Below are 1082064 nucleotides of genomic sequence, written 5' to 3'. Positions count from 1 at the left end.
ACAAAGTAGTTAGTGTTGCATGAGTATGCATACAATTGAGACATACTACTTCTTCATAACATTGCACCTTGAACTTTTACCATCTTGCTCGTACATCATCACAGTCCACTTAGCTTTGTGCAGCAATAATATATTAAGGTATTAATTATACAGGAGAGACAAAAAATATGTCATACTTACACTTAAATGTGCTGTCATCCATCATTGGGCTTCTGTCAGCTGTCAATAAGCTGTCATCTGTCTGCGGCTCAGTTGATGAGGCGTATTTGCTGAGGTGCAGAGGATTGTGGGTCAGAATAGCCAGAAAAGCCAACACATTGTCATCCAAACAATTTACATTCACTACATGCATTGTGTCATTTTTAAAAATACATTTCTTTTTTCTAAGGAAATGTACAGTTTCTGCTTATTACATTCATACAGTCTTTTTCAAAATAACTTATAACATCATAGCTTGGCTTTAAATAAGTACAGTTCTTACTAATGTCATGTAACATCACATGACAAAGGTCACTAACATAGCATGCTACACATATTAACACAATACTTTGTTATTAAAATAACTACTGACTTGTAGTTTGACATGGTCAATAAACAGCAAGCTCCCACCTGCCTTACCGGGACTTTCTCTGTCTTTATACTACAGTAGTTGCTGGTGGTTTTAGAAACTGCTTCTGGCCAGTACATTACATAACACCATGAAAGGTGCCTTTGTGCGTCAGTATCTGATGCAGATAGGGTTGCCACATTTGATTTGTGAAAAAACGGGATATTTGACACGTGACGCAGGGCATTAAACCATATTTGCCAATATACTATGTTAACGTTTGTAGGACTGAAAAATAAAGAGATGATCCGCACACCAATTGGAGCTCCCATAGAAAAATTTATTCAGTCATAGTGTGACGTTTTGAGCCAGCAGGCTCTTCCTCAGACTTAACATTTGTAGGACTACCCATTGCCTCTCTTACATCCATTTGTCCTAACGTGCAGCCAAGTTGATAACAATCAGCAGTCAGATACAGCTGTTACGCTCCTCTTTGACCATTTATGGATACAAGTTTCACTAACAGCTGACCATTAACTGAAGTAATACGAAAAGTTATTATCGTACAAGTAACGTGAGTATGTTGGGTTTATACCATGTCCATGACAAAAACAGGAGCGCATGATCTCCATTCAGTCTTTAATGGCTTAAAGAGACTGGTTGCCATGGACACAGACGCACAGACCAAGTACATCAGTGGCTGTGAAATAACTGATCACTGATCATACAGTAAACAAACTTACAGAAACCTACAAACCATTTTTGTCAAGTCGTTTTAGAGCTAACCAGGCTTCTGATGCACGCAGTGATTTGTCAAAACTGACATTAGACATCTTAATCATCTCAATCAACAGCAGCATGAGACATAGAGTAGCCTAACTGCAACATTCGGTCAGGGGCTTTTAAAATAAAATAATCTCTGCACTCCAGGTATGAAGTGTAAAGCTTTCACAGTATGATGGAAAATACAGTGGCCAACTAACTGCACAAAATCATGTGAAATGACTGGATAGCCTACCTAAGACAGTGACAGCCCATGCAGCAGTTTCCAGGTGATAAGGTAATCTTTCATATTACTGCTGGTATGCTACCAGTGTTAACAGATATGGCATATGGCATATGTTCTACTCATTTTTACCTCTTTACAGATATGGGAATGGATGTCTGAACAGAAAGAGGGAAAAAACAGAATAGCGATAGAAGAATTCAGTTTTATTTGAAACTCTGACATTCTATATTAGAAGTACATTTTTACAAAAACTGGGCAATTTGTGTCCTGGAAAAGAATAGCCATTTTCTAAGGGCAGTCACTCAAAAAGAGAACAATCCCGGGAAAACCAGAAACTATTGTGTGTCAAAACTATTTAATGAGTTTGGTCGTTACCCACTGTGTCAACAACTGCTGGTGCCTGGAGCGTATCATACCGCCATGAAAGGGGCCTCCGTTATCTGATGCCAAAATGACTGACAAAGTGACAGTATTTGTAGAGTTGGGAGTGAGAGGGGGTTGGAAAAGCATGCTGGCTTCGCAAATTGCAACTGGATGCAGTAAGGATAATCTGCTATTGTTGGTTTATTGCATTTGTATTAGGACATACTAAATATTTTTCAGGCCTACTACATAGTGTGGTAGTATGGGCATTGGAATGCACTGCTATTGTCACAATTAATAATGTTTTATATAGTTCTAATAGGAACTCTTTGTTGCTCCAATTATTGCAGCCACCTGTGTTTTGGTGACTCTGAACTCCCAGAATATCTCCGCCTGGACATGTGATGCATACACCTCCAGAGACTGGATCCTCCTAGCCTTGTAGCCCACTTATGTGGGTCATTGTGACCTGAAGTCCTCCCTGACTCAAATGGTCTAGCTGCAGAAACCAAAACTCGTGGTGTGTTTGGGCGATATTTAACTCGTAAAGTCAAACATCTCCAAGTTTATTACCAGTAAATCTACTGCCAAACAGCTGAGAAAGTCCAAATACCAGACTGAATCACATTTGTTAAATAGTAGACAAACAGACAAACAGAAAACCCTGGAATTATCACTACACGGTTGTACGCCTCTGCAAACCAGTCAAGTTACAGTTAAAATCTACATCCATGTCTGTAAAAAAAAAATTGGAAAAATTGACGCCTCACACACATCTTCCCCTTGGCAGCATAGAAGATCTATACAACCTGCATAGTTTTAAGGTGGACACCCAAAATTAGTGTCACCAATTCAGGATCTGACCAAATGTCTCCCATTCTGAGTTATGAGATTGAGTAATGTCCACAAAAGTGTTTTTTTGCAGAACATTATGATGTCACAGTGAAGCTGACCTTTGACCTTTTGCATAAATTATGTCATCATTTCATCATCGTGTCCAATTAGACATTTGTGTGAAATGTTTGCATAATAATTCTTGAATTATGGCCAAAAACATGTCTGTTTGGTCACAGAGAGCTCTGGCCTTTGATCACCATCATCTAATTTGTTCATTCTTGAGTCCAGGTGGACATTTATGCCAGATTTGAAGAAACTCCCTCAAGGACTTTTTGAGATACCAGGTTCTCAAGAATGAGCTGGATGCAAGGTCACATTGACCTTCACCCCTGACCACCAAATTCTAATCAGTTCATTGCTAAGTCTAAGTGGACGTTTGCGTCAAATTTGAAGAAATTCCTTTAAGGTATTCTTGAGATATCACGTTCACAGGAATGAGATAGGTGCAAGGTCACAGTGACCGTGACCTTTGACCTATGGCAACCAAATTCTAATCAGTTCATTGTTGAGCACAAGAGAAATTTTGTGCCAAATTTGAAGACATCCCCTTAAGCTGTTTGTGAGATATTGCGTTCACAAGAATGAGACAGATGATCGGTCACAGTGACCTTTACCTGTGACCACCAAATCTAATCAGTTCTACACTTTATCCAAGCCAGCATTTGTGCCAAATTTGAAGAACTTCCCTCGAGGTGTTCTTAAGATTGCATTCACTAGGATGGAACATACATACACCCATGGACAGATGGACAACCCTTAAACATAAAGTATCCCAGGGATATAATTTGGTGTTTCTCCACCAGAATGTTCCAGAAGTGTGGAGAATTTTTCGAAATTAATTATAGATAAAGTCAATTTTTTTGTCAAAGTTTTTAAAAATCAAACATTTACAGGGAGGGGTGGTTGTGCCTCGGGAATTTGGACCTCAGTATTTGTGAGGATGTCTGGCAAAGGTCCACGACCCAAATGCAATGTTTATGATAAATTCAGTAATGACATTGTGTGGGAATCTGACCTATTCTTTCACATGACTTCAGAAAACAACAACAAAAAAACATGATAATATCAAAATATACTCAAAAGTATATCAGTGTATGTGTTGAAGTCTGTGCTGTTTACAAGCTGAAAAACTCTGCAAATATACTATTTCCCAATACACTGTATTTAGGCACTACAAAAATGACCATGTTAAACTGTAAACTCCGAGATTTGGACTGCTTGACCAAGGATGTAACATCCCTTGGGAGATCTGACCTATCTGACCATATACAAGCAAACAAAGTAAAGTAAGTAAGAAGTGCACATTTTGTCACTGTCTGGAGAGGAGATTAAATATTTGGTTAGTGAATATAAAAGGCCTGGGGATGTGTTCTTTCTTCAACCCCAGCAAAATGTCCAGATGTCAAACAGCTCATTGTTTTGATTAACTCCCCTGACTTCCTCTCATACTCACCACTTCATCTTAGCATTTCATCACTGCTACATTTCACAAAAGGGTCCACCACCATTTCCCAGCATGGAGTACAGGCTATTGTTTGTAATGAAGAATTAAAAAATGTGTCATTAATCATGTTGTCATGACAATAAGGACTTAAAGCTTTCCTCATGTTCTTTACATTTGAGGTCATTTCTCATAGTTAGCGTTGTGTGATGTTCATGATTTGAAAACTCATCTTCACCAAACTCTTTTGGGCAAAATACTAATTTTACCATGCGACTTGGGTTGGTCTGGAACACTGACTGACACATCCAGCATTAGTGTTGGACCTTATGAATGCTCTTGTGTCTGCAGCTGGGTTCAAACATCTGGTGGAAAGCCTGAAACCAGAAGAGTGGAGGCAGCAGCACATTAATCCCCATTGTTTGGGGATGAGATGTTCATGTGTCCATGTACTTCTGGCCATGTAATGTATGTATGTATTAAATAACTGTGACAAGCGGACATAATATATTTTTTGTGACTAGCATACACAGATCTCCAGTCTGTATTCATGATTAATGGAAAACCCCGCACTCTGATTTGGTCATTTTGGTTTTGTATACTTTGCTGCTCAAGCCTCTAGTTAATGTGGGAGTGTTTGAATGCCCCACATCACACAGCATTAAATCTTGTAAGCATAACTATAACATCACACTAGAGAACAATTATTCAAATCCAAAACCCTAACTGAGAGCAACTGCTCACAATTAGTGGTGAGACTTAATGTGCTGTCTCTTTCTCTCTGTGGGTGGTAATCTGTACTTTAAGGCAGATGTGATTCTAACAGCTGTAAGGGGCTTGCCAAAGTAATCACTTACATTCACATGTATGTACATGCAACCTCATTGCATTTACTGAACATACACTTGTCTCAGCAGCTATTTCTCTCTCTGTGTGTAAAGCTCCTTGAATTGGTTAGAGTACAGGGGGTCCGCTTTTAACAACAGCACTACTTTATAAAAACATTTGTTCACAAGCTCTCACACAAATTGTGCAGTATCAGCAAAGTCTCGGTTATCCAGTCAGTTCTTCCCAAATACATACATTTTGCTAAAACCTTATGATTTAAAAAAACATTCTACATAGGAGTAGTGCACCTGTTAAAAAAAAATAGGAAAATTCAAGTTCCAACAGGGAAATTTAAAAAAAAAACAAAACAAAACAAAAAGTCTGCTGGTCAACTCAAAATGACTGCAGATGACGTGTTTGCTTGCCGCAACAGGTGCTTCATCCCCGCTGAGCCCTCTGTGTCCGTCCTCACGGTGTGCCAGACGGTGGGTGCTGCTGCTGCTCGCTGTTTGTGCTTATTCTCTCTCTCACACACACACACACACACACAACACACCCACCCACCCACACACACACTCATTCACTCACTCACTGACTACTTGGTGCCTTTATTTATATTATTGTGGCATATTTATTATGAATACAGTCCATCTGATGTTTTTCATCATTTCATCACTACTACAAACAGACAGACATTACATTTTGGTAGGAATGAATATCAGGTTGATGTTAGAATTTCAGGTTGCGTGGATACTAAAATTATGACAATTTGTAGATATTGGGTTTTGGTACCTCATGACTAAGTCTCAGTATTCTATGTCTAGATGATGTTAGCGTGAGACGTTTGGAAGATGCATCATCTGGCATCAATATTTTATTTTCAACCTAAATTAAACTAAATACCACCATCCATTAACTTTTGGTTGCCAGCTGGGAAAGTATTGTTGTTTCCTCTGTCCTTTCCCATTAATCATCTCTTGACCCTGGAGATGTATCATGTGATCCACTGGAGGAGCCTAGCCCCTAGGTTGTGAACCCCCTCCCGGTTAGAAAATGGATGGATGGATGGATTGGGACTTTATTTTAGTTAAGGATCTGAGTAATTCCTTCCCTCTAGTAATTCCACCCTCCCACTTGTAGCTACCCAAGGCAACATGCCAACATCAGTGCAGAACTTTGTTTTTTTTTAACGCAGGGATTTTTTCAATTCAAGATGACAAGTGGGACACAACATGTTCAGTGGACACAATACCATTTTGCTGGAATGTATCTATCATTTTCAGATTTGTTTGATATGACACTGTAAGTATATTTAAAAAAACAAATCCCTGCCAGTCCTCCATGCGCAACAAAAAACAGAGGCCACAGCAACTGGCTTCTGTGTCAGAATTTCCACAATGAGCAAAAAGTGACTAACAGCAGCTCACTGTGCTACACTGCCGAGGCATTCAGCACACGCCAAAGCAAACCACCCTCTCTCTTGCAACATGCAACCACCCAGCTGGATATAAATTAAAACATATAACCTCAGCACCATTAAATGGAGCAAATCATTATTTTGGTTTCCGTAAAGTGATGAATGGGTCATAAAGAACATGTGAAATAATGGCAACCCTTCTTTCCTCCCTTTCTCTCTTCACTAATTCATGCTGCCCTTTCACTACTTTCCTCCTCTGTGCGAGACTTTTGTATTTTATTTAAAAGATACCGTTCCTCTCTGAGGGTTTTTTTTCCCTTTTCCAAAACTTTCTCTGTCAACATGTTGGCCATTCTGTGGAGACAGGAATGTACTGCACCCAGTCTCTGAACACTTTTGACCATTAGCTTAGTATGCATGGCTTCACATAATAAGCCACTGGGGGTAGTCCAGTAATTTGGTACATTTTTGTAAACGTGAACACTGCTCAGAGTTTCCACAGCAGATTTCCTGGTGGATATTTTGATGTAGGTCTTTGATAAGTAAATAAAATAAGCTCTGAAGTAAATTAAGACTTATACACACATGTTGTTTGACTGGACAGCCATTTGTTTGCCCTGCCATTAAAAGCCTCTTCACTTACTGCTCTGTAATTCACAAACAGGAACAATGTCAGCCTCATGTGCAACATCATCTCATCCTCTCTGTGACAGCATAATATTAGGAGCTAAACAGGCGAGAAAGGGCTCTCATCTCATCCAACAGAACAGGGTCCTTTGGTTCCACCATATGGTTTCTTTACCAAACCAGTGATTGTGTGGGCATTTCCACAGGCTAATGACTCATATAGGGTGATGGAAGTGCCAGCATAAACATTTTTGGAGAAAAGACTGAGCTTAAATTGTTCATAGAGGTTTTTCTGAGCAATTTGGAGAAACTTTGGAAACCAAAGGGCATTGGTTTCATCTGCATGAACTTCTCTGAAGATGAGTGAAATAATAATTGGGGGTTGAAACTGTGTTTTGATGTCAGGAAACCCAAGGAAAAGAGCATTTAATGGGGCCTTGAAGCTGAAGTGATCCTCCTGGTGAAAGATCATGTAGCTGCGGTTTGGTCGACTACTTTCCAATTGATGAACTTGGCAAGGTTAAACTACGAGCGTGGGAGCTCTGCTCTGTCTCTGGTGGCTTTGTACTGTATGTGGCCAAAAGAACAAGGGGCGGGGAAAGCAGTGAGGAGTTTTTACTGCTGTAGCAGCACACATGCAGTCGTCCCATCGATGACTCACACCGCTGGCTCTGCATCTTTCCACAAGACCCATAAAAGTCAGGGGCCTGTAATGACTTTCACATTGAGCAGCAGAGCTGTAAATGCACTCCCACTTTCTGCATCTCCTGAGTCACAGCAGAAACCACCAGCAGACTCATCTCTTCCCTCACCCATTGTCTCCTTTAGCTCCCTTGGCAGTGGCATCCCCAACATGCTGTTCAGCTGTGCCCATTCATGGTCAGGCTAAATGCTGAGCATACAGTCTGCAAATCTCCCTGGACTGCTGAACGTTGCCAAGTTAAACATCATCTAACATGAAAGGGCAAAGACATCTCAAAGGACTGAAGAAGCAAAAGTTCCTGGATTTTTTCCTTGTTCGCCTCAAAAATGTTCTAACTTTGTGGAGACAACAGGGTCAACATGGTTGGCTCTCATAGATAGTCACAAAACCAGAGATGATAAAATATATTTTTCAGCTAAAATTAAAAATTATTTTGTGAACCAGAGAAAAATGTACTATATCTTTACAATTATGGGACTATAGCTGATAATCAATAATTAATTGATTATTGGGGGGGGGCTCAAAAAGCCTGGAATGAAAAGTTTGGTTTTGCTTGCAATTTTTTTTTCTAATTGGTGCCACAACTAAATTAAAATTGGCTCAATAAACAGCTACAGTCAAGGGAGTACCTGCTTATGGTGCGAGAGCACCAAAGTACACATCTTTCCCCTAGAAAGGGAAATTAGGGCTCCAAAAAAGAAAGGAAAGAAAAAAAGGACAGGGGAAGAAAGCAAACTCACTTCGTTAAAAAAAAAAAGAAAAAGAGAAATAATTATATATAGGTGTGTAAGTGAGACATGGATCGAGAGAGGAAGGGTTGGGAGCCCACAGAGACTGCAGTAACACTTTACAATAAGGTACACAAAATTAAAGTAGTTACTGAGGAACTAATGAGGAACTAATGAGGTAACTAATGAGTAGTTACTGAGGAACTAATGAGGAACTAATGAGTAGTTACTGAGGAACTATGGTACACAAAATTAGAGTAGTTACTGATGAACTAATGAGGAACGAATGAGTAACTAATGAGGAACTAATGAGTAGTTACTGAGGAACTACGGTACACAAAATTAGAGTAGTTACTGATGAACTAATGAGTAACTAATGAGGAACAAATGAGTAACTAATGAGGAATGAATGAGGAACTAATGAGTAGTTACTGAGGAACTACGGTACACAAAATTAAAGTAGTTACTGATGAACTAAGCTACACAAAATTAGAGTAGCTACTGGGGAACTAATGAGGAACTAATGAGGAACTAATGAGTAGTTACTGAGGAACTACGGTACACAAAATTAGAGTAGTTACTGATGAACTAATGAGTAACTAATGAGGAACAAATGAGTAACTAATGAGGAATGAATGAGGAACTAATGAGTAGTTACTGAGGAACTACGGTACACAAAATTAGAGTAGTTACTGATGAACTAAGCTACACAAAATTAGAGTAGCTACTGGGGAACTAATGAGGAACTAATGAGGAACTAATGAGTAGTTACTGAGGAACTACGGTACACAAAATTAGAGTAGTTACTGATGAACTAAGCTACACAAAATTAGAGTAGCTACTGGGGAACTAATGAGGAACTAATGAGGAACTAATGAGTAGTTACTGAGGAACTATGGTACACAAAATTAGAGTAGTTACTGATGAACTAATGAGGAACTAATGAGTAACTAATGAGGAACAAATGAGGAACTAATGAGGAACTAATGAGGAACAAATGAGTAGTTACTGAGGAACTAAGCTAGACAAAATTAGAGTAGTTACTGGGGAACTAATGAGGAACGAATGAGGAACTAATGAGTAGTTACTGAGGAACTAAGGTACATAAAATTAGAGTAGTTACTGATGAACTAATGAGTAACTAATGAGGAACAAATGAGTAACTAATGAGGAATGAATGAGGAACTAATGAGTAGTTACTGAGGAACTACGGTACACAAAATTAGAGTAGTTACTGATGAACTAAGCTACACAAAATTAGAGTAGCTACTGGGGAACTAATGAGGAACTAATGAGGAACTAATGAGTAGTTACTGAGGAACTACGGTACACAAAATTAGAGTAGTTACTGATGAACTAAGCTACACAAAATTAGAGTAGCTACTGGGGAACTAATGAGGAACTAATGAGGAACTAATGAGTAGTTACTGAGGAACTACGGTACACAAAATTAGAGTAGTTACTGATGAACTAATGAGGAACTAATGAGTAACTAATGAGGAACAAATGAGGAACTAATGAGGAACTAATGAGGAACAAATGAGTAGTTACTGAGGAACTAAGCTAGACAAAATTAGAGTAGTTACTGGGGAACTAATGAGGAACGAATGAGGAACTAATGAGTAGTTACTGAGGAACTAAGGTACATAAAATTAGAGTAGTTACTGAGGAACTAATGAGGAACTAATGATGAACTAACTATTAGTTAATGGTCAGTTCTTCATTAACTCATGATCAAATTTCAGAGGAGTAGTTACTGAGGAACTAATGATGAACTAACTATTAGTTAATGGTCAGTTCTTCAGTAACCCCTGATCAAATTTCAGAGGAGTAGCTACTGAGGAACTAATGAGGAACTAACTATTGGTTAATGGTCAGTTCTTCATTAAGTCATGATCAAATTTCACAGAGGGGTTAATCACGACTTAATAATTAGTGAACTAGTTACTTCATCAGTACAGAATCATTACTCAATAACCTGTCCATTAGTTAACCTTTTTATGTTCTAAAGTAAAGTGACACATAATGAGTAGTCTTTCATTACTTCATCATCATCTTTACAATTAGTTCCTTAACAAATAAAATCACAGACAGCAGGATTCTTGAGAAGAGTTTAATTAATTATTTTCAGACCACATACACATTAATATGATCATCCATGTTATTCTGTACAAGGTGCTGACACACCAAACCGACATCAAAGAACTAGCGGCAACGAAAGCCAACTGTTGCATCGTCTACGTTGCCTCACGTCACCCTGTGTCAGTTGCATTTGAACACACCACAAAGACTACACCCAACGCTTGAAACTGTTACTCATTTATTTTGGCACTGCCCCATTGTCAAAAGACTCTGGAGTGATATTTGTAATTTTATTGTGAACAATATTAAAAAATAATTTAAGCTGTTTTGGAGGGATGTGCTGTTTGGACTTTTTGACTTTAACAGAAATACGACAAAACCCATTGAAAGATTTATTATTAATCTCATCTCACTTTTGGCAAGATTTCACATTCACAAATGTAAGTTTACACACAGAAAACATTTTATATTTTTAATATTTTCTTGTAAACTCTTATTCCCCCTGGCATATGTGATATATGCCATATATGTGTAATGTTGAAGATCTGCATTCTGTAAACTTCCTGTCTTAATAAAGTTGTGGGGGGGGGGGAAAGAAGACTACATCCGACAGCCAATTAGCACGTACGTTCTGCGCCTGTGTGAAAGGAAATAACGCAAAAAGGGAAACCGGAAGTCCGTTGAATGCATGAGATCAACAAAGTAGCGCGGAGTGACAGAGTGATACATCCTGTCAGCCGAGGGGTTTCCTATCTGTGCAGCCGAGCACTGCAGCACCTCCACGGACTGTTACATCCAGACGCTCCCGGTGTTTCCTCCGCAGGCTCCACTTCACTCAACTTCACTCAGCTGCCCGACAAACCCGCTGCTTCTTCCCACTTTAACCTAAATAACAAACCAGGGCTCGGTGCTCCGGTTGGATCCAAACGGAGAGCCGGGGCTAACGTTAGCTGGGAAGCTAGTGGAGGCTAACTGGCTGCTTCCCTCCGGTCATGCTGCGGCTAACGCTCTGCTAGCCGCTCCTAGCTAGCTCCGGTTTGTTATTGAGGTTAAAGTGGGAAGAAGCAGTGGATCTGTCGGGCAGCTGAGTGAAGTGGAGCCTGAGGAGGAACCACTGGTTAGCCCCGGTTTCACTACAGGCAGATTCACTCGCTACAGGGAAGAGGATATAACACCTCAACAGCCAGTCAGAGGGATCTCTCTACCGACAAGCTCAGCTGCCGATTCAACATGCTCAATCAGCCGAAAATTTGGAATGAATGATGAACTAACTATTAGTTAAGGCCAGTTCTTCAGTAAGTCCTGATCAAATTTCAGAGGAGTAGTTACTGAGGAACTAATGAGGAACTATTACTTAATCATTACCTACCTTTTTTGTGTACCCTAAAGTAAAGTGAGACATCAAAATGAACGATCTGCTGCCGTAGACAACTGTATGACAACAGCACCCCAGCGTTTTTAATATTTCCTCTAGGGATGTTACCACACAGAGTAAAAGGGGGAAATGATGGTGTGAAACAGCAGAGGCACTTTGTCAACCCGCTGAGTTAACCTTACTGTCATTAGCATCAAGCTAGCAAACAATGGTACATCCTCACGGTCAGACATAAAGTAAGAACATTAACAAATAGCGGCGGGGCTTTTACTCACCACAACTGCAGAGGCTCACAGCTTCATTTGAAACAGACTACATTATAGACGGTCCGTTATTTATTAATCCCTCTGTGTGTTTATATATTTACTTTTTTTACTCTGTTGTCTTTGTAAAGTTAACATATCGCACCGTCATTTCAAACTCAACACTTGTTTCAAATTAAAAGCCCCTTGTAACCTCAGCTAGAGAATCCCTCCATTTTCTAAATAGGCTCTTATTCTGAAACATTTGTCAGAACTTCCTGTGGAAGATACAGTAGCTTGATAGTTTATTTATGGCGCTTCAAATGTAGCTCCTGCCATCTGCTGACGCTTTTAGGTGACTACAACATCATGTCGGCTGGCACATGAAAAGACACAGTGACTCATATAATAGTAAAAACAGGACAAGAATAACCCGATAACATCACACACGCCGTGAAAGACGACCGGGGACAATTGGTGAGTACCAGTGTGTGGCGTGAACCAGGCATAATGCAAGTCCTGAGTCTGAAATATGTCTGTCAGCGAGTCCTAACGTTACTCCACCTATTTAGATTCCACCGTAGACAAGTGCAACATTTCTCCGACCACGTAGCGAGCCACAAGCTCCGTGGCTTCTTTCAGACTGATAGGTTATTTCTCCGTTATTAGAACCAAATGACAGCCGTTGCTGTTTCGGAGCTGAAGGACCAGCGTTCTAAAAGTAACGGAAGTAGGCTAACTGATGTCTTGTTTGAAAATGTACTTAAGTATTTGATTACTCAAACATCAAACTAACGCGTTAGGTTACTCGTTACCATGGGTGCAGATCTGATGACAAGTTTGGGGGGGATACAATCAGTTGTGATTTTTTTTTAATTGCATGCGTGTAAATCATGCCCACAGAGCACTTGAGATTGCCAGCATATTTCACGATTTCATAGAGGCTCATCACCATCATCAAGTCATTCAAAAAGCACTCCAAAGAGAATCATATGCATACCTTTACTGTTTATTTCTCTTAAACAGCCAGTAGTACATGGAACCAGCCATCACCCTCCTTTTCACTGCTTCATTGTTAGTTAATGCTACTTCTAGTTTCAGGGTCTCAGGCATGTTATGTCCACTCACGTTCTCATCTCTCGCCTCTCACGGATTCCCATTTCTCCTCATCATCTTCCCTTTCTCCCAGTATATAGGACTACTGTATACATTTGTTCAATTTCAATCATTTAAGCTATTTAGAATTGGGGGGGACAATTTGTGATTTTCAGAATTTGGGGGGGACATGTCCCCCCTGTCCCCCCCGGGATCTGCACCCATGCTCATTACTGCAAAAAGTAATCACTCTAACACATTACTTTGTAACGCGTTATACCCAGCTGTTATCACACAACACTGGTATTATTTGAAAAAATGTTGCTGTAATAAATTTGTAACTATTCACTTCAGAGCTTGTGTTCTGCTTCCCTGTTTAATTCCGCCACACTGGACTGTATCACCCACGCAATGTGACGTTAACTTCTGAGATTCATGATGATAGTAACAGTTCCAGTTTCTGGGCCTCTTTTGGCTCCAAGCAGATGCAGCTTTAGGTTTTATTTCACAGGTAAAAGAGTTGATGGGAAGGTTCCACGCTGTTACACAGTCCAAAGCAACAAATCAAACAATTTTGTCGTGATATGATACGCAAACGGGTGGCATCAGTTTGTAACATCATAGAGTGGCGTCAGCTTGTAATGTAATAAAAAAAGTACTGGAAACTCCCTATAGGCCAGGCGAGAAGGGAGCCAACAAATCCTGGACTTTCACCCAGGAGCCTGCTTTGCTTCTCATGTGAGTTGTAAGTCAAACCATGATGGGTTTTTTCTTCTAAACCTAACCATGTGCTTTTGTTGTACAAAGACATAAATGTCAAAATTAGGTGTTTCACTGATGTGTATTTTGAAAAGACCCCAGATTTTTACCCAAGAGGCAGCTGTTCACTTCCCGTATGACTGTTGAACCAAACTATGATTTTTATTTTTTTTTTTCAAACTAACCACATGCTTTTGTTGCCTAAACCCAACCCCTCATTTTTGTAACACAAGGAAACAAGCATTAAAAGGTGTTTTAAGTTTACTTTGACTTTGGTTTTATTTACTAAGACTATGGTTTTAATGAGAAGAGACTGTATATTTCCTGTGAAAACACAAGTGTATTTTGAAAAGATAATGCATGTAACAAGCGTAAACTGACATGCTGTCCTGAAAAGTCAACAATGGATGCAGACACAGAATATTTAGACAAGAAACTCCACTGACAAAGAAAAAATATTCAATGATTTGGGATGAGAATGTGTTGTTTGAATTCTCCTCAAGCAGAGCGCAGTCGCACATGTGTTCTTTACAGTGTCTTTCAAATTAAACTATCGTGCTGACAGGAAACGTAGGTTTATCCACCGAAACAACTTCAAGTGAACATGTATGTCACGTGACATATTGTAGCCATATGTTAATGACTGTAGCTACATCGTAGTTAAAAAAAACCTCAATGCTGACTCTTTGTTTAACACAGGACACAAACATCAAACACTGACCACCTCTCCTGCCCTCTCTACTCAGACATTCTCTTTCTATTGCCGTGGATGGATTTACACTGGAGTTGGGTGAAAGCTTCTCATACAGACGGTATAGGATACCGTGTGCATCAGTATCGGAAGCTGAGGGTCACTGACCAGGCTGCCTTATTCAATGCCCTGGGAATGAGAATAGGTTGGATTACCATGTGCTCTCCAGGTAAAGAATGACGCTCCATATTAAATACAAACAGTTCAGTCAGGACAAATTTAGTCAAAGAAAACTTTATTTCCATTGCAGTATTATATTTGGTGGTATGGCTCTGTTCTGGGGCCTCTCTGCCCTTCCTTGAGCCTATGCAGAAAGCCTCAGGTGAAGAGAGCACACCTCTCTGCTCTTCCACACGCCTACATAGAGAGCCTAATGTTTTACTCACAGAGTGAATGAAACAATTAGTGTAACGCCCTGAAAAGTTGAGAAATCAATAAAGGTGCTCGGACACGATATTTACAGTGGTACAGAAAGTTATTTTCAATATAAAACATTCCAATAATAACATGTATCCTCTATTACATTTCAAAATCAACTTTCAAATTGAATGTCCTTTATTCTTTTAAGTGTAAGTAAACAGGTAATTCAATTCAATTCAATTCAATTCAATCAATCAATTTTATTTATAAAGCCCAATATCAAAAATCATAATTTGCCTCACAGGGCTTTACAGCATACGACATCCCTCTGTCCTTAGGAACCTCACAGCGGATAAGGACCCCCACCCCCCCCCACCCCCACCCCCCCACCCCCCCCAAAAAAAAAAAAAAAACCTTTAATGGGGAAAAAAACCACGGTAGAAACCTCAGGAAGAGCAACTGAGGAGGGATCCCTCTTCCAGGACGGACAGACATGTCGTACAGAACAGATCAACATAATAAATTAACAGTAATCCGTATGACACAACGAGACAGAAAGAGAGACAGAGACAGAGAGAGATGAAGGACAGACGATAATGTTAATAGCTTACAACAACATTAATGAAAGTAATAATATTATAATTATAATTCTGGCTATTGTGGTACAATATGTTGAAAGTAAATATTAACATCTGATAGTATATGTATGTGACAATAATCATATGTGTATAATAACAGTAGAAGTATGACTAATGATAACAGCAGCAGCAGGAGGCATCTGGCAGGACCACAGCAGCAGCACAACCGCACACGTCACACTATCCAATTAGCAATTTAACGATCTAAGTAACACTTCCAACTCACTCAATGTTCAGTCCATAGACATATTACAAAGTTCAAGAACATAAATACTCATCTTTTACCTGAAAAGGGGAGAAATCAATAAAAGTGGTCGGGCACGTGCTTCTTTTCTGGCAGCTTCATAGAGAATGAGGCACTGGAGCTGAGAGCTCCCCCTTCCGCCCTCTGCAGGCATAACTAATTAATCATGGCATCACCTCAGAATACTAAACAAATAGATCACCTATCAGCTCATCTGACAGATAAGTGTGTTCATACTTTTTTAAGAGTTTTAACCCTTTTAACACTTTTTAAACATGTTAACCTCCTTCACAGGATTTAAGCATTTTAAACTCTTTACGACGCTTTTATGGGACATTTACATTCATAGTAATGACCTATTCATAAATGAATTTCTCCCTATGACTGTTTTAATGGCCTTTCATTGCCTATTGAATATATCAATGATCACCTTTAACATGAAATCAATTTATCACATTAGCATGAGTGACTGACATGTAAGGCCAATGTAAAGACATGATTAGATGCGATAGATGTGACCCGACTAATTCAAAATAATTAAGTGGCACGAACGAAGCGTGTTGGGGGATTTTGCATACGCTTATTCGCGAATGTTGAAAAATCTAAACTTTAGCGACCAATTCACGCTGCGATAGCCAATCAGCATTAAGATCATGTGCGTGTGATGCAAGTTATTTGCATGTATGAAGTGAGTCAACACAAAATATTCTAGCGTTCAAACTTGTATGAGTAATACGACACGAAAATTTGCATTGCTTTGTGTGAACACAACATAAGGTGGAGAGAGCACACCTCTCTGCCCTTTCATGTGCCTACATGGCAAGCCTAAGGCAGGGAGAGCAGCAAAGCTTGCAAAGCAGCTTACAAAGGAAGCAGCAACAGTACGGAGGCCAAAGCAGTTTAAATAGGGTGCCATGAATGAGATTTGCCAATTAGTTGCATAGAAAGTAATCATGTGTTCTATCAGCTGACTCCCTTCCATCCATCATTCGATTGTGCTGCTTGAGATCAGCTAATGAAGCCGGGATGTGAGCTGAGCTTAACATCGTGTCCTGCTTAATTTTTTCAGCCATCTGGTTGCTGTTCTGCAAAAGTATCAATAACAGATTAACAGTCAAATGTTAGAATTTGTCTAGATTTCTACATTTGTGTTGGATTATGTTGATCACTTTGCATAACGCAGGAGTAGAGATTCCAGTTGCACATTGTGTTGATAAAAATGTGGAAGACTCGCCACAAATTATAAGTAACCCCTTTCATGAACCATGGAACAAAATAACAAATTACACCTCATTTAGCAGTGCAGTATGATCTCAAAACACAATATCCCTCTAAAATCTGAATATGAAATTGTTTCAGTGCAGCGCCTTTATTCCAGTCAGTTATGTTGGTTTATGATGTGTACAGTTCCAAACTGCGTTGTGTTTATGCTCCATGAAACAAACCTAACTGCAGCATTTCAGACATTAGTTTAACAGTCTTTTATGAAGTACCATTCTCTTTCCGCAAATTACTTCTACATTCATATTCTATTAGTTTGGTGAAATTATCTGCATGTAGTTAAGTTTCCATTGAGGTTTCCAACAATAAACACAGAGCCGAACTGATTACATGCTGCACTCAGCTCTGTTCTTAGTGAGTCATTTTAAGGCAAACACATACATTTAAACAATAAACACACATCTTGACTAAACATATGTGTGGTAACAACAAAAATATGTCATTGACAGTTAAGAGACCTCTCACAACCCACCTCAAAGTCTGAAAACCACCCAGCACTGATGACAAGAGACTCCAGCTTCTTCACAGTGACTGCAACTCCTCAAGGTCCCTGACCTCCAGTTAAGGTAACAGCATCGTCGCAGGAGGAATTTAGCTGGATCTCCACAGAGGGTGAGATTAAAAACACATTCAGATAACAGGAGTCTTTTCTGACTACATTCTTCAGATTCTCTCAAGGGCGACAGATGTTTTCACTCTGACATCCTCCATATGTGAGCTTGAAAATGTGCACTATTGCAACAAAACACTACATGCTGTTTATGAGTTGACTCAGCAGTGTTTGCCAGTTCAGTATTTTACTGCTTATTAGAGTTGAGTGTCAGGGCTGTGAGGCAGACCTAATGCATCTGTGTAAATACATACAAGATTTTTTTTTCTTTTTGCACCTCTAAAGGTTATCAACAGTTAATTCTATTTTTTTTATTAAAACGTGGGTTTTCTTTTTGTGGGTTTTGGCCATCATTTATACTGATTATGGTTTCTAAACACTCAATCTGATTTTAACAACAAACAAACAAAGATTACCATTTCCCACAGTCACATTTAAGAAATACAGTAATTAGCAAATGATAATACTTTCAAGAAATGTTGAGGATAGTGAACTTTGTTGTCATTTACCATCTATTCATTAAAATCATATCAACAACAGTAATTCTAACTATTTTTCTTTGAGTCTCTTGTGGACACGTCTGTATGTGGACACATCTGTTATAACAGCATATTAATGCCAATGCTTTTGGCACTGAAGTTCAACAATCACATACTGGTGTACACATACTTTTTGCAAACTGTGTGTAAAGCTCCTGTAAGACCAACATGTTTTCATACCAGCTTGTCAAATATTAAGCACTTGGTCAGTGGACTTTCACATCTACATATGAAGCGCTAAGTACCCTCCTGTTGTTGACGTTATGGGATGGCGTGTAAATTTATGATTGTTCCTTGCATATTGTGTCTTTTTAAAATACACTTCCATTTTTTCAGAAAAATGCAGTTTTTGCTTCTAAGATTCATAGTCTTTTTGAAATTAACTGAAAATATCTGTAAAACACCCCGTATAAATATACTGTATATTCCCTTGTCTTACAATAACAAGGAGTTAGTGTTAGGCAACAAAAACATGGGGTTTGTTTAAGAAAAATGTGCTGAAAAATAGTACTGCACACAACTCCAAAAATCTTTGAAAACATAAAAAGGTCACGGTGCTGGGTAAGATAAAAAGAAAAGAAAAGAAAAAAAAGAACACCGGCACTCACACGGTAATTTAGCCATCATTAGCGTCCTCTTTAGCTGAGATGCACCTGTGACTTTTTGTTTTTGCCCATATTAAATACGTGAATTCTACCATGAGTGCTTGTGTTCTATCTGTTTCCTGTAGTTTGAGAAAAAAAAAAACATGGATTGACTCAACATTCATGGGAGGTAAACAGCAGTCTCCTAGGTGAAAGTCCAGGGTTTGTTGGACCCATCTATTCCCGCCTGTCTATTGGGACTTTCAAGCTCCTTAAATTACATTGTTACCTGCCCCGTTTCAAATTGACACCATCTGGCGGCGTATCATGGTGCTGTGAAAGGTGCCTTTTTGCATTGGTGCCTGATGCTGAAATCACTGACAAAGCAGTGGTATTTGATGAGTTGGGAATGCGAATGAGCTGGTTTGACTATGTAGCCATGTACTTATTATTTCCCCTGTTCCCAGATTTATAGCACATGTAAGAGTGGTACAATACACGCTACTCACACCTACATTACTGTTAGTGGTACATAAAGTTTGGCAACCCAACTGCCAGAAAAATGTTGGCACTGTATGTTTCTGCAAACCTTGAATGTGTTACAATAGTAAATTATCATGTAGCAAAAATAGCTTTGGTTAATGTGTGGTTAGGTTTAGGCACAAAAAACATTTGGTTTTGGCATGAATAAAACGGTTTTGGTGGCACAATCCCTGCTGGAAAAACAGCGATGTCTTGGTAAAAAATAATTGCTTTTCATGGCACTATCCCTGCTTGAAAACCACAACATTGCGCTAAAAAGCATCCTCATTTGGTGCTTAAAAAGCTGCTGGAAACACAGCGATGACTCGCTAAAACACAACCAGTTTTTCTGAGTGTTGGTCTTGAACAGTGGTCTGCAGCTTGACAGGTATCTCACCTACGTGTCACACCATCCAGCATCCCATCCACCTCCTGATGACAGAGTCAGCTCATATACTATGTCACTTCAGAAACTTTGTTATGACGCATATGAAATGTTTAACTTAAACATATTCATGGTTTGTGAAAACGTATAATGCCAACATTTTTTTTTTTTTTTGGGCTAAGTTCGGTGACCTCATATCAGCACGGCTCTGCCCAACTTCAACCTGAGCAGAGGTCTAATCAGCCAGAGGTGAAACAACCTGTGTGGGTGTGACGAGGGGAACAGCTACCAAGTAAATTACTATGAACTCTCAGACAGTTTTGAAGGTGACCAGGAAAATACCTTAATGCCCAATAAGGGGCCTTAGTCACTTCAAATGCATGCCTGACATGTTGGGCAATTCATTTCATCCAAACACAAGCAGCCATGGATGTACAAGAAAACATTGGATGGCAACAAGTGAGGCCAGTCATTTTTCATACACACTGGTTATGCAGTACCCTCTAAAAGGGGTCACTTGAGTTAATTAGAAAGGGCCTTATGAATAAAAAATATTTGGTCAATAATTTAAAAACAGCAGCAAATTGAAAATCTATTTAAAGACAACTTCATTTCTTTGTTTACTCTTTTTCCACTTCATGCTGTGGCTGTTTAATCAGACAGCAATAAAACTTAAATTCAACCCACTCCTTCTAGTCTGACAGGAACATTCTTTCCATCCTGAGTCAGCAGTGTGAAAAGAGTTCTTAGAGAAGTTTGATTAATTTGATTAAAAGATTAATTTGAGATGTCTTCCCCTCCCTTTTTTAGATAAAGAAAACAGGAAGGACTGCTGATAAGAAGTCACGTCATCAATGTCAGAAATATTGTCCCAGTCTATAAAATATATTTAAAAATTATTTTCATAGTGAAGCTGAGAGGCCATCTACATCATGATTTCATATAAAGTTACAGTGCAGTTGTTATACTCGTGCCGCAGCTATTGACTTTACAAATCACACTGCAATGACAAGTTGCCCTATTTACCCTCTGTTATATTATTCACAAATGGAAACCATTATGCTAACAAAGAGAGATGCTGGCACAGACAGAACAGAGAAGAAACAGCTTGCTTTTGAGCAGCTCCCTCTGTCAGTTGAAGTTTTTGGCTTGACTGATGACAGGTTGCCAACCAGTGCAAAGTCACATGTCCTGAGACCCTTTGGAAGTGGTTTTGTTGACTTGTTTTCTCATAGTATCAGCTGCAGTCCAGATTTTTGTCTCTTTTTGAATGTCCCAAAGCAAATGAAACTGAAGGCTCACCCATCTTTTGTATGCTTAGTGTTTATTTAGTGTATGCTCAGTGTATGCTCACCAGTGAGAGCCTTTCCTTTGTCTGTAGCTGACTTAACTGAAAAGAGGCAGAAGTTTAAAGGGTAACATAAAGGGGAACTCTACTGATTTTACATGTCTATTCATAGGTGTTGGGTAGTAGGCCTAACTGTGCATATGTGACAAAAAGTTTTATAAAGGTTTTAGTGTCTCTAGAGGGAGCTGCAAGAAGTCTGATTAGTGTCCTCACGTGATGTCACTTGAGTCAACATTGGTTGGATCAAGTGCAAAAAATCTGGGGCTATGGAGTTAGATAGAAGTAAGCTTTCAGACCTTTGGAGCCTGCTCCTTAAAGCTTGAGGCTACTAGCTACTATGATGCACTGCTTTGCAATGAAGAAAGAGTGGTGAAACAGTGGCAATGTGAAGTGCTGTCCTGTTCCTGCTCTGGATCACTGCTATACATGGTTCAGAGGCAGAGCCAATCAGAGTCTGGAGCAAATTCCAGGGCACCACCATCAACGTCACCAATCTGTAAAATAACAGAAGCAACTCTACCCACAGCTACAGTTAAATCATTCCACAAGCAGAAACCACAAATTACCAGAACCATCCAGAACCACGGACAATTATAAAGCAGCAGCAAACAATGTAAGAAGACAAAAAAGGACTAAATTACAGAACACAAGATGAAGGAGCTGACAGGGTTGCATTTTTCTGGAGATGTACCTTATTTGACTTCATATGACAAAAACATGATGAAAAACTGCAGTTCCTCAAATGGCCACTTGAGGCTGGCTCTAGAAGCAGGTCAGTCCCCATAGATTCACTCACCCTGCCTCTCCACCATGCCTACCTACTAGCCTATCATCTGTCCACACATTTCCCTGTCCACCACACCCACCTTATCAAGCCAACTCTGCTCACCTGTGGCTCATTACTCCCTGCCACTATAAATACTCCAGCTTCACAGACTCTCGTTGCCAGATTGTTCCTTGTTCTTTATCCATGCAAGACTTTCCAGTGTGGGTTCCAAGACTGCTGACCTCGCCTGCCTCTGACTCTACTGCTTTGCCTACTCCCTGGTAAACCACTCAGCCTTTTGTCCCTGACCGAGAACTCTGCTTCCATGGTCCTGGTTTCTGTTTGCCTGTTCCCCTCTCTGATGTGAATTTACCTGCTCTGCTGCCTATGATTTCCTCTACTGTGGAGAACCTCGCCACATGGCTGCACATTCTGCCTTTGTGTGTGTGCGCTGCGGCCTCCGCTCATCGTCACCAGTCTTCCACTCCTCGCCGGCTTTGACCAACCTACAGTGGGCTCCTCACAGGTGTGTTGGTCTTCCTTGTGTTGCACACCTGGTATCGGATCCTCTGCTCTTCTGAAATCGTCTCCCCTCTGCTCCCTCACGGTACTGCTGCACACTATTGCACTGTTTGTTTGTGTGCATCCAGCAGACACTGGATACTCTCCTGCTCTCTGCTTCAGCATGGCTCGCCCAAGCTTTTGGACTAAACCTGTGCCCCAGGAAGCCTCTAGCCTAGGAGTTGATATTGCTCACTGTTTTACTTGTGTCTTTGTTCTGTGTGTTGCAAGTGGTTTATTAACAGTCATTACAAACTGTCCTGTCTGCCTTTGGTGCTGCAATTGGGTTCAAACCATACTCGTGACAAACTCACTCATGATTTTCAGCATGGTGTCTCACTTATTATTTATTTGTACATGGTGATATGTTTCATATCAAGCTTCTTTAGGTTGACTCTAACACATTATGAAATACACACAAGCGGAAAGTTGAACAATCTTTGAATCACACGATGCCTAAATATTTCCGATTTACTTTCTGTGGGACCACTGACATTGTAGAGACATTTTTAAGGTTTCATGTACATCTGACTTACTTTAATTAGGGAGCAGCAGTGTTTTTGAAATTAGATTTACCAATTAGGCAATGTGGTCCTCAAGTCCTTGTGCTGTAATTAGCCTGTAATTTATCTTCAAAAGCAAAACCATGTTTACCAATGAAACTCACACTGACCACAACTTAATTAAAAGGAAAAAATGAAATATCCATAAAAATCTGTTGTTGTTTTTTTTGTATCCTCTCTAAACTGCAGCAATTTACAGTTTTGAGTGGACCATTCTTCTGAAGTGTGTGACCTCGTCTGTCGGAAGGCTCTTTTGCTGTGTTAAGTGAGAGTCTACACATGCCAGCTTCCCTTCTCCACAGACCATTTTGTTCACTTTATCTTTTTCATCCCGTCACATATTCCTAAATTCTGTTACGGCAGAATTTATGTAAATGTGATTATTCAAACAAACCGTCATGAAAGCTAATTCTCTAAGCTATAGAATGTCACAATATTATTACACACGCTTGGATCTTGTGCAGCTGTGCCTCTTAAACGAAAACAGGGGAACTACAATTCCAAGACTCAAGGACAAACTACACAATACTTATATTTACTAAGGTTCTATCAGCAACCGTTTATGAAGCATATTGTGAATAATATGAGCCACAATCTGGTACATGCCTGAAATTCCGGTCACTGTATAACATAATAGTCAATTTTTATTTTAGTTGATTTAAAGGGATACACTTGAAAAAGACTGTTCAAAATCGAAGCAGCAGAGTTTGAGATATCCTGACCTTAAGTTATATGAGTCAAGCTCCTAAAACACTCAATCCTACAATTCCCATAATGCGACTCAATGGTATTTCTCATCAGACTTCCTCTATATAAAGTTGTAATGTTGAAACCCAGGCAGAGATGACCCTAAAGACATCACTGGTGTTGTTCTCTCAGACTCTAGAAAGACGTCAGAGTCACAGGTGTAACTATGACGAGGAAACTCAAAATCAGTGGAAAGCTACTTTAATTTAAAAGTTATTTTAAGGCATTTATCTCTCAACATGCCCAGAAGCTGATAACACGTGTTGCTTTGAGGTGGCACGCAGATCAGGCTAATATCTCTGGAGTCCATTTCTTGCAGGGTGGAGTTGGACGTGTAGACCTTATGTTGGATCCTGTAGTGGTAAGGAACCTCAGGCTTTGGGAACTGGCACAACCTCCACCGTTTTATCTTTTCCAACAAAGAGGAGAAGAGAAATAGAGTAGAAATTTGACAACCTGCACAGACGCTGACCCTTGTAAAGAAAATGATCTTACATCAAAGACAATTTCCTGTGTGACAACAGTCCAAAGAGTAAGCTGGGTCGGTGTAATGTGATGTTAGGTGACTCATACCTTCAAATATTCCGAGAACTCAGAGAAAGTGAAAAATAATAACATGGGACAGGGAGCCTGTGGCTTGCTGCAAACCACAATGAGATGTTTGGATTGATCCTCTGGGAACACAAGCTCACAGTTCTGGATGGAGTGTTATACAGTGCATAGACATACAGTCTTATACAGAAATGTACTGATGAGCCGTTGCTTCCTCTGACAGGAGATAAAGGCTGGTGCTATTCTTTATTGCTGTTTGTTTTTATTCTATAAGGTTGTTCTTAGGAGCACACAGAGAACAAAACAGAATGTTGAGCTCACATCATCAGGACGGTCTTACCAGGCTATGTCCTATTGTTTCTGACAGTAAACCAAAAATGTCTGACTGAAGGAATCATGACTGAAAGACAGCTGATGAAGAAGAACAACATGTATATTCCAGCTGGATGAGTCTTACCTGCTGCAAGAGAGTCTCCGTGTCCCCTTAACCATGTCATCCGAATGTTTTCCAAAAACTATTATGTAACACTGAAGCAGCCTTAATGTGAAAAATGTTTTTGGCATCAGGAGGAAATTTATATTTAACTGTGTGTCTTTGTCAAATACGAACAGCCTTCAAAGCTGAATAAAATGAAAACATGCTTTAGTGTGTCCTCACTGTACTCCACCACTGATCTGTATTAATTTTGCTCACTTAATTTCCTCTGCAGTTACACAAAGTCTCAAGGTGACTTCCCCAGGAGCTGGACATGAATGAAACATACATGGTGGACTCATAAAAGGCCCATTCAGTTTTGGCTGGCAGCACAACCTTTTAAGCTAACTCAAGTCCTGCTGGATATCTTGACTTTTAATAGTGGATTAGGAAATCTCCTGGATGAGGGATGTGAGGGCCTGCGGCCATTATCTGGGAACTCTTACTGAGGTCACATGGCCTGGAAAACAGCTGCATCGAGAAACTGCATCTAATTGTTCGTTCGTGAGAATGATTTTTCACATTCTGTTGGTTCTCATGAGTTGTTTGAGGATGCAGGAGTTTGGTGGCACTCATTAGTTTTTTTGTCTGTATATAAGACAAATGTAAGCACTTTTTTCCCCCCTAGAAAATGTGTTATTTTTGGTGCAAGGCCAGGGTAAACAGAAGTGATTTATGAATCCACAAGGCAGCAGAATCTGTTTGGATGCGGGTTGTAATCATACAAACTGTAGTAAATGTTAAAACGTTGCCATGGATTCATACCTTTCCAGTTCGTTTATATCATTTCAAACATAGATCATGTTAATGTAGCCATGCCGTAATCTGTAAAAATCCCATAACCTCAACAATATCATTCTGGAAACTTCACTTTTACTCCAACTCCAATTTGCAGCAGATATTTGTCCACTTGGCACTCATGCAGCAGTTCCTTTCAAATGTTTCCTTCACTCTCCTTCTCCTCACTCTTCCTCCCACCACTTCTCTCGCTTCGGCGCCTACTGGCCCCTCACACCATCTCTCTTCTCCTCCTCCCCCTCTCTGATCCCCCTCTTCTCCCTCTTTTTCTCATCCCCGTCCTCTGTTCATTCTCCCACATCCTCTTGGACTCTTCTCTTGGTCTCATGCTCATGACTCATCGTCCCACATGGAAACATTTTCTCTGTGGATGTGAGGGAGCTTTTACTGCTGTTAATGAAAATTCAAACAACGCCCCCTCCAAGTTGGAGCAAAAGGAAAACGTGAAAAAATAGGAAATCTGCTTTTTCTCCTTTTATGCAAACATTGCTACTTTTGATGAAGGCTTTATAAACTTGACTATGATGCATGTTAGTAGCTGATAATAGTGGGCAGTCATGTCAGACAGCTGTGCACTATTGCTGAGATTACACCAACTGCAAGTGGACACTGCCCCCTACAGGTTCATCTCCTCTTTTCATCCACCCAAGGCATTCCCAGCTTCTCCACCTCTTAAGGACACTGCCAGAACTGCTGAACTATACCATTAAAATATTTTCATTTTTCAGAATAACAGGTCATGGATATGTAATGTGTATTTATCTACACTGTAATGTGCCCATTCATTTATTTGCAGTGAAACTGTATAAGTAAAGCTTCACAAATATGATTGAACAAGGCCTGCAAAAGAGCTCAGCAAAATAAGTGAAACATCTTTAAAATACATTACATTTGGAACTTACTTTAGCTTTTTAAACTTGCAGGAAGGTGAAAGGGACAGATGCATGCCAACAGGAAGTTTGTTTTAGTAATCTGGCTGCTGATTTGGCTGGCTTGTCAAAAGTTAGAGCTTTAGCAGTGGCAGTTACACACAGCTCATTGAGGCTAGAAAGGTTCTTAAAGGCCGAAAGGTCTGCAGACCCTGATTGCTTCAATCTAACCAGGAAGTGCTCTTTATTTCACCTCAGCACAATTTTATGTTAGACACTCTAACATCCACACAGGTGGTGGGTCACTAACTGTGTATAAGACTTCACTCATGGTGCAAAATGTCTTTTACCACAACATTAACTGCAGCCCATTACAGCCATTGTGAAATACATAAACATTAATCACTGCATAATGGGTGACGTGAGAGATTAAGAACACATTTAAACACAGTTTTCTTTGATGTATGGCCTTAAACACATTGTCTCAACTCCACCCATTTAGTCCCAACATGCTAAGATATGTTAAGTGCACAATGATAGTGTTGTCTATTGGCCTTTAACTCATTGTGCAAAATTGGCTTTATAAATTTGATCAAAGAACCTCAAAACCCAAAACTTGTTGACTTAAGATACAAATATTATGTCAAGCTGACAAGTGATGAGTTTTTTTGTGTTAAGTGAACAAAAAGTTTTTATGTCATTTTGATACTTGCTCTTCATCAGAGATGGAAAACCAAAACCAACTGAAAACACTTCTGATCAGGCATAAATCTCTCCATTGTGTGACTTACTGTCAGCATAAATATTAAGTTTACCACAGCCACAGCTCATAGCCACTTCCCCAAGCTTTTCAGTGGGAAGCACATGAAGTGACACACAGCTACCAGTCGAAGGATACAGAGCTAGCTGACAGAGCCAGATTCAGTTAGTGATATTAGTGATTTTGGTTAAGCAGTACTCATCGTAGAGAACGAGATCTGTTAACTGTTTATGTACCACTGACTAGACACTGACAACAGTGGTTTTATAGATATATATATATATATTTTTTTGGCACAAACTTATTGCTAGGGACAATTCAGTAGTCACTGGATATTGGTACAGATATGTCCCTACTGTCTCTATCTAAGTCTTCGCCCTTGTGAAATGGCCATTTACATCTATTGTTAGGCAGTAACCTCTCATGGCGGTAATAATTATGATGGGAGCATAAAAGAAAGTCAGGTGACATGTTGTTGTGGTTCATCTTAATTCACCTAAAACACCAATCCAAGGCACACCTAAAGAAAATTGAATGCTAGTAGTGCAGATGACTAGAACTGGAGGTATTGGCTAGGAAACACAATGGGACCACAAGATAAAGCCTTACATAGTCCACATTCAAAGGAGATAACAATATCACAGAAAATAAACATTTTCCACACATTTTTCTATGGTTTTGTCCAGGTGTTTTTCAAAAACAGAGGGTAAAACAGTGTACTGAATGTGTGAATATGAGTAAAACAAACCAACACAGACATAAATGTCTATTTAGGAGCTCACTGTATATAAAACACTCCTAGAACACCTAAATTGATAAGCAAAACTGTTTTTCCCCCTTAAGACAACAGAGGGACCATTTGTTTATCACTTATATACAATTATAAACAGTCTATGATGCCATTAAGAGGTTAAAAACTCCTATGGAGGTCAGGAGTGTCATTTACTACAACTCACTGTTGACTTGGAAAATATGAGGAATGGACCTTCCTTCAACACAGGCCCTTGTTGGCTATCAAGGCCAAAGCAACAGAATTCGAATCTCCTATTGCCTCAAGTGAGGTGCCAATGAAAAGGTCAGGGCTTCACCTTCATTTTAACATCTGAGAAGTCGGCATATTTACCTGCAAAGGGGAGGAGTTATGGATCATATGTGAGGAAATATGAACATTTGAAACGATACAGTGGTAGTTCGTGGATATCTTTGGATGTAATAATGTGTTTGGACTAAATATTTTTGCTGGATTTAGATCGTCTGGACAACTGACAGTGTGTTGAGAAATAAGCTGGGAGCTGTGTAGGCAGCAATCTGTCCAGATAATATTGATCAGTGGATTAATATTATGCTAGGTGAGTTAGTATAATTGTCACAGCTCTGGCTGTGAACTCAGTGTTTTCCCCTTTTCCTTGTGTTTCCCAGCTCCTACTCCCCTTCCTGTCTCTGTGTGTATGTGTGTCTATCTCTGGAGAGTGTGGCTACTGCAGTCAAGCGCCTGGCTGAACTTCACACCTGCAACTCATCTCCTCTTTATCAGCCTCTGTACAGGAACTTGGGCCTCCACTCTTCGCCAGATTGTTCCATCTACAATTTACGAGCATCTACTCCTCGTGTCTGCACTCTCCTACGACCAATTCAGAGAGGACTCTGACAGCAGAAACCACTCTGACTGCCCTTTTTGCCTTCCCTCTGCCATTTTGCTTCAACCTGCCTGTCTGCAATCTCCATCAACTCTGCCTTCACCATGCAGCCATCTGACAGCACCCAGCTCTATAAATAATCGCACTGAACTCTTATTCTGCCTTTTGAGTCTGCTTTTGGGTTCCACACATTACTACAAACCTTAACACTAACAGATTAAGAGTGAGAAAGACTGCATTGGGTAGGTGGGTGGTTCGGGCTGGTGGATCAGGACTTTCACCCAGGAGAGCGGGGTTTTGGGTCATGTGAAACCCAAAGTCAACATAACCCATAGTTTATGTTCCTTAACCCAACGAAAGTGAAACTTAAAGAAACTGTGGCCATTTCATAATGTTGGATATGCAAATTGGCTGATAACGCTCTCTGAACCTAATAGTAGGTGTGGCAGACCCATCTAACCCATATGTATGAGGCTAAAAACTACATACTAAGTAATAGCCATTTAATGGGCTGTTAACATCTAAATCTGCTTAGAAAACTCCAGAAGTTGCCTGAGAATCATCATGTATTTAAGTTGTCTTTAGCATCAGAGTTATCTGGTGATAGTTGTCTGTACATTCACAGGTACAGGCTATTGCAAATACACATATATAAAAATATGTTTTAATGATGCCAATTTGCCGAAATGTCCACAAATAGAAGCTAAAATAAACAGGGCTCAGGGTGTAGCCCAAAGCTAACTGACTGACTCCATGGCAACACCTTCCATCCTGCAAACAGGAAGTTTTAAACCTAAAAAAACCCCTGCTCTAGCAGAACTGTGTTTGTATACCACCCTTGCAGTCCTCTATAACATCATGTCAGTGGCATGTTATATGATGCAAGGCAGAAGTTGCTTTGACCCCTGGAAAAAATGACCTCATCAAAGCCCCCGGCTCTGTGTATACATCTGAGCAAAAGCAAAAAAGACATCTGCGCAGAAGGGGCTAGGCCACTTAGGATCCCACAAGTTTTATTTTCTCTCAAACATACCAACATTAACAAACAAACAAACAAAAAAAACCCAACATATTGACAATGTCCAAATTTTTCCATTAATTGGTCCCTCCTCTTTTCTGCTTCATCTGTGTTCATGTTAACTGTTCCCAAAGCTGCTATCTGTCTGGAGGCCACTGCAAACAAAAATAGGATGATTGTACAAATAATACAAAACAGTGATCTCAGCCACTTCAAAGCAAGCAGTCGGCCTGGAAACGTGGAGCTGTGAGAAACTCAGCAAAGGCAAGACTGATTTTTAAGTGCTGACAACTATTTATGTAACAACGGCTGTAGCTCATTACAGAACACTTGTTTTGAACAGCACGTTCTCGTCTTGGTATGTCATGGTAAAACCAGCAGTGACCAGTGGAAAAGAAAAATCACACCAAAGTTCAGTCTTTTGTCAAACAGAAGTATTAAAGCTCAGCTAAAGTTGCACTGGGTTACAACCTTTAATTTTTACTGAAGCAAGTAGATGTTGTTTGCCTCTGCAGGGCACTTAATTGTGAAGCTAAAACAGAGGTCATGCATCCTTGGGACAAACAGAAAATGTCCCCATTAAAAGTCTTTTCACTGGCTTTTTTCATTAAACCAACATGTGGCAATCAAACTTGTTGGACCCACAGCAGTAAAAAATGCTAAGAGCCTATTCTGGAAATACGGTATGACCCGGTGTTCTGGCTTCAAAGCCTTTTTCCAGCTGGTTCACAGCGTTGCCCTGACATATTTTATGTATCATAATAACCTTTAAAACTGTGTTGGTTATCCACACGCATCAGGTTACTGAGTATTTATGGTCTAAAAGGGTTCTAAAGAGCACCAAAACTGTACTGTAAAGACTGATTTAGTATCCACATGCAGGACACAAACTCACACAAATTTCCCATATTGATTGCCTCAGATTGTCTGCTGTTTTGTGCTGCAGTGGATTTCTTTCCTAGTCTGCATGAAACCTGTCAGTGTATAACACATCATTCACAGCTTTTAAAGTGCATAAGGAGTGCTGAAGAATGCTTTTATTCAAAACATTACATTTTACTACACGTTCACCCATGCATGCATGCAGGCATGTACCCCTTTCTATGTCACTGAATTCACACACCCTTCAACTGTAAACACAACTAGCTGATTCCTAAATGTGGGCTTACCAGTGGCTAACATTTATTGATCGTTGAATGTAAAAAAAAAAGTTCAGTTCTCCAGCTAGAGGAACACAGTGGTGCAGTGGTTAGCATTGTTGCCTCACAGAAAGAGAGTTTCTGGTTCAAACCCCAGCGTGAGGGAGCCTTTCTTTGTGGGGCTTGCATGTTCTCTCCATGTCAGCATGGGTTTTCTCTGGGTTCTCTGGCTTCAGGTTAGATTAATTGGTCACTCTAAATTGGCTGTGAGTGTGAATGGTTGTCAGCCCTGTGATAACCTGGCAACTTGTCTAGAATGTACCCTGCCTCTTGTCTAATGTCAGCTGGGATAGGCTGTGTAGTTTAGGGAATAAACAAACAGCACACACTGCATCTATTGTTTATCCAACCTACTCAAGATGAAACCCCGCCCACCTCTGTATGATGAAAGCCTGACAACTGCCTATAACAGCTACAGTAGCTTAAAAAGTAGTGATAGGGCCTGTTAGTGCGTTCCATTGTACTTTGAAGTAAAGAATTTCTGAGTTCCTAGTCGTACATTTCAACTGGAATGCCTCCTGAAGCTGGATTTCCAACTCAGTTGGAGTTTTCTCAAAGTCGGAGGAACCTCACCAACCCTGACCTCAGAAACGAATATGGCTGCTCTGCACACCAACGGTAGTGAAAGCTGTAGTAATATGCTGATTATTATCACTTATGTCTTATTTGTGACTCACTAAAACATTCATACACAGTGTCATCCAACATCTATCAGTGTGTTTTTGTACGCGCAAAATACAGTGTAATGCGTTGTTATCAAATGGTATTGCTAACATCTTAGTTTTCTGATTTGTTGTACTAGAATGTGATGAAATTGGGTGTGACGTTATTTTCAGGTCTAATGTCTGACTTCCAAGGTAAATGGAACGCAGCATGTGTCCACATAGCGTTTTTTCTACAGCAGAAAAGCAGTGGCAGAGCACTAAGGAGCGCAGTCAGTATGTTAACATTACATTAGAGAAAATCAATTTATTGTATTAGTCGCACTTAAACCGGACTTTTAAAATAATGCAACTGCGAGTTGAATTACTCCTGCGTGTATACAGTCACTTGGATTCAAACTGACCCCAAACTGTCGGGGATACAGTATTTAATGTAAAGTAACTGCTGAGTTTAATATTGTAATCCCCTACACTAGGCCAACTCTTTACTGGAAAAAGTAGTCTAATTACTGTAACATGCAACTATGTAATGTTTTACTGCCCAATTAACATACAGACAGAAATACAGAAATTAATATGCTAATGTAAGAAATGAATAAATAACTAAAACTATGCATTTGTAGAAATGTACAAATTAATTTTAATGTAATCCTTAATTATTTAACATGTTATGCTTTCTCACACAGTTATGAGGTCTTACTGTATTCTTTCCAGTACTTTTTGTGTAATTTACTGCATTTTCTGTTTAAGGAATTTTGAGGATTAGGAAGGAAACAAACCCTTATGTAGGTCACGCTATTAATACATACGCTAACATTCAGCCAGAGGTAGTTGCAAGATAACCCTGGCCCGTACGGGGCTCGAACCCGCGACCTTGGCGTTATTAGCACCACGCTCTAACCAACTGAGCTAACCGGCCATATTTCATGCTGAGTTTATAAAAGGAAACACAGCCACCAATATAGGCATTTGATACAGTAAAGGAAAGACCGCCTGTGGCCTATGACATTTGATATGTTGCTTTAATTGTGCATCTCCCAAACAAATTACATTAGCACAATCTAGTTGCTACAGTATAACATGTACTTGTAAGTTTTACCCTTTGACTTTCACACAGGAAACACATTGAGGTTATACATGTAGATACATGTGAAATATATTTTTTGCACTGGCATACCTCAGGCTGCACGGCCTCGGCTCAGGATGTCATCTGTCCAGTAGATCTGTGTGGGTGCATGTGCGTCTGTGTACAATCTATGTACAAATTTAGTACTGTTGTGACAGTCACAGAAGAGTGATCAGGGTCAGTTACCTTCTCACGCGCACACTTGTGCTGACTGACTCTGGCACACTGTGCTGTCATGAGGCCAATGCTGGTTCAACACATGCCTGGACATGAGTTTAAGCCAACACGTGTTTATACAGCAAATACACAAACTGAAACATTTCTATATAGAGACAATCTTAAGATACACTTGCTACACTACAAAAAGTTGTTAGGAAATTAAACTTAAGAAGAAGAACAGCGAAGGTCCAACACAGCTAATATAACCCGAATGTCAGTGTCTGTGTTTGTAGGCGTCTCCAGTGAGGCAATTTTCATAACAAAGCAGACCATGTCAAGGAATAAATTAGCTCCCCGCCACCACAACCATGCAAAGAACGGCTCTGATGTATGTGATTACACACTAAATCACATCAAATGTCTGGCACTTCAAGCTAACGCAGATCAAATAAGTATAAAATAGTGTACGTTTGAAATTCTTTTTCTAAACAGGATGCAGAGGGGACTGAAGAAAAAAAAATCTGCACCAGACATCTATTATGTAGCATTGATGAACAGATGGCAGCCAGATATGCCTTTGCAGTATTATGTGGTACTTATCCATAGCCAGTGTAATACACACAGCCAGTGGCTGTCAACACACCTCCAGTTTAGTGGAGACATGGAAGCGAAGCAATCTACTGCTGTGGATGGGGGTTAGCAACAAAGTGTATTTTAGCCACTTTAAAAAGTCCCACCTAAAAAAATCTATATCAGATTAATTAATTAACTGTACACAATACTGAGTATATTTCAGAAAGCATTCATATTAATTGTAATAATACTGAAAGAGTACTGTCATGAAACAAGCTGAAAATCCACAGCAATTACAAGTCTTTGCACTGACAGTTAAGTTGCTTTGCATGTCAAAGCAACGTAACCAGTTTGTGGACGATGAGGTTTGTGTTGCCGCAACTCTTAATTTCCGAAAGCAACTTATACCATGTGAGGTATGCATGTGGACAAACCAAAATAGTTTTGATCCTATTTATATGCACTAAAGTTTACTGGTGCGCTAGTGTGGCTGTAAGCAACATAAATATGCTTCCTCACACATTATGTTCTTCCTCATGTGTGTGAATTGTTGATACCAGGCTACAGAACACAACAAACTTTTTTTCATGTAATTTAAATGTGACAGGGGGATGTCCCAAAGGCTGAATAAAATTACTCACCATCCTTGATTGAGCCCAGCCTGCTCTGTAAAGACCAACCTGAAAGAGAACTCTTGAATAAAGAAATGAAAGAATACCAAATTAGAAACAGCAAAAATATTTATTCACCAGTCAAAACTTAAACTTCAAAATATGAGGTCTGAGGACTGAAATCCACATATTGATGCATGCATGCAAGACTTCCGTTACCTGCCAAAATTTGTTTCAAGTCAAACTTTATGTGCTCAAACAGAGTGGACAGACTGTACGTACTAGCTCGTATGTTTCTTTCATGTGGAACAAATGTCAGGTTAGCAGTAAAAACATATTGACGGTGATGAGAAATATATTCCTCGTCTGAGGCACCAGCCCATAATATTTTCTGAATAGCTCCAGATATAAATATACAGGCTATACATTTCAAAAATAAGAATAGGCCAGCACTTAAAATGTTACTCAAGTTAAAGTATTAGCATCAAAAGTACTCATTTAACAGCCCCTTTCAGATTCACACTGGATTATAATTATAATTATTGATGCACTGATGTGTTCATCACTTTAATGTTGCAGCTGGTAAAGGTGGAGTTCATTTTAATTACCTTACATACCGCGAGCTAATTTAATCTTTGAAATCATCATCATCTTATCAGTTAATTAGGCTATGTTTTGTGTTATTAATTTGAGACTTCAATGCAACTACAGCAGGCAAATAAATGTGGGGTAAAAAGTAAAATATTTCCCTCTGAGATGTAGAGAGATGTACAGGAGTATAAGTGTAAAGTATCATAAAATGGAAATATGAGTTGTCCTAAAGCACAGTACTTGGATAAATGTACTTCATTACATTCCACCACTGTTAACATAACTATTTCAGACTCTAGTCAATAAATGTTAAATGACAGCAGTTGTATTCTGTTTCTAGTCAATACTAATTACTAATATCTACTAATATTTAACATCACAATGGGGAAAAAAACAGTTTTTAGGGGTAAATAAGATGCCAGAGTGTATAAAAAAGCATCAAAATAGAGCTTTACATAAAAAAATTTGCAGGGGAGAATACCCACTGGACCCCCCCTACAAAGGTCCAGGCTAAGCCCCCAGTGTCCTCAAATCCTAGAAACGCCCCTGTCATCTGTTGAAATCACATCCAAATCTATACATCTGGTAGGTTGCAGAGAGCCAAAGGTAAAAAGAATATAAAACAACACTGTGTCTCAAAAATAATTTTCAGCATATGAATGAACTGGGGAAGCTTTATTGGGTGATATACATAAATAGGCAGGTCTTGGAGAAGAGCTTGCAGCACTCATGCAGGATGATGGGTGTGTTTTTGGTACGTCTCTATCAGGGAGTGAAACCAGGGGAAGAGTCTATCCAAACTTGTATTCTCCCTCTGTACCAAGCAAGCGAAAAAGGGTGGCAGTAGATGTGGTGGGTTATCAGTTCTCGAGGAAAGCCACGTAGTCAGTGAGTCTGGCCAACTGCTGCTCATTTGGAACCAATGAGACGGGGGGAGGATCTGTTGAGAGAGAGGAGAAAGAGACAGAGGAGGAGAGGCTGAGTCAGAGGGGGATTCCTTGTTGTGCCAAGTACCATCGATCTCCTTAAATCTCACCAGCTTTTATTTGGTGGCTACAGCCCACGTGTTCCAACTCAGACAGACTCAGCATGTCACAGGTTTCCAGTTCACCACATAGTTGACATCTGAGCTCACTGCTTGACCCGTTTAACAACACTACCTACAGAGTCTCCACATGTTCCTGTGAGACATTTAGCCTGGAGATCATTACAACACGCTACATTTATCCTAACCAGAATGATTTCCTGTGTGATATCCACTCCACAACCAAAATTACCAAGCACTATTAAGTCCCAGTGGCGCTGTGGAGGGGGGGAAAAGCAGACACGTGAGGATTAATGGTGAGTGGGTTAGCGTGTTGTGCCGGACATGTGTGCAGCAGATGCTTCAGCAGTTACGTCTGATGATTACAGAGAGCAGGACATGCCAAAGCCTCCTCCTCGACTGTTTGCATAAATCAGCAAGTTTCTCGGACAAGATAGATCAATCAGGGTTCCTACACATTTTCCACTTCAGAATTACATACTCTTTGAGACTCAAAATCCAACTATTAACATGTATGCTACATCCTGACTATATATGTTAATATGTTGCCAAATAATTGCCCTAAGATTATAGCTAGGTACTGTCAGTTCATCTGTAAACTGCTACACACAAAGCTGGACATCATACCGCTGTCAAACATCTCTGCCCAAAGAGTACATAAACTAACCGCTGCCTGTGCTTGTATTATTTTCCTTTAACATTTTGAATGAACTATAGATGACTGTTTTATATATATATATATATATGTATATATACATATATATATACATATATATATATATATATATACACACATACACATACATACATATATATATTTTTTTCACTAATCCACTCTCTAAATGCCCAGAGTACGCAGACAGAGCAGCAAAATGTCAGACACAGTGAAAGTTTTGAGAGGGGACACAAACTGTCAAACAAGGACACAAAAGCACAAGGAAAAACAAAACAAAATGGAAAGTTACCCATCTGTCATTTGCTACCACCACACATGGATTCTTATTCTGTGGCAAACACTGTATTAAGAGTTTTTTTCTTTCTTTTTTTTTTTTTTTTCCCCCCAAACCAATATGATCACTGATGTCTAGATTGGTTCAGTTATGAGGCACTTGGGGCAGAGCTGTTTCTCAGGCTGTGACGTACAGGCGTAGAGGCAGCTCTGCGTAGTAGTGTGCATTCAGTCACACGCAATACTTCTTGCCTTGCTTTTGACAACATCAGACTCGATCTGGCCTGCACTCGTGCACACAGTGGTAAAATGTGCTGGCTGTCTGTTGCAAACACCATGAAAAACACTCTATTTGTATGATCAATTCAGTTTTAGAAATTCTGAATTTTACATTAAAGAAAACAGAATAGGGACAATATTCTGGAAACACAAATTAGGGTATCTGCACATTTAAGTACAAATTTTAAGACTTTTGAGACCTTAATAATACCTCGAACAGGAAAAATTAATACCTTTACTACAGCAAAAGAAATTGAAAAAATAGACTACAGAATACATTGTTACTGAGTTTACAGAATTTGAATAATGAGAATATTAAGTGCACATTAACTAACACAACTGTGCCTTCTCATTAACGAAAATAAACTGTATAGCAGTAGAACCAGTCCAACTGAATGTCCCAAATTTATTTTTTTCTTATTCTGAGCTAATAAAAAAAAGGGTCCAGGCCTAACACCATCATAGCAGAGAGCATGAAAAGGAATTAAAAAAACCCCAATGTGAGCAAAATTGCACTTTTGCTGTGGTGGAAGACGTATTCAGATTCTCAGAATACTTTAATACAAGTAAAAGTCCCTTATTCAGAACTTAAGTAAAAGTATGCAAGGATAATTAGCAAAATGTTCTGAAAGTACTTTTAGTAAAAGTATTCATTGTGCAACACCCATTGTCTTAACTCTGGTTGCAGCAGGTCACAGTATTTTTGGTACTTCAGATTAAATTGAATGCCTTTCATCCTACAATTCCAGACATTTATAAACCTTAAATAAATTAAATACCTAAATTTAAGACATTTTAAGACTTTTAAGGATCCACGGGGACCCTAGCAAATATTTTTCCATATTCTCTTCTTTTCCGCATACTTATCCAGACCTGGAAATTACTAAAATCAAATTCAATACTTTTCCATTCTGCATAGGAGCCCAATCCCATGACTCTCTGGGCTTGACGACACACTGATGTGATAAGAATCTTGCCAAAACAAGTGAGCACAGGAAAAGAAAAGAAGGGAAGTGGATGAGGGAACCTTTGGAAATATGGACATTAGCCAAGGGAGACTTAACAAATCAAACATTTCAAGAGGTTCTAGGAAAAAGAAAATGTCATCCATCTTCCTCTGAGATTAAAATGGCTCTCAAATCCCTGCTCTCAACATTTTTATGTGTGTGTGTAATAAAATAAAGGAGAAGAGCAGCAGGAAGGTGGGTGCAGGATTAATAATGAAAAGAAAACATTTTGGGAAACAAAACAGTGGACTGATGAAGAGTACAGATTGAAAGAGCAATACTGCCACCTACCTGGCTTTTTGGGCATCACCATCCTAGTAGCTGGGTCTGCCTGCCAGCCCTGACTCACCACACCTATGGACACAGACAGAGGTGAGGAAGGAGAAGAAAATACCCTCATTATGTAATGGAAACTAGCTGCATTACACCTGTGTAGAAACACTGCAATACTATAGCCATTTTTGTTACTAAAACATCTTTTTTTATACATTATAACAGTGATGAGATCACATTTCCTGTGAGGAGGTTGTGTAAATTTAATCTTACCCTTTACTGCCTCTTCCACAGAGTATCCCACAAAGGCAGCAAAATCGTCTGCTGCGATGGAAGTGTATGCCTGGGCCACTAGACTATATGCTCTTTGTCGTGTACTCTCTGTGAACCACAGGGACATTAATATCAGATTGGTGCATACTGAGTGCATACATGCTAGAGCTGTGCTCTGGTTATATTTAAAGCAGTGGTTCCCAATTGGTGGGTCATGGTCCAAAACTGGGTCTTTGGTTCATTCAAAATGGACTGTAAATGTGTCAAGTTTGTAAAATAACACACTTTATTTTTAAGTACAGGGAATTTCTGGCACACAGCTTTAATTTTAAAGAGTTGCTTCCTGATGTTAAGTATTGCCAAATGGACAACTGCTTGATGACATGGTCAAATGCAAGTACGATGCTAAATGTATTAAACTGTGTGGCCCCTGAACTAATGACTAAGGAGAAATCTGGACCCCATGACTGGACCAGTTGGGAGGCACTGATTTACAGTGCATTCAGTAAATGGGCTACAGCAACCTACTGTGAACTTACACAGTATGTTCTTTTGTGTTATGTGTATTATTGTAATAATCTATGTATATGTTTTTAATTGACTCATCTGACGAACATTCACACGCACTGTCACAAACAATTTGGGGTTCACTATCTTGCTCTAAGACAATGCAACATGTAGACTGCAAGGGTCAGGGACTGAACCACCAACGTTCTGATCAGCACATGACTGCTTTACCTTCTGAGCCACAGCTCCAAATGAAAATGCAAAAACACATTTGAAACACTGCCAAGAGCATACCGAACAAACAGGTGGCAATATAATCCTAACCCTAAAGCCACACAAAGAAAAACATGATGTTGGCTGATCAGAAGCCTGAAAAAAAGCTACTGCTGGAAGGCTACCCGGAGCAGTGATCTCCATAGTGCATTCTGATCCTTTTTTCCTCAATATAAACCCTTTGTACACAGAGATTGCACGACAGGACTGCTACAAAGTTCCTTCTTTATGCTGTCTTTGCATTTTTATACAGAACCTACCAATGGCAGCATCATGCTGCTCCATTGTGTGATTTCATTACAAAAGCAAAAGAGGCGTGTTAGACTTGACATGGAACACAACAGCATCGGCCTCTAGAGTGACATATAAGCATCAACAACGCTTTGTAAACACCGACAATGGCATTAACATGGCAACAACAATAATTTACTGTCCTGTTATATGGCGGCTGATCTCATCCTCTGCTTGGAAGGTAAGGAGCTGCCTGATGTCATAGTTTTCCCAAGCTAGTTTTTAAAATTCACCACGGTGGGTCACAAGCACAACACGTCTTCAAAACGTCATACCTGCGTGGTCCATGACCCTGTGGTGATGGCTGTCCCTTTAACATAGACGTTTCACTGCGGTTGCTACCTCTGATGCCTGCTTCAAGGCAAGACAACTCTGTCCCACCATTCTACAACTGGACCTTTTATATAGAATGGTGGGCGGCATAATAGTGTAAAATTCACACCTTGAAGAGGCTGCCTAAAAGGCACTCTCGTTGAACAGTAACTGCACATTTATATGTAAACGTGTAAAACAGTCCTGTTGGCAACATTAGATAGACAGACAGAAATAAAATAGAGCCAGCACTATTATGGCTGTGTTCACCATTGCACAAAATATCTCCTTACTTGTGACACCTCACAAATGAGGTAATGGTGCACACTCTGACGTAACAAACCAAAAACTCTGTTTTTCCTGTCTACACATCGACACTGAAAACAGCTGTTCAGAAAACTTCACCTGCACAAAGTTTTACAAAATGTCCTGTTTCAGTGACCTAAAACACAGGTTGCATGTGGACAAAAAGCCAAAAGGCAAAGAAAAAGCTATGTCTTACAAAATACCTGTGTATGTGTGAACTATGACTAAAGGGTCATGTTTCTTGTGAACAAAGTTGTTAATTAGCAACAAGACTGGAGTTCCTACAACGTGAATAAAAATCAGGAATGACAGGTAGGGTTTGGAAGCCAGGGCCTTTATTCTGTATTCTGCTATGATCATTAGCAGTCAGTGGTGAGTATGTTTTGGTAAATGTCAAGTGAATACTCGAGGTCTGCATTTTTTAACTTCATGTTTTTTCCTGTTCTTGCAAATTTTCCATCTTGGGGTTTGCTTATGGTAATTCTGAGTGTTTGAGTGAAGGAAGTGGCTTCCCCTCACCACTCCATCTCCTGCTCACCCCAAACCAGCACACAGTCACAAACAACTTAACAAGTGACAGGAGTTGGCCTGGGACTGAAATAAAACGCTATTCTGAGCAAAAACTCTGGGTTGTCTGTCTTTCAACCCAGCATCTGGTTGTTTTAAAACAAACAGTGCATATGTTGTTAGGTAATCTTTGATTTGATTATGATGAACTTATGAGCTAAAACAAGTAACAAATTAAGATTTTCCATAATTAAGAACACTTAAAAATAGATCATGAATCATGGACGTTGCTGTGCTGTGCTCACACGACAAACCGCTGATGTCTTTATCAGCAGGCACTGGCTTAGGATCCCAAAACGCCAAAGTTGGCACATTTATCTAGCCTTACTTGACATGGTGCTGCAGTTTGTGGAGATAACTTTGAGAGTGACAGGGCCTCACAATAGCACGGGGCAACATACTGTACATCGCCATGTTTTTCCTGCTGCTCCTGCAGCTATCACATAAATGCCTCAGGGTTGTGGCCTTTCGTGTTTTATAGCCTAGCAACGGTTTATGTGTACCAACAGTTAGCCCCGAGTCTGTTGCAGCAGCTAGCAGCAGTAACAATAACAAGTGGGATGAGAAAAGACAGCTGTGAGGGGAAGGCCGGAGATTTGTCAAGAGCACTTTCTCATTCTGCTTTCCAAGGGGCTTCCTGTTCTCCCCGTCATTGTACTTGTCCAAAAAGAGACAGGACTGAAAATATTAACTTGGAAAACTGGGTTTATGCATCAATTGTATGTGAAAGCAATTAATCTTTATTTTGTTATGGCTTTAATCAAAGTTATGGTTGTAGGGTGATATCAGCAGTCCTTATTTAGACACTATGATGATTAAAGCAGACTATTATAACAGTGTATTTCCAGAGAAAAGTGGATGAAATATTGTTGTTTTGTCATTGTGGTGTCTCATCATTGATGAATAACTACAGAGGAAACTAACCCAAGTTGTTTTTCCCTTTTCTAGTCAAACTCCCATCTGTTAAAAATGATCCTCATATCAAACTTCATAAAACTGCTTCTCGTGTGAGAGCAACTTTCTGCCACCTGACTGGCTGCGTGTAAGAAAAGAAATGTGGACTCTGAGCAAATGCTCCCAACACGGACAAGCAGGTCATCTCCAGGGGCTTTTTGTAACCCAGTCCCCAGGCAGACGTGTATTTTTACTGTGGCCTCTTGACCGTTGGGAGATGACTTGTGTGGCAACTGGACCAGCCTTTCTTAGTATGTCCTGACACTCCAGAGTTGGGTTGGAGCTGCTGAGCAAGACGTCCATGAGTGGGAGGTTGGGAATTTTATGGAGGGGAAACAGGACCTGGCCTGTCCTTCCCCGAGTCTATTCCAGGGCCGCTATCATTTCTCACCCTCTCACCTCTTAAAAATAGCCCCCACTTTTCACCAGCAAAGGCAAAGCAGACAGGACATGGCAAGGGCTTTTATTTTTAAATTCAGCCTATTGCCAAGTAAGACCAGCAACAAACTGGGAAATATTTTGATGGAAGCACTCCAAGGAAAAATCTAAAAACCTATGCGACCAAAATAATACTGGGCTTTCTTATGTGTTTTTTCCTTTGCAGGTGCCCTAACTTAAACTTCATGTTTTAGTTAAGTAATAATAATAATAATAATAATAATAATAGATGCTTAACTTCATGCAGCTTTATTCCACATTCCAGTCACGACAGATTTGGTGATTACAGGCAGATCAGCTGATCACCAATTCAACACAAACTTAGACAAAGTGAGAAAACACAAAGAACTACTTCCATGAGCTACATATGAGGAAAACGATGTGTAATCCGTCTTCAGACATTCTATATTTACATTTATCTAGATCAGTTTCTTCATTTAACTGGCTTAGAAGTACAAAAGTATAAAAAGAAGTTAAGAAAAGATATGAATATGACATTGAAATTAAATATTGCACTTAGTCAGGGCAAGCCTTTTCAGCCCACATCCACCGTAACCTTACATTTCTTTCAACATCAAATGCAGTCCCTGCCACAAACACTTGTGTCAAAAAACCCTCAAAAACACAGATAACAATATTTCCAACAAGTCCATGACTACTTTGATTTTCATTATTCCTCCTCTTCTTCTTCCTCCTCCTCTGCATCCTCAAATTCATCATCATCACCCACTCCAAAGTCCATTTTTGCCAGGACTGCTTCAACATGTTCTGTTGATAAAGTGAAGTGGTCCATCTTCTCGAAGCCTGGCTCTGGCCTCTCTTCCCCCAGTGAACCTTTCGCTGCGTCTTTGGTCTGCGTGATGAGGCCCTTGGAGGCTAAGAGAAACTCAGCAGCACTGCCTTGCTCCAATGCCCTCACAGCCGTATCTGTGAGCTCTGAACTAGCCTGCAATCGTTCGCCGTAACGTTGAGCCAGTGCCCGCAGAGCTGCAACCTTTTCATCTTGCTCTTTACCAATCTGCTCTAGTAGAATGGTCTTGCGTTCTTCCAGGACAGCATATAGCAGGTCAAAGCGCTCAGCTAGCCCTTGTTTAGCACGCTGAGCATTTTCCTGTACAGCACGGCAGGCATCTTCCATCTGGTTGAGCAGAGCCTGCAGGCGGCCATTGCTGGCCACTAGGGTATCAATAGCATTACTCAGTTCACCCTTCTGGGCCTGGTAGACACTTGCTAAAGGTGCCACCTCACAGTCCTTATGCTGGCCAAACACTTTGCACATGGAGCAGGTGGGTGTCTGGCAAGTCACGCAATAGATGTTGATTTTCTCATCCTCGTGTTCTTGGCACATCGGTTCTTTGGATTCTTTAGGCTTCAGGCTGGTTTCTGTGCTGCCACTGCCACTGCCTTCTTGCTGCTGCTTATAGAGGTCGATAATATTTTCTACCAACAGGTTACGTTGGAGCCCATGCACACCATGGCGGTCAAGCACAACCTCAAAACGGCAAGTAGGACAGCGAAAGACACCACCAGAGAAGCGGTACGGGTTGCGTGAGTCGTAGAGGTCACTGGCACAACTACGGCACAAGTTGTGCTGGCATGGCAGGATGACCACAGGTTTGGTGAACATGTCCAGGCAGATGGGGCAGCTCAACTGTTTCTCGAGGCTATCCATGGGGCTCGGGGGCCGCACCATAGAGCCTGTCCTCTGAACATCCATATTGGAAAATTCTCTACCTTGAGTTAGACCAGCAAGTTTCCTAATTTTTACAAGAGAAAACTAAAAGCTTCTCTCCCTCTGTCCGTTTCAAAAGGTTACCAAAATAAAAGGCAGACTCTGCTGGCTTATCCTTAGTGCGTGCTGTTACTTGTCAAATGCTGATATCTATTCTGGCTCAGAGCTGGCAGCTCTGTCCTTTATACCAGCCTCTCACAGCTGGTGACATCTGATCCTTCCCACCAACCAGAGCAAACATTCCTGCTTGCTTGCTGCCTTGGGATCTTTTCACAGAAATGGCCCCCTCCTACCCAGTGCTGCATGTGTCACTTGTCCCAGTAGGCACTGTGTCCCCTTTAACAGTGACAGAGGTGGTGGACTGAGCAGAGACAACCAGGGCCCATGTGACTGGCTCAGAGGAGCCCCAAGTGAGAGGGAGCTCGATCTAATGGTAAACAAGTCAATGTCAACATCTTGTGACTCCGCTGTATTTCCACTGAATTGTTGATCGACTACCTAGCTTGATATTTATATGAACTGTATATGTAACTGTTTGTTACAGAGAACACAGTAACCACATGTTTTCCAAATACTTTTGACATTTCTGTTTAAATTTAAACTGACCAATGACATTAATCAATAGAAAATGGACAGTTCTGATCACTAATTACATCTTTATTAAATGATTGATTGCATAAAGTTTACTTTTTTGAGAAAAAAAAAACAACAACCATTGGCTTATCAATGCTAAGGATGTAACAATACCTCAGTCTGGATCAATATATCAATTCAGCGATCAACGATCCAATATTATCGCTGCAAAGTGAAAACTTCCATACATATTTTCAACTTTAACATATGACTTTGTTTTGAAATTCCAGCAGTACTCTGTCACCATTTTCGTCCAAGTGTAAACATCCAAACACTGCTAGTGGCCTAACGCCTGGCAGACAATGGCAAGCAGCCCAAGAAAAGACAATGAGGGTATTTACTGACATTGTCTCATATTGATCGCAATTCTCCAATCTGAATCAAAATTATATCATGGCAGACTTTGTGATATCAGCAAATATAGTATCATTGTCCAAAGAATAATCATAATATTGTTTCATGATGAAACATTTACATCCCTAGTAAATACAAACATACTTGCCAATAAGAACTTTATCATATAATTCCTTTGTAGGAAGATTTGCTGTCTTGTTAAAAACTGCTTTATCAAAAAAAAAAAAAAAAAAAAAAAAAAAAGAATAAATTGTGTGCATTTAGATTCAAAAACTCTTCCCAAAGTCACCACATCCACCAAGTTTTTCTTATCAATGGCTGTCCAAGTGTCTTATGACATTCTCTACGTCAGCATCCATGGCAGATCAACAAGAAGTGCCGTAAACATGAGAGAGAAGCTATTCTTAAACTCTTGCACAAGGGAAACATCACATGATACAGAGGCCCAAACAACAGTGAGCATGTGAGCAATAATTTCATGCAGGGATGTGTCTTAAAAGTTGGCATTTGATGTAAAAAGGTGGGGGTGTGAAATCAAGACACAGCAGAAATGTTTAGATATTTTGTAAAATTATGAGAGAGTACCAGTGTAAGCATGTGAACATATAAACTGAGTTATATCAGCATTGTGTCCTTCTAACTAGCCTTCATGACACTGATAAGCCACACTGCTGGAAATTAAAAGAGGGTATGAACAGTAAAATTCAGTCCCTTAGTTTTCCAATAAGTTCTTTCACCTTGGTTGAATGGTAGCTATGACTGTTTTCAATTTTGCCTAAATTACATTTATAAATGTTTTAATAATGTTAAAAGCAGGGGTTAAAGCAAGAAAAAAAATTGTGCCTGAAATGTGGAGCATGGAAAATTTGTGTGCCTGAAATCTGAAATCTTTTCCGGAGCGGGGGCCTTGGTGTTGCGGTCACAAAATGAAGAAACAGAAATGTATGTGTTGCAAAGGAATGTGTTTATTATCAAAATAAACAATCAAACAGATTATAGCTTTAGTAGTTACTTTTCAGATTAAACTTTTATAGCATAATGAGTTTATAAATAAAGATTAAACTTTCAGTGGTTACCAGACTTTTTGACTTATAGCTCCTACATCTCTTTTTTGCCTTGGTGCTATTTATTTTTAGAAGCTAAATCAGGCAGTTTCGTCGAAATTTCACCTCTGGGCAAGCATGTCATCATTGAAATGGATCATATAACATTGTGGTGGTGACTTTAAAACTTCAGCATAAAGGACTTTTATTGCAACTTTCGTTTTTGTCTGCTTTCTGTTACCTTACCTTCAAAATTATTGCGAGCTTACCAGAGCCTCTCCTGCTTGTCTGAGCTCTGTGTCTCAATGTGACATGATGTGAAAGCATGCACAGGCATCAGTGTTGATTGGCTATCACTTGTGCCGTGTAACCAATCAGAGGGGGCTGTAGGCGGGACATTGTTACAAAGCCCAGTGCAGTGGGGACTGCAGGCAGGGAGCGAGACAGTTTTATCAGAGCCAAAGGAGGGAGTTTTAAAATACATTTATTTGATCCGTTATCGATGAAAAAACGTCCGATGCGGATTACGGTAAACAGCAGGTTGTGTTTACTCGCACACTGTGCGCCTAAATCATTTTCCTGGTTCGCACATATATTTTTAGGGGCCAATGTGAGTGAAATGCTCGCAGTGCAGAGCACTTCTGCCCGTGCCAGACAGAAACTTCGCCACGCCGGAAATCCGGCGCTGTGCCGGAGAACTTTAACCCCTGTAAAAGCTAAATGACATTGATTGAAGGGTCAGATAAGACAACGCTTTATTGTTACCTCGAAGAGCCTCCATGACCGGAAGGATATTCTCTGACCATTGGTAAGCTGCTATGGCTGTGTAGATCCCTGGGAAGTCTCTTTGCCAAATGCGTTGGCCAACAGCCCAAATAGATGTTAATTCAGGGTTTGCCTGTATACAATAAATGGAAAAGCATTTCAAAAACCTTTAGTATGTTGCACTTGACAAGGCAGTGGTTGTCATGCTACTATAAAGAGCAGTCACACCCAAATACTTGGGATATTGTATCGCAGTGATCTAACTTTTCAACTGTCCTGTTTAGTTTTAAAACACCAATTTAAACACCAAGTTGTACAGTGTATATACACAATGAAGCTTTGTCTTTAACAGTCTGAAGAGCCTCAACCTTCAGATGAGCATCTGACGAGGAACTATGATCTGATTAGCAACAACATTATTCTATTAGCATCAGCAAGCAGGGGCAGTTGTCCTGTCAGATAGAAGACAGTGATGGTAAATTTTCCCATGGTTATAAATTGCCAGCATTTATGCAATCAGACAATGCAAAGCAGCAACTGCATGTATTACTAATAATAAGTTAAATACGGTTGAGCTATGTTTCTGTAATTAAAAAAAGTTGGTCGTGAAGGGGTAAGCAAATGTTGTGGATTAAATATGTATTAAAAATGATTTGTTCAGCTTGAATAACAGACTTAAGCTGAAGTTGGACAGACAGCCACCTCTGTTTACTTTCCAGAGCTGTCTTTATTCTTTACTGTCAAGTCAGAATCAGAGTTAAAAGAAGGAAATAAGGACGAGGTTCAAAGTTGAAATTATCATTGGATGTTGATGTGAGCAGTACTTACAGGTTGGAAATTGGTAGATATGGTAAGTACCATATAAAGCAGCACAAACGGGACAATCACATGTATCATACTGAAATGGGTTTCATTAGTGTCTACCTATCTGTTGTCATGCTTACCGATTTTATTGCTTGGGGAATACGTTTCCACAGATATCTGCCATTATTCCTGTTGAAACCACATTTGCAAGTTACTGTACACAGAACTGAGTTGCAGGTACAGGCAACAAGAGAACATGGGGTTAGCAGTGATACAACTGAACAGATTTAAGGGACCTACTGAAGTTTGACACACACATACAGTCAGGTCCATAATTATTTGGACAATGATACAGTTGTCGTCATTTTGGCTCTATACACCACCACAATGGGTTTTAAATGAAACAATGAATACCTGCTTAAAGCGCAGACTCTCAGCTTTCATTTAAGGCTTTTTTCAAAAATGCAGTATGAACCGTGTAGGAATGACAACCATTTCTTCACACAGTCCCCCGACCTTAAGGGCTCATAAGTATTTGGACAAACTAACATAATCATCAATTAAACAGTCAGTGTTAATACTTGGTTGCAAATCCTGCTCTTGTCAGCAGTCACATCATCAATAAATACAAGAGAAACAGTTCCACTGGCAGCCATACATGGCCATGACATAACAGTACCTCCACCATGCTTCACTGATGAGGTGGTGTGCTTTGGATCATGAGCATTTCCTTCCCTTCTTCCTTCTCTTGTCTTCCCATCATTCTGGTAGTTGATCTTTGTTTTATCTGTCCATAGTATGCTGTTCCACAACTGTACAAGCTTTTTAGATGGTTTTTGACAAACTCTAATCTGGCCTTCCATTTTTAAGGCTAACCAATGGTTTGCATCTTGTGACAAACCCTCTGTATTTATTCTAGTGAAGTCTTGTCTTGCTGACAAGAGCAGCAGGATGAAAGCTGAAGTGTTTGGGGCACCATTATCTGCTCAGATTCAACTAAATGCTTCAAAACTCATTGGACGATGCCTCACAGTGCAGTTGGACAATGACCTGAAGCATACTGCAAAAGCAACCAAAGACATTTTTAAGGCAAATAAGTGGAATGTTCTGCAATGGCCAAGTCATATCATCTGACCTGAATCCAATTGAGCATGCGTTTCTCTTGCTGAAGCCAAAACTAAGGGCAAAACACCCAAAACACAAGCAGGAAGTGCAGACGGCTACAGTAAAGGGCTGGCAGAGCATCACCAGGGAAGAAACCCAGCATCTGGTGATATCTGTGTGTCCAACACTTCAGGCAGTCATTGACTGTAAAGGATTTGCAACCAAGTATTAACACTGACTGTTTAATTGATGATTATGTTAGTTTGTCCAAATACTTATGAGCCCTTAAGGTCGGGGGACTGTGTGAAGAAATGGTTGTCATTCCTACACGGTTCATACTACATTTTTGAAAAAAGCCTTAAATGAAAGCTGAGAGTCTGCACTTTAAGCAGGTTTCATTTAAAACCCACTGTGGTGGTGTACAGAGCCAAAATGATGACAACTGTAACATTGTCCAAATAATTATGGACCTGACTGTATTCATGCCCAAACCAAATGTATTATTTATGAAGCCAACCAGGCATTATGCACTACAAAATGTCACAACACTGAAAAAGGAAAAGGAAAAGGGCATTACCAACTGTTTGCCAAGATATTCTGAAATTAAGGATGCTTTGTATTTCTTTGTTTTGAATTTAAGGACTGCAGAAGTAAAACCAATATGCAATGTTTTCTATAAGCAACAATCTTAAAGCAAGTCAAGATCCACACCCCAGATACAAAAACCCTCAAGAGATAGAGGATCCTGTAACATATTAAAGACAGACACAGAGCTGACTTACATGTCATTATGAAGTAAATAAAGCGCCAGCAGCTGAGCGTACACTTGAGGTGTTGCAATGCCCCCTGGAGCCTGTTAAAAATAAATGCAGATGTGAAATTGAAGTTTGAGGCTAAGAATGAGCTGAAAACAAAGCTATATGTTCCCCTTAAAATCCATGTTGTAGGCTATATCATATAAGACTTCCGGTGGTGGACGTTAGCTACGTAACATTACCTCCGACAGTTATGTTTGTAATGTTATTTTCCTTATTTGTGTTATGTTATATAGCATTGATCCCTTACCTTACAATGCTACTGTATTTCTTAAAGTAACTGGTCATTCACAAGGTGAACGCCACACAGTGAACCAAGCAATAGATTTTACGGTATGAGAACCTCAGTAAAATACTACTGTAGTATTAGCTGTAACTTTAGCTCTGTTTATCAACATATCAAAGGCATCTCTAGCTCTCTACAGTTAGCTTACTTGCTAACTGTTACCTACTATCTGCTAAACGCAGCAGTGGAAGCAGAGAGTGACGCTAACCCCACTATTTAAACGACGGCACATTTGTTGGCATTGTTAGCATGGCACTGGCACTCATTCAGAAGCTAACGTGAACGTTTATTTATTGTAATTTAACAGTGTCTGAAGCGTTCGAGTAGTGAACACAGGCTAGCTTCTCAGCCTTAACGTTAGCCATGAGCTAACTACCAGAAAAACTACTACCAATCCTTCAAGCAAACAAACTAGGCAACATTTATTGTTGGCACAAGAAAAAAATGAATTTAGCGCTTCATTGCTTACCTCGAGCTCTTGGGCTTCACACTGCTCTAATAATTTATCAAAATTTTCCTCCATAATCACAGCAGTAGGCATGATGATGCCTAGCTGTTGCATCGGAAACTACTTCTTCTACTGTCTAATTGAAGTAGATTAGCAGCACGTCACAGGAGCAGCTGCCGCCAAGTGGATGAAATGGTACACCCCTCTTCTTCTTTTATTTAATGGCGATTGGCAAACAGCTTTTAAGTGCATTATCGCCACCTTGTGCATCAGAACAGCCAACGTTGATTAAGACGAGAAAAATTAAAAATAAAAAAATAAACAAAATAAAATAGACTAGGGGGAGATTATTATATAATTAGGAATTGTAAAAGTTAAGTTAATTAAAACACCAGGCACACAAAATTTAACAACATAGAGCAAAAACATCAAGATCCAAAACAAGGGTCATAATTCAAAACAACAAGAATTGAGAAAGGTCAACATTTATCTTTCTTGTAGCCCTGCTAGAGTTCTTTTTTTGCAGTGACAAGAAAAACAACTTAATAAACCAGTTAAAGGAGGGCTTACTATTCCTCCACTCTTCAGCAATAACCATTTTTTGTGTTAGACCAGAATCTTTGAGACACAGGGCACATAAAGAAAGAAAAACAAAACAAACAAACAAAACAAAACAAAACAAAAAAAAAAAAAACATGTGCTCTAAGGTTTCTTTATTCTAACAACAGAAGGCACAGGAGTCAACCTCAAATTTAAACCTTTTCTTCCAACACCGCTGTTGGATAAACCTTGTGAATTACCTTAAAAATAGTTTATTTAGCTTTTGGGTAAACAGGCCACTTAAAAAATTAGAATGTGCATTATCCATAACAGATAAGGTCATTAACTCTGGGACCTGTGTATGTAACCCTCTGTAATAATCATGAAACACCCTAGATTTCAAGACCATACTAATTGAACTTCTTATTGTGCAAGTCACACTTTTCAATAACTAAATTTGGTCATACTAATACTGCAGTACTGCCTCAATATTTGCATACATTAAGAAGTTTTTAATTAGCTAAATCAACGGCAGAGGAATCGCTTTAGAAATCTTACTAAATCTTGATGACACTAAATTAAGTTACGTTACAAAAGTTGCATAATCCAATATGTCACCATTGCAATACAATAATAAATAAATCAGTTACAAAATTGATACCTCTCTCAAACTAATCATTCTTAAAATATGGACTTCCTACTAATTATGATCACTCTATTGTTCCACAGAGTTGAACCTACCACTCGATACTCTTTTGGTTAAGTCCTGTCTTTTCCAAAAATGTAAATATTGCTCTAAATTCCACATGCCCTCAGTTCAACTGTAGCAGACCTACTTTTGTAACTTAATTTGATGCAGTCTTTTGAAAATCTGCCTTTCATGCTGGTATCACGGACAACAAATAATAACATGCTCTGTTGTTTCCTGTGTGTTACAGTATTCACACATACCAGTTTCATGTTTACCAATTATCTTAAGTGGACTATTAAGACTATGTGTTCATATCTCATCCTTGAAATAATATCTTCCTCTTTTTTTTAGTTCTGCTAGTTTCACTCATTTGGACACTGAGATAACACCTACCTTTATATTTCCTGTTCCATTCCTCCTGCCATTTCTTTACCATGTCTGACTTGATTATGCTTTTAAACTCAATCTCATTATAATTCATTGTTGCATTTACTTTGTTCCCGTCTATTCCCCTTATTTACTGGAATCCAGATCAATTTCACTATTATTCCTGCTTTGTTAATGCTGCGAACAGTTTGATTTTTAATGCACTACTGGAATCTGATCCTATTAAAACTTTGCTTGGTCTCAATTTTCAATTTTAAGTTTATTTGCAATTTTAGATGTAAAGAATAGAGAAAAGGTAATAAAAAATAAAAATAAACAGTTTTCATGTGCAGGTGATGTAGACACTGAGAAAAGACTTTTCATGGTATCTCACCAAAAGGGAAGAATTCAGTATACATGGATTAAAAAATAAAACATGGTGCCAAGTAAAATGCCAGTAAAGATACATATCCTCCACACAATCAACACTACTGAGGAGAAATAAACAGAACATCAAATAAATCAGTACTATGTAGAAACACAACAGCCACACAACATAGTGTTGATTTATACAGTATCAAATCTTTTTGTCATTAACCCACCTTTAAGTTTCTTTTTGTATTGGGACAGAGACATAGAGTCTGTTAAAAAGTTCATGTTCCACAGCTGGGCTCCACGGTATCTCATTGAATACTGTCCTCTTGATGTACGATACATTGGTAGTTAAAGGCTATTGGTTTGTCTAGATGGATACAAATTAACTTTACAAGTAAAAAAAATAATAATAATAATTAAAGCTCTATGGTAAATCAGTTTTCATATACTTCACTTTGAAAACAAAAGTACATATTTGAAGAATGTCAGTACCAGAAATAGTCAGTACATTACATTTCAAGGAAAGAGTAGAGGTTGCAGCACATTTCTTGAAGCAAGTTGCTATTCTAACAAAAAGTTTTTGCAGCAGAAAATTTGATGAAGATAAGTGCTTGCCCAGACAATATTACAGTAAGTAAGATATGGATATATTAGACTGTAATGTAATGTTAATAAACAAGATGAATGTAACAAATAATTTTTGTTTTTGTGACCTTGTTGCAAACAAAACTGATGTGATCTTTCCAAGCTAGTTTCTCGTTGATTAAAATTCCAAGAAATCTTGTTGATGTTACTTTAGAAATTTCTTCACCATCAACATATAATTTTGCAATTTTTACATTTAATGCCAATTTATTTGTTTGAAACGATTGTCAGTGTCTGCCAACAAGTTGGATCAAGGTTGGTTTGTTTGTTTGTTTGTTTTCTTTTCTCGTTTTTTAATGGATGCAGCCTCTTGATTCAATAAAATAAAATTCAAAAACACCTATCAATCTGGACATCCTTAACTGACACTTTCATACTTAGAGAGCAAAGGAGTAATGATTCATTTCACATAATATCTTTAAGATATCTTTTAACTCCAAGGTCCCTGTCAATTTCACTAAATGCATTTCTTCTAAATCCCACCACAACAGTGACAATCCTCCTCTGAACATGGTGACTTTACTATGTTATTGAAAATGTGAAAATCAAAACTGGATCAGCTCTCAAATTAAATGTGATTACCCATAATGAGACTGACTGACAGCTTTGTCAAAATGACAAAAGATGGAAAGAAAATTCAATACATTTAGATTTATTCTTTAATTGTATTTTCTACCCAGAAGGTTTCCTTTAGCTGATTGTTAATTACAAAAGCATTTTTTAATAATTCAGATTTAGTGAACTCCAAAGTGAAGAAAAATATTTCTTTTCTGCTTAAATTCACTAATGATCCTCTACTGTCTGTCAGTGCCACAGATATCTGTATTTTAATCTTTTTTGATCTCACCATTTTCTTTGATGCTGTTGATCGCATGCTTTTCTCTCCATGTTGGAAAATAACTTGATACCAGGCAGAGCTACAATGTGCTGCCATTAACAACATTTTTTTAGATGTTAATACAGGCATTAATTTTTCCTGCTGCTTTAAGCTTTGGCTCCTAGCCTTCATTAGGTGCGAGATTTCTCTAAATTTCTTTCATTTTAGTGACAGAAAATGTGGGTGTTTTATTTTGCTTTTCAAAACTTTGGAGTTTGCTACAACCTCACTTCAAAGGCCTCTTCCAAATGATGTTACAGCAGCTGTTTGAAACTTCTTTAAAATTCACAGCTCTTTTACGATGCTTCAATTTATGTGCCATACTATTTCCCCCAGGTAACAACTAAAATGTTTATTTTTTTATCTTTTGTGGAAACATTGCATACAGTCAGTCATTTTTAAGTTTCATAATTTAGTTTGAATCCCCAAGGGCAACGATAAAAAGATGTTGCAATACTTCTCAAAGGGGCATAAAGTTAGAAAACATGCAAGTTTACCAAATAAGAGAAATTGCCAGAGGCAGTGTAAAAGGAATACATAGTAAATTATTTGCAACATCCCAGGGAGAATTACTTTCTTTATATTAAATGTGTGTAATGTCATAATACTGCACAGTCTGTCACTGGCAGACTCTTTAATTTGTTGACTCAATTACGCATGAGTATCATATGTTTTCTCTCAAGCTTTACAGCTTGTTGCCATAGACATGCTGGCCAAACTGATGGGATCACTGTAACAATTACGGGAGACTGGGGACAATTGTGACATCTCAAACTGCACTAGTCAAAAATGAGACAGCACCATGACACTCGTTATGCACATGATCTGTAATGATCCCCCTCTGCCTGCCAAAGGACAAACTTATTTCTGATGCTTGTTGTTCTGCCTGGACTCATTTTATTCTTCTTTCATCTACAGTATTTTCCTGATACTGTCTTAACCTTTCAAAGTCTAGTTTTTGATCATTCTGTTGTCTAATAGTTGATATCTCTATCAATTTTTAGCTGTTGTTTCTAGCCAGCAGTGTAGCTTGTGTCATGGGTGTGATGCTATGTTACAATTGACCCCAACACCAGCAAAACAGCAATGACATCAAAATAGATTTTTTTTCTAATAATTTAAGAAAAGTGTTTTGTATTCAGATTGAATATCTATCTTTACTCTATTTTCTATATATTTAGTATAGAAAATAATCCAGTGGGTAAATATTTTGCCTCTCAATCTGAAGACATTGAGTAGGTTAATGTGTATACATTTTATACAAGGGGCATTTGTAACACCTCACATTGCACCAATCAGAAACAAACAGAGCCATGAAACTGCATGTGCTTGGAGGTAAGGGAAGGTGAAGGTGCTATATTTGTACCTCTAGGTAAAGTTGGTTTGCAGTAAAAGACGTAGCATCCTTCATAAAAGCACATTTTACAAACAGCACTGTTGTCTCATAACTGATATGATTAATTATACTCTACTAATTTAACTGGAATTTATTGTTCAATTGATATTAAATTCTTTCAACAATATCTAGATTCTTGGAAGTTTATTGTTGTCCTTGATATTTATATGAAGGTATTAAGTGTGTTACAATTTCCCTTGCATGTGGGGCCAGATGTAACACTGGATTTCTAGTGTTTCTGTCAATATTGTGACACTAACATTGCTTTAAAAAAAAAAATAAAGAAAAGAAGACTGTCAACAGAACATCCAAGTTACCCAGATAAAAATTGGGTAGCTCAAGAGGTTTTTGAATAATACAATCAAAACAAGAATTTGTTACGATTGCACCCGGTCACCCCTACACACCTGTTCAAAGTATTCTTTTGAGCAAGATTTCAAAAGGACAAAAATGATTGTTATTCACATTCCATGGACATCATAATTTTACAGTGCACTCATGCCTGTTGAAGAAAAAAATGTGAGGAAAGTACTAGCTAATGTGACAGAGGTAACCCCCCGTGATTTTCATGAGAAAAGAAGTCTGCTAGATGCTCAATTATAGAAGAACGAAGGACTGAAAGGGGCACCTTGCAACGGGTTGAATTAGGAAGCAATTGCAGCACACAAGAAGCCAGGAACAGTTGGTATTGACATTTAACGTCACAACTCAGCAGGTAAAGGGCAGAGCAGGTAATCAGCACACAGTAAACTTAGCACTCCAGCTAAGTCTCTCCACAAAGTCTCTGATGGACTGGCTGGTCTGACAGGCTGAACCAGGCCAGGAAGCATGTGAGTGGGCAGTGATGTCTGCCCGGACACACGCACAGTTTAGTTCAAAAACAGGGAACTGCACCATGAAGGAGCAGGCAGGGGACGTAGTTGAGGAGGCTGAAGATCCGGAGCCAGGTAAGTACAAAGTCCAAATAGACGAACCAGTAGGGGACAGGCAGGGTCAAGGCCAGACCGAAGATCGAGAAGCCAGCGGATGAGTTTTCAGAGGACACACACAATGGCGAGTGAGGTGACTGTGAAAATCTCTGGACCTCAGGAAACCACAGCAGAAATTAACACTCACTGTTGCATCGTTGTTGGATGGAAATGCCAAGCAGCCATAGGCAAAGAAGAACCAAGGACACAGAAGCAGATCTCGAGGTCTGGGACTGAAGGCTGGTGGGTTAACTGGGAATCAGATGAGACAGGTGGGTCAGAGGCAGGCAAGGTCAGCAATGGGAAATCCTGAGGAAAGTGCCGGAGAGTCTTGCATAAGTGGCAAAGAACAATCTGGCAACAGGTGAGTGAGGCTGGGGTATATTCAAAGGCTGTAAGTTAAGGGCTCATTTATTGTCAATGCTAGATAAGGGAGATGGAGACGGATGGAGCCCTCTGTCCGTACTCTGTTCATTTCGTTTGAATATGCGTATGTTTTCTTAAAGCTTATGGATACGGAGAGAATGGATGTAACATATTTCAAGCGAGATATGACCATAGGAGAAGATAAATTAAAAAAAAAAAAAATTAAATATGGTGGAACAGAACGAATTGGTAATATATAATAATATGTAGAAATATATAGTGAAATAGAGAAAAATAATTGTCAGTCCACATGTTGGGATGTGTATAATAGCCACACAGACCACCACTGTCTACAATGTTGTTACGACTGCTGTCGTAATTTCTTTTTGTTTGTGTTTTGCTGCATGTGCTCTCTGTGCGTATTCTGTTTTCTGTATGCAAATAGGTGTGTGCCATAGCCCGGTGGTGACTGGTGGATTGGATCTGTCCTCGTTTGTGATTGGCTGCAGCTGAGGGCGTTCGGTTTTTAAAGGACCAAGATGGCAGCTGCTTCGAGCTAGCAGGCAGACCCCACCTTCCTCCTCTCCCAACCGGCCACAGCAATTTCTGTATTCTAGTAAATCTTTATTGTGTAAAAATGTAGGGGTGGACCGCCAGTTTTGTTACCCTTTTTTTCTCCTGTTTATTTAGTTAGGGAGGTAAGCTTTTTGTCATTTGTTTTTTTAATTTGTTTGGTTAGGTTATTTACTTACTCCCTGGGCAGGATTGTTTTTGTTTGTTATTTTGGCCTTAGTCCACCCTGAAGCTATTATTTCAGTTAATTGTTATTTAAATATTGTAAATAAATTCGTACTATTGATCGTTCCGCATGACTTTTTCATTGTGGCTACTTGGGACTTGGGGAAGATGGGGGCCTTTCATGTCATGTCCCAGACACCCCTAGACTGGGCATAACAATGTTGCCTCCGTTTAAAAGTGCAATATTATGACCTCCTCCATTGTCAGTTTTGGGGGTAACATATTACAAAGTAAAAAATATCTGATTACAGTATCTGATTATGCTTTACTGTAATCAGATTACATTTGTCTGTAACGCAGTAATGTAACACATTACTGTTGATAACTTCAGTAATTGCATTACAGTTACTAATCAAAATAAATATCTTGTTACTTGCATTACTTTAAATGGAGCCTGGGTTCGTTGAAGGTGGCGGTGCTGTTTGAGCTGAGAAAGCCTGAGTTTATCTTCTCTATCTCCTTTAACTTTAGCTTATGTTGGAGTTATGCTATGTAGTGTGTGAAATAAGAGTATGGTGAATGTGCTAGGAAAGGTTGTATTGGCACGGTCACTACCTGGAGTTCGCATGTACAGAGCCTGGGTTTGGTTGAAGGTGGCAGTGCTGTTTGGGCTGAAAAAGCCATGTGTAAGTAAGGTAAAGGAGGTTGTTGGGTTGGTGCGGGGAGCAGTGAGACCTGGCGTTAGGTGAGTGTCTCTGGGACGCCAGAGATCACTGTGCCTCCTGGAGGTGTCGTGGGACCAACTAGATGAAACACTGGTGAAAGGACGTTCCCACCTGATGACCCCAAAGAAGTGTTAGTTAGCACTACTCACTGGTCTGTACAGTTAAGCCTTGCCATATTAGCTTATCATAGGGCTTAGCAAGTTATTCACTGAGTACTGATCCTTCCTCTAGACCACAAATTTCTTTGTGTTTATTTGAACTAAATTCTTTAACTATTTGCATTACAGGAGTACAGAAAAACAAACCAAATGTCCCCTTTCATGCATGTTTACGCAACACTCATCTGACCTCACTTACATGACGTGACTGTGACTTTGGCTGGCGTTCATGGAGGAGGAGACGGAGCAAAAGGTTGTGCAAAAGAACAAGAATGTGACAGTAAAGTGTAAACTGTGCCCAGGCCAAAAACAACTGTCCGCCCTGAGACTGGGAGCTCGTGGGTTCGATCCCCGGCCAGGTCATACCAAAGACTATAAAAATTGTACCCATTGCCTCCCTACTTGGCACTCAGCATCAGGGGTTGGAATTGGGGGGTTAGACCACCACATGATTCCCGAGTGCGGGAATCCCACTCCGCTGCTTCTCACCGCTCACTCAGGTGTGTGACAATCAGTGGAACTTTAATCTTTAATCTTAAAACTCTGCACTGCTGTGAACACGAGATCAAATCTTTCCAAGCACCTGCAAATACAACATGCTAACATAAAGCTAGCTAAAGACCCCCGGACTCTGAGTGATGCTGAAGATAAGCCGACACCAACCAAGCAGCCAAGGCTTGATTTTCAACAAAAGGTATCAACAAAAGCAGAGATAAATAGGCTTGTAGCAGCATACATCATGGAGGACATAATTGCCCGTTTCAACAGTGGAATCGCTGTCTTTCCGAAACATACTGAGCAAAATACAGGTAACGAGGAGTGGACAGCCGCCATCAGACAGGAAAACTTTTGCAAGCTACCTGGACCAGTGTTATATGAAGATGGAAACTGAGCTAAAGAAAACATTTGAGAGCTTAGAGTACGTGTCAACTACCGCTGACATTTGGACTAGCAACAATGAAAGTTTTTTAGGTATGACAGCCAACTGGATTGACCCAAGCAATTTCCAGCATGAGAAAGCTACAATTGCCTGCAGAAGAATGAAAGGACAACACACATATGATGTTGTAGCTAGTGAAATTCAACAGGTTCATTCAGCATGTGGACTGTCACAGAGGGTGACCGCTACTGTAACTGACAATGGATCAAATTATATCAAAGCTTTCAACATGTATGAGCTTGTAGCGTCAGATTCAGATGAGGAGGGGGGTGAAGATCAAGATGTGGTGTTCACAGATGTTAAAGAAGTGCTCTCCAGCAGCACCGACCCAGAAAGACAGTTTTCTCTACACCCGCACTTGAGATGTGCATCGCACACACTGAACTTGATTTCTAGTAATGATGTTGACAAATGGCTGACAGCGAACCTTGAGTCCACATCAGTGTACAGAAGTGCAACTGGGAAGATTTCTGCCCTCTGGACTAAGACCAGCTGTTCTGCTGTGGCCTCTGAGCTTGATGAGGATATGTGTAAAAGAAAACTCATGGTACCGACACCAAGAAGATGGAACTCATTCCATGATGCTGTGTCCTGTATCACTGACATTCCTATCCCAGAGTTGAACTCCCTCTGCAGTCGACTAGGAATTAACTGAATGGGAGTATTAGTTCCTTAAGGAATATACTGCACAGTCATGCAACCACTTACGGTGGCTTTGGACATATTGCATGGTGAAGATAACTGCTACTGAGGCAGTCTCCTGCCAACTCTGGAGATTTTGATGTCAAAGACACTGGCACTGCAAAACGGGCTCTTACGGATGACAGCAGGTCTGCCTAATGCCATAGTACAGGTAGGTCTGTTTTATAATTTTAAATCTGAAAGCCAAATACATTGTTTTATTTTATTTATTTTTTTGATCTATTATTATTTTTTTGTAGTGAATCCGCAGATATGTTACAGTACCTCATTAACTCACATGATACTTCCCGCTGAGCTACGCAGTGCAAATTACACTGTACATAGCCAAGCTCATCAAATCTTTCTATGTTGCATTCACAGGCCATCAAGACACGGTGACCAGTAATGCAGAACTGTGACACTTTAAGGGTATTTTATACTCATATCAAACTCTTTAGAAGGACAGACATACTGTAAATTGCCTTTAAAGTATACTCTTAACAGGTCATGGATTTTCAAGGCATAAGCAGAATAACATGACATAAAATATCTCTTTATTATAAATTATGTACACAAGGACTATTTGGATAAGGAGCCAAATACCTGAATTGAAGAATTGCAGGCATTTTGGTCTGTCAAAGTGACCACCTAACAAAGTATTGTTCTGTAACTTTATTTTTATGAGATTAATCTCTCAAGAAGCCCTTTTCAAAAAGGATTGGTTGTTATAAATATTATATGCACAGTTTTATTAGTCATTCTACCTGGGATGAAAATTAGGAAAATACAGGAGAATATATATGATTCCTCACCATTGTCACTCACAGCTCATTGGTCCACTATTTGATTATAATATTGTGCATCAATTAATCCAGGTTTTAGCTTTTCACTGGTCTCATATTTATTCTAAAAACTTTTCTCCATCCATCGCCATGGAAAGAACTTTAGAATACCGTACTTGTTGCTTTTAATGAACCCAAAGCTTCTTCCAGTGCACACAGAGGCACTGAGCACCCATGTAAGTGTTTGACTATCATTTTCTGCTGAAAAATTTCAGATATGGTTTCAGGCAGTGTAATACAGTTACATTATACACATTACAGCTCCAACATGAAAACTCCAGATGCATGCCTTGGGGCATGGTACCTAGATTGTGGATATGTATACTAAGAGTTCAGTCTCCTGCTGTGAAAAGCAACTGGGGCCTTAAAATTCTAGGGCACAAGTGCTCTCAACCAATTACTGAGTCAATCCACATGAGAATTTTTTTTTGCCAGCTACTGCCTGGCTTTTTGTTTTTTTTTGGAGGGCTGTGGCTCAGAAGCTGAGCTGGTTGTCCCCCAATGGGAAGATCAGCAGCTCGATCCCCGGCTCCTCCAGTCCACATGTCAAAATATCCTTGGGCAAGACACTGAACCCCAAATTGCTCTAGATGGCTGTTCCATCGGTGTGTGAGAGCGTGTGAATGGTTACTGAGTAGCAGGTGGCACCTTGTATGGTAGCCTCGGCCACCAGTGTGTGAGTGTATCTGTAAATGGGTGAATGTGACTCGTAGTGTAAAAAACGCTTTGAGTGGTCAGAAGACTAGAAAGGCCCTATACAGGTGCAGGTCCATTTACCATTTACCATTTACCAACAAAAAGAAGACCTGAAGCTTCAAACCCTGCAATGTTTAGCTGTTTGTAAGAATCTAAGGTTGCCAGATTTAGGTTACTATCATTGCAAGCTGGTGGTCCTGTGTGCAAAAAGATTGTGTGATAAATAATTTTTTGTGTCATTTTGGAATAATGCCTGTGATCAAATGTGACTTCCATGATTTTAAAATGTGAATAAACCCTGACATTGCATGCATGCACATTATTTTCTATCATAAATCCACACTGGAGAAGGATGGATTCCTTTGTAAATGAAACTGTAATGGTCCTGTAGTGACTGAACTCACCACTTGCAAGCAGCATTGCTCCCTCTCCATGTTTTTAACAAGGCACTGCAGTTCTTAGATCTTCCTGTGTGTCAGATTATTGATTGATACAACTTTTGGTTTACAGTAAAAAGCACTGAGGGGTTTGGTCTTTATTTACCTATGACATGCTGTCACATTTTAAACCATTTTTACCTATGACATGCTGTCACATTTTAAACCATTCAGGTCTCTCAGATAGTCTGGGACTGGTCATCTTACTGTCCCCAGCTTACTGTTCTAAGGCTTGAAATGTTGTGTTTTCATATTCATGCCTTGCACTGGAATTTTTTATTCTACTTATTCTGTTAAATTCCATTTTTAGCTCATTTTAATCTTCTATTTTATTTAAAAATAAACTATTCGTACTATACTATAGGTCCTACTATTTTAAACTACTAATAGTACTATGTTGCATCTTTTTTTTGCCTTGAGTTACTTTTAGCTGCCAAACAAAACCTGTAAAATTAAAGTATATATATTCTAATTCAAACAAAGTGCGTAAACAAATTTTTCCAAATTATTATGATCAACACCTTCAATAAAGCGGAAAATGGTCAAATGAATGGCAGCACCACCTGCCAACCAAAACCAGAAAAATAAAGTAAACTCAAATAAAGTGCAAAAACAATTAATTTACACATTTTTATTTAAGGTATTGTTGTGAAACATTGTTATTTTACAGATTTTTTCATAAATTATTATGATAAGCACTTTTAATTAAGTGGAAAATGGTCAAATGCCTGTTTGGCCACCAAACAAAAACTGTGAAATTAAAGCAGGGACAGATATCGGGGGCAGGTGCATTGTGTGCTGGGTGGCAGACAGGGGCAGGGCACCTGGCGTGCTGATCCCTGGCGTTGTGGACTGGCTTTGGGAACGTGGAATGTCACCTCTCTAGAGGGGAAGAGGTCGGTGCTGGTGCAGGAGGTGGAGCGGTACCGACTAGATATAGTTGGGCTCACCTTGCACAGCACTGGTTCTGGAACCAAACTCCTGGAGAGGGGCTGGAGTTTTCTGGAGTTGCTCAGGGTGAGAGGCGCCAGGCAGGTGTAGGGATACTCACAAGTCCCCGGCTGAGCGCCACTGTGCTGGGGTTCTCCCAAGAGAACGAGAGGGTCGTCTCGATGCGATTGTGCATTGCAAAGAAGGTCTCTGACTGTTGTTTGTACTTATGCACCGAACAGCAGTGCAGTGTACCCGGCCTTCTTGGAGTCTCTTGGTGGCATCCTGCAAAGGGTGCCGGCTGGGGCGTCCATAGTTCTCCTGGGGGACTTCAATGTTCATGTGGGCAATGATGGAGAAACCTGGAGGGGGTGACTGGGAGGAACGGCCTGCCTGATCTTAATCTGAGTGGTGTTTTGTTATTGGACTGCTGTGCGAGTCATGGACTGGCCATAACAAACACTATGTTCAAGCACAGGGAGGTACATAAGTTTAGCTGGTACCAGAACACCCTAGGCCAAAGATCGATGATCGATCTTGTGGTCGTATCATGAGATCTGCGGCTGTGTGTCTTGGAAACTCGGGTGAAGAGAGGAGCAGAGCTGTCAACTGATCACCATCTGAGCTGGATGAGATGGTGGGGGAGGCTGCCGGACAGACCCTGGTCAACCCAAATGTGTAGTGAGGGTGAACTGGGAACATCTTCCTGAGGCCCCTCTCTGTGGGGTCTTCAACTCACACCTTTTCATGCATCCCAGGGGGATTGGGGACATGGAGTCTGAGTGGTCCATGTTCAAAGCCTCGATTGTGGAGGTGGCTGCTAGGAGCCGTGGTCAGAAGGTTGTTGGTGCCTGTCGTGGCGGCAACCAAAGAACCTGCTGGTAGACACCAGCAGTGAGGGAGGCCGTCAGACTAAAGAAGGAGGCCTTTCGGGTCTGGCTGGCCCAGGGGTCTCCTGAAGCAGCAGACAGGTACCGGTTGGCTAGAAGGGCTACAGCTGTGGTGGTCGCTGAAGCAGTGGGAGGAGTTCGGGGAGGCTATGGAGGAGGACTTTCGGCTGGACTCAAGGAAGTTCTGGTAGACCGTTAACCGACTCAGGAAGGGAAAGCAGGGCTTGTCTCAGGCTGTGCTCAGCAGAGAGGGAGAACTGCTGACCCAAACTGGGGACATCGTCGGGCTGTGGAAGGAGCACTCTGAGGACCTCCTGAACCCGGCCATCACGTCCACTGTGAACAAGGCAGAGCCTGAAGACTCAGGGGAACTCTCACCCATATCCCTGGCAGAGGCTGCTGAGGTAATTAAAGAGCTCCCCAGTGGCAAGGCGCTGGGTGTGGATGAGATTCACCCTGAGATGCTGAAGGCTCTGGACACTGTTGGGCTGTCTTGGCTGGCATGCCTTTTCAGTGTCATGTAGAGGCTGGGTACGGTACCTACAGAGTGGCAGACCAGAGTAATGGTCCCGGTCTTCAAAAAGGGGGACCAGAGGGTGTATTCCAACCATTGGGGTATCACACTGTTCAGCCTCCCAGGTAAAGTTTACTCCAGGGTGCTGGAAGGAAGGCTCCGACCGACTGTTGAACCTCAGTTTCAGGAGGAGCAATGTGGATTCCATCCTGGCCGTGGGAACAGTGGACCAGCTCTTTACCCTCATGAGGCTGCTGGAGGGGTCGTGGGAGTTTGCCCATCCAGTCTACATGTGCTTTGTGGACTTGGAGAGGGCTTACAACCGCGTCCCTCGGGAGGGGTCTTGTAGGGGGTACTGCGGGAGTACGGGGTGCCAGGCTAGTTGCTATGAGCCATCTGGTCCCTGTATGACCAAAGTGAGAGCTGTGTCCGCATACTTGGTGTAAAGTCAAACACGTTCTCAGTGGGTGTTGGCCTCTGCCAAGGTTGTCCCTTGTCACCAATCCTGTTTGTGATTTTCATGGACAGGATCTCGAGGCGCAGCCGGGGGGAGGAAGGGGTCCGGTTTGGGGACCTCAGAATTGCATCTCTGCTTTTCACAGATGATGTGGTTCTGTTGGCTCCATCACACCGTGAACTCCAGTATGCACTGAGGTGTTTTGAAGCCGAGTGTGAAGCATTTGGGATGAGAGTCAGCACCTCCAAGTCTGGGACCATGCTTCTTTGTCGGAAACCGGTGGATTGCCCTCTCTGGGTTGGGGGAGAGTTACTGCCTCCAGCGAGGGAGTTCAAGTATCTCGGGGTCTTGTTCACAAGTGAGGGTAGAATGGAGCGTGAGATGCATCAGCGAGTCAGTGCGGCTTCTGCAGTGATGTGGGCGCTGCACCTATCCAGACCAGTACATCCTTTCGATTTACTGGTCCATCTATGTCCCAACCCTCACCTATGGTCATGAGCTCTGGGTAGTGACCGAAAGAATGAGATCGGGGATACAAGCGGTGGAAATGAGTTTCCTCCGTGGGGTGGCTGGGCTCAGCCTTAGAGATAGGGTGAGGAGCTCGGACATCCAGAGGGAGCTCGGAGTAGAGCCCCTGCTCCTTCGCGTCGAAAGGAGTCATTTGAGGTGGTTCAGGTATCTGATCAGGATGCCTCCTGGGTGCCTCCCGCTGGAGGTGTTCTGGGCACATCCCACTGGTAGGAGGCCCCGGGGCAGACCCAGAACACGCTGGAGGGATTACATTGCTCGTCTGGCCTGAGAACGCCTTGGGGTCCCCCAGGAGGAGCTGGAAAGCGTTGCTGGGGAGAAGGATGTCTGGGGTGCTTCGCTCGGCCTGCTGCCCCCACAACCCGGCCCGATAAGCGGATGAAAATGGATGGAGGATGGATGGATGGATGGATATCTTAATTCAAATAGAGTGCATGAACAATATACATTTATACATTTTTATTAAAGGTTTTGCAGAGAAACATTGTTATTTTACAGATTTTTTCCAAATATTACAATTGAGCATCTTCAGTAAAATGGAAAATAGTCAAATGACAATGGCAATGGATGCCCCCACGCCCCCCTGACAAAAAAAAACAACCAAAAATAAAAGAAAAATATTCTAATTCTAATAAAGCACAATAACAATAAACCTACAGAAATTTTCTTTAAATGTTTTGCAGAGTAGTTAATGTCCCCCAATTTGTTCTGCATGTTTTGCAATAAATTAATCCAATCCAACATTCCCTTATCTTACTGTCCCCTTTCACTGAAAAATTTCTCTTTATCTCATATGTCCATGTATGCCATTCAGACAATTGTTATCAAAGACACCTTGCTGCTCTTGTCACATCCTTAATAATTCAAGCATCTCAAGACCAGAGTCCCTGTTGTGATATAGGCTAATGGAGAAGATCAGAGGAATGCAAAGTAGTGGTGGAACAATCAAAAAATACTGAAATAGAACCACTTAGACATATGAGTGACTCAAACATCACCACAAGGAACATATTAGAGCATCTTCTCTCTCTAAAGAGAGGGGGTTAAAACAGCAAATTAGTTATGAACAGTGTCTCAGACTGTTTACAATGGGGCTTTATCACAATTTTATATATGGCCTTTTCAGGCACGCATCTTTGGATGTTCTTCCTGGATGTGTGGTTAAAGCCTGCTTTAGGTAAAGAAAGAGATGACAGAATATAGGCAGGTGTATATATAATATAAAAAAATAGTATTTCTAATATAGCACAGGTTTTGTTTGCTCAGCTTCTGTGCTGTAAATGTATGTCAGCATTGGTGAATAAACCTAGTGTGCAGCATCAATGGAATTTATAATGACTGCTGGTTTTCCTAATTCTTCATAAAATATATTTCTCTTCAGTCTTTCCCCAAGGGGAACTCTCAGTTTACAGCACTCACAGTTCTCTGTGTGTTTCAAACAGGGACAGTGAGAGAAAATGAACATTTTTTTTCTCACACTACTCAATTAGAACAACCACCCAAATGTTTAAAGTGCTTGGTGAGAGGTGTTGCTGATTGCTTTACCTTCCCTTCATTGGTGAATAAAGTAACTGGAGGTGTCACATTTTTCCACATACATGTTAGTGTTCCATCTTTCATCATAACAACTTTAATTGTGTGAAATTTCAGTCTTTTTGCCAAAATGGCCCTTTATATTTTTGTTCTCTTAGGATTAACATAGCAAAAAACAAGAATTTCTTTGCAGGTCTCAAAACTACATTTATACATTTTTTTCTTCTAAAAGTTATGTTTTTCTTTTTCATTTCATGTGTGGATGTCTGCTCTATGCTGGAGTGCACTCTCATGTGGGGATAGAGGCCTATCTTATTAAGTCACTTGATGACCTGCTTCCAAAGTTTCTGTTTACAGATTTGACTCTGCACTTCACACACAATATCTAACCACACAGCTGGTCATTTTAGCATCAGAGGTAATTAGAATATGAAGGCTCAGACACAACTTTAAAAACCTGTCGACAGGTATGTGGGAGGAAACTGTTCATAGAAAAGAGAATTCTTGCCCATACTGTCCTATTACTTACAATAAACTTTAATAAGCAAACAATTTTTGGATCCTCAGACCTTCATCAAATAAAGTACACTGTAGTACACAAACACATTTAACCTGATGAAGGCCTAAAAACTGAAATTTTGTTTGCTTAGTAATGTTTATTCCAAGTAATAAGCCAGTGTGCAGGAATTCTCTTCTCTTCAGCATGAAAAATAATTAGAAGAAACATCGAGCTCAGAGATACTTATTGTTATTGTTTGTTGTTTGGTGGATTGGATGATTGAAGTCTGAAGAAACAAGACATTTCAGCAATTTAACAATTTATTTATTTAACAAACAGGAGCCTCAGTAGCATGTGGAAGAACCATATGCAGCCACAACACCCTGGCACCACCACACTGCTGTGGGGTGGCATCCCATTCTTCAACCAGCATTTGTCGCAAGTCAGCCAACGTGGTTGTGTTGATCACTCTGGAGGTAGTCTCTGATAAACCCTATGCTGTGAGGGGGCGAGTGTTGTCATCTTGGAGTTTGGTCCCAGACTGTGGAGATATGGGATTGCCTCTGGTTGCAGAATGTCATCTCGATATCTCTCTACATTGAGATTGCCTTCAATGATGACAAGCCTCATTTTTCCAGTGAGGGAGATGCCGCCCCACACCATCACACTGCCTCCACTAAAAGTTGTTACTCTCGGTGCAGCAATCAGCAAAGCATTTTCCACGTCTTCTCCACACTTAGACGATCCAACTGCCGTAGGCAGGATCTGAACTCATCGCTGAACATATTGTTCCTCCACATGTTCAGGTTCCAGTGCACATGTTGCCAACACCAGCGCAAACGGGCCTGACGGTTAAGGGCAGTCATGGCAGGCCTCCTGGCAGCCCTGTGATACCAGAGATTGGCTGTGGCATTCTTTTACGGATTGTCTGGGCAGAGAGCTGTTGGCCATATCGTCCTGCAAACCTCGACTGCAAATCTGTAGAAGACTACCTACAGTTCCTAAGTGCTGACAGGATGAGGAAATGGTCTCCTTGGGGTGATGTCTTCTTGAGACGCCCACTTCGCGGCCTGTCTCTGACATCCCCCATTATATGGAACTTGGCCTTCAGTTTGCAGATGGTACGAGGGCTCACTCCAAATAATGCTGCAACTTGTTTTCGCGGAACACCTGCTTGAAGTTGCCAGTCAGGCACCTGATTGTCGCCACCTGGGAGTACCATAAGCTCAAAACAAAAGTCAGTAGCAGCAGCAGCAAAAAAAAAAAGCTGTTTGGCATTGGCAGAGAAGATTTGACAATTTTTTCATGGGCGCAACCCACATACTCAGCTCTGCTGCTCATCCCACAAATGCATGTTCCTTACAAATGTGATACCATTTAAAAGGGAAATAAACAGGCTTTCCAGTGGTATAAGATTTATTGCCAAGAAGCATTGTTATAACAAAGAAATAATCTACCAAACACAAATTTTTCTTACTTTTTGTGCTTAGTTTATATATATTTATAAATTTGTATTTTCATACCAGTTTGAGCCTCCTCTAACACATACTGCATGGTGTTCATGCCGCCAGACAAACTCCTCAGGTGCTGCTGCCTCCTTGTGGGAGCCCTACTGTTCATGTGTCTGAGATCTGCTTACAGAAGGCGTTGCAGTCCATAATCAGACCCAAAATATGCCAACCATTGCTATTTGCTGACATCTGGTAGCCCAGCACTTACTACCTGTAGCCTATATAATATTTAATTTTCACAGTAACACAAACTGACCACCCAATCGAGGAGCAGTGGAAGACCAGAGGCTCATTTTATTCTGTGAAGTAAAATGACTGTTTCTATCAGTGGAATCTGGTGGCCTTGAAGAGAGCATAACATTGTGGCGTCAGTTTCCCATTGTAGAGGGCTGTCTGATGGCAAAGTAAAACTGTGATAATATTCTAAATATAGTGCACACTTAAACTGATGTTGATTTGTTGTAGGTGGTCATATCTTTATGTGGCTAAAATATGTTTTGCTGCTGCCCCTGTCCACAGTCACCAGACTCCTTTGAAAGAAACACAAATTTGTCCAAAGAATGTCATAATACACCTAATACACATTTTTTAAAAATGAACAGAACACTGATTCTAAATTTAGACAGATCACAACAAGGACACATTTTCAGGTAATCACTGATGTGAAAAACTGGTACATAATGGTCAGTCTTCACTTTGATGAAAAATAGAACAAACCCCATGAACTTCAGTTGTCCAGTTAGCATAATATGTAAGTTTATTACAATAGCAATCTGATCAGAAAAGCTCTGTACAGCACGTACATGAACAGAGGCATACCAAAAAAACTTAAAGTTAACGGAACAATGCTCAGCCTAATACAGTTTCTCCTACATCATATGGTAGCATGTGTAACTAAGTCACCTTAGAGGAGTCAAACAATCTTGTGTTGGTCTAGTGTTTTTGAACATACAATGTCCCCCTCTTATCTTTACCTCCAGACTCCTGGAGTCAACCCACATGCATGCATGATGACAGTGAAGGACTCTGAGGCCTTTTTACAATAACAACCCATGACCATTAACATTCCCATATGTTTATATTCAATATTTTTCCACCACATCCATCTATCATCAGTTAAGTCAGAAACAGTCCACTCCCTTTTCCCTCTTGTCCCCACACAGTGTGATCATTTACATCCATCTATTGACTTTTCAACAAAATACATGGGGAAGCTTAGGTTTGGAAGCTGTGTTAACAGATATTATTGATTCATCCAATTGCGTTGGGACTACTTCTGCTCCCTTTAACTCATTCAACTGTAACACTGCCACAGCTGTATAAATCATTCACCCTGACTGATGGTCCCAGGAGAGCAGAACCCCACTCCATATTTGAGACAAAGTGAGACATTTGTTTGTGTGAAATCAGGTCAAACCGTCTGGTGTCACTTTGCATCCACCACTGTGGTCATCTCAGTAGTACTTGTATTACTGTAACTGGTGCTCCCAGTTGATGGTTTAAGTCTTCCACTCCATCTGTTCCCCTTTTCAGTGTGAAAGATGTTTTCTCAGACAATGCCTGGTGGGTTTGCAGAATGAAAGGATAGGGAAACAATGGAGAAGGGAGGGAGGCTAAACAAAAGCAGACAGATAAACTAGACAACTGAAGGACATGCATTGTAGATATCTTTTATTCATTATAAGATGTGAGGAAAAGGTTTTGTTCCTCCTTTGTTTGCATGCATTGCTACTACTAAGACTACCACATGTCTATTTAACAATTGTCGGAAAGCCTGAGGCAAAGTTAAGGCCCTAAATTATTCTTTCACCTTTTAAATCCAAGTTCAGACCTCTAGACTTAATACTTTTGACACTAACAAGGGCAAGGGTATCTTTATTTAATAGGTTACTTTTGAATTAATAAAAAAATATGAATATTCTCCTTTCAATTTTTCTTTCTCAGGGCCTTCACCTACTTTTGCCTAATAGAGAGGGCACTACTGGCTTTTTGAAAAATTAATGTTTCCATACCTCAGAGAAAAGGAGGATACTGCCCAAGGGACCTTTGGAGGTTTGGGTAAAAGATTGATTGCTGCTTTAAATAACTTTTTCGTTGCCAATTTTTGTGTTGATCCTGATTACATATTCCTTTCATGTACCAACATTTTATCAGGTCTGGGTTGTGGTTCCTGCAGCCTAAGAGGTGACCATAGATATATTTCCCCCCAGGCACATTTTAGTCTGTCCTGGGACTGTCCCAGGGTCATTTTCTAATCAATCTCGGAAACCATGAGCTATTGTTTTGACGATAATAAGCCTGGGGGGAGCAACCAATATTTCAGGAGATATATGGGCCAAAACTTCCTATTCTGTGCACCACTTATATGCATCTGCATATGAGTTCAGGTAAATTTTATAAAAGCTACCTAGTCATCAGAGGATAGCTGATGGATTCTGGGATTGCATTTTGGCTAATGTGTACCAATGTGTGACTGAGTACCTGCCATTCGAACATAACACTACTCTGACTGCAAACGAACAACAAACCAGAATGCTCCTAAAACAAAAATCTGGTCCTGTTACCCACAGATTCTGCATACATATGCTGGTATCTGTTTAAAGACACTGCTTTTGACTTGACATGCCTTCCAGTGCTGTCTCTAGAATTTCATTTGTTTGCCTGATATGTCTTAACAAATCAGCCCGCTAGAACTATATGCGCTGAAAGCGCCTTTTCAGTCAAGGGAAATGTGACTATGTTGAACCGCACATAAGTTGTGAGGAGTCGCAGTGAATGGTCAGCAGTGTCAGAGTCCTGTACATCGTACACTTTCTGAGTTTGGGTGTACAACAATGAAGAAGAGTGAGCTGACTGACTAGTCCGACGGAATGGCACCAAAGGGGTGTCCAGAGGAGTCACCCGGTCCAAGCGAGCTGGTTGCGAGGAGTAAGAGTGGTGGCCTGGCAGTGAGTCAACCACACACCCCCCCCAGATAAGAAAGGTCACACTCACCAAGGGAAGTCCAGGTACATCTCTCATGTCTAATGCAACACGTAGGAAGAGGTACTAAGTTACGGGCTTGCTAGCCTTAGTTGATAAGGTTTCACGAGCCAGGTTTAGCATAGCAGCATAACAGGCCCAATTTAGAAAATGTTGTCCCACTGCCCATCTTATTTTCTTACTATATAATGACGAAAACTCCTGTGTGTGTGTGTGTGTGTGTGTGTGTGCGCGTCTGTGTGTGTGTGTGTCTGTTCCACGTTTTACTCCTCACTGACTTGGTCAATCCATGTGAAATTTGGCACAGTGATAGAGGGTAATGGGAGGATGGGAATGAAGCAATATTACATCAATTGGCCAAAGGGGGGCGCTATAGCAACCGATTGAAATTGCAAACTTTGAATGGGTATATCTCATGCCCCGTATGTCGTAGAGACATGAAACTTTGCACAGAGATGCCTCTCCCCATGCGGAACAAATTTACCTCAAGAACCCATAACTTCGGGTTACACAGATTTTCTGCCATTTTGAATTTTTTGAAAAACACAGAGCTAATTTCTTATGTACACTCAAAAAAGGAAATTGGCTGGCTGTTACAAAAGTATATCATGTATTTTTTAATAATTTAATTTCATTCAAGATGAACGTGTTTAAATCAGGTATAATTTGCATGAAATTCAACAACTTGACATTTATTAGATTCATTTTTCACATTGAAAAAACTGAGACAATCACGTTAATACGGGGTTAATATGCGTAACCGGAAAAACAAGGCAGTCATCATGAGAAGACATCACGAGACAAGAAGATAATTGGGAAGAGCGCAAAGAGGAGACCTGAAGAAACTGTTGCCGTGTGTATGGAAAAGTTAAGCAGAACTCGCTATCATCCATCTGAATGTAAACAAAATACTGTGCATAAATACCATAAGCTTTCAGTGCATCATTTTCAGCAATATTTGGCTACAGTATTTAAGCATATTTGTTATTTTTAAGGGCGGCATGGTGGTGTGGTGGTTAGCACTCTCGCCTCACAGCAAGAGGGTTGCCGGTTCGATCCCGGGCATGGGAGCCCTTCTGTGTGGAGTTTGCATGTTCTCCCCGTGTCAGCGTGGGTTCTCTCCGGGCACTCCGGCTTCCTCCCACAGTCCAAAGACATGCAGATTGGGGACTAGGTTAACTGATAACTCTAAATTGTCCATAGGTGTGAATGTGAGTGTGAATGGTTGTATGTATGTGTCAGCCCTGCGATAGTCTGGCGACCTGTCCAGGGTGTACCCTGCCTCTCGCCCGATGTCAGCTGGGATAGGCTCCAGCCCCCCCCCCGCGACCCTCAAGAGGATGAAGCGGTTAGAAGATGAATGAATGAATGTTATTTTTAATCAGACTTATAAAGCCGACCGTCACCATGTGTATGGCTATGGCCAATTATCAGGGGTGGAAGTAATGAATTATATTTACTGTCGTAACTGTAACAACATCGTTTTTGTCAATTTGTACTTTTTTGAGTGTTTATTTCTTTAAATGGACAATTTACTCAAGTAAAAGAGCTTCAGAGAGGAGACGTTGCATTCGGCTGACATTGTGGAAAACGCATGTTTAATGTTTACTTTCACTGGTGTCTGTGTGTCTGTGTGTGAGGGGGTGGGGTGTACCCGGACCAGGGTTAGCAGTTCGTGAACAGTGAAATAATACACTAAACTGAAGGATGGCGCCCTTATGTGTTATGGTTAAGGTTAGTATCGTCGTGCCTTATCACAGTTAAAACTGGACGCATCTACCATATACTGGTTAAATGTACCACCCCGCGAGCACGCCAGGTGACCTAAATCAAACACACCCACGATGTTGCATGATTGACATGTACAAGCTGGATCTTGCTAACATGCTAAAATGTTGACGGTGGATGCTCTGGATGACTTCTGAGTGTGGCGTGTGTGAGTACTTGATGTTGTCTGTGTCTGCAAGTGTTAACAATCTTGGGGGAGCGTGGTGGGACAGAGAGGACAGGAAGATTGGTAGTATGATGCATTGAGAGTGAATGAGCTGAACCCAGAGCGGAGAATGGCGGAGGGCTCTGAGGTGCACAAGACTCTGTTGATTCTATAGGAAATGTCAGGCTATTTAATTTGCGTGGCTTAATATTGCCTGAGGCACCCAACGAGTTGCCTATAGCACCTATTATTTATTGTTAGAGATGGATCTTTAGAAAAGTACTATACTTAGGAATAAATCTGAGGTACTTGTAAGTGAGTATTTCTTTTTTTCTGTTACTGTATACCTCTACTTCACTTTATGTTGGAGCCAAATATTGTACTTTCTACTCCACTGTGTTTGTCTGATGGCTTTAGTTACTTGTTACTTTTAAGCAGTAGTAATATATAAAATGTATATCAATAAATTACATTAAATCCACATTAACATGCAATGAACTCATTAATGCATCAATAATTATAATCCAATATTCTGAAATGGGTCGTTGTGCACGATGAGTACTTTGAGTATATGTTGATGCAAACTTGCTTACTTTTGTACTTTTACTTGAGTAAAAACTAAGTGAAATTTTCAATTTTAACAAGTATTTCTACAATGTAGAATTACTGCTTGCAGTGCATGTTAAGTCCTTATATAGCAAAAAGACTTAAAACATTGAAAAAAAAGTCATTCAGAAACTTAAGGACAGCAACAGGTTCTGCTCTGCTAATCCTTCTGTTTACATCCATTGAATGGTACTCTGTGCTGGAGCTATTAACTCTCTTGAAGCATCTGCTGAATGTGTTTTCATGCAAACTATTATTAATTTTGAGTCTGATTGTGCTCTTCATCATATTTAAGATATGATGGATAGAGAAACTGGGCTTTTTGACTCTTTATGTATACATGATTCCACCATTATGTACATATATTCTGTTTGTCTGCATCAGTGCAGCGATGTCTGACTCTTAAAACTCTTATTGATCTCTTTTTTTCACAGCAATTTGTGACTGCAGAAGTGTCCTGTGTCATCATCCAACCTCACGAGTGTCCAGTCCCCAACCTCAAGAGTGTCCTGTGTGACTGCACTGACTGCACCTCCGTCTGCCATTCAACTGCACCAGTGACTGACTGGTGGGGGGATGTGGAAGTGTAAGGAGTGTGGTGTATCTCTCTCTGGTAGTTATGAGCTACTAAAACATTTCAGACTACAGCATCATCATAGGCAACAGAACCACTCAAGTTTCACAAGAATCCACTGATGAACCTGAAGAACTTGCCCAAAGTAACTGAGCAAAATTTTGTTGCAGCATTGCTCAAATTAGAGCATTTTGCACATGTGCCAGTCACAAAAGTTGATGAGTTCTTAGAGGAACTGCACTACCTGTTAAGTTCAGCAACATTGCCCCTCTCCACTAACATTCTTGAAGGTGTATTTCAGAAACATAGTCCCACAACTGATAAGTAGGGGTGTAACGGTACACAAAAATCTCACTTCAGTAGGTACCTCAGTACACAAGTCACGGTTCATTTTTTTTTCGGTACAGTAATGAAAAAAAATAGACAACTATTAAATATCTTTTACTTCTTGGTAACCTTATTAAAACATACCACCACAGCAGTTAACTCTTTTTACACAATTTTTAAATGAAACAAATATATATAAAATCCTGCTTTTTCACATTGTTTGAATGAAAATAGAAACATAAAAGTGAAAAATAAAATCCTGCTGTTTTTTAACACATTTTTTGAATGAAAAATATAAATATACATTTCTGCTTTAACAGATTTACTCAATTGAAATAAAAAGTATAGTGCAGCTGGTCAGCTTTAAAGCCTGCTCAGATTCAGTTTTACTAGGAATTTACTTAGCTTTCCCATTTTGTTAAAGTGCAGTAAACAAAACATGCTTATATCTAAAGTGCAGCTTAAACAATTTTACTCAGCTCCAATGGCGTTGGTTATTTCTTTAGCACAATGGTCAGGGAAATGCTCTTTCTTTTTAAACGATGATGATATTGTAGTTTGCACCAGATTGCTTTTTCTAGTCGTGCCGGTTAACGTTCAAACTTGGGTGGTGTTGCTTTAGGTGCGGTAGCATGTTAGACGTGTTTCCAAGAACATACCCGACCGCTGTTCTGCAGTCTCAGCACAGTGCTTTTGTCTTGTCCACTTGTTTATTTCCATCTTCGTATTTTACCCTGAAACCTAAGTGTTCCCAAACGGAGGACTTAAGGTTTGTGGGTGGGTCTTCAGGTTCGTCAGGCTCACTTGCCATGTTGTCAAAATGCGAGAATGTGCTGCACAAAGTGAAAGCGGAGATTTACAGGACTCGGTCCGTCACTCAATTATGTCCGTCGGGGAACTAGATATTTTAAATGGTTCGGCTCGCAAAAACGGAATTAAAATAAAACAAAATAAAATAAAATAATATCCTGTGCCCAATAATTCGGTACAGGGTCTTGCCGAACCGAAAGTCGCTTACCAAACGGTTTGACACAAATACATGTACCGTTACGGCCCTACTGATAAGGCTGTGATAACAGAAGTAGCTGCTACTCTCTGTGCATCTAACCCTTTGCTTAAAGCCATAGGAAATGGTGGTCCATTAAGCACATCTTATCTCCGCAACCAGTATTATAAAGAAAGCTTTAAGGTTGTAGAACCCACTGAGTACATAGTTGATGGCAAGGAAAAAAGAAGTTTTCAGTATGTGTCTGTACTGAAGTCTTTGCAGCAGCTCTTTGATAGGAAAAATGCTGTGGACATGGTTGTTGAAAACCAAGAGCACAGCAGAGTAAAGGGGAGACTGGTGAGCAACATACTTACAGATCTTCTCAGGATGGTTCACACTTCCAGGAAAACAGTTTTCTGTTAGGGGATGAGTTAAGGATTTTTGTAAATTTATACATTAATGATTTTGAGGTCTGCAATCCCCTGGGTACTTCTTGCAGGGAACATAAGCTGTGTGGAATCTATTGGACTTTGAGTAATTTGCCTCCAGGTTCACATTCATCACTATCCTCAATTAACTTGGTTGTCTTGTGTAAAACTGATGATGTAAACAAGTATGGTTGTGACCAGGTCTTGCGTCCTCTTCTTCAGGATATGAAAACTTTGGAGCAAGAGGGAGTTTTCATTCCATTGCTTGGCAGATGTCTTAAAGGTACGATTCAGGTTGTTGCAGCAGATAATCTGGGAGCTCATAGTATAGCAGGTTTTAGTGCCAGCTTTTCTCATGGCTGTATCTGCCGATTTTGCACAGGAACAAGAACAGACATCCAAACAAAAGAGGTAAAGGTGGATTCAGTCTCAGAACAAAAGAACTCCATGACTCTCATGTGACATCAGCTGAGGAGAATGATATGAGCTGTTTTGGGGTGAGAAGCCAGTGTGTTCTTACTAACCATCTTGCCCACTTCAGTGTCCACACAGGTTATCCCCCGGATATTATGCATGATGTTTTTGAGGCCATAGTGCCAGTAGACCTTGCTCGTTGTTTGACATCGCTGATATCCAAGAAATATTTCAGTCTGGAAACCCTCAACAAATCTATTTGGCATTTCCCTTACAAGTTGGCAGACAAGACAAACAAGCCACATGTGATCCCACACACATTTTCAGCAAAGAAAACAATAGGTGGGAATGCCCACGAAAATTGGGCCCTGATAAGACTACTCCCATTCATTGTTGGGCATCTGGTGCCTGAGGATGACATGGCATGGCAAATACTTTTGGACTTAAAAGACATTGTAGAGTTTGTGGTTGCTCCAGTGCACACAGATGAGTCCATTACCTATCTTGAGGGAAAGATTCAGAGTACCAACAACTATTCCCAGATGTGCAACTGCTACCAAAGCATCATTATTTAGAACACTATCCCCAACTGATAGTTCCACTTCAGTTGAACAAGTAAAAGAGGCTAAACTACTAGGCATTACTCTGGATTCTAAACTAAAATGGTCGAAACATATTGATAATTTAGCAAGTAAAATGGGAAGGAGCGTCGCTGTAACCAGGAAATGCTCCAAGTATGTAACATCAAACATCCTAAAAGAAGTTATCCAAGCACTTGTCCTGTCACACCTTGAACACTGCCCAGCCATTTGGTCATCTGCAACAAAAAACTATATACAGAAATTGCAAATAGCTCAAAATAAGGCTGCAAGACTGGCTCTAAACTGTTCAAAGTATACAAATATTGTAGAAATGCACACAAATCTCTCATGGCGGCCTGTTGAAAAAATATTACACTCCCGTCTCCTCAGTTTCTTCAGGAATGTTTTAAATGAAAAAAAACAAAACAAAAACAAAGTATTTCTTAGACCAAGTAGTGTACATAAGGAACAAACATAATCATACAACTAGACAAGCCAGTTCAAACTACAGTATCTAGCTGCTCCCAAACCCAGAACAAACCTCCTTAAATCTTCTACAATCTATATAGCTATTATAGGATGGAACTTATTACCTAATCAGATCAATAATATAAAAACAAAATCCACTTTCAAAAAGAAGTTAAAAGAATACTTAATGAAAACATATCTGCAATGACCAAAGGCTTTGGTTGGGGATCACCGTCCAACATGTGTTTTGTGTGGGGGGTGATCATGAGGGTGTGTGAGGTAAACTAGGATTAGTAGTTTTTTTGTTTTTTTGTTTATTTTCTCTGTGTGTTTTGTTGTTGTTTTTTTTGTTTAGTCTTTTATGTTCTCTTTATTTATTTGTAGTAATCTGGTTCTTCTTGTGGTGTTATACTCATGCATATTTGTATGTATGTATATGTATATGGGTACATATTTATATATCTGTGTTAGTACTCTAAGGTAAAAACGATTGTACACTGAATGTGTGTGACACTGAATGTATGTTTGTTTTTATATTTTCTTTTTGACGGACCCCAGGAAGATTAGCTTTTGCATGTTGCAAAAGCTAAGGGGATCCAATAAACAATAAACAATAAACAATAAACAATAAACTGATCAGCATGTTTGGTCCTCCTGTGGGACACTGGACAATGCGGTTCGAGGCCAAGCACAGTTTTCTTAAGCAGGTATTGTGACACACCAGTTGCTTTAAAAATGCGCCCCTCTCGCTAGCTGTGAAGCATCAGCTAATGATTTCATATCATTTAAGATCATCCAGTTTTGAAAAAAATGCCCCAGAGACCACACATCTCAACAGTTCCTGTGGATGTTTTGAAACAAAAAATAGCTCATGCTATTGAACAGAACTTCCCTGGTACAACTGAAGTTCACCTTAATCAGTGTGTGTCAAACAAAGGTGTACATTTCAGAAAAGGGATAGTTGCTCATGGATCTACAAGTGGACTCCCTGACCTTGGAGAGAGACATCAGATTTGCATTATACAGGAGAGACTGTGTTTCATGGTGAAAAGGCTTTCTGGGTTGTACAGGGAGCATTTCAGAGCCTTTGAGCTGAGTGCATGGCCAGCCAGTGAAACTGTTTTGATTGAGCTTGGTGAACTGGCTGATGACTACCCTTTGGCAGATTACTTTGTTGGACCTCTCAGAATGGTGACATTAAAAAGATACATAAACATGTAAGGTGTGGCAACCTTCAGATTAAATCTTCAAGGGTTCTTTTGTCCTCTCATTGAACATTCTCTGTTGAAATTTAGATCTATTCCTGTTTAATGTTTAATTTTCTCTTTCCTCATTCTCACAGACTGACGTGAAATGGCTGCTCCAGCGAAGCTCAGGATCATTCTAGGAGAAAACAATTCCCAGAGATTGATACTTCTGGATGGGATTCCAGAGTCTGTGAGTGAACTCGCACAGGAAATAAAGAGGCAGTGTGGAGTAGAAGGGGACTTCAGGCTTCAATTGATGGATACTGAGTTTGGGAATGAATTCACCAACCTGCAGTCAATGTCAGATATCCAGGACAAAAGTTCCATCAAGGTAATTTATAATGCAGTTGCACCTGCCCAGCCTAGTGACCCCCCCCCCCATATTCAGCTGCTGCCACCTCTTGCTCGCTAGATGACTCATCATCCCTTTCATCCAGTAACTCATTTGACGGACATATTGTCTTCTCCTGGATCAACCTCCTCAAGAGCCTCTGGATGGCCCATTGTCTTCTGTTTGCCCCGGTTCTCTTATGATGCTGAGCTACAGCTGGACAGGGCCAATACTGCTTTTTAAGAAACTGTTGAATCCTGATACTAAACTTAAATCTGCCATTCTTGATGGCTTAACTGAAAGCACTGTCAAATACAAAGTGTACCTTTCTGACCGTGAATTTGAGGACGTAGCAGAAGCCCTTGTATCAAGGCATCCATGTTTAAAAGAGCCAGGTTCAGTCACTGGATATGGTGGTTGGAAGACAAGCTTGAAGTATAAATTTGTCAACTACTGAACAAAGCTCAGGCGTCTTGGATGCCCAGAAGTTGCAGTGAATGCCCTCACACACAAACCTGATGGTAAATGCAGTCCTGTCTATGGTGTGAAGAAGCCGAAAAAAGCTGAAGTAAATTACTGCCCTGCCTATCCATCAGGTGAAACAGCTGAGACGCTGGAAAAGATGAGAGTGGCCCTCCTCTCAGAAGTAAAGAAAAGAAACAATGAGGATAGGGTGGCAATGATGATGGACAAGACCTTCGCACACAGAAGGCAAGAGGTAGTTCAACAGGCACCCGTGACAGCGCTTGATTGAATTCAGAATTCAAGAGTCACAACAATCCAGTTGCAGTCAAAGTTCTTCTCCGAGTTGGATGCTCACTCTTCAAACTTGATCGAGGTGTTTGCCAAGAAGGGTGGAGTTCAAGGGAGAAAGATAAAGGGCATCATGGTACCTATAACTCAGGTATGACAGTAACAATGGAAAAGTAACAGAGAAACAGTTCAGCCTGTACAGCCTTCAGTTTTCAGCTTTCACTGAAAAACTGGCAATTGTTTAAATGGCTGATGTTCTGTAGATAAGGTACTTACTTAAATCAATTCCTGTATAGTTTTATAGACCTGAATGGAAGTAGTCAATTTAGTTAAGAAAACATACATACATTTGGGAATACAAATTGCAATATCTCCTGTTTGTTTTGTTTTGTGTTTTCATCCTTGACACCAGACAGGCTGTAGACTTTGTGAAACTTACAGTAAGTTTCAGTCAATGTTCACTGCAAATATTTTTAATGTTTACATTTTTTTAATGTTTACACTCAAAAGTAATTGTTTGACTGGACTTATTCATGGGAAGTATTTTCATATGATTAAATGGCTTTCTTTTAGCATTAAACAATTCTGATGGGCCAACTTGGGATTAACTAGTGTAATTTTAGTTTGCCCAAACCTATTATACTAAGTAGGATTAACCTATATAAATAAGTTGTACTACCTGAATAACTTAAGTTTAACCAACTCAAGTAAATTCAGTTGGACCCAATCCTTCTAAATAAGTTGAATCAACCATAATAAATTAAGATGACTCATCCCAAGTACATTAAGATGAACCAACAGAATTGTTTAATGCTTAAAGAAAACCATTTAATTATGTGGAAATCCTTTCCATGATTTTTTTAAATTCATCCAGAGAGTTTTTCTTTTTTAATGTAGGCCTAACCGCCATATTGATTTTTACTAAGCTTGGTAGATACAGTACAGGCCAAAAGTTTGGACACTTTCTCATTCAATGCGTTTTCTTTATTTTCATGACTATTTACATTGTAGATTTTCACTGAAGGCATCAAAACTATGAATGAACACATGTGGAGTTATGTACTTAACAAAAAAAGGTGAAATAACTGAAAACATGTTTTATATTCTAGTTTCTTCAAAATAGCCACCCTTTGCTCTGATTACTGCTTTGCACACTCTTGGCATTCTCTCCATGAGCTTCAAGAGATAGTCACCTGAAATGGTTTTCCAACAGTCTTGAAGGAGTTTCCAGAGGTGTTTAGCACTTGTTGGCCCCTTTGCCTTCACTCTGCGGTCCAGCTCACCCCAAACCATCTCGATTGGGTTCAGGTCCGGTGACTGTGGAGGCCAGGTCATCTGCCGCAGCACTCCATCACTCTCCTTCTTGGTCAAATAGCCCTTACACAGCCTGGAGGTGTGTTTGGGGTCATTGTCCTGTTGAAAAATAAATGATCGTCCAACTAAACGCAAACCGGATGGGATGGCATGTCGCTGCAGGATGCTGTGGTAGCCATGCTGGTTCAGTGTGCCTTCAATTTTGAGTAAATCCCCAACAGTGTCACCAGCAAAACACCACCACACCATCACACCTCCTCCTCCATGCTTCACAGTGGGAACCAGGCATGTGGAATCCATCCGTTCACCTTTTCTGCGTCTCACAAAGACACGGCGGTTGGAACCAAAGATCTCAAATTTGGACTCATCAGACCAAAGCACAGATTTCCACTGGTCTAATGTCCATTCCTTGTGTTTCTTGGCCCAAACAAATCTCTTCTGCTTGTTGCCTCTCCTTAGCAGTGGTTTCCTAGCAGCTATTTGACCATGAAGGCCTGATTCGCGCAGTCTCCTCTTAACAGTTGTTCTAGAGATGGGTCTGCTGCTAGAACTCTGTGTGGCATTCATCTGGTCTCTGATCTGAGCTGCTGTTAACTTGCGATTTCTGAGGCTGGTGACTCGGATGAACTTATCCTCAGAAGCAGAGGTGACTCTTGGTCTTCCTTTCCTGGGTCGGTCCTCATGTGTGCCAGTTTCGTTGTAGCGCTTGATGGTTTTTGCGACTCCACTTGGGGACATATTTAAAGTTTTTGCAATTTTCCGGACTGACTGACCTTCATTTCTTAAAGTAATGATGGCCACTCGTTTTTCTTTAGTTAGCTGATTGGTTCTTGCCATAATATGAATTTTAACAGTTGTCCAATAGGGCTGTCGGCTGTGTATTAACCTGACTTCTGCACAACACAACTGATGGTCCCAACCCCATTGATAAAGCAAGAAATTCCATTAATTAACCCTGATAAGGCACACCTGTGAAGTGGAAACCATTTCAGGTGACTACCTCTTGAAGCTCATGGAGAGAATGCCAAGAGTGTGCAAAGCAGTAATCAGAGCAAAGGGTGGCTATTTTGAAGAAACTAGAATATAAAACATGTTTTCAGTTATTTCACCTTTTTTTGTTAAGTACATAACTCCACATGTGTTCATTCATAGTTTTGATGCCTTCAGTGAGAATCTACAATGTAAATAGTCATGAAAATAAAGAAAACGCATTGAATGAGAAAGTGTCCAAACTTTTGGCCTGTACTGTATGTAGAACAGGACGCCTCAAGGTGACTGGAGAAATTTAACTCTAATTGACAACTGGGTGGCGCTGTAACAACAGAAAAATGCTTAAAAATGGCTAAAATGCGACCGATCGCTGTGGCTCCCCCTGTGGCCAAATGTTGTTTTTTCTTTCTCATTTTTGGTATGACTAAGTCATGATAGGCCTATGGTATGCTGTACATAATCACGGAAATTGTCAAGTGTGTCATTCTGTCAGTCAGTCATTCTACCAGTGCACCCCACTTTTAAGTCAATACAACCTATAAATACTTTAACTATCTGCCTTTCAACGTGCTACCTCAACTACTAATGTACAGTTTTAGCCCACTAACTATCCCACTATTGGCAATGGTACTACTGTACTTTCAATAAAGCAATCAGACTATCAAATTCACAAAAACTCTGTCTGAATACAGTTAATCTGCAATTTCCTATGACCTGTATCCCAAACACACACCATGTGAAACGTGGGCAACGGTGCACTCAATGGGTATGGACTAGTATTTCCTAATGGCTGGCATGACCATTACCAGGTGTTTTTTGTGTCTAAACCTATCCATATGTTAACCAGTGTTGCTGAAAGCTAAAGCTTCAATGTATCCACCACATAATAAAGTGCAAATGTAACTTGTCCATGGTTTGCAGAGTGTTCACTGCAAACAGTTTTAGAATGAACACTGTTACCTTCTGAATGGAGCTCTTCTCACCTGTATTCAAGATCTCAGTCTTTAGGTTAATATGCATGTGTAATTGCAGTCACCTCACCAAACCAACTCTCTCAAAAAATCCTCAGCTCTGATTGGTTGTAACTGACTGTGCCGTGGTCTGATTCTAGCAAATGCCATCAGAGGCAGTAGGAAGGGAGGAGGGACATGATTTCTGATGATCTGTCCCATACTTTTTCACAATATATGACAAAATAATTCTTTACAAAAGATAGCAACTGTAGCTTGAAAGTATATCCTTATACCTTACAGCAATGATGTCCAGGTGTAATCCAAGGTGTGTCAGTACCTTGTGACATCACTATGGTATGGTGTGACAGAACAAACTTCTGAAAAGTTCATTTTTGTGTTTTCTTCATTCTTACTGCTCAATAACTGTGCTGGGTTTCCCTAGGCTTGCCATGAATTAGATCCAACATGAAGCTCACTTCAGCACAACCACATATCTTATTTCATCTTGGCACAATCCCAAACCCCTTTGATCCTCCAGTTTGTTATGTTCTCTCGCCAAGAACGGCGCAGTTGATAATCATTCAAGTTCTTTCTACAGGGTGAAATTCACAGATGGTAGGTGGGTGCATGTCAAGATCTTTTTGATATTCCCATGAGGGATGGAAACATTCAATATTTATGATTTGACTCTGTGTGTGTGTGTGTGTTGCTTGCAAGGCCGTCAAAATGAAATATATTTGATGTGTACATAATTGCCCTGTGAACTGCTTCTTGAATTGCTCCAGTTGTTTAATGCATCCCTTTAGACAAACACACCTACAAACATATGCAAAACATCTGCATAATCCACAGATAAGTACTTCATACTTCACACTTATATCACCTCACTCTTCAACACGCTTATGTTAGGGGGATCTTCAGTGAAATTTACTCAAATGAGAACAGATCTTCTTGGTGTATGTGTATTTGTTTTAAATGCCCTGCATGTAGAGTTCTAAAGTCAAGCAAGCACATCATTATCTGTATCTGTATACACAACTAAATTATCAGTATTCAAACTCAGAGTATAAGTAAAATTTATTTATGTAGAACTTTTCACAGACATAGGTCACAAAGTGCTTTACAAGGGGAATATTCAACAAACGAGAATAAAACATAGAAAGCAACCACCCAAGCCGTTTTCACAAAACATATTAAACAAATCACAATACACAACAAGACTACACAAAATATAAAGAAAAAACAGAGCTAGTGCATGCTTGTCTAAACAGGTGTGTCCGAATGGGCAGACTGAAAACCAGAAGTGTGTGGGCTTTGACCAGAAGTGGGAGTGACCTATCTAGAAGTACACTGCTAAAAAAATTAAGGGAACACTTAATGGTCACAGTACACCAAGTCAGTTAAACTTCAGGGATATCAATCTTCCCATTTAGGTAGCACAAGTGATTGTGAATCAATATCACCTGCTTTGGTGCAAATGAAAGTGACAACAGGTCCAATAGAGAGGCAAAAGCAAGACAGTCCCCAAAAAGGGAATGGTTTTGCATGTGGTGGCCACAGACATTTGCTCTCTCCTTCTCCTTCCTGACTGATTCCTCTCTAGTTTTGTGTTCTGCTAGTGTCCTTGTCACTACTGGTAGCATGAGGAGGTACCTGCAGCCCAATCAGGTTTGCATAGGTAGTCCAGCTCGTCCAGGATGGCACATCCATACATATGGTTGCAAGAAGGTTTGCAGTGTCTCTCAGCACAGTCTCATGAGCATGGAGGAGATACCAGGCAACTAGATGAGAGCTGGACAGGGCCGTAGAAGGGCATCAACCCAGCAGCAGGACCGGTATCTGCTCCTTTGTGTGAGAAGGAACAGGAGGAGCACTGCCAGAGCCCTACAAAATGACCTTCAGCAGGCTACTGGTGTGCATGTTTCTGACCAAACTGTCAGAAACGGACTCCATGACGGTGGCATGAGGGCCTGACATCCTCTAGCGGAACCTGTGATCACAGTCCAGCACCACGCAGCTCAATTGGCATTTGCCAGAGAACACCAGAATTGGCAGGTTTGCCATTGACGCCCCGTTTTCTCCACATATGAGACCAGGTTCACACTGAGAACATGTGACAGGCATGAAAGAGTCTGGAGATGCCGTAGTGAACATTATGCTATTACGGTTTGGATGTGGGTCAGTGATGGTCTGGGGAGGCATATCCTTGGAGGGTCGCATAGACCTCCATGGATGATGTAGGCACTGATGCCACTGACCCTCTCATTCCCCTGACCTAAATTGAATTAAGCACTGATGGGATGTTTTGTATCGTTGCATCTGATGCCACAAGGTACTGCTGCAAGAGCTCACTCATGCTTTGATCCAGGTTTGGGAGGAGATCCCCCAGGACACCATTCACCAACTCACGAGGAGCATGCCCAAACATTGTCGGGAGTGCATACACCCAGGGGCCATACACACTACTGATCGCAACAGTAAAATACTGAACAAAGCTACCCAAATGAGAATTTCCCTTCATCATGAGTATGACAATTTAGTCTACTGTTACTCGTACTTGTAAAACAGTACATTGTTCTAATATACATATTTGAACCAAATGTAGTTCTTATGTCGTGATTTTGCTGTAAACATCTGAAAATCTCTGGTAGTTGAGCAAGTGCACTGATGTACTCAGTGGTGGAAATGGCCAGATTTTACTAGTGGAACCCTTGAATATGGGTGGATGGGCTCCGGACAGTGGACGCAGACCCCACCCGCATCCCCACGTTTGGAAAATTAAAATAATAATCATTAAAGATATAAACAAATGATGCTTTCTTGCATTGCACAATAATATAGCATATTCTTTGTTCAAATTAACTCTCCACTGCTCTACTCTGCATTCAGTCTCCTCAGTTGATTTTACGCATTACCATGAAAGCTACACTAAAAAAAGATTACCAAGATCTATTGATTATGTCTCCCTTATTTTATTAACTATTATTATATTGTAAAGGAGTCACTAAATGGACGAGTTGAAACAACTTCTCTCAGGTGGCTACACCAATGTGTGCCATTTATTTACACCAGCATTCAACTCATGAATACAGTGAACACACGCCCAAAAGGTACAAAGCTAAAACAGTCCCCCAGGGCACATGGAAACAACAAATGTTCCTACTTGATTAAGGGGAATCACATTGATGACACTGATGGCTCCGCTTCATACATCTCCTCAGTTCTCTCCTCTCTGTAAAAGACAAATGACAATGGGAAATAATAGTTAGGCTTTCAAATAAACTCTTCATATGTACTGCAATTCTCATCTAAAATCTAAAATTAAACAAAGAGGAGTTGTGCATAACAACCTCATAAAAATTAAAACCTCTACTGTGACAGAAAGACAAAACAGGAGAATTAAATGTGGACAGTTAAATATCATGTCTCTATCGTCTAAAGCAGTGTTAGTAAACGAATTAATATCAGATAATCATATTGATTTACTCAGCCTCACTGAAACCTGGCTGTGTCAAGATGAATATGTTAGTCTAAATGAACCCACTCCTCCCAGTCATAACCCACATTCTTCGAGGTGCGGCCGAGGAGGGGGAGTTGCAGCCATTTTTAACTCTAGTCTAGATTATGATTCATTTGAAAGCCTTGTTCTTAGTCTTTTACATCCGACCTGGAAAACCTCGCAGCCACTTTTATTTGTTATAGTGTACCATTTTTATCCAGTTTAGTTCTTAAATCAGATAAAGTTATTATTGTCTTTTAATTCTCATTTAAAACAAACTTCACAGACTGCATTTTTTCATCTGCATAATATTGCGAAAATTGGGCCTATCCTGACCCGAAAAGATGCAGAAAAATTGGTCCACGCTTTTGTTACCTCAAGGCTGGATTACTGTAACTCTCTATTATCAGGTAGCTCTAGTAAGTCCTTAAAAACTCTCCAGCTAATTCAGAATGCAGCAGCACGTGTACTAACAGGAACTAAGAAACGAGATCATATTTCTCCTGTTTTAGCTTCTCTGCACTGGCTCCCTGTAAAATCCAGAATTGAATTTAAAATCCTACTGTTAACTTATAAAGCTCTAAATGGTCAAGCTCCGTCATATCTTAGAGAGCTCATAGTGCCATATTATCCCACCAGAACACTGCGCTCTGAGAACGCAGGATTACTCGTGGTCCCTAAAGTCTCCAAAAGTAGATCAGGAGCCAGAGCCTTCAGCAATCAGGCTCCTCTCCTGTGGAATCATCTTCCTGTTACGGTCCGGGAGGCAGACACCGTCTCCACATTTAAGACTAGACTTAGGACTTTCCTCTTTGATAAAGCTTATAGTTAGGGCTGGCTCAGGCTTGTCCTGTACCAGCCCCTAGTTAGGCTGACTTAGGCCTAGTCTGCCGGAGGACCCCCCTATAATACACCGGGCACCTTCTCTCCTTTTCTCTCTCTCTCTCTCTCTCATGTCCTGTTACTGCGTCTTGCTAACTCGGCCGTACTGCGGTCACTAACTTGGCTTCTTCTCCAGAGCCTTTGTGCTCCACTGTCTCTCAGGTTAACTCATATTGTAGCGGTGCCTGGATAGTGTGAGGTGTGTGGGTGTGTGGTTGTGCTGCTGCCGTGGTCATGCCAGATGCCTCCTGCTGCTGTTATCATTAGTCACACTTCTTCTGTTATTATACACATATGATTATTGTCACATATGTATACTATCAGATATTAATATATACTTTAAACATATTGTACCACAATGGCTGGAATTATAATTATAATATTATTACTTTCATTAATGTTGTTGTAAACTATTATCATTACTGTCTGTCTCTCCTTCTGTCTCATTGTGTAATACGGATTACTGTTAATGTATTTTGTTGATCTGTTCTGTACGACATCTATTGCACATCTGTCCGTCCTGGAAGAGGGAGTTGCTCTTCCTGAGGTTTCTACCATTTTTTCCCCCATTAAAGGGTTTTTTTGGGGAGTTTTTCCTTATCTGTTGTGAGGGTCCTAAGGACAGAGGGATGTCGTATGCTGTAAAGCCCTGTGAGGCAAATTGTGATTTGTGATATTGGGCTTTATAAATAAAATTGAAATTGAATTGAATCATGAAATAAATGTAGTTTACCTCTTAAAAACAGAGGGCTGACACTGCATCTTTTCCACTGCTCTACTCATTCAGTCTCCTCAGTTCTCTCCACTGCATTGTACTTTCTTCACTGTAAAAGACAAATGACAGACAAATACAAAAAATTGTTAATATTAAACTATTTGTGGGCTCCCAAATGTATCTGTAGGCTTCAAAGGTACTGTAGTAATGTGAAATAAATGTAATTTACCTTTCATTCCATCTGTAGTCTCTAGTCCTCTAAATAATTAACTATTGCTATGTTTCCATCCAAAAGTGATTCGAATCATTGGGAAATGTGCATTAAAAGAAATACATATGCTGTGTGTTTCCATTAAATGTACGGACTTTGATGAAAACTACGAACTCGCACAAGTTTTCCACAGAACCGGAAACAAAACAAGTCTCGCATTCTTCTTCTTCTACGTTTTCTGGCGGTTGGCAACCAGCTTGTAAATGCATTACCGCCTTCCCAACCCAGAGTGTGGATATCACCATAGAGAGAGGTGCGCTACGTCAGACTTAATTCGAACATAACTGTTTCCATCCCCCGATTTGTGAATTAACATTTTTTCGAATCAACCAAAACCCGGCTAAAGCAAGCGAATTTTAGTTTGTGCGAATCAGGGGATTTTAATTAGAATTTTGCCGTTTCCATCATATTTTCCGATGCAATACTTCTAGATGCGCATCTAAACATGCTGATGGAAACATGACTTATATCACTGTATAATAGACTGTGCATACAGACATGAGTGAACAAGCTGGCTAATGAAAATAACATTAGATAACGTTAGCTAGTCTAAAGCTTTCAATGCTCTATCAGCGGATAAGTTAGTTCATCTCATGTACCTTCACATAGAGTAACTGGCTAAATATCTCTGACTAAATTAAACCAGCAAGGCTTGCTACTCTATGTAATGTCTATAACGGCTAGCTAACACCCTGGCTGGTAGCCTATATTGGCTGCCATATCAGGCTGTTACCAAGGCTAGCTGATAAGCTAAGGTTAACATTACTAACAAGCTAGCAAGCGTGTTAGCTAGCTAGCTTTAACACACAGTACACAATGCCGCAGGCCATATGCTACAATAAACACAAAATCATCACACAATCAAGATTAACGTTATTTTAACAAGACTAGATGTCAAAGACACCACCAATGTTTGAGGAAATTCAGGCAAACTCCCGTTATGAATAGCTTCATAACTTACTCGCTGTAAGCTAACGTTACTGTTGCTGTTCGTCTATCAGTCTGTCAAGTTCTCCTCAGACAACGCACTTTGGAAAAAATGCAGCTGTCTTCCACTGGCAGGGATGAATTCCCATTGGCTGCTGGGGCTGCAGATGGATTCAGTGTGCTTAGGTGCTTTCGGCAAAAGGAATGCGGTCTGAAGAAGGAGGCCTACAGGGCATGGTTGGTCTGTGGGTCTCCGGAAGCAGCTGACGGGTACCGGCGGGCCAAGCGGAACGCGGCGGCGGCAGTCGTGGAGGCAAAAACTCGGGCGTGGGAGGAGTTCGGTGAGGCCATGGAGGAAGACTATCGATCGGCTCCAAAGAGGTTCTGGCAAACCGTCCGGCGCCTCAGGGGGGGAAGGCGGCAACTTGCTCACACTGTTTACAGTGGAGGCGGGGAGCTGCTGACGTCAACTGGGGACATTGTCGGGCGGTGGAAGGAATACTTTGAGGAGCTCCTCAATCCCACCAACACGTATTCCAGTGAGGAAACAGAGACGGGGGTCTCAGGGGCGGGTCGTCCAATTTCCGGGGCAGAAGTCGCCGAGGTGGTGAAACAACTCCGAGGCGGCGGAGCCCCAGGGGTGGATGAGATTCGTCCCGGATATCTCAAGGCTCTGGATGTTGTAGGGCTGTCTTGGCTGACACGCCTCTGCAACATTGCGTGGACATCGGGGGCAGTGCCCCTGGAGTGGCAGACCGGGGTGGTGGTCCCCATTTTCAAGAAAGGGGACCAGAGGGTGTGTTCCAACTACAGGGGATCACACTCCTCAGCCTACCCGGTAAGGTCTACTCCAGGGTGCTGGAGAAGAGGGTCCGGTCGATAGTTGAACCTCGGATCGAGGAGGAGCAATGTGGTTTTCGTCCCGGACGCGGAACCGTGGACCAGCTCTTTACCCTCGCCAGTGTGCTGGAGGGGGCATGGGAGTTCGCCCAACCAGTCCACATGTGTTTTGTGGATTTGGAGAAGGCTTACGACCGTGTCCCCAGGGGCATCCTGTGGGTGGTACTCCGGGAGTATGGGGTTGGTGGCCCTTGCTAAGGGCCATCCAGTCCCTGTACCGAAGGAGCATGAGTCTGGTTCGCGTGGCTGGCAGTAAGTCGGACCTGTTCCCGGTGAGGGTTGGACTCCGCCAGGGCTGCCCTTTGTCACCGGTTCTGTTCATAACTTTTATGGACAGAATTTCTAGGCGCAGCCGAGTGGTGGAGGGTGTCAGGTTCGGTGATGGGAGAATCTCGTCCCTGCTTTTTGCGGATGACGTGGTCCTCCTAGCTCCATCGAACAGTGACCTCCAGCTCTCACTGGGGCGGTTCGCAGCCGAGTGTGAAGCGGCTGGGATGAGAATCAGCACCTCCAAGTCCAAGGCCATGGTCCTCAGCCGGAAAAGGGTGGATTGCCCACTCCAGGTCAGGGGGGAGGTCCTTCCTCAGGTGGAGGAGTTTAAGTATCTCGGGATCTTGTTCACAGTGAGGGTAGGATGGAGCGGGAGATTGACAGGCGGATTGGGGCAGCGTCAGCAGTGATGCGGGCGCTTAACCGGTCCATTGTGGTGAAAAGGGAGCTTGGCCAGAAAGCGAAGCTCTCGATTTACCGGTCGATCTTCGTTCCAACCCTCACCTATGGTCACGAGCTCTGGGTAGTGACCGAAAGAATGAGATCGCGAATACAAGCGGCCGAAATGAGTTTCCTCCGCAGGGTGGCTGGGCTCAGCCTTAGGGATAGGGTGAGGAGCTCAGACATTCGAGAGGGACTCGGAGTAGAGCCGCTGCTCCTCCACATCGAGAGGAGCCAGTTGAGGTGGTTCGGGCATCTGGTAAGGATGCCTTCCGGGCGCCTCCCTTGGGAGGTGTTTCGGGCATGTCCAACCGGGAGGAGACCTCGGGGCCACCCCAGGACACGCTGGAGGGACTACATCACCCGGCTGGCCTGGGAACGCCTCGGGGTTCCCGCGGAAGAGCTGATGGAAGTGGCTGGGGAGAGGACTGTCTGGGCTTCCTTGCTGAGGCTGCTGCCCCCGCGACCCGGACCCGGATAAACGGAGGACGACGAAGACGAAGGCAAAAGGAGCATGCAGTTTAAAAACATTGTAAAACAGCTATAGTGATTTCCCCTATTAAAATCCCTGAATAGTCTGTATTTTCTAAATTTGCTGAATGGGGGAACGGACGTTTTTGGAAAAAACTCGACTTTTACTCCTGGAATGCCGTTCCAGTGCGTTCCCCCCAATTTCCACCACTGGGTGTACTGGATCTCAGAATGTTCTTTCTGAATCATTGTGTAGGTTCATATTTACAGCAGCAGATTAATACACATATGGTGCTCTATTAAATATTAAGTACTGCAACTCCACAAATCCACTGAAGAGCCCCACCATCCACAGTCAGTCAGCTGCTTATTTACTGCCAAATTACAGCTTACAACTTGTACCACTGGCTGACGCTGTCATAGTGTATGCAGCTTGGCAAAACATCCTGATGACTGTTTTCTGTTCACTGCCAGCTGCTTAGACACAATTGCAAGCACAGCCGTTGTTGGCCATTCTGATCTCCATTCCTTTCATTTTGAATTTCTGATAGTCCCCCACTGACATTTTCATCCCATCTCATCTAGTCAACGAAAGTGAAACTTGGCTTTTGTCATGGTTTTTTATCATTATGATCTATTTTTAGCTCATTAACTTCTCGTCTTTGTTGCGGAAAAAAAAGTTGTTAAAGAATAATTTTCATCATAGTTTCGGTAATGAAATTAAAACTGCATGTTAATGCTAATGAAGGGACATGTTACCTCATGTGGCTCAAGAATCAAGCTTTGTAGTAGGCTACAGAGGAAAAAAATATATCAGTTAATTTGCATCTGCAGTCTCTGGGCAGGAAAATATTAAAAGACAATAGAGTACAATACTGACAGTACAATCCAAATTATTATAAGTAAAAAAGTCTGCAATTTTTCAGTACAAACAGTTTTACAATGCATTGTTGGTTTTGGTCTTTTCAAGATGGTTGTTGAACATAAGATAAAACATAGAATACCAGTCATAGCCTAAAGGGTTAATGTGTTGTCAAGCTGAACAGGGGCATCCTGTACACAGCAGCAGAGATAAGGATGATGAAACTGAACTCCAATGCCTCCCGCCCTCTCTGTGGGGAGGTGATGCATCTGCAAAGCACTTTTAGCCCCCTGCTGTGCTTCCAGTTCCACCGGCCGAGCCCCATCATCAGCCAGTAACAGTGACACTGAAGAGAGACACCTCTGCACTATCCTGCTTTGGTTTTTCTTTTTTTTTTTTCCAAGTTTTCCTTTGCTTCTAATTATTACAGAATCAGCAGAACAACAGAGATGCATTCTTTACGAAGGTGACCTCCCAATAGCTTTAGTATGAATTATGTGAATAGACAACAATACACATACAGTACATGCTTACATTGCCATCCTGCTGCCTATTGGAGCACTTTGGTAGCTGACTGGTTATCGAACATTCCTTTTAACTGCAAAGTTATTGTGCGATTTTAGCCAGTGACCTTTGTTGGATGTAATTCCAGCGTATCTCTCCCTGTTTCCTCTCTCATTTTTCACTCTCAAATTGTCCAAAAAAGGAAAATAGGGCAAGAATCTCCAATAAAAAAAACCTTTTTTATAATGTCATCATCATCTTCACTGCTTGCAATTTGTAGATTTTTTTAACTGATCATAGAACATTTATTACACAAACTGCAAATTCACATACAGTAGCCTACTTTCACTTCGCGTCTAAAGCGCGTGGAAAACGCCAGCTGTGCCGTTTCCATCTTTTTATCCAAGGCGCTTTGGAGGTTGCGCTACTGTCGTGCCTGCCGTTACTAAGCAACCAAAACTGCCTGTCACTCACAGGGGGAGTAAAAAAAGTTACAAAGTTTACAAAAAAATTAAATGGATTTCCAGCACTATAGCCATAAAACTAGCGTATCATCATGCTCACCAGTTATCCCAAGCTCCGAGCTGATAATTCTCCAGGCATTGTTCTTTCTGTTGGTGTCGCGCTTTGGATTGTGAGCGTCTACATTGAAAATAGATTTGTGCGCGCAAAAGACACTACATCTGATCGGCCCCATACATGGCATCTTTTATTTTTTCTTTGTCTCTAATTTTTTAAATGTTTTGTACGTCTGTTCTACTGTTCTCTGCATTTATGCGATGTGGAGTGTAGCTTTCAAACAATATGTTACATTAGTAAAGCATTTCAATTAAGCAATATCACACGAGAGGGTGAGTGATCTTGTACTGTATATTGTCACAGCTGTGATTCGGTCATGCCCGAAGACAATTACAGCCATGACGATATACAGTACAATGTCACTACTTCGAGTGTGATATTGCTTTTATACAACAGTTCAACAAAAGCTTAAACAGCAATGCTGATTAAGGAAATGTTAACAAAAGGTGATGAAATAAATGATTTAACTATGTTATGTAGCTCCGCGAAAAAAAAGAGTTCCCCAGGTCTGTTGCCAGGCAACGCAGCACACACACCAGGAACTCACAAGCTACTTTGTATTTACATTGATCTGTAGCTGTGTAACTTCGTCCAGTTTGGCTGGTGAAACGTTGACAAACCTGGATGTTGGCACGGCTGGATTCAAACACACCTGGAGGTCTGCACAGAAGAGTCCTGGCTTTCCTTTTCCTCGTCCTCTCCTAACGACCACTCATAATTTAATTCAAACGTAATTTGGGTGAAAATATCCATCTTCTTGGTGTAACGCTATAGTGTCAGTTTGCGTCAATGTAGCGAATGTGACAGTTGTTTAATTAACAGTTGTATTTATATTTATAACACCTGTGAGCGGAGTGATTTTACTGTCACATGCCCCAGTGATGTTGCACTGCTTGTGCATCATGTGACTCATGTAGACCTCGGATAGTTCCCGGAAGTTACTGGCGGGCCTTTTAAATAGGCCTACATAATACTGAGAGACAGAACTCTGATTTTTGGTAAGTAGCTGTCAATAACTACATTGATTTATAATATATATGTAGCACGCCAGTTAACTAACTTAATTAACCAACAGTTAAAGCTTTATGTTGTTTTTTAAAGTAAAATGTGCTAATATTTGAGGATGAGTGTTAGTTTACTACGGTTAGGTAAGACTATTAATTCTATTCTATTCTATTCTATTCTATTCTAACTATTAATCCCAACCTTAGAAATTCACATTACAGCAGCTCAGACCTCAGAGCAGAGGCAACAGAAAAAGGATAAAATATTTTTTAAATACAAATTAGACATAATGAAAATAATAGAAAATCCATATACAGCTTTCACTGAAACAGATACCATAAGTTATGCTCATGATTAATAGCTGCACAGGATGAGTGTAATACACATGATGTGTAGTATTTTTATTGTAAAAATATAGGAATGTATAGATATCCCCCAGGAAGTGGCAAAATGTTGCACACAGGAATATTAGACAGTATCATACGGATTACTGTTAATTTATTATGCTGATCTGTCCTGTACGACATCTATTGCACGTCTGTCCGTCCTGGAAGAGGGATCCCTCCTCAGTTGCTCTTCCTGAGGTTTCTACCATTTTTTTTCCCCATTAAAGGGTTTTTTTTGGGGGGGGATTTTTCCTTAACTGCTGCGAGGGTCATAAGGACAGAGGGATGTCGTATGCTGTAAAGCCCTGTGAGGCAAATTGTGATTTGTGATATTAGGCTTTATAAATTGAATTGAATTGAATTGAATATGTACACAGTGCACAGTTTAAAAATAAGCGATGTGGATAAGGATATGTATCTGTCCTTAGTCTTGTATGGTTTTCAAGAGTAATCACATCCTAACATTTATTGATAATGTAATGATTTATAACTAATGTTATCTTAATTACTTTCAGTGGGACAGAAGGAGACTGACAGGTGACTACCATTGACTGTCAAGTGACAGCACTATGGGTCACTGGGCTAGCAGCAGCAGCAGCAGCAGCAGCAGTTAATAGACATATATATTTTATGTATCTTTGTCTTTTTACGATGTACTTATTTACTATAACAAATTATTTTTTAATAAACTCAGAAACGTGACTTGGATGTCAAGCAGTTTGTCTGTGCCCTTCCTTCTGTGTTGTCCTCTCGTACAGTCTCCACCACGGTGCTGTGTGGGGATGTTCCAATCTTTTACAGAGAGAGGTACACATGCACAGTTTCTTCATTGACACAGAGATGAGAATTTTTTTTTTGCTAAGTCAGCAGGAGTAACTTGACACTCACTACAGACTACAACAACAAAAATATGTAAGGTTATCATTCTCAAATACTGCATTAGCACATTTCCACAAACAAATACCACACTATTGGGGAGCTCAGTGTTTGGTTTATTAAAAATAAGGAACAGGGAAAGACTTGCAAAACCCACGGAGTTGAGACTCAGGGTAAGGGGGTTGTTTCATTGCGGGGTGAGTTCCGGCTCCATTGCATCCCCCTGTTGTTCTTGTGCTGAAAGAGAAAAAAAAAGAAATGGTTAGGCACATGTATATATATGCCTGGGTCTGACGTTGCCTTGTGAGATAAGGCACAAGTATGACAAGTGGCATCAGTTTTAATTGCATTTGTTTGAAGTTGTCTCATGGATATGTAATGAGTGTATACATGTTCAGTAAGTATAAAGTGTTCCCGAATACTGTATGCATTCAACCACTATGGGATACGTCTGTGGGTAGACAAAAGTGAGTTGTGTGTGGGAAGTCACTGCAGGCACATTTTGGTGCAGACCAGTTTGCCAAGACTAAAAAGGGCAAGACAAAGCTTAGAGCAGATTTAATTCCCACCATCTTTGTGCATCATGCTGTGAGCGCCCCTGCACCACAATGCACCCCTGGACCTGTAACATCATTGTTATTGCCACTCCTGAACTGTAACATTAATGGTCCTCATCCTGCAGCACTCCTGACACAAGGCACGCAGCATCACTGCAGTATAATTCCTTAAAATGTTTACTTATATTTCAGTGTTGGGTGCTGTTCGATTCAAATGTAAACTGTCCTGCAAAGTGCTGCACCGAGTGGCAGCATGTCCATAGCTCTTCGTCCGTTGTGTCTTTTGATTGTTTGTTTGTCAATCGATTATGTCCACAACTTCAGACAAAGTTGTTTATACAAGGTGAGCCCTGCTTGCACAGCGATCTTCTGCCAAACATGGGATTAAACACTCTATCCCAGCGGAGCTGTGGAAGGCTTACCGCGGGTGCAGAGCTGGAGCTAAGTTTAAGGCTAAGCTAAAGGCTAGGAGATGGATCTACAAGCCAGCTATACCTTCGATCGTCATGGGTAATGTCAACTCTCTAGCCAACAAACGTGACGAGCTGGAGGCACTGGTGAAAAACCAACAAACTTACCGGGAGTGTAGCCTGATGTGTTTTTCGGAGAGCTGGCTGACCGAGAGCACAGACGATTTCTGTGTGGACATACCCGGCTTCACTGCAGTCCGTGCGGACAGGGACGTCAGAGCCAGCGGTAAGAGCAAAGGTGGCGATCTGATCCTGTACGTTAAGACTCGCTGGTGTACTCCAGGTCACATCACAGTGAAGGAGAAGATTCTGCTGTCAGGATGTGGAACTTCTGGCAGTCGGACTCAGAGCCTACTATGTCCTGAGAGAGTACTCTCACACAGTCGCCATGATTGTTTACATCCCACCAAGCCCCGCACCGACGGTAGCGTGTGATGTCATCCACGAGAGGTTACAGACCCGGCATCCTGATGCATTCATCCTGATTTCAGGAGATTTCAACCATGTCAGCCTTTCCTCCTACCTTACTGGCTTTGTACAGTATGTCGACTGTCCCACAAGGGAAAATAAGAGGCTTGATCTGCTGTATGCAAATGCCAAGGAGGCATACACTGCCTCAGCCCTTGCACCTCTAGGCAGATCAGACCACAACTTGCTGTTCCTTTGGCCCTGCTATAAACCTTGTGTCCTGAGGCAGCCTATAACCACCAGGACATTCAGGAAGTGGACTCCAGAGGCCAGAAAGTCCCTGAGAGCCTGCTATGAGTGTACAGACTGGGATGCACTGCAGGACACAGAGGGAAATGGGGGGACATGGACAGGAAGGTTGACTGCATCACCGGCTACACATCTTTCTGCAGGGACATGATTGTACCAGTGAGGGCTGTGCGCTGCTTTCCCAACAATAAGCCCTGGATCACCTCTGACATCAAGAAGCTCCTGAACCAGAAGAAAGCTGCCTTCAGGGAGCATGACAGGGAGAAGCACAAGCAGGTGCAACAGGAGCTAAAGAGGAGCCTGAAGCAGGCCAAGTTGGATTATAAGAAGAAGATGGAGAGGAAGCTGCAGCATAATGACACCAGAGAGGTGTGGAGGGGAATGAAGAACATCACCAGCTTCAAACAGAAGAACTGCCAGGCCACAGTAAGTGATGTGGACAAGGCCAATGAGTTCAACCAGTTCTACAACAGGTTCGACACAGCGGCCAGGGTCTGTTCTGCCTCACCACCACCCCCTCCACTTCTCCAGTGGCAGCCTCCTCCCCTACACTACCTTCTCCTCACTACTACAGCCCCAACACCGCAGCAGCAACTCCTCTTCCTCCTAGCTCCCCACCCTTCCTCTCTGTTGATGAAGTGAGGATGGAGCTAAGGAGGCTGCATGGGACCAGGAAAGGCGGCTGGCCCAGATGATGTTTGTCCGAGGCTGCTCAAGGTCTGTGCGGACCAACTGGCCGAGCCCCTCCAGCGGCCATTCAACCTGAGCCTACAGGCAGGCGCCCAGCCAAGCTCAACGACTACAGACCAGTGGCCCGCACATCACACATCATGAAGACCCTGGAGAGGCTGCTCCTCCGTCACCTGAGACCACAGACTGAACATGCACTTGACCCCCTGCAGTTCGGGTACCGGGAGCACATCGGAGTAGATGACGCTGTCCTCTACTTGTTACATCGGGCCCACTCCTACTTAGACGAGCCACGTAGTCAAGTGAGGATTATATTCTTTGACTTTTCGAGTGCTTTTAATACCATACAGCCTCTGCTGCTTAGAGAGAAGCTCAGACAAATGGGAGATGAACCTGCCCTCTCATCCTGGATCACACACTACCTGACGAGACGATCAGTTTGTCAGGTTGGGGAGTTGCGTTTCCGGGACGGTGGAGAGCAGCACTGAAGCTCCGCAGGGGACTGTGTTGGCTCGGTACCTGTTCACCTTGTACACATCAGACTTCAATTACAACTCAGAGTCTTGCCACATCCAGAAGTATTCGGATGATCCAGCTATTGTGGCGTGTGTGAGGAAGGGACAGGAGGCGGAGTACAGGGACCTTGCGGGAGCCTTCAGTAGCTGGTGTGAGAGGAACAGCCTTCTCCTGAACACCAGAAAGACCAAGGAGATGGTCGTCGACTTCCGCAGGTCTAAACCACCTCTGCAGCCAGTCAACATCAGGGGCGAGGACATCGAGGTGGTAAAGTCCTGCAGGTACCTGGGCGTACACCTGGATAGCAAGCTGGACTGGTCGGTCAACACAGATGCACTTTACAGGAAGGGCCAGAGCAGGCTCTTTTTCTTGAGGAGGCTCAGGTCCTTTGATGTCTGTGAAGAGATGTTGCTCATGTTTTATCAGTCAGTGGTGGCGAGCACCATCTGTTATGCTGCTGTCTGCTGGGGAGGCAGTGCAACAGAGAGGGACACCAGAAGGCTGGACAAGCTGATCCACAAAGCTGGGTCAGTGCTGGGGAGGTGCCTGGACTCACTGGGGACCGTGGCGGAGAGGAGGATCATTCACATTAATAGATCACATCTATACTAACGCTAGAGAACAGTGTCCAAAAGCAGTATCGGTACCTATAGGTTTTAATGACCATAATGTCATAGCAATCTGCAGGAAAGCCAAAGTCCCAAAAGCAGGACCAAAAATAGTATTTAAAAGATCATATAAATTATTCTGTTGTGATTCGTATGTGGAGGATGTTAAAATATAAGTTTATCTGATGTTCTTAGAGAGAGGGATCCAAATGGTGCACTTGAAGTTTTTATGAAATTAATAATTCCAGTAATGGATAAACACGCACCTCTTAAGAAGGTAACTGTAAGAACTGTTAATGCACCATGGATTGATGAGGAGCTAAAGAAATGTATGGCTGATAGAGACAGAATAAAAAGGGCAGCAATAAAATCTGGTGATCTTTTGGAGTGGCAGTTGTACTGTAAAATAAGAAACGAGGTGACCAAATTGAATAGGAAAAAGAAGAAATTATATTATGTAGCAAGAATAAACAGCATAAAGCATGATGGGAAAAAGCTATGGGGTACTTTGAACAACATTATGGGCAGAAGGAACACCTCAACACCATCCTATATAGAGTCGGAAGGGGCATTCATAACCAAACCATTAGAAATAGCAAATTATTTCAATGATTATTTCACAGGTAAAGTTGAAAAACTGAGACAGGAAATGCCAAATTCTAACTGTGAAGCATCTTATGCACACATTAGAGATAAGATAATGAACAAAGAATGTACTTTTGAATTATGTAAAGTTAGTATTGCAGAGGTGGAAAAATTATTGTTGTCTATCAATAATGATAAGCCAACTGGTAGTGACAATATAGACAGTAAAGTTTTAAAGAATGTAGCTGCCCAAATTGCTGCTCCAATATGTCAGAACTTTAACTTGAGCTTTGGAGGTAATACCTGCCCGCTAATATGGAAAGAAGCTAGAGTGATACCACTCCCAAAGAACACCAAGAATGCCTTCACTGGCGCTAACAGCCGACCAATAAGCTTGACACCGGTTTTTAACAAAATCCTAGAAAAAATTGTTTTCAACCAAATACAAGATTATTTTACTGTGAATAATTTGATAAGTGAATACCAACATGCTTATAGAGATGGCCACTCAACAGCCACAGCACTTACCCAAATGACAGAAGATTGGTTGAGAGAGATAGACAGGAAAAATATGGTGGGAGCAGTATTATTTAGGATAGTGCAGCCTTCGATGTTATTGATCACAGACTGCTAATTAATAAACTCAGGGGGTATGGTTTCACCCCAAAAGCGATTGCATGGTTGAAGAGTTATCTACTCAATGGAACCCAAAGAGTATTTTTTAATGGCAGCTTCTCAGAGATTAAACAGGTTGAGTCTGGAATTCCACAAGGAAGCTCACTAGGTCCTTTACTCTATTCCATCTTCACTAATGACTTTCCTCTGGTGCTGGAAAAAGCAAAAGTGTCCATGTTTTCTGATGACACAACATTATATGCACATGCGCCCACAGTCAGTGAAATTTTAAACAAAGAACTGATTGCAGTATTAGAATGGGTGACTAGCAACAGATAAGTTTTAAACACACAAAAAACAAAAAAGCATTGTTTTTGGTACAAATCATTCACTGAGTATTAAACCTCAGTTAAATCTGATGCTAAATAATGTAAATGTTGAGCAGGTTGAAGAGACGAAGCTCTTGGGTGTCATCGTGGAAAACAATCTGTCATGGACAAGACATACAGATGCAGTGGTTGCAAAGATGGGGAAGAATATATCAGTCATAAGAAGATGCTTAGTGTATTTAACACCACAATTGACCAAACAAGTAATTGAGACACTAGTCCTGTCACATCTAGACTACTGCTCAATGATTTGGTCAGGTGCAAACATGAGGGACCTGGGAAAACTGCAGCTGGCTCAAAACAGAGCAGCTCGGCTTGCCCTCAAGTGCACATCAAGTTCAAATGTAAACGAGATGCATGTCAAGCTCTTCTGGACAAAAATCACGGAGAGGCTGACAGTATCACTCCTTGTCTTCTTAAGAAATATTAGAGTGTCAAAATATCCTATCTGTTTATATAATCAACTAACACTGAGCTCTGATATACATGCCTATCAAACAAGACATGCCACAAGAGGTTGTTACCAACTGCCTAAAGCTAAAAAGGTGGCTATGCAAAGAACAGTGTTGTATCGAGCAATGGCATCATGGAATGCACTGCCAGAACACATTACCAAAGAAAAAACAAAATCAGGCTTTAAAAGGCAATTGAAATGTCACCTAACAGCCCAGAGGTAGAAAAGGCACATGTCGAAGACACATATAAGGAGTGCATATGGGCATACACATACACACACATACACACTCACAGATAATGTTCATGAATTAGATTATTATTTTATTTTTACCTTATTTCACTCTATTGTTATCATATCTCTAATTATTGCTGCTATTGTTGTGCAGTGTATTACATTTTCAAAGTAACTTGGCCAACACTGTATATCATATATTATATATTCAATAATTAATATAAAATGCAGTATAATACATATTAAGTATGACTCCTTATCTCTGGAACTACCTGAAAGACACCTTGTTAAGTTTTAAGTCTCACCAAGGTCGACTCAGCACTTATCTGCAGCGTCCTCTTTCACACAGTGGTCCTGCAGCATCACTGCTCCGCTACCACCCAGTGCTCCTAAAGAAGGTTACAAATATTCAAGATTACATATCTAATACTGTGATAGAATATATATTTGCATTATCATTTGAATAACACAGTAATACATACATTTGGTATTTAGAATAATTCCCCATTTAGCCCATTTATCAAAATTACTTATCTTGTGTTTTAAATCTCATTCCGGTCCTCAAACTTCCTTCTCACTTCGCTATCAATGTAATATCAGCCGAGCTTTAACATATTATAGACAGGTATACTCAACAGAATCACAAAGCCTAAAAAACAGACCATAATTTACATTTTGTTTCATTTCACCTCCTCCACTCAACAATCATGCAGCAATGTCATATTTAACTGAGCTGCCTTTTTGATTCCCTTTTGCACTTTCTTGGCGATGATGATTCCGTCTCCCGTGATGCTGCATAATACATGATCCTGCATTATGCTCAAAGAGTGGGACTTTGTTATGCGGCAGTAGTGCCGCTGGCCACTAACAGCTGTTAGCGGTGCAGTAATGCGAGGAGAGGGATGAGGTGTGTGAGGTTGAGCCACTTGTCAGTCGTCAAAGGACAAGACGTGATTGGTTTGTTTCAATTTACACCCGCCCCAACAGTCCTACGTTGTAAACACAGCCAGCATGGTGAGGAGGGGGTTTGTCAACTTGCGTCGCGTGTGTCAGTGTAGGAGCCTGAATAAATACTCCATGTAGTATCGGATGACATGGTTTCATCAGTGTTATCATAGCTTTCTGGTACACAACAGCTACAGTTGTTGCAATATATGTTTGAAACAGTGAGGCGCTAGAGTGCGCCATCTGTTTGAATGAAATACATAAATACATGATTTCAACGTTAGATGGGAGAAATTCCTACACACTGTGGCTTTAACAACAAAACCATCCATTTTGTAGCAGTTTTGCAGCCCTCTGGCACTTGTTCTGGCAGTTACAATGTTGCCATGGAAATGGCGGAGTAAAATTTTTAGTGATGAGCAAGGTGTGTTGTTATGCTGATTTGAGCATATTCTAAATGTCTTGTTATACAACAGTTAGTTCCGGCCCTGCAATCTCACGGTTTTACTGTCTCTCGATGACGATATTGGAGTACAACATCACGGTTATTTCACTGTGTATGTATCACTCCGCCTCACAGCTGATTGCAATCAACAATCAAATCAAAACTGACGGTTAGTGTCAGTTACTGTAGGTCAGCGGTTGCGTTGCATCCCTGGAAAAGTATTTAAACAAACTTCCACCAGATGCAAATGCCCTTTATCTGAAGCCCAGGATGACAGCAACTCACACAGACAATATCTGGTACACTAAAGCTCCGCTGGGAATAAACTCACTTGCACAGATGCTGCCGAAGATGTGTAAAGAGGCGGGGACAACAGCTATCTACACCAATCACACCCTCAGGGCGACTGCCATACAGAAGCTGTCAGTTGCTGGTCTTGAAGCGAGGGAGATCATGACAGTGAGTGGGCACAGGTATGATGTTGTTTTAACGTAGCCTATATGTAAAGTTAGTCTTCTAATTAGGAGTCGGGCCCTAAAATATAGCTACCTTTTGTCTTGCTGGTCTGAGAGCTTGTTAAAAAGCTACTGGAAGCCATCCATGGAGAGCAGAAAACGATGGAGCAACTTACTGTCAGATCAGAAGGCAGAGTCGGCTGTGCCTGTGAAGCAACAGTTCACCATGCAGTCACCAGAGACTTATTTCACCGGCTGCACAATTAATGGAAATGTGCAGATAAATGTGTAACGTTATAAAGAGTAAGTGCCTGGCGCACCATGTCTGCGTTACATAGCAACGTTGACAGCGGAGTCCTGAGGGAACTATTTTTGTTGGCGGAAGACAAATAAAATGCTTAAATTATCTATTTTGTCCTCATTTTTCAACATTTCTTATTCAGCCTTGCTTATTTAACTGTTGAACTGTTGTATAAAGCAATATCACACTCAAGCTCATGATGTTATACTCGTATATCGTCACGGCTGTGATTGTCTTTGTCTATGACCAAATCACAGCCGTGACGATATATGAGTATAACATCACTCCCTCTCGTGTGATATTGCATTGACCAATGAGATTTCTTCAATGGAACTACTTGTTACATAATCTATGATGATAGATGATAACCCTGAAAATCAAACCTTAAAATCTCACACCCTCCCGGTCAAGGATCATCAGGATGGCTTGAAACAGATATCTGTTCACCCATCACACTCTGAACCAGTGGTTCACCCTCACATACTTGAAGGTTAACTCAGGATTGGACATGTCCATTCTAATAAAAGGAGATTCAAATCTGGCTAAAGTTCTGGTATTCACTGTACAGGATCTACTGTCTTGTGACTGTGGTACCAAAGATAGTTACGCCACACCCACAGGTAGACAAAGCTATTTTGTCTTTGGGTTTCAACAGCTGTCTCCTTGAGCGTGCTGTTTCAAACAGCTCCAACAATAAGACCACTTTTCGACAGTCATGGACTGGCTTGGCTGGGTTGGTTTGATTTGGGCCATTAGCCCTGCTTTTACTCTTTCTCCCTGCTGTATTATTATACTTGTCTTAATTGAAGAAAAGCCTCTGACAAAGCCCCGCTAATTCAGTTATAAACACATTTAATTTCCCATAGATTCTTCACAATCAAACTCCCTTGTTTTTTATTATGTAAATGCTTTTATTGTGAAGCAGCAAAATAAGGAAATGTTGAGTTTTCAAGCGGCAACTTCACACAACTTCTAATACAGCTGACAGCAAACATAAAACAATAAAATAAAACAGATACTTAAAGTAAATACGGGACGCAGGAGAGAAACTAAATTCCAAACCACAGAGATTTAGTCAGAAGCTACAGAAGTACTGAGAGCTGAACACACTTTTAAAAGACTTGTAAACGAAACACATTTCTCTCTGATCTCCTGCAGACAGAGGTTAGTAGGGTCTCGCAACACATGTTGCTTCATTGAGGGGGAGAAGTGGGGTTGTCATGGGGTTGGCTGAGGTCAGTGAGACGTCACCGCTTCTTGCTTGAGGGTGGGCGGCCGGCTTTTGGACCCACTCCAGAGAAGGTCCATCTCTGGTGCAGCTTGGCGTGATAAACTGATAATGGAAACACAAAACAGCGTCGCATGGCTTTACTCAGTGTGGCCACAAGTGACAGTGGAGAGGGCCCATTAGTGTTAACAGCTTCTAACACCTTTACAATGCCCTTTCTTCATGCTCCGCTGGACCATTAGTTATATTTGTAGCCACAGCAACAGCACTCACTCATAAAAGAATTTAATACAAACATCATTGGAACATACGACTATTTTGATTCTTCGATACTTTGATTATTCCACTTCCAAATGTACCAAATCTCTTGGAACTGAGAAATGCCAGTTGAAACTGTTCAATCATTCTTCTTCTGACAGGGAAAGAGAATGTTCTCATTTTGTACAACCACCACACTGGATACCCAGGCTCACATCAGTCTCTCTTCCAATTCAATATCTTATAAAGGAAGATTTAAAGGCTTTTAAACAAAACAACAAAAACTTAGATCTATTACCTAATATAATATTAGCCGGGATGAAGCCTGGCATTCAAATTACTGGCAGCCAAGCCCAGATGTCTGAAGAAATTGTTGACAGTACACGTTTCTGCAAACCATGAATTCATTACATTTGCAGGTTTCATATGGATCATATCAACGTTTCTAAAGAGATGTAGTATATAACCTGACTTTGTCATCAGTAGGCGGGGGGTATTGTGAATGTTGTGACACCTAGGCGAAACACTGTTTGAAACCAGCAAACAACAAAACTGTTTTTGGATGTCATTGCCATGTCTCTAGCAGTTTTTGAGCAATCTGGTGGCGGGAATAGTAGTACAAAAAGCGGTTGTTTTTTGCAAAGACATTGAGCGCGGTTACATGATGGCTTCTCATTCAGAATGAAATAAATCTGAATGAAATTATTTGGAATTAAAGTCTTTCCAGGTAGTTTACATGGGGAATATTTATTCTGAATGAGGGTTTACGCGGGAGATCAGTTAATTGCCCTTTAGTTACCTGTATTAGGGTCTGCGCAAGGTTTGGGGCAGGGAAGGTTTCTGATTGGATAGGGGGTGGGGTGGATGTTATGTGTTTATGTTTACCAGAAGAAAACATTGTAGTCCTCATTCCGGATAACAAGATGCTTGACGACGCCGTTCTTAGTGCCTTTTTCAGGCTTGTTTTGACCTTGTTCTGCTAATGCTTCATCTGTCGAGGAGGAGAAGAGAGATAGATGACCGTGCTGTGGTGAATGGAAACCGGTGAGTGCAACGAGTCCGACTGCTCTATCTCAGCCTACTATGCGCGCTATATACGTCATCGCGCCAGAAGGGCAAGGAAACGGGCATGCGCAAAAAGACCGGAATGAACTTAAAGAGGAATGAGTGTATACATGTGGAAGAAATTCTTTCATTCGGAATTATAAAAGGAATATTCCAGCCCCTTACATCGGATTGAGTTTTCGATCGCATTGGCCATTTTCATTCCGAATTAGGTGTTTGCAAGATCATTTTTAATAGGAATGAACTTGCATTCGGAATGAAAAGGGAATTAAACTGTCCATGTAAACCAACTCATTGCTGCTTTTCCTGCCATTTTAAGCCAAATCATAAGCTTTTCTCAGATAACCAAATGGTTTTCACCACATGTTAAACAAAGCATTGTTAAAACTTAAAGTTTCAATGTGTCTGTTACATAATAACATGCAAATATAATATATCCATTGTTTGAAGAAACATACCATCATGCCAACATTTTTTTTCTGGCAATCGGTTTGGGCAGCCAATCTAAATATAATTTTTAAAAGAGTTGACAAAAGCTCATAAGAAATTGAATAAAAAAAAATATTACATGCCCATACTTTGCTCCCCTCAACTTCAGACCCAGGGCACAGTGAGGGCTAAAGTAGTACAGCTGTACGATGAGGGATACAGTACAGCTGAACAGCAGGCATATTTTCAGGTCCAACTGACTCCCCTCATCCCAGATTGTTTTATTTGCTTCCCAACATCCACCAGGCACCTGAATTATTGCCTGTTCTCTACAAGGTTCTTCACATTCATCCAATTGTTTGTGATCATGACTCTGAGTCTTATTATGTAACAGAATATGTAGTGTACTGTGTAAACAGTTTTATGTCCCCACAACACAAAACACACACACACACACACACACACACACACACACACACACACACATGCACGCACACACAAACTATTTGTGAAGCTTTTAAATCTCACAGAAGGCTGGCCATGCGTCTCCTGATAGAATGTGATAGTGACCTGAAAATTGCACAGACGAGACACACAAAAACACACACACTTCACAAAAAATAGTTTCTAAAAATATAGGACACGGTCCGAGACTCTTAAAAACAGCCTTCTGGGTCTGGGCTAACAAAACTCTCTAAAAATAAAAGTTGTACTGTCTGGTTTTGGACAACAGTCTAAAGAGGTAATCCATTTTTTTCCAGTCTGCCTGGCAAATAGTCATTAACAATGTTTGGAAAAGAAACATATTTTTGGCAGTGCAGAGCTGTAATGAGCTTTAAACTGTAATAAAAATAATTTGGCTCCATTAAAATTGATTGCAGTTTATTTGCCCCCTACTTCATGATGATAAAATTTTTGTGCTTCCAAACCTCAAATATATTATGGGATTTGAAACCATCAAGAGCATATTTCCTAAAGAAAGTGTGTCATTTCATTCTTCAACTGCCTCAGATTCATTACAGTTTTTCTCCAAATTATCTTGCCTTGAACTCTTTTTGAAAGCAGTAGCTGTTAAATGTACATTTGACATGTTCATACGTTTTACTTCTTATAGGCTAAAAAAAAGAAACAAATAAGGAATTCTGTATTTCCCCTTTCAATCTGAGTGTAGGTAAGCCTTTCAAACAACATTTACATCTCCAGGTAGGGAATTAAAATCATAAAATGTTAGTGGTGGGAAGTACATTTACTCAAGTGCTGCACTGAAAGAAATAGAGATAAAAGGCTGTGGCATTTGTTTTTGCTCAAAATGTAGAAAAACCACAACTACCAGAATTCATTGCACGGCACTGGACCAAGAAATGCTCCTGTTGTTGTTGACTTAAGGCTTCACTACATATGAAAATAGATATCTCTGTTTCAAATATTGTAAATGTCACTGCCCTCATACTTCCATGCATCCTTTATGATGGCATAGACATAGCCAAGAGTTGGCACTAGAAAGCAGAGTCAAAAGTTTCACACAACAACAAATGAGGAGACGGTGGAGTGTTGCTGTCAATGTAATAATAATAATTATAATAATAATACATTTAATTTATATAGCGCTTTTCAGTATAATAATGTAGAGTGAACTAGATTAGTTGAAAAAGTTATTCATTAGCATTAGTCAGGTACAGCAATATTTTGTAGTTTTAGGGGATACAATGGTGTAGCAACAAGTCTAGGACAAAATCACTTTGTAACATAAAACTTCAAACCACTATCAACATGCTGTTTAAGATCTCTGAGTAATAAAATACGAAACGTCTTTGTAACGTCCGTGTTTTTTCTACATTACAACTTAAAGCTCATGAACACAGTCGGAAGTCGGAAGAACCACTTCCCAACTCGGAAAATGGGACCATCCAAGGAGCATGTGAATGCAGCAGTAATGCAAGTTGCCCATTAAAGAACAATATGACCACCAGCTAGTAATAAACAGTCACATATCACAGTAAAACAGTCTCCTAAAATATGTTTCTGAATACATTTTAGGTGAGAAATAGGCAGTAACAGAATCTCGGTTTGTATTTGAGCAGCACTACTTGAATTTACCGTTTGATCTCAGTTTTTTCAGCCTCCATGTTCCTAATACAGAAACAGTATGGTGTGTTCCTGTTCCTGTCCAAATTCATGTGTTAAAACTTAACAGTGCACTAAAATATGTGAAGATATGGGCAAAACAGTAACAGAATCTTGGTTCATATTTGATCAGCGCAGCCAAGTTTTACCGTTCGATCAGAGCCTCTTCACATTAATTATAAATTAATTAATATAAATAAATTTATAAACCCCTGGACTTTCATATCTCATATATGTTTCAGCAAGATTTCTGCTCATATTCAAACTTTCTGGACGTTCAAAACATATCCCACATATCTGTCTGCTCTGAGAAGTTGAGAGTAAAGTTGTCATAATTTGACAGAAAAAAAGTCCTGTCCTAAAATATGTTTTGCATTATGATATTGTTCTGCATGCTAGTATCCCCTTCAGACCCTCTGACAGACACAGAATCCCATTTGGGATGAGGTGAAGTTTAAGGAAGCCACTGTACACTGTTCTTCACTGGACGTGGAAAAGTAAAACTAGATCTAGCAAAAAGCAGCTGTACACAACTCTGACCCACAGACAAGGCTTGTGGCTTTGTAAAATAAAAAAGAAAGGCAGATGCAATCACATTCTCTTGGCTGAGCTGAGTGGGAGGAGCGTGCCGAAACACTGGAATGCACCTTTCACAGTAAACAACTAGAAAAACATTCAGAGAGTGCAGACCTCCACCAAGTAGGTGATATTCCCTCCCAGATGGTGCTATTTTCACCGTCTTTAGAAATTGGAATTGCTGCTGAGGCTGTCAGACGATAGACTTTATTTATTATTTTATCCACTTTGCTTCAACCGATCACCACCAAAATTTTATCATTTGTTCCTTGTCCCATTATCCACCTTTGCTGAAAATGTCATCAAAATTCATTTGTAACTTTTTGAGTTATTTTGCAGACAAACAAACAAACAGACAAACAGACCAACGCCAGCGAAAACATAACCTCCTTGGCGGAGGTTATAAAAAGCTACGCCTAAGTATCTTTAGCAGGGAAAGCTTCATCTTCAAATATGGTCACTATTGGCTCCAAAGAACAAAGATGGCAACAGTCTAAACACTGAACTCGAGGCTCAAAATGGTACAGTAGTCAATAATGGGACTGTCAAAGTGTTTTTGACTGAATCAAGGCTTGGTCCCTGTGTTGGCTTATCCAGACCCCAGGAAATCATTTATCTTGGACAATGCAGTGAGTGATGGGGACTGGGGAAGAGTTGTCGCAGGAAGAGGACTGGAGTACTTTATATGCTAGCATGGGTCATACATAGCACAAACGTAAAAACATGAACATGAACGCTTCCCATTTCTGCCAGAATTCAGTACAAAATCTCCCTGCTCACTCATCAGTGCATCTATGGCAATGCCCCCCTTACCTCAAATAACTGCTCATTGCACAAATCCCTACACGATTCCTCCGCTCCGAAAACTCAAACTGTCTTGTCTGCCCTAGGACCAGTCTCAGCACCATGGGCGACCAAGCCTTCTGTGCCACTTCACCTCAATTGTGGAATGCCCTTCCTGACCACCTGAAGGCACCACAGACAGCTGAAAGTTTAAAAAAAAAAAAAAAAAAGGACTTTTTTCTTTATGAAATCATATAAATTCTTATTATATTTCCCCTTTTGTTTGCTGCTAAATGCCTTAAATGTTTTGCTTGTGATTGCTTTTTATGATATTTCTGATGTTCGTTTCCTTGTGTTGTTTGTCTTTTATTATGATGTTTTTACATCACATTTGTTTTCAAATGTAAAGTACATTACAAATAAAATGCATTATTATTATTATTATTATTATTATTATTATTATTATTATTATTATTATTAAATGTGTTACAACCAATAAAGAAAGAATGAAACAACTCACAACATTTCCAATACAGGATTGTTCATCGTCCAGATAAAATACACAGTAATGCCAATGCTCTCTCTGTGCTACCACCTTTCCTTGAGAACAGGCAGCAATCTGATCAGAATATTCCAAAGGAAGGTAAGGTTACCTCAAAACTGTGTGCAGTACAAGAGGCCTCACCTTCTGTAGTGCTTAGTATAGAGATAAGTGAATTATTTCAGGCACAGATGAAAGCAATTTAATCGCACCTTTTTGTCACCGTGTTTCTTTCTGTGAAGGATAATCACTTTAGATAGGATACTCCTTTGCCTTTTATAATACTGGCCTACTGCAGCAATGTTCATGTTAGCACCTCACTCCATGAAGGGTATTATTTGAACAAGGAATTGTCTTGCCTGTTGACATGATGTTAAACATACTGTAGGCAGCCAGGAGTCATTTGCCTCAGTGGATGATTATTTGTCTAGGCTAAGGGACAAGCTGTCTACTGTGACAGAAATATCAGACTAGGGCCTCAGAACTACAGAAAATGTATGATTTTAGGGCAAATTTCCAATGGTATTCTGAGGGAAAAACCAATCTGGAAGTAATACTGCAGAGGCTGTAGAAGGGTCTATTTAGGGCAGGTCATTTCAAGTAGCGGCCTGTGGCCAACTCCAAGGTGCTGATCAAAGCAGGCTAGCCCTATCATTAGTTCTATTTACAAATTAATACAATTTTAAACCTTAGGAAAAACATAATGCAGAGAATAATGGACACTTTGCTACTTTAAGTTCTTCAAACTGTCACAATCTCAGGATTCACAGGATTGGACACCAATGCAGAAACAGAAGAAGATGAGGCAGCAGGAAGAGTCCAATGGTTCATTTTGAAAAATAGCTTTTGGCTAAGAGCTCCTAGACAAGCAAGTAACAGATCAATCAAACAAAACCAGGGGACCATTTTACGTCCTTTATTTGATATTTACTTGCTCCTCAGTCCTGGCTTGAAGTCGGTCTGATCCAACACCTTGAAGGCCATATAAAAGCTCTTATTTCTGAAGAGCGAGGATAAAGGAGCATGAAGATATCTAATAAATCACAATATCACTGGAGCCTCATACTGGAGTGAAGACAGATAACAGATTAAACTCAAGTGTGTCACTGTTTCCACAGTCTCCTCCTACCAAAATACTGCCACTATCAAAGGCTTAAGGCCTGAGGCTTGAAGTGATTCAAAATGTCAAGTTTGTACACAAATACAGTATGTCGTTATGGATTATATCGATGCCAAATTGGCAAGAATACTGTCTACATATTTTGTATTTGAATTTGCATTTATCGAAAGGATAGCCCCTTGAGATATAGCATCTCATTTTCAAGGGGGTTATCTAGACACAAATACAAAACAAAAACAGCCCAAACTGCATTACATAACAAACATACAACATACAAATACACAGATACAGACATCTTGCTCACCATCTCCCACCCACACTCCCTGCCCTCAGCTGTTACAAGAAAAATTGGAATGGGATACCGTTATCTTGAATAGTTACACAGCAGTTTTCAGAACGACAACTTAAAATAGTTGTTTTGAGATGAATATGAAGCAGTCCTGAAGCAGCTGAAAGAGGTAAAAGATCTCAAGAAAAGAGAATGATTATTCCAATGAGACTAAGTTTTGTATTGGAATGCAGAGGCGGTCCTGGCTAGTTTTCTTCCTGTTCTTTTTGTGACCTGAAATATATCTGGAGTTAAGGGTCTTTGCTGACACATAAGGAATTGTTAATTTGTCATATTTCGTAAAGAGAGATTGGCATAATATTTTTCACAGGGAGCATGATGGGAATTAATCTGACAGTCTAACAGTCTTGCAAATCTGCAAGATTCCCAGTCTTTGCAAAATCTTGTGGTGTTTGACTAAGAACTCACGTTGGGCCTCATTCACTAATATGTGCGTGGAAATGTTCTTACTTTGCGCACAAAATAAGTGTGTATGCACTGTTTGTGAATGAGCCCCATTGTCTTTAGATGTGAGAGACTGTCAGACTAACCCTAACCCTGAAAAAAGTATTTTAAAGTCTTTTCAAAGTCTTGTAGCTTATGGTAGCCATATGTTGCTTTTTTTCTGGACCTTCTCTGTTGTTTGGAAATATTTAGGCAGCACTCTGGTCCTGGATTGTATGATTTATGGTGTCTCGTAGGCCCATGCGGGCTGGGCATAGTTATATGCGTGACACAATTCAAAAAGTTCATTCATTTATTTATTCTTTGCTGTAGACCTATATAACCAAGCGCACACACACATGTATGGGCTCCTAAGATTAGAGAGTCTGGATAGTTTCCCTCTCAGTTCAGTAACAACCGCTGAGTCAATCAAAGCCTTCTTCAGTGACACCATTAAGTAAAGCTTCTTCATTTATTCTAAGCTGCTCTTAGTTGGGACGCAGAATCTGGCAGCTCGTTATATGTGCTGTTTGAGGTATCACTGTTTCAAGCCACCTCCTCAGTTCACTGAGATACATTCACATTTTAGCATATACCAATGGGACTGGCTGTGGCAGCTGGATGTACTGTCTGTATTTTAGGACAACACTACCCTCAACAAGCCACCAGATCATCCTTAGCTTAGAACGGATTTGCAACTGACCCAAATTTCGTCTAACACTGAAAGTGTAAATAGCAGCATTGCTCTAGTTTGCATGGCTACTGTTGAAGTCCTGGAATGTTTTGTTTGTTGTGACTTATTCTCAATAAATAAATGAGGACATGCAGTAGATAATGCATTAAATATGCTGACAATGGTGCTAATAAAAGTACAATGCATTTTGTACAGTGATTTTGTTTTCTTTTAGCTTGTTTCATTGTGTAATGAGGGTTTTGGAGTCTGCAGATGGAGACTTGACCTCCAGGCCACATCTCAGTATTGCAGATGTTTCTTTTATAATAATATATTGAACAAAGGTCATCAATAAGAAATTTTAGCTCTGCTAAAACCTGTTTTCCCTATAAGCCACAATGAGAAACTACCAATGCAAATGTATCCAAATGTGCTGATGCTGTGATGGCATCACTGCAGATCTAAATGTCTCTATGGATTACAGTGTGTCATCGCTGTTTCTGCTCCAGCTGTTTTATTTTTGAGACAGAAGCTCTTTGGATGCTTGCCATTGGGCACTGCAGCTCGGCGGGTGTCAATTGAAATCAAAGTCTGTGTGCATCAATTCGTATATTACAGTAAATGGGCTCTCCGGTAGCGATGATGACCATGGCCATTGATGACTATGTACGTAGCAGAGGGCATCAATAATGCAAAGTCTTATCTGCACTCTTCTTGAACCGTCTGGAGATAAACAGACCAATATAGTGGCACCATTGGAAATCGTGCATTCTCTTTGAAGGTAACTGCACAGACAGAGTTTCAATTATCAGTAGCACAGACTGAGCACACAATCCTTCATGAAACATTAAAATCCAGAGATTTATTTTCCAGGTCTGCATGTATCTTTATCATTTGAGTTTACATACGTTGCTATATTCAGTATGTGCACTGATGTGTCATAGAACTTAGTTTTTCTCTCTCAAGGCCCAAGGTTCATTTGTTGTCATTGTACAACACAGAGGCCCTGTTACATGAATCCTGGTTGATCGGATCACAAGTGGACAGCTGGAGGTCCCAATGTGTCCTTAATTACTTGAGATCACATCACTCAGACCACATTCTGAGGTGGTCTTGGCCACATGTAACCACTTTCTTTTGGCAGTATGTATGTTAATGTGCACTGGGCCATATTAAAAGACTGCCTACTCAGCTGACAGCCTTGCGTATTGACTCCCTGCCAGCAGATGCAGTGCTTCCTAGACCATCCTGGAGCCACCGTTTGCCTGGTTAGCACAAGCTAACACAACAGCAGCTGTTAAATTGTTCCAGGAAAACTCATACAGACACCAACTCTGTTGTTAAACCACTTAATAACCATTAGTCAACAACTATATGATGCCAGTAATTAGCCCTGTCACTGTGTGTATGCAGGTGGACTCTCACCAGTGAGTGAATAGCATGACAAAATCAGATGGTTAAAAACAGTGCATTTAGTTATCATAGACTTTGAGCTGTCCACCTGTGATTCAGTCACCCAGGACGTATAGTAATACCAGGTCTGAACAGACTCAGGGTTGCACAAAGTAATGCAGTTGTAGTCAGTTTATGTTATTTAAGAAAAACTAAAGAGCAAGACAAAAACAGTAGTGCATTCCTGTAGTGCATTTTTGGAATTTCCGTCAGGAGGAATGTAAACAGCACTGGCAAATGTTCTTAGCAGATAAAATGGCACATTAATATTTAACATCTTGGGAACATAGTTCATCAGCTTTGACTACGTCTGAGCACCAGGCATCACTGATGCAAACATAGTCTGCCTTCCTTCATCCCACCAGAGTCCTGCGCTATGTTGCGGTAAAACACAGTCTGCCTGTCAAGTGCAACTGCCTGATCAGTCAGTCAATATTATGTCATGTGTTTTTTTTAACACTGATGGAGGGATTTTTCAGTGAGACTTGAAACAACAAAGAATTGATGGGTTATAGTGTGATTCGCCATACCCAACCCACTGTCTTCAACAGAAGTGGCACCAAAGTCCATCTCCAATAGGCTACTAAATATGAACGCTGTCACTGACGTTATGTCTTTTCCTTCTTATATAGTTTCCTTGGCTTGATCGAGGATGAAGATCTCTTGATCTCTGAAGTCGTTGAAATCCGGTGCTTGGTCAGTGTGCTCTGGCATCAGACACTGTCAAAAAAAGCCATCCCTTCACTTCTGAATGATACGTGGCCGGTCGGTGTTGTTTAACGGTAACCAGCAGCGTCAGGGAGAAACGTGGTGGGACAACGATGGCAGCGGAAGTCCAAGTAGGGTGGGCGTGAGGGGTGTTGGATGGGTTCAACAACCACTGACTTTCACCAAGGAGGTTCACTTACCGTAAGATTGTAAAGCCAAACCCTGTTCTTTTTTCCTAAACCCAACCATGAGCTTTTGTTGCCTAACCACAACCACATGCATGTGTTGGCTAGACGTAACCACGTGCCTTTGTTGTTGAGGAAAAAAATAAATATGTCAATTTGCAGTGTTGTACCAACGTTTATTTTGAAAAAGACTGTATGCAAACTATGTACTTTCTGTGGAAACAAAGTGTATTTTGAAAACAGACAATGCACATAACATGGTGAAGTTGACATGGCGTCCCAGAATGTCAACAACCGATGCACCTAGGGCTCCATGCATGTCTAGTGTCGACGTGGAAAGTCTATGACCAAACGTCGATATGTGATGAGGTCAGAGTGAGAATGCGTTGGCACAATAGTCTCTAAACTCCAATGCCAGACCAGCCTGAGCCCTATTTAATACATTCCACAGCCACTGAATAAGGCCATAAACTGGGCAGAGTCTGAAGCGCTTACAAATGAGGGGAACCAGTAATGCTGCAATGCAATGTGATCCTACTTAGGCCACTAATGGAGAGTTTGTTCTTCATACTGTTTGTGCAGGGCTGCTGCTCAGTGGTATTCAGTGGTTTGTTGCTGGCTTCCCTTAAAATAAGCACATTGAAATGCTTTGGCAACAGTCTCTCTTTTATGAAGCTACTGTGTGAGCTGTACCTTTTGCAAATAGAGCAATGTGGTTTATGTCTCAGGTGAGAATTTGACTAAATTGGTTAAATTGGACCTTAAGCAGAATTGTCCCTGTATGAACTATTCAAACTGACATACAGAATATACTAATATTCACTTTTATTTCTGGGATCTCTTAAACGAACTCCTTTGAACCTTGAAGGTGTGTCACATCATCCAAACACATCCTATTTTTACAGCAAAGAGCTTGTCTTCAAAGGAAGAGACGCACTAAGACTGAAGATGAACCTGCCCAAAATAGCAACACAGTTGAATATTTGCACTGAATAAATTTACTCACTGCAGGTGCATATTGCTAATTTATTTACATGCCATGCCTGTGGGATGTGGAAGTAAACAGAACATGTGGAAAAACAGAAATAGCTACAAGAATTCAGAGCAACAAAAGTGGCTGCAGGGAAGATTGAGAACGCTGGGAATTTAAAGCTTTAGAAATCATTTGATCTGTCAGAAAGGTGCAGATATCCTCTAACAGGCTCACAAAGCTGAGCCCAATTCATTTCAAATGTGTTGACAAAGGGAAAAAGGAAGTGAAGATGCTTTATATTAAAACTTGAACCAGTTGTAAACAAGCGTGTGGAGAATTCATCTAGTTCAACAATCATGTCACACTGCACAGTCCAAAGCAAAATATTGTTTTGTGTTCCCATGAATGTGTCCCTCTGATCGTATGAGTTCTCCTAAATTAATCTCTGAGTGAACAATATGCATAAAGACACCTGTTTGGGGCTCAACACAAAACATTGCTTCACACCCATAGAGCAACTTAATAAATCCCAGCAGGGTGGAGAAACATATGGGCTGTGCACCAGTTTCACTGCATCAGCTCCGGTGCCATGGTAGCTCGATGCCCATGTTTATAACAATTTTGTTTTCTTTTAAAATACAGAGGCAGGCATCACATCACCTGTGTCAGTTACCTCTAATTTAATGGATTTTTCATGTTCATGAGCTGCACAGTGGACTGCTTCTACTCAGCATATTGTGCTGTAGAACAACTATTGAGTAATGACATGTGTCAAACCAGGCAGCAGACATATTTATACATGATCCGTTTACAGACAGGGTGTGAAGCAATTAGGAAGAGAGGGTCTATAAAGCAAGGGAAAATTGAACTGTTGGCCAGATGATGTATGAGATCCTCACACGGCTAAATATAACAATATATTGTAAGGGTATTGGATAAACATAAAAAAGACTCCATTTCCATTAGGTTTGCTTTTATTCAAACTTAGTGTTAAACTGCATGGACAATTGATTATTTTGAAGTTGCTCTTCTGATTAATCATTTCATTCCATTCAAGACATGTCTCAATTTTAGCAACATACTCTCGTAAGCTCATGTGATCCTACACTTGGTTGATATCAGACATTAAGCGAGCAGATAAAAACAAGCGGCAAAACACCATGTTTACCACACCTTCAAATGAAGTGGGCGTATGCAGGCGAGAGACGACCAAGCCCGCTTAGGAGGCCGGAATTGTGTATCTTTTTGTACCACTGGTGCAGCTTGTTATACGTTATCTTCTCTTGTCTTTGGTTGCATCAGTAGGAATACTTCAGACAGATATGAGACCCAACTCTACAGGGGAAAACACAGGCTTTACCAACATGCTTTATGAAGTTTAGCCCTGTTACACCATTCCTTTATAAACCCATTTCAGCCAGACTGTAAGTCCTGCTTTATGGAAAAAATAAATAAATGAATAAATTGTAGTTGATTTACTGGGTTGTCTTCTTGGCAGAGAATAACTCTGCCAAGAAGACAACCCAGTAAATGGATCAGTCCAGTATAGCTACATCATTGTTTAAAGTCAAAAAATGTAATACTTTATGATGTTAGTTTTAATAAATTACAAATATAAACAATCAGGGAAATTTTTCTGGCATTTACACTTTTTTGTTGTATTGAAAACATACTGACCCATGACAACACCGCACTGAATCAAACTGAACTATGAGTTTTGTGAACCGTAACACCTAATCCTGTTATGCTGTATATTTCTCAGCATTGCAGCATTAAGTGTGAACACAATTCTATTTTTTAATCATTCAGTGTTCACTCACCATGGTTGATAATTAAATGTGGGTTTAAAATTGCCCCTGGTCAGGAGATCAGTCAGTGACCTCCTGCTGTTAGTGCTGCATACTTCATCAACATGTTAGACTTTTAAGATCCTGTTTGCACTGGGAGCACTCATTACAATTCATTTCTGTTCTGATTTTAGTGAATTTGCACAGACATGAAAGTGAAGTGATGATGAACGTAAAATAGGCTACAAAGATTACAACAGATGGCTTCGGTTCCAGGGGGTGCTGTGCCCCAGGACTTTTGATGACCACTCCCCAGCACACACACACGCACACACTTACACACAGACACAAGAATACAAATATAAGAAAAGACCCAGGCTGGCCAGTATAAATGCAAAATGAAACAGGTAAAGCAAAAACAAAACAGGGCAGCCATGATCCTCCTGAACTGTAAGCTATGGGAGAGAATCATAGAGTAGCAGATGTGCAGACAGAGCCAAAAAGCATAGCCAAAGAGGCTTACTGTGTGGCTCCCCCTCAGGAGTAAACATCACATTTCCAGAGTAGAATAAGTACAGACAGTCATGTAATCATCTGTGCTCCATTCTACCACACTGTTAAAGCTGTAAATGAGGAGTAAAAAGTAAGGTAACAGTGTATTTTGTGTGTTGTGTGTCAATGTACAAGAAGAAATGGCTCCAAAAAACTCCAAGCAATGTCGAAACAGACCAACTGTCAATGTGACATTTCGCTTAATTAATATTATATCAGCCGCACATCCTTGCACATAGGCTGCTTTCAAATTTTGAAGCTGGGGTAGGCAGACATCTGGAAAAGGTGAAAAAAGAAAACATCTGAATTTGAGAATAAACCCTCCTCCTGCAACTGAGATGGGTGTGGCGGCGCAGCAGGGGGAGGTGTCGACAGATGCAGCCTGGTTCCTCAGAGCTGGGGATTGAAGTGGTCTGTGGCGGCAGGGAGTGAAGTGGAGGACACACTGTGATTCCAATCTACAGTACATTAGTTACATGAACTTGAAGCCACAGCCATGATCCTTTGGCTACAAATAGCAGAGGGCTAAACTATTACCATTGTTTCCTCTCCATCTCTGAAATGCTTTGCCGATACTGACACGTGCTTTGTTTCATTGTGTCCTGCCGTGTTTCTTCCTTATGCCATTAAACAATAATGGCACCTGGTTGCGTATCATGATGACATTAAAGGACAGCTTTTTCGTCAGTGCCTGACGCTGGAAGTCATTGACCAAGCAGCCGGTTTTTGATGACTTCGGAGTGAGACCAAGTTGTTCTTTTTGATAAATCAGCCTTCCTTTTTTGGGTTGCTTTGTAGTGTATGCAGTTGTTGCCTAAGCTGGAATAGCAACACTCTCTGTAGGTTTCACCGGCTTTCCCAGGTTTTTATCAAAAGGGACGTGTACGTGCATTTGTATTTGTGGAAAGGCCAATAGGAACGTCCTCTCTCTGACATGACTTGTGATTGGCCAAAGTCTACTGTCACTGGCTACATTTTCTAAAGCCTGGAAGGGGTCATCCCTATATTCCCCAGGTTCTATGTTCCCCAGGTTCTATGTTCCCCGATCGGGGAACATAGGACCCTTTAAGAAAAAAAAACGGTCCTATGTTCCCCGCTTTCCCCACAAGGAAATATGTTCCCCGCTTTGTATGGGACCAGGGAACATAGAACCCTTTTTACAAAAAAAGGGCCTGTGTTCCCCGGGTCCTTTTGGGGAAAAGCGGGGAACATAGAACCCTTATTAAAAAGGGTTCTATGTTCCCCAGTCCCATTCAAAGCAGGGAACATAGGACAAGCGGGGAACATAGGACCCGGGGAACATAGAACCCGGGTAACATAGGTACGCTCCAGCCTGGAAACAGAGCCAAGAAAAAGTGTGGAACTCTATTTTTTTTCTCACATGCATTAGAATATGCATATATAGTTTGTCATTGGATTTTTGTCCAGTGTTGCCAAGATGAAACTGCCTGCCCCAGGACATGGATTTTCAGCGACTTTTCCCACAGAGCCTTCTCGGGGCTCCGTCCTTTCCCTGCGTTTATTTGTCTCATACACCAATGACTGGCAGATCTATTCTATACAAGTAGATCTCTTAAAGCCTTTTTTCATACACATGTGCTGGCTTTTTTAAGAATATTTGCACTCGTAATAAAATTTTGGGGCACCACCCTCCTAATGAGGGAAGCGACTAATCAAATTAATAACTCCGTAAGCCACTTATTAATTCATCAGAATGCTTATCAATAATGAATCAATCTCAATATCTGGGTTATGAATTCTCTATACAGTGATATCAGCACCTGTCCAAAAGATATATACACAGTTAACAACTTGGCGATAAGTGAAGATTTATTTAAGCTAAATATATAACAACTGAATAAATGAATAGCAAATGATAATTATATGACACAACACAAAAACAACAGTATATAAATGGAATGATATGAGAGGTAACACTTGTGTGAGTTATTTAGTTTGGCGATAGTGGGACAGAGTATGTTAAGATATATATAGATTGGGAACGCAGGAATGCGCAAAACCATTCACCTAAGGAAACCTAGGATAATTAACAAGCCTCCTGCTTGACCTCACTCTTCACCGCACAGCGGCTTACTCAAGTTATGGAAGTTCTTTGCCTACTTTTAGCAGCAGGGATCAAAGGCTAAGCTCCTCTTGGCCCCGGACCGTCGCTTCGCAGCTCCCGGACTTTACAGCAGGATGAAGCTGGCTGTCACACAGCAGTGGAGGGGGGAGTGGTTGAGCCTGTGATGTCCTGTGGGTGCCTCAACGTTGGTTGCCTTACATTGCAGAAAGCCTTTGGGTTGGCACAAGAACCACTGTGGCAAGTGGCTGGCAGCCACTAGTTCCGATGAATGTGGGGCGAAGAGGTCAGTCGGCAGGTGCTGGTCTACTTCATTATGATTACTCGCTTATAATAATGGTGAAAGCAATATCGTTGGCCATTCGATATTGTTGTCAAAGTTATTATTAACGCGCAAAAATGTTGACAACACTGGAGATAAAAGAAAACTGGATAAGCAAAATTTAAAAGTTTAAAATAACTCTGATCGTGAGCACAAAAGTTATGCAAGAACCAAACATAACTGGTTAAAAACATAAGATACAGCAAAAGCAAGTAGATAAAGTAAAAACGAAAGAGTGTCCGCAAAACATAAAAACAAGAGACTAAAAATGAAGAAGAGCACAACAAAACAGTAAGAATACAAGAAGTGGAAATTACAAAAGAGGAATACAAGAGGCAAGCGGTAACAAGACAGCAAGCTGCGCCTGTTCGAGTCCCCGTCCAGACCAAATATGGAGTGTGGACTGGTGGCTGGAGAAGTGCCAGTTCACCTCCTGGGCACTGCCGAGGTGCCCCTGAGCAAGGAACGGAGCCCTCCAACCACTCGGGGCGCCTGACCAAGGCAGGCCCCTCACTCTGACATCTCTCCACTTTGTGCATGTATTTGTCCTGTTTGTGCATGTGTGTCTGTCGGACCTGTGTGTAATTGACAGCAAGAGTGAAAAAATTGAATTTCCCCTCAGGGGAATTAATAAAGTGTATAAAATTAAAAAAAAATAAATTAAAGTGAGTGGATTTGATAAGGCGGGCTTTCTCTAGTTGTAAAATTGTCTCATCATGTTATTTTGGAGGAAACTTAATTCTTTTCTTATACGAGGTTGTATACTTTGATATGTTACGCGCCATGAACACATTCTCTTCCCAGTATGGTCAAAATTGATTCTTAACATCCAATTAAAAATACAAATTAACATTAAATCAAAATACAATTATTATGCTGCATATATAAGCGGATTACCGTGTAAACTAGGCTACTTCAAATACACGCATGCTAGACCAACCTATAGTTGCAATATACAGTATAATGAAAAACAAAATGAAGAAGCACATATTCATGCAAACAAGTTGATTAATAATCCCCAACTATATCTTAATTCGAACTATAAAGTTGACTTCCTTACAGGAACTCTTCTTAACTCCACCACAAGATGGCAGTATGACTCCATGTTAGATGAGGGGTTAACAGTTGAAATTGAAATTGAATTTTGCATCTTTTGTTTTACAGGGTTAAAGCAAAGTATCATTCAGATAGAAAACATGATTATGCACATGTACAAGTTTAGAACATAGGAAAGCAACCAACACAAAGAAGAAAACAAATGTATAATCTCGCTTCCAACAGACATTTCAATTTTGTCACACAGAAACATTTGGTAACCCCCACAGTAGAAGTATGACTAATGATAACAGCAGCAGCAGGAGGCATCTGGCAGGACCACAGCAGCAGCACAACCACACGCGTCACACTATCTAGGCACCGCTGAAATACGAGTTAACCTGAGAGACAGTGGAGCACAAAGGCTCCAGAGAAGAAGCCGAGTTAGTGACACAAAGTATGGCAGAGTTAGGAAGATGCAGTAACAGGAAATGAGTGTTAGCAAAGGAGAGAGAGAGAGAGAGAGAGAGAGAGAGAGAGAGCAAGAGAGAAGGAGAGAAGGTGCTCAGTGTATTATAGGAGGTCCCCCGGGACACTAGGCATAAGTCAGCCTAACTAGGGGCTGGTACAAGGCAAGCCTGACACAGCCCTAACTATAAGCTTTATCAAAGAGGAAAGTCTTAAGTCTTAAATGTGGAGACAGTGTCTGCCTCCTGGACCGCAACAGGAAGATGATTCCACAGGAGAGGAGCCTGATAGCTGAAGGCTCTGGCTCCTGATCTACTTTTGGAGACTTTTGGGACTACGAGTACTCCTGCATTCTGTGTGTAGTGTCCTGGTGGGATAATATGACACTATGAGCTCTCTAAGATCTCATCTGCTCCAGCTTGCTTGCGGTGTCTCTGAAGCATAAATGTAGTGCTGCCGCAGTACAATGGAACAGCGCTTTGCCACTTTTTTCTCCAGGTGAGAAAACTAGTATTTCCCAGTATTCATAATCCGGTTTAAATTCATAGTCATTTTTCAAACCCTTGAGGATCCAATGATCCCTATCGGGTTTGTCATGCTAGAGGGTCAAGAAAAACAAATGGGAGTAGTCAAAGTTGCCATATTCAAGATGTGTTGATTGATGATGTGAACTCATGCACTGAGTAACAGTGACAGTAGCTGCCGATAGCCTTTGAGCGACAGGGTAAATTAAACTATGGGAGATGCTATTTGCACTCAAGTGTCCTTCGCTAACAATGCAATTTGAACCCAGGATGTAAATACCCAATATGACTATTTACACCCAGGTATATATTCCTGGGTGTCTTAGCAACATCAAAATATGACATTAACCTGAACAGGTCATTCAGCCATGACATCTTACTCCCTCTGTGGATTGTGTCACTCTTTATACATTCTTTGAACCCATCGGCTGTATTCAGCATCTGACTTCCGGCAGACGGCGATACAGCGTCTGGGGGCAGACCCCCGATTTTTTGGCATTCTGGTTTGAGGAGGCGAATTTCTGTTCCGACTTCTGTTTATATATAAGTAAATATGCTGACCATTGCGATGGATTCAGAGTTTGCAGTGACGCCAATTATGTTCTGCCTCGTTAGTTCACCGCACAGAGCGTTTAACCTGGCAACAACTGCAGCCTGCTCAAACGTGATTGATCAATATCACGTGGACTACAAACAGCCTAAAACGGGAAACCAGAGCTCTTCCGCTCTTCTTCCGGAGGCAAGATTTCCGGGGCTTGCCTAATGCCTCAAAGAAAACTTACTCAAGTAAAAGTAAAAACGTACCTGAGTAATAAATTATTCAAAATGGTAGTTGCTTTACATATACATTTTTCAGCATGTGTGAACTAGTGCAAAATAATGAAAAAACAGCACTTGTCAATAAAACTGCTTTTTAATAAATTAATTCAATTTTTCAATTCAATTTTATTTATAAAGCCCAATATCACAAATCACAATTTGCATCACAGGGCTTTACAGTATACGACATCCCTCTGTCCTTATGACCCTCACAGCGGATAAGGAAAAACTCCCCAAAAAACCCCTTTAACGGGGAAAAAAAACAGTGGAAACCTCAGGAAGAGCAACTGAGGAGGGATCCCTCTTCCAGGACGGACAGACGTGCAATAGATGTCATACAGAACAGATCAGCACAACAAATTAACAGTAATCCACATGACACAATGAGACAGAGAAAGAGAGAGAGAGAGAGAGAGAGAGAGAGAGAGAGAGAGAGAGAGAGAGAGAGAGATGCAGGTAATGACAGTAGCTTACAACAACATTATTGAAAGTAATAATATTATAGTTATAGTTCTGGCTACTGCAGTACAATATGTTGAAAGTATGTATTAATATCTGGCAGTATACAAGTGTGACAATAGTCATATGTGTATAATAACAGTAGAAGTATGACTAATGACTAATGATGGCAGCAGCAGCAGGAGGCATCTGGCAGGACCACGGCAGCAGCACAACCACACACGTCACGCTGTCCAGGCACCGCTGCGATATGAGTTAACCTGAGAGACAGTGGAGCACAAAGGCTCCGGAGAAGAAGCCGAGTTAGTGACATCCAGAATGGCCGGGTTAGGAAGATGCAGTAATAGAATACGAGAGAGAGAGAAGGAGAGAAGGTGCCCGGTGTATTATAGGGGGGTCCTCCGGCAGACTAGGCCTAAGTCAGCCTAACTAGGGGCTGGTACAGGGCAAGCCTGAGCCAGACCTAACTATAAGCTTTATCAAAGAGGAAAGTCTTAAGTGTAGTCTTAAACGTGGAGACGGTGTCTGCCTCCCGGACCGTAACAGGAAGATGATTCCACAGGAGAGGAGCCTGATAGCTGAAGACTCTGGCTCCTGATCTACTTTTGGAGACTTTAGGGACCACGAGTAACCCTGCGTTCTCAGAACGCAGTGTTCTGGTGGGATAATATGGCACTATGAGCTCTCTAAGATATGACGGAGCTTGACCATTTAGAGCTTTATAAGTTAACAGTAGGATTTTAAATTCAATTCTGGATTTTACAGGGAGCCAGTGCAGAGAAGCTAAAACAGGAGAGATATGATCGCGTTTATTAGTTCCTGTTAGTACACGTGCTGCTGCATTCTGAATTAGCTGGAGAGTTTTTAAGGACTTACTAGAGCTACCTGATAATAGAGAGTTACAGTAATCCAGCCTTGAGGTAACAAAAGCGTGGACCAATTTTTCTGCATCTTTTCGGGTCAGGATAGGCCTAATTTTCGCAATATTACGCAGATGAAAAAATGCAGTCCGTGAGGTTTGTTTTAAATTTAAATTAATAACCCTAACCCTTTTTAATGAGGATTAATGAATGTAAAAGCCCAGCAGACCATAGCTGCAAGATATGTTAATGTCATTATCATAACATCAAAGATTAACATTACACATGAAAAATTAACTTAGCTAATGTTAACCAGGTAACTACATTTTCATCTACAGTATGTGCAACTTACTTCAATGTTCTTGCAGAGATTAGAAGATGAGATTTTAAAAGTAGAGATCTGAGTGTTTTTCAGAAGGTACAGCACGCACCAGCTGTGAATGTGACAATGTGTACCCTGGTTTCTTTTTGGAACTCAGCCTCTGGTGGCTTTTGTCACAGTGACATTTCATATGTTAGTATGATGGTATCAGTTATTATAAATTGAATGCCCTCGGAAAGCCCAATTGCTCCTCAGGGACAATGACAATATTTGAGCTGTTGTTGCCTGTCTGGTCTGCACTCAACCAGCTCATCATGTGATCTGCCTACTGCTTTGAACCCCAAACAACACTTGCCCACAAATGATCTATGTGCCTCAAATACCAAATAACATTCCCCAGTTTGCTAATTCAGGGGCACTTCTTGTTTCAAACCCAAGCTTTTTTGCAGCACTCTGTTACACCTGTTATTCCTACCACCCTTATTCCAGCCCATCTTGCTTGGTGACGACATTATCATGTCAACAAATCTGTCTACAGACAGACAGACAGACAAACAAATAGATGGATAAACATACATAAAACATCTGGCATAATACAGAAAACCATTTCTGTGGTAGTTTCCACTGCAACTGGTGTCACTGACACACACACACACACACACACACACACACACACACACACACACACACACACACACATTTAAAACAGAACCAGCCTTTGCGACCCCGTGGCTGTAATAACAGTAAGTGTAATTGTGCCTTCTGCAGCAGTACCTACATGCCTATACTTTATTGCATTAATTCAGTATCATGTCTACCTGGTATTTTATTAGCAGCAAGCTATTTGTGATTGCCATTTTCCATCAGACACTCTGTCCTGTAACTACTATTAAAGCACCTATACAAACCTCAGAAAACCCAACAGTGGTTATATTGTGAATCCATGAAATGTCTCTACAATATACTGTATAATGATGATAATAAACATTATGGCACTTGGAGAAAGTGGAGCGTAAAAGGGGCATTATAGGAAGATGTAAACAAGGATCTATAACACAGCTCACCTTCAAGGTATGCAACATTCAGAGCATTAATGTAGCAGCAAACCATTACATACTGTGTAAAGATATAATAAAGTGATGGCACCCTGAGCAGAGACTGATGTCATGATTCCTCTGTGTTTTAATATGAGCTTCTCTGTAATTTGTTATGATAAGCCGGTCCGGCCACGCGTGCATGACAGTGCATGTGTGTATCCCACTGGTTAGCTTATAGCTGCCGCTTTACACTGTGTTCGTGAAACACATGTGCTGATATTGGGACAGTAGAAGCATAGCACCCACCCCCTGGATCCCCCATGGTTAACACTATAAAGGCCCATACACACCAAACTGACTTCAGAGAGCTAGTGGCAACTAAAACTGACTGTTGCTTCACCTCATATTGCCTGTGTCTAGGCCAAAAAGTTGCACATGAACAAACCATAAAGACCTCAGCTGATGGCCAACCAGCACATACGTTCTGTACTGGCGTGAGAGGAAATAACTCTCCACGCCAGTTAGCCAGTTAGCATATTAACAACACAATCCGACGTTGAAAGAAAGTTTACCATGCACCAGTGAACAATAACACAAACCATCAGCACCGAGTGCAGCGACAGACATTCACCAATGGCCCAACACTGACCAACAGCTGATCGGTGTGTTAGGGCCTTTAGCTGCATCGTTAGCTGGCAGCTGCCCGCTCAGCAACCTTCATCTTGTGAACGCTACGCTTGTACGCTCTTAATTAATTAATTCATTTCACATAGAGCCCCTTTAAAGCAACTAATAGCCTACTACAAATAAGAGAGAGGATGCACAAAGACATGAATTCTTGTTAAAAAAGTTCCTGTTTGAAAATCTCAGGGACAAATAAGATGAAAAGGCTGGATTCATAAACCAACCTACCTCATTTAAATGGCCAAGATTAGAAAAAGTACCTAATAAATGATCAGAAAATCTGCAGAGCTGTTTTAGTTATACATTTTTACATAAACATAGAGACATGCACACACAGAATCTGGTAAAGATTATCACAAAGAAATGAATCATCAGTCATAAAAACAAGACACAAGCTGTGCATGTATGGAAGCAAATAGCAACAACTTGATGTGCTTTTTCTCTTTTGTGGAAACCTCATTTTGTTATGTTGGCTATGGTATCAACCGTCACTAAATTACATTATTGTGACATTGAGTCATGCAGATTATGATAGATGTAGTTAGCAATTTATCTTACAGAATATTACATCAGAAAGAGAACACTGAAGGGTGGATTTGTGGATGGCTCACATCTGTCCCTTGCAGGAGACGATCCACGTCATTTGCTAAAAGGCCAAATGGGTCTTGTCGTCTCTGAAAAGGCGAGCGTCATTAAAATTATACATTTCTGAATCTCAAACTAAAGTATGCTGTTACAACTTGACAGCTATGAAAGTGATTTCATAGTCATAAGAAGAGTGGGATCTTAAGAGGAGGCATTGTGGTTTAATAAGTGTTATCAATATGGAATGAAAATGACTAAATTAAATGTCTTACCATTAACTCCCTGTGTATTATTCTTTTATTTTCATATAATTGCTATGGTTATCCATAGCTGTACTTATAACACAGAAGTTTCTCAAAGACTAGGTCAAACATCATTAAAATATTATAACATTTCTCTATGGTACATGTGTCGCAGGTTCAGTTTTCAATTCATCACAGATGTCTTACTGTGAGGGTTATTCCCTTTGTGGATTTAAGTTTTCTCCTTCTATTCTTTTCATAATTACAAAAAGTCTTAAATAGACCCGAGCATTAATCATTCTCTGTCAGCCATGCACCCATACTGTACAATGAAGTGTGCCATGGCGACAGTCCCAAATGCTGCAGAGAATCCACAAGAAAGTGGAAATATGATCCTGTTTCTTGCTGTGAGTCTCAATTCAAGGTTGAATCTGTACCTACTGTTGCACGCTGTCCACACAAAATGAGTATTTGCATTTAATATTCACTGCAGTTAAAATACAGAATTGGCGCTTGAAGCTCCATTATAGAGCATGGCTGCATTACTTATCAATTTTATTATGTATGGGTTTGTCATATGTGTGTGTCAGACTCATCTCCGCTTTGTAAGGAGAACACTGGGATATGCAGCACTGCAGGACCTCCTCTCTATTTCCTCCTGAAAAAGGTGCACAGTCCCCAGAGTATACTCCTACCCTTGGCCCTATACCATGACTGCTCCTCCAACTCTCTTCAGAGTCCTCTGTCTCATTCATAATTAATGGGCCACATATAAAAAGGTGAGGGGAAGCACCCCCAGAGAGCGAGCTCAAAACAGGCTTGAAGGGTTGCATGTTGAAACAGAATGGTAATGTGAGAAAGGTATAAAAATAAAGAATTAGAGAATGGTGCTGCATGGGCTAGACTCTGATTAGATCAGCTCCCACTTCAAGAGAAGCCAGAAAGGTAATCAGAATGGAGGCAGGAAGGTCAACCCACCTAATTCACTCTGAACTGAGAGCGAACGGTCCCACCCGTCCTCTTAGGCCAAAGTAAATGCTCACAAGTGGATGATTTACAATACTGTTTAAGTGCTGGTTCAGGCAGCAGAAAGGAGGAATGGCCTTGGGTGTAGAAATTATTTTCTTGGCCCATGTGTGTTGGTTATTGAGGTTGAGAGATGAGAGGGATGGTTGCTGCACAATGTACAAAAGCAAATATGTTTTAAAAGGAAGGAATTTCTGCTTGGTTGCATTTTTAATTTACATGTATAGGAAATGTTAACTAATTTGTCTGAAATGTTGCAAAATGTTTCTGTAAAAATTTCACTGACAGTAAAAACTTGGTACACAGGGGTGGTGCCTTACGTCCTGTATCACTCAGTTTTGTGTTCCTGATGCGCAATGTTTTCAGCTTACACTGGATTGTCGCTGCAGTTAAGCGGGTGGTGCCTGTATTCTGATATTGTTGTCTTGCATCAATAGATGCCCAAACAGGCCTACAAGGCAAACAATTTCCATGTATGTTGGTGTGAGACATAATATACAAATTATAGGAAAATATGAACAGTATATTTTGTATGTCTTCATACATGCATCAACTAAAATGATCTCATATAGTATGTATTTCATTCATTCTAGTTTGCTTAATTCCAAAGCTTTAGAAATAAAACTTGTCCAAGGTGCATGCAGGTTATAAGTATGAACATGCACTCAGAACGTGGGCTGAGGCAGTCACAGAGCTCCTCCATGGTATATACCTACTATCCCTGCCCCTGTTCTGCATAGGCCTAAACCCACTCAGCCAGATCATCACAAGGAGTGGCTATGATATTGGTTTCGAAGTGGAGCAATCATCACTCATCTCCTCTACATGGATGACATCAAGCTGTACGCCAGGAGTGAGCGGGACATTGACTCACTGATCTACCTCACCAGGAGCAATGACATCAGAATGTTATTTGCAATGAATAAGTGTGGTTGGATGGAGTCCAAGAGAGGGAAAATAATCAGAACCAAGGGGGTTGAACTCCTAGAAGGCAGCATTGCAGATGTTCAGGACAGCTACAAATACCATACAGAGTAAGGCAGGTCCTGAAAAGTCGGCTGAACAGAAAGAACAAGGTCCATCAACATGTACGCCCTGCCAGTCACCCTGCTGGAATAATGAGCTAGCCAAAGGAGAAGAAGGGGCCACTGATATCAAGACAAGGAAGCTTCTTTCAGTTCGTGGAAGGTTCCATTCCATCCCAAGTCCAGCACACTGAGAATGCGGTCTCTTATCAAACTCGGTCCAGTGATTGGATTACGCTGCAGGTGCCAGCTGTTTTTACCAAACTTGGAAAATCCAGTTTTTCCATATTGTGCACCTGCAACGTGGAACAACATGCAGAGCCATTTAAAGCTTTCCTCATTTTTATCCTTAGGGCAATTTCAATCTTTAATTGTATCACATTTTACTTCTACATGTTCCTGTTTTACCTGATTAATGGTTTTACATTTTTCCTGTTTTTATTCATTGTTGATGCTTTAATTTATTTTTCTTTTACATCTTTACTTGTGTTTTTTGTTGTTTTTACTTCTTGTTGCCACTTTTATGTAATGTTCTCTTTGGCTTTTCTGTGTCTAAGTGCTTTAATTTATTTTTTTATTATTTTACTAGGCTACATTGTAAATTAGGGTCTCTACCTCAATGTATTTCCGAGTTAAAATAAAGGAAAAAATAATAATAATTTTATGTTTTATAAGTTAGCCCAGCGACTAACAGAAAATATCAGATAGAGAGTTAAAAGGGTTACAATGTATTTACAGGATGTAAGTAAAAATGACCCAAGTTAAATGTGTTTAAAAAGTCATTGAGACTAAAGTGCAGTTCATATGAGGCTGTGGTACAGTTAATGCTTAAAATAATAAGTTAAATGTGAGACAGAAACAGACATCCCTGTACATTTTTTTATTTAATTGTCTGAAATAGTCATGTAATGCATTTTGTACTTTGTACATTGTACTTTACTTGTTACTGTGTTGGTGTTATACCTAAACAGGTCACTAGATGAAGTATTGAGGTGGGAGGAATGTAAAACACCTTAGAGGCAAGAATAAATCCTGTAGCCGAGCTGAGCGCCACCTGAAGTTTTGTGCCTCCCCTAGACCTGAGGCCAGCAACAATTACAACTCACACGGTTCACCAACAAAACAACTGTCTCATACTAAACGTGTTTTCAGAACAATTACAACACACTAACATTATCAACACAAGCATATGGCATTTTACATTGTATGAATTAGCCTAGCAACTAGCAGAGATTTCCTTTCTTCATATGAAACTAGGATAAATCCCACACAAGACTTAAAATGCTATTTTGTGAGGGCTTTAGTCTCTTTATAATTTATTGTTTCTTATCAGTGAAATAAAGGTAAACAAAAGCTTTTTCTGCACTGAGGGGGATGGGTTTTCAGATTACAAAAACAGACAGGAGGTCTATGTCGCTACGACGTGTAGTTACATTTCTGGAGAAGTGCACAGCAGGCTATGGCGTTGACACAGAGCCTACGCTGTGATATATAGTAGTATAGTAAAATATAAAAGTAATTTCAAAGGTAATAGGGTGTGAGAACACAACTTAATTATCTTGCCATCTTAAAGTAAGAGTGTAAAGAAACCAGTCATTTTTTCTGATGTTTACAATTCAGGCCAATGTTTCATTGGGATGACGAGCATGTGCACAGTACTGTCTTTGGATGGGTTCCATCCTTCAGAAAAAAAATATTCCATAAATGAATCCTGTCTCCTGTTTCCATGCAAGGAAAGGCATAAACTTGCATTATTTCAGAAAACAGTCTCATTAACAAATTAGGTTAGGAGAATACAATTGAGAGATTTGATTATCATAGTTATTGTTGTTGTACAGACCTAATTTATGTAACAATAGAAGCTGACTGTAATTCGATTGGCTGTAACAATGCAGGAAAAGGACATTTAGTGCAGTAATACTTCTCTATTTGGGGAAATAACAATTTCCTATTACAGAAATAAATAATAGTCCATGATTAACTCCCACCAGCCAAGCTCGAGGAGCACTGACAGTTCTGGGAATCCATCAAAGACAGAAGACGAGCACTTCGTTCTTCTCATCTGCTTGGGCAAACAGTTGCATCCGTCTCACACTAATATGCCTCCTCTGTATCTCTTCTAGAGTTTTTGTGGTCACTGCTAATGAAAGCGTCGGACACAAACAACACCGTCTGCCATCGTGGGGAGTGGAGGTGGAGATTTATTTAATGATTGTGAGCGGGCGGCTGTCGGGCTGGCAGGCTCAAGTGTAACACATCAGACGTGTGTGTGTAAATAGCATTTCCTCAGCTAGGGACTGAAATGCAGAGAAAAAAAAAGCTGTGAACGTTTCAGAACATACAAATAAACATGCCGACTCTCTCTGGGAATAGATAAAAAGATGAGTGATGATAGAAGGAGAATTGAAGGAGAGATGCACGTCACTCTTCTATTTCCTGTAGGTGATTGAAGGAAAGTAGAGACAACTCGTCACTCTGGCCGGCAAACTGATAGACAGATTGTGACATCAGGGGGTCAGGTTTGGACTGACACAGCGCTGCTCTCTGACTCTTTCTCCTCCTCATGCACAATTTCCTGGCTGCATCACCAGGGAATAATTCAGTTATGTGGATCAAAGAGGAATCCATCATCCTACCATAAAAAATACCCGTGCTGCGTATGAATGAGAGCAGCATAGCACAGAGGAATAGATGAGGCAGATTTAAAGGAATTTCTGAGTAGAATTGTGCTTCACTGTCACTCTAAAGGAACATCATTCACATCATCAGGGCAGTCATTTAGTAAACCTGCACTAACGTGTTGCTTCCTGAATACAAATTTAGATTTCATTTGGTGTCTAAAAATGATGAAATATGAGCAGAAAAAATTAATGTATTGATGTACCTCAACCAAAAGAAGCAAAAATAGAGAGGTTACTAATGACTAAAATAAGAACAGGTTCTTAAAAAAAATCATTGTTATGTAACATCAGAAGCATTATCCTTGGGCCACAGATTATAAAGAGTCGGAGGGATTACTGCACTTGGCACACGTGTGGGCAAGTGCAGTGTGGCAGGACTGAATGCACAGAATCAGCTGATCTTTCTTTTGCACATTCACATTTTCCTTAAAGGGAAGAAGGTTCAAGAAAAAATACCACACTATGTGAAACATGTGGGTGGATACAAGAAAAGCATGATTGCTGGAGGTCCAGCTGCTCAACCATGTAGTAAAGAATCACATTTGACTCTGTCATGAAACAGTGTAAACAACAGGTCTCAGCCCGAAAAAATAGCACGGAGCCGTCGCCCTTTGGGCCCACCACCCGCAGGGACAGAATCAGGGTCTGGTGCATTGTGTGCTGGGCAGCAGGCAGGAGCAGGGTCCTGGGTGTGCTGATCCCTGGCATCGTGGACTGGCTCTGAGGATGTGGAATGTCACCTCTGGGTGAACTGGGAATGTCTGGCTTAGGCCCCTGTCTGTGGGGTCTTCAACTCCCACCTCTGAAAGAACTTCTCATGCATCCCGGGGGAGGGTGGGGACATAGTATTAGAGTGGTCCCTGCAGCCACCCCCATTGTGGAGACAGCTGCCAGGAACTGTGGTCAGGAGGTTGTCGGTGCCTGGTGGACGCCAGCGGTAAGGGAGGCTGTCAGGCTGAAGAAGGTGTGTCACAGCCTGCTTTTCCAACTACATGCAAGACATTCACTTGGAGCTTGATTCCCAGGTGCCGACCCTGCTTGTTCCTGACCTGCTTCCATTGTCTCTGCCCTGGTAATTACCTCAGTCCCCTGTCTGTGACTCTGATTCCTGCCTGCCCCCTTCCTGGTTCCCATCTGCTCGGCTCTGTGGCTGCATGGTGCAACACCAGTCCTGCATCCCTCAGTTCTCCTGCTTCTGCTAGCTATGTCTGACTTCACCCCACTACCAGCCTCACGAGAGATCCCCCTGCACTAACGGTACAGTCCACCACTCTCAGACCGCTTTCAAGCATTGTCTGCCTGCTCTTGCCACATTCACTCCCTGCTGGAACTACAATCAAGCTAAACTCAAAGACCCCTGAACTTTTGCATATCTGTGTAAGCAATAAAAGTCATTACCAACTGTCTGCCTGCCTCAGTGTGCTGTATTTGGGTACAATCACACCCTGTGACAGGCTTTTGGGTCTAGCTGGCACAGGGGTCACCTGAAGCAGCAGACAGGTACCGGTTGGCCAGAAGGGCTGCAGCTGTGGCGGTCACTGAAGCAAAAACCCGAGTGTAGGAGGAGTTCAGGAAGGCTATAGAAGAGGACTTTTGGATGGCCTCAAGGAAGTTCTAGCAGACCTTTAGACGCCTCAGGAAGGGAAAGCAGAGCTTGTCTCAAGCTGTGCTCAACAGAGAATGAGAACTGCTGACCTGAACTGGGGAGATTGTCGAGCAGTGGAAGGAGCACTTCGAGGAACTCCTGAACCCCTCCCTCATATCCACCGTGGAGGAGGCTGAGCCTGAAGACTTGGGGGAATTCTTGCCCATATCCCTGACAGAGGTATCTTGTGGTGAATGAGATTCGCCCTGAGATGCTGAAGGCTCTGAACATTGTTGGGCTGTCTTGGCTGTTACACCTTTTCAGTGTCTAGAACTGGCCTCCAGTTCCTTTTTTCCTCGTCCTGATTATCGGCACATCTGGCCTGGGTGATGTTAGTTTGTGTTGGATGTGTCTCCATGCATATTCCCTACAACTGCAGAGCAACACCGGCACAACTCATGCATAACTCTCTCTTGTGTTGTTGTCGCTGACCGGCACACCAGGAAATGGCAGGTGGGTCTTCCAGCTCAGGTGTATTTATTTGTGCTCATCATGGTAACTGACTCGCATGCCAATCCTTTGTTGTGCTAACCTCAATATTCGTTTTATAGCATAAGACTGCAAATATTGATCCATATCTTATAATTAGACTTTGATCCTCTGCCTGACCCTCCTTGTGTCCAAGGCATTTTATTTATTTAAAAAGTTTTGATCTTTGTTTTCATTTTAATACAAAGTGGTAACCATTGTATGTGAATGTATAAATGGGTCAGACCTGTGCAGCATTTCTGTGCTTTGATTACCTGTTGTGTAACAAAATGACCCTCATCCATTTTAAATGAACATTAGTTCTTCTGAGGTCATTTGAGTAAAAGTAACGGCAAAGTACTGTAATCAGTAACTTATTACTCTACACGGAGAGTAACATTGTAAAGTTAGTTATTACTTTTAAATTAAGGTAACTAGTAATATGTTATATATAAATTTATAAGGGTAAGATAGTAAGGAGGCAAGGGTGTGGCCGCCTAGAAGGTGCTTGTGACTGGGAAATGCAAGTAGATTTAGGGGGAAAGCTTGTTGTTCCCCAGGAAAGTTTGTACCAATCAGAGGCCTGACATAGTGTTGTGGTCAGTGAGTCAGCGGATAGTTTATTTCATTAAGCTGACAGTTCCTTGGGAAGACTCAGTGGAAGAAGCCTAAGAAAGAAAAAAGCTTAGGTATGCAGACTTAGGAGCAGAAGCTGAGCAGCGAGGATGGAAATCTAGGGTTTGTCCAGTGGAAGTGGGGTGTAGGGGATTCATAGCAAGATCAGCTGTCTTGCTCCTGGGGGAACTCAGAGCACAGGGACAGAGTTTGAGGAAGACAGTGAAGGAAATGTCAGATGTAGCAGCTAGAGCTAGTCAGTGGATTTGGATGAGGAGGAATAATGTCAGTTGGGGGCCAGCAGGGGGAACTACTAAGCAGGGTACATAACTCCTTGAGATCAGGTGGAGAGATCCACTTCCTCTCAGGAGGAAATCCAGGAAGAGGAAGGTATTTAAGTGTGGAAATGGCCTATTTTAATCCCTTTTGTTTGAGACCATGCTGCAAGGTGAGTGTGTTTGCTGATCTTGAAAGTTTATCTTCTCAATCTCCTTTAACTTTAGCTTATATTGGAGTAATGCTATGTAGCGTGTGAAATAGAGTATGGTGAATGTGCTAGGAAAGAAAGTATCGGCACTGTCACTACCTGGAGCTCGCGTAAACGGAGCCTGGGTTTGTTGAACGTGGCAGTGCTGTTTGGCTGAGAAAGCCATGTGTAAGGTAAGGTAGAGGAGGTTTTAAGGGCTCATCTTGGGGAGGTAGACTCTAAAGCCTAACCCGGCGGGGGAGTGTTATAGCCTTAATTAGGCCCTGGGTCTACCTCCTCTGTGGTAGTATAGGTAAGGTAGAAACTGTTGTGAGTGCTCGTCTTGGGGAGGTAGACTGTACAGCCTTACCCGGCGGGGGAGTGTTATAGCCTAACAAGGCTTCCTTCCCTGGGCCTACCTCCCCCGTGGTAGTATAGGTAAGGTAAAGGAGGTTGTTCGGTCAGTGCGGGGAGCAGTGAGACCTGGCATTAGGGGAGTGTCTCTGGGACGCCAGAGATCACTGTCCAGGAGACTAGACAGTGATCTCTGGGACACCAGAGATCACTGTCTAGTCTCCTGAAGGTGTCGTGGGACCCACCTGATGACCCCAAAGACATGTTAGTTATCACTGCTCACTGGTCTGTATAGTTAAGCCTTGCCATAATAGCTTATCATAGGGCTTAGGAGGTTATTCACTGAGTGCTGATCCTTTCTCTAGAGCACAAACTTCTTGTGTTTATTTGAATGATGAATAACATTTTGAGAGTAACTGGCCCAACACTAAAGGAGACTGCGCCCTCCTGTAGCAATAAATAACTATGTGAGGCAGAACTGGCCTGACGCATAAGCAAACTAAACAGTTGCTTAAAGCCCTGTGGCCAGCACAGAGCCCCCAGGAGTGCTTGAAATGTCCCACAAACAGAGCCGGGCATCCCAGCGTTCCATACACAATTGAATAGGCTCTGCAAATTACACAACGTCCCCACCTCCCCCCCACCTTGAATCAAAACATGTGTCAATGTTTTTAACTTTAATGAGAGGATGAAACAGAACTATCCCTTTAGTTATGAAAAAGAAAAAAATACCTCAAGAGTAAGTCGCAGTGACAGCAGTTTGGTAAACTTTGTTCACTCATTTCCAAGTTTGATGTCAACTAATTACAGTAACATTAGGCTGATTTGCTAGCTTGCAGTGCAGTTCTTTCTAGCCTGTCTTTCAGTCCTGCTAACCAAGCTGGACAGTGCATCTTTCAGTCTGTCTCTATGTTTCTTGCTTGTTTGCCAGTCACTTCCAGGCTGAACACAAGTGAGAGCGAAATACAGCTTACGTTTTTTAAACACAAACAGGTAACAGTAGAGTTACAGTTATAAACTGAAGCACAGAAGGAAAAAAATGCATATATATGTGCATGCATGAAATCAAACTCCTGCTTTGCTTTTAATATGGATGCACATCTCTGTAAATAATAACTATCAAGAATTCAGCCAAGCCACAGTATACATTGTTTAATATTGGAAAATGAATAGAAGAAAATCTGGGGGAATAGTAATGTTATCTATAATTTACATGTGCTGACATGCCCATGACTTATTCTATATTTGTAGAGATAGTGGCACATTCTGATACCTGTAAGAACGAGCTGCTCCACTTTCTACCTACATCTGCAGAACTAGTAGTCCATTCTGGCAGAACTATTGCAACTAGTGGGTTATTCTGAGCAGGTAGCTCTGTTTGTCAGAACATAACACACACGTAACAGAACATTTATTAATTTATCTATTTTACTTTAGTCAGAATCAAAATTTTCCAAATGTCTAATTTGTAAATAAGGATCTCTGCAGCCTCTCATACCTAAGCCTTTGTGCCATTAGCTCTCTGCCTCTGGGATGCCAACTACCTGTGTCTCTCTCAAAGCAATGCCTTCCCAGTGTGGCTTACCGGCTGGAGGAGGGGGTGACAAGGGGGAGTGAAGTCCAAAAAGAAAAGGGAGAGCACCCCAAACACACAGCAAAAACGTGAAGTGCACACAAAGCAAATCTTGAACAGGGGTCACACAGTACACAGGGGATCACCACCACCCAGGGAAACCACCACCACCGTCGGCCTTCAGCTGTAGGGGAAAAGAAGAGACACAGTCAAGGCTCAAGGATAAGAAAAAAAGAAAACAAACAATATCCCATAACATAAGGAAAAAAATTGTAATTAATTAATAAACTGACAAATATGGATTTAGATCAATAATAAATCAACCGAACAAAAGAAACACAAAGGAAACTAAGGAGTCTCTGGCCAGAGATATCAACTCAACAGGTTAATCATCATAACTGATATAACACAAATAACTGAGGACTCAAACTGAGGAGTTCCCCTCCCAAATGAAACTTAATTACATTAAATTCCCCACAACAAAACAAGAAACTAAACTAAGAAATTCAAGAGAATCTACCAGTAATTAAATAAGAAAATAAACAAAACAATTAAGCCAAACCTTGATTAACACTCACACATACACACGCACACACACAGCCCAGTCCAGATGGGTGGCCGAAAGTCCCGATGTAGCTCGTGGCGTCCCACCGATCGGGAGCCCGGTCAGCACGAGCGGCAGCCACACACAGCACCACACTCGCAGAAGCAGGAGAGCAAGCCGACAGCAGGAAGCAAGTTGATACACACACAGCCGACAGGCAGCCCAGTCCAAGCAGCAGCAGCAGCGAAACAGCGAAGCAGCGGTAGCCGCGGTAACAGTAGTAGCAGCGGCAGCAGTAGCCGTGGCTAAGTGTAGTAGCAGCGGTAGCAGTAGCCGTGGCTAAGTGTAGTAGCAGCGGTAGCAGCGGTAGCAGTAGCCGTGGCTAAAAGGCCATAATTAAACAGCAATGCTCCTACTTAGCTTAGCGTCCGTGTGTTCTGGTGGCCAGCTTGGTAGAACCGGCGTCCGCCCAAAGAGGGAGAGGGGTGAAGAGAGTCACTGCGGCAGGGGAAGGCAGCCACCGCGTATCCCACGTGCAGCAGGCTATGCTCCGGTCGGCAGCGGTAGACCACCCTGGATAATCGCCTCGACTGCAGGTGAGACGCTGGACCTAATAAAAAGGTTACGATTTCAGATACATAACATGCAGCCGAATGTAAATACAATGCTAAGGTGTGCATACCTGTGTTCTGCAGTGAGCGGCGAGTGCAACGACCTGGAAGTGGGCGGGGCGAAGAGGCAGGAAGCGAAAAGTCAGGAGGAGGGACACGGCCTTCCTTTATCCCCTTCGCCTGAGCGGTGATAGGCTAATAGCCCAGAAAGGGCGTGGTGGGTGTGGCAGTGGTATCTCATACCACTACACCAGCACCTTCATTTTTGACATCTGGATGTTTGTTTTGCTTTTGCAGCTATTTTTTCATTCTCAAAAATGTCATTGTTTCTTTTCAGTTGGTAAGATATGAATGTGCTGAATGGTCATTCAAAATAAAGCCTGCTCTACCTGTCTTATTCAGTTGGAGGCTGACAAAATGAAAGGGGTCGACAGATATGAACATAGCGACAAATCCTACAACTTCTTTAAGATTACAGTTTTTCTTTTTTTTTTTTTTTTTTTTTTTTTTTTAGTAAATAGAAAGCAGATTTTCCTTCATCTTTGTTCTGAGATATTCTACATCTCCAGCTGAGGCCACATTGCCCAAACTGATGTGAGACTGAAATCTTCCTCAGATTAATGCATGAATAAACTTGGTCATGGTTTTTGCCATTTATCTCTATCTTCTCTATTCATAATATTTGAATAAAAACATGCATTAATTCACATTTTTGATTTTCTGGAAGATCATTTAAAAATTGTACTTAATTGGGATGAAAACTGGACTTATGACAAATCTGAACTCTGCTGTCAGAAGTACATGTTGATGTGTTCATGGACCTCACCACCGCCTTTGTCCTTTCTATGCCCCCTTTGGGCCAGCGTTCTGTTTATCACAGCTTTTCAGTCGCCACCCCGCAGCTGACTGCTCATCCCCTGACTCAGTTTTACAGGAAGTGGCAATGCACCTGTGTATTAACAGAATGAATGGACAGGACGACTGGGCTGTTCTCTCCAGTTCTGCGGCATTCCTTCACCATTCACGGGCATCAAGGAGGTGAATCTCTCCTCCCAGGAGGAGATGGACTACCTCTCAGCAGAGATCCAGGAGCTGTTACAATATCAGCCTGTGTCTCTCATCCCCACTCATGAAAGCAGTGACCATGAAAGCAGTGCTTGAACTATCCAGGGTCTTGTTTTTTATATTGACGACTTCATTGTCATGGCCAAGTCCAAGGAACTGCCAATGTTCCACAGAGCTTGGTTGATCTTACGACTAACCATGCTGGGGACTGTGATCAACTGAAAGAAGAGAAGCCCCCTGCCACACCAACAGGTGGGGTATCTGGGGGTTGTGCTCGACGCACAGAGAATGCAGGGTTAAAAAGTTGTTTTCACTTACAAACAAAATAGTTTACAGGTGTGTGTGGGGATCAACTGACTGGAGTTTGTGAAAAAGACACTGAAGGCTTCCAGTGTTTGGATGGAGAATGACAGAGGACTGAGTGACTTGGCACATGCAGAGTTACTCACCAAAATACATATCCTTGAGGTCCCACTCACAAATGATTTGAAGGCATTTTCTTTCTCCTAAAATATTTGCAATGCCATTTTTTTCTTTTTCCATGTTTACTAGCCTACGGTCTTATTCTTTGCTGCCTTTGCTGGTGCATTGTGACATTTCTTTTACATTCCCCATTCACTGTGCATCCTAAAACAAAAAGGTCCAGTCAACAGTTTTGCAGGTTGCAAAACACAAGGTGCGCCATACTTCATTTTTTGTTATTGAAGCCTGCCCCAAAAAGACAGAGTACTTGTTGCAGTTTGCTGCATCCTTTTTTTAATCTTACAAGGCAGCCAACAAATCACTTGTCATTACTTTAAGCAGTATTTTGCTGTTAAGTAAAGTCGCAGATACCTTAAAATCAGCATAAAAAATACACAATGGAGGGCACTTTGAGGGTTCCCAATTATTATGTTGGACACAGGGAAATGGAGATCCATGTGGGTACTTGAGATCCTCAGAAAGATGACAAATCACAGGGGCTACCACCAGCTGGACCAGGAGCCTCTCCTGGATGATCTTTGACTCAAGGCTTTTTTGTAAGATGAATCTGGGCCAGTTTGCTGTCAATCATCAGCCCTAATTAAGGTTACAGTGGCATGCAAAAGTTTGGGCACCCCTGGTCTAAACTGTGTTTACTGTGAGTAGATAAGTACGTAGAAGATGAACTGATCTCCAAAGACAAAAAGTTAAAAATGAAACATGCTAATATATATTTAGATTGCTTCTCCCCAATTTCTCTTCAAGAATTGACTGCAGTGATTTCTTCATCCAAATCATCAACGTGTCTCTTAGACCCCATCCCAACTAGGCTACTTAAGGAGGTCTTATCTATAGTTAACACTCATATATTAGATATGATCAATATATCCTTATTAACAGGTTATGTACCACAGTCTTTTAAGGTAGCTGTAATTAAACCTCTACTAAAAAAGCCCACCCTGGATCCAGAGGTCAACTATAGACCAATATCTAATCTTCCCTTTATGTCAAAGATCCTTGAGAAAGTAGTCGCAGACCAGCTGTGTGATTTTCTCCAGGATAATAATTTATTTGAGGAATTTCAGTCAGGATTTAGAGTGCATCATAGCACTGAGACAGCTCTAGTTAAAATTACAAATGACCTTCTGATTGCTTCAGACAAAGGACTCGTCTCTGTACTTGTTTTATTAGATCTTAGTGCGGCGTTTGACACAATTGACCATCAAATTCTGCTGCAGAGACTGGATCACTTAATTGGCTTAAAAGGTTCAGCACTAAGTTGGTTTAAATCTTATTTATCTGATCGTTTTCAATTTGTTGACGTTCGCAATGAACCATCCTTACGTACTAAAGTTTGTTTTGGAGTTCCATGAGGTTCTGTGCTCGGACCAATCCTGTTTACTCTATATATGCTTCCGTTAGGTAACATCATTAGAAATCACTCTATAAATTTCCATTGTTATGCGGATGATACTCAGTTGTATTTATCAATGAAGCCAGAAGAAACTAATCAATTAACTAAACTCCAAAATTGCCTTAAAGACATAAAAACTTGGATGAGCACCAATTTCCTGATGTTAAATTCAGACAAAACTGAAGTTATTGTTCTTGGCCCCAAACAACTCAGAGACTCTTTATCTGATGACATAGTTTCTCTAGATGGCATTGCTCTGGCCCCTGCCACTACCGTAAGAAACCTCGGAGTAACATTTGATCAAGATTTGTCTTTTAATTCTCATTTAAAGCAAACCTCACGGACTGCATTTTGTCATCTGCGTAATATTGCGAAAATTAGGCCTATCCTGACCCGAAAAGATGCAGAAAAATTGGTCCACGCTTTTGTTACCTCAAGGCTGGATTATTGTAACTCTCTATTATCAGGTAGCTCTAGTAAGTCCTTAAAACTCTCCAGCTAATTCAGAATGCAGCAGCACGTGTACTAACAGGAACTAATAAACGCGATCATATCTCTCCTGTTTTAGCTTCTCTGCACTGGCTCCCTGTAAAATCCAGAATTGAATTTAAAATCCTACTGTTAACTTATAAAGCTCTAAATGGTCAAGCTCCATCATATCTTAGAGAGCTCATAGTGCCATATTATCCCACCAGAACACTGCGCTCTGAGAACGCAGGGTTACTCGTGGTCCCTAAAGTCTCCAAAAGCAGATCAGGAGCCAGAGCCTTTAGCTATCAGGCTCCTCTCCTGTGGAATCATCTTCCTGTTACGGTCCGGGAGGCAGACACCGTCTCCACATTTAAGACTAGACTTAAGACTTTCCTCTTTGATAAAGCTTATAGTTAGGGCTGGCTCAGGCTTGTCCTGTACCAGCCCTTAGTTAGGCTGACTTAGGCCTAGTCTGCCGGAGGACCCCTCTATAATACACCGGGCCCCTTCTCTCCTTCTCTCTCTCTCTCTCGTATCCTATTACTGCATCTTGCTAACTCGGCCATTCTGGATGTCACTAACTCGGCTTCTTCTCCGGAGCCTTTGTGCTCCACTGTCTCTCAGATTAACTCATATCACAGCGGTGCCTGGACAGCGTGACGTGTGTGGTTGTGCTGCTGCCGTGGTCCTGCCAGATGCCTCCTGCTGCTGCTGCCATCATTAGTCATTAGTCATACTTCTTCTGTTATTATACACATATGATTATTGTCACACATGTATACTGCCAGGTATTAATACATACTTTCAACATATTGTACCGCAGTAACCAGAACTATAACTATAATATTATTACTTCCATTAATGTTGTTGTAAGATACTGTCATTACCTGCATATCTCTCTCTCGCTCTCTCTCTCTCTCTCTCTCTCTCTCTCTCTCTCTCTCTCTGTCATATGGATTACTGTTAATTTATCATGTTGATCTGTTCTGTACGACATCTATTGCACGTCTGTCCGTCCTGGAAGAGGGATCCCTCCTCAGTTGCTCTTCCTGAGGTTTCTACCGTTTTTTTTCCCCCGTTAAAGGGGTTTTTTTTGGGGAGTTTTTCCTTATCCGCTGTGAGGGTCTTAAGGACAGAGGGATGTCGTATGCTGTAAAGCCCTGTGAGGCAAATTGTGATTTGTGATATTGGGCTTTATAAATAAAATTGATTGATTGATTTTCAATATTTTAAGCAAGATTACTTTTAATTGCAATCTTTTTCAGTTTCAAAATAGCAAACAAGGAAAATTGCCTGAAGTAAAGTTTGGGCACCCTGCATGGTCAGTACTTAGTAGCGCCCCCTTTGGCAAGTATCAAAGCTTCTTAACGCTTTTTGTAATCAGCTAAGAATCTTTCAAGTCTTATTTGGAGGATTTTCACCCATTCTTCCTGCATAAAGCTTCTAGCTCTGTGAGATTCTTGGGCCGTCTTGCATGCGCTGCTCTTTTGAGGTCTATCCACAAATTTTTAATGATGTTTAGGTCAGGGGACTGTGAGGACCATAGCAAAACCTTTAGCTTGTGCCTCTTGAGGTGGGGGAGATTTCAAGGTGTGTTTAGGATAATTGTCCTGTTGTAGAAGCCATCCTCTCCTCATCTTCAGCGTTTTTTTGTTTTGTTTTTGTTGTTTTTTTTTTTTTACAAAAAAAAAATGTTTTTGTTACAAATGGTGGGATGTTTGCTTCCAGAATTTGCTTGAATTTAATTAAATCCATTCTTCCCCCTACCTGTGAAATGTTCCATGTGCCACTGCAACACAAGCCCAAAGCATATTCGATCCACCTCTGTGTTTAACAGTTGGACAGGTGTTCCTTTCATAAAATTCTGCATCCTTTTTTCTCCAAACATATTTTGCTCATTTCATCAAAAAAGTTATTTTTTAACTTCATCAGTCCACAGGACTTGTTTCCAAAGAGCATCAGGCTTGTTTAGATGTTCCTTTGCAAACTTCTGATGCTGAATTTTGTGGTGAGGACAAAGGAAAGGATTTCTTCTGATGACTCTTCCATGAAGGTCATATTTGTGCAGGTGTCGCACAGTAGGACAGTGCACCACCACTCCAGAGTCTGATAAATCTTCCTGCAGGTCTTTTGCAGTCAAACGGGTGTTTTGATTTGCCTTTCTAGCAATCCTACAGGCTGTTTTCTGGGAAAGTTTTCTTGGTCTTCCGGACCTCAGCTTGATCGCCGCAGTTCCTGTTAACTGCCATTTTGCCATTTTGTAATTACATTACAAACTGAGTAAACAACTACCTGAAAACACTTTTCTATCTTCTTATAGCCTTCCCTTGCTTTGTAGGCTTCAGTTATTTCAGTTTTCAGAGTGCTAGGCAGCTGTTTAGAAGAGCTCATGGCTGCTGATTGTTGGGACAAGGTTTCAGGATTAAGAGTATTTATAAAGCTTTGAAATTTGCATCCTGATGATGATTGTGAACAAGCCATAGTCTTAACCAAGTAATCATGGTCAGAGATTCCCTGGTAAAAGTTGTCTGAGAGCTCAAATATCTTGGGGTGCCCAAACTTTTGTATTGTACTCCTTTCCATTTCTTCATTCTAAAATTGTACAAAACAAACATAATATACTAATCTTGCTTGAAATGTTGAAAAGCATGTTTTCAACATCATGCCTTTTGGAGATCAGTTCATCTTCTACTTAATTATCTATTCACAGTAAAAGAAATTTTTGCATGCCACTGTACAAGGCTATGATTTGTTCAGGTATGTCTTGCAGCTTGTCTAGGCCGACACTGAAAGTGAGGCAACATTAGCTTTACACAAACCACATAGTCTACCACTTGTGTCATCACCAGAGTTGGATAAGGGTTACTTTAAAAGTAATCAAAGTACTTTACTGCGTTACTTTTTTTTTTAAAGTAACCAGTTACTTTACTGTGTTACTCGATGAGTAAAGTACCTCAAGTACTTTTAAAATACTTCCAACGTTACTCCCTGAGAACAGTAACTCAAGCACTTTTAAAGTACTTTTGAGTATTCTACATTTCCTATTGGGCAATGGACCACAGGGCGCTAAGCCTACATTTTTTTGTCTCCAAAATTAAAGTTATGGACCACTTGCCCTTCACTGAGATCCAATTCTCCCATCACAGCCGTCACTTTGACCAGTGGAAACACAGAACGATCTGCTGCCATAGACAACTGTATGACAACAACACCCCAGCATTTTAATATTTCCTCTAGGGATGTTACCACACAGAGTAAAAGGTGGAAATGATGGTGTGCACATCGCACACCATCGCGCTGTCATTTCAAACTCAACACTTTCCAAATTCCTTTCAAATTAAAAGCCCCTTATAACCTCGGCTTAGAGAATCCCTCCATTTTCTAATAGGATTTTACTGTGAAACATTTGTAGGAACTTGTTATGGAGGATACAATAGCTTGAATGTTTACATACGGCACTTCAAATGTAGCTCCTGCCATCTGCTTTTAGGTGACTACAGCAACATTTGGGCTGGCACATGAACAGACAGTGACTCAAATAATAGTAAAAGTAATAAAAATAGGACAAGAATAACCCGATGACATCACACACGCCGTGAAAGATGACCGGGGAGTGAGTACCATCGTGTTGTGTGTCGTGTCTGTCAGCCAAGTTACGGCATGTTTTTATGACTCCACAATCGTGTCATGTGACATAATGACTTTCAGAACGGGCAGAAAAGTTGTGTGGTGTGTACCAGGCATAATGCAAGTCCTCCTGAGTCTGACCTGTCTGTCAGCGAGTCCTCCTCCACCTTTTTTTAGACTCCACCATAGACAATGGCAGGATTTCTTCTACCACAAGCTTCATGACTTCTTTTGGAGTGATAGGTTTAACGTTATCTCCATTATTAGAACCAAACGATAGCTGTTGCTGTTTCGGAGCTGAAGGACCAGTGTTCTAAAAGTAACGGAAGTAACTGATGGCTTGTTTGAAAATGTATTCAAGTATTTGATTACTCAAACAGCAAACTAACGCGTTAGGTTACTCGTTACTGCAAAAAGTAACGTGTTATACCCAACTCTGGTCATCACCACCACAGACCTTTCAGTTAATCTGATTGGTGAACAATGGAGCAAAATGGCAATGACACATCAAGATTTTATAAACTCAATGTGTTCAGGGTGCTCCTGCAAAAACGCAAGGCGCATAGAGCAGAGCAGCACGAGGCACTCAGCAATGCAAAAGCAGTGAGCAAAAAGCATCATTCTCCTTTAAAACCAATACAACAATCCACCCTGGGCCGTTAAAACACACTCTCTCTGACTGGGACCTTCAGCTGCTTAAATATTTTGTACACTTGTTGTAATTTTGTGGCTAAAAGCACAGCATTCAAAACTTTGAGCTCACACCAGCTCAGCCTTGTTCGGCACATTGTCACTGTGGACCCCCTTAAAGGCTTGTGCTTCCTAGTGACATTTTGGTGTTCGACTGTCGGACAGTGACACACTTCCTATCACCTTTCATGCATCAAAAGGTTGCGTCTCACTCTATAAGTGGATACACGCTTTCAAGTGAAGGTAAGCAGTGGCCTTCAAAGTGCTCTGTGATAAGCTAACAGAAGAGTGGGCCTTTATTTATTGATGTAGAGATTTAGTGGGCAGCGTGTAAGAAATGCTACTGGATAGTTTACAGCTGACAGCCACTGTGCCATCACTATGTAACAGAACTGGTACAATGCTCTGTCACACATTTCCTGTATATATATATATATATATATATATGTAATAGTATCACAAGCCTTAAAGCCACAGTGTGTAGGAGTTTCTCCCATCAGCGCCTCACTGTTTCAAACGCGTATAACGCGTGCAACAATGGTAGCTGCTGTGTACCAAAAAGCTATGATAACATTGATGAAACCATGTCATCCGATACTTCATGGAGTATTCATTCAGGCTCCTACACAGACACACGCGACGTGAGTTGACAAACCCCCTCCTCACCATGCTGGCTGTGTTTACAACGTGGGACTGTCGGGGCGGGTGTAAATCGAAACAAACCAATCACGTCTTGTCTTTTGACAACTGTGATTGCATTACCTTTCTCCTTCAGCAGCTCTTTCCACCTGGGAAAGGCTACCCCGATGTTGACCCTCGTTTTTTGAATTCGCCAGTCACGTTGCTTTTTTGATTCCCTTTTGCGCTTTCTTGGCGACGAGGATTCCGTCTGCTGCATATGCATGATCCTGCATTATGCTCAAAGAGTGGGACTTTGTTATGCTGCAGTAGTGCCAGGGTAGTAGCAAAGCGCCTCTTGCTCCTCTCCTTCGGCTTCTCAGTCATGCAGCGCTGGCCTGGCTCACAACGAAAACGCCAAAGGCAGGGCTAGTCCCTGGTAGTGTGCTGTATGTCCCTTGCTGGGGGATGTATTTTCTAGATGGCAAAATGTTATGGAACCCTCCAAACGACTTACCCGCACAATGTACAAACAAATCTGAAATACTCCTTTTACGAGAATAAGTCAGATTATTGGTGGAGGTAATAATACACCAATAGTGACATATTTTTAATGCAGACATCGATTTTTGCCAATAAACAACTGAAAATGCTACACAATGTCCCTTTAAGTATTAATGTGAGCATAGTACCAGGGCCTTTACTATAAATGCCAAGTGCAGGGGCTTCTCGTCTGTGCAGGACTACACATAGGAAATTGCTTGTGACCTCTAAAGAAAGAGCACTTGTCAGAGCAGTAGGAATTCTTAAGGAACGTGTCTGGCCACTGATTATTGTGATTTCTTTTATTTAAACTGCACACTAAAATTTAGTCTTCCATTTGCACTAAATGGTGCAAAAATAAGACTAATTACCTGTGCTAGATGTGCACAGGTAATTAAAAATGGTTCTGCAGATCTCTATAGAGAATCAAGACTTCCTAAAATTTTGGTTTTTCACCTCAATGGGTGGTGGTTTTGCAGGATGCAGCAGTGCATGCTCTGACAAGCTGACCATCTCAGCATGTGCTCTGGGTGCATGTCATACTTTATATGACAACCAACCTGTGTTCACCTTTGTAAGTATACAGAACAAAAATGAGGAGTTGGACTGAGTGGCAAAGTTTGGGTTGGTTTTATTTCTACAGCTTAATAAGACACACATGTGATATAATACCAGTTTGTTTGATGCATGTCAAGTATGAGGCCATACAGAATAACTATTCATGTTTTTGTTTATTTTGTCTCAAACCTACATACATGGGACTTGATCTGTCTTGTAAGTCTGTTTGAATCGGGCATCTATTGATGCAAGACAATCTGTGATGCTACATTGATTTTAGAATACAGATTCCCCCGATTTAAGGAGACAGAATTTAGTCCATCTAAATGTCTATATATTTTAAACAGTATTTCCCAGTATAATGTTATGGTGGTTGATCTGAGGATTTATCAGCAGTCAGGTAGAAGTTATTTGAAAATCTGCAGGGAAGTTTGCTGTCAAAGTTCCTCTCATTCACACACATTCTTACTTCTTACATCATATGACCAACATCATATTAGAGCTGTCATCTTCCCTGAGCCAATTAGTTGTTAGATCCTGCTCAGGCCCACTAGTGGTACTAATGGTAACACCACTATGATTTTCAGGGTGTTGGAAGGCAACAACGTCTGAGACTGAATAATGAAGCCAGTGTGGAAGTGCCAAAAACTGCAGTTCATTGAATCGCCACTTAAATGCCAAACCCCAGGCTTCAAAGCGGGAGAATGTCTTGGACTTATAAAGTCACTGTGAAACTGGGGAAGAAATTTTGTAACTTAAATAAAGGCAGAGTCCACCAAGTAATAGGTTTCATGTTATTATACTAAATCACAGTCTCACTCCAACCTTGTCATATGTTGACGCTTGGTCATGGACTTTCCAGGTCGACATATGATGTGCAAGGCAGCCTGGGTGCATTGGTTGTTGATATTCTGGGTCAAGGTGTTTTCACAGGAAGTGTAGAGTTTGTGTTCAGGCTCCTTTAAAATTAACGCACTACATCGGTACAACGCTGCAAATTTTATGTATTTTTTTCTTCAACAACAAATGCACTTGGTTACATTTAGCTAACACATGCACATGGTTATGTTTAGGCAGCAAAAGCACGTGGTTGGTTTTAGGAAAAAAAGAACAGGTGTTGGCTCTACCATCATATGGGACACCAGCCTCCCAGGTGAAAGTCAGTGGTTGTTGGACCCACCCACCCTACTCGAACTTTACGCCCCATTAACTTATGTTGTTGTCTGGCCACATTTCCCCCTGATGCCACAGCTTTTTTTTCATCTGTGTCTAATGCTGGAGGTCACTGCCCAAGAGCCTGTATTCTCCTATATTCATGACTTTGGAATGAGACCGGGTTGTATACTTTTGTACAGCTCTGTTGTACTTTGTGACTTTGAGTCTGTTCAGAAGGTAACACAGCAGTCATTATTTATCTAGACACAGTTAAAGGACTATTTTTAACAAGTTGTGAATCAACTTTACAAACTGTATACTACAACAATGTTTTCTCTGATTGGTAATATTACATCCAACCCCCATTTGAAGAATAGCAACTTTTGCCATCATACAGAAGATCTAGAGTCCCACAGGCTCGACTGAACAAGATGAGGAACTATTTTGTTTCTCAGTCTGCCAACCTATTAAATCAGAGTATGGCTTCTACATATTCTCAGTGTACCTGCGTCAAACAGTGAATGTAATAAGGAATGATTAAAAATGGTGCACTTTGTCTAATGTGCTATGTCGTTTTGGTAGCATGGTTTTGTTGTTTGGTTTAATGATTTGTATTTTTGTATTCATGTGCAGTTGTGTGGTGGCACAGTGATACAGTGGTTAGCACTGTTGCCTCACAGCTAGAGGGTTCCTGGTTCGAACTCGGGGTGGGGGAGCTGTTCTGTGCAGAATTTGCACGTTCTCCCTGCATCAGCATGGCTTTTCTCCATGTCCTCCCACAGTCCAAAAGTCCAAAGTCAGGCAGGTTCAGTTAACTGGTCGTACAGTAGGTGAAACAGTGTACATCCTGTACATCCTGGGATATGAGATGAATTTTTTGTTGATTTGACATAAACATAAACTTATACTTTATGTAATGTTTACATGCTTTTCACACTAAATGTGCTTTCTGCCTTTATTTAAATAGCACATTTCTCACCATAACAAACAAACTCATTTCAGTCAAGAAGTTGAGTGTGATTAAAATGAATTCTTCATGGATTCTTTAAGGTTAACAGCAGATAGCAATGTAAGAAATATGTCCATGTACAGAAGCTCGACAAACATGAAGCCTCTACATGCAGCAAGGGTTGTCATCAGTTGCATTGCGTTATGCAATCTGCCCACATGGAATAAAAGCTTTTATTTCACTAAGAAGAAAAGCTTAATTCCTGCGCCAGGCAGCAACTGTCCCTCCGTGTCTGATGATTTAGGATTTATGAGAAAAAACATATTTTTGGGAGGTGGATTATAAACCTTTATATTTAGCGTCCGGCAGCCACATTGTTCACAATCTGTTATGTTACATCTGGGTTAGTGAGGGCTAACTTGGCCGGAGCGTTACCGTCGGATGAATGAACAGCCCGCTTGCACTCACAGCTGGCGCACCAGCACAGCAAGTCTTTACGCGCAAGGCATCATTGGCTGAGAACCCAAGCGTGTCACAGGGAACACAGCGAACCAGTAAACAGCTTTGAACGAACCAGTAAACTAGTTTCAGTGGCTCCCTTGTCTCGGCCAGTTTGGTCTCTGTCATCACTCTCAGCAGCAGTTTGTCGACCCAAGGACTGATTGGCTTTTTCTTTCCCGACTGGAGCTATCCGCGGTGCTGAAACATGAACCAAAGCGCGGGAGCAGCGCAGCACAGCCGGCGGTATTCAAGTGAAGATAAGGTAAGAACGATGCTGGCTGTCGCTGCCCACTGCATCAGATGTCATCTGGATTGTGTCTCATTTGCTACCTCATAGTATCATTTGCATGAGTGGAGCTGTTTGTATGATTGAGGCTTAACTTTAAAAAGTGCAGTGCAAAGTCTGGTGTTTATGTGATTCAAAACTAGCAGAGGAAGAATAAAGTTGGCAGCCGCTCAGATAAGTTGCAAGGAGGAAAACTAAAACACGTGGAGGAAGCTGTGAGTGATACGAATGACAGAAAAACTCTATATCTCCCTCTCTCTCTTTCTGTGTGTGTGTGTGTGCGCGTGATACTTATGGACAGAGTGTGAACATCGGAACTGTTGTTGTGTTGCTTTGGCGCAGGCAAGATGTTAGATTAATGATTTAACAGGCAGGCAGGACAGACGATGTTCAGTTGGAGGACGGTCCCGCTCGAGTGCATCCACTTGATTTAATGATTTATGGGATTTTGAACACAGCGGACAAATATGGAAGGGCAAATATTAACATTTAATACAGAACCTTGATATTGAATGAGATGAAATCGACGTTGTTGCTGAACTAAAGATGTTTCAGTGTTGAAAAGACCTTTAGTTGCAGGGTCAGGACTGAAAGGGGTCCCTTGAACTCTGACCTCAAGATATCTGAATAAAAACATGGGTCTCCCATAAACTTGAGGAAACGTGCTCCCAGTAAATGCTTTTTTCTTCCCTTAGTGTCAGTGTACTAATTCAAATTTCAAATACAATAGCACATTAAAACAAGATTGTTGTTGAACGTTAAATGTTAACTGTACCAGTATTCAGGAGGAAGAATGAGTTGTCCACTAATTGGAGTATCGGCCAATCGATCCCCGGCTTCTCCAGTCTGAATGTCAAAGTATCCTTGGCCAAGATACTGAACCCCAAATTGCTCCAGGTGATTATAGGTGGATGAGTGTGTGTAAGCTTAATAGCAGGTGACACCATAAATGGTAGCCTTGGCCACCAGTGTATGAATCTGCCTGTGAATGGGTGAATGTGACATGTAGTGTTAAAGTGCTTTTAGTGGTTGGAAGACTAGAAAGGTGCTATACAAATGCATGTCTATTTATCATTTACATCAGAAAGTTAGTAATATTAACTATAAAAGAAGAAACCAAAGTAAATCAGTATGTGATTCCTTAACTCTCATAGTGACATAGTTTTCAGCTAGCCTATATAAACAGTGTAATCAAATCCTAAAATTCTGTCATGGCTTTAAGTTTCAGTGCCCTATGAAAAACTTATGGCTGCACCACTGATTGTTGGAGGAGTAGAGATCATTTTATGAGCAGCAAAGTTTGGCCTGTGGGTGGCTCTACATTGTTCATAACATCACAAGAGTTTGATTGTTATCTCAGACTCAGCACAATTTTGAACTTAACTTTTGTCACTCAGTCAGTTGGTCTGTCTAAGTTGTGTCAGCATGAACTCAACGTCAGCTCAACTTTTTTTTTTTTTTTACTGTCTTTAAATACATAGAAAAATAAAAGCTATGTAGGACTGAGAGGGTTACAGACACCCTCCGGTACCAGCATCTATTGTATTAGATTACTGTGTAACTAAGAAAGAACTGTACAGAAAGAAGCATCTTTGTTATAAATGTTACACATTTTAAGGCAAGGCAAGTTTATTTGTATAGCACCTTTCAGCAACAAGGCAACTCCAAGTGCTCTACATAAGACATAAACCGTTATTAAGACAAGATATACAACAAACACAATGCAATAAAAAGGGCAGCGACACAAAGAATGAAATAAAATACAAGACAATATAAGATAAAATGGAATAAAACTGAATATACAGAAGGAAAAAAAGTGCAGAGTGAGATATGAATACTCTCAAATCTGATTTCATAAAGGCAGTGGCAAACATAAAAGTTAAACCTTGATTTAAAAGAACTGAAAGGTGGAGCACATCTCAAGTTTCTTCCAGGTATGTGATGCATTGAATTTGAGTGCTGCTTCTCTGTTTAGTTTTGACTTGTCCTGGGACAGTAAAGCAGGCCTGTCTGAGACGATCTGAGAGGTGTGGGTGGTTCATAATGGAGTACAACATCTGAAATGCAGTGTGACGCTGTACCATTCAGTGCCTTGTAATACAACAGCAGCATCTTAACAACAAGTCTTTGACACACATAAAGTCAGACCAAAGATCTGAGAACTCTTTTAATGTTTCACCTCGCTAACTCAGCTGTAGCGTTCTGATTGAACTGTGACTATGAGAATAAAGAATAAATCCAATAGCCAGAAAACATTTTGGCAGTGTACATTTGTGCAGTTAACCAGATACTTTACATTTACATGGAACACACAGGAAACTCTACCTTGGAACAACAGTGTGGTTAACTTGTGCTTTGATGTAGGCAGAAAAAAACAAAACACTGGTTATGGTAAGGAAAGATCATGTTTTGGCCTAAAATACCGAGTTCTGGGACACAATCCATGCTGCAAAAGCAGTGATATCTCAGTAAAGAGAAATGCTTTTCATGCCACTACCCCTGCTGGAAAAGGAGCAGCGGGTTGCTACAAAACACCCACGTTTGGTTCCTAAAAAGCTGCTGGAAAAACAGCAATGACTTACAAAATCACAACCGGTTTTGCTATTTGTTGGTTTCAGTGATCTGCAGCATCTCACCTGGGTGACACATGCAAATGTAACATATTAGTTTTCAAAAATATACAATGGCAAAATTTTTACTGTCGAGGGGCCTGAAAGAATACATCAAAGTATGCAATGAGAAAATAAAAGCTGTACAATCTGAAGTATAGAGTGTGTCCACTATAAATAAAAGGTGTGATAAAACCAGTAGGAATAGCAGTCAGCACTGTATTCACTTTCAGGTAAATGATGATAGAGTATGATAATAATCTTTGTCATTGTCCAGAGATGTCATGACTGTCCAGCAGTAAGACAGGAGCATGTAGCATGCTAGCATGGGTATTACCAATGACTTGGTATTACAGATTCAGATTCAGATTCCGAATACTTTATTAATCCCCGGGGGGAAATTGTTTTTGTTCCAATGCTCCGTGCAAAGTAGAAATAGAAATACAGCATGAATGGAAACAAGGGATAAAGATGAAGATAAAAATAAAAGACTAAAATAGACAATGAAATAAATAAAATAAAATATTAAAGTAGACATTAAAATAAAATAAAATAAAATAAAATATTAAAGTAGACAATTAAATAAAATAAATAATAAAATAGTAAAGTAGACAATCTGAAATATATACAATATACAATGAAATGGTTGTAGCGTTATAAATGAAATAAGAATGAGTAATTATATTGTGTGTTTTGTTAAAGGGCCAGTGTGTAAAATGGGTTGAAAACAGTGACATCAGTGGTCAAATTCTAGATTGCAGGGCTCACTCGCTTACCCCTCCCGTCGGGTAAATGACGGTGGCCTCGTAGGGACAAAAAGCCTTGCGCAGACACAAGTTTTTCAGGAGTAGGTCTATCTAGCGATGAGGTGAATATTTATTTAGAAATCTAAACCATGTTATGATATTGTAATGAATCCCTCACAAGCAGGAGACCAGAGGAGCGTTCGGGAAAAAGGCCCGTTTATTTGATAACTCCAAAAACTCCGGTAACACTCCAGGGGGTAAAAGACTCTGACTCTACTAGCGTAACACACACACTTCATACACACATACTCACTTACAGTACCTAGCGGGCACCCCCTTCCCTCTCTGCTCCATCAATCTCCAGCCCGCACACTGACTGACAGCGTAGCCGGTAAACAGAGCTCAGCTGTTTATTTAGCCTAGCAGTATCTCCGGACTATAGTAGCTGCAATGGACAACTTTGAATGCGATTTTGAAGAGTTTCTTGTAGCAGACACAGACCCAGAGCCATACCTGTTTGAGCCGGAGCATACAGATGAGGAACTTCATGTATTGGATGCTGAGTGGGAGAGAAGAGAGGCTGAATCCTCCGCTCCCATTTTGCTGCACAGAATGGGATTCGGTGCTACCATCGTTGGGGAGATATATCATCAGGAGGAAAGAGAGTGCAGAGAGTGCATCACAAGGAGTGAAGCTGCTCTTCTTTTCCTCGCAGATGACGGTTCGGGTTCATTCTCTCCTGTTGCGTGGTAAGTGTGGTCCATTCGCAAACTTTATAACTAAAAAAAAACTTTTCACTACTCTCCATTGACAAACTACTAACACTCTCTGCTGTTTCCTCCTCCTTCTTCCTTCCTTCCGCTGTCTTCGTTGGTTTATTTATACACGCGAAACGCATTCTCTGGCTGGCTGGATTGTCCGCTCAGTCTGCCTTACATACATATATATATATATATATATAAAAGCATAATTATAAGGCTACGAAAACCAAATGAATTTTATTTTATAGCGATTATACACTTATATAAACATATTAATGAATATTCAGATTCAGATTCAGATTTGACATTAAACCATGCAAAATATTACACACTGGCCCTTTAACATATTGGCATTTAGTATGTGACATTTAGTTTTTTTCTTGGAGTTTGGTTAGCTTTAGAGGTTTCATGTCATGACATGTGGACCAGTTTTTGGCATTTGATGGTAAGTCAGTGGATCAATGTCATCAGCACCCTCTATATGTTCTAAATATAATGGAAATCAATTGAATCCATGCTGAGAAGTCACTCTAGATGTGTTGGACTGACAGACTAATGGACCAATGGGCCAGCCAACTGACATTGCTATTTCTAGAGCCCAACTAATAGTGTGAAATGATAGCTTTTCTCTGAGGAACATAAATTAATTTCAATCACCTTGGCTATATGCTTCAGTCTGTGCGTGTCTCATTACACCCAGCATTCTGTAGCCATTAAAACCAGCTGCAGAAAATGGAAAATGAGGACAATTGTGACATTGCCCCCCGTGGGCTTTGAGAAGGAAATAAATGTGCATGCATTGCTGGGGGCTAGCCAGTTGTTCATTTTCATGCCTCCACCAGTCTATCCATTAAACTGTGGATGTGAGCGGTACAATTTTTCTTTTGAGACCAACAGTTTTTCTAATGACACATTCTGAACAGTCTGAATATTATAAACACAGTGTTAGACCTGTTAATGAGTTCCTTACTCTTTCACTGCCATCTGTTTGAAGAAGTCATTTTGTTTCAGAATTACCCTGCAAGATGTAGTTTCTCAACAAAAAAAAAACTGATTTAGTGATATAATAAGATTTTCTGACAATCTTTTTCACCTTTGTTTGAATGTCAATTTAAAACTAACCTTTGATATTAAGAATTATTAAGACATGATAATTTGTTTTGTAAAAAAGTTATATAATCTTACTTAGGAGATTTTTTTACCCTGGTTCTTTAAAAAGCAATTAAAGATGGATACAGTAAAGATACAGAATCGCATGGAACACAGAACCTGAATCAAGTCACAGATATTTTGTCAGTTTCATTGAGTTCAGTTGCATTATGTTAAAGGAGAAGTCCGGTATTCTGCACTTTGAGCCCTATTCATGATATAGAGTGGTTAAGACCAAAATAGTGATGATTGCTCATTTTTGGAGAATTTGGCATTCCCCTGCCTGGCTTAACACTGCTGCCTATGGCCATGTGTGAATGTGTCCTAAAACCACCCTAAATAAAGGGTGGTTTTAGGCAGCAGCATTAAGTCAGGCAGGGGAAAGCCAAATTCTCCGAAAATGAGCAATCATCACTATTTTGGTCTTAACCACTTTCATCATAAACAATCCAGAAATGGGGCTCAAAGTACAAAATACCGGACTTCTCCTTTAAGAGTTGTTTCTAATATTCTGTCCCTCATGTCTGGAAAGACACAACACCTTGCAATGTAATGTAGTCCAGTACAACATTATGGATTATGGGTTCAGAGGAAAACATGAAGGGGTGAGGACCGAGGCATTAGAAAATAAAAGGATGAGGATGAGGGATGAGGGATGAGGGTCGAGAGTCGAATGGATGAGGGATGAAGGGATGAGGGATGAAGGGATGAGGGATGAAGGGTTGAGGGATGTAGGGATGAAAGGTAAATGAAAGGGATGCTTTGGTAAGGATCAAGGGATGAAAAGTGAGGAATGAAGGGATGAGGATTGAGGGATGAAGGCTGGGTTTCTGGGTAGCAGGCGAGCGCAATGATGGATGTGTTGGGTTGAAGGCAGGAACGCAAGAGGGATCCCGGGAGCGAGACTGAGTGGGGGAATTGTCTCTTCGTGAGCTTGGCTTCGGATAGAGCCCCCACTGGTTCCTGTATGCAGAAAGGAGCAGAGAAAAAGGTGTAAGAGGCAAGATGGGATTAGGTGGGTGGGATGTGAGAAATGTGTTGAAGAGAAAGAGAATGCATCAGGTGTGCTTAAATACTTCTGGGCAGAAATGGGATGTGTTTGAGACGTGGTCTTTGTTCCCGAACCTAGTTATAAAACTACATTTTAATTTACACATTTATGGCAATGTAAAAAAAAAATTGGACAATATTGTTTTCGGATTTTAAAGCAGCTGTGCGGTGTTGATTATAGTGCCCCCTCTGGCTGAAGCGGTATGACACCCACAGCCTGGTGTCGTAAAATTCCGACTGCAGCCAGCATTCGGCTTCATTTGTAAAATCTTGACTGCAACCGGCAATTACTGCATGCATTTGTTTTGAAGAGCGAGAGGAAAATCATAAATATTCTGGTGTAGCTCTGAATTTCTTATAAACTGAGGACAACTGCCTGCTGTATATTTGTGTTCATGGTCACAGTCACAGATAATTTCGTGGCGTTTGTTGTAACGTTACTAGACAAAAGCGGTTCACATCAGCTAACGTTACATTTAGCTTGCTTATAACTTCCATGTTGTCATATATTGAAGTGAAACAACGTATAACAAGTTGCGGTATATTCTCTAAATAAAAACAAAAATTACATACCTGTCGATTAGGAAAAGGGCCAACTCGGGATCAGTTTTAAAACCTTTCAGTTCTCTTAGCTCTCTCCACTTGGTGAATGCCCGACCAAGGTTTACACGAGCCCTATCACTGTCCCGTTTGGCCTTCTTCTGTTCTTTTTCTTTTAGATGGTGCTCCTTTGTTATCCGCCATGACATGGAAAGTACAACCAAGTCCTTATAGATATATCTCTGGTAAAACTGTTATGTGTTCAGCAATGCCCGTTGCGTACCGCTTACTCAAAGAACACTCTCTGTAAACGCGGCTCTTCTTCTTCTCTCAATTTATTGGTGGATCGCAAACAACTTCCAGGTGCATACCACCACCTACTGTACACGAGACTACTCCCTACTACATGTCATTTAGCCTGTTTCTTAAATCCTACCTGTAAACACGGCTCCTTCTTCTTCTGTGGTTTAATGGCTGCGGGCCGCTGCGGGCCGCTGCGGGCGTGTAGACTTACTTCTGCCTCCAGGTGCTGTATTCTGGTTTGCTGACTTCCGCTGTGTCTGACGCGACAATATAGAGCCATAAATAGCCATATAGAGAAAGGCTTTTTTTTGTCACCTTTGGGTTTAATTAAATATGTGTATCTTTAAGGGGGGGTGATACAAACTAGGGACAGTTTTATTAATGGTAAAAAGTTCCGCACAGATGCTTTAAGAAATATTCTTGTTTATTTTCTTACTGAGCATTAGACTGGTTAACTTAGCTTATCATAAAGGCATAGACAGAATCACAATATTTATTTACAATAACTTGCAGGTAGAAAACTATTGCGTAATGTACATTATAATCAAATGGCAGTGAGCAAGCGCAGCTTCAGTTAGGCCCACTAAAAAAAAATCTATATCAGTGTAAGCGTACACTATATTAAGAATGTTTTCACTCCATTACCTTGCTGTCAGACAGCCTTTTCTGATGGAAAACTAAAGCAGTTACATCATAACCACCAGACCCCATTGACAAAAACAGTACTTTTACCCTACTGTGGCCCTGATTAGTTTGTGTGTAAGGTTAAACTGAGCAAATATATATACAAAGCGTGTACACTTAAGTTAATACAGTTTGCTGCATCCACAGTAGTACATCGCTTAGCTGCTGTGCTGGTAGATTTGGTTTATCAAAGACACAAGCTAGGTAATACAATACATAAAATAAGCAAAAATGTACAGTACAGTCACAGTTACGGCAGAAAATGACAATGACAATAGAAATGAAGTTTGCCGATTTTACATATCTGTGCAATTGAAATCAGTTGCCAATTGTCTACCCGGAAGCGTCTTTGTTGTTAACGTGATGCCATGGTGATTTGGTCTATCTTGTTTAATTAATCATCACCATGAGGTTGCCAGGTGACCAGCAGATCCAAGAAAGTCATTACTCCAGAGGAAGAGATAGTCCATAACCCTCTATAAAACCACAACTTGTCATTTTTATCTTCAGATTTCTTGTACAGATTACATAAATAAGATTAAATGTGTTAATTAGTGAGCATTAGAGATTTTTTTACCTTTGGTGAGCTGTTTCCAGACCATTTGCAAGCTAACTCTCGGCAAGAAAGTGAATATGCATATCTCCCACACCGTCATTCCATTAAGAAATTAGAATAAATGATAACCATACAGGGCGGCACGGTGGTGTGGTGGTTAGCACTCTCGCCTCACAGCAAGAGGGTTGCCGATTCGATCCCGGGTGTGGGAGCCCTTCAGTGTGGAGTTTGCATGTTCTCCCCGTGTCAGCGTGGGTTCTCTCCGGGCACTCCGGCTTCCTCCCACAGTCCAAAGACATGCAGATTGGGGACTAGGTTAATTGATAACTCTAAATTGTCCATAGGTGTGAATGTGAGCGTGAATGGTTGTTTGTCTCTATGTGTCAGCCCTGCGATAGTCTGGCGACCTGTCCAGGGTGTACCCTGCCTCTCGCTCAGTGTCAGCTGGGATAGGCTCCAGCCCCCCGCGACCCTCAAGAGGATGAAGCGGTTAGAAGATGAATGAATGAATGAATGAATGGATAACCATACGTAAAGTTACTTATTTATAATATACGTTACTGTGGTTAGGTGCAGGAAGAGAAACATCATGAGGACATACCTTAAAATGATTTAAAGTTCACTCATAGTTCATGTTGTTCCCAACACTGGTCTCCGAGTCGAAAGTCGTGTGTTTTGAGTGTTGTGAGTCTTCCCATAAAAGTGGTTTATACAGAAATTATTGACTCGTGGTTACGTGGGATATGAATTAATTTTGTTGAATTTTATTTTTCATAGGAAAACATACAAACAATGTATGAGAATAGCCTGCTTGGTGAAGTGACATTTTAAATGTGTACTGAACATGGGAAATTACTTCTGTACTGGTTAGTTTTGTTTTCCAATCAGCAGATTGTTCACCTCTACAGAGAAGCTCAAATTGAAAGGATGGAGTTTCTCAGACCAGCCTGCCTCTCAGTAACATGTACATTTGTCATGAGCCAAGAAAAGAGACTGGTGTCAGAGGAGATAAAGTAATTCACTGGGTCATTGGTTTAGAGAGTGATATTCTCCCAGTGGACTATCCAAGTACTTGGTGCAAGACTCACAGCTAAGATAGAGATTCTTTAACATTTGTCCCTATGTACTGCTTTTATGATCAGACAGCTCTTACTAAATGGTAGATTGCCATTATCTTACTTTGGTAGGATTCCCCAGCAGGAGTGTTGTTATCAAAAGCAACATGTCACCAGGATATAAAAGTGCTTTGGGGCTGGACTGCATCTGCTGTGGGGAGCAGTGCAGATAAAAGGCACATGTCGTGTTTTGCAACAGTGGGTGTTTGCCTTGCTCACAGCATGATTGGTTATGGTTTGTTTGACTTGGAGCTTTTACTATGTTTAGTCAACTCTTTGTCTCTTAGCTTTAAATTGCATGTCTAGGTTAGGCAGTGAAGGAAAATCCACTCCAAAACACTTTTACACTTAGTTCATGTGTCTTGGGAGGATCGGGGAGCTATCTGATACCAAAAAGGCCAAAAAAGCATTCAAGACAGACTGAAATACAATTCCTCCAACCACTTCCCAAGCTGGTTAAAAACATAATCGTCACACCTCCCAACTGTCTACGTCAGTAAGTGGTCTGTGGAAGTAGCCTCTACAGGGTCCGTTCCTGTGATAATGACAGCTGAGATGACACTGAAATCAGCCGTTGTTCCCCCTGTCTGATTAAAGCGGCAGCAAAAGGGGCTCCAGCAGCTCAACACAGGATTATACAGATGGTGCACTGAGCTCTTGCATTTTCCTGACCCCTGATCAGTTCAATCACCAGTGCTCTGTGTTGGTGAGAAAGAGGTGTTAGTGAGAGCCAGTGAATACCCATTCATGGGAATCTTCCATGTGTTCGTGTTAGCTTATGCATAGGTGGTAGCTAGCTAGCTAGCTAAACTATTAATGTTAAACTCAACTGAGAGGCGCCTAAGTTCTTCTTCTGCTTGTTTTTGGCAGTTGCCAAACAGCTTTGGGGGCCAGTTATACCAACAGCGCTTATGTCACACAGAGGTTTGTGGTTCTTTTCTTTATACCACAGGAGAAATTTTGCTAATTTATTTAAAACCAATAAATTACAACAGTATTAAAAAAAATGTTCCTTGGCTAAAATGAATTAAAGACTTCAAAAAACTAAAACATGGTAAAATAAGGAGTTTTTAAAATGGCTAAAATACTTAGAATGGGCCCATCTTAGTATTAAACAAAATAAAATTTAAAACAAACAATTGTATGACTGTAAAATGCCTGTGCCACAGTCCAAATGCCACTAGTAGGTAATTAAACTGTTCATGAAGGAGAGTGTTCTATTTATGTCCCAAAGTGTAGCATGGGGGGAATCCGCTTCTCTTAATTCTTAATTTTTTAGCCTATAGCAAGCGATAAACCAAGTAATTCTGCCTTCTTGTCACACCCTGCTCATTGATGGCCCTCAGTCTGGTACCATGTATCTGGTCTTTATTTCCATTCTGTCACCCCATCTTCCGCTGGCAGACTTTGCTACTGAAAATGCCAACTCTGTGGTTCAAACTCTCCCTGCGTTCCAATACCCATACTACCATACTATTTAGTATGCCAGAAAAAGAATTAGTGTGTCCCAATACATAGTATGTCAGATGCAATATACCAAAAGTACCAGGATGTTCTACTACATCCGGTCATATTTCGCAGTATGCATGTCAGCATGCTTCTTTGGCCATTCTGACCCACAATCCTTTGCGCAGCGGAAGTTACGTCGCACTGACTGAGCTGCATGTACAACCAACGCCTACATAGCACGGAAGACAACACAACACAGACAACACAGACAACTTTATTGTGATTATAGTATAATCAGTGTTAGGGTTCAACTATGACTACAATATAGAAGATTCTGCCAGTATAGGCAGTGGTCTAAGTGTGGTATAAATAATGAATGAATATGACTAAATATGAATACACTATGGGCCAGGTATGAGCAGTATAGACCAGTAAATATATAAATAGTAAAAGTCAAATACATATTAAGTAATGTAGTAAGAATGTGCAAGTATGTTACACGACAAATAAAAGTAATGTGAATATAAGGCTGCTTCACGTGTAGACAGAATATAGTGCCAGCAGCTGCATAGCTGTAAATATATTTAACAACAAACATCTGCCAGCAACAGAGAGCTATGTGTGAAGGGGGTTAATATGCCTACTGGTGACTAGTTCAATAGACAGGTCACTAATAATAGGCTTGGGACTGTTTACGTGAACACGTCAGTTTATTAGAAACAACAACATACATTACGACATAACAGCAACAGAGCTCTCCGGCACCTCCAACGGTATGCACGACTGGCGAGCTCGACGAGAGGAGATTTGCTGCATCTCTGAAGCACAACAAAACAAAATATTCAAATGTGGCACTACGGACGGCGGCAGAAGTGAGCAAGAGGGTCGGAGTTCAAGTAGCGGATGTAGTGTGTCCCAATAGTATGCATACTACATGCATACTGCATACTGCACTACATACTTTTTAAGGGCAGCTGCAGTACATACTAAAAGTATATAGTAGAAGTATGCGATTTGGAACGCAGGGTCTGTGCTTTGTGCTGTGATTTCCTCACTCTGGTCACCATTGTGTCTGTTTCTTTCTTCTCCTCGCCTGCTCACCTGTCTCACATCACTTAGAGCGCACTGTTCTTTGTTAGCCAGTCATGGCTGTGGGGGTGTGGTCCACTTAATCACAGCTGTTTCTAATTATCCTGATCTCCAATGCAATAAACATGCAATGTGACACAACAAATCTATAAAAACATGCAACAAGGATGCCATAAAACAACAATAAGACCAGTTAAAAGCATGAAACACGCATCAGTTTCAGTTTAGTTTATTTAAGAAGGGGCAGTGCAAATTAAAAAATACACAATGTACATAAAAATTCCAGAAAGCAGTTAGGACCAGGCTTAGGTTCATTACCTCCTGCACTGGAAAAGTGCAGACACTGCTTTTAATGTAGCCTGTGAGGACTAGGACAGTTTACAATCAAACTTGTAATTATGGCCAACAATACCAAAGAGGGCTCAACCAAAAGAACTCATCCAGCAAAAAAATTTAACCTGGCTCCAGACAACAATCCACGCTGTTCTCTGTATTGCACCCAAATTTGCTCATATCTATGTACTGTATTTTGAAAGGCTGCAATCATGTGACCAATGCGCTGATAGGAGTAAGCAAGGAAGCAGTCCTGAGTGGTCTTGTAAGGAGGAAGATTGGGGTGGTGGATGGCTCACAAAATGTGGACTTTTCCCCTAAGACACATTTGGAACCATGTGAACGTAACCCTAACCCTCATTTTAAGGTGAGTATGAGAACACACTGCAACAACCACCACATTTAGCAAGGAACTACGTCTACTGATTAATTCACACTGTTGCAATAAAAGATAAAGTAGGTGTTGCCCTGATAACTTTTTAGAGTTGCAAAACCCTGACTCACAGTATATGTAAACTATTTTGCAGTGTTTTGGCATTTCATAAGCATTTAAACATATGTCTCGATTGCTCAAACTGGGCTTCTTGGATTGTATTTCATGTTTCACCACTAGCTGAAGCAACAATCCCCCACCAATGCAACACCCTGTGATGCTTAACACAGGGTTGATTTTGATCCGACCACCGACTCAAGAGGTGGTAAAGCAAAGGTTATGTATGGCAACTCTAGTTCACAGGCGAGCACAGGCGGCTTGTGCCATCTTACATTTAAAGCAGTTCGTTCAGGTTTGCATGGACTCATTTGGCCTACGTCAGACCCACTACCACTTCTACACAAACCCAGATGGAATCTATACATTCAGCAACTTTAGGAGCAGCAGGCTGACAAAGATACAGGCCTCTGCCTGTATGCTCATAGTAGGGTAACAGCAGCCCAGCAGCTGCTGTGAGCATCACAAAGTAGATGTTTGTTCAAGATAGCATGGCAAAACATGCAGATGGCACATTCTTTCACACTCTCCAACATGGGACAGAGGAATGTATCCTGGACTTAAAATATCATCATCACATGTTTCTAGTTCAGTCCCCTCCAGTGAGCAAATACCCTGCTCGGACTGGGAAAGCACACAGATCAACACATGCCAACAATGCTGTCTTCAGGGACAGTCTAGTGTGTTATTCAAGGGAAATCTCCCGGCACATTAGGGCCCACTAGAGAGAGACCCAGGCACCTCAGGGAGCTCCCACTACGGGACAGATGGGCAAACAGTCGGGCTGTTGTTACCTCGCTCCCTGTTACAGTGCTTCATGAGAATGCGAATGAACAAGAACCTTTCACCAAAACCAACATATGAGAAGAAATCTCTGTCATCATATTGAGTTCTCTAGGAGTGCTCAGACATTCAGTCAACTGTGAAAACTTGCAGCTTTATTGATGTTGCTTTATACGCATGAATCAAACAAGAGATCAGTCTTTAAGGGATTCTGGAAATTTAAGACACACCTAAATTGAAAAGTAACATCAAAACTGTATTATAAAGTAGCTCCTGGATCATGATAATCATTAGCTACATTATAGGAATATTCGAGGGTGGAATTGAAATTGAAGCAGACTGGGAACTTTCTGGCTTTTTGTAAATAACTGTCAAGAAAGCAAGACTCTGAAACTGTAGTGCTTCCACTGCTGAACCTTGAGAGACAGCAAAGGACTATAATTCTGCAACTGCTTTATTGTGTTTGACATGTGGCAGTGTTTCTTCATTTTAAATGTATGTATGGTTCCAGACAGATGTCAGAAAGTCTGCAACGGGATTTGAATTGCTATTGAAAGACTGCAGAGAGGCAGCGTACTGCTTACAGACAGCAGGATGAATCCAGCTGTCAGCTTTTTCTACGGTGTTGGCTGTCCTCCACATGATGAAGTCATGAGAAAAATCCTTGAAACTGGTTCAACTCTTACTTAACCACTGCCAGCTGTATCATTGGTTTGTTGTATATAAGCTTCTTAGATTTCATGGGGCCATTGTAATTGAAAAACAAACAATAAAGACAGGATAAGAGTGCAGTTCTTGTCATCAGATGATTCAGAACACAGTGGCTAACTCCCATTTCCATTATTTTTGTCTTTGCTATTACCCAAGAAGCATTTAGCAGAAGAGGACTAATTTTAAAAATAATTATAGCAGGGTTCATTTTAATATGGTATGGTATGAAAGAGGTGGAACTGGTGAAACAGCTGGAGAGCCAATCTGAGTCTTGCTCTGAAAGGAGGTGATTGTGATTGCAGTTCCCCAGCAGTTCTTGGCTCTGTGAGGCGTATGGAGCTAAAACCTAAGAAGACAGGTGGAAGGCAGACATGCAGTGCTGATAGATTGCATCATTGTCCAGAGTGCAGGTGTGAGATGATCTCATTGCATGTTGATTACATGTTGTCCAGATTATTTCAACGCATATTTTTGGCTTCACGGTGGACTATGTTTTGAAAATCACATGTTTTAGCAGGGCTGTGTCCTGTAATAATGAGGCTTGACTGGAAGCAAATGGATCTTAATTAGGAATATCACATCATGATTTTTAGGATCACAGTCCTGGTTTCTTTGATAATGCTAGTCCCAAAATTACTGTATGTTATAAATGACACATGCACTGAAGAAAATGGTGCCTGAAGTGATTTGTTTTTAGTCACCCACCTAAAAAAAGGCCCACCAAATGAATCAATATCAGTTTAAATGTGCGCCATGTTTATAATGTTTTTCAATGCTTTATCTTGCTGTTAGAGAGCCTTTTCTGATGGGGAACTGAACTGAAGCCATGATGTCAAAGCCACTGGACCCCACGGACAAAAACAGTAGTGTTATTTAACAGAAGACTGGGTTGCTGGTCTACTGATGCCTTGACTGGTTAGTGTGTGAAGTAAAGTGGAGAATGCATTAAAATATAGAGTAGATAGTAGATACTCTGGAGCTGGAAGACTTGCTGGTTCCCGGTATGCCGGTCAGCAACAACAGCACCAAGGACAGATTAATAGAACGGGACTGTGTGCCGGCATTGCTCCACTGTTGTAGGGGATGTGAATGGAAAAACATCAGACATACTAACGTTCATGCGATGGCACCACCCACATGCAGCAGAACGAGGAAAAACAAATGAAGGCCAGCTCCTTATCCCTGCTGTGTACAAGCAGCCTAAGGACGTAAAAACAGCTTGTCGACGTTGTAGGTATATGAATGGAAACACAGTCAACATGCTAACACAAAATGCAGCATGACCCAGATGTGCTGATTACCTTCACCCTGTCTGTAATGACATGACAAGACACTAGGGCTGTAGTCTCCTGGTCGACTAGTTGATTATTTGGTCGCTATGCTCTCGTCCGACCAAATTCTCATTGGTCGAATAATTACTTTCATAAGGAGAAAAGTGCTACATCAATAGCTTTCCAGGATTAATCCATTATTTTCTGCAGTGGGGGGGCAGGCTAAGTTACCTGTGAAAATGGGGGTGTTTTCAAAACACCCCATATGTTGACAGAAAGTTGGACTCGCCCATCCTCACGCAACGCTGATGTAAAATGTAAAATGTAAAATGCCATAGGCTTGTGCTAATAACGTTAGCATGTTGTATTGGTGGGGGAAATGTGTCCAGATAAATACAAGTGTTCTGCAATTTATAGTGAAGCCAATTTGCGTTCTTGTGTTTGAAAAAGTCTCTATTAAGCCATGTTTAATGTGTGTTTAATATGTGTTTTGAATCAACTATATAAATAAAGTTTGATTTGAACTAAACTTTACAGCACTTAACACAGTCCTCCACTGCTGACTAGTGTCTTGGAGGTGTAACTGCAGAGTGACACAGACAGGCCACCGCAGAAGTAAAAACAACGTGCAGATTTTCCCATGACTAATCGATTAGTTGAAGATTATGGACTCTAGTTTTGCAGACCGGGTGAGGCGGGGGCACAACACACCTGCGCTTTGCCAACTGGGTGTGGCCAGGTGGATTTTGCAAGTTTGGCACACCGTGCGCGCTGGCGCAGCTACTCCTCTTTCCCAACTCTGTCCCTCCTACCAGCGCAAGTCGGAAAGAGGGAGGAGAGAAGGCGTGGAGTGGGTTTTACACACATCACACCAATCAAATGAGCCCCCCTCCTCGCCCTTAAATGCGCCACGCAAAGGCGCAATGAGAGTTTACTCAATCGCCATGGCAGAAGAGAGCAGCAGCGTCAGACGGCCAAACTTCTCCCAGGAGGAAACTGATGTTTTGGTCCGGGAGGTCCAAGCTCGCAGTGTCCGAATATACAGAACTGCAAGCAGACCTCCACGGGCTGATGATGCAAAGGTAGCCTGGAAGGAGGTCACCACAATTGTAAATCAATGTTGAGTTTGATCTGACATCAGATGTGACAGGACAGTCGATATAGAGATACATTTATGTGCTGATTGCAGATAGTTGCATTGAATAGTGTTTTTTTGGGTATTTATTGTATCGTTAATGTGCACGGTGGTGTGGTGGTTAGCACTCTCGCCTCACAGCAAGAGGGTTCCCGGTTCGATCCCGGGTGTGGGAGCCCTTCTGTGCGGAGTTTGCATGTTCTCCCCGTGTCAGCGTGGGTTCTCTCCGGGCACTCCGGCTTCCTCCCACAGTCCAAAGACATGCAGATTGGGGACTAGGTTAATTGGTGACTCTAAATTGTCCGTAGGTGTGAATGTGAGCGTGAATGGTTGTTTGTCTCTATGTGTCAGCCCTGCGATAGACTGGCGACCTGTCCAGGGTGTACAGTGCCACTCGCCCGATGTCAGCTGGGATAGGCTCCAGCCCTCCCGCGACCCTCAAGAGGATGAAGCGGTTAGAAGATGAATGAATGAATGAATGAACATTCACACAGACCACCCTCATGTGTCGAAGGGAGTGACTACTACAGTGATTAACCTAAACATCTCTACCTCCATTATCAGTGTAAATGTGTTCAGTTCCATTCTGCTACCACAGTAATGGAAGCGGCACTTGAGAGTGTAACATAAATCTGCCACCAGATTTGTCTACAAACCCAGCTTCACAGATAGTTTATATTTACATCGGTTGCCATTAGTCCATAGGATCATTTTGACATCTCCATATTTCAGACAGATTTTTCTCAAAAGTGATTGAATTAAATAAATAAACCTTAAAGCTCCCAATCTTCCATATCCATCAACATTTTTTTCTGCTCTTTTAAAGCAGTCAGTGAGGCATGCAAACTAATTGAGCGCTTTGCAGTTGCCCCCTCTGGAAATCCTGTGAGCCAAACTCAGCAAGTAGGCAAGCATTCAACAAGGGGCAGCACCTCTTCCTGTCAATCTCAGGGTGTGCTTGTCTTCATACAACAGAGACACAGTTTGGGAAGATTCTCTGATGAATGGTGATGGAGGAGATTATGTTGAAATGGAGTGGAAAACTGTTTCTATTCTGGGACATATGAATAGATGAAAATGTGAGCAGTCAAACGAATGTTCGAGCATAGCAATTAAATGGGGCACAAGTCATTATGTAAATTATGTGTGTAAGCAGATTCATACAACAGGTGCATTTAAGCATATAGTCAGAGCATTTACTATTATACTGTAGTATTTACCACTAGATACCAGTAAGTCATGTCCAACAAGCTGACAGATCTTTATGAAACAGGCTCTCTGTACCTTTTTACTTTAAACTGAGACTCACACTGCTGTTGTCTATGCCAATATTTCTACCTTATCCATGGCATATCCACTCACATGGGAAGTTTTAAACTGTGACTGACCTTGGCGCCCCAGGCCTGCTGCAGGTGTTAAATGAAGTTAAAATGTGGTGAAACTACACTGACAAGGAACGCTTGATTTATCAAAAATGGAGCCACTCTCAAGGGCCTCTTGTCAGATGTCAGAATATAATTACTCTGTTCTTTTTATTGTGATTGCAGGACCTTTCATTTCTTGTAAAGTCTCCATAAAAACATTTCTTAAAAATTCTCTGCCTTTTATTTGAAAATGTTCAAGGCCAGCAACCTTTTCTTGAAAGTAGGCAAAAGCATTAGCAGTACAACAATGGTTCATTGCTAATAGAGACCCTTACATTTGCAGGAGTGAAAAGGATGAGATCTCTTTGGTCTTTATTTGTGAGCGGATAATTGACCTTTCCCACTTCCCTTTCAAATTGGTGAAAACTGATGCACTCTGTGAAGCACAGGCGTTAATTGAAAGCCCCTTAGAATGAATTTTTCAGGAGTGGTGCATTGTTCGCACAAACAACATCCTTGAGAAACCAGCCAACTTTCGAAACTGGGTCACACTGACAGTTTCCCCAAAACAAATTAATTATTCTCAGCTGTCATTAAATTTTGTGCTATGCAGATTCAAAATGCAATTATGATAATGTTTTTTTCATAAATCCGGAAATTTAAAGTCTTTACACAAGTCATGGGCTCAATACAACAATATATATTTGCATTTCTAAAGCAAAACTGTATAATTCCTGATTGAGTTCATGTGAGTGAGACTGACCCAGACTAACATACTTGCAGTTCCAAGGTTTAATGCTATACAATAAATAAGTACTGTATTTTTACCTTACGTACTGGAAGAGAGAGTTTACATGTCACTGGCATATACAATCACCAGAAAAACTGTTGGCATTGTAAGATTCTGCAAACCAAAGGTCTGCTACATTTGCACTTCATTATGCAGGAGAAACACTGAAACTCACTGTTTCAAAAATGCTGTGGTTATGGTGTGGTTAGGTTTAGGTGCAAACACCACTTGGGTATGGTTAGGAAAAGATCATGTTTTGGCTTAAAATACCCAGTTCTGAGGAAACAATCACAGCAGGAAAAGCAGTTTTGTCTTGGTAAAAATCAATCACGTTCTGTGCCAAAAAAGCTGCTGGAAAAACTGTGACAGGTTGCTACAAAACACTGACATTTGGTGCCTAAAAAGCCATTAGAAAACCAGCGATAGGTTGCTACAAAACACAGAAGTTTGGTGCCTAAAAAGCAACTGGAAAAACAGCAATGGGTCACTATAAAAACAAACATTTGGTGGTGCCTAAAAAGCCACTGCAAAAACAGCAACGGGTCCCTACAAAACAGTCATGTTTGGTGCCTAAGAAGCAGCTAGAAAAACAGTGATGGGTTGCTACAAAACACGGTCTACAAAGCCGCTGCAAAAACTGAGACAAGTTGCTACAAAACAGCAACATATAGTGCCCAGAAAGCTGCTGCAAAATCAGCAAAGGGTCCCTATAAAACACAGACGTTTGGTTGCTAAAAGGCCCATAGAAAAACAGTGACAGGTCGCTACAAAATACCCGCATTTGGTGCCTAAATAGCCACTGGAAAAAAGCAATGACTTGCCAAATTATAGCCAGCTTTGTTGATACATGTGAAACATGCAATTGTAATTTGTGTTTTGCAGAAACATACATTGCCAGCATTTATTTGCAGCAACTGGGCTGATATACTGTACAAAGAAAATACAACATTACAAATAGTTATTTGTAATGTTGAAAGTTTAGATGAAGAGTTTGGAATGCTAAGGCTGAATTTAGTATCATCTTTTTTTGTTTTTTTCATGTCTTCCACCTTTCCATAAATAGCTGCTATTAATGAGCTAACAAAGCAGGAGGACAAATATCTTTTTATTTAAAACGTGACAAAAAAATCACTGAGCTTTCAAAGAGTAAAGAGTGGTGAGAAGGAGAAAAAAAACTTTAGACACATTAAAAGGGAACTTTTCAAATGGAGAAAAGGAGAGCATGCCACGACTGCATCAAAATAGAACAAAGCTGTGACTGCAAGCAGTAAATTTCATCCAAACTTAGAGCGTTGGTTGGTGCGGGGAGGGAGCAGAGCTGCTGAGGCTCTCGGAGGCAGAGAGTGGGCCGACTCCAGATTTCACCCAGGGGATGGGATCAGAATCTGGGGAGCTGAGCTCCAGAGGCATATATCTCAGTCCTGATGTATAGGCACCTCACTCGCTCTGAATATACAAACTGTATTATTAGTGTTACAGTTCATAGCTGCCAGAAACATCACCTATTAATGGGTGTGAATCTGGGTCAGGAGGAGTGGTGCCAGCAGCAGAATGATTTGTCAGGGAAGAAGTATGGACTGTGTAATGAGCTGACATACCCGCCTCATACCTCCATTAAATCTTAATCAAGGAATCATATTCAGGTTAGGGTATACACACAGCACATTCAAGTTTAAAATGTTTCCATATCTGTACAGACTAATCTGTGGGATGTTTAGACAGAAAGTAAATTCACATGTCCCATTAGCCTACAGAGCAACTTGAACTGAACACACAGTAGCCTCCCTTCTCTCCAACGGACACCGTGTGGATTCAAACCAGTTGTCCCAGTTGTAGTCCTGCCGTCTGCCCACATGAAGTTTTAGCATGCATTTTTAACCATAAAAAAGGTGGGTTCAACATTTTTTAATTTAATAAAGTTTTTTTTTTTTTAATAAAGTGTAGTTTGTCCCTCATTCTACTTCAGATCAATCAAAAACAAGTCACAATCCAGTATTTATACAGTGCTTTGCCACGCAGCTGTTCAGTGCACGCTTTTTAGAAACAAACCATCCATGGTTTTCTGTTGTGTTTGTGGAAAAAAGGGCAGCATTTAGATGAGCTTATTCTGAAGTTTAAAGGTGGGGCTATGTGCCACATTTAAGCCATTTTAGTCAGCATTCTAGTTCTATTCACTGTTAAATGCTAGCGAGCCATCAAAAGCGCACAGATGTAAGGAAGTGTTTGCATTTCTATTTTATTTTGAAAGGATTCTTTCTTCCATGGTAGGATTATGCCCTCTGTTGTCCAGCAGTTTTAGGCAGTCCGGCAAGCCTTCATCCCCAGCATGAATCAAATACATAAGTTCAATCGTATTTTTTTCCACCAGCCTTGAGCATTATGGCCCATACTGAAAATGTCACTGACATAGACAGAAGGCAACCAACCCCTCTCTTTGTCTATTAACCCACATACCGTCTGACACAGTATGGATATGTTCACTGAAACTGCTGGCTACTTCTCCTGTTGTGTAACATGTTGTGTAATGTAATGTAATGTCACGTCATGCCATTCTACGTGATGTTAGTTTGTAACATGTCATGTTATCTTATATCAATTGTGTCATTTTATGTTATGTCGTGTTAGGTTATATGATGTTATGGTGTCAGACGATGTTGCGTTATGTTCAAACCTGTCTACTAGAAGTAACATTTAAATGATACAAATGTAACAGCAAATATACATTTTGAAAGAAATGTAATGCAGTAACAATGTTTGTACTTAACATGTATGCCAAGTTATAAAAATGTTGATACCAAACACATCAGCAAATTGAAAAATGACAACATAATTTTGGCCTTGTGTAAAAAGGCATCCTTTGTATAATTAATACTCTACTATGCATCTTCCTGAATCTCACAGCTTTATGTTGCGATGATGGATACCCAACGTAGTCAGGGTTTTGTAGAAACAGTGGCCGTATTTATATTGTCAGAGTCAGTTTTGGAATATCCAAGACTTGCAGACTGGACTGTAAATGCTGTCATATGAGCTCCGCCATCTCAGAACTATTCAGGAGTGTAACTAAAGCAGGTAATGAGTCATCATGAACTCATTAGGAGCTCCAGATGGTGCCTAAACCTCTGGATTGGCAGCAAATGAGAATTACTTTTCAACTGTGTAATTTTAGCATCAAATCAGAAGAACTGCAGCTTTGAGACCCTTCTTCCAATTTCACCTACCAATTTTAACACATTGATAAATCCAGTATACCAGCACTGAGATGGTTCACACCAGGTGAGGTACAAAGCCAAAGACAATTATACTCCAACACCTTCTGCCACTCCTAATATCTAACAAATCTGTCAGCTCATTACACCTACACATGACTTGACTCTGATTAGGATAGTTACTGTTAAGTTGAAACAAGCTTTTATTGCTAATAATGACAGACAGATGGAAAGGAAAAAAACAACATGAAGTCTCTTCTTTAGGTGTTGGGCCAGTGCCACCTGGCAAAGATTCACTCAGGATCTATAACTCTAATGGAGAGATGAACACCAGTCCTCAAAAAGATGTTCCCACATTTGGTGTTGTGAGGATGGTTATGGAGAGTGGTAATACTTCACCCTGAAATTGCCTATATGTGTTAACTGGGTAAACATCTAGAGAATGTGAAGGTCATATCATATCATTCACATCACTTTCAAATTCATTAAACCATTCAGTGGACCCCTGTTCCCTGTGGAGGATCATGAGGAAACCACTCCCATCAGGATAGAAATGCTCCATCATAGGATGTCAGACATCTTACTCAGAGATGAAAAGTATATCACAATTCACAAGAATGTTTTTTTTTTGTGAATTTAATACTGTTATTCTGCACCTTTATGAAAGAAAAGAAAATATATAATTAAATGTTATCAATAAGACTTTAACCTTAACAAGTAAATGCCCTTTGGGGGGGATAAGAATGCAGAGCTGCCAACTCTCACGCATTGACTGTGAGACTCGCGCAACTGACACTTTTCACACGCTCTCATGCCACATGTCCATTTTCTCACGCAGTGCAAACTAAATTCATAACTGATAACGTTGTGGCGTGAAAAGAGAATACTGACAGCGCACGGACAGACAAGACAGAGCAGCAAAATGCAGCAGCAGCACCGTGTTATTCAGGTCATCAGGGGGAAAGCAAGAAATATACAGATATCTATTATATTGTAATTTATTCCCATGCATGCTGCTCCGAGAAATCTCAGTCAGCGTCTCTTCCTCTCCTCTCATGCCGTGCGCACACAGGCAGGAGCAAGTGAGTTACTATGGTTACAGGAATGCTCTGTGTCTCTGTTGCTTTCTCACGATTCCCAATAATAGGTTTTTAGGTTGGCATGCCTATGTGTAGCAGTAGCCAGCAGGTACAGTGCTGTGCGTAAAAACTCACTCCCCGACACATTAAGATGCACACTAGCGACAGATGCTCGGGGCCATGGATTTTAGTCTGGATTATGTATGTAACTACCTCAATGCTGAAATCTAGTAATATAATTTTACATTTGTGGTTAACACTATACATGGTTGCTCTTTCTTGTCTTAATCCAAGAGGTTAGGTGGTGTAGAAATGTAGGAAATTTGTTTTAAATTACATGTTTTTTCTGGGAGTTGGTTCATAAGGCCTTCCCGGAACAAATGTCACTCCAAGCTGAAGTCAAAAGTTGGCAGCCCTGAGAATGGTTAAGTATTATGAGATAGTCTTCCTGATTGAACTTTAGCTAAGATTTATTATCAGTGTTAATGTTTCTTAAATCATTCACTGTTTGTTTCTCTTATGTGTCACCCAACTTTACAACCTGGTCTCATTCCAAAGTTGTCATATACTGGCACTTGGGTAGTGACTTCTGCATCTGGCATTGACGAAAAAAGCCATCCTTTCAAGTTGGCCTGATACACTGCCAGGCACCGTCAGTGTGTAACAGTGCCAAAGGCGTCAGGAGGAAACACAGCTGGACAACCACTGAAGTTAAGGGGGCAAAAAGTCCAAGCAGGAAGGGCACTACAGGTGGTTGATGGGTCCAACAATCACTGACTTTAACATGGGAGGCTGGCTGTTGTAAAGCCAAACCCTGTTGTTATCCAAGCCTATCCACATGTTTTTCTTGCCTCAACCTAACCAAATGTATGTCTTGGCTTATAACCACAGGCTTTTGTTGTTGAAGGTAAAAAATGTCAATTTGCGGTGTTGTAACGACTAAGTGTGTTTATTTAGAAAGAGACTGCAGAGTGTGCATATCCTGTGAAAATGGAACTGTATTTTGAAAAGACACAGTGGCCCTCATTTATCAATCTTGGGTGGAAACGGGTGCAGATCTGAGCGCAGGACTCATCTTACAATAGGACACACGTGTGATTTATGAAACGTTCGTATCTGACCAGTCCCAGCGTATGAATGATCAGGCCTTGATAATGCGGCGGCTGAAATCGATCGTCATTAGCATGTCACGCCCTCAAATATTCGTGGTTCAGAGGCCTCGCCCTTTGAGGTCACAACATGGAGAGGAGAAACACTGCAAAGAAGAGAAACTTTTCCGAGCTGGAAATCAACACCCTCACGTCTGAGATGGAGGTAAATAAAGACGTGCATTTTGGAAGTTTAAAAACTGGTATTAAAGGAGCCCATAAAAATACTGTCTGGAAGAAGATCATGGAGGCAGTCAACAGTGTTGCCGTTGACAAACGGACTCCGGCTGAGTTTTGAATAAAATTCTCAATAAGTAGCCTATGTCTAATGATGATGATGATAATAAAAAAATTAATCTTTTATTCATCCATAGCCTAATAGCCTATGCCTGGTAGTTGATCAAGTCACAATTCTTTACGTTTAGGTCAAGAAAAAGTGGTCAAACTTAAAGCTGGTGACAAAAAGCCCTTAGGCGCAGCAACACGCAGACTGGAGGGGACCAGTAGAGCCCAGCCTGACCCTGACGGGGACAGAGGAAAGAATCTCCTCACTAATCCTGTCAGAATCTATCTCTGGCATAAGTGGTGGTGGTGGAGACACAGACGCACTTGCGTCGGAGCCGGAGCAGAACGGTAAGCCCTCCTTTTGCTTGCATTGTAAAATCGGACAGTTAATTTAACCCTGACAGTACACTAACTGTCCAAATAAATAGGCTTACACATGTTACACAGGTACACATTTTTATTGTTTCGTTTAAATGCTGTTTCAGAGCAAGGCACAAGCGGCATGGCGTCCAGGTCTTCTCCCCAGAGTGCTCCCACCGAGCCAGACCTACCAAGCCAGGCAACCGAGGGCGAGCGCGTGCCCTCCGCCTCCCGTGCTGGGCCAATCCTCACGGCAGAGGTCCTGGAAAGGCAGACATTTATTGGCTTCAGTTGTTAGCATGTTTGAGGCAATTAATAACAGGCTAAAAAAAAATTAACGAGAATCTAAAAAAAAAAAAAAAAAAAAAAAAAAAACTGAATAAAATGTTTAAATGACTAAACGTTGTCCATTGTCTGTATTGAATATCCCTTTAGCCAATAGCCCTATAGGCTATACTTGCATTACATTACTGATTAAATACTGTAGAGGACTTACACAACTTTACATTTTAGAAGCGATGAATGAGGTCCTGTCTCCTCCATACAGCCCCCAGTGGAGGCTGTGCTGGCCATGGTTCCCTGGGCATTGGTTCATCTGGCTGCGCCAGCACATCAAACGACACTCCATTGTCTAAACCAATATTGTGCAAAACTGAGGCCAAAATGATGTTGCACACCTTTTCTGGGGTATACAGCAGCGTTCCAAGATAGAGCCACCTGCGCTTGAGCAACCCGAGGCAGCGCTCCACCACGACCTGTGTGCGTGTCTGCGCACTGTTAAACCTGCGCTCCTGCTCTGTGGCAGGATTTGCCAGCAGGGTTATAAGGTATTGAGGGGATAACCTCTGTCACCTAGAGCAAGAACCATACCAAAATGTTAGTCATTTAATAGCCTACTTTGTTTAGATTTATTTAACGCAGTTTACTTATCGGCCACTTGGCTACCACATTTAGTAATGATAGCCTGGCATCACAAATTACCGGTAAGTTAATAGAGAGGTAATTTTTGCGATTGATGAATGTGTAATCATTCATGGGATTTGATCATAGCGTCCGCTCACATCCGAACTGATAAATGCCAAGCCTTGCGTGGGAATGGTCTTGCGCACAGTTTTCTGCCATATGTTCATTTGATAAATGAGGGCCAAAGTATGTAAGAGGCTGAATTTAACAACAAGCCCAGGCTACTTCAAATATAGCGATAAGTAACAAGGTGAGTGAGAATCTGTTGACTTATATGTAACATTTACAGGTGTAAAATCAGATTAAAAAAAACATTTCAAATCAGTATACATACCTTGTGTTTGTTTAAAGTTTTATTTAGTTTAATGTTCAGCACTGGTACATTGGCATGTAGGGTGGTTGGTGAAATCTACTAAAAATAGTTTCATTTCAATGCTAACGAGCACACAGGCAGTTGTGGGGTGACATTGTTCCATGGGGGCATCCCTATGTTTCCAGGGTTCTATGTTTCCCGGGTTCTATGTTCCCCACTTAACCCTGCAAAAAAGGTACTATGTTCCCCACTTACACAAAAAGGGTTCATAGAACCCTGGAAACATAGATACGTTCCCATTCCATGACTGTATGTGAATCATAGAGTAAGGTTTCAAACACTGAGATTAGAGGACTATGTTGCACTGACTTTTCACAGTGTGCTTTTTTTTCTTTTTTGGCTTAAATTACTAACAGTACTTGACCATAACTGTTTTTTTTGTTTTTTTTAAAGGGTAAAAATACCTTGTATCTATATTTGAAGGCCACAGGGCTATGATTTGCTCCAGTCAGTAGAACACCTAGGAGGAAGTTGACAGCGCATCCTCTAACAACACTCAAATGTCAGTCAATTGATATCAGATGTAGACACCTGAATCTTAGAAGCTGTTTCCATAAATTTGTCCCAAAACTGCCTCTTCCATTTTTTAAAAAAAATATTTGCACACCAGCTGCATTATTATAGATTTTGTTTTCTTTATGTAGAAATTTCATTTCATTTCAGTTCAGCTTTAAGAGGTTTTGATTATTGATTTCTATCAGATGTTGTCAGAAAGAGTATTCCTTTTCTTTGACTCTATTGCAATTAAACTTGGCTGCTGCTGTTCACAAATAGTCACAAAAGCCTCACACAGCTGCACTGTACCTCTCTCTTCAGATTAAATTTTCTCCTGCTACACTTCCTTTCCAGCTGGCTGAGCACTATCTTGCTGCAACAGACCAGAAGAGACACAGATACTTGTGCATGTTGCTCACATGCTGTAAACCCACATGCACAAAATCAGTTTTTGGATACCTGTCAATTATGATTACAAATAATAAGATACGCCTGGTTTGTTATCATTGCAGTTGTTCAGAAGAGTGATTTGAATAAGTCAGCCATTGGAACAGAGGTGCCTCCTCTCCACTTGTTAAAAGCAATTGTCAGCCCATGAAAGGTTTTCCAGAACACGGCTGTTGTGTTCAGCCGACAGGGAAAATGTGTGGATGGCTTCCATAGCAACTTGGAAATGGGAGGGGCTGTTGGAGCAGATGCCTGTGAAATGTGCTAAAGAAACAAACAAGCCCAGAAAACACATGAAAAAAAGGGGGGAAAAATGACTGGAAGAGAGACTATGAAAAAGATTAGCCTCCTCTCCTAGTGGTGCTTTAAATTTATTTTTGGTGCTGCTCTTGGGAAAGCACATACAAAATGCTTTAACTGGAAAACAAAATATGAGAACATAACAGGACAAAATTAAAAAGTAGCTGGAAACAAATTTACTTTCGTGCAAATGTGGAAGGCTTAAAATGATCTGTGAAGTAAACCATAATAATATCTAAAATTAAAAAAAACCCAACAATTTAAATATCCTAACCTCTCTAGGATTTACAAATAAAATCGCCATGATTGAGTCTGTGTATATACAAATCAATATAAAGACCCATTCAAAAGAAATAAACATATACTAGTCCATACCCACTGAGTGCACAGTTGCCCACGTACAGTTTCACATGATGTGTGTTTGGGATACAGGTCATAGGAAACTGCAGATTAAATAGTCAACTGAACCCATTAAGAAGAGCAATGTATTCAGACAGAGTTTTTGTGAATTTGATGGTACGATTGCTTTATTGAAAGTACAGTAGCTACTATTGCCAATAGTGGGATAGTTAATGGGATAAAACTGTACATTAGTAGTTGAGGTAGCACGCTGAAGTGTTTATGTTGTATCGATTTAAAAGTGGAGTGCACTGGTAGTTCACATGGGAAAGGTGAGGCTAGCCCTTGTTGCAGCAGTGAGGGTTGGAATCCGACCTTTGTTCTTTGTTGCATGTCTCCCTTGCTCTCTCTCCCATCCTTCCTGTCAAGATTTATGAATTGATCTGTACATAGGTGGTGTATAGTAAATGGGGAGGCAGTAGCTCAGCCCATCCAGACCAAAAGGTCGCCAGTTAAAGTCTCTGTACAGAACAAGTATAGAGTGTGAACTTGTCAGCTTGAGAGGTGCTGGTTTGCTCAACATGGTCTCATCCCAGGGACTCAAATACTGATGCTTTCTCACATCCTCAGCAAGTGATACCAACGCCAACGCACCCATTGGCATCTCTGTAAAATACACCCTTTAGAATAGTGGTTGTCAACTGGTGGCTTGTAGTCCATAAGAGGGCCGCTGGTTCATTCTGTATTTACCGCAAGTGACTCTCAAACGTGTCAAAAAATAAACCCACACTTTATTTTGAAGTATGGTATATTTCCAGCACAGAGCTTTTATTCTGAAGTGCCGTTTCCTGCTGTAGAGTGAGTGACTAACACACAGCTACTTGACAGATGGTGCTTCTCATATTTGAGGGAGGATCCTTAATTGTAAGGAGGCTACATCACTGAATCCTGCTGAAGGACTGTTCCCATGTCAAGGGTCCTTCCTTCAGAGAATTTTCAAAGATGCATATGTGTATCCTTAGCGGGGATGACATACCCACAATTCTTTGCGCACAGTTTGCTGGAATTGAAGGATAGGATACTGGGGAGGAAGCGGGTATACTATAAAGAGGTGGGTATATTATGTATACCTGCGTATATCCTCCACTACGACACTGGGTGAACTTAAGTTTCGTAAGGTTAGGGTTACGAAACTTTGTTTGACTCATCCATATCCCCTCCCTCTCACCCTACGTGGGCTTTCTTACTCTTACGTCAGTTGCTCTGACCATCAGGTATTGCCGCAGATTGGTTTACACTGAAGTTCTGATGGGTTCCCTGAAAGCCCACTGAATCTCATAGAGACGCCAAAAGGTGCCTTTGATGCCTTTGGTTCTGGTATCACAAGCCAAGGGGCGTGACAAAGTGTCGATATTTGATGACCTGGTAATGAGAACTGGTTTGCCTCCTGGGTGCTGCTGAGGTTCCCCTGAGCAAAGTACCAAACCCCTAAACTGGTTTAGGTTCACTGTAACATGGCTGACCCTGCACTATGACTTTAAATATGCATGTGTGTGGTTTGTGTGTAAATATGAGTAACAGCAATGTTTAAACTGACTTTATGTAAAACTGCCTGTGTGGACTGATAAATAAAGCACCTATCTTTCCAAAAAAATGAGATGCATGCAAATCCCATGTGGATTTCAAGTAGATCCAGGCCAAACTTACTTTTATCATATTTGTCACCTTCAGGTGCACTGCAGATTCAGTGTCCTATGTTGTGCTTAAGTGCTGCACATTTTACTTATCTTCCCAACAGACACACACACACACACACACACACACACACACACACACACACACACACCCCCACACACACACAAAGACACATACCCTCTCATAAACAATATTGATTACGTTAAGCCTCTGTTAGCGGCTCTGCACCGCTCCACATACCATCCTTGTTCTCCATTTACTATCTACCATTTTGTCCTTCATTGCACCTCCATTTAGACACTCTTAATCCATGCAGCTTCTCTGTATCTTTTTCTGATTACACTTTGGTTTACAGGCTTGCTGTGCACCCGCAGTATCAGAATAAAACCCCACACCTTTAGCATGTTATCTTCTGCTGCCATTGGATGTCCTGCAGAGTGTGATGGTGGTGGCCGTCATCCAGCCTGTGAGTGAAAGACAAGATCTGAGGTGCAGGTGAAGACAGGGCTGGATAAGCAGCTGTTTAATGTGCCGCAGTGCTGCCTCATTATGCTAATCCTCCTAAAGAGAGCCTCCATAGGATGCAGACATGCATGAGCTTGAATTGGCTTTGAAGAACAGAACATGCTCAAGGAATAAATCCACAGGGGGCCTGTGTTTCACTTTCTGTGTAAATGTGTGTGCATGAAAGAAAGTGTACTGTATATGCAGTCTGCCCCTCTTTCACCATCTCTCTCTCTTTTTGAGGAAGAATGCAGCATTGGGGGCACCACAGAGCAAAACTATAGAAAGTGGGGCATGACAGCACATGTTGCAGATATGTGGTCTATCTTCCATGCTTTATGTTACAAAATGAGAATGATGTGTAGGTGTAGTTCTAACTTTTTTTAAACATTTCTACAACATGTCCAACATATCCACTGACAACCCAATCGACAGAATAAATTTGTGCATTGTACGTCTCTGCAAACCATTTGATTTGTTACATTCGTACATTATTATGTGGCAGATATGTTGAAACTTCATGTTTCAACAGCCCTGTGATTAATGTGGTTAGGCACAAAAACCATTTGGTTATAGTCAGGAAAAGATCACTTTGGCTTACAATACCCTGTTTTGGTGTCACAATCCCTGCTGGAAAGGCAGCATTGTCTTGGGAAAAACAAAAGGTTTTGCGAAAGAAACACAAACTACGAAACAGCCACTCCAAACTAGTTTTGTTGTTTGTTAGTCTCAAACAGTGGTCTAGTAGTCTGCAGCTTGGTAGGCATCTTGCTTGGTAGGCATCTTGCTTAGGTGTCATGCCATCCACCATCTCTTCCAACTCTTGATGACAAAGTAATCTCATATACTACTTCATTTTAGAAACGCTGATATGATACACACGAAATAGAGTACTCCAGGGATGATATTTTTCTGTATAGGCGACATGGAAGTTAGCATTGCCCTGGTTCCCTTGTCCAAAAGGCTATGGGATTTGGATAATTGCAGAAAACAAACTCTGTGGCACACAGTTTTGTTCAGCAAGATAATCTTCACAAATGAACACCACTTTTGCGATTTTTGAAGTGTAACAGCAATCGCTAGAAGTAAAAAGCTGACATGAGGCTATAAACAAACTACACTACAGTGGTATGATTTAATATCACACTGAAGCTGTAAAGCTGCGTTTGGTGTGATGACGTTCTGTTGTCTTTAGCCGTTTGTTAACACCCGCCTTTTTTGAGATGCATAAAAGCTTCAAATTTCACAGTGGGTTATTTACTGAACTTAGAAGTCTCTCAAGCTTGTGTTAACCACAGACCCTTATTTCCAACATTTAAACAAAAACGCTATCTCGTTTCTGGGTTTATGACTCATTCCTGGGGCACTCTATGTACAAATGCAAAAAATCCATGATTTGCAGGACCATACAATGGCAATATTTTCCTTTGGTTATTGGGCTTCCATGTATTTTTTGATATTTTCTAGCTGTGAAACTCTGGTCATTTATAAATTAATTGATTCTCTCCAAAGGAGTCATGTATCCTCATAGAACTTATGAAGGTGGTATCAGTTGTCCAAAAAGAATCCCTGTTGCTCCTTGGATTCTTGAGAGATCCTTCAAAGAGCAGAGCCTTTTTGCCACGAAAAAAGAAGAGAGCACCAGTTTCATCAAATGCTGAAAAATGACATTTGTTAATGTTCAAATAACAAAACCCTATTGCAGTCTTCAGAACAAATAATGTGGGAGCAAAGGAGAAATCAGTGTGACATTGTTATAGCGCCAAAAAGTCACTAAGGAAAGAAAGTGGAGGTGTTTGAATGGTTTAACAAAATAGTGGATTTTGACATGGGAAATCACCGCTCTCCTGTTTTAGTCAACATTGATTTTTTTTTTTTTTTTTGGTAAACCTATATAGGTTTTTGCCCTAACCAAAACCAAGTGTTTCATGCTGCAATCATTATGACAATAGTATCCTACCATTTAATCCACACCACTATCTTTTTCAAAAGCTAACCAAGCTACTTTATTGTAGTTGTTCATTTTGGAGGACTTGTTGGCTAAATCTTGCTGCCAAGAGTTTTTCACAGGTTCAGTTAAATTGCCTTGGTTCTCAGGTCTTTGTGTCAATAATGTCCTGATCCTCTGCACACCTGTACAACCCACTTTTGGAGACAAGTATGCAAAAAGCTTTCACTTTAAATTGAGGTTTAAATTTAGTTAACAAGAGATAAACATTTTAATAAACACAATCAGATCCAAACACCTTGCCTATTTCTGGCTTTAAGCTTGCAGAAGGAAACAGGTGTCCTTTGTACATGCCTGTCTGTTAGGCATCCAACAACTACTGCTTCCATGAGTCATAAACACAGGAGCTTCATCAAAACCTTCTGGGTGGTTTAATTTTTGAACATTTCTTATATCACTCGCCCTGGGGTGCTTCTGAAAAGCAGTAGAAAGCTCATACTCATCTCCACATTAGTATGCTTTCCCTGGTGAATGAACCCCTGAGGCAGAAGTTAAGACAGTTTGTTTCCCTGCGGCATCTCAATTAGCTGACTTTCACCAAACTCTTTCACAAAAATATGAAATTTCCTTCATGTGCTCCTCTACAGCATATGGGAGATGCTAAAGTTTTAGACAGCACACAGTAAATTTATATGCATCCTCCATGTTTTGGTTCCCTTAATATATCAGGTAGAGGAGAAGTGCTGCTTTAAACAAGTGCACCATGAGAAAGCCATTAGAGTGAGCAGTTCCTTGGACATTTATAAATCAGACATGGCTTAATGATGGAGGGGCCATTTTCAGCTGAAGGATCTATGATGTCATTTGTCGACTGTCGCATAAAAGCTGTGCCTTAGGGTATATGCACTCAAGGCCGATTAATTGATCCAAGCCTTGTGTGATGGGAGCTCTGCTGCAGGACAGGCGGATGGTGGGGGCTGCCTGTTAGCCAACGGTTATGTTTGTATTGCACTCAATGTATTAGCAGGTTTTAAATCATTACCAGTGACAAGGGAGACAAGCCTTACTGCTAACTAATATTTTCACATAGGCTTTGAAGTGATTTGTAGGTTCAAACTCAGAGTATAAACACATTGGTCTCTTTCATACATAGATATAATGCAATACATGTTTTATTAACACCCAAAGAAATACTGGGCCAGATCCACAAATAATGGATTGCTCCTGCTAATAGCGCCATTATTTGTGCAGAATTAGCTCACGCAATCTGCCCTGTTTTAGCGCCTTATCCTCAAAAGAATTTGCTCTAATCATAAGCCGGCGCTAACACGCCCACAAAGTTTGGCAGCTGAGCGCAATTTGCGGCACATGGCCCTGCTGATGGATGACTGTGAGAGCCCTGAGAATGTGGTTCTGGAAAGAGCCAGATGCAAGAACCTGTAGTGTAGACACTAGAGATGCGCGGATGGCAGTTATAACCGCCAGGTCGATCGGGTGATAAAAATGAACAATCTGATTAATGGCGGATGGGTTATGGGCGGGTGAAAATAATAGCCTGATAATAACTTTTATCTAAATCGCACCCTTTAAAAACAAAGTTTACAAATTGCTTTGACAAACATTAATGAGGGGAAAATGTATTGCATGCTCTAAAATGTGAAATGAGCCTACTTGTGTCGTGTGCAATACAATAGGCCCTCTATATCATCATGCTTATATCCCGCTGATAAATAATGTATGATTGGCTGGACAAGCATACTCTTCAAATGTGTCATGTGGAAGGGTTTATTTAACACAGTGATCCCCGCAGCAGCAGAAATGAGTGTCTCCTCATTAAGAGTGCCAATGTGCGCCTTTACGCACGGAGTAACGGCGCCATTTTATTGATTATTTTAATGTCAGTCAGCTGACGGGATCGGTCAGGATCTAATCTTTCCTGATAATATAAACATGCGGGTGCGGGTGGATGCAGGTCTGTAATTACAGAAAATTAATTTGCTCGGATGGGTGGTGGATGGATGATTGATGGATAGATGCGGATTCGGGATTCGACACTAATTTGACAATGCCAGGTAAAGCATGGGATCTCTGGGTGGCAGGCTCAATGTCATCCTTGATGTCATCTAGTAGCGCAAGGATCATGCGGCCTGGCAACCGGCATCTGCAAATGATTTCATTGTCGCTTAAATCAAAAAGTGATACTCTCTTCCGATAAATCCTTTCTGGTGCGCGCCTGCCATTACGGTGCCTTCGCCTGGCTACAATCACTGCTGCCATGATTACCTGGCATGACAGCCCTTATATAGGTTATGCTCCACAGTTACCACCAACTGAGTGAAATTTGCAATCATTTTGCGAGAGAGAGAGAGAGTGAGAGAGGGAGAACGAGAAATTGCGCGGATTTAATACACGGGTCTCACTGGCGTTAAATAGCACCGCTTTACTGCCTGTGGCAATTAGCGCTGGTCTTTGTGGATTAGGTGGTATTTGCAATGAGGCTTATTTGCATAAGAAGGGGGCAATTTTGCGCAGAATTTATGAATATTCCCTAATTTACATGCATGCAAATTGAACCGGCGCAGCTAGGAGTGGCAGTGCAGTTTGTGTTCAGTTTGCGTGCATTTCACCCTTTGCGTGTGCTTTGTGGAATGCACGCTATTTTTTTCTCTCATTTGCACAGGTTTAGCGGTCTCAAAAGCAGTGCAATCCTTTTGAGGATCTGGCCCACTGTCTCTATCTGTATTGACATGGTCATTAAACCGGTTAAAGCAGGTACAATACAATACAATAATGTTTATTTGTTTAAGAAGGGACAGTGTACATCAATAAACATTCCTTTTAAAGAGAAGAAAAAAGAAAATGTAGATGCACCCAATTGCAGCCAGGGGCTGATTTACATTGGTAGTCACCCTGCCAGATGTTTATCAGCATAGTTCCTAAAAGGTAGAATAAAATCAATACAGTACACATAAAATATACAATTACAGTATTAGATACATTAAAACACATGACAGTCTTATTGTTGCAGTATAGAGTCGGCCAGCGACACTTAACAGAAATATTGCACACATCATATTGCCTCCAGTGCCTTAAGTATATATATATATATATGCTTTATGCCTTGTTTCTGGGTGCAACCAGGTAACAAGCAGACGGGGGAGAGGGGGCTGTATGGGGTGTGTGGATAGTGTGTAAGCCTGTAGCAATGCAGAGTCCAGTACATAGATCTTGTTGTAGTTGTGATCAGTTGTGATAGATGACAGTAGTAGATGTAGACACATTGGGGGTTAAAGTGCTGGAGTAATGTAAAACACTAGAAATTAAAGTGCTGTAGAGCTATTTTCCAAGAGCTGTTAGTTACTTTGCAAAGTACATGGTAAACATTTGAGCCTGAGACCAGAAAGAGAGAGAGAAAAAAGAGAGATAGATAAATAATAATAAATAAATAAATAAGAAAGAGAAGGAGAAAAAGAAAAAAGAAATAAATAGATAAATAAAAAATAAACAGCAGCCAGAGGAGCAGGGACTGTTTGGGGTGTGTAGATGGAGCGTAAAACTGCAGCAATGCAAGGTCCAGTTCATAGTTCTTGTTGTAGTTGTGATTAAATTGGTTGTAGGAGTCAGTTATATTGTAAAGTGCATGGATTCAAATAAACACAAGAAGTTTGTGCTCTAGAAAAGGATCAGCACTCGGTGAATAATCTCCTGAGCCCTATGATAAGCTATTATGGCAAGGCTTAACTATACAGACCAGTGAGCAGTGATAACTAACATGTCTTTGGGGTCATCGGGTGGGAAGCTCCTTTCAGCGGTGTTTCGTCTCGTTGGTCCCACGACACCTCCAGGAGGCACAGTGATCTCTGGCGTCCCAGAGACACTCCCCTAATGCCAGGTCTCACTGCTCTCCACACCAACCCAATAACCTCCTTTACCTTACTTACACATGGCTTTCTCAGCCCAAACAGCACTGCCACCTTCAACCAAACCCAGGCTCCGTACATGCGAGCTCCAGGTAGAAGCAATGCTGATACTACCTTTCCTAGCACATGGTAACTAAACACAAAAAGGAAGGAGAGAGAGAACCATAGAATGGAATAAAAGAAAAAGGAGAGAAAAGAAAAAGACATATGTTGTACATCAACTCATTAACTGTGGTTACAAATTTGTGTACTTTTTAGCCACTTTATTATTTGTTTATTTTGAAAGTGGCATATGTGTTACAGTCCCGTATCATTGATGGTGTACTATTCCAGATGTGGCTACCTGCAAATGAAAGTACTGACTGCCCACACGAGGTACGCCTGAGCGGAATTACACAATCCCCTCGTGTGGTGGCCCTGGTCGTGTAGCTGATGTTTTCATTCTGCTTTACATAAACAGACATTGGGGGCGGTGCTAAACCTTTCAAGATTTTATATATTGCACAGGCATACTTGAACTTTGTGAAATTATCAAAAGTAAGAAGATTATATTTCTGGAGTATGTGGCAGTGATGATATGATACAGGTTTTTTGTCCAATATTTTGAGCGCTCTTTTGTACAGAGAATCACTCTGAGTAAGTGCAGCTTTAGAAGTGAACGACCAGTTAGTGAATCCATATTTGATGTGAGAGAAGACCATTGCATGAATAAACACCCTAGCTGACAATAGGTTGTACAAGTTTGTAGATAAAATGAATAGATAGTAATAGACTGTAGTTCCAGCTTGTACAGCCTTTTGCCTTCAGAACTGCTTTAATTCTTCATGGCATAGATTCAACAAGGTGCTGGAAATATTCCTACGATTTTGGTCCATACTGACATGATAGCATCATGCAGTTGCTGTGGATCCATGATGCGCCTCTCTGATTCCACCAAAGAGGTGTACTAGTGAATTGAGATCTGGTGACTGTGGAGGCCATTGGAGTACAGTGGACTCATATTCAAGACACCAGTTTGAGATGATTTGAGCTGGAAGTAGCAATGAGAAGATGGGCACACTGTGGTCATGAGGTCAGAGAACTACCGCTCACTGCCACTCACTGGATATTTCGTCTTCTTCCGTAAACCATAGAGATGTGCATGAAAATCCCAGTAGATCAGCAGTTTCTGAAATATTTAGAACAGTCCTTCTGGCACCAACAACAATGCCACATTCAAAGTCACTTAAATCACCTTTCTTATGCTTGGTTTGAACTTCAGCAGGTCGTCTTGACCATGTCTGCATGCCTAAATGCATTGAGTTGCTGCCACATGATTAGCTGATTAGCTATTTGTGTTAAAGAGCAGATGAACAGGTGTACCTAATATAGTGGCTGCTATATATATATAATTGCTGAGCGTCTATTACGCGAGTCTGGACAGAAACTGGATGTTAACTGCAACTTCATAGTGACACAACTGCACTCTAGTTTTCTGAGCACTCTGATAAGGATTTCTTGTCCATGTTGGGTCACATGTTGAGGGTCCTATTCTGTTGTGTTCTGTTCTGTATGCTAATTTACTGTGAGTTACTATAAGGAAAATGAGTTATCACTTGACCTTACTGCTGCACTCACATGACCTTAAACTGATTAGTTTAAATGAGGCAAGACTGCATTAATTATTTTTCTATACTATGCCAACACTGCTTAACTCTAAGGGTTATTTATGTAATGTTTGTAATTAAAACTTGTGTCGCTGTACTTCCTGCCTCCCCCCTGCCTCCCTAACTCTCCCTCTGTACCTTTCTTTCTCTTTTCTTACCATTTTACCTCATAGGATGATTCATTTCATGCATGATGTTATCAGACAGTAAGACACTGGGCACATTTAGGTAGTTCACCACCCCACCCTTCTGATTATGATAAAGGTTTACATACTCCCTGATAAAGTAGTTGAACTTTACTAAATTGTATCATATCCTTAGACATGCCTTATGGATCACACTGTCATGCTTACTGCAGCAACAGAGACATAAATTGTTCGCTGTGATTTAGACTTGGAGCGGACACTGTTGTAATGATGTATTATAACCAGTGGGGGGCAGTGTTACACTGAGCAAAAGCTGCTTGGTAAAATGGAGAGGTGCATATGAGTGCAATGTGTCAGAAGAAAAAGGAAAAGGAAATGAATAGTGATAATGTGTCCTGTGTGTGTCTGGGAATTGTTGTAGGACTGTGTATAAATGATCTGCAAAATGGACACATCATTATAATTAGTTCTCAGTTGTAAAAACATTCACATGTATGAAGCTCCTCTTTGTTCAACCTCAACTCTGTCCTTGGATACACAGAGCTAATTTCATTCTCATGTGAACAACATGCAGTTTTGCCTTGAGAAATTCTATGCTCTGTGCTCGCTCAATATAAGTGGTACATTGGTTATGATGTCTTCTTTTGTCAAGCAGTCGACTGCTACAACCATTAGTTGTTTCAGTGTTAATTTTTTCAGTTATTTTTTTCTTTATTTAGTCTCAGCCATGTCAATGTGTTTGTTAGTTTTTATCATATTGAGTCAACCTCATTCTGATTTTTTTTAAATTAAATTTCAGTTGACCAAAAGTGGAAGCAATTTTAGTCTTATCTTAGTCAAAGAAAACCATAACTATTACAATATAGTGTTAGTCAATTAAAAACTGTTGATGCTTTACTCTTTTTTTAGTCTTCAGGTTATGTTGAACATTTCAGTCAATCTAGTCAAGCCAAACCAATAATTCTTTCATTTTAGTCATCTTAATTCATATAAGACCTTATCATTATCTGATGACAAATGCAGGTTGTATATAGCTTTGTGGAACTTGTCTGGTCTAGTGGTCTGATGGTATCAATTTAAGGAATATATCCAGACATGGAACATGTTCTGATTTGCATGTTTACTTTGAGCCAACATGATTCTGGCCTGGGGCCCAATACCCTCTTTAAGACTATTATAAAACCAGAGCTGTAAAGACCCAAGCCCTGGTGTTGTCAGTGTTGACTTGAGTCTTATGTTACTCCAAGTCCATACTGGGCTCATTGTGTGCTGCCAGTGTAATCCTTACAGAGAAAATAGACCTGAGGCAGAAACTGTCCCTGCATATCACATCCCATCTGACTTAGAGTCCTGTATCGGGTTGAGCACCCATGAGTACCTGGCAGGTGACTCTCGAAAAGGTAATTTACGGGTGGTATTTTGTCTTAATGTTACTTCTGGATTCGGTTGTGCGGAAAAAAATAAACATGCTGATGTTGGATGATTAATATGTTAAAATTAAGTAAGAATATTAATAATTTATTGTTTTGAATGTTTACATTACTTACATTTACTTGAATGGCCGCTATTAGCTCTGGCACCCGCGCCTCGGCTGGATCACGCACGCCACGGATCCAGTAGGTTGCCATAAATGGGCCGCATAAAATTAAATGCTCTGATTCAGGGTGCCATACTTGCAAATTGTGAGGGAGGGAGGGAAGGAGGAAAGCAGTAGCCTAATTTGTGTCTGTTTGTGTGTAATTAATTTGAGTCTTACTTTTTATTTTATTTTATTTTATTTTGGTATTCCGTATTTTGTATTATTTTGCCTATCTGTAATTGTGTTTGTGAATGACAGAGTTTTTAAAGAATATTTTGTCTGCACATGATTTTAAATAATAAAATAGCCCTCCATCAGTACGTCATTTTTCTTTTGATTACTGAAATCTTTAACCACTCGTCCATAGCTGTATTTTAAGTGTAACCCTTCACCATAACATACCACTAGTGTTTTTATCAGTAAAAACAGAACATTTTTCACACATAAAAAGCACAAAGATGTTGAGATCTAGGCATATTCTAACATCATAACTTCAGAATTCACCAGATTGATGCCTTTAAATCAAATATATACAAAATGTTCTCCCGGGGGGGAGATACATATATATATATATATATATATATATATATATATATATATATATATATATATATATATATATATATATCTTATTGTTCAGAGTTAGATATTTGACCCTACTTGAATGTGCCCCTATATCAAAAGGACTGGCCCCGCTCATGACCAGTCAAAGGTCTGCTTCCATCAGCACATTGGTCACTTGATTACAGTCTTCCAAAATGGGTTATGCACAAAGTACTGGCTCATAGTTATGTGGGATAGATTTCTATTTCTTTTGTAGGAAAACGTACAGTACAAACACTTTTTGAGAACAGCCTGTTGGTCGTGGTGCCAGTTTAGGAGCAGGTTTAGGTTTACCCCTGCAGGACTGAGCAGCCGGTTAACATGGGCACCAAAAGGAAGCGGGCCCACTTCCTTCCCTTTTGTTTTGGATCATCATCTTGTCAACAGGTCGTTGCCGAACATATTTAGTTATTTTCATTAACAAAATTTACACTGAGTTGTTTAGAGACAAAGATATTGAAGTGAAGGAGATGGACACTTCCAGACCTTAACAGCGATCAGCTCACACATGAGGCATGCCATGCTTAAAAAAAGGATATCAGCAGCTTGTCAGTTGGAAGAATGAGTTTGTGCACTTGGGCCTAGATTGCCCCTCACTCTCTCTGCTCTCTCATATCTCTTTCTGGAGAGTTTAAATTCATTGGCAAAGATATCAAAGGCTGCATTCAGGAGATAGCCTATCTATAAATCCCCCCCCACCCCCCCACCCCCGAAGAGGAACTGGGAGTTCTCTAGCATGATCACACTGGCTTCATGCATATAATATTACTGAAATATCTGATAGGAATATAAACCTAAAAGGAAGACAACGTATACAGGCATAGAAAGGATGACTCTTGGGGCGTCGGTGGCTTAGTGGATAGAGCAGGTGCCCCATAAACAAGGCTGCTGCAACAATGGCCCAGGTTCAAATCCAGCCTGTGACCCTTTGCTGCCAGTCACCCCCCATCTCTCTCTCCCCCTTTCACACTTACCTGTCCTGTCCATTAAAGGCAAAATGCCTCAAAAAATTCTAAAAGAAAGGATGACTCAAATATGCTTTTGTGTTTCTTCTTTAGCTATGGCAGAATTAGAGACTGCATTCAATAATAATAAAAACATGTCAGCCAATGGTATTTGTGGCTGTTAAAAAGACATCCAGGGATTGTAGGAACACCCCTCTATTATTGTTTCTCCCTCCTTTTCTCTGTGAAGTCAAATCCTTAATGGGCAGGAACAGGACACCCGATAGAGAACACTGGGCATGATACTTATTAATTATGGTAATAGTCTCAGCCTTGACAATTAGGAAATCCTGATTAATAGTCATAATGGGGGATTATAGATTTACCATAAAAAACCTTATTAGATCTTAGGTTATTTAAAGTGTACTGAAAATATACTGTAGATGGTCTGTTATAAAGGTGTACATACTACTAGAGCAATGAATCTCCTTTCACTGCAGCGAACCAACATGTCACAAACAGTACAGGTTGAATCAAATGACTTTCTGTAATGTGACAAGAGATGGTATTTTTTTTTTTTTTTAAAGATATTTGTAGTTTTTTTTTTCCCTTTAATCGATTGGACAGTTGTTAGCGTGTGTGGGGGAATGAGAAGGGGAATGACATGCAGCAACAGGCAGTTGGTTGGAACTGAACCCATGGCTGCCTGCGGCAAGGATAAAGTCATGGGATGACTGCTCCACCAGGTGACCTAATAGGTTCCTCAAGAGATTCTATTTATTGTATGATTTGAAATTGTGGTGTATTTCTGTCCACCTGATGAATGTAAGTCTATTCACTTTCCTTTTAGTTCTGTTTTGGTCTCTACCAACTTCTAGGAAAACTATCTGGCTCTCTAGCTGCTGTTCTACAGCTAGTTGTTAACTTTGCCTGTCTGCTGTTTGAGGCTAGACAGGTGGTATACTGTGTGTTGATCAGAGCTTTTTTTTTTTTGCTGCTACAGGTGGAAACAATAAATCAAAAAAAAAACAAAAAACAAGCCATAACATCAAACAAAGAGCTGAAAATCCACCTAATGTGGTCTATCAAATTAAGTCTGATGTCACATGGCTTATTTCCAGATAAATGTGGATTTATGTAAACATCTTGATTTTTTGGTTATTTAGGGCTTTGTTTAAATTAGATAAACAAAATCTTGGCTTTCAGAATACTAAAACCCACTGGGTTGCCAATGGTGTCCCGCTTTTACTAGCAGAGTGACAAAGTATCGCACAACAAATTTCAACATTAAATGTTTAAACTTTTGTCAGGCCATGCTACACATTGTTAGCTCAGTTAGATTCTCCACAATTTAGTTGCTCACTTCATTTTACGGAAACCATGAGCACCAAAATATAATTCATTCAGGTTTACTGGCTTTGCAAATAAGAAGACAAAAAACATGGGGAACCTACCTTTGAAGCAGCCCTAAAGTTTGAATATGTAGCCATTCCTTGATTATTCATATTCCTCTAGTCAAAAGGGTTGGGGTATAAATAACTGTTGGCTTGTTGTTTTGAGTTTCACCTGATGCAGTGGTTTTACACACTGTCATTGTAAAACTATTGATCAGTAAAACTTTAAGGGCTTGTTTCTGTAACTTTGAACTAAGAGGCATTTTCATTTTAAGACTAAGACTAAATCTTAAATAGCTGTCAAATTAACACTGGACTCAAACAACAGTTAAATTTTAGTCATTTTTATCCTTCACAGTTTTAGTCAACAAAAATTCAAAATGTTTTAGTTGATAAAGTTTATGACATTTTAGGCAACTTTTAGTCATTATGTTTTCTGTGTATTTATCTTTTCTATCTTAAGAATCCAATTAGGCTAATTCATGTATTGAGAGAAATTAGAGTCAAGGTGACAGGTTTGATAAAAATTTCAGAGAATTTTTTCTACAACTACAAATACCTTCTGCACACCAGCACAAACTTACTAATGATCATTTGAAAAGCTCAACATCTCTCTATTTATCCTCTCAAATACTTTGACATCACAAATAACTTATCTGAGACAATTAGGATTTGTACCCAGGTTCATTGTAAATTCTTTCTTAATCTGCAACATGTTAGTTTGGAGGTTTAAACTTGCGTCGTCTCACAGAGTTGGTGATTAAAACTAAACTTTCAGCTGTCATAGAAAAGTCACCTTAGTTAAGACTGTTTACTTACAGCATAGCTACACTCACACATAACTGAGCCTGCCACCTGCCTGTCAAACAACATCACACCATAAACCTTCTTGAGTCCAGACCTGAGTGGAGTCCTGTGGGTATCAGCTGTCTGGTGGTCAGTGGCTGCTTGGTCTGCTGCGATTTAGTCGCTAACAAGTAGAGCTAACTGCTAACAGCCACCACTGCAACTAACAAACTCCACAAATCAATTCAGCAGCTTCACCATCCACAGCCAGATACACATGGCTGATTATTTACTGCTACATTACATCTCACTAATGGCTGGCGCTGCTCCGGTGTGTGTGCTTTTGCTGTCTAGCGAAACATGCTGGCACGGAGTATTTAGTTTCTGGAGTTTCCCAGCCTTTCGCTCTGTGGCATTTCAAGGTAATTGCAATCATGGCTGCTCTCTACTTTTAATGTCTAATAGTCCACCACTAATGTTTCTCCCTGTCTCATCTCGAAAATAAGAATGAAACATAGATTTCATCTTAGTTTTTATCAGAATCTGTTTTTAGCTCGTCATCATCAAAATAACACTGTTTCAATCTTCTGCCCCTTGCTGGACAAAACTGTTTATGCAGCTTTAATCATAATTCTGATAATGCACAGTTAGTACCAAATGAATAACAAATTTATTGACGTATGTAATTTGTTTGCAAAAATAAATCTTGTTTATTCTTAAAATGATCATTTGCAAACCCTAATCCCATATACATAAATCTGTCTGTAAATGTGCAAATAGGCATCGTAAATTTTGTGAGTGGAGCTACACTTACTTTTCCATTTGAATCATAGATTGAGACACAGAACAGCACCAATTGCAGTCATAATTTGTTCCCCACATACAGTAAAGTTGGCCAATTTATGAGACAGAGCCATGCAGAGCATCGAAAAATACTTATTTTCCATTTGCTCAAAAAAGACTGTATCTGTGCAGCTTCCATGTAGTAACCCAAGCATTGCCACACTCTCTAAGGGTCTTATCCTGAAGTAGAAATATTGATGTATACCACCCCTCTGAGACATCTTTTATGAAAAGTTCACTACTAGAAAAAAGTTGACTACTTTTTTTCCAGAGGAATACGACAGGGTGTCTTGCAGCTTTGCATCTGTCTAGCCTTTCACGGACTGGTGTGTTTCTGAGCACATTTCTGACACTTGGAGGCTTGTCCATGCTCCATTTATTTATCTATTTACTGCACTCCTCAGACATGTTTGGCCATCCATGTCTATGGTACGGGGCCTATCATTGGGTTAGGATGATGACACTGAATGTGTGTTTTACACTCCTCCAGCACTGGGTTATTGTGTTTCAACTGAGAGAAATACTTGTATTGTTTTTTTTTTTAAATATTTACTTTAGCCAATTGTCAATCAAGTTGCACAGTCTTATAGTGGTTAAACAGGGTTGCAAATATATCTTCCATGTCCAGCTGAGACACTGATATTAATAAAAATACGCTAAAAGATGGTAGAGATACTTGTGTATTTTTCACTCTGAGACAGTAAGCAATGTTTTAGTTCACCTGTCCCACAACAAAATAGTCTTACATAACTGGAAGTTAAAACAAACAAACAAACAAACACACACACACACACACACACACACACACACACACACACACACACACACACACACACACACACAAAAGCAAAAGAAGATTAGAAGTTGAGGACTGGATTAAACAGTGTTTGTATGGTTGTTATCTATCCATATGTAGCTCCTAGCATGCCTAGCTCACTACATAGTCTGTTACCTACAGTAGTAACCTAATCCCACATTACTTAAAAGGATAGTTCAGATTTTTTTGAAGTAAGGTTGTACATGTATGGGGTACTTATCCACAGTCAGTGTATTACATACTGTAGATATTAGTGGGCATACCCCCAGTTTGGAGAAGCAGGTTGGTGTCCAACACAGAAGCTAAGCAATGTACTGCTGTGATTGGGGTCAGCAACAAAACCTATTTTAGCCACCTAAAAAAAAGTCCCACCTAATAAAAATGAACATTAGTTTAAGTGTACACTATATTAAGAGTATTTTTTTTTTTACCTCTTTACCTTTCCATCAAACAGCCTCTTCCAACAAGGAAGCTGTTAATGACTTTAGTTCCCAATCTATGTATTGTTAAAGCCACCAAACTCCACTGACAAAATCAGTAATTTTACTTTGCTGAACATGGGACCACTGCTTCTGTTAGTTGAGTTATTGTGTGACTTTGATTAATCAAACTAGCCCCTTTAAACACATAGGTCACACAGTAACACAAACCAAATAAGTGTTTGAGGCATCAGCTCCTGTGTCCAGCAATGTTAAAAAAAAAAAAAAAAAAATTAATTTTTTCAATGGCGTCTTAGAAGAGAACAATAAAACGGCATCTTCCTGTCACTGTCTGAAATGAAGATAAAGCAATGGAAATATTCTAAATACAGTGCACACTTAAAGGGAAATTTTGGTTTATTTCAACCCGTCTCCTATCATCCTAAATTTGTTTCAAGTGACTACTGACATAGAAATAATAGTTAGCATGTTAGCCATTAGCCTTGATACAGCCGTAGCGTCAGACCTGTTAAAACCTAAGTGAACGGGCATAACTTCAAGTGCAAAGTTAGTCCACTAAACAAGCTTTTTTTCCCACAAAGACCCACAGAAGAGGAATGCCTCTGTTGCAAGGAATGGGACTGGTTGCAGCCTTATTTTCAAGGTCTGGATGTGACCGAGGACGAGACACCTCCACCTGGAGTAGTATCCAGGTGGGCTTTATCGGGTCCATGTCATTGGTCCGACAGCCCATTGGTTCGACATCCCATTAGTCCGACTGTCCGCGGTGCTGAACGGCTCGCGGCGGGCGTATGGTGCAGTGGTATGGTATGTCAGCTGGGAAAGGCTTGAGGTGGAGCAGGCTCACGGCTTATGTGTTTGTTGTGTTTCTTTTTCATTTTAACCCACACCATGGTCTTTTTCTGACCCTAACCAAGTGGTTTTTGTGCCTAAACCTAACCAGACCTTAACCACAGGGCATCATGATGATTTCGGAGCGGACCTTGGAACAATGGGTTTAATATGGTCAGAACAATCGGATGTCAGACCAATGGGCTGTCGAACCAATGGGCAGTTCCCGCTTTATCTAGAGTTGGCGAGATATATTTCGGCTGCACTTTGGAAAGCAGAGCTAGATGGTAAACAAACATGGCACCACACCGGTAAGGTAAGACAACACGTTTACATGTCGTTCATTTTAGCCACCTAAAAATGTCCCACCTGAAAAAAATATATCAGTTTAAATGGAAATTTTGGTTTATTTCAACCTGTCTCCTGTCGTCCTAAATTTGTTTCAAGTGACTAGTGACATAGAAATAATAGTTAGCATGTTAGCCGCAAAGTTAGTCCACTAAACAAGCTTTTTTTCCACAAAGACCGCCTCATATCGTTAGGATAAATGTCAGAGAACATATAGAAAACGACATGTGAATGTGTTGTCTTACCTTACCGGTGTGCTGCCATGTTTGTTTATCATCTAGCTCTGCTTTCCAAAGCGCAGTTTTGTTTCAAGCAGTGCAGCCCGAGGCGCGCTCAGTTTGGTAGTTTGGCAGACCAAGGTGCGCTGAGTTGGGTGTGGCAGCGCAGCAGGGGGAGGTGTCAACAGATCCAGCTTGGCGCAGTGACAGTTTCGTGCCAAAAGACTTCACCAAAGGTGCGCTAAAAGCTCGCCAGCTGAAACCAGGTCTACTCTCAGCAGGCGGAGCGCAGCTGTTGTATGCCAAAGTTTGGCTGACCGGCGGACAGTGCGCACACATCACCAAAACCTCACAGGCAGGTTTCCAGAATGTCAGGCATATTAACAATGCAATAAATACCCCCAAAAACACTATTCAATGCAACTATCTGCAATCAGCACATAAATGTATCTCTATATCGACTGTCCTGTCACATCTGATGTCAAATCAAAGGGGATTGGCACCGTTTGGCATGTTTGGCACGCGTAATGGAAACCCAACCTGATTTGATTAACACAGCTGCAAACTAATGAGTTCACATCCCTCTCAGTCAACCACAAACAGCCACAGCATCAGATAGGGAGTATACAGTATATTCAGCATCTGTCATCTTAGAAAAGTCAAAAGAAAAGAAACAGAGTGAGACTGCAACAGAGAAAGAGAGAGCGCACACGCACGAGAGAAACTCAACATTGATTACAATTGTGGTGACCTCCTCCCAGGCTACCTTTGCATCATCAGACCGTGGAGGTCTGCTCGCAGTTCCGTATATTCGGACACTGCGAGCAGACCTCCTGGACCAAAACATCAGTTTCCTCCTGGGAGAAGTTTGGCCATCTGACGCTGCTGCTCTCTTCTGCCATGGCGAATTGAGTAAACTCTCATTACGCCTTCGCGCGGCGCATTTAAGGGCGAGGAGAGGGGCTCATTTGATTGGTGTGATGTGAATGGGCTGTGTAAAACCCACTCCACGCCTTCTCTCCTCCCTCTTTCTGACTTGTGCAGGTAGGAGGGATGAAGGTGGGAAAGAGGAGTAACTGCGCCAGCACGCACGGTGTGCCAAACTTGCAAAATCTGCCTGGCCACACCCAGTTGGCGAAGCACAGGTGCGCTGGTGGTTGTATTGGTGATGACATGAGATGAAGAGGGAGCTGAGGATTTTGATGTGAAGAGGAGTGGGCTTTTGATGAGATGGTCCTGGGCTCTGGATAAAGTGACAGGAGGTGAATGGGGTGGAGGAGGGTATGACAGTTCTGCCTAAGATGACAGCTGCAGGAGCAGAGAGGAGAACAGATTTTAAGTTTAGCAGTGGCAACATGAATGGCTGAAGGAGATCGTAATAAAGACCGAGAATTGTGAATGAATATAGCATAAAGAAAGTCTTCCTGACTGAACTTACACTGAGCTTCATCTGATGAAATCATTCATGGTTGTCATTTAAAGTGCTCACCTATTCCCACTTTTCCTCATCGGCCCTGCAAATATTTAATCAGCTGTTTTCCAATCAGTCTTTCATAGTTTGTCATAGTTGCCATCAGTGTTGGGCAAGTTTCTCTCAAAATGTAATACATTACATTACCTTCATTTGAAAGTAATGTACAGTAATACACTGTGTACAGTAATAAGTTACTTATTACGCTATGTTTGCGTTACTTTCTCCAAAATGAGCTCAGAACTAATTTCAACCATTTGAAATTGATGAGGGTCATGTTGTTTCACAGCAGTTAATCAAAGTACAGAAGCTCCAGTTTATTATAGTTCATTTCAAATCCAGTGCTTTGCAGGACTGACCCATTCATGTATTCACATACAGTGATCTGTGATCCCCTGCTTATTTGAATAGCAGTAAATGTAATAGTGTGATGATAAACAACAATTAAATAGCCTAGACCATTTAAAATAAACAAATAGCCTTGGACACAGGGAAGGTCAGGCAGAGGATAAAAGTCTGATAATTATGAGAAATGAATAAATATTTGGGGGGGGACACAATAAACAAATATTGAGGTTAGCACAACTAATGAAATGGCATCTGATCAAGTCACCATGACGAGCACAAATTAATACACCGGCTGCTTCCCGGTGTGCTGGTCAGCTACAGTAACACTAGAGAGAGAGCTATGTATAAGAATGGAACTGTGTGCCAGCATTGCTTTGCAGTTGTAGGGGATGTGAATTGAAACATCCAACATATACTACCATTACTTATATATGTCAATCGCTGGGACAAGGACAAAACAAACCAAAGACCAGCTCTTTAGCCCCGTTGCTCTCAGGCAGTGTTAGGATGCAAAATCAGAATGGGATACTGTGTAGGTATATGAATAGAATCATACTGTACATGATAACGCACACGATCACCGGCACCCTTCTATGAGGTAGCGTATAGGAAATGACATGACAACACACAACAACCTTTGGAGGCACATATGCAGTAGAACAGCCAATAGGAAAGCAGTGGTCTGAGCTGACCTTTGATTGGTTGATACACATCGGCACGATACTGATTCTTTAGAGACTGAACACAGAGCCATGGTGAGGTGCAGAAACCTATTGTTTGTCTCAGACCACTTGATTTACATTATGCTTAGAGGATATTATAAAATTTGTACTCAGTTATACCAAAGCAATGTTGCCTACTGGAGCTTTAAACGTTGAGCAAAGGACTCAACCTAACAACCTGTAATCAACAGCTTCTTCAGGTGGACCACTGAGGCAGGCTATCCTCTTTGATCCTGACCTAGTGATTGAAAGCAGTACAGCATACAGCACAGCAAAGGAGCCCCACCATTGCCAAATGTTTTGATCCCTCTGTAGGTGATTATTTGCCCCTTTTTTCACCAGTCTATTATTCCGACCTCATCTGGATGATCCCCAACATATTTATTTCCAGCCTGCATATGAGGTCAGTCATCTGCCACCAATAATTGAATCCCTGGCCGGAAAACGCACATTTACTGGGGCTGCTACTCCATCTGGTACACTGTCTCTAACCTTATCAAAATCAAATGGGCAGAGAAATAGGCCTATTCCATGAAATATCAAAGGCACCACGAGGGCTTTGTCTCATATGTATGGAAATGTATGTTCTCTGCAGTCAAGGTTTCTGCCTGGCAGCCACTTCCTCCTCTGTCTTATTCACTTCAAAGCCACAGCAAGACAGAAACATTTTTGTTCCATTAATACTACATATGACATACAATTTGCTATTTAAGAAATTTAACGAAACACAGCCTTCGTAACCAAAAAACAAACAAACAAACAAAAAAAAAGGATTCATTTGGTCTGAGCTTCTTTTTCCTTTAGAGTAATAGTGTTTCTCACATGTACTGCAGTCACAGTGGACATACTGTGTGTGTTACACTGCTATGACTGTCTCCTGCCTGTCTTCTTAGACTAAGAGCGGGGGTCTGCTGCAAAATTAATCCACGTCTGATTTTAAATTCATTTGAGCCTGAAAAGCGGAGTTACTGCTTTGGAGCAGTTGAGATTTTTTTTCAATTTGTTTTTCAAATTTGTTTTTCTTTTTTTTTTTTGAATGTGGTCACATGGCAACAGAGCAGGTGTCCTACAGAGTGTTTTTCTAATGTGCAGCTAATGTCAATGCCAAATCAGCATCTGCTTTAGAGTGAAGCTCAGCATAAGCTCAATCTCTCCCCAGTTAAGGGCAAAAATCTTTCAAGGCAGAGACCTCAATCTCGTAAGCCTCATCCTGCCCTCCCCCGACTGTGATAAAACTATTGCCACCGGAGGAGACATCACTGCGGTGTCCAAATCCGCTGATCCCCGGCTATGCAGAGATCTATCAATTGGCCAGTTTCTCGTAGCTTGCGGCATTTACCGGGATGTAATCTGCTCTGTCTTCCCAGAGAGAAGGCAGGAACTAAACTCCTACTTTTCTCTGATTGGCGACCTGAATCTTAAATACGGCAGGAACATCTTCTATCATTTCCATAAAGCCTTCTCCAGTAAAGCCATGCTGTATATTGAACAGAATGATACTCGCCTAGATTGGTCCATTCTGGACATGAAACTATTAGTAATGATCGCTGGAGGCTCCCAGATCATCTCCTGCATTTCCTGCGGCAACCCAGGCCACATCGCCCCTCTCTGCCCAACCATCCCGTTCCAGTCCTCTGCCAGGGCCCCCTTGCCGCTTCAGTCCCCGCCTCAATCTGACAAGCTAGGGCGCCAGCTACTGCAAAGTGGCTCACCCTCAGTCAGTCTGCCCCCTGCACTCCAAACCACCCCGGAATCCTCCTCAGCAAGCAAATCAACATGGTTCAATAACACTCTGAACTCTCATCCCTCCAAGCCAATAAATGTACAGTCCTTAGCAGCAGAATTGTCTTCTCATCCTGATTCCGTGTTTGTAGATCATCTCACAGGCCTTTCTCTGGGTTTTAGAGTCGGGGTTCTTTCCTCCCTTTCAGTTACATACGTTGCAAAAAATCTTAAGTCGGCACTCAAGGAGCCAGATACTGTCTCCCAGCTGCTACAGAGAGAGGTAAACAAAGGTTACATCATCTGCCCTTTAGGACCCTAGTCTGTTCCCCTTAGGTCTATGGAACCTCATGCTCATATACAGTAATTTATTTTCAGTCGCTGGACCATAATTTCTGTTTCTCAATGATGACTTTAATTTCTGTTTGGTCGCTGTACCTTATTTTACTTTCACAATTTTATTTCAGTTGGTCTTTTGACCTTAGTTTTTAGTTTGGTCTTATGACCTTTCATTTATGTTTGGTCATGATTGACCTTTTATTATGTTCTACATATAGGCCCAGGTCACAAGGACCTCGCACCAGACAGTAATTTCAGTTTGGTCATCAGACCCTTAATTTCTGTTGCTGTCATTCTGAAAATTGCTGACTTTAATTTACGCTTGGGCGCCGGACCTTTGTCTTCCTTTTGGTCTATGACCTTTTATTTAAGTTGTCCTTTGATCTTAATTTCTGTTTGGTCTTTCGACCTTTCATTTCAGTTGGTCCTTGTTGACCTTTTAATGTGTTCAACATATAGACACCCATGGTCTGCAGAACCATGCACTTTTTCAGCCTTCCTTCTGGCACATCACCATTATTTCTGTTGTCATGGCTATTTCAACCTGGCTTTATTTTTGTGGTTAGACCTCATCAAGTTTCCTTACTGCCACTTTCCTTTTCATGCTTATCTTGCATCTCTCATCTCCTACTAGATAGCAGCTCCCTAGTTGTCATCCCAGTCTCATTCCTACCACACGTTTCTCATCAAGGTTAAATTACCTCATTAATGGATCATGCAGTCAGTCCAATCTATACATATACATTTCATAGTCTTCTTGTTTTGGTTTATTCATATTTCTCTAGCTATGCATTCCCTTCTAATTTTCTCTTTACTTATTTTGTTAGAAGCCTGTTGGCTCCTGGTAAGGATTGTCTCACGTCAAACGGTTTGTCGTCCCTCTCACATATTACTCTGTTTGGGCGGGTTCCCTATTTTACTACGGATTCATCACCCTCCTTAAAACAAACCATCTCGAAGGGGTCCAATCGCCGAAGACTTTTCACATTTTCATTCTCATGTGCACATGCTTTTAAGAAATGTCTCTTTTTATACCAAAACTAAAAATGAATCTCTCCTGATTGAAATGAGGCTCACCTTAAGTTCAATCAGCTGCTGCTCTCCTCTGCTGCTGTCAGCTGTCATTCTAAGCAGAATCACCACCCCTCCTCCACCCTGTTCACCTCTAGATGTTGTATCCAGAGTCCAAGACAAGCCCGAAGACTCATTCCTCCACTCATCAGATCATCAGCACTCATCCATCTTCTCCTCATCTACTCCCCATCTCTTCTTCACCACCTCTACCACCACCAGCGTCTAGACCCCATGGGGGGTTCCCTATTTGACTACGGATTATCACCCTCCTTAAAGCACATCTCAAAGGGGTCTAATCGCCAAAGACTTTTCACATTTTCATTTTCATGTGCACACGCTGTTAAAAAAAGTCTATTTTTACCAAAACTAAAAACGAGTCTCTCCTGATTGAAATAAAAGTCATCCAGTGGAAGATAAGTCAGTGGGTCTCTTATAATAAGAATTCTACTGTACAGCACAGACAATACTGACTTCTTGATAACAGAGAACAGAAGCAGTAGCTGATTATTCTGACGATTAAGGCTATAGTTGGTAATGTTGGAGAGCAAGATTTGAAAGTGGCACCTCCTCTAAGCTCCACCACCCTCCTCCCCCTCCCGTCAGTGCTCCATCCAAAGCCACGCCCCCACAAACTTGAACGCACATCCTGCAGTACACCAACAGAGAAGCTAATGTTAGCATTGGGCTAATACGAGCTACAAAAGTAGCTAAGTTGGCTAACGTTACATATTTCACGAAAATAACAAATCCCCCCAAAGCAAAACAAATAATTACCTGTCTAACAGAAAGACAGCAACCTCTGCATCACTTTTCAGGCCCTTCAGCTCCCTCAGTTGTCTCCACCGTTCAAAAGCTGCACCGATGTTGACTATGGTTTGTCCTCTCGCTTTATCCAAAGCCTTTTTCATCGCAGCCTTTTCTGCCTCCGACTTTCTTTTCTCAGCCTGTTTAGCGGGGCGAGCCATTACAGGTAACACTGGAAGTGGTACTTTTGGCTGCATTTTCTCTGCCATTGTTCAGCAAACTTATTCTCCTCCTAACTCGGTATTTCTGCTGAGGAGCGTGCTGAATATTTCCGGCAACGGTGACACGTGATGAGTGCATGCAGGGAGGAGGGAGGGACCGAGGGGGGCGTGGGAAATTGGAAAATTGCTGCTGGGTCTGGAGTGAATCCGACTTAAAACTAACTTCACTTCACAGCCGGCTTGACTGCAGTGTTTTGGACTGGACTGTAGTGTGGAACACTTGCTATGCATAGGCACAGTCTCAAAAAACTGACTTCAAGCTGATGTGGCCATGGGTTGATGACAACATTTACGCAACACGGATCAAAGCAGAACCACGCAGACATGCAGAAGCAGAAACTATGAATTGGCTTTTAGTGTAAGCAGAATGCTTTATAAAATGACACTGAGGACATTGAGTGGTTCCCCATTTTTCTGGTATCTTGTCCACATGCACAAGGACATGGGTGACCTGATATACAGTTCTGCAGATGATGTCATGCTATTCCACTAATCAATAATTTATTGAGACAGTGTGCTAAGAAATGTAACAATGCGCCAACAAATGCAGTGAGAAAGAAGAATGCTCACAAGCAAACATGGATGTCAACAATGTTGGTTTCATGAGAACGGAAATCCATTCAATGTGCTTATTAGGATGAAGCAACAATCTCCTGGGCTGAAAGAGGGGCCATACACATACTGCATTTTTTGCACCCACAACGGCACTGACACAACTTTTGAAAGGCAGCAGCATGCACTGCATGTCATGTGACGAGGACCAATCAGTCGCAGCTGACAGATATCTTTCCCTTCTTTCGGAAATATCAGTCTGTGATAAATATGGAGAAGAAGATGATCATTTAAGTGCAGGGCTACTAGAGCTTTACATCTGTCCCATGGACAATAGGCCTACACACAAACAATACTTGGAAGAAAATAAACTCTTCACCAAGGATTTCGGGTAAACAGATGCAACCTGCTGCCGCACTATTGAAAGCTGGCACAGAAAAGGCACAAGAACAGCATGCAGTTCCTGACCCTGTGTTTTCCAGGTGGTTAAAGACACTGCATATGTATGGCCCCATTTGAAACCAACATGGAAGTGCAAAAAACAGTTCTTTGAATGGCCACTCAAGCCAGTCAATCCCCACAAACCCCCAAGTTAAAATACCCAATTTTACAGCCTGGTACAACAAAAAAAAACAGTTTTGGTCTCTACTCAAGGTTCAAGGCTGCAAACTTGAGGCTTCAAAACAAGAGCCAACAACAATGGATGGTGTCATGGTAGCTACAACAATTATTTTTACAGTCTAAGATTAAGACACACAAAAGGTGATATGGTGAGAAGCACTGAATGTAAATGTGGCTTGATTTGTTTTTTAAGAAAACTCCACGGGTATACCCCTAACACTTGCTGTAGGGCAAAGGCCTGTTGCAAGCTTCTAGCAGCAGGCTCTAATTGCTTCCTGTTCACACCTGGCAGATACCTCTCAAAACACCTCTGTAACCATGCTGATTACATGAAGCTATAGTCTTTGGGACCCCTGACCAATATATTTATAAAGACAAGACGAACAAAACATCAGGTAGTAAACAACACACTTGCTGTGCAATGGTGAAACACAGACACTGTAAAAGTTTTAACAAAGCAGCTTTGCAGCAACACAGCTTTTCCTGCTCCCTTCTTCTCTCCTGTGCTTGCTGTGGAATCGTCCACAACACCACTTGGTGAGTACAAATGAGAGAGCAGCTCATGCAAGAATGTACACAGTAACAGTTGCAGACTGTACACAGGTCTCTGCATGAAGGATGTTAACAGTTTAATATTTCTGCATGTGTAAGTATCACTGGTATTTTAAGGCTTAAAAAAGGAGGCTTGATAATTAACAACTCAGTTTTTTTAAGATTGGAAGTAACCTATTTATTCTGAAGATGCATGCATTTATGCAAAGCAGAGTTAAGTCTTACTAAGGCTACCTTCCCACTATATGATTTTGTTTTAAAATGCATTACAATTGCTACAGTTCTGCCTAGTGTCCACACCACTCCAGTGTTTTGGAACCTCGAATACTGAGACCTTTAAAATGCTGCTGACCTCATTTTAATTTGAAAACTTTGGACTGCATTTTAATTAGGACGGGCAGAAACAGAGACTTTTGAAAACAATGACACAGACACCCATATTTGCTTCCTGATTGGGTCTCATTAGTCACAACATGTCAAGTCAAAACATCACAGTCAGGTGTAGTGATTTCATTCTTTTTGTGTGGGTAATGTTTCTCCTCTCCCATTGGCATGGTTTCCCCATCGCTTTAATCACCTTACTCTCATGTTACTGTTAGTGACACTTCCACCGGGAACTGCCCATTGGTTCGAGAGCCCACTGGTTCGACATCCCATTGTTCTGACCATATTAAACTCATTGTGCCGAAGTCCGTTCCAAAATCATCATGATGCCCTGTGGTTAAGGTCTGGTTAGGTTTAGGCACAAAAACCACTTGGTTAGGGTCAGGAAAAGATCATGGTGTGGGTTAAAATGAAAAAGAAAGTGACAAACACATAAGCCGTGATTCTGCTCTGCCTCAAGCTGGTCGCGGCGCACCATACGCCCGCCGCGAGCCATTCAGCACCACGGACAGTCGGACTAATGGGATGTCGAACCAATGGGCTGTCGAACCAATGACATGGACCCCTTCCGCCTTGTCATCAGTCCAAGCAAAGAGAGAAAGCCTTTAATGTTTTTTGGATGTGTGCAACCACTATGCTTTTTTGTCCCCGATATAATGGTCTTTTTTATTTTATTTTTTTTTTCTTTTTTTTAATGGTCTAATGTATTGTGCATCATGTTGGGGATTTGTCTTTTTAAACACTTGTTGAAAGGAGGAGCTAATACTGGAGACTAAAAGACAGAAGATTATCTTTCCATAGTAATGTATCCTCACTAATTGATTTTTTTTACTCATTTGCACATATCATAATACAGTATATATAAAATAATAATGATTTGTTGTATTATTTCATAATTATTATATTAATTTATCCATTGATGGTGGCTAAAGCATGCCAGTAAAGGTTGAAGCCCATCTGAAATACTCTATACTATAGTATAGAGTATTTCAGATGGACTTCAACCTTTACTGGCATGCTTTACACATACTCTTGGTTTGTGCCTGCTACACCATGTTTTTTTTTTTGGTAATTTCTTTTCTTTTCTTTTTTTTTTTTGTGAAACATACTGCACAGCAAAATGACAGCCAGCTTGTCAGTAATGGCACAATTCAGACAAAAACAACCACCATACTTTGTAATGAGTTTTTTCTTGGTGCCATCTTTCTTCTCATCAGTCTAAAGTTGTTTTCACTGTCTATGGCTCAAAGTGTATCCTGTCATCTTCCTCTTCCAATTAGACAGTCATCTTAGGTCTGAGTATTGGTCAGTGGACAGTGTTGGAAAATTAGTTCTCGGTGGGTCTGCTACTGTACCTTATGTCACCTTAGACTTTACTGTTAAATCCCTATCAAGTGATATGATATTAGAGAATTAAATAACATCCTGTAATGTGAAAGTACTGCCACTCCCACTGGGAATCAACAGTGCACTCTGCAGCTCTCTCAGCTTTAAGCTGCTCTCAGCTCATTGTTTTGGTTTGCTGGTCAGTATGATTAAGTCCCAAAGGCTCTAACTGACTCCATCTGCCCACTCACCCATCCCTCTAAAATTGTGCACAGCAGCACACAAGCCCACATAAGGCAATTTTACTGTATTCTACTTTGCCCAGTGTGAAATAACAGAGAGTCACAGAACCAAACTTATAACAAGCCAAAGAAACTTGGATATTTTGCTCTGAAGTTGGTCGACAAACCAGAAGTAAAACAAATACTATAAGTGACAGGCACTAAAAGGGAGGGTTCTGGAGGATTTCTAAAATCCTAAGGTTCTGCTAGATATGTAAGTGTAGGTAAATGTCTGCTAACATGGTTGCTATAACAACCTAATGACTCAACACAGAATATCCTCAACTCATTAACTTTATTTTATAGCATTGTAAATACAACACAGCTGAGCCACAGTGCTTGACAACACAGAGAAAACAAAGAGCAAATAAAAGGGCAGGACTGTGAAAACTGCATACAAAATAAATCAAGTTTATTTTGTTGTGCATTGGTCTGCTTTCTACATGATGCAGTTGTAAACTCTTCATTAAGTAATAGGTCTACAACCAAATTAACTGGGGTGCTTAATGTAGCATTTCCAGGGATCAGTGTTGGGAAGGTTACGTTTAAAATGTATGCCACTGCAGATTTTAATACATGTTAAAGACAAATTTTAATATGTACATGTTTTTAAAGGCCTTTGGTTGCTCTTCGTGGTTTTAATATTTAAGTATTGTATAATCTTTTAATGTATGCAATTGTTCTCATCAGTGTTATTATGATTTATTTAGATTTAATTACCAAATACATGCCATTTAATTTCATTTGTAGCGTATTCTATTGTGCATCTCCTAAGCCATTGTCATGTGGCAGATGCACTTCACACATATTTTAAAAAATCTGTTTATAGGAAATGCATACTTCAATAATTTCACACTGTTCTTACAGCAAGCGAGCGTCACTCTCTGTCCACTCTGAATCTGTTAGATATTCACAACACATAATACCTAATATAAACACATGTATAGGTGACTTAACAGCTGTGAGCCTGACCAAAGACATAACCACTTAAAAGATGGGCGAATACATGGTATCTTTCTATGTCTGTACTTTATATACAGAAAACACACATTCTATATTGTGATAATTAATAGAAATTAGATACAATATAGCCAACAGCAAGTAGATGTGAATTGGTTAATTATTATAAATGTTTAACTCCCTGGTGATCTCCTTTCAGCTAGCTGCCACTGTAGTTAGGTTTTTGTAGTTAAATGAGGAGGTGTTGTTTAGATAACTCCTCATTTCAACTTCATTATTAAGCTGATTTTCATCCACTGTGGAGCTTTCAAAGCAAGCAAAAGGAATAAATAGAAATGGGGCATTCAACAAAAATCCAGTTTAAAAATGGCAGCACTGCATCACTCCCAGCCAGTTAGGACATTGCCAAACAATGCATTCAAACTGCACTGTCTCATTTTGCATTCAGTTAAGATGGTGTTAGCAGTAGCTGTAGTCAGGTTATTGTCAATTTTATTTGTAACCATAACAGCATACATTTACTCATATTTTGTATTTTAAATAGATATTGCTGTTATTTGTGTACCTCCCCAAGCCTGCCTTGATAACTTTGCCACAGTTACATATGTTCATCATCAGCTAATTGCATTAATCAGGACTATGCACCACTTTGAATGACAGACTTCATACTACATAATATGAGAGTCAGGACACATGAACACAGCGAGGTGACCTGTGTTAAAGGTCCAGTGTGTAGGATTTATGTGGATAAACTGGAAGAAATTGAATATGACATAATTATTATAATTTCTTTATCACCTAAAGATACGAATCTTCGTGTTTTCTTTAACTTATACTGAGCCATTTATATCTACATAGGGAGCGGGTCCTGTTTATGGAGATTGTCAGGTTGTACCGCCATGTTTCTACATTAGCTGAAGACTGACAAACCAAACATTACCTCTAGATAGGGTCATTTCACCGTTTCACGTCAGCCACTATAGTCACAAGACCATCTGCAATGAGCAGCATCAGAAAAACACTGATTTGTAATGTGAAACTGTTTTATTTAGTGTTCTTACCGGTTTAAATCACTGGGTCCCTTCGTTTTGGAGAGGGAGGGACCTCTGCAGATAATTTGACTCCTAATAAAAACCTCCTGGACAATGAACACTAAGGAATTCTAGCCAGGATAAGTTTTAGCACCACTAAATCCCTCAAGGGAAGCTAGGGTGGAAATGAGGGTCAGAAGCTGTGGGTCTCTGTTTTAAAACAACAGTCTTTTCAAAATGCACCTTTGACACAATAGCACCCTATACAGTTGTTGTGGAGTGTGTCCACACAAAAAGGACATATATACTCATCCAGCAGATGTGGAACAACACTAGCATACATTTGAAGCTGTGTTTCTTTCCATTTGATGATAGTGAGTTCAATATTCAATCTGTTTTTAGCTCTGGTTTGGTCGGAAACAGTTCATTTAGGGCTATAAAACCGAAACAACAAGCTGAAAGATGCCAAAAGGTGTTGTGATGATAAGGAGAGTCAGGGGATAATTTACTGTGGATATGTCACCTCTACCGACCCCTTTCACAATAAACATGTTCATTTCATTCACTGACGATATACATATATTGGTAAGAGCAGCTTTAAAATGGTTTATTTCAGTTCCAGTGGTGCTTTCTTATCAACTGGGAAATCATAACCACAGGCGGCTCCAAATAGGAGCACAGGCACTAACTTTCTGGCAACCACAAACCTGTGACTCACTTCCAGTCACTTTGAAGTGTGTCCCTGTGAGTGATGTGACATAATGTGGATTCAGTCAGCGACTCAGACATTTGGACTTGCCAGCTTTGCACTTCAGACACGTTTGATATCCACCAATAGATCTGGCCAGTGTAGGCTGGAGGAAAGGAGAAAACAGACACGACTCTATTTAACCAAACTTTGAGGATTTTTAGGTGAGCACACCAGTATTCTGGAGAAAGTTGAGTGTCTGTTGGGCATTTTCCACAGATTATTGCAATATAATCATAGAGTTCAAAAAATGCCAACTTGTGTGTTGACCACATAGGAACTAAATGTATTTTGGCCCTCTTAACATGCAACATAGTATTCACCTGAAAATGGACCCATGTCCAAAGACGGGCAGTAGATATGTGAACATTGCAGGCAAATGTCTAATCTTCATCTGCATGCTTCATATGTCTGTGCCTTATGAAACATTCATGCACACACACACACACACACACACACACACACACACACGTTGTCTCATGGGATGGACAGTGCTGAGAGAAAATAGACCAGAAGGGGTTGAGAGCCTTGGATGGGCAGGGGCTGAGAGGGAGAAATTTGCAGGACTGGTCTACTCAAGCCTTGGGCATTGAAAACTGCAGACAGAGTCCCCACTTTGATGTGGGGATCTATTAGTCAACCCACAGAAGTGTGTGTGCATTTGCTGAGGGAGAGTGAGAGACACGAGTGCTGGCAGTGTATTGTTCAACCTCTTTCTTTCATTTTTCTAATGAGCAGGAGTAGCAAGGCCTTGCAACTCACTTCTACCTCCTCAAGGTCTCTGCCTGCCTACTTTTCTGTCTTTACATGTACACAGCCTGGATACTAATTTAAAAAAGGCTTTGGGCTATAAGGCTCACTACAGAAAAAAAAGAAAATATATCCCAAGCCAAGTATATTCACCCAAGAGCAACCACTACAGTAAGTGTAACAGTTCTGCCTCAAAATGTCTAAAATGATTTGACGTATGTTATATATTTTGTTGAGATGTGTACTGTTATGATCCCAAGTGTTTACAATAATGTTCAAACTCAGTGAAATCTGTAATTTTATTCAAGGTAAGGGTTCATTTCATTTGGTCGCCTGTCAATGCTGTTATATCCCCTTTACCTCTGCTAGTTCCAGGGAAACACCAAAAACACCACGATATGTCATCAAAAATCAACAGTGTCACAGAATAATACTCAGTGACAGTAATACAGTTTTTTTTAATCAGCCGCAGAGCATCATTATTTTCTTTTCTTAACTGCATGTCATTTTGCAACAGTAATCCAATAAAGACCTTACTGATATCGATCCAGCTTACTACGATGTGCTACTATGACAAGTGGCTCATACCAGCCACTAAGCTGATTTGTGAGGTAGGCTTATGCGTTACTACGTTACGACATGCTCAAAGTTATTTTCAGTATAAATCTTATGATCTCAGATACCAGCTCTAGGCTACCTCTCGACTGAATCTCTACAGTAGGTTAGCTGTATAAGTAGTCACTCATCTAAAAGCAAATTAATCCTAATGTTACTTGCGGCTAATTTATTAGAATGTAATTATGTAAAATGAATAAACGTGAGTAAATATAATGTGAATAAAACATTTAAAGGGGCAAAAAGCGAAATTGTTTCACCACTAGGTATGCTGTTGTGCACTGCCTGTAGACCAAAACGAAGTGTGTCATGAGCCACACCTCCCTCTACTTCTGATTCATGGGGTTGTTTGTTTCGTTTCCCTGGTCTGCATGTCTTTTGACGCACTGGACAGGAATAGCGCTCCTATTTCGTTGTTTTCATTTAGTTTTTAATGAAATAAAGGCTGTTTCATATTCTATTCTCCTCCTCCTCTGTATTTATTTATTTTTCTACGTTTATATAATCACGCAGTGACTGAGGTTAAAGGACAACTTCGGTATTTTTCAACCCGGGCTCTATTTCCCCATGTGTATGTGTGCGTATGATTCATGGGTACCACTCGTTCTAAAACTGGTTCAGTACTGAGGCGCGAAACGAGCTAAAACGGTAAACGCTAAAACGGGCAAATGCGTCAAATGTATAAAAGTGCTTTTTTTCCACCACTGACCGGTTCAGATCGCCAGTGCTATCTCTGTAGATAGCATATTGTAGCGGCCCTGGGGCAGTGGTGAGTGTGAATGAGTGGATTCAGCTGTCAGTTAGTGTTGGAGCAGAGAGGGGTAGGGCGTCCCCGCTTGGTACTGTAAGTGAGTATATGTGTGTATGAAGTGTAATTGTGTTTGTTGCGGCAGTTGATAGTTTATGGAAGTTAACAATTACAATAAAAATAGAAATATTGAAATTCTGGGAATATTTGTAGTTATATGTTAAAGAACATATGTGGTTCATGCAACTGCCAATTACACTTTTTATTAAACTTATTATGGTATAATTATTTTACGAAATATGCATGACGGCTGTTTTTATAATTGACATACAAAATAAATAAATGAATAATCTTGTGTTTTTGCTACAGTATTCCAAAGTACCCCTTGGGTTACCAGTACCCTCATCTGAGAAAAATATATAAAAGAAGATTGGCAAGGAAATAATACCACATGGACATTTATGTTTTGTGATTGTAAAAGCTAAAAAAACAGACTTTAGAAAAAAAATGTTATCTTATAAAAATCATTAATATGTGAAAATCATGAATACATTGTTAAATAAAACCTTTGCTTGTTTGAAATGCAGACCTAGCTTACTGGACCATTGGGCAATAACAATTAGTTGGCTTGCCCCGAGCTTTTAAAATGCCAGCATGTTACTGTGATTTTAGTTTGAGCCCTGCTACAGGAGGAGGAACTTAGAGTAAAACACAATTAGACAGTTTGAGGGAATAATATGGATCTGTGCAAACCATGAAATTGTGAGACTACATCAAAGCCAGTCAGTCAGTACAGGAGCAGAATTCCAATACATGCTCAAGGCCAGAGCCCAAAAAACTTTCAACTAAAAGTCTAATGAATACAGAGACTGGGATGTAGCCACAGTGGGCAGCTGGCATCAGCTGTCAGAGTCTGTGGAGCAAACTGTAGGTATGCAGATGGAGTTACACATGTTAAAGGCTGTGGTACTTGGACATATTCAGCTGTATTGATGATGATGATGATGATTATACATAACTGACAGATTAAGTTTAAAATATTTGGCATCACAGCAGCTCCATCTGCAACATCAACAAGACAAGAATTTAAGACAAAAACAAGAATACATTTAAGATAACAGTACAACCACAGAAGACAATATATATTCAAGGCCCTTCGACGTACATTTGATATGTGATTAAGCTCCATATTTAATTTTAGGATTGGCTGGTGCACAAAAAGGCTCTTGGCAAGCCTTGTTGTGATGAAGGCAAATGTGTTTGGGTTAGCTATGGTGCATAATTGGTTTCTGTCTAATCTCCTAAATTTGAAGAGACTGGAATTAGAAGAATAAATTATCCAGCAAGTCCCCCAAACACCACTGCTGACCTATAAACACCAGTAGCAGTTTCCCTGTAATTGTTGTTCATATGACAATAAATAACTCGTGAGATTTTTGATCTGGCAGCCCTCTCAGCAGAATGACACCATTAGGGATGGGAATTGATAGGATTTTATTGATATCAAGGCCATTATCGATTCTACTTATCGATCCAATTCTTTATCGATTCCCTCATTGATTCCTCCTGTGAATTTTCTGTGTAGAAAAAGTGGACCTTACAGGTTTTTGGTGTCGACAACATAAATTTTATTGAGTTTCTGTTGTAGTGCTAAGTAAATAAGTAAACACTGCTATCATCTAAAATGGAACAAATGAAAGAATATTTGTACAGCATTTGTTTGCATCTACGTCAAATAACATTACAGAATCTGTTGTCACGGTACCAAAATTGGGACCCACGGTACGATACCAGTGAAAGTGTCACGGTTCTGAGTAGTATCACGATACCACAGCGAAAATTAGGCAGATGTGCCTTTTGTCATTTATAAAAAGATAAATCATTTTTCTATAATACATCAATGATATTTCAATGGAATAAATTACTTACTGACTTATTCATACTTTAAAAACAGCATCAATAAGTTATTAACATAGGGGGGATCAAAATAAAATAAATAAAAAAAATCAACCAGCCACCCTCCTCCCCTGACAAGTAAAGAACAGTCCCTTCATAAGTAAAGAACAGTCCCTAAAGTGCGGTGAGGTTTGTGGAAATGTGAACGGCTCATTTCTCCTCTGACATGTCACGTATCTGCGTGCCATCACGGCTCGGCTGTTCAGGTACTTTTGGGCAGTCATGACACCAAGAAGAGGAAATTATCGCCAGTAAGCCGTTATCTTGCACCGCGGAGCACTATGGGTGCCGTATTTGACAGGAATACATATTCCTGTCCGTGTCTGTGACCCCCGTTCAATCTGTGTCTGTGACCCCTGTTCAACCCACAACCGGCAGGATTCGCCTTTCGTTTCTGCTGCTGGTTGAAATCTGTACTCGCACAGCATGCTGAATGAATTATTTTTCTCGCACAAAACTATTTTTAATCGCAAATGCGAGTAACGTTAAAAAGCTCGCACAGTAGAGCCCTGTAGTGGAAAACAAATCACTGTAGCATTGGTGGTGTTTCTGCCCTTGCATGTAATTACGGTGCTGCATAAACTGCACGTCATGCTGTTGTGATGAGTGAATGTCATGAGTCTTTTTTGGTGAAGTGAAGCCAAGCTTTCGACCGCTTCTGTCTCTCCACCATTACGTCTTCTTTGTTTTTGAACATACTGCTGACTGATGAGCGTGGCGTGCGTCATCGATGTAAAGATTCATCTTCATTCATCTTCTAACCACTTCATCCTCCTGAGGGTCCCAGGGGGACTGGAGCCTACCCCAGCTGACATTGGGTGAGAGGCAGGGTACACCCTGGACAGGTCGCCATACTATCACAGGGCCGACACACAGAAACAGACAACCATTCACACTCACATTCACACCCATGGACAATTTAGAGTTATCAATGAACCTAATCCCCAATCTGCATGTCTTTGGACTGTGGGAGGAAGCCGGAGCGCCCGGAGAGAACCCACGCTGACACGGGGAGAACACGCAAACTCCGCACAGAAGGGCTCCCACACCCGGGATCAAACCGGCAACCCTCCTGCTGTGAGGCGAGAGTGCTAACCACCACACCACCGTGCCGCCCGACGTAAAGATTCGGCGTAATGAAAAGAATCGATAAGGGAATCGTTAAGCATAAAGGCTAATGATGTCGATGAATTGTACCAGTTGGAACCAGTTCTTAACAGGAACCAGTTCTCGATTCCCATCCCAAGACACCATATGTTGTGCCTTTCGAAAGTTAAAAACGGCCAGTGGTGGGAGAATGTATGTAAAAGGAGTAATAGCAAACACGCTCATTTTACAGAATGGCCATTTCAAGACTGTTATTATATACTGTGGCTACTATGTTATGCTAATTATAATATTGTTATATGATCACTGATGCCTCAACATGTATGCAGCATTTTAGTGTCAAAAATAAACAAATACCACTAGCCTGGAGAACAGACAGTACAAATTGAACATAAAAAGTTTGAACATTGTGCAAGAGAGATTAGAGGTCATGATGGCTCATGAAGCTGTACCTCCCCTTAGGCTTGTCATGATACCTGTGACTTCACAGTCTTTTTACAGAATATGAGCACAGCTGTGAATTGGTCGTAGATAATCAAAGCTGTGTTGATCAGTGCTCAGTACAACAGTGCAACCGCGAGTGTGGTATTGCTTTTACACAACATGTCTACAAGTGCCATTTTTTTTTACTGTAAAAAGCATCAGGTTTTGATTTGTATTTTTATTTCATGATTTATTTGGCTCAGCCAACACAAATAGTTCGTCAGCTGGACTGGGACTGGACTGTCGCCAAGCAACACACTACACACTCCTGCACACTAGCTTGCTACATTGCGTAAGCAAGGGTTACATGTTAACACAGGCCAGATACTTTGTAGGCTACTATGTAGTCAACATCTGTGTGTTTCCATTTATTTTGCGACTAGTGAAATAGGAACCTGCTGACAGTCGCTTTGGTGGAATACATGCATGTGATGCCAATGAGTTAACAGCTTAATCAGTTGGTTGCATTGTCTTTGGTGTCATGAAAGCACACCTGGAGATTTTACAGTAAAGCGCTCAGGCTCCTGCCTGTCCCATCCTCCTTTTCTCATGATCATTCATTATTAACTGTGGTATTTGTGTAAGTGTTTCTCGCTGGGGGCAAAGTTTGTTATGACAACCCTTAATATCTGCTCATTATTAGGTTAACCTTATTTTTGGTTTAGAACACCTGTAAAGTGGAGTAATAAATGCATAATTAAAAGTCCCAGTGCTGTTTTACTGAATACCAACACTAATGAATGCCTCCTGTCCAGTCAAGTTGCTTGGTCAGAGCCAGGGGTGTAGCCATCATTTCAGAAGTGAGGGGGACAAACTGTTCAGAGGTCTATTGAGTGATTTATCATCCTCTCGCATTCAATTGCACCGCTCCTTAGCGGCTAAAGAACCACATAACCACAAACAGCCACAGTACAGCACCAGGGGACCAACTTTAGTTCTTGCCAAACTCTGGTTGAGGTGACACAGAATGACCCTCGAGCATCTACAGGGTAAGTAGCCAGATAATTAGGTGCCAAATACCTGCCTGGTTTCCCCCTGTCCCTCTTCTATCTATTGCAATAATTTAGATAATAAATGTGCAAAGCAAAAGCAAAAATTTAAGAATAGTAGTGGTGACATAGCTGTGGAAATTAATTGCAAAGTCACTTTTATGCTATAGATATTTTCTCTCAGCCAGTTATATTCTCTTCTCACCTGTAAAGATCCTGCATGACTCTTTCTATTGTGTCAATAAAGATTAAAAAATATGTGCAAAGCAATAGTGAGCACAAATTCTGTGCAGAAATTAAGGAGGAGTGGGTTTATTCCTAGCATGAAACTAGCTAGCAAGCGATTTAACATAGGTAACAATAACATTAGTATTCTTGTTAACTTGATACATTGGCATCTATTAATTTGTTATCATTTAGCTAGCATTATCTACATGCAACAGCATGACTCAACTTACATGGTCTGTTTGGAAGAAACAGTGCAAGGTTTTTTGCTTCTTGCTGGCTGGTTTGCTGAACATTGTTAATACACAGCAGCACTGCCCAGCAGCACACGTCTCATCTGTGCTGTTGATTCAGATCACAACACAACAGCATGTGTACGCCGCCTGGCACGTATACTCATGGTGTGTTTAAAGACAGCTCGGAAGAAAACGTTACTACATGTAAAAAACAAATTGAACAGTTTTAACGGCTGTCAAAAGTGCGGAGGACAGAGGGCACAGATAGGGGAGGTGTGGGGGACATGTCCCACACGTACCCCGCATCCGCTACATCCATGGTCAGAGCTAACTGTTTAATAAATGGCTATCATTGCTGACAATTCATATGAGTGTTCTCTGATCTACTATCCCTGTGTGAGTCTCGGTTAGATTGAGGCAACAAAAAACCCTTAATTAAAGTTATGATCATGGTTCAATTGCAAGGTGATAAGAGCTCATTGCTGATTTAGCTCTGTGGAGGTAATGATTTTGTTACCAGATTTCATTACCCCATTTTACCTTGCACTGAAAGCTGTCCTTGGTCTTTCAATATTCAGCACATATGTCTGCATGTCTTGTTGGAAATGTTCCAGAAGTAAAAGTCCCTCAGCCACAGCCTGTGCATTTCACAGCATCTTGGTGAGGACACTGATGATGTTTTCAACTACTGAAGACAAGAATGATTTCATGCTGTATGCTGCACCTTCCATGGGTTGTCTTGTCGCTCTTCTCTTAGTGACTTTATCACTTCCTTTGTGGCTTGTTGCTCTTTGTCTAACAGCTTAATTACATAAACACGAACATAAGGGTGATTGTGATAAAGGTTTAACTTTGGAGATGAGATTAATCAAAAAAAAAGTCCACCAGGCTCACACTGTTTCTTTGCATTTATTCCATAAAACAAGTCACAAGTGGTTTTAGTCAGTGGCTGTATTTTCTTGAAACCCTAACAGTTTGTTCTCATGTGAAATACTCTAACAGGGGAAGTTTGGAAAACAGTCAGGTGACCATGAAAAGTCAACAGTTAACACAAAAGTTCTTTTTGCTCCTTCTACTAGTTTTGTGTCATTCGCAAACGAATTGTTCAAAAGAACAAATCTGTTGAGTGAACGTACTGAACTGAATCACATCTGGAATTGATTCGTTCATTTCTCAGTTCAGTTGAGCTCAGCAGCAAGCGTGCAGGCAGGGTGTGGAACTGCCGCTTTGGTCAGTGTAAATGATGAATCAACGCAAGTACGAATCACTCAGTGAACGAATCACTCGGTGAATGAATCACTAGGTGAACAACGTAACCCCAGTCCCTGAGTGATTCAGATCATTACTTCTCAGCGATATACTTTCATAGGGACCGTTTTCTCCAAGCTAACAGCTAATGTAGCCAGGAGTCAAGCCACATGAACACAATCACACACCTCCCCATTGTTTTAACAGACTTAGTTTCCAGATAAACAAACTTAAAACGTTAGGCTGGCCAGTAATGAGACTCACCAGTGCAGGGCAGATGCAGCAGCAGCTCAGCCATGTATCAGCTCAGTGATTCAGACTACGCAGTACACAGTCGAACGAATCTTTTGAACGGATCTTCTTAATGAACTGATTCTAGTGATTCAGTAACATCTAAAGAACTGCTTTGCCCATCACTACCTTGCACACTGCCTTTTTTTTGTAACAACTGCCACTGGTACTCCCTTAGACAGAGTGACACAGTGGCTCAGTATAACCCTAACAATACAAGGCAGCCAACACATATAGTTTGCACTATTTACTGTGATGCTTTTAAATTTTAAGGGAATTGTTTCATTGCTTCACATAGGATTTCTTCAAGTTGTGCCAACTTAAGCATTTATGGTATCAAGGACATGTGTGAACTGAAGAAATTGGTTAATTAGAAAGCTAAAACATCCAAAGCCAAAATACTTCTTTAATGTGTCCTTGCAAGCGGTTTCATATCACAGTTAAATTATTTCCAGATTCTCTGCTTGTCGGTGCAACATAAGTGATGCAAGAGCTTAAAAATATGTGCCTGAGGCAATTTCCATGTGTCCAACACCATGGCAGGTCAATGTGTATCATGCAAGACAGGAAGGGAAACCAAAGAGGAAAATTGCACTAATTAATTAATCAAGTTGTGGTGCAAAGATTTCTTGTATTCTGGAATTTACAAACCAACTTGTGACTTAGACTTCCTGCAAGACACAAAGTAAATGAAGGGAAATAGAAAAAGGTTAACTAAAACACTCACTCTGAACATGTTAAATGATGGAGCAAAGATGGCCAATCCCAGGAGAAAATGAATTTTCTGTCCCCTGCCTTTGACAGGGATAGTGGTCCTATCTGAGTACTGAGGCTTACACTGCTCTTCGAATGTGAGCGCATTAGCATAATCTGTCCAGTTGATTATGTTTGGGCAGCAGTGACATAAAACTCTGGCCCTGTGATTAGGCTCTGTAGGGCTGTCAGCCAGTGCAGGCGAAAAGCAATCAGTGAAGCAGATTAAAATGTGCAACAGCAAACAAAATAAGGAAGGTGCAGACTACCAAAGCAGTGGAAGCACCATGTTCCCCTCTGTTTGCAAGGACGGGTCAAGAGATGATGAGTGACAAGTTAATAGAGGAGTCCATCACCCCCTTGTCCTATTCCCCTGGCTGATATGTTCCATGTTAGCTGGTAGATTTGGTCCCACCAGCTGAGACGACAGACAGCAAAAGACATCTGAGAACGGAATACTGTGTCAGTAAAAGTCATATTTACCATTTAAATCTGCATCGTAATTTCACTTGGGATGGTCACCTTGCACACAACCAATGCATCACAGCCACACGCTCATCGTCATGTGCCCAAAAATATCCAGTGATAAATGAGGGTGAGGATGATAATTTGAGCCATATCCAACCACATATGCTCAATGGAACTTTGGCCTCCGTTTTCATCACATTGTCTGGGAGACAAGGCTAATTATGAATATTCATGATCTGAGCTGAATCAGAAACTGATGATGTCAGGGATGCCCCTGTGGATTGTGGATACTAACGATGTAGTGGAGCCCATCTGTTCATGCAGGTCTGCGATAGATCAGTCTGATACCACAGGTGCTCCTCTGACACCAATAGAAACCTCTGAGGTCAGACAGCATTAAACAGTTTGTACTTTTATTTGAAAAAGTTCCAACTTGTGAGTCAAAAGCGTTTCGTTTTACATAGATGGTTTAATGTGTGCCATTTGTGGTAGCAACTCTAATTTAGCACAGCTGCAGCCAGTGTGCCCTCAGTCCACACAAAGTCAGCATATCCTGCACAGTCACACACCTCCAGAATATGAGTGTGGACAGGGCAATGAGACTGAACTGCTTGGCTGTGTCACTGTTTCTGGAAAGGTGATCTGTGAATTGGAATTGTTTTGTTGACATGGTAACGGCCATACATTGTAAAATAAAATAAAAAAAAGTACCAACTAACCCCTTCTGTCTCTTCCTCTACCCGATTATGTACATGGCAGATGACCCCCAATTATAAGACAGCTCTGCACTGGCGCTGCTTAGGCTAGTTATCGTTAGCTTCACAGACCAACAGGATGAGCTATTTCACAGCTCTGAGTCCTGAGGAGTCCCGATTCAAAGCTTTAAAGGCGAGGCAATGCCACCACCTAACCCTAACATTTACAGGGCTCGAAATTGCGACCGTTTTGGTTGCATATGCGACCAAAATTTCATCTGTGCAACCTCAGAATATAATTGGGAGCACTGGTGCGAGTGTAAATAATTCTTCTGGTGCAACTATTTTTCCGCCCCGAGTCGAATGTCTCATTCACAAGTCCCCCCCCCAAGTTAGTAGGCTACATTGATAAAGTTCCCAGGCTTCTCTCTTACCTCGTGAGCTGACAGTGACCAATCAAACATGAGCTTGACCTTTAATGCTGATTTTAGATTGGTTATTAGTCTCAAATCACTCCGCAACCGCGGCACTTCTGTTACTCAGAACTAACTAGATGCCAAAGCTAATAGAGAAGAGAAAATGAAGAGAACGCTGAAAGACTTTTTAAGAAAAAACACCACTGAACCACCACAAATCTGCAAAGACGGCAACACTCTTTCCCAGACATCATCACAGCTCATCTCTGCTGCATGCTGCACTTGCTTGCTGGTCTGATTACAGTGGCGTTGTGCTAGCCTACATCACACATTTTGTTTACTCTGATTAGTTTTCTGTCTTTCCAATTGCGTGAAGGGGCACTTTGAGTGACAGCCGTTGATACCGCCCCTCAGGAATAGAGGAAATGTACACTCTGTGTCCAGACCCATTCGCATTTTGCGAATGGCCCGCAGCATCGCACCATCTTTTTGTGAGAAACACTGGCCACCATTTGCCTAAAAAACATGACTTAACCCACCATTGGGCATCTAAATTACACTGAAACACACTATACTTACTTTAGCTGTACATTTAATATTCTACCGGAGAAAAATGTGCCCCTTAAATGACCACAGTTTACTGCTTGTTAGATAGCAAGCATGTTAAGCACATTAACATTAGCTAGTATGAACCAGCTTAGACGGTAACACATGACTTTAGGATTAACAGCCTGTACAAGTAAATATATTTGATTCTTACCTTTTTTAAGCCGTATGGCAATGAGCAAAATGAGCTTTCAACTCGCTTAATCAGCACCGCCCCCAGAGCGATTTTATCACTGCAAGTGTTAAAACAACACCCATCAACTCAATTTTCACTGGAAAATTAACACAATTTCACACTAGAAATTTTGCTGTGTAGATCATTGTTCATGTACAATAGACTTTCCTCTCTGTCAGTCTTTTATGAGCAGCAAAGTGACACAGCATAGTTTCTTAAAACTGAAAAATTATAAAACTGATGTATCATCTCTGACAAAACTAACTAACAAGGGATGTTAAGGTTTTTTTGCCCCCGATCCCAATCCGAGTCATTTGATATCAAGGACGTCTGCCAATACCGAGTCCTGATCTGATGCCTCTTTAAGAGAGTATTCTCCAGTGTTTGTTTCTATGATGCAGCCTTCTGCCTAAGCTACCTGAATGAACTGTATTCAGTTCAGTGTTTATTTTCATTGTCTGTTCATTATGTGGATGCACAGATTCCATAATAAATTACTCTTATTAGCCATTTGCTCGTTTAGCTTTTGATGCACTTGCAGTGGAGTCCTGAGTGTGAAGCATGCACCATGTAGCCTATGAAAAAAGGCAAAATACAAGGTACTCTCCAACACTGAAATGAAAGGAGTGTACCTATATTAAGTAATTAACATAAATAAACAGTCATATACTGCAGTCTGTTATTGCATGTGATGTTGGACATGGGGCTTAGCCCTCACTCTTACACAGACACAGGATGGAGAGACTTAAAGCAGAGAGTTGCAGAGTTGACAATGGCTGCACTTGTTGTGTTGCCGCGCATGAAAGCTTTATGAGTATACACCTGAGTGACAGTTGACGTAAAACAAAGAATAGGATGGGGCTCCACATAGGACAATATAGTTGATCCTGATCAGTTAAAATGCCTTGATGGGCCCTGAAACCCATTTTAAATCAGATCTGAACATCCCTAAAACTATATTGGTGGGATGCAAGCACGCAGGCATAAGCATACAGAGGGCATGTTAACTATGGAAGATTTAAAATGCCTCAATAAAAACAAAGCAAAGCTAATAAAGTTTTTGCAATACACATTGTTATATGTATTTCCTTTTGTTTTTGCATTTACTGTCATACTTACACGAAAAATAGACCTTAAATGACAATTATTGAGCTTTTTACCTTCAGTAACTGAATGAAAAGCTTTTTACTTTGACATTAATTTTCCACGCTGCATTAAAATTGAAGAGATGTATAGCGTTTCAGTATTGTCCAGCAGAGGGCAGCATAGACCTGTCAATACATAGGTAGAAAGATGCTTTTTGTCTACCTATGTACAATTTCATTTAAACACAACTTTAAGCTTGCTTTGGAGTTCTTTGGCTCCCTGGTGTACCAAATGTTTTTATCTCTTAAGGTTCTGTATGCGACATTAATGTAGCTGCAAACCACTTTTTTGTCATGTAAAGATATAGTAGAGCAATGGCGTCCTGAGCCGAGAATTAGCCTAAGTCATGCTCTCTCTGTGTGTTGTAATTCCAGTTTCTCTGTGGGTTGTTGTGGTAAGCCCGTTTGGCCACACATGTAGGCTATATTAGTGTATCCCATTGGTTAGCTCATCACCACAGCTCTGCATCGTGCTCATACAGTGGTTACCGTTGATGTCGGGGCGGTGTCATCATGGAAGTGTTGCATCCACTCTATTGTTTCCCCCTGGTTGACATCGTTAGCTCTGTTGGCATTGTTGTTGTTAAGCTCTGATTATTCACAGAATTAGCACTATTAGCCGGTTGCCACCAACTAAGCCACCTCCATGTTGAGAACCATGAGCAGACAACTCATACGCTCTGAATTTCGCAAAGAACCCCTTTAAAGCAACATGAACACACCACTTTGTTTTGAAGATATGATAGATATACTTTGTAGTCCCCAGAGGGAAATTTTGCTTGGACAATAGTGCTACACTGAGCTGTAATCAACTTAAACTACAGTGGTACACCATAGACATAATAAATATATACAACAAAAGATTAAAACAGAGGGTATATGAACTATTGCATATGTCTTGAGGAAGATATAAATATATACATAGGGAGTATAAAAATGAAGGAGAAGTCATAAACACCATAAAACCATTATACATAATCCATAAAACAGTGCTATAAGTGCTGTAGTGCCTACTACCAAATCTATGACGAAGGATTAACCTGCTTTCTTGTTGAGTACTGTAATATACCCTAAGAATGACAGCTTGAAGCAGTTTTTTGCATCATGCATCTGGCCCTATTTGCAGGTTGATTACCAACCCTTCTGCGTCTGTGCCCCCTACCTTGCCTCCTTTTAAGTGTTTCTAGACAGCCTCCTGATGATTCTGGGGTATAATAATGTCTCGAAAGAATAACAAGGAGGGTTTCAACACTAATCTGTGCTCCAAACACTACCTCCCACACACTTTAATTGTATCACCCAGCCTGATATATACCTAAACGCTATCCCCAGAGATAAATCAAGGCATGAAATGTAATGCAGTCCTACGCACCTCGTAAATTGCTCCCATGCTGTTTTATCAGAATTACACAGCAAAATATAAGGCTCAGGGAACATAACTAGATTGTTCATGCTATTAAGGCATCAGAAATAGTGTGCATGGCTGTTACTACAACCATGTCCAATATTCACTGGATTTTAATAGCCTAAACTCCAGCGGGTTTTAACAGCTTCCTGTGTCATCAGTGGAAGAAAAAAAAAAAAAAAAAAAAAAAAAAAAATCCCAGTATGCAGTTCTGCAAATGGCATGGGGACATACTGTTGTATGTAGTCAAATGATTATTTTCCTCATGCACATCATCTAAGACATTGCATTTTGCAAGTGACTGTTTATTGTATAAACTGGCCTCCCAAACTAATTCAGTCAGTTACATTACCAGCCATTTTTCTGCAATATATTAAGTGTAGAAGATTGTTATGGCAACTTGTGTAACCACTCTAAGTTTTCTCCTTTACTGTTGTGGTTCAACATCTATAATGACAAATGTGCTCACATTTGTTGCTTAAGTTGCTATATATAAGTTGCTGCAGGCATCAGGTAGTGACAAGGCTTACAATGATAATGCTAACTATGATGTTTGCCATTTTCACCATCTTAGTATAGCACGTTAGCATGCTAACACCGATCTAAAGATGACACAATAGCACACATCCTCCATAACACCCTATTTCAGCTGTAAGTGAACTATGTTTGATTGCTGTTCATTGACTACAGTTCAGCGTTAAACAACAAAGTTGCCTCCAGGCTGGTTACTAAGCTCAAGGAGCTAGGATTAAACACCTCAGTGAGCATGTGGATCATAGACTTCCTGACACGAAGACCTCAGGCAGTGAGGGTGGGCAGACACACTTAACCACCCTCATCATTAACACTGGAGCACCCCAGGGCTGTGTTTTGAGTCCCCTGCTGTACTCCCTGTACACACACACGACTGTGGAGCCACTTCAGACTCGAATGCCATCATTAAGTTTGCTGATGACACAGCTGTGGTGGTCCTGATCACAGATGGCAATGAAAAGGCCTACCTAAGTTAAGCAGACACACTAAAGAGTTGAGAGTGGACTTTGGGAAAAAGCAGCCAAGGAACTATGCCCCACTTCAATCAAAAGGTCCCCGATGAAGGGTGGATAGCTTCAAATACTGACAATTCAAATACCTGACAGGGAACATCACTGCATGGTGTGAAGCAACACTGAACAGGGTGGTTTGTTCAGCTAAACACACTATAGGTGCTGCTCTACCCTCTAAACCAGACACTGCAAAAATAAGGCCAGCAGTATCGATAGAGATCCCAGCCACTCGGATGCCTTTTCACCATGCTGAGGTCAGGAAGAAGGTACCAGGAAGTTACACTAGGCCAGCACTGGGAGGTTCAGCAAGAGCTGCTGCCCTCAGGCCACAAGGATACTTAAAGGATAACTTATGCATTTTTCAAACTGTACCCTATTTACCCATGTAAACTGATCAAAGAGACTGATGTGAAAAAGTTTTAAAATTGGTCCAGTATTGAGGGAGCTGGCAGCTGCCGGCAGCCTCAGAATGAGCTGCAATGGAAGCACATGGGGCAACCTTACATTGTCACTCTATGTCCATTAAAAGTGGTTATTTCTGACACAGAGCGGCTCAGATTGTTATATTAAGTGGCTGAAGTGTCTCTTTACCTTTCACTTGATCCAGTCTGTTTTACAAAGAAAAGAGATTCATTGTAACAAACGAAGCTGGAAGAACAAGAATCTAAGGAATCTAAACTTATCCAAGCCTCAAGTCTGTCTTGGATCACCTATGTTTACTATCTGTCTAGTTTGGCAATGACTTGTAAGGGAAGGACAGAGTGATTAACATTTGCCAAATAGCACTAAACACAAAATAGCCCATAAGGGACAGGGATGTCTGTTTTGCTGGTATTTGACCATAAAACCACTGAAGCATTGGACACCACAATTTTGACCTGATGATGGTGCTACATTATCAAAGTCATTGGGATTCATCCTCTGGGCACTGTGAATGTCTGCATATATTTCAGTGGCAAAATTCCACATTGCTATCCATAGAGCAACACCACTAGGATGGCATGCACAGTATCGAGTACACAGAATAAATATATCCCCTTCACTTTTGTCACACATTCATTCAAATAAAATTGTACACTTGTACTGAAACTCAAGCATCCACGTCAGACATTATCCCCCTTATTATCTTGAACCACCATGAAAGTGATTCCTTTTGAGTAAAGAGTAATATAAATCACGTCTTTTACAGCTCATGGAGTCCGACTTGAGTTAAGGTAAATGGAGGGGATTTTAATGCACCAGTTTCACTCTAAGATAAACATTATTTGCAATGTGTCCACTCATAAATAACCAAGCATGTCACAGGATCCTAATGGATTTCGGTCAACCGCTTTATGATTTAATATTTTGAAATATAATCATACTGGGAGTTAGGTATAAAATTTCTCATAGACTAAGAGCTGTTCTGCAGTCACTTAGAGCAGATCCAATTGTTTTCTGTAATGAGTTGCAGTTCAGAGAGAATTTCTCCTCTTATTATTCATTCATTCATTCATCTTCTAACCGCTTCATCCTCTTGAGGGTCGCGGGGGGGCTGGAGCCTATCCCAGCTGACATCGGGCGAGAGGCAGGGTACACCCTGGACAGGTCGCCAGACTATCGCAGGGCTGACACATAGAGACAAACAACCATTCACGCTCACATTCACACCTACGGACAATTTAGAGTCACCAATTAACCTGGTCCCCAATCTGCATGTCTTTGGACTGTGGGAGGAAGCCGGAGCACCCGGAGAGAACTCACGCTGACACGGGGAGAACATGCAAACTCCACACAGAAAGGCTCCCACGCCCGGGATCGAACCGGCAACCCTCTTGCTGTGAGGCGAGAGTGCTAACCACCACACCACCGTGCCGCCCCCCTCTTATTATTTGCAGATATATAATTATATACAGTAGCGGCTCGTAGTGAAATTGGGTGGGAGGGCTAATGCATTAGGCCTATGGCCTATACTGATCAATAGTTCAGCTGCGGTAATGGTAACATCACACCGAGATACAGTACCAGGTTACAGCAACAATGCACTACAACAAAACTAGACAATTAGGCTAACTACAAAAATGTTCTGATGCCAAAAGCTCTCTCTCTCTCTCTCTCTCTCTCTCTCTCTCTCTCTCTCTCTCTCTTGTTGGCACACATACACGCGCTGTTTCCGTTGTACACACAGACAGGAAAGGTAAAGAAAGGAAAGGAGTAATGCTCCTTTAATAAGAGGTTAGGGCTTGGTCCTAGGGCTGGGCGGTATGGCCTAAAATCAATATCACGGTATCATTTTGGGGGGATGCAGTGACGGTATGATATCGCAGTATTGTCTTCTCTCTTTTTTCACACCTTAAATTAAACAATTTAAAAAGCCATAGAAGTCTATGATGGAAGCTATTTATCGTCAGAAGTAAAACGGTTGCTAATCCGTCTATTATTGTGTATAAAATGTTATATAGTATGTATAAACTAGAGGGAAGAGGGAGGGCCGGCGGCTCCCGGGCCCCCTTCTCCCGTGGGCCTGGGTTTGGGGCGGTCGGCCAGGCCATAGACATAGCCTATACGTAGACGCTGCATCGAGTGGGTTTGCCCGCTGCTGCGATACGTCAGTGTCACCGCCATATTGGATGTGGCAAGGCTGCGCTGTAAGCTAATACAAGTAAATGGCCTTAATTTCATAAAGCGCCTTTCTGCAAAGAAATTTACGTTAATGCCTCTCGTTTATTCATTCACACACACACTAATATACTTGGGAAACAGTTAGGCACCAGAAACAATGTATTTGATCTTCTCAGATGGCTAAGATAAGAACTTTATTGATCCCACACAGGAGTAATTCATGTTACATCAACTATAGAGAACAAGGTAGTGCCGAAAAACAACACACAGTACATATGCATATACATACATACATACATACATACATACATATATATATATATATATATATATATATATACTGTAGCGTCCGCCAGGACGTGTAGAAAGGATGACGCAGTTATTCGGCAAACCACTGTTTATTACTGAACAGTACAGGTTACTGTTGGCCGTAACCGCGCCAAAACAACCAACAAACAAGAACTTAGCTGTAACTCCAACTGTGCACTCCTGCTCTCTCCTCCAGCTCGCTCCTACACACACCAGCAAGCGCACTCACACAGCCCTCATCCCCGTCACACTCACACCCCGCCCCCCTACCTATAGCTACTCATTCAATCCCAAACATGCCATTAACTCACAGAACATTGACATTATAACAGAACATTTACCGCAGGGTTGCTACAATACATATATATAGGCCCATTTCCACTGAAGAAGTTCCTGGTAGTATTTGGGGGGCAGGAACTACTACAGGAATGTCCTTTCGCTCTGCCCTCTCAACCGCCGTGTCTCCGAGAGAGCGGAGTAGGAGGAAGGTTCCTGTAAAGTTACTGGGCTCTGTACGTGACGTATCCGTTGCACAACCATTTTGACCGGGGCGGCGTAGGGGTGTAGGAACACCATTAGCCGTTGGCAGTGTCTGTAATAACTCTGGTCACGGTCTGTGAAAAAAAATTTTTTTCCAGTGGATGTCTTAGTTACAACATGATTGCGCTAACTGGAGTAGTTTCATGTCGTATCCGACAACGGGAGGCTTTTAATAGATGACGTCCTGATGTCAATTTTGCTGCTGCTGTTAGCTATCCCTGTCAGCTGCAGCCACTGATGCTTTCTCGACATTGTGATTTCCCAAAACTGAATAAATACCACACATAGCAACACAAAACTGCCGCTAGCTCAATCATGTTGTAACTAAGATATCCGCTGGAAAAAATATTTTTTTCATGGACCGTTTATTGAGTTATTACAGACACCGCTAACAGCTAACGGTTAGCCCAGCTAATCTACGATAACCATGTTATTATTTACAAAATGTCACATCCCGCCTTGAGTATATCCAATCAGCACCAAGTAATCCCCAAGCCCCAGCCAGGAGTTTCTTGGGGCCGTTCTGAGTACCTACCCCGAGGCAGGGACTTGTTTAGCCCCTGTAAAAGTTCCGGAACTCTGTCATTCGGGGGTGGTTCCTGCGGTGGAGACACACACCAACGGCCCTGGTCCCGTAAAATTACCCCGAAGTTCCTGCGATGGAAACGGGCCTTATGTCTACATGTATATCTATATATATCTATATCTATCCATATATATATATATATATGTATATATATATATATATATATATATATGTATACATCTATATCTATTCACATATATATATATATACAGTACAGGCCAAAAGTTTGGACACACCTTCTCATTCAATGCGTTTTCTTTATTTTCATGACTATTTACATTGTAGATTCTCACTGAAGGCATCAAAACTATGAATGAACACATGTGGAGTTATGTACTTAACAAAAAAAGGTGAAATAACTGAAAACATGTTTTATATTCTAGTTTCTTCAAAATAGCCACCCTTTGCTCTGATTACTGCTTTGACACTCTTGGCATTCTCTCCATGAGCTTCAAGAGGTAGTCACCTGAAATGGTTTTCCAACAGTCTTGAAGGAGTTCCCAGAGGTGTTTAGCACTTGTTGGCCCCTTTGCCTTCACTCTGCGGTCCAGCTCACCCCAAACCATCTCGATTGGGTTCAGGTCCGGTGACTGTGGAGGCCAGGTCATCTGCCGCAGCACTCCATCACTCTCCTTCTTGGTCAAATAGCCCTTACACAGCCTGGAGATGTGTTTGGGGTCATTGTCCTGTTGAAAAATAAATGATCGTCCAACTAAACGCAAACCGGATGGGATGGCATGTCGCTGCAGGATGCCGTGGTGGCCATGCTGGTTCAGTGTGCCTTCAATTTTGAATAAATCCCCAACAGTGTCACCAGCAAAACACCCCCACACCATCACACCTCCTCCTCCATGCTTCACAGTGGGAACCAGGCATGTGGAATCCATCTGTTCACCTTTTCTGCGTCTCACAAAGACACGGCGGTTGGAACCAAAGATCTCAAATTTGGACTCATCAGACCAAAGCACAGATTTCCACTGGTCTAATGTCCATTCCTTGTGTTTCTTGGCCCAAACTAATCTCTTCTGCTTGTTGCCTCTCCTTAGCAGTGGTTTCCTAGCAGCTATTTGACCATGAAGGCCTGATTCGCGCAGTCTCCTCTTAACAGTTGTTCTAGAGATGGGTCTGCTGCTAGAACTCTGTGTGGCATTCATCTGGTCTCTGATCTGAGCTGCTGTTAACTTGCAATTTCTGAGGCTGGTGACTCGGATGAACTTATCCTCAGAAGCAGAGGTGACTCTTGGTCTTCCTTTCTTGGGTCGGTCCTCATGTGTGCCAGTTTCGTTGTAGCGCTTGATGGTTTTTGCGACTCCACTTGGGGACACATTTAAAGTTTTTGCAATTTTCCCGACTGACTGACCTTCATTTCTTAAAGTAATGATGGCCACTCGTTTTTCTTTAGTTAGCTGATTGGTTCTTGCCATAATATGAATTTTAACAGTTGTCCAATAGGGCTGTCGGCTGTGTATTAACCTGACTTCTGCACAACACAACTGATGGTCCCAACCCCATTGATAAAGCAAGAAATTCCACTAATTAACTCCGATAAGGCACACCTGTGAAGTGGAAACCATTTCAGGTGACTACCTCTTGAAGCTCATGGAGAGAATGCCAAGAGTGTGCAAAGCAGTAATCAGAGCAAAGGGTGGCTATTTTGAAGAAACTAGAATATAAAACATGTTTTCAGTTATTTCACCTTTTTTTTGTTAAGTACATAACTCACATGTGTTCATTCATAGTTTTGATGCCTTCAGTGAGAATCTACAATGTAAATAGTCATGAAAATAAAGAAAACGCATTGAATGAGAAGGTGTGTCCAAACTTTTGGCCTGTACTGTATATATATATATATATATATATATATATATATATATATATATATATATATATCTATATATATATATATATATATATATATATATATATATACAGTACAGGCCAAAAGTTTGGACACACCTTCTCATTCAATGCGTTTTCTTTATTTTCATGACTATTTACATTGTAGATTCTCACTGAAGGCATCAAAACTATGAATGAACACAGGTGGAGTTATGTACTTAACAAAAAAAGGTGAAATAACTGAAAACATGTTTTATATTCTAGTTTCTTCAAAATAGCCACCCTTTGCTCTGATTACTGCTTTGCACACTCTTGGCATTCTCTCCATGAGCTTCAAGAGATAGTCACCTGAAATGGTTTTCCAACAGTCTTGAAGGAGTTCCCAGAGGTGTTTAGCACTTGTTGGCCCCTTTGCCTTCACTCTGCGGTCCAGCTCACCCCAAACCATCTCGATTGGGTTCAGGTCCGGTGACTGTGGAGGCCAGGTCATCTGTCGCAGCACTCCATCACTCTCCTTCTTGGTCAAATAGCCCTTACACAGCCTGGAGGTGTGTTTGGGGTCATTGTCCTGTTGAAAAATAAATGATCGTCCAACTAAACGCAAACCGGATGGGATGGCATGTCGCTGCAGGATGCTGTGGTAGCCATGCTGGTTCAGTGTGCCTTTAATTTTGAATAAATCCCCAACAGTGTCACCAGCAAAACACCCCCACACCATCACACCTCCTCCTCCATGCTTCACAGTGGGAACCAGGCATGTGGAATCCATCCGTTCACCTTTTCTGCGTCTCACAAAGACACGGCGGTTGGAACCAAAGATCTCAAATTTGGACTCATCAAACCAAAACACAGATTTCCACTGGTCTAATGTCCATTCCTTGTGTTTCTTGGCCCAAACAAATCTCTTCTGCTTGTTGCCTCTCCTTAGCAGTGGTTTCCTAGCAGCTATTTGACCATGAAGGCCTGATTCGTGCAGTCTCCTCTTAATCTTAATTCATCTGGTCTCTGATCTGAGCTGCTGTTAACTTTTTAGCGATTTCTGAGGCTGGTGACTCGGATGAACTTATCCTCAGAAGCAGAGGTGACTCTTGGTCTTCCTTTCCTGGGTCGGTCCTCATGTGTGCCAGTTTCGTTGTAGCGCTTGATGGTTTTTGCAACTCCACTTGGGGACACATTTAAAGTTTTTGCAATTTTCCGGACTGACTGACCTTCATTTCTTAAAGTAATGATGGCCACTCGTTTTTCTTTAGTTAGCTGATTGGTTCTTGCCATAATATGAATTTTAACAGTTGTCCAATAGGGCTGTCGGCTGTGTATTAACCTGACTTCTGCACAACACAACTGATGGTCCCAACCCCATTGACAAAGCAAGAAATTCCACTAATTAACCCTGATAAGGCACACCTGTGAAGTGGAAACCATTTCAGGTGACTACCTCTTGAAGCTCATGGAGAGAATGCCAAGAGTGTGCAAAGCAGTAATCAGAGCAAAGGGTGGCTATTTTGAAGAAACTAGAACATAAAACATGTTTTCAGTTATTTCACCTTTTTTTGTTAAGTACATAACTCCACATGTGTTCATTCATAGTTTTGATGCCTTCAGTGAGAATCTACAATGTAAATAGTCATGAAAATAAAGAAAACGCATTGGATGAGAAGGTGTGTCCAAACTTTTGGCCTGTACTGTATATATATATATATATATATATATATACATTGTGTATTGTTTTTCGGCACTACCTTGTTCTCAATAGCTGATGTAACATGAATTACTCCTGTGTGGGATCAATAAAGTTCTTTTCTTAGCCATCTGAGAAGATCAAATACATTGTTTTTGGTGCCTAACTGTTTCCCAAGTATATTAGTGTGTGTGTGAATGAATAAACGAGAGGCATTAACGTAAATTTCTTTGTAGAAAGGCGCTTTATGAAATTAAGTCTGTTTACTTGTATTAATTTACAGCGCAGCCTTGCCACATCCAATATGGCGGCGACGTTGACGTACGGCTCAGCGCTTGATGCGGCATCTATGTATATATGTCTATGGGCCAGGCCACCTCCATCACGTAGCAAGGGAGGTGCATGAGGCAGGCAGGCAGGCCGCCCGGCGGGCCCCGTTTTGCTGCCGTAGCCGGAGTACTGCTGTATGAAGGTAACCACAAAAGCCGTGGCTCATGTTTACTGCGGTAAGTTACCGTCATTGCGAATACCGCCCAGCCCTACTTGGTCCTACCTTATTTGAAGAGAAGCTCACATCGACAGCCTTTCTGGGATGCAAACAGGTTAATCACCAAGTCATTTAAGTCCGATGATTTTTGGATGAGGTCCCGCTCGATAGACAGCATTTAAAATAATCCACCTCCTTCAGCATGATGCTAACGCAATTCGCAAGTCTCAACACTCACTCTCCCACTACAGTAGGCAGGCCCTCACTGTACTTCCACGCACTGTCATTGGCCAAAAGTCAGTGGCCTGGGCTGAATTAATTTAGCCCAACTGGACAGTAAATCAAGGGGGGGTGTCACGACACCTTTCGCTCACAATGTGACAACAATGATTGGAAGCTGATTCTAGGAGTATGGGCTGTAAAAAATCAGCCCATTTAGATAAATCCTGCGTTTTTGTGACTATTTTAGTGCTGTTGCTGCTATAGGTTCCACCAAAAACAAAAAGTTCTAAGGTTCAATAACTAATATTTTAATATTTTCTTTAATTTAATTTTTTTCTCATTATTGTAAAAGATTTATACCATTTATACCAGCCGTCTCTGATTATATATAATGGATATATAATTTTAAATTCTACACACAGCTGATGGTATAGTGAGTTGCAGAACTCTTTCATTCAGCTCCAAACTTTCAACAGATGACATTACTTCTGTAGCCATTAAATTTGGATTAGAGGCTCTTGACTGATTTAAACACACCTGAAAACCAAGAGTCACACACAGCAGTGAGTATTAAAAGATGATCACACTTTATCAGCAACTGGCTAATTAAAACACAGGTCCAAAGTAATATAAGTTTTTCCATTCTGCCTGTGATTTCTTGCTGTTTTATACCACTCTAAAGTACTGTTCGGAGGAGTTTATTTCTCTAAGGGAGATCAAATGAATCTAATATTACATGGTCAGTGATTTTAGTTCGTCCCTCCATAATTTAAGTCTCATCCAGAGAAAAGCTTTGCATTTTAAAGAGTATCTCTGTGATTTTGTGCATGTACAGCAATATTTCTTGTTATTAAGTTTCATCAGCTTTACACTCAGCTTCAGTTTTTCAAGACAACTGAATAAGAGAAGGATTTAGCTGACCTGATGGATGCCAGCTTATTAACAAGTTATCAAATGGGCTGTTGTAATGTCACTTAAATGTCACTGTAAAATGTATAGACGTATAAACATTGTGCAAGGGTGTCGTGTCTCAGTGCGCAATCTCCTAAGCAACAGGTCCATCCTACCTGCGTGATTGTCATTGGTTGTCTAAACAGAACCATAAAAATCTTAATAATGATCTTGTCACTATGTGGTGATCAGAGGGAAATTGTAGGAAAACAAGTGAAATATCAGACAAAAAGTGAAATTACAACCATCAGACTTGAGCACACTAAATTTACGCTACATATTCACACAAAGCGCACTATGCTAACACCAAGTAAGTATTTAACTAATCCGTTTATTTCTAGGCTGGCTATCAAATAGTATATGCCTTATAGCTATGGTAGACACCATGGTGCCCATGAGCGCCTGGTTGCACAGGAAGCCAATGCGTCATCCGTAGCAGGGGCGGAAATCCCGGGGGGGACGGGGGGACATGACTCCCCCTTCAGTAAAGCTGTGCCCCCCTAGAATCATTTGAGACACAATTAATAATTTTTGAACAATGCAGTAGTATTTATTAAAAGCACAATGTAAGCGGTGCTCATTATAATCGTGCAATAATGTGCTTTTTAAATCTTAAAAGATTTAGTCCCCCCCTCCCATTCCTAGTAGTGGTATATCCCACACTCTTTTCAACGGGCTGGGCTGCTTGGCAGCAGTAGCAGCATGTGACTGGAACGGCTGCCCACATCGCACATCACAGGGTAAGATGTACACTCACACAGACACAGTTTAACTTACACAAGTTACAACACATCCCATTTACTGTTACACCAAGCCCGGGGCCCAGGCTGATAATATAAACTGTCTGCAACATTTCTCCTGCATTGTTCAAAAGCCTACTCAATTACGAGTGCTGCTAAGCTAAAAGCTAATGAATAAGCTCAGAGTTTAGTGATAGTCAGAGACGACAGGAGAGAAAGAAGAGGGAGAGGACAGGACAAGAGCAGTCAGTGGCGGAGCAGCTCGTAGCTAATGGGTACCCATCTGTAGGCCCTCCACCTGTCAGTGAGACAAACATGAGAGACGTGCAGTCTAACCGACGAGGAGCGGTCATTATGCGCGACTATTACGCATGGTTGTGAGGTGCGCAGCGGCAGATCTCACAGCACACTGTTTATAAACCAGTTTACCAGTTTAATTGCAGGAAATGTTTAGTTGTTAAGCCATTTCTCATAAGTGTAGACATTCACTCTGCCTGTTGGAGAGATAGAGAGAAGATTAAAGCGTCAAATTGCGGTAAAAGATGCTGTATAAAAGACAGGCTACAACTTTTTTTCCTTTGGTCTCCACCAACTCCTAATAAAAACCAGAATTATTTCCCCGCAGTTCTATGTCCCCGTGCACTAGTCAAGTTTCTCTTACAGTTTACATCCTTGTTTGTGAAAACATGGATGCTTCACACACATTGTCTCCCCGATACATACAGAAGATATACACAATCAGCACAGTTTCAAGGTGGACACCCAAGATGAGAGTCATCAATTAAGTATCTGACCAAATATTTCCCCTCCTCTTCCTGTTCATGTTGAAAAGTGGCCAGAAAAGTGATTCATGCAGAATATTATTACGTCACAGTGAAGTTGACCTTTGATCTTTTGGATATAAAATGTCGTAACTTGATTTTTTGTCCTTTTAGACATTTGTGTGAAGTTTTGTCATAATTAGCATGTGAATTCTTGAGTTATGGCCAAGAACATATGTTGTGAGGTCGCAATGACCTTGACCTTTGACCTTCAAACATAAAATTTGAATCAGTTCATTCCTCAGTCCAAGTGGACGTTTGTGTCAAATTCAAAGAAATTCCTTTAAGGTGCACTTGACATAACATGTTAATGAGAATGAGACAGATGTAAGGTCGCACTAACCTTAACCTTTGACCACTGAAATCCTCCAGTGTATTGTTGGGTTCAAGTGAACACTTGTGGCAAATTTGAAGAAATTCCCTCATGGTGTTCTTAAGATATTGCATTCAGAAGAATGAAATGGATGCAAGGTCACAGTGATCTTGACCTTTGACCCTTGACCACCAATATCTAATCAGTTCATCCCCAAGTTCAAGTGAATGTTTGGGCAAATTTAAAGAAATTCCCTCAAAGCATGAAATATCACATTCACGAGAATGAGACAGAAAGGTCAGAGTGACCTTGACCTTTGACCTATGTCCACCAAAGCAGATCAGTTCATTGAGTCCAAGTGGACATTTGTGCCAAATTTGAAGAACTTCCCTTGAGGCGTTCTTGAAATTGTGTTAACAAGGATGGGATGGATGGACAGACGGACAACCCGAAAATATAATGCCTCCGGCCTCAGCTATCACCAGCACTGGGGGGTAAAAACTGGCTTTTTGATTTCCACTGCTACTTAGTTGCTAACTTCCTCTTTCTACTGTTTGGTGTTGGATCAGTTGCCTACATGTGATTAATCAAATCTTTATAAGTTACTGTAAACCAGTTGACTGTGGCTGCTAGAAACAGGGGTGATAAAGAAGGGAAAAAAACATGTGTATGAAAAGCCCTGTGGATACTGGCTACAAAATGAATTGCTGCACATGCATGAAAATGGTTCATATCAAAGATGAAAACTTTAATGGGCTTGAAAGAAATGGAGCTGGTCCCAGTGGCTCTGTGAGCAACTGTGTTAATGGCGAGTCTTGGAATAATAATTAGAGAGTATATGATGCTGGCAGTGCTGTAAGGGAAAGACACAGCAACTGGAGCGAAAGGAAAGGCACCAATTCTGACTGACGGACAGTAGAGGTGGCTTAAAGAAAGACTGCTCTCATTAGAAGAGCGAAGAGAGAGAGCATGCTCAAATGTTTATGCAACAATGATCGTCCTATCTCAGGAGTAGTGGTATTATTGCTAGAAAATCAAAGAAAGTTATGGCAAATTATTTGTATTTTTATCTCTATCTACAATCTGCCATCACAGGGAAGGACAACCATGAAGAATAAAGGATAATGCTGGCAACTTTCAGACAGTCTGTAAGAAAAAAATGAGGTGTTAAAAATAGAGCTCGAGAGAGAAAAGAAATCCAGCCAAGATTCAAACCTGCAGGTTAAGGTGGGTGCAGACCATTAACCACGAGGTCCATGGTTCAAGTCCAGTCCGTTTCCCACCTCTTTGTCCCTCCATTTCCTGTAACCTATCTGCTGCCTAAATAATAAAGGTATGACATGTAAAAATAATTGTGGCCACCTGGCACTCCAGGTTTCCTCAACTGTTGGGCTGATCCTTACCCTCACCAATCAGTTCAGCTGCATGAAGTCAGATGTTCTGTGTGAGTCATTCAGAGCATATAGCTGCAAACCACTATTTGCTGTGTAAAGACAGAGTGAAGCAGGCTGTTTCCATAAACTGTTTGTATATTTTCCTACAAAAAGCAATGGACCCAAATGAACACATATTCAGTGTAATCATGAGCCAGTAATTTGTGCGTAACCCACATATTTTGGAAGCCTGCCATTGTGACCTGTGTGTAACATCTTCTGCCTCAATGAACCACTCAGAGCTGGTAGATGGTGGTAACAGCCAGGTTTATTCCCCTCGTGGAAAATCCTCCGTAACTCTGGGATAAATAAGGACGGTGAAAAGTCACCTTGTGTGGACAACCCGCTCATGCTTTGTGTCATGGAAAATCCTCAGTAGCTCTGAAAATTGGCATGTTTACATTTAAAAAATAATTAAAGAAAACTGTACAACAAATTTATAAAGTGATAAAGTGATCGTAAAGTGGATTTTAAATTTGTGCACATAAAATGGCTGATGCGGTCTTTCAAAATTACATCGAGAACAATATGGAAATAAAAGAAAATGTATACAAAACTATTCATAGAGGTTTTGTATGCTAAACCGTTACCTCTTTATTGTATATTTTAGTTTTACAAAAACATTAATGTTTTAACAATTCATTTTAAAACACTGAAGTAAACCAACCATGGAAAAACATCATATCTCCCTGTTTAACATACAGTAACAGTAAAACCCACCTGGGATAAATAGCAAAGGACAATGGTGAAAAATCACCTCATGATGACAACCCACTCATGCTCTCTCTAGACAGACAGCATGTGTTGGCCAACAGCACAACAGAAAAATCATAAACACGAATATTTAACTTAATAAAAACCTGGCAAATAACATGCCAATAATTTTAGCTGGATTTAACCTACACCTTATTAACTATGTTACACTTTCACATGACCAATGCACTAAAAGAAGTAAACAACGAATCGGTCCTGAGCAGTCTTGTGAGGAGGCAGGTTGGGTTGGTGGATGGGTCAAAAAACATAGGACTTTCCCAAAGTACTTTTCCCCCATTAGACGTGTGTTCAGAACCATTTGCACTTTGAGGGAAGTTTGAGTCATTTTAAGGTATGTCCTCACCATGAGTCTTTGCATGATCCAACCACAGTTATTTAAAGGGATAGTGCACCCAAAAAATGAAAATTCAGCCATTATCTACTAACCCATATGCTGATGGAGACTCAGGTGAAGTTTTAGAGTCCTCAAAACACTTGTGAAGATCCAAGGGGAGAGTTGGTAGCAACACAACTCCACCTAATGGAGGCTTACAACGCCCCAGATTCAAACGTCCAAAAACACATAATTGAAACCACAAAATATCTCCATACTGCTCATCCGTAGTGATCCAAGTATCCTGAAGCCCCGACATAAAAAGTTTTTTGGAAAAACGTCATTTGAGCTCTGTTTTTAGCCTCATTGTAGCCTGTAGCTCTAACTGCCTCTCTGTGCACCGCGCTCACATGTGCCAACTTGCGCGAGACCGTGAGACATGGGCACCGCGTTCATGTGTGTTCACATGCTTTCGTTGGTCTCGCGCGCACACATGAGCGCGGTGCACATATTTGTAGGATGTCATATGAACCGTTCAATAAGGATACGTTAAGTGGAGTAATACAGTAGTTTTCTAGAGAACTAAGTCATGCTCCTTGTGTGTTTGTTGAAATGCAAACTTCTATGTGGTTTGTTATTGTTAGCCAGTCCGGCAGTGGATGTGTGTATCCTACTAGCTAGCTTATCACTGCCACTTTGTACTGCACTTACAAGGCTGTTACCGCTGGTATCTCTATTAGCAGTTCTAGCACCAGGGTTCCCTCCTAGGTGCCACCGTCAGGACTGTTACTGTTATTTAGCGCTGTTTATGGAGTTTTCACTGTTAGCTGCTAGCTGCCAGCTTCCAGCTCAGCCACCTCCATGGTGAGAACCATGTCCAGAAAACTCATATTCGGAATTTTGCATAGAGCTCCAGCCAAAACTTCACCATAGAGATGACTGCTAAGTCGTCTATAGGTGTGTTTTTATCTTCCTGTGTTTTGTGTAGTTTTTATTTTTTGGCTGAGGTGTTAAGTGTGTTAAGTTAAGTTTGTGTATCAATAAAAACAAAATGCAACGAAGTGCAGTGGAAACAGACTTGGTAAACAGACCATGACAAACATGAAGCAAAAACAGCCACACGGGTTGTCTTTGGAATCCACTGACAAACAACGTATTTTGTGATTTAGGGATGAGGACCTGTCTAAATGATTAAATTAGTTTCATTGAGTTTACTTTAAAATTATTTCTTTAACCTCTGATTATGTCATCATTGATTTCTATGGTGAGCAACTAAAGATTTTCCTTCAAAAAAATGTGATTATATGTTCCGGCTGCCATTGACTCTATACAACGTCAGTTTGTGGTTTATGTACTGTTGATTGAATAGCTGCTGATTAAAATGTAGAAAGCACTGGTAGAGGATCATTTGTCACCATTTGGCTGACATATAATATGAGAAGCGTGCAGCTAATTTATGACGCTTGATGTCAGAGAGGCAAAGAGGCAGAAAGATTTAGTTGGAGTGATGGATTAATAGGTTGAGTCATTTCTGGAGAGAAATGTTTTGTGTTTGAGCTTGATGATGTCTGACTGCATTACAGATTCACAGAGACACAACTTCCATTCATCGGATAAATTAACCAGGGCATTGTGCTTAATTTGACTTAAATATGCAGCTCACCCTGTGAAACTGATTACAAATACGCAGGTGTTCACAATATGAAAACAAACCTCTTTTTTTGAATGACAGAAGATTACAGCTGAAGTCTCTTTGAAAGCTCTTTGTACAACATGGGCTATTGAAATGACCTACCTACAATTGTCCATATGAATGCTGAACAGAGAAAAAATGAGTCTAGAATATTTGTGAAAATTGTGTGTATTCTGCATGTTAAAGACCCTGAACAAGATTACATTAATTACTGGCAGTCTAATATACAGCTATACCTTGAGCCTTTGACAGATTCTGAGTGCAGCATACTCTTCTTCTAAGAAAATTCTTTGACAGCCTTTTCAGCTTCCTCATCACAGTACTTATTCATTTAAATGCACGACCTAGTGACCTTCAAAATACTTAATGTGTCCACTCTATTGGCTGCTCTTTCAAGGAATAGTCTTTTTTTAATTTTCCAAAGTAACAAACATAACAAAGCATGTTTCTGTATGAATTCTGTTTAATAGCATTCCAGGGAACATGCCAACACTTCAGCATTTTCTCAGTGGATTTAATGAAGCGTGTTGAACAGCTTTGGATCAGATTTTCCACTTCTTCAAAGTGATGCAGTTTGTTTTGCCATGCTTCTGGATAGCCATCTTTTAAGCACATCAAGGCCTGCTGGGCTAATTTTTGTTCTCCACGATTACAAAGTTGCATCTTCTCAACGGCTTCACAATAACATCAGTGAGAGGTATAAGTATGTGTGTCAAGTGTTACTAAGATGAAGAGAAATGTAACTGCCATGTGTCAAATCCAATCTAAAGAAAGACACAAAGCCAGTCTGCAACTGTCTTGCCTTTTGTTAAAAGGAGATAAGGTTACCACAAGTTGGCTGAGTTGTGTTCATCAGAAATCTGGATTGCACATGCCACATTACACACAAAGACATTGGTATTTATTAAAAAAAAAACCCATGCATTCTGTAGAGCTTTATGTATGGTTTATTCTGTAGCGTGACACACTTTCATGAATCAGCAGAGTTAAGTATGATATCATTAGGGCCAACTAGATCAGTGGTTCCCAACTGGTCCAGCCACAGGTTCCAGATTTCTCCTTAGTTGTTAGTTCAAGCTCCACACAGTTTAATGCATTAGGCCAACCTAAGAAAAAAAAATGTCAGTCTAAGTGGACACTATTTTTAGAATATTTTCTTTGCTTTACCTCACCGTCAGACAGACCTTCCTTGGGCGCTTCCTCGTGTTACGCCACAGGTCAGCTGTTCTGGTCAGAAAGTACTGTCGCACGCTCCAACTGAAATAGGACTTCACTTTTCTAAAGATTTCTAAGATGCTTGTGTTTTCAGGCTTTCAAACAAAGAAATGAAAACAGCCATGCTAATTTATAGGCTAATTGACTCTCCAACTGCAAAACTGAGACAATTTGCCTTTGCAGTGAACATTCCTCTCAAGAGGATTATGTAAAACCACAAAGCCAAAACCAAATAAGCGAGAGAGACACTTGCTGAGGAGCACTGCTGTACCCAACCATCAGGTAAAATTACGCTAAATACCTACAAATAATGAAATGACATACCAAACAGCCGGTAAAAGAGCTGGCATATTTTTATTCAGAAAGATCCTGAGGTTGTGTTGTGACCAAGTCCAGGCAGCGGTAGCGTTCTGGGTCAGTAAGAATGGGTTTACAGTTCACAGTTAGTTTCTGTTCTTTCTGGGCCTCCAGTTTCCACAGAGTTTTCCCTGTTCAGTCTCCCTCCACAAAAGTTCTTCTTCAGAATACTCTGGTTCATTAATCCTTCCCCAGCATCTTAATACCATACAGTCTCTAGCTTTTGTTTGATATCTAGTGTCGGCAAAAAAATGCATATTTCCCATCCTTCGTTAGCACCGTTAGCTTGTCTACTACATTATGTGAATATCACTTAACATCCCACTGAACCCCACTCAAACTCTCAAACCATATATATGGGAAAAAAGGATTGAATAGCGGAATATTTATATTCAACAGCCAAATCTTATTGGACTGACATAATTCTGTGTCGGGTACAACACAAATAAAAAAACATGCCTTTCAAACCCTCTTGCAGGTTTTGGGATTCAGAAGGTATTTTCAATAAATACAAATTGAAACCATTTAAAGTTGAATGTAACTCCCCTAAGCCAAAAATAAAAAACATGTCACTTCCCAGTGCCTAAAAAATTATTTGAAAAACCTCTCCCATACCAATCCGTTTCCTCTCATAAATAACAAACAGTCCCTTAGCAGAGTCTGTCCTGATCTTGAGTCACAATTGGATTCTTATCATCCAGCCATTAGTTCCAGAATCCAGTTGATTTTCACATACAAGGAATATGCTTTAGAGTATCAGTGCATAACATGAACATATTAAAAGCAAATGAGAAAATTGACCCACAGTGCTCCCTGAACTTGTTGCACCTCCCTGTTTCTCTCCTCTTACTCACTGATGCATGTTGTGCTCTGTGTGGGAGGGTCCTCACCACTGATCCTTTGTGTTTTTTAGGTGGTATTTCCAGTTAAAATGGAGATGCACTTGAATAACAATAAGACAACCTTTGATCTTAGATAATTTTTGTTATGCATGCTATTCCGCAAATGGAGACGGCTTGGTCGTGAACTTACAAGCTGAAAAAATAATACATTTAAGAATAAATTAGATATCATAACAAAAGCCTTTCAGATCGCATGTAGGATCAAAGCTAATGCATTTTTAAAATATACTTCACATAATAAGTGCCAACAATTCAAATTTTCTGACGATGATTACATTGAAACCAGGTTAAATAGCATTCTATTTATTGCTCACTGTGGGAGTGAGCATTAAGCTTGTGGACAATGACTAAAATTCATGAAATGGAACAATGTGTGAACACCAGGCACATAGTGTTTAAATATGAGGTAAAGATTTAATATTTCTGTTTGTTGCCTTCACCATTTTTTTTTAGTCTAGACAGACTTTCATTCGACTGGCACTCTCAAGGAGATTTCACTTCAGACATTTCATTCAACAGCTCTTTTTGAATGTCTGTCAAACTGTCTGAAAGCATCAGTGGCTATGAGTTGTGCAGAAATCACATTATACGCATGCATGCATGCCATTACTGGTGGAATAAATACTTTTTCTCCCGGCTGTTTTGCAATGCAGTAAACTGATGAGCTCAAAAGAAGTTACAATTGATTTGGTTTATTGATCACTCTCTGGCTACTGCCAGGGTGTAGACAAATTCCCAAATTGTTGTGCTTGCTGAGACTGAGGCTGGTATTATATGATATTTAAATCAAATGAGTATGTTGCCATGCCTACACTTTTTTTTTAGACAGAAACGTCTCTACACCTCAACAGTGGTGAGTCACCTGGCTAATATCAGACAGAACTGTCAACTTGTTACTCTCTGTTTCCATCTTCAGTTTTCTCTAACCAATCACTACAGATCAATGTATCTATCTGAATCTAATGTCATCATAAGTGCATACTGAAGCACAGCCATGCCAACATACTAGTTAAGCCAGGCTTTTAAGAGTGAAGTGGAGCGAAGTAAAAACAAACTATGATATCATGCGATATTAAGAAGAGATATTGATCAAGAACAGCCTCTATACAGTGGCTTGCAAAAAGTTTGGGCATCCATGGTCAAAATTTATTTTACTGTGAATAGCTTAGTGTGTTGAAGATATACTGATCTCCAAAGGGCATGAAGTTAAAAGCAAAACATGCTTTTCAACATTTCAAGCAACGTTAGGGAATTGTCTTTATTTTGTTCATGTATGTATCTATATCTAAATATATCTTATTTATCTCACTGAAAGAGTCATCAGAAGAAAACCTTTCCCGTGTCCTCACCACAAAATTCAGTGTCAGAAGTTTGCAAAGGAACATCTATATCATTTTTTAAGCATCATTCAACACCATCCAACCCGATATACTCAAAGACAAGCTCACAGCGATGGCAGTGGATCCTACCTTTATCTCCTGGATCACAGATTACCTGACAGGAAGGCCACAGAACTGTGTTTCTGGGACATTAATGAGCAGCACTGGGGCTCCACAAGGGATTGTCCTGGCTCCATTCCTGTTCACACTGTACACGGTGGACTTCAAATACAACTCTGTGTCCTGCCACATCCAGAAATACTCGGACGACACTGCTATTGTGGTGTGTATCAGGAATGGGCAGGAGTCTAAATATAGGGACATGATAAAAGCCTTCAGTGACTGCAGTCACAAGACCTGTCTCCCCCTGAACACCTCAAAGACCAAGGAAATGATCATAGATTTCCGCAGGTCCAAGCCCCCTCTTCAGCCAGTGAATACCTGTGGGGTGGACATCGAGGTGATGCCAAGCTATAAGTATCTAGGTGTACACCTGGATAATAAGTTCGACTGGTCCCTAAACACAGACGCTCTCTACAAAAAGGGGCAGATCCGCCTCTTTTTCTTGAGGAAGCTCAGATCTCTTGACATCTGTAGTAAGATGCTGCAGATGTTTTATCAGTCTGTGGTGGCAAGTGTGTTGTTTTATGCTGCAGTCTGCTGGGAAGGAAGCATCAGACATAAAGATACAAGGCGGCTGGACAAACTAGTCAAAAGAGCTGGCTCTGTGATTGGAGTCAGGTTGGACACACTGGAGGAGGTGGTGGAGAGATGCACACTGAAGATGTTCGAGGCCATCATGAACAATCCAAATCATCCACTCCACAACACCTTGATGGACCAAAAAAACTGTGGTGTACGGCTCCTCTCTCTTCGATGCAGGACAAAGAGATACAGAGGATCCTATATACCAACAGCCATCAGGCTTTATAATTCTTTGACATATAATAGATGAGCTGACAGATAACTGAATTTCCCCTTGGGGATGAATAAAGTTATTCTTATTCTTCTTATTCTTATTCTTAAACAAGCCTGTTGCTTTTTGGAAACAAGTCCTGTGGACTGATGGAGTTAAAATAGAACTTTCTGGACACAATGTGCAAATGTATGTTTGGAGAAAAAGGGGTGGAGAATTTGTAGAAAGAGCACCTGTCCAACTGTTAAACATGGGTATGGATCGATCATACTTTGGGCTAATGTTGCAGACAGCGGCACGGAAAACTTCACTGGCAGGGGGAAGAATGGATTAATTAAATTCAAGCAAATTCTGGAAGCAATCATCATAGCATCTGTAAAGAAAGCTGAAGATGAAGAGATGATGGCTTCTATTACAGGGCAATGATCCTAAACACACCTCAAAATCCACAATGGACTACCTCAAGAGGCACAAGCTGAAGGTTTTGCCATGGCCCTCACAGTCCCCCGACCTAGAATTTCCACCAGATGCATGTTGGTTGCGTCTCCGCTCTCCGGCACGGCAGCGGAGCCAATAGGATTCAATTCTAGTCAATATGTGTGTTTCCACCGGCTGCGGCTGTGCTGCGTTCCGGCTCCGTCTCAGCTCCGGCACTCTGGAGCCCTCTACAACGGATACGCAGGACTTCTATTTTTGCTGGACGCCAGAGCACAACGCAGCAATTCAGCATAGAGCAGATCGTGCGGGGCAGGAAGTCGTGCACAGAAACAAAATAAAACAGCCGGTTAATTTTCAAAATAAAATAGACAGTGTTCACGGCGGATCATATTTCCCTGCACTACACCTTGAAAACTACATAATGGGCAGAGGCAGGCCTGAAGTCAACAGGTCAGAGGGTTTCAGATGTCATTTCACCACGTTGACACCATGGACGAGGAGATATTAATCATGGCAGTGCACCAAGATGTCTTCCGGCGGAGCTGCACTGCTCCGTACAGCAAACGCAGCCGGTGGGTATTGACGGACGGCGGAGCACGCAGCGGATAACCAGCGCTGCCGTTCCACAACGGACACGCATCCAGTGGATATCCGGCGTTGGCTGACGCCAGGTACCCCTGGTCAGAAACTGCATGCCACTGTAGCAGCGTCTATTTTGTCTGTAGCACTGATCATTATTATAACTCCTCTTTGGGTGTGGCACACTGCTTGACAGTGCTTGACAGCGGTGTCAGTTCCACCCATAAAGCTACATGGTGAATTGTTCATTCCCCTGGCTGCGCTACCTTGATTGACTTCAACAGAGAAACCACTGTTTCATGTCACGATTACAGATGAACCAGTTAAAGGTGCAGTGTGTAATTCTGGAGAATGATTAAACTACAAACCAAAGGTCATCGGCAGAGTTGTGAACAAGTCATTGTTCCTGAAGTCACAAGCAAGTCTTCGCACTCAAGTCCCAAGTCAAGACTGACAAGTCATTATGTGCTCTTTACCAAATGTAATGTCATTTTGACAACAGCTAATTGTTAGCTAATGTTAGCTAATTAGCTAACATCAGCTAATGTTACCATTACCTAACATTAACATTAGCTAATGTTAGCTAATGCTAATGATAGCTTACCATTAGCTCAATATGTTAATTTTATCCCGAACTTACTGTTGTTTTGTGCAAATACAAATGTTGAACATTTCCATGTTTTCATGTCTAATTTATCCAGTATTTTCAACTTAAAATCCTTAAGTCCAAGTGAGGTCACGAGTCATTGGTGTTAAAGTCAAAGTTGGGTTGCCAGTCTCCTTTAATATTGTCGAGTTTAGAGTCATCAAATATGTGGCTTGAGTCTGACTAGAGTCCAAGTCATTTAACTTAAGTCCACACCTCTGGTCGTCGGTATTTGATGACCTGGGTACAAGACTCAACAACCAACTAATTTTCTCCTGAACTGCATACTGAGCCTTTAACTTGGTGGAGTGGGTAAATTCAGAGTTCAAGACCCTCACTGGAGGCAGTTTTAAACTTGCTTTACATTGAATTAAATTGCTCCATAATGATAATAAACTGTATGTCATTGCAGCATGGTTAATACTTTCATACTTGCATATTGCCCTTGGGACTCAAACCACTGAGCCCCTTGTTGTTCTTGAAATGTCAACAGTCACTGTTTCCTCAACCTGCTATCAAACTCCATTGAATCCCACTTTAACGCCACACTGGAAGACATTGTTATCCACCCTCTCTACCGCCCCAATCATTTAGCCTGTCAGCCAGACAGCCCAGTTGCTCAATGAAGATTAATTATGATCCCGTTGTCGACAGGGTGGCCACGGTAATGAGATGTGCCGCATGGCGACGTGGCGGTGCATCGTTTCCCTCCATGTCAGATACAGTATCCTATCTTATCTCCGTGCCATTCTGCAAAAGGTCCACCCTTGCATAATGCCTCTCATGTCAGCAGATGGTGAGGAGAGACAGGATATATGCCAGGAAACACACCAGTGGATAACATGGTAACAACCTCATTATGTTTGTGGAATGCCAGTTTGGTTCTGACAGGGTTTCAGTGCCATCACACTGTTGAAAAGTATTATTAAAGCTGTAAAAAGAGAGTGTTTGCTAGTTAGTTCAGTGTTATTTGGTGAGGAGATGAAAGGGAACCATATTAATGTTCCTTCTGAAAAAATCATTTCCAGTCGTTACATGTCCACACACAGCGGTTATATTGCCTGCTCTTACCAGTCAGTGTCCTCACTCTTCAAATATATAGCAATAACTTTTTAATACAAAATCTCCTTAAGGAAAGATTGAAAAATTCTGGTAGTCTACTGCCCCCATCACTGCATGTGTCGCTGTATTGAATTTTACTGCTTGTTTTCTCCCTGTATTGTTTTATACAAAGGCTCTTAAAATCCCTTCTTTTAGCAAACAATGAGGTTTTGTGCTCGTTTCCTTAACACTGTAATGTAATGTTGCTTTTCTTTCATTTAAAACCATTTAGCTAGTTAATGATCTGCAGTGATGCATTTAGATGTTGCATATTAGCAGTAACAGAAACATAGTACAGTATGAAAGCAACAATGTCAAAAATAAAAGGAAATGGTGAAAGATGATAGTACAGCGGTGCAGCATTAGTCAGTTATGATATATATATATATATATATACACACACACATACATATATATGTGTGTGTATATATGTTCCTGAGCAAATGTGAGTTGAAACACTTTGGCAGAAAACCAATCTGGAACTAATGGTCGACTGATCGTCATTTTTAAAAGCAAAAAGGCCAAACATTCACTGGCTTCAACCCTCAAGTCTGAACAGCATTCTTATGTCCAGTTCAGGCCAAAGATTTGCAATGAGGTGAGTTAAAAGCAACTACTTGCAATGTGGGGGCCTAGGTGGAAATCCCAGGGGACCCCCCATCTTTGAAAAAAAATGGGGAATTGCCCCCCCAAATATATCATTTGAGAAAACTGTAACAGGTTATTTTCAGTAGTTATGGAGTTTACGTACCTTGTTCAGACTGATAGCCAAAATCCGATTTTTAGCCAATCTGTATTGGAACCAGATGGCTCTTATGAAGTCTGAACAGTCATAAATGACATGAAATCCGATTTTTGCAAACCAGATCGAAACCACCTTTGGGAGGTAGTTTCAAACCGCGTTTGGACAGATGTGTCTGAACAGCTCCTCATATGACATCACACAATAACCGCTAGATGATGCCTACGCTCCGACGTCGTTGCCACAGTAACCTGTCAGATCGGTCAATAATGTGGCCCAGTCTGAACAGAGCCAAATCCGATTTGGACACTTGCAAAACAGTCAGCAGTCAAAAATCGGATTTGAGAAGGAATCGGATTTGAATCAGATTCGCCTGCAGTCTGAACACAGCCTAAGTGGCTGCGCAAAGAAATTCCTCCCAGCTATAACCCCCCATGTCAACGGCAGAGCATGCAGCAAGGGCAGGTGTCTAAGAAAAGCATAATTAGACCTGTAGAGGCAAGATAACTTGACGAAAATTGAAGTGAGTTTTGTAAGAGTCGGCAGAGTTGCCAGAGTGACAGAGCTACTGAGTGCTGAGTGCTGAGTTACTGTGTGGAAGAGGTTTTCATGTGAAAAAGCTGCATTGGGTGTTGTCTCCTATTAACGTGGATACCTTGGTGAGTTAGCTTATTAGCCGGGGAAAATCCCTTTGTTTTACATTTCAGTTATATGCCATTTTATTTCATGATGTATAGAGCAAAAACCAGTCAGGATATTATGTGTTAAATGAGGTTATGTATATAACGTTACTGTGGCTGATATTAACGAGCTGTTTAGCCGCCCACATTGTTGCCTAGATACTGGAGGCCAAGCTCAGTGTTACATCCGTAGCCGCCGCTGTAGCTTTGGTTGAGCTCACAAGGTAATTGACCTATGGCTAAGCCCCGCCCTCAAACGCGAAAAGTCAATCACAGTGTGTATAGCCATTCCAATACACGAAGACATTCTCTGCCTGGACGTCCATTGAAATGCATTACAGAAAGTCAGTTTCGTTTGGTTTTATGAGCTTTTTCTGACATTTGAAGTTTAAAAGTGGTCAGACGGTGTGCATAGGATACATGCAACTCTGACACAAGGTATCCTGAGAGGCTGGGCGATGGGGTGTATTTTTTACCCTTTACTAAACCACATCTCAACCGAGAAAAGTGTTTCCTTTGGATAAAGTTCTGCGGTAGACCACAACATCAACTCAACATGAATAAGATTAACAATGATGTCTACATCTGTTCTAAGGTAAGTCAAGATCGTGTTTGAGGCAACATATTGTCACTTTGCTGGAAAAAAATATAAAGTTATCTTTAACATCTCTAGCTAACGTTAGCTAAAGTTAGCTTAACGTTAGCTCCTAGCTGCGTTGTTCATCACCTTGTTTGCTGGGAGTTCATTAGCCTATTTTGTTCTAGTTTTGTACTTTGGTGATCGTACATCATTGTTAGCTGCTGTCCAAAGGGCTCTAGTTAAACTGGGAACTGCCCATTGGTTCGACAGTCCATTGATTCGACATCCCATTGTTCCAACCATATTAAACTCATTGTTCCGAAGTCCGTTCCGAAATCATCATGATGCCCTGTGGTTAAGGTCTGGTTAGGTTTAGGCACAAAAACCACTTGGTTAGGGTCAGGAAAAGCTCATGGTGTGGGTTAAAATGAAAAAGAAAGTGACAAACACATAAGCCGTGAGTCTGCTCCGCCTCAAGCCGGTCATACGCCTGCCGCGAGCCGTTCAGCACCACGGACAGTCGGACTAATGGGATGTCGAACCAATGGGCTGTCGAACCAATGACATGGACCCGTTAAACTAACGTTAACTTCTGGAGCTTAGCTTCATTAACTTATCTGTAATCGCAGAGATAACAAAGGTTGGCAAACGTTATGCTGAATGATTCTAAATACTGTAGCACCAAACTAACGGAGAGACACTCTTGGTAAAGATGGTATAAAGGCCGTTATCCTTTTCTCATGTTCTGAGCCAAAAAACTTAACTTCAGTGGCACTTTGATGCACCAAAATTTCCAGTTTCCAAAGGCTTGTTCACAAATAACTCAGCCTGATATACATTTTATTCCTAAATACATGGTGAAAATTGATTTCTCTATTACTGTTGTATGTAGACTATTTTCTGACTGATAGAATGACAAAAGAGATAAACAGAGTTGAACCAGGCTTTATAAATATGTCCATGTCATCAATTGGCTCCTGCGAAATGCTGTGTACTGTGACACCTGCGGAAGCGCTGGTCACTGAATGTTTATATTTTGTCCGATTCAGTGGAGGGGGCGTAGCTTAGCCATATGTCAGTTGTGGGTAGTTGTAATGTGTTAACATGTGTACACTGTAAAAAGTGAAGTGTGTGAAATGTGGAGGTTACTGAACTTTGGAGACAGGTTAGTTATAAATGTTTACTAATGCATACTTTGTTAATCAAGCTCTTGTATATTACACATAGAGACTTTTTGACTGTTTTTTTAACTGACAAACTTATTTCTGAAATCTCAGTGTCTTTTTATATATATATATATATATATATATATATATATGTGTGTGTGTGTGTGTGTGTTACCTTCCCTCCAAAACTGGCATATTAAATTGATATTAAAACACTTCAAAACGTACACCTCAGGAGATCTTACCTGTTGGGATCCTTCGGGAAACGGTGGAGGGCCAGGTGCGGGGTGTTCCGCTGATAGTTAATTGCACTACACTGTTTTCTTTTACTTTTTTCCTCCTCTCTCCTTGACATCTTGAATGTTGTCTGGGCGCAACAGTCCAAGCTCAACAGTCCAAAATGGCGGCAGCGCCCCTAGTGGCTGTTGGCAAAAATTCAACGGAGCTTCGCCTCTTGGTATCCATGCTCTTTGAAAGAGAGACACCTGATGCCAGGGCCACACTGCCCGCGGAAGTGCTGCGAAGCGCAGTGCACCGTAATTCTCGCGCGAGCCGGAGCACTTCCGTTCACATCAGACACGCGTTTCTCCACGTTGGTCGACAAGCGGTTCTGCTCGCAGCTGTTGTCTCCGTCACCCGGCTTGACACATTCACTTGCGGCTCGCGCAGAAAATAGACCAGACGCCAAAACGATCGCAGCAGGGCGCAAGCCAGCCACGGAGCTGCGTGTGGATGACACAATCGGTTAACACGTGCGCCCAAAGGAAACTGGCTTCGCTTCTCGGTGCTTCTAGGCTATTCGCAGCGCTTCCACGGGCAGTGTGGCCCTGGCGTCACTCCTCCGAGGGTGGCACAGTCAGTGGCACACACTTTTTAATTTGATGTGCAATAAATACTGCATACTAAATGCATTGCAGTGTAACCACCTTATTATTTAGCCTTCTGGTACTCATTTCAACAATTAAAACTGCTCATTTTTTCATTGTCCTCAATGGTAAACAGGATCATTTATTGAATATCAAAGAAACAACATGTTCAGAACAATTTTCCTTCATCAGGTTCAAAATACAAGGCAAGAAATGATGACAATTATACGCACACCCTGCGAAGAAACCTTGTTCCTTGGGCCGATACACCGATGAAAAAAATCTCCCTATTTTTCACAACCCAATGTTGACAAGTATGTGACATTATTTTTGTGTGTATACAGGAATGTTAAAGATATCATTGACGAAAACGAGGTTGACGTGACATTGTCGAATCAGGGAATTTGTGTGTACATCATGACGATTGTTTCCGTGGTACCGGCACGTAATTTCAACCCATTACGTGCTGCCACCACGGAATGCGGTGTTAAGAGGTCGTGGTCATTTCACGTATTTCTGTGAGATCAGGTTGACCGGCACACAGCAGCACTCGGCAGGACTGACTGTGGATCAGTGGGAGTGTGTAAGAGTAGAGGAAACTGAGCTCAAGTAAGTAACTACTTTGTAAAAGTTCACTTAAAACAAGAGACATGTCAGACACCTTTATTATACCTTTCAACAGAATAAAACACGTCACCAGTTGTAAGCAGACAGTGTTTTGTTCGATTCATTACCTTGCGGTTGAATCTTCTGTGTGAATGCAGCAGTCATACAAACAGCCCAGCCGCTAAAAATCATTCAAACTCAAAGAATTTTGGACCAGTTTTAGCACAGTTTGGATTGTTACAATTTACAGAAGTGTATTTACTAAAGAGAATAATTCATTCTCATACCATTTTTTTTCTTTTGTAAATGGTAACTGTAATATTTCTATATTTAAAATCAGTGTCTCTTAAACAATTAAGTTCCAAATATAATTTTCCTGCATTTAAAGTCGATACCATGGTGTGATTTTGTTTATAATCTTTTAAACAAATGAAGACTTGATTAAAAAAATGACATAATTACAGCAAACAAAAATCAAGTCTCTGGCGGTCTTCATAGTGATGAGAGTGTTTTTTTTACACTGACAGCAAAACAAATAAATCTGCTTCTGCTTTGGAAAATTAAATCCAATTATATATTAGCTTTAATTCACTTAACAGGTGTTGCCTCTCTCCTACTACTGTAAATAACCATTGGTTCAATTTATATGTGTTGCTTTTTATGCAAAGAAGAGAGACAATGGGGTTGATCTTGAAACCGTGGTGTTCATTGGAGCACAGCCACCACCCTAAACTATGAATGTCCTGTATTGCACTTTTTTCTTTACCTGAAAAACAGCAGTTAAAAAACTTAATTTATAGTCCAACCTGTCACTTTTAAAAAAATAAAAAATATTTATTAATGTATTTTGAATCTTCAACTTTAACCAAAAAAGGCAGTTTGTCATTGCCTTCCAACAAGACCAATAATGACTTTTTGACTCAACATTTTTAGAGCCCTTAATGGCTCATCTGAAATTAGACAAGTTGCCGTTCTGTAATCGTTTGTCTGAGAGAAGATATGTGTTAGAGGAAGACATTCAGTTACCTCTTCATGACTATTCACTGTCCATATACAGTTTTTAAGTTTTCATCTGATTGGAACAGATTTTCCCAAAGTAAGTCCAGAAAAATATCTGAACATGATTTCAAGGACTAAACTGGTAAACTGGTCATCGCTCAAGGTTAAAATGACTCTTACGTTGTTGTTGGTAAGCTTGATAAATTGTGTTTCTGTCCAAGGTGACACTTTCAAAGTCAAGACCCGAATGTCTCTGAGGTAATAATCATTCTCTCCAACATCTGGAGCAAGGACACATCATTTCGAAGCTAAAATATGTTCTCACAGTAAACACACACCACAGGAAGGTTATAGGAACAGTTTGGGGACATGACAATAGTAGTGAATTCAAACTGTTGTATGATCATTTCTCATTCACTTGTACAGTTGTGACATACACATTGCAGTCACTATTTTTGTGACGATTACATGAACAAATATCATACGACAATAAAGGCTTGAGATGTTTAACCCTTTGGGCCCTGGGCGTTTTTGGGGTATTTTTCCTGCCTTTACTTTTAAGCTCATATCACAGTCATTATAAAGGCTACATACATATGCTATATCTTGTTTTTTTGTTTTTTTTAAGGACAATCTGGGCTAACCAGATTTGCCATCATTTCATGTTCTTCTATGTGCCTGTATTTTATATTATTTTTTATATCAATGAAAAAAAACAAATCTGTGTCACTAAATTCTTACATTTTTACATGTATCTCACCATAGAAAGATGGAAGAAGACTTATTCTGCCATATATGAAGAAGGGAGACCCTGAAATCTGGCAATATAAGAACCATGATGCTGGCATATTCTGTCACTTCACAGTTGTCCAAAACATGTGGTTTGTGCCAGGTGGACATAATTGCCAGCATTTTTTCATTATTGCAAGAAATTCCATTGACTCATTCACAAGTCATAAATGTGTTTTATCTGAAAGAAACATGCAATATTTACATCTAAGATAGAGGTCGGCTGATTATGCCAATGCCGATATTGAGAGAGAGCAGGGCGGCCGATGGCCGTTATAAGGCTGATATCACTTTTTTCTCCCCCATCTGATAAAATACAATATTTTGTTGTTACGGGTCTCCTGTCCCTCGCCTCCGCCCCTATCCCCTATGCCCACTGGGCACTGCTCAGTGCCCTCCACAGTGGCCACGCCCGAGAACTATACACTCAAGTCTCTCTGGGCTCTGACACTCCCGGGACTTAACACCCAGCTAGTCATCACTGGTGATAACCATCCCTACAAAAAGAACCCAGGGACTACACTCAGCACAGGTTTGTGCCAACTACCAGTGGTAATGTACCTTGTTGTCCTAGTGGGCGGTATATATATATATATATATATATATAAATTTTCTAGTTTGACTTAAGTTCTACTAGTTTCTAGTGATTATCTCTGCACTCTAGTCTTACCTTGACTTCTCTGCTTTGAGACATGGACCGCACCTACCACTTCCATTTAATCCCAGGCTTCACCTGCTCTCTGCCTCCTGAATTGTGCTTTTGGATCTAGGACTGAATATGATAACAAATGACACAATACTGTGTAACCTAAATGTTAACATTCATTGAATGTTCTTGTAATTAAATTGACTAAATAAAAGAAACACTTGCTGTTTTAGTGCACTTACTAACAACATTATCAGCTGACAGCAGCATCACTGAGAAAACAGAAATTACTGTATAAACTTGGTTAAAAAAATAAAATGAATAAACTTTGTTTTAGTTTTAGTGCAGTTAACAGCATTACCAGCTGACAGCCGCATCCCTTACCATACATGTATATACCATATAAACTTGGTACTCATTTACCATATAAACTTGGTAAAAACAAAAATGGCCAGATGCACAAAATGCAAACATTTGGTACAGTTTAGTAAACAGAGTAAACAGCAAACAGAGTAGCAGCACCTCTCAGCATTTCTATCTCAGTATGACTCAGTAGTCCCAGTTTATGAGCTGCAGGTTGTGATGCAGAAAACAAAGCTTCTCTGCGTTTTCTCCAGTGAGTCTGCTCCTTTTGTTCACATAAATGTTCCCAACCTCACTGAAGATTCTCTCACTGGAAACAGAGGAGGGTGGAGGACTGAGGCATTTCCTTGCCAGCGGTGCAAGAAGACTTAGGCGGGGTTGGTTCTGTTTCCACCATTCCAGTGGCAGACCAGACTTTCTGTCAATTACCGGCTCCCAAAAGTGATCCAATTCATCAGAAAGGTCTGGATTCTCTTCAGATTCTTCTTCTCCACGATGTCTGTGAGCCCCAAAGATGTTTGCGTACATTCGGTCAACAAGACCAGAGAGTTCCTCTTCCCCCACCCTGATTCATTTAGGATCCGATCCTTGGTCTTCAGTGGTGGTTTCCTGTTGCTCAGACTGAGGCACACTGACTTGTTCCTCTGTTATCCATTGTTTTGCCTTCTTAAGTATGTCCTCCTTTGCAAAGACATGGCCCTTGTATTGAGGATCCAGCAGTGTTGGAAGCACCTGCCAATGTGGAGGAGAGGAGAGGAGAGGAGAGGAGAGGAGAAGAGAATTAGCCTGGTTGCCAAATTTGGCATGTTTACATTTGATTTTAAATGTTCATTAAAGCTGACGAGGTTACAAAATGGGTCATTTCAATTTGACCATTATCAAGAAGTTTCTCTTCCTATTTTATGGTTTTCTGGTAGGTGGTAGACGGCAGTAGGACGCACACATGCACACCCAAAATATTTTGCGATGGGAAATGCAATGTAAAAAAACACCACTTTTGTCCATTAGGTGCCGCTAGCATCAACAAAACCTGAAAACTTGTGTCAGCTTTAAATAAATATCATAATCTTACCAAACATTTGGTCTTCTTGGCCTGGTGAAATCTTCTGTCCAAGCTCTCCAACATGGTCTGTCGGAGTGTTCCGATCCCTCTGGTAGTGGGTCCCTCTGCCTGTAGTAACATCTTCAGAACTGCCACACTGGGGATGATGCAGGAAACGGAGGCCTCTGCCTTGCTCATCTCCAGCGTCACGTCTTCAATGGGGCTCAGTGTTTCGATGAGATTGGAAACGATAACCCATTGTTCTGCGGTTGGACATGTGAACTTCCCATACTCCCCTGCATACACACTCAAGGCACATTTCTGCTCCAGCATTCTCTGTAACATGTGCAGGGTGGAGTTCCAGCAGGTTGGTACTGCTTGGATGACCCCATGCTGGGGGAGGCCAAGGTCTTCTTGAATGGCTCTGAGATGTTGTTTTGCTAGCACAGAGTGGTTGAAGTGCATTGCACATGTCTTCGGCTTGCTGATGATGTCTCCCCCTCTGACTGCTGAGGCGCTCATTGACTACAAGCTGCAGTGTGTGTGCGCAGCAGCTGAGGTCTGGCATCTCTGCCAGTCCCATGCCCTTGATGACGTTGGAACCACTGTCTCTGAGCACTAGCACCACTCTTTCAGGGTTGAGACCCCACTGCTCCATCATGCTAAGAAACAGTTCACTGATGAAGTCCCCAGTATGGGAGCCAGTCATGGCTTTCACGTTCAAGACTAACTGTTTCCTTTCCCAGTCGCTGTTAATGAAATGACATGTTAGACTCATCAACGATTCCGTTTCCCCAGACCAACAGTCTGTGGTGAAGGAAAGATTGGGGCCAGCATTCTCTGGTGCAATCAGTGCTTTGACCTTCTTCACAACCTGTGTGTGCACACTGTTGAGCATCTCCGTGCGGTAGTACTTTTCAGTTTTAAGGCTATGGGCTCTAGTTTCACAGACTGGGCAAGGCGGAGGCGCAGCCAACTGGGTGTGGCCAGGCAGATTTTGCAAGTTTGGCACACCGTGCGTGCTGGCGCAGCTACTCGTCTTTCCCACCTCTGTCCCTCCTACCTGCGCAAGTCGGAAAGAGGGAGGAGATAAGGCGTGGAGTGGGTTTTACACACATCACACCAATCAAATGAGCCCCTCTCCTTGCCCTTAAATGCACCGCGCGAAGGCATAATGAGAGTTTACTCAATTTGCCATAGCAGGAGAGAGCAGCAGTGTCAGATGGCCAAACTTCTCCCAGGAGGAAACTGATGTTTTGGTCCAGGAGGTCCAAGCTCGCAGTGTCCGAATATACGGAACTGCGAGCAGACCTCCACGGGCTGATGATGCAAAGGTAGCCTGGGAGGAGGTCATCACAATTGTAAATCAATGTTGTGCTCTCTCTTTCTCTCTTGCAGTCTCACTCTGTTTCTTTTCTTTTGACTTTTCTAAGATGACAGATGCTGAATATATACTCCCTATCTGATGCTGTGGCTGTTTGTGGTTGGCTGAGAGGGATGAGAACTCATTAGTTTGCAGCTGTGTTCATCAAATCAGGTTGGGTTTCCATTACACGTGCCAAAAGGGTGACAATCCCCTTTGATCTGACATCAGATGTGACGGGACAGTCAATATAGAGATACATTTATGTGCTGATTGCAGATAGTTGCATTGAATAGTGTTTTTTGGGTATTTATTAGCCTGAGTGTCAGACTGAAGCTTCCAGAACCTTCAGTCTGACATGGCTTCCATTGAAGGCGATTTACAAGGGGGAGGGAATTTGATTTTTCCCTAACCAATCAGTAGAGATAAACGACTCACCCAGAATCTGACGTCATTAGTATCCATGCCTTGGGGGTGCCGAAAACAAGCGAGCATTGCCCGTTTGAAATGTCTCCGTCATCGTGCACACCCAGCTGCATCGCTGTTAAATCCAGTTCAGCAGCTTCCTTAATTTGGTCCTCCATTAACGTGAGTAGTGGCGAAATACCTCGATAGCATTGTTAATGTGGTCTGTAGGATCTGTAGCGGTTGCCATTGTTGCTATCCTCACCAGTTACCCACCGGCGTACAGCTTGACATCAGCGTGGCGCTGATTGGCTAATCGCTAGACCCCTGGCGTTCATTGGTCCGTCCAGCGTTTGGACGACATAAATCGCAAATTCATTAAAGTATGTCAGACCAGAGATGCAACCCCACTCAGTTGAGTGGGCGGGGTCTATGGTCTGGAACCAGGCTAGGTATTTATTGCATTTTTAATGTGCCTGACATTCTGGAAACCTGCCTGTGAGGTTTTGGTGATGTGTGCTCACTGCCCGCCGGTCAGCCAAACTTCGGCTTACTCCGGCTGTGCTCCGGCTGTGCTGACAGTAGACCTGGTTTCAGCTGGCGAGCTTTTAGCACACCTTCGGCGAAGTCTTTTGGCACGAAACTGTCACTGCGCCAAGCTGGATCTGTCGACACCTCCCCCTGCTACACTGCCACATCCATCTCAGCGCACCTTGGTCTGCCAAACTACCAAACTGAGCGCGCCTCGGGCTGCACTGCTTGAAACTAGCTCTGCGCGGGGTTTGCCAACCTGCTCCACCCTGCGCCACGCCGGGAAACTAGAGCCCTATACCTTGGTTCTGCTACTGCCATCAGCCGCTGAAAGCCCACGTCTGCAACAACTGTGAAGAGCTGATTGTCACACGCGATCATTTCAATTATCAGCATGTCAAGTCGTTTCAACCTTGGATCTGACTTGTCCCATTTCTTCATTGCATTGAAGAGCTGTGGAATTGAAGGCTGAGCCTTGAGGTGGTTCCACACATTTGTGGTGTTTTTCTTTTTAACTATTTCTGCCCCCATGCTCACCAAATGTTTGCATATTTTGCATCTGGCCTTCCCAGAGCTTTCCTCTCGGAAATATTCCCACACGGCGTTCAGTCTCTGTCCAGGCATCTGTAACACGTTACCCATCATTACATTATAACCTTATGTGACCTTGCCTTAGGTGAGATGCAAACATAATATTTTGCTGTAATTACATTTTCCCGGGAATTTTCCATAATGCTTGCAGGAGATCATTGTTTATGTAATCCTGTATATATCAATCTAAAATAAAAACCATTATAGCTAGAACATTCATTTATTTGCAGCAGAAACATTTATACACAGTATATTCAGAAATGACCTAATCATAAAAAGAAAACAGCATAGACATTCACTCTGACACGCTAACCCATCAGTTAGAAAAGCAAAATTTAAATGAAAAGAAAAATAAAAATTAAACAAAGGAATGAAAAATTGTCGTAATAATTGTCCACTACATATTATAATCAGACATATAAAGTACAGCTGCAGAATTTGTTCCATAGACAGTGACATATAATGTATGTATGTGATATGCACATGGTTTGGCAGAGCCCCACTGAATGATAAACCTCATTGAGTAATAAAGCCATGACAGTTCAATTCAATTCAATTTTATTTATAAAGCCCAATATCACAAATCACAATTTGCCTCACAGGGCTTTACAGCATACGACATCCCTCTGTCCTTATGACCCTCACAGCGGATAAGGAAAAACTCCCCCAAAAAAAAAACCTTTAACGGGGGAAAAAAACGGTAGTGTGTTCCTGTAATGGGTAGCCTACCTTGTGGAGTTTCTGGTAATTGCAGCCACAGCAGAGCAAATGGTACTGACTTTGACTGTGTCATGTGCTAATCTAGCAGGCACAGGGACGCACATGTACAGTACAGTAGTTTCACCAGCACACACATTTTTGCAGTTCCAACCAAATGTTTTGTGCTATTCGCTGAATCACAGTTGGTGGCAATGACACACTAAGAAACATAGAAATCTGCCACCAAAAGGCTAAAAAGCAGAAGACTGCTGATTAGCAAATATTTGTGTAAACTATAAAAATAATGTGACTATAAAGTGGCTTATGGAAAAGAAAATGTATTCAAGATATTTGTCAGGCCTTAGGAATTGATCCATTTTGAGCACATATGTAAACATAACTCCAAGAAAACCTCACAGGAAACCCTTTGATTTGGAACAAGTTATGAATAATATTATTTAAAATATTTTAAAAATCTTTATACTGCAGACTAAAGAATTCTTACCTTAATTTACCACACTGTACCAAGACAGAAGCAAGGAAAGGAAACAGCAATATTAATCCAACTGCCTGTCAAAATCCCTCTTGCTGATAAAATGTCTGGCTGACCTTGTTTTCATAAAACAAATTGTACTAATTGTAATACTGCAGATAAATCAATTGATTGCTTTTCACTGAAATGACAGCCCTTTCCTGTTTCAGCAAGTATCCAGGATGGGAAGACTACCTTTAACTGACTTTTCTTTCTTTTAATTAAAAAGCTCATTGAAAGGAGATGAATTGGCTGATAACATCACTACCTTTTCGCTGACCTCAATTTGGCTTCGCTCACCTCTGCAAATGAGTCTGGAGAAGCTGCCTGTGCATGAAAACTCACTTTGTTATAACCCGTCAGATTAATTCATTAAATCTGGCTGAGAGTTTTCTTTCCTTAATGTTCTGGATTGTTCACAGTGCAGCCAGGAGAGCATTGACGGTGGTCAGTATGGACTATTGGACATGGCCCGTGAAAGCTCTAATTAGCATTAGCAGATTACTGCATGGCAAAGGTGGGACAAAATCATTGTTTGCCAAGTCACAAGCTGTGGTGACGAAAGGATAAATATTTCACTCTCTGTAAACATCACACTGTAAAAATACCACATTAAAAGTACAAGTCTCGCAAAGAAAATTTACTGAAGAAATAGTATTTGAGTAGCCATGTTATCATCAAACAATGTATCTAATGTATAACATATACAATGGTTCATATTATATGCTAGGAAAATGCACAAACAACAGTTCGTATGATATCCTACGAACTAGCTACCCACGAATTATGTTTTGTTCATCAAGTTATGTAATTAATGTAAAGTTACAGAGGTTAGGTTCAGGCAAGTAAAGTTACTGTGGTCTGGCTTGGCTATTAAAGGGACAGTTCAGCCCCAAATCAAAAATACATATTTTTCCTCTTACCTGTAATGCTGATTATCAGTCTAAATTGCTTTGGTGTGAGTTGCCGAGTGTTAGATATGTCAGTTATAGAGATGTCTGCCTTCTCTCCAACATAATGGAACTAGATGGCACTCAGCTCTTAGTGCTCAAAGCACCAAAAAACATTTACCAAAAAAATACATTTGAAAAACTCAACAGCAATGTCTCTTTGCCACACATTCTCACTTCCAACTCATCAATTATCAATGCTTGTGTCAGTGGCCCTACATGTCAAATATAATGGCAATTAATGCTTGTTACACACATTGTGTCTATTCAAAACAAACTTCCATTTTTAAAAGAAATGTACAATTTCTGCTTGCTAAATACATACTGTCTCTTTTCAAAAAGACTTACATTGTTGGTATTAAAAAAAAAAAAAAACTTTTAGGTGTACTTCCTTAGATTTAGGAAACAAAAGCATATGGTTAGTTGTAGAAATAAAAGATCAGGGTTTGGCTTAAAATAAATATGGTTGTTACTGGGGTGCCGAGTAGCTGGCGCCCCACATATAAAGGCTACGTCTTTCCGCAGCGGCATCGATATCTGACCTATGGTCCTTTACTGCATGCCATCCCCTCTTTTTTTTCCCCATTTACGCTAACACTGTCCTATCAAATAAAGGCTAAAAAGGCCAAAGATAATCCTTAAATTAAGTTTAACATAATGTAATGTCACATGACATACATCACATATGTCATGGGACATATGTCACTAGCCACACTCACTTACTACTTTGTTATTAAAATAACTCGACTGACCTTTGGTTTCCTGCTCTATGCAGACTTTCCTGCTCTTTGTACTATGGTTGTTACCCAGAGCACCCAACGATGCTGTTGCCGGTGCGTCACATACTGCCACTAAAGGGTACCTCACACGGAGGACCACTGGAGTTTTTAAAACCTAAAAGATTTCATTGAGATCTTTACTTTTTGTTGGCTGAGAAGGTAGACAGGCTACAGTTTTGGGAGAGGGTACATTTTATCATACAGTCTCATAGATAATCCTTGAAACGGAATGAACAGAAGAGGATATAATGTGTCAATTAACAGTGACACTATGTGATCAGCAGTGAACTGCTGTGAAGGCCAACTCTGGGGCAGGGGTGAAAAAAATAAGAGGGGCACCAGCATGCAGAAAGGTTTGTGGCATGCAGGGCAGCCTATATGGCCTTGTATCATGTTTTCTTAATTTTATGGCCACCCTAGATGGAACCTTTTTTAAATTTTCTCTGCTGGAAGGGCTCCTAGAGGGCATGTTATAATGTTTTATCTACCAGTGGAGAATCCCCTCATTTTTTTTTTTTTCAAACATGAAAGTAACAGTGAACTAACAGCTGTAGCTTACTGTCTGACTTCATATGCTACTTGCTGCAAATACTGGTCCTGATTCAGAAATATGAAGTTGATGAGCTCAAAATACTAACATGATGTGAAAGAAAGGTTGAATGCAAGATGCAAACTGAAATAGACTTCAAGTTGGTACATCATTTATCTTGATAAGACTCACCGTTATGTTGGTCTTTTGAACTACAAAAACACACAGTCCACAGAAGTATTATGTGAAGTATGATGTTACACACTGATGCTTCTTTATTCCACCAACTTGCAAAGAGCTGATTCAACAGACAGAAGTTTAATTTTGGCCTTTTGGCAAGTAACTTATAACATCAACATTAATGAGCTCCTGCTGGTATAATTTGCTGCTGGAAAAGTTTATCATTTAAACCAGCAAAACATCTAAAAATAAAAGTCTGCTGTATGTCTTCATGTCCAAATGTGATAATGTGCTAGAGTGCACTATTTGCTTCTACAGTGTGATTGTCTGTATACGTATTTGTAGTCAGGAAAATGAAGAGTTCACTCACCAGAAATTTAAAATGTAATTTTAAATCTTTGGCCTTGGGGAGAGTATCCAAGTCAAAAGTCTTAAAGGAGCTGTATACAACATTCAGAACAATTAATTCATGGATCGCTGTATCACGGCTAACAACGTGAACAGTGCTAACAACAGCAACAGTGCCGACAGAGCTAATGGTGCTAACCTGGGGGGGTTGGCCTTGGGTGAGTGTTACACTTCCATGACGATGCCCTCCCGATGCCAGCACTGAGAGCATTGCAAAGCAGTGGTGATTAGCTAGTCAGTAGGATACACACACAGAGACTCACATGCACTTAAGCCCCTTTCCAGCTGCAGAAACCCACTGACATCCACTAACATCTGCCTTTTGTATTTAATGGGAAAGGTTACAATGGGCATTCACACCCAGGTCAAATGGCTCTGCAGTAGTCTTTGGTATTTATTGATTCCAGTTCTGGTCAGCAGTGATCGAAATACAACACTGTGCTAATTTTAGCCCCCTTACTGAAGTAACCACCTTTTGATTTTCACTGACTGCCATGCTGCTTTCTACTGTTTACTACCTTGCATCTGTGAAGTTGAACATGACACACCAGTTAAAAAAACAAAAAAAAAAAACTGAAAAAAGTGTACACAACTGTAGTGTACTGGCAATGGGAAAGGAGTCTATATCTTACATTTAGCAGGATTTTCCATGTTTAAAAAACCCTGTGCCCACATGATAATTTTGGTGGAAAAGGGTTGTAACATGCATGTGGGTCCGGACTGTTTACCACAACATACAACAGAGTAGCTTGCATTACAACACACAGGGAGCAGGACTTTTTTGTGCTCAGGTGGCCATTACTCCACTATCCCTATCTTAGCAAAAGTTGTTGCTGTTATATTAATGCTCTGAGTGTCATACTCAGAACCTTTAAATTCAAGTGGAGTCCTACATCACTGGTGTTAAAATAAAAATCCAGTCTTTTTTCTTTTTTTCTTTTTTTTGATGATGTTTTCAGGTTGAGTCTAAAGTTATTAGATTCATGACTTGAGTCTGAGTCACAGTTCTTCAGCAGTTTAATTGTAGGCTTGCAGGTCTTAAGATTTACTGAAATTAAAGAACACCCCCCTCATATCAGAAGAGAAATAGGACAGAGAGATGAAGAGTGGAGAAAAAAAACACTTTTCAATGTTGTATTACCGTCATGCACTTCAACTTCTTGCCCTACTTCCCATATGGTCCTCCACACACACACACACACACACACACACTCCACCACAACCACCCACCACTTTAGGAAACAGGCAAGCTGCGCCTGCTCGATAACGCACTCAGAAACATTGAGAGCAAGCAGCACTTCAACCATGCTTGGAGCCTTCAGTGCTAATGTAATGCATTCCTCCTGTATCTCCCGCTTCTGTGGCTCCACTCTGTGTTGAAATGTTTCAGATATACTATATCATACTGGAGAACACCCCTGGGACTTTGCACTTGTTATCTAGACTCAGTAAAAAACAAAACAAAACTTGGATCCCTCCATTACTTTAATATTTATTTTGTTTATTTGCTCTACAACAAAATGTTTTGGATAATTTAAGAGAGTTAGAAACTTGTAGGGCTCACACCTGAAGCTGAAGCTGCAATGCCCAATGTTCTTTTATTAATATACTGCATCATGCACTGCAAATAGTGACCCAGCATAAAAACTTTACTCTGATTTTTGATACACATGCTTAAGATAACAATATAAATACAAGTCTTGTTTAATTTTTCCAATAAACATGACTGCTAATTATTTAATAATATTCAATGCAGCTGCATAAAGGGGCCACTCTAGACTCTAACACTCTAACTCCAGAGTTAGGCTACTACCTCACTCTGAGCAGCCTGTCAAAGGCTGCTGTGGACAGCGCCTGGTGCTGATTTCTAAGAAAACATGGTTGGCTTAACTTACTAAATGACATCTTCCATCAGACACACATACACGGATATTGACTGAGACACTAGAAAAGCTGTCTATCAGTTGCAAATGAAACACCTCCAGAGGGGTGTACCACAAAGCAAGATAAGTGGCTTAGTGAGGTATGTTGAGCCTAAAGCCAAAGTTGTCCGTCCTGAGAGGGTGGCTCTCTTTTAACCTGAGTAGACTGCCATGGTAACAAGCTACAGACCTTACCTGGTTGGGACAAGTTTTTGTTCTGAGTTTCAGCTCAAAATTGGCTAAAAAGCACCTTTCATCGCTCCTTTGAGTTGCGCCTCACTTTAGACAATCTAAGAGTGCTATAAAGTGTCAACTGAGGGAATATGTTATAAATGCACTTTATCCAACTTGTTGAGCCCTAACCGTAAGTCAATAAGTGATAGTCATTCTATTTCTATGGCATCCATTTTATTTTTTATTTTTTGGGGACATTAAAACATGAACAAGTCTAAAACATGAACATGTCCAAATAACGCATGATATCAGTATGTCACTCTCTCTTTCCTCTTCCTACCAAATACTACTGTTCTCTGTCTCAAGCTCTTTTCTTGGCTGTTGTTGTGTCTATTTCTCCAGTGTCCACTGTAAATCCACAAAATATATATAGTCTATAGGTAAGACAAGTGATAGACGCATCAAGAAGTGCAATGTAGCCAACCAGAGGCAGAGCAGGACGGATCTTGCAAAAAAAAAAGCCAGTAGCAAAAGCAGCAAGCAGAATAAACTGAAGGATTGTGATGTCATATGGAAGTCCTTCCTTCATCTACATACCTCGGTGTAACGCTGGCATCAGTCTCATATCTTCAGTTTTATATCCTTACTTTTATCCAGAGCTCTGCAGAAAAACAGTCTGCTGCAGTTCAGAGCTTTACCTGGAAAATACTTTACTCTGTCAGTTAATCAACTGCATTACAGAAAAGCTATTTGACTCAGAAAGTAGTGATGTTACCACCATGCTACTGAGAAATGTAGTTAAGTTAGTAACGTTGCTAGTTGTAGTGCCACCACTGCGCATCACTGGTTTTACACTGCTGGTATATTACAGCTGATAGAACAGATTAGTCTGTTGGTATTTATCACAGATTACAGCCTATTCAATCAGTCAGATTTATTTCACATTGATTTGCCCCAAAACTGAAGTGATTTCCACGTCTCCTTAATTATGGGACAATAAATGCAGTTCTTGAGAATGACGTTTAAATCTTCTCCATCAAGTTTAAATTTGCAGTTTAAAGAGCTGTAGCATGTGCATCTGTCATGTTAGAAACAACAGAGTGATAAAATAAATATATTAATCTATGAGTTTGCATGAGCGGCACGGTGGTGTGGTGGTTAGCACTGTCGCCTCACAGCAAGAGGGTTGCTGGTTCGATCCCGGGCGTGGGAGCCCTTCTGTGCGGAGTTTGCATGTTCTCCCCGTGTCAGCGTGGGTTCTCTCCGGGCACTCCGGCTTCCTCCCACAGTCCAAAGACATGCAGATTGGGGACTAGGTTAATTGATAACTCTAAATTGTCCGTTGAGCGTGAATGGTTGTTTGTCTCTATGTGTCAGCCCTGCGATAGTCTGGCAACCTGTCCAGGGTGTACCCTGCCTCTCGCCCAGTGTCAGCTGGGATAGGCTCCAGCCCCCCCGCGACCCTCAAGAGGATGAAGATGAATGAATGAGTTTGCATGATTAGTAATATCAGTGCAATGTTTCTCTTGCTGTAACTGAAGCAACTGTTGCTTTTTACTGTAATACTTTTCAGTATTTTTCAAAGGCGGAGGTAGGTGGCACGCAATCGATCAATTTTAGGAGTCAAATGATGCACTAAACACGTTTTTCTGACTCATTTTATGTGAGTGCCCACAGAGCGTGAAGCAGAAAGCTTGGGTTAACAGAGCAAGTTCATAAGTTCCATGACCTGGATGACTGAGAATCTTCACCGACACAAACAGGGCAAGTTGATAACCACCTCTGTGGTACCCGTTATCTCTGACTGAGGCTTCGGGGTTTGTCGAGCCACTTCAGTCAAACAAAGCCTGGCTCTGTTGAACTGACTTCATGGTACAGCCCTAACAATATCCAACACTGTTTCCCGTTCTTTGCACTTTAACTTTAGGAAACTTTAAGTGACGAAATGATTCAGGTAAAAATGCAACATAGACCATGAAGTCCTCATGTTTCAGAAGCAGCATGCAACTTGCTCTTGAAGGAAATTTTTTACCTGGTCATACAATTCCAGAGGGACAAAGACTGACTTATTTGCAACAAAATATATAAACAACAATAATAGGACAGAACAGACCATATGACTGACATAACAAAAAAATTAGTTTCAAGTTGGATTTTGTATAGTTGATTTTGACTTAATAGGGCTGTACACTACCTTTCAAAAGTTGGGAAAATCCTGCCACAAAAGCCTGTTTGGGTCCAGTCAGATAACGGTTAGGACAGCTCTTTATGTTTGAATGGTTTTTTATGCGTTTAGGTTGTAGTAAGTCTTATTTGCAGATACATGCTATTAATTTTTTAAAAGTAATTTTGTATAAACGGTTTGTTTTGTACATGGAGAACAAAATGCTGTACAATGATTCATTGAAAGGGCAACAGATGAATTAGAATAGAAGAAGTCACTTGCCACCAAAAAAGAAACTTGAGGATTTTAATCAATGTGTGCAGATTTAAATAGTAAGAGGTTCCTGTTTTAGTGTCAAGTAATATCGAGCACAGTAATAGAGTGCCGAAGTCACGCCCCTTCCGGTGAAGCTCATGGGACCTTAGATCGGAAAAAATATGAATGGCAGTGAATGAGAAGGCGAAATATTATCTTTTGGTCCCGTTTGAGTTGTGACATGAAATCCAAATATGTTGTTAATGAATTTAAAACATACATTTTAAGGTCAAGAAAGTCATACTTTGTGGTAAAACTGTCCTAGTCCTAGTATGTGTATATAACTGTATGAAAGTGCGTTGTATGAGTGTTCCGAGGACAATGTGTGAGTATGTGCAAAGAACACACACACACACAAAAAAGTAAAAAATAATAAACCGAAATTATTTGCTGGATTAATACACATACAATATTCATTAAGGCCAAGGCCAGGAGAATAGCAACCAAGCCAACCCAAACCCAACACACATTCTGTTTTTTATTTCCAAACTTGACCCGAGCCCAACACATTTAATGTAACGCTACCAAAGCACTGAGTTTGCCCCTGACATTATTTTGCTGTTACCGTGGTTAGTGCTTGCCTGAATACTATGACTACACTTTGGCACCTTGTAAATGGTTGTTAAAAGGCAGTGTTTTATAAGCTTATATAGGTAGGTAGTTTTAACACACGTATTTCTCTCTCCCTCGCTCTCTCTCTCTCTCACACACACACACACACACATTATGCACAATACAATTAGAGTCTTACTGTGCAATTGGCACATCAAGTCTTCATCTCCATGAACTCTACTTGAACTTTAACTGCTATTAACTGAACTATTTACATAATAATCCAACCTTCGTGGTTTATTTGGAGTTATCACAGAGGAAGGTGATAGCATGCGCTGTGGATGGCTTCAGCACCGTTGTCCTCTGTTTGATGGTACTTAAGTTCTGTTTGCTAATGCTGCTGCTAGCTAGAAAGGCCATAATGTCCCGAGCAAATACACTGAGCTTTGGAAAACATTAGGTAATGACATTTTTTTTTCTACATCCTCCATTGATAGCCCGCTAACGTTAACTTACATTAATATTTACCACCTAAATTAACCTATGTGTTGTGTTCATGTGTTATCGCATAAATAACAAACTCCAGCACTGAACAAGAAGCAGCACAGACAGTAGTGCCCTTTTTCCATTGTCACTCTTGGTTGTGCCATGCCCCGCTCCAATTTGTGTTTCCATTGTTAGTTTAAACGCGCCATACCACGGCAAGCCGCGCGGGAGATGGACCTTCTCTGGAGTAGGTCCAAAAGTGGGGCTGCTCACCCTCAAGTTGGTAGTGGTGACGTCTCTCCAACCACAGCCAAATGCAAATCCCTGCTGTGCTGGGCTGAGGGCCCAAACCAAGCCAAGCCAAGCCAGTCCATAACTAGCTAAAAGGGGTATAGGTCCCTCATGGGCCAAACCAGACCCGAAACTGAACATCATTTGTAAATATTTATCTGTACCAGGCCACACCCATTGGATCTTGTCAGGCTCAGCTCGGGTAATCCACACTCTGGCGCCTACCCTCCCGAGGCAGCAGGCAGCACATCATACAGTGTGTTTAAATCTGTGCAATTAATACAGCAGCCTCAGATTTTGAACTTTATCTTGGTCCTCTACCTGTATGCATAAGATGACCTCGTTTCTGTCTAAGATGAGTAATGAATCCATTGTTGCTCCATCTGCACCAGACTGCTTTATCTCCCTAGGTTTATTTGCAAAGATTACAACGTTCATAGAAAAACCTTGCAAGCCTTTTTATGCAACCAAAGGACATCTCACACTCACGCTTTCTCTTAATATTCAGTGTCCTGAATAACCGCTGAAGCACAGCATTCTTCCCTGCTTTTATATGACAGAAATGTCAAGTGGTCCCAGCTCCACACTCAAAGCGAGGTGATATATTATCTCTCAAATTCAGCCTTTGGGATATTTATTAGAATATTTCGCTCTGCCAATTCATCATGTAAATGTTGTTCCCTTCTGCCAAAGTGCTCAGTAAAATATTGAATCGAGGCACAGCAAGCACTCTGTTTTTTTAGCTTGTTATTGTCAACAGATGAGCATTCTACAGTTTAATATCCATGAGGCAAACGTCACTCTAAAAAGTGCATTCAAGACCACTTTAGACTACAAATCAAGCTGAGTTCATCTCAGGTCAGATTTTGGCAGGATATACTATATCAAGCTCACTTTATTTATAACATTATTGAATGAGCTGTAAATAGGGGGAAATCATTTTTATTTCATGCACTTCACAGAATGACAAGCTTAAATGATTATGGTATAACACTTGTCAGTGCTCTCTGCATTCACCACTCTACTCACCCCCAAATTCTTCTTCTGGCAATGCAAACAGCTTTGTCAGTGGTGTTAGTAATAGCAGTGGAGTATTTCTGCAACATACCCAGACACATGTAAGAACTCAGAAGTCAAAGGCAATTGCAGTAAGGCCAGCTGTTTTTAGCTCAGTACATCTCCATTCTATATGATGTAGAACTGGATGACGGAGAATACAATATGATTATCTGATGAATTCTCATCTCAACTTGGCAAATACTGCCACTTTGTCAGTGGACCTAAATTTCAAAATATGATAAATGGGCCTGCACTTGTAGCACTTTTCTAGTCTTTTGACTACTCAGAGCACTTTTTACACTACATGTCACATTCACCTACTGGTGGCTGAGGCTACCGTACAAGGTGCAACCTGCTTTTAACACACTCCACCAAACCAAAGGAACAGCCATTGGAAACAGTTTGGGGATAAGTATCTTGCTCAAGGATACTTTGAAATGCAGACTGGAGGAGCTGGGGATCAAGCTGCTGATCTTCCGAGTGGTGGACAACCCACTCAACCTTCTGAGCCACAGTCGCACAGTCTACAGTGTGCTAGGTACCCACCTGTGTCCATTTTTGGCATTCACAAATGGCGTCTCAGTCTACATGTACAAAATACATGTATGTTTCATCAGGAAATGTACAGTTGCATCTTGTTACATGAATACAGTCTTTTTAAAATAAACTTAATATGTAGGTGAAAATGTTTCAAATGGAAAAAGAACAGGAGGCTCCCAGGTGAAAGTCAGGTGTTTCTTAATCCTGTCCATGGACTGTATTGTTCTGTATACTACGGTAGTTGCCAGTTGTCAGAAATGGCCGCCACACAGTGCGTATATCACTGTGAAAAGTGTCTCGGTGTGTTGAAGTCGGATGCTGACATCCACTGACAAAGCAGCAGTATTGGACAAGTTTGGCTGTTGCTGGCAGTGTCAGAAATAGCCACCACCTGGTGCATATCATATTGCCGCAAAGGGTTCCTCTGTGCAGCGGTATCTGGCGCCGAAATCAGTGACAAAGTGGCAGTATTTGATGAGTTGGGAGTGAAAACTGGGTGGATTTTCAAAAACACATTAAGACATATTTCTAAACAATGTGGAATGCTCACACGTGAAAGAGTTGACGGGGGAGCACGAGGCAAAGATAAAAAAAAAAGACAAAATGTACATCAGTGTTCTGAAAACAACAGGAAGTTATTGTAGTGTGGCCCACTGATTTGGCCTGCTTATTAACACAGTCAGCAGCAGCAGTGGCAAAAATGTAAATACAGGCTTAACAAAATGGGATTCTTGCCCACAGTAAACTCTCTGACTCCATGACAATATCATTCTACCTTTACCCCAAAGCCCCTTGATTACAGAAACCGTAGTTCCAAAACTTAGACTATGGTTACGGGAATTGTAGGGATCAGGATTGTCTGAGGGGGTCCCACAATGTCAGAATTTAGAGACCTCTTCAGTGACATGAGACTAAAAAGTGGAAAAATGTCCTCTGGAGAATGGACTTGTTAAAGGTGCTGTATGTAAGAATGTGGCCAAAACGGTTACTGCACTCAAATTCAAAATACTGCCGCGAGTCGTGTCCGCCCCCCCCTCCCCTACAGATCCGAGGTTGCTGGACAGCAGCACGCTGGAGACTGATTTGTTTGCTCATGGGCGGCTGCCGTGGCAGGGCTGCGTCACCGCGTCCTTGATCTTCTCTGCTGCTGACGCTGCTGCCGGGATACAGCTGAGGAGACTGCTAATGCTATGTAATGGGACACTGCTAATGCTGCTTGCCGTGCTGCTGTAGCTCGGTCGTAACTGTAACTGATGCTGAGACTCTACTGACTGTGTGACTGGTAGATGGCGGTGTGTGGCGCAACAGGCCAAAACACAAATTCAAAACATAAACATGATTTGCGGACCGTAAAAAAATTTGTACTATTGTTGTCGGTGAGATCAGTATGTTAACATTATTCCTTAGTCTCTGTGACATATTAGGAGGATTTTATGACTATTTGCTTTAGATTTCTTACATATAGCTCCTTTAACTGAGATAAGCCTTACAGCTCTGGTCAGAGGACTGAACACTGATTGGTTGGCTCAGCCATGCTGTAGGCAATAGTGAAGTATGTAGTGTAGAGCAACTGCATGTTCCATCAGTAGAGACCACCTCAGGCTGACTGACAGACCAAAGTACAACTTATTTTGAAGCTCACAGAAAAGGAGTCATGGGGGATTTACCTCATGTCCTGGGTTTTCTATCAATCTTTCAAGGCACTTTGTAGCTTTGGTGCCTTCATCTGCTTTGATAATGAAAATGAATATTATGAGATTTATAGGTGGAGTTTTTATGTAATGGGGGTATCCCCAACGTGATTTTTGTTAAACCAAACATATGTTTTATAAAGTACAGGCATTTTTTCCTTCTGAATTTGGCATTGTTTGCAGTTGCCTTTGATTGTGATGAAAAGTCTATAATTAGTTGATGATGATGAGAGTTATCCATACATTTATCATTACTATCTATCTTTGTCATCATCTAGATACTGCTGCTTTCATGTGTGGTAATCTTCTGAGAGAGATACTTGCCTGACAGCCTGTTCTCGACCAGGTACCATCCCCTATGAATATAACAGCTAGCAGCCATTTTGTCCTGGAGAACCACTCCACATTAAATCGGATTCTTTTCACCTGCAGTTTGGTTTATAACAATGTCATGGTGCTTAATCTCAAGTTTTCTTCAAAAGGCTGACTCAAATTTGTGCTGTAGAAGATAATCAATGTCATTCATGGTGACGACCATGGCTATCTTCTTTAAAAGAAATAAAATACAGGCAAATGTCAACTACTTGACAAGTTATGTTTCAGTGTTTCTTTCTCCCAGCTGGTTTGGCTACTCTCATGTGTTCCTGTAATCTGTGTTATCCAGAGCATACTCAGTGTGATTTCCTAGCTGGATTGTATTGATCTGCCAACTAATCCAGCGATTAGACGAAGCATTTGACTGTCAGGATATTGTACACAGTGGGGACGAAGGCTTCATTTCAGACAGAGATTATGGTTGAGATTAGCAGTTCTATAACACAGTACACTTTGTAGCCTGTTTTTGTGCAGTTCAATTTCTGCAACTGTGAATCTTCAAAACAACACCTGGCACACTGGTACAGATAGTTGAAGTAAAATCACATTTTGCTGTCACAAAGAGTCCAGTATAGCATGTGCATTTCAGTTTCTTGGAAGTCATACAGGGTATGCTTAGCCCATGTTAGCAGTTGAGCAGGCGTGATACAGTATCACTGTATTCAGTGTTGCTTTGTAGCCAAGAAGCCTTCTAGTAACATAGTGCTGACAAACAATAAGACCTTGACTTGGCATCTTGTGTTTATCAGTGTTTAATTGGAAAACATTGTGTTTAAAAGGAGAAAACTGATTGACACCAGGGGCTAGTAAAAGGTATTCTGGTTTCACATCTCTTAATTTTGACTCACATTTCAAATTTGCAGCGTTGTTGTCAAGACCACCTAAACCAAGACCAAGGGCCTTTTTACACCTGAAAGTCAAAACCAAGGTTAATACTTTATTTACATCATATACATTTGATTTGGTGAATTTGGGGTTCACATTACAAGTATGCAAGCGATCTATACATGACATACTTATTTCCTTCCTTGTCATCACCTACCTGAGCTGTGTCTTCCTATACCTGACACTGACTGGTTTATAGGCGGGCTCTTTCTTGCTCTCGTATCTACTCTTTCTCATCCTCATAGAAAATAATTGAAAAATATCAGTGTATTTGTGAGTATACCAAGTGACTCTTTATAAAGTTGTCTCTTCCTCTCCTTATGTGCTACCCCAGCTCATTTAGTTATTTTATGTTATGGTTGCCAACACCTGTACCTGAGCACAGCCACTGTCACAAGGAGCTACACTACTCTTATCACTTGACCACAGCCTGCCAACACTTCCTGTAAGGGCTCGGTTATACTTAACTTTGTACTGCCCTCATACTTCCAAGCGTCCTTCATGTTGACATAGATACAGCCAAAAGATGGAACTAGAGGACAGAGTCAAAAGTTTCACACAACAACAAACATGGCGATGGTGGAAGAGGTCATGATATTGTACCTTTTAACAGACGCAGCATTGTAGACTAGACTGTAAGGCCATTAAATACATTGCAACATATGGATGGAAAATTCTTTTCTCTATTACTTATTTGTTCTGTTCCTATCTTTTTTAGATGTCTTTGTCGTCTCTTATGGTCTTATCTCATCTGAACTATGCTATACTGCCCCTAAGATCTCCGGTGGTACTGCTCCGTTTCATCCGTATCTTTAAGCTTTCAGAAAGTTGTGCACAAATACGGACGAAATACAGACAGAAGACTCTGTCTGTGTTTGTATACTATCCTAACATTGCACAAAAATAGGCCCTAATTGGTCTTAAGGTCTGCACCATTCAAGAGATGTTTTATACCAGAAACAAACCAAATCATGGTTCAATTTGACCCAGACTGAGACCACCTCTCTGTCACGCCTGTCACGTCTAGACTGTGGTCCGTGGAAAGTTTCATGACTTGTCACAAGAGGTCCCCAAGTCATGACCAAGACCAGAGTGTATCAAGACCAAGACAAGACCAACACTTTAGGGATTTGAACTGCAATTTTATTGCCATATACATATATGTATGTTAAGAAATTAACTTTTAACTAACCATTTTCACCGAACACTACTTTTTTGCACAGGCAATTTAGTAATGTTTTGCAGTTGTGGTCATGGCGTCTTGAAATAAAAAGTCCTCTTTGTCTGAGATCTATTTAAATGAATAACTCTTGACAACATATTTCTTCAAGTGTTGAAGAAATATTCAAAGTTTCTTCATGTCTAATTTTAAAGCTCAACAACATTTACCTGGTGTTACAGTATGTTTCAGCTGTCCATCAAGATATGTTAAAGGGCCACAACCTTGTAATGTGAATGGGTCGAAAGAGCACATAGCAATGAGCTAGAGGAGAATTTAGTAGCAAAGTGACATATATTTAAAAGTTGGTGGAGAGCAAAACAAAGCTCACTATAACAATTTAATTAGACCAATTACACGTCAGTTTTGTTGACAGCTTGCTCCACTGCTCCCAAGAGGTCAACAAAATCAATTAATTCAGTAGTTTTAAAATGCTACAATTGTCTTCGTCTTGACTGACAATAATATAGGTGGGACATTGGAAGTTTGTTCACTACTGACCTGTCATGTATGTAAAAGTTCAAATAAATGAATGTCATGACACAAAACAATGCATCTAGTTTCTATGGCATTTTTGCTTATTGTTTAATGCTTAGTGTCTGTAAGTTCTCTTCAGATAAAATATACTGACTTGGACCAAATTAAACTAAAATGACTTGAAAGAGAATTGTTATGTCTTTGGTTGGAAACTGGATATTTAAATTGGCTACATATTGTAGATTGTATAAATTGAATGGAATTCTTTAGTGGCAATTTAACTGTTTTTAAAAAATGGATACATGGAATAGTTTGAACAGCTCTTTATAGCACATTCTCACAGCAGGGGATGACAAGACTCACTAAATTCCAGCAAATGAAAATGTACACTATCAGACAGGAACATAACAGCCTGTCAGCTCAGTGAATCATCGGAGGTCTATGAAAAATGATCTGATGAAGAAATCACAATGGCAGATAATGTTCCCTGACATGTAATGAGGGTTGCTCTGGCTAATGAGGCTAAACAAAACAGAGAAAACAAAGACAACACCAACAAAATGATATTGAATCTACACTGAGGGAAAAGTCTTCAATGTGGAAAATTACTTTTCTCCTGTGAGCGATCCAGAATTTTAATATGAGAAGCTGCAGGGACGAGGTGTAAGGCTAAAATCTTAGAGGAGAACTATAGAGTTGGAAAGGCTCCAGGATATTTATCTTTGAATCATCCTCCCAATGAAAAGACTTGGAAAGCAAATAGATCCATAAATACACAGACGGGTGTTCAGGAGCTTGGGGCTCTGTAAGCGAGATGGATTTATTTATAACACTGCTCTGTCACTGCAAATGAGATAAGGCTGCATAATTGAAGTCAGGAAGATAAAGAGTGTGAGATACGTCCAAAGGTCTTCAGAGAATTGTTGTGTCCTGTTTACGCTGTGAAGCTTTCATCAGGTTCTGCACAGTAAGAACAGTGATGACTCCACAGGCCTCTGGGTTTGTTCCAAGAAGCTGATTTACTGAATTACATGGAAAACAATGAGTAACAGCAAGAACAAAAGGAGCTTTTTTAGTTTAGTTTTGATGCTCCAGACTTGAGCAGCAGCGGTGTTGTCAGGCCTGGGCATCCAAGGCTTCAGCTCTGAATGTTTTATCAATAGCTCTGCATCTAAATACATAAGCTATGTGTGTGCATATATATATGTATATATACATACATACATATATGTGTGTGTGTGTGTGTGTGTGTGTGTGTGTGAGTGTGTGTGTGTTGTTTTTTTTTAAAATAAGAATAGGCCTGATAATAATGACAGTAATGAGAAAAACCTGAGACTGACTAATTTGTCATTCCACTCATGCATTTAAGCCCTTGGAAATAATAGAAAATACAGACTTATGAGTAATCTGTGTCATTCAAGCAGTGTGATCACATGCAAAAGAGAGTGCACAAGCAACAACTTTAATGTTGTAGCTGGTAAAGGTGGAATTCATTTTAGATCACTTACACACTGCTGGGTAGTTTAATCTGTGAAATAAGTCATCATTTATGAGTTGATTATATTTTGTATCATCAATCTGACTCTTCACGGTAACTAAAGCAGACAAATAAATGTAGTGGAGTATAAAGTACAATATTTCCCTCTGAGATGAAGAGGACTATACATCTGATGCAGCATAAAATGGAAATACTCAAGTACAAGTACCTCAAAATTCTCTGAATTTTAATGATAGCCATTGCAAAGTATTCTTCTTCTACTCAACACTAACAACTATACTAATATTTTACCATCACAGTTTTTGTTTAGCATGCTCCAGGTTTAACTTAAAAATTACCGAGTAATTTATTTATTTATTTTTCTCTGTGAATAACATTTTTGCAAAGAAGAGTAATACACATTTGTTCATGCATGGTCCATTAAACATATTAAAAGGAGATATTTTTCCTTATTTATGCTGTTTGGTGGCATAGTGGTACAGGATTGTTGCCTCACAGCAAGAAGGTTCCAGGTTTGAACTCAGGGTGGGGGTTGCCAAACCTGGGTTGGGGGGTTCAAACCCCAGGGTGGGGGAGTCCTTCTGTGCAAAGTTTGCATGTTTCGTTTTCTCTGGGTACTCCAGCTTCCTCCCACAGTCCAAAGACATGCAGGTTAATTGGTAACACTTAACTGCCCGTACAGTAGGTGTGAATGTGTGTGTGAATGGTGCAGCCCGTTTCCACTGAAGAAGTTCCTGGTACTATTTGGGGGGCAGGAACTACTACAGGAACGTCCTCTCGCTCGGCCCTCTCAACCGCAGTGTCCCCACTGAGAGAGTGGAGTAGGAGGAAGGTTCCTGTAAAGTTACCGGGCTCTGGATGTGATGTAATCATTGCGCGACCATTTTGACCGGGGCGACGTAGTGGCATAGGGACACTGTTAGCCGATAGCGGTGTCTGTAATAACTCACTAAACTCACAAAGTGGCCCGTGAAAAAAATATTTTTTCCAGCGGATGTCTTAGTTACAACATGATTGAGCTAACTGGAGTAGTTTCATGTTGTTTCCGACAACGGGAGGCTTTTAACAGATGACGTCCTGATGTTAGCTTTGCTGCTGCTGCTGTTAGCTGTCCCTGTTAGCTGATGCTTTCTAGACATTGTGATTTCCCAAAACTGAATAAATACCACACATAGCAACACAAAACTGCTTTGCTAGCTCAATCATGTTGTAACTAAGATATCCGCCGGAAAAAATATGTTTTTCACAGACCGTTTATTGAGTTTGTTTACATGGCAGTGGAAGCTATGAACGAGCTAACCCTCGTCTGCTGAGTTTTAAAAATGCCGGCTATTTTGTTGCTCTTTCTGTTGACGTCACATTCCACCTTGAGTATATCCAATCAGCACCAAGTAACCCCCAAGCCCCAGCCAGGAGGTTTCTGGGGCCGTTCTGAGTACCTACTCCATTACAGGGACTTGTTTAGCCCCTGTAAAAGTTCCGGAACTCTGTCCTTCAGGGGTGGTTCCTGCGGTGGAGACACGCACCAATGGCCCCGGCCCCGTAAAATTACCCCGAAGTTCCTGCGGTGGAAATGGGCCTGTTGTCTGTCTCTATGTGTCAGCCCTGTGATAGTCTGGTGACCTGTCCAGGGTGTACCTTGCCTCTTGCCCAGTGTCTGCTGGGATAGGCTCCAGCCCCCCAGCGACCCCCAAGCACATGGGAAACTGTACATGTGCTTGTATGTACTTTTATAGAAACTGGGAATACCTCTTGGGCTTAATTAAGTGCAATGTAATGGAACAATCTGAATGAAAAAAAGTCAATTTTGCAATAATTGTTATTATATATACATACACCATAGGGGGCTGTGGGATCTTAATAAGGAGGAAGTAATGCCAGTGTTAACAAAACACAACTGTCAGCATGCATCATCAGGGGCTTTAATTTTGATTTAATTTGTATTTTATATACTTTCTTAACCCTCATCCCACCAACTGGGGTCCCCACAGACCCCAGAGGTATACTTTTTGTCATATCTTAAAGGTGCTTTGTTCTATCATTCCAATTTTTTATGACTTTGTCAGTCATTTTGTTCCTAATGACTTCATATTGTTTTGTGTTTCTGTTGTAATTTGCACTTTTTAAAAACACAAATATATACAAAAATAAAATGCATAAATTCATAATAAAGTGTTTCATGACTATCAAATTAATTATTTATGTTTTATTATTCAAGTATGAGGTAAATGCTGAAAATCACCTGTATTCAATTTTCTATCCTAGAGTGGACTTTATAGGGGAGACCAAAAAGCAGTAAATGTATGTACTGGCTCCTCTCTTTGTAGTTGCTGATATATGACAATGAACTTAACAACAAAGTCCACAGGGTGTTGAACAGAATAGAGACCCTCTGTGTCCATCATGTTCAATAATATCACACTGACTGGTTTGAAAGTAAAAGAAGAAAAAAGCCTTCAAGCCTTAACACCACTGGGATTGAATCATTTTATACTGACAGTGGTGGATTAAAATAGAAGAAATTCAAGTTTTATGAGGAAACAGTCACAATTGTGTAGAAATTCACCTTATTTGTTTCTTTAGATCTTTAATTGCAGTTCAGTTTTTACATGCTGTGAAACAATAATAACAATCATATATCCTGTGTGTTACTGTTTTAGTACTCTTTACATAATATTTACTATTACTGACATAATATCTTTCTCTTGCTATAGGACATAGGACCTATTGGACCAGACAGAAACTGGAAAGGCATTGCCATTTCCTTGCTGGTTATCATGGCGGTGCTCTCACTCATTGGACTATCCATTGTTCTGCTGTCAAAAGGTGAGGCTCTCTACGGATCAATTACATATTCCAGTTTTTCATGAAACATGCAGCAAGCCTGTCCAGATGCAGCTGAGCTATTTATTTCACTTGTAGCTTTTTAACTCTAATTATGTATTTGTAATTTGACCTTATCCTTTACCTGTTCCTACACCACTTTAATCACATTTTCCTTCTCTCTGTGTGTGTGTGTGTGTGTGTGTGTGTGTGCGTGTGTGTGTATGAGCAGAAATGTGATTTAACATCTGTGATTTTTCTCAAACCTTTGTAGTTGTATTTTAAGACTGAATAGAAATACATTTTTAAAAAATCATTTTATGTTCATTTATTTATTTATTCATTTTGTTTTCATGGTCGATTGATCATTAAGTGTATATTCATTGAGTTTTTTGTTTCTTCTGTAGATGACAGTGGTAAACCCTTTGGTTCAAGGTTGACACTTGATGACCTCTTCCAAAGAAACTTCCAAATACATGATCCTGATGCAAAGTGGATCGGTGGTAAGTTTGTCACAAAGCTGAACTAGAATTGCCACATACACTGCAAAAAGTTGTCACATGTTTTATTCTGCAATATCCTGGATTCCATTCAATAACAGCATTTTTTGTGTAATACCTACACATGACAGCTGTGGTATTGAGAAGGATTATGGTCATGGTACATAAATCAGGGTTAAGGTAACTTTAGACAACAATAAACTACAAAAATGTAAGGGTTACTGTGTTTTTCCCATCCTTTCTTTGTCCTGTTTGAGGCATGAGACAATGATAAAAGCTTGCAGCTTTTCACGCTTGTGTTTATAATGCAGCAGGACACATCTACAGATAGAAATTAACTAACTGGTTGTGTTTAAGACTCTTAAACAGTGGTAGCTAGATAGTTGTTAAACTTGTAACAATATTGCCACCATCTGAAACAAACATTCCAACAGGAAGCTTCAATCATCCCTTTTTTGTTTTTTCAATGCTCATTTAGAACTGATAGAACTAAAACTAAAAGAACTAAAAGAAAGAAAGACAAGACGAACTTGACTGGCTATAACCTGACATACAGATTAGCAGAGCAGTTTGAGCAATGAGAAGGAATGAAAGAATAACAGTACAAAAACCATAATCTTCAGTGTCTTTCATATATAGGATGTTTTTTCAGACCTTTGAGTTATGTCATCCTTTCCAAGGTCTGCTCAAATTTTCAGTGAAAAAGTTCCAAAGACGGATCCATGCAGAGGTTACACATGAGTGCAGTGGTTTTGTGCTCCTAGCTTTTAAGTGTCCCAAGACACAAACACAGCTTATCTGTTGCACTTACAAAAACTATGATCTCATGAACAAAACTTTCAAATATAAATCTGTGTCACAGTTTTCCATTGCTGGTCACCTGCTCTTTTCTTCATGCGCAGTCACCCCAGCTCTCAGTCAGTAGTTTCCCATTCAACCTGGTTTACCATGCCTTAGCTTCATTCACACCCTCCTCATCAAGGCAACTCAGTTCACCTGTTCCTGATTGCACACAGCCAGTACATATAACCCAGCCTCACAGGCCAGATTGTTCTTTGCCATTCATGCAAGACTCTTCAGCGCTTTATTCCGAAATGATGCGAAGCCTGTGGAGCTAATTCAGGCAGACAACTCAAGTGCGCAATCCTGATCAGCTGATCAGCCACATGCTCTCCTCAGCTGATAGGGCGGGCTATTTAAACCTCCCGTGCTTACCTGATCATTCCTTGCTACTCTGCTGCTGCATGCACATGCTGCTCTGCTGCTGATCCTGCTGTGTTCTGTTGCTCTCGCTGCTGCTGCTGCTGCTGCTGCTGCTGCCGCTGCCGCTGCTGTCTCTGCTGCTGATCCTGCTGGGTTCTGTCGCTCTCGCTGCTGCTGCTGCTGCCACTGCTGTGTGCTGCTTATGAAGCTTCTCAAATCCCACCACCTCCCCAGCATACACCTGTGGGCTCTATTTCTAGGATCCCCAGCTGGGGGTCTGCTATCCATTCCCTGTAATGTCTGTCATACAGATCATTTTCAGGGAATGAATAAATTGAGATAGAGCCCGATGCCAAACTTGCTTCAGTCATGCTAAAACTATTCATGCTCTGCTTCAGTATGCAAAATTCAATCCAGAGTTGTCTGACTGAACTGATTTTCTCATTGCCGACGATGCCTGCCTGTGACCTGCCTGCTTCCTCTGATTCCTGGTTAACATATCCCTGACCTTGAGACCTGTCTCCATGTCCTTTTTTCTGTTTGGCTGTGGCTGCTTGGAATTACCATCTGACGAGGACGCTATAGTTTGAGTGTTCCTGTCTGCTTACCTGTGGTTAGAAAACTAATCAAAAACCCATATATAGATGATGTTTAAAAATAATGAGAATTATTAAGGTGATGTGGCTGGGAATTATCCAAATCATATGAAGCAAAACACAAATATGAAGTTATATTAGTTAAGCCTTCTACTTTTCAGTCTGTCATCAGCATTCCACAGAATTTTTTTGCAGTATTCCATTTTTCTTTTCAATAAGTTAGTCCTTGGGCTGAGTACCACAAAATGACTCTATCAATCGTGTTGCGGTTCTGTGTGTTACTGCAGTAAAGAAATTGACTGAATTGAAATGTTGACATCTTTGAGTTAATGGTGCAGGTCAACAACGTGGCCTTGCTTGGGGTCATCCTTTGCTTAATGATGAGCATAAGAGGCTGGAATGAAATTTTTCAGTTCTAAAAGAACAGCTCTTAACAAGTCTAGCAGCTCTGTTTTGTGTGACACCAAACTTATTCTGTTTAGCAACAGTTCAGGTGGCAAAAAAATTAATAATTTAGAAACTTGACCCAGTGTGCATGATTGTACATAGGGAGAACACTTACTTATGACCTTTATGTCTTTGCCCATTTTACTAACACCTGTATTAATGTGCTTGGTCCATGTCTGTGGTTAGCCCAGTACTACCATAAAGGAACCATAAAAAAGCTGATTAATGCTGTATCTCAACAAGCGTTATTGCATGATTCGATGTTGTAGCAGAGAACAAATTTACATTTTGTCAGTGAATATTTTACTGTTTCACTGATCAATATTTCTGTGAGAACTTGATTTCCCCATTATGCTACCAAAAATTGTATTTGGTCTGCGTTAAGTTTCCTACACAAAGTAATTGCTATTACAAATAAGTTGTATTTAAACAACAAAATTGTGTCAACTGTGTTGAGGTATTCTGTGTTTCTGATCAGAGAAGGCCATATAAGGATCAAAGAGTCAGAAGTTGCTTTAGTCTCTGATTGAAAAAAAAAGTTAATTTTTAACTGCTTAATCAGTTAATCAATCAAACAACAAGGCCCAGGTTGGATTTGTAAGTGTATTACTTATAGGGGTGTAAATCATCACAATATGATATTTGGACAACAATGTGATATTTGCAGATATTACAAAGTCTGCAACAATAGGATTTTGATTTGATGTAATTCACTGGCTTGGAATCAATATGAAATGATATTATAAACCCATTAAACACAGTCTGTTATAGCTGCCACCCCTTTCTCTTTTGCTTTGAAGCCATAAAAGCCAAAAACAATAAATAAATGTAAATGATTGTAACTGATTAAGTACAGTAAAGTTTACTTTAACATGACTCCACTATTACACATAAAACAGCACATGGGATAAGTTAGCCTTCAGGGCTTTCTGTCAGAAATCCATTTCTGGAAGAAATCTTTTGATTGTAATCCAAATCATGATCTTTTTTTTGAAACTTCAGGGCTATCTGGCTTTAAGCCCCAAAGGTAAACTTCTCCCAACAGCCATAAAACATGGATTAACAACAAGATCATTTTACAAAAGTATAAAATTCAGCTCAATAATAAGAATCAACATTCACTGACAAAACTAGGGATGCACAATAATATTGGCACGTTATCCGTATCGGCCACCTTCAGCCTTAAAATGAATTGGCCAGCATGCTTTTTCTTATTTTTCAAAATTAATGAATATTACCTACATTGAAAGGTATTGCATTTCATGTCTCCATGTGCCGGTGGGCCATCATGATAAGAACATGCATGCATAATATGATGTTAATTCCACCACAGAAGAGACTTGATGATCACTAAAATTAGGTGGGGGAAAAAAGTGGATATATCTATCTATACCGGTATCGTTATCAGTGAAATTAGTGGCGTTGCATTGCGTTGTGGACTTTTCCTTTACTCAAAGCTTAACAAATTACACACATTATTTATACTTTTTCCTACTCACTGTTGGTTAAAGGGCCAGTGTGTAATATTTGGCATGGTTTATTGTCAAATCTAAATCTGAATCTGAATATTCTACCCATTAATATGTTTATATAAGTGTATAATCGCTATAAAATAAAATCTGTTTGGTTTTCGTAGCCTTATAATTATGCTTTTATACATATATATAGCAAGGGCCTTGCTTTAGAGAGGTCGCCATCTTGCGCTGCCATGTATGTAAGGCAGCCCGAGTGGACAATCCAGCCAGCCAGAGAACGCAGTTCGCGTGTATAAATAAACCAACGAAGACAGCGGAAGGAAGGAAGAAGGAGGAGGAAACAGCAGAGAGTGTTAGTAGTTCGTCGATGGAGAGTAGTGAAAAGTTTTTTTAGTTATAAAGTTTGCGAATGGACCACACTTACCACACAACAGGAGAGAATGAACCCGAACAGTTATCTGCGAGGAAAAGAAGACGCAGCTTCACTCCTTGTGATGCACTCTCTGCACTCTCTTTCCTCCTGATGATATATCTCCCCAACGATGGTAGCACCGAATCCCATTCTGTGCAACAAAATGGGAGCGGAGGATTCAGCCTCTCTTCTCGCCCGCTCAGCATCCAACACATGGAGTTCCTCATCTGTATGCTCTGGCTCAAACAGGTATGGCTCTGGATCTGTGTCCGCTACAAGAAACTCTTCAAAATCGCGTTCAAAGTTGTCCATTGCAGCTACTACAGTGTGGAGATATGTATTGCTAGGCTAAATAAACAGCTGAGCTCTGTTTACAGGCTACGCTGTCAGTCAGTGTGCGGGCTGGAGATTGGTGGAGCAGAGAGGGGAGGGGGTGTGTTACGCTAGAAGAGTCAGAGTTTGGGACAGAGTCTTTTACCCCCTGGAGTGTTACCGGAGTTGCTCAAGAGTGCTCAAATAAACTGGCCTTTTTCCCGAACGCTCCTCTGGTCTCCTGATTGTGAGGGATTCATTACAATATCGTAACATGGTTTAGATTTCTAAATAAATATTCAACTCGTCGCTAGATAGACCTACTCCTGAAAAACTTGTGTCTGAGCAAGGCTTTTTGTCCCTACGAGGCCACCGTCATTTACGCAGTGGGAGGGGTGAGTGAGTGAGCCCTGCAATCTAGAATTTGACCACTGATGTCACTGTTTTCAACCCATTTTACACACTGGCCCTTTAAAGTCACTGCATCTCCTGACAGAACAGCACAGTACAAGTTTAGCCTGCATGCACATTTTTTCAGTCTAACATTGCTGAAACAGAGCAGCTACTGCTGCTGTGTTGCTTTAAGAAGTTACCGGCGTGTAATGCTCGTCCAGGCAGCTACTTCCTGCTTTATCTCACAACAGCATTGTTAACATACAGCAGGTGCTCTGTCTGTTGACCCGTATTTTCCAAGAAACTGACAATATTAACACACTGCTGATTTATCCCTGAGTAAATAACTTCATCCTCAGTCTTTTTCTTGGCTGCTTGCCATTATCTGCAGGTGCTGTTTGAAGATGACACAGAATTTCTAAATAAAGGCATATCCTAAAGATGATGATATGGATCAATGTTTGCACTTTGCATCGATGATACTGGATTGTTGATCACTGAATCGATATATATGTAGTGTTGGCAGTATTTAACCAATAAAGCAATATTATGTACATGCTTGTCAGGGGTCGCGTTAACCGGATATTCTCGGTCATTGACCGTTTTTTTACAACAATGACCGGAAAATCTGAAGGCCGTCGCTCATTTTGACCGGTTGCAATTACCACCCCTGCCCACTTGGCGGCACAGTCAGTGGTTTGTTTTGACACTGCAGAGAAAAAGTCATTCATCTGCTTCATGTAGCGTTGTTGACATAACACCCTGGACACACTGGATGCGTTAGTGCCGCGGAAGTCCTGCGAGTATACTCGCAGGCACTTGACTGTCCACACAAGCAGCACATTTCTCCTGCGCTCTCCGCACCGGTTAAACATCAACTCCACTCGCCTGTTCCTGTCAGTACTCGTTTTTTCACTTAAACAGGTCATTTTAAACATGGGTAAGTCCATATTTTAATCATTTTTTTTATAACGTAATAAGTTAATGACAATTTGTCATTGCATGTCCATGTATTGAGCATGTTGGATAAACACTGAATGAATAGGGCATATTGTTCTGACCATTTTATTTATTTATGTAGTCTGTAGACTCAGTGACACAAAATTAAAATTGTAATGAAGTGATTAGGGTATTGAAAAATGTGTTCGATTATGCACTGTTGTGTTATTTCAAATTATAAACACGATATTTTCTCCTCACGTTCGTCAGTGCGTGCTGTTATTATTTTATTTTGAAAATTGGCCAGATTCTCTCGTCTTTTCTGTGTCCGACTTCCTGTTTGGTACGATCCGCTCTATCCAGCTTGACAGAAGTGCTCGCGGCATGGCACAGTGTGTGGATGTCTATTCATCTTTTCATTCACGTTCATTAATGCACACTTTATAACTTGCTTGTTGGATTTATTAAAAACGAACGAATGAAAACTAAATGTCTTTGAATATCTTAATTATCATTTAAAAACGAAAATTAAAATGACCGGTAAAAATAGATTATGACCAGATTTTTATGACCCTGTCGGTCAAAATGACCGGCGACGAAAAAGTCTAGCGCAACGTCTGATGCTTGTATAACACAATATACCATCTTAACACTGAGTACAAAGAGCCTTATCATCAGTGTGTTACCAACTTGGGTCACAGTCAACAGTTGGAAATGAAACCCTCAATGGATGTTAGAAGGGATCTTTGTTTCTTGTAAGAAGTTCATACAAGGTTTTTTTTTTTTTTTTTCAGCAGACACTGTGAATAACAACGATCACTTTTTTTTAATAGCTCTTTTCAGTCCTAAGTCCAGCTGTTAGTGTTGGTGCTGTCAGGACTGACAGGACTGCTGTGGCTGGCTCCTTTCAGTCACACTCAGTTTTTCAGCCTTGAAAGCTTCAAGACTCCACAGATATACTTATGTCTCTCAAATGTTGCCTGTCTCACATGCACAGGAACACAAGTCCTTGAGTAACCTTAGAAGAATTTTCCTCATGTTTTTTAATGATAGTTCCCCCCAAAAGGTTGGCTCTATCAAAACATACAGCTCCTTTGTTGTGAAGGTCTTCTTGAAAGCAATGAATGGCAATGAAAACTCTCAATGGCTCTTTCAGCACAACAAAGAATTGCAGTCCTTGTTGAATGGCTGCCGTGAGCAGCAGAGCAGGATGTAAACAAATCTGATATTCACATTATGAAGTAGTTATGCGTACAGTGTTAACAAACATTTGCCTATCGACACAGCCAACAGATACGGAACAACATAAATATTCATTTGGATTGGTTTTTGTGTCCAGCTGATGAATATAAGTCCAATATCTAGTCCACTTTTGCTGCTAAATGCTCTACTATGTTCCTCAGCTGGTTACTAAATTTGTATACTGTTTGGGGCTGAGCGGGTAGCATAATGGGGGTTTATCTGAGCCTTTGGCCTTTCCTGAAAGCAAAGAAACCAAAACAATTAGTTAAAAGTAGCTAAAAATGACCACAAACTTTATGTTTACAGCCTGCTCAGCTACTCACAGCAACCATTCAACAAAAACGGTATTGACTGTTGTGCTGAAAGAGCCACTGAAAGTTTTCATTGCCATTCATTGCTTTCAAAAAGAACTTCAAAACAGTGGAGATGTACGTTTTGATACCGCTGACTTTTTTTGTGCAAGGTATCATTAAAAAACATAAAGAAATCTTTTCTAAGGTAACTCGAGGACTTGTGTTCCTGTGCATTTGAGACAGGCAGCATTCAGAGGAACAGGAACTTTTGCAAGGTCGGGCTTTCAGAACTACATTTGTACATTTCTGCAAACCACAGATGTGTTACATTTGTGCATACATTTGTATGTATGTCACAGATACATTGAAACTTTATGTTTTAACAACACTGTGGTTAACGTGTGGCCAGGTTTTGGCACAAAAGCTGATTGTAATAGTGAGGAAAAGATTATGTTTTGCCTTAAAATACCTAGTTTTGGGGGCATTATCCCACCTAGTAGAGCAATGATGTCTTGGTAAAAAACAAATACTATTTTTTCCTGCTGGAAAAACAGTGACATGTCTCTAAAATATGCTCACATTTGGGGGCTGGGAAGCAATTGGAAACACATAAATGACTTGCTAAAAAACAACTGGCTCTGTTGTTTGTTGGTCTCAAACAGTGGTCTGCAGCAGAAGAGTTTGCAGAAAAGTACAATGCTAACATTTTCTGTTGGAAACTGGGCTTGAGATAATGATGATGTTCAAACCTTTGCAAACTACTAAAACCTAAGCAAGTAAGTCAACCAGAATAAGGAATCACAGTTGTACAATTTGTCTTTATGCTCATGCATTAAGCTTCTCTGATTGCACTAAGCACCATCTCAGTAACAGAAACATTAAGCATTCAGCATGGCTATGATAAATGACAAGTAAAATACAAGTATGAAAGCTGCTGCCATGAAGACAATTATAATGTACCTCTGTAACAGCTCAATAATAAACCAACTGAATCTTTAAGACTGCAAATGTCACATAAATTGCAGCTTTGAGTCTTTAGTAAGTGAGTCATTTACCAGTGTGTAAGAATGTGTCAGTTCACTGGCTTATTGCTTCTTGTCTCCTATGCAAATCAGCTATTAACTGTGTAAAACATTATGCAGAAACAAATAACAGCCATAAATAATATGCCATATTTAAAACTTTCACTGGCCTCAAGACAGATCACTCGACTGCCAGATTTATATTCATTTGTGTTAAAGAATGACTGGGACTGTATTGTACATTACATATGTTCAGATGGATCTTTTGACATTTCATTTATTCAGTAAACAAAAGAAGACAAACAAAAACACATGCAAACCATGACCGTAAAGGGTTAAAACGGAATGACTAACAGAAAATACAGGTGCAACTCTATTTCTTAACTTTATGTTTACTATAACAGCAATCATTTTACTAGTTCAAATCATAAACTGACAGTCTTCAGTTGCCTCACCATAAGCATTTGGCTGAAGGCTCTTCAGAGTCTGACTGCCCTTTGAGCCTCTGCTCACTCATTACTAGGTCTGTTTGGATCACAATGGTGCAACATGTCAAACTCGTATTGACCCAAAGCACAAAATAATCATATTGCATCTGCAGGGTGTTGACAGGGCTATTGTTCAATACAGTGACTCAGCAGTATTTGGATTTTTAGCCTCCAAACCTCACAATAGTCAGTTTTTGAAACATGCCACAAACCAACTTGGAGTTTTTCACAGCTTACCTCTTTGGCAGACAGTAAGATCTGAATGAATGTCACTATCAGCTACTATAATTACAGGGACAGTGGAATGTATCCTCATTAAACACCTTGTGAGATATCTGATGAAATATTGCCCCATGAATATTGTTACAAAATGTGAAGTTACACACTTAATGTAAAGTTCAGTCGGGTCTGTTCTGGGGCCTCTCTGCCTTTCTTAGGCCTATGCAGAAAGCCAGAGGCAGAGAGAGCACACCTCCCTGCCCTGCCCTGAGCAGCAGCAAAGACCCCCTGGGAACAGAACAGAGCAAGCATCAATGACAAATGAAAATGACATTGATTAGTCAGACACTACATAAAAAGGAGGAGTTGGGATGGAGGCAGGTTGCAAAGCAGATGGAGGAGAAGCAGCAATAGTAGGCAGGGTAAATTGGGCACCCTGAATGAGATTTGCCAATTGGTTGTATAAAAAGGAATCATTTGATTTATCAGCTGACTCCCTATTCAGCTGACTCCCATAAATATGCTGATTCAACAGTTGATTGGGCTGCTTGAGATCATCTGATGTCGCTGGGATGTGAGCTGAGCTCTGCCTGAATAAAGCCTATGCTCAATTTATGTAGATAAAGTTTAGGAAAGATTCATGGTGACAACGTAACTTAAAATGACTCAAATCTAACTTGGTTTTCACAGTTCCAAACAGCAGTCACCTATGGGGAAAGTCCTGTGTTGTTTGACCCATCCCCACCCTAACTTGCCTCCTTTCACGGATTATCAATCTTTATACTACTTCCTTATTTACTTCCTTACGTCAGGGCAGTGGTCATGTAATTGCAGTCTTTTCAGTTACATGGGTTATAGACAAATTACTGGCTCATGATTATATGGGATATAAGTTGTGGTGCATTATGTTTTGTAGGTATACATACCATCAGTGCATGAGAACAGCCTATACAGTGATGTTAGATTCACAAACAAACTGTTCTTTTTTAACAACTTTTAATGAGGAACGAGTTGATTTCTATTGGCTTGCAGAAGTGAATCCAAAATCCCGCTTCTGTGTGGGGCGTGAGCAGTTGTGCACAAGTGCAAGGTTAACTACTGACTTTGAGAGTCTTTCTGACAAACTCTCATTCAACAGCTATCCTAATAGAGCAGCAAACTCCTACAGTAACCAGTAACTGTCAGGAGGGTAGTTGAAAAACAGAAAAACTGAAAGGTATGTTTGCGAGAGCTGTTTTATTTGAGTTTATATGGTTGTGGCATTTAACAGAGTTGTTCATTCATGGACTTATGACACTAAAAGAGCTAAGCAAGCTTGTGGAAGATAGCTAACTCTTTGCTCACTCACAAATGCTGACAAATAAAACCTGAAACCTTCAGCACAGAGCAGACTTATGACATGTTATCTAAAATTCTCAGTACTTTCTGTGGCTCAAACTCAAGATGGATCCTTGGTTTTGGTACATGTCCTTGTGAGTTCTAGGGGTACAATACCAGAAGTGTGTGGTAGAAACATGACTATAGTCCATAGTGTTGGTGAGGACCCCAAAATACTGGTTCCTACAGTTACCACCATGCAACCATGCGGCATCCTTTTGTTAGCCTCTCCCTGCCTGGTAAATGCCCATGTCTTTTGTAACACATGCTCTCCCTTAAAGATCTATATGCCAAACCCAAACAGAGATAACCCTAATGACATCATTGGGGGTTATAAGAGCCACAGATGATAATACACATTATACTGTTTTTACAGTATAAGTTACAGTATTGTTTCCTATGGCAAATAAGTAGATCCCCATGTGTGAAGTACTAAATGTAGCATTAAGGTTTAATGCCCACTTAAAAGCCTTCACCTTAGAATTTCTGATAATTATCAGTGTCTAGTCAACAATGAGAACACTTTTTAGTGGTGTTACTACACTGTTAACCTTTGCTATTTTCTTTCCTCCATAATATTCAGTGCAAGCGCTAGAGATAATTTATCAGTTGACGAACAGCATCGACAGTGGCATAACAGGGGATTTCCTTTGATTCTTGGCCTTACAAAACAGTTGCAAATCATCAGATAGCTGGGACACTTTTAATCACAGCTGAGATTGCATGTCACCTTTATCCTTGGAGGCTTCATAGATGGAACTGTTGTCAACTCAGGAGGAGAGTAGCCCCATTTTCCAATTACTTTTGCTCTCAAATGTTTTATATTACCATTGATTTGATACATGCACTGCATATAAAATATAAAAAAAGACCTGTGCCTTGTTTCACTGTTGGTTGAGGTTCGAAATGACAAGAGGCCTTTTGAGGATTTTCTTGCCTGTTGAACGCAATCCGTCTTTTATATTTATTTTCCTGTCATTATACTCAAAAGTGTTTTGAGTGTTTGCTAGTCCATAGCCTTCTTGCCTAAGATTGATGCTTCAGAGCTTATTCATTGACATTTACATGAGATGGGGACCTTGAAATGATTCAGACCTGTCAAATGCATTAATGGAATTCAGGCCTCCCTGGACTGTAGTGTTGGTGTGGGATTAGACTGGAGTTATTACACATACTCCTGTCATTGTTTCCACCGTTGAATGTTGAGGTGTAATCTCATTGAGCCAACTGTGTTTGACAGATCCTCCTAAATGAGCCTTAATTTCTCTTGTTGTTGTTGTTGTTGTTGTTGTTGTTGTTGTTGTTCTTCTTCTTCTTCTTCTTCTTCTTCTTCTTCTTCTTCTTCTTCTCTCTTGTCAAAAACACGTCAGCAGCACCACTAGCATCTATTGTTCACCTCATCATTTTCTTGCAGTTATTTCCTGAGTTATTTTGAACCTTTTTAACTCCCAAGGTTTAAAAACTGATATTTGTCCTAATCGTAGCTGTTTAGTTTTAGTTTCCTCATCTTATCTTGCAGCATGCTAACATGCTTACAGTGCCAGTGTTAACTTATTGATGTCTAGCAGTGGGTTAGCATGCTAACATTTGCTAATTTGTGCTAAAAGTAACCTACACCTGAGATTGATGGGAATGTTTTGCATTTTAAACACAGACTGTATGAAATAATGGATGCAGCCACCATGATGTCACCCATGGGTTTTTGGACTCCCATTTTGAAGCCCGGAGTTCGCCATGTTGGCCATCGCCATCTTGGTTTTTTTGGAGCCAGAAGAGACCATATTATTTGGACGAAAGGCAGGAGCTGTGGACAAGCGAAGGGTGGATCTGACTGAGAAGCTGAGGACATTATCAGCACACAGCCTGTCACTCAAAGCCTGCTCTTATTTATCCCTTAAGCCTTAATAAAACGTAAACGAGCGAGTTATATACAATAAGAAATAAAAAAAATCACCCCCATGCAGATGCCATGAATGTTGAAATCAGCTATAGAGACCAAAAGCATTTTTCGTACCAGGCTGTAAACATGTTTATTTCTGCTGTGAAGTTGGGCATTTTAACATGGGCGTCTGTGGAGGTTGACAGGGCTTTTGGAGCCAGCCTCAAGTGGCCATTAAAGGAACTGCAGTTTGTGGCACCTCCACATTGGCTTCATTTTTCTGTGGCAAGGTCGCCACTTGGTTTTGAAGGTATTTTGTCGTCATTATCAGCCTGATGATGATGATGATGATGATGATGATGATGATGATGATGATAGATGAAAAGTTGAGGGATAATCTAAACGATTACACTTCATCCTGCAGGGAACATGAATGTGTTTATCAAATGTCAAGGCAGGCCATATAATAGTAGTTGGGGCATTTCACCCAAAACCACAAATGTCAACCTGCTGATGGTACTACCATAGTCAGGGCATTCATCATCTAGAAACTATGAATGTTTGTACAAGACTTTGAAACAGTGTTTATAGTCATTAAAATATGTCACCATTGAGCACAATGGTGCATTGTATCTGGTGGTAGGGTTGGATGATACCAGTGCTAAACTGGGAATTGGTGCAGTGTTTGGGTGCTGGGCTTTTGCAATGACATCATCCTGTCATTCTCTGCTCTAGAAGATGCCATTTCTCCACTGTATCCTTACACAGAAAATATTTGTTTGTTGCTATGTTAATGCTCTGTATGATGCATACAGAACCTTTAGGTTAAAACACATAATTTATTCTAAATTCTGTCTGACATGGAGGTCCAGATATTGGCAGTGTTAGGGGTTTCTCAATTATATGCAAATTAAATCAAGTGGCCATGTAAATAATGCAAACTTGGAGCACCACATGACAGCAAATCCATGTGGATGAGGTTGCCACAGCAACACGCGTACTGTTGTGCATAGCTTAAAGATTACAGAGGTGACTGCAGTCAAGACTGCTTATCATGTGTAAGACTGTCTTACTTTTGCAGTTTTCCAGCAAACTGAATTATATTTTGTTGGTTTAGAAATTGCTTAGAGAAAAAAAGACAAGCACATTTATGAAGTCATGCTCAGACACCCAAAAACCCGACAGTTGCTCATTTACTGTGAATTCTGAAATTAAGTCTCTAAAGTTCTCACATTTCAGTGTTTACTGATAAAACCAACAAACACACAATAACGAAATCTCACATTTAGAAAACTGTCTTCCTCTAATCAATAGTTTCATAGTTTGGGAGTGGTATTCATCACCAAGTTAGCTGATTTAATTACTCAGACCTTTTGGGAGTATTAGAGAGAAAAAAAAAGGAAATACAGTATTTTGAGCATGGCTGTTTCTGTCTTAGATGAGGAGATCATCTTTCGGACCTGGGATGGAGACATCATGAAAGTCAACATGAACAGCAACGAGACAGAACTCCTGCTGAAGAACACAACATTTGTAAGTGATTGCTTTTGTTTTCTTTAACAGTGAGAAATGTTTCTGCTGCATTGAAATGATTTAACTCATTTCCCTTGGGGTAGATAAAGCTATTTAAAATAAAAATCAACATGCTGCTATCAACAAAATGACATCAGTTTAAATATATGTATATGTATGTGTATGTGTATATATATATATATATATATATATATATATATATATATGTGTGTGTGTGTGTGTGTGTGTGTGTGTGTGTGTGTGTGTGGCATTCTCTCGATGAGCTTCAAGAGGTAGTCACCTGAAATGGTTTCCACTTCACAGGTGTGCCTTATCAGGGTTAATTAGTGGAATTTCTTGCTTTATCAATGGGGTTGGGACCATCAGTTGTGTTGTGCAGAAGTCAGGTTAATACACAGCCGACAGCCCTATTGGACAACTGTTAAAATTCATATTATGGCAAGAACCACCTCTGGGAACTCCTTCAAGACTGTTGGAAAACCATTTCAGGTGACTACCTCTTGAAGCTCATCAAGAGAATGCCAAGAGTGTGCAAAGCAGTAATCAGAGCAAAGGGTGGCTATTTTGAAGAAACTAGAATATAAAACATGTTTTCAGTTATTTCACCTTTTTTTGTTAAGTACATAACTCCACATGTGTTCATTCATAGTTTTGATGCCTTCAGTGAGAATCTACAATGTAAATAGTCATGAAAATAAAGAAAACGCATTGAATGAGAAGGTGTGTCCAAACTTTTGGCAAGTACTGTGTGTGTATATATATATATATATATATATATATATATATATATATATATATGTATGTGTGTGTGTGTGTGTGTGTATGTATGTATGTATGTATGTATGTATGTATGTATGTATGTATGTATGTATATGTGTTTATTGGAATGTCATATAAGAATATTGCATGAAAATGATATCACATGTTTATTGTATCAATAGTATCTATTCTTATTACAATAATCCTTGTTAAATAAGATAACCTAAGATATTTTCATTTTGCTACCTTGAGCATCATGCTTTGTTGTTACTATAGACCTGTTTCCAACACTTTTGGTAATGTACCTTTGGAACCAAACGTAACCCTTCAGACATGGTACCTAGCCCCTACATGTAGGTCCATTAGCATTTTCACCGCAAACAGTACTCTTAAATGTTGGGTTGTTGTCACTCACTGCTCCATCCAGCACTCGCTGTATTTTCTCATCATAGGTGACACAGATGGAAGTCTGCACATTGTTTATCGTCCACAGAATAAGGCTGCATGCCAACATTTTCAGATCAAAATAGAACAGGCTGCAGTGAGAGCAGTGGCGGCTGCTGGTCTTTCAAGGAGGGGAAGCTCATTTTCGGCCTACATCATAAAATGTGTCCATTTATTTATACATAAATTCTACCCTCTGGGGCTGCTGCGCGAGGCTAGTGTGACCGCCTGTGAGTGCTTTGGGACGGTGGAGGGGCTCACAGCAGCACCCGCTGCTCGCTGGGGACAGTAACTGCAGAGTGACAGAAAACAGAGTCTCCAAAAACAAGTACAGTCTCCAATAACACCAGAAAAAGATGCTAGATTTTGTTGTTAGTTGTTTTTAACAAAGAAAAAGTCACTAAGGGGATTGGAAAAGTCTATAGATCAACTCGGAACAACGGAATGAAACTTGAAAAATGCTCCGGTGGTGGTTTATATTTCAAGATCGCTGATTCGCTCATTTCGCTGTCAATCAAAAAGGGATTCAGCCTCAGACAGATCATCCGATCATCATGCAGAAGCCCAGCGTCCAGGCCAGCCGAGGCCAGCCCACTGCCCCATAGACCCCCAGAGACGCTGAGGGTCTGATGGGCGGGACAAAACCGAGCATTTATCCAATGACTGTCTAGTTTCGCTGCAGTGGAACCCACTCTATGCTTCCCCATTGAAGTCTTTGGACACTGAGCTTCCACTGTTTAATGCACTGTGACACTACAGGAATGAATGAGAAGAAAGTCGCATCAGTGACCTGTGATAAGTAGCTGATTCTGAACAAAAGTTGAACGCGTTCTAGCGCATATTTAGTCAATGAAATGTAAACACAACAGTACATATTTGACCACTTATTTTTTGACATTTTAGGGGAAGCTGAGCTTCCCTTGCAGTCTTAGAGCAATTGCCACTGAGTGAGAGTCTCTCTCCATGAGAGATTTAAAATTAACAGGTTTGTGCATTTAGTCCTTCTCAGGCAAGCACAGTGGTCAAGTGTTGCTGGAGTGCAGGAGCGACGCTCTGCAACACTTAGTTTGTCCTCCAAGTGAGGATTGCAATATATGCAGTTCACATAGTCACAACATCAAACATTTGAAGATCCACTCATGATTAGTATAAGTATATGTCATCAAAGAGAGACCATAAAAGCTAATGGAATGGTCAGAGTTGTCATATTAACATACGGATTTACATCATCAACTCATGCATTGAGTAACATTTCAAGTAAATGTTACACCTTAGTGAATTAAGTTTTTTTTCTTAATAATAATAATAATAATAATAATAAATTTTATTTGTATTGCACTTTACATTTTAGCAATGTCAAAGTGCTACAGAGCAGATAAAAAACAAAACAAACAAACCAAAAACAAAAAAGCAATTGAAACAGTTAGAATTAATACAATTTAAAAGAATTATTAAAAATGATCAGAAACGATAAATAGTTAAAAGGAGAACCTATAAAAAACATTTAGTAGAATGCTTTTGTGAAAAAATAGGATTTTAGGTCTTGTTTAAAACGTCAGTAGTCTGTGGGGCCCTGAGGTGGTCAGGGAGGTCGTTCCACAGCCTCGTAGCAGCAGAGGAAAAGGCCCGGTCACCCATGGTGCGGAGCTTGGTTCTGGGGGCTTGGAGGGTGTTTGTGGTTGCAGAACGGAGGGTGTGTGAGGAGGTCTGGGGGGTGAGGAGTTCCTTGAGGTAAAGGGGGGCATGTCTGTGAATGCACTGGTGGGTGAGGAGGGAGACCTTGTACTCAGTTCTGAGTGGGACAGGGAGCCAGTGAAGCGATTTCAGAATGGGGGTGATGTGATCGTGTTTGCGCACCCTCATCAGGATCCTGGCAGAGCTGTTCTGAATGTATTGCAGTCTCTGTGTGCTCTTGCCAGAGATTCCGATGAGGAGTGCATTACAGTAGTCGAGCCTGGAGGAGGCAAAGGCGTGGACGAGCTTCTCTACATCTGCCAGGGTGAGTGTTGGACAGAGTTTGGCGATGTTCCTGAGGTGGTGGAATGAGGTCTTGCAGAGGTGTTTGATGTGGGTGTCAAAGGTGAGTTGAGAGTCCATTTTAACACCCAGGTTGGTGACAGATGTGGTAAGGGGGATGTTTTGGCCAGAGAAAGTGATACTGGTGATGGTGGAAGAACGGAGCTGATGTGGTGTGCCAACTAGGATGGCTTCCGTTTTGGAACTGTTTAGCTGTAGGAAGTTGAGCTTCATCCACGCCTCTATCTCCTCCAGGCAGGTGGTCAATGTGGATGTTGGCAGGGGAGCAGAAGAAGTGGGGGTTGTCCTGAGGTAGAGCTGTGTATCATCAGCATAGCAATGGTAAGATATCCCATGCTTGCTGATGATATTGCCCAGGGGGAGCAGGTAAAGGGAGAAGACGGTGGGGCCCAGCACTGAGCCCTGAGGGACACCGCAGGTGACGTTGTGGGTGTGTGATTTAGCTTTGCCCAGGGTGACGTGCTAAGTTCTGTCAGTCAGATATGAGGTGAACCAGTTGTGTACATTTTCTGAGAGTCCAATGATGTCTTGCAGGTGGTGGAGGAGGATGTTGTGGTCAGCTGTATCAAAAGCAGCTGTTAGGTCCAGGAGGATGAGTAGAGATGAGGAACCGGTGTCTGCTGCCATCAGGAGGTCATTGGTGACCCTGACCAGGGCTGTTTCTGTGCTATGGCCAGGGCGGAAACCAGACTAAAACTTCTCAAAAAGGTTATTGTGTTTGAGGTGATCCTGAAGTTGTACTGCAACTGTTTTTTCCAGAACTTTAGAAAGAAATGGAAGATTGGCGATGGGCCTGTAGTTGGAGAGGACTTCTGGATCCAGAGTGAGTTTTTTCTGTAGTGGTCTGATGACAGCAGTTTTTAAAGCAGATGGGATATGGCCGGCCAGGAGGGAGTGGTTTATGATCTTGGTGATGAATGGAGAGATGGCAGAGATGTTGGCCTTCAGCAGGGCTGAAGGGAAAGGGTCCAAGACACAGGTGGATGACTTCATTTTTCTGATGACATCCTCCACCTCTTCCTGTGTGACATCAGAGAAGGAGCAGAGGGGCTGGACAATCTCAAACGGTGAGTCAGCAGTTTGGGGGGGCAGGACAGCAGTGGTGGAGAGGTGTGAGCAGATGTTGTCAACTTTTTGTCTGAAAAAAGTGATGTGCATGTTGCACCTCTCCTCGGTGGCCTCAGAATGGGAGGGTGAAGGGGGTTTGAGAAGGTGATTTATTGTTGAGAAAAGTTGTTTGGAGTTACCGGGGCTGTTGTTGATGATGGTAGAATAAAACCTGGAACGTGCATCCCTCAGAGCTTCTGCATACGCCCTCTTGTGTTCCCTGTATGCCTGTTTGTGAACAGTCAGTCCAGAGGCTTTGAGCCGCCGCTCAAGGACACGCCCAGCCGCCTTCATCTTTCGCAGCTCGCAGGTGTACCAGGGTGCCGAGCGCGAAAAAGAGACTGACCTGGATGTTAAGGGGGCAGGGAGGTCCAGGAGACTGCTCAGGGACTGGTTGTAAAAATCCACTGAGTCAGCAACAGAGGGGAAGTCAGTAGAGCCAGAGGAGAGAAGTTGAAGGTCCAGGGCCAGGGCATCCGCATTGATGTTTTTCAGATTTCTGAAGTGGATCTGCCACTTGGGTTTGGAGTGGGGGGAAGGAAAGGGCAGTTTCATTGACACGATAAGCAGACACAGAAATGACAAAAAAACTGTATGAATGAAAAACTTGCCAAAGTCTGAACAGTGGTCACAGAAGCTTGAAAACCAGCCAAAACGCACCCGTGAGCAAGAGTGACGATGTGCTATTGACCAATCAATAGACTGCAGGGTTTCTAGCTCCACCTTTTAGTACCAGATCTGTGTGCTAGGTACTCCAACAGAGGGGTGACCAAAAAGAGGGTTGATATGGAATGTTGTCATCGTTACCATCCACAACATTTTACACTGAAAACAGAAAAAATGCTTCCTGAACTGAACTGAACCGTATCGGACTTTCTGATGGAAACAGGGCTTATTGTGACCCACTTTGCCCTCATCAGATACTCTGACCGGCCTAAGGTCGACTCAAGTTTGTGAGAAAGCTTTTTAGGTTGCATTAAGATGATAACTGTTTGGCAAGTGTATCTGTGAGGTATCCTCAGTTTTAGAAAGTTGAATTCAAAAAATGGTTTGTTGTAACAACAAGAGAACACAAAAGGATATCATCTATTTCTTATTCCTCCCACAGGCAACTTTTAAGGCGTCAAAGTTTGCCGTTTCTCCAGATCTGAACTTTGTTCTTCTGGGATATGATGTCACGCAGGTGAGAACCTCATTAAATTCTGGTTACATATATCCTGACACTGGTGTTTCGCTTGGGGCTGTTAATACTGGAGGTTTTCAGTTCATGAATTTATATGAAGATGTGACCAACATGCATATTACTTATCAATTTCAGAGTCAGCGAGCAAAAGCCAACATTGATCCAGCACGAGGATACAAGCTTTAGAAATAAGAGAAAACACTGACATGCTTTATATGTGAGAGTAAAACAGGATCATAAGGTCTACTATGGGCCAAGGGTTAACCAAAAGGGCTAAACAGAAAACATTTTTGACATCTGTCCCTTGTCTGTCTTAGAGAAAAGATAAACTGCCACTTTAACAAATGTAGCATTCCACAACAAATGCCACTATAAGACACACTGCACTCTTTGACTGGACCATAGCATGCAAGGCTAACCCTACAAACACAAAAGTCTGTCTGTGAGTGAGTAAGTGAGTGAGTGATGAAGTTACACCATTGGTCAGAGTGAGTTATAAAATGAGTGTTGGTGTTTCCCCGTTGGCTCTTCTGAAATAAAAAGTGGCAGTACTTGGTGGAGTCGGATGCAATGATACATGACATCCTATAGGTTCTCAACTGGATTTAGATAAGGGGAGCGAGAGAGCCAATCAGTGGCATCAATGCCCTCCTCATCCAGAAACTGCCTACACACTCTGGCGACATGAGATCGAGCATTGTCCTGCACCAGGAGGAATCCAGAGCTCACTGCACCAGTGTAAGGTCTGACAATCGCTCTGAGGATTTCACCCCAGTACCTAACAGCAATCAGCATACCATTGGCTATGACATAGTGGTCTGTGCAACTCTCCAAGGACATGCCACCCCAGACCTTCACTGACCCACCACCAAACAGATCATGCTGCATGATATTACAGACTCTTTCATGCCTGTCACATTTGCTCAGTGTGAACCTGTTCTCATCTGTGAAGATTACAGGGCACCAGTAGTTTTCCTGCCAACTCTGGTGTTCTCTGGCGCATGCCAGTTAAGCAGATACCGGTCCTGCTGCCGAGCTGATGCCCTTCCACAGCCATATTTGGCAGTCTCCTGGTATCTCCTCCATACTCTTAAGACTTTGCTGGGAGACATGGCAAACTTTCCTGTGACCACATGTATGGATATGCCATCCTGAAGGAGCTGGACTACCTGTGTAATCCGATTGGGCTGCAGGTACTGCCTCATGTTATGGGAGCGTGTCTGTGTTTCCCGGGTTCTATGTTCCCATTTAACCCTGCAAAAAAGGTTCTATGTTCCCCACTTACACAAAAAAGGTTCTATGTTTCCCTCTTACTAAAAAAAGGTTCTATGTTCCCCGCTTATCCAAAAAAGGCAGGAAACCTAGCAGTTGCATTAATATGTTGTTTTAACATTTCTAAACACACACAACGGAACATAATGGGGAGAAATTACAATCTGAAACTTACCCTTTGGGTGATCTATGGTGGGCAATCTGGGCAATTATATCCTTTACAGAAGGTTTTTTAATCCAGCCGTTAAATGCAGTGTTTCAGTCAGTGCAGATTTCTTCGAGCAGCCAAAGACCAACTGGTAAGAAAAGAATAATTATCATGGCCGAAATAAAGATAAATAAGCTGTTAAGTGCAGCGTTTTTTCGGGAACTCTGTTCAGTAAATCCACCATGATTATTTTGTGTTTTGTGATAAAAAGAAATGCGTCTATGTTGTTGATCACGGATGTTGATATCACCTGTTCAGTTCGGTCCTTCAACCAATCAGATACTCAGATTTCTTCCTCTCTTGTTTTTATGACAGTAGCGTCAGGAGCAGCCAAAGACCGCCTGGTGGCAAGATAGTTATCTACCAGTGTTCGTAAACAAAAGAATAATTAGATATAAAGATTTTTTAAAAATGCCTCACTCATTTCAATGACAAATGTTATTTTTTCAAAAAAGTTCTGCTTTAAATAAACTAAACTATGTAAACTGTGTATTTCATACATGTTTCCCCGTACCCATAAGCAAACGGGGAAACGCATTAACTGTACATAATTATTTATCTTTATCTTTATTTCGGCCATGATCAATATTCTTTTCTAAGAATATCACAATTTACTGTGCTTCCTACATGGGCAGACTGATATCCCTTAAGTTTAATTGACTTGGTGTTATACTGTGACAAGTAAGTGTTCTCTTAATTTTTTAACTAGCTAGCTGCTACGTTAATAAAATGTTATTTAAAGTTGAACTAAACGCTTCATCCACATACAGCCTAGGCACATTGCTATCATCAGATGAGGGACAATCCTGTTTGGCTCATTTTCTGTTACCACTGTAATGTTAGAAAAGCATGGTGATATTAACAAGATAGCTAGCTAACTGGCCAGCCGTGATCAAAATGGCAGTATCAGCTGGACGACAGAAAAGAAGATCACATCACCGATTTGCTTTAGGAACAGCCGTATATGACACACAAAACACCCATGTTGTGAGGAGAAAGTGGTTAAAAATCATCAGAACAGGTGCCGCCTCCATAGTAACAGTGTGCAACTAAAGGATGACCAGTTGGTCAGGATGTTTTATAAACCATTGTTTTCCGTGGAATTTGGCTCTGGAAGGGGCTGATGGCTCTGCAGCCTCAACCAGTCTCACAGGGAACAGAGCGAAGAGCTGAACAGGGGAGGGTTGTGTTGAATATTTAGTGAGTAAAGCTTCAGAGAAAGTAGGTCCTTTCTGCTGTCACACTGTGTCTAATCATATTTTTCTTCCCTTTTTCTACATTTACATGAAGTTTTGAGACTGGGTGAATGCCACCACTTGTGGTTTCAAATTAAAAACATTCATGCATTTCAATAACAGTCCAGCTAAATACTAGGTTTTGACCAAGTTTTGTTTACACTTTGGCCTCTAGTTTCCTGACACGGCGCAGGGTGGCGCAGGGTGGCGCAGGGTGGCACAGGGTGGTGAACCCCAAGCAGAGCTAGTTTCGAGCAGTGCAACCCAAGGCGCGCTCAGTTTGGTAGTTTGGCAGACCAAGGTGCTCTGAGATGGGTGTGACGGCGCAGCAGGGGGAGGTGTCAACAGATCCACCTTGGCGCAGTCACAGTTTTGTGCCAAAAGGCTTCATTGAGCTTTCAGCTGGAACCAGGTCTACTGTCAGCGCAGGCGGAGCGCAGCCGGTGTAGGGGAAGCTTGGCTGACCGGCGGACAGTGTGCACACGTCACCAAAACCTCACAGGCTGGTTTCCAGAATGTCAGGCACATTAACAATGCAATAACTATCCACAAAAAACACTATTCAATGCAACTATCTGCAATCAGCACATTGACTGTCCCGTCACATCGGATGTCAGATCAAAGGGGATTGGCACCGTTTGGCACGCATAATGGAAACCCAACCTGATTTGATTAACACAGCTGCAAACTAATGAGTTCACATCCCTCTCAGCCAACCACAAACAGCCACAGCGTCAAATAGGGAGTATATATTCAGCATCTGCCAATTTAGAAAAGTCAAAAGAAAAGAAACAGAGTGAGACTGTGAGAGAGAAAGAGAGAGCGCGCGTGCACGAGAGAAACGCTGCCAACAAATTGTAAGTTATGTTCGGTGTCTTAAGGGTTTACGTGCTTCATGTGACATACAAATGTTAAAATGTTTTTGCTTAACATGATCTACAAAGATGGAGTACATTATTGCAAGGAGGAGGAGGAGAACTTACGCAGAAAGGGTGTACCGCCAAAGGACATCCTATTTGGGCATGACAGAGCTGGAATGCAGGTGGGCCACACGAATAATGACTGGAATACCGCCGTGTCCAATGTAATTGTCATTTCATGTCGTACTCTTTTTCATTTGTGATCTGTGCATATGACTCATTTGTTACACCGGGTTTAAACATGTCATCAAATATCTTTCTTTGTAGGGAAATATGTTTGTCTTACCTGTCCCAACCTTTATCCCACCAAAGCCCTCAGTGTTGATGGAGGACAGCGTGGAGGACGCAATGTCCTCCGCTGAGCTGAGGGACACGCTGGTGGAGGGGCCGCCCCCTGTTGCCCCCGTCTGCCTCCTGTGCTCAGAGAGCTTTTGTTTGGCCCTTCTTATAACATCATTGAACCGTTTTTTGCACTGGGCAACAGTTCTCAGTGTATCCGGGCAACATTGATTTACAATTGTGGTGACCTCCCAGGCTACCTTTGCATCATCAGCCCGTGGAGGTCTACTCGCAGTTCCGTATATTCGGACACTGCAAGCTTGGACCTCCCGGACCAAAATGAGAGTTACAGATGTAACTAAGGTTCTATGATTTCTGGATGACCGCCAGACCGTATGAAATACCTGGATAGTGAGAGTGAGCAAGAGTGAAAGTGACCTGATAAAGGGGGCAGGCACCCAGCAATCGTCTCCTACAGAATCTTCTCGTCAAGATTCCGAGTAACAATGAACTCTGGTGGTCATCCAGAATTCATAGAACCTTAGTTACATCTGTAACTCTCGTTCTATTTCATTCTTCTTGACCGCCAGAGACGTATGAAATACGTGGATGACCTATACCAACAAAGTCACGAGGAATCCGCACTCACTGAGATTCAGTTGCAGACCGAAGGAACAGACAAGACAGCTGTCGCCACAGGATGGGGAACGGCCACATTAACTCTGTAGAAGCGGGCAAAGGTACAGGAAGAAGCCCACACAGCTGCAGCACAGATGTCATTCAGCGGAACGCCCTTCAAAGCAGCCCACGACGTGGAGACGCTCCTGGTCGATTGACATTTCACTGGGGGGATCTGAAGGCCCCTGAGCCTGTATGCATGAGATATGGTATCAACAACCCAATACGAGAGCCTCTGTTTAGACAAGGCACAGCCCTTCCTATGCCCTCCATGACAGGCAAACAGAGCATCAGTCTTATGAAAACCAGCAGAAACCTCTATGTACTGTTTCAGAGCACGAACAGGACAAAGAAAGGTGGCATTAGGAGGTAGTTCCTCCACCCCTGACTCTGGGGCAAAAGCCGCCAAACTGATAGGTTGGTTAACATGAAAAGCAGAAAGCCTCTTAGGGAGGAAAGAGGGGTTGGGCCACATAGTGACCCCCAATCCATCAGAATTCCACCGCAAACAGTCACTGGCGACGGACAGGGCATGAAGCTCACCAATCTGCTTTGCAGATGTAACAGCGAGAAGGAAGGCAATCTTGCAAGACAGCCACCTGAAGTCAGCGTGTTCCAGGGGCTCAAATGGAGGAGAACACAAGGCTTCCAGGACGACAGGCAAATCCCATGAAGGTACCCGAACAGCATGTGGAGGCTGCAATCGGAGAGCATCTTTAAGAAACCTGCCCACCAGAGCATGTAACCCCACAGATCGACCATCCACAAAGGTATGTCGAGCAGAGATAGCAGCAACATACACCTTTTATAGTAGAGGCAGAGGGCCCTTTATCCAGCAATGTCTGCAGGTATTTGAGCAGTACAGGTACACAGCAATGCTCTGGGTCCACATTCTGACTGCCACACCAACCAGAGAAGAGTTTCCACCTGTTGGCATACAGCAGCCTAGTCGAGGATGCACGAGCACTGATTATGGTCTGGACAACAGCCTGATCACAAAAAATCAGTAACGAGTTCAGCCCTTCAGGGGCCAGACATGCAACTGGAGGCGCTCCGAGTGAAGATGCCAAATGCTCCCCAACTGTGACAGGAGATCCTGCCTCAGTGGGAGAGGCCAAGGCACTCTGTTGAGAAGCCGACGGATAAGAGGAAACCATATCCTCCCGGGTCAGTAGGGAGCCACCAGCAACACTGTGTGATTGCACCTGTCTATCCTGTGAAGTGTCAGCATGAGTAGTGGGATCGGAGGAAAGGCATACAGGAGGCAGTCCGGCCAGGAGTGTGCCAGGGCATCCTGCCCCAATGGGCTGGTCGGTTCCAAGAGGGAAGACCACAGTGGGCCGTGCGTTGATGTCTCCCATACCATCTGAACCCCACAGTGGTTCAGATGGTATGGGAGGAGTCCCAGAGGGATGACTGTCGATGCGGCTGTCAATTTCCCCAGTAGCTGGAGAAATAGACCATATGTCAACCTTGTACCTCTCCAAACACGTGAGACAAGGTTGAGGATGTCGTCCATCCTCTGTGTGGAGGAAGAGGCCCTCATCATTACCGAGTCGAGGACGACCCCGATGAACACGACTCGCTGACTGGGAACTAAACAGCTCTTTGCGAAATTCACAGTAAGACCCAACTGGGTCACATGGGTCAAAAGGCATGTTGTGTCGTGGATGGCCTACTTGCAGGTCGCGGAACATATCAGCCAGTCGTCCAAGTAAGGGAGAATACGAATGCCCTTGCTTTGCAGAGGCGAAAGTGCTGCCGCAATGCATCTGGTAAAGATCCAAGGGGCGAGTGAGAGCCTGAAGGGGAGAACATGGAACTGGTGTGCTTGTCCCTCGAAGGCAAAACGAAGGAAGTGCCTTTGGTGGGGTGCTACTGGCACATGAAAATAAGCATCCTTCAGATCGACGCTTGTAAACCAGTCTCCCTCTGAGACCACCTGAAGAACATCTGCTGTGCGAAGCATATGAAAAGTAGAACCTTTATGAACTGGTTTAACTGTCTGAGATCGAGGATGGGGCGAAAGCCGCCGTCCTTCTTCGGAACAAGAAAATAAGTTGAATAGAACCCTCTCGTTTAATCAGAACTTTTTACACACTCGGTGCCTTTCTCCAGAGACAATGAAATCTCCCACTTTAGAGCCAGAGACTTTAGGGGGTCTTTGACAACAGTCATTCTGACCCCGTTGAACTTGGGGGGTCGATACCTGAACTGAATACTGTATCCCTTGGAAAGAGTTAACAACACCCAAGGGTCTGAAGTCAGGGCCTCCCACCAGCTTAGATGTTGTGGGGAGAAACGGCTGGCACCCGGGTCTAGGTAGTCAGGTCCGACTTCCTTTGGGCGGCTTGGGGTGTCAGTTGGCAGGTGGTCCGTATCTGGGTGCCCTATCCTTAGGTGTCCGGAAGGCAGGCTGCTGAGGGGCCCTATGGAAACAGCCCTGCTGGAATGAGGGGCGGCCGGCTCTTGGTTCACCCTCAGCATTGGCTACAGAGCGGGGAGCACTAGTGTGCCTTGGTCTAGGCAATGGTGCCTGGCGTAAGTCAGCAAACTGTTGCTTGACTTTGTTCACCTGCACACTGCGCTCTAAAGCCTGTTCGGCTGCAGGTCCAAACATCTGGCCTGGAATGACAGGTAGCGTGCGGAGTGTCTTTCTACATGCCTCTGACAAGGGGGACTGGGCAAGCCACACTTGGCGCCGGGCCAAGGTCAAGGTGGACAGTAAAGAGATTCCCAGAGGCTGCAATAGATAGTGTGTTCTCATCTTGCTGGCTAGCAACATGGGGTGAAGAAGAAAGGCTATCACTCTCATCATAGCTCTGTGGTGGTTTTCCGAGTGGTGGCTCTGAAGCAGCGGTGCCAGCAGTAGCTGAGAAACCACCAGGCTGCAGATTAAGAAGGAGGGCCTTAATCTGGGCAAACTCGGAGGCTAAAGTGTCCACTTTAAGGGCCAAACCCTCCGTCTCTTCTTAGCGACGGAGGCATCATCCTGTGTGTGTCCACGGCGTTTGGGGCTGGGAGGAGGGCTGTATGCAGGTGCAAGGGGGTAACCCAGCCTCAGCAAAGCTGCTATCAAATTTAACCAACCTCGCAGTCCTCTCTGCTAATGGCATGCAGGTGCAGTTAATGCAAGCATTTTCAGTCAGCGCCTGCCTGAGGTGTTCAGTGCCAAGGCACGAAGGGCATCTGTCATGGCCATCCTCTGTATCTCCTGCATGGCTCCTCTCAGCCCAAACAGACAGCATAGTCACAGAGGCTGTCAGTATGGCAGTTGAGCGGGAACACTCAAGTACGATCCAACAAAAACCAGCAAGTGACGTCGAAAGGCGAGCGGTGTAGCAGCACGGTGAGAAACACCCAGCTACAGCCAACCCAGCACCGTGTCACAGTAAAAGCACCAGCGACGTCGCAGCAGAGCAAGGAAACACTCAGCTATGAATTCCGTCAAACCAGCACCTGTAGTGCCGTAAAGCTGGAGATGTAGCAACAAAGGGAGAAACACTCGGCTACAAATAAGCTAACGATGTAGCAACAGATTGAAAAACACTCGACTACAAATCAGCTAACGATGTAGCAACAGAGCAAGAAACACACTCAGCTTACAAACCAGTTCAACCGTAGCCAACAAACCTCTTTATTTTCTTTTATTCACAGTACTGTAGGTAGTGTTTGCTAACCCCCGATACAGCCATCAGAGAGGCGAAAGCACCTCACGAGGCGAAAACAAGCTACATACCTGTTGCAGTCTGATCTGTGGTCGGATATGCACGACGGGGATGAGCGCCAGCTACGCAGCCTGTGGAGGACAAATTCATAACTCCACCCGGTAAGTTGTGGTTTCGAGGCTACTGGCATAGGCGGCAAGCTAATACAAAAACAACCTGTGCGCTAAGGCCAGCCACCCAGGTTACATGACTTTGTTGGTAGTATGTCTCGATCTGTGCATGCGTGTGATGTTTATCGAGGTATTTCATACCGTCTCTGGCGTCAGGTAGAATAAAATAGAACATCACTTTCCTCCTGGGAGAAGTTTGGCCGTCTGACGCTGCTGCTCTCTTCTGCCATGGCGAATTGAGTAAACTCTCATTATGCCTTCGCGCAGCGCATTCAAGGGCGAGGAGAGGGGCTCATTTGATTGGTGCGATGTGAATCAGCTGTGTAAAACCCACACCACGCCTTCTCTCCTCCCTCTTTCCGACTTGCGCAGGTGGGAGGGACGGAAGTGGGAAAGAGAAGTAACTGCACCAGCGCTGACAGTGTGCCAAACTTTAAAAATCCACCCGGTTGGCAAAGCGCAGGTGCGCTGCGCCTCCGCCTTGCCCGGTCTGCGAAACTAGAGGTCTTTAAGTCAAATGATTAATACTTTGTTGTTCACTATACTGTAGGCATACTTCCACCTTCGTTTATACTCCTCACGGAGCCTACCTGAAACCTAGTTTTGTAAATTTTTCAAATTGAACTCAGCCTGGTGTGGACATTTTGGCTGGCCACTTATCTCCCAGCTACTCAGGAACTGTCCTGCTGATAGGACAGCTGGCCAGACAATACAGGTCAGAGTCAGGGTGGATTTAAAAACACGTAAAAAACATATACTTTAATTTTTTTAAAAAGCTAAGTAATTTACCACAACAGCTGGGCACTTTAGATTTCATAAATGTCACTTATACTGCTTTTGGTATGGACTGTTTTCAGCCATGGATTAATACAGAGTTTGTGTGTACATGGTAAAATAAAGAACATACAACCCAGTGCAACAGTGTGGCTTACTAATCAGTTTAATAGTTTGGCATGTGGGACGGAGGAAGAAGATACACATTAAATATTTGTTAGTTCAGTTCAGTTCATTGTTTTGTCTTTGCAGTGGATATAAAGAAGATAAGAAAATAATATATAGACGCAGTACTGTATTCCTACCACCCACCACCACTGGTATGTGTGGGTATGAATACAGTGAATGTAACATTGGTATCAATGCTTCTTCTAAAAAATGTCTATATGGCACAATGGAAAATTTACTCAGTATGTTGGCAATAATAATGCATCTGCTGTATACAGTGTGAGCACGAACTAGAACAGCGTAATTTCTCTTCCCTAGTATGGCAGCTTTTAAAGACTTAAACATCAACTGAAGGGCCATGATACATTGACCTTGATACTTTGTTGGCCTCATAATCATTTTCTTTTCTCTATCATTAAAGCATTCATTGTATCTGAAAACTCTACTAACTGTACTAACTTCACTTCATCTTAGATATGCTTGTCACACAAAACCCATGCCTGGTGTCTCCAAAAAGCATTTATTTGTATCTGAGACTAAAACATAAAAGATAGATAATCTTAATATACAGACTCTTGTAGTAGGCCTATGTTGATTATGATGATGCTGTGGTCATGCAAGTTGATCTCTATGTTATGTTTGTAAATTTCTGTTGACACGTCTTACTGGAAATGCCTTTATGAAAGTCCACTGAAGCATGGGGTTTTGTCCATATATAGAGGAACAACATTTACTGTGTTACACACTGTATGTATGTCCAGTCAGAAAGAAGACATAAGCAAACTAAGAAGGGGACAAACAAGCTCCTTCTTTCATTAAGACCACATTTGTCTACTCTTGACATTACTCTTGACTCATAAGGTTTTTCTCTCAGTTTCCATAGTTGTCTCCATTTGTTCACTTTACATTCACTTCTGTACCTGTAGTTAGAAAGTATTTCCTTGTTATTGGCTTCCTGCACCAACCACATTAAATCAATGTCATTGATGAGATGAAGAATACTTCATTAGGGAGAAATACATGAAGGCTTCTCCTCGAATAAAACAATGATTTCTTGGTTATGTTGTGTTTATTCTAATGTGCTCATGATGATGACAGAGACTCGAGACAGTTAAAGTATCATTGTGACATCAGTATAGGGGGCAAAGTAAAGCCTGCTGCAATTACCTCTTGAATCCAGTCACACACACACACACACTTAAACATATTACATTAACCACAACTGGCTGGACAGTGTAATGGACAATTTTATTTTATCTTAATTTAATTTCTATTTGTGCACTTATTTTAAAGTATTTTATTCTGTTTTTTGTCTTTTATGAGCTGCTGGACAGCTGAATTTCCCCTCAGGGATAAATAAAGTTCTTTCTATTCTATTCTATTAACTGCATGTGTCCCTGTTTTCAGTGTAAATTAATAGAAAAGAGTCAGATTCAAGGACATGCTCACATTAAGGAAGACAGCTTCAGTGTGCCATCTGTCAAATTTGGACTTCTTAAAGGTCCACTTTGTTTGAGGGACAGAGACTCGATCCATGACCAGAGGCAGACAAGTCAAATTTATCCTCAGTCTAATCCGGTCAGTTAGGGTCGTGTTTTACTTACTAAGTGTTTCGAGTATCAGTTCGGTTTACTGTGGGAAAAATGTTTCAGGAAATCTGTAGCCTTTGTAAAACATCCATGCTAAATGACATGTTTTTGGAATTTGATTCAGTTATTAAAATGGTTAGAAAATGCTAATCTCTTAACCTCTTTATCTATTGCCTAGTTGGCTACAGAATATTTTACTGCTGGAGGTCAAAATCATAGACTATAAAAGTAATGGACGTAGCGACCATGACATCACCTAGTGGTTGTTAGACTCCCGTTCTGAAGCCTCGAGTTCAGCATTTTGGTTGTCACCATGTTAGTTTTTTGGAGTGGGAGATGGCCATATTTTGGCAAGACGCTGGTGCTGTGGAGGAGCGAGGGGTGGCCACTTAATTATGCATAAGTTAAAGTGTTAATAAAATGCTGTGGTTGTCATGATGGAGGAAATTAACTGTCTTTGTACCACGCTGTGAACATGCCATAAAGTTGGGCACTTTAACATGAGGGTCAGTGGGGATTGACTGACTTCTGAAGGCAGCCTCAAATGGCCATTTGAGGAGCTACAGTTTTTGGCACTTCAATGTTGGCCTCATTATTAAGCCCTGGAAATTGCCGCTTGGTCATAATCATTTAACATAGAATGACAGGACTCTGCAGTTACAGCGCATGCCACAGAACCACAACTTAGATGGCCACTTTTGTTGCACGTCATACCTCCCTCCCCATTTTCTGTCTACCTCTTCACTGTTACACTATCCAAAAAAGGCAAAAAAAGAAAAAAACATGACCTTCAAGAAAATGATGATGATGATGATCCTACAGGTTTTTAATCAAGGCCATCATTTTTGATTGTGTCAGCTTCCTTTCTGAGAAATTATATTTTGTCTGTTTAGAACAGTGGATGGCTTTAATTACAACAGTACTCATGACCCTTAGTCAACCTTGCATTGGAGAAGAAACCAGTCAGAGGTGTGAATGAGAGCTGTAACAGAAACTCTTTGCCGCTACAGCTGAGAACAAAAGACAATGCCATAGCTGTCAAATTCATCCAAAATTGATCCAGAATCCAAAAGTAAATTGATTTAGGTTGCAGACTGTTAAGTTTTCTCAACAGCGTAATCATGCACCTCGAGAGTTGTAGTTAAGTTCTCCACAATCTCTGAACCCATCTGAAGACAATTTGCTTCTAGGGGCAAAAGTCAAAATGTAGCCTGCAGATATCTGGGCCAAGATTTTCTCTTCTGTGCACCGGTCATTTAGAGTCATCTCTATAAATGGATATCTCCATTTGAATATACATTTAAAAAATAATAATAAACAACAATATTAATAATAATATAAAGCTAAAACCTCATCAGGTGAAAGCCAATGGGTTCCAAGATTACATGTTGGCCAATGTGTCCTGCCTCTCCACAGAAACCAAAATGCTTCCAATACCAAAATCTTGTCCCATTGCTGATAGATTTTTTATACATATGCAGATATCTGTTTACGGAGATTAAGTCATCCTCAGATGTTTTTATGAATACATGCTTTTACCTTCAACTATTTATTCACTCAAACAAAGTTAAAGTCTGTTTTGTTGATTTAATCAGGAAAATTTCATGTCCATCTAAATCATAGAAGTGCTCCAGCTGTGAGTCATGTAACACTGTTTATGGAAAAATGAATCAGACTTTTACTCTTATTGGGGTTTGTTTGGGTCAACCAATTTTTGGATTGGGTCTAATTATTCTGAGGTCATCCTATGCTCCCTTCCCCTTAAGATTGGGTTTCTCTATCTATTTCAGTACATCAGGTATACGTGAGTTCTCCACAGTTCTGTTTTGGACCTGGTAAGACCTTATTTCTAATGCTTCAACCCTATAAAAGTACTTGTTGAATCTCCAGTGTCAATATCACTTAACAGATTTCCAAAACCCCAGTGATGCCGTAACAGCGACACAGGTCAAAGCTGTTTCGGCGGTCTGCCATATGCATCAACCCTCCTTCACAACCTCCTCCTGACCAGGTTTGATGCTGTCTTGCTTTGGTGACCAGGGTTTTTTTTTTTTAGAAGTGATGGACATAAATTTAATACTTGTGAGTGTTTGCTCTCTCATATAAATGGGTATAATCAAACCTTAGTACAATGAAAATACGCAGGCCTTTTTTCAAAGGTTATCAAAGCACATGGAAACATTTTCTCCAATGCTTCTAGCCTGATACCTCCCATGGCTTTCTGTGCATATAATTGTAGTTAGTGTTTTTCCTCAATGTGGCCATTGAGTCAACACAACACAAAAACCTCTTGACCTATTTTGTGAAGGTAACAAAACAAATTTTATGTCAGAATTTCTAATTGCTAATTTGGTAACTGTTGCAGCTAATAAGGCACCATGCAGCGTTTTAAACAAGTGTTAAAAAATGAACTATCAGGCACAACATGTTGCATTTTATGGACTGTCAGAGTGATTTTTTCTTGGGCTTGCTTTAATGTAATCAACAAGCTTGATTGATGCTTGATTTCCAAAACTATGAGTAAAATCACCAGAAAGGGAAAACATTTTTGACCATTAATGTAAAACACTTCACAAGTAAAAAAATATTTTCAGCCCATTCAGCTGAGATCCCTGAGAATCTCTTTCTCCTTGGAGAACACTGGGGGCTCTAGTTTCCCAGTGCAGCGCGGGGTGGTGCAGGGTGGTGAACCCCGTGCAGAGCTAGTTTCGAGCAGCGCAACCCGAGGCGCGCTCACTTTGGTAGTTTGGCAGACCAAGGTGCGCTGAGATGGGTGTGGCGGCGCAGCAGGGGGAGGTGTCGACAGATCCAGCTTGGCGCAGTGACAGTTTCGTGCCAAAAGGCTTCGCTAAAGGTGCGCTAAAAGCTTGCCAGCTGGAACCAGGTCTACTGTCAGCGCAGGCAGAGCACAGCCGGTGTAAGCCGAAGTTTGGCTGACCGGTGGACAGTGTGCACACGTCACCAAAATCTCACAGGCAGGTTTCCAGAATATCAGGCACATTAATGATGCAATAAATACCCAAAAACCACTATTCAATGCAACTATCTGCAATCAGCACATAAATGTATCTCTATATTGACTGTCCCGTCACATCTGATGTCAGATCAAAGGGGATTGGCACCGTTTGGCATGTTTGGCACGCGTAATGGAAACCCAACCTGATTTGATTAACACAGCTGCAAACTAATGAGTTCACATCCCTCTCAGCCAACCACAAACAGCCACAGCATCAGATAGGGAGTATATATTCAGCATCTGTCATCTTAGAAAAGTCAAAAGAAAAAAATAGAGTGAGACTGCGAGAGAGAAAGAGAGAGCACGCACGTGTACGAGAGAAACTCAACATTGATTTACAATTGTGGTGACCTCCTCCCAGGCTACCTTTCCATCATCAGCCCGTGGAGGTCTGCTCGCAGTTCCGTATATTCGGACACTGCGAGCTTGGACCTCCCGGACCATGGCGAATTGAGTAAACTCTCATTACGCCTTCACACAGCGCATTTAAGGGTGAGGAGAGGGGCTCATTTGATTGGTGTGATGTGTGTAAAACCCACTCCACGCCTTATCTCCTCCCTCTTTCCAACTTGCGCAGGTAGGAGGGACGGAGGTGGGAAAGAGGAGTAGCTGCGCCAGGCACATGGTGTGCCAAACTTGCAAAATCCGCCTGGCCACACCCAGTTGGCGAAGCGTAGGTGCGCTGCGCCCCCACCGCGCCCGGTCTGCGAAACTAGAGCCCTGGATGTTTCACAGTGGCGCACAGCACAAGGAATGAACACAGTACCACTTGTTCAATCCAATCCAACATAACAGCCAACATTATGATAGTTTTGTCATTTTTTTCTCCCCCTTTCATATTTTCATCACGCACAAGAAGGCACAAAGTTACCAAACTGTGGGAATTATCCCCACCTGGGGTAATCAAAATGGAAAATTAATTATCTTTAAGATGCACCAACTTTACATGGCTCACATGCACCAGGCAATAAAACCCCACCTTGCACATGCGCCAATTGAGTCTTTGATTTCCACCTGTCGGAGTCAGCGTGAGAGCAGAAAGAAAAGAGACAGGAGTTTAGCATTTGTCTGGTTACCTTTTAGATTATCACTTACTTAGACATAATAAATTCACAGTTATGACTCCATATTAGCCTGATGACACCGAAATACATGAAATTTTTAACACTAGGTTGTGCGAGGGTGCAACAGCAAAAATGCTAAAGTTTGTGTCTACAACCATTATGAAAGTACAAAAAACAATTTGTCCTTATTACCTTATTATTCAGTGGTGTTAAAGGGCCAGTGTGTAATATTTGGCCTGGTTTATTATCAAATCTGAATCTGAATCTGAATATTCTACCCATTAATATGTTTATATAAGTGTATGATTGCTATAGAATAAAATTTGTTTGGTTTTCGTAGCCTTATAATTATGCTTTATATATATATATATATATATATATACATACATACATACATACATACATACATACATAGCAAGGGCCTTGCTTTAGAGAGGTCTCCACCTTGCGCCGCCATGGAGAACGTGTTTCGTGTGTATAAATAAACCAACGAAGAAGACAGTGGAAGGAAGGAAGGAGGAGGAGGAAACAGCAGAGAGTGTTAGTAGTTCGTCGATGGAGAGTAGTGAAAAGTTTTTTAGTTATAAAGTTTGCGAATGGACCACATTTACCACGCAACAGGAGAGAATGAACCGTCATCTGCGAGGAAAAGAAGAGCAACTTCACTCCTCGTGATGCACTCTCTGCACTCTCTTTCCTCCTGATGATATATCTCCCCAACGATGGTAGCACCAAATCCCCTTCTGTGCAGCAAAATGGGAGCGGAGAATTCAGCCTCTCCTCTCACCCACTCAGCATCAAACACATGGAGTTCCTCATCTGTATGCTCCGGCTCAAACAGGTATGGCTCTGGGTCTCTGTGTCCGCTACAAGAAACTCTTCAAAATCGCGTTCAAAGTTGTCCATTGCAGCTACTATAGTCCGGAGATACTGCTAGGCTAAAGAAACAGCTGAGCTCTGTTTACAGGTTACACTGTCAGTCAGTGAGCAGATGGAGCAGAGAGGGGAGGGGGTGCCCGCTAGGTACTGTAAGTGAGTATGTGTGTATGAAGTGTGTGTGTTACACTAGAAGAGTCAGAGTTTGGGACGGAGTCTTTTACCCCCTGGAGTGTTACCAGAGTTTTTGGAGTGCTCAAATAAACGGGCCTTTTTCCCGAACGCTCCTCTGGTCTCCTGCTCGTGAGGGATTCATTACCATATCATAACATGGTTTAGAGTTCTAAATAAGCATTCACCTCGTCGCTAGATAGACCTGCTCCTGAAAAACTCTTGTCTGCGCAAGGCTTTTTGTCCCTACAAGGCCACTGTCATTTACCCGATGGGAGGGGTGAGTGAGTGAGCCCTGCAATCTAGAATTTGACCACTGATGTCACTGTTTTCAACCCATTTTACACACTGGCCCTTTAATGTGTATAAATGCAAGAAGTGAATAGCATAAATCTATATATGTTATTATTTAATTAATTTAAATTTTCATTTATTTCTGAATTAATTTTTCTTACATTGAGTCCCCTTTTTCATGGGTCTGATTAAATATCAAAACCCACTAAAAACAATAACTTTGTAATCCACATTGTGCTTAATATTGAGGGCAGAATCACTTGTCACGTCCAAATTAAGACAGTTACAGGTAGGGTGAATTTTTTTACCAGGTGTCTTTTAAAGAGGGATTTATACTTATGGATTTAAGGTTCTGCATAGACACATGCCCTGTGCTGTAACCTAAGTCATAACCTGACGTGACCTCTGCAGAAATGAACTGTGTTGCATCCACACAGACCTCCTGTTTATTTTTGTAAGCTGCAAACAATTTCCCTCAATGGAAACAAATCTTTTATTTACTTTTATTACACAGATTAGAATCATTAAATTGTGGAGACAATAAAGCTTCCACACAATGGTGATTTAAGCCCTGTGTGAAAAACTCTAGGCCTCTAGGCTAATATATGCAATGTAAAATGTCATAGGCTTATGCTAATAATGTTAGCATGTTGGATTTGTGGGAAAAACTTGTCCAGTATAAGACAACTGATCCGAATTTTATAACGTTACCTTTGTTAAATGTTGCTGTTTTTTCCTGGCTTCATATGAGTAGAGGAAAACCTTTTTATACAGTGTAAAAGCCATCGGCTTGCGCTAAAAACACCAACATGTTGTATTTGGGGGGAAAATATGTAAACTCAAAAAACAAGTGTTTTGTGAGTTATACTGAATCAAATTGTATACTTGTGTTGAAATTGTTGTTATTAAGCTGAAATTTGATCTCTATAATGTTGCCCTGCTTGGCTCAGCAGTAAACTTGCATGGCCTGTCAGACACTAGTGGCCCTATTAGTCAATTTACAAACATAATATTACCCAAATTCCATTGTCACATTGCTTATTAGTGATACAATGAAAGTTAGATTTTGCACCGTAATGCTGTCAGCACAGGTTGCTGTTGTAGGCTACTTTTTAATTTGCCAGAACATGTTATAATGACAAATGCTGATTCAGCAGGTTCACATTGAATTAAACCAGTTTTAGCTTGTACGACGAACCTGGCCAGCAAAACTGGAAATCAACCCAACTTCACAGGCTAAAACCAGATTGACTCAAGTGAGCATTGTGCTAGTGCATAACCTGTTAAACCTAATTGCATGAAATGCTTGACACACAGATCAAACTGATGAACCAGACTGGCACCAAAGCCTAATTATGCCAAAGATCTTTTTCCCCCAAACTTATGTTTTCAAGGGTTGCCCTGAGGCAGATGTAAAAATTACAATAATGATACTATTACAAATGAAACCAGTTGTTACATGAACAAGTGTTGACTAATGTACTGACACTCCGTGTCACTTCACACCAATTACCAGGGATTTTACACAATATTACATGACAATCTAAAGAACATCTGGTATATTTGTGGTCTTTCACTAATCTCATTAATTTATGTACACTTTCTAAATGTGATCACAACACAAACATCAAGCTAAATTTACAATCAAACAAAACAAAACAATCAAAACATGGCTACATTTGCACAGGTAGAAAAGGTAAAAAAAAGTGAACAGTCAAAACAATTAACACCTCAGTATCTGCTCTGCTAATTTGCTAACTGTAGTAACTGTACAGCTACCTCCAGCTTTGGTTGTTTCTTTCAGTTTATCCTCACAGAAACTTTTACCCTCCCTGCTGTGACACACAGCTGCACCCCCAGGCTGCAAGCACTAGACTCTTAAACCAGCCAAGTCTCATGGGTGAGGTTCAGCTGGCTTATGAGACAAGCTGGCACCAGAAAGAAAATAACTGCATCACTGCACCCAAGTGTCTTGGATGGGGTGGCTACCATTCTCGCCTTCCAGCAGGCAAGGCCAAGTGCCCACTAGACAACAGACACTTAATTTAGCCATCCCAGATGTACTTTCAGAATGTGTAGATTGGCTGGATCATCATCAGCCCCTGCTGCCCCCTATTGTTCGCAGGCCAAGTCTGGGACATAACAGACATTATCACATATGTAGGCAACTGCTGCAATCCATTGCAAGTTGGGGGACGATAATTCCGAGTCGTTATCCACGTCCTCTGATCTAAATGTGTCCTAGTGCATCTGCTTGGGAAAACATGGATGGCCCAAGCAAACTGATGTTTATATGGCAAGTCTCTGAGCTTCAGAAGCATCTATAGAGGACGTATATATTACCACAGCGACAACAGCAAAGAGAAATGGCCTGTGGAGAACTGATCGAAATACTACCAGAAAAGCCAAAAGAAGGCGCTGCACTGAGTCACAACAGAAGACCAAACCATCTTTACCTCAAAATTTAAGACCTACTATAAAAACTCAACTTTTTAAGAAACGTTATTAGGGACAACTGAGGCTCATCGAGTTTATTCTGTAATTCATCACAGTGAAGACTGACCCAGAGTACTGCCAAGTGCAAATCAACTAGATGAAAATGGCAGCTACACATCTGCAAAAAAAAAAAAAAAAATTTAAGAAGGGGCGATGTACATTAATCGACATTTAAACAAATGTAAAAACACCTGAGCTAGCTGAAAAACTAATTTTCATCCGTAGTCCCTTTTCCTGATGTTAATAGGCGACCTAGAACAATAACAAAAATACAGTATGAAGAATATGTACAATAGTTAAAGACATACAACACAGTTACCGTAAACATATACAAGTGAAGCATATACAACACATTCTCACTCCGACCTCATTACATATTGATGTTTTGGTCATGGACTTTCCACGTCCACATATGATATGCAAGGTACCCTGGGTGCATTGATTGTTGAGGTTCTGGGACACCATGTCAAGTTCTGCCTGTTGCATGCCTTGTCTTCTTTCAAGATACACTTCCATTTTCACAGGAAATTAATGCACTACGTTGGTACAACCCATTGATGTTTTTTTCCTTCAACAACAAACACACATGGTTGGGTTTAGGCAACAAAAGCACATGGTTAGGTTTAGACAACAAAACATTGTTAGGTTTAGGCAACAAAAACATGTGCTTAGGTGTAGGAACAAAGAACAGGGTTTGGCTTTAGAATCTTACAGAATGTGAACACCGCTCTCTCGTGTGAAAGTTGCTGTTTTATCCATTCGCAGCCATAAGAAGTTTTAAATGACCATCAGGGATGCTGAGGAGAAATATTTGGGTAAAAAAAATGACATTAATACATATCCTCTATTGAGATTCCTTCGTTGCCAAAAATAAGCAAATAAATAAATAAATAAATAAATCTCACCTTCATTTTGGCCTGTGTGAGGATCAGCACTTTGAGCCCCAACAGTCCCAGCATGCCTTACTCTGAAATGGCAATACAACAGAACAAACACAGAGCTTTGTGTTGTGGCCCAGTGACTCCAGGTTAGCTTCACCATTTAACATGGTGTTTACAGAGTGTTGATGACAGGGTGGAGGATTGTTTGTGTGTGTTAAGGGAATGTGCTCAGATGTGATTATCAGAAGGATCAGCTCTGTATAGGCTGCTGCACAACTGCTGATCCAGCACTGTACATTTTTACTTTTTCAGCTTTTTCCATTGTTGTGAGAAGATTCTGGTACAGTTCTTCTTTGTATGTTTCTTATGCTGGTCTAATTCGAATTACTGCAATGAATAGTATGCAGCAATGTGAAAGGGCATTTTTTATGGGAGCCAGTTCCAATTTGAATTGGAAAATTCAAAAATTTAAAATTTTTAAAATGCACAGTGATAATGTTATGAATGTAGCTACTAAATATAATGAAGTAGTAACTTTAAAGCAGCCGATGTCATGTTACTCTGTACAAACATCTAAAGTGCCCATATTTTTCAGTATCTTATGCATCATACCTTGTGTGTGTTTTGAATTAAATCATTTGATTGAGAGAAAATTAACTGTTTAACTTTAAACACATAGAAGGCTCCTTATATAGTTTCCTCAGCAAAGTGCTGTGCTTCTTTCCCATGGTTTATATCTTAAATTGAAGGTTGTTTCAACTACCTCTAATGGCTGAATATGTTGAGAAGATGGCCCTTACAATCACACCATAAAGCTTCAGCTTCTAAGCTTGAAATTAAGAAAAGCACTACATTTAGCACTAGGCAGCTATTTTGCAATAAATGTTCACTTAGTGAAGTTAGCTGTTGAAAATAGGTTCAGCTACTCTGGAAAAGAAAAGAAAGACAAGACTAATAGTGTGTGGCCATAACACATTTTCCAGTTGGCAGTAAATGCACAGCTGAGACTGAGGGAAATGTCATCAGTTTTGCAGATATTTGGTCATGCACCAAAGTATTTGGAAAATTATTGATTTGACTTAATGGAGGTACAACTCAAAAGTCAGTGAATTATCAATCAATCACTCAATCAATTTTATTTATAAAGCCCAATATCACAAATCACAATTTGCCTCACAGAGCTTTACAACATACAACATCCCTCACAGCGGATAAGGAAAAACTCCCCAAAAAAAACCCTTTAACGGGGAAAAAAAACAGTAGAAACCTCAGGAAGAGCAACTGAGGAGGGATCCCTCTTCCAGGTTGGACAGACGTCGTACAGAACAGATCATCATAATAAATTAACAGTAATCTGTATGACACAATGAGACAGAAGAGAGACAGAGACAGAGAGAGAAACAGAGAGAGAGAGAGAGACGCAGGACAGACGGTAATGACAGTAGCTTACAACAACATTAATGAAAGTAATATTATAATAATTATAATTCTGGTTATTGTGGTACAATATGTTGAAAGTATATATACATGTCTGATAGTATACATATGTGACAATAATCATATGTGTATAATAACAGTAGAAGTATGACTAATGATAACAGCAGTAGCAGGAGGCATCTGGCAGGACTACAGCAGCAGCACAACCACACACGTCACACTATCCAGGCACTGCTGTGATAGAAGTTAACCTGTGAGACAGTGGAGCACAAAGGCTCTGGAGAAGAAGCTGAGTTAGTGACATGCAGTTCAGCCGAGTTAGCAAGATGCAGTAACAATTATCAGAGTTATTACAGTTCATCCTAAAAGGAACATGAATGCCTGAACCAAATGTCATGACAATACATGTTGTTGAGACATTTCACTTACAAATATTAACTGCTGGTGGCACTAAAGAAAAAGTCAGGGAATTATCAAAGGGCGTATAATCTACCATCTGGGGACCACAAACACCTGCGTGAAATTTTGGTGCAGACCATCCAAACGTTGCTGTAATATATGAGTTAGGACCCAAATGGTAGCAGGGACAGGCTGGCCAATGTTGTCATTATTGGCAAAATTAGCTATACAGATCAAAAGTGTTGCTTTTTTTACTGGGTTGGCATTTTATAATGGGGGTTTATGGGAAAAGACCCTGTTTGAGACTGGCTCTGTTTTGAGCCAGCCTCGGGCTCAATGGCCTGTGAGGGCCGGTGTTGAAAGGCCTGCCTTACTTCCTCAGGTCTCAGCCCTATTACCCTGATGGCTTATGGGTCTTGTAGTTTATGACTCTTCATACCTCCAGAAAAGGTTTAAATTCCTTCCTAGCACCATAGACTGCTATAAATGTTTGTAAAGGATAAACAAATGATTCCTCTGTCATCTTAAGGAAAACATCTTTCTTATCAGTTTGGGTTTACTACAAGTGTTTTTATACAATAAACTCCTAAATAGACATTTCTGGTTCGTCTTTCACTCTTATTCACACATTCAGTACATTGTTTTGCCCTCTTTTTTTTGAAAAGTGTTTATTTTCTGTGATATTGTTATCTGCTTTGAATTTTGACTGGGTAAAGCTTTCCCTCAACCCTTCTGTTTTCCAGCTAATAAATCCCAGCTGTAGGCATCTACAGCATCTTTTACAAGAAAATGTTTAGGGGAAAAATGAAGAAAAGAAGGGGACTTTTATTTCAGTATGTTGAAACTTATAAGTTTCAACACTAAGTTTTATATATATATATATGTATATATATATATAACTTAATGATAGAAGCACTAGCGATGATTCTGACTGGTGGGGGAAAAAACAGAAATAAAAAACTGTAGTGTTACCTTTCAAATAAGACCATGCATGGACATGTACTAGAAATGGAACAAGAACAGATATCAATTTACTGTAGGCATTCCTTGAATAGGCATTTTAGGTAAACTGAGGTGAGTTTTACAGGAATTGCATAGCTGAGACCTATCTACTGTATACTGTATACCTCACTTGATTGACTTCATTCATATATTTATAAAGCTATTGAATACTTAGACAGATTCTCAAACAAGGCCAAATACAGAAGAAAACCTTGGAATCAAAGAAATGCTGCAGGCTGTGACTTTCAAGGCTCATGGCTACTTACAAATACGTGTAAATCTTTGCTGTGGATTTCTATCTTCCTTTCAGTGATTTGGTTTTTTTTTTCTTTCATATTTAGATTGTCTCCTGCTGCACTGCAGCTGTGTTCCAACATATTGTACAAAATAATCACCATTCTCAAATCCTACATCAAGCCTATCGGTAACTCTTTGTGTCCTTTGTGTTAATCTCATCGCAGTTGAGATATGTGATCCAACCATGCAGGAGAGATAAGAGACAGTGGCCTCTAAGGTGTGGATCTAAAGATAGAAACAGGCTGTGCACACAATCCTGGAAAACCCATTAACATTGCAGCATAGAGAGGGCATTTGTTAGCTGCCATCTGTAAAGGAGAGGCGCTCTTGAAAGGATCATGAAGTGAGTTGTTGTGATTATAGAGAAACAGCTAAAAGTCTCTCTATGCTGTTCTTCCCTGTAAAAAATTATATTAAATCAAAATTGCAACTTTTTATACATGTGTGAGGTAGACAACAGTGATGAATGAGATAATTTAATTTAATCTAATTTGATTTAATTTATGTATTATGATAATAATAATTTAATTTTAAAGAGGATGATGGTGCATAAATTAAAGCAGTGTCACACTGTGTTGTTGACCCACAGCCTTGCTAGACATATTCCCAATCTTATTAAAGGGCACCTATTATGCTTACTTTCAGGGTCATATTGATATTGATATGTAATACCGGGGTCTAGTGGAATAGATTTATGTGCTTTAATGTTCAAAAAACTCATTAGTTGTCTGATACTGCCCATTGCTGCAGCACCTCGATCTGAAACGCTGTGTTTGGGCCCCCCAGCAGCCCTGTCTGCTCTGATTGGTGTGACACTTAGAGTGTGAAATGTCACGCCCCTTACCTTATCTGATTTCACCTCCGGTGGCTGTGGCAAACAGCAACTGAGGCTAAACAAACAATGGCGGCTGTTTGCCCTCATCAATTTGAGTGAAGAAACACAAGCTAATAGACTCCCAAGCAGCTTCGCAACAAAGACTGGAGCAGGACGTTTCACAGTGGTAAGTTTTTAGATTGTAGCTGTCTTACATTTCAGCTGTAACATGATAACTATAACTTATTTGACATTATGTCTGTCCTCTGACTGAATTAAGCTGAAAACGTATACTGCAGAGTACAAAAGGTTTCTAACAATATAGTCAATACTACATAACGTGGAAACATCAACAGCAGCACTCAGCTGTTTTATGTCGTGGTGTAAAGCATGACTCCTTTTTTTATTTAAGCAGGTTTATCTATGATCAGACTAATGTAGCTTGTAATAATACTGAAGTTATTATAAATTCTGCTACTAACATTCCCCGTTAAAACCACACAGCAGCGTTTTATCTGCAACACTAATAGTGTCCTATTCTTTCCATTCAGGCATCCATCCCATCCTGTGTTGGATACGCCAGGAGTTTCCTGATCTGGCTGGTCACTGTGTTGGCCTCCAGCTGCCCCTTGGCTGAAATGAGAGATGTGTAAGGCAACCACTTTGCCCTTTGAGTGTCTTTCATATTGGGATGCCAGGTCCTTTGGGATGGTGATTTTGGGAAAGCCACATCAGGTCATCTACAGTCTCTAAAATATTGAATTTAAATATTGATTTCTTTGTGTTTCTAAATTAAATGTTTCCCTGAAACCACTTTTCTTGTATTTATTTCAAGCGTTGTTACAACTATTTCATATTTTTCATCTGATATTATTCAGTTAGTATTAAAAATAATATTTTTTTTTACAAATTACTGCATATAGGGTCTGTTTTTACAGCCTTTGCTGAGGGTAAAACTAAACTAAAAGAATACATTTTTGCTCAGATTCCTCTGTAATAACAGAGTTGCCAGGATTACATGTTGAGTCATGAGGGTCTACTAGCTGTGTTTGAGTTTGTCTCTCTTTCTCCTTCAACTCAACATGAGGTCTCGTACTTGGTTTGAAACTTCTGCCCTTTATAGGTTTATATAAAATATATACCATTATAACGGCACCCCCCATAATTGTTCAGTTGTTATATTGACTGCTGTCATTAAAAGAAACACATGAACACCATGATTCACTCTGTGCAGGTAACAGTAGTGCTGGTAGAGAGAGGAGGGGCTGTTTGTCTCAGCCAGCAGCTAAGTTTCAAAGTATCTGCCCAATTTTAAGATAGGTATCAAAACAAGTTAGTCTACATACAGACAGCTGTCACTTGAGCTTATTAGTAACAATTCACTATCAGCTGAACTAGCGTGCTGTCCTTGTGTAAGACATAACGTTAGTGATGGTGGATGAGAGACTGTGGAAGGAGCATGATGAATATCACTGTCTACATGTTTACATGTTCATGCTTGCTGAACACATGTATTGATAAAGTATTGGCTTCTTACTCGCTAAGGTTTAATTGCACTTACAGTAACGAGTGTAGCTGCCGTCAACTCGAGTAATTTTTGAGTTATCTTCACTTTGTTTCCACCGCGGCCACTCGATGTGTACGTGTATGTGTGTGGATGTGGAGGAGTTCAGCCCCGGCACAGAGCACAGATGGGAGGCTATAGGATGATAATGAATTAAACCAAAATGTGTAAAAGTACCGATAAAAGAACATACTGTCAGAGCTTATCAATACTACGGTCAGCAGAGAGCAAAGAGAGCAGAACACCACAGAATAGATCTTTATTGTCAACCAAGGAAACTATAAAAGAAGGAAAGGACATGATGTCAGTGCACTTTAGTTTCCCTTTTGCTTTTCTATTTATACTTTATCCAGCAGTGACCAGCTGTTTACTGGCTGATGCTTCAGATGAAAGCTCTTCATGCACCAGCAAACCACTGAGAGGCCTTTGTTAGGAAGAAGCCATAAGGAGATGCAATCCATTATACATTTACCTGTTGCACAAAAAAACCCTACTAACATCTGGCTTTTTTATTTCATGGGAAAGGTTACAATGGGCAGTGATGAAAATAAAACACCTGGATGAACAAGCAAATAACATCTCCTACCGGCGAGATGCAATGACATGCAACAAAACAATACCGTTCTTCTCCACCCAAGCAGTGCTCAAACATCGTTCCAAATTAGTCTTTGGTGTCTGTTCTACTGGAGTCAACGGGGTAGGCATGGCAACTCATACTATAAACCATGATATCTTTGTTGTTTCAACTTTCACTGAAAAACACTTCCACCAGGTTAAAAAACACACATTACGTGATGCACACTTTTATCTAAATGTTGCTAACACCAAGTCAGCTTCGTTCAATCCAACAGGGTCTTGACCTGACGGACAGAGCCATGATCTGTTTGAGATCAACAACAAAGACATTTGGTTAAAACTTTTAATTAAAAAATGTCAGTAAGCACCATGGAATGTGTGGGGTTTTTTTTAATTTGGCGAAAGGATTTTTCAGTCAAAGTTGAAACAACAAAGATATGGTGAGTTATAGTGTGATTTGTTGTACCCACCCTATTGGCTTCAATAGAACTGACACCAGAGTCTGGCTCCAATGAGAAATTCATAGGCTGTCAATGACATCATGTCCTCTTCTTCTTTTATATTTTCCTTTTGTCCACCAGGGTGGAAATTTGTCTTTGGACCACCAGACACATGAGACAACAACATAGAAAGCAGACAAGCAACTCGTATAACACATATATCACCTAAGTCCTTTAGAAACACTTTACACATTAAATCAGTTCATGACAGTGTCCGTCAGTGGTTTAAAACTCATCAGTCACTTTGTTGAGTGAAGAATATTGATGGCACACAGGATGAAGGACTCCTTAAAAACATTTTTAGTTGCAAGAGGGATGCTATAGTACCTCCCAGAGCTCACACTGGTTGCACTGACAGGCAGTTGAATCATTAGTACAAAAGAAAAAAACAAAACAAAGAAGAAAAAAATACGTAGTTATTGGATTTAAAAAAAAATGGCGTGAGGAAAAATTGTGTAGAAAAAAAAACCATACAAACAAACAAACAAAGAGTAGAGAAATAAACCAAGAGGTGGCAACTCAATCCAGCATCAAGCCTCAAATTCTTAATTGTGTGTCAAAGTTACATGGCAAATACAGAGCAGAGTTTTCGTAAGGTCACTATTAGTTGCCACTGAATATAATTCAAGCAGCAATGATGTTTGGGAAAACAATTTAGTATATAAAGATAATATCTAGGAGATCTATCTATTCCAGAAAACATAGAAGCAAATGTTACAGAGCTAAACACATGTAAAGAGATAAGGCACACAGACACCATACAGGCACACACACACCATACAGGCCCAACCATGAGCTTTTGTTCTGCACATTTGAATGCAGTGATTGGCTGTCCCTGTTGCTACATCATGCTACAAAAAAAACTACACCTGAGTTACATGAATAATCAGGTTAACAACATTCCTCTAAACTCAGCCAGCGGCACCTTGATAATTGAAGTCCTTCTTGCATCAGTAGAGTTAAGAATCAGCTTTAACTGATGTATTCTGCACAGTCCCACAGTGCGTTTGTGGTGATGACACATGCTGTAGACCTAATTAATCATCGGTTTATTTGAGTGTAATCACAGCTCTCTTGCTCCCCTCTGACTGCACCATCTTCTGTAGAGTTTACATACATATCATATACATATATTAAAGCAGGGAGCCGTAATTTATGGTAATAATAATAATAGTAATAATAATAAACAAAAGTACCCTCTGTGATAATCCTCTTTTATTCTTCCGTCTTTATATTCTTCAAATGAATGTAGATTAATGCATTGATGTATGTACAAAGAGGATTATCAAAGTCTAAAATTACATTTCTATGGAAATTTTCAATTTAAAGGTTAATTTTCACAACCAATTTCTTCCTTCTATTCTATAATCTAAATACAACTCAAGGTATGAATCTCTTGATTCACCCTGATGAAGTTCCTTTTTTTCCATCTGCCTACTCTGGAAGATCACAGTTCCATGCTGACTGCATACTGGTAGAAACAAGTGCTTTAAACAATAAATAAAAGAGAAAAAAGGGACATTTTGTGATTAGGATAGTTGGTCACAGAGTGTAACTGCACCCCACAAGCTCTATACTTTACACTTCCCTTTGGTTTCTGTTAGAAAAGAGACTAGCAGCTGCGACTTTGTTATGCTGAAGAAACTGCATGAGACTTTTACAATCTCAGTGTTGGTGAACTAAGCAGGCTTTATAATGAGCTCTGTGTGCTTGATAGGATTGAGACAGCAGACTTGTGAGGTGCTATCTCCTCCTGAGATGGACGGAGCAGATGTGTTCATCATCAAAGTGACAGCCTGAATCTATGGAGAGTAATGGCCTGCCGCTGCGCCACTGTCTCCAGTTGTCTTATGAATTCATCATAATCATGCTCTCTGCTGTACTGTACTGCTACGTCAAAGGTTTCCATAGAATTTACTCTGCTTTTTAATGGTCAGCAGCCTTCTCTGCGGATTATAAAGAGTATCAGAGTATCCATTTTTATTCATTAGGGAATGCATGTTAATGAAGCTGTGGTATGATAATAAGCAAAAACCACTAATTAACCCAAACATCATCAGCAAAATCATCCAGGACAACAACAGAAACTGATTTAATGAGCCATATTCTTCTTTGCAAGATTCTTACTTTCAAATGATTAAAAATCTCTAAGTACATCTCAGAGGTACTTACAGATACATAATTTGTTGGCTTATGTGTTATAACCATGTCCTTTGTTGATCTGTGGAGCAGTCTGTCATAAACCAGACTAGACTAATTGGTGACTTCACTAGCAAGGACCACGCCACAAAAGTGTCAGTTTTAAAGGTTTATTGAAATGAGGAGTAAAGGATGTCGAGCATGGAAGAATGGATGTGAGGTAGGGGATGACGAGGAGGGAGGAAGTTGTTCATTTAGACCAGTCTGAGAGAGTTGTATGAAGTGTGGTGGATCCGTCATCAAAGCCATACGGGCCTTACACAGTACCTGGAGATGGAGAAATGGGGAGAGTGCAGATGAAAGGAAGGAAGAGAGAGTCAATAAAAACAAATATGGATAAGCAGGGGAAGAAATGCAGGGTCAAGGGTAACGGATGAAGCAGAGGACAGGTCTAGATAGGTTGAGGCATGGCTCTGCTCCCAAACCTAAGTTCTATTTTACTGGTAGTGTTTTACTCTTGTATTTCAAAGGGTGGTCTTGAAGTTCAGCTTTAAATTTTTGTCTTTGTACCCGCAATAGCCATGCCCGGGGGCAGTATGTTTTTGGGTTGGCCATCTGTCCATACATCCATGCATCCATCCACCCATCTGCCTATTTGTCCATCCATCCATCCATCCATCCATCCATCCACGTTCTTCTGGACTCAAGAACAGAGTTGGGTATAACGCGTTACAAAGTAACGTGTTAGACTAGTTTGACTACTTTTTTAACCTAACGCATTAGTTTGCTGTTTGCTGTACTTGAGTACATTTTCAAACAAGCCATCAGTTACTTCGTTACTATTAGAACGCTGGTCCTTCAACTCCGAAACAGAAACAACTGTCTTTTGGTTCTAATAACGGAGATAACGTTAAACCTATCAGTCTGAAAGAAGTCATGAAGCTTGTGGCTAGCTACGTGGTAGAAGAAATGCTGCCGTTGTCTATTGTGGAGTCTCAAAAAAGGTGGAGGAGGACTTGCTGACAGCCAGGTCAGACTCAGGAGGACTTGCATTATGCCTGGTACACACCACACAACTTTTCTGCCCGTTCTAAAAGTCATTGTGTCACATTACACGATTGTGGAGTCATAAAATCGTGCCGTGACTTGGCCGAGAGACATGACACACTACACGATGGTACTCACCAATTATCCCTGGTCGTCTTTCACGGTGTGTGTGATGTCATCGGGTTATTCTTGTCCTATTTGTATTACTTTTACTATTATTTGAGTCACTGTCTGTTCATGTGCCAGCTCAAATGTTGTTGTAGTCACCTAAAAGCGTCAGCAGATGGCAGGAGCTACATTTGAAGTACTGTACATAAACATTCAAGCTACTGTATCCTCCACAGGAAGTTCTGACAAATGTTTCACAATAAAAGCCTACTTAGAAAATGGAGGGATTCTCTCAGCTGTCAAGTGTTGAGTTTTAAATGACAGCGCGATGTGTTAACTTTATAAAGAACGGGAGCGGATATAAAGTAAGAATATAAAAACACAGAGGGATTAATAAATAACGGACCGTCTATAATGTAGTCTGTTTCAAATGAAGCTGGGAGCCACTGCAGTTGTGGTGAGTAAAAGTATTTGTTAATGTTATTACTTTATGTCCGACCATGAGGATGTACCATTGTTTGCTAGCTTGATGCTAATGACAGTAACGTTAACTCAGCGGGTTGACAAAGTGCCTCTGCTGTTTCACACCATCATTTCCCCCTTTTACTCTGTGTGGTAACATCCCTAGAGGAAATATTAAAATGCTGGGGTGTTGTTGTCATACAGTTGTCTACGGCAGCAGATCGTTCTGTGTTTCTACTGGTCAGAGTGACGGCTGTGATGGGAGAACTGGATCTCAGTGAAGGGCAAGTGGTCCATAACTTTAATTTTGGAGACAAAAAATGTAGGCTTAGCGCCCTGTGGTCCATTGCCCAATAGGAAATGTAGAATACTCAAAAGTACTTTAAAAGTGCTTGAGTTACTTTTCTCAGGGAGTAATGTTGGAAGTACTTTAAAATTACTTGAGTTACTTTACTCAGGGAGTAATGCAGTAAAGTAACTAGTTACTTTAAAAACAAGTAACGCAGTAAAGAACTTTGATTACTTTTAAAGTAACCCTCACCCAACTCTGCTCAAGAATGATATGATCAGAATTTGGTGGTCGAAGGTAAAAGGTCAAGGTCACTGTGACCTCTCAAGACATGTTTTTGGGCATAACTCAAGAATTCTTGTGCTAATTATGACAAAATTTCACACAAATGTCTAATAGGATGAAACGATGAACTGATGACATTTGGCATCCAACAGGTCAGAGGTCAGCTTCAATGTGATATCTTAATATTCTGCATAAAACACTTTTCTGGCCATTACTCAATGTCATAACTCAGGGAAGGAAGGGGAGACATTTGATCAGATACTGAAATTATGTATGTGAAGCATCCATGTTTTCATGGACATGGATGTAAACTGTAAGTGCAACTTGACTGGTTTATGGAGGCATACAACAGCAAGGTGGTAATTCTAGTTTAACCAGTAACTTCATAATTGACTGTTTTTCATCTGTTTGTCTTCCTAACATGTCTGACTTTGACTACACTTACTTGTATCAGTGCAAAATTTGTCACTAGACAGGTGTTGTCACATTCCTCTACTGAAGGGGGCGATGTGTTTGCACTTGCAATTTGAGATTCAACAGTACGGTGTGCAAGCTAGATGAGGTATGTCACTAGTACGATATCCAGTTGCTGCCTAATACAGGAAACACATATTGACGGGGGAACAGATTTTGACACAACACTGCCAAAGAAACCAGAAGCAGCATTGTAGCAGATATTGTATGTTTCACAACCACTAACACTGTGTTAGCTACTGCCAATTACAGGCTAACAATCTAACAAAAAACATAAACTACAAAAACAGTTTTTCCTATAGACTTACATTGTGAAAAAGATGTCTGTAAATCATTGGATTCATTTTTTTGAGCATTACACCCCCCACGAAATGACTCAGAATTTGTTCCATTCAGATGGATAACATTTCAAAATGCTAGAAGAGCTGCAAGACTGAATCATTTTATCCCGCTTGGCCCCCAGAACTCTGTAGTGCACCTGTTCTATAGATGCAGTAGTGTGGAAGATCCAGGTAACTTTTTAACCAGGACGGAGAACACTATATTGGCTTTATGCACCATTGAGTAACCTTCATAGGTGCATCCAATGCTGTATCCAGTTTTCTGCATACATCCATGAAGAAAACAATTGCAAAACCTACCTCAAGCAGCACTGGTGGATGGGGCGTTGGCCAGATCCAGAATTTATCAATGAGGGAGAAACAGTACATCTGCTTCCAACTTCTGTATTGTTATCTCTTGTATGGGAAAACTCTGTCAAACAAAATATTAATTGTAGTAGAGTATGTTACATACTTTTAAACATGCCTGGAAGGGAACTTTTAATGAATACTCGTAATTATCTAATATCACAGTAAGGAGGCACTGTGTCTTTATTATCTTCTGTGTAAAATGGGCTGTTTTTTCAAAAAGAAAATGCTGCTCTGCTGTTTGCATTTATTAAGCTTGTTCTAAATGTCACTGCACCCCTCCACGGTCTGTAAAACATGTTCATGCACCTTTTTTTCTTTTTTGATTCAAATATTTAAATGTTTTACTGATGTCTACCTTCTCAACCTTCGAACACTGTCAAGCTTGTGTTTCAATTACAGATTCTCTGTATTTTTTGTAACAGGAAAGAAATTGCAGACAGGCAAGGAGGTGATTCAGATATGAGAAAAACATCAATTAAGTGACAGGTTGTGGTATTTAAATTTAAATGCGGCAAACACAACCCAAAGCTGTGCAAAACAAGTACTAGGAATTATTCACAAGTGCCGTCTAACCCCAGTGTACTGAGAACATCGCCACACACCACAATCAAACACACCACTGCTGTCTGAAACAATCTGTTACTCTCTCCACATCTCCAAACATCCACCCCTCTCATGTGTCACCCATCGCTGACAGCCCTATCAAGGCGTCATCGCACAACTGTCACCTATGAGGGGTGTCGGCTGAATGATGTTGACGTCTTTTTTGAAGGCGGAAAAGAAGAGCAGTCAAGTTACAATACGATTTCATTTTTCCTTCTGGGAGTATGCTTTTTGGTGTAGTGAGGAGGGAAGTCCATATTAGGAGTGAAGGCTGGGTGGCGAGTAGATCATCCAAGCAGACTCCACTTTGTGCACAATTTATCTTTTGCTGAGGGGAATGGAGTGGCTCTACAGTATTTACCATATCACTGCAAGATGAGTTTACTGTAACATTGTTATGCTAATGCTCCAGCTGATTAGCATGCAGACACTCAGGTATTGAACCATTATCTCAGTGAATCCTGAAACAAAAGCTTTGTGAGTGGATATTCTCTGGTCATTTCATCGCACATGCAGAGCAAATTAGTTGAAGCTCAAAAATGGTTGTGTAAATATGTGGCACTGCAGAATAAACAAGTTGTACTTGAATGCATCTATTGACAGGTAATTGCAAAGCAATAACCTAGGATTAACTATAATGGGAAATTATACACTTAAGACAAATAAAAACAAAATGCCTTTGCGTTTCGTAGTAGCTCCATTATTATGTTCTGCAAGGTTTTAGTAAAGGTTTGGCACAGCAACTTAATGGTAGTGGATTATCCTTTTATCATTTTAAATATAGTTGGAGGTCAAACTTCAGGCTTAGTTGCTTCAAATATGAATCATTCAATGAACTACCTTCAGGTTCAGTTTGGACCCCCAAAAATTTTGTAAGCTATGCTTTATCAGGGCCTGAGCACCAACCGCAGGGGGTCATGAAGGTCCTTTTGAAGATGCTTGCAAAGTCACTTGCTTTGCACACACACCACAACTGGTAAAAAATTTACATCTGATATGAGTGTCATGATTGGGTGTCAACATGTTTGATAATATTCTTGCCCTAACCACATCCACATGCCAATAATAGGTTATTGTTGTAGCGCCCCTGACTGCCAACAGGAAATGACATGTTTTATGATTTCTTCTAGCAGGTTGGCCAGATCCACCTCAGATTTTCTTGAAAAAGCCTCAAGACCTTTTTTTTCATAAAAGTTGTTGCTGTGGCGTGGTGACCATTTTGCACATTTAGCCATCAAATACGACGTTAATAAACTTGAGCATACTCATGGCATCTACACGCCAAAATCAAGTTAAAATCATAGCGCCACCTACTGGCAAAAGTAAGTGGCAAGTTTTATACTTTGACACACTCCTCCCCTGGGGGTGACCAGATCCTCCTCTAATTTGATCAGCATAGTTGTAAGATCTTGATGATGCTTACTTGTGAAGATTGTGAGTTTACATTGAAGGACATTGCCATGGCAACACAAACAAGACAATGTTACACCTTTCATATACCTTGTCCAATCGGCTCCAAATTTCACTTGTTTTGTAAGACTCCAGGACAGAAGGCATCAACATGTAAATAAGGTGTCATGGTGATTGCACCACCTGCTGGCAACAGGGAGAAAGCCTTGTCCGGCAGTCCTTATTTGAATTACATGAAATTTACATGTTGTGGTAGTCTACACTTAATGTACAGCAACATTAGGTATAATAGGTGCATTCTCCAGCACCACATAGTGGACAGAGGAAGTGTTAAAAAATCTGAAATGGGTCATTACACACTCGATTAAGAAAACACCAACTCACTTGTGGTTGCAGTATCTGGCTTTCACCGAAAAGAACAGCTGGCTTCCTGCCAGGACCTCCAGTGTCTTTTATGAAGAAAAAAACATTTATGGTAGACATATGTGCTTATAGTCATCATACTTTACATAAGTAACCATAATTTTAAACTTGTTATACTTGTAAACCGTTTCACAGTATCAATTTTATCTGTTCAGTTAGAAAGTTTGGACCATGACATTTTTAGCCGAGCTTAACACAAAAACTGGAAAGCAGCAGGGAAACAGCTAATGTTACCCTCTGCCAAAGACAGGTAAATGTGTCTCACAACAACAATGTTATTATTTACATAACTTGTGTTCCCATGGTTGCGGGGTCCTATGTTCCCAGGATTCTGTCTTTTCCAGATTTATCAGGGACAAGATGGTGACACAGGAGTTGATTTCCCTTCCTGTCTCATCTCACACCCACAAAAAAACATCCTGTCCCCTCCTGTTCCTGTGTTTTGTTTTTAAATAATATAGTAATAATGTTTATTTATAATGTCAAAATCAAATTTTCTTTTTTGCTCTTTTTGCACCATCACATTTTTGATGCAACAAAGGCAAAGGAATATCATATCATGGTTCTTATATCCCTGGAACACTGACATTCTCCTTTTTCTATTTATATGCAGATATGTGTGTTGACCTTTGGACATAAAGGGAAAATGTCAAGCAATTTCATGTTGTTTTCATAAAAAGGACATAGCTTTATAGTTCCACTCACTGTGCTGCTCATATGCCAAATGATGACACTCCTGAGTAATCTTTATTAGCCTGTGTTATTTTAATATATGGCATACATAGCTGAGACATGCATGAGACTTGACTATAAGCCTGTAATTCAAAGTCTCTGTAGAAAATTGATTTATTATGGACTCTTTGTATCTGTTTTTATTCATTAGCATATTGCTTCTTATTTCTTCATATCATTAGACAAAAATAAGCAGTGTGTGAAGGCTAATGTAGAAATTGCAAATGTTTTAGTGCTAGATTTAAGGAGCAAGGATTATCCATAATGCAATCCAATCACAGCCTGAGTTCTTGTCAGTTGCACTGTGTTAAGTAAAGTATTCTCACTGTTAGCTTTTAAGTCATTTGAACAGCTGAGCACAGTAAACTATTGTTCCCACTTCACTCTCACTTCCTCGCAAATGGAAAACCATGCTGTGTTATTGCTACACCTGTCCAATTGAATACAGAGACCCTTATTCTGTCAAAAAGGGAAGGAAATCTTAAGAAAAATAAGAAATAACTAAGACCAGAGACATACTTGCTTTTAAACCAGCTGTGTGTTCCTGGAGACAACCAACTGCATCATGAACAAAATTGTTCACACTTCTTTATGGTCTGATTCTTGTGGGCACACCAGAGAAATCAGAATGTATAGAACTTCTGGATTTTCCTGATGCAAACAGTAAACATGGCGACACTCAAGCAAATTATTATTGTTAATGTAGTAGGTTGGAAACGATATGTTTAGTTTTCATGTAAACAGACACCACCTTATTTTTTGTCAATATTTGAAGTATTCTACCATGTTTACAGTCTTTACATAAAGGTAATACACTTTTGCGTCAGTAGATGTTGCTCATGCTGCTGTGGATAGACTAGTGAGACTGTAGCTACCAGCTCAGCTCATGTGCAGCTCAGAAATAAACAAGCTCTGGCATGAGGAAGACGCTAACTTTGGTCCTCTCTCTATCAGTCCACAGGTACTGTGAAAGACGGTTTTCGGTCTCTAGCTTGGTTCAGAATTGAATGTGAATGCAGTATTAATTGCTTGGTAATGTCCTGAGATGATTTTGAGACATGTGTTAAGTTTATTAATCTTTGTTGTAGCTAAAAATCTCAAGGAGTGTCGTCTCCGACCTAATTTAACTAAAAAAACATAGCTGGTTGTGGAAGAAAATCATAAAATATAATCATGAAATCATGTCATAATGTTCTGCAGTGTGTTCCTTCTGTTATTTTGAGAACACATGGTGTTAATAATACCAATTCTGATGATTAATTTTTTGATTAATCTACTGTATTAGTCATAATGATCTGGAGTATTTCCCTGTTCTTTGCTGTTGAGGTCCTAATCATCATTAATGGGGAAAGAACAAAGGTCTGTGTATAATACCACTGAAATTGTTTTTCTTGTAATTTGGTTTTAGATCTACCAGCACTCATTCTTGGCATCGTACCTGATCTATAACCTGTACACAAGGTGAGTAAACAAAGAATTAAACCTAATTAACATAGACCTTGCATAATGAACTTACTTCCCTTTTGTTTATAGTCACACAACAAGATCAGTGACATACACAGTAGGACTAAAAGATGTATTGCCTTCTGTTTTCCATCCAAATGAAGGACAAACATTTTAAAGATATTCTTATGAGGTCAGTAACAGTTGAGAACATTGAAAAAAAGTTAAGGGGACTGGTATATTTGAGGAGTTTACATTATGTTCATACTTTATGTCAGTTAAGATGATACACATTATTCACCTCAGTACCTTTTGAACTACTGCAAACTGTAAATTTGCAGAGGTTGTGGCAGAGATTTAGAAACAGATGTTAATGTGTGCTGGTCTGGTTTGTAATGGTTCTTGTAATGGGTTTTTAATTGTCTTTGCATCAGAGAGGTGCGGGAGCTGAATCCTCCCGAGGTGTCAGATTCAGTCCTTCAGTTTGCCTCGTGGGGAGTTCACGGTCAGCAGCTGGTGAGTAGTTTACAGGGCCAAATAACATCACTCAGTCTAAAAACAATCAAGCATCGGGATGAATCTTCCATTATTCACTCAATGGCACAGTGGTGGGTAATTTGATCCTGGAGCAAAAGATAATTTATATGAATTACATATTTTTTATTGAAGTAGTTTTCCTTCATTACCCAAGCAAGTCAGTAAACAACATAATTGCCTGAATATAGCTCAACACATACTGAGCTGTATTTTATTTCCACTAAGGAAATCCAAATTGCAAATATGCATTTCCTCCTAAACAGATGCAGCGCAGTTACTTCCTTGCCCATAATTACCTCTGCTAAAGAGGTAATGTTTTTGGCTTGGTTTGTTTATCTGTTTGTCAGCCTGATGATAGAAAAACTACTAGCCCCATTTTCATGAAAGTCTGTGGAAGGATGTAGCATGGGACAAAGAAGACTACATCAAATTCTGGAGTAGAGCCAAATCAGTGGGGGCTGATACACAAAGTATTTTCCCTTTTGTTAACATTGCAAGATAGGGCATTAGACCTTGGCAGAATAAATGCCATACACCTAAAAATACAACGTATCCTCATAGAACAGTTTGTATGATATCCTGCAAATTAGCACCCTAGGAATAATGTTACATTCTTAATGTATAGGTACATAATTAATGTAAAGTTATGGAGGTAAGGTTTAGGCAAGTAAAGTTACTGTGGTTAGGTTTAGGAAAAAAACATAGTGAGGACATACCTTAAAATGACTCAGAGTTCACACGGTTTCAAACATGCGTCTCCAGGCTAAAGGCCAAGGGGAAGGGCCACATTTTTGTGACCCATCCACCACTTCAACCTGCCTCCTTACAAGACTGCTCAGGACTCTGTCTTTGTTTATTCCCTGATCACCTGACTGCAGCCTTTCAAAATATGTAGGATATGTACAAATTTGAGTGCATTATTTTTGGTGGGCAAACTAAGTTTATGAGAATCGCCAGTGGATGATAGTAAAGTTCAGTAGTGACAAAACATAGCCAATTGCACAAATACAACATATCCTCATAAAATGGCTAGTATGGTACTCTACAAATCAGCGCCCCACAAATGGCATTACATACTTAACGTGAAGGTACAGAGGTGATTGGGACAAGGAGCAGAGGAGTGTCAAAATGGAGCGAGGGGATTGGATGGAGGGTAGAGAGAGAGAGTGCAAATTTGAGCAAGGAGTAACTCCCTATGGACCGGATGGCTGTGATTGGTCAATTTTTTTTGCAGGCCTGCAGCTGCCAGAGAGAAGGAATTTTTTTGGTTCCTTTTGCTCTTCACATTGTGTAGCTAGCACTATTGGGCCATAACCACCATCTAAATGATGTTAATAATAATGATCAATCTTTCTAAACGTAGACCGTAGCTTTAAATAATTGTAATTGGTTGAGTGCAGTAAAGTTTACTTTGAATTAACTCCACTAACACACATCAAACAGCACATGGCATAAGTGAGCCTTCAGGGTTTTCTGTCAGAATGCCCTTTCTGGAAAAAATCTTTTCAGTTTAACCCAAACAATGATCTTTTTCCTGAAACACCATAACTGCACACAGCCACCAAAGAACAAGAACATCTAACATAAGTATAAATTCAGCTCAGTGATAACTGTCAGGTTTTTTTTTGCTTTGCATAAATTAGCCCAGTGGCTGGCAGAGATATCTTCTACTTGTAGCATAACAAATTATTTCAATTTAACTCACCATATACTCACCATTGTTTTACGTCAGTGTGTCTCCTGACATACGGCGCAGTTGAATTTCAGCTTCCATACACATTTTTTCAGCCTTACATCGCAGAAACAGAGCAGCTAGCAGGTACATTGTGTTTCATCTCATTACAGCATTCTTTACCTCTTACACATTCTTTGTCTGTTGACCCATATTTTCTCCGAAATCGAAAATATTTTCACACTTTTAATTCCCCAGTAAATAACGTTATCCTCACTGTCTTTTTCTCGGCTGCTTGCCATTATCTACCTGGCACTGTTTGACATTGAAACAAATTAAAAGTGTACACTAAAGATGATGATATGGATCAGTGTTTTCAATTTGCATATTGCTGATACTGGATTGTTGATCACTGAATCAATAAATTGGTCAAGATTGGACTGGATTGTTACACCTCTATTTAGGTCCATCATAAATTTCAAAGCTGAAAAAAATCTTGAGGCATCAATTCAAATCCACATAAAATTAATCTTCAACAGTTTTGATTGTTCAGTAATGAAACCATTAGAAGGTTCTGGCTTTTCCAATGTGATGATCAGCTGCTTTCCTTGTTAATTTGAACTCTTGGTAATTGTAATGTTGATTTTTCATTATTTTCTGCTATTTCATACCAATTAATCCAATTACTGAAAAATAATAAGCAGATAATGAAGATAGATGCAGCCCCAACCATCTGCATTTGAACAGAAGAAACCTCTCTGCACACAGAAAGCAGAAACTAAGTGTTTTATAATTCCTGGCATTCATAGAATCCTCTCTGCTCTGAGGTAAAGGCTCATCAAATGCTGTTTTTGAACTGAGAGGAAAGACAAACTCCTTTTAAACTAAACAGTCACTTGGAGAAGAAGCCAGCAGCAGTTAGACTAATCAAGCTGTTGCTAGAAGACATCTTGTTGGGCGACCAAAGCTCTCTGTGTGAGTAATGCCTCCTCCGTGCACAGTATTATGCACAGAATAATCAGTCCATTATTTTCTCCAGCGCAGACAAGGAAAGTAATTAAGCATTTGATAGCATATTGTTACCTCAGTATTTCCACCTGCCCTCGGTGGAACCTGTTCTCAAGGAAGCCCTGCAGCAGAGTGTCACACACGGCTAATGACAAAGTAGCATTCATTACGCACAGACTCTCCCTGCATATTTGTCTGTTATCACAAGAGATGAGACGCTCTCTGAATGTGTTCTTATCAATAAGCATGTTCTCTGTGTGAGATCAACTCACCAGGTTCTCAATTTGTTCGGCAGAAATGTTCTTTTGCCTCAGTCCCTGTGTGCTCTGTAACTTGCATAAAAGGTGGCAGAAATATAAAGATCTGACATGTCTATGTAATGTAATTAAATGTATTCTCGGTAAAAGAATCAAACCCAGTGGGAACACAAAAACAAACTGGTATCATCTTTGTACCCCCCTACCATGTTCCTTATAGCATATTTCTTTACAAATATGTATGAAAAAGGTGTAGGTGTTACTACATGCTGTGTGTAGACAGAAGGAAAAGTGACATACACTAAAAACAGTACTTATCACAGCTTGTGCTTTCAAATTAAAACTGATATTTTCTCTCTATCCCACAGCTTTATATATTTGAAAACAACATTTACTACCAAACAGATGTTCAGAGTAGCTCATGGAGACTCACGTCTTCTGGACAGGAGGGGATGATCTTCAACGGCATCACAGACTGGCTGTATGAGGGTAAGTGAGAGAATACTGAGTTATAAAACCTGGCACAAAGGTCAAGTTGAAAGACAGACAGAATAACTCAGATGCTGCCTCCAGAATCTCACATTCTTCTATCTGAGGAAAGCATGTGCGTATAAGGCTTGTTATTTTAACAATGGAAGTGGGCTTTGTGTCGACTGTGACATAGGAAAAGAATGTGTCTGAACATGAGTACCATTTTATAGGACAAATAACAAATGTCTAGTTCAACATAAATTTAGATTTACTGGACAGATGTCTCTGGTGGCTGTATTTATTATGACCCTTGTCTGTCAGGATAGGTAATGTGACATGGTTATTACTGCTGTGAAAGCCTTATTGGGGAAGGTTGGGGTGGATGTATGAGTCAAATAGATGTGTATGCAGGAGACTACTGTTAACACACTGTTTCAAATGAACAGTCTGTTCACCATGATAATGATTTTTTCCTAATTCTTAATCAAGAGGTTTTAGTGCACAAATCTAGCCAAACTCTCACAGTAAGAAAACAGCTAAAATAATGATTTTGCAAGAGTCATATGGGATCAGTACTGTTGCTGATCATAAAATGATGCTATCATACTTTTTCTGTAAACCACGGTTATGTTACATTGTGCATTTCATATTTATGACATATTTTAGGCAATATAACACTTGAGGGTAGGCTTTATTGACATTATTGGCAGTGTCAACAATAGGGGTGTCCCCGACTAAGAATTTTCATAGTTGAATCTGATTTGACAGTTTTTTTGTTTTGGCCGACTAATCGTCGAATCATGTTGTTTTCCTCCTCATTGATTAATGAGCTCATTTGCGTCAGTTTCCGCTCCAGAGAAAAGAGCTTAAACACCCAAATAAACAAATTTAATTCTTCAGTTGGCATAATAAGATAATAATAATAAAAGTAAAAGGGTTATCATTTCATCTTTATCTTTTATTCCTTTCACTTCATCAAGGTATGATGCTCTAGATGAGCACAGACGGGCTGCAGCCTCATCCATGTCTTTAACAGGAGTCGTTTCTGACTCGTCAGAACTTGCCATTTCATTCACAAATAAACATCCACAAACATCATCAAATGGTTTAGAAACAGTTTTCCTTCTTTCTGACTTCAAGTTACTTCATTAATCAACTCAGGTTCGAACAAGTTCATCCACACGGACCGTGCGTCACCGCTCTCAATTGTTTGGCCACGTCGATAAAAAAGTAACGAAATAAAAAATCAGTCTACTGATTAAACGCATGCATCATTTTCAGTATTTTTTATTAACAGAAACTAAGGCTGATGTTTGTATCAAAATAGGCTATATATCATGAATTACTAGAAAACAAATACATTCTATGTCAAATCAAGATGTTCAGCAGCAGTGAGCACCCTCATATAGTCAGAATGGTACGGTCTTGTTTCATAACCACATTTTGCGACGATTCAACGGCGAGACCGGCAGTCAAATCAGACTTCTCCGAATTGAATCATCGAATCATCGACTATTCGGGGTCACCCCTAGTCAACAATGACAGTAGAGCTCACCCTGAAGTGTAATATTGCAATTATGAAACAGTTATCAACAAAATCAAAGATATAATCAAAATGTATTCATATTGTGGGGCAATTTGCTCTCAAAATTAAAACTTTTTGCTTGTGTTATCAACAGAATAACATGGGGTCTGACAAAATAAGTGGAAAACAATTCAGATGGACATTTTTACAGTCGTACCAATCGCATTAGGAAACACAGCAATCTCATAAAATGCTCTCTTAATAATCATGGTTTGCTGAGCATCATTACATGGAAATTGTATGTACTGACGAGAAAGGGACTTGATGGCTGCCAACACTGCTGGCATCGTTCTGCTGATGGTTGGCTGTGATATACCATACGTAAGCTCCTGCTGACAAGTCCTGGTGGCCAAAAAACCCAATGTAGTGAGCACCTGCGCTGGCACAGGTACAGCACTTGAGCACCGTGTTTCTCTCCTTAACTGAGGCCCTAAATTGTAGCATAATTCAGGAGGAGCCTTGGGAGGTGAAAGCAACTTAAAAGCTACTCATCACCATCCATTAAGAGCTCTCTATGGTCCCAAAAACACTATTTCACGTCTTATGGGCGCGTAGTGGTCTTTCAATAGAATCAGATCTGCTATTGCTGAGAACTGATGATTGTCAAAGTTCTTGTTTAAATAGGTGACTGAATAAGCATTCAACCTATCACACTGCAGGTTGGTTAGCCCAACCACAATTGCTTCATTGCTCAATAACTGCTTGTAATATGTCACCAGTAGCCTATATAATAAATAAATTAAGTTCATACTGACTCTAACTTCTCTACACAAATTCAGACCTGTCATGAAAATTTGATCATAGTCTCCAGTGGATGCCTAGTTTTCTGTTGTAGGCTTGTTTCATAAATGAGGGCCAGAGTGTAAAGTCTTTTCTGTGGGCTTCCATCTATTCAGTTTTTTTTTGTTTGTTTGTTTTTGTTTAAATGAGCTAAGGCGCATTGAGCACCTAACATTTTAAGCAGCTCATATTATTTTCAATAAAATAATTTGACCAAGTTTTCCACAATCAGTCAGTCATTTATTTGACCAGCTCCACTGAGCTCCACTCTCATATTTGAGTTCTCTTTGTTTTCCAGAGGAGGTGTTGCTCACACAGGTGGCCCACTGGTGGTCACCTGACGGCTCCAGACTGGCCTACCTCACCTTCAATGATTCCCTGGTTCCCAACATGCTGCTGCCCCGTTTCACAGGCTCTCTTTACCCCAGGGGGAAGGAGTACCCTTATCCAAAGGTAAAACTCCAGTTTTTGCTCCAGAATACAAATCACCTCTCAATAACACTGGGTTATGACGTATAATGTTACAACGCTGATTTTTGGATATTAGTGCTGAATTGATAAAGATTGTTCCAGTTACCTGTTCACAGTACTAGAACATCCTTGAGCTTAGCTTACACTGTAGAACATCCCTTACAACCTTAGTCTACTATATCTGGCAACTCTATTGTGTCAAACCAAGGCTATTAATAATAAAACTGCAAGCTCTCTGTTTTGGTTTTTCCATAACGGTTAGTGAGTCCTGATCTCGTTTAATTTATGTTACAGTGACTTGCTTCCTTTGAAGAGCAATGTCTGTAGGGATTTGTGGCACTGGGAGGGATTGGAATATGATATGCTTTCGTAAGGCACCTTAACACATCTCCCATCCTTTGATGTGGATGTTTAGCGTATCAAATGCCTCTCAGATGGGAGATGGGTTGTGGAAAAGTGGTGGAATGAGGGTCATGAGGTTGAGGGCACCCTCATTTGTCAGTTCAGATCCATAGATGGGGGGAGGGGGTTAGGATAGAAAGGCATCTAATTAATGAAGCACTGCACTTGATCTTAGCTTTGCTCACACAGTGTGTGAAAATTGTATATACACACACACACACACACACACACACACACACACACACACACACACACACACACACACGCAATGAGTCTTAACTTGAATCCTTGAGTGGGGTCAGTGCTATAATATTGTGGGACTAAATGAAGCAGAAATCTAATTGCCTTCTCTTTCCCTTTGTCTGTAACCATTCTGAGGCTGTGTAACAGCCTGACAGTCATACTTCTGCTCCAGTCACTGGGGGCTAAATTTGTGTGGGTATCTCTTTGTGAGTCAATACACAGTAGAAGTTACACCCTTGGGAGTATTCTTCATGGCTATCATGTGTCTGTGCTTAAGGAAAAACCTCATTACTGTTAGAATCCCAGCAGTATTCAGATTCACAGTGACAAACTCTGCCATATTACAGCCTTACCCATACCAATATCACTGTAGTTATACGAGAATAAAAAGATGCAAGTCTTCAGTCCTGCTAGCTGATCTGAGACTGTACTAAGACAAAGCACAAAAACAAAAAGACAGCATTGTGTACATTGTGTATTGTGAATACAACATTTGAACAGTAAACTCTCTATTGCATTGCAATTTCTTTTGGCAAATCTGCTAACATATATGTCAACATCAGCTGTGATAAGCCAATATGAGAGCTAATGACTGATTTCAAATAATTTTTTAAAATCTATTTATTTTTTTTTTTCAGCTATGTGTGGTGGCTGGTCAAAGGTCATTTTTGGGAAGATTGACTGTTAACAGTTTGAATGTTGTATGGTTGCAGTGCAAGTAGGATTAGAATAGAATAGACAGATAAATGAATAAAACAATTCCACTAAATGCCCAAATACTAATTGCTGAACATTCAGTTAGGACGAGATGTGGAGCAAAATGTAAAAGCTTAACTTTACAATGGTAAATAGTAGATAATAGAGCTATTCCAAGAAGCCTTTATACGTTCGCAAGAGCTGAAAGTGAAGAATACAAGAATAGTTGTAGAATAGTAGAATAATAATCAGTAGTGATATGGAAGTAAGCATACGTGTGGAATATATATTGTCATCTTTTTGATACCTTGGTCATGCTGTATCTTTGAGATTCCCCTTATCATGTAGACTAATGAGCTCTATTTTCAAGGAAGCTTTAATTAAAGGCAAATGACTCACTTGTCTCAGGGTGTGCAGTGCACAGCATACAGCAGCACAGTTTGTTCTTTACATGTTTCATATTCTCATTATGATGTTTGTTCAAGTCCTACTGGCATTGTTCAGTGTAGCAGCATATAAAAATAAAAGCAAGTGCAGCCTGTTGCTCAGTGCTTATTGTTGTCACTTCAGTGCATGCAGTGCATCATGGATATTACACAGAATTTGATACGGCCTGTGAATGCAATTGCACATTTGTACTGTTTTTATTGTAGATGGGACAGATCAATCCCATTGTCAGACTCTATGTCGTCACACTGGATGGCAGCTCTGTAACAACTGAACTGAGACCTCCTGACAGTCTTGAAAAGAGGTATGATTTCAACACAGTTTTTTAGGACCTTTATTTTAGGATTTTCAATAGTCAACAAACACCTAGTAGCCTGCATTACTCAAACAGTGCAGTGATGAATATCTTCACAAATAGAGTAAAAAAAAAAAAAAAAAGTTTTAGGATGTATACAGGACTAGTAAAATAACATACATGTACACAGCGATAGAGGGTATACTGTTACACTGTCAGTCCATTACAATCCACTACACTTGAGGTACTCTGGAACAGCACTCAAAATTCTGACAAATATGTGAGTCTTATCCTCATAACAGAACTTTAAATGGATAGTTCAGATTTTTTGAAGTGGCGTTTTATGCAGTACTTATCCATAGTCAATATATTACCTGGAGTCAATGTCAGTCAGCACACCCCCAGTTTGGAGAAGCAGGCTAGACTGCTGACATGGAAGCTAAGCAATGTACTGCTGCAGCAATAAAACCTCTTTTAGCCACCCAAAAAAGTTCCACCTAAAAAAAAAAAAAAAAAAAATCAATAACAGTTTATTTGTATGTAATATTGAGGGTATTCTCACTGCTTTACTTTTAATGATTACAGTTCCACATATATGCTCTTGTCAAAGCCACCAGAATTCAGTGACAAAAACAGTCATTTTAGCTCTCTAAACAGGAGAGCTGCTGGTCTAATGCTGCCTCGATCAGTTAGTTTGTTTTTGATAATGTGTGACTTTGGTGAATCGGAACTAACCCTTTAAATGCCAAAGTCATACAATAACAGAAACAAAATAACTATTCAGGGCAGCAGTAAACCAGCAGCTCCTGTTTTCAGCAATGTTAAATCACTGTTTACTAAATGGAGTCTGGCTTTGACTTTGAAGAGCACGATTCATTTTCCAGTTAGAAATTACTTTATGACATTAAAGTAAAGCAGTGAAAATATTCTAAATATAGCGTTCACTTACACTGATATTGATTTTTTTAGGTGGGATTTATTTTTAGGTGGCCAAATACATTTTATTGCTGACCCCACCAAAGCAGTAGATCAGTACCCTATACAACCCCACTTAATGAAATCTGAACTATCCCTTTAACCCTTTAAGTACAGTACTTTTATCAAGTCTCTTATCCACACATGTTGGGACACAGTTTGACTTCCACATAAATAGAATGTTATTTACTACTTACTTGCTTACTACTTACTATTTATTTTCCCTAGTGAGTACTACATCACCATGGTGAAGTGGGCGACACAAGGCAGGCTGAGTGTGCGTTGGGTGAATCGAGCTCAAAACATGTCAATACTTTCTCTGTGTGACGTCACAACAGGTGACTGCACAAAGGTAAAATACTTTTTGTGGATAATTCTTCAGCCTCTACGATGAACTTACAGAAGTATTCCATACTAACTCAATCTTTCCAACTCAGAGACACGTGATGACATCAGAGAAGTGGCTTGATCGTCAGGTGAGTGCATCAGTCCAGAGAGGCTTCATTATCTTCATTTCTAAGCCAATCAATAAACTGTAAAAGAAAAACTCCACCTTTTCATATAAAAGCTGGTAAATCTAAAATCTAAAATAATGGACACAAAGACAAGCCAATTATTAATAATTCATTAATTAATTGTAATTACTTGTACTATAATGTGTCATGTGGTAAAGTTAGCGTTGTTTGTATTTCTACAGCACTAATTCAATGAGTACAACAACACTGCATTCACCAATCTGCTGCTCTGACATACTCTTATTAAAAGAAATACTGACATACTTATTCACTATTTCCAATTTCCAATTTTTATTAATTACTGTTTTGCTACTGTCAATGGAATGTAACACTTCCTGCAGATAATTGGATTCAAACTCCAACTTGACAGAAAAAAAAATAAAATTAATAGAATTTTTTAAAAAAAAACAGTGTAGAAGTGGTAGGAGATAAGTGGTGAATAAAAAACTCTCAAGAGGAAAAATGCCCAACAGTAAGTAGAGTGGTGAGTATGACCTGACTGGTGTTGTACTGATGGAATAAGTGTCACTGAAATGCACACTATGCCCAGTTTATCAAAAGAAGTACACATAGACGAAGTTAACGCTACTTTAACAGTTAACAACATCAACAGCAATTCATGTCATCGTGTCATCATGTGACGTGACGTGACGTGACGTGATGTGACAACACTATGTCATGATGTGACATGAGTAAAGGTAACTCAACACTGACATTTGGTTTCACATGGGACAAGATGCCTGGTCTCACGGATCAAAGTCTTGTGTTTGATCTATTTACCACCCTGACCACCTTCCCTACGTGGACTTTGTCACCTTTTACACTACATCACCTTACTTCCTTGCGTGCTTCAGTCACATGACGGAGAACAGTCTACAGTGCATAAGTCACTTCATCACAGCATCCTGGCTCATGATTATGTGGGTAATAGGTTTTCAGATGTCGATAACAAATGTACTTCATGTAAGACTAAACTAGAAATTATAATACATCTGTTTTATTGGTTGCATTTGGTTTTAGAACGACTTTGAAAATTCCATATTGTATAAAACACAACATTAAATTATTGAAGGCAAAAATATTATCATGTACTTTAAATGTGATGATAACCAATGAGTTTCTTTATGTTGGTTAGCTAACAGCTCACACAGACAGACAGACTTTTCCATGCAACAAAACATATTTTTTTTCTAACCTGACACCCTTACACACCGGAGCTCACACACATAGATTCTCTAATTTTACACTCAGAGAGGGGGCTTAAGGTTCCCTCCTCACAAGTTCCTGTTGTTCTTCTGACCAAAATGTGCTCAGAAGACTTCCCTCTGAGGACACCTTTGATTTGGCCATCTTCTTTGCAGTTATCTCTGTCATCATCCACTTTGTCATCACTCTTAAAATTGTAACACATTAGAAATCCATGTCAGTAGCTAATATTCACTAGGAAATATTTGTTTGATGAAGTCTGTCAGATAAAAGATTCGAATTTTTATTTATCCTTTTATTTCATAATGATTTTTAATATCATAATTCATAATTTATTGTTATAACTATTACTCTCTTTCTTTACAGTATATTAGTGTCATTGATTGTACATTCTTATAACTAAATTTAAAAAATGATTGTGTGGGTTATACACAAATTATATTGCATTAGGTATAAGTACAAAAAGTAAATGAGAACCGCTTCGAGTATAATACAGTTTATTTGTAAAGCAGGATACATTAGCAATGCAAGTTTGTCTGTAATACAGGCCTGTTTCAAATAAAAGCCTGTCACTGCCACTGGGAAATTTACAGTGTAGAAAAATACTTCTAAAATGGCAAATTATTTCAGACCACAACAACCTACTGACTTTCTAAACATAACTGTTAGCTAAAACATGTTTTACAGGAGAAATGTCTCTGATCCTATCAGTCAGTGCTCATATCTTGGTCTTTTCTGATGGTTTTTTTTTCTCCTGTTCTAATCGCTTGGTGTTCCACATGGCAACAGCTATAAATAGTAATGTTTGTTTACTGTTTGTCTCTTTTCCTAGAATGAGGAGCCAGTATTTTCCAAGGACTGCACAACATTCTTCATCACTATGCCCTTGAAACACGGTGGCCGCGGGACATTCAACCATATCACCATGATCTCTAACCAAGTAAAACTATTAGAAACTTTTAATACAATGAATACATTTAGGTTGGTGCTTTCACTGTTTAAATTAAACTTCTTGTGTCTGTTTTTTTTTTCTTTTAGTCTTCTTATCAGTCCTATGGGCCTTCCAATTATTCATACTGCTCACATGATTCCATTTTGAACTCTCATCATTTTAAATGATATTCTAACTACATTTCCTGAAACACCAGAGAATTAAGAATATACTAAGTTGAATAAATTAAGGAGAGTGTTGTACAGTAGCTGCACTGGAGGCGCTGGGTTTTGGGCCAGATTAATTCAGGTTCTGTGGAGATAATAAGTGGAACAAAAGTTGTAGATTGAAAGTCAGGCCTCAGGAAAAAAAATAAAACAACTTGACACGAGAGCTCTCCTTTAAGACCACGAACGTATGTCTGGTCATGTTAACATGCTTTGTCTGCTCTGCTGTGTTGTGTTCTTTCTTGTGCTTCTCAGTCTGAGGGCCAAGAGGTCAACCTCCGCCACTTGACCTCAGGAAGCTGGGAAGTCTCTCAAATTCTGGCCTATGATGAGAGCACAAATTCAGTGTAAGCCTATTGACACACAGTATTAACACCATACATTGTGATATGTGATACCATACAATATGACCTCTTGAATAACAGGTTTATTATTGGTTTTCAGTTATTTCCTAAGTACAGAGGAAGGCTCAACACAACGGCAATTTTACAGGTACAGGTACCATTTCAATAATTAACTTTAATGTAGACATAGAAAAAGCACCTTCACTGATTAAGGAATAGTTTTAAGTTTTGGGGAAATGGACTTATTTGCTTTCTTGCAGAGTTAGATTGACACCACTCTTGTGTCCGTATATTCCCATTGCAAATTATGTGTTCAAATTAGAGAACAGAATGTCTTAATTTTGTAATTTTGGCTATAATAAGCAAATGTAATAGCTGTATCCACTCAAGTGTGTCATGAAGCTCCATAGTTAAGTTTCCATTAAAATGTGCTACAAATTTCAACCAAAATTTCGCCCACTACTGGTATGTGAATATTAGGAATTGGTTCATCGAGATTAAAAGCTGGTGGTGCCAGGTCCAAACCACTGGAGAAAAAGGGGCATCAGGAATTCACATAATCAAATCAAGAGCAGCAAAATCTGAAACCTTAGAAAACTAATCACTTTTTTATGTATTCATTTGAGAAAGGTTGCAGTCTCTTCATCACTCCACACACATCTGATGTTTTTGTCATCTCCTCAGTTGAGCGGCAGCTTCAGTGGACCCTTAAGTCACATGTTTATTCTTTATTAAAGGAACTGTTCAGCTCAAACTCAAAAGTGCATATTTTTACTTGTACCTGTAGTGCTATTTATTAGTCTAGATTGTTTTGGTGTGAGTTGCCGAGTGTTGGAAATATCAGCCATAGAGATGTCTGCCTTCTCTCCACTATAATGGTACAAGATGGCACTCAGCTTGTGAGACTCAAAGTGCCAAAAAATACATTTGAAAAACTCAGCTACACCCAAGAACTATTAATGTGCAGAAGGCAGCATTTATCTACCACCGAGCTCAGGTCACGTTACAGCTCAGCTGAGGTTGATGCCATTAATGTTTACATTTCACGCTGTCACAAGCATAAGCCTTTCATCCAAGAGTAGATGCACACTTCCTTCTGCGGGCTGATTCAGTTGGCAGGTGTAGTCTGGCATACATGACACTGCTCACAACAAGGTCTGTGTATTATCTGAAGTAATCGAGTTGTGATTTCTTGAAAGAGACATTACTGTTGAGTTTTTCTAAAACTAGAAAAAAAGGCACTTTGAGCACCATGAGCCGAGTGGCATCTACTGTATATCCATTATATTGGAGAAGGCAGACATCTCTAGGCCGATATCTCCAACACTCAGTCACTCACACCAAAGCAATCTAGACTGATGAATAGCACTACAGGTAAGAGTTGAAATATGTATTTTGATTTGGGGTGAACTGTCCCTTTTCAATGTATTTTCATAAAGTGGTTTGTATGATATCCCTCGAATTAGCGCCCCACAAATGTCGTTTCTTCCTCAACGCACAGTTACATAATTAACACAAACTTACTGTGGTTAGGTTTAGGAAATTTAACATGGTAAGGACATACTCTAAAATGACTCAAAGTTTACTCAAAGTTCACATGGTTCCAAATATGCATTTCCAGGGGAAATTCTGCATTTTCATGGCCTGTCCACCACCCCAACCTGCATCCCTCACAACCGCTCAGGACAGCCTTTCAAAATACATGTTTATGAGACCAGCCTGCCCTTTTGGAGGATTTTCCACCTGTATTGGACAGATGACAGTGTATAGGTAGTGTGGAAATGGGGGAGAAATTCAGATGGGTATGCAACAATGGTCCAAAGACTGGAATTTAACCAGGGATATTGCAGTTAACACATTCTCACTCCAGCCTCGTCACATTTTGACTTTTAGTCATGGACCTCCAATGTCCAGATAAGACGTACAAGGTACCCTGGATGCATTGGTTGTTGATGTTCTGGGATGCCCTGTAAAGTTCTGCCTGTATATGCATTGACTTTTTTTCAAAAAAGTCAGTGGTTGTTGGACCCATCCACAACTCCACCTCCCTGCCCCAGTTGGACTTCTGCCGCCTTAACTTTTATTGTTGTCAGGCCTCGTTTCCTGACACCACTGTATGCTATTAAACAATGACGGTGACCGGTACATATTATGCTGCTGTGAAAGGATGGCTTTTTTCGTCAGTAAGTGACACAGGGAGTCACTGACCAAGTGCCAGACTTTGGAGTGAGTCAAGTTTGATGTGGCAGGCTCTGTAGGCATTTGGCTGCCAAGGCACTCCAACATGTTGTATTTTACAATAAAATAACAAACAACTTAGCAAGACAATAAGAATATCTTCAGTACTTCAAATCTGGTATTACCACCAAGGTTTTTCTTTAAGAAGAAATCATTAATAGCTCTGCAAAAACAGGGATGGAAACCCTTTTAATGAATTTATAGTGTTACACATATTAATTGCAACATTTTATTTTCTCTTTGATTTTGTATTTGTCTGCAGGCTAGAGACACATTGACTGTATTTCAAAGGTTGTAGCATATCACATCAACTTTTTTGTCCTCACATACTTCCTCAGAGTCTCCACTGCTGATCCATTTCGTAAAGAGTGTCTCACATGCTCCCTCTTCAAATCAAAGTGCACCTACTATGACGCTCTTCTCAGCCCAAACTATCAACATGTTCTTCTCAGCTGCAAAGGTAACACCTCATCTTGGCCAAAACAGCAACATCAAAACTGATCTTGAATCTTTATAGCTCTTTGTTCATTGCCATTTCACACATTTGACAACAATGTTGTTAGAAAGGTTATTTCATTGTTAAATAACTTGTGTTCAGTTTTTTTTTTTATCTCAATCTTCCATCTTTGTTAAATCAAGTCACTGTTTATTAATGCGAGCTGAGACATTAAAAACAAATGCTGCTACTCACTGAGATATTTATCTTAACAGTATGTACTTTTGTAGTGTAAGAATATGATTACTGATAACTCACAGTAAGCACATAGAAAAAAAACGAACTGGATCATTCCATGGAGTCTTACATTTACTTGTCAGCCTATAACCACATTAATTTATGATGTGATTTTATATTAAATTCTTTACTTATTTATTTTCTTTTTGGTCTCTTAATGGTTAACTTCAGCATTTTCCAACCTGGACCCTATTCTCCCATGTTTTTGTGTCTAAGGGTGTTTTCCCATTTAGTCCTTTTTAAACAAACTGAACTCAGTCCTTTTAAAGTGCACCAAAAAATGGACCGACAGAAAGGGGACTCAGTTCTTTTTGTGTTCACTTTGTCAGTTGATATGAAAAAGGACTCAGTTCTCTCTCTAGTCACTTCAGCTCTGATGGGGCCTCAGTCCTCTTTCTGTTTTTGACTAATGGAAACAACAGTTATTGAAGCTGGTCCAATATTGAGACAGTGGTAAAACCTGCTGCAGTGTTATCCTTGCTGGCAACTGAGCACCGTTATTTTACATCTACTAAAAGTGCTTATGTTTATGCTTAGGCTCAGGTTGTTATTAGCATTGTCTGACAACATTATGGAAAAGACCCTACAGAGACAGACCTTTTGTTAAAGTGTAAGATTCTTTTTGTTTAACCAGAGACAGCCTGAAATCACCAAGCGTCCCAGACTTCTTTTGGATAAGCAGTAATTATAGCCTGGATAAAGCCAGCATATTTTCATCTTGAATTGGGTGAATTAAGGGTTTGGGGAGACAAACCAGGATGACCATTTTATTTTGCCTCTGCTGACACTGAATGGAGTTAGTTTTATGATGGTAAAATTACACTTTATTTAAAGTCAGTCTGGTGGGTTTGATGATGGCCACTTTGGGGCCTTTTCTGGCTAAATAGAAATAATCTTACTCTTTAGCAAAGAGGTCTGTCACTGTAGGGTCCATTTCCATAATGTTGTCAGACACATAACAGAATAACAATCTGAGCCTTTCAGTGGCAAAAAACAAGCGCTTTTAGTGGACGTACGTTGACGGTGATTAGTTGCGTTCAGGGATTACATTGCTGCCTGTTTTGCCACAGCTGGCTGTGTTGGTCACACTCAGTACTGGGTCAATTTCAGAAATTGTTGTTTACATTCGTCAAAATATTGTAAATGTCATAAAACTTTAGAGTATCATGTTGTGTGGACGATAACATTACTATGTTTTCAGAATTTGGGTTTTTGTTCTTCATACCTCACGACTAAGAGCTCATTTATACTCCACCTTAAACACTGAGACAGACTGATCCTTCTGTCCATACTCTGCAATTATTTCCTTCGTATTTGTATATGTTTTCTGAAAGCGTATGAACACAGATGAGACAGAGCAGTACCACTGGAAAACAAGGAGGCAGTGTAGTGTAGTGACAGAACAAATTGGTATAATATAATAATGTATCGCAATATATAGTGAAAAAATAGTGAGAAGAATTTTCTGTCAGCATGTTGGGATGTATTTAAAAGCAGACCACCAGCGTCTACAATGCTGCCTCTGTTTAAAGGTACAATATTACCACCTACTCCGCCACAACCTCGTGTTGTTGTGTGAAACTTTTGACTCCACCCTCTATTGCCATCAATTAGCTGCATCTATGCCATCATAAAAGACAGAGTGTGAGAGCAGTAATGTTTATAATCAGGGTTCCTACACAAGTATGGAAAGTATGGAAAAGAATGGAAATAAATTTGATCAATTTCCAGGTATTAAAAAGTATGGAAAATGAAAAATAAAGTATGTAAAAATATTTATGTTTCCAGACTATTACCACTGTTCTAAAATACTGTTTTCTAAAATAGAAAATTAGGTATTTCCAAAAATAATTTAATCAATTCGGATCGTGTTTTATGCCGGGCCAAGCACAGTTTGTGTGAGAGCAAATGTCTCAGAAAACATAGCGCCCCTTTTACCTGATTGACAAGTGGTATGTCCAGTCCGCTGCCCCATGGCCCTCCTCCGGCCCCCCAGGTATCAAGTTTCACTCCAACACTGCACCTTCGACAAGAAGATGAGTTTCACGTGGTTCACAATGGGTAGATGCAAGTTTTTGGATGGATGGCTTGACAATACAGTATATAAATACTGGTTGGCCAAGGATTCCCAATTCACACACAGAGCTAGATGCAAGCTTTGTGTGAAATCATTTGACATCACCATCATGGGGGAGAAGGCGATTCTGAGCCACATGAAAGGAAAAAACACCGACGTCTCTTTACTGCATCGCTTGCACCCAGAGTCCCAACCTTTTTGCCTCAGCCCAGACATTGAACTTACCTGAGTTTTTATTTGCATGCCATTATGGTACTTGGCTACAATCGCCTATTAAGAATAATTAAATATGATGTGAAATATGATACACAGATATATTTACTCAGATGTCGCATATTCTCTGGGAAAAAAAAAAACGCAGAGAAGTCTGGAAATTAGGGTATGGAAAATGAGTGATAAATGTCAATACTCTATGCCAAGATGATGGCAGCATGAGATGTATGGTAAAAACTGGACTTTGGTGACTTGACAACACAACTTAAAAGCAACAAAATATAAACGTCATCTATCATCAGTATTCTGCATCAAATTTATGTTGGCATTAATTTTGGCCTAATACTGAATTTTTGTTTACTGTACAAAACTTAACATCTGTGATAAAATGTGATAAAAATGTGTGATAAAGTCCTAACCTAAAGTATTTTTCACCACCAGGTCCAGGAATACCCCAAACTACCCTTCACAAACTAAGTGATTTGAATAGTAAGTACTCTGGCAATGACAAACTGAACCAATTTACTATTTAGACTCTTTCACTCAGTTGCATCAGATATATTTATTCATTATGTTTGGATATAGACTGATTTTCTGAGTGTGCCATTGGTGTCTGCAAAGTGCATTAATCGGTCAACTAATCTTGGGAGATTAAGTCACTGAGGTCATGAGCCATTAAGCCAAAATCCATCAGCAGAGATTTACTTATGACTATTAAAAAAATGGATATGAGGATGCAATTAAGGTTAAGGAGTTAAGTGCTTGAAGTGTTGTTGAGTGTACATCAGAGGCATTCAGAGCAGCGTCTGGGGACTCTGCAGGAGATAAACCATCATTCTCTTTCACTCCAACAGGCCGACAGATTGACGGATGTTGATTATTTCACATTTATTGTGATATTGATTTGGTTAAATTTTATACTGCACCATCTTTCACTTTCTTGACTCTGACTTTAAATATGACTGTTGTGTGTTTGACAATGTATGTGACAGAGTTATAATAATTTTTTCTACAGCTAATGGCAAAGCAGTACATTGAAATGTGTTAAGTTTTACAGAATTTTGTCGAGCTGTTGTTGTATTTCTGCAGGTATGAGTTTTCTTCTAACTAAAGAAATTCTTCTCTTTCTCTTTGTCACTTAACAGAGCACAAGAGTGTGGAAATAAACACAGTATTAAGACATGCACTGATGAACAGAACAATGCCTAAGTGGGAAAGAAGAACTGTACAAATCAACAACTTTGGTATGACTTTGCAGTCATCTTTAACAATGTGCAATATTTGTTCTCTAAATTGCCCTATGTAATCACCATTACCACCACTACTGCAGTGTTTACTTCCTCTCCTTTAATGAGTAAAAAAATGGGGGGATGAACCAACTTTAGGTTAAAATGCTACAGTGTGACCTTTCACATATACCTTGTGTTTCCATGCACACAATTAACTGGGTTACTTTGAGAAATCAGGTGCACTGTAGTAATCTGGTAACTATAAATTCATGTTTAATTGTTTCTCTTATGCTCCACTTTATTTTGGCAGAATCACTGACTGTGGTAGTGATACAATATACTGCATTCATTTTGGCTCTAAAAATGGCAATTTCAATCAGTGTTTTGGTCAATTAATCGCTTTGGTCTAGACTGAAATATTGGAACTTTTAACTGTTGGATGGATTGCCATGACATTTGGTGCAGACATTTATGTCCCCCTCATGATGAAGTTTCATAACTTAGTTGATCCCTTAGTGTGTACCCTTCTGTCATCGTCCAGTCAAAGACCAAAACTTAAGTTTATGGCCAAATACCTGCAAAGCTAATCAAACGGCAAATGTTAATGTGCTAATATGCTAAACTAAGATAGCGAACATAACAAAGAGCACATTAGTGCTGTCAAAGCTTACTGTATTAGCATGCTGACATCAAATGAACACATAAACCCCCACATGATCATTTGTATATCAGGTACTCACCTGTGTTATGTTAAATTCTGGAAGAAAATAGAAGATCCACAAACAGTGAGTATTCTTGATGAATTGAAGTCATTGGGGACCACGTCTAACAACAGCAAAACTATATTAAAACATCTGTTTACAAACTCTCTCACACGACTTGTACAGTATAATCTAGGTCTCATTTATCCAGTCGTCTGCTCAGTACTTCCCAAACACATTCATTTTTGCTAAAACCTTTACATTTAAAACACTTTCCATGAACTATGCAGGCATCCTTCTCATCTGTGCTTGAGACTGTTTACATTGACGTGTCAAATTAGTAAGGTTTTAGCAAAAATGTGTGTGTTTGGGAAGCACTGAGCATGCAACTGAATAAATGAGACTCAGATTATGTTGTAGGAAATGTCTAAGAGTTAGTAAACTTGTTTTGATGTTTTGATATAGTTTTGCTGTTAATAAACGTTGACCCCTATGGCCTCAATTCATAAAGAAGGTACGTCTTTTTTATATTCTTCATTCACCATGAAGGCATGTGAGAAAAACAAAGTTTCCTGAATTCAACATAACACAGGGTGAGTAACTGACATACAAATGATCATTTTGAGGGGTGAAGTATCCCTTTTTACATTTAGCTGTGCCTCACAGAGCCACTAGCATGGCTGTGGGCAGATAATCCTTGATCATACTTCAGTACTGACGTGCTTTGTTTCTATACATACTGCAATGAGGGGTCTGCATAAACATGCACTCTAAAAACACAACGTCGAGCTCCTTTGTTTCTTTTATTAGCCTGAACAACATGAAAAAGTCATAAAAAGAAAACTGTATGAGACTGCTTAATTACAATAGGACCATGGCTGGGAAATACTTTGGATTAAGCCAACAGCCAATCTGCAGTCATGGTGATGATTCCCCTGTCTGATGTCTTTGCCATCCACATGGTTACATGTAAAAAAAAAAAAAAAAAGATTGAAATCCAGTTGCATGTAAACATGGCCAACAAAAAAAATCAGCATTCTCCAGGAGAAATCTAGTTGGAGTCTCTAAAAATCTCTACTCCACTACCAAGAAATCTAGGTTTCTTGTCAACATTGTGTTAAAAGACTGTTACTCCAGTCAGCCAAACTGTAACCTGTTTACTTAAGTGCAAGTAAATGCACTATTGCTGACAGTAGTGATGGTTTCCAGCAAAATATGTGCCCATCAGGCGGACAGTCAAGCTCACTCACATCAGAATGTCACACATGTAAATTCAGGATAAACTCAACAAAGCAAACAGGTGCCAGGCTTTTTTAGCTGATTATGAAACAAGCCTGGATTCAGAAAAGCAGGTGTATATTGTTTCAATTAGAGGGGACAGCTCACCATATGGCTTCCTTTCTCTAATCTGTGTTCAGTGTTAGAGGCAATGTAATACATATTACAAGCCTTTTGAGTGGATGGGCGTCCTGTCATCAAAAGGATGTACACAGGCTTATTTTTCACAGGAACCGCCATGTTATTTTCATGTTTACTTTGGGTATTTGATTACTTTTATTGAGCCTGTTGATTGTTAGTCCTTCAGGTCACAGTGCACATACAGTAGAAGTCAAACTAGACTAGCAGTGCAACTAGACTTGCTGTGCAGCCCTAAAGACAAAACGCTTATTTAATTGGCTTCACCTTGAGTTCTTGGACTCGTTATCATGTCTGATATGCTCACTTATTCTCTACTGACAGTGCTGTCCTGGCTTGTTTGACCTGCTGGCTCGCACCAGTTAACACCTCGAACAACAATACCATGACTGCCTCTTCATTTCAAAGACTCTCACATCACATTATTCAAAGAACTCTTGCCTAAATCAGGAAAATATCATTGAGTCCAGTTGTCTTTGACTTTCTATCGTGATATAGGCCTGCATAAAATGTAGACTACCTTAAGTGAAATAAAACTGCTTACCTACCTTTACTATCATTACTATGACTGATTATAACAGACTTCTTTCATGACTGATGAAGCTACAGTGTTGACCTGACCATGCAGTGTGTTAAGCTTTGATGTTATCAGAAGGATAGACTTACATGCAGTGCATAACAAAATTCCCACTGTGACTCATCTTCACCATCAAAATGCACTCTGGACTGAGTGTTAAGCTGTGAGTTAGAAACGTGTGCAGCAGAAAATGTATTATGTATGAGTACAAATGACATCGTACTAAAGTCATGAAATTCTGTTTTGCAGCACTTCGTCTGGAGTTAATTGTCCCAATAGACTTGGATGAAACACGGGAGCACCCACTTCTACTGATTCTGTATGTAATTTTTTTGTTTATACATTGTTAAACAGTTCAGAATGTTTAGAAATTAAGATGCAAATTTGTGCCTTAAATCAGAGGTTCTCAATCTAAGTCTAGATCCCCAGAAGGCGTCGCAAGATAAATTTAAAGAGTTGATTGTAGATTTACTCATAATGCTTATTTTTTTCAGTCTTCCCTCTAATCTTTACTGTTCTTTCAACGTGTTCTCATCCCAACTTGTCAAATACTGCTGCTTTGTCATTGGACCTAAATGACAACATATGACGTCCTGTGTTAGTTTTGGACATTCACAAACAGCTGCTCAATTTATGCTCATTACATGCATTTTGGCTTTTGTGAAAGCCATAGATTGTTTGACCATTCCACCTTTGTACCCGTCTGCCTGATATGGACTTTCTTGCTCTTTGCACGACAGTAGTTGCCAGCAGAGTCAGAAAGAGCTGCTGCATATTATGCCATCGCAAAAAGTGTCTTCGTGTGTCGGTGTCTGATGCCAACAACCACTGACAAAGCGGCGGTATTTGATGAGTTGCACATCATACTGCTGTGAAAGATGCCCCTACATGTTGGTATATAACAGAGAGATCACTGACAAAGCGGTGGTATTTGACTTGTTTTAAGTGAGAACGGGCTACTTTTACTTGTAAACTACTTCTTAAGGACTATAGAAGTATATATATAAAAGGAAAACTATCAGCCAACGGTTGAACAACTGGTAGATACATGCAACCAATGACAAGGGGCTGCAAGTAGATACTGATTTTTTTCAGGCCTTAAAGGTTGGGAACTACTGCCCTAAAATGTGTTTTGTGACAAACCACCTCATTTATTTATTTATTTATTTATTCTGGGATTATTTTGGGGTAGTTGCCTAATTTTCCTTTGACTTCTTAAAGGAGAAGTCCGGTATTTTGCACTTTGAGCCCCATTTCTGGATTTGGATTTGGACTTTAATGACTAAATTAATACTGTCCTTTTTACAGTGACAGCGCCCCTGGTGGTCAGGCTGTGAGCGACCGCTTCTCTCTCAGCTGGGAGTCTGTGCTGGTCAGTTCAGACAGCATCATCGTGGCTCGCCTGGATGGCCGGGGCAGTGGCTTCCAGGGTCAGAGGATCCTGCACGAGGTTCACCAGAGGCTGGGAACTGTTGATGTTCAGGACCAGATTGCAGTTCTGGAGTAAGCTTTTTTTTTTTCTCTCTCTCTCTCTTTTAGAATGATGCAGTTGATTCTACTAGACTGGGTTGCATGGGATTCTCCAAATAAGGCTGACATTAATCCTGATATTTTTGTATTGAAGGCCCTGATATATATATATATATATATATATATATATATATATATATATATATATATATATATAAGTATATTATGTATATATATGTGTATATTTATGTGGTGAAATTGTCTTTTATGATGAATTTCTTTATGCTGGTTCTTTGTGACTGTGATAAAAGATGAGTCTTTATTGATGCTCACAGGGAAACTCGGTTGTTGCAGCATCATAAGGACAGAAATAGGGCAAGGAAAAATAAAATAATAAGAGGTATTAAAACCAAAATCATAAAAGAAACAAATAAAATACAAACTTATGGGTAGACACAGAGGTTGAATTTCAGTTTGTAAGTCACTTTATTTGCAAGTGGAGCTGCAATGATTACTTGTTTAATCAATTAGTCAACTATTACATAAATCACCAGCTCATATGATAATCAATTATTCAGTTTGAGAATTTTTTACCATTTTTTTTTACCATTTTTGATAATTTATAGACCAAACAACTAACTGATAAATCGAGAAAACAAACAACAGATTCATCGACACTGTGAATAATTGTTAGTTACAGCCCTATTTTAAAGTAAAATATATAGAGTTTACTGTAATAATTATCCATCATTTTAATAAGATATGAACTTAATTGTTTGCTTCGACACCACATGAATTCAGATCTCAAGGCCAGTGTTGGAGGTAGTCTCTGTCAGAGGAGGAATAAATATGTCTTCCAGTTACACCAAAATTGTCCCGTTCATATGCTGTGACATGTTAGCTGGCTCAGAGTGAGGACTTTTGGATTGATTTATTAAGCTAGGTGTCGATGGTCAGTAAACAGCTTCAAATAGTCATGGAATTGGATATTTTAAAAGTCTGGCTTAATTCAATACCTTTATGCCACATTTACTTTGCAACAGCCCACTTTTCCACCAGTTTGATCAGAACCATAGTAATCAAGGATGTGTCCTCAAAGGAAAGTGTTGCACAATGCAAAACAGAATGACACAATAGTAGCAAGATATTGGGTTGCTTTGATTATCTGCAAACTTTTGTTCTGTTAATACAGATATGTTTTTATTCAAAAACAAGTATAGACCAACTATTGATGAGATCACCGCACGATCTTTTCCAATTATCTTGCATAATGTTTTTATTGTTGCCTTCTCCTTTGTATTTTTTTTAACCTGGACAATATGACACACACTCTGATGTTGTCATGGTTCACACCTCAGGTTGAGAAAAACCTGCTACTTTTTGGTTCCAGCTGCGAACCCACTTTTAAGGCTATGAACTGATTTTTTTGGGGGGGGGGGGGGGTCAAAATGCTCTTAATGGCTCAAAACAGGAACCAAAACGGAACCCATTCCAAGTTGGTGGGAAAGGGGTAAAAGAGGGTACCAAGAAGTCTATGTCTTTGGAACATACCCACTTCTTTTAGCAGACTCAGACTGCTAATGCTAAATTAGCTAAGATCTGGCTGAATTTGTAATAGTATGGACAATGTTAAGTCTTATCAGGAAGGGATCACTTCATTTATGCTATTAAGTCAACTCACTTTTAATTTTCAGGCACCTGGTCAGGCTACCCTATATTGATGGAAACAGAGTTGGAGTTTATGGAAAGGTAACATAGCCTCTGTATCTAATGAATACATATAATGAAATGTATACCGGTTCTTACCCAACATTCTTTTAAAGTAGACATGTTCTTGTTTTTCTAGGCATATGGAGGATTTCTTTCCTCTCTCCTGCTCCTCTCCTACAGCTCTATGTTCCAGTGTGGCATCGCTGTTGCTCCCATAACAAATTGGAGACTCCATGGTATCATAAACTGATGGAATATTCTACATATTTATAATATTACAATTACCTAATGTTTGTGCCTTATTCCAGATGTGACAATGACATTTAAACAGCCGGTACACCCAATTATTCCATATTTGGTCTTCAAAGCCGACATGTTCTTGTCTTTAGATTTAAGCTATATACGTCTTGGAGCAGTCATGGTGATGGGATTTGATTTACAAAACAACAATAAACAATTGAACCGCTGACTGATTCTAGATGTCAGACAAACCCAAGAAGGCTAATAAATAGAATGGTGCAACATTAATCATCAGTAACATATTCTATTTGTCACAAAGTCCAATATTCAGTGAAGATGTAATACTGAAAGGCTTTTGAAATGAATTTAAAAATGCAATACTGCCCATGCTCATAATATCTCTGTTTCCTTTTTCATCCTTATACAGGGTCGGCCTACAGTGAGAAATACTTTGGCTCCCTAGCAAGAGTGGATCACAGATACCAAGTACGAACATGCTGTTAATTATACCATGTAAACAATGTATACAAAAAAAAATATGTATATATATATATATATACAGTACAGGCCAAAAGTTTGGACACACCTTCTCATTCAATGCGTTTTCTTTATTTTCATGACTATTTACATTGTAGATTCTCACTGAAGGCATCAAAACTATGAATGAACACATGTGGAGTTATGTACTTAACAAAAAAAGGTGAAATAACTGAAAACATGTTTTATATTCTAGTTTCTTCAAAATAGCCACCCTTTGCTCTGATTACTGCTTTGCACACTCTTGGCATTCTCTCCATGAGCTTCAAGAGGTAGTCACCTGAAATGGTTTTCCAACAGTCTTGAATGAGTTCCCAGAGGTGTTTAGCACTTGTTGGCCCCTTTGCCTTCACTCTGCGGTCCAGCTCACCCCAAACCATCTCGATTGGGTTCAGGTCCGGTGACTGTGGAGGCAGGTCATCTGCCGCAGCACTCCATCACTCTCCTTCTTGGTCAAATAGCCCTTACACAGCCTGGAGGTGTGTTTGGGGTCATTGTCCTGTTGAAAAATAAATGATCCTCCAACTAAACGCAAACCGGATGGGATGGCATGTCGCTGCAGGATGCTGTGGTAGCCATGCTGGTTCAGTGTGCCTTCAATTTTGAATAAATCCCCAACAGTGTCACCAGCAAAACACCCCCACACCATCACACCTCCTCCTCCATGCTTCACAGTGGGAACCAGGCATGTGGAATCCATCCGTTCACCTTTTCTGTGTCTCACAAAGACACGGCGGTTGGAACCAAAGATCTCAAATTTGGACTCATCAGACCAAAGCACAGATTTCCACTGGTCTAATGTCCATTCCTTGTGTTTCTTGGCCCAAACAAATCTCTTCTGCTTGTTGCCTCTCCTTAGCAGTGGTTTCCTACCAGCTATTTGACCATGAAGGCCTGATTCGCGCAGTCTCCTCTTAACAGTTGTTCTAGAGATGGGTCTGCTGCTAGAACTCTGTGTGGCATTCATCTGGTCTCTGATCTGAGCTGCTGTTAACTTGCGATTTCTGAGGCTGGTGACTCGGATGAACTTATCCTCAGAAGCAGAGGTGACTCTTGGTCTTCCTTTCCTGGGTCGGTCCTCATGTGTGCCAGTTTCGGTGTAGCGCTTGATGGTTTTTGCGACTCCACTTGGGGACACATTTAAAGTTTTTGCAATTTTCCGGACTGACTGACCTTCATTTCTTAAAGTAATGATGGCCACTGTTTTTTCTTTAGTTAGCTGATTGGTTCTTGCCATAATATGAATTTTAACAGTTGTCCAATGGGCTGTCGGCTGTGTATTAACCTGACTTCTGCACAACACAACTGATGGTCCCAACCCCATTGATAAAGCAAGAAATTCCACTAATTAACCCTGATAAGGCACACCTGTGAAGTGGAAACCATTTCAGGTGACTACCTCTTGAAGCTCATGGAGAGAATGCCAAGAGTGTGCAAAGCAGTAATCAGAGCAAAGGGTGGCTATTTTGAAGAAACTAGAATATAAAACATGTTTTCAGTTATTTCACCTTTTTTTGTTAAGTACATAACTCCACATGTGTTCATTCATAGTTTTGATGCCTTCAGTGAGAATCTACAATGTAAATAGTCATGAAAATAAAGAAAACACATTGAATGAGAAGGTGTGTCCAAACTTTTGGCCTGTACTGTATACACACAATATATATATATATATATATATATATATATACATATATATATACATATATATATATATATATATATATAAATATATATATATATATAAATACAAAAAGATACATATATATATATATATATATATAAAAATATATAAATATATATAAATATATATATATATGTTTTTGTATACAAAAATACATGCTTATTCCTTTCTCTGTTTGATTTGAACTGAACTCACCCAGTATTTGCTCCTGGCCTGACACAGTAAACAATGCTGTCCGACACTTGAATGAAACATTCAACATGTAAATGAGACACAGGGGCGAATTTTATTTGCAAGTGCAACAACCAGCACTGAGTGGGAGGTCTTGAGAGGAAGTTTTCAGACACACCTGCTATTTTCATTCATATGAGGGGCATTTTGCAGAGAGGCTGGGTGAAGTAGAATCCAAAATTGGAGAGTGGTGATCATTGTCCTCTCAGTCAGTCACATTTCTTGTCTCATACCTCTGAAACAAGCTTCTCTAGACAATAACAGGTTATTGTTGTCTAGACTGTGCAGAGTGGCAAGATCTGAACACACCACACCTCGTATCTGCAGCTAAAGAAAGATGCTGTCTTTCATAGTTGAGCTTGTGTGTGGAGAGATTGAAAGTCAGATCATGTCACTCAGCTACTGTCAGTTTTATTTTGCAGCACAGTTATCTGAATACATAACTGTTAAACTCACTAACTGTGGTAGAATAACATAAAGTGAATTCTCCAAGATATAAATAAGTCATAAAACAGCAATGTGAGAGGACCTTTTATGCACATTTTCTGGTTCATACTTGTATTTAGGATTTCTACTAGAACATGTTTATATACTTTACCAACTCACTCTCTTCCCAACTCATTAAACACCACAACTTTATCAGTGGACATACGTGTCAAAATATGATGTACAAGATAGCCTCCTGCATCGGTTGTGGACGTTCACAGACAGTGTCAATTGATGCTTGGTACAAGCATTGTGTCTTTTCATAATAGACTTACAGTGTAGGTAAAAAAAAAAACTATTATTAGGTTGATTTCCTTCAGCCTGGTAAGACCATCCTGATGACATTGGGTTTCGCTCTCTGTATCAGTCTGGACTTAGTGTCACCCCAAACACTTTACAGGAAAGTCCAATCGGGGCCAATCAAGGCTGTAGGTGACAACGTTAAGCAGCTAGTAAGGGGCTGCGTTGTGGTTGATTACATTAAATGCAGGTGGCAGCTCGCAGAACAGTAATGGCTGCTACCGAAGCAACAAGCGCTAACTCCAGCGGTAGTAGAGTAAACACAGCAATAAGTAAAGTTATTGCAGAAATAGAGTCATACCAACAGACAGGAACCAAAGTATGCACTACTAAAGTTTCTCAGAAGAAAAGTTTTTTTTCATTGTTCTTGTTGAGTTGAGTACTTTATTTTATCTTTCACAGGAAATTATTTATTACAGCAGCCATAATTGAACACACATACCTGCATAAATAAATAAATAAATAAATAAATAAATAAAGATAAAAAACAGAAAATGCACACTGTCACCTATGTATCATAAGTGCTCATAAGTAAGTAGTTCTTCTGATTGGATTTGGCAAAAGCTTGATTTATCAATCAATTGGTAATGGAGATGTTCCCCAGTGTTTAGTTACACTGATTGGCTGAAGGAGTTTGTCTGTCAAGATGAGTATTCCCACCCACTGAAAGTGTTTGGGGCGGAACCAAGTCCAGATTGATACAGAAAGTGAAACAGAAGCTCACATCATCAGGATGGTCTTACCAGGCTAGATTTACTTGGCTTTAGACACAGAAAGGAACGTGATTAGTTCAGAAAACATATAATGTTTTGGCTTAAAATTCACATGGGAACAGAGCAGAGGGTTCCCGAGTGAAAGTTTAGAGGCAGCGTTAAAAACTGCTGCCAACCAAGGCATATCATACTGCTGTGAAGGGTGTCTATCTACTGACAAAGCAGCGGTATTTGATGACCTGACATGGTTGCTGCCCGCTGCCGCTAAAAGATGCATGCCCACTGCAAAGGGTGCCTCTGTGCATCGGTCTCTGATGCCAAATCACTGACAAAGCAGCAGTATATTACAAGTTGGGAGTGAGAATGGGTTGGCTTTATTGTTCAAAAACAACAATTTCCTCATACGGTTTGAGCTGGAACACCTGTCTGTCTGAGGCACTCTGTTTAGTGACTGTCTCTTTAAAGTCCCCCTCCTGAAAAAGCCCAATCTGCTCTCACTGATCAGTGTTTCCATTTCTTTTGTATCTCGCTAAACCCAACCACAAGCAAGAATATGATCCAAAGTTGGGGACAAAGGTCACATCAACAGCCAAGATACATATTTCCATGACATTAACATGTAACTTCATGTACACTGGCAGTGTAAGCCCTATCTGCAGCAGGGAATGACTGTAACAGAGAATAGTGGCACCTTGTGCCATGAAAAAATCACCAGTAAAAGCTTCTAAACACAACCGAACATGTTGCAGCAGGAATTTCAGTTAAATTTGGGAGAAATTAACAACATCAGCAACCAAGTTTACATGTTTACCTGACGTTAGCATGTAGCTTAACTTTTGAAAGCCTGGGTTTGCTCACAGGAATGACTTCTGCATAAATGTACCTCACTATTGGATATGTTGGCCATGTTTAATATGAACATTATTGTACAATTATACATAAAATAGGAAGAAGCATAACAGGAACCTTTATAGTTAATTATGACTGCGTCATGTCACCAGGACGATAACTGAATACTGTTATACAGCAGGTGCATTTTCTTCTTAATGCATAGGATAAATAAATTCTCAGTTCACCTCTACATCAGGAAAAGCGCACATGTAGCTAATATCATTAATCATGGCTGCATTCCATTTAGGGTATAACAGATTCAGGGCCCAAGTTGTGCACATGCTGTCTCACTGACATGGCTTAATGGACCTGAGACGTCGTTGATGTAATCAATTCAACTTGATTTGATTGATGATTTCTCCGCCTTACAATTTAAATGACAAATACTTTTGAATTTGCTGCAGCACAAGACTGCAAAGATTTACTCTTTGACCACCTTTATCTCCACAGCAACATCAGCTGAGGCTCCAGGGTATTTTTAAATATCATATTAGTATCAAATTACAAGAAATCAGGTGATTTCCCAGAAATTTTAAATATTGGCCATAACTTTGTTGCATACTCATGGATTTCCACCTTAAAGAACACAGGAGGTATCATTAAGAAAATTGGAAATGGCAGTTTATAGTGTTAAATTAATTTGTTTGCACTTGTTTAAAGAATTCTCAAAACACAAGCTGAGTAACACAATACCATAAACAGACGTGGTTAAGAAATATCGGTTCTTGTCTGTGATGGTATTTTACTGTCCGCAAAGCTCTAAAAACAGCTGTACAGTCATTTCACTTGTAGTCACTGTTTAATGATGGGATTCCTTATTTCTAACACGAAATTCCCACAAGCAGAAGAGCCTAAATTCCCAAAGAACTGGAGCTAACATTACTTTATTGCTAATTACCTTTAAATAAATGTTTTTTAGACAATGATATTGTTTCAGTCTGTGGAGGCTCATCTTACTGTTTACTGTATTCTGCAGATTTCCAGTCTGCTCAGTAACATCACAGAACTGAGGCCTTTGGACTTTCTTATTATCCATGGCACGGCAGATGGTGAGTATAGGTTCAGGTACAGATATTCTCATAAACAGATTGTGCAAATGTATGCAATGACTGCTTTTGGTATAGAAAGTGTTCTGGTTTACATTTGTATTTTTTTTGGTAGTCTGACAAGTGTTGACCAATCATGTTTGAACAGCAGGCAAACAGTGTGTGTGGAGAGGCAGAATGCATTGGACGAAATTAAAATCTTGAAACCTATCAGTGCTAGTCTGATAACGACTTGTTTTATATTAGGGGTTTTTGTTGTTGTTGTTGTTGTTGTTGTTGTTTTATCTGCATTCATATGCAGATGTATGTTATGTGATGTGTGAGACTGGCAAAAATGACCCGATACACTGAATGAGCCCAAAATATTGGCCTTCTCCCACAGAGGCTTTATCATTGTCAGACACTTTCCGATGGGTTTAGAGGTTGAGGTACAGACAATAAAACAGATATGTGAATTTGTTAAAGAGTTTTTTCACTGGTTAACTGTTAAAAGTCTTGTGCCCAATTTGAATTTCCTATCTTTATCCTTACCCCTCATGTGCCATCATGCTCCTTGGAACAGAGTTACAAGGGGTCGTGGCTGAAATGTTCCCCTATGAAACAAGACAACCCTTCAAGACCCAGATACATCATCAGTAGTCATAGATGGCATTTATGTAAACAGAAGCGACAAGTTTGACACTGGACATTTTTAATATGCCTTCTTCTGCTGTGGTGATTTCTTCTGTGTAGTCTATAGGCAACGTTTTGCTTTTGTGAGCATCAAAATTGGAGAAATTGAGAAAAAGAAAGGGTTCAACACTAGGAATGTTGGTAGATACGTTTATGGGATTGACAGCAAACAAGTTTTGGGGGTGTTTGCCTAGCTACCAGTGATGGGAATAACGGCGTTATAAATAAACAGCGTTACTAACGCAGTTACTTTTTGCAGTAACGAGTAATCAAAAAAGTTAATGTCTCCCCTATTATAATGCGGCTACTGTTACTCACAACGAGTAACTATAACTAATTACTTTTTCAAAGTAACATTCCCAACACTGCTAGCTACACAATGTGCTAGCTAGCCTATGACGTTACTTACATAACTGATGTTAATGTTGGATCTACTGGTTTGTGACACACAACACGTAATGTCAAATACACGGCCATTTATTGATTTGTATGCTGATTATCATTACACTCAGTGCGGAGTGTCCTTAAAAAAAAAACTCAGTTTGGAGGGCCATGTAGCCTCAACACTACGCCCTACTTCTCTATTCCAACAAGAATTTGGACATCCTACCCATAGGCACTAATGCACAAAATTTAGGGGTAAGGTAAGTGGTAGGGGTATTGGGATTGTTGAGAGTTGATCAAGAGTTATTTTGTGCCATTAAACGCTTGTCCCACACTGTTTTAAAAAAAAACAGTTTTTCTTGGCCTTAGTCTCTGTATTTGAAATTGACTTTACTTCTTGCAGCAAATGTAACAATATACTATAAATACCATGTGCCATTTTGTTTTCCTTGATTATTGTCAACCCTAAGAGTAACAAGATTTTACATGCAGAAACCTTTCTATGTTCAGTAGTCTTACTGTGCATTGGATGGTTGGTTGGATGAATGTGGCAATCTTGTTCTGGAGCTATATGGTTTGACTACATCACTGTTCCATTTCAAATGTAACTTGAAGTGACTTGTTGCAAATATGATTTGCAGGGCACAGGTTTTGGCACTACAGTTAATTTTCATTAAACTCCTAACTGTGGAAGTGTAATGGGCTGAGAAGTTGAATTTTTATGTGAATTATCTGTCTCTTTTTCAGCCACTGTTCATTTCCAGCATTCGGCTGAGCTGGTCAAACTGCTGTCTGCGTCAAATGTTAACTACACTCTCCAGGTGACTGCTGCCAGTTCTTCTCTGAGAGACAGTCTATTTCATTCAACCAACAAGGGGAGACCTTCACGCAAGGCTCATTTACACTCCCTTTACATATGAAAACAGATATGTCCGTTTCAAACGTTAAGGTCACTGCCCTCATACTGCCATAATACCTTTGTGATGAGATCGATACAGCCAACAGATGTCACTAGAGGGCAGAGTCAAAAGTTTAACACAATAACAGTGAATATGAATGAATATAGCAGGTGGTAAAAGTGAATAAGGTCGTAATACTGTAGGAGGCAGCATTGTAGATGTGTGCAGCCATATATACATCATAACGTGGATGGAGAATTCTTTTCACTGTTTTCACCATATATCAGTATGTATTACTGATTCATTCCACTTCGCCATCATTTAAATTTCCTCATTGTTTACTATATTCGTATCTTGCTTAAATGTTACACTACCTCCACAGTCTCTGTTTTGTCAGTATCCATAAGCTTTCAGAAAATGTGCACAAATATGTACAAAAGTCAGTAATGTAGGTGAAAACCTCCTAACTATGGCAGGGTTAAAAAAAAATGTGTGCATATGAAAAAGCCGAGGTTGTATTTGTATTGTTTTCTTGTTGAATCAGATGGTTCTTGATTTTACAATGTTGTATTATGGCCATTGAAAGTACCAACAAAAAAAAAACATATGAAGCTGGGGGAGGAGGGTAATATAACCCAGAATTTCTGAGATTAAAGTCATACATTTGTTATGTATAATGATACGTACTTGTACTCGTCGTCCTCCGTTTATCCGGGTCCGGGTCGCGGGGGCAGCAGCCTCAGCAAGGAAGCCCAGACAGTCCTCTCCCCAGCCACTTCCATCAGCTCTTCCAGGGAACCGTGAGGCGTTCCCAGGCCAGCCGGGCATGTAATCCCTCCAGCGTGTCCTGGGGCGGCCCCGAGGTCTCCTCCCGGTTGGACATGCCCGAAACACCTCGCAGGGGAGGCGTCCAGAAGGCATCCTTACCAGATGCCGAACCACCTCAACTGGCTCCTCTCGATGTGGAGGAGCAGCGGCTCTACTCAGAGTCCCTCCCGGATGTCCAAGCTCCTCACCCTATCTCAAAGGCTGAGCCCAGCCACCCGGCGGAGGAAACTCAGTTCGGCCACTTGTACTCGCGATCTCGTTCTTTTGGTCACTACCCCAATCGAGAGCTTTCATTTTTCATAGAAAAGTACTATAAAAGTACCCCAGAATACTCTTATTGCAGCTTCTTATGTTGAAATATTGGCAGATTTACACACTCTCACATGACAGTGAACTAAAACCCTTTGGCATGAGTACAAAACAAGATATTAGATGACGTAATTTTGGGGTTTGGGCGAGACAGACCAACATTTTTCAACATTTTAACACATTTTTCGATGAAATGATTAGTCGACTAATTGAAGAAATAATCGACAGATTAGTCGACAATGAATAAAATTGTTAGTGGCAGCCCTACTGCTGACGCCACCCCAAGCCGCCTGTCAATCTCCCGGTCCATCCTACCCTAACTCGTGAACAAGATCCCTAGATACTTAAATTCCTCCACTTCCCCCGCGCCCCCGTTTTTTTCTTGTAAATTTATAATTTTAATCTGGGAAATTGTTTTGGTGGAATTTTACCTGCCTCCCCCAGCCCAGTGTTCTTCCTCTGCTTATTATTATTCCTTTTAATTACAATAGCCCTAATATAATACACTGTCATATGTATACATACATATATATATTACATTTTAGATTATTTTATTCAGGTTAAGTTCTTGTATAAGTGCTTGGTTTAAGAGAAAATGCCAGACTATTTCTTTAAATTGGAGTTTGATTTCACCCTTGTGCCACTGCTGTGTGATGTCACTGCTGTCACATTTAGAATCTAAGCTTAATTGAAATGATAAAAAATTGGTAATTAAATAGATAACACTTTGTTTTCTTTTTCCTGCTGTCTAGATTTTCCCAGATGAAGGACACAATATTGTCTCCACCAAGAGCCAACACTACATGCTAAACTCCATGCTCACCTTCTTCAGGCGCTGCTTTGAAGAGGAGCAGGTTATTGTTGTCCCGCAGACATCTAAAGAGGATGACTAGCCTGTAGAACCTCCTGTGATGAGACATTTTAGTGAAGAGTGTAGCAATTGTTGTCATGAGCCAACAAAGAGAGGCTGTGTTTTCCTGAAGGGCTGCTATCTGTAAAAGCACTCCATCAGTATGTAAGATTTGTTGCATCACATTTGCCAGGACAGGCGTATTGATTCCAGGGTTGTGATGATTAAGTTTTAGAATTAAAAAGATGGTTGTATTGTCCCAGTGTTCCATGTAAGCTTCAGATTATAATTATTGTCTGTATTATGTTTGTATCATGTACTGAGTACAGATGTCAGGGAATTGAAGAAACTTGTATTTTTCCATTTTAGAGTATAATTTTTGCTGACTGCTGTAATTTACTGTGAATATTTCTGTTTACTGCAAACAAAATAATTCCACTTAACTTAAGAAATCATATCACAAAACAATTTTTGCAGGTGCCTTTACCTCATTACAGTTGTTGTCAGTATTTTCCAACACTATAGCCAACACAGTGTTCATAGACACTATCATCACAGTAATTTCCAATTAGATGAAAAAGATTAAACATTATCAGGACTGAGAATTACCAGAGCATCTGCATCTCCAGTGGTGGTTGACTGATTCTTGATTTCTTTCTCTTGTTATAAGACTTTTACAACCTAAACAAAAGTATTGCCATTGTTCTTTTTTTTTTTTTTTTTTTTTTTTTTGCAAACCTACGTTACATTTTGTTTGTCATTACATAGCAGACGTGTTGAAACTTTACATTTCAACAGCACTGTAGTTAAAGGTCCAGTGTGTTGGATTTTGGAGGATATATTGGCAGAAATGGAATAAAATGAGTGTAATTTCTTTAGTGCACAATCAACTGAAAATAAGAATCATAGAATAGAATAGAATAGAATAGAATAGAATAGAAGAAGAGGAGCCTAAAGGCCAAAACACACCGGCAGCACGTCAAAACAGCCGCCCCCATTATTTTCTATTTACAAACACACACCACCGGCGGCTCGACGCGCGTCGACATGCCGCGGCACTTTACGCTATTGTCCTATTTTTCCAGCGTCACCGCCCTTGAAAGAGCACTATTTTGTACTTCCCAGCCTAGCGGACTGGAGTGTGCAATAGAAATCCGGTTGACGCCTGCGTTGTGTGTGTTGGGGGCGGCACTTGACTCGCGTCAATGACGCCGCCGTCATACGACGCCGCCGGTGTGTTTTGGCCTTAAGAAGAAATAAGAACTCCATATCTTAGAATGAGCCGTTTATATCGACATAGGGAGCAGATCGCCATGCTGCACCGCCCTGTTTCGACAGTAGCCCACAACAGACAAACCAAACACTGGCACCAGAAAGGGCCATTTGCATTTACACTTTTTTGTGTCTGCATCTGCTGTTAGAAGCCTATTTGCAATGAGCAGCATTCAAGTTTATAGTGATCCAATTTGGTTATGTGAGGAGAAGTAATTGTTAAGAGAACTGAATAACAGGAAACAGCAGCTTACATGATGGGAGGTAACTACAGTACCTAAAAATGCTTGTTTGCCAGCCACTATAAATTGTCATGATGTACCATTTCTTTGGCTTTCTCGCTAGTTAACCCTCAAATATCTAATCCCATGTGATTTGAGTATCTCTCTCTCTTTTGAATTTGTAACGTGAAACTCCTTTATTCAGTGTTTTTACTAGTTTAAATCGCAGGGTCCATTTAATTTTAAGAGGAGGAGACCTCTGTGCATAATTCAGCTCATGGTAAAAATACATTTTAAACAATGAACACTGAAGGAATTCTAACCAGGAAAGGTTTTAGCTGGTTGCAACCTGGATGCCACCAAATCCCCTTAAATCTTACACACCCCACCTTTACCATGTGGTTAGGTTTAGGCACCAAAACCACTTGGGAATAGGAAAACATAGAAAGGATAATGTTTTGATTTAAAACACAGTTCTGGGAGCACAATCCCCCGTGGCGATATGCAGCTAAAAAAGACACCCAGGTTTGCTGCCACCAACACAGGTGGAAATGCAATGAAATGAAATAAATAACAGCCAATGTTTGTTTGTTGGTCTAGAACAGTGGTCTGCAGCTTGGCAACTTTCTCGCCTAGGTGACATGCCATCCACCATCCCCTTCACCGCCAGAAGACAAAGTCAGCATATAGTCTGCGTCACTTAAGAAATATTAATATGATATGTCTGAAATGTGCAAATGTAATGTATTCATGGTTTGCAGGAACTTAAAATGCAAACATTGTCCTCTGGCAACTGGGTTTTGCGTAAAACTTGAGCTCCACTTAGACTGGATTTACTTCTCTAGGACAAGTGGGAAGATTTTAACAATACCTGCACTGTTCAGTGATTTATATCCTGTCTGGATGCTGGGTTGTTTTCCACAGCCAACTCAGCAATATTTACAACTACAATTACCTGCAGTTTTTCACTAAACTCGCTGGTCCTTCTGTAAATTAAATTCCACCCAGAGCGACATCCTTGTATTTTAAAGCAGATCTCTGAGATTTTTCACTGGAAGAGCTGTTGTCCTCCTTCTCTAGTGTTTTTTTTTGTTTGTTTTGAAAATGGAGTGATTCAAAAATGGTTTTTTTTTTTGCTAATCTGAATGCAGCAAGTCTACACTGACAAGTATTAGCATTTCATTTTGTAATGCATCCATGGATATAAAGACAACTATCACTGGCTAACTGTGATACTGGAAAAAATTACAAGTTCTGAAGCGCCTTTTTTCTATTATTTCTAAGTGGAGTTATGAATGAGATGGACATTGAGTTATGACTGAGAAGGAGCACGATTTTTTTTACTCAAATTCAAGTCATGCAGTATATTTGCCTCCCTTTCAACTCTCTTTTTGGCTTTTTCCCACTGAATGTCCATGTCTATTACATACGTTAAGGAATATTAGACTTTATAGAGACCAGATTAGAAACTACATTGCTTTGATACAATATTCCCTTCATAAATGGGTCCACTCAAAGAGTTTTTTTATGATAACACTTCTTTTGAATGTTTATGACTGACTGCATTCCTCAGTGTCACATGTAGTGTTTAACATCCCAAAATGTGAAAAATGTTTGAAATGGGCAAGAAAATGGAGAAACCTAATAATACCAGTTTACTCTGTACAGTGTGATTTGTCCATAACCAGTCTCCCGTAATACTGTATGATTACCATGTCCTTCCTTTTGTAGGATGTAGCAAGCCAGATGATTTTTGATTTTTCTGACCATGATCCTGTGCTGCTTACACCTCTGCACTTGCTCTATTCTGTCAAACTGCATATATACTGAGATTTGTATATTTGGGACAATTTATATGCTGAAATAAATTAGTAAACAAGACAGTGTTTCATCTGTGTGTTGCTTTGTTTGTTGTTCTGCTTAGAGGACAAAGCAATAAAATGAGGATTTCATTTAGAGGCTTATCTGATACAACACACCTAATCTTGATTTAAAGGTGCTGATGGTGCACCAGTGACATACAATGCTTAGGGGTAACAGCAGTGACAGACATTATCTTGTAGTTGCCTTCAAGTCAAAGCCACAGCCTGCTGCAACGTTGTTGTTTGAATGCTGCTTTAAATTAAGAGTTTAAATACTGATCCCACAACCCTATCACCAGAAAAATGTTGGCAGTGTACATTTCTGCAAACCAGCAACAGCACCACAGCATCTGCATCTCCAGTGGTGATTGATTGATTCCTGAATTTCTGATCAGCTTGCTGTAAGACTAAAACACATCTGCCAGTTGGTGGTTATAACAACCCAGTGGCTAGAAAAAATGTTGGCACTGCAGGATTCTGCAAACCATGGGTATGTTACATCTCATCTACATGTTATTGTAGCCAACGTGTTGACTTTATACTTTATTTCTCAGTAACACTGTTGTGAAGGTGCTGTGATGTTCCCATGTTCAGTTTCAAAATTATGCTGGAAAATGCTGCAAAGTGTTGCTAAAAGCTCCCAAGTTGGGTGGTACAAAAGCCACTGGAAAAGCAGGAACAGGTCAGTGAAAAGCACCCAGGTCTAGTGGCTTAAACTTGCATTATGTTGATAAGAAATGCTCAGCTTTGGTGGTTCTAACACCGCTGGGAAACACAGAAATGTTGATTAAAAAAAACAAAAAAACAAAACAGGTTCAGAGCTGCAAATGCTGCTGCCCAAAGTGCTGCTTAAAAACTCCAAAGTTTGGTGGCAAGAAAGCAGCTGGGAAAGCAGGGACAGGTACAGCAAGTGAAAAAAAAAAAAACAGGGTTGGTGGCTCAAACACTGCTGGGACAATCTGTAACATCCCTCTAAAAGCACCCAGGTTTGGTGCCACAAATCCTGGTGGAAATGCCAATAAGCGTCACCACTGGAAAAAAAAAAAAAAAAAAATTGGGGCTGATTGTTTTTGTCAGTCTCAAACAGTGGTCTTCAGTGGTCTGCAGCTTGGCAAGCAAGGCGTCCCCTCAGCCACCATCCCTTTCATCTCTCAATGACAATGTCACTTACACTTTAGACATGCTGATATGATATGTATGAAACACACAAATGTAGTGTACCCGTGGTTGTAGAAACATCATTAAAAAGACATCAAATAGCTGAGTGTCAATTATCTATCAATAACTACTAGAACTAAGGGCTTTACACCCAGGTTTGCTTTTATATCAACCCAGTCTCACTGTCAAAACAACACATAAGAAATCTGGGCACATTCATTTGTTGTTTGCTAAAAGTGGTTTAATCAGGGGTGGCTTAATTAAAGAGATGCATAAATGATGATATGAAAATACTGACATAATAGGAAAGTTGAATAAAATGAAGAGTTGTGATACCATGAGCTGTACAGAAATATCCCCATGATGGAGTCTAGATAATAGTGGTGGTGGTGGTGAAGAGCTATGGCTAAAGATCTAATCTGATGAGATGTGGAGCAGGACTTGTGATGAGCTTGCTGGAAAGACCAGCTGGGAAGGCTGGTTGTGAACGACTGGAGGTGAATGGGGTGGAGGAGGGTTGCATCGATCTGAGAGTCTGAAATGGCAGCTGATAACAGCAGAGAAAGGAACATTTTTAAACTTTGACAGCAGCATGATGATTAGTGGCAAAATCTGATTGGTTTAACTGAAAGAGCGAACGCCCTCAGTCAGCTGATTAAGTCAGAAGCTGAACAGAGACAAAAAGCAATAAGCATGAAGATAGTCAGACTTTCTGATTGAAATGCTAAGCTTCATTTCCAGTACCTAACATCCCCAAAACCACAAATAGTCTATTTTACATCTCTAAGATAAGCTAATACATCTTGACTCCAGCTCTGTACTTGACACACAGACATGAGATTGATATCAGTCCTCTCATCTCACTTACACAAAGAAAGCAAATAAGTGTATGTTGAAGTGTTGAAGTGTTCCGGATTAAAGTGTGACAGTGTATCTATCCTGCTGGGAGCTAAGTAGAAATGGGGAAGCCTCTCACTCAACTGAGAGTATTTGAAATAATATACAGTTCAATTTACCAACAACACATAGTGAGATATCCCAGAAGAACTGGCTCTGTCTTTGTGTTTACGCACTGGACGTTGCAGTCTCAGGAGATGTGCATTGCTCTATCCGACGTTTACACAGTTACAACATTTGTTTGGTCTTTTAGCTGTAGCACAAAAGAAAATGAGAATTGTGTAACAGCATGTAGCAACAGATCAGTTTGGACTCTATGGGGGGGAAAGATCTGATTATTAACAGCATTAGTCTAATCTCATCAGTTAATGGCCAGTTTAACATCTGACCGAAGGACAGCAGTCACAAAATAGCCTTTTGGCTAACATCAGCACATTTATTGTGATGTTGAATAATATGCATTGTCCTTGTAGAAATACATAAAGAAATTCGAGAGCATGGAGTGAACCAGTCACATAGCTGAGTGTCAAGTTCACTAACAAACTTCAGGATGATGTTCCTGACTTTGGAAACATCCGTTAAGACACACAACGTCACCAAAGTAAATGGGAATTTGAGAATCTATAGTTCAGTGACATCTGACCAAACTCATTCTGCCGATAAAGACCATGTAATTTGACTTGAAGCTTCAGAAGAGCTATTTAATAGACATTATGGTGATATTGTTTTCTTCAAGATGTCTGGACAGAATTCATACTGACAGCCACTGATAACTGCCGACAAGCAAATTGCTTGGAGTCAAATTCCATGTCACCAAACAAATCCAGCCCATAATCTTGATTTTGAATCCAATTGCACGCTTCAAAAAGGAAGTGTGGAGTGCTCCAAAGTTCATACAGGTGTGCTTTTGTTAGGGAACAGAAAAGTTCAAAATAGAAGGACCCAGGGACTCTCCTGGCAAAAAGTTAAAAGCCTTTAATCGGATGGCTTTAATGTGTGCTTAGTGCACTTAAAGAAGGCTGTTTGTGCTGCTATGCATACATTGTATCCCAATTTTATCTCAACATGTACCAGTATTATTTATGTATTTAGTATTTCACTATGAAGTAGACATCTGTTTACCATTTTGCCAGAGGAGTGCCTCATTCCTTTCTTCTTTTTTGAACAAATTACATGCTTACTGTAATTACCACTTGAGTAAAATATATGTTTAGATATTAGTTAGTAAGAGTATTTACATAAGTAGCTGCTGGTTAGGAACTGAGCAGGACCATTATGTATGTGGGAGACTGTTTCTTGGCAGCGTGTAGTGACTTCCTGGAGTCACTGCTGGTTGCCTGGAAGCTTCAAGGTGACTGCTCCCAATTTTTTTGCATATAACTCCCAATAAAACCACTTTTTGTTTTTGCACTTTGGTTTTTGTACAGGTACAAAACAGATGTGATATAGTGTTAATCATAGACTGTATAAAATAATGGACATACCGTCACCTATTGTTTGGCATTTTGGCTGTCGCAGTCCTGGCTTTTTGGAGCCAAAAGTGACTGTATTTGAATGAGAGGGTGGAGCTTTGGAGGAGCGAGGGGTGGATCTGAATCATGGACTGTGGTGACACCTAGCAGACAAGCTTTCACCCAAAGTGGCTCCACCCTTAATTATACGTTACTTTAAGCCCTGGTAGTGAGTTATAGAAAATTTCAATACTAAATGTTGAAAGTAGCTTAAGAAATCAAATCTTTTTTTCTGTACCAGGCTGTAAACATGTTTATTTCTGCTGTAAAGCTGGGAATTTAAACATGGGGATCTAGGACTGACTCACTCTTGGAGAAAGCCTCAAGTGGCCATTTGATGAACTGCAGTTTTTGGCATCTCTGTGTTACCTTTATTCATCAGTCTCTAACCCTTTTTGACAGCCATGCAGCTGCAACTTCACACAACTTCTAATACAACTGAAAGCGAACCTAAAACAGTAAAATAAAACAGATATTTAATGTAAAAACATGATGCAGGAGCAAAACTTAACTCCAAACCACAGAGATATAGTCAAAAGCTACAAAAGGACTGAGAGCTAAACATACGGGAGCTTTTAAAAACGCCTTTCTGTCTGTTTCCTGCAGACAGAGGTGAGCGGGGTCGTTTCAGAAGGGGGTCATCAGAGATGGGTTGTGGTTGGCAAGACATCACCACTACCCACTTGAAGCGGCCCAGCTTTTGGACCTACTCTGAAGAGGGTCCATCTCTGACGCAGCTTGGCGTGGCATGGCACATCTAAACTGATCATGGGAACGCAAACCAGTGCGGCATGGCTTGACTTGGCATGGCCAAATGTGATAGTTGAAAAGGCCCATCAAGTTGCCTCTAGTTCTTAACTTGAGCTTTAGAGGTGCTGTTAGGCAGATTTTGTTACCTTTAGACAGAACCTGGCTAGCTGTTTCTCCCTGTTTCCAGTCTTTATGCTAAGCTAAGCTAACAGGCTGCTGGCTGTAGCTTCATAACTATTGTGCAAAGAGTGGTCTCCTCAGCTAACATTCAGCAAAGGAAACGAAAAAGCATATATCCCAAAATGTTGAACTATCAAATTAACAATGACTCCGCCTTAAAAGTCAAACCACAGCAGTAAAATTGCATATTTCACTTGCATATTTGTGTGACACTGGTCCTTCATATCTAGAGCACACGCTCATGCATGCCACTTTTCTTGTTCTTTCTGATAATATTGAATAAGCCCTAACCCTTTATGTCATGTAATGTGTTTATTTATTATCTGTGCTGGTTTGTCCCACTACATTTTAATTCTACCTCTGTTCTTATCTCGCTTTATTGTATAAAAGTAGTTGTGTGTTAGATTTATTTATTTATTTTTGTACAAGTGGAGTCAATGCTGACATTGTTTTTCTCTAAAAATACAATACATGTATAATATATGTATGGCCTGAAAATACATGGACTAAAAATATTTCAATTAGGAGAGACACGTTTTTATAGTAAAAGAATATTTATTAACATGTGCACATAAGAATGCAAAATGTGAAAAGTCTTTGGTGATTAGACCCTGTAGAGATGGTATGAATTATGGAGGGTGATGAATCCATAGTGGAATAGGGAACCCCCCCGGGGTCTAGACGCTGGTGGTGGTAGAGTTGGGAAAGATGCATGAGAGTTGGATGGAGAAGTGCTGATGATCTGGATGAATAGAAGAGTGAGTGTTTGTTGAGCTTGTCCTGGATTCTGGATACGATGACTGGAGGTGAACGGGGTGGAGGAGGGTTAGAGATGACATGGACATCTTTGAGAGTATACTGACCAGCTGTATTTCCCCTGTAGGCAGTAGACGAATGACGCTCTGGGTCACCACTATATGCGAATGAAACATCTATAGCGCAGTGATGCCATCTGCATACGAGAGGGCAACCACACGGTCATCTAGCTGAGCTCAAATTGAATTACCAACTATGCATGCCCTTAAAGTGTGTGAGATCGGGGAAGTAGTGGACTGAGGCACGTACCGAGCACTGAGTCATGGATGACATCATAGAATTAGTGAATCTGTGATGGATATAGGCCTAATTGTGAAAGACAGCTCAAAATACATTAAAAGTGATTATGACCGGGAACCGTGCTTACCAGAACCGAGCAGTGTGTCATTAGCTGCTGTAGGCTACTGCGGTCAGAGTGAAAACGTGACAATTGTAAAACAGCGCAAGGATTGACATAACAGCCCGGCGCGCTGCCAGGACGGCGCTGCCGCCGTCGTAAGGACCTCTTCAGTACGTTGTGTAGAAAAGCGCAAGCAGGATGATCGAGCCCCAGCCATCCTGACCACAATGTGCCTGCATCTGGTCCCACACCACTAAGGACAGCTTCATCTGCAGGTCATAACTGTCGAATTCTTGAGTTTATTGCTTGACGCTGGCAGAAATATTTGACTTTACCTTTTTTATCACTGTATTAACGCACCGTTTATGCCTTTTTGAAAATTTTAATGGTTGCACGTGCATTAAATATGTTCCTGTTGTGTACAGTTTGGTCTTTAATGGAGGCTGTCTGATTTGAAGTATGTATAAATTATGCAGTATTCCTTTTTTATTTATTTTACTTATTATAATTATTATTATTATTTATTTATTTTTATTTTTTGCAATAATGTTAGAATTTCTTTAATTATTGTTTACATGATCGTCTATTCTTAGCTTGCATGTTAATTAACTATTGTTGAGCGAGCCGAACACGTGCCAATGGCTGCTTCTGTATTACTGTGCATATGATAAATGACAACGTGGCAGGCAGATGGAGGTAGCATGACACCACACTAGAGGCTGCGAGACTTATCATTTGGGTAATATGAAGTCAAGCAGAGAGAACTAACCGAGAAATTCCCCCTCTGATGCCGCGTGAGATATACAGGCCGTGCTGCGAAGGGATAATGGCAGTAAAACAGGTTGAGTTAGAAATACGCAAAATGAAAGGGAAACGTCAGTTTTATTACATTTTATTTATTTATTTATTAGAGAAATAAGAAAACAACTTGCTGCTATTACAGTATTATGGTAATTGTTTTCCAATTGAAACGAGGGGTGATCGGAGAATTAAATAAATCACTTTACAGTAATGGTGCAGTGAAAATGTTTGTCTGCAGCACTGAATGGATTAGAAGGCAGATCATATGAGACACACTTAACATAAAAAGTAAAGGTGGCTGATGACCGGATAGCTTGAACCACCGGCTGTGGAGTGGAGGCCAGCTGCATGTGGAGGCCTGCGGTGATGAGGATGCTGACGATGCAGAGGCTGAGGCATATCCAGGGACTGAAGCAAGGTGTGCGTGGAAAGCTTGGCCAGAGTAGCTGGGGACTGCACATGGCAATCTGGGTATAAGTATGCAAAGTGTCCCAAAGAAACAGCTCATGTTACGTGTAGTTTGGGCCCATATCTTAAATCTGTACATGTCACATGTCAGATCGAGATTGAAGATGCAAACGGAGAATGGAGTTGCGCGTTGACAATACTGACTTATAACAGCAATATTTCCTGAATGGGAGGATGTGATGAGTGAGAGATGATTCTGCTCCTGCTGAGGAATCACGCATCGGCTTGTTACAATCAACAAGAGACTGAAAGAAAAAGGTAAGGTGAGCAATTCTGCCTAAAATGACGGCTGACAACAGCAGAAGAGAGAGCAGATTTTAAATTTTGCAGTGGAATTCTGATTGGCTGAGAGATATCGTGGCAAAGTTTGATTGGATAACTAGAAGAGCGAACACCCATAGTCAGCTGATTAGAGGAAACAGTGGGAGTGGGATGGAGACAGTTGTAAATGAATGAACACAAAGAAAGTCTTCCTGATTGAACTTACACTGAGCTTCATAATATAAGGGTGGATAAGAGGCTCAACTGTGCTGATGACTTCAGATCCTGCAGATTTAAGAGTTTCTGTCCCTCAGCAGAGTTAACTTCTGCTTGGCCACGGAGGCCAGTGAGTGCAGGCACTGATTAATGCACGCAGACATGCAGTGTTGAGACAGTGATGAGCACTCTAAACAGACAGAACTTTCTAGCTGAGTCAATAATGTAGGTGCCCTAAGGCCATGACAGACTACAGCTACTCTTTAATGTGAGTCCCAAGGTAAAGAAAACAAATGAAACATTAAATTGAAATCTCAAACAATCAATACTGCAATAAAGGTAGCTGATTTGGTTCTGCTCTAATGTGTGCTCTATTTATCAGCATAACACATTGTTTTTCATAGTCTTTTTTTATTTATAATCATCACTAGAGGACAATCACAATAACCCCAAAACCTCAACCCCGCCCTTTCCCTTTTAAAACAGCAAAAAAGAACAAGAACAAGCATTACAAAATCCATCCTAGGAAGAAAATCAACAGCTGAAAGGAAAACTGAAAAAAAAAATGTACAAGACATCCAGGTCAAATCAATCCATCCCCATAGACTAAACTATCTATGAGATCTGACATCTCAAAAATATATTTATGTACACACTCTGCTGTATTGTACTGTACAAAATGTGACAACACTTGACACATTCCCTGTAGACATGCAAACACCTTACTGACACTGTAAAATTGTCCATCTTAGTACACCCATTTTCATTAATATCCACTGCAGTTAAGTATTCTTTTCTTGAAATAAGAGAATGTCCAGAAATTGGGGGAATTGTCTCTTGACTTCAAGAAAACTCTTGGATGAGGTGGAGCCACACTGAAAAATCATCTCACACCTTTTCAGAGATTTTAAGAAAACAAGATTAAATGACATATTAAGATGGAGAAGTTGCAGTGTGGCCTGAAACTGAAATTACCATATGGCCAATATCCATTGTCTTCATATAGAACTCTTAACCATGACCATACAGCTGACATGGTGTTGTAACTGATACTAAACTGACTGCAACGCTGTGTCTCGAGGACCTGAGTTGACATAGGTTAACATGACACTGCTAATGAATGACTACGATTGCCAGCAAGTAATATTACAGTATGTTGAACCTCATAAGGCATTGTACATGTCTACACAAGACCCCTGTACAATAAAGTGTGACCTATAAAGACTGTTTTCATTTAGGGTGGGCGATGGCGGAGGGTTTCTGCAGGAAGTAGCACTTATTCAGGATCGGCTCTGTTGTAGTGAAGTTGCGTGACTAAACATTTTTGCAGACGACTGGAGCATTTCCTTGTGCAACAATACAACAACCAAAGGAGTGAGATCAAAAGTGTACATCTGTGTTCTTTTCTTCCCAAGTGCTACCACAAAGGAGACTAACATGGCAGAATGAGTGAAGCCGCGAGGGAAAAAAGAACCATGCACTTGTGGATGACTGCAGCCCAGAGAGCCTGCAAAAGATGGAGGCGGTCTTCCGTGCGCTTTGCCAAGAAACGGAGCGTCCCAAAACTGATATGACTTTATGCTAGAGGGCAGTTCCCGCCTCAAGTCCTGGCAATGCAAGCGTCACTGTCCTGTCCTTCAGTTATCAATTCAACACATTTATACACCGGCATACATACTCCAGTATACTGGAGTGCTCTCACACACACATGCACACACGCATGCACACACACATGCACACACACACCCACACACTTACATCCACACACACGCACACTTACACGCATGCACGCGCACACACACACACACACACACACACACACACACACACACACACACACACACACACAGAGCATTAGCAGCTCTAACCCAGTGTCCATGTCCGGCTAAACACTTGGTCCAAACGTGAAAGGCCTTGACGGATTTTAGCAAAATTCTTTAAGCTCTGCCAAAGGTCTGACCCTCAAAGCCTCCAGCCTATTCCTCCTCCTCCTCTTCATCATCAGGCAGCGGTAGTAACTCCTCCTTCAGACACTCCCTGTAGAAGCTGGTCAGTGTTGCGTAGAGGTGCTGGCGACTCTGCTGAGACAGGAAATGGCCCTCATCTGGGTAGATCTGTTGGTTGGAACGGAAGTAAATTAGTGGACAGAGGTTTGGGATGCAAGACTGAGTAAGGGGTGTACACTGCTACCGTCTGCCACAGTGTATTTTCTGATTGTACTACTAGGGGTGATCAACTTCTTCACTTATTGATTATTATTAACTCTCACAGCAGCCAGAGTCCACACAAGATATTAACTGCCGGTTGTATGCCTCCACAAACAAGTCTTGCAGATACAGTTTACATCCATGTCTGTCCAGACTCATATGTGACCTTAAATTGACAATGCCTCAAATACTAATACTGCTACAAAGAAGCTACATATTCTAAAACATAGATGCTTCATACACATAATCAACCCTGCAGCACAGAACATCTATACAGTCAGCACCGTTTCAAGGTGGGCGTGGGCACCCAAGTTTAATGTCGCCAATTCAGTATCTGAATGAATGGCGTTAAATAATGGCCAGAAAAGGATTCTTTGCAGAACGTAATGCTGTCATAGTGAAGTTGACCTTTCACCTTTTGGATATAAAATATCATCACAATGTCATCACCAAAACCATGTTTTGTGAGGTCACACCGACCTTGTCCTTTGAATTTTAACCACTAAATTTTAATCAGGTCATCCTTGAGTCCAGGTGGATGTCACAGTGAGCTTGACCTTTGACCACCAACGTGTAATCTGTTTATTGCTGACTCAAAGTGGACGTTTGTGCCAAAGCAAGGAAATTCCCCCAAGGTGTTCTTGAGACACATTCACAAGAATGAGACAGACAAGATCATACTGACCTTGATCTTTGACCACTTGATCTTTGACGTGGTCGTATAGTGGGAAGGTGTTAGGGCAGAGAGTGCGAGAGTAGGATGTATATTTTTTGCGTTTTTCAGACTTTTGCCTACATCAGCTTTGATAAGTGCTGCACGGTTAACTGTCTCATTATCCCTCCTATATCTAAATTAGCTTTGATGACTTCAAGAAAAAAGCAACCTCTTTTTCCCTCGTGTTCAGTAATAAGTTTTCAAGTATTTTTTTTGAAGCAGCAGTAACTATACTGATACAATAGGTCTGTAGCTGCTTACATCCAGTGGTGTAGTGGTAGTCGATGAGGTGGGTCTATTACAAGGTAGATGGGTAGCTTACCAAATAGGAAGTGGGTATACTCTCCTATATATTCCAATGTTCTTTTGGCAGTTAGATAGGTATGCTGTAAACACCCAGAAAAAGAGGTGGGTATACCTTGTATACCTGCATATACCCTCCACTACACCCCTGCTTACACCATGTCTCTTACAGTTATAATGTTTCAGAACATTGGGAAACGTACTCTCCTCCAGTGACTTATGTATGATGGTAGTATTGAAGTTGTAAAATTGTCCTTGTATTTTTTCAGGGAAACACTCCAACTGTCTTTGCTTTTGAATTTGGTAAGTAATTTTACTTGCCTCCTACCTCCTCTGTTTCATGCAGTTGAATCATTATTTAAAACCATTCTTTAAAATAGATGTAGAATTAGATTAGCAACCATTAGGCTCTCACTCTGAAGGATCCCATTTAACTTAAGTTCTTGTGCCTGTTTAATGGTGTCAAGAAAGTAAATTTCTTTAACCTTCCTTAACTGCATAGAAACATTGTTTCTGAGACCCTGATATATCAGCCCATCAGTTTCCAAACCTGAATTCAATATATTTTCTCCAAGGCTGCATCTCTTGTCTTCATTGGATGTCAGAGGATGCCATTCAGCCAAGGTAAAGTCTGCTTTCTACTGTACTTCTGGAGCATAACTGTAGCTTGTAAATGTAGATATGAGCCCAGAGGTCCCAGAGTTATTTGACATGATTTGCAGTCTGAAACATCAATGTGATCTCGTCCCTACTCCTATTTTGACACTTGGGCAACCTTTTGCATTGTATCTTTACACTGAGGTTGGCAATTCAATTTAGGTAACAAATCTACTTGGTTAGGATTGGGATAAGATTGTGGTCACATGCCAAATCAGATGACAATATAACGCTGACTTTTAGTGTCACACAAGACACAATCACTGGTCTCCTGTGCCTGATGTACCCATACACCTCCCCTTCCGCCTTCCCTTCCGCCTGGTTCACACAACACGATATCAGCCCGATTATAGCCCGACGCAGTGATATCCAGTGTCGGCGTGTCGTATGTGTCAATCCATCATTTCATTTCATGTATTGTGTCATTGTAGACGACCAGCGATACCACGTCAACAGAAAGTCTAGCATGTTTGATTTTCTTACTGTCGTTCATGACTTCTCTCGTCACAGCCATCACTCTGACCAATTGGAACACAGAGTAATCTGCTGCCGTAGACAACTGTATGACAACAACACCCCAGCGTTTTTAATATTTCCTCTAGGGATGTTACCACACAGAGTAAAAAGGTAAAAATGATGGTGTGAAATAGCAGAGGCTTTTTAACAACCTCGTGAGTACTGCCATTAGCATCAAGCTAGCAAAGAATGTTATTTCTTTATAATGGAGACGGACATAAAGTAAGAAAATTAAAAAATGGTGGGGCATTTACTCACCACAACTGCAGAGGCCACCAGCTTCATTTCAAACAGACTACATTAGAAATGGTCCAGTTTGTTTGGCCCATCCACTGCCTCCCTCAACCCAGCGAACGTAGTATGAAGAGAATCCACCTAGGGTGGGATTCTCTTCATACTACGTTCGCTGGGTCTAATGCAGTCACTAAAGGGTGCCTCTGTGGGTCAGTATGTGATGCCGAGGGCCGCTGACCAAGCGTTTCTTATTTGAGGAGTTGGGAATGATTTGGGGTTGTCTATGTCCCCATGTTTGCTGTCTGTGTCTACTTTGATGAAAACAAAAAATCCATAAAAAACTAATTTTTGTCGTAATAAAATCTCTCACACGACATAAAGTTTTCTTCAAGAGAATGACATAAAAGAATTGCACTGCTCATTGTAAATTATTTTGACAATGTTTCCTTTAAAAAAATCTGAAGGATTAAAAAGGTGGTATATCTGGTACATTGCATGTTTGCTTAAAGGGACATTTTAGTTACTTTGCACTCACCACTTGCATTGTAGATATTAAGAGAAATGAGGGGCTCCTACAGCTTTCCAAATACACATGATTTTATATAAATCACTATCAAAAAATAATCCATCATGCTGCCATGTCTCACCTCCACTACGTAACTGACTTCTCTAGATGGTATACCTTACTCTACGACTATAAAAAAAAAAATACATGTGATCTTACAAACTCTGCATCCAAGTTTCTCTACAGTCTATGATTACTTAAGTTGTTACAGAAAAGCACAATCCATCTGAATCCCCAGCAGCAGTGTTTGCACATTTTATTTGGCAGGTGTGAGTGTTTGGGCTGAGTCAATACATTTTGATACTAAGGCAATTCTAAATGTATTATTTACATTGTTTTGTGTGTGTTGCATTATATAAAATGTTTATTTCCATCAATATTTTTAATGCAGGATAGAGGATGTGCCTCTGTGTTTTTCTTCTTCTTCTTCTTTTTTTTTTTTTGGCAATACACACCTGCATTGAGTAGTTTGCTCCAACTTTCACAAGGTTCTTGACGAGCTCAGCAGTATGCTGAAAGTGGATGTTGGCTGGGAATAAAGAAATGAAGCATGTCAGCAAGATTCAGACTGAATCCTAACTGGGGAAAAAGAAGAGACAATCAGATTCTGGCAGGATGGAAATACCTCAACAAATATAACATGCATGGTTCATCTGCGGATGTTTTGCTCTGGAAATCCCAGCATCAATTTAGATAACCCACTTTTCCATTTATCTTTTGATTAAAAACCATTTGCCTCATTATGTTGCGGGATGGCATGCTTCTTTGTGCTCAGCAGTGATGCACCACAGATACAGTATTTTCATTCTATCACAATTTATTTTCTCTTACCATCTGCTGTGCCGTGCACCAGCATCAGTGTCTGCTCCTTAAGTGCTTGAACATTCTGCAGCACACTGGAAAACTGTGAGAAAATCAGAAATAGTGGAGAGATAATAAATAGATAGATATGCAGACTGGCATGGTAGAAAGCAATAAAAAGAAAGAAGTATGATCGAATGAAAGCCATTGTGGTAAATTGCATTACACCCTGATTACATGCACACACAGACACTCAATTTAATTTGATATTTTCAAGTGATAAACAATCTCCCATTGACAGTGTTATCAATGCTTGGAGTATTACAGTTTGTGTGCAAATTTTGAGGAAAAAAGGTGTAAAAGATGGCTGCAGATAGGAAATGCAAAGCCACAGCATACTGAAAGCAATGAATTACTTGTTTGGGACAGATTTGTTTGGTTGTTTACAATCTGCTTGCAAAAAGCACTTTTGTTCTCCCCCACTGCCTTGTTCCTATCGCTGTGGAAAACGCCTCTGATAGCTAAACACCTCGTCTGTGCGGGAGTCCTGAGAGAGCCAGGCAACTCTTTGCAGCAGCTCATAACAAAAAAAAAAAAAAAAACCTCCAGCATGTGATCTGACACACTGGCACACACGGTTACCAAAGAGATGAGTGACAAAATCCTACGGAGCATGAAAAAAACACAAGAAAAGGTGAAGCATCACTGCCTCTGACTTTGATAGCAGCGTTCAGTAACTGTGGGAGCTTAACTGTAGGTGTGTCAGTGATGTTTCGGCAAGCCGCTTTCAAAGATCAACGGCAAACAAGTGAGGGGAGGTAGTAAACACGCACCTGATATCTGCTGTCATCCCGTAATGGCATGCCGAGGTATCTCTCAGAGAACGCTGATGCTGTGCAAATGAGAAGTGATACATTCTTTAACAGTGCTGCCGGTAGACAGTGCTTCAGCTGCAGCTAAGTACCTAAATAAAGTGGAGTTCCTGTCATCCTTAGACCAAATGAAATGCTTCCAGTGAGGAGGAAATAACACCTTGTGTAGGTGTAAGGGCCCTCTGTGTCATCTTTAGACTAAAGATTGTTCTTTACCCTGGTCTTCACATGAGGTGTTTTATTGCTAAAAGCTAAGATACATCTCACTATTTTGTCAGATGTAAGCAGGTTCTGAAGAGGCTAAAACACAAAAAATCATTGTCCATTTTTATATTTGATCATTTTACTTGACTTGCCAGATGGCAAATATGAGGAAAGAAATTCATCATGATGTAAGATTTGTGGAGGAATTGTGTACTCACCATAGAGTTTCCAGTCTGTCACTGGTGACATTGCACACGCACATTTGAATAGGCTGTCAGTAGACTTGAGCATCATTAATGTGATGTACGCTCCATAACCCTGAACAGACAGACATAAACATTCATGCAACTTTGAAGCTAAATCCTTAAAGCCACAAAAATCACTTGAAAAATAACAAAATGACACTGTATGTAACAGTAGAGCTTCTATATAGCCCCATTTTCACCAAGCACTCTGGTACGGTACAGTTCAGTTTAGTATGCATTTTTTCCATTTCCATTGTGAAAGTTGTGGATGGTACCAATAGAACCATTCCCTACTGTCCCCCCATTTTTGGTCACCCCTATACTTTTGGTCACCTAGCACACAGATCCGATAATAAAAGGTGGAGCTAGAAACACTGCAATGTGTTGATTGGTCAATAGCAGACGCTGACTCTTGCTCAGGGCTGAGTTGGTTTTGAAGCTTATGAAACTACTTTTCATACCAGGGCAAGTCTTACATACATTAGTAAACAATAACAATAAAATGAAATGAACTGCAACAGCTATAGACTGAGAAGAAGATAATTTAATTCACTGGGCTGACTGCGGGAAACTTTTAAGGTGGAATGTTTACTTGTAATGTTACTCAGTGTATGAGCTGACATGTAAATACATCAACACACCTTAAATTTCAACATGACAACTTTGACCATTCCATTGTCTCTCTTGGATGACATACACTTTTAGTAATGAGTGGATCCTCAAGGGTTTAAAAATATATATTAATTTCAACTGGATTATGTGAGCTGCATATATTCTAATCCTCACTTGAAGAAAACAAAAGTGTTGTGGAGCATCATTCCCGTGGCCTCCTCCTGCAATACTAAACCCCCGCACTTGCCTGAGAAGGACTAAATGCACAAACTCACTATTTTTAAATATCCCATCAAGAGCGACTCTCACTGCAGCCTGTTCTATTTTGTTCTGAAAACGTTGCCGTGCAACTCCGTTCTGGGGACTATAAATGAGGAGCAGACTTCCATCAGTGTCACCGATGATGAGGAAATACAGTGAGTGCTGGACAGAGGTGACAACAGCTCCACCCACATTTAAGAGTACTGTTTGTGGTGAAAATGCTAAATGGACCTAGGGTCTAGGTACCATGTCTGAAGAGTTACTTTTGGTTTCCAACTTACCATACTAAAAGTGTTTGGTGGAAACGGGGCTTATGATTCAGAGTTTGGGGTGGGATTGTCTGCACATGGTTCTCAACATGGAGGTGGTTGAGCTGGCAGCTAGCAGCTAACCATACTAACCCCATAAACAGTGGCAACAGTGCCGACAGAGCTGACAGTGTTAACCAGTAGCGGAACAAGAAGGTGGGCGAAACACTCCCATTACAATGCTAACCAGATATGAGTGGTTACCATAATATGTGCACAGAAAGAAATAACCTGCTTGAGTGGAAAGTAAAAAAAAGTAACATCAACATTAAAATTTTTGTAAATTCATTTACTGTACATAGATTTTGCTCAGTGGCAGCAGCATGTAATATGTGTCGGTGAAGATTCTCAGTCATCCAGGTCATGGTAATCATAAGTGCTATATCATAGGCGACTGGACTTGCTTGCGTTTCTTGAAGACGTTTGGCCTCTTATCCAAGAAGCTTCATCAGTTTTAACAGACTGGTGTGGGAAATGCAAGCAAGTCCAGTTGCCTATGATATAGCACTTATGATGAGCATGTAGTATGCATACAGGAAAAACAGAGTGGAGTTCAAATGAATTTTAAATGCAATTATAAAGGAGAACATGGGCTCACCTTTCCAAACACTGCTATCCGTGTCCGATCAATATATGGAAATTTCATCATGAATCTGAAAAAAAAAGGAACACATTCATATCAGTGGACATTAACCCATTTGTATCATCTGAAACTCAGCTTCAAAATAGCAGACTGTTATGGATTAGATTGATCGTTACACTACCTAAAATTTCTGGTTGAATTTTACTTCATTATATGACTTGTTTTTGCTATTTTTACTGTATATTTACACCAAAATGTGAGAAGTTGTGTCACAAATCTTTCAACAGTCACATCTGGCAGAATTATAGAACTTCAGAGACTGTCTACAAATCATTTAGTTGAAAAAGATTGGTAACCAAGATTGTTGTGGTGGAGCTGGTTTTCTAATTAATGCAAAGTGATGAGCACATGTAGTTTGGTGAGACCAATTTGTTTTCAAATTAAGGTTGCTCTAATCTCTCTGGCAACCCGCTGTGAGCTGCAGCTTAAGGTTAGTAGAATTAAAAAAAAAGCTCTATGCTAAAAGTGAAAAAAGACACATTTATCAAATGACTTACTCCTGCATACAGCAGCATGTTGAATGAGCTTTAAGGGCAGCTCTTAAGTGATCGTGATTAGTCACATGAAGAGGAAAATATACTTTATTAACCCCCAAATTGTCATATACACACAGGCCCAAAATACAAACTCACATGCACAAACAGGGCCCTCAGCATTAAATGAAGAGACATCAGAGCAAAGGGGCTGCCTTAGACAGGTGCCCAGAACAGTTGGGGGATTCAGGCCTTTCTCAAGGACACCTTGGCAGTGCCCTGAAGGCTCCCAGTCCATGCCCCACACTTGGTCTGTATACAATAGGGTATATTTGGGGTGGTGGTAGCTCAGTCCATAGGGACTGGGCCCACGACCCTCTGGTTCCCAAGCCCAGTCCCTATGGACTGAGCTACCACCACCCCAAATATACCCCATTGTATAGTGTGTGAGGAATAACCAAACATGTCAGGTTTAACCTATAGTACATCTACCCCATTGTCCATTGTGTAAAATACTCTCAGTTCATTACAGGAATACTCACTCTCCAAAAGACCATTTTTCATATCACACTCCGCACCCTGTCTTACATTGCTTTCATGGAAGACTTTTAACAGTGAACGAAGAATCCAAAAACATTCTTGGTGATTTGAAGTTATCTGTGAGTAGTTTGTATTATTGAGTGACTTTGGTCAAGCTGAACTACACCAGAGTGACAAATAACACAAACAAACTAACTGATTGAGGCAGCAGTAGACCAGCAGCTTCCTTGTTCAGCAAGATAACATTGCTGTTTTTGTCAATTGAGTCTCAATTCACTTTCAGTTATGTTCCCCATTGGAAAGGGCTGTCTGTTTGGGAGGTACTGAGCATACAACTGGATAAATGAGACTTGGATTATGCTGTTTTGTGAGAGTTTGTAAAAAGATGTCTTGATTTAGTCTTGCTGTTGTTAAACACAGCTCTCTATGTCTTCAGTTCATCAAGACTTTTCTTCTTTTTTTTTTTGATTCTCGGTTCACCTTGGAGGCATGTAAGAAAAATGTTTTTTTTCCAAGAATTTAATGTAACGTGGTGAGTAACTGACATACAAATGGTCATTTTGGGGTGATGAATTCCTCTAAAACAGAATTTTATGAAAACCAAAATATCTTTTATACTTTGTAAATTTTATTTGTGTGATATATTTAATACCTTGAGCAACAATTAAGTGAAATTAACAAGTAATCTGTGAAATAACAGACAATTGGCTGGAAATTAAAAGAAAACCCAGCTGGAGCACGCAGAAACATTTCCTGCTGGAAGACAAGAGACATCAAAGTAGAGAAAACAGCTTCGTCATTTGCAAGATGGTTTTAAGTTGAATAAAGGTAATTTGATAACGCACTCTACTGCTGCAATCTGGTCCTGAACATCAACAGTTCCCAGTCTCTGGTGAACCTCGTGCAGAATCCTCTGACCTTGGAAGCCGCTGCCTCGGCCGTCCAGGCGAGCCACGATGACGCTGTCTGAGCTGACCAGCACAGAGTCCCAGCTGAGAGAGAAGCGGTCGCTCACAGCCTGACCACCAGGGGCAGTGTCACTGAGCAGAATAAAGGACATGCAAGTAAGGAAAACTGAGAGGATCACAACTAGCAAATTCAAACTGCTGGTACTGAATCAACAGAATGCTGGTGAATATGAAAAAGCATCAAGAAGGATCAGGTTGCTTTTTTGGAAGATTTGTTTTAATGTGTTGAGCTACTCAAGGAGCCTGCTTTAAAGTTTGTCTGTCTTAACAACATATAGTAACTCATAATAAAGCATATGGCTGTCATTTTTCTGCAACAAATCCATTAAAATACCTGAACCAGCAATGTGTGATGGCCTGTCTTTCAATCATTTCTGACTTATACCCTTAAACCCATACGCTGTCTGTGGCACTCAGCTGTAAGCCCATTGGTTTCTATTGACAATGCTAGTGCTTTGTCACACCCCTTTATGTGTGATATGGACACCAAAGACACCCTTTACCACCTTTATGAGACACACAGAGCTTTCAGCTAACTCCAGTGTAAACTCATCCGTAGCAATACTTGACACTGAGAGATGCATGGTAAAGAGCGAAGAAGTTTGCATAAAATGGGAGGGAGGAGCGGTGCATGGGTCAAACAAAACAAGACTTTCACCCAGGTCTCAAGCTAACCAAGTAGTTTTGTTGCCTAAATCTAACTGCAACCATTACAACGCGTTTCAGCTGTACATCACATACAGACACTCAAGAGTGCCCTGTGCATCGCTATGAAATGCAGAGGGGCGTAAAAACTATCATGTCTTCAATAAAATAAGGGCTACAGGAAGCAATGGGTCATACGTGCAATTTCTGTGAGAGATGGACTTTAACGGTTAATATTGATGAAACTAGAGATTGCCCATTGCTTTAAATATCCCGGGGTCATTGTGAATTGTAACTGTTTATTTAAGATCACCATGGAGGAGCTGCATGAGCAAGCTTATTGTGCAATGTTTGCCATTTTTTCTAAATGCAGAAAATTGGCTTTACCTGTAGATATCACAGTAGATCTGTTACACCAGTTATGTTGTATGCAAGAAAAGTGTGGGGGTTTAAATAAATAGATATATTTTAAAAAAAAAAAAACACCTCTGAAATTTCTTAAATATGCCCAAAAGTTAACATGGCAACTGGCAATAATATGGTCTATGGGGAGTTTGGAAGATATCTACTTTGTATTGCTGTATTGCTCTGTTTAACTTACTTTGTTATTAGAATCAGATAAGCCAGAAGTTACTTGTAAATAAGGTGCTTTTTTGAAGAATGTCCTTCTTTTGTTTTAAGTTACATTTGTTGCACCTTAGCCATGCCATGTGCCAGTGTTCTGCTATTACTGTATGTAACATTTGCGCTCCATACCATATGACATGGTCTTGAGCCTGGTCTTTGAAAGAATGAAAACAGGTTGAAACTGCTCATATAGTTTCATTTTTAAAGGCTCCGTAATTTTCTAAAACAGCTGGGCACTGTAGTTTTTGGCAAACATGACACAAAGGCAGTACATAGTTTATTTGTTGGGGACAATTTTCAGGTGCTGATTTATACACATTTAGTCCCAAGTGAGTATTTATGTTAGCAGGACGGTGTAGGTGGGATTGAGTCAAATAAACTACATTGTGTGTTCTTGATAACAAAAGATCACGTAACCCATTGCAACAGTGTGACTCATTGATGTGTTTTAACATTGTTTGGACAGAAATGGAGCTCTTTGGCACAGAGGAAGAAGATATATCAGGCTTTGACTGTACGCTACACAAACATTTTGTCTTCTCTATTGCTCTTTGCGCAAAGGAGATTTTATGTCAGAAACAGAATTCATCAGTATGCATTTGCAGCATATTCTGAGGTGTCATTACAAATGATACTTACATCATCAACAATAGTCCATAGTGACGGGACTCAGAGAAGTCTGGCGGATAGGAGATCTTCAAAGGTAAATCTGTAAAAGGGAAAAAAAAAAAAATGATGGCATCACCTATTCATCTGCGATTCACAGTGACAGTATAGAAACCAATACATTATTCTCACCAAAATGTTCCATCTGAACAGTTCTGAAGTCAGTCAGCTGGATCCTTTTATACTTCAAGGCTGCCTTCAGCAAAGAGTTGTTCTCAAGGATGTAGTAATCTGTAAAGATGAGGGGAACGTGTTTAAAGGATGAAAGAGACTAAAAATTGCTGCCAATAATCAAAGTGCTGCTGCATACAAATGACCCATAATAACACAAGGCTTTGTCTTTGGATCCAGTGATATAATGAGATGAGATGGAAGGTGTAGGTAAGGGGACGAGATCTGAGTCTTGCGGATCGTTTCTGACATTGTTTCATTTTGTGGTCAATTTAGATGGTTCAGGAAGCTGAATACATTCCTGGATTTCATCTCTTTGGGGTTTAGCTGTTGCAAATAAAGGAGACGGTTCTAAATTGTAATAAGTGATGAGACTGTAATATGAAATATTAGACCAAAGATGATGGTAAATCACCTTTTTAACAAGTGTTTTTTTTTTTTTTGTTTTAGCTTTTGAATCAAAAAGAGGGATTTGTACAAAGGCTGACAAAAAATTGCCAAAGCTGGAATTAATTTGTGAATTGGGAAAGGAAATAAAATAATTTGCTGCTGACCCTAATTCAAACCATAATAATAATGGTCATTTGTACTACTGTTAAGCATGGATGAGCACAAAAAATACAGCCAAAAGGTTCCATTTCTGAAAGGCATTTACTCGCAGCAGCTTGCTCATTCTGGCTCACAAACAGGAGCCCCAGTATTTTCTCCACATGTAATAAACAATGACTCTGGTTTGGCCATTTTTCCATTCAAGCCATCTGAGAAGCAGCTAAATGAAATGGAATTCATCCAGCACTTCTAATGGAAAACCCAAAATCAATAGATGCCTCATTATGAAACCGCCAGGGGCCTTGAGTTCCCAGCTGTGGATGGAGGGCCTATCCAAATAACCCTGGGCAAATTGCTTGCTTTTCAGCAGCACAGCTGTTAAAAAAATCTACTGATAGACATACAGACATGGATAACAAGAAGAAGCATGTTTGCACCGTGAGTGTTTGTGTGTGCTTGTGGTTAATGCAACCATGTGTGTATAGCATGTGCGTTTGAGTTCATGGCTGTGGGAAAGAAAGAAAAAGGAAGAAATCCAGATTGGGAAGCCCCCCTGTTGACCAGAATCAACCCAAAACGAAGTGAAGCTCATATGGTCTATTAACGCTGTTGGCTTGGACAGAAAGCCACTTGCAAAAAGAAAAACTCAGCAACCCCCATTCAAGTTCTGCATTGACTACTTTTTAATAGACTCAGACCTTGGCTTCAGAAACCCCATCAAGGCAATCACAAACTGGAGCTGTTTATACTCTAAACAAATCACAAAAGAAGAGGTTTCATGGACATGGACGAGGCGAGATTTAGTTTTGGTTTATTTTAATTGGTTATTTGTAAAATTGATAATTTAGTAATTTCAAAAATGTATCCAACAACCTGAACAATATGTTGAATCCTGAGTTGTAAAAAACAGTATCTAGTCTCACACAGCCAGATGTGTCTTACCCTGTGCCAGAGCTGGAGAAAGACCAAGCTGAACTCATCATAATTTGGCTTTAAGCGAAACAGGGGTTACTGCTCTGCGTTTGTAGGCCTCCACAAACCATTCAAGTTGCAGTTACAGTTTACATCCATGTCTGTGAAAACACGGATGCTTCACACACATCTCCCACCCCTCAGCAGCACAGAAGATCTAAACAATCAGTACAGTTTCAACATGGTTACCCATGGATTAGTGTCACCAATTCAGTATCTGACCAAATGTCTCCCCTTGTGTTCCTGAGATAGGATGTTGAGTAACGGCTAGAAAGGAAACATTATGATGTCACAGTGAAGCTGACCTTTGATCTTTTGGATATAAAATGACATCACTTCACCATATAACCTATTAGACATTTGGTGAAATGTCATAATTAGGGGCCGGGCAGCCTAAGCTACCAGGACCCTGTTGTTTTGCTGAATGTTCTTCTTCTTCTTCTTCTTCTTCTTCTTCCGAGGAAATCCTACTTCCCATGCGCGAAAAATCACCAAACTTTACACAAAGGTCCAGTCCCATGCCAGATTGCCTCAGCTGCAAAAATAGGCCAATAGTCCTGATGGTGGCGCTACAGCAAGCCTCTAAAGTTCAAAATTTTGAAAATTCACAACAAATCAACCATATGCGCTACAGATTTGCAACTTTCACCCAAATGTAGCCCCAATACTGAAGAAACTTTTATACATTTAAACCCATTGCAAATTATGAAGTCCATCACTCTTTTTTTCAAAAACTGTAAAACTTATTAAACCTATCTCCTCCCACAATTTTTGCTCAGTTGACACCAAACTTGCTACAGAGCATCTTCAGACTGTCCTGCACAAATGATCCACACAGATTTTTGATTTATCGAAAATTGAGCCTACAGTGCATCAAAATGTTTGACTGTAAACGGTATTGTAAACATATACTTGCAAATTCTTGCTAAATACATTTTCATGACAAAATTTTGGAGTCATGGTAGATGATATTTGGAAAACATCAGAATTTTATCTCAAAAACTGATTTTTTTTTTACAGCATTTTGAATTTCGCTCTCATGCGAACAATTGGAGTCAATGCAAAAATGGCATTTTTAAACATCAGTTTTTCACTTATGGAGCCAATAAATCATTGTTAAAAACAAATTACCAACATCTCCATGCTGTCTAGATGCAATTTGTGTATTTTCAGATTTTTGTCTTAATAACAGCTGTTTGAAATCTGCCTTTACACACTAACAGCTGCTCTTGCACACAGGTGACTGGCTTAGTCAGTTTGTGAAGCTACATTTGACATTTCCATTTGCCAATTAGCTCAGTGAGATAGAGGATGGCTCTTGGTGTTGAAGATTGTGAGTTCAAGCTTCAGCTCGTGCAACATTTCCATATGAGAAATCTACCCAAACTTTTCATAAAGGTCCAGTCCCATGCCAGATGTCCTCAACAGGAAACACAAGACAATAGTCCTGATGGTGGCGCTACAGCAAGCCTCTAAATTTCAAAACTTTGAAAATTCATAACAAATCAACCATATGTGCTACAGCTTTGGAACTTTCACTTTGAAATTTGCTTTTCCATGGCATGGATGGCTACTGTCTGGCACCCTGATGCTTGATGCTTCAATTTGTGAAGCCACACATGAACTATCACTTGCCAATTAGCTCAGTGAGATAGAAGATGAACCTCAGTCTCAGAAGTTGTGAGTTCAAGCCTCAGCTAAGGCAGAATGGACATTCTAATGTGAAAGTCCTATGTTCAGGCACCATGCTATGTGGATTAGAGACTACCATGGTTAAAATAATTATGATCCAGGCAGTTTCATGGAGAGACAAATACTCTTTATCAACACTTTTCCCTGTTATCCCTTGTCTTTTTTCCCTGTTTATTTGGCTTAGCTATCAGTCAATATGCAGACTCTATCCAATAGCTTTTACATTTTAAAAAATGTTTTCATCTTTGTCACCATGGATAATGTTTAGCTTTAAGATAGATCAGGCCAGTTTGTTCATAATTGCTAGCAGTTAATGTTATTCTTACTTTCTTGTTCTTGAGTTTTTTCTTTCCTTTGTATATTATGAGTCTGATCACTTCAGCCACTCATCCACAATTTGACCACCAAATTTTAATAAGTTCATTGTTGAGTCCAAGTGGATGTTCGTGCCAATTCTGGAGAAATTCTTTCTGTTTCTCAGAAGGCACTTTCCCAAACAGAAGCACATGGCCAATTAATATGCAGAATGACATCATCAGATCTTCCTATGGCAAATGTATGACTTGCTCTACTCTGACTGGCTAATGCTCATTGTCTTTGCTGGTTGAATTGGTGGGGTTTAGGCATGAGGAGTGAGGTTGGTAAAGGTTAGGGTAAGAATATCAGAGTAAGCTAACCAGAAGCACAGCAGGGCAGGTTGGGTCATTCTTTTGCCATAGTAGAAAGGTCAGATGATGTAACTCTGCATAATAATAAGCCGTGCGCTTCTTATTTGAGATAGTGTGTAGTGTGTAGCATATTTTTAGAGAAATGACTCTTTGGAGCAATGGGCATTTGTTTTCAAGATAACAGGCTTCAGAATTATTATGGGTCTTTGGAACAATGGCTTGGCAACTGCCTACAGTATGCAAGACCAGTTTTATGTAGCGATGGTCTAAGACAGGTGATAGGCAGCCAGTGTAAAGCTTTATATCCACAGTATCCAAAAGTATCTCCTCTTCAGAAGTTGCTTTAGTTGCTTGGCCTATTGCACTAGTAGGCAGCAGCTGTATGCATAATGGCCATTTCAGGTGTCTTCTTTCTGTATTTATCTCCCGCCAGACTCAGAGACAAGTATGTGAAATGATTCATGTAAAAAGTTCATCTGCGCAACTTGCCTAAATATAGATTGTTATACCTCATTTCCTCAAATCTCTACAGCCATGGTGAGTGCAAAGTTCGCATAGCCCATAGAGCCACAGATTTCATCACATACCCGTCATTTTCACAAGAATAAATGGAGTCCTTACTTGAATTATTGAGGCTGTGTAAGATCACAGTGGGAGCTCCAGGACCTGAAAGAAAAAGTAAAAGCTTGTGAGTATAATTTAAAACATTTTCATGTTACACTGTAATCCTCACTGAAGGACTGTGTGCTTTGCAGATAGTGAAGGACAATTTTTAAAATGACAAAGTAGAAACTGTGGCATTCTTCAAACATTGTAAATGGTATTTTTCTGTGTGACAAGGTTGCTCCTCTAAAGCAGCTACACAAAAGTCAAATGCAGGCAGCTGTCTTGTTGTATCAATTAGGGGTTAAAGGTCATTGCCTCCCTAATAGCCTCAGACTGTCAAATTAAGCCAGTTATTTTCAACATCCTATTGTAAAATACTTAGTCAGAGGTTAATAGGATGGCAGGTTTGCTCAATAGCTCAGCTGCAGCTGAACTGCTCCCTTGACAACTGCAAAACACACACCACACCAACTACATTCCTCCTGCTCACTTTCTTCATATTGAAACACATACCATAACTCTCACATTATCTCCTCTCTTGGACTTACTGTTGGTGGGCTGCCTTCGCTTTGACCTTTGCATTTCTTACAACATTCAATAGTGTCACACAGAGAAATGGTTTCATTACGTGCATGTACCTGTTTTCAACACTAAACCAATCAGAAGCATTTTATGAGTGGAATTAAAAGGCTCGATTTCCTCCTGATGAAAACAGGTGTCAGCGTGCACTTGTTGGGGTCATGTGAACTTGGCCCTCCAAAGACAACAAGCTTTCTCCATTATTTTTATTGCTTTTGGGAAAGGGAACTGTGTTATTGTCCAATAAATCACTGCGCCAAGGCCCAAATGCTTCTGAGCATGAAGCACTCTCATCTGCTGAAAATAAATTGAAACCTCAAACAATATAAAGAGTTACCCTCTATTAAATAAGCTACTCGCTGCCCAATAATGCTACCTAAAAGTAATTATACACAATAGAGTGGCTAATTGTTTAATTTTATGCCTCTCATTTGGAACTGATGAGAGATGAATTTAAAACTGAATAGTTGGAGGGTGACAGATTACAATAGGCGAACCCTGCCAGATGATCTCAGCTTGGCTAAAAATGGAAGAATAAATTAGGAACATTAAACACTGTTTCCCCAATTTCAAATAATTTTTCAATATGTCACCCGCCACCATCTGCAGTGTTGTCTCTAACTCTACAAGCAATTTTAACTCAAAGGTAAAAGCTCATGTTATTCAAGGTTAGTGCACTCCAGTGTGTTTGGATGACCACATCTGTATATTATCTTTTTGATTAAGCTTATTCATGCCATACAATGAAAGTTTAACTTCTGTATCACTCTGCTGTGAGTCAGCGTTAATCTACAATGCAGAGATATTGCAGTCATATTAATATGATTCAAAACAAGTTAAGATGATTACTCAAAGCAAGCCTTAAAACAAGAGTAGAGATAATCACAGACAGATTTAAAAGATGATGCAGTTGGCAATGTGCTGTCTGCAGACAGGTCATTTCAGGGATAGTTTGGATGAGTAATTATCTTTCTCGATGACTCATTCTGCACTCTGAGACATATTTATCCAATTGTTCATTATGTTATGTGGGAAGTCCTCTTCAGTTGTATACTGAACAAAAAAAATTAGATACATCACCTTTGTTTTGCTCCCACATTTTTAAGTTAAAGGTTTAAGACTTTTTTATACACTGAACAGATATATTTCTCCTAAATTTTGGTCACACATTTGTTAAAATCTGTGTTAGTGAGCACTGCTCTTTTTCCAAGACAATCCATCCTCCTGACAGGTGTGGCTTATCAAGGTGCTGATTAAACAGCATCATTACTCCATAGGTGTGCCTTGAGATGGTCACAATAAAAAGCCAATCTAAAATGTGCAGTTTGATCTTTGACATATTTAGGATTTTATATGATAGGGTTGTTTAGGGTGTTTAATGTGGCCTGTGTGATGTTGCTGGATAATGGTAGGCATTGGAACATGCTGGTGTACACGCAGATCCACAGCATCCCAAACATGCTCAAGAACTGGGATGTTTTCAGCTTCCAGGAATTGTGTACACATCCTTACAATATGGGGCCGTTGCAACATGTGGGCATGGTGATTGATGAATGGCATGCCAATGGTTCTAAGGATTTCATCACAGTATCTGTGCATTCGAACTGCCATCAATAAAGTGTGTTGGATTGATTAGTGTTAAATGTACTATCCTGCGTCGCCATTAGGTGGCTTATGTTAGTAGCTGAGGCAGGCCATGGTGTATTTAACTTCATGCCAGAAAACACAGGTGTTGCTGATTGAGGGAAGCAAACAGTTTTTGATTGTGCTCACATTACGATTACTATGGCTGTATTTAAATACGTCACTTTGTGAAAGCTGAAGATGCTCTATTTTTACCAAGAAATTTAAGAACAGACACTGGGAGAGCCTTTAATGTTATTTGATGGCGTACCTTTACAGTGGAGGATAATGTGTTGGTTTGTGGGGCTGATGTCAGCATCGAAGTATAGACAGTGAGCTTTATTTAGCTCGCATGTCAAGCACCGTCGTGGGAACAGACCCACAGTTTTAACACTGAGGAGAGGAGATAATAAAATTAGGAAGATAAGACAAGAAGCACAAAACATTTTGAGTAAAAGCTTGAGGGTAATGCTGGCATTAATTTATCTTTATATCAAGGTCAGAAAAATCCCCTGCAGAGATCAAAACCAACAATAAAGCATCCAGCTAACTGTTTACCTGTATAGTCACAACCTGATGTAGGCTACATCTCTACGGCAAAGAACGTAAGGATCAAAATGTTCTAGAAAATATTGAAATGTATAAAATACTAAAGAAAAAACAGTACTTTATTATAGATAACTGTAGCAAAACAGCAGTGTAGAGGTGCAATGACTGGTGGATTAATCAACTAGTCAATTGACAGAAAATGACTGACAGTCAATGAGGTATTCATACTAGAACTCTACGGCATAACGGATATGTCAGGCTTTGGATACACACAATGATCGTTGGCAGGGTAAATTCATAGGTAATTAAATATAAAATAATACCAGCATTATCCTTTAAAGTCTGTAAATTCACTATCAATAAAATTGTTTTCAAAAAAGCCATACAGAGCAGACAGGGTGAATACTCTGACAATAACATCAGGTTAATGTGTGGGAGTCTTGCAAAGATCTTATGACAAATGTCAAAAAAAGCAATTTTAATTAAAAACCTTTATGCGCAGTTGAAGCACTCTAAGTGTAATCACTGTCAACAGCAAGTGCTGTATAATAAGCAGGTGCAAAACACACCTGAAAAGCTGCCGTCTTCGTGGTGAACCCTCTGTGCTGAGAAAATAACTGTCAAGAGAAAATCAACAAAAATTATCATAGCAGAAAGACGTGACAGATTAAACACTGAACCTCATTAACTCCATGTTTAAGCTCAATATATACATCTAAATAGCAAACACCACATGGTTTTGTGTACAGTATGAATGTGGTATCCATGGTGAATTGAGGAGAAAAGTAGACAATTTAGCGTTCCCTGTCTCAAACGTGATTCATCAGTGGACAGACCAGGCGCTTTTCTATGATATGTATGTTTTTAAATAATTAGACTTACAGATTGTCAGTGTTCTCATCATACGCGATGATCTTGGTCACCTCCCAGTTCCCTGATGTTAGATGTCTGACTTCATTTTGATCTACTCTGAACTGAGAGAAACAAAAGAAGATGAGTAAAAGTCAACTGTTTGAACATGGTAGACTCCATCTAATAATTTAGCTTCTGTTTGTCTCATTGTATTCTGCCCATACCAGATAAACAGCAGCATAAGTCATTGGTTCAAAGCCTAAGTGTTTAAAGGAGCTGTATGCCACATTCAGAGCATATCTATGAGTCTGGGGTGGGATTGCCTGTTGACGGCTCTCAGCATGGGATGGCTGATAGGCTGCTAGTGGCTAACAATGCTAAAAGTGCGAATAGTGCTAACAACAGCAACACTCAGTACCTATACATGACATTAAAGAAAATCTATTTATTGCGTTAGTCTGACTGAAACCAGACTTTTAAAATACATGCAAACCTGTTAGCGCGACTGAAATCGTACTGAAGCAAATTTCTTAAAGTTGCACTAACACACCCAGATAATGTGATTGGGAGTCGAATTACTCCTGCATGTATACAGTCAATTGAACTCAAACTGGCTGAGGCACTCGGAGCATGCTCCACAGTTTCTGCCCTGGGCATTGACCCAGAGGTTGAATAGTGTTAAATGCACAACAGAAGAAGAAGTCGGGAACAACATGGTAAAATCCACAATCCGAGCCATGCATTTTTGGATGGACAAAATGTACAGAGCTGTAAAGTTGTCACCAGTTTGCTGCTAGCTATGCCTTGTTAACTTGTTTGTTGATTGTATGGTACGTGACGTAATAGGTCAACCTATTAACATGCAGAGGAGGGCGGGCATTACACTTCTAGGATGACACCATTCCGCCATTCTGTGGCTCAGGGGAGTGTTATCAACTGTAACCATTGAATAAGCACAAGCAGAGCAGCAGTGGGATGTCAGTGGGATACACACACAGGGACCCACGTGCATGTTAGTGCTCGTGCAGCTACCACAACAAAGAATAGAGAGGCTCCAATTACTATATACCCAGAGTTAGTCTCACTCACCAGACCTTTCTCAAGAAAAGAAAGGTCTGGCTGGGCCGACTCTCACTTTAAGATTGGTGAAAAAAACACCCCGGCTGCATGTATTTCGTCGCCTACAGGACGTGAACCATGGCAGAAAAATGGCTACATCCCCGCAAGATCAAACACCGCAAAAGTTAGTAAAGGACGTGTTGAAAACGGTTGAAAACTGCTACACAACCGGAGGTGGTAGGGCGGGACTTCAGCGGGTGGCTCGTTCCGCCCAATGAGAGGCTGATCTATGCAGCGAACTTCCGCCCACTCAGACTAACCCGGAGTTAGCATGATTTCATTGTCTGCTCAGGATGCCATTTCTCCACTATATCTTTACACAGCAAATAATGGATTGCGTCTATATTAATATTCTGAATGTTACATATGGAACCTTTAAAAATGGCCCATTTGTATGCTTTCCTGACAAGAACTTGTCCTCCTTGTCTATCACAGGCAGAAATGGAAGTAGCATTACTGTGTTATGATGGTGCAAAACTGCTTACAGTGTGCTCAGACTGAAAGACAAGTGAGTTGTTGATAGGATGTGACTGCATACAGTCACAGTGTAGCTGATGGAAAAGATGTTAGTGATTTTAAAGACATGATGTTAGCACTGGAGATGCTAACTGAGGTAAAGCAAATGATGTATGATTATCCAGCGGCTTTATGACTCATATATAGCAAAAGTTGGAAGAAGTCTGGACTCCTACACCGTACACACACATACAGAGACACAAACACACATACCGAGACACACACACACACACACACACACACACACACACGCAAGATTGTTACTATGGTGCCAGACAGCACATTGGCTGTTTGTGGCAAATTGACATAGACTGGACAAACGCTCCGGGCAAAGTATGCTTTGCGTTCAGTCTGAGCACACCTTTAGGGAGGAGGCTGGGGGAATGGTTGGGCATGCAAAACTGTCCTCAAGAGATGTTTCATTATTCTTGATTATTCAAGAATAACTAAGAATAACTGATTCAATCATTTTCTTTACTTAAAATATTAGTTCTGGCCGATGTTTTTTGTAACCTCTATTTGTCATGTGCTGCTTCACACCACGTCTTGCTCACCTTTTTTTTTTTTTTTTACCTTGACCATGATCTTACCTTTAACCTAACAGAGTAGGGGCCATGCAGTTACCAAAACACAACCATAACCTTTACCCAAACCTCAAGCCTTGTGGTAGCAGATCAGAAAACACTCATATGGGTGATTTTTGGACATTCACAAACACAGTTTTACTATGAAAATTTGAAGACTTGTTGGTACATTAGTATTTCCCTCATAGATTGTAGAAAATTTTATCAGGTCTGAAAAATTCATCATAAGCCACACAGGTTCACCCACTGATTTATTCCTCCAAAACTAATACTGCATGAATTTTAATATGGGGAAAGTGTTCCCATACTTGGAATAAAATGTGATGAACCTCTGTAATAAAACAACAGCAGAGAAACTATCCATGGCTACATGACTTTAAATATCCCCGTTTCTCCCTACGAACATTACTGAAATCCAGCATGCAGCTTGTGTATTTCTTTGGGTTCAGATTGGGATGCTTTAGTATACGTGTTGTTGAGAACAGGCTCTTCTTATTGGGCCTGTGCTGCTGGGGAGAAAGGTATCATAAATCACTCTCAAGAAGTTTCTTGATTATGGCAACACCTCAATTAACGGCTCAACAACAGCATGACCAATGAGAACTGCTGTGAGCAATTTCCTCAATTTTTGGTGAAACTATTTGAGAGCACACACTCGGCTGCACATTAAATAAAACAGCTCTGTTAAAGCTGTGGCAGCACACAACATCCATCCTGTCAGAATAAAGGAATTAACCAGATCATTTGGCTGTGAAAACTGTTCCTACATGCTGTATCATTTTTGCCTGACTATAAACTGAACCTTCACCTGTGTGGTGAACATGGCAATGTGATGAAACTCTCCACGTCCTCCTTGCTTGACTGGGACGGTCAGGAAAAATCTGCTGCCGTCTTTGGAGAACACCGGTTCTTGGTTCTGCAGAAAGAACAGATGCATAAACGCCACAGCATCTATCACCTAATTCGATCAATCAACACATATGGCAAGCCCCTTTAACATTTAATCAATTAATCTCACTCCTAATTAAATTTTAGATATCCATAATAGCTTTTCTCCTGGTCAAAACTTAATTCTTACTCATCAGTATGGCAATTCAAGACATACACAGTATCATTCTTACTAGTATACGTTGTAATCAAGATATCTACAACTTTGATTATACTAGCCCAAAGATGTTTTTTGTCCATAAAAAAGTATAACTGACTGTTTTAACATTTAATCACTCGACAGGATCTCTGTAATTCAGTTCTTCCTGGTCAAAAAGAACATTTCTTTAACGGCGACCTTGAGTGCCATGAAAGGCGGCTTATAAATAAAATGTATTATTATTATTATTATTATTATTATTTCAGATATCTACAATGTCATTTAGAATTCTTACTTACTTTTTTCTTTTATATGTTAGCATGATCAGCAGAGAATGAAGTGTAAACACTTCCTGCAACTCTGATTAAGACAGTGCTTAAAGGTAACAAAGTGCATTTAGAAGTGCATCACTACACTGAATTCACACAACATAATTTTAGTCACTATAGTTCAACTCAACCTGTAAAACAACTGAATAATGTTGTCTGTGGGTCTGGTAGGGCTTTCTAAAGTCCTCTCATGATGTCATAGTGATGTCATCAGGGTTTCCTGGTATTGGGTTTGGGGAATTAATAACAAAAAGACTGTGTTACAAACTGTACACATGGTGTTTGACTGAGTAGTACCAGGCAGCGAGGCTTTAACAAAAGGTACTATCAGTTGCACCATGGGAAATGTAGGACTCCATTTCTTTGTAGCTTCACTTATACTAGGGACTTAAGTGAGAAATCCTGAGGTCTGGCGCATCAATTTTGATCATTCTTTTTTAAAACTATGTCTTGTGAGTCCCTTGTAGTCCCTATATAACAATGACAGGAGCCAATCTGAGTTATGACGTGCAAGTAGTAATGTCTCCTGTTGTGAAGTTGTATCCTTCATAAGGTTTGTCCTATTTACTGGAGCAGAGAATGCCCTTCAGGGTGTCCATTATCAGTTGGACAGTTCATGCCTTCATGTTGGCCGTTAAAAACTGATAATGGACACCTGCTCAGGCATTATCCCTTACATATAGTATGTTATTGCTATGGTCTATGGCAGTCCAAATATATTGGCAAACATGAACACCAAAAACTAGAGTATGTCATAGGGTACATAGTCTAGAGCTGCTCCAAAGACAGTAAATTGGTAGAGATGTGCAAGATGACGCTGAGAGGAGCCAGGGGGACGTTCTGAGTTTATGGGAACATTTTTTGTTTCAGTACTTAGAATAGTACAACAGAGTAAAGCTCATTGATGTATAAAAAAGAAAACAATTATTCTGTCAAAATCAGGTTCCCATTCATTGTCTATGGAGCAGCTCCAGACTTTATACTTGATGACATCACAGGTTTACTGACTTTACTTACTTCTCTGACTTTAATAGAGAGTAGCTCACATTCACAAATATTGATTGCACTTTCCTCGACCCTGAAAATAACATATTGGATTACATGTTTACCTTAACTATTTTTTTTCTTATTGCTATTTTTACTCAAGTAACGTATCTAAATACTGTGAACAGAAAACCAGTACATAGTTTTTAGATAACTTTAGATACTTTAAGCCAAACTTTCCAGCCAAATTAGCACTTATTCCTGCTGTGAACTGTCATGCTAATGCAGCAATTTACATCAAGTTCATCAAGTTTCAATTTGTGAAACCCACAGTCAGTAAATAAATATCTCACTCAGTAACACAAACACATCCTGTCTCAGATGGAGGGAGTTTACCCAGAATGAGCCTTTGGCATTTTAGACAATCTTACACAAATATCCGCAAGCAAAGGCCTTCTCTCTGCACTGACACAACCTCACAGACAGTAAATGAGCATCGAGCAGATTACCACTGTAACAAAGACAAGCAGCTCTGCATGCCAAGATTGTCAAGTTGTTAAATTACCCACCGCTACAGCCAAACATGTATGGCTGCAGGGCTTTATAACCAAATCCTGCAAGACACTTTCTCTCCTCTGCATCCATACCAATTTCCCCATTTAATGAAATAAAAAATGCTAAAGCTGAGAGCAGACTACCCTCTTTCTTTTGGAGGGAAATAAATAAAATAGCCATAACTAAATGGTACTAATAGTACAATGACATCGGTTGGCCTTGCTGGCTTTTATTAGATGCTGGGTTTTTGGATGTCTATGGCACTGCTGACATTACTACACAAGCAAAGAGGTTGATGGTTAAATAAGTCAATTCTACAATGCTGTCATGCTTTCCTAGGGTCCATGTTGACAAGGAAAGGTTATTCAAATATTTTTCTTACAGTGAAAACATTTCAAAAAGCTCAATATGTGCTGCAATTTTGCAAATTTCTTGGCTGAACTCTATAAACTGAATAGAAACACTGACTGAAGTGGCTGTTTCTTTGATTTTAATTTTAACTCATATAAACCCAATGCACTTCAGTATCTCCAAAGGCTCTATTATTTGCTCATAAATTCTACTGGTGATTATAAAGTCAATGTTCACAGTTTCATCTGCTGAAGAGAATGATTCAAGAGGCCGACATGAGTCCCTCTTGCTGCCGCTCATCCTGTGTTTGCATCACCAGGTGTAGGATTTTAGGGATGAATAAAGCTTCCCTCTACAAGTATTGAGAAGAGTGTGTGTGTGTGTGTGTGTGTGTGTGTGTGTGCATGTAGAAAGACGCAGAGATGAGGTGGAAAATTGGTAAAGTTGCTCTTTATATGGCATAATTTAAGAGATGCTAAGCTAGAGATGATTAACATCAAGTGAAATTACAGCACTTGAACGCACGCTTTCAAAATTTTACATATAGACTGTGACAGATGGAATGGAGAGCACTTTACCTGCTTGGAAAGCCAGAGCTCAGAGCTTTCTTCATGTCTCTGAAAAAGATGTCAGAGCAAAATGTCAGTGTGGTGTTAATGCACCCAGATCATCCAAATCCTCACTGTACAGCCTTTCTGTTTGGCTACTGCGTTATACTTCTACTTGGTACACATAGTTTTTTAAATAGTGAAGCAGTATAGTAGAAGGGATGTAACCATATTCTTTCTCCCAACTTGAATCTTCTTTTATGTCAGCAGAAGTTCTGCAAAATGTTATTTTTCATAAATTGTAAAACTTGTTTTGGAGTAACACTTCAGTGGCACATTTTCCAGACAGAATCATCTGCCATATAATGGACCCCCTATTTTGTTGTTTATTTAAACACCCCACTGGGGACACTATTCCCAGTCTGAGCCATCATTTCAAACCAATATGCATGAGCAGGAGCCAGAGTTTTGGCAGAGGAGGCTGGACGCTGTGTCCAGGCCTGAGCTAAGCTGCCTCTTGGCTGGGCTGCATGTTTGTTCGTGCAAATCACACCAAATCAGGAACCACAGAGCTGGAGAGCAGGCTGTGGGACCCACAGTTCAACTGCAGGGTTAACACTACTCTCTGTCATCCAAATATGGAGAGAATATGGAAGGAGTTTACTCCAGGGGATGGGCTGCAATTTCAGCAAAGTTTTTTTTTTTTTTTTTTTCAGTAAACGATTAGTGTAATAGATACAACAGTCAAGATTTTTCAACAGAGTGGCACAGAAGAGTTCATTCACGTCTTCACAAAATAGGCCAGCCCGTTCATTCCCAGGTCATCACAATTTTCACTTCAGTCTCATCGCATATTAATGTTTGGTCATGGACTTTCCATGTTGACGTACGACATGCAAGGTACCCTGGGTGCATTGGATACTGACGTTCTGGGGTGCCGTGCCAACTTCTGCCTGTCATATGCATTGTCTGTTTTCAGAATACACTTCTGTTTTCACAGGAAATGTACAGTTTGTATACAGTGTCTCTCAAATAAATTTGCTATGTTGGTTCAACACTACACACTGACATTTGTGTCCTTCAACAACCGACACAGGTGGTTACGTTTAGTCAAAACATACATGTGGTTAGGTTTGGCCAACAAAAGCGCATGGTTGGGTTTATAACAAAATAACAGGGTTCTAGATGCCACTAAATCCCTCACACTGGACCTCTGAACCATTTGTTTTTTTTTTCTTTTGTTTTGTTTTTTTCATTCTCGCGTTGTCTCCAACACTATCTGGTTGCCTTTACAGCCTTTGCTGTTTTTGTACAATTTGTACAGTTATGGTTCCTAAATTTCTCTCCACCAAGAATTCTTTTGCCACAAAAAGAAGAGACAAAATGTACAAAAAACATAGTTAAAGATTCATTTGACTGATAGCATAATTTAAAAAAATAAATAAATAAAAGATTCTGTAGATATTGCAATGATAATATTATTATAGACTCTTTTGGCCATGATTATTGTATAGTGAGAATCTAATATTGTGCAAGCCCCAATGCAAACCCATCTGTGGTATTGACACAGTATAAAGAGCGAGAACGTCTGAGTAGGGGGTGAATGGGTCAAAGGTCAGGAGATAAGTGTCCATGTCCTGTGTGAAACCGAAAGTCAACATTAACGTTTTTTAACTACGTTATATAGTTAACATCTGGAGACATACGTGTCACATGACGTATGATACGTATATCATGTGACATACTCATTAACTTACTTACCCATGAAGTTACTAACAAACACTGCATTCTAACCATGATCCTTCTTCTAAGCCTGACCAAGTATTTTTGTTGCCTAAACCTACAGGAGTTTTGGTAAAAAAAAAAAAAAACAAACCCTACATTTCCATGGAAGTTTATTTTGAAAAGGACACCCAAGCAGATTTTGACACGGTAACTGATGCTAGAGGGGTTACTAGAGTATCATAGTTTAAAATGTAGGGCCACTAACCTATTTAAGGCATTGGGCCTGAGAATGAGTTGAATAGGTGGTGTGAAAGTTTTGCTTACAAAGGATCTATTCACAGAGTTAGTTGGTGAATGACTAGTTGGTAGCAAATCAGGAGCATGCTGGTGGTGGTTAGTCAGAACAACTCTGTAAAGCTTTTTCTACTATCTCTGTAATGAGGTGTTCACTCCCCCCTGGCATTGTGTTCTCAAGACTCAACTTCACTGATCATTCCCTAAACCTCGCCCTCAAATAGGCATGTGAAATTATAGCTAAGCAACTGCTATAATGTTGAGCAGGCTTTCAGGTATTTATTTTCATAGGCTGCAGTGCGGGGGTAGGTAATATGGCAAAATTGGTTTTGATACAATTCCAAGTAGTACCAGGGTCAGAACCACTAATATCAGTAGGCAATGTTAAGACTTTGTTATGGTCACAGCAGCTAATGTACTGTTGTATAAGAGAAATATAGCATGATTTGTAAGGTCAATGCATCATTAATATGCTACCTCTGAATATTTTAATAACCATCAAATAATTCATTAAACACTGGGCATTTCTTTTTACATTATAAACAGAAAAAGTGATCACAGTGGCAGAGAAAAGTTTCATGGTTTCTCAACATGTTGTATTGGTGTGCGTGGTGCTCTACTAAGACTGATACTCGGTGTATGAGGAGTTTGAAAGGTGCTGTGTTCTTTTAGCCTTTACAAAGCCAAGAACTCAAAAAGCAAAAGAATACACTTTTACAGTGTGTTTAAGTGCTAAAGATAATGCTGGTCTGTGTAACTGCTGAAAATATTGATGAGTGTCTCACAAAAAAAACATTAAAGCCACCTGTACTTTCTGTATAACATGAATAACAGACACAACTTTTCTTACTTAGATCCTCTTGAACTCACAACAACAAAGCACATGGCAAGCACTTAGACTATATAAAGACGAAAACGATTTAAAACGACATGAGCTCGTGAGAAAGTTGAAGTTAAACAAGGACCGGGAACAAACACAAGACGCAAGAGGTTTACCTTGGAAATCAAATCAGATGAGTCAAGAGCTGTTACTAGCTTTATCAAATATAAAGCTCGCAAAGAGCTCTTCACTGAAGTCTAACAAGTATTGCTTAGCCTTCCATAAAGTAAATGTTGAGCATTATGTGGCAGTGTGCAGGTAATGAAATGTTTTCTGCACATTTATTGTGTTGACAATAGTTTTTCAAATTAAGTGATCCTAACATAAACACAAAGGAAGGCAGTATGCTTTTAAAAATGTTTAGTCTCCTTCTCTACCCAAGGACACACTTCTCTTTCTATCTCTTTTACACACACACACACACACACACACACACACACACACACACACCGTGACGCAGGCTCCAGTGGTGGTGTCACACACAGTCAGGATGGAGATATTTTGGGCCCGGTTCAACCACCTGACAGATGTCTTGGTCTTGCTGATCCACTTTACCATGGTCACGTAATGTTCCCTGTGAAAAACATTAATTCCATTCAGTTTAAATGTATTTGTTTAGCACCATATCATACAAAAACAAATCAGAGTGCTTTACATAAAAACAAAATAAAACAGCAAAGCTGTGCAAATAAATAGAGATATACAAACATGTACAAATACTGTGTGTTCGTTAAGAAAATGCCAAAGTAAAAGGGAAGATCTTTGTTGTGGTTTTAAAAGGACACGGTGTCGGAGCAGGTCTAAGATCAGCAGGCAAACTGTTCCATTCATTAGGTGCAGGCATACTGAATGCCACCAGACTTTAACCCTCTGAGACCCATATAGACCCATTTATGTCCTTTTTTTGTTTGTTTTTGGAGGGGCAGGAGATCTTGACGGGGCTATAGCACATTAACACTATATGCCCCATAAAAGTGGTATACATTATCTGAAATCTGGAAACCTTAAGATTAATTTGAGATGCAGTTCAACCCTGTGTGTGTCATGTTTCTCTAGTCATACATCTGTAATAAACATTGTATTTTGGTTAGGCGCCTATTCAAACTTTTAAAGTTTAGAGTGCATAAGGACCTAGAACATTATGATGGACGTATGTGACGGCCATTCTCATGCTCATTTATGTCTTATAATTGTTGCAGCATTTTTTGAGTTGATGCCATGTGTTACACAGATTTAATGCTAATTGAAGCCCTTTTTTTACCACTCGAGAATTGCAAAAAAATGTCAAAACCCTTTCAAAATACCACATGAAGACACCATGACCTTAAGGAGCATCATAGACAAATCCATGCTGTGAGCTAGAATTAAAAACTTTTGGCACTTGAAGATTGCATTTTTGGTGATTGGATAGCAAGCACCTGTTCTGAAAACTGCTAAGAGACCCACTTATTGTTAATATACCTATGGTTGTAACATGAAGCTGTGATTATCCTAGAGATCACTATTGCTCACAGGGGCGATTCTAGGATCAGAGGTTTAGGGGTGCTGTACACCCAGAGAGCTGCCTGACCAGGCAAGATAAATTTCACTGTTTTGTACATTTTAAAGCAATTTCATTCCCACATTTGACACTTTTTGGGAAAGTCTGTGACTAAACCATCAAATCTGATAAAGGTTATTTAAATGCTGAGCCACAGCAAAAGAGGAATGGATTGGAATCATAAAAGAAACATACCGTAACCCTAATTTCTGGGGGAAGACAACTCATTTTGATACAGCTGCTCCTCAACATATACATAAACAGTATGTATGTTTCTGGAGTAAACCAGCCCCCTACAGTGAGCACCAAAAATACCAAAAATAAATGTATTTTTGTTGTTTTGTTAAATTATTATGTTTCAACCAAGTACTGTATGGTTTTGACACTTTTCTAGCTTGTTTAAAAAGGACATACAGTAAAAAACAAAACAAAAACAAAATTAAAAAAATCTCTCAAATTTTAGGGGTGCTGGGATTCAATTTAGGGGTGCTTCAAGCACCCCCAGAAATGGGCTTGAAACGCCTATGATTGCTCATTTCATACAGTAAGGTCAAGTTTAGAAAAAATGGTCTTAATACAATAAAATGGCTACTATGGGGACTAACAGCATCGTGTATGAATGAAATTAGGCTCGTTGAATCCACAAGTCTTATCTTTCAGGGTATACCCAATTTTCAATTCAATACCAAGACTATTCAGGGATTCTAGTCTATAGAAATATCTAAATACAATAGACGAAGATAACCTGCATAGTTTTGCCCAAAACTGCATGGGGTTAGCATAAAGTGGGCATGTACGTAGAGAGAAGACTTGTGGGTACCCATTGAGCTCATTTTCGTTCAGATATCTTGAGGTGAGAGGTCAAGGGACGCCTGTGAAATGCTGTTTTTCCATCAACAAAATTTAGCCTAACTCTGGAGCCCTATTTAGCCTCCTTCCTGAGACACTAGAGAGAAGCCATAGCATGTTTGGTACCACTGGATTCCTTATGTCTTCTAGTTTCATATGATACAGTATCATCTCCCTTGCTTCAAATTCTGCCAGCTTTAGCCTCTTAAAAGACAACAATGTCAGCTGGAATCAATACATTCTCACCCCGACCTTGTCAAATATAGAGGTTTGCTCATGGCCTTTGCACATCAAGATTTGACGTGCAAGGTACCCTGGGTGTGTTGTTTGCTGACGTTCTGGGACACCATGTCAACTTCTGCCTGTTAAATGCATTGTCTGTTTTCAAAATACACTTCTGTTTTCACAGGAAATGTACAGTTTCCATACAGCCTCTTTCAAAATAAACGCACTACATTGGTACAACACCTTAAATTGGCATTTTCTTCCTTCGGCAACAAATGCACATGGTTACATTTAGCCAACACACGCACAGGGTTGGGATTAGGCAACAAAAGCTATGGTTGGGTTTGAAAAAAACACAAACAAACAAAGGGTTTGGCTATACAGTCACATGAGAGAAAACACCAGCCTCCTCGGTGAAAGTCGGTGGTTGTTGGGCCCATCCACCACCCCTTCTGACCCCCCTACTTGGACTTTTTGCCCCCTGAACTTATGTTGTTGTCTGTCCGTGTTTCCCCAGATGCCATTGGGCGCCATTACACACTGACGGTGCCCTGCCGCGTATCATGACGATGTGAAAGGACAGCTTTTTCCGTCAGTGTCTGACGTGGAATTGCAGGTATTAAACGACCTCAGAATGAGACCAGGTTGGTTTCCACTGCAACATTGTTAGGTTGGGACAACATTACAGTCTGTAATAACCGAATGAGTAGTGCCGCTAGCTAATGTTAACTTTCACCAGACATAGATTGTACACAGTGCAGTAAACTGAAGAGTAGAAAAGTTAACGTATAAACTGACATTTGTAACCTTCCAAAAATATTCTCGGTTTACTGGGTTTTGGGCAATAGGAAATAACAGGAAATAACATCACTGGAATGAAAGTGAGATTGTAATTGAAACAAGGACGCAGGTTACTTTCCCAGCTTCCTGGTCCTTCCAACTCTGCAAAGTGACTTCAGTGAGCTGTTGTTTTTCTTTTGTCAGGTGTCTTCTACACAGTTTCTTTTTCTTATGGTGGTACAAGAGATCTCTGTTTTATGAGGCAGAGTCGTTCAAGACTCAGCCCAGCACACATTCACAACACATTCATTAACAGTCATGAGATTGAGTTCATACAGTGATGCAATCTGAAAATAATCCAAAGGTTATCATGAGGTTTTCTCAAATGCAGCTGCCTTATGAAATATTTTTTAAAAATAGTTGGGGGGGGGGGGGGGTCTCAGCAGACCAAGGCCTGGATATATTGGTCATAGATTGTCCTTCAGTTTTAAGCTATCCACACTGAAAGTAAAAGTTAGAGCTACTGTAACTGCAATGCAGGGGCACAGCAAGCTGCAGTGCTCACGATTCCCCAATTAACTGTGCTGAGTGTCTAGTGAGCAAAAATTATCATCTGAAGTTTAAAATGTCAAAAGTATCCCTTTCAGTCGCACAGCAGCTGATGCAAAAGTTTGACAAACAAAATGCAGCTCTTCTCACCGTAGCTTGAGCGTCTCGGGAGGCATGAGCTCCAGCGTGTGCGTCGGCCCGTAAAGATTGACTACATAGAGCTTCACCGCCGGGTTGGGTTGGCCAGCCTGTGTGCAGAAACCAACAGTCCAGGCTTTAGACAAAAGCCTCACATCATCCAAAATGGCAAGTGTGACTTATGAAGTGTTGCATAATGATGAAGTGATTTGGAGTGAATAATTCATTGAGAGCATTCATTTAAAAGCCTCTTTAAACATTTTAAAACTGCACATACAGTGAGACAGTTATGCATGTGTTATTATGCAGAAGTTTTGTCTCAAACTAAACAGCAGACTGCTGATTAAACACGACGCATTGGAGAAACGCTTCACTGCAATTGTAAAATACAATTATAAACAGTGGACATTTGCATTCTGTCATTGTTCTCATTTGCTCTGTTTAAAAAAACATGGGAAACCTTCCCTCAGATGCTATAACACTGTTGGGATCAGTGTTTTGGATGTTAAATGAATTCTTGAAGTTAATTTGGCATTCTGTATAATTCTCCTTTTCACTCCACCTGCAACAACCCATTCTACTTTGATTTCCTGTGTTTCCTGACTTCTGCTGATGCACAAACAGAGTCCTATAGGAAGATCTACAGAGAAAACAACAGGTGCTGCTTTCAATCAAAGATGGGCAAAGCTATTGTAGCTAGCCAACTGCTTTGTGTATGATCTGTGTATGATCACTGTGGTGCGTTGCATTCTGTTCAAGTGAGGCTGCTGTCAGTGGGGACAACTGTTCCGTTTCTCTTTTACAATGTACAGTCTCCCTGTATGACTTAACCCTAGTGGATAGTGACAGATTGACACTCTGAGAGACTGTTTTCTGACTGTGTTTCTTTTAGCTTGCTGCCTTCAATCAATCTATGTTGAAAACGTGAAACAGTGTTATCATATTATTACAATGCAGTATGGAGGGAATAAGGACAATAAACAGAACATAAAATCACTCAAAATCAATCAAAATTGTTCATTCAGTAGCCTATGGTTTTGAGAATCCATTTAGTCAAGAACTGGCTTTGTTCAGGTGTATTTGTCTTAGGATTATTCTACAAACATGTTTTGTTGAAAAACAACTGTGTACACAAAATAGTCTGAAAATGAAAATAAACCAAAAAAACCCAACCTTAACAGGCCTGTATAGTACAGTACATGTATAGTACAAGTAAAGACTTTCATCAGAAGAATTTTGTGTTTGTGTCTACCTGGCCATGGACTGCAGATGTAAACAACAGTTAAATCTGGTACAATATATTTCTTTGTATGAGTTTAACACTTTTTACATGGTCCCATGGACAAAACAAAGTCTTATATTAAACCAAACATTTTTGAAAATATGTTAAATGCTTTATTTCTGAAAGTGAGATGAGTAAAGCAATATTTATCTTTCAGTCAGTGTCCACTAGACTGTATACCTAATGGACATAGCTACCGTCATGTCACCCACTGGTTTGGGGACTCCAATTTTAAAGACTTGAGTCCTTCATTTTTTTTGGTGCCAGAAGTGACTGTATTTGGATGAGAGGCTGTAGCCGTGGAGGAGCGAGGGGTGGCTCTGACTCCAGCAATGTCTCACAGACAGCCTTTCCCTCGAGGGGCCCCACCCTTAAATATGCATAACTTTGGGCCTTGATAAAATGTTCAGTTGTCATGAAAGTTAAAATTAGTCATAGAGGCCAAAAAGGTTTTTTTTGTACCATCCTGTAAACATGTTTATTTCTGTTATAAAGTTGGGCATCTTAACATTGGGGTCTATGAGGACTGACTCTTTTTTGGAGCCAGCCTCAAGTGGCCATTAAAGGAACTGCAGTTTTTGGCACTTCCGCATTGGCTTCATTTTTCAGCATTGGAGGTTGCCTCTTGGGTTAGCCTAGCTTAACTTAAAGACTGGAGGCAGGGGGAAGCAGATTCCCTGGCTGAGACTAAAACTTGGACAGTACTGCCCCCGCGCCTTTCTTGAATTTGTGTCTGGGTGGGAGGGGAGATTAAGGGGGCTGGGGATGCCTGGATGCTTTGGGCATTCAGCCAAGGGGGCACTTTGATCAAGAAGACAGGTGCCATGGATAGGCAGTTAATGCTAGTCGTGGCCATCCCAAACTGATTGTGGCCAAGAGCAGGTGGCAAAAAGCTTGCTGGTGTGTGAAGACATTACTCTGAAACACTTGAAGGGTCGCAAGTGTAGATCTGTGCTCTTTGGAGGCTGAGTGAAAGAAGGAGATTAACAGCAGGTGCACTGGTGCTTTATAGTGTTTAGTTGCTAACTCGTAATTGGATGTTGAGTGCAAAGATCTGTCTTAGGGTGCCAAGGCAGAGCTTCAGTGGGGTAAACTAATGTGAGTGAAGGCTGGTGCAAGGCAAAGCACGTACCACATAGAGTGATATCGATCTTCTTATCTCACTTAATATAAATAAAGCAAACAAGCATATGTCACAAAAATTATGTGTATCCAGTGTGTAAACTGCAGTGATATTATGGCATGCTTAACTTCTAAACGTTTACCTTGGGGTATGGGTATTGCTTTCCTTTGGGGTATGCCATGCCTGTAAAGCGAGGTAAAGCCATGTTTGGCACCAGACTGTCATTAAGGACCAGGAAAGCCAACCTCTCTCCATCAGGTGACCACCAGTGTGCCACATGTGTCTGAAGGATCTCCTCTGTTTGGAACAAGACACAGGATGAGATTTGTTCTTTTACCAAAATGAATCTAGCACTTTAAGTATCAAACAGCACAATTTTTACTATCTTCTAACACAATGTAATACAACATATCATCTGCCCCAAGGCACTTAAAACTAGCTTGAAAGAGCTGTATGTGACGTTCAGAGCATCTGATTCAGAGACAGGTTAGTCTGCACATGGTCCTCAACACGAAGGTGGCTGAACTGGCAGCTACTGTAGCAGCTACTGGTGCTAAAGGGGAACTTCAGTATTTCTCATCCTGGACTCTATTTTACCATGTTTTTGTGTCTGAGTAACTTGTGGGAACAACAGGTTTTGAAACCGGTCCAGTATTGAGCCGTAATGTTGCAGCTTGCAGTGGCCAAATGGACTACAATGTAACCACTTGCCACAGGTGTGCCCTGTCAATTCACCATCATTAAAAGGAGAAGTCTTGTTCTGAAATCTCTTTTATACATGATTGAAATCAGCTAAATATTCAGCCATGACTCTGAAATTTCTATTAGATAATAGTAAGCAACACACTCTTCACTCAAACAAACTCTTTCCAGCACTCTCTCCAACTGCCACTCGATTTTCACCATTTTTACTCTGCAACCAGTCACTTCCTGTAAGATGTCAGAAAGTTAGCGAGACCTGGACACAAAACATAATGGAACAAGTGATAGATAGACTTTGAAAAATGTTTAATTTCTCTGCAGGGTCCTTTCTGTAAGGTTTTAAGACACTCATAATAACAATCTGAGCCTGTCAGTGGCAAAATCAAGCAATTCTAATGGACTTCAATTGAAGGGGTGTACCTGCCACAAGTGGTTACACTGTAGCCTGTTTCACAGCTGCTGGCTCTAACACATTAACTTCATACTGCACAAAAATTGTTGTTACCATGAATCACTTAGACATGGGAAAATAGGGTCTAGGTTAAAAAATACTGGAGTTTAACTCAATTAAGGGTGCTAAAACAGCAACAGTGCTGACTTAGCTAACATTGTTATTCATTGCTGTATGAGCACAGTGCAGAGCAGTGGTTAGCTGACCAGTGGGATACACACACAGGAACTCATATGCACTAACATGCCACTGTCTACCACAACACTGGACAGAAAAGCTCAGATTAGAACACACACACACACACACACACACACACACACACACACACACAGTGTGACTAAATTCTCTGCTTAGGACTCCATCACTCAAATGGAGTGAATGCAAATAGGCCTGGTTTTTTGATGCTATATTAATGCTCTGAATGTAACACACAGCTCCTTTAACTATGTGTATTTACATTACATGGTTGTACCACGTGGTTGGGTTTAGGCAAAAACAGCACATGGTTGGGTTTGGGAAAAAAGAACAGGGTTTGGCTTTACAATCTTACAGGAAGTGACGCCCGGCCTCCCAGGAGAAAGTCAGTGGTTGTTGGACTCATCCACCACCATTCCGCCTGCCTACTCTAACTTCTGCCCCCTTAACTTTTGCTCTTTTCCCGCTGCGTTTCCCCCTGACGCCGCTGGGCGCCGTTAAACAATAATGGTGGCCAGCTGCGTATCATGCTAACGTGAAAGCATGGCTTTTTACATCGGTGTCTAACATCAGCAGTCACTGACCAAGCGGTGGTTTCTGACTACTACAGCGTAGGGGTGGGAATCTCCAGGTGACTCATGATTGAATTCGATTACAATTCAGAGAGTAATGATTTGATAATGAAACGATTATCGATTCATCACAATGCATCAAAATGTTTGGTTTCAACACAATTTATTTCTCTCTTCCTTTTAAAATATAGCTTACTGTATTTCTGATGATCTAGAATTAAATAAACCGTTTATTTTGCTTGCATGCAGTGTGGCTCTTGTCCAGGTCCCTTTCGCCTTCAAGCTACCTCACCTTTGAACCAGGGGGTGCTAGTTGGATTGTATCCATCTGCAGATGTGCACGCATGTCCATTGTGGGGTATACATATGGGATATACACATGCCTGCATAGGGTCCAGTGTTTGCACAGCCTATTGTAATATTCCCCTGAAACAGTATGCAGTTCACATACTATTCAATAATATTTCGCCCGCATCTTTTTTATTTTAAAAAGTTAACTGCATGGATGAATGCATGAATTTAAACCTGCACCTTATAGTCTTCTGTATGTATAAGAATAACATGAGGGGGAGGTGGAGTGCTCCGCCACAGCCTCTGTGTTGTTATTTACGTTATGCCAGCAGAGGAGCTGCAAGCACCCTCTCTCTTGGTTAGTTCGGTTGAAAGCCACAACACAGGGCAGGCCAGGCACGGAGTTATTTTGTTCTCCATGAAGGTGTTATAATTTGGTTAATGCTGAAGCGTGTGTTGGTTGCTGCTCGCAGTTCCTCTCATTAATGTTAGTCACTGGGTGCTGGCTTATGTAAGTATTTACAATATACTTCATGTTCGCCTCACAAATGAAATTATTTAGATGTTGAATTAAAACAAGCTTGCAACTGCTGTCTTTTGCAAAGATAAAGTGAAGTTTAGCTCGTCAGCACTAGAGACTGTCCGGGTGCTACATTGACGCAGTTGAGCTCCGCCTCTTTTGTTCCACCAACATCATATCATGAACAAACATTTTCATAATCGGTTATTGACGTTTGTGAATTGATGCCGGATCATTCCATCCGCATCGCGATGCATCTAAGAATAGATTTTCCCCCATCCCTACTTCAGAGTGACACTGGGTTAGTTTTTACAGCAAAGAAAGTGCCATGAAAAGAGGCTGTTTATTACAGAGACATCACTGCTTTTCCAGCAAAGATTGTGCCCACAAAACCTGATGTTTTAAGCCAAAACATGATCCTTTCCTTACCATAACCAAATGTTGTTTTGTTGTTGTTGTTGTTGTTTTGCTTAAAACCAATCTCCTGCTAACCACAGCATCATTGAAACATAAAGGTTTAACATATCCGCTACACAATAACGTGCAAATGTAATGTACCCATGGCTTGCAGAAACAGACAAAGCCATTTTCAGCTGATGATACTGATCTGTGTCCCTTTGGTAATAATATTGGTTATGATTTATTTCACATTGATTTTAAGTGACAATAAATGTTTAAATTTATTCTGAAATTTAATAGAAAGTGTAGTCTCATGTAGTCCTAAACAATTACGTCATACACAAACACATGATTTAAACAGACAGAACCAAACACACTGAAGGGAATAAAAACATCTAATACGACAAAAGAGGTATTAAATAAAGTTCTAATTTTGGGTTTAACCATCACTAATTGCTACATTATTACACTTCACATATATCATTAAGAATAAAGAGGGGAAAACGACAAAACAACAGAGCAGTTATTGCAGTCTCTTGCCCTTTTTTTTTTTTTTTTTTTTTTTTTTTACAAGATTTACATAATCATCTTTTCTCCTGAGAGATTGGCCAACGTAGCTAAGTGCATGCAGTCTGTGTTTACCTAAGGCACATAAAACGACAGAGATATCTGCACTAGAACAAACATTATGAATATTTAATGACTGCCTTTTATTAGGTAATGTTTCTCAACACAGGCATTTGCAGTTTAATGAGACAGTCTGCCAACGCTGTGAAAATTAAGTAAGATAGTATCATCTGTACCGTCGCAATGTTTAAAAGCCACTGTGGCAATGCAGCTTTTCAACATGTCATTATGTGACACAGTTCCTGTTTGGAGAAACCGTGCCAGAGAATCTCAGTGACAAACAGCTACCAGGAAAACATCTTATCTGCACACTTTGACTAGTTTTACCCTTAGACTGAAAAAAACAAGCTGATATGTACCTTCATAGAGCCAGTCAGCGATCCCATTGAAGATGATCCCTTCTTTCCCTGAGGATGTTAGCCTAAGGGAGTTACTCTTGACATCTGATTGGTAGTAGATGTTATTCTCAAATATGTAGATCTGTAGAGAGTAAGCACACAGTCACCACTTAAATGTTGCATTGTATGGTAAGGAATAGAGGTATGTTGCAAGACAGGAAGACTAGTGCATGGCTGCAACATTTTCAAGTATGTGCAAGATTTCAGGCTTCACAACTTCAGCACACATCCACTGGATTAACAATTGTTCTATGGAATTTACCCAGTATCTGCTCAAGCATCCAAACTATTATTTTAGGATTACAGATGCAAGGCAGTGCTGTTAAGGCATCAAGTGATTAACTCTAATGTACTGTAACATGTATTTGTGAAAGTAAACCTGTTACTCCTCATCCCAGTCACCGGGAGAAAATGTTGGCACTGTTTGTCTCTTCAAACCATTAATACATTACATGTGCATGTTTCATATGTATCATATCAATGTTTAAAAACTGACATAGTATATGAGCTGACTTTGTCCTTAGTAGGTGGAGGGGTTGGTAGATGATGTGACATCTAGGCAAGATGCCTGCTGAGCTACAGACCACTGTTTGAGACCAACAGTCATCACTGTATTTCCAATAACTTTATATGCAGAGAATGTGGATGGTTTTTAGCGACCCTGTTGATGTGTTTTCACCAGGGACAGTACCACAAAAAGTGATTGATTTTTTTAATGAGACATCACTGCATTTCCTGGATAGGGGAAGAGTGGAACCAAAAATGGGTATTTTAAGCCAAAACATGATATTTTCCTAACCATAACCAAGTGATTTTTGTGCCTAACTTAACCCCATGCAGGCTGTTCTTGTGCACTCTTTGTACATTTTCCTATTAAGTAATACAGCAAAATCTGTACATATCCTATATAATGATGAGCCAGTAATAATTGTATAACCTATGTATTTTGAAAAGCTGTAATCATGTGGTCCATGCACTGATGGGAGTAAAGAAGGAAGAGGGCCCAAGCAGTCCAGTGAGGTGGTAGGTTAGGGTGGTGGATGGGTCATAGAACATAGGACTTTTCCCAAGAGACCAGTGTTCAGAACTGTGTGAACTATGAGTCATTTTAAGGTACATTCTCACTTTGTTTCTTCTGCTAATCCTAACCACAGTCACTTTACCTGCCTATTTAGGCAGGTACCTGTTAGGTAAGGTCTCTCTCTATTGCATAACTGGCATAAAAGGACATAACGTCAGTCATGGGGCGCTAATTTGTAGTATATCATACAAAATATTGTTGTATTTTTGTAGGATGTTGTCCCAACTGTTGTATGAGGATACACTGTGTATAGCTCCAGCAAATGTGTTAAACTTAACTGTTTGTTATTTCATATAGAAAGAGAATGCTTTATTCCTTTGACCAACAGGGCTCTCATTTATTTTACTGGATTTAAGAACATGTGCATGCTTCCAGGGGCTGTCTGTCTCAACAAAAGGACTTTATTTACTCTATAAGTAAATTAAAGGACCACAAAGTTATCAGCTTATATTGTTATTTGTTTATTATCTGTGTTATTAAGCCTGTAGATGAAATTTAAATAAATAAATAAATATGAAATATAATAATAATAATAATAATAATAATATTGCTGAACTTAGCTGACAAATGTCACAAAATACAAATCCAACTTGTCAAACAAACATCTGTCAACATACACAGACCAAAGTCTGTCTAAGAAACATAATCTTTCATTTCCCTTCCCAAAAAAGTAGAAGTCTGTGGCCTTATGTGATCTTACGACCGGTATACACTGTGCAATTTTGGGCTGTCCCAAATGAAAGATGGCCATCGTGGGAGAAACGTGGTGATATCTTTGGTCGTGGCTCTAAAACGGTGGTCTTACGTCGCACTGTGAGACAGGTTCAAGGACGGCCGTTGTCAACGTCTTGCGACCAAAGATAACCTAAGATAAAATACTGACAGTGTCAGAAATTTAGGATGACTATCTCACAGTGTGACAGCTGCTACGACCTACGTCTACTAATCAACCAATAGAAATGCAGCACAAAATGACAAAATGGTCACTGCGAAACCCAAACAAATGATCGCTTGCCATGGACGTAAAACATACAAAAAGAAGTTTGTGGAACTCCCAGAAAGAGGAAAGTTTGGTGGAGCTGTAGCAACAGAAGCCTTGTTTATTTGATGTTTCCTCCAGCTGCTATCATGACTGAGAAAAAAGACGCTACATGGAAGGAAACTGCGGAGGAACTGCAACTTCCAGGTGAACAAGCTACCTATGGTGGCGCAGATAGATGACGTACGCTGATGCGGTGCACGCTGATGACGTTGCATACTGACGTAATTTGTAACCTGCGATTCAGTATTAAACAGCCATTGTACAATCTGCACACATCAAACTTGATGTCTTAACAAACTTTATTAGATCCACATCTCACAGTGTGTCATGCACTGGTCTTATAAGATAGCTAAAATCACACAGTGTATAGAGGGCATGGCATTAAAATTCATGAGCAAAGGCTCTCTCCGCGCACTGACACACCTCACAGTCAGCAGTGTCTTCTGCTGTCTGGCTGCAAGGCATCCAGATATCAGTCCAGAAGGCAGTGTTTGCATGTGCTAAAAGGTTCAGAGAAATGATTATCTAACAGCAGACTGCAGGAACAAAGTTCTGTTCTAAAATGGGAGGGCTCATTACTACAACTGTGGGGTGAGTATAATCAGCCATTTGAGGTTTTATTGCTGCGGGTTTGATTGAATTATAGAAGTGTTTTAGAGATCTGGGCCTGGGAAATGGGAAATTCAGATACGTTTTTTTTTTTCGTGTTTCCACCACAGAGACAGCTATTGAGATTTATTTCATTCCCTCTAGATGACATTGCTTTAAGTCAAAACAAACCAGATAACTTCAGAAAAAAAATGTAAATGGAAAGAGGTTTCTTTCCCGCTAAACACATAGTGTTCAAATATTAGAAGCCCTCTCATCACTCCAAATGTAGCATGATCTGAAAGCCCTGACCTTTACCTGCAAGGATAAAGCTGGCAAAGTGAGATTTTCAAAAAAAAAAAAAAAAAAGACGTGAAATACAAGAGGCCCTTCCTTTTAGGACAGCGCTCCTTTGACTTTGTGAGCATTAGTGCTGCATTTCGAAGCACTATCTAATTAGAGGTGGTGAAATTTAATATTTTGTGACTTAAATGTTTCACCTATTATTTTATTTTTTGTTGACTTTGCTGACAAGACAGCTGGCAAGCTGCTTTAACATGTGGAAACATGCCTACTGCCCAACTTCTAGTCTCCACTGGTTTTTTGGTTGCTCTGCAGTTTGCAACACCTGGTTTCGGGTGGGAACTAACATCAGCTAGCTAGCAACGGTGCTCATTCAGCGATTACAGCTGTTAATAGCGTTCTGGTGGCAGAACCCGTTGTTGCAGAAGCATTTTGCCCACCCTCTGGTTTCTCCCTAGGTCACCCCCATGAGTAATCAACTTCATTTTGAACAGCAAAAGCCTTTTAGCACTGTTCACAATGTTGGCAACGCTAGCTGTGCTGACACTGCTAACAGTGCTAGCAGAGCCAACAGTGATAATGAGTTTATGACTCAAAAATGAGCCGCTTACTCACCAGGGATAGCTAGGGGGAGACTGGAGTGTGAGTGCAATGTTTCCACAGCAACGCTGTTGGGTCAGGACTGCATTACAAGCAGTGATGGCCAAATGGCTCACCAGACCGTGGTGGTGCACAGTGCAGTAAACTGAAGAGTGGCAAAATGAACCTACAGACTGATGGGTGTAACAGTTAATTATTTTGGTGGTTAACCGACAGTTAACCCTAACAGCTACAAAACACCCACATTTGGAGCCTAAAAAGCCACTGGAAACACAGCAATGACTCACTAAATCAACACTGGTTTTGTTGTTTGTTTGTCTGCAGTGATCTGCAGCTTGGCAACTGTCTCATCTAGGTGTCACACCATTCACCATCCTTTGCCACCTCCCAATGTCAAAGTCAGCTCACGTAGCTCACGTCAGCTTCACTTCAGAAATGATGATGTGATACATGAAATGTACAAATGTAAAGTGTTGCAGTAATGGTTTGCAGAAACCTAAAATGCCAGCATTTGCTCCTGGAGACTGGGCTGCATATTAGCTCCAATTGATCTGGCATATTTTCACAGAATGAGGACTGTGGATTTTGTGTCTCATCTCTTAAACTGGAGTAACTCTAAGAATGGATCACTTCACTGTCAGTATGAAATTATCACAGCAATCAACTTATGTACTTTTAAAGCCCATTATAGTATTGTTTAAAGCTACATACATTTATTTATTTTTTTTTTAGATGAAAATGGATCAAATGATTTTGTACAATGTGAAAGGGGTCACTCATAGATGAACCCTTATCATGGGCACTGCAGCTCCCTACAGCTTTACAGAGTGTCTTAGCATCATTGAACTCATTGGCTTTACCATCTGATTCTGTTTCCGTTCAGTGTCAACACACTCATCAACCTTGTTTCCAAGAGCAGCAGGCAGCTTTTTTCAGTTTAAGAGCTGTGACACACTGACTGACACACTACCTGCCCAGCACCAAACAGCACATAGCCAAAGTCAGTGACTACCTGGTGAACACAGTGGAGCATTGTGGAGCCAGCTATTTTCCTCAGGAGCTGGTGGAGACCAAAAAAGAGCTAAAAATGAATACTGGCTCTACATTTGTTGAATGGACAGAAACATGGTGCAAAGTGAAAGCTAATGTTGCCCATCTGTTGGATGTGTAAATTAAGACTGTCCTTTACAGTCATATCCTGGATACATCTAATGAAGTTATATTGTTAAAAGTGTAAATAGGAGTTGCCAATTCCAAAATACTGATACTATAGAACATCTGTATAATACTGCTGCATTCACATGCTCCCATTTCCAGAGTTGGGGAAGTCATTCTTCCAACATTAGTGTGTTCATTAGCTTTTAAATCATAATGTGGAGGCAACATGGACAAAGAAGGTGTGTTGTATTTTATTGCTAAGAGCATCAAACTACCCAGTGAAGACTGATGTTGCTATACAAGTATAGCTTTATATTACAAATTAATTTTGTCCTAAACTTGATGCTGCACTAGTACATCTCCTAAAACCACTTCTAAAATATTGCTTTAAATATTGCTTTACCTTTTTTATCGGTATTAATGCTTATGCATATCTCTTCTAACTAATCTAGGATGCTTGACATGGACAGTTACATGGACGGTTAAAACCTAACACCATATTACAAATTACATGTCAAAAAAGTAATATGCAATATGTAAATTAATAAAAACTTCTGTAACATCAACCGGACATTTGGGCTACTTTTGTCAGCCATGTTTTGCAGAATACATCAACTTGTGTAACAACAGTTTTGCAAACTTTCTGATTTGTTGTTCCTACATGAGGGGCCTTCCATGTGTATTTCCTGGTGGGGAACTAATTTTTCTGACTATTCCAGGACCACATGAATGCAGGGTACCTCTAACTACATGTTACTGTAAATATAGGTGCATTAAAAAGATAAGAGTAGTTACTCATGACTGAAATTTTAATTTACATTAGAGCTTTATAATTTACATAAGACCAATAAATGTTTTTAAAATTCTTAGCTTCTGATTCCTGCACTTTGTGTGAAAAATGGTGCTCCTGCTCAGAGTCATAAATCAGTCAAGTTTGAGAATACAAACATAAAACACATATTTTTCATTTCAGTGTGATTTACACTCTTCAATATCTCTGACACCATTACCCCCATCACAATTAAACATCCATATATCTACTTAGAAGTCACAGAAAAGGTTTTCAAAGTAATCCAGTGACAGCGGTCTGTCTGTACATCCATGAGGTATTGCAAACAGGAACCGCTATTATCCAATTCGACATACTTTTAATGTGAAAAAAATTGCCAATCTGAACAAATATGGGCTATAGAAATAGGGCTCAGGTTGTAGCCTACAGCACTATTCACTAAATCCATGGCAACATTATTGATGGGTGCATTTGTCTCTATCTTATCTGGGACCCTCACTGTCAGACTATGAAAACCCCTGATATGCATTCACAAAAGACATTCAAATAGCATCTAATTAGAGAACGCGCGACTTGTTGCTATGTGTGTACAATGCATTGCTGAAGACTTGATGAACGAATGCCCCTAATTCATAATTATCCAAATGAGAACACACAAATTCCCAAAGAATTTCTATGAGGCTCACTTACAGACTTTCACAAAACACACACATTATGTCATTGTTTCCGAAGATGCACTTCTGTCTAATGATGCTGCATGCCACTCCAGAGCTAGAAAGCCTTCACATCTGTCTAGCTCTCACCTCCTTATCACCATAATGACTTCCTAATGGAGTTGTGTTTGATTTATGCTCAAATATTACACGCTGACATTTGCAAATATGGACAAAGCAGCTGTACTACGCTTTAGCCTTTTAGCTGTCAACGAAAAGCCTTCCCATCTGTCCGCTGTAGATAAATAAAAAAAGGTATGATGGGGAGAAAATTTGCATCTAATTAGGTTCCCTCGTAAATTGAACCTGAGTACATTATGAGCAAAGTGGGGAATTCTGAATTAGAAAACTAAAAGCACATTTCTTTGTGTGTCCTTGCTGTTCAAATACAAGAGTGGTAAAAGCAGAAACACTCACATCTCAGCCAGGCCTGGAGCTGAAGATAAAGTCTTATATACGCTATATACTCCACAATCACGGAGCCTTCAAAATACTGCGTTTCATTTTTCTGTAAAAATTCTGACGTCTGATGAAGACTGTTGGACTCAGCAGGAAATATGCTGGAGTTGTAAGCTACATTATAAACTCATGATTTTCTTTGCGAGCTAATTTAATTACATAATGAAAAGAAAGCAACCTTACATGTGCTTACTGCTGATTTTATGTGTTGTCATTACTTGGTTAGTAATTGCAGTCAAATGTCAATGAAAATGTGGTAACAATAACTCTTATGTATAAATGAAAATACACATGCTTTTATCTTAACTACTGTAAGCTTCAGCATGTTTGAGACACAAATAAGTAAATGTATAGAAAACAAAGTATGTGAGTTTAAACTAACTCTGAAATGCATTAAATCTAATGCAGGCAGAGGAAGGCGGTGCTGAAAGGCAGGGTGAGGCTGTGAATTGTTTTTGTTTGTGTTCTCACCAGTTGTTGGCCTTGCACTCCCCAGGCAGCGTACTGCAGGACTGAGTTCACCACCTCAGGGGGGTCCAGCTCCCAAACCTCCCTGAAAAACAGACAACAACCAATGTCACCACAAACATCTAGTGGTGCTCATGAGTGCAGGTAGGTGTGTTGTATCTTTATTTCATTGATACAGTAATGCATGTGATATTTATAGTTCATTAATGCAGTAATTCATATAGTTAAAAAAGTACAGTTAAAAAAGGGGTTAAAATATTACAAAGAAGTCTTTAATTTAATTTGGTGTTTTGAGTCAAAGATTATGAACAGTCACTCATACAGACCACAAGGTGGCAGTAGTGTTCTACACTAGAGTTACAAGTAGGAAAAAAGGGAAGTAAACAGAAGAGAAGAAGTTGTTAGCAGACACATCAGACATGTTATAGGAAACAATGAATGTTGAGCATGTTTCCCTGTTATGCTGCAGTTTGTTCAGTAAAATGTTGAACGAAGAACATGGGCGTCCGGTCATCTTTTTGTAGAAGTTACAGCTAAGTCTCCACAAGGTGCTGATGGTGCAGCAGCACCACCTATTGACAAGGGGTGTAACAATACAGTCTTTAAAGCCACAGTGTGTAGGAATTTCTCCCATCTAACGTTGATCATATATTGCATTCAAACGGATAGCGCACTCTAGCACCTCACTGTTTCAAATGCGTATTGCAACAAGGGTAGCTGCTGTGTACCAAAAAGCTATGATAACATTGATGAAACCATGTCATCCGATACTTCATGGAGTATTTATTCAGGCTCCTACACAGACACACCCGACGCGAGTTGACAAACCCCCTCCTCACCATGCTGGCTGTGTTTACAACGTAGGACTGTTGGGGCGGGTGTAAATCGAAACAAACCAATCACGTCTTGTCTTCTGACAACTGACAAGCGGCTCAACCTCACACACCTCATCCCTCTCCTTGCATCACTGTGATTGCATTACCTTTCTCCTTCAGCAGCTCTTTCCACCTGGGAAAGGCTACTCCGATGTTGACTCTCGTTTTTTTGAATTCGCCAGTCACTTTGCCTTTTTGATTCCCTTTTGTGCTTTCTTGGCGACGAGGATTCCGTCTCCCGTGATGCTGCATATGCATGATCCTGTGTTATGCTCAAAGAGTGGGACTTTGTTATGCTGCAGTAGTGCTGGGGTAGTAGCAAAGCGCCTCTTGCTCCTCTCCTTCGGCTTCTCAGTCATGCAGCGCTGGCCTGGCTCTCAACGAAAATGCCAAAGGCGGGGCTAGTCCCTGGTAGTGTGCTGTATGTCCCTTGCTGGGGGATGTACAGTATTTTCAAGATGGTGAAACGTTATGGAACCCCCCAAACGACTTACCCTGCACAATGTACAAACAAATCTGAAATACTCCTTTTACGAGAGTAAGTCAGATTATTGGAGGAGGTAATAATATACCAATGATGACATATTTATGAATGCAGACATCGATTTTTGCCAGTAAACAACTGAAAATGCTACACACTGTCCCTTTAAGAAGTCAGCTATTTTTTTTAACTAATGGGCTATCCGAACATTTGTTTTACATTTTAACAGCAAGTGATAAGGTGCCTGTCAGAAAATACATAAAAAAAGACAATTAAAATGTGTAAATTTAAGTAATTCCACCAATCAGATCTGACAACATTATCATGTTAGGTCAAAGTGCAAAGGTTTTCACAAAAAAACTGGTTTTGGTTAGGAACATATCATTTTTTGGCTTAAAACACTCAGTTTTGGTGGCACAATCCCCGCTGGAAATGCCACCAATGTCTCATTAAAAAACAACCACTTTTGTTGTTTGTTGGTCTCAAACAGTGGTCTGAGGCTGTCAGCCATCTTGACTAAGCACATGCACATACATAGTCATTTATACTGCACAGCACTCCTCAGTAAAAGTAAAAGAGTCATGGGCTGCTACCCTGAAAGGCAACAAAATAATTTTGACAATGCCATTATAACTCTTTTTTAAGCTGAAATGGAAGAATGGTCCCAGGTTCTAAAATCAAATAATTCCTTGGTCTTATATTATAGTAAATTGAATGGACTGTCACACACATTTAATTGGGCTCTGGGACATTGTGATGGGCTTTAAAAAAAAAAAAAAATCACAGTTTTATCAGAATTTCTATAAAACAGTATATAGTAATAATTAGTTGCAGTAGTTAGGTGTCAGTTTTTCTTGGTGCAACAAGACAGTGAGGCGCAAATTGAAATGAGTACTAGTGGGCAACCAAGCCTCCGTCAAAAATCAGCACAGTGTTGATCAAGACAAAAGAAAAGTGTGTGAGTGGTGCCTCAAAATGGCACAATATCTGAAAAATGTATCACAAAGCTTCCTAAAATAACACTCATTTTTAAAAAGGCAAATCCCATCAGCCATATAAAGTGTTAATCCTCTCTGATCAGTAGTGGGAACTGACAGTCACCATGACTGATGGGGCTGGCAGGATGTCTGCATCCCAGCACGTCTGGGATCAGCTCTTTGGACAGTGATTGTGACACTTTGTGCAGGATGCTCTGGACTTCCACCTGTAAAAAAGAATGTTGCTCCAGACTTTAGACTGATCTCCTAGAGAGTCTTCCAACTTAATCATTACTGTCCATAAATTTATTTTACATGGCTTAAGTAAAGGGTTTCAGGGTTGCAGATTAAAAAAAAAAAAAAAAAAATGGTTTCAGCCACCGTGACATTGTTTCATGGACTCGAGTTTTTTAAGCCTCAAGTTTGGCATTCTAACCATCGATATGTTGGATTTCTGGAGCAAATAGAGACTCAAGGTGAACACATTTGGATGAGAGGGTGGAGCTAACCCTTAACACTAGCTTCTAGCTTCCTTAGCAATGTGCATTTACAGTCTGTGGTTTTACTGTGATAATGCTAATGCTAAATCTAATTTTTGCTAGCATAAAATAGGCTTAAAACCATTAAAACAAAATGTATTTACTGGGAAAAATGAGCACATGACTCCCTAGAGAGTCTTTTAGTGCAGCCAAACACTGAACAAGACCTGTTTAGGCAGCGGCTGCGGCTACACCTACATTCTATGAATCTGGGGTTATGCCATAGTTACATTACCTAACCAACATTGTCACTGCGGTTGCAACTTGTCAACAGATGGCACCCACCTGTCAGTCAGAGCAGCCACACTCTTACGGTAAACAGGTGAGTATGAAAATTCCACCCTTTATTTTTCAGCCCTGGAGGTTGCCACTTGGGTTGGACCCACAGTGACTGACTTTAAAAAACCCTGGACTATGGGACATTACCATTCTGCGCAAATTCATCCACTGAATGTGCACTTTAAAAAACTACCCAATGCACAGCCCTTATACCTGTGGCTGCAGTCTGCTGGAGCAAGGAGACAAACTGAGAAACACCCATCTTTTCTTCATGCATATCGCATCATGTTTACAGGTGATCACAACACTTTCATGGCAGTAAGCTTTTATTGATATCTGTGTTGTTTATTTTTGCAAAATAACGTGGCCCACAGCTACGTTTTCTCCCTGGTGACATGTGTTTTTTACCACACACATTGCCTCACAGCAACAGCTGAGGACAAAAACACGTACCGCGTGTGAATATTGTAGATACTGTAGGAGGCCATGTAGGAGTGGCGGTAAACCTGCAGCAAAATAGAGAAAGAGAGAGAAAGAGAGAGAGAGAGAGAGAGAGAGAGATTAACAACAGTCTTCTGAAACATTAACGAGAGAAGCAGCAGCGCCACAGATAATGACATCATGAAAAAAAATGAAAAGGAAGAAGGCATCAAACAAAAAAGACTGCTGGCTGTTTTCAGTGATAGAATCTGTAGACAATGCAATTTGCATGGGTGACAGCTGTGGGACGAGACATTTTAATTCCATCTGAGAAACCCATCATCACCGAGTGCCTCTGTGCTGAAAGCCCGGGAGAGACAGACAGGGAGAGGGAGAGAGAGAGAGGCATTCAAAGTGACAGAGGGGTGCATGTAAAGCTGTCTGAAACCCCCACTGGAGAAGCTGCGGCTGACATGATAATAGACCTCTGACCGTGGCTAGTGATCGGGCACAGAAACAGGCCATATTTTTGCATTTTCATCATGAAGATGACACTCATGTATTCAGTTCTAATGCAAAGCAGGGGTATTTTATTACAAGAGAAGATTCTGTACTGCTAATGTAAAAACTCTGAGATACACTTGACTAACAATGGGGTGTAAGCTGGTGCATAATTATATTTCTATCATCATTATTCTGTAGCAGATGTGCAGAGATAAAGACAGGATAGATAGATAGATAGATAGATAGATAGATAGATAGATAGATAGATAGATAGATAGATAGATAGATTTTTATACTGCAAAATACAACAGAAAATGTAAGACAGAAAACTATCATATACTGTATGTGGTTTTACCCAAGTGAGCCCAAAATAAGATTCCCATTTTGGGCCCATACCCACTTGCCACCCCGGTAGCCGTAGTATAACCCATGTGGGGCCCACCTATGTGGGCTATTGGCATGTGTGTATGGAACTCATGGACAGTACCGAATAGGGCCCATTTTTCAACTAATTTACAAAGCACATGGGGCGCAAATACAAATGTTGACTGTGTCGTCACTTCATTATTGTAACTTATTAAACATCTGTGTGAAACTTGTCATAATTAGCATACAAATTATTGAGTTACTTCCAAACCAAACTTAGGAAACCTTTTCCTTTTGTACAGGTGCCTGAAGTGCTTCAAATTTGGAAACACAATAGTAACATTGTATGCTTTTGCACCAAGGCGTCTTGTCCATGAAAAAAGGCTTGTTTCAATCAGGTAGGGCACACTTAAATGCTGTGAAATATGCATGAAGATTATGGACTGCACAGGGGTTGTAGACATAAACAGTGACAGGGGCACAGATTGATGAATGTCTGGCACTCTAAAATAAAATAAAATAAAATAAAAAAAAATAGCAATGACAAGCCAACATGAGTGATCTCCCAAGCTGGGACAGATCTCTGATTACTTTGGCAGTTACTTGTTCTCCCTACAACAGCTACACCAACGGGGTATCAGTAAAGTGGGCACAGGCAAAATGATTCCAAAGCAAAACATTTGCAGGGGGTAAAATGGATATTACCACAGGTGGAAGAAGCATTATTGTCTACTAGTTTTGTTGAAATCGTATCCATGCCAGAGAACAAGTGCTGATAGCTGACAACTTTGAAGCCATTTAACAAGAAACGTCATACAGCAAGGAAGAAAAGAGTTCAACTCTTAATATTAATAATGCAGATATATAAGGATCTCAGAGATGAAAATGCAAGTGGTCAAAGCAAAAGTGTGAGCTACATACTAATGAATTATGGACCTGTGCATTCACAGAGATATAAAACCTCTAAGCAGGCTGTCAGATACAAACGACCCTGGTGAGGCGGGAGTAGTCTACCAAACAGGGACAGAGAACAGCCCAGAGAAAGCGCTATCAGCACCTTTTCATTTTACTGAGGCTGTTACGGCAAGAAGTATTGCACACCCCCATGGCACAAATGAGAGCTTTAAGTGCTCCCTGGTACACCTCGAGGGGTCAGCCAGAGGCTACAAATGCTCTGCATCATCTTGGCAAGTGTTGTCCAAGACTTCATTTTGGACATTCCTCCAGGCTGTCCAGTCCAACAGAAGCTATGCTTTTTTTGGTATTTTTTTTTCCCTTTTCTTTTTTACAGGTGTGTTATGCCTGCTGGCAGCTTGATGCTGCCTCTACAGCACACACCAGCAAGAACATGACTTGACTTCCTCAATAACTTGTACTCACTGCACTCCATTTTAGAGACAGAGCTTATCTTTATCAAAAGTGTTTTCCACTTTCCCCGACATGTTGTGTGAGTAAAAAGCTCAGACCCAGAGACATTTCAGCATATCCCTTTTGATATACATCAGTGAGATCTATGGATACCTGCAAGTAAGAGCATCATGGTAGAGATTAAAACTGCAAGGAACGGGTCATTGTCGTGGTTAAACTTGGAGTTGCCAGTTCACAAGGCTTTGTATTAACCATGTTACTAATAACCATTTCCATATTCTAGCTGTAAACACTGTTTGAGAAACTGCATTTACATTTGTTAAAGCAGGCTACTCCTGAAGTTACTATCATAACTTTAGTTCATATATGAGCACCTTTGACCAATGTCTTTAATCCATTTTATTTTCATATAAACCCAGCAGCATTTGTCCCATTAGCTTATAAAGACACAGACAGCCCTCACTGTGTGGGACAAACCTTAACCCCGATGCATATGAGAGGCAAAAACATTTTTTGTATTCAGGTATCAACAGATAGCTATATCCAGTTGTTCAGCTGCAAAAGTGCTGCATGTTGATGCACTATATTATTTTTAGGCATGTAAACAACTCGGCAGGGATAGTAAAGGTGCCTTATATCTGTATTGGCCTCACTGCACCACTGTTTGTGGGACAAGCAGTCAGATGATGGAAATGAGCCCAATTTACTATTACTACTATTGCTAGGAAGCCAAGGCTACATTATTAATTTAAAACTAGAAAGCAAATAGCAAATAGTATTGTTGGCTATGGACACCTGGATGTTTGCCTTTGCCATGATGCTTAATACACCTGGGTGTAAACAGCCACATGGACTATTCCATCCCTGGTGCAAATAGCATTGTTCGCTATGGACACCTGAGTGCAAATAGCATCTACTGAGATTTTTAGCATCTTTCAGCTCAGTGTTTTGGTTTTCTGGCCTGACGCTTTACTGTGTTGGTTGACTCTCAATAACAGGCAGCTGTTTTCAAGAAAAAAGCTCTAAAAACCCACTGTACACTACCAGCTCAGCACCAAACAGCACCAAACAGCAAGCAAATGTAGCAACTAGCTGATGAAGCATTTAGAAGCTAAAGAAGTAGATATTTCTGTGAGGAGCTGGTAACACAGAAGTAACCACAGTATGCTGCACCTCCCTTAAAAGTGAAATATTACGTACAACACTTAGTTTATGTTCCAGTGTAAATGGTATCTAACCCCTATAGAGAGCGAAGTATATTATTATCTTTTTCTCCGAAGTACTAGTCTGGGAAACTAAACAGATGTTAATGAGGCTTATGGCAGTTATAAAGACATTATACAAAGACTACAATAAGGCTTTGGATTCCAGCCTAAGCACCCATGAACGGCCCATAACAATAAGCTGGAACATCAATAATACAGACTCTTGTTCATAGTGAAAGTAAATTACTGTTTAGAGAGAAGAGGATTCACCGAGCTCCTAGTGACTCATATCGACTTTATGCAGAGTGTAACTTCTCAGTGCATACTGAATGTACTGCGGTTGACACAGGGGTTGAGTGTGTTCAATATAAATTTGCAGGCGTTGTTACAAATATCTCTCTGTGTTGCAGAGAACTGTGCCTGGGAGTAAAAAGTGATTCTGCAATGTGCTCAGACTCATTTCTCAAACCCTGACATGCTGAAACTTCCTAATTTTCTGTCATGAGATTGAAACACCCTCAACAGGCCCCAAAAGGAGCCCTCAAATGAACCTTTCAGCAAAACTCCATTAAATGAGACATAGGGCTCACATGGTGACTGTGACCTTTGTTGCCGGCTCGATGATATAACAAAAAGGTTGTGACATTTTCAACACTCAAATACAACGGTGGCCATGAAGATGAATATAACATCCAAAACCAAAAGCATTGGCACCAATAAACAAAATGTTATTCATATGACGAATTGATATTTGAAAGAACATATTGACCACCTCTGACAATATGACAACCAGGCTTAGAGTTTGATAGCATTTCATCAAATCTGAATCCTTTAAATCCCTGGTAGGATTTTATTATGTATATTTTATAGTATAGTCAGCCTGTTCTCATCCCTAGGGTGTAAAATACAGCAGCACTGTCAGTGACCATTGGCAACAGATCTAATGTACAAGGCACCCTTTTAGCGTCTGTATGAGATGTATTGGTCTTTAAACTAACTCCCATGTAAACCCATCTGTGGGCCATGGCAATGGCATAGTATGACATTACCTTACAAACCTACTTATTTTAACCCAAACCTAGTTATGGTGACAAAACCTATGTTTCCTGTGAACACAGAAGTTTATTTTGAAAGACACTACGTATGTAAGAAGCAAAAATTGACATGCCTTTCCTGAGAATTCAAAACTGACTCAAGGGGTTCCTAGAGCATCAAGGTTTGAAGCGAAGGGACACTGACCAAGCTGCTGTATTTGACATGCTGAGAGTGATAATGTGTTGGAAATAGTATGGATTGTTGATTTTAAATTTAATGTAATATTTGTTTTTATAGCTCTGCGTGGATCTGTACCAGCATACATCAGTCCATACTCTCCATCGAGACCCCTCAGATCCTCTAATCAGTTACTCTTCATCATTCATGTTCCTAGTCAAAATCCAAAGGTGATAGAGCTTTCTTCATAAGAGCTCTCAGACTGTGGGACAATTTTGCCCATTGCCGCCAGATTGTCCCATGTATGGCTACTTTAAAATCCCAGCTTAAGACTGACCTTTTATGCAATTACGTCTGAATCCCCTTACACCTTTATGGTTGTCGTAAGTAAATCGTAGTCACAAGTCCAGTCTCTCAGGTTTGTAGAATTTTGACACGTACTTGCTATCTGAGGTCTTTGGTTCAAAGTTGTCTAGCTACAGAGCTAGCTTTCCAGCTAGCGTATTTATAATGTTCTACACTGGCTGGATAATTGACCCTTCACTAGGCTCCACCCCTTTGTGATGGTCCATCGAGCTGTTGGAAACTAGGGTGGAGCCCTCACCATAACTAACTGCACTCCCAAAAGAAATATTATCAAATTTTTGGAAAAATGAAAAAATATTTCAAAGAGAAACAGCAGAAGGGTCTGCAATATGCATTTAAAGGATATATCCAGGATGTCAGACTCACTCAGCAGCAAAAACAGGTTGAAAAGATAAAGATAGTCAGAGGCTAATGCCTAACTAGCCTATAAGTTACAGATGACAGTGTAAAAGTGACAATCGAGACAATAGACAATAAATATAAACGAATACCTTGCTGATTTTCATCCGGCTGTGTGTCACCACAGTGTGTGCAGATGAATGTGTCAGGTGTCCCCCACGATGCCAGCACTGGGACCGCCACTGGTGGATGGGGGAAGCTAAACACCATTCATCTGCACACACTGCAATAACACAAAGCTGGCTGAATATTGGCAAAGTTTCTCTACTTCTCTTCACTGGTTCCTGTTAAGTGCAATGTGTCAGCAATCAAAAAACTATTGCTAATTTTCAGTTAATGATGAATTTTGGGCTCTCGAATGTGATATGAGATGTCAGCCCTCTTGAGTTAGCCAAAACTTCCATTTCTTATGTCTCACCCTTTCAACATAATACAAACATAGCATATGCATATTGACTTTGAAGCCAAAAATGAAGTAAAGAACAGTAAGACATCATTTTGAAATAAATAAATAAATAGTTCTATGTTAGAAAAATGTCAGAACCCAAAACTCTAGAGAGAGAGGAACAACCTTTCTGGACTTCCTTTGAACAAGTATTATCAATGAACAAGACCCACTGGGGACTTGTTCATTGGACAAGGGTTTAGGACTCAACCCCTGTATTACCCCAGACTGGACAAACGCTTCTTTCAGCCATCTTTAGGCCAAAAGGAGGTAAAAAGTCACTTGGGATTGGGGCAAAATGTGGCGATGAACGACTAGTTGTCGTGAGACAATGCTTCTTTTCTCAACCACATCCTGTCCATTCGCATTGCTCAGGGGGAATCAAAAAGTCACTTGGGATTGGGGCAAAATGTGGCAATGAACGACTAGTTGTCGTGAGACAATGCTTCTTTTCTCAACCACATCCTGTCCATTCGCATTGCTCAGGGGAAATCATGCCCTCCTATCCCTTACCAAATGTTTCTGTGTGACAAAATTGAAATGTCAGTTAGAAGTGAAATTATACATTTTATCCATGTTATAACGTTGTAAATGTGCATAATCCTTGTTTGTTAGTTGAATGATGTTTTTCTCATTTCCATAGGGCAAAAATTAAGGGAATTATGAAAATAAGATTTTAATTCCTCATTTAACATGAAACCATACTGCCACCATGTGACGGTAGTTAAAGTGGGTTCCCATAAGGAGCTCCATGTCATATTTAGAGTTATCATATAGCTGTGTTTATTAATCAACTTGTTTTCATGACTATGTGCTTGTGTCTATGGCGCGTAACATGTTAAAGTATAATAATAATAATAGGAGCATGAAGTTTCCTTTAAAATAAAGTAATAAGTCTATTTTACAACTAAGAAGGCCGCCTTAGCAAACCCACCCCCCTTTGGCCGGATAAAAACAAGTTGGCTCGGCGCATCTCTCTCTTTTCTTTTTTTGACTCTTCTTGTTTTGTTCTCTTCCGTGTGTCTCTCTTGTTGTTTTCCTTCTCTTCCTTTTTTGTTTCTTCTATTTCGTATCTTAGCCTCTCTTGTATTTACGTTTTAGTTACGCTTTTATACTGTCAGTTATTTTAAACTTTTAAGTTTAAGTAACTGTAACTGATGCTCAGACTCTACTGACTGCGTGACTGGTAGATGGTGGTGGGTGGTCCAACAGGCCAAAACACAAATTCAAAACATAAACCTGATTTGCAGACTGCAAAAAAATGTTTTAAATGCGAATATTCTGGCTGTACTATTGTTGTCGGTGAGATCAATATGTTATATGACCATTATTCCTTAGTCTCTGTGACATATTAGGAGGATTTTACGACTATTTGCTTTAGATTTCTTACATATAGCTCCTTTAATTTAGGATTCCTTAGATAAATATTTTGCGCATCCCTGCATTCTCAATTTATCTTCACATACTCTCTCACTATCGCCAAATTAAATAATTCACGAGTGTCACTTCTTGTTTAATCCATTTATACATACTGTTGATTTTGTGTTGTTTCATACTATCATTCATTTATTCAGTTGTTACCCATTTAGCTTAAATGAAATTTAATTTATTGCCAAGTCGTTGTCTGTGGATATTTCTTTTTGAGCAGGAATTAAGATCACTGTATGGAGAATTCATAACCCAGATATCGAGATTGGTTCATTATTGATAAGCCTGCTGAAGAATTAATAATTGGTTTACAGAGTTATTAATTTGATTAGTTGCTTCCCTCATTAGGAGGGTGGGGCCTCAAACTTTATTATGAGTGCAAACATTCTCAAAAAGGTATTTCCCCTACAATAGACAAGGCTTTACAGTTTGCCCATTCCCAAGGGATATTATTGTATGACATAAAACTCCAACATCTGAGTAACACATAGAGAAAAAAACAGCACAGACACTTAAAGAGTATCTTGGGAGTGTCACCACAGAGGAAGTGTAACTGAGTCTCCCCCTTCTCTGCTTGGTATCAGCCCACTTGCTATAAGCAAAGAGAAAATCAATAGCGTAGTGGGAGTAGCTCCCTGGATAGACAGTGGAAAACATGTCAGGCCAAATGACTAACAAAGAATAACAACACTTTGGACCAAGGATATGTGCAGCTGACACTGTATAGCACACTGAAATTGACTGGTTGCCATGGCAACATCACCTCTGGGTACATTTACAGCAAAGAAGCTCTGGGCTTTGAACTTTTGCACCTTCGTGTTTGTGACACTGCACTTGCGTCCCATTATATCAGACCCATTTAGAGACTTTGCACAAAAAGACACCATTAGTCTGGTTCTAAGATAACTTGAAGAACTATTTCATCTTCACATCATGGTCCAGGCTTGTACTCAAAGATCAAAATTTCCAACTTCAAAAGACTGAAACTGCTTCACCCTCGGCTTTGATTTGGTCAAAACTTGAACAAAGGAGAAAAATACAAACAAAAAAATCTCCAAAGATTGCTCTCTAAGTGTAATTAAATAGAAGATCTCAGACACTTTTTGCCTAGTTTTGACAAGACTTGCATTTTGACATGGAAAAATCTCACACTAATTGGCTACAGCAATCTTAAAGGAAAAGTACTACTATTACAACTGGGTTTTATATGTGAAACTCTGGCCAGTGTATTTAGATCAACAGATGTGGAAACAAACCCGGTTCGCCCAATTAGGAAGAGAAAACAAAGGCAAACTATAAAATTATAACTCAAACTTTCTGTTTATTTATTTTAGTGATTAATGTAATTGATTTTTTTAAAGACCTAGGAACAGAAACAAGCACATAATATGGAGTAAAGGACAATGCATGCATACCTTAAAGCAGAGGAATAAGACATTAATTAAAAAAGAAAAATTAAAATAAGCAAGAGCAGCAAAGTGGCTGTGTTGTAATTGGAACCTAGTAAGCAATTGCATAGGAGTGTGTGCATGTGTGTATAGATGGAAAAAAGATACCCGTTTATATAGCGCCATCCCAGCAAGCACATCATGCCAGTCTGTTTCATGATGCCGGGGCTGACTTGCTCTATTGAACGAGTCACTCTCCTACCCAACATAATGATGGTCTGGACCCATTTGGTACAGACAGAGGGCATTGTGTTTTCTTGGGGTAGGTGGGGCCCCAAGAGCAGCCCAGTCCCCAGACGAAAATGTTGGCATTCTGCATTTCTGCAGCACTATGGATACGTTACATTTGGATGTTCCATATTTATCATATCTAAGTCTCTAAAGTAATGCGGAATATGAACTATGTCATTGGAACTTGGAGGAGATGGTGGATGGTGTGATGCCTGCTAAGCTAAAGACCACTGCGGACCACTTTTCCAGACCAACAATCAACAAAACCAGTTGCCTTTTAGCGAGTCATCTCTATGTTTTCCACAGGGATTGTGCCACTAAAACCAGATATTTTAAACCCAAACATGATCTGTAACCAAGTGGTTTTTGTGCCTAAACCTAACCACACATTAACCCCAGCATTGTTTAAAGTCCCCCCTCTAGCCAGTGTTACTTCCTATTTAACGGTTAACATTCTTTCTTAAACACAGAATGGGGATGTGTTTAATAGTCGGATGTAATCCATTACCATAGCAATGAGACTGAAGCAGCTCCCTTATTTACCATCTCCTCCTGCTGCAGCTGTCGGTTGCTGTAGTGATGAGACAACACATTCTCAGTCCGACCTTGTCACATATTGGCATTTGGTCATGGACTTTCCACATCGACAGAAGACATGCAAGGTACCCTGGATGAGTTTGTTGTTGATGTTCTGGGACACCGCATCAAATCAGCCAGTTACATGCATTGTTTCTTTTCAAAATACACTTCTCTTTTTACAGGAAATGTACAGTTTGCATACAGTCTATTTCAAAATAAACATACTACATTGGTACAACACCACAAATTGATGTACATGATTATGTTTATCCAACACAGACACGTGGTTGGCTTTACAATCATAGGGGAAACTAACACCAGCCTCCCAGGTGAAAGTCGGTGTTGTTGGGTTATATAAGGGTTAGGATTGGGGCAAATGGACAGTCCGACTGACAGACAGATAAACAGACGCCCTTACACAGAAAGATAAAAATAAGGCTATTGTGCTACAATTATGATAAACAAGATAAGTTGACTGGCTAGCTCACAAAGATGTTTGATATTTATGACAATGCACTTTTGCAAGCTTGGAAGATGATATCTGACTAGCAGATTCTACTACAGTCATTCAATCATTCAGTCAATATTAAGTTATTTGTCAAAAATATTTGGTGAACAGCGTGTCTAATCAACACTGTCAGGATATGACATATGCCAAAATACACTGGATGAGGACTTGAAACATAAAATTCTACATCAGTATGATACGTGGCTTGTCACCATTATTGATAGTGCCCGGTGGCGTCAGGGGGGGCGTACTGGGACAACAATGAAAGTTAAAGGTGGCGGAAGTCTGAGTAGGGCAGAGAAGAGGGGTAGAAGTTGGCTCCAACATGCATCGGCTTTCACCCTTGAGGCCGGTGTTCGCTTCCTGTGTGACTGTAAAGCCAAACCCTGTTCTTTTTCCCTAAACCCAACCACCTGCTTGTGTTGGCAAAACTAGCCACGTGCATTTGTTGTTGAAGGAAAAAAACATCAATTCGCAGTGTTGTACCAAGATAGCACTTAATTTGAAAACTGTACATTTCCTGTGAAAATCGAAGTGTATTTTGAAAAAAACAGACAATGCATGTAACAAGCTGAAGTTAACACGGCATCCCAGGACATCAGCAATCAACGCACCTCGGGCACCTTGCACATCATATCTCAACATGGAAATCCATGACCAAACGATGATATGTGTCAAGGTCGGAGAGAGAATCTGTTGCAACAATGGCACATTTTAAGACAAAACCTGATCTTTTCATAGCCCTAACCAAGTGTTTTTGTATCCAAACAAAACATGATGTTTCAACATATTTGCTACATATGAATGTACAAATGTAACATATCCATTTGCTGAAATGTACATTGCTAGCAGTTATTCTGGCAATTAGGTTTGGCACTGCATCGCATTTTCTTGCAAATTGTGCCACTGTAGCTGGCATTTTATCACTTGATCACTTTAAAACCCCAACTATAACATGGGAAAGGTTTGTTTTAAATACCATATACTTCATTGCAGGCTGCTGAATCAAACTGATGCAAAATCCTCTAAATCTCATTCAAATAAGGCTATCTTGCTCATTGAGTTACAACATTGCCCACAGTAGCCCATTACAGCTACACGTAGAGATATTAAGGGGATAGATACCTCTTTGTAAACAATCTCTGACAGATATGTCTCTATCATCTCACAGTATGTTTCATCATATTGCCCAAGTATACCTGGCTAACTGTATGTTTTATATTTGTGTGATTTTCTACTGTTGTGTTGACTTTAGTATAGTTGCTTACTCCCTTTCTTTATGTTCCATAATATTGTGCATGAACTTATGGTCAGAATACATTAGACATGCCCACCAGCATCCAGGAGCCTTCAGGGACAGCATGAGGAACGCAGGTGTTGTACTTAAGAACAAAATCACAAAAGCATGCTCTTTGTATTTTTGTTGCTTGAGCTGAGAAATGTTGATATATTATAGTCTGTATCAATATTTACTGCAGCAGCCACCATTCAGATAGACTCATTTAAATGTACTTTCAAACAGAATACAGGGACTCAGGTGCTGTTTCTCTACCATTAAGTTACATCAGTGGGATATTTGATATTTTACTGTCAAGTGTGTCTCCTTTTTTTCCCCTTTGTTCTCAGCAGAGGTGTGGACTCGAGTCACAGGACTTGGACTAGAGTTAGACTTGGGGCTAGCACAATATCTGGTTTTCACAACATGCTTATCATGGCCAAAACAGTTCATGACGATATTATGCTTGAAAAAACAAATAATAATGTTATCAGTGAAATTCAACTTAAACATTATTTACTTTGTATTTTGTCATGTTGACACTTAATACCCTACACCCACTTTATCTGAACCAACCCGACAGCATCCAATCAAGTTGCGGGCGAGTGACATGAAGAACTAATGTTACGTAACTGAACATAGGTTATTCTAGCAATAATTTTGTGTACAAAAAATACAGGTGGTCAAGAAAAAATGAATTGCAGTATGCAAAAAAAACCGCCATCTGAAAAACAAATGGAGATGAAACAACTTCCTACAAACTCGTTTTCACAAAATAAATACACGTTTAAAGGTATTACTGGATTTTCGTTTTTTATATATTTAACAGATTATTAATCTGACGTTAAAATAGTCTTTAGGACTTGAAACTGAAAGTTTTGGACGCAGTTCTTGCCTGTCTTGACTTAGGACTTGAGTGCAAAGACTTGAGACCTACCTGTGCCTTACAAAACAATGACCTCTCACCTCTGGATTTCAGCATTACATCTTTAGCCCTTTTTACACAGAGATCAGGCTATGGGGCTGCTACAAAGTCCCCTCTTTATGCCGTGTTTGCAGTTTTACCCAGGACCAAACAATGGTGGCATCTTTCCGCATGTGAAACCCATGCAAAAATTGCAAAATAAAAGAGGCATGTCAAGCATGGCATCTAACACAACAACGTCGGCCTCTAGTGTGAAATATAACATATGCGTCGGCAGCACTTAACAAACACTAATAACGACATAATGTGGTGATAACAATTATTTACCATCTCTGTTAAATGGCGGTTGATCTTGTCATCTGCTCGGAGAGTAAGGAGCTCCCCAACCTCACTGTTTTCCCAGTTTGCAGACACTTTCTACAGCCATTCTTCTTCTTTGAGTTAACTGCTAATGGCTTCCAGCTACTTTTTAAATCTCCTGTGGTGGGTTGAATGCATAACATGTGATCAAAAAGTCATACCTGCACCACCCATGATCCCATCCTGCTGGCTGTCCCATTTATACAGATGTTGCTTTCGGCACAGTTACTACCTCCATTGCCACCCTACAGGCGAGGCAACTCTGTCCCCCTATTTCCGTAATTGTACCTTTTATATAAAATGGTGAGGTAGCATGATAGCATGAATTTCCCGTCTAGAAAAGGCTGTGTAAAAGGGGCTTGTAACTCCATGATTACATTCACCACTTAGCTATTTTTTTCTTTAATCAGCATTCTAGGCTTGAGGTACAACACTGGAATATGAACTTTTTTTTCTCATTTTCAAGATGACTCCATCAGCATTGTTCAGAAAACACTCAAGATAAAGTTGCAGGGAAATGGCTTTTAACTTTTGTCTTGACAGCAGAAAGAAGCAGAAATCTTGTATCTCGTAAAATACAGAACAAATGCAAGCATACAATCCATTTATGCCTTGACATGCAAACAATGGAGGCCGTCACTCTGAATCACTGAGAAATCAGTCAACGTCAAACCCACACACTTCTGTGCCTTTATAGCTTAAAGCTAAGATGCTTTTGTCTTTTCTTTTTAAATGTTGTTTTGGTTTCAGTTGAAAGGAGCAGAAACTATGAATATTAAGGTAGTAAGGTAGGTAGTGCATGTAACCAAAGTCCCCCACCAGATTCAAATATGATTGATACCACTGGACCACAAAGATGGCATAAGATGACATATAAAGACTGAAAAAGTCACCAGGCTGCGAGGATTTGCACTGACAAGAGAATTACAAGATGTCTACAAGGCTAAAAAACACAAGCCTGTTGTCAGCAGTGACAAACAGGAATCCCAGAGCTTATGAGCTTTTTTCAAGCTTAATCACTGCCAGATACAGATGCAGTCAGATAACAGTATGTAATCCTACAGATAGGTGATGCCAAAAGAGCTTTCTCCAACACCTTGTAACGAAGACTCCCTCACTCACGTCAGAGCAGATCCATATAACCAGCCAGAGTAGCGTCTGAACCCCAGGCACAGAGATGTGGTATATAGAACAATTTATCAGTTCAAAGCCTGCATGGGATCAAAGTGTGATTAGCAGGAGACTTGTTTAATCATTTTAGAGCAGAGCCAGGTTCCTTTGTTATTCTTTTCATCATTCATTACAGGTTACAATTAACTGCAAGCACAGACATCATGGTAGAATTCATAGATCAAAGGCTGGGATTACATCAGACCCACATTAAAGCCCTGTGCCACATCTGAAAAAAAGGAAAACATTCTGAAGAGCAATCATAGCAATAAAAAAAAATGCAGATAATACTAAACTTAAATAAACTTAAATTAAGCACTACACACTGCATTCAGATGCTGCACAAAATCATTTAATGATTGGACACGACCTCATATGTAGACGCTGCATTATTGTGCAGTGTGAATAGGTTTTGGCACCTTACTGACAAAAGGTTTCACATTTATATGTCAAACCTTTAGCTGATCTCATATCCATTACAGTACATGCACAAGCAAAATACACAATGGCAAAGACATTGTGGGGATTACATCAAACAACAGGAGTGTGTTGTAATGGCTCATCTAAATGCTCAGTGTTGGATATGTATACTGACACGGATATGGATGGATCATTTTGTCCATATTCTGCATTCATTTTGTCCATATTTGTGCATGTTTTATGAGAGCTTACAGACGCGAATGAAATGGAGAAGTGCTACCGGAGATTGTGGTGGCAGTGTAACATACTGAACGCGAGATACTTCTGTAGGACATGATGAAGACATTACAAAAATGGCAGAATTGGTAATGTAGTAGAGACAATCCTCTGCCCATACAGTATGTCATGATGTTTTAATGCCCTCACAGACCACTGCTATCTACAATGGTGTCTCCTTTAAAAGGAACGTCATTATGACATCCTCCACTGTTGCTATGTCGCTGGTGTCAAAAACTTTTGATTCTGCCCTTTAGTGCCATCTAGTGGATGTTTCTAGAGAGAAACGTGGACAGTCACAACTTTTAAAAACAACCTGGGCTGTCAAATGATTAAAAAAAAAAAAAATCTAATTAATTACATGCTCTGTGATTAATTGACCTAAATTAATTGCAAACATCAAGTGTTGCTGTGAAAGTATTCCAAAAAAAAAAAAATAAAAAAATAAAAAAAATCAATTCGAATGAATTTTGGCAGACGTGTCACAGTAAAGCTGCTGTATTTTGGGCACAATTGTTCCCCCCGTCCTGTACCACCAAACCTGGTCTGCAGTCAATTGCAATCCATTTTGCAAGGGAGTTAGTTTGACTTACTTAGGTTGTGTCTGAACACCTGGTTCAATGTGGCTTGACAAGGCTGACTGCTAGTGCTTGCATCAGAGGGTGTGCTAGCTCGGACCTCCCTTGGCTGCTAAATGCTTAAGTACTCAGATGGTTTGGAAATTCCTAACTGAAGAAACTGCATAGGACGGTGCTCCTGTCAACGGTTCCATCTAGCCCTTTTTTACAGGGCAAAGCAATGTCATCTCATCTGCTTCCATCATATGACAAAGCCTTCAATGACGCTCCGGGTCAAGGGGCATTTAAGTTTTTTTTCTGTGATTAATTAATCAAAATTAACATGTTTTTTTGACAGCTCTAAAAAGTATCTATTTTTGTATGTAAAGGGAGTATAAATGAGCCTTAATGGAGACAGTAGTCTTGCATAGCCAATGCATTCTTATCCCAACAATGGATGGATGGACTTTCACATATACATATGATGCACTAGGTACCCTCCTACATCTGCTGTTGATGTTCCGGGATTTACACTTGTTACATGCATTCTGTCTTTTCAAGTACACTTCCATTTTCACAGGAAATATACAATTTCTGCTCATTACATGGAAACAGTCTTTTCAAAATAAACTTAAGTAAAATGGGTAAAACATCTCTTACTTAGATTTATTTCCTTGTTCAACAAACGTATGTGGTTATGGTTTAGAAAAAAATCATGGTTTGGCTCAGTATTCACATGGGAAACAAGCAGCAGGCTCCATGGTGAAAGTTCTGTGTTTGTTGGACCCATCCTCCACTCCCACCCACCCTGTAGGGACTTCTCAGCCCTTTATATTGTGACATTACAAACTGCCACTGGCTGGTGCATTTCATAACGCTGCGAAAAGTGCCTATGTGCGTTGGTAGTGGACGTCCACTGACATAGTGCTGGTACTTGAAGACTGAGGTCAGTGGCAACTGTGTCAACAACGGTGCCTTTCTGCATTAGTATCGTATGACCAGATCACTGACAAGTTCTAGATGAGAACAGGCTTGCATAGCCAGATCTATCTCACACTGTGCCAGCGCTGCAGAAAGGTCTGGCTGAACCCATTATAATTACACACTAAGGGAAAAACAACAACAACAACAACAACAAATGTTCTGGGTTGTTTGTATTTCTTTCACAATTGTCTTGTGCAGCACTAAGCCCAGGATGCAGCGATGGTGCCCTTGCAAAATAGATTCTGGACTAAAACTTGTTTTGGTTTTAGTTGGATTGTCTCTACCAATTAAATGACAGCATCAAGGCTATGAGTGTACACTTGCTGTCTTTGCATCTCTGCCAGTTTTCACCAAATGTTTGACAGCCAGGAGGCTTCTGTCCGTCTCTTGTGTTACTCTGGAGGGATTAAACGTTCGGCACATTCTGCCTTCATTTGTATCTCTGGCTAAGCCTTTTGTCATAAATAAGATACACACTGTTTTCACTGCTGTCAGCAACAGCGTCCACACAGGCTGCAATGAAACTTCATCAATTATACAGACAACATGAACATCTCACTACTCACAGGCGTCATCAGAAAAGTCTGTATATTCATAGCTACTCTCATTTAATAAAGATCAAACTGTACAAAGTGAGACTGGCTTGATTACGGACACTATTCTAATGATATTATTTTATCAGTACTGGTTATAATCCATAATTAAACTTGCAAACACAACAACTTTACATTATGCAGGTATTTTAAAATCATCATTCATTGATGTTCATTATCCTTCAGTATGTAATGCAGCAAAGCAGAGAAAGATGCTCAACAGGTGAGTCAGCAGGCTGACACATTGAAAGCTATGGGCTGTGGTGGTGTTTAGTTCTTTAGTAATTAAAATATACTTCTTGAAAGACAAACAATCATGAAATGATCATAATAAGTGTCTATTCACCCGAAGCCTGATATATCTTCCAATGTTATCCCAAAATAAAATAAAATAATAATAAAATACAAATAAAAACACATAAATGAGCCACAGTGTCCATTGTGCATGAACACACACAACTCATTTTATTTGATTCAGTGCCCCAGGTCCAGTGCTCTCCACATACACACTCACAGACTTGAGTCATAACATCAGCAGGGGCTCAGAGCTGTCCATGAATGTAATAAAGGTACTGGATACTGGACTCAAAGATGGCACCATTTCACTTAAATGAAAAATGGTCACAGAGCACACAGGCCAAAAAATGGTCTCTGGCTTCAAGGTTTGCTTCCACATTGTGTGGCCTACTGCAAATGCACATTAATGTTTCTCCCTCTGGCTCATCCTTCTTAGCCCATAAACTTTACATTGGGACTTCACACACTTAACAAATGCTTCTCTGGTCTCTGGAAAAAGTCTAGAAATATATATTCTTCATTGATCAGAACTTGCAAAGTGCAATAAGTGACTTTGCAGGTCAGATTGTCCTATCTGTTTTACAGACGTGTCTTTTTTAATGGTGGTCTATGGGAAAAATGTTTTTTTGGGCCACAGGGAAATTTTTGTTGCAGTTCTTGAATACATCTTCTGATGCACCTCAACACATCATCAGTGATGTAACCTGGGGTCATTTGTCTTATGACAAGATGGTGACTTCCAAATATGTTGATAAAGTTCAACCTACCTGTTTTACTTATACACAGAACGTAAACAACAAACACTCACTGAAATATTAGCCACACACATCTGTCCACAGTCTTAGTCCAAGTAATGTGGTTTTACAGTGCTGTCCCATCCCTCGTACAGTATTTGAAGCTGCTGCCTTTGCATTTTAACACAGAACCACCACACACCACACAGCAGCATCATGCTTTTATCATCATGATTTTAGACAGCATGCTGGCATCGCAGAATCAAGAGACGTGACAGGCATGACATGTAACACAACAGTGTCAGCCTCTAGTGTGACATATAATATATGCACCAATGACATTAACTTGGCAATAACAATCATTTAGCATCTCTGTCATATGGCAGTTGATCTCGTCCTCTGCTCGGAAGGAGCCCGCGAATCCCATTGTTTTCCCATTTTTGGACATTGTCAGCCATTGTTCTTCTTCATTGTTCTTCTTCTTTAAGTTAGCTGCTAGCTACTAACAGCTACTTTTTAAATCTCCCAAAGTAGCTTACAAGTTTAACATGTTATAAAAACATCACACGTGTGCCGCCCATGATCCCGTCCTGCCAGCTGGCCTGTTCATACAGACACAGTTTAGGCACTGTCAGTACCTCAGATGTTGCCTTAAAGGTGAGCCAACTCTGTCCCCCCTTTTCGGTGATCGTACCTTATATACAGCTGGGCAAGGAGGCATAACATGGCGATATTACTGCCTTGAACAGGGTTTTTAAAACTGGGCTATTGCTTTACATGTCACAAGTAAGTCTCAAGTCTTTGCACTCAAGTCCCAAGTCCTGAACTTTGAGTGTTGAGTCCTAAATGAGTCATAATGCACTCTTCACCAAATGCAATGCCATTTTAAGATCAGAGCAATAATATATGAAATTTACAAAAATCATTACTGTTTTTTTTAATCTGTCATTATTTTTCAAAACAAGTTGGTTAAAACAAGTGTGACCTAACTTAATCATAAAAACGTAGTCCTGACATTACACTTTCATAGCATATAGGACTATTAACCAGTATCACAATAGAATGAATTTTGTATGTTTCTGTCTTGTCTTGCAAATTTAATGAAGGGAATCAATTGATTAGTGGCACACTTTTTAAAACCCCACAGGTTTGAGCATTCCCCCTTTTTTGGTCTGCCTGGTCTCCTGTTGTAATATTTTTTGTGTTACCACAACACCGTAATACAAAGTTATGTTATTTGTGTCTAATATGTGCTATATATGCTGTAGTGACATCACATGGATGTATAAATAGTCATATGACTATGAATACAGGAGAAAAGGAAAAACAGAAATTTTATCTCACAAATACTGACTTAAATCACACATAGCACAACAGCAAACAAGACTTTTGGCTTTTGAAATGTGTTCTTCTCAGCCTCGGAGATCAGCGAGAAAGAAATAAACACTGTAGCCAGCACAGATCAAAAACTATTATATTTCTTTCAGACAAGTTCCTATTGATTTTTTGTCTAAAAAGTTAGTTGTGCCATTCCTGGAAGCAGTTTCTGTCTGCAGTGACACAGAGGGCCACATATCACACTCCCTGCAGATCTGCCTGGCCAAAAGGCTCCTTTTTATCTGATGGCACTTCCTGTCCATTCCCGTGTCAAGATGCCAGATTCTGTAAAAACTGAACAACAACTATATGTCCATGGATTGCTCAGTATGCTTTGGGAGCATGACTTACGATACTGTCCAAGTGTGCAGAGAATAATCTACACATTATTTATTACACTCACAATATTCTACTCATTATTTTGGATGTTGTCACAACAGCACAGATCTACTGATACCAGGATCGGCTGAATGTCATGTTATTTCATTGCACATGGCTTCTGGGAGAAGCTCTGTTACGCACACAGCAACACAGCCTCTGATTTGTCAGACTAAACCCAATGCATCATGGGATACATCTTGTCCTTAGTAGGCTTCAGCTAATGGCTAACGGCGACAGCAACTCCCTTCAACACAGAGAAATGGATAAATAATCAAAGATGACATTCATTGTTGGATTTATTAGTTTTATAAAGTCTCTAAAAAAAACCCTGCTGTTCCTTGCTGGACTGCAAAGCTTTTGAAATGTACACAAGATATATATTTTTTTCTTTTCTCTTTGCTTCTGCCTCTTTCCTGGTTGAGAATTACAGAGCCTGTGTTGGCAATTATAAATGAAAGTTTTGTCAGTATTTTGGATGCAGGAGGTTCATCTTGCTACACAGCATGGTTATCTTTCACAGAAAAAGCAAGCTCAAATCGATCAGAAGAGTGAAGTCTCCAAAGATGATGGGATGAGATGATGTGGGTTTGTTCAACCCACACTCAAAGTGTGCAGTGTACATCACTGCTATACTAGCAGTGCTAGTGTTGTGCGGTCCTTCTGTATTGTGTAGAGTTACAAACAACTGATTCTGTCATATTCGTCATATTCATAATGTCAGTAAATTCAGGTAAAACATGTGCAGACTTCACTTGTCCCGTGCAAATGCGCCACACAGAACACAGACACTGGGGTTTCATTTCTAAATCACACAAGGTCCCCAGGTAATACTAGCATCTTGTGAATAGGGCTTGAGTGAAGTTGTGAGACGTTTTTGATTTTGTCAAGTCAAGTCTAAAATGAAGCGGCACAGTGATGCAGTGGTTAGTTTTGTCGCCTCACAGAGGTTACAGGTCAGGTTAACTGGTAACTCTAAACTGGCTGTAGGTGTAAATGTGAGCATGAATGAATGTCTGTCTCTATGTGTCAGCCCCGTGATACTCTGGTGACCTGTCCATGGTGTACCCCACCTCTCACCCAATAACAGCAAGCATCCTCCTCGCAACCAGCTACGGAAAAAGAATGAAGTCTAATGTCATCAAATTTATGACTCAAGTCGGACTCAAGTCCAAGTCATGTGACTCAAGTCTACAACTCTGGGCCAATCCCACAGACATATAACTGTTGCTGTAAAGAGATTCAAGATTCAATGCTTTATTGCCATATCAACATGACTGACTTGACTTTGTCTTCGTGAGCTCAATTAAACAAAGAAAGCCAAAAATAATAAAACCACTCACTCAAAAAGCACATAATACATTAACCAAAGGAAAAATAGGTATGTAGCATCCATACCCATGAAGTAAACATAAAAGAATACAACAAATGGGTTCTCACAAAATACTGAGACACATTTAAACCACAACATCCAAGTTCAAGAACAGTACATTTCCTACTGTAAACAGAGCACCAAATGTGTTTTCACCTGCGGCTGAAAATAGTCCCAAGTGAATGCATTATTTACTCCTGTTTGAGTGCTATTTTCGAAAAATGACAGGGCCCAGCCAGTGTTTCCAAAGATAAACTATGTATTTATGTTAAGTTTTTGAAAAGATTTATTTTTTGTTTAGGAACTGACAGAGTGAACCTGAATGGCACAGTCAGGCAGGGTAGTTAAAAGGTATTGAGAGAAAACACATGGTCATGTTTTTTTTTTAAATTTTATTTATTGTATTTAATTTTTCTCAACAAAACTAAAAATATAAACTAAATGCCTGCTTTAGTTTTTCAACATCTCTTCCATCTGATCTGCACTCCTCTGAAATGTCATTAAAAATTCTATTAACAGGCAACTGATGTAATTTCTTTTTTGGGCCTATATTCGTGGTTTATGGTAGACAAAAACAGATGAAGAATCACAAGATAAGCTGTCTGCCTCTGTCTCCTCCTGACTGAGGACTGGGTGTGTCTCTTTATCCTGGACAGGCACCATGACTCTATCTGTTCCAATCCTCTGTTTCTGCCCAGCCAGGGTCAAGCCTTTTCTACACTGTATTGTAATGTCATACATACACTGTGGATTTGGCTGCACACCAGAATAATTAAACTATATGGATTTGCAAAACAGGGTTTGTATCTTTGTTTTGCTGGTGGTTGAAGCACAAGGTAATGACATTATTTTATTGTTGCTGACAGTAAACAATTTTGTGATGACAAATCTACAACATTATCACCTGTTATTTCATCATAACTTGTTCCGAATGTAACAAAACATATTGAAATATCTGAACCAAAACAATTAAATGTAAGAATCAGGAAGCAAAAAACAAGAGTCAAACTCTGTAACACTGTCACATCTCTTAACGTTAATGAATGTTTTATTTCATTCAGTGCACCGAAGATGAACCTATTACAAAAGTAATTTATTTTTCCTAGAGGAGCTGCTGTTATTACTCTTCATCACACAGGTGTCAAGCTCAAGGTTGGTGGATTGTTTCACACACTGGGCTTCCAGGTGGACAACAAAGAAAGTAACATAGATACATACACATAATAACACTTAAGTTTAAATTTTAATGATGCCCCATGATGGGTTTCTGTCTGTTAAAGTCAAGTGAAGAACATTGTCATTTTTGGCATATGTCCATGCTCCTGAGTTTTTATCTAAACTCATTTCTAATTGGTCTGTCAAAATTATTATTTTTTTTTAATAACTTACACGGAGGCTTGTTATGTGTTGTATTAAAATGTATCTTTCCTCTGACTTCTCTTAAACCAATTATGTCATGAAGAGTGGAGTAGGTGGACCAATCACAGGAGACTACAGGCAACAGGAGGTTAAAGAAATGGCTTCTTATTTCAGACTCACACAGGCAACACTAGGACATGTTCATTGTCAAAACACTGTGCACCATTTTGACATGGTTTCAACGCTGATCAACATAGTTCTTGTTTTGGTGTAAAATGGTTTTAAATGGTGTGAAATGGTGTGAAACAATGTGCAACGGGCTTTGAGGTACGTTTCCCCTCATTTGGCGGGTGTGTCAAAGCCGCAACTTGTATATAAACGAATGTCCAGTAGCTCTTTACTTATTTTAAGTATATATTTTGTTTATATTTCAAACTTTCTTTGGCAATGTAATGTGGGTTTCCATGCCAATAAAGCCTCTTTGAATTTAACTGAATTTAATCCCACAGTATTAATAGGCAGTACTCATGTGAAACACAACAGGGTGTTCACTGCACCAACATTTCTGTTTAAATTAATGTTTTGCTACTTTTTGCTGGGGCTGAATGAAGCCCTGAGGCCTGTCCTATGAAGACAGTTCAACTGGTCCAGGATGTCTTTTTGTCATCTGGTTTGACTAACCCTAACATTGGCTGTCTGGATAACTGGTACTAAAAAGCTGGTTAGCAACCTGTTCAGTCAACTCTGGGTTTTCCTATCCAGCTACGAGTGTGTTCATGTAAAAGGGGCGGGGTTGTTAACTATGAGAGACATCACCAGAATCATGACTGAAGTAGGCTGCTTCATATGATATGAGATGAAACAGTAGCAAAAATGTCTGCACATAAGAGACAGTAAAATGTTAGTGGCGTGGGATGTAAATGACAATCTCTAGTCTTAAAACGGAAAGTCTAGAAACACTGAAAACACTATCCAAAAATTCACCGTCATCAGAGACTTAAATTACGTGCAGGTATCACTGAGCTATGGGCCTATGTGACATTGGTATAGAGTATTTTTGCTGTTTAGTTGGATGATGATGAAACTACTCTGAACATGTCACATAAACACTTTAAAGTGATGCCAGATGGTTTCTGCTAGTGATGGTGAGATGAAGCTTCATGAGGCATTGAAGCTTTCCAGCAAATTGGTTCAGAAAAGGGTTCATTTCTCAAGGTTCATGTGCACATGAAACCACCTGATGGCCAAAGTGTGTAAAACAGGCAGCTGTGATCTTAACCATGTAATCTGTGATACACGGTATGTTGTGTTAGTAACGGCTGTTGGGAATGACTATAAATAATAAAATATAATAATAAAAATAATAATAATAATAATAATATGAAATAACAATAAAAAATGTATGACCATATAACTTCTTTATATCAATATAGTGTATTTTCTAGTGAGTATATTATGACTATACTGCATCAAATACATGTATAATAAACTGTAAATGTTTTGTGAATGCATCCTATGTGTATAAACCAATTATGGTATAGTGTCAAATGTAATAAAAATGTATCAAATGTAATAAATTATACATATAATAGCTATTTGATGGTGGCTAATAGCAGACTGGCGCTCTGTTTGTTGTGTGTCGCACTTAAATTGCTCCCAACTGCATCAAGGAACCTGTAGGCCTACTCGGAGGAAGCATGCGCACGTAGGCATATCGCACACCTAGATCCATGATCTGCTGTTAGTAGCAAGCAAGCTATCACCACACGTGTCATGTGGCGACATTTACCAGGTGTAGGTAAACCAGCGACAAAATGAAAAAACACAGACGAGGACGAAGCTGAAGCTGTAACGTTACAGAAAAAAATAAAGTTTTGTGAGAAATGGAGGTTCAGCGATAACGGCGTTTCAACATGCTGGCTACACTATGATGCTGAGGGTGCAGTAATGAGCTGTAACGTATGTCGGCAATATGCTAAAGAAAAAAAACGTAACAACTCGTTTGTCATCGGTAACAAAACGATGAAGCTGGAGAACACTCCTGACCATGAACGCAGCAAGTGTCACATAGCCTGCTTGGCTGTGTCTCGCCTCTCCTCACGACACCGGCTGTGACGGCACTCACAGCATTCACGGCCTCTCCTTTAAGCTTGTATTCAATGTAATACTGTATTATCTCAATGAAAAGCACTGAAATAAATGTATACGTGGCAGAAAAAGGCAATTAATTATTTTGGCTGGTAAAAAATATGCTTGGCCGGTGGATTTTTTCATCTACCAGTCCCCTTGGCCGGTGAGCCAAAAAGTTAATTTTCAGACCTGCTAATCATGACCAACACACTGACAAGAGTAAACAAGGAAGCAGTCCCGAGCTCTGTGTCAGGAGGCGAGTTTGGGTAGTGGATGAGTCCAAAAACACAGGACTTTCCACCCAGGACATTCCTTGGGAGTCAGATGTCTGGAACTGTGTGAACTTTGAGTCATTTTAAGATACTTCATCACCATGTTTCTTTTCCCAAACACAATCACAGTGACTTTACTTACCTAGACCTAACCTCTGTAACTTAACGTTAATTACGTAACTTTACATTGAGGACGTAGCATCATTTGTGGGGTACTAATTCGTAGGATATCACACAAATTGCTCTAGACACTCTGTATGTCCTATCCCAATGTATACGATACACTGGGATGGGAAAATGGCCAAACTAAAAAATCTAAATTGTTTTTTCAATACTTTAAAAAGGGGGTTTGAGGTCATGATTGACATCTATGTGTGCCAATTGGTGTGCTCTTGATAAATGGTGTTTCTTGCAATTGGTCGAATGAGTGTTGGGAACTTGACAGCGCGGATATCGCTACTTTGCACACTCTGGCTCCAAATGATGTCACTAGCACAAAATGGCAGAATTTTTGTACAGTGGGGGTAAGTGGAGTCATGTCATTAATACTCATTCACAATCTACATAACAGCATATGTCACATGGAGGCCATTTGGAGGATAGAGGGAGGAGCAGGGGCTTGAAATGGAATGCATATGCACTTGGTGACAACTGGTGGATCCATCACCAGTCGTAGGCTCAGCGCTACACTGCTTTTTACAAATCAGCAGAAATACCTGCAAACTCATTTCAGTGAGGCAAAGGCGTCTTCAGCAGATAATTGCAATACATCAGCAGCCATTTGGTAATCAGATGCATCAGTTACTGATTTAGAAATTTGTTTGCGATCTTTATCATGATTATTGATTGCTACAGACTTAAGATTATCTTGAAAAACAGCAATGTTTCTATGTGTTAACATAAGTTTGAAAATGAAGACATCACACAAGCTGAATAGAACAACAGTCCAAGTAAATATTAACTGCAATGAGTTATATGACATTTTCAATAAAATATCAAGCTGTTAATGAAATCTCTAAAGAAACTGTCCACTAATAAGCAAGTGAACCTATACAGACAATACATTTATACCAAAAACTGAAACTGAAGAGCATGTCAGGTAGTGACTTTGTTGAAATTTTATCAAATGCCAACTGCTTAACTGCAATATATTGTGGGTCATATACAGCTCTCCGAGGGGTGATTTTCACTGACTTCTGTTCAGTTTTTATGGCAAATGGAAGGACGTTTATGATGGTGGCAGGGATTCCCTCAAGGGCAAATACTGAGGGGAAGCCAACTGGGGCATGTTAGACTACTGAACTGCAGCCATTGCTTCAGTTTTAAATGCAAGAAGTGACTTCTTCTAAGGGATGCATAATAATCTTCAGTATTTTACGAGAAAAATAAAGCTCTGTACTAGCTAAAAGCAGAATTAGCACATATCTGTGTGTTAGAATTATTTGGAAAATAGTCTATGCTGGATATGAAAATAGTGCACTGGTAAACCACTTGTGTGTATAGGCTAATTCATCTTAAAATGGAAGGCTAAATTCTAAATTTAATGAGGTTTTCTCCATTTTATTCTGGCATCAGTAGCCTCAGCTGTCGGCGTGTATTTGGCATCCCCAACATGATATACATTTTTTTTTACGGCGGTTTGGCTGCACAGCACAGCTTTGAAGCAATGCTGCTGGCATTGCCCTGGAGATGGCAATGTTGGTCTGTTGGTTGGTTGGTCCATAGTCCAGAGTGAAACTTCTTTATACTTCTGAATGGACTGACATGATATTTTGTACAGACCTTCATGGTGCCCAGAGGATAAATGCTGATGATTTTACCAACACCACCAGATGCTAAACTTTTCTTATTCCAAAACAATTTCTAAATATCTACTGGATGAATTGGCACACCATTTAGTAAGATCATTATTATTTTATTTTGTACTAATATTTTAACTTTTGTAATTCATGTGTTCACCTTTTTAGTCTTGGATTTGTGTTTTTTATTATATGTGGTTATGATGTGTGGTTTTTAACGTGTGTGTCTAGCCCATGTTGATATTTATTGCCAGTGAGGCAAAGTTATTGACCCATAGTAACAAATAAAGGTCTTGAGTCTTGAAAATTTTAAGTCTCAAATTTCTTTCTCTACTTTATGCTCACTATTTTCTTCTTACAGCTTACATCGGTAGTTTGGATTTTTAGAACTGGGGCTGTATTAGGCACTATAGTCAGTATATTATGGTTTGGAGAAGCAGGCTGGAGTCCAACATGGAAGCTAAGCAATTTACTGCTGCGGGGTCAGCAACAAAATGTATTTTATCCTCATAAAAAAGACCCTGCTGAAAAAAAGTCAGAAGCACTTCAGATGTACACTATATTCAGAATGTTTTCACTGCTTTATCTTACTGTCAGGAAGAGATTTCCAGTTGGGAACTGAAGCCATGATTTTGGATTCACCGAAGTCACACCATACCAAAAACAAACAAACAGATCAAGGCAGCAGTAGACCAACAGCTACTTTGTTCAGTAAGCCAAAATTAATGTTTTAGTCAATGGAGTCTGGTGGCTTTGCGTGACATTCCACATCCTCTACACAGAACTGAAACTGTTAACAACTTCCCTGTCAGAATGGGGTGTCTGATTGAAAGGTAAAGTGGTGAAAATACTCTCACTATAGTATATACTTAATCTGTTATAGATTCTTTAGGTGGAACTTTTTAAGGTGGCTAAATACATTTTGCTGACCCCTCCAAGGCTGTACATCATACTATCGCCCCTAAAAAAATCTTAACAGTCCCTTTGACTCTTTCATCCTAAAACTATCTTCTGCAAGATATATTACAAATTATCAAGCCTGTAATGTCATTTACACGCTTAAATCTTTTATTGGAGCCTACAAAACAGAAAGATCTTTACAACCTAAATTAGAAAAAGACCGACAGCACATTTCTACTATATTCTTCCTTCAACATAACCTTGTGCTAAAAATAAACTGAGTTTGCGGCTACTGGCTGTATTGTTCCAAATTGTAAATCTAACCCTTCATGCAAATTATGCAAATCAGTTATGATTAATCACCCTGTCACTAATCCTCACAGTTGATCCCTTCCAGAATGGAGGGTCCAATTTGCATATCTCATTTTGCATCGACTCTTTTCTGATGGAAAGCTAGTAATTATGGTTCAAGATTGCCCCGCTGCTCTATTAGTGAATGAATCTGACCTGCCAGTGGCACACAGGCCACAATAGAATTTTTAAGCATCCCCTGACCCGTGCCCTCATCAAAATGTATCAAGCTCTGCTGGACTGTAGATGTTTATTCAACCTTGAAAAATGTATTTCAGCATGGGTTCGTCTTTATAACCCTGGCATGTCATTTCTTACAACCGGGTAAAATACAAGATGTGAGTGATAGGAGGGATGGAAAGTCAGCTGAAAAAAAAAAATTAAGGGAACACTTAAATCACATATTAGATTTTGATGAACGTGAAAACTTTACTGCTGTACATTGTATAATTTGTTGAGAACAAAACAATGTAACACCATTCAATGGAAACCAAAATCATCATCCCATTGAGGGCTGGATTTAAAGTCACACCGAAAATCAAAGTAAAAATTTGAAATCACAGGTTGATCCAACGTGTGTAAATTTTATCACGGCAACTCATAATGAGACTCAGTAGTGTGTATGGTCCCAACATGCCTGTATGCACTCTTAACAACATCTGGGCATGCTCCTGATGAGTCGACGGATGATGTCCGGGGGGCATCAGGAAACTCCTGGCTCTAAGTACTGTGGCAGTACTTGGTGATTGAATGCATCAATATAACTTCTCATAGGTGCTCAATTGGATTTAGGTCAGGGGAACAAGAGGGCCAGTCAGTGACATCAATGCCTTCTTCATCCAGGCAAAGCCTACACACTCTGGCTACATGAGGCCGGGGATTGTCCTGAACCAGAAGGAACCCAGGGCCCACTGTACCAGTGTACGGTCTGACAATCACGCTGAGGATCTCATCCCGGTACTTAAGGGCCTCTGCACACACACAGTCAATTTTTTTGGCCAGAATTGTTGCATGTCTGAAAATAAATATGACTTTGAAACAGGTTCTATTTCCTGCGTATTTCGCACCCATCAGATACCTTGAGAGAGCTGTTTGACCAAGATTCAGAGAAGAAAATGTGGCAGCGGGACACAGCTGAGACAAGACAGAGGAACGGGGCACACAGAATCATTTCAGACAGCTCACTTTTAATGGTAAAGGACAGAGAGGGAAGACAGCTCTGCCCTTTCATGCAGCTATTGTGCCAAATAAAAGACAGCCGGACAGGTAACTCCGGTGGAGATAGGCAAAGGAATTGGAAACACTGGAATCAGTGTGCAAGGTTTCTGTGCATAACAATTTATTTTGGATGACTAATTTAAAAAAAATGTATCCAAAAAAAAAAACAACAGACTCAGTGTGCAAAGGCCTTCAAAGCAGTCAGGGTACCGTTGGCTATGACATGGACGTCTGTGTGGTCCTCCAAGGATATGCCTCTCCAGACCATCACTGACCCACCCCAAAACCGGTCATGATGGATGATGTTACAGGCAGCATAACGTTTACCACTGCGTCTCCAGACTCTCCAGTCACATGTGCTTAGTGTGAACCTGCTCTCATCTGTGAAGAGAATGAGGTGCCAATGGCAGACCTGCCAAGTCTGGTGTTCTCTGGCAAATCTCAACCAAGTTGCATGGTGCTGGCCTGCGAGCACAATAGAGGTTGTTGCACCCTCATGGCTTCTGTTTCTGACAGTTTGGTCAGAAACATGCACACCAGTAGCCTGCTGAAGGTCATTTTGCAGGGCTCTGGCAGTGCTCCTCTTCTTCCTCCTCACAAAGGAGCAGACACCGGTCCTACTGCTGAGTTGATGCCCTTCTACAGCCCTGTCCAGCTCTCCTCATGTAATGGCCGGTCTCCTGGTATCTCCCCCATACTCTTGAGACTGTGCTAGGAGACACAGCAAACCTTTTTGTGAGCACATGTATGGATGTGCCATCCTGAAGGAGCTGGACTACCTGTGTAATCTGATTGGCCTCCAGGTACTGCCTCATGTCACTAGTAGGGACCAGGACACTAGCAGAACACAAAACTAGAGAGGAATCAGTCAGGAAGGATAAGGAGAGAGCAAATGTCTGTGGCCACCACATGCAAAACCATTCCCTTTTGGGGATTGTCTTGCTTTTGTCTCTCCATTGGACCTGTTATCAGTTTCATTTGCACCAAAGCAGGTGCAACTGATTCACAGTCACCTGTGCTTCCGAAATGGGCAGATTGATATCCCTGAAGTTAAATTGACTAGGTGTTATACTGTGATTAAGTGTTCCCTTAATTTTATGAGCAGTGTATTAACCTTCCTTGTACTGTAAGTGGCTGTGAACAGTAATTTTAAAATGGTTAAGCAGAGTAGAGGGCTGACACAAAGTGGACTTCAGACTTAAATGCAAGAATGCATACAGGTAAGACTTTTTAAAGGCAGCATGAATCCCTGTAGACCCCAGCTAGTGACAGAATTTAGTATGGAATTTTTAAAATAAGAGCATACTTCTATGCTTGATATTTAATTCCCTGACTAAAATGAATGACTGAGATTGTGCAAATAAATGTATTTAGTCTGACATCATATTAAGGTGTGCCATCTAACAAAAATGACTGACATATCCATTCTGTCATCGACATCTTCAGTCAACACTAACGCAGAAGAGGTTGCTACACTAGGAGCATGTTTTGACAGTGTTGACATTTTTACAGGTTAACCTTCATGATACTGTATAGGTGCATCTTTTGCATGATGTCCCCACTGTCTTGCTCTGACTGGATCGGCTGATTTTCCAAAAGGGTAACAGCCAACAGTGAGCACAACACCATATCTATTTAAATCCAGAGATGAGAGTGGTATTCAGAGGTTTGAAACCAGGCTACTGACAGATTTCTGTGTGTGTAAGAGTATATATTTTTTGAATAATTTATTCCAAATTTGGTGTATTGACAACAATTCAATTAATGCAGAGCCAGTCTAAAATAGCTGTCAATCACCTCAATCTCTGCTTGTGAACTGCAGTCAAACTGTCAAACCAGGCAGTGCTGATTAAATATGAATCAAGATTCTATTACTGCATTGTCTATTTCTCAACTCAGATGTTTTCAGAAACATAATTTAGTGTACTGTTTAGCTATACAAACTCCAGCCTGGACCATATTTTTCTATGTGTTTGTGTCCAAGTGACTAATGGGACCAACAATTTTTGAAATTGGTCCAGTGTTGAGAGAAAGCGCTGCTGCAAAACAGGCAGTAATATAACCACTTTGGGCATGTGCATTCACTGAAAGTGTTCGCTTTTGCCACTGACAGGCTCGGATTGTTATTCTAAGTGTCTGACGACTCATGGGAGGATCCCTACAGAGACAGGCCTTTTTGATAAAGAGTATGCTCCTTTTGTTTATCCAGAAACAGCCCTGAAATTGCCATCACCAAACCCACAAGACTCCAAAGAAATTTTCTCATTGTCAAATACACATCAATCAAAATCAACAGAAATGAAATGAACCAAACAAAACCCACCCTGGTTAATCTTTCCGCTGTTCCAACAGTCATCGACTCTGGTTCTGTTGAAATAAACCTTTAATTTACGCAGTTAGATGTGAAAATATGTTGGCTGTACACACTATTTTCCCCCGCTGCTTCTCTGATGTCTGACATCCCTCTTGCTCCTCTCCTAATTTTTCACATCTAAGCAGCTCAATACTGGACCATTTCCAAAAACTGTTGTCTCCATTAGTCATTTAAACACAAAAACAGGGGGAAAAAGGTCCAAGTTAAAAACAGAAGTTACTCTTTAAAGCTACAGAGACGGTTTTAGACTACCAGCAGGTGAAGCATTATGATAGAAATGTCAAGCAGCCCTCTCCTGCAGGATTAATGTAATGGGAAGTGGGCCTATTTCTATAATTAATATTTTAATCATTGATAAAGTCAACAGTCACACAGTCTGTGTGTTCCACTCCCCATACTATCATACTGTATAGAGGCCTGTGCCAGAAAAAGATTTAGTATGTCCCAATACATAGCATGTCAAATGCAGAATGCCAAAAATACCAGGATGTTCTACTACATCAGGCCACATTTTGCAGTAAGCCAGCATGTTCTTCTGGCTATTCTGACCCACAACCCTCTTCACAGCTTAAGATATGTCACATCAACTGTCAAAAGTTGCAATAATAGATGACAGCGCATTCAGGTGACTGATGACCAACTGATTAGTAATAATAGGAATCTTAATTGTTTCATTAAATAGGATGTAAGTATTAAAACACAATAACATAGAAACATACAAAAATGTATAGCCTCTGTAATTTTACTGTTGTGAATATGTCAAAATTATTATATTTCACTGAATACACTGTATGCAGTTATTACTTACTGCAAACTGAAAACATCAGAGCTGTCTCGGCTCTGTGAATGGCACTTGATTTTATCTCCATGGTAACAGACATAAAAGGTAAGAGATTCAAGGTTCAGGACATTATGTTATGTAATGTTATGATCAGGTAGTATGTCCCAATTGTGTACATACTGTATGCAACAGTACGTACATTTTAAGGTCAGCTTCAGTACCAACTAACAGTAAAAAGAAAAGTTTGTGATTAGGAACGCACCTACCGTAAATTACCAAATAATAGCCGGGGCGTTTATTTGTTTCAATCACTTAACAGACCAGGCATTTATTTGGGACCAGGCGGCAATTTGGGACAGGCGTTTAATTCCTTCCTCAAAAAAATCTTGCTCAGAAAAACTGGGAAAATATGGTAATTTATTCAAATTCTGTTAATTAAACCAGAATGACTTTAACTTTTACATGTTTTAAGAGTAAGATTACAGTACTGTAGTTAAACTTTTTTCTTCTTTTGTCAGCACAACACTCTCATAACACTTTCAGGAAGGTAGACAATATAAGGCCAAATACTGAACAACAATGGCCAGATCCTGTCTGTAGCTATATCAGCAACTTGTTTCCTGAAACACACAGAAAAAATAACATGTACTGGTACATGAATTTAAAAGAAACATGAAAGAAGGCAACCTGAGTAAGACAACAAGAAAACTAGTTCAACAGCCTGTTGTAAGACCAAGTCCATGTCCATCCTCTCACTCATCCTCCTCATCAGCATCCACCTCCTCCTCCTCCTCCTCCTCCTCCTCCTCCTCCTCCTCATCATCATCAACTACCAGTTCGTTTTCAAACTCTTCACCCTCATCTTCCTCCTGCTGCTCAGCTTCTCCATCATCCTCCTGCTCTCCTTGTCTGGCCTGAGCCAACATCTCTCTCCCTGCAGCACATGGCTCTCCTTCTTTGAAGCAGTGGATCAAATGGTCCTCACTGCCATCACTTGCCACTGTCAGGCCACACACCTTAAAGCACAATATTCCAAAAACGTATATTAAAATAATTATAACATTTACTGTTATAATATATATGTGTATATATATACTGTTACTCTCTCTCACACACACAAACAGACTCTCTCTCTCTCTCTTTCATTTACAAACAGAGAAACTCACACACACAATCACCTTGAAGGATTTTTTCACCACCTCCGTGTCCAACTCCTCCCAAGCTTTAAGCACCCAGGCGACAAGTAGGCGGCGAGCTGGGGCTCTCATGTTTCCTCCAGCAGTGTAGGTTTTGTCCGCGTCACCAGCCATCCAGCTGTCATATGACTCGTGCAGACTGGCTTTGAACGGCTGATTCCAAACAACGTCAGCTGCCTGGATGTATTTTGTACATCCTCCCGGTATCACAGCCATAGTTATCTTGTAGCCCCACTTGAGCTCCTCTTTAGTGGCCTGGCTGATGTGGCATCGGTAGGAATCCCAGACGAGGAGACGAGAGCCAAAGTTGAATTTCCCCACAACTTTCTGCAGTGAGGTCGTCATTCATCCAGATGTTTTTAGAGGATGCTATCACCACTCCACCAATACTTTGCATCGCCTTGACTTCCCTGACACCTCCTTTGAAAACCACAAAAGGTTTCAGTTTGGTCCCGTCTGCTTTTGCTGCCAGAACAACAGTCAAGTGCCTCTTCTCGTGGCCTGTAGTTTTCAAAGGGACACTGCGGGCCCCGCGTGTCTCCACAGTAGTGGACCCGACCATGTCAAACCACACCGCAGTTTCATCCACAGAAATGATGTCTCTGTCCGGTATCTTCTTTGTTTCAATCATCCGGGATGAAAATGTCACAAACTTCACCAGCTTCTCGGTGAATTCTCTGGCATCCTTTTGGGCCATAGTTGTACGTCTTCTGCAAGTGAAGTTGTTGCGGCGGAGGAAACGATTTAGCCATCCAGCACTGGCGGCAAACTCCTCATCTGTCCTGTCACTCACAGTGGCGTACATTTGTTTCGCCATCACCCAGATCATTTTACGGGACACTCTCTCGTGGCGTGCCCGTTTGCCGATAACCCATTCCCGCATGTTTATCTCAAGCTCCTCGGAAGCTTTCTTCCTACCTCCACCAGGCAGCCTGGCCCTTTTGCTGTCCTCCTCGCACAGACGCTGAAGCTCAGTTTTATTTTTTCGCCAATCTCTCACTCTCTTGGGATCGACAGAGAAACGTCTAGCGGCGGCTTCTCCCGAGTTTTCCTCTGCATGTTTTATGACAGAAAGTTTGAATTTCACGTTGTACTTTTTAATTTTTTTTTGCTGCACCGGAGCCATGGCGATCATTGATGTGATACTGACAGAAAGCAAGCACAATAGCCTTCCTGAAAAAAGCGTGAAGAAGAAAAACGTGCAGTGTCAACGTCTTCTTCTTTGTTTTAAAAAATAAATAAATTAGACCTGGTGTTTATTTGGAACCGGCGGTTATTTATCAAAATATACACCTGCACCCGGCGTTTAAAGGGGACCCTGCGGTTATTTGAAACCCAGCTATTATTTGGTAATTTACGGTAGTATATTATATCTGTGCATAGTACTGTAAATAACTTTAAACTTTAACATAATGTTTAAGTGTCTGAAGTGGGCTGACCCCAAAAGCCCCGGATTAGTAAATTCTGGAAGCCTGTTTATCAAGTAAAATAATTCTAATAGCCACAGTGAAATATGGGATGGTAAGTTTATATCAAACTCCTCCCTTTCCACAAAAGAAAATATTTCGGAATCATCTTGAACTCAGAGGCATTTGCTTTAATATATCAAATCAAATGTGATTTGGAGCAACAAGATAACCCCTTCTATCATATAAACCGCACATGACTGTTACTGTGTAGGTCATACAGCAGAGCAGTATCATAGAAAGCGGTGTGTTGGATATCAGTTGGCAAAAACTTTATTTACATTTCCAAGAATGCAATTAAGAACCAAATGATCCATTTCTCTCTTCAATCTCCTCAACACAAGTAAGGGAGGTGTAGGTGGAAGCTAAATGTTCTCAGCAGATTCATCTCTCTTTATGGCTCAATATTGCATTGTATTCATTATGCCACAGTGGCTTTGAGTGAATAAAAAAACTTGTCACTGTGTCCTCCTTCGCTTCCATAATCAGTGGTAGCTTAATAGACATTTGCAATATTGAGAAATAAAGCAAAAGCCAAAATACTGTCTAAATGTAAATTGTCCGAAACTTTGGAACTTCCAGTGAGAAGCTAGCAGCTAGTCGCAATGATAATGCTAACACAGACTACACCAGTGGTTCTCCATCTCTTTTGGGCCAGTGCCCCACTATCCATTATCCATTGTCCCTTACCACCTTACAGTTAAAATGCAGGCAAACTGTCATTTAATGCCAAATAACACACTGGGTTAAACTGGACGGTTTGAATGTTACAGAGAACAAAAAAGCCATGTGAAAAGAAATTACATGAAAAGGTGTTCAACATATGCAATGCATTGAAATTTGACATTTAAACTTTAATTTAATTAGGACGGTACTCCTCTGAGAACTGTCACCTTATTGTGGAGGAGTTTGAGTGCCCTAATGACCCTAGGAGCTATACTGTCGGGGGCATTTTGCCCCTGGTAGGGTTTCCCATGGCAGATTGGTTCTGGGCGAAGGGTCAGACGAAGAACAGTTCAAAGGACCCTTCATGATGGATATGAACAAGGACTCGTGTACCCGGCCGGGAGGGTTACTGGGGCCCCGCCCTGGAGCCAGGCCTTGTGTTGGGGCCCGTGGGCGAGCTCGTAGTGGCCAGGCCCCATGGGCAATGGGGCCCAGCCCATGGGGCCCGGCCGGGCCCAGCCCGAACCGGCTACAGGGAACTTGGAACCTCAAACACTTAATTTCCTGCATTCTGGTGAAAATGTATGCTCCAATTTATGGTGGAAATGTCTTTATTTATGTAGAAGAAAATATGAAATTCAGGCACCAAGTGACCATTCAAAATAAAAAATTGAAATGAGATATGATGCAGTAAGGCTCTCACACTTTCTGTGTTGCTTTTAAATATTTATTCACCTGCAGATCAACTTTTTTCATTTGTTGTTAGTCAGCACACCAGGGGCATGATTTATTCTTCAGTCCTAATTTGTGTCTTTTGTTTGGAGAAGTAACCTCTTTGAAAGTGCCCATGGCACCGATTCACATCATGATAAATTAATTCACTATGATTCATTTATAAACTCTTGGACTTACATAACTCATATGTGTTCCAGCAAGATTTCTGCTCACATTCAAAACTTTCTGCACATTCAGAACATATCCCACATACGTGTTCACTGAGAAGTCGAGAATAAAGTCATAACATTTTGAAAAAAAACCCAAAACAAAACAAAAAAAAAACCAGTCCTGCCATATAGTCTGCTGTGCATTATGTTATTGCTCTGCACTCCAGTGTACCCCTCAGACTATCTGACAGACACAGGGCCCCGTTTGGGAATCTCTCTGGATGAGACAAAGTTTAGGGAAGCAGGTGTGCACTGCTCTTCATTGGAGTTGGAAAACTGAAACTATATCTAACAAAGAGCAAGGAAAGCTGACAGCACAGTCAGCATCTTGCCACATAAAGTATGCAAGGCAGACGCAGTCACAATTCTTCAGCCGAGTCTCCTTTTCTCTCTCTGTCTATAAAGCATTCTTGCTTGTGGTTTTCAAACAAGCTACGTATGCTTAAAGGTAAGATAGCTTCTCACTTTGATGTTAAAAGAATGGACAGAGGAGCATGCTGTTCCATAGAAAACAATGAAAAGCTACGCACAAGCCTTATCTTGAGTAGAAAAAGCCTTGTCAAAAAAGGCCTCAGATGGTGATAAAAGCGAGTCTAATCATAAAATTGTGAAAATGTGCGTGTAAGACTAAACTGGCATGAAAAAGAAGACACACATAACTTACCCCCAAGAACATCGCAATGCCTCTCTTTAAAAAATATTGCTTCTAGTTCTCTGAACACCCACTGGAGCCCAGTACTGCCCCCGTTGAGAAATGCTAGCCTACACAGAGTTAGCAGCACGAGGTAAAAGCACAGAATACAAGTAACCTTTGCATAATAAGAAACGTCAAGTTAGCATGACATTTCTGCTTTCACCTGTTGTATGCGTTAAAAGCACCTATCTCATCATAGTTAATAAATTAATGTTAGCTTGTATGGAAAATGTATGTAATCAAGAATCACACATAAACTGTTTCAAAACACAGATTGGATTTGAACAGCTAAACATGATCATGAAGAGACTTAGCACACTTTTTTTCTCTGGAAAAAGCATAACAACGTGATGCAGATACCACCTATCACCAAATCCCTGACTGAGCCTCAACACACACCAAACTGATCACCAAATGTTGATCACAGAGACAAACAAAACTTTGCACTCTTCATTAAACAGCCTTAAACACACAGTAACAGTGTGAACTGTGAAATGTAAAACAAGTGGTTCTTTCTCACCAGGTTCTGTGCAAAATACTCATTAATGTCCAGCATCCATAGCTCTGACGGGGTCACTGGAGCTAATACTGTAACTAATTCTGCTCAGTGAGCTAACCTGGGGGTCTCCTTGGGATAATGTACAGAGGCAGAGCAGGGGGTGGTCCCCCAACAGCCAAAACCTTAAAAAACTTTTAGGTTTTTAAACTACCTTCAACTTTGTGTCATTCAGATAATAATATGTGCCCATGCTGTTTATCTTACTATGCTATTCCCTAAAAAAAAGCTAATATAGGCATTATGAGTAAGTTTTCTGTGGGCCTAATATTTTATTCAGAGAAGATCACATTTACTCAAGTTGTTGGGAATCCTTGGCTATTACACCGGATTTCCACTGGATGCGTGCCTGTTGCGGAACGGCAGCGCTGGTTATCCGCTGCGTGCTCCACCATCCGTCAATACCCACCGGCTGCGTTTGCTGTACGGAGTGGTGCAGCTCCACCGGAAGACATCTCGGTGCACTGCCATGATTAATATCTCCTCGTCCATGGTGTCAACGTGGTGAAATGACGTCTGAAACCCTCTGACCTGCTGACTTCAGGCCTGCCTCTGCCCATTATGTAGTTTTCAAGGTGTCGTGCAGGGAAATATGATCTGCCGTGAACACTGTCTATTTTATTTTGAAAATTAACCGGATGTTTTATTTTGTTTCTGTGCACCACTTCCTGCCCCGCACGATCTGCTCTGTGCTGAAATGAAGTAGGAGTCCTGCGTATCTGTTGCGGAGGGCTCCGGACTGCCGGAGCTGTGACGGAGCCGGAACGCAGCATAGCCGCAGCCGGTGGAAACACACACATTGACTAGAATTGAATCCTATCAGCTCCGCTGCCGTGCCAGAGCGGAGATGCAACCAACACGCATCTGGTGGAAATAGGCCGTTAGAGCAGCCCAGATTATTATGGCATGGATTCATGTGTAGCCGATTTGTCAGCTTAACATTCATTCTGTGAACTCTACTCCAGCATTGTATTAGAAAAACAGGTTTCAAGATTAGTAATGCTGTATCACCAAATTCCGACTCTATGTTATGCAACTTAAAAATAACCACATAAGACATTTTCTGTGTCTTTTTAGGTGGTAGGAGTGAAATTAGTCATCCACAACATTTGTTGTGTTCTGGTTTCATAATGATGAAGACAGTTGGAGAACAATTAGATACAAAATAGGCTGTAGGCTGTACAGGAGGATTTTTGTACTTGGCAACTACCATGTTTTCCCCAAATGATGAACAGACTTTAAAGCATTCTATTATCTCAAATGGCTTGAAACAATAGTGCATGTAGCTGCTGTAAATGGAGAAAAATGGCTCCCCATGGAAGCATGGACCTGGACTTCCTGAATATGGGCTAGGCTCAGAATGTTTACAGCTTCTGGCTCTATCCCTGATAATGAACTTTAGCACTCATTACTATTGTGATTTATGTAAATTAGGGCACAGAAATAACTCCTCATGTTGAACTTCTAAGTCAGTCCCCCCGAACATTAATGCACATCAAACTGAAACCCATCTATAAATAAAAGCATGTAAAAATAGCTCAGCCTCTAACAGCTACAATAAAACCTTGTATTGTAATCCAACAATATTATATCATATAATATAGGCCTTTATAGTAAGCCACACAAATGGGGTATTCTGCATGTTGAGTACTTTGTTGCTTAAGTACATTTACCTAATAATATTTCTGTACTCTTACTTAACATCTTGAATCATATCTTGAATGAATGACTGCAGTATAGTATTTTTTACCACTGAGTTCACTGTGCATAAAAGAATAGTAGTCTGCTCACACTATAATACTCCATAACAACAGTGTGTTACAGTGCACTTGAATAAACAGAATGAAACCACAATAAAACAAACTGAACAGATTATCTGTGAATCGTCTGGTTACATTCAATCAATAGTGCCCCCATAAATTTTTTATAGGGGTGGCCAGATAGGGCCGCTGAAAATGTTGGGGTAGCATAACAAAACCGAAAGACACAACTGATCTTCAGGAATCTCCCTATGCTGTCAAGTATACAGTATATCCTCTACTGGTATAATCTGATTTCTGATTAATACTGTTACAGTTAGCATTTGGAGTTCCACAGGAGTCCTGTGTATATGCACAGTATATATCTGTGTATACATGTGTTTGCTGCTATATTGTTCTTCAAATAGGCTGGTAATAGACAAATATATAGCTTTAGTTTATATGGCAGGGATAAAACATTTACTGGGAATATCTTGATAAGATCTTGGAGGTAAGAGTTCAAGAACTCCTTTGAAAATGGCAATGTCAGCTGTTCCCTCATCAGAATGTAGCCTGACTTTTAAGTGTTGTTTAGACCCCTTCCAATCAAGCTGTAAGTACTACAGACTGTATATTAAGATGGACAACATGACAGCTCCCCAAAAGTGAGACCAAAACATCTTGAACACCTCCTGGTGACTGGCTGCATCATAGATCATAAACAACAAAATCAAAGTAGACATCAAATTAATTTTTCCCAAAGGTGGTCTCTGTCATTTAGATATGCCTTATCATGCTGATATATGTTTAGGTGTTGTTTTTTTACTGATAAGTTTGGTTTAAATTAGTTATTGCTCTATCTATTGCTATGATAGCTATGTGTGCTCGCGATCAGTGGCACTGTTTGCAATTGTTTGGATGGGTGTAGGAGTGGGACCTCCACACTGCATAGTTCACTACTACACAGACTCTCCAAATGACATCATATGCACGAGATGCCAACGGCCGTATCACAGATATTTTGGCTTCATTTCTGTACAGTGGGGGTAAGTGGAGACATGTTGTCCATCTTCATATACAGTCTGTGGTTGGCAGCAATGGATGCTTTACATTGTCTAGTCTCACAAGGTACCACTACCTTCGCCATCTTAAAAAAGAGAGCACCAAAGCCTCTTAAAAACAGTAATGTCAGCCTCCAACTGCCACCAGGAGGGGCCAGTGGGGAGCAAGCAATTGTATACACAGGACTGAGTTGATGTGAAAAATAAATGATGTCTGTCTTTCCTTACAGTAAAAACCTTTATGGTTACATACCTGTTTCACATCATAAGCGAAGAGCACATATTTCAGATCAGGGGAGACAGAATACTTGGCCACGTAGAAATTTATCTGGTGGAAATATGAGAGAAAGAAAGACACAGACACAGATATAGATTTACTATTTGCAATGCCAATCATTATGATAGCATTAACATCACGATAAATCCTCCAACTTAAATGTACAATAGGACACTCACAAATGTTGTGTTTGTCAGGACAATCTCTGTTTCGTTTGTAAGAATGTTAAACTTGATGACGTGGCCATCACTGTTTCTGTAGATGACTTCAGAGTCTGTGAATAGAAACAGAAAGAACAAAGAAAAAAACATCAGTTTGAAGGAAATTGAATTTTGAAAGCTGTTCTGCAAAAAGACATTACAGAGAAAAACTTCAAAGTAGGAACCAGGCAAAGCATGCCATTGAAAACAAATGCTTTCTAAGCCCCATCATTTCTTCAAATTAAAGAACAGTAACAATGCAGCAGACAGCCAAACAGGCTTGAGTTTATGCAAGTCTAATGTAACGTGATTAACTGTGGGGATCAAAAGCGAGATTTCACTGCCAGACAATCACAAAGGGAAGGACTACATTTTTCATTTTCAACATGTTGTGTGTTGATGGGAAGAGCACTGTGTGGCACCGCCAGGGAAAAATCTTTCATTCCGAGCTGGATTGATTGGACAAGACTGGATTGATTGTTTTGTGTCGCAGACATACAGAAGACATACAGAAACATAGCCCACCTCAAATATCATCAGGGACCGTCATGATTATTAACACAATGGCATGCACAAATACTCGTAGTCATAAATGTACTGTATGCATGCACAGGTACACATACAATACATGTGCACACAGGTTGCAATACAGTAACTGCTAAGCATGGCCATGGCAAATGTGTCTTTCTCATACTGATCCAGATTTAATGCTAGTTGTGCTGACTGAAAACAGATACAAAAACAATCAATATTTCTCTTCTCTCAGGTTATTTGACAGTTAAATGATTTATCTGTCAATAGTCTGGCTATTGATGGAAATGTTTCCATAACCATCAACTGACAATATTCCCTTGAGCACCAGGTACTTAATCCAAAAACTCTTCAGTATAGCAAGTCCAGTAATTAACACAGGCTCAAGCTGAAAATACACAATAATTAAGTGTCCCCTTATTTGTGTTTTACCTGTTAGCATTATTCATCAGGTTGGCACATTTGCATGTGCATATGGAACTACTTTTCCTTCAAGAATGTTCAAGGTGAGTAAATAAAGCATTTGTTTTGGCACGAAAGAAACCAAATAAAATGTGGGCACCATGCCATCAGCAGTAAAAATCAAATGCCAACCACACATGAATCACTGCTTTAACAAACAATGGGAAAAATGGAGAGGCACTGTTTGGTGATAGAGCATGAGTAACCACGTTATCTTCAAAAAGACCTGCTTTTGTTTTTTAACACTTGTAAACAAGTACGTCAGTGCAGTTATATACAGTGCTAAATATAAGAAAGTAAGCCTTCATATCAGAAACACATCCATGAGCTCAGCCTTCCCTCACCTCACTATTATGTTGGCAATGTCTGTCAATCCATCACTTCAGTCCAGATTAAAATATCTCTTTGAAATATCTGTTACACCCTTTAAGTGTAACAATACACATATTCATATTGAGCAGTTTGGTATGAAGCTTTCGGTTCAGTACTCATTATAGACCAAACGATTCATTGAACTAATTCTGTTACATCTGGAAATTGAAAAAAGTGGGGAAAAAAATGGTAAATGGACCTGCATTTGTATAGCGGCTTTCTAGTCATCCGACCACTCAAAGCGCTTTTTACACTACGAGTCACATTCACCCATTCATACACTGGCGTCCGAGGCTACCATACAAGGTGCCACCCGCTACTCAGTTTTTAACACACTGATGGAAGCATCATCGGGAGCAATTTGGGGTTCAGTATCTTTCTTCAACATGCAGACTGGAGGAGCTGGGGATCGAACCGCTGATCTTCCAATTGTTGGATGACCCGCTCTACCTCTGAGCCACAGCCGCCCACACGATTGAACATGCAACATGCTGTCTGCCCCTCCCACCCCCAAACCAGAACATTCTACTCCAGTGAGTGCTACACTGAGGCAGCTTGTTGCAAAATGGTTAGTAGCGCCATTACCAGACCAGAAATAGCAACCCCAAATGGTACACTACAAGAGTGTACATTACATAGCCTACACTGCTACATGTAGCTACATTCTAACGTCAGGGGAGCATATCATCTTGTTTGAAGATGATGTTGTTGGAACATGTCCAATGTCAAGACTTTGGTTTAGAAGCTTTTAGGTCATTTTTCGTGATGAACAGTGTAGCTATTCTCTCTTACAATCATTCACTGGCTACAATGATGGGGCAGACATGTCAAGATACATAAGGCCTGGAAACCCTGACCAATCAGAGTCTTTGAGCTTTTTCAGGAGGGGGGCTTTAAGAGACATGCACTAAAATGAAATACCTCGGACAGAGAGTGAATGCAGGTGTTCCACTACAGGCATTATGAGGAAATTACAGTGTTTTGTTAACAATTAAAGCATATAAACATGTTCTCAAACCTGAAAAGATCATAATATGTCCCCTTTAAGGTTTCCCAGACAACAAATCCTGAGGGTCTTTTTCTTTTATGCATTAATTAGTTTATGACCAAATATATGGTTTTTTTCTAAAGCAACAAAGCTTGATTGTTATTTTTCTGACCTTGCATGCCCATCACAGTAACAGATAACAGCACATCAGACAGGCAGTGTGTTTAATCAATTATCGACGGACCGCAGGCCAAAAATTGCTCCACATGAGGATTCTCACATACCGTGCAAAATGAAAATTACTTGTCATATTCATCTTAACAGCAGCTCAAACACTATACACTATGTGTTGCGGAAAAGGCTTTGTTATTTGAGGGAACTCTCAAAGAATCCGAGGACCGACAGACATTCTGCAGAGAGAGCTAATCCCCTTTAATAAACATCAACATTCAATCTTAGTGAAGTCAACAACGCCAAATGCTTAGCACAAAAGCAGTACTGTAAGTTGAAGTGTTGAAGCTTTAGCTACAAACTTATCAGCAGAGCAACAGAAAGAAGTTCTGTCATCTATCCATCCATTATCTATACCCACTTATCCCCAAAGGCTGCAGATAAGTGGAGGGTCACATCCAATTCCAGCTGACATTGGGCAAGAGGCGGGGTACAGTCTGAACAGGTCACCAGTCAATCACAGGGCTGACACAAAGAGACATACAGCAATTCACACTCACATTCACATCTTAAGGCAATTTAGAGTCCCGGATTACCCTTATAATAGCCGTGCTGTACACCTGCATTAGCGAGACAGGTCGTTACTGACTGGTCATCCAAGTTTTTTGTAAATTTCCAGAAATTGATTGAAAATAAAATGTGAAAATATTAGAGAGGACAAGATATTTTTTATGTATTGAGTAGTGAAAGGGATTATAGTTTAATTAGAATGTTCATTTTATGAATTCATTTGTCTCTCCTGATTCTCATGTACCCGTAGGTGTATTTATCAACCATGCAGTGAATCGGGAAAGACCCCAACACCTATTCTTTTTCTGCTGGAGTGAATGCATTTAAGGAAGTATTTCACAGCTGGAAGGATGGTCGTTTCATAAATCTGGGCTGTCTATACAGTAGAAAGATGGCCAGCTCTTCGGAAAACAATATGGCAGCAGGGTGGTAACAAATAATCTCATATTACAGTTAGAGTGTATATTGATACGCTGTGACTGAGCATCCAAAACTGACGCAGGACACGTACCTAGCACATGATATTTTAACCTGAAGGGCCACTGACCAAGCATCAGTATTTGACAAGTTGGGAGTGAGAATGTATTGTTTTTTCAGACTCTGTTTTCCTAATGAGAGAAATAGTATGGCATCCTCTTCCTGTTCAGTAACTCTAGACAGTGCACTAAAATATGTTTCTGAAAGAAATTTAGGCGAGAAATAGGCCATACGGTAAGAATCTTGATTTGCATTTAATCAACACTGCCTAACTGCCATTTGATTTGAGTCTGGCCTGCATTTGAGAGAGAGAGAGAGAGAGAGGGGCGGCTTTCTCTTTCTCTCAATCCACGTTTATATTCTTTGTGTAGGTGATGGCGACAGGGATATCAAGCAAGATGGAAGGAAGTTTAACATAGTTCTTTTACAGTACACACACATTACTATGATACAGAACTGACTGAACATTGTTTAAGCATCCCTTTAACAATAAGTGGCAGTGAGACATGAATGTTTTGTTTATATGGCAGAAACAGAAAAAAGATAAATCATAAAGGAGTTAATATGTTTCTATCGGTCTTTATCATATCTTCTGAAAAATGTTCATAGTTGGATAAAAATGTACTCTATCTCTGTCCGTAAATGTCTATTGGTCTGGCTGACAGTGTAAACAGAGAACTCTGTGTGTGTGTGTGTGTGTGTGTGTGTGTGTGTGTGTGTGTGTTTTGGTGTGAGGGTCATGTCTGGGTCTCTGGGGTTATCCAGTACCACTGGGACTCCCATAGTAATGAATAGCTTTGCTCGTAAGCACAGCTGTCTTTACTGAACTCCTCTGGCTAATCCCACACAGCTGTCGAGGCTGTGTTTGGATGGCACTCTCTACCCTGAGGAATATGTTTCCCCTGCTCCAAAATGATCCACAAAGTTGTTTCTGCTGTTCTCAAATGTGGCTGCTGTATTGTCACCTTCACTGTCATATAAAATAAAATGGTAAACCAGTATGAGAACAATAGTCTGGGATGCTGCAGGCTTAATGAACCACTGCTTGCTTTGAATGGCCTGATCTCAGCAAAATTTGATGTACCGTTGAGCGTTAAACGATTCTCGTATGTGCTGTGTTGGGATTGCTTGAAATAGCCCACTTACCACAAAAAATAACATGGAAAGGTACCAGTGACAAAAAAAATGCCCTTAAAATATATGTGTCTCCGATGAGGTCATTTTTAAAGTTTCAAAAATAATTTTAATTTGATACCCAGTGGAGTTAAACCTCAAATCACCGCATGCCTAGGAGAGAGAAATTAATATTTAGAGCTGATAAAAAGAAACTCATTCCTGTGATCTTTAAAACATTACCATAGGTCTCTGCACTGCTTTGCACTTGTCTCCTTAAATAATGAAATGTTCGTAGCTGAAAAAGAACAAGCTAAGACTCTAATGTATAAGTAATGTCCTACGTCTGTAGCCCGATGAATAATGAAATGCCTTGGCTTTTTTCTGCCAGGTTTAACTCTGCAGCTTAGGTGGATTAAGTAATGGTCACTGTACACGCAACGTGCTTCCACTGCATCTTTTGTGTGTGTTGTGTTGAGGCAAGTAAATATGATGTTTTCCTGGTGTAAGGCTCATTCAAGTTTAAGGTAAGATTATAACATCAAAATATGTTATTACAATGAAAAATGTTTTCAGAAACATAATGAACATATAATTTTGTGATCAAAACAGTGTTTTAGTTAGAAACAGGATTTAATTAGTAATAACAGTCAGTGTTTTTAATAGCCTTGGCCTCTCCTCTTTTAAACCACTCAATACTCAGCTTTGTGTTGAAATGAACAGTGAGCCTTGAGAGAGAAGATGGTGTCCCTGTGTAAGAGCGGCACAATCATTTATTGTACTTTAAACAGATTTCTTATGTGTCACACAGGAGTCATTTAAGAGTCTGTAGTGGTGCCAGACATTGGCTCCCTAGGCAAGGTTCCCCTGGGTTCTCTAGGGCATTGGTGTGCGTGTTTGTACCACCCCCCTGTAACCCCCACCCCCACTAAACTGAGGTGGGTGCCGATCACTTAATGTTTGAGGAATTTATTACAAAAAGTGGATAACTGGCAAAGGGAGTGGTGCATTGCAAGTTTGGGGCAATTGGACCACTTTACAGGAAGTTATTGAAAAAGTGTATTACTTGCTACGGAGTGGTGCATTCTCTTAAAACTTGAAGGGCGCATTCCCCCCATGGACCTCTTTGCACCACTTAAAATTTTGGCGTCACAATTTGACATGATGTGGTCTCAATCAACAGATCTCAGGCTGCTGAGTCGCCAGCAGCAAGTCCCAGGCATGTAGCAGCTTTCCTATGAAGTTATGGCCAAATAACGTTTGAGATGGAAGCTGGAAGCCAAATTCGGCAGCCAAATGTGTATGGGTTAGGTGTTAGGGTTAAAGTCAGAGATAAGGTGGCACCAGTGGCGAACTGGCCATCTGGAGGTTCTGGAGAATCACAGAACGGCGGCTGCCACGCAGTCATCACCGTTTTTTTTTTGTTTTTTGTTTTTTTTTCCTTTTTCTCCCTGATAATCTTCTGTTCCACATCCAGTCCGCTAGGTGGCAGCCTTTAAATTGGATGCCAGCCGGCCCATAGATATCTATGAGCCGGCTGGCCGCCAATCAAATTGAAGAAGAAGGAAGCGCATACCGTATGCGCACCGGTTGTTGTGGGCTGGGCCGAGTCAAAGTCCAGGGCTGATTTTTAGTCCCAGTCCGCCCCTGGGTGGCACACTAGGTGGCTACCCATGTAGCACATAGGAAGGTCCACCACTGGTATGTGGCATTCACCAACTTCTCAAACTGATTTACTAGTTTTTAGACAGTCATCCTTTCTCTACAAAAAAATAAAAATAAAAAAAGTTTGATTTTACAGTAGTTGAACCCAAATCCACATAGGTTATTCAGGAAAGCCCAAATAATCTGATGAAAACAGATCATTTTTTACGTGAAATTGCTCATTGTTATTGGTGTGGTTAAAAAAGCTATGATTGACATCCAATTAGTTCATATTATGACTAACATCACCTAATGAGAGATGAGAGGATACATAGATCTCAATAATGTCACCCCTATAATAACATTCAACACAAGCAAAATCAAAGAAGTAAAATACAGCTGGAGTCAAGATCAAGCAACAGTCACCTAACTAATGGTTAATACTATAAACCAGCATAAACATTAAAATAACTATTGTGTTCTGGACAGACACATAACAAACACTAATAAAAATAAACCTTTGCATTTTAAAATATCAAATAGCAAACTTATTAGCTACTCTAGTATTTAAGTGGTGCAAACCGGTACAGCACAAGATCAGTGTGGATGGCCACAAGATGAAAATGCCCATTCTGTAAGCAACATAGGACTTTGATTTCACTCAGTTGTTTCATTGACTACACATTTTTGAAAAGTGATCACAATAGTCTGTAGTCACCCCCACACAGCAGGCAGCAAGCTGAGAGCTGACCATTGCCGGCTATCATTCTGACATGGAGGAGGAGGAGGAGGAGGCTTCATGTGCAGAAGTAGTGAGACAAAAGCCTGGTGTAGCAGATACATTTCTATCAGCCCCCCACAAATTATAGATTAAAAATGAAGCTATGATGTGTATGATAACATGTAGCTTTAAACTGTATGTGTTAATTTCCTTAATTTAAAAAGTCCAGTTGAAATACTGAAAATAAACCACAATGTTTTACTTTGTACTTTAGACAATATCCATCCATTTATGGTGTATTTTGACTTACAGTCCACCTACAACCTATTAAGCATTTTGTGGTTATTTAAACAGATGGAAATATAAAGAGTGGGGATACAAATGTGGTATTTATTTATATATTACAGATATTTGGTTTTTTAAAGATGATACAGAACCTGACATTTTTTATATACATATAACTAAAGAAAACGTAACGCACTATTAATATTCTGTCCATTATATCATCATCATCATCATCATCATCAGTGAGAGGTCTTTTTGGGTGTTTTTTTTTTTTTTTTATGTCATCATAGCAACTTATGCAGTTCAGCAGGAAAGGTCTGGCAGTTGTCTTGGGGTCTGCAGCTTTCTGTCCAGTATCATGCTTTGATGCACAGACAGTGTAATCACCTACTGAAGCTTGCGATATTCCATCTTGACCACCTCTCATATGAGTCATGGTACACTTGGCTTTTGCACTTAACTTGATGTCAAAGTGATCTCTCTTTATGTGTATTACTGATGCATTACATCGCTGCTGTGATGACATGGCATCAGCAGCTGCACTATTAATATTTTTTTTATTTGTTACTGACACTGCTCAACTTATCTTTTGGTCTGCTGATGTCTGATAGCAGAGGCTCTGTGGTGTGAAAGCTTTCTTTTTATTTATTAGGTAACATTTTTGTTAATCAAACAATTGCCAAAAAAATTGTGGCAATTTTAGGGGCCTTAATTATGATCAAATCTTATAAAGTTGCACCTCCTCATAAACAGGTGCAGCCCTGTCTCCTAGATATTACATCTGTATATTACTAAACTTTTTTTAAAATAACGATGTGGTGACAACAAAATTGCTGCCTGGATAATGTTCACAGACAATGTTTTTTGAGTTAATCAAACACAACATTATTGTACCAAGCTAAATTCTTCCCCTATTATCAAAAAAAGTAATTTGCACTGTTTTTCTTTTAAAAAAACATATTAGCTGTTTCAAATTTTTATATAGAGGTAATAACTAAAATGCAGGGCTACATGAGGTATTCATCAGCCTGAAATGAGCAGTTTACCATAAAGATAACAGGGTGTGGTGAATCTGATTTGGAATAATGACACAGCCAAGCAACAACCTCTGGGGCTGAAAAAAAGAAGGCAATGCACAAGTGAAAAAAACTGCAGTTCCTCAAATGGCCACTTGAGGCTGGTTTTAGCAAGTCAATCCCCACAGACCCCCATGTTAAAATGCCACACTCTACAGAGGAAAATAAACATGTTTACAGCCAAGTACCATCATGATTTTGGTATCTACAGCTAATTTCCATGTTCACTACAACTGCATGGGTGTGGGGATGTTTTTATATAACTCACCCATTTACATTTTATCAAAGCATAAATTTAGGCATAATTAAGGATGTGGCTGCTTTAAGTGACATGTGGTTGCTGTCTATTAACAAGTTGCTATGGTGACAATGTTAATGAGGTAATGTAACCATAGGATAATCTCAGATTCACAGAGTCTAGGCATAGCCATAGCTGTTACTCTTTCAGTGTGTTTTCAGTTCATAGAAGTTAATTGTAATGCATTGGTCACCTTACAAAGTCTTGTTCAGCATATGGTTGAACTAAAAGACCATCTAAGCAGTTTAATAAAATACATTTTTTTTTCATAAGTAGACTGCATTTTGCGTGCAAAAGTCAGCATCAGCATTGGTATTATTCCAATTAACCGCACTGTAAATGCACCCTGCCAGTGAAGCTACAGGCTTGTGTTTGGTTTATCTCCGCCCTCTTTTCCAAATATGGTCACTTCTGGCTCTAAAGACCAAGATGGTGATGGCCAAAATGCCAAACTCAAAGTGGTCCACAAAAACAAACATCACATCATTGTACAAACAAATCCTGCAGAAAAAAGTAAAAGTGGTTCAGGAAAAGAATAGGCAAATAAGCTTGCATAAGGTCTATTGTATTTTCTTTTTGTGTTGCTCTTTTCAAACTATTCAAATGGTGTGCCAAGCAAATTTTAGAGATGGCATGATTACATCTGAAATCAAAAGAAAGACGCTCATAGATGAAAATTTACTTGGGGTGGTGCAAATTGATGCAAAGATGTCTTGGAAATGTTTCAGCTAGAGCAAATCTTCAGGTGTATCTCAGAGCTTTATGATTCTGCTTCCCAAACAAACAGAGACAAGTGGAAATAGAACAGAGATGGAGGGAAATGAAAGAAAGTTTCCAGGAGGGCAAATAATCATTAACAGTCAAATGTGTGCAAATGACACAACATGAAAATTCCCATCAGTTTCTGTATGAACACACCTTAAGAGAAGCAGTAGTGAGCTGCAGGAACATTTTTTCTGTTCATAACATCTGCAGAAGATGCAGCCGCCAACACATTCCCCCTGCTTACCACAAAGAGTACAGTGACAGCTTTCACTCAAAATTATTTACGACAGCCACATGTGGATATAATGTACTTATAATGAAAAATGTTCTGTGTGTGTGTGTGTGTGTGTGTGTGTGTGTGTGTGTGTGTGTATCTTGCTTGAGGCAGAAATGTCACCAAGTCCAGCTGGCTATCATATCCACAAAAAAGAGGGTTGCTAAGCTTTCAACACAAAGATTCCACAGCATGATCACTACTGACACAGTAGCTCACGCAGTAGCACGTCACCAGTATACCAAAGGTGAGAAAAGCACGTGTGCCTTAAAAAATAACACTTCACCCAGATTGTCAACCACAAATACTAATAATCCATGAAATTCTCTGACAGGTGAGGATTTATTCTCATACAATTGGTAAACAGCCATACACAGGACTCCTTGAAGAAATAAATGAGGCTTGGGTAATGATATCTCCCTTTCAGTGTTTGTACTCAGTGAGCCACGAGACACATTGTAATTTTCCTTTGAAAATGCCAGATTTATTTGGGTTGTAACTGTCCAGCTCCAGAGTCTGCTGCCCACATAACTGTCAGGAAATAAAAGATTCATTCTGCCCACTGACTGGAGGCAGCAATAAGGAAAAACAGCATTCACTACTAACTATAGCAGCCGGTAATTATGTGTCACATTTCTTCATCTGGTGCCTATTTTTGATCATGTGAGGAAAAGATTATGGCACAGTAGATATTAAATGTAGAATGTGGAGGCATAGATTTCATGGTAAGCCTAAAGTGTGGCTCTTTTGTACTGTTTGTGAAGTGTGTTTGCACCTTCTGTATTAGTATGCAGTGTTAATCTTTGCAAGTAAAAGAAACATATGGCCAAACGTATGTGGAAAACCCATTCCATCATGCACTCTTCATTTCCTTACTTCTAATTAAGGAAAATCTGATATTTGAAACATTAATGTGCTTCAGACTTTCTAGCTACAGTCTGGGGAAGACCCTTTCCTGTGTCCTTGTGCACAAAGCCTACTTGCTCCAAGCTTGTTTTACAACTTGCCTGGCCTGCACAGAGCCCTGACTTCACACCACCCAACACCTTTGGGATGAAGTAGAACACTGAATGTGAGCTAGACCTTTTTGCCCAAACCCATTGTCCTGAAAATCCTTATTACCAAACTGGAAAACTGGCAGTTAAGGTATTTTAAAAGGTAAGATAATATTACCTAACACTTGATTAAGGTTAGGGTTACAGTAGTTACAGTTAATAAAGATGAGACACAAACTCCAATCTTCTGCATGACAACAGATGTGCTTCACACTCATAAACACCCCGACTGACTTCTAACTTTCTGCCTCACAGCATAAAGGACAAGCTACGTCCTGGCATTGGATGTATGTAAAGTCTGGAATTGTCCAATATGGACATTCTTTCTCTGAAAACTAGACTGAATTGCAGCAAATCTGTGGTGCCAGGTTCTAAAATCGGTTGGAAAGCCCTCCCAGAAAAGTGGAAGCTGTTAATGCAGTATATAAATGGTCATGGTTTTGGGATGAGTTATTGAATAATCACATATGATGTGATTGTTTGAATGTCCCCACACTTCTAGCTGTGTAAATAGCAAACAATAATATGTCTTAGCACAGGGCTTTGACCAATGTCATCAGGGGCCAGTTCCACAACTTTAAAGCCAGTCTTAATTTAGCTCTTAGATTAGTCTAATACAGGGACGTCAAATATATGGCCCGTGGGTCAAAACTGGCCCTCCAAATGGTCCAATCCAGCCCACTGGATGGCTTTGCACACCTAATATTGATGCACTTGTTTAGGCTGACGGCTCATTTCCACATATGCATGTGACTGGTGTCTAGAGCCATATATATATATATATATATATATATATACATATATATATGAATGATGCCTTCAGTGTCCAGTGTAAAAAAAGTACATTTCCTTACGGATGGATAGAAACCTGACAAAGACTACCTGAAGCCATGGGGGAGAGGCTAATTTTGTCCATTTTACATCATCCAGTAGTTTGGAATATAGGTTTGGAACACTGCCAGGACAAAACCAGGACCAATATCGCATGGCAACAAATAAATAAAGATGTTGGCCTACCAGGTACGTAGCATGATTTGTGAAATATTTCATTAAAAAGACATATAAACAGCTGAATGGGTCATAAATAATAATCTTAATGTATATATAACTATAATTTAGCAGAATAACATTACTCAGATTCACAATGCGTGAAAACTAGATTCAAGTTCTTTTTAATCAAACAACCTCACTTGACTATCAACAGGCAACTGCACTGAAGAAAATACCCTGTTAGCTAGTTAGCAGCCTGTTACCTAAACTAGCACACTGTTATACGGTCCCTTCAAAATCCATCACAAAGTTCCAATTTTCTGGACATAGTCAAGGCAAATTCTGGACCGAAATATAACAGAGAGGAGGGGTTTCATAGGCACATCAGATTTCACAAAGAGTCCCATTAATAGAATTAATGGACTTCTGGTTTTACCAATGATTCTGCCAGTTAATAACCTATGAAAATGAGAAGTCATAAACAAGGAGATGACGATCCTGTTCTTCTCCCGTAATGACAGACAGAGCCATGATCTGTTTGAAGACCAAGGACAACAAATGCTCACATTTAGATAAAAAATATCCATCAACATGTGTGTTTTTTGATGGTAGATGGATTTTTCAGTCATGGAACAACAAAGATATGATGGGTTATAGTGTGATTCATTACTGATGTCATGACCTTTCCTTCCTTTTTTTGTGTAGCTTCCTTGAATGGCTTCCACTTTATTTTGATGCAAAAATTAGAACCAATACCAACAAGTCAAGGAAAACACAGAAAAAGAGACTTGGGAAGACACATATAGGTGGGATAAATATAGGGTTTCTGTTTCGAAGGGGAATGGAGGTGGGGGGGATACAATGTTAGAAGCCGTACACATGCTGCATTTTTGCATCCCTAAACTTCATTGTTTTCAATGTAGATGCGTGGCAGGCGCACTCAAATGCCAGAGCAATGCCACCACAGCACACACATGCTCCTGAGTGCCTATTTTTTGCTTGCAATGGCTGTGCCCAGAGATAAACAGAGTTCAACTTCTGGAACACAGCACAGGCACTGCTTGTCATGTGACAAGGACCAACCAATCACAGCCAACAGACATCTTTCTCTGCATCTGTAAATATCAGTCTGTGATAAATACAGAGAAGAAGTTATCATTTTAGTGCAGGGCTATCCAGAGTTTACATCTATCTCACGGACAATATCTTAGGCCTACACACTTAAAAAAACAATGCCTGGAAGAAGATCAGCTCTGCACACAGGATATCAGGTGAATAGGCTATGATATGGTGCTTGTTCAGATTGCTTAGCAACCTCAGATGCAGCCTGCCTCCATGTTGGTACAGAGTAGGCGCAGGGGTTGCACTCAGCGGTTGACCTTGCGTTTGCCAGGCAGTTAAAGATGCGGCATGTGTACTGCCCCTTAGAGAGAATAAGCTTGCTTGAACAGGTGGGTTCTGAGATGGGACTTGAATGATGTAATGCTGTCAGACTGTTGAATATGTGGGGGTAGGGAGTTCAAGAGCCTGGGAGCCGTGCAGCTGAAAGCCCTGACACCTGTAGTGCTGAGGCGTGAGGTGGGGATGGTCAGGAGACCAGCAGAGGAAGAGTGCGGGGAGTGAGAGGGCGTGTACTCCTGGAGAAGGTCATAGGGCCCATCATTTTAAATCAACGTGACACCCCTAGTCTAATGCAGGTTAGACAGTTTCACCAAAATAAAGACTGACTTATTTTAAGCCGAAAAAGTTAGCTACCCTACCCCAAGGCTAACTGAGAGCTAGGAGCAATGTTTCCATAGTAACAATCAGTAATACCTGCTAACCAGACGCACCAAATAACAGATGGCTAAAGATGGCTCACATTGTTTGGTGTGCTAACAATGTTGTAGAGCGAATAATGAGAAGGGAAGAGTTTCCAGAGAGCACAATGACAGGCTGGGAATATACAGCAATGAGGAAACCACTGTGGTGAACGAAACTGAACGCTATGACATGCTTTCTCGGTCAGCCAGGTTTTTGGTCTAAAATATGTCTTGATTTACCCAGAATTCATAGAAAATTAGTCAAGATAGTCAATGGATGAGTCTGACTTTTAGTTTTATCTCTAAGCCAAAGTCAAAATTCTGTTTATTTTACTGTTTATTTTATTTGCCAAGTAGTGGCTCAAATTTTATCTTGTACTATTACTCCTTCTTTGTCCTTTTAGAGCTGGAAACATGAAAATAACACAAGTATGTACACTTTCAATCACATACCTCACATGCACAGCTGCAACTCAAACCACGTTTTCATTCCACTGCAATATTTCACGTATTACATGCACAGTCATTACTTAGGCCGTTTTTTGCAGGGGTTGCTACATAAGCCCCTTCTACTGGCAGATGAGGATGCACAGCCAATGAAGTGCAGAGACTGAGGGCCAAGAGGGAACTCTGGGCACAATGTAATATGCATAGCACACAGTGAATTATTTAGCGAAGGTTGCGTAATGCTCAAATGCTGTGTTTGCAGTCCCCATGGTTCCACCAAATGTCACAGCTGGTCAAGCTCAAAGCCAACTTGTTAAAGATAGAACACGAGTGCCTGGTTCTGCAGATGCTGACAGTAAATATGGTAGCATGTGCTGGAGTGCAAGGATTCCGTGCCAGCCACTGCTCGTGCTTAAGAGATTCATTGAAAATGGCATCTGTGGTTCACTGCTTAAGTCACTTTAGTTTTCTTGTTGATTAACACTTGCAACAAATGTGGGGATAGGTTTATAGACAGCCCTGTGTTGAGCACATGCTGCACTACAGTACAGACAGACAGCAGTACAAACTAAACACTGAACTGTAACTTGAAATATCAGATTCCTCATTTGTACTTATAATTCACTTACACAAACCTCATAAAATCCATCAGAACAGCAATTAGCAAAGCCATAGATTTACTGTGGATTAAACCACTGTGGATGAAGATGAGTGCCAAAATACATGGAGTCTCATCACATCACTTGGTAGGAGTGTGGTTAATAATGCTGAAGATTTCCACTAATACTGCTGGAATAAATAAACCCCGTGGGTGAAAGACTCAAAAGCAGATTAATGACACAAGAGCTCATTTAGAGCTGCATGACAACACCATTATAAATACAACAACCACTCAGCGCAATAGCTGTTAATGAGTACCAATGAGTGGCACACACGCTCACACGAGGATGAGGGGGTGCTGGTGCTGTTGGCACATTCAAATGGGGCCCTGGTCAACTATAGCCTTTATTGAGTATTGCTATGAACATTAGTTTGTAAAACACACTATGTGTACATGTACAAATTTTCTGGTTTTTGGCAGTATTCCGAAAAGTAAAACATTCCCGCCCCTGGTGGCAGACTTTTTGGACCATGTGAACACAGCCTCTCTCTTTCATACCTTCAACCACCTTCTTAAAAAGGTTGAGGTTTGTACCATATTTGAGGAAACTCACCCAAGGCCATTTAGATATTGTATTCACGAGAATGGGACTGACACAAGGTCACAGTGACCTGAACCTCTGACCACCAAATTCTGATCAGTTCATTGTTGAATCCAAGTGAAAGTTTGTGCCAAATTTGAAGAAATTCTCTCAAGGTGTTAAGATATCATGGGATGGATGACGGACAACTTGAAAACATAATGTCTCCGGCCACAGCTATCGCCAGCGCAGAGGCATAAAAACCTGTTTACCTTCAAGTCTTTTATAATGTTTAAAAGCTGGTGTGTTGCTCAGACCAGAAATGCTGGCTTTTCTTTTGGGCATGCATTTCTACCCCAGCCTTAAACTGTTGGTTAGTTGGTTTGTGTACAACGCATTCATGACAACGCATAACGAAAGTTAAGGCAGCGAAAGTCCAAGTAGGGCAGGCTGGAGGGGTGGTGGATTGGTCCAACAACCACCGACCTTCACCTGGGAGGTCCGTGTTTGCTTCATTGTAAACCCAAACCTTATTTTTTTTCTAAACCCAACCATGTGCTTTTGTTGCCTAAACCCAACCATGTGTGTGTGTGTGTGTGTGTGTGTGTGTTGTTGAAGAAAAAAAAAAAGTCACTTCACGGTGTTCTACTGATGCAGAATGTTTATTTTGAAAGAGACTGTATGTAAACTGTACATTTCCCATGAAAATGGAAATGTATTTTGAAAACAGTAAATACATGTAAAAGGCTGAAATTGACATGGCGTTTCAGAACATCAACAACAGACGCACCCAGGGTACCTTGCATGTCATATCTTAATGTGGAAAGTCCATGACCAAATGTCGATATGTGACAAGGTCGGAATGAGAACGTGTTGTCCGGGTGCATCCAACTGGCAGGGGGATAAAACCAGAAGACACTGGAGAGACTATATATCTCATCTGGCCTGGGAACACCTTAGGATTCTCCAGGAGGAGCTGAAAAGCGTTGCTGAGGAGAAGGACGTCTAGAGTGCCTTGTTCAGTCCGCTGCCCTGGTGACATGGCCCAGGATAAGCAGATGGAAATGGAGGAATGAATAGAATATGGTGTTTACATGACCTGCATCAAATTCAGAATTTTGTCATATTTGAGACAGTGGAATATTAATGTTCATGTAAATGTTCCACTGATGTGGCTGTGGGAAGTCTTTACACACTTCAAATCAGTTTTTTTAACTTGATATTTTGTAGACAGAGGGATTAGTCAAATTAATAATGTATATTTTTTATATTTGTACACCTTTTAAAATGTAATGTGTTCTCTTGTGATGATAACAGACAGAAATATACTTCATAATCATTGTCCTGATTTAAAGAAATAGCCCATTTCTACCACAGGGACTCTCCAGGAACCCAGGGATTTTTGTAGGAACTCAGAAACTTCATTTGTGTTTCCCCTACAGAAATCAGTTTCTAAATTTAGTTCTTGACCTAAAAAAGTCCCTGCTCTGGACTAGTACTTTCAGATGGCCAAGGAACTATAAAGGTGGGGCTTGCAGTCAATCCCTGGTCAAACAGAAACTTCACAGCTGCCACAACTTCAGTACAACATGTATTAACACAAGGATGAAAGAACTGGCTGGGGCTAGAATCAATATTAGCATGAGGGATGGACGTTTCTCAGTTTATAGAAGGGGGGAAGCATGTATGAATGAGAAACACCTTGGGTATATTATAAGTTCAATCTCAAGGAAACAGCAGTGGGCAAAACAATCTCACCACAAGATCGAGTCAGTAGCTGTTCTGGAGCTTTCAATCACATCATCTTTTGAGTGATATGATGGAAAGATCCAGATCAGCTACCTAATGATGAAATCGTTTTGCCAGCTGCTGTTTGCTGGATCAAGAACTTCAGTGTTTAATGCCTAGCATACACCAGAAGATTTTAGTTACTGTAAGATTTAGCAAAAACTGGGGATCTTACAGGGCCACTGTTTTCAAAATGACGACTAGATTCCTTTTGAGATCATTTCCCATCCTGCCCTTGGTGGAAAATATTACGACAAATGGCCTTTAAGAAATATGACTTAGCCTATTAACAGTTCCTTACACATAACTCTAGGAACACAAGATAAAAGGCATCATATGTCAATAGTATTCTTGTCAATTAGGCATCAGAATAATCCATAAAGATACACTGTATTTGTGTACAAACTTTTGGATTTTGGACATTTTGGATTTTGCCACCTCTACGCACTACCAGCCTCCATTGGTTAGCTGCGCTATTTTATTGGGAGGAGACTGTGGGATTAGGAGTCAAACTGTTTGAAAAAATGAAGATTTTAATCACTTCACAACTCCACCAGTTTCTCCTAATTTTCCACAGCACAAGAGAACCAAGATTTGTTAACATTCTTGCTCCTCCCCGGAATTTGGTTTGGTGCCGGAGAGTGAACAGCTATAGTTTGTTGACAATGTTCAAGTCATTAACATCAGCATTTGTGTGGGACCCCCAGTAATGTTAGGAGTAGTAGCAGACACTGGATACCCCCCATTCTCATGTAACATTGGTTCAGTTTATTACTTTGTTCATTACTTATCTGATATATATTCATGTGCATGCAACTGTAATATTTTAGTAGGTTAATATATGATTATAATGAGTAAATCTGAGACCGCACACTACACTATACTCCCGTAAATCACTGAAGCGCCCTTTTGAGCTTCACACTCTTCGTCTTGGTCTGATTGAAGAGCATTTGAAACGTTACCACGATGGTAACTGAATATTTACAGGAGCATAGTCTAGTGTGCCGACTGTTTTTTTCGTTTCTTGCATGACCTTTCATCTAGCACCTATTTTTTTTTGTCTGGATGTGCGTGCTTTTATGACTTTTAGTATAATGAGTAAAGCTCACACAGACCCTTTGGGCAGCTTAGGGGTCCTTTGGGTAAGACGCAGGAGGACACATGCATCATTCAGTAGACCTTCTGGCCCTATGTAGTTAAGTTATGTTACTCAAGTCTCTGTATTTCCAGGTAAGCAAAAGTGTTGAGATGATGTATAGAAGTAGCGACACAGGTTTACAAGGAATGTGTAAGAGTAATCGACCATCTGTAATGCCAATAAGAATACTCTGAATAAATTAATATTTGTATTGTAGTTTTGCAAGTTAAATGAAAGCATGTTGTGTGACACAGTGCTTCACCTAGCCATTTACTAATAAGGAAAATAGTAGTGTAACCACCTGTAGCTTGGTAGGATATAAGTGTTTGCGTTAGGGCTGTACCCCACTCAGTATTATGTCAGTCTAATCAGGTTCAGCCATTTAATGCAAATATCCAACACTTTGTGTTTCTTTTTTTTATCTTTTATTTTTCCTATGAAGTTTTAAAGTTTGAACAACAGCATTCATGTAATGTAGTTAACAAGCTTACTGCTCTTAGACAGATCAGAAATGTGCAACAACAATTTTTGCCAACACTAGATATCAAACAAAAGCCGGAGACTGTGCTTTATTAAGTATCAATGAGCTGTAAATTTATCTCTTTCAAGCAGTAGAGAGAAGATAATGTTATTTAGAGCCTTTTCTTGTCCTCTGTGCTGCTGCATCATGTCTACAGCTGTGTGTACCAAAGAGTAGCGTGAAACTCATGAGTGCTCATTCTGCAACAAAATCTGACCAAATTATCCCCAGAGGTAAACTGCACAGCACAAAAAAAACAAAAAACAAAAAAAAAAAACAACCCACAAAAGACAGACAAGACTGCTCATCTTGAAATAATCTCACTCGACTAAGGGGTCTCTGACTGATGATTTGAATCTCTGACTATGGAGGAGCAGCCCTAGTGTGTGTCTGTGTGTGTGTGCAGAATGCTGTCAGCATAAATGTGTTTTGAAGGTTACAGTGTAAGAAAACATTTCATAGTTTATGTTACAGTTGTGTTCTATATTTCAAGAGAAAAAGACGGCAGCACAAAAAAAATATTTGAAACTTATGCACACCTGGAACTTCCTTTGTGTGCAAGTTTGCAACATTTGCATGAGCCAAGACTAAAAACCTGCGATAATATGAAACATGGATAATTTTTTTTTGGAATGTCAAGATGTTTTATAACCACCTGATACCAAATGATCGAGGTCACAGGAGCATATGCCAGCTGAGGTCATGATTTTATTCCGACATTGGAAATTTGTCTACATCAGTGAAAGTCATTCAGCGTAAGGCCGGCACAAGCTAACATGGACAAGAAGTTTGTGGATATTGAAACAGCTACACTGCAAATTATCTCCAGTATGTTACAATATGTAACTGTAATATTTCACAATACACTATATAATCATCAGCTCACAGGCTTTTACTGAGATTTGTTAACCAAATTCAAGATTTTATTGTGAAATATAGTAATTTTACTGCTAAATCACAGTAATATATGGAGTTTAACTGGAAGATTACAGTGATATGCAGTAATTCGATGGGAGCATACTGCTAAATCACAGTAATTTGCAGGCATAACTACTGTAAGAACTACTGTAAGATCATAGTATAGATGTCATTTCACAAGTTACTGTAAAAAAAAAAAAGGCAGTAATTTACTGTGAAAGTAATGCAACTAGTAGTCAGTAATTTACTGTAAATGTACATCCGGTTTCAAAATACATCACTAGGATGTGCTGGGATGCCTTATCAGTGATGTTCCTGGGGTCATAGAGAGTCTGGGGTCTCTCAACTTTAGACCCCCTCACCCAGATGAACCATCCAATCCACAGACTCACCCTCTTTGTCCAAAGCCATTAAGTGGCATTCTCTGCAGCTTCAGTAATGGTTTGTATGGCCCCCCTCATTGCAGATCCAGCTACTCCTATCACTGCCAGAGCTTTACAGATTGAGCGCCCAGCAAACCCCTGACAGCCCACATCAATTGGCTAGCACAGAGCCTGCCATCTTTGGCTTCTGCACTGCCCCACCAGTTCTTGGTATTTAGCAAGCTTCATCTCATGAGCCTTCTCCGTGTGCTCATCCCAGGGCATGGACAGCTCCCATATGATCACCTGCTCGGTGGAGTATGAGAAGATGATCAAGTCTGGACAGAGTTTCGTGTGTGCAATGGGATCAGGGAACTTGAGTTGTTTTCCAAGATCCACTCTCATCTGCCAACTGGGGGCTATGGACAGTCAGCAAGGTCTTGGCTGTGGTCAGGAACGGGGCCTCTCTTCAGCCTTGAGGAATAGGATGGTTTTCTTCCTGGAGTGGTGTTTACTGAACTTAATGGCTGTTGTGACTGTTTCCCCAACTGCCTGCACACCTGGTCGTGGCACAAATTGTAATGTCCACTGGCCAAGGCTTTGGGGCAGCTGCTTAGGAGATGTTAGAGGGATCCTCTCCCAGCACACAGTGGGCAGGACAGTGTCTCAGCCTTGCCCCAAGTCTGAAGGTTTGCTGGACTTGGGAAGGTGTCATAGACAGCTTGGACCAGAAATCTGATACAAATTCAAATCTTCAAATATTTTACAGTGTACATTTCCAGGACAACCTTTATGATCCCTCAAATGAAGTGGGGATGTTAACAAGATTGGGTGATAAATTAACTATTATGCCCTATAGCTAAAGTCTTTAGTTTCTGTGACTCCTTAGTATCTTGGACCATTTGGTTGAAAAGAGTAGATTCTCACTTGTACCCTCTGTACCTCAATTTATTGTCACTATTAACTTAAGAGCTTGAATTTACAAGTAAACTACTGCACGGGTGCTTTTATGATTCCATTGTGCTGTATGGTACAATGGAAATTCAATGCCATCACTCTGAATCATGTCTGTATCAGCTGAGATCACAGAAAGTGTCTCAGCACAAGCTGCGTGCAATAATCTGCCACCCGTTGCTCTGAATCTACCAGTGCACCGTGATTGACAAAATCAAAGAAGACAAGTGCCTTAAATTAGAGCACACCCCTGCATTCCCTCTAGCCTCTGACTCGATTTTTTTGTCCACCAGAGAAATAAATGAGTAACATTCTCTGATTAGATTAGAAGATTAAGAGATAGATTAGCACAACACCTTCTCTGCAACACGAACCTTTTAGACATCATCAATAAAGAGATTTAATTAATTACAGAGCCTTATTTAACAAGCCATTCTGAATCGCTCTAATTGACTTGTTGGGGTTGTGTACACCATGTGCCAGTGGGTTTGAATTTTTCAGTATTAACACAGTTCAGTGCTGCTTCAGTGATACCTGTAGTGCATGTGAAATGTTCAAAACAAACAGGGAAATTACCACACCACTCCTGCCCTGCATGTATTAGTCTTGCCCATCACAGCTACTACGCCCATTTCATCTGGGCTCGTTTTAATTCCTCCGCCCACTCTGCGCACTAATGATGACATGCTTCATATTCATCAGAACTACAGATAATTCATGGGTGCAAGAAGGCGGACGGCTTGTTTCAAGAGCCCCCTCTCCTGTGTGCCAAGCACCTACTCCAGTGCCATCAAGTTTCTGACTCTTACAACACCGGACATGCAAGCTAAGAATGAGGTGCAGAGGGAATTGCTTTCCATTAAGCTACACACACATTCCTGCTCTGGGTACATATGAAACATGAAGTTATTTGTGTGTGAGAGTGAAAGTCCCTGACTGGAATATATGCTTTTTTCCCTTATCATCACCTGCTCCCCTTAAGCTATGCATCTCCCCCTGATCACATGGTTCTCCTCTTCCTCATCATCACCATCATCAAAAACAATGTCAGCAACAAAAGCAGGAGAACATCACACACGGTTCTCTTGAGAATAATGTTACTAAACTGGTCCCCGTCCTTCCCTTAAAGCGAGGGCTCCTCTACCTCAGGGAAGCAGCAGAGTCATCTTCAAAGAATGCCTGCACCTGGATGCTGCATTGTTCCGTGCAGTCAGCAGTTATGCCTCCAACCTGCACTTCCCCTGTGGCTCTAACAGGAACATTTCCATTATCTCAAGGTCCTTCATCACTAGGTCACCTCACTGGCACTCACTAAATACAGTAACATCATGTGAACTGCAAGAAGATTTGTGCTACATGAAAACAGCAGAGTATTTCAACATTATGAAATGCAAATTATGAGTTAAAGTTAAATCAACATAAATCATATCACTGAAAGTGACTTTTTTAAATCAAAGCAAACCATTTCAGCAGAGCTGGGTAAATTACTGATTTAAACTGCAATATTTTATATATTTATTTGTGTGGTGCAGTAATGTATCTTTACATTGCCAATACTGATTTTGCAAGCTCAGACCTCTTAACCATAATACGAGGTCACCGGCAAATTATGAGACAATGGGCCCTTGGGCATGAATATGCAAAAGACCCCACCAGCAAGACACACAGAATTTGTAGTTTTGCCCCCTTTTTTCATTATTGTGCTGCTCAGCTGGCGAGCATCTAGAGAATAGGAGGCTAATTTTTTCTGCATGTTGTGCAAAGTTTTTAGCAAAACTAGACGGTGAAAATGGCCTTTTGATTAAAAAAAGTATTAAGATTATACCACCTGTCACTATAGTTTCTCTCTATATTTGTCACAGACAGGAAAAAAATGTAAATATTCCTGTTTTACTCAACCTTTCCTGTTTCTGCTTTAAAATTAAAGCCCTTCGACAAGGTTTTTGTCAACAGAATGCCTTCATTTATTGACACAAGGCTTTTTATAGTGAAATATTTGCAGGGCCGTGTTGCTGTCAATGCAGTGACTGGCACAACTCCATAACTGAGTGGAGTGCTGGCTATATTTGTGGAAATACAGCAGCAGGCAGCTCTGCAGCAACATCGCCAGCCGTGTGCAGGCTGCAGTAGTTAAAGGAAGTAGCCATCACGCACTGCTCACGCGGGCAGTGTGGTGCGGGCATCACAATTCGCAGGTGAAGGCCAGGGGGGCCCTTGACACTTTAGGCCACTGTAGGTCCATTCAGTAATCCGCCCATATACGAGGTTCAGCATCCTGACTGATGTTTACACTGACTTTTTACAAACGTACCAGGAAGAATATACACAGTTATACAGATTTAGAGGTAACTCATTGACTGGACAGTTTTGGCAGCTGTCATCCTGCATCATAGGGACTCACATAGGGAATCAAATTCAGGTGACTAACAGCAGGTCAGACTGCACTTTAAAGGACATATGATGTGTGTGGGATTTAGTGGCATCGAGCAGTGTCTCTGTTTTCTCTGGTGTCACAGAGAGCTCACAAAGAATTATAAGCATTATTAGTATTATCAGACTGCAAATTGCTCAGATGTTATGAATAATGACAATCAAGTAGACACAGGATAAAAAAAAGAGGTGTCTTATACAATGATATTACAGCGGGTATTATTGTGGGATGACTGTGCCACACACCTTTTACATTGTACTGCCAAAGTACACAGAGCTGAATACAACACACACACACACACACACACACACACACACACACACACACACACACAGTGTTCTAACTACCTCTGATTGTCTGATTGGTCTGACTTGTGTTCTGATACACATATATGTTACCATGGTTACTAAATGATTTAGTATTCATTGAAAGAATACAGATTGAATATGATATCGCTTCCTAACAGTTCACATTCAGCAGATGGGTTTGGTATGTAGTTTGGCTTCTGAAATTGTGCTAAAATCACATATCTGTGACTGTACTGCTTGGGTCAGTTGCTTTGGGTCAGAGGACCTAGACTCCAAACTGCACTAAGTGGGAAAACGAACCAAGGTTTGCTTTGACTTAGGTGTGAAAACAATTGTCGCTTCATGCGACTTGGGCGGATCTCAAATAAGCAAAAGTGTGAATGTATCAAAGAGGCATTCAAGAACAGACTGAAATCATATTTAAGTATTCTGACACATTCTAGCCAGACGTTTAAAAGGTGTAAATGTGTCCACCTCATATGTGAGTTTTAATCCTCCTGTAATTCTGTCAGTAAGCGATCTGTGGAACTTCCAGGGCCTATCCCGCCTTTCCGCTGTGATACTGGCATCCAAAGTTACCCTGAAATGTTCTGTTTTCCCTGTCTTATCAAAGTGTCAGGGGAAAATAACTGCTCTGGTAATTTCAACAAAGAGGCTGATGATCAGAGGGCGTATTGTGCTGTTGTCCAACCAGTCCAACCACTGAATAATGTGTCTGAATGAGAGAGTGTACTTTAGAGTCTGTAAAGATGATAAAACTTTTGCTTGCTCTTGGTTCAAAAATACGATCCATTTATTTGTTTGTTTAAGCTGATGCATGGTTGTTAGCTTATGCTAACTAAACTATTCTTGTTGTAACTAAATTTCTAAGGTGCAGAGGTTATTCTTCTTCTGGTGTTTTTACCCAACAATCTACTAAGTCATCATATGCACCTATTGGCAGCACTTCACCAGTCATGCACACATAACACTAGCAGTCTAACCACCAAATTTACCCTGACTAACTGTAACATTGCATGTTTACACAGGTAAAACATTGTAGAACACAATATAAAACACAGTTACACCAGTGAAAAACTCAACTCCAAATGAATGCTAATGTTGACTCTGTGTCTGCTGGATGTGTAAAAATGCAAGTGCTTGCTAAGATGCTCAACATAGCAATTTTATAAGATGACAATATTGTGTTTAAAACTTGTTGCACGTCTGAATTTGCAAAACAGCTGTCATTGCAGGTTTAAAGGATAAGGCTGATGCTATTCTATATTTTTGTTATTGTCAGTAAATCCCAATAAGAGACCAAAACCAACAATTTGTTAGTCTATTTGTATCACTCAGCCCCATCTCCACTGATTCCTTCTGAAGACGTTAATTTTTAAATACTGCTCATAAACAGAGTGCTGCAGGGACATTTTTCTGTAGGCTGACGGGGAAGTTTGCATTTTACTGGTTACCTTGACAGAAAGTCTATGGGATTTTTCTACTGGATTTTGGATTATTGCAGAAAATAGGCTCTGTGGCAAACAACTGTTTTGTTCAGCAAGATAATCTTCACAAATGAACACCACTGTTATGGTGCTTGAAGCCTAAATGTAATCACCAACAGAAAAAGTGTTATAAACAAACTACACAATGGTCGCCTGACTTAATGTCACCATCACAGCAAGGCTGTAATTCTGCTCGATGTCCTCCTATAGTCACATTTAGCCACTTGTTGGCAACCACCTTTTTTAAGACACATAAAAGCTTAAAATTTCTCGAATGGGGTATTTACTGACGTATTTTATGTCATAGAAGAAAACGCAAAGGTTTTTAAGTTTGTCTCAACCACTGACCTTATTTCAGGCACCTTACCAAATCAAACCATTAAAAAAAAAAAAAAACATTGACTCTAAGCTCAGGGAACCGGGAGAACTAAAATGTAAACTCATTTCTGGGTTTTAGGACTCATTCTCACACCACTATAAATAGTTTCAAAGTTGAAAAAGGCACAGTCTTTTTTTTAAAGACTATTTTCAGTTTGGTGCACTGGTGGTATGGTCAGAAGCATGTGTGGGATTGAGTCAAAATAGACTACACTGTGTGTGCTCAACAATGCAAGAAAAAATATAAATGAGAATAACTGTATGTCCAAGAGTCTGTCGCCACTGGGAGTATTACCTTCATGCCAATCTTGTAGAAACTCATTGGAGTCAATATAAAATAAATAGCGTTGATAAAAATGTAATACTTGTCCTCTACTGCCAACTTATGTCTTTCAAATTAGAAATAAACCCTAGAAAAATCCTATGCAATTGTAAATAAATCATTTTAGATTGCCGAATGAACAGCAGCACTGACCCAGCTGTCTTTACTGTAGTCAACATATGGTATTTGTTTCATTATCAATATACCCCTTCATCCTGCCTAAGAGCAAAATAAGATGTACTACTGAGCTGTAGTATAAGTAAGAAAAGCTCAACATATGTTACCTGACATACCTCCTCTACACATGGCTTTGCAGTTAGTTTGCTAGTTGAGTGCACTGGGAAAAGATTGTAGTGTAAAGTGGATGACTGGAGGCAGTAATGGGCTCTGGCTATGTGTATTTTTCTACTTCAATTCTACCCTAAGAATGTAACAGCCACTTTCTGGAGATGGACAGGTGGCACTGTTGCGCTTCACAGAGTCACTTTAATTGGTATCCTCTGTATCTTGTAGCAAGAGCTACCTTTTATTTGCTTAAGTGGCTGAGAGGTGCTTAAAGGTTTCTGAGACATGCTGTATAGCAAATAATGACTCAGAGTGCTGTTGCTAACCTATGTGTTGTATATTCTGAGAGAGTGCATTTCAGAGCTTTGTGCAAGATGGACCTGAGTAACTCCAGTTCATTGATTCCTCTATTAATTTCTCCTCACTAACTGCTCTACACTCAAGTCTGACATGATTCACATGTAATTTGCATTGCAAAGCAGATTTCACTGAGATGATGCACTTTACTGAATGTGCTAATTATGCATTTATTAAGGGCAGGAATCCCCCTGCATTTCCATCATTAGCACAACAGGACCTAAGCTATTTTGCAGTCCAGTATGAAAGTTAACTCTACAGTTGCCTCAGAAGACTGAAGACACCAATTATTGCTGCTAAATCCCAACGTGATGTCAAATGGCTCCAACATAAATCACTGCAGCTGTCATATTTATTATCCCACATTTCAAAGCTGAGAAAAAAACAGCTTGAGCATTAACTTTTTTTTACACATATAAAACTGCATAAAATCCAAAACACTGTGAACAATACAAAACTTTTCATTACCGGCTTTACAAGGGCCTTCCTCTCATTGGGGTCCTAGGGTATCAGCACACACACGATGTGCTAAGGCTTTTAGTGTTCAGTTGCAAAATTTAAGCTGCATTCACATGCAAATCTGGCCTAAACCTGATTTTTCTGCTCTCATGTGACATAGATCTATTTTTTCAAAGAGGTGTGAACACAAAAATCTGATTTTTTTCCAATCATAACTCAGCCACTTTCATAAGAGGTCCTAAATCATATCTAATTGCTGTCTCATGAGACTGCTCTGAGAACAGTCATATTGGAATGCATGTGTATCTCCTATACATCCATGATTTTTCCATGGCATACTTCATTGCCCAGGCACAAATCACTCACCATGCAGTGTTGGAGCAGTTCGTTGAAACTAAAGATGGCTGGCGTAGCAGTGCCTCTATAGTGGGGACTTCCCAGTGTTGTGATGGCCCATAATTACAAAACCCCCAATAGTTTGAAAAATGTCTCATTAGACCAAAAGCCCATTTTTACAACAGCCTGTTATCCCCAAAACAAATTCTCACAGTTGCAAAGGGACATTTCTCTCATGGCACTCTCTCAAACTGGAGCACATGGCTCATTATTATGTAAAATGAATTTTTTGAATCGTCCAACTAATGAGTGAAAGTGAAAGCATGACCTGCCCTGCTCTGCCTCACCATCATCATCAACATATGACCAACTGTCCACAGCAAATTATTCAGGAGATAAACCATTACAGCAGCTGAAAAGCCATATATAGCCTGCTAATATTAGTAAGTGTTTGGTGCACTAGTGATATTTACAGACTGAGTCAAAATAAACTATGGCATGTCTGTTTATGGCGAAAAAAAGAACATGTCAGCCAGTGCGATATCGTGGCTTATTGAAGTGTTTTTGGACATCAATGGAGCTCTATGGCACAGAGGAATAAACCGTCAGTCAGTCAGTCAGTCAGTCAGTCAGTCAGGCAATCAGGCAATCAGGCAGGTGATGATGTCAGAGGGCATGATAAAGTTGGGGAATGAGACACTATACTGCCTCCTTTGTCCTAAGAAGTCTATATTTAAACCCGCCATGTTTAATTCATCATCAACCTTCGTCCCTTCACACTGGCCCCGTATCTGAGACGGAACATCAAATGTACTGAGGATTTAATGAAGTGAAATGTCACAGCCCTATGGCAGGTCGGTGCAGGTTATAGATGGGATATGAATGTCACTCCATAATGCATTGGCCCTTATGACCCAAGGGGACAGCAGACACTGAGGTTTGTGTGTCAAGTGGATCTTGACTAGAATCATTGCAACCAGGCACAACTGCTTCTACACAAAACCACAGTGGTACTACGTCCTGTCCAATGACATGTTCTAGGACATAGGCCTAAGTTTTTTTAAGCCTGTTCAAATCACAGGAATAGGACAAGTTCTCAATATCTGTCCTGCTAGTTGGGGATTTCACTACCTTTTCCCTTCAGATGAGGGCATTAGCTGCTGTTCATTTTTGCATGAACTTACCAAGACTTGAAAATTGGCTGAGCTGGATAATAAATCCATTAAGGTTTCATAAATGAATATGAGACCTTAATTAGGTTTTGCCAAAGTGCGTCTGTCTTGCAGTCGGAGACTGAACTGAGTGGGCTCATATCAGTGAACATAAACCATACACAGACCTTTGATAAGACAGAGGAAGACTTCACATTGCACAAGAGGGTGAGCCAGAGCACAGAGCATGCATGTTACTGTATGAACACTCTGTAGGATGTCTTGTTGTCTGCATTCTTTGAGGATTACATGAGGATTAGCTCACTGTCAATCACTTGACCACCCCGGTCAAAACCAGGACAAATGACTCAGAAACGTTATGTAAAAAATAAATGTCCATTATTTAGCATATGTCTGTTAGATAGTAGGCCTACAGTTAGCTGTCTTCAGTGTCAAAGTCAAGTGCTTTGTTGGCCAACCTATTTACACCATACTCCTCCCAAATTTTGCAATAACATAACATTGTAAGGCTATTTCTGCCCTCGCTACTTAAAGGCTAGTAATTCTCACCACTGGAAGAGTTGTAAGCAAAGTGTAAACATCCCAGATAGCACACATACATCTGGCCGACATCGGCCTGAGGACGACACATCAGCCCTGAATTTATAACATCTGACAAGCGTCAGCCGCATGGGCGGATGTCTTTAAATTTAATACTCTTTTGTCCCAGCTCATCAAACGTCCCTGTTACGTCAGATTTGGGTCAGCCCAGTGCCCTAGAATGTCTGCTCACATACGGAAGTCGCCACAGAGGCGGAATTTCATCTCTGCGGTCTTTGTTTGGAACTGAACTCGCAGGACACAGCATCTCATCACAGTTGGTTTCAGGTAACCTAACTGGAATAAACTGGCAGAAAATAGCTTTGTTGTTTCTTCTGTGACCGTTAAAAGAGGTTCCTGGTGAGTGGCGAGGCACGACTGGTTGAATATATAGCACGTGTCCCCACCAGCTAACGTTATCTTTCGTTAGCTGTTAGCTAGTTTAGCGGTTTAGCTCATGTTAGCTAATAGGCTACAACTTTGGTGTTTTCATTTTATTTTCCCGAGTTGATGTTATCTGCTCATCTGGTTATCGTGAGCACTCGTTTTGGGTTAAAGTGGAAGTGCCTGGAGCTGCCACCCGTGGTTCCGCGGCCCCTCCCCCGGGCCTGACCTCCGGGGCCCTGGACGGGTGCTCAAGTGTGGGTGAGAGGAGCGGAGGGGAGTGGAGAGGAGCGCGGAGGTAAGGCAGGGCGGGCCAACACTGCGTATCCCAGAACGGGTGCTCAAGTGTGGGTGAGAGGAGCGGAGGGGAGCGGAGAGGAGCGCGGAGGTAAGGCGGGGCGGGCCAACACTGCGTATCCCAGAACGGGTGCTCAAGTGTGGATGAGAGGAGCGGAGAGGAGCGCAGAGGTCAAATAGTGAAGTTTAAGGATGCCTTCGGTATGTTGTTAATGTGATTTTATGGGCAATTTATCGGTCGAGGTCTCCTCCTCTGCAAAGAGCGCAGTTTTGAAACCACTGTTTTTCTGAGATGAAGGACTGATTGTTGAGCTGCTGTTAACAGTTAACAGAGTTAACGCCGGATCCCGTTATTTAACAGTTTCAACACTAAATTAAGCAGAGTGATGGACCCAAAGCCTTCAATCTGGCTAAAAGACAGCTGAAATGCTAAAAAAAAAAAATACAGTGGTGAAGTTGGGATTTGTTTCTTGAAGTTACGTGCTCATTGTCTTTTCTGTTTCTTGCAGGCTGCCAGGAGAAGCGGACTGGTCATCAGATATTTTTTGTGGAAATTTGAAAATAAAGTTTGTCAAACTGACTTTTGTCTCTTCATTGTGCACACTTATACATGAAATAGGGTAACAGTCAGCTATTTTTGAATGTTAGCATTAATTTCTCACATTGAATGGTGAAATATTTGTAGTTTGAAAGGTCCGACCTAAATGAATAAAGGTCGTAGTTAACGAAGCATATGAATATTAATGAAGGAGCACCCACTGAGGGCAGCTTCCTTTATTGATCGTTTGAACGTCGCGTGGTGCTCATTTTCGATTAAAGGTCTACGTCTCAGCGACGTCTTGGCAATGAGCAAACGCTCTCCCTGCTACGTCTTAACGATCTAAACTTAATACATCGGGCCGACGTCGGCCAGATGTATGTGTGCTATATGGGATAAGTCATTTTATTTCAGAAGTAAAAGTTATTTCATGTGTTTGGACTAGAGTGTGGATACCCAACCCGAGACTTTCCAGACTCGTTGGCATCCAACAGGCCAGGCCCTGACAAATACTTATAAGTCCAACAAGGTCTCACTCCGAAGTTGTCAAAACTGGGAGCGGGGCGGGGCGGGGCGGGGCGGCAGGAGTGGGTTCACCCCACTTGACATGCTGCTGTGTTGTGCTATGGCTTATTTAAGTGCTGGAATTTGTTATTTATGTAACAACGCCTGAATGCAACACCAGCTGCGCTCCATAGACTGTGTTCAGTGCTGTGCTGCGCTGCTGTGCGAACAGCGTGTCACACACTGTCCACGACAATAACTATGTCAGGTAAAAACTGCGTCAGACTGGGTTGGTTCGGTCAGGAAAACGCGGCCCGAGCTGCGCTCTAGTGTGCTCACCTGTAAGTGCAAGTATGTGTGTGTGTGTGTGTGTGTCCGCATGCATTTGGGCGAAACTCTGCCGTGTGTGATACAGAGAGCAGAGGAGATTTGTAAAGGTGCGACCATGTAGAGACAGAAATGACACGCTGTGGTGTAAATAAGATAAATAACATAAAGCTATTGAGTTTGTTTAATATAGGGCAAGGTATAGACCTGTTCTATAGGAAAGGTAACCTTAAATGACATCTGGAACGGGACCAGCTGTTCTAGCCTAAATGGCAAGAACTAAACTGGCAGGAGGGGTGGTGGATTGGTAACAACAACCACCGACTTTCACCTGGGAGGTTGGTGTTTGCTTCTCATAAGATTGATAAGCCAAACCCTTTTCTTTTTTTCTAAATGGGTCATGTGGTTGCATTACCATGTAACCACATTTGTTTGTTGTTGAAGTAAAAAAAAACATCAGTTTGTGTCGAATACCAACGTAGTGCATTTATTTTGAAAGAGACTTTATGTAAACCGCTCTTTTCTGTGAAAACGGAAGTGCATTTTGAAAACGTCTTGTCATGGACTGTCCGTGACCAAACGTCATTATGTGATGAGGTCGAAGTTAGACTGTGTCCAAATCATGCTTCATGCTCTGCTTTCCAGGCTGCTTCCTGGCTATGTTGCCTTTTGAGTTGTTTCCAAAGTGACATGAGGAAGTGGACGGGGCAGTGTAAAGGATGGTCACCTGCATGTTTTAGCAGCAGCACCAGAGTGGAGAGTTTTCCTTACATTAAATGCATGGACCTGGTTGGGTTCAGACATAGGCAACACAATGTCGATATGTGGCCCGAGCCACACTCTAGTTTGAACAAGACCAGCATCCCTCAAAATTATGCCAATAATGGACAATTCAGCAACTCAGGATTTGTGTCTTGTGCCAAGTTTCAGTGCCAGTGAAAATAAAGAGTATTGTCTATGCAGCATAGAAGTGGAAAAGTCAGGGTGGTGGAAAACTATTTTTTTTCCAAAAACCTCATCTTTCCCCAAGTTACAGTCCTTAAGATTTGATTTCAGGAATAGCCTTTCAATCGATATACATTCTGCAATGCTAGGGGTTTTCCACTGTTGGTGGCGGAGTCCGCCATTCCTGCCCTGATGCTTGCCTTATGAGAGTTTGTTTGGCTGCACTGTGAACACATACACCAGTTGCTTTCTACAGAATTCTGGGAACTGTAGTCTTAAACTGCATTTGCAGATGACACCAATAACCACGAGTGATGTAAAATCAACCATGACTGAAATCTTAAGAATTTTAACTTTAACCATACTGTATTTAGCAATGCCAAAATATTGTAGACAACAAGACAAAAATGAAATACCTTTCTGAATGTGCACTGATGTTTGCTTAAGCAGGCTGTATGAAGGAGCGTAAATGATGAATAAGGACTGCGAAAATAGTTCTGAAAAGGAGGATCATTTGGTGAACGAACAGGCATTAGCTTCTCCCTCAGGAAGCTTAAATATAACATAAGCTTATATGTAATGTTATGCTTATATGTTTGTATCCTTGCAGGCTAAAACAAATTTTGCAGAAACACCACCTGAACCTCTCTTTTCAAACATGTTTCTCTCTATCAAAAATGACAGCTCAAAAGGTTATATTAATAGTCTCCATGGCGATGCAGTGGGACAGGAAGAAATAAAAGCACATTACAGACACATCAACAGTAAAACACATAGCCTGGTACAAGTGTGGATTGTGAAGTTTAACAACTGCCATCATTGAGATGACGGCCATTAAGGACTATTCCAGCCTCGGGTTGTCAGCTGCATTGTGAGAGAGGCAGTCAACAAAAGACGCTGAACATCAGTGACAGGCAGCGTACGGCTGGTGAGCCAGAACAGTACCTGCAGCTCCCAGCTTTATTCTGACACCTTGTCAAGGTTTAAACTTAGGTCTTATTTTGTAGCTTTGGCCATCATTTCTACTGTTGTGAGAACATTGCACTCACCAGGTTAATTGCTGAGATCTAGGAACACGCTGACATCCCCATAACAAAGTCTGAAGGAGCAAGAAACTTGACCAGATGATGAGACGGGTTGAAAACAAGCCAACAGCAGTGTAGTAAAGCTAAAGTGGGTTTGTTTACAACCTGTCTGATCATATGACTGCATGTGTTTCTTGCTGTGTCTCGAGGCAAAAATGATAACATATACTGGGGGACACCCCAAATACTTAATTATATATTAGGGATGCATTGATTTATTGGCTGCAAATTGCTATCGGCTGATATTCTCCTTATTGATTGCCATCAGCCTATCGGCAAATTATATGACATTCACTGATGGCAGTGCCCAATGATTTTCCATTGTGTCACATGAATTTTGTCCAGGCTAAAAAGCATGGCTTGAGACTAACAGTGTCCCATTGTCCCAGAGACAACTGAATACATGTATGGGATAGACAGCGACCTTCACCTGGATGCCTTTGGGACAAAAGGACATGGTAAAGTCACTACTGACACGCCAGGAGACACGCCTCACTGTTCCCCTGATAATGCTACATTGTGAAAAACAAATCTGTGTTGACAACGACAGGAGTAGAGTAAGGTAATGTTAGCTGTTAGCTGTTAGCAGCCAGTAGCTGGAACTAACTGCCACTGGAGGTTGCACTGATTAACATTATGATGCATTCAAGCTCTGTTGCGTGAAAATGAGCATTGGGCTGTGGTAAATTGTAACATAAGTGTTCTCATGATGTGTTCAATGTCGTCTTGTAAAAAGAAGTTTTTGGCAAGAAACTTTTTATAATAAACAAAACATCATGTAATAAACAAAAAAAAATTTTCCTGACACAAAAGGGGAATAAATAGTACCATAAACAAACAAACAAACAAACAAAAAAGTCGCTATTAGCTCTCGGCCCAGAATTTAATATTCGGTGCATCCCTAATAGAATTTTTTTTTATGCCACCAAGTTTTAATAGGGGCTGCCAGAAATTACAGTATTCTTTTCCTCACCTATTGATCAATGCAGTTATTTATTTGTTTAGCCTTCAAAATGTCAGTGTCCAACAAATATTACCAAAGCAATGTCTTCAAAATGCTTCATTTATCAGACACACAGTCTTAACTAAGAGCTTCAAGTAATATTCTGATCAAGACACTTTTTCTTAATGAATTATGACATATGAGTTGATCAATACATGTTGATTACTAATCAATGGATTAATCAACTAATTATTTTAGCTCTATATTACAGTATATTACTGTATACTGTCCTGCACATTACTGTATAAAAAAGCATGTATTTGGTCACATGACATACAGCACAGTACAAGTAATACAACATTCGATATAATGCCAAACTCTGCCAGAGTATACAGTAGCATACTGAGCATTGTGCACTTATACACACCAGAGCTATTACTACTGTACATTTCTTCAGTAAGAACTGTGTCCTTCTCTTCCCTCACCCAGCACTGCTTACTGTGTTTTACCTCGATCTTCATCATCTATTCAGTCGACATATTCTTTTTAAATGTCTCTTGTGCCTGGGAATAGACAGGTAAACAGTGTGTGTTTTTGAGACCATTTTATTCTTCCAAGTGTAATTTATTCTATCCCAAATCATTTGGCATTTGGATGCAAACTGTATTTCACTTTAATTTGTGATGCACCTGCAATTTTAAAGCCTCCTTTCGACTTTTTGGATAGAATTCAGAATAAAGGGAAAAGAAACCCAGTATGTCTCTTCACCCTCAAAGAAAATGCTATGAAAAGCTTTCAGCTAGCCTAAACTTGCCTATGAGGGAGTGAACCTGGAAGCACAAAGCCATTTCACAGTCAGGTAAAAAAAAAAAAAAAAAAGAAAAAAAAAGAATTAGCCTTTCAAGAAAACCTGAGGTATAAATTTCTACCATTTAACCTTAAAATGACTCATTTTGGAATTGTTCCTGTTTTTGATGATACTAAACAGTATTATTTAAAAAAAAAAACTCAAACAGAGCTATCTGGCCATATAGAAATCCCTTTTTGCTCACTTTAAATGTTGTCTTGCTGTGAATGGGCTGTGATTGTTGGTTTTAACCCTCTGCAGGCCTGCTGCTGAGATCTGTCAGTTCTTCACCTTCATACCATATATCACTGTCTTCCCTCCACAGGCAGGTGCAAGCCAATCAATACCCTCCTCCCCTCCTACAGAATGCCCTTCAACAGTTTCACTAGCTCGTCATTATGGCAGACATAGGCCTACATCTTATTATCATAGCAATACGCTACAATAGTCAGGGTGTAGAAATGAACAGCAGACACAGTGAGACTTGAGAAATATAAAACGAAGCATGGCTTGGCTTGACAAGTTGGTTTCCTTTATGCATTACATTTGATGAAAGTCAGATTTGCTTAAAGAACAGTGGGGTCAGAGTGGTTTCTAATTACAGAATATAAATTTAAAAACAAATGGCACTGCAGATCTAAGGTCCACCCACACAGGTGATTTGGATTTTCTTGGCTGACAGACCTCTTCTCTTTATTTTCTCACTTTCTTCATTGTACACATGTTCATACACAGATGTACAAATAGATACATAGACAATAATTAAATTTTATACTACCAGTTTCTTTTACATGTATTATTTTAATTATTAAATGACTTAAAGGTGATTAGACCTCTTCTCAGGACTGCACATGAAGCAAGGTGATCTGATGTTATTCAAAATACAGCTCTGCCCACCTTCAACATAACATGAGCCTATACGCATACGTGAAAGCACGCGTGGGGCTGTAAGGCCTTTGATATAAATATGTCAGATGGTCATATATGATGCTGTGATCAATATTTTTTGAGAGAAGACACAGTGTTGAAGAAAGATATTAGCCTACCATAATTATTGGACAATATGAGAAAGAGAAAATATACCAAAACTACACAGAAGAATACCTGTCAATAAATGTTGTAATATGTAATCTAATGTATGATGATCAGACTTAGGCTATGTAGCCACTGCCAACCTAGACCTAACGGCACTCCCTATAAACCTGGTATTTCACCCTGGGGCCGGGCCACGCCTCACGTCTTGAGTCACACAGAGTGTTCTGTGCACCTGATGCGAGGTCTCGTCAGCCCGTGTTGGGTCATCTCATCACTTTTTGGATATGCCAGCCAAAATGTAAAAGTTGGTTATTTGATGAAGTTTTATAACTAGGTTTGGCTACAAAGACCACGCTTCGAACACATCCCATTTCCGCCCAATACTATGCACACCTGATGCACTCTCTTTCTCTTCGAAACATTTCTCACATGACAGACCGTGTAACCACAGGGTCACCTCAATCTAAAAGTAAGACAAACACTAGTTTTTACTGTATCAAATAATCAACTCACCATGGATCCAGAACCACAGAACAATCCCTCTGATCCAGACAAAATCCAACCGAAACCGATTACCCTCGAGTCAGAGTATTCCCGCAGCCGCGGGACAGAGGACATACTTCAAGGCAGAGCCGCAAGCGTCCCGCGGCTTCCATACCTCGGCCTCGCAAGCTCCTCCATCCCAAAGGAATTGCGGTTGCCATCGGCGCGGCGGCGCGAGCACATTCTCCACCTGTTCCCGACGATACATCGCCGCGCACTCATGGCGTGGTCTCTTCCACGCCACATCACAATCCAAACCGGACATCAGAGACCAGACGGTGGACAGTCTCCAACGCATAGGCCTACAGAAAGGAAAGGAATTCCTTTCAACTGAGGTCACAAGCGACGTTCCAACTCCACGCTGCTCCATTAATACCATGCTTAGGTAACTGCCCACTATCTGAGGATCCGTGCTAGGATTACCGTCCATGACGTCACAGAGTCTCCACCCCCTCGAGGGCAGCAGCCAGTAGCGTTAGCTCACACTTGCAGGGAGCCAGGTTGTTTTCAAGTTTTAAGTTAGCCTACTCATTGTCAAATGCAATTAGAGGAAGCAATTGTTTGTTTGTTTGTTGGTTGGCAAACCGTAATCTCAAATGTCAGGGTCCTTCTGCCAATGCTCATTTAATACGTGTTAAGGGAAATCTCTCAAGTAGCCATTGCTCATTTCATTAGTACAAAAGGAACCACACAAGTAAAACAAACTTACAAACGAATAGTAACCCTATGTGTTTGCCCTTTCTCAGGTCATTCCATCTTTTATATCATCTCTGCATCCGAAGGCTTCATCACATCATCACAGCCGTCTAATCGGTTCCACAACCGGAAAACATTCCATCAGCTTCACAGAAAACTATCCGTAACAATCTCGTCCACAGTTAACCCTCAGCCCATCATACTAGCCATTGTCAGCTCCCCTTTTCCTCTCTCCTCTCAGTCGCAGTTTTACCACCCATTGTATCCATAAAAAGACAACAATGATAATAATGATAATAATAATAATAATAATAATAATAAAGAAAAAAAATCCTTTTTTACCCATAACTACTTATTCTAAACCAGCTTTCCATTAAGCTAGCCACTGGTAGTTGTGAACAGCTACATACATTCTTGTGTTAACCAACACTTGCAAAAGGTTTCTGCCCTTTTGGCAAACACTTGCCACCCACTTCCGACCTTCTTAGCCCTGCATCCATTCTCGTTCAGGCTATTCATCCCCTCCATCAACCTCTCTGTAGCATCCATCGTCTGTGCTTCGAATTCGCCCCTATGCATCTATGACCCTCAACTTCATCCCGTTTTTCTAACGCAACTTCAATCTTCTGACCATCTCTCATTCTCACTCCCAAAAAGTAAATCTATGCAGCCTCCGTAGCTGGTCATTTCCGAATTCGCCCCAACACATCTTTGTCCCTCCACTTCATCCCAGTTTGTTTATCGCAACTTCATACTTTCATACTGTCTCTCATTGTCACTCCTGAGAAGTAAATCAACACATCCTCCACTGCTGGCCACCTCACCCTCGCTCCCACGTCTCCAACAGTTGTAACCATTTCCTCCTCCCTGATCCTCATTTATCCATCTCAGACAAGCATTAATGGACAACCTCCTGCCCCACGTCCATCCCCTTCTCTAATTTGTTTAACATTCCTCAACATTTCATACTTCCCCATCTTATTAAAGCTTTACAAATTGCTTGGTCATGGTACAGTCCTTGCTAGTAAACCAGTTTACCAGTTGGCTTAAGGCTGGGAGCAGGACCACGCCTCACTACTAATACTTTGTTATTCCTCCCCACACTATTTGTTTTTGTTTTCTTTTTCCTTATCAAGACCTTGTTATTGTTTTCTTGACCCACCTTCACTTTTCCTCTGACTCATCCTTTCCCTCAATCCCCTCTCTCCCTCAACATTGTTTTTATCCACTCCCCTCGACCCCATCTCAATCCAAGCATCCCTGCCTACCAAGAAAGTCTGCCAAAATTCTGTCAGGTGTTTCCATATCAGGTATGAGTAATTCATGCTTTCCCCGAATATGATTGCCCAGCAGTCCACTTCCATGTTTTTGGCATAGTTGATTTTCACACTTGACAAGTTCTGTGCTGGACCCATACTGCGTGCCATGAACTCTTGAGAATAACCTTTCAAGCAGACTTGAAAAGGGGTCAGTGCACTGTTCCCTAATGCAGTGTTAACTGTTCACACTTATCCAAAGAACCACACTGAGGTCAAGCATGCACAGATCTGGGCCGGGGTCCCCGATGCGAAAGCCCCCCTTGGTCTTTTCGTTCTGGCCCAACTTCACTGCTCGGACTCAATAACTACTTCATCTCTTTCATCACCCAAGCTTGACTAAGCATGCAAGGCGGAGCTAAAACCGTAGCACCAGTCCATAAATTCTCCCGGAACAACATCCCCTTTCGTGATGATCACACTAAGCCAGGACTCAATCCAACCTTACACAAACTTAGCCAACCTCACCCCTTGGTCCACAACCCGCAAAACGTATCCAGTCTCTATAGCAGCCATCCTTTTGGGGGCATGATTGCATTTGCTAAACAACATGCTATTCATGCAGACACTCACCCTGGCGTCAGACCTGCACCAATTCATCTATCTGAGTGTCCCATATCCTCAATCGCCAACTCTTGCTTTCCCGTAATTAATTCTCGAAATTCTGACAATTGGCACCAGCCTCCAATCTTTTTTTGACTGTTCTACTAGGGTTGTCTCTTCACATGAAGCCACCTTAGCCACTTATAGGCAGGAAATTCTTGACCACATTATAATTCCAGGGCACTGTCTTCTTTAGTAAACATCATGGGCGGCAGTAGCTCGGTCCATAGGGACTTGGGTTGGGAACTGGAGGGTCGCTGGTTCAAGTCCCCGTCCGGACCAAATACGGAGCGTGGACTGGTAGCGGGAGAGGTGCCAGTTCACCTCCTGGGCACTGCCGAGGTGTCCTTGAGCAAGGCACTGAACCCCCCAACCGCTCAGGGTGCCTCCTCACTCTGACATCTCTCCACTTTGTGTATGTATAGGTCCTGTTTGTGCATGTGTGTGTATTTCGGACCTGTGTGTTAATGACAACGGAGTGAAAAAATTGAATTTCCCCTCAGGGGGATTAATAAAGTATATAAAATTAAAATTAATTAAATCCCTCCTGTATTCCTGTCTTTGACCCAGCACATCCATCACTGCACTCGCCCGCTACCCAGAAACCCAGCCTTCATCCCTCAAACCTCAATCTTCAATCCCTTCGTCCCTCAACCTTTTGTTCCTCCCTCTTCATCCCTTGATCCTCATCCTGTCATCCCTAAACTTACATCTATCTGTCCCTTGATCCTCATCCCCTCATCCCTTCATCCCTCAACCCTTCATCCCTCATCCATTCGACCCTCATCTGTTAATCCCTCATCCCTTCATCCCACATCCATTCAACCCTTGACCCTCATCCCTTTATCCCCCCATACTCATCCTTTCATTTTCGAATCCCTCAATCCTCACCCCTCCACGCTTTCCACCTAACCTATAATCCATTTTACACAATAAAAAATGCAAAATCTATCTTATTGGTGGTCTTTGTTAGTGAGTAACATATTATTTGATTAACTTCAGACAAAGATTTTTTTTTTCTTTTTTTTGTGACCATCGAGTTATGAAGAAACACTTCACTGACATGGCTGCAACCACAACTGGTCTGATATTATTAATGCAGTGTCTGGCATCATGCTTAGCCTAAACAGGTTTACAATTCACACCATACATCCATCCATTTCCATTCAGGTGTAAGACCACATGAACAACAATATTATGTTTTGTATGTCTTCATACTTCACACGCATCAAATAAACTAATTGTATGCGTGTATTATTCTTCGAGATTTAGAAATAAAACTAGCCAAAACTTTGCCGCTGAGTCCAACTCCTTATTTTCATCAAAACAAAATAATTCAGGATGTCTTTTCTGCATTCTCACAAAAGTGAACACAGGTTGTCATTATAAAATATGAACATGCACTCAGAGTATGAGTTGAGATGCTTAACTTTTCACCTATCTGGGTGAAAAAGACAAGTTTTACAGGAGTCACTAGACCTAACACTCAGGCAGAGGCAGAGACATGAGATATTATGTGATCAGTTCATTAGATCCTCCATTAAGCCGAGATACTAAAGGTAAAACCCGTACCCGATAAAAGACATTATGACTCTCAGAAGAGTGAACAAAAGAAGGTGGATAATGAAAACAGCATGTAACATTTCAATTCCTTTTCCATTTTGAAGGTATCAGTTACATCATGTTGTGAAGTCACTTCATTGGGATTTACACTAGCTTCATTTTAATACTCTTGTAGTAAAAAAAATAATAAATAAACAATAATTGTGATTTAAAGACAGATTATGCCTACAGTTTGCTATGGCTCAGATTAAAAACCATGGACTAGGTCACTTAAAGTACCTGCAAATTCAAATTACTCTGCCCCAACAGATTATTCTTTAACTTAAATATCACTTACCCATTACCCATTTTAAATATTATCACCCTGTTGAATAAGTGTTAGTAGTAGTTATCAGTGTTTTAGATAGAGGTTACAAGGCTCTTGATACAACAATTAGTTTGTTCACAATGCTGTTATCAGCTTTTAAACTGGCTATTGGCAAAGCTTTATGTTTCAACAACGCTGTGCTTAAAGGAATACCTCACCCACAATATGACCGTTTGTAAATCTACAAGTCATTCCCTGTTACATTGAATTCATAAAGGAGATGGGGTTTTTTTCTTGCATGCTCCACAAAAAAGGCAAACATATTGATGTATTGATTGACGTAGGTCTGGATAATAAAATGATAATGATAATGAAGTTACCTCGGGCAGGGGTAGTAGCTTGATGATTGTTTTGACCATTAATAACAACATAGCACCACCCCACAATTGAATTTACCACCTAACTTTAGCCACAGCAGTTGCATGGGTAATCAATTCATTGGTAAGCTGGCATGTTAATGTAACTGACTAATCAGCTATTTCACTAAAAGGACATGACATGACATAAAGTGATTTAAAGTAACGTCAATAAAACTTTCATACATTTCCTCATTCATAAGCATGATTTCTGCCTGAGCCAAATCGGATAGACTTTCATCTGCAATAAATGATCTCACATTACTTCATGACTTCATCAAAGTCTGTCTTTTCTTAATGTATTTATTGAAAAATGGCAGAAATGACAAACTGTGAGGTTCAAACCTGTACGGAAAATACTGACCACAACTGAGATTTTTGTTATGTTTATTTATCCTGTTCACATTGTCAGACAAAAATTTTAAACCCTCTTTACAAAGAGTTTGACATGCTGCTGACCAGAATTAAGATTTATTTCTCTATATATTGTCAAACCATAATTAACTGTATGGATTCTCCAACGTTTACTCAGGAGCAAAAATCAGCCTTTAAACTTAAAAAAAAAAAAAGATAATGAGTTTACTTTTTTGGCAAATAATTATTGATATTGACTGATATGACAATTTTTAATTGTGATAACATATTTAACCATATCGCCCAGCCCTAGACTGAGGACCACGCTTAACAACTGCAAAACAAAATCAAGACATCTGTTTACAAACTCTCACACAACTCAGGCTGTTCTTATAAACTGTTTATACATTTTCCTACGAAAAGTAATGCACCGAAATTCACCACTCAATCCGTAAATTAAAATATTCGCCATTTTTGGATTCTTCAGAATCAGAGTCAGAAATAATATATTGATTCCAGAGGGGAAATTGTAATTTGTTACAGTTACAGAATACCGAATTATAAGAAATAGGAATAAGAGTATGAAATAGAAGTATCTAAATATAAAGTAAAAAAATAAAATAAAATAAATAGAAATTGAAATGTGCATTATGCTTAAATGTTTAACACTAGTACATAGGATAAACTGAATTAAAATATGTCCTCTGAGTTGAGTCTGTAAATGTGTAAATGTGTAAATATATATAAATATGTATACTGAGCTACATTACACTGTATAAACTAGTGTGTTACATTCAGAGGTATAAAAAGTATTATGCTAAAATGTTCACTGCAATATATAAGCATAAAAAGCGTTTGAACTGGGTGTTTGAGTAGGATAAGTTAAGTACATGTTATATGGTTTAACAACCCCTGTAAAAGTGCAGAAGTTTTAGACATTTCAGTGTCATTGCAATGGTGTTAGACTGATAGCACCTGTTGAAAGTTGCCTCCCTGTAGCCTGTCTATGCTGCAGTTTATCACTGCAGTTCAACAACACACAGAAAACAACATATTTAAACAGGAGTGTGGGGAGTGTGCCTCTCCTCCCAACGTTAAGATTCATGTCTTGGATTGACACTGATGGTATCGTTTTCTGTTAGTGAGAAATCAATGGACGAGAACAGTTTTTTCAGCTGTCATATACTCTCTCTCTGTCTGTCTCTCTCACACACATGCACACACAGAAGACAAGAACAGCTCTTTGCAGAGTGTGACAGACAGTCCATTTCTCCACTCTATTGCTACAGTGTTTTACACTCCCTATCCCATTTTCCCCCAGCATTCACATCATGTACTGTGACATGACGGCTTCCTGACAACCCTATGCTGGGTTTTGATATGTGATGATGCAAATGATAAAGCATCCAAGATACAACCTACAGAATAGAAGATGTTATTGGGAAATAGAGGTTTTGATAACAGCTCTGAATCACCAGACTTCTGATGCACTAATGGCTGTGTTCACATCTGACTTCAGCGCTGTCTGTGGGGAAAATCACACACAATGAGCAAGAGCACAAGGAGAACAATCTCTCCTTTTTAATCAGTGTCCCTCACTGCTCACAGCAGTGATAATGGGCTTGTCAGGAGCCTCAAAAATAGGATGTGCTATCAGGAGCTTAATGGGAGAGTGTGAGATACGGAAGGCTTAACGGAGGCTCCACAAATGAGGACACTTTCCCAAACTGAATTGTGAATATTGTGTCTCTGAGAGGATAAACAGAAAGAGGACTTACATTTACATCTCGATCTCTCCATGTATTCACAGCTGTCCGGCTGCTTTTAGCTCAGGAGCCGCCAAGCAGTAGCATGTAACCATTAACAACCTTCACGCTCTAACAGTCGAGTGTGTGTTCCACGCACACGCATTTGCATGTCAGCAGAGACCAACACACACACAGACAGTCGTTCCCTGCACTGATGCTTTAGCAGCAGTTCCCAGCACAGCTTGGGAAGTCTCTAATGTTAATTAATGGGAGGCACCAGAGCATGCAATTCCTAATTAACCCCTGAGAATGATGCTGCAAAGGCATGCAAGTGGAAAAGGAGTCTAAAAAGAATGCAGTTTACATCTTTCAAGACCCTGTCTCCCTGCTACCGATCTATATGTCACAAAGCACTCTGCAGATCACTGGCAGCTGACAGCAACATGGCTGATCTTTTCTTCCTTTTGCCACTACGCCAAGTGGCAGGGGAATAGAGATTAATTGGTGTGATCATGTGGTTAATGAGGAAAATGAAAGAAAATCAAGGTGGGTTGATGGTTTAACGCAAAAAGACCTACTGAGCTGAAAGGCGAAGTGATTAGTCATCTGGTGAAGAAAACAAATCTGCTGGCAGAAAAGCATGTATTTGGTATCACACAATGATCTGGCATTGACATGCAATTACAGTGTGCTTTACACTTATTAAGGAAAAGTGCACACTATCTTAAGTCTACACACCAGTGAACACACCCACGAGCATACGGCTTCAGTTCAAGTGTATCCACATGCCACCAAACTGCGGCTTGGGTCACAGCCCGTTTGTCGGCAGTCTGGCTGAGAGCTTCATACTGCATGCCAAATTCTTGATTTAGAATAAAAGGTACGGAAGGAAAACAATGATTCACCAAATACTGGCCCACAGTGAGAGTAATGGGATGTGTCAGTGCCAAGGTAAGTGGCTCACCCGAGGGGAACATTGGTGGCAAAGATCATCTTGACATTATATGCTGTGTCTCTAGTGCCGATACAAATGAGCGTCAGAGAGAATGGGACTCATTTCCTGTGCTGCAGCAGACCTGGACCGTTAAGTTCAAGGGCATGATTTCCACTAAGGGTGGAGGACAATCGTCCCCTTCACAGTTCCCTCAAATAACTATTTTTGCCCTCCACACTCACACACACAAAAACACAAACACACACACACACAAAAACACAAACATATGCTGTATAGTTAGATATAGTGTAAGTTTGATAAACCATCTTAAATCTTTCTATCCAGCTGCCACAGTAGCATTATATTATCAATACAAATGTTGGTCCATTTATCTACAATACCTTCAGCTATTACTGTGTGTTTAAAGCAAAAAGTTTGCCACTGGTACAGAGGTCTTGTTGGACTTTTCATTTCCTGGGTTTTGCCTTTCAAGCCACAAAAAGGCTGGGAAAATAAATCCTAAAGATTAGAGCTGCAATTCACACTTGGTTTCACTATCTATTAATCTGCCAATTAATTTTTCAATAAAAAGAACAAACATTTTGGTCTAAAATTTAAGACAGTTCTGACAGATTTAAATAACAGTTTGCTGCAGACCAACGGGAAACCTTCAGTTGCTTATTTAGTCCCACCAAGAGTCTGAAGCACCCCCATTATGTATGTAAAGAAATAGCATTTACACTTATGCCCATGGTGAAGATATTTTCTCAAAGTCCCCAACTCCACCTCAAAAAAAAAAATAAAAAATAAAAAAAAAATATATATATATATATATATATATATATATATATAAAATAAAGTAAAAATATATATATATAGAAAATGTTTGATATACCAACATTTAGAATACTGAACTAGTTTCCATGGCACAGGCTTTAATAAAGACATTTCCTGTTACAGGCTTTACCAGGATCTATGGTAGACTTTTACATTAGAAAATATCCCAAGCATGTATTCAGACATGACACAGAGTATGAGCGAGGATGTTGCACTACATAAGTGTGGGAGTGAAGCAGATGATGTGTTGAATGAAAATCTGGATTTTCCATTAGTTGAACAAGCATTAGTCGGCTTATGTCAGTAATTAGGCCAGAGCAGGAAAGCATTTATCATCGTCAAGGACGCACACTCGACCGAAGATATGACTCTCCTTCAGCAGATGTCACCTCCTATTACTGCATGTACTGTACACCTCAGAGCGTCACTATCCACTCAGCTTTGCTACAGGCATTTCAAATGTTAATAATATAGCTTGTGAAACAATCAGATATTGGAGGAATTGTAGCTCAAGTTGACATTTTAGTATATAAACACATCCTTAAGTATACTGTGGTGGTGTGAGTCAGATATTTTGACATTCATACATATGTGAGAAGATATTGTTGCTGAGGAGGAATCGGTGGATCCTCATGTGGAGCCAACAGCTTAGTTTGGAACGAGCACAGGTACTGTAAATATACAACTATACATAATTTTACAATTATTGGTAGTACAGAGCATATTTCATCATGATAGTCATTAAGTGCAGTAACGTGTGAGGGAGATACAGTAGTATGGTAGCTGCTCCATCTGTTACCTAAAAACTAAATCTCTCTCTGATGAACTGCATTTTCTCCAACACTTAATTTAAGTACTGAGCTTTTTAGCAGCACCCAGTTTCATTTTCACATAATTACACGTGTTTATTTCTCAGAGCTGCTCGGTAAAATTATACATCCAAACAGTCCAGCAGGGATTTATTAATCTGTCAGCAACAAGCCTGCTTTCAGGTCATAGAAAAGATGCATTTGATTGCAGTGAACGGAGCAAATTGACAGGCCGTGCAGCTGAGTGTGGGGTGGAGTGGAGTGGTAATTTGTACGAGGTAAACAGTATTGACAGCTACAGGCTCAATAATGGATTTACAAAGATTACTGGACTACTGACCATTTATTGATGTGAGATAATGAGTGAGATTAGTAGGTACATGCACAGTTGCATGCACATGTGCACAAAGTCTGACCTCATATCTGAAAATGTGTTTGCTTAAACCTGGTCCTCAAATGGCATTTAAATACATGAGGAAAAATACTGTATGAATCTAAAGAGTTAGGGTCTTTGTGTCTTTGCATTCATCTTTAAGCCTTATCTCATTAGGACAAGGGTAAAAGATTAATGCAGTCATTTTCCTTATTTTCTATCCTATATATATATGTATATATATATATATATATATATATATATACATATATATATATATAGTCATATGTATAATCACAGATGTTCATATCAAACATGGCTAGTTTCAAATAATTAAGGCAAACATATGTAAAAGTGATTGCTGAGAGAAGGAACATTCTAAGATGCTCTAAATACTCTGTTAAAACATTTTTTTCCACTTTGAGACAAGATATGGTCATCTGCTCCAGGCATGTTGCTGCAGGTGTTTACTTTAAGTAGCATACACTGCTACATGTAGCTACATGCTTAAGTCAAGGAAACATGTAATCTTGGTTGCTGATGTTAATTTCTTGTAGATGTCGGATCATATTCCTACTAGAACATGTCCAATTGTGTTAAGAAGCTTTTTTTGGTGATTTTTAACAGGAGAAAGTATCAGAATACACAGTCATTCCCAGGCTGCATATACAATGCTACATGTACCAACATGCTAACCACTTGGTAATTTCTTCCTAAATTCAGATCATATTTCCACTGGAACATTTCCACTTGTGTTTAGAAGCTTTTATGAATGATTTTTAATGGGAGAAAATGTCGCATTACACAGTCATTCCATAGCTGCAAGTATACTGCTACATGTAGCTACATGCTAACATCAGTGAAACATGTAATCTTGGTTGCTGATTTTGTTAATATCTTCCTAATTTTGGGTTAGATTCCTGCTGGAACGTCAGATGGTGAAGATTTTGGTTTGGAAGTCTTTATTGGTGATTTCTCATAGTTTACTAGCCATTCCCTTGGCTGCAATGACAGTGCAGAGATGCTGAGAAATGGGAGACCTAAATATGCTGACGGATCAGAGCAGACTGACCTTTTTTTGGGCTTAAAGAAACAAAATTAGTCTTCTTAAAGGGTGAATACAAGTGTTCTTACACAGACTGTATAAAAAAAATAGTGTTTTTTTTAACATGTAAATATGTTCTAGTAGAAACCCACAATACAAATAAGAACCCCGAAAATTAGCATAATAGGTCCCCTTAAAAACTGAGAGTTTGATCTTCTAGTAGATAAGAATCAACTGAACTGGAGGACAATTGACATTTGAGACACATACAATGTATTTTAAGTACTATTTTGTCTATGATAGGTTTTCTTTCCACAAAAAAATTCAATTACCCAGTTCAGAATCAAAAAAGAATAAAATATGCAAATGTTCACCTACTTCACAGAAAATGTATTCTCAGCACTGGAAATTTCAAGTTTCCACATCACACTTATGCAGCTGCAAGTTGGTCGATGACTGGCTTGCAATGGCAATGCGATGGCATGCAATCACCCCTCCTCAAACAAGTTACACCTAATGTAAGCACAGTTCATCTGCAGCAGATTAATGTGAAAACAGTATTCAAGTGTCTGCACTTACATCATTCTGTGAAGTAATGATGCGCAAAACACACGTGGTTTTTCTAAAACTCAGGAGCACTAATCACGAATTCTTTACACATTTTGCCTAATTTTTGGGTACACATTCTCAAAGAACGTAACAGGTTCTTGTGAGACGTGATGGTGGAACTGTTCTCAGCCAGAATTCATGAATGTGTGTTCTGACTGAGTGTTTTTGCAGTTTGACGTTAGCTGTGGCAAGCTAGCAATGTCCACACTGACAGTGTGTGTGGAGTTGTTTTTGTGCAACAGCTCAGCCTCTGACTGACCTCAGAACTCACTAAAAACTGCAGTTCTTTCTATTTTTTTTCCCTCAAGTTTCTTTCCTCTTTCCTCTTGTCTCTGTACAAAGTTAAGTCATGCAGCCTCAAGAGAGGATTTTGAAATATTTTCAACTAATCTTTGCTTCAGTCTGCCCAAATTGGTATCCACTAATCTTTGCATGGACTTTATATGCAATCGCACTGCCTCTGAAATTCAATTGCCTCTGAAATTCAATTCTGAATATTCCTTTAGGCTTCAACAGTAGATATGTTGGTGGAAATGCTGTATGTCATATGTTCTTATCAGATCTGTAATGGTTAATCAATTGAGTTTCAACTATTGAAACAACGCCAAATAATTTTGTAATCAATTAAACGATTTGAGTCATTTTGTAGACAAAAAAGTAAAAATTCTCAGATTCCAGCTTCTAAAGTATAATATTTTCTGGATTCTTTGCCCCTTTATGACAGTAAACTGAATATCTTTGTGCTGTAGATGATGATGTCAATTAACTGAGGAGACAACTGACAAATTAGCAGACAATGACATTTTTGTTAGTTACAGCCAACATCCAACATATCATGCTGTATGCTGTATGTAACTGGCAATTAAAGGCACAGGGTAATGATTCACTAGATATGTTGCATTTGAAATAAATATTGTTTTGGGTAAAAGAAAGAAAGAAAGAGAAAAATCAAAGTGATGGAACAATCAGCTGCTCTGAAAAGCTTAAAAGGTTTCTCCATTGACTGTCAATTGAGTGAACAGTTTCTGGCTTTGAGAGCTGTTGAGAGCCAACTGGTGTGTTATTTTCTCCAGGCTGGGCCAATGTGAACACAATATGATGCTCTTCTCTCACCAGATTGTCAGTGACAGGCTGAGGGTGCCCAGCCTGCAAGAGGAGCCGGAAACAATACTGATGGAAAGTGACGCTCACTGAATCACATGTGGCAACAGCTGAATGTGACACATGTGTCAGTGTGAAACACACACACACACACACACACACACACACACACACACACACACACAAACACACAAACACACGCACACAGATACATACTTACAATATGTGGAGAAGACTACACGTGTCATTTCTCACATGTGCTCAACCAGATGTCTTCCCATAATGCTTGTATAGATTTTCATCAATAACAGCCCACCTCAGGGTAACAATTCATTTCATGTAGGTGAACACTGCAGAAGTGAAACACAATTTGAGTTTGAACTAAGTTCCAGTCCCATAAAATATACTAGTTTATGTTTATTTCTTCCATGATTTGTTTTTTTGTTCTATACATACAAAATAAAGTAAAAGCTTACTGTTGCTCCGCAACAGCCATGCTGTTTTTTTTGTCGGCATGCCGGGTGCCATACATGTTCAGGTGTTAACTGTTGCAAGAGTGAGCAACACTGATATTCAGCTTCATATGTTGCAAACTGATGTGTTCAGTTCACTGTTCACCAACATATGTGCTTTTTCAATGACAACACTGCAGACTAGTGATATTCTGTAAATGGATGTCTTTTAGAATGATAGTAAACATGCAGATAAGTGTGCAATGATATTTAAAAAGATAAAAACACTGTAGGATAAGTAGTATTTATAATCTAATAGCAACAGTGATGTGAATGATTTAATGATGCATGGTCCAATCAGCAGATGCTAAGTCCTAACTACAGATAATTGGAGGTTATAGACTGAGTCATTATCGCCGTGTTGAAGAGGCGAGGTATTTCCAAGAAACAATGTCCTGTGAAAAACTGGCTCCATTACCACAGAGATGGAGGTGCGTACCTGATGAATCACAGTGCTCTTAGCAGCAAATGTAATGATGTGCTCCATTTGACTAATCATCAAGTTATAATGTCAGATTGTAGCAACCCATCCATCTGTGACTCTATATTGACACTCATTAAACTGAAATAAGGATTAAAGTCACCCGTATAGCTGGATATTTATAACTGCTCTGTGGTCACTTCCACACCAGCAATTTGGTTCATCTGGAGGGGACCAAGGGAAAAAAAAGAAAAAGGAAAAAGCATTTTTCATGAGTTTTGCAGCCACTATGAAGGAAGAGATCTTCAGTTGGTTGCAACCTGCATGCAGCCTCACCACCAGATGCCACTAAATCTTACACATGGGTCCTTTAAAATGATTTGGCAGTGGTGTGAAAAAACTTTTTTTTTTTTTTTTTAAATATAAAATTTAACCAGCTTTAAATATACACTCATAAAATGATCCCAAAATAATTTTCTGAGATGACAGTGTGGCTACAACACATGTAAAAGGGGTTAGATATTAATATTGGATAGGTTGCCTGCTTTTAACCAGAGGTGTTTTCTTAATTTTCAATATTGGTTTTGCACCAAAGATGATTTTATTAATCTGACATTTGTGGTAAATGTGATGATGCATGACCTCCTCAGGAATGTGGACATGTTTTTCCCAGTTTTGAGAAATGTAAAGCAGGCTGTGTGTATTTGCCATATTCGACTCAAAACACCTGTGCTTTACAGCTCGTCATTGCCCGATGTGATAGTTACTATGAGATGATCTGTTTAAATATAATCTTTTCTCAATAAGCACAAGGATCTGGTCATTTTAAAGTTTAGCATTTAAATTCATGCTACAATTACATCTATCATCATACATTTCTTGTGGGTGGTCCGCTTTTTCTCCATGACACAAACAAACTGCATCAGAGCTCAGCTGGAAGCCGGCGCTGGTTAAACAAAGACCGGCCTCAGTCCAGCTGCTTATGTTTTCAAGTCATCTTAAATGAAGTGAAGTAAACAGGCATCAGGAACGCTTTCATTTGCTGAATAATGTGCTCTTTCCTGGAAAATGACATTTTCTCATTTATAAGAGATTATACCTTAGGCCAACACAACATAATTATAACCTTTTACTGTTGGTTAATGAGCCATCACTTATGTTACTAGTTTTCTTTTTTCTTGTTTCCCTCCCTTCTTTTGGAAACTCAGATAATTTAATAATACCTAATGACTCCCAGTATTCTTTTTTTCACTGTGGTGTCTCCAGGTTTACCTGATTGGAGTCTAGCTAATTATTGTTTGCATGATTATAAATGACCACTTTAGTCATAAAGAAATTATATATCAAGAATTATAAATGATCAGTATGACACCTTTATGTTCTGTGGTACTGTGGTAATGAGTTGTTAAAATGTTTCTGTATAACTCAAGTTAGACAATAAAATACATATTACTGTATCCCACTCACATTTGACTAAATTAGAGCACATGATACATTCATTCAGATTATTGCTAATGCAGACAGAGATGAAACACTTTCAAGCCAGAACCTCCAAAGCCTCTGACTTAGGAAAAAAAATCTCATTTTTGCTCCAAATCCTAGTGATCAATCTTTTCTCTCTCCCGTCTGTCTGTTATCTTCTCCCATTTGTCTGGGGTCTATTTTGCCCCATCCATCCGCAAACCACCCTATAAAGCTGACTTTTCTGACTGCCTCATCGCACAACATCGCTGCTCTCTCTGTCTAGCCTGGGGTCAGCTCAGGGAATGAGATGGTGTTGCCAAGATAGTGGAAAAATGTCACCCGGGAATGAAATATTGATGGACAGAAAGGCCTTGCCTCTTGCCCATGCCCGCGGGCGTGAAGTGAGAGTCACGCAGTCGATGGGCAACCAAGAGGAAAGCCAAAACAAACACACTAATCCGCAGGAAAGGAGCCAGACGGAGAGAAATGCGGGAACACCACAATCCTGTCCATCCTTTCCCTCGGAGGTATCGTTATCTTCTCCCTCCCCCTCGGCGAACCATAATCAGATTCTCTTGCACTTCACTTGATGTGGTTTATTTCCAGCCAAAGCCTTCCAGGCTTAACATATGATCCCCTTCTGGCAAATAAGGAATCAATACAATGTAAATAAGGCAAGGGAAAATAAATCCCAACATCCGAATTTGCATAACTACATGCAAGGTAAAGCTAGGGTGAAACATAGCAGCCTTGTTTAAAACGGAAGTGTCTGCTTGTTGTTTTAGTGAGCCTCAATTACAAAGCAGGAGAGACAGAAGAGAGAGATGTCATCCCTGCTGCTCAACAAAAGCAGAGCTGTTGTTTGCTTTTGCAAAGTACACTCAGAACTCATCGAGATGTCATTCACATCAAGTGAGAGTCAAGGTGTGTTTTGTTTAAATACATGTACAGCAGCATGAAGTAGGGGACAAGTAATGTAGTCAGTTTACTAGACTGCCATTCAACTTACTGTATGTTTCAAATATAATAATTTAATATAATGATTTTGTTGTTCCATGACACAGGCAGGCACTAAAGCCTGATGACAGATTTATCTGTGATGGGAAAACATTGAAGCCTCATTGGAACCAACATTTTCCACCAAGATCAGTGCATATGCAGGTTTTTTATACAGGAAAACCAGCTAAAAATAGGCGATACACTCATTTCACATTGCCAGTAGACCAAAGAAAGCCCACACAGCACGACAGTACACAAGTATGCCTTTTCTTTTTGTTTTCTCTTTTTTTTTTAACTGATGTGTCACATTTGACATCACAAACACACCAGAAAACATGGTTAATAAACAGTAAAAGCAGCATGGAGGACAATTATATCTGTTACTTATTTCGTCTCTCTTTTAAATTCACTGCCAACTAATTTGAAATTATGTTCAAGAGTTGCTGGGATGGACACAGAAGGAAATTTGAGGTGGACTGTCACTGCACTGCATCAGCAAAGTGGGGAAACTGGCGTGTCAACCCCATAGACTGTGTGTAAAGATGGACGACATGACAGCTCCCCGAATGTAAAGCCAGAACATCTTCAGGATCACCCCATGATGGCTAGCTGCAGTATAGGTCATAAAGCCTGTCACCATGTTTGCCGCTGGGACATGGGCCAAACTAAAAATCAAAGTACACATAAAAAAAAATAATAATAATAATCCCAAAGATGGTTTTTGTCATTTTATGTAGTTCTTATCATGCTCGTGGTTTGGTTATAACTAGTAATTGATGTTTAAAAAACTGGGCTTGAAGTAATGACTGGCAGGTGTGTGTGCCTACCAGTGCACTTGCAATTGGTCAGACGGTTGTATGGGTGGAAACTCAATACCAGCGGTGATCACTACATAGACTTTGGCTCCAAATGACATCCATGGCTTAAGGAATTAAGAGGAAAGCTTTGAATTCCAGCAGGTACAGTGAATGTTGTGGATTACTCACCATTGATCCATTTGGCCTCCGGGTCATGGACCTTGAACTCAGGTTTGAACAGATCTTCCACAGTCAGTTTGGTGTCACTTCCAGCTTGGCTGTCAGCTGCAAAACAAGCCATGAATCGTTAAGTTGCCTATAAGTAAAATATGGGCACCACATAGATGTGAGCTTCTCTCTAGTTATCAAATATCAGTTCTATGTAGCAATCCAATTTGTTTCAGCATCCATGGAGTTTGCAGTTTGGGGCTTAGAACGCACCCTGGGGAAATGTATTATGTATGTGCAGAAGTTAAGTCTCATGTCCTGTTTCAGTTCAGTTAATTAGAATGGTTATTTTGCTGTAAACATTGAGAAAATTTGTGGAGGGTAGGAATAGAACTGTCCCCCTCTGTTGGGTTACCTAGCACACTGATTTGGTTCTATAAAGTGGAGCTAGAAACACTGCAGTCCATCAATTGGTCAGTAGAGAACCATCTTGCTCAGGTGTGAGTTGTGGCTGGTTTTGAAGCTTGTGTAACCACTGTTCATACTGTGGCACATTTTACAGACATTAGTAAATGATAACTTTAAAATGACAGAATGCTTTGCTGTCTTTAGCAGCAGCTAGACTGAAAATATAATTTGATGCACCCTGCTGTTCAAGGTCTACTACCAGCAGCTACCAGCAACTTTTAAGGTGGAATGTTGTCTTGCAAGTCACTCAATGGCTGAGTTGACAACATGAATCAATAAACACACCTTAAATGTTAGTATGACAACTCTGACCATTCCATTTCTTTTTACCATCTCTCTGGGATGACAGACTCTTTAGTGATGATTGGATCTTTAAGCGTTTAAAAACTGTTCATGAATTTCAACTGGATTAAGTGAACAATCATCAGTGATCAATTTCCTCACTTGGAGAAAAGAAAGTGTGCAGTATTGTTCCAGTATGCTCCGGCAGCACTACATCCCTGCTCATGCCTGACAAGGACTCAATATATAAACCAGCTATTTTTTTAATATTCCATAGAGTGAGATTCTCACTCCAGCCTGTTCTTTTTTGTTCTGAAAATGTTCGTGTGCCAACCCCATCATGTGGATGATAAACTAGCTGCAGATGTTCCTCTGCATCACTGGTAAAGGGGAAGGGCCTGATCACACAGAAAGTGTTTTATCAGCTGGAGGCAGCCTCTTGTAAGTGTTTTTTTAATGAAAATAAGCTTTTTGCTTGCTCTGTTTGCAGTGTGCCTGGCATTTCTGCGCTCAAGGGGCATGGTGTTTTTCTAGAGCGCTTGAAAAAACTTCAACTCAGAGCGGAAAAATGCCCCACATCATCTCTGCTTTTTTCTCCACTGTCTAATCAGATGATTTGAGAGGTGGGCCCTATGTGGTCATGACAACAAGTTCACAGTTGGTAAACAATGGAGGAGAAACTGGTGGTGCTTAGTCACTCGGCAGGACCAATGGACTCCCTGTACTTAGTACTCATTTTTGTTATGCTAGGCCTGATGATAGACAGCAGGTTGTCAAACTGCCCCTGAAACATCCTAAAATATGCCTGGAAACGGTCATCATCAGGGCAAAGCTCCTGGACCAACTCCCCATGATGCTTTTTAGGCTCATGTAACCACACAGATCTCGGTTTCCCTGTGCTCAACAAACTATTTGCTGACAGCATCTCACCCTCAACCAGAGCTGGCGCAAGTACCCTCTGCCTGGAAACGCTTGTCCTGCTAGGCATGTATCTTATATGTAAACAAACAAATGTGAGCAATCCTTATCAAACATGTTTGTTTATGTTATGTGTTTGTGTTAAACTAATAGCAGCCAATATATCAGAACACTGGCACAAACCCTAAGGCATAAAGACACCTTGTCCCATTTCACTGAGGGACTTGTGAGCCTTGTTGACATTAAATCACATTACACCATTACACAGGAAGTGTTTACCCTTGAAAATCCAGTTTTCTTTTCCCTATCAACAGTGGTTGATCCAGCCATGGGAATGTAGTCATTTTAATGAATCTGGAATTATGATCATGCTCAAAACACTTTTTAAACTGTACTGTGAACAGTCTGTTCCCCCCAATTAAATCCAACAGCGACATCCTGTTTCTTTGTCAGTACAGCTGAAACACACCACCAAAATGTCACAACCTTGTCACTTAAAGTCACAATGGCTGCCTCAGTTGTTTTTCCTCTGCTCAGTCTGCCTGCTGTCCCTGTCTCCAAGTCACTTCCCCCAAGCCCAAACATTTCTTAGGAACTCTTAAGCGTGCCATTCTCCATCCATCCACCAGGTGCCCTCAGACATTGCCACTGATCAACTGACTCCGACATCCACCCGCTCACTTCAAATTACCCCCCACCTTATTTGGACCGGCCCATCACCACCTGCCGCTGGCCAGATTGTCAATGGTGCTTCCTGCTGTTGCTTTCCAGCCTCTGGAACCTGCGACCAGGAACCTACATCTGAACCATAATCAATACCTGCCTGCACCTTTTACCTGTGGATTTTCTGCTACTTCTGTTTATACTTTCAGCCTTTGCATGTACGTAAGCTTGTGTATCTTTACTTCACCAATAAATCACTGAACTGTTCTTGTCACTTGGTTTTCTGCATTTGCAGCCTAGAAGAAATTGTTGGCATCTTACATTTCTACAAACCACAAACACCTTACATTTGTATGTTTCATACATATCATATCAACATTTCAAACATCTAGTGTAAGAGCTGACTTTGTCATTGGGAGGTGGAGGGGATGATGAATGGTGCATCACCTAGGCCAGACTGTTGCCAAGCTGCAGACCGATGAAACTTGTTTTTTTAGCAAGTCATCACTTAGTTTACAGTAACTTTCTAGGCAGCACTTGTGGGTGTATGTTAGTAACATGTTGCTGTATTTCCACCTAGGATAGTGCCACAAAACAGTTTTTTTTTAAGCCAAAACATGATCTTTTCCTAACCAGAACCAACTGGTATAGGTGCCGGAACCTAGTTTGTTGCACACCAACCAAAGCATTGTTGAAATTTAAAGAAAAGTAAATTTTCAAAATATCAATTACATCATAACGTGCAAATGTATCAGTGGTTATGCAGAAACATACAATGCCAACATTTATTTTAGTGACTGGGTTGGCATTTGGGTCATTTCCCTCGTTAACTCAGACAATGTATTAGGAGATAGGGGTCACTTGTAGTTACAAATGCACATAGATACATCTCCTAACTCCACAGTTTTACTGAGCATTTTACATTTTAACTCTTTGTTTTGCTTTTACTTCCAGCATAACTATGTACAGTTCAGTTTTTTTCAATAAGCAAGCTTATAAATCACTGGAAGCAACCTGCCCAGGACTGACCATCAAACAGAAAGACAGGCCACTTTCTAAACATTAACAATAAGAAAAGCTGAAAATATTAAATATAGCAAAAAGGAGTGTAAATACTGGACTTACATTAGTCAGGTGACCAGAGAGACAACTTAAATAATTCTGCCCCCAAGTGGCCAACATCTGATTAAATTAGCTTTAAGTTTAGGTTTTAAAGGGGGCATCAGCCTAATTAAATATACCTTTCTATTCCTGCAACCTCAAAAACAAACCAATAAATAAATAGATAAATGAAATAAACTATTTCCACTGGCCACAAGGTTTCTGTGTTTAATAAGACAAAAATTGAGGTGGATTTTTAAATTTGCTTGGCAGACAGATGTGTGTCATCCTTTCAATCCAGATTTACAGAATGAATAAGATTCCCACAGAACAATATTTTTTCACAGAATGGCATTTCATATGTTCATTAACATGATCATTACTGGGCTAGAAAATCCTTAAGCTGTTCCAATGTTGCCCCTGGAAATGTTTCATTTTTAATTATGAAATGTTATGCCTTTAGCAGAAAGAGAATGTGCCAATTGTAAGCTCCTTCTAAATAGGACAGCTGCTGATTGTGAGCAGAATAGGAGGGCCAAGTCATTTTGAATGTCAGCCATATTGGCTTTCCTTGATAACTCCACACAACATGTTTGTTTATGGAGGCAATGAAAGTCTAACCAACCGTGGAATCCACCAGGGGAGAATGTGGCTGCTTGGGCAGTGGATTATGATGATTTTACATCTGTGTAACATTGAGGGTTTTCTTCTCTAATTTTGGAAGCAGGTATACGCTGTATGATAGTATTAAAATACTGATCGGCTTACTGGATCACACTGTTGTGTGATATACAGACACCGGGTCCAAGGTGTAAGGAGGCTCTCACAGGTCCCAAAACAGCTTTAGTCGTGGGGACATCTTTGGCCTAACAGTGGACTCAGCTGTTAAACATTCTCAGGTTTTTTCCCTTGTTATGTTTGTTTTGTGGGGGTCTAGTTAAGGACAGACCTCCAAAACATGTTGAAAACAATATACATTTGAAATATGGCATTGTAAAGTGGATACAGCTAACATGTTAATAAACCGCTGCCTATGTACACATCCAGCACACACAGAACAACATTAGCATTAATTTTGAGTCTTGCTTCTGCAAACCAGACCAGTATTCACTTTCCTTTTAGCTTTGGTTGCTACCTTTTCAGCGTGCTGTTTGGCACTGATGCGGTATCATGGGATAATCAAAGGATTTTCACTGGAAACAGCTGGAAATATGGCTGATGGGGCAGTGCAACCCTCCTCCAGAAATTATTGATATTCATTCAATCATTCACTCATTATGAACAGCTTATTACATTCAGGGTCATGGTTGTAGGGGTGCTTGAGCCTATCCCAGTTGACATTGGGTGAGACACGTATGCTTTGTTTTAAATCAGATATTTCTGTACTTAAACTTGCTATTTTGAGTGAATGAGTGCTTTCACACTGAGAAGTATGCACTTATAATGGCAAAAAACTGAGTGTGGAACATTGGACGTTTCTCACTCATAATAATTAATGTTGCCTACATAGCTGAAGGGGCTGGACCACAAACATCTCAGACTTGTGAAATGTCTACGGCCTACCGCTGTGAACACTGAAGCATTGTACTACTAATGTACATGTGTATTTTGCTGCCACTACACTGTTGTCAGACAGACACCATCAGTTTGTTGATTGGGTTAATACTGTCATAATTTGGTACTGCAAACAATAACCCAAATTAGCTTACTAGGTAACTAACACCTGCAGATTTTATCATCAGACATTGATATTAGGCCACATGTGTTGTGGCATAGGGTATACGGTCCAGAGGCGTTTGGTGTTAACACATGTTAAATTGTTGTCTTCACTGGAAGATTTTAGCGTTTAGAGTTATGGTCAGATTCCTGTCAAGTTGTGAATATTCGCAAAATGTGGCAGCTATTATTATAGCTTGGTAGATCAGCTGGTGAAAGAACCAGTTGGTATCAGCCCTGGACATTCAAAGCCTGTTCATTTCATTTTAATACAATAAATAAATAAATACAGAAGAAGACAAGTGAGCAGATATAGCGAGCACATATTTTTGCGAGTGACAATTGTTCGTCAGATGTTGCTGATAATGCTGCCCCCAATTGCTATATGTGAGCAAAGAAGAAAAACTGACCATAAATTTCGTTAAGTGTGCAACAGTCGCGTTTTATTTGAGACAACACTAACCTGTCAAAATTTGTACGCTGCGCAAGTGAGTACATAGTGTACGCAGTGTGCTGCATGTGAGTGTACTGATGGAAGTATCTGATTTGAGACACAGCAACAGAGACAACAATTCACTCTCAGATCCACATCTACGGGCAATTTAGAGACACCAGTTAGGCTAACCTGCATGTCTTTGGACTGTGGGGGGAAGCCAGAGAACCTAGGGAAAAGCTATGCTGACATTCCACACAGAGGGGCCCCATATTACTAAACTGTTTTCACTGTTACATTGTGGCAAGCACATACTGTAATCACTGCCTGGATTATGTTCAGAGATGTTACACTGAGTTTATGAAACTACATTTATGTAGTGTGTTGGCTTTGCAGGGGTCTGGTTGAAGGATAATCCACCTATTAGGGTGGAAAACAAATTAAATACTTTACCAGTGAACATTTTGCTGATACGTTTAATATCAACATTTCTGCAACTTGCCAGATACATATATCAGCAACAATCACTCATTATGTTAATTAAGACCGTAATTAACTCAGCATTATGTTTCCATTATGTATTTGCTGTTTCAAATTGATTGTATATAAATGCAATTTCTAAGAGACAGGGCAGTGTGATTGAAAGAGAGTAAAAGTGAGGGTATGTAAAACCAAAACAATGAGCTGAAAGACACTAATATGCTCTGTTACATTAAAGGTACGTGCAGATTTGATGATAATTCTCTGCAGGTTCCAAATACCAACAACTCATTTCACATCACAAATATTTATTCTAGGCCTGTCAAGCCATTAAAAAAATCAGTCTAATTAATTACATACTCTGATTTAACACTCTAAATGAATTGCATACATACATTTTTGCTGTGAAAGTAATACAAAATCCTTGAATCTTAATTTATTTTATGGTCACTTGGTAGCAGTAGAACAAGCTTATCAAGGTAATAAGAACAAAATTTGTGGTTCCTTGAAATAAAACAGTGAGATAACGGAGGCTTGGTAGAGCTGAAGGGAACTGAACAGCGGATATGAGTGATAATTCTCTGTGGGATTGTCAGTATGAGCAACACCTTCACAACACACAGCCATTTGGTCCATTGTTAATGCAGGTAATGTTTTTAAGTTTAACTTTAATGCCTTAATGTCATGCAAATATTTGTTTTTTGTTTGGTGCAGCCCACAGGAGCACGTAAAAACAGACGTAAAATACAGAATCCTGAACCAGAGTAAATCACAGGCCCTTTAAGAAAGCAGAGCACAATCACGGCTGAGTGTTACCTGGTGTGAGGAGGATGACAGACATGGTGATTAGGGAGCAAACTACCAAGATGACCAGCAGAGCAATGGCAATCCCTTTCCAGTTCCGCTGAGGAGGACTCACCCCACCCAGGTCCTGCAAAAAGACAGAAAAAGAGAAATAGAGGTGAGAGAGGAACAGGAAAAAATACTGATGTATTTACATCATGAATACAAAGACTTTCCCAGCTAACAGACTGATTACATTATAGTGTAGCATTGTTGAAGTTTGACTGTCAATGTTTACCAACTTGATTGTTGACACAAAATTCAATATAAAAAGCTATGTATGTGTTCAGAAGTGAAAATAAAAGCGGAATCATTCAGGCCTTGTCCACACTACCAGCCCAAATCAGTTTTTTGGCCAGTCTGTTCTCATTCCTGTGTCGTCATTTGTCATGCCCCTTGGCATCTGATATCAAAAGGGACCCTTTAGCATCTTTATGGGATGCACTGGGCTTTCTTAATACTTAACGCTAAGAGCAAGTGGCGTCGTACAAAGAGCTAGAAAATCCGCATAGGGCAGAAAGGAGGGGAGGCGAATGGGTACATTGACCCAAAACATGATCTTTTTACCAATCCTGACTAAGTATTTTTGTTGCCTAACCTCAAAGTGACTGTTTCACCGGCAAGTTCCATTCGCACTTGTAAAAAATGCTGCTGCTTTTTTAGTGCTCTGGGCATTAGATACTGATGCACAAAGGCACCTTTCAAAGTGGGTGATACACACCATGTGTTGATGTAGCAGCAACCAACTGAGGTCCTCAAATACCGGCACTATGTCAGTGAACGTCAGTTGGTGAAATGCCGACACACAAAGTCATGTTTCACAGCATTATGAAACACACATGCAAGCACCTGTAATGCCGCTGGTAACAATGTAATATAAGGAGCTGGAATAGGGGGCGGGAGGAGAGGTGGTTGGGTCCAACAAACCCAGGAATTTCCCCCTTTTTTTTTGCTTTTGTTGCAAAAGAAATAAACGTAAAAACAAGGTGTTTTACCAACATTGTACGTTTATTTTGAAAAAACACTATGCAGCTAAGGAGCCGAAATTGTAGATTTCATGTGTAAACGGAAGATTATTTTGAAAAGACACAATGCATGTTACAAGCGTAAATTGACACAGCGTCCCAGAATGTCAACACATAATATGTAGATGTTAAAGTCCGCAGACAAAGCCCAGCATATCCAGATTGATTTACAGCAGAAAGTCTGGACAGCAAGTAAATATTTTTGCAAATCACAATCAAACCAATTTGGGGTGGTCTGAAATCCATTTCAAACCACCCCAAATTCTGCTGTAAATCAATCTGGATATGCCGAAACAGCCCATTTTTATTCCCAGGTTGTCAAATACTGATACTTTGCCCCACCTCTCAGCGTTCGATAGTGACACACAGGGCACCCTTTAGCATACCTATGTGATGCACAGCTTAAACACATTGTAACATGTGGGCTTTGTCTGCGGACTTTAACATCTACATATTATGTGCAAGGTTGCGTCAGTCCAGCTGCTCAAATGTTTTTTGCATCACTTGTATCCGGACACACAAGAAAGACATGAAATTGTCAGTGACAGAAGAGCTGAACAGAATCTGTCTGTGGACAAACAACAAAATAAATTGAAATAAATGACCGTGACTTGACAGAGTGATTGTTTGGAGAGCAAAATGATGGACCGCCATGTCTCCTGTTTCCGCATTCGAAAGCCGCATCAACTGCCTGGCTACATACTGACTGAAATCTACGTTGTTACCATAGCAGCCCAGACAGATAGGTTGGTGATGTCTGCACACACAAATCTGATCTGATCACAGTCTGTTTTAAAGATCTGATTTCAGAAACAAACCTGATTTACCTGCAGTCTGAATTCCTTAAAGGCATGGCAACTGCAGGTCTATCCTGATGATCACATATTGTACACACCTGCAGCACACAGTGGTGCAGCTTACAGTGCCTATTAACATGGGTCACATTGAGGCTTTGTATTTTCAATCCTATCCCCTGCGCGGTGAAGGATTTGCAATGAAGGGCTTTGCCTGAGCCCCACTATAAGCCAGAAAAATGAAACTCGCTGTTTCTGCTTTCAGTGCTGAAAACTGGAAAGTATTTGCATGGTTCAATCATTGCGTGGTGAACCTTTCCTTTTAGTCACACCTTCTGGCCCGTGGAAAACAAATACTTTCTGCAGCTGAGTTGGATGTTGTGTGTTACGACCCTCAGACAGAGATGTTTGGCAGATAAGGAATACAGCAAGCCTTTGCATTCAAGGGCTCTGTCGGTCAAATTGGCAGCAGAAAGACTTGGTTTGAGCAATGTGAGTGACTGTAGAGTACACTGAGTGTGATATTATCTACAGTGAAATAGCTATCCAGGAGAGTTTGTGAAGCTTTTGCCTGCAACTCCTATCTGAGTCCTGGTATTAGAGGGTCTTAAACTGGGTCTTCCTCCACATCTGTTGCCTCTGATAAGGTGAATTAAGCCTCCCCCACTATAAATTTCTTCCCACTGCAGCGCCTCCTGGCCTCAATTACCCACAAAACCCTGCAGGTGAAATGCAGCAATCATTGACCACCAACCCCCTACTACATCTTGATTGGCTGGAGGGGAGGGGAAAAAAAAGATTGCCAATGAGAGCTGGGTTCCACTTTACAAAGAATCTTTCTTTGCATGCGTCCAAGACATTCAATGAAATACATTTTCTAAGCTCTTGACATGGTGCTTTAAAAGCAGCATGCTTTTTCATCTGATTGTTCACACAACATGTAGCAGCAGGCAGAGAAGACAACGCAAATCTAATCTGTTTATTGCTAATTTTCTGCTTACTTTCCTGTAACCGGAGGACATGAGTGTCCTTAAGTATTAGAGTACATGTAACTTTATTGTCCACATGACCGCAAACACACAGCACATAGATGCAGGTTACATTATTCACAGCCCCCGTTGGACTCGTATGACTGCTCTATTATCTGGACTTGGGCCGCTGCTCATTTCATTAATACCACAAAAAAGCTGACGTGTCCTTGAAAACTGACAGCAACTCTAAATTGCCCTTGTGCCTCCATGCATGAGATTCCCTCTCCTTTTCACTTTCTCTCTATCTCATTTTCTCCCCCAGTTTCCTATTTAGCCACATTTGAATCATCATCCTCAGTTTATTAACTCAATTATGAGCAATGATAGAACCACTAAGAGAATTCTGACCCGCTGAGTCTCTCATTACCATTATTAGGAAGGGCTATGATAAACCTGCCACAAGGAGATGAGACAGCAATCCTTTATCACGATCACTGGACCCTCATCAGAGGAAATACATTTTTCACTAAATCTATGTAGATAAAGGACAGGCTGAAGCCTCAGTCAGCTCTCTGACAAATTAGAACCAATACACGTTGCAAGCACTAACCATGCTTCACACACATCTTCCTCCTGGCAGCACAGAACATCTATACAATCAGCACAGTTTCAAGGTGGGCACCCAAGATTAGTGTCACCAAAATCCAAGTGGCATTTGTGCCAAATTTAATGCAATTTCCTTAAGGTTCTTAAGATAACGTGTCTCTGAGAATGCAATGGACAGGGTCACAGTGACCTTGACCTATGACCACCAAAATCTCATCTATTTATCATTGAGTCCAACTGAACATTCGTGCCAGAGTTAAAGAAATTCTGTCAAGGCCCTCTGGAAATATCACATTCATAAGAATGGGATGGACAGATGTACAAATGGATGTACAGACAGATGGATGAACTATGTTCAGATGGACAGTTAGACGGGATAATCGGAAGACATAATGCCTCCAGCCAGCAAACACTAACTAACAGAACCTTTACTCTCTTACATTAACATGCTTTAATGAGTCACAAAGAAAATATAATAGGTGACATCTCTGCTGCACATGTAACATCATCCAACACAACACAACACAACACAAACAACTGAGTCATGCGCAACTGCTCAAATTTGTTTCCGAAAAGCATATTTTTTCGTCTTCTAGCTGTTTTTTTCCTTTGATTTTTCTGTCAGCATGCCATCCATTTTCAAGATGTGTTCATTTACTTCACATAAAGGTGCAAGTACATGCTACAAAGGGACACCCACAGTTATGAATAAACTCACGACAGGCTGGGCAGTAAGGATAGAAAGCATGCACCTTCATTTCTCTCTGCCTGAAAGTAAAAGTACAAGGACAAAGGTCTTTTTCTTTATCTACCCATTCCCCCCTTCTACCATATTCAATATCACACCAGGAGTCTGACAGTTATTGTACGGGTTATATGCTTTGCCATCTATAAATGTATACCTGTGTGGTGCGAGGGAATTATCAGCTGTCAGCATATCACTGTATATATAATATATGCTGTACAAGAAAAGAGCCTTTGCCAAGGTGCTTAGGATGCCATGTCATATACACAGTGATTATATAATTGCATATGTCTAAATGTCAGAGCGAAATGTCAGTTTAAGTAAAGCAGCCTCTTGTGCTTACTCTACAACCAACTGGAAAGTATCATGAACCAACCTACTTATCTAGCACAAACCAAACACATTTTAAGCCAGGGGTGGAAAGTAACAAATACTCTAATATTCTGGGAAATATACTTTTTTACCCTCTCACCAGGAATTACATGAGAAGACTGATATCATTTCATCCCTGGTGTTTTGTACACAAAATGCAGTTAAGCACATGTTAGCACCTAACCAAAGACCAAATCTTGAATGATTGTGATATGATTGTATTAAATCACTTCTTAATTTAAAGAATATCTCAGCACCGTTTTGTCATGCTGGTATACAACAATCAGGAAGTCATTCCCTCTAAGAACAAAGTTTGTTGCCACTTTGAAGAGCAGAGGGATTTAATAGTAAAGCCTGGCCCAAACTATTTTTATTTTTACAAATCTCAACCAATTTTCAAATGAGAAAGACCTCACACATAATGACATGCATGTTCAATTTAACATCAGGTCCAAAATCTGCCTGAGTCTCATGTAGTTTATTCCCGGCTTAAAGAGAAACTTTAGGAGCCCTTTTTTTTTAAAAATTATTTATTATTATTTTTATTAGCTTTTTTTGCCTTTATTGACAGGACAGAGGGTGAAATGGGGAGAAAGAGAGAGAGAGTGGGGACTGACTTGCAGCAAAGGGCCATGAGCCAGATTTGAACCCGCGGCTACTGCAGCGAGGCAATGCCTCTGTACATGATGCGCCGACACCCCAAGGAGCCCGATTTTAAAAATCATACATGTCATTTTTATTGTCTAAGACAGTCAAAAAATATTAGTAAAAATGAACAACTCTCCCCCAAATCCAAAAACTAGAGTGCTTAAAACTCAAATTTGTGATATCATAGGGTATAAAGTCTGGAGCTGCTCCATAGACAATGAATTGGGAAAGATGTTCTAGATGACAATGAGAGCACCCAGGGAAATGATGTGGGAACATTTTGCATTTTAGAATTGAAAACACCACAATAGAATAAAACTCATTTGATGGTGCTGGTGGCCATAAAATCAGGCTCCCATTCATTGTCTATGGAGCATCTCCAAACTCTGTACCCTATGACATCACAAATCTGAGACTTGTTTGTCAAACCTTTGTCAGAGACTGGTTTCTGGCTTTGGGAGCGAGTAGCTTATGTTCACAGATATTGATAAAACTTTCTTTTGCCATGGAAATAACACATTGGAATTCTTAATTTAGGTGGTGTTCCCTCTCAAGGTGAGCCCCTTAGGTACAGACAGAAGGCCAGATTGGCTGAATGTGCTGTAACCAGCAGGCAATTTGAGGGGAAATGAGGGGGGACACCACCCTCCTTGTTAGCAAAATGACCACCTTGTTAACCTGTCATCCCTCTCAAAAGAGACAAGAGACAACAGTTGGAGAAATAAGTGAATCAGAGAAATCAGTGTGCTCTAAAGAGAGAAAAGTGGACATCAAAAACAGAGCTTTGTGCAAGTTAGAATCTATGGCCCCGGCCACGGCTCCGATATATCAATGGCCTAACTGTGCTGTGCTTTGATAAATCTATGGCGCTGTGCGTGGTGTTGAACTAGCAGATGGATTTATAATTTAAGTCCTGCCCTTCTGTCAGTTTCACCCGAAACTATTATATTCTCTAATCTATACAAGAAATTAACAAATTGCCTTCCGACTGTAACTGTTGCTCAAAGTGGTCTTCAAAACAGCTATTGTTGCAGCATTACAAGCAGTTATACCATTAAGCGCATTCTCCACATGCAGCTGTTGAAATCACACAAGCCACCCACTGTCTGTATGTTTTGATTTTATGTTACTGATCATGGTCAATTTCCCTATGAATTTTCTAGTTTCATTGTGGGCACCTATAGTGGAGCTACTTGGGGCAGTGAAAATAAAAGTAACTCATTAAAATTAAAAAAATGTTTATCAGGGTTTTTTTTTTGCTTTTCTTTCTTTTTTTCTTCTTATCTATTGAATTTCTGATTTTAGTCAGTCTGGTGAACACAGTGGGTCCAGCTGCTTTCGGCTCCTCAGGAGCAGAGTCTCTGTCAGGACAGCTGGTTCTGAGGACAGCAATGCCATTACGGAGGTCGAAGTGTGTGTGGAATGAACGGATGGATGTCTCAGAAGAGCTTACACACCACTGATGTCATACTTCACATGCGAATTCCCAGTAATGCTTTTTTCCATCCCTCCCACTGGTCTCCACACTGACTCTCTACACAGATGGCTACAATCAAAAGAAAACAATGAAAGTACTCCTGCTGAATCTCAGTGTCCTGACAGAACAAGAAATACTACATGCCTGAATGTGTAAAATTCTCTGTCTCCTATTTTACTTCCATCAGTTATTATTTATTTATTCAACCCAGATAACGATTAGAAGCCTCATTTAATTAAACTGACTGACTGTAACTCTACCTGCTCTCTCTGGAACAAATGCCATCACACTCAGTCAATACAATCAATTATTCATCAGGTAAAGTAGACCACAGAAAATAATGGACACATCTGTTGTTAGAGAAGTATCAAGGGAAGTAGCTGATTGAAAGGTGATGATGGTATCCTGATGACATCATCAGGGTTACTTAGAGGAAATTTTAAAATTGTTTTCACAGAGTGGTAGCCATGACTAGTAAAATGATCTTCATGTGTAAAATCAGTGGGGTGGCACTTTAGGTATCATTTGCACGATTCAAATCATGCTATTTCCCCATAGTTTTAGTTGATAGTATGCCATGAGTGTATTCAATAACATTTTCAATAATCAATGTCTGGAAGGCATTTGTGGTACAGTATAAAGCAGTAAAGCAGGCAATAGAAGAAAAAACTCCCCTGATTGCTGCAAAGCAGTCCCTTGGCAATCATATGGCTTTGCTGCGTGCTAACAGAGGCCATTTTCTATAATCACATCATCTGTCTTTGAAATAGCAAGAATAGCCTTGAAAACTGAGGGAAAACAACTTCGTATAAAAAAATAACAATGACTCACATTATTATGGGAAGCCTATAATGAGAGCAGAAAGAAAGCGCAACTGAAGAGACAAAGAGCTGATTCCTGTTTGACTGCACTGACTGAGAGAGCAGTATATTCATAATACTATATTGTGCTATAGTGCTATATTGTATGTATTTTTTGATCAGCCTATATATGGCATTGGACTGTGTTACTGGTATTAAAGGTACACTCACTTTTTTTTTTTTTTTTAAAATACTGACAAACTGTGCTTTTTGGAATGCGTGTGCTGTCGTAAGCTATAACAATATGTTGTCAGTTTAAGAGAAACACAGCAAAAGCGGGCAGAAGTAGGATGGATGGGAGGGAGGGGTGGTGGAGGGATCCACCCAGGAGGCCGGTATTCGCTTCCCATAAGATTGTAAAGCCGAACCCTATTCTTTCTAAATCTAACCACGTCCATTGGCTAAACTTAACCACGTGTTTTTGTTGTTGAAACAACGACATAAATTTGTGGTGTTGTACAGATGTAGTGCGTTTATTTTGAAAGAGACTGTATGTAAACGTATGTAAATTTCTTGTGAAAACAGATCTGTGTCTTAAAAACAGACAATGCATGTAACAGGCAGAAGTTGTCACGGCATCCCAAAACATCAAAACCCAACGCACCCAGGGTACCAAACTTTGATATGTGACAAGGTCGGAGTGAGAATGTGTTGGCCATCAATGTCCAACTCAACCACAAAAAGCACCACCAAGACTTGCAAAATAGACATAAGAGCATAAATTTAGCACAGATTCAGCAGAGCTGACAGAGAAGCAGCTGGAATCGTCAGTGCCACATCATCATCTGTACCATGCCAGCAAATCTGAATGAATTATACTTTGGCACTCTTGATTTCCACAAAATGAACTGAACGACTGAACTGTGGAAAATCCAACGTAGTTAACCATGTTGTGCATGTCCATATTGATTTAAAAGATAATCTGGCTCTCTAGGCAGTTTGTGTCTCTCTCTCTGGCTCCCCGCAATCAACTTCAACAAATAATAATCTAGCCAGATCATCCAAACAAGAAGGTATTTCTTTAACATCACTCTTCTAAGAATAGATGTAGTGGTCAAACATTACACAATCCACTGCAAAAAAAAAGAAAAGAAAAAGAAATATATATATATATATATACATATATATAGATAAAGATAGATAGTATAAATTATATGAATTATAAATTTTACATGATTTGAGCAATATGTCTGTGTGTGGTTCTTATAATAAATACAAGCTGTCACAGGTAAATAATAAGCCACTGAAGATGTTTAAGAAAAATATGTGAAAAGTGTTACAATCAGCCAGATGCACTAGTCGCCTTTCACAACATGGTATTAAACAGACATCCATACAGTCAAACAAAGGCATGTTAGCCTTTAATGTCCTTTTATTTGTTGCTGAGTTTGTTGCTGGCTTTCCTGCACTTGAAGGCAGCAGGAGACGTCGATAACAAGTTGGAACATAGTCATTTAGGAATGTACTTAGAGGGTCACACAGACAGAGCTGTTATTTTATTTTAGTGTTGAAAATACTGCATATTTTCTAAAATGCCCTACACACATCACTGTACTTATTGCACTCATCGCTGGCATACATCTCATTTTCACAGAGGGAGGGAGTGAGAATGATGAGACGTTATGTAAAATTAGAATGCTAATGCTGCCTTTTGAGATGTTTGATTAAGACCCCTGCCATCTTCATCAAACTCCTGCTAATAAGCTTTTCCCTTTTTAGCTTACTGTGCACACGGGTCTGTTTGTGCACAAACGTACATGCATGTACAAGTTCACTGTTAGAGGAATGGCGCTATTTATAGAGCCGTGAGCTTACCCTCGCCTGGACTCTGACCTTGGAGAGAGCGTGACAAATGACAAGCAGCATTTCAGCAGAAGCTGAGCCATTTTAACACTGACAGCAGGTCGGAGAGGGAGAAAAAAAAACATAATGCCATCTGCACTGGCTTATTTTTGTTTACCCATGAAATACCATTTCTCACAGCCTCGTGAATCATTGACAGCCACCGCCAAAGTCATGCTGGGGTCTTGAGGCTTAACATCTGAAATTGATCCGCTGGCTAATAGGAAACGGCAAGCTTAGCTGCGTGTTGTCATCGAATTGTATTTAACATTATCAGCCTTGCCCTGAAGGACACAGCCATTGGCCTTTGGTCCATGTGAGATAATTCCCAATTAGTCACTGTCCCTGCCATATTGGTTTCAGATACAAGGTTGTTGACTCACACAGCAGTGCAATGTTATACTTTATATGAACATGAACACTGAGATTAGCAATACAGGAGCAACATTAGTTACTGCAAACCACAGACAGTACTGAAAAAATGTATTTGCTCCTCATATTTCATAAATATAAATTATTTACTCTCAGTGGAGAAGTGGAAGAAATAATGAAGGTAAAAGGATGGCAATCTTATATAGGGGCTGCAGCTTACAGGCCTACAGAACAAAAGTATTTACATTTTTCTTGTCTAATACTAATATTACAATGTTGTTGTGAGCTGTAATGAACTGCAATGCCATGATTGTAGGTCATACTGTTACAATGAAGTCTTTGGGCTCTAGTTTCGCAGACCGGGCGCGGCGGAGGCGCAGCGCACCTGCGCTTCGCCAACTGGGTGTGGCCAAGCGGATTTTGCAAGTTTGGCACACCGTGTGCCCTGGCGCAGCTACTCCTCTATCCGACCCAAAGAGCATGGATACCAAGAGGCGAAGCTCAATAGAACGCCCCATAGCAACAAATTCCCCCATAGTTTCGTCCTACCGCCGCCATTTTGGACCGTCAGCAGACCGCAGCAGACCCACTTGCATACAAAAACACACAGACAAACTGAAGTATATCGCTATTAATTATGCTTACAATGCTACTCACCTCGTGATAGCTTGGTCACAGCTGCTTTTTCAAGTTTTTGTAAAGCAAAATATAGACTTTAAAAAAAACAAAACAAAGAAAAACAGCCGAGATGGCATCTCTACATATTACATCCACTTATGAGAAGATTAACTTAATTACTCCTTCAAAATCACCCCATAAGCCAATTTACCAAAAAAATAAATTAAAAAAAAAAAAAAAAAAAAAAAATCAATATTTTAACTAGAAACACATCAATGGCAACATCACATAGTCAGGAATAAAGATTTATTTACAGTTTGTACAGTAAGGGGACAGTAATAATAATAATAATAATAATAATATATAAGCTAATTTAATATGATATATTTTAATGCTAAAGCAGTAATCAGTTCTGATATAAATGGTCCAAGAGGCCATATATAGGCCTATATATACATACTGTATATCTTCCCATGAAAACTGGCATATTAAAGTGATATTAAAACACTTTAAAATGTACACCTCTGTCAGGATCCTTCAGGAAATGGTGGAAGGCCAGGTGCAGGGTGTTCCACCGATAGTTGTTACAGTTAATTGCACTACACTGTTTTCTTTTACTTTTTTTCTCCTCTCTCCTTGACATCTTGCATGTTGTCTGGGCGCAACAGTCCAAGCTCAACAGTCCAAAATGGCGTTAGCGCCCCTAGTGGCTGTTGGCAGAAATTCAATGGAGCTTTGCCTCTTAGTATCCATGCTCTTTGTCCCACCTCCGTCCCTCCTATTGGCGCAAGTCGGAAAGAGGGAGGAGAGAAGGCGTGGAGTGGGTTTTGCACACATCACACCAATCAAATGAGCCCCTCTCCTCGCCCTTAAATGCGCTGTGTGAAGGCGTAATGAGAGTTTATTCAATTCGCCATGGCAGAAGAGAGCAGCAGCGTCAGATGGCCAAACTTCTCCCAGGAGGAAACTGATGTTTTGGTCCGGGAGGTCCAAGCTCGCAGTGTCCGAATATACGGAACTGCGAGCAGACCTCCACGGGCTGATGATGGAAAGGTAGCCTGGGAGGAGGTCACCACAATTGTAAATCAATGTTGCGTTTCTCTCGTGCGCGCACGCTCGCTCTTTCTCTCTTGCAGTCTCACTGTTTCTTTTCTTTTGACTTTTCTAAGATGACAGATGCTGAATATACTGTATACTCCATATCTGATGCTGTGGCTGTTTGTGGTTGGCTGAGAGGGATGTGAACTCATTAGTTTGCATCTGTGTTCATCAAATCAGGTTGGGTTTCCATTCCATAGTTGTCTGTTTTAACCTATTGTGTTTTTAGTGGAACTATTATGCTGCTGTCTTGGCCAGGAGCCCCTTGCAAAAGAGATTCTAAATCTCAGTGGGACTATTTCCTGGTAAAATAAAGGTTAAATAAATAAATAAAAATAAATTACGCGTGCCAAACGGTGCCAAACCCCTTTGATCTGACATCAGATGTGACGGGACAGTCGATATAGAGATACATTTATGTGCTGATTGCAGATAATTGCATTAAATAGTGTTTTTTGTGGGCATTTATTGCATTGTTAATGTGCCTGACATTCTGGAAACCTGCCTGTGAGGTTCTGGTGACGTGTGCGCACTGTCCGCCGGTCAGCCAAACTTCCGCTACACCGGCTGCACTCCGCCTGCGCTGACAGTAGACCTGGTTTCAGCTGGCGAGTTTTTAGCGCACCTTCGGCGAAGCCTTTTAGCACGAAACTGTCACTGCGCCAAGCTGGATCTGTTGACACCTCCCCCTGCTGCGCCGCCACACCCACCTCAGCGCACCTCAGTCTGCCAAACTACCAAACTGAGCGCACCTCTGGTTGCGCTGCTCGAAACTAGCTCTGCGCGGGGTTCGCCACCCTACGCCATCCTGCGCCGTGCCGGGAAACTAGAGCCCATTGTGTCCATCCTCTTTATCATTTGAAATAAACTGCAGCACTCAAGCACCTTTGCTTCTCTGCTTTATGCAGTAAAATTGCTAGTGAGTAAAAAATACACTTTGTTATGTTAGATAAACTGGAGCCTTGCACACCTTCTTCTGGGATATGCATGTAAAAGTCTGTGGCATATTAAAAAGTAATGTGAGGAGGTATCTCTGCATTTCAAACAAATACTCCCCAACCATAAGTCAGTGTGCCCCCAAGCTGATGCAGCCTTCACCTGTGAGCTAATGCCTTAAATAGCTCAAATGGAATGAAATGCTAAATGACAAAGACATGTAAAGAAAAGGAGTGGAACTACAACCAACCTTCAGACACTGACTCAAAAAGACAGAGGGCAAAATGGTCAAACAGAGTAAAGCCTGTATATTCAGCTCAGGCAATTCAAACTGGCCATTGATTTTGCCTCCCAAGCTTGAGAAAGCCTAGATATTTGATTCTTGTCAATAGTCAGTCTGGAAAGGTATGCTCACTATGCAAGGCGCATGCCAACCATTCAGTGTATGAGGACAACAATCCCTGACTGCAGCAAAAAATGATACAAGGTGCCCCTTGAAGCCATATACAAGATATGTAACTGTTGGCTAAACAATTTGAAGAAAGCATCCAATTACATCTCCAAATACATCTAATTTGATTTAAATGAGAGGCTTGTACTCACAAGAGTGTGAGATGTAAACATTAATGGTGTCCTCCTCGGTTAAACTGTAACATTAGCATTAGCACCACAGGCCGAGTGCCATCTAGTTCCATTATATTGAAGCGGAGGCAGACACCAACTCACACCAAAATAACTAGACTGATAATTAGCACTGCAGGTCAGGGGAAAAATATGTATTTTTGATTTTGAGGTGAACTGTCCCTTTAAGCCCCACCCATGGATCCAAACTCATTCATCATTCCTTATTATTTTTGAGGGATGCCGAATAATCTGGCCATCCCACATGAGATTACAATCCACAAGTATTTCATAAACATCTTCTGGTCTGTGGTCATGTACAAAGCATGTATCCCAAATTAACTGTTCACATGAGAAACTACTGAATTTATGCAGATTACCTTGATAAAGATCTTTTTTCCTCTTCTCCCAGGCTTTCTCCAGACAGTGGGTTAATTTCTATGTTTCATATGCAGCCATTTCAGTCTTTGTGGATCTTCCATATTTAGAAAATTATGTATTTTTATCTTACTAAACAAGACAAGTATTGTAAAAGTAAGCAGTTTTGGTTTAGTCCATATATCGTCAGCTATCTATTTCTGTCCTTGGCAAACACATATTCCCTAAACAAACCAATATTGAGCTTTACATTATCAAAAATGTCTCACTAAACCCACAGTTGCAAAACAGTGAGCATATATCATTGGACCAAGAACCAATAAATTGTTCACTTATTTTTCCTATACCAATGTTATCTGTGTATGTGTAGCTGTGTCAGAATTACTGTCAAGGAACTATTTTTTATAAATGGTCGAATAAAAAAAATTGCCTGTGACAGTTGTCTTTGTAGTCGGTGTAATCAACAGTTGGCTTTAGGGATGCATCGAAATGAAAATTTGTGGCCGAAACCGAATAAAATTAAACGCTTGGCCAAATACCGAATACCGAATACCAAATACCGTTGTTTAGTTTTTCATTAGTTTTTGCAGATGAACCCCCTCCAGATTGGTGTTGTCACGGTACCAAAATTGGGACCTATGGTACGATACCAGTGAAAGTGTCACGGTTCTGAGTAGTATCAGGATACCACAGCGAAAATGAGGCAGATGTGCCTTTTGTCATTTATAAAAAGATAAATCACCTTTCTATAATACATCAATGATATTTCAATGGAATAAATTACTTATTGACTTATTCATACTTCAAAAACAGCATCGATAAGTGATTAACATAGGGGGGATCAAAATAAAATAAATAAATAAAATAAAAATCAACCAGCCACCCTCCTCCCCTTCATAAGTAAAGAACAGTCCCTAAAGTGCGGTGAGGTTTGTGGACCATTACCTGCCACAAAAAGAAATGTGAACGGCTCGTTTCTCCTCTGATACGTCACATACCTGTGTGCTGCCACGGCTCGGCTGGCAAGGTACTACTGGGCAGTCATGACACCAAAAAGAGGACATTATTGGACCTGGAGCCAGGCTTCTCGGTCGCCGGTAAGCCATTATCTTGCGCCGCGGAGCACTATGGCCGCTGTATTTGACAGGAATACATTCCCGTCTGTGTCTGTGACCCTCGTTCAACCCACAACCGGTGGGATTCGCCTTTCACTTCTGCTGCTGGTTGAAATCTGTACTCACACAGCATGCTGAATGAATTATTTTGCTCGCACAAAACTATTTTTAGTGCAAATGTGAGTGCAGTGACGGACGGAGTAAAATATCGCCACACTGCCGACATTTTACTCCGTCCGTCACCGTACGCTGTTTGATTGTGTTATCAAAACACACCGCTATAATTCGGCCTTGCTTTTCACTTATTCCACCGAATACCGAATGTGTGGTTTTTTTGCAATATTCGGCCGAATATATTCGGTTACCGAATATTCGGTGCGTCCCTAGTTGGCTTACACTTTTACATGACACAATTTGTTGACACACTGTTATGTACAGTAAGCGGCAACCTCCAGGAATGAAAAATGAAGCTATCATAGAATTGCCAAAAACTGCTGTTCTTGAAATGGTAACTTGAAGCTGGCTCCAGAAGCCAGTCAATCTCCGTGGACACCCATGTTAAAATGCCAAACTTTGCAAAATAAATAAACATATTTACAGCCTGGTACAAAAAAAGAGTTTTGATCTCAAAGGCTAATTTTCCTCTTAATGAAAACTGTACGGTAATGAATTATGTAAGGCACCTGTTTACATTTTATTAATAAGGCTTGACGTTACGCATGGTACACGAGTGGTACACTTTGAGTGATAGGCTGTCTGCTGATAGTGCCCTCAGCTTCTCAGTCAGATCCACGCCTCGCTCCTTCACAGTGCCAACCTCTTGTCTAAGTATGGTCATTTCTGTCTCCAAAAAACCAAGATGGGGACAACCAAAATGCCGAACTCGAGGCTTCAAAATGGGAGTCCACAAATGAATGGGTGATGTCACAGTAGTTATGTCCATTACTTTAACAGTCTATGGTAATAATGCAATTCTGAAGTCAAAATGATTTATATCTAACATGCCAAAAAACACAAATAAATAAATAAAAAACAAATACAAGGCATATTTAATTTCATTTTGAAAATCAACAAAAGCAGTGACAGCTACTGTACTTCTCAATACCTGTCAACATAAACACACACACACGGTAAACATGCCAGTGCTCTATATTTACTTCAGGTTTGAGTGACAGGGCTATTCTTACCTTACATGATTAACACATTACAAGACACAACAAAGCTTTTATATCTCATGATGTAGCATGTATATTCAGACTGTTTAAGTGTCTGTCGATTTAAATCGAGTAGCATTTTATATAATGGGAACTGACTTTTCTCCCAACCGTGGGATTAGCATGTGGCAGAAATGATGCAAATGTGTGTGTCAGGTTGGGTCCCTCAGGAAGAATAAGAAACAAATTATTTAGCAACATCAAATTTAAATGTTTATCTAAACTAAAATGCTTACATCTGTATTCTAACAGCAGCCATTGATAATAGGTGAAAAAAAACACAATGCACATGCTGTCTGGGGGCTTTTGATATCCTTTAAGAACAATCATTGTCTTGAAATAAACAGGATCAGTCCAGAATGTGGCACAGGCATTTGCTTTTACATAGTTTGAATTTCACCTAAGGACATTTTAATATTCTTTCTTGTATTAATATTTGCTAATTATAATGATAGCCTCACTGAAGTCAGTGATGCACAAAAAGAGAGCAATGCCTGTTTTTATTAGACAAACAAAAGCCAGGAGAGGATTTAATGAGATGTAGTCATCTGGATTGCACTATTATAGTGGATCGATTTAAGATCAGACCACCTCCAGTATGTGAAGGGCACAGGGCAATAAACTCAATTCCATTAATAAGCCTTTACTTGGAATTTTCGCTGCACATTTAAATGTGATATTATATCATTTCCATGGTGGGCGCCAAAGCCTTTGTCTAGTACCCCGCAGTCAAATCTCTGATTTGAACGCAATTAGATACAGTTGACTACATTCCTTGGCAAATTACACTCCAGGCTGTGGATAAGATTCCAGCCATTTCCTCCCAATTCAAAAACAAATCTCATTTATCTCGAGAAATAAAAATTGAAAGGAGAACCTGACATCAGCAGCAATAGCAACAGAGGCTCATTGGCATGGAGCTGGATGTGTCTGTGTGAAGACAGGAAATTGTCCCTCTCTCTGTGTGGCTCAAAAGTGGCGCTCTGTGTGTTTTTTATTTTTATACCTATAGAGTGACATTGGAGGATTCAGTGGGCACTGAGCTATAAAATTGCTAGTTGAGTGGGCATTAGTGAGGATGGAAAGGTGGAGAGGGAAGGGGGCTGGTTAACTAGGGAGCTCCGTGAGGAGGGTGGGATTTTGAAAATGCATCCTTGGACTAAACAACAACAATGTTCTTCATTGCGTGTCAAATCAACACATATAGACATTTTTTAAACTCAGCTGGTGCCCATATCTTCAGGTAGCGACTCTCATTTCCAGGTTGTCAAATACAGCAGCTTGATCATTTGCCAGGTTCTGATTCTGACGCACAAGGAACCCTTTAGCATTTCTTTGAGATGCACCAGGCTTTCAGCTAAATCCACATTCATGGCAATGATGTAGTAAAAGAGGAAAGAAAGGTCGAGTGGGGTGGAGGGAGGTAGGTGTGGTGGATGGGTCAAACAAACCAAGGACTTTCACCCAGGAGACCACTGTTTCTGTCCCTTGTGAAATGTGAGTTTTTTTTAAACTCTGTTACATAGTTATGGTCACATGACATATGTCACATATTTACCTTAACTATGTCACCCAATATACAGCACCGTAATTTACTTAACTTAAGTTACGTAACAAACATACTTATTTTAACTCAAACCGTTATCCTTATTCTAAACCTAACCAAGTAATTTTGTTGTCTAAAACTATAGTACTTTTGGTGAAGTAACCAATGTTGCAAAAAAACAAAGTTTATTTTAAAAGACAATATAACTAGCAAAAATTGACACACCATCCCTGAGCATCCAAAACTGATGCTTGAGGGGGACCTAGAGCGTAACAGTTCGAAGAGTAAGACAACTGACCAGGCTGCTGTATTTCACCAGTCTGGAGAGAGAATGTGGTGCATTAGGATCGTATTGTTTGTCAGTGCCTTCCAAAATGTATTAAAATTGTTATGTAAGCAGTTTATAACTTAAAGTCTGGATTTATGGTATATCTGCATCTATTTCCAAGGTGGAGAAAAAGCACAAACCTAAAAACATTGGTCTCACAGTACTAAGTGGTGCTGTTGAGGTTTCACATCTTTAGAAGTTTATGTTTCGCTGTACCTTTGGTTAAGGTCTGGTTGAATTAAAGCAACTAAAAATTCCTGGTAATGCTTCCACAATGTTTACACAGCATGGGTAGCAAAGATGCATGTGAGCAAAGCAGCAGGTTCAGTCCTCCATCAGTGTCTATATAAGATGCTTTTAGGCACAGTATGAACTGTAGGTCACCTGCATTTTGTGCATTGTAGACACATGAAATTTTTACAAATGAATGGAGGTTGTATGCAAATGCTGGTCAACAAATACGACGCCTACTGGCCAGATAGTGCTGCTGCAATTAAGGCTCAAAAATTACATTTAGGAAAGGCCACTGTCCTCACACTAAGTCAGATTAAGTTGAAATTTGACACACAGGTCCAGCTCAATGTGCTCTACAAATATCCATTATCTTTGAGAAACACATTTTTGACACCTCCTCCTAAACTGCAGGTCCAGTCTGTAGCAAAAGCTTGTTAATATATATTGTTTTGAAGATGATGCTCAGCACATAAAGAGACTGAACTCCATAACTGCTGAGCAAATCACAAAACTTGCAGAAAAAATTCTAGAAAAGTAGAGATACCTTGAAAGTTTCATTTAAACTGACCACTAGGAGGGACCACAGATGCAAAAAATTATAAATTAAAAATTGTTTGTCCAATCATAACAAAATGTTAAATAATAATGTTGAACCACATTTGTAAAATTATTTTTAAATCACTCAATGGGGGTGCCACCACTTACAAACAGGACCCTTGGCCTTTCATAAAACTTGGCCATAAATGAATGATAGGTTGTCCAATCATCACCAAAATCAGTCAATACTTTCAACTAAGCTATTGACGCATGTCCCTAAAATTGCCACTTACTGACCAACAACAGTGTTGCCAAACAAGAGTGTGGCCTGGTAGAGTGTTGGAAGTAAATGACTGAGCATCTGTCTGGTCATCATAAAACTTGTTGGTTACTTCTAATGTAGGTGTCGTAAACTGTCAAAAGTCTTGATCCTACTAACATTTCAAGTTTTATATGTCCATGCAGGCTTGAACCCCGGACCTCTTGCAGTCAGACAGGTAAGTTACACAGATGCTATACCTAATTAAACTAGAGGTGGCACAAATGGCCATTTACCTTTTTACTTTACAGTCTTCTGGAGAGTCAACAATTAGTAAAAATCATAATGAAACTGATGAACACAATTATATAACTGGCTATTAGGAAGACACAGTAGCAATATCCACTTTACAACAGTGCTATACTGCATTATACTGCTATGCTACATTTACTTTTTGTCAACAAATCCCATGAAAACACAATTACCACACCAAGGTGAAAAAAGTCCTTCTCGCAAGACTGCACACTATATGATTTTATTTTTAAAAGGCTCAATAATTTCCCAAAACAGCTTGGCTAGTTTGTAACAAATGTTACTCACACAGAAGTAAATAGAGTATTTGTTGGGTGAATACAGTCAATGACATCTTTGAACATAAGTGACATAAATGACAGCTTCAAAAACAAGCCGACGATGAGTTTATCTGAGCTGTGAAAACATCAAGGTTGACAGGAGGAATGTTTTGTGACTTTGTGACTTGGAATCAAGGTTAGTACAAGACTTCACAGGGCTGCGTGAGAATGAAGGGATTCAGAAAACTGTTAGTATCAGTGTCTTGGATTTTGTGGAGATATGGCAATGAATTTGGGATGACTCAGTCAATCAGTAGGTTATGTTAGAGGTGGTCAGGTGTGAGGTTTATGTGGTAGAAGTCAGCGATAGTGTCTGAGTGGGTGGAGTGAGGAAGGGCTGTTAGCATGTAACCTTCAGTATGTTAACTGTAATGTAAGCTAACCAATGGTTCATGCTAAACTGTTGTTTGGCAGTAGGTTGAATAACATTATTCTACTTTTAATCTAATTATGATCAGGAAGGTGAAGGTCAGTTTCACTCCATAAAATTTGATGTTTCTGCAGACTGAAGATATTAACAACCTGCGCCTGTGCTACACAGCAGTGAAACACCAGCAGGCAGGATGCCTTGTGTAAAGCCAGAAAAAGACAGAATGATGATATTCAAAACCAATATTTCACTTTCTACAATACAGCATATAATATATCATACTTTTCAAAGGTCTGTAGGTATAGGCCATTGTTAACACCTTTTCAGATTCATCGCACAATATACTGACACTCTCTGATGCTTAGCAGGAGCAGAATATGATATTCAAGGTGAGATGTTAATAGAGACTGAAAAGAGAAAAAACTAGAGTCCTTCAGTGTCTCACATGTAATTATTCCTGTACTTATGATACTTGTAGGGACCATGTCATGTGAATGATGACAGCTAAAAGCAGCAGTATACCACTCTCAGACACACACACACAGAAGGGCAGCTGGGCCAGAAGTACAGTTTTGTGTAGGGCAGGAGTCTACAACATTTATTAGGTTTTAACTAAAAGAGAGACAGAACTGACACTGCCTATTATATATACTGTATAAAAACTGTGTTGCATATTTAACTGAGTGGGTGGAGGTTGTCAGACAGAAGGCCATATACGCCTCGGGCTGTAGTCTTGAGTCTGTATACACTGCCTCTTGAAGGCAGGAATTTCATGTCATTATGCTGCATGGCCATTCTGTATAAAACGTACAATCCCAGAATGGGAGGACAGAGTTATGTCACCCGTAAGGCGGCACTGGAGGTAGTAACAGTACTAAAACGAAGTCTGTATGTACAGGGCAGTTGGCAGAATGGGATCATGGGCGGCATGAGTGTGACATTTTGACGTGTTACGTGTGCGACCCACTGCGGGAGATTTGAAAAGTAGCTGCTAGCAGTTAGCAGCTAACTCAAAGAAGAAGAACAAAGGCCGTAAATGTCCGCAGATTAGAACAAAACAATGTGGTCCAGGAGTTCCTTACCCTCTGATCAGGAGGGTATGGTAGATTTGGTATCACTGTATATTTTCAGATGTATTCTAATTTTTATAAAGAAAAACAAAACTTTCAAAAAATTATCAAACAATAATATGGTGACCGCCCAGCACTAACTCTAAGGACCCTCTAGAGGTCTGGGACCCTCTAGCAAAGAACCAGGAGGAGGTTCCCTGGATCCTAGTCTCTATCCTGGCTACTTTGGACTTCAACAGCATCAATCTTTGAAAGTGCAGCAACATTTTTCAACTTCTCACACAGGTATTATATGATTACTGTCATAACTGTATGCCTCTGGTTTATGTCACAATAGCACAGATTCTTTTAAATCAACCTAAAGGTGCAGTATGTAATTCTAGAGCTAATTGTTAAGTCACACTCCTAGGTCATCAAATACCAACTCTTCAGTTTGGTGATTCAGTCCAAATACCAACCGAATTAAATGACCTAAGAATAAGACTCAAAAATCCTTAATATAAACCTTATAAATAAATAAACCTTAACGTTAACTAATGCCATTCACTCAGAAGAAAGAAATTTCTGTGATTCAGCAACAACAAAGCTTGATTTGGCCAAAAACAGTCAGACAAGCACAAGCCAATTGTATTTCACTGCTAGGAAGATGGTCTTTTTATAAAATGGGACTGTCTTTGCAGTAGAAAGACTTAGTTCTGAAGTTGGTGCTACATTACCATAGAAATCAGAGATAAAGACCTGTAGCACTTGGCTTTGCTAAAGAGGTGGAAAACCTACAAGTACCAGAATGCACTCCACCACACCGGACTATTAACGGTCCCGCTGGTGGGTGACGTAATGTGAGTTGCCCATCGCGAAAACAATATGGTGGCCGGCTTGACAGTACGCTGAAATGTGTTTCTGAAAACACTCTGGGTGAGAAATAGGCGACTCAGTAACAGAATCTGTTTATATTTATCAGCAGTGTTTAGTTTTGCTGTTTGGTGTCAGTTTTTTCTCGATCTGCCTCTATAGTCTCTGTGTCAGTGGTGGCAGTAGGCATACAAAAATGAGGAAGTACAATCTGTGGTTCAAGCAACAGCCCTAGAACCAGCCAAAATCTGACACCATCGGGCAGATTTTTGCTGGCAAATGATCAGGGAGATCTGACGGCTGACAAGATGGAGAACAGTTTAAGGCAGTATTTACACACCGGGGAATCACCAGAAGCCCCGTGATACAATATTGTCATGATACTTTAGGCATGGTACAGTATTATAGTGATTTAAAAAGTTTTGCAATGCTGAGTATTGTGATAACATATATTGCGATATATTGCACTTTTTTTAACTGCAAATTATGTCCCCAAAGAAAAACTTCAATCATTTTTATTGAAGCAAAATGTAGTCTGAAAAAGCAATTGATATTATTATTCTAGTAGACAACCACAAGAAATGTTGGTAATAATGTCGTTTTTCCCAGAAAATCTACCTGTGCACATGACTAGAACATGTAAGCTTCATTGTATTTGGTCTGTAATATTACTACGTTTATCCAAATATATTTAGCTAACCTATAGGTGCTAATATATTGGTTTAAAACCTGCCTGATCCTCAGACTGCCTGTCTTAGCCTGTCTTACGATTTCAAAAAAAAAAATAAAACATAAATTACCCTTTAAGACTCATGCTACTCTCACAAAATACTGTGTGACCAAAGTGGCACAACAGATCACAGCTGGAATACATCCCAAAGTCCACACTGTACAGGTCTGTATAATTTGCTCTAAACATCCACAATCAGTACAATATAGAGGGTCGATAGATAAATGTGGTGGTGGTCTATCTATCTGTAGAGTGCTATCAATATCACTGCCCTTTCAGATGAGCCTTTGATTATCTGCCCCAGGGAGTGAAATCGATTCCTGCCTGCTCTCAGTGCTTACTAGAAGTCCTAGAAGTGCAGAAAACCGTGTTTGCCAGAAACACTCCTGACCTGCACTTCATCTGAGCTGAGCTGATGAACTAGTGGTGAGTAGAGGCCTGGCAGTGGCCACCTTGTCAATAATAGTGAGAGCAATATTCATTGAATAAAGTAAAAATAATGTCTATACTTCAATGTTAGGGAGAATCTGTGCCAATGGCCTATTATTAATGGAAATAAACATGTAAATGTATTACTGACATGTAAGTTGATCAAATTTAATTAATGTGCATCTGTGCAAATATTCATCTGCACATGGAAATGTTATGCATTGGTGGTTCTTAATTGCATCATGCAGCAAGTGTTTGAAAATCTCCACAAGAAGACATTAAACTGCACAGAGCTCAAGCTTACCAAATGATGTTTATGTATCAAAGAATTCACGAGAAAGAAGTTACATCAGAGAGTTGCTGTCTCTTTGGACATTTGTTGTTGTAATTGTTCCTTTTATTCTTGCTGTTGTTCACAACACAATTATGTGATTTCACTGTGAGGCGAGAATGGTCCGTACCCAGTGTCAGAATTTCAATTGAGTAGACAGGGCAAATTTATGGTGTCTCAATAAAAGCTGATGTCTTTTGCCAGATAAAGCTGCCTGAAGCAACGTTAAATTTTAAAAACTAGTTTTTATGCCAGTGAGGGAAAAATACACACATTTACACAGAGACCACATTCACTCAAAATTGTCAGAGATGGTCCTGAAAAGAACATGGTTAGTTAAAGTGGATTAAGGTACCTGTGTGTTTGTCCTACATGTATACATACACTAAGAAGCCATCCCTGTTATCACACACACACACACACAAGGACTGAGTGTTCCTTCCTCCGTATTCCTGTTATCTAAGGTTTGACTGCAGCCTGTCCCTGTCTGTGTCACAACTGATGACTCAAACTTTGTAATTGCCTTTTAATCCTTCCAAGGATAGAACATGTCGGCGTCATTTAATTTGGGGCACCTATTGCCTGGGGATACAGGAAGCTTATGACACAAAGGTCGCAAGTGTGAATCAGCACCCGAGCAGGGACATTTTGGACAGAAAAGTCAATGTGGAAGAAATGCATTCTCCCTTGCTTCAACAACTGTCTGCCAGGTGTCTTTGAGCAAGAGGTCAGGAGTAGTTCTGTCCACGGATTAAATCTGAGACTGAAAAAAAGCATAAAAACAAAAGAATCCAAATCTAAATCTCCACAGTAGAGGGAAAAATGTGAAAACAAAACTCATTTTCTCTGTCCAGTAAGTACAAATAAAATGTACTGAGTACCTCAGTAAACACATTTGTGATATTTTCTTAATGCATTTTTCTGTGAACCAGCTCAGTATTGAGAGAGAGGAGAGCAGGTGTGGGCTGAACATTCATTAGGATGACCTTATAACACATTCACACAACGACACATCCTGTATTCAAATTGACTGCTACAGTATTTACAGCTACCTTTTTTTTTCTTTCTTCCCCTTCCCTGAATGAATTCACTGCAAGGTAGCACTGAACTAAACACAAAGAAGGGAAAAACACATTTTCATCAGCATTTAACATGCACACATTCTTATCACACAGTATAAAAAGAAAAACTGTCATCACCCGGAAAACAATTTGTTCATTTTTACGTTTTTCTGACAACCAATCTTATGTAAATGTCCCAAATGTCCTTTTTTCTGCTTAATCTACACATGGAAATTACTGTATGATTTTAAGCCATCCTCCACTCAATCATGTGTTCCACTTATTGTTACATCTCTCGGATGTTTGAACTTAACTGACTCTACAAAGCTGTTTTCAAGTTCACTGGTTGAAGCAACACATTCTCACTGTGATCTCGTCACATTTCGTTGTTTGCTCATGGGCTTTCCACACTGTTATATGACGTGCAAGGTTCATTGGTTGCTGATGACCTGGGATGCTGTTTCAACTTTAGCCTGTTACATGCAATCTCTGATCTCTGAATACACTTCCATTTTTACAGGAAATGTACAGTTTGCATACACTCTCTTTCAAAATAAATGCACTACATTGGTACAACACTGTGAAATGATAATTTTTCCTTCAGTTAGCACCTTATTGGGTTTAGGTAAAAAAAACAGAGTTTGGCATTACAATATTACAGGAAACATGTGAAGCAGTGAAAGTCGCCCAGCCTACTCAGACTTCATCTCCCTTATCTTATGTTGTTGTCCCACCACGTTTCCCTCTGACGCTGCCGAGCACCGTTAAACATAAACAGCAACTGGACGTATATCGTGCCAACGTAAAAGGATGGCTTTTTCGTCAGTGTCTGATGTCGGAAGTCACTGACCAAGTGCTGCTATTCAACCACTTTGGAGTGACACCAGGTTACCTGAAGGAGAAAAGTTTCTCTGTGCTCACCTGATCTCAGTTCAACACATGTATGTACAATACAATTTGGGACATCACAACTAGTTTGTAAGCAAAACATGGTTTGATATGCAACCTAGTTGATGTTGAAGTCTGATGTGGAAACTTGCCTGCTGTGCACATCCATTGAGAATGGACTTTTGTCAGTGAAGTAGGAGATTATTTGCTTGTTCATAAATTCCAGGTTTTTCAGTGGTAGAAAAGAGGTACTGTAGGTACTATTTTTTCTTTTGTAAGTAGTTACTTCAATTTTTCGTGGAATAAAAAGATTAGACACAAATCATCATTCCAAGCATTGTGTTTCTATCTAACTATATCAACTCCCAGTTTGTCTGTGAAAATCAGATTCAAATTCAATTCAATCAATGAATCAATAAATACCAACAGTGTTAATTTTGTTTCGTGGAGCTGACATGAAAACTATTTAGTTTTAGTAAATGTCTGCTGTCAGTCAGTCTGGTAAGGTCAGTTTGGCCAGCCACTGTCCTCTCAACTCTCCAAGAGCTGCTGGTGATGGACGGCTGACTCTGTGGACAGAGATGCTGAATGCAGGTCAGAGTCAATGGGAACTGAAAACTACTATCTTCATGCCGACAACAGTAATACTACCAATCAGATTGCATTACAAAATATGACACTGTCCGTGACATAACAAAAATTGTCCGGTGTGTGACATGAAAGAAAAGTGTCCAGCAACATTCGAAATACATCAACAACACTTTTCAAAAGTGTCGAGGGCCCAACCATAAATTAGGTTTGAGTGTCAGACAACTTATAGGGGGATCCCTACAGAGACAGACCTTTTTATTAAAGAATAACATCTTTATTGTTTATCCAGAAACAGCCCCGATATCACCATTACCAAACCCACCAGACTCCATTTAAATAGTAATTTGATTAGCGTAAAACACACCTTATTCAAAGCTGACAGAATCAAAGTAAACAAACAAACACCTTGGTTCATCTTTCTGCTGTCACAACAATCACTAACTCTGAGTTGGATGAATTAACCCTGAACTCACCCTGTTAGATGTGCTAGATACCAGACCAGTTTCAAAAATTGTTGTTCCCTTTAGTCACCTAAGCCCTTTTTACACAGAGATCATGATAAAGAGTTGTTACAAAGTTCCTTCTTTATGCCATCTTTGCATTTTTACACAGAACCAAAAAACAGCTGCATCATGCCACTCCAGTTTGTAATTTTAGACAGCATGCCTGCATCCCAGAAGCAAAAGAGAAGTGACAATTATGACATATAACATAACAACGCAGGCCTCTACTCCGACATATAACATGCGTTGGCAGTGCTTTCTAAACAATAACAATGGCACTAACATAGCAATAACAATAATTTACTGTCCCTGTTACATCACCGCTGATCTCCACCTCTGCTGGGAGGGTAAGGAGCTCCTGGACCTGAATGTTTTTTTTTTTTTCCACTATGCCGATATTTATGGCCACTGTTCTTCTACTTTGAGTTAGCTGCTAACTGCTAGTTCGCTACTTTTCAAATCTGGGGTGGGTAGCACACATACAGGTCAAAATGTTTCTTCTGTGCCACCCATGATCCTTACCTGCCGGCTGTCCCGTTAATACAGACCTTGTTGCAGTGCTGTTACTACCTTCGATGCAGCCTTAAAGGCAAGACAACTCTGGCCCCCCATTCTGTGATCGCACCTTTTACAAAGAATGGCAAGGCAACACAACAGCATGACATTCTTGCCTTGAAGGGGCAGTTTAAAAGGGAAATTTAGATCCCAAAACAAGAGAAAATAGGGTCAATGTTGAAAAAAATAATTTTAAGAGGCTATAACTGATACACTTATATTTTATGAAAGACACTGTGTAGTGTTCACACTTGTTACTGCTGCCACCAATGTGCCAAACAATTCTGTTATTGCAGGTTTAAGCATAGTATCAGTAGCCTAGACAAAAAAATGCTCACAGTATTATTTTTGGAATAATATTGACTTTGTATTGATGTAGCTATAAAAACCTGTGTGAATCTAACTTCACACTCCCAACCCTGTAGAATTCAAACCTATTTTCACCTTAACACCTCTTCTTCTCACTTTATTTTGTCCTCCCCATCATCCTCTTCCTCCCGATCCTCTTTAAATCAATCGGTCATTTACACCCTTATACTTTCCTGCCTTCCACCTTTCATCCCTTTACCCTCTCTGCTCTGTGTCTTCCTCTTAATTCTCCTCGACTTGATTCTCACCTCATCTTCCCTCTTTCTCCATCTATCAGCTGTCACAATCCCTTCTTTCCTTTCTTTCCTCTCCTTCATCTATTTATCCCTTTCTCTCTCTCTCTGAGGCCACTGTAAAGCAGCAGCAGTGTCCTGGACATTTTCTCTATTAGTGTGAAATACAGTTTCCCGGGCCAGAGGATCACGGCGTGTGAAAGTACTCCTCTTACTCACAATAAGGTAGGCATCCATTTCTCCTAACGCTTGCCTTTTGTCCTGAGCACAGACAACAACAGCTCCATTAACAAAGCGAAGGAGGACACTCTGTCTGACCAGGCGGTAAGTCTATATACCCCACTGACTGCATGGAGCCTGGGTTGGCCACGAGGTGACATGGAGAGGTCAACCTCTCAGTCAGCTTGCATTATCTTTGTGGTTACAGGAGGCAGTGACACAGCTTGAGACCAGCCAATGTCAAATGAGTCAGTTTGTTCTCAGGTTTTTCTTTCAGTGAAACTAAAGAGGGATTGGCTACACTGTATAGTTTCACTGCCAACTGTACTCCAGTGTTCCCATTCAGAGTTGCCAGACTGAAGTTATGTATGTACTGTCTTTAAGTATATCAAGAGACACAGTAAGGAGTTCTGCTCACTCTTATCCAGATGGATGGGTAAAGTCTGCGCTGTGGTGCTACATCAGCAATTTCTTTTTTCTTTCTTTTTCTTTTTACCTTACCATCAGGGTTTACTATAAAAAAAAAATCAATCCATTCATTCCTATGACCACTCTATCTTGTGTGCCTGGACAGGTCATCAGTCTATCACAGGGCTGACATATATAGTAGACATAAAACCATTTAGACTTTCCAGTTTACCTAACCTGCCTTGTCTTTGTACTGTCGGAGGAACCCCAAACACCTGACAACCACGCAGACATAGGAGAACATGGAAACACAGATAGTCTCCATCCAGTAAAATCAAACCCTGAATCTTAAGGTTAAATGCCAACAGCAATAACCACCATGGTGCCAGTAGTCTTGATGAACTACATACATTTGAGTCATCATTTTACCAATATGTCATATGGTGTATCTGTTCATGAGCCAATATATCAACAGCTCTGGACCTTATGAGCTGTGCCTGGTTGTGACTAGGGATGTCAGTTTAAGTTAGGTTAGGTTAGGTTTAGGTTAGGTTAATTAAGTCTTTTGATGGGTCGACACCCATTCACCAGTAAATAACAAGTTCAATTTTAAGAAAAAAAGAAACACATGATATACAGAAGGCCTCTCCTTTTAGTCCAGCACTCCATTCCATCAGTGAGCTTGGCACTGTATTTCCATTCTATCCGTTCAGAGGTGATAAAATTTTAATGTTTCGCGATGTAAATTTCTTGCCTTTTATTTTATTTTCTGTTGGCTTTGCTGAGAGACAGCTGGCAAGCTGCATTAACATGTGGAAACATGACCACTGCCCGACCTCAGGCCTCTGCTAGTTCCTTGCCAGTGCACACCACTCTGGTTGGATGGGAGCCAATGTTAGCTAGCTCACAGCGATTACAGCTGGTAACGGTGTTCTGGTGGTAGAAGACGTTCCAGTGGAAACATTGTGTCCACCCTCCAGTCATCACAAGGCCCCCGCTTTAGCATTTGTTGACTATGGTAGCAGCACTAGCTGTGTTGACACTGCCATGGTGATTAAAGAGCTAACAGTAGTTAATTATGCTAAAAGGGATTTGTGGTTTAAAATAGAGCCGCTGACTTACCAGGGCGAGCTAGGGCGAGACTGGCGGGTGGGCACAATGTTACCGCATCAACAATGTAGGTTCAGGACGGTGTTACAGAAATGTTCTAGGCTAACCTGAACTGAATTCTACATTTATATGAAGCCCTCTTCTTTTCACAAATTTGAGTTTTTAAATCTTTTCATTGGTTTCCTGCTTTGATGTAGATGTGTAATACTTGTCTTTCCTGCACCTTAAAATGTTGAAGTAGGCTGTTCTTTTCTTGGTTTGCAATTTTTTTATTTGATCTCAACCTCTCATGCCATGTGTGTTGAAAGAGTGATGGATCACTGTACCCCCTCCTCTTGCCCATACTGGTTGTGATCAACCACAATTTCAACATACATATGGTGAGTGGGTGTTGTATTGATAGATCTGAAGAAATGTTACCCCATCCTGTATTTTCTGTTAGCACCAGCTGTTGTGAACACTGTTGCTGGTGCAAAACAAAGAACAAGTTGGCCATCGTAGTTACATAACTGGACAAAAATACTAGGAGTCTTGGAGCTGCAGAGTTATGGATGTGTGCCTTACAGTTCCCATCAATGTTATTTGTTTGCCAAAATATTCACTTCTTCCTGCTGCACTGACTAAACCACAAACAAAAAAGGGCTTTTGACAACAATAGAATATACTGTCACAAAAACATATACACACTAGAAAAAGAGAATTACTGATCCTCGACCATGCAGATACTAAAGCAGCTCAGGGCTCAGTTTTCCTCTCCACTTATTATTTAAAGATCTCTCAGTGTTTCCCCCTTTTGTAATTCCCTCAGCATCGTCATGCAACTTTGATGAACAGTAACCCTGTTAAGAGCCTGCCAAAGAGGCTATGTATACAGACTGTGGGTTGACATAGCCTGGGACAGTAATAGCTTTGGCTCTGCTAAGGCACTACTCCTCTCTACCCCCAACGCTTGCAAACGTGACGCCAGCCAGCTGCACAAATCTTACGCAATAACTTCAACTGACTGGCCAACACAGAGTGATCAAAAATTCACTGAGGCTTTTAAAGCGTGTACAGTTGGCGTGTAGCCATTTTTAGTCACAAATACTTCAATCACCTGACTTTGTCATCTTGAAATATTTAAATGTGCGTGCTTTTTGTAACTGACTCTTTAATAGGGGTGTACCAAAACTCAAGAGGACCTTTTCTAAAAATCAATGCTTTGATATCCTGCAGCTGTCTTGCAGTCACTATGAGATTACTGAATCCATTCAGACACAAAAACGAGCATTCATGAAAGAATCAAAGCATTCATAATGTCTGCAACAACAGCAGGCTCCTTGAGCAGCTCCTCACAGCTGTGAACATACAGTACAGTATCATGACTAATTAAGTCGGTGAACACTACTCACAGAAAACCAACAACAACGTGACTTTTAAACAGCCTGAGGGCCACTGAGTAGTAGGCCTATCCACTGAGCTCCAAGGAGAGTACTGAAGGCTGTGAGCTACCGTATTCCAACCACCTCTCAGGAGGCCTTCTAATATTTCAGGCACAGAAACTCAATTATGAGGCCGAGGTTTTGATTTCTTAGAATAATAGGGCTACAGGGCTGAATTCAATTAAGAGCACCCAGAATATATTTGGCATTCTCTCAGAGGGAGCCCCACAGTGAAACACATGACATTTGCATTTCATAGAATTAGTTATAGGTCTAATAGAAAAGCGCGTTGACTGAGTAGGAGTTACATGTGCCTGGAGTAACACGGAGAACATTTTAAGAAGGGTAATCAATAATTGATGGTGATAGAGGCGCAGTGGTTTGGCGCAGACACAAGCGCGTGATTGTCAAGTTGCACACGCCAGGTCTGGCAAAGACTGATCCCATTCCCCTTAAAACACTGGGGGGGAAGCATTGCAGTGCGTAACGCCACCTGTGTAAAGGTGCCTTAAACAGGCACATGCATAACCCCTACCCCATAGAAACATAATCCCTACAGTCTAAAGGGAGCGTTTGAAGGTGCCGATTAGGGACCGAGCGCGGTTATTAAGTCACGGTGAGTCTATCTGGGAGGGAAAATGCGCATATGGTGCCTTTCTTCTCCCTCTTACAAAGTGATTTTCCACGACTGTTCTCTTTCAAGGTGTCGAGGGCAGCTGACAGGAGGCAACGGCTGAATTACAATGCGCCCTGCGCAGTCTTCCTCTCGCCCCCCTTCACTGACAGTGCATGTGCCCACGGCGTTTTCTGTGACCCAGTCTTGACAGCTGACAATGAGCTCCACGCGCAGCTGACGACGGCTTGATTGTTTCAATATTGGCATGTGCAGCCCCAACTTGAATCAGCCTCTCAATACAGTCACAGCCTCACCGCCTGTACAGAAAACTGATGCTGATAAAAGAGAAAAAGGAAAAACAGCCGAGCAACTAAAGCGTTTTTCACTTCATGTATGTGGCCACAACTGCCTGTCAGCTGCCGTTGAGCAAATCAGATGAAGCTGCTGATAAACGGACTGACCTTGCAGAGCAGACTACAGAGGTAAGCTGTAATGTGCATGGGTAAAGTGAAAGAAACCTGCAAATCAAGTCCAAAGAAAAGCCCACCTCATCCTGCTGCGGCTGATTCTGTCTCTGATTCGGCTGCTCCTTGGTTGCTGTCATTGTAAACTCCTCGTATGATTAAACTTGGTTGAATCCTAAAGGAAAAACGGACAGATTCCCGTTTTCCGTGGAAGCAAAAAGTCAGAAGAGGGGAGGATGCGGTGGCGTCTTGTCAACTGCGGAATCTTAAACAGGAGTGGGAGCGAAGGGACGGATCCGTCACGATTGAATATCTGCGAGGTCTTGGACGGACGAGCGTCTGACGAGAAGCCAACGCAGCCTGTGCGTTCACATCAGCCCCGGGAAAAAGGGAGGAGAGTTTCGGACACGCTCGTTACCGAACCGAGAGAGCCGAAGTGTTCTCACATTTTACCACCCTGCCACTTCTCTTGCACGTCTGGGTGAGGAAGTGGTGGGCTCGATTACTCTCTCTCCCCCTGTCTACTCTCAGTGATGCTGGTATTTTGGAGGATGGGGGGGTATAGCACAGAGAGGAGGAGGAGGGAGGAGGGGGAGGAGGGGTGTTCAAGTGGTCTTGTGATGGTTTCCCTGGAGGATGGGGGTAGCGTTTGCTGGATTTAAAAAAAAAAAGCCTTCCTGATTAGAGCGCAGTGTGAGCTGTTTTGCCGGTAGATCATGTCTTTCTGACACAGTGTGACAGTGTTGTTAATACATGCTGAAACGCCCAGTCAGTGAGCCTGAAGCCGGCAGGAGCTGTCCGCGGTGCTGAAAGCCCCGCTGCACATTCATCTTCATCTCTGGCGTAGGCGCACTCACACCACCTCTGCTTTTTCCACCACGCACTAAACACTGGCCACAGTCTCAGTCAGACGGCTGCTTTCTTGCTGGAAGTCGTGTTGTTTTGTTATACAGGAGCTTTTACTTGGCCTTAAGAGAGGAGCTTAAACGGTCAATAAAAAGAGATTCACCACGGCTCGCTGTGGGTTGTTAAATGCGTGCGGGGCAAAGATGCAATTGCATCGGTCTTAGGAGTACTTAGCAGTGAAATGAAACCTGTGAACCCGACGCTATATCAAACTTACCGCCGGGCTTATGAGAGAGATGTTTTCTGCGGTCAGAGTCTCAACTTTATGATGCTGGAACCCACACGCTGGAGCCGCACCGTTAACACACAAACAGAATGAGCTGTGATCTTTAATGTCTGTGCCAGACACGGATCAATATTTTATACCTGCATTTGCCTGTTGAGGCGAATCACTGAGCTTATTAGAGATTGTGAGGTGTCATAATTCACACACGCTCCGACTGCTGTACATGACACCACGAGCGGTGGAAGCAAACAAGTACATTTATCCATGTTAAATACCAGCATTGTAGGTTTCTGCAAACCACAGATAGCTTACATTTGTATGCTGTGTTTCAGACTTACCAAATCAATGTTTCTAAAGTGATGTAGTATATGAGCTGACTTTGTCATCTGGAGGTGGAGGGGATGGTTGATGACGTCAGCAGCCTCAGGCAAGATGCTTGCCAAGCGGCAGACCACTGTTCAGAGCAACTAACAACAAAACCGGTTGATTTTTTAGCCAACCATTGCTGCGTTTCCAGCGGCTTCTTAGCCAACAAGCGTGGGTATTTTTTGACAACCCATCGCTGTGTTTCCAACATGCATAGTGCCAAGAAAAGCGGTTGTTTTTTTAAGCCGAAATTGATCGTTTACTCACCATAATCTAGTGGTTTTGTTTGTTTGTTTTGTTTTGTTTTGGTGCCTAAACGTGGCCACAGCATTGGTGAAACCTTTTAATGTATCCTACACAATAACATACAAATGTAACATATCAGTGGTTTGCAGAAACATACAATGCAAACAGTTATTCTGGTGATTGGGTTGCACCGGTACTGTGCATAAGTACAGTTCTGAGATACTTGTGCTTTATTTGGGTATTCTACTACATAAACATGGGGCACATACTCTACCATTCTACGTACTTTTTAAATACTAATGTGTGTATAACTACACACCACTATACTAGCTATACTAACATGTAACAATGCAATACATGCACTGTGAAAAGACAATCAATTCCACTGATTGTTAACAGACAGCACACTTTTCCCCCTAAAATAATGATGACTTATTGATTTGCAATAGTTTTTTTCTTTTCCAAAAAATGTTATGCTACCACCCACAATTAGTTGTGAGCTGCTCCTCTTTTTCCTTTGTCCATTGGATTTTGTAAAAAAAAAAACAACAACAAAAAAAGTCAACAGCATATTCTGTTTTTATACTGATTGTTTTGAGTGTCTTTATTTTGGCACTTCTGCAGTGTGAACTCGACTCAAAACTGGTTTAAAAATTAGTATGTGGCATGGCTGTGGGACACACTGTTTATGTGCAACACTAACTCAAAACTCTGCTAAAATAATGATGAAGAAGAGAGCAGTGCATCATATCCCAGTCATACTAAACACTCCTCTCACCGGAGGCTGCCATCCCTCCTGTTTTAGCATTCCTCTCAGACCTGTAGCAAATTACAATTCGAAATCAGCTCAATATTCCCACCTCAAACCATAGCCTTTATAACAAACTCAAAAAATGTTATAACTAATATATTATTAAATAAACCAAAGAAGATAAAACTGTTCATTTTGGTCAGATGTGGTGGCCTTTCCAATTCCATGGTCCTGAAAATGCAAACACAATAAATAATACTGTGTATGCCAACATAACATTTTTGAAACTCTACTGGAGAGATGACAGTATTTCTCCAATATCCCTCAGTGACCCTTTATGCATAGTATGGAAGCTTCAGCACGGCCATTTCTTTCCTCTGTATGACTGTAGAGATGAGATCATTTTAAACAGCAGTGGAGTAGAATAAAGCAGTGCTGAAAAACTAGCCCGTTTGTATTATAATAAAGGCACAAATCGATCTGTGTGCTCCATTTTGTAGACAAGGGTGATCAATCCACTTTGAGAAGTAAGTCGGTCCAAGTCAGCCCACGGCACCACTCAGTGCTGCTATTGCAGCTGTATTGTTATGAGAAACAGGTCCCAAAATTTAGTTAGCAGAGCCACTTTTCTCTAACAGAAATACTTGATCTGAGATACTTCTGTTCCCCCTCTTCTCTGATGTAATGGGTCTTGTATGGAGTATTTGTATACCATTCATGGTCAGTCATCTGTGAGGGTGAGCTCTTCTTTCCTTCCAAGTCAATGACTACAATTACCATCACACAGTTATTTGCCTTCACCAACCCAGCAAGTTACAGTTACAGTTTACACCCATGTCTGCGTAAACATGGATGCTTCACACACATCTTCCCCCTGTAGCACAGATCTATACAATCATAACAATTTCAAAGTGGACACCCAAGATTAATGTAATAAATTCAGTATCTGACCTAATGCTATGACACTGAGTAATGGCCAGAAAATATTGTTATAGTTAGCATATGAATTCTTGAGTTATGACCAAAAACATGTTTAGTGAGGTCACAGTGACCTTGATTTTTGACCAAATTCTAATGTGTCCATTCTTAAGTTCAAGTGGACATTTCTGCCAAATTTGAAGAAATTCCCTCAAGACCTTTTAGAAATATCACATTCACGAGAATGAGAAAGATGCAAAGTCACAGTGACCTTGACCTTTGTCCACCAAGTTCTAATCAGTGTATAATTGGGTCCAAGTGGAGGTTTGTGCCAAATGTGAAGGAATTCCCTCAAGGTGTTTTTGAGTTACTGCGTTCATAAGAATGCAACAGATGAGGTCACAGTGACCTTAACCTTTGACCACCAAAATCTAATCAGTTCATCCTTAACTCAAATGGATGTTTGTGCCAAATTTGAAGAAAATTCCCTCAAGATTTTCTTGAGATGATCCATTACAAGAATGAGACAGACGCAAGGTCACAGAGACCTTGAGCTTTGACCACAAAAATCTAATACATCTTAAACTCAAAGTGGACATTTGTGCCAAATTTGAATAAATTCCCACGAGACGTTCTTGAGATAACTTGTTCACAGCCATGGGATGGACAGACATACGGACAGATGGATAGGCAGACAGATGGACGGACAGCCCAAAAACATAATGCCTCCAGCCCCGGCTATCACTGGCACAGAGGCATAAAAAAGAGCATGGGTTAATAGACTAACCCTAAATCTAGAGCTACATGACCCAGGCAAAAAAATCTGCATCCTCTCCAGCTGATGAAGACCTTAAAATGTAGGAGCAAGCCAACATTAGTCCTAATATAACAAGTAAAATATGGACACATTATGAGATCAGACTGTCATTTTTTTCACATGATCTTGTTTGGCTGCTTTACTTGCATTGACTTGCATGTTTTCACTTAAGATGATTCAAGAGAACAGGTGTTTAGTATTGGCTTACAAATAAGACACCACCCTCCACACTGTTAAATGCAAAGTATTGCTATGACTCTTTAGTAAATGGACACTTGTTGAACCCACTGCTCCTTTTCATTTCTGAAGCCCCACATCTGATGATTCAGACTGGTTTGGGGTAGTCTAGATTCACCATACCTTAAATCTGAAATTATTAAGCCTAAAAACAAACTATATCTTGACACATGGCCCATCTGCAAAACAGGACCACAAATATGCCAAAGCAACATATCCTCATACAATGATTCATATGATATCCTATGAATTAGCTTTTCATTAATGACGTTACATATTTAATGTAAAGTTATGGAGGTTAGGTTAGAACCAGGGGTCACGTTAACCGGATATTCTCGGTCATTGACCCTTTTTTTACATCAATGACCGGAAAATCTGAAGGCCGTCGGTCATTTTGACAGGTTGCAATAACCACCCCTGCCCATTTCAGCAGCGGAGGCAGTTTTCAATCAGCGCCCATGTTAGCTTATCTGACTGTCCACACAGGCCGCTGAGCAGAGCGGAGCGCCTGCGGAGTAGAGGCAGCGCTTCAGTTCGGCGTCTGGTCTATTTTTCATGCAAGCCGCGAGCGCTTCTGTCAAGCTGGATAGAGCGGATCGTACCAAACTGGAAGTCGGACACAGAAAAGACGAGAGAATCCGGCCAGTTTTCAAAATAAAATAACAGCTCGCACTGAGGAATGTGAGGAGAAAATACTGTGTTTATAATTTAAAAAAAACACAAGAGTGCATAACCGAACACATTTTTCAATACCCTAATCACTTCATTACAATTTTAATTTTGTGTCACCAAGCCTACAGGTATAACTACATAACGCCCTGGACACACCGGACGCGTTAGTGCCGTCCGGTGTGTCCAGGGTGAAGCCTAATGGCACGGGTGTGTGGATGTCTGTTCATCTTTTCGTTCATGTCCTTATTAATGCACACTTTATAACTTGCTTGTTGGATTTATTAAAAACGAATGAATGAAAACTAAATGTCTTTGAATATTTTTATCATTTAAAAACAAAAATTAAATTGACTGGCAAAAACAGATTATGACCGGATTTTTATGACCCTGTCGGTCAAAATGATCGGCGACGAAAAAGTCTATGGCAACGTCTGGTTAGAACTAATAAAGTTACTGTGGTTAACTTTCATATACCGAAACTTGGACCTTTTTGGATCTGGCACTCCAGGGCCCTGAGGCCCAGAGGCCCTGGGGCAGTTGCTCTCCTGGTGAGCCAGCCTTGATGTCCACAACCACTTCCGCACATGAAACTGGAATCTTGAAAACAATGAGAAGAACTCACACATGCTGTCTCCGTTATTGCTTCAATATTAATTTGGTTACAACATTTCGGTCAGTCCAACCTTTATCAGGTATATCATCATCAATAATAATAACAACAATAATAATGATAATAAAACTAATAATAAATGACTTTATTAAGGACACAGAGACATGTATTATATGTAATATACCTGATATAACATGTATATATAATGTAAAGAACATGAAAGCAGACATTTGGCTCTCAGAAAGCAAAACTTAGATCCACTCCACTCTGACCACACTGTGACAATACAGAGTAAATCCCCTGTCAAATATCTCAAGGAATTGGGAGAAATGCCAGCGAAAGACCTTCATATTGGCACTGAGGGCAGACTAAACATCTCTCTCACCCAAAACACTGACGTTCAAATATTGACATCTTGTGTTTGACCTGCTGTACCTTCAGAATGTCAAAGACGTGAAATTATTCTAAAGTAAACATACCGTGTAACAAATGTGCAAACAGCGTACAGCAGTCGTCCTTGAAGGTCAACAAAAGTGTTGAATTTGAGGTGAAAATAAAAAAAAAAATCTGTTTTATCCTTTGTGGGTGTGTTGAGTGCATTAGCTGAGCTTACATTAGCATAAATTCCTCTTAACCTTTGCTTGTGTGCACCACTTTCTGAGAGACTAATGGCGTTTGCCTGTTTGGAAGAGGGAGTGATACACACATTGGATCTGCTTGAATGATAAATACATCTTCTAACCTTTAGTGGATTGTTTCATCTAAAGGTAAAGGTTGAATCTACACTGGTTAGCTTCCATAAGCATCTTCAAAATTGTGGGTTCTATCTGCAATGTTAAGCACAGTAATATGACTGTAATTGACTTTCAGTGTTTATAAGGTCACACAATACACAGCTTGTATCCACTCATTATGGGACAACAGTATGTCATTGTCACTGTGCATCTGCTATATATGAAGGGAATATTTGATTCTGAGGAACGGTTCTTGATTTAATACCCCCAGAAAAGTTGTGTTTTCTGAACTTCGGTGAGTCAGTACACTGTGACATCACAGTTGGGTGCGGCTACAACTGCAACTGAGCCGACCTGTGATCACACCCAGCAGTGACACCTAACACTTAAAGCCAGAGAGGGAGTAAACACTGCTTTTAAACCTGGTGTTAACTTATTCATATATTCTTCACCACCATCACTGTGTTCTTTAATTCAGCTGCTTTAAAACAGCTGTCCTTTAACATATCTTCTGATCTCTGACAATTCATATTAATTAAAACCATGTTTAGAGTAAACCCACATTACCTTCACCTCGCAGCTTTTCCAAATCCTTTTTGCTAGAAGACTGACACTACTTAGATGGAAAGATACAAATCCTCTGACATTTCGTACGTGGAATAAAGTACTACTGAACTTCTTGGCACTTGAGGAAAGCAAATATGCCAAAGGACACCATGCAGCTCGGTTTAACACAATTTCTCAACCAGTTATAATGTTTTTAAATAAAATGGATGCATGCAAAATTCTAACGTAGGCAGATAAAGGCTGATATCCCCCCTATTGTTTTCAGTTTATTTGCTTTTATTTTTATTGTTTTAGCCAAGTTATTCTTGGACAGTTTGAGGTAAATTCATGGGTCTTACTTTAAAGTCTCTTTGTATATTCTGAGGCTATGTTGACCTGTAGTTTTGCTCAGTTACTTGTTTACAGGATGAAAACCTGCTCTGCTCAGAGGTGTAGAAGTACACATTCAATAATGTTGAGGGCTTCAACATTATTATTGATTTATATGTTGTACTGTGGGCAGATTTAAACAGAATATGTGTCAGATTTTTTGACACAGACCCATTTCTATTTATAGAGAAACTGGCAACTTTATAAACACTAAATCACAATGTGTAGTTTAGTAATCCATCCAGGTTTAAAAGTGTATTTAGCTACTTGTTATAGCTACTTGTTACAGATTTGCCACTGATCCCATGTATATCAAATGAGCAAACTTTGTTAACAGTACTTTGGTTCTTTGGTAATTAACAGTTCACAAAATGAAACCTTTTATTTCTCTCAAACTCCTTGAAGAATAATGAAATTAATCGGTTCCCTGAACAGATACGGTTATCTGCTAACAATGTATCAAGTTTTTTATAACTTAAACCAAATGTGAAAGGCACAATATTGTTAAATGTACAGAAAGAGCATTTTTGGAAAACTCTGCCTCCCCAGGACAGTTGGGACAGTGGGTAGGGTTGGTTGGGTATCATTTAAATAGACCAAAATTGTAGTCTAAATTGGAACACCTTATAATTACATTATCACTCTTTAAAAAAAAAAAACAAAAAAAAAAACAGGACGGTAACTTATTTGTAAGTTGTAAGTTATAAAGCCACACCCAGACTAAGCTTAATTTTTTGTTCCCAAAATACAACAATCATTAAAAAAATATACAGTAAAAACATACTAGAGTACTCCATGTTTTGAAAAGCTTTACATTACAGTTTCCTAAAAGCATGTTGTAAACATTTAATATGTTCAAAATCAGTTATTAATGTTAAAAATATCACTTCAATATCAACACTTTCACCCCCTCTTACTGCCTTGTTGCCCTGTACCATGTAATTATTTAGCCCTGACGCCAGCAGAAAATGTTGGCACTGTACATTTCTGCAAACAACCAATATGTTACACTTGTTTGTTTTATATGTATCAATATTTTTCAGGTGACATTGTATATGAGCTGACTTTATCATGCAGAGGTGGAGGGGATGGTAGATGGCATGTTACCTGGTGGAGACACGAGTCTTTTTTAGCAAGACATCACTGCTTTCCTGCCAGAATAGTGACATGTAAAGCTGTTGCTTTTTAGATTTTTACCAAAATCAGGTATTTCAAGCTCAAAATTATGTTCAAGCTAAAAAGTATGTACAATCATACAGTTTCAACGTACCCACTAAGTAGTAAGATATAAATGTAATGCAGCCATGGTTTGAAAAAAACATATACTGCCAATTTTTTTTCTGGAAATTGGGTTGAAGTATTATATAGGTATTCACAGTGTAATTTAAGTCCCTCTAAAACAAAAAGTTGTTACCCCCTTATTCCATAACCTTTCGTCTTCTTCCCTTGCACTTGCATATGCAGTAGTACCCAGTAAGTTTTGTATTGATACCCTTTATATGCTAAATAATAAAGTTACTTGCAGGGTGAAATCTAAAGTGTTACTCAAACCTTCACCATCTCAACCTTTAGAAAATATAAAGATAAGTTAATACCAGGACAAAAAGTGCCAGTTTTCTATTCATAGTATAAGGCATGAAAGGGGGTTGCGGCAATCTCATTTCCTGATTGATGACTTACTGCGCATTCACAGCTGGAATCATGTCATCTTATACAGCAGAGTTACAGCCACAGTGATTGCAGTAGGATTGCTGCAGGATCTCTGATTTTTCTACTACCCATCAAGCGCTCACCCTTTTCGAGCAGTGCTCCTTCTCCAGCTTGTTTAAGGTCTGCTGATGTTCTGTGAGTGAATACCACTCTTGGTGTCCTGCTTCAAACACAACCCATGCATAGCTCTGTGAGAATAAAGGCTGTGGCATTAAAGTTAAGCAGGCTGAGATGAATTTTCAGCACGAGATCAAAGAAACAGCTTTAAAAGATACAAGTTTGGGTTTTTTCTTTGGTTCGTTTTCAATAAACTGTCAAGAAAGAATCGTCATTTTGGTGAATAGGTGAACATGCTACTCCAAAAACACCTCTGCCTGTGCACTGACTCTGTATGAGAGTATGATACACTATAATTGCCAAGGTGAGTTGTGAATTATAAGGGGTGAAATACTTCACTTAAAACTACCTAGCACAGTAGTAGAGTGGTAGAGAAAGAGGGTGTGGGGGTGGAGAGACAGAGAGCAGGAGAGAGGGGACGGAGGGAGAGAGGCAGGGAGACAGAGAGTGAGAGTGAGAGAGCCCTGGGGAGGTGTTTCGCTGAGGTGTCTGCTGTTGATAAAGTATTTATGACCCTGGGGCAATTTAGTGCAGACATTCAGGAACTCCACACTATGAAAGTTTCATGACCAAACGTCATGTGGCTTAGCCGGAGCAACTCCGCATTCAGCACATCACTGCTAGCACTTCTGACTGGGAGCTATATTACCACCCTGGATTCCTTAATAAATTGCAAAGTCAAACTCTTCCGTATTTGGTAGTCTGCATTACTTTTCCTTCAGTCATTTTGTTTGACGTGAAGCCAAGTCACAAACAGTGAAGTCATTCAAAAATGCCATTATGTCAGATTTGGCCCGTTCTCTTATCTCTTGGAAGCTTTAACCTGTAATGCTGATTGAAGGGTTTGAGTTCTGACTGCACAAGCACAGTGCAGCCATCACTGCTGATAAATCTGAATGATGTTTATAGAGAGGAATGGGTTTTTTTTTCTCCCTGTATGAGCCATACTGCACACACTTGCTGATTTATTTCTTTGATCGCTCTGCTCCTTCATTAGAGGCCAGGTGATTGCAAGGATTTGACAATTATTACAAAAGCAAATCAAGGTTTTTCAGATAGATACAAAGACTCTGCTGTTGCTCTGAGAAACTGAAAGCCTTCTTACCTCAACAAAATGATGATTACATTGTATGCATTAATCAGCTATCTATTGATTTATTTATTACATGGTCTGTTTGGCACAACCAGACAGAGACCGAACCCTGTTTTGAAGTCTATCTGGAAAGCAGCAATTCTTTTTACAGTTGGTATTTGCATATCAGCACCAATTTGAGGATCCCAGTGCCTTGAATACTGACATGAAAATGGTCGATTTGCTTCGCAATTTGAGTTTTTCAAACAATCTGCCTGGGGTGCGCAAACATCAGACACACCACATGACCAGGAGAAGCCCCTTTCATCGTGATAGAGAGTGAGCAAAGTGAGATAATTCTGCAAAATATTTCACAATCACAATCACTTCAAGTAAAACACTGCTCGGCAGGGGAAATAGCACATTTAACCTTTGCAGTCTTAACAAAAGCAAATGCATTTCAAGGTTATTTGAAGCCAAAAGAAATTTACAAATAGAATGAGCTCAAAATAGTACAATACATAATAACTTTAATATCTTTAATTGTCTAATATGTGTCCTAATCTTTGACTGTGCATCAAAGTAATAACTGTAATTATATCATTAGACGGGATAAATGCATGTGGACTTACTGAGGGCCAAATTAGCTGCACCAAGCTTAAATCTTGGGAACATGATGTGCTCCATCCAGCAAATATTCATTTATTAATTCAATTTTATGCAGCGGTGTTCAGATTGCAAAGCAGCGAGGCACCCTGCTGTTGACATTGCTACGTCATTCATTTCGCAGTTAATGTCATTCATTTATTACTGTTGTGTTATCCCACTGTGCTTGTTGATATCATCGAGGAGTGTGTCAGATGAGCTGAATGAAATCCTAATGAGGGTGCCGCCCAGAGTGACAGGAAGGCGACACCAGCTCAGACTGTTAGATGCAGCTCAATCAGACGCCTGCTGATGTGCACATACAGGTTCTCTACGGGTGAAAGACATGTTAAAATACCCTTTGTGTAGAGAAATCTATGGGTAATGTACAGCACTATTTTTCTTGATTTACAGTATAATTTTTGTACTAACGGTGTGTCATTACAGTACATAAGTAGGTACAAGGAAACAAAAAGTGACGTTGGGAATTACAATCTGGGAACTGGGCTGATTATACTGTTAGTATCTTCTAAATAGTAGTTGTAGTAGTACTGGTACTTTTATTTACATTACGGGGTACAGTGTGACCATATTATTGAGAAACAAAGTTGGTAGTTTGGAAGAAGATGTTGTAATGAATTCCGCAGCACTTCTGCTGCTATTTATTTAAAAACATGTAGTTGCTGTTACAGGTATGGGGTATATTTCTGTTTTACTTTAAAGGAAGTAATGTTAGAAATATAGTTAGAGACATATACGTTGTCAGTATTAATCAGTTGAATCAATCAATCAATTTTTTCCAATATTACAAATAACAATTTTCCTCAGAGGGCTTTACAGCATACGATATTGAATTGAACGTCATTGCGTGTGTTGTAGAGTATGCTTACTGTACTTAAGGTGTATGACACCAAGCCGAGGTTTATGTGGATTGGTACTGTTGTTGATGGTCTGACACAATTGTTGTAGAGTATAGTAAGTTGAAAAGTATTTTTTATAATGAGGTTTCTACAGTAAATATAGCTGAATTGAAAATCAGGAGTGTTCATCAGTCGAAACATCGGTAGAGGATGACTGACTGTATGTCCCATTCCAGTGTGACTGGACAGCAAAGGACACCAGCACCACAGTTTAAAAAACTTGAGTGTCATTGCACATTATCAAAATTGAAATATAATATGACGAACCATGGATCATTTCAAATGGGCTTTTAAATTAAAATTTCAACTAACGACAGACGATTTGGGGTTTAATTCTGCCACGGCACTTTTGCATCCACACCTCAGAGGACAGACAGAAGCTGTACATTAATGTTACTGTTCCCAAAGCCTGAATCATAACCAGTTTCATAGTAGTGTCCCGAGACTAAATAATGGCTCAAACATTCGTGCTGCTACTGTGTTTATGTGTTCAGGACCACTGTGCCACCACAGTAACATCCCTTTAGAAAGCAACACATTAATCAGCTACCATATTTGCACATATTAGACTTTTAAAGAGCATATTTCTGCATGCACATCTACTGAACTTTAACATTATTATCAACAGACGCTGGTTAAAAAGAAATAAGTGTTCGATTATTTCAAATATTCTAAACGTCTTTCACTATGGATGTGAGCTCCACTTATAAGGGCAGGAGCATGTTTTTTTTTACAAGGAACAGATTTGGGCGAAGGACCCACAGGCATCCACCCTCCCTTTTGTATGTAAAAAAAAAAAAAAAACAGGTCCGGTGTGAACCCACCTTAGTGTCCGCAGCTGAAACACTGAATTCCTAACAGCTAAGCAGATTGCGGATGCTGGAAAGTGAAAATCTAGAATTTCCCACAGGGATCAATAAAGCCCAACATTCCACAGTTTGTTATAACAATATACTGTTGCACCAACTTCTAGTGGTTCAGCAGAATAACAGTCGTTGTTGTGGAGGAGGAGGAGGAGGAGGAGGAGGAGGAGGAAGGCTCAGCCTCATCATATGTTCTTAACCAGGAAAGACCTGGTTAAAGCCTCCAGAGAGTTGATATACATGCTAGGACTTATTTGTAAGAGCAGTCTGATGAGTCTCAACAGACATATGTACAGATGTTACACAAATTAGCCCCACAGTACTTGTTAGACAAGTTGTGTGTTCCTTACTGTAAATAAATCCCATGAAAAGACCAAATGTAACAAAGAATGTATTGACTAACAAGTACTGTGTGTATAAAAGCCTGTTATATATTCTTCCTCTGTGCCATAGAGTTCCACTGTCGTCCAGAACTATTAAACACAAATCAGAGAGCCACACTGTTGCACTGGGTGATATGCTCCTCTGTTACCATGAACATACCAACCTGGTCTCACAGAAATATTTGAAATGACCACAACTTCTTTACACCATACTACATGGTGGTGGCATGTAATGTGCAATGCAAAGTCATTTAGTATCCTTTGTTGTGATGGACACATGGACTCCCTGGTTCAAGAACAATAGGTGGTGGTTAATGTTACAACCCCATAGATAGTATGAAAAGCAAGAAAGTCCATGCAGAGTAGAGGTCAGGTGGTGAATGGGTCAGCTTAATATAACTTACGTTCTTTACCCAAGTAGTATTGGTGCCGAAACTCAACTGTGTAGCCACCATGTAATTTCAACAGTACGTGCCACCAACACTTAATGTGGCGTTAAGAGGCTTCAGTTATTTTACATACAGTATTTCTGTGAGATCACGTTGAACACACTGCAGTGTATTCAAATGGAGGCCCACGCTCACTGTCCTGCTGCCCTAAATACACACCAGACAAACTATCTCCATACAATAGTTCGTTTGATATCCTATGAATTAGCCGCTCACTAACAATGCTATGTACTTAATGTAAAGTTACGTAATTAACGTAAAGTTACTGAGATTATGTTTAGGAAAAGGAGCATGGTGAGGACAAATGTTAAAATTTGAGTTTACTCAAATTTCACATGGTTCCAAACACTTGTCTCAGGAGGGAAGTCCCTGGAAAAAGTCCTGTGTTTTGTGACCCATCCAGCACCACAGCCTGCCTCCTAACTGGCCTGCTCAGGACAGTTTCCTTCATTACTCTCGTTAGGGCATTGGTTTCGTAATCGCAGCCTTCCTAAATATGTGGGTTATGCACAAATTACTGGCTCATGATAACGTGGGATATGTACACACTTTGGTACATTACTTTTAGTAGAAAACATATGAACAGTGCATAAGAACAGCCTGCATCAAAGCCCCAAATGTGGATTAATCCACAGCTGAAAACAGTCCATAACAAATACACTTTACTTCCTCCTGTTTGAGTAATGTTTGCTAAAAACTACAGTCCCCAGCTAGTAAGTAAATTACTGAGCCGTAAAGTTGTAAGGATCATTAAAACAAGTTTCAAATATATAGGTTATTTTGAAAGTGTTTTTCTTCAGTAGGACCCAATAAGCTTTGCGCTGACTGCCACAGACAGGGTAGGGAAGTTGGAAGGTACTGAGGGCCAAATTCACAAAAGGATTGCGTGGCTTTTGCGCCGCTAAACCGGTAAAAATGGAGCAAACAGATACCGTCTAATTCACAAAGCACGCGCAGAGGGTGAAATGCTCCACTAACTGCGCTGCCAAGCAGATTGCGTCTGGGTGCTCCGGTGTTATTTGCACGTATTTAAATGAGGTAATTTGCATATATTTGGTGCAAAAATTGCCCTTTTCTATGCAAATGAGCCTCAGTGATAAACAACGTCTAATTCACTAACACCAGCGCTAATAGCCACACACAGTTTGAGTGAAGTAAATAACATCTTTAGAAAGCTGGTGCAAACTGGGCGCTCCTCTGTGGAAGCCTCTCGCCCAGACTTTCCAGTGATCGTCTGTTAAATCAGTCTGTAAATAATATTTTGACATTATTATTATAATCATTATTACTTTAATGGCATCTGAAGATACTGATGCGTTGAACAGGTGACAGTCTGCGGTCGTTCTCAAAACACACTTCTGTCACGCACTTCAAAAGCAACTTTCAATAATTTATTTTACAAAACGGGGGAAACAAACGTGAACAAAAATGGTTCCATAATTCATATTAAATTCAAAAGATAACGAAAAACAGCTACAAGTGAGAGGAAATAGTGATAAAGTGGTCAAACTTGGTCAAATCCACAGCCTCAACCCATCTGACACCGTTAGACTGACTCACCAGCAGACATCACTACATGAGGGCATAGCCTACAGTATTCAGTACTTTGCCAAACAAAGTCTGCCATTGTTCTGCCATGGTGTTCTTGGCGCAAAGGCAGCATTTATACTTTGCCATGTGTGGCTAATTGCAATCAGGGGCAAATCAGGGGCAAACTGTACTCAGCTGCCAAACTCTGTGGGCGTGTTTGCGCTGGTATATCATTAGCGCAATATCCTTTGTGAATAGGACGTTAAGACGGAGCTAACTGCGGGTGCAAGTGAAATGCAATTCAAGGTGCTATCAGCAGCCGCAGTTCATTCTTTGTGAATTCGGCCCTCAGAGTCTAACTGAGACATTTCTGACGGTAGAAAAATTATTAAAAAACGATGCCATCCTTGTACTTCAAAGCATGATGCAGTAAATGAAAAATGTTGAATTAAAACTAAAACCATATATTGCTTCAAATGTGAATCAACAATATGAACCCAACTTCACAGGAGGCATGTTTCATCTCAACTTTAACAAATCAATTAAAAGGTAATTTCCCTTGTATTATCCCTTTATTGTGAAATATATTCATTTAACAATATATTCATTTTGGTAATAATGCACAAACAAGTAGTCAAAACAAAGATTATGCAATGACGTTTACAGTGTACATTTCTCTATTTGCCCTCTTTCCTCCCAACCTTTTCCACTAAAAACAAACCCTCTGGAATACAAGCAAAAACACACAGACATGCCTCCACTCTGCCCAATACATAATGAAGACAAATTATGCATGTATGCAGCTAGAGGAGACACAAAGCATTATTCAAAATCAATACAGCCTCTGGGTCTTTGCACAAGGAGGGGGTGATAGGAAGCTCCGGCCCTCCCTCACTGATCAAAGGCAGGGCTGAAGCACTCACCATTCTCACATCTCAAAAGCATGTTTCTGCATTCTATGCATCATGGATCAACAGAGGCAGGCAGAGTTTGGCTACAGAGTAAAGGGCTCTGAAAGCCCTCAGGCAATCTCTGACATTGGGTGCAGCGTTTCATCCCTGCCATAGAAAAGCAAAGGCAGCATGCACTGCGTAAAGTCACCCTAATCGTTGACAGGAGTTATGCAGAACATGAGGATGTTTCATTATATCCATTCTGACAGGCTCTGGAGTGATTAGGTAACACCTGATTAATATTATGCCATAGCATGATGGTATACATCTGGATCTTAACATTGACTGTGAGAATAATTCCTGCAAAGCATAGAGAGCAGATTTACTTACCTCTATGACTATTTCAGAAACAACTGTAACAAACTGAGTTGAAGCCTGAACATCAGAAGGCTGAGTATAAATAGCACATATATTTGCTATAATCAGTTTTAAACAACATGAAAAACATGGTCTGGACCAAAGACTTTTTGCTCAAAGAAAAAAAAAACAGATAAGTTTGTGAGGGCTCCAGACTATCCCTCTGTCAAATTGTCAAGTGTTGGAGGACTCCCTCAGGGCTCTTAAAAAACAGGCCAGGACTGGCCAGAATTCTGATTCTGCTGATTGGCCGGGAGTGTCACAACAGTCTTAAAAATTAGGAGAGAAAAAACTGTGAATAGGAGACAAGGTGGAGCTCAGAGGGAAGCACATTAAAACAAGAAAAGCCCTGCAGGACAGTGCAGCAAAATGCTGCAAAACTGCAGATATATTCACCAACAGGGTTAGTGTTTAAAAGAAAAAGAGGAGAAAAAAAACAAACTACAATTCCTGGATTGTGTTTTGAAAATCTAATAAATAACATCAACAATTAATCATGCTGTGGAGGAAAGCAGGAAATGCAAAGTCCAGTCAGAGCTTCGATGAGGTGGTGCTAAACAAACGCTCCAAAGTGTAAAAAATAAAATAAAACAAAAACAAAAGATAAATATGAAATATGAATGTTTATTTCTGTGGCCTTAACCATGGAAGTAAACTGGCTATCTCTTGGTACTGAACACACTTGTTTAGTATTTAGACAGTGTGTTTTCTGAATTTGTTTTGGTGTGTAGTAATAAAACTAAGAGATACGTATGTCACCAGCATAAACAGTGAACAGAAAAAAAATATCTAAAAGAAACGGTTATAGTATACTTGGTTTGTTGTAAATATGTGGACATTTGCCTGAATTAGTATTACTATCCCAGTCTGCTCATGTTCAAATATTCTTTTTGTTTAAACTTGGCAACACTGGGTTTAATAGTTTTATAAAACTACATGCAAAATGTTAGCCTTGTGCTTTACTTGTTCTCTACCTATAAATCATAATTAGTTTCAAACTCACTTCCTATTTTCTTAAACTCAATTGAGTAACTGTTTGATAAGGGTGTGGGTAGATTTCAAAATTGAAATAATCATGGTGCTGGGTGAATAACTGACAAGTAAATGTTGAGCAAAATCTGAACGTTGCTGGCTTGTCCTGTCCTTGGGGTTGTGTGTTTGCTTTTAGCCCAACCCCGACACACCACCAATGGGGGCGGCCACCTGCATATACCATATTATTATTGTGTAGGTAATGACATCTGATCACAAGTCTTGCTCATCAGATGGGCAGAGCTGGCAGACACAAAGAAAGCAATGTTGTGTCTGATATTTGCCTTTATAGCTTTGTGAAGTTTGAAATAACAAGAGTTCAGTGACGTTTAAACTCTGTCAGGCAGATTTTTCTGTCAACTGTACAGGCTGTATTAACACCTGGTTGAGATCCGATCACAAGATGTGGTCTGGCTAATCTGACTGCATTCTGATTGCAATGCAATCTGCATGTATTTACACTTTATTAAGTCCAGTCAAATTATGCTTGCATCCTGCAAATATTTGCTTCATCTTCCATTCACGCAAATTGAAGCCCACGGACCAAAAGCAAGCATGTTTTTTGTGTTTTCTCCAGCAACTCCATCAGACCCACAGGTCAGTCGGTTTTGTACAATAATACACTACCAGACTTGAAAATACAAAAAAAAAAAGTAATGACAGCCTTTGTGAAACTCATCCCACGCAGTCTCAGTAAAAGTTCTATGTAAGTCAATATGAATATAATTGATCAATTATAATTACGGGCAACAACAAACAGCATGCACATATAATCCAATACACTACTGAAGACTCCTATCCACTGCAAAACAAATTCTGGTGTCTTATAAGTTACCATACTCATATGCACAATCCTCCACACACAGTCCTCTAAGGAGTAAGTAGTTTGAGCTAACAGAAGTGCATGTTCTTCTCAGACGTGGAAGGAATTAGAGTAGCAAACTTTTTCCACTTGGGGATAATGGAGAGAGAGAGAAAGAGAGAGAGAGAGAGGGAGAGAGAGAGAGACAGACTGCAGATGAGATCAGTGAGGCTCAGGGTTGCCACAGACAGCTAACTTTAAACTACCCCAAGCTAGCTCAAACATTAACTTGCAACTGCCATGGGATCAATGATAGCCCAGATACAAAATCACCAGTGGCCCTTAAGTGGGCCAGTGTCTGCGACAGAAGCAGGAGCCTTCTACCAACCCTTCTGAGGGAATATCAGTCCACCCAGTGCTGTGAAATTTAGTCTGAGCTTATTTATTCAAGGTCACAGGGTTCATTCCAATGCATTTTTTGCCTCGTCTCTTCCTTCAGTTTCCTCTTTTCCTCACTCCATCCTGCTTATAGGTACAATGGCTGCTAATTCAGTTGACATTTCAGTAAAATCAGTCCGGAGCAGTTTAGGAGGCTGAAAATTAATCAGCTGATTGTTTTGTTTTACTGGCATTGATGGAGCTGCAATAGGAACTGATGACTTTAGAGTGGGGGTATGTCTTAATGCGTACCATTATTGATTATTTTGCACATAAAAGATGTACATAATGTTTTCAAAAATATTAAAACATATTTTCATGTATTTCATTGCATATGATATTTTAAAGAATTTAATTAGGTAAATAAACAAATTGATAAAAGAATAAAAGTAAAGTTTAAACATCTTTTGGATACAACAGAAATACAACTAAATAAATACAAATACAAGTCTGTCCTATTATAGTCTTGGAGAAGTTAATGCTCTTCTTACTAATAATGACGCAAAATCAACTGGTGTTGATGATTTAGATGCTTTCTTTCTTAAACTTTCAGCACCACTAATTGCTGAATGCATAACTCAAATATTCAACCTGACATCACTGGAATAACCCCCACAGCTTGGAAAACAGCCTATGTCCTTCCCTTACATAAAGGAGGTGGCAAAACCAATATAAATAACTATCACCCTATTTCCAAATTATGTTGCAAGGCTAAAATTTTAGAATCCCTGGTAAATAACCAATTAAGATCCTATCTCTCCTTGTTTTCTATACTCACTCCCTATCATTCTGGTTTTAGGCCTATGCAGAGTACCATATTTGTCATCTCCTTGGTTTTAAATGGCATTGCACTAGCCCTGGATAACAAAATGTCTTGTCCTGCACTGCATTTGACACAGTTGACCATTTGTTACTTTGAAAGAAACTTTCCCATGTTGGTTCTGAGTCTGTCAGCGCCTGTGTTTTGAAAACTACCTCTCTAGAATGCAATGTGTAAAGAAGAGTGATGTTCATTCCAATTTTTTTAAATATTACAAAAGGTGTACCACAGGGCGCATTGTTAAGACCAATATTGTTTTCAATTTACATAAATGATATTGACCCCACCCCCTCTGAATCCTGTAAATTTGTATGTTTGTATGTAGATAACACAGTTTTACATTGTTCTGCAACATCTGCACAATCAGCCATTGAATGTCTACAATCATCTTTTGATTAGTTCCAAATTCAATTACAAACTGGATCTTTACTGGATCTTTCAATATTCATTCTGCGAATGGCATATCGATAGAGAGAGTCAAACAGTATGAATACCTTGGTATCTTACTGGAGGACAATTTTTATTTTAAGCACCATATTGAAATTCTGACTGCCAAATTGAAGACAATACTTGGCTTTCCGTACAGAAATAAGAACTGTTTTTCTTTTGTATATATACAAAAGAATTGTAGAATCTGTATTTTTTTTGTCTATTTTGTATTATGTTATATGGAAAAGCTGCTGCCTCTACACTGAGATCGCTGATGTTGTCAGCCACTCAGCCCTAAGATTCATAATAGCTGATTCTTACAGCACCCACACTGACACCTTTACCGAAAGGCTGGCTGGCCACATTTGGCTGTGAGGCGGGAACAGGATTGGTATTTGTTCATTTATAAAACTTTGTTGCAGATGCTTCCACCCTATATTTCATGCCTTTTAACTCTGACTCAGGTTGTTGTTTCACATTCCCGTAATCAGAGCTGAGCTAGGAAGAATGCCATTCTCTTACAGTGCACCTTATGTAGGAAGAATCTACAAATGACTTTAAACTTGGACACAGTGCCACCCTTATGGCAGTTTAAATGCCTTATTTTTGATTTTATTTTAATAGAGCGTAAATGCTTTTAACTCTACATCTACACCATGTTTATCATACAGTATTTCTACTATTAGGGATCATTTAGTGCTATTGTTGTTTGTTGTTTTGCATGATTTCATATCTGTTATAACTGATATGCATGATGGTTTGCTTATTGATTGTTTTTAATGTCTTTGTTCATTTTCGGCATCTTTGAAAATTAGGGTTTCCTTCAATTGACTACCCCAGTCTTAAATAAAGGTTTGAATGAATGAATGATGTGTATACAGTCAGGTCCATAATTATTTGGACAATGATACAGTTGTCGTCATTTTGGCTCTGTACACCACCACAATGGGTTTTAAATGAAACAATGAATACCTGCTTAAAGTGCAGACTCTCAGCTTTCATTTAAGGCTTTTTTCAAAAATGTAGTATGAACCGTGTAGGAATGACAACCATTTCTTCACACAGTCCCCCGACCTTAAGGGCTCATAAGTATTTGGACAAACTAACATAATCATCAATTAAACAGTCAGTGTTAATACTTGGTTGCAAATCCTGTGTTGGACACACAGATATCACCAGATGCTGGGTTTCTTCCCTGGTGATGCTCTGCCAGCCCTTTACTGTAGCTGTCTGCACTTCCTGCTTGTGTTTTGGGTGTTTTGCCCTCAGTTTTGGCTTCAGCAAGAGAAACACATGCTCAATTGGATTCAGGTCAGATGATATGACTTGGCCATTGCAGAACATTCCACTTCTTTGCATGAAAAATGTCTTTGGTTGTCCAACTGCACTGTGAGGCATCGTCCAATGAGTTTTGAAGCATTTGCTTATACCAGCAAGACAATGAGACACATTCTGCACCTGTTCCAACAGTATGGCTTCATAGTAAAAGGTACTAGACTGACCTTCCCGCAGTCCAGACCTGTCTCCCATTGAACATGTGTGGAGCATTATGAAGCACAAACTATAACAACAGAAGCCCCAGAATGGTGAACAAGTGAAGTTGTATATCAAGCAAGAATGGGAAAGAATTTCACTTTCAAAATTTCAACATTTAGTGTCTTCAGTGCCCAAACACTCACACTTGAGTGTTGTTAAAACAACGTGATGTCACACAATGGTTAACCTGCCCCTGTCCCAACTTTTTTGAAATGTGTTGCAGGCATCAAATTCAGAATAAATGTATAGTTACAAAAAACATTAAAGTTTATCAGTATCTTGTCTTTGGTGTGTATTCACTGAATAAAGCTGGAATAGGATTTACAAACTATTGCATTTAGTCTCATTCCAACTTTTTTGAAATTAGGGTTGTAATTGATGGCCTCAACCTGTAATTCATTCCAGGCTTGAATCAGCTGAAGTCTATATGGACCTCCTGGGGTCACATGTTGAATATTACCTGTGTCTGAATGTCACGATAGTACTTTTTTTTTAGATTGGTGAAATAATGTGACCAAAACAAGAGTGAAATCTATACACAGAAGATTAATAAGAGGGATGTAATGGACAGAGTTACAGAAAGTAGTTGTGACATTTTATGTGGTTATATGACAAGAGTCTGAGAATAGATTTGTTAGATTAGATTAGATTTGTATGTGTGAGTAATATGATTATGATTATAATTGTACTTGTTAAATTGTCTTTTTGGTACAATCTATTTAATTTGAAAGCAACTTTTTCTTTTGAAATAGTTTTTGTGCGTTTTTGCCTACACACCTGATATCATGGTGGGGTGTGCATTCACTGTGCATTCACTTCTACTCTGTTACATTGCTTTTACTGTACTGCTTTGGTTGGAGCAGTTTTTCTTCTCATTTCTTATTTAATTTGAAAAAAAAAAAATCAAATTGGTCTTGCAAGACGAGAAAGAGATTTGTAGTATGAAATCAACATTGTAAGCCACTGCATTCAGGGATATGTCAAAACAAAAAGAAACAAAATCTAAAAGAGAGCAGATGACAGGATTAAGGAGGAACTGAGGAGAATCACTTTCAGGCTTTTTAGTGATTTGACAGAAAAGAGAGAAGAAAGGGACAGGAGGAAAAGAGAGAGGAGACAGAAAGGAAATGATGAACAGAGAGAGAAAAAGACAGAGAGACTACATGCTACACAGCCAAATCTCTCTCAGCACTGTGTGGGAGGAAGACAACATAGCTGATGTGGAGAAAATAACCAATCCTGATGGATAGCCGTTCAGTTGACTGCAGGCCAGAGCTGCAGTCTCTCCAAGAGTCAGGATTGTTAGCCACATGTTCGATATTATCACCTCTCCCCCACAAAGGTCTATCTAGATGCACAGAGGAGTGTGAGAGAAAAAAAAGGTGCTGAAGGATTGTTATATTGATCCATCTGCCTTCAATCAGGATGGTCTCAGTCAAGAGCAATGGGCTCAAAGGAAAGGACGCATGCAGGGTCTGGTCTTTGGCACGCATTTGAAATTCTAACAGCTGTTGTGTTTTGAGCATCACTGCAAAAATGAGAAATAAATGCTGACTAATGGTCAGGTCAAACACTACAATTTAAACTTGGATCCAGCCAGGGAATCAGTCATCCACTTTTGACATGAGAGTTTTTATATTTGCTTGTGAAATACCTGACAGTCTGAATTGAAGCATGTGATTGGCACACTGTAGCTGCTTTCCTGAATTGATGGCAGCCTGGACAAATGATTTTTAAATCACCACTATACTCTAGATGGCTCATAATTACAGTAGCAAAGTGTTGCTTTTTGCACACAGCCTAATGGCATCCAGCCCACAAAACTGGCAAGTTTGTGCAATCAGAGTGCCTGATGCCATCAAGTCAAAAATTGCCTCTTGAGAGGAAACAACTACAAATCACATAAATTCAGTTCAGCAGGAGGAAGCATGAATGTTCCTCCCAAACCTCATGTTTTACCTGTGAGATTCAGCATTTTAAGTATTGTTATAGTCAACACACTGCCAGATTGTCAGGCCATGGAGGAAAATAAAAAAGCGTACATTACAATTACAGTTCAGCCTGCAGCAGAGGAAGCAGTGCTGAGTTTTACATTTACTGGTATTGTCTGGAAGTGGTATGGCTGATGTGCCTCACTGAAGCTGACAGCAGCAGTTGAAGAAAGCGCTGGAGGGTGGTGTGTGTTGGTTCTGTGCATGTCTGTAACATTTTTGTTTTTTACAGATTTCCCATGATCGTTTTTTATTAGTAGGTGTACTGGTAGAGAAAATAAGTGCCTGTAGGGTTAATTTGAAGCTAAAAACATCAACCGATTGTCTCAGCATTAAGACTGGAAATAGTGGAAACAGCTAGCCTGGCTCTGTCCAAGGTTAAAGTGGCTATTGATCATTTTATCACAAGAATGTATCAAATGACAGTGTGAAAAGAGTTGCTCGTAGCGCTGCTCTGGTTTGGTATGATTTTCAGCTGGTGCTCAAAGTGGGCCAGTACTCACCAATACACAGTAACAGCACTTTTACATTTCACTCTCCTATTTATTGTGATTTCTTCTTGTGCACCTCAACTTTTCACAAGTTGCAGTACTCTTTATCGGCCCTCAGCATATCAGGTTCAATGGGCAATTTTTAATAATCCGACATAAACTGCATTACCCAGGGTGAACTTGGGGCACTACAGAGGCTACCCAGGGGGCACTATGTGTGGCTCACCTGCACCATTCTTACCTGCTTTTCTCACTGGGCTGCCTGTCTGATTCTGCTAGGGAAACACAAAAAGAACACGAGTAGAGTCAGAAAATGTCACAACGGAGCCTCTAAAGTCTAATTCTACATTATCAAATGTAGGCTGAGAGCAGTAAGCTAACACTAGAGCACTCCTAGCAGGAAGACCCTGTCAATGTAAGGTCAGCATCAGCAGAACCACCTGCAGCTACCACTGCTCCCAGTGTTGAGTAGACTGGTTCTTTTAAGTGTCCCTGTTTGTGTCATTCACCTGCCACTAGCCAGCAAACTTATGAAACAACTTGTTTGATTCATTGAGACCAGAAACACAACACCATTTATTTTTTATTTTTTGTGTACTTTTGGACATTTATGGGCATGTACCCCTGCAGCACCCAGCTGAGGCCAGGGCCTTATAAAAGGTAAGGTGCCAGACCCTAAGAAGCAGGAATCCAAGAGACACAGCACCAAGAAATGCAAATATAGGCAGGCCAGATGCAAAACAAGAGTGAATCAGGGGTTTAACTTCCACTTTTGCTGGTGAGCGTGTTTACAAACAGCAACCAACAATCCTGCATAGTATAGCCTACCTTTAAAAGGTGATAATATGTCTGCATGTTCACAGTGTGTGTCCACTGCGCCTGAGTGGCCAAAAAGTTGCAGGTTTAATAAAAGCTACTACCAGCAGGTTCATTAAGACTCCCAGTACACTATGCAATAAAGTACATTTTGGATTATCAGACGGCAATCCAATAGTACGTACACATGACAACATAGGTGTAAATGCACCCACAACAAATTGAAGACTCAAACTACTTTACTGCGTTACTTTTTTAAAAAGTAGCTAGTTACTTTACTGCATTACTCCCTAAGTAAAGTAACTCAAGTACTTTTAAAATACTTCCAATGTTACTCCCTGAGAAAAGTAACTCAAGCACTTTTAAAATACTTTTGAGTATGCTACATTTCCTATTGGGCAATGGACCACAGGGCGCTAAGCCTACATTTTTTGTCTCCAAAATTAAAGTTATGGACCACTTGCCCTTCACTGAGATCCAGTTCTCCCATCACAGCCGTCACTTTGACCAGTAGAAACACAGAACGATCTGCTGCCGTAGACAACTGTATGACAACAACACCCCAGCATTTTAATATTTCCTCTGGGGATGTTACCACACAGAGTAAAAGGGGGAAATGATGGTGTGAAACAGCAGAGGCACTTTATCAACCCGCTGAGTTAACGTTACTGTCATTAGCATCAAGCTAGCAAACAATGGTATATCCTCACAGTCAGACATAAAGTAATAACATTAACAAATAGCGGCGGGGCTTTTACTCACCACAACTGCAGAGGCTCCCAGCTTCATTTGAAACAAACTACATTATAGACGGTCCGTTATTTATTAATCCCTCTGTGTTTTTATATTCTTACTTTTTATCAGCTCCCGTTGTCTTCATAAAGTTAACACATTGCGTCGTCATTTCAAACTCAACACACTCAAGAATCCCTCCATTTTCAAAACAGGCTTTTATTGTGAAATATTTGCAGGAACTTGTTGTGGAGGATACAATAGCTTGAATGTTTGTCTACGGTACTTGAAATAGAGCTCCTGCCATCTGCTGATGCTTTTAGGTGACTACAAAAACATTTGGGCTGGCACATGAACAGACACAGTGGCTCAAATAATAGTAAAAGTAATAAAAATAGGACAAGAATAACCTGATGACATCACACACGCTGTGAAAGACGACCGGGGATAATTGGTGAGTACCATCGTGTAATGTGTCGTGTGTCGGCCAAATCACGGCACGATTTTATGACTCCACAAATTGTGTAATGTGACACAGTGACTTTCAGAACGGGCAGAAAAGTTGTGTAGTGTGTACCAGGCATAATGCAAGTCCTCCTGAGTCTGACCTGTCTGTCAGCGAGTCCTCCTCCACCTTTTTTTAGACTCCACCGTAGACAACGGCAGCATTTCTTCTACCACGTAGCTAGCCACAAGCTTCATGACTTCTTTCGGACTGATAGGTTTAACGTTATCTCCGTTATTAGAACCAAAAGACAGCTGTTGCTGTTTCGGAGCTGAAGGACCAGTGTTCTAAAAGTAACGGAAATAACGGATGGCTTGTTTGAAAATGTACTCAAGTATTTGATTACTCAAACAGCAAACTAACGCGTTAGGTTACTCGTTACTGCAAAAAATAATCAAAGTACTCTAACGCGTTACTTTGTAACTCGTTATACCCAACTCTGCACACATTGTGACCACGTTGAACGTAAGTGTAAATGCAATTGCGTTTTCAATCCAAATACAACTATGTGGGTAGGAATACATGATTGCTCGCATCTGTTCCAAACCAGCAAGGTGCAGCTGAGTCATTTATGAAGCAATGACTAAGCAAATGGAGTTTGAGCTGGACAGAGCAATCAGATCCTAATGGTATCTAAATAAGGACACCGGAGACACATTTTAATGTGAGGTGTAGTCAAGTTAAATCTTATCTAGATAGAATGTGGATTGGAGACACATTTAAATGCAAGTTGTAAAGAGAGTCGAAGTCACTGCAATTGATACAACTGTATGATACTGTATCTGTTACTGCAAATGCAAACCAAGCTTTCCTACTGCTGCTTCACATAAAAAGCTTTCAACTGCCAAAGCATGGAATTAATTTTTTTTTCCTTTGTCAGCGAATGACTTATACTGTAAATATTGCAAGGGAAGAATGGAACATGAAGACACTGCCACAGTGAGCTGTTAGATCAAGAGCTGCTGGCAGCAGGCTCTTAATGTACTGTGATAACAGCACACCTCCAACATATCACAAAGGTAAACAACACCTTTTACATTGTTGTTGTTCAACTTCCAGCAGCATGGAATCAGTGCAGTGTAGACATGTAGCAGTGCAGAGCTGTTGCACATCCTTAATATGTCAGTCAGACTTAGGATAGTTTGACTTGGACAAATGAAAACGAAAGATGTCCTCACTTCTGTTGTTCCAGCCTGTCACTGTGCTCTCTGGAAACTCTTCCCTTCTCATTATTCACTACACAACATTGTTAGCACACCAAACATTAGAGCCATGTTTCTCACTTTTTGTCATTTGGTGCCACTGGTCAGCAGGTGTTGCTGATTGTTGCCAGTGAAACATGGCTCTTAGCTAGTGAGCTTGGGGGTAGGGTGGCAATCTTTTTAGGCTTAAAATAAGTCAGTCTTTACTTCTGTAAAACCGTCTAACTTGCATTAGACTTATCTAAGAGCCAAATAACATGCTAGTCCATGAGCCAGGGGGTTTGTCGTGCCAATTTGGACAGCCCATGTCTAATAGTGATTTCGTTGTATGAAAATGTTGCTTTGTTATGTGATTTTTTTGTGTTCTGAAATGTTTTTCGTGAAATGTTTGGTGATTTTTTTTTTTTTTTTTTGAGTTGTTTTCTGAAGTGTTTTGTGTTACAAAATGTTGTTGCGTTTTCTAAAATGTTTACGGGTTTTGTGAAATGGCATTGTGTTTTGTGAAATGTTGTTTTTCTGTTTGTTTTGTGCAGTGTGTGAAATGTTTTGGGGGGGTTTTTTCTCTCTTGAAATGTTGCAGTGTTTTGAGAACTGTTGTTTGTTTGTTTTTAAATACTGAAGTGTTTTCTTAAATGTGTTTTGTGAAATGTTTTAGTGTTTTTAGAAATGTTACTTGGTTTTTAAAATCTTATAGTGTTTTGGGAAATGTGTTTTCTGAAATGTTGATGTGTTCTGACCGTCAATGAGGACATCAGAAATAAGCAGCAAGAAAAACTCAAAACCTTTCCTGGAGATTCATATGATTTAGAAATAGTATTTCACAGGAAATTTCTTTGAAATCATCCGTTATTGCCTGACAGAATTTCACCTCAGTTAAAAAAAAAACCAAAAGAATGAAATGTTCTGGAAATATTTCTTAATTACACTGTGCTTTTAAAAATGTGACTAAAACTATGATTAGCTCGCGATGTTGGAAGCTGTCCAGTTCTAGGGAAAAAAAATCCTCAAAAAAAAGACTTTGAAATGTAAAGACTAAATCTTATAGAAAACTGAATCTCATTAATAAGACAATTTAGCTGATAAGGCTGCGGAAGAGTGGACAGCTTAACAACATCTAATTAACAGCTGGCTGCAGGAGATGACATCCAGACCTTTAGCATCTGAAAAAAATTACATCTGGGAGTATGCTTAGGGTTTGCAGATCTGAAGAAAAAGCTGAGAGGTGGCAAAGTTTTAATAGGATTGCAATGTATGCTGCTCGCTTTTCGCCTGACTTGTTTTGCATAGCTTATTAAATACCCATTTGGAATATTAACATGCTTTGAATTTTCAGCTTTATCTGAGGGAAATTATGTTGTAATGCTTATCCCACTGCTCTGATTTTTTTTTTTAAAGCTCTGTCACAGGCCAAAGATTCACAGAAAAGGTGATGTAATTCCTGTTCTACAAGGACATAAAAGCAGCTACTGAACACAGAAACTCCCCCTGATGATCATCCTCACCAGAAACCCAGCCCTCTCCTCCCCATTCATTCTCATCAGTGTCCATCCTTTGATCCAATCTAACTTTTCATTCTGGTGCTTAGCAGCCCTCATGCCTCAAAAAGCATCACCTTTTTTTGAGTTTCTACAAAACCTTTCACCTGCATTCTTTTTCATCCATTTTTTATTCTTTTTTACTCCTGTCTATTACTATCTACAACCATCTTCTCCTTCAGGCCCTCCTCCTTACCACCACGCAACACCTCCCCTGGTGATTCATCATGGCTCCCCACCATCTTCCTCCTCACCAAACTGCCTCTCGCCCTCTGCTGTACCTGTGCCACTATCGCAATGAAATCTAAATTACAGGCTATGTCCTGGGTGCTCGTCCATCCAGGTTAGAGCTGCCTGCCTCACTGTTGCAACCCCAACGTCCCATTCTCTCCAGCAGGAAAAGGGCGATTTGGCTCCCTGACATTTGATAAATACATCTGAGGATGTAAAGAGATTGATCAGATGGGAGGGGTTTGGCCTTGGATGTCTGCGAGGTGAGCCACATCACTCAGTCCTCATTCAACTGATGGCTGCCGACACTGCAGACAACGGCAGATGTGTGTGTGTGTGTGTGTTGGGATCGAATTACCCTAAAAGACAAAACAATAAAACAGAATGTGTGATTTGCTCTAAGACCTTACTTGAAGGGAGGCCTATTTACTCCTCGCTGACCTTAGTCACCCTTTGTTCACTGAGTTAAGGTTGCTTTCAGCTGTGTGCAGATATAATCTGCCAAGGTCTATGACCATTACATTTAACAAGTCATCAAGTGCATTTCCAACTGCCTCTTTTTATACACATTTTTGATCACCAATATCTGACGCTGTTCTTAGTCCCTTTTTCAGGCTTGTTTTGCTTATATTCTTGAAGGAGCAGTACAACAACAACCTTGTTCTACTAATGCTTCGTCTGTTGAGGAGGAGAAGGAAGGTAGAAGGTCAAAGGAGGGAGATAGATGACCACGCTTTGGTGTATGGAAACCAGTGAGTGCAATGAGTCCGACTGCTCTATCTCAGCCCGTTGCTATGCAGCCCGTTGCTATGCGCGCTATATACGTCATCGTGCCAGAAGGGCAAGGAAACGAGTATGCACAGAAAGACCGGAATGAACTTAAAGAGGAATGAGTGTATACACGTGCAAGAAATTCTTTCATTTGGAATTAGAAACGGAATATTCCAGCCCCTTATATTGGATTAAGTTTTCAATCGCATTGGCCATTTTCATTCCGAATTAGGTGTTTACAAGATCAATTTTAATAGGAATGAACTTTCATTCCGAATGAAAAGGGAATCAAACTGTCCATGTAAACCAACTCATTTGCTGCAAAATCTGAAGAAATTCCCACAAGGCCTTCTTGAGATATCATGTCACAAGTGCTGTACACACACACAGATAATCCAAAAACATAATACCACATGCCACTGCCGTCTCCGTTGTGAAACATTAAAACCTGACTGGATATGCCAAAATAAAAAAAAATACAAATAAAAATATCAAAATATTGCAAAAAAAGTTTTAACACTTGGGGGAGGGGGAAAATGGAGCGTACCGATAAAAGGTATAAATGCGACAAGGTACGATAAAAACAGATTCAGTGAATAAATAATGACATACAGTCACGACATACTAGAATTTCATAGGTCAATGCATCCTCTCTTTGTCATCTCTGGAAGGCTTTTAACATGCATCTGTATCCACACAAGGCTGTTACCAGAATTCTTTCAAGGGCACACAGCTGTAATATTCCAACAGACCTTCACATTGACATGCTGTTAATATTAATGCAAATTTTCAACTTGCAGAGACTTGAAACTTTATCATGAAACACATATCTGCAATGACTTAATCTTAGAGACTAACTGTGTTAAAATGGCGGAGTGATCATGAATCCTTCCTGGTGGTGCAATCAGGTTCTCAATTGAAGGTCTGACAACAGAACTTCACCATTTAGCTTCCATACTACATTACATTCACAAGCTGTGATGTTTGAGTGACGTAAAAACTTGTCATGAATTTGACAGTTGCATTGAATAGTCTAAAAAAACTAATTTTGATTACCAAGTGGAAGACAGTTTGTACTCACAGGGACAGGGTGCATTTTGGCCTCCTCTCAATGTGCACTTTAAAATGTTGTCCCTCCTCATAGCCAATCATAATTACTCATAGGTGGGACATCCATCCTGCTAACCAGTCCACCACAGAACCACACAAAAATACTGCATATCCCCACCGCAGGCATTAAATTGAGGATTAACTGCATTACATAATTACTGTGAGGTGGGCGGCACGGTGGTGTGGTGGTTAGCACTGTCGCCTCACAGCAAGAGGGTTGCCGATTCGATCCCGGGTGTGAGAGCCCTTCTGTGCGGAGTGTGCATGTTCTCCCCGTGTCAGCGTGGGTTCTCTCCGGGTACTCCGGCTTCCTCCCACAGTCCAAAGACATGCAGATTGGGGACTAGGTTAATTGATAACTCTAAATTGTCCATAGGTGTGAATGTGAGTGTGAATGGTTGTTTGTCTCTATGTGTCAGCCCTGCGATAGTCTGGCGACCTGTCCAGGGTGTACCCTGCCTCTCGCCCGATGTCAGCTGGGATAGGCTCCAGCCCCCCCGCGACCCTCAAGAGGATGAAGCAGTTAGAAGATGAATGAATGATTGAATTACTGTGAGTTAAAAATGCTGACATGCACTGCATTTTAAGATGAACATTTCATTAAGACAATTTAAAGAAATCTGCAAAATGTTAGAAAAGCTTAAATATGGCTGCATGCCATGGCAGTCTGTACGACAGATGTATGAGGGGAGCTGTGAAAAACTTAGGTGATCACCCACGGTTAGTCATTTAAAGGATATCACTTGAAGCATAATTCTGGTAATACCTCCTTTTTTTCCCAAGAACAAAGAAACCAACAATAAAAGCCCAGTATGTATTATTCCTCTGTGCAACAGAGGTTCAGTTTTGTTCAGCATCTATTGGCTAACACCTTGCTTCATTACCATAAAATGATATTGTGTCTATTTTAAATCAATCCAAAATTTATACACTGCAAAAAAAGGGGGAACACTTAAATCACACATTACATCTTGTTGAACATATTATTAAGGTTGATCTTTACTTGTGTACATTGTATAATTTGTTTAGAACAACATTACATAACAACAGTCAATGGAAATATAAATCATTAACCCACTGAGGACTGGATTCAAAATCACGGTGAAAATCAAAGTGAAAAAATGAAACCACAGGCTGATCCAACTGAATTTTATCACAGCAACTCATAATGTGACCCAGTGCTGTGTATGGCCCCTACATGCCTGTATGCATCATTATTTTCATCATTATTACTATTAATAGGTTAATATGCATTTTCAGATACATTTTAATTTTTGAAAGAAGAAAACATTAAATTTAAACTTAAACTAACAAGGCATAATTTGGCAGCCCCCTTGCAGCAACTCTGAGGAACCCCTGTTGAAGACCCATGACCAAACAAAAAGGTAGGAGTTAATCTTACTTTACAGTCTTGGCTAATGGGTAAATTAACTTAACTTAGCTTTCTTTGCACATGGACACGTTATTGCAACTGAAAGAGAAAGCATAAAATGATGGGACTGAGGGGATAAATGTCATATACCAGAGTCTATTTTAAGGTTTAAGTGTTAAAAGTCTTCACTTTAGCTGTACTTTGCTGTTTTAGCAATCATAATCAATGCCTTTCCCTTGCCCTCCAGTTTTTGCCTTAATATGGATTGGAAGTCAAGATGGATTTGCTTTCCCTCGCTTACTGAAAGAAGGGATAGTCATATGTTTGTTACAGGCTGTTGACAAAAAAAACAACAAAGTCCAGCACCTACTGTAACTCTGCCTAAAACCACAAACTGTTGTGCTTACCATTTTTTGATACATGCACAGGTTAAACAAACAAGATACTTGGGATGTGAGAGTATAAAACTATTACATTATGATTATTGGAGCCAAAAATATAAACAGTACTAATCCGATAAAGCATTAAAACTCTCCTGATGCACACCTTTAAGGGCTGATATATAATGAAATAACTTGGCATCACGTTTGCCTTGGATTTATCAAGCTAACACTGAACAGTGAGCTGTACATCATACTTTGTTGGACTCTGCAAAAGCACTTAAATGAACTGTATACAACATTCAGACCATTAAGACACCAACCCAAGATATTTTCCAAGTCACTGGAATATTATACCTACAATAGGGCTTAAACATATTTGCTAAGTGAACACCAATGCGTTCTTATCCATACTTGTAAAATATCTCCACTTTGTCAGTGGACTTTCATGTCTAAATATGACTTGCTAGGTAGCATCCTGCATCCGCTGTTGACGTCCCGGGATGGCACATCAATTCACGCTTGTTACATACATTGTGTCTTATCAAAACACACTTCATTTTCACTGGAAATGAACAGTTTCTGCTTGTTAGATGCATACAATCGTTTTCAAAGTACATTAAAGCTACTTGTTTTTACATTCATTTCTGTATGCAACAAAAGCACATGGTTAGGTTTAGAAAAACCCCCACATAGTTTGGCTCTACATTCACACAGTAAGCCAACAGCGGGCTCCTGGGTAAAACTCCAGGGTTTACTGGACACATCTACCTTCACTCCTGCCCACCCTATCGACTTTTAAGCTCCTTATATTACACCGTACGGTGTTAAAAACCGATGCCATTTGGCAGTGTAACAAACCGATGCTGCACGGCATTGTATCATACCACAGCAAAATGTCCCTTTTTGCATTGTTGTCTGATGCTGAAATCACTGACAAAGCAGCAGGATTTGATGAGTTTGGAATGAGGATGTGCTGAGGAACTTCATGGAGTTCTGCTAATATGGCATGTAGTGGACACATCTTTGTTTTTTGTTTTTTAAATAATGCACTGGATGCTCTCAGGTTTCTATCAGCAGCTGCAGGTAAATATTTGTTTGCCGACAAGCTGATGCATCTCAGGGGTGATCTATAATTTTACAATTAACGTTCTGTTAAAAGTGTGCTAGGGTTTATGACACTACTGTTTGTGTTGGTTTGTTAGCTGCTTGATTGCTGTGGAGCTTCAGTAGGCTGTGTACACATTGTGATAGCCAGTGTCTTCTGTTTGTTCAGCCAGTCAGACAGTACAGTTACTGTGTGGAGTTCCTGCCTCATGCATGGCCTGTCAAAGCTGTTGTTACAATATGCCGGTCTGCCTCAGTACACCTTTGAAACATCCATCCACCTCTGTGTGTACCCCTGCCTCTCTGTGCTTACTTCACATTTCACACAAACTGTGTGCCAGACAGTAACACGAGTCAGAGCTAATGTATTTTCCTGCAATAGCACACTGAATAGCAAAATTTATATTCAGAATGAAGGTTTTCTGCCATGTTTATACATGGCAGAAAACGTGTGTGTGTGTGTGTGTGTGTGTGTGTGTGTAAAGGGACACGTGTAGAGGCAGAGGACAAAGTGTTGCATTATAAAATCAGCCGGATTAAAGCAGGATTAATATAGGAGGCACAGTAATAGTGTCTGATAACCAGTAACTCATCTCTGTTGCACAGAGTGCTTCTTAACCTTCATCATTAGAGATTAAAGGGACATGGCTCAGTAGAAACAGCACTGTAATACCAGAAACTTCTTTTTTTCTTTAACTGTATAGCAGTGCATTAAATATTTTGCTATTGTTCCACTGGGTCACTGGAAGGTAAAATGTGTTCTACCACGACCTCAGGAAATCACCAGAAGACCTTAAGCTCAGCAAAAATTGGATCATAATTATTATTTGACAGTATTAGCTTAATGAAGCCGCTGCATAGTTACTTTAAATACTAGAATGTGCAGACACAAACACACAGAAACACTAAACTTTACCCACATGGCATATTGCTCATATCAGTATTATTTTACAATTGTTTTGTGTGTTATTTTACCCAATTCCTCACCGGAAAATCCAACCTCTACTCCATTTGGTTGCCAGGCGATGTTATTTTAAAATTGCCAGTTGTAAAGGTTGATGTTTCTCCCCTTTTGGGGTTTTCTTCCTTTTTTAGACTGATTACAAGACTACAGAAGAGTTCTATCACCTGACAGAGCAAAGTGAGTGAAGGTACGATAGTCAGTGCGTGCCAACCAAGCGAGGGACAGAGCTCCTTTTCTGGGACACTGGAAAATAGGAAAATGGCATGTTCTGTCCACCTGTGCTGTGCACCTTGCCGACACTGAATGTAGGTTTATATAGAAAATAATAGTGGAGTTGTCTTGATGCAGTGTGCTTTGGATTCACTCATCTAGTGGCTTCAGCCATACAGTACAGGGCTATACTATTTGCCTGGTAAACCATCATGGCGAGTTATGGCTTGAAAATAATTTAAATGAATACTAAGCCTGAAATTCCAACATCAGTTGAACAGCTGGTGAAGCCACTACTTGTGTTCTGGTGCCAAAGGAGAAAAGACCAACCCAAATTTGGCTGCCATATAGATTTAGGCTAGGATTCTGGTGTTAACCTGAGCCCTTTCAGGCTGAGAATGGATTTCAGTTAGAAGCAGGCATACTGTCCGGGGGGACAAAGATTACAGATAACTCCAGCCCAAGGGTCAGGGAGACCCTTGCAAAGGGTTATGGTTGACCCTTAAGTGGAATCAAGTAGCAACAATTCACTCACAGATTTATATCATTGACAATACAAGTTATATATATTTACATGATAAATCCTTTTGTTATCCTGTCATCTAACAGACCCTATCCCACACCCTCACAGCTGTTGTGAAAATGGTGCAGTCCAGTTTCCACCGCAACAGGTGTGACAAGCACAAGCTGAACATGGAAAATGTGACAAACTAAGCAGACAAGCAAATAAAACCCACTGGCAAACAATTTTAAAGCTTGAATTAATAACATACCAGTATCATATGAAACTAGGCCTATGCATCCACTGGTACCAACCATGTCATGTTATCTTGTTGGGAAGGAGCTAAATAACGCATCAGAGTTAGGCTACATTTTGGTGAGGGAAAAACTGGCATCAACTTTCAAAAGGGTGTATTTGAATATTTCTGCATCGGGGTCCCTAAACAGTCTTGTAATTGCATAAATTTACACATTATAAACACTGGATTTGGAAATGGTGATCAAGAGTAGGCTAAATATATTTGTTCACTGATGATTTGATCTTCAGATGTAATGCCTTGTTTGATATCACTTTCCTATAATTATTTATTTAAGGGCATTTTTTTCTCTTGCTGTTTCGTTTAAAGGTATAAGTAGGAATATACCTGCCACAATCTTAATTGAAAGACTTTTTTTCTGTGGGACTTGGCCTTTCATATTTTATAATCATATTGAGTAGGGTTAGAGGTTAGAGGCTGGGGTTATGCAAAACAGAACATGGCCTGGATGGGCCTGTGAACTGGATTTGTAAATGATTGTTAGTAATATCATCTGGTCATTGCAAGGTTAATGGCAAAGAGCTTATTTGAAATTGCCTGTATTGCTATTAGAGCTAAGGGTGGGATGGTTGGTGGTGGTGCTGGGGTGGCTGTGAATGACCAGATTTGGAAAATTCTGCCCCCTCTTCCATATTTTCTAACAGCTGGTCTGTTTAGTAGAACCCAGACTTTAGGAGCTAGTGTTGTTTCCGACTGATTCGTGATGAATGTGGCATGAAGTCTTGCTGGCTACCTGGGACTCCTTCTAATCCTTAAGATGTTTTGTAAAACTGTATAACTTTTTGTCGTATCTGTTTATGTAGATTGTCAGTGTGTGATGTATATCCTACACAAGTAGCAACCCTTGGTGCTAAATAAAATGCCAAGTGCCAAAAGCTGCAGTTCCTTGAATGGCCACTTGAGGCTGGCTACAAAAGCAAGTTAATCCTCGTTGATCCCCATGTTAAAATACCCAACATTACGGCAGTATGTTGCATGTATGCTTACAGCCTGGGACAAAAAACGGTTTTGATGTCAAACCGTGTGTTTAGCCATCACCACAGTCTTTGAGTCAGATCCGCCCTTTGCTCCTCCATAGCTCTACCCTCTCATCCCAATATGGTCTCTCCCTAGATCTTAAGGCTTCAAAATGGGAGTCCAAAACCCAGTGGGTGACACTACGGTAGCTACATCCATTATTTTATATGGCCTATGATCCAACTGTACATCATATTTCATTTGTGACAATCATTTTGCAGAGTCTGCTTTGTGAGCTTTCTTTGTTTAGCTATTAGCATACAGCATTACTAATAGTGAAAACACCATTTGCTCATCTATCTTTTAGCAGAGAATGGCAATAAATCTCCCAGGCCTCCTGCAGCCACAGTGAATTTCATTTTCTACAGCCAAAATAAACAGAGGAGCAGCATTTGACAAATTGAGTTTATGATGCAGTTTGAAGTGACTTTCACTACAGCCAACACTCTTAGACTATGGTCATTCAGAACTAGTTGGAAGGTCAAGGTCGATTGCGTTCCCTTTGTGCTATGGTGAGCATAATAAAAAAAACAGGTACAAAAGAAAGACAGGTACAGAAGGTGGTAAAATAAGGTAAACACAACTTGTGTGTAGAGTTGCTTAGAATCCTTAATATTTGATCACAGAATTACATCTTAAGGCTCACATCGTTATACAAATGAAAGCAATCAGATACAACCCAACTGTGTAAGGTTTAGAGATTTAAATAAAAACAATCCCTGGTGTTATTAAAATGCAATCTTCCATTTCAATTCATTTTCATTTAATATGAGAGAAAGTGGGATCATATTTCAAATTCAAACGCAAAACCCCAATTTACATCATTTTTCAAGGTTGTGTGCTGTCAATAGCACATTTTGTGCCTTGAATTTCTTAAATGAACACTAACAAAAAACACAAAAATGTTGTCACGAAGTCTCAATTAGCTGAATCTAAATAGCTAATTGAAACAAGATTTGTGCTCTTCTCAATCAGTGAACATGATGATGTTGAGAGACTTAGTGGGAACCATGAGAGGACAAACACTTCTTATTGATGTCACTTGATTAGGGCCAATCTCTTTAAATGCAGAATACAAATACTGATAAAGGTGCCCTTTCCCTTAAAAGTACAGCATGGCTTTGCCATCCCAAGAGACTGATGCTCTTGACATTTTAACCAACGAGCCTATAGTATGAAAAGACAAACAAGGGCAACTGTGTTGTGCACTTTATCACACATGAGCACTCCCCCATGTACTGACCACACACAGTGTGTGACTGTTTACATCTGTCAAAAGCAGTGTAGGATTTCACACATTTAATGAACCACATGCTTGTGGATGAGTTTGTCTTCTACTGGTGAACAACACGCTATATCTAAGACAAAATTCCTAAAGAATTAGCTTCTCCTCTTTGCTCTTGGGAAGATCAATGATTTGTTTTCCTGCAGACCTTCGTCTGAGGAGGAACCACAGATAGAACTGAATTAATCTTTTTCAAATGCCTTTTTCCTCGTAAGCTTGGTCTCTAAATGTCCATGCGCTGCCTGCAAATCTCCACGTTGCGTCACCACGAATCAGTCAGATGAGCGTGAAGATGTATGAGCCAGTCAGCTGACAGAGCCTCTTCACATGCTGACCTGACTATCCATCATTTAGCTGTGCGGTGGAAAAACAATGTGAGTAAACAGCTGTCCCACCGTGCCTGTGCAAATACCGTCAAGGGGGTCTGCCCATTGGTCCAACAGCCCATTTGCTGACATCCCATTGTTCCGACCATATTAAACCCATTGTTCCAAAGTCCAGCTGTTCCAAAATCATCATGATGCCCTGTGGTTAAGGTCTGGTTAGGTTTAGGCACAAAAACCACTTGGTTAGGGTCAGGAGAAGTTCATGGTGTGGGTTAAAATAAAAAAGAAAGTGGCAAACACATAAGCTGTGAGCCTGCTTCGCCTCAAGCCTTTCCCAGCTGACCCAGAGCCGGTCGCACCGCACCATCAAGGCAGAAATATGCCCGCCGGCAGCCATTCAGCACCGCGGAGAGCTCCCCACACAACCCGGACCCCAGAGTTAATAACAGGAGGTTATGGTGTTTCACTCTCTTCTCTCTATGGCACTGGTATCTCAACCAGTAGCCTACTTTTGGTGCGTTTGCTGATCCTTTGTGGTACACAAATACAGTATAGCCTAGTATAATCACATATCAACAACGGGACATCGGACTAATGGGATGTCGGACCAATGAGCTGTCGGACCAATGACATGGACCCCCGTCAAGGTAGTACATGGACATTCACAACATAGCAGCACACACATCCACTATGCCTTTTTCAACATGGACAAAGAGATGAGAGCTGCTAATTAGCACAGCTTTTCCAGTGTATCGGCCATCACACAGTACACAGAGGTGAAGTTCTCCTGACCTCATTACTGTGTCACACTCTCTTTAAAACAAAGGCGTAGCAGCTGTGACAACTGTGTGTCATTTTACATTACCTTTTAACTCATGCGAGCTCCAACATATGAAGAGCTCAGGTGAAAATAGAAAGTTCAATTACTGAGGCTCTTTAATTAGTAAAGACAGCCGGAGGTACAGCGGTAATACTCTGCCAGGCTGCTGGTCTGATGGATGAAAGGTGCTGATTAACAGCAGTCTTCTTGTACATGTGTGTCTGTGTGTGTGTGTGTGTGTGTGTGTGTGTGTGTGTGAGAGAGAGAGAAAGAGACGGTGAAAAAGCCTCTAAGGGTTTTATAAAATCAGTAAGTGATTACCTGGATCCTGTTTCTATCAACACCTTTTCTTAATTTCTTAAAGGGAAACTCCTACTACTGCACTGGTGGAAAAGTGGTATCAAGAGTTGTGTTTCCAGAGGGAGCTGCAAGAATTCTGATAAATGTCCTCAAGTGATGTTACTTAATTGTCAGTTGGGTCTGAAGACAACAAGTTTGAAAATAAAAACAACCTGTACTCTGCTTCTCAACTCTGCTGCTAGCATAACACATCTAATTAGTCCCTCCAGGACTTTGTGATGTTGTAATCACAATAACGCAAATTCAGCCAATCCCTGTGAATTCTGAGCGACCTTGCAACTTTACCGCAAATGCGACTATTTAAAACAGGTGAAATTTCATTTCACTGTAGTGCTGTGTGCAGTGTATTGATTTGCTTAGCCCCCCTCTCACTGTCTATTGTGAGACTGCTGTTGTGGGAGCGGAGCTCTGTGCCTGGAGTCACAGACACACAGTGACAGGCTGACTGTTAGCATCACATGACTAGCATTGACTAACAGTTATTTACAGGTTTACATTTGAGCCGTTTTGCTGTCAGTGTGAGATTAACGGCTCGGCGTCGGATGTTAACTGCTGCTGTGTGGGTTCTCTCCAAGCAGCAAAATATGACGAATAGCGATGAGATCATGTTGTGCTGTGTTAGCTCGTGCTATCCAGACAGAGAAAGCAGGGGGAAAGCCTCTCATGGGGACGATCCTTCAGCGCTGTGTCAAAAGGCATCGACAGCTGATCGCCAACAATCAGCGATTGCTGCCCCCCAACCATCACAGACAAATTCTAATTCTGTGGGAAACACTGAATGCTCATAATAATACGGTCTGAATCTATGACAGCATTAGAACTTTCAATGCAATTTTCACTTGCTCCCGCAATTTCACTGAAACAGCCCATGAAATCCTGGTGCTGACTTTCAGATAATTTGGAACTCAAAAATTTCTGCCCTAATACTAAAAAAATACATTGGAATGCCACTTAGACTCATGGTGTCTGCAAATCCATCTACACGTCATGAAGAAGCAGTCGTCTGACATCATACAACAATGAGACATGCATGAACACATGGCACACTGTAAATGGTAAACTATCAGCTAAAAGGAAATGTAAGGGATATTTGCATACTATACTAAGAGTGGCATGGTGATGCAGTGGTCAGCGTTGTTGCCTCACAGCAAAAGGGTTCGTGGTTCAAACCCAGAGGGATGGGGGCTTCAACCCCAAGGTTTGGGGAGCCCTTCTGTGTGGAGTTTGTTCTCCCAGTGTCTGCGTGACTTTTCTCTGGGTACTCCGGCTTCCTCCCACAGTCCAAAGACATTGAGGTTAATTGGTGACTCTAAATTGCCCGTAGGTGTGAATGTGAGTGTGAATGGTTGTCCGTCTCTATGTGTCAGCCCTGCGATAGTCTAGCGACCTGTCCAGGGTGTACCCTGTTTCTTGCCCAATGTCAGCTGGGATAGGCTGCAGCTCCCCCTTAACCCCTAACAGGATAAGCACTGAAGAAAATGAATGAATAAATACAAATTATAATATAGTAAAATCTGTTCTGATTTAAACTGATGTCAAGATATGATGCAAATGTTTTTATTTAGCATTCGGTTTTGTTTGTTTTGGTTATGGACTGAATCACAATGCTCATTAACAGTATCTTAGAAAACCCTTGCGTCATGTACATGAAATCAAAAAGTGTTGAGCAAATGCTGCCTCAGGGGCCAAACTAAAAAAAAATCGCAATCAGCTTAAGCGTATTCTATATTTAGAATGTTGTCATCGATTTACTTTGTCATCAGGCAGCCTTTTCCAATGTGGAATTGAAACCGTTTTATCAAAGCCAAGAGACCAAAAACAGTAATTTTACTCAGCAGAACGCTGGAAGTGCTGGTCTACCACAGCCTCAATTGGTTAATGTGTAAGGTAAAACAGAGAAAATATTCAAACATAGCGTTCACCTTCACTGATATTGGTTTTTCTAGGTGGCTACAATATGTTTTGTAGCATCCCCCTTCCACAAAAGTACATTGTTTAGTTTCTGTGCTGGTTAATCTAATTTATCTAAAATGAGAGCAAAGCAACAAAGTACATAAAATAAGCACAGCAGAAATGTCAGATAGATTAGCTCACTGTGTTCTACTGTATACTTATACTTAAGTTGTATGTCGCTACTTGATATGGAGCACATTAAACTGGTTCACATGCACTGTGGTAGTTTAATAACCCATCATAGTTTAAAAGGTAGTCATATGTTTTGTCTAGAAAATCTTAATCTAAAAAGTATCTGCAGCTGTCAAATCAATGTAGTGGAGTAAAATGGCCAATATTTTTCTCTGACATAAAGTCAAGTGGGACAAAATACGAAATTGCACTTCACTAGGGTAATTGGTAAGAGTGCTTACAGCAGTTGCATTCCACCATGCATCTTTTTATCAATGCATAGCTGGGCTGTTCATAGACTGGTATTTAAAACACATACAAAAAGACCTGGATTAGCGTACTGGATGTTACATAGACTTGCAGCAAAGTAATGCAACCAACCATAAAGCACATTTGATCCTGACCCTCACTATTTCCCATGTTTACAGGCTCCCTCAACACAGATGTCAATCACTGGTGTCACTTGACTGGTAATTGTAGATCGTTGTAGTGTCTACCTGTATCCTTTTTTCCATTGCATATTCAAATCAAATTGACCTTTCAAAAAGTAATATGCCAATGTGATCAACTCACAGTATGATGTGAGTAAGTGGCAACAGTTACCTATGGTTGCCTAGCTCCCTAGCAGGTAGGTAATCCTCACCTATGGCCATATATATTGAAAGAGTACATATGAGAGTTATGCTTTGCTGTAATAATACAGACCATTAACCCTGTAGAGAAACCACACTGTACAAGATGGAGACAGAATTCACAGCCTGTGTCAGGTGCAGAAATGCATTCACTTCATAAGCTTATATGAGGCTTCAGCTGTCTATCTTTGTCGTAGTAGACACATATTGTAGTAGACAAACACACCTTAGACTAATGCACTGTTCATACATTTGACTATGAAAAGTAGTGCACTAAAATTTGTACATAAACCACATCATCATGAGCCAGTAATTCATTCATAACCCACATATTTTGCAAGGCTGCAATCACATTACCAATGCACTGACTGGAGTAAAAAGGAAGCAAGCCCTGTAAGGAGGTAGGTTGGGGTGGTGGATGGGTCCCAAGACACAGGACTTTCTGCCAGGACTTTCCCAACAAGACTGGTGTTCAGTACCATGTAAACTATGAGTCATTTTGAGGTACATTCTCACCATGCTCCTAAACCTATCCATAGTAACTTAACTAATTACATAACTTAATGTTAAATACTGGATGTCATTCATGGTGTGCTAATTCATAGGATATCATACAAACCATTACATGAGAATACATTGTCCACCTGCACACTTTGGAGGAGCTAGACCAGATATAGTTGGGGAGATATTAATGGTGATTTTTAAACTGGAGAGGTGGACATGTAATGAGGGTTTTCTGAGTGCTGGCACATGTTGGGAGGGAGGGTAATGAGAGTAATGAGGGTAATGAGGTAACAGATAGGGTAGCTAGTGCAAGTTTAGGTAGGGATATTGTAGATGTGCAGGGCAGTATAAACACTGAGAGACTGAGTCATCAATGGCAACAAGAGTAGGATGCAGATAGCAAAGGAAGAAAGCTATACAGCATCCAACTATCAGTGAAACCTGGCAGTAGAGTGAACATGCCCGGGAGGATGAGATCAAATGGACAAGGCTAAGACTGGGAAATTCAGATTGGCATGTGGGTTGGTGCTGGTGGGGAAGCAAAGAAATGGCAAGTATGAAGACTGTGGAGTCCTGGAATCTGTACAACATGTCTTGATGCATTGCCCACTCTATGCTGTGGAAAGCAGGGATTTATTCATAAAATTAGGCAAAGTGGAAACTAAATTTTTTTTCCCCTTCAAACGTCCTCGAGACCATGGTATTGGTACCAGGGATTGGAGGGCAAAAGCAGAAATGATGTTTCTACACCTGTGGGTGGCAGCAATGTATTACACAATGTCTACTGTGCCAGAAAGAAGAAGAAGAAGAAGAAGATGAAGATGAAGAAGAAGAAGAAGAAAGCGCTTGGCAGCGCTTGAAAAGTCCTTATCGCTTGAGAAGGTTCCTAAATGAGTGACATGTCCAATAAGTATCTAAGTGATAATTGCACAACATATCAAAACCGTATTGTTAAAAAAGGCTTGAATAGCCAACAGTATTTAAAACTGTTAATTAACTAATGCATACACATATATAAGCGCTTTCATCCTTACCAGTTATTGTCATAGTTTTAATTTTTTACTATAAAAATTAGTGTAGCAATTCTAGCTTTCAACTTGTTACAAGAGAATATCCACATTGCAATGTAACAGTTCTGGTTTTTATTGTTCTTATTGAATCTGCCTGTAATGTTACCAATTTTAGTGTCATGAAATTAGCATCCAGTGTATATAAGAGATTCTGATTTACCTCCAAGCAGCTGTTAAGGTATCTAGCCTTGTTTGAAGATATTGCAGTCCGCGACTTCAGGAGAGAGCACATCAGAGACTGACTTAACATGTCTGAATAGAGTGACGAATGGCTTCTCAGCTGTTAGCGACTGCCAAGGCATTCACAGACGCTTACTGACGGTCTGACACTGGTGTGTCAGGGCCTTAATATGTGTGCAGAAAGAACTTCACTGCTTTCACACCTCTGGGCAAACATATTTCCTTATAGCCTATAGAGAATAGGGCAGTGGCAGTATACTGATTGCAGATAGTTGGTAGATGTCTGTCAATTTAGAATGATTCGGATTCACTAACATACACACATACTCACACAAAATCGGCCGGTGTGCACTTCATGGTAATTTTGCATGCTCACTTATTTTATGCACAGATTAAGGCCCCAGTCACACAGAAAGCGTTTTGCAAGTTGCAAAAAGCAAGGCACACTGCACTGTTTTGTTTTGTTTTTTTTAATTTAATGCCACTTATAAGAACACACTTGCTGCACCTTTTTATTGTTGCCAGGCAACCACCCAATCAAATCCTTACCCTAACCTTCCTGTGTGATCAATCTATCATTTAATTTTTTAATATTATTTATTTCACAGTAAGTAGTAGCCAGTTACTAAAATGGACAGGCAGAGGGTTCTTGCTCTAGCTCTGGTTGAGGGTGAGAAGTTGTCAGCAAATAGTTTGTTAGGCACAGGGAAACGGAGATCTATGTGGGTACATGAGACCTTGAAAAAGAGGTTCGATCACGGGGAGTACCATCAGTTGATCACGGAGCTTCACCTCCATGATGGCCATTTCATGATGGACTTACATGCCTCCACACCTGCTGTTTTCTATTGCGATTGTGGTGACTGTAGTTTGTAAAGTCATATAGATCTGGCTATCCAACAACCGCTATCACCAGTTTTTCTCCTCTATTGTTTACAGAATGTAAACTTGTTGTCGTCACCACTTCAGAAGGCCCGCCTCTCAAATAATCTGATTGGACAATGAGAAAAAAAGCAGAGAAGACATGGGGTGTTTTTCCGCTCTGAGTTGAGGTTTTTGAAGACATTTGTAAAGCCAATTTTACAGAATATTTGAAATCCCATAAAGTTTACATCCGTGTATTCTCACTTGCAGTATTCTTTGTTGCCACCTTTGTAGATGCAGGGCTATGCTTCATTGCTCTGTACTGCCACAAACTGTCAATAACTAAAATATTATGAAACCAGGGGCAGGAAATGCATTCCCATATGTGTGTATGGAAACCAACTTGTGAAGACACTGCTTCATAGAACTACAGGTAGTAAAAAAAATAATCTCACAGGATACCTTTTAATGTCTTTTCTCTCTTCTTTTTGCTTTTCTTTTTAAATTCCCCTGTAGATTAAAAAGCTCTGTACAAAAGAACTGCCTCATAATGTCATACAAAAGGGAAGTGGCATATGAATAAGCTACAGTATTCCCCTGGTCCACTCAATCAGTGTCAGGTCCTCAGCAGCCATTAGCCCACAATCAGCATGTCAGTGTTAAATGACAGATTATGGTTCCAGTCCTCATTGAACTCTGATGTCAGATGGATCCATGAATCTATAAATACTAACTAAACACTGACAGATTGGCAACATGCATGTTGCTTGCATTAGTATTGATGTACACAGCGTCAATATTGTATACTTACTATTCAGCAGTTAGCAAGTGGCATTGATATCCTCTGTGCTGCAATCATATAATCATAAAACACTCTCCCTGCAGTGGACAACTTTGGACAACTCAATACATATTAAAAATAATGACTGGCTACTATCTTCAGTGGTAGGACATAAGGAGTGGCATCAGTTAAAAATGATCTATGACCTTATCGTGACATTGCCCCCCTGTGCCACCAAAGGTGATATTCAAACTAGAAATTAGAGTAAGTGATGCCTAGGGTGCAACTGTCCTTTAGAGACTAACTGCAGCTGTCCATAAATCTTTTCAGTTGAAAAACGTGACATTAATGTGAATGTATGACTTACTTATATTGATTAAAAATTGCAGTTGTGCCCTTGTATTTCTGTGCGGATGCTATAAATTACACAAAAGTTCCCTCTACACTTTTCTTACTTGTGCAACTGCAGAACTTCACTTGTGTGGATAACATCCACAGCTGAAGGTGGAGTCTTACTTTGAAGGTGCTTTCATCTTTTGCTAGACACAATTAGACAAAATTGAAAATACTTTATCAGAGCCGGTATAATGAATAAAAATGGAAGAGAAAAATACTCAACTTAATGAGAGAACATATCTATTCTGCTGCTAAATCAACCTTGGTCAGAACGTCCTCAAAGGCAGCATAAAAGAAAATTGCTCTCCTAACTTTCTGCACATTAACCCAACAATGACAACAACTGTGCAGGAAATAACCCAAAAAATATTCATATGTATTCATACGAGGGGGGGCTAAAGAGAAGAAATATTTCTCTGTGTCTGTGTTTTGGCTGATGGAATGGCTTCCAGGGCCAGGTGAAATATTACAGCTGTCAGTATTTCTGACAGAGCCTTTATTCTGGTCGCTGCTGTTTGATGGAGGACTCCAGCGAGTTTGACACCCTGCTAAATGTCTCCGCCTCGCTGCCACTCTGGAAGCAGTGATAATGGCACGCCGGTGTTTGGCAACACAAGCTTCAGCATCACCCGGGTGCACAGACATTATATTTTTAAGCCAAGGGGTGCAGAGACAGAGCCATTATTAGCCCTGTGGGACCGCTGTCTGTGTCTGGTGGTTATTTTGGTCATTGCACCCAGTCAGTGGATGTGCTGTGCTATGTGGTTACATTTTATACTGTACAGAATTGCAAGTACATTGGGGCTGTGGTTCATTGCACTGCTGGAACCTCCCGAAACCCTTATTGTACATCATGCAGCCTGGATGAACATTATGACGGAATTCTGTACTGCATGTCCTCTATATATTTGTCCAATAGTGTTTTGTCTTAACTTTGCACTTCTGCCTATAGCATGTGTATAGGTGTAGAGCATAATTCTTATACATTAACAGTATTATATTCACAGGATACAAAAATTGCAACTTGGTAGATTCTGCAATATCTTCTTTGCTGCACTATAACTTGGCAACATAACAGCAATGCAGAGACATTTAGCCAAACCACATTTCAGGATGTGGATGGATGGCAAGTGGTTTGGAGCAGAGACAGTCCATCATCACAGGAGGCATTCGCCACTAGAGATCTCACTATTAGAGCAAAGGACACGTTTAATATTGTGCCAAGGAGACACTATTTATCAACGTGTAATTTCAGAGAGACCAAAGGGAGAAACACAAGCAAACTGGAGCATATGGTAATGGTTTGGAAGTGCCAGCAATGAGTGCACTGTTCTTTTATTTTTTGCTGCATTTGCTTCTGGAGGAAACAGATTACACTGACGTAACTTCACTTGGATTTTAAATTTCTGATCTCATCTGAGCACCCACTAGAATTTTGTGGTGTTGTATTTAGCTGCAGAGACTCTGCCCTCTGCCTGAATTATCTTCTTATTTTGCAGTGTTCTGAATGTATATGGGTGCTGGTGAGGCTGTGACTTTACACAAAGGTAGAAACTATTAAAAAAAAACAAAAAAAAAACTATGAAAATCGTGGATACAGGGCGAAAAAAACACCAGATATTGTGAGGTGAAACGCAAGCAGACAATTTATTTTGACATTTAACTGGAGAGCACTGAAGGAGAGGATGGGGATGAAGAGCAAAGTGGAATTGGCTTGTTTTCTGTTGAAAAAATTCGTGCCAGTGGTTAGCTTACTTAGCTTTCTAATGCATCAGCTCTCCCATGTTTGAATCATGTTATCGTGTATTTTCAAACATATTTAATTCTTTTGAATAAATAAGTAATAATAATTTGGTGCCCCTCTGAGGACCCCCTAGAGGTTGCAGACCCCCTGTTGAAGACCCAGGGATTAAAACATTTTTGCTGTACATGCACATGTAAAATGTTAATCTACATAATAGTTCCAGATGTCAGATAAGTGTAGTGAGTAGAGTACTCTACCTGATATGCTGATGTATAAATGTATAAGTATAAAATAGAAACAAACACAATACTTAAGGAGTACTTATTTTAGTACTTGGTATTTAGTTACTTTCCACCACTGAATTAGCATTTACAACCCTTGTTTCATCCATCAGATTTATTCTGACCAAAATCCCTCCAACAGCTTTACAATAATGTTTCGTATTTCTCCAAGCCTGTTCAAAACATGTCTGAATCAATATTTTACAACAAATACTACAGCACAGCATGTGAGTCCCGTTATCAGTTTGATGCTAAATCGCCCAGTCTGCTGAGTATGCACTTGAACACATTCCTAACGAGCTGCATTTACATCCTAAAGAGTATTTTGGGCCACTCGGTAAGCACAGAGGGAAATCTTCTCTGCCACAGAAGTGGGTTGGATATTTCATTCTTCAGAATGCCACCCATTCCTTTCCTATCAGTGAGATGGCTTTCATTGTTAATGCATGAGGCTGAGGGGACAATGACTTCCTCTTGCTGCATAGAGAAGCACTTCTGTTAAAAATGGATCCCTTAATTACAACCTCTGTCTGACTAGTCCAGATTATAAAGACAAGGTTTTAAGGACTGCTTCTTTCTACAAGGCCAAAGCTTAATGCACTGCATAAACTGTCCACACACTAAAACCACTGCTTCCTGCCATCTGAATGTGAAAATATTTTTCTATTAATGCAAAATATACAACATTTCAAATGCAAAAAAAAAAAATGAAGGTGGTTGCAGTTTTCATGTAGCTGTGTACAGTATGTGCATGTGTATTGGAGTTTTTGTGTTTGGGTGCCTTTGGCATTTTATGTGAAATTCTGGCTCATGTGTCAAGCTTGTGCTTGTGTAGGTACTCTATGTATTAGGCAGCAAGTGTTTGACTGTGTGCAAGGCGGGAGTTTACCTGTCAGTGGTGAATGGAATTATTTGAGGGCCAGCATGTGGCCTCTCTCAGGTCTTACTCTCACCCTTTCTAACTGAAAATGTTATTGGTATTAAAGAGGTAAGTGACTGCCAGGGATATTCACTTACCTGGTTTTTACCTCTGCTTCATGGATTACCTTACTGACTTTAAATACAGTATTAACGTACCATATTTGGCAATCTGATCTATTGCAGCTATTACAACAAAGTGGCTTTTGGATGTAGCCGTTATAGTTCGAGCAACATTATGGAGGAATAGGTATTTCTGTGATTTTGGCACCACTACAATTTCAAAGTGGTACACTACTGGTGTAAATACAAATTGCACCTGCAGGTTACACACTGTTTATCTGTCCTGATGTAGGCTGTAGTGATCTGTCTCATGGCTAACAGGAAGACAACAACAATCCAAAATATACACCCTTGCCAATGTTAGATTGCGAAATAGGCCATAACCTTATCAGTGTCATCCCTGTCTCACCGAGTCTCATGGTCAGCTGTACATGAGGGGCCCTTATAGACGTTATTCAGAGTTACCATGTATAGACATGTACTTTTCCTCTCACGTACACATATGAAACCAAACTGATTCACATACCACCTGAAAAACACACATTCATATATACAGCTCTCATGGAAACTATTGAAAAGTATTGAAATGTGCGTACTCATTTATTCATTCATTTTCTGTAACTGCTTATCCTGTTAGGGGTCACGGGGGTTGTCACCAGACTATGACAGTGCTGACGCATAGAGAGACAGACGACCATTCACAATCACATTCACAACTTGGGCCAATTCAGAGTCACCGGTTAATGTAACCTGCATGTGTTTGGACTGTGGGAGGAAGCCAGAGCACCTTGAGAAAACCCACACTGACACAGGGAAAATGTAAAAACATTTGACTTGTATGTGTGTGAACTTTTCATGATAGTATGTAGAAGTAGTTTGGTTTCATATGTGTATGTGAAAAGTAAAGGTACATACTGTAAACCAGGCATGGCCATGCATACTTAAGTACTCGTTTGGACATCAGTATTCGCTCAGTGTGTGCAGTACACACCGCCGACCGTCCTACATGTTAACATGACTTTTATACAGACTTATTTTTCACTATTTAAAATGGGTAAAATCTTATTTCATTCTAGAGTTTTGTCTTTTGTGTTTGGTGAGACGAAGACAAATTTCCACCCATGGTAGATCACAGAGATATATTCTTTTCCTCTCTTCTATTCTATTCTATAATATTCTAGATTTGTGTGTAATGTATTGCCTCCCTCCACACCACCTTGTCCTGCTGTCCTTCTCTCTCTTTCCCTCTCTGTTGATCATGAGACTAATGCTGTGGGAGTGTGACCTCCGCAGCAAGGAACAGTTGGTGAGAGTCCGCCTGCACGCACATAAACAGTGACAGGGCTTACTGTTAGCATCACAAGGCTTACGTTAACTGTGGGTTTAACGACAGAGTCAAGCCGTTTGGTTGTCGGTGTGAGTTTGTTGGGACTGTTAAGCAGCTTGATGTGGGACATTAGCCACTGCTAATGTGTTAGCTTGTGCTACCAGGCAGACGTTGAACTGACCTGGGGAAGAGCGCTTCAGGAGACGGTCCTAAAAATCAGGAAGGGCTCTCTGATAAAAGCATGTTTCACGAAGGGACTTGAAAGAGACCACTGACTTGCCCAACCTCATTTCCTTAACGGATCATTCCAGATTCTCTGGGCCTTTACATTAGCAGGGAGTCTGCTGTCGGATTATCATTTTCCTATTAACCATGAGACAGTTCAATACAGCTTAAGTCAGGATGGTATAAACAGTTTGTAACTCTACATTAGTTTGTTTATTAATTTACTCTTGTCCAGCCTTTTGCTCGCTCACTCTTTTTCCTTTACTTGCTTCCTCTGTCAAACATCCACTTCTGTCTCTATACCTCTGCCATGATGTCTGTCCTGTGAACACCAAGTTAACTTCTTTTTTAATCCTCACTTCAAACTGTCCACATACATAGTGTCAAAAGAAAACATCAGAATCACACATATACAAATGAAACATTGAGAAAACAAAATGAAAAGCAGTGTCAAACAGCTGAGCTAGCTTAGGGTGACCATATTTTGATTTCCAAAAAAGAGGACACTCGGCCGGCCATGACATAGCCTACTTAAATGATACTCACAGTTTACTCAAAGATGCCTCATCATTTTAATATATTTAAAATTCATATGTATGGATAGAAAATTCAGTTATATTACAAAATAATATCTCTCAAAGACAGAAATTCAGATAGGCCCCAATAGGGGACACATACACATACTGGAGTGTGGCGATCCGAGCCCGACGGTACCCGACAGGTCGGCCGGGTTTGGTCAGAAATGTAGCTATAAATTGTATTCGGGCTCGGGTCGGATTCAGTCAGCTTTCAGTGAAAATGTAGTGTAAAAATAAATAAAATCCTATTGTCTGTCCTTTATTGCTGGGGCACTGTTATTTATGTGACAACACCTGAACATAACACACACAGACACACATTGGCTGTTTGTTTCCACCTCTCCCCTGCTCGAAGTCTCGGACCTCCAGCCGCCTGCCTCCGCCTTGATTAAACGCTGAAAATAAAATAAAAGAGGGAGACAGGTTTTTCCTATTTTATCTTATTTTGTTTTATGTCTCCCTCTCTTCTCGCTGGAAGCGTCGGACCTCCTGCCTCCCGTTCCCGTCTCAAACACGGGCTGAGCACCCACGGCGCATGCCCGTCCTGTTAAATACCCTGTAACCGTAACAACTGTGTGGCACAAACTCAGTGCTTTGGTCATTAAATAATGTCAGGCTCGGTTTGGGTTCGGACAGAAATATGCTGTCCGTGCTGCACTCACACACACACGGAAAACCAGACATTATCATCAGTTTATAAAAACCCCACGGACGCCCCGGACAGGATGTTAAAAGTGGACATGTCCGGGCAAAAGAGGACGTTTGGTCAGCCTAAGCTAGCTAGTGTTGTAAAGAGATACACACTTGTCTTAGCTGCTCACCAAAGCTACATATTGCAAGAACAAGTGTTGGGGGTGTGGAGTGGAAATGAGAGAGGTGCCATTCTCCCTATATCAGTGTACCATCACAATGATGCTGAAGCTATTTATGGTAAAAAAGTTGCATGATGTTGCTTTATGGCTAGGGTTAAGCTATATGGGCCTTTTTTTCATTGTCACTTTTAGCCGCGCCAAGGCAAACCTTGCTGCACCAATTTGCGTCTCCATTATCAGTTTAGATGCACCGTGCTATGCCACGTACCTTCTTCAAAGTAGGTCCAAAAGCCAGGCAGTGGTGACATCTCGCCAACTTCAGCCATCCCCCAATGACCCCCCTTCTCCCCCTAAAACAAGCATGAGTGTTGCAAGACTCCACTCACCTATGTCTGTGCAGGAGACCAGAGAGAAAGGCGTTTTTAAAAGTCTCTGTGTTCAGCTGTGTCTTCTTTGTAGCTTCTAACTGAATCTCTGTGGTTTGGAATTTAGTGTCTCTCCTGCATCCTGTTTTTACTTGAGATACCTGCTTTATTTTACTGTTTCATGTTTGCTTTCAGCTGTATTAGAATTTGGGTGAAGTAGCTACTTGTAAACTCAGCCTTTCCTCATCTTGCTACTTCACATTGAAAGTTTTTACATAACAAAATAACTGGGGATTTTTATTGTAAAGAAACCCTAAGAAATTAAATGTGTTTATCAGTGAATTAGCAGAACTTTGTTAGAGGCTTTTCTTCAATAAAGACAAGTCTAACAATACTGCAGAGAGGAAGAATAAAAGCAGAAACAGCCACAGTGAGATGTTAGATTCAGAGCTACAGACAACAGGCTCTTACTGCACCTTTGCTAACAGCTCACCTCCAATAGGTAAACTTCTTTTACCTGCCCTGCTGTGGAATAACACATGCAGCAAAAATATCAGGGGACTTCAGCTCTAGATCCGCCCACTGCTTTAAAATGTCATTACTCAAGACAAGCCGTCATCAGTTAAAGACACACCTTAAAGTGGTTAGCCTTGTTGTAATGGAAATGCAAATACCGGTCGCACTGGGCTCATGGCCCAAACCAAACCAAGCCAAGCCAGCCCATGACTGTCAAAAAGGGGTAACAGTTGTGTTTGAATGGGTTACATAGGAGCATTAAGGAAGTTGAAGAAAGACACACGATATGATTCTTTTCAGCATAGTGTTTCATAGGTAAATAAAAGTAATAAAAAAAATATATGACAATTAATCCTGTAGGTGAGATTAAAATATAGTAAAAGTTTCTAAGTAAAAGTAAGGTCATAGAGTGTTGCAGAGGTGTTATCAAAGGAAGAAATTCCATACTATGAAAATCTATGTTGTTGCTATCTAAGGTGGGCTTGCTATTAACCCCTTGTGTCAAGTACAAATCCAGCTCAAGCCTCCAGGGAAAAGATACTACAATGCATTGTCCTCCTATGCGGCAAAAAAATAGTCGTGTGTCTGTCTTTTTGGCTGATATCATTAAACTCCACAGCCAGGTTTTCTCTTGTATAGAAATAACATTCAATAAAGCAAACACACTAAACTAGCAGAGCCCACCTTTGTTCGCCCTCTGCTCACCCTGTGCTGTATTTTCTACTTTTTTTATTGAATGAATAACGTCTACTCTTGGGCAAACCAGGAGATCAATATCAATTTCAGATCCATTTGGCCACAATACAGTTGCATGCCCAAATGCTGAGACCTCAGCTCAGGGTGCAGACGGATTGATCTGTGACAATCAAATTGCAGCACAGTAAATACACTGAAAGGGACTGATCAATTTCTACTGCTCTGAGTCACTGTGTTTGGGTTTGAGCAGAGAGGAATTAGACAGCTGCAGCCTCAGAGAAGGCTCAGAATATGTTTCACTTCATGCGAGCACAGTCATTGTTTATTAAAGATGGGCAGGCTGAATGATGAATCACTTCATCGCCCACTGCTGTGGAAAACTATAGATCATGCAGTATGATGCAAAGTGATGGCTGGTGTCAAGCTTTGGGTGTTGTATCATTATATAACACATTCTTGCTATAGGGTGTTGTTTGTATATATGTGTGTGTGGGTGGGAGGTGTGTGTCATCAATGCAGACTGACTAATAACAATCATATTTCTTGCACAGAGTTGCAGAAATCACAATATGAAATAAACACATGCAGACATGAGCAGAGCTGCCCAAACAACATCGGGATGCTTGGCAGCTTCACTGGGCCAACAGGGGATTCCTCACTTACCCAAGGGTACTTCAGCAAGAAGTGAAGTGCATATTAAATTTGCTGACAAGGATGTAAAGATCCAGATGAAAGACTTAAGTCAGTCAGCATTGACAGGAAAGACTGCTTTACTCTTTCAAAAGTTCCAAAGAAGTAATTCAAGTCTGTCTTTGAGTGATGTAAATTACAGATGGTGCATGTCAAGGCCTGTTCTATCAAAATCAATTTCTATTTTTTGCTTGCTCATATGAATTACATTCCCTTGAAGGGAAAACACTGTACTGTGGGAGCTTTCCACTCAGCAACCCTCTTTAAAGACACCCTGTGGAGCTGTTTTGTTTCACACCTTAAGGCATTGTTTGCATCCTTAAAGCTGCTTATCAATATTTTATATCAGCAATGGGAAAATGACTGCCCCCAAGTGGTCAGAAAAAAATGCAGCTCTAAGGTAAAAAAAAACAACAAAAAAACAGAGCCTATTTATTACTAGGGTTATCATAACCAGTTTATGTTCAGGTGTAGCTAGCAGTCAAGTTCAACTTCAGGTTTCTTTTATTACCTAAATTTGCAAAAAACTGCAGAAATTTCTTCCGATTAAACGAACACAAAACTGAGATAACTGTCTTTGGGGCGACAGAATAAGGGCTGAACACTGGCACACATCTCGACTCCCTCTCTTCAAAGCCTTAAAACCAAGTGAGAAACCTTGGTATTATGATTGACTCTGATTTGGATTTTAACATAAACATGAAGTCTATTCCAAAATCAGCCTCTTATCATCTTCAATATATTGCAAGAATTAGGGATATATGTCCAAACAAAATGTAGAAAAATTAACTCATGCTTTAATTTCCACTATGTTAGACTACTGTAGTAGTCTTCTGTCAGGCCTCATCCAAAAAAGCATTTAGGCAGCTACAGCTCATTGAGAATGCTGAAGGTACAGTTCTAACAACAGGGTTTCTGCAGGTATCAGCAAATCTAATTTAATGCTTTTTAATGCCCTTTTTAATGCCACTTTAAACAAATTTAATGCCCGTGTCCAACTGCAGATACAGTTCTTTATTTATTATATATATATCTATATATATATATATATATCTATATATATATATATAGATATATATATAGACAAAATTGTAAGCATCAGCTAATCTTGAATATTTGAGAAACTCTGTAGAGTAAATTTACATAACTCTCACTCTATAGTGAATTAGAAATGGCTCACAAGATGGTTTACAGTCTCAGAATTTATCTGCACATTTCAAAAATAACAAAACCAGCTTGAAGAATGATGTGAAAAACTAACTCTAACCTGAAAAGGCTGGAGGCGATCACTGTAGCGGCAGGTGTGGTGGTGGTGGTAGCAGCAGCAGCTGCAGTTGTGGTGGCAACAGCAGAAGTTGCGTTGCTGGTCACGGCAAAGAAATTCGGCACAGTTAACTGCTGCCTGCCTTTAATCGTCGACTTGTGACTATCTGACAGCATGTGTGATTTCACCGCATTTCATTGTGCAAAGTTTGAAGATCTTTTTGCACGCGCTGCAAAATGCCTCTCCGGGTTTACCGTCAATGGGCTTTAACCAGGTTCTGAATAGTTACTCATCCAACCACTTCTGCTGAAAATTCCATTTTCCCATTTTTCCGACATTTGCTAATATTCCCTCCACTCACAGCACGTTGCATTCCAAGCATCCGGTGTTGTGACTTCGTGCACCGGGCCACCGGCCGTAAACAATAGCCAATTAAAGGGTTCCGCCTGTCAATCATCACATTATACTTCCGATCAAAATTATTAAATGTTTACATAATCAAAATAAATCGTGAATAACAATGTTTTTTTTCCCACCAAGTGTATTTAATTTTTTAATGCCTCTGGACATTGAATTTAATGCTTTTTAATGCCATTTAAGGCCTTAATTTTCCCAAAATCTATTTAATGACTTTTAATGCTTTTTAATGACCCGCGGAAACCCTGAACAAAGACCTACGTAAGCTACGTAGCGGAAGGGGAGGGACCACAACTGGGAATAGCAGCCGAGGACTGTGCGACCGTGAACGTTGCTGCATTGTACAAATACATGTGTTTTTGCACTAAGCACCACTATACTGTTGTCGGGTATAAGCCAGCATTATGTTTATTGGGTTAATTTAGCAGTCTGTAATGATTTGGTACCGTGAACGATAACGCGAATGCTAATGCTAGTTTGCTAACTAGCTAATTTGCGGTCGTCATTTCTGGTGAGTGCACAACTGCCGTGTTTGGTTGGCGACCACACTGTCGAAATTAACGCACTATGCCAATGAGTACATAGTGCACATAGTATACTACATAGAAGTGTACTAAGGGAAGTATGTGATTTGAGACACACCTCAAGAAAGCCAAACATATTACACCAGTTCTCAGATCTCTGAACTTGCTACCAGTGTCTAAAAAACTGACTTTAAGGTATTGTAATTTGTCTATAACTCACTTAGTGGTTTAGGGTTCTAAGTACATCTCTGATTTGCTTCCACAACATAAATCCTCAACCCCCAGAAAAGAATAGAAAAGAATATTCATCTTTGCTTTTAATCACTGCTAATAATTGCACTGACTTAAATGTTCTGTAAGTTTTTGTGGAATTTATTGCCTTATGCATTTTATACTTCTTAATCTTTTTATTTTTCCCGCTCTTGTGTAAAGCACTTTTAATTGCATTTGTTAGGAATGTGTGATGTAATTTACTTTTTTTTGCCTTGCCATTCCACAAGCTGGTGGAATTAATTTCAGTACAGATGGACTGGCTATGACAGTACATCACATACAACAACAGTGCAACTCCTTCTCTCCTGCTCTTTTTTTATGACTCATTAGCTCCACCATTACTTAATAGTGGTCAGTGGAATAGTGCGAATAAAAGCACAACTGAATTCAGTTAAAATTAAGGAACTGCTTGTTGGATAAATGGATGATAACGAATATGAGGTCCTGACCATATCTTTGTTAGCCTACAGTATATTACAGTTGAATCCATTATTCAAATGAGCAGGACTTACACCCGCATCCAGATGGAAAGTTATCAATGATAGACTGCAGTAATAGATAGGTATCACTTGGACACTATCAGAGCGGAGGCAGAGAGGTCTTATCTCTGCATGGCAGGGCTCTCACAGCCTGCTTCCACCAATCTGTACACACAAGGGTGAATATACAGAACATGAATCCACAGACACACACACACACACACACACACACACACACTATCTCTGTCATTGTTAGGTGTATACAAGCCAGCATGTTGCAGCTGACAGATGAGCAGCACTGAACGACAACTGATGGAAGCATACAGTTTATGTACCATCTGTAAGGTCGGAGCAAGCATTTTATCTCCATGGCTGCCATTGTGTGTCTCTCCCCTCCGATGAATTTTAATCACTCCTGCACCAGTGTAATCAATAAGTCATTTCATGGCATACACTCACATGTAATTCACTTCCCCCCACTGTATAGAATAAATTCACTGCTGCCAGACTTGGCTCAAATGAATGACTGCGTGTTTACAGTCCTGAAGTTATAGCAGTATATACATCAACAATACATACAGTGTGTCAGGGGAAATCTCGGCTTGTGTTGTTACATAGGGTATGTTGTGTGTCAGGCCAAACAAAATATGATAAAGTAAAATAAAATACATACTGCACTGCTGATTGATTTCCAAAGTATATTTAGTCAGTCAACATATCCACATCGAACAGTTGTTATGATATTTTACAAATTAGAGCCCCATGAATTAGAAACCCTCCCCATTAGGTTAGCTTTAGGAAAAGAATCATGGTCAAGCATTGTCACGTTACGTACTTTACTTAAAGTTACATACTTAATGTAAAGTTGCATAGGTTAGGTTTAGGATAAGAAAGTTAGCTAAGTTAGGTTTAGGATAAGAAAGTTAGCTAAGTTAGGTTTAGGAGAATTAAGTTATGTAGGCTAGGCTTAGAAGAATAATGCTACGTAGGTTAGGTTCAGGAAAGTAAAGTCATGTAGATTAGGGTTAGAAAGTAAAGTTATGTAGATTAGGTTCAGGAGAGTAAAGTTATGTACGTTAGGTTTAAAAAATAAAGTTATGTAGGTTAGGTTTAGGCATAGGCGTAGTTGTAGGTATGGACGCTATGGACATGTCCCTACCAAAAATAATGCTGAGTGAAAACTGTAGCCTACTTCACAAAATCACCGTTTTAGAATTACCATTCACAACTTCCGAGACCTTATCTGGTCTGGTTGACAGCTGTTCAGCAAGCTATCCAATCAACAGCCTACTTTTCCTCCCTCCCTCCCTTCCTCGTTCGCTTGGCGTCAATACTCGACCAGCATGCCTGTCACTGACAGGCTGTCATTGTCTCGAGATGAGAGCTTCACAGCTCAGAGTCAAAGCACAATCAATCGGCAACAGCGAGGATTTTGATTAGGAGGTAAGTAAGATTTAAGTTATTGAAAATAGGGAATGTTGAATGACTATTATTTTTCTGTACAGAGTTGTATCAATGCTAATAGTTTAGTTTGAGTCCTAAATGCCTATGTAAACTGTAACATTGCTAGCCGGTGGTGCAGCTAGTCAGAGAGCTAGCACTAGCTACTGTAGCTAGCTGTTAGCTAATAGGTCTCGTAACGTTTGCTGAGGCAGAGATAAGGTGCTGTCATGTTGTCATAACAGTTGCTTTTAGCTAGTAATAAATCTGTGTTGGTATGCAACAGTAGAAATAACTATTGCAAACTCCTAGGCAAGTTTTAAGCAATGACTAGGTTCACTCGCCCGCTGGTAGACGTCTGGTTTGTTTATGCAATTCAACTGATGTCTGTGACTGCAGAATAACTAGTCCAACATAATTATGTTCATATTACATAGGCTACACAGAATAGGCTGTAGGCTACACGGAAAAGAGCGTCTGCAAGTAGCTTGATATTGTCAATCATTTCCCTTTTATGATAGGTGGTGAGTGGAGGGCCAAATGCCACCAAAAAAGAAAAAGAAATGGACATTCAACATTTTTTTGCCAAAGCAGCAGAAAGGAAAGATCAGGAGAGGCAGGAGTCTGTACATGCATCAGGGTTACAGGTGAGATTAGAGTCTGACTCATATATGAGTCTGACTAAATTGTCTTTAGGCCAAATGCATCAGTTCAGGAAGCTGATTAAAGAAACATCAAGATCATCTGATCTGTAGCTCAAAACAGTATGCAAGCAAATTAGTGCTGAAAATTTTGTCAGCTCACGCACTGCGGGCGCTCACATGGTCCCTAACAAAACTCAAATCAAACCTACGCCCCTGGATTTAGGACAGTAAAGTTACATAGGTTAGTTTTAGGAGAGTAAAAATTAGGTTAGGCTAAGGAGAGTAACGTTACGTAGATTAGGGTTGGAGAGTAGGTTGGTTATCGGAGAGTAAAGTAATGTCAGTACACCCATTTTCAAGTTTCATCATGGTAATCCTATGACCTAAGACAGTCCAAAAAATATAAGTAAACATTGTCACCTCTCTCCCCAATCCAAAATCTAGTATGCCAAAACTCAAATTTGTGATGTCACTGGGTATGTCTGGGTAAGTCTGGAGCTGCTCCACGGACAATGTATTTTGAAAGATCTTCTAGGTGACGGTGAGAGCACTTAGGGGAGTGTTCTGGGTAAACAGTAACATTTTCTGTATTAGCACTGAGAGCACTGAGAGCACTGGGTCTGGGTATAAAATGGAAAACAAATCTTCTACAAATTCTCTACAAATTCAGTCTTCATCAAGCAGCTCCAGACTTTATACCCAATGGCATCACAAGTTTGGGACTTACTGCTCTGGTTTGTGGCTTTCAGAGAGAGTAGCTCATGTTCACAAATATTGATTGAACTTTTCTTGGCCATGGACCTAACATATTGGAATTCTTAATTTGAGTGGTGTTCCCCCGTAATGTTAAGTTACATTGATTAGGTTCAGGTAAAGAAACATAGCTGGACATTGAGGTGATGTGATGACGTACCTTTAAATAACTCAAAGTTCACTTGGTTTCACTTGGTTCCGAACACCTGTCTCCTGAGGGAAGGCCCTGTGTTTGTTCAACCAATCTACCACCACAACCTGCTTCTTTTGCAGATTTTACTTGTTTATACTTCCCTCTTTACTTCTATTACGTGATCACATGACAGGTCAAGTGATCGCAGCCTTCACAATGGGTTATATATGAATTCTGGTGCATTACTTTCTGTAGGTATTCATATGCAACACTACATGAGTACAGCCTAAGTGAGCGTAAGAGCATACATGTGGCATAGAATAAAAGAAACTGAGCAGTGAATAATTTAGGTAAAGGTTAGGAGGGTTAGGAAAGTAGTTTAGTTTTATTCATGTCTTGCTTTATCTAAAATGTATTCACTTACTATGTTTTACACATCTATCTATTTGCAGTTTAATTTTAAAGTGATACTGGCTGAAATTTAATTAGTGAGTCAGCAGGTTCCAATCTCTAGTATCCATTTATTTAGTTCTCTCCTAGAATATTATCCCAGAAATATTACCCCTGGCAAAAAATATATTTGCAGCATTTTGTATCTGCAAAAACAGCTGCATGCAGAAGAGAGCTAGTTATAGTTACTTAGTTCTGGGGCTTTTTAATTATTTGTTATTTTTTATTAAATTACATTTGTAAAATTATATTTAAAGATGTTTGACTCTCCACAAGTTGCCAGAATAGAATGTCGGCATTATACGTATTTCTGTAAACCATGTATGTGTTACATTTGTACACTTCATCTGTAAGATGTAGTTCAGATTACATGTATATGAGTTTTTCATTAGCAGGACAGGGGATGATGGATGATGTGACACCTGGGCAAGGCAGCTGCCAAGCAGCAGACAGCAGCAGACCACTGATCGAAACTACAAGAAAATTGGTATTCTTTAACAACAGGACTGGACATTTGCAGCCACGTTTGTAGTGACAAAGGTGGATATGTCATGCAAAAACACAATGTCTTCTAAACCTGTAAGGAAACCTAACCACGAGTTAACCACAGTGGTGTCACAATTGAAAACTGAAATGTGTAGTTCCAATATATCAGCTAGATAGGTAACATATTGTGGTTTTCAGAAATGCACAATGCCAGCAATTATCCTGGTGATTTGTTTGTAAATCTGTGACCAGAATGAGGTGGTAATACATAAAAATGTACCTGCCTTCTATCAGCCTTGCTGAACCCACCGCTGCCACCTAACTGTAGATTATACTGTTATATTGGGCAAAAGGGAAATGATAAACAGTAATAAGTAATCCAAGTAATGCATATGCTATTATTAGCAACACAAGGGAATTCACCACACTGTCAGAAAAAAATATAGGTCTGAAGAATAAAAACAGGTAGAGTATGGTAATGAAATGTAGGACATCTGTATTTCTCACAAGACATTAGGAAACTCAGTATGTAAACCAGAACCTATATCTACCTCCAACTGTCTGACTGGCAGTAATAAGATGGGGTCAGTGATTTTAATCAATGAAATAAATACAGCACTGTCCATCACCTGCCATTGATTGACAGATACAATGAGATGCCACTGATACTGGAGGCGGTGCTTTACTCAAGGTTGGTAACCTTGTAGCTCACGTATTCTGAAACAAGTGCACCTGAGAGGTTAAATATTTCATTTGAAGCCACCAATATGAAGCCCATGTCAGAAAACCATCCATGCAGGAAATTCCAAATAACCTTGAGAGGCTTAGTAGAGCTTATGACTAATAGATACACAGAGTGAGATGGTGCAAAGCAGACAAATAACAGGTCAAAGCACTGGCTCAAAACACATATCGAGCCCCTTTGTGTTGTCAGTACAATACAGTCCATGCTAACCAATTACATGTGTATTTTGGATTGAAACCATGTCAAATTTAATTTAGCTTTTCAATCTGTGTGTGAAAAGGTGAAAAGTAAGTTGCAAAGAGATACAAAGAGACAAGGGTTACTGCAGGCAAGTGTGGTTTATGTGTCTCTGTAGGAGATGTAAGCCTGAAAACTTCAGCTGTGTCTATAGCAAATAAAAAATTAGTGGATCTAGTGTGGAAAGCAAAGGTCAAACACAGGTGAAATGGAATAATATGCCCCATCCTTTCCAATTCTAAGACAGTGAAGGCTGTTTCATGTATTTCTAGATTAGATTCCAACAGAGAAAGTGCTCCATTTTGTTGGAGTGCATTTCGTGTTTTGACTGTTTTCATCCACAGCAATAACCCCAGTATTATGGTGAAACGGTCTGATGTTTCTGAGCATCACTGTCCTCCTGCGGGAACTGTCAGTAATCGACAACCTAATCACTGATCAGTCAAGCCAGACCACGCAAGCCGAGCTGTCCACAAACAGAGCAGAACAGATGATGGGGCTGGCTATTTCTGAGAGCAATGGACCATAAACATCTGCACTCAGTCCTGAATGAATATCACCTTGTGTATGTGTTTTGAAAGGTTGTTTTCTGGCAAGAACCACGATATCTGCTGTAAGTAAAAAATACAAAGCTTTCAGTTCACTGTAACTTATTATGACTGTTTCCACACCACCAACAACACATGTAAACATATATGTATAATAATGTATTCTTCTCTACAGTGGCCCTGAGGGGCAGAACATAAGACGTTGTAGAGAATGATGAAAACAGGTGCAAACATGGAGGAAAGAACGCCACCCAATAAGGCTACCTGAGGGGAAAACCAAGTGTCCCTGCACCACACCATTCAAAGAAAAAGTAAAACCCTCTCATCCTGTTTAGTTCATGCTTAAAGAGAACACTTCCAGATTTTTGTATGATATGGCAGAAATTATTTCAGACTGACTTAAAGGGGAAGAGTCCTGTCGCTAAGTTTCAGCTTAAGGTCTGCCAATGTTATACTATATATTACAATTTTTTTCAGCTAAGTCATTAATAATTTCCCGAAGCACAAAGCCACCATTCTGGCTTGCATTAGAGTCGAAACAATTCACCAGTTATCACAGGAAGAACAGAACATAAAGGTCTCTACTTCTGGCATTTACACTTAACTGCCTTTGTTTCCCCTGATTTTTTTATATGCTTCCTAGAAATATCATTTTGTTTCTAACATGCTGTTGTTGTTTTTTACTGATTTCCAAGTGATCGATAGTAGTAGCATTACTTTCCCAAATGGAGATGGAGCTTGTTGAAACAAAACTGTCTGTATTTGTACCTCTTTCTGTGAACTGTACAGGCAGCTCAGAGTGATGATGGATAAATACTGGATGTGGAATATCAAAGAGAAGGAAAAAATAACTGCAAGAATTGAAAGAAGCATTTGTGTGTTTGTGTGTGTGTGTGTTTTCTACTAGTCTAGTGGTATGACAAGGTTTCAGTGAGAAAAATTAGTAAGGAAGGACAACTTCAGACATGTTTGCATTTCATCTCCTTTCTTTAGAGGCCTTAATGCAAGCGGCCCACACCAGCTCATTCATAAACCAGGCTGTATCTCTCTCCAGGATCAAAGCACATGGTCTCCACTGACCTTCAGCATGCTCAGCATGCCCAAAATAGCTCCTTCATCTGGCTTCAGTGAGGGCAAAATGAAAGACTTTGCTAGTACAGAATGCCCTTTTCAATTACATACTACGAGACGTTTCTGAGGGGCTCCAGTTTTTTTTATATATTGCATGTGTGACTTTTCTCTTAATGTTCATGCACTGTTGGGTGGTGTTTAAAAGCTATAGTGCTAGTACTATATATAGTGCTAAGTACTTACTCTCTTAACCTTTTGGTGCTGCTGAGCATTAAGCATAAATATTATATAACAGCTGTACCTCTCATCACAGCAAAGCGTACCCTATGATACTACAGTAATTTGCCTCGATCCAGGACTATCATGTACAGTATCATGATTCTGCATAGCCCCATGTGTGACCTCTGTACTCAAAACACTCCATGACAGAGTCACACAAGCTTGTTTGTTGCTCTCCAGCAGTGTTTTGCATCTTCCAAAGTATTTTTGTGATTGCATGAACATTTAATATGTGCCAGCAATGAGAACATAAACGTCTTGACATATAAGTTGCCAGGCAACCGAGAAAGGCATGATATACATCAACATGGCAGTCAGATAAAACAAGAAGTTTAGTTGAAAAAAAACAACTAAATATCAACTTATTTACATGCAGTTAGGTAAGATTCTATATTCATCATATTAAACATTAATTTGTAGTGAAATGCCCACCCCAGTGGACATCAGGTCTAGAGAAACATCAGCTAGATGACCGGTGACCATACCATAAAGTAAACACAGTCATTTTAACTATAAAACATGTTATGTTATGATTAATTGCTTTTGGATTATAACAAATTAATATTTAAGCTATTAAATTCATTGCGGAGGATGAAGAAAGAGAGACCGGAGAAGAATGTGTCCTGAAGAGAGGAGTTGTGTCTGCTGTTTAGAAGGTTTTTTTGTTTGTTTTAAAGATTTAATGAAACATTAGTTTGTCGCGCCACTGGTAGTGGTAATTCTAGCAACTTCACTTCAGTATAAAATGTGTGTGGAAATACATAATTATGGTCATCAGATTCAAGGCTCCCAGTAGCACCATTGGAACGGTCAAACCAAATAGTCAGACATCACTTGAATCGTCATCTGCTGGAGGCACTGCATATTACAGGAAAAGCCAGCTGTGAGATACTATGAACACAATAACAACCCACCTAAGTCAGGACAGTTGAGAAAAGCCGGTTTAGAGACATGATTAAAAAACTGGAATTGAGCTACAGCTAACCAGGGAGAAAATACTTCATAACATTATGTGATTTAATATTAGGCTTGTTTCTTACCTGTGCAATTGAATGTTTTTGAAATATCTCTTTGAATTTAAATATCTTTAAACTGTGTAATTCCTTAATATATTGTATCATTTTGTGGGACCACGTAAATCCTAAAGTAATCAATGCCTTTTGTGTATATATATATGATGACATTAAAATGTTTTATAATAGGTATTTTTATGTACTCTCGAGAGTAGAATAAGCGACTATAAACCTATACAAAGGCCCAATCATGAAAAAATAAAAAATCTGTGACATACTGTCAAACCGCCAGAATTTGATTTCCCCATGCGGGTCCTGATAATACAGGATGGCAAACACCAAAACTGACCAATCAGTGAGTCACCTGTCAGTTGGCAGAACTTCATGTTTACTCCTCTTTGTTCCTTTGCAAAAAGTCAGTGTGAACAGGAACTGAACCAAAACTAAAATGCAATAATGTATTATTTGTTCCCTGTGGTGCGACCAAATGAACCAAACTACAGGTGTGAAAGCATCCTTATTGCTGAGTATGAGTACTGTCGTAGAACTAGACACTGGCAAACTTAAGAGGAGCAAAGAATATGTTACCTTCATCATTTGAAAACTTTTGAAAATTTTAAAGAGGTTTTTCTACTATGTTTCCGACATGTGAAAAATGAGTATATTGATCTACTGGTTTTTTCCTATGCTGTTGGTACACATTTTGTTTTCTTGCCATGCAATCCATCGATTTGGGTCAGCGTGTGCCATTCTGTGTGCCGAATCGAAACTATGCCCACACAGCACAAAGTAGCACCAGCAATTGGAGAGCGCTGTTTCTGTTTCTTTGACAATAGAAAGAGCGTAATAATATTACCTGTTACTGCAAGGTTACTGGAAAACTGTATTGATGAAAAGAGTTCATCCCTGCACACTGACTCCAAACCACACATTTATAATAACATTTGGATCCCAGTCAGATCGTCCGCAGGTCAAAAGGGTTTGTTCAACATCCACTTGACACTGACTGAGAGCCCCAGCTCTCTCACTATTAACTGCATTTCCAACTTTCCTCTTACAGACACTGGTGATCACTGAATGCCTGACATGGGTCGATTCACTCAGACAGCTCTACAGACTGCATCACGGCTATATACTAATTAGCCTTTGTTTTAGCAGATGGCTCCAAAAACATCAATTGCATCACTAATAGAAGCAAATATTTGTGCATAATATGTGTCTGAAAATATTGCAGGGACATTTTTCTCATCTCCCTAGCCACAAGTAATGCAGGATATTTTTTTTATACTCTGGGGGAGTCGTGATTATGAGCCTCTGGTGATAGAGAGCTGTCATCAATTGATTGAGTCAACATTCAAACAATCGACCTAATGCTGTTGAAAACAATAGGCAATTTAAACTGTCATTAGATCTGACTGACTAAACAAATGATGCAATACACTGTACCATGATGAATAGACCTTTGTCTCCAGGCATTCAGCATGTCATTAAGGTCAGGAAGGTAAAGCTGATTGCCACTCTTTCAAAGCAACGCTTTGGCCTCAAAACTGTGCCCGTGCTTCCTCCAAACTACCACTGAAAGGTCAAGCTCTCGCAATTCCTGTGGCTTAGCACTCAATTAGTTGAAAATTGCCTTTTGTCTGCTGGGAGCAGGTGATAATTGCTGTGGGTCACAAGTGATAATTGCCAGCGAACCCCTCCGAGCCACTGCCTATTAAAAGGAGTTATTTAAATCACATCACCTTTGGGGTGCTTCTCTTTTTTATTCGTGTCTTTAATTGGGGAGTAGATTTATAAAACTTTTCCCATCACCTGATCAGCTCAGACTTACAGTGCAGGAAGAAAACCCAGGTCTCTAAACTGCTGCCACAAACTGGACAACCTGTCAGACAATTTGCATTAAGTCTTACACTGCCTAAAGCAAATAAATCAGTCATCTATTTCTAGAGAAACATCACATTGCAGGCCTGAACCACTAACTCAACTGTTTAAATAACACTCTAATCTAAAGTGGCTGTGCCACTCCACAAACTAAAGCAGTTTTTTAGTAATGAACTGGTTGATTTGTCAAAAGCCTTCATCTTTGTGTTATCCTCTGTAAAGCTCCATGAGTGCTGCGCTCTAATTACAAACTGCTGTGGTGTGGTACTACAAAACTTCAGCTGTTCAACGGAAGATAAAAACATGAAAGCATGATTATGTAGAAAGCATGTCGTTTAGCTAAGTCGCCAGAAGAAAATGTTGGCATCGTACCTTTCTGTACATCAGGAATATGATACATTTGTATGTTTCATACATATCATATCTGACAAAGTCAGCTCATTCACTAGATCATAAACTATGAACTATGATCTAGTGAATGAGCTGACTTTGTCAGGAAGTGGAGGGGATGGTGGATGGTGTAACACCTAGAGGAGCCACCTGCCAAGCTGCTGATCACTTTTCAAGAACAACAAAACCATTTGTCTTTCAGTGAGTCATCACTGTGTTTCCAGCAGCTTTTAAGGCCACCAAACATGTATATTTTAGGGATGCACAATAACATTGGTACATCATCGGTATCGGCCAATATCAGCTTTAAAATGAACTATCAGAATCAGCCAACATGCCTTTTCCTGTTTTCCACATAAATGAATATTACATGCATTGAAAAACATTCTATTTCATGTTTCCATCTGTTGGTGGGCCATCACGATAAGAGTATGCATGCATAATATGATGTTAATTCCACTGCAGAGGAGACCCCAAAACCAGGTATTTTAAGCCAAAACATGATCTTTTCCTGACCAAAACCCAATTGTATTTGTTCCTAAACCTAACCACATGTTAACCACAATGTTGTTGAAACATTAAAAAAAATATTTACACATAAAAAGATTCAACGTCTTCACTACACGATAACATTCAAATGTCTGTCACCTGTCCGTGGTTTGCAGAAATGTGCAATGACAACATTTATTCTGGCCAATAGGCTGAACTGTTCAGAGCTGCCAAGTCTCACCCATTGACATTGACAGTGCAAAGACAGACAAAGACAGACAAGACAAAGCATCACAGTGCAACACTGGCACCGTAAAACACTGCAGTCAAGCAGCACTTTAATTCTGATGCATGCCTATTCTTCCCACTATGGTACATGTTCTTAGACTGACCAAAAAGGATGAGACAGACCTGCATTTCAGCAATAATTTCTTACTTTTTATTTACCAAATAAACCCATCTGCACAGAAGTCCTAATTTGATAAAACAGTTTACGTATTAAGTTTGCTGGGGAACATAATGGATTTCTGTTCAAAATGTTCCTATGACCGTAAAAAATCTTAAGTTGTTTTGCTGTACGTTACTGTACTGGGAAAAGTCAGCTCAGTACTACTGAAACACATTAAAAATTTCCTCATTTTTAAACTCATAATTTAAATAACTATTTTCCTTCAGCTTCCTTTGCTGTAGAAGCAGAGGGGGAGGGGTTTCTTGGCACTACTTCACCTACTTACAACATGCATTGAGAGGAGAAAGAAGTCTAAAGAGGTCAAAACTCCGGCAACACTTGCTGTATATAGAACAACTTTATTGTAAGACCAAAGAGTTTCAGCTTGATGTCTTCATCAGGGTCCAAAGGTTTGATGTGGCCTTAAGAGGTTTGCTGAAATTTCCTGTTTAATCCCAGTCAGAATGACCCTGACTATGACCATGTAAAATCTGAAGTCACTTTATGATCTCTCTCTCTCCAAATTAAATTGGAAAGTTGGAAGCCCTGCATAACTTGGTACAGAAAATATGTTGTTTACAGCACAATGCCAGCAATAAAATAAGCGTTTACTTGTCATAAAATTCAGGTAGAAATGTTTGGTGCTTGAAATACTGAAGCCTAACAGGCCACAGACATGGTGTCCTGGGATTAAACTGGTGACTGGTTGTGTTAAATGGGCATATGATATTGTTTTATATCCCAGGAGGCCCCTAAAATAAATCGCATCAAAATCATATTGTGGCAGAGTCTGTGATATTGGCAAATGTTGTAATGTTGTCCAAAGAATTGTGATAATATCGTATCTTAATGATACTAGTGATTTACACCCCTGTGGTCAATAGTATCAATTTGTCTTTCAAAGCTAAACAAAACAGAACTTAATGCAAAACATTTGCTCAGATTTACTTTGCTCCTTCAAATAAATACACTATATGACAAATCCATTGGAATGGCCTGATTTCACCACAGATTTTCACCATTTCACTGCTGTGTTACCTGGCCTTAAGGGTGAACTGTTCCAAGCAAGTATGTGAACACAGACGCTTTGAGCTATGCTAGACCGATTTCTCACCTTGCTGCATTTTGGATTGAGTAACCTGAAAATTGTAAGAAATGCAATGTGGACAGAGACTGCAGTTGGATCATTGCCCTGAGTGACACTATAGCACGAAACAACAAAGATAGCTGGAGACCACTTTTGCTCACAACAACCACGGCTGACCAGTTTGAGAAAGCTCTCGCTGAACAAGTCTGTATACATCAGCATATTTATGACATTTCATCACCTCTTCACACACACATCCCATCACCTTTGGGTTCTTTTTTTGGTCCTTCTACAGTGAGTACAGTGAGTTACTCCACAGACATCGTTTTTATTTACTGCTGTGGTCATGGCAATGTTCTGAATTGCTCTATATCACAACCTTGACACCCATGTTTGTTACCTTCACCGCATAAGAGGGCATGTTTGGATATGTTGACTGGGGTCATGCATTTGTGCAAGGAGGGCCAGACATCGTCATTTGCACTGGCATACTTGGAAAACATACTTGGAAAATGTTTCTTCCCTTAACCCCCCCCAACGTACAGGAAAAAGGCAACATATTTGGGGTATCATGTCATGAGTAAGCACTTTCCAGTTTGTACAAAGGTTGTGATTTGACCATATAATTAACACAGAAATTGCAAAGGTACAAAAGTGAGAATGATTAAGAGAAAAAGACACCCATGGGTGTTTGAGTCTGGCGTGATCGATCTTAAAATAGCACTCATTTCACAGGAAAGGCCGTCCAAAAGCTGGGGAGAAACAGAGGTTGTTAAGTACAGGAGAAAGAGAGAAGAAGAAAGGAGCACAACAGGGATGGAGGGTGAAAGGAACAAACAGTCATCAGAGCAATTAATTGTGTGTTTAACTGCCTTGTGAGCCATATTCTGTGGACAAGTGCCAAGTAAGCCTTTTCTAATTATCACAACTGTAAAACAGGACATCTAATCTGTAGTGGAGGATTGCGAAGCCGGAACTATCGACCCTCATAAAGTTTCTCAATATGTGGCTTATGACCCAGAAGTAGGTATAAAAATATGTGCTGCAACTTTAATTACTTAGATAGTACAGCACCAAAACTGGCTGTAACCCTGATTAAAACAGCTTTACAAGGAAGGGTTCTTGTTTGTTTTTTTCTTCATTTATCTTAATCCAGCATTCACACCATATAATCAGAATTAATGGCTGTCCATACTGGCCATGAGCTGATCCCTTCATAGCATGACTGCAATGTAAAAAGTAAAGTTCAGTCGAGGCTAATGTGAGGTGCCTATATATTGTGATAGGCTTGGGCAGTATCATTATCTAACAGTACACCAGGGTATTCAGAAATGCGAAAACCATCACATAGCTGGCATAAGCTGGTGCAGTGAATGTCTAGTTATTTGTAGTGTGACTGTACAGTATGGCTAGGCGAAATAACAACCATGTACAATATATAGATATATTTTCAAACAAGATCTGGATTTAGACAATACTGTTTATAGGGTCAATTACGCCATTCTTTGAATAGCCATACCAATGCATCTCTCCACCTAGCTCCACTCACTCACTCACAAGTTCTGCAGCACCACTAGAGACACGGAGCTGCTCCTCTGTTTAATCTGTCTGTTAATTAGTCTACAGTGTGATATTGGTCTATATGTTGCACGTGCAACTAAATCAGTCTGTGAGATGAATGAAATGACCGCAGGACACTGCGCTGCATATGTTGGAGACAGAGTTGATTTTGTCAGGTGAGCGTTTGTTCATGTGTGAGGTGGATCATAGCACATCACCATTCTTCTGTCCGAGACTACCGAAAATCACATAGCGTGCGCATGAGCATTAGGACAATCAAATGAATATCTTCAAGTCAGGGCAGTGGAATATATCCTGTATGCAGGTTTTTGCCGAGACACAACCCCCGGAAATACACAATACACTTGACTATCAGGATGAAGATACCCTCTTGACATGATCAATGCTGTAACCTCATATTCACCTGAACTGCACTTTAGACTGCAGTTTTTCACAGAGCAAGGACTGTCGATTTTGTTCCCTGTATCTTAAAATAAAGTCACGTAACAAAGCTATCACTTCACAGCCTGTGATTGAAGCAACCAAGAACTGTCTCAACATATGCACAAAATACAACAGTTAGTTCTGGCCCTGCAATCTGATTGGTTGAGAGACAGTAAAACCGTGACGATATTGGAGTACAACATCACGGTTATTTCACTGTGTATGTATCACTCCGCCTCACAGCTGATTGCAATCAACAATCAAATCAAAACTGACGGTTAGTGTCAGTTAGGTCAGCAGTTGCGTTGTAGGTTAATTAATTCATCCACTGTCAAACAGCCAAAAATATGGATTTATTTCCTAAAATAAGTTTTGAATTGAACTATGAATGGTCATCAGAGGCAGATGAGGGAGAGGAGAAGCTGAATCCATCTGAGCACACATCCAGGTTTGTCAGTGTTTCATCAGCGGAGCTCAATGACTTGGAGAAAAGCAACATACTGTCAGATCAGAAGGCAGAGTCGGCTGTGCCTGTGAAGCGACAGTCCACCATGCAGTCACCAGAGACTTATTTCACCGGCTGCACAATTAATGGAAATGTGCAGATAAATGTGTAACGTTATAAAGAGTAAGTGCCTGGCGCACCATGTCTGCGTTACATTGCAACGGTGACAGCGGAGTCCTGAGGGAACTTTTTTTGTTGGCTGAAAACAAATAAAATGCTTAAATTATCTATTTTGTCCTCATTTTTCAACATTTCTTAATCAGCCTTGCTTATTTAACTGTTGAACTGTTGTATCAAAGCAATATCACACTCGAGCTTGTGATCATCACTCACTCCCTCTCGTCTGATATTGCTTAAATATATCGTATTAACATAGGCTTGGGGAAAAAAATTAAACTGTATTATTGTTAGTAAAACTATGTAAATGAGACAAACTAAATTGTGTGTTTGGCTGCATTAATACAGTATAGGTGATCTCCAGGGGGTGAAGGAAGTTCATTACGGTCCTGTCCTCCATACCACTAAAATATTCAGTTATGGTATGCAGTGCCAGGAAGAGGGGACATTCACTGCTCAACTAAACCAATTCGGTAAAGTTTGAAAGATATCACAGATTTGAACTTCCTGAATCAATAACTTTTGGGCGAAATGTTGTTAAAACACAAACATCATCTCTCTCCAGCTGTAGCAAGGTAAACAACGAGCTACAACAGTATTTTCATCAAAATGAGCCGTCCTTCAAGCTCGACAATAATGTTGTTCACTATGCGCGCCAGCTTGGAGATGGAAACTCCCTCCCCTTGTCTTCAAACTGCAACACTAAAAAGAAATACTAAAAAATCAAGGAAAGGAAAGCTTAGTCTCTGTTGTAAAAATACAGAAGCATCAGATTCCAGGATGATACATTGCAAATATTTAGGGCAGTCAATCATAGTCTGGAGCAAGGCACAATCAGAGAAGTGCAATACAGCACAAAAGCTGTCAGACTGGAACACACACACAAACACAGCGACAGGCTATCAGCATTACTACACAACTACTTGCCAATCCAAATGTAGCATAACGTGACATCACATCCTAAGCCACAGTGCTGTATTTGGTCTATCTGTGCAAAGCTGTGTGTCAGCTAAGTGCTACCTACTGATATATTGTATCACATGCTATGCTGCGGCCCAAGCGCTGCAGCCATGGCAAAGGTGAGGCTTTCTCCTGGTAGGCTGGGACACTTTTGAGGAATACTACTGAACAGTTCAATGAGATAGTCACTGCAGTCTTTAGAGCTCATGTAAGTGGTCGTGTCCTTATTTTCAGCCAAACCACAATTTCCTCTCAGGCCGTGACTGTTGGAAATGTCACACACAAAGAAAATATTCAAGGAAGGCAGGGGAAAACTACACTATATAATCACATCTCAAAGAGGGGTTTAGCCATCTTGTATTCATAAAGACGTATCATTTTTTATCACTGCCACTTATTTAAAGATGCAACAGTGACAGATCATTTATATCCAACTGACTGAGTGTATGGTATTTATGTATGTAATCACACAGCTATTCAAAATCACTGTCTACAGAGGTCCAGGTTTGACGGAGACTCTGCGAACACCACCAACGGTACAATCACCACAAAGCCATTTAGCTTCCAGTAAATGTATTCAACCTTTTAAAATGCTGTAGGGACGTCTGTCAAGGTAAATCATATCAAGTATTACAACAGAGGGGTGTTTTTGTCACACTAAAATTAGATGTTACACTACCTCAGGTGCTCTTAAGGAGGCTCCAGGTGATAAACAAGCTCTTCATATGTTTTTGAGAGGTTTCTGAAGCAGAAATGCACTTATCCCCAAGAATCTTGACTGTATCTTTTCGTATGTTTACTGTAGTAGTTTGTACCTGGAACAAGTCACTTTAACTCCTCTTAATTAGCTTTTATAAGAGTAAAAAACAAATTCTAAACCGCTGATAACACAATGTTTTTGTGACCAAATATAAAGACATTTAAAGTGTTTAATATTACATCTGTCAACCATTATACCTGTTTGCATGCATTACTGATGTATAATAAGAGTCTACAGCCTTGTTGCTCTGTGAGGCTGCAGTTGTGATTTGAGCTAAATGCTAAAATCAGCAAACTAAAATTCTCTCAGTAGTCTGCTGATGTTAAGCAGGTGTAATTTTTACCATTTTAGTTTAGCACACTAACATGCTAAATAGCACTAACCACAAACCTGGAGACAAGTTGAAACCCCCAGAGAATGGGCAAACCACCTAAAGATTATTTTAACTGACTCACGCAGATTTTCTAGTCTTTGGAAGAAGCCTTAACCTTACCAGCTCAGTAAACACTGGCTTTCTGGTGGTAAACGACTTGAAACCACCATGGGAACGCCAACTTTAACTCGTTCTTTTACCAAAACAAACATGGACGGCAACCAGCGACAAAATCTGCTTCAATGCAGTGCAATTTCCATTAAAGGTCAAAAAATATTGTTATGTCAGCCACAAGTATGACTTAGGTCTAGTCTGCCGGAGGACCCCCCTATAATACATCGGGCACCTTCTCTCCTTCTCTCTCTCTCTCTCTCTCTCTCTCTCTCTCTCTCTCTCGTGTCCTATTACTGCATCTTGCTAACTTGGCCATTCTGGATGTCACTAACTCTGCTTCTTCTCCGGAGCCTTTGTGCTCCACTGTCTTTCAGGTTAACTCATATCACAGCAGTGCCTGGATAGTGTGACGTGTGTGAGTTGTGCTGCTGCTGTGGTCCTGCCAGATGCCTCCTGCTGCTGCTGCCATCATTAGTCATTAGTCATACTTCTACTGTTATTATACACATATGATTATTATCACACATGTATACTACTAATATATGCTTTCAATGATATGTAAACAACTGCTGTATTGCTGTGTTTAAGTGGTATACTTAAATGGTCTATTGCTCGCAAGCTGTGCTCCTTCAAGTTTGATTGGACCATTTCTAGATGCAACCACAGCAGGCCCAATAAACACTTCTGTCAAACTGACAAACGTCAAACTAAAAATTATAACTCACCTATCAAGTGTAATAATAATCCACAAATTGATAGTATTCTAACAAAAAGAGTCCTCATACACTCCCAAACGTCCAGATGATCTAAATCCAGAGAAATATTCAGTCCAAACACATTATTACACGTAAAGATATCCACAAATGTTCATATTTCTCTTCTTACTGTACGCAGTAACTCCATGTAAATATGCCGACTCCTTGAAAATCAAAATGGTGGATGAACTCTGATCTTTTAGTTGGCAATTGAACCAGTAGGAGCTTCCATGCGCTCTCTGTTGACTACAATAGATAATGAGGCCCTGTGTTGAAAGGAAGGGCCTACTTCAGTTCTCAAATTACAGATCAGATCTCAAGCCAACAGTTGGTCTTAAGGGTCTTGTAGTAAATGACACTCCTCACCTTCAGTTTCTAACTCTTTCTTGGCATTAAAGATTAATGTACATAAATAATAGTGATAATAGTTCTAGTCATCTGCAGCACCTTTTTTCAAGAAAATATTCAGGCGAAGTTGGAAAAAAACAAACAAAAAAAAAATTCAGTGTGTTGACTGAAGCACTTATATTGATTCTGACTGAGGAAAAAATGCATTACCTTTCAAATGATATCATGCATGTACTTATACTGAAAATGGAACAAGAACAGCTTCAGTTTACTTTGGGTATGCCTTGGATAGGCGTTTTATGTGGATTTAGGTGAATTTTACAGGAATGGTAAGAGGTTTTAACTTTGAAATTTATTATGACCTAAGACAAATGTAGCTGCCATCAGAGGCAGTTATAGAGTTTAAGTTCATATAATATTTTTGAGATAAAAATTAGGATAATTTACGTTTTAGGAAAGAATATGTTTTGTTAATAAACATAAATAAATAAATTGATAAACAATTGGGAACATAAAACCTGGTAACATATGTCTAAGAGGACCTGTCTTATATTTTCAGAGGAATTAACTGTTGCTGTGAGGTAGGGGCAGTTTTGTTGCTACACTGCATACGATGCCAGGAGGAGCAGAGCACCTGTGATGTTTAAGTTACTTTGCTGTGTACATTTTACGAAGATTTGGACTGCATGAAAACTTGTTAAAGGTGCTGTATGTAAGAATGTGGCCAAAACGGTTACTGCACTCAAATTCAAAATACTGCCGCAAGTCATGTCCACCCCCCCTCCCCTACAGATTCGAGGTTGCTGGACAGCGGCATGCTGGAGAATGATTTGTTTGCCCACGGGCAGCTGCCGTGGCAGGGCCGCATCACCGCGTCCTTGATCTTCGGTTTTCCAGCGGACCGTTTGAGCAAGTCCGGCTTCTCTGCTGCTAACGCTGCTGCCGGGATACAGCTGAGGAGGAGCCGGCTGCTAATGCTATGTACCAGGACACTGCTAACGCTGCTTGCTGTGCTGCTGTAGCTCAGTCGTAACTGTAACTGATGCTGAGACTCTACTGACTGTGTGACTGGTAGATGGTGGTGGGTGGCGCAACAGGCTAAAACACAAATTCAAAACATAAACATGATTTGCAGACTGCGAAAAATTTTTTAGATGCAAATATTCTGGCCGTACTGTTGTTGTCGGTGAGATCAGTATGTTATATGAACATTATTCCTTAGTCTCTGTGATTTCTTACATATAGCTCCTTTAAGCCTGAAGTTTCCTTTCTTACGCCCCTTGAGTTAACGTGGGAAATGAGGTATGCAGAGTTATTTTATGTTTTAATTACGCTAATTAGATACACTAATGAAGCTCATGTGATAGCTGCATGACAGCTCACATTTTAAGTGAATGTATATGCAAGCTGTATCTTCTATATCTATTTGTTTTAATCATTATTCTCTATGAGAATGCTCTGTATCACCTTTGACTCATTTTGGTTTGTGTTTTTTTTTAATCTAGTTCTCACGGCATGTTTGATCGCATGTTGGATAGCATGGATGTGCAAATAAATGTAACTCCAAGAGCGCTTTGAGCTCGTGATTTCAACTGGATGGGAGTTATAAAAAATATTGTTTAAAACTTAAAAATTCAAAAAAAAAAAAAAAAAAAAAAGTCATGAGCTTAATACTAGATTTTCTGTAGCTTTCAGCCACATCTTGTGGCCTTACCAGCAGATGTTCAGTCAATCAGTCAATTAACCAACCAACCAATCAATGAAGCGATTAATATTTTACTGTGTGTGTGTGTGTGAGAGAGAGAGAGAGAAAGAGACACAATGCAGTGTAACAATTTAACTGTTTACAGATCAGTTGCAGTTTTTATTAGTTTGCTACAGCATCATAGTGTATTTTAGTGTAATGTAAACCATACAGATGTTGTTTATACACTGTTTATGAAATTGGGGCACTACAGGGGGTTCAAATAAAGCATTCCCATGTAAACTGCCTTAATTGCAAACTATTGTAGAGCCAAATACAGCATGTGTTCAATGCAACACTGCCCCCCTGTGTCTTCATGAGGCACGGCTCTAGTTCCATCACATTCCTGTAATTCTTATTCCATCCAATGTCTCACTAAGTAAGACTGTCACCCAATCTCTCTCTCGTTCACTTTCTCTCTCTATCTGTCAGTCAGCCATGTCCCATTCCCTTATTCAGTCAGTGCCTCGCCTTCTCAGTCTGTCAGTCTCCCGCTCATTCAGTCACTCCATCCCTCTCTCCTTATTTGCACACCTCACTTCCCCTTCACTCACTCACCTGCACTTTCCCCCTATCCATCACAGTACATGTCTTTGTTGCCAGGTTTTTAACTGTCAGCAGCCTGCTTTGGTCTGCCTTTCTCTCTACCAGGGAAGCTTTTTATTCTCTGAAAGCCCCTCATGTTTTTTTTGTTTTGTAAAACCTTGCCTGGGCCCTGTACTTCAAGCCTCCTCAGTGTTTTATTCTCCTTGGCCACAAGCAATTCATTTAGTTCCACTCATCACTACTTCATCTTTGCTTCACACCACCTTCAGACCGCTTCTTTCTCTCTCTTTTTTTATCCATCTAAATGCTTTCCTCTTGTCCTTGCTCAGGATATTTCTCTGCCCAATATCTTTAAGAATTACTGTTTTATTGAACTGAATTCTGCATGACTTGTCATCCAATGCCAACATCCACTGCCAATGCAACAAGCAATTTGGGATAGACCCTGGGTCTTTAAGAGGGGGTTCTCAGAGTTACTGTGGTTACTTTAAGTACAACATATATCAGCCTATTCATAAATAAATAAATAAATAAATATCTCATTTTCAGTACACAATGTTAATGATTCGCTAACTGTTACCGATGAATCCTTATGCAATTATGTGAACGTGCTAAATCACTGTGCACCACATGTCTGTAACTACTAAGGAAACATTTATGTGCTATTAAAACATATTGGCCAGTTAGCTGTATTGTTACTCCGAGTGCACAGTCATTCTTATGAGCCCCAGTGGATCATTTTGGAACTTTTTGAACAAAACACTCTGACACACTGTCCACCTCAGAAACCACCGGCAGGGGCAGCCCAGTCTCATTCTGAAGTTTCTCAATACCAGTGCTTGGGCAGTGACTTCCGTCTCAGACATGGCGAAAAAAAGCTGTCCTTTCATGTTGGTATGATACACGGCCAGGCACCATTACACACTGACAGCGTCAGGGGCAGAGTCAGGTAAGGGTTACTTTAAAAGTAATCAAAGTACTTTACTGCGTTACTTTTTAAAAAAGTAACCAGTTACTTTACTGCATTACTCCCTGAGTAAAGTAACTCAAGTACTTTTAAAATACTTCCGACGTTACTCCCTGAGAACAGTAACTCAAGCACTTTTAAAATACTTTTGAGTATTCTACATTTCCTATTGGGCAATGGACCACAGGGCGCTAAGCCTACATTATTTTGTCTCCAAAATTAAAGTTATGGACCACTTGCCCTTCACTGAGATCCAATTCTCCCATCACAGCCGTCACTTTGACCAGTAGAAACACAGAACGATCTGCTGCCGTAGACAACTGTAGCTATGACAACAACACCCCAGCGTTTTTAATATTTCCTCTAGGGATGTTACCACACAGAGTAAAAGGGGAAATGATGGTGTGAAACAGCAGAGGCACTTTGTCAACCCGCTGAGTTAACGTTACTGTCATTAGCATCAAGCTAGCAAACAATGGTACATCCTCACAGTCGGATATAAAGTAATAACATTAACAAATAGCGGCGGGGCTTTTACTCACCACAACTGCAGAGGCTCCCAGCTTCATTTGAAACAGACTACATTATAGACGGTCCGTTATTTATTAATCCCTCTGTGTGTTTATATTCTTACTTTTTATCAGCTCCCGTTGTCTTCATAAAGTTAACACATTGCGTCGTCATTTCAAACTCAACACTTCCTGATTTTCCTTCAAATTAAAAGCCCCTTATAACCTCGGAGCCCTCAATTTCCTAAATAGGCTTTTATTGTGAAACATTTGTAGGAACTTGTTGTGGAGGATACAATAGCTTGAATGTTTGTCCACGGTACTTGAAATGGAGCTCCTGCCATCTGCTGGTGCTTTTAGGTGACTACAACAACATTTGGGCTGGCACATGAACAGACAGTGACTCAAATAATAGTAAAAGTAATAAAGATAGGACAAGAATAACCCGATGACATCACACACTCCATGAAAGACGACCGGGGATAATTGGTGAGTACCATCGTGTAGTGTGTCATGTCTGTTGGCCAAGTCACGGCACGACTTTATGACTCCACAATCGTGTAACGTGACATAGTGACTTTCAGAATGGGCAGAAAAGTCATGCAGTGTGTACCAGGCATTTATTTTTAAAGAGGCTATGTGCAAACTGTACATTTCCTGTGAAAACGGAAGTGTATTTGGAAAAAGACACACTCCAAGAACATCAACAGCAGACACACCCAGACTACCTTACATATCTACATGGAAAGCCCACAACCAAGCGGCAGTATGCAATAAGGTCAGAGTGAGAATGTGATGGAGGGGAGGCTAATACACCTAGCCATCCTACAACTGCTGCTGACTTAGCAGCTACAGGCAAGCGCAAACAAGAGAATACCCAAAAATGTTCAGAGATTTATTTAAAACGCAGTTTTCTACAATAACTGTAGAAGGCTGTCCCTACTCCATCTCTCTTTGATCTAAGGGGTCCTTTGCCAGAAAAACGTTAAGGATCCCTAATGTAGGCACAAAGTAAAAGTGTGGCTGTCAAGGTGCTGGATTTAGCATGTTAATACAATCAACTAAGATGGTTAACATGATAAACATCAGCATATTAGTGTTGCCATTGTGAGCATTTTAGCATGCTGATGTTAGCATTTAGCTCAGAGCACCACTGTGTCTCAGTGCAGCCTCAAATATCTGCTTGTTCGGCTTCTGTTTCAATCTTTCCAACCTTAAACATACCGTATTCACTATGTTCATGTACCTAATAGAAGACAAACAAATTTTACGCACACAGAATGTAATCCAAGATTTTGATGAAATACCCAAAATCAACATTCTGTCTGGCAATAAGCTTGAGATTTCTACTTCCATCTGCTATCTCTAACCCTCCTTTCCTCCGTTCCTCCCTTATCTCCTCCTATCCTCCATATCTCTGTCTCTCACTCTCTTCCCCTCTTGATCCAATATCTCTCTCTACCGTCCTTCTCTAATCTCTCCCGGTGTTCATCCCTGAGGACCTATGCAGTGGGAGAACGCTGCCATAAACCTTGGCATTCAAACCAACGTAGCTCATGAATTTTAATATGCCACACAAGAGTATGGGCAGGCAGGTGGGCAGGCGAGGAGCGTTCACTCTCTGCATGTCTTTCCTCGCTTGCAGCAAGGGGATAATAAAACCTCTGTGACGTCACAGCCCCAAGGTTACTCTCTCACCACTCAGTCCATGGGTGCTCAGGGAATCGGGTTTTATCGCGCCTGTTTGGGCTTATCTCAGCACCGAGCCTGCAGGCCAAGGTCAATTTCATGCCTGGGCAAGGGGTGCTCATGCTGCGGGGGGGAAATCGCTGCTGTGGGCAGCCCAGCAGCTCCTCTCTGGAGGCGGGTCAATAGCAGCAAAATATGAACCATAAATTGACCACAGCAAATGGTCCACTGCCAGAACAGCGGCATAGTGCATTGATGCTACTGAGGTTTTTTCTGCTCTGTTGTGCTGTAGGCGCCAGCGTCATGCTTGCAATGGAAATGAAAATGAGCTGGCATTTTTCTGTCAGGCATTTTGTGTGTTTATACAGGAGACAGACAAAATCACGGAGAGGGATTTAGGATTCAAGAGGCACTCCAACAGCTTTACACACAGAGGTCAATTTACTGATCGTGGGGATGCTATTCAGCGTGTAAAAAAAAACAAAAAAAAAAACAGCTGTTGTATTATGTCATCTGTTGTTCAGAGGGGAGCTTTGTTAAGTCTGAGAAAATTACCCTGGTGATGTTATTGGGGGTTATTTAGTTTTTGGTTTAGCTTAGCTCAGATGATGCCCTGGATGTGTGAAGTTTGAAAAATGATGCCATATACCAAGCTGAAAGAGCCTAACAAAATGATGCTACTAAGTTGCATCATGGGAAATGTAGGATTCAATGTTTTGACTAAAAGTCAGGATATTGCTGTCTCTACTGTTTTGATTTTGATTTTTTTTTTTTTTAAATCTTTCTATTGTAAGTCCCCAAACTTTATGGAAGTGCAATACTCAATTGCTGGAAAGCTCCTTTAATTCAGGAATTTAAGGGGTACGTCTTCCAAAATACACTGAAACATGTTTTCTCGCTGAGTTTTGGGTTGATAAATAGGTAGATCTAAGACGTCTGCTTGAAGGCATTTAAAAACATTCTCTTGTAGCACACTGGATCATTTACAGAACGTGCTGTTACTAGTTTTTTTTGTGGACCAAAGTATCACAAAATCTGGGCACACAAAACCAACAACACTAGCAATAGCCTATATAGCTCTAAGTACTTACTCTAAGTAAGGAATTTGTTTTTATGTAATTGGGTGATCTGGGTGAGGTGATCCTTTAAATCACTAACCCATTTTGCAAGGTGGGTGGTAATGTCAATTTTGGCCTAAAATGGAGGCTGACACATAAAAGGTTACCAGGTTGCACGCTAATTAATTATTCATCATCTTTGTTGAAATTGTTGCAATGATCATTTAGTTTTGTTGAAACAGTTTCATCTGATGTGGTTTATCAGTGGTTATCTCTCTCTCTCTCTCTCTCTCTCTCTCTCACACACACACACACACACACACACACACACACACACACACACACACAAAAGTCGGATTTCACTAACTTTTCGTCAAGCTCATATCAACTCCAGTAACTCCACTCTAATAATTCTCTGTTACACTCATCCTTTGATGTCCAGCTTTAACTACACAGTAATCTCTCCACACTGGCAAAAGCACAGGAGCCTTTCAACAGGACCACAGGCCCCATTCTGCCATCGACCTTTCATGAATTAGATTCCCCCTGGCCACCGACGGCAAAGAGGATGAAGGGGAATCAGGTTAGGGAGCAAGAAGATTAAATGAAGAGAGTGCTGGTTTCAAAAGGTTCTCCGTGGTTAGGCGTTTTAGTCTAACTGCTGTTGTAGTGCGCTGGAGGCTGAAATGTTGTTTGGGGAAGGGAGACAATTTTTTGTCATCTAGCATCACATGGGACTTACAGTACTTTAAGGGGGTAATGTAATGTTGTTATTATATATAATTGTGTTTTCCTGTGCCTTTAGTTACAGAATGTCTACTGAGCTGCTTATTTTTCATGTGACAATATTTACCTGACAATGCTTCTCACAGAATAGGCGATATCTGATATGCAGATTTATTACAACTTATTTGGCCGATAACTGATACCGACATTGATAAATCCTCTTTTTTCCCTACCTAATTTTAGTGATCATCAAGTCACTTATGTATTGGAAATAACATCATATTATGCATGCACGAAGACATGAAATAGACTGCTCAAAAACATAAGGGGAACACTTAAATCACATATCCCAGATCTCAATGAATGAAATATTCTATATGAAAATCTTTATTAATTACATGGTGTAATTCATTGAGAACAAAATAATGTAAGAACAATCAATGGAAACCAAAATCATTAACTCATTTAGCACTGGATTCAGAATCATACCCAAAATCAAAGTGGAAAAATCAGATCACAGGCTGATCCAACTTCTGTGAATTTCCTCAGGACAACTCATAATGTGGCTCAGTGGTGTGTATGGTCTCCACGTGCCTGTATACGTTTCCTACAACGTCTGGACATGCTCCTGATGAGACGACGGATGGTCTCCTGGAGGATCTCCTCGCAGACCTGGATCAGGGCATCAGTCAGCTCCTGGACAGTCTGTGGTGCAATGTGGTGGCAGTGGATGCTAGGATACATGATGTCCCAAAGGTGCTCGATTGGATTCAGGTCTTGGGAACGGGCGGGCCAGTCAATAGCATCAATGTCTTCATCATCCAGGAACTGCTGACACACTCCAGCATGAGGCCGGGGACTGTCATGCATCAGAAGGAACCGAGGGCCGCCTGCACCAGCATATGGTCTGACAGTGGGTCTGAGGGTCTCATCCCAGTACCTAACAGCAGTCAGGGTACCTCTGGCTAGCACATGGAAGTCTGTGCGGCCCTCCAAGGATATGCCTCCCCACACCATCACTGACTCACCACCAAACCGGTCATGCTGGAGGATGTTGCAGGCACCTCTACGTTCTCCATGGCGTCTCCAGACTCTGTCACGTCTGTCACATGTGCTCAATGTGAGCCTGCTCTCATCTGTGAAGAGAGCAGGGCGCCAGTGGCGAATCTGCCAATTTTGGTGGTCAATCGGGCTGCACAATGCCGGGGTGTGAGCACAGGCCCCACTTGTGGACGTCGGGCCCTCATGCCACCCTCATGGAGTCTGTTTCTGACAGTTTGGGCAGAAACATGCACACGAGTAGCCTGCTGGAGGTCATTTTGGAGGGCTCTGGCAATGCTCCTCCTGTTCCTCCTTGCACAAAGAAGCAGATAGCAGTCCTGTTGCTGGGTTGTTGCCCTCCTGCGGCCCCCTCCACCTTTCCTGGTCTACTGGCCTGTCTCCTGGTATCTCCTCCATGCTCTTGACACTATGCTGGGAGACACAGCAAACCTTCTGGCCACTGCGCTTATGGATGCAAAACTAGCCAAGAATCAACCAGAAAGGACGCAGAGAGGGAAATGGTCTGTGGCCACCACCTGCAAAAACATTCCTAAATAGGGGTTGTCTTGGTAACTGCCTCTCCTTTACACCTGTTGTCTGTCCAATTTGCACAACAGCAGGTGAAATTGATTCACACTAAGTATTGCTTCCTAACTGGACAGGTTGATATCCCAGGAGTTTGATTGACTTTGAGTTACACTGTGATGATTATGTGTTCCCTTTCTTTTTTTTGAGCAGTGTAGAATGCTTCCCAATGTATGCAATACTCATCATTGTGCAAAATAAGAAAAAGTGTGTTGGCCGATTCTGATAGTAGACAGATCAGAAAGAAAAGACTGTGGGAGCAAACTCTTTGAGGTGTCTCAGGTTCAGTGGGAATAAATTTACAGGACGATTTCCTGAAGCAGTCATGTGACTTGGTGCTGACATTCGAGGGTTAACTGTCCATGTATTTTTTTTTAATGCAACATGCCTGTTGCAAACATCCTGAAGTAAGTATTGACATTGTTATGGGTTTAGAATTTGAAGAAATTTCTTTATGAAATTAGAAAAAAAAAATGTTTATGTTTAGGGTTAGAACATTGTGAATTACATATACAGATAGTATTTTAGCCATTCGGTGGCTTATACAGTTCAAATTAACTTTACCTGACTACATGTGTGTCAGTGTTGGTTACTGCAGAACCAAATGAACCATTTTTGCACCCTGGGTACAAACTACTCTCAGCTAGAGAAGCAGCATCTCCTATCTCATGAAAAATTGGAATTATCCCTAAAAGCTGCAATGTGCATCTAATAACAACATGGTGCTGGATTACAGCCACCTCAACTGTGATAAGAAACACATTACTGGAAGCCGGTGGAGATAGTTCAAAGTAATTCTTCTTACCTTTCAAAACTTTTATGGGAAATTTTGTTTATTCGAACAGCCAGAAGAATTACAGCCTATATCTCAGTGGGTCTTTCATCTCTCCCTTCTAAACTGGATTTAATTATCTGTTTCTTTGACTGGGCTATAAATGAACCGCATAACAATGTCCATATCTGATGAGGCAGTGTGCTGCACAGGTCAGATAGAGATGCTGAACGGATTGCTAAAGTCAAAACAGATTGGTTCCCTCTGCTGTGCACGAGTAACCATTCCTTCTGTAATTAATTCCTCCACAGCAAAACTCACACTGTCCTTTGATGGTTACTGTAATACAAGATGAGAATTTCAAACAGATGCAATGGGAGAAGAAAGCATACACTATGCAGTACATGTGTATGTAGTATGTGTACAGCAATGTGTGTTCCTTTGGGACAGATATTAGAGAACACATTCATCTTTACAGACACACAACACACTCCTTGACTCATGAATAAAATATATACATAAAATATGTAGCCTAGACCTATATATTTTGTAATTTTTAAGAGCATGTGCAAGAAGATTGATACCTCTCTCATGTCTGTACAGTACTTATGGAGCTAAAGCCAGCGGCCCGTTAGCTTAGCATAGCATAAAGACTGAAAAAAACAAAAACACCAAATTGTGGTTTTATGGAGGGTCATGTGGGGGTGTCACCAGGGCCACAGGAACACTGCTCAGCCTTTCAGCCATTTTTGCCCACTGCAGTGAAAAAATCCCCTGTGGCCCAAGAACATTTTCCCCAAAGGCCACCATTTATAAAAGAGACATCTATAAAAGTGTTAAAAGGACACCAACTCCATTGGAATGAATAGGCAACATTTTGCCATCCAATATCTAGGCTATAAATCCATGGTCGTTATGTGTCGGTCTATAGCTTGGCTGGGAGTAGTGACTTCCTGGAGTCTTGCCGTCATCTGGACATTGCTGGGCAACCAAAGAGGTGCTGTTGCACTGTGTACTCACTGGTTGTGATGCAAGCAAGCATCAGCAACTAAAGTGTGATTGCATTTCCTAATGGACTAAGCAGACATAAATTTGTTTACAGCCTGATACAAAATATGTTTTGTCTTGTTTTTTTGTCTCTATAGCTTATTTTAAACAGGACCCCTCTGGTTTCACAATTTGCAGATATTTTCAGGCACTGCTCTTCTTCTTTGAGTTAGCCACTAACTGCTGTTAGCTGCTTTTTTAATCTCCTGCAGTGGATCACATGCACAAAACGTCATCAAAATGTCACACCAGTGCTGCCTATGATCCAATCTTGCCGGCTGTCCCATTTATGTAGACATCATTGCACTGCTGTTACTACCTACATTGCCGGCTTAAAGGCAAGACAAGTCTGTGCCCCATTCTGTGATTGTACGTTTGATATACAACGGTGAAGCCGCATAACCGTATGAAATTCCCGCCTTGAAGAGGCTGTGTAAAAGGAGCTACTGACACCACGTCCAACACACTGCTGTCCACACATACGTCATCCTTTCATCCCCACAGTTTAATGAGTGGAACAGCTTTCCCTGTAGGTACCATGAAGTTAACCGACACTGCAGGACAGTCTGACTCTTGTCTGTCCCACACACACACACACACACACACACACACACACACACACACACACACACACACATACACACATAAATATCCCACTGGTCCATCAACACTCTGCTTCAGCACTAAATGCTGGCACTGGTGTCTGATCCGAACACCTGCCAAGCTCTAGACATTAGTAAAACTTATCATTGATGAAGAAATCAATAAGGCTCATTCCCTGATATACACCATTTGAATGCCTCATTTATTGTATATTGCATATCCCCACTGACCACTGCTGGCTCACTCTGACATGCTCTCAATTGTTGGACTGTTTTTATATAGGCTAACTATGGGTTATGTAGTCTTTGGCTTTAAGTAAAATGGAGGCAGACTAGTTTTTGGTGCCATCATCTTATTTTTAGTTTTTTTTTCTACATCCCCATTAGCTATTCTAACACCAGTGGATTCCTTTCCTGGGGGTCTAAATAAATGTGTTGCACTGAGTTTGGGTCCACCCATAGACAGAATATAGATTTCACCTTGAACTGCAGCATTATTGGTAGCTAAAGACATACCATCAGCACAGCAACATACCTATCTTTGTACTCACATTGAGGAGAATGTCGTCATCTATACACACAGCACCACTAATAATGAAAGTCCATAAGATTTCAGATAACAAATTCTGACTTTTTCTGAGAGTTATTCATTCTATTAGATGCCTAAAGGTTTCATAACAACAGTACAAAGACTTCAGTTTGCATGATAGGTGAAAGGGTACCAAGCTGGACCCATGCCACAGGAGATGATGGGTTTACAGGGCACAGGTGGCATCACATCTTTTGTGAATGCTGGATGAAATGTTACACACCATAGGTCTACAGCAACCATAATTAAACTAGAATTACCACCTTGTGGTTGTATGCTTCCACCAACCAGTCAGGTTGTAGTTTACATCAAAGTCTGTCTAGATTCATATTCAGCCAGGTCAGTAGACTGTGCTTCAAATATGGATGTTGCTACAAAGAAGATACATATTCTATGACATGGATGCTTCACACACATCCTCAACCCAGCAGCACAGAAAGATCCATAAAATGACGGCAGGAAAAGTGTTTTTCCAGAACATTATGATGTCACAGTGAAGTTGACCTTTGACAATTATTCTATTCTATTATTATTTATTCTATTCATTTGTGTGAAATTTTGTCATAATTAGCTTATGAATTCTCGAGTTATGGCCAAAAACATGTTTTGTGAGGTCACAGTGACCTTTGACCACTACATTTTAATAAGTTCATAGTTGAGTCAAGGTGGACGTTTATGCCAAATGTAGAGAAATTGCCTCAAGGCAGTCCTGAGATATTGCATTCACGAAAATGAGACAGACCCAATACCTCAGTGACCTTTGACCTTCAACCCCCAAAATCTGATCAGTTCCTCCTTGTGTCTAAGTGGACATTTGTGCCACATTTGAGGAGACTCCTTCAAAGCGTTCCTGAGATATCACAAAGGCACAAAAAAGTTCATGACTAAGGAAAGGTAAGTGTAAAAGATCAAGCAGTCCTGATTCAGCTCCAAAAAGCTTAGCTGACTTCATTTTATATAAAAAAAGCAAAATTTCTCAGTAGTAAACAGCAAATCTACTTTTACATTCAGTGTTTCGCATCAAAATGCATTATCAGTACCCTAGAAGTCTTACAAATGTGTTGCTCCTTATAAGACCTTTGAAAAGCTATTTTTTTTTTTTAATACTGGAGTTGGCATTGTTTACATCCATGTTAACTAGCTGGCAGTCTAATTCTATCTTTCCGTTTCTTTACCAACACTCGTTGATCAGCAGCATAGCATGAAAACAAAACAAACCTCAAACGTGCATAAGATACAAAGTAAATGGGACTTAGTAGTATTCTAAAAAAACAAAAACAAACAAACATTGATCCAATCAGATAACAAATTTAAAAATCCCTCATTGGCCAAAGCTGTTCATGTTAGGTATTTATCTAAAAGATTTTACTATGAAGAGCAGTGACCATGCACTAATACACTTGTGTCTCTTTTAAGCTAAAAGAGCATATGATGGAAAGATGTGAACAAACCACATATGAAACAATAAGCTAAGGATTTATAAATGTGTTACTATGGTAAAACTGACATATATTGCTAAAGGAAAGCTGGCAGTGGGGAGCCTCATAGACCTTTTGAAACAAAGTGTTGATCATGTTTGATAAAACCAAGACTGCAGAGGGGGCGGAGCAGCTGAATTCAGATTATAAAGTGTAGCAGCCCATGTGTGCTTCATGATTACTGTTCACTACTGTAACATCTGTTTACTAGCTTCTGTTTTATTGGGTTTTTTGTTTGTTTTTGTTTTGTTTTGTTAGTTTTTTTCTTGTTTGCTTTTTCATTTAATCACTTTCTGTATTAGCTGCCAATAGTATTTTATTTATATGTAATTTTTTAAAAATAATAAATAAAACATTGTAAAAACAAAAAACAAACAAAAAAACATTTATCCATATTGCTGTTCAAAGGTCAAATGCTATACAGGCTATTACATTTGTTCTTATTGGAGACAAGACAGAATTATTGTTTAAGAACTAAAACAGCTGGGCATTGTGGTTTTTCGCAATTTATACTCAAAGGAGGAAACAGTGCATTTGTCAGGGACTATTTTCAGTAGCAGAATAATCCACATTTGGAGCACCAATAAGATTATATATATATATATATATATATATATATATATATATATATATATATATATGAGTGTATATGAAAATGTCATCACTTTATTATTTTATTATGAGACATTTATGTGAATTTTTGTCATAATTAGCATATTCATTCTCTGATTATGGCCAAGAACATGTTTTTTCGATGTCACAGTGACCTTCGACCTCCATACCTTAATCAGTTCATCACTGAGTCAAAGTGGACATTTGTGCTAAAACTGAAGGGAAGGGGACTATTTCCAGTGGATTAATCCATATATATATATGAGCCTATAGGTGTGTGTTCATTTTATGTGTCTTCATTGCAATAAAGCAACATGTTACACAGTTGAACAGTGTTACTCACTGATGTGTCATTATCAATTTTTGGAAAATAATGGAGCTCTGTGACACAAAGGAAGAAGAGTTTTAGACACAAACACAAAATTTGTTAGCATGATATATTCATTTATAGCTTGGGCCTTTTCATGGCACTTGATGACAATAAGGGAAATATACATCACCAGCCTTATTCTTATTCTTTAGACTTTTTGTGTTAAACACAAAGATTTTCCCATCTGTCACACAATGTGTGGGGGCAGCATACCACAACCCTCAGGATAAAACAACTGTGTCAAAAAGAAGGACAATTTTTAGACAAAGGAGTGCCTCTGAGAGAATAAATCTTGTGTTGTGTAATTATGCACATCCATGCATCATAAGCCTCAGAGCATTGTTTTGTATTCATACTCTGTGTGATTTAGTATGCCATGGAGTCCCCACTGTTTTACTGTCAAGGCTCTGAATGTCAGCGTTGTACTTGCTGATTATACTGATATGTGAAAGATGAGAGGTGGATCTGAGCACAGGGAATGCAGATAGGTACTAATTCTGAGAGATAGCCTTATATAAATGCATAACATTATGAACAGATCAATTGAATATACACAACAGCCCAGTAAGGTATGAGAGCTGTAAATGAAGATGGATCATTTTCATCTTGTCTCTGAGACACAATCTAAGGGGTCATGTGAATATCCAAGCAGTGATGCCTGCTCTTTAATCGCCAGAGGGGAGAGAATCTATTTCTTTTATCACACCACCCTACATCTTGACTCCAAACATTCTCTGTGATACTGAAGGGCTGGATCACTCGCTGTGTCCTATATTGTGTAAAAGCAGAGGAAAACATTTGGGGAAACTCCTCCATCTTGCTGTGTCACAGCGTAGGGTATTGATTTTTCAGTGGTGACTGGTGGGAGTAATGATGAACCCAGGAGGAGGGGTCTCTGCGTGGCCCCTTGTTAGCCCAGCCTGCTGATGGTAAATCCTCCACAGGCTGACAGTGTGAGATTACACCAGCAGAAACACTTGTGTGTGTGTCGGACCCCAGGTAGGCCTGGAGGCAATACCGAACTCAGGGTGTGACCCTAAAGGGTGATCCCATCACTACATGAGAGGTTTCCTATTATCTTTCATTGTGCACTGTGACATTTTCTTGTTCTGAAGTTGATCCTCCGCTGCCGTCTATAGAGCTGAACCCCCTCAGCTTTCATAACTCGATCGTGGTATCAAACCTCATCTTCTATCACCTTCCTCCTCTCAATATGAAAAAAAAAAATGTGACATTGCCGTACATTCAGTCAGACATCTTCAGTGTGTAACTTTGATGAGTGAGTGCTATGAACTTTATATTCAGCTTGTGTGGTGTCTGATATGAAAAGGGCAATCCCGCTGTAAAGACAATGAATGTACACATCCTCTGCATATACATGTGTATTCACAGTGGGTCTCATTTATGAAACGTGAGTAGAATGATTTTGTGATTTTGTAAACTGTTCGCACAAGGAAATATATGAGTATTCATCAATATGTTAGTAGCTCCAATCTTTTTGTAGGTACTAACAAAATCTACAGCTGCTTCTGACTGCTCATAGTGCTTGTGTAAACAAGGATTGCACATAAATATTGTTTGTCATAATTAGAAATGACAATTTTAATTCATATTGTGCTCTGGTATGTTCACAAGACACAGGTGTCTTTGAAACTCGTAAGGTAAACATGATGAAAGATTAGAAATATAACACATTTAGCTAAATTAGTTGGCAATCAGAAGATTTAAGCTTCAGATTAGGTTTCTTAAAAATGTGAAAGGGTAATTTAAATCGACTTAATACACATGTTTTCTACATTTCTGGCATCCCGTTCCCACTTGATTTAATCAGGAGAGAGAACTACATAAAATTATCTGTTTGAGTGGTGAGACAGTGAGACCCACGTTACTGACAAACACTAAGCTATTTGAGATGGCTGTCAGAATGTATAGTGATTTAACACTTAACATAACATGCACATCACGGTATCTTCTGAGGCTGCTGTTGACTGTTCCAGTGGAAGAATGTCGCTGTCTCCCCTGACAGAGGTCTTTCCGATGATGCAAGCAATGCACTCATCTGCAGCTGTGACTGGGAAGAGCCTCCTCCTGTAGCTGTTGTGGGGTTTCTTTGTGTGTACTAATGAGTTTTTTTTTGCATCAAGTTTCATATTAAACCATTCTGGTTTGATTTCTTGGATGGTTCTTAGAACTGAGGAGACAGAGTTAACAGCACCCATTACCTCCTTCCAGGCCTTTGATTAACCTGTCCCTGTCACTTCACAATCAGTACCCACTTGCCTATGATCAAATCTGAATTTTCTGCGGCATTCATGAATCAAATGTAGAACCACGTTTTTTTTTATTTGCAAATATGATATAAAATAGCCTACTTCATTCATGTTCTGATGATATCACTCACAATTTACAACCCCGCATGCTCATGGCTGGACAGGAAAACCCAGAGCTGACTGAACTAGTTGATAACCAGCTTTGTAGTACCGGTTATCCAGATGGCCAATGTGAGGGTTAGTCAAACCAGGTAACAAAAGATATCCTGGGTAAGTTGAACTGGCTTTGTAGTACAGGCTTCTGCTCGAAAAGAGTTTTGATATCTGTTTTACTAGTTTTGAAATGAGATAAAATCAGCAAGTAAAATGTCCAATAATTAATAAAAAAGATGCGATCTGTTGCCAACTTTCAACAATAAGGTAGTTAGTTTGTTTTTTTTGTTGTTGTTTTGTATCTGTCTCTGACATTTCTGTATCCACTCCAACATAACTGAGGTAACATTTCTGCATACATACCTCACTATGGACAGTTTTCAGAGCAACTATTTCTTCAAAAGAAAAAATATGACCACAAAAACTCTGCAGATTACAGTATCTGTTGCCTTCATCATACTGGGTCATTTATCTTCATACTGAATCTGGAAAGATATGTTAAATTCTACATACTGTAGGCATCAAAATCCTTCACCTCGACAAAAGAACCAAACTATCTGAATGGATAGCTACCACTAGAGGCTAATGAGAAAATTTAAGTCTTAATTTGGGTGAACTGACCCTTGAAGTAGTCTTTGAGGAGAAACAATGTGGTGTATTCAATGGGGGAATGTTCACCATTGTCAACCATAAAGTCCCAGAATAATACCCTTAATAATCAGCTTGTTCTCATTCTCAGGTCACCAAATACAGCAGGTTGGCCATTGGTAGTCAGTGTTTGATTCCAACACACAAGGCAACCCTTTAGTGTCTATATGAAACATGCTAATGTTAATGTTACTAATGTAAAACAGTCGGCTGCAATGACAGTTTAAAGAGCGACTCATTAACGTAATTAAGTTACATGATAAACATATTTATTTTAACCCAAACCATGATTTTTTTCCTAGACCTAACCACCTAAAGCTATAGTTTTTGTGATAGGTCCTATGTTTCCTGTGAACAAGGATGTTTTTTTGAAAAGACACTATGCATGTAACAAGCAGATATTGACATGCTGTCTCTGAGTGTCCAAACCTGACAGTGGAGGGGTACCTATAGCGTCATAGTTTAAAGTGTAGGGTCACTAACCAAGCTGCCCTATTTGACAAGTAAGGATTGAGAACATGTTGAAATAATGAATAGGCCACCACCCCAAATGTGCTGTCTGTGTTGCTGGCAAAATATTTTTTATCAGTTACATATCTGCTTTTGACTTTATATTGCTGTAACTCAATAATGTCAATTACTCAGCGATATGTTGCTGAACTTTGGCAGCTTTAGCGAACAACAGTCGCCATAAACTGGCCATACTAGACAAAACACCTGAGTGTATTGAATAGGGTGTGGATTATGAATTCACCTTTTCAGTCATAAAATAAAGTGTGTGGCACTTCCTTTTTTTTTTGTTTCTTTTTTTTTTTTTTTAAAGTTATACAATCTTGCTTTAACAGAGTAGCAGTAACTGCCATTTTAGCATCTGACTATGGAAATTATTTAGTGTGGTTGAGATACCTTTAACCATGCATTTAAATATTTTAAATTGATCATTATTTTAATTTACTAATGTGTAAATATTGATGGAAGTCTAATAAACAGCCACATAGCAATTCAGAAATTAATGTAATAAAAATAAACTATAAACTAAAAATAATCTAAATATAGTTTACTTACTTGTAGCCTATACACAAACTAGTTTTAATAGACAAGGCAGCTGAGAAAAAACAATTTGTTTTTAGATGAAAGATTTTCCCCCTGCACTCCCTGAGGGTTATTCGAAAGCGAACAGTGATTTTTTTATGGATAATATAATCAAAGATATTAAATGAAGGCACGACAGCCTTTCCATCTGTTACAGAGTTTGTCAGACCAGTGTGAAAACTACTTTCTGTGGTTGCTTCTGTAAGGCAAAAGAGGAAAAACACCAGCACTCTCACATATCCTTTTAGTAAGTTTAATCAACCAGCTTGGATGGCAGTACCAGTACACAACAGACGTTTCGACACAAAGTCTTCTTCAGTGTTCTTCTGTAAGGCAATCATTTATGTCAGTGTTTTATGTAGAACAATGCTGACTTCTGCTGGCCACTAGAAGGTAATGCATGAGCAGAGTGCTTGCACAACAACACAGCTTTTACTGAAGAGGCTGCAGTTTCTCCTGTGCACAACTTCCTCACAAACAGAATAGCAACAAAGACCCTCTGGCACCCAGTGATGAGTGAAGCCTGGAGACGTGACACATTGTTGCTCTCCTGAGACGTCCCAACTGTGTACATGTGCAGCAGAGCATTCTCACCAACTAATGCATACTTTATTTACTCTGTCTGAAAGGATACCCTATCACTGAAGGGTTGCCTATTGTGTGTGTGAATCTCACCTTTTCTTATTTGTGCAGCTCACATAAATAATTCTTAACACAAAGAAGAAATTGCACAGCAGCCATGAATAGAAGAAAGGACTGGATATTCTGAGCACAAAATTCAGGAGGAGAATGTGTATCTGTGTAATATGCGCAGAATGAGAGACAACTAAATGACCTTAACAGACACAGAAGCAATGGGAAACCTAATTTCTGTTGTTGAGGCAGGACACAAAGCAGCTATTTTTACACTTCCAAATATATATATCTTCTGTCTCGCCTCGCTTAGAGTCATTGAAGACCCATGTTAGCACTCTATGTGCTCTCTATATTAAGTTTTCCAGGCTTGGTAATCAGCAAATCCAGGAGGAAACTGCTTATTGGCCACCAATCTGTCTCTGCCTGGTTTCCATATTGACTGTCGGCCCAAGCAGCAGCAACAACAGATACAATTGACATTCAGAAAAGGGGACACGAAGGCACACTTATTCTTGAAAGATATTGAAAAGAATCGGTTGTGTCCCTTAATGGAACTATCGCTCCATTCTTCTCACTCCTTTAAGAGACAGATTGAGGTGTTATCTGAGCTGAGGGAGGCGTTTTTATTTTCTGGCCAATATCTGTCTCTCACCCGTTGGAATTGCCTATCAGGTGTCCGTTTTTTACAACGGACCATTTATCAAGCTGTTTCCCTACCCCTCCCTCCCCTCTCGCTTTTTTGGTTTACAATCAGCCATCCTGAGAAAATATAAATAAATAAGTCAAAGCCTTCGCAACTATAAATCACAAAGTCGCAGGTGGGGGTGACAGAAGGCTTCTCTTTGAGTTTTAGTTCAAGTTACAAATTGTGAGTGTGAATGAGTAGGTGAGATGTGGGAGTAAAGTTAATATTTTTTTATGAGACTGAATCACAGAAGCCCCCACAGCGACCAGAGTCTGCTCTGTTTTACTTCAATTACTCAAAGGTGACCAGAAATTCATACTGGTTTTGCTTCCCCTTCTATTATCATCACATGACACAAACCCCCCCCCATAAATCTGTAAAATACATTTTCATGATTTTTTTTTTCAGGTTTTAACTTATAACATATAATATCTGCATGCACCACTGACGTTGTTACTTATCTTTCAGTACCTGCAAGGATTTTCCATCTATCCACCATTATTTTAGCTCTCTTTATTGCCCTAGGGAAGAAATGAAATATTGTTATCTTCCCTTACAGTTCTGTGTAGGACATATGGTCTCTGGAGATTTAAAAAAAAATGTTCGAGTTAAAATGATTCATTTTTTTTCCAGATTCAGGGAACAGGATTCAGACGCAGGCAACAATTCTCACATGAAATATTCATCTTTTCTCAATAGAGCTTATCCTGTTCAGAGCGCAGGGGGTCTGGAGCCCACTGGAGCATGCAGTGGAGGAGAGGCAGGATATACCTGCAGGTCACCAGTCAGTCAAAGGACGCATTTTGGTAATGCCATTTGCCTACAGTTACCCCTGGCAGCTGTTCATATTAAAGGGGTCCTCCAGTGATTAAAAGCCCAACTTGAGGCAATAAAGTTGGCCTACTTGGGGGCAGATTCTAACAAGGATAAAATTGAAGCATCTGAGGCCAAGATATTCAGATATTTAGTCCCTCAAGCCAACATTTACATACATACACAACAGTCCAGTGTGAAGGATTTATTAACATCTATTGTTGACACTGCAGAGCTGAAACTTCTCCCATGTGCCAAGTGTGTATGAGAACTACGTTGGCCAAGCCAGTGTTTGATTTGTCTGCTCTGGGCTACTGTAGAAACAACATGGTGGACTCAGTGGAACCATGTGCATAAGATGTACAACAAGTCCCCACCAGAGCTTATGAGTAACTGTACTAACACAGATACAGAAACACAGCACAGAGTACCAACATAGTTCTGGCAGTACAGTAACCTCCTCACATCAGAAGGCCAAATTAATATTTGGCCTTTAGACCCTTTCGTCCCTCCTTGATGCAGTACATGGCCACATCTTTCAAACATTATGTCACATGGGGTTTTTGTTATAACTTATAGACACTTATGACATCACCTGGGTTATGTACTTGAACTTAAAGGGACAGTTTATCAGTTTAGAAGAACCCCAGAACCCCTCTTACCTGGAGCCCTATTTATCAATCTAGATTGTTTTGGTGCAGTGTTGGAGATATCGTCTGTAGAGATGTCTGCCTTCTCTCCAATATAATCTAACTAGATGCCATTTGGCTTCTGGTGCTTAAAGCACCAAAAAATACATTTGAAAAACTCAACAGAAATGTCTCTTTCGAGAAATCATGATCCATTTACTCAAAATAATCCTCAGACCCTGCTGTGAACAGTTTCATGTAGAAACTATTTTCCTTTTACTGAACCACACCATCTACTCATCTACTCATGGACGAAAGGTGCTCTAGACGGCATGACATGTAAACATTAATGGCGTCCTCCTTGGCTGAGCTGTAACATTTGCTTGCTCAGTGGTGCTAGGTGAGCTAGCAGTAGATGCACGCTTCCTTCTGCGCAGTGATACAGTTGACGGATGTAGTGTCGTAATAAGACAATAGCTCCTACACAAAACTGCTCACAACAAGGTCTGTGGATTGTATAAGTAAACCAGTCATGATTTCTGGGAGGAGACATTACTATTGAGCTTTTCAAATGTTTTGAGCTATAGAACACATACAACATATAGCTGTTTTCACAGGCCGAGTGGTAATCTTATCAGAAATGGATGTGTTACACCAGTGGAATGCACCTTGGCTGTCTGTACCTATATTTGGGTCCCAATGTGATAATAGACTGATCTCTTAAGCTAAGTTGCAGTCAGGTAAATAACACAAATCTCCAGTGGCCCCATCGTTTTCTATAAAGTTGAGCCATGATTATGTCCTGGCAAAGACCTCAAGATCAAAAAGTTGGATAATTAATTTTCACAACGTGACTAACAGTGTGCGACCCAACTTATCTCTCGTTTATAAAGCGGAGCAACCCGGGAGACTTGGCTGTTTGGAGGCAAACAAGCTTGTTGACTTGAAGGGGAAAAACTGCCTTTTTTTCCTTTGGCATCCCCCTTCATTCGACAAACTGATTCCTGCACTTTCTTGCATCCATAGTGATGTGATTTTGTTATATGAACAGCACTGCACTGCAAGTGTAAAAGGTACAAAAAGTTGAGGTAACCAGTAATAACTTCCCACTTCTCTATAGGTCATATTCACAATCTGTAGGAATAAAAGTTGAAATAGACAAATTAAGCTAAATTCATAATTAGGATGTATGCTGAAATTTGAGTAGTTCTTTCCAGCTACCCTTATTAAGGTCAGAGCCAAAAGAAGTGAAAACTACTTTAACTATTGAAAGTTTTGCAGCTGCATGATGGATGACGTTGGAACCCTGAGCACCACCCACAATCTGTCAGAAAACTGCGACCAGGTTCCTGGCAGGGTGAACACACATGAAGCAAACAGGGGCTTATTTAAGAAGACAAGCAAACATGGTAATATGAAGAAAGTATTGCGACAACCCGCTGAATGCGTCATAAACTAGCCATGAATAATCACTATTCTTTGCCCTTCAGATGGTTTAATTATGGTTTGCGGGAGACAGGGCACAGCTTGCCACCACTACTGAGCCCGGCTCAGCAGTCAGCTATTTAATCATTACAGTATCATTTCTCTGCCCAAGAAGTCCCACTGTGTCTTTGCCGGAGTTAAATGTGCAGCAGCAGTGCTAGAGGAGAGGGTCACTTGAAGAGCTTAAAACACAGACGATGCATCGTTTCCTTCTTCACTGTGACAACTGAAACACAGCGTGAAGACTGCTGTCAAAAAAATGATTATCTTCACAGGCAGTGTGGTGTATATGCACAAGCCCCAGGCAGTTTTCATTATTCTTAGAGCATAGATGACTAAATGACAGAGTACCTTATCAGATTCTTAGGCTATTAACTGATCCATACATATTCATCACTGGCATGGGGTGCAATTAAGACCAGGGGTTTCCAGAATCTGACACTGTGGCCCCCCTCAGACAAAAGCAAGATAACTGCACCCCCACAACACCTCCATAATGCATTGGGGGATGTAAAGAGAAAGATATAGGATGCTATGGATTCAGTGAGCTATGGCGTGAGCTCAGTGTATATCTGTTTACATTCTGGCAAATTGGCACCATTAAAACTATGCAGAATTATCCTTTAGTGGCTCTTGTCTGTACTGTGCTATTGTAGAAAACTTAAAACGTGGTAATTCTCAGGCAAGTGGAGTTATAAAAGCATGGGTTTTTTTGGCAGATTTATAGGCGTGTATTCACCATGGACATAGATGGATTATGAACAGGTCTACTGGGTACAGGCCCAAGGGCCTAAAGTGTCAGGGATCCCCTGCAAAAGGTCACTAAAATAAAAATGACCGCAAGGACACACAATAAGACCATAAAGGGATGAAAAGGAACTGCACAGAGACATAAAATAACTCCAAAAAATGACTACCAAGACACATGACAAACAACTACAAAGAGCCATAAAATGACGACTGTAAAACGAGATACAAAACAATTGCAAAGATACACAAAATGACCTCACCGAGACATAAAACAACGGAAAGATACATAATAACTATAAAGATACACAAAATGACCTCAAAGAGACTTCAAACAACTGCAAATAGAAACTAAACAACTACAGAGACACAAAACAACTACAGACACAAAATGATCTCAAAAAGACACCAAACAACTACAAAGGGACAAAAAACAATTACAAAGAAATACAAAAAGACCCCAAGAGACACCAAACAACTACAAATAGACACAACATGACTACAAATATACTCAAAACAACCACAAGGAGACACAAAATGACCTCAAAGAGACATAAAACCACAAAAGAATACATAATGACTACAAAGAGACACATACAACTAAAAATGAGGAAAAACCACCAAGTGGCTGTGCTCCTCCTATGTAGAAGAAGTGGTGGGGTGGTGGGCCATTGTCTCATAATCCACCTATGGTCATGGGCATCAAAGATAATAATATTCTAGTAAAGTGTAAGTCACATAGAATCTAAATCTATGTATATCATATCAGTGTGTTCAGATCTGACTGAGTTAAGACGCAGAGAATAAGAGGGAATTTTGATGCAAACTGTGGCAATTGGGAACTAATGGTTTTAATTTACCTTAATTGCCTCCATGAGCTGTGTGTCACAGCCACTGCTGCTGCTGTTTACCATGTTGGTAAGCAGGTCTAATCAATGGGCTATATTACAATAGCTAACTTCCTGGTGTGAGAACACCAGCATACACCTGTCCCTTTGCTTCATCTCGCTCCCTCTTCTCCTGCCTACATCTCCTCTGCTCCCCTGGGGAAGGTGTCTCACAGTTTGAAAAACTTTGAATCAGACCACAGGCAAAAACATATCTTATAGTACGATTTGTAGACACTGTATAAGCTGCTTGCTCTAAGGCAAAGGACAAGTCATCATTAACCAGTAATGAGAAGGAAATGCACATCACAGACTCTAAATATCACACTGTCCAGTTCTCCTACCCAGCTTTGATTGTGTTATGCAAATATATGACGTATAAGATACAGATACAGTGCATAGAGAGATACAGAGATATACAAGCAACCACACATGTTCTACAATCTCTCTCTACCACACATTGCATAACTCGTGTGTGTGTGTGCACTACTTATGTCTTCACTCAGACCTTTTTTTCCCCACTACTGCTCAGTGCTTCCATCGAACACTGTCGGAGCTCTGCCCCGGCACTGTGATGAAAATGCATGCTTCATCAACTTTGTCACAAAGTCTATGCATTCTATAGTATAGCAAGACAGGCAGAGAGGCTCCAGAATACCAATGAAGAACCAGTGTTGTGTCCCTGTCAGCCCCCAAAACATCCAGGAGCAGAGCGCTGGCAAAAACAATCCTCGGCTAAACTTACATCACCTTTCAGCGCACAAAATAATCTCTTTCCAAGTAAATAATTTGCTGAGTACCCTGTCATATCAAGTTGGGCTTTGAGCATGCTAAAGGATTGTGGTCTGTTCACTGAGATTAAAGCACAACCGAAGCTTCACATCCTATTAAGCCAGATTAGAGGAAAAGCAAAGGCCTAGGAAATTGCATCACCTGTCGGGTTTTGCTACTACAGATTATTACCGCCATTAAATCCTATTGCACCGTGAACTGGCTCGCTTTCTGAGGAATTTTCTTGTGTGAGCATGTGGAAGGGGAGCGATTATCTCGTGCGGAATAGATACGAGTGAGTTTTTCTGTTTTGTTAGCTTTTTATGTCCTCAGTCTCTAGTGATAATTAAACAACAGTTTTATAGAGATCCAAATAAAGAAACACATAGAGCAACAGAGGAGACAGTTGAATGGCAACCTAGAAGCCTAAAGCTCAGAGAACATCCCATACAAGCTGCTGTTTATCCAGACAAGACCAAACTGTCAGCTAGAACGAACAACACTATTACTGAGGATGTTGCTATTTTTAGACACCTGAAACACCAAGCTGACCTTAAAGGGAAATTTTGGTTTATTTCAACCTGTCTCCTATTGTCCTAAATTTGTTTCAAGTGACTAGTGACATAAAAATAATAGTTAGCATGTTAGCCGTTAGCCTAGATACAGCCGGGGCACATAGTAGCGTCAGACCTGTTAAAACGTAAGTGAAAGGGCAACCTTCAAGTGCAAAGTTAGTCCACTAACCAAGCTTTTTTTCCACAAAGACCGCCTCATATCGTTAGGATAAATGTCAGAGAACATATAGAAAACGACATGTAAACGTGTTGTCTTACCTTACCAGTGTGGTGCCATGTTTGTTTACCATTTAGCTCTGCTTTCCAAAGCGCGGCCAAAATATCGCGAGAACAAGCAGCGATCTCATATAGTGCCTGAAATCTCGTGAGTTCTATATAAAGCCCACCTGGATACTACTCCAGGTGGAGATGTCTCGTCCTCGGTCACATCCAGACCTTGAAAATAAGGCTGCAACCGGTCCCATTCCATGCAACAGAGGCATTCCTCTTCTGTGGGCACTGGGGCACAGCATTCACAGGTACACCACCAATCTCCAGAGCTACGCAGCCTTGCAGCAGCCATTCCTCCTCTTTTGTCCTCTACCTGTTGCGCCTCTCTCTCTCTCCTCCTCCGTGTTCTTCAATTTGGCTCAAATAAATAATAATAATGTGCCATCAAACTCTGCAAAATCTAATTCCTCCTCCACAAAGTCGAAGTCTGGCAAAAAGTCAGCCATTATTCTATAAATCTTTCATAAAATAAATGAATGACCTTTTCAGGCTACTGTCCGGTTCTGCCTTCCAGCTGTTGCTGCTTGTTCTCGCGAGATTTCAGGCACACTATGAGATCGCTGCTTGTTCTCACGATATTTCGGCCGCGCTTTGGAAAGCAGAGCTAAATGGTAAACAACAAACATGGCACCACACCAGTAAGGTAAGACAACACGTTTACATGTTGTTTTCTATATGTTCTCTGACATTTATCCTAACGATATGAGGCGGTCTTTGTGGAAAAAAAGCTTGTTTAGTGGACTAACTTTGCACTTGAAGGGATGCCCTTTCACTTACGTTTTAACAGGTCTGACGCTACTGTGCGCCCCAGCTGTATCTAGGCTAATGGCTAACATGCTAACTATTATTTTTATGTCACTAGTCACTTGAAATAGATTTAGGACGATAGGAGACAGGTTGAAATAAACCGAAATTTCCCTTTAAAGCAGCCAAAAGTCAACTGATCAAACACAGTGTCATCTTGTGTCTTCTGTGAGTTGCAGTTGAACACACCACAAAGATCAACAAGGAGGATTTACTAGTGTCAGTATCTTGAATCAAGACACATTAACAAAGAAAATACGTCTGTTGTTTGTTTTGTCTTTTACTGGAAAAATTGAGTTTAAGTAAAATATCATCAAATAAAGTGCAACAGGGATGAGTCCTAAAGCCAGAAATGTGTTAGCATTTTAGCACTCCCAGTCCCCTCGTCTCAGAGTCAATGGGTTTTTTGATGGGTGTTTGGTTAGATGCCTGAAATAAGGTCTGTGGTTAACACAAGCTGAAAAGACTTTCATGTTTTGTTCTAAGACACAAAATATGTCAGTAAATACCACATTCCTGAATTTTGAGGTTTTATCCCAGCTGGCCACTAAAGTCGTTAGACTTTGATATCAGGAGACCAAAATTTACTGTCAGGACAACGTCTAATGCCAGCATCAACTGATATAGAATCAGTGGCGGCCCACTTGTTCAGAAGAATAAACAATAAAATAATATATGATATTGTGAAATATTAATAAAACATATAAATTAACTTTCTAATTAAAACAGGGATGCTCCGATTTTGAAATTCTATGCCAATACTTATACCAATGTTTGAAATAAAAATGTCACCAATAGCCAATACCAGTGTTTTCTATAGTGGTGTTTCTATTTTGTTGTCATTTTTTCTTCTATATACAACTATACAATATCTACACAATAAAAAAATGAAGAGTTTTAAAGTCATTCAGTCCTTCATTATACTACCTTTGAATGAGCACAAATTCAATAATACATATTTATGAAACAACCACTGACATAACCTTCTTTCACATGAAAAACATCTTTTAAAAAATTATCCTTCTTATTTGCTGAAACGCTCTTGCCAATGTGGCACTAGCAATCAATTTTCCTGACATTATTCAAAATGTCCTAACAACATGGTTCTTATAATCCGAGATACTCACCTCTATTTATTGATACATAGATTGTTGTGGCAAGAAATCTAATCTTGTATATGTTCATTAAATCTATATCTAAGCATAAGCAAATATCCAACTGTGGTTGGTAGCCTCTTTTGCAAGGGAGACAGACACATAAACAGTTGCAGACAATACAAAATCCAGCAATGGATAAAACAATATTCACAACAGAAATTAGGTCAGTTAACAATAGAGTCATTTACCATACGGATTACAGTAGTCTTGAATTCTGCCAGATATATCAGATTCATCCATTTCACTGCATAAAACTGGCACAGAACATGTTAGGCACCACTCACATGAAAATTGATGGCATTTCTAAACAGCCCCACTTCTACTGAAAATAACAAATAGCATGCCTAGCAAGAGAGGTAGTGACTGAGCCAAAAGCCTGTAAATACAGGGAGTGAAAAACAGAGTTCAAAGCTGAGGGACCAAATAACTGAATCGAGTCCAACCGAATGTGTCCAGCACACGGTCATTTCCTGCAGTAACCAACAGGGGCCAGCGGCTCTCTTTCCAAACTGTATTTTGGAGCAGCTTTTCTGCAGTGTGTGTGTGTGCGTATATGTGCGTGTGTGCGCAAGCATGTTTCTGTGTACTCTCTACTCGCAGCAACTCATTATGTGCAGCCCCTGTTATTGCAGCTCTGTCATCACACTGGAGCAGTGAGTGGGGGAACACACAACCATTCATTAATGTTTTGACACCTCTGCCCCTCCCCTCCACTGTGTTACTGGGATGAGCTTTGGCTTGCTCCTCAGGCACATCGGTACAACACTTTGTACATACAAATGCACGGAGCATACGCCTAACACACTTAAGCAATAACTCCTCTCTCTCCAGAGTTCTTTGGCAGCCTCAGGCCACAGCAAAGGCAATGAGGAATACATTCATTTCACAGTCCAGCATTTTTTGTTCAGTGAATATCCAGTCAGGGACTGCAAGATGGTCTAAATGTATTCTACATTCAGGTGCCTTAAAGCACTGAAAGTCCAGTTCTCTTATCAGGTTATAAAACTGAAACAAAGGTAAAATAGTAGGTGAAAGGATTCGATTAAACTCTTAGGTGTTGCCAGATGATTGAAAAGTGTTAGGTCAGATATCAAAGGTTTAATCCATCATCAGCTGCAGTTACTGTCCATCACACCACCTCTAAGTGAGTACTGCTGCTATATTATGCAATTTGGCATTTAGAAATTGCATTCAATCCTGTCAGCCATGGTTTTATGTGCTACTAACTGAGAAACCTTTTCACATTGTAGCACTTACAGTAGTGCAGTAGATTTCAAACCCACTGTTAATTGGCAAGGTTTTCACACATTAATCTCAAGGTGCAGTACCAATCAACACCTTGCCTCTCTGCCAGATGAACAAGGATAACGGAATAAAACATCACAATACAGAGAATGTACCAGAATGTCCTTGGTGCTGAAAAGATTTGTCTGAAAGCCTCCTCAACCAGGTGCAGTTTTTACACCGTTCATTTCATATTCTGTTTAAAGAGCAACCTTTCAGTAGACGGTGGAAATGGCCGACAGATCAAATCTGTTGTTTTCAAGTTGAGAGTGGAGCAGAGCAAGACAGCCTCCCACACAGCTCCCAAGAGAGAGTGGAGAGGATCACACCAGCCTCAGCTGCAGGTCATCTGCTCGTCTTTGACCAGCAGCCTGCAATGTCAGCCTGTCAGACTGTGGGAACTCAGGAGTTTCCTGAGACCATCACTAATAATCACTAAAAATAAACAAATAAATTAATAATAGAATTTTGCTACACATTCAATTCATTATGCAAGCTTGAACAGACCAATACATGTCCAAGATGATTTGAGTGAACGATGCTGATCAGAGTGCTGGATTATCTAAAATTAAAATTTGTCATTTGAATGTGACTACATGATTACTAGTAATTTTTAAGCAATAAATGAATCTTAATTTTTGTGCAATTTTAAAATCATTTTTGAAAGATCTGAAACGGCTAGATTTTTTTGTTTTCATATTGACAGAAGCTTTTTTTCATTTGAGGTCAACAGTGTGACAGTCATTTTACATTTCCTATGTAATAGTTTGTCCCAATGAGTGATTGCAGTCAGGCTCTAGTCAATCTGGAAATCCATCGGTAACAAAAAAAAAAATGTTTTCTTCCTTTACCTCTGGAGGCACAGCCTGGAGTTTTTCGACTAACGGAAGTGCAGGGGCCTCACACCCTTCACTTCCGGCGGTGCCCCAGGGAATCGTCATGTTGTTTACAAATACTTCGGGTAGAAAACCAGCAGAGTTGAGCTATATATCACTGTGTAGACTAATCTGATGTTTGTTAAGTCTATAAACACAATGATTGAACAAACGTTACTATTTCCGTGTGCACGTTAACATGGTTATCGTAGATTAGCTGGGCTAACCGTTAGCTGTTAACATTAGCCGTTAGCGTTGTCTATAACCATAGATTGTAAAAAATAAGGTAATAACTCAATAAACGGTGGGAAATCACAATGTCTAGAAAGCATCAGTGGCCGCTGCTAACAGTGACAGTTAGCAAAACCAACATCAGGACGTCATCTGTTTAAAGCCTCCCATTGTCGGATTACGACATGAAACTACTCCAGTTAGCTCAATCATGTTGTAACTAAGACATCCGCTGGGAAAAAAAAAAAAATTTCCACGTTGACGAGACGGCGTCCATTGTGATTGGCTAAAGCGCAGCATCGTTCAGACTCAAAGCCCTGCCCTCCCCCCCTCTCTAGTCGTCTTTCACACAGGGCTGCCGACAGATGCTACAATGTAAATTGCAGAATCTGTCTCGAGAGGTTAGGCTCTAGTAAGAAATCAGTTACCAATAAATCACTTCAATGTCCTCAATCTGCACCAAGCATTAAAATCTGAGGATGATCTGCAGTTTTCAATGATGGAAAACAGATCTATGCTATAAATGCAATGAAATGAAAACTATTGGTAATGTGATTGCTTAACAGGACCATGGGAATAATCAATTAGACTTTCGAATAAATATCAGCATCATGCATCCATAAATAATGATGACAGAATAAACAGGCTACCAAAGAGGTGCAAGATTACTGCATTTCACTCTAAGTGGAAAGTGGACGACACATTCTAGTTTCATACTAACACAAAACCAGTGGTAGCCAGGGGTGGAAGAAGTACTCACACCTTTTACTTAAGTATAAAGTTATAAAACTACAGTATAGGGCTGGGGCGACGCGTTGACTACATAAATATGTTGATGTGAATTATTTGTGTCAACCCATCGGTTCAAACAAAAATATGGCGCCGTGCAGCAGCAGCGCTATTCAAGAGCTGGTATTTGTTATTTACGTGACAACGCCTGAATGCAACACAGGCTCTGCTTCATTGACTGCATGCACAGTGCCGTGCTGCAGGTTCAGGCCGGGCTCAGTTATAATTGTCTAACTCGGGCCGGGTTCAGTCAGGAAAATGCAGCCCAAACCGCCCTCTAGTGTGCTCACCTGTGTGTGTGTGTGTGTGTGTGTGCGCACATGCGCGCATCGGGGCCGAACTCCGCCGTGCGCCTTACAGAGAGCAGAGGAGAATTGTATACGTGCTACCATATAGAGACAGAAATGACATAGGATAAATGACATAAGGCTATTAAATTTGTGTAATAAAAGGACAAGGTATAGACCTGTTCTATAGGAAAGGTAACCTTAAATGACTTCTGTTGTGATCTGGCGCTATATAGAAAATAAATTTAAATAAAATTAACTTGACCTTCAAGGGAGGGCGGGGGGTTCAGTTGGGGGGACGGGGCGCTTTCAATAATTGAAAAAATAATCATTAGATTAGTCGATTAATCGAAAAATTAATCACTACATTAATTCCTAGAAAAATAATCATTTGGGACAGCCCTACTACAGTATATTAAAAAGAAAAAAAAATCACACAATCACAATTGTACTTAAATTAAGTGGAGAAAAAAAGTGAATATTTTCCCCAGAACTGTAGTAAAGTCAATCAATCAATCAATCAATCAATTTTATTTATAAATCCCAATATCACAAATCACAGTTTGCCTCACAGGGCTTTACAGCATACGACATCCCTCTGTCCTTATGACCCTCACAGCGGATAAGGAAAAACTCCCCAAAAAAAACCCTTTAACGGGAAAAAAAAACGGTAGCAACCTCAGGAAGAGCAACTGAGGAGGGATCCCTCTTCCAGGACGGACAGACGTGCAATAAATGTCATACAGAACAGATCAGCATAACAAATTAACAGTAATCCACATGACACAATGAGACAGAGAGAGAGAGAGAGAGAGAGAGAGAGAGAGAGAGAGAGAGAGAGAGATGCAGGTAATGACAGTAGCTTACAAAGTCTAAGTATAGAGTAGCAGAAAATGGAAATAGTCCGGTTGAGTACCTTGAAATTGTACTGAAGTTCAGTATTTGACTAAATTTTAGTTCTTCTGTAAACATGAACTTGCATTTCAGTGTTATTTTCTTACAACTTACATGCAATATATGATATTTACGTTTTATTTTCTCTATGTTGAATTCTATCTCCTAACAGGATTCAGATCTACCAATCAGCTTGTTTGACCTGTACGTCAGCATTACAGGTTGTTGAGATTTGGGAGGTTTGACCATTGATGTACAAAGAGAAGTGAATACAGCGCTGGTAGTGGGGCCCCATGAAATTCTATCAAAGCTGGTAAGTGGCCCATGACGGCAAAAAAGTTTGACTTTGCAGGTATAGAATTGCCCTGATATTCTGCCTGGATGGGCCTATAGAGCAAGCTCATCAGAAACTCGAGAAGTCGACGGGAAAGTCTTTTTGGGCCCAGTGGCTCCACATGACAGGCCCGGAAGTTGTAATTCTACAGTTTGGCAACTATGTCAAAATACAGTAGCTTCAAAGCCCAGTGCTGTTCCTGCTCAGCTAGCATTGAACGTCAAAATGATATCAGCAAGACACTGGATGTCAGACAGACCTTAAATTTTGGTTGTTGGAATGAAAATCACGGAGACGTTGGGTTTTGTTCTTCATACCTCAAGATTAAATGTCATTATTAAATGTCAAGATGACATTGGCATGACATGTGTGGGAGAATGTGGTTAACTAACAACACAGCTAAACAAACAAAATATCTACATCATCTATTGTGAACGTTCTACATAAAATTACCATTGGTGTTAGACATCCTGACATTAAATTTGGTCGCCCAACATTACAACCAAAATTTAACCAAATACAAACATTTAATGACATTGGTGGCCAGCTGGGTGGAGGCTTGGACGTGACCACTACTTAGTGTAAGTTGTTGTCCATGTGTTCGACTCCATCCACCTGTTACATAGGGTGACCAAATGTTCTCTTTTGCCCGGACATGTCCACTTTTCACATCCTGTCCGGGGCGTCCGGGGGTGTTTATAAATTGATGATTGGTTTTCCTTGTGTGTGTGTGTGTGTGTGTGTGTGTGTGCATAATCCCCGAGAGGCTGCCTTATCGGCGGATCTCCAACACTCACAACGAGGAAGCAGCAAACACCGGCGGCGCAGCATTATTCTGAGCTTCCAAGATGCCGAAGCACAAGTGCAGCTTGCAGAAAAAATTCCCAACTTATCGTACCGACCCGGTCGGGATATATGGGAGGCTGAGTGCACCGTGTGCAAAGCTGGCACCTATGATTCTGTGGGAACTCAAAGATGGATTTTCTAATACAGAAGAGGTATTAATTACAACATTATTTCATATTATTTATTTATTTATTTATCTGTCCAGTAAGACTTGAAAAGATAGCTATTATTTTACAAATTGATTTTTCTAATACAGTAGAGACATTATTTCTATCATTATTTAATTTTATATTTATTTTACATTTATATTTATTTTTGTACAATTGAAACTTGTAAAAAGATTATTATTTTAGGCATAATAAAAGCAAGTTGAGTAACCTCTGAGAAGCCTATCTAAATTTCTGTCTTTGAGAGATATTATTTTGTAATATAACTGATTTTCTATCCATACATATAAACTTTAAAAGTAAAATTATAAGGCATCTTTGAGTAAACTGCAAGTATCATTTAAGTAGGCTATCTCGTGGCCGGGGCGAGTGACCTCTTTCTTGGAAATCAAAATATGGTCACCCTATTTTACAGGTTTACAGTTTTTCTATTTGCTATTCTATTTTAAAAGTGGAAATGCTGAAAGAGATCTTTGGAGAGAACCCCGGTATGAGACATAAACAAGCTTAAGACAACTTAAAAAAGGTGTCATCTGCTATCAACAACATACCAACAGTGATGAATGTTTGGCGTGTATGTTTGTGTTTCAACACTACAGCCTCTCTCCTCCTGGTCCATCTAATGTGTCTGTTGATTTTTGAGGTAATAAGAAGAGCAGATGTGCTGATTCTGTATTCCTCCTGCAAAAGTGTAATCAAACTCCCGTCTACATTGTGTCACATTGGGCAGGGAATGCCCTACCATCAGTGGTCACCTAAACTGGAAAAGGAGTTGATCACACCCATATCAGTGTTTCATCCCATTTGTGAGTTTCAGAAGTCTTGTCTAGTAGAGGAAATCTGAACAATGCCTGAGGCAACCACTGATCTGTCTTACGTCTTACGTTCCATGGCCCTTATGAAAGGGTAAAGGGCCATGGAATGTAAGACACTGAGTAGGGTAAACACATTTACTTCTATACTAATGTGCAAGAATGTGTCCTAAGGGGCTAACTTCACATTTAAGATTGGTTTCAGTATTATCTTCTTTAATCACTTTCGATAGATAGATAGATAGATAGATAGATAGATAGATAGATAGAGAGATAGATAGAGAGATAGAAAGGATAGAAAGAACATTTTCTGCCCTTGCTGAGTAAAGTACAGAGACAAATTGAAATGTCAAAGCATGCCTTTTAGGCCTGCACAAGCATTCTGAAGTAAACCTTTATAAATGTCTTTTACCGCCAGGAGACAGTCATTTGAAAGCCAAGGTGGCCTGGTGGCCCGTCGCTGGTCATGTTACCTGCAGTAACAGTGATGTCAACACATGCTTATGCCTGTCTCTTTCCTATGGTTAAACTCATTCTCCACTGCCTCCTCTCATGAAGACCTTATATGAGGTAACAGTCAATACTTAATAGTGAAGAAAGTCTGGGTCTTGTTTAGCCTTCATAAGGATAAGTCTAAATGCATCTCCACAGCTAAGAATTGTCCCTGCATGAATATTAACAGTAGACGTTATCATGAAAGCAGAGCTTTGCACAAACTGTACTCAAGAAGAAATACAACAAAAAACGATACAAAGTCAGTGTACAGTAAAGTATATAATCTGTATTTCAAGGCGAGAGATTACCCAGCTATCGTGAACTGGTGTGATATTAACATAATACTGCTGCCTAGACTGAATATTTAAGGATTCTACATACTGTTGGAATATCGATGTGCATTCAAACAGATTGTGGAGGACTTATAAAAGGGTAAAGGGCCGTGGAACGTAAGACACTGAGTAGGGTAAACACATTTACTCCTATGCTAAGATTTATTACAACTGAATAATGAGTGGGTGATTGAGGAGACTTCACACTTGCTATTTTCAGCCTCTCTTTATTAAAGAAAAAAAGAAAGAAAAAAAAAACTTCTTTAACATGACTGCAAAGACTTTCGGGTCTTACAAAGGGCCAGTAGGGGTGTTAGGGTTTATGTATTCACAATGCAAATATCCGCCTTAGCTTTAAACTTAAAAACTTGGCAGAATGTTGAGGCAGGGAGCCGCTGGACAGACTGCTGACAAGCTGTGAAACAGATGGTTTCCTGCTTTACTGTTGTGGTCTGGCTACAACCACGCCAATAATGTATATATTTACACATACTCTATATATGAAAGCTGGAGAGAGGAGCTAATGCTGCTTGCTGTGGCACTGTGTTAACCTTACCATGATATATGATACTAATGCAATGAGTCCCAAAGGGTCCTGCAGCCTGTTGCACCAGCTAAGCATATGTTTCAGTGGAAAGTCAACACTAAAGACCACATTTCACTCGTTAGCTTCACTTTAAACTCACCTCTTTATTCAGTTGTACCATCTCTACTTAAACAACAACTACATAACAATTCATTCAGCTGTTATTCAAAACTAGTCACTGAAATAATTGAAACTATTTTAGCTATTTTAGCCACAATACTTATAAGGAATGACTTATACCTGCTAAATGTAAAATGAGGTGTAAATGTAAAATTTAAGTTTAATTTTAAATTTTAATGTATGGTGAACCTGTTTTTATTCATGTGTAGTGTAATTCCTGCAACTATGCAATGTTCCCATTTGAATTCATCTTTTGATAAAAGTTAAATTACAGGAGGTGGATGACAAACTAAACAAACATTGGAAATTCGTGACGGCAAATGTACCAAAAATCTCAAAATCTCATAATTGCTTCTTAACAAATCCTACAGACAGAAGTGACATTAGGATTAATTTGGAGATGTGTTTTTGTACACCTAACAAAAGTAAGTACAATATTCTCTGTTATTTTAGCTCCAGTTCGGTCCTCACCAACTCCTGAGAAAAATATCTACCCCTTTAGTTGCTAAATGCTTGTTAATTAGCTAGCTACTAACTTTGTCTGTAGCAACAGTATGGAGCGCATACAGCTGGAAACTGTCCCCCTCCAAAATACAACCACAAAGTTTGTTTGTACAAGCAGCTTACAGCCCATATTTACATTATTGTGAGGCAGTAACCCCTTGTAGCTGTAACAATTATGACAGGAGCAAAAGAGGAGGTCAGCTGACATAGTATAAACAGCAATTAGGAGGATGTGGAAAGGAAGTCAGGGTGGATGGGTTGTTCAAAAAAACAGGACTTTTACCCAGGAGACCACTGTTCATATCCCTGTGCAAACAAAAGTTAACACTTAGTTATTTTAACTACGTAACACAGTATTTCAAGTGGTGTACAGTATGTGTCCCAAGTCAAATGACAAATGTCAAGTTATGTTTTGTTAGTAATGTACGTATATAACAACATTTTAAACCAAACCACAATTTTTTTTTTCCTAAACCTAACCCCGTAGATTTGTTGCCTAAACCTAACCATTTAATTTTGGTGCAACTGAAACTGTTTCACATAGAACCATGTGTTTAAAACTGTGACCATTAATGGTCATATACAACCTATTCTGTCATTTAGATATGACACCGGTGGGGGCATTATTTTAGGAATCTCTCTTATGAGTCATGCTAGAGGGCAAGAACAAATGACTTACGTGGTCATTGGGTTGGAGGATTTATTGAATAGCTGCTCTGGGTGGACACAAGGTTGATGAGAGCAGTAAGACTGACCCAAACCAGTACTGTTGTGAGCCATAAAACCAAAGCAATACACTGGAGGATAGTACAGTAAAACACTCCATAGAGCGAATATGATATCTAACATGCCTTGATGTCCTTAAAGGAAAAGATGCTGCTGGAATTTAACCATAACAAAAATTGTGTCTATAGTTTCTGCTGATGATAATGATGGGGTTTTCTGTTGACTACATTTAGCTGAAGACCCACCACCCCTGTCTAAATGTGGACTAAAATCCACACCTGTGTTAATATAACTCATACTCACTAATGGGTGCTGTCCATTGAGACTGTCTGTGTATGTGATACATTTGACATCCACCTTCATACAAGAGGTCTGAGTAGTTATAGATCACCCCAACGCACTTAATTGTTACTCTGCTGATTACATTCAAATTTTGTTCCCACTCATCAGGGGGGCTCACTGTTTTTGTTACACAAACAGAGGCAAGGCTGGCATGCTAATGTGCTCACAATAATGCGTTGTATTTCCATGCTCTTCCTGTAATATAATTCCATAAAACACTGAAAAAGAATGACTGTTTAACATCCTCCTCTACTCAAGACCAACTCCTTCAGTGCAAGTTGGCTTTTGACTGTACATTCATTTTAATCTTTGAATAACAGGAAAAAGAATTAGGCATATTTGGTATATGTATGTGGTCAATCTGTTAATATTGATTGACCCTCCTCCAACAGAGAGGAAAAAAATTAAGGAAGAGGAAATGAAAAATACATAGCCACTGAAAAATAGTATGAAAAATGCACTCAAGGCCAGACAGTTAAAAAGAAATGTCTTTATGTTGTCAAATCTCCAAATCAAGACTGGCAATGGTCTAAATTAGAGAAAGCAGAGATCCCGAAGTACCAGTATTTGTGGTGGCAGTGCTACAGTGCAAGCAGCACAGATCTCTCTAAAATGTCAAATCTCACTGACATCCATTCAGTCAACATGAAATATCCAGAGCTGAGGCTGCAGGTTGAGCTCCTTCCTCTCTGCATGAGGTTTTCACCAGGGCATGACCTGGCCTCCAAAAGTTCTCCTCCTATCCAGTCTGCCAGCTGTTCCATCACTGTTATTTTTTCCTCCAAAAGATAACAGTACAGTAAACTCTAACATCAGTGATGTCGAACAAAAATGACCAAGAGCTGAGAAGAGGTCTTTCATCAGCTGCTGCGGAGCTGACATTATCCAAGCAGTCCTCCTCACCTTTTCCCCCCGCTGGGAAGGCTGTATTATCAGTGCTGTTTGTCTGACAGTTAACAGGATGTCTCACAAACTACCTGACCCATTTTACTAGACTTTGGCCATCGGCTCAATATTAATCTTTTTCACAACAGACAGCAATGTGATTGTCCTTGGTAAGCGAGGGGTCACAGCATATGTCACATATCTGCAACATCTCAGGTTCAGTTCCAGCCTTGAGACCTTTGTTGCATGTCGTACCCATCTCTCTCCTCATTTTGAGGCTGCCTGTACAATTTCCTATTTCTAATAAATATGAAAAGACAACAAAAAATATTTTTAAAGTTTGGTTATGAATTTTGCCTAATCTCCAAAAAATATCTGATGCCTTTTTACAGAGCGTCTATTTGCCCAGGTTTAAAAAAATCACGCTGCAGCTATTCAGCTATTTACATCTATCACTACAACATGTTTTTATGCATCCAAGGCCATGCTTTGCTTGTACAATGGTTCCCAAACTATGGTACATGTACCACTGGTGGTACAGAACCTTCCTCTAGTGGCAAAATATTTTTTGGAGCTAAACTGTGATGGTAAGATAGTAAGCAGTGGTAAAATGAATGTCTTAAAAACACAGCAATCGTGGCTTCAAACAGGAACTATGGGTCGAGAAGTGTGGATCAGGATGAGAATATTTCGAGCAGCCCTGTTGAGCCTGTGGTGGACAACAATTGACCAGGCGCAAGTGCTAATGGCTACTCAAGCAAGGCCAGTAAAGTGTCCACAGCGGATGAGGTGCTGGCTCTGTATGAAGGTTGTGTGGAAAAGTGTCAGTTTTAGTGCTGCCCTTTTGTGCAGAGTGGCTGCCACTGACAACAGTCAACGATAAAGAACCTGTCTCCTGCGTCAACTGACTATAGTGGAATAGGGTAGACCTGAGCTGTGGTCAAGCCTAATGTTTTATGAGGTGGTAAGTAGTTGCCCACTGGGCTAGTACTCATCATGTTGACTTGTCAAGGTTGAAAGTGATTCGAATTAGGCAAATAGATCATGGTTAGGGGTAGTACTAAACAATCTCAGATATTGAAGTGGTAAATTTACAACAAAAACTCACAAACCTACTGCAAGAGAGTCAGGTGATGTTGTATAAAAAGCGATGCAGTCCACTGCAGGAGTAAGATGTGGTGGACAGGTTAAGCACAGGACTTTCACACATGAGACTGGTGTTTGAGTCTTGTGTGAGTAAATGTTGGCCTGATATTTCTGACTTATTATTTTCCCTTTTTAGGATGTATAAAGCTCCTGAATGCACACTATGTACATAAACTTTAGCAGAATGGCTAAATAGACCTGTTGGTGGTAACGTTTATTTCAGTGCTGCTAGGATGCCCAGGAATACGCACCCGGTTGTACATAGCCACGTTGGCTATTTGTTGGCTACAGACACCTGGGATGCCCTAATAGCATATGCAATGTTGTTATGCCCTTGTTTGTGTCAAGTAAGAAAACAAGTTACTGTAATTGTTTAGAACTGAACTGAAAATCCCACTTTGCATGGGGTCAGTCAGTGATAAAATTTCTTCCCTCCACCCTGTCATATTCTTAAACCACTACTAACAAATTTTAAGTATATCTAAGTTCAGTATTCACCAAAGAAAGCTTTTTTTTTGTGGACAGCTTCTGAAAATGGCATTGAGCCAAAAGCTTTTTTAAGCGTTTCTCCTGCAATATCAGGACAAGTGGATAAGACAAAGACATACGGCACGTCCATATGGAAGCACCATGAAAGACAGTAATGGCACAAACAAATACAAACAACACATGGGATTTAAACACTTACAATCCACCTTATGCAGAGGATTTTATAAAGCGTCAGACAAGAATCAGACTTCATATGGGTCCTTGTTAAGGTATGGCAAGATTTGTACATGTAATGAACTTGTAAAAACACTGAATGCATCCTGATCACTTAACTGTTGCATGACAGGAACATCCCTCCTGTTACCTTATCATTTTCTCAAACTGTAGCACACTGAGGACTTAACATACCTTTCTTATTATTATTTATTTATTTTCATGTCATTGTAGTGTGTTTATGTTGCACATTGTTGTTTTATGGTATGTATGCATGATTGTATGTGGGTGGTTTTATTTGTAAATGTGTACGTATGAATGTTTTACATGTTTGTGATGCACAACCATGTATAGATATATTTCTATTTTATTAAGGTAAATTCTGCTTCTGTTCAGCTGTTAACTGTGCATGAATGCTAATAAAGTCAGACTCAAAAACTTATTACCAAAAGTCCACTGGAAAGTTAGTTATTCTGCACCTCGGGATTCAGTGCATCCTACTAGCACTGCATGATACATTCACCTCTATTAATTTCACTGCACAGCGGGCTCTGAAGCCCATTTAGGCTCAGAATAATCTCACTGACATGACTTTCACAGACCTTACTTCATCAGACAGATACAAAATGTTTGCAGCAGCGATGAATAAAGGCTTACTTCACTCCATTGTGTTTTAATGAACATGCTAAATTGCATCTAAATGGCATCTTCTCCTGCATGGCTTTCTCATTTGCAGACGCCACACCGCCACACACTTTGGCAGAATCAAATAAGACGAGACAAACTCAGCATGCGAATGAACTCATCGGTCTTTGTGATTGTGTTTTCAAAAGAGAAATGGTGAGTTTTTTGAACCATTAATCGTCAAGTGTATAAAGCGCCCTCTGCTTTGGAGCAAACGTGCAAATGTCTAATTGCTTTTTTTCTCACACCAACACCAACTTGTATTATGTTCTCAGGAGCGTCTACTTTAAGTGGGAAGTCTATAGGACCCCTGTGTGCAAGTATAATATGCATGGCTTGGCAAATGACAGGTTATATCATGTTACATTTTTCTATGCAGGGACAAATAAGCCTTCTCGAGAGGAAGCGCTCTTATGCAAATGAGTGGCAGATACGTCTCAACCACAAAACAAATTAGCGACACATCTATCACATATTCCTTGGTGAGGCTTAGGAATGAGAGATGTACTCGGAGGGGAGGATATATTGAGATCAGCTGGCATAGCTCTATAATTTATAGACTCAGCGACTCAAGAGCCAATGCAATCATTCTTATGAGACTGATTCCAGCAATCCATCACTCCCAGAGCCAGCCAGTCCCGAGCAGTTTTTAAAGACTGTTTATGTGATAGATCTTCGGAACAGGGGAACGCCTCGCAGGTTCAATAACCTGCTGGCTGAGTTGTCGAGCATCCGGGGTGCTGAGTTACGGAGATGAGAGCTATCGGTGCTGCAAGCTGGCAGAGAGATTGCAAACAATCCCAGTCTCCCTGCAAGCGATAGAAAAAAACCTCAGCGGAAAAGTGTATCTGAGCGAGCCGTCGTGTACATACAGTGTGAAATATAAATGAAAGTGAAATGTTTTGGAATTCAATATTTTGTTTATTCAGACAAGATATTCTCTCTCTGTTTGTCTTTATGAATATTCTTCGTCATTTGATATTTTTCCATCTTTTATCACACAAACACATCACGCAACACAGAGCAACTAACAGTAATCTAGCCAGCATCACTTGAACTGATGAATACTTGTCTTTATCTGCTGGGATTTGGCTTTTAAATATGGACAAGTTTCACATTAAGCCATTTAGCGACCTCATTGATGCTTCAGAAGCAGATATGACAGTATAAATTTAAATCTAAGACTCCCTGACTCAGGACAAAGTTTGATTTCAGCTCAGTCTCCCTCAGCATTGTCCTCATTACTTATCTTTCAAATCTGAGTGGCTTTCACTTCAACTGCAACATAAGAACTTGTCAAAGTACTTTATCTGAAGTAAGGCGCTCTTTGAGCTGGATCAAAGCACATCAGTGTTTAAACTCTGAATATATCTCCTGCAACAAAAAAAAAGCTCTATTTTGAGAACAGGCAATTTTTGTGGACTACACAACAGACAATCCGGTGTGTTTTCACTCCACTTGGCTGTTGTGATACAGAGTAAACCATTTGTAGTCATTTAGAGAGGAGGCTTTCTAATTAATGATTTTACAGATAAAACTCACCATTGAATATGCTCAACTTTGCAACCCAAAAATATTGGTAAACCAGGATGCAATTAGCTCTCAGAAATGTTATCTCACTTAATTTGCTTTTCAAAATAATGATTAGCCAAGAAAAAGTACAGCACTAATGACATGATGAGAAACTAATGTTGATGACATCCTTGTCTTTGACTGAAAATGTGCTGGTCAATGAAATCATCTGGATCCAGAAGTCTAAATAAATTGTATGCACCAAAACATTCATCTCCCACACATGAAGTTAAACTTATAGCTTACAGTATATTACCATATTTCTCTTCTACTGTCGTTGTGGGTGGTACTGTACCTCACAGCAAGAGGGTTCCAGGTTCAAACCCGCTGGCTGGCTGGCCGGGACCTTTCTGTGTGGAGTTTGTATGTTCTTCCTGTGTCAGCATGAATTCTCTCCAGATTCTCCAGCTTCCTCCCACAGTCCAAAAACATGCAGGCTAGGTTAATTAGTCACACTAAATTGGCCGTAGGTGTGAATGTAAGCATGAATGGCTGTCTCATTCTATGTGTCAGCCTTGTGATAGTCTGGCAACCTGTCCACGATGTGCCCCGCTTCTCCCCCAGTGTCAGCTGGGATAGACTCCAGCCCCCCCTACAACCCTTAACAGACTAAATGGCTATTTGTTGTTGTTGTTTTTGTTCAGCACTTGTACATGTAAGATGTGATGGTTGTTTTTTGTAGCAGGTACAGGACCTGTCCTCCACTGTGATTGCACGACTGAGTAAAAAGTGACAGTGACACACGCAACGTTTTCTCCAAAGCTGAATATTTTCAACTCTCAGTGACCAGAAAAAACGCAGAACTTGCAGTGCTCAACACAGAATGGACTTGTCACACTGCTGGGGTTTGTAGCAGAGTGTAAATACGCGGTGCTCCCATTGCAAAGAATTAACAAAATATGCTGGCCTCAGGAAAAATGCTTTTCTTTTCGACAAGTCAAGGGTCTTATATCCATAAGACTTCTGCACGTACTCTAAAGCCTAGTTCACATTACACGATTTTCACCACGATTTTGACGTCGCAGAGGATCTTGAGAGCCACCTTGGGTCAGACGTGAGTCGGCAGATAGTCTGCCACGACAAGTCCTCGTGTGAACAAGCCTACGAGCAAGTCGCCCCCTTGTCTGAGACTGGGACTGGATATCTGGCATGCTAGAAAACTGGTGAAGTGTGACACGACTGACAGAGCATCAGCCAATGAGAGGTGGGATACGTCCCACGTCAGCACACAGGAGGTTGGAAGAAATGTGAGGAGGACAAGCGGCAGGGTTGCCAGGTCTGCTTATTAGCCGCGACTTTGGGCTTGTTTTTTTTTGTAAAGTCGCTTACAAATATTGGTAGTCATGGGTTGCAGTTTATTTGGGCTTGTTTCTAAAGTGGAGTTGCTTATTTGGGCTTGCTCTCTAAACATCGCCTTTCTCTATATATATCCATTGTTACTTTTGGACTTGTTTCCATAGCCGGCAAGCAACAACAATGGCGGCGTCCATAGGATCAGGCTGAGAGCGTTGTGTTCAGACCCAGGCCCTGGGGGCAGAGCTGACTCAACACTGGGAAGAATATCCATGCCTTTATGATGTGTCGTCTCCAAGTTAAAAAATTGTAGTTTGTTGACGTCACCGCGTTATCTGGGGCTCTGTCGGCGAGGGCTCGGTGGAGAAATCTTGTGGTGTGCACACACAGGTTGTAACGCAGTTGGCAAGACTCCCAATGACAGAAACACACGTCGCCAGGTATGAACACTCAAAAGATTACTATAGTCTCCGCGACGCAAAATCAGGGTGAATGTCATGTAATGTGAACTAGGCTTAATGTTCACAGGCTGGATCCAGATGTCTGAGAGTTCTCACAGATGTTTCCAAATTTACTCCCTCATTCACTCATTCACAGTGTCCTGTATAACAGACACTCAATAAGTTAGAGTGAGTTGTATATTGAATCATAAATCAAATACACTGAGTTGTGAAATTGTCACTTTGTAGGACTTGTTGAGAGCTCTATATAGTGTGTAAGTTTCACACTCAGTATTTGTACACTCAAATAAAATGATGGAAAGTAAAAACTGAGTAGAAACTAATTTTAAACACTTATTAGGGGCTTTCCTGACAAGTCAGTTAAGGCTCTCAAAATCCTCAATACTCTCCATCTGCAAGGAAAACTCTGCATGTAACCTGCTAACCCCACACAAGCTTGAGTGCATTCTGCTATCCTCCAGTCAGGGTCTGTAGGTGGTAGTCCATAGGTGGAGGCTAAAAGCCAGAAGAGGCTAGGCCTTTGGAGTCACGGCCCCTAAACTCTGGAATGACCTGCTGGAGGAGATCAGGCAGGTCAGCTTTGTTTCCTCCTTATTATTATTTTAGAATTGTTTTATTTTAAACTGTTTTTATGTTTTTATTCTGTGTAGGGCAATAATGTTATTGTTCATGTATAATCTTACACTAATTCCACTTTTATCTGTATTTTAAATTATCAATTTTGATACTGCTGATAACCATGTCCATTCAGAGTTCAACAATTTTACAGGAGATCAGTGCTAAATCTGTCAAGCACTCTTTTCAGCACATGTACTGCCCAAACACAACCAGTCTGCCAGTGTAAGATACAGATGGGTTAAAAGCTACAGTCTAACTGTACCATATTTAGTGTTGGACAACTCCAATTTGAAGATCCTCAGTTGAAGGTTTGATATGGCTTACATTATAAGTGTAAATGATTAGATAAGATAAAAAAAAAAACTATTAACACCCACTAACATCTGACGTTTGTATTTTGTGATTTTGTTTTAGGAGAACAGTCAATCAGCCACTTTCAGTGGGTTTTCCTGTATTAAGGAGCTTGCGTATATGCGCTAATTTTGGTGGACAAAGGGTAGGCCTATAGGTAAAGCAGCAGAACCTGCACATCTTGCACATATTAAAAATGTCAACACCCTTCACAAACATTCAGAAAAATACTTGGGCAACAGGGTCAAGAACTCAAATATATATTCACTAACTAAGGTCTCAGACAGCGTTTTTAACCACACACTCCTGCACCCTCTCAGACTTGAAGTGAAGCTGAGGAACACGTCACAATGACTGAATGACTGAACTCATTAAGTGTGAAATGACTATGACTGATTAAACAGAACAATGCCTATGTACAGCTGTAGATGTATATGCACAAGATTGGAATATGAATACACACTTTTCTTAGACACTGAGTTTTAGTCCTGCACCAACACAGAGTTTTATGTATCTAGCCCCTGGTAGAGAAAGTGTATGCAGTCAATTTTTTTTACAAGAATTTTATCAAGCATAACGTCTGGTTTTATGATAGACATTGTTGTGCCTACTGCTTAAAGACTTCATGTCGCTTTAATTTTCAGTCCCAGGCTTTTTGTCACTCAAGGACCTTTAAAGTGATGTGACTATAAATGGATTGAAGGTAGTGGGTGTCGGATACAGCCGTACGCTCAGACGTATTTTATCCTGTCATCTTGAAACAGGATCCTAAAATTGGTATTTCAAAAAAAAAGAAGAGGCACAGTCCTTGCACTTACATAAATCACCGACTGTCACTCCTACCCAAACTTCCTGTCGAGATCCCCGCTGTGTGAATTCAGTGTAAATCCACAATGTTACAGCACAGCTTGGGAAATATTGCACCTTCTCTTACACGACCTCCCGTCACTGGCATGGGAGCACTGACACGGCTCCCTGCTCCTCTGACAATTCCAGTTTATAGCTGCAATCTGCATGTGGGTGGATCTGACACTTCCAAGGACCGCTGATGACACGAGCCTCAGGCTGCATCCAGCCTCGTTAAACTCAGTGAGACCCCAGGAGTTAAGGCCCACGACAAATCTGCTGCCGCGTCCTAATTGGATTTCTTATCTTGGCTTATGGCATAAGGACACAGCCATGATATGAAGAGGGGGCATTTAAGAGGATAACAGAGAGCCGTTAAGACCTCAGTGCCAGACGATGGGGGTCAGACATGGAGAGATTAACGTTTTTTGAGCAACACAGGGGAGTTTTGAAGTGCTTAATCCCAACTATGATCCCCTGCTTGTTTCACTGATTTCCGAGACAGGTTCACTGCGAGCTGAAGGCAAAGTGCACCATGCCGAGCTGCAGCAGACGCCTCGGGGTGTCAGGCACTCCAAACCATTGCTCACTGTTGTCATAATTTGGTGAGATTTGCACAGTGACAATTTTTGAATGCAGCAAGCAACCCAGGTCCAGTTCGTTTTCCCTAAAAGCGTAAAGACAGGCCGTGAAAGAAAAAAGTGCTGCACGCAGAGATTCAGAAAATGACTTTTTGCACACGGCAACCCTCTAGGCAACAAAATACGAGGCTGAATATTCTCAAGGAATGTAATTCAAGTTCTGTTTATTGTCACTGTAGACAAAGCGAAGATCCTAAAACCAATTTGGCTCAGCAAGTCTCTTCCAGTAGAATATTGTGTTTTTTTTATGTTTGCTCAGTTCTCAGAAACAACTTGTATTTTCAGGAATGTTTACAGTTCTGCACAGAATGCCTTGTTGTGTCATTTGTCCATATGTCAACAAGTGTCAATACGTCAAGCTGGAGGGAAGTGAACCACAAAGCTCTTTCACTCCCCTAATTCTTCTATTTCACCTGGGACACACTGTTTTTAATTGAGGAAATTGAATTCCACGAAAGACTTGTTATTTCTGCCCTGTCAGTTTTCTTTTCACCAGCTGCTGAAACCAATCAACTGCTTTTTCTCATGACCGTCATTGATCCTCATTGGTTTAAAGCAGTCACAATCTCCCACATTAGCCCCCCCTTGCCACTGTCACTGTTTGTGAGTAATTCAAATCACTCTGATAGGATATGTTAGTGTCTTAACCATATCAAGTAAAGGTGTGTTTGGACACTTTGGCACTGTGATGACACATACGTCTGTGCACCATTGGGTGACATTTAAAGCATACGCTGTTTGTGTGTACCCGTCAATTAAATCTGGTCAAACCACGCACACCAGTCCTGATAACACATGTTAATTGAATTTCAGAATGATGAATAACAACTGAAAGATGGTGTTTAACTTGTTTGATTTTTGCCAGATAGTCGTGATTATTTAAATGTTATACTGAAATACTTAGAACCTAAAGCCTAGTTTTCAAGGATAATGCTGGTATATTACAGCTTTTGTCTTATTCCAGCCCAGTCTCCAGAAGAAAATGTTGGCATTGTACATTTCTGCAAATCACCAAGCATTACATTTGCACATTGCATACGTATCATATCAGCATTTCTAAAGTGACATGGTATATGAGTTGACTTTGTCTTCAGGAGGTGAAGGGGATGGTGGATGGCATGTCACCTAGGTGGATGCCTGTCAAGCTGCAGACCAATGTTTAAGACTAAAAATAACTAATCTGGTCATTGCTGTGTCTCCCAGTGGCTTTCTAGTCACCAAACGTGGGTGTTTTTTAGCCACCCGCTGCTGTGTTTCCACCAAGGACGGTGCCACAAGACAAGGTTGTTTTTTTCCCAAGACATCACTGTGTTTCCAGCGTCTTTAGCCACCAATACCAAGTATTTTAAGCCAAAACATGATCTTTTCCTAGCCATTTTGTGCCTAAACCTTACCACACATTAACCACAGTGTTGATGAAACCTCACGTTTCAACATATCTGCTATGTAAGTACGTGCAAATAAAAAAAAATGCATCCATGGTTTGCATAAACGTACAATGTCAAACATTTTTCTGGTGATTACTTATTCACATAGGTTGAACTAATAGAAATGAAAACTGCATGAACAAGAAGCCAGCTGAAATAAATCAAATGTATCCATTAGTTTTCCTTTACACCCAAAACATGGCTACATGAGTTGCTGGTAACAAAGAGCTGAAGAGTATATGGGAACATTCAGTTTAAGCAGCATTTAAACTGAACAATATTCATTATTAACCAAGTTGCTTACTTGATCTTAAAAAAAGAGTAAGAATATTTTTAAGATGAAAAAAATGTGACTTTTTAAGACATATTGAACACTGCCTAAGCAGTTGGATGTGTCCCATCATACCCTGCATCCACAACATGTACAGTGTGACAGCCTCAACCTCATTTTAAGCACAGCCCAGCACCTTTTACGAGTGTCTTATTTTGTGGTTTTATTGAATGGTTGGCTCTGGTGAGCATCAGCAGACAAAGACAGATGACAGATGAAGAGTTGGCTTCAACACAAGGGTAACAGAGAAGGACCCAGCATCAGGAGCACACCACAAACACCTGGCTCAGTCTCTCTGATCTTCTCATTCTAACTGCCAACAATAGTAATAAAGCATCATATTAACCAATTTAATATTTTCACCCATCTTTCATCCTCAGTTGAACTCCACTAATTCCAAACATTCAGCCTTGTATTCCAAAAAATGCACGCCTTTGGGAGAGGGGCGAAGAGGATCGATACATTTGCCCCAAGCTAAATTTCTCTGGTGGGACTTCGAGGTTGAAAAGTGATGCAGAACCCGCGGCAAAATCGATACCGCTGTTGAGTCACACACACGCGCGCGCGCGCGCGCGCGCAAGCACCGAAACACACTGACTGCATGCGAAACCATAGCACACACACTACCATAAATCTCGCACTCTTTCAGCCCAGGTTTAGGTGCACTAAAGAAGACAATGCGGATGCTGCCGCGCACCTCTCGATCGTGACTCGAACAGAAAACGACGGTGTTAATTGCGTTACCTGTCCTCTCGTTCTCTCATATCAGATGTAAAACACACACACCTCCTGCTGCGTCCTTGCAGCCACTTTAATAACATGTGTTCATTCTAACAACAGGTCAAAATGAGGATGATCTTCCGAGATTATAGCCTACACGGCAAAGTTAAGCAACTGATGCACCATCAAAGCACAAATGTTTCAGGGATTGTTCTCGTCACAGCCGTGTGGAAGTAGCAGCCAGAGTCTAGCCAGTGCTGTTTGGAGAGAGCCACTATCATTTCTTGCCAGCCAATAAAGATAATATAATAATAAGGAGCGCGACGTGATATGAATGAAATCTCGCCACTGCGCCAGTGTGTGCCTCCTCATCCAACACATTCACACTGGACGTCAAGAACCGGAGCCCCCTCATTCAGACACGGCCAGAGGAATCAGATTACTTGCTTACTTTCAGGTTTCAAACAGTAACTTCATGGGATGATGATGTGGATGCTGACATGCATGCCCCCAAACCAGCTCCAAAGTGCTGTGCGTCAATGCGCATATCCGCTCACCAAACCCACACTCAAGTTTTGAGCTGCTGCTGATACAGACACACATAAAACACCCGTAAGTTAATTCCAGCGAAGAAGAAACATTCATAAAGCCTACCTTGATGGTCTTTGTAGACTGGCATTTAACTTGATGCGATACGGTGGCGGTTTGGTTCATCTTGAGACGGTAACAGTCCTCCTATCCAAGTGAGACAAAACAGCCGAGGAGAGACGCGACGCGAGCCCCCTCTAACAACTCTACAGCGTGGGATGAGCAGTGTTTTCGGTCTTTGTTCCGTGTGCGGCTGAAGCGCGCAACCGCATCTGACAGCTACTGTATGTGCCTCGCGCAACGCAGCGCGGTAGGTATGTGCACAATTGACCGGTGATGATTGGTAACCAGGGACGACCGTAGAAATTTCCGAACGGGGTGGCCAGAGGAGAGTAAAAGCTCAACTGAGACTGTGTCAGTGTCTGTGCCACCCTTCTCAAACAAACTGTTAGACGTCTGCGGACAGATATTCTTTTTTTCTTTACTTTGCTTCTCATACAGCACAACACACCAGGGAGCAGGCAAGTCAAATACGCAGACATACTGTACACACACATAGAATACCAATGTGCATATACAGTATGTTTCACAGGATATCTAATAAACAACATTGTACAAAATCAGTCCAGTCACCAGAAGAAATGATGGCGTTGAGCATTTCTGCAAACCACAGATACATTACATTTGTACATTTGTATCATATCAATGTTTTGAAAGTGACATAGTATATATGAGCTGACTTGGACTTCAGGAGGTCAAGGGGATGGTGCAGACCACTGTGCAAGACAACAACAAAACCTGTTGTGCTGTAGCAAGTCATTGCTGGTTTGCCAGTTGATGTTTTTTTGCAGCTTTTCCTGCTGGGATTGTGCCCCCAGCCTTCTCATTCCGAAGTCATCAAAGCCGCACCCTTGAGCGGTGGTATGATACGCCACTTGTTGGCCGGACTGCACCTGTTGTAGTGGAATGATGCGCTCACTTAGAAATGCTGCCACTAACCAGTGTTGGACTCATTACTTTAAAAATGCACTGTATTACTCATTACGCATTACTCTTTTTTAAAGTGATATCACTTTACTTATTAGTCCCTGACAACTGTAGTCTGTTACACTACTCGTTAAATTTCTTTTCCATTACACCCCATAAAATTGGTTATTTGCATATCTCCCATATGTGTGCCTGTGTGCGAATGTCACAGTATTCACTAATGCTAGATAGATTCTATTTGCCTTGGCATTTTCTGTTGCCTGTGACTGGTATTTTCCTAAGGCTCTGCCTGAAAGATGGAGACTCACTCATGGAGCAATATTTCATTCACAACATATAAAGCCTTAAGTTTTATCACTTCTTTGTAGCCTGCAGCTGTCCAAGATTAAAATCCAGTGTTGGTTGTTTAGCCAGTGTAGAGCTACAGCCGACCTCTGTGGCCGAGGAGGGCTCACCTTTGGTGGGTGTATTTTCTAGAGCCTCATGTTGCTGTTATGTTTCAGACCAGAGGTTTGACAATGTGGTTTTTGCAGTGGAGAGAGTTTTGGTCCGACTACCTGCAGCAACAGTGTTCTTGTCATCTTTCCTCCTGACAAAATCAAAGTCATGGGAATATTTTCAGCTGCTAAGGTAAGCATTTCCAACTAGCTGGCTGCATTATGACATGCGGCGCAGCACGATGATTACTAAAATGAGTCCGCTAATGTGACTGTTGTATTTCAAGTCAGCTGTGATGTGATAACAAAAGTGACATTATAACAAGTTGGGTTTATTTTGGAGTAATTGTAAAATTATTACTGAAATTTCATTAGTAATTAGTTACACTACTCATTACTGGAAAAAGTAATGTTATTACTGTAATGCGTTACCACTGCCCAACACTGCCAGTACTGATGTAATCAGTGGCGTAAGGAAGTTACAACGGGCCCTAGCGCACACTAATATGACGAGCTCTAGTGCATGCATTGTCTTGACATAAATGGAGACCTGACACTGGACAACATCAACATACATATTACCCAGCAATCATCATTTTACATCTGACAAAAAGAAATTAAAGAAAGTAAGAACTTAGGCGGGGCAGCACAGTGGTGTGGTGGTTCAATCCCAGGAGGGAGCCCTGCCGTGCGAAGTTTGCATGTTCTCATGTCAGCGTGGGTTTTCTCTGGGTACTCTGGTTTCCTCCCACAGTTCTAAGACATGCAGGTTGGGGATAGGTTAATTGGTGACTCTAAATTGGCCGTAGGTGTGAAAGACGACGCCCCAGAGGATCAGCGGTTATGAAAATGGATAGATGGAAGACGTTAACAAACACAGAAGGATACCTAGCACATCTTATGCAGATGTGAACAGTACTGACCAAGCGGTGATATGTGATGATCAGGCTGGTTCCCCCCACACCAGGCATTCTAAGCTAAAACAAACAACATCTTTTCCTAACCATAACAAGTAGTTTTTGTTCCTAAATCGAATCACACATTGACCACAGTGTCACTGGAAAGAAAAGGTTCAACAGTGCTACATCAAAATGTGCAAATGTAATGTGTCCGTAGTTTGCAGAGACATAGCATGCCAACATTCTTATTCTGGCGATCAGATTAACAAAACACAGTTTAACAGAATCAATTGTCCCAGACGCCTCTGAAAACAGACACTCACACACAAGTATAACACCTTGTAATATTGATGCAGGACCGGATTAATTTGCAAGGAGGCCCCAGGGCAAATCTTCTGTCTTCTTTTGAACCCCTGGTGTTTCCACTCTCTGTTGTGTATGTAGCCTTTGACCTTTGAAGCTGCACCAACTGATACTGTTCTATTAGCACTGACCAAATGGCTATATGTAATGTGTTAGCACTTGCTCAAAGCAACACATCCATAGGTAATTACCACAATATTAAAACAAACCTGTAGAAACTTCTCAATAAATGTGAAGAACCCTTTTGTGCTCAGTTTGTTTGAGTAGATTTCATTTCATGTCTTGAGTTAAGAGTACCTAAATTTAGCAGCTATGACACACTAAAACTTAGTAGGTAGAGAATATCTAACAATATTTAACACATTACACAACTGATTACTCATGAAAACTGAAGTAGTGGATAATGTATATTAGGGATGCAAGATATAAGGATTTTTTTTTTTTTTTATTTGACCGATAACCAATATCGATATATCCACTTTTGTCCCTGCCTAATTTTAAGTGATCATCAGGTCTCTTCTGTACTGGAATTAACATCATATAATACATGTCATCGTGATGGCCCACCAGCAGACGGAGGTATGAAATGCAATACTGAACACTGTACACTACCTGCCTAACAGCTAACGTCAGACAGACAAAGGTAACAGCTTGCTAATGGGAAACATGGTGAGCACAGGGGTGAGCCTGATATTTCATTCAGGACTTGGACTCCAAAAACAAAGCTAAACAAAAAAGCAGCTACATCGCTCAAGTCACCAGTGAGTGAATGAATAATGTTGCTCTGTGTCTGCTGAAAGCGTGAATAGGAAACTGCCTGCCAACAGCCATTTTGTCTTTATAAGTTTATCACATTTCATCTAATTTCACCACCACTGAGTGCCAAAAAAATAAAACTCAACTCAATTTTATTCATAATACCCTAAATCATAATTTTGCCCCAGATGGCTTTAATTTTCCATTAAGCACAGTGCACACAGCAGCTTTATTATATTCTACCCACAGCCATATGAAGAAGCCAGTTCCCCTACACTTGAATACTACAGTACATGCCCAAGTTTGCTTTGCATCAATTAATTAGTGGTTATTTGATTAAACACAAATTTAGTGAGGTACAGTATTGCACCATGCAAGCAGAATGTCAAGTAAAATGATGGAGGTAATAAAATTAGATTTAATGACAATATGGGGCCTCAGGATTATGTAAAAATGCAGAAGCCACCTAAAGGTTCTTACCATTTTAGCTTACAAGGTGGTGCATGTTGCCATTTTTTTTAATTATTAAAAAATGATTGACACATACTAAACCTGGGACCTTAAGAGCTCCCAAGGGTCTGGGACCACAACAGACAGATATTGTCTTACATATCTATCAGGTAGTAGACACAGTAGATATATGGGGGGTCGATTTTTCAAACCATGCAGTTTAATTCAGTAACATTTGGAAACATACATTTGTGTTTTTTGTATCGCTTTTGCTGTGAATCATAGCAAAGCAGAGCATAACTTGAAGATGTAACTGGTGTTGAGTGTTTGATGTTTGGAACCAGAGGTGACCAAATTTGGACAAGATGGTGGAGCTGTGGTGGAGCGAGGGGTTGAGTTAATTTTATTAACAAAAACTATGGCAAAACATGTTTATCAACAACCTTTTTTCCATGACCAAGACAAGACAATGAGCTAAAAATTAATTTTGATAATATAAGTATGACAAAATGTATGTTTTATTTTTGTTGACAAGATGAGACTGGAGGACTGGTTTGAAACTAGCCGATAACAGACGTGCTTGCATTTTCTAATCCCATATGAGTGGTATAAGATCAGAGCATGTGATGAGCTTTTATTGACTATATCATTTTGAGTTGTTGTTGACTAAAACTAAGTAGCGATGTATGATATTTGATTGTTTTGCTGATATATAACAACTTATTTGACTGGTAACTAACACCGATATCGATATATCCACTTTTTCCCTACCTAGTGTAGTGGAATTAACATCATATTATGCATGCATACTCACATGGAGCAGATGGAGCCATGAAATAGAATGCTTTTCAATGTATATGATATTCAGTCATTGTGTAAACTAAGAAAAAGCATGTTGGCCGATTTGGTTCCGTTCATTTTAAAGCCAATATCGGCAGATACTGATGACATGCCAACATTATCGTGCATCTCTACCATTAACTATAAAAATAACTAAACTGTGACTAAAACTAATAAGCATTTTCATCTTAAGACTAAGACTAAGGCCCTGTTTAGACGACAGAGGTTTCTCTAAAAACGGAAAAGTCTGTCCTTTGCGTTTTAAAAAAAACTTCTGCGTTTATATGACGTTACTGAAGCAATCCCCATTCACATAGAGCCACAAAATCTACTAGAAACTCTGTAGTATGCACGCCAGGCCAATGGGTGGCAATGTAAATTTGCAAAGCAACACCACGGAATGACGCCATGCTCCTGTGCTGAAGCGCCTTCCTCTCCAACGCCGTGATTACAAACCAAAACAAAGAAGACACAATGGCGAAAGCATGCACAGATAACTTTGTCTGGATGGACAACGAGGTGGAGTTGCTACAGCAACAGATCTACACTTTACTTCAAATCAACAGGGTGAGCAGCGCAAACAGAGCTCGGCATTGTTGTTGTGACGGTCGGCATGCCTAGTGACTGGAACCGTAATGTGCATGTGCGAAAAGTCTCTGTTTTCAGACGAACTGCATATTGCAAGTTTACATGACAACGGAGATGCTGCCGTTTCCAAAACATTGCACTCTGGAACCCGTCTGGAATCGTTGCGTTTTCAGGCACCCAAAACGCTGCTGTCGTATAAACGATCGGCCAGAACGCAACTAAAGAAATCGTTGTCGTATAAACGGGGCCTAAATCTAAAATAGCTGTCAAAATTAACACTGGTGAGGGACGGACCTGACTCATAGACTGTGGTGACAACTCACAGGCAGTTAGTTTAGTTTAGTTATAAAAACCAAGCCATGAACATGTTTATTTCTGCTCTAAAGTTGGACATTTTAACATGAGGAACTATGGGAATGGGCTCACTTTTGGAGCCAGCCTCGAGTGGCCATTAGAGGAACTGTAGTTTTTTGCATTTTTACACTGGCTTCATTTTTTTTAGCCTGCATGGTTTGATCCATCCAACCTGAACCTGCTACCCTTTGGTGTGTAATCAAGTACCTTTCTGTAACATCTCCAGCAACAGTCTAATAAAAAGCTGTATTCATTCGTGAAACTAGAATAATTCCACAACACAGTGAATTATGAGGCACTTAAGAAGGCTACAAAGTTATAAATGTGCTTGAGAATGGAACCATGGGTGCAATTTTAGCTCTGTTTGTAATTTAGCTTCCTACATTTCTTCATGTTGCCAGATAATAAAAACAAATGGATATTATCTTGACAATGTGTTCAGTTCATATTCATGATCATCAAGATTTAATCTGTCAGAGGACATGACAGAGACCTGATGGAAGGTCATTTTCCAAATTTAAGTCAAATTAAGTTTTATTGCTTTATTACTCATGGCTACAACTCCAATGTCCACCAGTAAGTGACCCAATAAGTATGTTGATGTGTGATATCTCAGAGCTGTGATGTAGTCTTTACAGTTATGAAATGAGAAATAGAATATATGTTATTCTTACACCTTAGTCATAATGGCCATTAGAATGTAGGAACAGTACCATCTAATACAAGCCTTCCCAATTCCAGCACACCCAATCCACTATACTTGACACTATGTACATCAATAATGGAATTTAACATTGAAAAATACCCTAATCATGGATAGTATGGCGTACAGGGACACAATCTTATTACAGTGCTGAGGGAAACTCTCAGTTACAGGGGAAAGGCGCTGATATGAGGTGATTCCACAGGCAGGGGAGAAATATGTTTCTTCATGACACAGTGAGTAAATGTGTCTGCAGTGGCCTTCAGAAGTTGATAAATTACACTTGTGCCTCTGGTGTCGTGGTGTCTCAGTTTTGCTTCTTTGTCTAAGAAAAAAAAAACTGTCTTTCATCTTTTTTTGTGTTTCTCCTTTGTCCTGTTTCTGTTGTGGGCATGTCTCCATGGGTCCTGCTTTGCAGATAGTTATGGCTGAGTGTGTGGAGGTATTCAGAGACCCTCTGTATCAAAGGACTGGTGGTTAATTGAACAATTGTAGCACATCTGTTTCCCATCATGCATTGTTATCTTGTTATCTGGGGGGTTCATTAGAGGGATGTTGTACACCAAACCTGCCCGTTGCATCTTGACTAGCTTTTTGCCTTGTAAGTGTCTGAGGCTGCATATCAATGTCTGTATATGGGGAAGAGGCCTAATACCACACAGGATAATGCTATTCATTTGAATTTATTTTTTGCATAATGTGGTGCCATTCAGCAGTGTGTGTTAATGCCCTGCATCGCAGTATATTCAAGTGTATTTAAGCCTTTAAGCTTTGATATACTGAAGGGTTGATGCTAATACTGGAAGCAGGCAACACTCAACTAATTAAGTTCAGCTGATTATATACAGCTAAAATAAGTTAGCGTGTCCAGGCAGGTGTAAATTACTGTAGGTGGCTGCTTGTGCATGTTCAGACTTGCTTGTAATTACTTCCCATGTGCAGACGTGTATTGGCAGATGAATTAATAATAAGGTGAGAGCTCAACGCACTGTAAATAAGAAAACACAAATTGACCCAACACAAGAAAATGAAGATACATCGTCACCCATTTGGCGACACATGGACCGCGATTAGAAAAATCGCTTAAGTTTACAATGCCACAGGAAGTGTTTCCAAGGGACATAAAAAAAAAATGATGCATATGGCTGGGACATGCTTGTTGTTGCCGTGATTTGTGAATTATTATGTTAATTTAGGTCTGCTATACATCATTGTGATTGCAGGATTCAGATACAATATAATAAGCAAAAAGCTTTTGTTAGGTAGATAGCAGATACCAGCAATAATATCTGAATCATGTGATCACAAGGTTAAAAGATATGTACTGTCACCCATTTGGCGACACATGGACCGCGATTAGAAAAATCGCTTAAGTTTACAATGCCACAGGAAGTGTTTCCAAGGGACATAAAAAAAAATGATGCATATGGCTGGGACATGCTTGTTGTTGCTGTGATTTGTGAATTATTATGTTAATTTAGGTCTGCTATACATCATTGTGATTGCAGGATTCAGATACAATATAATAAGCAAAAGGCTTTTGTTAGGTAGATAGCAGATACCAGCAATAATATCTGAATCATGTGATCACAAGGTTAAAAGATAAAATAGCCATATTTGTCCCAATTACTCATTGTGTGTTACACTGAATTCATGAATAAAAACTATAGCAAGCATCTGTTGACAAACTCTCACACAGCATGTGCAGTAGAATCCAAGTCTCATTTATGCAGTTGTTTGGTCAGTACAAACACATGCATTTTCACAAAAACTTTATACAATATTGTTAAATGTTAAACAATATTAAACAGTTCCTTGTACGAGTAGCATGCTCTGAGCGTGCCTGGGGAAGCACTTGTGTATGAGCTAGTGTAAATGAGTAGCTCATGACTGACTGCTAGTCAGTGTGCTCTGCAGTGTACTCCTGCGGACGTTTTGGTCCACAGACTTTGCTGCAAAGTCAGCGCTCTTGACTTTCACGCTACACAAAGGAGAAAGTTTCTACCATGAAATCTTCTGCTTCTCTCTATCTTCTGAAGGGTTTATTTCAATTCATGAAGAATGTTCGCCTTTTTTGGATTCTTGGTTGACCGTGGAGGCATGTGAGAAAATCAAAGTATTTTTCATGAATTAAAGGTAACACGCAGTGGGTAATTGTTCTATGAATGGTCATTTTGCGGGTGAGGTATTACATTTTTCAACACCACCGACGGATAGCCAACTTGAATTACTTTGTAATCCACAAAGTCAACAACCAACGCTGTGTTTCCTAGCCATGTCCATCTCTTTTTCTGTCAGCACTTATTCTAAATGATGTGCATGTGTAGTCAAATTAGTGTTTTTCTGTTGTTTGTTTTTTCTATTTGTTTGTGTCTCTTGTCTTCTTCATTTGTAGTGCATAGTGCTCTCAGGGCCAGCGCATAATAGGCTGTGCAGTGAGCCTAGTGTAAATACGTGGGGTGGATTTCATGCAAGGGGGTGTGTATACTGTGACTGAATCAACAGCTTCAGGTTCATTTTAATCTGTCATGCCTGAATAGGTGATGAGAGTGTATGGGTGTGTATACGACTGCATGCAGGAGCGGGTGTGTTTGAGTGTGGATGTATCTCGTAATTAATTGTTTGTGCATGGATCTGACTTTCTGTCTGTGTATCTGCATATGAAAACCTTTAATAAATTACTGCCATGTGAAAACACTATTGCTTTTATTTTGGCAGTTTTCATGTTTAACTCCGAGACTGTGTTAAATGGCACTATGCCAAACTGTATAACCTGAACAATCTACTGCACTCACACTGAATGTTTTATTTCTTAGTTCTTTAGACCTGACATTTACAGAATAGTAAAACAAAATTGGAAGAAGTTTTACCCAATAACAACTATGAGCAGATATAGACACATTCATACTTTACATTACTGTGTGTTTGCATTCAACTCCATGTGCAGATCAGATGTATGTACATATGCACATCTGAGCAATCCAAGCTCCTCTTAGTATTGTTAGCACACTAAATTAAAAATTCAGCACTGAGATACATTACTATCACTCCTCGATAATTAATATTCCCTCATTCGGATGGCCATAAGTGAAAAGCTACAGGTGATGCGCATGACTGAGCAGGCATGCTTCGCATAATAGCTTCTTTCAATGACCTCCAGGTTTTGTTCCATCACTGCAAAGCACCATTGTATGCATAGTGCTCAATGCACAGCAAGTGGTGGATGGGGCTAATAGATTCGTAGTACCTGCAGGCAACACTGGATTCAACCACCTAAATGAATGGCTGCCTGCCTTCTCCTCACACTGTCAGAGCTGAGCATTAAAGCAATTCCTGGGAGCTTTTCAATAGATAAAGAAGAAACATGCAAAAGCTTCAGGCTAATGGGCATATAGAACTTTTAGAAAACAAGGTTTCCTGTATTGTTCAGCTATGATAGTACGACATAAGCCCTTCAGGTCCTTTAATCTATGAATATCTGAAAGTCATTCAAGGATACCTATTGATTCCGTTCATAGTATGCATCTTTGAAGCAACACATTGCATCCATATTGTGAAAAAAAACCCTACTTAGTGGAAAGTAGAGAACTACTTGTTCAATTTTTTATGAAGTATGCATTAAAATAATACTTGTATTCTTGTAAAAGCCTTATTCATGTAAAGGAACATTTTATTCAACTGTAGTTCAGTCAGTGAATGATATTACAGCCATTTGCCATTTTCTTTGATTTCTTACACAAATAAAGAAAAACTCAAAGAATGAAAAAAAAAGAAAAATAAGAAATGAGACTTTGCTGCTCCCGAAAAGGGATCCATCTGTTGTCCCCTTGGTACTTGCTTTTGTTACAGTCTTTTCAGCCTCTGGCTTTTTATATTTTAGCCTTTTGTGTCTTTCTCCTTGTAAAATCCAGTATGATTTTCTGTTTGCATGACTACGAACATATGTATCCTAAAGAATCACGGCGTGACTGTGAAAACTTGTTAGCCCTGAATACCAAATGGCCTGAGGCCAAGCGTGTGTTCTCTTTTCTATCAAATGTCTTGAACTTTGAGTTGATCTTTACAAGGATACTTGTTCACAGTGTTTGTTCTCCATGAGCAGTTCTGCAGTGCAGATACAAGCCTTTTGATATGTAAATAAAAATGCTAAAATGTTCAAATTTCAGTGAGTGAAGTCATACATATGCATTGTGATCGGCATGAAAGTTTAATAAGTCTACATAATGAGTCGTATTAATAAACCAAAATGCTGTTTGTGTTGTAAATCACTATGCACGACCAAAACCATGGGATAAAGCATAGGAAGGGTTTACCATGTGTGTCGATGAAAAATTCTATTTTTGAACACAATGAGTAATCAATGTGATTAATAATTAGCTTTAGTGGGAAATTGGTCTTATCCAAATTCAAACATGCCCAAAGGATTTGATTGAACAGACTAATTGTCTTTTAGAGGAATGAATTAACTACACGTTCATTGGATCACACACACAACACAGGGGATTTGGTTTGCTTCAGTAAGATGACACTGGTTACAAGGCCTTGGAGAAACATTCTCTTTGAAGCTGCGCTCTCGCAGAGGATGGGATGGAATCAATTCTGTTCAATTTGCTTTGAAGGGGAAATTGCTTCCTCATCTCACAGAGTCCATCACAGCTCAGTGGGACACAAAGACTTGTCCCTATTTACTCTTTGTTATGAAACCAAAAGCCGACAATTTGCATTTTTTAAGCAGGCTTAACAGCGTCTGATTACCTGGCTTTTTCTTTTCTTTTTTGTACATGCAGAGACTAAATGAAAAACATCCACAGAAACCCTTTCATCTAACTTCATACTGTGATTACAGGCCATTGGTGATAGCCCCTGACCATGTCCGGGTTGTGTATTCCCTGCATATATGTCCTAGTATATATTTTCAAGGTTGAATTTCCCTTCTCCTCAGTCTCAGTGCCTCCATGACCCTTTCCTCCCTGTTTTGCAAGATGTTGTAATGAGGATGGGGCCTGGTGGAGGCGATTGTCCGTGCCTTGATTTCATGGGTCATCGTTTCTGGGGTTTGCACCTTGCCCGTGCAATGGACTCCAAATGAGAATTTAAGTCTTCTCTTCCTTTCACCGCCAGCACTCAGTTGGGTTGCCTGCATGAAATGTGTGGCTGGGAAACTGGATTACCTGTCCAAATCTTCATGGCCACTGGCAGGAGTTGTTATCCTGCGAACAGGAGCGTGACAAAAGGACTGTTACTGTAAATGCAGGTACAGACACGTGTGCTTTACACTGCCTTTGTAATTTAGCTGGCAGCCTCTCTTTCATACTGGAAAAACAGGACCATGAAGTGAGAATGTACTTTGAATTTTAGCATCTATTTATTTACACAACAGGACAGAGTACAGATGGCAAGGGAAATATTAGGCAGCAAAACATAAATAACATTTTCATGCTCGTGAGGAGCCAAGACTCATGTACTGCAGGGGGTCCCATTACAAGCCACAGCCAAATGGAGTACATTTAAACATCTAAGTTGAAGAGAAAAGACATGAAATAAATAATGAAATGAAAAACAAGAAAAACATCATGACACATCAGTGTGGGAAGAATGCTTTTAGCACGAGCCCATAAAGTGAGCTTAAACGGAGCCCCAAGGTGTTCAATATTACAAAAAATAAATGCTTTGAAATAAATATTCACAGTTACATATCATTTATATATTTAATGACATATGTACTTAACAGAATACATATATGTGTAATACATACACATTATTCAATGTGTATGTATTACACATATAAATAAGAAATAAGAAATTTTTAGAACTTGCGTCATTATGACATTAGTTCAGCATTTTTGTTTTCATAATAGATTTCTTTGTTTCAAAATTCTCTTTTTCAAAAGTCTGTTTTGATTTCACATCTGTCTTCATGGGTTCATGCTAAAATGGATGGAGAAGGGATGCATTATCATGGATCCCACTGTGATTGGACAGAGAGTGAAACATTGTTCCTCCAATCAGTGTGAACAAATGTTTGGTGATCAGGGGTGTGAAAGCCCAAAGACAGACAACAGATAAAGTCCACAGAGGGCCCTCGGCAGTGGACACAGACCCTGCCATCCTCCCACCTCCAACATGCTCTGAGGGTCCTGCTGTCCTCTGACTCAGTGACTGCCTCTCCAGGCACTGCAAAGCAGCTAGTTTTTTAAAAGCAAAACATTTATAGTAAGTAAATAAAACATGATGTGTTGTGATAAATTAAACTACCTGGAATGATGGCAGAAAAAGTTTTGCGGCTATGGTCAAAATCAAAACTCTTTGCTTTGCCTCACAAGAGAATGGACAACTGATGACGTAAACACTTATCACAGTGGAGCATTGTAAATACATAAAAATCTGGCTGACTAAATAGGAAAGATTTGTTAGCTTGACTTATTACTCAGCATAAAAATTAATAGGCAGTGTTAATGGCAGCAGCTAATGTGTGACCGATGTTGTTTATGAAGATGGAAAACGCACCTCCACTTCCTCACATTATATACTGGATATGGGTGCTGCCATTTTGCACTTCTGGTAGCAATTGGGAAGTTGAGCCACAAAATCAAGCTCTCGCCCAGACACCCATCCAATGCTGTCACGGTCAGTGCCATCGACCACTAGTACACCTACTGACACGTGCAAAATCCTATTTAAAAAAATTCCTTTTTTATAACATCTAATAACTAATGAAAACCAAAACTTGCAACAAAAAAAAGAACACATGAACACACAAGAGCTACCTAAATGACAGACTATCTTTAAGAAAAATGTATTTCCCATTCGCTAACATGAGGGAGGTGGTATTTATGACCTATACTGCAGCCAGCTAACAGGAGGCACTCAAGATGTTTTAACTTCACTTTTGGGAAGCTGTCACACCATCCAACTTTACAGTCACTGTGTTATACACTCAACTCTGTTGAGAGCAAAAAGACAGTCTGTCTTTATGGTCACTGAAGCCAACATTTAAGCTAAGGGGCCATACACGTCACGTCTTTAACTGCCTGGAAAATGTGAGGTCAGGCCCTGGGTGCTCCTCTTGTCCCTCTTGTTTCAAGAGCGTGGTGGCAGGTTGCGTCTGAACAACCTCAACAAGCACCATATCATAGCCTAGTTATCTGAAATTCTGAATGCAGAGCTGATCTTCTTCCAGGCCCTGTTTGTGTGTAGGAATATTGTCCATGAGACAGATGTAAAGCTCTGGCAGTCATGCACTAAAATGATCAACTTCTTCTCCATATTTATCACAGACTGATATTTACAGGAGGGAAAGATATCTGTCGGCTGTGATTGGTTGGTTCTTGTCACATGACATGCGGTGTACACTGCTGCGCAGCCGTTGCACCCTGAAAAATAGACATTCGGGAACGCATGTCCGCCACAACAGTGTCGCTCTGCCGTTTGAGTGTGCATACCGCACATCTACATTGAAAACAATGAATTTGAGGGCGCAAAAAAATGCGGCATGTATACTAACACTAGCTTTTCACTCTGATGCTGAATAATAGTGCAAGCTCACAAACTGCCTGGCTGGTAAGCCAGCGTTAACTAGCTAGGGCAGCCTTGTCAAGCTAAGGCTTAAAGGTAGAAGACATTCATTTAAATGGTAAATGGACCTGCATTCGTATAACGCTTTTCTAGTCATCTACTGACCACTCAAAGCGCTTTTACACTACGAGTCACATTCACCCATTCACACACATTCATACACTGGTGGCCGAGGCTACCATACAAGGTGCCACCTGCTTCTCAGTTTTTTTTAAGTCTCTCATTCACAGATGGCAGCATCATCAGGAGCAATTTGGGGTTCAGTGTCTTTCTCAAGGATACTTCAGCATGCAGACTGGAGGAGCCAGGGATGGAACAGCTGATCTTCCAGTTGGTGGACGACCCGCTCTACCTCTGAGCCACAGCTCATGAACAGCCACTTGAGGCTGGCTCCAAAATAGAGTAACTCCTGACAGACCAGGTACAGCCAAGTACAAAAACATGTTTAGTCTCTATAGATAATTACAACATCATCATCATGACACCTGTTGTAGGGGTTGAGTTTTTATATAACTCACCAGTGTATATTTAATTAAGGTTTGAAGTTATACATATTTAAGGACAGAGCCACTTTGAGTGACAGGCTGTCTGCCAATGGCATCCTCAGATTCTCAGGCAGACCACACCCCTTCACTCCTCCACAGCTCCTACCTCTCACCCAAATATGGTCACTCCTGGCTCCAAAATACCAAGATGGCGATGGCCAAACTTGAGGCTTCAAAACAGGAGTTCACAAACCAGTGGGCGGTGTCACATTAGCTATGTCCATTGTTTATACTGTCCATGGCTATAACCTAAAATAAAGTCATAACTAAGGTAAGTGGCCACTCAACAATGACAGATAGAGATCCGTTGTAAAGGTAACTGTGCACATTAGCTTTCTGGCTGGCATCAGCCACTTAGTATCATAGCACATTGTTATCAGTGTGATCATTATTGAAATATATCAATAAATTAAGTCTCTACTGGGTAACTGTGTTGCAAAATGGCATGCGATTGTTTAATTAATCAATTTTGTTTGGCAGAAAAACTGCAGGTTTACCATTGGTGAGTATAATTCTGTAACATATTATGATCAACAACTATCTGTGAGCATGTGTATCTAGTTGTTACTTACTATGATGTAGCTTATCTTTGTGGTGCAACTGCTTTCATTCAAGTAATGCATAAATCACAACTTGGTAATATTTACATTAACTAGGCTATGTTTGAACTTACACACATCTGGTGCGACAGGCTGCTGCTGAGTGCTAATGCACCAGGTTTCATAAGTTTTGTATTGCTATTTAGTCACGGTGTTGTGTGATTTTAAATCACAGCAATGGGTTTCAAGTGACTCTCACCCACATAGGATTAATAGGACTCATGCAGTGAACTGAATTACTATTATCATGCTATATTACCGTCATTCTTCAGACTTGATGGCTTTCATTGCTACAGGTCATGACACCTTCATAATAAACTGAAGATAGGTATGGGGTTCACACGCTAAACAGTAGAACCTGGGTCTGTCTCTGCTAACACTAACAAACCAACATAGCTACTAGCTGATATTAAAAGACCAATTCACTAACCCTTCAGCTCTGATGGATCATGTCGTTAACATTTTAGATTTAAGGCATTTAGCTTGAAAATCCAAGCTGAGCACTGAGAAGAACATGTGACTAAAATTCACATATTATTGTTTTTATTTTAAACAGAAATTATTTGGGCTATTTAGACACTGAAGTGTGTTCTGAACCTTGGAAATAGTAGTTGCACAAAAAAACCCAACTGAAGGTGTACTTGCAAGCTTTTTCCAGGACTTTCAACAGCATCACTTCTTCATCACCAGATGCAGTTCTGATTCAATTAAACGCTTTGAAAAAGTTAAGCAATTAGAATCTGACTTTGTAATGTTTTTCTAAACATTTTGTTAATGATTACCAGACCAAGTTTGTAACAAAAATATTTTGGGTATGCTCAGTGCTCTCTTATCCATGCCATGCAGTTCACCCGCATCACTATTCAACATTTTATTTCTTATACGGCAGGTTTTTTGGCAAGCAAGCCTTCATCAAAGCATTTTTTGCCAAAATATGCAAACCACACCCCTCCTTTGATTGTCCAATCATAGCTTAGTGACTGCAAATAGGCACAACAGGACAGTCAAGCTTTTGATTTCTCTGCATGTGGAAGCATTGTGCATGGGGCTGTCGCATATGTGATATTCAACATTAGAAGAGTTAGAGCAAACTGTACATTACATTTGCATGTAATTATGTTGCAGATACATTGAAACTTTACATTTCAACAAGGTTTAGGCACAAAAAATCTTGGTTACAGATTACTTTTACGTGCCGCTATTCCAGGAAGAAACGCAGCTACAGTCACAGTCACTACAAACACCCCACATTGGATGTGAAAAATACCCTGGATACAGCAATGACTTGATAAATCACCATCAGCTTTGATGTTTGTTGGTTTCGTCTGCATACAGTTTAGTTGTAAAATGAACACATTTGCAACCAAGCTGCCATGTTGGATACAGTTACATGGAGTACCAGGGGCGATTGTTCTGAGACAACAAGGGAGGCTGAACTTCCCCTAAAATTTCATAGAAGAAATGGTCAAATATGCACTATTGAATTTACATTAAAATAATTATTTACATTGCATTAAACATGTGCTGGGATTGGATTCACATCATGACTATGATGTTCAAACGTCAGCTGTTGAGTCTTCTGACAGAGTGCCGCTTCCATAAGCGATATAGCTCATTTTCACCGTTTGTACAGTACACACTCAACACACACTGTAAATAAAGACATAAACGTTGCGTAATTGAGATTGTACCCTGTTTAGTGTTGTTAGTTAGTTAGTTCGTTTGTTCGTTGAATCACAAAGCTGTAGTTGTGTGTGTGTGTGCAGTTGGTATGACAGGGTCACAGACCATTTTCTGCAAAAGGAGTGGAGGGCAGAATTCATATAATAAATGTGTGTTTCTGTAATATTTGAGAATGTTCAGAGAATGTTGCTATAGAGCAATGTTTGTAACCTGGGCCAGTGTCACAGTGCTGCTCCTTTCAGGGAAACTTATTTTTTAAGGATATTTTGGGGGGCAGTTTTGCCTTTAATTGATAGGAAAGTCAAGTGTGAAAGGGGAAGAGAGAGAGAGAGAGAATATGACATGCAGCAAAGGGCCACAGGCTGGAGTCGAACCCGGGCCGCTGCGGCAACAGCCTTGTACATGGGGTGCTATGGAGCTCTATTCACTAAGCCACCAACTCTCCAGGGAAGCTTATTTTGAGAGAAAATCAGTTCTGGTTTAAACCCATCTGAAAATCTTTGCAGTGTCTTTTGCTATGGTTCTATGGCATGAGTGTGGTTGAAAAACTGCTTCAATTAAATGTTCCTTTTATAAGTTACTGTCTCACTACAATATGACAAATTTTATGATGTAAACTTAAAGTGAGCTTCCCCTGTTTGAAAGACCAGCAGTCGCCACTGTGGAGTACCAAGCACCACCCACCAGCCACACAAGTTTGTTTTTTTTCATTTTACAGTTAAACAGCTCACTAAAATTTGTTCCTGAAAACATTTGAGATGAGAAACAGACAATACAGTAACAGAATGTTGATTCATATTTGATCAGTGCTGCCTACTTTGACAGATTGACCACAGCTCACGAGCAGTGATTGACATGATTGACAACTGTGACAGATATTCCTCAGCTCTGATTGGCTGGTGCTAACCATGCCATGGTCTGATTCTAGCAAATTCTATTAGAGACAGTAGAAAGAGGAGAAGGGAAATTATTTTTCACAGATTATCTGTCTCAAGAACTTCTTTCAGAATATAGTGAAAGCAAATATGGCACCGTTATTTAACTGTAGCTTCAAGTATGAGTCAGCTGTTAATATTAAAAAGGCAGCTTGATGCAGTGTTTTCAAATAAATTGTAAGGTTTGCTTAATTAGCTTCAGTTGGCGATATTGATGGTTCTGGGCTACAATGACCCATTGCTTCAAATATTGCAGAAAATTTCAAGTGATAAATTTGCCACTGTTTTCACTGATAACGGCAAATGTGCCCTGTAAGAAGGAAAAGCCTGACAAGTGTGAGCAACAGATAACTACATCTGTCAAGCATGTGATTGCTATTTTGTAATTGATGCATTCACAGATCCAATCATGACCTTCTGACATGGCCATACACACTTTACCTCTCCATGCTGTCTGGGGCCCTTATAGCATGCCTTGTAGCCATGCCAATAATTGTTGACGGCAAATACAACAGGACATTTTTGACATAAATTGCCCTTTTAGCTCATCCAGCGGGTCATCAATATTGTGACTCAAACAAGACATTAGACGAGTATGTGGAGACCCGCTCTCTGTGGCTCTGTTCAGCCTTCACTGAGCCGCTCTCCTAATTACAATAATACCCCACAGCACTGTCATTTTACAAAGCCATAATTTACTGCAGCGGTCTGACAGTCTGGTGGCATCATGCTTACTTTCTCTCAAAAACAAGATATGATGAATACATGTGGTGTAGGGCCTATGAGGGCAATCGAAGAGATGAGCAATCAAGTTTGGCAATTAGACCAAGAGCCAACAGGACTCTCTTGATATTAGCACAATCAGAGAAACATCATTACACACAATTAGTATGAGTGGATATGGAACGATGAAAAGTAGTGAAATGATTTTGATTAGAAGCACAACTGCTGTAGGTCAAGCAGAGCATACAAATAACATCACTGTATATCTGTATATACTGCATATCTGATGGAATACAATAAAAGGAAATACAATGCTCACATAAGTATATCAAACAATAAATGTTTGGTATGAAAATAAGAAAAATACTGCATTGCATTACAGCAACAACTACAAGATGACAGACAGATGGAAGCTTACCAATAAAAGATTAATGAAAAATAACTCACATTCATTACTTGTAACTCTATTTCCCTGTCATCTGATAAATTGGTGCAGAAACATTTGAGTTGAGGCAGGAATAATTACTGGAGGATTCAAGGCAGCCATAAAGACAATCATGTAGCACAGCTGCACACTCTCTCTCCAAGCATTAGAGAATAGAGAATAAAATCCTTTTAAATATACAGCAGAAGATGAAAGCATAATACCTGGTGAGAGAAAACCACATACTTCTGCTTATTGGAAGATTGTGATTATTTTGTTTGTATTTTGTGCTAATCCTCTCAGCAGTCACAAACTGTAGGTCTGCCGCATTAGCATTAGCATAGCATGCCTTGACTTTAAGATTTGATATTCAAAGGTGCTCAAATCCAGTAAATTCCTGTAAAACTTAATATCAAAGTGGTAGAGAGTGATCCATGCATACTAACTAATAAAAACAAGCTTATACAGGTATAATCTGTCATTTGGATTTCATATTCAGTAGTGTAGCCTATGTGACTAGACAGATTAATGTATGAGATATTGTACATAGGCTACGTCTACTTGGATTATAAATTGGGTGGTTTAAAGTTATTGAGATTCAAGGGTTCTGCATCCTAGATAGATAAACTGCTATGCAGTAAAGTTCTCTATTATTAGTCAAAAAGCACTGTTTGTTACTGTACCTCTCTGTGCTGTTCTTCTTTCTGACCTTTCTCCGGCCTCTTATTTTGCTCCCAAAATTGCTGCAACTTTGCCACATGGATAAGCTGTCAGCCTTGCCATCACTGTCTGTGTCTGAGCACTGCATGTAGTCACTGTCATCACTGTGTCAGCTGCAGTAAACCAATATTACTAGACCATACCTATGGGGTGCCGTTTGTAAAGTGGCTCACGCTGAAAATAACATCAACATTTTGCCACATTTAGCTTCAAACAATGTTTAAAAAAGTGTTGTGAATTTTTTAACGTCACCTTTTACCACATTTACAGCAATATTTGTTAACTTAGAAATATATTAAATAGTTAAATCTAAATATTAAAATGTGGCACCTAAATGTTAAAGGTTAAATCTAAATATTAAATCTAAATCTAAATGTTAAAACTAAATATTAAATCTAAATGCTAAATCTAAATCTAAATGTTAAAACTAAATATTAAATCTAAATCTAAATGTTAAAACTAAATATTAAATCTAAATCTAAATGCTTGACTTAAAAGTGGAGCGCACTGGTAGCTCACATGGGAAAGGTGTGGCTAGCCATTGTTGCAGCGGTGAGGGTTGAAATCTGTCCTTCGTTCTTTGCTGCATGTCTTCCTTGCTCTCTCTCTCTCCCATCCTCCCTGTCATGCTTCACTGTCCTGTTTGCCAAGAGGGAACTTTAGATATTGGTCCCTACATTATGTTCACCGAGTTTCATGCAGATCGGTCAAACTTCCTAGAAAGAGATCGATTTTAAGTGTTTTTCAAAAAATTCAAAATGGTGGAAAATCCATATACAATAACCAGAAGTTATGGGTTCTTGAGGCAAATTTGTCCCTCATGAGGAGAGGCATCTCTGTGCAAAGTTTCATGTCTCTACAATGTACAGGGCATGAGATATGCCCATTCAAAGTTTGCAATTTCAATCGGTTGTTATAGCGCCCCCCTTTGGCCAATTGATGTAATATTGCTTCATTCGCATCCTCCCATGACCCTCTACCACTGTGCCAAATTTCACATGGATTGACCAAGTCAGTGAGGAGAAAAACGTGGAATAGACACACCCACAGACACACAGACAAAGTTTTCATCATTATATAATAAGATATAGTAAGATAAGCCTACCTACTATCGGCTGCAGCTGAGATGATGTCTGTCTGAGGTGGATGCATATATTAACAATATTAACAAACCCAGTCAGGAGCATAGTACAGTAAACATCTAAAACTACTAGCAAAATAAAAACCTTAATTTATCTGAAATCCCTGAATGTTAGCCCAAAGTATAGTTGTCCTAGTATTTTGAGTTACTATTAACAGCATTTTAAGGGATACATTGCATTTCAACTCTGTGTCACCGCAGCGTGGGGAGTGTGTGCAGATGAACAGTGTTTGGGTTCCATTTGTGTTGGCAGCATCAGGAACTCCCCGCTGTGAGCTGAATTCCCCCCAAATCAGGGGATGTGCCATATCATCTTGTTCACAATAATACCGGTATAATTTTTTGGTAGGATATGAAAAATTCATTTTGCAATAATAGCGATATTTCGACATGTTGACATATCAATGTCATACTGTTGCCCACGGCGACAACAAGCATGGCTGAAAGACAAATTATTGCTGACTCCTCAATGGTTCCAAACAGTGGAGCAGCTTCAGTACAATGTGTGTAAACTGTGGTGTCATTAAGCCTGGGTGTCCTGAATGTTTTATGACCAGCAGCCCCAGACTTCTCATACTCTTTTAGCGACTAACCGCTCAGAGAAAACTCATTCAGCGGCTCCTGTGGCAGCAGCACAGCGTCTCTCCTCTCTCGCTAGGTAGAAGAGAGGGAAATTGCCTGTTGATTTATATGTACATATATATATATATATATATATATATATATATATATATATGTGTGTGTGTGTGTGTGTGTATATAAATCAACATATATATATATTCCAGGGTACATCATTTTTGTATTTGGGAGCTGTTGAAATGTGTAATTTGTGGTAGTTTTTATCCATTATTTTGCTGCAATCCTATGTTCTTAAATTAATCATAAATATATATATATATTTTTTTTTACTAATTTGTCATATTGTCAAGAATATTGTTAATGCAAAAATACCCTTAAGTATTATGATGTTATTTGAAGGCTATATCACCCACCCCTACCCTGGATGACGCAAAATGCTTATTTGTGTTCCTGTTATTTTGCGTTATTTTGCAATTAGGTATGGTTCCGGCTGGAGTGACCCACCTACTCACTATGTGATTCATAGATTCATATCTACACATCAGTCCGCAATCAGCCCCTTTGGTCCAAAGGTAGAAGCTCTGAAGAAAATGCTAACTTTGTATTTAGCTAGCTAGTATTAGCTGATGGCTTGGAATTGAAGTGATGGTGTTCCTGCCAGCCTAAGGGTGGCAGTCACCAGAACCCAGTAGGGGAGGGCTTGTGCCTTCCCTGGCCTGACGCATTTGTTTGCTTCCCCTCACCCAAAGGTAATATCTGCTGCAGTCCACCAGCGAGAACGCCAGATGTAGTATTAGCTCAAAAGAAAAGTTAGGGTAAGGGTAAAGGTTATATCGGTTTTCATACTGTAAATCACATCTTTTTGTATAATGAATATGAAAGTTGATTATTGCTACGTTTGGCCAGAATGTGTCTGCAGTTATACATGTCTTGCGAGATGGGTGGGGAGCTGCATGAGCTGACAGCAACACAGTTCACTGCCCACACCACAGATCATACAGACCTGATTGAAAATTGGCAAAGTATCCCAGGGTTAGACCCTAACCAAGTGGTTACAGTACATGCCATATAACCACAACGTCACAGATTCCATTTCAGCCATGGGACCATTGTTGCATGTCATACCCCACACTTCCCAACTTCTTCACTGTCTTCTGTCAAATAATGGTAGGTAGTGTGGATAAAAGTATTTTTTTATCTGCTGTATTGTACTTTGCTACATTTCAAGTAGCATCTGTTACAGAGTAAAAGCCAAAGTCTTATGAAAAGTCGTGATAAACTGTGTGAGAATAGAACAAAATAAGAAATGAAATCAGTAGCTTACAAGAATCTGCCAAATGTTTACTCAGAGTGCATTTAAATAACTTGCTTATTATTATTATTTTTTGAGTACATTTTACACCACATTGTTTTACTCTTACTTCAGTACAATTTTCTTGTTCTCTTTCCATCCCTGATTAAGTCTTGATAACAACTGGGGTGTCGATGGCTTAGTGGATAGAGCAGGCGCCCCATGTACAAGGCTGCTGCCACAGCGGCCCGGGTTCAACTCCAGCCTGTGGCCCTTTGCTGCATGTCACTCCCCCTCTCTCTCCCCCTTCACACTCATCTGTCCTATCAAATAAAGGCTTAAAAATGCCCAGAAAAATATCTTTAAAAAAAGTCTTTAACAATCGTTAGCATGAGGTGTGCAGTTAACATAGCCTAGCAAGTTACTAGCATGACTAATTGTTAAAATGTTTTTCGACAAATTTGAGTCAAATTAAAATGACTCTCAACTTAGTTGGCATTTGCATCAGTGTCTTTCAAAACATCTTCCATAAATTCAGCAATTTTAATGTCTTGAGACTTCCAATTTTGAAAAAACCTTTTAAAAACTTAAAAACTTTTCAGCTCTTTTTTGTGATCAAATTTTTATTTAGTTTCCTTACAAAGTATGAATAATAAATCATATATACATAGCTGCATCTTATCCATATGTGTACATATATTTTACAGATTTTGTGGTTTTTGAAACTCCAAAAGAAAAAATATTTTCAGCTCTTTGAAACTCACGGAGCAGTGAGGCAATACGTTAAAGATGCGGAGCTGATGGTTTTTGTTAGCAGATCAGATTACTCATATGAGTCGAATGAAGCACCAACCAATGGCCTGTTTTCTCATCTGAGGGCTTGTTGGATAATTCACAGCAAACCATGCAGTTAGGTAAAATATTGAATGAATTGAAGAGTGGATTTTATTTAGCAAAATGGGTTATCATATAATTACCATCCTCAGTTTATACTGAAGCCCACGATCCTTCATAAAAACGTAGTATTTTAAATCTAATTTATATCTTTAAGATACTGTGTTTTATCAATCATAAATAATCAACTAATTATCCAATTGCATGCATGCAGACAATGTTGATGAGGATTTGTGTGTTGGATAAACATGTTCCACCTGTTTTGTATGTAGTGTGCAGAGACTTTTGATGTTACAATATAAATAGAACCTGAAGCTGTTTGTGAAATAATCAAAAGTGGTTCAGCGACATGAATTATGCCTTTTTATTAAAGACAAGACTATAATCAACCTTTTGCTACCTAACATAGATTTCCATCTGTGACTTGATAAAGCAAAGAGCTTGAGAAGTGTTTAAAACACAAGTCATCATGACGTGAAGTACACAGTCAGTATCTCTCAGATCAGCTCATATGCACTGGGGTGCATTTAGTCATTTTTTTAAATATTATTTTTGAGAGCAGTCAGATTAGGCTAATCTTTATGATCTCCATGAAAGGTATTTAATTATTCAGTGCCTTTGATCAAATTCCTGATCTTTCTAAGGGTGGCAGAAATTAAGCTTTAAAGGGGCACTTCATCAAAAATGCGTAATCTTTTTTGAAGTGTTTTGGTGATTTTCTCATTGAGAGTATCTTTAATCTCTTACAGAGAGTTTGTTGAGCCATGTAGGAAGTAGTAAATTGGTGGTCATTAAGAAAAAAAGAAAAAAAATATTATATAAGGTATGCCACTTCACAGAGTCCTGCGCAGATCTGATTTTCAAGACCTCCTGAACCAGAGCTGCGATGTGCAAAACTGCACCCGCTCCACCATCTGCACATATGACCAATTCACTAGCAAGGACCACGCGACAACAATATGTCATTTAAATGTTTATTGTAATTCAGGAGGTGTTAGTTGTTGAGGAATGGTGAGTGGATGTAAGTGGGGGTGAAGGCGGAAGAGGGATGTCCTCTGTTAGGTTGGTCTGGGAGGATGAACTGGAGATTGGTACCTACAAAGACACGTGGGAGAGGAGAGGTATGCACCAGATTGAATAAGAAGAGATGATGGAAGAATATTGGTAGGAATGAGGTGGGGAGAATGATAAATGGAGGGAAGGGAAAAGGAGGGTGGTTTGAGAAATCTGAGACAAACCAGGTTGACCAGGTATAAGTAGGCTTGACAGGTAATCAGGGCTGTGGCTGACACATGGCCCTGCTCCCCTAACAAATTAACTTAATTTAGTTCTACAACCTGATCCAAGCTGCCAACAAGTTCCATGGCCCGACTTGAGGCAGCAAATCCTGTAATAACTATGTGCTATTAAAATAATTTGGTTGGACATCACATTTAAAGAATCATAATCAAAATTAGAATCGGAAAGGTTTTATTGGCAAGTAAGTTTGTGCTTACAAGGACTTTGACTTAGTGATGATTTGGTGCATAACATTTAACATATGAAGACATAATATAAAATAAATTCAGCAAAATTTACAATATTAAAAGCATACATATATGTACACATAAGAATAAATATTTAAATTTATCAAAGTGACTGTTATTAAAAGTGTACAGCTGTGGAGAAATGTTATTTTCTAGGGGATGTAAGTTCACAGTGTAATACATGTATAAGAATATATGCAAGAGAGGTGGCAGTGATGGTGTTAGGGTGTGCATTAATGTATCTCATTAGGAGTGTGTCAGGGAGTCAGTGTCAGTGGGGGTTGCAGGCCTTGTTGATGAGGCCCACTGCAGTCAGGAAGACATTGTTTCTGTGGCATTAGGTTTTGGTTCTGATGGACCACAACCTCCTCTTACCAGCGGGAAGTGTTTTATAGAATTTGTGTCTGTGGTGGGAGGGGTTGGCCTAAATCTTTCCTGCCTGCCTCAGTGTCCTGGAGGCGTGCAGGTCCTGAAGACTGCAGCCAATCACCTTCTCAGCCAAGCGAATGATACACTGCTGTCTGACCTTGTCCTTGGCTGTGGCAGCAGCATACCAGATGGTAATGGAGGAGGTGAGGATTGGCTAAATGAGGGCTTGGTGAAAGGGCTCCATCATTGTCTTTGGCAGGTTGAATTTCTTCAGCCACCACGGGAAGTACATCCTCGGCTGTGCTTTTTTTGATTAGCTGATGTTCAGCTCCCACTTACCCACTGGGTAATGATGGAGCCTAAACCGAAGGGCTCCAAAGTGTTGACTGGGGATTCAAACACGGTGACTGGGGTGGGTAGAGCTGCATTCTTCCTAAAATCATAAACCATCTCCACTGTCCTCAGAGCATTGAGCTCCAAGTTGTTTTGGCTGCAACAGGTGTCCAGGGTCAGTCTCACACCTGTACTTGGACTCACCCCCTCAAGAGATGACTGGTGTGTGGTGGGTGAGGGTGGTGTTGTCCATGACCTTTAGGAGATGACAGTCAATGGAGGAAAAAGCGAGCTTTCACCTCCATGAGGGTAAGAGTTGGACACAGCACCAGCAAGAAACTACTACTACTACAACTGAAACTACCCTGTGAGGGTTACTGTCTTGTGGAGCATTCAAGGAAAGTGGTGAAATGTTTAAGGGAGAACACCAGAAGGCATTCCCCGTGGTGGTCCGTAGCAGATGTTACCTTTGGGTGAGGGGAAGCCACCAAAGGCGTCAGGCCAGGGAAGGCATAAGCCCTCCCCTACTGGGTTCCGGTGACTGCCTCATCCTTGGGCTGGCAGGAGCACCACCACTTCAATTCCAAGCCATCAGTCTTTCTGGAATTCACCCAACTGATACCAAATGACTATTAGCAGTGGGTCTTGCACCCTGACCTGCCAGCACATTCCAACACCCCACCAGTACCATACAGCCTCTAATAGCAGGTCTACCACTCAGACCTGTGAAAAGAATAGAGAATTTCATCACTAAAGATGCCAATAACTATGTGAAGCAATGAAATTTAGATACAAAGACAAATAACTGTATCAGGAGAAGAGTCATAATAGTATATTCAACAGCAAAACATCAATAATACCAATACCAACTGTGAATCACCTTTTTGAAGCACCACCTGGGTACCCATACATACCTGACCCAATGCAGGTCCAGTTGTTCCAATTCCAATTATAAATAACCGATTTTTCCAATCAGATTTTGATATTAATGCAGCAAGTTAACCTGAATGAGATTTGAGTGACTGGTGTGAGCTGAGGTATTGGGCTATGCATGTGCTGCAATCATGGGGGCCGTAAAAATTGCCTCAACTCAGACTGAAAGTTGGGTAAATGTTAGGACTTTATCCAGCAATTGCTGCCTGCACATTTTAACTTTTCATTTGATAAAGTTAATGAATTCTCCATGTGATAATTTGATACATAAAGGTTGTTTCAAATAGTTATCTTAAATCTAACATTCAAAGAAGCTTTCCGAAATTGAACAGATGTTATCCTTGGCCAAGCTGTGTTAGATGTGTGTGGATTGTAGAAAAAAGATGCCCATTTTATTCAAAGAAAGATTGTTTTATGTCAGGTGTGTGTTTTCTGCAGATGGTGTCTGACGCTCCTTTTGTTCCTAAAGATAACTGAGGCTGCACACATTACTATGGCTGAACGTTATTTGTACTAATGTGCAACCAAAATTTGCATTTTTGCGGGAAATGTACTACCCACCCCATTTTATAAAACCCAGCTTTGTGCATGTAACAGTAAAAAATGCATTTCTTGTTAGTTTCCCTATAAAGAGACAGTGTAACATAAATCATGACAATAGCCCTTTAAACAGTATTGATTTCTTATTTAAATCCTTGCTGTTGCTGCCTTAAAGGCGAGTTTACAGCATTTCCCTATCATCATTCTTTTGCAACAGAAGAAAAACAGAATATTGAAAATACATCTAATGTCACTTAATAACTGCATTATGCTGCTGCTCAAAAGACTTTCTGTGTTTAATTTCTGGAATAACAAATGGTAACTGCTGCACACACACATCTTTGAGCACTGAAGTGTTTATTTCTTCAGGGATTCCTCCTGAGCCAGATCTAATCTATATAAGAGGATGGATTAGGTTATAGATTATTAATCTAAAGATGGATGGGGATGATGAGCTGGACAAGCCTCTGGGTTTTGGCTCTGCCACTGTGAATGCTGGGAAATTGATCTGTGGGTCGTTGCTTGGTTCACCCTGGTCTATCATGGAAGGGATATTCCTCTGTACCTCCAGGAGGGGCTAATTCATGTCCTGCAGAGCCAAAGAATAACGGTTGTTGTATCTTTGCTTTCATAAAGCAGGGGGAGTATCTATGGCCTGCAGAGAGGCAAACACTAACTTCTAATTGTCCCAGAATGAAAGATGAGGCATTATGCGCTGATCTTTTTTTCATCTTGTTAGTCAGCATCCCACAGTAAGCAGCTTTATTGCCTCTTCAACTCGCTTCGTCTTCGGTGTACACCATGCCACGGAACTACTTGAAATGTGTTTTCCATGAGCAATCCTCGCCTTCATTCTGAGCACCTTTCTCATTGTGGTAGCTTTATTGTCTGTAGTTAGGGAAGCAAGAGAGTGGTTTCATTTGCAGACAACCCCAGGTTATGTGTGAAGGAAGAGTGGACTAAAGTGGGCCAGGACCTCGCATGTGGGTGGATGCATATGTTTGTTTGAGGCAAGGTAGTTGAGAAAAGCTGAGAAAATAGATTTTGCTGCAGTTGGAAGAACATTCTCGTTGTGAAAAGAAAGTTTACACCGCACATATGTTGATTTAAATTTCTTTTTAATATTCTAATTGAGTCACAATTCTAAATTAATAGGTTATGCATATGTGCTGCACACATAATTCTTTTTTAATTTATTTTTTTTTAATTTTATATACTTTATTAATCCCCCTGAGGGGAAATTCAATGTTTTCACTCTTGCTTGTCATTAACACACAGGTCCAAAAGACACACACATGCACAAACAGGACCTACACATGCACAAAGAGGAGAGATGTCAGAGTGAGGGGGCTGCTTTGGTCAGTTCCCCCGAGCGGTTGGGGGGTTTGGTGCCTTGCTCAAGGGCACCTCAGCAGTGCCCAGGAGGTGAACTGGCACCTCTTCAGCCACCAGTCCACGTTCCATATTTGGTCTGGACGGGGACTCGAACAGGCGACCCAAGTCCCTATGGACTGAGCTACTGCCGCATATATTATGATCTCAGAATCACAGGATTTTGTCTCACTTCTTTCTCAAAATGAGTGATTTACATAACACTATACTATCATAAATTTATTAACATCTTGTGTAGGGTTTTTTTTTTGGTAAAGAGTGTTTTGTACACAGACTGAGAGGCCTAACGGCGAGCACACAACTCATAATGCAGCTGTTTGATGAAGGTTAGAAGCTTGAGCTCAGCTCTGTCATACAGAAACTAATGTCTTCATAAATATGTAAATTACAAAATGTATCAAGTTAGATGAGCCATCCATCTTAGGAGAAGTTTTTTGTGTTTCTTTACTTTTGAGGTTTTACATCCATGAGGCCATACTAGGCTGAGTTTACTGCCTGGCTTCAAAATCATTAAAGCAGAATCACTGAGTTTGTCTGACTGTAAACAACTAAAAATCTCAGTCGGGTTTTCCAACAACAGGTGGCAAGCTTGTTTTTTTCACACATTCTTTCCTTGAGGGATGGAGGCATATTTTTGTTCTGCGTATGCTCAGTGCAGCAATCACACGTTGTGTGTTAACAACAGCTAGAGAAAGTGTTCTGTGATAACCTGTGGCAATCACACCTGTAGCCCCCTGATCACATCTCCCCTATCACTGTGGTTTTAATGCATTTTTAGTAGTATTCAAGTAAAAGGGCTGCCTCCCATCTTTTAGCCACTTTATGTGGAGACTGTTGCATTATTGATCAAGGTACATTCCAAACCACGGAGGAAAGTCAAACAGGGATAAAAAGTGTTGGTACACTGAGCTGAAAGAGGGTGTTCAAAGGGTAGCTTAAGGTTCATTTTATCTCTGATTGATTTGGTCTGTTTAAATCACACTGACACTAATTTTGTTTGTCAGACTGAATGAGACTATCATCAGGGTGGGCGCTACACTTCTGTGAAGAAGCCCGTGGGTTAGGATAGTGTTATCAGTGGTATGCTCAGTGTGAACACAGTGCAAAGCAGCAACAATTAGCTAGCCAGTGTGACACATTCAGGGGCTCACATGTTCTATGCACATGCACATGCACATGTGCAGTTGGACCAGCTACCACAACAAACAACAGAGAAGTGTGAATAACAGCATGCAAAGAGAGAGCATGACTTCATTCTCTGCTCAGGACCATAAATTGTATAAAATAATGGACGTAAGAACCATGATGTCACACATTGGTGAGATTGATCCTGTGAGATTGTAAAGTAAAACCCTGTTTTTTGGGGGTTTTTTTGTTTTTGTTTTTAAAACCTAACCACCTGCTGTTGATGCCTAACCCTAACCACCTGCTGCATCTCATGTGTTGGCTAAATGTAACAACGTGCGTTTGTTGTTGAAGGAAAAAAAAATATCATTGTGGTGTTGTAACGATGGAGTGCGTTTATTTTGAAAGAGACTGTATGCAAACTGTACATTTCCCATGAAACACACATTGCACATAACAGGCAGAAGTTAACACGGCATCCAAGATCATCAACAAACAATGCACCCAGGGTACCTTGCACAACATATGTCGATGTGGAAAGTCCATGACCAAGTGTCGATATGTGATGAGATCAAAGTGAGAATGTGTTGACTAAAACATTATAATTTACTTTGATTAACAGAACACACTGAAACAGCGACAAATACAACTAAGTGATTCTGGGGTCATGCCATGGTTACATTGCTTAAAGAGGCAACAGATAGGATTTGTTGTTTTTTTTAACTTGGCGCCACCTAGCGTCAGTGGTGTTGCATCGCACTGTCGCAACGACCAAATTGACCGTGGGGATCAGAGATAATCAATAATATGACTCTATTAGACTCTCTAAATTAAATAAGACGTAGGCTGTAAAGCCACCAGTATACCTATATGTATATGTAGAATGAGAAGGAGTGTGGACACTCTACTAAATAAATGAGTAAAGAGACTGAGCAACAATTATCAGATTTATCTGAAGAAAAAACAAATAGTAATGCAAATAATTATACCAGAATGCACAGTACCAGTACAAACAACTCACAGTAAATTATACCAATATGTACAGTATCAGTACAAACAACAGTAGACACAGTGGAATTATACCAATATGCACATGTAAACAGTCCCCATTCTAGAATAAACGGTACCGTATGGAAACAATGCGGCCAGTTGGAGCTCAAATTGAATATGAAACAAAGTTCAGTGTTCACTTAGCTGGGCGTGACTTAGCTGGGTGATGTCCGTCGATAGCTGCCTCCTTGAGCATTGCTGGCATCCTGTTTCCAACCGAAAGTCGACAACTGGTCTCAGTCATTCCATAACTTTAACTTCGTGTTTATTATTGTAACCAGCACAGCTCACATTACTTTGATAAAGTTATCTTAGCAAAATTGCTTTTCTTAACCCAAACCATGATCTTTTCAGAAACCTTTTTGTTTTTTGTGCCTAAACCTTTCCAAACCTTAAGCATAGTGGTGTAAGATCATAAAACAGATTTATATTGAAACAGTGATTTTGGAAAGCTATACAGACAAATGATGTGGTGCTGCTGACGGAGATGTCAGATCAAAAAATACCTCTGAGTGTCAATTTGGGGGGCGTGGACAAACAATATATTTTTCCATTTAATATGGAGAAGTTGTGTATTTTAAGACTTATTACGACATGTGCTGTAAAATTCAAAGGGAAAAAACTTTGATTAAAGGCATCTCTCTGTCAGACACCTCTTAAATGCATAAACTAGCCCTTGTTTTGAGGCAACAGATTTTTAACTTAGCAACAATTAGATTTTTAAATTAGATGTTTAATTGAGTTAGTAGTAGCAATTTTCCAGATGTGGTGCACAACTGCTGCCGAAGGGAAGTAAGAGAAACAACACTTGACAAACATCTGCTATGGGTAGTATTTGTTTATATCTCCAGATGAATTAAATCAGTCTTTATTTTTATAAAAAGGAAACGGACATTCCATCTTTCTACAAAAGCGTTATATCCAATACTTTGTCCTCAGGGATAATGTCTGTCTTGTTTTGGACATTTTGTTTCAGCATTTGATTTGAGCCAGTGGAGTCCTTAACCTTGATGTGTTATTCCCATTGAACTTCAATGTGGAGTGTAAAAACTTTCACAGTTGTCTTTCCATCTGTTGCTTTTTGACAGGTCCAAATCCCTTGACACACTTCAGAGTTATAGAGCTGAGACCTGGTTATTACTCCAGAAAATGGATTTCAGTATAAGATGTAAGAGCAATTGTAGCTACAAGTACAAGAGGTGAAAAATTTAAAATAATTAAGGCTGACAGGGATATTGCATTCGGTTGTGTTTGTGCATGCGTACCTGTCTATCTGCAGATAATCTTGCATACTACTGGACCATTCAGCCTAAAATTTTGTGTGCATATTTACGACTGTATGCTCAAGAAACTCTTCTGGCTGCAGTAATTCACAGTTGTTAAAAAGCCTGTTTTATTGACAGTTTTATACTGTTATTGACTGATGACTCCTCGGAAATCCGCTTGGCTTTTTAGCCACAAGCCTGGGGCACCCTGTAGCTCACCAAATAGAGCTTGTACCGGACATATGAAAGACTGAGTCCATAAAACTGCATGTCACCCCTCCACCAGTTCCCTGTCTATGTTTAACTGAAATGAAAGCAAGAAAACCAAACAAACAAACAAACAAACAAACAACAAGGCCACATTTTGCCCTTTGTCGTGGCTCAAAAACTGACATCCACTGAAAAGTTTGGTGTCATCTTGAACTTGAGCTACAAACACAACTGAAAAATGAAGCCATGTGGAAGTGCCAAGAACTGCAGTTGTTTAAACATCCACTTGAGTCTGGCTCCAAAAGCAAGTGTAGTATCTGACGTGCCATATTGTTTGATGTCTTGGGACTGTTATGATCAGTTAGGGGCCCAGGTCAAGACTTTATTATGGCCCAGGTCAAGAAATGATAAGCTAGGTTGAAAGGTTGGATTCCATCTAGATTGTCTCTCTGTCACCTGTCTCATTTTGTCTCAAAGTTCACAAAAACAACCAACCTATATAGGCAGGGTAGTTCATATTGGCTTCGAGGCCTAGGCAATCCTAGGTGCTTGATTTGATGCTGTACTTCTTGTAATAAACCTTTCTATATACAAGCAAGACGGTGTCAGCGGAGTCTCCTTCATCACCTTCACATCATCAACACTAATAAACAACACAAGTCAATCCCCATAGCCCCCATGTTAAAATGCCCAACCTTATAGCAGAAATAAACATGTTTACAGTCTGGTACAAAAAAGTTGCTTTAGTTTCTATAGCTACTTTCCCCCTCCATGACAACTGTGAATTTTTGTATAACTTGTCCATTTACATTTAATCAAGGCTAAATGTAAGTATAATTATAGCTGCTGTGCAGCAATGGTCGGGGCCGGGTCATTTTTGGCAAAATTTGGCAATTCTGAGCAACACACACACTAAAACAAAGCATATCACAACATAGAAGTTACATCACATAATTATGGCATGCCCTTCAAATTGTGGATGAGTGGCTGAAGTGATCAGACTCATAATATACAAAGGAAAGAAAAAACTCAAGAACAAGAAAGTAAGAATAACATTAACTGCTAGCAATTATGAACAAATTGGCCTGATCTAGCTTAAAGCTAAACATTATCTGTGGTGACAAAGATGAAAACATTTTTTAAAATGTAAAAGTAGCTAACAGGGAAAGAGACAAGGGATAACAGGGAAAAGTGTTGATAAAGAGTATTTGTCTCTCCATGAAACTGCCTGGATCATAATTATTTTAACCTTGGTAGTCACTAATCCACATAGCATGATGCCTGAACATAGGACTTTCACATTGGAATGTCCATTCTGCATTAGCTGAGTCTTGAACTCACAACTTCTGAGACTGAGGTTCATCTTCTATCTCACTGAGCTAATTGGCAAGTGATAGTTCATGTGTGGCTTCACAAATTGAAGCATCAAGCATCAGGGTGCCAGACAGCAGCCATCCATGCCATGGAAAAGCACATTTCAAAGTGAAAGTTCCAAAGCTGTAGCACATATGGTTGATTTGTTATGAATTTTCAAAGTTTTGAAATTTAGAGGCTTGCTGTAGCGCCACCATCAGGACTATTGTCTTGTGTTTCCTGTTGAGGACATCTGGCATGGGACTGGACCTTTATGAAAAGTTTGGGTAGATTTCTCATATGGAAATGTTGCACGAGCTGAAGCTTGAACTCACAATCTTCAACACCAAGAACCATTCTCTATCTCACTGAGCTAATTGGCAAATGGAAATGTCAAATGTAGCTTCACAAACTGACTGAGCCAGTCACCTGTGTACAAGAGCAGCTGTTAGTGTGTAAAGGCAGATTTCAAACAGCTCTTATTAAGACAAAAATCTGAAAATACACAAATTGCATCTGGACAGCATGGAGATGTTGGTAATTTGTTTTTAACAATGATTTATTGGCTCCATAAGTGAAAAACTGATGTTTAAAAATGCCATTTTTGCATTGACTCCTATTGTTCACATGAGAGCAAAATTCAAAATGCTGTAAAAAAAATTCAGTTTTTGAGATAAAATTCTGATATTTTCCAAACATCATCTACCATGACTCCAAAATTTTGTCATTTTTTTTAATGAACATTGAAAATGTATTTAGCAAGAATTTGCAAGTATATGTTTACAATACCGTTTACAGTCAAACATTTTGATGCACTGTAGGCTCAATTTTCGATAAATCAAAAATCTGTGTGGATCATGTCTGAAGATGCTCTGTAGCAAGTTTGGTGTCAATTGAGCAAAAATTGTGGGAGGAGATAGGTTTAATATGTTTTACAGTTTTTGAAAAAAAGAGAGTGATGGACTTCATAATTTGCAATGGGTTTAAATGTATAAAAGTTTCTTCAGTATTGGGGCTACATTTGGGTGAAAGTTGCAAATCTTTAGCGCATATGGTTGATTTGTTGTGAATTTTCAAAATTTTGAACTTTAGAGGCTTGCTGTAGCGCCACCATCAGGACTATTGGCCTGTTTTTGCAGCTGAGGCAATCTGGCATGGGACTGGACCTTTGTGTAAAGTTTGGTCATTTTTCGCGCATGGGAAGTAGGATTTCCTCGGAAGAAGAAGAAGAAGAACAACAACAACAGGGTCCTGGCAGCTTAGGCTGCCCGGCCCCTAATTAATGGAAAGCCACTTTAAGTGACAGGATGTCTGCTCTTCTCAGTCAGATCCACCCCTCAGTCTTCCATATCTCCAGCCTCTCACCCAAATATGATCACTTCTGGTTACAACAATCAAGATGGCGATGGTATATGGCAAACTCCAGGCTACAAAATGAGAGTCCATGAACCAGTGGGTGACATCACGGTAGCTCCAACCATTATTTCTACTTTCTATGTTCTGTACCCAATACATTCTAATCCACTAAAGTTGGACACAATATGAGATGAATTAGACCCTCTTTTTGTTATCTTTGCTAACATCTTGACTGTAAGGGAGTTTGGAGGAACAATTCCACTGGGTGCAGCTGCACCATGTAGCAGCTGCCATTGCTGCAACCCGCCCGGTTTTGTTTTGTCCTTCGCAAGGTGTTATACCACACCAGGAGTGTTTCAGAAGCAGAATGTTTTGCCTGTTTGATTATTCAGATATGTTGATTCAGTCATTTTTCCTTGATATTTGTGCTTCTGTCCTGAGTGGGTAAGTAAGACAGCTATGTCAATCAATCAATCAATCAATCAATTTTATTTATAAAGCCCAATATCACAAATCACAATTTGCCTCACAGGGCTTTACAGCATACGACATCCCTCTGTCCTTAAGACCCTCACAGCGGATAAGGAAAAACTCCCCAAAAAAAACCCTTTAACGGGGAAAAAAAAACGGTAGAAACCTCAGGAAGAGCAACTGAGGAGGGATCCCTCTTCCAGGACGGACAGACGTGCAATAGATGTCGTACAGAACAGATCAACATGATAAATTAACAGTAATCCATATGACACAGGGAGAGAGAGAGAGAGAGAGAGAGAGCGAGAGAGAGAGATGCAGGTAATGACAGTATCTTACAACAACATTAATGGAAGTAATAATATTATAGTTATAGTTCTGGTTACTGCGGTACAATATGTTGAAAGTATGTATTAATACCTGGCAGTATACATGTGTGACAATAATCATATATGTATAATAACAGAAGAAGTATGACTAATGACTAATGATGGCAGCAGCAGGAGGCATCTGGCAGGACCACGGCAGCAGCACAACCACACACGTCACGCTATCCAGGCACCACTGCAATACGAGTTAATCTAAGAGACAGTGGAGCACAAAGGCTCCGGAGAAGAAGCTGAGTTAGTGACATCCAGAATGGCCGAGTTAGCAAGATGCAGTAATGGGATACGAGAGAGAGAGAGAAGGAGAGAAGGTGCCCGGTGTATTATAGGGGGTCCTCCGGCAGACTAGGCCTAAGTCAGCCTAACTAAGGGCTGGTACAGGACAAGCCTGAGCCAGCCCTAACTATAAGCTTTATCAAAGAGGAAAGTCTTAAGTCTAGTCTTAAATGTGGAGACGGTGTCTGCCTCCCGGACCGTAACAGGAAGATGATTCCACAGGAGAGGAGCCTGATAGCTAAAGGCTCTGGCTCCTGATCTACTTTTGGAGACTTTAGGGACCACGAGTAACCCTGCGTTCTCAGAGCGCAGTGTTCTGGTGGGATAATATGGCACTATGAGCTCTCTAAGATATGATGGAGCTTGACCATTTAGAGCTTTATAAGTTAACAGTAGGATTTTAAATTCAATTCTGGATTTTACAGGGAGCCAGTGCAGAGAAGCTAAAACAGGCGAGATATGATTGCGTTTCTTAGTTCCTGTTAGTACACGTGCTGCTGCATTCTGAATTAGCTGGAGAGTTTTAAGGACTTACGAGAGCTACCAGATACTAGAGAGTTACACTCATCCAGCCTTGAGGTAACAAAAGCGTGGACCAATTTTTCTGCATCTTTTCGGCTCAGGATAGGCCTAAGTTTCGCAATATTACGCAGATGAAAAAATGCAGTCCGTGAGGTTTGCTTTAAATGAGAATTAAAAGACAAATCTTGATCAAATGTTACTCCGAGGTTTCTTACGGTAGTGGCAGGGGCCAGAGCAATGCCATCTAGAGAAACTATGTCATCAGATAAAGAGTCTCTGAGTTGTTTGGGGCCAAGAACAATAACTTCAGTTTTGTCTGAATTTAACATCAGGAAATTGGTGCTCATCCAAGTTTTTATGTCTTTAAGGCAATTATGGAGTTTAGTTAATTGATTGCTTTCTTCTGGCTTCATTGATAAATACAACTGAGTATCATCCGCATAACAATGGAAATTTATAGAGTGATTTCTAATGATGTTACCTAACGGAAGCATATATAGAGTAAACAGGATTGGTCCGAGCACAGAACTCTTGCGGAACTCCAAAACAAACTTTAGTACGTAAGGATGGTTCATTGCGACGTCAACAAATTGAAAACGATCAGATAAATAAGATTTAAAGCAGCTTAGTGCTGAGCGATTTAAGCCAATTAATTGATCCAGTCTCTGCAGCAGAATTTGATGGTCAATTGTGTCAAACGCAGCACTAAGATCTAATAAAACAAGTACAGAGACGAGTCCTTTGTCTGAAGCAATCAGAAGGTCATTTGTAATTTTAACTAGAGCTGTCTCAGTGCTATGATGCACTCTAAATCCTGACTGAAATTCCTCAAATAAATTATTATCCTGGAGAAAATCACACAGCTGGTCTGCGACTACTTTCTCAAGGATCTTTGACATAAAGGGAAGATTAGATATTGGTCTATAGTTGGCTAACACCTCTGGATCCAGGGTGGGCTTTTTAGTAGAGGTTTAATTACAGCTACCTTAAAAGACTGTGGTACATAGCCTGTTAATAAGGATATATTGATCATATCTAATATATGAGTGTTAACTAAAGGAAAGACCTCCTTAAGTAGCCTAGTTGGGATGGGGTCTAAGAGACACGTTGATGATTTGGATGAAGAAATCACTGCAGTCAATTCTTGAAGAGAAATTGGGGAGAAGCAATCTAAATATATATTAGATTTTACAGCTGTGTTTGAGGTTAGATAGGTACTATCTGAGGGCAGGAGGTCATGAATTTTGCCTCTAATAGAATTTTGTCATTAAAAAAGCTCATAAAATCATTACTGCTAAGGGCTAAGGGAATACAAGGCTCAATAGAGCTTTGACTCTCAGTCAGCCTGGCTACAGTGCTGAAAAGAAACCTGGGGTTGTTCTTATTGTCTTCTATTAGAGCTGAGTAATAGTTTGCTCTGGCATTGCGGAGGCCCCTCTTATAAGTTTTGAGACTGTCTGTCCAGATTAAACGAGATTCTTCCAGTTTGGTTAATCGCCAATTCCTTTCAAATTTTGCGATATTTGTTTTAACTTACGGGTTTGACAGTTATACCAAGGAGCGAACTTTCTTTGCTTTTTAACTTCTTTTTAAGAGGAGCTACAGAGTCAAGCGTTGTTATAGCGAGCCTACGGTGCTATCAACAAAATGATCAATTCGGAGAGGTTAAAGTCGGCACGGAAACCTCTGTTACTGAAGGTATTGGTATTGAATTTAACGAAGTAATCTTTTCCTTAAGTTTTGCGACAGCACTATCTGATAAACATCTAGTATAGTAACTGTTGCTGAGTGGCGTGTAATCGAGTAAAAGAAATCAAAAGTAATCAGATAATGATCCGATAGCGAGGGATTCTGTGGAAAGAGTTTTAGGTTATCAATTTCAATTCCATACGTCAGAACTAGATCAAGGGTATGGTTAAAACAATGAGTAGGTTCATGTACACCTGACTGAAGCCAATGGAGTCTAATAATGAGATAAAGCGGTAGCCAGGAGTCATTATCAATGACATGAATGTTAAAATCGCCTACAATAATAACTTTATCTGATTTAAGAACTAAACTGGATAAAAACTCTGAGAATTCAGATAAAAATTCAGAATACGGGCCAGGAGCACGGTACACTATAACAAATAAAAGTGGCTGCGAGGTTTTCCAGGTCGGATGTAAAAGACTAAGAACGAGGCTTTCAAATGAATTATAATCTAGTTTAGGTTTAGGACTGATTAACAGACTAGAGTTAAAAATGGCTGCAACTCCCCCTCCTCGGCCGCTGCCTCGAGGAATGTGGGTATTATTATGACTGGGAGGAGTGGACTCATTTAGACTGACAGATTCATCTTGACACAGCCAGGTTTCAGTGAGACTGAGTAAATCAATATGATTATCTGATGTTAATTCGTTTACTAACACTGCTTTAGACGATAGAGACCTGATATTTAACAGTCCGCATTTAATTCTCCTGTTTTGTCTTTCTGTCACAGAAGAGGTTTTAATTTTTATGAGGTTGTTATGCACAACTCCTCTTTGTTTAATTTTAGATTTAGATAATTTAGGCGGTCGGGGGACAGACACCGTTTGTATAAAACTATTAAAACTATGGCTGGGTAACTGAACTAGAAGCTCAGAGAGGCGTTTAGGACTGCGACTCTGAGTCCTGGTCTCAACTCTGGGTTGTCAGGGATTTAAATTACTAATAAAGTTTGCCAGGTTCCTAGAAATGAGAGCAGCTCCATCCAAAGTGGGATGAATGCCGTCTCTCCTAATAAGACCAGGTTTTCCCCAGAAAGTTTGCCAATTATTAACAAAACCCACATCGTTTGCTGGACACTACCTGGACAGCCAGCGGTTAAATGATGACATGCGGCTAAACATGTCATCACTGGTCAGATTTGGGAGGGTCCAGAGAAAACTACGGAGTCCGACATCGTTTGTGCATTTTCAACGACCGAAGCAATATTAATTTTAGTGACCTCCGATTGGCGTAACCGGGTGTCATTGCCGCCGACGTGAATAACAATCTTACTGAATCTACGTTTAGCTTTAGCCAGCAGCTTTAAATTTGATTCAATGTCGCCTGCTCTGGCCCCAGGGATACATTTGACTATGGCCGCTGGTGTTGCTAACTTCACGTTCTCAGAATAGAGCTGCCAATAACCAGAGTTTTATCCTCAGCGGGTGTGTCGCTGAGTGGGGAAAAGCGGTTGGAAACGTGAACAGGCTGGTGGTGAGCCGTGGGCTTCGGCTTGGAGCTGTGCTTCTGGCGAACCGTAACCCAACCTCCCGGCTGAACGGGAGTTACCGGAGGACAGTTAGCAGAGGCTAAGGCTATGCTATGTGGCTCCGCACCGGCTACAGGGGGCTGGCTAACTACCGCAGCTGCTGAATGGTTTTCCATGGTGCGGAGCCGCGCTTCTAATTCACTAAGCCTCGCCTCCAACGCAGCAAATAAGCTACATTTGTTACAATTACCACTGTCGCTAAAGGAGGCAGAGGCATAACTGAACATTTGACACACCGGGCAACAGAGAGCAGGAGAAGGAGAAGCCATGGCTAAGCTAATGTAGCTAACAAGGCTAAGAGCGTGCAAACAACAGCTAAGAGATTAGCGAGAAAGTCGTAGAAAGGAGGAGAGCTATAGGTGCTTAAACACAACCAGTGTGGGTTATGACTTGAAGTAGACGTTAAAGCAACTGAGGTGAGAAAGCAGGCAAGTGGAATTCACCAGAGCAGTACAGAGACGCTGTCACAGAAACACCGGAAATGACACAACTCGCTTACCGCAATACGTCAGCACGTCAGCACGTGGAGGTGAGGCACTATGTAGCTAAATGTTTTCTTTTTGTCTGTTTTAATGTGTTAATTGTTATAATTTCCTGCCTTGTTGTGCTGTAGCCTACAGAAAAAGTTAATACCATCCAGTTACAAGATGGATCAAAGATTTGTGGCTGTGTTTTAGTTATCAAAAACTCATGAATACATTGTATCTACATTTCACATACAGTGCCTGTTAGCAGGAGAACTTGAATTGCATATTTTCTTCTCGGACGTACTGTGGCAGGTCTGCTGGAGACTCATCTGGTGTGGCTGTGATCAGCTTGGGCTGCCTGGTGCAGATCTACATTCTAGTGAGTGTACTTTTCCAGTTGGGATAGATTTTTTCATCAGTACATGTCAACTAATTTATGACTGAGATTCAGACCATTCACTTCAAAAATAGAAAAAAACACCTTAAAGCTACTCATGAAATATTCGTCCCTCTTGTATCAACTCTGCGGACATGCTGTGGTGATATATTGATAAAAAAAAAAAAAAAAAAAAAAAAGCCTTATCAGCCCAATAAAAGCAATTCATCATTGAGCTGACACTCCCATACAATCCAGTGGCAGAGGATCCTATTTCAGCTGTGGTCAATGGCAGGGGTGCCCCCCTCACTCCCAGAGATCTTCCATTATTTATTCAAGGTAGCCCGTCGTGAGCAGTGGATATGCTGGCAGGGCTATCTCTCACTGAGGCAGGCTGATAAATAGACCTTATCCAGTGTTCCATCAGACACCAGGTGAGCTCCCAACCTAGCCCATGCCTCTGCACTTTTCTATGGGAGACCCCCTTAGTGTGCGCAATTTATCTTTGCTGTCCTTGCATAAGGATCAAATGATCACATGGTCTTCTTCATATTTCTCACTGCCCACTAGAATAAATTATTAATTCACATGTTTTTATCATCTGGAGATTTGTTCATGAAATGGGTTGCAACTCTTACAGTGCATCGCCTGTTTAGGAAGTGTAGTTCTGTGTCTTGTATGAAAGAAGTACCATGCAGTAATGTTACAGCTTTAAGTGCACTGTGGGTGCTTTTTAAATGTGTAATGCAATGCTAATGGAGGTTTCTTGATGCAGAGAAACCACTCTTTGCAGTATGTTTCATAAGTAAATGCTGCACATTGTCAAATTGATATTGTCTTCATTTGTTTTGTGTTTTATCTATTTGCATGTGTTGTCTTAAGGAGCAGAGCGTTGAGCTTTCAGGATCAACGTGGGTATTTCAAAAGCTCTGCTATGATCAAAGCTCCAATTCTATGTCACCATTCCAATGACTGTATTGCTATCCTGTTCTCCCCGAGTAGCTTTGACACATCGTCACACTGCTGCACTCTGCTAGAGAGACAGGCATGTGAAACTGTTCTCTGAGCTCTGACTGAGAGTACTTCAGTGTTCCTTGATTTGGATTTTGTCCTGAACGGCTCAGCACTAAATTGAATTTTGGATGAGAAAAGCTTACAGTAACATGGAAGACCCAGATGAAGTGGTGCATCCACTGAAATGGATCCATGTCTTCTTTCATCGCATTCTTTTTCATGTATTACATATTTTTCTCTATCATAGTTTAATCTGATATCATGTAAAGTAGTGAGGTTTTTATAAAAGCAAAGGCCAATTATCAATAAAGAATGAAGCCATTACAGAGCTTAATTAAAGTCATAAACATTTTCTGTTTAATAACAACACACATTGATTTTTATGAGGTTAACTTTATGACTGTGTTCCAGCAAGCATAAATAACTGTACATCTGTTGATGCTAAGCTTAAAATACTGCACTCTTTGTTCAGATTTTGAGCAATGAGTCACCCCACAGCTGAGACAACCTGCTGGCATTTTCTGGTCTCCTCAAGGCCACATCTTGTGACAGTGCTGTACTCCCTGACAACGTCTCTGGTGAGCTACAGTCTGCTGCACATATTACAACCAGTTATTCCTCCACTGCTCCATCCGTAGGCAGAATCTACAAGTGCAGTATGCAGGGGTAGTCATAACTCAGAGGCTACACAGTCACAGCAGTTAATGGACAAACTCCGGCTCAGATCAATTGCTTTTCATAAAATGTGAAGGGGCGACACTTTGACAGTCCACACTGCTGATGTAGGGTATAAAGACTGCGACAGTTCAACCATTATTTACATATTGTCATTTATTCCTTGTGACAAAGTGGGTGAGAATTCACAATTTGTCCCATTTACATTAGGGGTGAGGAAAAAAATCAGTTCACTCAAATATCTCTTTTTTCCCTTTTTTTTTTTAAAGATTTTCTAATGCCTGGATCAATACACTGCTCAAAACTCTTTGAACACTTAATCATCATAATATAATACCAAATTAGTCCATCAATCTGTCCATTTAGGAAGCACAAGATTGTCAATCAGTTTAACCTGCTTTGGTGCAAATGAAAGTGACATGTGCAATGCAGAGGCAAAAGCAAGACAGTCCCCTAAAAGGGAATGGTTTTACATGTGGTGGCCACAGACATTTGCTCTCTCCTTCTCCTTCCTGACTGATTCCTCTCTAGTTTTGTGTTCTGCTAGTGTCCTTGTCACTACTAGTAGCATGAGGTGGTACCTGCAGCCTAATCAGCTACTCCAGGATGGCATGTCCATATGTGCAGCTACAAGAAGGTTTCATGTGTCTCCCAGCACAGTCTCAAGAGCATGGTGGAGATACACGCCAGGAGGGCTGGACAGGGCCGTAGAAGGGCATCAACCCAGCAGCAGGACCGGTATCTGCTCCTTTGTGTGAGGAGGAACAGGAGGAGCGCTGCCAGAGCCCTACAAAATGACCTTCAGCAGGCTACTGGTGTGCATTTTTCTGACCAAACTGTCAGAAACAAGACTTTGTGAGGGTGGCATTAGGGCCCAACATCCTCTAGTGGGATCTTGTCAAAAAAAAAAAAAAAAACCAATGGTAAAAAAAAAAAAACAAAAAAAAACAAGAAAGAAAGAAAAAAAACAGAACATAGAAAAGAAATATACAGCAGAATATACAGCAGTCAATTCTGATAATGTGGCAGCTGCACAATGCGGAGTCCTTCAGGGGTCCATTTTTGAAAACCCACCCACACATGTTAATAAAAGCCCAGCGATCCGTCCCACAATTAATCACACACAAGCTACAGTCATTTGAGATATGTATTTGTTTTCCTTAATAAAGACCTAAAAAAAAGTTTTGTCTGGTTTGTTTCCACATTATATTATATGGTGCAATGTAAATGTTCATTAGAGCACATAAAATCATTTTTTCTAGGCTCTGGAGCGTTTTCTTGAATAGGAAGAGGAATATTTAAGTCCTGGTTTTAGTGATGATGATTACTGATAGTAACCCTTTGTTTCTTTTGCTAATTGTTCAGTGGATTGAAGGGTTAGTTTAACAAGATGTTTTTTTCTCCAAGAAAAGGATGTTGGGCTGAATTTAGGTTTTAGAATATCTTCTGCTGAGACTTCAGCCACCACATGCTGATTCTTTGTGTAAAACAGGCCAATTTAAGGAAGGTCAGGTCATTGAGCATTGAGAGAACCATGATCAGAATGCTTTATTTGCCTTTAATTGAGTCAACTTTGTGTTCTTTCACATTTTTTCATGGCTTCACTGCACAATGCCCCTGCCTATATGCGTGACCTGGTCAGTAAAACCATAAGAGCAACGTAAAGTTCTGTAAGACTGACAGCACTGTGAAGGACAGGCTCTCCAGAAGGTTCAACATATTTTGTACCGTGATCGTCTTTCCATGGAGAATTGTTCCCTCTTCCCACTTGTATTGACTGCTGCCTGCCTTACTTATATCTGTTTATTTATTACAGGTTTCATATACTTCTTATGAATGCTAAATAGGGGGACCTAAAGTGTTGCTAAAAAACATTACATTGTAAAAAAAAAAACATTGTACATTTACATAAATAATTTAACTTCTCAGTAATATCATCTGACAAGTATCAGAAGTATGGAGCTGTTTGTTTTATAGCACTAACTATTGCTATCGCTTCATGCTTAAAGCCATTTACTTCTGATTTTTACCATCCATGAAGTCAGTGTTAATATGACAGATATGACATATTGAGCTCACTAAAGGTCAGTGAAGCTGTATCCTGGCTATTGAAACTGGGTGGGGTGACGATGACTAGGATTGATGCTTTAGCGTTGCCTAGGAGATCAATAATGGTGATTCAATGAGAAGTGCTGTAGCCATGGAGAAGAATTCCAGCTTTGAATTATGTTAAAGTCAGGCAATGAATTGTATAAGAGCAATAATGAAGGAACCATACTCAAGAGACTTTTGAGTTTAAATCACACCATCCTTGAAGGCTCAAGAGAATGTGTATTTGGTGTGCATATATTTCCCATACAGTGTCCCTGGACATGTATGTCTTTGCCCAGGGCAAAGTGTCCTCCAGAGCATATCATTTCAGAGTCATTAAATCATTTGCACACTGCAAAAGGTGCATAAACCATACAAGCCACACTTAGGTCAAGGCCACAAAACTGTTACAGGGTGGCAGCACTAGAAAAATGGTTTCCATGGTGGAATATCATCAGTGTCAGGTTTGTTTCTGAGGCCAAATATGATACTGTAAATATGCAGAAATTTGTTTTTGTTGCCATGAGTGCACAGACATATTGGCAGTTTAGCATTTTCCTCCACAACCACAAAATAAAAATTTATGCCAGGGTAACCCAGACTTCAACCTCTGTTAGCTGTTTTGAATCGACACCTGATAGACACTGGATGACTAACCAGGCTGTGACAGTATTCATTTTGGTGCTATATTTACTCTTTTTTTTCAACATGTAATGTAGGCAGTCCTTTTCTAAGAAAAGCTTGTGATTACACGCAGTGAGTTGGATTTAAATTGTGAACCCACCATTAATAAATTAATTTTCACATTTATTAGAGATTTCCCTCAGCCCACTGGGAGCTCCTTTTGAGCTCTTCATTTGAGACAACTCATGGCGTTGAAGCATGGGTGTCATTGTTGGAGAATGGATGTACATGTAGTGTGAACGTATGTGTGTATGTGAGGGGGAGGCAAGACGCCCAGGAGGAAAATCGTGTTAAAGGGAGGCAAATGGGCGATCTGACAAATGGTAGAGAGACCAAGTTTTCTCCCCTTCCACCCTGAGGCAAGTGTTACGTCAGTTAAGAGAGAGTCCAGATCTCTGTCTCTCACACACACACACACACACACACACACGCACGCACACATTGCTCCTGTTTATCGCTCATGCTACAGCATCTCTCTCTCTCTCTCACACACACACACACACACACACACACACACACAGAAAACTGTTATTATTAGGAAGGTGTAGTTACAGTGTAAAGGAGCACTCCGGGGACAATCTCTTAGATTCTGCACCAGCCTACTCATTTTGTGGTGAAATAGAACAGCACTGATGAAACAGAAATCACTAAGTTAGTGTGTCTTTCTGTATCTGTGGGTGTGTGTGACTAAGGCGTGATTTATTTGTACGTTGGCTTGTAATTTGTAGCAGCCATCCATGCTAGACATTTATATGTACAACCATATAGGCTCTTCAATCATTCTGTTCTGTATTATTTATGTCCTTCTGCATGCTCTTTAAACAAAGATGCAAATAACAGAATGCAAATGTTTCTGTGAAAACACATTTGGAGCTGTGTGTTTACAACTTTCTGTCGGTGACAAGTTTCAACAACCACAGCTGGAGGCTGAAGGCATTGTGGCAATAGGTTTGGGCAATATAACTTATGAATATATCTCAATATTTCTAGGCTATGCTGTGATGTATGCCGATCCTAGCACCAATCAAAACATTAATCTCACTGGCTGGTGAAGTGAATAACATTTAAAATCTTGCTACAATGCAATGTTCTGCTGGGAAACCTTTGGTCCTGGCATTCTTGTGGATGCCACTTGAAATGCTCCACCCACCCAAACACCGTTGCAGACCAACTACACCCCCTCAAGGCAACAGTACTCCCCAATGGCAGTGGCCTCCAGCAGGACAGTTAGTCCATGGGCCAGGCCAGAATTTGGTACCACCCAAGGTGGCAACATTTTTTCAGTACCAGTTTGTTTTTAACGTCCACACAAGTACTTTGTTTGTGTTGCAACCATTTCAAATTAGCAGCTTTACTGTTTTTTGGGACAGTCATTGCTTTGTCATTATTGGCCTACAGTATCTGCACAGTAGGCTTGTGTGCAGTCTATTGTAAGATTTCATGTACCAATACCAAAAGGCATGAAGCTAAAGATGAAACATGCTTTTCAACATTTTAAGCAAGTAAGCTGTCAGACAACTTTTGCCTGGGTCTCAGACCTTAATTAACTTGTTAGGGCTCTGGCTTGTTCACAGTCATCATTAGGAAAGGCCAGATGATGCAAATTTTAAAGCTTTAAAAATGCTCTGACTCCTGAAACCATGTCCCAACAATCAGCAGCCATGGGCTCCTCTAAACAGCTGCCTAGCACTCTGAAAACTAAAATAATTGATGCCCACAAAGCAAGGGAAGGCTATAAGAAGATAGAAAAGTGTTTTCAGGTAGCTGTTTCCTCAGTTTGTAATGTAATTAAGAAATGGCAGTTAACAGGAACTGTGGAGGTCAAGTTGAGGTCTGGAAGACCAAGAACACTTTCAGAGAGAGCTGCTCTTAGAATTGTTGGAAAGGCAAATCAAAACCCCTGGTTGACTGCAAAAGACCTGCAGGAAGATTTATCAGACTCTGGAGTGGTGGTGCACTGTTCTACTGTGCAGCGACACCTGCACAAATATGACCTTCATGGAAGAGTCATCAGAAGAAAACCTTTCGTGTGTTCTCACCACAAAGAAGAAGAAATGGTGCAGAATTTCATGAAAAGAACACCTGTCCAACTGTTAAATATGGGGGATGGATTGATTATGCCTGGGGTTGTGTCACAGCCAGGGGCACGGGGAACATGTCACAGGTAGAGGGGAAAATGGACTCAATTAAATTCCAGCAAATTCTGGAAGCAATCATTACATCATCAATCATCACCAAAAAAAAAAAAAAAACCTGAAGAAAGGATGGCTTCTACAACAGAACAATGACCCTAAACACGCCTCAAAATCCCAAATGGACTACGTCAAGAGGCACAAGCTGAAGGTTTCGCCATGGCCCTCACAGTCCCCTGACCTAAACATCATTGAAAATCTGTGGATAGACCTCAAAAGAGCAGTGCAAGCTAGACGGCCCAAGAATCTCACAGAGCTAGAAGCCTTTTGCAGGTAGAATGGGGGAAAATCCCCCAAACAAGAACTGACAGATTCTTCGCTTGTTACAAAAAGCATTTAGAAGTTGTGATACTTGACAAAGGGGACGTTACTAAGTACTGACCATGCCAGGTGCCCAAACTTTTGCCTCAGGCCCTTTTCCTTTTTTGTTATTTTGAAAGTGTAAAAGATTGAATTAAAATTAAATTGAATTAATAAGTTATCTTGCTTATAATATTGGAAAATTACGTCATCTTTAACTTTTTGCCTTTTGGAAATCAGTTCATCTTCTACTTCCTTAACTACTCACAGTAAACAAAATTTTGACCAGGGGTGCCCAGACTTTTGCATGCAATTGCATATGCAGTAAGTAAGTTTAAATCACAAATTACATGGCAGGCACCCAGGCCAGAATTTTCACTAATTGGTACCAACCATGAAGGCTCATTCTGGTTTGGTATTTTGAAAAAGTCTTTGTCTATTATATATAAAGACTTATATATATTAAGACAATAATCCCTGCATAGTCATAAGTATCAGCTCGGGCTGGGTGATATGGACAAAAATTCATATCTCTATATTTTCAGGCTGAATGGTGATACACAATATATATCTCAGTATTTTCTACTAAGTGAGCTACATGTTCAGTTGCAAGCTGATCTATGACTAAAGTCCCCTCTTATTTTTGCTGCATGTGTTTTCCCACAGCAGGGCAGGTAAAAGAAGTTTACCTGTTGGAGGTGAGCTGTTTGCAGAGGTGTAGTAAGAGCCTGCTGTCTGCAGCTCTTCATCGGCATCTCGCTGTGGCTGCCTCTGCTGTCACTTTCCTCCCTGCGGTATTATTGGCCATTTCTTAACTGAAGAAAAGCCACTAATAAAGTTCTGCTAATTCAGTAATAAACATACCTTAATTCCTATAGAGTCTTAAAAATTAAAACCCCCCGCTATTTTCTCACATAAAAACTTTTATTGTGAAGCAGCAGCACTGATAACGGAAACACAAATTGGCACAGCATGGCTTGACTGGACGCAGCTAAAAGGAAAAGGCCCACAGTATGTGTGCTACTGTGGTAACTTAATTCATCTCACACCTGATTTAGGGTAGCTCGTGTCGTGTGATACATAGACCGATGTCGCACCGTAGACTAATTAACAGACAGATTCAACAGCGGAGCAGCTCTGCGTCTCTCTGGGTGTTGATGGAGAAACTGTGAGCGAGTGTGTGAGCTGTGCAAAGAGTATGACCACCAGTGTGCGTTATGTGAATCAACTTGACCCCATCAATTTAAACAGTACTGTCTAAATCTATATCTTGCTTGAAAATATATCGATACATTGCAAAAAATCGATATCCCGCCCATCCCTAGTATCAACCTTCAATGACACCAACTGTTGATCGAAAGAATGAAAAAAATCTCTCTTCAACTTTTTGCATTCACCTATTTTACCAATGATGATGATGATGATGATGATGATGATCATCGTCATCATCATCATCATCATTATCACAAGCATCATGTCATACTGACATCCATTGTCATTCATTATTCATCATCATCAATATCAACCAGTTCCTGACAACCTCTATATCATCTTCCTCCTCCCACTAATTGCTGCAGTTTGTAACTGGTCTGTACACACTTTCAGAGGTGACCTGTGGTGCTCTTGTAGCCTATGTGCTTTTGCAGGAAAACTCAGCGATCTCAAACTTGTCAAAAAGAAACAGAAAATTACATGAGTTCCACGAATCCCTGGGAGCATCCTTGGATGTGTCAGCAGGATGTAGGATGTATGCACCATCATCTAGTTTATGTGGCATCAATGATCTGCATTACCTACTGTTCTGCACAGAAGTGACAAAGGTATGGTAATTTCTAGATATTTCGGCTCCTCACTGAAATGGATGAGAAATATCTTCCACTTATTCCTGAAGGTAAGCTGTTGTTAGACTGGATCTGGGGACCCCCAGCACAAGTGGCCTTCCTGGAACTTATGGTCTGCAAGTGTGTACAGACCTGCGAAGCCTTAACAACAAACTAAAATGCACAAAAATGTGCCAGTTACAAACTGCAGCAATCAGTGGGAGGAGGAGGATGTAGAAGTTGTTGTAGACTGGTTGACTGACGATGAAAATGATGATGATGATGATGATGATGATGAGGAATGAACAGAATACTTGAGAATGGATATTACAGGGTGTCTACAGGTATCATACAATTAAATGTAATGCTTCTAATTTAATGAAACTCTCTGCTCACTGTTGACATCTAACTGTTGACCTGAAGCTTAAAGTTCACAGCAATTTTATTTTATTTACCTTTTTTGAAACTTTACTTTAAAACTACTTTACTAACTTTATTATAATACTTTAACTTTATTATAACTGTACTTTACCTTTATAATATGACAGTAACTACTTTATATAACTATATTGTAACTGTTACATTTACATACATTTAATACTTTTGTATTTTAGTAGTCTACAGCAGTTTAGGAGAGATTTAAAGATATATATCATGTATTGCAATATAGCCCAAAACATACTGGGATATTATTTTTAAGCTACTGAATCCACAGCACCTAGTGCCAACGAATATCTCTGTTGGTTTGATTATCATGCTGTCTGTCAGCAAATTACCTGCTTACACATCCAGCAGACACAGAACAGCAGCCTCCCATTGGAGTCATTTTTTGGTCCACCTGATTAATGTAAGTATTTGTATTTGTATTTATTTATTCATCAGGGGCAGTGCATATTAATCAACATTAATTAGAATGTAAATGTGCCTAGCTCATTTTTCATCTGCCGTCTCTGTTAAAATGGCCCTATACCTGCAAACACAAGGAGCCTAATTACAGTGATACACATTATTTGCATATGATGTTATGAATAATAAATAAATAAATAAATAACAACCTAGCCAGAAAATCTTCATTAAAAATTGATCATCACTATAACTTAACAGCATCTGGTTCAACTTCATCCAGTGAAATGAGCTGTTGAAAAAGCTCAAAGCCAAAATGTCCTATTGAAAAGGCAATAATTTGTTAACGTACTTCATCTGTCACATTCAACTGTCCAACATCACCATATGTAAAGTTGCACCAAACACCAAATGCAGTCTGACATATGTACAGTTGCAAGTCACAGTCCAATATTTAATAGTCTTCAAGATTTAGTTTGGTCTCCACCATAGTGTATTTAAAACTAGAGCATGTGACTTCACCTCCTCCCACTGTACACAAATGAAGCCAAAATATCCTGCATACGGCTGCTGCCATCTTGCGCCTGTGACTACATTAGAAGCCAGAGTCTGTACAGCAGCGATCTCTGCAGCATCAAGTTCCCGCTCATACATCTATCCCACCAATCTTAAGCAGCACCATAGAATGCAAGTATGCAAGTATGTTGCAAGTATGCAACATGGCGCACATAGCTGTCAATCATGACATCACACCCCACCCCTTCTATTCCATCAAATAACTAGTTATAACAAACTTATCCGAAAAACGAACACATACACATACATCAGCACGATAAGAACTACCTAAAATGACAGAAACCATCTTTAGGAAAATTTTATTTGACATTTACTTTGAGTTTTTACTTTGGCCCATGTCCTATACCCTATAGCCAGCCACTAGGGGGTGATCCAGATGTTTCGGCTGCACTTTAGGGGAACTGTCATGTCATCCATTTTTATATACAGTCTGTGATCTCCACTCCTAAGTGGAGGAGGAGATTATGGTCTCATATGAAAATATGGGTCTTTAGCTCAACTGTCTCTAACAGCCACCAGTTTGTGTGAATGTGGCGTTTAGCTTCTTTCTTCAGGTTTGACCAAACACAGAACAAAGCTCCAAGTAACACCACATGACAACAGAAACCGTTTCCAGGAGACATAAACAGTGGCCTACATTCAGTGCAATCATATAAAAAAAAGCCAGTATTTGTTTAGAAGGTATAATACCTTCTTTCTTGTATATTCCAGCTTTCATCATGGTACACACTGGTCCTACATTGGGTATGAGTACGACAGGGGTTTATGTCATAGCAGGTTGAATACATTGATGAGTGCCTACTAGACATGTTCAGTCTGAAAAAACCTTCATTAATAAGTTTTCAAAATGAACCGAATAATCTGCAGCTTTTAACATCTATGCTGCTCACTGATGACTGAGAACGCCATTTTCAGTTCATTTATAATCCACAGTATGTTACTTCCCTATTAAAAGACGTGTTCAACTACTAACGTCTGTTAAGTGCCTTCAAATGCTGATACAACCACTTCACCAAGGAAGTGTTGAAGATACACATTAACAGTACAATCTACAATAAGATGCGGAACAAGTCATATGAAACTGTTCTTTAAAGTTACATCCAAAAAGATAATGTTCAGGTATTATGGAGAGGGCCTCCCTGAAAAATGCATGGGAGCTTCGGTGAGGGTACAGAAACAAATGGAGCCTTAGTTCACTTTTATTTCAAACACAGAAGAAACAGATGGTTGTGTCAGGTGTACTATCCATCATTGCTGTGGCTGTGATACAGCATATCTCTGTCTCAGATGTGCACTGATTCATATCAGGCCTTTAAAAAAAGACACATTTTGCTGCAACGGTTTAAACTCAGAGAGCCAACAACTGATTTGAAACAACATAAGTTAGTGTACACAGCTTAAGGCTGTAAATTGCCTCTAAAGTCAGCCCCTTTGGCTGAAAAAAATCAACCCAGCTGGCTAAATTGAGGAAAAGTTTGTGAGTTTCTGCAGAACTTAACTCAAGGCAAAACTGGCTCAGAGGAATTTGCTGAAGATATCATTAAGATACAATGAGCTGCTGTGGTTTGAGCCTTAAAATAAAGACAAATACTGAAAAATAATGATTTTTATTAGCATAGAGTTATTTGTTTAAAAAAAACCTAATGAAACCACGTTTAATTGGACATAATCATTAGCAGAATGTGAGATTGATGGTGCAATAAATTAATTCTATTCTAAATAGTGTGATGTAAAGTGAACACCTCATATTTGTTTGCTGAAATTAATTTTTAGTCATTGCCAAGAATCATGCTGTGTATGAGAATGAAAGTGATCTTCTACTGTATATAGCTTTAGGCATAAATTAGTTAGTTTTATTAACCTTTAAAGGACAACTTCGGTATTTTTCAACCTGGGCCCTATTTCCCCATGTGTATGTGTGCGTATGATTCATGGGTACCACTTGTTCTAAAATTGGTTCAGTATTGAGCCGCGAAACGAGCTAAAATGGTAATGGGGGCAAATGCATCCAATATAAAAGTGCTTTTTTTCACCACTGACCGGTTCAGATCGCCATTGCTATCTCTGTAAATAGCATATGGTAGCGGCCCTGGGGCAGTGGTGACTGTGAATGAGTGGAGTCAGCTGTCAGTCAGTGTTGGGCTGTGTGATGTCATGAGCTCTGCTCCACTGTGTCTGTAGCTCTCTCTACTCGTGGGACAGCCGTTTTCTTGAGGAAGAGGTGTTTCGGGATTGGATGTCTTCTCTTCTTTGACTGGCAGTAGTCATCTTGGGAGAAGTGAGCACTGCAGACCTGATGGTCTGCAAGGCGCAGTGTCTGGAGAGGAGTGTTAGCATCCATTTGTAACACAACTAGCCACAACTTCAGCACCTCGCTGTCCGACAAAGGCAGCCTATGAAAGCTGTAACTTACAGGGTGCTGCGAGACATCCTGTTCTTGCGTTCGGGAAAAAGGCCCATTTATTTGAGCACTCCAAAATCTCCAGTAACACTCCAGGGGGTAGCACGTAAAAGACTCCGTCCTCTGACTCTTCTAGCGTAACACACACTTCACACACAGACTCATTTACATTACCAAGCAGGGACAACTTCCGCCTTTCTGCTCCAACACTGACTGACAGCTGACTCCACTCATTCACAGTCACCACTGCCCCAGGGCCGCTACCATATGCTATTTACAGAGATAGCACTGGCGATCTGAACCAGTCAGTGGCGAAAAAAGCACTTTTATACTGGACGCATTTGCCCCCATTACCGTTTTAGCTCGTTTCGCGGCTCAATACTGAACCAATTTTAGAACGAGTGGTACTCATGAATCATACGCACACATACACATGGGGAAATAGAGCCCAGGTTGAAAAATACCGAAGTTGTCCTTTAAGGTAACGATGAGGACAGGTCTCTGTTTTGTAGCTTGGAAAGAAAGTAATGGCACTGCAGCAGCGACCTTATAGAATTGTAGAATATATTACTGATATAATAGATTCATGGATGTGGAAAGTATGAGGCTTCATTCATAGTCAAAGACCGTGAAATTTTCAGTGAAATTTCACTCTACAAAACCTGCCTGAACCAGGGGAAAATGCCAAATTCTGCAATAGAAAGCACACTCACCTCTCTGTTTCTGAACAATGTGAGCCTGTCTCTCACAAAAAAACACAATTTTCTGCTGAGGAGTTCTGAACACTGGACGCACCGGTCAAAACCAGCTGGTGTAATTTTTGACAGTTCATTGCCTTGCCACTGTGGTGAATTAAAAAATGTCATTGCATGACAAGGCAAATAGGGGTGAGCAGACTTTAGAGTTCACCACCACTGAGAAAAATAATACCTGAACAACTGACAAAGTCTGTATAAAATTCAAAAGCATACAGAAAGTGGCTGGGTGAGAAACAGGAGCAACATACCAATTCCATTTTACAGTCACAGCTTTGGCATTTACCATAGTTGACCCTCTCGCCAAGAGCAAATTATGATTAATTCCTAACATTCCCATTATTATAGCATGAATAAGTCATTCTGAATATGCACCAGAGAGCTATTATTGTTTATGCTGCTGAACTTCTGTGGAACATTAGTATGAGTCACCGCACATTACTTTTCAACCTTTGCATTCAATTTATCTCCAAATCCTGCAGTCACATTATACAAGCTAAAATATGTTTCATAATATGAATGTTGTGGTCAGTTTAGCATTATTTTTCATTTCACAAATTCTTATCACACAGTTTATTTTCACTTTGTGTGAGGGAACAAAAGATCCACTTCACAGTGTCATAGACTACTAAGATCAGAGCCAAAACAAATTACATTCATCATAATTGAATATCTTTTACTTAACATTTATGTATTCAGAATTCAAAGCCCAGCTAGTGTTTACTGGCATTATGATTTTCTAAAACCAATTTTCCTGATAATTTATTGACTCAGAAAGCATTCAATGAAATAGGCAAATCAATTGTGAATGGAAGGACACCCTTGCCAAGTGTGAAGCAAGATGATGAATTGCCAATCAGCTGAATGCATCCAAATGTCATGCAAGCATGTCTTTGATCCTCTGTGGGCTGTTTGCAGGAGTTAATAAAATGTTTATTAAGTATGTCCCCAGGTGACGAGACATTTATCAGTGTGTCAGTGTTCCTCCAGTAACAAGCTGCCAATGCAAAGCAGTGCCCAGATTTCTCAAGGGAGCTGTGTGATTGTAAGGCCACTGTATTGCTGTCCCCACTGGATCAATAGTATAAGTACATCTACCTCTTCAGCATTCCACTACTCATATTGGTTCTACTGCAAACACCACTGCTCCTGATTGTACTTCTTCTATGCTAGTACTGTAGAAGTACAAAGTCATATATCTTCTGAGACAGCCACTGCTCCAGTATCTTCAGTGTGTCATTACACATTTCTTTCATCAGCCTTTGTGAAAATGTGAAAATATGGTTCAGCAGTTTATTATCCATATGTGAAGTTTAAAAAAAGCACCCAAAAGTCAAAATGTTAATGACTAACAAACTTAAACAATTGCTTTGTTAGCATATTAAACTGTACACTTTAAAAATATCTGGTGTGGCAACATGCAAATTTGCGTTCAGACTAGAGTTGAGTGAGTACACCATTATCTGTATCTGTATCTACTCAACCCAACTCTGTATCCGTATTTGTATTCGGAATGGGCAGAGTTTACATTGAAAGAGGGTGTGGAGTCAACCAGAAGTGGGTCGGACCCATTCTCGGAACCCATTGGCTGTATTCGGCGTCTGACTTCTGGCAGACGGCAATACAGCCTCTGGGGACAGACCCCCGATTTTTTGGCATTCCGGTTTGATTTGGCCGGAGGAGGCGAATTTCCATTTCCAGCTTCCGTTTATATATAAGTAAATATGCTGAACTGTTGCGATGGATTCAGAGTTTGCAGTGACGCCAATTACATTCCGCCTCGTTAGTTCACCGCACGGACTGCAGTCGGCTCAAACGTGACTGGTCAAAATCACGCGGACTACAAACAGCCTACAACCGGAAACCAGGGCTCTTCCGCTCTTCTTCCAGAGGCAAGCTCTCCGGGGTTTGCCTACAGACTCTACATTCACTGAATGTAGAGTCTGTATATAGAGACTAGGTTGGACCTAACCAGAAGTTGTTGTGATATTAATATATGTATTGAACACAGCTACCCAAATGAGGATTTTCCTTTACCATGAGTACGCATATTGAGACATTTTACACACATGGTACTTGTACTCGTAAGAAGCACATTATCTGTATTAGATATTTGTTTCATCTGAGTATTCAACTCAACCCTACTCCATATCTATTAATTGCACCAACACTCTCTTCTAATGCTATCTTTTAGCTGTAATCTCTGCTACTTAATAAAATCATCCAATCTGGGGTTCCACACTCATTTTATTTCATATGCCTTACAAATCTAACATTTTGACAGTGCCTTAACACTAGGGCTCCACCAATATTGTTTTAAGTTAGGAGTTTGATACAAATTGTTTTGTACTGGCTCAGAAGAATTTGCTGAATATATCATTAAGACACAGTGAGCTGCTGTGGTTTGAGCCTTCAAATTAAAACAAATATTAAAATGTGATTCTTTAAATTAGAAAGCCTAGCTCAAAAACTTCTGAGGATGGTGGTGGTGTGATCAGATGACACTTGATTTACAGCAATGTCTCATCTAGCCACAGCCACTCTTCATGGACTCTTATTCTCCCATGTATTTTGTTGGCCCTACACCCAAGATGGTGTAGGGCTCATAGGAAATAACATTTGTTATAGACCTTGTAAAACAAATTTGTAGTAATTGGCCAGTGGCCATATCACAAATTTTAATCTGATCCTGAATGAGGTTTGTGTAATTCTGGAGCAGAAAACAGACATTTATGTTTCATATCTGCTCTCTAGAAAGTCATGACTGCTTCTGCTACTAATATTGCCATTAGCGGTACTACCACCAGTGAAGGAAAACAACAGTTTATTGGAACTTGGGTTTTAAGTTCTTTTAGCTCATTCTGTCACTTCCATTGGTTATGATAATATTGTACTCACCACAGTAATTCCAAGGATCTCTAAATGCAGTGACATCAATAAATAGGTCCACCTGGGTCAGGAACACTCGCGGACAGTTTAGCCAGATTAGCTTACATTCTGTTTGGCAGTAAAAAAATAAAAAATAAAAAAAATAAAAATACTCATAAGCACACACAACTACAGCAAGCACTTTAGTTCAGTTCAACTGCAAATGTAGTTTGAACTGTTTTTCTTTGCTTTCTTCTCCAAATAAACTTAGATAATCTTTGTCTGACTTTTAACAATATCTACACAGCACTGGTCTGATGATATGCTGCATTTTTGTTTGGGAGGATGACCTTGGGAGGAGAAATCTGAAGCAACCCCCCCAGGGACGCTCACATGGAAAAACATTACACTTGTCCAAACAATTGTTTGTAACAGCATGAATAAGGGTTTTGGTTATTACCTGTGTTAATGCTAAAAAACATAGAATTTATTGTGAGGGAATTGTGTCATTGCTCTTTAGCCATGCTAGTGAAGTGGCTTTAGGGATGTCAATGTTGGTCCTTTAGCAAGTAGCTCATTCCACAACCAACATGTACTGGATGGATTGGCACAGCATTTTTGCACAGGCAATAATGGTTCCCAAATAGTGTACGTATACCGTATATTTCCGAATAGTTGCCTGGTGGCAAATAGCCGCCGGGCACCTAATAGCCGGGGGTTTGACCCCATTTTGCGTATTAAACGCCGGTCCGATTAAACACCCAGGCGATTATTTCCTCATTCATTGCCCTTGAGGGACTGTTTGCGCTTTTACGCACGGGTCGGTGGTGAAGTGGTGCACATGACTCGTTCTACGGATGGGCGGATGGACGGACAGACAGCCACGTACCTAAAACAGATAATACATCTGGCTACATCTTTCCCACATCAAATATCCGTGATCACCTACACCAGCGTGCGTGAAAGCGCACACAATTCGTGTCCTCTCACCGCGGATGCTGTGATTTGATGGCCCGGTACTCAATGTAGCCCACTCTTATAAGACCCAATAATAATAATAAGTTACTGTGGACCTATATGCCATGCCTTTTAATAAAATTACCAGAAGAGTTCGCTGAAAAACAGGTAATGTCAGCTTGAATTACTCACGTGCGTCCCCGGTGAAAATCGCTGACATGCATGGGGAATACAGCTTCTACAGGCTCGCCATAGCTTAATGTCGGGACTCAGGGACCAGAATTCGGGATGGCAGACTATTTCGGTGTGGCGGCCTGTAACTGTTGGTTAAATGGCCCATTAGGTTGGTATTCGGATAACTGGGGCTTTACGGGTATAATGCAATAGCACCACCCAGCGGTGAAACCAGTGTACATGAAAAAAATTACCCACTCTAAACATTTAGAGATTTTTGTACATGAACTCACTCCTACATTATACAGTATTTTTGCACTAAAAAACATACTGGACAGGAGCTGTAATCAAATAACGGCCTGGTGCAGGTCGGTGGGAAAAAAAATATAAAGCCTTGAGCAAATAGCCACCTGGTTCTTTTAAACGCCTGGGGTCAAAATCGATTTTGTGAAATAAACGCCTGGGCTACTATTTGGAAAAATATGGTACTTACTTTAGGGATTGCATGTCCTCTCCTCTAGCACCATCCTGAGGTTTATATTTGTGGTTTTCAGTGAAATGTCTCAACTACTGGATTGCCACAAGTTTCATTTGTAATAACTTTGGTGATTCCCTGACTTTTCTTAGAGCACCATTACCAGGTCAGTATACTAACTTCTTTAATACTATTAGCCTCAGGTGTACTTTGTGTTCAGTGCTAATCAAAAATGTTAGAATAGTAAACCACGATGATGAAGTTGATAAACATCCTCACTGTAAACATGTTAGAATTTGTTATGCCAAAAATGGCTTTTTTCAGTAACAAGTAGTGTAAGGCACTACTGTCACTAAATGCAGTAATCACTGCTGCTGCAGACTCACGGAGCACACACTTCCAGTTTATAATTGTAACGTCCATTGTCCTACTAAGTATTTTTAACACGCTTATTATTTTACAAATTTGAGGGTTTTTTTATTTGACGAACGTGGGGTTGATATGCAAAAAATGAACTAAATGACTGTGGGGCAGTGGGCAGGTAATATAATTAACTATTATTAACACCTTTAGGATTGTTACACATGTCGGGTTTAATGCTATATCGTTAACTGGCAAATTACGTGACAATGTATTTCAGGCAATTTTACAGAGTAACTAGTAATGGAACGAGTATTGTAACTAACTACTTTCTCCAGGGAGTAATCAAGTAAAGTAAGGGATTACTTTTTTCCCTAAGTAATGTGTAATGTGTAATACATTACTTTTTTGAGTAGTAGAATGCTCGCCTCTGCATTTAGCTAACAGTTCAGTCTCACAAAGCTGTCGTGGCTGTTATGAGCTGCTGTTTTGTATTTTCAAGAGTGATTGCAGGGCAATCAATGAAATACCTTGGATGGACTGCAGGAGCAGCCCTGAAATCCAGTGTTAACACAATGTATTAATGAATGTTTCCACTTCCAGGCTCTGCCTTTAGGAACTGTTTTTCTCAGTTCAGTTTTACAGAATTTCTATTTTCAATGTTTTGTGTATATATCCATATATATACAAAAACATATACATATACATATATATATTTAAGCAATATCACACTCGAGCTTGTGATGTTATACTTGTATATCGTCATGGCTGTGATTTGGTCATAGGCACTCGGCCTGCGGCCTCGTGCCGAAGACAATGCAACGCAATGCAACCGCTGACCTACAGTAACTGACACTAACCGTCAGTTTTGATTTGATTGTTGAATGCAATCAGCTGTGAGGCGGAGTGATAGGCCTACGTACACAGTGAAATTTTACTGTCTCTCTGCCACTCAGATTGCAGGGCCGGAAATGTTGTATAAACAAATAATATATGTATATCTATATATATCTATATATATATAGATATATATAGATATACATAGATATATATAGATATACATATAAACTAAGCACAAAAAGTAAGGAAATTTGTGTTGAGTAGATTATTTCTTTGTTGTCACAGTGCTTCTTGGCAATAAATCTTATACTGCTGGAAAGCCTGTTTATTTCCCTTTTAAATGGTAAATGGACCTGCATTTGTATAGCCCCCTTATAGTCATCCGACCACTCAAAGCGCTTTTTACACAAGTCATATTCACCCATTCACACACACATTCATATACTGGTGGCCAAGGCTACCATACAAGATGCCACCTGCTACTCAGTTTTTAACACACTCACATACTGATGTAAGCATCATCGGGAACAATTTGGTGTTCAGTATCTTGCCCAAGGATATTTCGACATGCAGACTGGAGGAGCCGGGGATCAAACCACTGATTGGTGAACGACCCCCTCTACCTCATATAAATCTCAAAGCTGAGCAGCAGAATCTCAAGACCTTCAGGATGCCAGTTACCAAACTTGTGTTTTCATGTAACGGTGTGGCCATAGCAGTGCCGCAATTTTCAATGTTTCAGTATGACATAGAGCAGTTGTTACTTGACTTTATATTTGTATTTCTAAACAGGGTGAAACTGGAACTGGAAGCAATATTTTTGAAAGGGGGGCCTTGCGGTGTTCTTAGGAGGCATTTGTATGTGTCTGGCCATTTAACAGTCCCTCCAGGATTTTGCAGGCTATTTTTGGGATTGTTGTGGCCTGAAATGTCTGATTTCAAGGCAGCTGTTCTAAAAAACAAAATTTGTTGCATATTGCAATTTTCAGATGTGTGTTTTTGTTTGTTTTTTGTTGTGTTAGTTTTTTATTTTTTTGTTGTTTTGCACAAAATCGTGGAGGCAAGAGAAAATCGCAAGAATAGTTGTAATGCTGTAATGCATTCAGGGTTTCCCACAGAATAACAATCCATTTGTGATGGTAGTGGTGAGGGTGGGGCAGCAACAGCTAATAGCTGATGATCAACTGTAGCTGTTTTGCAATGAAGCGCTGAACAACTATCTCCATGAGCCGCTCTCCTGCGCTTTCTTCCCGGTTAGACTTAGACTTACTTTATTAGTCCCAGAGGGAAATTCGTTTCCACACATTTACAGAGATTGATCACAGATATCACAGGCACAGACATATCACAGACATCACAAAACATTACAAAACATCATATATTCATTTACAGGGGTGGACACTTTGAGTCAACAGGATCTCTTGTTCAGTGCAGCTATGGCTGCTGGGATCAGGTCGAGCTTTCCTTGTTAGCACAAGCTAACAGTGTACAACATGATCTCATCTCTGCTTGTCATATTTTGCCACTTGGGCAGAAGCCCCACAGAGGTGGCTTAACATCCGTCGCCGAGCTATTAATTTCACACCGAGACTGAAACAGCTCTGTCGTCTGTCCTCTTCATAACCATTAAGTAACGTTAGCCATGTGATGCCAACAATTAGCCTTATCACTGTGTGTGTCTCTGTCCCAGACATAGACCTTGGGTCGTGCAGCAGTGGTGTCATGACAAACAAAGACAGAGGAACAGTCATAGTCATAGTCCCATAATTCATAGTTCCTACTGTCAGTTCTAGACTGTTGCATTTCCCCTTTTCTCTCTGCCTATGGACACGCCTTCCTCCTCTCCTTTTTCAACTAACAGTACTCCAATTTCTACCGGCACCCTGTAGGTCAACAGCACAGGAGCGGTCGTTGTTATCCCGGGCCTCGACCGATCCGGTATGGAAGTCATATTCGTGATTTGCATGTTTGATTTGGCATAGGTTTTACAGCGGATGCCCTTCCTGACACAACCCTCTGCATTTATCCGGGCTTGGCACTGGCTTGTGCCCCTTGGGGCTGCATTAAAGTCAAGGTAATGTGTGCTCTGGATAATTTGTATAATTTAAATGATACTAATGAAGGACAGCTTAACTTCTTTATTAGGGGCATGATAAGGTTGCTGAGTATAGAATAGCATTATTAATACATTAATTAGACTGAGGATAACTGCTGCATGGCCGAAACATGCTTTGTTTTGCTAGCAAGCATGGTTGTTATAATTTCGTAAAGAATTAAGTAGCAAGCCTAGCACTGGAAATGTGTGTGAAATTGATATCTGATAATCTAATATTAACTCATAATTACTTTGAAGCAGGGAGGGGCCGGCACTCAGTGCGCTCCAGCCATAAATGCACAAACAACAAACTTTCAATCTCGTTTTCCCCCCATACATCTGATATAATTTTCTCAGAAGCAATGGTCCCTACATTTTTCTGGTAATATAAGCTACTTTGTCCTGGGAAACAGCTGATTTTACCGCAAGGCTATTTAGTGGTGTTCATGTCATAACAGACCAGTTTTCAGTCAATTTCTCCTCCCAATAGTTGTCTCTCGAAGCTGTTCTGTGATTATCTGCTTTGCTTGATTTTTACAATTTTAATGCTGTTCTTACAGTATTCAAGTGCAATTGGGGAATAAAGTCCCTCATATATTTAATCTGTGTCCCATCATTTATGAGCAGGCCATATCTAAGCTCTTTGTAGACTTACACAGTACAAGGATAACAAACTATTCAGTTTTACTCACCAATTTGGCTCTCATCACCTACACTGTTAAGTTGTATTATAGCAGTGGTGTCTCAATTACATACTTATTTGCCTGTGCTGTGCACTTCGCTTATGATTTGTGTTCAGATGAACCTTTTTACTAAATAATTTTGGTATTATTGATTTATTATTATTATTACTTCTCAGTGCATTTCTTGGTGTGTATCGTTAATGACAAGTTGAGTGGTTGAATAACTCCTGAGTCTGCCACATGATACCCTGGGGCCCAAAAAGACCTTTTTCCTTTGACTTACATTGGGAGTCATCTGTACATCAGTGGATACATTTTTCTGAGCATCACAACCTCCACAAAATGACTTGTTTCACTATCAGGACTGAATCCATTCAGTTCAGTAACATTTGAAAAATCTAGAAGAGCTGTAAGATTAAGTATTTTTTTATCCCCATTCAAGTTAGCAGAGGGCTAGCAGAGCAAAGTAGACGGCTCAGCTAGCGGAAATCTCTCGTGCACTTGCTTTATGGGCCCAGTTATGCAGAAGCAGCATCTGAACTATTTTATTCTGTGGAAATAGAGCTTTTTTGGCTTCATGTGCCACTGTGCAACTTTCATAAGAATAAACGGGGTCCTACTTCCGATGCTTTTTTGTGAGTCGATCTCTGACACTGAGAGGAGTGGAGCAGCGTGCCCATCAGTGACACCAAAATGGGGTAGAGACTCAGCATACATGAATTACATTGACTATTTGGGTACAAACATCTACCCACTAGTGTGGCAGATAGCCTCCCGAGATTTATTCGCCAAACAGAAGATTCACCCTAATTTTACAATTGGTGGGTGTTAATTGCGGAGCCTGGAACCACTGCTTTACAAAGTCCAATCTGCCCCAAATTTCCCATGCTGGATAAGAGTCCATGCCTGTAGACAGCTACATGCCCATAGGGACTCAGAGTCATTGTGCTACCAACTGACAACAGGTAGTCTGCCTTGTGTGACAGAGAGCATTGCTTTACATGAAATTTACATCATGCAGTCATGATACACAGATGACCTGTAATTACTGTGTTCTCTAGTGCCACACCATGGACAGAGAAGTTTAAGAAAGTTTGCAATGGCTCATTTCCAGTGCCACACTGCAATCAGGAAATACCATTTAACTTCCGCACACAGTGTCTGACTTTTGCAGAAATGCACAGCGGTGTTGACCGGATCTCAACGTGCGCAAATGTGCAAGGGTGCGTTCATTGCTGCTTGCAACATTAATTAATAACCATACTTAAGTGGTCAAGGGAAACACAAATTTTTGCCTGCCATGTTTGTGGCTTTTCTGCAGCTGTTGTTTCTCAAGAAAACCATTCTGGGGTTGCATGTGTTTACAAATGTAACTTTAATATTCTGGACAGAGCGGCCTTCTCAAAAGCAACCAGCCAGTCCAGCTGATTAATAAAGCCTTTTGATTTGACAACCACCAGGTCTCCAGCTGTCCTCCTTGCAACTCTGAACAAGTGTGGAGTGGATGGATGATTTGATTGTGCATTACACACTCAAGCAATCACTGACATATTGTAAGCTCCTTATAACCTTCTCAAAATCTGCTCTGCAAAAAATGTAAATTCTCAAATTTCTTTTACAGTAGTCTCCAACATACAAGCACAGCATTAACTCACTGAGGAATTTCAAGGCTACCATCTGAATTCCTACTTAAGTATCAAATATTAAAAAAGCCTTCGCCATCTGAGAAATAATTAATTGTGGTCTGGTAATGTGAAGTGCAAGGTCACCACTGAAAGCAGTCATTACTGGGGAACCTGCTGCACTCCCAATATTAGTCTCCCACATACTAAGTTGTCCACATCAAAATACCTAGGACTGTTTCTTTTTATCACACCTGCACAATTCATGAATAATACAACAGAACTGTATGTGTGAACAAAACATGAAATTCTTTGCACCCAATAAAGATGTTCCCTGAATAGTCTGCATCATCTGTGGTGTTTGGAGAAGTTCTGCAGCACTTTGGGAAATCAGGGAAGCAGCTGGAAATAGACAATGGAGGAACAGCATGATGGCATGCTGAGAGATCATGTGTAAATGAGTAGATGTGGAAGATCTGTCAGAAAGCTGTAAAATAAATGTACTAATCCAAATCAGCTAGTATGCACTTTTAGAACAGACCAGTGACGAGCACAAGTGAGTATCCATAGGGAAGAACATCTGCGAGTTTATATCCCATCCCACATTCCCTGGAGGATATTACTCGAGTACCAAGGCATCTCATCATCACCCTCCCGTCATCTGTACTGCCAGCTCTCCACCACACTAGAGATATTGAATGTCTAAAGTAGGCCATATTGCTGCTGCAAATGGAAGCACTATCAACCCCACCTCCCTCTGCACCCATTCCATATTGAAATCTATGCAAATTCATAATAAATCTAAAAAAGCACCATCAGTACCGCTGACACTCTTCTTGACGGTTAATCCCCTGGGGAATCCCATGCTCGGTGGTTAAAGAACTCCCACAGGACTACTGGGAAATTTCTGTCTCACCCGTAATTACCACAGTGACCGGGGCTGAGGAAAGAGGCTGTCATGATCAGAAAGTGCTGCTTCCATGAGGTCATTTTAGCCCCAGTGAGAAGACTAGCTGGCTTTACAGTTGTTTGTTACCAAGGGATATTGTAGTCAGATAATGTCTAAATTAATTACAAACCTTTTTACAAGAGACCACACATTTATATGTGCTCCAAAAGGCTACACATACATTTTTATATGTACACACAACCCTAGTTTATCTGTCTGTCTTTCTGCGTGTCTGTCTGTGGACCAGTTTTTGTCAACGTGATAGTGTCGTAACTGTGCAAGATGCAGTCATGAAGCTTTACAGGTGTGTAGTTAAGATCAAAATGAACTCTGAGTATGAAGACGGGTGTAGTCCAAACAAGAGGGCTGGAAGTAGCGGGGTAGGAAGTAGGGAAGGGGCCACAGCTGGAGTGATCTCATTGCAAGATGGTGTCTAGTTTTAGGCTGAAAAAAAAATTACAATTACTCTGAAAATTAAGGCTGCATTCTAAAGACATTTTGTTTCAAATGTAATTTGCACTTATGTCTCTCCTTAGCATCCCCTTAATACTGAGACACACTCTCATCACGCCTGCACCACTCTCTGTTTTTCCACAGACACAGATGGGCACTGTTGGGGGAGATTTCCGACAGCGAGAGAGCGAGCTCAACAGACCAGGTGTGACATGAACACCACAATCTCTTTGCCTTAGGGCTGTGTCTCTGATTGAAACTCTCTCCTGTTGTGGGAGTGCCATGAAGCGGCGAGACGCAGACACCGCTTAGTCTGAAAAATTAGTGCCATCAGCGTCTCAGCATCCGGATTAATGAGAACCCACGGTGCTGAGCCAGGCAAAGGCTGCTCATTTGTTTGGGCACCCATCTCCATTAAACAGCAATAAGGGGAATTCATGAAGCTCCATCAGAGCATGGGGGTGCGTTGGAGAAGCTCGCGTGGTGGGATTCGTAACACAACTGAGCTCATCACGCTCTGTAATCTCAGTTGAAATTAAAAAGCCGTGGACAGCTGCAGAAAAAAAAACCCTCTCATAGTCTTTTTAAAATCTTTTTTTCCTTCTTCTTCTTTCCCCACTTTACTTGTTCCTTTCATCTTGTAAGCATTGTTCCTAGGCACTGTTTCTTGGCGCTGCTCTTGTCTTGTATGGGTGCCAACAATGCAAGTAATAAAGGATAATGTCACACACTATGCAGAAATATGGAAAAGTTACACTGTGCCATATGGAGCTGGGATGTACCATAGAGGAAATTATAATCATAAACAAAGCAAACAACTGTTACTGTGTTTCATGTTCAGATTCATTCACTGTCTTCCACTTGAAGTGTTCGGCTAAGGAAGACACAACCAAGCCGTCTGTTCTATTTGGCATGAAATCTGCTGTCAGCATTGTATGTTGCTTGGAGGTTCATAGGAGGTTTTGGACTGAACTGAGCACATCACAGCACCGATGCTGGAATTGTTTCTTTGTTGTTAATGTTTCATGTAGAGGCTGGAAAAAAGAAAGCCCCCAGCGCCTCAAGTAGCCCTGCAATTGTATTTAGATCTATTGATTCGTACGTCTGACCAGCCTGTGTGAATTTTTGGTTTTTCATGGTCCAGAGGATATAATAGAATTGAAGGGAGAGAAGGTGCACCAGCACAAAAAACCCATTTAAAAACAATTAGCATGTATCATTAGGCAAGATGAGAGGAAAACACCTGAAAGAGGAACAGGAGGAGGAGAGCGAGAGGTATGAGGAAAAATGGAGAGAGACGATTTGGATAATAGTCAGGTCAAGTCATAATAGTCCAAGGACATTTGTGTCAAGGAGGAGTGCATGTCCCCTGCTGGTCTGATGATCTCTGTAATGCACTGATGTGAATCATCTGACTGCTCTTCATATTATAATGGTTTTAAATGATTTCATGATCCACTGTCATTACCGTAATACTCTAATTGCTGCCACTTCATTACTGTCCTAGGTGGAAATAAAAATTGCATTTGAACAGTAAAATGGACTGCATTTATACAGCACATTACTAGTCTTAGAAATCACTCAAAGCACTGTAACCACACAAGCACCATTCACCCATTCACGCACACAGTCATATACTGGTGGCCAAGGCTACCATATAGGGTGCCCTCTGCCCATCACATAAACAGTCACACGCAGTTCAGTATCTTGCCCAAGTATATTTTGAAATGTAGACAGCAAAGGCCAGGGATTGCACCTCCAACCTTACCGCTGATCAGCGACAACTCTAGGGCTGTAAAGATTGGGTGGTCGATTGGTTGGTCAATACACTCTTGTCCAACCAAATTCTGATTGGCCAAACAGTCACTTACTGACTTTTGTTACTGAGGCCTTTCCTTTCCCTGCTGAAACAGCTGTTGTTGCTATTCAACAACATCCCAATGTTAGTAACAATATGTTGTATATGAAATCATCAACCCCAGAGTGAACTACAATAGTGTTCAGTATGTCACATTTTTCTCATCAGTCTTGTTCAACACTTAGTGGTAAGACAGACGCAGCTCAGGTGGGAAAGCATTACAGTGCACAGTTTATTTTCAGATAATATTAAATCACACTTATTTTTCACTTGAGGCATTCCACTTGGCTTAACACAGGGTTTACTTGGCCCGGGGTGAGTGTTAATGTTGAGTCCTGTGACAGGAAAAAAAAATACTTTGGTGGACACACAACACTACCAGGTAGAATACATTCAGCATACCATGGCTGATTTAGTTGCCCTAGATATAACTTTCAGATTTATTTTTTTTTTCCCATTAACCAAAAGTTGGTTGAAGAGCAGGTAGCATTTCAGGCAATATTTGGTTGACTACTGCCCTAGACAGCTCTGCCTCCTGAGCCACAGAGACAGAATAACCACTTTCAGGGTAAAACTATGAATTAAATCAAAGTCGTAATGAAAAAATAATAATTGCATTGCACCACTGTGCTTCAAAGACATTGTCATCCCAATCACATCTAAAGAGATCAGCTTAGAACTGCACCAAGTAGCTCTGTCATTTGGAAGCTATATGTACAGCATCAAGACTCAAATACCAAGAGACACTTTAACATGATGTTGGTAAACTGCATATCACATACTCGAGTTTAACAGCCTGGATCCAGGCAGGGTGTTTTTTTAGGCAGAGGTGAGACAGGTGGTCATCTAGGATCCACCAGATGGAGGGGGGCCAACATCAATGATTGCTCACGCTGCACTGAACACCTGATGCTAAGAAGAGTCTACTGAGAGTACTGGCTGATGCTTATTTGCAACACTGTGGTTCATTTGCTCATACTGCTGCAGAAGAATCACGTACAAATAACCAGGTTGGTATGTTTTATTCAAACATCATCATACTGTGTAATCCACACCAAGATGAGAATTTAACCAGGATAAAGATGTGCACTGGTGCGTCCTAAACTCCGGTCATGTAGTCTTCAGTAAGTCAGCAGGTTTAACAAAAGATCATAAATTGTGGCGCCTATAATAAATGATAAAGCCTGAAATTAGAATCAAAATAAGGATGAAAAGAGCCAATCTATATCAGGATCAATAAATGCATTGAAATTGAAATTTATTCATTTGGATAAACCCCTTGAGATGCATCATCTCGTTTTCGAGGGGTTCCAGAGATATAACAAACATGGACTCAACAATACACAAAAACAGAAACCAATAGACAAAATCAAACAATACAGCAATATACAACAAACAAAAAAAAACAAAAAAAAAAAAACAGAAGACAAACCACGGTTAACATCATGACAACATTAGGACAATACAACCATAAGAAGGCCACAATGGCCAACACTAAAAAAAAGAGCAAATAATGTATATGATTAAATCACCAAATCAGAGAGGTCACACAGTTTCAATGAAAACAAGAACAGGCCACCTTAAAGTGAGAAGACAAATGACTCTTGAAAATAACAAACGATAAAATAGATCTGATGTTAGCTGGTAAATTATTCCAATCTGTTGGTGCTTTAAACATAAATGATCTTCTGCCAAATGATTTATTGACTCTAGGAACAGAAAAATAGAGATGGGTAGAATGTCTGATATGATAATTTGATGTATACGGTATAAGAAACTGCTGTAAATAAGGTGGATAGTTGACTCTACGTAGAACATGATTTATATTAAGTTTAAAAGTAAGTTCAGAATCTAGCCATACATCGAGATATTTAAAACTGTCAACTTTATGCAATGATGAGCCGTCATTACAGTTTATAACACAACAACCAGGTTTGGATTTCAATTTTTGCTTGGTACCAAATATCATGATATAGGATTTTGATTTATTGAGAAGAAGTTTATTACAAAATAACCATTCCTGAACTGAGGTGAAATCAGATTGAAGAGAGGACTGAATTTGTGGTATGTCAGGCTGGGATGTATATATGACGGTGTCATCGGCATAAAGTTGAAGACGGCGTGTAGCAAGACTTGATGGTAGATCATTTACATATATAGAAAATAACAGTGGGCCGAGAGTTGACCCCTGGGGAACACCACGTTGCTGAATAAGCAGATCAGACTTAAATCCATTCAAGACAACACACTGTTTTCTGTTGTAAAGGTATGAGCTAAACCACTGAATTGCACTGAGAGAAAGGCCTATATTGTAAAAGTTTGTCTAACAGCAAATAACGATCAACAAAATCAAAGGCTTTAGTTAAATCAATGAATATCGCACCAGTGAGCTCACCATTATCTGCAGCAGAGAACACATCATTCGTAAACTTTAGGAGGGCAGTTGTTGTTGAGTAATTAGACCTGAAGCCAGACTGGAATGGTGATAATATATTATTGACAGTGAAATAATGGGAGAGTTGATTATAAATTAACTTTTCAAATACTTTAGCGATGGAACAAATGATTGAAATTGGCCTGTAATTATTGGTGTCAAGTACATCACCACCTCTATGGAGTGAAGTGACGCGAGCCCATTTCCAGACAGCTGGTAACTCACAGGTGGACAGTGAAAGGTTAAATAAATCAGCAAGTGGATATATTATAACATGTGAAGCTAGTCTGATGAACCTGTTCTCTAAACCATCAAGTCATATGCTACTAAATCCATCTGGATTTATAGGTATTCACTGTAAATCCAGATGCTCCTGGTATGACAGCTGTTAAAAATCCCCCACTGTGCCCTTCTATAACACTCATCGCACAGCATTTTGAGCGAGTGACCTGCTGAGTCATGTAACATAAAAACAGCAGTCAGTAGTTTGATTTTATGACAGCAAGAGGAGGTGAACGATACAAGCAGGGTGGCCCTTTTGCAACTATTTTAGTGATATGTTGCAGGTGACCTCTATAAAGCGGTGCTGTTTAGTTAATTCTGAGGTGAGTGTGTTTATACCCTGTCTAGCCTGTCCTGCAACAGATCTACAATGACATCCCCCTGCATGGAAATAGAAAATACACATTAGGCCTATATTTAGTGAATGCAGATGCAGTCATTGACTAAAACATACATAGGACTGCTTCGTGCATTTCAATGCAGGCCTTATGTTAACATTGTAGGTTGCATAATGAAGTAAAACAAACAGAGAATTAAAAGAAGGACAGTTACACTTAATAGCATACCGAATCATAAATTGTGTACATAAAACTAATAACAGCTGCAGCTTGTGCAGAAATGACAGAAACTGAGATGTTGAGGAGACAAAGACACACAGATGCACAGATGATCAGTACACACTTTGGCAGTAAGCTGAATCTTTACGGACAGCAGAAATTGCACAATACTAAGGTAATCAAAAATGGTAGCAGGTTTCGGTGCAATAACCAGGGAAAAGGCATTTGTTTACAGAAAAGTTGTTACCACCATGTGCAGTGGCATGCAAAAGTTTGAACCTCTGTTGAAAATTTTGTTTACTATGAATGGTTAAGTTAGTAGAAGAGATGAACTGACCTCCAAAAGACATGAAGTTAAAAATGAAACATGCTTTTCAACATTTTAAGCAAGATCAGTGTATTATTTTTGTTTTGTACAATTTTAGAGTGAAAAAAAGGAAAGAGTTTGGGCACCCCAAGACATTTGAGCTCTCAGCCAACTTTTACCAGGGTCTCACACCATGATTAGCATGTAAGGGCTATGGCTTGTTCACAATCATAATTAGGAAAGGCCAGGTGATGCAAATTTCAAAGCTTTATAAATACTTTGACTCCTGAAACCTTGTCCCAACAATCAGCAGCCATGGGCTCCTCTAAACAGCTGCCTAGCACTCTGAAAACTAAAATAATTGATGCCCACAAAGCAAGGGAAGGCTATAAGAAGATAGAAAAGTGTTTTCAGGCAGCTGTTTACTCAGTTTGTAATGTAATTAAGAAATGGCAGTTAACAGTAATTGTGGAGGTCAAGTTGAGTTCTGGAAGACCAAGAAAACATTCTGAGAGAGCTGCTCATAAGATTGCTAGAAAGGCAAATCAGAACTCTTGTTTGATTGCAAAAGACCTGCAGGAAGATGTATCAGACTCTGGAGTGGTGGTGCACTGTTCTACTGTGCAGTGACACCTGCACAAAAATGACCTTCATTGGAAGAGTCATTAGAGTAAAACCTTTCTTGTGTTCTCACCACAAAATTCAGCATCAAAAGTTTGCAAAAGAGCATCTAAACAAGCCTGATGCTCTTTGGAAACAAGTCCTGTGGACTGATGAAGTTAAAATAGAACTTTTTCGACGCAATGAGCAAAGGTATATTTGAAGAAAAAAAGGTGGAGAATTTCATGAAGAGAACACCTGTCCAACTGTTAGGCACGGGGCTGGATAGATCATGCTTTGGGCTTGTGTTGCAGCCAGTGACATGGGGAACATTTCACAGGTAGAGGGAAGAATGGATTCAATTGAATTCCAGCAAATTCTGGAAGCACACATCACACCACCTGTAAAAAAGCTGAAGATGAAGAGAGGATAGCTTCTACAACAGAACAATGAGTGGGTTTACATGGACAGTTTAATTCCCTTTTCATTCGGAATGAAAGTTCATTCCTATTAAAAGTGATCTTGTAAACACCTAATTCGAAATGAAAATGGCCAATGCGATTGAAAATTCAATCTGATGTAAGGAGCTGGAATATTCCATTTCTAATTCCGAATGAAAGAATTTCTCGCACTTGTCATTCCTCTTTAAGTTCATTCTGGTCTTTCTGCACATGCTCGTTTCCTTGCCCTTGTGGCGCAATGATGTATATACCCACAATGGACTACCTCCAGAGGCTCAAGCTTAAGGTTTCACCATGGCCCTAACAGTCCCCCAACCTAAACATTAAAAATCTGTGGATAGACCTCAAAAGAGCAGTGCAAGCAAGACGGCCCAAGAATCTCACAGAGCTTGAAGCCTTTTGCAGGAAGAATGGGTGAAAATCCCTCAAAAAAGAACTGAAAGATTCTTAGCTGTGTTAAGAAGTTGTGATACTTGCCAAAGGGGGTGCTACTATTCACTGACCATGCAGGGTGCCCAAACTTTTGCTTCAGGCCATTTTCCGTTTTTGTTATTTTGAAACTGTAAAAGATTGAAATCAAAAAGTAATCTTGTTTAAAATATTGAAGAAATGTTCCATCTTTAACTTTATGGCTTTTGGAAATCAAGTCATCTTCTACTTTCTCTATTTACAGTAAACAAAATTTGACCCGGGGTGCCCAAAACGTTTGTATGCCACTGTACAATACAGTCTCTATTCTCACTGTAAATTACTTTGGAAGGCTTCTAACACTATTGTAGTGTAACAAACAGTATTAGGCCAGATTCAATGTCTAATCAACAGAGCTGCAAATCTCATGACCATATAAAGGCTGCAAATGTTTGATCTAATGATCAAGTTGTTGGCAGAATTCAAGTAAGTGTACTAGCAATCTTAAAAAGCATCAAGTCATACTTGACAGAACTGTTTAATTCAGCTCTACCACCAGCCTTTAATGGTTGGACAAGGTCAGCTGTAAAAGTTTTCAAAAGGTGAATCCACATCTCCTGGAAATGGAAGAGCAGCCGTCAGTGTTTTCATGCCACTATGTATATGTTTCCCATATAACGGTGCAGGAAAAACACTGTATTTTTTAATGCCAAAAATAACTCCAAGTTTCCCTCTTTTCCCTCCATTCTACAGCGTCACACTGCTGTGAGTCCATGAATGAAGCGAGAGTCTGTGGTTAGTTCACATCTGTAATAACAGCAGGTCAGTCGAGTGTCTATCCAAATTGATCAGGTGATGTGAAAATAACGTTGTCAGTAGGTTACGGGTTACAAAGTTTCACTTCAAGTAATGAAACATTTGTTCAACCAACATTAAGCCTTCCATTTTTCTTCCTTTCAGAGTCAACTCTGACTGATAATTCTGTAATACCGTACTGTGAAACCGTAATATTTTCTGAGACAATTATCATACCATGAAAATCGTATACTGTTGCAGCTCTACTCCTGGCATTTGCTCTTGATGTTCTTCACTAACATTGTGGAAGTAGGAAATAATGGGAGTAATAACAGACAAACCAACTTCAGAAGTGATGTGTTTTCTTTTTAAATAAATGTTGTACAGTGGATCAAATTTATGCCAATATGAAGCTGCAGTTATCATGATAAAATAACAAGCTCATGTTGAGATATTTCAAGTTCACAGTTGTCATATTCATTTTGTTGCTGTAACTAACTGCAACATCACACTGTATTTTCTAAATGGCCAATACCTTGCAATGTTACTGACACAAGTGTAAATGGGGAGGAGCCACCAGAGTATTGCTGCTTTATGTTCCTGGAGCAGGGGAAAGTGATCACAGCTTGAGGTCAGTGATTAGTCAGCGGTTGCACATTTATGTTACCTTCTATCCCTGCAACCACACCTCCCCAGGCAGCATAGTGTTCTCTGTGTTCTCTGTCAACATGTGGTTGTGCCGCTGAAACAGACAAACTGAGCTACATTCATGAAACCAGCTCCTCCATTATGCAACTCTGCTGTTTGACCCAGGACACCTTTGTTTAGGTAGCCAGTTATAGGCAGTGAAAAGAAGATTACTTCTTTGGGAAATATTATAACAGAGAAAGAGAGAGAGAGAGAGAGAGACACACACACACACACACACACACACACACACACACACACACACACACTATGATTAATTATGATTCTTTAATGAGAAGTTCACCAGGACACACACCACTGGAGTGTCAAATTAAACTTATAATGAACAGTTATTTCTTGTGGATTGATGAAATTCTGAACCTTGATAAGGTCAATTCTGATACACTACACTAAATTGGCATTTTCACCTGTCAAGTCATTACACCCGAGATCATTTCTCCAAAGCATGTCAATGACACAAATCCACAAAACCCCATTAGACTTCATGCTTATGGAAAGCGGGAAATAATCTAGCTTTTATAATTAAGACCGGACAAAATGGTATACTGTTATTTTGTAGGGTGACCTACGGTCAGGAAATAATGATGCCAAATATATGCAAACGCAGTCATAGGTATGCAGTACATGGCCGCCCACACAAACACACACACATTGATAAAGCACACAGAGAGCTACACAACTTTCTATTAACAGGAAATCACCATGGGAGTTAGAGGTAATAGTATTGAGGCAATAACAGTTTTAGCTAATGTAATCAGCATTCTTTATGGTGTGTTGAGCTTGTGTGGGGTCCTCAGAACAAAATCATTTTCGTTCCAGAGTCTTTGGATGAAAATGTTTGCTAGATTGAATTCTGTAAAATGTTCTTCTCTTTTGTGTTGTGCATAGTGTAAGGTGAATACAAGATCACCACATCAAATGTTTGCTGAGTGATAAAGCTGTAAATACTCTGTATGGGGGTTACATAGCTGCTTTTTAAGATGTCCCAAGGGAAGGGTTACCAACAGCCCTTGACAAAACAGGACGGGATCTTATGAATCTATTTTTGTTCAGCCTTGGCACACCATACTCACAAAGCTGCACTCAAGCCTTCACTGACACTCTGAGTTTCAACTCAAATGACTGCGTAATGTTCAAATTCATTACACTTTGGTGCTGGCGGAGATACTGCCTTACAAATAATCAGTGTTGTGTTAAATTAAATACATAGTTATTCCAGGCCAATATCCCTATGGTAAATTAAATATCCTACATACTGATATCCAAAATTACTTAAGCTGTGTTCACACGCTCTTTATCTACGCAGAAATACCAAGTTGGTGATCTTTGTGATATTTCTAAACTGTATACTCAGACTAGTGTTCATTTGTCCCTTCAGTCTTATACTCTACAAACCATAGACTGTATATAAAGATGGACGACGGTCAGCACCCCAAAAGTGAAACCAAAACATCTTGATCACCTCCTGGTGGCTGGCTGCCATGTCAGCAGATGGAACATGAGCCAAACTAAAAACACCTCAAATAAATTTTTCCCAAAGATAGTCTTTGTCATTTTAGGTCATTCTTTTCATGTTCAAGTGTTATTTTCACTTTTTACTTATTCAAGTGTTATTTTCTTAGATAAGTTTGGTTTAAATTAGTTATGTTAAAAAAAGGGGGGGAGGACTAAGGTTATGATTGACAGCTGTGTGTATCAATCAGTATCAGGGGCGCTGCTTGGGATTGTTTAGATGGGTGTATGGGCAGGAACTCAATACCAGCAGAGATCACTACTATAGAGACAGAGCGCAACACGTCATAATCTGAAAGCCACGCCCCCAAAGGGGAAATGAGGCCTGCTTTCTCCTCACACTTTCCCCCTCTGTTTCCAGCCTGCTGAGTTCTCCCTTAGTCCAAATGGCGAAAAGTTGCTGTGTGGTGGGCTGCACGGCCAATAAAAACCCAGAGCTTAGCTTTTATCAGCTGCCGAGCAGAAAAACGGAACCCTGTAGAAGACAAACTTGGATACAGGCAATAAAACGTGAGGCTTCAACAGGGAAGAAATTGTGGGATCCTGACACTCAGTATGCTTATAGTGTGCAGCAAACACTTTGTCAAACCCTCCAAATGTATTTTTAAGAGTAACAGTTAGCTGTATTTATGTATGTTAAGCTAAAGCATTGACATTATGAATGCAACTTCTGTTATAATTGTGCCCAGCGCTCCGCAATTCAAGCAGTCCATTCCAGCGGTCTGGTCTAGCACTTCTATCAATCTGCCAGCATGTACAGGCATGTCTCAAAACAACAACGTGCGCAGGTAGTAGGAGCAGGCTGATGGCTGAGCATCCCGAAATGCTCATCTTCTTAAAAAACAATCTCCACATCATGTTTTTACCAAGGCGAGCAAGGTAAGGAGAAGGGACACTGAGGTAGACCAGCAATATTAAGTTTATCAATATGCCGTTGCCTCTCTGGTAGGCATAGCGTGCTAAAATAATCCTTTCCCATCTTATTATTAGCTAATTATTAGCTAGCTATAGTTAATAATTTTATCTAGCTAGCTAACAATTCAATTGTGGAGACCTGAAGGCGTGCTGCGGAGGCAGAATGACAGCGAATGAGCGAAGAAGCGTAGGGGAAAGCGGGCCTCGTTTCCCCTTTGGGGGCGTGACTTTCAGATTATGACGCGGCGCTCTGTCTCTATGCACTAAACTCTGGCTCCAAATGACATCACCAGAGCAAGATAGCAGCGGCCTTATCCAGGATATTTAGGCTTCATTTTTGCACAGTGGGGCGAAGTGGAGACACGTCATCCATCTTTATATAGGCCTACAGTCCAGTCCACTGGAAATAAGGGGTGTCCCTCAGTGTAATTTCGAGTTAAAATAAAACTTGAATTAATGATTATCTGTCCTACACCTCAAAGCAATATGAAGTTCAAAATATGTGCCTCTAACTAACTGCCTTGCAGTTGTCTAGGCTTAAATCAACTGGCTGCCTGATAGCTGTAAGCCTGGAAGATGAACCCTAACATTATCATAATAATAAACAGCAACCTACAATCACTGCCTACCTACCATCATGTCTACTTTCATGAAATGTATAAAAAACAAACATTGATGGTTTAAATGGGAGTCAACTACAGTAGGCAACTAACTAACGTTAGTGCTCCACGTTAGCTAGCTAGCTAATGTTAGCTAAATAAGCTAGCTATGTTTCATGGCAAATCAAATAGCTAGCTAACGTTATCTGATGTGAAGTACTCAACATTAATGTTAAAGTGATTTAAGTGGTTTTTGGACATGAAGTTGTGTGAAACGCTGACTATTAGGGCTGTAACGGTACATGTATTTGAGTCGAACCATTCGGTACACGACTTTTGGTTCGGCACGACCCTGTACCGAATTATTGGGCGCAGGATATTATTTTATTTTGTTTTATTTTAATTCCATTTTTGCGAGCCGAACCATTTAAAATATCTAGTTCCTCGACAGACATAATTGAGTGACGGATCGAGTCCCGTAAATCTCCGCTTTGACTTTGTGCAGCGCATTCTCGCATTTTGACGACATGGCAAGTGAGCCTGACGAACCTGAAGACCCACCTGTAAACCTTAAGTCCTCCGTTTGGGAACACTTAGGTTTCAGGGTAAAATACGAAGATGGAAATAAACAAGTGGACAAGACAAAAGCAGTGTGCCGACACTGCAGAACAGCGGTCGGGTATGTTCTTGGAAACACGTCTAACATGCTAACGCATCTAAAGCGACACCACCCGAGTTTGAACGTTAACCGGCACGACTAGAAAAAGCAATCTGGTGCAAACTACGATATCATTGTCATTTAAAAAGAAAGAGCATTTTCCTGACCATCGCGCTAAAGAAATAATCAACGTCATTGGAGTTGAGTAAAATTGTTTAAGCTGCACTTTAGATATAAGCATGTTTTGTTTACTGCACTTTAACAAAATGGGAAAGCTAAGAAAGTTCCTAGTAAAACTGAATCTGAGCAGGCTTTAAAGCTGACCAGCTGCACTATACTTTTTATTTTCATACTCGTACTCGTCGTCCTCCGCTTATCCGGGTCTGGGTCGCGGGGGCAGCAGCCTCAGCAAAGAAGCCCAGACAGTCCTCTCCCCAGCCACTTCCGTCAGTTCTTCCACAGGAACCCCGAGGCGTTCCCAGGCCAGCCGGGTGATGTAATCCCTCCAGCGTGTTCTGGGGCGGCCCCGAGGTCTCCTCCCGGTTGGACATGCCCGAAACACCTCCCAAGGGAGGCGTCCGGAAGGCATCCTTACCAGATGCCCGAACCACCTCAACTTCTTCTTCTACTCCGAGTCCCTCCCAGATGTCTGAGCTCCTCACCCTATGCCTAAGGCTGAGCCCAGCCACCCTGCGGAGGAAACTCATTTCGACCGCTTGTATTCGCGATCTCATTCTTTCGGTCACTACCCAGAGCTTGTGACCATAGGTGAGGGTTGGAACGTAGATCGACCGGTAAATCAAGAGCTTCGCTTTCTGGCTAAGCTCCCTCTTCACCACAACGGACCGGTTAAGTGCCTGCATCACTGCTGATGCCACCCCAATCCGCCTGTCAATCTCCCGCTCCATCCTACCCTCACTCGTGAACAAGACCCCTGAGGCAGGACCTCCCCCCTGACCTGGAGAGGGCAATCCACCCTTTTCCGGCTGAGGACCATGGCCTCAGACTTGGAGGTGCTGATTCTCATCCCAGCCGCTTCACACTCGGCTGCGAACCACCTCAGCAAGAGCTGGAGGTCACTGTTCGATGGAGCTAGGGGGACCACGTCATCCGCAAAAAGCAGGGACGAGATCCTACCGTCACCGAACCTGACACCCTCCACCACTCGGCTGCGCCTAGAAATTCTGTCCATAAAAGTTATGAACAGAACCGGTGACAAAGGGCAGCCCTGGCGGAGTCCAACCCTCACCGGGAACAGGTCCAGCTTACTGCCAGCCACGCGAACCAGACTCATGCTCCTTTGGTACAGGGACTGGATGGCCCTTAGCAAGGGGCCACCAACCCCATACTCCCGGAGCACCCCCCACAGGATGCCCCTGGGGACATGGTCGTAAGCCTTCTCCAAATCCACAAAACACATGTGGACTGGTTGGGCAAACTCCCATGCCCCCTCCAGCACCCTGGCGAGGGTAAAGAGCTGGTCCACGATTCCGCGTCCAGGACAAAAACCACATTGCTCCTCCTCAATCCGAGGTTCAACTATCGACTGGACCCTCTTCTCCAGCACCCTGGAGTAAACCTTACCGGGCTGAGGAGTGTGATCCCCCTGTAGTTGGAACACACCCTCTGGTCCCCTTTCTTGAAAATGGGGACCACCACCCCGGTCTGCCACTCCAGAGGCACTGCCCCCGATGTCCACGCAATGTTGCAGAGGCGTGTCAGCCAGGACAGCCCTACAACATCCAGAGCCTTGAGATATCCATGAAGAATCTCATCCACCCCCGGGGCTCCGCCGCCTCGGAGTTGTTTCACTACCTCAGCAACTTCTGCCCCAGAAATTGGACGACCCGCCCCCGAGACCCCCGTCTCTGTTTCCTCACTGGAATACGTGTTGGTGGGATTGAGGAGCTCCTCAAAGTATTCCTTCCACCGCCCGACAATGTCCCCAGGTGACGTCAGCAGCTCCCCGCCCCCACTGTAAACAGTGTGAGCAAGTTGCCGCCTTCCCCCCCTGAGGCGCCGGACGGTTTGCCAGAACCTCTTTGGAGCCGATCGATAGTCTTCCTCCATGGCCTCACCGAACTCCTCCCACGCCCGAGTTTTTGCCTCAACGACTGCCGCCACTGCGCTCCGCTTGGCCCGCCGGTACCCGTCAGCTGCTTCCGGAGACCCACAGACCAACCATGCCCTGTAGGCCTCCTTCTTCAGCCTGACGGCTCCCCTCACCTCTGGTGTCCACCAGCGAGTTCGGGGATTACCGCCGCGACTGGCCCCAGCGGCCTTGCGGCCACAGCTCACAACCGCCACCTCGACAATGGCAGAGCGGAACAAGGCCCATTCGGACTCAATGTCCCCCTCCGCCCTCGGGACGCGGTCGAAGCTCTCCCGGAGGTGGGAGTTGAAGATCATCTGGACAGGTTCTTCCGCCAGGCGTTCCCAGCAGACCCTCACTGTTCGTTTGGGCCTGCCAGGTCTGCGGCGTCTTCCCCACCATCTGATCCAACTCACCACCAGGTGGTGATCAGTTGACAGCTCTGCTCCTCTCTTCACCCGAGTGTCCAGAACATATGGCGCGGGTCAGGTCAAATGATACGACTACAAAGTCGATCATTGACCTGCGACCTAGGCTGTCCTGGTGCCACGTGCACCGATAGACATCCTTATGTTTGAACATGGTGTTAGTTATGGCCAAACTGCGACCCGCACATAAGTCCAATAACTGAACACCACTCGGGTTCAGATTGGGCAGGCCGTTCCTCCCAGTCACGCCCCTCCAGGTCCCGCTGTCATTGCCCACGTGAGCGTTGAAGTCCCCCAGCAGAACAATGGAGTCCCCGGTCAGGGCACTGTCCAGCACCCGTCCCAGGGACTCCAAAAAGGGTGGGTACTCTGAACTGCTGTTCGGTGCATAAGCACAGACAACAGTCAGGACCTGTTCCCCGACCCGAAGGCGCAGGGAAGCAACCCTTTCATCTACCGGGGTAAACCCCAATATACAGGCAGAGAGTCTGGGGGCTATCAGGAAGCCCACCCCAGCCCTCCGCCTCTCACCCGGAGCAACTCCAGTGAAGGAGAGAGTCCAACCCCTCTCAAGGAATAGGGTTCCAGACCCGGAACTATGTGTCGAGGTGAGGCCGACTATATCTAGCCGGTAGCGCTCAACCTCTTCCACAAGCTCCGGCTCCTTCCCTGCCAGAGAGGTGACATTCCATGTCCCAAGAGCCAACTTCTGTAACCGAGGATTGGACCGCCAAGGCCCCTGCCTTGGTCTGCTGCCTAATCCACATTGCACCGAACCCTTCTGGATCCCTCTGCGGGTGGTGGGCCTGCAGGGGGACGAACCCATGTAGCCGGTTCGGGCTGGGCCCGGCCGGACCCCATGGCGAAGGCCCGACCACCAGGCGCTCGCCCACGGGCCCCAACCCCAGGCCTGTCTCCAGGGCGGGGCCCCGGTAACCCTCCGGGCCGGGTACACATGTCTTTGTTCATATCCATCATGAAGGGTCTTTTGAACCGTTCTTCGTCTGACCCTTTGCCCAGAACCAATCTGCCATGGGAAACCCTACCAGGGGCAAAATGCCCCCGACAGCATAGCTCCTAGGGTCATTAGGGCACTCAAACTCCTCCACCATGATAAACTGTTAAAACTAAACTGATAAACTGTTCATTCAAACAATGTGAAAAAGCAGGATTTTATATATATTTGTTTCATTCAAAAATTGTGTAAAAAGAGTTAACTGCTGTGGTGGTATGTTTTAATAAGGTGAAGTAAGATATTTAATAGTTGTCTATTTTTTTCATTACTGTACCAAAAGAAAAAAACGAACCGTGACTTGTGTACCGAGGTACGTACCGAACCGAGATTTTTGTGTACCATTACACCCCTACTGACCATCTGCAGCTCTGATTTGACGTGTCACTACTCTCAACGAGCCTCCTGCTCTGAGAAATCGCCCGCAGCTTACCGGAGAAAAAGTAGTTCTTAAGATGTACGGGGGACACGTAACCAAAAGGTTTTAAGCTACAAAAAAGTATGCATGTGTTTTGTTAGACTATTTCAATAATTTTAAAACATTCCCGCATTACGTCAGACCTTGCTATCAATTGGGACTATTTTCTGGCCAGTATCACTCCGCCATGCAGGCCTGCAAGACAGCACAGCAACAGAAATCAATAACACAGTTCATCACCATGCCGTGCAGGTGCGCAGGATAGCAACAGCTAACGAAAACTTCATCAGCTGTTTCCAACAGAGAACCAGTTGTCTATTATTAGTGAGGAAAAAGATGTACTAGCCCTATATATACCTACTACTACTACAGCGCAAACACCGGCTCAGGCTCATGACACACCCTTGTCAGCTGCTGTAGGAAAACAGAGGAATACCAAAATGGTGCGAACAGCTGTGGGAATACAAACATCGCCGGCTCCCAATTCCATCGGTTTCCTGTTACAGATGTAACCCGTTTCACACACAACTTCATGTCCAAAAACCTGAACTATCACTTTAATGATCAGCTGGATTGAGTTTGTTTTAACCTGATTTAAGTTGACTGCGCCAATGTGGCAGGCCTTGGGTATGATAGCTTATAAAGGATTCAAATTTCAAATAAGTCATCAACCAACTATACATGTTTAAAATAGCTGCTGAAATTTGAAAGGATTCTTTTTTAATTTTGTGGGGCATTTTGCCTTTAATTGACAGGACAGTTAAGCATGAAGGGGGAGAGAGACAGAGGGAGTGACATGCAGCAAGGTGCCACAGGCCGGAGTCGAACCTGGGCTGCTGCGGCAAAAGCCTTGTATATGGGGCATTCTACCGAATGTGTGCAAAGTTAGGCTGGAAATATTTTGAAATTTTGTATGTTTTATTTCCAAAACTTGTTCCCTATATCTATATTGTACCATTATGTAAAGTATCTATCTACATAAAAGAACTGTAAATTTTGTATTTTCAGACTGTTTTGGAATGTTTTTCCTCTCCCAAAGTTTGTCACTACCTAAACATATAGTATTATATTATACAAAAAAATATATATCAACCAGTTATGCTTGTTCCTTCCCTTGTCTAAAGATTTAAATGTTTACAAATTTTTACTGAAAGTTTTCACAATTAAATCTATAAAAATGAATATTTAAACAAATTTCGAAGTTCAAATTATAGAATTCTTCAAAATCTAAATGCAGTCTTTCTTTGTAAAAAGCATAACACTGATAAGATTGATTTCAGAGTTAATAATTGATGAAACAGAACATAAATGTAACCGATTAACATCATAATACTTTAGTTGACAACTCAATATACTTTATTTTTTACAAAACACCCAGGGCCGAATTCACAAAAGGATTGCGTGGCTTTTGCGGCCACTAAACCGGTAAAAATGGAGCAAACAGATACCGTCTAATTCACAAAGCACGCGCAGAGGGTGAAATGCTCCACTAAGTGCGCTGCCAAGCAGATTGCATCTCGGTGCTCTGGTGTTATTTGCACGTATTTAAATGAGGTAATTTGCATATATTTGGCGCAAAAATTGCCCCTTTCTATGCAAATGAGCCTCACTGATAAACAACGTCTAATTCACTAACACCAGCGCTAATAGCCACACGCAGTTTGAGTGAAGTAAATAACGTCTTTAGAAAGTTGGTGCAAACTGGGCGCTCCTCTGTGGAAGCCTCTCGCCCAGACTTTCCAGTGATCGTCTGTTAAATCAGTCTGTTAATAATATTTTTACATTATTATTATAATCATTATTACTTTAATGGCATCTGAAGATATTGATGCGTTGAACAGGTGACAGTCTGCAGTCGTTCTCAAAACACACTTCTGTGTCTTCAAAAGCAACTTTCAATAAATTATTTTACAAAACGGGGGAAACAAACGTGAACAAAAACGGTTCCATAATTCATATTAAATTCAAAAGATAATGAAAAAACAGCTACAAGTGAGAGGAAATAGTGATTAAGTGGTCAAACTTGGTCAAATCCACAGCCTCAACCGATCCGACACTGTTAGACTGACTCACCAGCAGACATCACTACATGAGGGTATACAGTATTCAGTACTTTGCCAAACAAAGTCTGCCATTGATTCAACATCTTAAAGAAAATAGTGATTTGTGCTGTGCAGTTGAATCTGGAATGAACTAATCATGAACACCAATTACATTTTATGCATGCCCACCCCCACTACAACACTGTAACAAAGAACCTTCAGGATTTCAGTATATCAAAACAATTGTAACATACAGCAGCTGTATAATTAATATTACTTGTAAGTCTGAAATTATAGCTGGTAGTGGGCACCTGCTTATTGTAAAGCCATCATAAAAGGGGTCTTGAGTGGTTAAGTCGTCTTGCAGTCTTAAAAGATGGTTTGGCATGTTGGTGTCCTGTGTCTTGCTGTGAACTCTACAATTTCAGATAGAAACCAACAGTACATTAAATACAAAACAAGACATTGCCTTAAGTATGGTAATTTGCTTAAAATATATGATTGAAATGATTAGTTTTAAAGTTACACACTTCCAAAGTAGTAGTAGAGTAGAGCAGAGTATAGAGTAGAGCAGAGCAGAGCAGAACAGAGCAGAGTAGAGCAGAATAGAGTAGAGCAGCCAATGCATTAAAACTCTTGTGTTTTGGTAGTGACATGAAAACAAGGGACACTGGTTTTTTTTAGCATAGTTTCTTTATTTAAAAATTAATCCCACAATACATCTAAATCTTTCAATGTCTGTTTAAACTTAATCACAAAGGTGTTTTAAATTACACTAATTATGAATTAGCCTATCACTTTTCCATTTAAAGTGCAACTTGCAGGTTAAATTTTTTTAAAAATATATACATAACTTTGTATGAAAATTACCATATGAGAAGTTAATTCAGAATTTATTATGGTTTACACGACATAGGGGCACAAATTCAGAAGAAAAAGTGGCTCTTTTTAGTTCCTCTTCTAAAAATGTTTTTTTTCCAACATCGCCTGATACTACGTCGTGAGAGGGACACTGCGTCCTTGACCCTGCCTATGTCCAATGTGCAGTAGTAGGTGGTAGTGAGTCTGAGCGGTAGTAAACTTGTGAGTTAGTATATTTTCGGTTGTTAACAGTGCATTTCACCATTTGTGATTATGCCGAATTATTGTGTTTGTGCAGGTTACACAAACTCGAGTCTGTCAGGACATCGAGTCCACCATTTTCCGGACAGAAAAAGGAGTGGAGTTAGTTTTCGTGCCTGGGTGCGTTGTGTGCAGGTGAAGAGGCGCGATTTCACGGCTTCATCTGTGACCAAAAACGCGGTCGTGTGCAGCGCTCATTTTGGACAGGAGGATTATGTTCCAAGCAGAGCCCGTCCACCCTCGCACTCCAAGGCTCGGGTCTCCCTCTCCACGGAGAGGATACAGCAATGCTATTTTTTGATTGGCTGATGGGTAGCTGTGTCTTATTTTTATTGGCTGTGGAGCTGTGGCAAGCTCTTGTTGAGCTCTACATACCCACAACATCTTGCAACACGTTCTACTACATATATAGCGTGTAACTTGGTGGGCGTTATCGTAATAATTTTTTTATGCGTGACAAATGCCAGGTGTGGCAGGTGAGAGTGGGAAAAGGTTAAAATGCGTGTGTCACACTCTCAAAGCGTGAGACTTGAGAGCCCTGTTGGAGTTCTCATCATGTCCACTGCCTACCAACTGGGTTTCATGGGAGCTAGCTATGGCCCTGCTCATTCAATGTTGACTGCCACGACAAACAGGGCTGAAAATTAACACCCGGCAAGTGCCAAATGCGGATAGATTTTCCATTTGGCAACTAAATCTCGGAAGGCTATATGCCACATTGGCAGGTAAATGTTTGTACCAAAATAGTCATGTAATAAATTAATAGCTATTTGACGGTGGCTAATAGCAGACCGGCGCTCTGTTTGTTGTGTGTCGCACTTAAATTGCTCCCTGCTGCATCAAGGAACCTGTAGGCCTACTCGGAGGATGCGCGCACACGTAGGCATATCGCGTGCCAAATCCATGATCTCTTCATGATCTCATGATATCCACCGACAAAACAAAATTTCAAACGGCATTTCAAGAGGCTGGCTACACTACAATGCTGAGGGTGCAGTAATGAGCTGTAATGTATGTTGGCAATATGCCAAAGAAATAAAACTTAACAACTCATTTGTCATCGGTAACAAAACGATGAAGCTGGAGAACATCCTTGACCATGAACGCAGCAAGTGTCACATAGCCTGCGTGGCTGTGTCCTGCCTCTCCTCTCAACACCCGCCGTGATGACACTCATGGCCATGTCTGAACAGACCACTCAGAAGATGATGAACATGTTCAATACTGCACATGCCATTGGGAAGAAGGGGAGATCGTTTACGGACTTCGAGTGGATATGCGAGTAAGTGAAAAATGTGCTTCTATTAAATTAGTGTCACATAGCCTGTTAGTTATGAAACCAAATCCCCCGCCCTCCAGAATTAATAAGGGCTATTTTATCAGGCTGTTTAGGTTAACTTAATTCACATGAATATGCAGTCCCACAATAAGCATTTTCATTTTCCACAGTGGAAGGCTCATTTAGCACAAATAAGTAGATATATTGGATAACATTACTGTTTATCAAAAGACTGAATTAATTTTTGCCATGATTTTTTACTTTTGCAGCTTAGATGAAAACAAAGGCATTGTGGTGGGATCAACCCATAGGAACAGGATTTAAGCCCAAGAGTTCACACACTATGTTGCAGAAGCAGAGAGGAACAACATCAGAGAGATGTTGAAAACCACCAGATTTCTCTCCATCGTGTCTGACGGCTCCACAGACAGTTCTGTGAAAGAGGAGGAGTTGGTTTATGTAGGTTCTGTTACAAGAGAAAGATCAAGACCAAGTCTGTTGGCATCAGGTCAGTGGAGAAGGCCGGCACAGAACACATAACCAACATAGTCAGTGCCATCATGGAGGGAGTGTGCAACGAGTGGGGGAGGGAGTTGGTTGCCCTGGCCAGGGGCGGAAATCCCGGGGGGGGACAGGGGGGACATGACCCCCCCCCTTCAGTAAAGCTGTGTCGTCGCCCCCCCCCCCCCCCCCCCAGAATAATTTGAGACACAATTAATAATTTTTGAACAATGCAGTAGTATTTATTAAAAGCACAATGTAAGTGGTGCTCATTATAATCGTGCAATAATGTGCTTTTTAAATCTTAAAAGATTTAGTCCCCCCCTCCCATTCCTAGTAGTGGTATATCCCACACTCTTTCCAACGGGCAGGGCTACTTGGCAGCAGTAGCAGCGTGTGGCTGGACTCGCTGCCCACATTGCGCATCGCAGGGTAAGATGTACACTCACACAGATACAGTTTAACTTACACAAGTTACAACACATCCCATTTACTGTTACAACAAGCCCGGGGCCCAGGCTGATAATATAAACTGTCTGCAACATTTCTCCTGCATTGTTCAAAAGCCTACTCAATTAACAGTGCTGCTAAGCTAAAAGCTAATGAATAAGCTCATAGTTTAGTGATAGTCAGAGACGACAGGAGAGAAAGAAGAGGGAGAGGACAGGGCAAGAGCAGTCAGTGGCGGAGCGGCTCGTAGCTAATGGGTACCCATCTGTAGGCTCTCCACCTGTCAGTGAGACAAACATGAGAGACGTGCAGTCTAACCGACGAGGAGCTGTCATTACGCGTTGACTATTACGCACGGTTGTGAGGTGCACAGCAGCAGATCTCACAGCACACTGTTTATAAACCAGTTTACCAGTTTAATTGCAGGAAATGTTTAGTTGTTAAGCCATTCCTCATAAGTATAGACATTCACTCTGCCTGCTGGAGAGATAGAGAGAAGATTAAAGCATCAAATTGCGGTAAAAGATGCTGTATAAAAGACAGGCTACAACTTTTTTTCCTTGTCCCCCCTGGAATTATTCTCTAAAATTTTAAATTTTACTGTTTATTGTCCCCCCCCCCCAGCTATGAAATGGGATTTTTGCCCCTGGCCCTGGCAACAGATGGTGCTGCTGTGATGATCGGAGCCAGGACTGGTGTGGTCAGCCAACTGAAGGGGGACCAAGCCTACATCATCAGCATCCACTGTATGGCATACATGATGTATGAACGTGATGTACTAGAAAGTGGAAGACCTCCTCATTGGGCTCTACACCTTCTACCACACCAGCCCACTGAACAGGGCAAACCTGTTGAATAGCTTCTAAGCTCTTGGTCACAGACCACTGGTACCCACCAGAATCGGCAGGACCTGATGGGTTGGACACCTACCGCGTGCCCTGGACCACTTCCTGCGGGGTTACCAGGGGGTTGTCCAGCACCTGGAACAGGTAGTGGCTCTGAATTGCTATATTAACTATATCAAAAGTCATCAAAATGTTATGTCCAGTAAAGAAAAATATAACACTATATTCCAATGCTTTATGCACTCATAAAATGTGTCATATGGTTATAGGTGGTTTTGAATAGCACAGTGATCTGTTTGTATGTCTTTGTTCTTGATGCATTTCAGATCCAATCTGTTGATGCCCAAAATGTCAGAGGTGTGAAGCAAGCCAAGGCCAGAAAATACTACAGCACTGCCAGGGAGGCTGTTGTCATCCGCTTCTGTGGCTTCCTGAATGACACCCTAACCCACCTGAGCAGCCTGTCTGCCAGTCTGCAGAGGTCCACCATCACCATTGCAGAGGCCCACAGTTCCTTGTGCTCAACACAGGCAGTACTCAAGAAGTACAAAACCAGGTAAGATGCAATAAGCAGTACTTGCCTTAAGAGAATTAAAAAAAAAGTTCATGTCAGCAAGAGAGGGAAAGAGAGTGTAAGTGTGTTGTGCACTCTAAAAGGATAGTGAACATTAGCCTTTTGTCACCAGAGAGGGGCCCATGCTGAAGGGCGCAATGGCGAACAGCTATGAGGGAATTTCACTGACCAGCAGAGAAAGTGACAGGAAGACCCTCATCACCTGGTGGATCACTTCCAAGCCTGTCCTGGAAACCTCTGCCATCCATGTTGAAAAGATTCCTGACCAGTGGACCATCCTCAAGGTGCTGATGTGCCAAGAGCCCCAGTCCCTGCAGCAGATGTCCTGGGTCAGTGTCAACAGGAGCCATCAGCATTCTTGCCCTGATTTGCTGGCACTGGTTGACCTGGTCCTGTCCTTCCCTGCCTCCATGGCTGAATGTGAAAGAGGTTTTAATACCATGAAACAGGTGAAAACCAATTGGCGGTCCAGTCTACTGTCTGATACACTGTCAGATCTTCTTATGGTCCAGCTCTCCTCCCCAGAGATCAAGGAGTATGATCCCACCAAAGCTGTGATACTCTGGCACCAGGACTCAGGACTCCAGACTTCATGGACTGTGCAAAGGGGGTGACTGCAGAGTGAGCAGTCTGAGGAGGTTTAAGTTACATGATTAATAAGCATCTGGAAGGTTTACAACAAAAAAATTTACTGTTGTGCTTACTGTAAATTACTGTTATGTTTGAAGTACAAATGTTTGAAGTACAAAGTGCAAATGGAATTTTGAGCTCAAAACTTGATAATATTAAACTAATTTTACCTCAAACTTCACTCTGGCCTCTCCTTTAAGCTTGTATTCAACATAATATTGTATTATCTCAATGAAAAGCACTGAAAAAAACGTATATGTGACAGAAAAAGGCAATTCATTATTTTGGCTGGTAAAAAATATGTTTGGCCGGTAGGTTTTTTTCATCTAGGGATGCATGATATTGGGATTTTTTGCTGATAGCCCAACATGCCAATATGCAACTGCTTATTTGACTGATAACCAATACCAATAGCGATATATCCACTTTTTTTCCCTACCTAATTTCAGTGATCATCAAGTCTCTTCTGTAGTGGAATTAACATTATATTATACATGCATACTCATATTGTGATGGCCCCCCAGTTGACGGAGACATAAAAAGCCAGTGATTTTCAATGTATGTAATATTTATTCATTGTGTAAAATAAGAAAAAATATGTTGGTCAATTCCGATATTTCATTTTAAAGCCAATGTTGGCTGACACCGATCACGTGCTGATGTTATTATGCATCCCAAGGCAATAGCGCTAAAGGGGTTTTGCAGCTCCAAATGAAGCCACTTACTAAATTGTGCCACCTGGGGGGAGACCTGATGGTGGCCACCACTGGGACAGCATTACCTAGGGTAACTGCCAAATGAGTGGGGCCACTTGCTAGCACTCGACTTGGGTGGTGCGCAGTGCAGGGCAGCCTCGGCTAGCTGACCAGTGGAGACAGAGAGTGAGCAGTGGGCAAGTTTCTGCATGTTAATGTAGCTAACCAACCATCTGTGGGTAAAGCCAAGAGAAAAAAACAAAAAACAAAAGGCAACACAAAACATTTACATTTTACCACCTCTAAATGGATAGTACTTTAAAATGTGACCCTCACTGAGTCAATGGAGGGCCAGACTTAAAGGAATAGCCTCTTATATTTCATTTCATTTTGTGGGCTTTCATATGCAAAATTTACAGAAACTGGCATCCCTACCCTAAATCTAACCAAGGTATTTATTTTTGCATCTATATTTTTGATTTTTAACAGTCCTGCCAATAGGAGAGTTGGATCAGAAAATGCTTCTATGTGTTGTTCTAGAGGACAAAAGCAAACAATGTACTTTTGTGTTTCATTTGAAGGACTTTTGGCATCAGTGGTTACGACACGTTCACACAAAAAAGTTGGACCCGGTTCAACATTTGCTGCAACATAAATACATTCAAGCACTCTTTTCTGGTGGATCACTGAATAGAGTAAGTCTATTGTTTAACTGGCATTATTACGATGAAAGAACCATTCCCATGGTTGTAAAATGCTGTGTCACTGTTGTAGAAACTGCTCAGTGTTTTGGCGCCTGATGATCCTTCAAACTCATGGCTCTATCACCTTCCTGGATCATAGTTTATCCTCTGGCCAGTACCTGAAACAATACACCCCTTGATTTTTCTTAGTTAGAGTTGACAGCCTGGTGCTGAACCAACAGCTTGCCTACAACAGCTGAAGCAGCATTCAGTCATTTGTCAGTGTAACCCTGGACATGGTAATCTACAGTACTGCTGTGCAATCACAAGTGTCTTGTCGCTGCCTTACAACCCAATGCAAAATCAATGTAGTTAAGTACCTAATTTGGAAAAAAAAAACAGCCTAAAAAGATGCTTTGGGTTGCAGTAGTGTGCATAAAATGTGAGCCAGTACATGACTGGTGTAAACAGCTGTAATAATTAAAACTGTAGCACATCTGTTGTGTAAGATGCACATAAGATTAATGACTGAAAAATACAGCTAAAAAGTGTCCTGTCCACTGAACGCAGCATGTGGCTCTATTACATCTCACAAAATGTTCACTCTCTCTTGTTTTTACATCATAAGCAAAAATTTAGGCAAGAATCCCTCCCCTAAATATAGCTTATTAATAACTTAAGTTTGCAGGGGAAAATGAACTCTCTTCTCTTCAAGCACTTCCACTGTCTTACAGCTAAGTTAGTTTATATTCCATATATATTTAACTGTCTTACTGATTTGACGTTGCTGTACAGGTACTTTTCATGTACAGATGGAGTTAGAGATGCACAGCTGGGGTTAACGATGTTGCCTGAGGCAGGAGGTCATTGAGGCATGTCAGCTCATCTAAGATGTAGAGTATTTAAAAAAGTATGTCACTGCTTGAAAGATGGTCTTTCTCAACACATTCTCACTCCAACCTCATCACATATCAACGATTGGTCATGGACTTTCTATGTCAACATATGATGTGCAAGGTACCCTGGGTGCGTTGGGGGTTGATGTTCTGGGATGCCATGTCAGCTTCAAATTGTTAAATGCATTGTCTGTTTTCAAAATACAGACATGTACATGCATGCAGACTCTTTTGAAATAAACACACTATGTTGGTAAAACACCACAAATTGACTTTTCTTCAAAAACAAATGCACATGGATACGTTTTACCACCACACGCACATTGTTGGACCTATCCACTAGGGCATTAACGACTTTGACTTTTTTCAGGTCGACTTATCTGTCAATAAAGTCGAAGTCGAGTCGACAAGTCATTTGATGACGTCATCACATTGACACGGCGGAGGAAAGTGAAGTATCTCCACACATGTGATGTGTGTCTGTCAGGCCCGAGGTCTGCGCGGACTCAAAGTGGATGTCCACAAGCCCTGTGCGCGCAAAGCTCAGATTTTACAACCGTGCGGACTCCGCTCCGCGCACCAGTGACTGCTCAGCATGTATTTTTCACATCGCGGGGATTTTTCACAGACATTTTTACAGGAAACTACAGCGCGGAAGTGCGTTCGACTATGAAAGCCAGAATGACTGCGGACATTCATCGCGGAGTCTGCTCCGCTTATAGTACGCCCAAGTATGTTCAAGGATAAAGTATCAGCGTAAGCCAATCAGAGGCAGCGATTGCATTCCGTACACAGGCACACACACAGAGAGAGGGAAAAAACACATGACTTGTCGACTCCTCCCGGGGGGTGTCGACTTGTGCCACTGACGTCGACACGTCGACAAATCAATTTTTCTGTTAATGCCCTACTATCCACCACCTATCCCTCCCACCCAACTCGAACTTCTGCAGCCTTAGCTTTCATTGTTGTCCCCCCACATTGGCCCCCTGATGCTGTCGGGCACTGTTAAATACTGACAGTGACCAGCCGCATATCATGCCAACTTGAAAGGACAGCTTTTTCATTGGTGTCTGACGCCAAAAGTCACTGACCAAGCGCTAGATTTTGATGACTTCAGAGTGAGATCAAGTTGTCTTTCAATAAAACTAGGCTGTCTATGCAGTTCAAAGACAAATGACTTTTGAAATTGGTGCTATATGACCAAAGAAAACAGAGGAACAGGGCTGTGGCACTTGCTTTTGTTCAAGAGGTTGAAAACATACAAGTACAGCTCCAACTGGTCAGTGAGGTGATGCAAGTTGCCTGTCCAAAAACAGTATGGTGGCCAGATGGCAACAAATGATCTCATATTACAGTTGAACGGTAAACTAAAATAGGTTTCTGGTTTCTGGTTTCAGGTTTCTGAAAACATTTTAGGCTTGAAATAGGCAGTGAAGCAACAGAATCTTGCATCATATTTGATCAGCGCTGCCTCGTTCTACAGTTTTTTTCACCCTCCATTTTATCAATACAGGAAATGGTATGGCACCCACTTCCTGTTCATCTTCTCATGTATTACACCCAAACAATGTACTAGAATAAGTTTCTTAAAACATTCTAGGCTAAATAGGCGAGAGGGATGCCGGACTTTACATAGACAGCGAGGCTTTAATGAATGCAACACCATAATAAAGTTCATGTTTTTTATCAAATGAAATGAGCTGAGTTCACAAAGTGTAGGCTCAAATGCTACCACATACATACAGCGGTATTTTACCAATATATTCAGCAACAGCTCCCTTGCTTATCATACTTATTGTTATTCAAGTGGTTGCATTCATTCAAAATTGATTCCTACTCTAGGAGGGTTTTTTTTTTTTTTTTTTTCAGCTGATTGGAGGAGATGATTATGAACATTTGACTCTTGTTAGAAGTTGTTGGCAGTCAGCCTTAGTTACTGGGGAACATGAGTTTTCTTTAGAATTAATTTAAGAAAGGAAGACTTAAAAAAAAGATTATTATTTTTACCTTTCAAACAAAAAAGCCAGTGAAAATAAAGTGGATGCAAATCTTGAACTTCAGGATGGTATCACACTGCACCCTGCACTGGAATGTGTGCAGGAGATGTGTTGCATGTTGTAAATGACCTTATGACCTTTGTTGCATGCCATCCACTGTCTCTGCTTATCTTTGCGGTCCACAGCACACTGTGTAGTAAGGCAAAAATGCCCCATAGTTCAGTTTTTATGCAAATTTAACAGTATCATAAGATAAAAAAAACAGTATGAAGGAAATAATTTTGACTTTCAGTTTGTGACTGTGGTAAAATATACTATTGCACCCCTTGTGATACAGAATTAATTGCCTTTTGTGAAAAGTCTTTGCCAAGTGACTGTGGATTGCAGACACTCTTCAAAAGGCCTCAACATCACACATTAGTTCTTTTCCATCAGCTGCTGAATCTCAAAAGTGGCCTTTAAAATCAAGGCCTTGTCTCTGGCAGCACAGAGATCATTATAAGAATCACTGCATATTCTATCTTCACAAGTGTGTGTGCTCCATTTAAGTTTTCACAGTTCAACTTCAAAAGGATTGCTACAGCCACTGAAGGCCTCATAAACATTCGGTTTGATTTCAGGGTAATGCATTGCTTAAGAGTGAATCAAGACTTCATTTAACTGTCCAAAACTGCCTCTTCTTCTGGTCGGATTTTGCAGACAAGAAGCTTTATCCAGTGCTCAAAATCCAGACATGCTAATAAACTCACGTCTTCTGGCTCAGTATTTATTGACCCCTGAAAACCTCTGATTTGGTGCGCAACTTGCATTGTTTCTGTATTTGCACAGTATTTGCACATGTGGTATCAAATTGGTATGCATTTCTCAATTTACTTTTTTTTTTATTTAATTCACACATGATTTTCTAAATGTGATGTGTGTTGAAGATCTTTTCTTCATTTGGCTGTATTGGTTGTGCCTACTTTCATGTGTTGTATTAAGCTACAGTACCCTTTAGCTCACTGGACCACTGTACATTTCAGTGCAATTATTGGAAATGTGAAAAAAAATGTTCTGAAATTTGTTTTTTGCCGTAAAAACTTCTACGCTTATCTTCCCCTGTACAATTCTAATGAGACCAGAAACAATGTCAGATAATATGAAACTATTTTAACAGTTTTAGTGGCTTTAGTTGCTAGTATCACATGGTTATAACGAGATAATATAATAAGCTACATAACACTAGTGTGGTTAGGTTCTACTGGTTTGATATGGCATGGCCAATTAAAGCAACTCTTACCTTTCTTGCATGTCACACAGCACTTCAAATCCACAACTCCCGCCTCCCTCCAAAGTCCCATCCCTCTCCTCCTGCAACTCCACCTCCCTCCAAAGGCCTACTCCCCCCTCCTCCATTATGTCCTCATTACGTCTATGATAGACATAGGTGTTGGCAAGGTAACGTCAGATACACGGAAGAGGAGAGTAAGTGTAAGGTTACAAATGCAACCCCAGAGTTTTAGGCTAACGTTAGCCATTAGCAACTGGATGCTGTGTTGTCATATGTAATAATAATAATAATAATAAATTTTATTTGAAGGCGCCTTTAAGGACACCGTACAGATACACAAAACAATTTAAAAACAAAACAACAACAAAAACAAAAAACAAAAAAAACAATAGAAAGTGACAGAGCAATTGGCATCAGATGGAATAGGCAGTTCTAAACAGATGTGTTTTGAGTTGTGATTTGAAATGCGGGAGTGAATCGATGTTTCTGAGTTGGGGTGGTAATGAATTCCAGAGACGTGGTGAGGCGGGCGGAGGGGACAGACAGGTGTGTGGAGGAAGAGGATCTGAGGAAGTGGGAACATGGAGGAGGTTGGACAGATATGGGGGGGCGAGGTTGTGGATGCCTTGAATGTTAACAGGAGGACTTTAAATTGAATACGGAACTGAACCGGGAGCCAGTGGAGCTGTTGGAGGACAGGAGTGATGTGGTGGATGGAGGGGGTTTGAATAATGATACGGGCAGCAGAGTTCTGGACCAGTTGAAGATTATGGAGGGATTTGTGAAGGAGGCCGAAGAGGAGAGAGTTACAATAAACGAGACAGGAAGTGATGAGGCTGTGGACAAGGATGGCGGCAGTGTGGGGGGTGAGGGAGGGGCGGAGACGATTGATGTTTCGGAGATGGAAGTAGGCAGACCAGGTAATGTTATTGATGTGGGAGTGAAAGGATAGTGTGCTGTCAAGGATGACGCCCAGACTCTTAACCTGGGGGAGGGTGAAACGAAGGAGTTGTCAATAGTGAGAGAAAAGCTGTCAGTTTTGGATAAAGTGGATTTGGTGCCAATAAGGAGAACCTCGGTTTTGTTACTGTTTAATTTAGGGAAGTTTAGGGTGAACCAGGTTTTTATTTCAGTGATGCAATCAGTGAGGGAGGTGGGCGGGAGAGTGGTTTAGTGGTTTAGTGGTGAGGTAGAGCTGGGTGTCATCAGCGTAACAGTGGAAGTGAATGTTAAATTTGCGGAAGATATTGCCGAGGGGAAAGAGGTAGGTAATGAAGAGGAGGGGCCCCAGGACAGAGCCCTGGGGCACACCTGAAGTGACGGAGGAAAGGATGGATTTAAAGGATTTGAATTGAATGAACTGAGTCCGGCCAGAGAGGTAAGATGTGAACCAGTCTAACGGAGTGTGGGTGATGCCAGTGGGGGATAGCCTGTTGAGGACGGTGGTGTAACAGATGGTATCAAAGGCTGCACTCAGGTCGATGAGGATGAGGATGGTGAGGAGTCCAGAATCAGCTGCCATAAGGAGGTCGTTGGTGATTTTGATGAGTGCTGTTTCAGTGCTATGGAGTGGGCGGAAACCGGACTGGAACTGTTCATACAGGTTACTGTGGGACAGGTGAGAATGGAGTTGGGAAGCAACTGTTTTTTCGAGGATTTTGGAGATGAAGGGTAGATTGGAGATAGGACGGAGGTTGTTGAAGTTGGAGGGGTCGGCGCCAGGTTTTTTTCAAAATTGGGGTAATGGCAGCAGTTTTGAAGAATGTAGGGACAGTTCCAGTGGTGAGAGAGGAGTGGATGATGGTAGAAATGAGGGGGACCAGAGAGGGGAGGCAGGCTTTAACAAGTTGTGTGGGGAGGGGGTCGAGTTGACAAGTGGATGGTTTGGATTTCTGGATGAGTTCTGTAATTTCTGAGAGAGTGGGGAGTTGGAAGGAGGAGAATGAGTGTGTGGATGGGTGAAAGTCATCTGAGATGTTGAGGTGAGGGTTTGAGCCAAGGTGCTGGTGGATATTCTTGATTTTTGCAGTGAAAAAGGACATAATGGAGTTGCAGAAGAAGGTTGTGTACAAGTGAGGGGGGAGAGAGTCCTGGGGTTGGGTAATATTGTTAAGTAGGGAGAACAGTGACCTGGAGTTTCCTTTATTTGCAGTGATTATACTGGACTAGTAGTGGGTTTTGGTGCTGGCAATGGAGTCCTTATAATGTAAGATGTGGTTATTGTACGTTTCTTTGTGAATAGTGAGACCAGTTTTTCTATAGAGTCGTTCAAGTTGCCAACCTTTGGCTTTGATGAGACGAAGATCGGGGGTGAACCAAGGGGCGGAGGCGGAGAAAGAAACAGATCTGGTTTTTAATGGAGCAAGAGAATTAAGAATATTATAGAGTCCAGTGTTGTAATGAGAAACCAGATTATCCGGGGTGGATAGACTGTGGATGTCAGGGGGGCAGAAGGAGTGGATACTTGAAGTGAGAGTGGCGGGGTTAATGTTCTTTATATACCGGAATGAAATGAGGCTTGGTGTCTTAGAGATGGAGAGAGTGAGTTTCACTGTAAATGAGAGGAGAAAGTGGTCAGTTATGGGGAGTTCATCAGCTGTAAGGTCAAGAGGGGTGACACCAGAGCAACAGGTTAAGTCCAGAATGTGTCCTTTGGAGTGTGTGGGAATAGTGGTATGCTGCTGACATCCAAAACTCTCTAAATATGCTAAATAGGATGTGAAGTCTTTGGTGAGAGGCAGATTGATATATATGTATATATATATGTGGATATCGAAATCACCCAGCAGTATTATGTTTGGTGAGAGAGAGGATAGATGGGTGAGGAAATCAGCAAAGTCATTTAAAAAGTCACTATTCGGTTTAGGGGGGCGGTAGACAGTAGCAATGATGGTTGGAGTGGGACCAGACAACTCGCAGACAGTGGATTCAAACGAGCTGGAGATGGGCACAGACACCGGCCAATCATTGCATTCGGTCCGAATGCAATGATTGGTCAGAGTTTTCTTAGAACCATATGAGAATGGTGTAATTTTATTTCTGGTGGAATTCACTTACATTTTAGTGTGCCATCAGCTTATTAACAGCATTTTAACCTAAAGAAAGAAAAGTGTAAAATTTCCAGAAAGGTAAGTGTTGCTTTAAACATAGTATATTATCATTATATTAGTGCCTATTAATGTAATTAGGGCTGCCCCCTGAAAGTCGGACATACAAATCATCAGTCAGAGACCCCTCAGTCACTGAGATTGCTTCAATTCGAGCGGTCGTTGTCTTTTTTGTTTGTTTGCTTGTTTGTTTGCTAGTCAGCATGCTGTGCAGTGTATTTCCGAGGACCTTTCGTCCCCAGAATTTTCTGCAGAGTGCACACTACAGACTGTAAGGCCCTGAGATAACCTTAACTTCTCTCCTCTGCTTGAAAGTTGTGAATTTACAGCACAGAGACTCACAGTTGTATTAAGAATCTGTCTGGCTTTTGTTTGATGTCTAGTGTTGGCAGAAAATGTTGGCACATACTTCCAATCTGTCATTAGCACAGTTAGCTTGTTCACTAAATTACGTGAATGCCGCTGTAACAGTTAACATCCTGCTGAGCCTCATTCAAACTTTAAAACTTTATATGATTTTTTTTTTAATATTTCTAATATATTATATTATTATTATTATTATTATGACTGACATAATATATATCAAATATCGGTGTGCAGAACTGAAATTGTGTAATTGGTTTATAGTCCCCAATATGCAGAAATAATTTTGAAAAATGCCAATGTTCCTTTTGCCTTAGGTGCTATTTAACTGTAAATTTACAGTAATTTACTGGCAGCAGAGTAGCCAGCTAATTGTTGTAAATTTACAGCAGTATTACTGTAAATATCATTTACAAAATAGTACTGTAATTTTAATTACAGTACTATTCTGTGATTTTCATTTCAATTTACAGCAATTCCATGTTAATATCTCCTATTACTGTAATTTTTATTACAGTACTATTCTGTGATTTTTATTTCCATTTACAGCAATTTCATATTGATATCTAGTATTACTGTAATTTTTATTACACTACTATTCTGTGATTTTCATTTCCATTTACAGCCCTGTCTTGTAAATTTAATTCACAGTATTTGGCTTTCAATATAGCAATCTAATGGCAGCACTACATTTGATCTAGCTACTTAAAAACAGAGCAAATGCAATTTAGTATAAAACATTTTATTTGACTGACCAAACATTTTTTTGAACAGACAATGTTCTAGCATTTTAGAACAAATGCAAAAGGGATTTCAGCTGGGACATATTTAGACCAACAAAACATTCCTCACACTGCCGTCCCTCTCCTCCCTCTCTTCCCACTCCACCTTTTCCTGCTGCTCTGTCCCTTTTACTATAGAACATTATATTAGAACATATTAAGACCAACAAAACATTCCTCACACTGCCGTCCCTCTCCTCCCTCTCTTCCCACTCTACCTTTTCCTGCTGCTCTGTCCCTTTTACTATAAAACATTCTATTAGAACATATTAAGATATTATTATAAGATATCTTTCTCTCCATTTTCCTGCTCCTCCGCCCCTTTTAATATAAAACATTCTATTAGAACATTTTTAGACGAACTAAACATTCCTCACACCACCATCCCTTTCTTCTTTCTTTCCCCTTTCCTGCTCCTCTGTCCTTCTCACCTCCTTCCCTATGTATATGTGTATGTGTATGTGTGTGTGTGTGTGTGTGTGTGTGTGTGTGAGAGGGGGTACGTGTTGACTAATTTACAAAGTCCCACTTGTAATCCATAAGCTTGCGCAGAAGTGTGGCAACGTGTGGATTGACATTGTGTGGCTTCTTTTGCACTACTCTTCCAGTCTTCTTTGACACCACTTTTCCTTGTTTGGCTCTCGTTCCCCTCTCAGGATTTATATCGATGAACCATCTGAAATTTTTAGATGGAAAACACAAAAAAATGCACAAAATAAATACATGCACTTAGCAATCCTCTACTGCCTCTGACATTGTGTGTGTTATGAAGTTCCATACATATCAAAATGCGTGTACAACTATCAACTGAGCGTGTCACAAGTGCATGCTTTGACGCCTGCGCAGAATGCCAGGGTTTGTTTTCCCACTTAAAGCTGGAGTCAGTAAGATGGAGAGGAGAGCGGACTTCGCCAGAAAATTTGAATGAGCACAACTGCCAGGTCCCTCCCCCTCCCCCTCCGCTGTCAGTGACAGAGCATTTGTGGGGGAGCGGAGCTGCGAAGCGTCTGCACGAGCAATGATTGACAGTTGACGTAGATTCTCCTCTGGCTCTGATTGGTTGTTTGAGTCGGGAGCGGTGGATTTGCTGATGGTTTTCTGTATAAACCATCAGCAGCTTCACATTACAGTAGCGGAGTGATTAGGCTACCCCACCCCCAGTCTCCCCGCAGGAGGAGATCCCTTAGTGCTGATGATTTTATTGCAGAGATCAGTTCATCTCTGCTTGTGGGTGTGGCCTCACAGCGAATATGGCGATCGTATCATTCTTTAAAGTTATTTTTCTTCATACTATTATTTTTCTTAGGCTGCCTGTGTTCCACGAGCGCATATTCATAATTGATCTTTACATAATTTTATTATTTTTGATAAGTGTAGTACCTATATAAATTTTCACGCGGCTAGTGAAAGATCTTCTTCAGCTAAGAGTTACTCTTGGAAACACATTCTTCTTTCACATCGCTCTTAAGAGGCTCCTAAGAAGATCTTATCACTGAGAGCTTCTTAACCAATCTGGGAAACACGGCTTGTGGTTGTGACAGAGAAAGCGCTGCAGCTTCCAGCTCAGGCTGCGTCTTGGCTCATTTGCTTGCTGGTGGGGGAGGGGTGTGTGCGTGCGTGCGTGCGTGCTGCGCAGCCTGTGAATAACATAGACTTAGGTGAATACACAGAGCAGAGGAGCAGAGAAATGAGAGGGCTGATACTTTGTGTATGCTTTTCGGTGGATTTTTCCGCTACGGCAGATAATTTTGTCAACTTGTAGAATCTGTAAAATTTTGATTTCAGGGGACAAGACATTTATTTGTGGGGCGCTGCCCCAACGTAGAGCCGGCCTCGGCCGCGAGCGATTGCGTCAAACCGGAGCGGAAATCAAACAAAGAAACAACGTGAGAATCCGGTCAAATTTCATAATAAAACGACAGCTCCGAGCACTGACCCGGTGGAGCCAGAGAAAAATAATACCTTGAAAATAAAACAATTACAAATCGTCACAGTGACACAGTGTTACATGATTCCGATCAAAGACAAGGGACGGGTGCTGACGGTGTGCGTAACGAGTCAGGGATGACCGGTGTGAAAAACGGTGTTCGTCGCCGTGCAGTTGAGAACAGCGGAGTTTCCTCCTGTGGTCAAGACGTACTGTACATAGCCAACTGTAAACTTGCCACCTTCTCATGGTGCATTTCATTATTATAAACTTCAACCTAAAGCTGTCTGTCCTCAGACTGTCCTGACCTGTCCGTCCACATCACACAGGGACATGGAGCTGCTTGTGTCATTGGTTACTGAGTTTTATTAATCAGGATGATTACATCAGGGTGCATTAAATCAGTTTATGTTATGTGATTTAAGAACAGTAGTTAAATAGCCTAGAGTTTACTACAGTACTGTATATTGTATGTCCTCCTGCTCACAGATGCCACCTGGTGGCTGTTTGAGCACATTGCGGCTTCTCAGGAAAATGTAACTGAGCCTCCACTAAAAAGGCACGGGATTCACAGGTGAATCTCCTGAGAGTCATGCATGAAACAGGCAACATGGAAGTAGTACCATCTGTATGTTGGTGAAAGTGTGAGAGCTGCTGACCTTTGAATGAACTCCAGCGTACAAGCCGCCTCATCCTGGTACTGCAGGTTAAAGTTGTAATATGACGCAAAAAGCACTGCAAGGCCAGACACAAAGGTGGTCCCCTCACACACCACCTGGCCCTCAATGCTCAGCATCCAGTGCAGTATCACCTGAAACAAATAATTTAGGATTTCATATATTTCCAATAAAGAACAATGAAAGATTAATGGTTATGACTGGTAGCATTTGATACAATATACTTAGAGCACATACCAACGAGTATCAACCGAGGACTGGCAGGCAGGGTAAGTGCCTCTTCGACATCAGCAGCTGATGCACCTGCCTGCAGAAAAAAACCCCAATTATTTGTGAATTCTTACCTTGCTCACAACATTGACCTAGTCTAGTAGAAATGGCTGTGGAATCCCACAAACTGACACATTTCCTACTGAACAGGAAAAGTCCATTCCATTTCATCAGCTTACAGATATAAACAAAACAATAACATGATACAAAAGTCAAAAAATAAAGAAATCTTCCCAACCTGATTTGACTAATTTGATGACCTGCCCATTTGATAATGTTCCAATTACATTCAAAACAAAAACTGTCCTGCCCTAGGATTCCACAACCATTTCACCTGGACTTAAACGCAACAGACTCTTAAAAAAGCATGACACACATGCAAGATGTCAGCCACATGCATCCAGCATGTCTTTGGACCATTGCCTGTGTCTTGGCTGTGCATGTCCTAAGAAATGAACATGGTGAAGTAATTATTGATAATCACTGAGTACCTACAAGCAGAAATACACGCAGGCAATGCAAGCAATGTCACACAACAAGCATTAATAAAAGACAAGTGCACTTAAGAGAAAGGAACTTTATATTTAATTTATATTTAATATTTCTTCATTTTAAAGCCTTGTTGAAACAATTGAAGCGACCCAGTCCGTATTTGCACGGGCTTTTAATTTGAAAAGCATGCCGGAAGTGTTTCAATACGTTTGTAAACAAGATCGACGTTATTAAACGCTGATAATGTTGTTAATATGACTGTATAGTACAACGAGACGCGACATGAATGAAGTGTCGAAGCCACTAGAAAGTCTGTCGCGAGTGTAAAAGCGTTAGCATAAAGCGCAAAGTCGCGCTAGCCTTATGCTAATAACCAGCATAAGGCTAGCGGCTTCCTGCATTCCAGAATGAACGTAGCATAACGCTCGCCTTCATGCTGGCTGTTATCAACATTAGTCTGGTTCTTACCTGAATTGAATCTTTATTCGAGCAAGGAAGTGTCTCTGTCGGAGGTAGAGCCAGGTTGGAGACCGAACGCCGAAGCAAAGGGGAGGAGGGAAATGCGTTCCTTGAGACTGGATTGGCTGCACGGCTTTCAGCAGCTGTGACGTTGCAATTCATTACAGCATTCTGCTGTGGATTCAAATATCGGCGCGGGTTGTCCACACAAGGCTCCCAGAATGCAATTTTCCTTGCAGCAACTTGCCGTATTCCACAGAAACAGGAGTGGGCTGTAGAATTTCACCGTAAATATACAGCAGTCTTCACTGTAGCTTTAAAACTGAGCCAGATACAGCAGATTTTATTTGCTAAAAATTACTCTGCCTCACTTCTCACCTTCAGCTTTGTCTGTCATACCTGCCTACCTACTTTTTATGTCAGACATTTGGTCATTGTCTCTTCTCCTTTTATTGTCTTGTTCTCTCTGCACTCTGACTTTTCCCAGAGTCAGAGCCCCTGGTTTTTGGTGAGGCACTTTGACTTAGCTAATCAGGCATCTGACTTAAAGAGGCAACAGATAGGATTAATTTTTTCTTTTAGCTTGATGCCACCTAGCGTCAGTGGTGTTGTGTCACACTGTCACAACGACCAAATTGACTGTGGGGATCAGAGATAATCAATAATATGACTTTATTAGACTCTCTAAATTAAATAAAAATGTAGGCCATAAAGCCACCGGTATACCTCTATGTATATGTAGAATGAGAAGGTGTGTGGACACTCTAAAGAGACCGCAACAATTATCAGATTTATCTGAAGAAAAAAACAGTAATAGTAATAGTAATACAAATAATTATACCAGAATGCACAGTACCAGTACAAACAACTCACAGTAAATTATACAAATATGCAGAGTTGGGTAAGGATTACTTGAAAAGTAATCAAAGAATTTTACTGCGTTACTTTTTAAAAAAGTAACCAGTTACTGTACTACGTTACTCTCTGAATAAAGTAACTCAAGTACTTTTAAAGTACTTCCAACGTTACTCCCTGAGAAAAGTAACTCAAGCACTTTTAAAGTACTTTTGAGTATTCTACATTTCCTATTGGGCAATGGACCACAGGGCACTAAGCCTACATTTTTTTGTCTCCAAAATTAAAGTTATGGACCACTTGCCCTTCACTGAGATCCAATTCTCCCATCACAGCCGTCACTTTGACCAGTAGAAACACAGAACCATCTGCTGCCGTAGACAACTGTATGACAACAACACCCCAGCGTTTTAATATTTCCTCTAGGGATGTTACCACACAGAGTAAAAGGGGGAAATGGGTTCATTCATTCATCTTCTAACCGCTTCATCCTCTTGAGGGTCGCGGGGGGGCTGGAGCCTATCCCAGCTGACATCGGGCGAGAGGCAGGGTACACCCTGGACAGGTCGCCAGACTATCGCAGGGCTGACACATAGAGACAAACAACCATTCACGCACACATTCACACCTATGGACAATTTAGAGTTACCAATTAACTTAGTCCCCAGTTACTTCTGATGGTGTGAAACAGCAGAGGCACTTTGTCAACCCGCTGAGTTAACATTACTGTCATTAGCATCAAGCTAGCAAACAATGGTACATCCTCACGGTCGGACATAAAGTAATAACATTAACAAATAGCTGCGAGGCTTTTACTCACCACAACTGCAGAGGCTCCCAGCTTCATTTGAAACAGACTACATTATAGACGGTCCATTATTTATTAATCCCTCTGTATCTTTATATTTTTAATTTTTATCCACTCCCGTTGTCTTCATAAAGTTAACACATTATGCCGTCATTTCAAACTCAACATTTCCTGATTTTCCTTCAAATTAAAAGCCCCTTATAACCTCGGCTGAGAGAATCCCTCCATTTTCTAAACAGGATTTTATTGTGCAACATTTGTAAGAACTTGATTGTGGAAGATACAGTAGCTTGAATGTTTGTCTACGGTACTTGAAATGGAGCTCCTGCCATCTGCTGATGCTTTTAGGTGACTACAACAACATTTGGGCTGGCACATGAACAGACAGTGACTCAAATAATAGTAAAAGTAATAAAAATAGGACAAGAATAACCCGATGACATCACACACACCGTGAAAGACGACCGGGGATAATTGGTGAGTACCATCGTGTAGTGTGTCGTGTCTGTCGGCCAATCACGGCAAGATTTTATGACTCCACAATCGTGTAATGTGACATAGTGACTTTCAGAACAGGCAGAAAAGTTGTGTAGTGTGTACCAGGCATAATGCAAGTCCTCCTGAGTCTGACCTGTCTGTCAGCAAGTCCTCCTCCACCTTTTTTTGGACTCCACCGTGGATAACGGCAGCATTTCTTCTACCACGTAGCGAGCCACAAGCTTCATGACTTCTTTCAGACTGATAGGTTTAACGTTATCTCCGTTATTAGAACCAAAAGACAGTCATTGCTGTTTCGGAGCTGAAGGACCAGTGTTCTAAAAGTAACGGAAGTAACTGATGGCTTGTTTGAAAATGTACTCAAGTATTTGATTACTCAAACAGCAAACTAACGCGTTAGGTTACTCGTTACTGCAAAAAGTAATAAAAGTACTCTAATGCGTTACTTTGTTACTTTGTAACACGTTATACCCAACTCTGCCAATATGTACAGCATCAGTACAAACAACAGTAGATACAGTGGAATTATACCAATATGAACATGTAAACAGTCCCCATTCTAGAATAAACGGTACCGTATGGAAACAATGCAGCCGGTTGGAGCTCAAATTGAATGGGAAACAAAGTTCAGTGTTCACTTAGCTGGGCGTAACTTAGCTGGGTGATGTCTGTCGATAGCTGTGTCCGTGAGAGGAGAACAGAAGGAAGGGAGGGGGGTATCACTGTCCGAGGGCTGCCATAGAATGGGATGAGGATGGAATGAGGATGTCAGCTGTCTGCCATTGTGCTCGTGACTCAACTATCTAATGCCCAACTGCTCATGAGAACCAGCTCTAGTCCCTGATTGGCTGACCGACCAATTTCGCAATACATGATGCGTTTCCTGCCGTAAAGCAGATTTTTTCTGCAAAATTTCGGCACCGGTGGCAGAAGCTTATTACAAAGATTGCAAAGCCACTAAGTAACCTATGTAAATGCTGATAGTGTGGTTTTACTGTGGCCACTACCCTGTGCAACCCACATTATTTTCATAATGATATATTTAGGAAAATATGCTGTCTGTTGCCTCTTTAAATGTCCGTCAGATGGAACTCACCATTCAACAATACCTGCAGGGGGGAAATATCAGATGACAGAAATAAATAGAAATAAATTAATTCATTATGTAAATACATGTAACTTGTATTGTCAGATGTTTCAGTCAGTAAGGAAATTGTTGTACTTGATCCAATTTAAAGGACAACCATAGACCTTTTTATGCCCCCCCTTGGGCTTGGGCCAGGGTCATCTGTACCCTTTGTAACCACTTAAGTGCAGTAAAGTTCAAATTTAAATTTAAACTTTACTAAAATTGACTCCACAAACACACATTAAACAGTGCATGGGATAGGTAACTCTGCAGGGCTTTCTGCCAGAGAGCCCTTTCTGAAAGAAATGTTTTCATTTTAACCCAAACCATAATCTTTTTCATAAAACTTCAGGTCTAATTGGCTTAAAGCCCTTAAGGCAAAGTTCTCCAAACAGCCATTAAACATGGATTAACAACAACATTGTTGAACAAAAGTATCAAATTCAGATCAGTAATAACTGTCAAGGTTCATTGACAAAAGAAGACGAAGTTAGTGGAGTGAGATGCCTGGCAGGCACGTAACATGACATCCTGTTTTATCTCGTAACAGCGTTGTTTACATAGCCATGTGAACTGTCTGTTGACTAGTATTATCTCCACTATCCAAAGTATTTCCACACTGCTGATTTATTCCTGAGTAAATAACACCGTCCTCGCCGTCTTTCTCTTTGCTGCTCATCATCTGCCTGCTGCTGTTTGACAGTGACACAGATAAAAGTGTACCCTAGAGATGACGATATAGATCAATGTTTTCACATTGCACTGATGACACTGGATCGTTGCTCATTCGATGGATAGGTAAGGTAAGGCAAGGTAAGGGAAGGTAACTTTATTTGTACCCGAAGGTAGATTTGGTTCATAGTTTAAGTGATGATTTGGCTTCATCCACACAAAACAGACAAACAGGTCAGACACAGTAACATTGTAACAATAAAAAGGTAACGTGTCATCAGTGCGTCAATTCAAAGTGCAGGATTAAAAAGGACATGTAAAACCATTATAACACCCAAAATATGAATTTAAAAACAATACCAAAGAAATAAATAAATAAAAACTGTACTGTCATTAATTCAGTTTAGTTTGGAGTGAGTTTTTGTTTATCTCTCTAATGGCTGATGGGACAAAGCTGTCTTTATATCGCTTTGTTTTGCAGGCTGGGAGTTTGTATCTGCGGCCTGATGGGAGGGGCTGAAGTTCCCCATGTAGTGGGTGAGAGCCATCTTGTTTGATGGAACCAGCCATCCTCTGTAACTGCCTGGTATATAAGGATTCTGGGTTAAGCTGAGGTTCTCCTATCAGCCTACTGGACCATCTGACTATTTGATTTAGGGAGTTCTTGTTTTTTAGGGAAAGGTTGCTAAACCAAGACACCAAGCAGAAGGATAAAATAGATTCGATAAAAGCACGGTAAAGGAGGGTCAATAAAGTTCGGTCATTGTGAAAAGAAGACAGCTCTCTCAGACAATACATATGTTGGTTCCCCTTTTTATACACAACTTCACAGTTTGCCTCAAATGTGAGCTTGTTATCAATGACTGTTCCCAGGTATTTATATTTTTCTACAGACTCCACTGTCTGACCCTTTATTACAGTGGGCTCCTGGACCTGTGGGCATTTCCTAAAATCAATTTGCATGTCTTTGGTTTTCGAGATGTTCATCCGCAGGAATGACTTGTCACACCTGTCAGTAAAATCCTGAACAATAGGGCCATGGCTTACTTCATCTCCTTGGAGTAGGCTTACGATAACGGAGTCGTCAGCATACTTTAAAATAAATCTGTCTGCCTTGCTGCTGCAATGCATATTTGTGTACAGAATGAACAAGAGGGGGGACAGTACACACCCCTGGGGAGAGCCAGTGGAGGTGCAGGTTTGGTCAGATAGGATACCATTAACTCGCACTCTTTGTGTCCTATTAGTTAGAAAATTAAGAATCCAGCCCACAAGATTATTACTTAAGCTGAATTGCTCCACAAGCCTTTCCGTTAAAATGTGGGGTTGAATTGTGTTAAAAGCCGATGAGAAATCAATGAATGAAAGCCGAACATGTGTTCCTTTCCCTTCTAGATATTTAAAGATCATGTTTGTTAAAGTGACCGTGGCGTCCTCCATTCCCCTGTGTGGCCTATAAGCAAACTGTAAGGAATCAATATCAGGCTCTGTCACCTTAAGAATTTCAGATCTCACTAATTTCTCAAAGGTTTTCATCACAATGGATGTCAGTGCAATAGGTCTGAAATCATTAAGCACTTCAGGGCAGTTTGTCTTGGGGACTGGGACAATCACAGCATCCTTCCAACATTTGGGGACATGCTGTGTTTGTAGGGACTTATTGAATTCGTAATGAAATATTGGACCCAATTCTTTAGAGCATGATTTCAGCAGGCGGCCACACATATTGCCAGGTCCCTGGCTCTTATTTGTTTTTATTAGTGAGAAAGCCTTCACAATGTCTTCCTCTCTAATGGTAAAATGATCATGGTCTGTTAGTCTTTGACTTATATCCTCTATTTCTCTGCTGAAGTCAACTGTATCAAATCGGGAGTAAAAACTGTTAAGAGCATTTGCAAGAACATAGTCTTCCTCAAAACCCTCTAAGGTGAGAGTTCTGTTATTATTGGAGTTACTAATACCTGCAATGGTTTTTATGCATGACCAGGCTGAACCCAGGTTTTTTGCAGCTAAGTTGTTTTCCAATTTTACCTCGTAGTTCTGTTTTGCTCTTAATATTTCAGTTTTCATATTTTTGTGGCTGATTGTATCTCTAGTGCAGTACCTTGTTTGAAGGCAAGTTTCTTGGCCTGTATGCTAGATTTAACAGACTTGGTCACCAACGGTTGATTATTAGGGTAAATTTTTACTCTCTTACATGGTATGATCATGTCTCTGCAGAATGCAGCATAAGAACATGTTACATCCACAAGCTCGTCTAGGTTACACCCCTACTAATGATATGTGTCTTGTATCAGTTCAAGGAGGACCCAGATGCAGACTAACAGGCAGGTTTAGGTTTTAACAAAAAGCGAGCTTTAATACGGCTGACAAAAAACATCCAGATATAGCAGGCAACCCAGAGTCCAAATAAGAGCTGAGCAAAAACCAAATAGAGAATCAACCAGGAAAAATACGATCAACTCAGACAAAGAAAAAAAAAGATATCAGGCAGGATAGGGAGCATGGACCACATCAAGAACACAGGGATGAGCACAGGAATAACGCAGGGATGAATGCAGGATGAACGCAGGATAAACACAGGAGGAACACAGACGAACTGACAAAGAACAAAGGGAAACACATGGGTATATATACACAGAAAACAAAGAACGAGACAGCTGGATTTGGAAGACGAGCAAAACGAGGGAACACTAGGGTGGAGCAAAAAAGACTAATACAGAACAGGTGTGAAGGGAAGACTCTGCGAACAGGGAGGGACTAACGAGACAGGTGTGACAGAAAACAGGTGGAAAAAGACAGGAAGTAACTGCAGCTACACCATGGTAAGACTGTGGTTAAAGTGTGATTAGGCAACTGACGCTTGGCTGGCATTGTAAACAGATCGTGTGGTTAGGGTTAATAAAAAGACAAACATCTGAACAACAGAACCAGGGGCGTTGCTAGGAGTTGAAAACATCTGGGGCTTTAGCCCTGAAGTGGGAACAATTCTTTACCCAGGGTTTCAGGGGTTTCCCCCCTGGGAAAATTTTAAATAATTCCATGTGATTTTAACGTATTTTGACAAAGAATGAGCACTCGTCTTCTATTATTGGGTTGCCCAAATTGTTGCTTAAAACCTGCTAAACCCTTAAGTCCCCCAGCTGGGGGACTTTGAGAACCATGGACCGCGGAATGTATCTGAACAAGGGGGGGGGGCCATAATTTCAAGTCAAGTGGAGGGGGTGGGGGGGCATATGCATTGAAACAGACAATATTACTGATGTATTAAGTAACGTTGCGGAGCACTTTTTTATTCCGACACCACACGGTCACATCTACAGTACACACATGAACACAAACACATGCTTGCTCAGATTAACCCCTCTGATCCCACTCTAACATTCACACACAACAGGCCAAGCCTATTTACACATAAACGCACAGATGAAACTATAGCAAACAACAAAATACATCCAGTCCACAACTACAACCAAAGCTCATCTTTCTGCCTTGAATCTAAATCAACATCATATTCATTATCATCACAAGTCAGCACTCATATCAGACTGATGTGCAGAGCCGCACACACACACACACACACACACACCCCCAACAACAAAACAAGCGCAGCTGCGCAGTTACTGAACAGTAACCAGAACGCTGAATTTCTGACAATTACCGCCCGCAACCGCAATGTGTATGTCCACTCCCGCCCACTCCCGCAAAACTTTATGCCCGCACAATAATAGAGATGCATCGATTTTGTGTCTTCGCCCATCCCGCAGGAGAAAACACGTCATTTTATAGGCTATTAATAAAGAGATTCATGGGGTTCTTTGTTTCGTTTCCCTGGTCTGCATGTCTTTTGACGCACTGGTCAAGAATAGCGCTCCTATTTCGTTGTTTTCATTTAGTTTTTAAAGAAATAAAGGCTGTTTCATATTCGATTCTCCTCCTCTGTATTTATTTATTTTTCTACCATTATATAATCACGTAGTGATTGAGGTTAAGGCAAGTCCGGCACCCAAATGAAGTTGCTGAGGGGGCAGTTAAAAATTAAGAGGGGGGAAATCTTTATTATGCAACATAGGTTCACACAGTGAGTTATAAAGAGCGCGCAGACGTGCGTAATAGTCGCGTGTAATGACAGCTCATCGCCGGTGAAACACAATAAACTGCACGTCTTCTTTCATGTTTGTCTCATTACAGATGGAGCTGACAGACAGACAGACAGACAGACAGACAGGTGGAGCAAGCGGCACATTGGTATGAAAGCTGGTTCAGGGCATATTCGTCCATTTATGAATAAATATGGAGTGGAAATGCTCATGCATGTGCACCAAGTTCCTGTGTTGACATCCTGTCACTAGGCTACATCTTCTTCTTTTTCTTCTTCTTCTACTGTTTAATGGGGACCCGGCAGGACCCGGCAGGGTCTATGTCAGAGTACAAAAGTTACCCGGGCCATGGCCCCCCTGGCCCCCCCGGATCCGCGGCCTATGTTGAGAATGACTTTGCAAACAGTGTGAAACAATGCACTAATCACGAAGAATATGCAGAACCTGGGCTACAAGGCTTTTTACATGCCCCAAACACAGCTCAAACAACAACTCAATAAATAACAACAAATCAAACTCCATACCCACTCATCATATTTCGTGACGCCACCTTATGCAAAACACACACCATTCATCTCAAATGAAAGCAGAGACACTGCTCTTTCCACACATATGTGCCAACGCATCAGAGAGATAGAGGCCAAAGAACAACAACAACAGAAATCGTTTCGCTAAGCCATAGTTGTTTTGCCGTGAAATGTTAATTCAGCCACAAGGTAGACCAACATGTTGTGCTGCATTCAAATGAATCTGGGCGAACGTGATGGGCTTTAGGACCCGGGGGGGGATCATAACAATGACCGCATTCAGCGGCCGGCACCTACCCCACAACTGCGTTCTGCTGACTTTTGATTGGCTTACAGTGCTGTCAATCTCGTGTTGGTGGGTATAACGTCATTCTATTGGCTCTAACGAATTGAACGAAGTGTCAATCACTCAAATCAACCAATCCGTTGCGGAGATACAGGCCTCCAAAGCACATCGGGGTATCATTTCTGTCGGGAGTTATGTTTCAACAGTCACCGGCTCACTGTACATTATCCCTTACTTCACATTTAGATGTGTGTGTGGTCAGTTTGGAGTGGGAAATATGTACATGAAAAAAATAAAACGGACAGTTGTATGTGTATATACTAGGGATTAGGGATTTACAGATACAAAAAAATCAAACATACAGTCATGTACATATGCCCATGTAAGCTGGTGTGACAGTGAGTGTGTTGTGTGCTGCTGTGCTCCGTGCGTTGTTGTCTGTTGCGCTCCCGTGCCGTGCCGTAGACTTTAAGTTGGAAAGGAGGTGCTTTATTAGTTTATAAAACAAACAAACAAACAAACAAACAGAGATTTGGGGCTATGGCTGGGAATGCCCAGGTCTACATTAAAGTCTGATGTGCTAGTTGTACATTCACCACCCCAACCTACACACCCATATTTTCCACCTTGCACATAGGGCCCACACCTTCCTGTGTTGGCTCTGAACATTGACACTGGACATAAATCGCGCAGAATTGTCTATTATTTCTAAGAGTACCGTACTTGTATAATTACCACTGAATATCAAGGTGGGTGATATTTACTGAGTTTGTTTACTTGAATTCAGATTAATCTACCATCAAAGGACCTGCAGTTAGTACACATCAAAGCATAAATTTTGATAAAGGCTTTACCATACTGAATGAGAAGGTATAACATATGCTCAGCAGTAATGGGCTGTGAATGGTCTTTTATGGTGGCAGTATAATATGGAGTCAGGAAAAGGTGATGTTTGAGGAGGTGGAAGAGCAGCAGGGAAGATGAGATCAGGCAGCATCATATTGAGGTAAAGCAGTGGTGAGGAATCTTATTTGTACACATACAGCGATTGCCTTGTTTTATTTTATTTACTCCACTGTCTTTTTTATGAATTCACAAATACCCTCAGTCAAATAATCACAACCAAAGTTAAAAATGAAACCCATCCAAACCAGCCTAAGTAGGCTAACGATGATGTTTCAGGATGCATGCCATCAGATTGTGTGCCTTCTTAAACTGTTTTCTTACTTAAACTTAATAGACACCCACCAAAAATAACATCTGTCAGGAAGTACAGTGATAGTTGTTCTAGTTAGAGACTTCATTCTGCTCTCCCATATTCCTGACTAAAAAGTGTCATCTTTGTAATGAGATACAGAACTGTATAATTGCATCAAATGGACTAGGCTGGAGCTTTGTAGCTCATCCTTGAAGAACAGAGCTCCATGGTGTTCATGTCCCTTTGTTCACGGTACTTGGGCCGTGATACTTTAAATCATTATTCCGATGCAGCATGAGAGAGGAAATGCGGTAGATGATGAGCTCTGATCTAAGAGACTCCCCAGCTGAGCGGTATGGACACTGAATGCTTTATTAGTGTGAGAGCTCCTCAGAGGCACATGTAAGCGGCCTGTATTGGTCAGTGGGAATATGGAGTTTCTAAGCATTGCTCTGTTTCGAAAATCATGGTTTTAGCCTTAATGTGGTTTCAAACAGTGATCATCAAGCACCAAATTCAACCGGGGCTAATGAAAACCAGACATGTTACTTTGTATCCTGTTGCTGTGAGACGGTGTTTACCATTTAAACATAAAATTAAACTATCAAAGCATACAGTGAATCAGCATTTAAATAGAAATGACCTACAGTATCCCCCTATTTTGTTTCATCATGATATGTATGAAGCCATCAACTGCATATTTGATACCCTGTTATGTGATTTCTGTTTTAAAACCAGCCAGCTGGAAACACTAAAAGGCAGGTGAAATGTTTTTTCCAGCCACTCCCAGAGGTAATAAGCTAATGCTAACTAACCTTAGTCACCACCTACATCGTTATCAGCTGCCATTTTAGCCAACATATTTGATGTTGTTGGCTCGAAATGAAAAGCCTGGTTTTGTTCACTTCCCTGTGGTATGGCTACCAAGATGCAGACTGTGCACTTAAGCCATGGGTGTTTTAAGAGACCAGGACACAGCTTACCAGTTCATTTCTATGAAGGTTGCTCAGTGGTGCATGAAGCCACAAAAGCTTGATTTCTGTAGTATGATATGACTTGGATGATCGGCGCTCTGGTAACTTAAATGGTTATAAAAAATATTCACTCTTGCAGCTCTTGTAGACTTTCCAAATGTTAGCGGACTGAATGAGTTAAATCCTGATAGTGAAAGAAGTCATTTCCTGGGGACTGTGACGCTCAAAAAATGTATCCAGTAATTTACAGACGTCTCTTCCCAATCTAAGTCTATGGTAAAAAGGGGCCTGAAAAAAAAAAGCTTTTTGGGCCCTGTGGCATCATGTCACGGACTTAGAAGATGTAATTCCACTGTTTGGCCACTAAGAAAATTGGCTTCAAAGCCTGGCGCACTTTCTGGGGGCCTGTGCCTGCCATAGGCCACCTATTTCAGACTAAAATCTGATCCCCTTCATTTCCTGCATTTTCAAAATCCCTGAAGCTATATGAAACTAGTCTCATAAATTAGTCTCACATAGCCAAACCTATCTCCACACTATGTTTTAGCGCTGTGCCAAAACAACAACAATGAACTCAAGCTAGCAACCTACACTCTAAAACCTCACTTAATGTTTAATGTGGCAATTTCTATTGCATGGTTTCAGACATTTTAATGCCAGGGCTCACAATGAGCAAATGTTCCTGCCTAACACAATTTTGCAATGGCACTGTCACCACATCCTGGGACATAGACTATTGTGATTTGTTTAAAGTGGGGCTGCAGGAGGTAATTATGCATAGTTTTTTGCCTTTTTTACACAGAGTTCATGCTATAGGGGCGCTATGAAGTCCCTTCTTTATGCCTTCTTTGCATTTTTACACAGCACCAAACAACAGCAGCATTATGACGTTCCAGCGTGTGATTTTAGACAGCATGCCAGCATTGCAGAAGCAAAAGAGGCATGACATGTAAAACAATAACAATGGCATTAACATGGCAATAGCAATCATTTTCTGTCCCTGTTGTTTGTTGGCTGATCTCCTCTGCTCAGAGGGTATGGAACTCCCAGACCTCATTGTTTTCCTAAGTTGCCGACATTTTGGGCTGCTGTTCTTCTTCTTTAAGATAGCTGCTAACTGCTAACAGCTACTTTTTAAATCTCCACAGTGGGTCCCACACATAACACAATGACAAAACAGCACACCCATGCCACCCATGGTCCTGTCGTGCCAACTCTCCCATTTATACAAAGGTTGTTTCAGCGGTGTTACTACCTCTGATGTCACCTTAAAGGCGAGGCAACTCTGTACCCCCATTCCGCAATTGTACCTTTTTTACAGAACATCAAGGTGACATGAAATTCCCGCCTTGAAGAGGCTGTGTAAAAGGGGCTATTGTTACCTATAAATGGCAGTTTGCATGCTTCCTGTTTGAAGAAGCAGACGGCAATACCACAACGGAAGTAATGCAATGTACTGCTGTGGATGGGGTTTTTATTTTAGCCACTTACAATTTTTTATACGTTAGGTATTTTATGCTCTGTGCTCTGTCTTACACTTCTTTTGGCTCCAGTTACTTTAGGGAATTATTTCTGCAGGCTTCATGTGTGAAAGTCTATTCTGTGTTTGAAATGAGCAACTTTTCTCATGCAAGAGCAGGTAACAGCCCTGCTGCTCTTGGGAGGGACTTCACTCTGTGCATGAATATTCCCAACCTGTAATCTTTGCCATGTATACGTCTTGGTTATTAAAGTTTCTATTGTGCCTTGTTGGAGACATTCAGAGCTAAACACTGGTCTTAACAGTTTTTAAGCAACTGCACTATGAGTATGCTTGTCATGTTCACACTTTGATTTTAGTCAGAGTGCTAAATGTGGAAGTGCATACAGTGCATCCAACAAACTACAAAACATAAAAAAGAGTGTAATTATGAGATATTCCAATAAAGCTGTTCATAAGTGGAGAGGGGGAAATAATGGTATGCATACATTTCTTGAATAATCCCACATGATGTTATCATAGATTAAATATACTGTGTCATCACTTTCTCCCCTACTGGCCCTCCTGTAATAAATTTTGGTTTTATTGCTCCCATGATATTTCTATTGCTCCCATTTGATTTTCCCGCAAGTTACCAAATGCCAAGATAATACTGAGAAATGAGGAAAAGCTTCATTTTCACAGCAATAACCGTTTCACACAGGCAATAATAGTCTAACTGCAAGCTTGCCATATTTGCATATGTACCTTTATTGACTCCTGCTTTCTTTATTTGCATCATTTTTCAATTCTACCACAGCAATAGGAACACTAAACCAATTCTTTGCTATTAAGCAATTTTCTGTACCTGTTTTATTTATTTATTTATTTTTACTTTCCTTCTGTGTGTTTCGTGTCCACTTTACTGAGAGCATATCTAAGACAATTTGTTTTCCCATGAAAATTTGATCAGTAGATACAAAGATGGTTTTCTAAGCCTGAATCTTAAGGCTCTTTGTCATTTAAGAAAGTGTAAAACTCACCTTATTATGTTACTGTACTGTTTCCATATGATTGTTATATTTTATGAAACCCAAAAGAAACATAGGTAAAATGCAAATTTCCTATTTGATGTATTATTAAATCAAAATCTAAATCCAATTTAAGTCATTAGATTTAAGTTGTTTACTTCTGTATGTTTACTGTAATTGCATTGCTCTAACTCTCGCAAGACCTATTCGTTGGCATGCAGGAACATAAATGCCCATGACATTAAATTAACTGTAAAGCAAACAAGATGCTATGAGACCAAGTAAACATTGCAGTCTGCCACGACCTACTGGGGTTTAGCAGGAACATTCAGGATGATCAGAAGCTGGCTCTACTGAACACTAACCAAAACCCAACTGGAGACCTGCAGGACATTTTGGTTTATGTTCGTCTCTGACAAAATCATTGCCAGACTCCTGTTGCTGTTTGTAAGCAACACTGGCAATGTGACAGAGCATTAAACCAGAACTCTAAGAATCACTTGAGGGCACATACGTACACTTCTAAAGCTTTATTTATTTATTTATTGTTAAAAAAAAAAGAAATTTCTGTCTGAATAGAGCTGTACAGGGTAACAATTTGATTTATACCAGCATTATGTATTGTTTTATTATCTTATTGCAGAAAACTGCGCTCTTTCTGTGTTCAGTGGAAGTGAAGGACTGCAGATTGCAACCATTGTGTTCATTGATCAGGGGGATTTTACAGAGGCCAAATTATCTACAGAAGACTCTTCTGCTCCAAGTCCAATAGACCAGGTGATGAAAACTAGTAAAAACACTGAATAACGCAGTTTCACATTACAAATCAGTGTTCCTCTGACACCATTTTACACGTCATAGACTTGCTGCAAGCCTATCACCTGTACCCAACATAGAGGGTTATACCTACAACCACGTGTAAAAGGTTCAACCCAGAACCTCCTATAATACCCCTTTTCTACCACACTATAGCTCTAGTTCTTGAACTGGTTCCATTCATGATTCCTGGAGCTATCCAAATGCTATCTAGTGAACCAGCCAACATTTCCACCAGTTTTGAGTGGAACCATTGTATACAAAGATGTTTATCAATGAAGAGCATTGCACAATGCACAACAGACGTGAACAATAGTAGTGAGATTGCAGATTACATTTATTACCTGCAAACTTTTGGTCTGTTAGTACAGATATTTGTTTTTACTAGGGTGACCAGACATCCCGAAAAATTCGGGACAGTCCCGAAATCCAAGCAGTTGTCCCGAATCCTGAATCCTGCCCTAATTGTCCCAAAAATTACACTAGAATAGAGTCTGGAGTAGTTATTCCCTGATAAAACATTAAAAACTGATCATGGTGGTTGAGTCATCCTGCAGCTTCCGCCGGCTGTACATTAAGCCTAATTCACATTACACGATTTTCGTAATCTTTTGAGTGTTCATACCTGGCGACGTGTGTTTCTGTCAGCGGGAGTCTCGCCAACTGCGTAACGACCTGTGTATGTGCACCACAAGATTTCTCCACCGAGCCCTTCGCCAACAGAGCCCCAGATAACGCAGTGACGTCACCAAACTTGGAGACCACACATCGTAAAGGCACGGATATTCTTTATTATCCTGGGTCCAAACACATCGCACTCCCCGTGATCCTGTGGACGCCGCCAGCCGGCTTGTCAGTGTTGCCAGATCTTGGGAGAGAAACAAGCAACCAGAGCTATGGAAACAAACCCAAAAGAAGCAACTGCAGTCCGACATACTATAATGCGTTTCAATAACTTATTGAAATTAGACGGATATATATGTAGAGAAAGGTGACGTTTAGAGAGCAAGAGCAAGATATCCAGTTCCAGTCACAGACGAGGGGGCGACTTGCTCGTAGGCTTGTTCACACATTAGGACTCATCATGGCAGACTATCTGCTGACTCACCTCTGACCCAAGGTGGCTCTCAAGATCCTCTGCAATGTCAAAATCGAGAATCGTTTAATGTGAACTAGACTTTAGCTGCAGCAGTTCCTACATGAATTATGGGTGTTGTAGTTTTTAAATTGTGTACAGCAGTGGCGATCATGTAGATGAAGAGAGCGCAAGTTGCAGCTGCGAGGACAGGGAAAGCGCAGGCAGCTGCAAGAAGGAGTGATTTGCATGTTGCAGTGCAGCCTCTTGTTCTAACTGTTCAAAACTGTTCTACAAACTTGTTCTACAATCTGATACGCCTGTAACGAACGTACCAGGCATCTTTTATTTTGTTACCTTTTATATTCCAAAGGATTTCATCCAGAACCCACCCAGGAGAGCTCTAAAAATAGTGAGCAATTACATTACCCATAGATCTCTCTTCTGATAATCCTAGTTTCTGTTGAACAGGTTAGCCTGGGGCCAAGCAATCCACATCCAGCAGCCTTTGACTTCATGAGGCTGCTAAAGGGCCAAAACTGATGTGGTCCTCCACAACCCAGAACACTCATGGTGCTGTAAATTAATTGGATATTAAAAATTATTGTGCCATAATGTCTTTAAAAAACTGAATCATTTTACCAACAACTACCAACAATTGTTCTACCAACAATAGTGTTCTTTGTCTCATTTTGGTGGTTGAAAAAACCCACTGCGCCAGATTTTATTTTAAAAGTAGAAGGAGAATCCCTGCTGACTTGATAGTTGCATAGTCCTCTTTGATTCTCAAGTCATGAGTCATCAAGTTTGACTTGCAGATTGAATGGTACTCAAATTTGTTTTGTGCTTTCTCAAATCTTTTGTCATCAGTATGCTTCCATAATGCACCAGAGAGGTTTAGCTAAAGCTTGGAGCTTGGGTTATATATGCAACCAATACAGAAAGTAGATAAATAGCTGCTCAGTAAGAACCACAATAATTCAATTTCATAGCGGGTTGGATGACATTTGTGTGAATTTGGACTTTCAGTTCAAGGAATGCTCATCTATTGCAACTGGAATTTAGAACTTGGTGGATATTATCCTTTACAGACTGAAGTTTAACTCAGTATTTAAAATGAGAAAATCACATTGCAGAGTCTGGTCAAAGCCACTGGTTTAAAGGCTTTCTCTAAAAAAACGTCCCACATATGGAAATGTGGGTAAAATCTGATTACCTCAGAGTGTTTTTGTGTCTCCTCCAGCCTATCTCGAGACCTATCTTATTTCCCCTCTCTCTGAATAAACAGCCCATATCTCTGGCAAGAAGCCACAATTGATTGTCCCTTCTTTCTCAAACCGCTGTGCCTTACTGCTCTGCCCCTTGTGACGGAATTCAATCCACCCCCTCAGCTCATAACAGTTCATTCACATTTAGCTGACAGACCATGAGAAAATTGGATGGTAAAATGAAGACTCTGTCTTTTTTGTGTTAAAACTAGAAAATGACCAGAAGCTTTAACAAGATTACTGAGGTCACTGAGGATCAATTACTATGACACTGCAGCTGTGGGGAAATCATTTATCCACTTATTGTTATTGGAAGGAACAATCAGAGGTGCCCTTTTCATGCATTTATTTGTTTTAATCTGAAGGATTCGGGTATAATCCAAAAAAGACACTATGACTCCAAGCATACAGATAGTGTCTATTACAGTGTGTAGTTTGTCCTCTGGTGTCTCCCGGGGAAAAACACAAATGTCAATCATTTTATAAAGAGAGATGATTTACCCAGTGTGTTACCAAGTGCATAACCTCTAATACTATAATATGCAATATTACATTAGAGGCAAACAGGTGTTCACACATAGAACGCATAGCTTTCCAAGAATTTGTTCAAATCAGTATTGGTCAAATTATCAAGACACAATACAAATTCATAATTATAACCCCCTACAGGCTTGACTATAGAGGTGGTGCTGCTTTAGGAGAAATGGAAGGATTCAATCACTATGGCAGCATCACCAGTTAGATCCTTTGGCAGAGACTTGCCTTTTTTTTTTTTGCCAGATGCTATTTGCACCCAAGAGCCTGTAGTCAACAATGATATTTGCACTCGGGTGGAATAGCCAATGTGGCTATTTCAGTGTATCCTCATTAAATGGTTTGTTTGAGGGATGCACGATATTGGATTTTTTTTGGATTATATTGGATCCGATATGCCAATATGTAGCAACTCATTTGACGGATAACTGATAACTGATATGGATATCAATATATCCACTTTATACCCCTACTAGTTTTAGTGATCATCAAGTTTCTTCTGTAGTGGAATTAATATCATATTATGCATGCATACTCTTATCGTGCAAGCAGATGGAGACACAGAATACAATACTGTTAAATGTATGTAATATTTGTTCATTGTGTAAAATAAGAAACAGCATATTGACCAGTTAATAATATTTCACTTTAAAGTCGATATTGGCCGACACCGATGATGTACCAATAGTATCAGCATGCTGGCTGATTCCAGTATTTTATATTTGCCCATATTATCATGCATCCCTTGTTTGTATGATATCTTACAAATTAGCATCCCTTTAATGATGTTATATACTTAAAATCAAGTTACATACATAACGTAAAGTTATGAAGATACGGTTTACATGGTGACGCCGTACCTTAAAGTCTCTCAAAGTTCACACAAAGTTCACACAGTTCCAAACACTGGTCACTTGTGGAAAAGCCCTGTTTTTTGTGGCCCAACAGCCCTGCTTATCGGATTACTTCCTTCTTTACTCCCATCAGCGCAGTGGTCAAGTGATTGCAGGCTCTTCAAATATATGTATTATGCATGAATTACTGGCTCATGATTACGTGGGATACAGTATGTATGGATTTTTGTGCATTGCTTTTTGTAGGAAAATGTACTAACAGGGAATGAGAACAACTTGGCTATTTACACGAGTGCATATAGCGTCATGGCAGAGATGAGCGCCAGGTGTTCGTAGCCAACAATGCTATTTACGCATGGTGGTATATTCCTATTTTACCAGAAATAGTATGCAATTACTAAATTAAAAGTAAATATGAAGTCAAGTAGTAAATGGTGCACAGCTTTTTTATCTTAAATAGTTAACTAAATCTATTGATTAATTTGAAAGCACCTTACAGTCGTCTGCCTACATGGTATTAGCAAAATAAGGGGATGGTGGTGCGCTCTGTGTTGTTTTAATGTCTCCAGCAGTGCAGAGCAGCTTCTCTACTGCACATGGGAAAAGCTCTGGGAAAGGCCAAAACACTGAGAGGGCTGGACGCAGGGTTTGTGAGGTGAAACAGACTGAGCATAAAGATATTTTCTTCACCACAGAGGTGTTTGAAGTTGTTTAATGCTGCAGTGTGTGTTGGTCAGGTGGTCTCATTTGTTAATGTTACTGCTGATCGCTGTTCCACTCCGTTAATGTTAGTCTCCGGGTGATGGCATAAGAAAGTATTTACAATATACTTCACGTTTCCTCACAAATATGATTATTTAGACATTAAAATATAACAAGCGTGGGGGCATCGGTAACGTACTGGATAGTGCCGGCCCCCCATGTACAGAGGGAATGCCTCGCTGCAGCGGCTGCAGGTTCCATTCCGGCTTGCGGCCCTTTGATGCGTGTCACTCCCCTGTCCTAATAATCTTTAAAAAAAAAATATATATATATATATATGTGTATACATATATATATATATATATATATATATATATACAACAAGCCTACAATCGCTTTTACAAGTTAACTCTAGCGTGTCCACGCTGTAGACTGTCTGGGCAATACATTCTAACTCCGACCTCATCACATACAGACATTTGATCATGGACTTTTGACGTCGAGAAATGACGTGCAAGGTATGGGTGTGTTAGTTGTTGACGTTCTAGGACGCCATGTCAACTTCAGCCCATTATATGCATTGGCCTCTAGTTTCCTGGCGCGGCGCAGGGTGGTGAACCCCGCGCAGAGCTAGTTTCGAGTGGCACAACCCGAGGCGCACTCAGTTTGGTAGTTTGGCAGACCGAGGTGCGCTGAGATGTGTGTGGGTGTGGACAGATCCAGCTCGGCGCAGTGACAGTTTGGTGCCAAAAGGCTTCACCGAAGGTGCGCTAAAAGCTCGCCAGCTGAAACCAGGTCTACTGTCAGCACAGGCGGAGCGCAGCTGGTGTAGTGGCAGTTTGGCTGACCGGCAGACAGTGCGCACACGTCACCAGAACCTCACAGGCAGGTTTCCAGAATGTCAGGCACATTAATAATGCAATAAATACCCAAAAAACACTATTCAATGCAACTATCTGCAATCAGCACATAAATGTATCTCTATAGCGACTGTCCCATCACATCTGATGTCAAATCAAAGGGGATTGGCACCGTTTGGCACGTTTGGCACGCGTAATGGAAACCCAACCTGATTTGATGAACACAGCTGCAAACTAATGAGTTCACATCCCTCTCAGCCAACCACAAACAGCCACAGCATCAGATATGGAGTATATATTCAGCATCTGTCATCTTAGAAAAGTCAAAAGAAAAGAAACAGAGTGAGACTGCGAGAGAGAAAGAGAGAGCGCGCGCACACGAGAGAAAGGCAACATTGATTTACAATTGTGGTGACCTCCTCCCAGGCTACCTTTGCATCATCAGCCCGTGGAGGTCTGCGCGCAGTTCCGTATATTTGGACACTGCAAGCTTGGACCTCCCGGACCAAAACATCAGTTTCCTCCTGGGAGAAGTTTGGCCATCTGACGTTGCTGCTCTCTTCTGCCATGGCGAATTGAGTAAACAGAGGAGTAGCTGCGCCAGCGTGCACGGTGTGCCAAACTTGCAAAATCTGCTGCGCTGCTGCACCTCCGCTTCACCCGGTCTGCGAAACTAGAGGTCATTGTCTTATTTCAAAATACATTTTCGTTTTCACGGGAAAATGTACAGTTTATAGTCCCTTTCAAAATAAACACACTATGTCGGTACAACACTGCGAATTGACATTTTTTTTTGACATTTTCCTTCAGATACAACTTTCTTTTGCATAACTTTTGTTTGGTTCTGAGTATTGATTTCTTTGGCCACTTGAGGGCATTTTTTGCTCCAAATTCAACTTTGGCACGTTATCACCACATGAAGTAGTTGTGGCTAACAGATTAGTAGTTGCTTATTTACACAATAGCAGATACAGATTAATGTTAGCATTGATCTGAAGTTACATTACTGGCCTCCCAATGATTTTAAATCCAATATCACACTCACTTTTAGCTTTGTTTTGGCCTCCACAACTATGGTACTTTCAGATGTATTATAGCATCTATCAGTGCCTTAATATTCTGGCATTGAAATTACATCACTTCCAGCTAAAACTAATCCCTCAAACTATAAGCAATCCCTTTATCTGAACACTAAAACCTTATTCAGTGTTCTCATCTACCGTGATGCACATGGAGGAAAGTTGAGATTAGACCTGAATGAGAAAAGGGCAGTCTAGCCTGACCTGTTTGGATGGAACAAGGTGGGAGAACGGTGTTCAATTTCCCATGACTTTCAAGATATGGGTTACAGGAGGAACACATTCATCACTTACATCCATCACACTCTTCATGTTCCATTATTGTCATTCTTCTGTGTGCGCATGGTTGCCAGCAGGCACATGTGCAGCTAAAGTATGTATGAATGCATGTAAGCATTTGCACAAGTTCCTCTACAGTACATACTCTGATTAAACTGACAGGAAATGTCCCACTGTGTGTGCAAACACATTTGCTCTTTCTATTATCAAGCTCAGATGTGGTCCCTCTTGCTGACTCAAGAGGGACCACATGCAAAATGTTACCTCCATCCAACATCATTTCTTGTCTAACGTCACATCAATACACTCAAATGTCTATCCACGTCCATATTCAAAGATTCAGTGAAATTCTTCAAATTGCATCAGCAATCAGATAAATGCATCCAGCTCTCAATGTTAAAAGTTATCAGATTGTGACAAAGGGGCAGAGCTAATGCTATTTCTCAGACACATTCAGTTGAAGCATAAATTACTCTTTTTGTACTGATAAGCTTGACAGCACTATAAAAAATCCTCATAATGATGTGTTTCAGCCCAGTATTTTTTTTATTTAGAGTGAGGAAAATTGTTCTCTTGGTATAAAAGAGTTCTGTATGAAAATACACCAAGCACTGAAGTGAAATTCTAACATGTCAACAACTATGGCTATGCAACTTTGTCTCCAACAAATTACCTTGATGACTAAATGCTTTTACCAACTTCAATTTTGGAGAAACATTATTGCTGCAAAGATTATTTTAACTAGACTGCGGTTTACATCTTGTGTCTCGTGTGTGATTAAATCTGTGCCTTGCTTCCATACTGTCTTGTTGTGTCCGTAATTCTGTATTATATACAGAGTATGCCCAAATAAATAAGTGGGAAGGTGTGTATCTAGTTTTGTTAAATATTTTGTCAAAGACATATGAACCACTAGGCCTATTACACAGCTAGCTTGCCACCAGTGTAAGCTACATATGACATTGATCCTTTCACTTGGACACAACATAGCCTAGTCAAGCACCTGAGTAAAATGGAATAGCTCATTTGTTTTTATGCTAACTTCTCGTGCCACCTGAGCTCAATTAGGCCCAACCTGACCTGCCGGGTTCAGGCCGGGCTGTAACTTTTCATTATTCCCCCGGGGAATTAATCAGATCGTTTTTTCGCCATTGTATTTGTGTTTTGGGTTTTTTTGTTGTTTATAAAACTGTCCGTTCTCATATGTAAATGACAGGAGTCTTGATGGATTGAATCAAGAAGGAAAGAGAGAAAGAGGTGAGGACCGTGACTTACAGAGGGAAAGTGACAGAACAATGGAGCAATACAGTGGAGAACCAGGGTTTAGAGAGGGAGCATGCACTGAGAGGGATGTCAGAACAAGACGCGGGGGAGGGGACTGCAAGGCAGCTTGGTTGGGAGTGTTTGCCTCTGCCTCCACCGCAGTGGGAGAGATGTGCGTAACATGCAGCGGACAGCGGGGATCATCATCATCTTCATGCCACATTGCCATGGACTGCTGTGCACACTAGCGGCACCAAGGGGCACAGCCCGCCCTGCTGAGTCTGTTGTGCAGACGACAGACTTCTGAAATAAGGAAGAGAAGAAGGAGAAGTAATGTGAGGAAACACGTCAGCCCTTAGCTTGTAATAAATGTTTTAATGTTGGAAAAATATATCACTTGCTATACTTTTTACAGTACAAATTCAGGTTTTTAATTCGTTTGGGCCCAAAACTACCGTGGTTCAGGCTTGAGTTAGGGTTGGACAGAAACTGTGCGGGTTCATGTAAGGTCAGACCTGATTTTTCTGGCATGTTTAGAGCTCTAACCAGTGCATATAGTCTGTATGAAATCTGCAGCAAGAGATCACATACTGGAGGCAAAGTCTGGACCACAGAATTAAAAATAAATAAATAATAAAATAAAATAAAATAAAATCATGGAAGGTGGAGTTTCGTAAACACACCAGAGATCAAGGAGGTTTCTATAAGAATAAATCTGAATGGACTTTCAGCTGACTATTTTCACAGAGCAATGTTAAACCAAAGTGTAAGGCTACAAATGAACTCAGGCTAAAGTTAGGGAAAGACTGGTTTTGACTGACAAAGAGTTCCAAAGCCAGAGCAATTCAGTTATATCAAACAGAGAACAGCAATTCATCACATCTAAACAGCTGATCCAGCTAATTGTTGGCATGTTTTCTTGAAATATAGGTTGAACAATAAATCTATCATGACAATTTTTGCTTGATCAACAATTGGTTACTTGACTAACTGTTTTGGTATATAACACAACTTGTGTTTTCTCCATGTAACACAGAGGTTGAGCTGCACAGCTTTTCCTCCTCACTCTATTATTTTTACAAGCACATATCCACCACTCACAGTCCCTCCAGCAGGCTTCTCAGTGAAGATTGCTCATCAGGCCTGCTGTCTTGCTCTTGTCCCTCTGGTCACAATACAAGCCTTTGAACCATTGACACTTGTATCACAACCCCAGACCAGTCTGTGAGACACACAGGCCTTAACATCCTGCTGTCCTGACAGCAGCACGACAGCTTCCCTCACACCTTATTAGCTGTAAGCAGCATCCTCAAAGGAATCCCCAGGGTCACAGACAGGGTTATTTACCACACCTGTCACCTGGCTCAAAGGCTTTTGTTGTCACTGCAACAACTTTGATCTACAAGATGCAACAATAGAGCAGTAGCTTGCTTTTACCAAGCATGGCCATGTTTCATTAGACTGCTCAGTAACCCTTTCTGTTGTAAAAAATACATGTGGGAGATAAAATAAAGCTAAGTCCTTGTGAAACAGCTAAAGTCAATACATTGCCACTGCAAACACTGCTACGAAGGTGAATCACATTAGGCCACATGCCAGTTAGTAAGAAAAACACCTTTATGTCCATATGCTGTCAATGCAGTGTTTCACCATGGCTCCTGAGACTGTAACTGTTAACATTTTCACACTTCTTCTGTTTTTCCTTTTTTTATGGCTAATGATCATGCAACTTGAAAAGATGATTTGGTCTAATTGGAGCTGCGTTAGCTGTCTAATGTTACTTTAAAACCTATCAACGTGCTGATTGTGAGACCTCTTCATTGCTGGAAAATGCCGCTAATTAACATTCAACCTGTTAGAACCGACTTTTGGAGCAATATGTCACTTCAGACTTTGTTATCCATGATGTGGTTGCATCACTACCTTAAAGCAGGCATTTGACAACAACATGATGTAAGAGCAGTGAAGTATAATACTGCACAGCCATCTATGTCTGCATGTGGCATGAAGCAGTTACCCAGAGATAAGAGTGAAAACAAAAACACTTGTGGTGAAGTACTCATGCAGCTAGTGCTCTACATAACATCTATGTAATCCCTGTAAAAGAAGTGTAATGTTAACTCCAGCTCCTCACTGTATTAACAAATGACTTTGCCTTTTTTAAATAAATGGAATTAATTATTTGTGAACATCTGTTTTTAAAGCTGCATTCATCATTGCTTTTTTAGTAGTAACAAACTGTAAACACAATTTATGCCATATTATTGCTTTAATAAAGTTATGGAGAACATGTAAGGAAACAGTTAGTTACCTATTTACATATCTAGCAGACACCAGGCGGCAACCCTGGGGGCTGAAAAATGAAGCCAACCCCAAAGTACCAAAAATTGCAGTTCTTCTAATGGCCACTTGAGGCTGGCTCCAAGAGCGAGTCAGTCCCCATAGACCCCCATGTTAGAATGCATGTTAGAATGCATGTTAGAATTCTAATTTTCTATCTCTCCTATTGATTGAGCACAGCTTCACCATCTTATCTAAATATGTTCACCTCTGACAAATCCAAGATGGTGATGGCCAGGACAAGATGAGACCAGACCAGACAAGACAAGACAAGACAAGACAAGACAAGACAAGACAAGACAAGACAAGATGAACTTTATCTTCCTTGGAGGGCAAATGTGTCTTGGGAGCATAGTACATACAGTTGCGTCCAAGGGCATACATGGCATACAATAGCCAACAAAAGACATGTATAAACATCAATAGACAACACAACACATAGTAGGCATCAAGGTCACTGAGGTGAAATAAAAACAGCAGCAGTGTAATAAAACAGGTAGATAAAAGTTGGCCCTGCCCTTAGGATTAAACAGAGGACTAACGGTATCAAAATAAACCTTCTAAAGGAATTAAAAACCAATTGTCATAAAAGACCGTAAATATATGTGTAGATCAAAAGTTTAATAAAAAATAAATGTTTAATTTTTGTAAAATGCAAAACCAGGAGGTTTATAACAAGAGTTTTTGAGTCCATGCATTACAGTGGCCACATTGATTGTTTTATACAGTTTATTCACTCTCCTTTTAGCTCTGCTTCAGGTTGCAAATCCTGAGAGAAATGTCTGTTTGGTGCTGAGCAGGTATGTACAGTGGGTTTAAAAGAGCTTTTTTGGCAAAAACAGTCTGTTGCTGGAGATTGAGTTGACGAGAGCAGCAAGACAGAACCAAAAGAGTTAAGTTAGAGGCTACAGAAACCAAACAACAAGCTGAAAGTACAGATGTCTGATATTCACCTTGTTGACTGTCGTAGGCCTATCGGCAGAGAAAACGCATTCACCAATAGCAGTGGCCGATTTTTTCCTGTTTTGTCACATTCATTTTGCGCAGGCCAAACAGGGGGACACAAGACTAACAGCCACAAACTTAAATTGATAAGCAGGTACAAGAAGAATACAACGACTGTTTGGCAAATAAGCTCTGTGACCTTACTGTTGTGTGACGAGATCGCTATAGAAAGCGTGTTTGGGATGAACAGAGATCTTCCCTGGCACAGCTTCAGGATGAAAGGACACAGTAAACTCACTATCAACACATCAGAGGACACACCCTACTGCCTCCCTGATAATGATGCATTGTGAACAAGGAATCTGTATTAAAAACAGCAGGAAGAGAGCAACTTAACGTTAGCTGTTAGCAGCCGGTGGCCGCAGCCAACACTTCACAGAGGTTGCACTGAGTAACATTTGGATGTGTTCATGCTCTATTCAGTAAAAAATAGTATTGAGCAAAGGTAAATTCTAACATTATCATGTTTAATGTAATCTGTTTGAAGGAGAAATTTGTTGATGTCAATTTAAAGTAGGTACTGAGAGGGAATTATGAAATACATAGTAAAAATGCTTTTGAAATGGTTATTTATTTTTTAAACATTTTTTTCATGTAAAAGGCTATATCAAAAGTTGTATAATTGAATTTGTGCTTATCAAAAGATAGTATAATGAATTTAATTTCATTTACTTTAAAACAGTTAAGTCATGTTTTTTAGTGTAGCTTTCTTGTTCCCCTGGCGCAAATGGGGGAATAAATAACAACAAAAATATAGAAACGTTGGTATCAGCTATCGGTATCAGTTTTGGCCCCGACATTCAAAATCAGTGAATCTCTGGCTGAAAGACACAAAAACTGTTTTGAAGAGAAACTGCAGAGTCAAGTGACAGTCGTACGTGGGTCTGTCACTGTAAACAACCCATTTCAGTTTATTCATTAGATCCATTATTAATATATAAATATTGAATAATGCTGCTTTCTGATTTCTATGGAACCATCATGCTTGCGGCTGAGTGCCACAGACAGGGGTGGGAAGTCGGAAAGCACTAAGAAAACGGGCGAACGCATCACTAGTTTTGGCCTTTTAATGAGATTTGTTAACAATAAGAAAAACATTCAATGACACCAGCTCTGTCCTTTAATGTTTTTGACTGCAGTATATTAGCGTCAGATAATGATTATTTTGGTGACAAATAATCCTATTTGGCAAGGGCACTGTTGAAATGTGACATCCCATAATGTCCTTTGTTTGGAAAACACAGCTTTAGCTTTTGGAATTGCTCACTAAGGTCAGCTTGACCATCTGCTCCTCCATGTCCTGAATATGTGCATTTGCCAATTGAGCAGGGCTGACACTCTACCTCCTGGAGACATTCAAAAACTGCCTCCGCCCTATCTGCAATCGCTGGCCAGACATATTAACATCCTTATGCTGATATATTCTCTCTGCCAAGAATATTACCTTGGTGATTGTGCACGGGTTGTGGAGAATAATTAAACATTCTCTGAAGAAACAGTGCAAACAGGAGCAGCTACAGCATCATTAGATTAGACTCACTATTAAGTTCTTATTTACAATATATGACTTTCAGTACTGTTTTGGGTTAGTTAGTAGCGGTCACATTAGGGGACACATTAAGATTCATCTGCTATGTTGAATCTCTGCTTATCTTGTTTCTATAGCGCCGCATCAGCATTATCTACAACTTTTTAAAAGGAGATAATCTTGACAGAGATGAAAGAGGCAATGATTAAGAGAATATGACAGATATGCTCTGAGTCGTCTCTTTTCGTCCCATCTCCTGATTGCTCTCAGCGACAGAAGGAGAGGATGCATCCCTCCTTCAAACTCCTATCACCCTCCACATCTCTGCCTGTCTCCTTGATACGTCCTCCTGGACTCTATCTTATCCACTTCTATACAACCCCCAGACTTCAGCCGCTTTTATCTCCACTCTTCTCCCCTGACTCTATCTTTCCTGACTCCTCTAAGTTCAGCCCCCTGATGATAAAAAAATCCAACAACCTTGATGTCCTCCTTCCACTCTTCAGCTTGACCATGCTCTTTGTAGTTTACTGAAGGAAAATCGACTTAAAGTAAGATCAGACAAAAGCAAGGCCTTTGTGGTGTGACGACTTTAATTATGATAGATACCATTCCTGCAAAGCCCTTTAAATCCAAATAAGGAAGCTCTGCTGTTGGTCATAATGTAATTTCAATACATAATGATGATTTCTGAATTCACAACTGATACAGTATAAAATTTTTATGCCTTTGGGTCAAAGCCTAAGAATACAGATGATATCCACATAAAAACACCAAATTTAATTAATTATTAATTAATTTATTAATGTAAAGGATCTTATTATTTATGTTGTTCTTTAAATGAAAGCATGGGTACAATGAAGATTTTATGTCAAGGGCATTTAATGGGAACACATCACTGCAAAGGTTCAATAATAAAAACAACAGCAACCTTGGAACTGAGGCTTCATGGGGAAGTAAAGTTTTACAAAGACACCAAGGAGCCTTCACTGGTGCTTCAGCAGGGTAGACCATACTATTTCACAATATGAAAGGATAACTCAGGTTTATTATAAGTTGGGTTTTTTAAGGGTTTGGCTATCATATCTTTCAATAATAATAATATTTTACTCATCAAGTCCATCACATTGATTTCAAAACATAGCAGCATAGCTACAAAGATATCTAAAAGATATTATACCTCTCCTTGGTCAAGCATATTTGGAAGAGAAAATGAATGGTAGGCCTCTGCAAATTGGCAGTAATGCTGCATTTTGGGTTACCTCACTTTTGTTTTTACTACTAAATAAAGTTAGATAATGTGGCTAAACTGTTGGTTTGTTTTCAAACTATTATTGCTTGTGTTTCTGTCAGACTTTGACATTTTTAGCACGCTCTCACCGAAAAAAGCCATATAGGTTGACTGTGCAAGCAGCTTATTATGACCCACACCTACTGTATGTTTAATGTAAGGCAGCGCTCTCTATTGGCCATGGTAATAATTACAGGAGAAGAAGAGGAAGTGAGTTACTTGGTATGAAAAGCAACAAAGTCCACATAATGTTGTATGAAGATCAAAGAAGTCCCCATGGGTGAAAGGAAGGAGTGGTGAACCGGTAAAACAAGCACAGGACATTCACCCAAGAGACAGGGTTTGTTCCCTGAAGTGAACGTTGACTTCTTTTAATAACAACATAACATAGCATGCTAATATGTGTAGCATACTATGCTAATGATATATGTGACGTTTTCCTGCAAGCTTTTGCTTTTATACTTTGGGCAGCAGCAACCAACTAAATAGCACAACATTAGTTCAAAATCTATTTCATACAGAACACAACAATGGAATATATGCTAATGATGAACACAACTAGAGCATTGTGGCATTCTGCCTGTTTATTACAAAGATATTTAAAAATATTTTGAGCGCTGAATACCGAGAACAATTAAAACCACTGTTAATAGCTCTCTGGGAACGTTCTGTCTGTTCACTCTCCTGGACAGAAGGACCCCCATTTCTGTAGAATCTGTCTTATTTTCTATACTTTGGGATAGGTAGTTTAGAAGAGAGTTTAGAGGAGCTGTCTGGCAGGAAAATAAAACTTTTCAGTGTACTAAAATCCATTAGGGCACAACAAGATTGAATCTGTACTGGAATAGATTCTGGTGTGTGGTACATGGCAAGAAGTTGTGACTGATTTTTAATGAAGGAAGAGTTCTAACTTTCAAATTAGACCAGTGAATTGCATGATTACACATAATAAGCAGATTAGTTTGTTTTTTCTGATTGACTGATGGGGTATTTTAGTTTCTTTTGACTTTTATGTCACAAGGAAATGACATTTAGTGAAAATCATGCTCCGTTATTAGACATCATTTAACAAAATGTTGATGTTTTATTTTTCTTTATTTACTGGATGCATCTTTTTATTTGTTGTTTGATTTCTTATTTTGCCCTGGTGGCAGAGTGCTGATATACATAACTTGCTTTTCACCCACGCCCACGACTGCGAGATGTATTCTGCTGTGTATCCTGTGTTCATTTAGAGTGTTGGTTATGCCTGCTTAGAAATGAACACGATACATACCCAAGAAGTCTTTGAATGGTAGGAGCAGTATATCAGGAGCAGAAGGTCAGCAGCAGACTATGAGCTACAATGGTGGAAATTTGTGAAAAGAACCCAACAGACCTTGTTGCCGCTGCCACTTTGTCTGCCATGATTTTTACAATAACAACAAAGAGTGAGGTTCTGTTTTTACAGGTGTGTAATTTTCTGCTAATTTCCTTGGAAGCTTCCTGGAAATAACTGTAATTAAGTACAAACTATAGGGAAATAGAGACAGTGTTCAATTAGTACCCTTCCATAATAGGAAGTCAACAACTGATTATGAACTTAGCTATAATACATCTAACAAAACTCATATAACGGTCTCAGAGCACTGTCATCATTCTCCATACCAAATAGTGTAGTGTGTGAGAGTTAGATGTAAGGATAATATATTATGAATCACAGGCGAGGAGAGTTAAGCATTACCCAATACACTGCACAACCTCCTCTTATGTCAAGCAAGATATTCCAGTGTTTGCCGGAGAGTGATATTTAGCTTATTTAATCCTTCAGGTGCAGGCAAGTATGTAAACATAAATACATTATATACATTTGTTTTGTTTTTTTTGTTAATCATTCCTAATTTTAAAATTACATTTTACAAAATTACATTTGAACACAACACATAACAATATTACCTGAATACTGGATCCCAAGATGGTGCCTATTCATTCCAGTGGAGTTGCTTGCCTGGCACATATGCCAAAAAAAGTTTTCTAGCTTCGGGGTTTACCACTGTGGCCCACTGAATATATGCAATAGAGTTTTTCCCAAGTTCCTGCTCAGCTCATAGACTTTACACTGTGATGACATCACAGATTTTTAAATCGCTTTTCTTGGCTCCAGGAAAGTTTTATAAATATTAAAGGGATATTTTGTTTTTTAAGTGGGCTTATACGGCTTTCTTTTCCATAGACAGTATATGAAACAGGCAGGTTGATGTCCAACATGGAATCTAAGCAATGTAATGTTGTGGAGGAGGGTCGACAATAAAATGTTTTTTAACCACTTAAAAAAGTCCCACACACAAAAAAAAAACGATATCACATCAAGAGTACGCTATACTAAGAGTATTTTCACAGCCTTACCTATTTGTCAGACAGCCCATTCTGACAGTCATTAAAGCCACTAGACTCCATTAAGAAAAAAAAGTTACTTCAGCTTGCTGAACAAGGGAGTTGCTGATCTACCAATGCTTCCATCAGTTGTGTTATTGTGGGACTTTGGTGAGTCTTACCTAACCCTTTTAAATACCAAAGACACACAATAACACAAACAAAGTAACTCAATGGAGTCTGGCTTTGAAGAGAGCAATAGATCAGCTTCGTTTTTCTGGTGGAAATCACTATCTGGCAGGTAAGGCAGTGAAAATACTCTATAAATATGGCATTCATTTAAAGTGATATTGATTTTATTAGGTTTTATTAGATTTTATTAGTATATGTTTTCTTGCTGACCCCTCCACAGCAGTACATTGCTTAGCTTCCATGTCGGACTCCAGCCTGCTTCAACTCCAACTTACATCTATTGTATGTAATATACTGTCTGTGGATCAGTACCTCCCACAGTCCCCCTTCAAAAAAACTGAACTGTCCCTTTAACACTGGGATAAAAGTGGAAGCAAGGCTTAGCAGCTTTCCTGGGGGCCTGGTTAAAATTTACCCTCGCCCAAGTTATTTTTACTGAATAAAGCTTGACTGCATCATAATGTAACTCAGTGCAACTTTGACTGGCTGCTAACAGCTAAGGTTAACTAGCTCTCCTTCTGCCAGTTTTAACATGGATTTCTTGTTCACAATGTAGCATTATCAGGGTAACACTAGGATGCCACCCCTGGTGCATCAGTAGTGACTTTACTGCGTCTTTTCTTCTTGAAGGCGTGCCAGGGAGGAACACTGACCCTGCTTTTTAGCCTCTGAAGAATTGATGACACAACAGAAAAACATTAGCCACTACCATCAGTGAATGTCATCGTATTTGCTAGTAGGCCAGTGGCAGTCAACAAGGTGAATATCGGCCGATACCTATGTTCAGCCAGTGCATCTCAGAAACAATGCAACTCATCTGCATTGATAAAACATAAGCATATCATGAGCCATAGCAGAAGCCACTGAAAATTGTTTTCAAGAAGTAAAATAATAAGACTGTGATAACAACTTTTGATATTAAAAACGAATGGAACAGTATCAAGCAAGGTGAAAAAATCTATTCCAGTTTTATTGTGGGTAGCTTCATGAAATTACCTCCACATTTTTAAGAATTGGTAGACACGTAATAAACTGAAGCTTTATAAATACCTTGTTGTTGCACCTTTTCTTCTGAATAATTTGCCCTTTCCAATATGTCACTTACAGTCACACCATGTCTGCCTTTGTTTTACGCCAAACAAATTATGTAGAGGAGCCCTGTCATAAAATAACACCTTTTTTTGCTATTCAGCCTGCTGGCCTATTGGGTTTGTTAAACATGTAATGAAAAGCCTTGACTTTATTCATTGTAGCTCATATTACATTTAAGGACAGTATCATTTATATTACAGAAAAAGTAACAAATATAAAATACATCCATTGCAAGATATTTGGCACATTTTCTGTGTCTCTGTAGCAAAAGAAAAAACATGACCAGCATGACCAACTAGCCATCTTTAGCCTGATGTACGTTGTCTCGATATTATAGCAGCCAACATTCACAGAGTGTGTCAACCTTCATCCTGTGATTGGCACCCACTCAAGTGAGCAGCATCTGATTTCTGGCCTGTTATTGAAGATAAAGAGATATTACTTTCGTCTATGAAGCACAATGACCAGCAGTCACTGCAGTATATGTGTCATTAGCCCTCAAATGAATCAGGACATTGGCTGTGTGGAGTGAAAGCGATGGCAATTTAGGTTCCAAGAGGAAATGCCCTGTCAGATCGATCTGCCTGCTTTGACATATCAGTATTTAACCTTCCTGCAGTCTCTTTGGATGGTGCCTGCACATCATTTTGCACACAGTGCTGGTCTGAACATTAATTCCTCCCACTGCTGAGACCTTTTACCCATACTGCTGCAAAAAAGAGGAGCTTATGAACACGTATGAAGACATTTAGCGGACGTCTTTACAGTCACTGTGCTGTGTGAGCATCTTGCTGCTTTCCATGCAGCTTAAAAACACAAATGTACTTCTTGTCATTAGGCTGCATGTTCATACAAAGGTACAAAAGTCATAGCAGTTCAGAGAGAAAAGATAAATCTAGATATGTAGAGAGAGTGACATCTGTTGGACAAATGAAGAACTCCATGCATGAAGTATTCTTAGAAATACCAGGAATATTAACATGTAAACATCAGCACTATGGTATGATATGACAACATAGAAAAGAAAAACGCTTTAGTGTATCTTATTAAATTCCCTGAACATGGAACAATCACCTCAAAGACACAACTTAAAGGAAAATCTTAACCTGGAATTACTCAGAAAAATTTAAAAACTGTCAAGTCAAATGTAGATGTCAAAAGCATTATTCATCCTTGCCTGCTGAAAACAATGTCACACAAAAACAATTGCCCCTGTGCTAGCTTTTTTCTGATTGACTTTCTGACAGGAGGATAACACTATTTAAATGCAGATTTCCACCTGGTGTTGTGTTGTATTGTTTGACTTTCAGTGAGAAGTGATTACCTGCACGAGGGCGACACTCCCCCTCCATTTAGATGAGGCTGTCGCGTTCAAGTTCATTTGTCATCCATACCGAAGAGATCAAAATGTTGAAAACAAGACTTTAATAACAGGCCTCCAAGGACCAAACTGACAACCAAGAAAAACTGTCAAGGCATCTAGCGGTGTAATGGGGACAGTTGTGTTATAGATGACCCATATATTTCTGACATCTGAGGAGAACAAGCCCACATTACAAAAGGTAGATGGGTGCCTGAACATCACCTCCATATGTGATTGATGAATATTTTATTCTAAATCCATGGGTATTAATTTGCTGCTATTAGAGATTCGGGTTTTCTGGGAAGGCTTTTCACAACATTTTGGAACCCATTGCAACACTTCGCAATATATTTCCCCTTTTTTCATCACTGAGTATGTATAGGGTCTGGATTTCTGTTGACCTGTCTGCCCCCTTTCTCACGGGAGCAACATTTTAAATTCTCATAGAGTCTCATAAATAACAGGTTTGCAGTAGTTGTACGAGACTTTTCTCAATGCTGCACTGAACTGGTAATACTTTGCCAGGATGTGTGGTAGTGACTTATTTGGAGTTTACCATACAGGAGACTCATAAAGGTATTTTTGGGGGGTCGGTGATCTCTTGAAGTTTTTTGTTAATTCATTCATACATTCATTTTCCATATCTGCTAGGCTGGAGCCTATCCCAGCTCACATTGGGTGAGAAACAGGGTACACCCTGCGCAGGGTACCAGACCGTCACAGAGCTGACACATAGAGACAGACAATCATTCACACTCACATTCACACCTACGGCCACTTTAAAGTCACCAATTAACCTGCATGTCTTTGGACTGTGGGAGGAAGCCAGAGTACCAGGAGAAAATCCATGTTGACACAGGGAAAACATGCAAACTCCACAGGGTTCAAACCAGGAACCCTACTGCTGTGAGGCACAATGCTAACCACTGCCCTAATATATTGCCCTACAGAACCACTACTTCAAATCTATGTCATTATGCCACATACATGACAATAGCATGTACAATTGCAACCCAAGTTTTAATACAAATTCACATAACAAATATATTAACCATACACTCTGACCGTAAAACTCACTCACTGGTTGTCCGTGTCAGAGCACATCAAACTTAATGAAAAAATGGGGGCGATGTGGACACTGAATGCACCCAAACAGATCACCTGGAAAAAACATGGAGCCTAAAGTCCACACCTAAAAGCCTCAGCAAGGTTTCAGACCTTCTTGTGGTGAAGTACCACTTCTAACCATTGCACCACTGTGCTGCTCCCTGCAATGATTACTGTTATGTTTAATACGATGAAATACACGTTTATCTTTTTGCTCGTTTACACACCCCTTTTGTTAAGACTCTCATACATAAATAACAACATCCTTATGAAGAATATACACAGTACATCATTATACATTTGATCACTTTTCTCCCTTTCTGCCATAAAACGTGTTTCCTGCAATCCCCCCATTTTGAAAAGAAAGAAGTTGTGTTGTGTTGGTCACAGACCCGTAAGTGTTGCATCACTATAAAACCCAGGATGCATTTTCCACGGTACATCAGAGCATTTTGCCAAGAAGCAACTCAATCAATAAACTTGCACAAGTCACAAATTCATATTTTCATAACATGTCACATAGTCCTATGGCTTTTCTCACCAATAGCTGATCTCCTCTCCCTCTAGAGCAACGTTAAGTGGTAGAGTTTGAGTGCCCACAGATGTCAACAATAAGTCAATCAATCAATCAATCAATCAATTTTATTTATAAAGCCCAATATCACAAATCACAATTTGCCTCACAGGGCTTTACAGCATACGACATCCCTCTGTCCTTAAGACCCTCACAGCGGATAAGGAAAAACTCCCCAAAAAACCCCTTTAACGGGGGAAAAAAAACAGTAGAAACCTCAGGAAGAGCAACTGAGGAGGGATCCCTCTTCCAGGACGGACAGACGTGCAATAGATGTCGTACAGAACAGATCAACATGATAAATTAACAGTAATCCATATGACACAGGGAGAGAGAGAGAGAGAGAGAGAGAGAGAGAGAGAGAGAGAGGGAGAGAGAGAGAGAGAGCGAGAGAGAGATATGCAGGTAATGACAGTATCTTACAACAACATTAATGGAAGTAATAATATTATAGTTATAGTTCTGGTTACTGCGGTACAATATGTTGAAAGTATGTATTAATACCTGGCAGTATACATGTGTGACAATAATCATATGTGTATAATAACAGAAGAAGTATGACTAATGACTAATGATGGCAGCAGCAGCAGGAGGCATCTGGAGGGACCACGGCAGCAGCACAACCACACACGTCACGCTGTCCAGGCACCGCTGTGATATGAGTTAATCTGAGAGACAGTGGAGCACAAAGGCTCCGGAGAAGAAGCCGAGTTAGTGACATCCAGAATGGCCGGGTTAGCTAGATGCAGTAATAGGATACGAGAGAGAGAGAGAGAGAAGGAGAGAAGGGGCCCGGTGTATTATAGGGGGGTCCTCCGGCAGACTAGGCCTAAGTCAGCCTAACTAAGGGCTGGTACAGGACAAGCCTGAGCCAGCCCTAACTATAAGCTTTATCAAAGAGGAAAGTCTTAAGTCTAGTCTTAAATGTGGAGACGGTGTCTGCCTCCCGGACCGTAACAGGAAGATGATTCCACAGGAGAGGAGCCTGATAGCTAAAGGCTCTGGCTCCTGATCTACTTTTGGAGACTTTAGGGACCACGAGTAACCCTGCATTCTCAGAGCGCAGTGTTCTGGTGGGATAATATGGCACTATGAGCTCTCTAAGATATGATGGAGCTTGACCATTTAGAGCTTTATAAGTTAACAGTAGGATTTTAAATTCAATTCTGGATTTTACAGGGAGCCAGTGCAGAGAAGCTAAAACAGGAGAGATATGATCGCGTTTATTAGTTCCTGTTAGTACACGTGCTGCTGCATTCTGAATTAGCTGGAGAGTTTTTAAGGACTTACTAGAGCTACCTGATAATAGAGAGTTACAATAATCCAGCCTTGAGGTAACAAAAGCGTGGACCAATTTTTCTGCATCTTTTCGGGTCAGGATAGGCCTAATTTTCGCAATATTACGCAGATGAAAAAATGCAGTCCGTGAGGTTTGTTTTAAATGAGAATTAAAAGACAAATCTTGATCAAATGTTACTCCGAGAGTTTGTCCTCCATTTGTGATTCTTGGTATTGTAAGTAGACTCTACTCCAGATCTCAATACTGATTGGCCTTCTCGACACAGAATTTCTTGCATTGTTGAAAAATGTAACTTTTGCGTCACAATAATGGCATCTTTCACTCCACCTGCCGTAGATACATGTTAATTAGCATCTTTGCATTGATTTTGTACTTAATCTCACCACACAAAACGCTTGCTTCGGGTTTGATGTGAACATATCATAAGAGTGACAACTTTTTCATTACACACAGTAAGTAGACCCATTTTTAAAAGAAAAATATCATGCAGCTTTAAAATGTGTTAAGGACTGTTCAGCATGTCACATTGATGGAGGTTTGATTAGAAACTTTGGCCACTCTGAGCAGAGATCGAGGCCACTCTGCACCATCTGCTGACCAGGAGAAGCTGGCTGAAGGAGGCTTTGGGTCAGTTACACTATTGTTGATGTTTCCATCTTTCACATCACTAACTTATTTACTGAGTTGCTCGCATGCAGTCTTGAGAAACACATCAGTCTTACCTCTCTGAGCTCCAGCTCTCACAGAATGGAGGCAGCTGGGGTCAAAATATCCCAGAGGACTCCAGCAGCAAGAGCTCCTCAACAAGTCTTTTCATCATCGTCCTCGCTTTCTTGTGTGCAGACAGCTGTGGTGGTGGCAGCGCATTCTCTTGAAACGCTCAGCTCATTTCCACTCCTCTGCAATGCAAGAGGGCACTCCTGCCCAGTGGACAGAAGTTCAGGGATGCAGAGAGAATGTAAAGGAATTTCCCCATGAAGTTACTGTTCAGCCCACCCAGAGCGCGGACTCTGAAAGACCTGAGTCTGGCCAGTAACATGATTCCTTGTTCATCCTTGCCTAAGGGTAAGTTTTCAGTCAGAAGCCTCGGCTAAAACTTTTTCAGTACAACAAAATATTAAAATAGGATCACGACTCTTGCAGTAACAAACGTGTGCTGCTGTCCTGAAAAGCAAGATGAGCAAAAAGAGATTTCAAAGATGATGTGCAAAAACACTGTCAGTACAGATTTACCTATTTGAGCATCAAAAATGCAAAGACCTTAACTTGCAGACACAATTGTGATTTTCTACTAAAGTTGCACTGTGATTCATTAACCTTTTATGACTTCCAATTTTCATCCCATATTCCAGAACTAATAAGCTTGTATTTGTATCTGTTCAGTTTATTTTGCTGTTAACAATAATCTATTTGAGCTTTTGTTGGCTCTTCAGGTCACAGCCAACCTCAACTAGTGTCCTTAAAGGGAAATTTCGGTTTATTTCAACCCATCTCCTATCGTCCTAAATTTGTTTCAAGTGACTAGTGACATAGAAATAATAGTTAGCATGTTAGCCGTTAGCCTAGATACAGCCGGGGCGCATAGTAGCGTCAGACCTGTTAAAACGTAAGTGAACGGGCATAATTCAAGTGCAAAGTTAGTCCACTAAACAAGCTTTTTTTTCCACAAAGACTGCCTCATATCGTTAGGATAAATGTCAGAGAACATATAGAAAACGACATGTAAACCTGTTGTCTTACCTTACCGGTGTGGTGCCATGTTTGTTTACCATTTAGCTCTGCTTTCCAAAACGCGGCCGAAATATTGCGAGAACAAGCAGCGATCTCATAGCGTGCCTGAACAAGCAGCAACAGCTGGAAGGCAGAACCGGACAGCAGCCTGAAAAGTTCATTCATTTATTTTATGAAAGATTTATAGAATAATGGCTGACTTTTTGCCAGACTTCGACTTTGTAGAGGAGGAATTTGATTTTGCAGAGTTTGATGGCCGCCCTTATTTATTTGAGCCAGAATACACTGACGAAGAGCTTTGTGAAATTGAAGAACGGAGGAGAAGAGAGAGAGAGGCGCAACAGGTAGAGGACGAGAGAGGAGGAATGGCTACTGCAAGGCTGCGTAGCTCTGGAGATTGGTGGTGTACCTGTGAATGCTGTGCCCCAGTGCCCACAGAAGAGGATTGCCTCTGTTGCAAGGAATGGGACCGGTTGCAGCCTTATTTTCGAGGTCTGGATGTGACCGAGGACGAGACACCTCCACCTGGAGTAACATTAGTATCCAGCTGGGCTTTATCTAGAGCTGGCAAGATATATTTCAGCCGCGCTTTGGAAAGCAGAGCTAAATGGTAAACAACAAACATGGCACCACACCGGTAAGGTAAGACAACACGTTTACATGTCGTTTTCTATATGTTCTCTGACATTTATCCTAACGATATGAGGCGGTCTTTGTGGAGAAAAAGCTTGTTTAGTGGACTAACTTTGCACTTGAAGGTTGCCCGTTCACTTACATTTTAACAGGTCTGACGCTACTATGCGCCCCAGCTGTATTTAGGCTAACGGCTAACATGCTAACTATTATTTTTATGTCACTAGTCACTTGAAACTAATTTAGGACGATAGGAGAAGGGTTGAAATAAACCGAAATTTCCTTTTAAGTATATCATAAGTCTTCATGTTGCAAAATGTGACTTAAACATTGCCAGTATTCAACAAATGAGAGACCACTGTAAACTGCCTACAATTACAAACAACATGATGTTTTAGTAATTTTGAATTGACAACAGTTTTACAACCTACATGGCTGTAACATCTGGGACACCAAGCTTTGTCTTCGGGGTTGATTTGAATATTTGGGGATTAAAACAAGAATTTGAATTCTGTCAGTTACACACTGTTGATTTTGGAGGTTGGTTATAGTACATTTTAAGGGTACATGTCTTTATATCTTCACTAGAGCAGTGAAATCACTGGTTACAGTTTTTCTCAATTGCTTGAACACATTTGTCCATTCAGAAGTTACAGTGGCATGCAAAAGTTTGGGCATCCCTGACCAAAATATAGTTTACTATGAATATCTAAGCAAGTAAAAGGCAAAATGTCAATAATGACAGAATTTGTTCAATATGTTAAGCAAGATTACTTTTTTTCTTTCAATCTTTTACAGTTTCAAAACATGAAAAAAGCCTGAAGTTTGGGCGCTCTGCATGGTTAGGACCTTCGTAGCGCCCAGCTTCCAAATGCTTTTCATATCCAGCTCAAAGTCTTTTAATTCTTGTTTTGGGGATTTTCACCCATTCTTCCTGCAAAAGGCTTGCTGGTGAAGATTCTCAGTCATCCAGGTCATGGAAATTGTAAGTGCTGTATCAAAGGCAACTGGACTTGCTTGTGTTTCTTGAAGATGTTTCGCCTCTCATCCAAAAAGCTTCTTCAGTTCTAAATGACTGGTACGGAGTTGCAGGCTTTAAACCCTGTGTGGATGTGAACCCTCACAGAGTCGTCGGGGTCACGTGAGTTCTTAGTTTCAGAGTCATTAAGACTTAAGACTTCTAGCTTGCACTGCTCTTTTGAGGTCTATCCACAGATTTTCTGTAAAAGAAGCCATCCTCTCTTCATCTTGAGATTTTTTTTTTGTTACAGATGGTGGGATGTTTGTTTCCAGAATTTGCTGGAATTTAATTAATCCTTTCTTCCCTCTACCTGTGAAATGTTCCCTGTGCCACTGGCTGCAACACAAGCCCAAAGCATATTCGATCCACCTCTGTGTTTAAAGTGCAACACACACCGCCGCCGGCGCGGCGCTGTGGCCGTCAGGTGCCGCCCCCCAACACACACTGGCAGCGGCGCGCAGCGGCACCGTTGACGTGTGTTTCCCACCCCAGCCCTCTAGGTGGCTGTACCTACACTAGTTGCCAACGGATGCCAACTGCTAGTAACAGAAGAAGAAGAGGAAAAACTTTGAGGCAACAGCAACTTGGATTTCACGGGTGAGTTTCTTATCAGAGTCATCTTATTAAAAATTTGAAACAACCGGTTTTGATACTACGGCGGCCGAAACGTACATAAAAGGCTTTTCTCGCAGCGCTGCCATGAGCGCCGGCCGCGCTGGAAATAGAGCAGTGGGCTGAAGCAGAGCGGCGCGTCGGCTGGCGCCAGTGTGGGCTGCTTCATAGAATATAATAGAGGCGGGCGTTTTGACGCGCGGCGTACGGCGGCGGTGTGTGTTGCACTTAACAGTTGGAAAGGTGTTCTTTTTATGAAATTCTGCAACCTATTTCCTCCAAACATACATTTGCTCATTGTGTCCAAAATGTTCTATTTTAACTTCATCAGTCCACAGGACTTGTTTCCAGAAAGCATCGGGCTTGTTAAGATGTTCCTTTGCAAACTTCTGATGCTGAATTTTGTGGCAAGGAAACATTTTCTTGTGATGACTCTTCCATGTAGGTCATATTTGTGCAGGTGTCGCTGCATAGTAGAACAGTACACCACCACTCCAGAGTCTGATAAATCTTCCTGCAGGTCTTTTGCAGTCAAACAGGGGTTTTGATTTGCCTTTCTAGCAATCCCAAGAGCAGCACTCTTGGAAAGTTTGTTCTTTGGTCTTCCAGACCTCAACTTGACCTCCATAGTTCCTGTTAACTGCCATTTCTTAATTACATTACAAACTGAGGAAACAGCTGCCTGAAAACACTTTGCTATCTTCTTATAGCCTTCTCCTGCTTTGTGGGCATCAGTTATTTCAGTTTTCAGAGTGCTAGGCAGCTGTTTAGTGGAGCCCATGGCTGCTGATTGTTGGGACAAGGTTTCAGGATTAAGAATTAAGCTTTGAAATTTGCACCACGTGGCCTTTCCTAATGATGACTGTGAACAAGCCAGAGCCCTAACAAGCTCATTATGGTCTGAGACCCTGGTAAGTTGTCTGAGAGCTCAAATGTCTTGGGGTGCCCAAACTTTTGCATGGTACTCCTTTCCTTTTCTTCATTCTAAAATTGTACAAAACAAAAAGAATACACTGACCTTGCTAAAAATGTTGAAAAGCATGTTTCATCTTTAGCTTCATGCCTTTTGGAGATCAGTTCATCTTTTACTCACTAAACTATTCAGAGTAAACTAAATTTTGACCAGGGATGCCCAAACTTTTGCATACCACTGTACATTTTCAAAACGGTTCACACACTGAAAATGGCCAAATTGACTCATGAAACATGAAAAACATGCAACAAAAGCACATATTTCCATCAGTCAACACAATTCTGGTCAAATGAAAGTACTTTTTTTTTATCTCACTATATAATGACGAAAACTCTGTGTGTGTATCTGTTCCACGTTTTTCTCCTCACTGACTTGTTCAATCCATGTGAAATTTGGCACAGTGGTAGAGGGTAATGGGAGGATGCGATTGAAGCAATATTACATCAATTGGCCAAAGGGGGGCGCTAAAGCAACCGACTGAAATAGTAAACTTTGAATGGGCATATCTCATGCCCTGTATGTTGTAGAGACATGAAACTTTGCACAGATGCCTCGCCTCATAACTTCCGGTTATATAAATTTTCCACCATTTTGAATTTTTTAAAAAACACTTAAAATCGATCTCTTCCTCAGAAGTTTGACCGATCTGCATGAAACTTGGTGAACATAATGTAGGGACCAATATCTAAAGTTCCCTCTTGGCAAAAGTTGGAAAACTTACTAAAACTGAGCTTCTATAAGGCAATGAATATTGAGGAGGGCGTGGCTCATTACATAAAGGTGTATAACATCTCAAGGGTTTCACCGATCACCATGCAACTTTGTAGGCATTATGACCACACATAATCTGAGGGGACCCCTCCATTATTGACCTGATCAAACAAAATGGGAGTGCTAGAGAGCTAATTTCTTATCTAGGCCTAACCGCCATATCGATTTTTACTAAACTTGGTAGATATGTAGAACAGGATGCCTCAAGGTGACTGGAGAAATTTAACTCTAATTGGCAACTGGGTGGCGCTATAACAACAGAAAAATGCTTAAAAATGGCTAAAATGTAACCGATCACTGTGGCTCCCCCTGTGGCCAAATGTTTTGGGGTTTTTTTTCTAATTTTTGGTATGACTAAGTGTGTCATTCTGTCAGTCAGTCATTCTGTCTGTCCCACGTTTTTCTACTCACTGACGTGGTCAATCTATGTGAAACTGCACATAGGCATTGAGGATTGGCATAGGTAGAAGGTGACAAAACTACCAATGGGTATGGACTAGTCAGTCTTTACACAATGGATAACAAAATACAAATTATCAGCCAGTTCAACCTTGCAGTAATTCATGCTATATGCCTGTTCCATACTTTAAAGAGTAATTGTCTGTGTGCCAAAAAAGGCAAACAAGCATATCACAGCATAAACTGTATTCTTTTCTCCAAACATGATTTTATTAGAGAACAAACTGCAGCTGCAGTCTGCACCTGCACTTAACACATGTCCTGTTGAAATGCTGTTAAAAAAAATCTTGTGTGCAGGTTTTTCAGTGCCCATCAACTGTCATTGACATGTATAAGACCTACAGTAAGCACCTTTAGTATGACCTGTGTTGCACTACAGTTAGCATTCATTATGGTGCTGCATTCTTTAGCACAAAAGAACAAATAAAGAATGTTACCAAAACTCAGAACCAATGTTTTTTTTATTGTTCTCAGATTTTTTTCATGCCATTCTTTTAGGCTGCACTGCTACAGTCATGTAGGTTTTGATCCAGTCTTGTTTCATACTTTACAAACTGAGAAATGCTGAATACTCGGCCCCTGTGCCATTGTCTTTTCCTTTCCTTACATAACTTTTCCTCTTCGATCCATGCTTGCAAATAGCTACACACAGCACATACAACACATCTGCAAAAGATGACTTCTGCTGTGATAGGAAGGTGATGATGAAGGTCAAATAGATCCCAATTTCATTAAGCTCATCTTGGTGAATGAGAAGAACTGTTAATTCCTTTATCAGCTGGCCCACATGGAATCAGTGCCCGTAGAATTCCATCAACCTCTTTAGATTCTCTGCTGATTTTTTGGGGTTTTTTTGTAAGCAAAAAGCATTGTGCTAAATTCCACAGTTTTTCATTTATGATCACCACTGAAAACTGTAAAGAAAAAAATCTGCAGATTGAGTTTGGGTATTGTTATCAGTGAACAGTTACACATTTTCCTATTTTTACATAAGTGTTGGCGTTTGGGATGATTTCCCCCAGAGTACGCAAGTGTGCAGCATCTTCGCCACTGATTTGCCTTTCAAAGTTTAAGCTTAACAAATACAGTGTTTTTCCTGTGACTGGTATTCCCAAATGGTGATAGTGACCTGAGCAGTCTCAATAGGAACTGCATTTTCATGCATTAGCATGCCATAATTTTTTTTTAGTTTTTATTTTTTTAAGTAACTTGTGGTGTTGGGCCACACAACTCTAATTTAGCCTTCTAAGTATGGGGAGATAAAATTTAAAGGAAACATAACTTAACAGTAAAATCGATGAATAAAATGCTGCCCAGTCACAACATGTTTTGGGGTTGCACTGGAGGAATCTGGATCCTAATATTTCTATAATCCTTACTACAGTCCTGATGGCTAGGTAACTTTGGAACATTTTTATTGAGAAGAAAAAAAAAACTTGTTGCAACTTCTCAAATCTAAACATTTTGCTTCTTAATTAATTACTTTAGATTTTTTTTTAACTGTTCAGTCATTTATATATAATGTATATGATCAGTGAATGCAGCCCAAACCAAAAGCATCAGCAAATGAGGAGAAATTATGCAGTAAGGACCAAGACTCCAGAACTTAGAAACAAATTTGAGCCTTTATTGGAATGTTGCAAGGCATTAAATACACAAATCCCATTCTTTTAATAATTTGGTATTTAATAATAAAAAACTTCTAGTCTAACAATACTGGTCTGACAGTCGTTCTTATTCAGTTTCATCTTTATAACCTCAGTAAGTCCCCTTTCTTTTCTTTCACTGCATCACACAGGTGGAATCCTGACATTGTCTGATGTGAAAGCGGATGTAAATTAAATGTACTGTATGAAGAATTAAAGGGCAGACAGCAATGACACATGTGGGGGATAATAGAACAAACTCAGAAAATACTGCGTATCAAAGCTGCATCGTGGGTTAAAACAGTCTCTTGCTGATACTGGTATCTATTAAGTTTTTTTTACCCCTGATTTCCCAAGTTTTACATATAAAAAACTTTTGTATGAAATATAAACAAGCTCTAACCGTGATACACAGACATGTGCATTTGAAGCTGGGAAAAAAATGCAGAAAAAAAGGAGACAATAATATGTTCTAAACTTGTCAATGATCTTAAGAGTCATTGGATCTGGCCTGGACTCATGCTTTATAAACATAAATAATATGTTCTGGTGTCAGGAAATTACTATCACTGTTTTTATCATCATGCTAGGCCTCCACCAACACCATCTTTATAATCATCATCATAATCTTTATCCTCATCACTCACTGCATCTTCTCAACAGATCCAGAAATGTTCTTAAAACTGTTTTGGCTTACAAACCATTTTCCCTCATTTTGATAAAAAAGAAAAAAAAAACAAAACAGAAAGAAAGAAAAAAGGAACATTCACAATAAATTTTCCAGCCGGTCTGTGTTTGGTCTGGTCTCTTTTTTTTCCCTCCTTTTTTATATTCTGGATAGCCTTCTCGTCCCACACATCCATAGCTGAACAAGAAATCAAAAAGCACAGAAGCACTACTGTCCCCCACCTCCTGAGCCTGTTCTTTACACAGCCTAACTTCACCACCCCCACCCGCCGCTGTTAGACTTTAGAGGTCCAAAGTTAAGACATGACTCCAAACACAGGATTGTGGCGACAGATGCTCGGCCCGATCTCTTCGTAATCCTTTTTGGTGTGGCAAACCTGGTAGAACTCAGGCTGTGGAAGCACAAATGAAGATGAAGGTGAGTACAAACACAGGCCTACATAAGAACAACAAAAAGCAAAACACATCATTAAAAAAAAATGCACATACAGTGGATCATGGTTTAAATAGTTCACTTATAGTAATCAAGAAGTCTGCTTATGTTTGGGTTCATTTTAGGTATTTTAATACATCAAAACATATCACTCCAGTCATGATACTTTGCCCCACGGTAACCCATCTTCTTCCAGCTGGCTACCTGATGCTGGTGCTGCTTGCACACTGAAATCATGACGAGCAAAAGAATGTCATGTTTTCTTATGAAAACTGCAGTCTCCTCAAAGCTGAGGACAAACTGCCAAAAACTAACCAACAAGATGGAGTAGGGAAACTGTGTTAGTAAACAGTGTAAAGCAGCATGGTGGCTTGTGAAAATGTTAGGGCTATTTCTTTTTTTTAAGTATCTATCTTATTCAGTCTCTCTTTGTAACCATAGACTATAAAAATAATGGACGCAGCTACCGAGCTGTCACCCATTGATTTGTGACTCGTTTTGAAGCCTCAAGTTCAGCATTATGGCTGTCGCCATCTTGGTTTTTTGAAGCCAAAAATAACCATGTTTGGGCGAGAGGGTGGCACTGTGAAAGAGCGAGGGATGGATCTGACTGAGGAACAATGACACTAACAGCAGATAGCCTGTCACTCCAAGTGATACACCCTTCATCAATTTTAAGCCTTAATAAAAAGTTAATGGGTGAGTTATATAATAGTTACTATATAACTCACCCACGATACAGTTATCATAAAGTGAGAAAGTAGCTATAGAGACCAAAACCGTTTTTTTGTACCAGGCTGTAAACATGTTTATTTCTGCTGTTACGTTGGACATTTTAACATGGGGGTCATGGGGACTGACTGGCTTTTGAAGCCAGCCTCAAGTGGCCTTTAAAAAAACTGTAGTTTCCGGCACTTCATAATGGCTTCAGTTTTCAGCCCCAGAGGTTGCCACTTATCTCAGACTCAGTGGGGAATAATTTGGACTGACATGTGAGCACTGCTTGGGTGGAGACAGATGGAATTTATGGCAGTGCGTCTTTGCATCACATCGCAAAAGAGTCATTTGTCTATAAAATGAATGCTGATGGTAGCCTCTCCCAAGACAAAAGCCAGATGTTAGTGGGTGTTAGTGTGTGGTCCATTGGGGATAGGGCTTTGTCTGCTTGAGAAATAAAGAAAATCAAAAAGATTTGGTTATAATAATCGTCCACTTAAAGTAATCAATTTGACCCGGACAGACGTGATCACTGTAGGAGGTTTCCACTGTATTTGCATATCTATATTCTGCAGCTGGTGTTGTTTTCTTTGTTTTGCAGGTGGTGTTGTGTTCTGTGTTCAGGCTTAATGGTAATTTTGTTTATTTTAAACAAACTGCTGCTGCTGCTGGGAAAAGTTGCACTTTCTTTGCACCAAAGGATTTTCTCAGACCTGCCAGATGGCAGATGTTTTTAGAAAGCAGACGTAAAAGTCTAGCTGAAATTTTAATTGTGCTTTTTCTACAGCGTACAGGTCTGCTCTGTGAATAACATTTACTGTACACTGTTGGAAAAACAAAGGTGATTTAAATTGGACTTGAAACAGCTATGTTGTATCAAGCAGTGATGCAGAGTCACCAATAACAGTCTATGGTCATTTGTATGAAACTGTCATGAATGATTATTTCAGGCTCTTTAATATTTACTGCCAATATCTGACCATCAGCATATTAAACCACTCAGATGATGATGATGAACTGGATTTCTATAAACAACAATAATTTGGAAGCTGTTAATATAGAACATTAAGTTTCTTTTAACAAAAAAGCCTGACACATACAAAAACGAGCAATTTTTGTTGTCAGGGAACAATTCTTTTCAATTCTAACATCAATCAGCCTTTTGTAAATCAACTGTCAGAGACCTTTGCTTACAGTCATATGTCGTGCTGGTAAAATAGTCAGCTTCGCTCACACAAATAACTCATCAAGGGGGGAAAAAGAATGATGAAATGTCTTGACCACCCACAGCATTCATTTCCACTCAGTAGGACTTAAATAAATGACACAGCAAATAAGGATTGAACTAAAGCAGTTTATGCCCTTCAGTGTCACACAAGATGAAAGCCATAATGTTGGTGAATCCTCCTGTCATAACATAGAACTATTACATGTTGATAAAGTAGTGTGGGTGCATGTTTGAGATACTTACAGTTGATGCTAACATTGATCCACCAAACCACACTGCATATCTCTGCATATGATGAGTGATAACTTGGACATCGATTGGTTTGGGCTGCAGAGGGAGGACAAAAAAAAAAAAAAATTGGGGATCAGTTACACTCAACCACCACTGCAGCTACAGCATTCAATGCAACAGTAATGGGATGGAAGAAGTAATGGGATGACATCCCTACTCTCTGGAATTCTCTTCCACATGACCTACAGTCTGCTACAACAGCGCTCTCTTTTAAAATTAAACTGAAAACACATCTTTTTTCACAGGCTTTTAGTTAGAATTTTAAGTGTATTTCTATGTGTTTTAGGAATTAGTATCATTATTGTTATTATCTCCCCCCTTTAAGAATAGTGATAATAGTAATTCCTTCTTATTTTGTTCGTTTTTTTTTTTTTTTTATAAATGTCTGGCGAGCTGTTAGTGTGTTTCTAGTTCACAGTGAATAAATCATCATGTTTAAAGACGCAGCACAACAAATTAACTTTTTTGTTAAGTGCTAACATCTGACAGTTGCCCAGAAGCTTCAAGTTCACAGCAAAAACATCAACGCATCCAACCTCAACGAGCTATCTGCTTCAAAATAAAAGCACCAGTGGTTCCGCTTTGGTTTATTTAATTACAACAATACTTTATTTAACTTTATTATAACAGTATTCTATTTAGCTTTGTTATGACAGCAGCTACTTTATTTAACTTAATTCTAACTGTAGTTTATTTAATAATTATTCATTTTAGAAGTCTACAGTAGTTTAAAAGAGATTTCAAAATATCGAGATAAATATTGTGTATCGTGATATAGCCTAAAAAATATTGCAATATTCTTTTTAAGTCATATCACCCAGCCCTACTGGAATCTATTTTATTTCATTTTATTTTTAATTTTTTTGTGTTCATTAAAAGAGCTTGTTGCCACCAACAGGTTTTAGTTATTTTGAGTGTCTTGCAACATTATGGAATGGACATGACACGACAGAGAAATGAAACATTTTCCCTTGCCTTTTTGCTTGGTCCGTTTTATGTCCAAGTCTCGCTAAGGAAGAAGTCTCATTCTGAAATCTCACAGACTTTTTCATATTGTTGAAATCAACTAAACCATGACGTTGAAAATCTTAATCTTAGAGTAAGATGTGCTTTCTTTACTCCAACACAACAATTTATTACCAGCAATCCTCTCTCCAAATCAATCCTCTCTAACTTGCATTTCGTTTTTTTCGCTGTAACTAGTCACCTTCTGTGAGATTTCAGAACAAGTCTTCTCGTGAACGAGACCGAAAACAAACCAGAGCAAGAAAAAGGGACAAAAAAACCCCATTTAATTTCCCTGTAAGCTCCTTTCTATAATGTTGTAAGACATTCTTAATAACAATCTCAGCCTGTTAGAGGCAACACCAAGCACGTTTAATTGATGCATGTTGCCAGTGTGCACCTGCCCCTTATTGTTAAAATGTAGTCTGTTCCACTGCTACCAGCTTCAGTGGTCTCTTTAAATACTGGGATAATTTCCAACGAATCACTTAGACAAAAAATAGGGTCCAGGATGAAAAATACTGGAGTTTCCCTTTACACATAAAATGCACATGTATGGTTTACATACATACTGAGGGCTTGTACACATGCCTAAATCCCAAAACCCTTTAATTTGCTCTCATCTTTGGATATCTGGGGACAGATGTGGTTATCCTTTTTTGTTGTCCTCTGTTGCTGACAAAACCTGCTCACTTCACTTGTGAAATTCAGCATGTTTTCTATTTGTTTTATTGACTGGGATTGGCTACATCCACCATCTGCTTCTTTCATGCCTGAGGTGGATTCACAGATGCCAGTCAGCTTAGCCAGGGGCTGGATGACATTTAACACTTCACCAAGATGAATCACAGATATTGCCTTTGCAGCATGACCAACTAAGGAGGTGGCAGGAGAGACTAACTATATACTTGTTCCCTGGACGTGAAACATTTCCATTACATTCAGACCCCCCCTGGGTTTATGCTTATTACATTTGCTATTGGAATGAAATAATCTACATTCAATACACGTCTGTGCAGACAATAATTGCTGTAGGAAAGGACACCAACTTTAAAAACATTTTTTAAAGTTTCACACCTCACACAGTAATTGTTTGTTGTCGAGCAGTATCGATCTTTACTGCATATAAATTAAAGTGTGCTCTCACCTTGAGCTTTCCTCCACTCAGCTCCTCACTCATCTTCAGTCGGGCATCAACCGTCCTCTTTAAGTCTCTCTGTAGACGGCGCCCAAAGTCCCTGAACATGGTGGATCCTCCCGACAGAACAATGTTCTGTCAAAGAAAATGTGATGGGGATTACAAAGCTGTAGAATTAGAGGCACTTAACACATGTGACCTGCAACTGGCTGCTGGCCAGCCAGTCTGGAAAAACACTCCACTATTGTGTGTTGGAAGTGTGATGGGCAAAACTCTGTGATGGGAAATACCACGAGATAAACACAGTATCAGTCTCCACAGTAAAAAAATGCAGCAACCTGGCATCGTCACAACATACAATCAGTATGAGTCAAGACTCTGACACAAAGCTCCTACTCTACTGATTCCAAAAAAACAGCAATTCATCACTTAAAACTAAATGACTGTAAATACAAGCTAAAATATAAAATTCTCTGCTGGAAATAATGCAGTACGATTGGTTGTTGTAACCATGCTAATTTGCTTAGATATAGACACAACTAGAATTACCACTTTGCAGTTGTATACTGCTGTGAATCACACAAGTTGCAGTTACAGTTTACATCCATATCTGTGAAAACACTGATGCTTCACAACATTTTCCCCATGGAAGCACAATCAGCACAGTTTCAAGGTGAACACCCAAGATTAGAGTCACTAATTCAGTATCTGACCGAATGTCTCCCCTTCTGTTCCTGAGATATGACACTGACTGATGGCCAGAAATGTATTTTTGCAGAACATTATGATGCCACAGTGAAGTTGACCTTTAACCTTATGGCTATAAAATGTAATCACGTCATCATTTTATCCTATTAGACATTTGTGTGACATTTTGTCATCATTAGAAAGTAATTCTTGAATTTATCACCAAAAACATGTTTTGTGAGGTCACAGTGACCTTTGACCACATTTGTACCAAATTTGAGGAAACATCTTCAAGGCCTTCTTGAGATATTTTGTTCACAAGAATGAGACCAACAAATTCTAATTAGTTCATTCTTGACTCCCAGTAAATGTTTGTGCCAAATTTAAAGAAAATTTCCTCAAGGTGTTCTTGAGGTATCACGTTCACAAGAATAAAACTGACAGATTGACAACAAAAAACATTATGCCACTGGCCATGGCTATTACACTGCAATTCTTCCCTGTGTGTCAAAATTAGTAAAGTCACAACTAACATTTCCAATCTTTTAGTCAGTTCATGGATGGGTCAGAATGTTTCGTAACAGATCGTATAATAATTTCAGGTACAGTCAAAGCAGGTTTTACTGAATGGTGCAAAGAATTTCAGAAAAAAAGAGCTCAATCTCACAAAGCTCGTTTCAACAATTGTTCACACGAGTTCTTCACGAACAAGCATTCTGTCATCTTGAATGTCCGCTTACCTTGTAGAGAGGACGCCTGACATCAATAGGGCAGTTCTGAATTACCTCGTCCACAACTTCAGAGATAGGCTGGGTGAAGTCAGGGTTGGCAAACTGGGATAGTAGGAAACAAAGACGATTGGTTATACTGTGCTGTTTGTGCATCGCAGCAACCAAAGTAATTATCACAGACCAAAATATGCTTGAGCAATGATCGATTAAATATCCTGGAGGTCAGAGACTGTGTGTATGGACAAGCTGCCATGATGGCACACAAAAGTGGTTAGAACATTGGTCATGACGATTCAGGTAAAATACCTGATTGTGTTTTCCTGCTTTGATTCACAACACTGACCTCTGGATGGAAGAAGATCTCAGGCCCCAGGAAGCGCTCGTAGCCCACATCGATGGTGAACTCCTTCTTGCTGATGGCATTGATGCCGGTGTACTGCTTGATCCACTTGGAACCGTCTGTGTCATACTTGTTGAATTCTTTGACTAAATCTGGGCACACGTAGCTGAACCGCTCCTGGTGGGGAGAGCATGAATAAAGATGTATTATCAGCTTCAGCATAGCAGAGAAAAAAAAAACAATTGTGCTAATAATTTCATAAAAGTGTAGCTGACGCTGTCTCAGTAATTCTTCTAAAAAGAGAACAAGATTGCAGTTTTTCCTGAATTCTAATCCTTGTTTTCATCTCTCATACTTGTTCAAAAAGTAATGGATGGAAAATGTTCAATATCCCACAAAAGAAACTTCCCAGTTGGATCAGAGTAGATTATTAGCTATTAGCTCCAGTGATCTGGTCTGAGTCCTGGACTTTATGAAAGCCATGGATAGAAGAAACACTTGTTTTAAAGGAAGACAGCTCACACTGGTTCTCGTTTATCAAATGAATGTAGCACAGAAATTTGGGCGTGTGTGTCAGGTCTCAACTCCTGTACGCAAGTTTGAGTCAGCATGGACAGGGAAGTGCAGCAATATAAATCTGTCTGAGTCAGTGTATTTGCAGCCACATATTATGCACGCACGCACGCACGCACAGAGTATATATATACAGAGAGAGAGAGAGAGAGAGAGAAGGGTGACATAATTATCCACCCACTGCAATCATTCAATTGATTTTTTAATTGATTGCAACGGGTGGCCTAACTGATTCACAATGTGACAGGTTACATGCTTACTCAGTCATCTATTTAAACAAGACCTGTGACTGGCATTAGTTCACAGCAGTGCTAGATCTTGCTCTTTTAGAAGACCTTTATGCATCTAAGACATGAGAGTTTTTTCCATGGCCAGCAAAGCCCCACCTGGAGACTATAGGGAGGAAACAGGACCTCATTCATTGCTTTTTATAAGTACATTTTTCATATGTTTTGTTTGGCAAGTAGTCTTAGCTATTAAATATGAAAACAGACCATGTACAACATTCATTCAAACATTTTATTTATGTGCACGTTTCAGGTTCTCCTTTACCTCTTTTAAAGTGTTATTGATGGTTATAAGTGAATTGCTTATATCCGCCATTGGCCGCCAGATTTCCCTTTGTTTTTCCAGGACCTCTGCTGTCAGAATCCAGGGTTGTGGGCCAGCAGGTGGAGGACCCGTGCACTCTAACACAGCTCACAGTTGCCCGGCTCTGTGGGACTGGCTATTGACTGTCGTAAGGCTGAACACCACTCGTGCCAGCTCTGATTCATCTAAAACATTTTTGTAAACCCTGATTAAGGATGTTATCATTTATTGTTAAAAACTCATTAAAAAATAAGCTGTGTAATTATTTAAATACTAGTATCCTAGGTGATTACATTTCCACCATTGTCTGACTCAGACACAGGTGGTGCATCTGTGTATCATCCGCCACCTGTTAAGCCTAAGACAGGAGCAGACCTGATAAGCTCAGCCATGCGCTACTCTGGATCAGTTTAGCGCTGGGGTCTGGCTGGCCTCCACCAGTCAGCATGGTGCTGTGCCTAAGGGCCACAACACGCTTTTTGGTCACCAGTTTTTAAGTCAGACCATTTTTACCTCACCTAAATATAAAGCATTGCAATATATAAGCTTTTATATGAATATCATGATATTATATGGAGGCTGCGGGTCAATACATATCATGGACAAATATTACAACCTCAGCTGGAGCTTGATTTTCTGCTGCGACACTGTTGATGGCAGCAGCATTTTCTTTCCACACTGTGTTTTTCTGACTTCCTTTGATTCCAATTTGCAGGCTGCCAGATAGAACCAGTTGGTTGAATTAGACCTGGGAACATCAGCGTTTTTCTTTCCAGCTCAGAGAAGGCCATATTATGCCTCTCCATGACAAAAACTCAAGGAGCAAGGCCTCTAAACCCAGAATATATTGGGGAGGGATATTTAAATGATGATTATTTTCAACTGCCGTATTTATCTACAGCTGCTGTACGCGGTGATTGGCGAAGTATGAATGTTTTTATGAATCACACATGAACCGTATTGTAAGATGATTTCTGCGCTGGTTCATACGGTAGATTGATAAATGAGGACCACTGTTACTGTGTGTCTAAGGTTATTTAATGAACAGTGTTAATGTTTGTCTCTGTTATAAATATGGTGGTCATCTCTATAAACAGATTCTACATATGTATGCAGGATCGGGCAGTATTATCACTGCTACTAGCTGCTGTTTCTCACTGGAACATGTTAACATTATCAGCTCGCTAAAGCTTATAGAAATTCATTTTGAAATAGTAATTTTACTGGTTGCCAGCGAGTTGCTTTATTTCTAAATGGTTAAAAAAGTCTGTTTAGAATCTATTGTGGCATTGCAGCTGTTTCCTATCCCCCTGCTTTACACATAGCCTTGATTGTTCTTAAAGCAAAAACCTCAATATCATGGGTTATTTTGAATCAAGCAGCAAAATCAGCCTGCAAATATCTTCGTGTATTTGTTTTGTTATAATTGTGTTGTAATGCAAGAGTGATAATGGGAGCAGGGACTCTTTTTTGTTTACCTTGCTGGTGTATTCTACTGCTATTTGGAAAGTTATAAAAACATCTTCAATTTGAAAATGTACACAAGTCTGGAGAATAATTGATTTGTTTGTGTAATAGTGCATATGAATGAGCAGAAGAAAACTGTATTCAGAGGAGATGTCATTAGTTTGATTTGCAGGGAACACGGTCCATACTGCCAGCAAGACAGCAGCAAAATTAACATTTCCTGACATGACTGGCAATATGCACTACACGCAACCCCTCAATGCTAATGCTAATTATTTGAATTCACATTATTTCTTGTTTGTCTGTCTTGGGGTAATGAAAGATGGTCCTTGACATCAAGAACAAAGTCTTGGATAACAAGCTATTTAATAAACATGGGGGAATTGTGGAGAATTGAGGGGAATCAATAAAATGCTGTGACTGACAGAAGGAGCAACAATAAGTGAAGGCAAACAGCATTAACATAAAGTCATATCTATTTGTGACCTGAAAAAAATGGAAAAGAAATAATTTATAGCTCAGGTCGATCTCAGTTTGAGGAACTGTGTTAATCATCAGAAATGAAAAAAAACAAACAAAACAAAGCAAAACAAAAGCAGTGGGGTTTTGAAGGGCACCAGCTGCATGTAGCAGGCAGGCTAATACTGCCACCTGGTGTCCTCTTGTAGAAAACCAATGATGTTCCAGTTTTTCTAACCAAAGAAAAGAAATCCATAGCTCATCGCTATCAACATGGTGGTAACAAGATTGGAAAGGTACAGGCTAAAACAATGAGCTGTGTTGATTGTGCCTCTACCAGCATGTCAGCCACAAATACCATGGAACTCATCACAGGTAAACAGAACTTTATCAGCAAAATCTCAGTCCCCTACTGCAATGCTATTATATTATTAGGCATGGCTGCATACAAATGAAACACGAAGCATTAATCGACTTCACATCATCTAAAGCCCGCCTCAGCTATAAAAAGAGGCAGGTTTAATGGTTGCCCTCAAGAGAAAAGATTGTGATTTAGATGAGACTGAAGATGAGGTCCATGTTATCTTCTATTGCTTACTAGTGCAGTGCCTGTTCAAAACATGCCTGTTTGGAACAGGTCGATTGCTTGGCCTCTGGTATTGTTGCTTGCAGCATTCTTGAGAACCTCTCATCCAAACAACTTCAGAACTGATGCTGTGCTTTCTTTGGTCCTGAGCAATACTCCTGCCATGGAATAGTTGCCTCCCCTAGCAATGCAGAGTATACATGTCATTTGCTAGCTATTTGGAACCAGGCTATTTCCAGGAACACATGCATTCATTCCAAGTGTTACATCGCTGATGCTTGAAATGTTTGAGATTGTGACAAAGTAACATCTGCAGTCTCTCTTTCTTTATCTGTTGTTGTATCCAGCAGGCTGTTTTAGGGGTCCCATCTCAATACACAAAATATAACACACTAATGACAAATGTCACCAGTAGATCTCAAGAGCTCACACTCATTACTTTACTTCCTTGGGTCCTCTGCAATACAACCGCACAGTGCTAAGTCAGCTGGATGAACAGTTGTCACAAAGAAGGACAGAACACTCTCTCTTCCGGGCTTACGTCTGCCAAAGATAACAAATAAGATAACGACCTAACTATAACATTCCTACAATATCCATGTCAGGACTTAAAATATTTCTGGTAGGGTTAATTGATTTCACTGTGAGCTAAACATACTTAACATTCTTGTATGCAGTTTCTAACACCAATACAAAATTATTCAAATAATGTTATATTAACTTATGATATTTCTCTCTGTTGTAAGTATTGTATTTTGACACTTTATCCACCTTTAGTTTTAATTAATTATCTCATATAGGCTACTAACCTCTTTTCTGTTGTAGCTACTCATATTTTTCCTCATATGATATTGAGTATAATATTATAGGACCTTCAGTCTGTGCATCCTGTCCAGAGGCTCACCAGATAAAGAGATTCATTTGCCAGTTATCTGTGTACAACAATATAAGCAGAATATTCAAAAAATACCCACTGGAGTTGGGTGGATTTTCAGTTTTGCCAGTGCAGTGTACGACCCAAAACCAGTTTGAGTTTATGCAATCCGGCTGAACCAGCATTTGTCATGATAAAAGTAGCCTACACCAGCAAACTGCGCCAACGGCATCACAGTGCTAAATCCATCTTTTAATCGCATACTAATGAGCAATATGACAACGTAATTAACATAATGTTTGTTTATCAACAGACTAATGGAGCCACTAGCATCTGCAGGCTGTGCACAACCTACTGCTGAGCAGAGGCTGACAACATGAAGGAGAACAAATTTCAGTAGAGGCAGGAGAGGGGAAGATGCGCATGGCACCCATTGTGTTTGTTTATTCAAAAGTTTATGTGTTTTTTTAGGGTGACGAGACAAGGTGAGAGGGCTCACTCAGGCTTCTTTTATACAGTGTATATCATGTTTGAACATGGAATGTAGGGGCACTGTTGTTCTGTCGTTAAGCTGGCAGCAAACAGAGCCAAGTCTCTTTTTGTTCCACAAAGAGTGGCTGTTGAGTAAAGTGCTACATCTAGTGGTAAAGTTCAGTATACCGGTCCGGTCCCGCGTTTGGCGTAATAACAAACTGTTTTGAAAATGTTCACACTGACCCAACCCTAATACTCACATCAGAATAGCTATATTCAGCAGTACCTCATGTGCCAGTGGGAACACACGATGGCACCACTGCTACCACCAGTTTAACTGCTGAGTTTGCGTTGCATCCCACTGATGATACATGGAATTCCTTATGGGACTTCAGTCAGCACCTTCTTAGCAGAGGAAGCGGATGATGGGAAATGTGGCTGAGGACCAACCTTGACTGCCTTGGCCGTCTCCAGCGACTGCTCCGGTGGGATGCCCACCTCCCTCTCCCTCAGAAGCTGCTGGGTGAAGTAAGTGATGTCTCGTCCTGCGATGGGAATGTGCTTTATACAGCTGCCAATAACATAACCTTCAGCCTGAAAGAGACAGAAAAATAAATAAAGAGACAGAAAGGAGGAGAAAGTAACAGAGGTGATGTCACACATGTCGTAAGTCTACAGTTATTTCAGTTTGATATTCTTCCATCAGATCTGTGTACTGTGAGGCCTTCTGCATATCCCCATGGTGTTGTGATTGGCTCCTTTTTTTGCGCATGTTCAGCAGTGGCTATGGACATGCTGACTCAGTCATCCAACCTCTAAATGTATTCTGCAAGCACATTTCCTAAAACTGAGTAATTCCTTCCAGCCTCTGAAACACTGTGGCCTACTTTTAAACATCAACACTATCCTGTTGCTGAGCAAGTAGACAGGTGGAAATATTTATTTAAAGGGGGAAAAATTCTTCATTCTTGTCCAGATAGTATATGAAAACCTCAGCATAACACTTCTTTACACACTGTTTACACACTGCTGCCTCTAATCATGGTTAAATGTGAGTCGTCAGTGTTTATTAACAGTAAAAAAAATTGGGGAATTAACACAAATTAAATTAAAATGCTGTTCTTAACAAAGCAAAACAAATGACCGTGATTCTCTCAGAAATTAAAAAAGGAAGGAAGGGAAAAATGTTTACAAAAAGGCCAACCCAGTTACTATAAATGTTTTACATAAGACAAATAAGATATAAATATCAAGCTTCTATGAAAATACATTGAAATTGTCAATCACCAAAACAAGTGTCCTCACAGATAATTACCGAAAGTCTTTAGCCCCACTCGTGAATGGTCAGGAGACTGAACATTTAATGTTGAATGCTGAAGGACTAGGAAGTGTGTATGATTGTGAGATAGTGTGCAATTGATGGAGCTGTGTCTTTTGGAGAGTGTGCATCTGTCTATCTAGAAAACTCACCACAGGGATGACATGGGTGACACCGTCTCCGCTGTCAATGACAGTGCCTGTCAGCGTCCTCTCTCCCACCTGTCTGGAAGTCCAGGAGGCTGCTAGAGCAAGCACAGCCTGGCACGCGCACACACCCACACACACACACACACACACACACACACACACACAGAGAAATGTCATACTGATAATAATCTCCTGACTGTGTGTTCACATGGAAATAGACTACAAGTCTTCTGTAACACACTCCCGTGCTCTACTTCACTACACTGTCATGGTCACACCAGGAAGCAGTACACTTGCCTAAAATATGATAAAATGATGAATTTAAAACTGACTTTTGAGTACATATTAGGATAACAGAATTATAAAGTAGATGAAAGAAATATCAAGTGTATTTCCTTATTATACACAAACGAGATGATGCAGAATATCTCACCTGCACAGCGATGTACAGGCCTGGAACATTGAAGGACTCGAACATGATCTCGGCTGTGTACTCGCGGTTTTCTGGTGTGTTCAGTGGAGGCTCTGTCTGCAGAGGTAAAATAACAGCACAAATAGACACAGCACAATTATTCTGTAACAAAGTGTGCACATTACAATTTTAATATGGAACTATGACAGCTTGGATTTCTTTGTCATGTTTTGCCAAGGAACTTACATGAGACACCAAAGACAGAACTGTTGCATTTTGTAGTTTGTCGTAGTAGAGCCAAAATATTAATTTTACACTGAGAGAAGAAAGGAAGGCTTTGACAATGTCCATAAAAAGCAGGACCAACCACATTTTTAAGCTTCATACCAGGAGGAAGTAGTGGTCCTCAGGCTCAGCCCTCAGGTACTTGAAGATGATCTGCTCCATGAAGCGCTCCATTAGGTCCCAGTCCTCCACAATCCCATGACGGATTGGCCACTGTTGACACAAGGGTTCAGCTAATTAGAACACTGCACCAAGATACGATGGCAGCAGGAGAAGCATAAATACAAAACTGTAACATAAATACTGTAGAATGTGGTTGCTATAATGACGAGCTGCTTGCAACATCGCTTAAAAAAATATTGTCCTACACAGCCAACTAAATCACCGCACAGAGGAAGTATGTACCTACTCAAAAGAAAATAATTCCTACATAAAACTGCTCACAACAAGGTCTGTGGATTATCTTGAGTAACCAGGTCAGCTGAGTATTTCAAATGTATTTTTTGTCACTTGAGCACCACAAGCTGAGTGCCATTACACTGGATATAAGGCAGATATCTCTATGGCCGATATCTCCAACACTCTGCAACTTGCACCAAAACAATCTACATTGATGACCAGCACAACATGTAAGAGGAATAATATGTATTTTTTTAATTTGGGGTGAACTGTCTCTTCAATTTCTACATTTCTGGCAGCATAACATTACTTTCATAATCTAACATCAAAATAGGTCAGTTTCCTCTCTGTTTTCAGGTTAACGCCCAACAACAGTGTCTAAAATGGCCAGCAGTCTATTGACATCATGCAGTTGTTATGTCAGTGTCAGCAGGTGCAGCTGACTGCCTCCATCCACAACACTTGGCGATGGAGGTAGTTTAGTGAACAATGAACAGGGCTAATCTAATATTGCCTCTTAAAGAATGAAACTAATTTGGGACTTTGAAACTTTGGACCCAAGCCGCTTCCCACTATAAAATGTGATACACTGTGTTAATGTCTGCTTTTCATTAGGGATGGGTATTGGTAAGATTTTATCGATACTACTACTTTTATCCATACTCCTTATTGATTCGGAACTAAATCAGTACTCTTATCGGTTCTTTTTCATTTCTAAATAATTGCTTTTTAGAAAATTTATTAATTAAAAAAAATTAATTCAGAACAGGATAACTGAATATTTTGAATATAGCCAAATGTTTCCAGAGCAGTAACGGCCATTTTTACATCAGCAAAGTCACTGTATGTATAATATTACTGACATCACAACACTGAGTGAAGTTTAGTTTTTATCAGTCACTGTAAGTCAGTCCTCCTGTCCTCTGTCCTCAGTTTTCCTGTCCCCTGTCCTCCTGACCTCTGTTTTCCTGTCCTCTGTCCCCTGTCCTCTGTCCCCTGTCCTCCTGTCCTCTGTCCTCTGTCCTGCTCTCTTTCTGCTGATGTGATTCACTTTGTGCAGGTAACATTAGTGCTGGTAAAGACAGGACGGGTTGCTTGTCTCAGCCAGCAGCTAAGTTTCAAAGTATCTGCCCAATTTTACAATAAGTGTCAAACTAAGTTAGACTACATACAGACAGCTGTCACTTGAGCTTATTAGTAACAATTCACTATCAGCTGAACTAGCGTGCTGTCCTTGTGTAAGACATAACGTTAGTGATGGTGGATGAGAGACTGTGGAAGGAGCATGATGAATATCACTGTCTACATGTTTACATGTTGATGCTTGCTGAACACATGTATTGATAAAGTATTGGCTTCTTACTCGCTAAGGTTTAATTGCACTTACAGTAACGAGTGTAGCTGCCCTGAACTCCAGTAATTTTCGAGTTATCTTCACTTTGTTTCCACCGTGGCCAATCGGCTGTTCGCCTACTACCGTGTCGTGTAGGTGTGTGTGTGTGTGTGTGTGTGTGTGTGTGTGTGTGTGTATGTGGGGGATTTCAGCCTCAGCACAGAGCGTAGGTGAGAGGCTCTAGGATGATAATGAATAAAACCAAAATGTGTAAAAGTACCGGCTAATTTAGTATCGGGTTTCGGTACCTAACCCTACTTTTCATTCATTAAACTGACTTTTCTCACAGTGAACATTTTAACTTGTCAAACAGACACAGGTGTCACGGATAACAATCGTTATGTCTGCATTCCATTTTGGTTTTACAGGGCTCTACACTGTGTCCAAAAGTCATAACACAGTACGTTCTGACTATATACAGTATGTGCTTTATACTCATCTTTTAGTATGCTGTCTATGCAGTTAAAATACAACAGGAGTGTGAATCACCAGAGGCCCCATGGTACAATATCATCACGATACTTAAGTCACAATGCAAGAAACAAATATTGCGATATATTGGAATGTGTTACCTTTTTTTCAACTGTCAACATTTGTTTTACCTAATAAGATAAAGTATTAAAGATAATGTTTCTCATTTCAGTCATTTTTCTTACAGCAAAATGTATCATCTAGTGGACAGAATAAGCAATTAATTTCATTATTCCAGAGGGCTACTAATAGTTCGTTGTATTGTATTTGCAATATTAATGAGTTATATAATAAAAAAAAAATCAATACTTCCATCCATCTATACAATATTGCCACACAAAATATTGCAATATTCTGTTGTATTGTTTTCCCCCCAACCCTAATATACAAGAAATCAACATATTTATTAAGTCTAAGTTAGTTTCAGTCTAACTGCAACTTTAGAATGCTACTGCCAAAAGACAGCTAAATGTTTTTCTACCATCTACAATTAGATGTTTTTTTCCAAATGTAATTAGTTCCATCTTTTCCTTTGTATGTTGCATTATAGGAGAATGGTGTACATTTGTACACATTATGTTTACTTTATTTTGTTTCCCTTTACTGGTGAACACATTGAGAATGCAAAACCAGCTTAGAATTGGTGTGGGGTGCAGAAGTGGGACACCGTTCTGGTGTTGTGCATGCTGGCTAACTGGCTTACTGGGACACCTAACGGGAGCAAAGTCATCGTAGATAATATTAGTTGCACCTTCGCTTTTCCTATGAAGAGTGTACTGTGAGAGGTCTACTGCATGTACCAAAGCAGTCATTTGAATAACTGTGTGTGCTGCTGCTGTATTTTTTATTTTTTTACACCTTTTAAAATATGCCTGGAGTCCCAGATAACCAGGAATAATTGTCAGCAAAGTCATAGTACATTTACTGTACTAAATTTGGGTTATCTTATACATGATCTTATCTTCATCTAATCTCTATGTTATTCTATAGCTGCAGCAAGACCAATTTACCCAGTAGTTACTACATACCAACAGACTGTGATTTAACAAATAAATGCTAATCAACATCATTAAAAAGGCCATATTGTTGGAGAAATCAAGGTCGTCATTGGTCATTCCACATTAAATGTATAGCGCAGCTGTTTAACATATTGTAAGGAAAATGAGTTTACAGATTGCATTCCCACACTGTGTTTGACCCTGGTGAAGTCTCTCTTCCCCTTGTCTGGGTAAAAGAAAAACAGTCACCCACCATTTCAGCAAATGGCGAGAATGTCTCCTTTAACCTGCATTTCGTTTGTGAATCACTGAATGCAGTGTGCACGCTGAATATATCAGTCCTCTAAAGAAACTGATTTTTTTTCCAAACATTTGTTTTGCCAGTCGCTTCTGTTGGAGTGCTGAGCTCTCAGGGTCATGTACCTTAGTGGAATATGTGGGCTTGTCTACTGCTTCATCTCCGATGTAGAAATCCAAGTCATCCACCCCCTTCATCATCCTCCGCTGGGCCTGGTCGCCGACCTTGGCTGACTCTTTGATGGCAATACCTGACAAGAAAACAGAGAATTCAATAGATAGCAACAGAGCTGTGCATATTTTATTGATGAATAAGTTAAAATCATCAAGAATTATCAAACATTTACAATTGGTTTGCAATTCATATATAAAAACTGAAACTTTAAAACAGATGTAAAGGAAACTCTTAAGATTTTGAACCCTGATTTGTGTTACAGGGACAATCCCTAATAGAAAGAAGGCAAACGTCTTGATGGAGAAGGTGATTTTTTTTTTGAATAATGACAAACTAAAGATGGTGTCAAAAAAGTAAAATATTTTCTTCTGTTCACAGATGTATCATGGTCATTGTTAATGTCACTGGCCTGCTTGGCTGGTGTTAGGAGAATTCAATGCACAGTGAAATACTCACATGATGGAACGATGAACTGCGGCTCTGTGTTCCCTGCATACCCCAGTTTGGTGTAACTGCAAGAGAAAAGCATCACATTTCATTATATAGAGGCTGCATGTTCCAGACAAAAGCAGCCACCTGCTACACTGCTGGCACTACATTTATATGCATGAGAGTTTACTTCAATAAAGATTAGTTTTGGCTTCCATCTCGTATGCTATCGTTTTGATCAATGCCATCACTGTCCTTTGGCGGGCTGGTTGGGTGCCAAAAGCAGTGGCAGCTCTGGAGTTTGCTAATGGGAGGCTATTAAAAGAGCCATTCATGTAGCATTGGGAAACTGAAGACTATTCATATTTGTCCAGGGGGAAAAAGATCACTTCTGCATAAACTGACCATCCTTAATATAAACTAGCTGTGACCTCAACACAGCTGTGTTCTTTGTTGCCTTCTTCACTATGCAGTAAAGAAACAGCCAAAATAATAACTTTATGAATGTATGAAATGTATGGATAAAAGAATGATGTTGATGTTTCCAAAACATGGCAACATTTCCACTGCCATGCTCCTAAAACATTCACTTTAAACACCTTCAGCCTTAGCATCAAAGGCTTTAGACTTCACAGCCTTCTTTATGTCTCTACTCTGTTCAAATGGTGTTTTGTGGGGCACATGCTAACCAGATGTAGTCCTGACTGACTTAGGCCCAGACAGGACTCTGATACTTCCTGCACACAGGGCCCAAGGGACTGATAGAGGACACTGCTGACGACTGCCAAAGCACTGCGGGCATAATAGGCCACATCCTGGTCATAATAGTGGCTCCTTTGAATTCAACTTAATGAAAAAGAAAACCATAAAGGGCCACATCACCAGTCTTTAAAAGAAATGATCTGAGCAAACTTTGGTCTCAAATAAGGCTTAATGTGAGTTATACCAATTAACAACTGTGTCTTTGGTCTGTTCCATGTACCAGTCTACAACTTTTTAGATTCAACATGGAAGATGTTTAATAAAACCTTTTGCATTTCCTGTCCTAGACACCTACAAAAAGGTCCTTATTCCTGGATAAAAATGTGGAAATGGTGTATTCAATTTTTATGCAGGCAACCACAGACATGTGTGTAGAACAATAAAGAAAAATAAGGAGAAACATGAGATTAAGATACCGCACTATCACAGATTATGATCTTGGAAAAAAGGAGAAAAATTAAGAGAGCTCCTAACTTAGACTCATGTGCAGGGTGTCTACAGGTATCAGATAATTAATCTGAAGCATTTTAAAGACCTTTTCCAGATATTCCTTAACCAAAATTAAGACAACTTTTTGGACAAATCAGCTTTTTCCTTATTCAAACACTGCAGGTAAGTACAGTGGTAAGTGGTAAGTGTGGACAATTTAATGACTTTTAAGGACTAATTTCTATAAAATTGAATTAAAGACAATTTAAGACTTTAAAAGGGTAACTGGTGTTTTTAAACATGGACCCTGTTTTCCCACATGTTGTGTCTAGGTGTTTAATGTAAATGACAATTGTACTTTGTCACAATGTAATCACTTGGGGCAATTGCACATCCTCCACATACAGTATGTCCACTAAAAGTGCTCAGATTGTTATTGTAAGTGTCTAACGACATTATGGAAAGGATCCTTACAGAGGCAAAACTTGTGTTAAAGAGTAAGATCCTTTTTGTTTGACCTGAAATTGCCATCACCAAACACACCACACTTTGAGTCGTCGTAAATTGACAATGCACAATTGCCCCAAGTGGTTACATTGCTGATTGTGGTCTCACTCAATGCTGGACCAATGTCAAAAACTTCTGTTGCCATTAAACACATGGACACGGAAACATGAGAAGATGGGGTCCATATTGAAAAATACCAAGGTTACCCTTTAAGGACCTACAGACACCCTGATGTCCTGCTTTCTTGTGTCAAGTAATGCCACCCTCCTCTGACATGAACTGATACTACCCGACAGGCGGCAGGGAGCACTCAAACACCACTACCTGTTTTTCCCGTATCCACTGAGTGACTCTTGGTTTGTCAGGATCTGAAAATAGTGTGGTGTGTGTGAAGTTATATAAGCTGGCAATTTCACCTATCTGTCGAGCACAGTGAAAAACCAACAGAGCTGCCAATGTTGATTTTCTAAGGTAGAGCCAGGACAAAGAATACAATGGGAACATGCAATAGATCATGTTCAAATACAGTAGAAAACTGGGAGAAATAAGCTTGTTGGCAGGTCTACTATGTGCAGTACTGCTAAAAATAATGGCACATTTATTTTAATCTCTTAGTTCATACTACCTTGCAGTATAGTCCTGCCTTGGAATACAGGGAACTTCTCCCACTAGTGATTTACTGTATCTGCTTAAAATAAGTCATGTCTCTGGGCTTGAAAGAGGCGTGTACGCAGGTGTTTGATCACTGCTACAACTTTGCTCACTGATGCCAGAACCACTTTGACAAACTGTTTGGACCAACCTCTTAAGTAACTTTCTCACTTGAATACAAAAAAGCATGAATTGGTGTTCAGTAGTAACAACAGCACTCTCCTGACAGTACTCTTGCAGCAACAGAATGTAGCAGCAGCACTCTGAATATCTTCATACCACAGAACAGTCTCAGCTTGTCTACCTCAACCTGCCTCAACAGGCTTACAATACACTGTGTGTCTGATGGTAGTCAGTGGACATCATCACACACGACAGCTGGAGCTGAGCTCAAGAACCAACTTGAACTACTGCTCTAAACCACTTTTTGGAAAAATTTTATGTTAGTATCTTTTTGGGTGGATCTTACAGCTTGATGAAGTATCCACATTTTGACAAATGATAATCTGTCATCTATAATGTGGGTCAGCTTTCCCTTTATTTAATTTGTACCCATGCTGACTGAGGCTCAGTGACTGCAGCCTAATGTTATGAAATTTCAACTGTTTGCTTAAGACAGATGAAAAATAACTCCACCCAGCCACTCTGACTGCACTAAGCTGATTTTATTTTTTCCTGCTCTGGAAGCCTTGCTGTGACAGTGCAATGCTAGTTTTCACAAGAGACAACCTATGCAAAATTATACCCAAATCTGGATGCAACTGCAGTTCTTTCATGGTGTGGTCAAGCAATCTATTCTAATAATAGCAGCTAGGCTGCTTAGAAGGTTCATGTGTAAAAGGAAATGGAGTTGTGACTTTTTGGATATCATGAGCATGACTCAGAGACAGCTGTTGAACTCCCTCAGCCCTTTACAACATCTGCCCAAAGCTGGTACTCTCTGGCAACTCTGCAAAGCTATAGCACATCAAAGTTTCCACTTAAAACAACTAATCATGAACCAAAACTCAACCCAATCTGTGACTTAATGACCAAGCATTAAAAAACTAGTCCTTTAGTCATTGATATTGGAACATATGTTTTATGACTGTAAGGCTTGGCGAGAAAGTAGAAGCCATCTGCTTGATGAGCAGAGACGAGTGCAGGCCAACCTAATTCTCAGCTGCACTTTCTATTGCTGTCCCAGTGTAGATCAGAAGCAGCAGAGTGGTTAACAGCCTGGAGGGAGGAGGGGGTGAGTACAGAGGTATGCAATGTGAGGAGTGATGAGTTCAAGCCTCTACATGCAAGCAATGCAAACCACTTTTAGCCCCCAAAACTAACTGAGCATACCATCAAGCGGAGTTCTATCATTTGGAATAAATATGCATGTCAGCAGTGGTTACAAAACATTTCTCCTCCTCAAAGTAAGAACCACTCATATTAAAGGATACCTACAATAACTGTGGGGTTCATGTGGATAAGTAAAAGAAGTATTACGACTAAAGACTATCTTTCAAATGTCTTACATATAGTGTAAACCATCAAGAAAGAGGAAAAAACTAGCTAAGGGAAGGTCAGCACACCGATCAATACAAACCTTGCTGCTGCAGGAGGAGCTAAGACATCTAGCCTCGTATAATTTTGTTTGTCCCTTAAACCTACATTTGCTGTTAATGTAGATTTGTATTGGATCAGTACAAATGAGACAAACTGTTTAGGATAATAATCGGTAGCCTGGCACAGAAGAGAAATTAGAGAAGTTAATCAAAAAGCATGCTCGGATGCCGAGAAACGACCATATATGGACTAAAAAGCGTGAATGAGGAAGTGTAGGCTGAATAGGAAGTAGTATTGCGCCTGCTCAAAACCAGGCTAACGAGCAAAAAGGTTTGTGAATTCCACCAGTTAAAGTCACGGTCAGATATTTTCACGGGACACATTATTAAGGAAAACCGGTCAAATTCACGTAGAACAATAGACTATGGTGACGTTAACGGCCTGCCAGCTCCAAATGAATGAAAGCAGCTGTGAGGGAACCCTGCCTCAGTCTGGCTTCGGGCTTGCAACAGTATACATTAGCTAGGCTTTTGCAGCGAAATCCCTTCGACAGGAAGAAAACATTTTCTAGTGATGAATCCCTCCCCATGATGAGACTAGCTAATAGGCAGGAAAACGAACATGAAAAATATACAGTGACTGTGTAACTTAGGCCAGAACAGCTCAAATGACCTGGCTGGGTTTATCTCGGAATGCAACCGGGACACGATAATAACATGTCACAGTTAGCTGCCTGTTAGCATATTAGCTCTCTGGCTAGCTGTCTGCATACACACAGAGGCAGACACACACACCCAGTGGCTGCTGCTGCTGCTGCTGCTGCTGACACTGACAGTCCCTGACCGGACTCAGCCTCTCGGTGACACCCGAGCCCCCTGTCTGCACACGGCGGGTTGGTTTGAACAGCTTACCCTGTGCCGCAGTCGACAACACACGCCGGTAACCGTCCAGCCATCTCTCCCCGGGTCTCTGCTGTTTAGAAACGATGAAATTTGATGGATAACAGGCTGTGTCGGCTGGAGGATATGGCAAGCCGTCCACAGGCGGAACCCTGAGCCCCGCACAGTACTGTTTCCACTTCCGCACTCGGTTTCTGGTAGGCAGGGAGAGAGGCAAGATGGCGGAGGCCGGGTAGAGCGACGCAGGCAGGGCTATGCAGCTGTCAATCATCGAAGGAGGACCAGAAATCAGTTTACATGAACTCAGCCATGAACTCTAGGAGGATGTAGCGGTAATATTGTAATCTTGTACATTTATACAACCTCCTTTGTTTTACGTTCTCTAATGTACAACATGTTAGTTGTTTGTATTCTTTTTATAATGAATAACATTTTTTGAGAAAAAAAAAATCCTTGTGATACGTTTCTTTCAGGCCAAGTACTTGTCTCTGGGTCTCAGGATATAATCTTGGTAAACACACAAGAACACGTTAAACGTAAATTAACCCTTTGATGTCCACGCTAAGAAAAAGGTAGGCCTACTGGAGCAAAAATCTGCATTTTTATTTTCTTTGTGTAATAATGACAAAAATCAAAGTTTTTTTTTGAACAGAAGCCATAGTTCTTTAATTATAGGCCTCTGCCAAACGGTTGAGAAGTGACTTCATGGTAATAGTAAAACAGTGAGAAAAAAATAATAGGCCTAGTAGTATGTTAGTATATCAACATGTAGTCTATCAATTTGTTTCCATGGAATTAATAGTATTACCAGTACTAGTATCATTTCCATGAATGTATTCTGGATATCTACCATTACAATAATTTGAACACATTTCAGAAAGGTAAAACAATTGTACCAATATATTTTTTTCATCAAATATATAATGAAATAACATTAATGTTTTATAACATGCCCCTTGTTGTGGACATTAGGTCAATCTTTTCCACAGAATGTACATTACAGTACATTTACATTATATAAATCATACAAGTATAATATAAATTGACTTTTAAATAAATGTAGGCCTAATATTAAAGGTATTGTGCATTGTTTATGTGTCAGTTTTAATCTAAAATGGGCACTGAGAGTCAATAATGTTTTTCCTCAGGCTCCTTCTCACCTTATATGTCCACCTTTGGACATTGAATATCCTGCTCTTTACTCTCTCGCTCTGTTTTTTTTTTCTCCAGTATACTTGTTGAAAATTGAGAAAAAGCAAGTCCCACTGTCCTCCACAAACGACACAAGTCAATACGCATGTTCTAAAAGACTTAAAAAGAACAACAACATCCTTATAAAGAACAGAAACAATATATTTTTAGAAATGTGATCACTTACCTTCCTTAGTACCATAAACATGTTTTTTTGTTGTTGTTGTTGATGTTGTTTTTGCAATTCTACCACCATGTATGTTACATTACTGGAAAGCCCAGGATGCCCTTTACGCTGTACATCAGAACTCACATTGTTTGCATGCATGGTGTATAAAATAAAGGCTTCAGTGCTATGTCCCCCACAGAGGACAAATATGAATTCCTTGGTCTCCTGAGCTCAAATGTGTATTTTGTGATTTATTTATTATTAATGAGATGTTCTCATCCCTTTCTAACGTGGGAAATAAAGCACATCATGTAGTTATGTAAATGAATGAAGATCTAAGAGACAATAAAATAATAATAATCATAATGATCTATGGCATTTCATAGATATATATATTATACATTGCCTTATACTTCATAAAGACATTAAAAACTAAGTGTATTATTATTGTTGTTATTATTATTTGTATTAGTAGTAGTAGTAGTAGTAGTAGTAGTAGTAGTAGTAGTAGTATGGGAGCAGTATGATAATGATAAACAAACATCAAAAAATAATTTAACTATTTCTTCTATTTATATAGATTTTTTAAAATCGCCGGTTCTCCAGATCAGTAGGTGGCAGTAATCGTCCTGAAAAAGTTGTTCGTCATCCGGAGTGCGTCAAAACTAAAGAAGAAGAAACAACCTAATCCGTGGTGCGAGAAACTGGTGTAAACATATATCATGAGAGAGAATTATTTTCTTCCCAGGCTATGACACATTTTCGGGGTCAGATACGGGGGCCACACTGGGGCCCCACCATGGACAACATGCTGATAGATTTCTGGCGTAGACATGAATGCCTTTTTAATTCCTCGGTCGATGCTTACTACGATAAGGATTTGAAGACCAAGCTGTGGACCGAGTTCGCCTTGTCCATCGGAAAGCCTGGTAAGGAGATGACACAGTGTGTTATTGGTGCTGAATTCAGTCAGTGTTACACCAAGAAAACCTAAAGCAGTATGCAGTCTCAGGGGGAAGACCAGAGGTATGAACCCAGCTGAACTTTACTGGAGTTTGTATGTATGGAAATATGTAAATTACATTTACAGTGTAGCCTGCACTTTATGGTTTATTCTTACTTCTTTCTTACTACCAAATTACAGCTGTTAAGTCACAATAAAGCATATAGATATGACCTTGGACAGTAATAGTTGCAATAATTCAACCAGGCTACAACAATACTTGGTGCAATTATTTAACTGTGCAATATTCTTCTCATATTATACCTATATTTAACCACTCTTGATTGTATATTTAACAAATGTTGCACATATTGTATATATTTCTTATTCTTACTTCTACTTTATGTATACATTATGTTGTACATTTTAGCTTTATACACATTCTTTATGTTACTTTACATACTAGTTTTCTACACTGCAGTGTGGCAAGGGTACATATTTTTAGATTTTTAATACACTTTACATACTCAGCATATTATACATATTTTACATTGTTAAATATTTTACATCCTAGTGTTAACATTGTAGCATACTGCACATATTTTACTTTATGTTTTTACATACTGCATACTGTATACTCGTTATTTCTACTTCTATCATTCTCTTCACTTTACATCAGAGCAACTGCAACAGATCGCAGTTTCCAGGCAGGGATCAACAAAGTATTTCTGATTCTGATTCATAGAAAGTAATGCACCATATTTACTAAGACATGTTTTCACCTTGCAGTATCTGATGTTGAGAGAAGATCAAGATCACTCCGGACTCAGTATGGGAGGGTGTTATGGCACCCAGAGAGGGTCAGCACTGCCCAGCAAAAGATGCTTAGGGAGAAACTTGATTTCTTGAGGCCTTACATAGTTCGTAGGCGAGGTGATTCATTTCTGGTAAGTTGGAACTAATGCAGAAAGCCTGCAGACACTTTCCTACAGCTCTGATTACAGATGTGTATGTTTTTGCTTGCTATTTTTGCAGGAGGACAAGTTTGATGATCGGGAAGAGGACGATGAGGAGTTGGAGACTGAAGGAAGTATTGACCAGGAGATGGGAAATTCATTTGATAGCTCACTGGATGCTGATGTGACTGGGCAGGATCTGAATAGTGAACCCCACCCATCATCGAGCCTGAACCCCACTCCCCTGCTCTGTCCAAACCCGCAGCCTCAAGTTACAGAGGTTGTGTCTTTGAGCTGTCCTCACCATCACAATGATGAGGGTTCTGCTGATCAGGCTGACCAAACAGCTGCACCACACACATCCAAACACAACATACTAAACCAGTTTGCAGAGGTTATGTTGGCGGATATGCATCAGATTAAAGACCCTATGGTACTAATGAGACTCCGCCGAGATATCACTGACCTGGTGTTCAAAGCAGTGGAGGAGGACATGAAGAGACAATGCGCTCAGGCACCATCCATGTCCATGCTAGCAGAAAGCACGCAGTTACACAGCTGCTCCAGGCCCCAACATCAGGCACCTTCACAAACAAACCACTCTTGGAGGCAGAGGTTTTTGAAGAGAAGGAGCAAAGGGTGTGAGATCGGCAGAAGGATACAGAGTTGGGAGGAGATGAAGCACATGAGGAGAATTTCCAGGAGTCAGTTATTACAGCCTGTCCAGCAGGGCCAAGCACCAGAGGGGATGAGTGAAAACGGCTCTCAGATTATTATTCAGGCTTCTGAGATCAAAAGAGAGATAGAGCCACACATGGTTAAGATTGAGGACGAAGCGCTCCCATCCGCTTGACATTTTAGACACAGGGTTGCCACTATTTCTCCTGATTACAGTCATCTCAGTCAGTAAGTGTAGGTTAGAAAGTTTCTCAAGAATGGAGACACTTAAATCAGTCATTCAACAGTAATTGATAACAGTAGAAATCACAGACTGACAGTCTTGCAAATTGCCCTCTTTGCCACTCAGAGGTCCTGGTATTTTTAACATCTTAGCACTTAGTGGCACTTCATAGAGGATTCCAATTATCCATGTTGATACCAGTAAAAGACGTGGGACTATTACCAGGATAAAGAGGTATCTGAAGACTTAAAGACAATAAATTGTAATACCAAGGACCACATGCAAAATCAGAAATCAAAGCAGAAATCCTTTATTTGCCTTTTCAAAAATAAAATGTCTAGTTTTTAATGAATCTATGCCTTTTAAATATAATAATCCAGACTAACTGATACTTGGTCTGTACCGTAAGGTTGGTATTTAATATGGGTGTGACTTTCAAACCTGAAAACTCACAGTCTTACAAGTGTGATGTGTGATTGCTGGATAATTCTGAGCTGTAAGCACAAGGCAGTGGACGCTGTGTGATCCGACTGGAATACGTGACGCTGAATGGATATTTTGATGTTCTGCTCCTATTAAAGAGAAAATGCTGGTTTCATCTTTGGTGTGTTCCATGTGGGTTTGTGGGGGAATGCGGTCACAGTTTACATCTGTGTCTCTGAAAATATATGCTTCACACACAACTCCCCCTACAGCACAGAAGATCTATACAATCAGCACAGTTTCAAGGTGGACGTCCATGATTAGTGTCACCAATTCACCCCTTCTTAGTTATGACATTTTTGCAGAATATTATGATGTCACTGAAAAAACTCTAGTCATGCTGCCGCTGGCTCACAGAACATCTGATGATGGGGTGCACATTCAAACGCAAGATCCAGGAGGCCGTTTCAACATTTTATTGCAGACAGTAGTTGAACAGTTCTATAGTGGTTGTCAGATGTTTTTTTCTATAACAAAGAATATTAAAAAAATGTTGCAACTCTGCATAATGTTAAACAATAATAATAATAAAATATTAGTTATTTAGATATCATTTAACTTTTGTCGTTAATGCATCTGCTACGGTGTTAATCTTTTTTTTCTTCTTTTAATAACAGTTTAAACGTAGGAATCTCAAAACAATAACACAAAACAATCTGTTAATTTTAGATTATACACACAGGATTACCAAAGTCAAACATTATAAAGTTACAAAGTCTATATTCCACTCACATTAGTCCTCTCTTTGTTCTGCCTGGCATGTTTGAAGGGCAAAAGAGAGTCAAAGTCCTGAAAATTAGTCTTGTAATCTTGGAGGAGAGTTCCAGTCGAGAGTGCAGGTCGGGTGGAGACTTGTGATATAAGCCACAGTGAAGTTGACCCTTGACCTTTTGGATGCAAAATGTCATTGCTTTATTATTTTTATCATTTCAGACTTTTAGGTGAAATTTTGTAATAAGTAAATTATTCATTCTTAAGTTACAGCCAAAAACATGTTTTGTGAGGTTACAGTGAGCTTGACCCTTGACCACCGAATTCTGATCAGTTCATTGTTAAGTCCGAGTGGCTGTTGGTGCTAAATTTTAAGAAATTCCCTCAAGGTGTTCTTGAGTTAATGTCTTCACAAGATGGCAAGAATCCTCCAAGTTCTACTAAAGACTGAGTGATTCCTTCAGAGAATTTTCAAGGATGCATGTGTGTATCCTCAGGAGGTATCAGGTGCCCACAGTTCTTTGTGCACAATTTCCAAGAACTGAAAGCAGGGCCTCTTCACTGACACACACCCAGGCATTTGCTACCCTGTCCCAATGTGTGTTCTTTAAGCAGCTGCATTTTAAAGAGGCTACATCATTGAATCCTGCCGAAGGACAGTTCCAATGTCAAGAATCCTTTAAATTCTGCTGAGGACTGAGTCTTTCCCTCAGAGAATTTTGAAGGATACATGCGTGTGTATTCTCAGTACTCACTGTGCACAAATTGCCAAAATTGATGGCGATGGACACTTGAGAACTTGCTAGCCTGTTCCAATATGTGTTCTCAAAATGCTAGAAAGGACTCTAGTCTAGCCTCTGTAGTACCCGACTTGAAAGGACCTGTCCTTCCAAGGAAGCATTCAGGACTTTGAGAAGCATTAAATGTTTTCTTCTTTTAGCATATTTTTTTTCTTCTTTTAGCAGAATACTTGAAACCACACCAATTGACAGCTATTAATTAAATTAAATGTTGCACTCCTACAAGCCTGACTCTTTGACAATGGTGAAAAATCAATGCATTTCTTTTACTGCAAGATTTTGTTTTCAACTTTTAACTTTCAAACATCAAATGGTATGTTTTAAATCTCATCCATGTTTTCTTAAAGAAAAAAAAACAACTGGTAAAATGAATACAGCCATTTAAATTTGTATGCCCCTCCCCAGAGCCAAAAACCCCCCAACCGCCCCCTTTTTGCACACCACCCCCTACCCTCTCACTGCCTAAGCTGTCCATACTCAGGCTGTAGCTGCAAGCGTTGAAAGTTCCAGACTAAACGTTTAAAAAATATTGATAATATAATTTGTAGTTATCTTTTACCCCCAACAACCACAAGCCTATCCACCGGCCTGACACGCCTGTGCAATGAGCGTGAGGTCCTTCACATTTTCACTCAGGCACTCCACACTGGTACCCCAAAGGGTCCTCAACACCGGACACATACACACGTGTGTCGTGCGCCGTAACGATGGCGGACCTACAGATGAAGCTTCTCCGCAAGAAAATTCAGAAAAGAAGTGAAAAGAACAAAGAGCGCAAATTACTCCAGACACAGACAGAGGACACAGAGGCTGGTATGTGCTGTAAATAAACTAGCATTCTGTTGTTGTTGTTGTTGTTGTTGTTACTGTTTGTTTTCTGTGTTTCTGAAGTGGTGGCGAACTCAACCTGCTAAGCTAGCAGCGTTAGCTCCTCACGGCATGATTTTTAATCAGGAATTTTTGTCATACCGGTTAAACGTTTAATGTTTCAGACAGATAAAACGTGAGCTGACGTTAATTTTTAACAGTAGATACTTGTTTGTGTTTGTCACCATTATTTGTCACTGATTAGTGTGATTTATACGCTTTGCTAAAATGTAGCTAGCTTACATGCAGCAGTAACGTTACAATTTCCAAAGTTATATGTAACGCCGTAGAGAACTCTTAACTCTATATTGACCTCCATTAACGCGAATAAACATTTTCCAGGAAGCATAATTATAGAAAATAACTTAACTGCTTACAGCTCTCCGCATTATATTGATAATACCTGCTAAATGTGAGATTTGTTACAATGTGTTTGACAGTGAACTCAAACGGGTTGGCAGAGGAGTGTTGTGAGGAACCAGCAGCTGTTTGTAAAGCTGACAGCAAGCCCAAGAAAAAACAGAAGAAGCAGCTTGGGGTACCATTGGAAGGGACCACATCAGAGGAAACTTCTCTGAAGAAGAAGAAGACAAAGAAGAAAAGAAAGCTTGCTGACACTGCGGAATCACCAGGTAACAGCTGAAGGAGTTGACCCAACTGAATTTGACACACTACACTTTTTTGTTTTGGGTAACTGATGTGAAATTATCCTCTATCCAGCTGAGAAGAAGACCAAAACAGTGAACGAAGCAGAGGAAGAGGAGGAGGAGGAGGGAGCAGCAACATTAGCAGATGGAGAGCAGGCTACTGAAAATCCAGAGGAAGCTTCAGATGAAGAAGAAGAGGACAAAACTGGAGAGGGGGATGATGAAGAGAATGATCAACCTGAATTACCATCTGGTTTGACAGGTATTGAAGAAATAAATGTCTGCATACTTTAGGCCCGACTGGATCTTCAGCAGTTTAGTAACTTATGACGATGTTCATTAGCTGAGTACAGTAGATAATAAGAGCATGGAGCATCTGGACAGGCTCTGTGGTAAGACAGCATAATTTTCCTTAGTGTATAATTTTACTAAAGGCCCACTGCAAAAAGTTCAGTGCTTAAAAACCATTTGGTGAGACTTACTTTTCTGTAAAAGCTGTTTCATCAAAAAGTTTAACACCCAAGTCTGATTTGAATGTTGTCAGGTGAACGTGAAGTGCTGTGATTATTTAGATCCTAACTGTAATTTCCAACACACACAAAAAAAGAAGAAATCAAAAAGATAAATAAATCATTAAGAGCCATGAATGAGAGAATTAACAGTTGTAGAGAAAATCCTTCTCATGTCAGATCAGGTTAGGAAAATAAACAGAATTAAATTTGATGTATTATTTCTCCCCTTGCCATGCAGGGTTCAGTATAACTTTGATTCACGCCAAATACTGGTATAAAGAAACTAGTAAACACTTAACACAAAGCATCTTAGCAAATAGGTGTGTAACTGAGTCACAACCTAACATCAAGGGATGAGAGTAACCAGAGAATCCACAGTATGTCACAATTCACCCCTCTTGTCACAGTGAAATCTTTAACTGACCTGTCTGTCATTCTCACACATGTGCATGCACACAAACTACATTTTTAGCCTGGTAAGGCATGTACACACATGAACAGGACACCTTAAGCAAATCCAGCTGTGTTGTTTTTAACCTGATTTCTTATTTGCATGGCATCTAAGAAATCGGGTTCAATCAGAAGGCAGACGATAACCTGGCTCAGTTTTTCAACAAAAATAATCTGTATCAGAATGATGAGGATTTGGAAATCCTATATTTTGCAATCCAAGATCAGCAACTGTGATACTCCGCTTTCTCCATATCGCCCAGCCTTATTACAAATCATTTATTTGACCTCGGTCCAGTCAGGGCACCGAGAGAGAGTTCTACAGTCTTTGATTGGGCTGTAACCAACAGCTGTTTTGGTTATAGATTAATCTGCAGATAAACTCATGATTAATCAATGAATTGTTTAATGGCCATTAAATATTTTGCGATTTACTTATCGATTCTTCAACTAATTGTTGCAGCTCTAATTTCTAGGTGACGTTTTACAGTGCAGGACATGATTTTATTTGTTTATTTTGTCATGGAGCTCTTTTAAAATATGTTTTTACATTCAGGTGGTTCAAACCTATATGTTTTTTAGAAGGAATAATCGAACGTCGAGTTTTTTTCTATTTTTTTTTTTAACGCTCCACCCGAGGTGAAAAACAAAATATAGCTGGTTTGCCTTTATGTGTTGCCCTTTCAGTGTTTCCATCATGAAACGGGTGTCAGCCAAGGCATACAGAGACTCTTGTGGTTGTCTTTGGGAGAAATCACCAGTGACTTTCCTGACAAGAGTAACTGCAAGGACACAGTGGATTTGACAAATGTGTTATGGCTGATTATGTTGCCTTCTCTTTCTCTGCATACTGCTTTGTTGTGCTTCATCTCGGCCTTTCTTTAAATGGAATCTGCTTTAGGGAAAGCATTCCATTCATGAACTATTGACTGGTATTTCAGGAGCATTTGAGGACACATCCTTTGCCTCCCTTGCTGAGCTGGTAAGTGAGAGCACACTGAAAGGAGTAAAGGAGATGGGCTTCGAACACATGACTGAGATCCAGCACAAAAGTATTCGTCCCCTGCTGGAAGGAAGGTAAGTCTCCATTCTCCTGAGCTGTGGCCTTTACAGCTCAGTTATTTTAAGGAAAAAATAAAATATTTATATTAATATCACAGTGTGACTGTGTTGGTAGTGAAACAGTGTGTGCCTCTCTGTAGGGATGTTCTGGCTGCTGCCAAGACAGGTAGTGGTAAAACCTTGGCCTTCCTCATCCCATCTATAGAGCTCATCTACAAACTCAAGTTCATGCCCAGGAATGGTAAGACCCCTGTTAATGTATCCTCTCTCCTTAGTGTTTTCTGGCTTCAGTACTTTCTGGGATGCTGAGGAAGAGAGAAGCAAACTGCTTTTACCTGCTGTATCAAACTGTATCATGTAAGTTGACAGGAAGCCCTTAATTTATGTCCTCCTCTTCCTCTCAGGCACTGGTGTAGTGATCCTTTCACCCACACGTGAGTTGGCAATGCAGACTTATGGTGTGCTGAAGGAGCTGATGACGCACCATGTGCACACCTTTGGTCTGATCATGGGGGGCAGCAACCGCTCAGCTGAGGCCCAAAGACTGGCCAACGGTGTCAACATCCTGGTGGCTACACCTGGCCGTCTACTGGACCATCTGCAGGTGAGCAGGGTCCTGGCACAAAGACACTCCTACCAACAATTCCAGAGCCATCACATGTACTGAGTACCTTATCAAGATGATGACATTATGAATCCAGACAGTATATGAAACAGGTCGTTACCCATTCATATTGCAATCACAACAATTAAGGCAAATTCAGGCAATCCCCATGAATACTGTGCAACCTTGCACTTTTGTCCAATCACCACAACTTTACCACAAATTTGACTGTTAAAAATGAGTCACATTTTATTTCACTGTAGAGCTGCATGTTGCGTATTGATTTGCTTCGCCCCTCTCTCAGTTTGTAATGAGACATCTGCTGTACGTGGGACATAATAGCTTACACAGTGAGAGGGCTAACTGTTCACACAGCTAATGTTACCCAGTTTGTAGTAATGGTCTTTATGACAGTCGAGTTTTTTTGCTCTGAGATGGTTAGGACCGCTTAACGGCTCGGTGTCAGATAACCGCTGCTGCTGTTAGCTGGTGCTAATCAGGCAGAGAGAGCAGGAAGTGAGCAACGAACGGAGACAGTCCTTCAGCGTTGCTTCAGATGGCAGCAACAGCTGATTGTCAGCGATCAGCTTTTGCCAACCGCCTCACATCCACCCCCCTCCCACCTTCACACGTAGATTTAATTCTGTTGGAAACACTCAGTGCTTTATGTAATAAACTCCAAATCCATGACAGCATCACAAATATTTTTTCAGTTTTCATTTGCTCCTGCAATTTTATTGCAAGAAAATGCCTAAAAACATCACATGCATTACATTTCAAATCATTTTCAAATCAAGTATATCAGGCCGTAACAATCACAGAAAAAACCCCGGCAGAAATCCTGGAGGGACTAATTAGAAGTCATCATGTGTTTTAGAATTGATAGTATTGACACATCAATCAAACATAAACGTATGTGTTGCTGGTGTGTTCCTACTGTAAATGTCAAGTGTTTCTGCTGCTCCTGCTAGTTGTTAATACTTGGGTAAGAATATTAAAAATCAATACTGTTATGCCCTCAGAATACCCCAGGCTTCATGTTCAAGAACCTCCAGTGTCTGATCATTGATGAGGCTGACCGTATCTTAGAGGTGGGCTTCGAAGAGGAACTGAAGCAGATCATCAGACTGCTGCCAAGTATGTATCTATTGTTGCTAAGCTTCCTCTTAATTGGGGTTTTTTTTTGGTACTGTTTTGTTACAGGGGACGCCTAGCAGTTGTAGTATTGTACTTTCATAAAGTTAAGGGACTTTGATGATGATTTTTTTAATAGTGGTCAAAATTGATACAACATAAGCAGAGGTATGTGTCAATATTATGCTCCATAAACACAGGATCTCTCCCATAATGCAACTTAAAAACATCTCTTATCAGATCATCTCTGCCTGTTAAATGCCTACATTTAATACCTCACACTGCTGGTTTATAAGAATGACTGTCTGTTTATAGACTTCACACCCAAGCAAAGATAAGTCTGGTGACATCAGGGTTATTTTCTCAGTCTTGTACTCTTTGTGGTTGGTTTAAGTTATATACAGTATTTTGACACTCTATAACAGGCATGTCCAAAGCCCCGTCGGGGGCCAGTTGTGGCCCTGCAGCTTGTCTTTCAAAATATGCTGTATGTGGCCCACAACATTGGTTAATCTAACAAGATCATTTAACATTTTTTCCCTTCACCTCACAGTGGCAGGACTTTCATACAGTTAATAGACATGCACCAAGTAGGAGGGTGGAACGGATGTGTTTGCATAAAGAGACAGTAAACAAGCAAACAGTTAGCTAACAGCATACATTTCCTGTCAGGTAGCAGACAACAAAGAAACATTAAGTTGACAGTGAGGGCTGCTGCTTTCAGGAGTATCTTTTATTGAAAGATGAAACAGTTGTTTGTTTCATTTGTGTGGGATTTTTTGAAAATAACCTGTAGGATGCAAGAAGCAGTTGGCTCCCAGGTATTTTCACATTATGTATTCTGGCCCCCATTCAAAAAAGTTTGCACACTCCTGGTCTTTGACAAAAAAAAACACTTGAACCTCTGACTCATCCTGTGCTCTCTAAAGTCGGGCTCAGACTACACGCAGTGATGCATTGCTCTCCGTGGCACGGTAATCTTAATGATATCCTGTGGTGTGCCATTATTTTCAAATTGTATAGTGTGTGCATAATTGACATTTGAGTGAACATCATGTGTTAAGTTTCTCCTCGTGTGTGATGCAACCCAATTTCAAAATTGGCTAGGTATTTTAAAACCCCTGCCCGGATTAAATCATTGTAATGTTTCTGGCTCTGTTTTCTCCAGAGAAGAGACAGACCATGCTGTTTTCAGCCACTCAGACCCGTAAAGTGGAGGATTTGGCTCGCATCTCCCTGAAGAAAGAGCCCCTTTATGTCGGCGTAGATGACAACAAAGACAATGCCACTGTTGACGGCCTGGAGCAGGTACTGTCTGCTACATTCCTGTTGTCAAAGTTATACAGGAGGTGGACTGGCCTTGAAAGTGATCAGCACATTGAAGTGATATAAAGTGATCTCTGTTGTGTTTCAGGGTTATGTGGTGTGTCCATCAGAGAAGCGCTTCCTGCTACTCTTCACCTTCCTGAAGAAGAACCGCAAGAAGAAGCTCATGGTCTTTTTCTCCTCCTGTATGTCTGTGAAATTCCACTATGAACTACTCAACTATATTGACCTGCCTGTCATGGCCATCCATGTAAGACATGTCACGAACCTTCAAGCCACATTACATCAAACGCAGTATTCAGATATGTCAGTCTCCCCTACAAAAACATCTGTTGTAAAAAGGGTTGTTCTCATCATTCTGTTTCCAGGGCAAGCAGAAGCAGACCAAACGTACCACCACCTTCTTCCAGTTCTGCAACGCTGACTCAGGCATCCTGCTGTGTACTGACGTGGCAGCTCGAGGCCTGGACATCCCTGAGGTGGACTGGATCGTCCAGTACGACCCCCCAGATGACCCCAAGGTATCCAAACTACTACTACATTATACAAAATAATAATGGTTCAAAATTGCGACAAAAAATTATAAAACCAGTTTTATCCCAAAAGCTCATTTTAATATATATGAAATGAGAGAAACAGACCTAAATGGTTCGCTTAGTTTATAACTAACGGCTTGGCTCATGAACACTTACTATTAAAATAATGGCGTCACCTGTGGGGTCGAGTCCAAGCATAGGACTCCTGTTAAGCTTAGCTTTCTATCTGCAGGAGTACATCCACAGGGTGGGCAGAACAGCCAGAGGCATCAATGGCAGAGGTCACGCGCTCCTCATCCTCCGACCAGAAGAGCTGGGATTCCTCCGCTTCCTGAAACAGGCCAAGGTAACCATCTCAAAGTCTACTGTGGGGTTACTGTCTGTCACTGTATATACTGTTGGATAATTCCACAATTTACATATTACAAGTGCAAGTGTCATGTCTTTAATGGAATAATGGAATGGCTTCTGTTTACACTGCTCTTTTATTGTCCAGGTCCCATTGAGCGAGTTTGACTTTTCTTGGAGTAAAATCTCTGATATCCAGTCCCAGGTAAGAATCTACTTCTTATTTCTTCTTTTTTTTTTTTTTTTTTTAAGATTTTTTGGGGCATTTTTGCCTTTATAGATAGGACAGCTAAGTGTGAAAGGGGGGGAGAGAGATAGAGGGGATGACATGCAGCAAAGGGCCACGGGCTGGAGTCGAACCCAGGCCGCTGCGGCAACAGCCTTGTACATGGGGCGCCTGCTCTACCACTAAGCCACCAACACCCCGAGAGAATTTACTTCTTAAAGTGACAGTTCACCCTCGATTGAAAACACACATTTTTCCTTTTTCCTGTAGCGCTGTTAATCAGTCTAGATTGTTTTGGTGTGAGTTGCTGAGTGTTGGAGATATCTGCCTGCCCTTTAAAACGATGGAACTACATGGCACTCAGCTTGTGGTACTCAAAGCCCCAGAAACGCTCAACATACTTTTAACAGCAATGTTACATGGACAAGAGGCTTGTGTTTGTGACCGCGCAAGATTGAAACATTAACCCCTTTTACACTGCCAGATTGTCCGCAAATGTTGGGCCGTTTTGCCGGCAAGCTGCGAGCATTTAGACACACAGAGCCGGATTGGCGAGTTGATCCGAGATGCCCAATTTTCTGCCTCATAGGTAGTCATATTGGTGGAACCCTTTTAGTTTAAACAGACAGAGGCGGCCTTCCACAACGGGAGGGTCTGTTGAAGACTTGTGGGAGGAGCTGTTGATGATACCGCACGTGCGACCCACTGGCAGTGGTTAAACAGGAAACAGCTGATAGCAGGAATTAGCGAGCAGCTAGTAGCAAGAGGGAAACACAAACCTGACAGACACTGTAAAGATGAGCAACTGGGGAGACAAGGAATTGCACACCCTCCTTGCCCTTGCAAACGGAGAGGCCAGAAGAACGGGCCGACTTACGAGAGAATCACAGAAGGACCAACCAGTTGTAGCTTCCCTCCCACATCACTGTTTACATCACACGCTGAGCTACACGTTTTGTTACTTGCTCACGCCACCCATTGCCCCGAAAAAGGCACATTCTGTATGAACAAAAGTAGGTAGGCAGCATTTTGCCACCCTCCCCGATTTTGTTTTTATACTGCCAATGCTGAAAAGGACTGATTGGGCTTTCCTGCAAATTTGCACAACTCCTAACTAAAAAGGGCTATAAATGGCATCCTCCTTGACTGAGCTGTAATGTTAGCTATCTCAGTGGTGCTAGTTGAGCTAGCAGTAGATGCACACTTCCTTATGTGCGGTGATACGGTTTGTGGGTGTAGTTGGGTAGAAAGAAAATAGGTCCTACATAAAAACTGCTCACAGCAAGATCTGTGGATTATCTTGAGTAACTGGGTCATGATTTCTGGAAAGAGACGTTTAGTTTTAACATAAAACACTTTGTGTCGGGCAGAGGCATCGTGTTTTCAGGTTGTCTGTCCATCTGCTCGATTCTTGTGAACGTGATGTCTGGGGATCACCTGGAGGGAATATCTTAAAAGTGAAAGTTAAAGCTCCACTGATTGTCACACACCTGAGTGTGTGAAATTTGTTCTCTGCATTTGACCTATCCCCTAAGGGAGCGGTGAGCAGCAGCGGTGCTGCGCTCGGGAATCATGTGGTGATCTGACCCCCCAATTCCAACCCAGTGATGCTGAGTGCCAAGCAGGGAGGCAATGGGTCCTATTTTTATAGTCTTTGATATGACCCGGCGGGGGATCCAACCCACAACCTCCCAGTCTCAGGGCAGACACTCTACCACTAGGCCACTGAGCTGGCCTTCAAATTTGATGTCCACTTGGATGCAAGGATGAAGTGATTTAGATTTTGGTAGTCAAAGGTCAAGGTCACTGTGACCTCACAAAGCACATTTTTGGCCATAAATCAATCATTTATATGCTAACAATGGCACAATTCCACACAAAAGTCTGATAGTACAAAATAATGAAGTGATGGCATTTTATATCCAAAGGGTCAAAGGTCAACTTCACTGTGACATCATAATGATCTGCAAAAACACTTTTCTGGCCATTACTCAGCACCATATCTCAGGAACAGAAGGGGAGACATTTGGTCAGATACCGAATTGGTGACACTAATCTTGGATGTCCACCTTGAAACTGTGCTGATTGTATAGATCTTCTGTGTTGCTGGTGGGGGGAAGATGTGTGTGAAGCATCTTTGTTTTAGAATTTGTAGCTTTTCAGCAACATCCGTATTTGTGGCACTGTCCACTGCTGCACGAGTCTGGACAGATATGGATGTAAACTGGTAGTTTAAATGGGTTTGTTTGTTGTTGTTTTTTGATATTTCAAACTACCGGCAATTCGCATTAAATAGTATATATTGATAAATAGCACTACAGGGAAGGGAAAATGTATTTTTGATGTTTGGGTGAACTGTCTCTTTAATACATGTGATGATGTCTCAGCAGCTTCAACATACCTTTAAATGCAAGCTGTTGTTTTCTTAAGTTATCAACTGACTGCTTGAGTCTAATTTCTGTCTCTTATTCGTAGCTGGAGAAGCTGATTGAGAAGAACTATTACCTCCACAAGTCAGCCCAAGAGGCCTACAAGTCCTACGTGAGGGCTTATGACTCTCATTCGCTCAAACAGATCTACAGCGTCAACACCCTCAACCTCCCCATGGTGGCGCTGTCCTTTGGCTTTAAAGTTCCTCCATATGTTGATCTGAGTATCCTTTGCTGTAATTCTACAGTTATGTTAAACACAGCACATTGTTTGTTGGATGTGTTAAGTGTGTCTAGTCATTATTTGTATTCCTCAGTTCATGTAGAAATGTAAGATTAAGAACTGTTAGTTCTCCTTAACTCAGCTCTTCTCTCCAGACGTCCACAGCAGTAAGGGTGCAAAATTGCAGAAGCGTGGCGGTGGAGGCGGTTTTGGATACCAGAAGTCCAAGAATGCACAAAAAGCCAGAATCTTTAAGCATGTCAACAAAGGAAAGGGTGACAGGAGGCAATTCTCCCGCTGAACCCCTTCAAATAAACTTCTCCCGGACTGATTCCTCTATGTATTTGAAGAACTGCCCTTTTTTATTACATGAACTTCCTGCTTTGAACAGGGTGCTTATAGTGTGTAGGGCACATCTCACTCTGACGTCAGTTAGGTCCAGCTGTCCTCCTAAGAGTTGTTTCTAATTATTTTTTGTAAATGTAAACATTGTGAATGTTGTGTTGAAGAGGCCGCTGCATTCCTTGTGTGTGCCACTGTGGACTTCAGATCAACGAAAATACTCACTTTTCTAACCTTTCTTCATTTCACCTGACTGGAAGATTAAATATCTATTGACTTTAAATATATAAACTTGGCTGATGCTAATTTCAATGAAGCCACTTGATAGAAACCACATAAGGTGCTGATGTTTGTTTATTATTATACATCATATTATTACAGCATCAATACATTCCTGCAGAGCTGAAGGACTCTTCCTATGCATGTCGTCAAACAAAGCAACTGGCAGGCACACAGATAGGATCAGAGATAATTAGCTACACATTACAATGTTTAACACGCACCTTTTAAAGTAAATCACAGTCATCAGAAATATGTACAGTAACCAAATGTTCCCTTTAGTTTAAAGGTTCTGTATGCAACATTCAGAGCATTAATATAGCAGCTAACCACTATTAGTTGAGTAAGGATATAGTGGAATAATGGCGTCCTGAGCACAGAATGAAGTCATGCTTCTTCTGTGTGTTGTAATCAGAGCTTTTCGTACTTCTTTTCCACCAAATTAGCTCTGGTTCTTGAACCTGTTCCGTTCAGGATTCTTTGAACCTTGGTGATGTGTGGTGAACCAGCCTGCGTTTCCATCAGTTTTGGGAAGAACCGGTGTAATTAAGAAGTGCCGTAGCCAGAGGGTGTTGCACAATGTACATCAAAAGTAGCAGAGTAGTAGCAATTGTGAATTACACTGATTACCTGCAAACTTTTGTTCTGATGCTAGATATTTTTACCCTAAAAAAAGCATGCCCAACTACAAATGAGACCACTGCAGCTCTTTTTGGTCTTTCTCACTTACTCTCTCCATGATTTTGCCTGTTCCCTCCTCTCTTTCCTAGCTGTAGATGATTACACACCTGTTAATGTTATGATTTGTGCTTTCTTGTGTTTTCTTTGTCAAGAAAACCTGCTTCTTTTGGTTCCAGCTTAGAACCAACTATTCTGGGTTCTGAACCAATTAGTTTTGGGTCTAAATGCTCTGAATGATTAAAAATTAGGCACAGGAACCAGAGCAGAACCAGTTTCATGTAGGTAGAAAAATGGTATCAGCGGTTTGGCATGTGTGATGGCTAGCTAATCACATAGCAGTTAACACTGATATGATTAGAGGTATAGTGCCTATCATCCAGTCACCTAGTTAACACCATTATTGTTGGGAGTTCATGTAGTTAGCACCATTAGCTGCTAGCCACTGGCTCAGTCCCCTTAATGTTAAGAACTATGTACACACAACTCATACACTATGAATTTTGCATACAGCCCCTTTAACCCCTTTGTGCCCACAACTGAAATTTTAACTTTATTTTAATGGAAGTGTTCTCTGGGCTTACCAAAGGACAAATCTGAAGAACTTTAAAAAAAAAAGTCACACCATTTTGCTGGAAAATGAGTTTTTCATATTGTACTATATTTAGTCTCATGATAAAATGGTTGAATCTCAGACACAAGGCACACAATTGCATATTTGGTATCTGTAAACTCATAATTTCAATATCACAGACTTGGGCATACATGCATTCAAAAAAAAACTTTGTTGGAAGACATTTGATAAGCACACTGTGCCAGATTTACAGACTTATTAAATATAGTACTTTACCACAAATGACTCATTCTAAATTAAAGTGAGCTTAAAAGATTTTTCTCACTGAACGTGCATGATGGCACTGTCTTAGGCATGTGCTCACATACCACTGACTCAGTGTAAAATTGTTATGACAAAATCAAAATGATTTGATGCTTTGATTTACTAAATGGATTGTATGGGGGTTTCCCTTTAGTGTTAGCACTGACTAAGCCATGATGAACTTCCATTCCTAAAAACAATCTAGTTAAAAACACTACATTCCCTTTTAAAAAAACCTGCAATGCTCCCAAAATCACCCTCTCCATACACTGGATAAATATAAAGTGCTGTTGAGAGCCTGCAAAGTGTCCGCCTGATGTCAGAACTGAATGCAACAGGAAACCTGTTAAAACATATTAGCACTTTTCCAACTCAATCCAAAGAAGTTGAAGTAACTCTAAGGACAAAGTGTCTCACTCATCTTTAGTTGCTCCAAGAGCAAACCCCACTTAAACAGGACGTAAGCTGACCAGTAACATTTTTCAAGAACTGAATTAGTCCTACTTCTCTCATTCATCCCAGAGTTGAGGAGTAAAAAAGTACACACCAAATTTACAGAACATACAGTTAAAAAAAAAAAAAAAAAAACATTACAGTATCACCTTTTGTTTCAGTAATGAGGTACAATAGTGCGACTGTCCTACAAACACCTGAGTTTTCCTATGCTTTACTGTAAAAGTTAAAAAGGCAATTAAGAACACCTTCCCCTTTTCAGAAAAGGCAGATGAAAGAAACTCCCATCAAGAATGGTTCCATAGTCGCTTCAAAAAGCTCCACAGTTCGTGTCAGTCTTCATTCTGGCTGGCACTTGAGGTTGGTGAACTGTTTTTAGTCATGTCACAGCTATATTACTACTAGCAGGGCTGTGTGTCCCTCAGAATGACTGCATATCTCATCACACAGCAGTCAAGTGAGCACATTTCCTCTTCCAGTCTTGTTCCATAGTAGGTTCCATGTCCCCATGCAGGTCTTACACGGCAGTCACGGCTGGTGATCTGTGAGGGGAACACACATCATTCTCAGAGAGACCATGATACAGAGAGGCTGACAGACAGATATTTCTTATGGTTGAATACCAAATCTAGAGGCTAAGCGGTTAGTACCAGAAAATGATGTGAAACATGTAAACCTTCTGGGGCTGTTGCTCTGTCACTAAGCATCAGATCCAACTGATCTGGAATTGCATACGTTTAAATGCAGCTGTGAGCTTAACTGGACCTTGCTGCTCAGTCACAATAAGCACAGTTTTCAACCTGAAGTGCAGCTAAACCAAATGCATTAAAAAGCTTCAACTCCTTTAACTAGGGATGCATGATATTTGATTTTTTTGTCAATATCCTATATGCTGACATATAACAACTTATTTGACTGATAACTGAACCAATATTGATATATATCCCATTTTTCCCCCACCTAATTTTAGAGATCAAGTCTCTTCTGTAGTGGAACTAACATCATATTATGCATGCATACTCTTATCATGATGGCCCACTAGCAGATAGAGACATGAAATACAATGCTTTTCAGTGTATGTAATATTTACTCAATATGCAAAATAAGAAAAAGCATGTTGGCCAATTCTGATCATCATTACCAGTGACATTATCGTGCATCCCTACCTTTAACAACTGTTTTGTGGAGCACATTGAGTCAGTATATCTTAATGAAATATACTTCTTCACTCAACCTGCCTGAGCTATCTCTACCATTTGGTTTAAACACACTTTGTTTCTGTATGTCAATACACCCCAAGGATGGCGCAAGTCAACACATGTTGGAGTACTTTTGCTTCTGGCCCACTGTAATAAAGGCCTTTTATATTTTTTAAACCACCTTAAGTGCCTGGACCTGGATCATTTATCCCTTTTTTTGAAAATACGCTTTCCTTTTTTGTTCTTGTTGAAGCATTCCCTTCTAGGAGCACTTTGATCTGAGGATACCAGTAGCGCTCCTGCTACCCTTTTCTTTCATAAATAAGCCACAGGTCCAGTTTAAACCTCAGCTTCCAAGGACACAGCAATGGAGTTTAAGACACCTAAAGTACCAGAAAACACCAGTTCAAAGTTGTCTCTTACCTTGAACTGCAGCTAAGCTAATGACAGAGCAACAGCCCCTTTAGTCAGCAGTGAAAATGTGGGGAGAAAAAATACACTGAACAAAAATTTAAAAGGTAACATTTTTGTTTTTGTTTCCATTTTACAAAAGTTTAAGTTAAACATCTAGATTTTTTATGCACTCAGTAGATATATTTCTGTCATATTCTGGACGCAAATTTGTTAAAATCCGTGTTAGTAAGCACTTCTCATTTTCCATGATAATCCATCAACTTGGCAAGTGTGGCATATCAAGATGCTGATTAAACAGCGTCATTGCTTCACAGGCATGCTTGAGATGGTCACAATAAAAGGCCACTCTGAAATGTGCAGGTTGGCCACACAACACAGTCATACTGATGTCACAAGTGTTGAGGGAGTGTGCCATTAGCATGCTGGCTACAGGAAGGTCCACAAGAGCTGTTGCCCATGAACTGAATGTTAATTTCACTATCATAAGTCATCTCCAATGTTGTTTCTGTGAATTTGGCAGTACATCCAACCAGCCCCAGAACCGCAGATTGCGTAACCACACCAGTTCAGGACCTCTACATCCAGCATCTTCTGCAAGATCCTCATTGCAGACGTCTAATGATAGTGAAATGAACATTCAGCTCATGGGCAACAGCTCTGGTGGAAATTCCTGCAGTAAGCATGCCAATGGCACACTCCCTCAAAACCTGAAACATCTTTGTTGTGTGATAAAACTGCATATTTCAGAGTGGCCTTTTATTATGACCATGCCAAGGCACACCTGTGTGTTTAATCAGCATATTCATATTTCACACCTGTCAGGTGGATGGATTCTCTTGGACCAGGAGAAGTGCTTAGTAACACAGATTTTAATACATTTGAGTCCAAAATTTGAGAGAATCTACTGAGTGCATAAAAAGTCTTATTTCTTTAACTTAAACCTGCAAAAACAAAGTGTTGTATTTAAATTTTTGTTCAGTATAAATACAGTAACATGCATTCACCCAACATAAGCACAAGGGTTGGACCAATACAGAGTTGAGTCATTTGACAATAATGTCATTCACGAATGATTTGATGGAGATTCCTCTAAGTATAGCTAATTTTAAAATGTCTTATTAAGCTCAATTAATGTTTTAATTAAATTAGCTCTTTAAACACATTATTTACCATTCAACAGCTAGGGTGGATCACTCAACTTTAAAAAGCTGGTAAAAAACCCCAAAAACATTCATCTATGAAAACTTAACGTGTAATGGTGGGCCAGCTGCTGTTTTCATATGCTTTTCATACCTAACAGGATCTCCACTGGATATGAAAAATCTGCATCAGCCAAACCCTTTAAACACTATGTTAGTAGTGTGTAATATGTGAACATGCAGTCAACCCTGTCACAGCATAAAGAAGTTAGCACAGTAGCACACAGCATGCACAGCATGCACAGCATGCAGTAAATGTCGGACCTTAGGGGTCTGCTCTGGTGGGGGGAGGGGTGAGAGGAACCCCCCAGGGGGTGCCGTTCATCTTCTTTCCTAAACCTGTTGTCAATGAATAAGAAAGAGAGCATCCAAGATGGACAGATTGACTCAGACTCCCACACTTGTTAACCACACCAGATTCAGGTAAAGCTGATGCTACAAAAACCCCATGAAAACCATTTCCTGCCGTCACAGATTTATACAGCTGCAGAATAACTTCTTACTTAAGTTATACTTCTGGTAGACAGGACAAATATTGCAGTTGTGTACCGTTAGTATTGCAGCATGGCTCTGTGGTCTCCCAGTTCATGGATCTCTGAACAGCTTTCTTCCACCGAGCAAAGCGGAACTCACTCTCTGTGAAGAGGGCAGTGAGACAGATAGGTCAGGAGAAGTGATACCATGCTTTTTTCCCCCCAGCTTTTTCTGAAGGCATCCTGTCATGATTGTAACATCCACTAGATGGCAGCAAATTAAGTGTAACCTTCTGAGAACCTTCTTTTGGAGTTGAATGAATCTAGTTCAACTGGTTCAAGTGGCTCAAAAGTGCGTCACACATTTCTTCTGGGTCTTTTTTCCTTACCGTCACAGTTAATCTGAGGTTCATATTTCTCAGATGTGATGTGTGGGAGATGACTGGGTCTCAGGCTCCACACGCCCACCCCCTCTGCTGCTCCTGCTGCCATGGCTGCACCCAGAGCTGTGGTCTCCGACATGCTGGGTCGCACTGGACCAACGGGAGACAGACAAAAATTAAAAATATGTTGCGATCTGTTTCCTCAAAAATAGTAAATATAAATTTGGGAGATTTAATGCAATGAAATGCAAAAATGTTTTGAAGATTTTCCCTCTATGATTATCAAATTGTAGTTGGGCTTGATCCCTTGGTCTTCCACTTAGGCACTGGAATAATCATCCAAGATTGGAAGAGTGTTGAAAGCAGATGTATCCTGGTATCCAGAAGCCACTAATGGTGTAATGGTCATGGGTACACGGTTATGTACACACAGGTTAATATGTGCTCTTACCCTACTCTGGTACATCAAAGTCAACATTTGTGTGTGAGTGTGTTTTGTTTTAAGTGGGACAAAAGTCAGAAAGACGGAAAGGGTGTAAAGTCCAGGTTCAGGTTACTCAGGTTGACCTCTCTCTTGCTCGCTCTGTCTCTGTGTCTATCTATATAGACATCCATCCATACGTATATATTAAATTTGGCACAATAATAACTGTAGAGGTTCACAGACAACAGTTGTTACATTATTAGCTGAAGCAGTTTTACATTGTATGAATTAGCCTAGCAGCTAGCGGAGTTTTCCTCTAGTCATAAATTACCAAATTACAAGTATAATTTATACTTTTTCTCCCTCACCGCTGGTTAAAGTCACTACATCTCCTGACAGAACAGCACAGTGGAATTTTAGCCTGCATGCACGTTTTTTCAGCAGAACATGTTTGAACAGAGCAGCTAATGTTGCAGCAAGAAGTTAATGAAGTGAGATGCCTGACCAGATTGGTAACGTTATGTCAAGTTTTCTATTTATTTTATCTCGTAATGGCATTGTTTACGTGTGGCATGTTAACCTGTATTTTGTCTGAAATCAAAAATATTTCCACACTGCTAATTCCAGAGTTAATAACGATTATCTGCCTGCTGCTGTTTGACAGTGACACAGAATTTCAAAATAAAAGTGTATCTGCAAGATGATGATAACGATCAATGTTTTCACTTTCAATCGATTATGGATGGTTACACCCCTTGTGGCTACATGTATCATGCGTGTGTTATGAGAGTGCTCTTACCTACGGGAATGCAGAGTATGTCTGCCTGCAGCTGCATCAGTAACCTGTTGGACGTCATGCCTCCATCCACCTGTAGCTGCGTCAGAGGGATGCCGCTGTCCTGGTTCATCGCATCAAGGATCTGATACACACAATGTGCTCACTTAAACACACGTCCAATTCCAACCAATACCATTCACATAAAACCCTAACCAGGGTCTTCTACACTTAACATAACCATTGCTTATATAAAGTTGGTGCTTTGGTATTTCCTGTTTTTAGTTCTTTTAAGGGATTACATGCTTTTCAGTTGGTTGTACAAACTATCAGACACTGCTCACCTCTCTGGTCTGAAAGCAGACGGCCTCAAGAGCAGCAAAGGCCAAATGGTTCCTGTTGGTGAACTGAGTGAGCCCACAGATGATGCTGGACAACAAACAGAGGAAACAGATTCAATATACAAACTACAACGTTGTCATTAATACCGATTGTTGAAATAAAACAAGATCTACTAATACATATTTTCATGCTTTCATGTTGCTGGCATGCCTTGGGGAACAAACGAAGAATCTATACAAGTACAGGAACTCTCTAGAAGTATCACATACAAGTATCACATTATTACTCATTATTACTGGGGCTTTGTTTTGCTGGTGTTTTTTTTTTTTTTTTTAAACATAGCTTCTTTTATGGATTTGGCCTTATATGTCTACACGCAAACATTTGATTTGATTTTAAAGAGTGCTTGCGTGGATGGGAATTTTTTGGAGAATGAAGGAGGGAAAAACCCTGTTTTCAAAAATGCCCATGTGCGTGTGGACAAGGCCTAGATTTCTCCATTTCTCCTCATATCAGGGTCAGATTACAGTTGCCAGTTCAGACATGTGTTTGAGCAGCTGACTGTCTTACCCTCTTGCACTGGGCTCCCAGTAGGGGGCATAGAGTCCTGAGAAAGCCGGCACAAAGTAACAGCCGTAAGAAGTGCCTGCAGCAGCTGCTAGCTTCTCTGAATGAAACGGTTAGAAAAGTAAGAGGAGGAAGAGATACTGGTCAAACTCAAACATTTTCTACATCATATAATCAAAACACAATTAGGTTGTGACAGAAAGATTTTTTTTATGAATGAGTAATGAATTTCACATAAGAACAGGGAAGATGCTACAGTGTAAGTACCAATCTCTGAGGAGGACTGCACGATGCCCATATTGTCCTTCAGCCACCGCACCACAGCTCCTGCGATGGCTACTGAACCCTGGGAGAAAAACATCAGACCCAAATCACATCAAAGCAGCAGGCTGGTACAAATGACAAACCAGGGTACACCATGGAGGACATTATCACAATACAGTGGCTGATTTAAGAATAAAACTGAATTTAAAAGGAATTAACTAATGAAAGCTTTCACACACCTCCAGCGCATAGCAAGCAGGCTCGTCTTTCCCCAGTTTGTAGGCAACTGTGGTCAGCAGGCCGTGGTCTGACATCACAGGCTAACACAACAAACATTGTACAGAGTATAAAACGACAGAACAGAGGGCATGAACGGAATTTAAAATGTCCCTTGTCTTATTTTCTTGGTCACAATGTCTTACCTTGGTCCCTGTATTTCTGAGCAGGAAGCAACCCGTCCCGTACCTTTGAATAAGAAGAATGGAGAAAAAATAAAGACAGATTAGACACCTGTGAGAGAATAACTGATGACTTTCTTCAAGACTCAAAGGAAAAAAAAAACATCACTCATAAGTAACTCTATGTCTGACTGATGGAGAATCTCAATTGTCCGTGGTTATTTAGGCTAATTATGACTTTTAAGTTAATAGATTATGAAGGAAATAAATAGGGGAAATGAATGAGCTCTTATGTGGCTGTTGCTCTACAGACTAACTAGCCCCTTTCACACTGCCTCTTCAAGGCAGGAATTTCACACCGTTATGCTGTTTGGTCATTCTGTATAGAAAGGTACAAACTCGGAGAGGGGGCACAGAGTTGTCTCGCTTTAAGGCAGGCATCAAAGGTAGTAATACAGCCGAGGTCTGTATTAACTGGACAGCTGGCAAGACAGGATCATGGGCCGCATGAGTGTGATGTTTTCATGGCGTGTGGCGTGTGTGACCCGCCATGGGGGATTTAAAAAGTAGCTGGTGGGCAGGTAGCAGCTAACTCAAAGAAGTAAAACAGCTGCCAAAAATGTTGGGAAACAATGAGGTCAACGAGATCAGCCACCATCAGGGGTGGCAAATGATTGTTGTTGCCATGTTAATGCCATTGTCATTGTTTAGAAAGCCCTGTCAACGCCTATGTTATATGTCACACTAAAGGCTGACACTATTGCAGGGCTCCAGACTGCAACCGAATGGTCGCATTTTGCAATCATTTTTGGAGTCAGAGCGAGTACTTTTTACAACTACTCGCTCGTGCACAACCTGCCAATTTTCAGGCGTTTTTGTCTTTTCATGTTGTAAAACAAGGGGGTGAGTCCGCCAATGTGGGCTAATGTGTGTGAGAGGAGGAAAAGTCCGGAGAGTGTTATTAGTTTAGTGCGAGGGTCTACACTCATTAGTAGGCTCTTTCAAGATTAACTGCGCCTCGTCTGGAAAGTGGATGAGAGCAGGCGGCTGCAGCAGGAGGCGATGACAACAAGCTGCGGTCAAGTCAGAGGACTTCAGTTTCAGCATGTAGTGTGACGTATTTACTGTCATCATGTAAAGTCTGCAAGGGCAGAGACTGCTAGCGGCTGATAGACAGCCCTTGAAACTGTTTTACTTGTTGCCGTGGCAAAGTTCAACTATTGCTGCTGTCATATTCATCAATAATAACTATTTTACACATGTATAACGTTTTTCTTTGGCAGTTCAAAAACCCAAAACATCACGTCTGTATTGCAATGAAATATGGGTTATTTAATCAGTGAAGTCTGCACCCCAAGTGGAAGTCTGCAGAAAGTCTACTTGAGGCCCCTTGTGGACTGGCTGAATTGTGGATTTAGAGCCCTCAGCACTCCTGCACTTCCCGGGAACATGCCGCAAAGTCCATGAGTCTGCACGTGCAGTGAAGTATGGACATTTGGGCTGAATCCAAATGAATCCAAACTCCTATATCAGTTTGTTCTCAGTCTCCAATTATTGTTATTATGATAGATTAATTTATCAAAAGGCTTTACAGGTGATCTGTAATTTACGTTCATGGTTCAAGCTCCATTTCACATGAATTCTCATGTAAATCAGCATCATATTAGTTTGCTGCTGCAGAGCAGACCTGTCCCCTCAAATACGCAGGCTAAATTAGTTGTGTCTGACTGTAAGGTTAATATTTTCAAAGGACAAAAAAAACAAGACACCGGCTTTCATTAAAGATCAGTCAGATACAGTCAGGGCTTCACATCTGTACAGATGTTATTTTGAGAATCCTCCCACTGACCACAAGTCTTTGTGATGCTAAATACTACAGTCCAATGTTAATATATAATAGACTACAAAAAGTTTATAATACAGTTAAAATGGCCAAAAATGTGAATAACTGCGTTGCAGGACGACTTAGGGCGTGCCCCTAAATTTTCTGCTTGTGCTCCTAAAATTTTTCAGTCAGGGGCTACAGTGCGCCTACCAATCACACATAGTGTTTCAACTGATACCCATTACTTTTAGCTAAGCTAACTAATGCTATTTCAACTGTTAATGCTAGTGATGACGTAACATGTAGCATCCCATTTCCTAGGTTCCTAGGTGTGGCTCGGTGTGGGAGAATTTGGATTGGGCCAGGAAGATTTTGAAGTAAGAAGTAGATTTAGACACATATTAATGAGATGATAGCTCTTTGAAAATAATGATTTAAGGTAGTTTGTGTCATTTCAATTCAACCTGACTTCATTTTGAAAACTGTATGCAAATAGTTACATTATGCAAATTAGCATGTGACATAATGTAGCTACTCCTGAATCAAGCTTTAACAGCTTGCCATAGACAATAGTTGTAAACACTGATCATGTTTTAATGCATTTAACGTTTTAATCTTGTGTAATGTTGGAACTCTTGTGTCAACACTAAAAGGAAGGATGATGAAAAATAAAACTATTACACCACATATAGCACAATTACTGACAAACACTATTATAGCACGCTAACTGTAGCAAATGGGTAAAATACAGGAAATGGCTGGCTTACGTGTTTTTGGCCTGGCCTTCCTGGAAACACATCTGACCAACCAGGGCAGCTGACTGGTCACCGAGACACTGACAGAGACATGGGCACAGTTAGAGGGCCGTGACACACACCAAAATCACCCAGTGTCTCACACTAAAAAACAGACATCAAGCTCTTATCTAAAACTAGAGCCTGATCAATACTGCCTTTTTGACACTGATACCTATATTTCACAATTTAAAAAAAAAAAAAAAAACATCAACAGTGTACCAGCTTTACAGACTTCTTTAACATAAAACGTTTTTTTAAGGATGCCTTAAAGTAGGTTATTAAATAAGTGTGACCAAGATATGGACTGACCAGAGATTTTACAGTTGAAAAATTAAGTAAATTTTTTACTGTAGACATAAATGGAAATCATATTAAATTACAGCAGCAACTATAAACAACAAATACAACAAAGTATATGAGAATAAGACACAAACATATCAAAATATGGCCAATATAATAATAATAAATTATACTAAACTAAATAGTAAAGATTAATTTGACATTTGCACTGTACAAATGCCTAAAGCTCAGTCTGTTGTTACTTTCACAACACAACAGATCTGTGAGAGGCTAATATTAGCCTGAGTAAAGTATCTGGGGCTGTCTCTCAAATGCTTGAAGGAAAGCCACGTGTAACAAACACCACAGCACAATGACACCTACAACACTAAGCACAGACAGATGTCACTGTTCTCAGAAAGTTACACAACATGCAAAAGTCCTTACCCCAGAGATTGGAACTCCTGCAAGAGAGCCGGATTTCTGGTGAGAAGACAGAAACACACCCATGTGTTTAGAGTTCGGATAAACTACAGGATAATGCTAACTGTTGTGTAACTGAGTTACAAAACACACAGCAAGGGTAAATACTACAGTGTGTTTACACTGAAAACATCTGGATCAAGCAACAGGACATTGTAGGGAATCAGACATATAAAATAGGCCAGTGGTTTACGAACAGGTGTCTAGGGAACTCCGGTAGTCCCCAGAAAAATGGGTAATTGCTAATTTTCGTTATTTTATTCACTATAGAAGTGAGTAAGAGTCATTATAGTGAGTATTCAGTTCATAGGTTTCATATCCCCACTGTTGCTATCAACTATAGACCAATTCAAACTGGAAAACATTAACATTCAAAATGGGTAATGGGTCCCTTTGTATTTCCTGCTGGAATGTTTTGCAGTGCATGTTAATGACAGCTCACAGGAAGTAGACATGGACCCAAGCTTTATACTAGCAAGGAAATGCCAGTAAATGATCTTTGTGTGTTCTGTGTGTCCTTGTGTTCCAGTCTGTGTCCCATCTCTAAATTCAGAGGTTTTTGTTTTTTGAAGAGAAACTGAAGTGAGGAAAGTAAACAAAGAGCCAAAGAGACAAATACAGACTACCACTGTCTGCTGGTATGGAGAGTTATTTCCTCTCACATGGGCACAGAACATACATGCTGGTTGGCCACTGGCTGTAGTCTTTGTGGTGTGTTCATGCCCAACTTTGACACAGGTAAGGTGAGGCAACGCAGCAGTTGGCTTTCACTAGTTCACTAGTTCTTTGAAGTCAGTTCGGTGTGTCTGACCCTTTAGACTCAGCGCAACGAATTGTTAAGTTTCACTTTGATTGTGCCTGATGTTCTGGTGCTCCATCTGTGCCCAGAGTACGCTCTGCACTCCGAGTGTGCAGCATGAATAACTGAATGGTATATATATATTCCAACAACACCTAATAAACAGTCCAGCTCCAAAAATAGAAAATCAAAATGTGGCGGCCAATGTTTTAATCATGGCGGGCTGCTACAAATTGATGTGTGGGAAACCCTGGAATCAATTTTGGGGTCTTTGACATAAAAAAGTTTGAGAACCACTGAAAAAGGCAGTACCTACCTGTAGCCTAGAGTGCAATAATCCAATGTAACAAAAACATTCATGTAATAAAATAGTATCATAGGATAACAATTTGCTTATTTATGTTACAGTGATCATAAAACATTATTATTTTATTATTACACTACTCATGATTAAGTACTATATCAATGCGAGTTTCCAGCTTATTGTAATAAATCCCCATGATGCTACATACTGCCCAAACAGGAAAAAAAAGTCATCAACGTGATGGCAGAGCAGTTTTATTACCTATTAGGAACTTGATTGCATTATCATCTATAACAGCACCATTAGGTGCACACAGGTAATCATGCCATTGGAGGTTATCACCTTAACAGCTACCTTTGTGTGATGCCAGTAAACACCAGTGCTGCACCAGGTTTAACATGTGTATCTCTAGTTGAAAGAATCTGAATATTTTAATATAAGATTTGGGACTTTTCCACTAAAAGTGCAGTTGCAGTCATCAGGATCATACTGCACACTGAAGCAAGACTAGAAGACTAGAAAAATAACCTGTCTTATGAGGGTGTCTCTTCCGCTACCACTACAAATGTAGGTTTGGGAGGATGTGGTAGAGGCCTCCAAAGAGTAAACAATAACTACATTCTGAGGTAAGAGGTAAGAAAATCTGACCCATAAATACAAGGAAAACAAATAAAGCTGCCACGTTGTTGACCCTTGGACTGCAGGCCAAGGTGCACGTTGCATCAAATGTTTAACTCGAAAGACTGTGTTGTTGTCAAGAGATAAGATTCAAGCATGGACAAACAAAGACACGCAATAACAGAATCAGTGTATTGCTGTGCTAAGTATCCCTGAAACACACACACACACAACACACACACAAAAACACACACAATGCAGTCATACCATCTGCCAGTGTGATAAAGCAACATGGAATCTTATCAGGCCATTTATCTCAATAAGGAATTTTATTGAGCCTGTGCTCTGTTTACTGTAACTCTGAAAATCATAATAGTGACCCGTAAATCCAAAATCCTCTAACACTGATGTGCACACTTGATAAATATTCAAACTCATACTGCAGCAATGATAAAACCTCACACGAGCAAGCTTTATGCACAAGTTATGCATGAAGCTTGCTGTGTTTAAACTGGGATAAATACAGTATCACCCATTTTTAAAGAAGCTGTCTAGAGTATATGTGCCTGTTGCCATTTCTGATATCAGATCATCAATATGAATTCTTGATATAATTTTACATGAGTCATGACTTAAAAAAATCCTCTAAATTGGCCAGAACCCCAAAGTAACACATTTTGATAGGCTGCACATATCGAGAGAACTCTGGCAGCTGAGAAAAAACAGTGTGCAGATCAGTGTATTTTCACATCTAACTCAGTGAGTAAAGAGTTTATTTTGACCAAGTCTCTGATTGTTAGAACAGTGGAAAGACTAAGGCTGCATTCACAATAAATCAAGGTAAAAAATGCAGAAACCTGCAGCAAAAAGTTGAGACAGATTCAACTTTTGGAGAAACGCAACTCAACATCATGCTTTGGTGGCCAATCATGTATCAGACTGTAAAGGCGACTGTCCTCCACAGGGTCAAGAATTACAGTCTCTTTCTATTGTTAAATATTATAGTGAGTAAAAGACATAAAGTAGCCTATGTATTAACAGCTCCTGTGTACTATCCTACAAGGGAGAACACTAACCTTGTTTGTGTGTGCAGACACGTGTGCCTTTTGTGGCAGTAAATATTGTACAGTAATGATAATCAAAAGGAATTCTAAAGATTTTATAAGCTGGTATAAACAAACTCTGTGGCTGAGATGAGGAGATCAGCTTCCTCTCCACCCTCCACTTTCCCACAAATGGGCCATTAAGTGTAGGATGCACAGTTATATCGGGCCGATAAATTATCAGTGAATAATGGGAAATTTCAGTTATTGTGTTTTATTTCGTTGATAAAATATTTGATAATACAGAGCCAATTTGTTTTCATTTACTTAATACGGAAAGCATCTACACACCCTGACATAGTGGGTGGTGGTTCACTTTTGAAGTTGGTTTGTGAGCCGCCATTAAACACAGATGAAGAGGCACAAGTGCATCCAAACATGCACACACTTTTTCCACACTGCCAGCGGAAGACAACACAAGGGGAGTCTGAGTAGCATCAGAGGGTCATATCAAACACCGAGCCTTTGAGCAGTTCCAACAGCCTCACACCAAAAAGCCACTAATAACCATTAGGTAACACTAGCCGTGTGATACTAAGTTAGCTCTGTCACTATCTGTGTGTGGGTGGACTGTCTTCAGCTATCTTCAGCACAGAGCTCACAAAACCCACAGCAGAAGTCTTCAAGTGTCTCTGTGGGAAGGCGCAGGGAACTTTTTGAGTCAGTTACTTGTGTATCATACATTGACATGTCTGTTTTTACAGATGATGTTGAAGCATTCAATTTCAATTCTTGGGCAAAATCCTCCATTAAAACAAAAACATGTTTGAAAAGTTTTTTGATATACTTAACAAGAATAAACAAATGAAAATTTGAGGAGTCAGAACTGTCTTAGTTAGTGAAAGAGAGAAACTTGGATTGGTACCTTTGTATTTTCTGTTTAATAAGGAAATAAGTGTAAGAATAGGCTAAACTGGAGTTTTCAAACAAGTGAGTGTGACCCACTTTCCAGCTCCACTGACGTGTTGTCACCATAACAACTAACAATATACAACAGTATATTTTTAATAGTCAAATGACCATGACAAACCCTTCAGTGTCCTTTCTATTCATTCTACTTAAATGGAAATACTTATCAAAAATTCACAAGTAAATTCCAAAGGACACTAGTATTTGAGCCAGTAATCCTTTGCAACGTCACTACCAGCACTATCAGTACAGTATCTGTTGTTGTGATATTACACACAGTATCTCATCACATTTTATGGCCACATTCCCCAGAATAGTTTATGATTATATTATATATAATTTACACAGATTTACAACCCTGTACTTCTTAAATAAGTTGAAGGAAACATGGGTCAGGTCTCATTAGATCCATCTCAAAACACAAACAGTATTACTGAACTGATCAGACAAACTGTGGTTGAAAATGATAACTGAGCCTACCATACAGCCGTATATTTCAGAGGAGCTCCTGACTTTGGGGAGGATTTCCATCGGGACATCAAAGTACCTTGAAGCAGCACAACAGCAAATCAGACATGACAATGCAGGTTTATGATGTACCATACATAACAGATGGGTAAAGGGAGTGTGTTTTCATTAAGCACAGTCTGTAGTGAAACAGTGATTTGAATTGGATTGGATCAAGGACCAACTCAGTTTTAAGTTTGAAGGTGGACATAGCACCAACGTCAAGTTCAAGCTGAAAGGTGTTTAAATCCTATGCGCTTTTCTCGAAAACAAACAGTTATGTTTACGTTGAGCACTTCCGTGTGAAAACCAAATGTGTATGTGCTCAAGGCCTGTATGTTCATGCTAAATAAATGGTCTACTGTGTGGGTGTGTGCACTTGCATCTGTTTCTCTACCTGCAGAGTTCAGGATCCCAGTCCATGCTGTGAATGTTGAAGAGCATGGTGCGACTAGCATTTGAGACATCTGTACAGTGGACCCCTCCATTCTTTCCCCCTGTCAGGCACTGAGGAAAGACAACACTGGACTGAGTGTGCATCAAATGTTGTAAATAAAACAACATGTATACATTCAGAGAACATGCAAATGGTACTAAACGCATCTTAATGCATGTATTAAACTTTCTGCAGCGCAGCTATGTACATTCTAGAGAAAAGTCTGTTAAGAATGATTCAGAGGTTTTCACTTTATTCTCAGCTCCATGGGCTTGTGCACAGTGTCAGGCTTTGAGCAGCTCTTACCCAGATGATCCAGGAGTCCACTGTGCCAAACATGGCGCGCTCATTCCGTACTGCCTCTCGCACTTTATCCACATTGTCCAGCAGCCAACGCAGCTTCACTGCACTGAAGTAGGTACTGATGGGAAGGCCTGTCTTGTGCTGAAGAATGAATAATAGAAATACAGATTAGAGTATTTCTTTGGAATAAAAGGAGTGTTGCCCTTGCCAACTGAACTGAGAAAAACCTCACCCTGAAGATGTACATATCCGAAAATCAAAGGGAAAACCACACACACTGTTGTGTTCTCTTATAAAGTTAAGCTAAATGACCATCAAGACTTTTAGTTATTCAGAATCAAAGGATTCCATTCATCAATACATACATTTTGTATTTCTACATCTATGATCTGTTGTCCATGTCTCTCACCTTGAGGTGGTTCTTGTTTTGGCCTGGCGCTTTGTCGATGAGAGACTCCACTGTTGACTGTGTGCGCAGGTCCAACCAAACTGCAGACAAAGCAGAGGACAGCTTACACACAAAAACCTAAAATATTTAGATAAGACAGAAATTTCTGTATGAGTTTAATCCATTCACAAAGGCATTGCCTCTCGAGAGGTATTTCACCATAAAACTAAGACAAACTTCTACCTGCAACCTCTTGTCACAGGTTGCATGTTTAACAGTAGCAAGAAATTCAGTCAAAAAGGGATGTTTATCTTCTCACAATGTTTCATTTGTATAATTCCTGGGGGTGTAAAGAGGTGAAATTTCACAAAATTCCAAAGATGGAGAAAATTCAGAGAAAATAAACCTACTTTCATGTAGCAGAACATAATCTGTTTCACGTTATTCTTGTTCTGACCCCTTAAGTTTTCTTATTTCAGACTCCAGAAGCAAATTGCCTCAAATCTATTTTTACTCTCACTTTCACGTGACATATCTGCTGTCTGAAGTGCATTCATAAAATCCAACATTTGTATAGATTTCTCTTCACATTGATGTGAAACTGAAAAAGGATGCGTGACATTTTTGCCTGACATGTTTGCTGGAACTACTGCAGACACTGAGAATGTAAGTAACACACACATTGCACTGATTCTCTTAGGGATTGTCTCAGTTTCCTACAATCAAAAACATGTGCCATCAGAATAATTTCAAAGATTTCGTAATCACTAATAACTTTTACACATAGTGGCTTCAGACAGGATTACTGGGCAGTCTTGCCTCTTGAAGAACTGCTGTGCACACTGAGGTTGACAACCCACCCTGGCACATCCCTCACATTCCATGCTAACAGCAACCAAGAGCCATTCCTCGCTTTGAGATAAACTAGCCTGTCAAGCTGGAACTAGAGGCCTTAGTAGGGGGATGAATGAAACCCTCTCTAGCAATGTTAGCTCATAGGCCTTGAGTAGGCGGAGACTGCATGTGCTCAGCTGCTACGCTGAATCACAAACACATGGTGCTGGGTGGTGGGGCGGGGACAGACATGACACAGGACAGGATCTGATGTAACCTAGTCATGCGCTGTGCTGGTTCCCAGATGACATAATCTTCTCTTTTGCTCAATTAAAGATGTTACAACTTCAGCTTACAAAGTCATGGAGTGTTGAGTCTGACAGTGATGTCCAAAGAAGTTGTAGCAAAGGGAATCTTTACAACAATACATATGGTTGGTTGAATTGAGGGAGGGTGACTTAAGTTGGTTCATGTCTGTATATTAATGCGTTAAATTCGTTCCTTTTTATTTTACACAGCTTCACTTGACCATTTAAGTACTTTGTAGAGTGTATATTTAAAGGGCATTAATTGTAGTCATTAAATATTACATAATTTATATTTAAAGAAGTATATCTGACACTGATACTTGTTCATTCAGATGAATAATGTACCCACCAATAGCGTTGTAGAGTGGCTCTCCGGTCACCTTGTCCCAAACTAGGGTCGTCTCTCTCTGATTGGTCACTCCCACCGCTGACAAAACAACAACAATGTGAATGTCAATAAAACCCCCACCTCCACCCATCTCTCTCTGTTAGGTGTGGCTAACAGTCTGTTTTTTGTTTTCTCATCCAGCTGCAGGCGTAGGTGTGGTCAACACATCTCCACCCATAGCTGTCCCACCTTTTATGTTGGAAATGTCGATGTTGAGCTGGCAGAGTTTGTCACAGGTCCTCTCCATGCACTCATACACAGACTGCATTATCTCTTTGGGGTCCTCCTCCACCCAGCTGATTGAAACACAAATGCAGGCATGTAAACACAAAAACCTCACAAGTGTACAAAGACGCTTGGTCTAGTGAGATACAAACATGTTAACAAAATCATCTACATACAGTGGAGCTGTGGGCGGTTGCTGTTACCCACTACCTATCACAAGTCTATACTGTGTTAGGTGGTTTGAGGTTATGGGGTGAAAAGCCTTTCATCTACACCATATATAAGAAACTATTCTGATGGATCGAAGTCTTTCTCAGAAGTTCTCAGTTTAAGCAAACAGCTCTTCCTCTGGCTGATGTAATCTTCAATGTAATGAGTAATATGACCTCAATTGATCACTGGTAGCTTCAGGATACGTGCACTGAGGCAAGAATATGCATGATTCACACTTTGCTTGTGTTTCTGTTGCAAAAAAAAAGAGCAGAGTAAAATTTGCTGAATTTCAAGGTTTCTTCGGTTTCAGGCGAAGTCTATTATTTACACAGCCTACAATGTGTCTCACATGGACTTCAACAGGTTGTGCCATATATGTTCTTCTGTACAGGGTGTTCATCAACCATATTTTAGATGCAGTAGACAGTAAAATCTGAGTCTGTATCAACCAACCAGCTTTTGTGTGTACAATAAAATAAGAGCTGGACCTTAGACTCAATTATGTTAGAAACATCAAATAAAGTAAGAGATTAATCTAAATGCAGTTAAATTGTAACCTCAGTAAACCATTTAACAAGGGAATTCGAGTCAAGGGAAAAACGGAGGCACAGTAGTGACAGTCTGCAACTCATTTTTTGTTAGCAGTGTGGATCTAAAACCATGTTTTCATTTTTCCTGGTAACTTAAGTTGGTTAGTTTTCCACCATTCTCAGAGGTATTCTGTATAAAGTATATTTCGCAAATAGCAAAAATACTGACTCTGTCTATCCACAATATTTACTTTTCGTACAACTAGTTGTACCAGGAGAATATGATTCTGATGGCTTTAAGAGTTCTTTAGAAGCTCAGCATCTAAGATTATTGTGTTATTGTGAAGTAGAGCTGCAACAATTTGTTGACTCATCAATTAACTGTCTGTGGGAAATGGTAACAGTTAAATTAACTGACAGATCCTAAGTCCCACCCCTCTTAGTCACTGTTGCAAGACCAGACAAGCTTTTCAAAAAGACACATGGCGATACCAGTTTTGCTAAGCTGGGTGCTGCTGTGTTTATTAGATAGTTTCTGGGCATTGGGAGACATAGCCTTAAGAAACAGACAGCAAGTCTGTAATGGATGATATTCACGATGTTAACTGTACTGAAAAAGGCAAACCAACGCAAACTGAGGCTTTCAGTCTTAACAAAAAGGGAGAAGTAGAGACCAAGGATGACAACACTATCAGTCAACATTGCTCCTGGATACGTATGCTCCTTTTCCCCTCCTGGGATCAGTGAAGTTCTTTTTGTATTTATTACTGAATACAGACCATGGTGTTGACCTAACGTTAGTCTCTCTTAACTGTAAAAAAATTGTATAGTATAGCTTCAATCTTTTAACTCCGCCCACATTGAGCATGTTTGATTTACACAACAGCACCACCTGAAAGTGGACATCAATACTTAATTAAGTACTAATTTATGAACACTGCAGCCTCCAAAACATACTACAACAGGCTATCTGTAATATCATCATAATCTATAATGAATCATTGGCTGCATATAAAGAAATAAGGGTACAGTTGCAAATTGACCGCTTGGTTCTCTGGCGAAAGAGTGGAGTACGGCATGGGTCAGCTGGAGGCTGCATATAGGCTGTGGGATAGAGCTGAGGGCTGAGAGTCAAGCTGGGCCCATGGAGCATGCTGGAGGTTTCACCGGGGCTGAGGGGGCAGTCATAGCGGATAAGAGGAGAGCCAAGGCCTGCAGAACATGTTGAAGGCTCCACATCCAGGGGTGTGTGGACTCCTGCACTCCCTCTGGTTCTCCAACATGCTCTGCTTGCCCTGGCTCTCCTCTCACCTTCAGCAAGGCCCTCTGACCCAGGCTGTGCTCTGCTCCTCTGCCAAAGAACCAAAGGGAGAGAGGGATGGCCGCGGGGTTCATGCCCACGGCCCTCTTTTGGCTTTCCTCAGTGTCCACATACATGTCTACATGTGGAGCTGTCTGTTTTCTTTGGGATTTCGTAGGGCGGGACTTGACTAGACAAGTAAGGGGATCCATACTAATGCATCATTCATCACATTCAGTGCTCCATATTGCTATTTCCCAGGCTACTGTGGTCATATTCTGTGGAGATGGCCCGTATTGCACCATTATCCCTCCACCTTACTCCTGCATATGAGACTACTCAGCTCGGAGGACAGCAGACAGCACCCTTGGTGACAGACCTTCAGTTAACAGCTGATCTGCAAGCTTCTGCTCCTGGCATTACACAGGTCAGGCCCAATACTACTGCTGGCCACCAGCCCTCTGTGACCCCCAGTGCTGGGTTAGCGGGTTAGCTCTGGCTGAATTCAAGATGCCTCAGCAAGTCCATCTCCGCCTCTCCAGATGTGCTAGCCATTCTCCTCACAGCAAAGGTAGTCTCAGAGTGAGGCCAAGAGACACCGCAGGGTAGCAGCTAGCTAACTAAGCAAAGCCCTAAATTGCACATTGCAGAGGGGGGTTTCTCACTGTTATTGGAGCACGGGCCGAAAAGGGGTGGGGCTTCGTAAAAGCTAACTGAAAAACAATTGTCTGATTAATTTATAATGAAAATGATTCATTGGAGCCAACCCTGTTATGAAGTTCAAGGAACTCACCCCTCCTTGGGGAAACTCTGGTTGATCTCTACTTGGTGGTGACTCATCAGTTCAGCTGTTTTTGCATTGAACACCTGTGGAGAAATTAAAGTCATGAGAGACCAAAAATATAAATAAAGCAATGCTACATTCAATGGCTACAGGGGTGTCCTTGTGAAAATGTTAAAGTTGTCTTTGTAAGACAACCCATCATTTGGCACAATACACGAGTGGAACAGTGATGGGAAGTTTTATTTGACCAGTGATACATTACAACACAGCACACAGTGGTGAGTGATTAAAAAAAAAAAAAAAGAAAAGAAAGAGAGCATGAGATGATGACTATTATTACTGGCTGGATTTTATCCAGCTATACTGAAGGCACAGCTACTGGCGAGAATGTCACTCCAATAAAGAAGGCTCCCTATTACAGAGGTGGAAAGATTTAACTCAAGGTGACATGGTTGTGGCTTGCAGTCAGATGGAAGTCAGCATTTCTTCTAACGAAATCTTAATGTGTGTGTGTAGTAGGCCTGTCATGATAACAAATTTTGCTGGGCGATTAACTGCGTCAGAAATTATTGCAATAAGCGAAAATATTGCGTAATATTGGGCTTTTAAGACCATTTTTATTACTGTTGCAATTTTGCTGTTTTTAGAACATTTACCTTGAAGGACATATAACCTACAAGCAGTTTCTCACCTCACTGCAACTCTGAACTCTTTACCCTTTAAGATCCTCTCACAGCTGCAAAGACTGGGCAGACACACTGACACAAGCAGGCTACAGCCTAACACGCAAAGAGGTAACATTCGGTTGAAGTCACACAGTTGGAGAGCAAATAGGAACATCCTCACCTCATCAGAAAAGAACAGACCATATGACTGGACCAGTTATAGCAGGACCTAATATTATAATATTTAAGGTCTACAAATCTGGTAACACAGAAAGCATTCACAGAACAACAAGTTCAATTTACTCTGTTTCCCAAGTTTTAGGTTGTTAACTTGATCCAAATAACAAGTCATGTATCATCATAGCTAGAGTGTTACTGATCCAAAGTAAGTTTTCATATGATCACTGTCATATTATTTATTTCAACACTACCAAGGGGTTAATCATTATCATGTATGACTAGAGATGTGTTCACTTACTGTCCTGTGTGTCCTGCAATGAACCTCACAAACAACCGTCTTGGTTTTAAGTTTAACTTCTGGCCTAAATTACATTTTCTGTGCTTGACCAAGGCCCTTGGCCTTTGGAAATACATCCTAGAGCCATGTTTCACAGACCCCTTTGCTGTGGGCATCCATCATTTTTGACCACATGAATTTAAAATATATTCCCTAGCATCATGAAAAAGAGAGCATTAGAGTATTTCTTAACAGATTATGCTTCAAAATGTAGGTGTTTTTTCTCATATGAATTGCTCACAAACAACACAAATGTAAGCATGTTCTTAAACAGGGTCTGCGATATGAATAACTTAGACTTAATGTTATTCAGTATTAGCCTTCGTACATTTCAATCAAGTAAGTAATAGCAAGTTTCAATGTTGTGTTCTGAATTCTAGACCGAACACCAGCCGAACATGGACTCCTTTTGGTCTCAATTCGTCAATTGAAAAAAGCTGTCAGATTTCGCAGAAATGTTTACCAGATCTACTCAGGCTTTAAAAATCCTGTCTGTCTACTCTTTGTTGCCTACGGTTTCTACAGAGCTTCCGACGCCTGCATTCTGCGCCAAGTCTGAATCTTCCAGCTGACCTACTTGAGGAAGCCCAATTTTATTCACAATGGATCACTAAACAGGATTCATATTGGGGTCATTTCCATGCCAACTCACCTAGAACTCAGAACTTTTCCCACACACACACACACACACACACACATGTGCGAACACACACACAAAATAGTGAAAATTATGAAAGCCATGGAACCCTGCAAAATCCTACAGCTCTACTCTAAATACTTCTAGCTATGAATTTTTGAAGTTTGGCCCTCTGAGCTAGTTTTTGCAATTCTTTGTATGTGCACTCTAAGCCTCAGTCCCCAATAGCTTATTTTTCACTGGATTGGGTTGAAATTTGTACTGAACATTCAGGAAACTCTCAGGATAATTTGCAACATGTATTCATAAATAAGCAGGGCCCCATGATCTCACTATCACACCAAACTGCTTAACGATGAAATTGATTACAGTTGCACTCTTTATTTCCGAGTATGTTGAAATCCAGTGACCCGCCCAAACCTGTTTCATCTAGTATGCAACAAACCAAAGCCGTTACAAGCACTAACTTACAAAGTTTCTGAGCCCAAACTTGTTCAAACGTACGAATGGGTATCATTTTAAAAGTTACGATACCTGTACCAATACCAGTACCCTTAAAGTGATACCAAAGTTGAGAGTACTTCATTTTATTTTGTCTTTTCTACTTCGTTCAATACCAGTCATGCGAATTGAAGCATTAAATTGAGTAAAATGCCACCAGTTGCCATAGACCTGTAGTATAGCCATACTTTCAAATGTTTTGGTTGTATCTCAGGATACTGAATTGCCAACTCCATCAAATACACTGACATCAACTTGACCACACCACAGACTGTATGGGTAGTAGGCGCTGCAGTAATTGGCCAATCATAGGTTTCACTGAATCAAAGAAGGCCTGTGATGATTGGCTGCAAGCAAAACCATACAAATTGTATGTTTTTTCAAGATCTAGGGTCAAAACAGGTTGAATGGAGGTATGGTTTGACTACAGAAGTTTTGGTATTACTTGGTACTGGGTTGTTTTGGTTCGACACCTCAAAAGATATTGAGCACTGATAAACAGTCCTTCTCAACTAGTACCACACAGAGATAGAAAACCTCCTGGTCATCACGGCACAGAAGTCTACCTGTGATATAAAACCACTGAATGTAATATTATAGCAAATGAAAAGTACAAAAAAATGGCTATTTTCAAAAAAATATTAAATGATGAAGGAGTAATATGTTCTATGTATCTGCAATGAATATTAACACTTTCCCATTGAAAAGTTTCAAGGAAATCAAAATAATCCTTATTGGTAAATGTAAGTATCTTAAAAGGTGTGTTTTTCAGCTCCAATGTTATATTCAGCAAGATCTTTGCCATTTATTTTTTTTATGCAGGACTGAATTACTTGTGGATGTGACAGAACTACATGCATACTACACACAATCAAAATTTGGTTGCAAGACAGTGAAATCATTTGGAGCATGTTTACATACTATGGCTCAGAGGTAGAGCGGGTCGTCCACCAATCGGAAGACCAGCTGTTCAATTCCCAGCTCCTCCAGTCTATCGAAATATCGAAATATCCTTGGGCAAGATACTGAACCACAAATTGCTCCTGATGATGCTTCCATCTGTGTGTGAGTGTGTTAAAAACTGAGTAGCAGGTGGCACCTTGTATGGTAGCCTCGGCCACCAGTGTATAAATGTGTGTGTGAATGGGTGAATGTGACTCGTAGTGCAAAAAGTGCTTTGAGTGGTCGGATGGCTAGAAAGGCAGGTCCATTTAACATTAAAGGTTCTTCATTTAAGTATTTAAAAGAAAATTTTATTTTATAATTGATTGCTGTAAACACTCAGCAGTATGTGGAGTGTAGGGTTTTGCAAAGTCCTATGAATTTAATATAACCCCCCCCCCCCCAAACAAAGTCCATTCCACAAGCTGGGAGGTCCTATGGTCAGAAGTCACAGACCCTTGTATGGATTAAAATGTACTGCAGTGTAAAGCTGTACTACACTGTCTGTATTTCCAGCTATAAAGTTTATTCATTAGGCTAAAGTGAAAGGTTTCAATAGTATTTCTTGGGCCACAATCATCTAAACGATGTTAGACTACTTTTCCTAAAATCTTTGAGAAAGTGACTTTTGCAGACTATTTTTGCTGTAAATTAGCTGCTAATTGACTGACAGGCTCATCTAATAATATCAACTGTATTTCATAACGCGACAAAAATGACTAACATTGAACATTTAAAATGTGAAGCTCTTAATAAACTCGATTCGTGGTGCATTAGCTGGTTTGATATTTAATCCTTTAATTTGATCCCACTGCATGCTATATGACATTTTGAGCCCAAATTTAAAGGGCCAACCTTCTCTGCTAACAGTTAGCACACTGATACTCTGTGAGGATGAAGTGAACACCATCTATTGTATTTTACTGTAACACCGACTGCTCTCATACAATGTGCTCATTCACCAGTAGTGGCGCGCCGAGGAACACGCTTTTCTATGTTTATAACGTTAGTTAAATTTGCTCAGAAAATGTCTTTTATTTGTGGTTCAAGAGGATAAATAGACAGACTGCTAGCTAATACAGAACTACAATACCGCATTGATATCGACGGGGTTAACAGTTACCCTCGCCATGTGTAACGTTAGCCTTGGAGCTTAATTAAACTCGAGTTAACGTTAGTTCTTATTCGAAGTTATTAAGTATTATTATTTCCAACTGTTCTTTTTCAGTCAAAGGCATCATTATTTGTTATTAGTTAACGTCATGTGGTCAAATGAGCCAGCATATGCCGAAGGAAAGTCCAAGAGAAGTTGCCTCAATACAGACTACTCGGTATGTGTGAAACGTAACATTGCGACTCCACCACGTCACTCACCAGAAACCTTGTCGAGCTCGTGCCCTGGTCAATAGCAGCTACCAGCGGATCCATCCTCGTTCTTTTTACTTGTTACCGTTGAAACGCTCGAAACAAGACGTTAAACACTACCAGCTGCTGGGTTTGAGGCTCGCAAGGCACGACACGAATGCTCACTCGGAGACCACTCACGACTCCTCGTGAGGGGTAGGGGGTGGGTCAACCCAGGAACCGGCCTGTGCTGAGTGAACAATTGGCTGCTCCACAGAAGGCGTCGGCCTCGCTCTGTCCAATCAGGACCGGGGGCACGCCAGGGTACGGTCAGGGAGGAGTATGGCATTTAATCACTAAGTCCGACTATCCGGAATTACCATTATAGATATCTATAACGTCATTTTGACTAGTAGTAATGTCATTGTGACTAGTATGAATTTTAATTTAAGATATCTGTAACGTCATTCTGACTAGTCAAAACTGAATTACAGATATCTGTAACGTCATTTTGACTAGTCAAAACTGAATGACATATCTATGACGTCATTCTGACTAGTCAAAACTGAATTACAGATATCTGTAATTAGAGTTTTGACTAGGCAAAATCTAATTACAGATATCTTGAATCAGAGTTTTGACTAGGCAAAATTATGTTGCAGATATCAGTAATGAATATCCAGTCTAGCGATTAAATGTTAAAACGGCTTGTCATAGGAGGAGAACTTGCCGAGAGCGCAGAAAAGGAGTAAAATAAATAAACACTTACACAGACTGTGTCGATTCTGTAGATCGATAAAGTCGATATCTGAGCAGACAACACTTAGCCTACCGACACCTTGTGATTCAATCAAGTATGTATCGATGTCTGGATACGCAATATCCGGCCACCGTGTTGGCTCATCGACCCCATAGACATATTGGACGGGGAAGCCTGAAGGGACATGACAGTATTAGACCACAATTTATTAACTTCAAGATATCGCCAGTGTTGGGTAAGCTGCACATTGCTTCACACTGGAAGAAGAACTAGAGAAATGCAGTTTGGTTAAATAAAGCTGCTTAGAAAAAGTAGGCAAGTTCAAAGTACTTTGTTAAAAACAAAAAAGATCATATTGAAAATGTGATAATGCCTGCTTATGTAAACTTCAAAAGCTCATAGGACCTAAATGTCAGACATCATTAATAACTGCATTTACTGAAATCATCAAATTTATTTTCCCGTTAATAAGAAATCACTGTGAAACATTTAAAGAGGTTAATTAAACATTCGTTAGTCATATTTCAGTATTTAAGTGAACAAGCTAAGCTCAAAGTAATATTTTTTAAATGTTTCAACATTGTTTCAACAGTCCCCCAAAATGTAAAGTTTTCTTATTTAATCCACACATCCACTGAAATGTCACTCAAAGTGTAATCAGTACCCACTCGAGTTCAGTGTGGGTGTTCCTTGATGACAGATCATTAGATGTTGCTGGGATTGTTTGAGATTGAATAAGATGAAGTAGAAGAAACTCTTCTGTGTCATGGAGGTCAATTGTAAAAAAAGGTCTCAATTCAACAACTGTATGACACTATAGGTCTGCAGTCCAAGCTTGATCTGTGCAGTGTGAGAGGATGGAAACATCTTAATACACAACAAACAAGGTGCTCCATTCAAGACAGAAAACTTTTTATTTCTTTGTTTTCTTTCAAAATGATTTAGTGAGAGTGTAAAGGCCCACACTTCTATGAAGGTCAGTTAAAGTGGCATCACACTTACAGTGTTCAAGCTTAAAGCAAAAACACTTGTTTTTCTCATCTTTCCTGCTCTGTACTATATTTCTTTCTCTCTGTCTCTCTCTCACACACACAGACACACACATGTTTTCCATCATGCACACACACACATACAGTATACTGGTTTCCTGTCCACACTTTAGATATCCTGTCACACATCTACAGTTACCTAGTATGTACACCCCCCTCTCTGTCTCACATGTACGTAGCTGCAGCAGATACAGTGTCCCCTTCTCTTCTTTCAGTCAGAGGGGTCTCCTCTACTGCTGATAATAAGGCTCTAAAGCCTAAAATAGTACAGATCTTTATTTGGCTTTATGAGGAATCTGTCTGGTAACTGCACTGAGCTGTAGAGGCAGACTAATGATCCACTTACTGTAAGCCTAATGTGTGCTACTGGACAGCGAAAGCACAACATTTTGAGCCATGCTGACACATTTGCTCTCACTTACACCGTTGGCCTTTTCACAAGAAATAATGGTTGCAGGTAGAAGGTGAAGGCTGGAGCACTAATCCCTGACAGGGGGCCATAAATCTGGTCTTGTGCTCCTGAGGAGGAACAAACTACCCTGTCTGACTCAAGTCAAGTAAAGTTCAACTTTATTGTCATTTGCACATACAGAGTACGTGGGAATGAAATTGCACTTTCTCACAATCCCAAAGTGCCATTATACACTTACAAATATAAAAAATATAAAGATAAAAAATCTATACATATCATACATACATAAGTATAAAAACATAAAGATAAAAGGTAAAAAATATATATACACATGGCATATTTTAATTTTAATTTTAATCTTATATACTTTATTAATCCCTGAAGGGAAATTCATTTTTTTCACTCTGTTGTCAATTACACACAGGTCCAAACACACACATGCACAAACAGGACCTATACATGCACTAAATGGAGAGATGTCAGAGTGGGACTGCCCATGACAGGCGCTCCGAGCGCTGAGAGCACTTGGGGGGTTCGGTGCCTTGCTCAAGGGCACCTCGGCAATGCCCAGGAGGTGAACTGGCACCTCTCCAGCTAGTCCACGCTCCATATTTTGGTCCAGACGGGGACTTGAGCAGGTGACCCTCCAGTTCCCAACCCAAGTTTCTATGGACTGAGCTACTGCCGCCCCCAAATATATATGCATATATACATACATGTGTGCATATGTCCAAACTCATCCATGCTTTTATTTCTTCACGCCTCGACTATTGTAAAAGCTTATATACCTGTCTCAGCCAGAAATCACTTCATCATCTACAGTTAGTACAAAATGCTGCAGCTCGGCTTTTAACTAGGTCTAAAAAAAGGGACCACATCACCCCTGTTTTAGCATCCCTGCACTGGCTGCCTGTTCATTTTAGGATTGATTTTAAAATTATTTTATTTGTTTTTAAGGCCAGACTTGGGCTAGCCCTTGCCTATATTTCAGACCTTTTATCCTCACACAAACTAGCTCGCAGTCTGAGATCCGCTGATAAGGCCCTGCTAGCTGTTCCAGGGTCTAGGCTGAAAACAAAAGGCAACAGGGCCTTTGCAATCAGGGCCAGGAATGATTTGCCTGAGGAAATCAGGTTTTCAGAGTCTGTTCCTCGTTTTACCTCGCTCCTCAAGACACACTTTTACAGGAAGGCTTTTATGATGTAATGTTTAAGTTGATGTAATGTTTAATTTGTATGTATTTTGTGTTGATATTGAGTGTGTGCTAATATTTTATGCTGTAAAGCACTTTGTTATTTATATTGAAAATTGCCATACAAAGAAAGTTATTATTATTATTATTATCATTATTATAAATAAAAGCACACATGTAGAGCCTAAAAAACAGACACAATTCTTTCTGACAGTTTTTCTAAAGATACAGTTGTTCTTGCACCAGCAAATGAAATTCATTCATTCATTCATCTTCTAACCGCTTCATCCTCTTGGGGGTCGGGGTGGGGGGGCTGGAGCCTATCCCAGCTACATTGGGCGAGAGGCAGGGTACACCCTGGACAGGTCGCCAGACTATCGCAGGGCTGACACACAGAGACAAACAACCATTCACACTCACATTCACACCTACGGACAATTTAGAGTCACCAATTAACCTAGTCCCCAATCTGCATGTCTTTGGACTGTGGGAGGAAGCCGGAGTGCCCGGAGAGAACCCACGCTGACACGGGGAGAACATGCAAACTCCGCACAGAAGGGCTCCCACGCCCGGGATCAAACCGGCAACCCTCTTGCTGTGAGGCGAGAGTGCTAACCACCACACCACCGTGCTGCCCCCAGCAAATGAAATATTCTTTAGAAATGTGTTCAAACCATTTCTGTGCTTGTTTCTGTATGGTTTCCTGTGGGACACTGTTATCTTATGCACAGGGCTATGTGGCTTCTTTTTGACAGAAAGGCTACTGCTATAACCATTTACAGTATGGTCATAAAGTGCTCTAAACCAAATATCTGACCCTGCTGGTTAGACACAGCTTTCTCACATGCCAGTGTCACCCAGCAAGTTTTAGGAAACAGTGACAGAAATAGGAATTAGGGCTTTTTCCCAGGTCTTAAGGTGGAGGTTGACAGAGGTCAAAACTTTTGGTAGATGGAATTGTCCTCCCAGCTCTTAAACAGCTCCTGGTTGACCTGGAAGTCTGTTAAGTCCAACAGGGCCTGCAGAAAACCACAGAGAGTTTCCACTTTAGATATTATTCTTAGATGTACTATAACACAGAAAAATAGAATCCTTGTTTTCACTTGACAGTTGACAGGTGGAGGCAACAGCTGCAGGCTGCTGTCAGAGGCTCTAGTTGGAGGTTTGGCTGCACAGTTGGTAAACCAAATAAAGTAGCTTCAGATAAACTTATTCAGACTTGGTAACAGTCAAACGTCAGTCCAATGTAATTCATTTACACTAAAATAGTTCTAATGTTGGCAAAATATCGCCAATATTGGTAATATTTAGCCAACATCGGTACATTTCTTGTAAAGTCTGAATGGTAAAACACTCAGAAAACAACATGGGTTTTAAACCACAGGACATTGCAAGCTACCATCTGCTGCTTGGATATTATGGAGATTTTAAGATTCAAACTTCATGATGGAGATGGAAATACAAAAACATGGGGGTTTTTTTCATCACAACCCTTGTGACACCGTATTTTGTGTGAATATTTATTATATTCCAAGTCTGAAATTGTTTTAGTAAATGAGATTCATTCATTCTTTAAGTGTTTGCCCATACACATACACAGCCAGTATAGTAGGCTGCTGATCTATTGTTCATTTGACAGAAATATGAGCATCACAGGACTGTATTGATGTCTTTCAGTCTGGATGACTGACTGAGCCTACGGTGACACCTACAGCTCAGTAGTGTATTCTACACCTAATGACAAGTGGAATTGTTACATTTAGAACTCCTCAGGAGGAAACAGATAGCATGATGTCCAGGTGTTACTACTAACACTCACCAAGGCTCTGTTCTGTTCAAGTGCTCCAGTGAGAGTGTCAGTGAGCAGGCATGCAGGATACAAGGATTATATTATATTAATATTTTAATGGATTAATCAATAATTCTATGATGCAATGTGATCAATGTAAACATGAATAATTAAACCTGTCTCCACTTTAATTTGCCAATAGCCAATGTTTTTGTTTGTTTGTTTGTTTTTGTGAAATGGCACAGCCCCTAATGTTTTGAGGAATGTTTTTTTTTTTTTTTTAATTACAGACTCTGAAAGCCAACAAGCAACAAACCACTTTTCCTCATTCAGTACAATTTACAGTAATGACAGTATAACAGTTTGTAATAATAATAACAATAACCTTTATTAATATAGTGCTTTTCAAAATACAGTTACAGAGTGCTTTACAATAAAATCAGAACACATTTAATAACGTGAAAAGAATGAAATGGACAAAAGGCCAAAAACTCAACATAAGAAAGCACAAAGGGCAAAACAGAATAAATTGTCATAAAACAGATTAAATCACAGAAATGCAATTCTTTGAAAAGTGGGGTTTACAAGTGATTTAAAAGACAAGAAAATTGCCACCCTGATTTCCTCAGGCAGGTCATTCCAAGGTGTAAGAGCTCTAAACGCAAAGGCTCTGTCACCTCTGTGTGAAGCTGGACCTCAGAACTACGAGGAGCAACATATCTGAGGATCTCAGAGCACGGAAAGGGACATAGGGCAGAGATTTGATACATAACTTGGGTTGAGGTCTCTCAGGGCTTTGTAGGTAATCAATAATATATATATATATATTTATCTGAAAGTGTGATAATTATATTAATATTTTAATGGTTTAAACAATAATTCTATAATGCAATGTGATCAATCTAAACATGAATAATTAAAACTGTCTCCACTTCAATCTGCCAATAGCCCTTATGTTTTTGTTTGTTTGTTTATTTTTTTGTTCCTGCAGTCAAACTCTCTGAATATTTTTTTTAAGTAAGAACACAGATTATTCAATAAGACTACAGCTCCGTTGGACTTAATGGGCAAGGGATCAGGCTTATGTAACTCTGTCTGTCTGGAGGCTTTTTGAGGCTATGAAGCACTAAATGATTTAAGATAATGTTAAGTTGGAATGGCGGTCTCCTCTACACAGCTCAGGTGAATCGTTGTCTTACTCGACTGGGCACCAAAGTGTATTACCAGCTCTGTGCAGGTTACTGATTCTGGGTCTGCCAGGAATGTGAAACTTGTCCTGTCAGTTCATTTGGATGTGAGTTGTGTAATTATTCATTTGAGAGCCTTATCCCGTATTTTATGTGAAGCTGATACAAACTTTAACACATTCACATGTACATTTATCTGAATGACTTGAATACATTTAACAGGACGAGTGTAAACTCTTTACAGCAGCAACAGGAAGTTCTGTGAACGATGCTGGAAAGATGGCCTGAAGAACCACGGATATAATGGAAAAGAAACAGCAGTCCATACAACATAGACACAAAGTGCCACACCATTTTCTACATCCTGTTTGTACCTCATTTCTAAACAGATACAAGTGACAAGAATATACACTATACACATGTTGCCAGTAGCATAATGTAATTACGCCCCAGTGCACACTAGTTACTAGTTATAAAGCACACACGCACAAACACAGCATGTATCATATCGTCTCATCATATGAACAAATAGAGACTTGACATTTGACAACATCAGCATACATATTACCCAGCAATCATCATTGCATATCTGTAGGCCTAGATGGAAAAAATACCAAAGAAAATAAGAAATTATTAATCTAATTGAACATTGTTTTTGTTGTTTTGTTTTTTAAGATTATTTTTTGCCTTTTGTACAGACAGCTGGGGAGTGACAGGATAGGAGGAGAGAGAGAGAGAAAGGGGGCGACATGCAGCAAAAGGTCATGGGTCAGATTTAAACCCTGGCCACTGCCAAAGACTCTACCAGGTGAGCTAAAGGTCAAATTATCTTTTATGGTTTATTTATAGTTTTCATAGTCCAGAATAAGTATTTGACTGGAGTATTTTACAAAAAAAAAAGACAATAATGACTGAGACAGGTTTGCCTTTTTCAAGGACATATGTTGCAAGCATTTTAAGAACATCTTTTATTTTTGAATTCAAAATTAATATTTTCTATTTCTTTATTTTTCATGTACAACACGTAGCTGGAGGGCCGCGCTCTCTTGACTAATTTAGATGGTTAGAATACATTTGAATCAATCTGAAATCACACTGGCACTAAGTGTGCTGTCCACCATAGTTCAGAGCGCGTCTGGTTTCGAGGCTTCGGGCCCAGCATCTGTGTGGCTGTCAGCTGTGCTCTGTGTGCCCACAGTCAGCTCCTTATTCTTGGCTGCATTCTCACTCTGAGCTCGGTTCTGTTGCTCCCTCTCCAGCGCTTTCTCCATCTCTGTGTAGTAATCGAGAGCCTTCCGTACCGGGTTGATAATGTGTTGCTGCAGAATGAATGAGGAATTGATCAAATTCCACCCCAAGTGTGCAAACTTTCCCTCAGCCTTGTCTGTTTTTCATATAGTAAGTGATCCCCTTCATGTCCCAGAGTAACCTACTGCGCAGTGAATTTACTGGATATTCATGATTCTTTAAAAAAGAAAATCACCTCCAAGCAGGGGAAGAGGTTGGCCAGCTCGATGAAGAGAGGCAAAAGGACGAATCTGATGAAGCCTGTTTGAGATGAAGGCTTGGTCACTTTGTCCCGATCCATGAAGGGGGTGACTGGAAGACCCTCTAATTTCTCCACATCACTCTGAGGACAGATAGACGACACAGTTGGCACAGTTGGCTGTACTTCTAGGGCTGGCTTGTGTAACTTTTGATTTAGACTTTCATTTTAATTAACTGTCTCTCCTGAATCAGGTTGTACAAGGTTTTGAATTAATAGAACAACACACACATTTTTAGAAGGTCAGATCATGTGTAAATAGTCCTCTGTGGTTGGGGAATAAATATCTGGGTGTCACCAACCACAGTATGACATGTCTTTATGAACAATAGGACTCAGTTACCTGGTTGTAGAATTCCTGTAGAAGACAGTCCAACCAGGGCTCAGCTACCTCCATGGGCCGCGCCTCATTGGATATGTCACTCACTTTGATCAGAATCATCATCAGCTTAAGACACAATGGGGAAAAAATTATGGGGAAAAGACAGAGGTATAGAGTTTGGCCAGTGTTTGAATCACTGTATGATGGAGTGTCAAATATACCTGTTATTCTAACATTTCTAATCCTAATGTCAGAGTCCTTAAAATGAGATAAAAGTGTGTCCATTAATGCACACTTTCATATCTAGCAGGTTGAACTATTGCAATGCTGTCCTATTTCCCCAAACTGATACAACTACAGATCAGTTACAGCTGATTCAGACCTCCTCTGCCTTAGTCCTGCAGGACCAGAAGGACAGATTACACCCGTTTGAAAGTCTTTATATTGGTCAGGTTTCATTCTCAGATAATCTTCTGCTTGTTTTTAAAAGGACCACATGTTCTTGCATCGCATTTACTTGAGGAAGCAGCTTTTAGTTTTCACATCACATCAGCATGAAATGTTGTCATCTCACACACTACATTTTTATTTCCTGAGCCACTGAAATAGTCTACCTGAGAATCTGAGTGCAACAAAAGGTGTTTATATCCATAATGGTAAAACCTATGTCTTAGCATGGCTTTTGAATGTTTTATGACCAATATTCAAATGTTATTTAGCTATTTATTTAATTGAATTCATGTTTTAAAATGCTTTTATAGCCTTATGTTTATTTCATTTGTTTCATTTGTTTTTTTTTAAATCAAGTGTTTAAGTGTTATTGGTTTGATCAATCAATTCAATTTTATTTATAAAGCCCAATATCACAAAGCATAATTTGCCTCAGAGGGCTTTACAGCATACGACATCCCTCTGTCCTTTGGACCCTCACAGCGGATAAGGAAAAACTTCCCCCAAAAAAACCCTTTAACGGGGAGAAACCTCAGGAAGAGCAACTGAGGAGGGATCCCTCTTTTGATCTGTTTAGTTGGTTTTTATTATTACATACATTTATTATTACTTTCGGGAGCAGAGTACCTTGCCCGGTATGGGGACAATGGGGCCTCCTCCTCCTGGAGCCAGACCCGGGGGGGGAGAGCTCGCCAGTGAGCATCTGGTGGCTGGGCCTTAGGCCATGGGGCCCGGTCGGGCTCAGCCCGAAAAGACAACATGGAGCCGTCGCCCTGTGGGCCCACCACCCGCAGGGACAGAAATTGGGGTTGGGTGCATTGTGTGCCAGGCGGCAGGCAGGGGCAGGGCCTCTGGCGTACCGATCCCTGGAGTCATGGACTGACTTTTGGAACGTGGAACGTCACCTCTCTGGTGGGAAAGGAGCCGGAGCTGGTGCGGGAGGTGGAGTGGTTCTGACTAGATATAGTTGGGCTTACCAACACGCACAGCACTGGTTCTGGAACCAAACTCCTGGAGAGGGGCTGGACTCTCGCTTTTTCTAGAGTTGCTCAGGGTGAGAGGTGCCAGGCGGGTGTGAGGATACTCACAAGCCCCCGGCTGAGCGCCGCCGTGTTGGGGTCCTCCCCGGAGAACGAGAGGGTCATCTCGAAGTGACTGTGGGCCACAAAAAGAAGGTCTCTGACTGTGGTTCGTGCTTATGCACTGGACGGCAGTGCGGAGTACCTGGCCTTCTTGGAGTCTCTTGGCGGCATCCTGCAAGGGGTGCCATAGTTCTCCTGGGGGACTTCAACACTCACGTGGGCAATGATGGAGAAACCTAGAGGGGGTGATTGAGAGGAACGGCCTGCCTGATCTGAACCCGAGTAGTACATTGTTAATGGACTTCTGTGCGAATCATGGACTGGCCATAACGAACACCATGTTCGAGCACAGGGAGATTCATAAGTGTACCTGGTACCAGAACACCCTAGGCCAAAGATCAATGATCGATCTTGTGGTCGTATCAGCAGATCTGCGGCTGTGTGTCTTAGAAACTCGGGTGAAGAGAGGAGCAGAGCTGTCAACTGATCACCACCTGGTGGTGAGTTGGATCAGATGGCGGGGGAGGCTGCCGGACAGACCTGGTAAAACCCAAACGTGTAGTGAGGGTGAACTGGCAACGTCTGGCTGAAGACCCTGTCTGTGGGGTCTTCAACTCCCACCTCCGGAAGAATTTCTCGTGCATCCCGGGGGAGGTTGGGGACATGGAGTCTGAGTGGGCCATGTTCAAAGCCTCTATTGTGGAGGCGGCTGCTAGTCCTGTCTTGTCAGTTCAATGGCTCAAACGACCATGGCCCACCCACACAGGTATTTTCATCTATGTTGTCTAATTAGACAAGTTTAGTGACATCATATTATTCCATAATACAGAAACATACAGATTAAAAATTGGAATTATTTTATCCCATAGTTGTATTCTTTATTTTGCGTTTTATGTGTAGGATAAACTAGTAGTATTATTAAGAGTAAAACATAAAAAGCGTCTCCTTATTACACTATTTTCCTCTTACCACATCTCTGTGGTCCTTGTTGGTGAAGTCAAAAGCTGGCAGGATGGACTTGAACTTGTTGAGAATCTCATTGTGCCTTGTCATGTCAGTGGCTAGGATGCATCTGCAGTTATGACAGAATAAAACCCATTCAATACCATGAAGTGTAATGCCATTACGGCTGAGTAACATGGGAAAATGTGCATGTTAAGAAAACCAGAAAGATGATCTCACTTGATGATCCCTTCCCTTATCCGTTTGTACTGATCCATGGACAAATTCCTGAATATGTTGCTCTCTGTCTACAAAACACAAAATCCTTCATTGACTGCAGAGTTGACAGACTCTATCTCATGGTGATAGCTCTGCCCTTGTCTGGTCTTGTCTTGGTTTAATTTAAATCCCTAAACTAAAATGTATGTTTCATGGCAGCTTGGGCAGAAATTTTTGAACAAACAGGTTTTCATCCTTACCTTCTCCAGTATCTCAAAAGCTACTGCACAGTGGTGGTTCTCCAGTGGAGAGATGTCATTGTAGCGGAGAGCAAGTTCAGTCCGAGCATTTATCTGAAAGATAGTCAGATATCACTTTAGATTAACATTAAAATAGAGTTGGTATTAAAGCAGTTCTGCATGCATTGGTGCCAAAGCCTCAAGAGACAACAACGAAAAACTGGATTAAAATTTAAATGTTGTATTTCAAATTAAAAAAGTAAAATACAACAGACTGGAAACATTATGAGGGTTTACCACGTGCTTATGTCAGTGATACAGCATGCTGTATATAAGATAAACAGCTATTAGTATATATTGGCCAAGAGCAAGCAATATCTCAACAACGCCTCAAGGAAATTTCTTCAAATTTGGCACAAATGTTGATTTGAATTCAAGGAACTGATAAGAATTTGTTGGTCAAATGTCAATGTCACTGTGACAATGTTCATGGCATTCTCGTGAATGTGGTACCTCAAGAACACCTTGAGGGAAATTCATTAAAAATTTGGCACAAATGTCCAGTTGGACTCATGAATGAACTGGTAGAATTTTGTGGTCGAGGGTCAAAGGGTCAAATGTTTTTTTGCCATAACTCAGGCATTCATATGCTAACTGTGACAAAATTTTATACAAACGTCTAATAGGACATAATGATGAAGTGATAACATTTATACTCAAAAGGTCTAAGATCATCATAATGTTAAAATATAAACATAATGCAAAAAGACTTTTCTGGCCAGGAGCACAATGAGACACATTTGGTCAGATACTGAATAGGTGACTCTAAACTTGGGTGCCCACCTTAAAACTTTGCTAATTGTATACATCCTCTGTGTTGCCGGGGGGGGACACATCTATGTTTTTAACAACTTGACAGGTTTGTGAAGGCATACAACCCCACAGTGGTAATACAGATTTTTAAGTCTATCTTAAAATACAATATCCACATGCCCATATGTACAATGGAAGTGTAAATGGTTGCTGTAATTTTTACCCTGTTCATATTAACTGTGAAAAGCTCTATTCTCAAAGTAATTGCAATGTACTTGATGAGGCACAAAATCTAAAAGGCAGAATGCCAAAAAGGGCTTTCTAATAAAAAAGGCTTCAGCTTTAACATAAGGCTGCAGCTGTCTGAGTTTGAGAAATCAATTCATAATAGTCAAATTAGTGCTAAATTCGTTCTTTGTGTTTTGACTCAGCAAGAACACACTATCTGCAAAAGCACAAAGAGTGGATGTCATATACCTGATAGGCATTGTTGTATCCTGTGTGGTCAAGGTCGTGGCAGACTGCAGAGGTCAGCATGATCAGCAAGTCGACGCTGTCCATCTTACTCTTCAGGTCAGTCAGCCAGATCAAACCATACATCTGCTCAGAAATAAAGAATGAGTACAGAATGAGAACTGGAGAGGTCATCATGTACATAATGTCGCTAAAGAACGCTGCCATTTATTCTGAACAATAAAATGATTAATGCATCATTAATTGTTTTTTTTCCCATTTGGGGGCAATACAACCATAAACGCAACCTTGACATAGCCTGTTATAATGTTGTTACAGCTCCACTAACTTCTCAGAGATATATATCTGGCTCTAGCTGCCATATGCTCCAGATAGATAGATAGATAGATAGATAGATGGATAGATAGATAGATAGATAGATAAATAAACACCACCAAACACTGAACAACATATGAATACAAAACACAATGCACAAACACCACTAGACATCGAACAACCAACACATATAACACACTCAGGAGGGCTGGGTCCACTTATCAGACTGCTGTTTGGTGCTGAGCAGGTAGAGTGGAGTACAGTTTACAGTTATGTATTTTTGGATAGCAATCAGGGGCGATTCTAGGATCAGAGGTTTAGGGGTGCTGAGCACCCAGAGAGCTGCCCAGCCAGGCAAGATAAATTTCACTGTTTTGTACATTTTAAAGCAATTTCATTCCCACATTTGACACTTTTTGGGAAAGTCTGTGACTAAACCATCAAATCTGATAAAGGTTATTTAAATGCTGAGCCACAGCAAAAGAGGAATGGACTGGAATCATAAAAGAAACATACCGTAACCCTAATTTCTGAGGGAGGATAACTCATTTTGATACAGCAGCTCCTCAACATACACATAAACAGTATGTATGTTTCTGGAGTAAACCAGCCCCCTACAGTGAGCACCAAAAATACCAAAAATGGACCTTGGACTTATTTTTTGGACTTTTATTTGAAATGCAATGCACAACATGTAACATTAACACATTAACAGTAATTGACTTTTTCAAGTTTGTCTCTGCCTTTTTCCTTCTTGTCTGTATTATATAATATAAATACATAAATAAAAATACACTTCAAAAAAGAAAAGTGCTTGAAATCTACAAAATAATAATAATAAATACACACAATAGGAGTTATATTGTTAATGGGCATCCAGTCAGTTAGCTAGTCAGTAGCACCTTGGCTTTAATATTAACACATGCACATGACACAATAGCTAGCTTCTCTCATTCCAATTCAAACAGAGGACAGTGGTACTGACCACCTGTAGCTAGAAAAAACGTCAGCTAATTCCTACCTAACAACATAAACAGTGACCTACGATTAAATGCAGCAAAAATGAGGACTGGTAATGATAATAATGTGTTGGTATTGAGTGGTAGAAGTTAAGAGATGTGCCACATATCCTGGTTTAAGCCAGGTACTTACACCACTACTGCATATCACCCACTGGAAGGCAGCGCATTGCTCTGTGCAGATAGAGCACTCAGAGCCCGAGTCGGGGAAAGGTGGGAGGGAGGGATCATAGACATATATACTGTATATATGTCTATGGGAGGGATGGGGTGGATCAAACCATTTTTGAGGCAAGAGGAGGGGGTGCTGCTGTATTTTTGTTGTTAAAATATTACGTTGCAACCAAGTACTGTATGGTTTTGACACTTTCCTAGCTTGTTAAAAATGGACATACAGTAAAAAAAATAAAAAATAAAAAAAAATCTCTCAAATTTTAGGGATGATTGGATTCAATTTAGGGGTGCTTCAGCACCCCCAAAAATGGGTGAGAAACACCTATGGTAGCAATCAATATTTTTTAAATAAAAACTAATCAATTGAATATTTTGTAGAGGATAGTAAGTCAACAAGTTGCTTCCATAGGCCCCATGCTTTCCAGTGAAAGTTGTTCGGTGTCACATGAAGCCAAAAAGTTTGATTCCTGTGTATGAAATTACCCGGATGTTCTGCATAGTAGGGCTGATAGAGCAAGTGAATGAGAGACTTACTGCGGGCAAGCAGCTAACTTCTGGTTTAGCTTGCCACTAACTTTGATGGGGATAAAAATGACTTAAACATACAGCCAGGGATTTCCAGTGACTGTGAAGCTCAAAAGAGTTAATCTATTGAAAAAATAAACATCTCCTTCACATTAGGCTATGGGAAAAAGTCTTTTTGGGCCCTACAGTATCATGTGATGGATGCAAAACTTGTAATTCAATGTTTGGCCATTATGTAAAATTGCCTTCAAACCATCTTGGTTGCCTCACTTTTTGTGCTTGAAAGAGTTGCTTATAGTGAGAGGTGCTCAAACTAAACCATCAACTAAATGTTTACCAAAAATAATCAGATAAAATAAGATAAAGGTGATTCTCAGTGATTTTGTTCGTATAGCCAAACATTTCATCTTACATACAGGCATCTGTTTATACCAAACGCATTGATTAATGCAGGTCCAAAGAATGAATCCATTATGCATCAGCCATTTTTAAAGAAATGTTAAAGGCAAGAATTAAAATCATTATCATGTGTTTTTCATGAATATGTTGAGATAAACTGTCTAACCTGCAGAGCTGTCCACTGATTTGAGTCACCTCTCAACCCTGAGGGCCAGATGTCCTTCAATTAGCCATCAAGGATGATTTGGCATGATTGCACAATTTCATGATTACAGACATATTTGGGCTCTCAGTGTCACTCTAACACACACACACACACACACACACACACACACACACACACACACACACACACACACACACACTCACCATCTGGGTAACACAGAAACAGTGCTTGAAGTTGTGGAAAGGGATGTTGTTGTATCTTCGATAGACCTCAAACAGGAACTGTTGCAGTACTTCGGGCTCAATGTTGAAAGCTGCTATGAAATCTAAGTCTGTGTACATGACTTGCAGGAGCACCATGATCTCTGCGTCCTCCCACTGCCTGCACACACACACACACCAACAGTACACATCATTATGCTAATATAATAAAAAATAATTTAAAGAAGGCATCTCACCTAAGAAATGACTGAACGTATGAATAACTAGCAAAGACTTCCACATAAACCTCACTACTCTGAGCATTATCAATCAAGTTGCTAGGAGAAATGTTTGGCATTATATATCTCTGCAAACCACACATATTTTACATTTGCACATTACATCAGAACATTGTATATATATTTATATATATATATATATATATATATACATACACACATCAGTATTTTAGAAAACTGCTGATCTATTTTGGAATATTTAATAAATATGTCTTCAGTAGGAATGGGTTGGGGCTGAGCGTCAGAGACCAGGTAAGGAAGTCATAAAGTGTTAAAAAACAGACTAAATAATTGTTGGTTTTGGTCTTTTCATGGGATTTGTCGACAATAATAAACAATGCCAAACTGTATAATCTCTCTATGCCACAGAGCAGGAAGCAAAAAGCATATTTCATCAGGGTTTCAAAGGAATCCTATAATTTATTATGATTATGTGACGTCCCAAGCTTCAGCTGTCATTCTGTAGCCTGTGAATAACCGCATATCTATCCACTGCCACCATTGTGGGTTTGCTTTAAAAGCTTTTGGACAAATGAAATGACGACTGAACCTTACTGAATGCTGCATGCACTCCCCCATGAAGCCCACTTCAAACATGGGCTGTTGATTAAACCTTTTGATTTGTGAGCCCTCTGCAGGCCTATTCATATTGAGATGAGTGTGTCGATCAAAAGAAAAGGGAGACGTCTCCCATCCTCTTCAGAAGTGCATCAGAGGTGCTTGTTGGGCACGACTGTCATTAGCGGACAGCCTGCCTCACTGTCTGCACACTAAGGAAACAGGTGCACGCGTTGTTTGTTTGTGATCACGCAGGCACAAAGAAAACACGGTGATGAACACTGATGTTGCAGGTGACACAGAACCATGTCCACATTCATATTGGTCACACTGAAACTTACCAGTTATCAAAGGTTGGGGTCTTTAAGTACTGCTTTACTTCTTCTGACACCTCCAGGGAGCTGCAAAGGTGATTACAGAAGCATTAATGATTACTTGGTAAGATAAATGGAGGGCTGTCATTTTTAGGGATTTTTGCATGTGGACGTGCCTCATCTGAAGGAACTTTTCCCGTACATGCTCACACTCCTTCCTGGTTTTATGGAGGGTTCTCTTGTGGTAGAATGGGGAGGGCTTGTGTGTTCCCTCTGACAGGTCTTTAAACAATCCCAGCCAGCTCAGATGCTCCACACTCTGAAAAGGGATGGAGACAAATCCAGTCAGCAGAGCCTGCAGGCTAGAGCAAAACAATGGGACTCATGCAGCAACATTGTCTCATATTTTACCTTAATTTCTGTTAAGAGTGTTTGTACATGACATACTGGTAATAATACAGGTAATTGGCCAATAATTGATAAAAAAAAAAAAAGTGCTGCATGATTGCATAGGAATCATGGGTAACAGTTAGCTGATCATTAATGTTTTGTACTATTAATTAAATAGGTTTCATGATTGTGGCAATTTATTTTCCCAAATAATATGTTGGATTCATGTTAATGTGTATTTTCAGATACATTTTACTTTTTGAAAAAATTAATTAAAACTTGTCAAGATCAAGATCACATATCATCACATAGCAATCTATCTATCATATCTGGTCATGGACTGCCATGGGTGCATTGACTGTTGACGGTGTTGACGTTGACGTGTGTTGGCTGTTGGACCCATCCACCACCCGTCCCACATGCCCGACTCAGACTTTTGCCACCTTAACTTCGTTCTTGTCCCGCTGTGTTTGCCCCTAACGCCACCGGATGCTGTTATACTACAACAGTGAGTGGCTGCATATCGTGCCAACATGAAAGGATGGCTTTTATCGTCTATGGCTGATGCCAGAAGTCACTGACCAAGCACCGGATTTCGATGACTTAGGAGTGAGACTGGGTTGGTAACTCTGAGGACCCTGTAAGGCTCACGGACCCACTGTGAAAGACCCTGGCCTTTAACAGCTCTATAGGTGAAAAGGCAAAATGCAGTGACTACAATTTTAGTGTCTTATCTGTTCAGTATGAGGAAACTTTTTTAAGCAACACTTATGTGCTATTTTGTTGTTATGTTCACTACATCAGGTTTGACCTATATTCTGATTCCCTGACATCATCATCATCATCATCATCATCATCATCATTGTCATCATCATCATCATTGTCATCATCATCAGTGATGTTGCTTGTAATATGCTTACTGCAATATTATAATATAATAATATTATAATATCCTAGACCCAGTAGAATCCCAGATCTCCTGGGACCCAAGGCAGACCGCAGTAACTATATTTACTGTCTTTTACTGTCTTATTTTGGTTAGGTGTTATAGTTACTGCAATTTTTACATCCTATTTTCTGTAAAACAGAACACGATTGAACCAGTACAATTTTGCCACAAAGATAGAACAGATATCCAAAGGTTTAATTTACTCAGTTTGGACCAAAATTGTAGTTACTGTGTTTACCTTTCTAGGGCAGAGCTTCAAAACCACCAAATACAGAAAGTATTGTACCTCTAGTTTCTCCCGGAATGAATCCACCTGTTTCTTCATCTCATACACTACTGCAGGCGTCTCGCCGGCCTTGATCATAATTTTCTTCTCCAGGCCCTGCAGTCTGAGATCACACACTATCACTGAGGTGTTAAGTCATCATACATTTATCCAGACCTTTGGTCTACATTGTGCAAAGTCTTGTGCCAAAGCATGTCCTGTTTTCTGTTATTTCCCACCTTGCCTACCTTTTCTCCATGGAGGAGAGGTCAAATCCTAGTGCACCAGCAAGCTCTGCACCTTGAAGGATAAGAAAAAAGGGAGCCTGTCAGTCATTTTAAACAAACTTATGCACTGCGATTCCGATGGTGCAAAGTTAAAGATACCTAACGGCTCACTGTTGCAGTCGGCAGCCACCACCTCCAGCTTGTAGCAGGAGTCTGGGCTGTTGGGGTCCAGGCTTGGGGAGATGTTGATGATGTTGCCTTTAGGATTGTACAACTTCAGGATGTCATGAGGTCCTGCCTCTGCTGCAGAGCGGAACAGATCTGAAAAGAACAGCTCACTGGTCATTTCACACTTTGCCCTGAGTAGGGTTGCAGTGGTATACCTATTTCAAGATATACTGAGGCATGAAAATTGGCAGTTATCATACTGTGTGCATTTGCTCATTTATGGGGTTGAAAAAAGGCAACTGCACTCAAAAGTTCACCTTTATGTCAGTCATTCTCAAAATGGAAACTTTTTATACACACCTCTATTGAGAGATGGTTTCACGTTTTTACTATTTGTTAACAAATAATTTACTAAAGCCTTATAGATCAATTATATCATTATTATCATCATTTTTTTTAAGAAAATGTTGATTTCTATATTTATCATATTGTTATAAAGGTTGTGAGGTTGCTTGTCATTGTATTAATAATTAAATCAATTTATTAATAAAATAAACAATATTATTTTTGTTTCCTGGATTCCAGTTAGAGAAGCACATCCAGTCAGTTCATCCGTACACCCCAAGACACAAATGATAAATCCACTTCTGTAAGCTGGACAGAGTTCATTACATAAACACTGTCGCATATATTGTTAATCTCAAATATTTTATTTTCATCTTCATTATTCACTTTAGACACTGATACATCAATAGCCTACTTAAAAAAAAATACAATACTATATTATTATTATATTATATTATAAATTTTCTTATAATATTGTGTTGTATTATTATATTCATTGGTTATTATTAGTTAAATTGTGAACATACACACACACATATATATATATATATATATATATATATACACATAAATCACCCTCTTAGGGTGGTATGTGTGTCATCCTCAAGCTCGGGTCCTCTACCAGATGCCTGGGAGTTTGAGGATTCTGCGCAGCATCTTCACAGTTCCTAGGGCTGCACACTTTTGGACTGAGGCTTCAGATGTTATTCCAGGAATCTGCCGGAGCCGCTCTCCCAGTTTGGGGGTCACTGCCTCGAGTGTTCCTATTATCATGAGCACAACGTCAACTTTGACCTTACACATCTGTTCCAGTTGTTCTTTCAACCCATGATACTTCTCCACCTTTTCATATTCCTTCTTTTGGATGTTGCTGTCAGCTGGTATCGCCACAACAACCACAACTGCCCTCTTCTGGTGTTTGTCAACCACCACTATGTCCGGTTTGTTAGCCAGCAGCTGTTTGTCAGTCTGGAAGCTGAAGTCCTACAGGATCTGTTGTTCTCAACAATATCCCAGCCACTTGGTTGTGCCTCACCATTTACACTGATCATGCTTGCATCCTACACCCTGCAACTGTGTGCTAGACCATCTCAGGGGTATCTTTGCACAGCCTGCCCCCTTTTGTCTGATCTGCTGTGGTAGACCCTGGCCTCTATGTCCCTTGTGCTTAGGGCCTGTTCTTGTGATGATTAGTGCCTCTGTGCTGTCTGTCAGTCCAGCATTCTCCAGCCAGTAGTAGGTCTTCTTGATATCAGCCACTTCCTCTATCTGACGGTGGTATGCACCATGTTGGGGCTTGTCCCTCCATGTTGTTTGCTCCTCCACCTCTTTGCCCTCATCAGGTTTCTGTTGTCTGAGTCTTTCACTTAGCAGCTTATCCTCTGGGGCCATCTTCTTGATGTACTCCTGTACTCCTCATGATTTCCAGTAGTCTGCAGGATCCGAAGGTATTTGTTGCTGTCCTGGATATCTCCTATGTTTCCCTCTGGTAGGTCAACTCCCTCAGTTCTGATCATCTTGCCTCTCCTTGATACCATCCGGCCACACTTTTCTATTCTAAATGAAATCCCTATGTCCTTGCTGTAGATCCTGTTGGTGTGGATCAGTGAGCCAATTTCTCACTCATTCTTGGTGTACAGTTTGATGTCATCCACATAGAGGGGATGGCCAATTGTTGCCTCACTTTGGAATCAGTATCCATAGCCAGTCTCTTTGATGATCTGACTGAGGGGATTCAGGCCTATGCAGAACAACAGTGGTGACAGTGCATCCCCTTGGTATATGCCACATTTGATGTTGACTTGGGTAATCAACTTTGAGTTGGCCTCTAGGGTCGTCTTCCACATTCCCATGGAGTTCTTTATGAGGGCAGTTAGTGTCCTGTTGATCATATATAGTTCTAGACATTCCAGTATCCATGTGTGTGGCATTGAGTCGTAGGCTTTCTTGTCAGTCCAGACGGTGTCTTCCTGCTCTTGCAGTCTCTGCATTTGCTCTGTCGACCAGTAGCTTGTGCTTGGCTCCTCTGGTGTTACTGCCAATTCCTTTCTGTACCTCGCTCATGTATTGGACCATATGCCTAGTTATCTTTGCCGCTATGATGCCTGACAGGAGCTTCCATGTTGTGGAGAGACAGGTCATCAGTCTTTCGTGATCAGGAATGTCCTGCCCTGTGTCAACCATTCTGGGTGGGACCCATCCCTTAGCAGCTGAGTCATCTGTGCTGCTAGGCATTCATGGAGTGCAGTTAGCTTCTTCAGCCAGTATGTAGGGATCATATCAGGGCCCAGTGCTGTCCAGCTCTTCAGCTTTGACACTCTTTCCTGGATGTCTGCCATTGACATGGTTACTGGTTCTTGTTCAGGGAGGTTGCTGTGGGCAGGTCTTAGGTCCAGTAGCCATTGGGCATCGGAGTTGTGTGATGCTTTTCTTTCCCATATGCCCCTCCAGTATGTTTCCATCTCAGCTCTTGGTGGGTCTGACCTGCTGTTATTTCCCTGCCACTGAGAGAATACCCTGGCTGGTTCAGGGGAGAACATCCTGTTTATTCTCCTGGCATCTACTTCTACCCCTTTATTCATCATGTTCCCTCTGTGTAACTCTGCTAGTTGGCTAACTTCTCTCTGTGTTGCCTTTATCTTGGCCTCCAATCATCTCCTCCATGGAGGGTACTGGTTCTTATGTACCATGTCCATCCTGTATCCAAACATCTCCAAGATTACTGTTGCTGTACTGTGAATCAGCTTGATGGTCCTTGTAGGAATGGTATTTAGGGCAGCATTCGCATCTTCTAGCAGATCATCTGAAGGTACTTGGCAACTAAGCTTCAGATTTCGTCGGAGGCTCCAGGATTCCAGTTTACTCACGATCTACTTTCTCAGGCCAGCTGCTCTTACATTGAGGCTGTTTATATCTACTGGGCCTTGGTACCCAATATCGGATTGTGGGGGTGATGATGACATCCCCCTGCTGATCTGTTGTCCTGGCTCTCCCTTGCCGTAGCATTGTTGAAGTATTTCATTGATCTCTAGTTGTGTTAGTAGTTGGTGGTTGGGGATGTAGGAACATTGTGTTGCCAGATGTTTCTTAGTTACTCTTGATTGTGAGCTTCGAAATATCCATAGCTCCCACATTCTCTGCATGTATCCCATCTTTCTGGGATTGCTGGTATAGTAGCATTCCATCAATTCTGTGCTCTCCGCCCTTGTCCATGTAGCTCTTGTTCCAGTAAGCCATTTGTCATCAGATTGCCCTGGTTCCCTAGCAACCGACGTGGACCTTGCATATGTATATATAATAAATAGGCCTGGAAGCTACTGCTGGCATGTGTTCGTTTGTGTGTTCATGTGTGGGCCCCTACTGGAAAATAAAAAGCTTACCAATGCTAGATACAAATACGGCATCCGTTACATTGCCAAATATGAACAGGCCATGAGAGCGAATGCAATGGCTGATAAGCTTTTATGTAATAATATCATTGGGTTTTGGAAGGAGGTGAGAGCCTTAAATAAGACCAATATTTCAACCCCCAGTGTCATAGAGGATATCTCTGATGCTGATAATATAGCCGAAATGTGGCAACAACACTATTCTCTTCTTTTTAATAGCACCAAGAGTACCCCATACATGGTGGAAAGTGTAGTGGACAAGGAGACAGTCATCACTTTCAGTGAAGTCTATCAGGCCATAAAACAGCTCTCTGAGAAGAAAGCTAGTGGTTCTGATCATATCACAGCTCAACACCTTAAATTTGCAAGTCCTAAGGCTGCAGCATTACTTGCCATGTGTTTACTGGGTTCATGACACATGGGCTGCTGCCTGACTCTATATTGTCCGTCACTCTTGTGCCAGTTATTAAGGACAAAGCTGGCAAAGTTGGTAGGATAGACAACTATAGGCCAATTGCTTTAGCCAGCATGGTATCCAAGGTCCTTGAAAGGATTTTGCTTGACCGCTTAAGTCACTATATTGACACCACACACAATCAGTTTGGCTTTAAGGCTAAGCTTGACACAGACTTGTGCATTTATGCCTTGAAGGAAGCTACCCATGTGTACCTGAGGCAGAACTCCTCTGTTTTAATTGGTTTTATTGATGCCTCTACGGCATTTGATCGTGTTAACCATTTTAAACTGTTTCAGAAATTACGTCAAAGATAGCATTATAAGGATTTTAGCTTTCTGGTATGCCAAACAGAGAATGCAGGTAAAATGGAGTAAATGTCTCTCTTCCTCATTTGGGGTGGCCAATGGAGTACGCCACAGGGGGCTACTTTCACCTGCCCTTTTCAACCTGTACATGGATGAACTATCCAGGAAATTGAGTGGGTGTAAACCAGGCTGTATGTTTGGTAATACCTTGGTAAATCATTTTATGTATGCTGACAGCTTGGCCATTCTCTCACCAAGGACTGCTGGCTTTCAGCATTTACTGAATATTTGTTCTGAATATGGGGTAGAATATGATGTTCAGTACAATGCTAGAAAGAGTGTTGTCTTGATATTTACAGTAATGGTAAGTGTACCTGCACCATTCAAAGCACTTTTTACACTACGACTCACATTCACCCATTCACACACACATTCACACACTTGGTGGCCGAGGCTACCATACAAGTTGCCAACCGCTACTGAGTTTTAAACACACTCACCGATGGAACAGCCATTGGGAGCAATTGGGGTTTAGGAGGAGCTGGGGATCGAATGGCTTATCTTCTGAATAGTGGATGACCTGCCCTACCTCGGAGCCACAGTCGCGACAGTACACACACCTACCAGCCAAAAAGCTGCTGGAGTATACAGTAAAGTATACCCACTTCCTCCTCAATAATCTCCTATCTACCTAGTTGTACACCCACCTCATCAACTACCACTACACCATTGGTTATGAGCAGTGTGTGATTTGGGGATTGTGCCGGGAGTGTTTTAGGGCCACCAAAATCCAAAATCCTAGGGCCGTCCCTGGCAGAGGATCTGGACCAAAATCCATTTTAACTTGTTATTAATGGGTAACCAATATTCTACATTTATACATGTATTTGCATAATTAACAAATAAAAGGATAAACATAGACCAAAGGGATTTTTCATAATGTGGCACCCCCCTTTTTTTTTCTTTATAAATAAAGCCTTTTCACTGATCTTTAAGCATCTGTAAACAATTAACTGACATTAATAAAAGTTGTAACTTATGAGCCTTTTATAAAGCTTGCCTTGTTAAAAAGTGGTTCCACTTTTATTTAAGACCGTTACAGATGCATGCAGACTCTACATAGCCTATAGACAATACTCCAGACAACACAATAACAAACTGTCATTGATAAATATATGCTTATTACCTTTATATATGAGAGCGTCAATAAGGTTCCTTTTGCCTCCCAAGTAAAGAACATGTGAAGCCAGTGACAGACAAAGCCTTCAGCCTATGTAACAAGTGAGGAGCTGTCAGTAGCAGCTGTATTGCTGCCTGTAGCTCAAACAACCTCCATTACACACATACAATTCCTTTATCTGCTTGTGTGATGGCTGACTGTGCATTTGATCCAGGCACGTATTAAAGTTGCTTTCTTGTTTGGTTTACAAAAAAGCTGTCAGAATTAGTGTTTGTCAAAGTTTGGCAAATGTAAACAATGGATCATGTTACAGATGTAGACATTGATTTTTACACACTATAACTGCACATGTGTATGCACTCAGATATACCTTAAAATATTTTTCTAATCTGAAGAAGTACACTTTCGATAGTAACATAATTTTCTGCTACTACCTTTGACATCCTGGGCAGGGCAATCCACTGGGAACTCAGCCTGCTCCGGTCTCCCATTCACTGTGAAGAAGATGATTTTTGTTGCCATGTCATGAATTCAGGGCCACTGATGTTGCTGTGTGCTCTCCTGATCTCTACTTAATGTCTGTCTCGCCTCATTATTTAACTGGTAAACACTCCACCCCCTTGATTTTATTCCCTCCTCCTCTTCTGCTCCTCCTTCCTTTTCCATCTTTTGTACCGTGACATTTTTTCAAACAACAGACGGATTATTTTAATTTAAAGTAGCCTAACCTCCTTTTTCTAATTGTTGTCTTCTTTGTGAATGTTGTGTTATTTGTTTTATTTGTAGATCTATGTATGGAGGCCAATTTCCACCACTTGGAAAAAAACAAGACAAAAAACGCTTGTTAAAAAAAATGTTATTACATGAAACATTTCATTTCACATTATTATGTGATAAATGATCATATCATCATGTGAAATGTTTCACGTCATAACTAAATAAAAAAAAGTATAAGTAAATTATTATAACAAGAATTTTTTTTATAAGAAAAGTTTCTTGTCATAACATAAAAATGTCTTAAAAACATGAAAAACATCTTGTTATAACAAGAAACTTTTAATGTTATTACCTGATACCGATAACATTTTTTCTGACATAATACCCTATATTGGTGTGTTATTAATTCATACTTATGAGATGGTATCTTATAATTATGAGATGATAAATCAAGAAGATCACATTAACATGTCTCATTATCAAATAATTAAATATTTCGTGGTTTTGAGATAAGTCAAATCGAAAATGATGAGAAAACATAAGGTAACTATATAAAAAACTATTTAAATATAATAAAAAAAATTACAGCAATTAGATTTAAAGGATATTTGCAGAAAATAGTAAGTCATAATGATAAGATATTGTTTTATGTTTAGGATGTAATATTTTCATAGTCATTATACACTTTATAATTCGACAACATACTAACTGTAATAGGTGATTTTGTTTCAAGTGACGGAAAAGGGCTTCAGTACTCGTATACTCACTCCAGCTGCGTTTACTGCTGCTGTTAAAACAGACAAACGCTTCCATATCCACGCCTGCAGATGGCGCTGTAACGAGCGCATGACTATAGAGAGCAAACGGAAACCTTCGCTTCCTCCTCTAGCACTTCTTTGGTTGTTACCACATGGTTAACCGGATAAAGACATCAACGTGGTTCGTGTAGAGTTGACCAACGGTGGCGTGTGTTCTTGTACAACTTATGTCTGGTTTTCATAATTAATCGAAATGACTGAAAGTAAGGCAGAAGCGGCTCAGAGGCCCAAAGAGCTGCTGGCTCTGGACCCTAAACAAGAGTCCGAGTTCAAGAAGAAGGTGCAGGAGGCGAAGAAGAACAAATTCAGCACGGTGGGTCTTCATGTGTGACCGTGAAAAATCACGAATTCACAAAATAGGATGTGCTATTGCTCCGTTCACTCGAGAGTATCTTCTTATAGCATTAGGTATTTATCACATTAAAGGGGAACAACACCTAAATTAACAATTCATATGTTATTTCTTTGAAGGAGAGTGCAGTCAGTATTAGTGAACATGAGCTACTCTGTTTAAAGGCCAGAAATCAGAGAAGGACGTCTCAAACTTGTGATGTCATGAAGTATGAAGTCAGTCAGTTAATTGTAGACTGGTTTTATGGACCCGCAGAATATTTGTTTTTTTTTCTTTTATTTATTTATTTATTCATTTTCACAACTAAATGAGCGTTATTCTATAGAAGGGTTTTCACTGCTGAAACAGAATATGTACCCATATTCAGTAGGGGTGGGAGAAAAAATATTGGTATTGGTGTAGTATCCCAGTATTTTGCATTACAATAGTGTGTACATACATGGACGATTTTTATTTTATATAAATTATTATTTCAAATATAAAATTAACTTTTGGTAGCTTTCATCATAAAATTGGTTTTGCAGTCCATTAGAAACATTGTGCTGCACTAAAAATGACTATAACCTGAATCTTGTCAGATAAACAGATGTTGAATTTATTTTTCTTTAGGGACATAATCTGCAGTTGTGAAAAGGTAGTAAATCGCAATAGATTGTAATATATATGTCATCGCTCTAGGCATTATAAGATGTTTTAAAAAATGCAATAATAGCTCCATTGTGACTTACATACTGTGATAATATCGGGTTATGGGGACTCTGGTGATTCCCACCCTTAATATACATATACACACTCATATTCTACAGAACATTCCCCTGGCTGATGTCAGTGTCATCTGTAACATCTTTACCAGATCACCAGAACAACTTTGAGTTGTAGCATACTCTAGTTTTTCCATTTGGGAGAGAGTTGTTTATGTAGTATGTTTGAATCGCCTTAGACCACAGGAATAATATGAATTCATTTTAAAAAGTAGGCGTAGTTCCCCTTTAAGCCTCATCATGAAAAAGCTACTAACTAAAGTGGTGTCTCACAGTGTATTGGTTTGACAGGGTTGCAAACTCTGATGCGTTTCCAAATAGAAACTGGCCATCAGGGTGTCTCAGGTCAAGAGATTTTCACAGTACGATGACCGTCTCAGAAAATATCATGGTTTCACAGTGTCACGGTGTAACAGAATTTATATCATCATCATTTAGAATGAAAGGAATAAAAACAGAAGGTTATTTTTGGTTGAACAAATGTTTTATTACTGTAACTGAAACTTGAAACAATTCTTTTAATGGAAATATGTGTAAAAAGTCTCCCCTTTTAAAATAGCTAAGGGAAGGGGGAGATCTCATTGTATTTTTTTGTTTACAATATTGTAGATAGGCAAATGTACACAGTATAACAGCCATCAACATTTATATCACAGTATACCTTGAGACTGGGATATCGCTGCAACCCTACCCAGGTCTGTCTGCAGAGCTACCCGTCATTCCCTTTTCCTTATTTTATTTTCCTCTTTACTGATACAAGATGCTTTATTGGGCATTTAAAGGTAATTATACATTATATCAGATGTGTCATACAAAAAAATTGAACTATTATTGAACAATGATATCGCATTATGAACCAGAATATGTTAAGTAAAGTAATGATAAAGAAACAAGTTATGATTGAAATTAAATATAATAAACATTTATATAAGGGGAATAGAACAGGCCTTATTAATAGCAGGGATTTGGACTTGTCATTGTAGGAAAAGCGCAGGTGCAACATTGTCAATGGCTCTGCTCTATTCAAGTGTCCCAGTAAGGACTGACAGCGAGTCAGCATGTAATATACCAGGAAACTGAAACTGAAGCAACGAAATGGAATTCAGTCTCAATTCATTTTATGTACACCTGTGACATCTTAGTCAAAATGTGCAATCATAAAAATATATGCATAACAGATTGCATATTGTACAAATGTTTATTTATCGTCTATGTAACCTTGTCCTCTTGTTTATTCTCATTCCTCTTGTTTTTGTTTTGTTTTTTTTTTTAGGGGGGGCATTTGACCCCTGGAGTGGTTTACGTCGGTCACCTGCCAAAGGGGCTGTTTGAACCTCAGCTAAAGTCTTACATGGAACAATTTGGGAAAGTCCTGAGGCTGCGGCTGGCCAGGAGTAAGAAGGTAGCATAGATGACAACTAAATATAAAATCATGTTTGAAATATCTAACTCTGCATAATTCACTTTCTATCCTGTACATTACAAAAGAACAAAAACTTAGAATTCTCTGTTTGCTGTATGAGATTGTAGATGACACAGATTTCCCATCAGTTTGACAGGACATTGTAGAAGTGTTACTGCAGAATTTTGGCTCGGACTGAAAATGGTTTCAGATGCCACAATAGTCTGAGATCAGATAACTGAGCCTAAAGTATTGTGGTACGTAAAGCTTATCACCTGCTCTTCTGTTGGCAGAGCGATAAAACCCATGTACCCACAAAAGCACGAGAAGAACTAAAATAAGTGTAAAGCATTAAATGGAAATGCATTTAAAATGGTATTTAGATAGACCTAAATCAAATTAAGATGTGTGATGTGAAACTATTGAGATGTAATATCCATTTTTTTCTGTCTCATTGTCTCAGACAGGTGGAACCAAAGGCTTTGCGTTTGTAGAGTTTGACTGTGATGAAGTAGCCAAAATTGTTGCAGAAACCATGAACAATTACCTCATGGGAGAGAGACTCATCAAATGTGAGTATTGCTCATATGCAAGTCTGTTAGTTACCAACATGGCTCCTGCTGTCCTAAAGAGGATGATCAGGCCACCTGACACACACACACGGGTTTATCAGATATAAAAATGATGTCGTAGATCTTGTAAATTCCATGATACTGAAATGTGGCTCATTTTCATTTCTAGTATTAGCTGAATTTTTAAGATCTGTTCACAGAAAGTATCACAGTAAAGATATATATTTTTTTTTTACATTTTGTGAGCTCATGATTTATATCCATTTACTCACTGTAAATGTGATTTGCTCCAAGATCATCAGCCCAATGTGGCTTCTTGCTCTTTCCCAGGTCACGTGATTCCTCCAGAGAAGGTGCATGAGAATCTGTTTGTTGGCTCCGAAAAGAAGTTTGCAAAACCCTCCCATCCTGCTGTACTCCGCTACAATAAGAAACGCACAGAGGAGCAGATCACCAAGTTGAAAGACAAACTCCTACGGAAAGAGGGGAAGCTTCGCAAGAGACTTGCAGCACACGGCATCGACTATGACTTCCCTGGATTTGTACGTATATTGACATTAAAATAGTAACTTTAAATGGCAGCTACTGTAGCTGCTGTGTATTTATATGAGCTAGAAAAGAGTCATCCCTGAAATTTTGGGAGAGCTGATACTTGTGCAAGCTAACAAAGCTAAAGGCCTGCACCTACCTGTCAGATAACAGGCCAAATCCACATCACTTTTCATCCTCTCCTTCAGTGCACGTTTGTGAAAGTAAAAGTCAACCCCAGAGTTACTCTTGTTTTGAAATGAGCTTTGTCGTTGTGTGTGTTGCTCATAAGCTGTGGACAACAAAATGGGAAGAAAAAAAAGACATTCTCTGTTTTTTAAGCCACTAGCGCAAACTTGATGTGTTACACACGCTCTCCCTCCCATCCACACCTCTCTGCTTTATTTAACTTTATTATAACAGTACTTAATTTAACTTTATTTAAACAGTACTTCAATTAATTTAATTATAACAGTACTTTATTTAACTTAAGTTTAACTACTTTATTTACCTTTATTACAGCTTGATTTAACTTTATTAAAGAAATACTTTATTTAACTTAATTAAAACAGTACTTTAATTTGATTATAACAGTACTTTATTTAACTAAAGTGTAACTACTATATTTACCTTTATTACAGTACTTTATTTAACTTTATTAAAACTGTTTAATTTAACTTAATTAAAACAGTACTTCATTTAACTTGATTATAACAGTACTTTGTTTAACTTTATTAAAACAATACTTTATCGAACTATTAAAACAGTACTTAATTTATCTTTAATGTAACAGTACTTTATATAACTTTATTACAACAGTTCTTTATTTAACTTTAGTGTAACAGTACTTATCTTTAGTGTAACAGTACTTTATATAACTTTATTACAGTACTTTTTAATTTAAAAATTTATTTATTTAGTAAATTTATTTAAACAGGGCTTTATTTTACTTTATTATTATTATTATTATTGTTAATTATTTTAGGAATATTCAGTAGTTTAGAGGAGATTTCAAAATTTCGAGATAGATATTGTGTATCGCTATGTAGCCTAAAAGTATTGTAATTTTATTTGATGGCTATATAGCCTCGCCCCACGTTTGTATGATTATACATTGTTATTTAGGAAAATCCTGCATAGTGTACCTTTTTAAGAAAGTAAGTGAAAGTCCTCAAAATCTAGAAATGTCATGTGATCCATTATAAGAGGCATACTCTTCCAATCAAATCATGGAGTTTTATAGGTTTACAGCATCACAGAGCTACTCCTCTGGTATCTATACTTTTGTTGGCATCATGTTAAACTTTAGTGCTCTCTTTGCATTTTCAGGCTGCCCAGGTTCCTCAGAAGAAAAAGTCATCCGATTCCATGGATGCATCTACATGTAGTGAAGTAAGGTCAACACTAATGTTATATTTAGCTTGGCACATTCTGAAAATGGCCTCAGGTGTACTAGTGATCTGGGGTCAGATAACTGTGCCTATAGTACTGTGGTGCGTTAAGCTTATTGCGTGTGTCTTTTGGTGGCTGCGTGATAAAACCCATGTACCAACATACTGAATTATCTCAAGGGGAAATCAAAGCTGCATTGTTTGGTGCTAGGGGATAACTTAAACAGCTAATGTGCTCCTTTTTTCCATTTCAGGACACCACACCACTCTGCACCCCCTCTGTCCTAGAGAAGAGGAAGTCCATGGTTGTCGACGATGACGATGAAGATGATGAAATTATCATTAAGATGCCAGCTGCAGTGGAAGATGAAGAGCGCTCCTCAGAGGAAGACAGTGACAGTGAGGAGAAGAATGATTCAGAGAGTGAAGAACCCGTTGCAGAGGACACAGAAGCACAGTGAAAGTCCTCACTGTTTTATTGTGGACTTGGTTCTCTTGCTGCCAGTGTACAGTTGCATACATCATTTTTGAACTGTGTTCAGAAATTAGTGTCTTTCAGGATGTGGAAATCACATCACATTGTAGAAAGACACTCGTATGAAAGATACCACCATAATTGTGGGTACTACAGTAGTGAGCACCACAGATGGTGCTTGCAGAATCACATTGAGCCTGATTTATGGGCAACAGTTGTGCCGGGACTTCTTTGACAAAGGCAGATGTGTATTTCAGTCTTGGAGCGGACCTCTTCCTTTACCACACAGGGCTGTTGTATTGATACTAAACAGCAGCATTTTTATTTTTGCTTTGTCTAAAAGTGTGGTTAAATTTGTACTATGTAAACCAGTGGCTCTTATCCTTCTTTGTGTCCAGGACCCCCATTTAATAAAAAAGTTCTAGGGAGACCTCAATCTGAAAAGTTTTTGGTTGTTAGATATGATTAAGAGCAAAATGTAATAGCTGTCAACTACAGTTGAGGATATTACTATGGAGGAAGTGAATCCTATAATCAGAAAAGACACCCTGTTGACTCTTAACCATGACGGGCTCACTTCGTTAGTGGAAAACAATTCCCCATTTTTCTGGAACTCCCTCAACGACCAGATGTTGAGACCCACTGATGTAAATTATGATCTTTAAAAATAAATAATCTGAGAATGTACTCTAGAGCAATCCTTTTGTTTTTGTTATTTTTTGGATTTACAAGCATTCCAAAAAAAGCACGGGCATAAACACCAGCAGTGCAGGAAGCCTTTTTTATAGAATAAAGTCTGAAATGTCTGCTGGGAAAAATGTTCATCACAATATGAAATTCTGCAATGATAACAACAGTTTTCATTTTTCCATAACCAAATTGAAAGTATTGCAGCTATGAACCTTGTTGAATTATATTAACATACATATTAATGCCTCACATTAATAAGGTAATAAAAATAGTAACTCATTATCACTAGAGACTGTAAAATAGGTGAATAATTGACATGAATATTCTTTGACCCTAAGGCCTGTTTACAAAGCACAGACTGGTTGTGTTGTGGGTACAATTGTAGTGCCTGACACAGTGGCAATGTCATGTCTGATACAGTCATTTTGAAGAAGAGTGTTCCACAAGGATCAGTTTTGGGCCATTTTTTAATTTATGTTAATAGTATCTGTGATAAGTTTAAATTCTGCAAGTACCATTTGTATGCGGATCTGAAATTGCTTTTAAACTCAACCACAAAAAAAATTAGGGCTTTCTCTCCTGAGCAAACAAAGATTTCAACCATTTCCTTCAATACTCCTGATGGTGTCTCCATTCAATCTGTCAAATGTTATAAGCACTTGGGAATTTGGTTGGACAGAAGTTAAAATTTTAAACACCAATTGACCATCTCGCACACTGTGCTTTTTGTACAGCCTAAAATCCTGTTTTTCCATGTCAATAAGAAATGCTTATTCGCTGGCTCTTTGCTCACCCAGACTGATTTTGCTGATATTATTTACAGGTTTGTCTCACCATCCACCTTTTTTCAAAACTTGACCTTCTGTATCACTTAGACTGATCATTGTAGCTTGTGTACCACCTTACAGCATGGTAAGATAGTCGTGTATGTTCTGACACTGGTACTTTTAGATGGACGGGCCAGCCAGAAGAGCCAAGGGCCTCTGCAAGCCAGACAGAACAGCTAGAACAGCCAAGGGCCACTATCCATCACAGGGGCCAGCCAGAAATGCCATGGGCAAAGGTGCAGGTGGTCAGATGTTTCACTAAAGTTACAATATTAATGTTTCAGTACATGTTACACTGAAAGAACAATGTTACAATGTATGCTACAATAAAGTAACAATGTTGAAATACATACATGTTTAGCCTTTGCAATCAGCATTCATACTGATGTTTTATAAGTGTTTTTGATATGTAAAGTAGTTACTGTAGAATGCAACTGACCATTCTACTGGCAATGTTGGGGACTGCTGATGACAGATTTTAATTAAGAATTTTGATGACTACAAAGGAAACTGCAAATTTGGTCAATAAATGGTAGATATTTTCCCACCGGTCACAACTGTGACCAACCGTCAAACACATGAATGTCAATGTGACCTCCAAGTTGAATTAAGGTTATATAGTGGGTTGTATTTGGGGCTCTGGGGTCCGCTTGTAAATTTGTTTTTTACACATAATTTAATGTATATTACCTATTTGATGTGCAGTTGCTGTGGATATGTGTTTGAATGGAGCCAGGACATACTTTCCCTGTTTCCAGTAATGCATCGCGCCATTTTTCTGGAAATCCTCATTTCTATCTTTCTGTATGCAACAGTTGCACAAAAATGTAAATACTCTACGCTTGAGTGAAAACCACCATAGCAATGTAGACAAATCACAGACCCCATGCGTCCAGTAGATGTCGCCAGATGTTGACTTATAGCGTCCATGATACACACCGACAGGGGGGTTTTTTTGTATTGCCATGCGACAGTTTTCCAAGTGCCAACATCATCCCTGGATTGACTACGCATGCGCACGACGATCCCATTCTTGTCCTGCAGGCAGCATTCCGGGTGGAGTGTGAGTGAGAGAAAGAGAAAGACACAAGAGATTTGAGGCCGTACACTGTATATTTACAAAAAGAAACACGAGCTGTATGTCCAAACCAGCTGCGGCGTTAAAGCGGGATATGGTAAGTAGAAGAAATACTGCTGTAGGTACACCTCCTCGGCTCCTTGTCACATTTTCTTCTCTTTGTGCTGCCTGTCTGAACTGACGTTTCATTGAAAGGAAGGGCTTCGCTGGAGGCTAGCTTTAGCTTTTATTCCCCACACACCTACTCTGTCTGGTACAGTAGAAAGGTTGGCCTGCTGTTTTAGGGAGAAGCAAAGAAAAGGAATGTTTCATGGCCATCGGGGTAAATTACAGAGGAGGCTTTTTGTTTCACGTTAGCAGTAATGTAGTAGCTGTCAGGGCGCTCCTTCGTTTGGCACAGCTAGCAGTGATGGTCAGGCTTTGAGCTAGCCTGGGCTCAGCTAACGTTGTTTTTAAAAAAAAAAAAAAAAAAAAGAGAGGTGTGTGCATGGCGGACGTCAGGCAAATCTGTGTAACCAGCTTGTCAAAGGTGAGAGTAACGTTAGGTAGGTCTGATGTACATTGAACAAAGAGGATAGGATGGTCAATTGTAAGCAATTTTAGGATGATTTAATCATAACAAATCGAAATGTTAATGACATGTATTGCATTTTCTTTTCTTTTTTTTCATTGGAAGAACAATACAAAGCATACAAATCACAGAGCGAACATGAAATGTTCCATTTTTCACAGTTTTTTTCTCCCCTTACCCTGCCTTCCTAAAAGAGAAACAGTAACAAAAATGAAAGTAATAACCATATCATACTAAGAACAGCAATCATAACAAGACTCAGCAGCAGTGACAAGGAAATAACGAATAAATAATCAGATAAAAATAACTCAAAAAAAGGAGGACGCTCAGTCGTCACAACCAGGCAAGGAGGTCAGAGATCCAGCATAGTTTAGGAGAGGTCTCTAAGTCTTTTCAAAAGATTTTAGGGAACCTGTAAGGGAAAATCTAACTTTCTCCAGTCTGATAGACAGTAAAATATCTTTCCCCACCTATTGTCAGTCGGTGGATGAACAAACTTCCATTTAAGAAGCATAAGTCATCTTGCCAACAAGGTACTAAATGTAGGAACATGTTACATGCTTTTAGAATTATTGGACAGTAGAGGGACTCTGGACGAGAGAGGGCCAGAAATAATAGCAGTGTTATATGCAGTATTAAGGGTGTTGAAAATTTCAGACCAGAATGTAAAAAGCCTAGGGCAAAACCAGAACATGTGAGTGTGATCGGCTGGAGATTGCCGGCACCGGTTACATGAGTCTGTTAAATTAAGATAAATCTTGGAAAGCTGTGTCTTGGTGTAATGGACCTTGTTTACAATCTTCCATTGTAAGAGGCCACGCTTAGCACAGAAGGAGGAAGAGTGAACTAATCGCAAAATATGCTGCCATTGGTCATCAGGTAATACAGTTCTCAATTTCTGTTCCCAAAAGCTTTGGGGTTCTTTGTTGGGTGGTAAATGGTAGAACTTATGATGTGCTGTATATTAGAGATGATTTTTTAAAATTTGCGTCAACAGCCAATAAGGAATCAATAGGGGTTTCCTGTGGGGCAGCTAGGGAATTTAGGATTGGTATTCTGTAGAAAATGATTTATTTGGAAAAATTGGAACAAGTGTCACTAAGGAAGATCAGACTTTTATGAAAGTTCTGCAAAGGATAGAGAGACCCATGGTCAAATAGATCCTTAAAACGTAGTTAAACCTCTGTAAAACCTAATCTAGAAGGTTGAGTCTGTGCAATAGGATAGAAATAATGGATTATTTAAGTGGATCTATTGCATTTTCACAACTTATGTTCAAAAGAGCTAATACAGTATTACCAAAATGTATTACATTTTTACATGTATATTCTTCAGCATTTATACACTCTTTCACACTTTATTGTCCGTGCATACACAGTCATGTACAATGCACATAGACATGTGGCTATACACATGCACACAGTTCTGTTGTTTATATCCTGTATCTGTTTTATCTGCTTAGTTACTTAGTTTCTTTAACCAGAATTTAAAATCCTAACAAGGGACAGGGACTCCAAATTAGCCCCATACACACTGCATTACTTCTGGCTATGTAACAGTGTTTGTCTGTGTCGTCCTCAGCAAATAAACTAACAAATACATGAATTAAGCAACTGTTACCATAGGCAACCTGTAAAAAGGGAAACTTCTCACATTTTTTGTGGTCACCTTGTCATTGCACTAAAAAGGAGAAAATAGTTCACACATTATGGTACCAAAAAGGTTATAGTCAAGTGAATATGGCCAACATCTAGCTGCTTCAAGACCTGCAGGTTTGAGTTTCCCCTCCCAGAACAAAGGCCCATCTTCGACAGAAGTTGTTTAACAGTCCTTTCAAGTAGATAGACTTGTCACACAAAAAGCCTGGGGTTGTTTGAATGAAAGAAGCGTAGTCAGCATAAGATCCAGCAGCTTGGAACTGGAGCAAATAAACACCACCTTGTTGTTCTTGTGCCTTAATTTAATGGAACCCTCAGCCCTCAGTAGTGGGCTGTCGGGTTGAGCATTTGAAGCTGTCAGAGATTGAATTAATTCAGAGCCTTGATTTAAATGTCTTGTCATTTTGTTTTTGAGTGATGATTTCCCTACCTGGTTTGATTATATTCTAGAGAGTAGATTTGTTGTTTCAGCAGCACTGACTATAAGTCATCACTGGCTGCTCATGTGTGGCTCAGCAACAGTAGCTTATTGAGGAACTGGGGATTTATATACACAATGGCCTATTTGGACACCCTTGTGTTCTAGTAATATGTCTCATTCCACAACCATGGGCATTATTCTGCTGCTATAACAGGCTCAGCTCTTCTGATAAGAATTTACACAAGATTTTGGAACCTGGCTGCAGGGGATTTGCTCTCATTCAGCTCCAGGAGTATTGTGAGGTCAGCCACTGATGTTGGGGGGGCTCAAACAATTAGTCGATCCAGAGAAAAATAATCTATTTTGGTAATCGATTTGCATATGATTTATTAAAATAATGAAATCTGGTGTCAGCTTCCAAAATATTAGACTTAGCTGCTCTTCTGTGCTCAATGTAATAGTAAACTGAATCTCTGAGGTTTGAAATGTTGGTTGGACAAAACAATGAATTTGGAGATATCACCATGGGCACAATATACATTTTATGGACTTTTTTCTCTATTTTCTGACATTTTAAGACAAATAATTAATTGCAAAAAATGACGGGTCACATTAATCTAAACTAATACTGTATGCTGTGGCATTGGGATTTTCTTTGAGTCCACATATTTTTGGTCATATAATGTGTAACAGAAGGGTGAGCTTTTGTATTAGCTAAATCACTCTGTTTTTACTGTAAGGCAAGAAAAATACTAAAGTTCATTTAGTGTGATGCATTGTAATGCGACAGGAGGGATCAGTAATGAAGAGATTTGACAATGAATTGACCGTCTGCTGTCCTTTCTGCTCCTTTAGGGCTCTCCAGGGCAGATCCCGGGACAAGACATGGAGCTCTAAGCTAGCCCTCTCCATCCATCTCCATTTGCTGCCTTGCACGCTGTTTGCCAAAACCACCTCCTCTACCCCTGCTGTAGCGGTTTGGCTCAGACTCCTATAAGAGAAGAAGAAGGAAAAAAACCCAAGTGGGAGGGAGTAGTAAACTTTCCCCAGCTGCTGTCCAGACACACACATGCTGCATTGCTGCCATTCCCCAAGCCCTGCTCCATCCATCCCTAGGGCACGGCCACTAGCTTGCTAGCGAGCTAGCACTTGGCACAAAGACAAGGCCTGTCCTCGGGGATAAAAATACAAGCAGACTGTGTACATTTGCCTCTTTCTTTTTTCTCCCTTTTTCCGGGTCACCCAGCCCAAACACCCATTAACTGGGGCTCCTTTTGTTTAGCTGTCATACCCACTGCTTTGAGCAGTGGAGGATTACTAGTATCCGGTCAGTCAGTCATTCAGCCAGGCAGACTGAGGAAGCCAGAGGGGTTGGTTATCAGAGGCCAGGATGATGGAGCCCAGCATGGAGAACTGCCTGGCCCTGGTCCTGCAGAAGGACATGGGCCGTCGGCTGCAGGTGGGGCAGGAGATCATTGATTACATTTTGGACAAGGAGAAGTCCCACGACCTGGAGCAGGATCAGACAGCACTGGACAAAATGGTTGATGGCATCGCCAGCTCCTGGGTCAACTCCAGCAACTTCAAGGTAAACTCCAATGACGAAGCAGTGAACAATAGGGATTTCCTCACAACTGTGGCCGGTAGCTGGTAAAAAGGGATAGTTCGGAATTATTGAGGTACTTGTCCATAGTTAGTGTATTACCCACATTAGATGTCAGTCGGCATACCCCCAGTTTGGAGACGCAGGCTGGAGTCTGATACTAAGCTAAGAAATGTATTAATGTAGGTGGGATCACCAACAGAACACACTATAGCTGCCTAAAAATGTCCCACAAAAAAAAGCTGCATCAATTTAAGTTAGGGCTGCCACGATTAGTCGACTAATCGATGACTAATCGACTATTAAAATAATGGGTGACTATTTTAGTAGTCGACTAATTGGTTGGAGTCATTTTTCATAGAAAAGTACTATAAAAGTACCCCAGAATACTCTTATTGCAGCTTCTTACGTTGAAATATTGGCAGCTTTACACACTCTCCCGTGACAGTGAACTAAAACCCTTTGGCGTGAGTACGAAACAAGACATTAGATGACGTAATTTTGGGGTTTGGGCGAGACAGACCAACATTTTTCAACATTTTTCAACATTTTAACACATTTTTCGATAAAATGATTAGTCGACTAATTGAAGAAATAATCGACAGATTAGTCGACAATGAAAATAATCGTTAGTGGCAGCCCTAATTTAAGTATATGCTATTTTTAGAATATTTTTTACTGCTTTTCCTTACCGTCAGACAGTGATTTCTGACAGGGAACTAAAGCCGTTATATTATTCTGTTGAAAGCCAGACTCCTTTGACAAAAATGGCGATTTAACATTGGGGAACACAGGTGCTGCTGGTCCACTCCTGCCTCGCTCACTTATTTTGTTTGTGTTATTTTGTGATTTTGGTGTTGAGAACAGTTAGTTCAGCAAAATCACACATGAACTCAAACTATCAAACTGATGGAGGCAGCTGTAGACCAGCAGCTCCTGTGTTCAGCAAGCCAAAATTACTGTTTTTGTCATTGGAGTCCGGTGGCTGTGATGAGAGCATAGATGGGTAACTAAAGCCGTTGACAGCTTCCCTGTAGGAGTGGGCTGTCTGACAGAAAGGTAAAACGGTGAAAATACTCTCAATAAAGCATACACTTAAAGTGTTACAGATGTTTTTTAGGTGGGACTTTGTTTTGGTAGGAAAATACATTTTGCTGCTGCCTCTGTCCCCAGCAGTACATCGCTCAGCTTCTGTGTCAGTACTGCTGGGGGCATGCCAACAGACATCCACTGTAAGAAATACACTGACTATGGGTAAGTACCTCATACACCCCACTTCAAAAGATCTGAAATATCCCTTTAAAGGCGCTGTATGTAAGAATGTGGCCAAAACGGTTACTGCGCTCAAATTCAAAATACTGCCGCAAGTCGTGTTGGCCCCCCTCCCCTACAGATTCGAGGTTGCTAGACAGCGGCATGCTGGAGACTGATTTGTTTGCCCACGGGCAGCTGCCGTGGCAGGGCTGCGTCACTGCGTCCTTGATCTTAGGTTTTCCAGCGGACCGTTCGAGCAAGTCCGGCTTCTCTGCTGCTAACACTGCTGGGACACTGCTAATGCTGCTTGCCGTGCTGCTGTAGCTCAGTCGTAACTGTAACTGATGCTCAGACGCTACTGACTGTGTGACTGGTAGATGGCGGTGGGTGGCACAACAGGCCAAAACACAAATTCAAAACATAAACATGATTTGTGGACCGTAAAAAATTTTTTTAGATGCAAATATTCTGGCCGCACTGTTGTTGTCGGTGAGATCAGTATGTTATATGAACATTATTCCTTAGTCTTTGTGACATATTAGGAGGATTTTACGACTATTTGCTTTAGATTTCTTACATATAGCTCCTTTAAGCCTTTACTATGACCAGATAGCTTTATGATTCCCCATTTGCATTCTGTTTTAGACAGTACATTACTGCACTCAGGAATCTCTGTTTACGCTTTTTGTCTTTAATCAATGACTCATTTTACGCCCACTGAAACTGTCTGTCAGTTGTGGACTGACTTGATGTAAAAGGCAGTATTGTGTTTAACAGCATGTTAGAAGCGTTGTTTTGCCTTTAGTTTATTAGGAAATGTCTGGCGGCTCATTCCACTGTGACATGCTTATGTTTGAGATAAAAGGTTCAGAGCAACTTAATGGTTGAAATCACTGATTCAAAAAGCTGTCAGTCACTGACTTATGGTCTGTTTTCAGATGCCTAAACATTGACGGCTTGATACTACTGGCCTTTGAATCGAATAGAGTAACTTGTAAACATCTAAGCTACAGTGTAAAACTGTTGCAGAGTTCTGTGTTTCTTTTCTGTGTTTAGACTGTACTTCCACGTCATTGTGCTGCCATATAATGGCCTTCTGGTTTGTGGAAGGAGGAATTTCCAGTTTTTCTGACTGTTTACTGTGCAATAACACAAAATGTTCTCAGGCAGGCAGAGGCACATAACATCATTGTTTCCCTTCACTATAGATCTGGCTCACATTCCTCTTCTGTGATTGATAGTGCTTTATTTTGAAGTTTAATCTAGGGCAGAATTTTTATCTAACCCTGAATTGTGATTCCATCAGCAGTTCTTTCAGTGCCCAACCACAGGTTGCTTTCTCTGCCATAACTGTTAGAGCACATTGTTTACTAAAGCTCTGATTTCATGTCGGGATATGCTGCTTTTGCTCCACTAGGGCCTAAAAATGTCAGCGATATCTGCCTGAACAAAGCCAAGCCTGCCCCCAATGCCCTACATACTGTGTAGCTCATTTAGGACAGGGAAGGCTTTTCTCTCTGTCTCTGCAGTCTTAATGCTGTGATGCCATGTTGTGCATGGTAGTTTTTGTGTGCTTCAAGTGACCATGTGTGTGGCATTGCTGTGTTTTAGCTCCCAGAAGTCTGGCACATGCCTGAGAAATATGGTGATGAGAGACTATGGAGAGTTTGACATGAGAGTTTAGGAGAAGGAACAAGAGAGGCTTAATTGGATCTGGCCTGGTTATAATTCAAGATAGTGCAAGACTCCAGCTGGCAGATATTGGGCGTCGCAAGGAGGAGTCAATAATTGCAGTAGCAGATAAAGCTCCCTACATTGTGCCAAACTAAAATTTGGCCTTGATCTACTCTTTAGAATTAAAAATTCTCTTAAAAAAATGCATCAATCATTTTTCCTATTGTAAGCCCTGCTTAACCTCTTCCACTCTGCGGGACCCCGCCATCCTTGGCTGACATTACTGTCTTTTAGAGCTGAAGCCGGCTTAGTTTTAAAGCCAGACAGAAGACTTGATATTGTTCCAAAGCTATATTTTGGCATGGCCATTTTCACAGGGGTCTCCTGACCTCTCACCTCAAGGTATCTGTATGGAAATGGAGTCTATGGGTATCCATAGCCCTTTTTGAATAGGAATTGCGCAAATTTTGCAGGAAAGCCCAATCAACCTTCTTTCAGCATTGGCAGTATAAAAACAAAATCGGGGAGTGAAGCAAAATGCCGCCTGCCTACTTTTGTTCATACCAAATGTGCCTTTTTCGGGGCAATGGGGGGCGTGAGCAAGTAACAAAACGTGTAGCTCAGCATGTGACATAAACAGTGACGTACTCCGAGGGAAGCCGCGGCTGGTCAGTCCTTCGGCGATTCTCTCATAAGTTGGCCCGTCCTTCACTGTTCCTGTTATTTGACGGTTAATGGCCTCTTCATTTGCGAGGCCAAGGAGGGTGCGCAATTCCTTGTCTCCCCAGCTGCTCATCTTTACAGTGTCTTTCAGGTTTGCGTTTCCATCTTGCTACTAGCTGCTCATTCCTGATATCAGCTGTTTCCGGTTAGTCCACCGCCAGTGGGTCGCACATGCGGCATCATCAACAGCCCCTCCCGTGGTGGAAGGGTGCCTCACGCTGTTTAAACCAAAAAGGTTCCGCCAATATGTTTACCCCTACGCAGCGGAAAATTGAGCACCTCGGATCAACTTGCCAATCCGGCTCTGTGTGAGACATTACTGTCTTTCAGAGCTGAAGCCGGCTTAGTTTTAAAGCCAGAGAGAGGACTTAATAATGCTCCAAAGCTATATTTTGGCATGGCCATTTTCACAGGGGTCTCCTGACCTCTCACCTCAAGGTATCTGTATGGAAATGGGGTCTATGGGTATCCATAGCCCTTTTTGAATAGGAATTGCGCAAATTTTGCAGGAAAGCCCAATCAGTCCTTTTCAGCATTGGCAGTATAAAAACAAAATCGGGGAGTACAGCAAAATGCCGCCTACCTACTTTTGTTCATACCAAATGTGCCTTTTTCAGGGCAATGGGTGGCATGAGCAAGTAACAAAACGTGTAGCTCAGCATGTGACATAAACAGTGACGTACTCCGAGGGAAGCTGCGACTGCTCAGTCCTTCAGCGATTTTCTCATAAGTTGGCGTGTCCTTCACTGTTCCTGTTATTTGACGGTCAATGGCCTCTTCATTTGCGAGGCCAAGGAGGGTGCGCAATTCCTTGTCTCCCCAGTTGCTCATCTTTACAGTGTCTTTCAGGTTTGCGTTTTCCTCTTGCTACTAGACCAAAACCAGAAAGGTTCCGCCAATATGTTTACCCCTACGCAGTGGAAAATTGGGCACCTCGGATCAACTCGCCAATCCGGCTCTGTGTGTCTAAACGCTTGCAGCTTGCCTGCAAAATGGCCCAACATTTGCCGAAAATCTGGCAGTGTAAAAGGGGCCCATGAGTCTTCCCTTGACAGACATGCCCACTAAATGCTAAAACCATGCAGTTTTGGGCAAAATCCATGCCATTTTTCTCATGCTATTTTCAGATTGTTTTTTAATATTTCTGCATACTGGGGTCCCTTCACAGTCTTAGAATCACATGAATTGGATTGACTGGAAAGCTGAGACCAATTTTATTCTCCAGTGATGATGGTAGCTCCCATAGTAGCCCTATATTGAGGGTAAACAGTTTCCAGAACAGAAATGCATTTGCCTGAAAATGCAGTTCTTAAAGAAATGTCTAGATATCAAAAGTTTTGATACCAAATTACAGCATGGATTTTCCTATGGTGTTCCACAAGGTCTTATTGTCTTAATGTGGTATTTTGGAGTTTAAATGATGCATGGGTAGTGTGTTTTTTGTATGTGTTTTCTGGATGCTATAATGCCTGTGAAGGCTTTAGTGAGTCAGTATTTTAACTTGTTAAAAGCAGGCGATGGTGTTTCTTTTTCTTCAGGTGTGACAGGGCTGCTAGACAAACACGTTTCTACTTTTTTTAGGGGCACTTTCTGTGTTGTTAGTATCCTCAGCACAGGCCCAACTGATCACTTGGCAACTAATGTGGAAACTATTTAGTTTGAGAGGAAGAGAGAGAGAGAGGGTGATGGATTCATTCGCCATAAATGGTGCTTTAGGCGGATGCCTCTAATACCAAGCAACTGTTTAAAGAAGAGCTTTACACTCTCCTAACCTAAACTTCAGTGTACCATTCATTTTTTTGCTGCACATAGCTTTTGTGTTTAGATAACAAACATTCGACTGTGCTGTGCTGTACTGCTGTGCTGGTTAGCTGACAAGACAAGTGTGGGTAAAAACTCTCTTCACAGAGGAGCAGAATCACTCAGTGTAATCTTCCTTGTGACTGGAAAGGGTTTCACAACATTGTGAGGCTAACAATACAATTTAGTTTGGGTCCATAATGAGATAGAGCAAAAAGTATTTTATTTTTCCTTGAACAAAATTGAGCTGTTTCTACAGCAACATTGGTACTGTGTCAGCTGTTATTTAAACATAATGAAAGGCTGCAACAAGTTACCGAAAGAGGAAAAATACTACATATGCCCCATTTTTACAGTCTCAAGCATGATTGTGTAGTAGGGCTGCCACGATTAGTCGACAAATCGATGACTAATCGACTATTAAAATAATCAGTGACTATTTTAGTAGTCGACTAATCGGTGGCAACCCTACTACACAATCATGCTTGAGACTAAAAATGGGGCATATGTAGTATTTTTCCTCTTGGCAGCTTTACACACTCTCCCGTGACAGTGAACTATAACCCTTTGGCGTGAGTATGAAACAAGATATAGTACAGGCCAAAAGTTTGGACACACCTTCTCATTCAATGCGTTTTCTTTATTTTCATGACTATTTACATTGTAGATTCTCACTGAAGGCATCAAAACTATGAATGAACACATGTGGAGTTATGTACTTAACAAAAAAAGGTGAAATAACTGAAAACATGTTTTATATTCTAGTTTCTTCAAAATAGCCACCCTTTGCTCTGATTACTGCTTTGCACACTCTTGGCATTCTCTCCATGAGCTTCAAGAGGTAGTCACCTGAAATGGTTTCCACTTCACAGGTGTGCCTTATCAGGGTTAATTAGTGGAATTTCTTGCTTTATCAATGGGTTTGGGACCATCAGTTGTGTTGTGCAGAAGTCAGGTTAATACACAGCCGACAGCCCTATTGGACAACTGTTAAAATTCATATTATGGCAAGAACCAATCAGCTAATTAAAGAAAAACCAGTGGCCATCATTACTTTAAGAAATGAAGGTCAGTCAGTCCGTAAAATTGCAAAAACTTTAAATGTGTCCCCAAGTGGAGTCGCAAAAACCATCAAGCGCTACAACGAAACTGGCACACATGAGGACCGACCCAGGAAAGGAAGACCAAGAGTCACCTCTGCTTCTGAGGATAAGTTCATCCGAGTCACCAGCCTCAGAAATCGCAAGTTAACAGCAGCTCAGATCAGAGACCAGATGAATGCCACACAGAGTTCTAGCAGCAGACCCATCTCTAGAACAACTGTTAAGAGGAGACTGCGCGAATCAGGCCTTCATGGTCAAATAGCTGCTAGGAAACCACTGCTAAGGAGAGGCAACAAGCAGAAGAGATTTGTTTGGGCCAAGAAACACAAGGAATGGACATTAGACCAGTGGAAATCTGTGCTTTGGTCTGATGAGTCCAAATTTGAGATCTTTGGTTCCAACCGCCGTGTCTTTGTGAGACGCAGAAAAGGTGAACGGATGGATTCCACATGCCTGGTTCCCACTGTGAAGCATGGAGGAGGAGGTGTGATGGTGTGGGGGTGTTTTGCTGGTGACACTGTTGGGGATTTATTCAAAATTGAAGGCACACTGAACCAGCATGGCTACCACAGCATCCTGCAGCGACATGCCATCCCATCCGGTTTGCGTTTAGTTGGACGATCATTTATTTTTCAACAGGACAATGACCCCAAACACACCTCCAGGCTGTGTAAGGGCTATTTGACCAAGAAGGAGAGTGATGGAGTGCTGCGGCAGATGACCTGGCCTCCACAGTCACCGGACCTGAACCCAATCGAGATGGTTTGGGGTGAGCTGGACCGCAGAGTGAAGGCAAAGGGGCCAACAAGTGCTAAACACCTCTGGGAACTCCTTTAAGACTGTTGGAAAACCATTTCAGGTGACTACCTCTTGAAGCTCATGGAGAGAATGCCAAGAGTGTGCAAAGCAGTAATCAGAGCAAAGGGTGGCTATTTTGAAGAAACTAGAATATAAACCATGTTTTCAGTTATTTCACCTTTTTTTGTTAAGTACATAACTCCACATGTGTTCATTCATAGTTTTGATGCCTTCGGTGAGAATCTACAATGTAAATAGTCATGAAAATAAAGAAAACGCATTGAATGAGAAGGTGTGTCCAAACTTTTGGCCTGTACTGTATAAGATGACGTAATTTGGGGTTTGGGCGAGACAGACCGACATTTTTCAACATTTTAACACATTTTTCGATACAATGATTAGTCGACTAATCGAAGAAATAATTGACAGATTAGTCGACAATGAAAATAATCGTTAGTGGCAGCCCTAGTGTGTAGTAGTGTGGACATTTTGCATTTTCAGTTTGTTATATTGATGTTTTAGGAAGTTTCAGGCTGTGGTTACTTAAGCACGACAGTGTGTTTACATGTGTTAACTTACAGTAAACTTAAAAGAACTTTTGTTTGATTTATCTCAGGTGCGCTTACTGACACAGGACCTGTTCCAGCTAAGTTGTAATGTTGTAATCTAATATACAGGATAATAAGAACAGGCAATTTAAGTCCTTATGTGGCAGACTTGGTATTCCACTGTAACCTGCCGTGGAGCACATTATTCATGTGTCTCAGGGACTTGAAAATAAAGAAGCCTTCTTGTCTAACGTTGGTAACATAATTGAAAATGTTAATACATACCACAGTAGATTTGTTCACATCCAGAAAATCAAATCTTACAGGTAATTCTGAATCTAAGGAAGAATTTGTTGAATATCCAGGTTAATATGTCACAGAAATGACAGTACGGAAGTCCTACAAAACAAGTGCCTTTGTAAGTCGTCCAGCCTATAATGTGCTACCACTTCACCATCTCCTCCCTAAAGGTCCCAATACATACAAATTAAACTGAGCACAGTTGAATCTGTGTGTTGTTATCAGCAGTGTCTTTGAAATGCCACTATTAAAGGATCAGAAAGCATGGACATCAGTGATTGCTGTTGCCAGGCTATTCTGACTATTTCTAAATAGAGCAATTCAATGATTCATGCATATGCAATCTCAAATGAAGAGTGTCATGTGTGCGGTAGATGGACACCTCTTGTTGCAGTTGTCATTTTCCAGAGTGATTTCCATCTGTCCCATCCATCTCAGGGTGTGTCCAGTCAGCAGCCACATCCCAGCTGTGGTTTCAGCTGCTAATTCAGCTCGAAATTTGTCTGCATACACCTAATGATTGGCTAATGCAGAGGTGTGGTCCTGTTACGGAAGCGTGAGTGGGTGAGGGGTGGTGTGTTTGTCAAAAGCACACAGAATTCACTGTGATGGTAATCTGCAGTCTGTTGATGAGGTTGAATTAAGTCTGGTAGGTGTGTCTCTGGGCTATTTGTGCATACTGTATGCGCAACTCTGCTTAACGTGTGAACTGTTCCCAGTCTGCTCCGTAAGTTGTAGTTCATCCTGTACTGTCCCATGCAGAGACCACGCCCACCTCAGAATTCACACTCCGCAGTACCCCGTGAGCTCGTGTGTGATCACACTCAGCACGCTGCTGAGTCTTTTTCTCAATTCAAGGTGCGTTTCCATCCATTTCTTTTTATGTGCATTTCCAATTTATGCATAAAACAAGCCTGAGTGGCAACACCAAAAATTCAAAACATCTTGAAATATTACAAAAAAACTCGTCGGTGAAGATTATCAGTCATCCAGGTCATGGTAATCGTAAGTGCTATATCGTAGGCAACTGGACTTGCTTGCGTTTCTTGAAGGCGTTTTGCCTCTCATCCAAGAAGCTTCTTCAGTTCTAAATGACTGGTATGAAGTTGCAGGCTATAAACCCTGTGTGGGTGGGAACGCTTGCAGAGTCGTAGGGACCCCTTACGACTCTGCAAGCGTTCCCACCCAGACAAAAAAAGTTTGCTTAAAACCACAATACACAAGGTGGAATTTGTTTTTCACTCCCCTTCTCATCACTCTTTTCTACATCTTTCTCGCCTACAGGAGACCAGTTAGGGTCTTGTTGGTAACCATCCATCATGTCACTTCTCTTTTCTATCATTTTTATCTCTCTCTGAGCCTGGGAGCTGAAATGGTTTACTGACTAAATCAATGAAGGCTGGCGGGACCGGTTTCCGGGTTGACGAGCCTTGAAGTGATCGCTCAGACAACCTGGTGCCACCTGACTGTAATGTCATTCAGCCATGTCTTTGTGGAGTGGCTTACAGAACACTAACATAATACGGACACAAATTGTGTTTCACATCCTCAGTAGTTTAGGATGGGCCCCAGTTTATGCTACAGTATTATGACAGGCTGTAGTGCCAGATTTTGCATTAAAAGAGCTACTGTATATTTTATAGTATTGTCTCATGATCAAATACAGACTTGATGTTAGAGAGCATCAACATAAATATTACCTAGCAACCATCACTGCAAATCTGTGTATAACAAAAATACCAAATATAATGAGAAATTATTCATTAAATTGAGTTTTTTTTAAATAGTTTTATAGTTTCTGTAAAATGAACAAGTTTGATTTAGATTGCTACTGACTATGGCACAAAAGAAAAAAAGAAACATTGATGGATATAGATTTGCCTTCTCGAGGGCATATATATAGGAGATGACAGCATTTGTAGTTTAATGTGAGTTTTTCTTTGAACACAAGCATTTGTCTGAGGTGGAAGTTGAATCACTTGCAAGGGCCCGTTCTCTCCTCTAGAGAGAGTGGGCCTGCTAACAACTCTCTCTACCTGCATTGTCTATATTTATGCCCCTGCACAGCCTAAAAGAGGTCTGCATCATTGAAGCACTAAAATACTAGCTAAAAATTCTCTAGCTCTAGATGTGTATTTCTACCTCTGGTCCTGTTGACCAACTAGACATTTCTATTCATTCTACTTGGTAACTAATAAGTACCAGGCCTGTACTGTACTGTTCAGTTTCTCCCTTAGTTTCAGATCCACAGATGGCTAGGAACCAAACATGACCGCGCCTGCATCTCATGCACTATGCCGAGCTTCTGCTGGGGTTTCAGTCAGCTCAGCTATAAGTGTTTGTGAAATGTGTTCCAGTTTGTGTTTCTCAGATTCAGGGGACAGGACTGGTGCTGTCTTTGGGGAGCCATTTAGTGTTTGGTCCCTCGGTTTGTTCTCTGGTATGGGGAGGCTGTTTCTCTACTGCTCTCTACTGTTTACTCTTTGGCTTTTGGTAATGCTGTTTCTTCTTACTTCCTTTCTCTCTGAGAACTAAAGGTTTTCGTGTGTATCATAAGAACGACTTCATTCATTGTATGTTATATAAGAAGTGTTGTACTGCAGACTAAGTGGACCTAGCACAAGACCAAAGCATTGTCTTTGTTCATCATAAACAAATCTCAGTTGTCAAATTGTAGCAATGAGTTCTGTGTGATGCTCTTACCTCAGGCTTCTGTAACTGAATCATGGTGGTGTAGTGCGGTGTGGTACAAGTTTCTTTTGGGGAAAACAGTGGCATAACAACGAGGATGGACAGGAAAAGTCATAGCCTTTTGTCTCTGTCAGGCTGTAGTCTGTGGCTGTAGGGAAGACTGACCAGCTGGGACCATCAAAGACTGGACAGATGATTAGTCATATGGTACTTAAAACACTCAGGCAGCTCAAGGGTGCGGCTCAATGACATCACTTTGAAGTTCTACTCATAAAATGCTGTTTGTGTTTCCCTGTAGGGGAATATGATGTCTCAACAGGATACAATACAGCGAATTATGTGGCCTATTAAGAGAGCCATTTCCCTCTGGTGACATTTGAAGTGCCTACCTTGGTTGACTTTGATTTAAGTATACTAGTCAGACATCAGTAGACCAAATCATAAATGCGAGATAGTCTTGTACCTCTCAGTTCATTTTGATCTCCAAGGGGTGTTATCAGCAACCATAGACCAAGGACTGCATGATTATGGCCAAAATGATAACCACAATTGTTTTAATCAGTACTGAGATCACAATTATTTGTTAGGATTATTCATTGATTTTAGGGACAGAATGTTTTTATTGCACTTTCAATTAGATACACTAGCAAGTGTTTGCATAAAAGAACGCTTAAAATGAGGTTCTTCTTCACCTGAACTCAGTGCATCTGCTAGAAGCTTTTCACAGTAAGATAACTGTCTCAGAAAATATTGTGGTTTCACGGTATCACGGTCTTACAGAATTATTATTACCAGTCAGAATGACCCTTAAAGAAATTAAAAGTGAGCAGTTATTTTTGGTAGAAGGTTTTATTACTATATTTGAAACTTGAAGCCATTTTAATGGAAGTATGTTTAAAAAGTCTCTCTTTTGAAAATAGCTAAAATAAAGTTGTGATTTTCTGACCAGTTGCTTTTTTTTCCCTTTCAATATCATAGATAGGCAAATGTACATGGTACGATAGCCATCAATTTTGATATCACAGTATACCTTGAAACCAGTATACTGTTGCAACCTACTGTTGTCCCTACCAAAAGCAATATATAAATAAAAGCGTGTCCAAAATATAAGCTATTTAAAATAACCAACCAGAAAAATTGGACACATCTTTGGGCAAATAGAATGCTATTGCATTTCTCATTTCAGTTGGTCTTTGCTAGCTGGATGGATACGTATCCACTGCTGTGTTTTTTCTTGGCCTTCATGCATTCATCGCACCACAGATGTGCAGGTTTTTTTCATGTGGTTTAACAAGTTAGTTGTAGATTTGCATCATAGACATGTGGTATGCACTCTGCATATGACTGTTACTCTCCAAAATGCTCAATACTTCCATGTGAACATTCAGGAATGTTTTATGAAGGCAGACAGTTGTATAGGCAGGCTATTAGTTTGGGAAGCGATTGATTTGATATACAGCAGAGTTTTTTTATGAGTGGAGCAGACTTTTTTAAAAAAATTTTTGGGGGATTATGGAGATATGCTATGAAAGGGGAGAGAGAGGGAGAAGGGCATGCAGCACAGGGCATGGAACAAAACCCTTGTCAGACTTGATTAGAAAGAACAAAGTTTGGTCCAACAAAGCTTCTCTTACTAGACACAGAGCAGTCTCCTGAAGACCTCCTGTCCATTTGCTATATTTGAATAGGCTGTGGGTTTCAATCAGCAAAATGATCCAGAAGTTAGTAAACCTGTAGAGATCACAGAGACTGCCTGTTATCCTGTCTGTCTCTGTCTGTGTTTGTCTGTCTCTCCCTCATGGACTCACTTGATCAATAGCATTTCTCTTTCATTTGCTGCTTCAGGGCGTTGTGGAGGAGGAAATAGAGTGTGCGTATGTCTGAAGTCAGTTTGAATGACAGCGGCAAACCCATAGAGGTGCCTCTGTAACCTTTGTCTAAAGCCTGTGCTAATAATTTGGATCAATCAACCTTGGACAGCTCAGTGTGCGCACACACAAACAAACAAACATGTACTCTAAGTTTTTATGGAAAACTCGGTCTGGCGAAGTTAGTGGAAATCTTTGAAAGTGACATATTTCACACTTCATGTGTGTGTTTACAGTGTGAGCCCATGTGCACCGAGTATGCCTTTGCACCAGGTAAACCTAAAGGTTCATTTCCCCAGTGAGCCGGTCATCTCGGCTTGAAGGGGGACTTTGGAGCCTTGGCACAGATCCACGTTAAATGTTAATCCTAAACCATGTTAACTTTGTGAAGCCTTGAAGAGCAGAGATTTGTGCAGAGCTCAGGTGAAAAGCTGCAGCACACAGCGCTCTGCTGTACTGATGATGGAAAGCCTTCAAGATGATGCAGAGCTTTTATGTTCTGCCCCTGCTATGACATTTGACTGATTTACAAAGCACAAATGGTGTGTGTGTGTGTGTGTGTGTGTGTGTGTGTGTGTGTGTGTGTGTGTGTGTGTGTGTGTGTAATGTGGGGGGTGGGGTTGGTTATGTCAGGGTATATGGGTAAAGTGTAAAGTCAGGAAGTTTCTGTGTGTGTGATGCAGTGTGTTATGAATGAAGCAGCCACTGTTGCACGTTTTGTGAGTTGTGGGGGATTTGCTGTCGTGTGATTGTGGTCATGTAGAGCTGTGATATACTGATATAATATTAATACTGTTTGTAAAATGAAACTAGATCATCAAGGAAAAGTAAAAATACAGTTGTTGGTGTTTACTAGACTGTTCTAGCTGATTCAGATAAATAATGCTGTTTGGTCATCATATCCACAATTTACTACTGACTATGAAAGTTCTCTGTTGTGTGTATATGTGATGAGAGCACCATTAATCATATTGTCAAATTGTTAATATTAAGATATTTGGTTAAAAAAAACACTGTGCCTTTTAATTTCCGATAATATCTCTGAGCTCTGTATGTGTATAGTGTGTTAGGGAGCACATGGTTTAAGTCTGGATTAAATGGGAAGAATTAGGCCTTTCTATGATATCTGTTGGCATTGTTACACTGTTGTAATTGGGTTAAGCTGCAACATTTAAGATAGGTCAGCACAACATTGTATCTCAGCCATTTTAGTGTCAGTAAACTTTGTTTAAGGGATACTTCCCCATCAGCTTTGTATCCAAAAAATGTGGGTAGTATGTGTGAATGTACTGTGGTAAACTGCCCTCCATCTGACCAGTGCCTCGATATCACTGCTCACCTCCCAGTGAGATTGACTGGTTTTGTTGGCTCTCAGGCTGTTCCTTAAAGTACAGGCTTTACTTCTACATTTTCATACTGTCCGCCACCCATGCTGCCACCGCGTCCTCAAAGAGTATAGAAGCCGATGAAGAGACAGACCCGCCCCTCTCTCTCAAACTTGGACAGAATTCTGATAAAATGGTAAAACTAGGCCGTGTCGATCAAATACATATCCATATTATATTACGGTATTGCCTATTTCTCACCTACAGTGTTTTTAGAAATATATTTTAGAGCCGTCTTTAGCTGAATAGCAGAGTTTGTGAACAGGAAGTGGGCACCAAAGTGTTTTCCGCGATGTGAAAATGGAGGCCAAAAAACTGAGATCAAATGGTAAAACTAGGCAGCACTGATTAGATATAAACCAAGATTATGTTACTGTGTTGCCTATGCCTCAAATGTTTTCAGAAACATACTTTAGCAAACTATTTAACTGCAGTAAGAGATCATTTCTTGCCAGCCGACTGCAATTGTTTCAAACGGACGCGTTCGCATTATGTCACCAACGAATGGGAGTGTGTATTGGCCTGGTGTGGCACAGTGCATTCTGGTAGTTGCAGGGTTTTCTCCTACAGAAAAAGCATCCTTTTTCTCTCTTTTCTCTGATTACATGGCAGCAAATTCAGAAGTGTTTGCTTCTTCTACTACTTACCTCTATTAAAAGGCCATCTTTAGGGATGCACAATAATATCGGCATGTCATCGGCTGAAATTGGCTTTAAAATGAAATACCAAAATCGGCCAACATTCTGATAATATTGGTACGTCATCAGAATTGGCCAACATGCTTTTTCTAATTTTGCATAATGAGTGGGTATTATATACATTGAAAAGTATTGTATTTAATGTCTCAATCTGCTGGTGGGCCATCGCTATAAAAGCATGCATGTATAATATGATGTTAATTCCACTACAGAAGAGACTTGATGATCACTAAAATTAGGTGAGAGCAAAAGTGGATATATCAATATTGGTATTGGTTATCAGTCAAATGAGTTGTTACATATCAGTATGAAATACTGGAAAAAAGTCCAATATCGTGCATCCCTCGCCGTCTTTCCAACCATGAAATACTTCTTTAACAGAGTTTACAGAGATACACTTTTACGTAATCTTGCTTGTGGAACACGATGACATTGTCAATGTTTTCATCAAGCCGTTGCCAAAAGGCTAAGCATACTGTGTAGCCCAGTGATACTTATTTTAGGGGGCCATAAATTGAGGGTAGTGGGTGGCCTGCTGACCATTTTCTAATTCCCAATAAAGAGATTGATTCACACTTTATTTTTGTACTGTGAATGTCAATAATGTGTGTATTGAAAAGCATCAAAATAGAGCTTGTTTATTAAAAAAAAAAAAAAAAAGTGTCAGTGGAGACTCCCCTGGGGATCCCCTGACAGAAGTCCTAGCTAAGCCATCAATGTCCTTAAATCCCAGAGGCGGCCCTGCGTACACCTGACCTATGTGGGGCTGCTGTTACTGTGACTTGCCTCTTGGCAAAGATAAGTGAGGACAATAGACTGCAAAAAATATGGATGTTGCTACCATCACCCATTACTTTGTGGACTCTTTGAAGCCTTGAGTTTGGCATTTGAGCAAGAGGGTGAAGCTGTGGAGGAGCAAAGGGTGGATCTGACTGAGAAGGTGAGGACACTATCAGCAGACAGCCTGTGCCTCAAAACAGCCCGCCCTTAATTATGTGGAACTGTAATAATAATAATAATAATAATAATAAATTTTATTTTTTAAGACATGTCACATTTTTTTAAAAATCATAAAATAGATCTAAGTCAGAATAAAAAACAGCAATAAAACAGTATAAAACACACAAACTTATACATTAAAAGCTGATTTAAAAAGGTGAGTTTTTAGCATGGTCTTGAATGTTGGGAGGTATGTACAGATACGGATGGGTCTGGGGGTGAGTTCCAGAGGGATGGGGCACCGATGGAGAAGGCCCTGTCCCTCCAGGTTCGGTGCTTGAGTTCGGCATTTGGGCGAGAGGGTGTAAGCCTTAATAAAATGTAAGCAGTTGAGTTGTAAAAAAATTAATTCTCTGTACAGTTGTCATAAAGGGGGAAATATGCTGTAAAGACCAAAACTCTTTTTTGTATCAGGCTGTAAACATGTTTACATCTGCTGGAAAGTTTAGAAATTTTAACATGGGGGTCTATGGGGATTGACTCACCTCTAGACTAGGGATGCACCGAATATTCGGTAACCGAATATATTCGGCCGAATATTGCAAAAAAAACACACATTCGGTATTCGGTGGAATAAGTTAAAAGCAAGGCCGAATAATAGCAGCGTGTTTTGATAATGCAGTCAAACAGCGTGCCGTGATGGGTGGAATAAAATGTCGGCTGTGTGGCGATCCACCCCTCATGGCACTCGCATTTGCGGCTAAAAATAGTTTTGAGCGACCAAAGTAGGCTTAAATCATTCAGCACTCTGTGCGAGCAGCCTACAGATTTCAACCAGCAGCAGAAACGAAAGGCGAATCCCACTGATTGTGGGTTGAACGGGGGTCACAGACACAGACAGTAACGTTAATATATTCCTGTCAAATATGGCGGCCATCGGCTTACTCGGTGATGGAGAAGTCGGCTCCAATAATATCCTCTTCTTGGTGTCATGACTGCCCAGAAGTACCTGAACAGCCGAGCCAGCCGAACACAGGTATGTGATGTGTCAGAGGAGAAACGAGCCTTTCACATTTCTGTCTTTGTGGCAGGTAACGGCCCACAACTCCCACCGCACTTTAGGGACTGTTCATTACTTATGAAGGGACTTGTCAGGGGAGGAGGGTGGCTGGTTGATTTTTATTTTATTTATTTATTTATTTTATTTTGATCCCCCCTATGTTAATCACTGATTGATGCTGTTTTTGAAGTATGAATAAGTCAATAAGTAATTTATTCCATTGAAATATCATTGGTGTATTATAGAAAAGTGATTTATCTTTTTATGACAAAAGGCACATCTGCCTCATTTTTGCTGTGGTATCGTGATACTACTCAGAACCATGATATTTTCATTGGTATCGCACAGTGGGTCCCAATTTTGGTACCGTGACAACACTAATCTGGAGGGGGTTCATCTGCAAAAACTAATGAAAAACTAAACAATGATATTCGGTATTCGGTACTCGGTATTCGGCCAAGCGTTTAATAATATTCGGCTTCGGCTTCGGCCACAAATTTTCATTTCGGTGCATCCCTACTCTGGAGCCAGCCCCAAGTGGCCATTTGAGGAATTGTAGTTTTTGGCACTTTGTGTTGACTTTATTTTTCAGCCCAGGTAGTTGCTGCTTGGTGAGAACAACACACACTGACAGGTTAAAAACAGGCATCTCAATGAAACATAGACAGATGTATTTGCCACCTCACAGCAATCCTAAACCACTGTGTTTAATTTAATTTTTCAAAAATTTCTATATACAAGGTTGCAGTATCAGGCACCATCATGAGTCAAAATATGCTAGCTTCAGTACAGTGTTTCAGCCTGATGGCAAGTTAAGTTAAGTTAAAAAGTAGCCTAAGTTCATTTGAAAATAAAAAAATTCAAAGAAAGTTGAGTTATGCAAATGTTTTATGTTTATTCATTTTATTATTTCTGATAAATGTTACTGTTTGTTTATTAATTGGCCTCTGGCCTCCTGCCACTTTGTAAAAGTGGCCCCTGGGAAAAGGTTTTAGGTCTGGAGCCTGTTCAGCATTCTTTGGGTGAGAAGTTGGGCACACCTGTCACACCAGAGCCAAAACATATAGTAAATCTGAATGAATATTTTTCATGAAAGTGTCATGAATATGCCTAAATGTGATCAGCCCACGTGGGTTTACAAGACAGTACTTACTGTACATTGGTTACAGAGGCAAGGGAGAGCCAAAAAAGAAAGCTGGTATATGGCATTGTATATGTCAAAAACATATCACATATAAACTTAACAAATTAAATGTACAGTGCTGTCATACGTTGATTAAAAACAAACACACTTGACACCTTCAGGTAACTCAGCGTTTACAGTTGAACTAATTGGCAGGTATCTAAATTGTGTGAGCAGCCAGAAGCTTCTGAGGGAAACCCACACAGACTGGGGGATAACATACAAACTATAGTTAAGATAAGATACACCTTTATTGATCCCTTAATACTCATAGTTAGAATGACAAGGTTGTAACTTGTACAATTGTACATTATCTCATTTTGCATGGTTGAAATCTCTTTTTAAACTGATGATGTTATAGCCAGTTAGCTGTGTGGTGTGTATCGAACCTCCCTGACTATGGCGTGTGTGCTGTGCAGGGCTGCAAGAACAGAGTTACAGAGTATTAGTCGTACATGTTTGTGTGTGTGTGTCCACCGACAGCGGAGCCAGCTTAGCAACAGGGCTGCACCATGATGTAAATGACGCAGCAATGGATAGAGGAGGGGAGAGGAGGAGTAGAGGGTCCAGAGAAAGTGCAGAGACTGTAGTGATGGACCTCCTGCTGAGGCTTGTGTAGTCGGTGTTAGAGCACCAAGCACTTGGATCTGTACCAACTGGTCCTTCTGTTTTCTGTTCTGTTGTCTCTTCTTTCTTTCTGTCTGTCCTCTTTTTTTTTTTTAATGATCTGTCTCTGTAGCTTTTCTCACTTATCCACCCCACCCCCACGCAGGCCTCTGCTCTCCCTTTCCTCTACTCACTCTCTATATTTTTCCTCCACATCGTGCCCTATTTTTAACCCTGTGAAACCTCCCACCTCTTTTGTTATCTCTCTCACTGAATTCAGTTTCTGCTTCCATGTCATATTTGGAGATTGCACTGTGTAAAGATGAATCCTATGTGTGTCACCACTGCCACCATCATTGTTACCAGCAACAGCAGCAGCAGCAGCAGTAAATCCACCACCCCCATAACTGCCAGTACAAATCTGTCCAGTGGTGGGATCCTTGGTGGCGCCGAACCCATGGTCATAATCCGCTCTCTTATTTAATCTGATCAACTCAAGGATTTTTTTCCCTTTTTTTCTGAGTTAAGCTTTCAGTTCCGTGTTACAATCCCCCTTTTCGTAAGGTCTCTGCATGCCCTTTGATGCACGTGAAATGTAGTCTGATTTTTATTTTCCAGCATCTGATATACAGTTTGTGTTATTTAAAATTTGTAAACAAATATTCATGTTGAAAAGTAAGGCATGCTCGCCCTGTTTGTCTCCCTAAATGCTGTGAATGTAAATTGAATTTGAACTTCCATTCAGCAACAATCGGTTGGCAATTAATGAGCACAAGTGTCTGGCAGATGGAGAGAGGAGATAGACCACTGAGTCTGTTTAGCCCGGGTAGGTCTGCCTCTGCCATCCGACTCTCTCATTACAACACACTGAGAGATAAATGAGGGGCCAATAAATCTTATCAGCACTGCACAGGGGCCCACAACAGGCAACGCAGTAACATATCCTAAGTCTGTTTATGAACTGATAGGTGTCCAAACCCTCGGATTGTTTTGGTGGATGTATGCCTGACCGTCTGTCTGTGTGGTTGTGTCTCAGCGTGCTCCGTTGTATTGTAAGTGTGACTCAACCAAGGTCAGAAAATATGTTTTCAGTGGCATATTATATGCCTCCTACTGAAAAGAATGAAAAGGACAATTATTTATGCAGCAAAAGTAAAACTGGTTTAAATCACAAAACTGTGTGAAGCCGATGAATTTGTGAGGTTGATTCATTAGAAAAGAACATGCATGTTTTGATCAGTGTTCTCACTGCTGCCCTGCGCAAGTTGTTAACATCTATGATGGACACTCTGTATTGGGCATTATTGATGCATTATTGCTGTGACTAAATGGAGAGATGTTACTAACTCATGTTTGTTTTGTTTTAAAATAATTTTAAAGGCTTTTATTTATATAAAATGTCTGTTCAGTGAACTATTGATATTGTAGACAGAATATGAATCTCACTCTGAGTTAATGTTGTTGTTTACAAACTAAAGAAATGAGACATCATTTTTGTCTATTTTTTACTGAATATTTGAAGGCACACTGTTAGGTTGACATGTAAACTATATCACTTATTTTGCTGCAATTCTGTGTTCTTAAATTGATAATAAGATATATATTTTTTTTACTGATTTGTCATTTCATCAATAATATCTTTATCACAAAAATACCCTGAAATATGGTGGTATTATTTATCGCCCACTCCCAGCTGGCACATTTCCAGTTTGGAGAAGCAGCAGAGGTACCACCCCAGAAGCTAAGCAAAGAACAGCTGTGGACATAGGGCAGCAGCAAAATGTATTCTAGCCAACTTAAAAAAGAAGTCTCACCTAAAAGAAAATCAATGTCAGTTTAAGTGTACGCTATATTGTGAATATTTCCAGTGCTTTGTCTTTCCATCAGAAAGCCTTTTCCAATGAGGAACTGAAGCTGTTATTTATGTTCTCTTTAAAGCCTCCAAAGACTCCATTAAGAACAGTGGACATTGCTGAACACTGCTTTCAAGGCAGTGGTAGACCAGTAGCAGTGGTAGACCAGCAGCTCCTGTGTTCAGCGTGCTAAAATGGCAGTTTTTGTCAGTGGAGTCTGGTGGCTTCGACGAGAGCATAGATGGGGAACTGAAGCCATTAACAGTTTTCCTGTTGGAAAGGGCTGTCTGTGGTAAGGTAAAGCGGTGGAAATACCTTTAATATAGTGTACACTTTAACTGATATTGATTTTTATAGGTTGCTAAAATATGTTTTGCTTATCTGCTGTTCTGTGGCAACACTCCTGCCTGCTTTCCAGGAGTTGTGCACACTAACTATGGATAAGTAGCTCATATATAAATTAAATAATTAACCATCCTGGTTTCAAGCCTTTGTCTGCTAAAAAATACACCATAATTACTGCTTACTGCCAAAGAGAGTTTTTTGAGATGGTAACTTCAAGCTACAAAACAACAAAAACCTGATCACAAAAAAACGCAGAGATACTTTGATATCAGAAGAGTCAATTTGATATCTGAATGTGGATTACTTAAAGCAGTGAATGAAGATTTGAATCAAGTGGGCGGTACAGCAGGCTGAGGAGGGTTTGGTCAGCAGTGTTCTGTAGGAACTTCCCATGCAGGTCAAAGTGATGCAGAGCTTAGGGAGCGATCACATGATGAAACGCTAGAAACGCAACGCCAGTAAAACCATTGTTTTCCTATGATACAGCGCATCTGACCGGCATTCAAGCGTCTTTTTATACGGGCGTTTTTCCGGCGTCTTTTTAGACACGCGTTTCTGTAGATGCCTCTTTTCAGATGCGCGTAGACGCTGAAAAGTTCAAATATTTTCAACTTTTTGAGCGTCAGACGCCAGCAGCTAGCGCACATTGAATAAGCGCTTCCAGCATTTCAAGCGTCTTTGAACCGTCCACGTCTCTAGCGTCTCATTTCTGTGTGATCACCCCCTTAGTTAACCAAATTAAACTCACTGACTATGAAACCTGCTCATATATTAAAAAAAGAGAGCAATTACAAACTGAAACAAACTTGTGCGCCTTATCTTGCTTCAGTTCTGTGGTTAGATAAAAATGGGAAAGTTTGTTTGTGCAGGCCTGTCTATGCCAAAAAAAGCAAGGCATTGTGGGTATAAGGAGATGGATGTGGACATCTGATAGCCTGGAGTTACTATGTTTTCCATCTTGGCAAAATAAAATAAACTGAGGGAAAACCACAGTCTAGACTGATGCTCATGTTCATGTGTAATGATACTTGATGGCAAAGATGGTTGTAGCTGTCGCTCCAGCTGATGACATATCCAATAAGATATACTCCTTCAACTGGCCAGTCCATGAGCTAATTGTGTGTGAATGCTGTTTGTAAGCCAGGGTTTGCTTCATGCTGATACCACACAAATCAGAACAAAGAATGAAAGGCAACAGTCTTATCTTTCTCCCTTTGGCTTATAACAAAGAACATCAGGTGAGGTCACACAAAGGGCGTGATGACACCTGAAGCCATGCATACTCATGTAATCCACCTACTTAGACATATTATCTAAGTCGTTCTGCCTTAGTTGGACCAACTCACACTCCCTTCAAAGGAAGTCATAGCACATTACAGCAGTGAGAATGGAGGCCTTTTTACACTTGTCACAGCTGTGTCTTGTTATGTGCATGTGCCTGAGACAAGAACCTGCAGGCACTGTGTGTGAGCTTGGGTTGTGTTCTCATCAGAACTCTGGTGTATGTACTGCAGTGATTAGCGCATGCATCCAGGCAGACCCAGAAGGAAACCCTGTACCGCTTCAAAAATATTAACACATATGCTAGCTTTCTTCATCTCTTGCTTTCTGTCTTCGTGGTGAACTCTCTCACCCCTCAGCTCTTTCACTGCGTGAGCAGTGCTGCGTTATTCTGTCTAGATTGTAAATCCCTCTCATGAGTTATACAACTCGGACATCACACAGCTCATATTTTGGCCAGTTAATTCTCTTAAAATTCTATTGGCTTGGAAAACCATCATAAGAGAGACTACATGATAGGCTTGGGTGGTACTGTTTAATCATACCTTCCTGACATTTCACAGGGGTATACGGTATATGACAGTATTTGTGTAAAGAAGGGTCAACAGACAGAGCACATGCCGTAGGTAAACAATGCCGTTATTAGATAAACATGACGTACCTGCCTGGATGAAAATCTCACTCTGCTAACCTCTCAGTTACAGCAACATTAGCTGCTCTGTTTTAACAATGTTTGGCTGAAAAAACATGTACGAAGGCTGAAATTCAAACATGCTGTTCAGTCGGGAGATGCAGCCACTTAAACCAACAGTGAGTATGAAAAATAATAACATTACATGTAATTTGTTAAACTATGAGAAGAGGACAAAAAATGCACTAGCCGCTGGGCTAATTTATGCAGTGTAAACATTAGGGTTGGGTACTGAAACTCGGTACTTTTTGTACTTGGTACCGATTCACGTCGGTACTACCGAGTACCGATTCACTTAAAATGAAACGGTGCCAAATTTCGGTACCTGAGGTGGAGGCGGAGCGAGAGCATATGACTCGCACCTCAGACTCAGCAACAATGGCGACAAAAACAATTAGCAGACAAAAGTTAACGTGCAGCACTGTTCCTAAATGTTCTCAATAAAATGTTGAAACTGAGAAGTTTAGCTATGGGCCCGAACGATGCATAGTGCGTCCAAATTCACACCCGTTCTTCTCTGTGGATTTTCTCTGCGACCGTGCGTCATAGCGAGATGCCACGCATATCAGCGGAAACAGCAGAATTGTAGCCAAGCACTTGGTGGTAATCCAATGTTTTCACAGCGAAAAAAAATGATAAATTTACAATAAAATGATGTATAACAGAGCTTTCATACAGCTTTGCACACACATTACTCTTGGATGGATTACTCGCAAACGCAGGCTCACACAGAAATGCCACGCATATCACATGAAAGCACAGGAGCAGAGCTTTCATGTGATACCACACACATCATTGTGCTGTCATCCCATCACGCTATAAATCCAGATCAATTGTCTACAAAATAAAAACTTGACGAATTTCTTTACAATCCATTATACAGATCTTGTTATCAGTCACTTCATATAGTGAGGAATATCGTATCTTACCACGTCTTAGGCTTGCGTGTGTTTCTCCCTGTCTATCCACATTTGTAGTCCAGCTTTCAAGATGCAAATATCTCCATATTGTCCAATTGACACTCCATCAAACTTTGTATGACAAGACCAGCCACTTCACCTTTGCGCACCCAGACAACTGTAGCCTAATTATGCATGGGTGACAGGGCAGTAGTCACCATATACTTTGAGGGGAACACGTGCCCCCCTACCAATGCCCAAAATGTCTCCCCAATATATAACTGAAACTGAAAAACAAATATTATCTTGGAGGACATCATTGCACTTGGTTGACTATTTTTCTACGATCTTAGATGTAAATATTACATGTTTCTTTCAGATAAAACACATTTTTGACTTGTGAATGAGTCAGTGGAATTTCTTGCAATAATGAAAAAAATACTGGCAATCATGTCCGCCTGGCACAAACCACATGTTTTGGACAGCTGTGAAGTGACAGAATGTCCCACCATCATGGTTCTTATATTGCCAGATTCCAGAGAGTCTCCCCTCTTCATATATGGCAGAATATGTCAACTTCCAACTTGCTATGCTGAGATACATGTAAAAATGTAAGAATTTAGGCACACAGATTTGTTTTTTTTCATTGATATAAAAAATAATATAAAATACAGGCACATAGAAGAACATGAAATGATGGCAAATCTGGTTAGATTGTCCTGAAAAAAACAAACAAAATATAGCATGTGTATGTAGCCTTTATGACTGTGATATGAGCTTAAAAGTAAAGGCAGTAAAAATACCCCAAAAAGGCCTAGGGCCCATAGGGTTAAAAAGTACCGAAACAAGGTACCGTTTGGTACCGGTACCGAATTCCAGATACTGGTACCGGTACCGTATCGGTTCAATTATGATATCGACTAATATCGTATTGGTGTCCAAAGAACTGAGATAATATTATAACCGAGATAAATTTATCATGATAAAACTGGTGATTCACGCCCCTATTTTTACTACCCCTGTAATGTTATCCTCACCACTTAAAGTCACCATCTTTTCTCATGTGCCTGTCTCACCAGTGGAGACTGACCTCTAATGGTGTATGCTGTGCATTGCAAAAAATGACCTAAATACAGCATCAGTTTAATAGAAAGAGGGTTGTCTGTAATTGTGACAGCATTGAAAATCATACTTTCTGGATTTCTAAATACCCTGGTAATACATTGGAACACTTTGTACTTGGTTATCTGCATGATAGTACTTTTAACAGTGCTTTTTCGGTAATGTAGGTCTACAGTCTGCATTAGATAAGGATCTAAGGCTGAACAGTGGTCTATCATGGATTTACCCCCAACATCCACTGCTGTAACTTATTCTACAGGAAAATGTCTGTCTGTTTCCCAGAATATCTCCCTCTTATACCATGCTTGATGTGTTATTTCAATAACCTGACTGTCAGCCTAGATGCTTATGTTGTCATTGCAATTTCCTTTCCTCTGATGTTGTACAGTGTACCACAGTACCTCCCTTGTGCTGCAACAAGTCAGGTGGCATTGTTCTTTACAGCAGATAATACTTTAGCCTTTCCTTAAGCAACTGGATTACATCATAGGTAGAGCAGCACCTGGTCTGGCCTTGCCTGAGGGAACATTTGCTCGTCTTCTCCTTGAATGATGAAGTTGTCAGCCAAACCTAAACACAACAGTGACTAGTTCACCTCTGTGATCTGCTTATTACCTGCTAGACTGAACTGAAGGACTTGATTATGGACCACCATACGAAAGTTGATCTACCTGATGGATGTATGTTATCAACAACTGCAAGCTGATCCTGTTTTTTTTTTTTTTTTTAAATTTTATTTTAGTAAAACAAAAAACTATTCATGTTTTTCCCAATGAGGGCAGTTCATACCACAGTCTGGTCCTGGGTAAATGCTTGCAGTACCATCTTAAAGGTGTTAAGTCCTCTTTTGAGTTTATTTGGGGAATAACACATTACCTGAATGTACACACATATAAACCAAAACAAAACCCTCTGATATTTCCTTTACAGTAGATTACTCTGGTTCAAGAAACATAAGAAGAAGAATGTGTGGAAATATGTTGTACTCTGACTGGTGCAGAGTCACAAAAGGGGGGCAAAGGGTCCCAAAACAGTAAAGTTGCACTTTAAAAGTTACAAGTTAAACTCTTTTATTTTCCAGATTACCCTGCATTTTTTGCCAGAGCCTTATTGTTATTGAAATGAATTAGAGTGCTTTGTATTTTTATTTTCTTTACAGAGGGCTGCAAGGATGATGTTTTTTTTGTAGGCCAACCCAGAAGTTAGAAGGTAGAAGCAAAAAGCTAACATGAGGCTATAAAAGAACTTCATCACAGTTGCATAACTTTAAGACCCCGCCACAGCAAGGCTGTAAAGCCCTGTTTGGCATGATGCACTCTGCAGTCTCATTAAGCTGCTTGCTAGCCTTTTAAGACACATAAAGTACAATACTAACTCATTTCAGGGTTTTAGGACTTGTTCCTGCTTCACTCCACTGGTGCAATTAAATGGTAACATAAGACAAAAATACATTCAGTATGTTTACATGACATTAGAGAAAACCTATTTACTGTGCTCGTCCAACTAATATGGGACTTAATCAAATTTCTCAAAGTCGCACTAACACACCAAGATAATGTGACTGGTACGAGGATAGTGTATCTAAAAAAATTTAATGCATGAAAAAAATGGGGATGGCAGGGTCTAAAACTAACACCAAGAGCCAAAATGCAGGTAGATTGTCTGGTGAGTAAATCACAGAACGCTGTCTGCCATACTGGCGGGTCAATGTTTCTATCAAATTAGCCATGTAATAAAAAACTATGCTGAGAGTCTCTACCGCATTTTGGTGTCATTTAGGTGTGTGCTTCTCTGCTGTTCCAAAGTTGCTCCTGTGCTGTTTGTGTAAGAAAAGCACTCATACTCTGGATAGTTATTGATAATAACAGTTAAGAAATTTAATCAAAAAACAACAACCGGGGGCGTCGGTGGCTTGATGGTAGAGCAGGCGCCCCATGTACAAGGCTGTTGCCGCAGCGGCCCGGGTTCGAATCCAGCCTGTGGCCCTTTCCTGCATGTCACTCCCTCTCTCTCTCCCCCTTTCACACTTGTCTGTCCTATCAATTAAAGGCTTAAACATGCCCAAAAATATCTTTAAAAAAAACAGCAACAACCAACCAAACATAAAAAAATAAATTAGTGTACATTTTTGATGCGGTATGATTACTGGCCTAAACATGGCCCTTGTGTTGCCACTCTCCCTGCTCCTGAGTGACTCAGGCAGTTGGGGCGATCCAGTTGTGTAAAGACTTCATGTTAAAAATAACCTCTTTGTCCTATAGCTGTGAAAGGAAAGTTGCATAATTTGTGAATCAGTTAGTCAAATTTGCTTGAATAATGCTGACTTACCCCAAGATGCTGCATCCTGCTGTTCCTCTTGGGAGCTGCATACATGTCACCCTCAGAGAAATAAGTGATGAGACAACAACGCTACTCACTTGGTATAATCCTGGGATTATATTCTTGAAATTCTATGGAGTATTTTTGCCCAGTCAGTTTTCCTTTTATCTGCTCTTGTCCATGTCATTTTCCATGTCAGCCCACTGGAACTCTAACACCCGTATCATGTTATCAGTTTGGCCATTTGTTCTGCCGAGTCAGCAGAGCCCAGGAAGGACGCCACTGAGTGGATTGAACAGCTAATGTGCTCTGTCATGGTCTAAAGTGAATATTGTGGAGGAGTGCAGTGTTATGGACAGAAGAGTGTGTCGTACAATACAGAAATGTGCTGGTTATCTCAGCATGTAGCCTGTAGTGTCAGGGAGGGCAGTGAGAGCCATGTAGCATAGAAATGCAATGTCACACACACACACACACACACACACACACACACACACACACACACACACACACAGAAACAGCAGTTAGCTAGAATGGCAGCTAGTGTTTCAAATAGACTGCTTTTGTCAAAATTACAGTATTCACAGTAGAATCAGTGGTCAAAGTGATGTATGCTTTGATCTCTGTCACTTGTAATTGTGATGCTACTCAGCAAGTTCTGTGTAATGATGCTGTGAAATGTATTTTACTGCAGCCCAAGATTCCATGTTGAGACAGGAATCTGTGCATGTCAGCTAGGTAAAGGTAATTTGAATATTTCAATTCCAAATGGCATCCATCACAACAAAACAACACAGATCTATTGGTTTGACCTGGATCAGCTCATGCCTGTTTGTGTCTGGAGTCTGCATCCCTTTGATTTGATACAATGATTTGATGATCAGTGGATAATAAGAGAGCAATTGAGTTAACATGAACACTTCCTGATTGCTCCTATTCGACGCACCAGTGCCCCCCGACACAAGGAAAAGTGGTAGAAAAGGATGAGTGGTATTACTTGTGGAAATGGAGAGAGAGGCAAATTTGACCCCCTTCTGTGTTAGATGCTCATGTTTAAAGGGACAGTACACCCCAAAATCAAAAATACATATTTATCAGCCTAGATTGTTTTGGTGTGAGATGAGTGCTGGAGATATCGGCCATAGAGATGTCTGTCTTCTCTCCAGTATAATGGAACTAGATGGCACTCAGCTTGTGATATTCAGTGCCAAAAAAAAAAAAAATACGTCTGAAACCATGACTGTTTTTGTTCTACCGACCTACAGCTGCCAACTGTATTGCTGCGCAGAAGCAAGTGTGCATGTACTCATGGACGAGTGGCATCGATGGCGTGTTTCTCAGCTGACTTGTAATGTTAGCTATCTCAGTGGTGCTAGATGAGCTAGCAGTAGAAGCATGCTTCCTTCTGCACGGTGATGCACTTAGTGGCTGGTGGAAAGAAAATAGTTCCTACATGAAACGGCTAACAACAAGGTCTGTGGATTATCTTGAGTAACTGTGTCATGATTTCTGGAAAGAGACATTGCTGTTAAGTTTTTCAAATGTATTTGTTTGGCCATCTAGTTCCATTATATTGGAGAGAAGGCAGACATCTCTACGGCCGATATCACCAACACTCTGCAGCTCAAACCAAAACAATCTAGATTGATAAATAACACTACAGGTACGATTGAAAATGTGTATTTTTGATTTGGGGATGAACTGTCTCTTTAACAGTTCTAGTTATCTGCTGATTTCAGATGCTTTTTATTCCCTGACAGCATAAGTTGGAAAGACCACAGGGAGGCAATAGCACTAGTACTGCTGGCTTGATTCTGTAGCTTTTGCTGACAAATTAATGTTTTAAGTTTGAAAGCTTGAATCTTAGTGACCTACTGAGCAGTAGTAATACTGTTTTTATTTACTCGTACTCATACTCATATTCGTCGTCCTCCGCTTAGCTTTTATTTACTCTTTTTCCTTATGAATGTCTATTGAATTTTTTTTTTTTTTTTTTTTTTTTTTTGTATCTGGCATTAACCCTGAAAATGTGACTGGACATATATGCTATCAACTACATGATACTTAAAGGGAAATTTCGGTTTATTTCAACCCGTCTCCTATCGTCCTAAATTTGTTTCAAGTCACTAGTGACATAGAAATAATAGTTAGCATGTTAGCCGTTAGCCTAGATACAGCCGGGGCGCATAGTACAGTCAGACCTGTTAAAACGTAATTGAACGGGCAACCTTCAAGTGCAAAGTTAGTCCACTAAACAAGCTTTTTCTCCACAAAGACCGCCTCATATCGTTAGGATAAATGTCAGAGAACATATAGAAAACAACATGTAAACCTGTTGTCTTACCTTACCGGTGTGGTGCCATGTTTGTTGTTTACCATTTAGCTAAGGCTGCAACCGGTCCCATTCCTTGCAACAGAGGCATTCCTCTTCTGTGGGCATTGGGGTACAGCATTCACAGGTAACGTTACACCACCAATCTCCAGAGCTAAAGCCTTCCAGCAGCCATTCCTCCTCTGTCGTCCTCTACCTGTTGTGCCTCTCTCTCTCTCCTCCTCCGTTCTTCAATTTCACAAAGCTCTTCGTCAGTGTATTCTGGCTCAAATAAATAAGGGCGGCCAAAGCTTGTTTAGTGGACTAACTTTGCACTTGAAAGGATGCCTGTTCAATTAAGTTTTAACAGGTCTGACACTATAGCTGTATCTAGGCTAACGGTTAACATGCTAACTATTATTTCTATGTCACTAGTGACTTGAAACAAATTTAGGACGATAGGAGACGGGTTGAAATAAACTGAAATTTCCCTTTAAGCACATTAAAAGGCAATGACACTGACAACCACTGCCCAGCACAGATAGCTTGTCATTCACTTCCTTCTCATCATCACAAGCCCTGTTTTGAAACATTTGAATACCTCAGATAATAAAAATAAAACACAATGGAAGAGCAGAATTGAAGCGACCTTGTGAAGAGTGAACTGTGACTATTAGCTATGTTGGCTTGACTACATCTTACTAGATTTTCAATACACTGTACAACAGTCACTATGGTTTCTGAAATGTAAGCAGTCATCACAGAGTATCTTCTTCACAGATAAGAGTATTTCCCCTCAAGCACCGCCTGAGGTTTTCCCCTACAAACTGTCCACATGACTGCTGCAAGTTGCCACACTGCTGTCACAACACTTGCTTAAAATAAGGACTGTCTTTGTTCATGATTAGTTTGGATTTGTTCCCTAAAACTTAATATAGCCTAGTCACTTTAGCTCCCAGTGTGCTCTGTAACGCAAGGTTACCTACATGGTGATTAACTGATCTTCATTTGATGCTCTGTGTTTGAGCAGCTGGTAGAGAAATGCAGCATAATAAAGTGATGCTCAGTTGGATTTAAGTTTGGTACAGAAAGCTCTGTTTGCCTTTTTCTAACTGGATATGTTAAGATAATATGTATATATTTTGGTCTGGGCAATATTGTTGATGTCATTATGGCATTATCCGTATGAATATTTATTTTCTGTATTTTTATTGAAGCGTTTTCAAAATTCTGAAATGGTACAATTCAGTAGCTTTATTTTCCATAACATAAACCCGTCCACATGACTTCAAGCTGCAGTAGGCAGAAAGCCTGAAAACGGTTGATTTTTGAGTCTCATCTCAGTTAGGTTTTGTTCGTCTCCGCCCTGATCCCCTCCTACCAGACGAGCACGCAAGTATTTTATCCTACTTGGTTCTATTTCTCTCTCTCTGGGAGCCTCGGCTCTTCCTCACCGTGCAGCAGCCCTCCCCATCCCTCCCCATCCCTCCCTCGTGGCCCCGCACATATACCCCTGAGGCCCTCGGCTCCGCTCCCACGGCTGACCCTCGCACCCTCCGGCCAGGCCCAGCCCCACCTCACCCTTCCCCTTCCTCCGGGGCTCCGGGGAACCGAGTTCTGTCTTCCTTTTTTTGGGTTGTTTAGCCGTGTTGCTAAATGCTGTGTTAGCTATTTTACCTGGTGCACTGTTCGCCATTGCCGCTTGCTCTACCCTTCTGCCGGCGGCACGGGAACACGCATATGCAGTCCAGTACATATGTAGAACAGCCAATAGGAACGCAGTCTGAGCTGACCTTTGATTGGTTGATGCACATTGGCACGATACTGATTCTTTAGAGGCTGAACACAGAGCCATGGTGAGGTGCAGAAACCTATTGTTTGTCTCAGACCACTTGATTTACATTATGCTTAGAGGATATTATAACATTTTTAAACAATTATACCAAAACAATGTTGCCTACTGGAGCTTTAATAAAAAAAAAACTATAATTTAATCATAAATTAATACATAGGCATGAATCTCTGTGACCTTTATCAGTTTGGAACAAACTACCACCCCTCGACTTCTGTGTTTTTGTGTGTGAGCATTCTCACCCCAACATCCTGACTCAGCTGTCTCGCTGCCTACATGTCCAGTTGTTTTCGGTAGCCACGTTAGTTTTACTGCCACTTTCATTAAGACTGTTGTCTGCCTACAGAGTGATGTCCTCCTCTATCCTGTCTGGCAGGTGTCACAGCAGTGTATGTACGCCACTCTCAGAGACTAGCTTTGTGTTAGAGGCTTGAATATTGCAGTTCAGTCCAAACAGGCTGAAAGCAGTCTCCAGAATTCAGTTTCAGGTAGCTGCCTGGGACCTGCTGCGACATGTTTATTCGAGTATCCTTGGATTTAAATGCCCTTGTAGCACTGCTGTTATGTTTGAACATTATGTAAATATGAATTAAGCAGATTCAGATAAAGCTTTTAATGTGTGTCTATGTGTGTGTCTGTGCAAGTTTTTTTATGTGTGTGAGAGAAAGTGACAGAGAAATCCATGTGGTGAACAGCAGTCACAGTTTCCTCAGTGGCCCAGACTGTCTCTGCTTGTGTGGATGTGCTCCTTAAAACACACTGAAAGTGACAATAGTATAGTATAACACATTCAAACTTACTTCAAACTTCAGTGTTTTCTTTGACTTGCTGCTGTTGTTTTTAGTTAACTGCCTGTAACAAATGGGACTCATGAGCATCTCAGCTCACGTCACTCCCGTCCCGTGGTTGCCGTCTGATAGGCCACATCTCTACCTCTAGGACACAGTGAGAGCTGGCTGCTCTGAGACTGCATCAAAATAAACACACAGTCAGACCTCAAGACAGCAGACTTTTAGTTGCACCAAGATAAGGACAGAAAAAACTTTGTTAGAGTCATAAATGACTGTTCTTTGGTTACAAAATGTTTCTGCTTTCTTGTTCACGTGTTGTAATGGATTTTCTATTTCTACCAGCACGAAAGATTTCATTTTTAGAGTTGAATATGACCTCTCAATATGTGGTTGCTTAAAGGCATACTATGCAGGTTTTCCTAAAAAACAATGTATAGATTCATATCAAAGTAATCCCTCTTATGCAACACTAATGACTCACTAGAAGTGTGTGGCTGTCTGTTTATCTGTAGAGACTCTGCCTGTATTTTATTATCATGCCTCTGTGCCTGTAATAGCTGTGGCCAGAGGCATTATGTTTTCGGGGTGTTGGTCCGTATGTCTCATCAGCTACCTTCACATTTACACTGGATCAGACGCATTCTAGCCGGTGCTATTAAAATAGGGTGAGCACTGGCAAGTCAGTCAAATTATTAGGTGACCATTCATCAGTGAGTGGATCTTAACAGCCACTTGTTAAGGCCTGCACCTATCCAGAGAAAACACCAAAACATTAAAAAATTGAAGAAACAGTCTGACCAGAAAGCTCACAAGAAATACAATTAGCAAGTTGCTGTCATAACTGAATCTGTCAGCACTCACATGTAAAACACAGATGTGTGTCCATGTTGTCTCCATCTGAACTGATCGTATGCTTTCTTCCTGTCTGAGGGTTTGAGTCTCCCATTAGTGAAATTTACAGTAGTGATTGAAAGTGAAGGATCTCTGAATTTGTCTACCTCTACATTCAGTCTCTGTGTCTGTTTCTCAGCACCTGGTTTTACAAACCTCTAACATAGTTTCCAATATAACACTAAGTGTCAGCCAAATCTTAAATGTTTTTGACAGATGGAATTACAATAAATAAATTAAAAAAAACAGGTACAAAGACATACCTCTGTAATCAGTTAAAATGCAGTAAGGATCATTGATTCAGTGTGATTTCATATAAGCACTCTGAATTAGCTAAAAGGGGTTCCTGTTGACTCTGTGCTAGTATCGTAGCTCACTTTCCACCTGTCCTTCTTCTGCCATTTTTTAATCAGATTACTGTGGTCGTCCTAGTCTACATGCATCCTCTCTCCTTCTGTCCTCAGCACTTGGCTCCTTCTTTCTTTTAATTCTGCACCTTTCTTGTCCCTAAGCTTCTCCTCTTTCATTTCCCCTCCTCTTGTCCACTCTGCATGTGAAACAGCTATGTGCCATCACTAAAGTGTTTGTTTACTACTGTTATCAGATGGCGCTAATAATAGGGCTGTGATTGCACTTGGTGTGTGTGCGACAAACTGTGTGCACACAAATGTATGCGTGTTTTTCTTTTCAAGCCATTATGCAGCCAGAGCGACATTCCCCACAGCTTTGTTGTATTCAGGCATGAGAGGGACTGTGTTGGGTCTATACCTGTGCATGAAGTCAGGGTTTGGGGTTTAAATGTAGGTGTGTGTTATTTACTTGCACAGCCTTTCATAGGAACTAAAACACTCTTTGGTATGACAATAGAATTATAACACAACTGACATAGAATTTTTGAAAGGTCACACCTCATAGTTTTGTGAAAAAATATTAGAAAGTCCATAAAAAAAGAGTCACACCAGCTTCACTGCAGCCACCTGCTTAGCCCCCAAATGTATCAAATACGCACACACGATTCGCCTCACTCATTTACAAATGCTCTTGCCATGTTTATAAGATGAGTGATATTTATGGATGACAAATTAAAGGAGGAACATGAATACATGGAATTCAGATGCACATGCAGGGCACTCTGGATCAGTAAATGCTTTGATGAGCTTGAATATGATGGGAATCATGCTCTGTGGCCTTTACAGTCACCAGATCTCAACCAAAGTCCCTAACCCTAATCCTAACCTCTAACCCTAAGCTCCACCCCCTTTAATTACTGTTTCTACACATGAGCTTTCCAGTTTAACGCCACATGTTATAATGTTTTGGGGTTTTTTTTTTTTTTTTTTAAACCATTGGTCCTTTACTACAGACAAAAGTAGAAAAGAGCAGCTTCTCATTAGTTGTTTTGCTGGCAGCTTTATCAGGTAGAAAGGAGAAGCGGGGGAAGCGCACACACATGCAAAAAAATTTTTTAACTAGATTAATTACTTAAAGAAATAATACTAATAATTAATTAAATGATAATAATAACAGTAATGATAAAATATACTACTACTAGTTTAAAGTACTTAAATTAATAGAGAGGAGGAAAAAAAAGTAAAATCCTAGTAATAATAATAATAGTGGACAAAAGGTGTACCATTCTTTATATAAAAAAGAAACTGAGTGAGCACTGCCCTGACCAGCGGGCGTGAAGCACAGCCCGAGCCCCAGAAGCGGGTCAGCAGGGCCGATTAGTCAGTCAGAGTCAACCAAGGTTTTGTTTTTTTTTTTTTTTTTATACAGATTCCATTTTCTTTAATTCTTTCTTCTTTTTCTCCCTTTCTATGTCCTCCTCATCCTTTCTTTTTCTTCCATGCTTCTCCTCCCCTTAACTGATTGGGCTAGCTGTGGGTCGCCCCAGATCTTTATAGGCCACCTAAAATCTGATGTTATACTGTCTAGAATGGGCTCTAATGCAGTGTAATGTATTAATAGAACTTAATGAGGCTTTTCTAATGTTACCTGCAATCGGACATAATAAAGTAGTTAGCACTGACTAGCTAAAATAATAGACACAGCCACCGTGATGTCACTCAATGGTTTCTTGACTCCTGTTTTGAAGCCTCTAGTTTTGCACTTCGGCTGTTGCCATCTTGGATTTTCTGAGTCAGGAGGGACCATATTTGGACAAGAGGGTGGAGCTAACCCTAGCTGATAGCTTTGATAGCACGGTACATTTGCAGATACGGTGCAGATTTGCATTTGTGATAATGCTAATGCTAATTCTTGGTAGCTAAAACAGGCTTAAAACCATCAAAACAAAATGTACTTACCATAAAAAACTGAACATCTGACTCCTTAGAGGGTCTTTTATTATAACTAAACGCTGAACAAGACCAAAACATTACAGTTAACTTTCATGAACTGAAAACACACTGAAAAAGCGACAGCTACGGCAACGCCTACACTCTGAGAATGTGGTTACATCGATGGTTACGTCACCTAACCAATGTTGGCAACTTGTCACAGCCAGCTTCCACCTAACTTCGTGGTTTAGCAACATTAGCTGCTCTGTTTTAACAATATTCTGCTGAAAAAATGTGCACGTAGGCTAAAATCCAACTGTGCTGTTCTGTCGGGAGATGCAGTGACTTTAACTACCGGTGAGTAAGAAAAATAATAACATTTTGTGTAATCTGTTAAACTATGAGAAGAGGAAAAATGTCCCCTAGCTGCTAGGCTAATTATGCAATGTAAACATGCTTAAGCTAATAATGGGTGATTAGCAAAAATCAATTGTTTTGTCCATGAACCTCGACAGATACTTTTGTTGAATGACCTTGTTGTTAATCTGTGTTTCATTACTATTTGGAGAAGCTTTCCTGTAGGGCTTTAAGCCAGATAGTCTTAAAGTTTTATGAAAAAGATGATGGTTTGGGTTAAAATGAAATATTTCTTCCAGAAAGGTCTCTCTGACAGAAAGCCCTGATGATTAACTTATCTCCTTTGCTTCTTTATTTGTGTCAGTGGAGTCAGTTTAAAATGAACTTTTCTATACTTATTATTTCTGTGTTGTTTATGTGTTTTTATGGCCAAAAGTAAAAAAAGCAGAGGAGTGGCAGCATCTTCTGTAACAGACTGTGTTAAATGGGCATTTAATATCGCCTAATATCGATCCCAAACCCTTAAATCATATTGAATCAAAGACATATCGGGGAAGACTTTGTAAAATCTGAAAGTATCATATTGTTGTCTAAAGAATCTGTATAATATGGTATCATGATGAAACTGGTGATTTACACCTCTAGTTTTTACCTGCTACACAGATTCCATCTTTGTAGCATGTGATTGCTGCCATATTGCATTTTGCCCAATGATTAGATGCAGTTGGTTGTGGAGGGTTTGGAAGCGTAGGCTTTATTAACTGTTACTGAACTGATTAACTGAATTGATATAACAACAGTATTAATTGATTTGATTGATTTATTTAAATGTGAAACCGTGCCACCAGTCACTGGAATAGCTGCCCCCTTTACAGACGCCAGTCCAATAGTAAGTCCTCATTTAGATTTAATTTACGAATGCATTACTTAAACAGCTAATCAATGGTCCAGTGTTCGTTACAACCTGTTCCTGCTCCCTGGTTATGGCCCTTGGGGCCCACTCATGGACTGATCACTAGACTAATTAGATAATAAGAATGTTATTGACTGTATATCAGTATTGATGCTTCAGTGAACTTCTTTAACCATTTAATGTAACGCAATTGAAGGTGCAGCACAGACGGGATATTGAATGCAGCTTATATTGTAATTAATCAGATGGACACCACACACACAGTCCTGTGTACAGTGTGATTGCGATGAATATGATGCACTGAACTTCGGACTCCAAGAAGACCAGCTGGTGCCATTGGCATCAGACAGTGGGGATCCTTTTGAATTAGGTATGCACCGAAATGAAAATTTGTGGCCAAAGCCGAATAATATTAAACGCTTGGCCGAATACCGAGTACCGAATACTGAATGCCGTTTTTTAGTTTTTCATTAGTTTTTGCAGATGAACCCCCTCCAGATTAGTGTTGTCACGGTACCAAAATTGGGACCCACGGTACGATACCAGTGAAAGTATCACGGTTCTGAGTAGTATCACGATACCACAGCAAAAATGAGGCAGATGTGCCTTTTGTCATTTATAAAAAGATAAATCACTTTTCTATAATACATCAATGATATTTCAATGGAATAAATTACTTACTGACTTATTCATACTTTAAAAACAGCATCAATAGGTGATTAACATAGGGGGGATCAAAATAAAATAAATAAATAAATAAAATAAAAATCAACCAGCCACCCTCCTCCCCTGACAAGTAAAGAACAGTCCCTTCATAAGTAAAGAACAGTCCCTAAAGTGCGGTGAGGTTTGTGGACACAAAGCAGGAAATGTGAATGGCTCGTTTCTCCTCTGATACGCCACATACTGTGTGCCGCCACAGCTCAGCTGTTCAGGTACTTTTGGGCAGTCATGACAGCAAGTTATTCACCTGGAGCTGGACTTCTCCGTCGCCTGTAAGCCGTTATAATGCGCCGCCGTATTTGACAGGAATACATTCCTGTCTGTGTTTGTGACCCCCGTTCAACCCACAACCGGCGGGATTCGCTGTTTCGTTTCTGCTGCTGGTTGAAATCTGTACTCACAATGATTTATTTTGCCCGCACAAAACTATTTTAGTTGCAAATGCGAGTGCGTTGACGGACTAAAATATCGCCTCACTGCCGACATTTTAACGCCAGAGCCACACTGCCTGCGAAGCGCAGCGCACCGAAATTCTCGCGCGAGCTGGAGCACCTCCGTTCACATCAGACGCGCATTTCTCCGCGCCGGTTGACAAGCGATTCTGCTCCCAGCTGTTGTTTTTCCATCATGGGTAACTGCCCGGCTTGACACATTCGCTCGCGGCTCGCGCAGAAAATATACCAGACGCCGAAATGATTGCTGCTGGGCCAGCGCCGGAGCCGCGCAGCGCAGCCGGTGTGGATGACACAATCGGTTAACATGGGCGCCGAAAGGAAACTGGCTTCACTTCGAATCGAAGCTATTGGCGGCGCTTGCGCGGACGGTGTGGCCCTGGCGTAATCCGTCCGTCACCGCACGCTGTTTGATTGCGTTATCAAAACACGCCGCTATTATTTGGCCTTGCTTTTCACTTATTCCACCGAATACCGAATGTGTGGTTTTTTTTGCAATTTTCGGCCGAATATATTCGGTTACCGAATATTCGGTGCATCCCTATTTTGAATAAATAAATAAATAAATAAATAAATAAATAAAAAGAGAATGTAAAAACAGGCTCAAAGTTGCTCTGCTGCATCACATTGCCTCTGGTACAGTGAGGTATTCATTTGAACTTTTAAATAGATTGTACTCATTTTTTTTTATGGGTCTATGTAGTTCTTACCTGTTGGAGGCCTGCGGAGTCGCATGTAAAGAAAAACAAATAGACATCCAGGTAAAAATAACATTTAGCTGCTCTTATCCACATAATGTCTGCATGGGAAGTACAGCTTTTGTGGTTAATGCAGCAGCTTCATTTGATTATATTTCATGCACTCTGCTGCGAGCATGCAGCAGACATGTTATCCGTGCCCCATGTATTTTTGCCATACAATTTTTTGTTGGCTTTTCCCCCTTTCAGCTGTTGCCACATTAATGCTAATAAAACTTAAAAAAAACAGAGACACAGAGAGCTAGAGAGAAAGAGATATATTAGTATCAGTAGCAGTATGTCTGGAGGAGGATGCTCTCCTTTCAGTGTTTTCTCTGCAGGAAGTCAAGCATGAAGTGCCGTCTCTGGATGAAGTGAACTGGAACAGACTGATGTGTCTGTGTGTGTACTTGTGTGCAACTCTGTTTTCTATGTATGCTATATTCATCTCTGTATCTATCTGTGTCTCTGTGTGCGCTCTGTGTAAACGCTGTCGGGTGTTTTCTATTATAAGTGTTAACTGTACATTCCGCTGTCTCGTTGCCACCGTGCCTGGGGTTCTGAGCTCTACTGAATGCAGCTGAGTCACTGTGTGGTCACTGCTGGCTAATCACACCTCAGGAATATGATAACGCCACTGCTGCAGTCTCCAAATGCTGGCAGAACATCAGAATTACCCATCCCATTTCTATAAGGAAGTGATGAAGTCACTAGACATCTACAGTATGTCGAGTCAAGGAAGCATGCCAAGACTCCCCACTCTTTCAACAGTTTGTGTATTGTCAGCCAGTCCTTGAGTAAGGTATTAACTGCAAATAATAATGCAGCTGCTCATGTAGAGGTCTCTGGGTCACTGACACAGGAGTTGCAGCAAACATGTGCATGAATACTTTTATACCTGCAAATACATGTTAGCTAAGACGTTTATTTGGCGTGTGTTGAGTGTCGAATATAAATTGTTTTCTTTTGCTACAGAATATAAATCTGCTCTGTAAATTTAGAGTCCTATTTAAAATCAGTGGAGAAAAATGAGAAATTTAGAATATATTTCAATCTGTATTGTAGTCCTGTCTTTGTCATAACCCGTCAGCAAGCTTTATCTCTGTCTACATATTATTTTAAACGGTTTTGGCATAAAGCAGCAACAGCCACTGTTTTTGTCTGTAATCTGCAGAACATATATGCTTGTGAGCTTATCTGCAAACATAAGCACATGTCTCATCTTGTGCTGTGGCAAAGTGAACCAAGCTACCAATAAACATCCACCAGGAAAAAGTGCACTCCTTTTATCAGTTCGAAGGCTGGCTAGCTAATGGTTTATTAGCAGAAGCACCTTAAACAGCATAAAAACGTACCTGGGAATGTCAGCATCTGTCAGTTTAGATACTGGAGGATTTTTGTAATACTCCTGCCTACAAAGAGCAGTCATGTGTGTAACAGTAACAGTCAACAGCAACAGTGTAATTTCAGTTAGACTTGAAAATAGATCTGGTCCAGACTAAGCTCTTACTTTATGGAAATGCCTGAGACATCAACATCCAGTTAGTATTATGTAGCTGCAGCAGCACGAGGCAGAGAGGGAGGGCCAGGTATGCTGCATAATCATAAAGCACTAAACCATAAACTACAGAACTGTAGCCTTCTGTGTTTGTGTGTCATGAATAGGGATGTTTATCGATAGGATTTTATCGATAGCGATACAAATACCGATACTCCTTATCGGTACCGATATTTATCGATGCTCTTATCGATACCACGACATGTAATTTAGTGTAAAAAATAAAGAGATTACAAGATGGTAAATGATTCAGTCAATTTTTATTACCACAAGGGGGGTAACACCAGCAACATCGTTAAACAACTTACAGCACCTGCCTTTTAAGCCCTTAGCAAGTCAACATGTGCAGTGCAAGGTATAAAAACGAGCAGGCAGCACACCATCCATACAGACTTCAACTTCAACAAAACAGAAGCTTAACTTACAATTACAAATGCTTCTCAGAAGAAGGTAATAGATGAAATAAAAAAAAACTAGGGAGATGACCAAAGCCCTTACCTACATGTTCAACCCAACAGACATACATGTAAACAGAACAGTGTAGAGTAGACGTGTGTCTCCTGTGGTTGAGGACACTCGTTCAGACGGCGTTGAAGAGGCCTGGACGCAGAGGTAGGTGAAGGACAGTTGTGAGAGTAAGGGAAGTGTGTCTTTCTTACCCCACCACCAGTGGACAGGGTCTTGTTCAGTGGGGATAGGGGGAAGATCTCTGAAAACTGCCACCCCTTTTTTCAGTCTCTCTTGGATTGTTGTTGGTGCACTCTGCTGCTGTCGACTGAGCTGCCTTTGCAGCTGTCTGTCTTCCTCTGCGAAGAATTCTCCCAGTGCAGATACTGGTTTTGGATGCTGAAATATAGAATACCATATTTTTTTAGTTAAGTTTTTCATTGCTTTATGCTGCAACACAGCATAGGTTCACAAACATGTCAAACTTACATCCTCCTCCTCTTCATCATCCTCTTCTCCATCTCCCTGGAAGTCAGCTTCAGTCATCGACATGTCATCATGGGTCCATGGTGGTGGCCTCTTCCAGGAATGCGATCAGATAATCATCCTATTCACAAATAAAACAAACAATAGTTTCACATAATTTAACTATTGTCTTTGCCAGATTAAAAGTAATAGAGAAACAAAATGCTGTTTAGCATTCAACCATAAGTACAAACGAGCAGCAAAAAAGTCTAATGCAAAATCTGCACATTTTGTATAAGAGAATTGGAAGTGTCATCATCATCATACATAAGTATGAATATGAAGGTATATCTTGTCTCTATGGTGAGCAGCCAGCCATGTATGAATTGGGTTGGTAGTGTGTTTTTTTTTTTTAGTTTTGCACCTGATAACGTTTTGACAGGTCACCCCAGACTTTCTCTTTAATGGTGGCCACAAACGGAGAGTCATCCTCTGCAATTTTGAAGTGGCTCTCAAGCTTTGTGAGTATAGGGAGAATCTGGCTGCAGGTGGCTTGTTTGTCACTTGATACAGCCAGGGTGGACGTGTACATTATTCGCATCACGCTGACAAACTCCTGGGCTTTTTTGTAGTCATCCTCTGTGAACTTTTCAAGTCTGAGATGAATTTATTAAAATGTATTTATTGTACACTCATGCAGTTGCATTTGTTTTATCATGACATGAATGTTCATCGTTCTGGCATAGTCACTTTTCAAATCATTCAATCAGTAATTATGGTTAATACTAGAGTTATTTATTAATTTGAAAATACTGCTTCAGTGTCATAAATTCCAACCTACTAGATTACCTGTCTCTCTTCATCAGCTTTTTGGCTCGTGGGTCCAAGAGGGCAGCTTGTATGGCTGGGTATATCTCAATAAATCTTTCCACCATGAGATACAGCGAGTTCCAGCGGGTCCTCACATCCAGGACAGCAGTATAGACAGGCATGCCTGAAACATATGGAAACACACATGGAAATCAATTTAGATACATAGTCCTGCTGTGGCTGCTGTCTGAGTGATGATACTGAAACAATGAGGCTTAGTTTCTTACCCAGAAGTCTCTGCTTCTCCTCAATCACGTTCTTCACAATGGAAGATCTCTTGATCCACACAACGCAGTCCCGGATTCTCGCAGACCACTTGGCGACAGTTTGGACAGTGTAGACCTTTTGTGCACTGAAGTTGAGAGTGTGCGCACAGCAGCCAAGTTTTCTGATTTGGAGCTCTCGTGCGGCAACGTCCATGTTGGCTGCATTATCTACTGTCATGGCTACGACTTTTGCTCTAACACCAAACACACGCAAGCAAGCAAGCACGTCTCCTATCTCTTCAGCTACAACTGGACCACTCTGTGACTCATACACTGCCTGGGTTGATAGTACTTTGTGCATTAGCTGGCCCTCATTCACATAGTGGAGTGTGACAGTGACATAATGATCCTGTGTGATACTTGTCCACCCATCACTGGTTATGGCCACTTTTGTCACATTAACAAGCTCAGCTATTAGATTTTTCTTCTCAACTCCATACCAAGCTGGTAGGAGGGCGCCTGATAACACTTGCCTGGAAGGGGGGGTGTAACCTGGGTTGAGGGTTCTGGTCATCTCCCTGACAATCATCACAGAAAAAGCAATACAAAATTAGTTGTATGACAGCTAACAGCGCTCTGCCTTCAAACTTGGACCAACGTTACAGCTGGCAGCTGGCAATATAGGCTAAGCTAACTTATGCTACTGCCTAGTACCTACGGGAACTGCCCATTGGTTCGACAGCCCATTGGTTTGACATCTCATTGTTCCGACCATATTAAACCCATTGTTCTGAAGTCCGTTCTGAAATCATCATGATGCCCTGTGGTTAAGGTCTGGTTAGGTTTAGGCACAAAAACCACTTGGCTAGGGTCAGGAAAAGATCATGGTGTGGGTTAAAATGAAAAAGAAAGTGACAAACACATAAGCTGTGAGCCTGCTCTGCCTCAAGCCGGTCGCGGCGCACCATACGCCGCCGCGAGCCGTTCAGCACCGCGGACAGTCAGACTAATGGGATGTCGAACCAATGGGCTGTCGAACCAATTACATGGACCCGTACCTACCTAAACCACTTGGATTGGACTGTAGCGAAGGGCTGTAGATCCTTCACAATAAACTTGGTAACGGCCCTGTGGCATTCCTCAGTTTTTTCTGCAGACATCTTCATTTGACGTCGCTTGGCGATTGTGAATGGGGTTGTCTGCATCAGCAAACCAGCGGTGATGGCTGCTGCTTCGTTGATACCACCTACGGGATTAACGTAACATATATATCAGCGGTGCTAAAATTGATAATATATCCTCCTGAGTTAATGACTACATACTTAACGATTCATACTCTTACCGTGACTCGATGATGATGACGAAGCAGTGTCAGAGTCAGCCTGCACTTAGGAGGCCACAGCGTTGCAAGAGTTAGCGTTAGCCGAGCTGCTAACTTTAGCCACTTTGTTTAGGCAGTCAAACACGCCGCACTCCTTCAGCTTTATACTATGTGTAGACTGCAAGTGTTTCATTATGTTGCTGCCGTTACCCCCCTTGGACGCAACTACTTTCTGGCATATATTGCATCGAGCTGATGATTCATTAATTTTGATAAAGTGAGCCCATACCTTCGAGCGCTTAGCTCTGACGGCCGACATGATTGACTACCGTTCAACACGGAGCTGCGTCATAACCTGTCGACGGCGGAAATGTCATAATTACGCGACAGTTAGGTAGACGCTTTTAAAAAATACCGATAACAGTATCATTTGTCCAGAATCTTAGCGGTTCTCTGGCACCGAAAAATTAGGAACCGGTACCAAAAAATACCGGCTCTCAGTATCCCTAGTCATGAAGTCATACAGGTAGAGTTGTCTCAGAGAGTTTGAGTTGTTTTGTGTGCTGTTAAATGTCCTTTTTTGGGCGGTGATAGCGTAGTGGATAGTGCTGGCATCCCATGTACAGAGACGACGCCTCGCTGCAGCAGTCGCAGGTTCGACTCCTTGCGAGCATTTCTGCATGTCACACACACAAAAAGCTGCGGTGAAGTCGGACAGGTTCCTGACAGTTTCCAGCAGCCTTCAGTCCGTACAGGAAGTCACAGACACACTCACATCCTGTCTGGAATGATGTCAATTCATTAAAAAAGTGATCATACCCATGGATGACTTGTAAGAAGGAGCTGTTGATGAAGCCGCACGTGTGACCCACTGGCGGTGGATAAACAGGAAACAGCTGATATCAGGAATGAGCAGCTAGTACTAGTAGCAAGAGGGAAACGCAAACCTGACAAACACTACAGTAAAGATGCGCAACTGGGGAGACAAAGAATTGCACGCTCTCCTAGTCCTCACAAATGAAGAGGCCATTGACCATTAAGTGACGGGGATGGTGAAGGACGGGCCAACTTATGAGAGAATTGCCGAAGGACTGACCATTCGCGGCTTCCCTCGAAGTACGTCACTGTTTACCTCAGATGCTGAGCTACACATTTTGTTACTTGCTCACGCCCCCCATTGCCCTGAAAAAGGGACATTCTGTATGAACGAAAGTAGGCAGGCGGCATTATGCTGCACTCCGAAGCCTGATTGGGCTTTCCTGCAAATTTGCACAATTCCTATTTAAAAAGGGCTAATGATGTGCTTTTTTATGTTGTGTGATTCCTGTAATTGCTTAAGATGGGCTTCTTTGCTGAAAATCACCAGCAGCTTGGCTCTGCCTCACTATCCAAAACATAAACAAAGCCTCCACAGGTAGAAGAACTTACTGTGTAATGGTTGGGTGTCACTCCTATTAGCTTCTTAAGTAGTTTTACCATTACCTTATTTTTTATAATGGATGGGGTGTTCAGACATGCAGCTACAAAGACATGAGAAGCAGCAGGATGTCATCAATCAATCCTTTTCAATGGAAACCCACAGAGAAGTGCCAATATCAGAGGTATGAGGAGGTAATCTGGCAACAGACAGCATGAACAAACAGAGCTGAGAAAGGTTCTTCTATGTCCAACTAAGATAAAACAGATTCTTACACGTTTCAGATACACAGTCTGAGCTAGATATGTGAATTAAGTGCTCGGTGCACAGCAGTGAATTAAATGCAAGAGATAACTTGCCCGCCTCTTTGTATGAAATTGTCTGAGCACATGATTAAACACTTGTGTTATTTTAGCTGTTAAAACTGTGATTGGAGTCTGGGATGTTGTGATTTTCTGCCATACAAAGACTTTTATCATTCAAACCCATTCAAACTATGTGGTCACTGAAACAAGATTATACGTCATGATGTGATTGTGAACTTTTTGGTGTTGTTATTCTCCAAGCAGTGTTCCTGTTTAAAACTGTAGTCTTTTTTAGAACTGCAATCCCATGTTTGTTTGTTTTGTTTGTATCTACAAAATTATAAAATATCTTAAAATATTTACTAAAATATTCTAAAAAGTTTCTTGTCTAATAGTAAAGTTGTCTCTTTTGTACTATGTGTTTCCCCAATAACAATTTATTTATTTTGTATATCTGTATTCTTTGCACTTATTGATAAGCAAATCCTTTGTGCATACTAAGTAGCCATCATATGCCTATATATGGCTCACTTGAACGACTGTCTGATTGTTTGATTGACAGATGACGTGGGTGGGATGACACCTGGCTCTTAGCCTATATGTATACCTGCCACCTGCCTTTTCATTCATTCTTTTGAAGTTGCCTGAGGAAGACCGTTTGGGTCGAAACGTTGCTTTTTTAATCATTAAAAACTTACTGGGAGCTCTAATTCAGTGTGCGGATTTTCTTCTTCTCTCTGCATGGACCCCCATTATCCAGCACCTGACCTAAAGCAGGATTGGATGTGCGCACAACTACTCTGTCTTCTGTGATTGTGAACTTTGTCAACATTTATTTGTCTCGCTTGACAGTCAGTCAAGCAAGCAAGCTTTTTACTTTACAAGCCACAGTGATCATGTTCTCCCATTTTTGCATACTTTAATAGGCTACGCATAGGCTTTAGAACAAAAACATTTTATTGTCATTTTTATGATCAATTTCTGAATGCCAGATAAATGACATGTATTTTAAACAACTCTGTATTAGCCAGTGTATTACCAGAGATCCTGATCTCCTTGAGGTTGTACAAGTGAAAAGTGAGAAATTGTTGTGTGAAGAAAAGGGGGGGGCTGCTTCCTTTCTCACCTCCACACACATGGTCATTCATCAAGTGAACTGCTTGTAAATGTTGTATTGTCAGTTTCAAAAAGTTGCATAAAAGTTTCAGATTTAGCCCTCCCAGTTGTGATGGCCGGGTGTCTCTCTTTGGTATCAAGACCACAAGTACTGTCCTATCTCCTTTCCTTGCTCTGATGGCATCTAAACTCGGATCACACTTTCGTAAGCATGAAAGATAGTCTATAGCCCTTTTTACACAGCTACGAAGTCCCTTCTTTATGCCACCTTTGCACACAGAACCAAACAATAGTGACATCATGTCACTCCAGTGTGTGATTTTAGACAGCATGCTGGCATCACGGAAGTAGAAGAGGTGTGATGGGCGTAACATTTAACACAACAGTGTGGGCAACTAGTATTACATTCATTTCAAATAAACACAAGAAGTTTGTGCTCTAGAAAAGGATCAGCACTCAGTGAATAACCTCCTAAGCCCTATGATAAGCTATTATGGCAAGGCTTAACTATACAGACCAGTGAGCAGTGATAACTAACATGTCTTTGGGGTCATCGGGTGGGAACCTCCTTTCAGCGGTGTTTCGTCTAGTTGGTCCCACGACACCTCCAGGAGGCACAGTGATCTCTGGCGTCCCAGAGACACTCCCCTAATGCCAGGTCTCACTGCTCTCCACACCAACCCAATAACCTCCTTTACCTTACTTACACATGGCTTTCTCAGCCCAAACAGCACTGCCACCTTCAACCAAACCCAGGCTCCGTACATGCGAGCTCCAGGTAGAAGCAATGCTGATACTACCTTTCCTAGCACATTCACCATACTCTGTTTCACACGCTACATAGCATAAGTCCAATATAAGCTAAAGTTAAAGGAGATAGAAAAGATTAACTCACAGAATCAGCAAACACACTCACCTTGCAGCATGGTCTCAAACAAAAGGGATTCAAATAGGCCACTCCCACACTTAAATAACCTTCCTCTTTCTGGATTTCCTCCTGAGAGGAAGTGGATCTCTCCACCTGATCTCAAGGAGTTATGTACCCTGCTTAGTAGTTCCCCCTGCTGGCCCCCAACTGACATTATTTCTTCTCTTATAGATAAACTTGCTGGCTCTGGCTGCTTCATCTGACATTTCCCTCACTGTCTTCCTCAAACTCTGTCCCCGCACTCCGAGTTCCCCCAGGAGCGAGACAGCTGATCTTGCTATGAATCCCCTACACCCCACTTCCACTGGACAAATCCTAGTCTTCCATCCTCGCTGCTCAGCTTCTGCTCCCAAGTCTGCATATCTAAGCTTTTTTCTTTCATAGGCTTCTTCCACTGAGTCTTCCCAAGGAACTGTCAGCTCAATGAAATAAACCATCCATTGATTCACTGACCACAACACTATGTCAGGCCTCTACTTGGTACAAACTTTCCTGGGGAACAACAAGCTTTCCCCCTAAATCTACTTGCATTTCCCAATCACAAGCACCTTCTAGGCGGCCACACCCTTGCCTCCTTACTAATTTATCCCTTCTGTATTTCTCTCCCTCACGGACAAACTCAGTTGCTAAACTCCTATTCTTAACACCTTCTTAATTTACCTGTCTTTGTTTCCCTTCGATGCCTGCAGCTAAACATTTCAACACCTGGTTATGTTGCCATATATATCGGCCTTGTGACAAGCTAACTTTACAGCCTGACAAAATATGCTTTAAGGTTGTGGTACCTGAACACAATGGGCATGATGGGTCCTCATTTACCCACAGTTTTAGGTTCTGGGGGGTTGGTAACACATCGTATGTAGCCCCTACCAGGAATCTAATACGATTCTCCTCCATACTCCACAGGTCCCTCCAACTAAGCTTCCTCCTCTCTACACTTTCTCAATTCAACCACTGTCCCTGTTTAGCCTGGGCCACTACCTTTGCACCCCTTACTATCTCCTCCTGTCTACGTATCTGTTCCACAACCAGCTTTCTTCTATCTTTGAGACCTGCTGTATTCCATACCGGTTTGCCTGAGCCAAGCCCCAGGCCCCCCCGGCCAAACTGAACATTACCTACAATCTCTGCATGCCTAAGAGTTGCCTCTGCCTACTGAACTGCCGATCTTGGGTTCCACTTCCTCCCCTTGGTTGGATTTGGAACCACACTCCTAACTACCATGTCCTTACTCCCAGATAACAAGAGCTCTGTCCTGACCTTGGTACATTTAAATTCCTCTGTTAAACTAGATACTGGCAGCTGAACTATCCCTTTTCCATACAATGCAACACTACTTAGGCACCTAGGAGCGCCCAACCACTTCCTAATATAGGAGCTAACTGACCTTTCAATTCTCTCCACAACGGATATTGGAATTTCATAAATTGACAATGGCCACATTAACCTAGGATATGGCCCAAATTGCAAACACCACAACTTCAACTTTCCTGGAAGTTCTGATTTATCTATTCTATCCAATCCTTCAGCCACATCTTTTCTAAATTTCACCACCTGTTCCTCATCATTCAACTCCACATTGTACCACCTACCTAAGCTCTTTACTGACTTTTCCCTAATTGTTGGGATTTCCTCATCATCCATGACAAACTTCCTATCACTTAACTTCCCTCTACATATCGAGATGCTTCTAGATTTACTAGGCTTGATCTTCATGCTGGCCCACTTGAGGTTCTTATTTACCTTCTCTAGTAGCCTCTTTGTACATGGCATTGTTGTGGTCCTATAACGTATGTGTTGGCAGTGCTCTTTAAACAATTACAATAACATAACATGGCAATAACAATCATTTACAGTCCCTGTTATATGGCGGCTGATCTTTTCTTCTGTTCAAAGGATTTCCTGGACCTCATTGTTTGGCCAATTTTTGGAGATTTCTGGCCGCCGTTTTTGTTCTTTAAGTTAGCTGCTTACTGCAAACGGCTACAATTTAAATCTCCTGGGATGGATCTCACGCATAACACGAGGAGGCTTTGTATAAGGGGCTAGTGTTGCACTCAGCTGTACAAGTATTTAGTGAGGAATTGTGTGAAGAATGGGGGTGGGGGTGGGGAAGCTGCTTCCTTTCTCACCTCCACACAACTGATTATTCGATGAGTGAAGTGTGTGTGAATGTTGCATTGTCAGTTCAGGAAAGTTACAGGAATTGTTAGATTTAGCCCTCCCAGTTGGGACAGCCAGTTGACTGTCTTCAGCATCTAGAACACGAGCACTCTCCTTTCTTCAGTCTTTCTGTACTCTCACAGCTTCTAACTTGCAGACTGAACAGCACATAAAATGTTTGTCCCATGCTTTTCTTTTTAATTATGTTTTTCCAAAATGTCCTGGTTTGTGAAGAACCTCGTGCCGAAGCCTTACAGGTTCTGAAAAGGTCAGGTTATGGAAAGCCTTAAGCTGTGGGTTGGTTCTGTGTTAGGAAACAAAAGAGGCATAAAGAGAGACTGCCAGCAGTGAAAGAACCTGGGTGATCCCTGAAAAGATGTGTGTGTTTATCTTTATATTCTGCCACAAAATCGTATGTTTCCTGTCAGATATTTAAATATACCTTGTGTTTATAGCCAGATTCTCTTTAAACTAGGCCGCATATCTCTTGGTAACATCATTACTCATTTGATAGGGTAAATATAGGAGTATCCAGGTCAGGGTTTTTCCTCCAGTGTGAACTGGTGTTACTGAATATTTAGTATCTGCTGATACAGAGTCATGATATCAGCTGTAGTTAACAAAAATACTGAAGATAAAAAGAGTAAAAATGAGAACCGAGTGTGTTGGTCAGAGGATTTGGAAAGGGATGATGTCTGTGAGATTTGGGTCTAGAGCCTTTGGGGGGTGGTGTGTTTGTGTGTGAGTGTTTGTATTCTGGGGGGTCTGAATGTGGATGACATCAAAAAAGAGTTATCCATCTGTCTGCAAAGAGGAGAAGCCTGTCTGTCCTCATCTGCACCGGACTGGACTGAGCTGTTATTCTGTGCGTCTCTTCTGTTGAACTCACACTCAAACACAGGGTGCAGTTGTTGCCATGGTCCCTTTGTGACTCAGCTCCTCTGAGTTCAGAAAAGGAATGACAAAAAGAGTGTTTACCTCCAGTCGTGTCACTCAGAAAGGTTAGAGAGACCTCCTGCATTGCCCCTACCCTGAACCTACATTTGAGGTTGCTGTTTCAAACTGAAAGTTGAGTTTCTGTGGAGATTTACCCCATTGTTAAACTGTGCTGATCCCTCTCAGAGCTCTCGTGGACTCTTTGTTTGGGCCCTGTCGTCAGTCTAATTACTGTAATTCCCTCCAGTTGGAGAACAAAGGGACTGATCTGAGGATTAAGCCTGTAGACACCAGGCCTTCTGCCTGCTGGGACTACCTGTTCTTCCAGTGGGAGAAAGAGATTTGCAAAAGCAAGAAAACACAGTATGTCATAGCATAAAATTGAAGTCCAGAGCAGAAAGGCCCAGCACAGAGAAGAATAAAGATGCATGAAAAGGAATGAAACATGGATGTCCTGTCCTGCTGAAAATTGCTTCTTATGTGACCTGAGGTAGAAAATTCCTTTATCACACAGCTAAAATCTGCTTAGTCTGAGGCATGCAGTTTACTGTATTTCATTGTTCCTCTATGTTGTAGCATTGCACTACCACCAGACGGCAGCAAAGTGTTCCATCATAATTTCATCTGGGTGAGCTATTTTCAATTTCACAAATGTAATGTTTCCAAAAATTGCACCATGTTCTAGACAGGAGTCTAGGTGGTGCTTGTGTGTTGTTATGGTGTCAGCAGGGCTGCTCTCACTATGCGTTCATTGAGCAGCTCTCTCACCCCAAGACAAGGAAAGATATTGAAGGTGTGGCTGTGGTTTTGTATCAATGTTTGGTTAGAGGATGCAGAGTCATGGTGCAGGAGTGCAAATGTATTTTTTCTGCTACTTGAGTCCCAAATGTGTTATAATCTAATGTTGTGAATGTTGCACGAGGCCAGTTTCATCCGTAAGGACAGTAGAAGCTTAGAAATACAAAAAATGTTCAGTTTACCCATAATCCTTTGCAACAGGAACTATTCAACACAGCCTTTTAACTGGGCTTGTCCATGCACATAGCTTTGATTATTCCATTGATTTGTGATTATGACACAACATGTAGTGATTTTGAGGAGATTCATATGGTTTATTTTTATGAAATAATTTTAAAATTGCATTTAAATGTATGCATGTATTTTATTGTGTCTCCACCAGGTGGCTCTGCTTGGCTTGGACCTCTTATCTGCCTTAGTGACGAGGTTACAGGAGCGATTTAGGGCCCATGTGGGAACAGGTAAGACTCATTTATTCTGTTATTGTATTATATCATGATTTTCTTAATGTAGCTAAAAGCCACTTGCCACATACAATTGAGCAGGGACTGACAGAGCCCTATTTTCTTTTGCCTCAAAGATTCAGCTGTTGAATTAAAACGTGAAAGTTTTAGATTACTTTGTGTCTGGTTACATTTTTACAGCATCACTCACACGACATTATATTTTACTGGTATTAAAATAAGAATAAATTACTTGACAATTCAGATTCCTCCTCCTATTCTGACTGTTTTGCTGATGCCTGAAAGTGTGTCTGGCAAAAGGACAAAACCAAAAATTATTTTTTCCTTTTTTGTAACATATTTAAGAAATGTCAGTTAGTAAGAAACATGTTGGTAACACAAAGCTACAGACACAGCACTTCTCAAAAGTATAAAATACCTAACGCTCCTTACATTGTTCATTCCTACCCTTCAGTGATTATGTGGTCGTGTGATTAGCTTTTTTTTTAGTTGACTGTTTTGAAGGGATGCTTCAGTCTCTCCCTCTGTCCTCTTTCTCTCAGTCCTGCCCAGCCTTATTGATCGACTGGGAGATGCTAAAGACCAAGTGCGAGACCAAGACCAAACAGTGCTGCTAAAGATCATGGAACAAGCTGCCAGCCCGCAGGTACCAACACACATACTCACACACACAAACATGCTTTTGTGAGAGAGGTCAGTATTTCCATGAGTTTAGGATTTCAGCACACAGTCCGAATTAATTCCAGTGATGAGTAATGTAGATTTGCTGCCAGTATGCCTTTTCTTCTTTTGTGTTGCTCAGTACTGAGCTGTTGGCAGTTAATCTCATTCTTAAACCTTTGATACTGTGATCCAACACAACCCATACCTGTTAGCTGATACCCTTCTTTCAATGTATCCATGGGAACCAAATAATTGTGTTTAACTATGACCATTAGGGATGTTCTGATCAGGTTTTTTTTTTTTTTTAAATTGAATATCTGTCAACACAGAGTCCTGATCTGATACTTCTGTTTCCCTAGATACTAAAGCTGCACAGAGAACATTTCAAGTCGGTTTCTTAAAAGTTATTAAAATCAATCCAGTGTGCATCAGTGTTTCCCCCACCATTATATTAGGGGGTGTGATATGATATGTGATATGGGATGTATGGCTTAAGTTAGATAGCAGAACATAGTTAGTTGCGCGCTGGGCCTACAAACTGGCTGTTCTCCATTTCCTGTCCGATTGCAATGATCCATTTAAACAACAATAAAGCATGTTCTGTTGGTGTGTGTTGTTGCAGTATGTGTGGGACAGAATGTTGGGAGGCTTCAAACATAAGAACAACAGGACCAGAGAAGGAGTGTGCCTTTGCCTCATTGCCACACTGAGCACGTGAGTCAACTTGCTCCCTCCCATTGCATGTATACTGGTCATAGCAGTAAAGACAGTAGAAAGTCTGTATTTACGTACTCTTTAATGTGATTTAATCTTTTCAGTTGTTTGTTTCGACAACATTTTCCTATGGTGTATGATATGTATTTTTCTAATTATTCTTGTGAATTGGGACAAAACCTCACTTTTCGGGGGTTTACTTTTCAATTAGAGCAGGACATTTTTTAAAGGCCAAAATCATGACTGTCACACTTTGTAATGGGCCAACCTCCCAGTCAAACATTTTATACTTAAATAGCATACATGATAGATGTCAGAGGCAAAAAGTTATGTATTTATTAATTTCACATCAGTCGCAGTGAGTAGCCATATTAATTTTCAAAGTTACTAAGAGTTCTCTTAATGCCAATCAAAATACTCATTTTTAAACCATAATTATTATTTAATTTGGATTGGGAAGGGATATGGAGCAAACCTGTTATGATTGAGACACTCCTAATAGCAATATTATTCAATGAATTTATCATAAAATAGTTCACCACTACTTGAGCAGCATTCCTGCCTTTTAGGAAACCAGGAAGTGAGACAGGACATAGCTGACCCCTTTCATGGCTGAATTATGTATTTTGTAGAAATCTGGTTAAAAAAATCTGGGACACATATATAAAGGGCCAACATTTTCAGAAAGAATATATTTTAAAACAAAGATGATTATAGCAGTACATGTTTACACCTATGTTATAAGTACGCACCGTTAGTTTTAGATTTCGAAGGCTTCTAACACAGTTTTCAATTGTTTGAAGGTGTGAAGTCTTGTCTGGGCAAGTTTAAAGTAAAAAAAAAAAATGAAAGCAGTTATAATTTAATTTTGTGATTATTTTATTTATTCATGTATTTATTTCATTTGGTAGGACATGATTTGTCCCAGTTCTCAAGAATGAGTGATTAAATTTTTGTATAATATAATGGATCCATATAGGGCTACATAATATGCAAAAAAAATCATATTGTGATTATTTTCACAGATATTGTAATTACAATAAATATATATATATATATCTGTACGGAACAAGCATGTTCCCTTATGTCTGTTATATGATTAGTGGGCCAACCTATCTCTTTAGCACCACAATGCTTTATTTGTTGTGTATGTTGTGACACATTTTGCCTTTATCAAAAAATTACAGGTCCTGCAACTTGGATATTGCACTTGGCAATATTGTGATTTCAATAATATTTCAATTGATGTTGCAGCTGTTAATGAAATACAATTTGTTTACCTCCTCTCCTTGCTGTGAAGGGAAAAAACGATTTGCTTTCACTTGACTGTCATTCATTTGATAAGTTCTACGAAGACAGACATTGAAGTCTGAAACAAAACTTAAATTATTATACTTCAAAATACTGGTATATTGTAGTTTGACATTTTTGAAGACCATGTCCAGTGCTTTCATATGCTTTTATATCTCCTATCATCTGTTCATTGTGCTGAATCATTAAAATTCTTGTCTTTCAGATATGGAGCTCAAGGCCTGACCCTCAGTAAAATTGTTCCCCACATATGTAACCTCTTGGGGGACCCCACAAGTCAGGTATGGGCAGTCAGGCTTTTTTCGACATAGACCTTCCTCTGTTGTGAAATGTATTTCGTTCTTAGGTTTAGGGACCTCAAAGTAGAACATTTGTGCTGTCAGGAATTATAATACTTTGGGGAAAAAGTACACAAAATAATGAAAGATGAATTAAAGATGATTTTCATAATCTCCTAAGACATTAATCAAGTAAAAACACCAAACAAACTGCCGGTTACAGCCTCTCTGGATTTACTTGCTTTCATAGTGCTGTAAACTGAATATCTGGCTGTTTCACTGTTGATTAAATGAAACAGTCTATTCTTAGATATTCACAGGGTTTCTCAGAGTTTTTGCAATTATCTTTAAACTTTCATGAATTACATAATTAATCAAACAAACTAATTGATTACTATTAATTGATCATGAAAATTGATGTTTAAGCTAATCCTGGGTTTCATGTCAGTATGATCTTTAACTTGTGTATCAGGTGAGAGCATGAGTTCATGTTCAGACACAAATTGAAGCAGCAGGCTGCAACACTTCATACATGTTTCTCCCCCCAGTGGTAGCATTAAGCATTGCAGCTTTAGGTAAAGTAGAATCTGCAATGGAAGATTGATTCATTGGAACGATCTTGATGAATCTTGTGCCAATCAAAGAACTAGCCCCTGAATGAATCAGAGAAATAGCTGAGTTAAAGAAAATGTCAAGAAGGGCCAACATATATTGAAGTTGTTAACGATTTCATGTGTTGTGGTCATCAGGTACGTGACGGAGCTATGAGCTGCTTGGTGGAGATCTACAGACATGTGGGTGAGAGGGTGAGGATGGATCTCAGCAAAAAGGGCTTGCCACAGTCACGGTACGACTGCAGGAACCTGCCAACCTGTCCCTGCCCCTTCCTTCCATGCTTTCTGTTGGTTGTTCTTTACTGCTTTTTCATACTTCCTCACTTACCTAAACTTACACACACACACACACACACACACACACACACACACACACGCACACAGTGTATGCAGACCAGGTGCTGTTATGGTGGCAGTGTCTAGGCACTAAGAGGTAGCAGGCTACAACACTGTGGTTCTCCCACTAGTGGCAGAATTAAACATGGCAGCTTCGATGCAGATTTGCTTCCATGCCTGTACGTCACAGCCTGTAAACAGCTCCGCCCTAGGTGGCTTACCACTGAACCAAATCCATACATCCAGGACCAAATTAGTTTGAAAGAAGATGGGTATATATCTTTGAATTGCATAGAGCATTGCAGCTTGAATAAAATACTGTGCATTGAACTTGTCTGGGTTTGATGGTAATTGATTTATATGAGCTACATTACCTAGTAATAATAACATATATAGTCAGAATTAATCTACTGAGAGGTTTGGAAATTCAAGTTTGGAAAAGTGTGGAATTTAAAATGGAAAATGTTTAGGAAACCTTGTTTTTATCCTACTGTATGATCATTTGAGGATATTGTTTGTGGGCAACTGAGTGTATTTTCATACTGGTTGAGCTAATGTCCCACACACATTCTACTGTGTACCTACAGGACAGCTGCATAGGAGAAAAGGCCTCATTTATTTTCATTTCATGTTGGAAGTTTCACATTCACCCAAACTTTATTTAACTATGAAAACCTTGTGTACCTCTTTATCTTAACACTTCAGATATTGCTGCAGTTGTTTTGGCTCAGTAACAGAAATTAAACTTCATATTTACAAAGGTACTTCATAGTTTTTTATGCCTCTGCATCAGAAATAGCTGTGGCCAGAGGCACTGTGGGTTGTTGTTTTGTTGTCTGTCCCATTCTTGTGAAGAACAGCTTGAGATTTCTTCAAATTTGGCCAGATGTCCACTTGGACTAAACAATGAACTGATTTTGGTGGTCAAAGGTCAAGGTCACTGTGATTTTGTCTGTGTCATTCTTGTGAACGTGGTATTTCAAGAAAACCTTGAGGGATTTTATTTATTTATTTTACTTTGTTTTCAAATCTTGCACAAATGTACTCTTTGATTCCATGATGAACTGATTAGATTTTGGTGGTCAAAGGTCAAGGTCACTGTGACCTTGCATCAGCCTCATTCTTGTGGACATGATATCTCAAGAACACCTTAAGGGAATTTCCCTAAATTTGACACAAACGTTCATTTTGAGTTAAGGATAAACTAATTAGAATTTGGTGGTCAAAGGTCAAGGTCACTGTGACCGTGTCCATCTCAATTTTCTGAATATGATATCTTAAGTGCACCTTGAGGGATTTTCCTCAATTTTGGCACAAACATCCACTTGGACTCAACAGTGAGCTGATTAGAATTTGGTGGTCAACGGTCAAAGTCACTGTGACCTTAATTCTAGTTGGGGGTTTTTTATCTGAAGGCTGAAGTTGCTAAGAAAGTTCATTGTTGCTCATTTTCATGCAAGATTAGTCCTTTCTATCTAATCCATTCTCCTCAACTGTGCGGTGTCACAGATGCTATAAAATATGATTTTTCTTAGTAGTGCTTCTTTATCAAAAGCGCCTAAAACGGTTCAAGGTCAGCTTTTGGTCACTTTATTTGAACTGTTGTCAACATTTCTCAGTTTGGTTTTTACCAAACCACACAGCAGTGTGCTATTTATACTGCAAAGTAGAGGACCAGCTTTTTTATAAAGGTTTGTAAGTTATGGAGAGCTGCATTTAGTGTCACACATGTTAAAGCTGTTCTTTCTCATGGCTCACATAGGGCATATAAATAACATCACATTTACATCATTTTATTTAGCATACATGTAAATACTGTCATTAGTGTTTCCAGTTAGACTCATAACAAATTTATAGAAACAAAAACTGATCTTTGTAATCACCTGAGCTGGGCAGTTCCATAGCTGGGTTCAAGAGAAGATTATAAAGAAAAATGTCTTTCACCTTCCATATAATCCAGATGATTTCAGACAACCTTGGATTGTGATTATTTATATTCCTGTTAAAAGTATCTCACCATTAAGCTTACAATTTCCTTGTAGCACAAGGTTTCTTAGGTTTCACTTCCCTTTGATGGCAGAAGTTACTTTACGCCCTTTTCACGCCCTCTGTTTGATATATTTGATAAAAGCTCATGACAGAACACCCCACCAGATTTTTTGAGCCACTAAATCTGATTAATTGTCATCTGTCTCGTAATCACCCCCTGAACAAGCCCTTTGAACAGGGCGCCAGAATTTCATAGCTTAGGTTTAGATGAGCTGTATTTCTTTTTTTGTATCACATGCCAGCAAACATGTAGAGACTGTTCCGTTACTGTTTTGTCCTCGTCGTCCTGTTTTACACTGGACAACAGCCTCTCTCTCTCTGGCCTCAGTGCCAGTTTGTCATGTGTGTGGCAGTTCTGGACGCCATCTATTTTGGTCCTGGCCATCCCTGCTGCATGGAGCAGAGGGAAAGCTTCTCACCTCGGAAGTGATGGATGGTGCAGTCCAGGGTCCTTTTTACAGCCCATCCTTCTCTCTGCTCCAGTCCTCTGACACTTTGTTGTTATTCTCCTTTCATTTGATATCTCTTATACATATTCATCACCACCTGTTTGCTTATTTTTCTTTTTTCTTTTTTTTTTCTTTTACAGGTTGAATGTAATCTTTAGCAAATTTGATGAAGTCCAAAGATCCGGGAACATGATCTCATCGTCTGGCTCAGGTGAGTTTTCCTCCTGTGTGACAGCTCACTGTTGTAGCTTTAACTAATGCCTTTTTTAATGTGGTATCCAGGTGGCTCTTTGACCTTTTGATATGCATTCTTCAACCAAGTTTAAAATCAAGAAATAACTTCTATCTCGAGTCATTCAGAAAAGTCTTCAGGGTGCTTAAATGTGGAATGACAGTGCACTATGGCCATCCTCTCATTGCTTACATCATTGTTTTGCTGCTTGCACAGTGGGGAATGGAAAAGAGGATGGGCAGATGCACTGTGAATATCACAGCTACTATAGTGTCACTATAACGTGGTATGAACTAAGGACAGTTTGTAGATCTGGAGCTGCTCAGTGGTTTATGTGGTACAGGGGAAAATGTAAGAAACTTCTTTCTTTTTATAGGCTTTTTATATTCTGGCTTTCACTCTCATCACATTGTCAGTGTTTCGGCTGGCTTCTCTCCTGTAGCATCACTCATCTTTCTGTCACACTGACTTTGGGTGTGTCGGCTTCTTTTCCATGTTGTGTGTGCGTTGCTATGTGTGTGGAGGAAGAAGGGGGGTTGCAGGCCAGACGGACAGCCTGGAGCTACAGGGGATGAGATTTGTCCACAGGAGGTGGGCATCCACTGGAGCTTTCAGATGTCCCTCTGTGGAGTCAAAGACCAAAACAGACTTCCAGAGGCATCCCTCTTAACCTCGTATATAAATGTATCAGTATAGACAGGACAGAAATGAGACAAATTACAATCAGGGATGGGCGATGTACCAATTATACTTGATGTATCATGGCTTTCTTCCACTGGATGTATAAAATGACTATATTGTGAACATCGAGTATGAATTATGACATCATTTTTTAAGCCACCAGCATGAGACTTTTGGTTCTCCCGCTTTCTCCTATGGCTCTTTCCCTATCAAGACACACACACGCGCACACACACACAGACTCACAAACATGATTCGTCACACACTCTCTCCTACGCCCATCTAGACCACATTTATCCAAGTGATGGTGAGCAGGCGAGGCATGTGTTTTTGTGTCTGCAGGGCTCCAGAATGCTACTATTCCGTCACATTTTGCAACCATGGAGCACCAGTGCAACTTGAAAATGTTAATAATACATAATTCATAGAGCTGGTAGTGTGTCTCCAGCTTACAGTAAATAAATCTTCATGTTTAATGACACTGCGGTAACAGTTTAACTTAATGGGTTTAACGACAGTGTGAGACATGTGTTTTTGTATCTGCAGAGCTCCAGACTGTGACTATTTGGTCACAATTTTCAACAGTGGAGCACCAGTTAGATTTGCAAATACTGTCAATATATGAACTGGAGAGCTGTTAGTCTGTTTCTAGCTCGCAGTAAATAAACTCACATTTAAAGGTCAGCGGCAACAGTTTAAATTTCCGCTCAACATCTAACTGCTCACCGGAAGCTTCACAGCAAAAACACATCTACACTTCTGGCCCGTGTGTGTGTGTGTGTGTGTGTGTGTGTGTGTGTATGTAAAGAGAGAGAGAGACAGAGAGAGAGAGAGTGTATTGCAATATAGCCTAATAATATTGCAATGTTATTTTTATGCCATATGGCCCAGCCCTAGTTTCAAAAGCGGCAGATCTATTTGTCAACTTCTGAGTGTTTTGTGTTTTAGTAGAGCTGTGACCTCTGTGCAGGTGGAATGGCTCAGACACCCTTACTGCTGACTCTGTCCCATTACAGCTGACTACATCCACATTTAACTAAAGAGACAATAGCTGAGGCAAGGAGAATACAGTCAGACAGGGCTCAGCAGTTTAAAACAGTGCAACATCATCTTCCAGCTTCCACTCTACAACTTTTTACATGTGGAATTTTACCACTGAATTAAGATGCCATTCACACATACTGAGGGACACATAGTGACACTGGAGTGTAAGATGATAGATTAGCTGTTTAAAAAAAATACTATCATTTTCTGTCTTTCTGTGGGGGATTCCACTGCTCAGGAGGCTAATAGAAAGCTTTTTCTTTTTTTTAAAGATTATTTTTTCGGGCTGTTTGCCTTTAATGGATAGGACAGCTAAGTGTGGAGGGGGGAGAGAGAGACAAGGAAAGACATGCAGCAAAGGGCCACGAGCTGGAATCGAACGCAGGTCACTGCAGCGAGGATAAAGCCTCTGTGCATGGGGCGTCTGCTCCAACCACGTTAAGGTGCTGACACACGTCGGCCAATGTTGGGCTGTCAGTGAGCGTTTGTCGCCCTAGTTTTTGCGGTGTGTCCCGCACCGTTGGCAGTAGTTGGACCCCTGTTGGTGGCATTTCGGCGGATTCAGCATGTTGAATCGGCGGCGGAGCTTGTTGGTGAGAGAGATCATTCTGATTGGCTGTTCAGGTTTTATTTCCTCGCCCCTGTAATGAGTGAATCTGCCTGTAGTGAAACCGGGGCTAACCGGTGCTTCCTTCTCAGGCTCCACTTCATGCAGCTGCCCGACAGACCCGCTGCTTCTTCCCACTCTAACCTGAATAAGAAACTGAGGCTCGGTGCTCCGTTTGGATCCAAACAGAGAGCCGGGGCTAGCTGGGAGGCTGGCGGAGCGTTAACGGCAGCATGACCGGAGGGAAGCACGGCCTGTTCTTTACTATCCCCGTCATCTGACGGTTAATGGCCTCTTCGTTTGCAAGGGCAAGGAGGGCGCACAGTGCTTTGTCTCCACAGTTGCTCATCTTTACAGTGTCTGTCAGGTTTGCGTTTCCCTCTTGCTACTAGCTGCTTGCTAATTCCTGCTATCAGCTGTTTCCTGTTTATCCATCGCCAGTGGCTCGCATGTGCGGTGTCATCAACAGCTCCTCCCACAAGTCATCAACAGCCCTTCCTGTTGCGGTTTTCCACCTCGGTGTGTATAAACGCTCACAGCTGGCCGGCAAATCGGCCCAACATTCCCGGAAAATCTGGCAGTGTAAAAGGGGCTTTTGTAGTGTGTTCAAATGCAACTGACACAGGGCGATGTGAGGCGATGTGAGACGACGTAACAGTTGGCTTTCGTCACCACCAGTTCTGTGATGTCGGTTTGGTGTGTCAGCACCTTAAGCCACCAACACCCCAATAGCAACCATTTTGAAGTCAACTAAACCAACTTGAACTGACCTTTCTGCAGGCTCATACTTAATTCATAAAGAAACTGTTACTCTGTTGTTGCTGTTTTTATCTGTGGCCTTATTTTAGTAATATATTTGTATCTGACAGAGCACTGTACAATAGACTTTTTTTCCTATTCATGTCAGCATTAAAGGGACATTCTCACAGTTTACATGTCGAAGCAGTTGTGTAATGTCTTCTGTGGCTTTCCACAAAAAAATAACCCTGATGATGTCATAGTGATGTAGTCTGTGTTATTTTCTATTGGTCTCTTGCATATTTCTGAAAAAACCTTCATTACAAACTGAGGTTGTGGAGTTTTACAGTTGTGGTCATGTTTATAGTGAAGAAAGCTGTCTCACTAAGTCGATCCAAACCTGGTCAAGGTGTGTAGTGCTACTTTGGTTAGACCATAGCAAAAGTCTCAGACAGTCTGCAGCCCGAAAGTGGCAGGTCAGGTGCTCCGTGCTGTCCTCTCTCTAACATCTCTCTGATGCTGTTGTTTACTCTATAGTGAACTGTGTATAAAATAAATAAACAATCAATTTAATTGGCTCTATTGAGTGAGCCTGTTGTTGTCTTAACTTGATTAGCTGTGTCCACGGTCTTCATCCGAGACCGTCGGATAAACACAATGCTCCATAAAGAATATCATGTATTCTCATTAAAGCTGCAGTAGGTAACTTTTAGGAAAAAAATAACTTTTTGTCATTTTTTCCTGAAACTGTCACTATACTCTAAAAGAAGTACATGAGACGTGATTAGTTTAAAAAAAAAAAAAAAAAAAAAGCATGTCCCTCCTCCTCTTCCAGCTTCCAATGGCAGCAGCAAACACCAGTTAAAGTCTCTAGTGTAGCTGTCAATCATGTCAATCACTGCTCGTAAGCTGAGGTCAAACTGTCAAACCGCTGTTTCTGGCTGGTGAGCAGTGCTTTGTGCTTCACTTGACTGTTTCCAACCTGGCAGCTGGGTCACAAACATTTTCATGTTATAACTAAACAGCACACTAAAATATGTTTCCAAAAAACATTTCAGGTGAGAAATAGGCAATGCAACAGAATCCTAAGTGATATTTGATCAGTGCTGCCTAGTTTGACAGTTTGACTACAGTTCATGAGCAATGAAGGCCATGATGGACAGCTGCATTAGAGACTGCTGGGCTCTTTCTTACATGTACAGTAATGCCATTAGAAGTGCTACAAGGCATTATGAAAATTGTAGGATCCAGCATTTTTGGAGCTTCACCCATACTAGAGATTCAGAGTCAGTGGTTGGTCGCACAAAACACCATAATGTTAGTATAATAATAAAATAGTATAAGTATTACACTTCAGGCTTAATTTCATCTTAGCTGAGGGACTTATTTAAGCGTGTTGCACAGAATCTGTCAAAAGAGTTTCCTTAGTTAAACAAAAACACTAAGTTATGTACGGTATTCTGTGGAGACTGTTTGTTTGTTTGCTTGAACCTATGCTTGTGATACCTGTTATCACCTCACCTGTTATCATCTCACAAACTAGGTATAGATAATAAAGAAATGGAAGAAGAAGAAAAAAGACAAGAAGAGAAAATTGTTTAGGTAAATATGTTACTTCTGGACAAATACAACAAAAGAAAGCACACACTAAAAAGTAAATTAGATCAGCTAATAGCACCAAACAGAAAACGACGAGTGTGGAAGGAAATTGCCACAAAAATTAATTCATTTTATCAGCATAAGCTCAGCCATGTTAAGATAGAGTCAGAGATACCTTAAGTTTTTGTCCTTACTTTGGTTAGTAAGGTGTTTTGTGCAACGGTTTAACTAACTTTAAGGGATTTCTTAAGTGTAGGACAAAGAGGAAAAAAAATTGAAATGCCTAAGTGAACACTTCAATGAAACGGAGAAGGACAAGAATTAAGGGTGTTTTGTGCAACCCATTTTATTTTAAGGAATCCTTAACTTAGACTGTATGGAAAATCTTAACTTAAGATGTTTTGTACAACTAGCCACAGATATCCGAGCCTCTGCTGGACTTATTTTGACCAATCATTTTTTGTGTCTATGTCAAGAGACTCTTTAACACAGTCCAATATCAGTCATTCATTATTTATCACTTTATCAGAGTTAAGCAGATAGCCTTAGATTACAGTCCAATAAATGATGTTGTGAACAAATGTTACGCTCCCAGCTGGGCTTTTCCTGAGGGACGCCTGGGGAAAAAATGTTTTGGTGGACACAGGGCCTCATTCTTTCAGTGTCTTTTAGTGTAAAACACAAGTCCAGCAATCTGCTCTTTGGTGGAGTCGAATGATTGATAATCTGCAAGAATTTAAGACAATGACTATTGGAATCTTCTTTAACTGTGTCTGAGATATGAATATGATTCCTAATGAGTCCCTTCCAGTCAACTTTCAACAGAGTTGCTGACAGTTCATCTGGAAATTTAAGAGGAATATGCAAACATGACTCATGTTAGCAGTTATTACAGCAGTCCAGCATCATATTCATCATGATCAGCTGCTTGGCTCCACTTCTCTGTTTCACGGCTTCACTGAAATGAACTTTGTGACTGTGGATGACGATTCATTTTAATTTAAGCCCATTGTCTTAGTGCTGAGAAGGATGTCAGGTGATAATGTGAACAGAGAATGAGCTGTGCTGTATAACAGCTCCAGAATAAACTTAATGTACAGAGGAGAGAGGAGGACTCGCCAGTTATGTAGAGTAAAGGCTGAGTTAGAATCAAGAGAACAAGACACAAAATTCCCAAATAGTGTCTCATCTCGTCTTGTGATACGTGCACGGATGTTTTTCTGAAAGAGAGATGGAGGCAGAGGGGGTGGCTGCGCTGTAGCGCTGTCACACAGGCAAGCAGGGAAAGGCAAGGGAGGGGGGAGGAGAGTGAGAGGTAGGGGTAGAGAGCAGAAAGATTGTAGAGGGATAGATAGAAGAGAGGGAGGGAGGGACAGAGAGCGAAACAAAGCAGCCATTTCTGTTGCACCGCTGAGAGGTAAACAGTGGGCGAGAGATATAGGGCAGAGACTATAGGGAGTGAGAGAGAGAGAGAGCTGAGCTGTCAGCTGTGTAGCAGCATTCCTCTCTGGCTTCAGTGCTGAGGGCGGCTTTGCACCATGACAGCTGGAGAAGGTAAGACTGGAAATAGAATGAGTTTTCTTTTTGCTAAGGTCAGATCGCACACATGCATAATACAGATTTGAATGGCACAAAGATTATCTCTGTAGTGGCGGCGTATTTGTTCGTGCACGTGGAAGGTGACTGAGGACTGTTCGATCAAGAGAGAATAACAGTTTTAACTCTCTTATGTAATCTTTTTTTTATATTGTTTATTTTTTTTTTTTTTCCAGCTGCAAACCATGTTTTGACTCAGTCTTGTTATGTAATAAAGCTGGGTGTTGGTGAAGAGGGAAACACCTCCTGTACTTGTCATAGGAGGCTGTATCTCTCCCATCTGAATTCAGTGAACGCTGGTTGTTTCATTGCAGCAGCAGTCTTTCCAGCACACGACTGCAACGTTACATTTCATGCCTCTTGCTTAACTCTACTGTGGAAACAATCTTGTCTCCAGCCTCCTCTCAGCCCCTTGAGTGACAGCTCGCCTGAAGCATCCCAACACTTGTTTCATCTCGGTCCAGCGCTGGCCAACATGATGAGAGCTGAGAGTTGCTGTCAGTGTGTAAACTGTTCCAAGTGGCTGTCTATAATTTGCACAATTTGTTATGTAGTTCATTTATAATCTGGTTCATTTCTGATTATTTGTTGCTCAGGTACACTGGAATACTTTTGCCTTTAACTGCCTCCAAAACAGTCATATAAAGTTTAAGAAAAGCCATTAACTGGCTTAATTTATTGCCCGCTGTAGTTATGTAGCATACAACATTAGTAATAAGGATGTCAAGCGATTAAAAAGAAGTTATCTAATTAATTACATTCTCTGTGATTAATTAATCCAAGTTACTGGCATACATACATTTTTGCTGTGAAAGTATTTTAAAATTTTAATTTTGAATTAATTTTGGCAGACGTGCTGCAGTAAAGCTGCTGGATTTCGGACACAATTTTACCCCCGTCCTCTGAACCTTATACTGTCTATTTACTTTATACTTGCACTTTCCTGTCGGCAAAATATAGATGAACTTGCCTCACTCTGATAACCATATTCCTTCTCACTAGGAGTGGGAATCACCAGAAGCCCCACGATACCATATTTTTACGATACTACGATATAGTCATGATACAATATTACTGTGATTTTAAATGTTTTGCTTTATGCTGAGTATTGTGATACAATCTGTCTAATAAGATACAAAGTTTTTCAGTGCAGCAAAATTTATCTAGTGGACAGAAAAATCACTTGATTTGATTATTCTAGTAGGCTACCAAAAGTTTAATTGTATTTGTAGTGTTAATGATATATATAATAAAAAAATCAATACTTGGCTTTAGTGTACCGATGCAATATTTCCATGCAAAATATTGCGGTAATATACTGTACCTACCACACATGGGATTACATATGCTACTTACCTTCATATGAACCTGCAATGCTTGGTGTAGAAAAAGTTTACCCAAAAATCTGTTATCTGTTATTATAGAATTGATCCTGGAAAAGTTTTTAATAGCATTAAATTCAAGTGTCTGATACCTGTAGAAAGCCTGAACATGTTTTTTGAACCTGTGGTGCAGGACTCTTTAAGTGTCACTGCATCAACAGTGGTGATGTTTGCAGAAGATGTCAAAGATATTTTATATCTGGACTCATTTAAATTGAACACCAGAAATGTGTTTTGCATCTGTTAGAATCTCTGAGTCTGAACCTGAATTTGTTGTAATGCATGCAGCATGTTAAGATTACTCTGGCAATAAATGTACCTCAGTGTAAGCCTCTTAGAATAATGCTGCACAGCTAACCCTCCCAGAAGTACACAGATCTCAGTCTCTAGATCTCAAGTCCTTCATTAGGTTGATTGGCTGATGCAGAGCACTGATAAGAGTGTTTATTAGATTACTTATTCATGCTGGTGTCAGTAGGAAAGAAGGCATTGAACAGTTAAATGAATAAATGCAAATCTGGGAGAACAAGCATTCTGCAGACATTTTCTGTACAGCGTATTGTATGTAGAATCTGAAATAGACAAATGAATGTGTGAGTGGTGAGGAGCTGTATCAGGGCTGATCACTGTTGGTCAGCATGTGGGGCACAGTGGTGCTTTGTGACGAGACTTAGGGCTGCAGCTAACCATAGACTGTAAAAATAATGGACGTAGCTACCGTGACGTCACTCAGTGGTTTGTGGACTCCTGTTTCGATGGCTTGAGTTTGGCATTGGGGCAGTCGAAGCCAGAAGTCACCATATGTGGGCCAAACGCTGGCACTGTGGTGAAGCAATGGGTGGCTCTGACTTTGAAGTGAAGGACTATTGGAAGACAGCCTGTCAGTCAAAGCACACCAGCCCTTAAATATGCATAGCTTTTAACCTTAATAAAATGTAAACAGGTGAGTTATGATTCTTGATTCTGGAGCCAGCCTCAAGTGGCCGTTCAAATAACTGCAGTTTTTGGCACTTTATTTTTCAACCCCAGAGGTTTCGGCTTGCAACTCAAATGTTTTTTCATTGTCAGTTCATCTACTGGTTATTGTCTTAATGATTCCATTAATTGTTGATCAATAAAATGTCAGCAAATGTTGAAAAAAAATATGGCCTGTTCCCAGAGACCATGGTGACGCTGTCAAATGATTAAAGTTGTTTACTAATCCACTTATTGTTGCAGCCATAGTTCCCACAAAAAATAGCACCTGGTTCTGAGACAGTGATGCATTTAGATTGAATATTTCGATCTGTAGCTACTGACAGGTTTACCACCAACAACCGCTTTGCCTAATTTAGTTGCTCTGTAGTAACATATATCTGTAACTGACGTCTTTTTAAGTGTGACTGTCAATGTTATCAGAGTTTCTGTGGGTCTGTCTGGTTCTGTATGCGACCATTTATAGCAGATCAATGCATAATGCAAACTGAGGCTTCAAACAGAGGCGGTATTTATAACCACAGAAAGGACTGTCGCCCAGCAGTCTTATAATAGGAAACCGTGAATGTCGGAGAGTCATCCAATGGCTTCTCAGTTTCTTCAACACAATCACAGAACGTCTTTGTAATTAGCTTAATCCCTGAGGCTTTTTCTGTATTTTTGTGTGTGCATGAGCTGCCTTCAGCATCCTTAGTTCCAGTGCTGTGCTGTTACTTTAACATTGTGGACAATGCAAGTCTGTCTTTTCCTCAGTGTTCTGCTGTGATGAGCAGCAAACAGAGAGCCGAGCAGATCTGCACTGGTCACCTTCAGTCCCATCGTGTCTGATTACAGTTTTGCTGATGATCATGTGAAAAACCTGCTGAAAAGACTTCACTGTAATTTTATCTTTGTGGCACTAACTGGATTTTTTTGGCACACCCCTCCAACCACTTTATTGAATGCAGGTGATACAAATGATAACATGTATGTGATAGGACATTGGGATCTGTCTATACAAGGAGAAATAACATGTGTCTTCCAGCTCTGAAGGTGAAAATTGTTTCCCAGGCATGCTACTGTCATGGATTTGGGATGACATAAGTGCTGCTATGTCTGCGTGGGTGCTTGAGTTCTGTGTGTGTGTGTGTGTGTGTGTGTGTGTGTGTGTGTGTGTGTGTGTGTTAAACAGTTAACACCAGTGGAGGCTGAATTATTCTAAGGAAGCCCTTCACAGAGTGAATGTACTGCTTTGCAAAGAGCTTAATGCATTTTCTTATGCATGTATGGATTGTGCGTGGGTGTGTGTGAGTGTGTGTGCTTGTGCCTGATTGTGTATCTGCTGGTATTGGCTGCTGCAGAGTGTGGAGGAGGCTCTGAAGTAAAACCTTTTCTATATTAGGTATTATGGTTCTTTTATACTTAATACTTAAGAAACTGAATGCTCAAATAGGCATTTATTTGCTCCCTCTATAAATGTATAATAATATATATGCATATATCATCAAGTAGCATTTAAAAGTTAAAATTTAGGACACAAGTTGGTCGCATTGTTTGTTTGTAGGGCAGAGTGGCATCCAGGTGTATGGTTGTTTCACATGTCTGGAAAAACAGCAGGGCAGTTGAGTGTCTGTTATCTAAAATCAGTTGAACAGGTGACATGATTGTTGGAAGGCTACTGGTTACAAACAGGCTACATGATAATATGCTGACAGATGTACATTTTTGGCTGAGCTAGAAAGCCAGAAAGGAAAAATTTGAATGGGTTTTTGGTTTGATGCCTGAAATAAGATCTGTGGTTAAAACAAGCTTAAAATACTTCAGTCAATACTAGGGGTGGGAATCACCAGAGGCCCTGTGATACGATATTATTGCAATCACAATACATTATTGTGATTGCGATTGATTTTAATTTTGATGTTGTGATATGCGAAGTACTCTGGCAAGATATATTGCAATGTATATTGTGATTAATTACCTTTTTTCAACTGCAATGTGTGTCCCAAAAGAAAAAACTTATTTAACATCTGTTTTACCTAATAAGATTACAATAAGTTTTCAGTTAGTCTATCTCACTTCTCTCATTTTCTTATTGAAGTAAATTGTATTTAGTGGACTGAAAAAGCAATGATTTTATTATTCTGGTCAGCTACAAAAAGTTTAATTTGTATTTGTAATATTAGTAATTCATATAATTTAAAACTTTACACTTGCCATGGTGTATGGATACAATGTTGCCATGCAAAAAGATCCTGTTCTATGTTGTATCGATTTTTTCCCCACCCCTAGAAAATACTTCACTCTTAAATTTTGAAGTTTTAATGTGTGTGTTATAAAAGACAGTTGCTAACAAGTGACTAAATGAGATTACAGAGCGTCACCACGCCAAATTATGCTGACCACAACTTCACAGCCTCTTTGTGATGTAGATCATTTATAGTCTAACGTTAGCTTTTTTCTTCTGGTGATTGCATATATGCTTCAAATGGTGTTCATTTGTGAAGATTATCTCACTGAACAAAAAATGTAAATATCATAAACTTTTGTTTGCCACAGAGCTTATTTTCTGAAGTAATCCAAAATTCAGTGGAAAAATCCCATAGGCTTTTTGATGAGTGAACCAAAGCAACGTTAGCCTACAAATAAACATCATCCCTGCAGCTCTGTATTGTTCTCCGTGTTAATATAAGCTCAACTCCCGGCCTTTACTCCTCTTCACCACTGTTTTGGAAGAGGGAAATAGAGGGAGTAACAGGTGAACCAGCTTTAAAAGTAACATTGTTTTTTTTTTTTTATATAAATGTTGCACAGTGGATTCAGTTTATGCCGTTGTGAAGAGTGGTGTATGTGGATTTTGAAAAGTAACTGATGAATATTTGGAAAATTAGGTTAACTGATAAATATTCGATGAAACTTAATAATGTTAAACTTGGGAATGGAATATGGTCCAAAGGAAAGTGGTACACTGTTTTTTAGTTATAGCCCCTCCCCCGCTGGCCATCCACCAGGCTAAAGGAGTTAACCTCAGGGAAACACTGAATTGAATGCATTCCCACCTCAGTAGTATAACCTGTTATGTGTAAGGGATCACTGAAATTCTTCTGGAAGATCAGGAGATGCAACTTGTGTTTTATAATCAGTACACAGTTGAGAGAGACAGTACAAATGAGGCAAATGAGAGAGAAAGACACTGTGTGTGTGTGTGTGTGTTGGGGGGGCTAACATGTAAGAGAAATGAAGAGAGACAAGAGAAGAGTATAAACTGTGAGCAGGGCACTGAATGATGTGATTGTGTTCTTTATGCTCTCTGCCAAGTGAAATGGGCACGCAGCCTCTCTGTAGTGACTCTAAGGATTAAAGGGAGTCTTTGAGGGGCACAATAAGAGGCCGCTGCTGCAGTGGCCCCTCTGCCAGGACACAGGCTAGGGTTATCCATGCCAACTGCACTGAATATCTGCAAATGCTGTTATAAAAAACAGCCTCAGTGAGGGTGAGCAGACTAAAGTGCATATTTGTATATTAACACAAAATCTGTTTCTGTTCAAAGTTTATGCAGTTCTTTAAATGACCGTAACAGCTTCATCAGAAATTAGAGAGTGCAAGTGTTTTAATTATTTTTAATTATTTCTTGTGGCAGGTGCCAACTCCACTGAAGACCATATGTAATTTTTCACCCAAGTTTAACACAAGGAAATGTTCTCCCTTGGCTTTAATACTCAGAAACACTGATGGGATGTTGTTGTGGATGAATATATTTACAGAGCAATGTGATTTAACCACAGCACTAAACTTTTCAGCATGTCTCTTGTTAGCTCATCTCTCCACTAATGTCTGTGTTTGTTTTCCTGTGTTTCTACATTACTTTGGTCTTGTGTCTCAACATTCCAGTGTTACTCATCTGTCTGCTACCTGGCTGTCTCTCTCTGAAGGGACACAGTGTGGGAAGAGATGAATGAAAGACTTATGGCTGTATGGTCCCAGTTTATGGCTGTATGGTAGAAAATAAACACCATACAATGCTGCCTTGTGCCTTGTACAGTGTACATATTTCATGATAATGATGCAGATATAGCTCAGTTTCCTCAGCAAAACTCAAATTTTTACTTCTAAAATAAAGAATACAGTAATATATATAAGGCTTTAGGACAAGCTGGGGAGAAAATCCTGAATGTTGGCAGTGACAGCAAATGCACTAAGCTGCTCTCAGGCTGACAACGCTTATTCTATGAAAGATTCTGTCAGAGTCATAATTTACTTTAAAATCAGTCAGTAGGAAAATCAACTCAGAAATCAACTCAGTCAGGAAAAAACAGCAGTTTTAGAGCCTGGTGGCCTCACAGGGCCACTGGGAAATCAACAAGTCAATTCTCTGCTCCTGTTCCTCATGTCTTCAGTTGATTGTAAAGTCTGAGTGGGACAGCCGGCTTATTGTCCTCAGAACAAACCAGGCTACAATATTGTGTTTCTGTTCTGTCTGTGTGCTGTGAAAATATCACTCCTACACTGAATGGCCTTATTCATGCACTGTATATCTCAAACATGTTGCCATCATTCCTCTATTTTTCATATGCAGACTGACACTTCATGATAAGACTTGGTAAGCAGTTGTTGTAGTGCTAAAACATTCAGTTAATTGAAGGGTTGCAGTAGAGTGAGATAATCATGGTACAATAATGGTATCAGAAAATATCTTGGTTTCATGGTATCACAGTATTACAGAATTATCAATATTACCAGTTAAAAGGACCCTTAAAGGAATGAAAACAGAATATTTGTTTAACACTAACAATAGTTGATCAACACAATTTTGACAATCAATAAGTTGTTAGTGTTAAATTTCAAAGCAACGCATTGAGTTACATTATGAGTTCAAGCTCTATTTAGTGAAAGTGAGTGTTGGGCGCAGATAAATTAAGATGTTATCATGATGTATTTAAACACAATCTTGTAAAATTTGGTTTAGAAACTTGAACACATACAGTTGTTTGAAGGAGAAATGTATTGTTTTCACCACAATATAAAATAGACATTACAGAGGTAGTTATGATATACAATATTTAGTAAAAGGCTTTTGAAGAAGATTTTGCTTTTCATGTGAAAGAAAGTAAGGTTTATGGATGTATGTAATCTATGCTCCCAGTGACAGCTCATAACAGCCATTTAATGTGCTGATAACATTCAAAGTGGGTGGTCGTTGTTGCTTAGCTTTAGATCACAGTTACATAGGGCTGTGTGTGGACACTTTTGATACAGTGTTGCTTATTTTTGTTCCCTTTCCATTTGTCCTCCTTATCCCAGCAAGAACATTGGTTAATCATCACAGGTCATCACTCATACGACTGCTCTGCTGTGACACTCAGCACTTCCTGTGACAGATAGTTTACGTTTTAATGAGTGGGGCCTTAATGGCTTCAGAGCAGTGCTCAGAGGATCAATCAGCATTTTCTGACAAAGATGAAAGAATCGAAGCCTGCCTTCTGATGTATTTCCGTGTTGGGAATTTTTGGGTGTTCGACAAGTTAAAGAGAAACCAGAGGGTAAAGGTTTTATGAGTTGTCAGTTGACTGATCAGCAAAGTGTTCTCTCCTACTGCATCTAGGTCAGAAATAAATAACATACTAACAGTACAAAAAAGCCTCAGCAGCAGCCATAGTCTACAGTCATCTTCTTCTTTGCCTGGCTGTCAAGGCAATATTAAAGAGAGCAAGAGCTCAGTTCCTGGGTAGATATCTGACAGACTTAAATCCTGTTGGGATTAAACAGGTAGAGGAAAGCTGAGAAATAATTCTGAGAGAATAAAACTCATATGGTGTAGTTGGTGTGGGAGCAATTAAAACGAGAGACAAACATGGCATTGCAGCCAGAAGGATCATTTTCTGCCCTACCAGCAGCCTCTCTAGTTTGTCAGCAAAACAAGACATCTTTGTTATGACATAACACTGATCACCAGTCATTTGTCTCTTATGTAACCCCACAGACCACAGGCTAAACCACAGCCTGCATGATGGACAAGGCCCGGAGCCTGGTGGGAAACATATCAGTTTCCCCTAAGCTGCAGGGGGAACCAGGAGGGGTACTGAGACAGAGCAAAAAGAAAAGGACATGAGAGAGTAAATAAGGAGATGCAGAATGAGAGACAGGAAAGCTGGAGGTTAAAAGGGGAAGTGGTAACCACAGTAAAAAGGATACTGTATGAGAGTGAGCCCCTTCCTCTGTCTCACTCTCTCTGTCAGGCAGTACACATTATTAAGCGTGTACCCTATTCGAAGAACTTAACTTTCCTGAACTTTCTCTAAATCCCTCATGCCTTTTAGCTTTTATTCTCCTCTAAAGAGTACAGTGAGGGGAGAGAAAATCCTCCCTATTATATAAACCTGTGGTCCAGAGACAGATTACTGGTGACTGCTGATGCCAATGCAGCTTCAGCAACTTTGAGTGCTTCAATGTGTTGCAGTGTGTTGCAGTTCTCAGTGTATACTGACACGTAGTGTACAGAGAGGGTAGCACATCTACCATGCCTTAAACAGCCCTGACAGTATACAGTAGGGTTTTTTTCTTCCTTATTTGGTTTCACTTAATAACAGCAGTCACACAGACATCTTCAGTTAGACACTTTTACCATTTCAAAGATTTCATAAATGATATCATACCAGTGCTCAGTGGATGGGGCATGTGGCTGAAGCCATTTCTTTGTAATTGCTTTTCTAGCAGCTACACTCAGTATTCCAAATAAGTATTTGGAGATGTTTTAGTAAAAGGCCAAAGAGGATTTCATCCAACTTAAATATAATTTTCGTCTCAAATAATAGTCACTAATTTCTGTTCTGTTTTTGAACAGTTAAATAACACTGATAAATCCCTATGCTCCAATTTTTATTTAACTTTTGGGGCCTGAAGAATCCTTTTCTAGACTTACTTAGTTTAAAAACAGCAGCTTTGATAGGCCAGAGGCTAATGTGATTATTTTTGTTTATACATTGATGCAATTTTTGTCCAGTGGCATTTAGGAAGCCTTTTTGTGTTTATTATGAAGGTTCCTTTTTATGTATTGATGCTGTTGTTTATCTGCCATGCAAACTTATCCCTACAGGTTCATCTACTAATGCAACCTGCAAGATTTGGAAATGTATCTTGTTGAGAATGCAATACGTAATATCCTCTGCCCTTTTACTGCCGTCCTCCCTGTGTATGTCCTGTGTATCTGTTTATGTCAGACAGCCCTGCTTCTGGGAGGAGGTGAGGGCAGCGAAGGAGTGTGACTATAGAAGTTATGGCCTCAGTACACCGTTATACTTGCATTAAAACATCTCCAAGGAAGCATCTTATATGAACTACTGACTTACTTGAAACAATAAGCTGTTGACGTCACACATGCGCTCCATGTTGACCAGTTATCAGTGATTAAACCTGTTCAGAGCGGCAGCAGTGATGTCAAGGGGCCTGCGGGACCACTGCCACTGTCACCACTCAGAGGCAAGACAAGTGTGTGTATGTGTGTGTTTGAACGTCTGGGTTTCAGTTGCTCATTCCACGCTGCATGCATCTCTAATTGCTCCCCTGACACACAGATAAATTACCTCAACATTTGTGTCAGCGCTGGTGAAAACAGCCCCTCTGACAGCTGTAGTCAATACTTTTCTAAGTGTGGCAGGGCGCAGAGTGAGCTCATATATGTTTGTTTTCTGGAGCGTTTAGATCTGGATCATTTCCTTTATGTTGTAGTTTACCTTGAACGAAATTGCAAAGCAAGCCTTTATGTCTGGCGTTATCTGGTACGAGGGACAACACTGGATTGTTTTCCAACAGAGCTGCACTGTGGCTGGGAGTTCAACAAAATTCTTTATGCTTCTTATATTGTGCTCAATTTATTTTTAAATTGCACTTGTTAGCTGGTTATTGACAGGTATTTTGATTTGTGAGGCCACCTCTCTTTTGCATTGACATGTGTGCTACACAGAACCACAGAGAGTAGTTGAGTATTTTGAGGTACGAAATTTTGTTTAAGCCTGAGAGTCTCATTGGTGAAAATTGTTTGGCAAGCTGTGCTTTTGTTGTGCCAAAACGTGTGGTTCCCAGAAGTTTTCAATCTTTACATTTATCATTGTATTCTTGTTTTTATGATGTTCTGTTTATTTTTTACCAAGACATTCTCGCCGAGATTCCACCAATAGACTGCTTCACCACTGTGCTCATGATCAAAGTAGCAGCTCAGTCAAAGCAATGATTTTCAGAGTTTTTCTAGGAGCACTTTTTAAACTTAAGCCTGATGGGTTTTTGTGGCCAGTACAATAAAAATTAGGGATGCACGATAATATCGTACGTCATCAGTATCGGCCAATATGGTCTTCCTTACTTTACACAGTGAATGAATATTACATACATTGAAAAGCACTGTATTTCATGTCTCCATCTGCTGGTGGGCCATCACAATAAAAGTATGCATGTATAATATGAAAAAAGTTGATATATCGATTTCGGTACCTGACCAAATGAGATTTTATATATTGGCATATCAGATATCAGCAAAAAATTCCAATATCGAACATCCCTAATTGAAATTGTCTAAAGGTGTTTTGTTTTGTTTTTATTTTGTTTTGACATGTCTATTATGGAAAATCACAGGGGTAAATAATGAAATGAATATGGGCTGAATTCAATTTAGTAACTTCAGTTTCAGGGTTTTGGTATTGTGCAGGCTGGCTCACTGTTATGGCCTACTGGGATATTTGAAAAAAACACAGCCATTGTTAATGTTTCTAGTAACACCCGTGCTTTTCCTATCATTACATCAAGAGTCAAATATCTGCTGTGAATAAAGACCTGGTGGCCATGGTGCTTAAGATACAGTACGTACTGAGTGTTGAGTTGAAACAGTAACCTGTCAGTGCCCTCTGTTGGGAAAATCTGTTGTTTCTAGATACCTCACTGAATAGGCATTTAGGTACCACAATTTCTTGTTATTGATATATCTGCAATATATGTATATACCAAATCTAGGCATGTGCAGACCGTGCTTGCTTGACAGCCTCCTTCCTTAGTTTTGTTACACCTGTTAGAGCAGGAAAAATTACACCATTATAAGTGGCTCTGCTCCATGTGGTCATACTGGTGTGTTGCTGTATTTTTAGCGGTAAGGGAAACTTGCTTGTGGTGGCAGGCATGACATGCAATCTGCATGAGCTGATAATCAAACAGCTGCAGGTGGTAAAGATAGTAAATTTTCATTTTTTCATCTTTATACAGTGTTTGAGTACTGGGAGATACAGTAACTTTTACATTTGATTTCAGCCCCGACAACACATGTCAAATATGTGTTTATAGTCGGTATTGTTTACAGTGATATTGGTACACGTTTTGGTTTTTTAATGTGCTACACAGAGCTATTGATTTAAGTTGGCATGAGCCGCTTTGAATTTAAAATTGAGTAGAGACCAGCTGGTTCCAATCAGCACTGTGCCTGCTGGGTTTTGGAGAGCACCCACTGTTATTAGTGATTAGAGTTTAGTGACATCATTTTATTCCCACTGTAGCTCCACCTAACATCATCCAGACTGGATGAGGAATGAAAAAACTTGTGAGGCTGTACAGGGGCTTCAGGCCATGTAGCATAACCCTTGTTTCGTGTTTATCTGAACTTTAGTTGTTGCTGTTTTCCTCTTCAAGCCCTGCTACGTCAAATGCAGGGATGTAAAAATGGAGGTGTTGGTCAGCCTGTTCAGTCATTCCAACACTGTTCTTAATGACCATATATGTCTGAATAATGTGCCTGTAGGGGCTGGTCACAAGGCTCTGAAAAATCAAAAGAGAAATTAAAGCTGCAAGCGGCAATGAACGGGTCCTTGCACCTTTCTGCCGTCAAAGGTGCCAGTGGGACAAAATTTCGAAATTCACTATGGCAACACCATTCTAAGAAAACTCAATCTTCATTAAAAAGCATCATCAAGGTTTGAAGGCTTTTCTGCCCAAATTTGAGGTGGATCTGGTCAGCTAGGTAAGAACAGTACATGAAAGTATAAACCATGTAATTTCCTGTTGCCTGTAGGAGACGTAACTCAGTATTGGCATGTAGATGTCTTCAGGCTGGGGATCTTATCAGACGTCAAGTTCGAGGCAGATTTGACAGTGTGGTACAGTTCAGTTCAGTACCCATTTTTTCTGTTCCCACTGTGAAAAGTTGTGGATGGTACCAAGGAAGCGTTTCTTGCCGTCCCCACTTTTGGTCACCCCTCTGTTGGGGTACCTGGCATACAGATCTGGTACTAAAAGGTGGAGCTAGAAACACTGCAGTTTGTTAAGTTGTTAAGTGAGTTGTGGCTGGTTTTAAAGCTTATGTAACTGCTGTTCATACCGTGGCAAGCCTCAACATACGTTAGTAAACAGTGACTATAAAATGAAATGATGTTTTGCTGCCTCTTGTAGCAGCTGTAGACTGAGAAAAAAATTATTTAATTCACTGGGCCGACTGCTGGAAACTTTTAAGGTGGAATTTTTACTTGTAATTTTACTCAATGCATGAGTTGATGACATGAATCCATCAGCACACCCTAAATTTTATTATGATAACTTTGACCATACCATTAGTTCTTATTGTTTGTCTTGAATGACATATACTTAAGTAATGAGTGGATCTTCAAGCATTTAAAAATATATATTAATTTCGACTGGATTATGTGAACTGCATATTCCAATTCTCACTTGGAGAAAAAAAAGCATCATGGAGCATCATTCCTGTGGGAAACAGCAACAGTAAACTCCTGTGCTTGCCTGAGAAGGACTAAATGCACAAACCCGCTATTTTTAAATATCCCATGGACAGAGACTCTCACTGCAGCCTGTTCTATTTTGCTCAGGAAATGTTGTCATGCAATCGCGTTCTGTGGTACGATAAATGAGGTGCAGACTTCCCTCTGTGTCACCGGTAATGAGAAAATACAGCGAGAGCTAGACAGAGCAGAGAGTGATAACAGCCCCGCCCACATTTACTGTTTGCAATGGAAACGCTGACCTAGGGTCTAGGTACCATGTCTGAAGGGTTACTTTTGGTCCCAAAGGTACCATTCTGAAGGTGTTTGGTGGAAATGGGGCTTTAAAGACTACTTCCTGCTTTGTGGTGAAACATGGAAACTTGGCAGTTCTTTTCATGATATAACAATAAACAGAGCATTCAACTAATAATGCTATATAATTGTTTATATAATTTGAACATTTTTGTATTGAAATTCATATAGGGCTTTTGTACATATGGGGCACACTAAATATTAAATATTGAGATATATGCATTGTTTAGGCTAGGTATGATATATTCTTAGTACTGCTCATGCTTTTTCCTATGTTACATCTTCAATAATGACCTTATTCTGTGATACTGTTTTAATATTTGTTTAAACACAGTAGTATCATTGTGTTCTGCTGCTGCTGTTGTTATCAGTGCTGTATGAGTGCACACTGGGTAAGCACAATAAAGGTGATCTCACAACAATAGACCCCTCCCTCTTTTCACCAAAAGAGTCCCTACAGTCCAACAGCATCACCAGTGATGGCACTGTGAGACACACACACACACACACACACACACACACACACACACACACACTGATAACTCAGAGAGGAAGGCTTAAGGGTGGTTAGTCTGGCACTTTGTCAGAGCCCAGTGTGCAACAGAGGCACATGCAGAGCACACACAGACACATCCCCAAACACACACACATCCTGTGGACAGATGCTTGGTGAAAAAGAGAGACCGTGTTAGAGGCTGCAGCAGAGACATGCTGAAGAAGCTGATGTGCAAGAAAATCTGCGATCGTAAGAATCGTGCCTTTTTAATCTCTCCTCTTCTCCCCCTCTGCTCTCCTCTCGCTCGCTTTTGCTCTCATGGATTTTCTGGTATTTTGTCTGTCTCATCTTTCAGCCATCGCTCTGCTTTCTCTGGATGTACGTCTCTTTCATGTCTCCACCTTTTCCTCTCTCAACCTGTTGCCTTGTGTCCCTATCTTCCACTTTGTTTTTGTTGTTTCTGTCTGTGTATGATAGATGCAGTATCATGGTACACTTTGCAGCAGGGACGTTTAGAGAGCTTGTTTTGTATATGAGCCTGATCACAGTTCTGTTTTTTTTTTTTCACATATATCAGTTAATTAATGAATGAATGCCATTTTTATGTGCAGCTAATTCCTAAACAACAATTTATAGTAAGCTCATTTACAGGAGCACATCCTTTATGATAACAGAGTGAGAGATTGTTTTTAAATTGATTCCATTTCCACTACATGTCCTCAAAAATAGACAGTGACCTAAGCTGCAAACATTCCTGTTGTCGCCATGCCTCAGCTGACAGCAACCACACAGCACCAACCGTCGTATCAGCCCCGGGCTAATCCCTCGTGTGAATGGTCACGTTGGGCAGGTGACAGGGGGCCATGTATCCATGCATGGCTGCCAAACCAGATTAAAGTCAGATGGATGGATAGATAAAGGTTGAATGGATACATACACACGACCTGACAGATTGACTGCGTTGCACTCTTTCCCTGAGGCAAACAGAGGTCATACAATGCAGAGATGACTCAGGTCTTACCGTAGGCACATTAATGAGAAGAGAAGGATGATGCATTTCACCCTCATACTAACCAGGAAGAGCACCTCTGATGGCAGCGATGTGTCTCTGAATGATGAGGAAATAATGATTTATTGATGCTTACGGGAATATCCCTGACACAGTCATCAAACTGAGCGAGTAACACATACATTTGCCATTAATCCCAGGAGCATTTTTTCATGGTTTAAATTGACTTAAACATCATACATCTTCTCTTTTCTGCCTCTGTCATTGCAGATAAGAACTTTGAGGATGAAGATTCTGTGGACGGAGGCCGGTCCTCTTCCTCTTCATCATCCAAAGCACCCCCCAGTGGCAGGAGGACTGTAGTGAGCTCTGTTAGAAGACCCAGCTCAGCCACCACAGCTAAGGCGACAGGTGAGGGAGGGGTCCGGTTCACACAAATGCACACAGCCACAAGATGTTTACTATACAGCACTTTCAACATTAGTAATGGTAAATGTAACGGTAACACATATATTAAAGTCTCCAGACTGCATGTGCTGAAGGGGTAACACATAAACACTTTCCTGCTGCTTTAATCATTCTTTAGAAATGCTGAAGTGCTGTTGAATCTCAGGAACAATACCATGTGCATTTCTTTTTCAAAGGTAAAGAAGCAGGTGCTGGTGCTGTTGATGAAGAGGATTTTATCAAAGCCTTTGAAGATGTGCCCACAGTGCAGGTATGCTGAGCTATATGTTGTATGAGATGGATTTAAACACACACATGGATCAATGGGTTTTCAAATTTTTTGGCAAGACAAATTCTAGTCTTTAGCAGTTGTCTGCTGTTTTTTTTTTTGTTTGTTTTGTTTTGTTTTGTTTTTTTTAATGCCTCTGTGCCATATAGCCGTGGCTGGAGGCTTTATGTTTTGGGGTTTTTCGTCCATCTGTCCATCTCATTCTTGTGAGTGTGATATCTCAAGAGCATCTCCAGGGAATTTCTTCAAACTTGGGACAAACCTCCACTTGGACTCCAGGAACTGATTAAAATGTGGTGGTCAAAGGTCACTGTGACCTCATAATGTTGTGCATAAAACACTTTACACCATATCTCAGGAACAGAAGAGGGAGACATTTGGCAGATACTAAATTGGTGACATTCATCTAGGATGTCTAACTGTGCTGTTGCACAGATCTTTTGTGCTGCAAGGGGGAAGATGTGTGTGAAGCATCTGTGTTTTCACAGACATGGATATAAATATGTCTATAAACCTAACAAGTGCAACTTGTTTGGTACAAGTGAGTTTTTATACAAGTGAGCAACATAAAAACAAATAAAAAAAAACAAACATACGACACAGCACAAGACAAGTGGGGGAACTAGACACAAAAAAAAAAAAAACCAAGTACATTTAAAAAAATTAAAAAAATCAAAAAGTTGGCTTAGATTTTCTTGTTGCAGTTCCCATGTGTTTAGGTGTTTGTGTAGGTGGATGGGTTTTCTGAGGGGAGAGAGAGCAAAATGACTAGAGAGTGTTAACCAAAGGAAGATATAAAGAGAGATATGAAGAGAAAAAGAAAAAACAAACAAATATAAACATATCTCTGGCATCTCTGGTTGGGCCCTAAAGACAAAGAGGTGGTGGTGTCATAGAGCATCAGATTGTCCCATCTGACTCTATTTGTTGTTGAAAAAAACAGAAACCTCTCCGTAACTATCATTGGGCTGCTTTGTTTCAACAAGACATTTTATGACATCCCTCTCCACATCAAAGATTGTGATTGCTTCTTTATTTTTTGCCACAGTAGGGATCTGCCAGGATCCAGCATCGACAGCTTTAGCTAATGTTTTATTTCTTAGCTTTTTGAGGTGTCAGTTTATGCTAATGATTACATGTCCCAAACATGTACTTACACACAGATTTGGAGCACATGCACTTGTGTGATGTGAAGTATTACCTGCTGGCCTCTGTCAAATCTGAGCCTTTAAAACATACACAGTATTGTAAAACAGCTAATTCTGAGGATAGTGACAGCATTATCCATCCTGTCTCTCTCTGTGTCCAGATCTACTCTAACAGAGAGCTAGAGGACCAGCTGACTAAGATCAGAGAAGTGCTGTCTGATGACAAACATGACTGGGAGCACCGAGTGGTCGCGGTAAGACTCAGAAACCAAATGCATACACACACACACACACACACACACACACACACACACACACAGAGTGGAGATGCATGAACCCAGTGATGAAATACTGATCAATGTCGTCTCGTTTTTCTTGATCCTCTCCAGCTGAAAAAGGTCCGTTCTCTCATGCTGGCCGGGGCAACAGAGTACGAGGGTTTCCCTCAACAGCTGCGTCTCCTGGAGGCTCCCCTCAAACTGTCAGCTAAAGACCTGCGCTCACAGGTGGTCCGCGAGGCCTGCATCACACTGGGGTAAGATCCCAAGTTGAGGAAGATGTACTGTTTGCTCAGATTTTTTAGATGTTTTTGGGCACAAGTGTGAAGTTCCATTTTACAGTAGCTTTAATCTGCAACCTGGGTTTGAACTGTGTTAAAACTGGCAAATAATGTGAATAAAGGTATGATCATAACAGATTTTTTTTTATCAAACATCATCTTTAATCATAAAGTGACATGACTTTTGTCATTTCCACAATCTCAGAACTGCATTCTGGCATTGGAATGGTAAATTGTGGTAAAGATGGTAAAGAATACGAATTTTAGAGCAAAATAGAATCTGTGTTCGAAACAGCAGTGAAGGAGTGCTATGCACAGAGCAGTTGAAGTCTCCATTTTTACATGACTTTTTCTGTCTATTATATTATATTATTGATTTCTGAATATTAATATCATACTTTTAATAATAATGTGCGTAAATTCAGGCTGATGTAGAGGTTTAGCATCTAGTAACTATAGAAACATTACATACAATTTAAAGGTGGGGTAGGCAGTTTGCTGGAAAAGGTTAAAATACAAACAAGGAAAAAAACAGCATTTGAAATCACAGCCTGCCTCCTGCAGCTCTCCTCTTGCTGTCTTCAATCCCTCCCGCTAGAAAAGCAGGGGCATACACTTCATTCAGTAACCCATACAGGTGCTCATCATTCATTTCAGTTATCCTGTTTGTAATCCTGATGCTGTTATATGGAAGCAATTCTGTGAGATTTACTGTCCCATTTTTTTCAGACCTGAGCCTGTAAAGCCCTTTCAGATGACTCAAGACTCGCTCTATAAACATGAACTTAATGTCGGATACACACTACAGTATATCAGCCCAATTATAGCCCAATGCAGCGCTGTACGATGTCGGCTCGGATCGTGAACAACGAGTGTCGTACGTGATAATCCATCGTTTCGTCTCCTGTAGTGTGTCATAGTTAACGACAACCGACCACATCTGGAACGTTCCAACAGAAAGTCTAGCATGTTTGATTTTCTTTTCGTTGTTCACGACTGCTTCCATCACCGCCATCACTTTTACAAATAGAAACACAAAGCGATCTGCTGCTGTGGACAACTGTATATCAACAACACCCCAACCTTTTTGTATATTTCCTCTAGGGACAACCACATAGAGTGAAAAGAGAAAAATGATGGCATTAAACAGCAGAGGCACTTTAGCAACCCAGTGAGTACTGCCATTGGCATCAGGCTAGCAAAGAATGTTATTTCTTCACAATGGAAGATGTAAAGGAATAAAATTTAAAAAATAGTGGCAAGGCTTTTACTCACCACAACTGCAGATGCTCCCAGCTTCATTTGAAACAGACTACATTATAAACGGACCGTTATTTATTATTCCCTCTGTATCCTTATATTTTTACTTTTTATCTGCTCCTGTTTGCCTTAATAAAGTTAATGCATCGCGCTGTCATTTAAAACTCATCCCTTCCTATATCTGTAAAAACTTAAAAGCCCCTTATAACTTCGGTTGTGAGAATCCCTTCATTTTCTAAATAGGCTTCTTTTGTAAAACATTTGCAGGAACTTGTTGCAGAGGATTCAGTGACTTGCATGTTTGCATGTGATACTTCAAATGTAGCTCCTGCCATCTGGTGGCACTTTTTTTTTTTTTTACGTTATTACAGCAACATTTGGGCTGGCACATGAACAGACACAGTGACTGCAATAATAGTAAAAGTAATAAGAATAGGGCAAGAATAACCCGATGACATCACACACGTTGTGAAGGACGACTGAGGATGATTGGTGTGGACCATCATGTAGTCTGCCGTGTCTGTTGGCCAAGTTGTGGCACAATTTTATGACTCCACAGTCGCCTAATCTGACGAAGTGACTGTCGGACAGACAGAAATGTTGTGTAGTGGGAACCAGCTATTAATTAACCGCAGCTACGTGCCTGTGGCTCTGGTTAGCAGAAAGCTAAACTATTAGCAACATTTTCTCTCTGCCTCTGAAGCGCTTTGCCGATAATGTCACATGTTTTATTGACTGATTCTCTTTTAGAGTTGATGTTCTCTCAGTCCACTTAAGGTTTGCTCAAAGGTTATCATGGGATTGTTGCCTAATGATGCCAAAATAAAACTGCCTACCCCAGCTTTAAGCACGTTGTATTTGATACTGAAAAAGCACACAGTAAGGTTGGGCAATTATTATACAACATTTCCACATTAACAACCTCTAAGTGAGAGCACAGAACAAAGATGTTGTTTGTTACATGTCAACATTGATTGACTTAAAAAAAAAAAAGAGGACAAGAGGACAGGTTAATGCAGTGAAAAACTTTAGTTGTCATTTGTGTTTTAATTGGAGAGTCATTCAGTTTTAATTAGTGGATCAGCATCAGTTGCCTTGCCAGGGCAGTCTTAATGGATTTGATTGGCAGCAGTGACATTAACTCGAATCTCTAACTCATTAGGCTTTGCCAGAGAAATGCTCAAATATGTTCTTTCCACATCTTTAAGCTAATGAACATGTGCCCTGCTCGGATATGAAACGAGCAGTGTGCCAAAAACCCCAAAACATTCGTCATCCAAATTATAATCCAACCCTGATGAGGTGCAACAGAGCAGAGATGCATGCAAAGAGCAGCAGGTTGATGAATAGATTGGAGTTACATGTATCCTATCATCCTTGTAATGTCACCACAGTTTGCCTTTTAATCCACACATTCCCCAGCTGTGGCAGACTGCATAATGAATTTTTCTTCAGTTTTTGGACCGTTTCAACCCAGATATACTTACTTGATTTTTAGTATTAACTATTTCTTTCGTTTTCTCTTTCTCTCAGTTTCTCTCTTTTGTGTCTCACCAAAAAGCAACAGCTATCTCATTAACTTACATATGCCCTCTGCCTCTCTCTGATTTCTTTTCCAAAAGTTATTTTCTTACTCTCTGCATTTTACCCCTTAGTTAAAATGCAGAAAGTGAAATCAACTTTAACACATTACAGCAAAGTAATTTGAGGAGTTGTACTTGTAACACACCTGCCACAATCCTCTTCATGTTGTGAAACAGAACAATGACACATCACCATGATGATGGCGTTTACACATGTTCTTTAACACTTTGTCCTTCCCTCGTTCTCTCCCTGCCAGACATTTGTCATCAATACTGGGTAACAAGTTTGACCATGGAGCAGAGAGCGTCATGCCCACACTGCTGAACCTCGTGCCCAACAGTGCCAAAGTCATGGCCACCTCTGGGGTGGCCACCATCCGCCTCATCCTCAGGGTAAGACACCCAGAGTGGGGAGTTGATGTGGTTAGTCAGGTGTACTGTTTGGCGTATTGCTTTTTTGAGGCAGCAGAAAGCAATTGTGCCTTTGAGCAAAAAAAACCCCCAGTATTTTCTGGTTGTTACACACACAGGAACATGTGGATGGGTGGTGGGTGGGTGAAATAATATATTATTAAAGAGGAAAATATTGATTACATTCTGTAAAATGTGAACATAGGAGAGAGCAGAGCCGCTGCCAGACTGCACATTAAGAGAGATATTGTGCACAGTTTCGCACGAGGAGCAGTGTAACTTCATTGATTATTTTAGAGGCTAAAAGTTTTGTTTTGTTCCCTCTGTCAAGTTTATGAGTACAGGTTTGATGCTTAAATGTCCCACGATATTTGCTACAGTAACATTACTGCTCTTACTGCATTACTCTCAGCAGAAAACAACTGGCTTCTCCACTTTGCAGAATCCGTCATGTGCCAGGTGTAGGCTGACTTTTTTTTTTTTTTTTTTTTTAAGATTTTTTTTGGGCATTTTTGCCTGTAATGGACAGGACAGTCAAGTGTGAGAGGGGGAGAGAGAGAGGGGATAACATGCAGCAAAGGGCCACAGGCTGGACTCGAACCCGGGCCGCTGCGGCAACAGCCTTGTACATGGGGTGCCTGCTCTATCCACTAAGCCACCGACGACCTGTGTAGGCTGACTTTTAAAAAGAATGGGAGAAGACACTGTGACTGGTTGAATTCATGTTTGCCCAAAACACACCTAATTATTTTATTAATCAATTAATTAAGGAACTAAATACAACCCCTTTGCCCCTTGCGCCTTGCTTTGTGCTTTAATTATGCCTCGCTTACCAACAAAACTGGTAGGACGTTAAATGCACTAGCATCATGCAGTATAGGTCATTTGAGTAGAGCCTACAGTCATCTGAGACAGTTATGCTGCTGTCATATATACAACTAGACCACAAAAGCATCATCATGTGAGAATGAAATGATAATTTTAACTATACATAGTGACACATTACATTTGGACTTTTGAAATACACCTTATGTTTTTGTCTTTCTCTTCCAGCACACACACTACCCGCGCCTCATCCCCATAATCACCAGTAACTGCACCTCCAAATCAGTAGCAGTCAGACGGTAAGAGGACGTTAATCCTGATACTAAATGAAAAAGGGCATCTGTTCATACAGATACTGCAGGACAGAAGTAAAACACTTCAGAATTTATTATTTATTATTTCTTCTCAAGAATGAGCAAGATGTTATTTATATCAAGCACTATTTTTTCCAATAAAGTGTTGGATATACAGTATAGAATATAAATACATTTCGAGTATTCATTATGTTACATTTAATTTCTTATGTAGTTTAAAGAAACCATTCTGTCTTTGAAATTCTCTCCTTAAAATGACAGGCAGGTTCTGGTTTTATTTTATATTGTTTTATTGCTTAATTTGTGTTGCAGTTGCTTCAATTGATATATTGTTATACGTTGCATGTACAGTAAGTGTTTTTTTTAGTGTGTTTTTTTTTTTTTGTTGTAGAGCTCTTCACAAGTTTTTGTTCCTTTGTCATGGTGTTACCTTGTCCCCACTCCAGACGCTGTTATGAGTTCCTAGACCTCATGTTACAAGAGTGGCACACTAATACACTGGAAAGGTAAGTTGTATCTTGTGAGTTGGAAAATATCTGCTTTCCTCCAAATCCACAAAAATGCTAGGCAAGTGTGCCACTTGTGTATGCCAAATGGATAAAGTGTTGTAACATATGTGTGTGTCTGGGCAGAGCAAAGTTCGAGCTTTTGGGTTTGTGGGTGTTTATTTGAAGTGAAGTAACAGCCTCTTATTCTTCCTCCTCTCACATGATGACATTTGAGTTCGCTAGCATTTGAGTTAGTTAAGTGTGGGTTGGATGCACCACTGATGAGGCCCATTAAATTGATGAGTCCTAAGAAAACCGTCATCAACAAGACCCACAGCGATAAGGCGACTCTCCATCACTGTAAACATGACAACCGCATCAGAGACTTTAAAAAGCGTGTGAAAAACCCTGTGAGTGGCCACATTGCCTGTGGACCACCGGAGGAATAAAAGGTGGAGGAGACAGAAAAAGAGAGAGAAGAGAGATACACTGCAGGACTTTTCATAGTTTAGCATTTGAGCTCTAAGGTTACAAGAATTGTCTGCCTATACTTCCTGGTTTCACCTTGATCTTGGGTTTAACTGCTTGTGTCCTCCTCATCATGTTCCCCTACTACCCCAGACATGTGGCTGTTCTGACTGAGACCATCAAGAAAGGCATACACGATGCTGACTCTGAGGCCAGATCCATTGCAAGAAAGTAAGTGTCACTGCATCCTAACAGGCTTATTTTATCCTTTTGGTGAACCTTGCTATGTCTTTTGTATCATGAGAAACCAAATATTCACCAATTTTGACTTGAGATAAGTTTAAAATCTGCCTTCATACTCTGCTTTTCCTCGCCCTCACCTGTAGATGCTATTGGGGTTTCCATGGTCACTACAGCCGGGAGGCAGAGCATCTGTTCCAGGCGCTGGAGTCCACCTATCAGAAGGCCCTCCAGTCTCACCTGAAGAGCTCTGACAGCATCGTGTCTCTACCCCAGTCTGACCGCTCCTCATCGTCTTCCCAGGAGAGTCTTAAGTAAGAACCATAATGCCCTCCCTCTGTCCTTACCCTTTCTTCACCCTTATCTTCCCATCCCATCCCTATTCCCTATGTTCTGTCTTTACTGTCCTGCTTTCGTTGGTTTTGAGATTTCACCTCCTTCCACCCCACTCTCTGTTATCTGTTGTTCTTTGTCATCCTGCCTTCTGCCTTTTTCTTAAAGCTTTTGCACATCTCTTTGCTGCAATTGACTGGAGGAAACCACTAATGCATCTGTCTTATTGAACATGATTGTAAAAACATTGGTAATTGAAGCTGCAAGCAGCGCTGAACGGGCCCTCGCAGTCCACGCGTGTTGGGGCATGCTGCCGTCAGGGGTTGTGCACCTAGATGTCTTGTCAGCTGTAATAAAAAAAAAAATAAACGTTATCTCTTACTTACATTTCCAGTATACAGGTTGGCACCCAACCCACGTATGTATTTTTCCAAAAAGTAGAAGCTGAATACATGCCCAATAGTTCAAGGTCTTCTGACTCTTTAAAAGCTGACATGGTGTCTCTAGCTCAAAGTATGAGGGACAAGAAGAGGTTGAAAGTCGATGAGTTTTGAAGAGGATTTGAAGATTTTCCAATTTACTTCTGTTCACACTAATTAGACTGCCACCAGAATGCCACCTATTAGCCGATTTGCACCGCATTTTGCACAAACCCTCATCGGGCCATGCAACACAATTAGCAAAAGTGTTGTGGTAATCTGACTGTATTTGGTCAAGATATGAAAGACTGTCTGTTTTGAAAACAATGTGCAGGAATTTGTTGTTTTATATTTTGGCCGTTTTTTGGACGATCAAAATTCTTTTAATAACTTTTTGTCAGGAGGGTCCACAGATGCTACATGCAAAGTTTGGTGCAAATCAGTTAGATCGCCTAGGAGGAGTTCAAAAAAGTACGTTTTTCATTTGTCGCGATTTAGCGAATGGAAAGTTACCGCGAAAGTGGGCGTGGCTTACACCACACAATTAGCTCAATTCAGAGAACATGTAAATAGAAGGTTTAACAATGTGCAGCATGTGGGAGTGTGTATGTGGGAGTTATTAGCCAAAAACGCTTTTGCGTTGAAAATAGCGCCACCTGCTGGTCATTTTTGACATGTGAGTTACAGGGGCCAGTCTTTACCACCCCTATCAATTCCCTATCAATTTTATTTCCATGAGTTTATGGTGTTGGCACAGTGCCAAATATTAAATTAGACGGCCACCAGAGCGCCACCTAGTGGTGAATCGGTAAGTCCTTCGTCAGATATCCTCAGGAGGGCATTGACAATAATTATACCAAGTTTCGTGTTAATCTGCCCAACCGATGTTGAGATATAAAATACTTCAATTTAAAGAGCGCCATCTTGTGGTCATCACCCAAAATTTTGCACTGAGCCTCAGGGCCTCATGGGGAAGTAGTAAATTGAGTTTCATGTCATTCGGACACACCAATGTGGAGATATGCAACACTTCCTGTTTTGTACTAAATCTGCAGGAAGTTGCTATTTAATAACTTCAGTATTCTTTGGAATATCGAAATTCTTTTAATAACTTTTTGTCAGGAGACTCCACAAATGCTGTGTGCAAAGTTTCGTGCAAATCGGTGAAAGTGCCTAGGAGGAGTTAGAAAAAGTATGTTTGCGACATTTTGCGAATTTGCAGAAAAAAAAACGTAGGTAGAAATGGGCGTGGCCTATATCACAAGATTCAGCACAATTCACTGAATGCGTGGATATAAGGTTTTTGAATGTGCGACAAAGTATATGGGAATTATGAGCCAAAACGCACTTTCCTTAATAATAGCGCCACCTAGTGGTGGAAATTCAGGAGGACAATAGATTATAAAATTTTTCGCCAAGTGTGACTTATATTCCAACTTTGGTGAGTTTTGGGGTATGTTCATGCAGTGAGAAATGCGATCATTTTGGCAGAAGAAAAAAAAAATAGATAATCAGGAGAAAAACAATAGAAACCTCGCAGGTCTGTGACCTGCTCGGGCCCTAATTATTTTCAGATGGGCAGCAGACGGGTGAGTGCTCTCACACACTGCCACATGCACACAGTCTTGAATCGATTGGCATCATTTACCCAGTTTGTAGATTCCCCGTGGAGCGTGTTGACTAATGACCTCATAGTCAATCCATCAGGACTGTAGCTGTAGTGGTCATCAGTGTGTGTGTGTGTGTGTGTGTGTGTGTGTGTGTGTGTTTGAGGGGGGTGAGCTAATATTTTTCTGTCTTACAGGAGGCTAATGTTCCTGTGAGAAGGTTGCTAACGTGCAGCACTTGCTGTATGGGAACATAATGTACACGGCCCATTTGTCATTATTATTTTTCTTTAAAGTGCCTTTCAGTACAATGAGTCCATACATTTACATTTTATATACAATCTTAGATTAATTTTATACAATCTCTTTGCACTGAATGTGATGTACATAAAGTCTAAAAAGTGTCTCGCTCTTCTTCTGTTTTTCAGCCGGCCATTGTCTGTGAAGAGTGTCATTGGAGGGAGCATAACAAGGAGTAAGCTACTTCATAAGTCAATTTCTATTCCTTGATGTACGGCTTTCTCCAGAAGTGACAGTTATACTGTATACAGTTAGGCAATAGCGTAGAATGAAGCTCCCTTGATTAAAACCTTATTATACCCATTCTGACATCAGCTACACTAATCTATAGGTTAGTGGTTAAGATGAGATGAGATAAGAGAAAACTTTACTGGGAAATTCATATGCAATACAGCAATAAAAGAAGCAGTGTAAAGGGCTGCACACATGTTGTGTCTTTAACCGCCTGGAAAACGCTTGGTCAGGCGCTGGGTGCTACTCTTGTGCCTTTTTTCGCCTTTTGTTGTGTCTGAGGTTGCTATGCAACCTTAAGAAGCACCATATCATAGCCTACTTACCTGAAATCCTGAGTGCAGAGGTGCTGTTTGTGTGTTGGCCTATTATTCGTGGGACAGATGTAAAGCTCTGGCAGCATTAAAATTATTAGCTTCTTCTCCATATTTACCACAGACTGATACGGCGTGCGCTGCTGCATTCTTAATGCTGAAAAAATTGACTACATTAAAAACAATAAATTTTAAGGGTAGAATACAATGTGGCATGTGTACTACCCCTAAAGCAGTGGTTCTCAATCTTTTTTGTGTCAAGGACCTCTAAATTGATACACAATAGGTCACAGACTCCCATTTAATAAAATTTATGCTTTAGGAACCTCCATCTGAAAAGATTTTGGTTGCTAGATAGGATTAAGACCGAAATTTTGTCTTTGCCAACTTCAGTTGAGGAGATAACCATGGAAGAAGTGAAACCTATAACCAAAATAGTCACATTTATGACTCTTACTCTCACTGGGCTCACTCTTATAGTAAATTAAATAGTGAAAATACATGATTCCTCATCAATTCTGGCAACTTTCTCAAGGACCCCTGGTTAAGAACCACTGGTCTAGAGTCAGGAAAGAGATATAGAACTGTTTAAAATAATCATGACAAAATAAGAAATCGAAGTAAACAATGCCTTGACAGGTCAGAGCCAAGTCTAATCCAAGGAGGCCCCTCTGTGGAACGGGGGTACCTCTGGAGCACTGACATATCAGATCATGATCAGATTTGATCAGATTAGGAACTGGGGAATTCGGAGGCCAGGTCAATACCTTTGGGTCTTTGTTGAGTTCCTTGGACCATTCCTGAAAAGTTTTTTGTGATACAGCACATGTAAACAGCCTCTGAGACCATATACTTGTCAATTCTGTGCTGTTACAGGTAAGCTGGTGAGCACCAGGGTGTCTACTACACCAGGTTCTCTCCAGCGTTCCCGTAGTGACATCGATGTGAACGCCGCCTCCAGTGCCAAGTCACGTCTGTCCACCGTCCCTGCCTCCTCGCCGTTCAGCTCTGCAGCTGCCCTTCCTCCAGGATCCTATGCCTCATTAGGTAATCCATCTGTCATCTTCATGTAACATTGTAAAAGCAGAAAAACAAACCTCTCTATGGTAGTTCTTACCATACAAAAACAAATCTTATTTTGTCCAAGCTGCACAAGCAAACTAGAAACAAGATGAAAGTCTTGGCCAAATACAGCTACAGTTTTGCTCACTTTGAGTTATATAAAAGACAGAACTGCTCAGAACAAACACTGCAGTGTTGTATCTGAGAGATTTATGGACCATAAACACCAAGAACAAATAATAACGATAATAATGTGAGCATCAACACTGATGACCAATAACCTGTGAACAGTGGCACCAAGCATACACTGTGTGTTTCAGCTGTTTTGCCTTTTAAATTCAGATTTTATTTTGGTGTCAGTGGTTTTCTTGTTCTGAAAGAAATCCGTATAATATTGTTCACCACTATCGTTGGTTTGGACTCTGCCATCCACTTGAGTTAACAAGATTTAATACGATCTATTTTAGGGGTGTACCCGACTCAGAATTATGTCAGTTGAATAGGATTTGGCTATTCAACATGACTATTCATTGCTTTTTTTTCCCAAACAGAGTTGGAGACTTTCAGTGGAAGATGGACAGTGACGTTCACATAATATTGTAAACGAGCGAAGTTAGCCTTTCAAGCTAACAATGCTAACAACGGATCAGAAACTTAAACATTCTTTGTCAATACTAGTTATCAAACAAAAGCCAGAGACTGTATTGGTTGACATTGCTGCCCTCTAAACAGCAGGCAGAGGACAGGGGTGGGAGATATATTGATTATACTTGATGTATCACAAGTAGGAAATGTAAAATGACTGTATTGCGAACATTGTATTATCACTGAACCGTAGTTTATTTAATAATTTAGTGATTTAGTAGTCGACAGTAGTTTAGAGGAAATTTCAAAATATCGAGATATATATTGTGTATCACAATATAGCCTGAAGATATCACAATATTATTTTGAAGCCATATTGCCCAGACCTAGCAGAAGATAATGTTATCTCAGAGCCTGACAGGGCAAAGCCTCTGTTCCTAATGGCAGCTGTCTCCGTCTAACTAAGACTCACCCTGAGTCTGGGTCCGCAGCTGCCTGTATGGGAGAGCAGCGTAAAAAGCATAGAGCAGGAACTCGGCAGCTAAAACTGGGGACTGAAACATCCTCAGAAGCACACTGAACACTGACTGACAGGAAATAATCAAAAAGGGGGGAAAAAAAAAACTGCTCAACGTGAAGGATCTTAGCTGACCCAGGGGTCTCTGACTGACCATTCAAGAATATGTAGATAGCAACATACTTTCAGGGGACAGTCCTAATGTATTTACAGTTATTGTTTGTTATTGTTCTTGGTGTGCATGGCTCCTTACTCTGGTATAAATATCTACAGCACTGTCTACAATGTTTTAGCGAAGCTTAGTTAACAAACTCATTTTTCAGAGGTCCCCTCAAGCGCTCAGTCTCCCATCATCATGAAGTATTAAGACATTTTCTCCTGTAGTCACTGGCTTTTATGGGCCTGACTAGGGTTATTAATGACTGCTGAGGTTGTCATTAGACTGTTCTGTCAGCAGGAACTGTTTAAATCCTGTGTTGTCATTTTTGACAAATCGATGTGATGAGGCTAAATGGCCTCCTAGTGTGATTAAAAACCCTAGACGCTTTTTAAGGCTGTTTTCACAACATTGTAAGCAGTTGGGGAATGTTTAAGCCATCTCCTGCCAATAGATATAAAATTTACTGTCATCCTTTAGGCCATACAGAAACTTTTTTCCCTATCATGTTCCTCTTCAATGAGTCCCTATAGCTTGATAATGGCCATTACTAATGATGATGAGGCCCCTTGCTCATCCACTCACTCCGGTTCCAGCTTCGATTGCTACTAATGTCTTCCTCTATACCTCTCCTCCCACTCGCTGCTGCACCGCCTTTCTTAAATGCCCAAAAGATGGCACTCCCGGTAAAAGTGATGGTAAGACGTGTGTGTGTGTGTGTGTGTGTGTGTGTGTGTAGTTATGCAACTTGCATAGAACACAAGAAAGTGAAGTTGTATGAGTGTGTCTTTTTGTCAACTGTCATGGGCTACATCCTTCCTCTCCTCATCTGTGCCCTCTTTTCCTCTCTTTATTCCCCCAAGTGGTCGTCAGTTATGTGGAACTGCATGGACTGTCTGCATGGATTTCTTCCTACTGTAACCCTAACAACTGTATCCATCAACTCTGTTACTTACACAGCGATCAAGTCTGATATTACTGGTCCACTCTTCAGGGTTGTTGTTAAAGTTGACAGAGAAGGTTTCTCGGTTTCTTTCTTACTCCACAGAAATTATCGTGCCACTGTAACAGATGGTGCACAGCATTGTTTCATGAACTAAATGGATGCCAAGTTTGACATCCTACCCAAGCTTGCTTTTAACTATCCTTTGCTATGTGGAGTATCATCAGGGTTGGTCAACGACTTGGACTGTTCTGCTGTGTACACAATAAGGCATGAAATTTATGAATCATATCATTTGTTTTGTGACGTCATGTAAGGTTTCACTCTACAGATCCTTTTTTTTCTCTTCTCAGTCACCAACATGTCAAATTAGCTAGTTGTCAATTTTTATAATCTGAACAAAAAAAAGCCTTTAGCCTAAATCTCGATAAGTTTGAAGATATTATTGCACACAGTGAGATCCAGCAGTAACACTTCCTCTCCACTTCAAGCAGACTTTTATTTTTAGCTTGCTGTGTAATTTTTGTTGTCACACTCCCCACAATTCTTGACATATTGTATAACAGGTTACTACAATAGATGGTCTAGGTGAGATAGCTTTTGCCCTTAACTCATCATAAAATCCTCCAGTGGACTTGCTAGTTACAGCTCATTTTTATCACACCTCACGTTTATAATGGTGCTTTGAAGTGAGAGGTGAAAGTTTGTGTAATTTTTGGCCTACACGTGTGTACTGCACTGCCAATTAAAAGTTTGGAATCAACTGTTATATTGATGTTTTTCATCTTTCCTTCAATAATGGCCATTTTAACAGAGATAACAACGATATAATTCACACACCAAATGTATTATTTCAATTTAAAATAGGTGAAATGATTTAAACTTCCATTGAGTCGATGTCCCCACAGAGTTGCATGATGGGAAAATACTGTTGGATTCTGAATTTGTTATCTAGTCATCTAGTAATCAGTGTCATCTAGAACATTTTTCCCTATTTATTGTCTGTGGAGCAGCTCCAGACTTTATTCGTCATGACATCACAAATTTGAGTTTAATTTGAGTGGCTTCAATCATAGGAATTACATGTATACATTTTGATAATGGGCGTGGGTCCCCTTTAAATATGACTAACAGCTCTAGACCCCCTGCATGTATAATGTAACAATAAATTTTTGATGTTGCACAGTCTCAGTAGAAACTCACCAATTTAGGGAAAGGTTTCTGTCAATTTTCCATTGCTACCTTACAACCTTAAGCTAGCCTTTTAGCTTGCAGCTAGCAGTGCCGGAAGCTGACAATTTTTTTTCAGAAGCCAAACTTCAAATTCAAAATATGTTTTTCTGCTCATTGTAAGAATGAGTATTATGGAGATTTGACTAAATGTAAGAGTATTTCTCGTGTTTGCAGGGTTTTCATGTGTCTGCGCCATCGATAGTTGTGGTTAGAGGCATTATGTTTACGGATTATCTGTCCCATTCTTGTAAATGCTTTATCTCAAGAACGCCTTGAGGGAATTTCTTCTGATATGGCACAAACATTCACTTGGACTCAACAATGAACTAATCAGATTGTGATGGTCATCGGTCAAGGTCACTGTAACCTCCTCTGTCTCATTCTTGTGAATGTAAAACCTCAAGAACACCGTCCGTCATTCTCGTGAACACGATATCTCAAGAAAGCCTTGAGAAAAGTTCTTCAATTTCATTTTCACTTGGACTCAGCAATGTACTGGTTAAAATTTGGTGTTCAAAGGTCAAGGTCACTGAGACCTTGCATCGTTTATATATCTAATAGGATAAAATGATGAAGTGATGACATTTTATGTCCAAAAGGTCAAAGGTCAACACCACTGTTACATCATAATGATCTGCAAAAACACTTTTCTGGCCATTATTCAACATCATATTTCAGGAACATTTGGTCAGATACTGAATTGGTGACACTAATTATGGGTATCCACCTTGAAACTATGCTGATTGTATAGATCTTCTGTGCTGCTGGGGGGAAGATGTGTGTGAAGCATCCATGTTTTCACAGATATCGAAGCAGACTTTAAGTGTAACTTGAGGGGTTTGACATACAACTGCAAAGCAGTTAATTCTAGTTTAGCATAGGGTACTGGCTGCTGCAAAGGATAGTCAATGTTTGTCTTTCTCCAGACCTGGGTCAAAAAGTTTGCCAGCATTTGTTATGGTTTGTTTTATCACAATAAGGCACACAAGTGGGAAATGACACAAGTACTTAAATGTTATTTAAGTGGTGCTTCTCTGTGTCTTAGCTAGCACAACCATCCTGATCTCTGGTTGAAGGTTAAAACTAACACTAAGAATTCTCTGCAAACTAGTAGACCCAGGTTTGTCTGTTTCCCTCCTGTGTGTTTTCAGGGGGGCTCTATCCCCTCAACCAGGTCTTCTTCATTCTGTCTCCCCAGACTTGTACCTCTCCAGCATCTTTGTCCAGGGTTGGGGTGATCACTTTTAAGTCATTCACGTGGATTTAATATCATTGCCTTCCTTCCCTCCCTCCCTTGTCATCCAGGTCGTGTTCGTACCAGGAGGCAAAGCTCAGGCAGCGTGGGTGGAGCCAGTACCTCAGTGGTGGACAGTAGGGGGCGCAGCCGAGCCAAAGTTGTCTCCCAGTCTCAGCGTATGTACATGCATCCCGCACAGGCTCTCATACAGTGAAGCTGAATTGAAATCAGAGTCAGAATGTCTTTAGTCACACTATACACACTCTGTGTTACACTCTGCATTACACAGCTATGTGTGTGCATACTGCATACCAATCTGTCACTGTCATGTTTCAGTATGATCTCTGTATACATCGGCTTTGAGATCATACTGGATGTTTTGCTGTTTCTTGTATATGTGTGTGATGTTTCATGCGCTACAGCACCGTGAAAACACTTCCAGTCCCTCACAAATCTTGTGTATTTGTGCAAGTGTGCCCACATGCATGCACAGTGTGTGTACATGTTGGTATCTATGTATTCTTGAGATCTGGCAGTAATCAGTACCCAGCTACAATGTCCAGAGTGCCTGCTGGGTAAGTTTGATAAACATAACCCCTTTTGTCTCATTTTGACCGTTCTCCACCCTGTCCTGCCTATTGCTTCCATCACCCAGGATCCAGATCAGCCAATCCCATCAATGGTAAGGCCTCAGCTTCATCCATTCACAAGCCAGATGCCTCGTTCCCCCCTCGCCACCAAGCACATAGAACTTTGCACGCTGTCCCATTCTTATAGCTTTTCACATGTAGCATGCTGCGCCCATCACATTCACACTTTTATTTCTGATTACTTTTCCCCCACAGTTTGACAAGCTGTTTGGAGCCGGAAATGTTTGCCGTCAGTCATTTTCTTGTCTCTGTAGTTGTTGTGTTCACTGTTGAAGTGTTGTATGTACCATAGTAAATGTCTTCCCACAGCACAGTTAGTTACAACATGGATCCAGCCCCCCTCACAGTGTATGTGTGCGTGTATCTAGGCTTTTACATCTGTATTTCTTCATGTAGACTCTAATTTATTTTCTTGTGAAGTTCTGTTTGCCCCACATGCTGTATTGTCATCAAAATAGTATTCATTCACCTTCAGATATAACTGAATCCATGAAATATATGACGTGGGTTTATATTCCACACTTGTTGTGTTGCTGCACTGTCCCCACAGCCCTGGATCTGTTGACACTTGGCTAGTGTTTTGAGATTTGACCAAGCATGTTATTAAAGGTTGCACCACTCCCTTACCTTTATCCCAGCCAGTGTCTCAGCCACTCTGAGTACTGTCTAACCACTGTACATGTTTTTGTGTCTGCTTGTTTTTTCTCTCCCGACAGCCGGCAGTCGCTCCAGCTCCCCGGGTAAGCTTCTTGGCCACAGCAGCTACGGCCGGATCCCCCGAGCCACGATGTCAGCCACCACCACGCCAGCAGACAAGCGCAGCAGGATCCCTCGCAGCCAGGGCTGCAGCCGGGAGACGAGCCCCAGCCGACTAGGCCTTGGTAAGGCCAGGACTCCATCTTTAGTAACAAGCTACTGTAGCTCTGCAGGACTACGTGGTTTAAATGTGGAAAAGTCATTACTGTGACCTCTATAGTTAGTCTTTCTTAAAGTTTTAAATTCTTTGACATCCCAAATTGAAGAATGCTTATTGTGTAAGCAATGCATTGTTCATTTGATCAGTTGATTCCATCGGCTACATGAGCAGGAGGTTGTCTGTGAGTGTATGGTGAATGAAAAACAAGGAACTAAAATGTAATATATCACAGTGTTCATAGTGTTCCTGTAGTTCATTTTTATTGCGAAGAATCTATAGGAAATTAAATGTTTATCAGTGAATTAGCAGAACTTGTTAGCAGCTTTTCTTCAAAAAAAGACAAGCCTAATAATACTGTAGGGAGGAAGGATTAAAGCAAAATTGCCCACAGTGAGATGTTAGGTTCAGAGCTGCAGACAGCAGGCTCTTACTGCACCTTTGCTAACAGCTCACCTCCAACAGGTAAACTTCTTTTACCTGCCCTGCTGTGGAAAAACACATGCAGCATCACCAGTGAAAGACACATCTTTAAGCGGGTAGTCCTGTTGTAATGAAGACGCGAATCCCTGCCGCACTGGGTGGACAGGCCAAACCAAACAAAACCAAGCTAAGGTCAAACCGGCACATGACTGTCGAAAAGGGGTACAGGGTCCCCAAAGCTGCATGAGGGGTCGAGAGACCCCTTGATTTTAAGCAGTGTGAAAAGACTTTTATAACATATACACACATATGTACAGTTGGCCTAATCTCAGCATTTCATTCATTTTTGTGAAGAACACTAAATTATTATTTTTTTAAAGTTGAGATTATTGTTTAAGATAGAAACTTCAAAAAATCCCAAGGGATAAGGGCACAGTGAAGACCTGAACACAATCTGTATTCACAGAGCCGTCACTCTGCTAAACAGCCTCATCCTGCATCAGAAAAGTAAACAGTGAAAACAACCAAAGAGCTAATGTGACAATGACCAAGTGCAGGGAGAAGAAAACACTGAATTAGTCAAAAAAAGAAGTGTTGTTAGTATGAATGATTGTTGAAAATTAAAAAAAAAAAAAAATACATAATACAGCGAGAGAGAGAATACTATAAAATATTTCTTAAGATATCAGACAAACTTATGCCTGATAGAATATTCACAGGACTCAATAATCAAAATTCTCTGAAATCACTTGTTTTACACAAAGTCCCTGTAGTTACTGAGTTCACCATTTGGGTTAACTGAACAGTTTATCGGTTGTTCTGTACTGTAATTATTATGCATTGAATATAAACTATCCATAAAATGTTGAACATAGTCAGGGGTCATCAGTTCACTCAATCACAGGAAAGGGGTCCCTTAAGGAAAATGGTTGGAAACCAATCCACACCATTACAATGCGCAGGCATTGTGACAAGCCTCAGCAATAAGTTACACACTGACCACTCACATACTCCACATCATTGACCACCCATTTTAACTTGCATACGTTGACACAGGATTATGGACTTTCCTATCTTCACTTCCTGATAAAGAGATAAACTCATGTTTGTCCTTTGAAACCCTGCAGCACTCACATTTCCTGCATTCTGATGATAAACATTGCACATGGAAGCAAAGGTTCTTATTGTCCATCGGCTTATTATTTATACAGACAAAGAAAACAGTGTTTTTGTGTCATCGTGTTCATGCATAGTTTTGTCTTAAGTTGAACACCCCTTACATATCCATTCTGATGTGTGATTGGTTTAGAGAGAGCAGTGGTTGTGGGCGCTGTAATCTCTTTTATTTACTTGAAACTGAGATTGGAACCACAGACATGGTAAAATCCTGTTGATACAAAAAAATTACTGTTGCTGTTCAACTAACATTGGACCCAGTACAATGAGGCTATCCAGCTGTGCAGATCCCAGCACTGGATGCAAATGTCAGGCAGAGTCAGATATCCTTCAAGAGTTGATTCAAAAAGAGGAAATGATGAATGTTTCTGATTAATTGCAGATTTTTCATTTTTGTTCTGTTTTCAGCTAGTTTCCATGTTTCGATAAGGGGAGGGTACTGTTCATGTTCCTCTGTTACTACCGTTTTTATCACAGTTTGATGTGTTTTTTTAAATCTAAGTTACAAACCCTATACTCCTTTTCTTACTGATGTAATTGTTGTCACATGTTAACAGAAGCTTGCGTTGCTCTTTGGAGTGTCCACACTCTCTAACCTTCACTAGCAGTATGGCGTTTGACCATCTCACTCACCCAGTATGCTGTTATTGCATCTGCCTGTTTTACTGTGACTCTGTTTCTCTTCTTGCTCTTCACTTTCATTTCTTCTCTATCTTCTTCTTGTCTCTCCAGTCCATTTTTGCTTACCTTCATATTTTGGGCACCAAGGCCACTGGATAATGATGTCAGTGGTATCAATCAATCAGACAAACTTTATTTATATAGCACTTTTCATTCAAACAGAATGCAACACAAAGTGCTTCACACAATAAAATCAATACAGCAATACATCAATGAATCCCAGAAATCAATAGGCACTAACAAATAAATATAAATATAAATATAAATCATGGATACGGACAAAAATAAAAATTGTTTGCATATTTCTTGCTGCATGAGGCCCAGTGACATTTGTTAAGGACATCCATGTGTTCAAGACAATAAAATCTGATTTTAATTTATTGACCATATAGCCTGTCGTTAATGCTAACCTCATTTTAGTACCACCACAAGCAAAGTTCTGTGAATAGCAAAGGCACCAGTTTGTTGTTTCAGCCAGGACTTTGTCAGGTGTTAGGAGTATTGCATTCCCAAGGCACAGTACAGTCTGCAGGGCTTTATACTTTCTGTCTTCTTCTTTCATAACCTCTACTACTCTTCTTCTCTTCATTTCCGACTCTCACCCCCATATTCCCTCATGAATGCTCACTGACATTCCCACTTAACTTGTTGTCCTGACAGCCAGCCTGTGTGGTAAAGCTCTTCTTCCTGCTGCTCTTCCCTACCGCACGCTAGCCCGGAGCCGCATTCCCCGTCCCAGCATGAGTCAGGGTTGCAGTCGCGACACCAGTCGCGAGAGCAGCCGCGACACCAGCCCTGCTCGGGGCTTCACTCCTCTGGGTGAGTACCGCTGAGCTAAAAGCTGTCCGGACTGCCTCTCCCACTGAGTGTCTTAACAGCAGAATCTTGGCAGATGCTTACATGAGCTTCCTTCCTGTTGTCTGTGTTTTTGTAGTGTTATTCTCTCTCTGCCTGTCTTTCTGTGTGCATGCACTAATTGTGTCTTTCTGGGTTTAAGGGAGGATTACTTTTTTGTGTCCAGTGTCTGTTCTGAATCCTATTTTTTATCATTATTATTATTATTATTATTATTATTATATGGTATTACTGACAAAATACCATATTAAAATGTATCTTCTTGACTCTTGACTTGTATTAAGTTGAATTCATGTGTGTCAATAATTTCTAAATGAGTCTGTGTACAGATGTTGGGAATTTTAAGTATAAATGAAGTAGATGAAACAGAAACAGCAAGTAGTAGTTACAGTGAGTATTCAACCTACGCACAGTACAGTAGCTGCTACTTTAGCTCTTGTGCTGTTACATATTGGTGATGTCGTAACACTGTAGCCAGTAGGGTATCGTCGAGGGATCTGCAAAACAGCATATCAGCTGCAGGACTGTCACTGTTGTTAGCATAGCATAGATTAAATGCTTTTTATGCTTCCATGACAGCAATAGCAGTGGCCAGAGGCATTATGTTTTCAGGTTGTCCTTCCATCCGACCACCCATCTGTCCTACTTATGTGAACGTGATATCCATAGAATGCCTTGAGGGAGTTTCTTCAAATTTGGCGCAAACATCTACTTGGACTCAAAATGAATTGATTAGATTTTGGTTGTCAACGGTCAAAGATCAAAGTCACTGTGACCTAACAAAACATGTTTTTGGCCATAACTTAAGAATGTATATGCTTATTATGACAAGGATTCACACAAATGGCTAATAGAATAAAATGATGAAGTGATGACATTTAATAACCACAAGGTCAAAGGTCAGTTTTCTGGCCATTACTCAAGCTCGCATCTCTGGAACAGAAGGGCAGATAATGAATTAGTGACACTAATCTTGGGTGTCCACCTTGAAACTGTGCTGATTGTATTGATCTTCTGTGCTGTCGGGGGTAGATTTGTGTGAAGCATTCATGTTTTCATAGACGTGGATGTAAACTGTTAGTGTAACTTCATTTGCAGAGGCATACGACCATGAGGCAGTAATTCTAGTTTATTGTTCTTGTAAGGGTTGTTATGGTTGTTTCTATGGACCATCAGTCTGTAGCCCCTTGTGCACAACCTGTTCAAGGTGAGAATGTTGTGCATTTATCCCCCCTCGTCATTCTGTGTAAAACGTTGAATCACAGAATGGGGTCATTGTTGTTTCACTGTCAAGCCAGCAGCAGAGGTACAGTAATAACAGCCGATTTGACGTGTTAAATGACACTGGGTGCAAACATTGTTTTGTTAAACATAGGGATGCACCGAATATTCAGTAACTGAATATATTCGGCCGAATATTGCAAAAAAACACACATTCAGTATTCTGTGGAATAAGTGAAAAGCAAGGCCGAATAATAGTGGCGTGTTTTGATGATGCAATCAAACAGCATGTGGCGACGGACGGAGTAAAATATCGACAGTTGCGACTAAAAATAGTTTTGTGCGAGCAAAAGAAATCATTCAGGAGCACGCTGTGCCAGTACAGATTTCAACCAGCAGCAGAAACGAAAGGCGAATCCTGTCAGTTGTGGGTTGAACGGGGGTCACAGACACAGACAGGAATGTATTCCTGTCAAATACTGCAGCCATACTGCTCCGCGGCGCAAGATAACGGCTTACTGGCGATGGAGAAGCCCGGCTCAAGGTGAATAAGTTGGCGTCATGACTGCCCAAAAGTACCTGGACAGCCGAGCCGTGGCGGCACACAGGTATGTGACGTGTCAGAGGAGAAACGAGCCGTTCACATTTCTCTCTGTGTGGCAGGTAACGGTCCACAAACCTCACTGCACTTTAGGGACTGTTCTTTACTTGTGAAGGGGAGGAGGGTGGCTGGTTGATTCTTATTTATTTATTTTATTTTGATCCCCCCTATGTTAATCACTTATTGATGCCGTTTTTGAAGTATGAATAAGTCAATAAGTAATTTATTCCATTGAAATATCATTGATGTATTATAGAAAAGTGATTTATCTTTTTATAAATGACAAAAGGCACATCTGCCTCATTTTCGCTGTGGTATCGTGATACTACTCAGAACCGTGATACTTTCACTGGTATCGTACCGTGGGTCCCAATTTTGGTACCGTGACAACACCAATCTGGAGGGGGTTCATCTGCAAAAACTAATGAAAAACTAAACAACGGCATTCGGTATTCGGCACTCAGTATTCGGCCAAGCGTTTCGGCTTCGGCTTTGGCCACAAATTTTCATTTCGGTGCATCCCTAGTTGAACATCACACAATTTTTGTCGGCAAAAATAGAATGGCAGCAGGCTGTCTGGAATCACACACTGGGGAACCTGGCGCTGTTTGGGTCAGTGTAGAAAAGCAAAGCTGGTGTAATGGTGGATCTTCTTTACGACAGTATTGTGGAATCTCTGCATAAGAGGGTATAAGTGGTGAAGTTGTTAGTAATTTCTTAACACTGTAGAGTCTTCACAGAATTCAGATTGCTCAGTTTATTCTGAGGGGTGACGTTTAGTTTTGGATGCATTTGTCATGAGGTACAAAGTGTGGAATGAAATGCAGGTACATGTCATTTACAATGGGCCACCCCCTATTCTACTGTACAGTATATCCAAGTATAATTCAGTAAGATGTGACCCTTTTCACACTGCAAAGCTAACTCAAATCTCTCACCTATTGGTCAAGACATTAAAACCACTAACAGAGGAAGTCAAAAACATTGACCCTCTTTTTACAGTGCAATTTCTGTTGGGAAAAACATTGGGTCCGGACATTCCTGTGCATGTCACCTGATGTGCACCACCCACCTGAACACCGTTACAGACCACGTACAGCCCCTTATGGCACCAGCACTCCCCAGTGGCAGTGGCCCCCACAGCATGACAGTGCATCATATCACACCGCAAAAACTGCTCAGGCATTGCCCCACGAACAGAAATAAAATGATAACAACACTAAGATACTTAGAAAAACTGGAAAAATGCAACAGTGCAGCAGTGATGACTTGGGTCTATCTCAGTCTTCCATCAGCAGTGATCACACTAACACTGTCGCAGTCAGCAGTTCATCTAAATTCCACTGGGTGTCCACACCTTGCAGGCTCACAAAAGGGTATGTCTCTGAAAACCAATCACATCTGTTAAAGAGAAAGCATCACACCTAGCAACGGGGTCAACCACACTTCCTCACTAATATAAAAGTTTCTGTTTCCTCCCTGAGAGTTGCTCTGAGAACTTTCCTAAATCACTTCTAATCTAGCATGCCTTACTAAAAGGTTTGAGGCTAAATTAGGAGCTTTCTGAGAGTGTTCTCAGAATGTTGGTGAATACGGCCCCTGGCCTTTAAATTCCCTGGATGCCAGCCTGATCAGGCTTCTGTGGGACATGCTGATGCCCCACCTCACTATCCACAGGACTCAAAGGATCTGCTACCAACACCCTGGTGCCAGACCTCAATAGGTCAGAACCAAGTCCGATCCAAGGAGTCCCCACTGTTGATCAGGGGTACCTCTGGGGTGCCCACATGTCCCACGAATGTTTGATCAGATTGGAATTTGGGGAATTTGGAGGCCACTAGTTTGATGCCTTTAGCGCTGTGATGTTCCTTTGTCCATTCCTGAGCAGTTTTTTTTAGTGTGGCATGGCGCATTGTCCTTCTGGGGGGGAGCCAATGCCATGAGGGGGGTGTACTTGATCTGCAATGGTGTTTGGGTGGGTGGAGCACGTCAAGCGGCATCCGCATGAATGCCAAGCCCCAAGGTTTCCCGGCAGAACATTGCAATGTAACAAGAGGATCAATATTATTCACTTCGCCTGTCAGTGGTTTTAACATTTTGGCTGATCGGTGTATCAAAAAATGGTACTCATTTCTGCAAGTGAAAACTTGATGTAAATATCAAGCTACTTTGTTTATTTTCAGTCTAATCATTTATTTTCAAAAAAAAACCAAAACATGTCAAAATCAGGCAGCAGTGTGAAAATTACCTCTAGCTCAGAGGTTTAGGTATTAGACCTGTACTATGTGTCACTAACCCCCTGGTCTGGATGTTGCCCAATTCTCCTGTCCCCTGCAGCCTCCCGACGTCACTCCCGTTCAACCAGCGCTCTCTCCACAGCCGACCCCCACAGCCAGTCAGGTGACCTGCATGCCCAGACCTCCCGGTCCCTCTCGGTCCCCCCCACCCCACGATTCCCTATGTTAGAGGCAATAATGCCTACCGAACCAGCATGCTTCTGTTGTTGTGTAAAGTGATGTGACTGAAGGCAGCATCATTCCATTACTTTATGCTCCTTCCCAGTATCCTTGAGCTTTTTTTTTTGAGTATTTTAGCAAACAGGAAAGGTGAGAATGGACAGGTTGTATTTGTTTAGCATGTGAAGGGAAACATCATGTTTTCATTTGCTCGTCCATTAATCACAACAATTTTTCATTTTATTTTTGTGGAATTGTGATCTACAGCCTGACTTAGCCCAGCTTTACTTGTTGTTTGCCATCCTTTGAACTCTGTGAATTGTGCCACTGTTGTTTTTAATTTTTAACATATGAGTTCGTATTTAAGCTCTACCTCTTTGGTGCATCATTGGTGCTCTACATCCTTCATTTCCCCGAGAAACGGCATAGCTACAATGTATGCTTATTGTTTTAGCCTTATAGTTTGGTCATCCTCTATTTGTGTTTTTCATTTAACATTTGGTGGTTGGTGACTCCCTTTGGTGGTCTTTCAGGTCATTCACTTACAGTATATTGCTTTTTATTCAAAGGTGTCCAAAGCAAATAGTAATGTTCTCTGTGTGCTTACAAAAATAAGAAAAGCATCCTTGTTTTTTGTCCATTCAGGTAAGTTACAATAGCCACCTTTACTTTACTTTATTACTAAGCTTTACTCACCATCTTCCTTTACCTTTTTCTTTCCCAATTTGTGTCTAGACCGATATGGTTTAATTCACCAAGCAAGAATCTCTGCATCAGTCAATGCCATGAGGGTCCTTAACACTGGCACTGAGGTGGAGGCAGCAGTTGCTGATGCTCTGGTAAGATGCTGTGAAAATTTTGCCTTCCGTAAAGACATATTTTAATATGTTTGATTTTTAGAGGGGCATTGTTGTTAAAACAAGGAAAAGGCAAAGTTTTCATGGACACATTCTGTATAGATTTAGTTGGCTGAACTTCAAAGTTGGGCGTCAGTACAAAAGTGCTTTGTACCTGACTTTAATACCTTAGAGGGTATTAAAGTCTTTAAGGGGACCTGTTATGTGTGCTACTGCAAGTGTTTACATACACATGTAGCTACATACTAACGTCAGGTGGTTTATTTCTCCCAGATATTTGGATCATATTCATGTTGCAACATGTTCAGATCTGAAGATTTTAGTTTAGAAGCTTTTATTGGTGATTTTTACCAGTAGAAAGTGCCACTACACAGTCACTCCCTGGCTGCAGTGCAGAGACCCCGAGATACAGAAGACCCAAAAACACTGACCAGCCAGAGCAAAGTGGGCTTTTTCAGGAGGAGGGCTTAAAGATACAGGTGCTAAAACAGAGCGTTTTGGACAGGGTGAATACAGGTGTTCCAGCACAGACAGTTTAAGAAAATAAAGGGTTTTTTCACCATTAAAACAATACAAGTATGAATGGGAAAAGAGCATAATAGGCCCTTAATTCCTAAATTCAGTTGACAAAAGCCTGAATTTTTTTCTGTGGGTTGTCAAGATTGTTTTGACAGTGGATTTAGCACGCAGGAGACTGTTCAATCCTTTTTTGTAGAGTCAGCACCATTAGACCTGCTACAGACACTGTCACTGCTGCAGCCACAGTGGGCTGGAATCTCATCATCTTATATTGGGCAAATGTTGATGATTGCAAAAACTTTGATTAAATTGATATATCATGTTTTCCATTATCCATCCATCTGCCACCTAGGTCACATTAATTGTTTAGTCATGATTAAAGGTATATTACTAGGATCTATTTTTATGTACAGCAGACAAAAATGTGATGTGTTAATAAATTCATGTACTTAAAAAGGCATTTTGTCCTGACTGGTCACCTGTCGTCCTTTGACCAGTATGACTTTGAAAACGGCATTACATTGCAATGTATTATTTATTTAAAAGGGCTTGAAAAGACTTACATGTATTTTGGTGAACTGCAGAAACCCAGTGAGAATGCATAACTGGAGGTGACTTTGAACACTGGTTAGGGGGGTTTTGCCACTATGAGCGTGTTAAACTTAGGGTGCTTTCACACCTGTAGTTTGGTTCATTTGGTCGTCACCAAAGGGAAAAAATAATACATTATTGCATTTTAGTTTTGGTTTCCTTCCTGTTCACACTGACTTTTTGCAAGGGAACAAAGAGGAGTAAACGTAAAGTTCTGCCAACTGACAGGTAACTCATTGATTAGTCAGTTTTGATGTTTGTCATCCTGTATTATCAGGACCCACAAATCAAATCAATCAATCAAATTCTGGTGACTGACAGAAGTTTCTGCACTTAAATGCTTCTAAAGTGTTAATATTTATGCTCTCTGGTTTCACAAAGAGCTCATAAAGAACTAACTGATTGTAAGCATTATAAGGAGGCTGTTATTAGACTGCAAATCAATGGCATGTTATGAATAATGACTAATACAGAGACAGGATGAAAAGAAAGTATCTTGTACAGTAATGATTTGGGGCTTAATTCTATGGGATCACTGTCACACACTTTTTAATGGACTTAATGAAGAGACAAAGTACACAGTGTCAGTCACAATGATGGCAGTCTTAACAGCTTTTTAATCAGGGAAAACACCCTCCCTGACATGCACACGTTACCAGTGTTACATGTATGCACTATTATAAATAGATTATGTGATACATGGCCTTTATCAGGATCAATTACGAGATCGCAAACAAATTTCACAGTTAGCAGATGGATTTAATGTTGGTTTAGCTTTTGAAATAATGCTACAGTCACATATCTGTTGTCATGAAATCCTGTGTTTGGTTCGTTTTCTTTAGAAAAGTATGATAAAAAATAGGACACGCACATCCCCGAAGCCCACTGGGTTGGGTGCTAGATCACAAAGTATCAAAAGCATGAAAAAAGACAAAAGCGATCTGCACACCAAAAGCTCCCGTATGCAATTTTTATTATGCGTGACATTTCGAGCGTGACGCTCTTCCTCAAACTGTTAATCATTACAATGAAGTCACCATCTTAAATACCCACTGTGCAAAGATTCCATCGCGTGGTACATCTCCAATAGCAGGAGTACAATTCTGCCATATAAAATAAAATATTATGTTTAGTGGTGTATATACAGTACAGGCCAAAAGTTTGGACACACCTTCTCATTCAATGCATTTTCTTTATTTTCATGACTATTTACATTGTAGATTCTCACTGAAGGCATCAAAACTATGAATGAACACATGTGGAGTTATGTACTTAACAAAAAAGGTGAAATAACTGAAAACATGTTTTATATTCTAGTTTCTTCAAAATAGCCACCCTTTGCTCTGATTACTGCTTTGCACACTCTTGGCATTCTCTCCATGAGCTTCAAGAGGTAGTCACCTGAAATGGTTTTCCAACAGTCTTAAAGGAGTTCCCAGAGGTGTTTAGCACTTGTTGGCCCCTTTGCCTTCACTCTGCGGTCCAGCTCACCCCAAACCATCTCGATTGGGTTCAGGTCCGGTGACTGTGGAGGCCAGGTCATCTGCCGCAGCACTCCATCACTCTCCTTCTTGGTCAAATAGCCCTTACACAGCCTGGAGGTGTGTTTGGGGTCATTGTCCTGTTGAAAAATAAATGACCGTCCAACTAAACGCAAACCGGATGGGGTGGCATGTCGCTGCAGGATGCTGTGGTAGCCATGCTGGTTCAGTGTGCCTTCAATTTTGAATAAATCCCCAACAGTGTCACCAGCAAAACACCCCCACACCATCACACCTCCTCCTCCATGCTTCACAGTGGGAACCAGGCATGTGGAATCCATCCGTTCACCTTTTCTGCGTCTCACAAAGACACGGTGGTTGGAACCAAAGATCTCAAATTTGGACTCATCAGACCAAAGCACAGATTTCCACTGGTCTAATGTCCATTCCTTGTGTTTCTTGGCCCAAACAAATCTCTTCTGCTTGTTGCCTCTCCTTAGCAGTGGTTTCCTAGCAGCTATTTGACCATGAAGGCCTGATTCGCGCAGTCTCCTCTTAACAGTTGTTCTAGAGATGGCTCTGCTGCTAGAACTCTGTGTAGCATTCATCTGGTCTCTGATCTGAGCTGCTGTTAACTTGCGATTTCTGAGGCTGGTGACTCGGGTGAACTTATCCTCAGAAGCAGAGGTGACTCTTGGTCTTCCTCTCCTGGGTCGGTCCTCATGTGTGCCAGTTTCGTTGTAGTGCTTGATGGTTTTTGCGACTCCACTTGGGGACACATTTAAAGTTTTTGCAATTTTCCGGACTGACTGACCTTCATTTCTTAAAGTAATGATGGCCACTCGTTTTTCTTTAGTTAGCTGATTGGCTCTTGCCATAATATGAATTTTAACAGTTGTCCAATAGGGCTGTCGGCTGTGTATTAACCTGACTTCTGCACAACACAACTGATGGTCCCAACCCCATTGATAAAGCAAGAAATTCCACTAATTAACCCTGATAAGGCACACCTGTGAAGTGGAAACCATTTCAGGTGACTACCTCTTGAAGCTCATGGAGAGAATGCCAAGAGTGTGCAAAGCAGTAATCAGAGCAAAGGGTGGCTATTTTGAAGAAACTAGAATATAAAACATGTTTTCAGTTATTTCACCTTTTTTTGTTAAGTACATAACTCCACATGTGTTCATTCATAGTTTTGATGCCTTCAGTGAGAATCTACAATGTAAATAGTCATGAAAATAAAGAAAACGCATTGAATGAGAAGGTGTGTCCAAACTTTTGGCCTGTACTGTATATAAAATATATATACTACGTAAACAAATGTATAATATGTCGAAAAATATATTATGTAGAAGAATATATTGAGGATTTTATATACATATAGAGCTGGAACACCCCACTGCATAAGGTTCAGAAGATACAGTGTACGGGTCAGGTTGCTGCAGCCCTACGTGAACATGATCAAGTACAAAAACATGTACCACTAAACATTATATTTTATTTTATATGGCAGAATTGTACTCCTGCTATTGGAGATGTACCATGTGATGTAATCTTTGCACTGTGGGTATTTAAGATGGCGAATCCATTGTAATAATTAGCAGTCTGAGGAAGAGCATCACGCTCGAAATGTCACGCATAATAAAAATTGCATACGGGAGCTTTTGGTGTGCAGATCGCTTTTTTCTTTTTCATGGTTTGTTTTCTTTCCCACCACAAACAAACCATGGACCAGAGTCCATGTTGAAGCACACCAACACCCACCTTTACGAGCAGTCTTGGTCCAGTTGTTTGGTCCACACCAGGGTTTGATTGACAGCTTTCACACCAGCCCAAACACACCACACTAACCACACAAATGGACCAGAATTTGTTTTAACCGAACAAAACAGGACAAGTGTGAAAACACCCTTAGTGTTGCTTTGAAATAGCATATCAAAGCCAGAGATAGTGGGACATATGTTTCTAAAATCAGGATGTTTTTTTAAACCTTTTACAAATATTTGGACTTTTAAGTTTTAAAAAGACACAGAGACATACAGGTGTCATCCAGCCACAATTTGTATTATTGGTCTGACACATATCTTTCACGCTTGGGTAATTTGAGTGGATGTTTTCTGGACTTAATCTCTGAATAGAAACTGAGTCAGCAAAGCATATTCAATTTTTAGTCTAAATGTATGCTCATACAATAGATTACAATGGCTATGAATATTAACAAGATGTCCGCGTGTTCCTTTATTATGAGCTTAACTGAGAGTAACTGTACTTGTTATTTGTTTCCCCTTTAAACCTCCCCTGTCTCATCTTTCCTTCTTGGTTGTTTGTTACCATTTCAGCTATTAGGAGACTCCAGGAATAAGGTAGTTGGTCATTTTACATACTGTTCGTGTATCTATGCCATCATGCACTAATCAAGTTGAGAAAACAGTAATGCAGCTTGACTCATCAGATTGGCTCATGACACTCCTCTACCCCAGCCCCTGTTGTTCTTCTTTTTGATTGAATTTTACCTTGAATGTTTTTGTCCATCGCATTGCGGTTGTGTGCATCTACAGTATTGCACCCAGCTTCTTTTTTTTTTTTTTTTTTTTTCACCTTGTGATATTATTGAACCTCATTGTTTTGGTGCATTATTCATATGTGATCATGAGATAAATATGCTCTACTCTTTGAAGTGTCCCCCACTGCATTGCATTTGTAATCAAGACCTTTTGCTGACTTATGGCACTGCTTGACTGGCTTTTGATTTGAAACAACAAAAAACAGTATAACTTTCAACTGAGGAATTAGGCACCACAACTGGGTATGTATCCAGTTTGCCCTTAAACTTAAAATTAACATCCAGAGAACTGTACAGGAAACTGCATGGCTCCCTGATGCAACTGGCAACCTTTTTTTAATTAGACTTTTACATCAAGACTGAGTTTATTTCCCTAAGCTCTTTTCCTTCAAAGCCTGTCTTACATTTTCTTCACATTCTCTTTACTCCCACAGAGGAAGCCATTGAGGCGGAGGTACGAATCACCAGGGATGTACTCTGATGATGACGCCAACAGCGATGCTTCCAGTGCCTGCTCTGAGCGCTCATATGGCTCAAGGAACGGAGGCATCCCTCATTACCTGCGCCAGACAGAGGACGTGGCGGAGGTCCTGAACCACTGCGCCAGCTCCAACTGGTCAGAGAGGAAGGAGGGCCTGCTGGGCCTGCAGAATCTCCTCAAGAGCCAAAGAATACTGAGGTGGGATTGGGTTCATGGATCTTGACTAAGGTGTCAAACCATGCCAGACAGGAAATGTGAGCTTTGCCCAGCTCACTCAAGTGTGACCAAGAGCTTAGACTGTGTGTCATCTGCTTCAAGGAAGATGTTAATGTGTCATAGGTCTGAATGGTACAATAAGAGAGAGTAGGCAGCAATCTCTAGATAGCAACAGAATCAGGAGTTTTGCCTGTTACTCTTTACAGGAGTCAAGGCACAAGGATATGAAAGCACACAGGGTTGATTCTCTCAGTATTGCCAAGATACAAAAATTAGTTGCATTAGAAGAGAGTCCCTTGACTGTAAGTTGCAAATAAAGGGTCTTTAGTATCACTTCCTTCCACTCCACGTAACATGAGCAGGGCATAAACATACTGTGTGCACTTGAACAATTTTGACATAAATGGCTGATTGCCCAGATAATTTACTCCCCACTGAAAAATACCTATAATGGGTTTGTCCGAATATCCAAACATGTGAGTTGTCAAGTGCCTACTTGTCTGACATACTTTAGATAATTGCCACAAAGACAAAATGCCTGTAACCAATTGACAACCTCTGAGGCTGAAAAATTAATCCAACATGGAAGGGTTATGCATAATTATGGGCGGGCCACTTTGAGTGACAGGCTGTCTGGTTATGATGTGTTCAGCTTCTCAGTCAGAGCCGCCCCTTGTTCATCCAAAGCGTCACCCTCTCACCCAAATATGGTCACTTCCGGTTCCAAAAACCAATGGCAACAGGTGAAATGCAGAACTTGAGGTCTCAAAGTGGGAGTGCACAAACCAATGGGTGATGTCACTGTTGCTACATCCACTATTTTTATATGTACTTCAACTGGCCAAGTGTAGCAAAGAAGACGTGATAAATTATGGGATGCATTTCGAAAAGTGTGCATTAGCTCTACTATGTTGGCATTTTCCCCAACGTGAGACACTTTTGCCTATTACCTGGTGGCACTTGACCGAGCACTTAATTGCTGAATACCTCAAGTGTGGGACAGAGCTATTGTCAACTGAGCTATTGAACAATGCTGAAGGGATAACATCAGAGTGAGTGGATGTCTCTGTTGTTGTACAGTCTTTGTAAGAGCATGTATTAATTTAGTAAAAGGCTGGAACTATAGGGGCTAAACTGCTGAGGGCTTTATGATTATCTGAGCTTTGATTTTTGAAGGAGTAAACAATAGCACCTCCCGAGATCTGTAGACACATGAAAGAATGTAAATACCAAGCTCTGCTTTGGAAGAGCGATTCTTGGATTTTAGCAAAATTATGTCTGTCCTTTTAACATGAGAAATACATAAAGCATTTTGGCGAATTCTTCCCTGCTTTACTTACATTCTGTTTTTGTTTACTGCAGCCGTGTGGAGCTGAAGAGACTCTGTGAGATCTTCACAAGGATGTTTGCAGATCCACATAGCAAGGTAAAGAGGATGACTTGTACTTACCGAAACATTTCAACTAATTATGACTTAGTGCAAAGGCATGGTATTCAAAATACAGCAACAAATGATGGAGCTGTGACTCCCTTGAAACTAATGGAATGTCTTTTGTTGCATGGTCTGCCGTGCTGTGGATTTAACAACAGAGAGTAAGTGTGTTTTTTATCCGTATTGCTACAGACATTAACCCACATCCATCTGAACGTGAGCAGTTTGATCTTGTTTAAGTCAAATAAAGCAGTGTCGTGTGAGAAATGTTTGAACCGTGCATATGTTCTCAGGTGTTCAGCATGTTCCTGGAAACTCTGGTGGACTTCATCACAGTACACAGGGAGGACTTGCAGGACTGGCTGTTTGTCCTGCTCACTCAGCTGCTGAAGAAGATGGGCGCAGACCTGCTGGGCTCCGTCCAGGCCAAAGTCCAGAAGGCCCTGGATATTACAAGGTCTGAAACGCAAGCCACGCATGACTGTCCGGGTTACAGGGAGGGGCGAGCAAAGATTAGTGGCTGTTGTGCATTTCCAAGGGATAATGAGGAAATATCACATTATTTGAGATTAGTTTTCCATTAACCATGTAGTGGAATGTAAACATTAGTAATTGTCTGAATGATTCCTGTTTTGGAGCTTCTTTGTCACTCAGTGTGTGGTTAACTTTTAGAGTAAAACAACCAATAGCAAGAGCCTCACAACCTCTAAGTAATATTTCTGTACAAATTAAAACTGACAGGTTGTCATGGAAATAGCAGAAAAAAGTAAATGTCTTATTTCTTTAACTTTGTCAGGGAGTCCTTCCCATTTGACCAGCAGTTCAACATTCTGATGAGGTTCATCGTCGATCAGACTCAGACACCTAATCTGAAGGTAAAGTAAAATCAGGAGGACTGATTCTGTTTGTAGGCGACATGAAATTGATTGGTTAGTATGACTGATGCAACTTTTTTAAGATGTGACAGAAATTTTTTTGCCTTTAGGTTAAGGTGGCCATTTTGAAGTACATTGAGTCCCTGGCTCGGCAGATGGACCCGACTGACTTTGTCAACTCCAGCGAGACGCGTCTGGCCGTATCTCGCATCATCACCTGGACCACTGAACCCAAAAGTTCTGATGTCAGGAAGGTAGGCCGTGATTTGTTTGTCCTGTATATCTCCATTTACAGCGGAAATTTCTTTGATTAGCCAAAACCTTTTCCTCCGGAGTAATGTTTAGGTCTTTCTTATTTTCTTATTTTAAGCAAGACAACTGTACATCACATTTTTAAATTTACCTCTTTTATCTATATTATAGGAGTGTATAGAAGCTGATAACGTCCGTGCTTGCACTTATTTTTTAATGCCCTTATCTCAAGAAGTTAATTATTTCATTATCTTGAGATAACAAAGCTTGTTTTCTTGGAATAATGACTTAATTTATGTTGATTCTGGAGAAAACAAAAGGCTGATTTCAGCCTTCAAGATCACTGTCAAGGACTCTTTTTAAATGACAAGAACTGATCTGACTGCTATCTCTAGCAGAAAGACACATTGCAGTTTTTATCGGTGTTACAGTCTGATGCGTTCAAAAATGGGTACTCCTGCTCTGAGATTTTCATCTTAAAGTAGTTGCTGCAGTTGCCCAGATGCCCTCCAAGAGGAAATTATTTTTTGTGTTGCGGTGATAACGGGTTGGTTATTTTGTTATCTTGAAAAAGCGAAATAATTTAACTCTGAATTTTGAGAAGACGGCATTAAAAAAGTAATTGTAAGTGCAGCCTTTCTTGGATTCCCTAAGAGTGACTAAAGAATGTAAACTATTATTGTAGTTTTAGGTTCAACTTGTAGAAAAACCTGCAACTTGCAAAAATAATTATTTTAATGTTGTAACATTTTGGTAACTAGACCTTCCCCTTCTAGTTATGGAAACGTCGCAGCATTAAAATCATTATTTTTGGAGGTCAAACAGTGTGCGTGAGTTTTTCAACAAATTGTGTTGTGCTTGTTGCTCTCCTACACATCTGTTTGGATATAGATGTGCAAATTACTCCTTTGTTTTGAGTTTTAGGTTCAAACAAGGTGTAATTCGGCACACATAATCCTTATGATGCAATGTCACATTTCTGAACAGTAAAATTTAGGGCCCATAATGAGTGAAAAGAGGACACATTAGATCTCACATCGAAGCCATTTTGCCCTCTATAATTTGTTTTGTTTGTTTTTTGTGTAGAATGGCCATAATCTACAAAGGAATTTATGCCATACTAAACAAGTATAATAACATTACCAGTGGGCAAACAAAGATTTGCAAAACTAATTGCTTTGAGACTTACGTTTAGTGTGAAGTTACGTAACATAGTGTGAATGAGATGTATATTGTTAATTAATTTTAGAATATTTATTTATAGAGCAGGTCCATTATTCCAAAAAGATAATTTTTTGCTTGACAATTAATCAGAGGATACACTCGACAGGCAGTGACATCTTGTATACCTCCAGACTTTTTTCTCATTAGAATTCTTCAGCCTGTGGTGTTTGTTAAGCAACAGTTGTAAACTTTGATAATAGGCACTCTCCGTGTGGATGGCCTTGGGTCAACGGCCCATTATCTTCCTCTTGTCTGACACGCGTCATATGTTTTCCCTCTGTGTCCCCTCCTGTTTGTTTTTCCACCGCTGTTCTTCCAAATGAAATCCTCACCCAGTGTCAAATCAGGGCCCCATGTCCAGGCATGCTGCAAATAAGATAAAGACGATATACTTATTGTGTCTGTCGCTGAAAGCAACCCTCGCTTAAGTTTGTTTTCATGGGTACCAGTATCCATTACCGGAGGTTTGATCCTCACCGTATTGGTTTGTGCTAGGTTGTTATGAAAGATTGGTTCAGTGTTGCATCCAAGTATGATGGTGGAGGACCTGTGTCATGCTGTAATGCCCATTCTGCCTTGCCACTGTGCCCCAGACCCTTCAAAACTGGGTGAGCGAGGAGCTAGCTGGCAGGTCCAGTACTGCAGCCTTACTGTCTGCTGAGGGCAACCAGGAAGAAAGGTGTAAGCAGGTAGAGCCCACTCCAACAGTCAATCACAACACAACACGATAAGCACGCAATGCCCCGCCTGCCCGGTACCTAACCAACATCTTTCAAGACAATGAAAACTCAAGTGTGGCATCTGTCACTCACCTCTACCATTTACGCTCCAGCTGTTTTTTGCTGTAACAACCTAAAAAATCACTCTGTGCCTTGCAAATTGATCACTCACCAAACAGATTGAGCTTGTTGTGCAACCACAAAAGACTTTGGTTTAACCTTGGTATTTGTCGGAATGACAGGAGATGCTTGTTGCTTTGTATGAATGGGCTTGTGAGCCAACCTTATTGCTCAACATTGATAGGAATGCTGTTTTGTTACTACTGTGTGCCTAACACGTTTTGTTTGTTTGTGACTCACCTAACCTCTCATCCACCTGCATACCTGCATGTTGTTAACATTTTGTTTTTGTACAAAAAGAGAAATTCAAAATATGTATATAAACTAGTTGAGCTCAAGCATATAATTAAGTTATATCTGTGGGCATTGTGCCAAGTAACAAAATTCAAAATATATACATAAGTACATCACATGATGTATGTATTCATTTGCTTTTGTCCAAAGCAACATTCAATAATTGTATTCAGTGAAAAACTGAACATTATAAACTTCATAAATGTAGAATTTATGGCAGAGCTGTTGTATTAAATTACAATAGGTTGTACAGGTGTGCCTAATAAACTGGCCACTGACTGTGTTCCATGTTTCATCCTACTTGAGTTTGCCAGCCTGAGGCATATAAAGATTGATTTATTTTTTGTCAATCAATCTTTAAAACATTATTTAATTTTGTCATAACTCAGTCAAACCAGAACATGCCGGCATCACATGCATACTGCTGGAATCAGAAGATCTAGCTTCAGGTTACACTTCCTTTTTTATCCTCTAGTGATGTTTTTTAAAACCTGCACCAACCCAGCCCATTATGAGAGCCAGTCCACCATGCCTGACCCGTAAACGTATGTGTTAATCATTGACCCAAACCCGCAAAACCTGCAGAGCTGAAAGTTTCTGATAATGACCATCACATTTTCTGTTTTGAAAAGTACAAATATTAGCATCGTTTAAGTGGTAACCCCCTAAGTCTAATCTCAAGTGCACAGCTGATACGTACGGTGGTTTTTTTATATGACGTTATAGAAGTGCATATTTAAAGGATTCATTGTGGACAGAGAGGCACTTGCTTGCTGTTAAGTCACAGTGTTAGGCCTACATATTTGCAGAGGGAAATATTTTTGCCAGATATTTAGATATCTCGGACTTCAACAGACTTTTCTGGTCAGAAACTGGATAAAGAAAATCCTGAGCACAGCAGCGCTGATGATAAAGCTGTTTGCTGTGTGAAAAAGAAAGGGAGCAAGATGGAGAGGGGAAGAGATTATTGCACAATGTTTCTGTAAGTTACTATGATAACTTACTCAGAGCACTGCTTTGTCTCCTCCTTTATAACCTGCCCACCTGAAACCCACAATATTTTCTAACAAGCTGACCCGAACTGCCTGACACATGGGTCAACCTGCGGGACCCGCTGTGGGTTGACCCTGCAACACTAGCATCTATGATGTGTTTCATGTTTATTACAACCTCAGATTCTGCCTCATAATTCTCAATTTAGACTTCTCTTTAGCATCAAAAGAAATTAAGGTGATTATTGTCTGTATATCCAGCAACCAGGAACTGATGGTAGCTACTGAAGCAGATTCACCAAAATGTAAATAAATAAATGCCCTAGAACAACCTGGCTTATGTATGAGTTAGCAACATTATACTTACATCACCTGAAAGATAATTGGAACCCTATTGGCAAGCTCAAAATGTACCCATGCCAAAAAGGAAACAAGAAGAAAGAAAACTTTTTTTCAGGCATGTAGTAGTGACACCGCCATGAACCTATAGATATACAGTACATGTAAGAAAAACACAACAAGCAAAACCAGGTAAGAGTTAGGAAGTTGCCATAACCAGTATCACAAAAATGGATTGTTATCCCTCATATGTCTCCTAGAGTAAAACATTTCAGAGCAATTTTGGTTGCAGTTTCTGTCATAATACCGTATGTACTGCCTTCTGATAACCCAAACCATCTTGGTTCTGTGAAACGTATGTTCCCCAGCAACAATAGCAAACAACTATTTTCCTGAAGTTTGATCTGTACTCACTTGCATGTTGCAACATTGATATATCAACAGTGTCCTTGACTAGTTGTAGGCTTTACTCTATTAGTTTTCCACTGAATGCTGCTTTGAACTCTCACCTTTTAACAGTTTCTTTCAACAGGCATCTGCAAGTCTACCGAAATGTGCACTGAGGGGCTAAAAAGGTGGTTTCCATGGTTTCAGAATTGCTTTGACCTTTATTAATTGTAATCTTTGAATCAAACTGGTCTTTTGGGGCTGGTTGCACCAACAACTCGGTGGTCTCAAATTCCGACCTCATACATGTAGTTATGCCAATTGCACCATCTTAAGCCTACTTCTCGCTAAGACCAGGCATAATTCTTACATGCAAACATAAAGCCTCGTCTTTTCCTCAACTCAGCTTGTTGAAGGAGCGATCAAACAAACGTTTACAATTGAAAATGTCCGGTATCAAGAAAGATAGCTCTTTAGTTAGTCAGTAGCAGCACATTAAGCAGCAGAACAGAGTCCACCAGGAATGAGTCCTAAAATTCAGAAATTACTTTTGCATTTTAGCACTTCCAGTTCTGTTGTCTCAATTCAATGGGTTTTATGAATGGCTTTTTGGTCAGATACCTGAAATAAGGTCTGTGATAACACAAGCTCAAGAGACTTTCACGATTTGTTCTATGATGCTCAATGATAACGTTGCTGCAAATGAAAGATGATTAGTAACACAGCGATAGAATTTATCAGTGTATCCTAGCAACGCATATGCTGCTGGGCAATGGCCGTAGTTGCTGGGAATTCACATGAACGTGCATTGCTGTGACCAGAGGTAGTTAACACTAGGCTTAAGTTTGGTTGGTGCAACCAACTTGAAGTTTGTTTCAAAGACTGGCCTTCACAAAGACCGACTTAACAATCAGGACCAGTTGGTGCAACCGGCTCTTGTGGTTTTACAAATGACACAAAAACGGCAAATATTACAGCAGGTCATTAATCAGTCACAACCTGTATGATCTGGAGTTTTGTAATCATTTAAGATGTCAGTACAGCTCCTCTGACTCCCTGTGAAGAAATTACTGTTGGAAATACATGGTCAGGGTACTTGTGGAACCAAGGAAACCATCTGACCCTCAAAGCTGTTGTGTCCTCCATGCTAACCTGTTGTACTGCACTACCTCCAGGCGGCCCAGGTGGTGCTGATCGCTTTGTTTGAGCTCAACACCCCAGAGTTCACCATGCTGCTAGGAGCTCTCCCCAAAACCTTCCAAGATGGAGCCACCAAACTGCTACACAACCACCTGAAGAACTCCAGCAATACCAGCAGCAGTGTTGTAAGTCAAATGAAACACTGTAGTATTTGATGGCATTCAAACAAAAGCCCAACTCAGATGAAAAACTGTGCACTAATCCTCAAAAGGTGACCATACAGTAGTAAACACCATGCTAAACGTTTGTAGACCAGCAGGACCATCAGACAGCAGAGTTGCCACATTTAGACTTCATCATTGTTTACTGTGTTCCAGGGGTCTCCGAGCAACACCATCGGCCGGACGCCAACACGCCACACCCCCAGCAGAACCAGCCCCCTCACCTCTCCAACAAACTGCTCCCACGGAGGACTGTCTCCAAGGTAAACTATTATTTATAACACACATCCTGTAGTAGTGCATGGCTGTGGTTTAACCATATGGATACTACTGCTGTCCTGATCGCTCATTTGTAGTCAGACTAACACACAACGTAACAGGCGGGTTGGTAGAAGCATGGTACTGTGAGCTCCTCAGAGTGGTTAGAACTTTCTCTCTGTATGTTTGGGTAGAAATAAAAAGCCAAACCTTCTTTTCTTCTTGTACAGATCAAATACAACTTACAGAACACCTCTTACGCACTCAGCTGATTGATAAAATATTATTGCCTTTGAAACAGTTGGTGCTGTGATAAAGTGATAATCAGGCTCTTTGATGTTATCTTATACAGGGCCTTATCAGGGCTAACATAAAATAAAAAACAGAGAACAAGCAGGATTTTTATTTTTGCCTTTCACTTTTTCCTGTGCTAGTGGAAGATCTTTTCAGATGGTAAGCAATATTCCACCTCCTTACCCGCTTGAATCTGCTGGCTCGCATGTGAATAGACAGGCAGAAAGCACTCTGTGACTCAACACCAGGAGTGCTATGCTATCATATATCCCGTATCACAGATCAATTTGTTGACACACAGTGGCATCCCAGTCTCTGATGCCAGCCACAGGCTGTTATTGTTTATAGCTAAAGTTAATTAAATTAGCACGTTTGTAACATAGCCCAACTTAAGTTAAAATGATAGATAATGTTTCCTGATGCATCCAGTCTTTTTCTGCTGCTCTGCCATGCACAAGCCCTCCTTTACTGTCACGATAACTGTTTAGAAAACAGTTGCATATTTCAGGGATTTCACAAAGGATGAGGATCAGTCTCTTGTCCATCGATTTGCACTGTGTGATGGGTAGTAAACAGTTCAAGACAGTTCCATTCTGGCTGTGAGCGAGCATGTGCGTGAAAAGAGCACATGACTTTTTCAAGGGATTGCCCCAAGGCGGTTAAAAAAAGGAGAAGTGCACAGTGTACTTTCACAGTTAAATCTGATCTGCACCTGCTAAACTGCTCAATAGCTGGGGAACTATCGTAGAACATGGGGAGGATTGATTCATTTCACTGAGGCGTCCACAGTCAGCCTTGAGTCGGAATATATTTTAGCCTATACTACAAAAAATACATGGTTGAGAATCATAACACTGCAATTATTAAAAAAGGCCCTTACTTAAGGACCATAAACAAATGCTTTTTATTTGAAAATGTTGTATTGTATATCAGCATTGTGTAATACCCCATATCTCCCATGGGGTCATAGGGCATGTCCCAGACTAATTTAAATAGCCCTGGTTTGTGCCTGCTTGTTGCCTGTGCCTTCATATCTGCCCACTCGCCTTTCATTAAAAAGGATTTACTTGATGCGTGAATTGCTTTACATCTGAAAAGACCTAATACAGCCAGTGACTGATTATAGCAGTTCCCTAAAATACAGTTCAATTCTATCTGACTGAGCAGCTCATTCACCTGAGGCACTGTACAGTCTTTTTACCTGCAAGCAGAAACCCATAAACACTTGTAAAGGAGCTACTGATTTTCCTGGTAATAACTTTATTTGAACCTGAAGTGCACTTCATGTTGAGATCATTCTGGCTAAAACGTGAAAAATGGCCCCTCACTCGTGATGGGGAAAAAATTTAGTTTAAGCTGACTTTGTGGGATTCTGCTACTTTTCAAATCTCTTCTTTAAATTAACACTTTCATTTAACCTTAAAGCTCAGACTAGTTTCTTTTTGTCTTTTCTCTTTCTCCTCCTGCACACTCGTGTTTCTCTTTCTCCTCCTTTCTCTTGTCTCGTCTTGTGGTCTCCACTTGTTCTTGATTTCCATCCGCCTTGCCCCACTCTCTCACTCCTGTCTGTCCATCCTTCCCTCCCGGCTGCACTGTGGCAACAGTCGGTTATGGGGTTGGGGTGTCGACGGACTGTCAAAGCATCCCCCTGCCCCTCCTCCTCCTCCTCCACCCCACTCCACCCCTGCTGCCCCCTCCCTAAGGGTCCTGCGCAGAGCATACTCACCCAGGTAATGAGGTGGGCTAAGACACAAAGGCAATTATTCCATCAAAGAAGCCAGACCCTGATCCTTTTCCTATTTCAAAATTTCTTTTTCAAAAAACAGTTGAGCATATCTTTCAATGTCTGACTGAATACATATTACTCCATCATCACAAATCAAATGATAAGATTATTTTACATTGCTTCTAAGGTTTGGTTAATGCTGTGTTGTTTGTCCAATTAAAAATATACAATAACACGAAGGTTTACTTACACCTGACCTTTCCCTTTCTAATAACTAACCAGTTTGAATGTCAAAAGCAACATTTAAGCACTTTGCATGTTGGCAACACAAAAGCCTGCCTCTTCAGACATACATTTCATATAAATCTCCTGTGTATTTCTCTCTGTGTTTGTGTGTGTGGTAGCATGATGGAGTATGACACAGAAAACATGAACTCTGAAGAGATCTACAGCTCGCTGCGAGGCGTCACTGAGGCCATCCAGAGCTTCAGCTACCGGAGCCAGGAGGACTTGAATGAGCCAATCAGACAGGAGGGCAAGAGGGATGATGCTGTAAGTTTAGTATTTTTCAATCTGGACTCTATTCTATTTTTGTGTCTAAATGAATAATGGAAACAACAATTTTTGAAACTGCTCCAGTATTGAGTGAGAGTGCTGCAGCCGGCAGCAATGTGAGAGAATGTGAGTGAGTAATTATAAGCTCTAAGGACAGTATGGTAAGGATCCCTACAGAGATAGACCTTTTGGATGTAGTGCTAGATCCTTTTCACCAGACTCCATTTAAATAAACTAATTTTGGCATGTATAGAGTCAGCATATTTCATATCTAAGTGGGTGAATTAAGGGTTTGTCTCAACCGGAGTTAGTGAAGCAGTGGAAAGACAAACCAAGACAGCTTCCGTGACTTTTATTGTAATTCCATTGACTTTGAATGAAGAATGTTTTACGACGATAAAATTACTTTTAATTTAAATGGAGTCTTGTGGGATTGGCGACAGCGATTTCAGGGCTGTCTCTGGTATTAATCAGTAATATTGCAAACACAAATTAAACTTTTGGGAGCCTACCAGAAAAATAAAATCAATTGCATTTTCAGTCCACTAGACACATGTTGCTGCAAAAAATGATTTAAGTGACATGAACACACTGAAAATGTTATCTTATTAGATAGAAGAAGATGTCAACAACATATTTCTTCATTTTGCAGTTGAAAAGGTAACAAATCGCAATATACTGCATTATATGTTATCGCAATACTGTCAAACACTTGAAATACCAACCCGAGCCTCTCAGTGGCAAAAAAAGGAGATTTGAGAGTACATAAATTGACTGCGCAAGTATCCCTGCATTGTTAGATTGCGGCCTTTATAGTCACTGCGGTAGTCTTGGTCAATACTAGACCATAATCAAAAATTATGTTTCCCATTAGTGACTTAGACACAAAAACATGGAGAAATATGAATCCAACATTGAAGCGTTGCAGCTGCATGGGATAAAAAAAAGGAGCTCATCATATTGGATTGGCCTGTTCTGTTTTATTTTTTTTTTTTATTCTTTTTGGCTAAGTGAGACTGCTGAAACATCACAATCTTTGCTGCAGTTACTAAATCCATATTAGAAGTTTGGAGTCAGGCCAGCGGGATACAGGTAGGAGAGAGGTAGGGGAATCACTGGGAGGTCGACAGCTGGTACTGGGCTTCTGTATGGAGTTTCTCAAGCAGCAGTCTCAGCACAGAGCTCCTGTTGTGTAATAGCAAATCAAGTGATTTGAGCACTGCAGGTGCTCCCAAGGACAAACAATTTTGATAATCCTGTCTCATATTCTCCCTCCTCCCACCTACCCTCCTGTCTTACAGGCAGGAAGAGAGGGTGTAGCGTCCTCTCCCGGCTCTGACGCCCGCCTTGGCTTAGACGTGGTGGAAGGGGGTCGCACCGCCTTAGACAACAAGACCTCGCTACTAAACACGCCATCACCTCGATCGTTCTCTGGGCCACGGAGCCGTGAGTTCGCTCCCTATGGTTACGGAGAAACCATCTGCACATATGACAAGAGCGCCCTGAAGGAGGCCGTCTTTGATGATGACGTGGAGCAGTTCCGCGACTGTGAGTTCATGTGATAATTAAGCAGTTAAGGGTGGTGTTTGAAGAGGTCATTATTGCAGCAGACTTCTTGCATGAAACAAAATTTGTATGTTTGATATTGAAGCACACAACACTAAGATATGTTGTTACATTCTCTATTGAAAAGTCTTCCCATGTACCACTAAAGTGTTTCGATAAGAATTATTCAGTATATGTTTACAACAAGGGTCACAGTGTTTCATACTGTTGAGGTTTCTGAGACACATAAGTGAAGAAAAAAAAGACATTTTATTAATGTGTGTGTTTCATTTTGATGAGAATGTAATTTTTATGCCTCCACACTGGCGATAGCTGTGGCTGAAGGCATTATGTTTTTCAGGATGTCTGTCATTGCTTACGTATGTATATCCCATTCTTGTGAACACGATGTCTTAAGAATGCCTTGTGGGAATTTTTTTCAAATTTGGCACAAATGTCCACTCAGACTCAACAATGAATTGAAAGGTCACACTGACCTTGCATCCACCTTATTGTCATTAATGCGATATCTCAAGAACACCTTGAGGGAGTTTCCCCAAATTTGGCACAAACGTCCACTTGGACTCAAGAATGAACTGATTAGAACTTGGTGGTCAAAGGTCACTGTGACCTCACAAAATATGTTTTTGGCCATCACTCAAGAATTCATATGTAATTATAACAAAATTTAACACAAATGTCTAATAGGATAAAATGGTGAAGTGATGATATTTTATATCCAAAAGTCAAAGTTGAACTTAACTGTGACATCATAATGTTCTGCCTAAAACATTTCTCTAGCCATTACTCACCATCATATCTCAGGAACAGAAGGGGAGACATTTGGTCGTATAGATCTTCGGCCAGGGGGCGGGAGCAGGAGGAGGCATCTATATATTCGCAGGCATGGATGTAACTGTAACAACTTCACTAGTCTGTGGAGGCAAACAACCACAAGGCATTAATTCTAGTTTGTTGCTGTTTTATGCCTTTCATAGTTCTGATAATAATGGTGAAAAAATGTCATTGGAATGAGGAGTTGTGCTCACCTCATGCATCTGTGGAAAAGATTTACCAGCCAGCAGTCTTGACTTCTTCTTTATCATCCTGCCAACCTATCTGTTGTCCACCATTCCCCCATTGTGTAATATGTCGTGTTGTTTTGACAACAAAAAGGAAGACACTCTGTAAGGTTACTGCTGTTAGGCTGTGTTGAGACCTGAAAGAAGAAATGACCTCAACCACCAAAAGTGTAATAATTATTTGTAGCCAGCTCTGACTCGCTTGGTTAGTTGGCTAATTGTTGAGACAAAGAGGTGAAACTTGTTTACCACAAACAAAGGTGTGTGTGAGTTTGACTTGTGTTGCAACAGAGGAGCTGCAGTTTGTGTGTCAGTTGATGTTGTCGTCATCACATCCTTTGCTCTGCACCCTCCTGCCCCCCCCCCCCCCCCCCCCCCCCATGTCCCTCACCTCCCCATCTCCACCTTCATCCCTCCCCTACCCCCACCTCCCCTCATCCTCTCCAGGCCGACGTCAGGAAAGTGGTGAAAACAAGATGACGCTCCCCAAGGTCTTTGCTCCTGGTAAACATGACTGTCTGAGAAACTGACTGACGGACTTTATGACTGTGTGACTGATTTACTGACTGTACATTCACTCCACTCACCCTTTGTGTGTGTTTGCAATCAGCTCTTTCAATTCCCATTACATCTTATCATGGTCTTCTAACTCCACCTAATACCTGTGTGTTCACTAACTTGTCCTGCTTTTGATGCACAACTAGCTGGCAGCTTGATGCTTGTACTGATGGTTGTGATGGTTGTGCTCTGGAATGAACTGAAAGTTTGGATGGTTGTGTTAGTATGTCTAATACTGCTTCAGCAGTCCAGCATATGGCATACAGTATTGAAATACATTATATTCTCATCAATTGTATATCTCTTGCAGACACGAGCAGCCGCAGAACACAATACATGACATTAGCTTAATAACACTAACACCTATAAACGAGTGTGGAGCTCTGATTGGGCCAAAAAATCAAGCCTGACCACATAACCTGCATAAATTCTGTCCAAGCTAGTCCCGACCCCAACCCACGGCAGCAGTTTTTGGCCCAAGCCTGAATAAATACCTACATTTTTATGAGAAAGAATATATTCCGTTTTGTTTATTATATGTTAGTAATATTAAAACATTTATCACAAGGGCTAAGGGCTGACGGTTTTCCTCACACCACTTCATCTTGTGCTCTTTCTTCTGTTACTTCAGTAGTCTGTTGTCTCGTGCAGTTAAGAGGTTTGGTAGAGCAGGCTGCGCCCCTCGTGCAACCAGTGTGCACGACAGTCCATGGCAGTGCACACACAGATAATGATCCCCTCTCTCCGCTGCATGTTACGCACATCTCTCCCACTACCAACCAAATCTCCTTGTAGCCCCTCCCTCTCATTTCTGTCCCTCTCCTCATATGTTCTTTGTCTCACCCCCAGTTCTCCACTATATTTCTCCATCACTTTTCCTCTCTCAGTTGAAGTCCCTCCCTTTTTCTCCCCCTTTCCCTCTTGATTCAGTCCATTAAAACTCCTGCTGTGTGAGAACTGCCAGTTTCATTTAAAAAACAAAACAAAAAAACAATGCACCGCTAAATTAGCGTGACCCCAACCCGATTCAAGCTGGGGAGAATGATGTGAAATTACAGCTCAGCCCAACCCGTACCAGGCGACTGATGTCAGGCCCAATCAGCCTCAGGCAGAAAATCAGAGCTCTAGACCAGTGATAAAGGGCACAAGGACATTTTGTCAAACCTGACATGAACAATTATTGTCAAAATAAAATACACATTTGAATTAGGTTTTATACCCATCCTTCCACTGTCTACCCTTAAATGTCAAAAACTATTTTTGAATGGTCACGTTTTGAAAAATTTCTAAAATGTAACATTTAGGCCCATAGTGCCAGGATTTCAGGCGCTTGCTTATCTAGCTTTTAACTTGGCCATGCATTCAGAGATGTATTTCCCACACCAAACGCATCACAGTATCACAGCGACATCTTGACATGTCATATCACAGTTTATAATTAGTCTTAAATGAGAAAGTTTCTCCTAACAAGTGAAAACATGTATTTTAAAAACAGGATTTGTTTTACAGTAAAGTTTAAAATGAGAGAATGCTAATTATCTCGCAGCAGTGGTTACATTTTTTTCTTTCTAGTCTTGATAAATTAATTAAAGGCTGATGCTGGTTTAAATGACACTAAAGTTTGGATTGTTTTTGTTTTTTTAGCTGTGTCAAGATTTTAGTAGCTGTATCTGTGATGTGCAATTTAATGTGTAACTAATTACTGTCATCCTCTCTTTGGCAAGCAGTCGGTCAGGACCACTCAGACATGGTAGCCGACCTGCTCAAGGAATTGTCCAATCACAATGAGCGTTCTGAGGAGCGTAAAGGCGCCTTGGTGGATCTGCTGAAGATCACACGAGAAGACAGCCTGGCTGTGTGGGATGAGCACTTTAAAACCATCCTCCTCCTTCTGCTGGAGACACTGGGTGATAAAGATGTATGTTATTTGATGGTTCTGCATGTAACTACAGAGGTTTACTAATTGTCATACAGTAAAACTATGTGAATATTTGTGTGCGGAGGATGTTGAGTGCCACTGAGTTTACCAGGCATCAGTTTGAATCACACTCGAAATTCAGTAAATGTACACACCTGTGGATCTCCGGTAAGGATATTTTTTTTTACTTTTAAGTAATTGCCCATGCCATGTTTCCCCCAGCACACCATCCGAGCCCTGGCCCTGCGTGTGCTCAAAGAAATTCTGAGGAACCAGCCGGCCCGCTTCAAAAACTACGCTGAGCTAACCATCATGAAGACCCTGGAGGCTCACAAAGACTCCCACAAGGAGGTACACAGCTCCCACATAACCACTGGACAACAGATAAACCTGCATTAACAACCTGAAATTGCAAAACTGACATATTATTTCTATTTAATGTTTAAGTAAACTGTTCCTTGTTTTATACATCCAGCAGATACAGAGCAATGTCAGTATTTGTGTCAACCTGATGAATCCAAGTCCGATATTCAATCTCCTTTTAGTTCTGTTTTGGTCTTCATCATACCCTGAGGGAAATACTGTGACCCCTTTCAGATTATGCATTTGATCCATTGTTAATATTAAAAAATATATATATATCAGTCCCTCCAGGACTTCACGGGCTGTTTTTGGGATCCTCATTGAAGTTGTGGGGGCAAGTGAAAATTGCAAAAAATAGTTGTGATGCTGTCTCAGATTCTGAACGTATTATTATGAATATTTCCCGCAGAATAAGAATCTATTTGTGATGGTGTGGGGGTGGTTGGCAGCAATGTGGCTGCTGTTCGATGCAGCGCTGAAGTACTATCCCTGTGAGAGGCTCTGCTCCTTGTCTCTACGCCCGGTTAGCACAGCACAACCGGATCTCATCATTACTCGTCATATTTTGCCGCTTAGGCACAAGCCCCACAGCAGCAGTTAACATCCAACACCGAGCCATTAATTTTGCACCGAAATGGCTTGACTCTGCTGTTAGTCCTGTTAGTAACTGTTGGGTAACGTTAGCTTTGTGATAGTAACAGTTAGCCCTGTCACTGTGTGTGTGGGCTGAAGTGAATCAATTTGCAGTTCTACAATGAAAAGAGATTTGACCTGTTTTAAATGGTCCAATATGTGGGAAAGTTGTGATGATTGGACAAAATTGCAAGGTTGCACAGAATTCACAAGGATTGACTGAATTTGTTGTGATTGCAATATCATGAAATCTTGGAGGGACTGATATGTATTTGTGCAGCTTTAAAAAGAGGGGATCACAGCCTCTCTAACACAGTTCTACTTGGTCACATTCTTTTTGATGGTACTGAGATGTAAACTTACATTTTCCTCTACAACATCATAAACCACCAATAATTGTGTTTCCATGCTAAGGATGGTTGAACTTTCAAACTGTCTAAAAAAATACATATTTTAAAACATTTCATAGTGTGTGTAGCACTATGCACATGCCAACATATGGCAAGCCTAGAGTTCAAACAGTGAATAATATTTAGTTTTAAAGGGCTCTCTAGTGCCCTCGTCATTCAGACAATCTGGTTATTGATAGAAAAAAAATAACCTCTGCATTTGACCTTTAACTAAATTAAACAAAGGCGAAAGCTTGGGGGTGACGCAGGATAACTCAGGTAACCCTCCTGCCAGGCGGTCAGTGGGCACAGAGAGTGGGCAAACAAAGATCAAATGTTGATAACACATTGAACATAGAATACACAAAATAAACACTGAGACTACCCTTTGATGAAACCTCCTGATCAATAATCATCCACAGTGTGGGATGTAAAATCATGGCTCAAAAAATTAAACTTAACCATCAAAAATACACCATACAGAATAAAGAAATATTCTTCCAAGGGTTCTCAATACTTTTGATAAAAAAGTGAGTTATTACAGAATACTCTATTCTGCAGATGTGGGATTTTCCAGCAGAGAAAGTCTTTAGATATTTAGGTCTGTTAAAGTTTTATACAAGGAGATATCTGTGATGGAAGATGCCTACTTGCTAATATCCCTGTAAGGCACCAGTTTCTACCCAGTGGTACAATACAAAAACTGATACATAATTCTCTTTTTTCAGCATTACTGATATTAATGTGTAGTATTTGTTCATGTGCTTTTAGGTGGTGCGTGCAGCTGAGGAGGCAGCATCCACCCTGGCCGGCTCCATTCACCCAGAGCAGTGCATTAAGGTGCTGTGCCCTATTGTGCAGACAGCCGACTACCCAATCAACCTAGCTGCCATCAAGATGCAAACCAAAGTCATTGAACGCATCGCCAAGGACTCCTTACTGCAGCTGCTGCCTGACATCATCCCCGGACTCCTACAGGTCTGCATCTGAACTAACTGCTTATTGCATTTAAGACACAGCAAGAGTTTTGAAGGAAAGATAAATGTGGATTGTTATATTTACACGTTTTTATGGATTACATTAGTTTTGATTTAATTCTGTTAATTGTTCAAAAAATATCTCTATCTTTCTTTCAGTCACACTCATTCAATAAAAAGGAATGAAATAAACCTAATTCCTAATTTGTATGGTCAAATAACATGAAAGCCAGAGCGTTTTGGGGACAGCAGAGCAGAAACATCCTTGTCAACTCCAAAAAGGCATATTTGGTCAATGTTCATATTTGGACACTGGGCACTATTTGCCTTATTTGTCCCTGGAAATGTTTGCGTGTACTCTGCACTCTGTGCGACTCCTCCCATGTTCCTGCTGACCCCTCATTTGTGTGTATGCGTGTGCACGTGTGGTGCCTGACGCCGCTTTGTTTCTCCACAGGGCTATGACAACACAGAGAGCAGCGTTCGCAAGGCCAGCGTGTTCTGTCTGGTGGCTATCTATTCTGTGATTGGCGAAGATCTCAAACCCCACCTGGCACAGCTCACGGGCAGCAAGGTAATGACTGTGCCAATGCTTTGCAGGAACACATTTAAACACACACACACACACACACACACACACACACACACACACAATTTTACCAACATCTCTTGAACAGATGCAGAGCCTTATCGTCTTCCCATGTTGTTATTTCTCAGCAGGTTTTAACCGGTTGTCCAATTATAAAGCACGGGGTCATATTTGCCCTACTTTCACTACAGCATGTGTCCTTGGGTTATGTAAGGGTTGAGATCTGAGGGTCAGGTTCACCTGAATGGAAGGACCCTCCCCTTTTATAATTTGGACAGCTGGTTATCGACTGAGCGTACCTGAGGAAGCACCGTCACATTCTCAAGTTGTACCTTGAGATATAGTTACAATAACTTTGACTGGATCCAAATAATCCCAGAAGAAAGCAACTTTTTCCTCTCATTACATGTTGTGAGGTCCAGCCAGGATGTAAAGGAAAATTTTTACTGATTTAGGAATGTACATATTCAAAACTATCCAACTGAACATACAGTCAATAGCCCTTTTTACACTGCCTCTTCAAGGCGAGAATTTTACACTATTATGCCACCTTGTTATTCTGTATAAAGGGTGCAATGGCAGAATGAGGGGCAGAGTTGTCTCACCTTTAAGCTGGTATCAGGGAGAAGTAACAGCACTGAAAAGGGACAGCCAGCAGGATTGGACCATGGGTGGCACGGGTGTGATATTTTGACGACATATTATGCATGCAACCTACCATGGGAGATTTAAAAAGTAGCTGATAGCAGTTAGTAGCTAATCCATATAACAGGGACAGTAAATGATTGTAACTGACAAGTTAATGCCATTGTTATTGTTTATGAGGCACTGCCGACTCATGTTAAATTTCACACTAGTGGCCAACACTGTGTTACACATCGCGCTGGTTTGCTTCCACATTGTTGGCATGCTATGTCAAATCACACACAAGAGTAGATGATCCCACCGTTGTTTGGATCTGTGTAAAAATAAATGCAAAGGCAGCATGAAGGAAGGACTTACGGCATGATCTCTGTGTAAAAAAGGCTTAACAATTGACTTAACTCCTCTGCTGAGGAGGTGCCATAGACAGTGCTGATCATTACTAAATATCTGATACTTGTGCTAATTATAAGCATGCAGCGTTGAAGGCACCCTTAGTCATTATTAATGAAAACAATTGCTTGTGACTTACATTGCAGTTCTCCCTAATTAATTAGTTTTAGTTGTGCTTTTCTATTTTCATTTTTCTTGTAGCAGTTAACTGTCACTGTAACATATTTGCAGCACACCGTTACTTACTGTAGATCTCGAGCTCAAAGCTCAAAGCTTAAGGTCACTGTGTCCTCAAAAAACATGTTTTTGGCTTTGACACAGAAATTCATTCACTAATTATAACAAATTTTCACACAGATGTTTAATAGGATATAATGATGGTGTGATAACATTTTATATCCAAAAAGTCAAAGGTCAGCCTCACTGTGACATCATAATGTTCTGCAAAAACGCTTTACTGTACTGACATTATTCAACGTCATATCTCAGAAACAGAAGGTGAGACATTTGGTCAGATAGGACATTGTTTGGACTACTGGGGATAAGGAATAGTGGGCCATCAAAATAATGTCATGACACCACACCCGTTTGGGTACCACTGACTTACATTTTTACCTTTTGGCATTGAGTTTCAAACAACATGATCAAGAAGTCTTGCTTCTTCAAAATGAAGGGCTCCTAAAGAAGTATATTAATACCTGAAAGGGATGTCAGATGTGATACTCCTTCAAATATGTAATGGCACTGTGCTTAGGAAAAGATCAACATATCTTGTCTTTGTTGTTTGCAGATGAAGTTACTGAACCTGTACATCAAGCGAGCCCAGACGACCAACAGCAATAGCAGCAGCTCCTCAGACGTCTCCTCTCACAGTTAATGGAGGGAGGTTTCATTTGAAAACCCTGTGGATGGGCGCTGTTGGAGGATTTCCAGGGCAAAGCTGTGCTTCTTTCAGACTTCTCCGTCTCTGAGCTTCCCCTCCTCCTCCACATCACAACTTGAGCACCACCACGCTTTTCTCCATTTTAAAGGAGATCCTGTCAGCAACCATTGTCATTCAGTTCCTCCTCCCCACCTTTTGCTCTAGAAACTTATGAATGTAACTGTGGATTGGGTTTAAACCAGTGGGGAGGAAATCAACACATTCTGAGTTTTTGGATCTAGGAAATGCACTTTCTGTTCCTCCTCGGTTCCCACGACCTCCACACCGCCTTTTATCTTTGCGTGTTTCTCCTTAAGCCCTCAGATTTGGTAGATTAAAGAGTTCGTACATGATGGCGTGAAGTATTCATGATCAGAGGGAGAAATTTCTGTCAGATTGAGTACAGTTTGGGATGATATGTCATTTGGCTGGCCCAGTGATGGTAACAAGCTCATAGGTTTTGGGTTGAATTGTGGTTTGGGAAGCATAAAACCAAATATTGTTAGGAAAAAAAAGAAATGTGTAAAGGAACAAAGTGACAGAAAAAAGGAAGTACTGTATGAGAATTTTTAGTTCATGTTTTAAGTTTATTGATCATGATTGTGGCTCGCAGAAGTCCATGCATCGATTGTTGTCTTTTTTATGCTAATCTGTAACTAAAAGTGGCTTAATCAATTGAATCCCCCCTTACGAAAACAACTGTTACATTTAAGAAGGTAACAAGGTGCCAAAAGATACATTTTCAGCGACAGAATTGACAATCCTTAAAATTTTGTGCAGATTTTTATTTTCAGGTACGGAAGAAGAAATCGGTGGTAGACTGCACAATAAAGTTGAATTTGTCTTGAAATTAACAATCAGCAGACAGTAGAAAAATATGAAAAGTTCAATTGTGTTGCCTGCATTTTCTCACTCAACTTTCTGCATTAAGTTCAAAAACTGTTTTTGTTGTTTGTTTGTTTGTTTTTAAACATACTTTCAGAAATGGTTGCCTGTTGGTTGCCAGTCTGTGGCATCTTACCTGTAAAACTCTGAGGTTGCTGCTCAGTAGAGTGACTCTGTTTGAAGAGGAAGTCCTTTGTAAATATTCCACATTTTTCCTGCTTGGAGTCAGGAGAGATCCAAGCAATCCCAGACAGTCAGAAAGACATTACCAGGCCTTATTCACTTCGCACACTAATGTTAGTCGATTGGGACTGCAGAGAGTGGATGGGATGTACAGCACTGTAACTCTTGGCTCTGATAAAAAAAACAAAACAAAAAAAAAAAAACAATGTGAATCAGCAGGAAAACAGACCCGCGGCAGTGTTCTTGACCTGTGACGATGCAAATACAGTATTTGTTGTTTCCTCTGATCTCCTTCGGTTCCCCTTCACGTAACCACAGCTTCTGCAATAAATCCACAATTAAAGGTATTTTGTACATACACTTTTTGACCACTGCTTCGCAAGGTTTTACATTATGTCAATGGAGAAAAAAAAAAGAAAAGTGAACAGGTTGACTATCACTTTTTTGCACGTTAGCAAAAATAGCTTGCATGTATCCTGCAGCACATGCCAACTTGCTGTTTTGAAGGGCCCAGGTTTTTGGCTGTTAAAGTGCACTTGTGACATCACCTGATTACTCATCTCTGATTTAATGTTTCAGCAGAAGAGGTAGTCACATTAGTCACACACATATGTAAAAGGTACAAAATGGAGATTTAAGCTGGTAGAAGTATCCAGGCGAGGTACTGAGAAATTATACCTCTGGACACGGCTGTGATTTATTGTTGGGATTTTTTTGTTTTGTTTTGTTTTTTTGCTTTTTTTTTCCAAGTGTTAGATTTGAGGTATCAAGAAGCTTTAAAATTTTGGATCTTGCACTGAGATCTCTCTTTAAGTTGTTGGGTTCCCGACGTTTAGCCCTAAGAGATATGACTCCAGCCATGGATCCCTGATTTTGAAAAGTCTCCCCTGTTTGATCAGATTTTTTTATTGCTGGATATGATTTAGATGACCGTGGTACAATTAATCTACTGTAGGAAGAGATCAGTCTCATGCCTTTTAAATTCCGTTATCTCATTTGCTAAATCCTGGCAAATGACTCATAATAATAAGGAAATGGAAGTATTTCTGATATCACCTGGGGACAGCCTGAGTCCTTGGATGGACAATTTTGGACTCTTGGACTTTTCGTTGAGTAGTGTTTTCATTCAGGGAATCCACTGAGAGTTGTGGTTATTTAAGTAAATGAATGTACAGACTTAATATGTGTTATAATTAGCTTTTTAAGTATTGGTACTGAAACTGACTTCAGCAACATGCAGCCCTGTACACTCTGTAACATGCCTGTCTGCACTCTACCTGACTTTTCTTTCTCCTGAATTCCCTCAACAGGTTCAGACCGTTAATCAGCCTCGTGTTGTTTTTCAGCCAATTAAAACAAATCTACACATGGTGTGAGGGGGAAAGTTCATCAATCAGCAAACTACCGGCCACTAGCATATGTTATCACATTACTGGTCCTAGAAACAGACTACATGGTATTCCTTGCAAACTGTTCACTATGCATGTTCTACAGTACACTGTCTTTCTTTTGTCTCAATCAGTCATGTATACCTGTATTTATATATTTTATTTGATCTTATTTTATTTTGTTCTCTCATGATTAAACTGTACAGAAGGGTTTCTTTTGTTAACTTCCACCTGTGATAGGTTTGCAACAATGTAAAGAAATTGTTTGCTCTAGAAATAAACAGACTAAGAACTGATCTGAACTGAAAATCTTTTGGTTATTCGTCACGACATGTAGTTTAATCTTATCTAAATTTAAAGGGGGCCTACACCCATTTTCAAAATTCATACATGCTATTCCCATGGTCTAAGACTGGGGAAAGTTAACCATTAATTAGTTAACCACCAAGACTACTTTTGACTGGTTACGCATGTTGGTCTGTGGGTTAATTTTCCTACTCCTCAGTTGCACTGCGCATGACCTGGCTCAGTTTGAAGCTAGCTAGTGGGGTCGCTCACTGCTGGTAGTGCCATCGCAACCCAGTGGCATTGCTGTAGAAACATTGTGCCCATCCTTCTGTTTTCTTTCAGGTCCTGCCCTGTTACGTAAAACACCTTTTAATATTGTTACCTGTAGTATGTATTACTGTTAGTTCTTTTAGCATGGTTAGCACCGTTATCAGTGACAGCAAATCTAGTGGTGCTAACATAGTTAACAGTGCTGAGGGGGTAGTGCGACTCAAAATGAAAATGAAGCAGCTTACTCGCAAGGGCTACCAGGGGCAATGCCATCCCGCTATCATGGGTTGGAACCATAGACTGTAAAAATAATGGTCATTGCTTCCATGTCAT

General features: G+C 40.4%; 13 protein-coding genes and 4 non-coding genes across 20 annotated transcripts; 8 read left to right on the top strand and 9 right to left on the bottom strand.

Annotated features, from left to right (window-relative positions):
* Positions 1–32827: 32827 nt before the first annotated feature.
* trnai-aau (transfer RNA isoleucine (anticodon AAU)) lies at positions 32828–32901 on the bottom strand. The gene has a single exon. It is a non-coding gene; the product is annotated as a tRNA-Ile (tRNA).
* Positions 32902–34562: 1661 nt separating this feature from the next.
* Positions 34563–50672, bottom strand: cops8 (COP9 signalosome subunit 8). Its single transcript, XM_049594265.1, has 7 exons — positions 50522–50672; positions 49734–49804; positions 47988–48036; positions 47044–47176; positions 38869–38976; positions 38614–38676; positions 34563–35982 (listed from the first exon to the last, which is right to left on the bottom strand). The coding sequence occupies exons 1-7, from the start codon at positions 50612–50614 to the stop codon at positions 35903–35905; spliced, it is 597 nt and encodes a 198-aa protein (XP_049450222.1). The 5' UTR covers positions 50615–50672; the 3' UTR covers positions 34563–35902.
* trim63b (tripartite motif containing 63b) lies at positions 42745–44542 on the bottom strand. Its single transcript, XM_049594264.1, has one exon. The coding sequence runs from the start codon at positions 44231–44233 to the stop codon at positions 43187–43189; it is 1047 nt and encodes a 348-aa protein (XP_049450221.1). The 5' UTR covers positions 44234–44542; the 3' UTR covers positions 42745–43186.
* A 101415-nt stretch (positions 50673–152087) lies between the features above and the next one.
* Positions 152088–374066, top strand: LOC125899754 (inactive dipeptidyl peptidase 10-like). The gene is made up of 26 exons (XM_049594266.1): positions 152088–152250; positions 282017–282128; positions 282533–282628; positions 296361–296455; positions 301911–301985; positions 338406–338458; positions 338875–338956; positions 342283–342403; positions 345049–345203; positions 347216–347313; positions 348508–348631; positions 348717–348755; positions 350833–350940; positions 351414–351505; positions 351603–351650; positions 354079–354200; positions 357205–357252; positions 357909–358007; positions 360936–361005; positions 361995–362189; positions 363851–363905; positions 364003–364102; positions 364534–364592; positions 369925–369997; positions 371798–371871; positions 373839–374066. The coding sequence occupies exons 1-26, from the start codon at positions 152194–152196 to the stop codon at positions 373977–373979; spliced, it is 2391 nt and encodes a 796-aa protein (XP_049450223.1). The 5' UTR covers positions 152088–152193; the 3' UTR covers positions 373980–374066.
* A 9827-nt stretch (positions 374067–383893) lies between these two features.
* Positions 383894–694539, bottom strand: LOC125899749 (inactive dipeptidyl peptidase 10-like). 3 transcript variants are annotated; one of them, XM_049594253.1, is made up of 26 exons: positions 694231–694539; positions 537573–537687; positions 530717–530812; positions 477139–477233; positions 476936–477010; positions 436432–436484; positions 432831–432912; positions 425587–425707; positions 421613–421767; positions 419078–419175; positions 415435–415558; positions 412116–412154; positions 409040–409147; positions 406043–406134; positions 405730–405777; positions 404883–405004; positions 402425–402469; positions 397884–397982; positions 397725–397794; positions 395691–395885; positions 393788–393842; positions 391982–392081; positions 391521–391579; positions 390718–390790; positions 390342–390415; positions 383894–386803 (listed from the first exon to the last, which is right to left on the bottom strand). In XM_049594253.1, exons 1-26 carry the CDS (start codon positions 694288–694290, stop codon positions 386666–386668), a joined length of 2391 nt encoding a protein of 796 aa, XP_049450210.1. In that variant the 5' UTR covers positions 694291–694539; the 3' UTR covers positions 383894–386665. The 3 variants fall into 3 exon arrangements, with proteins under 3 accessions (XP_049450210.1, XP_049450211.1, XP_049450212.1); XM_049594254.1 differs by lacking the exon at positions 694231–694539 and adding an exon at positions 569131–569553; XM_049594255.1 differs by lacking the exons at positions 530717–530812; positions 537573–537687; positions 694231–694539 and adding an exon at positions 513594–513961.
* An 85540-nt stretch (positions 694540–780079) lies between these two features.
* On the top strand, positions 780080–783176 carry LOC125899175 (zinc finger protein 862-like). Its single transcript, XM_049593244.1, has 4 exons — positions 780080–780195; positions 781768–781918; positions 782315–782544; positions 782675–783176. The coding sequence occupies exons 1-4, from the start codon at positions 780080–780082 to the stop codon at positions 783174–783176; spliced, it is 999 nt and encodes a 332-aa protein (XP_049449201.1).
* A 57854-nt stretch (positions 783177–841030) lies between these two features.
* LOC125900291 (actin-related protein 3-like) lies at positions 841031–864692 on the bottom strand. The gene is made up of 12 exons (XM_049595209.1): positions 864477–864692; positions 859705–859760; positions 859200–859324; positions 855618–855728; positions 855252–855347; positions 854822–854929; positions 853802–853945; positions 848331–848504; positions 847997–848089; positions 846579–846704; positions 844379–844462; positions 841031–842149 (listed from the first exon to the last, which is right to left on the bottom strand). The coding sequence occupies exons 1-12, from the start codon at positions 864518–864520 to the stop codon at positions 842054–842056; spliced, it is 1257 nt and encodes a 418-aa protein (XP_049451166.1). The 5' UTR covers positions 864521–864692; the 3' UTR covers positions 841031–842053.
* Positions 864693–866488: 1796 nt separating this feature from the next.
* On the top strand, positions 866489–869462 carry LOC125900292 (uncharacterized). The gene is made up of 3 exons (XM_049595210.1): positions 866489–866753; positions 867557–867714; positions 867803–869462. The coding sequence occupies exons 1-3, from the start codon at positions 866576–866578 to the stop codon at positions 868574–868576; spliced, it is 1110 nt and encodes a 369-aa protein (XP_049451167.1). The 5' UTR covers positions 866489–866575; the 3' UTR covers positions 868577–869462.
* Positions 869463–871276: 1814 nt separating this feature from the next.
* ddx18 (DEAD (Asp-Glu-Ala-Asp) box polypeptide 18) lies at positions 871277–881911 on the top strand. The gene is made up of 14 exons (XM_049595208.1): positions 871277–871431; positions 871926–872117; positions 872206–872394; positions 874036–874171; positions 874297–874397; positions 874561–874760; positions 875783–875897; positions 877063–877202; positions 877309–877470; positions 877589–877741; positions 877989–878102; positions 878253–878309; positions 880806–880983; positions 881138–881911. Exons 1-14 carry the CDS (start codon positions 871326–871328, stop codon positions 881281–881283), a joined length of 1989 nt encoding a protein of 662 aa, XP_049451165.1. The 5' UTR covers positions 871277–871325; the 3' UTR covers positions 881284–881911.
* Positions 881912–882921: 1010 nt separating this feature from the next.
* On the bottom strand, positions 882922–908193 carry LOC125900289 (glycerol kinase-like). Of its 2 annotated transcripts, XM_049595206.1 has the most exons (20): positions 908019–908192; positions 903392–903465; positions 900520–900626; positions 900292–900369; positions 898822–898901; positions 898416–898553; positions 898071–898180; positions 897647–897713; positions 893398–893433; positions 892642–892709; positions 890074–890116; positions 889891–889971; positions 889655–889733; positions 889391–889487; positions 888823–888907; positions 888503–888623; positions 887286–887429; positions 886973–887059; positions 886688–886762; positions 882922–884153 (listed from the first exon to the last, which is right to left on the bottom strand). In XM_049595206.1, the coding sequence occupies exons 1-19, from the start codon at positions 908070–908072 to the stop codon at positions 886689–886691; spliced, it is 1623 nt and encodes a 540-aa protein (XP_049451163.1). In that variant the 5' UTR covers positions 908073–908192; the 3' UTR covers positions 882922–884153; position 886688. The 2 variants fall into 2 exon arrangements, with proteins under 2 accessions (XP_049451163.1, XP_049451164.1); XM_049595207.1 differs by lacking the exon at positions 886688–886762 and having other exon boundaries at positions 908019–908193.
* Positions 908194–915501: 7308 nt separating this feature from the next.
* si:dkey-219c10.4 (high affinity cGMP-specific 3',5'-cyclic phosphodiesterase 9A) lies at positions 915502–932630 on the bottom strand. Its single transcript, XM_049593243.1, has 14 exons — positions 932543–932630; positions 926436–926585; positions 926286–926337; positions 926059–926161; positions 924610–924752; positions 924461–924520; positions 923266–923443; positions 920468–920590; positions 919199–919291; positions 918960–919027; positions 918747–918849; positions 916267–916371; positions 915861–916007; positions 915502–915696 (listed from the first exon to the last, which is right to left on the bottom strand). Exons 1-14 carry the CDS (start codon positions 932628–932630, stop codon positions 915502–915504), a joined length of 1608 nt encoding a protein of 535 aa, XP_049449200.1.
* A 1093-nt stretch (positions 932631–933723) lies between these two features.
* On the top strand, positions 933724–939822 carry nifk (nucleolar protein interacting with the FHA domain of MKI67). Its single transcript, XM_049594718.1, has 6 exons — positions 933724–933956; positions 936030–936158; positions 936622–936730; positions 937061–937272; positions 938588–938650; positions 938904–939822. Exons 1-6 carry the CDS (start codon positions 933837–933839, stop codon positions 939108–939110), a joined length of 840 nt encoding a protein of 279 aa, XP_049450675.1. The 5' UTR covers positions 933724–933836; the 3' UTR covers positions 939111–939822.
* LOC125900299 (small nucleolar RNA ACA64) lies at positions 936349–936478 on the top strand. Its single transcript, XR_007450845.1, has one exon. It is a non-coding gene; the product is annotated as a small nucleolar RNA ACA64 (small nucleolar RNA).
* LOC125900294 (small nucleolar RNA ACA64) lies at positions 938685–938815 on the top strand. Its single transcript, XR_007450841.1, has one exon. It is a non-coding gene; the product is annotated as a small nucleolar RNA ACA64 (small nucleolar RNA).
* A 1828-nt stretch (positions 939823–941650) lies between the features above and the next one.
* clasp1a (cytoplasmic linker associated protein 1a) lies at positions 941651–1081469 on the top strand. The gene is made up of 41 exons (XM_049594919.1): positions 941651–941816; positions 945225–945957; positions 997334–997412; positions 997958–998061; positions 998701–998792; positions 1000309–1000384; positions 1001131–1001228; positions 1003970–1004040; positions 1025495–1025635; positions 1025869–1025942; positions 1027270–1027362; positions 1027498–1027643; positions 1030768–1030903; positions 1031975–1032045; positions 1032507–1032566; positions 1033170–1033247; positions 1033403–1033570; positions 1036044–1036090; positions 1037337–1037507; positions 1039456–1039479; positions 1042263–1042370; positions 1043561–1043725; positions 1046752–1046856; positions 1051052–1051114; positions 1051906–1052009; positions 1056958–1056981; positions 1057616–1057860; positions 1059241–1059304; positions 1059604–1059767; positions 1060107–1060185; positions 1060296–1060439; positions 1065688–1065837; positions 1066030–1066136; positions 1068556–1068703; positions 1070008–1070254; positions 1071781–1071837; positions 1073616–1073809; positions 1074032–1074160; positions 1075966–1076172; positions 1076629–1076745; positions 1078586–1081469. The coding sequence occupies exons 2-41, from the start codon at positions 945760–945762 to the stop codon at positions 1078670–1078672; spliced, it is 4635 nt and encodes a 1544-aa protein (XP_049450876.1). The 5' UTR covers positions 941651–941816; positions 945225–945759; the 3' UTR covers positions 1078673–1081469.
* On the bottom strand, positions 986922–989453 carry LOC125900107 (zinc finger BED domain-containing protein 4-like). Its single transcript, XM_049594893.1, has 4 exons — positions 989030–989453; positions 987989–988545; positions 987741–987885; positions 986922–987033 (listed from the first exon to the last, which is right to left on the bottom strand). Exons 1-4 carry the CDS (start codon positions 989170–989172, stop codon positions 987021–987023), a joined length of 858 nt encoding a protein of 285 aa, XP_049450850.1. The 5' UTR covers positions 989173–989453; the 3' UTR covers positions 986922–987020.
* On the bottom strand, positions 996812–996938 carry LOC125900298 (U4atac minor spliceosomal RNA). The gene has a single exon (XR_007450844.1). It is a non-coding gene; the product is annotated as a U4atac minor spliceosomal RNA (small nuclear RNA).
* Positions 1081470–1082064: the final 595 nt, after the last annotated feature.

The sequence above is a fragment of the Epinephelus fuscoguttatus genome, linkage group LG13 (assembly GCF_011397635.1).
Source record: "Epinephelus fuscoguttatus linkage group LG13, E.fuscoguttatus.final_Chr_v1".
NCBI classification, from domain to species: domain Eukaryota; kingdom Metazoa; phylum Chordata; class Actinopteri; order Perciformes; family Serranidae; genus Epinephelus; species Epinephelus fuscoguttatus.
The sequence above is the reverse complement of the archived record's forward strand: the minus strand, read 5'-3'. Positions and strand labels throughout refer to the sequence as shown.

Excerpts from the sequence above, each read along its gene's own strand:
- nifk (XM_049594718.1), top strand. The coding sequence starts at position 933,837 with ATGACTGAAAGTAAGGCAGAAGCGGCTCAGAGGCCCAAAGAGCTGCTG. Across the intron at positions 933,957-936,029 it reads AGAAGAACAAATTCAGCACG|GGGGGGCATTTGACCCCTGG; the intron begins GTGGGTCTTCAT and ends TTTTTTTTTTAG. Across the intron at positions 936,159-936,621 it reads GGCTGGCCAGGAGTAAGAAG|ACAGGTGGAACCAAAGGCTT; the intron begins GTAGCATAGATG and ends TCATTGTCTCAG.
- LOC125899749 (XM_049594253.1), bottom strand. The coding sequence starts at position 694,290 with ATGAACCAAACCGCCACCGTATCGCATCAAGTTAAATGCCAGTCTACA. Across the intron at positions 432,913-436,431 it reads ATCTACAATATTCACACGCG|GGAGGTTTGGGAGCTGGACC; the intron begins GTACGTGTTTTT and ends TCTGTTTTTCAG. Across the intron at positions 412,155-415,434 it reads CCACTGGAGCCTGCGTCACG|AGACATGAAGAAAGCTCTGA; the intron begins GTGTGTGTGTGT and ends CATCTTTTTCAG.
- LOC125900291 (XM_049595209.1), bottom strand. The coding sequence starts at position 864,520 with ATGGCTGGACGGTTACCGGCGTGTGTTGTCGACTGCGGCACAGG. Across the intron at positions 848,505-853,801 it reads AGACGGCCAAGGCAGTCAAG|GAGCGGTTCAGCTACGTGTG; the intron begins GTTGGTCCTCAG and ends TCTCCCCACCAG. Across the intron at positions 846,705-847,996 it reads TCAGGCGTCCTCTCTACAAG|AACATTGTTCTGTCGGGAGG; the intron begins GTAAGCGGACAT and ends TTTCTTTGACAG.
- ddx18 (XM_049595208.1), top strand. The coding sequence starts at position 871,326 with ATGGCGGACCTACAGATGAAGCTTCTCCGCAAGAAAATTCAGAAAAGA. Across the intron at positions 871,432-871,925 it reads GACAGAGGACACAGAGGCTG|TGAACTCAAACGGGTTGGCA; the intron begins GTATGTGCTGTA and ends TGTGTTTGACAG. Across the intron at positions 874,398-874,560 it reads CAAGTTCATGCCCAGGAATG|GCACTGGTGTAGTGATCCTT; the intron begins GTAAGACCCCTG and ends TCTTCCTCTCAG.
- clasp1a (XM_049594919.1), top strand. The coding sequence starts at position 945,760 with ATGATGGAGCCCAGCATGGAGAACTGCCTGGCCCTGGTCCTGCAGAAG. Across the intron at positions 998,062-998,700 it reads AACAAGCTGCCAGCCCGCAG|TATGTGTGGGACAGAATGTT; the intron begins GTACCAACACAC and ends GTGTTGTTGCAG. Across the intron at positions 1,030,904-1,031,974 it reads CCATCCGCCTCATCCTCAGG|CACACACACTACCCGCGCCT; the intron begins GTAAGACACCCA and ends TTTCTCTTCCAG.
- LOC125900107 (XM_049594893.1), bottom strand. The coding sequence starts at position 989,172 with ATGCAGACAACCCCATTCACAATCGCCAAGCGACGTCAAATGAAGATG. Across the intron at positions 988,546-989,029 it reads GTCCAATCCAAGTGGTTTAG|GGAGATGACCAGAACCCTCA; the intron begins GTAGGTACGGGT and ends GATGATTGTCAG. Across the intron at positions 987,886-987,988 it reads GGAGAAGCAGAGACTTCTGG|GCATGCCTGTCTATACTGCT; the intron begins GTAAGAAACTAA and ends CATATGTTTCAG.
- LOC125899754 (XM_049594266.1), top strand. The coding sequence starts at position 152,194 with ATGAACCAAAGCGCGGGAGCAGCGCAGCACAGCCGGCGGTATTCAAGT. Across the intron at positions 345,204-347,215 it reads AGGAGTACCCTTATCCAAAG|ATGGGACAGATCAATCCCAT; the intron begins GTAAAACTCCAG and ends TTTTTATTGTAG. Across the intron at positions 364,593-369,924 it reads GAGTGGATCACAGATACCAA|ATTTCCAGTCTGCTCAGTAA; the intron begins GTACGAACATGC and ends TGTATTCTGCAG.
- LOC125900289 (XM_049595206.1), bottom strand. The coding sequence starts at position 908,072 with ATGGATCCGCTGGTAGCTGCTATTGACCAGGGCACGAGCTCGACAAGG. Across the intron at positions 893,434-897,646 it reads CTGAAATATACGGCTGTATG|AAATCCGGCTCTCTTGCAGG; the intron begins GTAGGCTCAGTT and ends TCTTCTCACCAG. Across the intron at positions 890,117-892,641 it reads GAAGGCCAGGCCAAAAACAC|GTACGGGACGGGTTGCTTCC; the intron begins GTAAGCCAGCCA and ends TCTTATTCAAAG.
- si:dkey-219c10.4 (XM_049593243.1), bottom strand. The coding sequence starts at position 932,630 with ATGGCAACAAAAATCATCTTCTTCACAGTGAATGGGAGACCGGAGCAG. Across the intron at positions 926,586-932,542 it reads CCCTGCCCAGGATGTCAAAG|ATCTGTTCCGCTCTGCAGCA; the intron begins GTAGTAGCAGAA and ends TGTTCTTTTCAG. Across the intron at positions 924,753-926,058 it reads CATTCCGGGAGAAACTAGAG|AGTGTGGAGCATCTGAGCTG; the intron begins GTACAATACTTT and ends ATCCCTTTTCAG.
- LOC125900292 (XM_049595210.1), top strand. The coding sequence starts at position 866,576 with ATGACACATTTTCGGGGTCAGATACGGGGGCCACACTGGGGCCCCACC. Across the intron at positions 866,754-867,556 it reads CTTGTCCATCGGAAAGCCTG|TATCTGATGTTGAGAGAAGA; the intron begins GTAAGGAGATGA and ends TTCACCTTGCAG. Across the intron at positions 867,715-867,802 it reads GGCGAGGTGATTCATTTCTG|GAGGACAAGTTTGATGATCG; the intron begins GTAAGTTGGAAC and ends CTATTTTTGCAG.
- trim63b (XM_049594264.1), bottom strand. The coding sequence starts at position 44,233 with ATGGATGTTCAGAGGACAGGCTCTATGGTGCGGCCCCCGAGCCCCATG.
- LOC125899175 (XM_049593244.1), top strand. The coding sequence starts at position 780,080 with ATGACACTCATGGCCATGTCTGAACAGACCACTCAGAAGATGATGAAC. Across the intron at positions 780,196-781,767 it reads GACTTCGAGTGGATATGCGA|CTATGAAATGGGATTTTTGC; the intron begins GTAAGTGAAAAA and ends CCCCCCCCCCAG. Across the intron at positions 781,919-782,314 it reads ACATGATGTATGAACGTGAT|ATCCAATCTGTTGATGCCCA; the intron begins GTACTAGAAAGT and ends GATGCATTTCAG.
- cops8 (XM_049594265.1), bottom strand. The coding sequence starts at position 50,614 with ATGCAACAGCTAGGCATCATCATGCCTACTGCTGTGATTATGGAGGAA. Across the intron at positions 38,677-38,868 it reads TGTGGAAGAGGCAGTAAAGG|GTGTGGTGAGTCAGGGCTGG; the intron begins GTAAGATTAAAT and ends CTGTGTCCATAG. Across the intron at positions 35,983-38,613 it reads GGTGATGCCCAAAAAGCCAG|ATCCTCCCCCCGTCTCATTG; the intron begins GTAGGTGGCAGT and ends CTCTCTCAACAG.